Source organism: Triturus cristatus, chromosome 3_1, assembly GCF_964204655.1.
Source record: "Triturus cristatus chromosome 3_1, aTriCri1.1, whole genome shotgun sequence".
In the NCBI taxonomy this organism is placed as follows: domain Eukaryota; kingdom Metazoa; phylum Chordata; class Amphibia; order Caudata; family Salamandridae; genus Triturus; species Triturus cristatus.
In genome coordinates, this window is record NC_140583.1 from 919274979 (window position 1) to 920428411 (window position 1153433).

General features: G+C 45.6%; 3 protein-coding genes across 8 annotated transcripts in view; 1 reads left to right on the forward strand and 2 right to left on the reverse strand.

Annotated features, from left to right (window-relative positions):
- WDSUB1 (WD repeat, sterile alpha motif and U-box domain containing 1) overlaps nucleotides 1-45243 on the forward strand; it is a 445966-nt gene extending 400723 nt beyond the window's left edge. For both annotated transcript variants that reach the window (XM_085645497.1, XM_085645498.1), the window contains 2 exons: nucleotides 12900-13043; nucleotides 44190-45243. In XM_085645497.1, coding sequence (XP_085501623.1) covers nucleotides 12900-13043; nucleotides 44190-44341 — 296 coding nt within the window. In that variant the 3' untranslated portion in view covers nucleotides 44342-45243. The remainder of the gene's footprint in view (nucleotides 1-12899; nucleotides 13044-44189) is intronic.
- Nucleotides 45244-98928: 53685 nt separating this feature from the next.
- On the reverse strand, nucleotides 98929-839342 carry TANC1 (tetratricopeptide repeat, ankyrin repeat and coiled-coil containing 1). 5 transcript variants are annotated; one of them, XM_085645499.1, is made up of 28 exons: nucleotides 839192-839325; nucleotides 706341-706412; nucleotides 643576-643770; nucleotides 551442-551546; nucleotides 456736-456866; nucleotides 451953-452142; nucleotides 413556-413813; nucleotides 395404-395529; nucleotides 392518-392799; nucleotides 370233-370387; nucleotides 322715-322946; nucleotides 319937-320103; nucleotides 314826-315433; nucleotides 264213-264321; nucleotides 262841-262897; nucleotides 234569-234691; nucleotides 215059-215295; nucleotides 212340-212525; nucleotides 202993-203071; nucleotides 168578-168711; nucleotides 158852-158975; nucleotides 157740-157915; nucleotides 140516-140648; nucleotides 127494-127585; nucleotides 125238-125384; nucleotides 124750-124821; nucleotides 124333-124433; nucleotides 98929-102461 (listed from the first exon to the last, which is right to left on the reverse strand). In XM_085645499.1, the coding sequence occupies exons 2-28, from the start codon at nucleotides 706399-706401 to the stop codon at nucleotides 101012-101014; spliced, it is 5730 nt and encodes a 1909-aa protein (XP_085501625.1). In that variant the 5' UTR covers nucleotides 706402-706412; nucleotides 839192-839325; the 3' UTR covers nucleotides 98929-101011. The 5 variants fall into 5 exon arrangements, with proteins under 5 accessions (XP_085501625.1, XP_085501626.1, XP_085501628.1 ...); XM_085645500.1 differs by lacking the exon at nucleotides 262841-262897 and having other exon boundaries at nucleotides 839192-839342; XM_085645502.1 differs by lacking the exon at nucleotides 551442-551546.
- A 222197-nt stretch (nucleotides 839343-1061539) lies between these two features.
- DAPL1 (death associated protein like 1) lies at nucleotides 1061540-1088621 on the reverse strand. The gene is made up of 4 exons (XM_085645504.1): nucleotides 1088149-1088621; nucleotides 1075228-1075321; nucleotides 1062163-1062226; nucleotides 1061540-1061752 (listed from the first exon to the last, which is right to left on the reverse strand). Exons 1-4 carry the CDS (start codon nucleotides 1088204-1088206, stop codon nucleotides 1061633-1061635), a joined length of 336 nt encoding a protein of 111 aa, XP_085501630.1. The 5' UTR covers nucleotides 1088207-1088621; the 3' UTR covers nucleotides 1061540-1061632.
- Between the last annotated feature and the right edge of the window lie 64812 nt (nucleotides 1088622-1153433).

Here is a 1153433-nt window from a genome sequence, read left to right on the forward strand (position 1 = left end):
CCAACCTGACCGAAACCCAGGATAGAGTCTGAAAGATGGGAATCCGAGCCTGAATATCCCGGACCCGCTGCTCCGGAGGATAAGCCCGGAACTGCGCCGAGTCCAGAACCACCCCGATGAAAAGGAGCTTCTGGGAGGGACTCAGATGCGACTTCGGCACGTTGATGGAGAACCCCAGCAAATGCAGGAGGTCGGCCATAGTCTGGAGGTGGGAGACTGCTTGCTGGGGCGAGCCCGCCTTCAACAGCCAGTCGTCTAGATAGGGGAAGACTGGAACCCCTGATCTGTGCAGATGAGCTGCGACCACCGCCATCACTTTCGTGAACACCCGAGGGGCACTGGTGAGGCCGAAGGGGAGCACCGTGAACTGGAAATGCTCCTGACCCACCGTGAACGCAGGTGACGCCGGTGGGCCGGCAGGACGGGAATGTGAAAATAAGCGTCCTGCAAGTCCAACGCTACCATCCAGTCTCCTGGATCCAGGGCAGCCAGAACCTGAGCTAGGGTAAGCAGCTTGAACCTCTCCTTCCAGAGGAAGGCGTTGATGCTCCTGAGGTCCAAGATAGGGCGTAGGCCCCTTTTGCCCTTCTTGGGAACCAGAAAGTAGTGGGAATAGCAACCACGACCTACTTCTGGACCAGGAACGCGCTCGACGGCCCCCTTGGCCAAGAGGGCTGCAACTTCCTCCCGTAGAAGATTCAAGTGATCCCCCGACATGCGGTGGCATGGCTGGAGGTGTCGTCTCGGAGGGGAGGGAGTAGCCCCTTCGGACGATTTGCAGCACCCACCTGTCCGACGTGATGGAACGCCAGTGGAGCAGGTGATGGCGAACTCTGCCTCCCACTGGCATGGTATGGGCCTGAAAGCACGGACTAGGAGGGCTTTGAGGCGGATGCAGCCGGGGTGGATGTGGACTGACCGGCACGTTGACCCCCGGTACCGCCTCGGCGGAATCCACGTCCGCGACCGCGTGCAGGTTGGATCTGCGGCCGGTGGCTAGGCAGACGTGAGGGGGCGCCCCATCCTTGACCACGAAAGGGACGAAAGGTGGAAGTTTGCGGTCGCGGCCCCGAGAGGCCCAAGGTCTTGGCCGTAGCCCGGGAGTCCTTGAAGCGCACCAGCGCACTATCCGCCTTCTCGCCAAAAAGGCGAGTGCCATCAAAGGGCATATCCATGAGGGTGCTCTGGACATCCCCTGAGAAAGATGTGGACCGCAGCCAGGCGTGGCGGCGGAGCGCCACCGTGGTTGACATCGCCCTACTCAGCGAGTCCGTAGTGTTTAGTCCACATCGAAAAGCATGTCGTGCTGCATCCCGCCCGTCGGCAAGAGCCTGGGCGAGCCGCGTCTGGGCCTCCTCTGGACACTGGGGCAGCACGTCCTCCACCGTATCCCACAGAGAGTGGGAATAAAGGTCCAAGAGGCAAGCGATGTTCAATGACCGCAGTCCCAAACTACGGGAAGAGAACAGCTTCTTACCGAACTGTTCCAGCCTCTTGGATTCCCGATCCGGAGGAGCGGACGGGAAGGAGGATTGGGAAGTAGAGGCCTGGATAACCAGGCTCTCTGGCGTGGGTTGTTGGGAGAGAAAACTGGGGTCGCCCGGAGCAGGGCGGTGGCGCCGGGCCACGTTCCTATCCACAGGAGGTACTGTGGAGGGCTTGGACCAGGTGCCCTTCAGAACGTCCACTAATGCCTCATTGAACTGCAGCAGAGGCTCCGAGGGGCTTGCTGACGGTTGAAGCACTTCAGTGAGGAGGTTAGTCCTCACGGCCACAGCAGGCAGCTCCAGCCCAAGGGCTTCGGCCGCCTTGCGCAGCACCACTGAAAATGCAGCACGTTCCTCCGAAGCCACAGTCGGAGGAGAGATGAAACCAGTGTCCGAGGAGGTGTCCAGACCACTGGCATCCCCCAGCTCATCTGCCCAGTCCTGAGATAAGTTGGCCTGCATGGCCAGAGGGTCCTCAGACCCCTCCCAGTCGCCCCGTCATCCGATTCCTAATAAACAGTGTAAGACCTGGGGTCACCGGGCCCTTAGGGGGTAACGTGACTCGAGCGGGTGGGCACCCGAAGGCTTAAGTGTAAAGCGACCATACAACACACACATCCCCTGAAGCAGGAAACGCACACAATAATGGACACCACACAGTAGGTTCAATGAAAATCAGTCAGTTTATCTAAACACTTTAGATGCAAACGCAGTTCATCAGGCTGCAATGGGCATTACTTGAATATGTTAGAGTCAGACTCACCAGCATTTCATTAGGGTGCAATTGGCATTTACCTGAATACCTTCGCGTCCGATTCAAAAGCCATACATTATGGTTCACTTATTGATGCCTGAATACATTAGCGTCAGATTCAAAAGCCATAAGTTATGATTCAATGGGTAATACCTGAAGACATTAGCGTCAGATTCAAAAGCCATACATTATGGTTCACTTATTGATGCCTGAATACATTAGCGTCAGATTCAAAAGCACTTCGTCATGGGTCCCTTGGTAATACCTGGTGATCCTGGGGGAGCATTAAACACAGCGGTTAACCATAGCGCTGCGCACCTCCCACCAGTAACGCTTTGCAATCTGACCTGGGCACCTAGCTCTGCATCTAGCACTCGATCAGCTCTGCAAGGTAGGACTTGAGAATACAGCGCTACATGCGACAAACTCTTAGCGCTCCAGAACAAGACTTGAGAACATAGCTCTACATGGGACAAACTCTTAGCGCTTCAGAACAGGACTTGCCGCCACAGTACTTAAATGCAGGGTCCCCTTTCACGGGACGGGTGTCTTCCCAGGCGGTGAGGAGCGCTCTGCAGTCTACTTTAGGGTGAGGGGACGATCCCACGAAGGGAAGCCAGAGTCTTGGCGGGGCAACGAGAAGCGGTGCGGTGCCGCTCCTGAGTGTCAGGGGCGCACCGGGTCCTCCACGAGCCTCCCGGGGGAAGGGGTGAGTCCCAGGCCTCAGCAAGGCCACTCTACCACCCAAACCCGGGGGTTACACCTGTAGGGAAATGGACCACCTCAACAACTTGGGGTTTTCGCCTCTCATCTGCATGAGCCAGCGAAGGGGGCGGTGGTCGGTCTGAATTAGGAAGTGAGACCCAAAGAGGTAGGGCCTCAACTTCTTCAGAGCCCAGACCACCGAAAAGGCTTCTCGCTCGATGGTGCTCCATCGCTGTTCCCGAGGGAGGAGTCTTCTGGAGATGAAGGCCACAGGTTGATCTTGGCCCTCGGTGTTGAGTTGCGAGAGCACCGCACCTATGCCGTGCTCTGAGGCGTCCGTCTGTACAATGAATTCCTTACTGAAATCTGGAGTTGCGAGTACTGGAGCGGTACACATCGCATGTTTCAGCGTTTCAAATGCCTCCTGGCATGCAGCTGTCCATATGACCTTGCGAGGTTGCTTCTTAGATGTCAATTCTGTCAAGGGGGTTACGATGGTACCATATCCCTTGACCAACCGGCGGTAATACCCAGTGAGGCCGAGGAAAGCTCGGACCTCTGTTTGGGTCTTGGGGGGCTCCCAAGCCAAGATGGTCTCTATTTTGGCCTGGAGGGGTTTCACCTTACCTCCGCCCACCAGGTGTCCCAGGTACACGACAGATCCCTGTCCAATCTGGCACTTGCTGGCTTTAATGGTTAGGCCAGCACGTTGCAGCGCCTGCAATACCTCCTGGAGGTGCTGCAGATGGTCCTCCCAGGTGCTGCTGAAGACAGCTATGTCATCGAGGTAGGCCGCTGAGAAGGACTCCAGGCCAGATAGTACCTGATTCACTAACCGCTGGAATGTGGCCGGAGCATTCTTGAGCCCAAAGGGCATCACTCGGAACTGGAAGTGGCCCTCGGGGGTGGAAAACGCTGTCTTCACCCTTGCTCCATCGGCCATGGCAATTTGCCACTATCCGGATGTCAGATCAATGGTGCTGAGGTACCGGGCTGCTCCCAGCCGGTCCACCAGCTCGTCTGCTCGTGGGATGGGGTGAGCATCTGTCTTCGTGACAGAGTTCAACCCCTGGTAGTCCACACAGAACCGAAGTTCTGGTATGGTACCTGGTGGGGCCGCTTTCGGCACCAACACCACCGGACTAGCCCACGGGCTGCTGGAAGGTTCTATCACCCCCAGCTCCAGCATTTTCGCTACCTCACTCTGGATGCTGTCTTTCACTCGGTCAGAGAGCCGGTAAGACTTGTTCTTCACCGGTGGGCTGTCCCCTGTGTCCACATCATGGGTACACAGATGAGTGATTCCAGGCGTGAGGGAGAACAACAAGGCGTACTGTCCCAGGACATGGCGGCAGTCCCTCTGCTGCTCCGGGGTCAAGGATGGGGAAAGGACTACACCTTCCACTGAACCATCCTTCTCCTGGGCCGCTAGAAGGTCAGGAAGAGCTTCACTCTCTTCCTCTTCGCTCCCATCCGTCACCATAAGGAGAGCAAGCTCCGATCGTTCATGGTGCGGCTTCAGGTGGTTGACGTGGAGCACCCTGTGGGGCTGTCGGGGGGGGGGGGGGGGGGGGGGTCTTCAGATCAACAACGTATGTGGTCTGGCCTAGTCGCTCCACAATCTTGTACGGACCAGTCCACCGGTCCTGGAGGGCACTAAGCTCCCCAGGTTCCATGACCCACACCTTCTGTCCAACATCCAACTCTACCGTCCGAGCGTTGCGGTCATACCACTCCTTCATAACGGTCTGGCTAGCCTCTAGATTCTCTGAGGCCGCCTTCCACAGCTTGGCCATCTGGCTGCGGAACGCCAGCATGTAGCTGACAATGTCACGGGGAAGCTTCTGCGAAGTCTTCTCCCACCCCTCCTTCACTAAGCTGAGGGGCCTCCTAACGGGATGGCCATAGAGCAATTCAAACGGGCTGAACCCGACTTCCTTCTGCGGTACCTCCCAGTAGGAGAACAACAAGCAGGGGAGGAAGACGTCCCATTTACGCCTCAAGCCCTCTGGTAGGCTCCGGATCATTCCCTTCAAGGTTTTGTTGAAGCGCTCTACGAGCCCGTTAGTCTGGGGGTGGTAAGGAGTGGAGAACCGGTAGGTCACTCCACACTCCTTCCACATGGCCTGCATATAGGCCGACATAAAATTCGTGCCCCTGTCCGACACCACGACCTTGGGGAATCCCATTCGGGTAAAAATCCCCAACAGTGCCCGCGCCACCACCGGTGCAGTGATGGTCCTCAGAGGAATAGCCTCTGGGTACCGAGTGGCGTGGTCCACCAATACCAGAATGAACCGGTGTCCCGCAGAGGTCGTAGGGTCCAACGGCCCAACAATGTCTATTCCGACCCTCTCAAAAGGGGTACCGACCACCGGGAGCGGTTCCAAAGGAACCTTCAATTTAGTCCCAGTCTTGCCACTTGCCTGGCAAGACTTACAGGTCTTACAAAAGGTGTCTGAGGCAACTCTCATCCTGAGCCAATAAAAATGTGGGACCAACCGCGCAAAGGTTTTGTCCTGACCCAGATGTCCGGCTAAGGGTATCTCGTGCGCTAACTCCAGCAGGAAGGCCCGGTAGCATTGGGGGACCACTATGGCCCTCGAAGATCCATGCACCGGCACCTTAGGCTCACTGTACAGGAGGCCATCCTCCCAATACACATGATACCCGCCCGTCTCCTGACTGGCCACTTGGGCTACGGCCTGTCGCCGCATGCCTTCAAGCGTGGGGCACACCCTTTGTGCCTGACAAAATTCCTCCCGGGTAGGTCCTCCTTCCACATGCCAGTCAGCTAGGGTCGGCAAGTCCCCCACGGGAACGACATCCACCTCCGCGGACTCCGGGGGCACCTCTGCGGCCTCCCCATCCATCTCACGGGGCGTGTCCTCTACCACCTTCTCCTCTCCACACTTGGCGTTGGGTTGGGCCATGATTCCAGGCTCCAACCCGGGTTGAGTTCCATGCCGGGCAGCCATGGACCGCGTGACTACGCAAGTCCACCCTGGTAATCCCAGCATCTCGGTATGAGCTCGAAACTCGACATCTTTCCACTTGGTGTGCTCCAGGTCGTTCCCTAGCAAGCACCCCACAGGCAAGGCAGGGCTCACCGCAACTCTCAGTAGGCCTTTGACTCCTCCCCACTCAAATGGAACACGAGCCACTGGATAGTGACTCACACTGCCGTCAGCCAATACGGCCGGATGGAACTCCTCGGGGACTACTTGGTCTGGGGACAGCAGCCGCCTCACTACGGTGGTCATGCTGGCACCTGTGTCCCTCAGAGCCTCCACCTCCTCCCCGTTAACTCTCACCCTCTGCTGATATTTAGCAGTGTTCGGGGGCAGGGACACTACGGGGACCATCTCTCTATCCCCGAGTGAAACCAGGGTCAGGCCTGTCCACTCCCCTTCCCTATCTAAGGGCAGCTCCACCCCGAGCGCTACACTACTTACCCCGGGGCTCTTCCCGCCCGTTGGGGCTGGGGGTCTCTTGCGACACTTGGGATCTCCTTTGTAGTGTCCAATCTCCCCACATTCGTAGCACCTCACAATCCTTGGCTGCTGACACCTGTCAGGGTAAGTGGGCTTTGGGTGGGGCTCCTACTCCTTTCCCAAACTGCTTATTTTGGGTGCCTCTCGAGAACTCCACCTTTTTATCTCCCCCCTCTTTCCTCTGGGGGAAACCCTGTCCGCCTTTCGAGCCATCTCCCCCGGGGCCCTTGTGAGACACCCCGGTGCTCATCCAAATATCTGCCTCTTCCGCAAGCTCACGGGGATCCGTTAACTTGCGGTCCACCAGATGTTGGCGCAGCTCTGGAAAGCACTTATCCAAGAGGTGCTCCCTTAAAAAAAAGATTGTACAACCCTTGGTAGTCCTGCACCTCGCTGCCACGCACCCAACCATCTAGTGCCTTACGGGCATAGTCAAAAAAATCCACCCAATTCTGTGTGGACAGTTTATGGCTGCCACGGAACTTCTGCCTATACCTCTCGGGGTTGAGACCAAATTTCTTTAGTAAGGCCTCTTTCATGGGGGCATACCTGACCTGATCCGCCTTGGCTAAGTATAACAGGGTGTCCTTGACATTGGGAGGTATATAGCGGTACAGGCCACCTCCCCAGTTGCTCTCGGGTACCCCATGGGCTGTCAAGGCCACCTCGTATGCCTCCAACCACTTGGCAATATCATCCCCCACTGTGTAATTGGCAATGACTTCTTTGGGCAAATAAAATTGTGACTCTTGGGGATCTCTTGGTACGCTGCCACCATTGTCCTTATTGGACGCATTTAACTGGAGGGCGCGCAGCTCCAACTCCTTCAGCTGAAGCTCGTGCGCCAGCTTCTTTTCTTCCATTGCCCAGCTCTTGTTTTCTCTCTCTTGTTCCAATTTGGACAATTCCCTCTCTCTCTCTTGTTCCAACTTGGCCAGCTCCCACTTTAACTGCCTCTCCTCCCTCCTGTCCTCCTACTCCTCTGGAGACGCGCTCCTCCTAGACCCTGTCCTACTGCTGGCCCCAGAACGTCTCCCTGGGGGCACATTTTCAGACACATCTACATTTAGTATGTCTAGTACTTCCTGGGCGCTCTCCTCCTGAGATGCATCTGGCGCCTCCTGTCCCTCATTCTCTCTCCCCTCTGGGTGGGCCTCTACCCATGCCCTTAAGGCGGTACGGAGTTCCGGTCCTTTGGCCATCTGCACCCCAGGCACCCCCATCCCCTGCCCGAATTCTCTCAGCTGCCTTACAGTGTACCCCTCGGTCGGCTAACCGGAACTCCATCGTGACAGGTGGGGACCTAGATATCAAGGAAGAAAAATTCTAGGATACGGGTGACAGTTGCAAGCTAACCAGGATTTTACACCCTCCGTCCGGACAGTGGAATGCAATCAGTGCAGTAATAAACAGTTGCAAAGCTTCAATACAATAGGCGTCTAATTGTGGCGCCCTCCGCTTCACGGGAGGGTGCTGTATGGTCACAGGTCCTAATCCCACCGCTCGCCAACAATGTAAGACCTGGGGTCACCGGGCCCTAAGGGGGTAACGTGACTCGAGCGGGTTGGCACCCGAAGGCTTAAGTGTAAAGCGACCATATAACACACACATCCCCTGAAGCAGGAAACGCACACAATAATGGACACCACACAGTAGGTTAAATGAAAATCAGTCAGTTTATCTAACACTTTAGATGCAAACGCAGTTCATTAGGCTGCAATGGGCATTACTTGAATATATTAGAGTCAGACTCACCAGCATTTCATTAGGGTGCAATTGGCATTTACCTGAATACCTTAGCGTCAGATTCAAAAGCCATACGTTATGATTCAATGGGTAATACCTGAAGACATTAGCGTCCGATTCAAAAGCCATACATTATGGTTCACTTATTAATGCCTGAATACATTAGCGTCAGATTCAAAAGCACTTCGTCATGGGTCCCTTGGTAATACCTGGTGATTCTGGGGGAGCATTAAACACAGCGGTTAACCATAGCGCTGCGCACCTCCCACCACTAACGCTTTGCAATCTGACCTGGGCACCTAGCGCTGCATCTAGCACTCGATCAGCGCTGCAAGGTAGGACTTGAGAATAGAGCGCTACATGGGACAAACTCTTAGCGCTCCAGAACAAGACTTGAGAACATAGCGCTACATGGGACAAACTCTTAGCGCTTCAGAACAGGACTTGCCGCCACAGTACTTAAATGCAGGGTCCCCTTTCACGTGATGGGTGTCTTCCCAGGCGGTGAGGAGCGCTCGGCAGTCTACTTTAGGGTGAGGGGACGATCCCACGAAGGGAGGCCAGAGTCTTGGCGGGGCAACGGGAAGCGGTGCGGTGCCACTCCCGAGAGTCAGGGGGCGCACGGGTCCTCCACGAGCCTCCCGGGGGAAGGGGTGAGTCCCAGGCCTCAGCACGGCCACGCTACCACCCAACCCCGGGGGTTACCTTGATCTCGACGTCCTCGGCCTGCTCTCAACTCTCCTGGGCTTCCGGCCGCTTCAGGGGGCCCGCGCCCGCAGCCGCCAATGGCAGTGCGGCCTGCGGGGGTGCGGCGCTTCACTCGATCTCCTCAACGGCGGGGGCGGCGTCGCGCAGTCCGCCCCCGTCACGTGGGGGTGGAGCGCGGCTTCACGGCCTCCCCAGGCCTTGCACGATATCCTGCTCAGGCTGCGACGGCAGCGGTGGGGCCCCGGGCTTCTCCGCGTGCCCCGATTCGGTGGAGGCAGGCTTCTTGGCCCTGGGCCGCGGCGGTGAGTGCGCCTCCGGGCCCCGCGCCGGGGGGGGGGGGATACAAATTAAGGGGTGGACGATGGTGAGCTCATCAGTGGCTGGGCAAGATCAGTGGGCTAGTTGCAGGATCCCTCACTCACTTGAAAGGCAGCACCTAAGCCCTGTCACTTCCAGAGGCATAAGTCCCTGACTAGGCCCTACCGCCTAAAACTCCTGCGTGGGTCATCCAGGTCTGCTTTACCCCAACTGCCTACAAAATGTTCCCTCCCTCTGTTAAGTAGCCCTAGGTCAGGTGACCACTATCCAAGGCGGCAAAAGTAAAAACCCCACATCCCTTCTAGAAGGTTCCAGCACATTCCAGGAGCTTCCCCATTCTACCTATGGGACAAAAAAGGCGGGCTGGTGTCGCAACATTGTTGTGGAGTTCCAGCCAGCTCCTGGCAGCTAGGGTGCTACTAGAAAGACCACTCTGCAGTAGCAGGGGCCTGTGGCAGCCATCTTGGGAGAAGGGAGCACCGGCACCTTAACACTGATTGGCAATGAAAAGGCGCCCGGAGACCTAAGTCCAACATAAAAATGAGGGTGGAAAAAATGAGGCACGGTCAAAAATACAGGGGGAGACCACCCTAGGGCTGACAGGTCTAACAAAAAGGGGGAATAATCTTAGCCGGATGGTAGATGAAATTGTCATCCATCGGCGTCAGCTGCGACGCCAGATGGTGCCGCACTGGCGCCGGGCCCGGACCGGGGCTGAACCGGGGAACGGCGTTGTCCGGAGACGGCGCCGGGGGTGGAACCGGTGTCGGCGCCGGAGGAGGAGGCGTTGTGAGGTCGACCGGCACCGACTGAGACCCAGGCCTAGATCCCACGGGGATCTGCGGCGTCCGGACCGAAGTCGACGACGGTGCTGGGGCCGGAGCCGCCGGCTCGCTAGGTTGCCCAGTCGAGCCCGCGGGGCCCGAAGGCGCACCGGCAGGCATCGGCGGCAGGGCCAGGCCACTCATGGCCGAGAGGAAGGCACTGATCTCCGCCGGAGTCGCATCAGTCCCAGGGACCGGTGGGTATGGTGACGGACGCAGCTCCTGCGGCTCCGACGGAGCCGCTTGGGTGGTACCACCCGGATCCTCGACCGAGTCGCGCGACTGGCGAGGGGAGTCCGAAGAGCGATGTCGCCTCTTGGACTTCTTAGCATGCTTAGACTTACCCAAAGACTTCGACCCCGACGAGCGGTGGTGGTGGCTGCGGCTCCGCGACCGGTCCTTCAACCTCCTCCTGGACCGGGACCGTGAACGGCACGGAGCCGAGTGTCGGAGCTCGAGAAGCTTATGCGACCGCTCCCGCCTAGCCTTCGAGGTCAAGGCCTGGCAGTCGAGGCACGACTCCGCATCGTGGTCGGCCCCCAGGCAGTAAAGGCATCGGCGGTGGTGGTCCATCACCGACATCTGTCGATGACAGGAGTCACAGGCTTTAAACCCAGGCATCCTACCGGCACCAGTTCGTATCGAGTAGACAAAAGAGTCCAAAAAGTTTTAGTCAAAAAGTGACTAAAGGGGTAAGCTCTTCCCGGATCGGCGCTGTCTGGCGCGGAAACAAGAACTGACGTCAGCGCACGAGGGCGGCGTCTAAGTACTCCGACGTCATTGCGGCGCACGACGCCGAACGCAGAGCCGCAGACGACGCCTAGCGACGCGCAAGATGTATTGCTGACGAAAAATCTTTCCGGATCCATCCTGACGCCTGGGGATATTCTAAGGTGAGGAATCTAACAAACGTGTTTCTTTCAGATATACATCTTACAGCTTTATCTACATACCTTCAGAATAGAGAACAAACCTCTATATTCAGAATTCCTGTAAGTAAAGGTTTTTTACAGGGCCTTAAGTGTTATTCCACCTAGGGCTTCACCTACCCCAGTATGGAACCTTAATATTGTGCTAACAAGGTTAGTGGGTCTACCATTTGAACCACTGCACAAATGTCCTTTTCCAATTTTTTATCATGGAAACTTGCTTTTCTCATTTCAATCGTTTCACTCAGTGGAGTAGGAGAAATTCAAGCTCTAACTTTAGAGAAACCTTTTTTCCAAGTACATAAAGACAAAGTAGTTCTAAGCACTAATCCTAAATTTTTACTTTAGGTAGTATTACATTTTCACGAGTCAATCCATTGAATTGCCTGTACTTTTTCCTCAACCAGACTCAGTGGGAGAAAGAGATTTACACACATTAGATGTTAAAAGAGCACTAATGTACTATATTGAGAGAACACAATCATTTAGGAAAACTCAACAACTATTTGTGGTTTTCTCTAAAAGCAATTTCCAAATCGGGTATTGTACAATGGATAGTAAAATGTATCCTAACCTACTATGCTAAAGCCAAAAGCCCTCTTCCTGTCCCACCAAAAGCCAACTCTATACGTAAAAAGGGGCTTCTTTGGCATTTCTAGGGAATATTCCATTAGCTGACATATGTAAAGCAGCTACATGGACCACACCACATACATTTCCAAAACATTACTGTGTAGATGTTATGGCATGACTACAAGCCAATGTTGGTCAAGCAGTACTACGTACATTATTTAAAACAATACAAGAGGAACTGCTTTGTATTCTATGATAAGCATGTGTATCTACAGCCACACATGCCACCAAACGGTGAATGTTACTAATTCTGTAAGCATCTGTTTGTGGCATGTAGTGCTGTAGATTCTCATGGGCTCACCCTCCTCCTCAGTGACTTGTGTACATTATTTATCACATTATTACATGGTCATCTACGTGGGATACACTATCCTTTCACTCCATCCTCATCCACCACACGGAAAACAATCTAACAATGGATTCGATGACTATGCGCAGTGCAAGCAAGAGGAGGAGTCACTGTAACTTGTGACTGAAAAGACTTCTTAGAAGAAAAACAACTTGCACACTTCCCAGCCCAACACTAGATGGCGGACTTATGCTAAGTATGTGAATCTCAGCACTACCTGCCATAAACAGATGCTTACAGGGTAAGTAACCTTCACCTTTCTTTTGAGGACAGGATTTTATTTTATTTTGGCCGTTAGTTTATATCATGTAGTTAGCTAGTATGTACTGTTGTACACATTTGTGTTTTATTCTGTTTGTCAGCACCTGTCAGTTAGTTTGGTACCGGTATCTGTTGTTCCTTTTTAAAATAAAATACTGCTATCACAGTTCGTAATGTATCTGAGAAGAGTTGAATTTGCAATCTTTTTTGTTATAAAACGTGCTATTTTGATCAAAATTTACTAATCCTAATATTGCTTTATCCACTTGTAAAACGTATCCGGGCCTGTAATGAGTTTCAAAGTTGTCAGGGGTTTAAGCACTGATTTTATCCCGATGCTGAAAGAACAATGACATTAATAGTTAAAAATATTCAATCTAGTTGCCAGCTTAAGGTCTGTTGACTTCATATTCCGTGTTCATGTTGTAAGTTAAAGAAAGGGCAATGTGTTTCGTTCATGGGGCTTTGGTGGTGGGCCAGGGGTAACGAGTTTTCAGAGATATATGCAGAAGTCCTCTATTTGTTGATTTAACCAATCCTGGCAACCCAATTCTAGCATTTTTATTTCCATCGCAGAAAGAACACTCCTCTGTAAGCCAGACAACAGCTAAAAACGAGCACGCACATACAATAGAAGCATTATATCTACAACATTCCTTGCTAAAACACAACTCTTCAAATCTCCTTTCAGAGTCCCTGGGATTGCGCAGTAAAGTCTTGAGGGAAATTGAGAAACTCCGGGGTCTCAAGTTGCAGGCGGCTTCTGCGGCCATTCCAGATGAATTCCTGTGCCCAATCACGCGCGAGCTCATGAAAGATCCTGTCATGGCGTCAGGTACAGCTCATCTCTGCATTAATCTTCTATTTAGCAACGTAAATTCATATTTTCTGGTGTGAACATTGATGCTGGGAACCTCCCGTGGCTCCCTGCTGCGTCCAGCTGTTGCAGTCGCTGATTTGCCAGCGGGACCTCACTGTATGGGAAAACTCCAGGAGGCTGGCAGGGTTTGCAAGCGCGAGTGGGAGCTGAGGTTTGCAAGTTTTAGGCCGCTGCTGTAATTACACTGCAATTGTTAAGATTCAGGTCTTAAACATGTGTGTTTGCTATTGGATGACCTCTATTTTGCAAAATTAAACATTTTTTTAAAAAAAGAAAAAAATGTTTTAGGCTGCAGGAGGGAGAGTTACCAGGTAAGGTTACTTTACACAGCCTGGCCTTTGTTTGTATCTTACGACTGTTTAAAAAGTGGACCCAAACGGGCAGTTAGGCATGAACATGACAATAACTCAGTTTTATAGAATTGTAAACCGCATTACCTCAGTTATTAAGGCTGGGGTCCATGAGTCCAAACAGCACTTAAAGTCCTATCTCTGTGGAAGCAGGAGGTAGTGCAGGGATCCGAATCCAAATCTGGTGACGGGGAAGCGAAGGCCAGAAAACACGGGGAACACTAGTGTAATTCAGTGCTTCAGATACCGACCTACATGTTATGCCTCATTTCAAAGTTTAAAAAAATGGTATAGGGGTATTTACTGCAACAGGGAATACCTTATCTCGGGGTAATGGTGTTTGTCATGTTCCAAATACCCCGTGTCTCCATCCTGCCCACTTGTAATCAGGGATCTAGGTATCTGCTACCGTACTGTTTTATTTATGCTTGTCCAGGTATGATTGTACCTGGGTCCTTGTCACAGGGTGCAGCACTCCGAGTCGTAACGAGACAGATCAAACTTAAGTGTGTGCGTGGAACAAGTGCCTTTGAATAATGACGGGTAACCAAGGTGCAGGTTTATACAAATACCGTTTAAACTGAATGGGAAGAGAAAAGGACTGGCTTTTGGCTGTTTATACCCCAGTAATGAGTGGCCTGGTTTTTCACAATGCCGACACTAACTCCTGTTTGTGGAATGATTACATTTACAAGTAGTGAGAAGCTTATTTCATCTGGTAATTAGAGTATTCAATAAATTCCACCCCAGGGGATTTATTTCAGCAGGTGACATGTGCCGGAATTTACATGGAAAACCTAGACCTAGTAGGTAACGGGATGTACGGATTTTGGTGCAGTAACCACCAAAATGTGCATGTTATGCTGTCTGCACCTGGGAGTATGTAGGACACTGATTCACATGTAAGTCATATAACAAAAGAGGGGGAGTTCTCAGGGCTTAACAGGTCCAACGTACGTGCCCCAGAAAGTCTGTAACAAAGAAGGTACGTTGTTCCTAAACTGGGTCATAGAACAGAAGGGGAATAAAGTGCTATGTACAAGAGCCACTACGAATGCAGGTAATCCCGCTGATGTCATACTGCAGGAAAATTGTTTCTTTTGGAACTAGGGTCCTCACACACCCAGCCAGCAGGTGTCATGCTTCATCATTGGGCCTGCTCCTCGTCGGGTCGGCGCTGCAATACCCAACGGGCACCCAATGAGGGGCTCTTTGGCGGAGATCTTTTGTTCCATGCCGTATGGTGTCGTGGGGGTGAGGGACATATAGAGTGTAGATGTAATGTGCTAGTGAGTGCAGAGGTTAAAACAGGTCAGGAAGTCCAGTGCGAAACGCTTTTCCGTGTTGGGCTCCCTACCTGATTAAAAAATAGAGAGTATATGGCAGCTATATGACCATAGTGGATCAAAAATTGTTAGCGCCCTACTCTTGCTATCGAGGTCAACATGTTTCATGCCTAATTGTCAGGGGGATCAGTGGCAATTCTTCAGGACCATGGTGAAAACTATCTACACGCTGTGATAAGGTGGAAACACCTACCTATCACATGAAGAGACTGTGGGGAAACATTTACCCACAGGTATAGAGTACAATCTGGAAAGAGAAAAAAGACAATTTTATACTCAAACCCAAATGGGTTAGTACCGTATAAACATAATGGCAGTACACAGCTCTCTCAACACCATGAACTGTAAAACTATAACCCATAAAGTGCACGGTGTGCATAATAACATCATTCAACTGTAATAATGTCATCAACACAAAACTATAATAAGGGCTTAAGTGGAAAGGTTCAAATGAGCACATAGTCAATTATTATAAAAACGGGACTAACAGAAAAATACACAATGGCAAAGGGGAAGGCAAAAGGACTCACCAAGTCTTATAAAGGGTTATACCTCAGCAGTTGCCGGCTGATCGAGGACACACATGATGGAGTGTCCTAGAGAACAGAATAATGGCCGGAGCATCAGATAATTGAATGTATCAAAGGGAGACTACACCACCCTATTGCTCAGGACATACCAGTGGTAGGTAACAGGGAAGATAGTTGTCTAATCTGGCACTTATCCACACACGTAGAATTCAACGAGGAATGATTTAAATGAGCACAGAAACACTGGAAGACATGTCTCTCCCCCATGGATCTGCCAAGGAGAACCCAAAAATTAATGAGTGGACCTAGCGGCCGGGGGAGGAGCGTGTCCCCGTGTCCATAAACAGCTCAACATGTAGCTGACTCCGTGGGGTATAACGTGCCAATCAGTACTAGATCAACCATCTCGTAGCCCATCCTATTTCCTCCGGTGTCACTGACAGTACGGGTTAAAACCGCTCGTTCTTTTCTAAGCCTCACCTCGTTTGCAGTGGTTTCCGTACTGTGGACCTACCCTCACATCGCCGGAACCGGTCGGTGGTGTCCAACTACGTAGGGACGTATAAACTATCCCCCTATCACATGTAAGTCATCCATGGAGAACTGAGATACTGGATGGATGGATGGATGGACAGACAGATGGACAACGTGACTCACAATAATGAAGTTCTGGGAGTTTTTGGAGTGCCTTTGTGGGACATCCCCATGGCCAAATAAGCATGCTCTGGGGATGCGTCGCCTGCAGGTTTTATTTACCTTTCAGATTACATTTTAGTTCTTAGGGGTGAAATGATGGAAGAGTAAACGCTGTGCACCCAAATCAAGATGCATAGCTGGACTAAGGGTGGTCTTCACTTATGTAGTGGCAGGCACCAAAAAGCGACTAGCAGTGGCAGCATTGAGCAGTACCATAGATTTTCCATGATGGAAACACCCTCTGACCCTCGGAGCCAAAGCATTTCTGTTACAAGGTTAAGCGTTCTCACCAAGCAGAGTCTGAAAAGCATGGTTGATAGAACTCAAAGCACGGCTCAAGAAAAAACAGATGGATAACCTGACAGAATTGAGAGCAGATAACGCCAAGTAAATAGTGGACTTACAGACAGATATGCAGGGTAATTACACTAAGTAGAGATTCACAAACCAGATCTCTCATTGACAAATGTGAGGAGAAAATAGATATTTGTGTAAACAATCTGAAAGAAAATGCTTTCAATGTTTTAAAGTTTTGCTGTCAAAATAGGGAATGAGCCAGATTACCATATCAGAACTCAAGAGCTGACTTGGTGGGTGAACACATCATTGGGGACAATCATGGACCTCAAGATGTCCTTGCCAAATTGTCTTTCTACTGCCTCAGTGAACAGATCATGCAACAGGCTAAGTCCAGGTGCAATTTCAGGACCTGTCAGTGGTTTCCTTGCAGAAATGGGGAGAGTTTCATCCAAAGGCACAGGAGCTTAATAAGAGGTCCATTAGATATCAGTGGTTGTTCTCAGGAGCCATACATGGAAAGCTGACAGCCACTCTGGACAATGCCAATCCACTGCCAGGACTTGCTGATGTAGTTACCATTGGTGGAATGCAAGATCATAGAAAAGACACCTCCACCTGCTGTGGAGTGGAGGGAGGCACAAAGCCGATATGGCCACCAACAGATAGTTCAGTACAAAACAAAAAGAGGGGAGAACAAGAGGAGAAGTAGGAGGGTGCTGAACTAAATGGAGGACTGGTATTGTCTAATAAATATGAGGCTCATATTATGTCTTGGACATTCTTTTTTATTTTTAATTCTTTTTATTGAACAATCAAGGAAAAGGTCATTATATACAAGAGGTCATTACTAAAATCTATGTTACATTGTCGTCATCAGGCAGCAGTGTCATGCATTATAATAGTGTACAATACTAAGATGTTCACATTCTATTGATGTTATGTTAATAAGATTTGTAGAGCGCAACGGATACTCAAGGGTGTCCTGGTACTATGAATTGCCTAGCCGTAAGAAGGAGGAAATCATTGGGTGAAGAGCCAAGTCTTCAAACCCTTCCTAAAAAAGAGAAGACTGGAGGCATTCCTCAAATAGAAAGGCAGTTCATTCCAGGCCAAGAATACACGTGCCGTAAAGCTCCTGCCACCGCAGCTGGCCTTTTTAACAAAGGGCGTCGGGACCTTTTTCGCTCCAGAGGACCGAAGGGTCCTACTGGGAACGTACCATCTGAGTTTGTCCTGCAGGTATTGTGGACCTATCCCATTGAGGGCCTTGAAGCCTGTACAAAGGGCCTTGAAGCATACCCTATGCTTCACAGGAAGCCAGTGTAACCTGGAAATCAGGACGTTAATGGTTCGTCAAGGGAGGGGACACATGGGGTCTCACACACATTTCCACGATACACATTCCATTTAGTCCAGAGCGCTATCCATTTTCGGGGACAGCCAAGGGATACATACACTTTTCTCCCGTGCCCTCTTGGGCATTTTATTACTCTGCTGAACTGCAAGCATTGTGTGATGGTTGAATGGTGTAGGGGAGTAGGTGCCCAGAGGGCTGTATTAACCATTAATCAAAATAAGCACGTGTTTGGGGACCACAGACATTTTCCATTGCCGGATTTACCATGGACCATATGGTGTAAAACTGCAAATGGTGCGGCTGAACCTATAAATAAAGTGTAAGTTTACAAAAATAAACATATGTTTTGTTTCATTTCAAAAAATACAATTTTATTTTACAGTTTATTATTGTTTATCTTTTGAATTAGATATACATGGGGCAACAACATCTTTTAAGTGCTTAGGGACTCTAAATGTCTTAATCTGTCTCTGGGTGCCCATGCGCATTGTCGGGGGTCACAGTCGACCTCGTGAATCCAAAGCCTTTCTTCAAAGAAAAACAACCTGCAAACATCAGCCCAACAATAGCAGGATAATGAAGAGCATGTGTATCTACAGTAACCTATGGTAAAACACGTTTCATAATGCATTTTAAAAATGTCTCACGACAGGACCAATACATTAAATACTTTAGATCCACAGGGAGTGCAGTTCCGAGGAGGTACTAAGATTATGCTTTTGAAGTTAATATTTTTTCCATTGCATAATTGTAAATCTCACAACAAGCTTTAGCTTAAACTTAATGTCCTACTTAATTTCCATCAACGCCCATTTGTTTTTGTAACATGTCCCATGCACACGCATATGAGTAGGAAAACAGTAGAACACAGTTGCTGTTGTTCACGAATGAAGACTATGTTCTTAATTTTGAAATGTTTTGCTTTAATGTTGTATTTTCAAACAGGCCAACCAACACGTGTTTCGTCAGTGGGTTATTAGACCCTAGACTTCTTCAGTGCTGGAAACAACATGGAGAATGGCTATTGTCATATATATGTTTATCTAACAAAGAATCTATTGAATGAAGCAACACACACCTCTATAAGTGGTTACAATACAAGGTGTGCTAGAGGTGTCATTGGCCATGGCGAAAAGCACCCAAAATCATTGTGAAATTTTATAAAAGAGTGTTAACAAAGAATTTCGAATTGTAAGATTCTCTGAACAGAGGGGGCCGAATGTGAGTTTTAAATACTACGGTGATCGTAACGTGAGGATGTCCTAGTGGTGCAAGTGAATAACGGAAAGCCTAGTGAATAATACATGATGTGTTATTCAACAGTGAATGTAGTTTGGATTCAAAATATTTTTTAAAGGTTCAAAGTGAAGCAAACTCGAATGCAGTGCACTTGTGCCCATGAATGACTCAAGCTTCATTGAGCATACGTGCAACATCCTACCTGTTGTAACACAAGTAGATCTTAGACCTAAGATAAATGAGAGGACAAACCATAGTCCAAAATAAGTAAACAACGAGTAAAGAATTGGAGATTTCCAGTCACAAGATCCAAATACAAGAGAGGTAATGCTATTCCAGCTCACCTTTGAACCAGTGATAATTCCAACCCTGTAGGACATAATAAATCTGTTGAGCCGGTAAGATGGTGATCCTTTATCACTCCTGTGCTGTTTGTCTGTGAAAGAACAGCTCATATCAATGATCCATGTTATGACATGTCCTGCACTAGTATTCAAAAAGAGGGGGGGAGGGGGGCACACTGTCTATATCCCAAAATTCTAGGTAAGCTTATTACTGTTCTCAGTATTTAGACTAATCCTGCACTAGTTTTAGAGAGAAAACACAAAACACCGTCTATGTCTCAAAATGATCTAGGTAATATCATGTATACTCTCAAGACTGACAATATCCCTTCACTCGCAAGTATTTCCTTACTGCCGATCCAGAACATGTGGTTGATCTGAGCCAAAACACCGTAAAATCTGCGTTCGGCACCTCAATTGGATTTAGCCGAATTTCTGTCTAAACGGAAGCAAAGAGAAAAAGAAACCATGGCTTGTTATGCTAGCAAAGATACAACCATGTATACGGGGATGATCACTTCACCAACCTTACCGGCGGCGAGTACGCCAGACACTTCTCGTGCTCCCGGGATCCCGTTTCAACCGGATATGGGAGAAACGTGACCCGGAAGTGCTTTTATACTGACGCTGCGAGTGAAGACTAGACCGTGCACCTGTACTTGCCGTATAGAGTAACCCGATACATTGGGCGTGGAATTAAAACGTGATTGTTAATTCAGTGTGCTTGTGATCACGGCCTGGAAAATGGTGCCAAGTGTGTCCAAAGAATAGATGTGACGACAAAGGATTTAAAGTAGATATGGGAAAGGACGGTTTTGTGTATTTGTTACAATTAAAGATACAAGAGCCAACTCTTATAAAATTACCAAACATTCTAATACAATGCTTCAAAATTAAATCTGCCAAAATAATACAAACATTGGCATTCGTTATATTTGGAATATAGAGTAGTATGAATAAGATTATATGAGTGATGTGGGAGCATTTCTGCCTCAATGTATACTTATAATTACAAATAAAATACGGACAATTCAATGAATACGTATAATTGCAAATTAAATCTGCCAAAATAATACAAACATTGGCATGCGGTATATTGGGAACGTAGAGTAGTATGCATAAGATTATATGAGTAATGTGGGAGCATTTTTCGCGTCAATATGTACGTATAATTTCAAATAAAATATGGACACGTCAATAAATACGTATGATTACAAATACAATGCGGACACAAGCGAGTAAATGTAAGACACTACAAATTAGTGAAATGTAAGTAAAGCAAAAGTTGTAAAATGAATGAAACATGTTTGATTATTTTGTTGTAAGAATATTCGCAAGTTACATATTCAAATATCCTCAAGGGACGTGGATAATCAAAGGTAGCGCGCTAATGAAACACATTTTGTTAAGAAATCGACAGGACCAAAAAAAGGAAAACAGCATAACTTTAAAAGAGTGTGCTGCTGATCAACACGAAATAGTTGTTATATGTAAATGGGTGGCTGTACATACATCTTGTGTAATACTCTATAGAAGGGTTAGCTAATGGTTTAATGACATTTTGGAGAAAATGGACACATGGGATGGCACTCAAACGGTTTTTTAATTGCCCAGGAAATAATGCATCTCCAGATCACTGTTAAGACCAAGTTCAAATGTCTTAAAACGCATTATCCAAATTGCCTCGCAACGTCTGATTTTTAATTCCAGATTCCCACCTCTAGGGCTGGGCTCGGTCATGTCAATTCCATAGAATACAAACTGTTTGTGTGTACTTTGGTAAGGGCATTCCCACACATGTAATGCCATTGGGTATCTGGGGTACTGTTGTTTTACAGCCCGAGTGTGTTCTCTGATTCTTTCTTTCAGGGGCCTAATGGTGCTGCCCACGTATTTGCGTCCGCAAATACATTCCAGAACTTACACTACAAACTTTGTATTGCAGTTTGTTACATCTAATATCATATGTTTTGTTCGGACCAGAGAATTGTTTCATGTGGCTAGAAGCCCATCTGCAAACACCACATGAACCACATTTATGGAAGCCCAAGGTGCGTGGTGTTAGCCAAGTGCCAATGGCCTGGCATTTGGGATAGCTAGGACTGAGCCTGGTCCTAAGTGTTCTGCCCCTCCTGTATGTGATTTGTGGCTGTGTGTTAATATGCTTTGCTAAGGCGGTATCGCTTGTAAGTAGATTCCAATGTCTGTTGAGACTTCTGGCTAAAGTATTGCTATAGTCATTAAAGTCTGTGATCAGTCTCACCGTATTGGCGTGCTCTATGTTGGGCACCCTCTCGCGGAGAGTTTCCTCGCGCCGTGTATTTCTAATTCTCCTCTCTGCTTTGGCAAGGTTTGTGTGTACGTAACCTCTGTTTAAACCTAGATTTCATAGATGCCAGACACTTTTCAAATTCTATTTAGTTACTGCAGTTCCTCTTGGCTCTGGTGAATTCACCAAAGGGGATGGCACGAATCTGATGGGAGGGTTGGGCGCTGTTAGCATGCAGAATTGCATTGCAGGCGGTGTCTTTCCGAAAGAGACGTGTGTTTAAGGTTTTGCTGTCGATGTAAATTTCAATGTCTAAAAAGGTGATTCTGGACTCACTAAACTAGTGTGTAAATTTTATGTCTTAAGTGTTGGTGTTCAGATAAGTACAACATTGTTCCAGTTTCTCATGTGTGCCTGACCAAATAGAAGGCAGTCGACAATATAGCGACCCCAGAAGATGATTGAGTTGAATCGGCTGCCTTCAAGGCCCCAGATCCATTCCTCCTCCAAGTGTCCCACGAAAAGATTGGCAAAGCTGTGTGAAAATTTGGAACCCGTGGCGACACCCTTTTTTTGTCGATACCATTGCTTCTCACTCAAAAATACATTGTTCTCAAGAATCATAGTCATCATGGCCAGTAACATGTTAGTGTGCTGCCATTGTGTTGCCGATCTCCTGTGTAAAAGGTGCTGGACCGCCCTCAGACCCAAATCTGATTTTATGCTCATGTAGAGAGACACATCTAAAGTGACTAGAGTCATGCCTTGTTCCCATGTGAAGTCGGCCAGGATGCTAAGAATATGCTTCGTATCCCTGATATATGAAGGGAGATTCTGGACCAAAGGACCAAGAAAGAGATCAACATATTCAGCTAACCGTTCCGTTGGTCCCCCTATTCCAGAGACAATAGGTCTTCCTGGAGGGAAAGGCAAATCTTTATGTACTTTAGGTAACATGTAAAGACACGGATATTGAGGTCTAAACACTTTCATGTACATGTGTTCATCGTCACTGATGAAACCTGCAGTGTGCCACTCAGTCAGACTTTTGTTGATTTTGATTGTAAGTGGTCTTATGGGATTTGTTGTAAGACATTCATAGCAAGTCACATCACAAAGTTTTGTTTGGATCTCATGGTTGTAGTCCTTTCTGTCCATCACTACAATGTTGACTCCTTTGTCTGCCTCCCTGATGATTAAGTCTCTGTCGGTAGTCAGTGTCTTAAGGGCTATGTGTTCTCCTGGTAGGAGATTGTCAATGTGTCTCGTCCTTTTCTTAATCCTCTTTTCATTGAACCTGTCCAAGTCCTCCATGACTAGTCTGTGAAACATATCAATTGAATTGCCACCCGGTAGAGTGGGTGTCCTTTTTAATTTTGCTCTTAAACCACTATTTATACTGTAGTCGGTATCCACATTGAGTTCCTCCAAGAGTGTGGTCATGTGGTGTGTCTTCTGAGTCCGTCAGAGACGAGTGTGTGTGTGTGTCATGTACATCTTGAATTGTAAGAACATCCAAAAGCGAGCCAGTTGGAATGTTAATATTTCTTTTATTGGGTGCTGGATTAGAGTAAAAAAACTTCTTGAGCTTTACACTTCTCACAAACTTGAAAAGATACATTTTTGTATTTCATACATCACCCTTATCTTTTGGATTGAAACTCAAACCTTTTTCTAGAAGGGAGATCATATCATCACTCAGTATTTTGGAAGAGAGTTTAATGACCTCGACCCTTAGTCAACCTTGTTTATTTGTTCTTGTGGTCCCCAGATCTTAGTTTCTTTTTGTAATCTACATTTTCCTGATCTATTCCCTCTGCGGGTCTTGTGTCCTGGTTTGCCCTTCTGGGTTGATCCCTGTTGCCATTCCGAATTCTCTGGACCTCGCGAAAAAAAATGAAGAGTTTCCTTGTCTGTTAACAGAAGAGGTGCCTGCGTTGTCAGCCTCACTATCACTGGTGAGGGGAGCACTGAGCGCGATGGAGCTAGAGGATACTGGAATTACATCCTGCTTATTGGTCCTCTAATTTCTTTCTTGTCCTGTCTGAAACCACTGGTCATACTTTTTCGCAAAAGTAAAAATCCTGCCTTCTTTGTAATCATATTCGTCCCGTCTAAGTTTCCTGGCCTTCCTTTCTTTGATGTCGGTTTGGTGTTTAGCTAGAATTTCATTTAAAATAACATAATTTTTTTCTGTTCCATCTTTTAAGTCAAGATCTCTGATTTCTTTTTCTAATGTGGTGATCTCCACTTGTAATTTGGAGACCTTTCTTTCGGCATTTTCGATTAAAATACCCATCAATGCTTTGGAGTTATGAGTTACTGCGTCTTCCCATTGTTTGAGGAGGTCCTCCTCTAGATCATCGTAAGTGGAGAATATCTGTGATCTCAAGCCCCTGGGTACCCTATTCAAACGTAAATACTGTTTGTGTGGCCCCATCCCACCACTTAGAGTTTTCACTTTTCTTAAGTCTCTCAAGCTTCACAAATTTCTCCCTAAAACCTTCTCTACGCTAGGGGTTCTCACTTCCCACACTTTTGCTGATGGTGCTTCCCTTTGCTAGATTGTCAAAAAGCTCCTCGGCTATTCTATCTCTGTCCATGTTAGTGATGTGTCTCACATGGTAGCTGCCCAACCTGACTCAAATGAAAGCAGACACAAGAAGGGGTGGTGTTAATTCTCACAGGATCCCAGACGGCACTTACCAATAACGTGAAAGTGGTTACGTAAGACAAAATGTTGCTGCGGTGCCACAGGTGGGGGGGGGGGGGTGTCCCATGCACACGCATATGAGTAGGAAAACAGTAGAACACAATTGCTGTTGTTCACGAATGAAGACGATGTTCTTAATATTGAAATGTTTTGCTTTAATGTTAAATTTTCAAACAGGCCAGCCAACACGTGTTTCGTCAGTGGGTTGTTAGACCCTAGACTTCTTCAGGGCTGGAAACAACATGGAGAATGGCTATTGTCCTACATATGTTTATCTAACAAAGAAGTTAATGAAACAACACACACCGTTACAATACAAAGTGAGCTAGAGGTGTCATTGGCCATGAGCACCCAAAATCATTGTGAAATTTTATAAAGAGTTTTAACAAAGAATTTCTTTAGAGTTGTAAGATTCTCTGAACAGAGGGGACCGAATGTGAGTTTAAAATACTGCGGTGATCATAACGTTAGGATGTCCTAGTGGTGCAAGTGAATTACGGAAAGCCTAGTGAATAATACGTGATGTGTTATTCAACAGTGCCGGGTAGTGAGTGTAGTTTGGATTCGAAATATATATCTGATAGAGACATCTAGCCGCAGATTCCTTAACTTAGAATATCCGCTGGTGTCAGACTGGATCCGGAAAATTCTTTGCAGCAGTACCTCTGTGCGCCGGGGGACGGCGCCACACGACATCACCCTGACGTCGTCCACGTACGTGACGTCAGCGAGGTCATATAAGCCCCTCCCGGCACGCTGACGTCAGTTTCCTTCTTTTCCGCATGCAACGCTGATCCGGAGTAAGTGGTTCCTCTGGCCTGTTTTTAGGCCTCTTTTGACACTTTGCGATGCCTTCGGGCTTTAAAACCTGTACCGCCTGTTTGCAGCAAATGTCCGCGACAGACTCCCATCTTATCTGTATGTGGTGTTTGGGCGAACACCATGACTCAACAGATTGCGACGCCTGCCAACGCCTCAAGCTCAAGTCCCGGCGGGAGCGCCGGATGAAGCTCCTTTCGACTCAACTGTCCCGGTCGGAGTCGTCTCGTCATCCGGCCTCCTCGTCGCCGGCAGGCCCCTCTGATTTACAGTTGCGGCGTCACTCGCCCTCTGGGGCCCGGAGGCGTTGTTCACCCCTTCTGGGTAAGTCGCGGCGCATGTCGCCGAGTTCCACGACCTCACTTCCACCTGTTGGGGGCACTAGTTCCTGGAGCCCTCCGGACGTGTGCCCCCGGGAGTCGCCCATCCCCTATCCGGGGACGGGGGCGACTCGGACCCAAATGTAGGCCTATGCCGCGGCTCTGCAGACCTCCCTTGGGTCCGCTCCTGTCCCTGGGGCGTCCTCGGGGCCTCCGCTACTTGCAAGGTCCCCGACCGACTCGCCGGTGGGTTCGCCCCTGGCGCCAATTAAGCCCTTGCCCCCCCAGGGACGAAGGAGATATGGTGTCATCAGGGTGCGGCCCGGCTGGGTCCCCCTCTACGACCCATAGCACCCCTGCCGCGCCACATAGTCCCGTGGGGCTCCCTGTGGCGTTGCAGGTGGTTGCTGGTGCTCAAAGCCTTGCTTTGGGCACACCTCGGCCCTCCGGACCGGCGGTCTCCTGCCCGGAGCCGAGGTCGGCGCCGGAACGCTTGTGTCGTCCGGGTGCGGCCCGGCGGGTTCCCCTTCTACGACCCATAGCACCCCTGCCATGCCGCATAGTCCAGTGGGGCTCCCTGTGGCGTCACAGGTGGATGCTGGCGCTCAAAGCATTGCTTCGAGCACACCTCGGCTTTCTGGACAGGCAGCCGCCTGCCTGGAGCCGAGGTCAGAACCGTTCCGGCGCCGAAAACTCGCCTCCCTGGCTCCGATTCTGCTTCCTACTTCGGAGTCGGAGCCTGTTGTGGTTGTGGTTGAGGCTGAGTCGGTGCCGGTACGGCACCGGAGGCTTGCCACCCCGGCTCCGACGCCATCCCCTTCTTCGGAAGCGGGGCTTGTCGTGGTGGACGTGGAATCGACGCCGGATGGAGCAGACTCGTGCCGGATGGAGCCGAGTTTGCGTCAGAGGAGGCAGGGTCCGCTCCAACCGGAGTTATTTTGCCGCAGCCGTTGTAGACTCTTTTCCGTAAGCTTCTGGAGAGAGTTTAGCGTGACCTTCACATTCGACTACGCCGGATCTATCCTTGCCTGTTCCCCCCCCCTTAGAATTTGTGGACCCTGCAGTATCCCCTCCTTCTCAGGAGCCCCATCAGGACCCCCATTCGTCAATGGGACTTCCTTCCTTTGGGCATTGGTCATACCCTCGCCTACAGATGAGTTGCTGTCCCCTCCTCGGGGGCTACCAAGGCCGGTGTGGCGTTTCTTAGAGTAGTCTCCTTAGCCACTCGTGTTCTAAACATGCAGCCCCCTTTGGTCCCCTTGCCTGTGGACCCTCTGCTTGGTGTCCTTCACCAAGGGTCGGGGAATGTGGAGCTGCTTCTGTCCTTTGAAGCTTCTCTTTATGGCGCCCTTTTGGGCACCTGAGCTCGGCTGGCTTCTGGTGATCCGGTAGCTGGTTCTTTCTTGCACCGACCTGCTCCACATGATCCAGTTTGCTTATTTGTTCACCCAGACGTGCAGGGGTTCGTTTTGCAAACTGCCTTCCCTTCCTTGCCGCAGTTAATGCTTCCTCCCTCCAGGGAGTTCAGATGGCTTGAGTCGTGGGGACGTAACATTTTCGCCTCCCCTAGTGCTGCCCTTTGTTCACTAAATACAGTGTGTGTCTTGGCTCGGGCTACCTCTGCATTGTGGGACTCTGTAGAGTCTCTGTTTTTCAGACGCCTCTGAAGACGCTCGTGTTGACCTCCTTCATCTTCTTCGTGATGGCCGTGACCTTGCTGAATTCACGATCCGCTCGGCCTTGGATACTGCCGATTCCTTAGGCCGAAGTATGGCTGGTTTGGTTGCCTTGAGGTGCCGTGCTTGGTTGCGGGATAGCGTCTTCCCGGAGAATATCCGAAAGCGACTTGTTGATGTACCCTGGTAATAAGCCTACTGTGGCAGTGTTCCACTGGTTCTTGTGTCTGGCCTCTGAGTTTGGTTTGCCCTAAGAGGTGTTCCCCATTGTTGGGGTGTCCATACTCCAAGTGGGGTACTTGTATGCTTTTATATAGCTCTGCTTTATGTTATGTGGGCCTAGTGACCCTTTGAGCTCTATGCGTCCCCTGGTGCTCTTATCTTGCCGTTGTACGGTGTTCAATGTTGTGACTTGGCGCAATCTTCTATGCGTCATTCTCCTCCTTGGAAGATTTTCATGGTGTTTTTCACTCTTAGACTGCGGATACCGCCTGCCATTAATGCACTAGATGTGCTCCTATACCACCCATGTTGCATGGTCGTGGCTTGTTTATCCTTCTTTGATATATGTATATATATGTTACCATGGGTACTCTTCTTCCTACATCTCCATCTCTCTTCGCTGCTGCGAGGTCTGGTCCTATATCTCCATGGGTCAGGGAGCTTTTGTGAGCTATACTCGGGATTGCCCTTTGTCTACGCTGCAGGGTGTCTTTCAGAACACTTAGGTGCACTTCGTTGCTTTTCCTGCATCTTCAGCATAGGGTCCCTTTTGCGTCCCACTACCTGGGGTGGTTCCCCGGCTTTACACTGCTTCCTTCTTGGTGTGCAGATACTGAACGATCTCTCTCTTTCTGGACGAGGGTTAATTTTTACTCCCAGTCGGAGGATGTGGTCTACGAATCTGAGATTCTTTCCTACATTTATACGTCAATTGGTACTCTGGTGCCTTTGCTGCCACTTCCTTCAGATATGCCCCTTTCATTAGGCATCACCCTATACTATGTCGGCTGTGCCTGCGGAACAGCTCTTCTGCTGTCTGTCGTTCTAGGGTCTGCACAAAAAACTTACATGTAAGACGGAATTAGCAGTTTAAGTGCTGGAGTGTCCCTCTGGCCAGCGCTATGTGGGCAGCACTAGGTTCCAGGTCCACAAGAGGATACTCCAGCACATAAGAGCAATTAACAACGGTGACACGTCTTATCCTGCTGCCCGGCATTTTGACGAATTTCATGCCAAAATATCACAAGAGTTGAGATATTTTGTGGTGGATTCGATTCCCCCTCTGAGAAGAGGTGGAAACCGTGATGCATTGTTAAGGAAGCTGGAAACTAGATATATACTAGAATTGGACAGCAAAACACCTAACGGGGTTGAATTCTAGTGAGGATTTTTACACACATCTTTAATATTCTATTTTTATAATTGTCTACACTCGCTGCTGCCTCATCATATTTGTATTTTTAAACATTTTTTTATAGATATTTGCACATTGGTATCTTGGGGATTTAATGGTGACACTTTATATGCACTGACACTTTAACCTAAGACTTGGATTGTTTGGTTTAAAGCCCACTCGGGCTGAATTGCTTCCACTCTCACCGCTTGATAATAGCTGATAACCAAATGTGTTTTATGAAACCAGTTTAGAAAGGATAATGCTGCTATATTTATTAAAGGGGGAAAAAAAGTTTACATTGGTTTTACTTTTTAATATGCTTTTTGATATGCATTTTATACTTAACAGCATGGTATAATGTCCGGGTTGTAAATATTTTAAACTGGTAAATGAATTGGTTATTTTAGGTATGTTCCTTTTTAATAAGTATTTATTTACTTATTTGATTGGTGATTCTTAAGATTATTAATATCGTTATTTGCGTCATTTGCACATTTATAGCATGAATTTTTCAATGTGGTAACTAAAACTCGAGAGTGATGATTCACATTGTGCTTTCTTCCATGTCTATGATGTTGAACAGTCTTGTGATTTAGCACTGTCACTTTCAATTGCAGCGACCGTACTTTGAACATGTACTTTGTCATGTGATGAAGGCCACTGGAGGGCTGAAACACGTAATGGCTGCGATGCAGGGCTCAGAATAAAATATTAAAGCACCGAATCCTGGGTTCACATCGTCTTCCTGTTTATAAGAATTAAGAGGCGATTATCAAAACATATATATATATATATATATATCTGGTGCCTTTGCTGCCACTTCCTTCAGATGTGCCCCTTTCATTAGGTATCACCCTTTATTATGTCGGCTGTGCCTGTGGAACAGCTCTTCTGCTGTCATTCATTCTAGGGTCTGCACCCTACCACTGTATTTCGTGAGTTGGTTCTCACCTTAATCTTCATGCGGCCTGGTTGGCCAGTCCTATGCTCTTTTTTAGCTACGCCACCTTGTTGGCTCTGTGGCTGTCGGCTCTGTGCATGTTTCAGCGGTGGCCCACATCAGCGTGCTTCAGATTGTTCCTGCTCGCCCCTCCTTTGGTGCCTGGGTGTGCACTTGGCGTGTTTCTTGTTCCCGCCTGTCCTTCTAGGACATTTCTCAGTTTCTCCCTCTTGCCCTTCGGTTCCTGGCTGTAGCTTCGCTGGCCTTCCTTCCATGGGCTAGCCTGGTAGGCTCTGGTATGGTTGCATCGCTTCATGTTTTTCCCCAACCTTTAGTTGGTGTTCACATAGTGCGCCATTAAGCTGAGAGTGGACCTTTTTCTTCCTTCGTTCTGGACTCTCTCTCTCTTTGTTTGGAGCTGGTGCCGTTTCCACATCTCATACAGGTGTAGTGTAGCACCATTTTGGCATTTTTATTGGGACGCCTAGCCTCCCGTTAATTTTTGCTCTTCCAAGCTAATTGGGTTGCTGTCTGGTTGTTCTGCCACAGCCTTCCCCATTGTCTGTCACTCTGTTGCCGGCTCCGTGCTTGAGCACTTTCTGTTGTTCTGTCGCCGACCAACCACCCCCCCGGGGTATGGCTATGGTATCTATTCTAAGTTAAGGAATCTGTGGCTAGATGTCTCTATCAGATGTACCAGTTACTTACCTTCGATAACGATGTATCTGGTAGAGACGTTGTCTAGCTGCAGATTCCTTAACGCCCACCCATCCTGCCCACTCTGCGAGAACCTTGCCAGGAGGGCTTCTCCTATTGCCTACTTTCAGTTGCCATTGGTTTTTCTTTCAAGGGTGTTCACATAGTTGCGCCCCTTTCAGAATTACCTTATGCGGCTGACTCCCTCCAAGGGGCTTCTTCCTGTAGATAGTGACTTTTCATTCACTGTCATCAGGAGATTCTTCTTCTTCTTTCCCTGCTGTCTTCCCTCCCACCCGCCTTCTCCATTCACTAGAGGCTCTTGTCTCCTATATAGTCGTCTTCTTTGACAATTTCTTCAGCTCTGTTTCACACTTCTATTGTTGTAAGGGGAGATACCTTCTTTAAGTACATTGCTGTTCTTTCTGTGCTCTGTCCTTGTTGGACGGCACAGTTCTACATGGCAATAGCAGTCACAGTTCTACATGGTAATAGCACTCTATCTTTTTGTCTGTTGAGATATTCTTGCCTTGTTGCTCACACTTTGGGATGGGTCTACGCTTTGCTATGCATATATATATATATATATATATATATATATATATATATATATATATATATATATATATGTAAACAGTGTCTGATGCTGTCTTTTATGATGGTGTTTTGCACCATCCACCTTATTTATTTTGCGGATTTTTCATCCTTCGCACACTGTTCCCATTCTTTCACAGTTTTAGTTGGTGGCTCTGCGTTGTGCCGCGGAAAAGTTTCTCAGAAGAAAACTGAAATCAGAGCGCCGGGAGGGACTTATATGACCTCACTGACGTCATGTACATGGACATCAGGGCTTGGTCATGTGGCGCTGTCCCCCGGTGCGCAGAGGTGCTGCTGCAAAGAATTTTCCGTATCCAGTCTGACGCCTGGGGATATTCTAAGTTAAGGAATCTGTGGCTAGACAACGTCTCTACCAGATACATCGTTGCCGAAGGTAAGTAACTCATACTTTAAAGGTTCAAAGTGAAGCAAACTCAAATGCAGTGCACTGGTGCCCGTGAATAACGCAAGCTCCATTGCGCAAACGTGCAACAGCCTACCTGTGGTAACACAAGTAGATCTTAGACCTAAGGTAAATGAGAGGACAAACCATAGTCCAAAATAAGTAAACAACAAGTAAAGAATTGGAAATTTCCAGTCACAAGATCCAAATACAAAACAGGTAATGCTATTCCGGCTCACCTTTGAACCGGTGATAATTCCGACCCTGTAGATCATAATAAATCTGTTGAGCCAGTAAGATAGTGATCTTTTATCATTCCTGTGCTGTTTGTCTGTGAAAGAACAGCTCATATCAATGATCCATGTTATGACATGTCCTGCACTAGTATTCAAAAAGGGGGGGGGGGGGGGGGCACACTGTCTCTATCCCAAAATTCTAGGTAAGCTTATTACTGTTCTCAGTATTCAGACAAATCCTGCATTAGTTTTAGTGAGAAAACACAAAACACCGTCTGTCTCAAAATTATCTAGGTAATATCATGTATACTCTCAAGACTTACAATATCCCCTTGCTTGCAAGTATTTCCTTACCTCAGATCCAGAATATGTGGTTGATCTGAGCCAAAACACCGTAAAAGCTGATTCGTCACCTCAATTGGATTTGATCCGAATAAATGAATGCGGCAAATTAAGCCGAACTTCTGTCTAAACGCCAGCAAAGAGAAAAGGAAACCCAAGTTGTTGGAGGTTCCTGAGACCATGGCTTGTTACGCTAGCAAAGATACAACCATGTATACGGGGATGATCCCTTCTCCAACCTTACCTGTTGCGAGTACGCCAGACACTCTTCGTGTTCCCGGGATCCCATTTCAACCGGATACGGAAGAAACATGGCCCGGAAGTGATTTTATACTGATGCTGCGAGTGAAGACTAGACCGTGCACCTGTACTTGCGGTATAGAGTAACACAATACATTGGGCGTGGAATTTAAACGTGATTGTTAATTCAGTGTGCTTGTAATCATGGCCTGTAAAATGGTGCCAAGTGTGTCCAAAGAAAGCACAAGTTACTTACCTTCGGTAACGATATATCTGTAAGAAACATTAGTAGAGATAGATTCTTTACCTTAGAATTACCCCCAGGCGTCAGACTGGATACGGAAAGTTTTCATCAGCAGTACCCCTGCGCGCCAGTAGGTGTCGTCGTGTGGCTCCGCGTGCGTCGGGATGACATCGCTGGAGCTACTTAGACGCGCCCACATGCGCTGATGTCAGTTCTGTGCACGACTTTCCGTGCCAGGAATGCAGAGCCATGTAAGAAACTGACCACTGGTGCCATGAAACTAGGGCCCTGAAAGGGATGACCTTAACCCTAGAAATCAATTCGCAGAACGGGGAGGATGGGTGGGGCGGTAAGGAATCTATCACTACTAATGTTTCTTACAGATATATCGTTACCGAAGGTAAGTAACTTGTGCATCTGAAAGAAACACGTAGTGATAGATTCCTTACCTTAGAATAGATACCCCAGCAATACCAACCCTGGTGGTGGGTCTGCGAACCAAGATCTCACCAGAAAGTCCTGGAGAACAGAACGGCCAAAGAAGCTGTCTCTCCGGACTTGGATGTCCAGGCAGTAATGCTTGGTAAACGTGTGCAGCGAGGCCCACGACGCTGCCTGACCGATGTCATGCAAGGGAACTCCCCGTCCCAAAGCAGTAGTGGATGCTGTCGCCCTGGTAGAATGGGCGCGCAGCCCCACCGGAGGCTCCTTTTTAGCCAAAGAAGAACAAGCCTTTATGCACAGAACGACCCACCGAGAGATGGTCCGCTTGTGCACGGCCTGACCTTGCTTGGCGCCCACTTAGCCAACAAAGAGCTGGTCATCCACCCTGAACTGTTGTGTGCAGTAAAGGTAGAATGAGAGCGCACGTTTTGGGTCCAGACGGCGGAGCCTCTCTTCCTCTTTAGAGGGATGCGGAGGCGGAAAGAAGGTTGGCAAAGTAATGGCCTCCCCGATATGAAAGGCAGTGACAAACCTTCGGCAGAAAAGATGGAGGAGTTCTTAGAACCACTTTGTCCGGATGGACAGAGAGAAAAGGAGGTTTAGACAAAAGAGCCTAGAGATCACTCACTCTTCTGGCAGAGGTGATGGCCACCAGGAAAGCTGTCTTTGAAGTGAGAAGACGAAGAGGACAGTTGTGAAGCGGCTCAAAGGGAGTACACATCAGATATGTTGGAACCAGATTCAAGTCTCACTGGGGCATTATGAACGGAACAGGAGGGAAAAGATGAGTAATGCCTTTCAAGAATCTATGTACAACCGGGGACTTGAAAATGGAAGGTTGATCTGGAAGCCGTAAAAAGGCTGAAATGGCCGAAAGATAGCCCTTGATAGTGCCCAGAGCAGAGCCCTGCTGTGCCAAAGAAAGGAGGAAAATAGAAGGACCTCTGAAAGAAGAGCAGAAAGGGAATGCACAGCCTTTGCTGTGCACCATGCCACAAACTTATTCCACCTGCAGGCGTATACCGTCTTAGTGGAGGGACGCCTGGCTGCCAAGATTACATCACAAACTTCAGGAGGCAGGTCAAAAGACGTCAACTGCCGCCGCTTAATCTCCACGCAAGGAGGTGGAGGCTGGACAGGTTCGGGTGGAGGACAGTCCCCTGGTGCTGCGGCAGAAGATCCTCCCGAAGAGGCAGTCGGATCGGGGGATCGATAGCCATGCGGAGTAGCTCGGATACCATACTCTTCGAGCCCAGTCCGGAGCCACAAGAATGACTTGGGCCCGGTCGCGCTTGATCTTCTTCAGCACTCTGGGTAGAAGTGGTATAGGCGGAAAGGCGCATAGTAGACCGCAACTCTACTCGCGACGAAAAGCGTCGCCTAGCGAGTGCCACCTTGGAAATTCCAACGCGTAGAACAGATGACATTGCGCGTTTTCTTCGGTGGCGAATAGATCTAACCAAGGCTATCCCTACTGCTGAAAGAGACCTTGTGCCACGTCCGAGTTCAGACGCCATTCGTGATCCATCATGCACCGGCGGCTGAGTTTGTCCGCCCTGGCGTTCAGAGCACCTGCCAGGTGTTGAACCACCAGGGAAACACCCTGGTGTTCCAGCTATGTCCAGAGGCGCAGAGCCTCCTGACATAGGGTCCACGATCCCACCCGCCCTGTTTGTTGCAGTAGCACATGGTGGTGGTGTGGTGAACACCTGCACTACTCTCCCCTTGACAGAAGGAAGGAATGCCTTCAGTGCAAGTCGGATCAGCCAGAGCTTCAGAAGGTTGATCTGGAGCCAGGACTGTGCCGGAGACCAGAGTCCTCTGATCTCCGCCTCTCCCAGGTGGCCGCTCATCCCAGAAGGGACGTGTCCGTCACAACTGTGTGTTCTGGTTGGGGAAGGGAGAGGGATCTGCCATTGACCCAACCGCGATTCGTGAGCCACCACTGCAATTGCCGTGCAGTGCCCTCCGAGATCTGGACGTGATGGGACAGGTTGCCCTGATGATGTGCCCACTGGAACTTCAGGTCCCACTGCAGAGCCCGCATATGCCATCTGGCATGATCCACTAATCGGATGCAGGAGGCCATCAGGCCCAGTAGCCGGAGGGTCATCCTGACCGAAACCCGGGACAAAGGCTGAAAGATCGGAATCATAGCCTGAATATCCCGGACTCACTGCTCGGGAGGATAAACCTGAAACAGCGCCAAGATCCAGAACCGCTAAGATGAAGAGGAGCTTCTGAGAGGGAATCTGGTGCGACTTCTGCATGTTGATGGAGAACCCCAGCAAATGCAGGAGGTCGGCCGTAGTCTGGAGGTGGGAAACGACTGCCTGGGGCGAGCCTGCTTTCAACAACCAGTCGTCGAGGTAAGGGAAGACTGACACCCCTGACCTGCGCAGATGAGCTGCGACTATCGTCATCACTTTTGTGAACACCCGAGGGGCGCTGGTAAGGCCAAGGAGGAGCACGGTGAACTGAAAGTGCTTGTCGCCTACCGTGAACCGCAGGTAACGCCGGTGGGCCAGCAGGACAGGGATAGGAAAGTAAGCGTCCTGTAAGTCCAACGCTACCATCAAGTCTTGCGGGTTTAGGTCAGACAAGACCTGAGCAAGTGTGAGCATCTTGAACCTCATTCCGGAGGAAGCAATTGACATTCCGAAGGTCTAAGATAGGATGCAGGCCCTTGTCCTTCTTTGGGACCAGAAGGTAGTGAGAATAACAACCACGACCTACTTCTGGCATCGGAAGGCGCTCGATGGCCTCCTTGGCCAAGAGGGCCGTAACTTCCCGTTGAAGAAGCGCAAGATGGTCCCCGGACATGCAGTGGTACTGAGGTGGCATGGCTGGAGGGGGAGTCTCGAAGGGGAGGAAATAGCCCCTTCGGACAATTTGCAGCACCCACTTGTCCGATGTAATGTTGCGCCAGTGGGGGAGATGATAGCGAATTCTGCCGCCCACTGGCATTTGATGGGCCTGAAAAGTTGGACTAAGAAGACTTTGCAGTGGATGCTGCGGGGGTGGAGGTGGACTGACCCGCCCGCTGGCCCCCAGAACCGGCTCGACGGTTCCCACATCCGCGGCCACGCTGAGGATGTTGCTGCGCAGGCCTGTGGCTCTGGAATTAACGTGTTGTGGCACCCCTTTTGTGGCTATGAAAGGAGCAAAAAGCGGAAGGCAGAGGAGTGGCCGACTGGTCCAAGGACTTGGCCGTAGCCCGTGAGTCCTTAAAACGCTGCAACGCACTATCCGCCTTATTGGCAAAAAGGCAACTGCCATCAAAGGGCATGTCCATCAAGGTGTTCTGGACATCCCCTGAGAAGCCTCTACCCAGTCCGGGTCATAATCACACTGTTGTGTGAGAGGGTCCTCAGACCCCTCCCAGTCCTCCCCTTCCTCCGAAGTCTGTGGAACAGGCTGAAAATAAGGAGGACGGATATAGGGAGAAAAGGCCCCCATCGGCATCTGAATCAGCATCGAGCGACGCCGATCCAGCACCATATCCGGTTCAGGGCTGAAACTGGGGACGACATCGTCCCAAGGAGCGGTCGGAGTTGGTGCCGGTGTGGTCGACGTCAGTGGAGGTGTTATAAGGTCAACCAGCGTCGACCGGGGTCCGATCCCGGGAGGTCCTTTGGGGCTGGAGCTGCCGGCGCTGCCGGCGATGGAAGGACAGGACCTCTAGTCGGACCTGTAGGCGCACCGGTGGGGCCAGACAGCCCAAAGTGTCGGGCCATGGCAGCAAGAACCTCTTGCACCGGAGCAGGCGTCGCCGACGGACCCGGAAAGGGTGGGTAGGCCGGCGGCGACGTCGCAGGCTCCGCCAGAGCCGCGGGGGTGGCGCCACCCGCACCCTCAGCTGCGTCGCACGACGGGCGAGGGGGAGTCGAGGAGCGACGACGCTTCTTCGACTTCTTTTTGAAATGCTTCGACTTAACTGACTCAGAGTGCGAAGACTTGGATCCAGAGGAGGACCAGGAGCTTGAGCGGCGCGGAGCTGACTGCTGGACTTCCAGCAACTTTCGGGACCGCTCCCGCAAAGTTTTCGGCGCCATGGCCCGGCAGTTGGGGCACGACTTGGAGTCGTGGTTGCGCCCCATGCAGTTGAGACACACGCGGTGTGGGTCCGTCAATGACATCATGCGGTGACAGTCCCCACAGTTCTTAAAGCCGGGCATCCATGCGACACCAGGAGTTGATCCACTCGAAGAAATTGAGACAAAAGGCCTCGAAATAACTCAATCAAAAAGTGACTGGGGGTACTTGCTCTTCCCAGATCTGCACTTGCTGGCGTGGAAAAAGTAAGAACTGACATCAGCGCACGTGGGCACGTTTAGGTAGCTCCGGCGACGTCATCCTGGCGCCAATGACGCACGCGGAGCTGCATGACAACGCCTACCGACGCGCAGGGGTACTGCTGACGAAAACTTTCCCTATTCAGTCTGACGCTTGGGGGTAATTCTAAGGTAAGGAATCTATCACTACAGGTTTCTTTCAGATAGATGTAACGACAACGGATTGAAAGTAGATATGGGAAAGGACGGTGTTGTGTATATATTACAATTAAAGATTGTCAACTCTTATAAAATTACCAAACATTCCAATACAATGCTTCAAAATTAAATCTGCCGAAATAATACAAACATTGACGTTCGAAATATTAGGAACATAGAGTAGTATAAATAAGATTATATGTGTGATGTGGGAGCATTTCTGCGTCAATGTATACGTAGAATTACAAATAAAATACGTACACGTCCATGCTCCGAAGAGGTTGCCACTGGCTGAAGCACTTCTGTCAGGAGGTTAGTCCTGATGGCCACCGTAGGGAGTGCGAGGTGGAGGGTATAATTACAAATTAAATCTGCCAAAATAATACAAACCTTGGCATTCAGTATATTGGGAACATAGAGTAGTATGAATAAGATTATACGAGTGATGTGGGAGCATTTTTTGCGTTAAGGTGCGACTGATCACAGACTTCAATGACTATAGAAATACTTTGACTTTATATTGTAGGGGGTGTACTCCTAAGATATATCTATTTATACCTTGTTTCAAATATAAATATATATAAATTAGTATTTCTTTGAGTGACTATACAAAACTATAGTAGTTTACTCTTCATTTCTTATTGTTCTGCTTTTGTTATATTTGAATTGAGATCGCGTTGCGGGTCACTATCCATTATGGCGCCAACGGATAGATTCTTGAGTCATGAATGATCAGCACAAGTCCGTCTTTGTTAGGTTAAAATCGCGAGACTTGGGTGTGAATAGCTACGAGCATTGCAGAAGTTGAACTTGGAATCACACCATCACGTTTTCAGGAACGGGATATTACCGGCAGCGACCTTTCAAGTTTGTTAAAGGAGATGAGTTTTCATCATGCAGTTAAATAGTACTAGAGGGGTAATCGAATCAGCTATTTTCTTCTTTGTGTAGATACACGCTACAGTGGGTGCTTATGAGGTAAGACCTGTGATCTGCACATGATCGGGTAGATTGTCCATATGAATATATGGTAGATTTTCTCGTCTTATTTTGGTGGTTTGCATTTCAGATTCCTATTACGAAAAGTCATTGAGAGGTAAGAGCTTGATACATAAGCGTGTTTTAAAACAGTAGTAGCTTGAGAATCTATGACTAAGGACAGTTTGGTGATTTCTATATTGGTAGTGACATATGGTTTTCTCAGTTCATTTTATTAGGAATGCTGTTCTATGCAATTTCACATCACTACATTGGGAGACATAACTTAACACTAATCGCATTTACATAAACACAATGAAACACCAACACGTAGATTTAACATATTAAAGTCATTAATAATGTGATTGTCGAGCCATCACGTGGACAGACATTGAAAGTAAATTATTTTATGTTTTCATTTTAGAATTTCCCCTGAGGAAGGAACTGTTTAAGTTCCGAAATGCATTGGGCATGAGCATTCATCAGTGTATGTTTATGTATATGTATATGTATCGTTGAATCTCAAGCACATGAGAAAAATGTATACCGAAAAGACTATGTTTAAATAATGTCATGCATAAAAGTACCGTATTTTCTGGAGAATAAGACGACTGGGCATATAAGACGACCCCCTACTTTTCCTGTTAAAATATAGGGTTTGGGCTATACTCGCCGTATGAGACTACCCCTCTTCCAACGCACACCAAAAAAAAATTAAAAAACATCAGATTTGATTTTAATATGGTCATTTTAATTCAAATGCTCATGACATGCAGGTACTTAGTAGGAAAACTGGCACTTATAAACATAAGGCTGTTTGTCATCAAACATGTAAACATAAAACAGTGCAAGTGGATTAAACTTTTCCTAATTCACTCTAAAGCTGAAAGGAAGGATAAGACAAACACATGGGAGCTGCCATGCTGTTTGTTTTCTAAGCTGTCAACCAAACTGGAACTGATGATGATAGGAGGAAGATAACAAACAATAGAGAGAGAGCAAGTGCCGGGCAAGTCCCTGGCGAGTCAGCAACGCCCATCATAACTCCAAGCTATTTTTACAGGATTTGCTGGCGTGACAGTTTCCCTTTAAAAGCCTTCAAAATCCTCCTGTTCGTCATCTGATATCATAAGAACATCAATGACATCTTGTGGTACATTTGTAAGGCAGTCATCGTATGGATCTAATTCCGTATCAAATGGTGCGGTCTCAGCTTCGGCTTCCTCTTCATCTTGCCACAAGTAGTCGTCCTCCATACCATCTAATGAATTTGATATGCCACACTTCTTGAAAGACTTGATTACTGTTTCTGCATCAATATCATTCCAGGCTTTTATGACAAACTTACACAAAACATCCAACTGTGGAGCACGCATGTTTCCACCTTTTGTGAATGACTTTTCGCCGCTAACCATCCACTCATTCCACTGTTCTCGAATGCGATCTTTAAATGGCTTGTTTAGGCACACATCCAGTGGCTGTACCAACAATGTCAATCCTGCAGGAATAACTGCCGCATCTGTGTTTATTCTTGCCAGCCTTTGCTTGGTGCTGGGTGTTAAATGAGCCCTGAACATATCCCACACCAGTAGACTACGTTTTTGAATAAGTCCACCTAGTCGCCTGCTCCATACATTATCAAGCCATAGCTTTACCCCTTCTTCATCCATCCAGCCTTTTTCATTCACATGTACAAAACAACCAACAGGAAACTTGAGTTTCGGCATTGTTTTTCTTTTTAAAATAATCATTGGTCTCAGTTTGGCGCCATCAGCTGTGCATGCTAGTACCACTGTAAAACTGGACTTGTCATGTCCTGTTGTTTTAATTAAAATTGTTTTTTCACCTTTTGGATGGACAGTTTTATTTCCAACCATATCAAAATTCATTGGAGTTTCATCAATATTTCCGATGCTACTTAACGCATAGCCATGCTTATTGCGCTGTTTTATTACGTATCGATGGAAACTATTTACTTTGCCATCAAGATCTGCAGGTAATTTTTGTGCAATTTTCGTCTTTTGCCTCAGTACCAGGTCATGCCTTTCCAAGAATCTAGTACACCAGGATATAGTGGCCTTAAATCTGTTGCTGTGATCTGGGTTAGATTTGGCCCACTGAAGTGCAAACAAACGTATTTTATTTCGTGTTACTACATAACCGCTTTGGCGATGCTCATTCACCATGTCTGCTACATGTTTTTCGAGTTCTGGCCAATGTGGGGTGCCTCTTCTTAATGCACACTTACCCCTTGGCATACTCTTTAATGCTTTTTTATTTGCTTTCCAGTCCCGAACCATCTTTTCTGTTACTCCATATTGTCTTGCAGCAGCACAGTTATTATGTTCCATGGCAAAGTTTACAACTTTAAGTTTGAAAATGGCTTCATATTTCTTTCTTCTTGCTGGTGGAGCCATGATGGGGTCTTGACTGTTAGCCATTTGTATACTGTACTGGTGCTGTACTGTATTCATCACCACATGTATCTGCTCACCAGATAGACTGCCTTCCCTCAGAATCGCCAATCCCAGTATACAACAACCAGCCAATCACGGCAAGCGATGTACGGTATTTCCTGTGCACACTGTATACAAAGTCTGCTTGGATTGGGTGGGTCAGCTCTCTCTCTTTCCCTGCCTGCCCAGCCCTCCCTGTCTCCAAGACGATTTAAGCGGTAGTACGCAATGTGAGTACGCATGAGAGCAGGGAGAGGGGGCGGCTGGCCGGGAAGCAGCACACGGTGGCTCAGCTAGAGGGCGCCTGTCCCTGAGGTTTCATCACGCCGTATACCAGCTTATAAGATGACCCCCGGCGTATAAGACGACCCCCGACTTTTAAGAAGATTTTCATAGGTTAAAAAGTCGTCTTACACGCCAGAACATACGGCAAATGCATTTTTGAGTTGATATTGAATTGTAAACTGTAAATAAATCAAAAATTTGGGAAGTGTATGTTTACATAGTGGTGTTTTAACACCCGGTGAATAGTGCGCAGCAAATACAGGTTTCAGTACTTGTTATTAACTTGTTATAGAAATACTTTAGGCACAAGTCTCAACAGACATTGGAATCTTCTTACAAGCGTTACCTCCTTAGCAAAGCATATTAACACACAGCCACAAATCGCATACAGGAGGGGCAGAACACTTAGGACCAGGCTCAGTTCTAGCTATCCCAAATCCCAGCCCATTGGTACTTGGCTAACACCACGCACCTTGGGCTTCCATAAATGTGGTTCATGTGGTGTTTGCAGATAGGCTTCTAGCCACAAGAAACAATTCTTTGGTCCGAACAGAACATATGATATTAGATGTAACATAAACTGCAATACAAAGTTTGTAGTGTACGTTCTGGAATGTATTTGCAGACGCAAATACGTGGGCAGCACCATTAAGCCCCTGAAGTAAAGAATCGGAGAACACACTCAGACTGTGAAACAACAGGACCCCAGATACCCAATGGCATTACATGTGTGTGAATGCCCTTACCAAAGTACACATAAACAGTTTGTATTCCATGGAATTGACATGTCCGAGCCCAGCCCTAGAGGTGGTAATCTGGAATTAAGACTCAGAAGTTGCGAGGCAATTTGGATAATGCGTCTTAAGACATTTGAACTAGGTCTTAACAGTGATTGGGAAATGCATGATTTCCTGGGCAATTAAAAAACCGTTTGAGTGTCATCCCATGTGTCCATTAACTCCAAAATGCCATGAAACCATTAGCTAACCCTTCTATAGAGTATTACACAAGATGTATGTACAACCCCCATTTACATATAACACGTAACAACTATTCTGTGTTGATCAGCAGCACCCTCTTTTAACCCCTTCCCCGCTCATGACGGAGCCGCTCCGTCATGAGCCACGGTTGCCGTGTGCTCATGACGGAATGGTTCCGTCATGTCACGGCCGTTGGCGGCCGCTCCGCCTACGCGGCGCTGTTTCCCCGCCTGTGCGGGGGGACAACGCAAATGGGCGGAGTCATGACGGAACCGTTCCGTCAAGAGCACAGCGCCACCGCGCTGCCCCCCCCGCACCCCCCCGCGCCGCGGCGGAATTCCCGCCGCGGCGAAAGGGTTAAAGTTATGCTGTTGTTTTCCTTTTTTTGTCCTGTTGATTTCTTAACAAAATGTGTTTAATTAGCGCACTACCTTAGATTATCCATGTCCCTTGAGGATATTTGACTATGTAACTTGCGAATATTTTTACAACAGAATCATCAAACATGTTTCATCCATTTTACACCTTTTGCTTTAATTACATTTCACTAATTTGTAATGTCTTACATTTACTCGCTTGTGTCCGCATTGTATTTGTAATCATACGTATTTATTGACGTGTCCATATTTAACAATCATGTTTAAATTCCACGCCCAATATATCTGGTTACTCTATACCACAAGTATAGGTAAACGGTCTAGTCTTCACTCGCAGCGTCATTTTAAAGCACTTCCGGGTCACGTTTCTCCCGTATCTGGTTGAATCGGGATCCTGGGAACACGAGGAGTGTCTGGCGTACTCGCAGCAGGTAAGGTTGGAGAAGGGATCATCCCCGTATACATGGTTGTATCTTTGCTAGCGTAACAAGCCATGGTCTCAGGAACCTCAAACAACTTGGGTTTCCTTTTCTCTTTGCTGCCGTTCACACAGAAATTCGGCTTAATTTGCCTAATTCATTTATTCGGATCAAATCCAATTGAGGTGCCGTACATGGCTTTTACTGTGTTTTAGCTCAGATCAACCACATATTTTGGATCTGAGGTAAGGAAATACTTGCGAGCGAGGGGATATTGTCAGTCTTGAGAGTATACATGATATTACCTAGATAATTTTGAGACATAGACGGTGTTTTGTGTTTTCTCTCTAAAACTAGTGCAGGATTTGTCTGAATACTGAGAACAGTAATAAGCTTACCTAGAATTTTGGGATATAGACAGTGTTGTCCCTCTCCCTTTTTGAATACTAGTGCAGGACATGTCATAACATGGATCATTGATATGAGCTGTTCTTTCACAGACAAACAGCACAGGAGTGATAAAAGATCACCATTTTACTGGCTCAACAGATTTATTATGACCTACCGGTTCGGAATTATCACCGGTTCAAAGGTGAGCCGGAATAGCATTACTTGTCTTGTATTTGGATCTTGTGACTGGAAATCTCCAAATCTTTACTCGTTGTTTACTTATTTTGGACTATGGTTTGTCCTCTCATTTATCTTAGGTCTAAGATCTACTTGTGTTACAACAGGTAGGCTGTTGCCCATTTGTTTTGAAGGGAGTGCTAAGCCCAGAATTTACCAAGGCTTTGCTTGCAACACCCTGGCAGTCTAGAAATCCATAGCAAACACAAGGAAATGATGGACAGAGCGTTGAAACTTTTCAGACACTCAAGCCCAGTCACAGATCTGGGTTGAATCCCTCATCGTTCTTTAGCTCACTTCGCCGCCCTAGCTAGCCTGGCTGATGAGGGGGTTTTACCAGGATGCTTGTTTCCGGTCCAGGGAAGACATGGCTTGGCAGTTCGGGCTGGATTGTTCCCATGAGGCACAGGGTCAAGACTGATTTGCATATAGCTGGGTCTGAACTGGGGTGGCGAAGTGAGCTAAAGAACGATGATGGATTCAACCCAGATCTGTGACTGGGGTTGAGTGTCTGAAAAGCTTCAGTGCTTCGTCCATCATCTCCTTGTGTTTGCTTTAATCTAGAAATCCATCCCTAATCTATGTTTATTGCCGGGTAATTGCAAGAGTTATCTTTTAAGGATTAGTACAATAGAACATTCTTCCCTTCACATAACATTTTGTTACCAAATTCTTTTCGTTTTCGACCTCTCTCAATCTGGATTATGAGACATCTGTAGCAGCATCAAAATGCAAATATTGAGGGACAAAATATTTACTCTTGTTTCGAGCTTTTTCTAATTTAAATGAGTGGATAAATGATTATTTAAAGTTGTTTTTTATAGCAAATTATTTTTAAAGCTGATGCAGTTAATTAGATTGCCAGTGCTTGTGTAGTTCTGCTTATTGACATTAAACTCATGTAATACCTGTCCAGATGACAAGGCGCTATTTAAAAAATTCAAATAAATATAAATCACCATTAATCATGTTTTTATTTCATCTAGATGGCTATTCCTACGAAAGACAGGCAATAGAAAGCTGGATTAGTACGAAGAAACGTTCCAGTCCCATGACGAATCTTCCACTACAATCGCTTGTTCTTACCCCAAATAGAACACTGAAAATGGCTTTGAATCGCTGGTCAGAAGCTAAATGAACTTTTGAGAACTTAAACTTAAGAACTGTAGAAATTAATTAATATTGACGAAATGTTCAGATAGTTCAATTTTAAAATGTTGCTCCAAAAATCTACAAACGTATATTGTCTGAAAAGTAATATATTTTTAAAGACTAATTTATTATATTAAACTGACAGAAAATGTTGAAGTCGGCTTAATTAGATATGCTGGCAGTTGGATGAATGATCGGTGTGCGAACAATGTGCAGCTTATAACTACGAGCAGCAGCAGAAAGGATCTAGTAAAAGCCTGCATGAGTCTTTTCAGGGGAAGGCAGGGGTCTGAAATGACAGAGCAGACTTGCCTAGTTTAATTAATGTTATTGGTCTAGATGATGTGAAACGTTTCTGTTGTAGCATGATTGAGATGCTGTCTGAAAGCTTTCCTGTACAGATATTGAATCTTTCATTAGCTAGCAATAAGGTTCTTGCTTAAATATTGTTACAAAAATCAACAGTTCGACAAGAGGGTTTTTTAATGACTTCAATTAAAGACAGTTTTGTAAATTGCCAGATGTAGACTACACCACATTTGGAGCTTGTTGTGTTAAACTACGTTACAGCACAACTGTGGCAGCGCCATTTTGGCCTCACTGATTTTTTTCTTCCTTGGGTGTGAAAGAAATTCCTGGCTTCACCTGGGAATAAATGTTATAGGCGTCTCTTCATATACGGCTATTCATGCGCATATCTGGCTTGGAAGATGAATTTTGTGATAGGCTCTCTGGAGTCGTAGTTCCTCCTTCAATGGTTAGTTTTTCTTACATTGCACTGCCGTGACTGAATGGTGAAATGCTCCCCTTTAATTAAAGCGTGACATGCAATTATGTACATTCATGAATTAAAATGGATAATAAAAATGCTTATGTTTTATGTACAAATTTCGAATGAGTGGTAATTTCATTCATCTGAGAACTTCACTTAATTTGTTATGACCTAGAGACAGCTTTAAGTATCCTGCAAGCCTCATGTAAGCAAATGCATTTGTAAATATCTAGCGCGTTCTCTCTCTCTCTCTCTCTCTCGCTCTTTAGTTAGTGACCAGGAGGTCCACGGGTCGCGTGTGCAGTGAGGAAATTTACACGCGGGCGCCCATAGGTTTTCAATGGGTGCGTAATTGTTCAAAAGTTACTGCTAGAAGGGTCTTCTGGTTGGACTACGAATTCAAGACTTCAAACCTAGACATTAGAGATGTTACTCTACACTTGTGCACCAGAGTGCCAGCTTTACCTCACCCACAGGAAGCGGGTGCATAGGGCTCGAAGTGCGTCGGGTTTCGTCTATCTGTTCAATGGAGCCTGACGACAAAGATGCTGCAGGCGGTCGGTCCAGAAGAGATGCGGTGGATCCAAGGATGGATCGGAAGTGTAGAAGACCTGTAAGCAGAGGGGACAGTGTTCACAGTCACTAGCCAGTGACCGGCGTGGCACCAGGTAGGTACCAGGCGATGTCGCGTGCAAACAGGTGAAGAGAGGTAGCTTGTCTCGGCAGCCACGTGGTCCCTGAAGGTCGACGACGTCCAGGAGTTGGTTCACGAGCTGTCCCACGCAGGCTCTCGGTGTCGGCGACTCAGAAGAAGCAAACAAGCCTTGGCAAAGGCAGGAGTCGCAGGAAGTGAAGAAAGCTGTTAGCTCTGACCAGCAAGGTCAGAGGGGCTGCTCCTTTGGAGGGCAGCAGGGGCCAGTCTGGAGAAACCAGACCAGCGTCGTAGTTTTTCAAGATGGTCGCCAAGATGGCCACTAGTCAACGGACCAGTAACCGGTTAGGCGCGTCGAGTCGCAAAGTGCAGAGGGGCCCCACGCAGATCGTGGAGATGCTGGAGGGCTCACCTTTTATGCAGATGCTGCTCGGATGTTGGGCTTCTCAGGACCCAAAGCACAACTCGGAGGGAGCCTCTGTTGTCGCGCTTTCAGCGAGTCGAGTGTCTTCCAAGGTGGCTGGCTCCACGGGTCTCGGTGCCTCCACGGGTTCCTTCTTTTCAGGGACTGTGGATCGGGCGGTGAGAGGTCTGGAGGTCCAGTCCTTGTCGGTCTCTGGACTCGGGCTCCGGCGGGAGGCGGCGGCAAAGCAGACGTCGATTCGCTGGATGGTGCTTGCGTTAGCAAGATGGTCACTCCCTGACCATAGGGGAGATTTCCTTCAGTCTTCTGTGCAGCAGAACGTCGAAGTTCCCGTCTTCTTCTTAGTTACAAGTTGATTCCAGGATGTCTAAAGTCTTTGGACACAGCTCCTACCTTTAAGCGGATTCTAGGGGCCGGACTACCTGCTAGGTCCCTCCCTAAGGGTGGGACCAGGAAGGGGGGTGGTTACACCCCCAATCCTTTGTCCAGCTCGCCCCAGGTCTGGGGCTGGTGTGCCCCAGGACCGGATTGAACTGGCATATGCACCGAGGCTCCTTGTGAGCCTCAGGCATGTCTGTTTCCTTTCAAGCCCTACCTGACCAATACACAAAATCCTGTCTGGGGTGGTGCTCGCACCTCCCCTGGCAGGAAACCCTTTGTCCACGTCTCCCAAGCTGGAAGGACTCCCAGCAGCAGGAGGGCAGACTTGTGTCTGTGGTGGCAGCGTCCATTTTGTGGATCTGAGACTATGTCTGATTTTACCCGGGTTTCAGGTTCTGTACATGTCGTGTCCCTCTAGGAGGGTGGAATGCTAACCCCGTCGCCAGAATTGGCGAGGGGTTAGTATTCCAATTCGTATGACACCTTACTCGACATGTTTTGATAAAGCCAAACCAAAGATAGCATTTAACCGCGAGGTTCATAATGCACTTAAGAGTATATGGTATGGCGATATCTGGAAACGGTAGAAGGAAGTTGTTCCGACTACTACCGACAGGCTCAGCTCATGCCAGAGCACCATCTCACATAAAACCAAGCACTCTGCCTTCAGGATTGTTAAGGCCTGCCATAGGAGTGACTTATAGGTTAACATGTGTCCCTTTTAAGGTTAGGTATAGGCATACTACACCTAAGTAAGAGGTGGATACACCAACTTACCCTAGCTGAGTGATCAGCCAGTTGTGTCAAATTGCTAGGCCCGGCCAGGGGTGGCACAATACATGCTTCAGCCCCTGGTAGGCCTCAGATACACCCATGCCCTGGGTACCTAGGGTACACTAGTACAGGGGCTCACAGGGTGATCCAGTTCCAATGGGTCATGTACCTAATGTGCATAGTGTCAATTTAGCAGAGAGAACAGCAGGCTGGGGGTCTGATTAGCAGGCCCACAGCCTCAATACGTCGAAAACCAGTGAAGCAAAAAGCAAAAATTTGTGGTGACCATAGGATAGCAGACCCTACTCTCCTACAGAGGGTACACAAGGGGGTAGAACAAATTAGCTCCAACGCGCGCTTTATATTGAGCCAATAATTGTGTCCTCATGTAATGCAACTGGTGCTATGTAAATCGCCCTGATACCCGATTCGGGTCAAGTTCGTGCTATATAAAACTCTTAAAAAATTTTAAAAAAAGGACAACGTGGTGCATCAAGGGAGGGGGTACAGTTTATAGTTTCTTTTTATTAATTCCTACAGCTGGAAATGAAATGTCAACATTGAGAATGTGGGGGCTGGGGTTACAACTATGTAAAACACTGTTAACGTTCTATGCCGATTGTTCCTATAGAGAACAATGTCATTGATGTGCTATAACTGTTTACAGGAAACGTTGTCATGCAAATGCCAATAAAAATATTTCACAAAAGAAGAAAAAAATGAGGCTTGTTAGCCCCTCCTTGTTACTGCCCTGTCGTCATTTGTTACCTCCCATGAGGACTTGAACTTTTACTTGTGGCAGTCTCCTTCATAAGTCGGTAAGCACTATTTTTTTTATTTGCAGCGTGGTCCGCTTTCACTTTAGTGGCCGTGCTTGTTTATTTAATTAATTTGCCGTGCGGGCCAAAAGGGAGCCTGTCTACTCACTAATCAAACAAGCATTTGCAATGCAATAGGTCTTGCATTTACGCAAGTTTCAGCTATTGACATTGCAAATAACAATGCCTTTTATTTTTGTTTTCGTTTTTAAAACATAAATAAAAGGCATTCTCATTTAAAATGCTATTAGCTTAAACTTGCGTAAATGCGAGACCTATTGCATTGCAAATGCTTGTGTTTTTTAAGCAGCACGGCCGCCCCCTAACACGGGCGCCTGCTATCAATCACTTTAACCAGCATTATCTTGTGTCACCACCACCAGTACCATCGCCACTGATAGAGCGCGGGTTACCAGCTCGGGTTACACACACACATACCTAATACTCACGTGGGCCCAAAACATTCACACAGATGAGCTAGCGAACCCCGCTGATATCAATTTTGAGTTTACCTGTATTTTGATTTTCACCTTTACCAATGTTTTACTAATTTGATCACCTTAGTAATTCCTTTACTCAATGAATCAGGTTGCTGAGATAGTTCAAGGTAGAAAATGACATTTAACTTGAAGTAACCACGAACTCAAAAGGTTTAAAATCTTTATCTAAATCAATAATTTTGTGAGTCAGAATCAATTACAGTGTAAACACATTCTTCCAAGAGGCAAATTTACAGTCTAATATAGCAAAGTCATAATATTGATCAATGAAAACGGTACCTGTAAAGAGGAAAAAGAGAGAGCAGGTACAATGACAGTTTTCGCAGAATTATATTTACCTAAGGTGATAGATGAAGTACCGCCTTAGTGTATAATTCCAAAGGTCTGGGGTTTTACACCGGATGCATGTGCCTTAAAGACCATCACTTCTAACCTTTTACATATTTTGTAGCTTTATTTTTATAACCGTTTTCATTGATCATTATTATGACTTTGCTATATTTGACTTTAAATTTGCCTCTTGTAAGAATGTGTTTAAACTGTAATTGATTCTGACTCACAAAATTATTGATTTAGATAAAGATTTTAAAAGTTTTGAGTTTGTGGTTACTTTGAAGATAGACCAGATAGAATCTGCCAGGACAGGATGCAGACAGAGGATTGGGCAGATTCGGATCTGGGAAGTTGACCTCTCCTAAGTGCAACGCCAGCATCACACCCCTCTCTGATACTACCCTCCTCGGGTGTCCCTCTTCCGAAATCCCCTTCTAGATGATTAGATTAGCGATCAGTATCTAATTTTCTTGAGCAGAGTTTCTGGCAGCAGCAGGGTCTGAGACAACGTCTCGGACAGAATCTGTAGCAGCATACGCGTTGGGTCGGAGACGAGTCGGAATGACGGATCTGACAAGTCTGACAAAGTCTCTAGCTAACTTAGCTCAATTATACTATTCTGTATTCGTGTACCACCCCCAAAAGTTTCAATATTTGTGTTTCCCCTATTCTGATTGGTCAGGGCGAGGAGGCAAGTTCATCACACCATATTAAAAGTAATATTTTCTCTTTGGACTATTGTTCTATGTTTCCTCCCCTTAATTTACTTCCCCATAGCTTTACTCCCACCCGCATTTCACATTATGATCAATACAAGTTATACATGTTATTCAAAATTGTTGCTTTCGTCCGGTTCACAAGTTTATTTTCCCAGGCGTCTTCGCCCAATGTGGCCTTGGCTTTGATTCAAGTATGTCATCATAATTTCTGGCAAGTTTCTATGCGCATGCGCGTGGATCAGGTGGGGTAGGGATTTCAGTCACCCTCCGAGGCCCAAGTGTGAACCAATAATAAAGTTAGAAAAGGACACGTTAGAATGTGACAATAAATAATTTCACTGTATACCACTTATCTCTACTCTATCCCCATTTACTTATTTAATCTTTTCGCATTAGTGCTTAGTAGAAGTTATAGGTTTAGTTTATGCAATAGCATATGCATTACCATGTGAGTTTCAAGCGGCCATTTTTAAAGCTATTGCGCAGCTGCAAAGTTTTCCCACCAAGCGAAAGAAGACGTCATACTACGTACCGGATGCAGTAGACGCATGCGCAGAGACTTTCCCGCGTTTTTGGCGGCCATTTTTACACTCTCGGGTTACTTGTTAGTAGTACACATAGGCAAGCGTCCCCTAGATACAGTATGTTTGTATGTAATGCAATATTTAGTATTACAAGATATGTTGGTTACGTGGTTACATGTAATTTGAGAGGATTGCATACGAACAAGTTTCTAGAATACAAAACCTTGCTCCATCACCACCACCAGTATCACCGCCAGTATCACATATGTAACTCTCACTTCACATCTGTGTAATTTACAACACTTACACATCTTCTTCACTGGACTATTTATCACTACTTTGAAGACGTCGCAGGCCGGTCTCTTCCTCTGATATTTACAATCTAACAAGCGGTCGAGAAGGCCCTTAATTGCAATGAAATAGGTCTCGCATTTGCGAGAGTTTAAGCTATTAGTATTGTCAATGACAATGCCTTTTATTTCTGCTTTAAAACCCAAAATGTAAATAAAAGGCATTGTCATTTACAATGGCAATAGCTAAGACTCGTGTGAATGCGAGACCTATTACATTGCAAATGCTTGTCTCCATGTGGTTCGGAGCTATCCAGTTACTCAAACCTACTGGCAGAGTAGGGTCAAGGGTTTTGGGATGGCGGTTGACCTTTGTGGGTGTCCTGGGAATTATTGAAGAACTTGAGGGTTTATTTGGGCGAGATTCCTAGGGGAAAAATACCAAAGCACATATTTATCAATATTTCACGCAATGGTACAAGCCACCTTGCTGCACTGCGTGAAACGGAGAGATCAGGAATGCGGCTCATTTAACATTATACGGCACATTACTACTGTCTGCCTGCGCTGGCACACAAACTGCTGCCTAGCGCCAGCGCAGACACCCTTGCACCATGGTGCATGGGGTCCTTCGTGGATTGTTTTTATGCAGGAAGGGACACTTTCCTGCACAAAAACCAATCCTCAGAGCCATTTTCCTTTTTCTACATGTGCTGGCAATGCAGCACGATTAAAAAGAGGAAACAATGAGGAGAAAAAGATATTGCTCCTTGTTGCACCTGTGGTGGGGAGGTATACAATGCTAATGCATTCCCTGGTCTACCAGTGTTGGTAAATCTGGGAATGTGTCAGGATGCATAGGTGGATGTGTGGGAACACCCAAGAGCCACCCATGGCACAACTCCCTGCTGCAGAGTAACGCATGCAAAAATAACCATTGATGGACAGAATGCAGAACAATGTCATACATTCACCCCAGTACAGAGATCTGGGCCTAAATCCATCGTTTTTTTGCTCACCATGCCATTCCAGTTTGAACCCAGCCATATGCAAATCAGTCTTGACCCTGTGCCCTATGGGAACAGTCCAGCCCGAACTGCTAGGCCATGTCCTCCCTGGACTGGAAACAAGCATCCTAGTGCCGGTTTCGGGGTTTCACCCCTCTTCAGCCAGGATAGCTTGATTCCAGTGGCATGGAGAGCACGGGACTCACGTCTGAGCATACCCGTCCCACTCGGGGTGACAAATGCAAAAAGAACCATTGATGGACAGAATGCAGAACAATGTCATACATTCACCCCAGTACAGAGATCTGGGCCTAAATCCATCGTTTTTTTGCTCACCATGCCATTCCACGCTTTTCGCCCTAAGTGGGATGGGTATTCCCAGACGTGGGACCCGTGCTCACTACGCCACTGGAGTCAAGCTATCCTGGCTGATGACGGCTGATAGCCAGAAACCGGTCCTAGGATGCTTGATTCCGGTCCAGGGAAGACATGGCTTGGCAGTTCGGGCTGGACTGTTCCCATGAGGCACAGGGTCAAGACTGATTTGCATATGGCCATGTCTGAACTGGGGTGGCGTAGTGGGCAAAAGAACGATGGATTTAACCCAGATCTCTTGACTGGGGGAGAATGTATGCATTGTCAGCATTCCGTCCATCATTTGTTTGTTGTAACGCTTTTCGCCCTAAGTGGGATGGGTATTCCCAGACGTGGGACCCGTGCTCACTACGCCACTGGAGTCAAGCTATCCTGGCTGATGACGGCTGATAGCCAGAAACCGGTCCTAGGATGCTTGATTCCGGTCCAGGGAAGACATGGCTTGGCAGTTCGGGCTGGACTGTTCCCATGAGGCACAGGGTCAAGACTGATTTGCATATGGCCATGTCTGAACTGGGGTGGCGTAGTGGGCAAAAGAACGATGGATTTAACCCAGATCTCTTGACTGGGGGAGAATGTCTGCATTGTCAGCATTCCGTCAATCATTTGTTTGTTGTAACGCAGAGTAACGCATGGCAGCGATTTGAGCTGCTTTGCGTTACTCTATATTTATCAAGCCATGCAGGGCCACGCTAGGTGTGCATTGTCCAGGCTTGTAGGTTGGTAAAGCATTCATTGGCTTTGAACCTGGAGTTCTGGAAGCTTTGGCATTTGTTTTAACTGATCCGAGAATTAAGATTTTTTTCAGAAGTTTTTATTGGAATAGTCAAAACAGTTCCATGAGCACAGAACTCTGGCTAAAAAGACATTAGAAGAGTATTGCATTTTCACTCCCTTTATCATTTTGAGCTCACTCCGCATTAAAACTTGTGACAAATAAGTACGTATTATGGCTTTGCCCTGCCCCGCTCAAAGTGGGGTGTATGGTAAGAGAGATCAAAATACAGATATCTGCATCATAAGCAACATCGTCGCAAAATAGCCTTTTCGTCTAACTTTTCCGCTCCATATCCTATGAACGGAGAAGGAAAATCGAACACTTAAATCGCAGCCTAAACGAAGAAAATAGAACATTGTCACAAGAATAGAGCCGCTTCTACTCAATCTCCTTTCTACTCACTCAGCTTAACACTTCAGGAAGCTGGGGGCCGCCTCAGGTTGAACACAGCTGCAAGCACTCCCTCTCATACTACACCCTACATATCTGATAGAGACTACTAGCCGCAGATTCTTTCACGTAGATGGAACAGTGTGCGAATGCCTTCGGGCTTTAAAACTTGCACGTTTTGTGGGCGTCTTATGTCGGCGACGGACCCTCACCTCATTTGTATGTGGTGTTTGGGGGAGGATCACGGCACCACAGATTGTGCGGTGTGCCAGAAGTTGAAGCCGAAGTCGCGGCGGGAACGCCGAATGAAACTTCTCTCGGCGCGTCTCTCCAGGTCAACGTCCTCCCCTCGGTCTGCTTCGGCGGATGGCTCCAGGTCTGGCCGTGGTCGTCGTCCTCGCCCTTCTCCGATGTCACATGAGCATCGCTCCCCGGTGGGTAAGTGTCGCAGTTTGTCCCCGAGGGCTGGGTTCCAGCCTACCGGGGGCATGGACTCTCCACGGATGATGCGGCCCCGCGTCTCGTCCTATCCACCGTTTCCCGGTGTTGGGGCGTCGAGAGTCCAAATGGAGACATACGCGGCGGCTTTGCAGGCTTCGCTGGCGTCTCCTCCTTCCCCTCCTGGGGCGTCGGTGGATCCCTCGCCCTGCGCAGGGCCCTCCGCGGCGCTGCCGGTGGCTCTGGCCCCGGCTGGTTCGGATCCATTCTTGGAGGATGTGGTGCTGTTGGGGTGAGGCTCCTCTGGGGCACCTCCTTCAGGTCACTGTGTGTCTGCCTCGCTGCAAACTCCCGCGGGGGTCCATGGGGTGTCGCGGGAGGTCGCCGGGGCTCGGGTCGCATCCCTGAGCCGCTCTTGGTCCCTTGGCAGGGTGGTCCTGTCTAAGGCTGAGGTGTCACCGCTACGGCACCGGCAGCAGCTGGACCGTGCGGAGCCACAGGGGTCGGTGGACCCTCCTCGTCCCGCTCTGGGTCGAGGCTGAGGGTGGACCCCTCGTCCCTCTCCAGCCCTTCTCGTACCTCTCCACAGGCGGCTGCCTCGTTGGAGGGCGAGTCAGAGGTTGTATCGTCCGTGGCGCCGCCACAGGGGTTGCCGGGCAATCTTCGCCTCCTTCTGGTCCGCAGCTTCGTGCCACTCCCCAGGCCCGTCCCATTCCCCCACGCCGGTGGTTGCCTTGGCGGGGGTCGGGCCGGCGTAATCCCGGAGCCGCTCCGGGGCCAGTGCGGCTCCAGCTCTACTCCGGTCTCCGGTGCGGGGTGACTTGGCGGTCCCTTTTCCGGTGGCGCCGGTGTCCTGCCTCAAGCAGCTGATTCTACGGCTCCGCGCAGGGGTCGTACCGCGGATTCGTCTTCGGACGCTCCTCCTTCTCCGGAGGCAGGCTGTATATTGGTGTCGTCCTCCCCAGAGACTGGTCGCTGAGTGGTGTCCTTTTCACCAGCATCGAAGGGCAGCTCCCCGCCCTTCCTGAGGCAGAGGTGTTCGTCGGAAGAGCGGCAGGTCCCTCATTCTTCGGCTCCTTCAGACTTCCAGGTCTGGCCCTTGCCCGCCTCGCTTGGCCTCGGGGACGGCCGCCTTAGTTTGCAGCCGTCACCCACGGAGGAGCTGCTTTCTCCACCGCGGGCCCTATGGATGCAGGTGCAGCCTTCGCTCACGCGGTGTCTATGGCTGTGGGCATCCTACGCATGGGTGACCCGGTGGCTAACTTTCCGGCGGACCATCTATTGGAGGTCCTCCACCAGGGCTCTGGTGGGAGGGAAATCTTGCTTCCCTTTGAGGGTTCGCTCCTTTCTGCCTTGATGGGGGCTTGGAGGCGTCCTACCTCAGGGGACCCGTTGCCTCCGCATCTTCTGCACCGGCACCTTCTGGCGCCGCGTGACCCGGCGTGTCTTTCCCTTCACCCTTCAGCCACCAGCCCCCTTTTGCGGACTGCTTTTCCCTCCCTGCCGCCCCTGTTGACTCCGCCGTCCCGAGAGGCCCGCTGACTGGACTCTTGGGGACGCAACATTTTCGCCTCGACTCGTGCTGCCCTGCGGGCCTTTAACACCTTATGTGTGCTGGCTAGGGTCTCCTCCTGTTTGTGGGACGCGGCTGAGTCTCTGGGATCTGCAGCGTCCCAGGAGTCTGCTCAGGTGGATTTGCGGCATCATGCATTGGATGGCTGGGAGCTTGCGGCGTTTATTCTCCGCTCCGGTCGTCTCAGAGGCGCCGGACCATGGCTTCCTCAGTCGCTCTCCGTCGCCATGCTTGGCTTCGGGACGGCGTCTTCCCCGAAAATATTTGGGAGCGGCTCATTGATCTCCCATTTGATGGCAGCCTGTTGTTCCATGCCCCGGCTAACTCCGCCATCCAGAGGCTCTTGGCAGGGCTCCGTCCTTCTCTGCCTTGTCCTCCTCCTCCTCCTCCTCAGTGACTTCTGAGTTGGGTTGCTTCTGGGCCTTCTTAGGCCGGCTGTTCTGGTTGTGGAGTGTGTTTTCTGGCCGTTTACGTCCTTCCTTAGGACTTTGGCATTGTTGGCTGCTGGACGGCCCTTGTGTTGATTGTGTGTGAATTCTGCAGGAGTTGTTGCGCAGACTTGGCCCTGAGATTGGGCCTTCTGCTTTGCTTGGGCTGCTTGTCAAGCCTGCAGAGGGGGTGTTTTTCCCCGTGGTTCTTTTGTTTATTCCTCTGCTGCGTAAGTTCTTCCAAAGAGGGTTCCCATATCTTGGGACTTAACGTACCCTATGTGGGGTAGTGGGAGCTGTCCTATGGCTTGCGCTCTGCTAGAGGGTTCTGGTCGCCTTCGGGTACCTGTTCTCCATGGTGTTTAAGTAGGTTGCTTTTGCTTCCTGAGGTCGTGTGGGTAGCCACTCGTAGTGGTGGCCCGGGCCTCTCCTCCTCTCCCTGCTCCTGTTCTGAGGTCTGGGATGTTCCTGTGTTCTCCCTTTCCAGGAGTCGCCTACTCGGCCTTCCTGGGGCCTCGGGCTGTTCTTCTTGCTTCTGGCTTTGACTGCCGGCATTATTGTGGCTGCCAGGCTGCTCTCCATCTGGGGTGGGCTCGCCTTCTTCTCCCTAGTTTCCTTGGGCCCTCTAGGCTTCTTCTTCTTCCGTTTTCCTGTCTTGACATTCGGCAGAAGCTATGTTGCCTTGTGGGAGTGCTTCGGCCTCTCAGTCCTTGGTTCCTCTGCTGTAAGTGTACGAGCTTCTTCAGCCTTCCTTCCCTCCTACATCCCCTTGGGGTCGGTGGGGTTCTGCTTGTGGGGTTCCCTTGGCCTGGCAGGGGCGAGGTTCTACCTGGTCCACAGATTGGTCCCCTGTGGGGCCCTCTGTTCTGCATTGGCTGGTGGGGTCCTTTCGCAGACCCTCCTTCCCGGGGTTTTTTTGCTGGGGTATCTATTCCACATGAAGGAATCTGCGGCTAGTAGTCTCTATCAGATGTACGAGTTACTTACCTTCGGTAACAATGTATCTGGTAGAGACGATTCTAGCCGCAGATGCCTTCATGGCCCGCCCTTCCTCCCCTATTCTGCAAGGACCCTTGGGTTGGTCTTCGGTACTCGCCTCCCGGTGGGGGGGCTGTGTCTCCTGTGAGTGCCTTCCTTGTTCTTGACGGGTGACTCCATCTGGGGGCGGTTCATTCCTCCTTTGGTTCTTTGGAGGATGGGGTTCCGGTGCTCCGGTGCCCTGCTGCTCTGGCTACTCCAGATTTGAGGGGGATTACTTCCTATCCCTGTCCTCCCTCCCTTCCATTGCTATCCTCTGACTAAGGGTCATCTGGCCAGGTCTTGCCCTTGTCCCTTGTGGGTCGTTGCCCTCTAGGTTGGGGTGGCTTAGAAGTTTGTTGTTCCTGTCTGTCCTAGGACTGGTCCCATTCCCTGCTCAGGATTGCGGGTGGGGGTGGGTGTGGGGGTGGGGGGCTTTACTAAGGTGCCATGCGTTTCTGCATGTTCTTTGCCTCCGGGGCACAGGGATGGGAGGCTGTCTATGTGCTGGCGGGGTGACTGCGCACGTTTCTGCTTTTTCTTCTTTCCCTGCCCTTGGGTTCTGCGGTGTTGGCACTACTTTGGTGGTGTTGTTAGTCACCGTTTCTTTCCAATTTTTCTGCTCTTCGCACACTGTTCCCATGCCGCCACAGTTTTTTACCTGGTGGTTCCGCGTTGTGGTGCGGAAAAGTTCTCCGAAGAAAACTGATGTGGGCGCGCCAGGGCAGGTCTTGTGTGACCTCGCTGACGTCACTTACGCGGACGACACCTGGGAGGAGTCGCGTGATGTCGCCCCACCCCAGGCGCGCAGGGATGCTGTGGCAAAAAAAGTTTCCGGATCCAGTCTCACGCCTGGGGATAATTCTACGTGAAGGAATCTGCGGCTAGCATCGTCTCTACCAGATACATCGTTACCGAAGGTAGTAACTCGTACTTCAGAGGTACATGTATGGTGATTTCCAAAGTTTGCTTATCTCTCTTTTTGAATACTTGTAACTCAAGCCTTCTCTGTGCAGTTCATTAGCTGACCTCTGGAAAGGCATGTGCATTCTATATTTGTCGTAACATTTTTACTGAGATTTTCCAAAAGGGTTAAAACCCCTGGCAACAGAAATAAGTTATCTAAAAACATATTGGTGGGGAACTGTGAGAAGTTGGCCTGGTATATGCTGTTCACTGGTTAAAGTGACCACCTTGTACCATGCCAAGCAACCCTTATGGTGTGGTTGTAAGTCAACCTTTTCGGACTAGCTGCCCTAGTGGTAGCGTAGGCTAAGCAGTCTTTGAGGCTAAACTCGTTAAAGCGTGTTAAGCAAGCTGTTTTACCATATGTAACCCCCCTTTATACCAATGAAAGGACACCACACAGATATATATTCAAAATATATATGTATTTATTACTCAAAGTATCCCCTAGACTCTTTATGAGCACAGGAGCACAAATCGTTAAACAAGACAATGTTATAATATACAGAAGTTGCACTTTATATGGATGGGCCCTGGTGGCCACTCAAACCATATACTAAAATAGTGGTATAAGTACCACGAACAGGAAAGGGAAAAGGCCTAGGGCCTCTAGAATCGCTGGGCCTACAAGGAGCTAACTTCAGTTAGTGACCAGGAGGTCCACGGGTCGCGTGTGCAGTGAGGAAAGATACACGCGTGCTCCCATAGGTTTTCAATAGGTGCGTAAAAGTTCAAAAGTTACTGCTAGAAGGGTCTTCTGGATGGACTACGAATTTAAGATTCAAAACACAGACACTAGAGATGTTTCTCTACACTTGGGCACCGGAGTGCCAGCTTTACCTCACCCACAGGAAGCGGGTGCATAGGTCTCGAAGTGCGTCGGGTTTCTTCTATCGATTCAATGGAGCCTGATGACAAAGATGCTGCAGGCGGTCGGTCCAGAAGAGATGCGGTGGATCCAAGAGTGGATCGGAGTTGTAGAAGACCTGAAAGCAGAGGGGACAGTGTTCACAGTCACTAGCCAGTGACCGGCGTGGCACCAGGTAGGTACCAGGCGATGTCGGGTGCAAACAGGTGATGAGGTGTAGCTTGTCTTCGCAGCCACGTGGTCCCTGAAGGTCGACGACGTCCAGGAGTCGGTTCACGAGCTGTCCCACGCAGGCTCTCGCTGTCGGCGGTGTCGGCGACTCGAAAGAGGCAAACAACCCTTGGCAAAGGCAGGAGTCGTGGAAAGAGAGGAAAGCTGATTGTTCTGACCAGCAAGGTCAGAGGGGCTGCTCCTTTGGAGAGCAGCTGGGGCCAGTCTGGAGCAACCAGACCAGCGTCGTAGATTTCAAATTAGGTCGCCAAAATGGCCACTAGCCAACGGGCCAGGGACCGGGCAGGCGCGTCGAGATGCAAAGTGCAGAGGCGCTTGCAGCTTGTCGTCGGTCTTCCAAGATGGCTGGCTCCACGTGTCTCGGTGCCTCCACGGGTTCCTTCTTTTCAGGGACTGTGGATCGGGCGGTGAGAGGTCTGGAGGTCCAGTCCTTGTCGGTCTCTGGGCTCGGGCTCCGGTGGGAGGCGGCGGCAAAGCAGACGTCGAATAGCTGGTTGGTGCTTGCGTTAGCAAGATGGTCACTCCCTGACCATAGGGGAGATTTCCTTCTGTCCTCTGTGCAGCAGAGCGTCGAAGTTCCCGTCTTCTTCTTGTGGTTAAGTTGATTCCAGGATGTCTGAAGTCTTAGGACACAGCTCCCACCTTTAAGCGGATTCTAGGGGCCGGACTACCTGCTAGGTCCCTCCCTAAGGGTGGGACCAGGGAGGGGGGTGGTTACACCCCCAATCCTTTGTCCAGCTCGCCCCAGGTCCGGGGCTGGTGTGCCCCAGGACCGGTTTGAACTGGCATATGCACCGAGGCTCCTTGTGAGCCTCAGGCATGTCTGATTCCTTTCAAGCCCTACCTGACCAATACACAAAATCCTGTCTGGGGTGGTGCTCGCACCTCCCCTGGCAGGAAACCCTTTGTCCACGTCTCCCAAGCTGGAAGGACTCCCAGCAGCAGGAGGGCAGACTTGTGTCTGTGGTGGCAGCATCCATTTTGTGGAGCTGAGGCTATGTCTGATTTTACCCGGGTTTCAGGTACTGTACATGTCGTGTCCTTCTAGAAGGGTGGAATGCTAACCCCGTCGCCAGAATTGACGAGGGGTTAGTATTCCAATTCGTATGACACCTTACTCGACATGTTTTGATAAAGCCAAACCAAAGATAGCATTTAACCGCGAGGTTCATAATGCACTTAAGAGTATATGGTATGGCGATATCTGGAAACGGTAGAAGGAAGTTGTTCCGACCACTGCAGACAGGCTCAGCTCATGCCAGAGCACCATCTCACATGGAACCAAGCACTCTGCCTTCAGGATTGTCAAGGCCTGCCATAGGAGTGACTTATAGGTTACCAGGTGTCCCATTTAAGGTTAGGTATAGGTATACTACACCTAAGTAAGAGGTGGTTACACCAACTTACCCCAGCTGAGTGATCAGCCAGTTGTGTCAAATTTGTTAGGCCAAGCCTGGGGTGGCATAATACATGCTTCAGCCCCTGGCAGGCCTTAGATACACCAATGCCCTGGGTACCTAGTGTACACTGGTACAGGGGCTCACAGGGTGAGCCAATTCCAATTGGTTATGCACCTAGGGTGCATAGTGTCAATTTAGTTAGAGAGAACAGCAGGCTGGGGGTCTGATTAGCAGGCCCACAGCCTCAATACGTCAAAAACCAGCGAAGCAAAAAGCAAAAATTTGGGGTGACCATAGGATAGCAGACCCTACTCTCCTACAGGAACAAAAAGATACAAAGGAAGGGTGGATAAAGGAAAAGGTGAATAAGTGTTCTCTGAACAATCAACTTGTGACATGTCAAACAACCAAACAATAGACTTTTAGGAATTAAGCTATACTCTGCAAATCATCATACAACATGGGAATTATAGAGAGAAAAAGCAAGAGATAAACACAGAAGAAAGACAAGTCAAGGTGATTCGAATTAGATATAGTTTCAGTTCAATTAACACTGAAATGTTCTGCTCATTCGAATTCTTGGACACCCTTGTAGTACTTATCCGGAGGTGAGCTCCACCCTAGGCGGACTGACTGAGAGACAGCCTCCTTTGGAACAATAAGTCTTGAAATTTCTAACAATGTGTGAAAAGCTGGAGCCAGGATTCTCCTTATTGATAGAAGATGCCTTGCACCCCCTGTAGGAAGCTGGCTCTCTATATAGCGCACCAAAATGAGGTACACTGTGTAGAGAGTCCAGGCAAACACCAGAGGCACTAATGACATCCCAAATGCTCTCTTTTGTGGTAGTGTGGGTGAGCAGTTAGGCATATCAGAGGGGAGTGCTAAGCATTTATTACACACACACACACACACACACACACACACATACAAAGGCAGTAAATGAGACAAACACACAAAGAAAGACAACACCAATCTACAAAAACAAGCATTTGCAATGCAATAGGTCTCGCATTTATAAGAGTTTGAGCTATTGGCATTGTAAAATTACAATGCCTTATTTATGTTTTGGTTTTAAAACAAATAAAAGGCATTGTCATTTACAATGTCAGTAGCATAAACTCGCATAAAAGCAGTGTGCGGCGTGCAGCAGTGTGCGGCGTGCAGCAGTGTCGTGCAGCATGCAGTATTGAGTAACGCAGCAGTGTGCGGCATGCAGCAGTGTGTGGCATGCAGCAGTGTGTGGCATGCAGCGGCATGCAGCAGTGTACGGCATGCAGCAGTGTGTGGCGCGCAGCGGTGTGTGGTGTGCAGCGGCTTGTGGCGTGCGGCGGCGAGTGGCGTGCAGCGGCGTGCAGCAGTGTGCGGCGTGAAGCAGTGTGTGGCGTGCAGCAGTGTGAGGCGTGCAGCAGTGTGAGGCGTGCAGCAGTGTTTTGTGTAGCAGTGTGAGGCGTGCAGCAGTGAGTAATGCAGCAGTGTGCAGCAGTGTGGCGTGCAGTAGTGTTTCGTGTAGCAGTGTGAGGCATGCAGCAGTGTGCGGCGTGCAGCAGTGTGCGGTGTGCAGCAGTGTCGTGCAGCATGCAGCAGTGAGTAACGCAGCAGTGTGCAGCAGTGTGCGGCGTGCAGCAGTGTGCGGCGTGCAGCAGTGTGCGGCGTGCAGCAGTGTGCGGCGTGCAGCAGTGTGCGGCGTGCAGCAGTGTGGCGTGCAGCAGTGTCATGCAGCAGTGAGTAATGCAGCAGTGAGTAATGCAGCAGTGTGTGGCGTGCAGCAGTGTTTCGTGTAGCAATGTGCGGCGTGCAGCAGTGTGTGGCGTGCAGCAGTGTGTGCATACAGCAGTGTGTGCATACAGCAGTGTGTGGCGTGCAGCGGCGTGTGGCGTGCAGCGGAGAGTGGCGTGCAGCGGCGTGCAGCAGTGTGCGGCGTGCAGCAGTGTGCGGCATGCAGCAGTGCCGTGCGGCGTGCAGCAGTGTTGTGCGGCGTGCAGCAGTGAGGCGTGCAGCAGTGTGAGGCGTGCAGCAGTGTGAGGCGTGCAGCAGTGAGTAATGCAGCAGTGTGCAGCAGTGTAGCAGTGTGCAGCAGTGTCAGGCATGCCGTAGTGTGTAATGCAGCAGTGTGCGGCATGCAGCAGTGTGCGGCATGCAGCAGTGTGCGGCATGCAGCAGTGTCGTGCAGCATGCAGCAGTGAGTAACGCAGCAGTGTGCAGCAGTGTGTGGCGTGCAGCAGTGTGGCGTGCAGCGGCATGCAGCAGTGTACGGCATGCAGCAGCCTGTAGCAGTGTGTGGCGTGCAGCAGTGTTTCGTGTAGCAGTGTGCAGCGTGCAGCAGTGTGCTGTGTGCAGCAGTGTGCGGTGTGTAGCAGTGTGCGGCGTGCAGCAGTGTGTGGCGTGCAGCAGTGTGTGGCGTGCAGCAGTGTGTGGCGTGCGGTGTGCAGCAGTGTGTGGCGTGCAGCAGTGTGGCGTGCAGCAGTGTGTAAAGCAGCAGTGTGCGGCGTGCAGCAGTGTGCGGCGTGCAGCAGTGTGCGGTGTGCAGCAGTGTGCAGCATGCAGCAGTGTGTAGCGTGCAGCAGTGTCATGCAGCAGTGAGTAATGCAGCAGTGTGCAGCAGCGTGCGGTGTGCAGCAGTGTGTGCCATGCAGCAGTGTTTCGTGCAGCAGTGTGAGGCGTGCAGCAGTGTGAGGCGTGCAGCAGTGTGAGGCGTGCAGCAGTGTGTGGCGTGCAGCGGCGTGCAGCAGTGTGCGGCGTGCAGCAGTGAGTAATGCAGCAGTGTGCAGCAGCTTGCAGCAGTGTGTGCCATGCAGCAGTGTGTGGCGTGCAGCAGTGTTTCGTGTAGCAGTGTGCGGCATGCAGCAGTGTGCGGCGTGCAGCAGTGTGGCATGCAGCGGCATGCAGCAGTGTGAGGCGTGCAGCCGTGTGAGGCATGCAGCCGTGTGAGGCATGCAGCCGTGTGAGGCGTGCAGCCGTGTGAGGCGTGCAGCCGTGTGAGGCGTGCAGCCGTGTGAGGCGTGCAGCCGTGTGAGGCGTGCAGCCGTGTGTAGTGCAGCAGTGTGTAGTGCAGCAGTGTGTAATGTAGCAGTGTGCGGCATGCAGCAGTGTGCGGCGTGCAGCAGTGTGAGGCGTGCAGCAGTGTGTAGTGCAGCAGTGTGTAGTGCAGCAGTGTGTAATGTAGCAGTGTGCGGCATGCAGCAGTGTGAGGCGTGCAGCAGTGTGAGGCGTGCAGCAGTGTGCGGCGTGCAGCAGTGTGCGGCGTGCAGCAGTGTGCGGCATGCAGCAGTGTCGTGCAGCATGCAGCAGTGAGTAATGCAGCAGTGTGCAGCAGTGTGTGGCATGCAGCAGTGTGTGGTGTGCAGCAGTGTGAGGCGTGCAGCAGTGTGTGGTGTGCAGCAGTGTGCAGCAGTGTGCGGCGTGCAGCAATGTGCGGCGTGCAGCAGTGTGCAGCAGTGTGCGGCGTGCAGCAGTGTGCGGCGTGCAGCAGTGTGCGGCGTGCAGCAGTGTGCAGCAGTGTGCGGCGTGCAGCAGTGTGCAGCAGTGTGCGGCGTGCAGCAGTGTGCAGCAGTGTGCGGCGTGCAGCAGTGTACAGCAGTGTGCGGCGTGCAGCAGTGTGCGGCGTGCAGCAGTGTGAGGCGTGCAGCACTGCGGCGTGCAGCAGTGTGCTGCGTGCAGCAGTGTGTAATGCAGCAGTGTGTGGCGTGCAGCAGTGTGCAGCAGTGTGCGGCGTGCAGCAATGTGCGACGTGCAGCAGTGTGCGGCGTGCAGCAGTGTGAGGCCTGCAGCAGTGTGAGGCGTGCAGCAGTGTGAGGCGTGCAGCAGTGTGAGGCGTGCAGCAGTGTGCGGCGTGCAGCAGTGTACGGCGTGCAGCAGTGTGCGGCGTGCAGCAGTGTGCGGCGTGCAGCAGTGTGCGGCGTGCAGCAGTGTGTGGCGTGCAGCAGTGTTTCGTGTAGCAGTGTGCGGCGTGCAGCAGTGTGTAATGCAGCAGTGTGTGGGGTGTAGCAGTGTGCGGCGTGCAGCAGTGTGCGACGTGCAGCAGTGTGCGGCGTGCAGCAGTGTGTGGCGTGCAGCAGTGTTTCGTGTAGCAGTGTGCGGCGTGCAGCAGTGTGCGGCGTGCAGCAGTGTGCAGCGTGCGGCATGCAGCAGTGTGGCGTGCAGCAGTGTCATGCAGCAGTGAGTAATGCAGCAGTGAGTAATGCAGCAGTGTGTGGCGTGCAGCAGTGTTTCGTGTAGCAGTGTGTGGCATGCAGCAGTGTGTGGCGTGCAGCGGCATGTGGCGTGCAGCGGCGTGCAGCAGTGTGTGGTGTGCAGCAGTGTGGCATGCAGCAGTGTGCGGCGTGCAGCAGTGCCGTGCAGCGTGCAGCAGTGTCGTGCGGCATGCAGCAGTGTGAGGCATGCAGCAGTGTGAGGCATGCAGCAGTGTGAGGCATGCAGCAGTGTGGCGTGCAGCAGTGTGCGGCGTGCAGCAGTGTGCGGCGTGCAGCAGTGTGAGGCGTGCAGCACTGCAGCAGTGTGCTGCGTGCAGCAGTGCCGTGCAGCGTGCAGCAGTGAGTAATGCAGCAGTGTGCAGCAGTGTGCAGCAGTGTGTGGCGTGCAGCAGTGTGCGGCATGCAGCAGTGTTGTGCAGCATGCAGCAGTGAGTAACTGTTGGAAAGGCGTTCGCCGGAAGGGGGTTCGATACACGTCTTGCCCACCCCTTTGACCCACCTCTCCCAAGTAAGCCGAACCAGGCGCGCACACCCTGAACTGCACTGTGAACAGAGGGACACCACACGTATTCTTTGTAGGACGATAAGTTCTTTTATCGATGATTTCAAGGGATCTTTATGACCCAAAAGGCGAATAGTACAGCAGTGGCACAACGTACCACAAGTCAGTCGTGGGGAATGGGGGTAGCGGGACAGTCTTTCAAGATAGTGTCTCTGCGAAATACCCTGCGGAAGCTCACAATCCTCGAGCCGGAGGGTGTCGTGTCTCTGGGCGATCTCTTCCCGAGTCGTCCTCAAGGGGAGCGCCGCGAGTCTCTCAGCAGGCACAGGTGGTCGGAGTTCAGGAGCCGCGATTCCGTCAGCAGGGCTCAGATGGTTTAATAGCTGGGGGCCACGAGTCACTCAGCAGGCCTAGGTGGTTCAGTGTTCGGGAGCCGCGACCTCGTCCGCCGGGCTCAGATGGTTCAATAGCAAGAGGCCGCGAGTCACTCAGCAGGCCCAGGTGACTTCAGCGTTCAGGAGCCGCGACAACGTCAGCAGGCTCAGATGGTTCCAGGTCTTCTCTGTCCTTGTTTCTCCGGCACCCCTTGTTATACTCCGCTGGTTCTTTGAAGTCCGGAGTAGTCGCAGAGGGGGGACTGGGGTGACGGAGGGGGTTCGGCGAGATTTCCTGCCGCTCACTTCTTTGGTCTTTTCAGGTGGGTCTGGGAGGGACCCCAGACGCTCGGTAGGGGAGGCGCCTGCTCCCCAGGGGCCTGGTGGCCGATTGAGTCCTCCCGGGGAAGGCGACCCGAGGTGTGACTGGGCTGGCGCCTCTGGGTCTGTGTTGAGGGCTCCCGCTTCCTTGGTTGGACATGCGTGGTAGGGTGGTGAGTTGGTCAGGCCTCTGGCCGGCCCGCGGATCGGGGGTGGCTGGGGCGGCCGGAGTCAGGGATTGTTAGACGGACCGGGAGGGTCGGCCGAGGACAAGGGGAGAGCCGTCTCCAGCGATCGTACAGATGAGTAACTTCCCCCCCACAGATACACACCACACAAGGATAGGATTTAACGTTCTTTATAGGCGATTTCTCGAGGTACGATGAAATGGTACAAGGAGGTCTGGACTCAGGGGTCCCCTCGATTCTAGTCTCTTGGTTTGGGAAAAGGGGGTAGCGGGACAGTCTGATTACCAATCTGGTAGCTGAGATGGTATGGTGGGTAGCTCACAATCCTCGAGCTCGGTGTTCTAGCTTGGACGGGCCGCGGCAGCGCCAGCAGGTCCCGGTGAAGGTGGTCGTTACACGGTCCGCGGCAGCAGGTCCCGATGAAGGTGGTCGTTACACGGTCCGCGGCAGCGCCAGCAGGTCCCGATGAAGGTGGTCGTTACAACGGTCCGCGGCAGCGCCAGCAGGTCCCGACGAGGATGGATGATGCAGAAGGCCGCGGCAGCGCCAGCAGGCAGGACGATAATTCACAAGGCAGGGCTACGACAGCGCCAGTAGTCCGTCAAGGCTGAGTTCTTCTCGGTGTCTCTCGACTCCAGGATACAACTGCCTTCCTGCTCTGGAGCTGCCCTAGTTATAGGTCTGGCGCCCTTTGATGTCCGGACCCTCGCACTTGGAGGTCGGGGGTTGCGGGATGAGGGAGTCCAGACACCCAGCAGGGGGTGGAGCCAGCGCCTGGGGGAGCTGGAGGGCGATCGGCACCTGGCGGGGGAGAGCCATCGACACTTCTTTCTCCCATTGACCTGCCAAGTGGTCCGTTCACCTCCTGGGTGGATTGTGGTGCCGGGATGTCGGGGCCGGGCCAGGCCCAGGGTTAGGGTCGAGCTGAGGCCACGCGGCCTCGTGGCGCAGTGTCCAAGATGGCGGCTGATCCGGCCGGGGGAGCCGGTAGTGGTTCGGCCCCATGATACATTGATGTCTGGGGGCAGGAGTTCCGTTGGGAGACGGGGTGCGGGTTGCCCTTGTGGGTAACACCTGGGAGTCCGGGGCTTGGGCCTTGTCATGCGGGGAGGGAGCAAGCCCTTCATGTGGCCTGTCCAACAGGGATGTCGTGTCTTGAGGGTGGTTGCAGGTTGGCTGGATGATGGAGAGGGCCACGCCGTGAGGCCGGTCTCACAGTAACGCAGCAGTGTGTGGTGTGCAGCAGTGTTTCGTGTAGCAGTGTGCAGCAGTGTGCTGCGTGCAGCAGTGTGTGGCGTGCAGCAGTGTGTGGCGTGCAGCAGTGTGTGGCGTGCAGCGTGCAGCAGTGTGTGGCGTGCAGCAGTGTGGCGTGCAGCAGTGTGTGGCATGCAGCAGTGTGGCATGCAGCAGTGTGCGGCGTGCAGCAGTGTGTAATGCAGCAGTGTGCGGCGTGCAGCAGTGTGTAATGCAGCAGTGTGCGGCGTGCAGCAGTGTGCGGTGTGCAGCAGTGTGCGGCATGCAGCAGTGTGTGGCGTGCAGCAGTGTGCAGCAGTGTGCGGCGTGCAGCAGTGTGTGCCATGCAGCAGTGTTTCGTGCAGCAGTGTGTGCCATGCAGCAGTGTTTCGTGCAGCAGTGTGCGGCGTGCAGCAGTGTCGTGCAGCATGCAGCAGTGAGTAATGCAGCAGTGTGCGGCGTGCAGCAGTGTCGTGCAGCATGCAGCAGTGAGTAATGCAGCAGTGTGCAGCAGTGTGTGCCATGCAGCAGTGTGGCGTGCAGCAGTGTTTTGTGTAGCATTGTGCGGCGTGCAGCAGTGTGCGGCGTGCAGCAGTGTGGCGTGTGGCATGCAGCGGCATGCAGCAGTGTGAGGCGTGCAGCCGTGTGAGGCGTGCAGCCGTGTGAGGCGTGCAGCCGTGTGAGGCGTGCAGCCGTGTGAGGCATGCAGCAGTGTGAGGCGTGCAGCAGTGTGAGGCGTGCAGCAGTGTGAGGCGTGCAGCAGTGTGAGGCGTGCAGCAGTGTGGAATGCAGCAGTGTGCGGCGTGCAGCAGTGTGAGGCGTGCAGCAGTGTGAGGCGTGCAGCAGTGTTTCGTGTAGCAGTGTGAGGCATGCAGCCCTGTGTGGCGTGCAGCGGCGTGCAGCAGTGTGTGGCGTGCAGCAGTGTGTGGCGTGCAGCAGTGTGTGCCGTGCAGCAGTGTTTCGTGCAGCAGTGTGCGGCGTGCAGCAGTGTGTGGTGTGCAGCAGTGTGTGGTGTGCAGCAGTGTGAGGCGTGCAGCAGTGTGAGGCGTGCAGCAGTGTGAGGCGTGCAGCAGTGCGAGGCATGCAGCACTGTGTGGCGTGCAGCGGCGTGCAGCAGTGTGTTGCGTGCAGCAGTGTGTGGCGTGCAGCAGTGTGCGGCGTGCAGCAGTGTGCGGCGTGCAGCAGTGTGCGGCGTGCAGCAGTGTGCCGCGTGCAGCAGTGTGCCGCGTGCAGCAGTGTGCCGCGTGCAGCAGTGTGCAGGAATGCAGCAGTGTGCGGCGTGCAGCAGTGTGTGCCGTGCAGCAGTGTATCGTGCAGCAGTGTATCGTGCAGCAGTGTATCGTGCAGCAGTGTGCGGCGTGCAGCAGTGTGTGGCGTGCAGCAGTGTGCCGCGTGCAGCGGCGTGCAGCAGTGTGTGGTGTGCAGCAGTGTGTGGTGTGCAGCAGTGTGTGGTGTGCAGCAGTGTTTCGTGTAGCAGTGTGAGGCATGCAGCAGTGTGAGGCGTGCAGCAGTGTGAGGCGTGCAGCAGTGTGAGGCGTGCAGCAGTGTGAGGCGTGCAGCAGTGTGTAATGCAGCAGTGTGTAATGCAGCAGTGTGTAATGCAGCAGTGTGTAATGCAGCAGTGTGCAGGAGTGCAGCAGTGTGCGGCATGCAGCAGTGTGCGGCATGCAGCAGTGTGAGGCATGCAGCACTGTGGCGTGCAGCGGCGTGCAGCAGTGTGCGGCGTGCAGCAGTGTGCGGCGTGCAGCAGTGTGTGCCGTGCAGCAGTGTTTCGTGCAGCAGTGTGCGGCGTGCAGCAGTGTTTCGTGTAGCAGTGTTGCGTGCAGCAGTGTGTAATGCAGCAGTGTGTAATGCAGCAGTGTGTAATGCAGCAGTGTGCGGCGTGCAGCAGTGTGAGGCATGCAGCACTGCGGCGTGCAGCAGTGTGCTGCGTGCAGCAGTGTCGTGCAGCAGTGAGTAATGCAGCAGTGTGCAGCAGTGTGCGGCGTGCAGCAATGTGTGGCGTGCAGCAGTGTGTGGCGTGCAGCAGTGTGAGGCATGCAGCAGTGTGAGGCGTGCAGCAGTGTGTGGCGTGCAGCAGTGTGAGGCATGCAGCAGTGTGAGGCGTGCAGCAGTGTGAGGCGTGCAGCAGTGTGTGGCGTGCAGCAGTGTGTGGCGTGCAGCAGTGTGTGGCGTGCAGCAGTGTGTGGTGTGCAGCAGTGTGTAATGCAGCAGTGTGTAATGCAGCAGTGTGCGGCGTGCAGCAGTGGGGCGTGCAGCAGTGTGAGGCATGCAGCACTGCGGCGTGCTGCAGTGTGCTGCGTGCATCAGTGCCGTGCAGCGTGCAGCAGTGTCGTGCAGCCATGTGAGGCGTGCAGCAGTGTGAGGCGTGCAGCAGTGTGAGGCGTGCAGCAGTGTGCGGCATGCAGCAGTGTGCGGCGTGCAGCAGTGTGCGGCGTGCAGCAGTGTGTGGCGTGCAGCAGTGTGTGGCGTGCAGCAGTGTGCGGCGTGCAGCAGTGTGCGGCGTGCGGCATGCAGCAGTGTGGCGGCAGCAGTGTGTGGCATGTAGCAGTGTTTCGTGCAGCAGTGTGTGGCGTGCAGCGGCGTGCAGCGGTGTGTGGCATGCAGCAGTGTGTGGCGTGCAGCAGTGTGTGGCGTGCAGCAGTGTGCGCAGCAGTGTGTGCCGTGCGGTAGTGTGCGGCATGCGGCAGTGTGCGGCGTGCGGCAGTGTGCGGCGTGCAGCAGTGTGCGGCGTGCAGCAGTGTGTGGCGTGCAGCAGTGTGTGGCGTGGTTTGTAAACAACAAGAAAAGCGGACATCAACGGAAGGGTGGGAGGGAACGAGCATATGGGGTGTGAGTTATAACGAAAGTTCTGGCAAAAGCAGTCTGCTGCTTTCAAGTCTGATGCCAGATGCCAGCTTCGCGCTTGAATGCCTCACATGCACTGGCCATAAACCGCATTCCTAAGTGCCCCTTACTAAATATTTCTGAATGCTTGAGGAGGCGGCGCACGCGCAGGAAGTAGCTGGTGACAAATGGAATGCACGTGGTTGTGCGCGTAACCGCCACCCGATCCGCCTGGGAAGCCTTTGGGAGCATTTTCGGAAGCCCCTACATAAGTCTCACTGGGCGATCGCTTACGCGATAGCCAGGCGAGACCTAATAACACGTTTTGATTTTTTATGAGTTTAGATACCAAGATCATCGGAATTGGGTAAGTATTCTTAAAGATATGAATTTCTGCAGTTTTCAAAAATGGACACAGTACAATTTCTGGATTGGTAATGTTATCGTATGGAGGAAAACATGTAGAGGAAACATGTATTGCATTCGGGCACTTATGGGACTGTTCTTAAGGACTGAAGGTAAGTATGGGGGCAAGGTCCAAGGCCACACCAACAGGTCACCTTGGGAGACTCTAGGGCGTCCGGGTGAAAAGGTGTGTCATGGCGTTGAGTGTCTTATTCACTTCAATGGGGTCAGAAAGAAGCTGCAAGCTGGGACTGGGGGACTGTTAGACGGACCGGGAGGGTCGGCCGAGGACAAGGGGAGAGGTCTCCGGGGAGAGCCGTCTCCAGCGATCGTACAGACGAGTAACTTCCCCCCCACAGATGTACACCACACAAGGATAAGGTTTTAACGTTCTTTATAAGCGATCTCTTAGGTACGATAGAATGGTACAAGGAGGTCTGGACTCAGGGGTCCCCTCGATTCTAGTCTCTTGGTTGGGAAAGGGGGTAGCGGGACTGTTGGAAAGGTGTTCGCCGGAAGGGGGTTCGATACACGTCCTGCCCACCCCTCTGACCCACCTCTCCCAAATAAGCCGAACCAGGCGCGCACACCCTGAACTGCACTGTGAACAGAGGGACACCACACGTATTCTTTGTAGGACGATAAGTTCTTTTATCGATGATTTCAAAGGATCTTTATGACCCAAAAGGCGAATAGTACAGCAGTGGCACAACGTACCACAAGTCAGTCGTGGGGAATGGGGGTAGCGGGACAGTCTTTCAAGATAGTGTCTCTGCGAAATACCCTGCGGAAGCTCACAATCCTCGAGCCGGAGGGTGTCGTGTCTCTGGGCGATCTCTTCCCGAGTCGTCCTCAAGGGGAGCGCCGCGAGTCTCTCAGCAGGCACAGGTGGTCGGAGTTCAGGAGTCGCGATTCCGTCAGCAGGGCTCAGATGGTTCAATAGCTGGGGGCCGCGAGTCACTCAGCAGGCCTAGGTGGTTCAGTGGTCGGGAGCCGCGACCTAGTCCGCAGGGCTCAGATGGTTCAATAGCAAGAGGCCGCGAGTCACTCAGCAGGCCCAGGTGACTTCAGCGTTCAGGAGCCGCGACAGCGTCTGCAGGCTCAGATGGTTCCAGGTCTTCTCTGTCCTTGTTTCTCCGGCACCCCTTGTTATACTCCGCTGGTTCTTTGAAGTCCGGAGGGCTCGCAGAGGGGGGACTGGGGTGACGGAGGGGGTTCGGCGGGATTTCCTGCCGCTCACTTCTTTGGTCTTTTCAGGTGGGCCTGGGAGGGACCCCAGACGCTCGGTAGGGGAGGCGCCTGCTCCCCAGGGGCCTGGTGGCCGATTGAGTCCTCCCGGGGAAGGCGACCCGAGGTGTGACTGGGCTGGCGCCTCTGGGTCTGTGTTGAGGCTCCCGCTTCCTTGGTGGGACATGCGTGGTAGGGTGGTGAGTTGGTCAGGCCTCTGGCTGGCCCGCGGATCGGGGGTGGCTGGGGCGGCCGGAGTCGGGGATGTCGTGTCTTGAGGGTGGTTGCAGGTTGGCTGGATGATGGAGAGGGCCACGCCGTGAGGCCGGTCTCACAGGGACAGTCTGGTTACCAATCTGGTAGATGCGATGATATGATGGATAGCTCACAATCCTCGAGCTCGGTGTTCTAGCGGGACGGGCCGCGGCAGCGCCAGCAGGTCCCGGTGAAGGTGGTCGTTACACGGTCCGCGGCAGCGCCAGCAGGTCCCGACGAAGGTGGTAGTTACAACGGTCCGCGGCAGCGCCAGCAGGTCCCAACGAAGGTGGTAGTTACAACGGTCCGCGGCAGCGCCAGCAGGTCCCGACGAGGATGGAGGATGCAGAAGGCCGCGGCAGCGCCAGCAGGCAGGATGATAGTTCACAAAGCAGGGCTACGGCAGCGCCGGTAGTCCGTCAAGGATGAGTTCTTCTCGGTGTCTCTCGACTCCAGGATACAACTGCCTTCCTGCTCTGGAGCTGCCCTAGTTATAGGTCTGGCGCCCTTTGATGTCCGGACCCTCGCACTTGGAGGTCGGGAGGTCCGGGATGAGGGAGTCCAGACACCCAGCAGGGGGGTGGAGCCAGCGCCCGGGGGAGCTGGGGGGCGATCGGCACCTGGCGGGGGAGAGCCATCGACACTTCTTTCTCCCATCGACCTGCCAAGTGGTCCGTTCACCTCCTGGGTGGATGGTGGTGCCGTGATGTCGGGGCCTGGCCAGGCCCAGGGTTAGGGTCGAGCTGAGGCCACGCGGCCTCGTGGTGCAGTGTCCAAGATGGCGGCCGGGCCGGGCGAGGGAGCCGGTAGTGGTTCGGCCCCATGATACAGAGATGTCCGGGGGCAGGAGTCCCGTCTGGAGACGGGGTGCGGGTTGTTTCTGTGGGTAACACCTGGAGGGCTGGGGCTCGGGCCCTGTCATGCGGGGAGGGAGCAAGCCCTTCATGTGGCCTGTCCAACAGGGACCATTCGGGGGAACCCATGAGGGAGCTCCACCCTTTAGATCCTTTATCATGCAAGAACACCTTTGGTTCACTTCTCCTTGGACTATGGGGCGCAGGAGAGGTGGTGTCTTTTGACATCGGATTCCGGTGCAGGAGTCTCTTGCGGGTGGAGAGGGCCTGTAGATACAGGCTGCAACTGGGAGTCCAGTCTGGGCAAACCCAAGTATGGGCTTAGCTCTTGTGAGTTTGGGGACCCTGTTGGCACCGTCACCTCCCTTGCACTTGGGCTCTGGAGTGTGGGTTCATAGGTGCTTTGAGGTGTCGGGTAGCGGCAGTCACAGACTCATGTCTTGGTCTTTGTTTGGCAGAAGAGGGGCAAACATGACAGCTGGGCCACTCACATAGTGGGTCTCACTGTCCCTGAAGTACCTCAACGTGCAGGTTGGTCTTTCTCAGTGTTGGAGTCTGGACCGAACACAACAAGCCATGCCTGCTGCAAGGGATACAGTACCCCGGGTCTTTGTCCTGTGCGGCTCTGGTTCATCCTAGTGTGCTGTCACTTGGTGGGAGGACAGATCTGACCTTCAGAAGCACAGGATCCTCTTCCTGGCAAGCTGCTGATTCGGGCTGGCCAGGAGCAACAACTCAGTGGATCACACCATGCGTCTTTGGTGCCTTCGGCTGCAGGGGAGTAGCTCCTTTATCCCAAGAAAGTTTCTTCAGGCACTTGGTGAAGCACTGGCAGCCATCTGGGTTTCTTGGAGACTGCAGTGGCAGGACAAGTCTGCTTCTTCTACAATCGTTGGGGGCAGCAGTCAGGCTGGCAGGGTTCGCGCCAAGTCAGACATTGTTCCTTGGTTCTCATGGCAGGACTCTTCTTCGTCCACTGCTTCTTTTGATCCATCAAAATCTGAAGATCTGGTATCAGGGAGTCCCCTAAATACTCAATTTAGGGGTGTTAAGGGAAGTGAGGGGCAGTAGCCAATGGGCTACTTACACCTGGGCTCACTACACTTTCTACATGACCACTTCCTTTGGGGAGTGGGCATCCCCCGTCCCGGAATTCCTAATTCCAATCACACACAATATGGTGGAATTTTTAAAGTTGTGTTCATGTCCAGCTGGTCATCCTAGAGGTGTGTCCAGCCTGGCAGTGTAACACCCTGCATGCATAACTAATTTCCCTGCCTGTTCAGGTGCCAAAGGGCTCTGGACAAAGTGGGGTGGCATCCTCTCCAGTGAGGGAAGCCAGATTTGCATACCAAGGGTGGTGGGCTCTTTGACGCTCCCCTGCCTTGGAATGCTAATCTGCAGGTCATCCTGTGGGAGGAGGTGTAAAGCTCCTCTGCCATGGTGGGGTTGGGGGGGGGGGGGGGGAGAGGTGTCAGATGCTGGTCTCTAGTGGCAGGCTGGCGAAAAAGTCACTCAGCATGCCATCTGGTTGAGTTTTCAGGGGGTACTTCAAAGGTGCCCTCTTGGTGCATGGATTAATAAATCCATCAATGTGGGTTTATTAATATGAGGTGTTTGATGCCAAACATCATATGTTTCACTGAAGCCATTATGTAGTGGGTGAACTCTTTTTTACCAGTGCCCAGTACATACATTAAGATGGCTCCCCTGCTCACTTGCAATATCTAGTATTAGAACTAGACATCACAGAGGCATATCTGTTCATGCAGACATGTCATTACATCAAATATAATGCACCCTGCCTTAGGGCTCAAAGGCCTGCTGTAGGGGTGACTTGCATATATTGGATGTAGTGATTTTGACATGACACACACAAGTGCGTCATGTCATTTTTTCAATCCTGGTTTGCACAATGTTACGGAGCCTGCAAAGGCAGTCTGTGTGAAATCTGTATAAGGGTACCTTAGAGTGGCCTCAGATATGCTGCTTCCCTTAGGGACCCTCTTTAGATGCCCTACCCCTAGGTATCTGGAGTACCATCTACTAGGGACTTGCTGGGGGGCCAAAGTCCTTTGCTAATTGTAGCACAATTAGACAACACCCTGGTTTAGGGAAGGTACACTGGCACTGAGGTCAGTGGCCATATGGGAGAGGTGGAGATCAGAGGTCTCTGACAGAAGCTTGACTCCAAATCAATTTGTTAGTGTTGAAGGCCTTCCTACCCACCTGCTGAGAAAATCTGCTGCTGGTGCTCACGGACACCACTGCCAATTTGGTGGACCCACTTGTCTGAAGTGATGGCTTGCCACCCCTCGAAGAAATGCCGACCCCAACAGGGTGGCTGTGTGTCCCGGAGGCCACACTAAAGAGGGTTTGGGACTTTGGCAGCTGGATGGTTTGGGGACTGAACTGCCTGTTGTCCCTAATGCCCTGGCAGTTGTCTTTGTAAGCCACAGTAACCATTTACGAGAGGGGGACCCCGAATGCATAATGGAGAACCGGTTTATGCGGGGTAAGAGACAATCAACTAAGAAAGAAAATCAAAACCGGTTCAAGGAATATCTATTTGGGCCTAGGGAGTAATAGGTCACTATTATAAAGCAAAACGGAACTGGAAAAAGGTTAACAGAAAATCATCAAACACTCACTCAATATGTAGAAATATATAGATATATATGCATCTTTTTTTATTTGTTTTTTTATTATTTTTAATTCAGTGATTCATTTTAGTAATTCATTTTCATTGATACAAAAAACATTCTTAGTCTAATAAATACATATCTGACAATAAAACATACATATGGAAGACATCAAAATATGTATAATCATAAAAAACAAAGTTCAAGGCCCCGTAAACAAACACTCAGATTCATACATCTACTCATTCAATCTAAATCACATTCATCAATACACATCACAAAATAAACTAAATTATCCTTGGGTATATAGGTGGATGTGATCGTTGGTATATCTTCCAACGAAAGCCAGATGGTACTTAAAGAGGAAGAAGGTCGCCAAATCAAGCGCCAACGCGCGTTTCGGTATCCGACTTCTGACGACGTCTTGAGTTTAGGTGCGATTTATTGGCACCCACGTTTTATCAAGGACTTTTGTGCCCAGTTTGTTCTTGCCCCTCATTATCCTTGGTCCACGCCCGGATGAAGATGGGATCCCCCAGTGGGTCCTATACCGAAAAGCGCGTTGGCGCTTGATTTGGCGACCTTCTTCCTCTTTAAGTACCATCTGGCTTTCGTTGGAAGATATACCAACGATCACATCCACCTATATACCCAAGGATAATTTAGTTTATTTTGTGATGTGTATTGATGAATGTGATTTAGATTGAATATGAGTAGATGTATGAATCTGAGTGTTTGTTTACGGGGCCTTGAACTTTGTTTTTTATGATTATACATATTTTGATGTCTTCCATATGTATGTTTTATTGTCAGATATGTATTTATTAGACTAAGAATGTTTTTTGTATCAATGAAAATGAATTACTAAAATGAATCACTGAATTAAAAATAATAAAAAAACAAAATAAAAAAGATGCATATATATCTATATATTTCTACATCTTGAGTGGGTGTTTGATCTAGGCCCAAATAGATATTCCTTGAACCGGTTTTGATTTTCTTTCTTAGTTGTTTGTAAGCCACAGCCTCGGCCACAAAAGTGTTGGAAGTCCTGTTGGTCTGGTGGCAGGGTGTGACGTTGGCAGTATTGGAAACCCCATCCGGAGTCTCAAAGGGGGTGAAACTGTTGATGGAACTGCCTGAAGAGGGCAGCCAGGCCCAAGTAATGTGTTGTAACGGTTTCCCTTAAAATGTTCCAGGGCAGAGTTTGCATTCTTGTTAAAAAAGCGCAAGTCAGCAAATGGCATGACCATTAGGGATGCCTGGACATACACGGAGAAGCCTATAGACCTCATCCAGGCATGTGCTAAAGCACCCTATCCCTGACAATCGCTCTACCCGTGCAGTTGGTTTTCTCAAAGTCAGAACGGATCACATATTTTGCTGAATCGGAACCATCCTGGAAAGCTTGGGTCAGGAATGCCCGGAGGTTGTCTCTAACTGCTGGTAAAACATGGACCAACTTGTCCCACCAGACATGAGAGCAGCAGCCTAGAAGACAGCTAGCGTTTACAGCCCCAGAGCAAGGCTCATGGATGAGAAGATGTGCCTGCCAAAGGTCTCTATAACTTTAGACTCACGATTAGGTGGGGGAAGGTATTAGGATTTACCTTACTGGTGGACGCCTGCACTATCAAGCTGTCTGGTGTAGGGTGTTGCATAAGGAAGTCAGGGTCGTCTGGTCGACCTCGCCAAATGACCTGCCTGTTGAGTGATAGTCCTGAACTTAGTTTAGCCTAAGTGGGTATCTGTGAGGGCTTCGCTAAAGGACAATAGAGGTTCTGTAGGTGCTTGACCAGGCTGGCTCTGAAAGAACATTAGTCTTCACCTCCACAGTAGGTAGTTAGAGGTCCAGTACTTCTACCACCCTCTGCATGATGAGCACAAAAGATGCGCTTTCTTCAGTGGCAGGGCAGGGCGGAAAAACAAGGCCAGTAGCTGTAGTTCCTCATACCAATTGGTCTCATACCGGGGGACAAATTCATCACCTTCATTGAAATTGTTTTCGTCCAAATCAGTGCTGTAAAGTTTGTTTACAGTCTGAGCTCTAATGTGTGGTAAATGGCAAGTTATCCTAATGTGAAGGGTTGCTAACTGGCTGCACCCCGGTGAGATCAGGGTGCAAACCTCGGTTGAGATGTGGGTGGATGCTGCCTGGACTGGGCGAGCACAGTGTGTTGCGAATCCTCCTCCGGCATCGATGTGAATGAAACTGGCGTAAGGTGGACACAGAGCCTAAGTGGGCACAGAAACAGCTGCTGTACCTGAACTGGGCTTGAGGGGCACGTATGGTGCCAAGGGTGGCTTCACTAGTGGAAGTTTGATTGAAGGTCCCTGTGGATCCTTGGGGCCTGAGGGCACGCCACAGGGAATCGGTCAAGTGCAGAAAATACGCAGCATGGCCTATCTACAGGCCTTTACTTGATGCATTGTTGTTTACAGTCCCAGAAATTCGGGGTGCATCGGTAGCAGACTTGACATTGCCACCAATGGAGACAGGCAGCGAGATCAGGTGACATGTTGACAACCTTATGCCCTCTGCAAGAAGCGGCTGATCCCTTCAAAAAGCTCTTATGCTTCGTCTCGGACTTACCCTAAGACTTCAACCGTGAAAAGGATCTGCCAACAACAACTTTGGGAGCAGGAACTTCCTTTCGACCTGGATTAATTAAGGCATGGAGTCTTCCGATGTTTGGTGATGCAAAATTTAGCTATGGGGTACTATATGGCCATCAGAATCATCAGGGCGCAGTCGTCGCAGGGCCTGCAATCATGTTCTGGCCAGAAGCATACCATGTGTGGGTCTGTCCAAGATATCTTTTTACGACAATCCGTGCATGGTTTTAACCCTGTTATCTTCAGAGGTGATATTTTGAGATTGTGTTAAGTCACCAAATATAATCTGGCTCTCTATTTAGGGGCCCAACATTAAGAACGTATTACTTTTGACATTTGGCAGTCTTCCTTGCTGTTATATTTCAGGCAAAAGCTGAAGCCTTAACCTTTTGGTCGGGCAGATTTTAAGAAATCACCTAATGGTGGTGGGTGCTTTATGAACGTTGTCAATAAGCCAATGTTGTATATATGCAGAACATCAACTCTGTCTGTACAAGTACCCATGAATGTCATCATTACACCGCTGTAATTCCCAGCTCGCCTACTCGTGTTAGTTTTCATGGATGCACACTTTGCACCTGAAACCAGCGTACATTTGCATAACTTCTCATAGCATCTTCTGTCTGGGAAACAGCCTTTACCACAAAGCATTTTCTACGCGTTACGTTTACAACGGTATACTTACCTCGTAAACGTCTTCAAAACGCATATTGCTTCAACGATGTCTTTACCACGCAAGCAACGTCATCACGGAACAACGTCTTCCTCATCCGAAAAAAAACCTCAGTCCTTCTTTAGTGTCGGCGAAGACCTAAGAAAAAGGAAAAAATAAAGAAGAGAGGGAGATTTGGGGGGGGTCTCCCCCCCAAAAAAAGAAAAAGCGGGGTAAAGGAAAAATCGAGGTAAAGGCAATGCAAAGAAAAAACATTCCGTTGTAACGCATGCGTGGTAAAGGCATGCGTTGCAACGGAATGCGTAGTAACAACATATATTCCTTCTGTCTATCCCTGCACGCTGGGTCACTATTTACATCGACTGAGTATGGTGCTTAGTCCAGCAGTGGCATGTTAGATGAGCGACTCAGGCTATAAATCCTGCATCATATGAATATGTAGGTCCCTCTTCCATTTCATTGTTGTGCATCTATGAACCGGTCACATGTATTTCTCATTACAGGTGATCTGTTTGTGTTTAACATCGCACCGCCTGTACCAGCACTTCTGAGTGCAAAATTCCTAATATTCTCTCTGGAAATGAAATGCTATTATGTCCAAGTGGTGTAATGCCTTCTGGTGACAGGGGCCCTTCAGCTGTTTTCGCAAGTGCTATCAACTATCATTTCTAAAAAGGTTACTGCGAAGTCAAAGGCAAAAAGGGCATTGTAAAGTACTCACCAAGGGGATATGCCGAGGTTAAATCAGGAAAGCAGCTGTACTGGGAAATGATTTACATTTAACTACATAAAAAAGGCAAGCAATTTACCTGTAAAATAGTTTGGAAGTTTTTATCTATTATATAATCCCGTTATTCATATTTCCAACATCTATCGGGTAGTTCGCTGCAGCCACTGGATGGCGAAATATGCAGAGTATACAATTGCAAAAATACATATAAGGAAAATGCTACTTACCAGTATGCATCTGTTCCTGGCATGTAGAGCTGCAGATCCACACACTATGCATAGATCGCCATCTGGTGTTGAGCCCGGATGTTTGCACTTGTTTTTGTCCTGGAAAAGTCTTTGGAAGTCACAAGATAGGTGACTCCTCCTTTGGATGATAGTGCGCATGGGCATCGGCTCCATCTTTAGATTGTTTTTCGCCAGCAGGGAAATTATGGAGTTTTGTGAGAAACAGATAAGATGCCCATGTTTGCTGTACCAAATAAGATGAAACTGGAACAGATAAAGGTAGCCGGGGAGGTGGGTGGGCGTGTGTGGATCTGCAGCTCTACATGCCAAGAACAGATGCATACTGGTAAGTAGCATTTTCCTTTCGAGGCATATGAGCTGCAGATCTCAAACTATGCATAGATTGTATAGCAGTTCCCCTCCTTAGCGGCGACCACCAGTATCTGTTGCAGTAGGTTGAAATAATATTTTGAGTACAGCCTGGCCCACACTAGCTTGCTGTTTTGTTTGCACATCTACACAATTTGCACATCTACACAATAGTGCTTTGTGAATGTGTGCGGTGTAGACCATGTAGCTGCTTTGCAGATGTCATGTAAGGGAATGTTCCCTAAAAATGCCATTGAAGGGGAACTGATAATGTTTGTTTTGCTTTGTGATAGCAAATCTGTATGCATTTGACAATCCACCTTGCTATCCCAGATTTTGAGATGGGGTTGCCTTTATGTGGTGGTGAGAAGGACACGAAAAGTTGTTTTGTCTTGCGAAAAGGTTTTGTTCTCTCAATGTAATAAAGCAGTGCTCTTTTGACATCTAGAGTGTGAAGAGCTCTTTCTGCGACTGTGGTTGCGAGAAGAACACTGGCAACTCTACAGACGGATTGAGGTGGAATGGAGAAATAACCTTAGGGAGGAATTTAGGATTAGTTCGGAGAACAACCTTATTATGATGTATTTGTAACAAAGGTTCCTGAATGGTTAGTGCTTGGAGCTCACTAACTCTTCTAAGAGAACTGATGGCTACTAAAACAAGCATTTACAATGCAATAGGTCTCGCATTTACGCAAGTTTGAGCTATTGGCATTGTAAATGACAATACGTTTTATTTATGCTTAAAAAACAAAAACATAAATAAAAGGCATTGTCATTTACAGTGCAGATAGCTCAAACTCGCTTAAATGGGAGACTTATTGCATTGCAAATGCTTGTTCCTCTTACTTGTAGGAGATTTTAATATTCACCGCTGTCAGCACGGGTGCGTTGCAGAGCAGAGTTTAGATGGGAATTAGTCAAATAACAAGCGTTATGAACATTCTAAACAGGGGCACTCCTGGAAGAGATTATGGCTCATAATAATTTGTTTTGTATCGACCAGATCGAGGGAGAGATCATGTCCCTTCGTTCTCTAGTCGGGGATTTCCCGCCTCTATAGATTTTATAATGGCATCAGCCCTCTATCATCACGTTCGAGGGTGGAGTGGAATAATTTCAGTGATCACAATCTGATTTTTTTTTAGAACTAATATGGGGCTTGGAAATAAATAAAACTCAGGAAGTAAGTCCCTCAAAACTGGAAATTCTCCCCAGGGAAAAAGAAAGAAAACTAAAATAGGATAGGGTGATCGCGGACACCTTTTTGAACAAGTAATGGTGGGAAAACAGCAGCAAGGGGTGCTGTAATTTCGCACTCGGTATGTTATTCCCCATTGTGAGCCAAAAACCGCTATCAGCACAGAAGTCACAGGTGATACACGCTGTAACTAATTCCAGGAGAGGTTGGCCTCACCCCCCCACCATAACAGTGAAAGTCATAATTAGGCCCCTATTTTTCTATATCTGTGCGCACACTAGCACTCACCCCATGATATGCACATACTAACACCCATCTGAACACATCAGAGACACCCGCCACCCCGTCTGTGCAGCAGCAAACAGCGAAACACCCACAACGACAATAATAATGTTCTATAATAATGCCGGACCATTTATCCTCCAAATCATGTATCTTGTCTCAATTAATCTAATTTTGGTAAAGTGTCCTGACATCACCCCGAGCTCTGTATGAATGAACTGGAATAGAAAATAAAGGAAAGCAAGCTTTGCGAAACAAGCCATGAATGCATACACAATAACTTTGGATCCGGCCACATAGCTCAGCGAGTTAAACACTCGCCAACGAATACAAATGTATTTTCTATTAAGTTCTGGTTTTTTCTGCGTGGGAAAATTGAACAAACATTAAATTGCATAAAAAATAACACCTGTTATTTACAGCGTTTAGAAATGCGGAAGTGCGGTTTGAAGTGCTACCTAAAGACAAGTTATCTTTACTATAGGTCTTATCTAGATGTCCAGCAGTTATTGCCTATTCTGCATCCGTGTAATGCTAACATGAGAATGTTGGAAGGGTGTTCTCCGGGGGGCTTCGGAGTACGTTCCTGACCACCCTTTGACCCACCTCTCCCAGAGTTAGGCCGAGCAATGGCGGGGAGGCCCTTCCTGGAAGGGTCTCGTTCCTAGGATCATACACGCTGCGCTTACACAGAAGGACACCACACCGTAGTTCTTAGTAAGACAGTATACTTTATCGACAGTTTCAGGGGGGATCTTTATGATCCGAGATGCAGCTGTTGAGTCAATGCCACAAGCGGCGGCGGTTTCGTGATGAGGGTATTAGGGTAGCAGGACAGTCTTTTAGATCAGTGTCTCTGCGGAGTATCCTTCGCACAGCTCTCAATCCTCGAGCCGGGGATTTGGGTTCACTCGGCAATCTCTGCCGATTCTCCTGGAGGGGGGGGGGGTGCCGCGAGTCTCTCAGCAGGCACAGGTGGTTTCAGATTCTCGGGAGCCGCGACAGCGTCAGCAGGGCTCAGATGGTTTCAGAGTTCGGGGAGCCGCGACAGCGTCAGCAGGGCTCAGATGGTTTCAGAGTCAGGTAGCGTCCTCGGGTTTCAGAGATCAGTCGAGCTGCGACCAGGTCAGCAGGGCTCTCGTAGGTCCAGGTCTTCTCTGCCTCCTGTCCCTTCAGCACCCCTTGTTATACTCCCCCTCCTCTTTGAAGTCCGGAGTCCTCGCAGAGAGGGGTCTGGTGCCTGGGGGCGGTGTGTCGGGATTTTCTGCCGCTCGGCCCCTTGATCTGTTCAGGTTGGTCTGGGAGGGACTCCAGACGCCCAGCATGCGAGGCGCCCGCTCACCGGGGGCCTGGTGGCCGATCGAAACCCTCCTTGGGGAGGAGATCAGAGGTGTGACCGGGACGGCGTCTCCTGGTCTGGCTTGGGGGTTTCCCTCTCCCTCGGCCGGGCATACGTGGTAGTGTCTTGGGTGTTGCTGGGGCCCCGGCCGGCCATCGGGTTTGTTGGGCCATGGTGGCCAGAAGTCTGTGATACCGGGGATCAGGTGGGGTGGCAGGGTTGCTTACTGGTCGGGAGGGTCTACGCCAGAAGGCCGGTCTCACAGAGAACTTTTCTGTAAATGCTTGTATCAGCTCCGATCCCTCCTAAGAGAGGCAACGCTTCAATTTGCATCTATAAACAAACCCTTGGTTCCTGGCAGCGAACTGGTGGCTGCCAATGGCTTCCACGCCACAATTCCCTCCGGTCCACGGTGTATTTTGTTAACGAGAGAGAGCTCTGCTAATTACCATTAGCTGTAACAACTCTAGCTAAAGGAAGGAGGTGGGGTGCAGAAGCTTAAAACATTGGTTCTCTTAAAGAGATGTACTTGAAACGCGGTCTGGTGGCTCAGTGGGTTAATGCATCCTCTCCAGGGACCCGTGTGGGCCTCACAGTCACAGGTTAAAATCTCGGACAAAGCCACTAACCCTTTCATCCTTCCTAGGGTGATAAAACGAGCACCACCGAGTTGCGTAAAAAGAGTATTTTACTTACAGGACAAGGTAAGGCATAATCCAACGGAGGAGCCCTCTGGTGGAATGCACCCCGCCATGCCCTCTCCTCCTCCTCTGTTGGAGACAGGCGCCCGGAGGAGAATCTGCTCAGAGCGTACCCTGGCTCAAAGCACTGTCACCATGTTGTGGTAATAGCTCGTGCTAAATGAACATGGGAAATAAAACCCGAGCCCTTAACTGGGGCCGTAAACGGAGCTCCCAAGCCAGTGCCCCAAGAGCCACCTGGTAAGTGGAGTCTCTACAGCCCTCTTTATGGGGCGTGTTCATCATTAAAAGAGCGTCCCCTGTGCGAACAGAGCCGAGCTGGCTAATGGCAAAGGCAGAGTGTCTCACAAGCTCAGTAGTCCGTAAAAGTACGTAAATAGCCCCCACACAAAAACAAGATGGAATCTGCACAAGCTCAGTAGTTACAGCAAAATAATATGCGTACGTATTGGCACAACATGACTACGGCACAAGCTCATTAGTCTTTAAAAATGCGCAGGTGAAACAAATACAACTAGCACACCTCGTGACCAGAGAGAAGTGTGACTTACGTCCGAGCACACGAGGCTCTTAACGTAAACAAGGGCAGTGCCAGGGTCATACATACACCCGGGTGGCAATACTGCTCGCAGTAAGAATCGGACAAGGAAGTGGCCCCAGGATGTAATGCCCTTTGTAGCGCAAGCACAACGCATGGCATCATCAGCATGCGACGTGGTCAATCTGGCGCTGTTCAACTTTTTACCATTTGCACAATGCAGCGCTGCTGATTTTCACACTACATGAATGTTAGTAAATCTGTGCCTCAGTGTGGCGGGTCATTTAAATACATAAATGAGAGTATTATATGAAGTATATAGATATGCTTTATTAATTTCTTTATCCGTATAGCGTTCCATGCAGCTAATAAACAACTTCAGTATTATCTACTATTGATTTGACTGTAAAGTAATTGTTTATAGTAAAAACGCAACATGAGCACATTTACTATATCGCGATTTAACAACTATATTAATCGGTGTTAATCTTAAGGGTGGCACTTTAATCCATTCATGACCTAGTCCCGGTGCTGGGAACATTCCTTTAGCTCTGGTGACCGCCTGCTCAGTATACTGAAGCAGTGCAATGCCTCTGCCGGTACGGCAGACAGTGCTGACTTGGCGGTCGCTTTCATCTGCTTTTTCTTGAATAAAGTCTTTCCAGACAGTGTCACACGCAGATATCGGCAGTTCCCGGTTAAAAGAGAAGCAATCAGCCTTCCCATGCCACTGAATTCGGCCAACTCTATCGAACTGTGCAGCCGTATAATTCCGGTGACGATGTCTCATGCGCTGAGAAATAAGCACTGTGTGTTGGGAAATCTTTTGCTGGCGTATGTAAGAGATTGGCTGTGCACTGCCTGAAAGTAAAACATCCTAACCAAGAGCGCTCCCTTTCCTGAGACTGCACTCGCCAGGCAGCGGGACTAATAGTGTATTTTGAAGATGAGCCGGCTGTCCATTACCACCTGTCTTGGGACATACTGCTTCCGCCGGGACAGGCCGCCCTCCGCGCGGGAGCCCACCTCCCAGTGGTGCTGGGAACGGGTTCAACAAGAGAGAAACAGATATTGGGTAAAACGTGGCAGGGAGAGACAGAAATGGAAAGAGAGAGGGGAATACCAACAAAGGGAAGAAAGTGACAGTCAGTAAAGTGAAACAAGCAGGAAGTGGGATAAGGGAGGGGGGTAGGGCACATCGCGCCCACTAAGGCGGAGAGAGGCAGGCAGGCTGGCAAATGGTGTGCACTTTCGCGGCCACTTTGATGTTCTCAGTGGCCGCGCGGCTCACTGAGAACATCAAAGCGGCCGCGAAAGTGATCACGCAGGCTGCCAAATGGTGTGCGCGCCCGGCGCACAGCGCACTGTAGCTGGAGGCCTGAAAAGCTACTAGTTTGCACTTCCAAAACCCTACTTACTAAAACTCTCGCCAGAGCAGCGCTAAAGCGCTGGCTCAGACGAGACCTAAAAAGCAACCTTCCATGTTAAAAACTGTAGCTCACATTTATGTAGAGGTTCAAAGGGAGGACCCATTAGTCTTGTGAGAACTGTGTTTAAATTCCACACAGGTGAGGGTAGTACTCTGGGAGGAATTATTCTTTTGAGGTCTTCCATAAATGCTTTGATGGCAGGTACTCTGAAAAGCGATGAGTGTTGCCTATTTTGTTAATAGGTCACTATGGCAGCGAGGTGCAACCTAATAGATGTATATTCTAAGTTACACCTTTGGAGATGTAGTAGGTAACCTATGATGTGTTGGATAGACACATCTAGGGGATTGATGGTGGTGTTATGACAATATATAACAAATCTTTTCCACTTGGCTGCATAGCAGGCTCTAGTGGTGGGACGTCTAGCCTCTTTAATAACGTTCATACAGTCAGGGGGAAGGTTAAGGTAACCGAATTCTAAGACCTCAGGAGCCAGAGGGGTCCGGGTGTCTGATCTCTCCACGGTTCTGGGTCAAGAGGTGTGGGGAAGAGGTGCAGTTTTTGGTGCGGAACTACAGAGACTTCCAGTAATGTGGTGTACCACGGTTGTCTGGCCCAAGTTGGAGCAACTAGAATGAGAGTCAGTGAGTGTTGCTGTAGCTTTCGCACCACCAGTGGAATGAGTGGGAGAGGCGGAAAAGCGTACGCAAATCTGTCTGACCAATTCATCCATATTGCATTGCCTTTGGACAATGTGTGTGGAAATCTGGCGGCGAAGCTTGGGCATTTGGCGTTTTCGTGTGTGACGAAGAGGTCTATGTGTGGTTGGCCCCACATTTGAAAAAATGGTTGAAGAACTTGTGGATGAAGTTCCCACTCGTGAATCTGTTGCGTTTGACGGCTTAACAGATCGGCTCTGTTGTTTTGGACTCCTGGGACATGTTAGGCTAGGAAAAAAATGTTCTGCGGTATAGCCCATCTCCAAATGCTTTGTGCTAGTTGAGAGAGCTGTAGAGAATGTGTCCCACCTTGTTTCGGTATGTAGTACATGGCTGTCATGTTGTCCGTGCGGACTAGGACAGCCTTGCCTGATATTTGCTTCTGGAATGCCTTTAGGGCTAGGAATATGGCTAGTAACTCCAGGTGGTTGATGTGGAGTAATTTCTGTTGAGGAGTCCACCTGCCCTGTATGGTGTGATGTAAAAGATGAGCTACCCAGCCGCAGAGCGATGCGTCTGCTGTCAGGACGATCTGTGGAACTGGCTCTAGGAACGGTTGCCCTTTGGAAAGGTTTTTGGTGTTCCACCACTGCAGAGAGCGATGAGTGCGACCGTCTACCAACACCAGATCTGTTAACTGACCTTGAGCCTGGCTCCATTGGCGTGCTAGGCACTCTTGGAGAGGACGCATCTGGAGTCTTGCGTGAGGCACTATGAATATGCAAGAGGCCATCATCCCTATGAGTTGCATGAACACTCGAGCTGGAAGAGAGTGTTGAGGGTGAAATCTGGTTATGAGGGTTAGCATGCTTGCTATCCTGGCTGGACTGAGATAAGCGAGTACTTTTGAGGTGTCTATTGTGGCACCTAGGTAGTGTTGTATATGGGACGGTTGTAGATGAGACTTTGCGGGGTTTACTGTAAACCCCAAGTCGTGGAGCAGTTGAGTGTGGTGTACACACTGATTGTATGAGCTGGCTTTTATGAGCCAGTCGTCCAAATATGGGAAGACGTGAATGTGTTGTCTTCTTAGATGAGCTACCACTACCGCCAGGCACTTGGTGAATACCCAGGGTGCTGTGGTGACTCCGAAATGGAGTACTTTGAATTGGTAGTGTTGACCGTCCACTACGAACCAGAGATATTTCCTGTGAGATGTGTGAATGGGAATATGGAAGTAGGCGTCCTTGAGATCTAGAGTGGCAAGGAAAGTCGCCTTGTGAAAGATGAGGAAGGACCTGCTGAAGTGTGACCATGTGAAAATGGTCTAAGTGTATGTAGAGGTTTAGGGATCTGAGGTCGAGAATAGGTCTGAGAGCCGTCCTTTTTTGGTATGAGAAAATACAGAGTAAACTCCTGTGTTTTGTTGGTGCAGGGGAACTGGTTCTATTGCACTCTTTTGTAGGAGGGAGATAACTTCCTGCTTGAGCAGTGATAAATGTTCCAACAACATTGGGCGCTGTTTGGGTGGTATGTTTGGGGGGGGGGGGGGTAGAGGTGAGTTCTAGACAGTAACCTGATTGAACGATTTGTCTTACCAACCTGTCTGTGGTGATGTTGCTCCAAACAGACAGGAACTGTTGTAATCTTCCCCCGACTGGAGTGGAATGGGCCGGGGGAACGGTGGGAAGTCATTGGGTAGGGGTGGAGGCAGGGCAGGTGTTGTTGGTGTTGCCTCTACCTTTGTTATTGTTGCCTCTAGCCTCCTCTCTAGTAACCTCTGGTGAATGTAGACTGGGTGGGAGTCTTATAAGAGGTGGATGGGTTGTCAGAGGAGTAGCCTCTGGAGGTGCCCTTATAAGAGGAACGACAAAAGGAACGTCTGCGAGTTTGCGATTGCAAGCCTCCCATTGAATTAGCTGTATCTGTGACCTTCATCTTTTCAAGGGATGAATCTGCTTTAGGGCCAAATAGGTGTTCCTGATCGAATGGTTGGTTTAAGATGGAACTTTGTACTTCAGGTTTAAAACCTGAAATGCATAGCCAGGCATGTCTACGCAGGAGAACACTTGTGTTGACAGCTCTGGAGGCGGTATCTGCCACGTCCAGTGCACAACAAATGGGAGTTGTTGGTTATGAGTTTCCCCTCCTGTATAAGGTGATTGGCCTTGTCCTTATATTTGTCTGGGAGGTGTTGCAATAGGGTTTCGAGCTGGTCCTAATGTGCCCTATCGTACCTGGCTAACAGTGCTTGAGTGTTGACGATACGCCATATGTTAGCTGCCTGTGATGCGGTTCTTTTGCCACAGGCGTCCAAGAGTTTGGACTCTTTATCGGGGGTGGAGCTTCCCCTGATGTCTGAGAGTTGGCCCTCTTTCTACCATTGGAGACTACAAGGGAGTCTAGTGGTACGAGGCCCTCAATGTAAGCTGGGTCTACTGGGGTGGCCTTGTACTTTTTCACGAGCCTGGGGTTAATAACCCTGGCCCTAACAGGATCTCTAAATACCTCAGGTGCATGCTTGGTGACTCCTTTAAGCATGGGCAGAATAGTGGTGGACCTTTGTGGGTTATCAAAGGTGTCCATAAGGAAATAGTCTTCCACAGGGTCAGTATGCAAGTCCATCCCGTGGTATTGGGTAGCTCTGTGGAGGAGCTGATGAACACCCATTGTGTCCTCCGGAGGTGAAGGCCTAGAGGGGTAGATGTCATCCTGTGGAACATTAGGGACTTCTGGCGTACTGTAATCTTCCCAGGGGTCAGGAGAATAAGGTGGACCCCCTAGTGGCTCATCATCCGCACCCCCTCCTGTGTCATCAGAGGTGTAATCATCATCCATTGGTGGAGGAGATGGTGTAGGAGAATGGTGTGGTGGGGGAGGAGGTGGAGAAGGGACCCTGAGGGAAGATGTGGCAATGTCCCTTTTTTTTGGTGGTGGAGCCGGTACGGGCGTATCCAATGGTCTCTTCTTTGTACTCAAAGTCAGCTGACCAGTTTTAGGGTCTTTTAGAAGAGTTTTCTGTTTAGGGTTTGGTCTAAATAGCTCTTCTGATAAAGGGTGGTCTTTCAGCATCGACCGTTTCGGTTCGGCAGACTTGTGCGGCACCCACTCTGGAACGGTTTTGTGCTCCTTTGGCTTGGAACTGTGATGTTTTACAGTCTCTGTGGGCGCTTGTGGAACCAGGTGTTTTTTCGGTTCTGAGGCTTTTTTCAGTTCCGAAGGGTGAGAATCCGAAGCTTTAGCAATCGGCTTTTTGCTCGGATCTAAGAGTTTTTGGGACGGTGCCTGTAGATTTTGTTGGCGAGTGCTTGGATGTGGAGGCAGCGATCGGCACGGAGGAGGAGGGCGGTTTCTTTTTCGGTGCCGATGACCGCTGCGTACTGATGGCAGACTGACTCGAGCCCGAGTCGCATGAAGGTTTAGTAGGCTTCTTTGCCGGGCCCGAGGGTGGGGCATGGGAAGCAGTCTCTCGGTGTGCACCTGGGCCCGAAGGTGAAGGTGTGACCGAAGCCTTTTTCGATGGTGTAGGTAGGGGGTCGGAGTTGACGTCTTTACTTGCGACCCGCTGCCCAGGAGTGATGTCCTCGAGGTCGGAGGCGCTGACAGGGCCTTCTTTGATCCGCTCCTGTTCTGGTACATCGACGCCCTCCTAGAAGATGTCATCAGGAATGGGTGCTGACGAGCGAGCCATTGTTCTCCTGGTTCAACTATCTCTAATGGTCTTCTTGGAGCCGAAAGAGGCACAAGCCGCACAGTCTCTGGCCTCGTGCTCCGGTGACAGGCAGAGGTTGCACACCTCATGCAGATCAGTGTGGGGAAATTTCGACCCACATTGAGGACATTTCTTGAATGGCGTCCTTTCCATGAGCCAGATACCAAGGCCCAAGTAGGCCCGAAGGCCTTTGTCGACGACCGGAACCAAGGACTTCGATGTTGAAGAGATGCGCGACGACTAGGGATCGCGATCAAAAACAATACCGGAGAAGGGAGAAGGATTGCGTTTCGAGAGTGGAATCGGTGACGGTTCCAAACTGGAGCGCGAGAAACACATCCGAGCCCGATGGCGGAAAAAAACAATCTGAAGATGGAGCCGATGCCCATGCGCACTATCATCCAAAGGAGGAGTCACCTATCTCGTGACTTCCAAAGACTTTTCCAGGACAAAAACAAGTGCAAACATCCGGGCCCAACTCCAGATGGTGATCTATACATAGTGTGTGATCTGCAGCTCATATGCCTCGAACCAATAGTTTTGCAGCTTGTATCTATTATAGATGCACACACTGTCTCTATCGCACCATTTACTGGTTCGGCTCAACCACTAGATCTTGGAAATAAAGATAGCGTATTTTTCCTGTTATAGAACCAGTTTATTGACATTTGTATATACAGAACAAAATCAAATAATGGTACTACTTATACCAAACCAGCATGTATGGCATGCCATTGGTCTAAAGAAGGACAGCTTCTAATAGCAGTCAGTGGCGTTTGAAAAGGACTAGAGGAAGCCCAATGTGGCTAAACTTTTCCCAGCTGAGCACACCACGGTAATTCATCCAGGCTCCACACCTTTCCAACCATTCCAAGGGCATCCCCAGCCCTCATATTAGGATCCTGAGGGTTGTACATTCATGCAGAGTCCCTTTTTATTTGAGGATGCTTGCTGTATCCACCAGCCTCCAGTTCTGACCATTGGCTCGCTCCAGAAGTCACCTCAAAATAAGAAACACCTGTTCATATCTATTTACACCTAGGTTTTCTGGTATGTTCAGGAAGAGTCATCCATGAGATAAGGTAAATCCGTTGATCCAGCATTTCCGAGAAGATGTTGCCCACTACCTCTCAGTACACCTGGACAACTCTACAGGTCCATATTGTAGGGAAGAGGTTCCCTTCATTACATAAGCATCATAGATATATGGTCAGAACCACATATACCTTGTGCCATAACCAGATCTTAGTACAGTATATGCCTTGTAAGTAGATTATTGTTTAAGCCTGCTCCCTGGTGGCAATCTCTCTCAGGGTCGTAATGGCTACTAGCCCCCCATCCTCGACCAGCAGCCACACACTGACCTGAGTACAGGACATATGTCCAATGCACAGAGGACCAACGTCATAAAAAGCCTAGAGAACATTTTATCGGGCAATCTTCCTGTGGGGAGTGTGGCTTCTAAGGGATTGAAGTCAAGTCTGTCCTGGTGGCAATGTATGGATAAACTGCAATGTACAAAAGATACTGAGTATGACGACTCCCATACGTCCCTTGTAATTCGCCAAATAACTTCATGCAGTTCTGGGGGATTGTTTCTCCCAGGTAAGACATCCCTAGGGCAGGGGGTTGGTGCTTTGAATGGATAAAGTTTTTTTTTTAAGCTTCTTTTTTTCTCCAGGGTCACTTTACTCTTACTGGCCATCATGGCTGGCAACGATGGCAAGAAGTGTTCATGAGTTGGGGTTGGATTATAGTCAATTTTAAGTGACTGTTTTATTGATGGAAGTGACATATTGGTATATGCTATGTGATACAATAAAGATATTTAAACCTAACAGATCTCTTACATCAGAAGGGAAATATCACCAAGTATTGCAGTGAAGATGGATGGGAAGGTCCTCTTATATTGTAAACAATACCATTAGGAGGGCTTGACTTAAGAAAACATCATCACTGCATGTTGATACAACACTGCCTGATGGCGACTAACAAGCAAACACCAGTCACAAAGGGTTAAAGGTATCCAATGTAATACAATCACATTAGACAATAAGCATTTGCAATGAAATAGGTCTCGCAATAGTGAAAGTTTGAGCTATTGGCGTTGCTAATAATAATGCAACGCCAATAGCTCAAACTTTCAGTAATTCGAGAACTATTGCATTACAAATCAACCGCGGCACTCGTGCTTTAGCTTCAAACATCTGAAGCTAAAGCGCAGGTGCTGCGATTGCTTCAAAAGTAAAGAAATAGAAAAAACATAGCTTTTTTCTATTTCTTCAATTTTGAAGCAATCGCGGCACCTGTGCTTTAGCTTAAAATGTTTAAAACTAAAGTGCGGGTGCTGCCATATTAACAAAAGTAAATAAACAGGAAATAAATTTGGCCCCACAAATTACAAAAGAATGGCACGGCCGTCATTATGTTAGGTGAGGTGTGCTGTGCTGGGTACATTTAAAAAAAAAATATATATATATAGGGCGTGGCCAGGCAAAATGGCCGGGTGGACGTGATTCACCTCGGCTCCGGTGCCTAAGAATTGTTTGTAGTGCTTAAACGGAGCGTTATCGTCTCCAAACCGGAGCGAAGTTCGAGGGGAATCATGCGGTAAAAGAGGTACGGGTTGGAGAGGGTGAGCGGTGCCAGAATTGAGGCATCCGCTGAACTCGGAGTGCAAGTAGCGGAGCTGCACGACCTACAAAATGGCGGCGGTGCCTGGGACGCCCGATGGTGTTTGCCGCGGCAGCCGCAGTTTCCCCCCACCTGTGATGCGGACCGAGAGTAGCAGAGGTGAGCAGCGGGGACAAATTGAGGATTCCGGGAGAGCAAGAGGCGGATTGACTGCGCTGCTGTATGTGCCCGCCTGAAGCCTCGTGTCCGCTGCCAGCAGGACTTCACAGATTGCCAGTGCAAGCAGCCAACTTTCACTGAAGAGGTCAGCCTTGGAAGCAAAACACTTCTAAATGAAGTGTAGGGGCCTGGGGGGCTGAGACGTGCAGCGGGGGGCCAGACAAGAAGTGCCTGATCTCAACATGGCACCCAGGCAAGACATGCCTGACCTCAACATGGCGCCCGCCGCTTAGAAGAGAAGCAACATGCAGGAGTGTAGCTAATTGCCCCACTGGAGATCTGCCTGTAAGAGTGCCCAATGATGCTGGATAACGGAGAGCGGGAGCCTTGATGTCTTAACCCCCAACAGAAAGGAGTGGTGCTCGCTGTTGTTATCGCAAGTACTGACCCTAGGCTTTAGCACTGGGGAGGGGCACAAACATAACTCCTTTGAGGGGGAAAGAGCACCCCCCAGGAATTGTTAGAGCGACATGCAGGAGGGAACGGCGCTTGAGAGGTGACACGAATAAGGGGTGAAGGCTCCTCCATCAGCGGAGGGAAGAAGTGAAGGGGCTGCATTTATGCCACCGCAAAAAGGCCCTGCTAAGGTTTCCAGCTATTTCACTATCTTAGAAAAGTAGTAGTCGCAGGACCGGGCTGACGATGCCGCGGCCATGGCTCTCACCAAAGAGGATCTAATTGCTTCCCTCAGGGACTTCAAGGCTGAGGTCGGCGCAGAGATTAAAGTGGATATCAAATCTTCCATCGATCAACTGAAAGCTGATCTCGGAACATCTGGCAACGCTCCAACAGGACCTGGACTCTGTAGACACACTAGTGCTGGACGTGGAGGCACAAGCTCAAGAACTAGATAAAAGAATGTCTGTCTCCCATGATAGAATGCAGGAGCTTCACACCTAGTTACAGTCAGCGCTGCTAAAGACCGAGGATCTCGAAAACAGAGCAGGAAGAGATAACATCAGGATTAAGGAGCGGGAGGAGGGGGCAGAGGGATTAGACCTGGAGGCATTTATTGAGGCTCTCGTCGCAGAAATTCTGGGGGCGAACCTGATGAAGTTAAAGATCGAGCGGGCGCATAGAGTGGGGCCCAAGCCCAGTGGAGATCAACGTTGCCTGCGCAACGTTCTGGTGAAGCTTCACTCCTTTAAAGTGAAGGAGGCCATCCTGTAGGCCGCCAGGAAAAAGGACAAGATTTCATTCCAGGGCTTTCGCTGTTCCCTCTATCAGGATCTGGCGCCCTCGACAATTCTTCAGCGGCAGCATTTCGACCACGAAACTAAGAGCGGACTAAATTAAATTCAGATGGACTTACCCTTTTGGCTTGGCCTTCGAATTAACCAATAAAATGAAGCATGTCACAGAGCTAGAGGATGGTCTGAGGCTCGTGGGGCTCCCTCTGGGGCCAGAAGACCACACAAGAGGCCCTTCCAGTGGGAAAGAGAGCAACAAGTCTTCGCAGTGGAACGTGAGTTTGAAGGGTCATCAATTCAAGAACTAGAATTATCCAATTTGGAACTCCTGGTGGGGAGGAACTGATGAGGGGAGCCCGGCATGGTTTACAAGCTCTACAGAACGGAGTCCTCACCCAGAGGGCAATGAGAAGTCAGGTATCGCTTTTGATGCTTCTACAAGCACCTATACTCGAACTCTGCAGCTCTGCAAGATGTTTTGGCCATCGATAATTGTTTTTGAGAAACAGCCAGGGCTCCATACCTGGGCCGGACGCCCTATATCACGAACCCTATCTTCCAAGACTTTATGGCCAAGGGAGCACGAGCTGTCCGGCGCAGGTTTTGGGTATTTAGGTATGTTAACTGTTATGGGGGGGAAGGGTATTATGGAGGGCGACATATGGTTTCTTAGGGTCATTGGACATGCATCATCATTGGCTTAAAAAGCGTTTTCAAAAGCTGAAGAAGCTAGGTTTATTCCCTTAGTAGTAAAATATGGAGGGATGGTGATTTTGTGGCTTCAGGTCCAGCCTGTGCGGGTGGGGGTCAAATTGGGACTATGCAGATTGCAATAGCTTCCTTGAACGTAAAGGGCTTAAATTCACCCCTCAAATGCCAAATCGTTTGGAAATATCTCTTGGATCATCCCTTTGAGGTGGTGGCCCTACAGGAAACACACCGAGAGCAGGAGGAGGAGATAAGGTTGCGCCACAAAAGTTATGTTTTTTACAGATCCTCAACGACTACGAAACACGGGGGTAACTTTACTTTTTCACTACTTTTCCACATTTCAACCAGAAGCCATAAAGTCAGACAAGGAAGGGAGGATTTTCATGGTGAAGGGTTTTTTGAGGGGGAATGCCGTGCACGTTTATATGGGCATACACACCTAATACAGGTCAGCAGGCGTTCTTGTCTTCCCTGCACAATATGTTGAGTGTGCTTGTTGAGGGTCCGACAATATTGATGGGGAACTTCAAACTCACGTGGCATGCAGATATGGATAGCACTCATCCACAAAGAGTGCACACAGGCAGTTTCCCCAAATCTGTTAAACACTCCATACATGCTATGGGTTTATTAGATGTATGGCGGGAAGTACACCCTGAGACCAAAGATTACTCGTTTTTCCTCTCACGTTCATCAAACATATTTGAAATTGGATTATATATTTATAAGTCAGGGGATATTGGAGTCCCTCCAGGATGCAAAAATCCTGTGATCTCTATGTCTGATCACAGCATAGTTGTGATTAGTTTAAATTGGGATAAGGGCGCTTCCAAGATGTTAAGATGGTACTTTTCAGTCTCCCTGACGAGCGACAAACTAATGGAGAATGAACTGCAAGGGGCTATTGCGGAATTATTTCGTATAAACCAACCACAGGATATTTCTCCCCTGAATAACTGGGACACGTTCAAAGCGGTCATAAGGGGGGAATGTATGGAACTTAACTCCGCTCTAAACAAACAGAGAGCTAAGGAGAGGGAAGCTCTGGAGGCGGAACTGGAGGCTGCTGAGAAGGAACACAAACAGAACCCTTCTCGTCCGTTGCAACGCATACTGAGTGCCTTTAGGGGGAAGGTAAAAGCAAAATTGCCCCTCATACAGGCCCATAGCACTCCTGAATCTGGATGCCAAAATATACTCTCCGATTTTGGCGGCGAGGCTAGAGGACCTGTTATCAAGCGTAATACACCCTGACCAATCCAGCTTCATGAACGGCAGACAGACTCGCAGCACATCCATAGGACCCTGCATTTGATCGAGAAAGCATCCAAATTTAAGATCCCAGTGGTTGTGGTGAGTCTGGATGCTGAGAAGGCATTTGACAGGGTGGATTTGGCCTTTCTGACGCTAGACACCGACAGAGAAATTCGTACAGAGGGTGGGCTCAATGAGGGGAGTGACTTCCTTTCTCTACAATCTTCTTCTCACTACCACACATGCACCGAGACCCCGATACATGCAGACATGGGACCAGTGAGCAGAGAGAGAGATCTCAGATCTCAGAAGCAGAGTGGAAGCAACTGTGGAGGAACCTGGCCAAAGATAACCATTCATTAGATCTGAGGGAAGCACACTACAAGATTCTCTTTGATTGGTACCTATATCTGACCAAACTCAAAAAGATCTTTCCAGAGACATCAGACTTGCGCTGGAGAGGATGCGGTCTCTTAGGGGATTTCTGTCATATTTGGTGGGATTGCCCTACGATACGTCTCTTTTGGGAGGAAATCCTATCACATATGAAGGATATGCTGGGATACCCTACTCCAACAACCATGGAAGGTGCCTTGCTGGTCTTGAGAGGGCCAGAGCTAGAGCACCAAACCAAAGTTGATAGAGCCATTATGGGAGCTTGCTCGGGAGCAGCCAAGATAGCAATTGCAGCGGGCTGGGAAAAATAAGCAGCACCTGCACCCTCGCAGTGGCATTCTTGACTCTGGAAAATTCTGACCATGGAAAGGATGGCGGATATCTTTAGGGATGAATATAAAAACTTCAAATACAAATGGGGCTCGCTTGTCACCTATCTGACAAAAGGCCTCCCCTTGGCGGTCTGCCCACCTTCACTACGTGATATGCACCTGTTTCCGTTTTAGTTGAGAGACGTGGGAACACACGGCTGGACCAGCAAATCACTGGTAAAAAACAGAACGATGATGGACACATATATTGGACCTAGAGACCAATAATCGCAAGTTCTACTATTCGTCCTCTAGTTGTTCTTTCATATGGGGGAGGGTGGGGACATAATGTTTTGGGACTGTTTGATAAATTTATCTTGTAGAACAGGATGAGCGGGCATATATAGAAGGAGTTGGGCTGATCCCCTTATTGCTAGAAACTGTATCTTCGTTAGATAGTCATCTAAGCAGGGGATTTGGTGCTCTTTTCTTGTCAATGTGAAATGCAGTCATAATGTATGCTTAATAAAAATAATTTTTATAAAAAAAAAAATATATATAAACATTGCGGGAAAGCATGTCCTGCCTGCAACAGCATGCAGGAGAAAGCCATGTAAGCAAATAGTGCTCAGAGGCTGTAATTAAAACGTACTGAGTAACAACACATGTACCATGGGGTGTCCTTAAAAGGCAGTACTAAGGAGGGACTACTAAGCCTACTGACCAATGAAAAGCCACCATTTACAAAGGACAGTGACAGGAGCCAGTTAAAAAAAAAAAATGGGTGTAAAGTGGGCGAAGCTTCATGCCCTTACCCTGAATACAGCGATACCAAAGGGGATGATGGACAGAGCGTTTGAGCAAATCAAACACTCACCCCCAGTCAACTGATCTGAGTTTAATCCATCATCATTCTTTAGCTCACTCCACCACCCCAGTTCAGACATGGCCATATGCAAATCAGTCTGACCCTGTGCCTCATAGGGACAGTCCAGCCCGAACTGCCAAGCCATGTCTTTCCTGGACCGGAAACAAGCATCCTGGGACCGGTTTTGGGTTCGTAACCCTCATCAGCCAGGCTATCTTGAATCCAGTGGAAAAGTGAGAAAGGGACCCACATCTGGGCATACCCTGCCAACTTAGGGCGAACAAAGCGATACCAAAGGGGATGATGGACGGAGTGTTTGAGCAAATCACTCACCCCCAGTCAACAGACTGATTTGCATATGGCCATGTCTGAACTGGGGTGGTGGAGTGAGCTAAAGAATGATGATGGATTAAACCCAGATCAGTTGACTGGGGGGGTAGTGTTTGATTTGATTCTGCGGGAATCTTATCAGCCAAAGCCTATTTTGTCCCAGTGCTAGAGGTGTCCTCTGAAGCTTCTCAATGCATGTTGATGCTGTTGAATCGTCAATGTTGCATTTGTCTGGGGCTTATTAGTAGGATCTGGGTCTTGGAGCAGTTTTGCTTTGAGCTACTTCCATTGCCCTTGTCCTGGGGACTCTAAGCCTTTGGAGGCATGCGTGAACACATGATGCTTGCTGCCGAATTTAAGCCACATTCAGGTGCAGGATTAAAATGAAAGGCCACAGCTTCTGAGCAGCTTCATGAGAGGTACACATTAATGTTAAAATGTAATTGGTGCGGGTTCTCAAAGAAAGGGGTCCGGTTTATACCTCGGTTAAGCTGCTCAGTATGGAACAAGAATAGTCAAGTGCAGGAACTGAAGCTTTGAAATTGTGATGTAATTTGATGAGCAGGATGTTTTTGGTGAAACTGCCAAAGACAGGAAAAGGTGGAGTTCGATGAGCATAGTTAATTAGGTCCCAGGAAAAGAACCTGTAAAGAGTAAAGTCCCTGACAGTCTCAAAGTGTTTCATATCTAGAACAGAATCCTAATTGATCCAGATCTAGCATGAGGTGAGATTCTAGGAAGTGTTTAGGCTGAGATACTGAATACTTCCCCCCCCCCCCGCGGTCTTGAAAAAAAGACAGCAGTTCCCAGGCAGATTTGGACAATAGTAGCCCGCTTGTCACCAACGGAGCTGTTCACTGTGTAGCTAGATACACACAATTGCTTTGATCAGGAGGGAAGAAATCGCCAATTCGGAGTCAATAGAGGTGGAGTACCTACAGGTGGGATTTAGATTGGTGGGGGGAGAGGGATGAAGCTGAAAATGGTCAAAGGAGAGGTAACTGCAGGATGGATTGCGTCTGGTTGTGTGCGGACATGAATAAAAGAAAGGAGGGTGAAGGAGACGAAAGGTGGTGGTTGCCTACCTGGTTGTGAAATATTTTGCATTCCCTGGACAGTTTTTATGAGGATGTTTTGGAGGTTCCAAAATAGCTCTTGGAATGGGGGGGGGGGAGGGGGGAAGGGGGGCAGGGAGGGGGGGGGGTTGATGCAGTGTGGTCCTAGGAAGTTTCTGATGGTTTCGGTTAGCTTGGAGGGTGCACGTTTTTGGATTCCTGGATTTTAACTGCCAAGAGGACATATTTGGCTCATGAGGACTTTGCATAATTAGCTTGTTGGAGTCGTTCTGTGAAGAATTGTTGCAATGCGAAGTCTAGTCTATGAAATAGTTGCTATTTATAAGTACCTGTATTTCAAGTTTATCGTTAATTGCTTGTTAATTAACAGAGACTCCACTTGCTTCAACACAAACAATCAAAATCTGGAATGAGCCATTTACAAAAAAAACTATATTAATAATTTTTATTCCATATGGAAACGTACAGTAGCTGTGCAAAAACAACAAACCTACACAACAGAAAAGAATGACAACACATGACGATTAAAAGGTAAGAAAATGTAAACAATAAATAAGTGACAGAAATTGTAAGCACTTTCAGTATAGAATAGTGAAACTGTATAATGTCATTTTTACAATATACACACGTACAAATAAAAGCTTGTTAAATAAATGACCGAAAAAAGATTGCAGTCTGTATAAACATTCCTCGATTACAGGGAATTTAGTTACACCTCTCCACTTTGAAATATGTTTTTTCAATAGAAACACTTTGATTCCTTGTTCTCTCGAATACATACCGTCTATCAATTTAATGAAACACATACACTTATTGCCTTCAAACAAAACACTAACTCCTAAAACCAACAAACTATTTTATTCCTGAACCTTACCCTCTCAAACATCCTATAAATCTCTCTGATCTTAGATACCACCTTAATGGTGTCTATATAAAGTGCAGTTACGGTTATAACTGTTACCATGCCATATTATTCAGTGCAATAACCTGTCTGGACAATGTCTACAAACACATGCAAATATATGGCTGCCATTTAATATATTTTCTTTTTTAAACAGTTATTATGAAAAAATAATGTTTTATTTACATGTCATAACATATGTAGGCTAGTTTGTAATTGCATAAACATCTGTCAGATTATAAATGTACAATGCATGAACTTTTATGTTCAAATTGCAAAAAATATGAAAAGTACAACATGTTCATCACAAGAAATCCATGCATACAGCGTATGCTTATCATAGAGGCATCTTAAATCTGTGGAATAATCTTTTACCCTAACAATTTTTTTAATGTTCCCTGCAATACTAGACAATTGTATTACATGTCACTCTTTAGTTTATCATACAAACGATTCCACCAGCCTAAATTCCTAATATCGATCACGTAAATAACATAGCTATCAGGACCACACTTAATTAAAGTTGTAGGTCAAACAACGTGACAAAATATATTGGTCTGCTTCTATGGCATGTTTTCTAGAAGTACAATTTTGTGCGGAAAATGTGGATTTTGCAAGCTGCGCAGAACGGCTTATCAGTGAATTTGAGGTGTCGTTACTTACTAATGGTCTCGGATTCCAATAATGTTTTGGAGAGCCTTAACATTTAAGGCGACTGATTAAACGATAAATAAATGAAATTTAATGCTTGTTTAACTTAAAGCGAAAATCACAGTAAAAGCTAGAACATTTTCAAACAGCTGGCATTGGTTTTATCATTAGTTACAGGATTTTGAAAAGGGAATACCACTAAACCGTCTGTCCCTATTAAAATAAATTATTGGTTATAACCTGTCCCTTCAAAGTTTTTTTTTATCCCTTCAGATGTATTACTCATGTAAAGTCCTTAGCACTACACTCAGTTAATCATGTAGTATTTCATATAATGTTGCCATTTTATTCTAAAGTGGTAGAATCCTATATTTCTATTTATACTGGCCAAAAATATATAATATACTTTGAATATAAGGTAACGATGACGTGTTTCAGCGACTTACGAAGCACCATTCGAAAAGGTTCCAGACTGAACAGTTTTGCGTATGGCTGTGTAATAGTCTGCCTAGGAGAACTACATTATCTGATAAGAATGCTTGTTAAGGGCCTCTCTCTACTTACGAACACGGCATGGAACATACTTATCTTCAATAGCAAATAGTTTGCACCACCCATCAAATTTCCTGCCCAGGTCAGTCTCCTCGGCCCCTTGAAGTGTGCCCAGTCTGGAAAGTGTAAAACAAAGGTAAGCTTAGCAAACCTGCTGAACATGAATAAAAGTGGTTGAGGCATCTTTCTTAATTTCTGATCCGTGGCACTTAGTGCGTGAAGACCAGAAATGCCTGAGAAAGACCCTGCTTCAACTGCCCCAAAAAACATGTGGCTGACGAGCAACACCTGCTGCTTAAAGCAATAGCACGCTAATAGCCCCATCATTACAGCTTATTGACGAACAAAGGTCCTCACAACATTGGTAAGGTTTTAGCTACAAAACTTGTTAGTGTTCAAAAATATTGGTTCAAACATTGGACTCTACAAAGGACCGCTTTGGTTTTGCAGAAAGAACATTAGTTAACTTTCTCTCTTTCCCATTGTGAGAAGGTGATAATTTTGAGATCCCCTCTTGATATGAATGTGAAATGGCCTTGTTTCTGGGTTCGTTAACAATGGTGGGGTGTAGGCACTTGGTCTCATCAACATCTTTTGAAAGCATGCCGTGGTGAGTACTTGCGCCAGGGGCTAAGGGTAAAGTTTTCATTTGATTGCTGTATCCGACTGGTTGTCTGGTTGAAAACTGATCACAGCTCGTGGATAACAGACATCCTGTAGCTGAACTGTTGGTAAGTAGCCCATCTGTTGCTAGATTATGCCAGCTGCGATTTTGCTGGATGTACTGCTGTATGGACCTGGCAGTTTTATCTGTGATGCCCATAAAAGGAGTTGGCCGTGGTTTGTGTTCTGCTGTAGCACTCAATGTCTGACCAGCTTTGCTCTCCTTGCTTCGTACGTCTGGTCCTTTCATACCATCATAAAAGCTGCTGCTTGAAGCTAAATTATGCGAAGAGGTGGATATATTTATGCTGCAAACTGGAGAAATTGAAGAGGTTGTGTTGACCAATGATGCATAGGGCTTTATTTCGCTGCAATTTATCTGGATTTCTTGAGCTGTCGATAAATCCATTGCTGGAGCAGAATGGATTGTCACCCTCTCTGCTGCTGAATTTGAGAAAGAACTGGACGAATGATACAAAGATGCACTTTCGGCTGCTTGTAAATATACAGACTGAGCTGATGGCAACCTTTCGCTTGACACAGCTTTATGAGTTCCAATTGAAACACTGCCATAGGAGAAAGCATGCACTGAATCTAAAGGTTGCATTTTACTGCAGGCCACATTTGCAGAATGTCTATCTGGTACAGGACTGGAGGGCGGATGCTCTGACAAAGTTTGCGCCTTCCCACTGAATGAGTTACTGGCAGTTCTATTGGCAGACTGTAGAGCGCTCATGTGCTGGTTCGTTTTAACAATTTGTGCCTGCTTTGGAGGTTGCATAACCAGCCCCTGCTGAGCCACTGCCTCTCTCATGTGCATATTGTTACCAGGGCTATCTTGAGGTGACACTGGCCTAGCCTTTGGTTGATCGCAATCATGCGACCAGTTGTGCGTCAGCACTGAGGGCTGGAAATGCTGCTGTATTAGTCCTTGCTGGAATGGTTCATCGTATTGTACTGGGTCCTCCTCTTTGATTTCTTCAAGACTAAGTGGACTGCTCAATCCTTGGCTCAGAGTCTCCTCGTCGTGATCAATGTCACTGTTCGGGGTAGCTTGCTGTGGCTGCTGCTTTTGTTGTGTTTTCTGCATCTGCTTACACTCATCTTCTACTCTGGTGTGAAGCCTCTTTATTTCATGGTTATTGGGACACAGCTTTACGGCCTCACGTAGATCAGCAAGGGCTGCAGAAAACTGTCTGCAAAGATAAGGTTGTGGATGTTAAACAAAGAGAATCAAAAAACATACATACATTAGAACATCAGTTAATTACATTTTTGAGAAAAGGTGAAGCTCTCAATGAAGAGTAAATTGAATTAAGAAACATACGGCCTGATTTAGAGTTTGGCAGATAGGTGTGTACTCCATGAGGTTGACTGAGTACTTTTCAAAGTACTCCTTCAAATTGACTAAGTCCCCATCTGCCAAATTCTGAGATGTCCGTCGGCCCAGCGGACATCTTTGACATTGGCAGAAACTGCAGTCACAGCGGTTCCTGTCAATGCATTGTAAGTTTATTGGATGGCTTTGTCAACATGACTGAGCCACATGGCAAACTTACAATTTTTTTTTTATTTTCCTAAACAAAAAACAAAGTTTTACCTGGTGGTGATGGGCAGTGAAAACTGACCTTGTGTTTGCCCACTCTAAATCAGGAGGGTGTACACATGGCCAACCCTCAGACGGCACTTACTCTGTTGGGTCATTGGAGGCTGATGTTGCATTGGAGACAAAGTAATCGCCACTGTCGGCATAATTAATGTTTGCCTGTCTCGGCGGAGAAGGTACTACGTCACTGTTGCAATGGAGTACCCTCTCTGCCAAACTCCTTAGTATTCAAAATCAGAGAAGAGTATGGTCCATTCACTCAGTACATAATCCTTTATGCATGGGACTATAGACTTTACAAGAGTTCCTGCTTTATACATCCTCTCTCAGTAATATTGCTCCCCTAAAAGTGTACCAGACCTTTTTTTTGAGATACACTGTTTTCCCCTCCACCACTTGTGATGGCCGGCTGGTCCGGAATGGAAAATATCACTCTGTAAGCATCTGTGTTTGTAGCGTGTAGTGCTGTGAAGTCAGATGCTTTTTTCGTCTGCTTTTTTACTTTATTGTCTCGTCGGTTGGTTTCTTGGTTGGCTGGTCCAATTATGCTCGGGGGTGACTTTAACTCAGTGACAGACGTTGCCCTGGATAGATCTTATCCCCCGCTCCTGACAGCGCCATCTGTAGGGATAGCTAGGGACCGAGGGACATGGCAAGCTTGCTGGGGGTTGGTGGACACATGGAGGGAGCATCACCCAGGCGAGAGTGACTATTCCTTTTTCTCCCCGCTTCATGAGTTGCATGTTCGGATAGATGCGATGCTGTGCTCCCCTGACTTACATGTGGTGGTTCAACATAGTGAATACTTGACCAGAACGATATCAGATCATAACCTGCTGTTACTGAGATTATGTTGGGTCCAACAGCGTTCAGCGATTCCGACGTGGCGCCTGAACCCAGAGTTGCTGGAGGATCCGGTCTTTCAAGGGGCGATTGGGGAAGGGGTGGCTCAGTACTTCCGAGAGAACGCTGGTTCCGCTTCCTCACTGGCTGTAGAATGGGACGCGTTTAAAGTGGTAGTGAGGGGGCTATGTATAGCTCAAAAGATAGGGGTCCGGAAAGTTCTTCTTCAGGATATAGAGACTGCGGATCAACGCCTACGTGAATTGGAGCGGGCTCGCCCGGAACACCCAGAGGGCCAGTGAGAGGTGCTGGATGCCCGGGAGGCAGTGGCGGTGGGGGTTGAGAGGTTAAGGTGTTATGATTATAAGAAGCATTTGGTGCGCACCCACGCAGAGCGTGACAAATCTGGTACGTTATTGGCCTGGCTTGCAAACCCCTTGCGTCAGGCGATAGACGATCCACCCGAGGGGGTGTGCTACACCCAACAGGGCATTAATCGCCTTTTTGCCGGATACTATGAGGACCTGTACTCCAGTAGAGTGGATTTAGACGAGGGCCGCTTGGGGGAATTCTTAGCTGGGGGGGGGGGGGATCTGCCGACCCTAGACAGAGTGGAAGCAGATGTGTTGGGACATGAGATCACGCTGGGGGAGGTACGGGGCGCCATCAAACACATAGCGCGGCGGGAGACGCCGGGGTGGATGATTTACCGATCGAGTTCTATGCGTCTTATGTCGAGATGTTGGCCCCTTGGTTGGTGACTCTTTACAATGAGGCATGGAAGCTGGGCCGGCTCCCTGCCACGAAGCGTGAGGCGCTCATAATCCAGTTATTGAAGCCTGGGAAGGCCCCCTCTGATGTAGCTGCGTATCGACCATTGTCTATGCTTACCACCGATTATAAGATATTGAGCCAAATTTTGGCCTCTCGTCTTTTGCCGTTTATGACCCGAATTTATCCCCAAGCGGACCACGGCGGGTAATGTTCGCCAGCTGATACGTGTATTGGAGGCCGATACGTATGCATCATGCGACGCTGCCATATTTTCGGTTGATATAGAAAAGGCCTTTGATAGCCTGGAGTGGCCTTATCTCTTCCAGTTTCTGCGGGCTTTTGGGTTGGGGGAACGGTTTGTGGCTTGGACGGCGTTGTTGTATAAGGATACTACGGCCAGAACTAAATCAGGGGGTATAATATCATCTCCCTGTGCGGTGGGTAGGGGGACGCGACAGGGGTGTCCTTTATCCCCGCTATTGTTTGCGTTGGCCATAGAACCGCTGGCGGCTCAGGCCCGAACGGGGAGTTGGTTTAGGGGACTTCAGGTGCATGGCGAAACCCATTTTATAGCTCTGTACGCGGATGATCTCCTCCTGTTCTTAGCTGATACTAAGGGGGAGTTGAAGGGAGCCAAGCGCCTGCTTCACTGTATGGAAGCGTTGGCGGGACTGAAAGAGAATTGGTCAAAATCAGGGCTTTTCCCCACTTCCAAGATGGCTGAGGGGCCTCGCAGTGCGGAGGGGGTACAGTGGGACTACATCTGCATGCCTTATCTGGGGACGCGAATCTACCACGACCAAAAAGATTTGGTAGAAGGGAACATCGGCAGGGCGATACGGGGTCTCCAGGGCAGTATGGATTTTTGGAAGACGTTGCCGTTGTCCTTGATGGGGAGAGTGGCGCTCCTCAAGATGGTGGCACTCCCCCGATTGCTATATTATTTCCGGACGCTTCCGGTGTGGATCCCTGCGGCGACATTTAAGAGACTCCAGCAGTTGATAACGGGGTTCCTGTGGCTTGCTGGTAGGCGTAGGGTAGCCTTACCCACGTTGATGAGACCACGGAGGAGGGGGGGTTAGCAGTCCCGGACTTGGAGACCTACTATTTAGCCGCTCAGTTACAGTGGTTGACCCAGGCGGTGGCTAGGGAGTTTCGGGGGGTAGGGGAAAATCCGGGGGGGCAGATTTCAGGATGCCTGCTGTCCGGGATTGTCCTGCAACAACCGATGCGCCTCGGGGGTCTCTCTAGTGAGGTGCGGACCTTCAGGTTATGTTGGAATAGGAGTCACCAGAGGGCGCGGATCACGCGTCCGTCTGCGCCGGAGATCCCATTGTTGATGTGTCAGCAGTTGCCCCATGGGGGTAACTGGTCGGCACTGGTGCGGTAGAACGATTCTGGACTGACGACTGTGGGGGATCTATATAAAGACAATGCACTGTTGCCCTACGAGACACTCCGCGACCGGTTCGATCTCCCTCGCGGGGATTACCTACTGCACGCGACACTGGTGTCGGCTATTCAGCGACAGTGGAGGGGAGGGTTGTCTGAGCCTGGAACATCCATGGCCTGCCAATACGTGGTACTAGAGGCTGGCGCCATCAAAGCGGTCACGTGTTTCTACCAACGGATGACCTGTGAAAGGTTGGTCCCCCTCGTTCGGTTGAAGCAGCAATGGGAGGAGGATATTGAGGGCGAAATACCTGATAAAATATGGGCTGAGTTGTTGGGGAGGCCCTGGAAATGTTCTAGAAACGTCCGATTCCAGCAGATCCAACTTTTCATATTGCACAGGGCTTACCTTAAACCTGTTAAAATCCAACAGTATTTTCACACGCTTACGGCGAGTTGTCCTAGGTGTCATGCAGAGGGGGGCGACTTTCGCCATATGCTGTGGAGTTGCCCACGGATAGGGGGCTATTGGCAGGAAATTTGGTCCTTACTGTGTGAAGTCACGGACAGGGAGATTGAATTTGGTATTGCTCCTTGCTTGTTGCACTGGTTTCCCCACACCTCGAAGACTAAAATAACTAGTAAATTTATAGATTTGGGGTTGGTACTGGCCAAGCGGGAGATTACAATTAATTGGAAGGCACAGCGAGGGCCGCGATTGCAGAAATGGAGGGCGGAATTCATCCGGTGGGCGGAATGTGAAACGGCTCTTAGGCTACAGGCGGCTACTCGCGCTCATAGCGATAAGACGATGGACGCGGCCCGGGCCTGGAGAGCTTTAGCAGACCTTCTGAAACCCATGGAGTCTGATAGTGAGGTAGGATCGGAGAGTAGTGACCAGCAAAACATACCCTCCTCTGGGCCTGGTTAGAATGATTCTGGGAGAATGGATGGTTGTTCTAGTCAGCTTGTTAGTAGTCCTGAACTGGGAAAGTTTGAAGTGCACCTTACAATTGTAAAAGATGCTAGTATGAGCAAAACCGAAGACCTTATGCTGTATCCGCTCAACTAGTCATGCCAGGGGAGTTGTGGGAAGGGGAAGTAAGAGGGAGGGGGAGGAGTTAACATGGGGTAGGTTTTAGGATTCTATGTACTTTTCTCTTCTTGAGGTATGGAACTTCCGAGTGGACTCACTGTTATTAGCGCTGTTACGTTGCATCTTGCAATGAAAAGAAGATGGTACAGTTAGTGGGCGGTATGTTGCAGGATGTTATAATGTGTAAGGACAACATTGACTGTAAACCATGGATCACGAACAGACTTGAGTGTACAAGGAGTATTGTATATTAGGGTACTGATATGTGAGCGGAAGCTCCTGACTGAAGTAGTCCGGAAGTATTGTACAAGGTTAATCAATAAACATATTTAAAAAAATAAATAAATAAATAACTGGCTGTATATTTTCTTTTTTACAATGTCTGAAGGCAGGACTGGAAAACTGGTGATCAACACTGAACTTTTAAATGTCAACCCCAAATCTCGGTCCACAAACTACTTTCTTTGGAATAGACTTGATACAGGATTTCGCTTATCTTCCTCTGCAGTCTAGCAACGTTCCAGAGAACCATTCCCTTCCCATACGTCACAATCTTGGAAGTGAGCACTTCAATGAAGGTCTTGGGAATGGCTGAATCATACACTCAGTTGGTACCATACCCAAATAATGTATAAGAGCCCTACAGAAATGGATCTAAAGTCAATGGTTAAAGAACAGTGGCAACAAAATTTCCCAAAAGTCAGCAGTGGTGGAGCACAAAAGCCTTAGGAAAGGAATACACTTTTTTAAATAAACCAAATATTTTTATTTGATAGGAAACATCATTAAAAAAAGAAATAGATAGTGCAATCAAAGTGTAAACTCACCCAATTACTCATAAAAAATATCAGTGCACATTAGCCAGAGACATGATTTCCGCCAGATAATACAATTTTTATGGTGACAGCAACTAGCTTTATAAACGGACTTCCCTGTTTTTGCTTTTATTCCTTGCTTTCCAGCATTCGACCTCAGTGGGTGGTCCTGAGAACTTCAAAATGGCCAATGTCCCTCTTGGCAATCATGATCGAAGTGCGTTCTCCTCTGCAGCCTCGTACTTCATCCAGAATGCCTACTAAGGCAATCTGCGGAGAAATGTCTAAGGCCATATCCATAAACCTGCAGAGAGTGGTAATTATTTTTGACCAGTACTGTGCTATGATGTGGCAGTTCCAGGCCACACAAAAGAAACTGCTTTCAGTAGTGTTGCCATGGAAGCACAGCAAGGGGATCCTGCTAGCCATCTAGAGCTTGCTGTGGGTAAAATAAGCAGTGAGAAAGTAATTCAACTGTATTAAATGCAGTGCACAGTGGGTCCAAGATGATTTTAGCATCTAATAGGCCATATTTGGGGGGGGGGGTCAACCGGGAAGCTTTGGTGCTAGGACAATGTATGTCGGAGTTGTAGGTATGTGTAAAATTGAGTTCTGTGCAGGTTGTATTCTTCTTGGATGGTCTGGAATGCTTTCATGTGTGTTTACCCTGCAAGAGTATCCCCACACATTAATCCTAGAAAGTTCTCACTTCCAGTCATGGAGATTTCTGAGCGAAATGCGGGATTGTTGTGGACCCCATATATCAAGTCATTCAGTACCAGGGTGTATAAGGCCCAGTAATAACCCATAGGCCTGACATGGCCATATCCCCATCATAAGCAGATTGAGTGCATTTATTGAATGCGATATTCGTGGCTGTTTCGCCCATATATATCAATTCTCCCTGTTTCTCAGATCAGCGAACCAGGTGTGGGGGATCACCGGGGGACATTTTGCAATATGTATAGGAATTCTGGTAATACCAACATTTTAAAGTACTGTATTGAGCAGTAGGCTGGTCCATTTACATTTGCATTTTCGGGTACGTAGTGTGGATAGTTTTAGGCTCCATATGAGCCCTCGCTCCCATGCTATGTGTATGCCAAGGTGTTGACAACTTAGTTTGCTAATAGAACGGCAGAACTACCAATCAATTGCCTCCATGCCGCCCCTACCTGGGACAAGAAGTGACTTTGACCAGTTGACTTGCAGGCCAAAAGCCTCATTGTACAACTCCAATATGTTAGAGAGTCGGGCTCCTGTGTCCTTTGGACGGCCAACAAATAGGTGCATATCACCTTCACAGAGTGCGATGCGATCCTTTAGCCCACCCCCCCCCCCCCCATCTAAAACCCAACATCAGAATGTCCCATATGATCCATGTCACCATGGGCTCCAGCCCAAAAGCAAAGAGGAGCAGAGAAAAGGGGCAGCCCCCGCCCGGTCCCACATCAAATCGGAAAAGGGATTGATCAGGTGGCATTCACTTTTACTTGTGCTTGAGGTTGGGCATATAGCACCTTGATAAACGATAGGAACCGGGGTCCGAACCCCATACTTGTCAGTACTCTAAAGAGGAAGAAACAATCAAGAGAATCAAATTCTTTCTCAAATCTGTGAGCATAAGAGCGTCGTTATCCCAGAGAATGCGAGCCCATGCTAGGGAAACATGGACCTTGCAGATACAGTGCTACGTATACTATACTGGAGAGTGAAGCCACACTTATCTGGGTGAACCAGGGAGGTAATTGCACGTTGCAATCGTGCAGCAAGGATTTTGGCGTAGACCTTGATCTCCATGTTAATAAGGCAGCTTGGATGGGCACCGCTCCGATAGCCATCCCAGTTTATGAATGACTACTATTATTGACAGGTCAACTTCTAGTGAGAACTGTCCTATTTCCAAGGCCTCCTGATATGGGTGTAGTAGGTGGGGAGAGAGGCGCGACTTAAATTTCCTGTAGTATTTAGGTGGAAACCTGTCGGGTCTGAACATTTTGGCTGCACATCGCTGATCACCTCCTCCATCTCATCCACCTTGATAGGTTGTTCAAACTCATATCTATCCAGTTTGGTCCGGGACGCCAAAGGAAGGTCATCCACCAGAGGGTGGATCATTCACTTTCAGAGTGCTCCGGCTGTGCATAAAACATTTGACAGTGCAGGGCGAAGGCAATGTCTACTGCTGCGTGAACCGCTTTTCCCTGAGGCCGCTATATACGGGGAATCACCATGAAGACAACGTCACTGGTTGCCAGCCACTAGAGCAACTTCCTGGCCTTATCTCTTATTACGTACACCTGCCTGTTTGAAGCTACCCACCATTGTCTAGCTTCGTTCAAGTAATACTGATGCGGTCACCGAGCCCAGAACATCTGCAGATTATGGCCACAGTGTCCAGGAACAGTTGTAGTATGACTGCTTCTACCCAGTTGTCAGTTTAGGTTTATGATTACTGCTATCATCCTTGTGCAAACCAGCCTGGTTGCTCTACATTCTTGTAGCCTGCCTCGACACGCCTCAGTCCGAGCAAGGCAATACATGTCTTGCAGTCTTGAAAGAATGGTCCAGGTTGAGGGAAAGTGGTAGAGGCCCAGAGGAGACCACTGTTCACCCCCACTAGGATATGGCATCGGGGGGGAGAGGGGGGGGGGGGGGAGACCCCACCAGCTCCAGGCAACTTGCAGAAGGGTCAATGGTGGGCCTCACGTCACGCCACCTGCATTTCCCCACCTGGCCATGGCCACAAATTAGGGTGCTGGGCAACAGAGGTCTGCTAATGAAGCCAGGGCCCTCTATCCTGTCCGACATCAAATCCCAAGCAGGCAGCGCGATGGGCGAATCAAGACCACCTCTCTGCCAGGGCCTCGGTCTGCTGCAGCCCATAGGGGCATGGAGCCACCCCGCTTCTTACTCTTGGAGGCTTCCTACAATGCTAGCAAGGATCCAACCTGCTCCTCGTTTCTGCAGTGGGTCGGTGTCTCTTGCTGGTCACTCTTTCACCATCTGCTGTTCTAGGTGGGGTGTTTTTGGGTAAAGAATCAAATTTTGTCCACGGGCCTCAGGCCAAGGATACAGAGGGAGGATATTCATCCACTCCCGGGTCCAATCACCATCGCCCACAGCGAGTCTTGGAGCTAGCCGGCCATCAGGGCACAGGCCAGCAGCTCCACAAGGCCTCCATTGCTAGGTCGCAGGCTGCAGGGCTCGGTAGGTGGGCGATAGTTCAGTGTGTTTTCCCTCAGATATTCACTCCTGATGTCAGCACCTTTCCTGATCAGAGGAGAGGTCACACCGTGGGGGACCAGCAACTGGATTATGCCAGATTGTTATAGGAGTCAGATAGAGAGCTCTATAAACTGCCATCTTGGTCTTCTAAGCCACACTCCCATAAATGCTCTTTTTTAGCCCCCCATTACAATGACCACAACAGTAGATGCCTCCTTCATAGGATGAGGAGCTCACGCTCACAGGAAAGATACACCACTAGACTTTAACCTATACATTAATGTATTCGCGCTTAAGATGGAAGATTTAGTATTCACCAGCGTTTAATTGTTCCTAAACAACAAGGTAGTGATGATTCATATGGACAACACAATGACAATGCATTACATACTAAAACAAAAGATGACTAAATCGCTTCAGCTTAGATAGACAATACAAGACATTTAGCACTAGGCACTTCCCTAATTACACAGATTGTCAGGGAACTAAGGAAGAAATATGTTACTTTGTAAGTATTTGTTCACAGCTTGTAGTGCTGTACATTCATATATTCTGCATAATCCTGCTATCTAGTGTTGGGCTAAGATTTTGGTGGCTGTTTTTACTCGAAGAAGTCTCTTCGAGTCACAATGTATTCTGTGACTCCTCCATTAATAGGGAAGGTGCATGCGCAGTGACTCCAGTGTTGGAGTGTTTCCTGCACAGAGAGTGACTATAGGTATGGAGTGGTTAGTAGTGAGAATATGGTGACCATACAAGTAGTGTGCTAAGTAATGTTACAGAGATGTGCAAACACCACAATGACTCTTGGGAGGAAGGTAGGCGCACCGTGAATCTACAGCACTACAAGCTAAGTTTTTCATTGTTAATGGTTAACGGAAATTGCAGGACAAGACCGGACACTCGTAAACTGGGCCCCTGATCGTCAGGGCACCCACATCCCACCAGGGCTCAGTACCCTTTATTACATTTACATTTACTCCAGCAAATGAGAGCGACAAAGGGTAATGGAACGTCCTCAGTATACCACAAAATACCCCTGGACTGACTCACACAGGGTAATTTGTGCCATGCCAAAGATCAAAAGGAAAACCAGTTTGCCTTCTGTTTGGCCTTTTGCTATAAAAAGTCCCTTTGGCAGGGTAAAGATTGATACCTGCCAGGCATCATAGGGCAGTGCCAATCCACAGATGCCACACCCAACATCTTTGGTGAGACTGACCCCCTCGATGCAGAGGAAGAGGCACAAGAAGATGTCGAATCCCAAGGCCTGCCTGTACAAGAGGCAAGCCCAAAGGTAACCCAATCCGACGACTCCAACCCAGAAGTACTTGAGCAGGAGGATGTTCCCTCTACGTCTACCGCCATACTTCAAATCAAATCAACACCAAGGGTCATGAGTATGGTTGCACTTCGACACCATAAGCCTCACAATCAGCCACACACTGAGGTGGAGCACTGCCCTCCTGGGGCTGGTCATCCAGCCCATCACATAAAACGGTGCGGCCTTCAGGGCCTCTCGAGCCTTTGTACTCCAGCCAGCACTGAGGCATGGTATCGGACCTGAAGCGGGATTCGACCAAAGGCCTCGATACCCATCAGCCACCTGGCACCAATAAGCCAAAGCAATCATCAAAGCCGAAAGACTGGTCAGTCTAGGCACCCCATTCGGACCACAAAAAGATATTGGCCTTGAAACCGAGCCAGAAGACACCATAGGCACCAATAACATCATCGGCCCAAGACTGTCTGCTACCGCTTGCTCCAATGATGCTCAAAAATCAATCTTCGAGAGACTGCAGGAGGAAATTGATGAAAGCTAGTGGCAAATTTTCATTCATCCACACACAGGAAAAATTTCCTCCAACAAGCTCCCGTGATACTGGAATGCTGCTACTTAAAATTATCAGAGAAATGCCTGGATGTCTTTAATGGAGCTAGATTTCCTGCATCGAGTTAATGTATTATAGAAAAGCGTAAGAGGTTTGTCACATGAAGTATCCAACAACATTGTTAATGTATACAAACTAACATATTTTGGGAACACTGCAATACCTACTAGATTTCATAGACATGGGTTCAGTCTACACATTAGTAATAGAACCTTTAGTGACTTAAGTGAGATACTGGATATATTTTGTTAGTTATGTCACAAATCATTATGGCCTTCCATGGAGGCTCTAGTAAATCTGATCCCTACTGGAGAATATTGCACCTGAAAATGGTCTGACCAGATGAATATCATCACATTCTAAGCCCACATGAAAACAAGGCGTTAAAGAACTGAAGAATGGCTAGTAACTTAAATGTAACTATTAGACTACAGCACTTGTGTCACCACCACGGTGACAGGGCGAAAACATGATTCTAGGTCTGTTGCTGCAGCTTAGACAAGCGGCTTTAAGCCTGCCAGCCTGGCATGGCAAAATAAACGCTCTTTCTAGATCAAAACCTTCCTGTTTAATTTAAGAGAGCCACCCCTACAAAGGGACTTTCTTGCCTATCTGCAGTAGATGTTGCCAGAGACATCAAGCTGCCTCCCTCCTAGGAAGCGTGAAGTACACCCAGAAATAGGGTACAAAGAGAATTGCTAAAAGGGGGAGGTGTGATCTCCTTTAGCAGGATGACTACCGGACTTTGGCCACAGATGGCCCAGCTTCAATAAAGCTACAGTGTCAGTGAATCCTCACAGGAAAGAAGGCTTGCACCATCTTGATTTTGGGTAGAGAGGGGTATCCTGGAATTATTTGGTGGCCAAACCTTAGGAAGTGATGTAAAGCAGGCAGTGTTGCCTCGTTGGATCTATTGCCCCATTGACTAGTGAGTCCTGCCCTCCCACAAATGAGAAGAGGGTGTGAAAGTGGCAAACCAAACCCACAGTCCTCAGATCACTACTGGATTGGAAGCAAACAAAAGAATGACTGCCCTGCTGCTTCCTGGACCCAGGATAGAGACTCTGTACCAAAGACTAGACTGCACCTGCTGCACCCAAGGAACCCATAAAGAGGATTGTGCCTGCTGTATTTACTCATGGAAAGGAGCTCTACTTGTTCCAGGACAGAAGAAGTGACTACCAAGATTAGGTGGCTAGCCTCCTGTCAAGCTTCAGGGCAACCAAAAGCTAAATACACCTGCACCAGTCAAAACCCAGCTGCCAGCAACTCCTGCCTGCCGCTGGACGATAAAGTGTCTGCTGGGCAACCGAGTCTTAACCTTCCCGAGATGTCCCCAAGCCTGTGGAACTCATAGCAAAAAGTCAAAGTGGGTCTGGTCCCCCAAGGAAAAGGATTTGCTTAACTGTAAGCAACTGTTGAACCTGTTGTAGCCGGGGAACAGTTGATCTGTAGCAACTGGGCCTGCACGCACTCCCCAGCCAGCTGCAATGTGGACATCGGGTCCTAAGGACAGGGATGGTCCCTGAGGTTTGTGGACCCCAGGGTGGCTCCAGGAAAACTCAATGCATCTCTTCAGCATCCTTCCTACCCAGCATCAGGACCACTTCTTGGCTGGATCATGTTAAAGGAGTAAAGTACATTGAGGACCCTAACTACAACAGGTAAACTATCCCCCTGGACCTGAGTAGCCCTTGTGACTACCTCCAGCATATTGTAGCTAGTCCAAGAGGAGTCTAACAGGCTTTTGAGCTCAATGGCTACCAACTGCTTGCAATGATTTATTGCATCTGAAAGATTAAAGTTAAAGTATTTTACTTACCATTTCTCAGGTTTCCCCTCAATAGATATTTGTTTTTTCAGTGTCTATTTAAATCTACAAATAAACTCTAGTTTTATAAATTGGTGTTAGTTTACTCTGCACTTGTTCCTTTGATTAAGCCCGACTGCTCCATGCCACAGCTACCCAGGGCTGAGCTAAGGGTTCTCTTAAAGAAACCTAACTGGGCCAGATAATGTTTGTGTCTTTACTACATTGTGAAACCTCACAACCACACAACATAATAATCCACTTTTCTACAAGTTTGTTTTGAATACTCAGCCCAAACACAAGCCAAAGGCTGTTTTCTTCTTTCATGTTAATCATACTACTGACCTATGAACATTTCTTCCAAACTATCCTTCTAAAGGATATTTCTTCCAACAGATTCCTCATCTTAAACATTTCTTACGTAACACAGAGACTAGCATCAGACCACATTCAGAAGGATCCAAAGATTTCCCTAAGTGTTCTCAATTAGATTTACACCCATATTTCTTTTTCGGAAAACACATTTTATTTGTCTAGATTCACATATATTGCAGGGCTCTGTACTCCAGAGACATCTGCACACATCAAACATACATTGATAATGACTTAGACGTTTGCAGGTATTAGCGAACCACATTATAATCCTCTCTCTGCCCCCCCCCCCCCCCCCCAATTGCGCTGATGCCACATAAACCTGTCCATCACATAACATCACAACCGGGGAACCTGGTCCCTCCGGACCGTCCCACCCCTGCCTCCACTGTCCAATATTAGTCCGGCAAGCGTGCCTCTACTTCTTGCTGCGGGTCCAATAATAGACCCCGGTAGTCTGCCCACCGCTTCCATATCTTAAAGTGTTTGCGCGGACACCCCCTGGCGAGGAAAACGGGTTGTTCCCCATACAAAAATCTAGCCCATTTTTCCATGCAGCTGCCGATGGGGCCCTGGATGCCTTCCAGGCCCTGGCAATATCCCTTTTTGCTAATGTGAGGCCCAGTTGTAAGAGGTGGCAGTTATAAATATTGCCCCCCACTCCCTCCATAACATGTAGCAGGGCCAATTGCGGCGTGCGGGGGAGCTCCCATCCTAATACCTCAGAGAGGCAGGAGTATACCCCTCTCGAAAAGTTATTTAATGATAGGCAGCTCCAGACAGTGTGTATAAGTGTACCGTCCTCCCGTTGACAACGAAGGCACTCGGGAGAGGCGATCATTCCCGCCTTCCACAGACGCACTCTGGTGAAATACACCCTGTGTAAGTACTTGAACTGCACTAGCCGTAGGCGCATTGGCATCACTGCTTCCTGCGGGGCTGCTAGGGCCTCAGCCCAGTCTTCCTCCTCCAATGCACCCACATCTTCCTCCCAAGCACTTCTAAGCCTCCGTAGGTCGGGGGAGCAGTGAATCACCAACGTCCGATATATTCGGGAGAGCTTGCGATCCGGAAGGTCCCCCATGAAGACCTTCGCCTCCATGGGACTGGGAGTCGGGTAGGGACTCCAGGCCTTCCAAGCTAAGGGATAGGGCGTGCCTAAATTGTAGGTAGCGGTAAAACTGGGAGAGCGGCATCGCATACTCCTCCTGTAGTTCCTGGAAGGATTTAAGTGTCAAGTCTCACATAACATCCCCCGGAACTGAGATGCCTATTGTGTCCCATCCATGGAAACCCTGCAGTGCTGCCAGTTGAGGTAAACACCCGTTGTCCCAAAGGGGGTCTCACGGGTCAAAGTGTTCCACCACCCCATCCGGCGCAGAGCCTGTCTCCAGATCAAAAACACCACCCGCATGACTGATGGCAGCGACCTCCGGAGCTGTGCCGAGTATAGTATCGTATGTAAGGATTGGCGTCCCATAAGCTGCCGCTCTAACGCATATGCCAGGTCTCCCCTGTCGCCATACCACCACTCATTGAGGAGTAGTAAGTGTGAAGCTTGATAGTCCGAGAGAACATCTGAGGACGCGAGACCCCCACAGTAGGTAGACTGGAAACATGTGCGCAAGGCCACCCTCACCTTTCTCCCTTCCCACAGAAATTGACCCAGCACTGCATTCACTTGCTTAAACCATCGGGGTGGGATCTGGTATGGATGGTTCTGCAATTGGTAAAGGAGTCGGGGGGGGGGGGGGCACCATCTTAAAAATCGCCGACCTGCCATATAGGGACAGGGGCATACGGGACCATACCTCGAGATCTTCCCGGGTACGTACGTTCCCACACCGAGGGCCAGGTTGCGCTCCCATGACACTGCCGGCGCGTCGGACAGAAAGACACCCAGATATTTCAACCCCCCCATCGCCAGTTGAACCGAAGTTGCCCATGCTCCCACTTTCATTTGACCCCCCCCCCCCCCCCCCAAGGCCCATTACGTGGGTTCATATATAATCCAGAGGTTTCCCCAAAGATCTGTAGGATACGATTCAGCCGCGGCCCCGTCTTGTCTACATCCGTGAGAAAGAAAAGGACGTCGTCCGCGTATAGTGCCATTCTTCTGATAGGCCCGGCGCCCACTCAAATCCCCGAATCTGAGCATCAATGTGAACCCAGGCCGCCAGCGGCTGCATAGTGAGTGCAAATAGATACGGGGAAAGGGGGCAGCCCTGTCATGTTCCCCACTGAATAGAAAAGGGCCTGGAGAGCGCCCCCTCCACCCGCACAGACGCTGTCAGGTCTGTGTATAGCAGCATTAGGTAGGAGAGAAATCTCGGGCCGAGGTTGAGTCTCCGCAGCGAAGAGGTATGCCCAGCTCAGGGAATCAAACGCAGTGTCCATGTCGGCCAACAAGAGCTCCACCGGTTCCCCCAACTGCCCGCTGGCCGCCACATGTGCGCGCCTGATATTATGCCGGGTCGCCTTTTGGGGCATGAACTGAGCCTGGTCAGGGTGCACCGGTGTGGAAATGTCTGGTAGAAGCCGGTTAGCCAACGCCTTGGCCAAGACCTTCGCCTCCACGTTCAGGAGGGAGATGGGACGGTACAACGCGTGCTGCTCCGGAGGCCTACCAGGTTTGAGGAACACCACCACCTCCGCGTGCCACGCTCCCGCGCCTCCTCCACCACCGGTCTAAAGTGCGGGGCCAGCTGTATAAAATATTTTTTAAAGAACTCACTGGGGAATCCATTCGGTCCTGGAGCCTTCCCGGGATTTAGTTCCCCCAGTGCAATGCCCAGCTCCTCATCCGTCAGCGGTCGATCTAGTCGGTCCCGCACCTCATCTGAAACGGTCCTAGGCGGTAAGTCATCTATGAATTTAGCTATGACGGCAGCTGTGAGGCAGTCTTTAGGTGCATAGAGGTCCTCATAGTATTTGGCAAAGCTCTCTGCGATAGCTGAGGGCTCGATGAGCGGTGCCCCGGCCGGGCCCACGACTCTCGGTAGGGCCTGGAAATGAAAAGCACCCTGGCATAGTCGATGTAACATCTTGCTGGATTTGTCTCCCCTTTGATACACCCTGCTACGTGTCACCAGCCAAGCTTGGCGGGCTTCGTCCTTTAGCAGGGCTGCATAATGTTGCTGTGCTAAAAGTAATTGTCGCCTGACTAGGCCACCCTCCGCTTCCCGGCTCCTACGTTCCAGCGCCTCCACTTCTGCCTCTACACGCAACAGTTCCTTCTTGCGCTCCCTACGCGCCGCGCCACACCAGGAAATATCCACCCCTCTCAGCGTGGGTTTTAGTGCCTCCCACAGTACCGCGGCAGAGGAAACAGACCCCACATTAACTGTCAGATAGTGATCAAGAGCATCGGTCAGATGTTCCCTGTAGTCCTCTTTCTGCAAATGCCATACCGACATGCGCCATCAAAGCGGTTGCTGCCCACGACCTATCTGAAGCGTAAGGGCCACCGGGGAATGATCTGACAAGCCCTTGGGCAGAATATCAGCCAACGCCACCCTGTGCACCATCACCCTGGGGACGAAGAGGTAGTCGAGTCTCGAGAATGAATCATGTATTGTGGACAGGTAGGTGTATTCTCGACAGGGTCCGTGTATGTACCTCCAGCAATCTACCCAGTCAAGTCCCGTCACTAGGGAGTGTAATTTCATGGGAGGACCATTCTCTACTACGCCCCCACTCCTCCACCTATCCCGCCCCCGTTCCATGACGTCATTCCAGTCCCCTCCCACAACTGAGAGCGTCTCTGGCATGTCCGCCCAGATATTCATAAGCCGCTCCACTAAATTCAATTGCAATAGCAGGGGAGCATAGATGCTGCCCAATGTCAGAGTGTCATCCCCAACTTTGCCCGAATAAAAATGTATCGCCCCTGTGTGTCTGACCAGTGTTTCTCATGTGTATAGGGGACTCTGCGGTGAATCAATATCGCCACTCCCCGCGAACCCCTCATGAAGCCAGAGTGAAAAATGTGTTGGAACCCGTATCTCTGCAGACATAGGGCCTTAGTGCCCATTAAGTGTGTTTCCTGTAGCAGGAGCACATCAGGCCCGCCCGCTTGGCTTGTTGAAGTATGGCCCCACGTTTGATCTTTACCAAAGCCCCACAGACGTTCCAGCTAACAATGCGCAGGGTACCAGGGGTCACCCGCATCCTGCCCGATGTATCTGACATCCTGATAAGCATTTATTACCTTGACGGGTATGGGAGCTCCTCGGTATGTGTGCTAACCTGTGAGAACCCAGTGTGGACGCGCAATCTAGTAACAAAAACAACCCCTCTTCCCGTAACAGCCCCCCAACTCCATACCTCAAGAACGCTGAAGTATCTGTCGCGGCCGGATAGGAACCGAGTCCCCAACCGGGGGACAGGAACCGTACTGCCCAATGGATCCCCAACTTACAACCCCATGCCCCGCGGGCAATTCCCCCGCCAGCTGCGGCTTGGCAGAGATACCAGCCCAAATCCAAGCCTATACGGCAATTTGCCCACTGTCCGAGAGCCCACTGCCCCAAACAGACCCAAGGATCAGTCCTTAGAAGCCTGTCTTTCCGAGGCGGCCCCCCCTTTCTCCCGAGCGAGGGCAATACTGGATTGGGAATGACGCCTGGACCTCGATCTCCTGCTTCCCCTCTGCTGGCCCCGGGGTCCCCTCCGGGCCACCTCGCTTGATGGCAAATCCGATTCCCTACCATGTGGCATATGGACACGCACCCGCACCGTCTCGTCTGTCCATTTGAAAACTTCCTCCGGTGTATGAAAGAAGTGTGTGCGGGAACAGTACACCACTCTCTGGCGGGCAGGAAATAACAGGGCATACTGGAGCTTGAGGTGCCGGAGGCAAGCCTTCGCTGCAAGAAACGATTGTCGCTGCTGCTGCACCAGTCGTGTGTAATCTGGGAATATAAGGATGCGTGCATTGTTATTAATAAGGAGTTCCTTGGCCTCGGGCCTGCTTCAAAATATTGTCACGGTCCATTAGTTTAGAAGTTTCGCTATGATTGGTCGTGGGCGAGCCCCTTGCGGGGGCTTCTGCATAAGTGCCTGTGTGCCTGTTCCACCACAAAGCAGCGGGAGAGTACATCCGGGGGGAGCCAGCCCTCCAGCCACTGTGTCAAGAAACTATCCACGTTGTCCCCCTCGCAGCCCTCCGGGAATCCAACAAAGCAGAGGTTGTTGCGCCGGGCACACCCTTCGGCATCCTGCACTCGCCTTGCCAGTCCCTTCTGGATTGTTTCCATGGCAGCAACCTTCTTCTTCAGGGCAGTGACATCATCTTCGACTCCGGAGATGCGGGTTTCGGTCTCCGCAATGCGCGCTACTGCATTACGTAGATCTTGTCGCAGTAGCATGAAATCCGAGCCGACTGCACCAATTTTGGCGTCAAGCATATCCCTGGACTGGGTAATAGCCGCCAGGAGTGTTGCATTATCTGGTGCCAGCCCCTGCTGTCCCGATGTCCCAGCCGCCGCTCCCACACCAGTGAATTTGTCTATTGGGCCCTGCTTGGTCTGGCCCCCACCGCCCTTATCTCGCGTCATGTGTACCAACAGGGCTCTCCACACAGGCACCCAAGAGCGTCAGGCACGAAGCACACCAGCGGGCAAGTGCGGTCTGAGTTCGCCGCCACGCGACTCACCCCAGGAAGGTCTCCCGCTCACCCCCTGCGGCCCGACACGACCGCCGAGTCCCCAACCAGTAACAGCCCCTACCGAGTGGAAAACTGGGGGGGCGGGTGAAGCGGGGGGCAGCACGCGGAGAGTAGTCAGTCATCCCCACACCTGCATGTGCACCGGCCCCACGTCCACTCCAGGAACCAGCAACTTCTCTGGCGCCACTCGGAGTATCACTCGTGTCTGGGACCAGCTGGCTCACCCCTAACGCCTCAGCTGCGACCCAAGATGGCGGTCCACGTTCCCAGCAGTGATCAAATCCAGCAGCAGCCCGCCGGCCAAAGCCTCACCTGGGGGCCAGCGCCGGGGCCGAGCCTAGTCCTTGGACAGGCCTCAGGCACCACTCCGTCCCTTTCAACAAACTCCAAGGGCTTTATTCTTTATCCAAGCGGGCCCTCCGTTGCTCCTCCACTGCGGGGCGCTGCCTCCCCCCCCCCCCCCCCCCCCGCGGCCCGACACAGCCGCCGAGTATCGCCACCTGAATATTATGCCGGAGTTTGAATGGTATGGGGGAGCAGCAGTCACAACAGGCCCCACTATTGTCAGCGTGCGGGTCCCGGGCGCTGCACTCGTCCCCTCTCACCCTCAGAGGTCCACGCGGCCGCCCCCGGGCTGCACAATATGGCCGCCGGCTCACCACCGCAGTTACTGCCGTAATTCCCTACCTCCGTGGCCCGATCTGGCCACCGACGCTCGCAGCCGCCCTCCTCAGCATACTGATCTCTCGGCCTCCTCTCTTGGGCTCCGTCTCGCCCGGCAGTCGCGGGGCTTGTTGATGGACTCGCGAACCGCCCGCTAGCCGCTCCGTTCGGGCCGCACCTCCGCCCAGTCCAGCCAGGAGACTCCCCGGCTTTCTGCAAGACGCCTCCCTTGCAGGCTGCGGCCGCCCTCGGCGATCGTATCCTCGCCACTGCGCCTTCCACCACGTCAGAACTCGCCCGGGGGGATGTCCCAGCTCTCCAGTGGCTTTCAGGCCACGTTAACACCGACACAAAGTCGGATAGGCAGTATCAGTGTGCAGGATGATGCGGGGCTGGATGGAGCGCGATAAACACACGACCGCCATCTTCGCTGGCCAAGCCACGCCCCCCATTTACACCCATATTTTGATGGATTTTTTTCCTTGGAACAATATCGCCAAGATATACAGGGTAGAATCTAACTAACTGAAAGTAAAAGTCACGTCTGTGATAGATTCATATCACTTATGTGTGGTGCCTGAAGCTGAAGTAAGTCACCAAGGCCGTTGGGTGTCTGTGTAAACAAAGGATTTCAGATACAGAGAGGCAAGGAATACTGGCCCTGCATCATCACGTGACAGAGTATGTTGCAGGTGTCGCCAGATCCGCTGACCTGAAGTGATGCCCAGTCCACGGGAACGAAGAGAGCTCTCCACACTCCCCAAAGACAGACCCCCTGATATGGAAAAGAGATTCTCTCAAACAGGAAGGCTAGCCCAAGGAGATGCGGGGAATTATATCCAACCCAGATAGCCTCTTCTGAATCCCCAAAAGGTTCAAGGAAAGCGAATTCAAAATGAGTGTCCTAGGAGAGAAAACAAAAAATGCCCCAAATGAAATTCTATCCCCTTATGTAAATCTCAAAAGCTTCGTAAGGATATTATGCCTGTCCCGCAGAGATAGTCGTTCCACTTACCAGCCAGATTTGATAAGGAACGTATGAACTTTGTGAGTGATTCGAAGAGCTAGGTAAATCAGGCACATCAGTTGTTTCCTTCACAGTCCGCAGAAGATCCGAAGAAGAAGAGGCAGACAAATCCAAAAAGGTTTGCTTTCAATGTCCAAACATGTTTAAAGTCTGACTTTACAAATTCGTAGGCCTCTTAAGAGCATTCACAGTCTATTACTGAGAACATATGGAGATTTCCAAACATAGGGACTTTGGCACAAAATAAAAAAGCTGGAGTATGGTTTAATTTCCCAAAAGGCCTTTTATTTCAGGGGCGTTTTATTCAGCCCAATGTTGCCACTTGATATTGGAGCCAGGAATGTTCATGAATTGGCGCTTAAGCCAAAAAGTAATCAGAGAGGTGCGACTTTAATAAACATGGTCGCGCATTAGATATATACGCGACAGCGGTTGCAGCGAGAAAAAGGACACAGCCGCGAATTACCTTCAAACGCGGCCGCGGAGTCACACACTGCTCAAATAAAATAAAAAAGATGCTGCTCATTAAATGCCTTTAGCGCTACTGTGCAATAACAGGCAAACGCTCCATCCACAAAAAGAATCAGGGAGCAGTAGCTTGCAGCTGGCAAAAGAAAAGGAACAAAAAGGATTGGCAGCCCAAAAGAAATAGGATTTAATACCTCCACAGAAAAACAGGTTTCAGCCACAGCAAGGATGATCTCCACGAAGGAATAGGAAGTGGGCGTGGTCTCAAGGGTGAAGTTTCCGGAAGCCAAGCACTGGGTCCATCTGCTGGCCTGCATTTATACCCTTAAGGGAGCGTGTATAAATTCCTGTCCTTCTTCAGTCCCTTAAGGGAGCGTGTATAAATTCCTGTCCTCCTTCAGCATGGCAAGGGAATCTCGCAAAACCTGACTGGGAGGTGCTGATACTAGACTTACAAACTTATAAAGAAGAGCTGAAAAGTTAAGCTTACGTGCAAACGTACACTTACCTCAGCCTCTGGGTACCTTACATGGTGCAACCCCCACCTCCCTCTCTCCACGCCCCCTCTCCTCCCCTCCCTCCCTCCTATTCTGCTCTCCCTCATCTCTCTCTTTCAAGCACCCAACTCACTCCAGTACACATATCTCTGTCAATATGGTTTGTTGATCGGTTAATGGTATTATGGAGATGTATGCCGCTACGATAAAAAGTGAAATGGTCCAGTCAGGAGTAGAAGGGAAACACTCCTAACACTCAGAGTACTTAATGCTGTGAAGATGCCACTGCATGACCTATTGTTGTTTACTGTTTCACTGTTAGTCAAAAGAAGGACCAATAACTCATGTCTACAATATTGTCTCAAAACACTGGCAGAAGTCAGCGGATGTGAAAACAAATAATGTAAATGTTTCATTAATCCTGATGAGATCTTCATGTACAAGTGATATTGATAAAACTCAATAAAACGGGTTACAAAAAAGTTGAATGCCTGTGCCTCACCATTTTACTTGCTACAAATAACGATTCACCTTTCTAGCCAACAGTGTTTAGCTGTATGCTTGACTTACTCACTGGGCTCATCAAATCGGAAGCCCCCCAGCATCCTTCTGCTTCTATGCATTCACCCTCCTAGCCTGCCAAAACTATGGAATGGCTTCCCAAGACCTATGAGCATCAGCATTGCTATGTCATTTATAAAAGCCTTGCCCCACCGCATTGCTGACCTGCAGTCAACCATCTGCCAGCACTGAGACCAGGCCACATCACAAAACACAGAGATGCAGCTATGTGTTCATACTTGCTACCGACCAACCTATTTACTGCTGCTAGTCATTACAAAATATTATAAAGTTAGCTCTGAAAAAACAGAAAACTGTACAATACGTAAAACACCAATGATACAAGTTAAAATACCTGCTGCTTCTCTTGGCTCTTGCTCTGGCATAATATGCTTCATAGGAATTAGATTTGAGTTCAAGTGCTTTGGAAGCAAATTCCTCTGCCATGCCGAAATCCTAATTCACAAAAAAATGGAATTAAAAAAGAGTTACTGGTTATGAAGTCATTTTACAAAATATCAGCTGGACAGGTCTGTTGCAATTTTTGACAACCCACTCCTCATTCAATGTATAAGGCCGGGATTCCAGGATGACACCATTGTTACATTAAACACTTAGGAGAAGGATTTTTAGCCTTGAAATTTAATTACAAAACCAGGGATGCAAGAAAAGGCAGTCAGCCAAAAGGTTTCCAGTTGAACAGTGATGTTAGTAAATTAAAACAATAAGTGGGACACCACAGGTCTTTGTGTGGGAAACTAAGATCCCATACCTGGACCTGTACCGCACAATGAGACACAGTTGAACAATCTTGTTCATGCACCACATCCAGGACAGACGACTCCTGCAAAAAATATCAATATCACAGGGTGCACACCTAGAGGCGCCACATCATTTAAAAAACAAATAAAATTCATTCTGTGTATGCAGTAAAGCACTAAAAATGAGGATCCCTTTCATTAACAAGATACATGCTGAAGATATCGCTACACTTTTCAGTGCACTAAATATAATGCTGAACATTCATTTAATATATATGCTCACATGTGACAATATATGTAACAGCACAGGCAAAATATTTTTTGAAAAATAGAATACATGTAATAAAAGAAAGCCATGAGTAAAACCTTAATTCCCTTAGGCATACATACACTCTGAAACTGTTCATAATAAACAAAATAACAGGTACAAAAACCAGAGGGTGCATGACTTTCTTTTGTACCTTAACACATGGTCAAATAATTTAATCCGTAAACTCACGTTTGTTTTTCTGCGACATCGTGACAGGTTCAAATACAGAGAAACTCGCAATTCATTGAAGGCATGGATTTCTTCTCCAAATCCTTCTCGTGGAAATTTCCTAAGGGCATATTGGTATCTTTGAGCTGCTTCTTTCATCTTCCCTTTCTAGGTGTAGGTTAAGAAAGGAGCATTTAGAAAAGGTTAACCCGTTAGAGGATTTTAGGTGTGTTTGGATGCAATTATTAATTGGCACGCACATTCTTTACAAAAAAAATCTTATTCACATTCTATCAGTATGAGAACTGGATACAACTTTTTATTTGACACAATAGGAAGTGAAGGAGATATATTTGGCCTCCATATAATTTTTTCGATAAATCAACTGACAGCGGTAAAAAGAAAACACGGTGAATGATGAAGTCAGATATAACAGGTCAGAAATATAACAGTATTTTAAAACCTACAAATATCGTCGCCAGAGCATGTGTACATGCACTCAATCAATACTGATAAATCGCCAGCCAGCACATTTAAAAATGTAATTACGTATTTACCAAACTTGTCATATAATTCTACTTGATTTTTACCTATAAAAAGACCTACTCCTCAGCAGGGGAATGTATGTTATCATGCAGTCTTTTCCCCCGCAGGGAATCACAACGCGGTCGTTACAACGACCGCATTGTGATTCCGCATACCATTACTCCGTAAGTCGGAACAACGACTTGCGGAGGGGGGGGCGCTGGATGATGGAATAGTATAATTTGCTATTCCAACTTCAGTCTGTGCGGACAATAGGGAAGATGTTGGATTTTGAATCCAAGATACACCCTTTTGTAAGAGAAAGCATTTTGAGACCCTTTAGCTTGTGTTAACCTATTCACATTTAATGATGTTATTTGTGTTTCCCCTATAAGTATATTATTTGTAGATTGCCAAGTGAAATGTGATTCCTTCCAGCCCCAGCCACGCAGAGGAGAGATTATAGGATCTTTGTAACCATCGGTCTATGTCTTATATTAGTGCAGTCCATTCACAATCTCCTTTAAAATTCACATTCAGCTCTGTGAAACAGATTTTAATATGTCTACTTCCAGTCTCCATGCTTGTCTTCTATCGAGGCCCACTCCACACCAAAACATTTTTGCCTGTTTTCAGTTTCATTTGCCTTTCCCATGAATGGTTCACCTCTTCGAAATCTGTGCACTTCTGTTGGTAAGATTGTTCAGTGTGGAGGCCCGTATTATTTTGAAAACTCAGGGTTGTTCTCCTCTGGATTGTAGTCATTTCCAGAGGTTTCTCGTGAGGCTTTTGAAGTGGTTTGTCCTTCAAAACATTCCTAAGCTTTAGAGATTTGAAGAGGTTCTAGTCTTTTAGTCCTTTTTCAGTGTATGCTTTTTTCACCGTTTTAATAGTTGAAATAACAATAAAACATTGTGATCCATCAGTTTTTAAGGGGGGTTTCATTATTTAATTTATTTTTATAGTTAAAGTTTCAACATCGGATAAGTCCACAAGAAAATAATAAGTGATTAAACTAGGTAGGTAATGTTATGTATCCCTACGGCTTGAGCACACATCTGGTGCCCTACCTCTCTTTGTGCCGGTGCACTACCCCAATTTGTGCCGGTGCCCACCCTCACTGGGGCCTCCTGGAACAGGCTGGGATCTTGCCCCAAACACACAAAATAAATTCTTCTTTACAAGGCAAGAACTAACTCACTAAGTTACTGTGTTAGCCTTTTAGGTATGCAGACTGCATCCGTGTGTAGGGTTCCTGGGTTCACTCCATTCTCACTCCCAAAGACCACACTAGGGGAGTCCCATTAACTATGCACCACTTTGCAGGCTGTTTTGTTAATGCACTTCCCAAAAGCCTCGTTGCCCATGATCCTGCAGCGCACTGGCAAAAGGTATTTCTTCAATTGCAGGAGCTATACACACTGAAAATGAGAAAACACACTCTTCCTTTAACGCACTTGCAAAATATGTGGCCACGCAATGGGTAGTACAGCCAGGACTGGGCCTCCATGTGTACAAACCTTTTGTTTTGTATAGGTAAAAGGGGTATTTTGCAGAGAGCTAAATGATGTGAACTGACTGGAAGTACTGTACATGATATCTGTTTGTTTTTCCCTTACTGTGCACATTCATAATTTAATCAAACACAGCTCCCATGGGGAATTTAAACCAAGTCCAGCTTCATCGAACCTTAAAATAGAAGAGCAAAGTCTGTGAGCTAAAACTGACAACATATTTATGAAATATACCTACTTTGTACAAAATATTCCCTTCTTCCATCAGCTTCTGCAGAAGAATGATCAATATATCTGGTTTAGATGTTGCCATGGCCCATGCGGCGTTTCCTGTAAAGTAACAAGCACAGTTATACTTCTGTTAACAAACCACAACATACTACAAACATTAAACTGCTGCTCACATTTGGGATCAAAGAAAAACAACTTCACAACAAGGGCAGAAAGTGCTAGAGTGCATGGGCACTCCTAATGCACCCCTGAGCATACGTCATAGCACCAATATCCCATCACGCCACTTCTAGAAAAGCAAATACCACAAAAACAGCCAGGGTCTGAGGCGCATAGGCATCAGCAGATAGGTGTTTATTTTGAAGGAAATTAAGAGATGCTGAATTAGCACTACAACAAGTCTTTCTCCCTTATATGGCTTTTGTTGATGCTTAACTTGTTTCTATCTAGCTTGCATAACAATTCTAGGAGTTAGTAATTCTGGAACTCTCGAGGAAGATGCTTATAAAGATGCAGCGCTCAAATACTTTTTAAGGATTAAAATCCCATGCAGTTCTCTCTCAGCAAAAAATGTAGTCCTCAAGCAGCAAAACTGCAAAAACAGTGCTTGAGCAGTGAAACTGAGGGCAGTGCCCAGGCAGTAAAATCAGTACTATTTCTTAAGCTGGAAAACTGCCATAAGCTCTAAAGCTATAAACCGCTAACAGTTGCTAATAAACCTTTCACACATTCAACAAAAAAGTGTGACGTTTCTAATTAAAATAATACTGTTTACCTCATGAGTTTTATTTGGAATGAGGAAAGACTACAGAAAAGTATTCCACTGTTATGTTGTCTTTTATAAGAAGGAGTACATTTAGCATTTAAGCATGAGGGAATTAATTTGTATTAATTGTGCACTTCTCATCTAATATTTGGGAGGGACAACTTCCTCTCCCCTTACAGTACACATGTCAGCACATGCAAAACTGTACTGACTTCTGGTGGCTGAAAGAATGAAGATAAAACTCTTCTGCACTGTCTTCAGTGCATGGAAGGAACACAGCCCACAATATTTTCAGTTGCAATCCCTGATCTGCACTGTAGTAGTAGTAGTAGTAGTAATAACTTTATTCGATTGTAATCTTTACAATCATAAAAGCACAATTAATAAACATACATTCAATAAACAAATTTCATAAACAATTTAAAAACAAGCTATCCAGTTCATTTGTGAGACAGGCAGATTATGTAAACATTATAAACAAGAGAACAGGCAGGATAAACAAGTTAAGAATATAAATAATTATACAAAGTTAAAAAGATTAAAAAGTACAACAATAATAGCAGCATAGTTATCCCTCCATACTTTTCCTGAAGATGATAGCTAATTTCAAGAAACTGCATACATATAGAGTGCAGTCACAATTCAGGAGTTGAAGGAAATAAAGTGCTGGTTTAATCTGTGTGAATTTTAGTTTTTTTAAGCAAGGCTTTAAATATAGCCTCCGAGGTACTGAGTAATAAGGACAAATGAATAAAAAGTGCGCCAAATCTTGCGGAGACTTTCCGTCGCAGCCGCAAGCAGGCAACACTTGACCTCGATGGGCCCCTCTTGGTACCGCCAGTAAGAGGTGAAACAGGTCAAAACGGAACCTTGTCAACAGGAAACGATCGTAGCCAGACATTGGCCATGATAAATACGGTTCCATTTGTAGACATGTTTTAAGTAGGACGTGTTTCCTGACACTGTCTTTCAAAAGCTCAACCTCCTCCCGAGCAAGGTACCTAGTTGCCATAAATGTTTTTTTCACATATGTAACATCTGCTTTAGTTATAGTAATTGGAATTGAGAACAGGTCCGGCCGTCCCAATTCGGTGAGGCAGTCTTTTATGTACTTCAGCCACGGGATCTGCACTGATATTTAACCAGAGATTCAGTAGTGGAAGGAAAATGTTACTTACCTTGTAAGCATCTGTTCGAGGCATGTATTGCTGTAGATTCACATGCTGGGCATTCTTCCACCTTCTAGTGTTCGGCTCGGACGTGTACAACTTGTTTTTCTTCTAATGTAATCTTTTAGAGTAATGGGAACTAGCGACTCCATCTATTAGTGGTATTGCGCATGCATGGGCATCGGCTCCACTGTTAGATTGTTTTTTCCCCACACGTAGGGTAAGATTAGGAATGGAGCACAGAGAATTCAAAGAAAACATGACCATTCAAAGCAGAAAAATAAAGGTAACTAAAGAAAGAAAAATGCCTGCTACAACCTCAGGCGACGGGGGAGGAGGGTTGCATATGAATCTATAGGACCACATACCGATGCTTACAATGTAAGTAACATTTTCAGTTAGTGCCATATGTAGCTGTACATACAGATGCTGCACACAGACTTCAAAGGAGTCCACCCGAAAGGGGTGGCTTAGCCTGAGTACGCTGTAGAAGATTGATGTGTGTAGGAATGCCTGGCCAACTCTAGCCTGCTGTCTGGCCAGGATGTCCACACAGTAGTGTTTGGTAAACGTATGAGGGGTAGACCAAGTAGCTGCTTTACAGATGTCAAGTAATAAGGAAGAGCTTTGTTCTGTCAATATGTACATTCAAGCTCTCTCTCAAGAGTGTGCAAAGTGCATTCTGCTACCGTTTGTGGGTATCAAAAGAAAATGGGCAGCTAAATTGTTTGGTTAAGGTCAAAACTGGAGACCACCTTAGCCATGAATTTTGGATTGGTTCTGAGAACCACTCTATCATTATGTACTTGAGTAAAGGTCTCTTCTAAGGCAAGAGCTTGTATTTCACTGACTCTTCTGAGAGGTAATGGTTATAAGGAAAGCCATCTCCTGTATGGGAATTGATGAGGACAAGAGTGAAGTGGTTCAAAAAGGTGACCCATCAGTCTAGTGAGGACAATGTTTAGGTTCCGGACAGGAGCAGGGGGCATCCGTGGTAGTGTAATCCTTTTGAAGCCTTCCATGAAAGCTTTATAGACTGGAATTCTGAATAGTGAAATATGTTGCCTATTCTGCAAATAGGCAGCTACGGCAGCCATATTTAAATGAATAGATGTAGATACAAGTCCTGACTTCTGCAGGTGAAGGGGGCAACATATAATGTGTTGCACAGACGCTGTGAGGGAATGGTTGTCTTTAGGAATACAATATTACACAAAATGTTTTAGTTTGGCAGCGTAACATGCCCTGGTAGTAGGCAGTTGTGCCTCTTTAAGAATAGACATAACTTCTTCTAGTAGTTTATGGTAACCAAATTCTAAGATCTCAGGAGCCATATTGCAAGGTTGAGCTGCTGGGGGTTGGGTTATCCGATAGTGCTGTGGTTTTGAGGAGCGGATTCAGCCTGTTGAGGAGCTTCTTGTGTGGAATTAGAGATAGTTCTTGAAGTGTGGAATACTATGGATGGAGTGCCAAGGTTGGTGCTACCAAAATGAGCGTGAGGGATAACTATCTCAGCCTCCTTACCACAAATGGTAGGAGTGGGAGAGGCGAAAAAGCGTAAGCAAATATCCTGGAACAACTCATCCATAGCGCATTGCCCAGAGACTGTGGGTCTGGTAGACTGGCGGCGAAGATTGGGCATTTTGCATTTTCGGTGGTAGCAAACAGATATGTTTGTGGGAACCCCCAACGGTGAAAGCACATGTGTAGGATTGGAGGTGGAGTTCCCACTCGTAGACTTGCCGATGTGTCCTGCTGAGCAGGTAAGCTAGATCGTTGTCAACTCTGGGAATGTACTGAATAAGTAGATGGACTTTGTAATGAATTGCCCACTTTCATATACATTGGGCTACACTGGACAACTGCGATGAATGTGTGCCCCCTTGCTTAAAACATGGCAGTCGTGTTGTCTGTGCGTATCAGGGCTCTCTTGTTCTGAATGAGAGGGTGGAAAGCCCGGAGTGAGCTGGATGGCTGGCAGCTCCAGGTCATTCATGTGAAGAGTTTGCTGGACTGGGTCCACTAACACTGAACAGTGAGATGACTGAGATGTCCTCCCCAACCTGTAAGCGATGCATCTGTGGTGAGGGTCTTTAGTGGAACTGGGTCCAGGAAGGGCAGCCCCTGCAACGGGTTGTTTGTATTCCATCACTGCAGAGAGCGATGTGAGTGGCCCCACACCAACACAAGGTCCTCTAGGTGACCCTCAGCTTGAGACCACTGTGCAGCTAGGCACTCTTGTAAAGTGCGCATGTGTAGCTTGGCATGATAGACTATAGCTATTCAAGATTCCATCATGCCTAGTAGATGCATGACATTTCTGTTACCTGCCGATCTGGCTGAAAAAGAGGCACCATGTCTTGGAAGGCTTGTACTCTAGCAGGGGTAAGCTTTTCCCATGCAGGCATCTAAGATGTCCCCAAGGAAGAGCTGTATCTGAAGGGGTGCAACTCAGACTGTACAAGGTGTGAATTGTGGTGTGGATGTCGGCTAGACAGAGATGTTGTGTGGTGCTCTTGAGAAGCCAGTTATCTAAGTAAGGTAATGCATGGATACCGCTCCTCCTGAGATGAGTAGTCACCACAGCCAGACATATGGAGAAGACTCTTGGTGCAGTGGGAACCCCAATAGATAGCACTTTGAATTGATAATGTTGTCCACTTACACAAACCTGAAATATCTGTGATACACAGGGTGGATGGGTATGTATAAGTAAGTGTCCTTCAAATCCAGGGCAGTCACGAAGTAACCTTTCTGCAAGAGTGGTATGAAGGCTTGTAGAGTCACCATCTGGAAATGCTCTGAGAGAAAGTTTTTGTTGAGAAGCCTGAGATTGGGGATGGGCCTGAGGGAAACTTCTTTCTTTTGGTTGATACATCCTTTCCACGTGTTGATGCGCAACATGTTCTATGGCCCCATTTGTCCAGGAGGGCCTGTGCCTCCTTGTGAAGGACGCGCAGATGTTCTTCTGAGAATCTGTGTTTGCAAGGGGGATGGGGGATGTTTAGTAGTGTCTCTATCAGTTCCAGACAATACCCCCCATATGAGGTCTAGAACCCAATGGTCTGGGGTTATTTCTGACCAATGAGGCAGAAATCTTTGCTATCTTCCCTTGACAGGTGTTTTGTGATCGAGGGGAAGCCGAAGGGCAACACTGTTTTGAGGGGTAGTTCCTTTTGGGGCTACACGCTCATCTCCAACCCCTGGCATTGCAAAGGTCCGGAAGCAGAACCCTGCCCAGTTGCTGCAACAGCAATTCTCTTGGAGGGGCAACCTGATCAGAGGAAAGATGCTCAAGCCTAGGTATTCTGTATACGATGGTCTTCATGCCCAACTCGGGCCATGAGGATGACTTGGGCACGGTAGGTGCTGATCTTTTTGAAAATGCAGGGTAGGAGTGGTATCGGGTATACAGGAGTTTCGAATTCCACTCAAGACTAAAAGCATCTCAGGGCGAAAGATGCCTTGGACACTTCAACACGCCTAAGTGTAGACATTGTACGTTCTCAGTGGTGGTGAACAGCTCGAGCCACGGTGCTCCCCATTCGCAGAAAAGACCGCGTCCCTACTCCGCTGTAACTGCCATTCATGGTCTACTAGGCACCAACGGATGATCTCATCCGCCTTGGCATTCAATCATCCTACCAAGTGGTTCACCACCAGGAAACTTCATTGGTGGTCCAGTCATGTCCAGAGGCGCATGGCTTCCTGGCATAGGGTCCGTTCCCCCTCCCGACCCTGCATATTGCAGTACCACATGGCGGTAGTGTTGTCTGTGAGCACCCGCACCAGTCTCCATGGCTGAGCGAGGGAGAGGTCTCTACTGCTGACCCAATTGCGGTGTAGCAACCACCACTGCAGATCTTTTGCAGTTTCCTCCAAAAACTTATTGTGTTCAGAGAGCCCACAGACTTCAAATCTCACTGCAGGGCCCACATATGCCACCTGGCATGCTCGACCACCAGGGTGCAGGAGGCCATCAGTCCCAGCAGCCTCAGAGTCAACCTGAAAGCCAGGACTTAGGCCGAAAGATCAAGATCATAGCCTGAATATCCAAGACTCTCTTTCCAGGGAGAATGTCACAAAACGGAACTGTGTCCAGAATGGCTGCAATGAAGGGGAGCCTCTGAGGAGTCAGATGTGATTTCAGAATGTTGATAGTGAACACCAAAGATGACAGGAGTCTGGAGGTGATGGACGACTGCCTGGGATGAGCCAACCTTTAACACCCAGCTGTCGAGGTAGGAGAAGATTCAAAGCCTTGACCTCCGAAGCTGTTCTGTCACCACTTCGTGAACACCTGAGGGGCACTGGTGAGACTAAAGGGGTGCACAATAAACTAAAAATACTTCTATCCCACCACCAACCGCATATAGCACTGATGGGCATGCAGGATGGGTCCAATGCCACCATCCAGTCTCCAGGGTCGAGCACATACATGACCTGGGCTAGAGTAAGCATTTAGAATCTCATTTCAGAGCAAGACATTGTGAGGACACAGGTCTAAAATAGGATGAAGATATCTGTTCTTTTTGGGCACCAGAAAGTAACGGGAATTACAAGCATGTCCTACTTCTTGCACGGGCACCCTTTTGATAAAGCCTTTGGCCAAAAGACCTAACACTTCCTGACACAAAATAGAGAGATGGTCCTCTGTCATTCTTTGCAGTGGGGACGGTGGAATGTGTGGCAGTGAGCGAATGAAAGGTAGGCCATATCCCAGTTGAACAATTTGCAGTATACAACTGTCTGATGTTATGGCATGCCAACCTGGCAACAACCGATGGATCTTGCTTCCCACCGGGTGGCTGTGCTCCACTAATGGCAGGCTAAAGGGTCGTGACAGGTAGGGTAGAAGATTGGGCAGCCCGCTCACCATAGTCGCAGGGGCGGTGGCCACCATGGCTTCAATCACGAAACTGCTGGCAGCCTTGTGGAGGTTGAATTGGATGGCTGTATTGGGGTACCTCTGCCAAAGCCGCAAAAGAATCGGTAGGGATGATATGGCTTGCTAGGAGCACAGATACATTTACGTTTGTCTCCACCCATTTTGATTCCACCTCAGGGGAGTAGTTGGGAATGTGTTGGTGTTTGTTTTGCTAGCAGATGACTGCACCACCAAGCTTTCAGAGGATGGGTGCTGCAATAAAAATGTCAGGTTACCTGGGCAGCACGGTTGCACCCTGCAATCTGGTGGCTGACCACAGGGCCAGCGCAAAGTTTGTTCCATGTCCCCAACAAAGTATCCGTAAGGGCCTTGTTAAAAGGTAAAAGGGGCTTTGTAGTTTTTTGCCCTGGCTGAAGGACCTCAGTAAGAACATTGGTCTTGACCTCCAAGGCAGAGAACTGGAGAGCTACCTAGCTCTTCGAATGACCAATGGAGTTGCTCAACCCCCCAACCCACCTCCAAGCACCTTGAGACCCTCATGGGTGAGTAGTGCGCTTTAAAACCCCTGATTGAGAGAAAGGACTTTGGCCGTCCTATGCATCACCATGGCATAAGAAGCACTCTCCTCAGTGGCAGGACTGGGGCGACAGGAGCCCTGACTTAGGGGAAGCATCAAGACCACTACCCTTCTGCAGGCCATCATACCAATTCTCCTCATGATATAGTTGGCCAGTCTCCTCATCCGCATCAACCATCCGAATCCGTGCTGAACAGGGAATGCAGGGTGTGCGTTTGTCTCTGTGGAGGCATATCAAGAGGAGGAAGGGTGGACACAAGAGTAGCCAGAATGGCCTTAGTCAAGGTTGGACCAGCGCCTACTCGGTGACACAGAGAACAACTGGAGCCTCATCTTTGTCCGCCAATGGAATCAGCATCAGTAGGGATGTACTGGTATCAACCGGGGACCAAGCACACGGAGGTGTGTCGGGATTTGAGCTGGATGTGGCCCCGTAGTGGGCTCCGTGGGTGCGGCCGTCAACGAAGGCAAACCTTCTGGCAGTAACCCATGGGGCCCGCAGATGTGCTAGAGGTATTCAGCAAGGATCCAAAGAGTCGAAACATGGCTTTAAGAAACCCTTCGAAGTATTTACTAGTGTCAGTCAGCCCCAAAAACTCAGGTTGTGCCGGAATACGTTGTGGGATTGGCATCCAAGTCGAATGACTCTAGGAGTGAGATTGTGACGTATGGCGCCGTCCTCGCGTCTTCTCAGGGAGTGTGACTGACATGAAAGGATCCATCACTGCTTAGATTTCTTGTGCTTTTTCTTTAACCTACCCAAGGACTTTGACCAAGAAGAACACTGACCTCCGTAACAACTCCTACGACTTTTGGATCTCGAACAGGCCTGAGACCGCACGTTCAACTTGGACTGGTTTCGTTGCAGTCTTCCACTGCTTGGGGATGTAAAGTTTCACCTCCCTGTCTTTTATGGCCTTCAGGTTCAACATGCAGCCACTGAAGGCCTTTGAGTCGTGGCCCGACCCCAGACACCACAGGCAAATCTGATGAGGATCTGTCACAGACAATTGCTGGTGACAGTCCTTACAGGGCTTAAAACTTGACATTTTCAGAGGTGGCATTTCTCTTGCACACTAAAAAATAACTTTGGATTGAGGTAAGTTCTAAAAGAGACGAAGAACAGCTCTGGACCCATGCCTGGTGGTGCCGAAAGAAAAGAACTGACAGCGCGCGGAAGTTGCGCTTTTATAAGCGCCACATCTAGTTTCCGGAACGGCGTCATTGCGGTGCTGCACGGCACCACTTACCACCACACAGTGGTACTGCTGAAAAGTTCCCAGATACAGTCTGACGCCTGAAGAATATTTAAAAGGTGACAAATCTGCGGCTCTAAGGCTCTATCAGACTCCAGTGTAACAGACTCAGCCGATCATGGTCATATTTTCTCAAGCTGAATAAAGTCCTGGTTTCATATTCTGTATGAGTTGTAAGCACTGAATACATTTCTGGTGTAAGCTCAAATAGACTACATTACGTAGTGTATGTGTGCATTTGCGGCTTAGACTGTATGTGAGAATGTAAGAAACAGGAAAATGGGAAACGTAAGTCCCTACTCACGGTAACAAGTCTTCCTATCTGCCCCAATGCTTTAATTCAAAGCAGGCTCAGAGTCTACGACCCCCAAGTTCCTAACAACTGACACAGGTTCGGGGGCTTCATGAAACGCCTGATGACAAGGCTTTCCAAAGGAGCATTACCAATAATTCATGACAAGTGAATCTTCCCTTAACCCTCTGTACACATCACTAGTTTAAATTCCACCCAATATCAGAGCTGATCTTCCCACCTCACAGCCTGAACTTCCACAAATTCAGACCCCGTATCATCTAGAAAGTGGACTGGTTATCCTAAAGACCTGCCACATGCACTTTCATTAGCACTATGAAGAAGCAATCCATTGCTTACAAAACAATTCAATAATTTCTAACAATGGCTTCAATAAACATCTTTGTGCACTTACATTTGTTTTTTTTAGCTGACAAGAGAATGTGTCTCCTTAACCACAGTCACTAGGTAACTGAACCAATAACCAAAGGCCTGTTTGAACAGATAGGTATCAGAGAGTTTCATAAAAAGAAAGTGGCTTAGTGCGGATTCCATGAATGGGCTGAGAGGTCAAGTGATTTGGGCTCTGTACACCTAGGATCCTGCCATGTGTTTTTGCTACTCGACAGGCAGGTGGAGAATAGCCAGGGTGTTGCACGAACAAAGATCACTGGGTGAGCCATACTGTAATGGGTATCCTCTGAAGGCATCTTCAACACTTGTTTCAAATACCCTAGTGCAGGCTTCAATTGACTTTTGAATTTTATTCTATACTCCGGGAGCAGTCAAGGGGAGTCCTCTCAAGATAGTTTTCAGCGCTTTTGCTTTTTCATGTTAAGGTAAAATCTAGCTCTGGGTGATAGCGGACCCTGGGTCCATCCAGGGCCTGATGTCATGCTTTTACTGCGCCCTCAACAAGGATTGCATTACCATGTGTAGGAGGTGCGGGATTGGTGGGAGGAAGCGTTGCCGAGAACGCTTTCGGAGGGCGTCTGGAAGAGAGCTTTTGCCCAGGTGAAAGAGGTGGCAGGTAATGCAAGATTTAAACTCGTGCAATTTTAGTACTTGCATCCGGCCTACTTGACCCTGCTGCGTTTGCACAGGATCAATCGGAGCGCTCGGACGAGTGCCCGAGATGTGGGTACGCCCCGGCGTCCTTCCTTCACATGACCTGGGACTGTACCACGTTACGGGAGTATTGGGAGGACGTTTTGAGGATACTGCATGAGGTCACACAAATTTCAGTGGAGAGTTCTGTGGAGCCCTATAACCCGATCTGACTATCCTCCTTTTCTCTCGCTCTGTTGTGTTACAATGGGATGCTTGGGAGAGTCTTGTGTTTTGCTTTTTAAATTCCGCTTCAACTGCTGCTGTTGTGCATCTTTTCTTTTCATGTATATTTTGATGTTTATTACAGTTCGTTATATCACTATTTGCAGTATTGTCCTTGACTTTTTTTCTTTATCTTTGACCTTTCTGCTATTATAGCTGCTAAGATGCTGGTCCTGGTTTGGCCCTGCTAGGCTACATGGCGACCTTTATTGTCTTTGAATGCCTTCTTTTTGGGAATATCTGCTAATAAAAACAAAACAAACAAAAAAAAGGAGGTGCAGCTAACACTTCAAAGGAATGAGGCGGATCTATCCTTAGAGCCAAGACAAGAACATGGAATGATAACTGTGCATTTTCAATACATTGGACAAACCCGATAGGGTTACAACACACGTTTCAGTGAATTTTGTTAATGTTTATAGGCCCCTGGACAGAGATATTTACAAAGGACAATGAATGGGTTGCCAACTAAAAAGCAGATTTCAATACAAAGAACTTTAGAAACAGTTTTTGCAAAGGTAGTTCAAGAAATGACCCTTTTTGACTAGTCTCCAAAAATTATTTCTATGAAATCACGAGATCATGAAATGTGTAATTCCATCTTCAGAAAGATACGTTTTGCATTCATCTCATTAGGACATTGTAACATATGCTTTTTCTGAAGGCGCAGATGTTATGGTCTGTGAATATTGAGCTTACTGGGCTAACACACCTGATTTCAGAATGTGTGACTGCCAAGTCTCAGGTTTTATTCCTAAAGTATCTTCCATTCCTCTTAAGATTGAATGAGTGTCAGCTGGCAAGATTACTATCTATTAATTACCCTGTGCTATTCTAAATCAAAATAAAATAGTTATTGTTTGCACTCCACTAAAAAGGTACAATCTAGCTTTTACATTTTGGCCTCAGCGGAGCCTGTCTATATTTGAGGAGTAAAATCTATAATATGGTGACCAGCTATCTGTTAAACACATTATTGATTTTATTATTCTCTTGCACTGCTCTATTAAATCATTTATACAAGGTGTACTTGACCAGAGTAAATGTTTGTCTAGAAAAAATCCAATCATTTTTCTTGTGATCATGTACCAGCATCCAGTATCAGTAGAATGTTGAATATAAGGCAAACTAGACAGCCAAAAATGAATGGGTTTACAAACGGTAAGTACAAAGAATTATGTTAATAAGAGTAAACTTATTTAAACCCAGTACCTGATCGATCATAACCGGAGGTTCTGAAGCCTCAAGTAAGCAATTCCATAAGTAAGACAAAATAAAGAAAAATCACATTTCGAAAGATAAATTAGGAGTTAACTGTATTAAGAAGGACACGCCAGTAAAAAAAAATTCTTAACCTGTTATGCGTGCTTATAGAACAGATTTTAGTCTACTAGATCAGAGGATCCAGCCCACCTTTCCCATTGTGAACTACAGTAGGTTCTCATTTGATTTTTACTTAGGAATTCTATAAATACAAGTGTAGAGAGTTTTGCATTTGGTTTCGAACAAGAGACCTGGAGACTAGCTGCAAGCAAAGACAAATCTTGGGCATATTTGCTAGAATGAGAAACATTTGGACTACAAACTTTATCCAACATTATATCAAAGCTCCGAAGATAAAGTTATATTCAGGTATATTTGTTAGTTGCTATTTCAATGCGATTTGGATGAACTAAAACAAATAGTGTGTGTTGCTGCTAACATATGGTTTGAGAGAATACCATTTTGAAGAATGCTTTCCAGTAAAATCCCATTGTGATGAATGATTGATATTTTGGGAAAAAGGTTCTTTAAACAAAAAAATAAGAAATTATGAAATTCTATCATTCGCTGAGGCCCAAACAAAACGAAATATAAAAAAAGACACTTGAAAACTTCCGGGAATTCTCAAAATAAAGAGAATAGGAAGTAAAAGAAGTTTAAAAAAGAAACAAAACAAGACTAAAGGAAATGGGGACATACATTTTATAAAAGATAAAAAATTGCAAATGTCTGTTTTTCATTAAAAACTCCTCTGCAGACAGACATCACATAGTAGGTTTAAGGGAGTGGACTGTTGCAAACGGACCGAATTGTCGCAAAATATAAAATCAGTAGGGTGAACACATATTGCCATGCAGCTTGATGTGTCATGGGGTGCAAGGGTGCGAAAATGGTGGAGAGAAAGTAAGATCAAGAAAAGGGCAATGGTATACCTACATTTTAAGATAATTGCCAGCCACTTTCAAGCAGGAGGATTAAAATCAATTGGAAAATTTCCCTCACACAACACATACTTAGAAGAGACAGTCATTTTGGAGCATATCACTGAACAGCAATTCACCTTAAAAAAATGCACATTAAGGTAGTCTTTGATTCCAAGACAAATGTCATTAAGTTGTACTTTCATCACCTAACTTGCCCAGTAATCAGAATGGTCCAAACTATTATTTTGGAAAATGCGGTGCATACTTGTCAGGAGGCCAAAGTTAGAAATATCTGCATTTGACACAAATATGTTTTACCACAATTCATGCTGATCAGCATGAACTCCCCCCAAAAATCTCTGACTTTTGAGAACATTTATAAAGATGTGTCCAGTCAATTATCGTACATTGTCTAAATAGCGAAACAGTGCAAATGAAACGCTATTTTAGAGAAAGCCAATTTCCAGAACCCTCAAAGACCCAGATGGACAAATATTGCAAAGACTGCAGCACCATTTAGCTCCGATAGACATTCAAAATAGAGGATTTGCTTTTTACTGTACCCAATTTGGCTCCTTTTTTAAGAAGTGTGACAACCACTGATGTATTTCGACATCCAATTGCTCTATCCAAAGGGCGCATCCCACTGAAGTCAACATGCTCTATCATCGCACCCTGCCCCACCAAGTACTGCACCTAGAAATGCAAACAGAACATAATGAAAATCATCATTTACACTACATAGGTTTGTCCTAGGTAAATACAGCACTTACAATAATTCTACATCTGTAAATTGACTTTTTTTTGTACCAGATTAACATTCTTTTCAGTGGGGGATGGCTGTAGATAGGGATGTCACCTGGTGTATTTTTTACCGGCATGACCAATAGTTTAATGTCCGGCGAGTCCAAAAATTTGGAAAATCACCTAAAGACCATATTTTTTCTCTTCTCAGTACACATGCTTAAAACGACAAATGTAAAAAGAAAACACTTTGAATATGCCCTAGTTTCCTCTTCTCAGTACATACTTCAAACAGCAAACATAAGAAAGCACTTTCAATTTCCTCAAGCTAACTTAATGATCTATGATTGAGAATTAAAGTAAACAAAGACAACAAAGTCATGTTAAAAATTAATAAAGACTATTTTATATAAAGTTCTATTTTAGTATGTTTGGACCTTTACATAATCTTAAAACATGAACAAATGGCCAGTATTTTTCTTTGGGAAATGTGGCAACCCTAGTTGTAGAGCGCATGTATTGTATAGCTGGCCCTTTTAGGTTAAAATTCTGCTAGTAAATATTACATGCAGTGGCGGAATCACAAAGATTTACTCTTACTATTACAAACATTGTCGTCTTGTCAGCTTTCATACTCAGCAGAATGCAATTTGCAACAATCACAATACACAGAGTTGTGCAATGGCCATTTTCACATACAAATTGGATTCTTTGTGTAGTCCTTGTGTAATCTGTGTGCTTTAGTGTAACAGCACTCTGGGTTAATCCGAACTGGTGCTTTACCCATCCCAGAAGCATGCCATTCACCCACTAGTAACTTTATTCTAGCACTCTGAAAGAAACAATGTGTATGAAATCCACTTGCAATGTTAATGATAGACAGAGCAACCTGTGGATAAAGACAACATTTAGAGGACTGTGACTGGATGTGTATTTGCAGGTTTTCACTTGACCTATATGATCAACCGAAAACGGTCTGCAAATCGCAGAAATATATAAGAACACTATCTACTCCACTGTCTCTTTATAAGTACCACAAAGTACTATCCTAATTATGTGTGTTTCACACAAACAATGTGCTCATCAATTAGTAGAATACAAAATATGTAAGAGTCAGTAATGTTCAAATTACATTTTAGATAATGTATTGAATGCAGTGGTGGAACGGCCCGCCACAAAGCCAAGTTTAAAAATTTTCTTCAAACAGAGATGTACACTTTGTTTCTCGTGTTTTACATTTTGCCTTCAAGCATAAAGCTTACAGATGCATAGCTTTTCAGTCTGTCAAGTTCACTAAGTGACAACGTAAATAGTGGCAATGTAATGATGGCTGAATTCAGACTGTGCGTTCTTTGGTAACCTTGATTTAGCGTGAATTGGTGGAGGAATGTGTGAGAATTGGCTTAGGGAGTACTAAAAGCCTAGTGAGTGTCAAGCAATCTATGGTGATCTGCTGTCCAGGTAAATACTTACACTTTAGTTGAGGACAGGGATTTCTCTAGTCAACACTTGCAATGTCATTCGCCCTAATTAAAATCGCACATGTGAAATGCTTGACAAATCTATCCTAGAACTGAAAATGAGAGTGCAGAAAATAGAGGGTTGACTTAACCCTGCAGACTACTGCACTCAATCAGCAGAGGTTAAGTGTACTATAGCAATAGTCAGGCCTGATCCAACAGTACCAGGACCTGGAAGGCAGCACTGAAAGAAATGAGAATGTTTTGAGGCTCATGTACTGGGATCCTCTCGCAGCAATGTAAAGGTAATTGTCACCCTTGAAGCTTTGAAGACGGAAAAGCTTGTTGGGCGACCAGTGAATGGAGGCTTGGAGGCAGAATCTAGAGTCAGTGGGAGAGGAGTCCTGTTGAAAGTTGGGTTGAGGATAATTTAGAACTAGTTTGGACTGATTGATTTTCTTGGACACCTCTCGTTGAATTTGAGTAGTGATTTCTGAAACTCTGTTCAGTTAAAAAAGAAGCAGGGGCTTAATCAAGGATGTTTGTGGGAATGTAGGTCATTAGAACAAGTGGCTTAATTTCGATTTGTTAAGTATAATTGTGGTCTGGACATTGCCTCGAAAGAGTAAGGTAGTGTATAAAACCTGTTGACTGGCTCTCAGGTAACTAGGAGATTTTGTGAACAAACTTTATATGTTGGCAGATAAAACAGCCATAATTCCTTCATTTACATGAAGTATGACCACTTTTGAATAGGAGTATAGAGTGGGATGCCCTGACAAGTATTACAAAAGGAAGGATATAACTAGGCAAATTGTTGGCCTAGATTTTGGAGAAAGAGTTAGCCCTTACTAATATTACTGCTGTAAAAGATGCCATGGGGAACACCCACTACACACAAGAAGGAATAAATAGAGCTTTTCACACATATTATAAGCAGGTATGCGCAAATCCAACGGTGTCACTGAGAATGGGGATACTTGATCCTCACTGTACAAAGATTGTGAAGGCTTGTTCAGCATTCCGTCCATCATTTGTTCATTTTGATAAAATATTTATTGCCAAAGGTCCCCGATATCTTTTCTACTTAGTGAAACCCTACCAAACCTGTGGAAGACTCAGGGGCAAGGGTGCAGCGTTGGCGATGGTTCCCGTCACAAAAATATCTCGTTTGGGCTGTTGCTCCTTCGGCTTCCAGCCTCAAAGCTGTAGAATATCCTGTCCCTTCACTTGAGACAAGAAACCCTAGAAACAACTTTCAGGAAGAATCTTAAAACCTGGTTGTTTAGGTTGACCTAATTCCGGCATTGTTTGAGTGTGCTTCTAGCCTTTTCTTTCTCCTGGCTCAGTTTATTCCTCTCTTTTTCTGCAGTGTTCTTTTCCCGATCTTTGCTGAGGGTTGTGTAGGGCAGTCCTAGCACAGGGACGCTCAGTTTGGAGTAACCATTGCGCTTTAAAGATTTATAACATAGTGCAACATGTTTTCATCTTGCGCCAAGGGGAAGCAAACACAAAGTCTGCCCCCAGTCGGTGGTCGCACTGATGAGGGCAGGGAAACTAATTGCTCCGGCCAGAGGGAGCAGTATTAGCAGCTGCTCCCTTCAGGCGGGAGCAATGCTGCCTCCCGATGCATGCGGGGAGCCAGCTGGGACCTTGGGGGCCGCCGATGATATTGTGGTGGGTACCCTGGGTGGGCACCAAACTTTGACAGTGCGGAACTCGGGGATGGGGTCCCTGTGACTGGAAAAGACCTGGGGGCCATGTGGCGCCCCCTCCACATTTTTAATCATTTTAGCCCCAGGTGTGGGGTTCCCGGGGCCTTTAGAGGCTAGGGGAGAGGGGGGAGGTCAGAGGTCCACCTTCCCATTTTGAAATATACCTAAAAGGAAAAGGGCCCTGGATCCCCAGGGCCTAACAAGACTTGAGGAGAGGGCCACGCGGCCTCCCTCCCATTAATTTTTTTTAAAAAGGCCCTTGGCGATATGATCCCGAGAGCCTAACACGGCTTGGGAAGGGGACCACACTGCCCCCTCCCCTTTATTTTAATTAGTGGCCCTGGAGGATGGGGTGTTCATGGCCGAACAAGGCACGGGAGGGGGGTGGGGGGCTTGAGGCCCCTTTCATTATAAAAAAAGGCCCTGGGAATGTGGGCACCAGGGTCTAACAAGGCTCAGGGAGGTGGGCCACGTGGCCCTCCTCCCCTTTAATAAAAAAAAAAAAGAAATGTCCCTGGTGGATGGAGTCCCCAGGACCTAATAAGGCTCGGGGAGAGTGGCCCCTTGAACCCTCTCCCATTTGATAAAAAGATCTGTTTTTGTTTTTAAAAAAACTAAAACGTTTGAAATTCAGTGAAAAAAACAAAGGTTAAATTAAAGTTATAGTTAGGTGAATATTTCAGTGACAACATTAATGTTTTGAACAAAAATAGACATAGAAATTCATAGTTCTAGTTAGCATAGCTAACTATAACTTGCGCCCCTTATGACCTCACATATTACATCACTCATGATACGCTCTTTGACATCATTTATAACATTACTCATTATTTTTTTAACACATACTTTTATTGATTTTTGACATAAAAATAGTTGAAACATCTTACATCAGTAATCATTCCGTGATGTGGATTTTTGATTTATGTTACATGTATGGTCAATTCTACAGTTTAAAAACCTTAGCGTGTGACACATTTGGATACAGCAATTCTTGTTGATGAAAGATACTTAGAATTAGTCCCATATAGTTGAAAAAATATTCTCGAGAAATCGGTACATCATCACTTTAATTTATAACATTACTCATGACATTTCAAATTACATCATTGATGATATCACTCATGACAACACTGATCCTCCAAGCTTCTTGCGTACACATTGCTCTATAAATGGGTATAGATTAGAGTTATGTAAGTAAGTGTAAAATAGCTCATCATTACGGCCCCACTCCCCTAATATGCAGATTTCGGCAACAGCGGTGGGCTCCCTGGGGCCTTTATTGGCTCGGGGAGGTGGGCCACGCAGTCCCCTCCACTTTAATACGGGTCTGGGAGAGGGCTCCCTTAATAAATGTGGCCCGGAGGCCATTTCATTTTTCGCTCCTTCTGATCCTGCAGGAGTCCCGCTGGATTGCGGACATTTTTGCCAGTTTTGTTTGTTTTTGGCCCCAGTGGTACCCCTACCTTGCCATCTTATATTACTTTACATTTTTTACTCCAGGACAGGGGAGTAAGTCCCAGAGTCTTGTAAGGCCTGCCAGCAACATTTTTCTGATGTTGCCTGCAGCCAATCAGAGCCATCGCTCCCGCTGGAGTGAGATGGCGCCAGGGAAATAAAGCTCGCTGTGCCAATCAGAACGCTCTATTTTTAAATTCGCGCTGCCACAAGTCTCTCGAGCCTCTTGCGGACCCAACCGTCCAGATGTACGAGTTACTTACCTTGGGTAACGATGTATCTGGTAGAGACGATTCTAGCCGCAGATTCCTTCACGTAGAATTATCCCCAGGCGCGAGACTGGATCCGGGAAAACTTTTTGCCCAGCATCCCAGCGCACCTACATCAGTTTTCTTCGGAGAACCTTTCCGCGCCACATTGCGGAGTCAGCAGACAAAACTGTGAGAGTATAGGAACAGTGTGCGAAAGAGCAGCAAAAGAGAATGGTGAGGAACACCACCATAAAGAGCAGCACCCGGTACTACAGTACCCAAAGGCAGGGAAAGAATAAAGAACAGTGCAGCAACCCTCCCAGTACAGAGACAACTTCCCACCTCCCCTGAGACAAGGGACATATGTAAAAATGTCACGACAACATGCAACAGGACACAAACCCCAACCAAAGACAAGGAAGGGGAACCAGTCAGGGACACACAGGGAACGACAAAACTCCAAGACATCCCCATCACAGAGTGTGACAACCCTCATCAGGAACAAGGGCAGAGGCACAGCCAGAAGACCCCAACCTCAAGGGTCGCAAAGAGCCAGAAGTATTAACAACCCGATCCTCCCATGTGGCAACGGTGAGGAAAGGGTGAACAGGTGAACAGCCCGACAGAAAGAGGGAAAGAATGTACTCATAGAAGACACGGCCACCCACAGGGAAGCGAGTGCAAAAGACCAAAACACAAGCACTCGCAAAACGGGGAGGAAGGGCGGGCCGTGAAGGAATCTGCGGCTAGAATCGTCTCTACCAGATACATCGTTACCGAAGGTAAGTAACTCGTACATCTGATAGAGACTACTAGCCGCAGATTCCTTCACGTAGAATAGATACCCTAGCCATACCCAAGGGGAAGGAGGGTCTGCGAGAGGACCTCACCCACCGGGGCAGGACAGAGGACCGCCCGGGGGCCGAGTCCAAACAGGTCTAGGAGCCCCGCCCCCCAGGAAGGGGAAACAAAGCGAAGAAGATAGCCAGTCCCCACTCAGTAGAGAAAACAAGGCCAGACGCAAAGAGACCAAACACCCCACGCCCACGTGAAGCAACATAACCTCCTCCCAAGGCCAAGGAGCACCGAAGGAGAAGAGCAACCCAGAGACTCCAAGGAGAAGAGGAAGAGCAGAGGCAATCCCAGACAGGATGGCGCCGAAGGAAAAGAGCAGCCTAGAGACTCCAAGGAGAAGAGGCAGAGCAAAGGCAATCCCAGACAGGATGGCGCCGAAAAGGAGAACTCAAGGTCACCCAGGAAGAATCGTCCAACACCCCGCAGGGGCAAACTGCGCCCGCAAGAGGGTCCAGAAGTCAGGGACCATCCCCCCACCGGGAGAAGAGGTAAAGCCGAGTGCAAGGCCCACTGGAAGCAGCAGAGAAGGCAGGATGACAGCCCCACTAAAGCCCCAAAAAGGCACAACAGTGCAGAAAGAACAAGAGGGCGGCACTGGCAAGCTCCGCCAGACGCCAGGGACACCACAGAACGAACACTCAAAGCAAAAAGGCGAAGAAGAAGGTTGCATTCGCAACATACCATAACACCACGAAGAGCAGAAGCCTGCAGACGACCACGACTCCCCAGCACATACCAGGGCTATTTAACAGCCAACCCTGCCCCACATGAGGCATGTCAGATCCCAAGACATGGGAGCCTCTTAGGAAGAAACTTCCGCAGCAGAGGACAACAAAAAAGACCTGCGGCAAAACACCCCGCAGGAAGCGTATCAAGCACCCTGAGGGGAAAGCAGAAGGCCCAATCTCAGGCCCAGCATGGTGTGAAAAACCCAAAGGAAAAACACACAATCAAAAAGGGCTGGCCTGCAACCAACAGAACCACAACCTCAGCCAGACAACCGGGGCGACCCGCCCCAACGGAAGAACAGCTCCAAGAACCAGAGCAACACGAAGGTCACTGAGGAGGAGAAGAAAGAGAGGGAGGAGGAGGAGGACGAAGCCCCCCCAAGAACCTCTGGATGGCTGAATCCACAGGGGCATGGAACAAAAGAGCACCATCGAAGAGAAGGTCCACCAGCCGTTCACGAACATTCTCCGGGAACACACTGTCCCGAAGCCAGGCATGGCGACGAAGGGCAACCGAAGAAGGCATGGCACGACCCAACACCTCCGAGATGTCCAGAGTGGAGCGAAGGATAAACGCCGCCAGCTCCCGACCATCCAAGAAGTGATGTCTCAAATCCACACAAGCACCCTCCTGAGAAGCGACAGACATAAGAGACTCCGCCGAGTCCCATAAGCAAGAAGTGGCCCTAGCCAAAACACACAGTGTGTTAAGGGCCCGCAGAGCCGCACTGGTTGAGGCAAACATATTGCGCCCTCAAGAGTCCAGGAAGCGGGAGACAACAGCAGAGGCAAAGCAGGAAAGGCAGACTGTAAAAGGGGGGCTCTGGTCGAAGGGTGAAGAGAAAGGCACACCGTATTACGGGGTGCCGGATGGTGGCCGTGCAGAAGGTGCTGGGGCACCGGGTCCCCCGTGGCGGGACGGCCCCAAGTGAGAAGTGAACCCTCGAAGGGAAGCAACAGTTCCCTACCACTGGAGCACTGATGGAGAACCTCCAGAAGATGATTTGCAGGAAAAAGGGTATCTGGATCACCCATGCGCAAAATTCCCACAGCTGTGGAAACAGCGCGGGCGAAAGCCGCACCCGCCTCCGTAGGGCCCCGCGGAGGGGAAAGCAGCTCCTCGTTAGGTGACGGCTGCAAGCTAAGGCGGCCATTCCCCAAGCCAACCGGAGGAAGGAATGGCCAAGGCCGAAAGGAAGGAAGAGGGACCGAAGAGTGGGGGACTTGTGGCTACTCCGGCAAAGACCGCGGTCATAGAGACGGCGAGGAGCCGCCTTTAGACGACGTCGGGGTTGGGGGGGGGGGGAAAGCTACGACACGGCGGCCCGTTTCCGGTGAGGATGACACCAGCCACCCCAAACCTCTGGGGAAGAGGAGGCGTCCGAAGACGAGTCAATGACCCGACGTAGGCCCGGCGCCGAACAGTCCGCAACCTGAGGCAGGACACCGTCGCCAACCGGTGCCGGAGGAGACGCCGAGGAGACTTCCGACACAGCCCACGGCGCAGGAGACCGGAGCCGGGGCTGCGAAGGGACGGTGCCGAAACGGCGCCGACCGGACCTCCGACGAAGCAGCCGCCTGTGCAGAGGGACGAGAAGGGCCCGGGGAGGGACGAGGAGACCCCCGCCAGCGCGACTCATGACAGGGCGAGATGGGCGGTCCGCCGACCCCTGTGGCGCCACCAGGGCCAGTAGTTGCCGGGGTCGTAGCAGCATCACCTCTGCCTCGGACAAGGCCACCGCCTGTTCCGAGGACCGAAAGGGGCTCGGGGGTGTGACCCGAGCCCCGGCGACCTCCCATGACACCACAGGGACTCCCGCGGGAGTTTGCGGCGAAGCATGGTCCGAAGGAGGGACCCCCAAAGGGCCGCACCCCAACAGCACCACATCCTCCGAGCCTGGATCCGAACCAGTCGGCGCCGGTGACTCCGTGGAGGGCCCCGCACACTGTAAGGGATACGCAGATGTCCCAGGAGGGGAAAGAGGAGGAGGAGAAGCCAGCGAGGCCTGCAAAGCCACCGCATATGTCTCCATCTGGGCTCTGGTCGTCCCCACGCCAGGAAACAGCGGATAAGGGCACGACACGCGGGGCCGCACCACCCGCGGAGTGCCCACGCCCCTAGAGGCCAGAACACGACCCTCGGGGACAAACTGCGACACTTACCAAGAGGTGAGTGACGTACTTGCGACCTGAGAGAAGATCGAAGCCGGCGAGGGAAGCCGTGGGTCCGAGAACCCTCCTCAGGGGCCGGCAGAGACGACGCCACCGACCTGAACACCCGAGCCGACAGAAGTTTCATCCGGCGCTCACGCCGGGACTTCGGCTTCATCTGCTGGCACGCCTCACAATCAGTGGAGTCGTGGTGCTCCCCTAAACAACACATACAGAGGGGGTGAGGATCCGTCGCCGACATGAGGCGGCCACACGACGAACAAGTTTTAAAGCCCAAAGGCTTTCGCACAATGTTCCCACACACGAAGCAATAGCAGAGCGAAAAAGCCTAAACAGACCCAGAGCACAAGCCGGATCCGCGTTGCACGCGGAAAAAGAAAAAACTGACATAGGCGCGCCGGGGGGAGACTTATGTGACCTCGGTGATGTGACGTGCGCGGACGACGTCTGGGCAGAGCCGCGTGATGCCGTCCCCCCGGCGCACAGGGATGCCTGGCAAAAAGTTTTCCGGATCCAGTCTCACGCCTGGGGATAATTCTACGTGAAGAAATCTGCGGCTAGTAGTCTCTTTCAGATATACAATTATTTTTTAACCTAGTTTCTCAAAAACTACTGAACGGATTTACACCAAATCACAAAAAGCACAATCAGAGGACCAAGATCTAGCTTCCTGCCAAATTTGGTGTAATTCCGTTAGCGGTTTTTGCAGTAGCTTGTCTTAAAGAAGCCTATGGAAAATGCATAGAGATTTTGCATTTTGGGACTTTTTTATTAAACCCCCCGCTTGACGGATCATCACGACACTTTCCATGCACAAACTAGCACAACTTTTTTGGAAAGTTTCATGGAGATTCGTCAAACGGTGCTAAAGTTATTAGCAACACATTAAAAGCTTTTCCAACAGAACAGCCAGTGGAATAAATATATATCAGTGTGACCACCTGCTGATCTGGGAGGATTCATTTTGCGATTGGTACTAATTAGAAGCGGGTATTGGTATCATTACCTTACTTCTTATGGTATGTGTTATAAAATAGAAATGTTTTATTATAAAGAAAAAAAAAAGTAGGTTGAATAGGAGTACATTCTTAGAGATACTTTTATATGTTTTGGAATGTAAAGCACAACTTCGCCCACGTGGTGTTATATAAAGGTCATACCTTCTTAATGTAGGTGAGATTTTTACATGTATCTTGGATTAAAGGATTTACTCATCAGCCCAAATCACACAGAGAACAAAGGCAGATGGGAGAGGGAGGAATTCAATCAATTACCCATGTAAGCCAGGCTATTTTCGTAAGGACATTTTCAGTCCTGAAGACAATAGTTAATGGCAACCTTGTCAAACACTACAAGCACATACTGCATTCGGCAAAATGAAAAACACCCAGTTTGGAAAGGAAAGAACATATCCTTTTGGTTTTAGTTTTGGCTATGCTTGCCTGAGATGGATGAATTTCAAAAGTGCAGAGGAGAAGGGTCAGGCATACTACATTTTCTTTAACATTACTATGCTCATCAGCACCTGATTAATCCTCAAGAGGGGTCCTTGGGTGCTCCTTCTTTTCTAGTTCTACTGCCGTCTCATTTCCCTTAATCAACAAAGCAGTGTCAGCAGTTGGGAAAAGGTATGGTCAGGCTAACACAAATGACCAGTGCTTAAAAAAAGTCTCCTCCCACTTGGTTGACCCAAAATCTTACTTTTGCTGTATAAAAGGACTATGAGGACGAAGAAATCATAGTGAATCTCACACACATCCCTGGCCCTTCCCCATTTACCTCTTCATATCTACTTCTCAGCTGTAGCAACAACAAAAATGCATGTTATAATTGTCAAAATCTATGTTAATTTTATTTTAACAACTACATCAGATTTTAATGAAGCAGGATATTAGTATTTTCCTTCACATTAGACAACAATTAAAAGTAATTGCAAACTTTATCAGGATTTTCTGCCCCACTTAGACTGTGCCTTGTCAAAAGATATGCTATGTAATAAGAGCTTCCAAAGGAGAAATTTCCTTTAGCCAGAAAAAAGCACTGTTGTACTGATATTTTCTGAAGAGAGGATGCTTAAAGTACTAGACCTGAAAATTGGTGTAATTCCCCTTTAGTTAATCTACCAGATTTAATGTCAAACTGTACAGGTTGTCGACCCAGACCATAGGACGGCCATTTGCCGTGGCCTAGCATCAGGCCAAGTCTTCACATCTTAAAGTTGGGTATCCTGTACAGTCAAATGATGCCAAAATATCCACATGTACCAAGAAAATAAAAAGAAGGAAATAAACAAGTGTTGGCACTGTTGGAAAAAAAGACTGCAACAGAGGTCTGTGGGAATTAAGGAACTGAGTAGTATGGCAGAACACCAGTGAGCAACAGTGTCATCTGGTGGTTCAGAGTCACTGCCAGCTGTGGTCTTCACTCCGCAATTGTGAGGAGCACACAACACAGGACAGAAGACACAGGGTTTTTTTTGTATAAGGGCCATCCTATACATCCCCTCCTACACTACCATCAGTTGAGCCCTTGGGGATCATCCAAAGTTGAGGAAAGGCAAGACAGTCTAAGAATCGCTTTCAAATTGTCAATGGCTAGCATAGATTTGGAGTATGCTGGCATCTTGATTATCCTTGTATATGATGCACTAGGCAACCTTAGGGAAAACATCCATGTCAGTAATGTCTGGCAAGTCACAGACGTGTGGTGGGTGTGTTATTTGTGATCACTGTCAAGATCAGTGTCCTTAAACCTAGAGCTACTTTTGACTGAGAAACTTGCTATTTGCTAGAATAAAAACAGAAGAGCATATACATCATAGCTGATACTGTGCCAGTAATTCATTACACGTAAATGCTTGCATAAGCTTAATTTCAATTATAGCTAATGTACCGTTGCATACCATTATTAATGGGGCCAAGCAATTTCACTATTGAGAGATGGGTTTAGGTCACGTTCTATCTTGGACTATGCCTTCCTGAACACCAACGTTGTTATTTTAAATACGGTTTGAAGCATGTGCACATTGACAAATCACTACTGTGAGATGAAGGTTTATTTAAGAAGTGTGTACATCCAGGGAATAGTTTCTAAATAGAGATATGCACTGTTTAGGCACATTTGCTCACTGCATCTTGTCATAAATGAGTAACAAACTAATTAGCAGTCGTTTTACCAAAATCACATTTTCCACTAACTAGTCTGCTGTTCTCCGACTCTGCTAACTAAATGATGGGCATATTATCTTTGCTCCACAAATTAGACCATTTCGATCAACAAACATTTTAAAAATTGCCACATGCCTTATATTTGCATATGTTCAATAATCTACACAGACTTATACTTCATCTCACATCACTTGCAAGAATTGTTCACTCATCACTTTAACAAAAACAAAACCAATTGTGAATTAAGATGTGTTTTGCTTTTTTAAAGCAAAGGCACAAACCAACATGAAAGGTGTTGAACGTAGGCACAGAATACCACATGTGTTGAGCTACTCGCTAAAGTGGGAGAGCATGTGGAGGGGAGGGGGAGGGGGAGAGGGGGAGGAGGGGGAGAGGGGAGAGGGGGAGAGAGAGAGAGAGAGAGAGAGAGAGAGAGAGAGAGAGAGAGAGAGAGAGAGAGAGAGAGAGAGAGAGAGAGAGAGAGAGAGAGAGAGAGAGAGAGAGAGAGAGAGAGAGAGAGAGAGAGAGGAGAGAGAGAGAGAGAGAGAGAGAGAGAGAGAGAGAGAGAGAGAGAGAGAGAGAGAGAGAGAGAGAGAGAGAGAGAGAGAGAGAGAGAGAGAGAGAGAGGAGAGAGAGAGAACGAACAAGTGTGTGAGTTTGTATGAGTCAGTTAAAGTGTGAAGTGAGTAAAAGGAGACCTGTGCACCAGCTCTAGCATTCAACATATGTACAGCTGCAGAACAACGTTTTCCAGCTTAAAGAGCGAGGAGAAAAATTTGTCTTTTCACTGAGGAAAAATGCTGCCAGCTCTGGTCGAATCTCAATTTTTTTTTTTTTATAGGGGTTTGCCCTGATTACCATTGTAACTCAAACTGCTAGCCACTGACTTAAAGAAAGAGGAAACCAGATCTTATGTTTACAGCCTCCAAGACTACTTAGGCACAGTAAGAACTCTTTACTGCTCTGTTTTCCAGAGAAACTCCAAATCTATATTTTAAAGTTTGATCCAAAGGCTATCCAATTATGCGCTTGGTAATAGCTACTTTAGTAGTAAAGTAGTCTTAGATTTGCCCATTATGCATCCTGCATAACAGTCTTAGGGAGATACATCTGCAAGGGGCATCTACAGTGCCATTATTCACCTGCATGATACCCAACTAGGCCTAAATGACTGGCAGGGTGCGGACAATTGGGGAGAAAGATCGTCGAATGAAAGAGTAGCTGATGAACCTATTAATTCATTACACTGTAGACGTCTGAGTGGCCTTAAATTTTGTAGGTTTGCCTGTCAAATAAATTAATCTAAACATTCAATGTATAGTGTCAGGAAAAGCGGTTCAAGGTGAAGTAAGGCTGTGCTATCTTAGAGTTTCTGGAGTATTGGGGTTTCCTTTCAAAAGTTCTTCTCTTAATGCTAAAACTATCTCCTGATTAAAGCCTATATTCTAAGAAAATCTTCCAAAGAAGGCACAATCTGCCTATTTGCCTACATACATTTTATATTCTATTATAGGCATCCTTATCTATACCTTCTCAAGGGCATAAATGAAGCCTCGAACACTAGTGGGCTTGTGAATATTTACACTCTTTCCTGAATTTAGCAGGCTCACATGAATAATGGTGCATACACAATCAAAAACAGAACGGTTCTTGGAATTGCACTTTGTCAGATAAGCTGCTAGAGACGAGAAGTCATAGCTCTCTGTTAACTGCTTCTTGTGTCTGAAAGCTGTTGGTGCTATATGCAGGAGAAACACTTCAGGTACTACATTTCAGTGACGTTTTGGAAAAAACATAACCTTTTGTCATTTATCAATTTTCTGAACATCACATAATAAAATCTTCAATGAGTATCAGTACAGTTACCATCTTATGGAGAAAAAAATACACCAAGTTCATGAATTTTGATTGTGAAAATGGTACACACGATTCAATAGAAATGTAATTTTTTTCAGCTCCTGTTAACATTTGGCAAATAATAAGTTAAAGCAAACTTTCATTAGGCCAAGGCTTGAAGATGAAGTTGGTGGCAAGAAGGATACTCATGGTCATTTTGAGCTCTCTTAGCTAATTAAAACATTGGGTTTTTACGGAACACAAGACGCATTTTTGATACACTTACTGCTTGAGCAAACAAATGATGGACGGAATGCTAACAATGCAAACATTCTCCCCCAGTCAAAAGATCTGGGTTAAATCCATTGTTCTTTTGCCCGCTACGCCACCCCAGTTTGGTCCCAGCCATATGCAAATCAGTCTTGACCCTGTGCCCCATGGGAACAATCCAGCCCGAACTGCTAGGCCAGGTCCTCCCTGGACCGGAAACAAGCATCCTAGGACCGATTTCAGGGTATGTCACTCTTCTTCAGCCAGGCTTTGCTGTAACACTTACTGCTTGAAACATCCTCTGAAAGGTCTCAGCTGTCTCATCTCAGTAGGCAAGTTGTGTTCAGCTGCCTGAATAACCCCTTCCAGTGGTAAGCTAAACCACTACACCATAATACACTGCATTGCCTTTCGTTGCTAGTAAAGGATATCCCATGGTTCTTAGTTCGAATTACCAAATTTTTCTGTTCCTTCTACAAGATCTTTTTCGCTTTTGAATCACTATATCCCTCGCTTCCATCAATAACCTAATTAGACCGCACTGCACCTATTTTCAGGCGAAAGGACCTGCTATTCAATTTCACCTGGCAACACAACCGGGAATAGCACTGGTTTGGTAGGCTGTTTTACTCAATACAACTTGTCTTAAAATGCTATGAGCTTATAAGAAAGTTGGGCATTGGCATGCCGCTGGTACCTGCTTGTGATTTATCACAAATGTGGCTACACTTAGTATCGGTAACCTACGTTTTATATACATACCAAATAGACATACGGACAACAAGTTACTGCATATTTGGGCATATTTGCCCCAAAGCTGTGTCCACTCAAGTGTAAGTGTTAAAAGCTGTTCCCACTAAAACTGTGCTGAAACAAAACTAGGTCTGTGACCAACAGGGGTGCTCTACTTTCTCCAGTGCAGTTCAGTTTAGAAAAATGGTTAAAGCTTTATTTCTATGTCATACTTTGCTTCCTCCCATTGCAATTTATACCTGCCTCTTGTACCAAGGCGAGAAAGATTGAGCAGTGAAATTTACAAGGCATCAAAACCTTACTTGGAGTTAATCAACAAGAATTGGCCAAAATAAACAGGAGTGATGACACTTGCTGCCTGCCTTTTGGATTTTTCAATGCTTGTTTTGACACTATTTTTCCAAAACTTTATTGCTGGGAAACTGCTCGACACGCCTCAAGTTAAAAAGAAAACCAGCTCAACACAAAATATATTTTTTAGGCCTCGAAAAGCACACATTGCAAAGGTAGTCTCTGGCACTGGAGGGAACTACTTTGTAAGTGGATGTGTTAAATGTAAAAGGGCAGAATGCAGTCATTCACAGTAGTACAGTTAGCCAATGGCTAAAGTGGACTGACCTACTGTCCCATGATGTATGCTGTGGTGGGAGGAGGAAAAGGTGAATGGCAATAACAGACCGATGGATGAGGATGGCGGGCTGAAAGCCCCCATGTGGAAGTACATGAATATATATAATTTTAGTAAAATCAAAAGGTCTTGGCTAATGCCAGACCTACAAATAGGAAGAACATTTGTAAGACAACACAGAGTAACCGGTGGAAGCAATAAATACGTCAGGTGAGGCAGCCAGGCATTGTAAGTCATGAATTAGATCATGGTCTCTTGGATAGTGGTCACAACCTCTTTGGAAAAGGAAGCTTCTTTCTCATAAACGTTGTTCCCATCCTCAGGCTCTTTCTCACAATCAGAACGCTTCGTCTAGCTGTTTCGAAAGAAACTCGGACTCTAGACAGAGAAAAAAAATGGCCCGGTGAAGATGCTGCCTTAAAGAGCTCTAGGAGTTGCTAATGGAAAGGCTCTTCCGATGTCACATCTGGTGCTGGAGTATTAAGTCTTGTGGTCAGTGCCTATACTGCCTCAGTAAAGTCAGTTGTGGTGGAACCAAAGAGCTCAATGGCCAACAGCTGTCAGAGGAGCCGGCTGTATCAATATTAATAGAAGGGTCTGACATGGATGGGTTGATGTGAGAGAACAAAAAATCAATGTCCTCTGGAAGAGGCTCCAATGCAGTTGGCCAATTAGTAAAAACATACCTTCCAGACAGACAAATCAATAAGCTGCTCAGCCCATGAATGGTTAACTAAATCACTAGATCTATTCTGGATGACAATCAATGTTTCTATGAGGAGCATAACAACCAGGTTCTTTCTAGCCTTCATGATTTTCCAGCCTGACCGAATACATGTGGTGGACATCTTTTAAGGACAACTGGAAAAAAAAGCCAAAGATGCTATAATATTAAATAAAGGAGTAACTGTGGTACAGAAAAAAGGATCAGAATCAATTGGAGATGGAATGAGTAATGTCAATGGCACTGCTAGCTATATCGTTCGCTCTCTCCTGATGTCCTCTGAAAATGAGTGAGATTTTCCAAGTACTAACACGGCTTCTGTATATGTGTACACTATTGAAAAAGCAGCCAATGAAAGAAGAAACCATTTTAAAACAGACTGTATTTTAAAAAACATTCTAAGGCACATATCGCTCCACTTTAGACTTTGGGTATACTGCTGCACATTCCAGAAAGCCTGAACAGAGTCCCATAGCATCACTGTGGCTTACACCAACAGGGTACGCAAGCCATTCTGACATCCTCTTAGACTTCTAAATATTCTTCATTTAGTGATGTTCATGAGCCTCAAATCTTTATGTAGCAAAACAGCCACAGGGCACAAAGACCGATGTTGGTAAAGTAGCCTTCAAGGAGATCTTAAGAGAAGAACATTCATAGAAACTGTTAGTAAACGGAAGTGAGCTAAGAACCAAATTTGGTAGCCCACTTAACTTGTTTCACTTTCAGCTGGTGGTCTTCAAACTTCGAGATTACAGAGGGAGTAACAGAATACTTCTACAAAATAGACATTTGACCCAAAAAGGAGGTTAACATTCTGTACATAAATGGGAACATCTGGTGGGCAACAAAGAGGTAGACCAGTTGGCTATGTGTCGGCCTCTGAAATCCTTTCAAGCTAGAACGAGAGAGTACTAATTTAAATGGGCACCACGTGCTGTTTGCAACACAAATCATAGCAAGTAGTGGTAGTATTATGTACTGCACTTTGTAAGCATGCTAAACTCAGCAATAAGAAATGTTACTTACAATATCTGCATCCCCAAAGAAAGCAGCCAAATCCAACGGTGTTCTTCCATTCTTATCTGTCTGATCTATTTCAGCACCTTTTTCAACCAAACATTGAACCACATCCTTATGACCCTTTAAGCAGGCCCAACTTAATGGTGTTAATCCCTCTTTATCCACTGAAGAAACGTCTGCACCTTCAGAAGGATCACATGAATGAATATCAGTACCAATGCATAAAGAAAAATAATAAGATGTTTAGCAGCTTCTACAAAAGAGAACTGGGGCATGTGGTTCACTCAAATTAAAAGGTATTAAGAACAAAAGGACTCCTACCTGAAATTCCCCCTCCCACCCTCCACCAGAAAACCAAAATCTAGTCCCTCTTGAATCAGGATTGCAGTACTCAGAAAGGAAGCAATTCATCTGGCATGATCTAAAGAATTTAGAGCTAAATTTTGAGGATGTAATGTATCACATAGGAAGAAGGTGAAGGGAAGTGATACGATAGGACACATGATCCTTCTTCCTGACACCCCAAACCAAATGGAGACAGCTTGAGTTGTATTGTCTAAAGGTTAAATTTTGGACTTTATACTATTGTGACCATTTCCCACTTCACACTCCTGAAATTCAGCAAACTACGTAGTTGTATCTTTCATGTAATTTCACTCCCAGTGCTACTCATTTCATGTATAACTTGCACTGTCACTACTTTTCTTGCCAACATTAACACCAGTCGAGACTCAATGGAGGTCGCCTTTGATTAATATTATGCTTAAGTTACATAATAGTGGCCATTAAAATAAAGCAGCATTTTTCAAAATGATCATACTCCCTGGATTTCTGTCCACTCTTGTCTATGGTCAACATTCATACAAATATAACATTAGAAGGTGGTGTACTGAGGGCATTACAAGTATCATTTATGGAAAAGAAGGTGTAAATAAAGTAGGTTTCTGTCATTAAGACTCTACAAATTGTACATCAACATTTTTATATATAAATATAGAAAACTTTAACAGAGTAACTTTAGCGACCATATTTATGTTTATCTCCCTTCACAGCAAGTAAATGAAAACAAATGCAAAAGTTATTTTTTACTGCAGTGCCTCTAAACTGCAGTTTCTTACCCTGTGAAAGCAAGAATTCCACAGTTGTAAAATGTCCTTCACAAGATGCCACCATAAGCGGAGTCCTTCCCAACTTGTCACTTGTGTTCACGTCACAACCATGTTCTAAAAGAAGTCTTGAAATCTGAAAAGATTTTTTAAAATCTTTTTTTCATCAATTTTATTAAAATCATATAGTCAATAAAACTTCCTAAAATATTAACCTCTAAAATCCAATTCACAACTCACTTTATTTTAAAACATAGTTGCACAATGTATTGCCTCAATACTGTATTAAAATATATATATATATATATATATATTTATCTCCTCCGCGCTTGGGTGGCTGCCGCCGCTTCTCCTTATCAGAGGGTGCGACGTCGAACGCGGACTACCCTAGCAAAGTCCGCTTAAAATTTACAAAAGCCTTGAAAAACCACGGATGACGACGTTGTGTGCTGGCTAAATTTCATGTATTTTATTTATTGTTACAAAATAATTCAAACATTTAAAATGGTTGAATTATTTTGTAACAATTGTTGGTGATCAAGCCTGCAGGTCAGGCGAAACGCGTTCAACCGGCTTTTATATATATATATAGAGAGAGAGAGAGAGAGAGAGAGAGAGAGAGAGCTACTGTACTAATAAATGCACATTCACACAATTATTTCTACAGTGCAAAGGTAAAAAGTTAGTTTATAACCAACGGAGGGTAAAAGTGGCATGGGAAAAATACACAAACCATATATACATATGTGCACAGTATAATACGCTATTTATTACGATTGTTGGTACAATGAACACCTTTTCTGATATATTAGAAGTAAGGAATCATCATTAAATGCTCATGTTAAATCATTGCCTCTTAGTGAATAAGGGCTTAGAACGAATGTTCAAAACATAAACCTCTCCTAACTTAGTAGCCCTGGAAAAAGCTTATGAGACAAACAAATCCATCTCTTTTTCTGTGTAGTACAAAATATAGTACAAAATATATCCCCACACAGTTATATTAAGAGTTGCTCAAATTGGTGGAGCGTTTTGGACACTGCAAATTAAGATACCTAAATTAGCCTCAATTTAAAATCCTACCTTAGAATTGGACCTGTAAAGACTACAGACTAGCCATAGGCTTCTGCCAATTTAGTAGCCTTTGTAAAAGCTAATTTGACAAAAATATCCAACTCTTTCACTGTATGATACAAAATATCTACCTGAAAGTTATTGCATGAGTTGGAGGAAATGGAAGGAAACTTCTGAAAACTGCACTTTATTTAAAGAGCCTCTATTTAGAAATTAATTTAAGAACTGGACTTGTAAAGGCTACATGGTAACACTACCAGTTTGACATTCTAATATGCATACAAAAGAAAATGTATTTGATGTATAGGTATATTGAAATGTATGGAGAACAAAAACCTTATTATATGTGACATTTCAATACGTAACACGCATTAGAACATTGGAATGTCGAGCACTCCACTGGCAATAATGGAGTGCTCTGGGCTTCTAATGGCCGGTAGAAGCCTAGAGCATCAACATTCCAATGTTTGTTCACAGCAACAGCTGTGAATGAAGGCCTCACGGAGCCCGAGGGGATTTCAACCCTCTTAGGATCCGTAAGGCCTTTGGTTTACAAAATAGAACATTCTGCCCTCTAGGGGCGGAATGTTCTAATAGCCTTAGAGCTCTCTGTAGCGTCTGGGCCTTTAACGATGGAGCTGGCCGTTTAATGGCCGTTAAAGCCCGCTGCAGCAGACTCTAAGGCTATATTCCAACATTGGAATGTTAAGCACTCAACTGAAGACAATGGAGTAGCTACGGGCTTCTAATGGCTGATAAAAGCCTGGATTTCCAACATTCCAATTTTGTCTTTCACAGCAACAGCTGGGAAGACAGGCCTCACGGAGCTAATTGGCAGTGTAGGCCACTACAGCAGCTATATTACAACTTTGGAATATTGAGAGCTTCTAATGGCTGGTATACGTCTTTGGCTCCAACATTCCAATGTGTGTCTTTATGTTTCTCCCTTCTTAATTTAGAACATTCTACCCTCAATGGGTGGAAAGTTTTAATAGCCTTATAGCCCTTCTCCCTCATTATATGCCTTCGCATGCGGCTCAGGCCTATAACTGTTTCAGGGCCTTTAACAACTCCAGCAGCAGGTTAGAAGTCTATAATGTGGGACACTTTTAGTGGCATGTTATCCCAAGTAGAATAAAGCAGATATGTCCATATAATATAATACATTTTGAAAGAAGTACATGCCAACCTGCACTGTATGACTTGGAGAAACTGTACACACCAAACATGAATACTCAACACAAACTTTTAAATAAAATAAAGCCAGACCCATCGCATTATTTCTCTCAGAGCTTCTCAGCACTGGCTGCCTTTCGTGTAATTTGTATCGTACCAATCAGGGGTCCTTATGTTGACACCGACATGCTTTTAGTTTAGTATTCATGCCAAGCTTAATAGTCCCTGAGCACTATTTATGGCTGAGGAAACAGTTTACATTGTACATTTGTATCAGGTGTAAGATAAAATCAAATATAAATACTGGCAACAAAGGAAGCATGAAAATTTCATGTTTTGACAGTAGAAGCGTTTGGAGATGTATTCATCAGTGGGGGGAAAACTTTGCTTTTCTCATGAACGTTTCAAATCAGATAGAATGCAGCCTTCTGGAAACAAGCATTTGTGTGAGATCTTGTCTTAGTTAAACTGCTGTCCTGTATGCCTTTAACTCCTTCATTACCTTACCCAATCACAATCCTTTAAGAACTGGAGGCAGGGTCAGCTGAGATGAGCAACAGGAAGCGCTGCCATATGAAGGTAGAGAGAGAGCCTCAGCTGCAGTGTAAGGTGATGTTCAGTTGTCACGCTGTGAAGTCAAATACTTCACCAATCACCTAAGCCCCAGTATGGCTGACCCTGCTACCAGTGGAGCAATTAGGGTAGAGTGACTAGAATTTAACAACGAAAAACGAGGATGGGGACAGACATAGAAATAGGGCTAAATGTCCTATTAGGTCCTAACAGTATTGGCTGTTATTGATACTGCAATGTTTTTCCCATTGGCTGGTAGTTCCAGTCCTTATGGGATGTGTCGTTTTCTGAATCTTGACTGAATCTTGACTGCTGTTGTTTAAAACAAAGCAAGATCAAAGAAGCATAATACTCGCCTCCGTGTATTTAATAAAATTAAGACTTCCCTTCATAATTCACAAAAATAATCTTAAAGGCCCAATCTGTGTACCATTTTAGCTGAGAACGTGTCAACACCATTGTTTATTGTCTATTAAGTGATGTTTTAAATCGTCAATGACTATTGATATCATTGTTGTTCTTTCTGTATCATAATGACGTTTTCGTTATGTGTGTGTGTCTCGGAGCAGAGATCAAGAGAGACGTTAGATATTCACAAATGTGGACTCCGCTAGGAACGTCTGTAGGGTGCTTACTGACTAACACTGGATGACAGTAAGTGTGCAGAAATTCAGATATTCTGGCGATATCCCTAAAGATAATAGGAGTTTTAGTCTACATAGGGACGGGACTGAATGTATAACAGTGAAAGTGGAGTGGGGTATATTTTTTCATAGTGCTGCTATCTTTTGTGTTTACATTCTGTCCCTCTGTTGTCTCTCTTCCCCCTTTATGGTCCACTATGGGAGAAGGAGGGAGGAAACAAAGAAGAGAATCTGCTTTTTGTTAGTCCAAATTTGATCCCATACCCAAATCACAACTGTGACTCCTATTGGAGGAGACATTCATTGTTGCTACAGGAAATATTCTAGTCAATGGATACAAACGTTCACTCCGCTCTATGTTCAGAGTATGGCACTGCCTTATCCCCTCATCTTTATAATGTGTACCTTCAAACCACTTGCTGATCTTACCCTCTCCCATGACATCTGTTTCAATATGTAGGCTGTCAACATGCAATCAATCATCTGCCTGATGGACAAATAGTTGCCTACCATATTAGTTAAGGAAGATGCTGGTCTCCTCTGGGAGTGAATGGCTAGAAAATGGCTTAAACTCACTGTTGACAAAAAGGAGGTGATGGAGATGTATGACAGCTTTGATCTTTGAATGGAAGACATTTCGTCTGAAGCTATGGGAGATCTACCTACAGTCCGTAATTTAGTTGTCAGATTTGGAATCAGGATTCCTCGGATTCCTCAAGTATCAGTAACAGTTCCTTTATGTGCTTTTCATTTGAGAAAACTGAGAAATATTACACCTTTTTTGTCTTCCATCTGAAGGAAAACGATTATCAGTAACTGCTATAGTAGATCTCATGGAAACTATGCTAATGCCATGTACCTTGGCCTTCCTCACCATTTGCTTAAATGTGTCCATTTGTTTCAAAACCAGAAAACTAGACTGATCATTGGAGCTGATCGGTTTTTCCATGCAGGTCCTTTCTGGCAGTACTTCCATAGCTGCCTGTCAAGGAACACATCAAATTTGACGAATTGTCTACTTAATCTAGTAATCTACGAGCACACTCCCTCTTTTATAAGGAGTCCAATTATAATCTACACTCATGAATCATTCCTTTCTACTAATCTTCTACCTATTCCTAAATTCATATCCATTCTAGGAGGTCGTAGTTTTTCTATTTTAAAGCCATGTCTTGCAACTTAGGCCATTCCTTCATAGAGTTCCTTTTTGGAAAAGAAATTAAAACCTAGCTAGTTACACAATAATTCCAGATGAATCAGGCATGCGCTTCTCACCCTTCACCAAAATACGTTTCATGCTAGTGTGCTCAGCTAAATACCAATTAATATAACAACATAAAATAACCTCAAATGAGAATGGTTTCTGTAAGGAAACACCTCTTTTTATGTGGTCACCCGCAAGGTTTTTGACTGATGCTGCTGGTTTTTCGACTCGGACAGTGCACCGAGGCCTATTAACCAGACCTCAGTGCCAGTGCCCTGAACCTAAAGTGTATTTCCAATTGGTTGTACCCAATTGGAAATGGCTAATTACCTAAAAGTCCTTAGTATATGGTACCCAGGTACCCACGGTATGTAAGTTAGAGGGGTACCCCAGGGATTGCACCAATGGTTGACCCATCCTGGAGCCCCCCCCAAAAGTAAAACATGTCCCCCTGTTTGCCATTGCAGACTGGTGAAGCAGTTGTGCACTGGTAGCCCAACTTTGGCACTGAAAGCTATGGCAAAGCCACCACTTCCCGTGCACATCAGTGTAAGTCACCCCACTGGGAGGCCTACTGAGTCCAAAGCAACATATGACACCTGCAGGACATGTAGTTTACCTATTCTGGCAGTGAAAATGCAAAACTGGCATTTTTACGGTGGAAAGCCTTAGTTACCCAATTGGCGAGAGCAGGATTAAACGCTGGCCCCTCTCATCCGTACTAACTCCTGAACGGTGAGACCAAAGTGTGCAGCTCATGGTATCAATCAGTTGGTTACATTAAGCCCAACTTGAAACTCAAGCCAAAGTTAATGTAACTTGTTGCAGATGGCAGCTTTTATAAAGCTGTCACTTTGTTGCCTTTAAATCTCCTGTGCCTTCCAGTGCACACATGCAGCCTGCTCCACAAAACAGCTTTCTGCTCTCCTGGGGAGATATGCCAACGACTCTGACAAGAGAACAATAGTGGGGTTGCAGGCAGGGAAGTGTTACCTCTCTCCTGCAGGAAGCAACCAAGTTGTTAACTCCAAAAGGCAGGATTCAAAGTGGAAGCTGCCTTTGAAGGGCAAATGTGTAACACTAGGGTGGAGGGCTGCCCCATTGTTTAGGGAAACAGGCTGGCACGGGAAGCAGAACGTGAAAACCAGTTGCCAAACCAGTGATCCCAGGGGCGTGTAGCCCTGAGAAAGCCACAACTCAGGTCTGGGCTACTCAGGTCCACACAAGGAGAGGCATCTTGAGAGTGGGCAGAATGGTGCATCCAGGTATAGCCAGATGCCACAAGCCACAGGAAGTGGTCACCAGGTGGTAGGGAACCTGGTAGTCTATTGGCTACCAACAGCATTTGGCCCTGGGGGCATATTACAAGTATAAAGAGGGCACCACAACCACACACCTCAACTGATCTGGAAGGAGGACTGCCCTGCTACATCGAGGGACCAGCAAAGAGAGGCTACACCATCTAGGACTGCATCTGCGGCACCTGTTGGCTAATGAACAGAGGGACGGTGTCTGCCGTGTCCTGCTCAAGGAGAAGCCATATCTAGAGCCCAGCAAAGCCAAGAGATTCCAAGGGCTAGCCTCCTGTTTGCAGCATAGGGACACAACAACTAGAGATGCCTGCTTTGGCAAGCTGGTAGCCCAAAGTCTTTGAGCTGCTACCACCCTCACCGTGCAGCACCAAGGACCAAGATCCGATGTACAGATTTGCACCAGAGTTCACTGAGCCCAGGAATGTTCTCGGGGAGCTGCTGGGATCCTCAGAGGACAAGCTATTGACCCAGGAAGGATTGGCCACTGATCGCGACTGGTAATCCAGTGGTGACTGGACTTCAGCCAGATCAGAGAAGGCTCTTGGGACATCGATCCTGAAACCAGGACCCCCTCTTCAACTCAGATCGAAGAGTGCCTGCAGGAAGACCCCCTTCAACCGTTTAGCATCCACAGCATCCTTGAGCATCCTTCATCCCTTGCATCATTACCATTGGTCCTCTGATGGACCTTTCTATCTGACTAAGAGGTGATGGGAGTTAACATTTACATCAATTAAAGTCAATTAACAGTGCAACCCATTTGGCTACGCAATGAGGGCCAGGAATCAGTAGCTAGGGTTAAGAAGGTTTATTACAAATTTAAAATCAAGGTAAGATACGTGACTCTTACCACCATGCTATAAGGATACACAATAACAAAAGGCAGGCCCAACCTACAGAAGAAATCGAGGTGGACCAATATTAGGCAAATCGGTCACAGCAATACAAAAATCAGTAAGAGTATCTGATGCACAGAGAAGTGTCTCAGGTTTGGTTGTCTATACAGGGATAAATCTAAATCACCCAACGTAAAGTCCCAGCTAAAGGGATGGTTCTAATTTCTAAAAGATCTAAAACATCTGGAATCTCCATAAAGGAAATTAGAACTAGGCAAGGAAAAATGAAGTAAGTAGGAAAGTGTCAGCATTTCAGAAGCTCGGTCAATAGTCTTCTTGGGCCAGATAAGTAAGAGTTAGCCTAAGCCACACTCAAAGAATTAAGAAGGCATAGAGGTCTAAACCTCCAGAAACAAACGTTCTAAGCATTCAGGGGAAAAAGCTCTGAAGGGATCTGGTAAGCATCTGTTCTCTAATGGTGTGAACACTACATTATAACACACAAGAGTCATCTTGGACAACACCCTTTTGTACACAGCGTCAAAGGTCTATTATCTTTCTACACTTCTCACGTTCTAGACAGCAGCAATTTCCAAATATCACACATCGAACATGGGAATGACATTGTCTTCTCATGCACAAGCCAGGTTGACACATTGCTGAATAGGCCTTTCAGTTAACGCTCTGGCTCCCCATGTTAATTAGTCAAGGTCTTGTTCCCAGGCTCTTTCTCTAGCACTAGTACAGTAATGTATCTACTCTTTAACTAACAATGCGTGTAAATACCTGCAAGAAATGCCCTGTTAGCAGAAAATGCATACCAGCATTTATGCAGCATGAAGAGTTTTAGGCCTAAATGATCAACTTAAAGGTTAGCAAAAGTGCACATTTAATATGAGCGTGCACATTTAGACACCAACAAATATGAATGATCAGTACATTATGTTCACATTACATAAATCACATAGTAAATCCTTTGATTAATCATGTCTAAGAACTACATTTGAATCCGACATATGAAACATTAATGCACACATTAAATAAACTTTGTCATTTCTAGTGTAATCACATTATACATATACAAGGATAGTTCTTATCCAGTTATCTGAACAGGAAATGTTATTTAATGTATTAAGGCACACATCATAAAAGTCGTATTTCATATTTATAGTGAGTAAATTTCTACTAAGTATGGATGGTTGATTAATAAAGGCATTTGTTATGTATAAGACAACTGATAGCAAGTGTCACACTGGGAGGAGCGGAAGATGCCATGAAGCACAACCGTGGGAAAAGCTGTCTGGGCCACAAGATTCTGTTCAGAGTAACAACTCAAGGACATAGCCATGTATGAATCATTGTAAAGAAGTGTGACACTTGGGAGTTTACCTGCTCCCAGAGTTTGGTGACGACCGATCGGTTTGCGGGAGTCACAATGAAGAGAAATGTTGCAACTAGAGTTTTGTTGAATTAGAATAGCATGTGTTCCTTTGACTAGAGAAAGGAGATCTTGGAGATGCTTGCTCACTTCCAACTGAGAAGACCCTGCTAGCCACTGCTAATCTCCACTGCCTGAGTGCTAAGGCGTCAAGCCTATGCATTCGTATTCTCTCATCAGAATCCTTCATTTTGGTTTTCTGGAGCTGAGACCTTACCTATATTGCTCAACATAAATGCCATTCTTGCCCAAACCTTTAGTTTAGATTAGGGATTTTTCCTATATGGAACACATTTGCTGCATATTCTGCATTCTATCTGTAATTCTTACCAATGTGCTAATTTACCTCATTTTGAAACGTTGAGTTTTAGATTATTTGAATCTGTAATGATGATGACTAAAATGGGAATGCTTCGTAAATTATTGATTTGGTTTGAACTCATTTGTTAATAAATCCCTTTTAAATTCACTTCAAATTTCCGTGAAGTCCCAATTAGTCACTGTTTATGAAAAGTGATGTAGATCAAGGCTCCTCATCCACTCTCCTTGGTCCATACGACCAACGGCGGGGGTTGTTTGAGGATTATACCCGAAATTTGAGATACAAAAATCCCTGCTCAAGCAGCCTAATCTCCAGTCTCTTGGGAGTTAATCTGTCACTGCAGAAGATCTCAAAGACAACATATAGTTTCTCGTCATTAAGAGAATTTAGAATATAACTGGTTTGAGATCCCCATTCGCTCTCTCACAATACTTCTATTGTGTCTATTATGTTTACAATACAAAATTAAATATTGTAATATTTAATCAATTGGCTAATCTGGTAATGTTTAATCACTTATGTAAAATGGTGAGGGACGAAGTCTATCCACCCTTTTGTCTGGGTGTCTCTGGGTTCAAAAGAGAACAATCTGCTCATCCCTGTGATTCCTATTACGATACAATGAATTACAACCATAAACATTAACTCAGTCCATTTAGAATCACCTTTCATAGGACATTCTCCACTAAGCCAGGCTGGCAACTGTTTGTGTGACTCTCCTGGAGGCATTAAAGCTCAAATCCCTGGCTGGTGGGAAGTGAGCTCACTTCAGTCCTGGTGAATTAAGAACCTCTAGCAGGAATGGTGGATGAGAGGTATTCTTTTCACACCAAATCAAAAGAATATTTTAAATCTGAGCACAAAGACTGACCCATGAACATCAGAAATTTCCCAAAATCATGGCAGAAGTAGCTATCCTGCACACAAGTGCAGGAACAGAAATGCATGATATCACTGAAGGGCCAATATCCGTAAATTATTACTATAGTGGTGTCATGACTGCCAGATGAGAAACAGTAGCCGTTGCATCTCAGTTCTAGAAGGTGTAAACATTTCAACTATTATCTTTTAAGAGTGAAGAAACAGTTAATCACAAGGACAATATGGGACATGCTGCTTCTTTTCATACTGATCTATACTTTCTCATCTTTTCATTACCTGCCAGTGTCCCTGTCTCACTGCACAGAAAAGTGGAGTAATTCCTCGTTTATTTGTTCGTGACACAACAGCTCCATGTTCAAGAAGTAACTCGCACACTTCCAGCTTGCCTCTTCCAGCTGAAGCGGTAAGAGCTAAAGCAAACCAAAGATGGAACATCTTAATTTTCTGACAAAATATTAACATGTGATTAGGCAACAAATTATTCTCTTCATAGCATCATAGCAAAATGTCAAGTTATATAAACAAGCAGATTTATTTATTTACATTGGGTTTTATATAGAGCAGACGAGGCTCCAAGGGGTGTCATCGCTGACCAAGGTAACAAAAAACACAGGACAACAGAGAATAAAAGGTATTATATACAAAGGAGGATCACTGGAAAGACATTCAAAGAATAAGGCTATCTACAGTGACATATATAAATAGTAGAGAGTATAATTCAACCATAGGGCCTTGAATGCACGAGAGCAGGTGGGGTAAAGAGTGAAGAGAGGACGAACGGGGAGGCACAGATTATATTCACTGAGGCAGATTCATTAACAGAAGGGTGAAAGCATTGAGACCAGTAACAATCCCGTCTGTAGTAGTAAAATTTCTATATGAGGGGGAGGGAAAGTCACACACATCTGTGGAACGATGAGTAACTGGCTGCAGTGAGAAGCTATCGGGCCTTCTTGGAGGAATTGTTCAAAAGTAGATTTTTAATGTCTGCCCTAGAGACCTCAAGAGAGGGTGTTGTTCAGATGCATGGGGTAATGGAATTCCACAGCCTGGGTAAACATCCTGAGAAGGATTGTTTGAAAGTTATTTTTCTCTGGCAGAAGGGGAGTTCTAGTAATAGGGTATAAGTACTGATAAGCAGTGGCTGGCCTTTAGAGCTGACCAGTGTCTCAGAGAGATAGCTCTGTAACTTCATGTGCAGGGCTTTGTGGATAATATCTCCCAGTTTCAGACAATTTCTTGCATCGACAAGGAGCCAATAGAGAGATCCAAGATTGGCGTAATGTGATCATACTTCCTTGAGCCCAATAGTAATCTTGGTGCAGAGTGGAGAGCTGCTTTCAAAGACTCCAGGACAAGTTTGGAGACCCTCGTTAGTAGGGCATTCCCATAGCCAAGTTTTGAGAGAACCAATGATTGAACTAAGTGTGAAATCTTCAGGAGGGAGTAGATGTTTCACTCTTAAGTACTTCATTTCAGGTTGCGCACCTTAAGCTAGATAATGTATGTGGGCTTGAAGGTTCAGGTTCTTGTAAAATCAGATGCCCAGTGATCTATTGGTGTACTAGCAACTGGTGATGTTGGTGGATTTTACCCATGATTCACTAGGCGTAGGACTGTTGGGGGTGGGACGAGATTAGTAAGAATTCAGTCTTCAGGGTGTTCAGCTTAAGGTGGTGATGAGACATCTAGGATTGGATATGTTTTACAGTCCGAGTGAGGGATTAAAAGCGTCACCAGCGTAGTGATATGTGAAGCTGGAGCAGGGAAGAATACTTTTACAACATGCATAGCAGACATATCTCCATTCTATCCTGTGAACAGAGGGGTCAAATCAATGCAAAGGAAATATATACATTTCTCTTTGTCAAATTGGCATTACCAATTTCTGACAGTAAAACATCAAGAACATATCTATGTTCGATTAGATCTGGTTGGATTTTGAAAACGATTTCTACCCCCATTTACCACAAGATGTCTACACATGCTGCACATTAATATAAGCCAACGATTTAATATTCCTAATAGTTCTGGGTACATTATTTGCTTGTAAAGTAATTTAGAGGAAGGCAGAAAAGGGACCACTGCTAAAACGTTGCCTATGTCCCATTGCTCTACCCAAGTCTACCATGGAATTCTCAGACAAAATCTACAAAATGTTTTACAGGCATCCGGAGAACACGCCCTGAGCATTGGTGACTTTAGTTATGTTAGTTCTGAAAAAAGATCCCCATTTTTCTGCCTCTGGAAAAATCTTTAATGGCAGATTGAAAGGTCTATCATGCCCTCAAAGTAGACTTCCTGTCACTGACTTTTGGTCCTCCAAATCAGCTCCTGCCAAGAAGGTGTGAGTGACATGGGGACATTTTTGCCCCATGACATTCCCGCTTCCAAGGCTGACAATCGGGCGCAGACTTCTTTATACTGGTGGCCGCTATAATGCTATGGTGGTCATGCATCTACATTCACAGCCCTATGGCGGCTGGCCTGACAAACTTAAAATGAGGCTCTAAAGTTCCACACTGCGACAGAGTTTTCCTGCCCTGTTTTAAATTAAAACCCTAATTTTGTTCTACAGCGTGTTTCTCAAGCTTTCACCAAAACTGTGAGAACAATTGCAAGATGGACAAACAAAGTACTCAAAAATTATCTAAAGCTGTTTACAAACACAGCTGGAAGTTGGTCAAGACCGACCGAGTCTTTTGCTTTCCCGGGTTTGTAAATTATAAATTAAACTGGGTACTAGTAACACCTAAAAGTTATTTAAATGTACATTTGAAGAAGCAGAACCAAAAAAAAAAAAATCACGCTGGGGATGCATTTGTTAAGTCAATTAAAAATACCCATCTATCTTTTATTGCTATTCTTCTCATTGCACAGGAACTTTGGATCGGTCTAGTACATCGCTGGCATTTTAAGCAAATACAGTTCCCGTAACAACATACAAAAGTAAAATATTCTCTTGCACATGCTCACAAGACCCTTTTTGACATCACATTGCTCTTTGACGGTCAAAAATATTTTTGTTTTGTGAGTATTAGGGCTTTAAAAATGTGAGTTACTATAGAATAAAGATGGCTCACATTATGCAATTATGAAAGATTTAGATAGACAAAGCTCCAAATAAACTACTTGTAGAAAGTTCTCAAAGTAGATTGTTGGAAGGGGAATAGAAACCTTATATGAAAATGAGCTGAAAAACGTTCACTTTCTTGCATGCATGATGTTAGTACCTGGATGAAAAATACTTATCTCAAGTAAAACGCTGCAAAAATGGAGATCGTTCTCTTTGGCAATCATACCACTATTTGGTCTAACTCTTGGTGGCCAACAGAGTTTGGCACCTTATAAACTCCTATCAAATTAGCCAGAAACCTGGGAGTAGTTTCTGACGATCTGATAACAATTGGGAACAAAGTGAGACAAGTCACTGCGTCTTGTTTTAAGATTCTTAGAATCTTCATGGAAATTTTCTCTTCCATTCATCTAGCCTCGAGAAAAATCGTTGTCTTGGCCTTATACTGCTCCCAATTTGACTATTGTAATGGTCTTTATTTGGGAAATAACCAGCTATCCCTAAAGAGATTAGAGATAGTACAGAACGCAGAAACACGCTACCTAATAAACATACCTTAAACATACTTTTTTTCCCCACACTATTATTACTCGCCTTCAATTTGAGATTTTTTTCCCGCGACTCATCTTGGATACTGAAATCCATGTATATCCTTCATAGATTCAACAACAATGCCGCTATTACATTTGTTAAGTCTGCGCAGTGCCAGATTCTAACAACAAGATCACAAGAAAGGGATCAAAACAAACTGCTAAACCTCATTAACATAATACTGTACTGCGGGTAAATCGGAGATACCATAATCTCATTACTAATATTCAAATTTAATGTGACCCTCAGAAATTACAAGATTTCAATGTTCAATACTAAAAATATTAAAACTGGCTTTAAGCAATATTTTTAAGAAGTATATATAAAAAAGAAAAATGTGGATAGTGTCTCTCTTTGCAACAATGCAAATGCGTTGAGACTCAAAGCAGAGAGGGATTACTGCCCACGTTTCTTAGGCAAGGAACTTTTAGGCAATGTGCGGCTGTTAAATCGTAAAATTTATGCATTAACTCTGTGGTACAAGGATTGTAAATACATCCCATCTTTCATGAAAGGAACACCCAGAGGTGACTCACAAAAGAGTCCTTTTCAATAGCAGAAAATGGCTAATGCAATAGGGATTCATCTGGACTCCCCTCAGATTTCTTATTGTCAAGGGTTTTGAATGAGTCTTTTTACCCTATACGCCACAGTGATGGACAAGTGTAACATGTTAGAAACAGGCATGACTCTCACCAGTGTAATACTCAGTCTGGGCTAGCTGAATCTGGTACTCATATACACTTCATTTTTTCCCAGATCCGACAAACCAGCATTTCCTAACAGATCTGACTTGCCATTTCAAATGGAGAGAAGTAACTTGCATTTCAGCCCATTATATTGATGGGCAGGGCAGCACCACCTCTACATTTGGAAAGAAAATTTAGAAGAACACAGAGGTCCATCCAACAGAATTTGCTTTTGTTATTGATGGAAACACTTCTGCTTCTGGCACATTTCCAAGTTTGTTCACTTCCTACTTTGGAAGACCTAGCATTGACTACTTTCAAAATATGTTAAACTCAGGTTTACAATGCAACTCAACTGAAATCTATAGCGCTTTTACAGTGCCCCCATTTCATGCACCGCTTAAGTGAAAACATAATACTGATCAAACATCAATGTTAAGGTTCTTTTGTTAAGCACATTTTCATTGCACTGCTAGAACCAAAGCTGGCAAACTGTAACTAAATGAGGGAAGAATGACTGTGGTGGCAACATCATGAAACATACAAAAGATGACGGGAGGCTGCTTGTAGTAAGTTTAACCACTGGCAATTGCTCGGGTCAGCACTCCAACCCATTGTTTTATCGCTCACCATGCCACCTCAGTTTGGACCCAGCCATATGCTAATCAGTCTTGACCCTGTGATGCATGGGAACATTCCTGCCGGAACTCCCATGCCAGTCTCCCAAAACTGGAAAACAAGCAACCCAGGACTGGTTTCCCCCTAGTTATGGGCTTATCATCCGGGTACAGCTTGGTTCCAGTGACACGGTGAGCATGGGAAACACGTTTGGGCATGCCCATGCCACTTAGGGAGGTACATGAAACACACACAAAAGTGATGGGAGGCTGCTTGCAATGTCTAACCACTGGCAATCGTTTGGGGTAGCACTCCAACCCATCCTTATTTTGCTCACCATGCCACCTTAGTTAGGACCCAGCCATATGCAAATCAGTCTTGACCCTGTTTCTTATAAGTACAGTCAGCCCGAACTGCCAAGCCAGGTCCTCCCTGAACACAAGAACCCAGGACCGGTTTCGCCATTGTTATGGGCTCAGCAGCCAGGTACAGCTTGGTTCCAGTGACACAGTGAGCATGGGAACCGCGTTTGGGCATACCCCTATCACTAAGGGCAGTACATGAAACACACAAAAGGTGATGGGAGGCTGCTTGCAATAAGTCTAACCACTGGCAGTCGCTCGGAGTAGCACGCTAACCCATCGTTATTTTGCTCACCATGCCACCTCAGTTTGGATACAACGTGGTCAATATTTGTTTTGTGAATAGAGTGAAAGTAGGTTGTGAGCGCAACTAAGAGAAAGTGAGTTCACTGGCATGGCTGCTGGCACTGAGAAGGGTTTGTCTCCTGAATGTGTTTACTAAATAACAGGAACGTGCAGAAGAAAGAGATTTGAAGATCTGAGAGAGAAAGAAAGTATGCTACTAAAATTAGGGGCCCGGAAAACAAGGAACTGCATGTAAATTGCCTTGTGAACAATTTTCAAGGGCTTGTATACTTTATTTTCTTGTGCAGCGGTAACCAGCGGAGTTGTCCTAATGTGGGAGCAATGTGGAACCTTTTTTCTGGCATATTACCAATTGGATCAGATGTAAACGTTCTATGATAGAAGTCGATTCTGCTAAGCAAAATAACATGTAGGGTCTAATTTAGGAAAAATGTGGATAGCCCAACAGCTGTTCCCCATTTATGTAGGGCTTTGAATCAAGGCTATTTTCAGCTCAGAAGCCACATTTGTTTCAGGCTATAGAACATATATGATGGAAGTGACTTCAATTGAAAACATCAAAGTTACTCGCGCTCAGCCGAACTTTCCATCAGCAATTATGCTTAGCCTTAACTTAATATGAATACAATATCATTTGTACAGGATAAAACGTAAAGATTAATTTGGAACCTTGGTTAATAAATATGTATGCAAACAAAACAGAATTTAAAGTTTACAGACTAGAGCTTATATGCATACCTAATTCTTGATAATCAAACACTGGAATATATACAATTTATAAACTGCTTTTTAAGATACCATCCACATCAAAGGGACTTGCCAGGTAATAAACAAAATTAAAGGCAACAGTTTTGGAGAGGGGTGTGATTGTAATACATCATCAGTCAAAATGTTTCTTTTCAACATTTATACAGCAGAGCATACCGACTAGACCTCAAGGTGCAGGGTTACATTCAGCCTGAATTGTCACTACACGAAAAACTGATTACTAATGCCATGACCATAAAAGATTTTGTCACGAACCCCAGATCACAAACAAAGGTAACTCCTGCAGGGTTGTAATTCTTAGAGACTCGTTTGCCGGTCCCAAAGAAAATAGACTGAGATACTATTGTTGTACCTCTGACGTAGCCTAAACATCATAATTATCAGAATTACGTAATTTATCCAAATTATGAACATATTTTATCAGTATCACATCATCCAAATCAAACGACTTAAGAATCCACTGTATTACATGCAGTAAGTGCGACCAGTGGTATAAGTTTACTGCCTTCTGAAGTGAAAGAGAGAAACTGCTGGAAATTATTAATCCAACTAGGCATGAAATGAGTGTGGTCCAACTTTTAATATTTTTCTTGGCTCCTGCAAATCCTTTCAGTGTTTTCTGAACAATTCAAATAAGAAATGTTTAAGTATATCTCGCAGTTTGTGTTCAAACAGAAATCTGAATGACACAGCTAGATTGCCTCCCAGACACAGTTCATGAACCATCACTTCTTTTTGTGAACCTTGAAGTGGAAAAGTGGGACAATGACCTATCCCACTGCCCATATCCCCTGCCGTCTTCCCAGCCAGGGCACCTTCTGGAGAAGCTCTTTGTGTGGGTGCTTGAAACCTGGAGCAGTTGACTGCTGCCACCGCTCTCTCTGCCATTTGAAATTCTCCTGGATAAGACCTATAAGATAAGATAGGGGAGAGGATGTGGCCTAACGGCTAGTGCGGTCAAACTCAAATATGGGGAACCGGGTTCGAGTCTCTGCAATGACGCCCAACATCCTGTGATTCTGGGCAAAACACTTAATCTCCCCGTACCCAACAAAATGAATGTGTCCATCTGTAACGCAACTGGAGCTTATGTAAACCGCTCTGATACCTTCGGGTCAAGTTTGCGCTATATAAAAATCCCCCCCCCACCCAAAAAGACCTAGAGTTCAGGACTCTACCATTCTGATAGGGGGACTGGAAAACTCACAATCTGATCGAGAGCTCCCCCTAACAACATCAAGAGGTTGAGATAGGTGTCAGCTGCCTATAGTCTCTGCCAACTCCAACAGATGGACGGGGTGGAGATAGTCAGGAAATGGCTCAATAGGCAGGGAGCCGAACATTACCTCAGGGGCTTGTCCTCCAGCACAGTGGGAAAAAACACATATCACTGGATGGCATACCCTCTCTTGCTGGTAGAAAACACGCTCCCCAGAGAACCCACCATAAGTACTTTCACAAAAGCTTCTAAAGATTCCCACTTTCCTCATATGCAGCCTTGTCTCTATAAGATCTTAGGTGAGACACAAGAAACTTGTACCTCTCAGAATCTGGCAGCACTATTCAATATTAATAAAATCGTTTTTGCTAGAAGTTCTTGCTGCCTTTGATGAGGTAAGCCATAACAAATTTTGCTTCAAACAGATAAGCCCAAGACCATAAACTGGTCTGTAAAGGAAGCTTAAACTGTGCGACAAAGGCAATTGTAGAATTTGCGTCAGTAGATGCCACAGGCAAAGTTTGGGATGAAAGTTTATGGAGTGGATTTTCACAATGTAACATATGGGTGGCATCATTTGGCAAATACTACATAAAAGAATAAAACGTAATCCAGCCCGACAAAGCATGTTAAGTGTTACTATATAATGTTGCTGGAGGCCTTGCCCCAAAAATATTTTCTGAAGAACCTGAAGGTGTATTTGAATTAAATCTGAGAAGCTAGATGAGCCTTTCCTGATGCCATACTACGTGAAACCCAAAACAAAATGGTTACTTACCTCCAGGAGTAGTTTAGCAGTTTGAAACATTTTCTGGAGTCACATGCTGTGCATTATTCTGCCATCTAATGGTTGGGTCTGAAATTTTCTTCTGTTTTTTTTCCTTTGGCAAGGGGAAATGGTTACGTACCTCCAGGAGTAGTTTTGCAGTTTGAAACATTTTCTGGATTCACATGCTGTGCATTATTCTGCCATCTAATGGTTGGGCCTGAAATGTTCTTCTGTTTTTTTTTCCTTTGGTAAGTGGAAATGGTTACTTATCTCCAAGAGTAGTTTTGCAGTTTGAAACATTTTCTGGATTCACATGCTGTGCATTATTCTACCATCTAATGGCTGGGTCTGAAATTTTCTTCTGTTTTTTTTTCCCTTTAGTAAGTGGAAATGGTTACTTACCTCCAGGAGTAGTTTTGCAGTTTGAAACATTTTCTGGATTCACATGCTGCGCATTATTCTGCCATCTAGTGGTTGGGTCTGGAATTTTCTTCTGTTTTTTTTCCCTTTGGTACGGGTATCGTCGATCATCATTTAGTGTCACGTTTACGACTATCCTGCAGATTGTGTTCGAACAAAACTTCGCATGTCACAGCTAGATGTTCCTTCAGATGCTATTTAGCAGTTCAAGAACCATCACTTCTCTCTGGAACATCGAAATGGTAAAGTAGGATAATTTTCTTCCATTCCTTTAATTTAGAATGAAGGTGAAAATAAATTTGACTAAAGAATTGGGCAATTCGACCTGCAAGCCATGAAAAAAACTGCCGCGGAGTGAGCAGAAATGAAACTCCTAGGTCAGACTAGGCATGAAGAGGAAGGAGTAAGTCAACTTGCAACAGCCAACTGCACCTGAATCCCAAGAAGAGTTACAGGAAGTCTTCTACGAGGATGAAGAGGTCTATGAGCAGGGACTTTTCCAGGATATCAAGAGTACTAAAGGAGATTGGCAGGATCTCAACACTAATTCCACAGGGTAGAGTGTTGACTCCTACGTTTAAAGGCCTTCATTGCCCCCCGTACACCCCGATGACATCACAATATAGACCGCTATGGTAAAGAGCTGCAGACAAATATGAGGTGCAACTAGATGAGGAACAGTCACAGGCATGCTTTCTCCTCAAAACACATCATTGGTCATCACAAAAGAAGAATTCATACCTTCCAGTGCTCTCAAGTACTTTAGATCAGGGTAGGGAGGCTTTAAGCGAACCAGCCTCTTGTAAGGCAGTGACTCCAAGGGTGGAGAAACAATGCAGACATTTATTTTAAAAAATCCCTTATACATAAAGGGCAATGCTGTGGTGGATTCAATCATCGTGGTCACTGCAAGGAAAAGAGGAAATTCCCCAATGGCTATGGGCTCACTACACCAGATGGGAAAGTAAAAGAGTAGAGAAGGTGGGACCTAAGGTAGAAAGAGCACCTGCCGCCACATAAAGAACAACCAACTCCAATGTACTCCTCCTTAGATATGGGGAACAATAGAGGGAGGAAATTAAGGAGTTGAGGCAACACCTCCCAGAGGAGTAAGGAAAAAAAAAGATGGCAAAATCTATCATCCAAAAAGCAAGACTATCTCCAATACCGCCTTAAGTCAGCCCTGGACAGCAAGCAGGCAACTTTGCACAGGCACTACCCTTAGGAGAAATGCGTGGCTACGAGTCTCTGTGTTTAAACATGAGATGCAGTAGACCGGCATTAACTACTCCATCACAGGAGAACTTCTGTTTGGCACTGCAGTGGATGACACCTTTTAAACAAACATTGGCATAGCCAATAGGTCTCGCTTTTGGGACCTTAGAAGTATTTAGTTATGCAGCACAATATCCTTGGTGCAACAACTGTTGCATGGCAAAACACTTATAAGGTCCCAAAGGCGAGACCTATTGGCTATGCCAATGCTTGTTGACTTGGGGTATGACTAGGGCATCTGCGTGTCCTGAACAGTCTCAAGGAAACTAAAAGGTCAAAAAAGTTTTTTCCAGAGAGGATTTCCAATAAGAGTCCTCCTAGGAGGGGACAAGATGTATGCCAGCAAGCATGAGTCTAGTTGGCAAGCAAGAGCTCCAATGTTTATTAATCATAGGCTGTTCAAGGGAGCTACAAGCATGTATAAGAGTACTAACTCAATAGGCAGAACCTAAAGGACGAGGGGGGGGGAAACCATATCAGGGCCCATAATTAGCGGTACTGAAGTCTGTTGAAGTCTAAGGAAACGGGGGAACAAAGGGTGTGCTGACGACAAAGAATGCCCATACTTACGAAAAAGAGGACAGAGAACTGTCTGTGTGTATTCTGGGCCGTGCGTCTACATACGAGGTAAATACAGTATAATATCACTCAAATCACAGGCATCTAGTGTCTTGGTCAAACCAACCACTTGTATAGAGTTCTAAAAAGAAAAAGAGAGAAGTAAGAAAAATAACAAACCCGGAAGTATGGGGAAATATACATATATATATATATAAACGTGTATAGGAGAAAAACGGGGAAAGGGTGCCTCACTACACTTACCCAGAATGGCGTCCGCTGTACGTATCGTCACGTTGATCGCAACCCGTCCCCTGGCTAAGAGGTGAAAAATGACTAGGGTCAGAGGTTTATATACGAAAGTGTGAGATCTGTGCAGGCGGGAAAGCCATTCAACCACCTGCACATGAATCTCAGCTGAAAGGCTAAGCCGTAAGGAACAGAGTCTAGCTATCGCCGCCATGTTGGATTCCCAAAGCTACGCAGCGTGTCACAGTAGACGGGGCCGTATAAGCTGTCTGAAATGCATAAAGGGATATAACGCAAAGCCCACTTAAAAGAGTACAAAGAGCAGATGAAAAAATGAGAAAAATATATATAATGCGATATGTGAAAATAAAGTCTCCAATAAAGAACTAATATAAAAAACTACTGTTTTGTCATGAGTGCTGCCCATAAACCCTAGGGCAAGAAGACTGAACAGCTAACGATAACAAGCATTGGCCGCGCGGCAGTAAAAGTAACGCCGCGTGGCCGTAAAAGCGAAAGTCATCGCGATCACTCTGAAAGCGATCGCGATGACGCGCTAAAGCACGCTAGGGATGCGCGCGCAGCAGCGGGGGGAGGGGCGGAGATGGTGCTGAAGGCTGGCGCAAGAAAGGCAGATGGCTGGTCGAGAAGAGAGGGGGGAATGCGGGGAGCAGCTGTGCGCGTGCACGCCATCATGCACTCAAGCTTGTAGCCAGCTCAAAAATGTGGGTAGCACTTTCAAAACCCACCTACTAAATGTCTTGCCAGACCAGCGCATGCGCTGGGTCAGGCGAGACCTAAAAAAGGAAAAAGAAAATGACACAGCAAAAACAATGGGAGTCCCGTAGTTATGCGGCCACATGAGAAGTAGAACTGTTCAAAAGAGGAGACCATAAGGAAGAAGAGGTTTTGAAAGCAGTACTCCTCAAAGATCGTTCTCTGCACAGACAGGGGCACAGCAGATAACTCCATAGTGGCAATACCCCTCAACACCACATCAGCCCTTTTGAGGCAGAGCCAGGGGAATGGGACAACACATAAGAGGGGCAACCTCGCCGAGCAATTGAGTCCGGGGTAGGAGATCTCCCACCACATAATGCCAATGTGGGCAGAATAGAATGGTTCCTTCAACAATGGAGGTCAATCACCTCAGAAAGATAGATACTAAACATCTTCCCACGTGGCTACTATATCAAAGAAAGGCCACCAAACGTGAGGCCAAAAAAGAGATTTCATACCAAGCAAGAGCAAAATCAATTGCAACAGGAAGCAGAAGAGCTCCTACTAAAACAAGAAATGGAGAAGATACCAAGGACAAAGACCAACCAAGGTATATAGTCGGTATATTTCCTGGTACCAAAACCGGACCAAACACTAAGCTCCATTCCAGACCTCGGGTTGTTTAGCAAACTCATTAAGACCCAGAAGTTCAAGACAATGACACTACAGAAGGTCATTCTGCAGTTGTGGAATGAAGACTGTATGGCGACCATAGAGCTCATGGATGCCTTGGTTTACATGCCAATGAACTGCAGCACAAGATATTCCTCAGGTTGGTCAAAAAACAGATACATAAGCAGTTCAAGATACTTCCCTCTGGGATACAGTCAGCACTCAGAGTGTTTACAAAATGCCTGACTGATGTGGTGGCATACTTGAGAAGGCAGGGAATACATGTATACCCATATCTGGACGACTGACTGGTAAAGGCAAACTCATTCAAAAAATGTCAAAGGAACGTTAAAATAGTCATGTAGACCCTACACAGATTGGGTTTTTTGCTGTACCTAGGGAAATACTCTCCAACAGGAGAAAGAAAAGACATTTCTAGGAGCACGACTACATTCCAGAGATGTGAAAGCATTTCCCGAAACCAATAAATTCCCGGCATATTCAGATCAAACTCACCTTTACCACAAGAGGAAACGCTCGGAGAGTGAGGGTAGTTGGGAAACTCTTGGACATGAAGGCCTTTTACAATCTGCTAATTTTGCATGCCGGACTCCATAGGAGACCAAACCAAGAGGGAGGATCTAGTTGTTGTTTCACAGAAGGTGCAGATGGAAATAGCATAGTGGAAGTTGGGCAATAAAACAGTGGGCAGGCCACTCCCAACTCACTCTTTGGCCATCACTACAGATGCATCCCACACAATGTGGGAAGCACACGAGGAACCTGAACATCAGATGCATATGGATTTCAAAGGAAGCAGTACAGCACATATATGTGTTGGAACTGAAGACATTTTTACTGGCACTAAGGGCCTTTTAAGCACATGTAAATGGGAACACAATACAAATCCAGACGGACAACACAACCAAGGTGTTTTACCTCAACACACTAGAAGGAATAGGTCATATGTACTGTCCAGGTTAGCCCATAACATTTGGAGGGACATAACTCTAATTGTGATACACCTGCCAGGTATATGAAACATTGAGGCATACAGACTAAGCAGACAAGCAACCGTCTTACACAAATGAGAAATAAAACAAGAAATGTTGGAAGAAGTTTTATAAAAAAATGGGGCATAACAGAATTAACTAGTTTGATTTCCCAAAAATTCAAAATGCCCAAACTTAGTATCCCCAGGTACCCATACTACCTGTCCCAGGGGAAGGCCCTATTGATATACTGGTCAAGGAAATTTGGATATGCCTTTGCCCCAATTCCACTGATGCCACAAATCTGAAAAAGCAAACCAGACCAGCTTCATTTACAACAGCAGGCAGGTGTTCACCAGTGACCAAGTGGACCATTTCATGTTGGATAGTACAAACAATTCAGACATGCTAAACTAAAGTAGTCGCACAGCTAAAAGAGAAACCTACAGTCCACTGCACAAGAACAAAAAGGGGAACGCTCAACATTTTCAGCAAGAGTTTCCATCAACAACATATGTATGAAAGCCACCTAGACATCCATACAAACCTTCACTAAATACTCTTGTGGTGACATTCAACTCAACAGAGAAGCAAAGGTGGGACAGAAAGTGTTAAACCACCTATTTACTAGCAGAAAATCATTTTAACCCAGCGTCCATAGAAGAAGGGATAGAGCTACAAAATCGATGTACAGCATGTAAATCCAGAAAAGATAAATACTGCAAAACGAAATGGTTGATTACCAGTAGGAACTGTTTTTCTGCTTAGAGAATTTTCTGGATTCATATGCGACCTTCTCACCGCTCCAGAAATGAGGTGCTTTATACATGAAGCATGGTGCAGGGGTCATCTCTTCATACAACTTTCAAAAGCCCAAAAGGTCAAAGACAAAATTGGAATAATCAATCTGAAGACGGAGACCACACACAAGGGGCTTCTGGAGAATATGTCTGACATCACAAAGGGACCGGCATGGCACTAGATGGTGGTTGATGGTGCCCACTGAGAGAAAAAAAGAAGAAATTTCCACATCCAGTCAGTGAATGGTGGAATAATGCAAAGCAAGTGAATCCAGAAAAGATTTGCCTGTGAGTTCTTATTGCGTTTGCTTTAGCTCTGCAAGTATTCTGCTTCATTATTCTAGGAACTGCACAGCACACATTGCTTTTATCAGCCACTTCTAACCTCAGCAACCTGTATTTTGTGTTGTCATCTTGCGTGCATGTGTGATGTTCCGTTGCATAGCACAGACCGAGAATAGGATCATAGACCTACCTTTGGGATTTTGTCTTTTTACATATTCACACAAAAGACAACTATCTATGCCTGATAAATCCCCCGATAGCACATCTTTTCGAAAAAGCTTTTGTTGTGCACCACAGCGGTTAATCCTTGCCCAATAAACCTATTGCTAACATTGTTAGTATTTAATCTGCTGAGAATTACATGATTTACTTTCAGCAGAACCGCTATACTCTGAGATTTGTAACAATGTTCATTTGGAAAGCACTTGAAAGTATATTAAAATTGACCCTGCGATGCTGAAAAAAGAGTTGCCTACGCCAGTAGTCGGATCAGGATTCAGTACGTTTTACTCTGAGTAGTGGGTGCCTGAAACTGCAAGGGTTATTCCTTCAGCAACTTGGTAAAGTGTGTTCTAAAACTTTGCAGTCTCTGTGAAATACATCCAAGTTTGCAAACGTGAGCGTTTGATGTACGTAGGTAATAGTTTGCGATTACCAAATAGTGAATCTTTGCGATTCGCTATTTGGTACCCGCAAACACCCTTGTACAAATGTGTGTATTAAACATTTTGCTATTCCCGCTGGGTCGAAAAAAGACCAACCTCAAATATTATAGAGGTAGGTCTCTGTTTGCGACCCACTGGGAATCGCAAAAATCACATGGATGGTGGCCTGCAGGGCTCAGCAGACCACCACATCTGTGATTGCTTATCAATAAAGCTATTTTTTTATGCATCCTGTTTTCCTTAAAGGAAAACAGGATGTGTTTCAAAAACAAAAATGAAAGGTTTTGTTTTAATTTTTGAACCGTGGGACCACGGCCTGCTCTCAAAAACTATTTATACAAATATTCACAAAGGGGAAGGGGTCCCTTCCCATTTGCGAATGACTTACCATCAACTTGAAGTTAGTGGTAAATTGCGACTGTTTTGCAACTGCATTTCGGTCTCAAAACATTCATGCATGCCAGGCAGATTTATTATTAGGAAGGGATGCCCTAAACACGCCCCTTCCTAATACCGAATCAAAAACCCAAATTGTGATTCGGTAACAGGTTACCGAATTGTAATTGGGCCTTTGTACATTTAAAAAGGCTTTTTTATATTTGCAAACATCCCGATTCTGCGACTCATTCCATTTCTGAACGTAAAAAAGCTTTGAACATCTGGCCCTTTGTCTTTAAAAATACCAGCTGCGGTCCGTGCAGCTAACAGTGGTGAGGCGGTGGTGCCGAGTAAGGGGGGATTTCAAAGGACGATGCGGAGAGAAAATTAAATAAATAATACATTTTCCCTCAGCATCGTCCCTCGAAATCCCCCCAACCCGGCCCCACCGCTGTTATCTGTAGAGACCGTGGCTGAAAAATACAGGAAAAAACTTCAGCTGAAAGTAGTCCTGTAGGAGAAAAACTCAATAAAATATCCCACATTTAGTGAATGCAATCTGATGTCAAAAACCTTTTCTTGCAAAAACATACTTTTATGTGGACAATTTCTCATTGGGTCAATGTTTGGTGATGCTGGAATATTTGGCAAATGCGGCTAAAAGTGATAAGTTTACCAGCTTCAAATAACTTCAAGACCAAAGTTTGAAACGCCACATAACCCTACTCATGTGCCTCAAAGTGCTTGCCCTTATTTTCTGTGGATAACATTTGCATGCCGGGTTAGCATGTTAGCCTGGTAAACTATTATACTAAAACCTTGTGCAGAAAAAGGACCAGAGCTATCTCTCTGGAGGTATTCAGCTCTCCTCACTAAGTGAAGCTACAAAACTGCTAGGACACAAACCAAGTGTATTACAGTTCTGAGTTTTGCCGCCCAGCGATAAAGGAGATGAAGTGGGTGCACACCATATATGTGTAAAACGTAGCTCACCATGAATGGTTTCTCAACCCATTCACTTCAATCTGCATGCAACAGGAGACCAATGTCCTGGCACAAATCCACAATAAAACAACTGAATTACTGAGCATAATAACCTACAGCGTTGTTCAGCAAAAAGATGCAAAGTTCAGCGAGAGCTCTGTATTATTCAAGTACATTTTGTAGAGGCAAAACTTTGTAAATTTATTATAGCAAATCTTCCAGCAATTTTTTGACATGTTATTAATTAAATTCAATCCCTTGAGTAAAAGACTGTCTTATTGGAAAATTTAACGCAAGTACTCCATGCTTAAGGCAACTGTTTAGCATTATTCATTTCTTTGAAATTATGCCAAAGTGTCAAATTTTTCAGCTACTTCCTTCAGGGCACATAACTTAAAATTGCAGAACTCTGTACTTAGCTAAAAACAATAGCAGCAGATGTACAAGTCAGGAAAGAGAGGTAACCAGTCAGATTATTTAAGGGAACAGGCAAGAGTTCTTCTGTGTACACAAACTACAGTTAATCCCTATATAATTAATTCTGAAGGAAATCACATTCTTGACAAAAAGACTGATTCTTCTTTGAATGTGCACAGACTGGCACAGATAATTCAGCGGACTGGATCATCAGTGTGGCCTTTGCCTGACACCTGGCACTAGTACTCCCCTGTCAAAATCTCACTATTTTGGATTGCGCACACATGCCGAAAATCAAGGAGTTACTGCTTTACTAAAAAACAAGCATTTGTAAAGCCAATTGGTTTCACCTACGAGAGTTATTGGCATTGCCAATGTCTTTTATCCATGCTATACGGCAGCGTGGAGTGGCATGGCGTAGAGTAGACTGGAGCGGCGTATGTTGGCCTAGAGCAGAGTGAAATGGCGAGAGTGGACTGGTGTACAGTGCAGTGGATTGGCACAGACTAGAGTGTAGCGGGGTAGACTAGAGTGGCATGGCATGAGTGGTGTAGAGTGGCGCAGAGTAGCGTGATGCAGAGTAGCGTGACGCAGGGCAGCGTGACGCAGGGCAGAGTGGCATTCAGTGGTTGAGTGGAGTGGCATAGACTGGAGTGGCGTAGAGTAGAATAGAGTGGACTGCCGTAGAGTGCAGTGGCACAGAGTGCAGTGGTGCAGAATAGAGTGTTGTGGTGTAGAGTACAGTGTAGTAGCTTAGAGTGGTGCAGAGTAGAGTTGCACAGAGTGCAGTGGAGTAGAGTGGTGTGCAGTGCAGTAGCGTAAGGTACAGTGATGCAGTGTAGAGTGGTACACTGTAGTGGCGGTGAAGAGTGGTGTAAAGTAGTGCAGAGTGCAGCAGTGTAGAGTGGTGCATAGAAGAGCAGATTGGCGTGGAGTGCAGTAGCGTAGAGCGGTGCAGAGTTGTTTACAGTGCAGTAGTGTCGAGTCCAGTGGTGCAGAGTAGGTCTAAGGAAATAGTGCCAATATCGGCAACTGTTGTCACATAACACATAGTAAGTACATAAATAAACCACACGACACTTTTTGTAAGTGGAGAAATATTGCTTCAGGTTTATTAGCATAACCAATATGCAAACATGGTGGGTTATCTTACGGGCGATCCAATCCCAGGGCAGGCCAACCCCTAGCAGCCTGCCCGTCTGATAAGCCTAAATTACACCATGGCAGTCGCCGAATGGTGCATACCAAACCTTGGGAGGGGCCACCCCTCCCATCCGTGGACCACCAGTCCACATGCTTACTCACGCCCCCCCCCCAAAAGAGATGGGCGGAGCGTATGCTGGCAGCCCCCGGTTGCTCAGACCCACAACCGCCCGTAGGACTAAACGGGGCGCCGTAGTTCTTCCAGGGGACACTCTAGACATCCCTGGGTATCCTGGCTTAGCACCACGCTGTGCTGCTGCATGAAGTACCCCTTGGTATCTGCAGACTCTGGATCGCCCTGTAACTCCTCCTGCAACACAAAATAACATGTTAGAGAGCCTAACCCCCTTCCTTGTACCTCCGTCTGCTGGGTAAGCGGAGGGGCGGGCAAGGCGCGACGAGAGGGACAAGAGGGCGAGGAAGGGGCGGGCACAGCCTAAATACCCTTGCCCCCTCCCCCCCCGCCGGAAGTGACCATTCGCCGGACGTCTTCCCTGGCTGGGCCCAGGGACTAGACCGGCTGCCCCCAGTGCCTTCATGCGGCACTAAGGCGGCCGCCCTGATAGGGGGGCTGCTGCGCAACCCCCCGGGGCAGCCTTGCATAGTGCCAATATCGGCAACTGTTGTCACATAACACATAGTAAATACATAAATAAACCACACAACACTTTTTGTAAGTGGAGAAATATTGCTGCAGGTTTATTAGCATAACCAATATGCAAACATGGTGGGTTATCTTACGGGCGATCCGATCCCAGGGCAGGCCAACCCCTAGCAGCCTGCCCGTCTGATAAGCCTAAATTACACCATGGCAGTCGCCGAATGGTGCATACCAAACCTTGGGAGGGGCCACCCCTCCCATCCGTGGACCACCAGTCCACATGCTTACTCACGCCCCCCCCCCCCCCAAAAGAGGTGGGCGGAGCGTATGCTGGCAGCCCCCGGTTGCTCAGACCCACAACCGCCCGTAGGACTAAACGGGGCGCCGTAGTTCTTCCAGGGGACACTCTAGACATCCCTGGGTATCCTGGCTTAGCACCACGCTGTACTGCTGCATGAAGTACCCCTTGGTATCTGCAGACTCTGGATCGCCCTGTAACTCCTCCACAGCCTTGGGAGTGGCCACCGTCACTACCAGGGTCCCCCACCAAGGTAGCCTTATTTCCTTACAACCTGCTGCAGCCAAAGCTTCCCCTCGGTCCAGAGGAAAGGATCCATGCCTAAACTAGAGAGGTGCACCCCATCTCCCTCCAAACACCCTGTGGACTCGGTGTGTATAAGACCATGCCTGATGAAGCCAGAAACCACTTATTGCCGGGCTTCTCCCAGGTCCAGCCAAAACAAGTCTTAACCAATACCGGACCAGAGGCCATCATGCCCCATCAGGACAGGTGCCCCCATCCATTCTAAACTCCCCATGGATTTATGACTGAATTAACCTGCCTAAAAATAGGCGACGGTCCAATGATACATTTGCCTGGCTGAAGAGCAAGACCTATTCCAAGCCACTCCTGCCAGGAAGTGCCCATGCGAGTGTAGTTAAGAGTTGACAAGTCCGCTCTACCTCCTCTTACCTCAGATAGCTGAATCTAGCACTAGTCGGAGTATAACCATCACCTTCCGACAGTCACCACCCTAAGTGAAGCCTTGCCCTCCCAAACTTCTGCTAGCATACCAGGGAGCAGACAGGACAGCGTGACCCAGGGGGGAACCAGAGCGTAAATACCTCTCTCTGTTGAATACTGGGAATGCCAGTAGTTCTCCTGCTACTTAGTAGCCCAAAATGTTTCCCAGGAGTTTCCCCCAATCATATGGACCAACGCCCTTGTTGGGAAGGCCACTTCCACAAACTGCATAGCTGCCAGCCAGTGCTGGAGGGCGGAAGAAGTTGCCCTTTACCGTTACTCCCATCAATGGTACCTGTTTCGTCTAACTCAAGGACGGTCTCCTAAGTGGGCTTACCAGGCTCCGCCCTTGAACCAGAGGTCAGACCCAAGCCCCTCTAAGTTCTGCTGCTTCACCTGCCCGTTAACACGAATAACTGGAGCAACTGAACCACTTATCGCCGTGCTACCTGTCCTTTAGAACAGGTGCGCGGGCACCTGTCCAAGCATCCAAACGCAACCAGAAAGTCGGACCGTACCCAGAACGGTAACCCCCAACTAGCCTCGAAGCGAAACAGACCATACTACTGCCTCAACAAGGTATGTCCTGTGCCTATCCCGTGTCTGGCTGTAAGGGTTAGACATTGCCAGTCCCAGTCCCGGGTGAAAAATAGGAGCTATACAGCTGCAAGTACTAAAGATGGAACACGTGGCCTGATGAAGCAGACTAATTCCCTTGCTACTGTTGTGCACAAACCCACAACCATTGGCTCTCCATGGTACAATACCTTTATGCTAATCATGGTTTCCTAGGAGGATGTTGAAAAGTCTATGTTCAAGAAGTCTAACCGAGTCCTGAACAGTAACTCCCAACTGGCCCTGAACCGAGACAAACCATGCCAAGGCACATAGGAGATTTTAATAACTAATAGCAGGTCCAACAACGTAAACAGGCATCCTAAGCTTACAATAGGAGTGTTGGAGTAAGGGTATCCAGTGAGAATAAAGACGACCCTCCCATCTGACCAACCGAGGTGGGAACCACTCCTGTTCATTCCAGTACATATGGTCCCTGTTGACCTGTCACTGCCTGATGTACGTGACCTAGTTACATGGTCACTTTGCATGGCGGCATGCCATTGAGACAAGCATCCATTCCCCGATAAGTACCACTACCTGCCTACGCTACAATCTTGCCTGGCAATCCTCCATGCCCAGATATACCATGCGATGATTGCTCTACTCCGTCACTTGACCCGACCATACTTCGAAGTGTAATGCAGGACATGTGTCCTAGAGTACCTATTGTTAGGGTGCAAATATCCGTACCACAAATACCTGGTGTGTTCAATACTAATAACAGTACTAACCTCAATCATCGTCTTAAAAACCGCGTGTGACAAAGCGGGCGATTAAAGGCAGGCTAACCCCAGTGTGACACAGAAAGACCCACCACGCGGCTGTGCTCCAAAAAACCACCATCCCGCATATCACAGACCCGATGGAAAGACAACAAGAGCCTAACGCTCTACACCCGCGGATAACCCAGGAAACCCAATAAGACTTGCATAAATAACAACGGACATCCTTTCGGCGTCTGAAGGCCTAGCCCTTTCAGAAGTGACCTGGGGACCCAGGGCCAGGCACAGTGCAGGCCTCAGCACCTGTGGTGTGTGTGTGTGTGAGATCGAGGGCCACTTCAGTGTGAGCCAGGCCCCGCGATGCATACTGTCTTCAGGGCTAAGCACCAGCATTGCATTCTGAATGTTCCTGACGCAGCCAAGAAACATGCGCAAAACTACAGCAACTGGCACCCTGCCATAAAAGTATCCATTCTGCCTTCATGAACGCAAAAATTTGCTCTTGTGGCGATCCATATTAGTGTTCCCTCCAAACCAGCCGACCTAACCAGGCATTGGCAGCCCAGTCCCGGGCGAACCTAGCAGCTGTACAGTTTCTGTTGCTGTAGACCGTACCTGTAGCTTGATGAACCGAATGCAATTCCCTTGCTCCTGTTGAGCACGGAACCCACAACAATTTCTCACCATGGTTCAATACCTTCACGCTGCTCATCATTTCCTAGCAGAATGTTGACAAATCTATGTTCTGCAATGGCACTACTTCGCAGCCTGCACCATTCTGCCAGTGCCGAGAAGACCTTTGTCCTGCTGCCCGGCATAAGCAATCTTGCCCTGTTCTAGAAGAGCCTGCTTCAGCCCTAGAGCAAACAATTCACCAGTAACCCCAAACTCACTCCACCTCGGCGTACTCTTTGCTTCGCCTAGGTGCTGGATGCAAAGTGACACCTCCCCCTGCTCCCGACCATAGTGGTGAAGTGTCCCAGGAGTGCTTGGCTAATATAAAAGACCTCAACAGAACCGAGGGAGCCCTGCACCGCTACAAGTGTTATCCAGAGTAAAACTGGACTGCAGGGCTACCCAGCATGCTCCGGCACTGGCTATAGCATACAGACCGGCCACCAACACACCGCGCATTTAATAGGTGTTCCAAGTCCTACGGCCTGATTTGCCAATGAAGCAAAGCATTGCAACCAAGCCCCCAAAACCAGGCCCATTCCCCCGCTGCGGCAAGAAATACTATCAATCAACCTCCCATCTCTCATCATCCGTACTGGCTAGACTATGCCTCATTGGTGCATAGGATAATGAGACATCATTGTGGCTAACAGGCATATCCTCTTGAAAATTCCCTCCGTTCAGGCATGGTAAGGCCGGGTCACCAACACTACTAGCCAAACTAACTAAAGTTTTACACTCCTAGGCCCTTTCAGTGCGAATGTTATTGAATCAGAAGGCACAAGGGATACCTACGGGCCCGAGCCCATCCCGATGAAGGGTGTGCATTACCAACCGTGAGAGCCGTAGTCATTACTGGTGACCCCAGGCAAAGTCAGACAGCACATTGCTTCCCCAGGTCTATTTACAACATTTGCTGAGTTACCAATTACGTTAAGGACATCTGCAATGCATAACCACCAGAATACGGTGTTGGGCCGGTGGCGATGAACGACGTACACAAAAGGCTGGTAAAGCAGTGGACACTGAGAGATGTAGCACTTGGCCACCAAGAACTCACACAATAGGTCAACCTGCCTGGCCCACCGCGGGCAATAACCGGGAAATCACACCTCCTTCCTGGACAAGGGACCTTGACGGACCCAACCAAAATGGGCCCCTCACCCTATGCCATTAACCGACTCGGGCCCACGAGGTAATCTACAGTGGCGGAGGACACCTACCCCTGATGGATGCTGTATACACATTGCCCCTTCAGGACATGCCTCCAAGGTGGCCGACTCACCACGTGCACTCCGAAAGTTTTCAGCCCGGTAGAGCTCAAGCAATGTCACCCAATCTCTAAGACAAGCAACAATGCCATGACATGTCAATGCATGGGAGGAAGGCAAAGCAGCCACCGCTAAACCAAACCGCCACAAGGGACATATGACCTGGCTATGAATGCACAGCACATGTGGTAAAAACAAGTTTTAAAGGCATATTATTGTCCATTCACCAGGCGCTTGGCGCGATACAATTCACAGTAACCTCGCTGTCCCCAACGCAGACGGCGGCGAGGGGCTCGGACGACCGGCAGGCGCGACGAGAGGGACAAGAGGGCGAGGAAGGGGCGGGCACAGCCTAAATACCCTTGCCCCCTCCCCCCCCGCCGGAAGTGACCATTCGCCGGACGTCTTCCCTGGCTGGGCCCAGGGACTAGACCGGCTGCCCCCAGTGCCTTCATGCGGCATTAAGGCGGCCGCCCGGATAGGGGGGCTGCTGCGCAACCCCCCCCCGGGGCAGCCTTGCAGGAGTTTGCGGTTAAATCTCTCTTCCAGAACCTATCTTTGAATCAAGATCCACCGTTTTGCGCAGTGTTAATCGGACTGAAACTCGAGCTTCAAAAAATCGCTTCCGGCAACAGCTGTTTGGGCAGGTTTTTGCCGCCGCCGATCCGGACGTCGCACCCTATATTCGAGCATACCATATTCGGAAACTGGCAGAGCTGGGGGATAGCCCGCAATGTGCTTGAACAAACAATACCAGGTCGGAGCTATGCACCAGGGATTCCGGTAACTCTGTACGACCCTGGGGCTCGGATCCGACGCTGATGAGCTCTGTGAAAACTAAGCGCAGTGGGGGCTTCTAAAACAAGAAAAACTTTTAAGTATCACCTTCATCAAACAACTGGTCGTGCACAAAACTATAAATAAAACACACACAAGCCAGAAAACATGCGGCTAGGCTCTAATTCGTCGTGCTAGTTTCACTCCCAAAACATCGTTTTAAAAAATACATATATGTTAAAAAAGGAAAAGGTTCGGTTGCACAGCTATAATGTTCTTCGAATCTAGGGTCATGGGGGAATTCAATTAATATTGTCTCACGCCAGTTAAAGGCATTTGTCAGCTGCTGTGAGGTTTCTCCGAAAATCAGAAACGCACAGATCGTTCGCATGCTCAGCATATCTGTTAAACCTTGACGGTGGAATGCTATCTCGCAAAGGTCGCCATTCATCAGACAGGCAAGCCTTGTTTTTCATGCCCGTGTTCTAATTTTTACTTGAATGAATTTACAGAGGCGACGCGACGCGACAGGAAAAATGTGCTGGTGCCAAATTGCGTTCTTAAACTTGCCAGATTATTAATAACAGCCCTGGCCATTGTTAGTCACTGTTTGTCGGCATACTGAATACAGAAATGTCTGCCCAGGCACATCCTTTGAGTTGCTCTATTTAACTCGTTTCGCCGTACAAGTGATGTGCGCATGCGCTAACTGAAATCACTGCACGGGGAATGCGTGACCTGATTTTCTCACCATTTTAAACCGAGAAATAAATACCCGCGAGGCATCTGTGTACGAAAGTAGATCAGATTGCAGCATGAACGGCCATATTTTTAGAGTTACACGCTTGAAAACTGTAATCTACTCCAAAAACAAAAAAAACGTTCCAACTGTGCTTCTAAACTTCATCCCAAACAGCAGGTCCACGTCTCACTTCCAGTCATCCATTTTACTACCTCTTTCCCAGGAAGTATTAGCTTCTTAAGCTTTGCATTCGACATGTTTGATAACTGACAATAAGAACATGCATTTCTCGTCCATGGCAACTTCAGTCCCAAAGCCAATTAACATATTTCAATTCCTGCTAAAATCTGATCCTTTAATTATCCTGCCCCACAACACATCTGTGATCGCTGCCAGTCACACAAAATAATGGCTTCTACATTTATTTGTATGTACAAAAGTATAAATTGCAGTACAGGACCCGAAAAAGTGGCTAGAAAATCCAATTTCAGACTCATTGAGCTCTAAATTTTACACAAGGGATACACTACCAAAGATCAAGACGTCACTCGATGGGACTGGTCGAAAATGCATACAGTCTGCAAAGGGGGGGAGGGCCCAAGCCTCCAGACTCGGCGACAGGGCCCAAGCCTCCAGACAATCTCAGAATGTCTCGTGATACGCTCATTTTGGATGACGGTCCTTACAAATCTACCTATTGTAATAGGCATTCAGACGCCAATGGCACCAAATATAGCTCTACTAGGAATAAAAGGTTGGGCTACACCTACCGAAATAAAACAAGATCTTTCAGGCTTTGGGTTAAATAGTGGCCCATGATTCCGGAAATAATAATACACAAGACGTGAATACTTGAAGGAGGCCCATGGATTGGTGTATGGTCATGTAACAATGCAAGTACAAGAGTTTGGGATGCTCAAAAAGTGGAAAAAGTATGTGACCCATGGAGAGAACCCTGAATGCACCATGGAAATGGAATGTTCTTATGCTGATAATGGAGGACTGGCCAGTTGGTGTGGACTTCCGTGAGGAAGAGTTCAATGGAAGACAGCGTGCAGTTTTCACTCAACATCGTGTGAGACCCTGTAATGTCACTGGGGAGCTAAGCAGTGATTTTCACTCTTCTACTCTGCAATCACAAATGTCTGATCACTTGTTTTGCTCTAAAGTTAAAAACAGGAGCAAACTGCATGAGCTAATTCACTGCATGGATACCTACAAAAAGGAAGACAGCATTTGGGAAAAAGGAAACCCTCTGGCATTCTTGGGAGATTGAGGATCCTTTCAAATCTACATTATCCTTTTGGACAACTTCATTCACAATTGGTGTGTCTGACAGTTTGAGGCGGAAGAGAGGAAATCGGCATAACACACCATACCTAAAGCTTTAAGAACCTAGAATCAGATGTTCATGAGCAGAGAGGAAGCACACATGCAGGTGGACTTGCTGAGCTCAAGGCCTATCCATGCAGGAGGTAATGGCCGATACAAGAAACAAGTAACACAATTCAGATCAGTTCAAGTGATTAAAAATGTAATGTTCAGACAAAGTAGTTAAAAAACTATATTGCATTAACAAAAAAACACTGTGATCAAAAATAGGCTATAATACTATGAAAAGCAGAAGATTGGGTGCACAGTTCAAAATGGCCCAGACTAAAAGGAAATTGTAATCATCCCCAAACTCTATTGTTACACAAAAATGTTAAATAAAATGTGCAAGCATTAACGGATATATGTAGATGTACTAATCTGTGTCGGGGGTAAACGCTCGTTATGTCATGGCTAGTATGTAGGGGAAATAATGACAGATGCACAAAGCTGCCTGTGGTGTAGGATGGAGGAAAGTTCTTGCAAGCAGGAGACTTGCAAGTGGAATCTAACCAAGTATTGACATCGCTGGGAGCCAGGACGTGTGGGGGGACGGGGGTTCGGTACGAGTGTGTGTCATGGTTATTGTCAATCAATGTTTGAAGCTGAAACGTATGTTCTGAGTGGGAACATGTGTAAATGAGAGCCAACGCATAACACAAGGCCTTGATTTGTTATGGCGAGGACTCTCAGGTTGTTCTTTTGTGGGCGCAGTAAATTCTTGGAGGGATTGATTCTTCGGGGGATGATCCACAAAGACCCAACTTCCTCAGATTCCATGATGCTATCTTGGAGAGTAAAAGCCTTTCTTGTTAAAGCTTAGTTTGTATGGAGGCAACGCCACCAATTACATTTTCTTGAATTAACATCTGGCTCTCAAAAGACATTAGGACATACACATCCCCAGCATACACAACAATAAGGCCTAGTGGACCTAGAGCCAACAACCGTCGGTCCCAAGAGCCCTTCTTAGCTTGTGGAGATGCTAAGCACAGGGCTTTAAACTTCTTTAAAACAAAAAATAAAAGGTCTTCCAGTGATGACTGAAGTATGCCTCTCTACTAGGCTACTTATATTACACACATTCCCTCTCACGTCAAAGCGCTGTTGAGGCAACAGAAAATGTCCACCAATAAAAATTATGTATCAGGCAAGGTTAAGGATTTTTGAAGGAAGATAAAAATGGTCTCTCCATTCAGCTGCTTAGGTAGAGAGATCCATAGTTTAGAGACATGAGCCTCAAGAAGGCCTCACTTGTCATCTCAGTACAATTTAGACACTGAAAAAAGCTTTGAATGTTGAGACCAAAGGTTTACCACATTTGATAGTAAACATAATTTGATCACCACTTGTATTGTCAGTACAGAGATTTCCCAAGACTTAACAAGCAAGGCTGGTCAAAATATTCCCGTTAATCATCTCAGCAGAAAAGCCCATCTTGTCCTGGACATTCCCTAAGCCCTTACAAGGACGTCTGGTAACAGAGTCAGAGCAACACAGGAGTATTCTAAAGTTGTGTGAGGCCCAAAACGTGTACAATTATGGGCATGATAAGGAGGTTGATTGCTATAAGCTGCTAAGTGCCTTGGCCAGGCTTCACAATGTTCATCTTTCACTTTCAGTGCACACATTTTTAGGTCGTATCTACCAGACAGCACAAGTTGTCTGGTTACAAAAGACCTATTGTGTGTTTACCACGAACTTACAGGGGCTTACCACTAGCTGGCTTTATGGTCAGTCTGATTTGCTTGCTTTGCATTCTGTGGCTTGCCTGTCCCAGCTTGGCTATCTTGTGTTCATCTGGACCACAGCCTCTTTACAATTTCTCTGATTGGATGTCCTCCATCTTTCCATTGCTCACTTATGAGAAACTACTTTTTTCTTTCTGCTTAAGCTCTCTATGAGAAAGCATGTGTTTTCCAGCTCTATCCTTCCCTCGCCAAATAGCTGACCACAATTTCAGTGTTCCAAGCTCTCACTCGTGCTTTTACCCATACTCCTGTGATGCTTTTCCCCTTGATCGCCCACTCTCCAATGCTTCCCTCACCTGCTCCTCCATTGCCGCAAACCTGAGGAATGAGTTCATTGGGATCTAATCTCTTTGAAAAATAAAAGTTCATAAAAAGATTTTATAAAGCACCAGGCAGAAGTCATACCCTAGGACAGTAACCAAGAACGAATAACCCAGCGCTTCAGTTGCAGAAGGTGCCACACCATTCTTACAGAGCAGGAGACAGCGCTGAAGCCATTGGAGGTATAGGTTACTGCTGTTGTTTCTGTCACCATCTACAGCGCCCCCAGGTAATTAACGCAGGCACGAGGGAGGAAAGAGAGAGAGAGTGGGGGCGGGGGAGAGAGAGAGGGAAGAGAGATGAGAGAGAGGGAAGGGAGCAGGGCTGCTTTCGGTTCCCAGCTCAGCCCTGGCAGGAGAACGCGTTACAAATATAAGCCTCTTGTTATGCATTCCAAATTGTGTAACCCTACCCCACGTCAGCTTCTGACGGCCACATAAAATGATGGCATCTAGAGTTGCTAGTGGAGGGCTCTGCATTCCACCCCCACCTCTCACCCTGGCATTTAAAGTGTGTTACCACAGACATTTTTTGTGAAAGATTACGCACTAGGGTTTGCATTTCCATCCCATCTGGAAACCTTAAGTTTCGTGTCTTAATTATATCCCGGAAAAAGTCAGACATTCCAGCATTTATTCTCATATTAAGCTTTTTTTTACTGGTTAACAGCAACAAAAGCAAGAAAACTGCCGGATAAATGATCCTAATTGTTACTTTGTGTCCCACATCTCCAAGCTTTACGAAATTGTTGGAACAGGAACTCTGGACTGAAATACGAGCCTCGCTATATTTCGCACTGAAATACGTTGAAGTATATTTGTTTCTTCAAATCAAGAAAAAAGGAATGTCATACTGACTCGTTGGAGGGATTTTTTTATCCTGGTGTCTACAGTCTTTCAAGTCCTGGCCTCCTGTATTGTAGGTCTCCTTTACTAGACGTCGCATGCGCTCTCTGTTGCAAGACGTACTGTTGCTTACAGTGGGCTACGAGTCCATTAATTACTTACAGGGCCGGACTGGGAACCAAAACCGGCCCTGGCAAAGTGCTCGGCCTGCCCCCCGGGGCTTGGGGGGGTGCCACCGAGCTCTTTGCCAGGGCCGGTTTTCGGCCTTTTTTGTTACAGGGCCGATTTTGCAGCTATGCTGCAAAAACGGCCCTGCAACAAAAACAGCAGGGGCCCAAAACAGGCCCCCACCCGTGCGCCGCACCGGGGAATTGCCCGGTGCCCGCTACGGCCAGTCCGGCCCTGATTACTTACCACTGATTGTCTGCATTGTCACACTTATCTGCATGATTCTTACTCGTTAGCTTGTGTGGGCTTTCCTTCCTCTTCTTGCCTTTGTGCCTCCCTTGAAGCACGAGTGCATAACCTTCATTTTTAGGGCACTACTTTTTAGGGCTCGCGCAGCGAGAGCCCTTTTGTGTGGGGTTCGAAAACGGTGCCTGGAATCGCACACGCTCGTGCGTGTGCTTTTCCTTTTGGCTTCCGTGATTGGCCTTTGCGTGCGTGTGTTTCTGAAAAATAGCACGCAATAGGCCAAAGGCGGGCGCATTGCTCTGCCCATGGCCTATTGGTGTCTGATACGCGCACCAAAGGCCATGTGGTTTCAATTATCGTGCCCAGACACGGGCGCGATAATTGAAACCACATGTTTGCTGTGGCGCGCGCGCACACCACTCGCGGACTTTTTTTTTTTACAATAGCGATCGCGAAATCGATTGCTTTCAGTGCCGCTTGTTTTGAATGGGTGTAGAAGTGGGTAAACGGCGTTCTTTAGGTGTTTTAAGTTATCATTGCCTGTGCAGGGTTTTCCAAATGTAATTACGGTTAGCCGGCCTTTCCCTTTCAGTTCAAACATGAACCTTGGTCTCTGGTCCCTTTTGCACCGAAGTTCTTAATCTGCCTCAGAATATCGAATCTGTCATTTTTACCCAGCAACGCTCGGGCAGATTTTACCAGCAGCAGGCACTTGAGGAAACACGCATCTTTGCTATTTTTCTTATGGTATAATGATAGAAATATGATCACTGTCCCATTAAGGCGTAGGGATAGGTTATCGTTGGATGGCCTTTGTGTGCATGTGCTGATGTGGGTGCAGGCAGCCAGACAGGCTGCGTGTTCAGAGACATACGGGAAGCGGCCGTCAATCGATACGAGTGGTGTGAAGTGAATTAATGTGAGACAGGCTGTCTGTCTAATGACGTCTAAAGCATAAGTTTAGTATAATTTCCATTATGTCAAAATATTGTTTTTGTTTTAAAAGTATTTGTTTCTGTATGGGCGTTATAAAATCTTGAATATTGTCATATTACGCTTGTTTACTATGCCTAGCGGCTACTGGTTACAGACGTGACCTTTGGCCATGCTGTAAACATTCTCCCCATGCCTGGAATTCTCTTAGCATGGCCTTTGGCTATGCCTGTCATGCAAAGGTTATAGGGTGTGCCCATTCATTATCTTCTTCTTGCATTCTTCTACCATCAGTAAGGAGGCAGGTTGGCATCTTCTTCATCGGCATGAGCCCTGCGCTGTCCATCACACCGGGATCGTAGTTTGATTGAAATGGAGCAAAGGCTGCTTCTCTAGAGTAAGTTCATGATTTGCTTCAGTCTACAACTGACTGACACTAAGTGATGTGCGTAGAATTTGCCCATTTTCAGATTTTGTAGATTTGTATTTGAAGGGGAAACTAATTGGAATGTACCAGCATGCACATTACCGCTGCACTCGATAAATGGAAATGTATGCAGAGGACTTGCTACTTGTTTCCTTTAGAGGCAGCTTTATGTTTTGCTGTTGATTTAGTAAGTCAAGAAGAATAAAGTAACGGGTCACCATGGAATAATTTACATATCTATAGCAACAGTGAAATTCACCACATTTAGAATTAATTATTGTTATTTTCGTCCACAAAGCCTAGGAAAATTAAGCCATTTCGTGGTCTCCATTTTGGCTGCCTGTATCGTTGCACCCAGTGCTTCAGTATTTCAGATTGTGTGTCAATTGACTATTAAAAGCACAGAATCAAGGGTCCAAGGCATTAGGTGTGAGCTGTACTTGTACACAGCATCTTTTGCTAAAGGAACCCCGTTAGACCAGTTTCAGAACTGGCTTTTCTGGTGAAAGCAGTTTACAAAGTCACCTTCTAACAGTTCAATGGTGCTTTATGTAAACGGGGATTAGTAGACAGAGAAAATCTTGTTGAACACTCAGACGGCCTTGGGGAAGCGCTGATTGATGGGTGTGCACCAGGGCAGGTGGACTTACCATCGCCTACCTATTTGGTTACCATGATGACAAGTCAGTGTTAACATTTCAGGCTGGGGGAGGAGGCGATAGAATCATAAAAATGTCACCAGACCTGCTGGTCTATTGACTTGAATAATCTACTCAATCTAAAAGTATTGCCCCTGACCCATAAACTGGTCTCAAAGTGTGTGATCCTAGGCAATTATTTTATTTCAACAAGCCTCCATTTTCTTTCTTATGACATACGGGAGCACCTTCAAATATGTGAGTTCAGCATATCTGCAGTACAAAAGACTATTTTGTTTGATTTAATAAACTAAGCTTTTGCTCCATGTATACAAATCTATCTCGCATATATGCTACACATAAACCTTGACTTGCGTCTTAGTTTTCTAACAGCATTATCATCAGGGTGGGGCCAGTAATGTTTCTTAGTTCATGTGTCATGTGGTGGCGCACTGCCATTTACAGATAGTATATTTTCCATTAAAATGGTCAAATAATTGACCGCCGACATGTACTTTTACTGATAAAACTGTATAGCATACACCAATACTGTTTGGAAATTGAGTTTCAGCTAATATTTATTATTTGCACATTATTTTGATCCTATTAAAATCTTTGTTTCCATCACACGTCTGAATCCCCAAAAAATATGCATCTGCTGATGTATTTCGAAATATTTGTAGTGTTACTTTACAATATATTTAAATGTTGTGGGTTTATAAAAAAAAGCCATCCTACAGTTCCGAAAGCAAAGTAAACACCAATCTACAGGATAAAATGAGCAGCAATTTGTAATAAGACATAAATTGACATTTAACTTCTCTCTTTGAATTCACAGCAAATATGAAAAGATAAAAACAAAATATAAATGTATCTTTATTGCTTATCCACTCTCTTGAGCTCTCTTGCCAGAAGGGGCCAGTAGGCCCGAAAAATATATCACAATTATAAAATCGGTTTGTCATAGTGAGTGGGCAGTAGATTTTTCGAGGCCTACATTTCCCTGAGCTTGATTTGGAAACAAAGCATTTTCTCCCCTCTTTCACATTCCACTCCTAATATATATCCAGTAAACAGATAACATAATAACAAGCACTGGCAAAGCCAATAGGTCTCGCCTTTGGGACCGTATAAGTGTTTAACCATGCAACAGTTGATGTTGTTGCACCAAAGATATTGTGCTGCATAACTAAAAACGTATAAGTTCCCAAAAGCGAGACCTATTGGCTATGCCAATGCTCTCTGCCCCCCCACCCCACGCACTTCTTTATTTATTTTTAACTTTACTAAGCGTGGCGCCGTCTTCACGGACACCGTGCTATGCAATGCAATAGGTGTTGCTTTTGGTATTGTAAATAACAATGCCTTTTACTTTTTTTAAAGACATTGCCATTTACAATGTCTATAGCTCAAAATAATGTCATTGCGAGACCTATTGCATTGCAAATGCTTGTTTCTTTCTCTTTAAGCACTTCATAAGAGTGCATGTGTTTTCCACATGTCTCCCTATTGTGTTTCTGTTACCCCATCCACGCTCAGTGTTGTGGCCTCTCTCTTACCCTTGTGCTTCTCCCCTAACCGCTCCCGTTGTCCTCTCGTCAGTTTACTTTTTATTTCCTTTCCTTGTTACTTTGCTTCCCTCCCTGCTGCTTACACCTACACATCGGGCCCCTTCCATGTTGCTTCCCACATGCCCATCCTCTGTCATTCGGCTCCCCTCCTGCATGCTGCTGTCTCTCACCTGCGTTTCTGTTTACGCTTGATTCCCTGGGGATATCTGGATCGGCTTCATTGGGGAATAAATGACCTGCACACATTTTGGATCAACTTCACCGGGTAACAAATACTGCAGCTACACTCCCACATTCACAACCTGGGGTGTCACATTGGAGGTCAGGCCATCAGCTTTCTTTTACTGTATTGCACAACGCGGCCACCCCTGACAGTCTATATCTGCTGTGCTCCTGCCCTGCAAGGAATGCCTCAGAGTGAGTGTCGCAGAGGAGCAAAGGGATCTCTTCTATCCGCGCCACAAGTTTCAGATTTCACTTCAAAGGCTCTACATTTTTACAATTTGTAGTTCTCGCCTATGATTTAGGTCTCAGCTATCTATAGGCAAAAGCATATTGTGGACCACAGTGCTATAAGTAGGGTGAAAAAGGTCGGTTCGGAGGGAGGTGTGTGTGGAGGTCTTTCTGTAACAGGTGTGGCATAATTAAGGACCTGGCTTAAAACATGTGCACTACAACCTTGTACTTGGCACACAATGCTGCCTGACCAGGATTTAAGTCCTCTTTGGGAATTTTCTGCTATTGCAACTAGACATATCACACAACAAACATATGCATAATCATGCCAAAGCTATTGGCTTTGCGAGCAAGGCCGGACTGGGAACCAAAACCGGCCCTGACAAAGTGCTTGGCCAGCCACCCGGGGGGCTTGGGGTTCGGCCAAGCTGTTTGCCAGGGCCGGTTTCGGACGATTTTGTTAGAGGGGCCGATATTGCAGCTATGCTGCAAAAACGGCCCTGTAACAAACCCCCCCCCCTCCCAGGGGCCCAAACTTGGCCCCCAAACTGGTGACCCACCGGGGAAACGACCGGTACCCAGTCCGGCCGTGTTTTTGCGAGTGCTTGTTAGCAGTATGATATAAATGAGTAACAATGATTTTCTTGTAAATAGTAAGAACTGGTAATTACAAATGGTACTTATGTGACCATCGCCATGTGTGCACTGGAGAGCAGTCAAGGATTAGAATGGCATGTAATCTGAGCACTGGTATAGCGCACTGACTCACACTGCCTTCACCCTCAGAGTTCTCAATCGTGCCCCATTATGAACAACTGCCCACAACCAGAAATCACCCGGACACCTAAATGTGACTCAGCTCACATGTACCGTACAAGCATCGGGAAACCCAATAGTTCTGCCGTTCTGAACGGAGACATCTTGGTTTTTCCAATACTTAGCAAAGGTACTTTCAATTACAAAGCAAAATTGTACAAAAGCAAAGAGTTTACAAATGTTAACAAATTCACTGTCTTTACTTCCGTAATATATTTTATGTATATACAGTAACACTGCTAAAACCATTGTCAAAGCCAAAAGGTCCCAAAGGCAAGAGCTATTGGCTTTGCCAATGCTTGTGTTCCAGTGTTCTGATTTTATTACAACACATTTTCATTTTTTGACAGGTTTGTACTAATGTCATTCGAGTGAGTGGCAAGTTATGCCGCATGAAAACCTAATAAGGGCAGTTGCCAAAAAAAGAAGACGGTCCCACGTTCACTGAATGGTCTACACTTATGCTGAAACATAGCTCCATTTTTAGCTGACTAACTTTTTTCATGTTCACATACAAATTTGGGAAGCTAGACAAAGAAATGAAATGCTCAAGTCCTGGCAATCCACACGATCGACAAATTACTATTCGTGAAACTAAGTTTTAGATACTGGTAATATTTTGTAATACAGTTGTGAAATAGCCAAAGAGCACACTAAAGTTGCTACATATAAAAAGCAAATTATTTTAAATTATTTCCACACCTGTTTCTCCCCACAAGGTATCGGCACCATTAATGTCCACTGCATGTTCTGTTTCCAAGCTCAGTAGCATACGAACAACCTGTTAAAATGCAAAAAATAACTTATTATACCTTACGATGTAAAATACAGTAAGATATTTCTTTGATATGACTGAGTGCAGTAACTGATCTATAAATAAATAAAAAAACATTTTCAATTTAAGATGTGCTAAACATAACGGGAAAGGCAATCACGGGTAAATACATAGGCACAAATGTCAGGCTAGAAGTTTGGGTTACCTTACATGCATCACTAAATACATACAAATAAATAAGTAAATAAAAAATAGAAATGTAAATACAGTTAGCAATTGTGGGCAGAGCATGGCTTCAGCTAACAACAGCTTCAACATCGCCACTTCAAATGAATAAGTGACTGTAACATTAACCATCGTACTGACGTACGTGCATGGTGTCAGCAGCTCATAATGTTACCGTGGTCGGTTCCTAAACTCATTGGATTAATACACAATGGCGAATGAGACACAGGCCCAGGGGGTCCATCCTAACAACACTGTAGGTAGGTATTTATTCACAAATCTACATACTGTCTGTTACAGTGGCAATTTCCAAAGACGAAGATGTTCTGAAAAATATAATTAATGGTGAATTCCAAACTTCTTTGGTGGTCACAGACTAAAAACAGGTATCGCTGTTAGAAGAATACACACATATTTGCAAAATAAAACTTTGTTAAATGTTATGTTTTTGGTTGTTGTTTGTGGCATTTTCAGGCTTTGTAATAGCTATTGGGCAGTGTTGTGATTAGATCAAGTGATGTAAGAGTAACAGAAACCGGAGACACTCTTAAAATGTCCCCATTATTCACACACTATACATTTCTTAACCGTGCATGTATACTGAAGATGTGGAAATAAGAGACAATCGGTAGACTTGCACCCACATATAAGAACCTAAAAGACAACCAAATTCTACGCCACCACTCATCCCCCTCCCTGTCGTCTCTATTTAACTGTGCATCCACACAGTAGTGTGTGATGAATTCCTGAGATTACCAAGTAGCTCTAGCACAAAGTCTGCTAGTGAAACACTGCTTGAAAAGCTAATGAGGGACCCTTATTTCTAACAGAGGGTGCATCTGGCTTTCTTAAAAACATTTTCCCTGCTAAAATGAAGGCCAGCTGAGTTGTTCCCACAATCCATCTAGCTGGCAAAAGTTGCATTTTTGATAACTTTGACCAATGACTTGGGTGGAAAGCGGAAGAGAATGTTAGGACTGCTTAATTAAACCTGTCTCGTCTTTGGTATACTCGATGGGTCTTATGACATGTAGCATACGTCAAACCCTTTTTTACACATAAGGTTTGATCTTTGAAAACACCTGCAGTTGAACAGGGTGGCTGATATGAAAACTCAAGATAACCTTTAGGATAAATTTAGGATTTGTAAAAACGACAGCTTTATCAGAAGGATTCTGCAAGCATGGCTATTGTTCCATAAATGTTTGTGGCTCACTTAATCTCGTTAATGACGTGAGTGCTACGACGAAGACTGTTTTACTTGTAAGGTGATTTAAAACTGCCTTATGTGGAGACTCGAAGATTGTTAACGAGTCTGTCAAGAACCATTTTTACATTTTAGGATGGGTGGGGTCTGCCTTGGTAGACACAGAGTCTTTACCCTTCACAATCTTTTTTTTTTTTATAGAGGATATGATGAATCAACTTTTCTTGAATGCTAAAAGAGCTTCCTAATGCACATAAGGAGACGGATGTCCAATATACCATCAAACAAGTGCAACAGGAATTCCACAATATTCTCTAGTAGATTGTAGGTTGCTGATAGCTACCCCCAAAAAATTGCCTAGCACCATATCAAGAAAGATATGTTTCCAGCTAGTTTCCTAAACAAGATCTTGTAGTAGATTTATGGGCCTCCCGTAAAACCTACATACAACATAGTGATAGGTAAAGGTTACCGAACTCTAGAACTCAAAAAACACAATATGGCACACACCTAATATCATGAGCTAACTTTTAGAGAGGAAAATACATATATTGCTTCTCTTGCAAGTTCAGGAAGAAGACTGCAGTTGTATTGTCGATGAACACTTGCACTACTAAACTCAAAATTAGTGTTTTAAAAGCTATCTCTGCCAAATCAATGGTCTTTAATCCTAACACACTGGTCTGTTGCACGGCCTCCTTATTGTTCCGTTGACCCATGACCAGAAGGACACTTGTGTGCCCCACACCATGTGTAAGATGAATGTGATGTAACTGATACAGTGGAGGTTGGCTTTGTGAATGCTTGCCCTTTGTTGAATTTTATGGGTTCAAACACAATGCGAGTCGCAATAACTAGGTTCTGAATACTCAATGTTGTTTTTTTCCATTGACTGTGCAGCCATTCCTGAATTGGCTTCATGGAGACAGGAACATTTAACCAGATGAATGCAAGATGACAGCATACTCAGCAGCCTCGTACCTGTCCTCATTGTTCAAGACAGAGATGCCTCATAACCAAACATGTCTCTGGAACGCCAGTACGCCCTGAGGTGTTAGTGTTGCAAAAGCGGTCTATAAGTCTGTCTGCATCTTAGAAAGTCCTAATCTGGGATGTAAATGGTGATGATTTTTTTATGTACATGGACTCACTTCTTTTTTGGTTTAGTCCACAGACCAAGTATCCTTTAATGGAAGGCTTTATAGTAATGAACCATGTCCGATTAGTAATGAACCATGTCGGAATAGGCTAAACCTCCTTGCGAGTCCTTCTTACCTTCTCTCCAGCCTGCAAAACTTGAATTCATATTAAGTTGCACTTAGATTCACATGACGGAGGCTTTATTAGTTGACATATTCTATGTGACATACCAAACCCAATGTCTAGTACCATTAGCATGGTGCAAAAAGTGGCCTGGACGCAGATAACAAAATGCCAATGGTAACACTTTGCAATTTCTTTGGAATCCGTATGATAGTCCGCTTTTCTAAAATGTCAGTACTAGTTAGGGTAGCCTGTCATAATCCAATGCCACATAATAGAACATCTGATTACCCTTTGCTCCATGCTGTTCCAAATACTGCAAAGAGGGGGGAAAACCAGAGACTGATTATCGCAAACTGAGGACCCCCAATTGTGAGTATATCACATAATAGTTGGTAATACCAGCTCTAAGCTGCCCTGCAGCGGCTGTCTTAATTCTGTGTAGCAAAGGATATTTTAGTATTTAGCACCACGGAAAAAGGGGAGCCTTTTTTCTTTAGTTCTTCCAAATTTGTTAAATAAACCCACAGAGTGTCCACCTTACCAGTGGAAACACTTGCAGCAATAACGTAAGAAAGTATCTAACTGAATATGGATCAAGCGGATGCTTTAGCCGGATGTTTTCACAAACACTGTTGTTTTGATTATATGTTATGCCTTTTTGGATTTGTGTTAAGACCCAAATTGGCAGTCAAAGCCAGTAGGTACAGTACCAGCTGGTGTAGTTCACATAATACTGGATGTATGGTATTCTGCATGCATCTGGTGCATTGCCTCTTTTTACCCAGCATTGGAGGTAATCAGCATCTCCATGAAATACCTCTGTGTAAGTCCAAGTTTTTGAGCTGAAAGAATCATGCGGACAGCCAAACTGATGCAGGAAACTGCCTTTTGCTCTTCTTTCTCGTAAGGTGGCTGGTGGCAAGCATTTCTAAGGGATTGTCTCTGACAAGTGGAGTAACTCTGAATTAGATTTGCCTCACCAAATTTGCAGCCACCATTATCAACCTGCACTTGCACTCCAGCGGTCTCTGAATAGGCCATTTCTTGCTTCAGGGCGATCAGCATGAACAGAAAGAGGAATTGTCATTCTCATTTCACAGATGTGTCCTCTGGTGATACTAGTTTCAGAAACCTGACGACAAAGGCACATCATCTGCTTCATACTAGAGAAAACAAATTGCTCCTACTTTACACAGACTGCCCACTACCATTTGGTACAGTTCTCACCAACGCACCTTGAACACAGACCTGCTGAACTCATGTGCCTGTCACTCTTTATGGGTAGCAGGTGACTTCGTATAAAGATGAGGTCTAGTTTGGGATCCCAAGGCCAGATATCTGCCACCACACTCAACAGGTAAAGAAAGTGGGTGCAGCCATGTTTCAGTATGTAGAACATGGCTGTGAAGTCCTTCATCATAATTAGCACTGCCTTTGCTGTGGCTTGAGCCTAGAACACTTGCAGGACATACTTGACAACATTAAGTTAATATGAAGCTTTTGGATGCACACCCCAACCTTCAAGGGAGGTGTCTGAGAAAGATGTGACATCTGAAGGTGTAGGTAAGAAAGGCCGGTCAGCTGAAATATCCTGATGATGGCTCTACCAGCCAAGGGTTGCCATCAATATCGCCTTAATGTAGTACAGATGAGAAGGCAAACTGTTGGAAATGAGGAGCGAAAATATTTGCAAGTGTCTAATCCTGCCTACTGATCCACGAAAAGAGACTGGCACCTTATCGACAGGGCTGCCATAGAATTAGCAGTATGAGCCTTAAAGGACTGGGATCCTTGTACACCTTTTTTTGCCAGTGTTTTGCTACCAATCCCACTGTTTCCTGTCATTTCTGTTGAATAGCACTATAGAACTGGCTACCATTATGGTGAGAGATGCTGAACCTGAAATTCTTCTGCCCATACCCTCCATTTCCTACAATCTTTCTCTGGGTAAGCCAACAGGACTGAGACAGGGTCCAAAGAACATCACTGCAGTCTTCAAGAAGTCAGGTCTAGAGATGGCCCTCAGGTCCGCTCCGGGAAAACCTGATGCCCAATAAATATCTCGTCTCGATGCCATTCTCAATACAGCAGCTGGATTTTTTAAAAGGCCTTCCCTTTCTTTCACAGTGGCACACCAGAGGCATAGCCATCAATGTCCTCACAGGCCTCTGTTACAGTAAAAAGGGAAGTCCAGATCCTAGGCCTCTGACCGCACAGTGAGGGCAGTACCTTGTAGGAGCTTGTGCCTTTGGCTGGCAATGACCTCTGCAATAAAATGGTTGTGGTGCCCTTGAGAGGGAGATTTTAGTCTTATGGTTCAGGATTCACTCGCAGTGGTAGGTTCTCTTAGAGGGCTTCTTCATCCACATATATATCACATAGTGTGGCATGGTATTCTTTTTCCCTTTGTACTCTCAGAAGGGGTTGTCCGGACGCCAAAACATTGACATCTATTGATGGTTATATTTGTTCCACTATGAACGTCTGAGTGCTAGGAGACCTCTTCTTGTGTTCTTTCAAGGTTTGTATCAGCATGCCAATATATTTTTCTGACCTTGTTGGGTCCTCTTGGAAGCCTGAGTTCCCTTACTGTCACTGAGCCTCTCTCTTGAGAGACATCTCGTTCCTTCTGTTTGCCTGATTCTTTTGTATCTAGACACAGATTTAGTGTCCTTTTCTTCTGTTTGCTAAACTCATCTTTCCTCTCCATTTGGCACTATTCCGAGCTTACCGCAAGTTTGTCAGCTGTGAGACTGCTGTGATGTCTGCTGCAGGAAACGCACCTCTTATTCAGGGACTGTCATCGCCTTAGGTCACGAAAATTCCCAACCCAATTTTTTTCCTCAGGTCCAACTAAATCAGCCGGGGTGGCTATCTTGGTGGCTCAGCAGTTTAAAGTGGAGGTCTTACATAAGGAGGCTGAAATAAGGGGTAGATTATTGACTTATAGATTCGCATTAGGTAACTTAACATTCACCGTTGGCTCCCTATACGCCCCGAATGATGGCCAAGAACAATTCTTGCACTCCGCCCTCACTGAAGCAACAGCCACGACAGATCGCAACATCCTCCTGGGGGGAGACTTGAACCTAGTTCTTTATAACACTATGGACAGATCTTATCAACGCACAAATAAAACAGGCGCACTCTCCGCAGAGGGACTGGCCCGTCTGCACAACCTGGGTCTAAGACTTGTGGCTTAGCTTTCAACCCCATAGCCGAGAATACTCTTATTACTCCAGCGCACATAAAACATACGCTAGGCTAGACTACCTCTTGGCACCCACACCTGTATATGCGCTAACGACAGAGGTCGAAATAGGAGTAGCCTCCCTCTCAGACCACGCACCAGTAATAGTCACTCTCACCCTCCCACCCATACAACAGCCCTTCAGGTTATGGCGTCTCAGGGACACTCTACTGCACCGCGAGGAAGTGGTTAAATGTATACAGCGCTCCATCACCGACTATCTCTCCCACAATGCTAACACTGACACCACTCTTGCAACACAGTGGGCAGCACTAAAAGTGGTCATCTGGGGGGAGTTGATAGCCATTTCAGCAGCAGAAAATGTAGAGCGCAGGCGCAACTGGGAAGAACTCACCCAACAAACTAAAGAGCTGGAATAGATGCACCAAAGGACGGGAGCCCCTCGGGTGTGGCGTCAACTAAAAGCAGTGCGCCAACCACTCGCGGCGCTTGACCAGTATAGGGCAGAATTTGCGGCATTGAGACTGCATCATGCCTACTATACAGGGGGAGATAGATGCGAGCGCCTCCTCGCCCACAAACTATGCGAGACCAGACAGAAACAAGGGGTCCAGGTAATTCGCCAAGGGGGTGGTAGTCGTGTCTCGGAGGATGGGGACATCGCCGAGACGTTTTGCGATTTATATGCCAGCCTCTACGCCAGTTCCCCTCTAGAGAGCTCTGATGGGGCAGTCTTTCTTGACTCCGTCGCCTTGCCAGCTCTGACTAAAGCTCAGGCCGACTATCTCGACAGACATTCAAATAGATGAGGTCATTGCCGCCATCGCGCGCCTCAAACTTGCAAAAGCTCCCGGGCCGGATGGCTTCTCGGCTGTTTTTTTTTACAAGACTTTCTGTGCCCTGATTGCCCCTCTCCTTACTCAGCTTTTTAACTCCTTCGCTGACCCCGGAGCGATCCCAGGAGACCTCCTAGAGGCCTCCATAGTGGTGATCCCCAAACCAGGAAAAGATAAGACCACGTGCGGAGCGTATCGTCCCATCTCCCTTCTTAATATAGATCTTAAATTGTATACGGGGATCCTAGCTGCCCGCCTTGCACCTCATATGCCTGGTCTTATTGATCCGGACCAAGCAGGCTTCATCCCCGAGCGCCAAACCTCTGATAACACGAAACGTGCCCTACACCTCATCGAGAAAGCCACGCGAACACAGGGAGAATATATGATGCTCGCTATCGACGCCGAAAAGGCTTTCGATAGAGTCCACTGTCCCTATTTAGAGCAGGTTCTGGAGCGAGTTGGGATAGGGGAGAAATTTCGCACATACATCTTGAACTGTTATAAGTTTCCGACAGCTACAGTTCGTGTGAACGGACATACGTCCTCCCGATTCCCCATTGAGAGAGGTGCAAGACAGGAGTGCCCGCTGACGCCCCTTCTTTTTGCATTCTATACGGAGCCTCTGGCCCAGAGGATACGGCATAACCCAGCTATCACAGGGATTACATTTGGCGGCTATACTCATACGATCAGTCTCTATGCCGATGACGTTTTGATATCATTATCCAACCCTAGCCGCGCGCTGCCAGCGTGCCTAGCGAACCTAGAAATCTTTGCACGGGTTGCAGGGTTTAAGGTGAACATGGATAAGTCGTTAGCCCTGGATCTCTCCCTGACACGCTCCACCCGTGAATATCTTCAGGGCCTTCATCCCATCCAATGGGCGACGGATACGATCCCATATCTGGGGATTCAATTGGCTTCCTCTCTCCCGCACATCGTTGCCACCAACTACGCACACCTGCGACAGAAGATTCGCAGAGAACTTGGTCAGTGGAAACATTATCCTCTCTCGTGGCTAGAAATTAAATCCTTGGCCTGTCAATCCATAGGGATAATTCCACATCTATAAAAACATCAACTTGTAAATTAATACTTACTTGCAAATCTATTTTGGCTACCAAATGACAGCTACGCATTATCAGAAACATCTCTTAAGAGCACCAGCTGGCACCTGTCAATGAACAGGAGACATGTAGACTGAGCGATCAGATTGTGCACCAATACCCATGTAATTTGCTGATGCTGCATGTAGGATTACCATCTAATATTGCTTGCCGAACTTCTATAAATGTGCAAACTAAATGCATATTATGCAATCATCCAATGTCAGGCTGTTGCAGGATTCAACTGCACTGCATAGCCTGCCTTGAATTCTGAAAGATGTGTATTCCATCTGTAAAGTGCTTCCTCAAATGTGACTGCTCAACTAGACAACCAGAGGAGAAGATGATTTGACACCTCAGTTTGTCCTTCTCGTTATCATGCTCCTTGAGTTCCTTTCAAGTTAGTGGGGTAAATTCAGACTAAGGCTTGTTTGCACTGTTTGTGTGTTATAATTGGATCTTACTTTACTGTTGCAGTTTCTTTATCGAGCCATACCTCGGCAGCACACGTAGAGGACAGTCTCAAGCAAGGAGTTCTGTGCACTCCAACAATTATCACCACAGTCTAGGATTGTCCAAGAGAAGTAAACATATGATGGCTTCAATAAGCAGCTCCACTGGTTCTCTTAGAATTTTCAATAAAACCCGGATGTGGACATTAATGCACCATGAGCTATATTCAATGATTTTTTTGTTATTGCATTCGGCACAACCTTTTCAAGGCATGCTATGAAAACACAAACATGCTGGATGGTACATTAGGTAATGGGGGAACATAATTTATGAATTTTAGCCACATGGCTTGAGATCCAACTCAGAGAAATGGTTGCTGATTTTAGACTGGAAGGGATGTCACTAAACAGGTGTTCCTCTGCTTTAATTTCTTCATTAAAGGGTAGATCATAGAGGACAAGTGTCTAAGCTTACCTTGCTTTCTCTAACAGACCAATAATTTACTTTTTGTTGCCAAACTTAGCTTATGGACAACATAATTTTTACACTACTTTACCTTAAAATGTAACAAGAGTCAATGGGCCCGTTTATAGCACTGTCTATAATGTAGGTGCTTCGTTTACCATAATCATGAGAAACTAGCACTCCCAAGGCGTTATTGGAACATTCAAAGTATCTTAGTAATTGCTATTTTCATGCTGCAATTAATAAGCAAAAGTCCTACTACATGCATCTAAAAGAGCAAAGTTTAAAAACTTAACTAAGTAAAATATCCGTTTAAAGAAAAAATACTTCTGCAAAATGCTCAGAATGCACAAATAGCTGATAGAAAACACAGTAGAAAGAATTACCCACATCTTGAAAAGCTATTTGGTGTAGTTTTGGTGCAACAATTGAGGACATTTCTTCATGGAGTCTTATACATGAAACAGAAATGTTTAAAGCATTCATAGATTTATTAACTTACCTGACTATGCCCCATGCTGGCAGCTGCAGTCAAGGCTTGCTGGAGAGCATAGCTTTTCCTAATGGAATTTTGCTGGCGGCAAGGCACAGGCCATTCGTTGATGAGGAAATACTCAAGGATGGAACAATGTCCTTTTAAAGCACAATGGACCAAAGCACACTGTCCTTTCTTGTCCAAATGATCAACCTGCACCACAAAAAGTTTCATTTAGATTCTTGTTGATTAAATTATTTTGTATTATCCCAGAAACCAAATTTTTTTATTATGCAACAAGTTTCGCCATAATATCAATAGCTTGAGCCCATTCCCCTATTTTAATGTGCTTACAGCCTGTATCACAATTATGTATTAAAGATACATATTTGTTTTTACATTTTCAAAATAAAAAAAATTACATCATTTATTTCATTTATTGCAAAGTATAGCCTTCAGAACAATAGATTATGTATTTTACCCGGGCAATTTTGACTTCTATTTTCCACTGATGATGACCAAATTTAAAATTGGTGGAACTCCACATTTCAAATTGCTTATCTGTAGCCGATCAATCACAACAAGACAACCAAATTCCTTATCAACAGCATACCCTTCCATAGCTCTTTGTTGATAGTCTAGATACACAAGATTTTCTGACTTCTCGTTAATTAAGATAACGCATTTGGGGACATTGCACTGCAGGGCAACCTCAGAGACAAATTTGACTCACCACCCGCAACTCTCTACCATTACCTCCAGCAGTAGTTGCCCTTGATTACAGAAGCAGCCAGGACTCAACAGGAGAATGGCAGAGCTGTGGCAGATTTCAGTATAGCATTGCATGTTCCCTTGGGAGTGTGTACAGAAGGGTCTTGCCGGTTCCTAAGCATACTGGTAACCCCAAGGATTACTCACCATGAGCAAGCATGCGTCTACTGACAAAAGGGGAATCCTGCTGATTCCCTTTCCAACACAAGGATCAAATGCCATACAAAAAGGAAATCCTCTTTTGTACTGTACACCTGGGCATTACCATGGTTATCGGACCAGTCTTCCTCTCACTGGGACTCAGGGAACCACAGTATTCCTTGGGCATCGGGAGAGGAAAATGGGGGCTACCACCTGTTCTGAGCTGAAACCTCGACACACCACCACCCTCCTGCTTTCCCCAGGCCAGGTTAAAAAAAGGCATCACTTGCTGTAACTTGATCCGGGCATGGCAGGAATTTGGCGGGCAGCTGAAGGGGTAACCACAAAATAGTTGGTGCTGTCCTCAATTTTTTCACTGCCTTTTAACTGGTGGCCAGGCTGAAAATGACTGTACAATGGCAGAGTGAATCATTCGCTGCTGCCTAACTCCACCAAGCTTTAAATCAAACCTTGATAAGCCTAATTAAAGCCACAATTTATTAGCAACAATAATTCACTGAAAACACCTGCAGCATTTACCCTTGCCACTCGGGTACTGACAGTGAAGGCGTGCTTAGCCACAAGTCTGCAACCAAGGGGTTCAGTGATATAATATTCCAAATTTCCTGTTGTCAATATTCAGGACTGCCTTGCAAAGTACACACTTGCAGTCTGTCTAGGTGATCCTTTTTGCATCTGAAATTTCATTTCCACAGGGGTAACCTGATAGTTTGAGCACAGATCTCCCATTTTCAATCACTATTGCCACCTTGTGTGCTCTTTTAAACATACCTGGAAAAACACTTTCATGGGACAGTCAGCCAGCATTTACAAATTCTTCAATGGCATTCAGTAACTCATATAAAAAAGGGGGAGGTAAGGAAATGGAAAACACTCAAACATATCTATGTAACTTAGATCCATGAAGAAAATGAAAAAACATTTGGATCCAGTATATCTAAGCCATGAACTACTTAGAATTCATGTGTTCTCGCTGTAAATCAATACTTGGAGATGGAATCATTTTACGAAGAACATAATTACATTTTCAATATAAGGAACAGATAGTTGAAATATTTCAATGCTATGTCAAGCAACCAAACAACAGCAAATTAGTTTTTATAAAAGTAACACCTAGGTTAATAAATGGTATTTTAATAATGCCCGTATCTGACCCAATGTCCTGCCTTTTTTCCTCTCTATTTAACTACATATAAAAAATATTCTTCGTTATAATGAATGTTATACAAGGCATTCATCCTAAGTCAATATTAGCAAAATAATTCTTACAATATCCTGTTGTTCCATATCTACACATCTTTTAAACAAAAAGGATCCGTTTTATGTTTTTTCCTCCTCATTTCAGTAATTAACAAGCACAAATGTTATTAATAAACGTAATTTATTTTGCATGGTATTTTCAACCCAACATGAAATAACTGACATAGCGATATAGGTCAGAGGAATATTAGAAAAGCATCTTACTTCCAGTGATATGTGTACATTATTTCCTCAATATTTAAACTGCAAGTATAAATCTCATTATCATCATGTGCAACGGGCTAAACTCGCCCTACACGCAGGCGAGGAAGGCAGAATCCTGCTCCACCAACTTCCAGTAAAACAATAATCTACAAGTAACATGCTTTAAAGTATTTTCTTGAGGAGGTTTTTCAGGTCGCCATCTTTAAAGGGGTTGGAAGTACCATAATATAAGCAGTCAAGACTTTGATGAGCACGAGAAGCGAGGAAGGGAGTTGGGCATTGGGGTAAGAAAGGAAAAGGGTCACATAAGAGTGTACAGTAGTGGAATCACAGGTTTGCCTTCACTTACTCTTGCGCCCTTCTTGCACAGCAGGGATACAATGTCGAAGTGCCCAGCTGCAGCAGCGAAGCACAGCGGTGTCATACCATTTTCAGATGCACCCTCCAAGGACGCTCCGAATTCCAGCAAAAGGTTGACAACTTCTTCATGACCAAGGTGAGACTGAACGCACTGTATTGGAGCATTATTTAATACTTCAGTCCTGTAATTCACGTTTGCTCCTCCTAAGATTAGAAGGCGGCTCACCTGCAAACAGAAATTTAAAGTGAGACAGTATTCCAAACCTGGTGCTCTGCATTTTGTAGCCCTTTTGATTAGCATGTCAGGGACAACCCAAATTCCTGAGTGAGACTGTGATAGTGTCATATTTAAAATGACTAATAATTCAATTTACTGTTCTCTTCTTAGTCCTCAGGCCTAAACGTGAAGTTTATATTAGTAACCATTTTACATACAGAACAAGGCATATCTACTGGTGCTTAAAGGCATGCTGCACATAACATTTGACTCTTTATTCTATATCTGCACTTTTATTGCATCTCCTAGTGATTTTGTGATGCTCTTCCTAGAGCTGTGAAGGACTGCATGGCTGCTTCAAAATCATGCCTTTAAGAATCTTGCCATATTAGTGGTTTACTTTCCTTCACTACTGTCTCTTTTCTGGCATCTCTTTTTGTACCAACTGCTTTTAGAACATTTCATGCGATCACACCTCCTAGATATTCTGTAGCTTGTGCTCCTAGAGCTTCTCTTATTAAGTCCGAGGAGCTTCTGTTCTACTAATCAGGTACTTTCACATACAGGCGGTTGCAAGGCAAGCTCCCACTACCTTAGAGTGTAGAAAACAAAAAACAGGCAGCATGGGGGAAATGCAGATTGTTGCATACATATGGGCTACATCAAGATGTGGGAGCATGCATAACTTCAACATATATTTTTTCAGATTTTTTTTTTCTCAAGTAATTTTTATTGAAATTTTAAGAATCTGAACAAAAGTACAAATAATATTAAAAAATCTACATAGGAATAAAGAAGGTTTCATTAATCAGACATGCTTATGAGGGAGAGATGCAGAAAGTAAAGTGGAAGGCAATTGTGATTTGGTGTACATACAAAATGCAGTGATAAGGGAAATACGACATAACATTGTAGCATGCATTAAATCATACACTTATTACGAAAGCATGGACTATGGATACACTTTATTGCAATATTTTAAGGCAGGTATAATATAAACAACATATGTCGTCTAGTGTCACATATTAAGACACTAACCTGGTGGGTATATCTGGTAAGGAGTATGTAGCATGTCGAGCTAAATATAAACCACAAATGGTGCAACAAAAAGGAAGAGGAGGAGAAGGTGAACATATATATTTGAGTTAAGGGAGAAATTGGTCAGCATTAGTTAAGTAGTCTGAGCTTGACATGACCTGGTGAAACCGTACAGATATGTTCCAAGGTGGACTTTTTATCTCGTAACTGTTGCTATATCCAAAGAATACTAGTGTTGGTATCAAATATTTTCAGGGTGGTTCGTAGTTAACCGCCAAATTTGTGCCCTTTTTTCCCAAGATCATGGGGATTCAAAAGGTACCCATGCTTTGTGGATTCCCCTGGAGGGAACCCAGAAATTAGCCAAAATACAGCTAAATTATTTTTTGGGGGGAAAAAAATGGGAAAAAGGGCTCCAAATGAAAGCGTCTGTTTTTTCCCCTGCAAACGATCAAAAAAGGGGTTGTGGTGCTGAAATCACCATCTTCCCAGGTTTCAGGGACAAGCAGAGTTTTGTAAGAAAACCAAAATTTGTTACACAGTTTTAGCATTTTTTTGGGACATAGCCTATTTTTGCTATTTTTTGTGCTTTCAACCTCCTTCCAGTTAATGGTAGAAATGGGTATGAAAGCAATAATAGCTCCTGGAGAGCTATACATTTAAAAAAAGTAGACAAAATACTGAATTCAGCAAGTTGTCATTTGTGTAGATCCTTCAAGGTTTCTTCATAGAAACTAACAATTAATATAGGAAAAATGGAAAATTAGTTGGAAAAAACAGCCATTTGTGTCAACGTTTTCACCTGTAACTTGTTCTAATTATGACAGCTGTATGAAAGCAATATACTGTTACATTTGCTGGACCTTACTGGTTGTGGGTATATATAGGACTTGTAGGTTCACCAAGAACCCGACGAACCCAGAGCCAATAACCGAGCAGCGTCTTGCAATGGTTTTTTATTATTTACCGGGTATTCAGCAATTATTTTGGGAATATGTATACATGGAAAAATTGGTATGAAAGACACCTATGTATTTCTAAAATGGGAACAAAATATAGAGTTTAGAAACAGTAGATATTTCCACATTTCCGAAATCGGGAGTACCCATACTAGCATGAGAATGATAGGTCATTTTTCAAAATGACTTCTTTTTACGCAATGTCTTTCATTTGAAAGGCAGAAATGCATCCAAAGTCAATAGGTAATAACAGTTGCTCTACAATTCTGAGTTCCCCTAAGTCTCCCGATAAAAATGGTACCTCACTTGTGTGGGTAGGCTAGTGCCCGCGACAGGAAATGGCCCAAAACGCAACGTGGACACACCACATTTTCACAGTGAAAAATGAACCTTCTTTTGCAAAGTGCCTAGTTGTAGTTTTTGAACCCTAGCTCTGCCGGCACCTAGGGAAACCTAGCAAACATATACATTTTTTAAAACTAGACACCCAGGGGAATCTAGCATGGGGTTACTTGACTGGCTCTCACGAGGTTCTGTTACCCTGAATCCCTTGCAAACCTAACAAGCATTTGCAATACAATAGGTCTCGCATTATTAAAGTTTGAGCTATTGGTGTTGCATTATTTAGCAATGCCAATAGCTCAAACTTTAATAATGCGAGACCTATTACATTGCAAATGCTTGTTTAAAAATCATCTCATTATCCATCCCCCCTACCCGCCCTCCCATTACCCACCCACACCCGCTTGCCAAAGCCAAGAACTTGGCCATAGGAGAGACCTATTGGGTTTGCCAACGATTGTTAAAGTTAGTCACTGCACAAATCTTTAAAACGTGCTAGGTGAAATTTTATTGCAAACAGCTTTGTATGTATTTTCATCACAATTTACAGCTGTTTTTCCAACATTTCTTTGCATTAATGTTTCAGGTGAGAAAACGGATGACGTTGGTTATGTAATAAAAAGCATTGTCTCAACATGGATATTTAATGCAGAGTAGTAAGGCAGCCAATCACGGGGAGTCAAAGATTTTGAACTCATTCTGCCAAGCGTCACGCTGCCGAGACATAAAAAGTGTCAAGTGACAAGGAACCAAACCCTAATACTGGACGTATTGGTAATCCTCAGATTGTACTGTCTCAGGACAGAGTAAGCATCAAAGTGTAACGTATTCTACCTTGCAAACATCACTTGGGAGCTTAGTGAGTTCATGCACTTACTGCAGAGCTCTATGGCAACTTCCAGGTTTTGGACAAGTCCTAGCAGACCTGACACAATCTTAAACCAAGCGAGGTTATTAACGCAAGGATCAGGCACTAGAAGTTGTATCTAATGTTTGTAAAGCGCCTAGGTGCCGTTTACGGGAGCACGGTGCGATACCTCATTATTATTACCACTCGGGCAGTAGTCTAAAATAAAATGATGTCCGCTCCCCCGCGCAGAACGTTGTGAGGTGCCCCTGAGACACCCGTGTCTCAGTGGTGCTCATAGTCTTCAGGCTGAATAGCTGAAGCCCTCGCTGTAGGGGGCCTGTGTTACCTCCTACATTCAGGTTTGGCGTCCTCATGCCATTGAAGGCAGAAGAAGCATCCGTGTTTCCGTGCCTCCACGGACTGCTTTCTGTGGATTGTCGCGCACGAGCATCGAGCGCTGCCGACGGAGGAGATATATTGATATTGATCCGCATTGATTTTATGTTCGATGGGATTTGGCCAATTAGCGCTTGTTTCTAATTCTCGAAGATCAGGTAAATGGAAATGCTGCAGCGGCGCTAAATCTTTACAGAGGATAACAAGCCCAGCGGAGCGTGGCGCGCGCACTTGGCGCGGGAGCGGACCCTTTGAAGTATGACGGATTGCATGGCGGCACGATGCACGTGATTGTGCGCGTGCTCGCCATGCAATCCACTTTTGGGAGCACTTTGAAATGCCCCTTTACTAGAGTCTCGCATAGCGATTGCGTAAACGCAATAGCTAGGCGAGACCTAAAATGGTTGTAAAAAAAAAAAACACATTTTCCTCACATTTCTGTGGTGGAAAGTTCTGGAATCTGCGTGGATCCACAAAATTCCACCCAACCCGCGTTCCCCAAAGTCTTCTGAGAAAAATGGTACCTCACTTGTGTGGGTAGGCCTAGTGCCTGCGACAGGAAACAGCCCAAAACGCAAGGAGGACACATCACATTTTCAGAGTGAAAAATTACCCTTTTTTTGCAAAGTGCCTAGCTGTAGTTTTTTAACCCTAGCTCTGCCGTCACCTAAGGAAACCTAGCAAACCTATACATTTCTGAAAACTAGACACCCAGGGGATGCTAGGGAGGTATGGCTTGCGTGGATCCCCCAACGTTTTCTTAACCAGAATCCCTGCAAACCTCAAATTTAGCTGAAAGTTGTTGTGGCATCACCGGGCTGGCACAAATTTCCTACCACCCAGCGTCCCCCTGGTCTCCCGATAAAAATGGTGCTTCACTCTTGTGGGAGGCCCAAGTATCCGTGACAGGCAAGGGCCCAAAACGTATTGAGGCAACATCAAAATTGCCCATCACAAAACATCCTGGTTTTGCAAAGGGGGTCACCTGGGTTTTTGGCCCCGTGCTCGGTGGCCAGCTAGGGAAACCTACCAGACCCACACATTTCTGAAAACTAGACACCCTGGGGTGGGGGGGCAGATCAGGGGCTACTGCCCCCATCTGCCTCCTGGGGGGGCAGAAAGGCTGTGGCATCTTTTTTGGGGGGCTGGGGGCATTGGCATGCCCATTCTGGGCAACCCCCACCCCGAACTTTGGAGGAAAAAGAATCCCTGGTGGCTAGTGGGCTTTCTATCCCAGATAAGGGGCTATTGCCCCATCTGCCTACCGGGGGAGGGGGGGCAGAAAGACTATCATTTTTGTGGGGGTGGGGACCTTGACATGCCCATTCTGGGCAACCCCCACTACTACCTATATAAAATAAAAACTACATGGTGCTTAGTGGGCTTTCTGCCCCCCTGGGGGCAGATCAGGGGCTATTGCCTCCATCTTCCTCCTGGAGGGGTAGCAAGGCCTTAGTTTTCTTTGGGGGAGGGGGGTGGGTGGCATTTGCATGCCCATTCTGGGCAGTCTCCACCCCGGGCCTATAAAAAAAGAATCCCTGGTGCCTATAAAAAAATAATCCCTGGTGTCTAGGGTGCTTTCTGCAGAAAGACTGGAATTGTGTGGGGGGGGGAGGGGTGGGGGCATTGGCATGCCCATCTTTGGCAGCCCCAACACCTAAATTATTCACAACAACAACAAAAAACTGACGTCTAGTGGGGGGGCAGATTGGGGGCTTGGGCGTGCCCATAATGGGCAGGCCCCACCCCTGATTTACATAAAAAATAAATCTCTGGTTTCTAGTGGGCTTTCTGCACCCCACCCCGGGGGGGGGGGGGGGCACATTGGCAGAAAGACTGGAATTTTGTGGGGGAGGGGTGGGGGCATTGGCCCCACCCCTAATTATAATTTTGAAAAACATCTCTGGTATCTGGTGGCCTTTCTGCCCCTCCGGGGGGGGGGTGGGGGGGGGGGGCAGGAAGACTAAATATGCCCAATACAACTTTGGGGGGAGGGTGGAGCAAAGGTCCTTGCTCAAGGGGGCCGCTCCACCCTCCCTGGTGTCTAGTGGTGGATCCCTGCTTGGGGATCGCCCACCTGGGGCGATCCCCAGGCAGGGATCCACTGGGGAGGGGTACCATTGGAAAGGGGGGAATCTCCCTTTCCAATGATACCTCTCCCGTCTTTCTACGTGCTCAGGGGGCTGAGATAGCCCCTGGGCTCGTAGAAAGTGAAACTGAAATGAGCCTCTTGGCTCATTTCTGTTTCATTTTCATTGCAATGACGTCAGCGCGACATGCGCGCGATCGGCATTGCAATGAAAATGTAAATTGGCCTCGGGAGGTTGGGGAAGCTCTTCCCCAACTTCCCGAGGCCAATAAAAAAAAAGGGGGAATCCCTCTGCTGTCTGCAGCAGAGGGATTTAGTGCCCCTGTTCTCATGACAGAATGGTTCCATCATGAGCACAGGAGCACCGATGCTCATGACGGAACCATTCCATCATGAGCATCGAAGGGGTTAAAGGACGAGGCATCAAGTGAGCTCAACATTTTCCTAAGTGGCGGTCGCCATGGTGTTAGTAGTAGGGAGATATTATCAGAGCCTCTAAGAAAGGAGAGCCATTCTTGCCGCATCTTGAAGGAGACTGCTTTGGAGTTTCTCCAGTTATTATGAATTAGTTTACATGCAAGTATAAGCATCAAGTCTAAAAGAAGGCGGTCATTTTCTTTTTGTAATTGAGGGTCTAGAAAGACCAAGAGGATATAGGAGAATTTTCTGGCGGGCTCAATGTTAAAAGTGCTTTTTATACAGCTAAATATTTTGTCCTGGTAATTTTGTATAATGGGGCAATGGGATAGCATATGGGCTAAATCCCCTTCATATAGATTGCAAATCGATTTTTTGGGGATTTTTCAAGTCCTCTTCTAACAGAGTACAACTGGTTATTCTGGAGAGTGAAGGAGAGGCTAAACATTTTCTATCTCTGAAGAATTCACAATTGAAAAATCTATGAGCGCCACAGGTAACTATAGCTAGGGGATTCATTGAGTTTGAGAAACAGTTGTTTTCAATTCATACTTTAGCAGGTGTTTTAAAATGTTCTTGGAAAAAAAAAAATGGAAGAATAACACCCAAGAGCACGTGCTTCAAATGATCAGCTAAGGAGCAACGGAAATCTAAAAATGTATTAAATTAACCTCCAACTTAAAATGCTAAGTACCATTTGCACGCCTCAATCTCATTATGACGGCGTTGATGGTGCTCCGTGCCATGTCCAAGAGATGCCAAAATGCAGGAAAATATTTTTCTTTTTCAACACTTATTACCTTTTCAAATATAATTAATGTTCTTATCGTTCTTCAGTTGCTAAAATGTGCACAAATGTGAGTGAGTTATCATACCACGTTTGCATGCATATTTAAGGTGGTTTTTTAAACGTACATTGTTTAAGGCATCATATATTAAAAGGATTTAAGTACACCAATCTCCTGCTTCACTGGGGAGGTGGAAGTGTCAAATGTGAATCTAGCAGAGCTTCCAACCCCACAGATAGTGTTACAGGTAAATTACTAGTTTCTTCTGAGCATAAATATACTCTAGATTCACATCCTCTGCATGGATTATGCTACGGTCTTACCCCCAAGGAGAACTGTTTGAAGTCAGAGGTGTGACAACCACATATTTTAAATCAGAAAGACTAACTTGTGCCTCTCTTTGAGACTGGATACCTCTTTAGTAAATGTGTGCACTGATGTTGCTCCTTCACAAATAACATTAATGGAGACATTGGCAAAATATGCTAATAGGTCACGATATTTCCTGGCAGAATGCACCTTTGGCTTTATTTCTAGGTTCTACCAGTTTAAGAGTAGCATTCCTGTGTTCTTTGTACAATGCATTTTATTATGCTTCCCTTTGAAACAACAGTTCCTCTGACATACGGTGCATGAGAACTATTGTTTTCTATTACTGTCTTTGTACTATACGTAATAGAGGATCACACTTCTCACATCTTAAGTATGCATTGTTTGATTCACATGGCAATTCGATATGATCATATGAATATAATTTGAATTTATCCTCATAAATACTTTATTCTTATGATTTTGAAAGTGATGTTCTTGAGCGGTTAACGCTTGATTACCACTATCTCTGGGCAGTGAAGTAGTCACATTTAAAACATTTGAAGTCAAATATTTCAAGTTGCTTTATGCATTGGTTCAAAAGGAAAGCTCATTAGACTTCTGCAGAATGTCTACATTCCAAGTTGATGCAGGCACCTTGTTAGACCTGGCATTTCTTGGCGTGGTTACCCCAGACTTATTGCCTCTACCTCCTCTATTTTTGATGATGTGATGGATTTCGTTTTGCTGGCTTAGATGCTTTGGGCACTTTGCCACTGCTGACCAGTGTCAAAGTGCAAGTGCTCCCTGTATAAAGTGTTATGGCAATTGGTTGTCCATAATTGGTATGTTTGCCTTACTAGTAAAGTCCCTAGTAAAGTGCATTATGTGTGACAGGGCTGGTAATGCAAATGCTACTAGTGGGACTGCAGCACTAATTGTGCCACCCACACAAGTAGCGCAAAGAAAAGATCTCAGGCCTGCCACTGCAGTGCCTGTGTGCAGTTTGTTAACTGCCTTGTTGTCCTGGCAAGTGCACCCACTTGCCAGGCCTTACCTTCCCTTTTTAAGCACATCAAACACCCCTATAGTAGGCACAAGGTACCCCCCTGGGCAGGGTGCAGTGTATGTGAAAGGTAGGCCATGTACTGAGGTGTGTACCATGTCCTGACGGTGAAATACTGCCAAATTTGTTTTTCACTGTTGCAAGGCCATCTTGCCCATAGGACAGAATGGGGAATGCTGTGTCCCGTGTTTCCAGCATATCTTCCCATAGGCATACGATGGAGGGATGGAGTTTAGTGTGCCTGACCTCAGAATCTAATAACACATCTTTTTGTGAAGATGGTTTTTGAATTATGTGTTTAGAAACCACGCTTTTAGAAGTGGCTGCTTTCTTGTCTTAAACCATCCTGTGTTCCTCTGCCTGGTTGTGTATTGCCTGTCTGGGTTTGGATGTGACAGGGTCTGAAAAGTGTCCTGACCCCAGGGAGGTGAGACAGCAACAGGCGGGCCTGCGTTTGATGTGGGGGAAGGAGTGGCCCACTGGCTGTGAAGAGGGCTGTGTTGCTACCCCCAGAGAATGGCTCCACCTCCTGCTGAGCACCTGGGCCCCAGACCCTGACTATCAATGGAAGAGGGTGTGCACTGGCAGGAAGACACCCAGTTCTGGTTTGGACCGGGGTCAGAGCCCCCTGAACACAAAGACTTCAAAGGCATTTAGGGGCATAAATAACAACCGTGTGGTGTCCATTTGTGGTAGACTAGATGCAAGGGTCCCTATTTGGGTCCCTATTTGGACTAAGGTACCTACCTCAGCCAACTAGAGACCCCCAGTTTTAACACACCTTATGTGGGGTATACATTCTGCTCCATCAAGTAATCTTTTAAAAACTGGCATTGAAAATGCCCATGCAGCTCTTGTATGTAGTGAAAGAGCTGGTGAATGCCACACACAGCATAGTTTATTATCTAAGAAATGAACAAGTTTCTTATCCTTGGGAACCCACTTGCATGTCAATACTCTATTTGACTGCAGATTCCTCACCTTAGCATATCCCCCATGTGACTAGATTTGATAAAAAGTTCATAGCAGTAGTAACATATGCTGCTAGGAAGCATTACTCTGTGCTCCTGCTCTTGCTGTATTTTCTTTCTACAAATCTCCCAGAACTGATCCCTGCCTCTTTGTTCCAAACTCTAGACAATCTCTTATCGGATCTGATCTGGGGGCAGGGCCGTAGAAGGGTGGGACTGGTCAAGCTGCAGCTGGGGACGGACAGAGGGGGCACGGGGGCAACGGACTTTCGCACATATTGCGTTGCAGTGTCTTTCGTACTGGCTGGTGGGGCGTAACCTGAATTGGGATATACAACACAATCCCTGGCTTGAGGTGCTCTCCATGCCCTCAGGGCAGGATTCCGCTTGCAACCCGCCTACTGCTTAGAATGGCTCTCGCGTACTGGAGAAGAGCACTGCAATATACTAGCCAGCGGCTCCCATACGCTCCTAACACCCGCTGCTTGTGATCCCCCCAGGCCTACCGGGTTGGTCACTAGGCGGAGCATACATAACTGGACAAGCGAGGGTGTCTGCACAGCTTGGGAGCTATTTGCAGAGGGTGAGTTGATGGACCTCGAAAACTTTGCCTAGGAGCAGGTATTCCTGTGACCCCTTTTTATTCTACATGCAGCTATTGTCAAATATGTGAAGAAGCACTGGTTGCCGGAAGGCGAAGAGCCTCTGACTCACGAGCTGGTTCATGCGGTGCACCTGATGGGTGACAGTCGCCACCTGATGCACGCATGCAGCGACCCCCCTCATGACACTGAGAGAAAAGTGGGCTAGAGATTTGGGCAAGGACCTATCAGGCAAGGAATGGATCTCTCTCCTGGAACACCCTAAGAGGGTGTCCCGTAATGCTAAATTTAAGTTTATACAGTACGTGATTCTCTACAGGGCCTACCTTACTCCGCATCATTTAAACCGCATGTATCCAAAGGCACAGGAGCCCTGCCCAAAATGCCACGCAGAGGACACTGACCTACTACACATGACGTGGACGTGCCTGCGTCTGGCTATCTTTTGGGCCAAGGTCGCACATATATTAGGAATCGTGACAGGGATCTCTAGCTGGGACACAGCAGAATGGTGCATACTAGGGCTGCGTCAACGCTCAAAGACACAAAAACTACAGCTCAGGTTAGCAGACCCAGCCTTAATTATTGTAAAGCGTTCCATTACTATGAGGTGGAAATCGGCCTTGCCCCCAACAGTACATAACTGGCATGAAGAGGTGATTAGGTGGGCAAGAGCAGAGAGTGCAGTTATCCACAGGGAGGAATACAGGGGGCTGTGGAACACGCTGATCTCCATGGAATGGGACCTGATGTTGGAAACTCTTAAAACCACCAACCCCTCAATACTATAACACACACTAGGGCGCAAGCCCAACCTCAGCTTGCAGCTGTGGATAGCGCCCCAGATCCCTCTGGGCGCACGGGTCGCCGGAGGGAATCGCACGCATTCCAGGTGACTTAGCAGGTAGATACCATACAGTTAGAGCTGCGTTCTGGGCCCGTATGGGCCTATCTTGGGTTGAGCCAGAAGGGTGTGGCGGGAGGGTGTGTTGGGGTGTTTAATGCTCTCACTGTGTTTGTTGGATATCTGCCTGCAATAGATACATGGTACTGAGTTCGGACTAGAATATCAAGATATCATATTAGCTTCCAGCTCCTATCCGGTTTGTAACCTGTGTGCATGGACATGCTTAAGTTACTCTGCTCATCGCAGCGTTAATTGTGTACCTTTTGTATCAAGAATTGTTTGAGGCATTACGCATTGAGAAAATCAATAAAGTATGTTTAAAAAAAAAAAGAAGGAAGCATCACGCTGCTCGATGCTGGCTCCATACTGCCCCGGCAGTGACAAAGCAGAGCCGCATATAAGAGACACCCCTGTGCGTTCATGTCAGTTTCTAATATTTACCCTTTACGCGCCCTCAGATGGAGAGCGTGAACAATTGTTGGTAACAGTGTGTTGAGTACCAACTTAGGATCTTTTCAGATGTTAAAGAGGCCACTCCAAAGAATGGGGAGGTGGAAGGGCAGAGGAATCTGCATTTAGATAGAGAATCCACCAGAAAGAGTTTTACTGAAGGTAAGCAACTTGTTCTTCTGATGGATAATACTAACTTCAGATTCCTCACCTTAAAATAAATATCAAAGCAAGATGGAGGATCTGTGGAGTGGGATTAGACCCAAAAGTCCTGCATGACCGAGCGGGACAAGTGACCTTCATACCGGAGTGGACTATGGAGACAGTAGTGCTTCATGAACGTATACACCGATGCCCACGTGTTAGCCTGAAAAATGGCAAGGATAGGCACCCTGCATGCCAACGCAGTGGTAGCAGCATTATCCCTGGTGGAATGGGTTTTAGAGCCTTTGGGAGGCAGTTTCTTTGCCAGTGTTCCGCAGATCTTAATGCAGAGGGCTATCTACCTTGACAAGGCATCGCCTTCCCTTCCTCCACTTCAGAGCACCCGACAAAAAGCTAATTGTTCACTCGGTAGTCCCTGGTACGATGAATGTAAAAGCTTGAAGCCCTCTTGCATTCCAACCATGGGAGCTTCTCCTCCTCTTCTTAATATTTCTGGGAAAAATGTGGTGCAGGGCGCTTGCACTCAAAGTTCCAGAAGTTCTCTCATGTGGCAAGTAGTCCTGGCCCCTTGATATACATCTGTAAAAAAATTGCTGTCCACAGATTTTCATTTTAGGTTTGTGTTTTTGACACAGAGAAGTAATTTAGCTTGGGTAAACATTGCTAAACCGGGCCGAATTTTTCTGGACGACATTTCGGACGACATTTTTAAAAATGGAGGATGTGTTGCAGTGATGATGTAATATTTCAGGAACTATGAGAATAGAATTACAAAATCTGAGGACTCGTTCAACAAAGAAAAACGTGCCATATGCCAAGCTAATATGAAAGAAAAGCTAACATCAACTGCAGCAGGACAGAAGAGTTCAACATGCAGCAGAAATAACTCAAGACAAAGTTCACAAAAGATGGAAACTGATGGGTAAAGGGGATCAAATATTTTATCATTGTAACAAGTGCTACAAATCGCATCCAGTGGAAAAAAGCCTGGAAAACATTTGTCAAAAACAGCAGAAACCAGTGAATCACAACAAGATTCCGAGTCTTCTGAGAAAGCGACAACCAAACCCAATGCCCATCCATTTAGAAGATTGATGGCTACCCCTTGTCCACCTCCAACTGATCAGAAAGCAGAGGATTTTCAATGTGTTATCTGTGGTTTATTAAGAACAAGGGGCAAAGGGATTGACGAGAGAACAAAGTACAGAGTATGTGAGTCTCAAAGGGCAAACATGTTTTTATCTGTAGCTAGTTTCTTCCAAGATGAAGTTTTCAGCCAAGTAGCTGATCTAAACAGCGAGGGGAATGTATTTGCAGCGGATTTGTATGCCCATCCGAACTGCATGCATACATTAGAAAATATGCATGTAAAATGAGCTCCCAGCAGCAACGTAACGGCCTGCCCGTCAGTTAAGATGGCACTCTTCGAAAAAGCGAATGAGGTTTTAAAGCCAATCTTGAGTGCTGGCTACGGGTTCACAGTGAGATCAGAGAAATAATAGTCAACGCTGATAAAACTGTATTGAGCCATAATAACGAAAGTAAGATTTTTCTGGTGAGAATGTACAATGATAGAACTCGTTTTTGTCATATTAACAAAGAATGAGCCACTTATGGTGATCTCAGCTGATTTGACTCCTGAAGTTGTTACTGCCAAAATAAGATCACAGGATGCAGTAAAATCAGCAGCAATCATTTTAAGAAACATCCCGAAAGATTTAGATTTTGGAGTTAATGACAAATTTTGTGATGCCCAAAGCTCTGCAAATCATGGGAGTCAACAAGAATGTCTGATGTGGTCTTAACATTTTTTATATCACTGTTTAATATCAGCAAAGCAAAACTGTTGCAAACAAAAGTTCCTGAGTTCAGAACAGAAGCTGACAACATTGATGATGGCTTTGAAGATATAAGCTAAGAAGTGGAAGGCAATCCCATGAATCGACAGGCTTAGTCTGTGCAAATGTACTGTCTTTTCCAGATCATGTTTTATGAATTACATCACCGCAAAAAGAAAACTCAGCTACACATGATGACTGTCCATGCAGTCTATGACAAGTGCAAAAGTAGAGAGCTTATCACTTAAATGAATCGGACTGGTGTATCTACAAGTTATAATGACATTTGAGAGAGGTGTGGCAGCAGCACCCAGAGTGGCTGATTCCGGAGAGCCGGGCTCTCGGTTCGATCCCTTGCAACGGCAGCAGCTAAGCTCAGCATCATGTGACTCCGGGCAATAGCTCACCTAATCTCCCTGAGAACCCCCAGCACCTTGAAACCCATAAGGGATGATATGCTTTACAAATAGGAATTATTATTAGGATATAGTACGGAGCAGGAACTTGTTAGCAGCTCATCCTGTAAAATCTTGTAAATCGGACTGCACACCACTTCCAAGTCACTTTACCAGGAAATGATTTACAATTGCTGCTCTTGATAATTTTGATTTTGAAGACATCTCTTCTTTGTCTGGAAAATTCAGAACACATGATACTGCCATGGTGCTTTTTCAAGACTGTACCAAAGAAATAGCTGAGGACATGGAACTTCTTCTACCTGATGCTGCGGTCTGCAAAGCTGATCTAACCGAATTTATCATATCGCTTACTCAGTGAGGACTGAAGGATGAAGAAAAGCCGGTTCCTCTGTGGGCAGGAATTCTTGCTCTGATCTCCCAGAATACCATCCCACTGAAGAAGGTTGGATTTTTACCAGTAATACAATTGTCCAGTCACAAACTATGCAACAGTATACACTTTAAAACATTTCCAAAATGAGCGTGCTCAACTTGAAGACCAGCCTATCCTGCCAATTTTCTGCGATGAAGGTGTGTTCTGTATTTTAGCTGACATTTTTATGAGCAATCCAGTAGAATTGATGATCTTTATCCAATGATCGGCATTTGCCACATGACAAAAGCTGCGTTGCGGTGTGCAGGAGGTTCTCTCAGTGGATGTGGCATAGACGATGCACTTATTGAGGCTGAAAACTTTGGAAGCAAAACTGTCCAGTCAGTATTGAGCGAAATTCATTTTGTTAGTTTGTTACAAAGTATGCTCATCGAATCTGAAGCTATAGAAACATTGCATTGGAATGCTTTCTGGAACAAGAATGACAAATTAGGTTTTGCGTATCTTACTTCAAAAGTGAACAAGGTACAGGATGCACGTCATTCAAAAGACATAATGCAAAGCCAGGCAATGTTCAATACACTCACTTCAAAATCAGAAAACCAAGTTCGTAGAGTTTGACAAAGAATGTAAAGAAAAAATCTGAACTTTGCAAGAACTGGGGAAATGTTTTACACATGATCGCTCTGGTGAAAAACTTGGCACATGCTGATCGGGAAGGTGATTGGGAGCTGCACATGAAGGCTGTGGAGTCACCGAGGACTGTGTTTCATGAAATGGATTGCATAAACTACCTGAGCTATGTTTCCTAGTATTTGGAAAGAGTTTAGAAGCTAGAGATGGAAAAACCAACCCTCTACAGAAAATTCATCCAAAGACATTTTGTGGTGAAAGACAGAGAGGGAAGGTTCAATGCTGTATCGCCAGATACTAAACTGGAACAGACTATCCAGAGATCACAGAAAAGCTCCAAGGGAATTGTTGGTTGGACACGTAAAAGTGAATATGTTGCTCAATGGCAGCTAGTTTACCATGAAGTCCTTTCTATTTGCAATGTTTTCAGTGAGATGACAAATTCAAAATTAATGAACCATTGTGAAAATGTTCCTCACCATGAACATGTGGAAAAGAGAGGGGAACGTTTTAATAAACATGTTGACAGCCTTCTTCATTTCATGCAGCAGCAATGATACCCCTTTGAAATGACTGAGCCTGAGTGACTGCACAAATGTATGGCCAAACAATATGTGGATGACAATATAAAGACAAGTCAACTAGATGTCCTGGAATATGGATCGAAACTGAAGCAGGAGAGATTTGTATTGAAAGAGAAAAAGCTGTTTGACATAATCACTAAAGCTAAACTTCCATGTTTTAATTGCCTTAGTAAGAGTTTCAACCAACCAGCCACTGCAACACAGGCTACAAAAAAAAAACATTCGCAAGCACATAGAGAGATGGATGTAGCAAAAGAATTGGGTGAATTTAGCAAGGACATTCTGTTGTTGATCTTCTTCCAACAAACGCATTATTTGAAGGAGATGCTACAACCAAACCAGTGAAGCACAAACTTGCACAAGAGATCAAAAAAAACTTTCACATGAAGAATTTCAATTAAAAAAGGTGTCCGCAATAAAAACTGCTGTGGATGTGGACTATATGTCACCATTACAAATGGTCAAGATTTCATCCATGGAAAACCTCATAGGTCGTACAAATTGTTGTACACATCTGCCATACCATGTACCGTCAAAGCCAAAGATACCCCAAGATCTTCTGGGGCCACTGGCAAGACCTCACTGGCCATATCCCATAAGGCACGTGTGTAGCAACCCAGCAAACAAACTGTATTTATCTACCAGAGTGCTAGACTGGCAGAAGAAAGCATGCGCCTGCCAAAACCACTTGGATTCAATATCCAGAGGAGAGGTTTGGAATTAGTTTGGATTCACTTTATTAGTTGAAGCCTGCACAATAGGACTCTCTGGGGTGGGGTGCAAGGTGAGAAAATCCTGGGTCACCAAGCACTGATCTATGATGTCTAGCCACCTGTTTATTCATAGTCATCAAAGTATCTGCGAGGTCATAATTTAAAAGGAAGTAAGGGCTTAGAGAACATTTGGTTTGGTCTTGTTGAACAGCAGCTTATATTCTAGTGCCTCAGGTTCCATCTGTAACACCACTGCAAATGAGGCATTCTCTTCCACTGGTGACCCAAGAGGCGAGTCAGACTTGGTCCACGGAGAGGTATCAAGCCCACTGTCATTCTGTAAATCAATGTGTAAGGCATCATCAGTATAATGAGGGAGGCAAGCCATCACTATCACCATCATCAAAAACAGCCTGGGGTGTCTCCTGCACTGGCACAGGATCACATCTAGAACTAAAAAAAAAACAGTGACGCTGCTGGTAGTGGTGACGTGGCAGAGAAACTGGGTTAGTGAGACTCATTACAACCTGTTGCTCTTTGTGATTTCATTGCCCAACATTGGTTGGGCTCCTGGCGAAGTTGGTTCACGATCCGATACTTGCATCAGATCATCCTCCGGCACCAGTGGCACCTTTACCAGTGTCAGGGTGACAGGAACCAGTATGTGTTTCAATTCTTTATTGAATTTTTCTCATTACAGTAACAAGAGTGGCACAATAAAGATACACAATACAATCCCCATAAAAGCAGGCAATGAGTAAAGGATAAAACAACCAAAAAGAAAAAAAGTAAATATGAAGAGCAGTGTGGATCTTGGGGCTGGAGTACAAGTTTCTATCAGCATCAGCAAAGCCTGATAACATGTCTCATGGGGACAGATGTTCTCGAGGAGTGACCTGCAGGCAGTAACCAGACTAGAGGACCCTGCAGTTTTATAGGCCCGAAAGAGTGCCGAAGGGAATCGGCAGCGCACTGAACATTTGCAACACAGACTCTTTGAAGGCCTCAATCTCCTAGAAGAGAGAATGGCGCATGAAACTCAGGGCTTGTTAGGACCAGTTGAGGAATCACTTATGTGGTTGGAGATCTTGAATTGAGACTATCATTGTGATGCCCTCACTCAGTCTCTTTAGTGTCAGAGTGACAGGATGGGGTCCTGCTTTGTTTTCATTTGGACTTGGGACTTCGACTTACCAAAGGACTTTGAGCACCAAGTTGAGCTGTCATGGGAGAAGTCTCGTGTCCAGGACCGACTCCGGGGCCATGACTTGGATCGTGAACAGGATTTATGTAAAGGTTACGACTACTTGTTTCCAGGGACGTACAATTTAACCTCCCATTCTTGGATCGCCTTTGGGTGATTGAAGATGAATTTGTGACACAACTTAAGAGTCATCTCATGATCCAAGACTACAAAGACACCTGCTTCCTGCACTCATGGCACAGCTTGAAACTGGTTGTTTTCGGTGGTGACATTGTTCCCTAGTACACTGTGGGATTATTTATAAGTCGTTGGAAAACTAACAGAAACAGGAGTGAGGCTCCGGATCAACGATGGAAGGAGCATAAAGAAAGGTACTGAGGTCAGCATGCAGGGGTGGTACTTATATGCAGCTCCACTCTGTCACTTTCAGGGTGGTATGAGGCCAGCGTGGAGCCACACACACCATGCAGGAGCACTGCGATCCATCAGACGAATTCAATATTTAATTTGATGTATCTGAAAATATTGCCTTGCCATCACCTAACAAAATTTGTCTATTTGCTATATAACTCGTTGCTGGCCTTCTGGCTTTTTGAATGGCGTCCATACATCTTTGAGGTAAGTTACTGTGTTGAAACTCTTCAATCTTCAGATGTCTTGCTGCCAGGTTTAAACGCTTGGGTCAAGAGTAATCGATACATTTTACAACTCCCATTGTTAGCAGCTGCTGAAATACAGGCCACAGTGCCCTCTCTTTTTTGGTACATGGTCATAAGGTGTGAGTAACATGACTGAAGGGACCAAAGTTGTGTTATGAATATTTATGTAATCTGTGAAACCGTGCACTAGTTGATAAGAGTTTTGAGTGATACAGGATAAAAAGAATAAGTATATATCCCTTACCAATTCAATGACATGCATCCACATGATACTATTCATGTTGGAATCTCAAGGTAAAGCTTTATCATATCCCACTGTTGCTATGATTCAAATACATCTATGCTTGGTGGGCTCCATGTTATAAAAATGTGTGACAACATTAAGATCCAATTCCCATTAATGTGAAATGCCAGTTAGTGCTTAACGTCTCAGCCTGCCACCATTTGGTTTGCCTTGTGGGAAAATGCCACTAGTAAAATGGGTTGTTGAAATGACCAGCACCAAATGCCCTGTAAGAACACTGAAAGCATATAGAACTTTGGTCTTCTCTCCTTGTTTATGTAAAACATTGTGTTGTTGTCTGTATGGATCTGCACTACCTCACATTGTATTTTAACACTATAATATGGATATGCTTGATAACTTTGTTGAATGACCACTGACCTACCACCAAACCCTGTGTGTGAGGCACTTGTTTCAATAGTTACTGGAGGAACTGGTTGTTTTTCTTTTTTGCTATGCTGTTGTCTATTCACCGTTTTAGCTATTCTTCTACTTTGCCTATGGCAACCTCTAGGCCCTCCCAGTTTCCAGTGTTTGAGACTTTTGGTTTGCCAACCATTCCGTCAGAGATTTGTTCTCTTGTTTGTGATATTGCCCTTTTAGGAGAAGATGAGAGCAAAGGCACATGGAGGATTTATTGTGTAAACAGTCAAATGTAGGCCAGGTAGGTAGAAGACATTCTTTACTCTGCAAAGGCTTCTAGAAAATTAGCTTTACGGTGATCGCTCAAGTGCAAGGTCGAACGTAAAAATAGATCATCGGATAAAAGGTTGATGGCTCTCCAAGAGAAAACTACAAACCTGGTGGTATTCTCTTTCCAGAGCAGACAATTCTCAAAATAATAACCTATTTGATGTCTTGTTGAAACGCATTGAGCTCAGTTAATCTCCCACAGTTAGGGCACAAGATACCTCTTACCTGAGCTTCATCTCAAACCGACATATATATTTGTCAAAAGAGCAGACCCCTAATATTCACCTGGTTGCTTAACAGAGTCATTCTTTACAATAACCTTCATATGACTATGTTTGGATCTTTGAGTTTAGGGAATTTGAGGCTCTTTAAAAATAGTAACTGATAAAACTAAAGATATATTGACCGTCATACTGTTTATCTCATCTGGAGTGAAAAGATAACTATTTCTCACGGAATTGATAAATAACTAAATGAAAAGAACATATACTAACATCTTTAAACAAGCAAAAATCAGCATTTGTCACATTTTACCTTCACATTAGGAGTATAAAGGTTACGAAGAGAGGCTAAAGCAGCAGACAAGCCATCTGTACTGTATCCAATCCACAGAGCCTGAAGGACGCTGGAAGGCAGTCCACTTTTTTTGCTAAAACCCTTGGAGAAAAAGGACCGGGTAGATGTAGTAAATATGCAGATTCACAATTCTTTCGTGAGATTTAAAATTTTAAATATTGCTAACTGGTTATTTTACACAAAACAAACTTGCCAATAGGTTGTTCCATGTGCCATTTCTACTGATGACAAAAAAAGGCTCATAACAATCATATCACACACAGCATTTAAGATGAAAACCTCATTTACTGTGAATATTTTATGTAAAATGACACACTGGTACAACTATTCCATTGAGACTGTACTCACTCAATATTGTTTACTTTCATAATATTACATTTGGGTGCTCTTCAAAACCTACCATAATAATCTGTCAAAAGCTTTTTCTTTGGTCTCAAACATGACAACACCTATATTTTAAACAAAAGGAGTCATTGCTCAGCAAATGCAAACCTGAAAAACCTGTGAAATTTGACAGGTATGGTATGCATCGCACACCATAACTGATGCCGCCCGCCATGTTTTGCACTTAGCAGACAGCATTTTGTTCTGTGGCATTGCCAAAGCAGTGTATTGAGCATGGCTGGCGGGGCGAGTTACGTTGTGGGTTGCATACTCTAACTGGAGAATTTCAGAGGCTTTCTGGACTTGCATTCACTGAAAAATAACGAACCTTTAACCATGATTTTTCAGGGAATTTCTATGGTTTTGTTGTTTGTGATGCATTTAATTGATAATTCGTAGTAGAGCAAAGAGTTGCAGCAATGTGTGTTTTTATTTTTTCTTCTGCAATTGAGAACAGGAAACAAGAGATGTAAAGAAAGGGGAGAAGAGACAACAATGTTAAAGGTATTAGGGATAAAAAATAAAATGGCAATGCAGAGCAGAAAATAGTAACGGCGAGGAGGCTGTTGAGAAAGAGGTCAATAACAGAATGACATTGGTAGAACAGGTCAAAAAGGCAGATGAGACAGGTAATAAGAGGAGAAACAAAGGGCACGATCTGCAAAAGCAAAATAACGAATCAAGAAGGGTGATCTCATGCAGGTTAAGCATGAAAAGATGAGATGCTACATGGTAAAGGGAGCAAAAGAAGTCTCTGCCATAATAGAAAATAGGATAGTAATCCAATCTATAGTTTAAGCAATTATTTATTTTGTTTTGTTTTATTTATGATTTTGGCAATCACAAAAAAAAAAAAAAAATGCAATGCTTAACAATGATTAAAAGCAAGGTAAAACAACAATAATTCATGGCATCGATACTGGGGCTTGCTCCCCTCTGCTTCAAAAGGAAAAGTGACCACAATTACAATATTACACTAACATCATTAGTAAAATCAGCATTGTAGAGCATAGCCATTCAGTCCCAATCCTCTATTTGGTTTCAGCACCAATCAAGCCATGCATGTGGTATCTACGGACCCAGGAGCATCATGATGCAACAGCCAGTCAAGCAATAGAGTCATGAGGACCAGCAGCAGCCTCATCCCCACCTCGTGAAAGAAGATACCCCCGCATGGGGCCCCAAATATCTCTAGGCTGTGAGGCCTTCGGCAACGTTTCGGCATAGATCACCATTTGCTCCTGACAGTACAACATGTCCGCCAGCCAATTCTTAAATTTTGGGGCGCGGCCCCTTCCCCATCTACAAGCTACCCTTCGTTTAGCCAGCAGCAAGGAGAGAGCGAGAAATTTACGATACGCCACTGGCATCCGGGTGACGTACCCCAAAAGAGCTATTAGCGGGTCCCTCTCCAATGCACCTCCCACCATCTGCTCGAGGGTGTCGAAAACCTGCCCCCAATACTCCCCCACCACAGGGCATTCCCACGCCAGGTGCAGGAAACCCGCGCCAGGCCTCCTGCATCCCTCACATCTGTCATTATCCGACAGTGTAAAACTGTATTTTTTGCCAGGTGTATAGTACAACCGCTATACAAATTTGTAATGTAGCATCCATAACCGAAAACTAGCAGAAATTCGACCCGTTTGGGTACAGCAATACCGCCATTGCTCCTCTTTTATATCTCTTTGCAAATCCACCCCCCAGTGCACGATCCAGCAGTGCCTATATGGCATGCACGTATGCTCCGGTACAGTCCCGATACCAGATGTTTTCCATCCTTGGTCCCCAACAATTGCTGTAAGGGGAGAAGAGGCGGCGGCTCCCTAGGGAACTCCGGAAGCACCGCCCTCATCCCTTGTCTCAGCCTCACGTACAGAAACACCTCTAACGGTGTGGGCTGCCGTCCCTGAAAAAAGTGCTCCATTGTACGGAATTGCCCTTCATGAAAAAGATCTCCCCAGGTACTAACATTAATACGTTTACAAAGGTTGAGGAAGCCAGTCTCCTGGAACAGACTAATACTAGGATGGTAAGTCAGCGGGAGCAGGGGAGAATACAAGAAGGGCAGCCCAGCAAGCTTCACTATACGACGCTACGCCTCCACCGTGCCAGTGACCGTAGTAGGGGGGTCTGACCGGGCACGCGGTGGACCAAAGATCATGCCATTCAGCGGTATAGGGTCCGCAAGCCAATCCTACACCGCCACCTGTGGCATGTATCTGGGAGGATGAATCCAATAATATACGTAGTGCGCCTGGGCACTCAAAAAATACGCCTCAAAATCCGGGACATCAAATCCCCCCTGGTCATAGGGCTTCGTAAGCGTCGACCAGCCAAGCCGCGACTGCTTGCCACCCCAAAATAATCGTATCAATTCCGTACATAAGGTTGCAAAAAAATAGGCCCCTGGGTGGTAGGGTATATTTAGAAACAGATAAAGAAATTGCGGTAAAATAATCATTTTTATGAGGGATGCCCTTCCCGCAAGCGAGAGAGGCAAAGAAATCCAGCAGGTAACATTGTTGGACAGTCGTGTAATGGCCGTACCATAGTTAAGCCGTATCGCGTCCTCCTTATCTCTGGCCACCTGTATGCCTAAATACCGAACATCCGTGTCACACCACTCCAAGGGAAAGTCTAGCAGAAACCGCGATACTGCCGGTGTGAGGGGAAAGACCTGGGATTTGCCCCAGTTGATCGTGATGCCGGAAAGCCCACCGAAGAAAATAAACCCCCGCAATAAGGGGTTCATGTTCTGCTGAGGGTCCTTAACGTATAGTGTGACATCGTCCGCGTATAAGGAAATTAGGAGCGGGCGCAAACAACAGCGAAAGGCCTTGTCGTAATGCAATTGGCGAAGCCGGGAGGCCAGGGGCTCTATCGCAATGGCGAATAAGAGGGGGGATAAGGGGCAACCCTGCCGAGTACCTCTAGAGATGTTGAACGACCGAGAAGAGTGACCATTTATCAATATCTGGACCGTGGGCTGGCAATACAAGAGCTGGACCCAGGATAGGAAAGGGGGCGGAAAACCCATGCGCTGCAGCACCCCGAACAGATAGTCCCACTCCACAGAATCGAATGCTTTGGTGGCATCGAGGAACACTGCAGCAAGCGGGAAGTCAGGTGCCACCGTTTGAATGAGCGAGAAAAGCGTGCACAAGTTATGAGTTGTTGCTCTACCCGGCACAAAGCCCGACTGATCCGGGCGAATGAGCTTGCCCAGGAGGAGCGTCAAACGATTGGCCAATACTTTAGCCAGGATCTTAGTGTCGCAGTTCATCAAGGAAAGCGGCCGATAAGAGTCACACGATCTAGGGGATTTACCCGGCTTCAACAAAGATGTGACTAATGCTTCCCGCATTGAAGGCAGAAGAATCCCAACCTCAAGGGACTCCTCGTAGACCTCACGGAGCACAGGAGCCATGATATCAATATATTGTTTGTAAAATTCTGCAGGCAACCCATCCTATCCCGGCGCCTTCCCATTTTTCAGCTGCATAATTGCCTCCCAGATTTCATCCAGCTCGAAAGACCCCCACTGCGTATCGCCTAGCCAGCCTAACACCACGTCCCCCAAGTAACCATCCAATTCCATCTGACCGTGCCGTTGTGACGTGTAAAGCCGCTTATAATGGTCAGTAAACGTTTTGAGTATGCGCAAGGAGTCCCGATGCCGCTCCCCATCCTGCCCCTCTATCTCGAATACATGCGTCGTGAATCGGGGACTCCTAGTTACCTCTGCCAACACTTTGCCCAGCCGCTCCCCCTCACCGTATCTCCTTGCCACCCAATGCTTCCCCCAGAAGCGAACCTCCCTTGTGGCAGTTTCCGTATACTCTGATAACTTGTCCCTAAAAGTTTGTTGCACCTGTCCCATGCGCCTCTCCAACGCCTGCATCTCTTGCTCCAAGCGCCCCAGCGTCCTTTGTAAGTCTCGGAGCACCCCAAAACTCTTGGAGATACAGTACCCCCGTATGGTCACTTTGCACGCCTCCCAGATGACCTCAACACTGTCAACCGACCCCTTATTTCTAGCAATTTTTTTTTTTATTTCATCCCCCAACTCAGCTTGAAATACAGCATCCAACAACACTGCGGGCTGCATCCGCCAGCGCGGCCGCGGTTTATCATAGCCCGGTGGGGTGAGGGACACCAGCACGGGACAATGATCTGAATATGTCCTAGCTAAATGTGTAACCTTACAAAGGGATGAACAGAGCCCCCTCGAGATCAAACAATAATCCAATCGCGTCCATGTGCCAGAGTAGGATGTAAAATGCGTCCCTTCTTTCACCCCCGGGTGTGTATGTCGCCAACTGTCAACTAAGCCCCCTCCTCCAGTATCCCCCGCAGCAACCCCTGTGCGTGAGTGTAATGATGTGCAGCCACATTGGACCTATCCACAGCCGGAGCAAAGGCCACGTTGAAGTCCCCCCCCAGATCACATGCGTGGAGCCAATGGTCAAAATCTTTCCCCATACAGTAGTGAAAAACTCCGGCGAGTCCACATTAGGCCCGTAACAATTTGTGATAGTAATCAAATCCCTCCCTATTCGCCCCCATATAATAACATAACGCCCTTGCGTATCCTCAATGGCTCCCACCAGCTCAAAGGGGGTCTGTTTTTTAACCAATATGGCAGTACCTCTAGCATACGAGGAATAAGAGGAGAAGAATCTACGACTCGCCCATTTACCAGTCAATGCCACCGCAGCCCCCGGTCTAAGATGAGTCTCCTGCAGCAAGGCAATCTGTGTCTGTTGTCGATCAAGATACGCCAAAATGCTCCTGCACTTCCGCGGATCCCCCAACCCCCGGACACTCCAAGACAAAATTCTCAAAACAGATTTAGCAGCTGGTACCATCACTCCTACTCAGCCATATACAACAAACGCAATACACCTCTCCAATGCGCCGAATCCATCCACATAATAAGGTCAATACCCCTATGAGCGCCCCACATACCATACATGCCATGACAACTATACCCCCAACTTCTCCCCCCTCCCACTGGAACATCCCAATCATGCCAGTAATCCACAGCCCCCCCCCCCCCTCTAGGTCCCTAAAACACATGTTCAGGTAACAACAACTCTGCCCCCGTCCAGAGCAAAGTAGCAAAAAATACAAACACACCAGAACAACATTATGGGGTACACCCTTGTGAGGGAACTTCTGCTAGGTGGCCCACGTGTACCTCACGCCCATCCCGAGACCTCGCATCCAGTAGCGAGACCCGGAAGGGTTGCAAGGGCGTTCAGCTGCTACTGCAAATGTCAGATTCCAATCTTTAGTCATTCCACGCCCCCAAACGCTCAAATATCTAGCTATCCACTTATCCCAATCATAGGCTGCAGTTCAGGTACATGACAGGGAGAAAGTCACACTGGCCGCAGTAGGCTGTACACCAACTGCTAACCTCCTACCACAACTCCAATCACTCCACATCCGAGGTGGTTGCTGACGATGATCCTCCTTTTACAGGTGACTTCTTCTTCCGTTTCCCGAGGTGCTTTAAAAAATCCTCCGCCTGTTGAGGCTTGGTGCAGAATGTTTGTGTCCCCTGATACGTGATGCGCAGACGAACAGGATACAGTAATGCATAGTCGATTTGCGCCTGTCGCAGTTTCTGTTTAACAGCGGTGAACTTGCAATGCTCTTCCTGAACCTGCGCAGTGAAATCCGGAAACATCGTGAAGGACACTCCATTGTAATGCAGCTCCTTTTTTTCCCGGGCAACCCGCAGTGCCACATCCCTATCCCTGTAATTCAATAGGCGTGCAATAATGGGCCGAGGGGTGCCACCAGGAGGCGGCCGCGGCCCGAGCGAGCGATGAGCCCTTTCCACAATAAAGTGGGGCGACAACAAGTCCGGACCTACTACTGCCACCAACAGTTTCTCAACGTATTCCTCAAGCCTGCCGGTCTGGGTACTCTCTGGTATACCTAAGACGCGAATATTATTCCTCCGACTGCACGCCTCTAAGTCCTCGTTCTTAGTCGCAATTATTTTCAGGAGCTTGTCTAACTGCGCCGTCGTACCCTGCATCTGAGTAGTGGCGTCTTCAACTCCTGAGATTCTGTGCTCTGCCTCCGTTATGTGCGTTTCATGACTTTCCAATTTGCGCGCTATGGTGTCAATTCGCGACGTTAATGCGTCCATGGTTGCAAAACCCTGCCGCACCTCAGAGAGGACCGATGCCACTGCAACCCCAGTAGTGTCCTGTGACCCCATCGGCGGTACATCCAATTCAGCCGCAGCTTCCACCTGCTGCTGCCGCACGTGCTTTTTGCCTTCAAAAGATAACTTCGGTTGGCGCGTATCTCCCTTCCCCATTGCAGTGCTGGCGCCCACCGCTGTAGGGGTAAAGCGGTCCGGCGCAAGACACAGAAGTCACAGGTGCCAGTAGTGTGCACTCCTACCGGCAACCAAGGAGTAGAGAGACCCGTTAGCCCCCAGTGTTAACGTAGGGCACTTTGTGCTGCTGCACAGCGGACACCTCTTGGAAGCAATCAATCAGAAAAGTCTCAGGCGAGAACAACGGCAAATTAAGCTGCTACTGTCCCAATAGGTATGCAATATTCCAAACAGAGCGCAATGAACATCCTGCCATGGCCAGCAGGGCACTCCAGTCGATGTTCCCCCACACTCAGTGGCTTCCAGGCTGCCCCAGCAATGTAACGAGTCACACTCTGCTCTTGCCCTTAAATCACCACCTGCAGGCTCCCGCCGCTGCCCAGGGCAATTTCTGCACAGTGGCGCCCAACACTGAAGCCTCCCCCACTGGGGCAGTCCCCCGACGAGTTCTCCTCCACTTACCGGCAGTCAGGGCGCTGCTTTCGTCTCCGTGAGGGCCTCAAGAGCTCCGGGCGGCAGCACTCCCTTCATGTACCGCCCGCCTGCTGTCCGCTCACTGCTCCGCCGATCTACAGCCTCACGTCGCTGCCATTGAGGGGCAAATAGGCAACAGGGCCCCGCTTTCACCACCACCGCGCACTAGGGGCCCACCTGCCTCGTGGGCGCCCCGGTAGTCGCTCCGGACGGTCAGTGCGTCGCTCAACCGCCAGGCACCTCAAAGCAGCATAAGTCCAAACAGGACGGTCGTCCAGCTGCCCGCTGCAATCGGACCCCAGGAGCCCAGAAGGGAAGAACTATTGTCTGCCAGGAACCAGGATAAATAAAGGATTTTTTGCGCTGAACCGTGGGAGCCTCACTCAGTTACGGCCATTCCGCTAGCGCGCCACCTAGCGCCCCCCATCTATAGTTTAAGCAATTTAACCTGGAAATACAAACCCAATTTTGGAAGCATTGCACTGGTCAGGCTGAATAGGATGCAAGCTCTACCTACCACAGTGCCATAGTTATTAAAATAAAATGAACTTATTTTAGGGCTGCTAAGAAAGAAAGCATTAAGTTGGATCCATATATCTTGTCAGCGAAGCAAAGTCATACTTTTCTGATTTTGCTACTTGCCCCTTAACATCGTCTATCAATTTCACATGAAAGGATTCGTTATGAAGTACTAACATTTCTAACAGAACAAGCTAGGTACTTTTCAACTATACATGTGTGTTCTTTAGGTAAAGCCTACGAGACAGCACAACTGTGTGGTAGTAAAAAACTTATAGTGGTATTACCAAAGGCATGAAGGAGTTTGGAGCTCGCCCATTGGTTGGCTTTACCGTCACTCCTATTGCGTCTTATTCAAATCCCAGCTTGTAATTTATTTCTTTGTCCCTCCCATGGACCTAGCTTCTTTATAATCTCTATTGATTGGCTGGCTTCTAAACTCCGACAATTGCTTTTTAAGCACTACTATCCAACAGAGTACATGTTCCAGCTCTCTCACTCATGTATTTCTCTCCCCCAGCACTCCGTTTTGCTCTCCATCATCCGTGTGCTTATCCCAGCCTTTTCACGGTTGTGCCTGCTCATGTCTCCTCGTTGCTTTCGCACCCATGTGCTTATCCCCCACCCACTCCACGTTGTTGTCTCACCGATTGCTTCTCCTCCCCACTGCCGTTCTCTATGTTGATTCCATCCCCCTCTGTTGCCTGCTGCTTCCCTCCACTCGTGCCCTCGGTGTTGCTCCTCCTTACCCGCGCCCTCCATGTTCCTTTTATCACTTTAAAAAAATGCTTTCATGCATTTTTTTATTTTCCGATCTAACAAGGGTGCCTCATTTCTAGGCACACTCTTGCATGATGCGCACACCTGCAAAATGACCTGTACCCTATAGTAGCATTTCTTCCTTATTTAGCCATGCTTCACAGCATCAGGATGCTGGACCGCATGGCTAAAAACTATTGAAAAAGCCAATAGGTATTAAAGGAGAGACTTATTAGCTTTGCCAGTGCTTGTTTTGACAGCTGCCACACACCTTCTGATGCCAAGCAGATCTGTCAAACAACCTCTGATGCCAAGCAGTAGACTCAAAAAAATATTTCTAGTGGAGGGCAGAAGATGGTCCATAATTCTGCATACTGACACTTGTGTCATTGAGTATAATTAACACTGTGGCCCTGATTCAAAGGTAACATACACTTTTGAGTAAGTTTACTATGTTTTAGTATTCCCAAACTGCGCTTTTGTAGTAACTAACACATGTTTATTAAGTCCAGCACTACATATGGTCAACCACTGGTACTGTAACACACTCCAGTAGAAAATAATGGAGGCAGGGACTTACTACAAAAGTGCAGTTTGTGAATATGGAAAAATACTAAACTTACTCAAAAGTGTAAATTACAGCAAAAGTGCAGTTTGTGAATAGTACCTTGTAGTAATTTTTGTAGCACTACAAAATCAGGCCCTGGGTGCGTACACTGCCCTCACGGGTCTTGAAAATATACCACAGAAGGATAAAATAACTCTCCACATATAATCCAAAAGGTGAGGAGTGTGGGTGTGTGTCAATCTGCAAGATGATATATGCATTTACAAGAAATAGTGCAACTATTGTAATCCTTTTCTCGCTTCCTTCAAATCTTTGACATATAACCGTTGCACTATAACCTTTGATGGTCACACTCGAAAACAGACATGTCTGCTCTCCTGAAAGATCGTGCAAGACCAAGCATTAACATTTAGCGTATGCCTAATCAGTCTAGGCAATAAGCTGACAATGGTATGAAAAGAACTACACTACATATTTCTTGACCCACACTACCCAAAACATAAGGACATCAGTCAGGACACCACTGGTGGAATTAATATTAAAGATTTCAGACAGCTGCTAACTGGCTATTTTGTAACACAATTATAAGAACAATTGTCAAATGAAACAAAAACAACCTCTTCCTGTTTGAGTGTCCCACCTGACTTCCATTCTAATGTCTTCTTTTGAGGCTAAGCGTCCATCTGTGTTGAAAGCAATGCCAGAAATGGTGAGGCGAAAGATAAAGCGCTTGCAAGTGAAAGGCCCGACTGATCTGAAATTCTACGCCCACATTAAGTAAAAAGGAAGCTTTAGAATGACCAGCAACCATTCTCTATTTCCATTTGAAAACTGTGTAAGGCGAGTCTGCTGGATAATGACTGGAGCTCGCAGATCTGTGAGCTGAGCTAATAGCCACTAAGAAGCCATTAACCTTGATAACTTTATATGACAGGAACTGATTGTTTGAAAACCCATTCCCATCAGGAAAGATAAAACCAGATTGATTTTTTAATGGAACTGGACAAAAGAAGGACAAGAAAACATTGTTCAGTTTTCATAACTGCCTGAACAGTCATAGCAAATGAAAATAAGCACCGGCAAACCCAACAGGTCTTGCCCTGGCAAATGCGCATTTCTTTAAATATAATGTTGTTTTTCCTTAAGCACATTCAAGAGAAATTAAAAGTTAACAAACTAGCAAACAAAACAGAAATGAAAGGAGGGAGCCTGATGAGGTGCACTAGTTTTTGTGCTTATGTGATAAAGTGACATGTCATTCACAGTGTAAGACAACAGATGGCGGAAGTGGGCTGATCCATTGCCCCAGTCTATATGCAATAGTGGGAGGAAGCACAACTTGAATGAGAGTTGAAGTTATCAATGGATGAAGATGGCTGACCCAAAGCTCTATGGATGTATATTTATATGCATTTGTATTTATGAATTGTCTGACAGACGAAGCAGCTAAATAGCTAATGCGGTCTCAAGACCAGACCTAAAAAGCAACTAGTTGCCAGGTACAACGTTTATCACTATCAACTAGTAAATAAACCATCAATTTGTGGCCATCTATATGGGAAAACCAATTAATTCCCCTAAATGTTCTTCAATGATGGCATTTTGTATCCAAGTGCTGGTAGTTTGTGTTCTGCAATATTATTTTCAACAAATGATTAACTGGTTAGTCATGCGCTGTAGCCTTTGGCTCCGTTAATTACGCCCTTGCTTAGCCAAGAGTAATACAAAATAAAATACAATGCACTATTTACAGAAGGGAAGCAATATTGTTTTATAGTCAGCCTCGCTAGTGGAACAATGTGGCAGGTTTTCATCTCTTTGGCGTTTTTTTTTGTGTATACGAGTACAGGTTCATACTGTCAGGACAGTTGTACAGAAATGTGCATCAGCAGGACCGTTTCATTTAGGGTATGATGTACATACAGGCAGTTTCCACATATTTCTTCAATCAGGATGTTAGAGGCCTCAGCACGAAGGACTGAGTGCAAAGTCACAAGGGAAGTGATCTTTGAGTTGCTAGGATCCTGAGCCAGGATGTTCCTGGTGCCTTAACTGAACCTTTAAGTCAAAATGTTTGCCAACTAGAACTGCAGCAATAATTCTACTGCCAGGATGACCAGGGTTGTGGCTGAGATTAAATGTTTCCACCTGGCATGAGCTAGTTACATGGCCCAGGATGAGTTCTGCACCGCTGTACAGTGCAGTGAATCAAGGACAGCCATCTCGCTTCATGTTGTTGGGGCACAATCTTTCCAGTCCAGGGACTTCCTTTTACACATGCCAATAGCGGATGTAGAGTGCGTTACAAAGAAGAAGGCAGACATACAATATTCATTACAAGACACAATGTGATAGGATGAACATGTAATAATCCACAGGCAGACAATATCATATCTGGGTTAACAGTGAGGACCTCATCACACAAACTAACTGAAGCGTAGAGAGTGATACAAATTAATGCTAATAAGTGAGTTTGTAAATCTCGTTTTTTTCCACAGTGCTTTGGCACCACTGGGAGCCAGTTCAGGGATCTCAGAACTGAAGAGATGAGATTCCTCTTTTCTGTGTTAGGAGTAAGTCAGTCTAGTGCATTTGTGATAGCTTTTAGGGCTGGAAGCCTTAAATTGAGGGTGTCTGTGAGCAGAGCATTTCTGTAGTAAAGCCTGGAAGGACCAAACGACTTTAGTGTGGTCTCAAAACCTTTTGCTGGGACAAGGATTTTAATTGGCACAAAGTGCATAGTTACCATTGTGCATTTTTCTCTTTAGCCATGGATGTCAATCAGAGGTTGACAGAGATGAAAAAAAGCACAATACTGAGTTGTACTGCGTAAGCTCACAGGCTAACGTTAGCAAATATACTCTAAAAACTACAACGCCCAGATGCCTTAGCGTATCCAATGAAAGTCCAGGACTGGAAACATGGAGTTCCAATAACATGGAGGGAGGAGTTAACACCAAGCATGGAGTCATAAAAGCGAAGTCACTGACAATTTGACTGCATGGTGAGGATGGCTGGGCCCTCAGGCAGTGCAGCAGGGGAAAGCGGAGACTGGCGGTCCGGCCTGGTTTGCTCGCGACACTTACTCTCTGACAGCGAGCCCAGTTAAGTCCGTACACTGGTCTGAGTGCACCGCGGTCCAGAACTCAGTGACTCCACTCATGGCTGCACCAGACCACCGTTCTCTCACAGCGGCCTGACAGGTGAGGTCCGCTGCAAATCTTAGTCGGAATGCGCCGGCTGACGGGCGGCGCTGCACAGTGTGAGGTAAGATGTAGCTCAGGGCTCCCGGCTGTGCAAGCTGCAAATGTGGCCCCGCCCGTGCTCTAGTCAGGCTGTGTTGATTGGGCAAAGTAAACCCTGGCTGAGCCTCAGTTTCAATGTGACGAGGTGAGCTCAGTAACTTTGCCACTCCGCGCGATGTCGGAAACAATGTAGCCAGCCTAGACAGAGAAAGCTGTCTAGCCAGCCTCCAAGCCTGGCCCAGCAATGTGCACTGCCTGTAATACCAAACTGTCAAAGGTACTTAAGCGGCGCTTGGGCTGCTTGAAAGCGGAGGAGGCGCTCTAATGCCTGACAATGAATTTCAGTACGGTGATGCGTTCCAACACCTGAAGTGTGGTACTTTTCAGAGCTGTAGGTCCAACGTTTTGATTCCTGCCTGTCATTTTGCAATGCAACATTTATAGTGATAGGTCACATTGTTAAATATCCATTTGAAAAGGGTTGCAAAACAATGTATTTAATATTAATTAGATAGATCGCTATTTGCAGCCCCCTGAGATTGGGTACAATTTAAGAATGGAATTAGAAGCAAACATGATGGCTGCAATTTTTTTAAGCTTCCTATTTCTCTAAAAGGGATATGTTCTGCTTTAAAAAAATTCTAGTTTGGGAAAATACTCAGGGGAAGCATGTATTCATCCCCTGGCCCTTTGCCTTCTCTTCTAGCGTCCACATAACACAATACCCTTGTAACAGCTTACCCTTCACAAGTCAAATACGATCCCAACTCAAGTGTCAGCATTTCATCAATGGTTTACAACCCGCAACTATGATCACAAACTACTGATGTAGGTTATTGTGAACTGTATTTAGGAGACAATGCCCCTTTCATGCTGCCACCCAACTGCCGCTCGGAATGAGACACAGAACAGCTTATGATTTTGCAACAGCAAAAGGAATATATACTTCGGGCTCCTTGTCCTTTATTGCCCTGAAATAGTTCTGGTTACATCATAAACATTAAGGCCATAGGCAGAGAGGTTAGTTAATGTTACCAGAACTCCCAAGATGAGAATATACAATCTTAATACAACTGTACCCCCTTTAGGTATGTAGCATGTTAAATATATATTTTTGGAGTAGTTAGCCTTAAAGGGTATTTTTAGGTCTGGTGTTAGCCAAGATCTTTTGATTTTTCCCAAAATTTAAGTATAATATACTTGAAGGGGCTTTCAGCCAACTTTCTTCATCCATTGGTCTGTTGGTGTGTCATTGACATATTGCGTCGGCCACTGGATAACTGTGACTGCATTTTGCTCTTTGACAAGCAGCACATGCGCACAAAAGCTAGTTCCCTCTGTGACAATATTTTTTTTATTACTTATATGTTATGGGTACAGGCCACTTTCCATCTATCAATCAAAGATTTGTACAGCGCGACAAATCTCCCTCTTGAGGTTCTCAAGCTGTTGGAGTTGCTGCTTCTATCGTGGTGATCTATCACTCAGACAGCCAGGTCTTAAGGCCTTTCTTGAATTGCTGGAGCGATGGGGCGGTCCAAGGTTGTTCCAAGTGTTGGCTGCCAGGTGTGAGAAGGAGCATCCTCCGCTGTTGCTTCGGCAGAATGGTGGGGTGGGGGGGTGTCTCCGTGAGGAAGGAGGCGGATCATAGGTGTCTGGTTGATTTGTGGAAGTTCAAACGTTTGTTAATGTAGGCTTCTCCTTCATTGAGAAGAGCTTTGTATGCATGGGTCAACATCTTGAACTGGCATCTCTTCTGGATCAGGAGTCAGTGTACTTTCCTGAGGTGCAGGTGATGTGGGTATGTCTAGGGAGGTTGAGGATGAGACTGGCCACTGAGTTTTGTATTATCTGTAGTCTCTTTAGGATTTGTGCGGTGATTCCTACGTACAGTGTGTTCCCATAGTCCAGCCTGCTGGTGACGAGGGCCTGCTTGACGGTCCTTCTGGTGTTAACTGGGAGCCACCTGAAGATCTTGTGGAGCGTGCGTAGGGTTTCGAAGAAGGCAGATGAGATTGCATTTACCTCTTTCTTCATAGGAAGCTTGCTGTCCAAAATGATGCATAGGTTGCGGGCATGGTCGGTTGGGCGGGGTATGGGTATGGGGCGAGTTCAACAGGTAACCAAGCGTCGTTCCATGCAGAGGTGTTGTTCCAAAAGATGAGGACTTCCGTCTTGTCCGTGTTGGGCTTGAGAAAATTGTCCTTCGTCCTGTTGGGAGACTTTCAACATACATCTGTGGAAATTAGTTCTGATGGTGGTGGAGGTGTCTGACAGCGAAATGATAAGCTGGGTGTCGTTGGCGTAGGAGATGATGTTGAGTACGTGAGATCTTGCAGTGCTGGCCGGGGGTCATGTATAGGTGGAAGAGGGTGGGGCTGAGGGACGATCCTTGGGGGACACTGCACATCTTCTTGGGTTCCGAGGTGAACAGTGGGAGACTGATTCTCTGGGTTCTTACGGTGAGGTATGAGGAGATACATTTGAGGGAGTCTCCCTTGATTCCGATGTGCTGGAGTCTTCTGATCAGTATGTAATGAGAGACAGTGTTGAAGGCAGCTGACGGGTCCAGGAAGATGAAGGCTGCCACGGTTCATGAGAGTCCTGATGTCATTGATGGCTGCGACCAGGGCGGATCGTGATCCAGGAGGTTGTTGCATTCGAGGTGTTCGGTGAGTTGCCTGTTGATTGCCTTCTTGAAAACCTTCGCTGGGAAGGGGAGCAGGGAGATGGGACAATAACTCATTGGTTCTGCTGGGTTGGTGGATGGTTTCTTCAGGAGGGGGCCTCACTTCAGCGTGCTTCCAGTCCTCAGGAAAGGAGGCCGAGGTGATGGAGGCGTTTAGGACTTTCCTGAGGCTGTCACCAATCGTCTTTCTCCTGAGGATGAAGATGTGGTGGGGACAGGGGTGCGTGGGTGCACCTGTGAGAGGGCCCCAGTGGGTGATCAGGAGTTCAGGGTTTGTGTTCGTGGGTGTGAGCAGGCTGATGCTGTCTGTGGCAGTGATTTGGGGTTTGAAGTTTTCGTAGATGGCAGAGACCTTGATGTGAGAGAAGTCCGCCAATTCTTGGGAAGGGTGATGCTGTTCTCGTGGCTGCGGGGTTGGAGGACTCCTTTACAATGGTGAAGAGCTTCTTGCTACGGTTAGAGCTGGGTTCTATCTGGTCTGTTAGGGCGCTCTTCTTTGTTTCTTTCAGGCGGCGGTGATAGTGGTTGAGTGCTGTCTTGAAGGTGGAGTGGTCTCTTGTGTCTTTGATTGAGCGCCACTTCGTCTCTAGTTTCCAACAGTTGTGTTTGGAGGGTTTCAACTCCACAGTAACCCAGCTGGCTCTTCTGGCCGGTTCTATGGATCTGACTGGCTTATTGGGACAATTGTGTTGGTGCATTTAGTGATCCACTGGGAGACGTTCCTTTCAGCCTGTTCTGGGTTGGATGTTATGTCTGGGAGGTGAGAGTTGAGATTCTTGTTCCATTGATCTTCTGATATCTTTTTCAGTTTCTGAGCGTGGAGCAAATTGCCAGTGTTGGTAGGTCCTCAAATGGTGACGTGGACACTGTTATGATCGGTCCAAGTGAGATGGGAGCATGGTTGTACTTGACTCTGTTGCTGGACGTGAAAATGGGGTCAAGTGTCTGCCCTGCAATGTGGGTGGGGCGTTGAGAAGTTGCTTGAGGCCGATGTTGCTCATGCTTTCCAGGAGGTCGGTTGTGTTAGTGTCACTGGGGTCGTCAAGATGGAAGTTAAGATCTCCTAAGATGTACTGCTCGGAGTCGATGGCAATCGGGGTGATGAGGTCAGGTATGGCGTTGCAGAAGCTTGGGCTTGGTCCTAGTGGTCTGTAGGCGAGAGTACCTCTGATGGTGCTTTTTCCATCTGTGTGGAATTGAAAGTGTATATTTTCCATTATCGGAGTTGATTCGTCTGAGGAGGTCATGCAGTGGACGGTGTCCTTGTAGATGATGGCAGTTTCTCCGTGTTTGTTGGTTCATTCCCGATGTTTTATCTTGTAGCCTTTGTGGGTTCCAAAGAGATGTCTGGCCCAAAGGCGGGCTTCAGCAAGTTCTCTGTGAGGAAGATGACATCCAGAGTGAGGGATGAGACTGTGTCCCAGACTTCTGTGGCATGTCTGCAGAGCCATCATGTGTTGAGTAGGATGCACTGTAGTTCTACTGTGGCGGTCTCAGCCAGCGAGGTGGATGCGGTCATGTTTGCGGTGTCTCCGGCCTTGTTGGTTGCTCTGGTATTGCAGGACAAAAGGCAGTGTCAACAGGTGAAATATCCTACCGTTGATCGTGGAGATGCGATTCAGCAGTTGTTGCGTCGTCTGTGGTCTAGTGCTCGGAACTCTGAGGTGGAATATCTGTGAGTGGCAGGAGGGCCAGGGTTCCTGGCAATGGGCGCAGACAGGCGCAGATGGGCTTGGCTCTGGATTGGTTTTGGTGCGCCTGCTGCGTAGACACACCATGACCTCCACTAAGTAGGTCTTGGGTGGTGGGTTGGTCTCCGGGAATGGGAAAACAAATTCAGAAGGGAACGAGTGGGCAGCGAGGGGAGCAAAAAACTGAAATTCCAAGGGGCAAACAGTCCCAAAACTAACAAAATGAGGCAGCAATCACTGGCAGCAGAGGAGTGGACACAACGACCTGCTCCCATTCCATGATCTATCAGTTCCCGTCTTCCTGTCAATGTTGTTGTAAAATCCTTTTGGACTTAAGATCCCTTTTTCGTTTTGTTGCGTGTTCTTCTTCCTATTAAAAATGGAGATTGCTGTCTAGTATTTTCACAGTGTAAGGTATTTCCTCTCCATGATGAGAAGGTGTCATTGTTGATAAGGCTAAGCTAACATGTCTCTTCTGTATGTCCAGCTGCGGCGCTGCGGCACTCCTCCACAAGGTGTTCAGACTCTTGACTGACCTGTGTACCCTAGCTCCTCTCGTATATTTTCCCTTGGAGCTGGGATTACTGCTATGCTGTTTGCGACCTGGGAGGGTACCGCGCTTTATGTTGCTCCAGTCTACTATATTTTGTAGGGAAGGGTTTTCTTTTTTTCTTTCACAGTCCGACTTCTGTATCTGGTGGGTTGATTTTATATTGATGTATCAATGTACAGCTTGGTCACTGATGTTATCTCATCGCTTTTCTCATTGGGCATGTGCCTTCTATTTGCTTGGCCTCTTTTTTTCTTGTCGCTTTGTTTTCAATAAACAGACGTTACATAAAAAATCCTTTTGGAGAGTCCTTTGTTTGCTGTCTGACTGCTGGAATTTCACAGCTTAACAGATTTCGTCCATCTGAAACTGTTCTATATTAAGTTATCGAAGACAACAATATCATACATGTGAATCGATAAGCGAAAAAGTTTTCACAACATGTTTATTCACCAATGGTTCTTTAATAAACTTTGCTCAGGAAGAAAAACCAGCCTTCATGATGTTTAATTTTCTTTATTACCTCCATTCTTTCTTTTTTCCCCTATGCCTTTGATTCTTTCCTTCTCTCTTGCTTTGTTTCATTCGTTCTTTCCTTCTTTCTTTCATATACTTTATTATTTCTTCTTCCCTTTGTTCTTGCTTTCCTTTTTTGTTACATTCATTCTTTCCTGATTTCTTGTTTTCCTTTAATTCCTTCTTTTTTCTTTCATGCCTTCTTTGCTGATTTGCTTTTTTCTTGTGTTTCTTCCTTCTTGCTTTCTTTTTTCTTTCATTCCTTTTTTCTGTCTTTCTTGGCTTTTTTTCTTCTTCTTAATGTAATTCCTTCTTTTTTGCATTCATTCCTTCTTTCATCCCTTTCTTCTTGCTTCTCTTTCTTTCCTTTGTATTTGTCTTCCTTTGCCTCTCCCTCAGTCTTCCTTTTCCTCTGTTTGTCTTCCTACACTTTTCTTTTTTTGCCTTCCTTCTTTCTTTCTTTCCCTTCTTGCGTTTTCTTTCCTTCCTTTTTTCTTTAGTTATTTCTTGCCTTCCTTCTTTTTTTGCCTTCTTTGTCTATATTAGCCAAGACCGTTTAATAAAATTATGTGTATGACATAGCTACTCAGAAGTGCTTATAACCACACTTCATCCATTTGCCTGTGGTTGTGTCATTCACATTTTTCCCCAACCCACTCAAGCATGCAACAGGGGGCAATGCATCACTCCACTTCAGTTGGCTTCACTATGAGTCACGGCATGCCTCCCTTTCACAAGGAGCACATTCACACAAAAAGTAGCTCCCTTCAGTTAAGGTATGTATGGTAACGTGTGCTTTTTGAGACTCAAAAACATTTTTCCCTTTAATCAACGTTTCTGTTTTTTTTTTTTGACTGACAAACTCCTGGCAGCTTCCCAAACAAAGTTTTGCAAAAGCCATGACACACCAAACAAGAATTGCCGAAAGGCTGGCAGGTGACACCATCCCTAATGGCTTTGCAAATGTTTGTTTCAAATAGGGACATGTCCACTGACAACTGAAAGTGAAAAACTAGAGTTTACTGTACTGATTTGAGGTCTTTAGACACCAAAAGGTTTGTTGTGTTTATTTGCTGGTGCCCTGTGAAATATGGGTTTTAATGCCACTCCACTTTGTGCAAAGCGAAAGCTTGCCTATATTTTTTCATGAACAAATGAGCAATTATTTTTATGGTTCTTAATGTATTAAAATGTAGGAAGTTTTCTCTGTACATATATATGGAGTAGTTTCTTTTCTGTAACTCCAGTTCTGTAGTAGGGGTATCTCTGTGATAGTCATAATCTAGTGAATAGTCCCGCCCATGTGCGGGGACCCCGGAGCAATAAAAAAAATAAATCTCTTAAGGTGTCAAAACATGCAGACCTGCATCCACCTTTAAGAGATAATTTAATCTAAAGACAGATAATGCAGCCTATACCCACAGGCTACACTGTCCAGCACTTCAACTAGAATTCCACCAACATCCACAAACAGCACTGCCTGTCCAGCTTTTCTCCACAAGGTAAAAACACCCTGCCTCTCCCAGCAAAAGCCTCTGGAATGATAGAGAGGAAGCAATGGACAGACAAGCCCCATAGGCTGCCATTATGTGGCTCAGAACAGGATACTGTGCCTTTAAGAAAACTTTCCAGAACTTTCCCAGTATCCCAGAATGCACAGCAGGTCCCTTTTACTTTCAGTTCTTTTTGAAGGCGTAGCACGCCATACCTGTAGCATTCCTTACATGAATATTCATCTCTCCACCGGGGAGGAGGGCGGGCGCTTATGACTATCACAGACATACCCCTACTACAGAACTGGAGTTACAGAAAATAAACTACTCCTTCTGTAGTAGGGGATCTCTGTGTATAGTCATAATCTAGTGAATAGAATGGCAAGCCCATCCCCACATAACAACGGCGGTGGAGAACACACAAGACAAAACCACTACTGTGCGAACAAATTTCGCAGCGAAGCCTGCCCAACCTGAGCATCTGCCCTGGCATCTGTGTCCAGACAGTAATGCGCAGCAAAGGTATGGACCGACTTCCAAGTGGCCGCCTTGCAGATTTCCGCAATCGGAACATTACGCAGCAAAGCCGTCGTGGCAGCTTTGCCCCTGGTGGAATGAGCCTTAGGTTTACCCCCTAAGGTCTTATTAGCCTTTTGATAACACAATTGTATGCAGGACACAATCCACCTAGAAATGTGAATGTGAATGTGAATGTGAATGGGCTTTTGTAGAGCGCGCTTACACTCCAAGGAGCATCTTGGCGCTAGACTTCATGACTGCTTAGAGGTCGCGAGACCGGTCCTGACTGATCCATAATTCACAAACAATTGGTCTGACCTACGAATATCCTTGGTCTTATCCAGATAAAATTTCAACACCCTCCGAACATCCAGGGAATAGAGAGACCTTTCCGCTGGCGAAGAGGGATTCTGAAAGTACGTAGGCAAAGTTATGGTCTGGTTGACAAGAAAATCAGAGATAACCTTAGGAAGAAATTTAGGGTGAGTACGCATCACAACCTTAGCAGCATGAAATACAGTATAAGGTTCTTGACAACATAATGCCTGAAGTTCACTCACCCTGCGGGCTGATGTAATGGCCACTAGAAACGCCGCCTTCCAGGATAGGTGCTGCAATGAAGCCTTGTGAATGGGTTCAAAAGGCTCCTTCATCAGTCTGGACAGCACCACATTCAAGTCCCAGGAAGGGGAGGGAAGTCTGACAGGAGGAAACACTTTCTTCAAGCCTTCGAAAAAATCCTTGACCACAGGGATCTGAAAGAAGGAAGTCTGTGAAGGGCATTTCCTGTAAGCAGTCAAAGCAGCCAGATGAACCTTAATGGAATGGAAATTAAGGCCAGACTGCGCCAAATGTAAAAGATATGGAAGAACGACATCTTCCTTACATGTCGTAGGATCAAAATTCTTGGACTTACACCAGATACAGAACCTCTTCCACTTATAGGCATAGGACGTCCTATTGGAAGGCCGTTTAGACTCCTTCAGTATGTCCATACAATCTTCTGGTAGATTCAGATGGCCATATTGCACTATTTCAGGAGCCATGCCGCCAAACTCAAAGACGAGAGGTTGGGGTGCACCATCCGCCCCCCGAACTTCGTGAGAAGGTCCGGCCTGCACGGCAACCGTATGTGAGGAAGGAGAGACCGGTGAAGTAGGTCCGTGAACGACCACTGTCTGGGCCATTCCGGGGCGATCAGGATCATCCGCGCCCTGGACTGGGACAGCTTGATGAGCACTGCCGGAATCAGGGGAATGGGTGGAAAAGCGTACAGAAAGCTGTTCGACCAATCGATCCATAACGCATTCCCCAGCGTCCCCCGCTGGTAGTACCTGGATGCGAAGTCTCGGCATTTGCTGTTTTCGGCAGTGGCGAACAGATCTACGCCCGGAGTCCCCCACCTTGCGAAGACTTCTCCTAGTACTTCGTCGTTTATGACCCATTCGTGGTTTTCCTGAATCAGCCTGCTCAGTGCGTCCGCCTGAGCATTCTGTACCCCTGGCAGATGCGTGGCTGTAATCGTCAGTCCTCGGGCCAGAAGCCAGTGCCAGATCGCCTGCGCCTCCTGCGACAGAGTGCGCGATCTCGACCCCCCCTGCTTGTTGAGGTAATACATAGTGGTTGTATTGTCCGTCTGTATCAGCAGTGAGATGGTCTGGAAGGACGGAAGGAAGGCCTTCAGCGCCAGGAAGACAGCTCTTTATTTCCAGGAAATTGATGTGGTACGTCGATTCCAACGGGGACCACTCTCCCTGAATCTGCAATTCCCCGGAATGCGCTCCCCAGCCTTGGAGGGACGCATGCGTCACGACACTGTACGTGGGAATGTCCTTGTGGAAGGGAACCCCCCCTGAGGAGGTTCTCCGCCGAGCACCACCACTTCAGAGACTGAAGAGCATGTAGAGACAGCCGTATCTTGTCGTCCCAAGAACCAGTCCTCTGATCCCACTGATCCTCCAAGCACTCCTGCAGTGGTGTCATGTGCAGCCATGCGTGAGGCGTGAGGAAGATACATGAGGCCATCGATCCCAGCAGTGAAGACACCTTCCTCACGGTCGTCGATGGCGCAATCCTGAGTTCCTGGGCCTTCCGAAGGAGTGATAATCGTTTCTCCTCCGGAGACACGCTTGCTGACCGCGTATCGATGGAGGCTCCCAGGTACTGAATGCACTGGACCGGAGTCGGAACCGATTTGGACATGTTGACGTGTAACCCCAATTTGCGCAAAAGAACGCACGTCCACCGGAAGTGTTCTTCTGCTTCCGAGAAGGATGAGGCCTTGATCAGCCAATCGTCCAGGTACGGGTAGACAAACACCTTGTTCTTCCGCAGGTGTGCCGCCACCACCGCCATGCACTTCGAGAAGGTCCTGGGCGCGGACTTCAGCCCGAACGGCAGTACTGTGTATTGATAGTGATTGGCGCCGACTTGGAACCGCAGGAACTTCCTGTGCTTCCGAGCAATGGGCACATGGAAGTACGCATCCTGGAGATCTATGGCACAGAGCCAGTCTCCCCGTTGCAGCTGAGGGTAAATCTGATGCAACAATAGCATGCAAAACTTCTCTCTGCGAATCCATTTGTTTGCCTGTCGCAAATCCAGAATGAGCCTGAACTCGTACTTGTCCTTCTTGCGAACGAGGAAGAACCGAGAGTACAGACCTCTTCCCCTTTGAGACAGAGGTACCTCTTCTACCGCCTGTTTTCTCAACAAGATGTCTGCCTCCGCCTGGAGCTCTCGCAGCTGAAATTGAGAGCTTACCGGCGGAATCGCTGGAGGCGGGCTGATAAACCGAAGACTGTATCCATTGCAAACAATATTCAGCACCCACTTGTCCTGAGTAATTTTTCTCCACTCTGCCGGAAAAAATTGAATGCTTCCCCCCACTGGAGTGGGTAACGGTTGAGGGGGAAGTAGTCGCTCAGGGCCGAGCCCCGGCCGGGCCCTTGGTAGTGGTAGTAGCCTGCTGGCCCCCTCTACCCCTCTGGCGTTTCTGGAAGGGCTTCCGGAACTGCTGCTGTTGGTGCTGCTGCTGTCCCGAACCCTGCCCACGCTCTCTGCCCGTAGACCCGAACCGCCTCTGGAACGGGCGCTTCTTCTTCTCGGCCTTCTCCAACACGACAGCCGTCAGGGTCTCCGCCTCCGCCTTCATGCGGGCCATCTCATCATCCGCATGTTTTCCAAACAGGGTTTCCCCCGAGAAGGGCAGATTGGCTACTCTGTGTTGAGCCTCTGGCTTGAGCGACGTCAGGCGCAGCCAAGAGTGACACCTTTGATGGACACCACGACAGTAGGAGAGCGCCGCCAACAAGGAGACATCCGCTGCCGCACTGATGACCTGGTTCGAAACCAGCATGCCCTCTCGCACCGTTTCCAGGAAGTCCTCCTTCCTGTCCCGGGGCAGCAGGTCCGCATACTGTTGGAGGGACTCCCACAGGGCCCGGTCGTAACGTCCCAACAGCGCCCCCGCACTTGCCGCCTTCATGGTGGTAGACATGGTCCCACACACCTTCCTGCCCGCCGAGTCCAGCCAGCGGCTTTCCTTGTCTGGCGGGACCGTCGATGAAGGTGCAGTCGCATGCTGCTTCCTCGCTGCCGTCACGATGACAAAGTCCGGCTTCGGGTCCATCCGTAAAAAAGCAGGGTCCGAGTCCGGGGCCCGATACTTTTTCATGAGCCGCGAGGGAGCGGATTTCGTCACCGCGGGGGTGAGGAACAACTCCAACGCGGGTTCCACCAGTCCCGGCACTAGAGGTAGCAGGGGGCGAGAAAGGTGTCTTTTGTGTAGAGTCTCGAATATCACGGACGTCGTGGGTGTCGGTACCGTCACCGTGATGCCCAACTTGGCTGCCCCCCTCAGCAGCACCTCCAGGAAGGAGTCAGATCATCCACCGGAGACACCCTAGTCCCCGGTGAGTCCGACAGCGTCGGTGAGAAATCCCTGGCTGAGGACCTTGTGCGCGACCTGGACCTGTGCCTCCTATGGCGTCGTCCCGATGTCGACGACGACGACCGTCCACGACTCCGCGACCTTCTCCTCCTGAAGGAGCGGGAGCGCGACCTCCTCGGCTTTGGCCTGTCCGCCGGTCTAGCCGGTCCCGGCGACCGTGGGTGTTACGGCTTCGGCGTCCCCTGCTGTGGAGTCGGATACCTGGGCAGGGAGACCGACCGTGGCGGAACCGCAGGCGGCCCCAACGGCGTGCGAGGTGGTCTAGGCGGCGGTGGGGGCGGTGACACCGGCGGCAGTGGTGGAGGCGGTGGTGGTGTTGGCGGTGGCGGTGGTGATGGAGGAGGAGGAGTCGGTGGCGAGGCGGTGGTGGCAGAGGTGGAGGAGGCGGAGGTGTATACACCACGGAGTACACCGATCCCGGCGACTCCGTTCCTCTCTTACTCCTGGCGTCAGGGCTCCCCCTGCGCCGTCTCGACGTCGACCTCCTCGACGTCTACCTCCTCGACGTCGACCTCCTCGACGGCAAACTCCTCGACGGCAAACTCCTCGACGGCAAACTCCTCCGTGACGTCTTCCTTCGTGACGTCGATGACGTCGACGGCGACCGCCGCCTCGACGCCGGGTGCCGGCTGGCTCGCGACGTCGAGGAGCCCCTCGACGGCGACCTTCTTCTCTTCGCCGATGGCGATCGGCGACCTCCCCTCGACGGCGAGCGCCGACGCCGGGTCCGATCCGGACGCCGATGGCTTGATGGCGACGTCGACGGCGTCGTGGCAGACGATGGCGATGTCGTCGACGGCGGTCTGTTCAGCTCCTTCGATGTCGATCGTCGACGCCGCTTCCCCACAGAGCCCTGGGGAGATGGCGAACAGACTGTAGTCATCCCCCTCGACGCCGCCGTCGACGGGGAGTGGGGACGCTTGCTGGTCTTCCCGCCCCTGGGGAGCCCCCCAGAGGCCTCAGCATGGGCAGAATCTGCCCCTCCAGACCCACCTCGTGCCTTCAGTCTTCTGTCCTCCAGTACCTGGAGCCTGATTTTCATCCTCTCTCTCAGGGTCCTGGCTGAAAATGAGCAGCAAATCTCGCACTCCTCTGGCACGTGGGACTGGGGAAGGCAGACAATGCACACCCTGTGTGGGTCTGACTTAGCCTTTTTCCTTTCACAATCAGGACACTTGTCAAACAAGCCAGGCATGCTGACAACACCAGAAGGAAAGGACTTTACTAACTACTATTACTTGAAAAGTAACCAATAAACCCTTGAAAAGGGAGAGCTCAATGCTCCAGGGTCCTGCTAGCAGGAGCCGGAAAAAAGAACTGAAAGTAAAAGGGACCTGCTGTGCATTCTGGGATACTGGGAAAGTTCTGGAAAGTTTTCTTAAAGGCACAGTATCCTGTTCTGAGCCACATAATGACAGCCTATGGGGCTTGTCTGTCCATTCCTTCCTCTCTATCATTCCAGAGGCTTTTGCTGGGAGAGGCAGGGTGTTTTTTCCCTTGTGGAGAAAAGCTGGACAGGCAGTGCTGTTTGTGGATGTTGGTGGAATTCTAGTTGAAGTACTGGACAGTGTAGCCTGTGGGTATAGGCTGCATTATCTGTCTTTGGATTAAATTCTCTCTTAAAGGTGGATGCAGGTCTGCATGTTTTGACACCTTAAGAGATTATTTTTTTTATTGCTCTGGGGTCCCCGCACATGGGCGGGACTATTCACTAGATTATGACTATACACAGAGATCCCCTACTACAGAAGTGTGTTTTTTATTAATCAAACTTCAGTGGTTTGGAAACCCACATTTCATTGAGAAATTAAATATGGAAAATATTAAATGATTCCTTGCGAAATATGGATTTCACCATCAAAATTACAGAGCTGTGTCATTATTGAGGCTACTAGGATTAAGCGTCATGAAGGACCAAATTATGTAGCATGATTATCAAGAATTATGAAATGCAAATTATGCGCTGGTGGAATTATCATCATCCATTGAGTAAAAAACGATTTGGGGTAAAATCTGCTAATTGTGTGGCAACACAGAAAGGCATTCATCCAATGGGCTTCAACATTCTTTTATCAACAATTTAAGCATGAAATGTAAAAAAACATAACATTCTAGTTTGTGCCCATTGTTAGCTAAACTTTGAAATAAACAGCTATTTCTCGTTAACTGCCCCACAATAATCTATAAAAAATATTTTAAAACAGATAATGGGTGACATGTAATATGGTCCTATATTGCCATCTCATGCTTCTGGTGATATTTACCACTCCGCATTCAGCTCTTGGTTCAGGATGTCATCAGAACACTTGAGAGCAATACAGGGACATATTACAAAATTACAAGCTGTGTATAATCCTTCTCTAATTTTTTAAGCATGTAAAACAGATTAGATTGTATTTACTCGTGAACAAATCTCTGCTTCCTTTCTCAGGATTACATCTTTCTTTGCTGTGTGTATATTATTAAGTACTTTTATGGGTTCTGCATTTATATTAGTAATGCATGCTGTGCTTTCTTGATCATATACTTATTGGGCGTGATCGTCTGTTGATAGAACATGCATTCCTATTATTTTTCTAGTATTTTCCATCAAAGGTGATCTTTAATGGTTTTGTTGAAATTCACCTGTATTGAGTTCTATGCTCTTTGTTCCCCGGTCTATTTACAACATGTGAACGCTTCTCTTCTTGCAATGATACTCAAAAGGTCGAACAAGGTCAAACACAGTGAAGGAAACTATGCTTCTGAACCATGTGCCTCCCTTCAGCATCTTAACTGCTGATAGAACAGTGTGACAACATTTTGACTGCCCTGTGGTTTAAAAGATGGTAGGATTAGTCATTGGGAATCGAAGTAGATTTTGTACTAAGAGTAATTTTACATGAGCATTTCTAACTCGTCTAAAGATTCCAACAAATAGAAAGATTACAGGTGCTACTGTGAACATGGATCAACAAATGCACTTGAAGCATGGTCTTTCAAACGAGTGCGCTGGTCTTGAAACAAGTGCCCACTGTGTTGGGACTGCAGAAGGTGTGTGTAGGTAACCTATATGGTGGTCATACAGATGAGACTAACTGGTATATTTCTTGGGAAAGTGAATAGAACATTTATTGAGTTAACATATATGGCTATCAGAAGAGGTCGCTCTGATGACCTACTGGAATACCATCCTGAATTCCAGGACTCTATGCAGAGGGAAGCCTAGATGCATCGAAGTCTGCCTGCCAAGGGAATTATTCCTACAGATTTTTTTTATTCATTTATAGAGTTTTATATAGCGCGAACATGACCCATGGGTATCAGAGAGCTTTACAGTTACATGAGGTAAATCGTTTAGAATACAACGGGTATAGCAAAGGTAATATACATATGGTTCTGGTACGTGCCTTTCGTATTAGTTTCAACAGTAAGAAGATTAGGATCGGTTTGGTGTACAAAAGGTATAACAGTAGTATTATACATATGATTCCGATGTGTACCTTTCGTATCTTTTACATCAATATTACAAATAAGATCCATTCATTGTAGTAATGTACAGTCTAAGGTGGCTTCGCAGCTAACTGGTGAGTTTATCCTTACATTCATTATTGACCTGTTGAGGTAAACACCTACATCAGATCTAGTTGGCACCACTCTTTGGGTTGTTTTGGTGTCTTTATGATCTTTCTTGTGCACGGTGCATCCATATCTGACAGGACTATGCAGCATCTGGCAATTAACCACGATGCAGATGATGATCAATCATTGTTTAGGGTAGGAACTTGCTCATTAGGAAGGTCTTTGCTTCCCTCTTCAAGGTTGACGTGTTTGGAATTTTTCTAATGTTTGGAAGGAGTGAATTCCAGATTCTGGGGCCGCTCCGGAGAATGCTCTGTCATACGTTTTCTTCTTCTGAAAGATGAGGTTTCAGCAACAGGTCTCTGGCATTCCGGGATGGCCTGCTTCCACTGGATAGCTCAATTTTCTGGGATAAGTACATTGGCGTTTTGTAGTGGAGCGCTTTGTGGGTAATACATGCCAGTTTAAGTAGAATTCGGGCGTCATATGGTAGCCAGCCTTCAGGTGTGGGGAAATATGGTCATATTTTCTTGAACCTGTAATGAGTCTTGCGACCGCATTGAGACAGGCTTTTAGTGGTGCTGTGGAGATTTTAGGTAGACCTGTTAATGTTGTACACCCATATTCAATCCTTGATATGACTAAGGACTGAACTGCCAATTTGAGGTCCGACGTAGTAATGAGTGGTTTCATTTTTCTAAGATAGTTCAGATAACAAAGAGCATAGCCAAACTGCTGATGTCATTTAGTCAATTTAAATAAACTTCTTGAGATCTTATAATTACAATGTGATTAAGCCAGCCTTCAACATGAACCCTGAGTAGAAAGTTGGAAGTCACCTATCTGGTGGATAAGAGAATCTTTGTATATTTTATGGTTGAAAAAAGCAGCTTGTTCGGTTCTTATGAAATGCACCATATGGCTATATCGACTGTAGCTCACTCACTTTTGACACTGAGATATTTCTGCGTGCCTTCATCACAGCCAAATCTACACCCTTCACCTATGACGACAAGATAAAAGAAATTATACCATGGTCAGGAAGGAGAGACATTAATCCTTCTCTTCTGTGTTGTATGATAAAAACAAAACGGATTTATTGGCCACTGTAACTTGATGCAGCGCTTAGTAGCTGCCTACACATCTTGTTAGTTGTCAACTTGTAGGTTTGTTTGGTTGAATGCTTGAGTCTCAGCGGCCAAGTTAAGAGTATACTTTGGGAGGAAAGAAAGGTAATCTGTTCCTCCCAAGGCAGGGCCGAGATTCTCACCCTGAGGTATACTGAAACCTGTGTCAGGCAATATCAGGACTATCTCACAAGGGATGCTGGACTTGGACTTGGACATGACATTAAGAATGACTAGAAGCAAGAATGAGTGGAGTAGGAAACACAAAGGAATCTTGACAATCTATTCAGAGGAACTAAATCAACAAAGTTAATGCATGTCTGGCAGAAATAGCATACTTGCACCATTTAAAGGAGGACAACTTCCTTTAGTCCCTTCTCAAGATCATAAAATAGAAATCATTCAACGGGGATGTAGACCTGCCCAGAAAAAAGCTGCTATTTTGCATGTTGGTACTGATTCTGGCAAAAAAAGGCATTGCACTGGGCTGGGGGTCTTCTGCATTACCCACGAGAGACCAATGGATTGATGGAATGGATGTCTGTATGAGGGTGCAGAAGGTTGACGATGAAGCTACGGGGAGTCCGCGTAAGGTTGATCGGGTCTGGGGCACGTGGAGAATTTATCATGGCCTTACAGTGACCACACCGCAGGGCTCCAGTCAGGGGGATCCAACGGGGACGTTCTAATCAAGACTAAGTGGTTCTCCCCCCCCCAGGTTGACTGGAATACTGTGCGGAGGGTGGCCTTTGCTCTAGTTGCGTCAGGTGGGGGAGGCCCATCCCGTCTTGTTTGGGCTTGTTGAGAAGTTCAGAGGGGCTGGGGCTGGCTCCCTGGGCCTCTTACCCTACTGTTATTCTTGTGTTCTATGGTATCCTGTCATGACTACACGCATTCTGTTTATGACTCACACTATTTGTTCTATATCTGAAAATGGTAATAAAAATATATTCATTGAAAAAAAAAAATAGAAAGCATTAATAATTCTCTCTCTAATTTTCATGCTAAAATATAAGCAGTACAACCACTTTATAAACAGAATCTTTTGTATCTCACTTGCGGCTCTCCTCTGCAACTTCAGACATTTCTGGTCATTAATAACTTGCACAGACAACTAAAGCATTTTAGCTAGTCCATTACATGCCAATTGTAAAACCGTATAGTTACACAGCGGTTCGAATATTGCAGTACCTTGAATATATGTGCTTTAAGAATATGATGACCCAGCTCCATGGTTTGTTGGCGATTCAGCTTTCCTTCTTGCCGAGAAAACATGAATGCAAGCAGCGCATGCCCACTCCTAGACAAAAGAAGAAAAAAAAAACAGTATTGTGGTTTTATTCTGATTATGAAAACATAAGGTTGCTTTAATTAAATGCATGTATTCAATAGTTAGTAATACCAGTACAATTTCTGTCCTACACACCATTGAAGAAATTACAAATTAAATTTTAATCTCATCTACAGTATAAATCAATTATTAATAAAGGGCAAATTAATACACAATTTAAATGCATAATCAATTTGTAGGGTAGGTCATTCTCACTTTTACTTGTCCACTTTACAAGCCAATACTGCAAAAAGTATTCCAATGCCACCGAAACGCACAGTAAAAAGACAAACCCACTACCGGGCATGGACTGCCTCAAGCTCAGGACAATGTGCAAGAAGCAATGTATTGAAGTGCCACTGAGACTTCAATAAGTAGAACCACGACTGCTTAGTAGGGTTTGAACCACAAAATATTTACAAACTTTACCTTAATATAAAAGTGTGTATTGGCATTGGTATATATATATATATATATATATATATATATATATATATATATATATATATATATATATATATATATATATATATATATATATATATATATATATATATATATTCACTGAAAAACACATCTTCTCACACCCTAATATAACCTTTGATACACCGACTCAAAATTTCAGACGGCCATTCTCAAAACCATAGATACTCCAATACCAATAACTACATACACACTCATTGACTCTTAGGTCTACACACACATCCACTCACTCACCTGTAGAGTCACTCATACTTAGTCACTCGGTACAGGACTATCATATGCATTTATACACCAATATAGACACTCAGACACCTCCAATCATCCATAGACATACTCACACACCTAGTCAATCAAGCAAATAATTAATCACACTCCAATTTACTCACCTATACAGTTATACACACACAAGTTCACGTACTCATACAAATACTACCACATTCTTACGCCCTTATACAATTACTGATACAAGCACACACTCATCCATACAGCCACTCTCACAATCACACTCTCACATAACACACATATACCCTGCCTTTCACATATGTAGTTACTCACGCATGTACCACTGAGATAGACATTCAATCACTAACACACCCATCACAGATGCACTCTTAAAACCATGCACCCATAGAATCACCCACTCACACATCTATGCACAGTTACACACACCCTACCCACACAAACACTCAGGCACCCATACAGATACTCAGACAACCAATCAATAACCCATATAGACACTCATATAGCTATTCACAAAACCATGCAGCCACTTATGCACCAACAGACAGACAGATACAGACATTCACACAGTTTAGTCACTAGTCTGCAGTAAGATACATGTAATGACTCACTTGTAGAGTCAGTCACACACCCAGAAAATCATCCATTTACACACTTATACACCCACTCATTCTTCCATAGGTCTTTCCCTATATATATTAAACATATTAAAACTCTACAGAAACACACTCATTGGATGACGTCATCAGTGATGTCATTTCAGATGTCATCAGTGATGTCACTGACCATGTCATGAGTGATGTAATATGTGACGTCATCAGCAGTACATTGCGGGGGCGCGCAAGTTATAGTTAGCTGAACTAACTATAACGGGGGAATTTCTAGGGTTTTGTATGAGGGAAATGTCCAGCTAACTATAACACCCCTGAAACCTATGGTTTTTTCAGTGAATTTCTAAGGTTTTTTTAAATGCCAATTCCTAACTATAACGTGCATAAAACTTATGGTTTTTTTCTGTGAATTTCAAAGGTTTTTTAAATGCTAATTCCTATCTATAATTTATCTCTAAAGCTATGATGTTTAATGATTTTCATTGAATTTCTAAATTTTTCAATTTCAGTGTGTCAATTCCTTTAATTATGTTTTTGAAAAATACTTTTTCACCTTTTTTTAAACTTATTTTTTCAATTCTTTTAAAAATTAAAAAACTTGTTTTTATTGGGTTTTTAAAAAAAAGTGTTAATGTTTTAAAATATAGTTTTATATTTTTTTAAATATTTTTTAAACTATATTTTCAAAAGTTTATTTTTGATTTTTTTTCTTTCCATTTTTTTGGGATCCGCGCACCCAACGCGCTAGGAACCGCGCACCCTGCACGCATTTCGCCGTTTAAAAAAACAAACAAAAAGGGGCCCCAAAGGGATCCTTCTTTGACTCCCTAAGCAACACTAGAGGGTCAGAGTATTTCTACCCTGCCCCCTTTATATGTTTTAAACACTTATTCCCCTTACTTCTTCTGCCTTGCTTCTACCGAGGCGCAAAATGGCTGCCAACAGTTCCTGGTTTCGAATGTAGGCATACACTTGACAGCCAATTAGCATTCAGCGCGTGATCGGGAGGGTGCGCGCTCGGTTCGGGGAGGGTGCGCTTAGGGTGCGCGGATCATCCGAGGCCATAGATATAGCTATTTTTTTTACTCTAATTTTCTCAGGAACTACTGAACGGATTTACACCATTTATGCAAAAGGCACGAGTCTGAACTGAGGACTACCTCTTTGCCAAATTTGGTGTAATTCCGTTCAGCAGTTCGGGCTGTAGCTGCGTCAACAGGTCCTATGAGCAGACCGGAGCTGGCCAAAAGTTTGGAAAATTTCACGAAGATTCGTCAACCGGCGCCAGACTTATTGGGAATAGAATGTTGCGGATTTCCTATGGAAAATAGGTCCTAACTATAACTACCTAATAATAGGTAAATATATATATATATATATATATATATATATATATATATATATAAATATATATAAAACAAGCTGGGGAGTAAATTATCGATGAGGAATGGAGATACCTAAAGATTTGCAGATTAAGCTTATATTTACTTTTTTCCAAAACACATTAACCATTTGAGGCTCTATGAGATTAAGTGATTTGCTCAAAATCACACCAATTCTGGTAAAGTGTCAAAGCTGGGATCAGAAGCTGGGCTCCAGTTTGCAAGCATGACTGTTTAGCCACTAAATCATATCTCCTCAAGTACATTACCATCCATTTTTCACCCTCTTCTGCTGTGCCATCTATTATTATGGATTCGACTCAAACACATTTAACAATGTCACCCAACAATCTCACATACATTGGACGATAGTTGCTCCGGCAATAACAGCATCAATATTAATCACTATGTCAATTTACCAATGCCTTCACTGGCAGATCATGAATCAGGCATGATACAGACATCAAAGGACTTCTACAAATTTGCTCAACAGATTATTTAGCTAGCTTTGTCCTCTAATTGTGATCCAATAAAAAAAAAAATTGAGGATGGTTGGAATTAGAAACAAAGGGATAACTATTCATCCTCTATTTTGACTGTGGCTTTTACTGAAGAGGGAAAGCTGAACTTTGTCCTCAACTGGGTAAAGCAATAGAGGCATCTTCGGCTGGATAGAGCATATGCACAAACATATTTGGATTTGTAAGGCATGTGGAAGAAAACTGCTATATTTGGCAATAACTGGAGGCGTGGCTAGCGAGCCAAACATGGTGGACACGTGACTGCTTCGCTCCGCTTTGGCCCACACAATTATCCTGTGCAATCGGCTCATCGTGGGCCCATCCGACCCCAGAACTGAACTGCCCTGCCTTGCATTGTGCTGTCCCAGACTATGCAGCTCTCTTATCTGGAGATGGATTGGAGGCGGCACAAGAGGGACTCAGTGCGCCAAGGTCACTGGGCCCACGCCGCTGCTGGGGGGAGAGGCACTGCTGACCGCTGGATCAGGGCACAGTCGGCGCTCTGCAGCAGCTGAATGCGGTAACACTTGGCAGTTGCCTGGAAGGCTTTTAGAACACTGGCAAAACTCATCCCCCCTTCAGGGGCCAGAGGCGCTTGCCTGCTCCTGGTTCAGCAGCAGCACTCCAGCCCGACTTGGAAGTGGCATAGCCGACCCTGGCAGCGGAGGGGGAGATCACCATGTACCTGTTGCAGGACCTTAAGCGGTAAGTGCTATGTCTCTGCGGGGGCCGGCCCCCTTTCGACTCCTTACGACCCCTTGGAGGGAATGGGGGTTGTGAGCGCACACTCTCACACCTGGTACATTCATAGCAGCTATACAGCTGGCGGCTGTGACTTCCCTTGACCTGCAGGGCGGGACTAACAGCACGTCCACAACTCTTCATCCACATGGGCCTAGTTTGTGGGATCCCCTCTGCCTCAAGCAACTGCCACAGCTTCTCCTCAGGACCTCTGTGACCTATGCCCTGCGATCGCCTCTGGGCCCAGTCAGACTTTTATGCCCCATTACTCCTGTAGACTGTGTCAGCGAGAAAATATATCTGAAGGCCTAGCGGACTGGCCAGGGAAGCGAGGCTAGGCCCGGAAGGGAAAGCCCTGGCCGCCCACTGAATCCAAGAACCGTGGTGAGCTCATTCCTGTGTGTTGTGCCTGATATCAGTAGAACCTGTCATGCAATCACTGCTCACCTTTTTCAGTGACTGAGTTGACTGTATTGTCTGCAAGGGGGTAAAACCTGTTGCACCTGAGGGCCAACTGTGCACATTCACGGACTATACACAGATAGGCGAATAGCGGGCACTATGCCGCTCCTTTGATTTTGATCTTGTACTGCTGTACTGGAGCCGCCCACTTGGATAATGACTCTAGACTTGATAAGGTCCACTCCTCTACGGTGCATCATGGCATAGGTACGGAGAAGATTCAGTGGGTCCCCCTCCAGGCAGGGAACCTAGACAGGGCACCTGCTGGGTCCCGGGGTGGCCCTGATGACCTTTCTGATCAAATGGAATCAACCCTACTCCTGTGTTGAGGGAGTGTTGGGGCCATCACCATCGGTGCAACTCACATGGTACAGAGCCGCAAGGTCGGTAGTTGCTCCCTGGGAGCCTTCCTGCGGCGCCAGATGTGCTCTGAGCCCTCGGTCCCTTGCACCTAATGGCAGAACCCTCACCTGAGGTCATCATGGATAAGGATAAATCCTCCTGAGCACTCCCCCAAACACCATATGCAGTATGCTACGCTGCACCAACCCACACTAAGGATAACAAGACAGTCAGGCGTAACAGGGGACCCTTTGGGGGGAGGGCTCGAAGTATCCCAGGCAGAACTCCTGGCTACCATACAAGGCTTTTGCTCTGCCTTAGAACACCAAATAGAGACTGTTTCAATAGATGTTAATTTATTATGAGCAGATCTCCGGAAAGTGTATGATAAAGTCACAAATGCAGAATCCAACATTGCGTCCTACAGGGGTGGAGGCATCCATAAAGCGCCTAATGGACACAATGACAACTACAGAGGTGGAGCTGAGCAGGAGGGCAGATGATGCAGAAGCCTGCTTACGCCGCGGTAATACCCTGAGAGGTCAGAGGGCTCCTTCACAGAATGATTCTTAAAAGATTGGGTCCAGTCTGTTCTGAGGGCGCAGGGCCTCTCTGACCTGTTTGTAACTGAAAGAGCACATAGTGCCTTGGCACCTCCGCTGAGCCCTAGGCGCCCCTCCCCACACCCCCACCAGTTCCATCATTGCTAAAATTCTTAATTATCGGGACCGTGCCTGCATACTGTGAGCAGCACGTGAAGAAAAGGCTACATGTTTTGAAAACAGTAAAATGGCTATCTTTTCGGATTACACGAAGCAGGTCCAGGACCAACGTAAATCCTTCACAGCCATTAAACAGAAACTACGTGCAGTGGACATACGATATATATGTTACTGTACCCAGCAAAGTTGAAAGTCCTCTTCAACGACAAAGCACACTTCTTTGACAGACCGGAAGAGGTATGGGAGAGGCTAGAGCTTAGAGATGAACCAGCTGTCTCTCGCTCCACGGGAAGCCAACGCCAGACCTGGGGAAAACGACCTGATGGGTATTTCACCAGCCCGCTCTGGGACCAGCAATCCAAACTTGTCTCCCTTGGGCTTCAGCAGGGTGCAAACTGAAGGGGATGGTGCTATGCACAAGCCACAGCAGCGTCACCGAAAGGGGTGGACGGCTCTGCCACACAGATTTCTGCGGAGGGTGAAGGCTCTGGGTCCCGAGCACCACATGATATATGATCCCGGACACAATAGTCAACATGGGGGCAGTGGGGAGGCATGAGGGGCATCGTAAATGCATTATTCATTGGTAGAACTTGGCTATGTCTTAAAAGAGGGATGCTTGAGAAAAGGGGAATGGTTCAGTAACATTAAGATATGACCGATTGAAACTGTGCGTGCAGTAAGGGAGGGCAGAAAAGGATAGAATTTTCACAACTGTAAGTCTGCTGGGATGTAGAGTGATGGTGGTGCGATCTGACTCATGATGGGGAAGTTCTCTTACACATTAACCGAGAGGTTCCTTACTTTAATTCATGTACGGGGATGATTGCACACACGCCTGGCTGGCAGAGCGACTGTCTGTTCACATACGTTAGTAGGTCCCGGTTGGACCAACTGGAGAGTTGAACTTGTCCTGGCACATTCGTGGTTGGACATCAATAGTTGCATGTTTAAACTTTGTTTGCCTATGGTGGGTGGGGAGAGAGGGTCTGCCCGGGGCACATTGATTTGGGTGGCACCCAGGGTCAAATTTTTCCTCACTTACATGGAAGCTTATGTGAGTGGCAGGTTTGTGTTCTTGCAGGCAGGGGCGACTCCTCTGCTAAGGCTGAGGTGTGTCGCCCCACTGCTAGCAGAGCAGAATAAAAATAAAAATAAAATGATGATAACCTCATTATTATAATTTTTTTTTAACTAAGGGGCTGGGTTAGGGTGGAGCGGGGCTGGGGTCACAGAGGGAGGAGTGCGCATGTCTGCTTGGCTGGCTGTCTCGGGCCTGCCAAACAGTCATTCACACTTTGCATCGTCCCCACCAGGCTGTAATGCACAGTCTGGTGAGAAACATGCACAGGTTCCCTGTCCCCATCTGAGTGCCGAACCGCGGCGCTCTGATCAATCACAACGCTGCATAGCAGAGTTGTGATTGGCTATGGGGAGTCACTCACATCGCTGCATTTCAAGCAGAATTGGGCGGTTATCCTTGGAATGGGCGATCATGGAGGCTGGCGACTGTCATTCTGGAACACCCGGAGGGGTGCGAGGTTCTGGAACGGACAGTGTAGTTAGACACAAACAGATGCACCACCGCCCGCAGGCTTTTAGCCTGGATATTATGTAGTGAATAAGCTTCCCCCCACCATCACTCGTGACTGGCTAGCTTAATTACTCCAGTGGGTGCTACGGTCACGTTTATGCCCGGTATAGCACAAACGCTCCAACGACAATTGAAAAGAGTTTACGCAAGGGACCTGGGTATTGATGCACAATTGATTTGTTCTCTTCCTGGCCATGGCGGAGCTTCCCAGTCTAGATCCCAGATTGTGGAGGCTCTGGATGCTCATCTGAGGTTGGATGAACCTAAGGCAGGGTTGCCCATTCTTACCACTCCTGTTTGCGCTCGCCACATAGCCATTAGCAATTTAGATGCATCGGGAAGTATAGGAGTGGGGCAATTCGTTCAGACGACGTCTGCCTAGTGATTTCCCTATATTCAGGCAACGCTTTGTTCTATTTGTTTTCCATCCACATAGCTGTACCAGCGATGCTACAGTCGGAAGAGTTCGGGTATATATCCGGACTACAGCCTAAATGCAGCAAATCCTTGAAGCTCCCCCTTCTCCCCTTGGCCGGGACCCCACTTGAGCGCTTGTCAGATATGCGATTGCATTTGGAGACGACCCAGTTTGGCTTTCTGGGGATTAAAGTGGCCCACACCCGGAAACCACAGCTCCACTTCCACGTGGAGAAGGTGGTTGAGGTATTGAAATCCTCGGTCCGATTTTGGAACACGTTACCTCTTTCATGGGCAGTTTTGCCTTAGACAAAATGGTCCTCCTCCCCTGATGTCTGTACGTGTTGCAGAACTCCTTGACCCTTATCCCAGCCAAGGTATTTCTGTAGTTGGACTCCATTCTTACATCCCTCCTGTGGGCGGGTCTGCGCAGCAGAGTTGCTATGTCGATACTGATGAGACAATATGAGGAGGGAGAGTTGGAAGTCCCCCGGCTTGATTTATACTATTTTGCTGCCCAATTACAATATGGACCCAAAACCGGTCCGAGGATGCTTGTTTCCGGTCCAGGGAAGACATGGCTTGGCAGTTCGGGCTGGACTGTTCCCATGAGGCACAGGGTCAGACTGATTTTCATATGGACATGTCTGAACTGGGGTGGCGGAGTGAGCTAAAGAATGACGATGGATTAAACCCAGATCAGTTGACTTGGGGTGAGTGCTTGCAATGTTCAACACTCCGTCCATCATCTTCTTTGGTTTTGCTTTGTTCGCCCTAAGTTGGTAGGGTATGCCTGACGTGGGTCCCTTGTTCACTTTGCCACTGGATTCAAGATAGCCTGGCTGATTAAGGTTAATGACCCGAAACCGGTCCCAGGATGATTGTTTCCGGTCCAGGGAAGACATGGCATGGCAGTTCGGGCTGGACTGTTCCCATGAGGCACAGAGTCACACTGATTTGCATATGGCCATGTCTGAACTGGGGTGGCGGAGTGAGTTAAAGAATGATGATGGATTAAACCCAGATCAGTTGACTGGGGGTGAGTTCTTGCAATGTTCAACACTCCGTCCATCATCCCCTTTGGTTTTGCTCAATTACAATATGAGGCGCGGTGGTTGGACCAGGCTAACAACTGAGAATTGCGTTTACTGGCTGGTAAGGTGGATGTAGACCGATTGCCCAAACTCCTCATAGAGGGTGCAGGACTACATTTGGAAGTCCCACAAATAGTCAGGCACATGGTGATAGTATGCATAGGTTAGTTCAGATGGTACAGAAATGAGCTTCGTTTTATCGGGAACTCCTGCTCTGGATACTAAAACCAGTCCGATACATGGCAGACAATATGTCATTTCAAACGTGGCGTGACAGTGGGTGTGAACCCCTCGGGGAACTATACCCTGGCGAGATCTTCCTCACGTTTGGGGAGGCTCAACTCGTCTTTTCTCTTGACCCCGGTCATTTTATTTATCATGCAGGTCTGGCAGAAATAGCCAAGGAAACATGGCCAACCTACCCATCTGCTCCTACACACACACTATAGATCCTCCTGATGTGGTGTGGGCTGCAGTCACGGATGGACATGGACACTCCCCTTACTGAGGGGGACTGGTTGTGAGTCAATGACGCCACTCATACGGTCTCTTGTAATGCTCGTTTTAAGCTGGTGCATTTTAATTTTCTAAATAGGACTTATCTTACTCCCATACGCCTGCGCCGCATATCTGCATGCATCCAGGTGCTTGCCCTAATGCGGACACAATGAGGCTGACTTTAAGCACCTAGCCTGAGACAATGTAGGGAGGTACAGGGTTACTGCACCCGGGTAATAGCAGAGATTCAGAGGACTGTCCGTATATCTTCTGCACACATACCAAAGTGCTGCCTCCTGGGTAATGTAAAACACCCAGGGGGCAGGAAGAAGGTGTATAGATTTCTGCATTTGGCACCAGTCGTGGTCTGGCGTCATGTAGCTATAACCTGGATGGGACAGTGAGCACTTGACTTTACTCTCTGGAGTAACAAAGTGTTAAAATGGTCCGTAGCAGAGAAATCTCCCATGAGGCTTGCCAGACGCGATGACTAAGTAATAGAAGATCTTGCTGTTTGGAAAAAACTTGTGCGATGTGTTCCTAGATCCAGAGGCGACCATGACTTCTTCTAATGGTGAGGATACCGAAAATGGGGAAACCGATGGGGAGGAAACAGTCGGGTTGGTGTCCCATAATCAAGGTATCCTGGACAAGCCATTAATATATTTTGAAATCATTGTTAAAAGTGACCCTAACAACCTGTGGCCTATTGGCATTGTTATTCTGCATCAAAGAGTAGAAGGGGAGAGGATGAAAAATAAAGGGGAACGAACACGGGATAAGAGCAGTGAAAGAAACAGTGCAGAGCAAAACCAGGAGTAAGACTAAGACAACCTAAAAAAAACACATACTCTTACAAAATGCTGCAAGTAAAAAGAAAATATAGGCTGAGACAGAGAGCACATACTTCAAAAATAAAAAGGAAACATGCTCCAGGGAAACAGAATGGGTAAAACCCTTCGATACATCTGGACCCAAATCCCCTGTATGTAAACAAAATGTCTCACAAGCAAGAGTGCCTGCGCTGTCTTAAGCAAGACCTAAGAAAGCACACAAATACTGAAAGGCCATGTAAACTGAAGATGCAGTGCTGCACAAAAAACCTTGCAACATAAAAGTAAAGCACTAAAATAACACAGGATCTTAAACATATTTTTATGTCACTTGATTGGGTTCACTTGTTCCTAACTACTTATTGAAAGAAGAGCTCACATTTTAAAGAAAGGCAGGAGAAGCCTACACTAATGTGCAATTGAATAAACTTCGGGGACATGCAAATTGCTTCTGGCAAGAGAATTCCACAGAAAGGGGTGGCAATTGAAAATGCCACGTATATGCCAAACATTAAAAGAATCACGGCACATAGTACAGATTCTTTAGTTTTTCTCAAAATGGCGGTTTGAGAGAAATTGTGTATTTATTTGAAGCGTTCCTCTAAACAATCCCATCAACATTTCAAAGTAACCACTAAATAAAAAAATATTTTAATAATGCGCTCAATTTGATTCTATCTGCGCTTCACTAAAAGTTGAATATATTTGTGGTGGGTTGTAAAACCAGCTGCTTGTTTAACTAAACAGTTTCTTCTTGCTTGTAACCTATTTGTGCACTATGCATGCTTTTTAGGTCGAGCCTGGTCAGCGAATTAGCTACTCTGCGAGGCATGCGGTATTCAGGTAGGGACTTGAAGCTCTACCCAATCTCCATATTTTTCATTGGCTTGTGTCATTGTCCACAGTAAACTGTGGCTGTTCATTTGTCAATAGTCTTAGTAGTCTCTCTTTAGTACCGCCTTACCTCATTTTGTAACCTCCCAAGGCAGCAACCCCTGTTACGTGTGTTGTTACTCAGTAGGATTTAATTACAGCCTCCGAGCACTATTTTCTCAAATAGCTTTGTCCTGCCTGCTGTTGCAGACAGGACACGCTCTCTCCTAACGCTTTTTCAAAACATTTATTGCACGAACGCATTTGCAATGTAATAGGTCTCGCATTTGCCAGAGTTTACGCCACTGGAATTGTAAATGACAATGCATTATTTATCTCCTTTAAAAACAACACATAAATAAAAGGCATTCTAATTTACAATGCCAATAGCTCAAACTCTCGTAAATGCGAGACCTATTGCATTGCAAATGCTTGTTAAGCTATGGGCATTAAGGTTACTGTATACGTCAATAGCTATTAAAAAATAGTTAGACTATTTTTCTAGCTGGTTCCAATCCTGAGATGCAGTATTAGTATTTTAACTTGTACTCTGGGTTTCTGCATAGGACATCTAGACGTGTCACACTGAAAATAGTTATTATGGCATCTGTAATCTTCTGTGTGTCCCACTTTTAAATACCATGCACTCTACCTTGTGGGTTGGTAGACTTACTAAGAGGTGACTCACTTTAAAAGGGAGATTTTTAGCCAGTTAAATTGGTTATTTTAACAAGTCATACTGCAGATTTGCTACAATGGTAGAACTGAAGTCATGCTTTGCTTGTCACACTAGTGGATGGCAAAATAAGTGCTGGAGTCCACAGGCAGTAATTAACTTCCAGGCCCTGTGTGCACTTTTTACACCATATACTAGGGGCTTATGTGGAAGTTAAATATACCAATTAGGAACAGGTCAATTCAAACATGTTGAAGCACAGGCACCCTACTACTGGTTAGCAGGGGTAAAGGAGACAAAGCTCTAAAGTCAGCAAACAAAAATAGGATCCAGCAAAGGAGAAAAAGGTGAACATGCAGAAAAGGCGGAGTTCCTATAATTTCCATACAGGGGGTGCTCTGCCTTAAAGCTTACATGGCATTAAGTAATATTGCAAAAAAGGAGCATGTGATTACTCAAGCAGCACTCTATATACTTAAATATACATAGTTCTTTTTGGGGTGATAATTCTTTATACCTATTGCTCTCCTTTAGCAGTGTCCTATGTCGTTTACAGCCTAAGGGAGCGAAGTCCTGTCATTTAGAAAGGGTTCCCAAATATGAAGAAAGGTGTCAGCCTTATCTTGTACTCTATGTATAAGTCTATGTATAAGTCATTCGCATGAGGCCATTTTGTACATAACAGCTAAGCCACCTATCATGTGTCGGTTTTTGAGGTGCTCTCCAATGGTACGGGACACAGATCTTTGCCACACTAAAGCATGTAGTCACGAGACGACACATATGATTCATCAGGGTCAGGAAGTCAGTCGTGTCATAGAGGAGGACCAGTGGTCCAGTTAGGGTAATGGGGGTCTGCAGAGCGTCTCTCACAGTGAGGTCTGAATGAAGGCCCAATATGCAACAAATTCTGGGCACTGGTAGAGTTTATGAGGTATATTGCAATGATTGTGAGGGCACCTCCAACAGATCTTGTGAAGCAGCAGTCCTGCTTGTTTTAGTTTTTGGGGGAACAAATACTAATCTTGAAACATTTTGAAGAGTGTGGACTTCATCCTAGATTCCCGAATGCTTTCTGTCTAAGTTTTCAGTTATTTCAGACCAGTCCTCCTCAAAGTAAGAGAGGCGGGGAGTGAAGGTGCAGTACCAGGAGGTTAAAAAATCATAAATCTACCCCTTTAACCTGTCTCCATAGGATTAGATATTTTAAGATTAGGGATTCCTCGATTGCCCATGGTGACAGGCCAAGGCAAAGAGCCCCTCATAGGGAGCCCGTCAGGCATTGCAGTGCCGACTTGACGAGGAGCAAGCCCTATGATGAAGCATGATACCCAGGTGCCTGGGTGTGGGAGGGCCCCAATTCCAAAAGGAGGAATCCCCCTTCCTCCCGCTATTAAGTGAGGACATTCCACCACTTAGCTGACCTTACTCCCCTTGCCCAGTTAGGAACTGCATACCTTTAGTGTTTGACAGGCCAAGGCAGCCAGATAAGTAATGTTTCAGTCTCAATATTAATGCAGCTGGGCAGGCGGAATTCAGTCCAATAGGATTTCAAAGGGTTTGGGCTGGTAGTTGAGCAGGAGGTGGTTGGTGGTGAGAATGCCAGCCTCTTTCCAGAGTCCAGGAAATGGGCTGTTTGCCGAACACAGATGCTGGCATTGCACCAGAAAGGTGCCCATTTTTACATCCGCATATCACTTTTAAGAAGTTTGTGTGTGTGGCTCCATGTGTTGAGCATGGCCTGGTTGATGGAGTTGGCGGTGCTCTGTGTTGGGGGGCTGGGAATATACAGTATCTGGAGACCGGGGCTGGAGTCCACAGCTTGGCGCTCTATTTGGACCCAGAGAGAGACTTCTGCCTTAGTCAGCAATAGGTTTACTAGTTGGGATAGGTGGAAAGCGGTGTAATAGTGCTCCACACTCGGTAGGCTTGGTCTATCACATCGCCAATGGGTAATTAGTTTTGAAATTTCCAGCATTGGTCTCATGTTCCCCCATATGACTGATTTGATGCCTTTGTCAATTTCTCACAGTATGGATGCCTGGATTACTAATGGTAACACACCCAGGAATGTATGCGAAGCGTGGAACTATAACCATGTTAACTGCCTGCACTATCCCTAAGAGGGACAGGTTAAGTTGTGTCCATTTCACATGGTCCCATTGAGATGAGGCTAAGAGCGGATCTAATTTTCTGTTATCATCCTCTCCAGCCCTCGATTAATGCACAACCCTCGATATTTAAAGCAACTCGCTTTCCATTGAAAAATGTAGGAAGCTATAGCCGCTTTCGTGGTAGTCCGGGAGAGTGGTAGGGCCTCCCTCTTATCTCAGTTGATCCAATAGCCCGCAAACTTCAAGAAGTCTGAAATAGTAGACATGAGGACTGGTAGAGATGTAGGAAGGCCTGCAAGGGTGAGTAATATGTCATCAACATAAAGAAGGAGATTTTGAGGCACCCCTCTGAGTAGGGACACCTACAATGCAAGGGTTCTGCCGGATGGCAACTGCTAAGGCCTCTAAGGCGAGTAGGAATAGTAGTGAAAGACAGGAGAGCCTTGGCAGGTCCCTCTCTTGATTTCAAAGAAGTCCAAAAGGAAGCTTCCAAAGATGACCTGTGCTGTGGGTGCCTCGTACAGCTACTGGACCTTAGAAAAAGTCCAACTGACCCCTGTTGCACCCGAATGCCAATATTTCTTTTAGTATAAGTTCCATGGAGTGTTTGGGGGGAGAGCAAGGTGCTCCCTTAAGACTACTTTAAGCCCCCATTACCTCTGTAAATAACAGTTGATGGGTAGCCTTACGACTAGCCATAGTCATTGGTCCGCACTGCAGAAGTGTCACTGGTCCTGGCGATAGTCGTGCCGAAGCACTAGTAGATGAGGAAAGCCGAAGCGTCATTCCAAAAGCATGGGCCAAGTCTGGGAGGGTACAGGGGGAAGGGCGGGGAGGCCAAGGTGGAAGAAGCAGCAAGGACCTGTGGGGTTGTCGCTGTAGACAGAGTTTCAACTAGGAGAGACCTGGGGTGGTCAGCACAGCACTGAGGCAGCAGGCTGGTCGGTGGCCGGTAGGAAGCAAAAATGCACAGGCAGCAGAGCACACTCAAGCGGCCTGCTGTGATTGGCTGTGCGAGGCTCAGTAGAGCGTGTTGCTTATCAGGCTCTCAGGGCAAGCGCCGCCCACAGTGCTGTGTCCCAAGATGTGCTCCCCGCTGGCGGTAGCCCCTGGCATTGGTGTTGGGGCATGCGGGAAAACATGGTCCGGCAGTCAAAAGCCCTTGTGGGTCGGAGGAGCTTGACACAGTGGCAGTCTTGTCAATCAGCAGCCAGATTCCGTCCTCTAAACACTTAGGTTTGTGCCAAGGGCCAGGAAAATTGTCAGCCTTCCATATAAAGCTTTAAGAAACAATTGAGGTAAGTACAGCGGCAACTGAGGAGCCTTGTTCACATCCTACAAATAGGAGTACCCAACACCTGAAGAACTAACATGTCATATTCCAAACAAACAGGAGTATTTGGAGGCGGAATCTTGAAATTTCACATTCCCTTTTGTATATGATAACCTAAAGGGTGCTCCCCTAAAGGGGTCTCTTTAATATGCTCATTCTTAGAGGAAATGACCATGCTCCAAGTATTTACTACCGCCTATGCATTTGTTATGTAGGCAGAAATTTAAGCCTATGTACTACCTATTCCAAAGTTGCACCAACATGCCATTCCAGACACATGCTAGACTAGGCAGCCCAGGCGGAACAACCTTTGAAGATAGGTGTTCAAGTAAGAGGCTACCACATCTAATACACTAAAAACCCACTTTCATCAGGGGCTTCTGTTAAAGACCACCACACTTCAAGTGAAATCATTTCATGGCGTTGGCTTCTGACAGAAGCTTGGATTTTAACTGGGCTAGATGCCCATCCCAATGGAGATTTTCTTTAAAATGTAACCACAAATATTTATAAGTGCTCCCTTGCTCCAAGGCAGTGTTTTGAACATATCACTTTGGTTTTTTGGGAGTTTTAGAAAAAAATCAGTCTTCGTTTCTTCAATATTTAATAAAAGGCAATTTTCATCCAAGGCAAACCTACAGGAGTGTCTCGTCAATCAAGACCCTGCTATCTCGTCCTCTTGTCTGCAAGAATAAAGTTTTCCAGGTCCTGCCAGTTAGCCAGCGTACCCTTGCTTCCTGAATCTTTGCAAATAAAGGAACCTGCTGGTTGAGTGGCCCCTGCCCTAATTGGTCTGGACAAAACCTCTTAGCAGATAGACACCTATGAGTTTTAAAAGGCTACCAATGTGCCCATTTCTTTCACAAAGAAATTGCTGAATTGTAGGCTCAACTAGACCAACTTTTGAGGAAGTCAAAATCCAAAAAGTAAGGTTCACTCTGCTCCAAATGCCTCTATGTGGAGCATAGATGTGGTGCAGTTTATGCTGTTCGGAAGGTCATTTTAATGTGCTTCAATGGGAGAGAGAGGAATGAAAAATAGGCTAGTTCACTTCCCCTTGGACTATGTAGTGATCAAGAAGAGCTAGCTATTACCTAGAAACTCGAGGTGTGTGTGTGTGTCCTCGCTTCTGACACACACACCTCGAGTTTCTAAGTACGGCAGGTAATTTTGCCATCTAGGTCATGCTGCCCCATATCTTGGTCCAGTGATTCACACGAGAGTCGAGTCTCTTTCAACATCTACAAGTTAGGGGCCAGGCCACTACAGCAGACACCTCTAGAACTTCCCTCAGTGACTTTTCAAATTCATTTTTGGGCTCAGTAGCATTTGTATTGGATATACTCTGCATGCCAATGGAATGTAACCCAGAGCAAGGAGCAAAGGTGCTGCCAGTGGCTCAAAGGAATGTAGTACCTCCTTAATTCTCATCATTGGGGATCTCCAATGCAATTGAATTAGCTATTGTGCTAAATTTGGGAAACAACTACCCAAAAAGGATTAGTGGTGAATTAGTAAAGGGAAATATGAATTAGTTTGTGCGGTGGACATGTGAGTCTTGATGGAGCAGGTAAAACAAAACTTTGTATACCTTCTCTATTTTGCATGAAAATACTAATGACGTAATCAATTTACATATTAAACTATATTAACGGTGTGCCGTGGTATACTAATCAATAAAGTGCATCCTGATAAACATGAATTACACGCGAGACTAAATGCTATTTGCATGGCAGAATAACTTTAATAACTAACTGTGGTACGCATATTAACAATAGAAGGTGTGGTGATAGAATTTGCATGATTTATGTTGCTTATGTGACATTTTGCGTTCCTGCTGGGACCGAATGGTGAGTATTTTTGCTTTAAATGTTGTTATAAGCTAGGAAAATACTAATATATAATGAAATTAGTGTGGGTTTAAACATTAGAATCTTCAATTCCGTATATTAATTATGTTTTATGTTTGTTTTGCTTAAGTTGGCATTCGGGCCTACCAGGCCATGTTATTCAAAATGGAGCTCGGAAGTGGCCACTGTCCTGTGAGCGCGATGTCTACTGCGCAGACTCGGATGGCTCCGAAGATCTCCAGGCATCCTCAATTTCAGAGCACAGTGTTCCTTGTCAAGGATAGGAACGTGGAGGACTGCCAGATTTCAGTCAGTATGACTGACTCGCAAAAACAATAGCCACCTATAACAGAAGGTCGTATTTTCGATACATCGGATCCTTTCACATGAGAACTGCATGACCTAAGGGAATGATATAGCACATTTTGTGAGAACCCAGGACCACGAGACAATATTGTAACTTCAGAGGGTCAACCAATCAAAACGTCCCCAATCCAGTAAATGTAACATGTTCTCCAGAATTTGTTATAAAAGTATAGTAAAATAAAGAGGGGGTACGTGTGTTCCGGTGTGTGTTCCAATGTGCGCGTTCCGGAGGGGTGTCCCGAATTTGCGTGATCGACTTGCTTGCACGATTGTTTGGTCCTTTGGACATCTTTGGGACTGTGCCGTGCTGAGCAAAGGAACTTTTCGGACTTTTTTTAATCTTGGCCTGCATTTGATTGGGACGATTTATCAAAAGAGATTTGAACTATGCAGAGCTAAGAGAATTAGAGAAAAGACCCCCGATAGCAAGAATAGGTAAATATAAATGATATGCAAAATTATGTTGATTAATTAAATTGGAACTTTGTTGACCGAAATGCTAAATTATGCAACTAAAAGCAATTAATTAGATAAACTAAACATTAACAGAGAATGAGTTTGTGGTTCTTTAAATAGGGTATTAAATAAGGATTTCGAAGCTTTAATGTGTTTTAGCTGGTTCTAAATCACCATCAACCAGTCCAACTAATTGGTTTATCGACCAAGTGGTGGAGTGCCTTGATGTTAAAGCTAGGATTCTACAGATGCAGATGTACATAATGTCTTTAATTTAAATATTTTTCCTATAGGTAATAAGGTACCACCCACATGTCCAGCGGGATCACTTTCATCCTCCTGTGTCCAGATTTGGAGTGAGACGTATGAATGTTGGTGTTATGGGCCCCACCAATGAATGAGTGTATGAATGAATAAGTTTGGTGACGGGTCTGTGACGCAGGGAGGATCTGTAAAAATGTCGCCCCTTTCCGCTGAAGCAGTTTTTCTGGTAGCAGATTGATGGTTTTATTGCATTGTGATTATTGGTTGATGAATGATTGATTTATTATTGATTTATGTACTAACCTTCGATGTTGAGGCGTGTCGCGTTTTACGTTGTTTTTGAAGACTTCTGGGATGTAGGAAGTTGGATGCCCTGTAGGTACCCGGGGAAAACGTGTGGCAAGTGAAGTCGCACAGTGTATTGTCTTGTTGCCCTGTAGGTACACGGTGAAAACGTGTGACGATTGGAATCGCACAACGCATTGTCTGGGTTTGAATTGGTATGTTATCGGTAGGGATTTTCTGTATCAATAGGGAAGGCCACCTGTGAAATTTCGGTCTTAAGAACAGGAGTCAATTGTGAGCTCTGATTACGCTAATCACTGGAAGGGTAATGGGTGTCCCCTAAGCTTGTAAGAAGGGTAAAGTAGAGGGAAGTGCCACTTTATCAACGAAACTGAAAAATTCTGTGGAAGGGCAGAGGTAAGCGCTGCTCTCTAGAAATACAGAATTCTTGTGCGAATGGACTCCATTTTCCGTATGAATGTGCGTAAGTGAAATAGCACTCGGTTTTATCGTGAAACTCTGGCCTTAATTCTCAGGAGCAGTGTAGTCTCCATATGTGTTTTATCTCCAGAGAAACGGTTAGCCATTGCTTGTTAGAAGGGTAAGGTAGAGGGAAGTGCTATTATATTGACAAATGGAATAATTCTGAGGTAAGTGCTGTTCTCGAGAAATACGGAATTAATCTGTAAAAGGTCAAAACTATTCCTTTGGTTTAGCGAAGCGCACAATGGTGGTGTGTTTATGTCGTTACTAACAGAGATTTGAATGAAAAAGTACGTAGAGAAAGTTTGCCGATAAAAATTGTAAAGGAGGGATCAGCAGGAGTAGCGAGAAAAGCTGACGTCAGAAAGATCGCGCTGGGATTGGCCAGCCATTAAGAGACGTAAACACTCCGAATTGGTGCGTTAGTGTACGCCGCGCTAGGAGTGGAGAAGAACCAGAGTGACGTAGACGCTCCGGATTGGTGCGTTAGTGTAAGTCGCGCTACGATTGGATAAGATCATAGAATAGTCATAGAGGAAATCTAGCGATACAGAATAAGGAAAATTATGTATTACGATCCACCAGAGAAAGAGAAAAAGTCATGGTTTGGAAAAATTAAGAATTTATTTAAAAGGGATAAGCCAATTGTGACTAGGGAAGGACAGATACTTCCCCCACCAAAATCGCCCGCATCCTTTATGGTGGCGAAATATGGGTACCATACATGTATTTGGTTAGATAATTGGGCAAAGTATACCAAAGAAGATGGGAGAATTAGCATTCCCAGAAAATGGCTCCTTTAGTTTAGCGGTATTAAGGAATTTAAGAGAAAGGATGATGAGACTAGAACCGAGACCCAGACCTGCTCAGTTTGAAGCATTAACAGAATGAGGAGATGGCGAAGTGCAAATATGGCTGATGGGATGTTCCCTATGAGAAATGCTGAAGAGACTAGTAGTAGAAAATGTACAGAGAAGAGAAACAATACAGGGTCAGAATGCTACAAGTATGGTATGAATGAGTCAGAGGATGATGTGCTCGAGGACATGTTTTATAAAAATCCTCCCCCGTACCAACCAAATTCTACTTTGCTGACACCAAGTGCGCCATAAAAAGAAGCACCACGAAATAAGACATATGAGCCAACTCCACCTGATTTTAGGGAAAAACAATCCATTTAGGGAATTCGAAAATACACAGCCCGTTAGGATAGTAAATACAAATTCAGCTGAATTGGCTAGAACTACCTTGGAATTAACTGAAAAGATTAGGGAATTAACGAAAAATATGGAAGCTGTAACAGTTCCTGTAACGATAGGACCAGTGATGCCGGTCTTTGATAAACAAAACGATAGTGAGCATTGTTTAACGATTCCTTACAATAGTAATAAACAAACTGAGACAAGAAAAATAGATTCAGAAGTCAATCCATGGGGAAAATTAGTAGGAACTTCTGGGTTAAGCACTCCTAAAAATGTAACAGTAAATCAAAGTCTAGCCAGCAAAACATTGATGACAACAGAATCCGCACCTGAATCCCCAGAAAGAAGTATAGAGCGGGTAGGGAATGAAACAATCCCTGTAGGTCCCACTTCTGATGATATAAGCGACTGGTTAAGGAGTTTACAGCGGAAAGATGCAGAACCGCGACCTTTAGATGTGCCAAAATTAAAAATAACTTTGGAAGAATTGATAGTAGGGACTATTCCAACAGAAAAGTTAAAAGCATATCAGGATGAAGAGCTAATGTTTTTATGTAAAAGTATAACCTGGAGAGCGAGAAGTTTGCATGAGAAGTTGGAGGAAGTGCGAGTGAAATGGGTATTGATTTTGAGGAAATAAAATCGTTACAGAAACCATATAGAGTAGATTTGTTTGAAAAGGATATTGAAAATCTGAAGACAGCAGGAAGGTTGACTGAAATCAAAGAGCTGATTGTTTTACTAAGAAAATGGGGCGATGTGGATAAATGGAAGAGCAGATGGTTTCGGAAACGAGACGATGCAACAGATAAGAGTTTCTCAGCTTTCCCAGTAAGAGAAAAAGAGACCATGGTAACTGAGTGTCCCATGAGGGAGATTCCAGGAGGGGGTTATGTGCATGTTCCTTGGACTAGACAGGACATTCTATCATTTACCAAAGATTTCCCCAGACTTCGCGAGAAGCCGGTGGAGTGGTACCGGCAGGTAGAAAGGTTTGTCAAGTTATCAAAAGTACTATGGATAGATTTGAATGGTCTGTTCGATATAATTGTGCCAGCAGATCTATGGACAGAATGTAAAATTACAATAGGTTGGCCCACTCAAGAATACCCTAGGGACCCTAAAACAGGTGCTCATGATCCAGAAGTAATGAGAAAATATGAACAGGTAGTTACTTTCTTGAAAAATAAAGTATCTCCAAAAGAAACTGATTGGGTAAAAATTGATAGACCTCACCAAGAAGTAAAAGAATCTGTACATGCTTATTATGAGAGACTGTTGTTGGCGTTTAAACAATACAGTGTTGATGAAAATCTGAGTGAGAAAGATTTAAGTCATTTTGTATATCGATTTGTGTATGGGTTGAGACCTGAGGAAGGCGAAATGATAAAACAGCATACTGTAGATTGGCAAAATAAAAAGATTGATGAAGTATTGAGACATGCAAAATATTTTAGTGATGAGATTGAAGCCAAGCAACGTAAACTAAAAGAAAAGGCCATGTGGGCTCTGGTTAAGGTAGCGGAAAGACAGGAAGCCCAACTAATTGAACAAGCAAATGGCATGGGTCAAGTGGGACAAAAACCTAATATTGGAAAAGGAAAAGGACAGATTAGTATAGATGAAGCGAAAAAGAAATGGCCATGTCATAATTGCGGAAAGGTAGGGCATTGGAAATCCGTGTGTAAATTGCCCCCAAGTGCTAATGGCGATAATGCATTATTAAATCCACAGGTGCAGAGTGAGGTGAGTTGTCAACCCCCGCGACAGCAGCAGGTTGTTGCCCAACAGTGTAAGGTGCCAAATCCACCTTTTTCACAGAACGTAAACCCTCAGAGATACAGTAATGAGACAGGATTCTACACCGAAGAACAGGTAACTAAGCTGCCGCGCGCTAGTGCTGTTTCGCAGTATTGGCTGCAACGCGATGAGGGTGAGTTAGAAGAGAGTTATTGACGGTGCCGAGGAGAGGAAGAAGAGTGCGTACTTGGCGCAACTCTGGAAGTAGACCAGACAGGCCCTTTGTGGACGGAAAGATAAATGATGAAAACATTACTTTCCTAGTAGACACTGCTGCTACTCGTTCAACTGTTAGATTAGCTGACGTTAAAAATCTTCCTCTTTCGGATGAGACAATCCAAGTAGCTGGAGTTTCAAATAGACAGATAAAAACGTATCTTACTGAACCAGTTAAAGTTAAGATAGGAAAATTTTCCGACATGCATCGTTTTGTCGTATGTAACACTAGCCCTGTGAATTTGTTAGGGAGGGATTTGTTGTGTAAGAGGAATTGCACGATCTTCTGTACCCCTGATGGCATAGCTTTTGAGACTCCTGATGAGGATGTATTATACAAAATGACTATGGCTAATAGGGAACCTGAGGTTACTGAGGCATTTGCTGTATTTGACCGTGAGGAATTACCTCAAGAACTGTAGAAAACGGTGAGACCTGAAGTATGGGATTTCACGGGAGAAGACATGGGACTAATGAGAAACGTCGATCCCGTAAAAAATACTGTAAAAGAAGGAATAAGTTACCCAAATATTCCCCAGTACAAATTGACCTCCGAAATAATTGCAGGAGTAACCCCTATAATAGACAGAATGATTGAACAAGGTATTTTGAGAGAAATTATGAATAGTCCATGCAATTCACCGATTATGGGTCTGAAAAAGCCTAACGGAACTGTCAGGATAGTACAAGACCTGAGAAAGGTGAATAAAATGTTTGTATCTTGTTGTCCCATTGTACCAAACCCTTCTGTGATCCTATACCAAATTCCTCATGATGCGGAATGGTACACAGTCATTGATCTATGTCATGCTTTCTTTTCCATCCCATTGCACCCTGACAGCCAACAGATTTTTGTGTTCCGGTTTGGTGAACGTACTTTGGCATGGTGCCGAATCCCACAGGGTATACAGAAAGTCCATTGATATTCAATCAGATTTTGAAGAAGTCCCTAGAAGATTTAAAAATGCCTGAAAGTTCAGTACTAGTCCAATATATCGATGACCTATTGGTGGCATCGAAAACACGAGAAGCCTGTGTAGTAGATACGGTTGCGTTACTGAATCATTTGGCGGATGGAGGACTTAAGGTATCCCCATCAAAATTACAATTCTGTCAAAAAGAAGTACAAGTATTTAGGCCATAAAATTGAAAAAGGGCTGAGAAAGGTGACTGCAGATAAGATCAAGATAATCAAAGGAATGAGAGCACCAATGACTCAAAGAGAAGTAAGAATGTTTCTTGGAATGGTTGGATATTGCCAGCAGTGGATTAGTAACTTCTCACTGATTGCAAGACCTCTGGTACGCTTGACAAAGAGTGATGTGGAAGACCCCATTTAATTGAATAAAGAGGAGTTGAAGGCTTTTAAACAATAAAGAGACAGTTTGTGTGAAGCCCCAGCTCTCGGAATGCCGGACTATGAAAAGGAGTTTGAGCTCTATTGCAGCGAGAGGAATGGGTGTGCACTTTCTGTACTGGTACAGAAACATGTAAAATTGAGGCGACCAATTGCATATTTTTCGGCTGTTCTGGATCCTGTAGCTGTGGCATTGCCTGGTTGTTTGAAAGCTGTAGCGGCTACCTGTAAGAGCTTGGAACAAAGTGAAGGAATTGTGATGGGATATCCTGTGAGAGTGTTTGTGCCTCATGATGTGGCGATCCTTCTAACTAGGAGTCGCACCCAGTTTATGACACATAGTCGTTTAAGTATGAGAAGGTCATTTTAGGTGCAACAAATGTGAGCCTTGTGAAGTGTCTCAATGTGAACCCATCAACGTTGTTATCTTATGCTGAGAATGTGGAAGTCAGGGATGACGTGGATCATGATTGTCTGGAAGTGCTTGACTTTTGTACTAAGCCACGCCCTCACATAAAAGATGTGCCTCTGAAAGAAAGTGACTATGTGATATTTGTGGATGGGTCATGTTTGAGAACAGACGAAGGGATTTTGAGTGCAGCGTACGCCGTGTGTACTGTAGCAGCTGTACTGGAAGCGTCTTGCCTGAAAGGAGTGAGATCAGGTTGCTGAACTATTTGCATTAACAAGAGCATGCAGTTGGGAAAGAATCTGATAGTCACTGTGATTACCGATAGTCAGTATGGCTTTGGTGTGGTGCATGACTTTGGGCAGATTTGCTCCCAAAGAGGGTTTTTGAAATTGAAATGAAATTAAATTTATAAAGTGCAGCATATACCCGAAGGCGTCTTGGCGCTTTTGACATCGAGTGGAACTCCTATAAGGAATGCTGAAGTGGTTGGAAAATTGCTTGAGGCGATACAGCTGCCTAAGCAATTGGCAGTGGTAAAATGTGCTGCTCATTCGAAAACCGTTGACTATGTGTCAGCTGGGAACGAGTTTGCAAATGATATGGCACAATATTGTGCACGCAAACAGAATTCGGTTAATCGAGGCAGGTAAAAAGAGATGAATTCATGTCTCTTACTTTTTACTAACACTGTGAATACGTGGAAGGAGGTGAGGCAGTTACAAGAAGAGGCAGGAGATGAGGAAAGGAAACAGTGGATAAAATCAGGATGCGCACCCCGAGAGACAAATCACGTTTGGGTTGATCGGGATGGAAGACCAGTCATGCCTGATAGCATGGTCTGTACCATGGCACGTATGTATCATGGACAAGCACATGTAGGAAGGGATGCTATGATTAGGCTCTTCAAACAGACATGGTATAATGCCAAGTTTAGACTTGTAGCTGAGAGCCTGTGTCAGAGATGCCTTATATGCCAGCAATACAATCCTAGAAGAAAAACAGTGGTGAGCCTAGGAACGATAGGACGAGAAGGAGGGCCTTTCACCAGAATGCAGATTGACTTCATTAAAATGCTCCCCTGCAATAGGCTGAGGTATGTTCTATAAGTAGTTTGCTTATTTTCACGTTGGGTGGAAGCGTACCCGACTAGAAGGAGCGATGGAATTACTGTAGCAAAACTCCTATTGAGAGAATTCATTCCCAGATTTGGTTTTGGTTTTTGGTTTTCCACTCACGATCGAATCAGATAGAGGAAAGCATTTTCATAATGAAATCATGAAACTGATTTGTGAAGCATTGAATGTACAGCAAAAACTGCATTGTGCTTATCGTCGAGAGGCTTCTGGAGTGGTAGAACAAGTGAATGGCACCATTAAAAATAGATTGGGAAAAATGTGTTTGGCCACAGGTTTGAAATGGCCTGATGTCTTGCCTCTAGTGTTCATGACTATTAGATCTATCCCTGATAGGAATACTGGATTGAGTCCCCACGAAATTGTAATGGGGAGGGCAATGAGACATGTTTTCATTCCGGTCAACAAACTACTGCCTATATCTGATGACTTGGTGTTGGATTATTGCAAGGGGTTGGCTGATTCCATTCATTCTGTGTTTCATCAGGTTGGAACGGATGCAACCACTCTTGAAAAGAAGCCAGCTCATGATTTAAGTCCATGAGACTGGGTAAGAGTTAAAGTGCATAGAAGAAGAAATTGTCTGGTCCCACGGTGGGGAAAACCACACCAAGTAATCTTGACCATGACGACAGCTGTGAAATGTGCCAGAGTGAAAAATTGGATTCATGCGAGTCATACCTTGCGAATCCCTAGTCCAGTAAATAACCCTGAAGAGGAATACTTGGAAGAATCTGATACCAGTTCTGAGTTGGATTCAGAAGAAGCACGAACAAGATCAACTCCTGGAAGGGGAGAGTTGGAATCAAGTCCAGCTATAGCACCAGAGATTTTGTCCTTAAGGAGGTTGGAGATTTCTGACACAAACTCAGAATCAGATACTGAACAAGTGCAAGTACATGAAAAGGTAAAAGATAACAGTGAGGAAACTGTCAAGGAAATTCTCGATTAAGAAGCTCCATTTGTAAAAACGAGAGAAATTCCACCTGAGGTCACAGAAGTAGAAGGTGAGGTAATAGATACAGAGAGTAAGGGTAAGATTGTTGCGGAAGACCTCGAGGAGGTGTAGGGAAACCACACATCCAGGTAGAAGAAGGGACAGATAGTCAGCAGGAAGATTGCGTGGAAGAAACACGAGGAGGGACAAAATTAGATAGAGAAAAGGAAGTGGTGGAAAGAAAATCTACCGAAGGTAAGAGCCAAGGTGGAACTGAATCTGAGGACAGTGAAGAGGAAGAACAAGAAGGACGGGTCTTGAGGAAAAGAGCATGGAGAACTGAAAGAAATTAAAAGGGAAGTAAGCTGAAAAGGCCAGCGAAGGAGGAAATTTGGCCAAACAAGGTAAAAAGATTAAGATATCGATTGACACGAGTAAAGTCTTCTAGAGCAGAACAAGTGAATGAGGTGTCTAGCCAAGAAAAATCAAAGGACATTGATCGGACACCCTTGGAAAAGGGAACACGGACAAAGAAACCCAACCAGAAGTATAAGTCACCAGAATGGACATACGTGGCACTTCCTGAAGTACAAGAGGAAGCAGACAGCCAAGGGAGCCTAGGTGTGACTATACCAGAAGTGGTTGAGGAAGACGAAGATTCAGAAATCCTGCAAGTTATCTTGTCCGACATTGGGGAAGAGATGAATGTTCAGGATATTCTGAACCAAGATTGTGAAGACAAAGTGAAAGTTTATCAAATGCCAGACTGAAGTGGCAAAAGGTTAAGGAGACACAAAATTACTGACTAAGACATATACCCGAAAGGCACCAAGTAGGCGCTTAGAGCCTTGGGTTTAGACAAAACTAGTTGTGAGGGGACGAGGCTAAGTCAAAAGACACTGATCATTTCCGAAATGGCAAACACAGAAGGTAGAAAATCTACATGTGCGTTCCTTCGAAGATGGTGCAAGGTGTGTTGTTGCTGTACAGGATTACTAATGCTTCTGTGGAGTGTATTAGCTTTAATAGTTTCATTTAAAGTAACGTTCGAAACGATAGAAGGTCATAGTTAGAATAAGACTAATATAGAAAAGATCCATAATATTCATTCAACTAGAGTAATAGATAGCACTAATTTACATAAGGATAGGTCCATAACTGATTTTTCTAACAACGTTTTCTCAAAGTTATTATATGAATACGTAAAAACTATGGATGTGAGAGATTGTTACGTCCGCATGCAGTTACCTGCATCAGTGTCTGAAGGCGTTACGTACCACCACCTTCCCGTGACATATGGAATAACTTGTAGTGTATTAGCAAGTTTGTTTTATAAAACAGGGAAACTAGAATATTATTTTTCTAATGTGGATAACATTTTTTCACAAGTACCCGTAGTTCCTGAATTGAATAAGGTAAAACCTGGTAAAGTTTAAGGTGAATTTTTCTTAGAAACTAGAGAATTAACTTTAGAAGCAGTATTTAAAAATAATCTCACTTGAAGTCTGAAGAGGGAGGAAAATACTTTTCTAGATATGGTAGAAGAAAGGAGAATTAAGATGCAAAGGAAGATACCTGAGGGAAAGGGAGAAAAGACGGTCTGGGACATTAAAAGAGAAAAACATTTGAAAGGAGAAACCAGTCCGGCTATGGCTTTAGATTGGCCTCAGAGAGGGAAATTGTGTATTAGAAGAAATGAAAGAGTATATGATAACCATTTTATAGGTGCGAGTGAATGTCATGATACGTATAGGATCATGGGGGGATGGGGATTCAAAGGAGGAAATGATCCGTTATTCCCTGTTTTATATTTTATCTATGGGAACAAAGCTTATTATCGATTACCGGACTATTGGTATGGCACATGTTACCTAGGCCTGATCTTCCCAAAGATATTTCATGTGGGAAGGGGAAAAGATGGTGCAAATGAGATTGTTAGACAACTAACACGTAGGAGGGAAAGTTGGTCAAAAATTATAGGGGATATTTTTGGAGCACTGATACCAGCCGTTGGAATATCTCTGAATGCACACAAAATTAGTAAATTGTCTACAGTAGTGGATCGCTTATCGACAAGCACTGCTGGAGGGCTTTTATTAGTAAATACAGAAATGGTTGCCATGCGAGCCATGGTGATGCAAAATCGACTTGCCCTTGATATTATGTTGGCAAAAGAGGGAGGAGTCTGTGGAATGCTGAAAGTGCAACACTGTTGTACTTGTATTCCTGACGAGAGTCATGATTTAAAGAAATATATTCTAAATATTACGGACTTGCATGAGGAGATTGTTCCATTGGAGGTTGAAAGTGTATTGTAGAAAATTGGGAAAGGATTTCCTACTATTAAAAACTTTTTAATAAAACTAGGTAGTTCATTTATTGGTAAGATTCTAATTCCAGTAACCTGTGTGATATTATTAGTATTAATTCTGAGATTAGGAAGTTTATTTATAAAAAGAAGAAAAGTACAAAACAAAATAAAAAGAAGTTGCTAAGAAAAGAGAGAAACAAAGAAAGGAAAGAGAAATGGGAGACATAGAACTAGAAGAATGGAAAGAGAATATGTTTAAGAAAACAAGAGAGGAGGAGACAGGGGAAACGCTGATGTGACATAACAAGACTTAAGAGAACTGAATTCATTTCCAAAGTTTTTATCAAAATTTAAGGGAATTTGTGGTGATATAAAAAAAAAAAAAAATCACCAAAGGGGGGATAGATGGAGCAGGTAAAACAAAATTTTGTATACCTTCTCTATTTTGCATGAAAATACTAATGACGTAATCAATTTACATATTAACCTATATTAACTCTGTGCCATGGTATTCTAATCAATAAAGTGCATCTTGATAAACATGAATTACACGCGGGACTAACTGCTATTTGCATGGCAGAATAACTTTAATAACTAACTGTGGTACGCATATTAAGAATAGAAGGTGTGGTGATAGAATTTGCATGATTTATGTTGCTTATGTGACATTTTGCGTTCCTGCTGGGACCGAATGGTGAGTATTATTGCTTTAAATGTCGCTTTAAGCTACGAAAATACTAATATATAATGGGAATAGTGTGGGTTTAAACATTAGACTCTTCAATTCCGTATATTAATTATGTTTGTTTGTTTTGCTTAAGTTGGCATTCGGGCCTACCAGGCCATGTTATTCAAAATGGAGTCCGGAAGTGGCCACTGTCCTGTGAGTGCGATGTCTACGGCTCCGAAGATCTCCAGGCATCCTCAATTTCAGAGCACAGTGTTCCTTGTTAAGGATAGGAACGTGGAGGACTGCCAGATTTCAGTCAGTATGACTGACTCGCAAAAACAATAGCCACCTATAACTGAAGGTCGTATTTTCGATACATCGGATCCTTTCACATGAGAACTGCATGACCTAAGGGAATTATATGGCCCATTTTGTGAGAACCCAGGACCACGAGACAATATTGTAACTTCAGAGGGTCAACCAATCAAAACGTCCCCAATCCAGTAAATGTTACATGTTCCCCAGAATTTGTTATAAAAGGATAGTAGAATAGAGAGAGGTGGTACGTGTGTTCCGGTTGTTGTTCCGGTGTGTGTTCCAACATGCGCCTTCCGGAGGGGTGTCCCGAATTTGCGTGATCGACTTGCTTGCACGATTGCTTGGTCCTTTAGACATCTTTGGGACTGTGCCGTGCTGAGCAAAGGAACTTTTCGGACTTTTTTTAATCTTGGCCTGCATTTGATTGGGATGATTTATCAAAAGAGATTTGAACTATGCAGAGCTAAGAGAATTAGAGAAAAGACCCCCGATAGCAAGAATAGGTAAATATAATTGATATGCAAAATTGTGTTGATTAATTAAATTGGAACTTTGTTGACCGAAATGCTAAATTATGCAACTAAAAGCAATTAATTAGATAAACTAAACATTGATTAACAGAGAATGAGTTTGTGGTTCTTTAAATAGGGTATTAAATAAGGATTTCAAAGCTTTAATGTGTTTTAGCTGGTTCTAAATCACCATCAACCAGTCCAACTAATTGGTTCATCGACCAAGTGGTGGAGTGCCTGGATGTTACAGCTAGGATTCTACAGATGCAGATGTACATAATGTCTTTAATGTAAATATTTTTCCTATAGGTAATAAGGTACATCCCCACATGTCCAGCGGGATCACTTTCTTCCTCCTGTGTCCAGATTCGGAGTGAGACGTATGAATGTTGGTGTTATGGGCCCCACCAATGAATGAGTGTATGAATGAATAAGTTTGGTGACGGGTCTGTGACGCAGGGAGGATCTGTAAAAATGTCGTCCCTTTAAGCTGGAGCAGTCTGTTATTTGGATTGAAAAGGATAATAGAAGGATAGAAGAAGGAAGGGCATAGAATGTGTTTATTTGGAGATCATAGTAGTAGAAGGAAGTCTGGGAAGGGTAAAGAAGAGATGGAGGGGGAAGGAGGCTCGAGAAGTGGATTAGAGAAATAAATAAGGTCTTGGATGAGTGATGAGAGAGAGAAAGTTTATGTGACAGGCTACATTGAGGTATTAAATTCCAACAGATATCACCAATCCAAAATTGGGACTAATTTAAGAAGGAGAGCTTAGAAGATATTTCTTAAACACCCCATATGATTACAAAAAAGCGGTCTTTATTTCTGGGTAGTACTACATTTAATGAAAAGGCAGACAAACAGTAGCAGATCTGGAAAGGTTTTTAATACCATTAGCCAGCTCCAACCACAAGTGATAGAAACAGCTTGAACTGGTATGCCAAGCAAAAGCTTTGAGTGTGTGCTTAAAACATTGAGAGCAGACCGTGAGTGTATATTTTCCAGATGCCTTTTTTTGTTGTTCTGGAAATAAATGTCTTGATTGACCATCAACGGTCAGGTTGGAGAGGGGAGAATTATCACAAGCAGATTTTCGTCTCTTCTAGCTATGATTTTAGGCATATATTGTCCCGTTTTTCCACATCTGTACCTTGAATACAGCTCTAGCGGCCGGAGCATCACTATTCTCAAGGCATGTTAGGAGCCTACCATCAAAGCCCCCCTAAATTCTTGAGCATGTTTGAACAGCTTATGAAAAAATTGCACCATCCTAGATGACAATATGGTCAGCTTCTGCATGGCAATATGCAAACAGAGAGGTCTAGTGACAATGGGGATATATATTATAACTTTACAAAATACCATCATAGCAGGAGATCAAAGTTCAACCTGTGAAAATGATAGTGTTGAAAAAATAACAATTGCACTTTAAAGCTGTAATGCGCACAAAATATTAAATACAATCATAGCTCACACTCGCGTACCTACATTTAGTGTAGCAGATGAAGGATGATGTTAGGCAGCAGAAGAAACGTGCACAAAAAGCGATCAGAAAGAGATGATCTGCTCAATTAGATTGAGAATATTTCTGATGCAAAGTTTGCTGACCAGCAATATCCACCTCTTTTTGACTGACTGCACAAGCATGAATATGCTACTTACCAGTATGCATCTGTTCTTGGCATGTAGGGCTGCTGACATTCATATCTGTGCATAGATCGCCGCCTAGTGTTGGGTCCGGATGTTTGCACGTTGTTGTCCTGGAAGAGTCTTCGAGGTATCCTGGGATAGGTGACTCCTCCCCTGGACTACAGTGCGCATGGGCATCCTCTCCATCCTCAGATTGTTTTTCGCCATTGTGGCAGTGATGGAGTAGATACAGAAAAGTGATGACCATGCTTACAGTAATTCTGAGAGCTGCAGCTGCTACAGGCGCCGGGGAGGAGGGAGGGTGATATGAATGTCAGCAGCCCTACATGCCAAGAACAGATGCATACTGGTAAGTAGCATATTCAGTTCGAGGAATGTGGGCTGCTGAATTCATATCTGTGCATAGAATGTATAGCAGTGCCCTCTATTAGCGGCGGCTACCAGTGCCAGCTGCAGCGGTCTGAAAAAGGGTTTTGAGAACAGCCTGTCCTACAGCTGCCTGCTGTTTTGATTGCACATCTACACAATAGTGTTTGGTAAATGTGTGTGTGGTGGACCAGGTGGCTGCTCTACATATATCATGCAGGGGAATATTTCCTAGAAAAGCCATGGAGGCCCCTAACTTACGTGTTGAGTGGGCTCGTGGGGGAATAGTTAATGTGCGTTTTGCCTTTTGATAACAAATTTGAATACACTTAACTATCCATCTGGCTATCCCTGCTTTGGAGATGGCGTTACCCTTGTGGTGTGGGGCAAAGGCAACGAACAGTTGTTTTGTCTTCCTAAAGGGTTTAGTCCTGTCGATGTAGTACATGAGGGCCCTCCTTACGTCTAGTGTATGGAGTGCTCGTTCCGCGACAGTTTGTGGGTTTTGGAAGAAAACGGGCAGTTCAATAGTTTGATTCATGTGGAACTGCGAGATTACCTTGGGCATGAATTTGGGGTTGGTACGTAGTACGACCCTGTTGGCGTGAACCTGTATAAATGGCTCTTGAACTGTTAGTGCCTGGAGTTCGCTAACCCTTCTTAAAGAAGTGATTGCTACCAGGAAAGCTACTTTCCAGGTGAGGAATTGAATCTCGCATGAGTGTAGAGGTTCAAAGGGTGGACCCATCAGGCGTGTGAGGACCAGGTTGAGGTTCCACATTGGAGCCGGTGGGTGGCTTGGTGGAATGACTCGTTTGAGTCCTTCCAAGAATGCTTTGATGGCAGGCACTCTGAATAGTGAGAGGTGCTGCCTGGTTTGCAGATAGGCTGATATTGCGGTCAAATGGACACGTATAGAGGTGTACGCCAGATTGCATCGGTATAGGTGTAAGAGGTAACAAATGATGTTTTGGATGGATGCGTCCAGCGGGTTAATGTCATTATTACTGCAATAAATGACGAACCTTTTCCATTTGGCTGCATAGCAAGCTCTTGTAGTGGGTCTCCTGGCCTCCTTGATGATGTCCATACAGTCAGGTGGCAGGTTGAGGTAGCCAAACTCTAGGACTTCAGGAGCCAGATTGCCAGGTTCAGCTGTTGCGGATCTGGGTGCTGAATTTCTCCATGGTTCTGCGTCAAATGCGCGGGTTTGATCCGCAGCCTTTGATGCGGCACCACGGAAAGTTCGAGGAAGGTGGTGTACCATGGCTGGCGTGCCCACGTAGGAGCAACTAGGACGAGTGTCAGGGAGTGTTGTCTGAGTTTGCGAGCCACCAGCGGTATCAACGGCGCTGGGGGAAAAGCGTACGCAAATCTGCCGGACCAGTTCATCCATATCGCATTGCCCTGCGACTGCGGATGTGGGAACCTGGCGGCAAAGCTTTGGCATTTTGCGTTTTCGCTTGTGGCGAAGAGGTCTATCTCTGGATGACCCCACTGCTGGAAGTACGGTTGGAGTACTGATGGGTGTAACTCCCACTCGTGCATCTGGTGGCTGTGTCTGCTGAGCAGATCCGCCATCTGGTTGTCCTTGCCCGGGAGGTGCTCTGCCATGAGGAACATGTTCCTCTGAATGGCCCACTTCCACATGCTCTGAGCCAGATGAGACAACTGTGGAGAGTGTGTTCCTCCCTGCTTCTGTATGTAGTACATGGCAGTCATGTTGTCCGTCCGGATCAACACGACTTTGTTGCACAGATGTACTTTGAATGCCTTCATGGCCAGGAAGATTGCCATCAGTTCCAGAAGGTTGATGTGCATCTTCTTCTGTTGTGTCGTCCATAGTCCCTGCACTGTGTAGTGGAGTACATGAGCTCCCCATCCCTGGAGAGACGCGTCCGCTGTCAGTACTATTTGTGGAACAGGCTCTTGGAACGGTCGGCCCTTGCAAAGGTTTTGAGGATTCCACCAATGCAGAGAGTTGTACGCCCGACCGCTCACCAACACTAGGTCTTTCAACTGTCCTTGAGCCTGATTCCACTGACGTGCTAAGCACTCCTGAAGCGGGCGCATATGTAATCTCGCGTGTGGGACTATGAAAATACAGGAGGCCATCATGCCTATCAACTGCATGAACACTCGTGCTGGAAGTGAGTGTTGGGGTTTGAACCTGGAGATCAGCATTTGCATGCTGTTGATCCTCACTAAATTTGGCTGAGCTGTGGCCGCCAGAGTGTCTATAGTCGCACCTAGGTACTGTTGTACGTGTGCGGGCTGGAGATGGGATTTTGGGTAATTTAGTGAGAACCCCAGACTGTGAAGGAGGTGAATGGTGCGGGACATTTGGCTGGCACATTGCTGGGCTGACTTCGCTTGAACGAGCCAGTCGTCCAGGTAAGGGTAGACGTGTATGTGCTGCCTCCGTAGATGTGCCGCTACAGTAGCTAGGCACTTTGTAAACACCCTTGGTGCCGTTGTCACGCCGAAGGGAAGGACTCTGAATTGGTAGTGCTGTCCTTGAACAGTGAACCGGAGGTATTTTTTGTGTGATGGGTGAATGGGTATGTGGAAATACGCATCCTTGAGGTCCAGTGTGGCTAGAAAGTCTCCCTGCTTGAGCAGCGGGAGGACTTGCTGGAGAGTGAGCATGTGAAAATGCTCGGAAAGAATGTATCTGTTTAGGGGTCTCAGGTCTAATATAGGTCTGAGTGACCCGTCCTTCTTCGGTATTAAAAAGTACAGGGAGTACACCCCTGTACCTTGCTCGTGGACGGGTACGACCTCTATTGCGCCTTTTAGAAGCATGCTTTACACCTCCTGCTGTAAGAGCGTTAAGTGCTCTGAGGACATAGGACGGTTTCTTGGAGGAATTGTGGGTGGAGTGGAGGTTAGCTCTAGACAGTAACCGTATTTGACAATATCTTTGACCCACCTGTCCGTGGTGATGGAGTTCCACGTGGGCAGGAACCTTTGTAGCCTTCCTCCGACAGGTGTTATGTGGTCGGGAGGAAGGGAGAGGGCGTCACTGCTTGTTCTTGGGGGAGGACCTGGTGTTGCCGTAGCCGCGTCCTCTTCCCTTTGTACTGGAGCCACGATATCCACCCCGGGTGTTTTTATCGTAGGTGGTTTGTGTATTGCCCTTGTTGTATGTCTGCTGTGACCCCTGTCCTCTACCTGCTCCTCTATTTCCGGGGCGACGAAAGGAGCTGCTCCGAAAGGACTGAGTCTGGAGAGCCCCCATGGACTTTGCGGTGTACGTGTCCTTTTTTATTTTCTCAAGGGTGGTGTCAACCTCCGGTCCGAATAAATAGTCGGGGTTGACAGGCTGGTTGAGTATATTATTTTGCACCTCCGGTTTGAATCCGGAGATTCGCAACCAGGCATGTCGTCGCAGCATGACGCTTGTGTTAATGGCCCTGGCAGCCGTGTCTGCGGCATCTAGTGCACACTTGATGGAAGCATTTGTGAGTAGCTGTCCCTCTCTGATAAGAATTTCTGCACCTTCTTTGTACTGGTCAGGGAGATGTTGGAGTAGTTGTTCCAATGTGTCATAGTGCGCTCTATCGTAGCGAGCGAGGAGCGCTTGAGTGTTGGCTATGCGCCATATGTTGGCAGCCTGGGCGGCAACTCGCTTGCCGGAGGTCTCTAGCACCTTGGACTCTTTGTCCGGGGGAGGAGCGTCACCTGTCGTCTGCGAGTGTGCCCTCTTGCGAGCATTCGCTACGACAATGGAGTCTAGTGGTAATTGGCCTCTGATGTAAGTAGGGTCCCCAGGCGCCGATCTGTATTTCTTATCGATCCTGGGGTTTATTACTCGTGCCCTGGTGGGTTCTTTGAAGATGTCCTTGGCTGGTTTGAGGACCCCTTTCAACATGGGCAGAGTTTTTACATGTCTTTCTGAGGATGCGAAGGTGTCCATAAGAAAGTCGTCCTCGATGGTGTCAGAGTGAAGCTGCACTCCATGATTATTTGCGGCACGTTCGATAAGAGCGTTGAATGCTGCAGTGTCCTCTGTGGGAGATGTTTTCGCCCCATAGAGTTGTGGGTCCTGTGCATCTAGAGGTGCACCTGGATCTACAGGGTCGCCCCAAGTTTGATCAGGGTCCTGTTGGTAATCAGGGTCTATGTCTCTGTGGTAGGGGACTTGGTCATCCATGTAGTCCTCCAACACATCCGTGTCGGAGTGTGTGGGAGAGAATGATTGTGGATCCTGGTAGGGCGAGTGGTAAGATTCGCTTAGGAGAGGTTCTGAGTCCACAGGCAGCTTCCTTTTTAGTGGGATCCGGAAAGGGTCCAAAGGTGGCTCCGAAGTTATCCTCCGTTCGTGGATAACCATCCTGCCGGTGTTGGCGTCGATGACATGTGACGGAGACGCCTCAGCAGGTGTAGTTGTGGAGTGGGTGACCCGTGTCCTGAGTTGGAATATTTTTGGGATCGTGGACGGAGGCAGGCCAAAAGTAATGTTGGCTGGCGCCGAAGAGGCTGCTGGAGCTTTTATTGGGCTGGAGCCCGACGTGTCCTGGAGGACCGGTTTAGTTTTGCTGCTTTGTGCTGCACCAGGTAGCACTTGGAGCGCCTTTGAGGCTTTCGCGCCGACCAGGTCTGTAGAGGCGGTCGTCGACTTTTTCGGCGCCGGCGGGTCATCGAGTCGAGGGGCGGGAATGGCCGTCGACGTCTTCGATGCATGAGGCTTCGGTGTTGCCGTGGAAGCGATGTGAGACGCAGCCGGCAGTGTGACCTTTGGTGTCGGAGTCGATGGCGTCGACGCCGGGAACCGATTAGGTTTGTTGGCACCGAAGGCCTTTTTCCGTATGCCGACTCCGACGTCGGCCGCTTCAAGTTCGGCACCGAAGTCTGGCTTGGTGCGCTCGGTGCCGACGCGCTTCGCTGGCGTCGAAGGTGTGGAAGGCCTCGATCTGACCAGCGCCACTTTTGGTTTCGATTGAACCAGTGCAGCTTTCGGTTTCGGTTTGGAAGAAGGGAAACCAGCCGGTTTAGGTAATAATGTCTGCCGCTGAACGTCCGAGGGCGGGGCCGAAGAACTGCGGGATAGGTCTCGGGTAAGGCCCGAAGGCGATCCCTCGACCGGAGCCATAGACTGTGGCACTGGGCTCTCTTCAGTCTGAACGGGTAGGCCTTGCTCGTCATTGGAGCTACTCTCTTCGGCCCCTAAGGCCTCATCGTAGTCTCCTACCTCGGTGTCGTCTTCATCTCTGCGAAAGAGTGATTCGTCGACGTCGTTCGATCCGGAGTCATGTTCGGAAACGGGACTGGAGGGTAGGATCTCCAATTCTTCGACATCTTCGGTCTCGGCGTTGAAGATGTCTGCCGGGGCCGGTGCCGCGTGCTGCGCTTCGAGTCTTGCCGCTCGTCGATTACGTAGAGTCTTCTTGGAACGGAACCGGGCACAGGCCATGCATGTCGATTCGTCGTGATCCGGCGAAAGGCATTTGTTGCACACCGGATGGACGTCGATGTGGGGATATTTCGCATTGCATACCGGACATCTCTTGAACGGTGTCCTCGATTCCATCGCCGATGTCGTCGATGGGCAGGTAAGAAGCGAAAAGTCGGTGCTGAAAGTTGTTAAACTAACAAAAGAGTATCGAAACCGATCGAGAAAACAGTACCGACGCGAACTAAAGGCCTTTTGGCCTCGATAAAGTTTTTCCTAACTTGAGCTAAGATAGCACATCCGAACCCAATGGCGGAAAAAAACAATCTGAGGATGGAGAGGATGCCCATGCGCACTGTAGTCCAGGGGAGGAGTCACCTATCCCAGGATACCTCGAAGACTCTTCCAGGACAACAACGTGCAAACATCCGGACCCAACACTAGGCGGCGATCTATGCACAGATATGAATTCAGCAGCCCACATGCCTCGAACTGTGTCAGTACCATAGTTAACAACAGAAAACATATGATACACTCCTTTCCACTATGTTCATGTAAAGCATCAAATTTACCGTTAGGTTATGTAGGAATGATCACGTAAACTATTTCCAGAAGCCATGCTTGGTGTTACTGCTGGTAACCAGGTATCGAGGTAATAGGTCCTGCGTATTAATGGGGTATAAGCGTTCTGCAGGAGGTAATTTAGACCTGGCTGGCCGTACAGCCTACCTCATTCAGGATTTGTGTTGCGTTATTTGCTCTTAGCGGATCTGGAGCCTCCTCCAACCCTGATAGACCTTTACCTCTGGATTCATTCTGATCCTTCTTGTGCAGCCACACTTTCAGGTGACTGTGACAGTGAAAGAATCTAGGGCACCATATGAGGCCTCCTGGTTTTCAGTAGGAACTTGGGAATTTGCTTTAAGGACTAGAATCCAGTCGCACCATTAAACCAAAAGGTATCAAGAGGGCTAAGGTGACGATTCAAGTAATCCTGGAATCAGGGACATCAGCCTCATCCAAAGGATGTTTGATAAAGAAGACAACCCCTTGTGCCCCTCTCATGCTGGAAGAGTCAAGGAATGGTACAGAGCTTATCGGGAAGATGGACGCTCACCAAACTTGCAGACCTAGGATGCGTCATGCAGGCCCTCAGTTGTATTATAAAGCAGAATGTTGCAAGAATATCACCTTATTGGGGGCACACCTGGCAGATTTCAATAACTCCCAAAGACAGATACTGCTTTTGTGGAGACTCAACAGACATAGGTAAATCCCACGGCATTCTCTGGATTGTTCGCACAAGAATGAATGGGTGCTTAGAATCCAAGAGAATTGCAGAAAAACTCTTACAGGGTAAAGGGGGCCCACCCAGAATCCCCAAAATCAGGACACACACAAACTTTGCTTTTTATTATAATAAGTGTTTGTTCTATGTTAATATCATGCAAATGATTTAATTACGAAATACCATAATTATAACGAATATCTCCACACTAACAAATATTATTTTAGTGAATAAGTCATTAACCGCATTGTTCTTTACATGCCCCTAGCTAGTCAAAACTCCCTATCAGCCTGGCAGTATCATTTTATTATCATTATTCAGTTTGCTGCTGAATCTTCATACCACCAGCAGGCCAGAGGGTCCCTAGATAAGTCTCCCGACAGACAACATGCACCCTGCCAACCAGTTTCTCTCCCCCACATCCCTAACCTGGGATTGAAGAGATAGGAGCTTAGTCACTGGGAACCTCGTGTTTGAAGAATCTAGCTGAGAACAAGCATTTGGGAAGCGTGGAGGCATTGGTTCTTGTACTTTCTGTACCTCTTAGCATGGAAATGGAAGACTGTTACAAGGTCGTTCAGCAAAGAAGGTTTTCCCTCATAGCCGCAACAGCCTCGACTATGGATGTCTAGTTAAACACAGCTTCTGGAACATTCTTCTTTAAGTGGGAAACCTATCTCAAATGCAGGGAGAGTTTGGTTGTTTTCAAGTGAGAAATTTGGTTCACCTCCAAATCAGTGGCGTAACGAAGATTGAAGGCCCCCCCCTGCAAAGTAAGAGGAGAGCTCAGGCCAGGAGGATACTGTGCTCAGCCCCCCTCCTCCCCCCGCACCGAGGGGATTGCGGGGGGGGGGGGGTTTATTAAGCCACTGCTCCAAACAAGCTTTTGTGCACTTCGAAGAACATATTTTCTGCATAGTTTAGGTTGCATACACAGAGCCCATTCAGGTTTTCAAAAAGTAAGGTCTGACCCATCCTTAGTAAGGAATAAAAATGCGCATCCTTGTTTATGCAGGACATAGCCCCTACTGAAGCCTTCCTGTGATAGCCTTAGCATAAATAAAGACTTCGCAGCAGAGACATATCCAGACAGCCGAGCCTCCCCCAAGCGATGGAGGCATTTTGACTGATTGGTTTCGACGATGCTTTTAGTTTTAAAAGCATTTACCTCATAAAATACTGCAGAAACACAGTTGAATTAACTTGGATCATAAATCTTGGGAGAGAAGCCTCCGACATTACGCAGTAAAGAGCATATTTTGGTTAGGGGTTAGTACATACCGAGCCAACATCCGCAGAAGGAACAAGAAACCGCAAACTTATTTACTGGCGCAAAACTGAGTACGAGCCAACAACAAGCAAAAAAACCCACAAATGTACGTTTCATCCGTCTTTCTAGTTCTTTTCTTGTCATTGGGTATGACAAGCCTCTTTAGAGGCACCTTATGTTCTTGATTAATTAACACAAAAAACGTATTTTAAAATAATGGATTTGTTGCCTTTACTCACGAGTACAAAATAAAGGCACCGACCCGTATCCGACATTTTATGTTTCCATTTTTCCTTAAATAAGGTCACTACAATTACGTGATGCTGTAGCTGCCGTGTTTTCTGTGTCTATTTGCATTGGAACACTTGCCACACAACCCACCCCACCATCTTGCAGGTTTTAACAAAATAATTTCTAGTTCAAACGATCAAGCGCTTTTTTTCATTACACATGTAAAAACAACAAGCATTGGCATAGCCAATAGGTCTCGCCTTTGGGGGCCTTATACGTGTTTAGAGAGCTATTGGCTTTGTTAACGTTTTTAATATATCTTGCAGAGCATTGTTAATGTTGTGCAGCATGTTTAAAACTTATAAGTTATAATTAAAAAAGTGTTATAACCATTTGTCACTTTATATATAACTTAGAAAATATATACAACTGAAGTATGCTAAAAAAAAAACAGAATTAACACCAACAATGTGTTCTAGTTTTGTTGTTTATGCAAGGAAGGGGGGCAGTGGAGGGAGGGGGGAGTGGAGGTGTAGGAAGTGAGGAGTGGAGGTTCAGGCAGGGAGGGGATGGGAGGTGCGGAAGTGCAGGAAGGGAGGGGATGGGGGAGTGGAGGTGGAGGGAGGGTGTGAGTGAGGGAGGTGGAGGGAGTAAGGGGGGAGTGAGGGAGGTGGAGGGAGTAAGGGGGGAGTGAAGGTGGGAGAGTGGAGTTGGAGGTAGAGGGAGGAGGGAGTGGAGGAGGGAGTGGAGGTGGGAGTGGAGTTGAATAAGGGCACGAATGACAAGCTAGTGTGATATGGCCTGGGCAGAAGTGATAAACTTTAGGGTAGGTTTGCTTGCCGGGTACACCAATAAGGAGCAGTATTGCTGAACTTTAGTGAAAGTGGACGTGCCCCGGACTGGAGTAAGGGCCCTGTACTGGAGTAAGGGCAGAATTGACGAGCTGCTTTAGTGGGGGTGGGTGTGCCCTGAGCAGAATTGACGACCTTTAGTGGGGCTGGGATGTCCAGGGTTGGAAAAAAGGATGTTGCAGGGCAGAATTGAGGAGCTTTGTGGGAGGTGGGCGTGTCCAGGACTGGAGTAAGAGGATGCAGCAGGGACACTCGTGGGGCGCTGTAAGAGATGTGCGTTAAGGGACGGGTTGGGAGGGTTGATTCGTTTGAAGCCCAGCCGCCTATGGCTTTTGGGGCAGGAATGGGGGTGCTGCAGGCCCATCTTTATTAAAAGAAAGATGTCCGGATGCTGAGACAATATTTTAGAGATTAGACAGACGGAAACTCGATAAAACCGGGTTGAAATCGTACAGCAAAATAGCTATGCAATACTGAACTAAAAAGAAAGGCAAAGTGTCGTGTCAATAGCACCCTCAAGTGGCAAGAAGAAAAAAGGCAAAATGGAAACGTCTACAATTTTCCTGCTACTATACCCATTCCGAAGATGTAAAAAGAAAGTGTCAGTCATAATAACAATGATAAAGCTCATGGTCATCATTGTACTGCAACGTTTTAGAACACCCTCCAACATTTGCTATACCATAAAGTAGTTATCATTTGAGCTAATTAATGAATAATGTATTAACACAAGTTCATTGCAGCAGGAGCTGCAAAGACATGCTGCAATAAAACGGACTCGTGAAATCTGAGGAAATGTGACATCTGAATCGCATTGCAACAGGAGCTGCAAAGACTTGCTGTGATAAAACGGACTTGTGAAATGTGAGGAAACGTGACATCTGAAGCACGGAGATGAGACGAGACGAGACGATGGTCCCAGCCAAGAGGGGGGGGCCATGCCAGCAGCAGGGTGACTCTGACGTGCGTGGAAATGTGAAGCAATGTGACATGTGAAGCGCGGAGATGAGATGAGACGATGGTCCAAACCAGGAGGGAGGGGGGGGGGGGGGGGGGGGGCATGCCAGCAGCAGGGTGACTCTGACGTGCGTGGAAATGTGAAGCAATGTGACATGTGAAGCGCGGAGATGAGATGAGACGATGGTGCCAGCCAGGAGGGGGTGCTGCCATGCCAGCAGCAGGGTGACGCTGACGAGCGCGTGCACATCTTCTGTCCGTTCGTACGCGTGCACATCTAGCTGCGGAATCCGAATTGATTCCAAAAGGCCCTCGCAAAGCGAGGGCGGCGCATGCGCGCTGCTAACGCCAGGCGAGACCTAAAAAAGGAGCAAGACACTTTGCAAAAGTGAACTTGTCACGTTTCAGCAGTTTTTTACTGCATTTAAACACCAAGATCCCAATGAAGAACATCTAATATAAGAGGAAAATAGCAAGTCCGATATATATTACACATCAGATGCTGCCATTTCCCACAGACTTTACAAACGTCAAGAGATTTTGGCAAATAGCTGGAAGAAACAGTATTTCCTCTGTTCACTACAATATGTCTCTCACAGTATGATAAGACAGAGGTGTCCACAGTTCTCAGGAGGATATCATATACTGCAAAACATTTGCCTGACAGAACATCCATGTAAAAAAATATCAAGGCCCAAAATGTCAATAAGGTTGTGCTCAACGTGGCTGTGCTCAAAATAAAAAAATAAAAATCATATTTTCTAATTAATAAAAATGTCTCCCAAGTACTGCATGATCCCCAAACCCTTTTGTACGAGGCAAACAAAGTACAATGAAACGTAATTACAAGACCATTTTGGTACCAGCATGCAACAGTCATACCTTCATTTCAGGCTTATGACCAAGAGGAACCGAATACATAAGGTTGAAGGCCATGGATGGGCTGGACCCCTTGCTTGTTGCACCACGAACAGAACTCACCCGAAGAACGAGTAAAATGACAAGAACATCAAAAGAATAAGTTACTTACCTTTTGTGATGCTCTTTATGGCGGATATTTTGTCTAACTGCAGATGCCTCACCTTTAGAATATTCCCAAAGCAACAGACTAGCTCTGGAAGTTTTCATGACACTGCTCCTGCATACAGCTAGGTGGCATAAAATGTTTGCGCACTGACCTCGTTCTACCTAGGAAATGATAGAGCAGTGCGGCATATAGGTGCCATTCCTGTGCAGAGACCTCAGTTTCTTGATTGACTCTCACGTGCTGTTGGATGTGGAGAACAAAACAACTGGAGATATCTGCGTGCAGATCTCTAATTTGGGATCTTTTTAGATGATAAAAAAGGGCCACCCCACAAAACAAGGAAGTGGAAGGGTAGTGAGGAATCTGTGGTTAGATACGAGTATGCCCCTGAAAGAGCAAGTTAACTAACTTGTTCTTCTGATGGACACTTCTAAATGCAAATTCCTGAACTTTAGAAGAGATACCAAAGCAGTACGTCCCAAGGTGGAGGACTGTGACCAAAATATCCAGCAGACCGAATGGAAGAAATGCCCTTCCAATCAGACCTGGCGGTCAAGGCATTAATGCTTCTTAAACATGTGCACTGTTTCTGCACTACCTTAACTTTCTTTACCCCAGAGAAACCCAAACAAAGCTGATTGTCTTTGGTGCAACTGATATAAAATCTCATGGCTATTTTGGGGTCCACTCAATAGAGTCTCTCCTCCGTCTTTCGAGGGGCAAGGGGGGGCGAAGAAAGCTGGAGGGTGATGGACTACCCAACATAAAAAAGCATCACAACTTCAGAGTAAAAAACTGCACCAGTTTGCAAGAGGGAAAAAGTGCTGTAGGGTGGCTGCACCAAGAGAGAATGGAGTTCACTCATGCAACAAGCTGAAGAGATCACAATGAGGAAGGTGATTTTGAGAGTCCGAACATATGAGCAGCTGTGCACTGGCACCAAGGGGATACACATAAGGAAAGTCAGGAGTAAATTTAAATCCAACTGTAGTGTGACAAACAGCTTAGGAGCGAAAATATGTGTCAAACGTTTAATAAATTGCATCACTACAGGTGATTTAAATAAGGTCAGAAGGCCAAAAGGGCAGACATGTAACCTTTAATAGTGTCTACTGCAAGACCTTGCTGGGTCAAAGATAAAACAAACAACAAAACATCTGGAAGTTTTGCTTCTAGGGAGTCTGTGTTGCAGACTCCACACCAGTCCACAAATTTGACCAGCGCTCTGCATAAACAGATTTTGCATAGACGCTTGGCTGCAAGGAAGACATCCACAACCTCAGGAGGTCAGTTAACTGACGCTGCTGAATATCCAGGCATGGAGTTGTAGAGTGCGTAAGTTCATGTGCAAAACCCTCTCCTGCTGCTGTGACAAAAGATCCTCCCAAAGCGATAGCTTGATCGGAGGACAGATGCTCATGTACAGAAGTTCAGAGTACCACTCTCCCTTTGCCCACATTGGAGCAACTAGGATAACTTGGGGTCGGTCATTACTGATTTTCTTCAGAACTTGGGGAAGGAGAACCAGTTGAGGAAAGACGTACAGGAGTCCCGTGCTCCACTTCAGTTTGAATGCATCTCCTAGAGACAGTGTTCTTGGGATTTTCAATGGAGAAAAGTTTTGAAACTGCGCATTCTTAAAGGTGGCAAAACATCCAGGAAAGGGCCCGCCCAACTGTCAGAAGATGTTCTGTGCTACCACAGGATGCAACCATCATTCATGACTCGCCAGGCACTGCTGGCTGGGATTGTCCGTTCTGGTTTTTAAAGATCCCCCTAGGTGGTTCACCATTATGGCGATGCAATGATGTGCCATTCAATTCCAGAGGCGTACCATCCAAGGACCACTCTACGACATTCTTCTTGCATTACCACATGGCAGTTGTGTTGTCCGTGAGAACCTGCACGACCTTCCTTTTGTGTACGGGATGAAGGCCTTTAAAGACAGGCAGATGGTCCACAGCTCCAACAGATTTATGTGGAACCGGGTTTCCACTGGAGACCAGAGTCGTCTGTTCTCCACCTGACCTCCCCCAGCTCAGCAGGGATGTAGCCATCACCACTGTCAGCTGTGGGTGGGGAAGGTAGAGGGGCGTACTTCTGGTCAGGTTGCAGTCTAGCAGTCACCACAGTAGATCTTGTGCAGTTTTCTCTGACACCTGCATGAATTTCAAGAGGTTTCCTTGGTGCTCGGCCCACTGAGACTTCAGATAACACTGCTGAACCTACATATGCCACCTACTTCTGAGACCAGCACCCTCCTGATGGTCCCTTTAGCCAGTAGAGCCTGCACCTCTTGCAATAAGATAGATAGTTTCTCCTATGAATGGCGCTCTGATTAAGGAGGAAACTGAGGTGAGTCAGAAAGGAATTAAAGGGCATAGCACAGCTGGATGATCTAGAGGACCCATCTGTCGAATACGATGACATGCCACCGTAGAAGAAAATGCCTGATCCTGCCTCCCACAAGGTGGCTATGCACCGCCAAGGGCAAACTAAAGTGGCTTGGAGGGTGATGCCACAGGGACTGAGTGAAACAGTGTGTCTTGTGCTCTGCACGGTCTTCTTGATCCAAGCCCCCAGCCACGAAAGGACTGGGGTGACTGCTGCAGTGGTGGCGGGGCCTTGCGATACATATACACCAGCCCTCTGGAGTAGCCTCGAAAGGGATGAAACTGCTGAGGAAACGGTTGTGCTCTTCTTTCTTCAAAACATGCAAGGGCAGAATAAGCCTTTTTGCCAAAGAAGTGGGACCCATCAAAAGGCATAGCCATTAGTGAACTCTACACATCCCCAGAAAAGCCATTGCATCGCATCCATAGGTGGTGGCAGAGCACCAAACCAGTGTCTACCGCACGCCCCAAGCAGTCATTAATATCTAGGCCAGCCCTGATGACATATTTTACTGCATTATGACCATTAACTCACATTTGGCCTTTATCAGTTGGATGCAGCGATGCATTGCACAACAGTGGTGACTCTGCACTGAATGTACGTGTGCCTGGGAAGCGTACAGTACAGGGATAGGGCAGACAATAGCAAAACTTAGCCCAAGTACCCATAAGGATGTCAGTCAGGACTTCATTAAGCGGAAGAGGGGCTCAGATGAAGCTGGCCCAAACTGCAAAACCTCAGGACATTTGTCTTGACTTCTACTGAAGGCAGGTGTAGGTCCAGGCCATCAGCTGCACATCTTATCACAGTGGCAAATTATCTGGGGTATAAGGGGCAATTCCAACCCTGTGTCAGGGGAGGTTTCCAGCCCACTGGCCTTCTATAAGTCCATGTACATATCATTATCACCAAGTGTGGGGGTTAACCATCCTCATCGTCCCTGTAAGGTTGATCAGAATCTGAGCCAAAAAGGAGATGAAAATTTTAATGCAGGCCTCATGGAAGAGGAAGTGTTTCATCTGAATCAGAGTGTGCCGGACCGGGTGTGCTGGAGGAGAGTTGAGGTGAAAGCTCGGTCGGGGTTGAAGCAGATTCAGCTCGAGGTCAGACAACAGAGTTGGCAGAGGCTTGACCTCTGGCGCTGGTGACATCAGGACTGTTATCAGTGAAGGGACCAATGCAAAACATCCAACGGGAATGGAAGACGGCACCAGTCAGTGGGGAACTGGAGGTGGGATCTGGGGGCACAGACGGTGCAGATGACCGATCCACTTGCAGTAACCTGACTGAAGCCCCCTGTGAATTCCTGTGCCAAAAATATGTAGCATAGCCTTCCTAAAGGCCTTGATCTGCTGTACCATTTCTATGGCCCAGAAAATATGGATCGTAACTGGACCAATTGCGACATCTGCTCCGCGACTGGGAGTAAGATTGATTGGCATTCTGAATGCAATTTTGACAGATTCCAGATTTCTCTTTCGACAAAGAGTGGCAAGATGGAGTTGAGTCCTGCTTCAACTTCTTAGATTTGGAGTTCGACTTAACAAGTTATTTCGACTGCAAAGAGGACCTGTTGCTGGAGCGCACTTGAGAGCAGTAAAAAGTCTGCACCTTCGACTTGGAAAGTGAGTATGACTTATGTGAGGTCCCTGGTCGCCATAGGGAGCATGAGGGTACATTTTTCACATGACTTGGAGTCATTACCAGAGGCCAAACACCACAGGCACAACTCATTTTTTGTTGAAATCTGTTTTTATTGTTTTAAAGAAAACAAAAACATTCTTTGGCATGTGACACAATAGGTAAGCAGAGAGTTGATAACATAGGCAAGGGAGCACCCCGCAACAGAACCCACAACCACTGCGCCAGGACTTGCAATCAGTCTTGCGTGCGAGCACTGCCCTCAGCGGAGCCAACCACAGTCTCTTTGACAGTCTCGTATTGGTCTCAACAGGAGTAACAGTATTAACCGTGCCTCAACTGGGTTCCGTGACTATGCGTGGGCGCTACCCGCCTCATTCAGATAGTGAAGAACAGGCAAAATACCCGCCAGGCCCAAAGATTATACAGAACAAAACCTTAACAGTGGCAGCATAAACTGTACAGACAGGCCCAATACCCTCCCGGTTGTCGTCTAGTCCCCCCGCCCCTCCACACCCCCCACCACAGGCACAACTCATGAGGGTACATCACTGACATATGTTCCCGACTGTCAAGGCATGCTTGTTGTCTTCTTTGGGGACATTGTTTTCTTGCACACCAGAAAAGATATTAGAAAGAATTTGTCTACCGACAAAAAGGGAGCAGAGCTCCAGATCTGCTTTCGAAGGAGCAGAAAGAAAAGAACTGACATCTGCACACAGAGGTGGCACCTATATGTTGCTCTGCTTCATTATTTCCGACGTGGAACGAGCTCAAGCAAACCTGCACGACAACACCTAATGGCACACAGGAGCACTGCTGTAAAAATGTCCGGATCCATTCTAGTGCCTGGGGAATATTCTAAAGGTGAGGAATCTGCAGCTTGAATTAGTCACTAAAAACAAGGCCTCCTCTCACAAGTGGTTCTTGAATCGTTACCATTTAACCCACAAAATATGAGGTAGCCACCATCAAACATAATAACCTCAAGATTTTGTTGCGCTATGTTTTTATTCTACATTAGATGTGTTTTTCTATAGGAAACCCACACACCACTGTCTTTTTCACAACACTTGCTGAGTTTGTTTGAAATATGGTTCAGATGTAGATGGAGGCCAACACTCTAAAGGGAAAGGGCTTTTAAAGAGGTGTCTTAAGGGCTTTCCGCAATATACAGTGAGTTTATATTACAGTGCTGTGCTTGACTGAGCTTCTCACTTGTGATTCTCTTGCATTTTATACTTTGCCAATGTTTTTGTTGCAGAGGTCCAATATGTAAGTTTTCTGTAAATGACCACTGGGATCTGGAGGGCAAATATCTTGAAATCCATCTTTACTTACATACTAATTATGTCAAAAAAAGAGCTTTGTTTTTAGGTGGAGTGCATTCCCAGTGACAGGCTGCAGTCCACAATCAACAAACTATCAGCGCCCACTAAGATTCCATCTGACAAGGTCTCAATGCGTAGGCATCCACTTTAAAAATAAGTACTCCCTTTGTTCCGTAATGTATTACAACATAAAATTATAAAAACTGACTCCTCCTCTTCATCCACAGAATCTCAACCCCTTTGCCACTACCCTCTAAGACGCCCATCAGCAAGCTGCTCAGCTTCCTTGACCCAATGATGCATTTCCAAGATTAAAGGAAGGTTGCTGTTGTGCCTGCAACCACAAGTATCAAAGGTAAAATACTACCATTGTGTGAACATTTTAATTCGCTCTAAATGTTTTATTTATAGTTTAGATTCCACGTTTCAAACACAGCTCTCTTATCAGCAGAGGAGTAGCCTTCAAATTACTGTACTGTTGATAGCAGCATTGTAAAACTGACTTGCTTGGTAATGAGGAACTCAAACAGAAAAAATCAATTAGGCAGTCAATGAATTATGTGTGCGCTGCATATGTAGACAAATCCTTACACATGCTTTATCCTCATTAGAGCTCACCAGTGGAGTACAGCTTTAGTTAAATATTGTTAAAAGGGAAAACAAACTGTTCTAAAGCTATGAGCAGGGCCACTGGAATTATATGCCAAATTATGGTGCAGGGTTCAGTAAATTATGCAGTAAAAAAGGAAAATTATGTGGCATAATGTAGCACAATTTATAATAGTATTACTTCATTATTTTGTAATTTATACACTTGTTAGCACTGTCTGGGCATTGGTTGCACCTCATTAGTACCAGTTTAACACCAAATATAGCAATAAGCAGCAGAAAAGTGACCAGTCAGCCTTTGCTTCATTCTGAGTAACCTTTGAACTGTTTGACCTAGAAACAAACTTTTTTTTAGTTAAAATCTGCAGATTATGCAGCAGATGACGAATTATGCGGCAAATGCAACAAATCTATAAATATGTGAAAAATGCTGCGGCTGCACAATCGTATTTTTTCAGTGGCCCTGGCTATGAGTGATATGTTATGTTGACAACAAAACTTGTTTCCAGTTTGAAACGAGACAAGATAAATCAAGTAGAGCAACCATAGATCCTACACAACAATGCATGGACACATCATCCAGCATTACACATTTCCGGTCCAGGGAAGGCATGGCTTGGCAGTTCGGGCTGGACTGTTCCCATGAGGCACAGGGTCATACTGATTTGCATATGGCCATGTCTGAACTGGGGTGGCAGAGTGGGCTAAAGAACGGTGATGGATCAAACCCAGATCTGTTGACTGGGTGTGAGTGTTTGATTGGTTCTGATGCTCCGTCCATCAACACCCCCTTTTGTACCGTACTAGAAAGACAGCTTATAAATAAGCAGAAAGAGGAACTGTAGCGGGGCTCTGACTTTAGGTGGAAGATATTCCAAGTGAAACTCATCCATCCACTACAAACACTACATTGCTCACAGAAATGGCTGTGTTCTACGCAAGGGTTGTCAGCACTGGATTAATGAAATACATCCAACATTAGTTTTTCACTAACTCTGTGCTAGATCATGAAATATTGTTCTTAGTGCCTTTCCTCGGACCTAATCATATCACTCCTCTAACCAACTCATCTTGAGTTCTGATGTTTCCTCAGTTTTCCCACCCTTTAGCCAGGGTTATCCTTACCCACCTCCATGCCTGACCAACTCTTTTCCTAAGGCCACAAATTCATACCGAATTCTCTCATTCCTTGTGGACAGGGCTAATATTATCAGCAAAATGTTTCATCGGTCTTCCTCTCATTCCTGGAAGCGGCAATTCTGAAAACAGTTTCCTCAACTTTCAATGTCAACAATTCTAAACCCCTCAGAGACTAAGTAAGCTTCCAAAACACTTTTCAATCAAAGTGTGTGTCTATCATATCTCCCCCTACTGCATTTCAAAACCACAACATTTAATCTCCATCACAGAGGTTCAAGACCACCACCATTTACAGAGAATTCCCGGAAGTTTTGGTGGTGAAGAAACTCAAATTCAAGGGGTTCCCTATGAGTAATTTTAACATTTGTAAGTGAAGAAGCAATCGGTTCTAGCAGAACCTTAAGACTAAAGCAGACAACCCATTGCCAACCTGCTACATCCTCATGTTAACAATTTTTACAAGCGCAAACCAGCTGGCAAAAACCACACCTATGCAACTACCCTGCCCCCCTCCCCCAAGAAGCCGAACTGTGGTTAAAGTCACCCTAGACCACATTCTTATACATCGCTAATAAAAACATTTTCTTTTTCTATGTTACAAATAACTATGATGGAGATGACAACTATGACGAGATGATTCCGAAACCTTATTTCTCACTGACATGCACAAGCAGGAACAATCATACAAAAGGAACAGAAACTTATCTTTGTGCAAAAATGTAGAAAAAATAAAAGTTACCACTAGCCCTCCAGCTGTAGAAAAATGATTAGCAAAATGTTGTTTGCCAACAATCAAACTTAATAAAAGGATAACCTACCTTGGGTCACACAAGAAGTCTGTATTCTCACCATCTGCTCTCCAAACAAGCCATTCTCTAAAGGATGGGTGGCAGAACATTCGCGTCTTGTCTCTCCTTCTGATCAAGAAACAGGAAAGCACCTCCATCCGCTGCTGAAAGTCCCTCCACTCATGCTCTCCCTTGACATACCCAGCATTAATTGCTTGAAATATCTGCTCATCAGTCATTGGATGAAGTGATGCTAAAGCCAAATTCAAAATTGGAAGAGCTCTCTCAAAAGCAGAGTTTGTCATAAACTTCATGTTGCATTGAAGCAAGTAGAGTTCAGACAAAGACACAGGGACAACTTTGTAACTTGCACTTTTTATAACCAAATGTCCCTTTTCAAAAAGATCCAAAGTTAATTTGAGGTACAGGTAGGATCCTTGGCTTTTCATGACCAGATGATCACTCACTTTTCCAACAATAGCAGCATCTGCTTTCCCATTTAAAGAAATATTATTCATGATATCTTCACTGTTGATTGTTCGGTACTGTATATAGGCGTTTAGGTCGGTGTAAATGTTTTGGTTTTCAGGAAATTCATCCAAGGATATCTTGAAAAAGGGCAGTGAGCTTGATATTTCCTGGGATTTAAGGGACAAGAAAGTCACTTGTAGGCATTTTATTGACTGATAATCCAGTTTTTCACCATCAGTGTTTGCAAGACAATGATAAAATCAAGCTCAGCGTATACACAGAGAAAGCATACAGTACAACGTATTCAGATAATTTGTGTCACTTTTCATTAAACATCCAGGTGTCAGCCTGGCACCACGGAAGTGTGTGTGAGCTTTTGAAGCTCAACTCCCCATGTGAAAATTCTCAATGAATTCTGATTTTAAACAGAAATTAGAGCAGGCATGAATTCAGAGCCAGGAACCTCACCTGGTATTAGATCCAGCAAAAAATAACGAGTAGGGCATGGGAAAATAAAAATATGCACACTGAAAAGGGGCCCCTCGTAAATGAGACGGCATATGGTAGTGATGAAGGAAGAGGGATTGTTCATCCCTAAAACAATAGCGGCAAGCACACCAGAGAAATCAAATAAACACCGAACGTGGCCTATGTAAGCGGGTGAGGGGTGATCGGGTGGCAGCAAAGGGTCAATGGTTTGGTGGCACTATAATGCAGCCGCTTCTGTGCGGATTGCAGCTTCATATATGTGAGGTTTTGTTTCCAGTTGGTTGTTGAAGTGACCAGATATTGAAAAGGGGCAATGATGCATGTTGTAGGGCAGATACTGCATGCTGGAGAGACTCGTTGGAACGGCGCTGCTGCAGTAAAAAAGTGATTGCCTGATCCAATCTGGAAAAGCAAAGAGGTAGGAAACACAGTGGTTGTGCTGGCCATGTGAGGTCCCCGGATAAAGGAAAAAGTCTGAGAAGAGTCAAGTGAAATAATGGATGCCCTCTGGGCTAAGAAATGACATTTATTCAGGAGTGGCAGAGAAAAAAATAAAAAGAAAGATTGTGCCAGAAATTTCTGACCCCATCAGCCGGTTGCAGGTCAAGTTAACGAAGAAACTGAGAAAAAGAAACTGACTACATTAGGGCTCCCTTGACAAGTGAGGATGAGACCACACCCCAGAGAGAATGCACATGGCACTTCCTTCCACACTGGAGTCATAGTTAAGGTCAGTAGTGGACCTACATTATTTACCTTGACCCTAAGCTAATAAAGACCGAAAACGACAGAGGGAATCATACCACTACTTCCAATGTAGCATCAACTGTGCGAAAAAGTGGGTGGGAATGGGACTCAAAATATGGCAACCTCTATAACCCCTGAGCTTCAGAGAGGAACTAGAAAGCCCACTCCTAAAGCAACACTTCATCCATATTTAACCCGCTGGATATTGGACTGAGGATAGATACCTCGAAGCCTCTTCTTCTGGTTATGGCCCTTTACTCCTCCAATATCCCCACCTTGGCATTCCTCTCCTTGCTCCTTGTATAGTGCTCTATAACTAGGCACTACGTGTATACATTTGGCAAAAGGAAAATGTATTGTAATCACCCCAGTGGACAAAAAATCAATATACACAGTTAAACAGCATAAAAGAGTGTTATTGTGGGAGGAAAACAGTAAAAGCCATTTCACTGGGACACAAGAAAATGCTAAGTTTTCTTCATCAGAGACTGGGATCTTTTCAGAAACAAGTATCTGTGAATCTGTATTCTTTTCCAATAAAGCTCTGTTCTCTTCTCGAATCATAAGGGAGATTTGCTAAAAATATATAACTTTTAAACTACACCTAAGTGGTGCAGAAACAACATTAACAATTTTCAGGGATAGACAAAACTTTGCACAAATGTGTGCAAAATACAAATTACCTCCTCCGTGAAAGTAGATTAGGCACCAAAAAGATTTAGGAGACATAGTGGCTCTGGAGGAAAGGTAACTATGAAAATCTTCTGAAAGTCCCTTTCTCTTTCTTTAAGACGTGAAAAGGACTTCCCGAGAAGATTTAAAAACCTGTACGTTCCTTCAGACAGTTCAATGTCAGGACACCCTAAGCGACTTTGAAGAAGTGACACAATGCTCCACCAATCTGCCTATTCGTTTGGACCCTATGCCGTCCATCCTCCCCCGATTAGTGTTTTGAAATTACTTTAAAGTGATAGTAACTACAACACAAAAAAGTAAAGATGTAAATAAAAGTAGGAGTCTCTGCCCTTCCCTCCTGCCAGACACAGTGGATTTCCCGAGCAGTCCTTTTCTCTAGAGGAACACCTTCTGCACACAGAGTACAAAAGCCTGTATGACCAGTAACCTGTACGTAGTTATGTATTCTGTTCACTTGCTTTTCTAAACATTTGGAAAAATGAAAAGGAAAATATATCATGAGTGGATCAATATAGAGAGCAAAGCGTAAACGGTGGACGAATAGTCCTGCACCTCACATACGTTTCCCAAATGTGAATTTCCTGTGCACTGAAACCCTGGCACCAGCCGTTACGTGATGCCTCTGTGTTACAGATCATGAAAGATGCAGCTGCAAGTGGGTGAGCGCCAGGCAAAGAAGTCCAAGATACTCTAGTATTTCGAAAAGTCTTTATTTTCAATTAATACATTCCAAGTGTTAATGACACATCCGAGCAACCGTCCGAGTCGACTCTTGGACGGACTTGCTATTCAGATCTCCGTTGTCGGGCACTACCATGCCCTGGGAATTCCCATGTGTTTCCCAGCTTATTATACTGGAGCACTTACGCTGGACCACATTGATTTGTCTTTACTGAACTGTTGCTCGGTTTGACTTGAGCCCTGAAGAAGTTCTTGGTGAGAGAACGAAACGCGTTGGCTGAGCTTAATGTGTCATTAATACTTGGAATATATTAATTGAAAATAAAGACTTTTCAAAATACAAGAGTATCTTGGACTTCTTTGCCTCGTGCACACCCACTTGCAGCTGTGAGTGGATCAATTATGTTATTAAAAATAGAGCTTAGCTCAAAGTTATTTTTAATACAGCTCGACCAAACCAGAATTAGCTTGTGAGCAATGTCCATGGCATAAACATTAAAAATGCACATGTAGCTCATATGGTTGTCAAAGAAATGAGGTGCTACTTTGCCCTAACTGTAGAAGCATGGAGGCACGCCAGTAACCTAGTAACACCCTCAATTCTAAAGAGTAAACAATATTTTAAAAGACAGGAGACCTCATAAGGGACAACTGCCTGCCATAGGACTGAATATCTTAAGATCTATTTAGGTAAAATTTCAGGCAACGACCAACATTCGGAGTGTAAAGAGTCCTCTCTCAACTAAAAGATGATATAGAGAAAAGGAAGTCAGTGGAGTCTCTAGGTTTAAATGGAATGTAAATCTGTGCAAACAGAATTGAAAACACACCTAAAACGGAATCTATCATCATCTGATGGATTTTGGAACAGAAATCTGAATCGAGCTGTAAGTTTGAACTCGAGTAAGTGAAACTCTTAAAGGTTTTCACATTTATGGTCAACATACGACGAAGATCCTTCAGTCCTTACACAATCAAAACAAAAATATGCCAGGATTTATTTTGCATACACTTACAAAATACTCCTTACCATTACATCCTTTTTCTTTTCAATGGCAGCCAACAAAACTAAATAGGTGTATAGAACTGCCAATCCTGAAACACCTATTGCGCTTTTATTCCTTACTTCTCTGTATCTGTTATGATTTCTTAAGGTGTCCAGTAATCATTTATGGGTTTTATACAAATATGACTGCACATTCTCCCTCTTTATACAAATACTACTACACTCTGGTTTTTCTATACAAATACTACTGCACTTTCTCCCTCTTTCTTCCATTCCAAAGCATCAGGATGCTTGTGGGATTGATTGCTCTATTCATGCAATAACAATTTTACAGGTTATTATGGCTTTGTTCCCACCCACAAATATTCTTGCTTCTTTCTATCATCAGTATGGCTTAGTACAGCATGGAAGCACTGATTATGGATGACTGTTCTCAGATGCAGAAAATCCTCTCAGTGGCACAAACTTGTCACCTATTCTTTCGTCTGACCACTGGTAACTTGGTAAAAACAATGTAAGACTAGTTTTCATTTGAAACCTAGAGTTTATTATTTCTTCCGGATAACTTTCCCTTCATACTTCTTATCCTCTCTTTCCAGTTGCAGAAAGCATTTAAATGCCTTAATTTATTTAGTTCCGACAATGTTCTCATTCCTTTCTGGACAAAGATAATTTCCATCTAGGACGTCCAGGCTGTGTTAACCAGTAACAAAAAAGGTGAGCACAACTCATGCATGATAAGGCTGGGGGAAGAAAGGGTATACAAACAAATTATTAATCTCAAAAACAAAAAATGTTCAACATTGGCTACCATGCACTGTCCCTAGCTGCTGCAAGTAGCAAAAAACATTTTGTACTCAGTTTTTCTCCTGTTCACTTTGTGCTGTCACAATGCATGTGAATAATCCAGTGTGTACTCAAAGAACATTTAATTTCATTATCACAATATCACTGTATTTGCAATGTTGCAAATCTCTTTAAGAGCTTTACTGTATGTAGTATACTGTTGGCGAAAAACACATGCTTGAATTAAAAGAAAACTGCCACTAACCTGAAAATTAGCACGCACAGTAACAATCATTTTCAGCCACGGAGGAAATTTTGAAATAATTTTGGTGATAAAAGAAAAAACTGTATCACCATAATCTGGTTTGTGGAATTCTGCTTCATTTAAACCATCTACCAGAATGATATATTCTTCATCTGGAATTTTATGTTCTAAATGGAAAAGAGGCAGATTATAAGAGCATTTTCAACATACTTCGCCAACTGCTAAGTTAGTGTATTTATTAAAAGGAAAATAAACTCATGTAAATCAACAATATTTTTGTAAGAACAATTTAAGGGCTAAGAAATTCAAAGCAGAAACGGACTGTACTTGCAATGACTGACTGAAAAAGCAATCTACTGGGTTTACAAATCCAGTTTCAATTGTATTGTTTTAAAACAAATAGAGGATTCGGCCAAGTGTTTTGGAAGTGTTTAACTTCTTGATTTTTGATGAATACATTTGCATATCATGGTGCTTAATAAATCCAAGAGTATATTTATCGAATACCACGGGTTACAAGGTTCAGAGCGACACAATGGCTCTCCTGAGTCAAAATACAAGAAATAGTACAGAGTTTTTACCCCATATATTGAATCTCACTTTATCACATACCCCAAAAACGCTACTTGTATTTGTTCCACTCTTGAATACTGCAAAATTATACTTACTCTCCAGTTTACATGCTATTCTATACTCAATCGGATTGGACGTAAGCTAACAAAATGTTGCTAAATTCTACCATACTGTCAGTTCTAAACAAATTAGCTTGTCATTTATTTCTGCATAAAAAGTCAAAGCAGCAAGTGACATAAAATGTAATGCTGCTCATATGTCTAATATCTTTTTAAACTTGAATCTAAATCTGTAAATCCTATTTGCAATTAAACAACAAAGGTATCCTGTTCACCAAACGTGTAAGTAACACTCTAAGTACAAAGCTAAAACCTTAGACTGGAGTGAGGTGGCAAATCTATTCAACATTCAAAGTGACATTGGCGTGTACAAAATCCATGTTTGTCCCACTCTGAGCTTTTAGTGGCAAAACTAATGGCTTCATCTGGAGCTCGACAACAACGTATCACACTTCGCTGGCCCCTCACCAGCTTCAGCCTTGGACTTTGCACCACTGTCAAGATTTTGACTTCTATTTCAGACTAAGTCACTCAGTAAAAACTTTGATGGGGATAAGCCACTTGCTTAGTCCAACCAGCTCTCGATTGTGAGAGGACTGAAATCATGCCTAGGACTGAAATAATACATAGGTTTCGGTCAACTGCAAAGCGTAACTTCTGATTGCTGCTTTACTTTTCTGTTAGTGCTTTTTGCCTTAAGACTTTGAAAATGTTTATCTCCGGTTCCTCTAATGTGATTTTCATGATCTTGGTGTCTTTTTACTCAATAATTATTTCTCTCCTGCTCTAAATTGTTTCAGGATTTCTGACTTTTACAACTGTTGCTGCTACTTGAACTAACATGCATTTCCCTAGGGAACTGCCTGCTGCTTGTGCCACAGCTCTAAGGCTTTGTCAAAACCTAACCAGAGTGAATTTATTACGCTGGCAGGGGTACACCGTGCCAAATGTATAAACTCATGCCTCACAACTCTGATTTATCCTTCATTATCAGGTAAAGGACATCAGTTTGCAGCTCTCGCTACTGTGGAGAATGGTTCCACAACTCTGAACTGACCACAGGGTGAAGCTGATGAGAGCTCTTAAAGAAACTCCCTGACAGATTTCAAACGCTTCCAAACCAATTGGACAGAATGCGTCTGAAACTCACCAGCAGGACCAACCGTGAAAGCACGCCACTCTCCCAGAAAACGCAGATAATAAAAGGATTTCTAAAAATAGGTTACCACAAATCAATTCATTTCTCATGCTTCTTTCCTCCTCCTCCTGCAGACTTTAGAGTGATTTCCCTGATCATTTTAATACAATTTTTGATGCAGACCATGGACCATTTTAGCAGTCTTTGTGTAGGTATTTTCTAATGTCGTCTTATACGTCCCAATCTATGTTCTCCAGAACTGCATGCATTCCTCTTGTTCATCTGCCAATAATGAATAGCATATAGCTAAAATATTCTCTTTTTCTGATAGTTAAACTCTCCCTTTGAACGCAAACACTCGTATGATTCATCTCACTTCCTTGTTAAAATATACATATCACATACAGATGTATATGGAGATATATATCTTATACAAGCAAGATTAGCTTCCTCTCGACACACAGTTTGTTAGCCATCTATGTATAATTAATTCCGCATTATCTAGTGAAAAAGATTGCCTATGAAAATATTTCTATATGCCTAGTGTTTATCAACTTGCATGGAAAGTTCTTGACTTTCAACAATACACAGTTCCAAGCAATTGCTGAACAAACTTATCAAAAGCAATTATGTTATGAAGAGGACATTTAATGTCCATCCATTCATTACCCAAGTTATTTGTGGTTTTCCAGGTTTCATTGCCCTCCTACACATACTCAGAAATAGTCCAAGTTTAGTTAATGGAATACAGGGGAAAAGGAAAACACTACTGGTAAAGGCTAGAGTTAGATAAGAAAGACAAATATCTATTTAAATGTCTTTTTTGCACAGCCTCATAGAATTTGGTGACCCAACAGACAGTGAAAATAAAAAAAATAAAACCTTCCTCCTCTTTTACACTCACCCCTTCTGAGTCAATTGTGATCCACAAGTATCGTATATTGAAATAAAGACAAAAGAGGGGTTTAGACCTAGGCTTAATGCAGGTCAGATAGTCTTTTTGCATACCTTGTCGCAAGTTCACCAATGGTTCCAATATCCCTCTTCTGAAAGCCGCCACAGGATCCTGGACACATGACCTGAGGCTAAGCATGCTCTGCACATGAGTTTCCTTTATTAAAAGATCCCTATAAGCTGTTAAATGATGAGACCGGCAAAGTAAGGCAGCGATACTGTGCACAAACTCTGGCACAAGACATGTGTATGTGTTGTCAGCTTGGCAGTAGTGGTAGGCAACAACCTAAAAAAAAGAAAAAACAATTTATTACTTCAATATGAAGCCTTACTTTACCAAACTGGAACATATAAGTATTTTCTGTAAATATTTAACAGACGAGCGAATGCTGGGGTATGTAAAATTGTGCTCTAGTCCTTAGTTAGTGCCAGCAATAGATTCCAGATACCTACACAGGCAAGATGCTCATGTGTGAATTTTAGAGACTTTATTGTCCCTAGTGCATTCTTTTAATATGGGATTCCAACCTCTGTGCTTAACACTACTGAAAAGTTTAAATACAAATATGACACATAGTATTCAGAATGTAGCTGATAAATGGGAACTCAAATCTAGAGTACATGTAATAGACTGTATACACATTAAGTGCACAGAGCTAAACATTTCCAATGTTATGTATCATAGGCTACAATATATAAAGATACTGTGTTACGACCAAAACAAATAGAGCTCATTTCGGGTAGAGGATTTTCAGATCCATTTTACTAACTTCTCAAGTACTGTAAAAAGGTATTCTCAAACTTTATTAAGCATACGGTGAAAGTACAACATAGGCAGCAGGAGAGCTAGATACTCACACAAGGAACGCGTACAGAGCAATAGAAGACACACACCTGGGTACACACACACACAAACTAAAGTGAGCAGTTGCTACAGCTCATACTGCTTGTAGTGTGTGACTCCTGGCAACATGGTTGAAGGGTTGATTTGAGCAAGAGAGCAGAGAAGTCATAGGTTAACACAGTCAACGAGTCACACGGAGTCACAAAGGGCACACAGCGCAAGAGATTATAATGAGCAAGAAAACGCAGCGAGCACGGGTGAGGATCGTAGAAAGTACAGGTTGGGAGCAAGAAACTGAGAATACACAGGGGCATGGAAATGCAAGGGGTTGAAATGGCAAAGACAATCAGGGTCTGGGAGACTGAGAGGTGAATGGGTGGTATACAGATATAGGCCAGGGAGACACAGGGGATGGGGAAACAGAAATGGAGGCACAGAATGGGCAGAAGCAGGGAAGAACACAAAGAGCAGAGAGTATAGCGGAAAACATGAGCTGGGCAAGTTTGGGTGCTCAAGAGGGGGAACACAATCACGGAGAAGAGCAGACACTGGGGTTTCCGAGGTGCAGGGAGGTTCAGGGGGCAAAGAGAGTATGAAAGGCATAGGAGAAACACTCTTTATTGCGCTGTTAGCACATTATTCAGAAAGTGCCCTACATGTACCTGATGCAGTTGAGATGATTAGAAATTCTATCACACATTATAATTTGATGGTATGGTAATCAGTGGGATAACCCACCTGCAACAGAATGCAGTAAGTAATGTACAAGTCATCGATTCAAAATCCCTATTCAAAATGCATATAAGCTGAGTCAGGATTTTTTTTATCCTTCGGAGGCCGATAAAACATGGACCACTGAGTTAAGGACAGTAACCCCAGTCATTCACAACACCACATAACTGCAAGATTTTCTTAGTAGTTGGTGTTAACACTGTTCTTGTCCATTTAATTCTGAGTCACGTGTGGTTTCACCTGCCACAACCTACTAATATTTTTGTTTTAAAGTTTAAGTGAAAAGTCAAATGCCAACCATTAAATTCAGGATCCTCCTCACTACTACTTAAACCTCTGCTGAACGCTAGTTATTAGGGGCATAAGGCTACGGAACCTTACAAAATATCAGTATTACATCTAAAGACAGGCAGGTGTAATTTGTGATTCACATGCTACCAGGTTGGGGAAGACGCTACACTGTAAATTCACATTAAAAAAAGAAGTAATGGTTGAGATGTTCTTTAAATCCAATCAAACTCATCTTCCAGACGCGCATCAAATTAAATTACGATAGAGGGTATTTTTGAGACAGACCAACGACCCAAGTCTTAACTGAATTGTTTGAAGGCAAAGTTGTGTTTGGAAAACACACCGGTTTTGGGACAAAAGTTGTCTCCTAGAGGCCGATTTAGACATCATATAAAATAGAGCATAATCCTTTGTCTCACTTAACCAAAATGTTAAGATCCAAGACAAATTAAGTACTTTGTCTTCCTATGCCTCAGATACCCAAGCTACAAAAACTTTAAAACTTAAAATAGGAAGGCTCCAGTACAGTTATATTCTTCAAATTGAAAGATTTATTAAGTAATGTTGGTACCCTTTGATAAGTGTTGTGTACACACTCCTGCTCCATTGTGACCACTACAAAATGGTAACCATGACACAATGTCATCAGAACATGCATGCACTTAAGTAAATTCACTGGCTTCCACTTATTGAACAATACATTTTTACAAGGTGCTTCTTGGTCACTCACCCAACATCCTTGCCAAATTATTTGGCCCACACCTATTAATCAGATGTATAAGGTCTGGTAATTTGAATCTACTAACTACTCTACTGACATGATGCAAGACATTTGGGAGTTGATTCTTCCGTATACTGGGCTCTTCTGTGTACAAGTATCATTCAAAGTAACCTAGATTGGAAAATTACTACCTTAAATATAGGATATACTTAAAGACCCACCTCTTCACCAGTGAGCGTGGTTAGTACAGTCATTTAAAAAAAGGTATGAACTTTCGTTTCAGTCACATGCCGAAAACTGGTTTCAGCATGTCTATAGAGCTTACAGGATTCTTTCTTTGAGGCTTTGTCACCATTGGGGATCACCAGCAGGCTCCCTTCTCTGGATGATGGACACTAGGTTCTGCCTATGTAATACACAGAAAATAACTATTTCTCTTACCTAAGTATCTTCATCTGAAAGCACTCGGTGTCCACTATAGGGTATAATGTAGCGTTTTTCAAAAACAAAATAAAATAAATGGTGCTACAGTATCAATTTACATAAATTCAGTTTTCTGTTGTTGTTATATTGTGTACTACCATTATCACGCCATTCTGGCATTTGCTAGTTTAAACAATAATGATATCAAGGGGACAACAGCATGTTCTGTGCCACATATACACAAACACAACTATTTTAATATTTACAGCACTCTTTACATTGACATGCACAGCATTAGGACTCACAGTAGGCAAAACTATATGTGCAGTCTTTGATTCTCAGTCTGAGCGAGGAGAGATACTGACCCTTGTGAGATGCAAAATAACAAACTCATGGCGGCTTTCTGGCACAAACCCATACTCCCTTTGATGCCATGGCTGTTATGTATGTGCTGCAAACAAGAAGGAGGGACTAAGGGCTTTTATGAGGTCCAGCATATATGCCTAAACATGATCAAACCCAAAACGGGTATGCAGTCCCTGACAGTGGAAAATGGGAGTGAAATCCCAGTAAGACAATAGGTTGTCCTCTACGAAGGGAGGGAAAGGGGGATCCCTTCTTTGGGAATTAGGGCCCTCCCACACCCAGCTAGCTAGGTGTTATGCTTCATCATTGGGCATGCTCCTCGTCAAGCCGGCGCTGTAATACCTGACGGGCACCCTATGAGGGGCTCTTTGGCGGAGATCTTATATTCCTTGCCGTTTGGTGCTGAGGGTTTGAGGGGCCTAAAATTGTAGATGCCGAGGGTGTGAGGGCCCTAATTCCCAAAGGAGGGATCTCCCCTTCCCTCCCTTCATAGAGGACAACCTATTTTCTTACTGGGATTTCACTCCCATTTTCCACTGTCAGGAACTACATATACCCGTTTTTGTTTTTATCATGTTGGGTATGTGCGCCACATGCTGCAAAGATCACTCAGCATGCTTGATTCTCAGTGACGTTGACAAAAAAAAACTGGGACAACTTTTATATTTCAAGCTAAAAGCTCACTTCTTCTGGACCAGCCACACTCCCTAAGAAAGAGATTATTCAATTTTAGCCCATGGTGAAGGCTGTAGAGTGTATAGTGTGCTGACTAATACCTGCCAATAACCGACCTACAGCAAGGCATAAGCCAGGAGGCTCCATGCTTTGATATTCTCAGACCAATGACTGATGAGCAGCTACACTGCTGATGGTGCCATAGCAAAACCATGCCTCAGAGTGCAAGGATTGGCGACTGAGACAGATGTCCCACAATACTTTGCTTGATGGCAGCAACACTACTGTTTGCTCCCTAGGTCTTTCTCTTTCGGGCAGCTGCAACAACTATTCAACCCTTCCACAACGTTTGGGGCCTTGACTTAGGAGGACTATATTAGTATGACAGTTTTAACTACTGCTGTCCTGAATGTGAGTCAATACATTCCGCCTGTTCCAAGATGGAGAAGAAACAATTTGCATACATAAAACCAGTAAGCCCTTTTACAGCCAATGATCGCTTCATAGCCCATGCACAGCATGAGAGTACTCCTTTTGCAAGGCAAGGATATGTGATGCATCCAACAACATTCTGCCCTACAGCCCATTTAATGTAATACCACTGCCATAGCTGGGTTTGATGAAACACATTACCCACTCTGAAGAAAATGTGAGTATTAAAACCCAAAGCCTCTACTACAATGTCACTTCAAGGAAGTCACACAATGTCAGCTCTAATTGGAAAGGTATATAGAGAAACATGGGTCTATGTTTTGGTGTTAATGGGTCCTTGGTACATGATTAAAGGTGTAAGAGAAACTAAAACGGTAGGACTACTGATCAAGGAACAGTGGAAGTGGCGGTCATCAGAGGCCTTAAGAGGGACTAAGCTGAGGCTTTCAAGAGCAGCACATATCTTGGGTGTCAAACCTGGCAAGGAGGACAAACAGATAAAAAGGGATTGATTGGCTTTTTGTGTTCAAATTCACAATACCTTCATGAGTTCACAATTGAGTCAATAAGAAGGTCGATATGCAGAGAATAATGTACATAAATCAATACCATGAATAAAGATCACAGTAACTACTGCCATCAAATATTCAGTAGCTTCATATTCCATGCCTAAGTGCTTCCTACTGATAAAAACGCATTGGTATTGATTAAAATCATCACACAGATGTAAAGAATGAATCATATAAAATGCAATGTGATTTTCATGTACATTACAAAGAATGTAAACCATACTGCACTGCATCAAATACTAAATACATTCACCGGTTATGAAACATTTTGAAATGCAGAATCATTCATAGCACTAGCTCAAGACTGCTCTAAGATAGAGAATAAATAACATACAAGGAAAGAAAATCGACCATAATACTGAAATTTAGAACCATCCAATCAGATTAAGGTTCATCCCAGAATGGATTGTTTTTTTCGGAGATGTCACATGACCTGGCAAAGCGAGAAGGTACATTTATGTAACTCAAACTGTTGTTGTCTAGGCCGTTCTCTGCATTCAAAAACATAAATAAAAGCAGGATCCATATTTACAGATTTAGCCTTTTTGTTGGCGAAAAGAAAGATCGTTGCGTCTTGGAAGCTGCTTGAATTACCCCCATACACGTCAGTAGCAACAAGCAGTGATCAAATGGGCTCAATGCGAGGACATGGTTCTCCACAGAGAAGAAACAAGCATTGGCAACGCTATTGGCTATACCAATATGTTTTAGCAATTTTGTACATTATTGTGGCTGCTGTTCAATATGGCTAAAAGTTAGTGGCACAGAGTAGAACTGAGTGGAGTGGAGGGAAGTGGAGTAATGGGAGTGGCTTAGAGTGTTGAGGAGGGAGTAGAGCGTCGTACAGTCCAAGGACAGAGAGTGGAGTTGAGTGGTGTAGTGTTGTGGAATTGAGTTTAATGGAGGAGAGTGTCTTAGAGTGGAGTATCACAGTGACATTTGACAGAGTGAATGGCGTGGCCTAGAGTGAAGTTGCATAAAGTACAGTGGTGCAGAGTAGATTGGTATAGAGTGAAGTTGCGTAGAGTGCTTTTGTTTTGACTAAAGGGGGAAGAGTGCAGTGGTGTAGAGTGCAGTGGCATAGAGTAGAGTGCCGCGGAGTGCAGTGGTGTAGAGGAGATTGTTTCAGAGTAGGGTAAAGTGCCGTAGAGTGGAGTGAGTGGTTCAGGGTAAAGTGCAGAGGTGTAAAGTAGAGTGGTGTAGAGTGCAATGGTGTGGAGAGTAGTGGTTGAGAATAGATTAATGTGTTGTATAGTGAATTGGTGTAGAGTGCAGCAGAGTTGAGTGGTACAGAGTAGAGTGGCGCAGGGTAGACTGGCGCAGAGTAGAGTGGTTCGAAGTACAGTGGTGCAGTTTAGTGATGACTGCAAAGTGTGATGGTGCAGAGTAGAGTGCAAAGGCGTAGAGTGCAATGGTGCAGAGTAGAGTTTTGTTAAATGAAGTGGCAAAGAGTATAATGGCGCAGAGAAGAACAGAGTGCAGTGGCTTACAGCGCAATGTTGTAGGGTGGCGTAGAGTGCAGTGGCGCAGAGTAGAGTGGCATTAAGTTTAGTGGTGAGAGTACAGTCTTCCAGAGTAGAGTGGTGCAGAGTAGAGCGTGCAGAGTAGAGTGGTGCAGAGTATAGTGGTGCACAATAGAACAGAGTGGCGTAGTGTGCAGTGGAGGAGAGGAGAGTGTTGCAGAGTAGAGTATATTGGCATAGAGTGCAGTGGTGCAGAGTAACTGGCGTAGAGTGCAGTGGTTTTGAGTAAAGTGGTGTTGAGTGCATTGGCTTGGAGTGTAGTGGTTTAAAGTAGAATGGCGTAGAGTAGTGCAGAGTCGAGTGGCGCAGCATTGAGTGCAGGGCGTGCAGTAGAGTGGCAAAGAGTGCCGTGGCATAAAGTACATTGTTTCAGAGTAGACTGAAGTAGCATGGAGTGGTACAGGGTGAGTGCAGTGGCATAGAGTAGTGGTGTACAGTGCAGTGGCAGAGTAGAGTGGTGCAGAGTGCAGTGGTGTAGAGTGGAGGGGTACAGACTGGTGTAAAGTGCAGTGACAGTAGACTTTCAGTGTACAGTGAAGTGGCATAGAGGTGAGTGGTGCAGTGGCGTAGACTGCATTTGCGTACAGTGCAGAGGCATAGAATGCAGTGTTACAGAGTAGAGTGGTTTAGACTGGAATGGTGTAGCTTGCAGAGGTGAAAAATGCAGTGGTGCATAGTAGAGTAGAGTGCACTGGCAGAGTAGAGTGGCGCAGATTAAAGAGGTGTAGAGTGACGTGGAGTAGAGCGCAGGGTCAGAGTGCAGTGGTGCACAGTAGATTAGAGGGGTGTAGAGTGTAGTAGTGTAGAGTGCATTGGTGTAAAGTGCACTGTCATAGCAGAGAGTGGCACAGATTAGAGTGGTAGAAAGTGCAGTGTTGCAGAGTAGAGTGTAGGAGTGCAGTAGTGCAGAGTAAAGTGACTCAGAGTGAATTGGTGTACAGAAACGTGCAACAGAGTAGAGTGTGGTTTTTGAAGAACCAACTCAAAAACCACGTGCAGCGAAAGTCTTAGTTAAGACTGCCTACTATGAACAGGCACAGCAAAAGCAGGTACGCAAGCTTTCTTCAAATTAGGAACCCTTGATTTTTAATTGGGAGGTGAAACTGTATCTTAGTTTTATAGAAAATACTCAATACAGATTTAAATTGACAAGGATACGCTTGTGTACAGTACACTTCTTAGTGGCATTTCCAGCCCGAAGTGTGTGGCAGAATAACCTTCCAAATGCCCGTGTAATGGTACCTCGAGTCAAAACACTTTGCACTTTCTACATGACTGTGTTCTTTATAAATCTGTGAGAAAAATGTTTTTAGTCCCTGTTTGGTGCTCTTGCTCTTTTAACTCATATCTTGATGGCTATAGATTTTTAACTAACTTGGAAACCCCAGAGTTTTGCCTAGCTGCTATAAATTTTACTAGAGAAGCACTTTACTTTAGGAAGCGATATGGCCAATAGTTCTTTTAGTGACGCTTTTAAGTGTGTCCCCAGTTACTGTATGATGTCAGCCGATGTTGCTGTCATTGACCCACTGAATGTTTTTTAATGATATCTGTATTATTACTGTATTCTTTTATGGTTATTTTTATTGCTATCTGTATTATTATTGTATTCTTTTATGGCTGTTCAAGCCGAAAAAAGATTTATTGAATGAATGAATGAGTAAAGTGGTGTAGAGTGCAGTGGTGTACAGTGCAGCAGCGTAGAATAGAGTTAAGTTTCGCTGGGTAGCCTGCAATCACGTAGAGTGGAGTGGCGCAGTGGCATGGAGTAGATTTTTTCAGAGTAGACTACAGTGGCATAGAGTTAAGCGATACAGAGTAGACTGGCAAGAGTTTAGTGGCGAACAGTGCATCTTCAATTGAAATGACCATTACATTTGCGCAGATGTACAGTTTTACTGATAAAAGTACACAGCGCTAGAACGATAACGTGTGGAAATGGCTTCAACTAGTGTACTGTTTTGATCGTATTAAAATTTTTGTTGCCACTAAACTATTACCAAAAATGTGCCTTATTTGTGCTTTTCTAATTCTGAAATCTCTGCAGTTCATTTACGGACATTTAAATTCTGTTGTGTGCGAGAAGCACAAGTTACTATTTGTGTAACGATATATCTGTAAGGGACAATAGTTAGTGATAGATACCTTACCTTAGAATATCCCCAGGCGTCAGACTGGATTCGGAAAGTTTTCATCAGCAGTACCCCTGCGCGTCGGTAGGCATCGTCGTACGGCTCTGAGTTTGTCGCTGGTGTCGTAGTCGTCGAGATGACATCGTTCGAGCTACTTAGACGCGCCCATGCGCGCTGACATCAGCTCTGTACACGACTTTCCACGCCAGGAACGCAGAGCCATGCAAGACGACTGGTGCATTGAAACTAGGGCCCTGAAATCAGTTCGCAGAACGGGGAGGATGGGTGTGGCGGTAAGGAATCCATCACTAACTAATGTCTCTAACAGATATATCGTTATACAAGTAGTAACTTGTGCATCTGAAAGAGACATGCTAGTGATAGATTCACACCAGAAAGTCACGGAGAACAGAACGGCCAAAAAAGCTGTCTCTCCGGACTTGACGGTCAAGGCAATAATGCTTAGTAAAAGTGTGCAGTGAGGCCCACATAGCTGTCTGACAGATGTCTTGCAGAGGGACACTACGTCCCAATGCAGTTGCAGCTGCTGTCGCCCTAGTAGCATGGCGGCGCAACCCCACCGGGGGTTCCTTTTTAGCCAGCGAATAACAGGCTTTGATACACAAGACGACCCAGTGGGAGATAGTCCTCTTGTGTACAGCCCGGCCTTTCTTGGCGCCTACGTAGCCAACAAAGAGTTGGTCACCCACCCGGAACTGTTGTGTGCGATTCAAATAAAATGAAAGCGCACGTTTTGGGTCCAGACGGTGGAGCCTCTCTTCCTCTCTGGAAGGGTGCGGAGGCGGAAAGAAAGTGGGCAAGGTGATAGTTTGCCCAATGTGGAAGGCAGTGACAACGTTTGCCAAGAAGGAAGGACGAGTGCGAAGCACAACCTTGTCCGGATGAACCAACAGAAAAGGAGGCTTACAGGAAAGAGCCTGGAGCTCACTCACGCGGCTAGCGGAGGTGATGACAACCATGAAAGTAGTCTTCAAAGTTAATAAACGAAGAGGACAGTTGTGAAGCGGCTCAAAAGGAGCGCACATCAGAAAAGTAAGAACCAGATTTAAGACCCACTGTGGCATCACAAACGGAATAGGAGGGAATAGGCGAGTAATGACTGAGAAATTTATTAACAACAGGGGACTTGAAAAGAGAGGGCTGATCAGGAAGCCTGAGAAAAGCTGAAATTGCAGAAAGGTAGCCCTTAATAGTGCCCAGAGCAGAGCCCTGTTAGGCCAGAGAAAGAAGGAGGAAAAGGACCTCTAAAAGAGGGACAGAAAGGGGATCCACAGCCTTTGCTGTGCACCATGCCACAAATTTATTCCACCTGCAGGCGTATACTGATTTAGTGGAGGGACGCCTGGCTGCCAGAATGACATCACAGACTTTAGGAGGCAAGTCAAACGGAATCAACTGTCGCTGCTCAATCTTCACGCAGGTTCGGGTGGAGGACCGTCCCCTGTTGCTGCGACAGAAGATCCTTCCGAAGAGGCAGTCGGATCGGGGAATCCATGCTCATACTGAGTAGCTCGGGATACCAAACTCTTCGAGCCCAGTCCGGTGCCACAAGAATGACTTGGGCCCGGTCGCGCCTGATCTTCTTCAGCACTCTGGGTAGAAGTGGCAAAGGCGGAAAGGCGTACAATAGACCGCAGCTCCACTTGTGACGCAAAGGGTCGCCGAGCGAGTGCCGCCTTGGAAACTCCAATGCGCAGTGATGTGAAGTGATGACATAGCGCGTTCTCTTCGGTGGCGAATAGATCTAACCAAGGCTCTCCCCACAGTTGAGAGAGACCTTGCGCCACCTCCGAGTGAAGACGCCATTCGTGATCCATCAGGCACTGGCGGCTGAGTTCGTCCACCCTGGTGTTCAAAGAACCTGCCAGGTGTTGAACTGTCAAGGAAATGCTTTGACGTTCCAGCCATGTCCAGAGGCGCAGAGCCTCCTGACATAGGGTCCACGACCCCACCCCGCCTTGTTTGTTGCAATACCACATGGCGGTGGTGTTGTCTGTTAACACCTGCACCACCCTGCCCTTGACGGAGGGAAGGAATGCCTTCAGTGCAAGAGGGATCGCCCGAAGCTCCAGAAGGCTTATATGGAGCCGGGACTCCGCCGGAGAGCAGAAGCCTCTGATAGCCACCCCATCCGAGGAGGGACGCATCCGTCACCACTGTGTGCTCCGGCTGGGGAAGGGAGAAGCATCTGCCGCTGACCCAATGCTGATTCGTGAGCCACCACTGCAATTGTTGTGCAGTGCCCTCCGAGATCTGGACGTAGTCAGACAGGTTCCCCTGATGCTGCGCCCACTGGAACTTCAGGTCCCACTGCAGAACCCGCATATGCCATCTGGCATGGTTGGTTAGCAGGATGCAGGAGGCTATGAGGACCAGCAGCCTCAAGGTCGTCCTGAGCAAAACCCAGGACAAGGGCTGAAAGATCAGAATCATAGCCCGAATGTCCCAGACTCGCTGTTCAAGAGGATAAACCCGAAACTACGCCGTGTCCAGAACCGCTCCGATGAAGAGGAGCTTCTGAGCGGGAATCAGGTGCGACTTCGGCACGTTGATGGAGAACCCCAGCAAATGCAGAAGGTCGGCCGTAGTCTGGAGGTGGGCGAGGACTGTTTGGGGTGAGCCCGCCTTCAACAACTAGTCGTCGAGATAGGGGGAAGACTGGAACCCCTAATCAGCGCAGATCAGCTGTGACCACCGCCATCACTTTGGTGAACACCCGAGGGGCGCTGGTAAGGCCAAAGGGGAGCACGGTGAACTGAAAATGCTCCTGCCCTACTGTGAATCGCAGGTAACGCCGGTGGGCTGGCAGGGCGGGGATATGAGAATATGCGTCCTACAGGTCCAACGCTACTGTGAGAAGTTGGCCTGATGTATGATGTCACTAGTTCTAGTGTACACCTTATATCAGTCCAAATACCCTTATGGTGATTGGTTGTAAAGTCAACCTTATAGACCAGCTATCCTAGTGGTAGCATGGACAAGAGCAGTCTTAGGCTAAACTCTGAATGGCATGTGAAGCCAGCTGTGATACCATATATAATCCCTTGAATACCAAATGAAAGGACACCACAACAGATATATATATATATAAAATAAAGTGTATTTATTCTAGACAAACCCTCAGCACTCTTTATGAGATTAGAGGCAAGTACAACACAGTCTTATTTAAGCATACATTAAGTCACACAGGTAAGTAATACAGTTAGGCCCTAGGGGCCACGCAAACCATATACTAAGTAAGTGGTATAAGGACCACTGTCACGGAAATAGGATAGGCCTAGGCCTAGGGAATCGCTGGGGCTACACTATACTACCAAAGGTTAGGAAGTGGGAGGCCCACGGGATTCAGGTGCAGAGTGGAAACACTCACGCGTAATGCGTATAATCGATAGAAATAGTACAGTTTTGAATTAAATAGATTTAGGAAACTTCCGGAGTAGCTAGGAAGTCGAGACTGGAAAACTAGACACTAGGATAGTCACTACCCTGATGAGCACCGGAGTACCCAAGTTACCTAGCCCACAGGCTGCGGGTGCATAGGGGTGAAGTTGCGTCGGGTTTCGTCGTCGACTCCTATGGATGCCTGAAGAAAGATGCTGACAGGCAGTCAGTGAAGAGTGTCCGGTGGATCCCAAGGCTGGGATCAGGAAGAAAGGATACCTGCAAGCAGAGGGGACAGAGTCAAGGTCACTAGCCAGTGACCACGTGGAACCAGGAAGGAACCAGGCGATGTCGTGAAGATTGCAGGTGAAGGTGAAGCTTGTCGCTGCAGCCACGAGGACCAGGGAACGTCGAGGACGACCAGGACCAGGAGGCGAGCTGTCCCACGAAGGCTCTTGCTGTCGGCGGCGTCGAAGTTGGACTAGGACTCACCAAGCCATGGCAAGCGGAACCCACGAAGAACGGAGGACTTGCTTCTGGTGCCAGTCTGGAGGAGCCAAACCAGCGCTGAAGATTTCAGGGTGCGTCGTCTCAAAGGCCACTAGCCAGCGGGCAAGCAACCGGACAGACGCGGCAAGCAGGAAAGTGCAGAAGGGCCCCACGCAGGACTCGTGGAGTGTGGGGGGCTGATCTTCGGTGCAGATGGTGCTTGGGGTTGGGGCTTCTCAATCCCCGGTGCACAACTTCAAGGGTGCCTCAGAAGCTGCGCTTGAAGATACTAGCCACTTTTCCCCAGGTAGCCGGTCCCACGTCTCTCGTCGCCTCCACGGATCTCAGCACGGCTGTGGATCAGGGTCGGAGAAGTCTGGAAGTCAAGGCTCTGGTCGGGCTCTGCAGTCGGTCCCTCGTAGAACTGGAGCAAAGCAAAGGGTAGTCTCTTGATGGTGCCTGTTTGCACAGGGTAGCCACTCCTTGGCCACAAGGGAGATTCTTCAGTCTTCTTCTTTCGTCGAATGTCGAAGGTCCAGAGTTTCTGTTCAAGTTGCAGGTTCAGGATAATCTAAAGTCTTAAGGCCCAACTCCCACTCTTATACTAATCTGGGGGGCTGGGATACCTGCTAGGTCACGCCTTATGGGTGGGACCTGGGAGGGGGGTGGTTACACCCCCTTCCCTTTGTCCAGTTTCGCGCCAGGACTGGGGCTGGAGTGCCCCAGCACCGGTTTGAACTGGACTATGCACGGGACACCTTGTGTGCCCCAGGCATGTCTCATTCTATTCATCCCTCCCTGCCCCAATACACTAAGGCCTGTCTGGGGTGGTGCTAGCACCTCCCAAGGCAGGAAACCTATTGTCCAAGCCTCCCTTGCCGGGATCACTCCCAGCAGCAGGAGGTCAGACTCGTGTCTGTGGCAGCAGCATCCATTTTGTGATGCTGGGGTTCTGGTTAACTTTAACCGGGTAAGTAGGTTACAACATGTCTTCTCCCTCTAGAAGGGAGGGATAATATCCTCATCCCCAGAAATGGGATGGGGGTATTATTCTAAAGTGTTAGACACCTTACACGACATGTTTTGATAAAGCCAAACCATAGTTACCATAACCGTTTAAGATTATAAGGCACTTTAAGAGTATATGGTAGGCTATATCATAGAACAGCTATAAGGACATGGTTCCGAAAGCTGCAGACAGGCTCAGCTCATGCTAGAGCACCATCTCACATGTTACCAAGCACTCTGCCTCCAGGATTGTTAAGGCCTGCCATAGGAGTGACTGATAGGTACACATGTGTCTATATATAAGGTAGGTATAGGAATACTACACCTAAGCAAGGGGTGATTACACGACCTTGCCCCAGCTGAGTGATCAGCCAGTTTTGTCATAATAGAAGGCCAGGCCAGGGGTGGCATAATACATGCTGCAGCCCCTGGTAGGCCTAGGGTACACCTATGCCCTGGGTACCTAAGGTACACTGTACAGGGGCCAATAAGGTGATCCTATCCAATTGGGTTATGCACCTAAAGTACATAGTATTAATTTAGAGAGAGAACAGCAGGGCTGTGGGTCTGATTAGCAGGCCCACAGCCACATCTAAGTCGAAAACCAGTAAAGCAAAAGCAAAAAGTGGGGGTGAACATAGAAAGCAGACCCTACTCTCCTACAGCTACCATCCAGTCTTGCGGGTCGAGAGCAGACAAGACCTGAGCAAGTGTGAGCATCTTGAACTTCTCCTTCCAGAGGAACAGATTGACGTTCTGAAGGTCTAAGATGGGACGCAGGCCCTTTTCCTTATTTGGAACCAAGTAGTAGTGGGAGTAACAACCACGACCTACTTCTGGCATCGGAAAGCGATCAAAGGCCCCCTTGGCCAAGAGAGCCGTAACTTCCTGCTGGAGAAGTGCCAAGTGATCCCCCGACATGCGGTGATACTGAGGTGGCATGGCTGGGGGGGTTGTCTCGAAGGGGAGGGAGTAACCCCTTCGGACAATTTGCAGAACCCACCTGTCCAATGTGATGGTGCGCCAGGGGTGGAGGTGATGGCGAATCCTGCCACCCACTGGCGTCTGGTGGGCCTGAAACACCGGACTAGGAAGGTCTGGAGGCAGCAGCGGGGAGGGGGAGGGGGGGACTGACCTGCACGCCAGCCCCGTGACCCGCCTCTGCGGGTCCCACATCTGCGGCTGCGCTGAGACTGTGGCTCTGAAACGAACGTGCTTGGGTGCCCCTTCCTTGACCACGAAAGGAGCGAAAAGTAGAAGCGGAAGGAGTGTGTGTGGCTGAAAGGCCTAAAGACTTGGCTGTAGCCCGCAAATCCTTAAAACGCTCCAACGCGCAATCCGCCTTATCGCCAAACAGGCGAGTGCCATCAAAGGGCATGTCCAGCAATGTGTTCTGGACTTCCCCAGAAAAGCCAGTCGTTCTCAGCCAGGCGTGGCGGCGTAGCGCCACTGTTGTGGAAATCACCATGCCCAGCGAGTCAAGACCACAACGGATCGTGAACTTGGCTGCATCTCTTCCCTCAGCAATAGCTTGGGAGAGTACTGTCTGATCCTCCACCTGACACTGAGGTAGCACTTGCGCAACTGTATCCCACACAGAATGGGAATAACGGCCCAAGAGACATGCGGTGTTCACAGACCGCAGTCCTGAACTGGTGGAAGAAAAAATCCTTCCTGCTCCAGTTTCTTGGATTCCCTGTCCGGTGGTGCGGAAGGGAACCCGCTCGGGGACGCAGAGGCCTGGACAACCAAGCTCTCAGGGGTAGGGTGTTGGGAGAGGAAAACGGGGTCGCCCGGGCGATGGCGTCGGGCCATGTTCTTATCCACAGGAGCCCCTGTGTTGGGCCTGGACCAGGTGCCCAAAAGAACATCCAAGAGTGCATAATTAAAGGGCAGCAGTGGCTCCGTAGAAGACAACGCCGGCCGAAGCACCTCTGTCAGGAGGTTAGTCCTGACGGCCACGGTAGGAAGCTCGAGGTGGAGAGCCTCGGCCACCCTATGCAACACCATAGAGTAGGAACCACCCTCCTCTGTAGCCACGGTAGAAGGAGACAGTGAGCCAGGTTCAAGAGTATAATCCTGGTCACCTAAATTCCCCAGATGTATGTATGTATATGTATGTAAAAGCGCAACAAACACCTCACGGGTACCCTGGCGCTGCATTACGTAATTAGAGAATACTCAGAGGGCAAAATCAATTTCTAGGAAACAACCATGTCTTAATCTTTTTCCTAAACTGCAACAGGGAATTACATTGTCTAATACCGAGTGGCAATTCATTCCACAGCCTTGAGCAGCAATGCTGAAGGCTCGTCCATCCAGTCTGACCCTGTTGAACCTAGAACTTTCGCCAGACAGGCCGAAGAAGAACGGAGATGCCGGGTAGGAGTGTACCAGAGTAATTTCTCTTGCAATGGCTTTGGACCAAAACCATGCAAGGCCTTAAACATTATACACAAGGACTTAAACTGTACTCTTTGCAACACTGGAAGCCAGTGTAGCTCGGCCAAACATTTTGAGGCAGAAAAGTCTTGAGGTTTAGCCAGAGCTAATCTTGCTGCCATATTTTGAACACGTTGCAAACGCTGGATCAGATATTTAGGAGAATCCAGCAGCAGAGCATTACAATAGTCAAGGCGACTTAAAATAGCGCCCTTCACTACTAATGCTCTGGCAGAGGCAGGCAGCAGTGGGAGGATCTTTCTCAAGGCTCTAATAAGACCAAAACAGCACCCTGCCATTTTGTTCACCTGTGCCTCCACGGACAAATTGGCACCAAACAGAAATCCCAGATTGCGGACAGTTTTGGCTGGAACCAAAGGGGAAGAAGTTCCTAATGGCCAGAAATTATGAGGGAGCGGTAAAGGAACCTTCCCTACTGCGCAGTGCAGGATTTCGGTTTTCTCAGAATTGAATTGTAGAATTGAATTGTAGAAAATTCAGCCGTAGCCAATGCGAAGTATCACGCATACAGGCATGAAAATCCTTCAACGCTGAAGGTTGGGTGCCATCCAAGGATAGAATAAGGAGTGTCATCAACATAATTTATCAGCTTCACTTTGTGAGCCTGAATTATATCGATCAAAGGACTAATACAGATGTTAAACATAATTGGGCTGATGGCAGACCCTTGGGGAACACCATGGCCGATAATAATAAAAAAAGATTGAAACGGCGGAAGGGCAACTGCCTGACGCCTACCAGAGAGAGAGAGAGAGAGAGAGAGAGAGAGAGAGAGAGAGAGAGAGAGATAAGAGCAGAACCAGCCCAAAGCAGTACCTACCACTCCAACCTCCTCAAGGCGGGTCAGCAAAATACTATGGTTGACCGTGTCGAAAGCGGCAGACAAGTCGAGCAATATTAATATTGCCGACTGTCCCTTGTCTGCCAACAAGCAAAGATCGTCCATAGTAGATTCTGTACCGTGTTCTGGACGGAAACTAAATTGAACGTCCGCTAACTTGTTACTTTCTAAGAACACAGACAGGGATCTGCTTTCCCAGCGTTCAACGATCTTCACAGGGTAAGGTAGGAGGGAGATTGGTCGATCCTCATCCCAGTCTGGGTCTAACTCGCATTGTGCTGCAAGAGGGTCCTTAGACCCCTCCCAGTCCTCCCCGTCCTCCACAGCCTGAAGAACAGGTGGAACATAAGGAGGTGGGTGAAAAAAGGGAAAGAAATGCCCAAACGGCGTCGGAATCGGCGTCGGTCGACACCCTTCCGGCACAGTCTCCACATCGGGGAGGAGGCCAGGGATGGCATCGGCCGGCGCCGGTGGCGGCGCCGTCGATGCCATCGATGTCGGTGGAGGTCGTACTGGGCCAACGGACATGGACGGGGATCCATGCGTGGATCCATGGGGGTCTCTCGGCGTCGAGACCCAAGTCGTCGACGACGTCAGACTGGAGCCGGCGACGTCGCCGAACGAGGACCCCCAGTTGGGCCCGCGGGGCCCTAAGGCGCACTGGCAGGGCCAGACGGTTTGAAAACACTTGCCATGGCTGACAGGATCTCCTGCAGCTGGGCCAGAGTCGCCGATGGACTCGGAAAGGGCGGGTAGGCCATCGGCAACTGCGGAGGTTCCACCAGAGCCGCAGGGGCGGCGCTACCTGCACCCTCAGCCGTGTCACCGACCGGCTTGAGGAAGGCGATGGCGCTTCTTCGACTTCTTGCGCTTCGCATTACCTGACTCCGAGTGCGAAGACTTCGAATGGTGGTGATGGCTCCACGGCCGGTCCCTCGACCTCCCACAGGACCGGGAATGGCGCGGAGCAGACTCCCGGGCCTCTAGCCAATTTCGGGACCGCTCCCTAAAAGTTTTCGGAGCCACGGCCCGGCAGTGGGAGCACGACTTGTTGTCGTGGTCGCGCCCTAGGCAGTAGAGACACTCACGGTGCGGATCCGTCACCGACATCATGCGGGGATAGGCCGAGCAAGACTTGAAACCGGGCATCCCTATGCACCTGGAGTGTAAGTATTCAAAAATAGAGACAAAATTCCAAAAAAACTCAGTCAAACAAGCATTTGCAATGCAATAGGTCTCGCATTTGCGAGAGTTTGAGCTGTTGGCATTGTAAATGACAATGCCTTTTATTTACGTGTTGGTTTTTAAAACATAAATAAAAGGCATTGCCATTTACAATGCCAATAGCTTAAACTCTCGCAAAAGCGAGACCTATTGCATTGCAAATGCTTGTTTTGGTAGTGTTTGTTTTAATGATGTGTTACTCAACAAGCCAGCCAAACGTACACTATCAAAACAAGACAGGGCACATATCAGATTGGCCGATAGTTTGAAGGTGTAAGAGGTCCAGTGAAACCTTCTTCAGAATTCATCTGTTTTCCCCTCCTCCCCGATGCCCCCTATCCCCCACCCCTCGGAACACAGACTTTTTACCTTTCTTTTGACTGGCCGGCTTTAAACCTTTCCACTGTTCCCATTCAGGAAACTACATTTTTCAATCCAATCCATGAAGTACTTGTTTTTTTTAGCCTGTTCCCTCCTGTGCTGCTTTCCCCATCCCTCACTTGCTTTATTATTATTTTTTAGGCATCCCCTTGCCCAGCTTTAAGCACCTTTGTTCAGCAATTGGCTATATTCTCTGTGGCATCCATCCGCTATTTCACAAAGAGCAGATTTAAAGGAAGTGACGGAGCTGTTAAGAGGATAGCGAAGAAGATAAGCTGAAAAGAAGAGGCAGGTAATAAGGGAGAAACAAGCATTTGCAATACAACAGGTCTTGCATTTACGAGAGTTTGAGCTATTGACATTGCAAATGGCAATGCCTTTTATTCTTGTTTTTGTTTTTAAAACATAAAAAAAGGCATTGTCATTTGCAATGTCAATAGCTCAAACTCGCATAAATGCGAGACCTATTGCATTGCAAATGCTAACGGCTGTCCTGCAGTTCCCCCAGGGCACAAGCAGGCATCCACTTCTGTCAGGACAGCTGATCGCAGCAAAAAGACAGAAGTGGATGCCTGCTTGTGCCCCGGGGGGACTGGCATTAAAAAAAAATTTTTTTTTTAAAACACGCGAAGCGACATTTTGTTGCTATGGCAACAAAATGGCGTGGGACTGTCCACAGTCCCACGGACACGCGCATGCTGTTTGCAATGGACAAATGGCGAGAGCAGCCATCTTTGTCCATTGCAGACGCGTGCATGAGAGACCCTCGCAGAATTGATTCCAAAAGGTGCTCTCCTGGCTAGAGCAACGCATGCGCTGCTTTCGCCAGGCGAGACCAGTAGGAGAGTAGGGTCTGCTTTCTATGTTCACCCCCACTTTTTGCTTTTGCTTCACGGGTTTTCAACTTAGATGTGGCTGTGGGCCTGCTAATCAGACCCACAGCCCAGCTGTTCTCTCTCTAAATTCATACTATGTGCTTTAGGTACATAACCCAATTGGTAAGGATCACCTTCTAGGGCCCTGTACAGTGTACCTTAGGTACCCAGGGCATAGGTGTACCCTAGGCCTACCAGGGGCTGCAGCATGTATTATGCCACCCCTGGCTGGCCTTCCATTATGACACAACTGGCTGATCACTCAGCTGGGGCAAGGTTGTGTAATCACCCCTTGCTTAGGTGTAGTATTCCTATACCTACCTTATATATAGACACATGGGTAACCTATCAGTCACTCCTATGGCAGGCCTTAACAATCCTGAAGGCAGAGTGCTTGGTAACATGTGAGATGGTGCTCTAGCATGAGCTGAGCCTGTCTGCAGCTTTCGGAACCATGTCCTTATAGCTGTTCTATGATATCGCCTACCATATACTCTTAAAGTGCCTTATAATCCTCGCGGTTATGGTAACTATGGTTTGGCTTTATCAAAACATGTCGTGTAAGGTGTCTAACACTTTGGAATACTACCACCACACCATTTCTGGCGGTGAGGATAGTATTCCTCCCTTCTAGAGGGAGAAGACATGTTGAAGACCTACTACCCGGTTAAAGTTAACCAGAGCCCCAGCATCACAAAATGGATGCTGCTGCCACAGACACAAGTCTGACCTCCTGCTGCTGGGAGTCCTTCCAGCGAGGGAGGCTTGGACAATAGGTTTCCTGCCTTGGGAGGTGCTAGCACCACCCTAGACAGGCCTTAGTGTATTGGGGCAGGGAGGGATTAATGAAACGAGTCACTGCCTTGGGCACACAAGGTGTCCCATGCATAGTCCAGTTCAAACCGGTGCTGGGGCACTCCAGCCCCAGTCCTGGCGCGAAACTGGACAAAGGGAAGGGGGTGTAACCACCCCCCTCCCTGGTCCCACACATAGGAGGGACCTAGCAGGTAACCCAGCCCCCCCAGATTAGTATAAGAGTGGGAGCTGAGTCCCTAGGACTTTGGATTATCCTGATAACTGAAACTTGAACAGTAACTCTGGACCTTCGACATTCGACTACGGAAGAAGACTGAAGAATCTCCCTTGTGGCCAAGGAGTGGCCACCCTGTGCAAACAGGCACCATTAAGCGACCTGCCGTTGCTTTGCTCAAAGTTTTACGAGGAACCGACTGCAGAGCCCGACCAGCGCCTTGACTTCCAGACTTCTCCGACCCTGATCCACATCAAAGCTGAGATCCGTGGAGGTGACGAGAGACGTGGGACCGGCTACCTGGGAAAATTGGCTACTTGCTTCCAGCACAGCTTCTGAGGCATCCTCGAAGTTGTGCTCTGGGGATTGAGAAGCCCCAACCCCGAGCACCACCTGCACCGAAGATCAGCCCTCCACACTCCACGAGTTCTGCGTGGGGCCCTTCTGCATTTTCCTGCTCGACGCGTCTGTCCGGTTGCTTGCCCGTTGGCTAGTGACCTCTGCGACGACGAACCTTTGACTTTCCACCGCTGGTTTGGCTCCTCCAGACTGGCCCTTGCTTCCCTGTGAACGAGAAGCACCTCAGGCCTTCCTGGTCTGCAACAGAGGGAATCCTTCATTCTGCGTGGGTTGCGCTTGCCAAGGCTTGTTGTGTCCCAACTCGACATCGACGCCGCCGACAGCAAGAGCCCTTGTGGGACAGCTCGCCTCCTGGTTCTGGTCATCCTCGACGCCTCATGGTACCCGTGGCTGCTGCGACAAGCTTCACCTCTTCACCTGCATCTTCACGACATCGCCTGGTTCCTTCCCGGCTCCTGGCTGGTGACCTAGACTCTGTCCCCTCTGCTTGCAGGTATCCTCCTTCTTGATTCCATCCTTGGAATCCACCGGACACTCTTCACTGACTGCCTGTCAGCATCTTTTCTTCAGGCATCCATAGGAGTCGACGTCGAAACCCGACGCAAGTTCACACCTATGCACCCGCAGCCCGTGGGCTAGGTAACTCGAGTACTCCGGTGCTCACAAGGGTATTGACTATCCTAGTGTCTAGTTTCCAAGTCTCTAACTCCTAGTTCCTTCCGAAGTGTCCTAAAACTCTTAATTTCTAAACATTACTATTTCTATCGACTTTAACGCATTACACGTGAGTGTTTCCACTCTGCACCTGAATCCCGTGGGCCTCCCACTGCCTAGCAACTGATAGGATAGTGTAGCCCCAACGATTCCCTAGGCCTAGGCCTAACCTGTGTTCGTGACAGTGGTTCTTATACCACTTACTTAGTATATGGTTTGCGTGGCCCCTAGGGCCTAACTGTATTACTTACCTGTGTGACTTATGTATGCTTAAATAAGATTGTGTTGTACTTACCTCGAATCTCATAAAGAGTGCTGAGGGTATTTTGACAAGAATAAATACATTCTATTTTTATAATATATCTGTTGTGGTGTCCTTTCATTTGGTATTCAAGGGGTTGCAAATGGTATAACAGCTGGCTTCACATGCCATACATAGTTTAGCCTAAGATTGCTCTTGTCAATGCTACCACTAGGATAGCTGGTCTATAAGGTTGACTTTACAACCAATCACCATAAGGGTTGTTTGGACTGATACAAGGTGTACACTAGAACTAGTGACATCATATATCAGGCCAACTTCTCACAAGACCTAAAAACCCTTGTGTAAAATTCACGCATTATAAAAGCAGTGAAATTATTCTGGCAGTTTCTGCTTTGCATTTGCTCGGCCATGCACCCTTGTCTCCTACAACATGGTCAGCTGATTCTTTTCAATAAGTACCTGGGTGAAGGTTTAAGGCTTCCTGAAATTTAGAAAACCGTTTCTAGGTTATACCTGGAAACGGCCACAGTTACAGCTTTACAGGAATGCTCCTGAAAAAAGGTCAGAAAATTCATTTTCCACCTACAAAAATCCCCCTTTTGTTTAGTGTCTCTGACACCATTTATCTCTCTCTCTCTCTCCAAGACTCTGCGCTTACAAGTGGCAACAAGCATTTGTAATGCAATAGGTCTCGCATTAGGAAAGTTTGAGCTTTTTGTATTGTGTAAATTGACTAATTTTTCATTTATGTGTTGGTATTGAAAATATTGAAATTACTAGCTTTCTCATGTACAATGTCAATAATTTTAACTGTTGCAAATGTGACACCTATAGCATTTGTAATGCAATATGTGTTGTATTTACGTGACTTAGATGTATTGATATTACAAATAACAATGGCTTTTAATTTTTGCAAATAATTAATACTTAAATAAAAGTTAATGTAAATTATAATGGCAATCGTTTAAACTTTTGTTAATACCTCTTGTGAAGATTAGGTTTAGTGTATTTAAGTGCGCCTAAAATCCAAGAACAGAAGTTAAATATTATTTTTTTGTGCCATTTGTAATAAAGCCTAAATATTGAGAGAACATATTGGAGCCAGTTGTTGTTGAATGGTTGTACAGATTGATACTGTGGTGGCGGTGAGTGATGTTGTGGTGGTGGTGTCGAGTGATGCTGTGGCGTTAATTGATGCTGTGGTAGTGCATAGTGATGTAGTGGTGCCCTTGAGTGATGCTGTGGTGGTGCTAAGTGATGCTGTGGTGATGCGATAGATAGATAGAGTGCAATAGTACGATAGATAGATAAGATAGATAGATAAGATAGATAGATAAGATAGATAAGATAGATAGATAGATAGATAGATAGATAGATAGATAGATAGATAGATAGATAGATAGATAGATAGATAGATAGATAGATAGATAGATAGATAGATAGATAGATAGATAGATAGATATATAGATTGAGTGTAGTGTAATTATGTGGTGTGTAATTATGTGGCGCTGAGTGGTATTTGAAGTGTATGTGGCATTGAGCGCTGTGTAATTATGTGGTGTGTAACTATGTGGCACTGATTGGTTTTTGGAGTGTCTGTTGTATTGAGTGCATTGTAGTTATGTGACATGTAATTATGTGGCTCTGAGTGGCATTCGGAGTGTATGTTGCCTTGCCTTGTATTTCTATGGTTCCTTAAACCCTTAGAGGCAATTCTTCTATTTTAACTAAAAGGATGGTAGTTAAATGGTGTTTACGGCAGGATGGTCGTTAAATGGTGGCTACGGAGAAGCTGTGTGCTGAAAGGCAAAGAGAACACGGGCATGAAAGTGAAAGCGAGGATGAAAATGGAATGAGTGTGGCAGGATGGTCATTAAATGGTGGCTATGGAGAAGCTGTGTGCTGAAAGGCAAAGAGAACACGGGCATGAAAGTGAAAGCGAGGATGAAAATGGAATGAGTGTGGCAAGATGTTAGTTAAATGGTGGTTACGGGGAAGCTGAGTGCTGAAAGGCAAAGAGAACACGGGCCAAAGCTGGAAGAAAACACGAGATACGAGAGGCATGTGTGTGTGGCAAACACTGGTGGGGCTCAGAGCATTCTGTTGCTGGCTTGAAACCTGTGGTGTGAGCAGTGGGGCTGTGTGTGTGACGTGCCTAAAGTTGCAAGAAAACATATGGTTATTTAAATCCTTAGACGCAGAATAAATGGAGCTAATGTCAGGATGTTAGTTAAATGGTGGTTACGGGGAAGCGGAGTGCTGAAAGGCAAAGAGAACACGTGCCAAAGCTGGAAGAAAACACGAGATGCGAGAGGCATGTGTGTGTGGCAAACACTGGTGGGGCTCAGAGCATTCTGAAGCTGCCTTGATGCCTGTGTGTGTGAGCAGTGGGGCTGTGTGTGTGAAGTGCCTAAAGTTGCAAGAAAACATATGGTTATTTAAATCCTTAGACGCAGAATTAATGGAGCTAATGTTATCAACCTTAGAAGGATGAAAAGGGAATGAGCGCGGCATATGTTAACTTTGTAAGCGCAGAAAGCATGGAGGACAAACTTATGATTTTGGTTGTTTGAGACTCAGATCTTGGCAAAGCTGCAAGAAAACACGGAGGGGCGAGGGCAGGCTGTGTGCTGAAAGGCAAAGAGAACACTGGCATGAAAGTGAAATCTATGGATGGCAATGCGTCCGTGAGACTAGCCCTGTGGTGGGGGAGGGACAGTTGTGAGAGGCGCCATGAGGAAACAATCTCTCGGCATGGTGGGGTGGGGGCGGGGGAACGCATTCCAGGCGGGGGAGCGGACCCTTTGAAGTATGATGCCGAGGCTGTGGCTACACGTGCACGCGCCAGTGGGCTGAAGCACTACCCCAAACGGATTGCATGGCGGCACGATGCACGTGATTGTGCGCATGCTCGTCATGCAATCCACTTTTGGGAGCACTTTGAAATGCCCCTCTTACAAGAGTCTCGCATAGCGATTGCGTAAACGCAATAGCTAGGCGAGACCTAAAAATCATGCAAGGGCTGCTGTTAAAATTTTTTATTATACATTGACATATAGTTGACTTGGATGGCAGAGTGAGAACATGACATACATCCGGCCCTCCTGGCCGGAGCTGGACAGCCCTCTTCTGGAGGGCAGTCTTGTGCATACCATTTGTCCCTAGGTGATTGGTTATGCAGGCTGTCACATGGGCTGAGTGAAAACAGATGCGCTTGTCACAAAGGGCGGCATCACAAAACTGCAAGGGCGTCAACAAAAGTGACAGCCAGCAAACCAAAAGCACGGAAAAAACATTAATCACGACCTAAGCCAATTGCAAACGGTCGAGACACAGGGGCGTGGATTAAAGCTTCCCTTCTTACAGTGTTTACTATAGCCCTCGCAGGGCGAGGAGCACATGTGCGCTCTGACGCCAGGCGAGGCCTAAAAAGAGGGGTGCGCAGATGCGGCAGAAATAAGAGGAAACGAGACGAGGGTAGACTCTGAGAAGAGAGGGGCTGGGAAGAGGGGGTGGGAGACCGGCAGATGAGAAGCAAAGAGATAAGGGAGGGAGAGAGTGAGGTACAGAGGAGGGAGGGATACGGCGGGAGACATCTTTTAAGAAACAGAGAGAGGGTGATGGAGGGAAAAGGACATGGAGAGGGGAGACAGACAAGGACTGACGAGAGGAGACAGTGAGACAGGAGCAAGGAAGGAAGAGTCAGGAAGAAAAAAGTGAGAGAGATAAAAGGGAATAACCTGAAACACACACAATGAAAAGAAAAGACTGTCCGGGAGGAGAGACGGCTGCATTGGTGGCAACTTTGTGGGTGTTGGTTATTCCGAAGAGCCGGATATCAGTGCACAATTTTTTCAGATTCTGCAATCGTAAGGTGCCTCGATGCGAGCGATGCCACCCACCAGGAGTCTGTATCTACCACTCACTCCCTGCACAGAAGAGCCTACATCCGTCGCAGCTGTCTTAGTGAACTATTTTTATCTGACTACCAACCTGAATGACTTCCGTCCAAATCCCTGGCATCTTAACGGAAGTTGTCCCAGACGCCATAATAATTGTGCCTGTCTGGATCATAGTATCTAGATGGCGAGCCCGGCGTCACTCTTGCCTGGGTTACCATGGCGAGTGATTTATTGATATGAATCAAGACTGAATAGATCAAAGGCAGCCGGATGACAGGCGATCTATCACGCATCAAATCATAGTTGCAATTAAGTGGGAAGCTGTTTTTTCGGTGGGTGAGTCTGAGAGAAGGAAAATGAACTTTTACACAGCGCTTCTCTGCAACAGAAGCTGCCACACTGCCAGTGTCAAAAAAAATAAAATAACATCCAGTTGGCTTCAAAGCAAACTCCTGACACGGTTAACAGTTTCGGGCGCGCATCCCAGTGCCACAAAGCTTTCAGAAGTTTAAAACACACCTTCCCTTCTACCAGCGCCAGCTCACTTTTCACCCATGTGATGTTATTGTATTGTTAAATCTAACACTGACGGGCCGACAGCGCCGCTTGAAATACAGCAAGCTTTTATATTTCCTTCCTGTTGTCGTCAGTATCCAAGGGCCAATTAAAAAGTCCCCAGTCACTTAGCGAAACACCCCGAAATAAAAAAAAAATTAAAAACACACGCATATGTACATTTTTTGAACGCCACTGTCAGGAATATAAAGCATCACGTCAAGGTAACCTGTTAAGTTAAAAGGGTAAAATGTCAAGTTATAGGACGGGAAAGATCGCTTAGGCGCAAATGTGGCGCCCCCAAAAAGGAAGACACGCTGCGTGTTTTAAATTGAGCAGGTCATTATTAGCGTCAAGGAATGGTTTTTAAAACGTTTGGCTGCGGGGGGAATGCATAAGGCACAAAATGATGGACTCGCAGGGGGAGGAGGCGGGGGACTGGCAGGGGTGGGTAGCAGGGCAGAGGTGTGTATCAGCTAGGTTCTGCCTAGCTATTACTGTGTGGTGCATTTCTGCTGTGTTTCCTGGCTTACTTTTTTCCGCAGCTTGTTAATTCGGACACTAGTGTGTAGAGAGAATAGCGAGCCCGGGGAGAGGGGGGGAAGTGACGGCAGTTGTCATTAATGTTCACGTTTAATTTCCCCAGTTTCACACACTTGGGGACGGCTGTAAAACCAAGCCTTTTGGGAATTTCATGCTGAGCTGACAATTACACAACCAGCTACGGATACACAAGAGGGGAGACATGAAGCGAAACGCTTTCCCACATCACCAGGAATGACACTTGCTGTTTAGGGAAGTGAGGGTGGGAGACAGGGGCGCATAATCAAAACAGAAAGGGAACTGGCTGGCGCCCCTCCCCTTGTCACCACCACGACTCTCCATGGCCACCACTTAAAATGTAGCACCCAGCTGCCGAGGCCTCATCAGTGTACATCAGGGCGCTGTCAATACCCCACTGTCTGCCATTTCCCTTAGCACGTGCGGCGACGCTGCTTCTGAAAGGCGATCATTGCCCAGTTGGTGTGTGAGTGTGGGGGGGGGGTATTGACATACATTACTGCAGCGTGCTGCCTGCCCAGGAGTCCTCTGATATGGATCTAAGTGGGATTTGCATGAATAACTTGCCAAGGTCCCTTCTCGATTGAGAAACACACAGCTTCCCAAAAGCAGCAGCATGTTTATTTTTGCATCGCGCTTTAAAGTGAAAGCGCGATGCAAAAATTAAGACGACACACAGGGTCTGCTGGGATCCCCCTGTCCTCCCCGTGACCCACTGCGCCTCTGAGCTCCGTGTCTGCTTCACAGCTGTCGTGAAGACTTTTCTTATCTGCTTGTTAAATAAACAAGCAGATAAGAAAAGTCTTCACGACAGTCGTGAATCAGGCGATCCCGTCCATATGGGCCGGACCAAAAAGCCAAAGGGAGGCAACAAAAACCCATCCTTTCCAATGGGAAGCCAGCGTTTACCATAAACGCTGACGCTACCCAATGGAAATGAGGGGCAGAGCTTCGAGTCCCCCTCTGATATCTGCTTATCCACAATAGATCTCGCAGAGCGAGGAGCGCATGCGCACTCCCAACGCCCAGGCGAGACCTAAAAATGACCGGGGGTACCGCTGTCTCCGGATCTGTGCTTGCTGGCCCGGAAAAAGAAAGAACTGACGTCAGCGTGAGCGCGTCTAAGTAGCTTCAACGACGACATCTCGGCGACTACGACGCCAACGACGTATGCAGAGACGCACAACGACGTCTACCGACGAACACGGGTACTGCTGACGAAAACTTTCGGGATCCAGTCTGACGCCTGGGGATATTCTAAGGCAAGGAATCTATCACTAACGTGTCTCTTTCAGATAAAACAAGCACTGACAATGGGTCTTGCCTATGCAACAGCTATTGGCTTTGCAAATATCTGTTAGCCATGTTGTACACCAGCGTGGCTGCTGTTCAGCTTGGCTAAAAGTTTGGGTGGTAAAGGAGACTGGAGTGTTGTAAAGTGGAGTAGAGCGGAGTGTTATGTACTGGCATAGAGAGTTATGGAGTGGTTTACATTGGCATAAAGTAGAGTTGAGCGAAGTGGAGTGGCTGAGTGACGTGGAGGGAGTAGTGTGTTGTAGACTGGAAAGGTGAAGAGTGGAGTAGAGTTGAGCGGAGTAGAGTGAAGTAGCATAGTGTCTCGCAGAGTGGTGTAGAGCAAAATGGAGTGGCATATAGGGTGTTGCCTTAAGTGGAGTAGAGTGTTGTAGAGTTCCTAAAGCAGAGTGGAGTGCCATAGAGTGGAGTGGAGTGGAATAGCATATAGTGGAGTAGAGTGTTGTAGAGTCGAGTGGCGTGGAGTGGAGAGTCGAAGTGGCGTAGAGTGGAGCAGTAGTCTAGTGTGTCGCAGAATAGAGTGGAGTAAAGTGACATGGAGTGGTGTAAAGGGAGTTATATGGACAGAGTGGAGTAGTGTCAGAGTGGTGTAGGGTCAGAGTTGAGTAGAGTGTTGTGTAGTAGAGTGTCAGCGTGGAGTGGAGCAGAGTGTGAGAGTGAAGTAAAGTTCAATGGAGAAGAGCATCACAGAGTGGAGTATTGGTGAGTATAGTATCAAGATAGTGTCTCGCAGAATGGACTAGAGTGAAGTGGCATAAAGTATAGTAGTGCTGACTAGACTGGCATAGAGTGCATTGGTTTTGAGTAAAGTGGCGTACAGTCCACTGGAGTAGAGTGCAGTGACGCAGAGTAAAGTGGTGCAGAATAGATTGCATTGGTGTAGAGTGCAATGGTGTAGAGTGGAGTAGAGTGGCTTAGAGTGGATTGTTACAGAGTAAAGTGGAGTGGTGCAGGATAGAATGGAGTGGTGCAGGGTAGAGTGCAGAGATGTAGAGTCAAATGGTGTAGAGTGCAGTGGCATAGTGCAGAGATGTAGAGTCAAATGGTGTAGAGTGCAGTGGCATAGAGTAGAGTGATGTAGAGTGCAGTGGTGAAGAATAGATTAGAGTAGAGTGATGCAGAGTAGAGTGGCATTGAATGTAGTGGGGTAGAGTGCATTAACCGTGTTCATAGCTGAATGTCGTAGAGTGCAGTGTCGTACTGTTCAGTGGCATAGAATGCAGTCTTGCAGAGCAATGTTGTAGAGTGCAGTGGTGCAGAAAGCTTTGGCATAGAGTGGTACAGAGTACAGCGTGCAGTGGAGAAGAGTAAAGTGGTGCATAGTAGAGTAGTATAGAGTCCACAGTCGTAGAGTAGTACACAGTAGACAAGAGCAGCGTAGAGTATAGTGGTGTAGAGTGCAGTAAAGTGGTGTAGAATAGAGTTCAGTGGCAGAGAGTCGTGTGCTTCCGAATGTTTGGTGGCATAGAGCTCATTAGTGTAGAGTGCAGCGGAGTAGAGTGGTGCAGAGCAGAGTATATTGGCATACAGTGTAGTGGTGCAGAGTAGATTGGTGTACAGTGCAGCGGCTCAGAGTGCAGCAGAATAGAGGTCAGTGGGGAGGCGCAGGGTAGATTGCAGAGGCACAGAGGGGAGTGCTGTATAGAGGAATGGTGCAGAGTGGAATAGAGTGGCGTATAGTAGATTGTTTAAGAGCAGATTGGAGTGGTGCAGGGTATAGTGCAGTGACGCAGTGTGGCGTGGTCGAGTGTGGCGTAGCAATGGGTGGAATGCATTCCCAGGGAAGCTTTCCTAATGTCCCTAAGATGTCTTTAGCAAACCAGACAGTTGCTCTGTCTGGTAAGATTCGACCTAAAAATGGGCCTGCATAGGCAGCCTATTGTAGAGCTATGACTCAATCCTCTGTCAAGGAAACGTGAAATAACGACAAACCATACTGAAAATATATTGGCACCAGATATGGTATGAAATAAAACTGGTGAATAAAACCTGTGACGCAGACTAATATATAAAGTGATGGTGTTGCAGCAGATTGCCCTGCATATAGGTTGTATGCAGTCTGAATACTTATCTTCGCAAATTACATGAGAGGTCCCCCAAGCACCACCTACTATACCAATCTAGCATTAAATTACTGAATATTTGCCAATGGGGCAAAGCTATCCAAACATGAATGTGAAGGCTAACGACCCTCAAAACTTTAATGAGTTCATATGTTTAAGAATGTTAGCTTTACATGAAAGACTAAATGCCCGGCCTGCTTTTGCCTCTTACTCCATAAATGCTGCCAAAGTATATAGTGACAGTGTTCCAGAATCCACTCAATGCTGGCAATGTAGGATGTGCGCTTTTGATGCATAATAAAATGAATAGTTTTTCCCAAAAAAAGTTCAGCCCAAAATTTTGGGGAAAAGTTATACATATACACTGACCATATGAACAGTTAGAGCCAGATCGAGACAAAAAGTTACAGACTCGGTCCCTCGTTTAGAGTTTCTGAAGTGGAAAAACTTGTATTAAAATTGGAGTAAAAGCATCCCCATGCATTCAGCACTTTCTTCTTTATTTAGAGAAAAGTGGTATTACTGCATCAGGAAATGCGGCAACACCAATTCACAACCTGAAAATGCAAGACAGTAAGCACTACTAAAAATCTGTAATAAAAGTGTAGAATAACATGTTATTCCCATTTAAAACCTAAATTTGCTGTAGTGCCACGATTACCGGTCGTGGTAACGCAAGTACTGGAAGCACGGTATTACAGTCAAGGCTTCTCAGTCTCTAGCTCAGGGCCTCTGAAGCAAAGATACATTCCGGAAGAAATTCAGAACAGCTGAATTCACTACATCAGATCAAGGGTGCTACTAACGATGAGAAGGGAGAAACAAGTGATATGTTAAATAATATGAACTCAGGAAGATTTGACCTTGTGCCAAGGTGATGTTGCAGATGTTATCTGTATTTACTGACAACTGTGTTGTTGTTTCTCCCTGTAATTAAGAGCAATAAAAAAATTAATAAAAAATAAATCTCAGGTAGCCCGATACATGACATATCTTCGAATGCTACTGTGTACAGTGTATCATTGCTGTACCAGTCAAAGTGGTTTCTAAATATGGCGTCCATTTTGGAACATGGAAAGAATAATTAACTACAGAAAAACTTGTTTCAAAAGAACGACCTGATTTGGAGAATTGTTGGGCATGCAGTCATAACATTATAAATATGAACATATTTACAATTGGCAAACAATAGGCAAGCTATCCTAAGATGCCCAACAAGGAATATAACAGGGTAAATCTTACTTATCCTAGTGTTTGTTGTTTGATGAGGAGGCGGTGGGGACCGAAACCTTTACCTGCTTTGGTAAACAGACTTTGCATGTAACAAAATACCTCTCTATAGGGCAGGCTTTACCATTGAGCAATAATCCACCCTCAGAGGCCTGCTGGTTTTAGCATATGCTTCTCACAAAAAAGAAGTCAGGCCTATCTCATTACTTGACTCGATTAACAGGTCATACCTATGCCATCTGGCATCACCGAATTGTCACCATAACCAACTCGGGTCTACTTTATTGAGCTTAAACCAGCCATCAGGGTGTAAAGTGCAATACAAACACTGTTTTTCAGCGGAAACATCAACTTCTGGTAATCAAGTATAAGGGGAGCAAAGGATGCTTAGTAATGCTATTAAAACTCTTGTCCATAAGTTAAGGCGACAGCAGTAATGTCAAGCAAACAGCTCACTGAGTTAAGTGTTTACTGCTATGAGCCTTAACATCAAAGTCAATGGGTTGCTTTCGGCAGGAGCGACTCGGCCTTTCATCCCTGCAGGGCTGAAAAATTGAGTGGCACTAAATTGATTAATAGGAACTCCTGAAACTGAAAACACTACAATGTGGCAAATATGTGATAAGAAGTGATACGTAATATATATGAATATTAACACAGGAACAAAATTCTATAGCGCACAGTAACTACAAAAATAACTGATTGTTGCAAAACACGTGCCCAAGCGGTGAACAGACCAGCTCATCTCTCTGGCACAACTCAGCTGCTTTTAAGCAGCCTGACTGTTACCACGTAGCTAAAAGTACTTCAAATAGACACATAATTAGTGCACACTAATACTTCTTCGACAGACAGGATTTAAGGACACAGGAGCACATGAGTTATCACAACTGAAAAACAAATGAAAACGCAGTTCAAAAACTGAAGAGTCTACACTTTCCTGCACAAGAATATGACTGATGTCAAGTTAATTAAACCTCATAAATAGTTATGCCCAGAAGTGCGCAAGTCTTTGCAGGATATGCAAAAACTACTTTTTGCAAAAGTTTCACATAGCATTTGACAGGGGCTACAAGACATGGCGGCACACATTTAAACAGGCAATGGCAAAGCCAACAGCTCCGGCCTTGGCAAATATCTAGTATTTTTCTCTAACCTATTTACTTTTCAAACATATGCAATATTTGAAAGATGGCAAAAGAATAAAAAATACAGGAGTGCCCAGCAGCCCACACTCACTGGTCTTGTCACCGATATACACTCCTTTTCTGGCAGCTGTGCACATGTGATCGAGCAAAATGTTACTACTCACAGTGCAAAACAGTCAATGGATGAAGTGGGATGACTCATTGACACATGCTGTTGCAGGAGGAAACAAAATGTACATGGCACTTGAACAGACCAATGGGGGTGTGTGCGGTGTGTGTGTGTGTGTGTGCGTGCTGTTGTGTGTGTGTTAGTGTTATAGTTAGGCTCAGATTAACTCTCGTACAAAACAAGTGAAATTCATCAGTTATAGTTGCCTAAGCTAACAATAACTTGATCACCACAATGCACTGCTTATGAGCTCACATATAAAATCACTCATGAGATGGTCAGTGACTTCACTGATGACATCACTGATGACATCATCCACAATACCACTGACACACCCCATATAACCTCTCAAACACCCACTTACTCATCCACAGAGCCACTCTCACACCCACTCATTCACCAAATAAACAAGACTGTATGCCACTTTACTGTAGACTGCATCACTTTCCAATACTGTACAATGCCCTACTACACTCTACTGTACAACACAGTACTCCAATTGTTGACACTTTACTCAACTGTATGCTATGCCACTCCACTACACTCCACACCACTATAGTCTATGACACGCCCATCCACTCCACTCTATGACACATTACTCCACTCTACTCTACACTACCCCACTCCAGTGTATTCCACTATACTCCACTCTATTTCACTTTATCCCACTTTAGACCACTGTACTATACTTGGCTCTACGCCGATCCACTCTTCGACACTCTACTCCAATATATGCAAATCCACTCTACAACACTGTACTACACTTTATGCCACTCTACTCCACTCTATGCCCATCCATTCTAAGTCACTGTACTACATTGTATGACACTTGACGACACACCACTCAACTTTTCTCTACAATACACCACTCCACTATATAACACAGCACTCTACTCTACGACAGTCTCCTCCACTATACTCTATGACACTCCACTCTACTTCACTGTAATCTACTCCACTCTATGACAGTCTAAGACACCCTACTCTATTGTTCCACATGCCATTCTACTGTACAACTCGCAACTACAGTCTACAATACTTGACTTCACTATATGAGACACCTGGCCGCTGCACTAAACACTTTACTACACTGTATGATACGCTACTACACACTAGTCTACTCCATTCTACAATACTCCAGTTTGTGGTAAAAGAGTTTACAACACTCTCCTCAACTGTACTGTACGACAATCCACATAACTCTCCACTGTCTACTCTATGATTTGAAACACATTTTTTATTAAATATTTTATTGCCACAGACAACCTCCAGTGCGTTCTACCCAACGAGCGATCACTCGACAAACATGCCATTGAAATTTGGGACACCATCTTATCCCTCACCCCAGACGTCAACTTCCTCACAAAGACCTGGCTGTACCCTGCCTCTGCACCAGACATCACCATTGCCACCCCCAAAGGCTACAAGACAACGCTCCAGGACCGAACCAACAAACCCAGAGGTGGAATTGCCATCATCTACAAGGATCCCACCATCTGCTGCAGGACATCCCGTGACAAACCGACCCCGATAATGGAACACCTCAACTTCCAACTCCACACAGATAGAAATAAGCACCATAAGAGGCACTCTCACCTACAGACGCCCTAGACCACGACCCAGCTTCTGCAACGTCATCCTGGACCTCCTTGCCCCGATCGCCATCGACTCCAAGCACTACATCTTCCTAGGGGACCTCAACTTCCACCTCAATGATCTAAGCGGCCCCGACACGACTGACCTAGAAAGCATGTATAACATCGGCCTAAAGCAACTTGTCACCGACCCTACCCACATCGCAGGATACAAGCTCAACCCCATCTTCAACTCCAGCAACAGAATCAAGTACAACCACACAGCACAGCTCACCTGGACCAACCACTACAGCAATCATTTCACCATTTCAAGACCCACGCACTCTGGCATCCTGCTCCCCAGCTCCTCAAGCAGAAACTGGAAAAAGGTTTCAGAAGACCAGTAGAACAACGCTCTCTGCTCCCACCTCCCAGACCCAACATCCGTCCCTGAACAAGCAGGAAAAAACTTCTCTCAGTGGATCCCAGAATGTGCTGACAATCACTTTCGCCAAGACAGCTAATCCCAAAGGACAAACCAAAAGAGCCAGTTGGTTCACCGAGGAACTGAAATCCACCAAATGAAACTGCCGGCAAATAGAAAGGAAGTGCTCCATCAGCAAAAAGACAGAAGACTGCACCGCCTTCAAGACAGCACTCAACCTGTGCTACCTCCTCTTGAAAGAAACTAAGAAGAATGCCCTAGCAGACCACATTGAAGCCAGCGCAAACCACAGCACGGAACTCGTTGCCATCGATAATGAATTCTCCAATCCCACGGTCATCCACATTACTCCCTACCAGGAACTGTGCGACACCCTCGCAGACTTCTTCCACTTCAAGATCTCTACAGCTATAAAAACTTTGAACCCCAACCCCCCTCTGCCAACAGTATCAACCAGCTCACACCCTCGTACACAAACACCGAAGACATACTCACCCACTGGGGCCTCCTCACCACGCAAGACACCATCTCCATCATAAACTCTATGCACTCAGGAGCACCTATGGACCCCTGCCCCCACCAAGTTTCCAACCTTTCGAGTAAGATAATCTGCGACGAGCTCAGGAAAATCCTAAACACTTCAATCACACAGTAAAGTATAATGGATTCATACTCCACTGCATGCTGCGTCACTCCACTCTCCTCTACAATACTTCACTCTAAGACTAGACTCTACGTCACTCTCCTTCACAGTACTGTACGCAACTCCACTATACGACACTCAAATCAATGACATTCCACACTGCGATTTGAAACACATTGTTATTAAAAAATAAAAACCATTAATATACAATGGAAAAACACAAAGCTTAAGGATAATTTATAGTTAGATATACCTAATGTATTCTTTCTATACAAACCCACTTTTAAATACACAAACATAAAAAATTGTAAAGTTATAATTATAAATTCAATGTATAATTTACACATCACCGAAGATAGTTTTGTCACCTTATTTGCCACACTACATTAACTATTGACTCATGCCTTTTGCCATGTACTGTTTATACCCTTGCATACTACATCATTTATAGCATGTGAAATCATAGCATTCATAACAACACTTATAACTTCTCAAATGACATTATTTGTCACAACACAGTGCATGGTAGAGTGGCGAGTTATAGTTTGTGTTGCCTGGTTAATGAGCTGACAAGAGTATGTAACAAGGTCTGCTACTACTAATAAAAATTTTACGGTGGTGGATAAATTGTAAATTAATGTTCTAACTATAACTTTAGAAGTTTCTAAGTTTGTGTAATTTAAAATTGGTTTGTATATGGAAAATAAAATTTCCAAACTATAACTAAGCTTTAACAGCCTTTGTTTTTTTCTGTGGAGATATATAAATATATATATCAAAACCAGAGCATTTCTTTCAAGAAACAAATTAGGGAACACAGTGGGTCTACAGAATTTCATCTACTTTCTACAGCATGACGCGTTTCGGCTGGTGTGCCTTCCTCAAATGAAAATGACCCTGGAGCTCACATGGGGACTCTTATACATGCTGCCTCGCTCTTATTGGAGGGAACCGTGTTGTCAGTATGGAACAACTACATGTCCCTGCATTCCCCTTTTCCAATATAAAATGTTACCCTGTAAGCATCTGATCGTGGCATGTAGTGCTGTAGCTTCACATGTTGTGCATTGTATTGCCATCTATTTTTGGGCTTGGACGTGTGCAACTTGTTTTTGTTCAAAGAAGTATTTTCGAGTCATGAGGTGTGGTGACTCCACTGTTTGTAGGCAATGCGCATGGGCATCGGATACATAGTCAGTCTACTTTTCCCGCCCAGAGGGCGAAGATGTAGATGCAACGAAGAAATATAGAACCATGTGAAGTAAACAATTAAGATGAGAGTATCTGAAACTTACCCCAGGCGGCTGGGGAAGTGTGTGGGCGCATGTGAATCTACAGCACGACATGCCACAAACAGATGCTTAAAAGCTCATTAACACTTTCTGTACGTGGCATGTGTAGCTGTACATACACTTGCTGTGCATAGACTGTAAAGCAGTTCTCTCAGAAAGTGGTGGCTTATCCCGAGTATGTTGCAGAACATTAAAACAGTGTGCCTTGGACAGCCTGGCCAACTCTAGCTTGTTGTCTAGCCAGGACATCAACACATGTTTAGTAAAAGTGTGAGGAGTGGATGAAATAGCTGCTTTACAGATATATGATAGTGGTATATTCCCAAAGAAAGTCAGAGAAGCCTCTTTCCTACAAGTGGAATGGGGTCTGGTAGCGACAGGTAGGGACCTTTTAGCTTTAGCATAGCAAGTTTGAATACACTAGACAAGTCAACGAGCAACCCCTGCTTGCCTTTAATTAGGCTTGAAGTAGGACATGATGAGTTATTGTGCCTTACAAAAAGGTTTTGTTCTATCCGTATAATACATTAGCACCCTTTTCACATCCAGGGTATGCAAGGTGCATTCTGCTACAGACTCTGGATGAGGAAAGAAAACTGACAACTCAATCGTTTGATTGAGATTAAAACTGGAAACCACTTTGGAGAGAAATTTGGAGTTGGTTCTGAGGACCACCTTATCTGGATGAACTTGGAAGAAAGACTCATCTAACCTGAGACGTGCACTGCACTGACTCGCCTAAGGGAAGTGATAGCTACAAGGAAGGCTACCTTCCATGAAAGAAACTGAAGTGGGCAAGCATAAAGGGGCTTGAAAGGAAGGACCATGAGCCTAGTTAGGACGATATTGAGATTCCACACTGGAGAGGAAGTGTCTGGGGCTGGATAACCTGCTTCAGTCCTTCCATGAAGGCTTTAAAGACTGGCAGTTTAAATAGCGAAGTGTGCTGCCTATTCTGTAGGTAAGCAGCCACAGCAGCCAAATATAACCAAATGAAGGTGTAAGCGAGGCTTGACTGTTTGAGATGAAGGACATAATAGACAATGTCTTGTACTGATGGTGTGAGAGGACTGATATGTTTTGGAAGGCAATAGTGCACAAAACGCTTCCCTTTGGTTGCGGAGCAAGCACTGGTAGTAAGCCTACGCGCTTTGCGAAGAATTGACATACATACATCTGATAAATTGAGATAACCAAACTCTAAGACCTCAGAAGCCTGACCGCAAGATTGAGTACCAAGGCTGTTGCGTCCGGGTTGGAGCTACTAGGATGAGGGTTAGGTATGCCTGCCTCAGTCTGCATACTTTGGATGGTAGGAGTGGGAGAGGTAGAAAAGCGTTTTCATTTTCTGTGGTGGCAAGTTGGTCTATATGAAGAAGCCCCCACCGCCGGAAATAACTGAGTAGAGTCTAGGGGTGGAGTTCCCACTTGGGGCCTTGTTGATGCATCCCGCTGAGCAGGTCGGCCAAGTCATTGTCCAGACGCGGAATGTACTGTGTGACCATCTGCACCATGTGATGTATCACCTACCTTCAGATGCTCTGGACTAGAACAGACAGCTGGGGCAAGTGCGAGATACCTTACTTTTGCAGGTAAAACATGGCTGTGGTGTTGTCCGTGCAAACTAAGATAACCTTGCTGTGAATAAGTGGAAGGAATGCTCGAAGAGCAAACTAAGGAGACAGCACTTCCAAATGGTTGATGTGGAGGCCCTGCTGTGTGGGTGTCCACAAGCCCAGGTGTCTGTTGTTGCAGATGTGCTGCCCATCCGGTGAGCGAGGCGTAGGAAGTTTTAGCGGTGACAACTGTCTTGGCTGCGCCGTGGTACTAGGGCGGCGAAAGAAGTCGCAAGCAGTAGGAGTCTGTATGGCACTCGTGGTCTTAGCTCTATCAGTGTCCTCCTTGACCTTTCAAAGCATCTTACCGACCTGAGGGCTGAGAAGATGCTTGCCATTGAAAGAGATGATAGAGTTGGTACACCGAATATGATGCATTGAACTTTTCTGATGTTGATGAATGTGTTGTACATTTATATAATGCTTGCAGTCAAGACCTCATTCCACAGATTCAAAACTTTTATGCACAGAAGTTGAAGAACTCTCCTAGGTTCTCTGAAAAATGACTGTGTATTCTTTTGGCTTGCTGTAATTCTATGTAATCAGTGCTAAGCACGAGAATGTCATTGCCTCGCAATTTAATGTCTAGATACTTGTTGTGTAAAGTCAATAAAAACATATGGAAAAAAAAAAAGAGGTTTGCCATTGAAGCGCACATTACGAAGGCGTTGCTGTGTCTCTCGTTTAAAACCAGAGACATGTAGCCGATCATGGCAGCAGAGAAGGAGACTAGAATTAATACTGCGAGCAACTGTGTCCGCAGCATCCAGAGTGCACCGGATGTTGATATTGGAGATAATCTATCCCTCCGTTACCAACTCATGCCGCTGCATGTGGTTTTGCTCTGGGAGATGTTGGATAAAATCCTTTATCTGGTTCCGGTAGGCGTGATCATAACAGGAGAGTAAGACCACGGAGTTGGTGATGCGCCACTGTGTGGCAGATTGTGCTGCAACACAGTTGCCAGCAGCCTTTGTCTTCTCTCCCAGTCTGGACGGGGAGCATCGCCTGTGCCCTGAGAATTCGCTATCTTGGCCGTAAGGACCACCAGAGAATCAGAGGGTTACCGCCCTTTGATGTAGGAGGGGTCTGATGGAGAAGCCTTAAACTTTTGTCAACTTGGCGCGTGATGACTCTGGCTTCCACAGGCTCTTTGAAGATGTCCCTAGCAGGTTTGAGCATGACCTTCAACATGGGCAAATACTGCAGGGACTTCCGTGTGGAGGAGAGGGTTTCCAGCAGGAAATCATGTTCCTCAGGCTGAACATACAGCTTAACCTTAAGGAAAGCAGCCACCCTGTGTAAAACCTTCTACTAGGAGGTGGTATTGTCAGGGGGAGAGGGTTTGCGGGCTAGAAATCTGGGTTGGTGTCTGCTGATAGTTGTCCCAAGGCTCAGGAGCCATTGGGTCATAAGAGGGAATCATAGAGAGACCATGCACTGTCCCCATCCCCTTAATATGGATATCCCGGTGTTGAATGTGGGTGAGGGTCCCCAGACAGCAAGGGGGAAGTAGGAATAGGAGGGGATGGAGAAGGTGGAGGATGAGGTGGTGGAGGAGGAGGAGAAGGCCTGGGAGGGCTAGGCAGCAGTGGAGAAGTGCCTCTGTCCTGGCGCCAAGACTTTTTGGGTGTTAGCTCCAACAGAGGGCTGAGATGCTTCTCGATTGTCAGTCTCTTCTTGTGGGGATCCTTGGGTGGCAGACCAGGCTTAGCCAGGATCCTGCCATGCTCGGTTGGATGTGGCTTCTCTACTGGCCAGCAACTTGATGTTCCTGGAGCCTCTTCAGGATGTACTGTGGTCCTCAGCAATGGGCATAGGGCCGCAGGGGGCTCTTCGGCTTTGACGTCAGACTCGGAGACTACCTCTACGACGAGAATGCCTCTTCTATTTTGGGGTCTGGCGTGGCCAGCTGCTGCATAGCTTCCTCCTCGCCTTCGCTGAAGAAGTTCGGAGTGTCCTCCTCTCTAATAAGATGCACCATTGAAGCCGAGAATGTGATGCTTACTACGGTTTTGAAGGGTCTTCTTGTTACGGAAAGCAAGACACACCGCACAGGATTCCTCTCGGTGGTCGGGGACAAGAACATGTTACAAACTTCATGCAAGGGGTTCTTGGGATACTTAGCGTGGCAAGATGGGCAGAATCAAAAAGGAATAATTTCTATCACATGGACATTCTCGACTTTCGAAGAGGATGGGAGTCGAAGGAGCAGAGCCCTGCTGCTGAGAATTTGTTGACCATGATAAAATGGCTCCAAAGTAACACCGGCCGGTAGACCGACAAACAGTGGGATTGTTTGGGTAGACAAGGGATGGTGCTGAAGGCCTGACAAGAACACCAAGTTGTTGGACCGGAGCTTTCGTATACACGTCTGAACCAGACGCCAGAGTAAAACAACCAGACTAAGGAGCCAATGCTCTATCGCATACAATAGGTGGCTCGAAAAGACTTCTTTGAACAAAAACAAGTTGCACATGTCCGAGCCCAACACTAGATGGCAGGAGTATGCACAGCATGCATATCTACAGCTATACATGCCACAAGCATTTTACACACACACACACACACACATAGTATATATTACACACACACACACATATATATTTGTACACACACACACACACACACACACACAAACACACACACACACACACACATAGCAGATGAGTCCTCACTGTGCACTCCTCTTGAAAATAAAGGTTGTTAGAGTGAGTTTGCAGCTCAATGATGGTTGTGCTACAGGCACTTTGGTGCTGTTGGTGTATGAAATAAAAAAAACACTTGTAAAGCGATCATCTACCCAAAGGCATCACAGCGTTAAGCCAACTAATCCCAAGAAAGCCAGGAAAAAAGGAGTCACTGTTTTTCAGCAGAAAAACACACAACCTCTGGAAAACAACATGCTATCCGAAATGCAGAATGGAGGGCATTTCTCAGTTCCTCTTAATAACATGGCTGATTTTCGTTGTGGGGTTCAAAGTGATTTTCCAGACAACCAAGTCTGAGTTCTTTATGTTGCCACTTGGATCACACAAGGGAGAACTCCAGGTTAGTGATTGCTACCGATCTATAGATTTTTGTGTATGGTAGCTCACAACAGTTTTAAAAGAACCCTCACTCACCAACCTAGTTGGTGACATGCTTCATCATTGGGTTCCCACCGGAGAGACCGAATGTCTCCCCGGTGTGCTGCGACGCCTGAAGTACAGCGGAGCTGGTTTTTTGTGTTTGAATGCAGTGCAATCTGTGATAGTGTTGGTTAAAAAATGTCACAGTTTGAACCAATAAGCAAATTTAATAGTGGTAAACTGGACACAGTTAAAAACAATGTGGTGGACGTGAGAACTCTGGTGATAATTGGGCCAGCTACGTCCTAAATACAGTGCAAAGTGATCAAAGTGGTCGACATGTTTCTGCTTCTGGCGTTATTACATGAAGCATTCTTCAGGACCTAGTGGAAGACCACCACGGCGGTATACGCTCGCTAAGGCGTACCCTAACCTGTGGGGTCTAGAACTGCTAAAACCTTACGGTCAAAATAAAGTAACCCTTCAGGATTTCTGAGAGCTTTAGTTCTGTTGGAGCAAGAGGAAAAGTAAAACAGAAAAAAAAAACAGTGATTCACAAAATACATATATATTCACAGAGAACAGGCTTAGGATAATCAAACAAATTTGTGAGTGGGTTTCATGCTCACACAGGGTGAAATTTCCATACTATCAGAACCTTCGGGAGTCCACACTCGTATCAACCCGTGTCGGTAAAAGAAATATCCTGTGGTGCTCATTAGCGCTAAAACAAATAGTGCCGGAGAATGCTACACCCTGGTAGGTGATAACTACGGCAAAGATGCCTGAACAATTTGCCATCAAACTCTTAGTCACACTCTAAACAAGGAGTGATGAAAGTAAAATAAATAACTTACATGGTAAAGGTAAAGATACGAAATTCAGCATAGCAGAACCTTTACTTACTACGCCAAAGTCACCAGCCCTCAGGAAACCTACTCGGCCCTCCTACGGACTCGGATGTTAACGTCCGGACCGGGAGTGGTGTAGAAATAGGATGCGCTTTCCGATTGAGAAGCGTAACGTCATCACGCATATCACATGATACGGTGAATGCGGAAGGAGATGACTAGACTGCTGAATTTCATTCCTATCAGTGGACTAAATAGTGACTGACACGGCTTCCGGGGAAGCCGCCATGCACCAAGAGGTTTATCCAAGTGTGACCTGGTCGGCAAAGTACTACTCGATTACCGATGTTGAATCAATTCAAAAGGTTGGGGAAATAAAAGAAGTCTGGCATAGATTGCAGCGAGACATAATGGTGATTATGCATTATCAAAACAGTTCGTCGTAGACTGTGCCACCCTGGCCCTCGAAAAAAAAATTTTCGAATACAAAGGGACCCTCTTTCTCCAATCCACCGGTACTTCAATGGGGAGTACCTTTGCTCCCAGCGTGGCAGGCCTTTACGTTCACGATTTCGAACGGAAGTACATTCTGACCACCAACAACCCTTTCTCGTCCTATATATCTTTTTGGAAAAGATATATAGACGATATCCTGGTGATTTGGAAAGGACCAGTGATCCAACTTGTGAAGTTTTTCGAATGGATTAATACTTGTGATCCAAGTCTCAAATTTACCAACACGTATGATCAGAACGAAATAATATTTCTTGATCTGATCATTACCAAATGGGAAGGCAAGTTACTAACTAAGACCTACTATAAACCGACCTCGAAGAATAACCTCTTAGCCTTCTCTAGCTTCCATCCACGACCCCTGAGAGAAAACCTCCCATTTGGTCAATTTTTTTTTTTTTGGGTCAGACGCAACTGCAGCCGCATGGAAGACTATCGCATTCAATCCAATAATCTATCCACAAAATTGAAAAGAAGGGGTTATCCAGATAAAATTCTAAATCGCAGCTATAAGAGGGCTAAAAATCAACACAGACAAGTCCTACTGGAGGATTCAGTGAAATCAGTGGAGGAAATCCCTTTGACATGTGTGACGACTTACAGCACGGCCTCTAATGCTGTGACTAAATCTATTCGTAAACATTGGGGTATCCTTGTAAGCAACAACTTAAAATGGGAGAAACCTCTTTTTTCTTTCAAAAAGGCTAGAAGCATCAAAGATGCCCTTGTGCACACGAGACCACGAGCAGCACCACCTGACAATATTCCCTCTGTATTACAATCCTGGGGGCTCCCCAAAGTGACAGGTCATTTCCCATGTGGGCAGTGCAGTGTGTGTCACCTCACGAAAGCCAGCAAGACTTTGAATCTCGAACAAAACAAAGTGTGGAGTCAACGTGCACACACGAACTGTAACTCATCCAACGTTATCTATCTATTGACATGCTCGTGTGGGATCAGATACGTTGGTATGACCACACGCAAAATCAAACAGCGTATTGTTGAGCACAGAAGTACCATCCGCTGTGGGAAAAGTATCACAAAAATGACAGAACATTATGTACACCTTAAACACACCCCGATGACTTGACCTGGACTATAATTGAACAAATTAGACCAGGGAATAGGGCAACCAACGTCCTGATCGAAAAAGAACAACGTTGGATCTATCGCCTGTCAAGTCACACTACGGGTTTTAACGATAATATCCCTTGGGGCTCAGTGTTAAAACGTTAAAACATTAAAACATTATCATCATCATGTGTACTCTAGTTTTTCAGTCATTTTGTTAAATGCCATTTACTATTCAAGACATCACCATGATGTGTTATAAAAATGAGCATGTTGCAGATGTTAACCTTCCCAGCTCTTTAACTTTAGTAATGGGTTCACTTCTCAGTGTTCCATCCCAAACCCAGTATGAAGCAGCATTTATCATCAAAACAATCTCGCCTCCTGTGCATCCAGTTTTATGCCTGTTGCTCACAACTATTCTGGAGAAATGTGCATAATCACCATTATGTCTAGCTGCAATCTATGCCAGACTTCTTTTATTTTCCCAACCTTTTGAATTGATTGAACATCGGTAATCGAGTAGTACTTTACCGACCAGGTCACACTTGGTTAAACCTCTTGGTGCATGGCGGCTTCCCCGGAAGCCGTGTCAGTCACTATTTAGTCCACTGATAGGAATGAAATTCAGCAGTCTAGTCATCTCCTTCCGCATTCACCGTATCACGTGATATGCGTGATGACGTTACGCTTCTCAATCGGAAAGCGCATCCTATTTCTACACCACTCCCGGTCCAGACGTTAACATCCGAGTCCGTAGGAGGGCCGAGTAGGTTTCCTGAGAGCTGGTGACTTTGGCGTAGTAAATAAAGGTTCTGCTCTGCTGAATTTCGTATCTTTACCATGTAAGTTATTTATTTTACTTTCATCACTCCTTGTTTAGAGTGTGACTATAGGTCCCGCCTCCCAACCGGACTCATGTAGTGAAGTTGATTTGAACATCACGTAAGCACCGTTTACGGATTTCTTGGTGTTCACCAACCAGTGTGATAAATCCTCGCATCTCCATTTTTAAAGCCAAGCGTTTTTCTGCCTCCCATAGTCAGCCAGATTGTAGTGCTGACTAAGAGTTTGATGGCAAATTGTTCAGGCATCTTTGCCGTAGTTATCACCTACCAAGGTGTAGCATTCTCCGGCACCATTTGTTTTAGCGCTAATGAGCACCACAGGATATTTCCTTTACCGACACGGGTTGATACGAGTGTGGACTCCCGAAGGTTCTGATAGTATGGAAATTTCACCCTGTGTGAGCATGAAACCCACTCACAAATTTGTTTGATTATCCTAAGCCTGTTCTCTGTGAATATATATGTATTTTGTGAATCACTGTTTTTTTTTTCTGTTTTACTTTTCCTCTTGCTCCAACAGAACTAAAGCTCTCAGAAATCCTGAAGGGTTACTTTATTTTGACCGTAAGTTTTTAGCGGTTCTAGACCCCACAGGTTAGGGTACGCCTTAGCGAGCGTATACCGCCGTGGTGGTCTTCCACTAGGTCCTGAAGAATGCTTCATGTAATAACGCCAGAAGCAGAAACATGTCGACCACTTTGATCACTTTGCACTGTATTTAGGACGTAGCTGGCCCAATTATCACCAGAGTTCTCACGTCCACCACATTGTTTTTAACTGTGTCCAGTTTACCACTATTAAAATTGCTTATTGGTTCAAACTGTGACATTTTTTAACCAACACTATCACAGATTGCACTGCATTCAAACACAAAAAACCAGCTCCGCTGTACTTCAGGCGTCGCAGCACACCGGGGAGACATTCGGTCTCTCCGGTGGGAACCCAATGATGAAGCATGTCACCAACTAGGTTGGTGAGTGAGGGTTCTTTTAAAACATAGTGTTTCACCTTTCTAATTTCCTCCAGCACTTGTTCATACTTGATGGACACACTCTTCCATTGTTTATCTATACCAGCCCTGGGGGACTAAGAGTGGCTCCAAAAAATTCCCTCTCTCTCTTGTTGTTAATTTATATTTTATAGCTCACAACAGTTGCCATTACACGCTAATCCCATTAATCAGCTGTGCAAGGGGAAAGGATTAACTATCCTCACTTTCTCCACTCTTCTCTTACTGTAAATTAATATAAAAAATGAAATTACCTGGTGTTCAACCAGTCTACTTCACCCCTTTTGATAACACACAACCAATTATTTTTTTTAAAGTTACATCCTTCCACCCTACACCAACTCACAACCACAGGGTTGTGTCCTTGAAAGCAGGTGCTGGCAACAGCTCTGTCGGACCGCTGTAAGAAAGGAGAAAAAATCCCAGGTTTGCTGCAGGTCTGCACGAACCCAAGGCAGACACGAAAGATCGTGGTTGGTGATGCTGGAGTGTCACCTGCATGCCCCCGCCTCCTCCGAGTTTGCAGAGACCTGAGAAAGGCAGGGGAAGGCAGAGAAGTCGACAGTCCATTAAGCATTATTGCATCTACTTTATGTGCTGGAGAACTGGTGGAGGTGACGGATCAGTGCCAGTCTTTACAGCATTTCCTTCAAATCTCTGGAGACATGTGTGAGAAGTGAATAACCAGATTGTGAATCCAATTTTTACACTAATGGCTTCTAAAGGAAATCATAAACACCATAATTACAATTGTGTACAAAGGACACTGACACAATAAATGTATACTTTAAATCGGACGATTACAGCTTACACTTGGTAGGTGTCTGAAGCACTGCGTGATCTACGATCATAGTCACAGATGTTATTCAAATTCAGATAGAGCAAATGCAACTAAATGTAAATTTACGTTTCCAAGACAAAATAAAAAGAAGTGACTGATCTCTAAAATGAGTGACTTTTTTTTATATCAATCAATTTTTTTATGTTATTTCGGAAAGATTTGTTGCCAGGTTGGGGGTTTCTGTGTGATACAGGATAGACACGATTCAAGGGTAGCAAACCCCCCCCTCGCTGTAAATTTGACCTGAAGGGATGATGAAGCACTGATATGTTGTCTTTACCAGGTCATACAAGAAGTTTGGCTCTCCTACATATCGCCATTCAGTCAAAAGTGAAACAGTTAAGTAACAGCAGAAATAGTACTAAGGCATAAATATAGGAGAAGGTGAGGTACTCTGAATAAGGACTGAAAACTAGAAGATAGAGAGTTTTGTTTCATTAACTTCCATGAAATTCAAGCAACTTTCTGGGTAAATTCTGCGTTTTGTTCTCTCTGTAGGAAGCACTTTCTGGTAACTTAAACCCTCTAACCAGTTAAAAATCAATAGTCTTGAGTTTCTAAAGGCCTCCATTTTAGCGCTCCCCATTGCTGATTATAGTCACAACCATTCTTCGCTGTCTAGGATCTGAAGACCATATATACTGACCAACATGCAGTCTTGTTATGCTTGCTTTAAACATATTGGGAGAATCTTCTTAGATACTCCTTCCCAGAATGAAGAACAGCCTGAATAAGACCACAATGTAGATTAACAAACACATTTGTTCAAAGGGGTGGTGGACTTTAGGTGGTTAGGTATGTAGCCAGATATATTAATCTGCAAAAGGGGTAAGGAAGGCTAGTCAGATTTGTAAAATTAATCTTCACCCAACCTTTGAGGAAGGTAGTAGATACCAATGAAATGTCAGGATCCTGTTTTAACGTTTTTGTATGTTATGGCAATAAAAATATTCTGCATTGATGACAATACATGTTAATTGAGATTAACTTTAACTGTTTTATGAAATGTTTGATAGAATATGCATTATTTTATTTTGTTAACATACCAATACTGGCCTTATGAATGATAAAAGCGAGAAAGGGCAAACTATCATACCTTAGAAGCAAGTTGTTTTACTGAGTCATCATCCATTTGTGTTGGCTGGTCGGGAGCGTGCGGACAGCTAACACTCTTTAAAGTACTGCTGCTCTTCATGGATGAATTTGGTGGTGAGAACTGAGAGAGTGGAATGTCATTAGGTTGGTCACTTCCTGTAAAAATAGGTACAGAAACTGGTTTCAAAACGGAAATGCAATTTCAAATAGTACTTGTATTCTGCTTTTGGAAAATGCCATTGGTTGGCTTTCTCCACAAATTGTCATCAGCATAGTATATCTTCTTTCACAGACCACTGAGAAAAAGCAATATGTGGAGTAAATATACTACGAAGTAAATGAGCTTAAAACATTAGTACCTTGCAGTTCCTTCCCTTATATGGTATTTTCTCTACCTGAATAAAAGTCTAAGTAGTATCAAAATCTTCTCGAGAGCTATAAAAACACAGAAGCAACACAAAATATTCACACACATAAATAAGAACATTCAATTGTATGCACAGTTTATTTCTGAGCCTTAGGCTTCAGGTGACTCTAAAATGTTGCATAAAAATTAACTGAGCCTTCTTCACAACTTAGATATGCTAACATGTGCATGATCTAATTCACAATGGTCATATACTTGCGCACATCTGAAGTTAGCAACATGTTGGTGCTCTAGTGTGACAAAAGGTGATGCTATGATTTTGCAGTGGGCATGGGAAAAACGTCCATTATTCATAAAAGGGTTGCTCTCCAAGCATGTTCTCACCTTTGCGGGTGGAGTGTGGGACAGTAAATATAATTTTTCCAGCCTGTCATCAGGATGATTCATGAGTAGGTTGTCGTCGGCACCTACAGACTGATGCACAGGTCCTCCTTGTAGTTTCGCCAGTAACAGTACTTCAATTTAGAACTGAGCTTTGTCAGCTCAGGCATTACATAGGGGGTACACACTGAATGTAGGGTATTTGACTGCAGATGGGAGCACTGGTGAATGAGGGTGGGCTGAGTGCAGACTAAATTGACGGTGGTGGACGGACAGGGAGACACTTGTTCTCATTTTCAGGTTTGGTTGAATAGTTCTACGTGCTCTAGGCTTGCAAGACAATTTGAGCTTTTGTGACACGGTATGGCAGCCAAGAGAACGATTGGGTAATTAGGGGACAGTTGTTTCATTGTGCAGAGCTTGCTTCTAAAAACGCAACTTTTTTTCATTGCCTTTGCTGAGATAATATGGCTTTTATTTTACATTTTCACAGTCAATGCGTTCTTCTGGGGAATGTGAACTAATTTAAAATCCCCGGCTGGTAGTCCTTCTAAGAAGGCATGATTCTGAAAGCAATATGGTATCTTAGAAACCCGCTTTTTTCTTTACCCTTTAACGTTAGAACGTGCATCTGTCCATGATTCATCTTTTCCTGACTTACTAATAAAACAGATTTCTTGCCAATTGTCTCAAGCTGGCCAAATTCTTTTCCACTTCTTGCGCTCTGCTTCATAATTATTTTAGAACATTATATTTCGGTTTTCTTCAAAAATATTCTTTGCCTATTAACTCTCAAGCTTCCACTGCAGTTCCACATAAATTGTCTCTTTGAAAGGGTAAAAGAAGACAAGGAAAATAATGTGAAACCAAGTTAAGACCTTTCCTTCAAGACATACTTCCAAAAGTTAAAATGACATTTTAGGTGGACTTAATGACATACCGAGCAATATTTAAAAGAAAACACCACAGGCTTAAGGGTTCAACCCGAAAACAGATTGACAATAGTTTTGTTTTTTGCGAGTGCGTCCTCTCGGTGGAGGTCTATGCACTTAGCGATGCTCAGGACATTGTCAGATATAGAGAATCACTATAGCTTGATGGGAACCATGTAGGAATGTTCTACAAGTGATAAAGAAAATACTCCCCTAGCTAAAACAGAAGCATCAGCTACAGAGGTGCATCCACAAGTTGGCATGCATTATAAGTGCAGCCAATGTGGCACAGCCATGGCAGGTTTACCAGAATCAAAGGTAACCAAATTTTGGCGGCTCTTTATCCTGCCTTAATGATGAAGGTAAATAGGGGAACTAAATGATTTAACAATGATAAATATGCATATTTTTGAGACACTCTGCTATTCCGCACCAACATATGTTGAACACGGTGTGAGACTATGGGACTGATTTGGGGTTTGGCGGGTGGGATACTCCGTCACAAAGGTGATGAATGTCCTGTCTGTTATGTTACAAGTTCATTATATTCTATGGTGCTTGTAATACGGTGGACAGAATAGCCGTCACATTTGGGATTGAGCATCCCTTCTGCCAAATTCTAAATCAGGCCCTATGCTTCTTTTATGAACCAATTGTTAAATGATCAACATGGATCATCATTTTGATGTAAAATGATCCTCATCAGAACATTCAGAAAATGAGAGCTAATCAAATTTAGCTCACATTAAGAGGCACATCATTCTATCTGAAAAGCGGTTTTACTCAGCCGTCCCCAAACCTAGGGCAATAAACTGTTGCAAGCCTAAAGCCTTGAGGCATGGCTCAATTGCAAAGAGTGCATTCCTTCTTTGAAGGCAGAGGCAACAGCACCGTAAATGCACAGTTTGTCAGGACTTTGGCTATCAATTTCTTTAAAACGGGCAGAAATAGCTAATAGCTTAAGGGACGCGCTTAAGCTAACGAAGGTATTGAATCTGAATTTGCACAGAACGGAGCGCCTGGTGAAGGGCTCCCTGTTTTCTCTTTCTGCTGCTCTGTTTTTAATTCGAAAACTGTATTCACTTTACATTACTCTGCACTTTTAATGAGCGCCTGGTAAAGGGCTCGGATGTTTTAAAGTAGTTCCTTTGCTATTTGCACATTTGGGTTTACCCACGACTGATCCAATCACTTACCCGGTATTCTCCCCGGTCCAGCACGGATGGTTCCGATTGTCTGGAGGGAGATGCACAAAACCGGAAGTGAATTGCTATCGCTTCCCCTCGATCTCCTCGGAGGGTTAGCGCTCTAGCATTTCACCCTAAATAAACTCATGCCCAGTCAGACGCGCAGCGGACGTGCTTAACCTCTTCGCTGCGGCGCAAATTCCGCCGCAGCGTGCTGAACATTCCAATCGCGGGCGTGGTCATGACGGCTCCTGGCCGTCGTGCGCACACGCCCACCGTGACCCATGACGGCCGGGAGCCGTCATGAGCATGGAGGAGGTTAAGCTAACAAAGGTATTGAATCTGAACTTGCACAGACCGGAGCGCCTGTTGAAGGGCTCCCTGTTTTCCCTTTCTGCTGCTCTGTTTTTAATTCAATAACTGTATTCACTTTTGTAGGACCGGGGGTCACCAGGCCCTAAGGGGGTAGCGTGACTCGAGCAGGTAGGCATCCAAGGGCTTACGTGTAAAGTGACCATACAGCACACACATCCACTGAGACAGGAAACGCACGCAATAATTGACACCACACCAGAAGGTTGGATAAAACCAATCAGTTTTATCTAGATCAACATCAGGATCAAAAGCATTAACACATCAAAACCTGGCATGGAATCAACGCGCAGCACATAGCAAATCCATAGCGCTTCAAATATGGCAGTTTAACATAGCGCTGCACATCGCAATTCGATAGCGCGTTTAAACATGGCATTTAACATAGCGCTGCACAAAGCAATTCAATAGCGCGTTAAAACATGGCATTTAACATAGCGCTGCACATAGTAATTCAATAGCGCTTCAAATGGAGCATTTTAACATAGCGCTGCACATAGCAATTCAATAGCGCTTCAAATGGAGCATTTTAACATAGCGCTGCACATAGCAATTCACTAGCGCTTTAAAAACATGGCACTTAACAGAGTAATGGCGCTTCCAAACTGGGCATTTCGGTAGAGCATTAGCCACTGCCTTCCCTAAAGCGTTACACATGGCAATAATTCCCCAGCGCTAAATATGGCATGGAACCCAAGCGCTACACATCTAATGGATCAAAGCGCTCTATCGGCCTTTGTCGTCACCAGGTCCTGGGAGTCTCTGTCCTGGGACTCTGGAGTACCCCAGCAACAATGTCTCCTGGGGCTGGTTAGTCCTAGACGCTACAGCGTCGAGGGAGTCCCTCTCTGGGACTCTCAGATCCAAAATTAGGTGGCCCACCAAGCTCTGGCCAGTTGGGGGTCCCCTCCCGGGACCCGAGGCTGAAAGAAAAATGCCCCACGTTGCAGCGACCCGCAAATGCGGCGTCGCAGTGTAGCCCCCGGGGCACGGTCTGCGGTGGAGCCCTCACTCCGGGGGTGGGGGGCTTCCAAACAATTATGCTGGCTCGTTGCAGCTGCCCGCTGTCAAGTGGGGCAGCTGGGAAACGCCCAAGCCGTTCCGGACACTCCCGGGGTCTCTGGGGAGGGCCTGACGGGGCGGGCACCGACACTGTGCCCCGCTACCCCCCCTCCTTCTCCAACAGTCCCCCACTCACCAGGGATCTCGCGGCTGTCCTCCGCCTCTTCTGTCTTCACCCGGGCCCCCTCCTGGGACCCGGGACTTCAAGGCAGTCTCCGCGGGGCTGCTGACGTCTTTGGTGGCGGCTTCTCCGTCCTCCACCCGGGCCCCCACCACAGAGCGAAGTCTCCGTCGACGTTGGCCAGCGCGGGGTAGGCTTCCGCCTGGCTACTCGTCCTTCACCAGGCAGCACTCGGGGCTCTCCTCTTCTCACGGGGAGCCCCCACCTTCCCCTGGGCAATGCACCAGCGCGGGGTAGGCTCCCGCCTGGCTTTTTCTTCCCGGTCGGGGACAGTAGGTCCCGCCCCCAGTGAGGCTTTGGTTTCTGGGTTGCCGCAGGCAGCGCGGTGGCCCGCTCCTCGTCCGCACCCTGGGCGGTGATTCCGGCAGCGACAAAGTGCGGGGTAGGCACCCGCTCTGGGCATAAGAACCGCGGGGTAGGCTCCCGCCGGATTCAAATGGCCAAAAGGGCGGCAATACCTGGAGTGGGCTCCCGCATAGTTAGATGAGTATGCAGAGCGCCGCCATTACGCGGGGTGGGCTCCTGCGGCGCTTACACATAACCAATTCTTCCGGGCCACACAGCGCCCCTGGGCCATGGAGTATAGCGCTTCCTCGGCGCTAGGCAGTCCCACCCGCTTTAGGGCCAAAAGGCAGTGCTCCTCTTCTCCTGGGCAATCAGCAGACACCGCCGCCCTCACCAGGAGCGAAGTGGCAGGTAGCTGGAATTACAGCCCTCCCCAGTCGAGCACAGTCCATTCGAAATGTAGCGCTCACTGGATATAGCGCTCTCCTTCCACAGGCAGCTTGTAAATAGCGCTCTCTCTCCGCAGGGACTGCAGTTCGGGTTCCACGAGGCGCTTGCTGGTTCCTGCGCCCTTGGTTGAGGGTTTCTTAAGGGGGGGAATTGAGTTGGTGGCTGAAGGCGGACTAATTAGTCTCAGCAGGTCGTCCCTGGGTTCTCCTCCCGCCGGGCCAGATCAGTGGGTTAGTTCAGGATCCCTCACTCACTTAAAAGGCAGCGCCTAAGCCCTGTCACTTCCAGCGGCATAGGTCCCTGACTAAACCCTACCGCCTAAAACTCCTGCGTAGGTTTCTCCAGGTCTGCTTTTCCCCACCTATAGCTTTCCCTCGCCCTGTGGACAATAGAGGGGGGTAGGTAGGCTCAGGGCCCAGCACACAGGCCCATGTGGCGGTAACCCCTGGCAGCAGGTCCCCTCTCTCTCAGGTCCAGCCTCTAACTGAGCACATGGCAGCCCAGCTCCGCCCTTTATACGCCCCTCACCACACCTCCCAGACAGTGCCAGAAGCTTCTAGAAGCGTCTGGGGAAACTGGTTCTAACTGGCCTAGGGGAAGGGGTAGAGCACCATGGGTGCCAGGCTTCCCTCCAAAAGCTGGGGTTGCTGGGAAATAACCACTAGACTGTTAACCCAGCTCAGTCAAACGGTGCAACCACACAGCTATGGCATTCATTTTAAGTTACATGTTTAAAATGGGGAAACTCAGTCTGCGTACATCTTTGAACAGTATTCAATATTTGGATTCACATAACATGCGATTTCCGACAAAAGCGAAAAATTTCAGGGAAAAAGGGCCAAGTCCAACACAACCCCCTTCCAGCCAAAAGCCAGGGTAGACCGATCAATGCCTTGATGGGCTTCCCTGCTTGGGGCGAGAAAAGGTGGACGCAGGCCCGCAACTGCAGGAGCACCCGCAGGTTCTCCTCCACTCTGGAACCCGATGGTTCCCTCTTTCAAACCTTCCTCCACCGACTAAGCCACCACCCGGGGGTTCCGTAGCTGGTTGTAGCCAGGACTGGCCCCTGGGCCATCCAGATGTATCTGGCCCTTGCGGTCTCACAGAGTGGGGGGCAGTAACCCCAGGCCCGTAGTACCCGTTGACCACTCTCCTCCTCCTCCTTGCAGTTCCAAACTGCCACTGGTCCTCCCACTTGGGGTCCGCACCCTCAGGCTGACCAGCCATCAGGGGCGAGGCTCTCCTCCCCCTACCTCTCCTTCTGGGGTTCCTCACCCTACTCCCATGCGAGGCACCCTCAGACCACCACTCTCTCCCCAGTCCAGGGCATTTACCCTGCAACTGGTTCCCCAACCTAGGGTCTAAACCCTTCGGTTGCACCGGTGACAGGGGCGAGTCCTCCCTCCCCCTGCACCCCCTCCCAGAGTTCCGCACCCTCCCAACGGGAGAAGTACCCCTGGAAGACACTTCTGGGGGGACACTGCTAACAGATGCCCCACCCGCCAGGTCAGGCAGTACCCATCCCTGGCCTCCCAACCCAGGATCTAAGCCCTGTGGCTGAGCCGGTGCCCGAGGTGAGACCTTCCTCCCTCTGCACCCCCTTCCAGAGTTCCGCACCCTCCCACCTGGAGAAGTACCCCTGGAAGTCAATTCTGAGGGGACACTGCTAACAGATGTCCCACCCGCCAGGTCAGGCAGTACCCATCCCTGGCCTCCCACCCAGGATCTAAACCCTGTGACTGGGCCAACCCCAGAACCTCAGGAGCTCTGATTACAGACGCCCCTGGTTCTCCTGACACTAAGGGCTCCCCTTCACTGGGCGGCACATCAGGACAGCCTAGGCTCCCAACCTGGGGCTCCCTTATGGAACTCTCCAGGCCCTGAGACTGCGGTTGGGACACCTCGGGACACCTCCCCGTCTCACTCCTTCCTGTAGATAGGTCGTGAGGCTCTACAACCCTCTCACTTCCCTGGGACCTAGCTGGGCTATTCGCCACCTCTCCCACCTCGCTGGGTTAGAAGATCCCTGCACCACCCCCTTCAGGGTCACTCCCCAATGCCTCCTCATACACCCTGGCACTCACCCAGAGGTCCACCTCCCGTGCAAGCTCCCTGGGGTCGGAGAACCCGCACTAACAGGTGGTGACGCAACCTTGGGAAACAATTCCTGAGCATGTGCTCCTTGATGACTACCTTATGAAAAGAAACAATGGCTCACGTGGATTAATAGGCAATAATGTAATATACTTCAAAAATTAACAGTCAAAAAAGAGGGTTAAACATGACGGCAGAAAGAAAAGTTGACCCAACACATTGGAATTTTGGTAGAAAACATTTTTTGTATTTATAGTGAAAGAGTTTGTTTGAAAGTTAAGAACAATCTCACGTACATAGTTGAAACAAATGACAATCTTAATACATAATTATCAAGGGTGTCCCAATGAAACCAGTGATTTAAACAAAACAAGTGACAAATAGTGCAACATAAAGAGGTTTCAATTGATCATTACAAAGGCGATCATACAAAGATGAAAAAAATAGTTATCAATACTTCATTATTGTAAGTGTCAGAGAATGATTCGCCTGTCTCGTCTACGGCGTTTCGACCCTGTCTGAAATAAAGGGTCTCTTCAGGACAGTTTTTTGTGAAGGGACACCTAAAAATTAAATGAAAATACTGTCAGGGTAAATTGCTCTCTTTTCTATAAAAAAGATATTAGAGCAATATTGTTTGAACTATCTACCTGATCTGCAAGCCTATTGGTTAACGTGAATGTTTCTAGTGTCACCGTGCTCAACGTGAATAAAATAACTCACAGGGCGCCCGGCCGGGTGCTACAAACATGAAGGTTAGAAAGTTGTTAATACTACGAATGGGATCTGCGAATACACACCCTAGCCCATATGCACATGTTGCGCTTACCCCTATAGGAGACAACTCACGAAGAGGCTGATATTTAATCGTTTTGCAGTGCTTATGCAGTAATAAAGAAATCTCAGCGCAGAAATCAATTAATTTGCGGGAAGATGGAGGAAGCCGGAATAGCAGACTGCATGATAGCTGTCGTTTGCTTCGAAGTTTTCAATAAACTGTATCAAAATTAAAGGAGAACGAAGGGTCTCAAGAAAGGGTTTCCAAAATATACTTTGAAAGCACTTATTAGTGATATCAGAAAGCGTCCATACCTCGAGAATTTCACCGCAAAACGCTTCAGCAGGAGAACGGCGTTCAATCTGCCTGGTACGATTAATGCGGTTGGTGGAGAAGGAACTGTCTTTAAAGGTGATTGGGCGTGGGGCAGCGAATCGAAATGATGCATCTACGATGCGGAAACGGAACGGTGTATAACGTGTTGCTAAGCAACTAGAATACCTCATTCGAATGCAAGCACGAAGGGTTTGATATTGTCAATAAAGTTTAAAAATTACAATAGCTACTCAGCTTGGGCTACGGGGACACTTTATAAATCTTAAAGGACCGAATAAGCACATAGTCAATTTTGACATCGATTATGGAAAAAGAGCAACGACGCATGCCCCGACCAACAGTTAAAAGCGGTCCACAAAGGGTGCATCAATAATGTACTATACACGGAGATTCTTGTCATTAACCTTTTATCCAAGTAACAGCATGATGCCACCAGAAATATTAACCTTCGAGAAGGTAATCCTAACAGGGATAGATAATTTAAAAGAGAGGAGGCAGTTTATCCCATATAACATTAGCCTGGATGAACGTAAAGCTTTGTTGTCACTTAAAAGTGACAACTCAATCGTATTGAAACCCGCAGACAAAGGGGGCGGGATTGTTGTTCAGGACAGAGAAGACTACGACACTGAAATTAGGAAGCAAATAGGTGAAGAAAAACATTGCAAGAAACTTGTGAGTAACCCACTGCTTGAAATCAAAGAAGAGGTATTAAGAGTAACAAGAGAGGGCCTAGAAGAAGGCTATCTAAATAAAAAAGAATTCCAATATCTTAATACTAACTGTCCCAGAACTCCTGTTCTGTACACTCTCCCTAAAATACACAAAACCGCCACGAATCCCCCAGGCCGTCCTATATTGTCTGGATGTGGTTCAATTCTTGAACCTATTGGCCAATATATAGATTTTTTTTATTAAAGATTACGTCCCTCTACAAGAAACCTACGTTAGAGATTCTATGCATATGATCAATCTCTTAGAGGATAGACCATACGACATCACAGTGAACAGGTTAGCCACTTTGGATATCACCTCATTGTATACGAATATACCTCAACAAGAGTGTATACAAGTTATCCAGGACCTATTAGAGACGAGACCGAAACCTAATCAAGTCCCTACCCCCTTTATCATTTCACTCTTACGGATTGCATTCACACACAACGTTTTGCGGTGAAATTCTTGAGGTATGGACGCTTTCTGATATCACTAATAAGTGCTTTCAACGTATATTTTGGAAACCCTTTCTTGAGACCCTTCGTTCTCCTTTAATTTTGATACAGTTTATTGAAAACTTCGAAGCAAACGACAGCTATCATGCAGTCTGCTATTCCGGCTTCCTCCATCTTCCCGCAAATTAATTGATTTCTGCGCTGAGATTTCTTTATTACTGCATAAGCACTGCAAAACGATTAAATATCAGCCTCTTCGTGAGTTGTCTCCTATAGGGGTAAGTGCAACATGTGCATATGGGCTAGGGTGTGTATTCGCAGATCCCATTCGTAGTATTAACAACTTTCTAACCTTCATGTTTGTAGCACCCGGCCGGGCGCCCTGTGAGTTATTTTATTCACGTTGAGCACGGTGACACTAGAAACATTCACGTTAACCAATAGGCTTGCAGACCAGGTAGATAGTTCAAACAATATTGCTCTAATATCTTTTTTATATAAAAGAGAGCAATTTACCCTGACAGTTCTTTCATTTAATTTTTAGGTGTCCCTTCACAAAAACTGTCCTGAAGAGACCCTTTATTTCATACAGGGTCGAAACGCCGTAGACGAGACAGGCGAATCATTCTCTGACACTTACAATAATGAAGTGTTGATAACTATTTTTTTCATCTTTGTATGATCGCCTTTGTAATGATCAATTGAAACCTCTTTATGTTGCACTATTTGTCACTTGTTTTGTTTAAATCACTGGATTCATTGGGACACCCTTGATAATTATGTATTAAGATTGTCATTTGTTTCAACTATGTACGTGAGATTGTTCTTAACTTTCAAACAAACTCTTTCACTATAAATACAAAAAATGTTTTCTACCAAAATTCCAATGTGTTGGGTCAACTTTTCTTTCTGCCGTCATGTTTAACCCTCTTTTTTGACTGTTAATTTTTGAAGTATATTACATTATTGCCTATTAATCCACGTGAGCCATTGTTTCTTTTCATAAACTATTACCCAGGCTCTATGTGAGTAGGGTTCCCTTGTCTCTTGGTTAAAATAACCTTGATGACTACCTGGCACAGCCCTTCCCAATCATTCACTGCACTCCTCACCACCCAATCCTCCAATGCAGTCCAACATACCTCTGCAAACTCCCCCCAGGACTGGTGGGACAGTTTTCCCCTGCCCCTGAACTCTAACCTGTCCCCCTCCTTCTGGGACCTAGGCACCATCTCCTGGGCTCGGGGAGTGGGACACCCTACATTGGATCCACTCTCGCTGCCACCACTGGATCCCACCCTTACTGGTGAATCCAGACCACAGAAACCACTCTCAGGGGACAACCTACCCTCCCGAGCTAGTCTCTCCCTGGCAAAGGCCCTCTCTGCCTCCGCCATCCTTTCCTGCGCTAGGACCTTCTCAGTCTCTAGCCTCCTCTCCTCCACACTCAGCCGCGCTAGCTCCACTCTGAGCCTTTCCAGCGCCAGCTGATGCTCCCTTTCTTCCCTCCTATCTACCCACTCTTCTGGGGACAGGGAAAGGAACGGGGCAGTGCCCCCGGGACTGGACCCAGCGCGGGACTCCCTAACTCTGGTGTCCTCACTCGCTACTGGCGTCACCCCCCGATCATCTTCTTCCTCCTCGTCAGTGTCACCACCCTCCTGGGTTATGGACTGGGCACCCTCACTCTCGGAGTCCTCCCCTCTCTGGAGGTCCTCCTCCTGGTCTCCACTAAATCCACCCTTTAAATATGCGGAAGGGTAATCTGACAGGTCCCCACCGATCTCTAAGGGTTCCCCCCTCTTGAGGGCCTCATAGAGAAATAGCTTCCGGCGTGTGTTGCCTACTGGGGGTATCCCTCTCTCCCTGCAGATATACATCACTTCCGCTCCGTGTACTCCATAAGGAAAACCTCCTCGTAGGTCAACCCCATCTTGGCAAGGTACACCCAGGATACACCACCCCCAGTGCAACTGGGGAACACAATTTAAACCACACTTCCAGGAGGAAATCACAATTACAATAGGCGTCCAATTGCGGCGCCCACCGTCTCACTGGAGGGTGCTGTATAGTCACAGGTCCTTATCCCATCGCTGGCCAACAATGTAGGACCGGGGGTCACCAGGCCCTAAGGGGGTAGTGTGACTCGAGCAGGTAGGCATCCAAGGGCTTACGTGTAAAGTGACCATACAGCACACACATCCACTGAGACAGGAAACGCACGCAATAATTGACACCACACCAGTAGGTTGGATAAAGCCAATCAGTTTTATCTAGATCAACATCAGGATCAAAAGCATTAACACATCAAAACCTGGCATGGAATCAACGCGCAGCACATAGCGAATCCATAGCGCTTCCAATATGGCAGTTTAACATAGCGCTGCACATAGCAATTCGATAGCGCGTTTAAACATGACATTTAACATAGCGCTGCACAAAGCAATTTAATAGCGCGTTAAAACATGGCATTTAACATAGCGCTGCACATAGCAATTCAATAGCGCTTCAAATGGAGCATTTTAACATAGCGCTGCACATAGCAATTCAATAGCGCTTCAAATGGAGCATTTTAACATAGCGCTGCACATAGCAATTCACTAGCGCTTTAAAAACATGGCACTTAGAGTAATGGCGCTTCCAAACTGGGCATTTCGGTAGAGCATTAGCCATTGCCTTCCCTAAAGCGTTACACATGGCAATAATTCCCCAGCGCTAAATATGGCATGGAACCCAAGCGCTACACATCTAATGGATCAAAGCGCTCTATCTGCCTTTGTCGTCACCAGGTCCTGGGAGTCTCTGTCCTGGGACTCTGGAGTACCCCAGCAACAATGTCTCCTGGGGCTGGTTAGTCCTAGACGCTACAGCGTCGAGGGAGTCCCTCTCTGGGACTCTCAGATCCAAAATTAGGTGGCCCACCAAGCTCTGGCCAGTTGGGGGTCCCCTCCCGGGACCCGAGGCTGAAAGAAAAATGCCTCACGTTGCAGCGACCCGCAACTGCGGCGTCGCTGTGTAGCCACCGGGGCCCGGTCTGCGGTGGAGCCCTCACTCGGGGGGGGGGGGGGGCTTCCAAACAATTATGCTGGCTCGTTGCAGCTGCCTGCTGTCAAGTGGGGCAGCTGGGAAACACCCAAGCCGTTCCGGACACTCCTGGGGTCGCTGGGGAGGGCCTGACGGGGCGGGCACCGACACTGTGCCCCGCTACCCCCCCTCCTTCTCCAACAGTCCCCCACTCACCGGGGATCTCGCGGGTGTCCTCCGCCTCTTGTGGCTTCACCCGGGCCCCCTCCTGGGAGCCAGGACTTCGAGGCAGTCCGCGGGGCTACAGACGTCTTTGGTGGCGGCTTCGCCGTCCTCCACCCGGGTCCCCACCACGGAGCGAAGTCTCCGTAGACGTTGGCCAGCGCGGGGTAGGCTCCCGCCTGGCTCCTCGTCCTTCACCCGGCAGCCCTCGGGGCTCTCCTCTTCTCACAGGGAGCCCCCACCTTCCCCTGGGCAATGCGCCAGCGCGGGGTAGGCTCCCGCCTGGCTTCTTCTTCCCGGTCGGGGACGATAGGTCCCGCCCCCAGTGAGGCTTGGGTTTCCAGGTCGTCGCAGGCAGCGCGGCGGCCCGCTCCTCGTCCGCACCCTGGGCGGCGGCGGTGATTCCGGAGGCGACAAGGTGCGGGATAGGCACCCGCTCTGGGCATAAGAACCGCGGGGTAGGCTCCCGCCGGATTCAAACGGCCAAAAGGGCGGCAATACCCGGGGTGGGCTCCCGCATAGTTAAATGAGTATGCAGAGCGCCGCCATTACGCGGGGTGGGCTCCCGCGGCGCTTACACATAACCAATTCTTCCGGGCCAGACAGCGCCCCTGGGCCATGGAGTATAGCGCTTCCTCGGAGCTAGGCAGTCCCACCCGCTTTAGGGCCAAAAGGCAGTGCTCCTCTTCTCCTGGGCAATCAGCAGACAGCGCCGCCCTCACCAGGAGCGAAGTGGCAGGTAGCTGGGATTACAGCCCTCCCCAGTCAAGCACAGTCCATTAGAAATGTAGCGCTCACCGGATATAGCGCTCTCCTTCCACAGGCAGCTTGTAAATAGCGCTCTCTCTCTCCGAAGGGACTGCAGTCCGGGTCCCACGAGGCGCTTGCTGGTTCCTGCGCCCTTGGTTGAGGGTTTCTTAAGGGGGGGAATTGAGTTGGTGGCTGAAGGCGGACTAATTAGTCTCTGCAGGTCGACCCTGGGTTCTCCTCCAGCCGGGCCAGTTCAGTGGGTTAGTTCAGGATCCCTCACTCACTTAAAAGGCAGCGCCTAAGCCCTGTCACTTCCAGCGGCATAGGTCCCTGACTAAACCCTACCGCCTAAAACTCCTGCGTAGGTTTCTCCAGGTCTGCTTTGCCCCAACTATAGCTTTCCCTCACCCTGTGGACAGTAGAGGGGGGTAGGTAGGCTCAGGGCCCAGCACACAGGCCCATGTGGCAGGTCCCCTCTCTTTCAGGTCCACCCTCTGACTGAGCACATGGCAGCCCAGCTCCGCCCTTTATACGCCCCTCACCCCACCTTCCAGACAGTGCCAGCAGCTTCTAGAATCGTCTGGGGAAACTGGTTCTAACTGGCCTAGGGGGAGGGGTAGAGCACCCTGGGTGCCAGGCTTCCCTCCAAAAGCTGGGGTTGCTGGGAAATAACCACTAGACTGTTAACCCAGCTCAGTCAAACGGCGCAACCACACAGCTATGGCATCCATCTTATGTTACATGTTTAAAATGGGGAAACTCAGTCTGCGTACATCTTTGAACAGTATTCAATATTTGCATTCACATAACATGCGATTTCCCACATAAGCGAAAAATTTCAGGGAAAAAGGGCCAAGTCCAACAACTTTACATTACTCTGCACTTTTAATGAGCGCCTGGTAAAGGGTTTGGATGTTTTAAAGTATTTCCTTTGCTATTTGCACATTTGGGTTTACCCACGACTGATCCAATCACTTACCCGGTATTCTCCCCAGTCCAGCACGGATGGTTCCGATTGTCTGGAGGGAGATGCCCAAAACCGGAAGTGAATTGCGATCGCTTCCCCTCGATCTCCTCGGAGGGTTAGCGCTCTAGCATTTCACCCTACATAAACTCATGCCTAGTCAGACGCGCAGCGGACGCACTTAAGCTAACGAAGGCACGCCAAAGACAAACCCGTCTGCGCCCGTCCGCGCCAGGACGACACCAGGAGCAGGAACCTCTGCCGATCCTGCCCACCCGCGCCCAAACAAATGAGGGGTTCTTTCACTTACACCAACAAAGAACTACGTTTGATCAGAAACTGCCATATCAACAGAGAGATGCCCACTAATATATGCCCCATCTCTAAGGAAGTGATGGGTCCATTCTCCTGCAGGAAATGCACTTCCCAAACTGCCCCAACCCCCCCCCCCCCCGAAGAGCTAACACGAAACCTAATCAACATCCAGACGCTGCTTCTTACCACACATTAACCGGCATGGACAGGAATTGCTTCCTGGGCAATGTAAGATCCCTCCCTAAACATGCGGCCAATATATGGGACCTGCTGTCCTCTAACAGTCCCGAGATTGGTTTCTTAACAGAGACGTGGACTAAACCCCACTCCAATCCAGACATAGCAGTCGCCCTCCCTGAGGACTATCATATATTGAAATTAGATAGACCTCACAGGATGGGGGAGGAATAGCTATAATCTATATAATCTCTACTACTATTTCCATATTAGATCAAATAAGTAACAATCAGTTAGAGGTAATGATCTTCAATATGAAGATAAACCATAACACCCACTGGAAAGGAGCCTTAGTATATCCACCACCTGGACCACTAACCAATACCACCACACAGCTCATTGAACTTATATCCCCACACATAATTTCCTCTAGAAACTTTCTTCTCCTCGGAGACTTCAATGTGCATAGTTAAGTCACAGGCAACGCAGAAGCCGCATCACTTTTGTCTGAACTGGCAGCACTCAACCTGACAGTAATAAATAAAGACCCGACCCACCAGGTAGGGCACACATTAGACATCATCTTAACCAACTCACCCGATTTATCCTACATAGCTTCTACCCCCCTGAGATGGTCCGACCACTTCTTGGTCGAATTTAGAATCAACGACCACAATACTCTCCCGGCTCCCAAATGCTACCCCAATAAAATCTACAGAAAATGGAACCGGATCACTCCCACTCTCTTTGAAGGTGCCTTCAGCCCACCTCATCACGCAGAAGCAGACAAAGTTGAGAAACGTCTAGCCACCTTTAACGCTAATCTGCTAGCCACTTTAGATAGCTTAGCACCCATGAAACAATGTCGCCCCTTCAGCAAACAATATCAGGCCCCATGGTACTCGAGTCCCCTACGACTAGAAAAACGTTCCTGCAGAAGACTGGAACACCTCTGGCGCCACTCCCAACAACCCTCAGATAGAGCTAAATACAAAGTAGCTTTGAATCACTACCACCGCAATCTAAAAAACGCGAGGAAATCCCATATTGCAGTCTCCCTCGAACAAGCTGGGAACTCTCAAAAGTGCCTCTATCGGATCCTAAAAACCTTCACCAACCCCCTGGCCTGTGAAACGGCACCTGTGCCATCCCAAACACTACGCGATAATATCGCCAACCATCTCACACAGAAAATAGATCTAATCTATAACAAAATCACGGCAACCACCAATCCCCAAACAAATCCAGGAATCAAACCCCCATACATCCCACCTACCACTGACTTTTTAGATAACTTCCCTCCTCTGACCATAGAAAACACTGAAGCTCTTCTAAACAGCTTTAAATCTGGGTCCCCACTTGACCTAATGCCGGCCAAACTTTCCGCCATCCTGTCCAAACAACTTGCTGCCCCCATCTGCAATATTCTTAATAGCTCACTGAAGGAAGGAGCTCTCCCGCCCGAATGGACAACTGCACAAATTCTCCCGATAAAAAAAAATCTCAGAATCTCACCAGAAGACGTCACTAATTACCGTCCCATCTCGCTTCTCCCCCTTCACACTAAAATCTTAGAAAAACACATTAACACTCACATATCCAAATACATTGAATCCACCAATAGCTTGGATCCCTCACAATCTGGATTCCGCCCCAGATATAGTACTGAGTCCACTTTAGTAATAGTGACTGACAACATCAGGATGCTGCTGGATAAGGGTCAGGCGGTGTTTCTTGTACTGCTTGACCTTTCCGCAGCATTCAACACCATATCCTTCAGATCCTTATCAGAAGACTAGGCGAGATAGGCATTACAGGGAATGCACTAAAATGGCTAACCAACTTCCTATCAGATAGAACCCAGACCGTCAATCTAGGCCCCTACCACTCCAGTACCACCAAAGTCACCAAAGGAGTGCCCCAGGGATCCTGTCTAAGCCCCACCCTGTTTAATGTTTACGTGGCTCCCCTGGCGAGACTAATGAGAAATCTGGGCTTCACCCCCATATCATACGCCGATGACACTCAGTTACTCCTTCCACTCGACAAATCTGACTTTAAAACACATGAACTCTTCTGCGACTGAATGAAATCCATAGCGGAATGGATGAAAACCAACTTTCTTCAATTGAATGCCACAAAGTCCGAGATAATGCTATTTGGGGACGCCAACATCAGGTGGTCACCTAGATGGTGGCCAGAGGAACACGGCCCCTCCTCTTGCCCCAAATCTGTGGTGAAAAACTTGGGGGTCCGACTGGACCAAAAACACACCCTGAAAGATCACGTCTCGACCACCATAGGAGCCTGCTTTCACACCCTTATGAAATGAAATGAAATGAAAAAAATATTTAATAAAGCGCACTGCGGCCAAGCGGCTTCCTGGCGCTGAGGACCTGATCAGAGCTCACAGAGAACACCCCGGGAGACTAGGAAGGGAATGCCTGAGAGAAAAGAAAGGTTTTGAGGGCCTTACGGAAGTGAGTGTAAATGGGAATAGAGCGAATGGAAAGTGGAAGACTGTTCCAGAGCTGAGGGGCCAGGACTGAAAACCGGGTACCCCCCGTTCTGGATTTACGGAAGCGGGGGATGTGCAAAAGAGACAGGGAAGAAGAGCGAAGAGTGCGGCTGGGGGCGTGAGAAGAGATAAGAGAAGAGATGAAAAGGGGAGCAGAGCGGGAATGAGCCCGAAAGGCTAAACAAGACAGTTTAAAAAAAGATCTAAAACGAACAGGAAGCCAGTGAAGGGACTTGAGTGCAGGTGTGATGTGAGAGGATTTAGGGAGGGAGAGGATGAGGCGGGCCGCTTGGTTTTGAATGGCCTGAAGTCGGCGGGATTCGAAGGCGGGTATGCCCACATACAGGCCATTCCCATAGTCGAGGCAAGAGGTGACAAGGGCCAGGACTATGGTTTTAAGTGCGTCGGTGGAAAAAAAACGCGAAATCTTCCGGATAAGACAGAGGGACAAGAAGCAGGAAGACACAACGGAACTAATCTGACTGTGCATAGATAAGTCATGGCTGACTTTGATGCCAAGGGTGCGTACAGAGGGTACGGGCAAAGGGGGGGGGGGGACCAAAAGAAAGGGGCCAATGTGCAGGAGACCAAGGGTTGGAAGGGCCACCAGTGAGGACAAGTTCCGTCTTGTCCGGGTTGAGCTTCAAGTGGTTGGCACTCATCCACTCAGAAATAAAAACTAAAGTGGAACAAAACTTAGGGAGAGAATCAGGGGAAGAAGACAAGTCAAAGACGAGCTGAAGGTCATCTGCGTAGTTGTACACAGAGACCCCCAGCTCAAGAAGGGAAGTGATAAGGGGATGGATATAAAGATTGAAAAGAAGGGGGGAAAGGGAAGAACCTTGGGGGACACCACAAGTGACCGGGCGGGAAGGGGCAGAAAAGCCAGAAAGATGAACCGCCTGGGACCTCTCCCGAAGAAAGGACGCGAGCCAGGAAAAGGCCGCGCCCCGAATGCCAGCTGAGCTGACACGGTCGAGAAGGATGGAGTGGTCGACCGTGTCAAACGCAGCGGACAAATCGAGAAGGACCAGGGCTTGGGGGAGGTTAGAGTCGGCTTTCCCCTTGAGTTCATCCAAGACCGCAAGGACCACCGCCTCCGTGGAGTGGCCCGGGCGGAAGCCCGCCTGATGGGATGCTAAAAGGCCATTCTCCTCGACATAAGTGGAGAGGCAGGAGGTGACATGGGCTTCGAGGATCTTGCCAAGATAGAGAAGAAGAGAAATGGGTCGAAAGTTAGAAAGGAGAGAGGGATCCAGACCGGTTTTTTTTAAGATAGGAAGGACTATAGCAGATTTAAAAGAGGAGGGGACAGAACCAAGAGCCAGAGAGGAATTGAGAAGGGCAAGAGGAGGGGCAGGACAGTTGGTGAAAAGAGTTTTAAGAATACGAGCCGGCACACAGTCCGCGGGAGAGCCAGACTTGACTTTGACCAGGAGTTTAAAAAATAATTCAAGGGAAATGGGAGGGAAAAGGGCGAACGAAGGAAGGGGAGGAGGAAGGAAGCAAGTGGAACTAGGTTGAAGCACAATAGGGATATTGGCTTTAATCTTCAAAATCTTGTCCATAAAGAAATCATCAAGTGAGGAACAGAGGGACTGTGAAGGGACAAGACTGGGGGTAGAGCGATCAGAGATGGCAAGATTGTGAACCAAGGAAAAAATTTCACAAGATTTATTAGCGGCGAGAGCCACTCTCTCGGTTAAATAAGAGGTTTTAGCCACTAGGATCGCTTTTTTTATTCGGTGAGGAGTAGTTTGTATTTGACGCGCAAGGAGGAACAGTAGTTCCGTCTCCAGTGGCGTTCCGACCGCCTAAGATCGAGTTTAAGCGCTTTTAGCTCTGGAGAGAACCATTTGTGCGCGTCGTAGGGGCGAACCGCTTTGATCTTTCTTAGCGGGGCAACTAAGTCACATGAGGAAGAAAGCCAAGTACTGACGGCGTCGGCCTGGGATTCGAGAGGAAGATCATTAAGGTCCGGGGCAGAGGAGGCCAAGGTGAGCGAGAGGGAATCGAGGTCGGTCTGATTCCAATTACGGGCTAGAAGATTTTTCGGAAGGGGGGGCTTGTCGACCACGCCCAAATAAATAGAAAAAGAAATAATAAAGTGATCCGACCAGACACAAGGGGATATAGAAGGAGGTGAGATGACAGGACGTGTAGACCAGATTTGGTCCAGGATGTGACCCTGTTCGTGGGTAGGGACTGTAACATGAGATGTAAGGTTCAAGCACTGAAGGGTGGCAGAAAAGTCTTTAGAGGGAAAATCTTCCCTAGGATCGCCCGGCCAAAAGTTAAAGTCGCCGAGCAAAAGGACGGAAGAGTTATTAACCACCTAAGTGGCCAAAAGGTCCTGGAGGGAAGCTACAAAAGAAGGCATAGATTGAGGGGGACGGTACACAAGGACAACAGTGAGGGGGGCAGAAAGATTAAGTGAGCGGGCCACCAAGTAGTCCACGTTAGGTATGGGGGGGTGAGTAAGAAGTTGGAATTTGAGAGTCGACCGGATGATCATCGCCACACCACCCCCAGCCTTGCCGACTGGACGGTCAGCTCGGAGGGCATAGTAGGTATCGGGGAGAATGGCCAGAAGATCAGGAAGGGAATCGGTGGAAAACCAGGTTTCAGTCAAGAACAGAAAGTCAGGAGAGTCCGTGGTCAAAAGATTGAAGAGTGCCGTCTGGTGTTTGACTGCAGAACGGGTGTTAAGTAAGTGAGCAGAGGCTAGAGTAGGAACAGGAGAGGGACGGGGAACAGGAGGGAGATCAGAAGAAAAGGGAATGGGGCAGTGAGTGACAGGTACCGGGTAAGAAGATGGAGAGGCAAGAATGCCGAATGAATCAAGGTGATGCAATAGAGAGAGAGGAGGAAGGAAAGTAGCAGAAAGGGCAGTGAGTTGGGCTGACGTGTAAACCAAAAAAGGAGCAGGGTGTGTGGCCCCTGGTCCCGGCTCGTCGCGGACGAGCGCAGACTGGCTTAACTTAGGCGCAACTTCGGCACGCCTTCGTCGCGCCCGCTGAGCTCGTCCGCTGCGCTGCCGGGAATGAGTAACCATGATGTAGGGACACATGGGGGAGGAGGATCAGTGCGGCGTGGCAGGGGGTGGAGGAGCCAAAGAACTGCAGCGCGGCGCCCAGACCCGCCCAAGATGGTGGACCTGCCCGTCCCACTCCGAGAGCCAGGCGAGGAGGGGGCGGTCAGCGGAGGCGGTCTGGGTCGCGTGCAGGCGAGGGGGCAGCCAGGGAGGATCCTAGAGCGCTATGTCCAGAGCGCTGAAAGTGCAATGCAGGTATGGCAATTTTAAAAGTCATCGAGCAAAGAAAGTCTCTAAAATGAACGTTGCTCCCGGAGACGCCTCGGGAGATCTGAAGGTGGATACAGCATGCTCAGAAGAGTTTTCCCTTTTCTTCCACTATCTACGAGGAAACCCCCTCATCCAGGCTTTGATCTTAAGCCGACTAGATTACTGTAACGCGCTTTTGATCTCAGCCAATGAGAAAGACATCAACAGATTACAGGTCATCCAAAACACCGCCGCCCGCTTGGTAACCAATGCCCCCCCAGGACAGCCTCCCTCCCTTTGTTGAAGGAGTGCATTGGCTTCCCATATGTAAAAGAATTAATTTTAAAGTATGCTGTATGGCATACAAAGCAGTATACAGATTGGGTCCCAGTTACCTTAATAACAAATTTGTTAACTATGTGCCCCCTAGACCCCTCAGATCAGGCGAGAAAGCCCTATTATCAGTTCCATGCTTTAAAAAGTCTCGCCAAGGTGGCAAAGCTTTCTTTCACCTCGGCCCACGCCTCTGGAACGATCTCCCCATACGTCTGCGTCAATGCACAGACTACCTTACCTTCAGAAAACTGCTGAAGAATTCACTCTTCTAATTCAATCTCCCACTTTCGCTTATGTAGTCACAGCGCTGACATACCCTTATGGGGTGATTCGTGCGCATTACAAGTGAAATAAATAAATAGCTTTGCTATGTTCAATTCATGTGCTCATGATAGGATATAAAAGGCTGCTCAAAAAAGATACACTCAAATGTCTTTTCTGATATACATCTTGTAACTACTCACTCCATCGATTTTGGGAAAAGTTCAGTAGCGATGAAACCAAGTGAGAGACATTGCTTTTGAGAAGAAAATCATAGATCATTTTTCAGAATATATACTCCTTCATCCTTGGACCTTGTTTCCTAAGCACTTCATTGGGAAGACTAATATATGAAGAGTTAGGAAATTCTGATTCAGCGAAGTAGGGGAGACTGATGGTGACAGGAAAATACACAGCATAAACCGTGCCTTTTTCTAACCTAAAAATATATGTCAGCAGGGCAGATGTGGTTACAGAGAAATTCTTTGAAGAAGGCCCTCTCACAATCACTAGTGTTACTTTGCATAGCAACTTCATTATCTTAAAGATATTTCCACAATTTGTCCAGTTCACTGTTTCGGGGTTGTATCTCTGGAACACGCATAGAAGGACATGACTGGTCAAGTAAGAATGAGAAGTTGCTGCCTATGCCATAAAGCTGATCATATCTATTTCAAGTCAAAGAAACCTGGGCCGTAGAGGCAGGCATTCACCCTAATTAAATGCACGCAATTCAATTGGCAGCAGGTAAAAAATAAAACGGGCTTTTGAAAAAAGTACTACATACACGGAGAAGTACAAGCCATATCGTATTTTGAGTAACAAAACCTTCTACCAACCTCTCGGGGATGAGCCTGGGCTGTTAGATGCAATCTGTCTCATGCGACTCCCATGGCAGCTAAGGGCTACCAGCTTTGAAATGATAGCAGTCTTTCCGTAGCCCACACTGCCGATGATCACTGCTCCCTTGTTTTCAGCCAGGTCTGTACTTTTTAGACATTTTTCTATCTTTTCAAACAGCCAGGTCCTTCCAATGAATACAGAGTCTGTTGTGATGCTCGGAACTTCAAACAACAGTGGCTTTAGCATAATGTCTTGAGGCTTGTAGGGAACAAAACGTGCTGAGAGATGGGAGAGTAAAGTTACAGTTAATACAAGTAAATGTTCAAAGCAGCACATTTAAAAGAACAGGTCATTTGCATTTTCAATCAAGTAAATAATGGTTTAATTTTTCCACTCAAAAGCACAAACCCACTTTTTTTGACTCCATCTAGACAGTTTTTAAATTTCCAACAAATGCCTGTAATTGGCATTTTAGTACAGTTTCTAAGTGTTTCTATACAAGCCAAATAGCTATTTAAAAGAAAGAATTTATAGCAGCTAAGAAAAAAAAAAGTATTACTACTTAATTTTCTCTGCATACCACAAGCAGAAAGATAATTTCAGTTCAAAGAGAACGGTCACCCTTGAATGTTGTCGAAATTATATTAATCCCATTCTTGGGTCCTGCAAATATTTTTTCCCTGTTAAACAAAAGATCTAGGCATCTGTTCCTTAATTTATTCACCAGGTTATCTTCATCTGAGCAAGAGGTTACAATTGTGACTCCAATCTTGAGTTCCTTCCAGTGGCACAACTGAGAGAGAATGTGCCTGCAAATCACAAACGTGGAATCTGTGTCACCCGAAGTCCCTTCTTCTACTAAAGTATTCTAATGCCTCCAACCGTTATCCTGGTCAGTGGTCTAACAGTATACTCAATTTCGATTGGTTTAAAACTGGATATTGTATCTCTGCTTGAAAAAGATATACCAGTTTTTTTAGCAGCCTCCAAATGAAGGCCAATTATACTTTTAGCAGCAGCGAAAATGAGCAGAATAGTTAGGTGACTATATTGTGAGATCTGTTTGTCTAATGATCTCCAGGTGCCTTTCAACAGAATGGATCAGCATTGCCACTACTCAGATACTACCTGATTTGCCAGAGACATTTGATACAGTTTACCTCAATCTAATAGGTCGTCTGCAGATGAATCATAAATTCCTTAAGGGCACTGTCCTTGTTTTCTCCCAGCTAGTAGGTCTCCACCTGTTTCCTTGACCCTTTTCTATGCTGATCTTATACATATCTAGTGCAGCACCAGAGGATTCTTCTCTATTTACCATCATATGTAATGTTTATGTTAAGCCTCTTTCAAAGCTCATCAGATCTCGTGGGCTCCCTATTCTCATGTACAACGACATGCCTTGAGAAAGAGTTTGGTATTTAAAGTGAATGTAAATCTTCTTGTATCTTCCTCTCATACCAAGATTATGTTGGACTCAACTACCTATTGTTATCAAATTGCAAGTTTCAAAACTTTTCCCTTTAGTGATCACAAAGATCTAGTTGCTTTTATTCTGGTTGTAGTTATCACTGGCCTCTGCATGGGCAATTTAATCAGTGTATTTGCCCGTTAAGGTGGTTTCTGACAAGGACCTCAAAACTCCAGCCTAAAGTAACTATGTAAAAATTGTAAAATTGTAAATTGATACTTGTATAGCGCACTACTCACCCGCAAGGGTCTCAAGGCGCTTGTACGAATACCGCTGTGGAACCCATCCTGGCTTTCCCTGTGAGGCGTCCACTCCTGGGCACCCCCAAGCTGGAGGCCAGGCATCCTTAGCGTTGTGGGGGCCGTTGTGGAGATTAAGCAAGCTATTGCCCAGAGTTGCAGAGTGGGACTCCATGATTGGAATAGGCACCGAGGCGAGAATTATCATGTCCGTGGAATTTTTGAGCCCAAGACCCGCCGAGGCGGGGAATTGAACCCTGGTCCCGGGCTAGACCTCTGCATCAGGGTCTGCCGCTCCAATCATTGAGCCACACTTCTCCAACTGATGATCGCTGTCGTTTGAGTGTTCCACATATCAGTCACTAGGGTAAAAGGGTCAAAAAACATTTTTGGTCACCTACACTCAAGTCTTGGAACTCCCTGGGCTCTTCTATTCATTGAAAACTGTTTTATTCTCAATGTAATCTGAAGACGAAAGCTGGCTTGTTTCTTCCAATAGTCTATTTTCTTTCTCTCTCCCTGAGTGGCCTAATCAGAAAGCCAAGACATCTGCAGGCATTCAAGCACTGTTCAAAACTCAAAATGCAGTTGTATATAAACAAGGCATACAAAATCTGAAATAAGCAATACGAAGATTCCAAGATGGAAATTACATAAGGTGTTCTATAATAAACGTAATTAACATTTTTACAGGAGTTACAAATCCATGAACACAATGAATGTATTCAGAGCTATTTATAGAATCCCAATGCAGACATGTCATGCTGGATCTGACCTACTTCCAAAGAGTTAATTTATGCGCAGTTAAACTTCAGGGTGCATGTAATAAAATGCATGCTATCCGGTTTGTTAATAGTTTCAATATGTCAGATTTTCCCAGCTTAATTGTATAATCAAGAAGCCAACATTCATTAGACAAGATTTATATAAACACATTTTGAAAGAGGTTCTACATGAGAACAATAAGAATAGTTGAAGCCATAAGACAACAGGAATTGTCTGCAAATGGAAACAAGTTGATGCATTCAAATATCTCTTACAACCATTGCTACTGTGTGAGCACTAAAGTTTATATTCCACCAGTCTCAGTAGTACCCTTTTGTTTGAATTGGAGCTCATTTAAATTAAATGAGTCAATAAAATGTGAAAACCTTATTTTTTTAATAGTTTACCTTTAATTTCTTGCTGCACTCTTCCACCAGCTGTGTTATGCCATGGTAACCGAATTGATGTACGAAGTGGAGCATTTCTCTGACCATCCAAATAACTCAAGTCTTCCAGTTTAGTTGAACTTGTGGCTGTAAAAAAAAAAAGTCTTCTGTTAGTCAGTCTCCAAAAAACACGTAACACACAGTAAGAAAATTTATTTATGTGAACCATTTACAAACCTCAGATGTGCATAATATTGTTACATTTGAATACTCAAAATAATATGTTAAAATAGAACATGCGGGGAAAAGAAATCTAAAGGCGTACAATAGCCACAAATGAAGTAGGAACAAAGATCCTAAGTAGAAACGTCTGGGGGTAAGAATGGGTTATTGGTAATCTGCTGTAAATATTGGCTATTATAACAGCTCTGAGGGAAGAGCAGTTACGTTTGTCTTTTTTAGGTGATCTAGTTTGATAAAAAGAGGGAAAGTAATTACTCTACATAATATGTTTGGGGAGGTAAGTGAATAGCGAAAAAATAATGTCTGTCCATACGGGAGCTTTGTATGATTTGTCTGGAGGCTGAATTCAGCTCCATGAGGGTTTGTGGTAAAGGAATAGGGTGGGAAATATCATAAGGCGAGTTCTATCAAAAATTTGAGCTCAGACACAGAAAAGAGAGTGAGCAAGGCAGGCTCACTCCATACACCAACACATCCCATTCACGAGTCTTATAGTTTCATTATGTTTCTTCGAGTACAAAGTGCAGAGAAAGAGGGGTTTTAATTCAATCCAGCCACATCATGCAACTCTGAGTGTCATAGGAGTTAGGATGAACCTTTCAGATGAAGGAGGAAGTGAATTTGAGGTCCATGTTATTCAACAGTGATTAACGGAACTGAAGTCAGTTTTATTAGAAATATTGTCCGATCTTAAAATGGTTTATCAGTGCCAATTAGACATTAGGCTTGCAGCCTGATCAAAATGCTTTAGAAAACAGAAACACATATTAAACTGTGAAACCCTCAGGCTTTTAGCACACAGATCATCCCTCTTAGTGGGAATATTCAGGAGAAATAAGTGGAAACCCTCAGAGATAACTGCACGAATACTGGAAGTAACTGACCCTCTGATATTTAAGACAGACGCAGAAGTCAAGTAAGCTGCAGTTATATTATCCAAATACGGTAAACAGAAACCCTCACACTAGCATAAGGAGGTAGGATCATCAGAATTTAGGCTTGCCTATTTGCGTTTTATGTAAACATCTTTTTAATTTCTGATAATGTCTTGTCTTGTATGTCTAAGGGTCATACTGGTCCTAGATAAATATTAAGGAGATCTGAGGGTAAAATTAGCTTTTCACAAATATCACCAATCAATAACTGAAGACTGGCAGCTCTTATGAAGGTCTTGGGTAAGACGGACAGTATTCATGGATATCTGAGGCTTCCAAGAAGTTTCAGATCCTACTTTTGAGTGTAAGTCAATCGATGGCCACTCAATCAATCAATCAGGTGTTTGTTAAGCGTGACTACTCACCCGTGGGAGGGTCGCAGGTTCCAGTCCATCAAGGAGGGGGTCTGTCGAAGAGCCAAGTTTTGAGATTTCTTGCGAGATGGGGAGCGATAATGTCTGTCTGAGGTGGAGCGGCCTCTCGATCTGGTCTTTCTGGTGAGGGGGATCACGGTGTAGGAGAGCTAGGCTGATCGTAGGGTCCATTGGGAGTCCGGTGTCATGGAGGGCCTTGTGAGCGTGGTTTAGCATCTTGAAGGGGACTCTAGCTTCGATGGGGAGCCAGTGGAGTGTGAGCAGGTGCTGGGAGATGTGACAGTGTCTTGGCAGGTTGAGGACCAGTCTTGCGTCGGCGTTTTGGATGTTCTGTAGCTTGCGGGTGAGGTTTTTGTTTATTCCGGCATATAGTGCATTGCCGTACTTGAGCCTGCTGGTGACCAGGGCATGAGTGACAGTCTTTCTGTGTTCCAGGGGGATCCATTTGAAGGTCTTACGTAGGAGGCAGAGGGTGTGGAAGCAGGAGGACGAGACAGAGTTGATCTGGCGGTCCATTTTGAGCTCCGAGTCCAGAATGATTCCCAGGTTGCGTGCGTGGTCCGTGGGGGTGGGCGGGCTTCCGAGGGCTGGGGGCCACCAGGTGTTGTTCCAGGCGTCGGGGTTCGGGTCCATGATGAGCACTTCCATTTTGTTGGTGTTTAGTTGTAGACAGCCGTTTTTCATCCATTTGGCGACGGCTTCCATGCCTTCTCGAAAATTGGCAGTGTTGGGTCACTTGGATAGAGGGAGGATGAGTTGGGTGTCGTCTGCGTATGACACAATGTTGAGTTCGTAGGTTCTGACAATGGGGGCGAGCGGAGCCATGTAGACGTTGAAGAGCGTAGGGCTGAAGGAGGACCCCTGGGGGACTCTGCAGGTGGTAAGTGTAGCGTCCGACAGGAAAGGGGAGAGTCTGACCCGCTGCGTTCTGCCGGAGAGGAAGGAGCGGATCCAGTCGAGGGCCTTGTCTTGGATCCCTGCGTCGTGGAGTCTGCGTATTAGGGTGCGGTGAGAGACTGTGTCGAACGCCGCTGAGAGGTCGAGGAGGATGAGGGCTGCTGTTTCTCCTTTGTCCAGTAAGGTGCGGATGTCGTCTGTTGGGGCGAGGAGGGCGGTTTCCGTACAGTATTTTTTTCTGAAGCCGGATTGGGAGGAGTCGAGCATGTTGTGCTCTTCGATGAATGTGGCTAGATGGCTGTTGATGGCTTTCTCGATGACTTTAGCTGGGAACGGGAGCAGGGAGATGGGTCTGTAGTTTTTGAGGTCGGTGGGGTCCGCCGAGGGTTTCTTCAGGAGGGGGTTGATCTCAGCGTGTTTCCAGTCGGGGAGCGAGGCAGTTGCCAGGGAGCAGTTGAAGGTGTGGCAGAGCATGGGTGCTATGGTTTCGGCGGCTCTGTTAAAAATGTGGTGGGGACAGGGGTCCGTGGGGGCCAATGAAACGTTACTAATAACCAAAATACCAAAGATAAGGATATCCCACATAAATATGAAGCAGAGCTGATAAAACGGGATTGCTGAATTAAAAGGATAATAGTAACTGCATTACTGTTTGTAGAGTACCGTACTGAAAAGCAAGCGTGACCAGCCCTGTGTTACAATGCCAAACTGTTCTTCCCCTCACCCCAATAATCTCTCAACAGAGTCAATACCTTATTTTGGATCCCAGTCGTGTTTCCACCTACATGAAATAGCATGCTAGGGCTCACTTTGAATTTCCGTACAAATATTTTCACCTTCGTTTGAGGCAGGAAATATTATAACAGGGAAAGAAAGCAAGTATTTAAATAGGGCAGAGCAATATGGTGACTAACTTAACATACTCCACTGTATAGGTGAACAACAGCATGGTATGAATTTAGCAAAAGTCGATGTTCATTTTTTTCAATACTAGCCCAGTTTTGCTTTAAAAAAACAGATATGGAGGTGTGAGCATTTTCCCAAGAACCAGATGGTTACCTGAAACAGTTTGCAAGGCACTATGTCTTTGATTACAATGTCACACAAGCTTCGTAAGGGATAGGAGAAACATTTTTTATGCAAAATTAAAATTATTTAAATATAGCTCTGCTGTATAGTCACACTCTCTCACTTTCTCGCTTAGGACTGAAGTGTGGAGCTCGACACGAGTGAATGCATGGCCTCTGGACAAGTAAGCAGTAAACCAGTCGCAGTGCTGTAGGTGCACAAGGCTATGTCGATATGGACTTGAAGAGAAAGTTGCAAAGTTTGGGGGGCGGAGCTAGCCCAGCCTGCAAGATGGCCGCTATGTAGGCGAGCCGAACAATCCTTCATTTATCCTCCACTTCCAGCCTGACCCATGTGCTAGAAACCACAGCACTATGCCGCGGAGCATGGTGGTGTACAGAGGCACTCACTTCCGCGACTGAAATCGCCCTAGAAAGCACCAAACACCGCGAGGAAACTGTCGATGGTGCGGGGCCCATAACGCACGCATGCGCGGCCTCGGAGCGGTGTTGCCGGAGAAGCTGTAGAGCGGAGACTGTGCGATCCCTCCCCTGCTCAGAGGACGCTGCTGCTGGGCCCGCGGGACCATTTGCTGTGACACTGAGTGGGGTCGGAGAGCGTGGAGACGGAGCGGTGAGGACCACGGGGCTTCGATCGCGCTGGGGTGCAAAGGAGGGGGCTGCCTGGCGCCGAGAACCACGATCCCGAGCAGAGCAAAGCTGTGGTGAGAGTGCGGCTGGCCGATGCAATTTTGGGCGACGCTGTGGACCCTCCCCGGATTCCCCCCCCACCCCGGATGCGTGGACTGCTCTACACGGTGCCTGAGGACTGGCCCCGTGCTGCCTCTCCTTGATACCTGCTAAGAGGTGTGTGCCTCGCGTGGGCGTAGTGCTCTGAGACGCGCATACAAGTGGCTCCACATTTTAGGGGCAGTTGCCACGGGGGCCCTAACGCTACCAAGAGTACCGCCCAGAACTGTCCTAGGGGTTTATGCCACAACCTGATCAGCAAAGGCCCTGAGGTCGGCAGGTGTGGAGGAGGGGCCGCGAGGCGGCACAGTGTCGGCACACCGCGCTCGTGGGGCCTGGTCCAGGGGCCTATACGACGATTGGACCCAAATGCGCTGATCGTACTATCAAGCATATCCTGAAGCGCACCATTGCCCACCGGACTACACCGCTACAATAAGACCTACCGTCAGCGGTGACGCGTGCACTGTGGGGGTCACTCATTTCACCCCAGGCTCTTGACCTGCCTATCTGTACGCTGCCCAGCACTGTGTTGGCCATTCGTAGCACCCCAGCTTCTTGTCCTGTGTGCAGCCCAACACCGCCTGATACCGGAACAGCGCTTCACTGGTTACAGGACTGCGAAAATGGGTAAGCAGACCTGACTCAGTCCAAGCTGACCTTTAAGACGGCGGACAATACTGGGGCAGAACAATCCTTTGACGCCTGCGGCGGACATGCACTCTGCCTCTGCTGTGGACTTTCAGTCTATGTTTACGACGATTCAAGCAACTTTAACTAACATAGATGGGAAAATTGATACTTTGACCTATAGAGTCGACCGAATGTCCGAACGACTGGATCGGCACACAGAGTGGATCGATATGGCAGAGAGACGGATCTCTGACGCCGAGGGGACAACGCCGAAAAGAAACAAAACAGGAGAGGACTGACAAAGTGCTTGCGGCTCTCATGGCCAAATCAGATGACTTGGAAGCGAGATCCCGCCGCAACAATCTGCGCTTAATGGGCATAGCGGAATCGACAAACACGGGCAATATGGAAAGGTACATTGAGAATCTGCTGGTAACACTGCTGGGTAAAGACATATTCTCAACAGTTTTCATTGTAGGAAGAGCGCACAGATCGTTGGCGCCGCTGCCTCCACCTGGAGCGTGGCCGCGTCCCGTCATCGCAAAACTTCTAAACTACAGAGATCGAGACGCAGCACTCCGAAAAGCTAGAGAACTGGGCACCCTGTCACATGAGGGTATGTCTATCTCCATCTACCCAGATTTCACACAACAGGTCCAGGAGGCGCAGAAAATGTTTGTGGATGTCAAGAAAACGCTGCGTGATCAAAACATCCCGTACGCAATGATCTACCCCGCCCGTCTTCGAGTCTCAGAGGGGGGGAAAGCAAAATCTACAATTACCCTAAAGAGGTGCCTAAATTCCTGAGACAGAGAGGCACGCCAGCACCGCGAAGACGATTGCCCAGAGGTGAACAAGGGACTCTGGAGCACGCATCGGACGTGGAATGAAGATGGTTTCTTACTTACTGTTATTTGCATTTGCTCTTTGACTCGATAGCTATGGTGGTGCCACATATGGACACAGATAAGTGCTCACCACGAACTCATGTTATGATTATTCATGTTTGTTTAGGCTGGGTGGGTGAAGGATATTGGTGAATGGTGCAGTATTATATTCGGAATTGTTATCTGTGATGGTTCCTGGCTGACATGGGGGGGGGGGGGGGGGCGGGGGAGGTTGGTGGCATTATGCATCTAAGGTGACCCCCATGTGACGATTGTCGCTGGGATGCACGGCTGGCTGCTCCTGCCCCTGTGTGTGCATCACACCACATGTTTGCTTTTCTTTGGGATTGTTGGGGGGGGGGGGGGCGATGGTTTGGGTTCTATTGAGGGATGGCTTTGGCGAATTGGGTCTGCTGAAGTGGAGGGGAGGAGGGTGTTGCTTGAAGTTACGTTTATTTGCTTTGATCGCACTGACTGCACAGACAAGACTACTGTTAATTGCCTCTTTTGAAATCACCAACGCGCCAACGACCTTGACAGACATGTTGCACCTGCATGATCATGGGTGAGAAGTACAACTGTATAACATGGAATGTCCATGGAATTAACACACCCAAAAACATTAGACAGGTTCTGGATCGCCATGAGGTTCAAATTGCTCTCCTACAGGAGACGCATCTAACCGTGACCTCCGAGGCTAAAATTGTGCTTAGGTGGGCGGGATATAAGTTGGCCTTATCGTACTCCTCGTATGCTAGAGGGGTGCTCATTCTAGTAAAGTGCGGCATCCAATTTACACCCATTAGAACACACACAGACATGGAAGGACGCTGCTCCATGGTACACGGTAAGCTATCCTCATTGCTGATCACCCTTATCAATGTTTATGGCCCCATTGCGAACGAGCCAGACACCTTCACACGCCTGTACAGCCCTATGCGCGAGTGGCCTGAGGAGCCACAATGTGGGGAGTAGACCTTAATACATACTTAGACCCTCAGCTGGATAAATCGCGACTGCAAGGCCTGCGCACACCTAAAATTGCACGACGCATTAACGATGCTATGTTTGAATTTCGTCTTATAGATGTGTGGAGGCTGCGAAATGGCACGGTCAAGGAGGGTACGCATGCCACACCCACACACAATAGCTGGTCTCGTCTTGATTACTGGCTCCTTAACGGGGAGGCGAACAACTGGGTTAACGATGTGACGATACTCCCGCTTATGCTGTCGGATCATAACCCAGTGCTGCTCACATTTAGCATCGAGACTAACAAGCACCGACCCTTCACATGGCATTTTCACGCGCAGAAACTCTTAGACCCCATCTGCAATGACGCGATACGAACAGCCATAGAACAGTATTTTGCACACAATGCAGGTACGGTGGAGAGCGCGGCCACGCTGTGGGAGGCATTTAAGGTAACCATCAGAGGGGTTTGCATTGGCACCACGGCTGGGATTTTAAAAGACATCTGCGGACAGCTCGATCAGGTTGAACGAAAACTGGCGGAGTCCGAACGCCAATACACACTCACACCTTGTCCTGAAATTTTGGCTCGCACTCACGAATTACTACAAGACTACAATTCCCTGGCGGAAACTGAGATTCGGTATATAGCGCGTCGACAGGTGGCACAAGCTTACGGGGAGGGGGGACGCCCAGGCCGCAATCTGGCCACAAAAATCAAAGTCCGGGAGGACTATCACCACATCACTAAAATTACAGATCAATATGGGGTGGCCCATCATACCCCTGAGGCGATAGTTGAACAGTTCCGCGGCTTTTAGTCTGATCTCTACAAGTCACAGGGAGGTGTGGCGGAGCCAGAGCTGGATGCCTACTTGACAGATATTGCCCGTGTGTGGTTAGCAGACCATCACCGTAAATATTTAGATCAACCGATAGACGAGGCAGATATCAAAGCGGCCATATGTTCGCTGCCCAACCAGAAAGCACGGTGCCGGATGGGCTCACGGCTGAATTTTACAAAGCTTACATAGAATTGGTTACCCCCGACATGCTTGAAATGTATGCGGAGGCGCATGAATCTGGTCTACTGCCACAGACTTTTCGTCAAGCCTTGATCATTACACTGCTGAAAAAGGACAAGGCCCCTGATGTCTGCGAATCTTACCGGCCGCTGTCGTTGATAAATCTCAATGCCAAAATTCTGGCAAAGATATTGGCCACTAGGCTACAAACCCTAATGCCAACCATGGTCCTCCGAGACCAATCCGGCTTTATCCCCGAAAGATCGACATCGAATAAATTACGAACGATCTTTGCCATGTTTCATATCTTAGATCCTGATTTATCCGCCGCCGCGGTCCTGCTGGATGCGGCAAAGGCGTTCGATTCCATTGAATGGGATTATATGTTCCACACACTGAGGAGAATGGGATTTCCACCACTATTTCTTGGTTGGGTGCAACTTCTATATGCTGATCCCTCAGCGCTAGTACGAGTTGGGGGAATGACGTCACAACCGTTTAGAATTTACAGAGGCACTCGCCAGCGATGCCCTGTATCTCCGTTGTTATTTGCGCTGGCTCTCGAGCCGTTAGCGTGCATTATTCGTCAGCGCCACAGAGAATCAGCACTGAATTCTTTACATCTACGCCGATGACATAGTATTGTTTTTAAGAGAACCAAGTCGATATTTGGCTTGAGTGCTGCGGGAATACATATGTTTTGGACTTTATTCAGGTCTACAAATCAATCATTATACCACTTATGACCAAAACAGTATCTCCGAGCATGAACTACCTGTTGGTGTGGACCACGGACCCGGTGAAGTACTTGGGAATCTGGGTACACCGCGACCCCAAACTAGTGATTAGAGAACATTATGGCAGGGCATGCACAAAATTGGAACAGCAGGTGGAAGGATGGAACAAACTACCACTCTCCCTAGCCTATCGCGTGGCGATCGTCAAAATGGTTATACTTTCGCGCTTCCTTTATTTATTTACTGACATTCTGATTAAGCTGACGCGCCAATTCTTCAAAGACGTGCAATCCGCGCTTCTACGCTTGATATGGGGTGGCAAACAGGCTTGAGTGGGCTGGGCCACAATAACGCTCGATTATGCTAAAGGCGGATTTAATGCACCAGACAAATATTTATATTATCTGTGTGCGCAAGCGCAATATGCCTATCATTGGTTCAGACCGCATGCGTATACTCCGCATGTTGCGGTGGAGGACGGGGATGCCCACCCGGTCCCGCTAGCTGGGGTTCTTACACACACTCATAGAGGAACACCTCGAACAGAAATTAACACGGTAGACATGACTATAGGAGCGTGGCAAGCAATAGGCAAAATTACTAACAAACTTCCTATTTATGCACGAGCACTTCCCCTAGCACATCACGCCGCCCTATCTGTAACACGAGAAGAGGGCCCCATCAAGGCCCTGCAGGAAGTGGGTCTCGTGTCCATGAGTGACGTATATCCAGATGGACACTTTCTTACGGAGGAACATCTATCTTACATAACGAGACCCCCGCTACTGTTCCCCTTTACCATTTACAGATTGCGGCGCGCAATCAGGGCTCACTACCGCACATATCCAGATGAACCACCAACACTGCGTGCTCTGCAAATGCTGCTAGTAACGCCGTCTCGACGTAAGCTGGTCACCAAATTATATAAGGAGGTAAGGGGAGAGAGGGTTCTAGCGCCGGACAGAAGCCTAGTTCGGTGGAATCGAAGGTTAACTCCTCCACCGCTAGACAAAGATTGGGAGCATATTTGCAGCCTGACTGGTTCCCTCACACCCAACGGCAATCTGCGAATTATACATTTTAAATACATTCATCAGATTTACTACACGCCTGCCAGCCTGCATAGATATGGCCTTAGAGACACAAGTAACTGTAAACGCTGTGGCCACCCCGGCGCTGACTTTCTGCACCTTGCATGGGAATGTAGACGAGTAATGTTGTTCTGGGAGGGTGTACTGCAGCATATAAAAGAAATGACGGGGGGTTATATTACAATGTACGCCTACAATTTGTTTGCTATGTTTTGTGCCACAGCTGTAGGGGGAGACGGGCTGGTTTATGCGCATTGCACTTTTGTTAGCCAAGCGACGTGTGGCATTGCATTGGGAAAGTGTTATAGCCCCAACTACAAAAATTTGGGTCAAGGACATTGTGTATTGTAATGAGAACCTAGCGTTGTATGCAGAGGAACTGCCCACAACATCTCGACCAGGAGACATATGGGAACCGCTCAGACAATATCTGCATCATCAATCTGTCAATACCTCACAGACTGTCTTGTGGACTTTGTTGTAATAGTCACCTCATCGAATTGTTAAGGTGTATTACGTTGGTGACTTGCTAACTATCACTATTGTACCAATTCATGTTTGATTGATCACAGCATGAATGTAAGTTCTGTAACTGTTATATTGCTCTTTGAAGCAAGGTCTCAACATCTCGTTTGGAAATACCAATAAACAGATTTAACAACAAAAAAAAGTTGCAAAGTTTGCCGTTCCTGGTCTCTGTGGATCCAGAAACAATAGCACAAATCATAAGGATGGAAAAAGACAATGAAGCCCAAAAGTGTTCAGTACCTGTCACATGATGAAAGAAAAGGTTCACAGTGAAGTATATGAATCCTCTGTGTAAAGTGTACCCAAGAGAGGTTCTGGCTATTCCAAATTGTGTACAATGTGTATCTTGGTTTTTAAACATAACATTTAAAACTCCAATGAACTTTGTTACCCATAGGCCTAACGTCATCCTTTATTTCTATACTAGGGTCCACTGCCTTTCCTCAGTAGCCCTTCATGTACCTAAAACCAAACAAGAAACTAAACAGTGTCTTAACAGTTTTCACTTTTAAGCCTCTTTAAGGATTCTGTCTTTCAAACAGTAACATGAAAGTTGTTCTTGTGTTTCAAGTTCAAATGGAAAGGGTCAGAATACACATTCTGAACCTCCGAACTAAGATCCATTGCAGTGGTTTTTAATAAACTGCTCTTCCATAAATTCAAAATAACAGATTTCATAACATGACCACGCTGGAAAGGTTCAAGAATATTTAAAAAAACCTTCAAATATTCATGTCGGACCTGTTTTTCAAGATCCACTCTGTCTGAAATCATCATATGGAACTCATACACTTTCAAGACATTTAACCAATAGTCCCTAAAATCGAGACAATGATGTTTGGTCTTCAATATTGATCCATAGTGAAGATCTTTCGCACATATCCCTGGCAACCAACCAGGGATATAAAACAATTTTAAAAAGCTGTGATAATTAGGGCATTAACAAGCACAACATCAATGGGGGAGGCTTTTTAGTGAGACACTCATGGTCTATGTCGGTAACAAAAAAATAATTAAGTTATAGATGCGATTTTCATACCAACCAAAAAATGGCAAGTGTGTGCAAATCAAGTGAACCTACAACAATTCATGCAGCAAAAGTGACATATTACAGCTTTTTTCCATTACTGTTTGCCAAAATCATTGACCTACTAACGTGAAGACGGGGGGTTATGTTTAAAACATTATTCTCCGCAAATATGCTTTATGCACTTACTTTCTAATGAAGCCAATTAGCATATATTTGAAAGATGCTGCAATGGAAGTGTGCATTAGCATCCTTCGACATTTGTTACTTTAATCTACAACACCACTTACACTCTTGGCACGACTAAGTAGTTTTGAAATTTAAAAACAAAATCAATGGCCAATGCTATTTGCTTCAGCTTGAGTACAACAGGGATTACTGCCAAATCACGTGCACAGTGTTAGCTCTGTGGTTAAGATATATGTAGACTACGCGCACAAAAACAAAAGTTTAGTTTGCAGGACATGTAGCTGAATCCAGAAACCTGTGGTTTGGTTGCATGACGTTAATTAGTGGTTTTCCCTAAACACTGGCAAAAAAAACACGTTCATGAAAAAGAGAAAACTGCACAACTTAGCAGCACTCAAAATAAGTAAGCATTACCTGAAATACTGCAAATGGTCATTATCATCCTGAACAGAATTTAATTAAATTGAAAACATGCTCGTTTTACTAAACATAGAGTTTTCAATGAGGCTGGTATAGGTAGTACTTGACGTAATATTTTTTAAAGTTGGCAAATCTATAAGTCACCTGCCAAAAAGATAACATTTAAAAATATGTGACTAAAAAAAAACCACACATTTTATCAACATTGATAATTAACATCGAAGACTTGTCTCAGTGAATGTATGTTGTTTAGTAGAAATATGCCTATTCTGTAGGCTACACAATAGAGCCCTAAATGATGGCCACTTGCTAGGGTGCGTCAGAAGCTCAATGAAACTCTTTCTAAACCTACATTTTACTTAGAAGCCTTAGGACATTGCTAATGAGGCTGCAGTAAAGAAAGGGCCTCCTCAGTTATGGGTGGGGTCTTACTTTTAGGCATAATAAAATGAGGCAATATATCTGCTAATCACCTGTGTGGCAAGAACTGGACAAATGTTTTTATCGCCTTCTGGCGACAACAGGTGCTCTGCTGAGCTAAAATGTTGTGCAACTTCTGTTAAAATCTATGCACACTGCTGGCATGGGTCAGAGTTGGGTTTGCACTGTAATACGGATGGACACACTCAGACTAGAGTGGTTTGGGAGTATGGTTATAAACCATCGAGTCTCTTTGGCTCCTTCTTGATAGCCAGGTAGGGATGAGCTTATCTGTCGCAAAAGTGTCCTGGAGAAGCTGCAGATGTTTACTGTCCACCTGCAATTACCCATTCGAATGCAGCTCTCAGCTTACTTTGCTGCACAATGGATCCTGAGGGACGATGTTGGACAGTCCTCTACTTCGGAAACAGACCTCTGCTAATTCAGCTCTCTGCCTTGACAAAGCTGTTGGAAATCCAGAACTTCAACACAGCACAAGAGAAAACCCAGAACTGCAGGGATGAGTACAATCTGTATCAAAAGGAGACCAAGATTATTCTGGTGAAGTTTTGCTGAGCTTTGCTCCACTCTGATACAATTCTGGATAGCCCAGACTCAGCCTACTCACTGTGGCTTCCGGGGCAAGCATCCTGAAAATTGAGATCACTTCTGTAGCAAAGGCACTCAAGAGTGCTCACCGTGTCACAAGTCCAAAACACTACCTCCTACCATCCCTTGGAAAATGTTTTTTTCCCCCCAAGTCATGCTTATTTTGGCAGCAATCATGAGATGGGTGGAGACAAAAGTCATTGCCCAGAGAGGTCCATGCACATACGGAAGAATAGTTACTGGTGATGACAGTGTAGGCTGGTGGCTCCACAAGAGTCCAACCTCCCTCCCCACCTGTCCATGTCTGGAGATTTTGATAACACATTCCCTCTAAACTAAAGAAATGTGTCTGCTTGTTCAGTCATCTCCTGCCTCCAATCAGCCAGAATTACAAGTGCTGCAGCCTGCATTTGGTTTATTTTCTCTAAGAGGCATGTTTTGATTATCCACAGTATTTGAAGAAGACTGGCTGCTACTTAACTTGCCAATATCAACATTTGAGGGAAAGTAGCATAATTTGCAGAGAAGTTGAGTTGTATGTAAAAATAGAAAGGCAAGCATATTATATTTTAGAACAAAAGTGAAAAACGTTAGACCGAACTGTTTGACTGCCACAATGCTATTGTGTAAATATCTGCTCAAACGTCTGGAAAAAAAGACTGGGTATTCATATCAATAGTCAAAAACAGTTAAAACTTTTATGGAAAACAAAACGCCCAAACCCACACTGAAGTCTACAGGCTACTAAGGACCTATTGCTTGAAGAAAGCTCAGCTTGCTACAAAAGCACAAAATACCATGTTTATCATATATAAGGCTTCTTACTGCAGTTTTGCCACAGTAAAAATGGATGCAATCTACCTAAATTAATGGTACACAATTTACCAACCTCAGGGGGATAGAGGTCCCAGTTGAAAACGCCAGGATTACAACTTACGAACTACATATCACAGCAGATGTCAGGGGCAAATACAGAACCGATGGAGCAATCCTGACAGCTATGGCTACAAATGCTAGCCATTTGCAGCAACTGAGTGTCAGGTCCAGACACCCAGCATTTAAATCAAGTGAAAACTGTTTGCACAGCTCCACTGCCATGGAACATCACTGCTGTCACCATTTTTACTACCACAGAGACATAATGCAATTTTCAATATTTACAGTAAATTCTAAATTTCAGGTGATGGTCAATTCATTGTGCAGTATCCAGCAAAGCATTTTAACAAAACTAACTGTAGACAAACATGGTGTACACTCTCAGGTTAGCTGGATAGATATAAGGGACTACTCTCTGTGGGATTTGCCTTCCAGGTTCACTCAATCTGGTAATTGTATGTACATCTGCTACAAACCGCTTTTTCACCCCCCTGCATGATTATAAATCATTATTTGTTTTTCTACTTTCCTTCAAGGAAGAATTTGTCTAGCATGCACGCAGGTATATTCACTCCCTGTGGTGGGGTTCTGAGGGTCATGTGTATGTGATTTCTCTACAGGTCCTCTGTCCATGCTCAGTTTATCATGTCATTACTTTAGGTCCGAAGAGCTCTCCATCAGTACCGGTGAGGCACATTAAACAACTATGTTGACCAATGGAATCAGGATCCCTTGCAACAACACAACCAATCTCATGGAGGCAGAAACATTACTTTACTGTTCACTGACACAGGTTTCTCATTTCTCCTCCAAAAAGACTGATACACCAACATGTCTTCCCTGAGTCCTGAAGCTTTTTAAAATCACTATTATCTCCCTTTTGAGAATTCCTATTTTGATGTTAAGCCAGGCACTGTTATGGACAGTTTCTAGTTTTGTATATTACCCACACCTCATGCCCTCTTCAGGCTCTAAATTAAGGAATTCGGAATTTTGGGCATCTCATAAATCTGATGTGTTTTATAGCGATTAGCCTCCAAGACTCTAATCTTCTTGTCTGGTGGTGCTGAGGGTAAGGATGCAAGTCCTTTTCTTCTACCCAAGGCAGCAGTAACAGTGACCAACAAACTGTGGGAAAACAGGAATACATTATGTTGGTAGCAGATATATACTAAGTGTCTCTATATGTTCTGGGAGAACAAAGAGGGAATCAGCTAGTCATCAAAACAGAACGGAAAAAGTTAGCAAAAGGCACCATGCATCAAATCAATGAATACTGCACCCCCACTCATATCTTCCAGAAGAACAGTCCTTCTAACCTTATGAACAACAGGTACTCCCACTATATCTTTATGTTTACTTTCCCTTGGAAAAAGCACAAGGTGGACATGACTAAATAGAAGAGAGCCAGCAATAGAGGATCTTTGGGGGGGTTGATAGTATCTTAGGAGCTACAAGAGACTGGCTAAGCATCTAACTCAGTTCAACCAGAATATGCAAACCCTAGAGGGCCCATATTTCAGACATACTCTCACAAACATTGGCAAAGCTTGCACTGTGTGAAGTTTTCTGTGGAGTTGCCTAAAGTTGTCGTCTACGGGAAGGAGTTAAACGAGTGCAGCCTGCGGGCTATTAACCTATGGTGTGAAGCCCCTACCATAACTGGAGAAGCTGCTTCTGCCACTGACAAATCTACACTGGCTGTAAGTGCAGTGAGTGATTGTCACATCATCAAAGCCATAATGAGTCAATGGCACAGTGTAACCATCTGTGAAATGCTGAGGCCACGTCTTGTTCACTTGAGATCTTGTAACAGACAAGACGCTAAGAGAGCCTCACATGCACAAGGCATGAAACTACTTGAGGAATGCCCCCTGATGCAGCAGTGTTGGAAATGGAGACCTGTAGCATCAGGGAATATGGCCATGGGCAACAGGATGCACTCCAAGCACTGTCGCTATCTAGCATCAGATAACGCCTGACTACCAACATGGTAGAGACCCAGGGATTTCTGCACAATAGCCTCAGGACATCAACATCCAGATAAAACAGGCTGTGCCAATGTATGTCTTCGAATGCCCCCAGCCTTTGGCTGAATGTTCCAAGATCTGAGAATGTGTTAATCGGACCCAGAGGAAATGAGAAATCAATAGGTCTGCTGCACTCATCAGAAAAGTCAAATACAGAAATTCTGAATTAGGGTCCTTGGCATACATTGTCTACTGCAATACAACATTCTGCAAACACCAACTTGAGAACGACAGCTGTCAAATAGTTTCTGTAGCAGTGCTGCAGACAGTTGGTTGCGGTGATTATAAACTTCGGAATTTGCTAATTCAACCCAAACAAGTTTGGGAACTAACACGAAGATTCTTCATATGAGGTAAATCTGGCAAGGACCACTAGTACTGCAATGGGCTTTTTCTCTGCTTTTTGGGGGAATATTAAAGAAAGATAACAACCGAACCTAAAAAGTGAATTTGAAAGCAGGAAGAAAAAAGACCTTGCAGTAAAAGAGAACTCAACAAAATGCTAGTTTGCACAAAAAAGGAGAGTTATGCTGCTTTTGTGTAATAGAATGCATAGGTGCATTCTGCTAGAAAGTTTCACAGACTTCCCAGAAAAATAGCACGATTGTTATGCTCTTCATTTGGCTTCAAATGTGACTGATACACCTGGTGTGGAGGACCTTATTTGAAAAGAGAAAGCAATAAATAGGTCAAAACAAGGAGTTTCTACAACCTCATTGTCCTGTAAATAATAAGAGTTCCTATCCTCTAACTAAATGGCACTCAGCTTATATAGCCTGGAATGATAAAAAGCTAAGTCTCTCCTGCTAGGATTCAAAGTAGTGACCACAGATTGCCTAAAGATCTCAGCAGTATTTGCTCAGATCTCTAAACTATCTTTCTGAATTGTATTAGCAAATCTAACAGAATTAGTATTAGGAGCAGTATATAAACTACTACTATTACTAGAAGAAGCCACGCGTAGCAGTAGAAGCAGCACCAGAGATGTATGTAGTAATTAGCAATAGCAATCCTAGGAGCAGAACTAGAAATTTCACCAATATCACTTTTCCAAATGTAGAACTAACACTTGTATCAATGCTGGAACAATACTGCCTTAGTAGTGTTCCCTACGTAGTAATGCTAGCAGTAATGGAGATAGGGTGGGCAGGGTGATCAGGTGTATCTGTCTATAATGCTGGAAGCAGGACTGACAAGTATTGGTCTATGGGGACACAAGGGGGTCAGAAGTGTTTAGTACATAAATAAGCCAGTACAAACATGGGGGTCAGCACTGACAGCAATAGCAGTCTATGAGGTGGTGGCAATATTTCCCAGATAAATGTTCTGGTGGAAAATTAAACACAATGTTATCTTTGTTTGGAACTTTTGCGATTGTAACAGTGCATCGGACTACATTTCACCCATTCTTCTGATGTGCCAGAAGAATTAAAGACAGTATACAAAACTGAAAACATCCTAATGCAAAATGATTACAAAAAAGTAAAAACAAAACAGAAGGAAATAGTTTTAGAGAGGAAATCTGTAAGCCAAAACAATAACAAGCAGCAATGTTATTTTTAAAAGTGTGCACAACATTCAACAAAGCTTTGAGGGTTATGTTTTGAAACACTAAACGTTCTACTGTTCAGAAACTGTGTGTGACGTTACTCTGTTAGCATTGGATCTACATCTTGACTAAAATGTGATTTTCAATCAGAAATAGTAAATGTTTTGGAATTTGACACACTTTTGAATATTGTACTGTAAACATAGGCTGATGTTTCTTTCAGGTTTGGGTTCCAGTTGTAGAATTATATACTATTGATATTTTAAAATATGTGTTTTACTCATTTTATGAAAATAATTGGTGAATGTTTGCAATATTGGCAGCCTTGACGAAGTCCTTATGTGGATGAAACATGTCAGATGTGGATGTTCAAATTTTCATAAATTAATAAGCAAAATAAAGTTTTGGAATCAAAAACACTTAACGACCCGGGGAATTTCTCATCTTTGTGGACAGCTTTTAGACCAAACTGATTATAGTGGTTACAATACTACTGTGTGCACACTAACTTGTGGAAAATTGTATATATTCTGTCATATAGATGGGACTGGGTCCTGTGGTGGCTTGATCCATAGAGTTTGTACCAGTCTAATACATTGGAGTATGGATATTTTGAGCCAGATCATATGGGGCCCTAGTTACCACTATAAATCATTTGGTGCTGGATGTACACGGGTGATAAGAACTTAATATGAAATGAGTTTTCCACAATGAAATTATACTGTTTTGAAATACCTTTTGTATAATATTAAAGAAACAATTTAATGTAGCTTGAAAAACGTGCACATATCGAGGATAAAGACCACAAGTAGTACATAACATGAGCCAAGTGTTGGCATTATTGTTTTCACCTTTATAAAGGACATTTTGACATGCAAGACAAGCATTCCAATAATCAAACATATCCCTTTTACCTGCAACTGAGTTAGGCCTCTGCATGGCCAGGGAGCTGCTGCTCGGTGTATAAGGAACAGGCCCATCTCTAACAGGAGCTTCTGGTTTGGACAGACTCTCCAAGGACCCAGGCGACTCTTCCTCGACAGGCGAGCAGTTGTCCGTCCTCCGATCTGCAACGGTTCCATGATGGCCGCCTGCTCTTAAACTTCCATCCTTGCTCCATTCTAGGCTGGAACCACTTCTGTCATCATTCTCCGATGAACTTGTGATGGTTGCTGTGGCAGAGAAAATATATCACTGAAACCATTGAAAGAGTAATCGGTTTAATTTTGAAGTATTCAGAGCTCCTGCTATTAAAAAAAAAAGTCTTACTATTTCAACATTTATCATCAAGAATTCACATCACACCTTTCAGGACAATTAAAAAAACAGTGTGTAAATGGAGAACAAAACTGCTCACAGCTGCAAGAATGGAGCATGACAACCACATAAAGAGAAAAATAAACATTTGGTAGAGCTCACGTAGGTGTTAATTTTCAACAGAGCTAGGCAAAATTAAAAGGAATATGTATCCAATCCGACTTCACATAATCAGGTAAATTGCATCACACCGGATGGCATGACCACTTGCACCTAGGACAGAAGTAAAACCTTTAACAACAATCCGCGGAAGATGTTATGTGAAACTATATGCCAAACATCAATAACTTACCATGCTTTCTTGTAAGCTCAGCCCGATGCGACATTATTGAGGGGGTCATGCCTTTCAAACTCATGTTTGTTTTAATGCTCTGATGACTTTTTACTCTTGAACCATTGCTATTGGTCGGATGCATAAACCTGTGAAGGCTTTGTTGCTCATTTGTCTGTTTGTTCTCAAAATGTCAATAAACAGATTTAAAAAAAAAAACGGTGAAATATTTACAAAACCTGCATACTCATTAAAAAATAGCCTATTAGTTGAACAAGGTGATAAATTAACCTACCCATAAAATATCATGTTGCATAACAAACATCAGTTTGAGAGTTTAATGAAAATGTTAAGGTAACTAATATTTTATTTGTTATTGCAGACAACAGTTTTTTAAACAAGTAGGCAAAAATGGTTGTTTATAATCAGAATCTTGAATTTTCTAACCTGCATAACTAGAAAAGCATAAGAAAAGAACTCAAAAATCGAATGTACTTTGCATGCGCACATCTGTGTATTGAGCCCAGATGCAATTTTAAATAACTCTGTGAAATCCAGCATTTTTTTTGTCTTTTCGCTATCAAGCTATTTCAAATAGTTTTCACTTGCAGGACACATGACACATAAAATCTCTCAAAGGAAATGCAAGAGACAGAGTGACATTTTTTTGTTTGAAGTTTATAGTACCTGGCTTGTGTTTGTGGGAGCAAGGTATGCCCTAGTGTTCATTTTCATGCATGATCCTGTCCAAATATATTTCAAATAATTTGCGCATTTTTCATGATAATTCGGCTTATTTGAAAAAATTTATTTTGTTTTAACCATTTTTTTTTTTAGCATTATCATTATTTCATTAAGTACAAAAACTGTTTAACAAGTCCATGATTGAAAGAGTGTAACAGTCAACACAAAACCATACGATAATAAGCATACCACAAATGTCTCACCATCCCTTCCCTCCCTTAGTTCCACGCATTCTCCTCTGGAGAGTATATTGTTAAACGTTCTAATAAGGTCACATATTGTCCAGGTCCACCAGACAACCTTCTAAGAGGGGTAGTAAGATTCCAAGGAGTTGTATTTAGCTTAGGATCTCCACCTTACACCGTTTCCACCTCTGTGCAGATGGGTCTTCACTAACAGTTATTGTACATGGATTGCTGCTGCTATTGCTTATACGTTTTTCATTTTAGGCAGTAGTGTTGTCGTTAGTTTGATCTGTCCCCATGAGGTGTTCTATCAATGCCTCAGGGTGGCATGTTGTCGTTGTTCCTTCCATCATCAAACCTAAGTTAGTTCATTTCACTGTCCTGCAATCAGCTTCTTACAGAGACTCCTTCATTCTTCACTACAAAGCACAATGCTTTCTAGGTCTGCCTAGTGTACTAGCTCCTTCCTCCAACTATCTAATGCGGGAGGTGTTGTTACCTTCCACTTCATCGTAACTGCACGTTTGGCCAGCAACAACACTAAGCCCATAGATTAAGTTGTTACGTTCTTTCTTTTGGGTCATTTTTGTATGCCAAGCAGGCTAGTCTCAATGGTCCCTATGTCTTGCCTCCCTACCGTGAACTCGAGTGTCTATGACAGCCCATTAGTAATCCTTCAATACTGGGCACTGAAAAAATAATTCACAATTTAGCATGTGTGCAATTTCTCTCATGCAGTTTCTTTTCACAACTACTCTCTCATAAAGATCTTTTTAGATTAACAACCCTCATTTACACTTTTAATAATTTATTTATTTAAGGTTGAGCATAGTGTTAAGCAGGCTCAGACAGCCACGAACAGGGGGAAAATCAGAGCACAAAAATAGGCAGGCTAAAGATGACAGTGTCTCTGCTCAAGGTCTAAAGAAAAATGCAAGTGACATCAAGACTGCAATGACCGGGGGGAGGAGCCAAGATGGCGACCGGGACGGCAGCGTAGGCTCCCGGCTCCGTGAACCTCCGCATCCCGCACAGATATCCTGCATGAGATCCTTAGCCTGCGCTATATGCCCGTGTTGGTGAATGAGAGCGGCAACCGATCGTGTGACTCCGAAGTTTCTGGCGGCAGTATCGCCGGAGAAATGTCCATTTAAAGTTTGCGGCCTGTGCAACCCTGGAACCGGGACCTCGAGTGGATAACATGGCCGGGCGGCAGTTCAACAACAGCGGCCTTTGGTGACTGGGTGGAGTCGGACCAACCGGAGCGGTGAGAATATCGGCCTACATTTCGCCGTGGTCGTTCCTACCACTAAGCGTAGCGGAACGAGTGCATGCCCGAGGTGGCTAATCCAAGATTCCCCGGTGATTGCCTCAGCCTTCGCCGGTGAGCTGCCCGGCCGCCGCCCGCAACTCGCCCTGATTCTGGCGGACTGCTCCCGGATTTTCGCGGGGGCAGATCCGTGGTGGGGATGATTGCTGCCCGTGACCACACACCGGGTATATTTTTTGCCTGCCCCCGAAACCCTGACTCCAGTGACATGGAACCTGAGGCGCTTGTCCCTGAGTCCTGGTCCCAATCTGGGTTGGACCTACCCAGCGGCCATCTTGACAGGACGAAGTCTACCATCCTGTACACTGGGTCGCAGCACGATTGGAAGTGTGCGACTATGAGGAGCGTAGCGGAGCGAGCGCCGAGAGCTGTGCTGGGGTATGGTGATCTTCTCGAGGCTCTCGGTGCCCTTCATTCCACCTTGGTTCACGGCGCCTGGGTATTGGGGAGTAAGCTCGATGGGGTGGCATCAGCGTCGGAACAGTTGATGCCTGCCTGTCCCCAGGTACACGGGGACTTCCTACACCGCACACAGGAGGACAGTGTCGTGGCCGGCCCTGTGGATAGTGACCAGCTGGAAACTCCGGACAGTATCTCAACGTGTGATCGGCTGGCTGTCGGTCTGGTCTGTCCCGGAGGTCTTGGACCTGAGTGGGGGGGGGTGGCCTTGTCCCGTGCGCGGCCTCCGGCAACCCAGGCAACATTCCAGCAACGGTCGCCTGCTCTGGCTGATTTCGCCTTCTTGGACCTTGTGTGCAGTGCAGATCCTGGGGCAGCACTGGGAAAGACGACTCTCCATACTGCTGACTGTGTTGGTGATCAGAGACTTCCACCCTACCTGTGTGTGTCGCTTCCTGTTCTTTTTTGGACGCTCCTCTTCTTTGTAGCATTGGACATGGCACTGGGTCGATGGGTATGCATGGGTAGATTCGCAAAGAGTGGCCAAGGATAAGGCTGATCCTTCAGAGGTGGTCATCTAATAGGCGGGCGGGCTCAGGGGTTGCGTGCTCTCACGGCATAACTGTTAGTGTAATAGGCGCATAATGCTCCCCATTCTTCTTTGATTTGGTCGATTCTGTGTTGCTTATTGTTTGCTTTGGGGGGAAACAAATTGTGCGGGAGGGAGAAGCCGGGGGCATGTTTTGAAGGCCCTCCTCCAGTTTATTAATATTCTCTCTACCCCCCCGTCTGGTGGGGTTCTTTTCTTACTCCTCTTTCTCTGTTTCTTCTATATTTCGGGTCTGGTTCCGGGGCGACAGGCACGCTGCTGGGGGGGGGGGGGGGCCGTACTCATCTGCAGAGGTGCAGGGTGGGGGGTTGGGGGAGGGGATCCTTTAGTCTTTAACCCCTTTTTTTCCATGGCCTCCTTTTTCTTCTCTTATACTTCTTTGTCTTTCTTTTCTGGGATCAGCATGGTAGAACTCCTTCGTCGTTAATCGCTGCGTTTTCATGTGTGCCACAATTCCCGTGGTGTTTTCTGGGTTTTAGGGCAGGGGACTGCAGGCGCAAATGGCCGTGATATTCCTCCACATCCTGAACTTTTAGTTTCAGCGCCATTGACTAGATAAATTGCTGTTTATTGTTGACGTTTATTATTCTACCTGCCATTTCTTGCTGCCGGGAAACTGTTTGGCACCTGATCCTTCCATCCTCCCTTATTATAAAATGAAAACCTTTTGTATCCTGGTCTCCTACTTGGGCTGTTCAGTGGCCGAGAGTATACCAGCATGGAGATTCTGCTCCCCGAGGTGCTGCCTGTGATAAATATTGATTTCTGTTACTTAGCGGCCGGCCCCGGGGGTTGTAGGCCCATACTTGTTATTGGTTGAAATGTCAATAAAGGTTTTTCAAAAAAAAAAAAAAGACTGCAATGACCATCGAACCAGAAACAGATATAAAATCCAAAAACAATATACAATAAAAAAAGGACTGCTATTAGCAAAATGTTAGAAAATTATCCTGTTTCTAAAACACATATTCTTGTTTTTCAGCAAACTCATCAAGGACTCAACACCAAAAAGGATTTTTGATAACATTAACTGAGAAAAAAGAAAATATCCCACCAGTTTAACAAAGAATGGATGTCATCATAAAAACAAGCAGATAATGGTGTTGCAGTGGTTGCTATTAAAGTAAGTGATTACACTAAAGAGTGAGACAATTAATAGACACCACTACTAACAAACCTGTATAAATAGATTTCACAGAAGGCTTGAACAAGAAAATGATATATGTGGTTGTAAAACAGGAGCCAAATCTCACTGATGAAACAGCAGTTGATGTACTTGTTCATCCAAGACCTATACCCAAGAGTCATTGTTCCCGAAATACACAAAAGGAACAACCCTGGCCGTCCCATCGTCCCTGGTAATCAGCCACTGACAGAATATATTTATTATGTTAAACTGAACTCCACCTCGTTTTCTTCCATGAACTTCCATCATTTGTTAAGGATTTCAGTCACATGTCTTAGATAATTGAACATTTAAACCAGACCTTCACATCTGATGATGACACTCTCCTAGGGACATATCTTTCATATTACTTCACTGTAAATCAATATAGCACACGAGGATGGTCTTATGGCACTATGTGAAGCTCTTAACAAAAGAACCATTTAAAAGCCAATAACTAAAGCCTTTACCAACATAGCCAGACATTTTTAAATTAAAAATTGTTACTTGCAATAGTAAAAACTATTACTTGCAATAGTAAAAACTGTCACTGCAGATACAAGGCACTTCTATGGCTACCCAGATGGCTGAATCCTTTGTGAACATCTTCATGGGCAAACTAAAACACCTTATAATGTGTCCTTCCATCATCAAACCACTGGTGTTAGGCTACACACTGATGATATACTTTATAGTATAGAAGGCTGAAAGTAGACAATTAGACAAATTCAGATCTTATATAAACACTGTCCATCCTACTACCATATTTAACAGTAGCAAAGCTAAACACAAAAACGTATTGTGAGAGATCCCCGGACATTGCAAGGCCGACGCCCCTTCCCCGCTCCTACCTGTGGACTCAGCCTGGGGAAGCAGTCCTCGAGAACTCCCACGATCGGCCATTCCCATTCCGGAGGCGGACTCCGCCCCGTGACCCTCAGAGGCGAGCAGGTCCTGGCTCCGACAGGAGTGACCCGGAAGGGGGAGGGATTAAACCCGGATGTCCTTCTTTACTGCAGGTGAAAAGGAGGACCGAGAGAGGAGTCGGGCGCACTTGTGCCGGAGAGAGACGGGAGACGGAGGAAGCAGCGAAGGCGGAACGAGAACGAGAAGAGGACCGAAGCGAAACAGAGAGCGGGGAAGAGCAGACCGAGGAGCCGGAGGACCGAGGAGTAAGCGCGAGGTTGCAGAGGACCGAAGAGGAGGAAACCGCAGAGGGTCCGGACGAGGCGTGGTGCGAGGACTGGTGGACCCCACAGGAGGAGGCTGGAGAGCGGCCGCAACCAGGAAGTGTTGCGGCGGGGCCGGTGAGTGGCTAAACGGCGGGGACACGGGACGGGGAAGAGGGTGGTAGACGGGCAGGCGTAACTGGGAGGTGGGTGGTGATAGGACCACAGGGTGTAGTGTGTTGTAGCGGTGGTGGTGCAGTGCTGCAGTATCGAAACGTCTCTCAATCTTTCCTCCCTCATTGATTGTTCAAAGCTGCAAACTCCTTTCCCCCCCCCTGGGTGGTGACAATAGATGGTGATCGGGTCTTTCCTTTCCTCATTCCTCAAAGCCCCCTTTTGGTCCCTGGGTGGAGCGCCCTTCACTGGTCAAACCCCACAACCCCCACACGGGTGCGGTGTCGGATCTATCTCTCTTGGAAGAGTTCAAAGAGAACAAAAGCCCTGACGGCCTTCCGCTTTTCTTTATCCCTCTCATGAGCCTCCCTGGGGAATCCATCCCGACCAGACTGGAGCAAGCCACCGGGGGAGAAGACCGCAGAGAAGAAGACGAAGCAGAAGAGATCCGAAGACCACATCAAGAGTCCCTGATATCTGAACCACCGGCCATATCACCTGATGTCAAAATAAAAACCTATCCACTGGCTCACTATATTCAGCCTCCGCGTCTGTTTATCCGGCCCGCCCTCCCACAAGTGGTGTCAGAAGTGGGATCCACCGGAGACATGGAGGCTGTAATCGCCCGAATGGCGGATAACCAAGAAAGCCTGGGGAAGGCCATGGAGAAATTTCTCACCATCGTAGAAGAAGACCGGGGAAAGCTGCAACAGGCCCTTACCAATCAGGGACAGACGCATGACACGGCTATGGGGAAGATTGCCGACGTGTTGGGACAGCAAAGAGGTCCGAGTACCCTCCCGTCGGTGATACTGCAAAAGTACGTAGCCGGGGAGGATCCTGAATATTTCTTTAACAATTTTGAACGGATGGCTCTGGCCGCCGCCTGGCCAGCAGATAAATGGGGACAATACCTGGGACCTCTCCTGTCTGGAGAATTACAAGCATCCTACCAAGCCGCTAACATCCTGGGTACAACCCCATATGCAGATATCAAACAATGCATCATGGAACGGTTAGGAGTGGACGACGAGTGTTATAGGATGAAGCTACGCCAGATAAAGGAAGGACCCCAAGAAACCCCTAGGGCCCTATATTTCCGGGTGAGAGACATGGCGGATCGGTGGTTAAAGCCCACTACCGCCACGAAAGAAGAGATAATGGCCAAGGTCTACTTAGAACAATACCTGACCTCACTCCATCCCCCAATACAAAGATGGGTAAGGCAACATGCACACCTTACGTTGGAAATTGCTGTGGACATTGCCAGTGCCTACAACAGAGCACAGGAAGTGCAAAAAGGACGGGAAGAGACAAACTGGAAACCTGGCTCAAGCGGGGCCCATCGACCTCCCAGACCTCTACTCAACAGAAAACCAGACCCCGTCACCATCATCCCCGGACCCCCTATCTTCAGACCTCCTGGACTCCCGGTGGTGCGAGCCTCAGCCCCTGGACCTCAGTGTTACGGATGTGGAGGACTGGGTCACATAGCTCGGTTTTGCCCACAAAAAGAGGAGCCAATGGAAATTGGCATGACCAGGAACTTCTATTGCCTTCTCCCGAAGAATGCTAACCCTCCTTATCGCTGTGAAGTGGCTGTCAACGGACAACGAATGACGGCCCTTGCGGATACAGGATGTCGACAGAGTGTGATACGCCCCCAGGATTTGGGAACCCGAATCGGACCGGTGGAAGGAACTGTGAACATCCAATGTGTCCATGGAGACACTAAGACGTATCCCACAACCCATGTCCAGGTTCAAACTTCCACGGATCCGGGGTCAGCGTTAAAAGTGGGCCTCATTCAGCGCCTCCCAGAACAGGTCATCCTAGGCAATGACTATCCCCATTTGCCCGCTTTACTCCAGGAAGCCCCGCCTTCGGACAAAGACTGGTTGAACACTGCCCCTTTCTCCCAAGAAGAAAATCCCGAGTGGCCCCCTTCCAAAACCCGGAGATCCCGAAACCAAAAAAGAAAGGAAAAAGGGAAACTCCTATGCGCCCTTCCAGCTCTTCCAATTGAAAATCCGTGGGAGCACAATCGTCAATTCCTTACGGCCCAACAGGAAGACCCGGTCCTACAGGAAGCCTGGAGTAAAGCCCTGGCGCAGGAAGATCCATTGCACGTATGTCCTTATTTCTTTGTCAGAAATGGGCTTCTGTATCGGAAGGCAGATCCCCACAGCAACCCTCAGTTACTGATCCCTTCCCCGTTCCAAGAAAAGGTCCTCTATTTGGCACATAGTCATCTCTTAGGGGGGCATTTCGGGGAGGAGAAAACGGAACAGTTAATCACCCGACAGTTCTACTGGCCAGGTATTTACAAGAAAGTAAAGATGTACTGTCGGGAGTGCCCGGTATGCCAACTAAATAGCCGATACCGCCCACCCCGAGCTCCCTTGCATCCCCTACCCATTCTCGACGAACCATTTCGTCGAGTGGGTATGGACGTCATTGGTCCCCTCTTACCTTCCCGAAGCGGATGTCGGTACGTGCTGGTCCTCGTCGATTACGCGACGCGGTTCCCTGAGGCCATAGCTCTACGACACCCAAACGCTACGGCCATAGCCAAGGCCATGATTACAGTGTTCTCTCGGGTAGGTTTCCCAAAAGAGGTCCTTACGGACCAAGGAACCCCGTTTATGTCAAAGGTCATGAAGCAAGTATGTACTCAGTTGGGAGTCAAGCAAATAAGAACAGCGGCATACCATCCCCAAACGGATGGATTGGTGGAGCGGTATAATGCCACTCTGAAAACTACCCTCAAAAAACTCCTCGACCTTGAAACCAAACGGTGGGAGGATCTGTTACCCCTAGCCTTGTATGCCATCCGCTGCCAAACCCAGAAAAGCACGGGGTTCTCCCCCTTTGAGTTATTATATGGACACCAACCCCGATCCCTGTTAGACATGGCCCGGGAGGCCTGGGAAACCGAACCTAACAGTAGTACACCCCTGATTGATTATGCCTCAAACCTGAAAACCCATCTGGGACAGATCCGCACTATCGTGCGAAACAATATGGAAAAAGCACAAGAGGCCCAAAGATCCCAATATAATAAAAGAACAAAGGATAGGTCCTTCAATGTAGGGGATGCTGTACTCCTGCTGATGTCGTCTTCTGACCATAAGCTGTTGGGTCAGTGGCAGGGACCCTACTTGATTCTAGAAAAAGTGACCCCCGTTACCTATAAAATCGAGTTGGATAAACAGAGAGGCACATCCCAAGTGTATCATGTAAATCTCTTAAAGAAATGGGAGGGACCCCTTCCTATATTAACCTCCCTGAACGTACCCCAAACCCCTTTATACTGCCAGTGTATAGATAAGGAGGTGCCGGGCGACAAAGCCGCTATGCTGATAAACTCCCTACTCCCGTTACAAGATGTATTTTCCAACACTCCGGGAAAGACCTCTGTGGTAGAACACGCCCTCAAAACCGTCCCCGGGAAGGTGGTACGCCTAAGACCTTATCGTGTCCCTGAGGCCCGCCGACAGGTCATACGCAGTGAAGTCCACCAAATGTTGCAAATGGGGGTCATAGAACCCTCGGTGAGCGAGTGGAACTCACCTATTGTGCTCGTACCGAAGCCTGATGGTTCGGTGCGTTTCTGCATTGATTTTAGGGAAGTCAATAAGGTGTCCGAGTTCGATACCTATCCCTTACCTCGTGTGGATGAAATGGTGGAGAGGATAGGAAGAGCTAAGTACGTCAGCACCCTTGATTTGTGCAAAGGGTACTGGCAAATCCCTCTGCGCAAACAAGACCGAGAAAAAACAGCGTTTTCCACCCCTGATGGCCTATATCAATTTGTCATGTTACCTTTTGGTTTACACGGGGCTCCCGCCACATTTCAGCGGGCTATGAATCTCATCCTGCGACCCCACGAACGGTATGCTGGGGCATATATTGATGACATCATAGTCTACAGCGAAACCTGGGAGCAGCATCTGTCCCATCTATATAGAGTGGTCCAAACCTTGGGGAAATATGGGTTTAAAATAAACCCGGCGAAGAGTCACTTAGCTGCCCAAACGGTACACTATCTTGGCTATTTACTTGGGGAAGGTATGATTAGGCCTCAAGATAAAAAACTGGCAGCCATATCCCAGATACCCTTCCCACGTTCCGCAAAAGCACTGAGAGCATTTCTGGGTTTACTAGGGTACTATAGGAGGTTTATACCTCGCTTCTCCCACCTAGCCGCTCCTCTCACCGACCTACTACGAAAGTCCGTGAAAACCGAAGCCAGACTGAGGGATCCCAGCCCCGAGGTAGTACAGTCCTTTCTCGCTTTGAAATCCACCCTAACAGCAGACACGGTATTAGCCAGTCCTGACTTTTCCTTGCCCTTTATACTCCAAACCGATGCATCGGACCAGGGTCTGGGGGCCGTGTTATCCCAGAAGAACGACCAGGGGGAAGAAAAACCCATCTTGTACCTTAGCCGGAAACTGTACCCCCGGGAACGGAACTATGCCGTCATAGAAAAAGAAGCCCTAGCCATCAAATGGGCTATTGACTCTTTGAAATATTACCTCGAGGGACGAGAGTTCACCCTTTTTACTGACCATGCCCCCTTGGAATGGCTCGCCCGCAACAAAGGAAACAATGAAAGAATACTGAGGTGGTTTTTGTCTTTACAACCCTATAGATTCCACACCCTGCATAGGAAAGGTGCAGACCAAACCAACGTGGACTTCCTTTCCCGCTATCCCTGTGACACCCCCAGTAGAAAGACAGCAAGGGAAAAGGGATGTGAGAGATCCCCGGACATTGCAAGGCCGACGCCCCTTCCCCGCTCCTACCTGTGGACTCAGCCTGGGGAAGCAGTCCTCGAGAACTCCCACGATCGGCCATTCCCATTCCGGAGGCGGACTCCGCCCCGTGACCCTCAGAGGCGAGCAGGTCCTGGCTCCGACAGGAGTGACCCGGAAGGGGGAGGGATTAAACCCGGATGTCCTTCTTTACTGCAGGTGAAAAGGAGGACCGAGAGAGGAGTCGGGCGCACTTGTGCCGGAGAGAGACGGGAGACGGAGGAAGCAGCGAAGGCGGAACGAGAACGAGAAGAGGACCGAAGCGAAACAGAGAGCGGGGAAGAGCAGACCGAGGAGCCGGAGGACCGAGGAGTAAGCGCGAGGTTGCAGAGGACCGAAGAGGAGGAAACCGCAGAGGGTCCGGACGAGGCGTGGTGCGAGGACTGGTGGACCCCACAGGAGGAGGCTGGAGAGCGGCCGCAACCAGGAAGTGTTGCGGCGGGGCCGGTGAGTGGCTAAACGGCGGGGACACGGGACGGGGAAGAGGGTGGTAGACGGGCAGGCGTAACTGGGAGGTGGGTGGTGATAGGACCACAGGGTGTAGTGTGTTGTAGCGGTGGTGGTGCAGTGCTGCAGTATCGAAACGTCTCTCAATCTTTCCTCCCTCATTGATTGTTCAAAGCTGCAAACTCCTTTCCCCCCCCCTGGGTGGTGACAATAGATGGTGATCGGGTCTTTCCTTTCCTCATTCCTCAAAGCCCCCTTTTGGTCCCTGGGTGGAGCGCCCTTCACTGGTCAAACCCCACAACCCCCACACGGGTGCGGTGTCGGATCTATCTCTCTTGGAAGAGTTCAAAGAGAACAAAAGCCCTGACGGCCTTCCGCTTTTCTTTATCCCTCTCATGAGCCTCCCTGGGGAATCCATCCCGACCAGACTGGAGCAAGCCACCGGGGGAGAAGACCGCAGAGAAGAAGACGAAGCAGAAGAGATCCGAAGACCACATCAAGAGTCCCTGATATCTGAACCACCGGCCATATCACCTGATGTCAAAATAAAAACCTATCCACTGGCTCACTATATTCAGCCTCCGCGTCTGTTTATCCGGCCCGCCCTCCCACAAGTATTTCCCTTTTCTGAATGTGCTACTCACCCACCAACACTTTGCCATCTTGAAATGGTACAACAGTAATACACTAAGCTAACTACCATTGTTAAAGGCAAACATACAGAAAAAAACAAAAGAAATGAAAAGAAGCAATATTTGGCCTACCTTCCACGGACCTGAATTGGACTATTTTTCGGTGGATGTGCATGGATGAGCACAAGTAATCAGGACAATGCCTTTAATCAAAGTGCGACCAAAGGAAATGATGGACGGAGTGTTGAACATTGCAAGCACTCACCCCCAGTCAACTGATCTGGGTTTAATCCACCACCGTTCTTTAGCCCACTCTGCCACCCCAGTTCAGACATGGCCATATGCAAATCAGTCTGACCCTGTGCCTCATGGGAACAGTCCAGCCCGAACTGCCAAGCCATGTCTTCCCTGGACCGGAAACAATCTTCCTAGGACCAGTTTCTGGCATTTCAGCCAGGCTTGCTTGAATCCAGTGGCAAAGTGAGCAAGGGACTCACGTCTGAGCATACCCTGCTAACTTATGGCGAACAAAGCAAAACCAAAGGAAATGATGGACTGAGTGTTGAACATTGCAAGCACTCACCCCCAGTCAACTGATCTGGGTTTAATCCACCACCGTTCTTTAGCCCACTCTGCCACCCCAGTTCAGACATGGCCATACACAAATCAGTCTGACCCTGTGCCTCATGGGAACAGTCCAGCCCGAACTGCCAAGCCATGTCTTCCCTGGACCGGAAACAAGCTTCCTAGGACCGGTTTCTGGCATTTCAGCCGTCTTCAGCCAGGCTTGCTTGAATCCAGTGGCAAAGTGAGCAAGGGACTCACGTCTGAGCATACCCTGCCAACTTATGGCGAACAAAGCAAAAGCAAAGGAAATGATGGACGGAGTGTTGAACATTGCAAGCACTCACCCCCAGTCAACTGATCTGGGTTTAATCCACCACCGTTCTTTAGCCCACTCTGCCAATGCCAGAAACCGGTCCTAGGAAGCTTGTTTCTGGTCCAGGGAAGACATGGCTTGGCAGTTCGGGCTGGACTGTTCCCATGAGGCACAGGGTCAGACTGATTTGTATATGGTTATGTCTGAACTGGGGTGGCAGAGTGGGCTAAAGAACGGTGGTGGATTAAACCCAGATCAGTTGACTGGGGGTGAGTGCTTGCAATGTTCAACACTCCGTCCATCATTTCCTTTGGTTTTTGCTTTGTTTGCCATAAGTCGGCAGGGTATGCTCAGACGTGAGTCCCTTGCTCACTTTGCCACTGGATTCAAGAAAGCCTGGCTGAAGACGGCTGAAATGCCAGAAACTGGTCCTAGGAAGCTTGTTTTCGGTCCAGGGAAGACATGGCTTGGCAGTTCGGGATGGACTGTTCCCATGAGGCACAGGGTCAGACTGATTTGCATATGGCTATGTCTGAACTGGGGTGGCAGAGTGGGCTAAAGAACGGTGATGGATTAAACCCAGATCAGTTGACTGGGGGTGAGTGCTTGCAATGTTCAACACTCCGTCCATCATTTCCTTTGGTTTTTGCTTTAATCAAAGTGCAACAGAGCTAATAGCTGAGGTGTGTTGCCTAGTTGGCCCTTGCTGTAAACTGTAAGTAGAATCTAAATATAAATGCCAAATGAACATGCCAATGGATGAAGGGGGTGGTACAAATCACCCCTATGTATATACAAGTATATTTCTTGAAAACAGCAAAACAGTCCTGGGCCAGAACTAAATTTAGGTTTGCTGCAAAGGTTAAAGCTGCAGAGAGGTTTGGGCAATGCTGCAAAGAGGGTTGTGCGCAACCACACAGAGAAAAACTGAACAGAGATTCTACAAAATAAATAGCAGAAAATAGTTTATTGAGTAGATTAGTACCAAGAGCGGAATCAGTATGTTTAGTAAGTGCAGAATTATGCATTGGTTCTCTGTGACTTTAAAATTAAAGTAAACCCAATAATATTTCAAATGATTTTACATCATAAAGAACCGCCACATTGTTTACGAGTAAACTTTTTCATTGTAATCAGCTATGTTCCACACTATGTAGTTTAGACTTCACGGGAAACCAAACCACCCTGAACTATTTAGGGTCTCTATATCACCACTGATTTATGTGCAACATGGAGTTTAATTTAGTGATGTATGAGAACTGGTTTCACCTCTTCCATTTAAGCAACTTTTAAGAGAAATGTTACTCTTGTACAGGCATACTGCATTAATACCTCTCATGTTTCACTCTGCAGCCCGTTTCGTAAGTCAATTATATGACCACAAACATGTAAGTAACTTGACTCCTAAAGCTTACCCATAACCTATACTTTGGGTGACTAGCTAAAAAGGACACAGAAATAAACTCCAGTAATGAGCACAAGTCCATGATTAAACTATATTCTTTCAGCTCTCCTTCCGGTTTCTAACATCTTCAGAAGGCACATCACCAAAATATATTCTGCCAAGTCACTTGCAATATCTGTTTTTATGAAACATTCTAAGCTGCTCTTAGGCAGCCACTACATTAACCACAAGTGTCAGCCAATTATACACAGTCAGAATGGCAAAACCTGTGTCACATGCATGTCTCCCACATTATGCTTATATAACATGCAAAGTCAACATAATTGTATGTGGCATACACTGGCTTCAACACTAACATATGTGCATGCAAAGAATGTAATTGCAATCATATTTCCATACCTGGTAGTGCCAATTTCTTAAAAGCAACAACTGTACCATGTCAACCCTTCTAAATCATCACTGGTGCTAGTGAAGAGTGCCAAACAAAACCATACTATGAGTGGTTCATCACGCCACAACCCACACTCACAGACAAAACACAGAACATCTAACCAATCTGTCTGGCAGCATACTAGTATGAGGCAAGGTCCTTAGATCCATCCTGACTACAGACTCTATTGTAGAGATACCTTTATCAACTGAGCAGCAGAGCATAAGACCCACTACCCACACCAAATCGGTTTAACAGTTCCAATACCTCTACTAAGCTACCACCACTATATAGTTGTTTTATACTACACATGTGCTCTACTGTAGAACAAACAAACCCTCCAGAGCACGACACACCATCTATACAACAAAGCTTATCACAAACACGCATACCTACTGTCTCTACCACAAGGATACTCCAGTTCAAAGCCCTTTGGCTAAGCACGCTTTGGTGGTGGTAAGGATATATGAACCAACAGCCTCCCACCCCTTTGAAGAGCTACTACTAAAGAGTATCTATGCCAACTGAGCATGTGACATTCTGTCTATCTATTATGTCCACAATACTATGAGATTTCTTCAGAGAAAATCCTGCAAGTACAAACTATATGAACCAATGTATACACATATACAAACACACAGTGTTGCAGAAGGTTGCAAGACCAATCATCGACTGTAAAAAGCTATTGCCAGTAGACACTTCCTTGCTAACGTTGAAATCCATATGAACCAAGATGCCAGGTAAATGGCAGACACAGGGCCTCAGTGGAGAATGACACAATATACTGTTTTAACCCCTATTTTCTACTTCAAACTCTATTAATTCACTAGACAGTAGAACTGGAATCAAACGTGGGAGCTTGGTTTCTGCAGAAGTACGTTAGCAACGTTTTACAATTCTACCATCAAGAATCGATATACTCAGAAAGGTAATTGGTATGTAGACATCCTTCACAGCACAATTATGCTACAAACAAGAGCACTTGCATTTTAGCTTTTTGAATTATTAACATTTACATTCCTGCATCAGACGTGGACTGTATTGATTGCACCCATTAGTGTACACTCTCCATCCATTAATGTTGATGCTTTTTTACATGATACAATAAAATCAGTAATTCAGTATATGCATGGTAAAGATCTAAGCAGAGAATGTTACATTCATAACCTCATTAATCCGCTTTCTGGAAAGAATATATCCAAAGTAAGTCAAAATTTCAAAAAACCAAAACGGTTCTATCTGCCTCAGCTTTACTTTCAAATAGGCTCGGCCCTCAACTGTCAAGGCCTGGCCCAAAAGTAAAAATAACTACTGGCCCTACTAAGCAAATATTTCATTCAATGTTTAGTCTCAAGTCCGAAACCTGAGCAAGAGCACTAGGAGGGGTTGTAATTCTCCTTACAGACTGTGTCTAAATCTGAGAAATCCTTTAGAATTGCTGCGCTGCTTGATCTGTGAAGAGAATCATGACCTACTTGCTTGTGCAAGGGCCTTCACTGTGCCCGCTGAAACAAAGTGACCTAATCCATAGGAGCAGAGCCATGAGCCAGCTGACAGGAAGGACCTGTGTGGGAGGGCAACTTGATGGACAAAGGGCACCCAGCTGCTTCGAGTTTGCTCCAGTGCAGCTGCCCATGACATGTTAGAATCACACAACGGGTGAGGAGTCACTTAGTCAAAAAAAGTGAACATGCTTTATCCAAGATCTTCCCTGTGACCCTAGTGTGCCGGTACCCACCTTCTTTGTGGAGGCTGTTTTGGGAGTTCAAGGCTGCAGGTTTTTTATCCCATGTCAACAGAGAGCGGGGTCCCCATTAATTCAAAACCATCTTCGTTGTTCCTACATTTCCAGAAATATTGCCAGTTATGTTCACAGTCAACCTTATCTCAACTCTGACCAGGGATAGGGCTAATGGTCATTCCAAGTTGGTAACCCTAGTAGGTGTTTGGGTAGCCCATTTTACGGGTTTATCTTTTTATTCAGAACATCCTTGGGTACTAAATGCATTTACTTAAAAATAAAGACAGCACTCCAGCCAGTACCACATCACTCAAACCTCTAGTTTTCAAAGGATACATGTCAGATCCTGTTCAGAGCGCGAGAGGCTAGAAAGGCTCTCACTTGAGTGTGGGTGGTGAAAATCTCCCACTCTAACACAGGCTGTATCTTGGCATCCAACTAGTGGACATTTTCTTTGCCCTTTTGATGCTCAAGGTAGACTACAAGGGACTGCCCACCATGGCTTTCATTTGATTGCCTTTCTTGTAAGTTTCACTCCATATACCCTGACAAATACCTGTTTTAGATGCCTCGGGTAGTCCTCCCATTAATTGCTAAAGGTGGAAATGTCATCCAGGTAGGTTGCACAGAATTCTTTCATCACTGAGAGAAAAAAGTTCACTAGATGTTCAAAAGTGTATAGAGTATTCTTAAGCCCAAAAGGCATGACTCTTAACTGGTAAAATTCCAGAATGTGCTCTTTCCTTCTGTACTAGCTGCGAATGCGATCTGCCAACTGCCACTGGTCAAATCAAAGGTACTCAATCAGCCCATTAGCTGATCAGCTCTGGCAATCAGGAGTGCATCAGTCTTAGTCACCTCATTGAGGGACAAGTCATTCACACAAAAATGCGCATTAGTGGATCCTTACCTGGGAACAAATACAAGTGGACTGGCTTAAAGACAACAGGAAACTCAATTACTCCGAAGTCCCATATCTTAGCAACCTTTTCTTTGGTATGCTCCTGGACTCGGTTTGACATTGTGCAAACCTTGAACTTCACTGCCACGATACCCCGGAATGTAAGTGATCCATACATATAGGTGTCAACATTAAAGTTAGGGCATCCAGAAAGGAAAACCATAACAGCTTCTCCATGCACACTCGTTGCTACTCAGGAATAAGCTGTACCACTTCCAAATAACCACCCTTTTCATCACTGTGCAATAGCTCAGACAGTACCTCTCCATTTTCCTCAACCTTCTCTGTCATTGCCAAGATGTTCACTAAAATATCCCACCAGCGTTACAGCTTATATATTTTTGTCTCCTGTGTGGTACGTGTCCACTAAGTAGTTCACTTCACATATTTTTGAAACTACGTTGCTTTGCCCACACCACTTATCCCCCAAAGCTCTCGGATGAATGGGCTTCAGCACCAAAAACTTCTGACCCTCCTGGTGTCCAGTTAGCGTTGCATTCTCGTCTATCACTTCATCAGCTCTTGGTTTGCCTGAAGGTTTTTCTTAGTCTGATCCATGCACTGAACGATCAATTTGCTGAGGCAAATCACATACCCCCACATCATCCTGGGGGTGAATCACAAGTTCTTTCCCAATATTCTGCGTCTAAGTTGAGTGGGTCCCACAGAGGGTGCCTAAACAGAAGTTTGAAGAAACTAAACTAAATTTCTTTCTGTAAAATCTCTCAATAATCGAATAAGGGATATGACAGAAGATCCCACTTCCCCTTGAGATTCTCTAACAGAAATCCCATCAGGTTCTAAAGGGTCTTGTTAAACTTGAACACTAACCCGTTGATCTGCTGGCAGTATGCCATGGAGAACTAGTAGGCTACACCAGCCTGCTCCCACATCTCTCTCATAAAAAGAGATCAAGCTTATATCCCGGTTGATAATCATTGTCTTGGGAAATTGAACACTAGAAAAAAAAACCCTAAGTGTGACCTACTTACTACTATAGAAGTTATGCTCTTCAGAGGTAGCACCTCTGAATATAAACTACAAACAACAAGTACCTGTTTCTTGATGCTGAAAGGTGGGGCAATCAAATGGAGCAATACCCCTCCTTGTGACACGTATAACAAGTAATTGCTTTGGGCTTCGAAGAACCTTCCTGTTCTGCCTCATACTTGTGTTCCTGACATGGAACCAAATTCCTCTTTTCCTATGTCCTCCTTCGAACCCTTGGGAATTGTCCTGCCCCTATCCTCCAGATTTGAACCAGTCATTTGAGAGCCGCTCTCTCCTTTTGGCTTACAACCATGCTCCTCCAAGTTTGTTTACCCTGTTCACCAACCATTTGTCAGCCAACACGAAGGGTCTCTGGATCCTTTTCATCAGCCAGATATTGCTTAAGAAGGATCCAGCACTCCTCAGGTCACTCTGTGGAGACCATTAGCTGATTAGGGGCATGAAAATCTTGAATCCACTCACTCGATTTCTTTGAATCTCTGACGGCACTGAGCTGGCCTCAGCCCAAAAGGTCACACCAGAGCTTCCTTTGTTCACTCATAGTTTACCTGTTCAGCTACAGGCATTCTCCACATGACTGCCATAAATTATATTAACAAGCAAGTTATTAAAGTGACGGGCTGCTGACACACCATTCAAAGCCTGTGCCCTACAAGCAATCTCAATGCTCACAAAACATTAAAAAAAAAAAACCTTAGGCGTTGCATAAACACGTGTACGAGCTCTACTGGAATCTTGGCAGATACCTCTCTAGAGCTGGAGGTAGAATCACCCTTCCCAAATGTAGCTGTGTCTGCTGCCATCCAGAGCTTCTTTTTCTCCAAGGCTATCATCTCTCACTCCAATTATCACATTTTTAATTTTCCTGCCTTGCTATTTCATTTTCTTGTCTTTCTTTTCCCTTTACATCTTCCTCCGTGTACTTCATCTCAGGCTCATTCATTTCGTTTCTCTCACTTTCGGGTGTGTCTGGGAAAAATGTGCTAAGGGACTTGAAAACCAGACACCACAGGACTCCTTCCCCATCATGGTCCCCCTACTCAGAGTCCATCACAGTTTTGTACCCACTGCCCACTTTCTCTAACTGGTCCTTAACAAAAACTATAAGGATCTCCCAATGCTCGTTTCTGGGAGCCTCCTACTCTCACGTTAAACCTTCATCTGAAATAAGGACAGGGTGTCAAGGTCTACTCCCACCAACTTTGTATCGGCCATCGTATACAGGTAAAACTGGTTTTAAGCTAAAAATATTGTTCTGGTCAAGACGACTGGAACTTGACGATCCTACACCACTTGATGACAACCCTTCGGGAGTCCACAAGGTAGATAGGGGCTACTGGGTCCCAAATTGAGTTGGTTGAGGTAATTCGCCACTTATGTTTCATACCTCAATGTTACCTGCATTTTTGGCCATGCAGATCAGATAGTACGAGATGGATGTGAACAGCAGTCCTGCTCTTGAACTGGAGGAGCGAAAGCTGGGGCCTTTCTCAGCACTTGATGGCTGGAAGATGTCAGCACAGTAGCTAACAAGGTAGCACTCGCCGTCAGCAGTAGCGGCCTCCTTAGGCCAGGTGCAGATGAGTAGCTGGCATGGCAGGTGCCACCTCTAGGCTGACAGTGATCATGAGGGTGTCTTCTGCCGTTCAAGACCTCCAGAGAAATCAGGACTCCTACCCTAGGGGTGATGAATTATTCAGAATTAAATGTCGGGAGTACCAGTCTTTCAGTCACGCGCATGGTGCCCATCACAGACAATACTTGCCACTTTTAGAAGTCTTGGTGCAATTCTTGGCAAGAACCGCTCAGGGAGACCTGGGACCCATCCAAACCTGGGCAGCTTTTAGTTTGCTCTTCAACAGTAGCTTGCTTTTTCTGGTCGTTTGCCACACTGGAAATTCGCCGGGCTTCCTGGACAGACTCACTGGAACAAAACTGGGTGGTTTGGATCCACTTTTATACACATTTTCCACACATGTGATTTGTATCCTCAGCCTAAGGTTTCAGAACTAGTATGGGTTGGTTGTCTTTCAAATGTCATTATCTGGCTGCTCCATAGACACAGCCTTTGTGCAAGCTGATGGTTATCACAACAGGTAGCAATGATGTTGCTCTAAGCAGGAGTATCCAAAACAACAGCACCAGCCTCCCTGAAGCAGTAATTAGGGACAGGCCAAAGAACACACCCTATCTAAAAACATACTCGCCTTCAACAAAAGAAACTGCAGTCGTCCCAACCCTCTCCACTATCATCTTGCAAATGGCAGTGCACAGGAAGCACTAATGAACAGCCCTTTGCTAACAAGGTCCGAAGAACAAATGACTTACCTTTGGTAACTCCTTACCTGGATGAGATTCTATCTAGCCACAGATACCTTACCTTATCCTCAGGCATCAGACTGGATCTGGAAATGTTTTCTAGCCAGTGGCGCGAAGCCACAAAGAACACTGATCACTGGTCTGTAAAACTAGGGGCCCAAACGGGGAAAGCCCTGTCCCTAGAAATCCATTCGTAGAGAGGGGAGGATGGGAGAGTCGGTAAGGAATCTACCAGAGAAGGTATTTCCGAAAGTAAGTAACTTGTTCATCTGATAGAGACCTATAGATCCAGATTCCTTATCTTAGAATAGATACCCAAGCAATACCTCCCCAGAGGTGAGTCTACGAAACAATTTCATACTAAAAAGTCCTGCAGACCAAACGGGCAAAGTGCCCTTCCCGACAGACCTTATTGTCCAGGCAGTAGTGCTTGGTGAACGTATGCAGCGAGGCCCACACTGCTGCCTGGCTACAGGGCCAGAACTCTGTGCGCTGATGCAGTGTTTGCAGCCTTTGCTCTGGTGGAATAGGCACACAAACCTTCTGGGGGTTGCTTATCAGCCAGTGCGGAGCAAATTTTAATGCAGAGCATGATTCTTCAGAAGCTGGTCCATTCCTGCACAGCCTTCCCATTCTTGGCCCAACATACCCCACGAATAGTTGATCGTCCACCCGGAATAGTTTTGTGCGGTCAAGGTAGAATGACAACGCTCTTTTTGGGTCAAGCCGGTGGAGTCTTTCCTCTTCCTTGGCAGGCAGGGGCAGAGCTAACAGGTAGGCTAAGTGATGGAGTGGCCTACATGGAATGGGGTGACTACCTTTGGTAAGAAGGATGTTCGAATCCACAGTACCAGTTTGTCAGGGAAAAAAGACATGTAGGGAGGCTGAGAGGATAGTGCCTTTAATGCACTGACACTTCAGGCAGATGTAATTGCTACCAGAAAGGACATCTTGATGGTGAGGGGTCAAAGAGGACAAGAAAGAAGCGACTCAAAGGGAGTACTCACCAAGCAAGTAGGAACCAGAGACCCTGCACCACCTCCGGTTGGAGACGCCACTGGTGATCCGCTAGGCATCTTCAGCTGAGTTTGTCCACCCTGGCATTCAGAGAACCCACCAGGTTTTCAACCACCAGGGAAATGCCCTGACATTCCAGTAATGTCCATAGATGCTTGTACTCTTGACAGAGGGTTCACGACCCCACCCTGTTTGTTGCAGCACCACATGGTGGTGGTGTTGTTCATGAACACCTGTACTAGCCTTCCCGTGATGGCGGGTGGAAAGGTTTTCAATGCCAGTCTGATTGCCTGGAGCTTCAGCAAGTTGCCGTGGAGTTCAGATTCCGCCAGAGACCAGAGTCCTCTGATCTCCATGTCTCCCAGATGGCCGCCCCATCCCAGGAGTGACACATCTGTCCCTACTGTCAGATCTTGTTGGGGAAGGGGGAGGGTCTGCTGCTGACCTAATTGCAGTTTGTTAACCACCACTTCAGTCTTTTGCAATGCCCTTCAAGATCTGAACCTGATACTGCGCCCACTAGAACTCCTGGTCCCACTGCAGTGTACGCATATGCCAGCGGGCAAATGTCATAAGCCGGATGCATGACACCAAGAGACCCAGCAGCCTCAGAGTCAGTCTCACCGAAACCCAAAATAGAGGCTGAAACATCAGTACCATAGCCTGAATATCCCGGACTAGCCATTCGGGAGGATAAGCCTGAAATTGGATTGTGTCCAGAACAGCTCAGATGAAAGGGAGCATCTGAGAAGGGGTCAGGTGTGACCTCAGCACATTTATGGTGAAACCCAGTGAGTTCAGGAGGTCCACCGTTGTCTGGAGGTGGGAGATGACTGACCGGGGTGAACCGTCTTCAACAGCCAGTCATCAAGGTAAGAGAAGACTGGCACTCCTGAGCTCCGCAGATGAGCTGCAAAATCTACCAACACCCTGATAAACACCCGAGGGGTGCAGGGGGCACAGTGAACTGAAAATGCTCCTGACTTACTGTAAACCGCAGCCAACGCCTGTGAGCAGGCAAAATGTGGAAATACGCATCCAGCAAGTTCAACACTACCATCCAGTCTCCCAGGTCAAGGGCAGACAGGACTTGAGCGAGTGTGAGCATTTTGAATTTCTCCTTTTTCAGGAAGAAATTGAGGGCGCAGGTCTAGGATAGGACGAAGTCCTCCATCCCGTTTGGGCACCAGGAAGTAGCAGGAATAGCAACCACGACCTACTTCTGCTGCGGGCACCCTATCTATGGCTCCCTTGGTCAAGAGAGCCGCCACTTCCCGGTGGAGTAAAGAAAGATGGTCTTCCATCAGCCTGTCTCAAGTGGGTGGCATGGGAGGAGGGATGGCCACGAAGGGAATAGCCTCTCCGGACAATCTGGTGAAACCAGCGGTCGGATGTAATCAACCTCCAATGGTGCAGGTGATGGCATATCCTGCCCCCCACTGGTTGCCCATGATGATCGGAGGGCAGACTAAAGAGGTTTGGAGGCTGCAAATGCTGAGGGAGTGGTGGACTGGTCTGACTTCTTGCTGTCTGACCTACGTGGGTCTGTGGGTACCGCATGCAGGGTCTGGGAAGCTTGTGTGGCATGGTGGCTGGGTGGGTAGAGACGCGGTGGAAACTCCTTCCGTGGTCACCAAAGGAGAGAAAGGTGGACTATGGATGGTAAGGGGCCATGGAAAGGCCCGAAGACCTGGCTCTAGCTCTGCTATCCTTTAAGCACCCCAGCACTGTGTCCACCTTTTCTACAAAGAGACGGGAGTCATCAAAGGACTTGTCCATAAGCAAAGCCTGGATATCCACTGAAAAGTCATGAGTCCTTAGCCAGGCGTGGTGCCGTAAGGCCACCGATTAAGCAACCGCTCTGCCTAGTGAGTCGGTCGTGTACTCCACATCGGAATGTGAACTTAGCTGTGTCTCTCCCATCAGCCATAGCTTGGGAGATTATGGCTCATGCCTCCTCTGGGACCATAGGCCGCACATGTGCAACCGAATCCCAGAGTGAATGGGAGTAACGGCTCAAAAGGCACATGGTGTTCACAGACCGTAGTGCCAGGCCGGTGGGAAAAAATGTCTTGCCCAAGGTGTCCAGCCTTTGGGATTCCCTATCCGGTGGGGTGGTAGGGAATGTGAGGAGGTGGAGGCCTGGACCACCAAGCTCTAACCCGTGTAGGGTTTTGGGTGAAGAGACCGGGGTCCCCTGGGAAGAGACGATGGCGGCGGGCAAATGTCCTATTCACAGGAGCCCCTGTGTAGGGCTCAGACCAGGCCCAGCAGGACGTCGGTGTGCGCCAACTGTCCTATTCACAGGAGCCCTTGTGTGGGGCTCAGACCAGGCCCCAACAGGACGTCGGTGAGGGCTTCATTAAATGGGAGAAGTAGTTCTCAGAGGGTGACTCCCGGCTGAAGCACCTTCGCAAGACATTAGTCTTGACTGCCACCGAGGGTTTGTTAAGGTCCAGGACCTCAGCCACCCTTCTCACCACCATAGCAAATGAGGCTCCCTCCTCTGTAGCCAAGCCAGTATCTAGGGAGGTTTAGAGTCCACTGGCTTCCCCCAGTTCCTCACAGGACCTGGCATTCATAAGGGTCCAGTGGCCCGTCCCAATTTTCCCCAAGTCTCATCCCATAAGAATAGGCTCCAGTTGGCAGCGGAAAAAGTCAAGTATTTAAAAGACTGGCCTCCCGCTCTTCTGGTCCTTGGAAGAATCACCAGATTAGAGCTGGTCGGGCTAACTGCTCTATCAGAAACATGAGACTGGCTCTTGTGTTTAAGAAATACAGGTTTGGCGTCCGAAAAGTCCCTCAATGCAATGCATTAGGCCTTGAATTTAATTTGCTCCTCCACAGGAAGCCATTGAAGTATGAGGCAGCTGAAAGGACACAGATTGGTACATGGGTGAATGCAATAGCAAGCGTGCTGGGGTGTTTTGGGTTGTCTGTAGTAGTTAGATAGAGGACTGAGTGGCCCCCACATAAATAGTGCATAGAGGAGAAGATGTCAAGAGGATTCAGGAGATGCATCTTCCTGTCAAGACCAGGATTGCAAAGGAGGACCCCGAGGGGGAGCAGGGCTCGACTTCCTGGTGCAAGGCCCCAGAGTACTGGAGCGAACTTAAGATTGCATGTACTGACCCATGCTCAGGGAGGTAGATTTGTTACATTTCTCAGTGTAATGGACCTGAAGCTGTGCGCCAAGTCAGAGACATGCTCAATGTGGCAGTGCTGTTTAGGCTCAAAAATTGCTACATAGTTGTTCATGAGAGCTGAGCCCAGATGAGAAGTTGCTGGTAAATCAACAAGACAATGGAGTGAAGAACACTCCAGGGCGGTGTGTTAGTGTTTTATGGGCATTCAGGTAACATGTGCCACTCTCTAATACTTCCATACGAACTCAGTCTCAGATTTAAATTACAAATATATGTGCTACAGCATGAAAAAGCTTAATATGAAATATGTTTATAAATATGTATTATGTAATGCTACCCCGCTGTCTGTATAGCACACTTGTGACATTGTTCTGGTGTGACCCAATCATCAGGAATTACTACAATATTGTGCTAGCAAAAGCTTGGCACTTCTCTTATGGGTGCTGTGACACAAATCTCACCCAGGGCAGATGGTTTCACTGTTTGCACTAACAGGGTTCTTTTCAGACAATGCTAGGCTCATTTATTATGCCACTATTTCTCATATCTTTAATTTTATTTCGGAAGCTAGACTCTTATTTCCAGCACCTGGAGCCAATTTTATTATCCAACTTGATGCTGACATTTCCTGCTAGCCCCGTGGCGGAATGGTGGGACAATGGCGGGGTAGACAGGCTGGTCTGCAGGTTGTATCTTGGGGATTTAGGGTCAGATGTCCGAAGCATGTTTACAGCAGAAAACGCTCCGATCTGAAGTTCACAATCAGAAAAATGCTTTTTTAAATGCACAACTCCAGTTTTAGGATGGCTTCCGACCCCTTACAGGTACCTGGAAGCGGTGTGTTGTGTGCATCTCATCCATATACTGATTTGTTATACAAAGTATCAATATTCTGCAACTGTAATCCAGCTGCAAAACATTGAAAAGTTACTAACTCACACATTGGAGCAGTAAACAATTAGCAAATAATTTTTATAAAGTTTATTGGGGTGCAGTGGTTCAGGCGACAACTGCCAACTCTCAAACAAACTATTACTAAAAACATTTTTTTTCAAAAGGCAGCAGGTTTTTTTTTAAAGCTTATTGAAAAACAGACAAGATGGCCTGCTGACATAGGTGAAATAAAAACACCAAACCCTGCTTATTTGTCCAAAAGAAGGGTCTTTCAAATGAAATCTAGTTAATTATACGTCCAATCACTCTTTCTTGTTTGGATACTTTATTGGTGGCCTAGCTTGGACGTTAATATAGGCCCAACCCCCCTTGTTTAAAAAAAGACATAGCAGCTCGGCATCCCTGTGATAGCTACCAATTGGAGTAAATCACAATTTGTGGCCTACTTCAAGAATATTCACAAGGTAAGTCACATTACAATGCACTCTGATTCGGAATTTTACAAATGACCAATTAGTAGGTAGGTCGGCTCATAAAGTTCTTTAATGGTCGCAAAAAATACTGACTGCAAATTGCAACCAGCTTTTCGTACATCTGGCACCTAGTCCCGTTTGCTCTGAAGATGTAAAGTTTTGCGATGTTTCTTTTATGTTAGAGGCACCACAGTATTGAATTCGACATCTGCACCTCTGGATTAAGTGCCTAGGGTGAACTCAATCAACTTCAAATTTATACTTAAATGCACCGCAAAACTAAACCAGGGAAACAAACTTTTCGGCCTGTAGGAGAGTAGGATCTGCTTCTTACAGTTACCCCGACTTTTTGCTGATGTTTCACTGTTTTCGACTTAGTCTGACTGGGATCCTGCTAATCAGGACCCCAGTCTATCTGCTTTCTCTCTAAATTGACTTGCATGTAATTTAGGTACACTCCAGATTGGATACTGGGGTACCCTTATCAGTCCCTAGTGTATGGTATATTATGTACTCAGGGCATAGGTAGATAGATAGATAGATAATGACTTTATTTCGGATATTTTTCAATCCATAAAAGTACACATCAATAAACAGTTCATATATTAAAAAACATCACAATAATGACAAAATCGATCACACAGACATACAATACATAAATTCCATAAAAGAGTGCAAAGGCAAAACAGTACAGGAAAAAAAGTGCATAAGTGCAATGGGCGACTAATAGTTCAGAGGAAGTTACATTTACTCATCTAAACATTTTCTAAATCTTAGTGTCAATTTTAAAAATTCTAACACCTGGAGGACACTATCCGGGTGCAGCAGCTGTAAGTACATAAAGGCAGGTCTAATTTGTTTAAAATTTAATTTCTTTAAAAGGGTAACAAGGTATCTCCTACGGGGATATTCATAAAATGTACATAAAAACATAAAATGTAGCATATCCTGTGGAGACTTCCCGTCGCAGCCACAGGGAGCTACAGGTTTCTTAAAAATATCTGCCGTGGGTCTAAATAAGAGAAGATGGAAAATGTTAAACCTGAATCGGGTCAGCAAAAAATTCTCATGTGAGGTGAAGGGGCATGTTAGATACTTTTCCATAGAATTGCAAGTACTCAGCATAATATACTTTCTAACATTAGGTTTTAAGAGCTCAACTTCATCTCTTAGGGCAATACATTTCATAGAGAAAACTTTTTTAATTGCTGCTACATCACCCTTGACTATATCCCTCGGTTTATCAAACAAGTTCAGGCAACCAAGTTTCAAAAATTGGGACTTCAGGTATTTAAGCCAAGGTACACACATGGCATGATCAAGTGATATAAGGTCTTCCACTATCAAATGTGTTAAAGGGATTTCATCACTTAACCATAGTTTTACCCAGCATAACAGAGGTTTTAAACTGACAATGTCGGATAAATACTGGCAGCCAAGTTCTTCATGTGCAATTAAGTTCGAGGTACTACATGGGACACAACAGGCGTTTTAGAAATTTATTTTCAACTATTTGTAATTGTTCGCCATTTATGTAGCCCCATATCTCACTACCGTATACAGCAGTGGCTATGGATTTAGAGTTGTATAATTTCATCATAGCCACATTTGGTTTATTCCCCAGTTTAGACGCAGTATTGAAGATGGAGGCATTGACTCTAGTCATTTCCCCCTTTTTCTTGGCCAAGTGAGGAGCCCAATTAAGTTTGGTATCAAATAAGATACCTAAATAGGTGAATGTTTGAGTGGTAGGGATCGAGACATCATTCAATTTAAAATTGAACTTCTTCTTCGGTTGTCGGCCAACATGCATAATATAGGATTTTGAGTTGTTGACCTTAAGGTCCCTATCACACATGAAATTATTAAAAACATTCAATAGTGCCTGGAGACCAACTTCTGTTCTGGAAATTAAGACCGCATCGTCAGCATATAAAAGTAGAGGGATACCCCTCAGACCAACTCTAGGGCAGTCTGATTTTACCTCTTGTAAGACAGCCTCAAGGTCATTTATATAAAAGTTAAAAAGAAAAGGGGCCAAAATACACCCCTGACGTACTCCTTTATTGATACTAAAACTTCCTGTAGTTTCCCCGGTCGATGAAAACCTCACGTTAGCTCTTGTGTCGTTGTGCAGGTCCGCAAGGAACTCCACAATCCCCTTATCAATACCCTTATCCTTCATGGTCTGCCACAGCCTCCCCCTGTTGACACAGTCGAAGGCAGAGGACAGATCCATGAAGGCAAGGTGAATTGTTCCTTTATACACAACAGTATATTTATTCAATATAAGAAACAAATTAAGACATTGAGTTATAGTTGAACGCCCTTCACAAAAACCATATTGAGAGGTCGACAAAATATTGTTTTCGTTCGTCCAGCTTGTTAGGCGTTGGAGTATAACTCTCCCCATTATCTTCACCATTGAATCAATTAACGAGATTGGGCGATAACACAAAGCACTACCCCTGTCTCCTTTCTTAAAGACCGGAACTATTGTTGAGAGACCCCAAGTCTCCGGGCAACCCAATGTGGCTGCTGCATTAAAAACAGCAGTCAGAATGGGAGCCCAAAAGTCCGGATCAGATTTATAAAGATCAGGTGGTATTCCATCAGGGCCAGGGGCTTTGTTAGCAGTAAGACCCTTTATAGCAACCAGAACCTCATTTATATCAAAAATGATGGCAGTACTTTCCCTATCAGAGGGGACAGCAACCATAGTTGCATCTGCCTCTGAATAATATAAACTTTTAAAATGACTCTCCCATTCCTCCTTTGTTATACAGCAAACCAGTCCATCTTCCGAGTCCCCAGTCAAAAAAGGTTTCTTTACCAGACCCCAAAATTTAGTGCTGTTATTCAAAGTAGCGGGATCAAGCAATTCCTCCCAGGCCTCTTTCCTCAAAAACTCTTTACGGGCAGCAATAGTAGCCTTATATTCCTTTCTACAGAGTTTTACGGCCTCCCTGTTCCTCGGGGTTGCTGCCAAGGCTACCCTCAAATTACGGGCAGCTAGAGTACAGTCATGACTGAACCATCTCGGGCCTAAGTTAAGTCGGGGTTTATATGGGACCGATAGAAATGCTGATACCCTTTCCGTAATGTTTTGGTACGCTTCTAGAACCAGCTTGGGTTCACCTCCCCCATTCATACAAACTTTGATGTCCTCGGCACAACCTGCAGTGATATTCTTATAGAGGACATCCTCAGAGACCATAGACCATTTTAAGCGCCTCTTACCATCAGTTGTAACCAAACTACCTTGCCTGATACTCGTAATACCTTTTTTGAACCATGGGCAGTTTAGACCGATTATAAGAGGATTAGGGTCACTGAATTCACTAAAGTCGATGGTAAAAGAATCCACAAAAGTTTGCATCGTCTGAGAGACCAATATATGGTCTATAAAGGTACCCCTTCCATGCCCTTTAAAAGTAGGGGTATCAAAGCGAAATAGCGGGTCTTTTAAAGACATGGCCAAACAGAGGTCATGGTCATTCAGAAAGTCATTACACAGTTCACCCTCCTTTGTGTGCTCCATGTGGAGACAGTCTGCCCGATCACATACCATTTCTGGTAAACATTTGTGCAATGGGTCTATACAAGGATGCAAATTAAAATCCCCCATAATCAGGAGGTTATGGCCCACATTTTCCATAAAATTTGAAACAAAGGAATTTAAAAAATAAATATGATTCCTGCCACCACTATCATGAACAGCATTTTAAAAGTTCACCAGCCCGACACGGACATTACCTCCACTTAAGGTTACACCCATTACACCTGTATGCTGTGCAACAATTCTTTGTACTTCACAGGGAATTAATATAGATACAAAAATTACAAGGCCCCCCTTGGGCCTACCCCGCACAGATGGCAAGGCTGGCACGAAGAAGGCCCTATACCCTTCCAAAAAGAGTTCACATCCCAATTCCCAGGTTTCTTGTAAACAAATAATCGATAATTGTTTGATATAGATCACCCAGTTTACATCGGACATTTTGGCAGCAAGACCCGCAATGTTCCAAGAGACAGCAAGACATCCTGACAATTTACCTACCAAATTATCTGGATTAGTAGGTTCACCTGAAGCCAGGATGTCCTGAGCTGCAGGTGCCCTCCGTCAATCGCACAGTTCAAGACCAGATAATACTTCGAACCTATTCTGTGTGTGAAGATTCGGCCCATATTGATAGTGTCCAGCACTAACACTCCTATTAGACACGCCAATCGGTCCACCTACACCACAGGAATTAGTAATATTATGCAGAAGATGGGTCTCTTGCACGGGAGTAAAAGGTTCACGTCCCCGCCTGGTTAAATTCTGTTGCAGTCGTGGTTTGCACAAATGTGCATAAAAATAACCCAAGGAGCGTACACAGATACTATTTGTGTTATAAACCAGTGCAGCAGCTCTCAAAAGTACGGTTGCTACATGCTGGGGGTGTTTAAAATTTACGACTATACAGTCCCCTGAACCAGACTTTTTGGACGGCCCTACCCAATTTACACGCCTTACTGTTAATATTTCGTCAAAATAGGAAATCGGAAATCCACAATTTTTGTTGAGCCAGGACACGGTCTTATTTTTCAGAGAGATAAAGGATTCATCATGGGGAGATGCAGGGTGGGTGCCACAAGAGGGCACATTGGTCAGTACTACCACAAAAGGAGCACAGTCTGGTGGTAGATTAAGATGACCATTGTGTCTCGCCACACTAGAGGCTCTAATGCTGTGGGGAGTTATGGATAATTGTTGCTGCAAAACAGTTTCCACAGGAATATCCGGCTGGGTAAAAGTTACGGGTCCTGGGATAACTGTATCAGCAGATTCTCCCCTCCCCTTATTCTGTATATCATTAGGAACAGCAGTATCTCTCCTTTTCCCCCCAGAGTAATCAATTCCACTAGGCTGAACTATCTCCCGAGACAATAACAGGTCACCCAGCCTTATCACTTCCTTAGCTAAATCATCAATCTTAGTGGTTAATGGTTTAATAAGCTCCTCCATTTTGACAGTAAAAGAAGCTTCTAATTTTTTTAAGAGTGAGGCAATCATATCCGAGTTTAGATTAGCTCCATTACCAGCACCATTAGTGGCCGCGAATACAAAAGGGTTTGGTATAACAGTACCAGTATTTGGCTTGCCGACCTTCTTTTTTGGTTTACAATTATTATGTTTCCCGTTCTCCCTTTGAGACCGTGTTCTACATGATCTCGTATGCCTAGTCTCAGGTTGGGTCTCATTTAGTACATCAGCATCAGAACTTGACGACACCCGAGAAGCAGAATGGACCTCCACCTCTACAGGAATGAAAACTGGGAGGGCCGTAGAGATAACACCACTCGGGTTGATCTCAAGGTCTTGGGGCTGGCTTAGAGAATCATTTTCTAATAATGTATCTTCAATCACGATGCCTTTCCCCAAGGATACACGTCTATCATTATTAATCTGTGTTACTTTCCTGACCAGGAAATTATCTAGGGTAGCTGGAGCCGCCATCGCTTTATCAGTTTTTGATTTAACCATTCCGTTCGCTTATAGGTTAAGCTTCTGCCCAGAAACCCTAGTGTCTGCCTACGCACTCACAAACAGGACAATCAGATTAAAAAACAAATGGATATATCAAATGGCAACAATAGTCAATGCGAGGTCACCACCATTCGACAAGATGCACAGAAACCTGGCCCAGTCCAGTCTCTTCTGGCCTCTGAGGGCCACAGAGGGCCCGCCCTTTGCCCGGGCTTAGCCCGGCGCCGCCCGCGCGCGGTCCCGCGATGCGGTGTCAGTGTCCGTTTTTAAAGCGCCTCCAGGCGCGAAACGGCGGTCGGCGGCTTCCGGGTCCGCCGCTAGGGCTGCTGGGTAATGTAGTACGGCTCCGCGCTGGGCTCCACACAGGCCAGGACGGCAACAGCAGGGCAGGGAGCACCACGCACCAGCACACCCCGGGGACTTCAGCTAAGATGAAGGCCGCCTTCTCTCACCGCGATCCGCGCAGGGATCTGGCGCTCCCCGGACACCGACGGGCTCGGCCTGCTGTGGGGGGAGGGGGGACAAGGAATTCCGCCCCGTTTTTGCATTTAATGCGCCCCCAGGGGCTGCAGCATGTATTATGCCACCCCGGGAGACCATTCAAAATAACAAAACAGGTCTGCTACAGCAGCCTGTGTATGGTGGTGCATGCACCCCTTACTTAGATATAGGTTCACTATATCTATCCTTATCACTGCACATATAAACCTATCAGTCTTCCCTATAGCAGCCCTTATCAATCCTGATGGCAGGGTGCTGGGTTTTATGTGAGAGGGTGCCCATGCATGAGCAGAGCCCCTCTGCAGCCTTTGGAACCTCTATTCCGGGGTTGTGATGCAGCCAAACAATATATACTTAAGTGCATTATAACCTTGCGGTAAATGCTAACTGTAAAACGGCTGCATGGAAACATGTCGTGTTTGGTGTCAAACACCTTGGAATCATACCTCCACACCAGTAACTTGTGTGGGGGTATGATTCCACCCTAATAAAGGGAGAAATATGACAACACAGGTAGACCCGGTACCAGCTTCACAGAACCCTGGCATCACAAAATGGATGCTGCCAGCCACAGGCACGAGTCTGCCCTCCTGCTGCTGGACGAAACTCCGGCAGGGGAGGCTGCACAATAGGTTTCCTGTCACAGGGAGGTGTGACCACCTCCCAGACAGGCTTCAGTGTATTGGGGCTGGGTGGGTGCACTCAGAGTGCTTTGATGTCTGCACTGGGGGCACATTTGGTGTCCCTGTGCATAGTCCAGCTCAACCCGGTTGCAGGGGCTTCCAGCCCCTGCTCTGGCGCTAATCTGGACAAAGGACATGGCTGTAGCCACCCCTCTGTCCTGACCCTCCCATAGGTGGGTCCCCAGAGTCTGTTCCACCCCTTCCTTGGATATAAAGTAGGAACCCCTGGCTACAGGACTTTAGATTTACCTGGACGAAACTCTGTTACAGAAACCAAGTACTTTGACTATCTACACTACGCTGGATGACTGAAGAATCTCCCTTGGAGTAAAGGAGTTACTCCCGTGCAAGGCAGGCACCTGAAACGCATCTGACCGGTTTGCATCTACGCAGCTCCTGAAGGACTCCGAAGATTTTTACAACACAGGATGTGGGTTACTGTGGTCTCTGAGGTTGATCCGTGCTCTCAGCAATTCAGAGATCCGCATCCCTCGTGGGGACCGAGCAACCCGAACCCCTGGGCACCGTGTACATTTGCAGCAGCATATGCTTTTTAGCGACCCAAGGCTGTGCTTTGGGCTACTTGTAGTCCAGACCCCGAGCAGTATTTCCACTGAAGATTTCCGGCCTACACTCCACGAGTGTTCCGTGGGCTGCTATTTTGTGATTCAGCTCGAGGTCCCTTCGTGATCCCTTCTCAGGGACCCACAGGTCGACGGAATAGGGAACTTTGACTTTAAGTGGGCTTTCTTTGTTGCTCCAGACGTGCCCTGACTCTCCATCGCTTGGGGAGTCCCCAGGACCTTGCTGGTCCCCACCGAAGCATCTTTTCTCTGACCGCGTGGGTTGCAGTTGCCAAGGCTTGTTGACCTCCAATCCGGACACTGACCCCCCCCCACAAGCACTCGACATCCTTAGTGGGACAGCTCGCCTGTGGACTTTGGCCGCCGTCGTCTCCTGGTCCCTGTGGCTGCAGAGTCAAGCTTCACTTCATCTCACCTGAAACACCTGACATTGGTGGGCATTCGTCTATCGTGCCCCTGGTCACTGTGTAGTGACCCAGACTCTGTCCCCTCTGCCCTCAGGTTGTTCTCACCTCCGATCCAGGCTTGGATGACACCGGACACTTCTCATCTTCCCGGCAGTAGCACTTCTTCGCATCACGCCACTGAAATCAACCAGCGTTTCCGACACCACTTGACCTCTATGCACCCGGCTCTCCTGGGATAGTTAACACGGGTACCTCGGTACTCTCAAGGGTGCTGGCCTTAGAACCTTCTATGTTCCAAAGGGTTTGCTTGAAGTCCTCTCCTAAGTGTCCTTAATCTTTAAAATTCCAACCGCGACTTTCCCATAGGATTGTACAGAGCTCACGCCTGTGTTCTCACACTGCACGCATCCCCCGTGGGTCCCCTGTGTCACTACCTTGGGTGGTTCCTTGGGGTCCCAGCGATTCTACATGCTCTAGGCACTGTGTCTAGTCAAGTTGTGGCAGTTATACCACTTTCTTAGTATTTGGTTTGGTCTCCCCCTGGAGCCCACTGTGTATTGTGCTATTTACTGTCGTTCTAGTGCTTTAATATTCTGTGCCTTGATCTCTAATCTCATAAAGAGGTTAGTAGAGAGTGTTTAGTAATAAATACATATATTTCATATATACCTTGTGTGATTCTCCTTTCATTTGGTCATTCAGGAGGTTATAATCTGGTAAACCAAGCTGCTTAACATTCCTTCGAGACTTAGCCTGAAGGCTGCTCTCCATAGCTACCTCTAGGATAGCTTTCAATAAAGGTTGTCTTTAACCTAATCATCAATAAGGGTTGTTTGGACTGGTGCAAGGTGCCCACTATAACTAGTGGACAGCATATACCAGGCCAACTTCTCACACGGCCCATCTGCCTCACTGCAATATATATGACTCGAGAATGCATAAGATAAATGTCCCAGGTTTGCTCTCGGTACATATATTCTGTGGACTGTTCTGATTCACGAAGTCTAACGTTTTCTAGGTTCCCCCAATAGTCATGAGATACTGACGACCTTACCGCAACCGTAATACATGACAAATATTTGCTTATCATAGCCGTTGACGTTACAATTACTTCACTATGATGTTGTTCTTTTGACTTCAGCACTTTTTGATGTACTCTGAATTCTTCTGTGAATTGTATGTTTTACTTGTGAGAAATTATCTCAAATTAATTGATTCCTGTCCTCGGGACTCCGAGGCACGTCTGAATAAAAACAACGCAATAGCAAAGTCTGAAAAACATTTGGTGAATAAGCATCCTGACAATTAACAGATTAAACTAATAATTAGTAAGTTCTGCAAATATATTTAATATGTCTATATACTTACATTCCATCACTCCATAAGGCAACGTAATTAAACACGTCCTGTCAAAGCCTATATGTATGGTTTTGGCTGCTAACCTTTTGGTTTTGCCAATGCTTCTTTTTTAATGAAGGGTCACACTGTATGAAAACTAGCACTTTCTTAAAGCAAAAATGTATATAAGTTTTCAATGTAAAAACGCACATTGCACCATTCGTCCTTGGCACTGAAGGAGCTACTTCCGGTGTGGATGTGCATGTTGTACAAGAGCGGAATGCTGTCACTCACAATCAGAAACAATGAATGAAGTTGGATTCCCCCCCCCTCCCACCAGTACCCTATGTGAAGCACAATGTGAATGAATCTGCAGTGGACCAATGGATAAAGAGGGCTGACTGAAGGCCCCTGTAAATAAATATATATATATATATATTCACTTAAAAAACCACAGGTTTCACACAAGTTATAGTTAGCTGTACATTTCACTCGTAAAAAACCTATGAAATTCCACGTTATAGTTAGATCAGGTAACTATAACTCGCGCACCCGCAATCCACTGCTGATGACGTCACATATAACATCACTCATGACATGGTCACTGACATCACTCATGACATCACTGATGACATCTCAAATGACACATTGTGCATTGCGGTCGCGCAAGTTATAGTTACCTGATCTAACTATAACGTGGAATTTCATTGGTTTTTTACGAGTGAAATGTACAGCTAACTATAACTTGTGTGAAACCTATGGTTTTTTAAGTGAATTTGCAAGGTTTTTTAAATGCTAATTCCTAACTATAACGTGTGTGAAACCTATGGTTTTTTCAGTGAATTTGTACGGTTTTTTAAATGCTAAGTTATGTATTTATTTTTAATTTTTGCGCGCACGGTGCGCTTCGCGCACCGTGCGCGCGCTGTGGGCACTCGGTGCGCTTAGCGCACCGAGCACCCACGTTGCGCATTTCGTACCGTGCACGCCTCGACATTTTTTACAAAATATCAATTGTTTTTTTCTCCCTTGGGGGTCCTTTGATTTCTATATTAAATGTGATTGTTAATTCTTTTCTTTTTTTTTTACCGTACGCGTACGGTAAGCTTACCGTACGCGTACTTCGCGATTTTTTTTTTTAATTATTAAATTTATTTTTCATACTTTTTGGTCCTTCGTGAACCCCCTGACGAACGCTAGGGGGTCTGCAACTCTCTTCGTTGCCCCCTTTTCATGTTATCAACCTTTGTTTTTCAGTGCGAGAGACAGAAAATGGCGGCCGATACTTTCTGATTTCGACCGATTCGAATGTTTACAGTCATGTAACCACCAATCAGAATTGAGCTCGCGCACGGCACCGTACGCGAACGGTAAGCTTACCGTAAGCGCACGGAGCGCGCTTACAGATATATATATTGATTTAAATGCTATTTTCTCAGGACCTACTGAACAGATTTACACCAGACCTGCAAAAGGCACATCCCTGACCTGAGGACTACCTCTCTGCCCAATTTCAAGTAATTCTGTTCAGCCGTTCGGGCTGTAGCTCGGACTAAAGGTCCTATGGGAAAATGCATGGGGAAAACGCGTTTTGGGACCCCCCTTTTTTCTCAGCCCCCGCTTGACGAATCCCCCCCCGAGACTTTCAGGGTAGGAGCAGAGCGTAGCGCCCCATTAGTTTTGAAAAATTCGCGAGGATTCGTGAACCGGCGCCAAAGTTATTCCAAATAGAATGTTGCGGATTTCCTATGGAAACACGGTCCTAACTATAACTATCTACTGGCGACCGCCAGTAGATATTATATATATATATATATATATATATATATATATATATATATATATATATCCGTCGTTCCTGGCTTGACTCGCACAAACGGAAACGGACCCTTGTATTGTGCTGAAATTAAGTGTTTATTGCTGCTTCGGCCTATATATATATATATATATATTTTATGAAAAACAAAAGGGCTTGGCTAACACCAGCCCTAAAAAACCCCAGACACTCAGTCTAACTGCGAGAAGTAGAGTAATAATGAGAATCAAGCCAGGATCTGAGGGAAAGGAAAGTTGGTACTCACGATAATGCGGTTAAACAGTATGGACAACTGACGTCACATGCAAGGTGCAAGCATTTGAAAAAATAAGGTGTCAGTAAGATTGGCCAATGACTGGGACCGCAGAATAGCACACTGACCCCGCTCTGTGCACTGCCGGTTTACAGGGGGGTAACCCACGCTACAGTATCACCTGCACTCATCTCCCCAACTTCATCCCTCAGTTATGGTTACCATCCCACTGCACTGTTACGTCTGCAGTGAAATATTCATGAGCAGCCTACTGCTGCACTAACAGCTGCTCGGAAAGCCTACCTGTGTGAAAAGATTAGCATAAAAAACACCTGCAAACACAAAAGCCATCCTGCATCTCTGGCTGCTGCTCCGGGGTCCTCGGGGAGTTGAAACGCATTCTATTTATACAGCATGCCCTCAGCTCAGAGGCAAAACAGCGCCTTAATGAATTCACGGCCTAATCAACTTGACAAAGACCTACTTGCAAATTGTTAAACCGCACCCATTGTCCGCGTTAGCTTGACGTGACACGTCTGTGTGCACGAAAAAAACTTCCCAATGAATTCAAAGGGTGTGAAAAAATATGCATTTACCACGTAAAGGTGTTGAGGCGTTCAGTCTTTACAGGGCAGTGGCGCGTGTTCCGTGCTTACCTATGATCCCGCTGTCCTTGCTCTCCAGCGTGGAGCTGGGGCTGCTCAGGGTCCCGCAGGGGCTGCTCCTGCCCGTCGCCGTCTTGCTGACGCAGCTGTTCAGGGTGGAGCAGGGGCTGTCTGTGCTCGGCGACGCCGTGCTGCTCGTGAGCGTGGAGCACGGGCTTATACCGTGGCCGGCTGCTGTGCACTGCGGAGAGCATCGAAAACAGAGACGGCCATTACACAGAGGCCTACTGCTAACAACAACAGCGCCACCTGCAATGAAGGAAAAAGCACTGGCAAAGGCAACGCGTCGGCCGCTGTGCATTGCAAAGAGCATGGAAAACAGAGACAGCCATTACACAGATGCCTACTGCTAACAACAACCGCGCAGCGCAACCTGCAATGAAGGAAAAAGCACTGGCAAAGGCAACGCGTCGGCCGCTGTGCACTGCAAAGAGCATGGAAAACAGAGACAGCCATTACACAGAGGCCTACGGCTAACAAACAACAGCGCCACCTGCAATGAAGGAAAAAGCACTGGCAAAGGCAACGCGTCGGCCGCTGTGCATTGCAAAGAGCATGGAAAACAGAGACAGCCATTACACAGATGCCTACTGCTAACAACAACCGCGCAGCGCAACCTGCAATGAAGGAAAAAGCACTGGCAAAGGCAACGCGTCGGCCGCTGTGCACTGCAAAGAGCATGGAAAACAGAGACAGCCATTACACAGAGGACTACAGCTAACAACAACCGCGCAGCGCAACCTGCAATGAATGAAAAAGCACTGGCAAAGGCAACGCGTCGGCCGCTGTGCACTGCGAAGAGCATGGAAAACATAAACAGCCATTACACAGAGGCCTAAGGCTAACAAACAACAGCGCAACATGTAATGAATGAAAAAGCACTGGCAAAGGCAACGCGTCGGCCGCTGTGCACTGCGAAGAGCATGGAAAACAGAAACAGTCATACATAGAGGCCTAAGGCTAACAAACAACTGCGCAACCTGCAATGAAGGAAAAAGCACTGGCAAAGGCAACGCGTCGGCCGCTGTGCACTGCGAAGAGCATGGAAAACAGAGACAGCCATTACACAGAGGACTACAGCTAACAACAACCGCGCAGCGCAACCTGCAATGAATGAAAAAGGCAACGCGTCGGCCGCTGTGCACTGCGAAGAGCATGGAAAACAGAAACAGCCATTACACAGAGGCCTAAGGCTAACAAACAACAGCGCAACCTGCAATGAAGGAAAAGCATTGGCAAAGCCCACACGTCGGCTGCTGTGCACTGCGAAGGACATCGAAAACCGAGACAGCCATTACACAGTGGCTTAAGGCTAACAAACAACAGCGCAGCACAACCTGCAATGAAGGAAAAAGCACTGGCAAAGGCAACGCGTCGGCCGCTGTGCACTGCAAAGAGCATGGAAAACAGAGACAGCCATTACACAGAGGCCTAAGGCTAACAAACAACAGCGCAGCGCAACCTGCAATGAAGGAAAAAGCACTGGCAAAGGCAACGCGTCGGCCGCTGTGCACTGCAAAGAGCATGGAAAAGAGAGACAGCCATTACACAGAGGCCTAAGGCTAACAAACAACAGCGCTACCTGTACTGGATGGAAAAGCACTGGGAAAGGGAACAAGTCTTGCTTAGGCTGCCCGCCTTTTGGTTTGGTCACTGCTTGTTTTGTCATGGATTTTGTAAAACGTTATTGCTCGGGGACCTGCTGGGCCCCCACCAATATAACAGAAAACATTTGCTAAAAGCAAACATATATTTAGTCTCAAAAAGCACATGCTTTCAATAGTAATCACTGCAGGGAACTACTTTGTGTTGAATGTGCTCCTATTGAAATAGCAGAATGTTGTTACTCACAGGGGCAAGTTAGCCAATGGCTGAAGAAGGCTGGCCCTCTACCCCATGCTGTAGTGAGACACAAAAAAAGAACAGCGGACGAAGAGAGCTGACCTGCAAGCGCGCGCAAACACCGACACAATTTTAGTATTCTTAAAAGGGCTTGACAAACGTCAGACGTAAAATTCGGCCTTGCTATATGGAGGGGTGGGGGCACACGGCTTGTAAGATGCAGGGGGATACTTTTGGAGAGCACTCTGAATTTAGCTCTAAGAGGGATACGTCCCTTCTTTCCATCAGATCTGCTCTGAAATCCTGCACAACACAGACCGCCTTTATCAGCTCTGAGAGCACCGACTTGTTCTTACATGCATGCGAGTGTAAAGGAAATAACATTTCGCCAAAAACAATGAAATGTTCCATCTGATAAGACGTCCACACTCCCATTTAAATTCCGTTTGTTAAAGCAAGAAACTCGCATGATTGGAACATGTGGTTCTGCTATCAGCGTTAGGAAGCTTTTTCTGCCAAGAAACCATAAACGTGAATCTTGTTAATATAAGACTAATTCTTCTAAAGAGGAGCTTTTTTTTTCACATAAAAACCTGCTTTTACTGATCCTCACTTTCTGGAAAAATGCACTCTGTGTGCATTTAGTAAGCTGCAGTCATTATATCAGAATTCAGGGCAAAACACGCACGATACAGAAACACATTGTTCAGCGAGATAATCATCTATTGCCCTGAAATTTTGAGGAGTGACCTGGTAGCACAAAATAATGGCTATTTTATTGCAACTCCAGTCTTAAACCTTTTTTGGGGGGACATCAGATCAGTTTCCTGTGAATGAGCAAAACAAGTGGAGATGCTTCCTCTCACAGACCAGACGAGTACATTTTGATGTGGGATAAGATAGGAAGCAGGGGGAATCACAGGTATTTGTGCCATTTGTGGACAGGAAGGTTGGAATTAGTTCAAAGAGCTGGGCCTGTGTATGTGTTTTCAGGGGGTAACCTGTAAACATCAGTCTTAAACCTAAAAGATTCACTGTTGCGGAGGCCGCATGACGATCAGTAGGGGAAATGCGCACGCAGAAACATTCCCGTGTTAGGACTGATGTTTGGGTTCCACTATGACTTACATAATATGTCACAGAGGAAACACAACATTTAGCAACACTTGAGTCTTGGATTTCATATCTGATAGTGTTTTCATATAGGAAATTACTTAACATCTTGTATAAAAAAAGAGAAAAAAAAAGTGGTGTACCATATTCATCCTCGTAAATATCCTCTCCACTTTAGAAAGGTTTTAAATTTCTATTTTTTTCTATTTGTTTATTTATTTCCCTTAGGTTTTACTAAATGGAAGTAATTTTCTCCCTGTGAGTTTCCTACCTCCTAGTCTTGCTACCACCATAAAGCCTTCTTGGTAAAACTACACTCCACAAATAAACAAACATGTCTGACATGATGGGAGGGAGGAAAGGTCTCCGCAACAAATGTCATGGGCCAATGGAGATGCACCCGCTCCCCTACCTCAATGCATCCCAGCTGGGGGCAGAGATAGTCAAGTCTGACTACGCTCTGCTACCACCTCAACGAACACTCACAGACTCTCTCACCCCCTGACTAAAAACCAATTCCTGGTATTGGCGGGTTTTAGCTACTGGATGCATCTCCCCGACACCTCCGTAGCCTTCTAATTCAATTAATTCTGTACAATTTCTACCTACTTATTTCTAGCCCTCCCACAGCAAATGGAAGTCCCTGGATTTCATCCTCTTCAGAGACATGTGAACCATAGTGTAGGGCTTCAACCCTTAATATTCAGTTCTCTATCCAGGAACCTGCCTATATGGAGCCAAAATCAATTTCGGAACCAACGTCAGACTGTTCCCAGAATACTGCCTTTTTACAACACACATTGTCTCTGTTGGACTGGTTAGGTCCGATGCAAACAGCAACCAACCCCAATCAACAAAATGCTTGTACCAGCTACCACAGTAAATCTACTGGTTTCACTCCCCCCTAATCAGTTACTGCTTTGTAAGCACAAATCCAAAACAAACCTCGACTATCTGATACCAAATAAACATGGAATTTCAACTAGAGATTCTATTTTTGGTAAAAATGACTTCTTTGCTACCAAGATAAAGCTGTGAAAAATCCCTGTAAGCACTGAAATGCTTGCCACACATGCCTAGGATCTCTGCTCTAAACAAAATTAATGTTTTCTGAAACAAAGCCCAAACAAGCAAACACACCAACATCACTCTGCTAGCCTGCCCCCCTCTCCAGTTCCCATACGTCAACCTAAAACTCTCACCATCTGTGGACTGTGGAATACGTTGCCCTACTGTTTTAACCTCCATTTTTCCATTGCTCCTTCTGAAAGACCCTCAAAACCTTTGTGTTCACCGACCAAGCACCCATTGATAGTCCTCAAGAAAGAAGACAGTAGTTGGGCAGAGACACATGGGGACAAGCAGACTTGAATTTCCAAAAGCAACATCATCAACAACCACGTCTACCACAATTCAGTTCTAGATAGAGCAACAGGATGCTGAATATGTGGGTCATTTAAATGCATCTTGAGTATCAATTTCAAAGTGTGCACGTCTGAGCATCTTTAATAATATATTTTTAAACTCCTGCCCTACATAGTTCACTGAGAATTCAGGAAGAAGGGTTTATTTTAAAGTAGACTGCAGTTTCAATAAGTGAAATTAATGTTTATTTTGCACCGCTCTCTCCTAATGAAATATTTAGATTTCATCATTTTTGAAAACTAATGATTAGCCACAGGTGTGGCTTTTGAATCTGAATGCAAGCATAAACTATATTGTGATAAATAATGAATGTCGAGATTGGTAGTTCTGGGAAAATGCCCAAGAGATGCATTAGAAACCGTACAACCTTTCTTATAGCAAACATACATCATACCATGGTTTCATTTTTGACATCCATAGACATGTGTGCAGAGCTTGAAATCCCTTCACCAAGGAGAAACCCCAGTCGCGTCATCAATTCTTGAGCTGCAGGCGAACAGCTTGATTCTTTACTGCCCTTTGTTTCTGTAAAACACAAATAAAATTGAAATATTATAACCTTCAAACATTGCAAAGTAACATGTTAACCATCTTAAGTAGCCATCAGAAAATACTGTGGACAAAGAATTGTCAGTAGTCTCTCAGTTCAGTTCAATTAACTTTATTCGATTCAAAAGAATCATAAAAGTTTACAAGAAATTCATACGTTCATTTTAAAATACTAAATGTTTTAAAATACAGAAGGTTTTAGCAGACCATACACAAAAGTTAGCACCAAGATAGATAAAAAACAATAAAACTATTCATAATTCAAATCGTTTCCTAATTAAAAGAGAAATTCTAATAAAACTGAGGACAGAGCTACAAATAGTGGTAGTTGATAATGACCTCAAATGTTCGAAACCTTCTTTGTAAGTACAGGGACGAATATCCTGTAAAATTGGTTTAATGAAATGGGCTCTTGGGTCTTTATAAAGTGAACAAAAAAGCATAAAATGCATTGTGCTCTGTTGGGCTGCGTTATTACATGGGCAGGTAGGAAGTCTCTCACACCACCCCCCCTGTTTCGGAAAAGCCACAAGAAAGTGCAGTACATTTAAACGAAATCTCGTCATTAAAAAACGCCAATGAACCCGAGTGGTAAAAGACAAGTAGAATTGTTGTTGTTTCAAAGCTACATATTCCACTGTATTACTATCCTGTCTAGACAAACTTAAAACAGTATGATATGCATTTTTTTTTTTTTTTTTTTGAAAACCTTTATTCGTGCATATTAAAAGAACAAATACGGGCCTACAACCTTCAGGCCGGCCACGATACGGTTAAGCACTGATACAAACATTACGGCCCCTGTGCTTCAACGGCCAAGATTAGCAACGATTTATGAATTATACACTGGAGAGATCCTTGACACCAGGGGGAGGAGAAGTGAAGGTTAATTTTAAAGTGTTTCAAAATAATTTTATCAGGAAAAAAGTCAGTGAAGAGTAAGAACCAAGGAGATTCGAGTCCGCACGATATCTTCACCACACGGGAGAGCAGCAGCATCATTAAAACAGCAATGGAAGTAAAATCTCAGGCAGTGGGGCAATGCAGTTATATAACAGGATAGTCACATGAGCAATTACGCACCCCTCCAGTGCCGCCCCCACTCAGTCAACCCCACACCCGGACCCAGAATCGAAACAAGTATAGCGCAGAAACATAAAAAGAAAAAAAGGCCCATAGAACTAATTAGAAACAGTAAATTACCCCCCCACCCTACACCAATGCGGAGGCTACGGCCTGCCCCCCCCCCAGCATAGTGCCTGTCGCCCAATAAACCCGAAATATAGACGAGAAAGAGAGTAAGAATAGAGTAAAGAAAGATAAGAAAAACATTACACCTATGATAAAGGGGGTAAGAAAAGAAGAGGACTATTCTAATCTAAACTCCCAAAAAGAAGAAAGTGGGGAGGAGCCTACGTATCATCAGAGCGCCCTAAACCATCGGCCATCTATGGCCTCCACACACTGAGAACCCACTACACCAAAAGCGGTCGTGTGAAAATGAATTGTCACAACAATTTAAATGAAGGAAGACAGATCGCGACGAGTGCGCACAACATATACATACAGTTCCAGTCCCAGTCCAGCCCATCCGTGAAACCATGGCGATATAAATCAGTCTAGCCCTGGCCCGATCGCGGGCTTGAGATTAAGCCAGCCCCTACATGAAGGCCCCGCATCCCGTGCAGACAAAGACAATATGGCCGCTTGGGAGAAGATGGTGAAGTAGAATCACAAAATGGCCGCCGACCATCTGTAGAGGTCCCTTTGTGCACCACATAAAGTCCAGACATGGCATGTAAAGTACAGGAGTTCCACAGAAAAGAAGCAGTAGGCCACCGTGAACAATTCCTCGAGGATGTTGGGTGTTGCTCAGCTGGATACTCTTGCAGACGCGGTGAGGCAGGCAACAATGAAGCAGGCAGCAATGAACGGGGAAACAAAGTATCCGCTGTTGAGCTGGAGAGCAATTGATCCTGGGTGCCGGGAAAGCCAGTTGCAGGCACCAGTGTAGCACGATCACACACAGCCGTTGCGTCCCCGCAAGAGGACAAAAGCACTGGCAGACCCACGCCGTGTTGATGACAAACGGAGCGCTCACGACCCGCAGCCGACAGCATGGAGTCAAACTGCTCACTCAGCGCCTGCAAGCCAGCACACATTTGTAGACGAAAGTCCCGCAGGACAGCCAGAACGGAGCCGCATGTCAGCGGAAGCTGCACCCCCACATCGGCAGCAATCCGGGACGGCACTGTGGAGCTGGTGTCTGGTGGAGGGAGGGCGAAGCGGGCAGCGGGCAAGACCGGAGTATCACCCCCCAGCCGCGAGCAGGCAAACAACGCCATGTTTTACCGCCGGACGGTACAATGGCCAGGGGGTGGGGGGTCGTAGCAAGGAGTCAGTTCCCCTCAGGTCTGCGCCGCAACAGGGAAAGCCAACAGTCGCCTCTCTTCCCTCGGGTTCTCTTTGCAGCCGACTAGGCAATGGAAGAAGGGGGTCGGCAGCCTCCCACAGCGCGGTCCACAGATCGGGGCAGGAGACCCGCGGCACCGGGGCTTACCTTACGGCCCCAGCCCTTCGGGCGCAGGGTGCAGGAGGTGTCTGGCCGTCCCTCCCCAGGCTCAGCTGGCGACAGTCCGTGGTGTGAGGTGAGGTCGGGACCGCGCGGCTCGGGTTTGCGCTAGCGGGTCCGGTGACTGCGGAGCCTCCAGGGGGCCGGCAAAGGCAACAATGGAGCAGGGGTCCAGGGCGGAAAACAAAAGCACCAAGAACTCCGGCATCCGGGCGGGCTGAGACTTCGGGGAAGCGGCGGCGTGGACAGCGCGTCGTCGCACACGTTTCACCTCGAAAATCGGCGAGGATAGGAATCAGGATGATAGTCCGAGGCCAAGGGCCGACGGAGCCGGGCGCTCAAGCGTCTGCTCCGGTCGCCATCTTGGCTCCTCCCCCATGATATGCATTCTTAATGACCATCTTCATATTAGGTTGGATAGACTCCGGGTTTTCATAAAAATTATCAAGGCCTATCTTATGAAAAGTTTGGTTGACATAGCGTAACCATGGAACTGGCATTGATTGCATTGTCAAGGTTCATGCAGTCTCTTAAAATGCCTCTTGAAAATAACAGATCTTCTGAGGTCCAAATTTTCCCCCATAAAAGCAATGGTGAAATATGGATTCTGTCACTCACATATTTTAAACCCACCTCAGAATGGCAGAATAATGTTTGAGAATTGCTGGGGATAGATAGGAGGCGTTTTATAAATTTATTCTCCAATATTTGAATCTGGGCACTTTTATGGTATCCCCATACCCCTGCCCCATAGGTGGCTACTGACAGGCATTTGGATTTGTACAGTGTTATCATTTCAACTATCGGCTTATGGCCAAGTTTACTGGCAAATCGAAAAAGCCCCTCTATGGTTCTACTAGTTTGTTGCAATCTAGATGTAATCAAGTGATCCAGCTCAACTTTTTATTAAAAAGATTCCCCAAATAAGTGAAATTTGATACTTTGTCAATGGCTGTGTCGTGGACCATATAATTACGCGTTTTAGTTCTATTTGGGCCACACACCATGATAAAAGATTTACTAAAGTTGACCTTAAGATCCAATCCTGACATGAACTCATTAAAAGCATTCAAACATTTTTGTAAGCTGTTTGCTGTTAAAGTCATCAGCACTGTGTCGTCCGCATAGGACAATAAGGGTACCTGTTTGCCATCTATTCTTGGAAAGTCCAATCTTTGTTGTAATAAAAAATGTTCCAGACCCTTTGTATATATTAAGAATAGGAATGGAGCCAATATACAGCCCTGGCGTACGCCTTCAGTTGAGGCAACTGGCTTGGTCTTTTCGCCAACTGGGCCATACCGGATTGCTACAGAGGTAGCTGCATGCAATCTACGCAGCAGGGTGACAAGCGGTTCCTCAAATCCCATAGTGTCCATTAATGCCCACAGCTTTGATCGACACACTGTGTCGAAGGCACAAGACAAGTCCATGAAGGCCAGATGGATCGAAACACCCCTGGCCTTCATGTACTTGACCATAATCATAAACAGGTTGAGGTACTGCTCAATTGTTCCCTTTCCCTTCCTGAAGCCATATTGGGTGTTCACAATAATATCCAAAGTTTTGGCCCATGACTCCAAACGTGCAAGGATTACCCTCCCCAGCAGCTTACAAGACGCATCTATTAGGGAAATCGGCCTATAGCATTTAGGGTCATTTCTGTTTCTCTTTTTAAAAATTTGCGCCACCACTGCCTCTTTCCATGTAGATGTAATGCGACCCACAATTACAGCTTTAAAAATGTTAAGTAACAGAGGTGCCCAAATTTGTGTGTTGTTTTTAAATAAATCCAGGGGCACACCATCTGGCCCTGGTGCTTTTAGGGGAATGCCTTTTCTCAATGCCTCCTCTACTTCACTCATGGAAAGTGATGAACTAAGCTGTTACGCAGTCTGCATGTTAAAAGTTATGTCATCCTCGCACTCACTTAATAAGACACCCTTTGGGTTGAATATTTTGGAAAAATGGGCCTCCCAGTCGACCCCCATTATGTTGGTATCCAAGATCCTAGCATCATCACTAAAAAGCGGGCGATTTAACACCTCCCAGAAACTCCTAGAATCCTTCAGAGCGCTTGCTCTTTCGAGGTCATCCCAAGCCTGCTTTCTCAATTCGTCCTTTCTCTGTTCAATAACCTTTTTATAAGTTTGCCTGGCTGTTTTTATGGTGTCCCTATCATGAGGAACTGTGTGTAGCGCCTTCTTAAGTCTAGTTTGAGCTGCAGAACACTCAGTGTTAAACCACCTTATTTGTGGGTGACTGCCTTTTTTTCCTGGTTTAAACATATTCTTGGCCACACCCTCACAAATGGTTTCAAAACTCTGTATTATTGCATATGGCTGTGATGTTTCATTTAAACATGTCATCACTTGCGTTAAATTAGTTTTGTTAATAGACTCCTCAAAGACCTTAGGATTATTCTTTTCCCATTTTAGCCTTATCCCCTGGTTATGGTTGTATTTCAGTAGACAATCAAAATTCTTGCCCTTTCGCACCACAGTGTGTAAGGATACAGTAAGAGGGTTATGGTCACTGGCTGGGTTTGGTTCAACCACAAAATCATCAACGAGGTGTGTATATCTACTAGAGATCAACATAAAATCGATTGTACTTCCACGCCCCCCCCCCCCCCTGAAATGTTGGATATTGCACAATTGATGTACTAGCCAGGGTATCAATAATACGTAGGTCATTAACCACAATAATAGACTTTAACGCTTCACCCTGTGTAGTGTGTTAAAGTGTGTCAAGGGTTGATTATTGGTATCAACTAGCCCACAAGCCTTACTCCCACTATACTGACATAAGGTGCAGTTAAAATCTCCTACCCACATAACACACAAAGGGGAGACCTTCCCTGCCACCCTAACAATCTCCATATCAAGGGAATCAATAACATCGGAATTCTTTGTATCAAAGATATTATAGTACCAGTTGACTAATAATAAAGGTACACTGATCAAATTAAAACACAAGGTCAGCTGGTACCATGGAGAGTCAATTACTTTTACTGTTCTTAATGACTCGTATTGTACCGAAATTAGAGTGGCTAGTCCTCCCTTTGCCCTCCCTGCTAATGATGGTTCAGCCTGAACATTTAGTGAGTTATATCCATCCAGAAAAAAGTCATTCCTACTCCACGTTTCTTGAACACCAATGATATCAAAGGTTTTAATATACTGAACCCATGCCTCATCCGATAACCTTCATAAAATACCTGCCACATTCCAGGAGATTAAACAGAAGCTGCGCCTATCGGGTTGGCAATTTTGCGTGTATATGAGGTTGCCATCCCCACTAGTTTGTTCAGCTTGCATGGTCAGATCTAACCCAGTAGCTTCTATTGTTCCCAAATCTTTGTTATGGGGCTGCTGTGGAAGGCTATAATTACATATAGTGTCCACAGAGGGTGTATGCACTTTAGCACTACTACTTAGATTGGGAATGATCTCTAATACATTAGCGTTATTCTTTGACACACTTATCTTTGACTTTAGTCAGTCTATTTCCGCCAGGCCACTTAATGGCTCGAAACGGTTATTGTGATACCATGGTGGAAACTGTGGTTGCTGTTTTATACTTAATTGACTCTCTTCTCCCACTAAGTGCGGGGGCAGTCTGGATGGTCGATAGAAAAAACCCAAGGGTAGTATAGAAATCCTTAAATCATCTATAGGTTGATCAGCCATCCTATCTAGTATAGATCTTACCAGGCCTGGAGGCCGAAGGTCAGTACAATGCATTCCCCTGCCAGTGTCTTGTTAGTTAGCCCTACCCACCTGACCCTACATGCCATCTTGAGTTCAGAGAACAGAACTTTGTTATTTATACCGGTCTTTATATTAACAAGATGCAGGGATTTATTCCTCAAAGATGGCCAGTCTTCCCTATCACCAGGCGACAGTGGAGGAACATTAGCTAGAACAACGATATAGGGTGGTGTTTGTGGAGGTAAGTCGAAGTGTGAATTTAAACCACTATTGTGTGAATTTAAACCACTATTGTGTGGATAGCGTGGATGGCGATCTACAGGGAGGTCTAGGCTTTGGGACCTTACTTCAGTGTTATTGCGCACCCTAGTCACCTGCTTAGTATTTAAGGAGTTTGTAGGCTGGCAGACGCCTTGGAAAAGACCTCCTGTCTATGATGGCGGATCAATAGTTTGTAAGCAGTTATTTTCAGCATTCCCCTGATGAGACCCCTCTCGCGTTATATTTTTACTAGAAGATTCCCGACTATGAGCGCCCCTACTAATTATCCCTCCCGCGTTCTTAGTTGGCCTAGTTCGGTGCTCTAAAGGCAATGAGAAAATGCTGGGTGATTGGTTCTCTAAACATGATAGCCTGCTCTCAATAGCAGTCAATTTTTGAAGGATAGGATTTAGGTGAGCATTGATTACAGGTTCCATTTTATCCCAAAAACCCTCCCCAAGGTTATAACTCGGACTCAGCGTAGGGACCATCTCTGCCAGGGCTGTATCTTGGTTTACACAAATAAAATTGAAATATTATAACCTTCAAACATTGCAAAGTAACATGTCAACCATCTTAAGTAGCCATCAGAAAAGACTGTGGGCAAATAATTGTCAGTAGTCTCTCATTTAGTAGTAAAGTGTTTTTTTCTGAATATGATTTGGCCTGTACATATAGAAACACAAGTCATAAGCACCCAAATATGTTAGTGGGAGTCATTCTTAATGAAAACCGCTGAAAATTTTATTTTTTTGAGCCCACTTAAGCCATTGGCCTTCCTGTATTTTTCCTAGTTTTCCACTGCTTGGACAGGTCAACCCCAAGTAATTTCTCAGATCTTTACAGAGTCGCACAAGTTCAGGTTAAGGGTATGGTGATAGGACAAAGTAGTTCTTGCAGCGGTTACTAGACTTGATAAAACAGTGCTCTCTCCATTTCTTCATGCTACTTCATTACCGCTATCCTGTTTGACCCCCTAATAAGCAGCTGTGGAAGGGTGAGCTACAAGTGAATTCCTCACAACTCCTCATAAGTTTCCATATAGTTTTATTGAGAACTTAAGCAATACAACAAGGAGCCCGTCAATCAGCTTTCAACACTTTCCCGGTCCACAGCATGGTAAATAACTGCCAGCATCCGAACCTTACAAACATTCATTCTTCCCTTCTCTCTCCTGACACGCTCGTGCCACTCTAACGTCAAGGACAAACATAATGTGAAATTAATGAATACAATTAGAAATGATTGACAATACAAATACAATTACAAACAGATACCACCCATATAACATCTCCTCGTTATAAAACATTAACAAAAAATTATATAATTACTGTACATCTATATCAAATGTGAAAATCCTGTAAATAACCAGGTTTCCTAGAAATTCTTTTCACCCTGGTTGTAACCTCCTCCACAGCTCTTGCAACCCCACCATATTCCTATTTACCACAGGATTCACATGACTCAACATCTTTTGCCATTGACAAAACATCACAATCATTATCAGAAAGATCACAACTACAGGTTTCTGAGTCCTTTTGTTCACCATCAACCAATCTGCCTGACAATGCTGAATACATTTGTATGTCGTCAGAACTTTCCAATTTTTTTGTAGAATGTGTGTTTGGAAATTTTTCAATGAAACCATATTCTTAATGGACCACCATCTCCCATCAGCAAGCTGTACAGAGCATTTTTTTACTTGAATGACTTTGTGGTCCACAAAAATGAAATTTACTCTTCCTGCCTTTTGCACTCATGTTCTTAAACATAAGCCACGTACCACCACCCAAACTGTTATTAATCAATCTTCTATTATCATCATGACAAGCGTTCATCCTCTGAGGAGACTTCTACCCTAGATTTCACAACATCATAATCCACATAATCCTCTGGTAACACACTGGTTTTGCTTTTCAACCATTCAGGAATACGTTTGGAATGAGGACATCTTCTTCTTGAAAAGAGAAACTCCCATAATAGAATGTGCCGTGTTGTGATATTCCCACGTTATCCCCGACAAATTCTACAACATCCATACCACAAGTTGAAGCAATTTGTACTCCCTCCATCAACAAACTTTTTGCTCTTTCAACAGCTCCATTGGATTGGAGAGTATATAATGACACAGTGTAATGTTTAACATAATTCTTCTTCAGAAATAGCTCAATTTTTTCCAGACATTAACTGTACCCCATTATCTGTAAACAATTCCATTGGTGCACCTTCCACCGCTAACATATTAGCCAAAGAAATGTATTGCCACTTGACAAGAAACACCTATCACACCTGTCAACACATTTCTCCACACAGGTATCCATCCCTGGCCACCAGAATGTGCATCTCAAAATCTTCTAGGCTGAAGTAGAACCCAAATGACCTGAGTGAGCCAAAGATGCAATAGTATTGTGTAAATTAGGTCCCTCCTACGTAAAATATTGTTTTCAACTGTTAATTTATGAGCAATTTTGAAAAAGCTTTTCAATTCACCTTGCACATTTTTAATACTAGTCCAACTGTTCTCCACAAACTTGCACACCCTTTTCAACAACAGATCCTCTTCACACGCCTTTTACCTTTCTGTTTCATCTATTCTGCCTGATGTTTCAAAATATCTACACCTGCTACAATACATTCCTTATTGAACATATCCAACTCATCAGTATCCACTTCAACAGGCAGGTGTGACATACAATCAACTCGACAATTAGCAGATCCAGCAATATACCATACATCAACATTTTATTTATGCAACTTCGATAAAATCCTAACGAGTCTAGAAGATGCTCCAGACATACCTTTATCACCTAATAAGAAATGTTTGTGAAATGCTAATGAGAAAGGCTTGTGATCCGTACTCAAAATGACATGTGTTCCCCAAACATATGTCTTTAATTTTGCAATGCCCCATGCACATGCCAAGGCCTCCCTCTCTATAGTGCTATATTTCCTCTCAACATCCTTGAGCACTCTTTATGCGAACGCAACAGTACACTCCCTTCCATTTACATTCTGACATAGCACAACCCCAATGACAATCACACTTGCATCAATTGTTAAAGTACATTCCACACCTGATACATATGTTTTCAAGCCAGATACATTCATCAATACTTTTTTAGGTCTTGTCTAAGCTGCACTTGTGTTGTATCTTTGACACATGCTGTATTCAGGTATGGACTTTAAGCCCCGCTTATTTTTCCGCCCATCTTTTCAATTGGAACCTATTACTATCCTTTGTAAATGGTGGCTTTTGATTAGTTAATGATCTTAGTAGTCCCTCCTTAGTACCACCTTTTCTCCTGTTGTAACCTCCCAGGAGTTATATTAACAGTTTCTGATCACTATTTTATTAATTACTTTCTCCTAGCTGCTGTTGCAAGCAGGACGCGCTCTCCCCAGCTTCCACTAGCCGCCCTGTGGTTTAACTGGACGGTGACGCTGTACACGACCAATCATATTTAACAATGGCGACTGCGCCTGTCTTTTCTTCTGAATGGCTCGCCAAACTATTGTTTTTAATATTCTATTTTTTTTAATGAGCGCAGCACGCCCCCTTAATCTTCAACAATGGCATGTGTGTGGCGTGCCCAACTTTATTTTTTCATCATTCTACGTTTTTGTTTAGCAGCGCGGAACACCGCTCCTAATCAGCAACAATGGCGGTGCGCCTTTCTTTACTTCTGAGCGGCTGACCAAATTCCTACGCTCCCTTTTTCAAACCGGGCACGAGGGTACATTGACAGATTAAAATACCATGTCGTGAGAAGGACATCTAGCGCTTCTTCAGCGGCTATGGCAGGCTCCTGGAGGTACACATGCACAATGGGTACGTTAATGGTAATGAAAGCAAGCACATTTATGCATTTCTTTGGGGACTCTGTGGTTGAAAAATAAAGTGTACATTTATGCATTTCTTTGGGCACGCACGCTGTGGCTGAAAAGGAATATGCTACTTACCAGTATGCATCTGTTCTTGGCATGTAGAGCTGCAGAGTTGTACACTTAGCATAGATCGCCATCTGGTGTTGGGCCCGGATGTTTGCAGTTTGTTTTTCTTCTTGGACAGTCTTTGGAAGTCACGAGTTTGGTGACTCCTCCTTCGGTCCGTACTGCGCATGGGCTTCGGCTCCATCCTCAGATTGTTTTTCGCCAACAGGGAAATGATGGAGCGTAGTAATAACAGTGAGAAACCCATGTGTTGTATCTAAATAAGATGTACTGGAACGGATACAGGTAGCCGGGGAGGCGGGTGGGCGTGTACAACTCTGCAGCTCTACATGCCAAGAACAGATGCATACTGGTAAGTAGCATATTCCGTTCGAGGCATATGAGCTGCAGATTGTACACTTAGCATAGATTATATAGCAGTACCCAACCCTAGCGGCGACCACCGGTATCCGTTGCAGCTGTTTGAAAAAGTGTCTTTAGTACAGCCTGGCCCACCCTAGCTTGCTGCTTGGAATGCACATCTACACAGTAGTGTTTTGTGAAGGTGTGCGGTGTAGACCATGTGGCTGCCTTGCAGATGTCATCTAAGGGTATATTCCCTAGAAAAGCCATAGAAGCCCCTAACTTTCTTGTAGAGTGGGCTTTAGGGGGAACAGATAATGTTCTCTTTGCCTTTTGATAGCAAATTTGTATGCATTTTACAATCCACCTAGCTATCCCTGATTTTGAAATGGGGTTGCCTTTATGTGGTGGAGAGAAGGAAACGAACAATTGTTTAGTCTTCCTGAAGGGTTGCGTTCTTTGTATGTAGTATAGTAACGCCCTTTTTACATCAAGCGTGTGTAAGGCCCTTTCTGCAACAGATTGGGGTTGCGAAAAGAAGACAGGTAATTCCACTGATTGATTGAGGTGGAAGGGGGAAATGACTTTGGGCAGAAACTTCGGATTTGTGCGAAGTATGACCTTGCTGTGATGCATTTGTATGTAGGGTTCCTGTATGGTGAACGCCTGTATTTCACCAACCCTTCTAAGGGAAGTGATAGCTACAAGGAAAGCTGTTTTCCAGGTGAGAAACTGTAGCTCACATTTGTGCATTGGTTCGAAGGGCGGACCCATTAGACGTGTAAGAACCAAATTTAGATTCCATACAGGGGAAGGTGGTGCCCTGGGAGGAATTACTCGTTTAAGGCCTTCCATGAAGGCTTTAATAGCGGGCACTCTGAAGAGTGATAAATGCTGCCTGTTTTGTAGATAGGCAGCGATCGCTGCTAGGTGTAGGCGTATGGATGAATATGCCAGGTTACACCTGTGAAGATGGAGCAGATAGCATATTATGTGCTGTATGGATGCATCTAGAGGGTTGATTGTATTGTTACGGCAGTAAATTACGAATCTTTTCCACTTTGCGGCATAGCATGCTCTAGTGGTAGGACGTCTGGCTTCCATGATGATGTTCATGCAATCAGGGGGAAGGTTAAGGTATCCGAATTCTAGGATTTCAGGAGCCAGATCGCCAGGTTGAGCTGAGCTGGGTCCGGGTGCCTGATTTCTCCATGGTTCTGGGTTAGGAGGCATGGGGATAGATGCAATTTTTGATGTGGTACCACTGACAGTTGTAGTAGCGTGGTGTACCACGGCTGCCTGGCCCACGTCGGAGCTACCAGAATGAGTGTGAGGGAGTGCTGTTGTAGCTTCCTGACCACTAATGGAATTAGTGGGAGAGGTGGAAAGGCGTATGCAAATCTGCCTGACCAGTTCATCCATATCGCATTGCCCTTGGACAATGGGTGTGGGTATCTGGCGGCGAAGCTTGGGCATTTTTTGTGTTCGTGGGTGGCGAAGAGGTCTATCTGAGGATGCCCCCACTGTTGGAAGAATGGGTGAAGAACTTGTGGATGCAGTTCCCATTCGTGTAGTTGTTGTGTTTGTCTGCTGAGCAGATCTGCCATGGTGTTTTGTACGCCTGGAACGTGCTGTGCCAGGAGAAAGATGTTTTGGGGAATTGCCCATCTCCATATGCTCTGGGCTAAGCGGGAGAGCTGGGGAGAGTGTGTCCCCCCCTGTTTTTGTATATAATACATCGCAGTCATATTGTCTGTGCGAATGAGGACTGCTTTGCCCGAAATCTGTTTTTGGAAAGATTTTAGGGCTAGAAAGATCGCCAAGAGCTCCAGGTGGTTGATGTGGAGCGATTTTTGCTGTGGCGTCCATAGACCTTGCATGGTGAGGTGTAGGAGGTGCGCTCCCCAGCCGGAGAGCGATGCGTCCGCTGTTAGAATCACCTGAGGAACCGGGTCCAGGAACGGCCGCCCTTTGGAAAGGTTTGTGGTGTTCCACCACTGCAGAGAGTGATGTGTGCGGCCGTCCACCAACACCAGATCCGTCAGCTGACCCTGGGCCTGGTTCCACTGTTGTGCTAGGCACTCTTGAAGTGGACGCATGTGGAGTCTTGCATGGGGCACTATGAAGATGCAAGACGCCATCATTCCTATGAGCTTCATAAACACTCTTGCTGGAAGAGAGTGTTGAGGAAGGAATGTTTTGCATAAGGCTTGAATGCTTGTGATTCTGGCTGAGTTTGGATAGGCAATACCCTTGGAGGTGTCTATAGTGGCCCCGAGATATTGCTTTGTGTGAGATGGTATGAGGTGGGACTTTTGGTAGTTCACCGTGAAGCCTAGCTGGTGGAGCAGTTGGATGGTGCTGTTTGTATGCTGCACACATTGGTCGTAGGACGCGGCTTTTATCAGCCAGTCGTCCAGGTAAGGGAAGACGTGAATGTGTTGACGTCTGAGGTGTGCTGCTACTACTGCTAGGCATTTGGTAAACACCCGCGGTGCGGTGGTGACCCCGAAGGGGAGAACCGTGAATTGGTAATGTTGTCCGTCCACCACGAACCTGAGGTATTTCCTGTGAGAGGGGTGTATTGGAATGTGAAAGTATGCGTCTTTCAGATCCAAGGTTGTGAGAAAGTCTCCCTGGCAGAGGAGTGGGAGGACTTGCTGTAGGGTGACCATGTGAAAATGGTCTGAGTGTATGTAGGCATTTAGAGGCCGGAGGTCGAGAATGAGTCTGAGGGTCCCGTCTTTCTTTGGTATTAAGAAATATAGGGAGTAGACCCCTAGATTTTGTTGATTGACGGGGACCTGCTCTATAGCGTGTTTTTGGAGGAGTGAGAGTACCTCTTGTTTGAGCAGTGTGGAATGTTCTTGAGACATTGGACGGTGCTTTGGTGGGATATTGGGTGGGGTAGATGTTAGTTCGAGACAGTACCCTGATCGAATGATTTGGGTTACCCATTTGTCCGATGTTATGGACTCCCATACGTGGATAAAGTTTTGTAGTCTGCCCCCGACCGGAGTGGAATGGTCTGGGGGGAGCGGAGGGGAGTCATTGTGCGGGGGGGGTGGCAGAACGGGTGTTGTTGGTTTTGCCCCTGCCCTTATTGTTGTTACCCCTGTAACCACCTCTCTGATTGCCCTTTGAAAAGGTATTTTGAGGAGGGGACTTGTAGGAGGTAGAGGCGTTATCGGTGGAGGAGCCTCTGCCTGTGCCACGAAAGGACGAGCGTCGAAAGGAACGTTTGGAGGCTTGTGTTTGGAGTGCCCCCATAGACTTTGCTGTGTCTGTGTCTTTCTTCATCTTTTCGAGCGCTTCGTCTACCTTTGGCCCAAAGAGTGTTTCCTGGTCAAAGGGGTGATTGAGTATGGATGCCTGGACTTCAGGCTTGAAACCTGAGATCCTGAGCCAGGCGTGGCGACGAAGCAGGACACTGGTATTTATGGGCCTAGAAGCAGTGTCGGCTGCATCGAGGGCACACTTAATGGAGGTGTTTGTAATTAGTTTACCCTCCTGTATCAGGTCATGAGCCTTGTGCTTGTATTTTTCTGGAAGGTGCTGCATAAGAGCCTCTAGTTCGTCATAGTGTGCTCTATCATATCGCGCAAGCAGTGCTTGTGTGTTTGCAATGCGCCACATGTTTGCAGCTTGGGAGGCGGTGCGTTTACCAGACGCGTCCAGAAGTTTAGATTCTTTGTCTGGCGGTGGGGCATCTCCTGAGGATTGGGAGTTAGCCCGCTTTCTAGCTGTGGAGACAACTAGGGAATCTAGGGGAGCAGGGCCCTTGATGTAAGCAGGGTCTGTGGGTGCCGCCTTATACTTCTTCTCTATTCTAGGGTTCAGTACTCTGGCTCTGACAGGGTCTTTGAACACCTCTGTAGCGTGCTTGGTGACACCCTTAAGCATGGGTAAAATGGAAGTGGATTTGTCTTGTATATCAAATGTATCCAGTAGGAAGTCTTCTTCTACTGGTTCACTGTGCATGTCCACCCCATGGTAGTGTGCTGCTCTCTGCACTAAATGGTGAAACCCTAAGGAGTCCTCTGGAGGAGACGGTCTTGATGGGTATAAGTCGTCCTGAGGTACATTGGGTATATCAGGGTTATTGTAATCCTCCCATGGATCTGGGGTCCCTGGTGGAGTGGGATCCATTGGGGCGTCCGCCGGGTAATTGTCCGGATCCCCATCATCCGGATCTGGGGATGGGGTCGGATCGTAGTGAGGTACAGGTGGCGGAGACCTGTGAGGTGGAGGTGGTGGAGGAGGTGGAGGGGGTAGGGGAGGCGGTAGTGGGGAGGGCACTCTGAGGGGAGAAGTAGCAGAGTCCTTCCTTTTGGGTGGAGGAGGAGGAGCCGGAGCATCAAGGCGTCTTTTCTTGGTAGTTAAAGTCAAAAGCCCAGTCTTAGGATCTTTGGACAAAGTCTTTTGTAAAGGGTCTGGTGTAAACAGAGCCAATGGTGTCGAGTCGTCTGTCGGCACCGGTGATTTCGGAACCGGGGGTTTCGATGGTCTGTGTGCGCCATGCTTTTTTGAGGTCTCCGGGTGTTTCGGCGTCGAATGATGTTTCGGCGCCGGAGCATCGGTGCCGACAGATTTGTGTTTGTGTTTGGTCGGCACCGAGTGTCCAGGCTTCGGCACCGGTGGTTTCGGAGTCGAGCTGGATTTTGCAGTCTTCGGTGCCGGATGCTGTTTTTCGGCACCGGGTGTCGGCTGGCTCGATCCCGAGCTGCCATGAGACTTTGGGAGCTTCGACACCGGGCCCGAAGGTGGGGTGATCGAAGTTTTGGTTTTGGTTTTGCCCAGGCCGGCAGGCGAGGGAGTAACCTGAGTCTCTTTGGTTTTCGGCGTGGGGGTAGGAGGGGGCATATTACTCACGGCCCGCTGCGCTGGTGTAATGTCCTCCACGTCGGAGTCGTCGGCCTCGGAAGCGCTGACGACGTCTTCCTCCTGTTCGGTGTGTGTTTGTCCCGAAGCTTCGGCGTCGTCTCCGAAGATGTCCGGTGGAGCTGCGGAGGATGAGTGCGCCATGGTGCGTCGAGCTCTTCGATCTCGGATGGTCTTCTTCGATCGAAAAGACTTGCAGGCGGGGCAGTCTCTAGCCTCGTGTTCCGGAGAGAGGCAAACGTTACACACCTGATGGAGGTCGGTGTGGGGAAATTTAGACCCACATTTTGGGCACTTTTTGAACGGAGTCCTTTCCATCGGCCGGGACCGGAGTCGCGGAGGGCCCGAAGGCCGGTGTCGATGAACGGGATGGAGAAAGTGCCGCTTCGAGAGATGAAGATGATGAAGGAACTCGAAGAATCGAGGATTTTCCGTCGAGGCTGGAACCGTAGAAGTTCGAAGCCGGAGCACGAAGTATCACATCCGAGCCCGATGGCGGAAAAAAACAATCTGAGGATGGAGCCGAAGCCCATGCGCAGTACGGACCGAAGGAGGAGTCACCAAACTCGTGACTTCCAAAGACTGTCCAAGAAGAAAAACAAACTGCAAACATCCGGGCCCAACACCAGATGGCGATCTATGCTAAGTGTACAATCTGCAGCTCATATGCCTCGAACATAAAGTTTTTTCGAGAACTTGTAAGTAATATACATTACACATGCATGCCTTGAGCTATGCCTGTTAACTTTTAAAGTGCAGGTAACTGTCGGAAAAGATTTTTGTTCTCATCGTTCGCTGGTTTTATTATTGTATAAATGTGCGTGTGGTGCCTTAATCAGTGTGTGCCGATTGAAGAAAGTGGCTTATTTTACCAGGCTTACCACGTTTTATCATTAACAATGGCGGCCGCACCTTTCTTTACTTCTGCGCGGCTCAAACAACTTTAGTTTTTCATTATTCACTTTTTCTTTTAAGTAGCGCGGCATGCCACACTTAATCTTCAACAATGGTGGTTGTGTGGCTCACCCAACTCTATTTCCTCATCTTTTTATGCTTTTTTATGCACCGTGGCATGCCGCTCTTAATCAAAAACAATGGTGGCCGCAACTTTCTTTTTTTCTGTTCGATTAGCCCAACTTCTTTCATTCTCTCCACCCCCACAAACAAAAAAACCTAAGTAAATACCATTATCATTTAAACGCCAATATGTCTAACTCTGAGAAATGCAAGACCTATTGCATTGCAAATGCTTGTTTATATCCTAAAAACACGTTGTCTTACAGTTTACGCCACACATATATGTCTCTTTTTCGTAACATCCTCTTCCATGATTACCGCATACCCCTCCACAAGCCTGGAATAATAGTCTGACAAACCAACAAAAGATTTCCGCTCATCTTTGTCTTTTGGAGTAGGTACACCCTTTAAAGCTCTCAACAGATCCATTTTGGCCATAATGTCCTCCAAAGTGATCATGTGACCAAGGTAACCAACAGAATTAGTGGGATATTTACAAATGTCTTTAGCCACTGTAAAACTCCTTTCCTTCAAAGTCAGTCAAAGAAATGTTTATTCCTTCAAGATGCTTAAAAGTTTGTCAACAATAACATTATGTTACTCGGGTGTTTTGGCATAAATCAAGATGTCGTCCTGGAATCCCTGCACTCCAATTACCTTTAAACTCAATGGGGTAACCTAGTAATGCACAGAACCTGGAGATGAATACGGTATAGGAACAATGGTTCTGCTACCTGATAAACTATTTATTTTAAAAAGGTCCCCTTTGAGGTGGAACCCACACTTAATGTTAGAATGTCACACCATTGAAACAAGAAGACAAATGTTTTGCAAATAATAATCTCTTAATATATTGAAAAAATCAAATGTTTGAACACTCTGTTACATAAAACATGAAACCAAAAAAACGACATACACAACTAATATAAGTGATACTCTACATAAATAACATACAAAGGTGATAGATTGTGATCGTCCACATCAATACACTCAACGCAAATACATAGACAATATAAAATCAGCATTTCTTTCAAAAATTAATTCGGATCCTAGCTCCATGAATAACCCTAGCAGAACCTCCTTTACTTTAATGGGTCTTGCTGGGAAGAGTTGCTAGACCATTAACGTTGACGTTTCAACCCCTATTAAATGTGTGCATATCAATGACATCACTATGGGGTCTTCTTCAGGACAAGAAACAGTTGCGTATGCCCGGTTTCTTCCTAAGATAGGATACAGAAACCCAACTTTGTTTGTCTGGAAATGAACTTGCTGTAGATCTCTTCCTCCTTAAAAACACTGTAGCGCAAGTTCGACAAGAATTCACAGTCCCAGACTATCTGATTGAGGAGTCACAAGGTCACTGGGGCACCTGCTCCCAGCATGACTCCTGTATAACCGGCTCAATTCCTTAAAAATATGAGTCTTTTAACAATTTGTCATGTCGTGACCTGAAATTATCCAGTGTCATTCAAACCCCAATCATCTTCGGGGTATTATCTCCAGCACCCACTCGGAGTTCAAACCAGTTACATACTTAAATAGGCTAAACAGGAGTTTTCGGAAAACGCTGGCCGCTGAGGTCAGTTCAAAAGGCAGCCTCAAAAACGTATACACACCAAACGGCGTAATAAAAGTGGTCAACATTTGTGAATTTATTTTCAATGTGATCTGGTGGTATGCTGCTTCCAAGTCTATATTACTAAAATACTTACTCCCTCCTATGATAGTCAATAATTCCTGAATATAATTGCACAACAATGTTCTTATTTAAAGAACATTGGTTAGCACACATTCTAATTTGTCTGTCTTTTTTTGGCTAAAACAATTGCACTCACCCATTCTGCCACATTGACTAGCTCAATAATTTTGCTCTCGCACAAGTCATCCAAATGTTTCCTTAAATCATCTCTATCATACAATGGTACATTACGTGCTTTATGAGCAATGTGAACAGCATTCTCTTTCCAAAGGATTTAATGTTCAAACCCTTTCACTTCCTCGATTCTATCACTAAATACTTCAGGATATTTCACTAGAATATTTGCAGTATCATCAGGCTTGTTTTTAATTAGCTTTACTGGGGTATCAATGCCCCGTCTTAAAACAATTCCTAACCTTCCCTGATCTACCCACCCCATAATATATTTTCCTATTACAGCTACATAAATCTTCGTACATACTTATCTTCCAGCAAAATTAAGTTTATCTTCAAGGAAACTCAATGTTTTTATTTCAGAATCACCATAAGCTACTATGTTACACCAATACATTTTAAATGTTCTTTCTGATAACCTCATAACTGGGGATAACAAATAAGCAATTATTTAGATTTGTTAGCCCCCAATCATGAACAAACAAAAGAGACCTTTCTTACTAGCAATATTCCCTTTGTATGTTTCTGTATAATTTTCTTTAAAGTCTTCCACCCCCACAGTCAAAACAACCTTAGTGAATTCCTGAGTCACCTCCTGGACATCGGAATGATGTACACAATGTATTTTCACAGGGTTCCCATCTTTGCAAAGTTGCATAAAATGCCCAATTTTCTTGCATTGATTGCACCTCTTGCCTAGCGCTGGACAATACGGACTATTTCCTATATGCGCACTAGACCCACACCTATAGTAAATACTTTTAGATGTTTTGCTAAATTTACTCCTTACCTCCTGTTCATTCACAACATTCACACTTGTGCTCTCGTTGTTTTCTACCGATCTCTCAATTCCCTTGGCTAACTTAATAGTTTTCTCTAATGAGGGATTGGTACAACAAAGCAGATGTTCTTACACTTTATTTAATGTACTATTAACACAACTTGATCTCTTATCTACGGCTCTACAAAAATCCTAAAATTGCATGTGCTCGCTAAAATGCTAAATGCTGCCACATATTGATCCACAGTTTCCCAAGCACTCTGCTTCCTGGAATAAAAATTAAACCTTTCTAGCACGTTACTGGGTCCCTCCGCAAAGTGCTTCTCTAGATGTTTAACAGCTTCAATATAAACATTCCAGTTTCGTGTATCTCCAGACTACGCTGCAGGTCTCAATTCCAGTAAATTGTCAAATATTTTCTGTGCTTCAGTTCCAAGACAATTAACTAAAAGTGCAAGTTTCCTGGCTGAAGTAAAACAAACTCCATCAATAGCCACTAAGTAGTTCTGGAAATTTCATACCTGTATTTCCATTTTTGAACAGGCTTCCCTGGATTTTGTAAAAAGGAGACCAGTTGCTTTATACTACTGTTAGTAACCATGTCAGTAAGTGCGACCAGTGAATACAATTTGTATGATGATCACAGCTTCACATAAATAGTACAAAGCAGAGGAAAAATATTAGCCAGGTAGGATAAAACAAGATTACCACCAATCCCCAATTCAGCGCATGCTTTAGGTCTACACATATAAGGATTCCAAAGAAATACTAAGGAGTCGGATGGCAGACAAAAGTAACTCCTACCAACAGTTAAAAACGCAATACTGCTGATGCAGTTACCAAAGATGTCAGCGATATGTGCTGCGCGTTATGTATGCTGCTAAGGTAATGCTGTACGGCCAATGCAGTAAACATAATGGAAACCTTATATTGTACACGTACTTGCTTTGCGCTGATAACTCTGATGTCCACTCGAACAAATACCACCTATATAACAAGGTGCTCTTTTTAATGCAGAACACCCATGAACAGAGACACAATGTGACTCCAAGGGACGTCAAAATACTATGCCTTTGATGGTAACATTTAGTTTCCATTAGCAGATCAACCATTTGCCGTACTTGGCAGCAACAATCTACACTCCCAGCAACGTTGACACCCCAGCAGCCAGGCTCCTGATGGCAACTCCCTGCTCCTAAGACCTGAAATATACATTTAGCAGGTCTGGCTTATAACTGAAAGTGTATGTTAGCTCTAATGGCTTTGCCAAGCTTGGTAAACATTTTACATAACTTGTGCAGCATATACTTGACACATGTTAACAAGAAAGAGACCCAAGTGTGGTTGTGCTCCTAATAGTGTAAGATGGCATTTCACGATTTAGCTTTCAGTATTCAGTCTAGTGCCTTCATGCCATGGCATGGGTCACGCTACACAGTACTATCTGAAGACAAACTCACCTCTGTGTTTGTGGACCCTTCCCGCTTCAGGAACTCATCTCCCAATACCACACTATTAGTGATCTCGTTTCTACAAATGTGTCTGTTTAAGGTGCGTGTGGCTTCATGTGTCTCCTAGAAAGACAAACCTCTTTCAAAGATGGACCCCACTTTCTCTAACCTAGAGCTGAAATATGTCACAAAGGTCTTCATACATCATTGTATGACGTTTCTCCATCCATTCTGTTCCATTTTCTTGACAGCTGTATCCTAAGAATAGCTGCAGTGCGCCTACAGACAATTTAGTGCTGTAACGTATGGATAAAAAAAACAGCAGCGGCAAAGCCACTAGGTCCCACGTTGACTGCAAGCCTTTTAGGTACTGCAGAGTTTGCTTTGTTTTATCATCTGACTGGCAAAACTTTATTGTTGGGGAAGCTGCTGGGCCCTCAGTAACTTAAAATAAAAACACTAGCTAAAAGCAACAATTTATTTTGGTCTCAAGAGACACCCGTTTGCATAGCAGTCCCTGGCACTGAAGAGAACTACTATGAGTGTGGATGTGCTCTTTTTGAAAGGGCAGAATGCTGTCACTCACAGTGAAGTTAGCCAATGGCTGAAGAGAGCTGACCCACTGCCCCATGCTGTAGTAGTCAGAAGAAAAATGTGAATGACACAATAAGAGACTAATAAATGAAGAGGAGTGGCCGAAAGCCCCTAGAAGTATACTATAATTGTTAGTAAAATCAAATGGTTTTGGCGTAACACCAGAAATAAAAAACGACATGTCCTCATACACAAACCCGCTGTTAAACACAAAACCCCTATTCTGCTTTCCACGTGGAGGAAGATGAGATTTGAGACTATGCCATTGAGCGATGTTGATGGCTAAGTTTGCTCTTGTTTAGATTTCAACGTGTACGTATGCGGTGCTCAACAAATAGATCGTTTTCATCTCTATTGTTGTTGGCACTATACATCCTTATCTCATGCCGAGAATGCTTGTGTGCAGTAAAACAATACATCACGCTGCTTACAGGAAGTAAACGCATTCTTGAACCGAAGCCATGCTCAAAGGCCTGGGCCCTGCACATTACTGCTATCAGCAAGCACAGTAAGAATGTATTAGGAATAGGGACATCGGGGAGTGGGCCTGTCTAGACAGAAATGCTCGAGGTTCCATCTGATATGAATCCTCTCATGAACTCTAACGAAATTGTCATTTGTCCACTTAAATGAAGTTAAACCTTTATCCTATATTAGTTATAAAGGCAAAGTTAGTGGTTAACCTAGTGGTTATTGATTATTGTTTTACGTTTGCAGATTATCGGGATAGTGCTGTACTCTGAGGAAACAAGCACTTCCTCCAGTTTCTAGTGGTGATTACGTTAATAGGAGTTAGGTGTAATTATTAGAGAGAGTTCATACAAGTGTAAAAAATATAAAACTATATGAAAACCATTTGGCTCAATGAGGCACGGGATAGAGTGTGATGTGCAGAGAGCCGAAGGGTCAGGTGAACCAAAACAATATAATTCATAGTATGCAGACACTAAGAAAAAACACAGTAAATAAAAAATAAATGTAAGTGCCAGCTCCAGTGCTCTTTATAGATTGTGGAAACACAAGGTGATTGCACACCCAATAGGATGTAAGAACCAGGAAGTCCTATCTTCATACTAGCACGTGTCAGACCATAATTTAAAGATGCGAACTGAGAGTCCTTTCCTCGCATCCCTGATCAAGATTCAAAGAGAGCGGAGCACAAGACTTCCATCATCCCGTGCTCCTCATATTTGGTATACAAAGGAAGAGCCAGACACCGCCATAATAAGGTCAGGCAAGTGACTGCCAGAAAGGCGCTAACTAGCCGGAAGTCCTGCCTCCATCCTAGAGGCTCGAGCTGTGGAAGAACACACAGTATGTCGCCTCTAGTCTACTTGGCAGGACCAAACCAGGTCCATCCACTCTCGTCAATTTGCCATGCAACCTCATACATCATAACTATAGAGATTGTAAGTGATTCAAAAACAGCTCCTCCAGCAAACTGCTTGTTTAACTTCTGACTCTCTTTCCTTAACCAGTGTTCTACTCTTCTGGACTAAACTTAAAGTATTAATATACCCCTTTCACTAAGGTATCATCCAATAATACAAGGTGACTAGGCCCAGGTGAAATTACCATTATGCCGACATAAACTCTCTAATTTGGCATTACGTTTGTTCATGAAATTCATGAAACTATGCCTTTACGCCATGTGGCGGTAATATGCCACGTTTGCGGCAACATTTTAGTGCAGGAGAACTAAGAAATGATTAGAAAGCAAGCTGCTGTTGTTCGCACCACTTGTGATTTTTAGCATATTTAACACAAAATGTGTCCTTTTCATCTAAACTGGACACGAGAATGCATTTTGGCCTAAATTATCACACTAAATGCAAGTTTACAGTTTCATGTTATTTTTGCGGAATTTGATTAAGTACTCAAAAGTAAATTATGTGAAGTTAAACCCTGCCCAAAAGGTGACCCATTATACCTTTTATAAAGTATACTTGTAGGATAAGCAATGTGGATGTTTGAGACCACTAACTGCCTAATCGGCAAAGTCATAGAAGTTGATCTCCTAAACATACAAAATTGTGATCATTAATGTCGATATACAAAAGCGTGGTAGTCGAACTCCAATAACCACTTAAGCCGCAATAATTGATAACCCCAAAAATGTTGCCAAAATAATTTGGCTCCCGTTGATCTAGCGGTTAGATACTACGCTCATCAGGAAATCACAATTTAACAGAGTTAATTGAGATAAAATATTAGACACAAAGAATGGAGTTCCAGATCAAAAATGGAGCAAATGTGTTTTTATGAAAGAATAATACAAAGAAAGAAATTAATGAAATCGCCATGTAGGCCCAAATTACGGAAGTACAGAAAAGTACAAAATCACAAAACGATATAATCCCTAATTAGGCATAGTCTAAGCAAAAGAACATTTCAAATGTAGAATCATAAAGAGCACCGACAGAATGAAAAGTCGTCTACAAAAAAAAATAGCACAAGACTCCCGCAAAATTCCCACACAAATAAATCTTACAAAAACCCCATGAAAAACAGAATCCCATAGGTTTTATAGAGAAGTCACACAAGCTATTCTGCAAATTCAACATAGTATGATCACGGTTAGGGTTGCAGTTGGCAAATCAGAAACAACAACATAATAATGCAAACTAGGCAATTATTTAGCACTAACCCATCTCATCTGAAGTGGATAAAGCCACGTCCTGAAGGAAGACCTGCTGTTACCACAGAGGGTGTTTGCGCTTTACGAGGAACAGTCTTCACGCCTCCGCTGATAAAGACAGTCTTTGCTGTCAAAAAGGTATGCAGTGCGTCTTTTTCCCTAAGAAACTCTAGACTGCAAGTTGCTCTGACTTTCATGCTCACATAGTATAGCATATACAAGAAGGCATTATGGTGTTAGGTTCTAGATAACATTTTAAATGACATTTTAACCATGCTGGAAATGATCATTTTGTTCTCGTTATTTATAATGTGTCTAGATGCTGGTTTTATAATGTTCTGTGTGACTGTTTTAGATGTACTAAGAAACAGATTGTAGCTTTATTAATAGATACTTGAACGTAAACGTGTTTATTCTCCTCAGTACAGTGTGCTTGATACTGTGAATAACGAAATAAGGGTTGTTGCTGTTTTCATGGCACCCCTGATTCCTTTATAGGATTGGTAGTACACCAAAAGCAATACCTTTATTTTTTTTTAATTTTTTTATTTTATTTTGACCTTTTAAGACAAAGTAAACATACAGCTGTGTTACAAGGAGCGCCATTGCGCACACAGATCAATATGGGCGATACATAGAAGGCCGGAAGGATGTAGCGATAACACATTCCATGCAGGGGTGGCGTGGACAGCAATACAAACCCAGCGTAAAACATTATCTATAATACGGAATCCAAGAGGCCACTGCAAGGGGAATCGACCCTTTGGGGGGTGGGGGGGGGGGGAGCTCCCACACCACACCTCTCACATCAACACACCCTCCCGCCAGCCAGAAAGGAGACCCACACCTTAAGCGCAAACAGTACCAGCACACCCCAGAAGCATCCTCGGGCAGCTACCCTCAGGCGTCACAATTCCCAGTACGAGCTCACTCAGCATCCTGACTGCCATCCGGGGCCGTCGTCCCAGCAAGGAGATAACACTGTAGTGGGGCCCATATATCAGCGGGCCGCGACGTGGGCGGCATGAGCTCAGAGTACGTTCGGATCTGATCTTGACAGTAAACAAGATCTCGCATCCAGTCCTTGAATTTTGGGGCCCTGCCCCTGCCCCAGCGACACGCCACTCTCCTTTTCGCAAGCAGAAAGGCAAGCGCGATGAATTTGCGGTGCGCCGCCTGTATAGGCTCTACATAACCCAACAGGGCCAGGAGAGGGGAGGGCAACAATACTGTATTGATCATCTTTGAGAGCGCCTCAAACACCTGGCACCAATAGCGGTGAACTGCATCACACATCCACGCCAGGTGAAGGAAGTCCGCACCTGGAGCACGGCATCTGTCGCAACTATCATCGTCACGAAGCAGATATCTGTGAAGTCTGGCGGGCGTGTAGTAGAGCCTATGAAGGTATTTGTAATGGATAATCCTGAGGCGGCTACTGGAGGAGACGCGGTCCATCTGCATCAGGCAGAATTGCCACTGTTTATCCGTCAACGGGGCATGTAACTCTCGGTCCCACCTCTCCCTGGCTGCCAACTGTGGCGCCTGTGTGGAGGAGTGGACCGATCGGTATATTTTGGAGACAAGCTTACCTGGAGTGTCATCGCTCAGTATACGATGCAGCGGAGCCAAATGCGGGGGCTCCTGGGGGAAGCAGGGCATAAGGGCTCTCAGCCCCTGCCGGAGGCGGAGGTATAGGAAAACATCGAGGGGAGTAGGCTGGATGGTGGCATACATGTGCTCCATGGACCGGAACGTGCCGTTGTGGTACAGGTCGCCCCATGTCTTCACGTGAATAGCATGAAGCAATTTTCGGAAACCCGCCTCCTGCAGCAGGGGCATGCTTGGGTGGTAAACAAGAGGCAGGAGTGGAGCGTACACCATATCCAGCTCTAGAGTGGCGTCCACGCAGTCACCGTACTGATCAGTGTCGTGGGCGTCTTATCTCTGCCTGTCACCGGTATGTACAGCGCGCCTTCTATGGGAATGGGGTGTGCCAACCAATGTTCAGCCGCTAGTTGGGGCATATATCGAGGCTGCCGCATCCAATAGTAAGCATAGTGCGCCTGGGCTGCCTGATAGTAGAGCTCAAAGTTGGGAATGCCAAAACCACCCTGTTCAAAGGGCCTGATCAGGATTTCCCACTGGAGCCGGGGTGACTTACCGCCCCAGACTAATCTAATAAGTTCCGAGCGGAGTTGTGGAAAAAAAAAGGCACCAGGATAAAAGGGAATATTCAAAAAGAGGTACAGCAGCTGCGGCAAGATCACCATCTTAATCAGTGAGGACCTGCCAGCCATTGAAAGGGGTAAGGTGATCCATCGAGTGATGGAATCCGTAATGCGGGACAGTGCCGTCCCATAGTTAGCCCTCATGAGTTCATCTCTGTTTTTTTCAATGCGGATGCCCAGGTATTTAAAGTCCCCTTCACACCAGGCAAGGGGGAAGTCAGGCACAAATCTTCCAGTGGAGGCTGTCAGGGGAAACAGACAAGACTTGCTCCAGTTGATCTGGATACCGGAAATCATGCCAAAGCGAATGAATTCACGGAGGATCGGGTTAAGATTTTCCTTCGGCTCCCGCACATAGAGGGTGATATCGTCGGCATACATGGATATGAGTATCTGCCTCTGGAAGCACCGCAATGCTTTGTCACGATGGTGTTGCCGCAGTTTGGCCGCCAGAGGCTCCATGGCCAGAGCAAATAATAGGGGCGAAAGGGGGCAGCCCTGCCTGGTGCCCCTGGTAATAGGGAAGGCAGAGGACAACATCCCATTCACTAATACTTTGGCCATAGGGGCAGTATATAATAACTTAATCCACGAGATGAATACAGCCGGGAATCCCATGCGCCCCAAAACTTGGAACAGATAGTCCCATTCAAGGGAGTCGAAGGCTTTCGTGGCATCCAGGAACACGGCGGCCATGGGTAGATCTTCATGCACAGAATTAAGGATCGAGAAGAAAGTGCGCAGGTTATGAGTCGTGGCCCTACCTGGCACAAAACCGGCCTGGTCGGGCAGTATCAGGTTGGGGAGTAACAGATTGATGCGATTGGCGATGAGCTTGGATAAAATTTTCACATCACAATTGAGGAGGGAGAGAGGTCTGTAGGAGTCGCAGTCACTGGCCTCCTTCCCCGGTTTAAGGAGCGACGTGATGAGGGCCATGCGCATCGATGGGGGGAGATGACCCACCTCCAATGCATCCTCGTAGACTTCTCTCAACACTGGGGCCATAAAGTCAATATAAGTTTTGTAAAATTCAATGGGTATCCCGTCGAGTCCGGCGGTTTTGCCCGACCTCATCTGCATAATGGCCTCCCTCACCTCGTCTAGCTCAAAAGGGGAGCTCAGAAACTCCCGTTGCGCATCACTAAGCCACCCCAGGGACACATTGTCAAGGTAATCATGTAGTTGGAGCTCCCCAACCCTAGTGGACGCATACAGCACACTATAGTGGGCTACAAATGCGTTGAGGATATGTGCGGTCTCACTGTACCGTGTGCCATCCACCCCGACAATCTCCATGATCGTATTAGGCGGTCGTGCTAGCCTCATCGTTGCAGCCAGGGCTTTCCCCGGCCTCTCACCCTCACCGTAACTCCGGGCAACCCAGTACTTGCCTCTAAAGTTTGCCTCCCGGGCGGCCTCCGCAGTATACTCAGAAATTTTGTCCCGAATACTCGCCAGCTTGGCATCATCAGGGCTGGCCGCCAGCGACGTCTCCAGCGTCCGAAGGTCAGCCTCCAAGGTGCGCAGGCGCGCCATAATGCTCTTCAGGACACCGGACCCCTTGGCAATGCACATACCCCGCAGGGTCACTTTGAAAGCATCCCAGATAGTCTCAACGTCCTGCACAGAGTCTTTGTTGCACTCAAAGAAAGCCAAGCATTCCTCCCGCAGCTCCTCTTGAAAAAGGGGATCGAGAAGCATCATGGGCTGCAGACGCCAGGCCGCCAGAGGGGGGCCTAGTTCCGCCGCCCTCAGTGTGACTCGCACCGGCGCGTGGTCCGAGAATGTACGCGGAAGGTGTCGCGCTCCAACCAGGGCCACATGAAATTGTGGGGTCAGGAGGACGTAATCGAGCCGGGCCCAGGAGCGCGCCTGCGCCGTGAAGTGAGTACCCTCGTGGCCCTCCGCATGGAGGTGTCTCCATGCGTCAATCAGCCTGTGCTCCGCAATGATGTCCAGAAGTACCTCCCGGGATCGCGTATAATGATGCGGGCCCGGGTGGGACCTGTCAAGCGCCGGGGCAAGTGTGACGTTGAAATCTCCCCCCCATATGAGGTGCTGCGTACCCACACCTATTATATCCGCACCGAGGTCAACGAAGGAGGCAGGGTCATCCACGTTGGGACCATAGCAGCAGGCCAGAGTAACTATTCTATGTCCCAGTCTCCCCCACATCAGGCAGTATCGGCCCTGGGCATCGCTTTTCGTACCCACCAGCACGAAGGGGGTGTTCCGTTTAACTAATATAGCAACACCTCGAGAGTATGAGGAGTAAGAAGAAAAGGTAGAGTACTTCGCCCATCTATTAGCAAAGGTAGGGGCAGCCTGCGCCCGGAAGTGGGTCTCCTGAAGAAACGCAATGTGTATGGCGTGACGATCTAAGTAGGAGAGGATGTGTCTCCGCTTTCTAGGGTCCCCCAGGCCTCTGACATTCCACGTGAGTATGTTCAAATCAGTGTCCCCCATAGCCAGGTCGACCCAAAACAGGCAGGAAGTGCAGCGGCAAAGGGGCCTCTCTCAGTCATCCCCCATCTGTCGCGCGCGCAATTTGCTCTACACACCCTGCTCCAAACCACCAGCGCTCCACAGTCTACAACACCGGCCAAGCAAAGGCAGAATCCACCCTCACCAAATGTGTACCCTCCACACCTCTTCAGGGGCCCATGCCGCAGACAAACATCAAAAGCGTGAGATAATTCCATGGACGGCAGCGTCCTGAACACAGCTGTATCAAACATAGCAAAAATATTAAGAAACATCCCCGGTCTCCCAACCAACCCGGCTGCCTGCCCCAGCAGGTACCCAGCACCAGGCTCAAATGCAGAGCAACGGGGAGAAGCGAGACACTCAGTCCCCCAGAACCTTGACCTCGGATCCCACCCTACTGCCCCGAAAGCAGACCCACAACGCCACAGAGCTAAGGAGTTCCACAAAGCCCCGAGTCCCACCACCCTACCCCACACCCACTGAAGCAACCCCAACTCGCCAGAAATGTCTACCCACCCCCCACCCGTCAGAACCATCAGAAAGCTCAACAGGAGCAACCCAGTCAATAGAGTCAATGGGGTACACCCTACGGGGGTCATCCAGAGGGCACACAGATCCACCCATGCCTGCCCGTAGCCCACCATAGTCATAGAGGGAGGGAGAAGGGTGGTGCCTGGCATACATTACCGATCCCTGTCCAGCACGCGACCAGGCCAAGCTCACTCAGTCAGTACGCAGCCCATCAAGAGGCCCGCAGGGGCGGGCAATCAGGAGAAGCACAGAGAAGCCGTACAGTAATGTAGGGGAGTGATCCCGGTAACCCACAGGCTAGCAGTCAATGTTCGTTCTCTGGGGCCGCATCCTCCTCATCAGGCCGGTCACGACGCGTTTTCCGCAGGGATTTCAAAAAGTCCTCCACCTGCTGCGGGTTCGTGAAGAAATGTTGCTTCGCTTGATGGGTGACACGCAGCTTCGCCGGATAAACCAACGCATAGTCGACTTGGAGAGCTCGCAGCTTTTTCTTAACATCAACGAATTTACGACGCTGTTCCTGCACAACAGGCGTGAAGTCTGGGAAGACGGTGAAGCTGACACCTTAGCATGACAGATTCTGGTTCATACGCGCAGCCCGCAGCGCAGCATCTCGGTTGCGGTAGTTTAGAAGCCGCGCGATGATGGGCCGGGGTGGGGCGCCGGGACGCGGTCGCGGGCCAAGTGACCGGTGCGCCCTCTCCACGATGAACTGTTTAGAGAAGGCGTCCGCGCCAATAGAGGCAATGAGAATCCTCTCCACATAATCCTCCATGCGCCCTGTATTGGTGGACTCTGGCACACCCACCACGCGAATATTATTACGGCGGCTGCGGGCTTCTAACTCCTCATTCTTAGCTGCTATAATGCGCAGGACATTATCCATTTTTGTGAGCTGTGTAGAGTGGGAAGCAGTCGTATCTTCGTTCTCCGAGATCCGCCGTTCGGCCTCATTAAGGCGCTCCTCATGGGCATCGATTTTCTGTGCGTACGCATCCATACGGGAAGTAAGACGGTCCACCTTATCCACCACGGTGGCAAAGCCCTGCCTCATCTCCTGCATCATCTGTTGCAGATCCAGTGGCGGCGGGGCCGCGTCCACGTCCAGCACCGGGGGGGCCCGCGTGCCCCCATCATCCGGCGCACTCCGCAGCCCGGTTTTCGCAGCTGGGGCAGCAAACGACAGCTTCGCCTGTTTAGCGTCATGCTTGCCCATCTTGGGCACTTGGTAGGGGGCCGCCACACACCCCAGAGTAGCCAAGGTCGCCCCCGTCGCCGGCAGGTCAGAAACAGGGGCTTGCAAAGGGCAGTTCAGCCCCGGTCGGCGCCGGTGCAGACGACGGACCCACCCGGCAACGCAGGAGCAGCCCAGGAAGGGAGCCTCACGACAGCCCGCACCGTCCCAAGGGCGGAATCAGTCAGCGCTCCGCTGCGGGCCCCGGCCGCCCGTGCACAGGAAGGAGGCAAGCCCACGAAGAGTAGCCCCCACGTCAGGGACACCAGCAGAGCACCAGCAGGGGGGCCTCCAGGCCACAGCGAGGGGAGGCGAGGGGAGTCGTTCAGGAGGAAGCACCAGGGGTCTCCAGCAGCACTGTAGGCTCGGTCCGTGCAGCACTAGGCCATCGCGGCGTATCCCTCTTCCGCCATCAGCCCCGCCGAAGTCGCGGCTCAGCGCCACCTCCGTCAGGCCTCAGAGTCCCGTCGCAGCGAGTTCAGCAGGAGGGATGCGGGTAGTCCGGAGCACCCTCGGCGGCGAGTCAACAGGGCCCAGGTAAAGCACGGGGGGGAGGGGGCATCCATCCGCCACAGCCCCAAACAGCGCAGTCCGTCCAGTCCAGGATGGGGGGGGCCGGTTCACCTCTGGCGCCACGCAGAGAGACCCCTCCGGCCACCAGCACCGCTCGTCCCCCAAAGCGCAGGATCACTTCACTCCGCCGCCGGGCACAGGCAAGTCACACGGCAGCGGGGGGGGGGGGGGTGGGGGGGGGACAAGCCAAGTACAAGAAGAGCCCGGAGCCCCTCCGCTCTTCGCCGCCTCTGTCCCCCGTGCAGCCTCCTCGATCCCCCCCGCAACGGTCGCCGCAACAGCAAGGGGCAGGCCGGGGCCTACCTGCCTCGTGGACAGCACCGGGAGCGCGTAGCTCCAGATCCCGGCCGCCGCCACCAACACGCCTCAGCCACTGGTCCGGCGGAACTTGCAGCGCCTCGCACTCAGTCCTCGAGGGTCTCTCGGCTCCCAAACTACCGTCGGGGCCGCCGGGGACCAGCAGCCACAGGTACACCCGGTCGCGGTCCGGCAGGCGATCAGTTAAGTAGGATAATTGTAGGATAGTGTGTCCAGGCAGCAGGAGCCTCACCGAAGTGCGGCCATACTGCGTGCGCGCCCTCTAGCGCCCCCCTCAAAAGCAATACCTTTATATCAATTACACATTGAGCAGTGTTTGCAGGGCTACAATAATTTGTCTTTCACATTTATTATGGTGTATTGAACCAAGTTCACCCTTGTCACCCATGGTTGAGAAAGCACTCCTTGTAGAGTTACACCAAAGTCGTAACCTACGTACCAATGTGGCAAACTATTCATAGCATTATTAAAGCTTCTAAATGACCTAGATAACTTGTTTCAGTTGCAATCTCATCGGTTTATCCGTTATGACTCCATGCATCATTAAAACTCTAATAATGACAAAATAATTGCCACACAATATTTGCACATTGTGCATATTTCGAAAAACGTTTTAACAGTAGCAAATAATGGTATAGGCAAGTAAACGAGATTAACACTAATGTACCCACTTGGGCAATATCCCGATAAATATGAGGTGAGACAATAGCATTGAGACATACAATGGAAAATATGCTTATTGGAGATTAACCTTCATACACCCACTTGGGTAATGCAAGAATAAACGCAAGCAAGATAAAAAAATATAGCCACATTTCAGATTAGGGCCACCCACTGTGATTATCAAATCTCATTAATATTTACTAAGAAATAGGACCAGACTTCCCAGTTCGCTTCGGAAGTGCAGTTGCCCTTCTGTATTAGTAACACATAATTTCATGACAGATGATAGCATTTGAGTTAAAAAAAAAAAATATATATATATATATAGATATATATATATATATACATACACATATTGATCTATAAATGTTATGAATTTCACTGTTAGTGAGAGATTAACAAGTACATAAAATAGTGAACGTGAGGATGATAGACTGAGGGTGTGGCGTATAGTGCTTATAAAAAACAAATCATGGTTAAAATAAATAGGGAATAACGGATTGATTTTCCAGCATAAGCAGGGTATATTGGTTACACATAAAATGATTTATTGTACATGTATGAAATACACAGATTAATTGTTAAACTAGTATGAATTTTTTTTCTATGTTGATAGCATTGTGGGTGTTTGTTTCATGGGAGATAGGGCACAATTACTGGAGAAATGTTCTATGAGAACCAAAACGCATTAGAACTCTGCTCAATAAACACTGAGTGAGCACCCGCCCCTGGGAGTGCCGAGCATTATATATGTTGTCGATGGTCGTGTAATATAGTGCAAAATTTCCATCGATGTTTCTGGCACGGTCATAAATCACGAGGCCGAAGGTCGAGCGGTTCTAAATGTTTCCAGAACCCGGAGATCTTTTATATCTAACCCGTTAAGTATTTTTTATACTACACGTTTAAGAATGTAGAATTTTAGGGGGAAAAGTATCCTTTACGTTGTTAAAAAGCACAATCTGTAGAAGAGAGATTCGTTTTTCTTCAAGGCGCAGTTAGCAATGGGCACTGACTGGAATTTGACTGTTTATGGTTTGTTTACCTTTTGTGAATACATTTTTGATAAAACTATCTGTGGTGCTTTATGAATTTTACCATAGTTGCTGCATTATTTGCTGCATAGCCTGTAGGTTTGAGCAAAAAAAGTGGTTTGTTACCCAAATGGATTAAAATAATACTGGCAGAGAATGTGCAGCATAATGCCGCATAATTTCTTGCTGCATAATTTAGATAACCCTGCTGCATAGTTTGGTCCAAAACTGACACACAATCCTACTAGGTGACAACGACAAAGCTCTGGAAAATAGTTTGACCGTTTTCATTATAATGAAACCCATATTACATAGGGATATATAGGTTAGAGCCCGCTCTTCTATCATGCAATCCCCAAAACCTTTTATAGCAATGGACATTCCGTTTATCCACTACAATAAATAGCCACACGCTCTCAATTTACCTTCACTTAAAATTATGTCAACTCGCTTACCATCACCGCTCCTACAAATTAACCAACAACCACCTCCTCTACTCTCCTAGACTGAATGCAAAACAATCTCTGGAATACTGTGCCCATCACATATGTGATTACCCTAGGTTTCTTTGCCTGTAAATGATCACTCGGTCTGCAACAAAACATCACAGATCATTTTGAGTTTACCAACCCTTCAGTATATCTGACATTACTCGCATGGCCAGACCTGTCAAGACTCTGTTTCAGCGGTTGCCTTGAACACTGACCAAGCCAAAATCTCCCACAAGAAACAACTGCAAATGTGAGGCAGTAGGCATTATGATCAATAGATCTCTTGTCCAATCTCCAAAACTTGTATCTCCACTACCCTTCTTTGAGTAGCCTACTATTTCAACAACTATCCATTCCAAAACCAATATTGTTACTCTCTAGCAAACCCTGGTGCCATTGATTCGGTTGTCAAATTTTTTAGGGGTGTGTGTGTGGGGGGGAGGGGTGGGATGGGATGGTAATGACCCAAGGTGCACCAACTTTCCTTTCCTTTTGGGACAAATCCAAACCGTAGCCTCCACTGTAACAAATCTGGATTTCACATTGATAGTAGGCTCTTTGTCAAAATCCAGACTGGAATTGTAGCGTGTACTGGTACTAAACTGCCTAAAACCTATTATTTGTTTCTTGTTGAAGAAGAATAAGGTCTTGGTGGTTGGTGCGACAGTTCACTTTAGATTGGTGCGTTGAAACAGCCTGGACGGGTCTCCCTGCAGCAGCTACAATTTTCTGAATTTGGCTGTTCAGGCAGTTGCTGGGCTTTAAAAAAGAGAGGCTCCTAGTGTCCAAATCACATTATTACACTAAGTGTATAAAAGCTACTATCAATTAGGACTTGAGTCTTTAAACCGGCTAGTATCGCTTTATTCTTCTAGCCATACCGAAGTAGCTAGGACTAAGCCCTTTAAACCATTACTAAGTTCAAACTGATAATCAGGGGAACAGCCTTCTTGGTGCCAGCCCTGTTTTATCAAACCGACGGCTTGCACATCTTAGAATATTATCCTGCTACACCAGCTTCAAGTGATCCTAAAATCCCCAAGTTAGTCTGGTGTCACAAGTCTTTATTCAAGGTAGTGTTCACTAAATAAATGATATAATTAATTCCTTCATTCTACAAAGAATTATATCACTTAATTGCACCAGTCCTACCATCGTCTTAGGAGACTTTAATGTAGACCTCAGCAACAACTCACAGAAGACACTGAACAACCAGCTCCTCCCTCTGATCGATCTTTCATTAACACACATTCCACACCGAAAATTGATCAAAGGAAACCATTTGATCCAATACTTATTTCTAACACACTAACTCATTCCTCTCACACAAATGACCACTCTCCCGCTGACCTTGCCATCTTACATACTCAGTTCACAATCTCTATTACCCTCCACACCATGGTTATGGCTCCTGTTTCTAAACCAAAGTACTTCACAGACACGCTCCTGGATTTGCTTAAATCAAATCCACAATAGTCTTACATCTCTATAACAAACTACATAATTTGACCACTGAATGTCCACTTCAATGTCCTGAAGCAATCCTCTGACCCACACTATCATGTATGCAATTTCTCTTCCAGCATTTCATGCTCCTAACCGGGGATCTCACCTGCAATGTGATCTGTGAAAACCAAGTTGCAAGCACTCCTTCGTAAATATCAGTAAACAAGACCACTGAAAAACTTCAAGAAAACAAAGTATCTCTCCTGAGCTATCATTGAATCTAGACCATGCCAAACCATCATACTTTCAAAATCGTATGTCCTTTTGTCCCCACCCACAAAGACTAGCATACTCTATTAACAGCCCAATGTTTCCAACATGCCCTGATATTACACATCCCTTCCCATGAGCCAATATTTGTCCTTCCTACTTCTCTTCCAAAGCCACTACTACTGCAGCAACCCTGGCTACTCTACTTATTGAGTCTCTTAACCTCATCTTACACTTCACCACCTTCTCAGCTACAACTGGCTCCGTTCTCGCACTTGAAATCCACATCTCCTGTAGAGCTAATCCCAAAAATAAAATAAGCAAACCCCTAGTGTGTTCCATGAGTTCCTTTCAGCTTTCAGACAATAAAACTTCTCTTTCTCTCTTCTAAGACTCTTCTATGCTTAACTTCTCAACTCAACCACTCCCTACATCTAGCTGATATCCCTCTTAAGTTAAAGCAGCTTTAGTCCTCCCTTGAATTAAAAACAAAAAAAACTAATGACTACCCTTCTCTGCCTTACAACCTATACCCAGTATTACAACTTCCCATCTCTTCCAAAATTATAGAACAGCTTTTTTCAATCACCTTCCCAATACCTTACATTTAACAACATTTTTAAACCCTTTCGCTCTGGAGTCTGTGTTACACTCAAAAGGCACTTCTCCTAAACACGTCACAAACTTCATAACATCAGTTTACCGTAATATTCTCTCCTCTATCCTTATATTTCTGGCACTTTCTGTCGTATTTGATAGTGCTGATCATCTCACCTTGATATTGACCATCCCGTCTTCCTTGCCTTAGGTATCTCCAACCCAGGGCTCAACTGCTTTTCTTTCCATCTCTCGCACTAGTCCTACTCAGTAGCATGAGTACAGACTCTCTCATGGATCAGTCTTAGGTCTTCTTCTCTTTTCTTGCTATATTACTCCCTTGGTGACATCTCCCCTTTTGGCTTCGCTTACCACCTGTTCACCATAGACAATCAAATCCTATTCTTATTTCCTATGATGTCTCTCCACCTCCAGGATCACATATTCAACTTTCTCACTGTTGTTTTAAATTTGATTGCTTTAAAGTCTCTTATGTTGAGGAAGATTTCTGACGACATATAATCTTCAGTCGCTCTGGCGGCTGCTGAACATCTTTTAAAATAGCCTGCCCCTGTGAAGCCATTCTTGGTCCAAACATGGCTTGTGTCTCCGAAAAGTTGCACGCAGTTTATCTGGTGACTGGTCTCTCCGAGGACTGTCTCAGAATGCCAGTCCACCTGTGCGGCTGTGGGAGGAGGTGCCCACACGACATGCTATACAACAGCTGAGGAACAAGGAAGTCACCCAAAATAATATGGAATTCCTCATTGGGACCTGCAGGTGTGAAAGTCGTCCCCGGGTAGATGTGCATACTGTCTTTTGGGAAGTAGATCCAGTGATGTTAGACTATGGTTCAGGAAGTGACTCAGGCTACCAAATGGAGACACATTAGGTCATAGCCTATTGAAGCAGCTCAAGCATGAGATGCAATTGGCTAAGACAGGGCAAAGTGGCAAGACTGAAGGATGGCAAATAACAGGGCTGGCACTAGAGGCAGGAAGTACTGTAGAATGGAGACGGAAGATAGGAAGGAGCAGGCACCATATCTTTAATTCATGGACTGGCTTGTTTACTAAGAAGTAGGATTTGTAGATGAAGGGGTCTTAACACACGCATTCTTTGGTGATTGTGCCTGAATCATACTGCATTGACAATGCCCTTAGAGACCTGGGGCCAAAATAAAGGATGCCTGGCCCTTTTCTCCGCATTCTGTCAGCTGATATGAGAGCCAGCTTGATTCTGACTTCCATGCTAACAGTAAGTGCGACTGGTGCGTCCATGTGAGCTCAGCCGGATCAAGGTGAAGGTAGTCCAGCAGGGCCTGCAGGTCGTTACCGCCCCTCCAGCACCAGACATGGCATCCCAGAGACTAAGGGCCAGATCTATCAAACATTTTTGCATTTCGAAATGGCCTCATTAATAGAATCAGGCCGTTTGCAACTGCAAAAAATCATTTAGGTATGTACAAACAAATTGCAATTTATTAAAAGGTAACCAAATCACAATTTAGGTTTGCGACTAAATAAAAATTCAATAATTGGAAGGGGCATGCTTACGGAATGGTGCATTCACTCCAAGGAAGATCATGGCGCTGGCAAACGTGACTGAAGGGACGGACAACCAAAGCCTAAAAGTCCTAAAGAATACAATTTAAGAGCTTCACAAAACAAGCATTTGCAATGCAATAGGTCTCGCATTTACGCAAGTTTAAACTATTAGCATTGTACATGACAATGCCTTTTATTTATGTTTTGGTTTGTACAACATAAATTAAAGGCATTGTCATTTACAATACCATTTACAATACCAATAGCTCCAAAACTCGCAGTTGCGAGACCTATTGCATTGCAAATGCTTGTTTACTCCACTCTGGATTTCCAGGGAACAGACTGTGTTTCTATTCCGACGTCCCCTTGTTTCCCCTGGAGTTTCACACAGAGATTTGGGCTCCCAATACCCGGGCCCATTGGATTTTACTGGCCACTTGTAACAAGGCATCAGTCTGTTGCTCTAAATTCAACGATGGTGAACTTGAAGCTTGTTAGCTCACTCCACCACCCCAGTTCAGACATGGCCATATGCAAATCAGTCTGACCCTGTGCCTCATGGGAACAGTCCAGCCCGAACTGCCAAGCCATGTCTTCCCTGGACCGGAAACAAGCATCCTGGGACCGGTTTCGGGTTCATAACCCTCATCATACAGGCTATCTTGAATCCAGTGGCAAAGTGAGCAAGGGACCCACTTCTGGGCATACCCTGCCACATAGGGCGAACAAAGTGATACCAAAGGGGATGATGGATGGAGCGTTTGAGCAAATCAAACACTCACCCCCAGTCAACTGATCTGGGCTTAATCCATCATCATTCTTTAGCTCACTCCACCACCCCAGTTCAGACATGGCCATATGCAAATCAGTCTGACCCTGTGCCTCATGGGAACAGTCCAGCCCGAACTGCCAAGCCATGTCTTCCCTGGACCGGAAACAAGCATCCTGGGACCGGTTTCGGGTTCATAACCCTCATCATCCAGGCTATCTTGAATCCAGTGGCAAAGTGAGCAAGGGACCCACGTCTGGGTATACCCTGCCACATAGGGCGAACAAAGTTATACCAATGGGTATGATGGATGGAGCGTTTGAGCAAATCAAACACTCACCCCAAGTCAACTGATCTGGGCTTAATCCATCATCATTCTTTTGCTCACTCCACCACCCCAGTTCAGACATGGCCATATGCAAATCAGTCTGACCGTGTGCCTCATGGGAACAGTCCAGCCCGAACTGCCAAGCCATGTCTTTCCTAGACCGGAAACAAGCATCCTGGGACCGGTTTTGGGTTCATAACCCTCATCAGCCAGGCTATCTTGAATCCAGTGGCAAAGTGAGCAAGGGACCCACGTCTGGGCATACCCTGCCAACATAGGGCGAACAAAGCGATACCAAAGGGGTTGATGGACAGAGCGTTTGAGCAAATCGAACACTCACCCCCCAGTCAACTGATCTGGGCTTAATCCATCATCATTCTTTAGCTCACTCCACCACCCTAGTTCAGACATGGCCATATGCAATCAGTCTGACCGTATGCCTCACGGGAACAGTCCAGCCCAAACTGCCAAGCCATGTCTTCCCTAGACCGGAAACAAGCATCCTGGGACCGGTTTCGGGTTTATAACCCTCATCAGCCAGGCTATCTTGAATCCAGTGGCAAAGTGAGCAAGGGACCCACGTCTGGGTATACCCTGCCACATAGGGCGAACAAAGTTATACCAAAGGGGATGATGGATGGAGCGTTTGAGCAAATCAAACACTCACCCCCAGTCAACTGATCTGGGCTTAATCCATCATCATTCTTTTGCTCACTCCACCACCCCAGTTCAGACATGGCCATGTGCAAATCAGTCTGACCGTGTGCCTCATGTGAACAGTCCAGCCCGAACTGCCAAGCCATGTCTTCCCTAGACCGGAAACAAGCATCCTGGGACCGGTTTTGGGTTCATAACCCTCATCAGCCAGGCTATCTTGAATCCAGTGGCAAAGTGAGCAAGGGACCCACGTCTGGGCATACCCTGCCAACATAGGGCGAACAAAGCGATACCAAAGGGGATGATGGACGGAGCGTTTGAGCAAATCGAACACTCACCCCCCCAGTCAACTGATCTGGGTTTAATCCATCATCATTCTTTAGCTCACTCCACCACCCCAGTTCAGACATGGCCATATGCAAATCAGTCTGACCCTGTGCCTCATGGAAACAGTCCAGCCCGAACTGCCAAGCCATGTCTTCCCTGGACCAGAAACAAGCATCCTGGGACCGGTTTCGGGTTCATAACCCTCATCAGCCAAGCTATCTTGAATCCAGTGGCAAAGTGAGCAAGGGACCCACGTCTGGGCATACCCTGCCAACATGGATTTAGGCCCAGATCTCTGTACTGGGGTGAATGTATGACATTGTTCTGCATTCTGTCCATTAATAGTTCTTTTTGCATTTGTCACCCCGAGTGGGACGGGTATGCTCAGACGTGAGTCCCGTGCTCTCCATGCCACTGGAATCAAGCTATTCTGGGTGAAACCCCGAAACCGGTCCTAGGATGCTTGTTTTCCAGTCCAGGGAGGACCTGGCTTGGCATTTCGGGTTGGATTGTTCCCATTGGGCACAGGGTCAAGACTGATTTGCATATGGCTGGGTCCAAATTGGAATGGCATGGTGAGCAAAAAAACGATGGATTTAGGCCCAGATCTCTGTACTGGGGTGAATGTATGACATTGTTCTGCATTCTGTGCATCAATAGTTCTTTTTGCAGTAAGCAGCCTTCCCAACATATGCAGGGCCAAGTATTCCTGGGATGCAAGCCACAAAACTGGCTCTCATAGTTCTGTATTCAAGCCCTGGAAGCCGAGGTTCTGTCCAGGGGTGGCACCAACTCCGAGTTCCCATGTCAAATGTTAGAAGAACTCTTTGCAACTGATAGGTGTATCAAGCAAATGTTTTTAAAAAGGAAACTGGTATACATTGGTAGGTGATCCAAAATTAGTCCCATACATCTCATTGCAACGTAAACTTTCTGCCTACTGACAAATCTCCCATAGTCCCTTAAGTGGACTAACATCCAAGATGGCTAGGGACATCTTTGTACATGGGAACGCCTAACTTTCCGTCTCACTGCACTCAAACTAGTTCAGCCTAGTCCCCTTTAGAGTGTTTCAAGCCCATGTTCATGGCACTACTTCTAGTAGACGGTATATGAGATACCTTCTACCGAAAGGAACAGGTCTAGCCAGTCACAATTGGAAAGGGCTATCGGCTCTGGTCTCCAGCCTCCTTCCTTTTTGTGGCATGTTGTATGTGTCTTTTTGAAGCTTAAGCCACTAATGGCCATTCACAGAGGTTGTAACATAATATAAATACTCTGATGGCAATTTTGTTACAAAGATGAATGTCATTTACCCACTAAAGCTGGATCAAGTAACTAGAAGACAATAACGGGTAATGCAGATCATGCTTCAGATTTATTACATAGAGGAATTTGTATGACCAAAGGGAGATGGTAAATGGTATATAGTGCAGTAATAAAGGTCAAAAGGGCATTCATTACTGCATTTTATTTTCTATTACCCAGCTGAAAACTTTGAATTATGTCACAGAACCGACCCAATATTGTACAGAAACAGCATTTAATTTCCCTATATGTAGTTGTGCACACAATTGACAACTGGAAGACCACCATACTGTGTTACCTTCTTTTAAATATTGCTTTCTTGTACACATTTTGCAAAACGTCAGTTTATCATACATGCAGAATAATGAATATGCTACTTACCAGTATGCATCTGTTCTTGGCATGTAGGGCTGCTGACATTCATATCTGTGCATAGATCGCCGCCTAGTGTTGGGTCCGGATGTTTGCACGTGGTTGTCCTGGAAGAGTCTTCGAGGTATCCTAGGATAGGTGACTCCTCCCCTGGACTACAGTGCGCATGGGCATCCTCTCCATCCTCAGATTGTTTTTCGCCATTGTGGCAGTGATGGAGTAGATACAGAAAGTGATGACCATGCTTACAGTAATTCTGAGAGCTGCAGCTGCTACAGGCGCCGGGGAGGAGGGAGGGCGATATGAATGTCAGCAGCCCTACATGCCAAGAACAGATGCATACTGGTAAGTAGCATATTCAGTTCGAGGCATGTGGGCTGCTGAATTCATATCTGTGCATAGAATGTATAGCAGTGCCCTCTATTAGCGGCGGCTACCAGTGCCAGCTGCAGCGGTCTGAAAAAGGGTTTTGAGAACAGCCTGTCCTACAGCTGCCTGCTGTTTTGATTGCACATCTACACAATAGTGTTTGGTAAATGTGTGTGTGGTGGACCAGGTGGCTGCTCTACATATATCATGCAGGGGAATATTGCCTAGAAAAGCCATGGAGGCCCCTAACTTACGTGTTGAGTGGGCTCGTGGGGGAATAGTTAATGTGCGTTTTGCCTTTTGATAACAAATTTGAATACACTTAACTATCCATCTGGCTATCCCTGCTTTGGAGATGGCGTTACCCTTGTGGTGTGGGGCAAAGGCAACGAACAGTTGTTTTGTCTTCCTAAAGGGTTTAGTCCTGTCGATGTAGTACATGAGGGCCCTCCTTACGTCTAGTGTATGGAGTGCTCTTTCCGCGACAGTTTGTGGGTTTTGGAAGAAAACGGGCAGTTCAATGGTTTGATTAATGTGGAACTGCGAGATTACCTTGGGCATGAATTTGGGGTTGGTACGTAGTACGACCCTGTTGGCGTGAACCTGTATAAATGGCTCTTGAACTGTTAGTGCCTGGAGTTCACTAACTCTTCTTAAAGAAGTGATTGCTACCAGGAAAGCTACTTTCCAGGTGAGGAATTGAATCTCGCATGAGTGGAGAGGTTCAAAGGGTGGACCCATCAGGCGTGTGAGGACCAGGTTGAGGTTCCACATTGGAGCCGGTGGGTGGCTTGGTGGAATGACTCGTTTGAGTCCTTCCAAGAATGCTTTGATGGCAGGCACTCTGAATAGTGAGAGGTGCTGCCTGGTTTGCAGATAGGCTGATATTGCGGTCAAATGGACACGTATAGAGGTGTACGCCAGATTGCATCGGTATAGGTGTAAGAGGTAACAAATGATGTTTTGGATGGATGCGTCCAGCGGGTTAATGTCATTATTACTGCAATAAATGACGAACCTTTTCCATTTGGCTGCATAGCAAGCTCTTGTAGTGGGTCTCCTGGCCTCCTTGATGATGTCCATACAGTCAGGTGGCAGGTTGAGGTAGCCAAACTCTAGGACTTCAGGAGCCAGATCGCCAGGTTCAGCTGTTGCGGATCTGGGTGCTGAATCTCTCCATGGTTCTGCGTCAAATGCGCGGGTTTGATCCGCAGCCTTTGATGCGGCACCACGGAAAGTTCGAGGAAGGTGGTGTACCATGGCTGGCGTGCCCACGTAGGAGCAACTAGGACGAGTGTCAGGGAGTGTTGTCTGAGTTTGCGAGCCACCAGCGGTATCAACGGCGCTGGGGGAAAAGCGTACGCAAATCTGCCGGACCAGTTCATCCATATCGCATTGCCCTGCGACTGCGGATGTGGGAACCTGGCGGCAAAGCTTTGGCATTTTGCGTTTTCGCTTGTGGCGAAGAGGTCTATCTCTGGATGACCCCACTGCTGGAAGTACGGTTGGAGTACTGAAGGGTGTAGCTCCCACTCGTGCATCTGGTGGCTGTGTCTGCTGAGCAGATCCGCCATCTGGTTGTCCTTGCCCGGGAGGTGCTCTGCCATGAGGAACATGTTCCTCTGAATGGCCCACTTCCACATGCTCTGAGCCAGATGAGAACTGTGGAGAGTGTGTTCCTCCCTGCTTCTGTATGTAGTACATGGCAGTCATGTTGTCCGTCCGGATCAACACGACTTTGTTGCACAGATGTACTTTGAATGCCTTCATGGCCAGGAAGATTGCCATCAGTTCCAGAAGGTTGATGTGCATCTTCTTCTGTTGTGTCGTCCATAGTCCCTGCACTGTGTAGTGGAGTACATGAGCTCCCCATCCCTGGAGAGACGCGTCCGCTGTCAGTACTATTTGTGGAACAGGCTCTTGGAACGGTCGGCCCTTGCAAAGGTTCTGAGGATTCCACCAATGCAGAGAGTTGTATGCTCGACCGCTCACCAACACTAGGTCTTTCAACTGTCCTTGAGCATGATTCCACTGACGTGCTAAGCACTCCTGAAGCGGGCGCATATGTAATCTCGCGTGTGGGACTATGAAAATGCAGGAGGCCATCATGCCTATCAACTGCATGAACACTCGTGCTGGAAGTGAGTGTTGGGGTTTGAACCTGGAGATCAGCGTTTGCATGCTGTTGATCCTCACTAAATTTGGCTGAGCTGTGGCCGCCAGAGTGTCTATAGTCGCACCTAGGTACTGTTGTACGTGTGCGGGCTGGAGATGGGATTTCGGGTAATTTAGTGAGAATCCCAGACTGTGAAGGAGGTGAATGGTGCGGGACATGTGGTTGGCACATTGCTGGGCTGATTGTGCTTGGACGAGCCAGTCGTCCAGGTAGGGGTAGACGTGTACGTGCTGCCGCCGTAGATGTGCCGCCACAGTAGCTAGGCACTTCGTGAAAACCCTGGGTGCTGTTGTCACGCCGAAGGGAAGGACTTTGAATTGGTAGTGCTGCCCCTGAACAGTGAACCTGAGGTATTTTTTGTGTGAGGGGTGAATGGGTATGTGGAAATACGCATCCTTGAGGTCCAGCGTGGCTAGTAAGTCTCCCTGCTTGAGAAACGGGAGGACTTGCTGGAGAGTGAGCATGTGAAAGTGCTCGGAAAGAATGTACCGGTTCAGGGGTCTTAGGTCTAGTATAGGTCTGAGTGACCCGTCCTTTTTCGTTATTAAAAAGTAGAGGGAGTACACTCCCGTACCCTGCTCGTGGACGGGTACGACCTCTATAGCGCCTTTTAGAAGCATACTTTGCACCTCCTGCTGTAAGAGCGTTAAGTGCTCTGAGGACATAGGACGGTTTCTTGGAGGAATTGTGGGTGGAGTGGAGGTTAGCTCTAGACAGTAACCGTATTTGACAATATCTTTGACCCACCGGTCCGTGGTGATGGAGTTCCACGTGGACAGGAACCTTTGTAGCCTTCCCCCGACAGGTGTTATGTGGTCGGGAGGAAGGGAGAGGGCGTCACTGCTTGTTCTTGGGGGAGGACCTGGTGTTGCCGTAGCCGCGTCCTCTTCCCTTCGTACAGGAGCCACGATATCCACCCCGGGTGTTTTTATCGTAGGTGGTTTGTGTATTGCCCTTGTTGTATGTCTGCTGTGACCCCTGTCTTCTACCTGCTCCTCTATTTCCGGGGCGACGAAAGGAGCTGCTCCGAAAGGACTGAGTCTGGAGAGCCCCCATGGACTTTGCGGTGTCCGTGTCCTTTTTTATTTTCTCAAGGGTGGTGTCAACCTCCGGTCCGAATAAATAGTCGGGGTTGACAGGCTGGTTGAGTATATTATTTTGCACCTCGGGTTTGAATCCGGAGATTCGTAACCAGGCATGTCGTCGCAGCATGACGCTTGTGTTTATGGCCCTGGCAGCTGTGTCTGCGGCATCTAGTGCACACTTGATGGAAGCATTTGTGAGTAGCTGTCCCTCTCTGATAAGAATTTCTGCACCTTCTTTGTACTGGTCAGGGAGATGTTGGAGTAGTTGCTCCAATGTGTCATAGTGCGCTCTATCGTAGCGAGCGAGGAGCGCTTGAGTGTTGGCTATGCGCCATATGTTGGCAGCCTGGGCGGCAACTCGCTTGCCAGAGGTCTCTAACACCTTGGACTCTTTGTCCGGGGGAGGAGCGTCACCTGTCGTCTGCGAGTGTGCCCTCTTGCGAGCATTCGCCACGACAATGGAGTCTAGTGGTAATTGGCCTCTGATGTAAGTAGGGTCCCCAGGCGCCGATCTGTATTTCTTATCGATCCTGGGGTTTATCACTCGTGCCCTGGTGGGTTCTTTGAAGATGTCCTTGGCTGGTTTGAGGACCCCTTTTAACATGGGCAGAGTTTTTACATGTCTTTCTGAGGATGCGAAGGTGTCCATAAGAAAGTCGTCCTCGATGGTGTCAGAGTGAAGCTGCACTCCATGATTATTTGCGGCACGTTCAATAAGAGCGTTGAGCGCTGCAGTGTCCTCTGTGGGAGATGTTTTCGCCCCATAGAGTTGTGGGTCCTGTGCATCTAGAGGTGCACCTGGATCTGCAGGGTCGCCCCAAGTTTGATCAGGGTCCTGTTGGTCATCAGGGTCTATGTCTCCGTGGTAGGGGACTTGGTCACCCATGTAGTCCTCCAACACATCCGTGTCGGAGTGTGTGGGAGAGAATGATTGTGGATCCTGGTAGGGCGAGTGGAAAGATTCGCTTAGGACAGGTTCTGAGTCCACAGGCAGCTTCCTTTTTAGTGGGATCCGGAAAGGGTCCAAAGGTGGCTCCAAAGTTATCCTCCGTTCGTGGATAACCATCCTGCCGGTGTTGGCGTCGATGACATGTGACGGAGACGTCTCAGCAGGTGTAGTTGTGGTGTGGGTGACCCGTGTCCTGAGTTGGAATATTTTTGGGATCGTGGACGGAGGCAGGCCAAAAGTAATGTTGGCTGGCGCCGAAGAGGCTGCTGGAGCTTTTATTGGACCGGAGCCCGACGTGTCCTGGAGGACCGATTTGGTTTTGCTGCTTTGTGCCGCAACAGGTCGCACTTGGAGCGCCTTCGAGGCTTTCGCGCCGACCAGGTCCGTAGAGGCGGTCGTGGACTTTTTCGGCGCCGGTGGGTCATCGAGTCGAGGGGCGGGAATGGCCGTCGACGTCTTCGATGCATGAGGCTTTGGTGTTGCCGTGGAAGCGATGTGAGACGCAGCCGGCAGTGTGACCTTTGGTGTTGGAGTCGATGGCGTCGACGCCGGGAGCCGATCAGGTTTGTTGGCACCGAAGGCCTTTTTCCGTATGCCGACTCCGACGTCGGACGCTTCAAGTTCGGCACCGAAGTCTCGCTTGGTGCGCTCGGTGCCGACGCGTTTCGCTGGCGTCGAAGGTGTGGAAGGCCTCGATCCGACCAGCGCCACTTTTGGTTTCGGTTTCAATTGAAACAGTGCAGCTTTCGGTTTCGGTTTGGAAGAAGGGAAACCAGCCGGTTTAGGTAATAATGGCTGCCGCTGAATGTCCGAGGCCGGGCCTGAGGGCGGGGCCGAAGAACTGCGGGATAGGTCTCGGGTAAGGCCCGAAGGCGATCCCTCGACCGGAGCCATAGACTGTGGCACTGGGCTCTCTTCAGTCTGAACGGGTAGGCCTTGCTCGTCATTGGAGCTACTCTCTTCGGCCCCTAAGGCCTCATCGTAGTCTCCTACCTCGGTGTCGTCTTCATCTCTGCGAAAGAGTGATTCGTCGACGTCGCCCGATCCGGAGTCATGTTCGGAAACGGGACTGGAGGGTAGGATCTCCAATTCTTCGACATCTTCGGTCTCGGCGTTGAAGATGTCTGCCGGGGCCGGTGCCGCGTGCTGCGCTTCGAGTCTTGCCGCTCGTCGATTCCGTAGAGTCTTCTTGGAACGGAACCGGGCACAGGCCATGCATGTAGATTCGTCGTGATCCGGCGAAAGGCATTTGTTGCACACCGGATGGACGTCGATGTGGGGATATTTCGTATTGCATACCGGACATCTCTTGAATGGTGTCCTTGATTCCATCGTCGATGGGCAGGTAAGATGCGAAAAGTCGGTTCTGAAAGTTAGTAAACTAACAAAGGAGTATCGAAACCGATCGAGAAAACAGTACCGACGCGAACTAAAGGCCTTTTGGCCTCGATAAAGTTTTTCCTAACTTGAGTTAAGATAGCACATCCGAACCCAATGGCGGAAAAAAACAATCTGAGGATGGAGAGGATGCCCATGCGCACTGTAGTCCAGGGGAGGAGTCACCTATCCTAGGATACCTCGAAGACTCTTCCAGGACAACAACGTGCAAACATCCGGACCCAACACTAGGCGGCGATCTATGCACAGATATGAATTCAGCAGCCCACATGCCTCGAACTATGGTTTATCCGCCTAAACCTTCACATTTGACCTAAGTTTATGCAAAGTGTATTTAGATTAAATAACAATTTGAAGCTTCATGTCATAACTCTGAGGAGTCTAATTAAAAGATTGCTGATGTTGCCTTTCTGCATTTCCTCTGCTTCTGGGGCTTGTGTGAATTGATCTGACCTCGGGTTTGTAGAATCCTGCAGGGTTGTCTGAAATCTCAGAGTGTACGAAAACTCAAAGGAGGGACAACTGAACGGAAGCAATTGCATTTTTGCTGACAATTTTTTTTTTAATTTGTTCAAAAGCATTAATAGAAACAAGAAACCTGCGTGAAAAGAGCACAGCAGGAATAGCAAGGTCTTACTTTAAAAAAATGCAGTGTGACGTTTTAGTGAAGATTTTTGGAACTCGCGCGAAACACGTATCATATTCTTTCAACGCATGTAGCGGTCGCGTGTACAGTGGCCTGCTTGATACAAAAAGAGTTCATCAGCGCACTGACATCCTTAATGTGTCGCCCGGTGACCCTACTGAGGGTAGAAAGGGAGGATATGATTCAAGGGACGCGGTATCACCTCAAACAAGTCAACAATGTAAAGACACGTCCCCAATGCAGGGAACAATTAGGAGCTGGCACCAGCTCAGAATCGATTCTGGAAGGTCACTGCCGGGCAGCTGAAAAATAATATCCTTAAAATCAGCTCCAGGAAGCCGAGCAGCAAGGGAACATATCAAACTCCTGTCAAGGAACACAAGCGAAAGCTAAAGGCAGAACCGAAACAAGGACATGAAACCGGAGAAAGGACTAACAAGCTGACGCCGGGAGAGTGAAAGCGTTCTGCTCAGACGCAGCGAGTGTGGGAGATGCCATGCATGTACTTATCGCCTGTCCGGGCACGCACATGTCAAGCTTGCGGTGGGAGCGTGTGAGCCAGAGAGGAGACGCCATGCGTGCGCACATCGCCTGTCCGTGCGCGCACATGGTTTGTCTCCCTTCGCTCACCAAAGCCACAACTATAGTCTCGCCAAGCGAAGCAGTGCATGCGCTGCGTTCGCTAGGCGAGACCTAAAAACGAACAAAATTCTGATTCCAACATGGGAAATTAAATGTATTTTGCAGTTTGGGACCCATATGTCTTGGTGCCCTTCCAATTGCAACAGTGATCTTGAAGTGAGGATCATGCAAATGCCAATAGTAGTACAAACACAGGGATCTGCCAGATGTATGTTTAGAGAATCTTTCAGTTTGGTAAGATCTGTCAGCTGCATAAAAGACATCAGGCAGGCAACCGTTAGTGAGATGGCAGCCATTATAAGGCAAATCAAGCGTAAATCACATTTTAAAAAAAAGATTCTGTCCTCTAGCATAATCATGCCCTCTTGATTTTACGTTTGTGGTATTGGTGCCCAAGTTAAGTTTAAACACCCCAGCCTTACAGTATTTTAATAGGCCTTTCCTAGTGACACATCTGTATTAAATTAGTCTTTGGTAGGGACTGGCCATTGGGGTGGGGGCTCCGCCTGAGCAGGCAGCAATATAGCTATGATGCAGAGATCACACATTGGAAGCCCTGTTTTTCCTTGTACCTGTGTATTGACAATGCTCCACGGTGGAGCAATGACCATGAAGAAGCATGCCGCATCACAGAGGTGGGGGTTTTATGTCTTAACTTAAAATTACCACAGCTCTACACCCTCAGTTCCATACAGGGCCGTAGAGGGCATTGGGCACGTTTCCCGAAGGGCGCCGGTTTTACAGCTGTGGGGGGCATTTTTGTTACTGAAGGCCAGTTTTGCTTCACACTTGCAACTCCCCCCTGCATCCTCTGCACGAGGGATGGGGGGCTAGGGGAGAGAGGGGGTGCTGGTCCATCAAAATTGCCAGGGCTGCTTTGGGTTCCCAGTCTGGCCCTGGTTCAATAGCTCCAGAATAAGGCACTGATAGGCCTTCAGCTTTAATAGAAGAAGAGGCCCCAACATTCATTTGGTATGTCTAATATATGTGTAGGAATAATATGTTGCAGCCTTTTGAAAAACAAACATTTTTACTCTCAGTACACCTTCAAATAAGTGAAGTCTGCATATTCAGTGCCGCCACCAATACTTAAAGTAATGTGAAAACTGCACCACTGCCAATGTGCATACATTCAGCAGTATGTATCAGATGGATAGTAGAATGTAGAGTATTGCAAAGTAGATATGTAATCGTCCCTCTGTATTGATAGGTGTAGCATTTATCTTCTGGTGTTCTCTTCTCATTGGTACAAGTAATCCCGACCATCTAAAACTTCTTTAGAGATTGAGACTTCTACACAGGGACACTGGAATTGTGTGATGCGACTGTCATTCTGTTTTGCACATAATTATAGATTTTTCATGCTTGCTACATAATCCATGTATTTCTCCTTTGAAGAATTGCTGTGGCTTCCTAGTGAGACATTTGCTTAAAACATAAGTAGTGTACAATATTGTTCTACGGGGATTGTTCAGTAACGTAAATGAGTGCTTTCTGACGTTCATAAAGTAGATCAAAATGATAGCAAAACTAAATACCAGTTTTAAAATGTATATTTCTGATTATCGGAATAAAAAGTGTGTGCACGTCGTCTTGTTGAGTGCAAAATTGTTTGTTTTACACAAATGGTTTAGCCCAGGGAGTTAGAAGCATCATTTGAATAAAATGATACCCCACTGCTTTCCTGCAAGGCAACAGTATTATTGGTTGGTGAATAACATTTCAATAACAGCTACTAAAGGTGTAAAGATTTCTTTGTTAACAAAACTTTTTATGTTGTGTAACAGTGATATCCCTGAAGTATCAGCTTGTTAAAACATCAAAGTAGTGAGATAATACCGCAGAATCTGGCACACAATAAGATCACAACCTCACTTCCTTCCTCTGAAAGTCCTACCCCTGCAACCCAAGTCGTCCAAATCTTCTCTTGCTCATCTATTAACCCCACCAACCATGTGCATGAGCTCACATACCCACACTCCCTCCCCCCGCCCCAAAGGTAACTCCTATTAATTTAATCTATGACAAAGAAACTCGAGTTAATGGAAGGAATGGTTTGCTTCCGCAGAAAAGATTAATCCCAGTAGCCGACAACAACCATTGACTAACCACTAACTTTGGGCCCTGAACAGCATGCGGCTTGGTGTGAATCGCTTCAATGAGTCATTAGGGGTAGTAAGCCATATATAAATGCAATTATAATTACAATAAGAGAAGGATGGCCATGGGCCCAAAATGCTAGAACACTAACCTGCTGCTTTGAGCAACACTGTCCTCCTACTGGACAAACCTGGTAGGTGCTACCCTCTCCCCTGCAACTGCTTTTTCTTAAGCTCAATGGACCTGGCGGTGCATGAGTCTGGGAAGGGCCCATCTGGAAACTGAGACCATTGCTTGCTTGTGCCAGCTTATGAGAGGACAGCATGGAGCAGGGATCCTGAGGAGCAGAGGTCTACTATGCTGACGGTACGGCTGGTGATGTTGCTGCTTCAGAGGTAGAGTATTTGAAACTCTGTGGTCTCTGTTGACCGGAGACATCATTATGCCAAGCGGAGCACAACACAGATACAACATGGAGAGGGACAGGCTGGGTTGACCTACACAGGTCAACAAAATTGTGCAGTACACAACCACCACAGGGAACACAGCCTCTGAGGCAGCTGGACCTATGATGGGGAGATGTACAGACACAGATATGCCCTCATCAATGAACATCATAAGAACAAACAGTGCTATCCGAACATTACTTGAACACAAAATTGGCTCAATGACCGTGGAGACTTGATAGCGCAGACCTTTAAAAAACAAGGTAGCAGAAAAATAAAGGCATGAGAGATGGCAGTAGAGGCTATCACAAATACTATGTATGGCCATACCAATAATCAAACATTCACAGACTATCAGATAGCATGGAAGACACGGAGGCAGATCGAGGTGCTATAATCTCCGCTCTCCAGCATTCCCAGAGCAAGTGGTTTCAGGAAAAGTAGATTTGCGACACCCTAGAACGAGGAGCTTTTCTAAGTTGTTCTCAAATGAGGAGGCATATATGGCGTTGGTGCCGCAGCTTACACCTGTTGCGCCGCCACAACCCATCATAGCCATGTAGCAGGGAACGCATAGGAAGGATTGTGCGCACTTTAAAGAGACAATGAGCAAACCTTCCCTGACTACACTCATGAGGTCCAGCGACAGTCATTTGAGTCAGTTAAGTGATCATGGATGCTCATTTGAGACAGTTAAGATATTAGGGGTATGTTCTTCTTCCCTCTTAAACTTATAGTGCTCAAAGATGACAGCGGACACTTCTTCACATTCCCTCAGACAGCGTAGGACTGAATTGACGAGTGAAAGAGACACCAGTGCCCCCACAGGGGCACTTCAAGCTCGGAGACACAACATTTTGGAGAGTTGGCTCCAGCTGCTCAATCAGAGAAAAGGGCAGCTGGCATTGGGAAACAAGCATTTGCAATGCAATAGGGTCTCGCATTTGCGAGAGTTTAAGCTATTGGCATTGTAAATGAAAATACGTTTTATTTATCTGTTTTGATAATTAACACAAATAGAAGGCAATGCCATTTACAATGCCAATAGCTCAAACTCTTCTAAATGAGAGACCTACTCAAAGAAGCAGCCACCATTGTCCCGGGCTGCTTAGAAAGTAAAAGTGTGCATGGTCCGCTGAATGTTGAAGGAAAGCATGTCGTGCCTGCAGTAGGAGAAACTATTTAAAGACAATAGTGCTTACAGGCTAAAGAAGGCATACCGTGTAACAACCAAAGTAAAAGGGTCAGTTCTCAGGGGAGGTTACAAATGAAGACAAGGTGGTACTAAGAAGAGACTAACAAGCCTATTTACGAATCAGAAGCAAGCATTAACGAAAGACAATGACACTAGCCAATGACAACTATGGGCGGAGAGTGGGCGGGGCTTCTATTCCATACTCCAATACAGCACATACGCTGCTCAGGCTCGACCTAAAAAGGAGATGGCTCTGGAAGAGTGGTGGTTGCTGATTACGGAACCCTATACTCTGAACAAGCCACTTCAAGCACTGAAGAGACAGAGACTCCATCAGGAGAAGGCCAAAGGAGCAGTGAGTATATACTGCTCACCCCCTTCATGGTCCTAATGTGAGCAGCTGGACGCAATGCTGGTGCATCATTGCATATAGTGACAAGTCAGTATCCTCCATATCAATCGAGTTTTTGTTATGTGTTTTTTTTTTTATGTTTAATTGTTTGAAGTTAGTGATCGATAAGTCAGATGGGGGTTTGAATGAGGCATGGACTGGGAGGAAATGGTTAATACTGAGGTATCGTATGGACTGGATTGCATTAAAAAAATAACATCTCAGCACAAACTGCTGTTTTGAAGGTGGCGTGGAGATAGATAGAATGTTTTATTAACAGCCACAGATCACATGGTACAGCAACGGTGCATGGATTTGCACACTGCTGGGATTTGGTGTAATCCCGGGAACCCCATCAATGGATGAGGACAGACATGTTTACTCAGACTTTTCAGACGGCTGGGAAAATAAGAGTAATGACATGCAACATGCAGGTGGCAAATATTTATAGGAAATGTCAGAACTTTGGATCCACAAAAAACAAAATATGGAGGTTGCCTTCTTGCAGCAGACCTTCTATTCCTCTTAGTCGAGGTGGGTCGGTGGGTGGTTATGGAAGGGATTCGCTTTAAAACAACACAGACACTTCAGAACTCAGAGGGCTGCAATATATGAACGTGGGGAACATTAGATGATACTGTTTGGACACATATCTTGGTAGACCGCTATCAGACCATGCGCTCCACTGCCTTTTCTTTACATAGCAACTTGTTAGGCCTGTTGTACCCACCGGAAGCCAGAGGGTAGAATCCTTGAGCGACACAATCTTCCCTGAAGACACACACCAGGTTCTTATTGATTATTATTGGGATATGGCCCCTGATAGAGTGGTGGATTGGGATGCAATGATGGTAGTAGTGAGAGCGGTGAAGCTGGGAAACATTTAGGGAGTGAGTAAGCTCAGAACGGATACCAACAAAGTATAGGCGGAGGTGGCAGCCCTGCAGCATGGTGTGAAAGCCGGAAGTCAGAACTTACTAGGAAATAAGCATAACTGTAACAAACTACAGGAAAAGCTTGACAGGTTCTCATATAATTTGTGTTTTCAAAAACTGTGTTGGAAAGGTGGCAGGCCGAAAAGACGTTTCCTGAAAGACAAACTGTCCTGAGTATATTGGACAGCAATCACCAATTACACTTTTTTTTTTCACTGAACAGATTTACAACAAACCAACAGAAATACAGCTCCTGAGTAAAGTTTTAATTCCATGCCACGTCTGGTACAAATCTGTTCAGCAGTTTTAGCCGGCACTGTGAGCAAAATTTAGTATGGGAGACATAATAGGGAAAACACATTTTCTGGACCCCTGCCACGCTTTAACATTTTCTCCCTGCCACGCATCTGCACGAAATGTGCTAGCCCGAAAATTAGCTGATGAGGCTAAAAGCCAATTTTGGGTCAGACCAGTCCACATGAGACAAAATTACATATGCAAATCAAAAAAATGCCTTCTCAGTGTAAAGACTGGTTGCACTATAAGTACAGAGTGACAGGAGACACTGTTTAATATGCATGGGCATCCTCATCCTTATTAATACCTTAGCAGCCAAAACCAGCCACTCCTTTGAATCAGGATTTTTCCCAAATGATTCAACACCTCTTATATTAAACCTATTTGATAAAAAAACAATAGTCATGGACGCAATCGATCTGTCTACGGACCTATTTGCAATGGTCTGTTATTCAGCCAACTCACTGAAAGAGCTACCTTCAGTCACAAATCTTACTTCACATAAGGGAACAACGTTCTTTCATATTGCCTTGGTTGCGGCATGGAAAACACTTTCTGCTCCATGGGACGACATCAAGACTATCGTCAATTAAAATGGTTCGCAATGCTTCTCTTTCTAGACCTTTCCTCTGCTTTTGATACTGCTCATCTCTCAGACTAGGAAAATAGAGTAGAGGGCACCATTTTACAGTGGCTTGCCTCCTTTTCCTCCAACAGATGCATCATTATTTTCATTCAACAGTGGGAATCCCTCGAGGGGGTGTGACTTGTAGCCGAGCGCGATGGCCGCAACCTAGCAGAGCTCCGACTAGCGTGAAGAAATCCCCACAATATCCGTACACTGATCCGTACTGAACCCGACCCCAAAGACGCTCATTTAGCATCGCAAAGCCAGAGGCACCTCACGATTGAAAATAGAGCACAGGCGGCAAAGTACCAGCACTCTACGGAGGGGTGACGCGGAGCGGCCTGTAGCCGCACTTGAAACAGCGGCCTTGCGTACCTCAATTGCCATACCGCCAGCAGCGAGACGAGGTGAGCAGCGCTGGGCGGCTCTACTGATAGTACCCCGACGCATCGCTACTCACGCCAGCTTCCCATCGGGGCCGTCCCCTCAAGCCTCGATTTCGTTTACGGGGCTCCAGACAAGGGTGGAGAGGCCCGTCCAATACCCGGAGAACATCACCCTGCGGGCCCCAGACCCCGCCTACACGACAGCACCGGAGGCGCCTACGAGGGTGCATCGATCACACCCCGCGAACCGACCGGGGCTTACGACCCTGCCCCCACAGACACCGGAGTTTTGGCGAGCGGTGCGCCAGGCAAGAACTGCAGAGCGATCTCATTCCATGAGTCTCCATCTCAAGGGCTAAGTACCCCTCGGAGATAGAGGGACCAAGACCCGGCACTTCGACCATACCGGCCCCCTCCAAGCCTCTACATTACCGTGAGTCACTGTCTACAACTGCTACCTTGAACGAAGGGGCCGCCCTGCCATTGCAATCAGGACAAAAGCGATCATCGACACTGGACATAGCGGTCCCACGAGGGACGGCATTGTCCCGCCCCATAGGCCCCTGAACTCCACCGATAACTGGCACCATTACACCAGGATCCCCACGCAAGGGCCTGCCACACAAGTGGACACACCGGGGCGCTCCACGCGCCTTTCTATCACAAGCCCTACCCAGTCTACATCGATGGTGCGAGTGGCTGGAGCTACTCCCAGACGGGCCACCCTCCAACGGACCCACTCGGGGCCCCAGGCAAACCGTCTCTAGTTGAGGGCCCGACATCATATTACTGTCGCTGGGCCAGATTTGGGGATAGTGGCCGCCGTACTTTTCACTTCCACGCAGCAGGAAACCCGACAGGCCGCCAGGGACACCCAGTCACGGGGCAGGCGGCGGTGAGTACTGCCTACAACTTGGTCAGTCGGCAGAGTAAGCCTGAAGACCGGGAACAATGGGGGGCGGGCCAACGCACGACCCAGCAAATCAAGTTGGATAAATACGCATATTCTAAGGACTCCACAGATGCTGCTGTTCCACAGACCCCCAAGGTATCTAATTCAACACCAGAGGGCCGGCAAGAGGTCACTCTACTCGACATAATGGCTGCTCTCACAAACGTACAAACAACGGTGGGGTCTATCTCCGCAGACGTGTCGTTCCTCCGCGCAGACTTTCAGAAAATGGCTTTGAGAGTGACCAAAGTCGAAAACACTACGGCATCCCTCACAAAAGACACTGCCGCCCTACAACGAAAGCTCCAGCAACTGGAAGCTCAAACCAGACAGATGACATCAAAACTGGACGACCAAGAAGGCAGATCCAGATGCAACAATGTGCGTATTACAGAAGGGCCGGAATCCGAAGGGGGGCCTGCTATGGACTTATATGTAGAGGAGCTCATCAAGACACAGCTTCAACCAAGGGGGCTATCCAGTTTCTTCTCGGTAGAAAGGGCCCATAGAGTGCCGGGTGGTAAACCCAATTCAGGAGCTCCCCCCGACCGATCCTGGCTCGGATCTTTAATTTCAGGGATCGAGATGCCATCCTCCAGACAGCAAGGGTGGCTCCACCATTGCGCATTGACAAGTCCACGATCGCATTCTTCCCGGACTACACTGCTGCAGTCACCAAACAGAAGAAGCTTTCTCGACGTCAAGAAAGAACTTAGGCGCAGAGAAGTTGCCTATTCAATGCTGTTTCCAGCGAGGCTCAGAGTGGTGGCGGACGGGAAAACCTGTTTTTTTGACACACCTGAAGATGCCCATGACTGGCTGGAGGGTTGGCGCCAAGAAAATGGGACTAGAATAGACGGTGGACAACAGCGGTGTCGCCCACCAGATGCGACTACACACGGCCAGAGACAAACAGGAGATGAAGAGGACCTGCCGCCTGCGGACACAGGGAAATGATAAATCAAGGGTTACAGACACCTACTTCACAACGACATTACTGAGATAGCCACGAGAACCCACCTCTGCGAAGCACAACTACAGCGCTACCCCCCCCCGAGGGGGCTTGGCGTCGACCCGTTGGGGGTCACACCTACCAAACTTTTTACCTCCTTTCTGATGCCATGTGTTCAATACCGAAGTCTTTGAATGATGGGGATGTTCGACGTGCTCCGGACGTTCTCTCCCCCCGCACGCAAGTACTCTTTCAGGGACTAAAGCACTCTGCAATGTTGGGGTGGCGGGTAGTTGGAAATCAGTCTAGCAGGGAGGCAGGGAGGGGGTGGAGGGAGGGGTTATGTTTTTGTTTAAGTTGTTGTTTACGTTTTCAATTATTATCACACTTATGCTCTGCAACCACAAACCAAAGACATGCATTTCAAGGTTCACACGCAGGGAACTCAACGACCCGCACACACAGCTCCAATGTCCCACGATCAATCTAATATTCCAGGGGACATAATCCCTGACCCCGCATACTCACGACTGGGAGATACTCACAAGCCTTGTCCCCTCTTACCATTATATCCTGGAATGTGAATGGCCTTTGTGACAAAATAAAGAGAGGGCTAATATTCCAACATCTCAAGAGACATACACCCTCAGTGGACTTCTTACAGGAAACGCACCTGGTGGGAACGGCCACCCAGGCTCTAGATAGATGGGGCTTCAAGATGATAGCGTACTCAGAATTTACATCAGGCTCCAGAGGTGTGGGAGTACTGGTAAGGAAAAGCTGCCCACTAGTGATACGAAGTACCCAGACAGATGACCAAGGACGTTTTGCAGCACTCTCGTGTCAATGGAAAGGGAGAGCTTACAACCTGGTCTCCGTATATATTCCCCCTGCACTGCACTTCACAATCTCGCCTTCCCAGCCCTGGGCACCTTTCTGCTTTCATTGCCCTCAGGGGAACTGATTATGGGGGGGTACTTCAACGCCGTACTTGACCCTGCCCGAGACAGACTCCCACCAAGAGACCAAGGGGCTCCCCATACACACTTACGAGTTTTCTCAGAAGGAATGGGGCTCGTGGACGTTTGGCGCTCGCATCATCCCACGGAACACCAGTACATGTACCACTCAGGAGCACACAACAGTATGTCCAGGATTGACTACATCTTCACCTCCCCCGCAAACCTAGAGAACGTCCTGGAGATCACACACCTCCCTAGAGGAATATCTGATCACTCTCCGCTATCAGTACAATACACTTCACATCACACTGGGCGGAGGCGTATATACCCCATATACCCAGGATACCTGAACGCCCCTACAATAAAAAAAATATTTACACAAAGCCACGAAGCACTATTTCCAAGATAACATACACTCTGTGACCTCCCCCTCAATTCTCTGGAAAGCATACAAGACGGTCTTACGCGGACAGGCCATTTCCCTAATCACTGCGCACAAACGGGACAAGGCCCTGCAGGTGCAGGAGCTCGAGAGAGGGGTGAATCTGACGGAAGAGGGACACGTACGCGACCCAACCGACGACACAGCCCATAAACTAGCCCTAGCCAGACAAACCCTTAGAGATCACTTGTGGGAAGATGGTAAGACCAGAGATGAGCAAACACAGCACACTATCTACGAAGTGGGGGACAAAGCCAGCAAACTCCTTGCCTGGCTCGATAAAACAGAGCAGGCCAGTCGCTGGGTGGCACGGCTCCCCTTGGCTTCTGGGGCGGACGTAACAGATCCACAAGACATAGTTGCTGCCTTTGCACAACATTACGAGACAGTTTACACACCTACCACAGACGCTAGTGAGGAAGAGTGCCAGGCCTTCCTTAATGACATACGCTTACCAACGTTGGCGGCTCTAGAGGTGCGCACACTGGAAGCACCGCTTACGGAGGACGAAATTACGGCAGCACTTAGAGGGCTCCAACCGAGAAAGAGACTAGGCCCGAACGTTATTCCTGTGGGGCTCTACAAAAAGGAAGCTGATACGCTGGGGCCCCACCTATTGAAGATGTACGAGGACAGTCTAGAAAAAGGAATACTCCCGAGGGACCAGAGAACAGCGACTTTAGTGGCAATCCCGAAACCGGATAAGCCCACGGAAGAGTGCATCTCCTACCGTCCAATTTCGCTCCTTAATGCAAAAGCGAAAATACTAGCAAAAGCGTTGGCAACCAGGCTCCAGCCACATCTAACGTCCTTCATCCAGCCCGACCAATCCGGTTTTATGCCGGGCCGCAACACGGCAATGAACCTGAGACAGCTTCATGGTGTAATAGCCTGCATGTCGACTATTCAAGAAGAGGCGGTTATCCTATCAATTGACGCCAGTATGGCCTTTGATCGAGTGGAATGGCCCTTTCTGTTCGCGGCAATTCATAAATTTGGCTTTGGCCCCAGGTTTCTTGCCTGGGTCCGGCTCCTATTTACGCAACCTATGGCCCACGTGGTGGTTAATGGACAAGTATCTGACGACTTCCCTCTGGGGCCCAGGACCAGACAGGCGTGTCAATTGTCCCCACTTTTATTCGCTTTGGTGCTGGAGCCGCTTGCGGCACGGATCAGAGGGGATCCAGTGATACGGGGACTGCAGTGGACGGAGGGGTGGGAGGACCGCATCTCCCTCTACGCGGACGACATTTTATTGTACATGTCCTCCCCTAGCCGATCAATCAATTGCTTGCTAGACATCTGTGCATCTTACGGTAGATTCTCAGGGTATATGATCAATTGAGCGAAATCTGTTTTGTTCATTCTTCACGGTCCTCCTCCACGCTTGCCAAGAGGCGTGACGATACAACTTGGGAGGGATGGGTTCAAATACCTGGGCATCCACATTACACCCGACCACAACCAATTCTATGAGCGTAACCTCCTGCCCCCTCTCCGGAGACTCAAGAACGATGTGAAACATTGGCATTTCCTGCCCCTGACCCTTCTGGGCCGAGCAGCCCTTCAAAATGAGGGCCCTTCCCAGGTTTTTGTACACCCTGCAAAATACACCAACTCCTTTCCCACACACCTATTTTAAATCCATCGAAGCGGAGGTGGGTCTCCTCCTTTGGGACAGCAAACCCCCCCCCCCCCGCATAGCAATGTCCAAACTCACCAGAAGCTGGTATGATGGCGGAATTGCCCTGCCCAATGTACGATTATACTACTGGGCCTCCCAGCTTATAGTAGTAAATCAGTGGCTGCACGCCCCGCAGGAGGAACCAGCCCTATGACTGGACAGACACGCTCTTGGCACAGACGGTCTCTTGAGCTCCCTTTATAACAAGGCCAGGCACCACACACTGATCGGCCCCACCGCGCACACAGTACTCACTTGGTTCATGGCGCAACGAGCGCTAGGCTGGGAGGGAGTCCTCACCCAACACACACCACTCTGGGACACTCCGAAACTGGGCACGCTTCGCAATAGTAAAGGTTCAATTAATGGGACGTAATTGGAATTTCTAGGGTAGGGGACCTATGGAAGAGGGGAGAGATGGTGACATTCGCCCAGCTGCGCACGACCTACCAGTCCTGATATTTGCAAATCAAACACGCACTTTCCACAGCCATACCCCTAGGTACCGATCTCCCCGAGACTAAGACCGCCTCCTGACTGACTGCCTTACAAAAAAAGCGATCTCTCTTACGTACCGCAAGCTGCTATACAACCAGAAGGATCCCACATGCTCCCTGCGAGAGAAATGGCGGATGGAGCTGGGAGACATGGACGATCAAGACTGGCAGGAGGCCTTAGCATCCACGCGGGAAGTGGCAATCCCGTCCAGATTGCAACTTGTGCAATTGAAAATATTGCACAGGACTTATTACACTAGGACGATGCTCCACAAGATAGGACGGACGGAAAAACCCTTGTGCTTACGGGGGTGTGGGATGCTGGGCACCTTTTTCCACACGCTATGGGATTGTTCCACCATAGCACGCTACTGGGAAACAGTCATGGCTACGATCACCCAGGTCTGCGGTTTTGAGGTCCCCCCGGAACCTCGGAGGTGCCTTCTTAATATTTGGGAACCAACCGACCTCAATCACGCAACACAGGCTTGGGCGACCCTGGGGATCACATTGGCTCAGCGAAATATCGCACAAAACTGGGGGGGCGCTCCCTGTCCCTCTACATCAACACTGGTGTCCTGAATAGTGGCAGAGAGGGTGGTATTTATTCACAGGGGCTGCCCCTGGAAATGGGCACGGGTATAGGGCAGGTGGAACGCTTTAAGAGGCAATGTTTGCACCCCCCCACCTGAGGAGTCAGACTCCGACCTCAGTGACTAATTCACACAGCATAACACAGAGCCTCGTGGGCAGCCTGGGATCAGAAAAGGGGAAATTGATGTTTGATGCGTTGAGGACTGAGCGATACCTGTACCTTATAACACCTTGCGGGCTACCTTCTAAGATGTATGTTACAAGATTTACCAATATGCAATGTAATCAGCAATGTTGTAAGCATAATTTATTAAAAATGTATTTTTTTTTTTTTTTAAACAGTGGGAATCTCTCAAGGTTCCACCATCCTCCTCTCGTCTTTTAGGTGTATCTAAGCTCTAAGGAAACCAAATGAAAGCTTGAAAATCTATTAGATCTTTGATTTCTGAGCCATAGGCAATGCCTCCAAGTGATTAAAATCTTGGATGTTAACTAAATAGTTCAAGCACAACATGTCAAAACCGGAGATGCTAGCTTTCAGAAATTGGGTTTCATATGTAGTCTGTTCTGCAACATTACAGTCGGAAGTATACCACACACCCTTTGAGATCATAACCTGTTACAAGTGGGCTTAAGGTGGGGCTGGATTCCCACTCTCATCTCGACATGGAGGCTCTAACTGATTTTGTTGGAGGGTGCAGATAAGGACACACTCCTTTAAGCAATTGTGTATGTTTGTGTATTGTACTTTTATGATTTTAAATTTATCGAATAAAGTGATTTGACTGACTGACACACTCCTTTAAGCAATCAGTAATTATGTCAGAAAATAAGGGTTCAGCTTCCTTGCCATTAACAGATGGGAAGCATTTAAGGTGATCGTTAGAGGTATGCTGGTTCACACAGTAATTTGGGCCTGTGGGGCCCTTGAATGAGAACTAAAGAGAAGACTCGCTGAAATGCCTAGAGTAGTCGGCCATAGCTGACTTATCTACAGTCGGCCAGGGATGAGCATGCTGAACTTCTAGAATGGTTCTGGTGCGATGACCAGACAGCATACACTGAAAATATCTACTCAGTACGCAACAATGCTGGTAGGATACTATCCTGGTTAATTAAACACCAACCTTTACAGACTCAAATACTGACTATCACCATTCCTGCTGGCGCGACCGTCCTTGCCAACTCAACATTAACCATACTTTTAAAGACTATTACACCAGATTGCATTCCAATACAGATGCCCAGGGCCCCGAGGGGATGAAGACATTCCTGCTGGGATCAACCTGCCTCTGATGCTGCCGGAGGAGAATGAGTTGTTAGGAGCTCCACCCTCTGAATGCAAGATTCGTCAGGCTTTACATACATTAGCAAGGAGCAAAAGGCCGGGCTCAGATGGGCTACCAGTCAAGTTCTATGCTACATTTGAATAACAGTTGGCACCACAATTACTGACTTTACATGAGACAGCCTGGGAGCACGGTCATCTTCCTGCTTCCACCAATAAGGCTATAGTCGCCTCAATACTGAAGCCTGGCTGGTACCCACCTCTCCTATCTTCCCCTCTGAAACCCCAAAACGGAATACAAAATTCTGAGTAAACTCATGGCTTAGCGACTCCTTCTGCATTAGCAAGGAGCCGGGCCCAGATAAGCTACCTGTCAAGTTGTTTGTATGGAATCAGCCTCACGACAGTGGACAAATTAGGTGTGCATGGCCATTGATTTGGTAGAAGCCTTTGACATAGTAAGCTTAGATGACAAAAGTCAGAGCATGCTTTGGTATAAATCAACAGCTAATAAAATGGGTCAGACTTTTATATACAGCATGGACAGCCAGAGCTCGGACAGAAAGCTATATCTCGGGAGCCGATCCAGTTGTTAGAGGCACAAGGCAAGGTTGTGTCGTCTTTCCTGTTGTTCACGTTGTTCATGGTACCTGTTGCATCTAGGATGCAGGCCCTGACCCCGGTACGGGGCATCCCTCTGGCTGGATAATCACATCCTATTTCACTTTATGCCTACGACATGTTGCTTTATGTCCATGGTATCGAATCTGACCTTACATCTAGCACAACATTCCTTAAGGATTTGGGGAGGCATCAGGACAGAGTCAATTATGCTAAATCAATTATATCTCCTCTACCACGCTCTCAACTGCAGCATACAGTATCACCAGGTAATCATGAGTTACAATGGGCTACCCACAATATTTCGCTACTTGGGAATTCAAGTCTATTAGGAAAACGGCTGATTTATTAGAGGGCAATCTGAGTAAAGCATCACCTCATTGAAATCACATTGCAATCTTGGATAACGCTCCTGCTGTCAGAAACTAGCTGTACTGTGACAGCAAAAATGGTCATGGACCCCTGACTTCTCTATTTCTTTATGACCCTCCTGATGGTTGTCCCAACCTCAAAGTTCAAACAACTAGATACACTTCTCATAGTTCTAATATGGGGCAGGTGTCGCTACAGGGTGGGATTAACAGAGATGGAACTGTCATGCGATAGAGGGTGTACGGAGGTTCAGACTTTAGAGCTTACTGCATGGCAGCTCAGCCACAATGGGATGCATATTGGCTTGCGGCCATCACCTTAGAGAGGTAGGCCTTACTATACAACAGTTTCAGGGAGGGGGCTGAACAGATTGTTTTTTCCATGCTCTAGAATGCTGAGGAGTGCATCACTACTGCTTCGTACCGTTTTCGAATAGTGGCGGCACACTCAGGCCTATACTCATTCGGCACTGCCTTGTGTATCAGTGAATCCATTACATTATCTACCCACTGTGACAGGTCCCTTCACAACATGACACCTGTCACTGTGGGAGGAAGCCGGCATGTCCCTTGTAGTTGATTTTTCTGAGTAGTGGCCTTTTCTAGACATTCCACCGATAGTAGACTCACACTGTATACAGGGGTGCTAATTTAATTTTGGATGTATGCTAAAATAACCCAAGCTTTTTGAAAGCACTGTGCCATTGATTCCGGACTCGGTGGAGAGGGTAGGTCTGAATACGGTACTCGAGGAGAAGACGTTCCTATCAATTTGGGGAAGTCATACTCGTGTACAGCCCACCGAGCACTGTTGATACCAGGATAGTGACTGATTAGGGTAGCTCCTGACACCAACAGGTATTGAGTCTGGACGTAATACGTAGATTGACAAATAACCTTAACCTAAATTGACTGCTGAATGTAGATAGTTTTTTCCTTATAGGTCCTGAAGAATCGCGAGTATAACCACTCTAAGCGAGAAACATGTTGACCAACTATTGCAAATTACATGCCACTTCAATAGGAGACATTACACTCATATAAGTGCCATGTATACACATTTTTTAAATTAAGGTAGGAGGCCATCAGAATAAAACTTACTTTCACCAGGCACTCCTCACCTTGTTTTAATCTCACCACTTTATATCCACATTAATTAGGCCCCACACCTGCACTTCATCTATACGGCAGTCGGATTGAAGATCTCCGCTAAAGTGCCCCTTTTTAGGGAGCCCGTCGGGCATTGCACCGCCGGCCCGACGAGGAGCAGCCCAAATGATGAAGCATGACACCTGCAAGGGTGTGTGAGGACATTTAAATCCGACATATGGATTTTCCATAAGGTCTATACGGTGCATTTTATTCACCTCAGCCTTCGCGTTGATATCACTCTTTTTTTGAGGAACTATAGGAACATCCTTTGTCATTATTGTACTAGGGGCCCCTGTTCCTACTGGACCTCCCATTCCTCTGTGAGTGGAAAACGGCCTCCTCAGTCCCTCTTTTTGTTCTCTATTGATATAGTCGAACCAGACTCATTCATTAGTGCAGGACTTCCACGCTATTGGCCACAGTCGCAGGCTAGTTACTACGCTGTATGTGGCAATTTGAGACCATGCCAAAATTTGACTCAACCAGCTTCATCTCAAGTGGGAAGCAGACAGTTCTAGGGCTGAATGATAAAGAATGGTAGAAATTTACCGGAATGCTTAGTAGAAACATATTCAATTTTCTATACTTCATCTGGGATGTTTAACCAACCACAAAATTAGACTGATCTAGCCAACTGCAGTTATTCACTGCCAGACTTGTTACACATGTTGTGCGCTTGCCCCCACGCTGTCAGCCTACTGCACCACAATACAACACACGCTCTCACAAAGCACTGGGAAAGCAAACTGGGGGAACAAAGCTGTTTTTAAGTCTTGCCTACGGAGTGCGCATGCGCTGCATAGGAGGACCTTTAGCCGTCGTTCTGCTCTTTTTCGAAGCACATACTCGTGCTTGTGGCGGCATACACCTTGCGGGAGCGCGCACGGGCGCGCCACAAGCATGAGTATGTGCTTCGAAAAAGAGCAGAATGCTCTTCCCAGCGAGCGCTCGCGGGCTCACCTCCTGCTCCCCCTCTCTCACAATTAACTTTCGCGGCCGCTCTCCTCGGCCCAGTCCCTCCTGCCTCTACTCAATTGCTGCTAGTCATGTGCCAACGCGAGTATAAACAGTCACTTTAAACACATGCTGGACAGGCCTGTTCGGCTGTAGCTGCTGCCCCTATACCTAAATTACATGTCGAAAATGCAAAATGATGCCGTTATTTTTTTTCCCATCACTCACAGAATTCCTGTGTCTTGCATAGTGATCGGAGGATCTTAAAAATAGGTTTTAAATGATTTTACGCGTTCATGTTTCTTGCCTGCTTTTTCCTCTCTAGAACATTTAGAACGTGACACGTAAGCCTTGTTTCGGGTCTGTCTGCTGTGTACCGCTTTCTGCTGGACTTGGCATAGCCAATAGGTCTCGTCTTTGGGACCTTATAAGTATTTAGTTATGCAGCACAATATCCTTACTGCAACAACATTAACTGTTGCATGGCTAAACACTTATAAGGTTCCAAAGGTGAGACCTATTGGCTATGCCAATGCTTGTTAAGGTTGTATCCCAGACCTAAGAAATCTAAAGTAATGACCCATTGTACGGATCTAGCATTGTTCCTTGCTAAAAGGATGCTCACCATGAGGTGGAAATCCACTGCACCCCCAATTGTGACAATGTGGAACAAAGAATTGGTACAATGGGCTGAGGCTGAGAGCAAGTTACTGCGCAGAGAGGAGAATCGTGGCCTACGAAAATGGCCGATCTTGAAGCAGTGGGCCAATCGGATAGAATCTTTTTAGGATGCTGGGGAAGACAGTGCCAGATCTCCCTAAAACAGTCTGATACACATATCAGATTGGAGCTGAATGCTTTGATATACTCAGTTGGAATTGATAGTTACTTTTTTGTACTTGAACTTTCTCAGAGTTATCAGGTTATGCACCATAGCTTTCATACCAGCTTAGACTAGGCCCAAAGGCTATACAGTTAGCACACACCCTATACACTAAATAAATGATCCAGACTCCAATATTAATGGTACTATCATTTTAGGTCGAAAATGTGCAGATTCTTATTAGGTGGCAGAGAGTGGGTGGGATTTGGTTATAGTTATCTCATTGTTTAATATAATTGCTGCTTTTTCTCAACTCTTGCTAAGGACATAACCAGATCATTTAGTGATGTATTAAACAATTCGGTATGTTGCACGACCAACATTCTGGCAATTGTATGGACATGAGAATCTGTCCATGAAAGTATTGATTTTTAGATTTTGGTCTCCAAAAATGTAGTCTCTTGAGTGAAGGCGTACACATTGAAACTGAAATCACCACTAGTAATCTTTCAACTATCTTATTATGCTGTTTTTTTTACTTGCAGGAACTGAACCGTCTGCAACCCATCCACCATCTGGTCAACAGATGTTTGTCCACTTCCAAACTGACCAAGCAGAGTATGGAATATGTTGGTGATTATGGATTCTAATTTGCTCCTCATTGCACAAGTTAATAAAGTTCCAAAAGGATGTTTTTACATGATGTAATGCCTACATCAAGTTTTCCAATCCCCAAGTTCCAAATGAATGGTACAAGTCACAATTGATCTCCCCTCTACTCTAAGTCAACTGTATATAGGTTGGACCCCTTCTCCACCTGATTGGCAAACTAAAGAGAATTCAGAATGTTGCTATAAGGCAACTCCTTAATCTACATATCTGAACTCACACTGCACAAGCCGTTCAATTATTATACGGACTGCTTACGGCTAGAAGCATTACTTTTATTTATTTATTTATGATGCATATGGTGACTATTTAAAAAAATGTATTAATAGACAAAAGTTGTGGCCAAACATAAGCTTAAATGAATGTGGATATCAACCCAGCCATGGCAATGGATGTGTTTTTCTTCAGTATGAACTATATACATGCTGCAAAACTAGGTTCCTACACTCTATGCTGGTCCACCCATGAACATTCCTTTCCTCAAATAGCATTGCACTGGAAAAAGTTCCTCATAAAAAAACACTCAGATAAGGAACTAGATTCCAGTTAAGTTAAGAATTTACAAACATCTCAAATTCCAAAGAGTGGTAAAAACCTTGCTCTTGCCAAGCACCCCACTAGTATAAAACAAAGCACTCATTTAAAAAAGGGGTGTGTGGGTATTTGCATATACAACTGCACATTTTTTTCAACTCATGGTTATGCGCAGTTTCCCGATCTTCACACAGCATATTTGCAAACTTGCCACAGCCTTGACATCTCCAATACACGCCTAACTACAATCAACACCCTTTCAACTCAACCATGCACTGAGAAAAAGCCCCTGAGAAATCCAGAGTAAATCAGAGTGCCCCACAGCCTTATCAGGAGTATGAACAACCGCAGGTGTTACCGCAGCTGAGGAACCACAGGTGGTTGTCAGTGGATGTTAGAAGCATAATAAAGGTCCCCAGGGTCACACATGGCCTTTTGAATCCTAGACTATTTATTCTTGAACTCAATAAATTGTGAAACCAATGGTGCCAGGAAAAAAAACTATTTCCATATCAACATCTTGCATCCAGGCCCAGTCCTTTCCTACTGAAGTCAAAAAGCTGCTCTCTCTATAGAAGGATGCCCTTTTCGAGGAGGGACCTGAGATTGAGGGGAAAGTTTCACCAACAAGTCATGATCCCAATCTTCCTCTGCCCAACAAACCCTAAAGGCCTCACTATTTTGCTGTATACAACAAAAGCAGCACATCAGCCTATTTCCTCTGTATTGGTCAACCAGAGTCCAGGGCCTGTGGGCAGAGTAGGTGTTTGATAATGAACCTTAAGATTGGTACTTTTTCATATTCTAGTAGCAGCCTCGAAAACCACTAATTCTTCTAAGCCCAGTCCCAAGGTGTCTGTAGAAACAGTATGCTCTTCTTGAAGAGTTGACTCAACACTATAAACAAGCATTTGCAATGCAATAGGTCTCGCATTTATACGAGTTTGAGCTATTGGCATTGTAAATGACAATGCTTTTTAGTTAAGTTTGGTTTTTTAAAACAGAAATAAAAGGCACTGTCATTTACAATGCTAATAGCTCAAACTCTCGCAAATGCGAGACCTATTGCATTGCAAATGCTTGTTTCCGTAGGCATGTGGGTTGCAGCTGGTGCTATTTCTTTGCAAACATAATAGTCTGCTTCTGTAATGTATTTTTCTCTTTTCAGAAATGTGATTTCCTTCTTGTTTAAAGGATAAGATTTCATTGCACCTAAAGGATGGAGACATGCATTTAGGTGTTATGGGCCAGTTTTGTAGATAACTTGTTTCTAATTGTACATATTTGCTGGCTAAGGGGCGTAGGCATGGGTGATATGGTGATGTGCAAAGGATCACACACTTTTCAAAAATTGGAAGCTGTAGGTAAAATGCGGATATTCGGATTCTTCAGATAATTAATTACACAATAACCACTTTTTTAAAGTTGACCATAAGCCATAGCATTGTACTACATTGCTAGCAAACTGCATTACATCACATAAATGCCATCAACATATCTATCATGAAAAGGAGACGGTTAGAATACATACTGGTAAGACAGCTCAGTGGAATGTGCACCCGCCACATAGGTTTTTGTTCATCTCCAGCTTTAAACGAAACCCCGCATGGAAGACTTGGCCTTTCACTTTGGGGAAACGGCTTTCATTGGTAAAAAGCGACACGAGGTAGCTCAGAGTGTGGTGCGGCACTATATAAATTCTCATGGCTGTTGGAAATATAAAAGACAGCCGCGGTGTGGCCAAACATAAACACCCTCAGCCGCCTCCCCCAGCAGGAAACTGCTGTGGCCCCCGACCCTCTGGGCTACAGCTAGACCACCGTCGCGGGCACCGACAAAGTTGGCGCATTCCCTCGAGCGGCGTCCCCCCTCCCGGGAGGTTGCGACCCGCGCGCACAGAGGAGCCTCAGCTCTGGCGGCGAAAAGGCGCGAAGCGAGCGAGAAAAGCCGCTGCTCTTGCCGCTCGTGCCAACCACGCGCCCCGCATGCGTGCACTTAATTAACACCGACAAACGGAAAAAGCACGCACCAACACAATAACAAACAGAAGCCTCCGACTGAGAGGGGCCAAACTTCGGAGGACCGCATTTTACACCTCCCCCGTCGCGTTGTCCACGCTCCGAGGTGCCGTCTCACAACCTCGTGTGACAAGACCTCACATGTCTGACGAGATTGTCATGTACCGAGCAAGTGCAGTTTCTGCCGCGCTGCTAATCTAATGCAGTTGTGTATGTGTGTAAGGGAGGTGAGTGTCTTTAAACGGAATAAAGAGATAGGGAGAACTGTATTTGTGTTTAAGAGCGGTGTATACCTAAGGGATGTGCAAATGTAAGGGAAATGTTTGCTTTTTGAAGCAATGTGTGCTTGTGAGTGAGATGTGCGTGCATGTGTGTGTTTGTGTGTGTCTGTTGTGTAAGGATGTTATGTGGTAAGGAGATGCCTGTTTACTAGCGGTCTGAGTGCAACGGGGTCTGTGCAAGTGAGATATTTATGTGTTTAAGAGTAATGTGAGCCACTAAGCGCTACACGTCTAAATGGAGACTATGTAAGAGAGCGTTGTGTCGGAAATAGATATATGTGTGTATGTTGTGTGGATATACAATGCGTGGTAGAAAATGTGTAAAGAAGATATGTGGCCGGATAAGCTGTTTGTAAATGAAGTGTGCGAGTGAGGTAGAGGTGCCTACGGCGGAGTGACCCATAAGTGCATTTTAGGGGTTGTGTTTCTTAGGGCAAGACTTGACATGCACTTGTAAGAGAGATCTGTACGTGTGGTTCTGTAAGTGTGTTTCAAGAGAGAGAGTGAGTGCGGTGTAGGGGGCGTGTTGGTGTAGCTGTGATAGGTGGGTGTTTAAAGAGATGTACGAACGTTAAAGAATGACGTAAGATAGAAGTTAAGAGGGGCGCCAGAGGGGAGGGGTGTGTTTGTGAGATAGAAAGAGAAAAGTGGCCTGGAGAGGGAGTTGTGAAGAATAAGAAAAGTGAAGCACGTGAGTTAAAACGGAAAGTAACAGAAATAGAGAGACGATAGAGTAAAGGGTAAAGGGTAAATGTGGGGAAAAGGTCACCAAAAGGAGAACAAGACACAAAGAAAACAAGAGTGTAAATCAAGAGTGTGTGTGTTTGCAAGTGGACGGGAGATAAAGGGATGGGGCGGATAGATGGATTGGGACACAGAACGCGGGAATGAGTTTAGACAATGATATGGAGAAAGAGAGGAAGAAAGAGTAGCGGAAGACGACGGAGGAGAATAGTGGGCAAGAGAAGGCACGGAAGAAAGAGTGAACGGAAATGAAAGGAGGGGGAGGTGTGAAATCAGGAAAGCGAAAGAGGCTCGAGAGGGATAATGTAAGGACGAACGAGAAGGATGGATACGCAAATAAAGAAAAAGTGAAAGCAAATTTGTGACGCGGCGGAGCGTGGCGCGCGCGCTTGGCGGGGGCAGGGGAGCGCATTCCAGGCGGGGGAGCGGACCCTTTGAAGTTTGATGCCGAGGGCGCCAGTGGGCTGAAGCGCTTCCCCAAACGGATTGCATGGCGGCACGATGCACGTGATTGTGCGAATGCTCGCCATGCAATCCACTTTTGGGAGCACTTTGAAATGCCCCTTTACTAGAGTCTCGCATAGCGATTGCGTAAACGCAATAGCTAGGCGAGACCTAAAAACTGCTTTTCTTTCGGTTTACGAGCCCTTGATTTGACGGCACTCTAAAAAGAGAAAGTGAAATGAGTGGACAAGATTTTCCACCTCTTTACATTTTTGTCGGCCAAAAGGTGGCACATCTCGTGACTGATTAAGAACTAAGGGCCAGAAGTACTAAGATTTCATTCGCAAAAGCGATTGCAAATTACATATCAAATTTTGTAAATTAAATCAGATTTCGCAAACCAATTTATGGACTCATAGGTAATTTTGCAAAATCACCATTAGGAGTGGGTCGCAATTCAATCTACCTCAACAATATTCATAGCCTAAATAGCAAGTTGCACATCACACAAGGATAATTGCTAATAGAAATTTAGACGGGACGCCCTAAACACACCCCTCCCATTACTGTTTGTAATGCATTTCTAAACCCATTTTGCAATTCGGTCACCAGTGACTGAATCGCAAAATGGATTTACAATATTAATAAAAGTCATTTAGTGGCTGCTAACCCTGTGATTTAGCGAATTAGCAGGCTTTGCAAAAGCTAAATTTCTTTGTACACCTGGGGCCCTATTACAGATAGGGTGCACTTCTTTTGCTTGCGCCACGGCGCACCTTTAAGCAGGAGCTCTGGGTGCAAACAGGAAAACTGTCCCCTGTCATGTAGAATGCGCTGCCCTCATGGCAGCAGCGAACTCACGCCGCCCTGGGGGCGGAGCACTCAGGTGAAATACAGAGTAGATGTTCAAATCTGCTCAGTGTTTCACTGCACACGCGGCAACCTGCCAGCACTTTAAAGAGGGATTTGAGATCCTCTTTCAGGCAGGTGCAGTGAGTGACTGCACCCACCTGCAAGTGCAGGTAAGAGTGGTGGAGCCGAGTTTGGGGAGAAAAATATGCGACAGACACCCACGAGGTTAATTTTCCCTTGTTGTTGTCTTTCTAAATAACCGCCCCCCTTCAACCCGGCCTCACCGCCCCACCACTTTTACCTGCACGGGCCGCGGCTGCTTTAAGGGGATGTCTGGGGGAGTGTGGGGGGTCCACGGGACCCTCTTTCATCCATCCAGAGGGCTGCCTTCAGGAGGCATATTGAAAGTGCACAATGTTTTTGTGGCACACTTTCAGTGCGCCTCCTAAAGGCATGTTTACCGCTGCTCCTGCGTCCATTATTCGGCACCGGCGCAGAGGCAAAGAGATTCCCTCATTTGCACTGGGTCGCGCCCCCATTCAAATAGGGGACATCCTCTTGAGATAGCGCTAGTACTGCATGTGCGCCAGCATTAGCTGCATTACAGATGTGGCCGCACAAGCGTTTGTGATCCCTTCTGCAATACCAAAGTGCCCAGAAGGTGCACAAAGCAAGCGCAAATGGCCGTTGCACCCCCGCTGCACTTTCGCAATATGGCTCCTGGCCTTAATTATCATAAGGCATCATTTATGAACAAACCCTGGACTTTTAGGTCTTCAAGGTGGCAGTGTCTGTAATTGTATGTGGTTAAAACCATTACAAATCTACTTCAATTAAAGACTTGCTCACAAGATTGATGGGTGTCTAAGACACTGAGAACAAATTAGAGACACCGTTTTCAAAACCTAATCTGCTCCAACTGCAAGGTCAAACCTAATTCCTAACCAATCTACTCGTGAATTTTGTTTCTGGCTCAGTCATTACTATTCCAGGCTTTAAATATTCGTTACATGATACACTTCTGTCTCCTAAATGCTGTTTTCCCTACAGAGGGCATTCTCTCGATATTCGCTATTCCAGTCCCAGTCCTAGGCACTATGGACACCGATAGTGGGTCGATTTAACGACTGGGCATTTTGTTTCTCTACTGCATTGCCATTAGACCAGTATTAAAATCCCTATTTAGGTGGGAGGCAGGATCCCCACTTGCAGTAGTCTTGAGATACTGGCATGCTGCTTGTGATCTTGACCATTACACTGCGAGTCCTGCTTTATTTTAACGTGGGTCTTCCAGCTGGGGGGCCCATATTAAATCCCACTTCAGGTAGAGTCTTCTGCGTTTTAACTTTGGTGGCACTACAGAAGTTCACCATCCTCTAACTGTGCATCAGGGGTTTGTCTAGTCAGAACGGAAGAGCTGGGCCTTCGGCTGCATCTGATCAGTGTCTCAGTTAAACGACCCCCTGTAACTGAAGCCTCTATGGGTGGTCACACATGCTTAAACATGGTGTGTAGACCAAAAGGTTTTACCTAGAGGACCCTACATCACATGTGATGGTCTCCCACAGGTAACGATTCAAAAGCAACGAAGAGGTAAGGGCTTTGGCTACACCTTTAATGTGCATTTTGTCATAAGACAATACTACCTATGACAGCCAATATAGTCTGTGCAGAACATTAACAGTAACAGGTGGTAACCAACAACACAGGATAAAACCCCAACAACCTGGGAGGTTGTGAAGCTGAGCAGATAGGAGGGCACACATGGTGACACCACTCAAGTGAGGTCAATGAAATATGAAATGCAAAACCATCAGCTCCAAAAACCAAGGCATGGCCCTTCAACATTTCTCCTGTGAATCTCAACAGGCTGTCAGTACACTACAGTTTTTGAACAACACAAGTCACAGCCCCTGCACCACAGTCGGTGCAACATTTTAACCGAAGTGCTGGGCTGTGGTGATGACAACATCTGTATTTCGGCAGCAAGACTGCGAGAACGGAGCTGGGACCACACAATAAAGTGGAGTGTAAGCCATAGCTGGAAGGAAAAGAGAGCTCCACACAGCAGCATCTTTCTTATATGATAGTAATAATGCAGCTCGAGAAGCCCTGGAGGTTTAATAACATTCCTAAGAGCAGGCTAGTAGAATCCTTATTTCGGACAATTGACGTTCTATAAATAAATGCAATGTGAAGATGAACATCTCTTCGGCAAGAAATGTCGAGCTTTGATAAATATTTATTTTAAAGTATCGACTGCCATTTGCCTAGCTTAAGAACTCAATTAGCAGGCACCCTTTCTCTTATAGGAAAGTTATTTAAAGATTGAGATAGCGGTCAGGTGTTAACTCTCCTTACTTACATCAGGAAATCTTGCCTGGGGAAATTTGTTGCCATCAAAGATAAATACAAAACTAAAGGTATTCTCAAGTGATTTTACTATTACCTACAAATAGAAGAAGTGCCATGTTATCTACTAAGCAGGCAAAGGAAAGGTAAGGCTACGAAGGGACGGAAATGTAGGCAGAATGTGCGCTAGCACTTCCACCAGGAGCACCTTTAAGTAAAATGCTTTCGCCTACCCCTATCCACCCACTGGCCGCAGATTCCGTTGGCTAAATGACAGAACCAAACAACACTTCACCAGGCAGCACTCCCCAGTGGTTTGTACTTTCTAACTCAATCCTTAGCTTTGTTCTGTCTCAAATCAAGGCAGGAACATTTAGGTTGAACATTCCTTGCATATGGGCCATAAAACTAGCCTTTTTCTGCATTCCAACACTTAGATCAGGATAAATTAGGATGTGTTTCTGGACAAATTAAACATTTTCTCTGACTAGATCTACCAACTCTCACTTGGGTCTATCACAATCACATTCAATCGTCTGGCTTATCAGAGAATTGTGGGTGTCTTAAGAGGAGTTCCTATGCCTTCTTGATTTCAACTGGTTCAGGTTTTTTTGGGAGAAAGCTCAGTTGCTTGTCAAACAAGCATTGGCAAAGCCAGTAGGTCTCACATTTGGCATCTGTTGGTTTATCAGGTGCTCTTTGCAGTGCTGAACAATGTTGTGACACTGTGCAGCACGTAAAAACTGGCAGTTGCATCATCCCACTGACGCATGCCAGAGGCATTATGCAGGCGCCATTTGCTTGAATTTTTTATTTACCAATAAAAGCACTCACGGGAATTCGGAAGTGAAATAATTTTCAATGTGTGAAACCTCCCCCGCACCAACAGACGCGTTTTGGCGTTGCCACCTTCCTCGAAAAGTAGTACATAGAGAGTGGGTAGGGATGGGTTAAGCACAAGAGGGAGAGATCACCACAGAAGTACACAGGTGAGAGAGAGCAACACGGAGCCTGTGGTGGATGGGAGAGAAGCACACAGATGAGACAGAGCAGCACGGGGTGGGAGAGAGAAGTACACTGATCAGATATAGCAACAAAGAGTGGGGACCGGGGAGTGAAGCACCTGAGGGAGACAGATGGAAAATACATGGACTCATGGAGTGCTTAAGCAAAAAGAATGAAAGTAGGTCCCAAAAAGTGAGCAGTGGAAGGATACAAATAGAGACTATGCCCCACGGGGGGCACAAACACAAGATGGTCATGGTAAGGCATCAAAAAAGAAGCCAACACATGAGTGACAATAAAGGCAACCAATGAGCCGGATTTACGCCCGTGGTAAGTTATTGGCAAACTGACAAACCGTCTCTTGCACCAAATAGCTTGCGCTGTCTAGTTGGCTTGAACTAAAAAGTGTTCGTTTTCTAAATCTAACTTATGGTAAATGCGTTCTGACAAAGAAATGGCAGTTTTCTTTTAGCTGGTATCAGCATTCCGAATATGCTGTACAAACTCCAAAACAAATGCCTAGATTCTGGTGCAGCAAAAACTGAATTTGACTGCTTAGCAAAGCCGGAAATCCCGACAGTAGTTCCACTGCAGCATTTACTGTTCTCAACATTGAATCACGCCAGTCAGGAAGCCAGTAAAATGCTTGCAGAGTGCAGTTACATGAGAAAGTCATTTCTGTCGGAGGATCTACTGCCATTTGTAAGCATAGTGTCCAACATGGCTGGTGGGTCCTTTTTATTAAACTAACGCCACATGTTTTAATGCCAAATATTGCAAACGGTGATACCACAGGTTTTAATGGACTCTAATGTGCACAGTCAGAGGTGGATAATAGCACCACTACAGCCGCCCCTCATCCATTGCTGAGGGGGTATCTTAAAACCTATTCCGAACTGTCTGCAATAATGTCGAGTGGTGACAGGAACCGCAACTTGATCTTCTCTCGATCACATCCCCATAACGAAGCCACGTTATAGGAAGAAAAAAAACGTAGGCAGCACAAAAACTGAACAAAGAGGTTCTGTACCAGCCTGGCCAAGCTGGGCATCTGGCCGGGGATTGGTGTCAAGAGAGAAATATTATCAGAGAGTGGAGGCCAGGGCCATTGCGTGACGGATCCTACTGACAGAGGCTCGGAGACATTCCACCCGTCCTAGCCTGGCCCACGCGGATTGAACCCACATACCCAAGTGGAGAGGGGTTCTGCCACCTGGCTCGACAACCCCGGCTACCAGCCAACCGGCTAGGACTGCAATGAAGCTCCAGCATTAGCACTGTGCTTACACACGACAAACAACTGACAAGAGCGAGAAGCAGCATTTATAAAGTGCACCGCCTGCTGCACTAAAACAGGAGATGTCGCAGCGGCGGCTGCTCTGCTATGGCGGCAGATCGTCGTCTCCCTCCCCCCCCCCACCCCCCCCCCCCAAATGGCAGAAAAATAAAAATAAAACACTTTGTTTTTATTTTACTGCCGAGTCTTGGGGGCGGTGCCTGGTTGTGACAGGCACTTAGGAGAGTGGTAATGCACTCCCATCACTGCGCATGTTGGTTTGGCCGGCAGTTTTAGGCCGGTCAAACCACCGTGCACAATGGGAGCTCCCTCCAGCGCAGCTGGGGTGGACAGAGCAGGCACGGCTCAAGTCTGTCCTGAAGCGCAAATGGAGAGAGCTCAGGCCAATCCTGAAGCTGCTCTCCTGCACGAGAGCAGTTTCAGGATTGGCTGCAGGGCATTCTGGGAGTCTGTGCCTTCCTGAAGAGGTGAAGAGGAGCAAAGAGCGCGACAGGGACGGCTGCAGGTACGTTGATTTATTTATTTTTTATACCCCCCGAGTGCACCTCTCCCGCCAGCTCCCCCAGTATACCGGCCGCTCTTGCAGATGTAAGCTGCTGTCTAAAGACTGGAAGGGAAGGGCTACAATGGATACCAAGAAGCAGGGTTCCAGGACTGGACTGCTTGAAAGGCAAAGAGTTGCCCACTTTTAGAGTTGATCTGGAAGGCGAGCACTTAAGAAGGTGACCTCTCTTCAAATGATGCCACCTTGGACACCAGCTATGCAAGGGGTGAGGTGTGAAAGCATTTAAATTCCGCACAGGCCAAGTGAAAACAGATCCAGCCTGATAGAGGGAGCCAATGAAGTGCTTTGTTGCCTCCTGAGATAAGATCACATTTTTCCAGGCTGCATGCAAATCTGGGACCACTGACACCTACAATTAGGGCGGGGTAGGCCTGTATATAGCTCACATACATATTTGATGCATGAGTTAATGCACACATAAATGACTCTAAGGCACGTGCTACATGAAGGGCATAAAGAGGCCTGATACGTTTAAATATAAGTATTGATACCAACAGTTCGCACACTGGCATTAAAGGCATAGCTGCACCCGTCACAGAGCCAATATTAATTCCCGTGCAAGACTTGAGAACGGACTGAACCAAAGAGGGAGAAGCCCTAACAAGGGTGCACTGCAAGGCACCCATTAGTTATGCATTACAGCCTCCGCAGCCATATAGGATGATGCTAGCTGGGAGTATTTGGAAAAACTAAGACACAGCATAAGAATCAATGGAGAAAAATAAATCACACTAGACAGTGGGATTAAAATCGATATAGTTGCTGGGCTAGTCAGACATGGAATAAATCAGCTGGTAAACTAGCAGGCATTAGGTGCATGGCTGCATTCAGACTGGAGTGGTCTCCCCTTGCGCTGTTCACTAAAGAAGGGCCCTCTTCTTCTCCCCAAAACTGTTTGAAAATAAGCTCTCTGAAATGACAAGTAACTATGTCTCCACAACTAAGAAAGTAGAGTTCAGTGCACTTTGTGCTCAACACTTCCTTTCAGACGGGGTAAAACAAAATCAGGCCCAAAAACGTAGAAATAACCTGCATGCAGAGCAGTTTGTTTAGGCCGTGATCCGTGGCACCTCCGAAGTACGAGAAACAGTTGTAAAACAATAGGAAAAAACTCATTTGAACGATCTAAAAAAAAAACTCATTAAGAATGATAAACCATTACTACCCATACATCACCTTCCTTGTTACACAGAGTAAGGTAAGTCATTAAAAAAACGTAAGCAGGGTTCCACACACATTTCTTCTAGTGAGCGGATGCCTTCACAGAAATCAGAAAAAAGTAGTCATGGCCTATTCTGATAGCATGAGATCTGTGGCGAGATCCTAGGGGGGGGGGGGAATTTTACGGAATAAAGCCGTACCTGTGCTCAAGACCTCTAGCCTAAGAACTTCCTTCAACAACAAAAACATAATACCAGATCCAGCACGTGCAAGCTCTCCTCCCTAACAAAGTTCCAAGTGGCCCATCTATTTCAAATGCAATGCCCGCGTTAATTATCTGCCCCTATGTCTTTTAAACCTGCTTTCCTTTTCAGCTTGTGGTTTTAAAAACCTATTTTGCAGAAGGTGTCGTGCCCTCCCCTATCTGCTCTCACAATCCTGCTGGCCCATTAGTGTCATGGCTTTAGGTTTTGTGTGCAGGGTGCCGACAGAATTTCTTCCTCTTTCATGCCTAATTCCAAACTCAAGAGTTATTCCACTCTCCCCCAGGAGCAATCACACCCCTCCTTACTCCTGCCTTCCCTCAGTATACTGCTCCATTTTTCCAAAATACGACTAACTGGGCACCATGAGGATTTCTCGAGAGGCTTAAAAGCCCCCTCCTTGTCTTTGTGTTCTCCTAGTTCCACTGTGACAGACCCCACAGCAGAGCAGGGTCCACACCTTCCTTCACGTTACCCCAATCTCCACCTTTCAACCAAACTCTGACACCTTCCAGGATCAAATCAATGTGTAAAGTTCCCAGAGTGGCCAAAACTGGGTATCCTATCAAAGAGCAAAAGCAGATCACGGTAACCAATGGTGTCCTCCGATATTGTTCATGTTGGGCTCAGAAGGACTGAGGGCAATGGTCTCTCGATAGCTATCCTCTTCCCATTCTTTCAGGCAATCTTGCACAGAAGATAGAACAGCTTCCCAACAACACAAATGTCACACTCCTCTCGCTACACATTTTCTCTTCAGTGTCGGGCACGACAGGTGATATCTTGCTACAGATGATGCAAACTGGCCCAGTTACATTAATGATCCAGCCATATCCAGTGAGTCATCGTCTGACTCTCAGGGGCCATCACTTTCAAGATATATTATTTATAGGAATTTAGGAAACGCATTTGTGTCTGAGGATTCTGCAGACAAGCTGTTTTTCACCTTTTTAAGTCAGGGTTGTAAACCAGCCATTGATTATACATTTTTGTTATGGGTTTGGCCAATTATCTTCTGTTTGAGGAGGTATTTGAAAAAGGTAATGGTCATCATAATGCTTTGTTTTTTTTATTGGCATTGCCTTTATATTTAGTCACAAGTGTTCTCCACTGACAATCCAGGCCTCTCGGTTAAAAACTCTTGCCTAAGACTGGTGTGCAGATCTGCCCTAAGCAGCACATTCATGGTTAACTTGGTAAAAAGCATCTTCCTCCATTTTGAAACTGTCCTTCTCTTGAGTTACTCAAGTAGCGGTTATTAATTCTTTTGTCGGGTTAAGCAACAATCAAGGATGTATTTTTAAACCTGTAGTACGTTATGATACCAGGAAATCTAGGTGGTTAACAAAGCATGTTCTGCAGCTAACAGACATCCTCGCGGCGCGTTGTCTAAGATGCCTGGGTGTAAGGAGGAGGTTGCTTCTCTCAGATCCCATTATAAAAGGAGCGCTAAAAAGGATAAAGATTGAACTGAAAAGGAATAAACGGGAGTCTTTAATAAGGACATGTAAGTTTAGAAACTCAAAAAAGAATGTTTGCACTCGTCAATACCATTAAAAAGAATAGCGGTTAGATGGCTAGTATGGATTACTGCAGATCAGTGGGTGAACCACTTCTCTGATACTTATTGTCTTGATCTGAATTCTAATCAGATTGTCGATTCACCTCAATGGTGCTTCCTCAAGCGCTGATCCCATTGTGTTTCACCTCCATGAAGTAGCGATGGTCATTTCCCATATCTCTTCTGGTAAGGCATCTGGCCCAGACGGTGTACCAGCCGACCTTTTTAAATCCAATGAGCTATGGGCACTGCTCCTTACTAATGTGCTATGCCATGCCACAAGGGCCAAAATGCCCAACTATTGACCTGTGTCAATTATAGAGCCTATTTTTAACAAGTATTGGCAAAGCCAATGGGTATTGCCTTTAGGAACTATTGGATTTGCTAATGGTTTTTAATGATGTTGTGCAGAGTGACTAAAGAGCAAACAAAACAAGCATTTACAATGCAATAGGTCTCGCATTTACGCGAGTTTAAGCTATTGGCATTGAAAATGACAATGCTTTTTATTTATGTTTTAACAACCAAAACATAAAAGGCACTGTATTTTACAATGCCAATAGCTCAAACTCGCGTAAATGCGAGATCAATTGCAATGCAAATGGTAGGCATCACGGACAACGGGAGGGAGGGCGTGCGTGGGGTGGGGAGGGTGGAAGAAGGCACATACAACGGGAGGGAGGGCATGGGGATTAAAGAAGGCACAGACAACGGGAGGGAGTGGGGTAAAGAAGGCACGGAGGGGGATAAAGAAGGCACTGACAACGGGAGAGAGGGCAGGGTTGTAAAGAAAGCCCCAAAGCACATCGTGCCTGCAGTAAGAGAAACTCAATAAAGAAATGAGTGCTTAAAGACTAAATAACAGGTACCATGTAACAACCGAAGAAAAAGGGCCAGTTGCCATGTGAGGATTAACAATAAATGTGGATAAAACAAAATATCTAGTCCTAAATCCTCCTAAGAAACTGGGCCGCCCACCGACACTTAACTCGATCCCCCTAGAGAAAGTAGCCGAATTCGATTACCTCGGTATTCGGATTACGGATAGGATGTCTTGGGCTAGTCATATTGATAAAATGGTCCTCAGCCACAGGAGAGTGGGAGGTGCTCTAATGAGGGAGTTCAGGGCCTCTCCAAGGAGATCACTCACCCCAGTAGTTGATATCTACAAGGCTAAAGTAGTGTCATCAGCCTTGTATGGGGCAGAATTGTGGGGCCACTGTTGCTTGAACGCCCTAGAGTCAGCGGAGAGCAAGCTATTGAAATCCCTTATCTCCGTGCCCCTGAGCACTCCATCCGTACCTGTTCGGCTGGACATGGGCTGCAAAAATATTAAAGACCAGGCCCAGCTTCGCCCCCTTTTGTTATGGACACAAATCTGGAGGGGTGAAGAACTAAAATCTTATGCTGATGCCCTGAGGGAAATAATGAGCTTGGGGGGTTGGGCTAAGATAAAGTGGCTAAGAGATACTAAAAAGCTTTTGGAGAATATCGGTCTAGGAAGCTGTTGGTCATCACGTTCAGCCCCTCCAAAAGAAGTTGTCAAGGCGCTTTATTGGAACTGGTGTGCGGAGTGTTTAATTACTAACTCTAATCACTGCAAGTCGACTGTCGCCTTTTTGCAAATTAAAGACACTGTGGCTTTTGAACCCTACCTGGACTTGATAACTCTCCCTTTTGATCGAGCCCTTTACTTCAAATTTAGAGTTGGATGCCTCCCCCTAGGTGCACTGGTATCAAGTTGGTCACCTGTGGCCCGTATTTCTCCCAACTGTGCGTGTTGCCGAAGTAAGGCCGAGACCATTGTACATGTCTTGTTTGTTTGCCCTGATTATGCAAGACCTAGGAGTGTCTGGTTGAAACCCCTTTGTCGCAATATGGGCACACGCAGCTACCTTGAAGCCCTACGTATCCTAACTACGGACACTTCCCCCCCCTTAGTGTGTGGAATTGCAAAATTTTTAAAGTGGTCTTGGCTTATTCGTTGTAAGAGATTGTCAGTAGCTGTTTAATTCTTTTTTTAGTTAATTTATTAACGGGCAATTTATGTCCTTTTATCTTTTTATGAATTTTCTACTGGCTTCTTGTAGTTTGTGTTTTTATGTGCTTATTGTTATAATTGTATTTCTTATGTGCTTACAAGATATCTTGCATATCGAATAAAAGCTTATGACTGACCAATGAGCTCTGGGCACTGCTCCTTACTAATGTGCTATGCCATGCCACAAGGGCCAAAATGCCCAACTATTGACCTGTGTCAATTATAGAGCCTATTTTTAACAAGTATTGGCAAAGCCAATGGGTATTGCCTTTAGGAACTATTGGATTTGCTAATGGTTTTTAATGATGTTGTGCAGAGTGACTAAAGAGCAAACAAAACAAGCATTTACAATGCAATAGGTCTCGCATTTACGCGAGTTTAAGCTATTGGCATTGAAAATGACAATGCTTTTTATTTATGTTTTAACAACCAAAACATAAAAGGCACTGTATTTTACAATGCCAATAGCTCAAACTCGCGTAAATGCGAGATCAATTGCATTGCAAATGGTAGGCATCACGGACAACGGGAGGGAGGGCGTGCGTGGGGTGGGGAGGGAGGAAGAAGGCACATACAACGGGAGGGAGGGCATGGGGATTAAAGAAGGCACAGACAACGGGAGGGAGTGGGGTAAAGAAGGCACGGAGGGGGATAAAGAAGGCACTGACAACGGGAGAGAGGGCAGGGTTGTAAAGAAAGCCCCAAAGCACATCGTGCCTGCAGTAAGAGAAACTCAATAAAGAAATGAGTGCTTAAAGACTAAATAACAGGTACCGTGTAACAACCGAAGAAAAAGGGCCAGTTGCCATGTGAGGTGACAAATGAAGACGAGGGGGTACTATGGAAGGACTAACAAGCCTATTGACGAATCAGAAGCCAGCATTTAGGAAGGACAATGACACAAGCCAATGGCAAATATACATGGAGAGTGGGCGGGGCTTCTATTCCCTTCAACAAGTCTTGCAGAGCAGCACATGCGCACTGACTCTAGGCTCCACCTAAAAAGCATTATGAAGCGGCCATGAAATGTGGACAGTTGCTATGAAGACTCTGTAGAAATAGCAGCACACAAATACTCATTACCAACGTAACTACATCAGGGACCCGGCTATTGTCAAAGACAGAACTAGTGATGCCCCGTGGATCTTGTAAACTATGCAGCCATTTGGAATGAGAAATGTTTCATTGGTAAAAATGCTAAATGTCTTCCAGCAGCAATAATTTCTATACAAACTCAAATAAATGTACAATTTAGTAAAAATATTTTTTTCGGCCATAAAATATTATTTACACCGAGAGGGTTCTTGTTAGTTGATTAATCTGATACTTTATTGTGTGCTTTCACCCCCAGCATGAAGTGCAACAACATTTTTCACTTGTTCCGGCATTTCTTTGTTTTTGCATGTGCTAAGTGGCAACTCTTTATTTTTAATGATTCCCACCTTCCTTGGATCACCTTCATCGCAGGCAGCCTATGTGGCATGACCCCCAACAGAACCTCAGAAACATGATGAAGGGAGCGACACAGACCACTCCGCCACTGTGCAGATTAACTCAGAACCAGTACTTCAAGTGATATTTGACACTCAGAAATCCTTGGAAGCATATAGAGGGGGAGAAAGTGTGACGAGGGGTCTGCTGTATCAAGATGTGTAAAAAATAGCAGAACGTGTTACCGAAGCGAAGTCTAGGATTTAAGCCACTGAAGAATTCGTTCACACACTGACAGCAGTTGTCACCCAGCTTAGAAAGGTGTGGGCCGCTTGGAGATGCAGAAAGGAGGTGCCCCCTCAGATCAGTACCCTGCTGGAGAGTTCCTGACTGACTCCGCAGGGGGGCCCCTCCATGTACTCTGCAGGGGTGGGGGCCTCAACTTTCGTTACACCACTGGAGGTTAGAGAGTATTTTTGTAACATGCCGATGAATACCAGGCTCCGTGTGTGGTGTAAACATTTTACATGTACCCGGGCTGGGGAGGAAGCAACAAATACTACATGGCTTGAGGTATATTGTTTCATGCCACTTCTGACATTCCTGTGTTGTAATTAACAGGCGTTAATATTACCCAAATGTATAGTTTTTAGTTCTCCCACCTTAAAGCATGAAGCATGAGTTTGTCTTGCTGGAATATGAACTTGTGACCTGCAGATCGCAGCAAATACTCGCTGCAGTGATCCACGACTGCGGTGGACTTTGTGAGATTCTCATAATTCTTAGCAACTGAAAACTTCCGCCCTTGACGGTAAACTAAGTCACTTATCCTTTTTGTGAACTATATATGCACAACTGTTAAACTTTCAACAGTCAGTTAGGTGCTGGAATTACCTTTTGCCTCATTCCAAATGACAACTTGCGGTGATCTTTGAGAATCTCACCAAGTCTGGTTTCCAGTACACCAATGAATATGCAAATAAAGCAAATGCTGATACACGCATGTAAATTGATCTCATGAATATTTACTAGTATGTTGATTCGGCCCGCAAGGACCATGAGGGAGTGCCAATGTTGCTGCATCGGAAGGTAGGAAGGTGCGCTCGATAATGAGGGATGCTCAGGCCCAAATAGATTACTTTTCCTCTGGGAATCATTTCTTGAGTATTTCCTACCAATATGGTCTCTTGGGTCAAGTGAAAATATAGAAAAATTATTAAAGGTGTCTCATTTGCTTCCAAATTCTCTTTACTTTGTGTTATTATCGTATAATGTCAGACTCGCACGGGATATGATTGTACGATAATTAATAGTGTGCTATGTATTATCAATGTTTTACTCGGTTTCTGCTTTCTTTTACAAAATTAATCATTTTTCTGTCATGTATTTACTTCAAACATTCGACAGTTACATCAAAACAAAAAATGGATCCAAAAATGAACAATCCCGCGAGTGGTGCGCATGCACCACAGCGAGACGTGCTTTTAATTATCGCGCCCATGTCTGGGCACGATAATTGAAACCACATGGCCTATTGGTGTCTATTACGTGCACCAAGCGCGTAATAGACACCAATAGGCCGTGGGCGGAGCAACGCGCCCGCCTTTGGCCAATTGCGTGCAGTCTTTTATAAAAAGACGGACGCAAAGGCCAATGGGGTAGCACAAAAGGAATCGCACACGCATGAGCGTGTGCGATTCCAGGGTCCATTTCTGAACCCCGGACAAAAGGACTCGCCTGCACGAGCACTGCTGCGCGGTGCAACGCAGGTCGCAAGACCTAAAAAGGGGCTATGGAGCAGCCGCCATGTCATTTTTAAATGCGTACACTATGCATGCATGCACCCACAAAATGCGTGGTAGCTTTTTTTGTTTTTATTTACTGATCCAAGTTGGATTACTAAATAATAAAAACATTGGTGCCAAAGCTTTTTTCTTTTTAAACTTGGGGTGGGAAAGCAACAAGAAGGGCGAAGATTATGGTGGGCAGGGTCAGAAGGAACAAGGAGGGTGGCAGGAGGGCACAACACAGGCGAGAGAGAGCAACGTGGAGTGAGGGAACAGAGCAAATGGACGAGAGACAGCGCAACATGGAATGGGGAGAAGCACATGGGCTAGAAGGTAATGCTGGGGAGAAGGGCACATGGGCAAGCACAACATAGAGGGGCATGGGGAGAGATGCACATAGCAACATTGTTGGCGGTGGAGGGGTAAAAAAAGTACAGAAGTGAGACAGCTGGAAAACACATGCACGCTCTTGGAGTGCTTAACCAAAGAGTAGAGTGTCTGAAATTTAACCAGTGGAAGGACACAAATAATGAGGCAAGCTCCAGGGAAGGGACAAACACAAGAGGAAGGAAAGACCATGCAACCAGTCTTCGAAGCAGGGCTGACTGTATTTATAGGTTGCTTTATTAAAAGCATAACTCCTTATACGATGAATACTATGCTTTCTTATTCTAACTGCACAGCAATTAAAATGTACAAGGCAATCAAATATGAAGTTCATGCAAATGTAAATCCGCCCACGGAGCACTCCACAAAGGGTTCACAGCAACAGTTCCTTCTCAACGTTCACATATTGCTCCCACAGATAAGGCAGACATGCCGATAGATAGCTATTGATGATGTGTAAATGTTTCTTAATCATTGGTACAACTTAGATTTGCTGGATACGTAGATGCATAGTCTCAGGCAAGAAAAAGTGGCTACAGTAAACAAACGGAAACAAATATCAAGGAATGAGTTCAAAATGGTTGGTAAAAAAAAAAAAACTTATGAGCTACAACAGAACATTAAAAACCATGTTTAATGAAAGGGAAGTGATGGTTAGGGTAGGGAGGTTAGGGTGGTGCTGGTAAGGTAGAGGTATGGCAGGTGAGTGTGGTGGTGTTGGTGAGGTCGTGGTATGGCTGGAGAAGGTGGTGGTGATGAGGATGGTTGTAGAATGGTGGTGGTGAGGGTAGTAGTGGTGTGGGCGATGGTGAGGGCAAGAGTGGTGGTGGTGAGGGTGGAAGTAAGGTGGTGGTGGTCAGGTGTGGGTGGTGTTTAGGGTAGTGGTGGTGAGGGTTGTGATGGTGGGGAGGATGGTAGTAGTTAGGGTGGTGGTGCTTCTGCCATTGTGGCTAGGGAGGTGGTGGTTAAGGTAAGGTGTTGGCTGAGGTAGGGTGGTGTTGGCTGCGGTAGGGTGGTGGTGGTTGAGGTAGGGTGGTGGTGGTTGAGGTAGGGTGGTGGTGGTTGAGGTAGGGTGGTTGTGGTTGGGGTAGGGTGGTGGGGATGGTGGTGGTTGAAATTAGAGTGGTGATGATTAGAGTCGTGGTTATGGCTGGATGGTGGTTAGGGTAGGATGGTGATGCTGGTTATGATAGGGTTGTGGCAAAAGGGGGTTGGGGGTGGTTAAGGTGGTCTGGTGGGGCGTGGTGGCAGTCATGGTGGTGGTGATATGGGATGGTATGGTGTTGGTAGTAGGGTGGTTGTACACATACTAATGCAGGAAAGGGTGCGGGGGAACAACCAACTACAAGGGCGATAGGGAATAACGAAGAAAAAACAAAGTACCTCAATCTCAGCACGAACATTGGAAGAACACTAATCAAAAAGAAGCAATCAGAACGTCACCCATGCTCCATGGAAGGGAAAAACAAACGAAAGTGGCACACACTGACCAATCAGGAGCCAGAAAATAAGAGGGACAATGAAATCAACAAATGGTATGCAATGGGTGGGCTCCCAGTCCTTATCAATACACAAAATGTCTTGCAAACAACAGTGCATGCATTGTCTCAGACAAGACCTGAAAAGAGCAATAGGTAGGACCCATGCTATTATAGGCCCATATATTGTGTTAGACTCTATGGTTAAGATTGTAGGCAGGGCTTTATACAAGAGGAGTGGTGATTGGGCCACAGATAATAACATATTTTGTGAAGCACAGTATGTATCCCGTGAGTATCTAGGTACACTGGAGCAATGACTCAATTGACATATAATTACCAGTAAGTATACCATTGCTAAGACCTGCCCATTGTACCCGACCTTCATGGATATATTCAGTGCCTTTGATCTTGTCAATAGATGTAATCTGTGGTATCACCTATGGAAAATTGGCCTGTAGCAGGCATTAGTTTGTTTTTAATCTACTCTTTATTCTGATCTTACAGACAAGGTCGGATTGCTGAGCAATGAAGAATCTTCTGAATCTTTAAAGACAGAACGGAAGTAAGGCAGGGATGCTTTTTGACCCAAATTGTGTTAATTGTATACATTAATAACGTGATTTTTTTTTTTTTTAACAAGTCAGGGCAGGAAGTTCTGGCAATGGGTTCTAGGTTAATTCCAGTTTTGATATACACGGATGATGCGGTCTAGTTGGCCCGAATGCTCAATGGGTTGAAAGTACTGATGAACGCATTTGAGAGTTTTATGGCCAATCTTCAGACAAACTTCTCTAAATCACAAGTAACGTCTTGCAACCCAAATAGCACGAGACCACGTACAATACTTGTTAAAGGTAAGGTACTGAAGAAAGTGTATCAGTTCCCCTCGCCACCGTTCCACGCACCCACCGAATGACCACCGGCGGCAGATCTTTCTCCCACCTTGCCGCCAAGATATGCAACACCCTCCCCATCCACCTGCGACAGACCCCAGGACCTGCTGACCTTCAGAAGACTTCTCAAGACCTGGCTGTTCGAGCAGTAGCAGCACCTTCCCCCCCCCACCCCCATCCCCTTAGCGCCATGAGACCCTCGCGGGTGAGTAGTGCGCTCTACAAATGCCTGATTGATTGATTTAGGGGTCTCATTTGATAGTGCTAACTCCTATGCATGGCAGTTAGATACCTTAAATTATTAGTCCGTAATTGCTTTGTTTAATGTTTCTTGCGAGGCTGGCAGTCAATCATGTCCCCATTACTAGGACTTTAGAACATGCAGTGTATTCCAATACAAATGGTGCAGGGATTTTAGGTACTCCCATATCAAGTGTCGCAGACTGAGGAGACTGGCTTGAAAATACCTTGGTTAAAACTGCACTGATTGATGCGGACAGCCCCAGTTATTTCTAACCCCCTTTCCCGTAAGAAAAGGTGCATAAACCTTAGATCAAAACATTTTCCATGGAGAAAAGACGTGTTTTGCATGAGGAAACAGAACTTTAAAAATCCTCAATTATGACCTATGTTCCGATCGAGACTTCTATGTTTATTTAACCTTTTGTTCTCATGTACTTTGGTGTTTGAGCAAGGTCTTGTGATACTATTTATGCTTGGAACTATAACTCGTCTACTCTTCTTCCCACTGGGCCAATTTAGCACTGACTAGGTCTGTTCTTGCCCATTTGATGACTTTTCTGATCAGACTCTAGCTCATTTTTTCCTCTCAATTTTATCAGCATTTCACCCAAAAATGTTTAGCTTCAGTATTGAAAAGAAATAATTTCAGGTGGTGTGGAATTGCACTGCATTTCCTTCAACTGTTGATCGATCATGGAGACTGTCTTGCTGTTTTGGCCTTTTTTTAAATCTGCTTTGCGACAACATATTATCGTTATGTTTTATTATTTATGTATGTGTTTGATGGTTTGTAGCTTTTATGATCGTATATTTATAACCGAACAAGTATTTTTGACTGACTGACTTGAATGATGTAGGTAGGGACTGACTTCTGGACTCACCCTGGACACCTCTTAATCTCAGACATATCGACTCCCGGTCCAATTCGAAGACCGACTCCTGGTCCTCCTCTTTCGCTTCCCCTAGTTCCCTGCCCTCTGTACACGAGCACCACAAGGGCACCCCTGAATCTGCCACTCTAGCATTCTCCCTATAAGCTCTTTACTCAAGACCTAGATGAGCTTTTATGAGCAACCACACCAAATGGACAGAATATCTTAAGGAAAGGGCGCTTAGGCTTTTCAGTACCTAAGGTAGGTTGCCAGGTGCACCTTCTACAGCGCCTACCATGCTGGGTACCACACTGAGTGAGTATTGTGAATGGTTCTAAGTGATAACTTCTGTGTTGCTCTCTAATACTCAACAGGGAATAATAGCCTAAGGCTCAACAGAGGGGAGATTGCTAACACGGCCAAAACTATTTCCAGCCTGCACTTACACCCATACCTGCAATCAAAAGCACTGCATCTGGGGCACATATATTCCACATCTAACCATGAACACATGCACTTGATGACACTGGAAGACATGGATATGGTGAATATAACAGTCTAACATGGGGAGACGCATTGGAATAACTTCAATATCGTTGAAAAGGCAGCATATATATACCCAGATAAAAATGACCCCAAAACCTTCATCGAGGAAAAGCTAAGCGGGAAAAACTGCATATGTAACCTAATTTTATGTAGAACAATGCCAACACATTAGGTATATACATTTTTGCAAAATCTGGATTAAACTGCTTAAAACATGTATTTTATGAATCAATCAATCAAGCAGCATTTGTAAAGCGCAACACTGTCACCCCCCCCCCTCCCTAGGGGTATCTGGGAGCTGTGTTTCCATCGAGGAGCCAGGTCTCGAGTCTCTTTCTAAAGTCTGCCAGCGAGGAGGCTGTAAGGAGCTCGAGTGGAAGGTCGTTCGAGGTCTTGGCAGCAATGCAGGAGAAGGAGCAGCCGCCGCCGAAACGGATGAGGGGGTGTATGTGTGTGAGGGCAAGTGAAGAGGAGTGCAGATGTCTACCACATTGGTGGAAGTTCAGTCAATGGTTGGCAGGTCCTAGGTCGTGGAGGGCTTTGTAGGTGTGCATGAGGATCTTGAACTGGCATCTCTTCTGGATGGGGAGCCAGTGGAGGTCTCTCTGGTGGGGGGCGATGTGGGTTCTTTTGGGGAGGTCCAGGATGAGTCTGGCTGCAGAGTTCTGTAAGGGCTGTAGTCTTTTGAGGAGCTGGGTGGAGACGCTGGCATAGAGGACATTGCCGTACTCGATGCGGCAGGTGACGAGGGCCTGAGTGACGGGTCTTCCTGGTGTTGGTTGGGAACCATCTGAAAATTCTGCAATGAGAAGTGCGCGGAAGTAGGAGGAGACGATTGCGTTGACTAGTCGTTTCATGGTCATTTGGCTGTCGAGGATGATTCTGAGGTTGTGTGCATGGTCGGTCGGTGTGGGTGTCGGTCCGAGTTCTGCAAGCCACCAGCGGTGGTCCCATGTGGAGGTGTTCTTCCCGAAGATCAGTATTTCAGTTTTGATAGAGTTGAGTTGGAGTCAGTTGTCTCTCATCCATTTGGTATTGTTGGTCCAGTGGCGTAACAAAACTTGAGCCCCCCCCCCCCTGCAAGGTACATGGAGGACCCCACCTCCGGATTCAATCAAGAACTCGCAGGTCCGAGTACTGTGCTGAGGGGGCCTCCCTGCTGCTCCGACCCCCCCGCACAACGGGGGCTGTGGGGGCCTATGTTATGCCACTGCGTTGGTCACAGCGTTGCAGAAGTTGGTTTGGCATTGGAGGGGTCCTCAGTGAGCGAGAGGATCAGTTGGGTTTCGTCTGGGTAGGAGATTATGTTGACTCAGTGGGATATGACGACATCTGCGAGGGTGGTCATGTAGATTTTGAACAAGGTCGGGCGGAGGGATGATCCTTGTGGTATGCCGCATATGATGTCTTTAGGTGCAGAGGTGAAGGGAGGCAGTCAGATGCTCTGTGTGCGACCTGCAAGGAAGGAGGTGATCCTCTTGAGGGCGTCCTGCCGTATGCCTATGTTGTAGAGTATGTTGATGAGGGTGCTACGGAAGACTGTGTCAAATGCTGCAGAGACACACAGTAGGATCAACGCCACCATTTCTCCCTGGTCGAGGAGTGTTCTGATGTTGCATGTGGCGGCAATCAGTGTGGTCTCAGTTCTGTGGTTGGCACGGAATCCTGATTATGAGGTGTCTAGTAGATAGTTTTGTTCCAGGAATTCGGTGAGCTGCTGGTGGATGGCTTTCTCGGGTACTTTGGCTGGGTAGTAGAACAGGGAGATCGGACGATAATTTTCGAGATCGCTGGGGTCAGCTGAAGCTTTATTTAGGAGGGGTCTGACGTCTGTGTATTTCCATCTGTGCGAGAAGGTTGCCGTGGAGAACGATTTATTGCGGATGCTGGTGAGTTGCATGCTGACTGGGTTTGTTGCGAGTTTGTAGAGGTCGTGGGGTTAGGGGTCGGTGCACGCCCCGGAGTGGATGGAAGACATGATAGCTGAGGTGGTCAGGGCGGCGAGCGGAGACCAGGTGGTAATGGTTTGGGTGATGTTCGCTGGTTGGTTGATGTCATTGGTGTCGAGGGTGGTGGGCTGAAGGCTGAAATTGTTGTAGATGTTGGTGATCTTGCTGTAGAAGTAGTCAGAGGGTGTCAGAGAGTTCTTGAAAGGGGTGGATGGTGTTCTCTATGGGTATCAGGTTGGAGAATTCTTTGAATATTTTGAAGAGTTCCTTTGTATGGTTGGCCGCGGTGTCGATGCAGGTGGTTATAGCTGCTGTCTTAGCTTCCTTGATGTGTTGGTTGTAGTTGCTGAGGGCTGTTTTGTGAACTGCTCTGTCTGTGGGATTCTTAGTGGTGCACCATCATTTCTCTAGTTGGTGGCAGTTCCACTTGCTGGTCCTGAGTTCTGGGGTGTACCAGCTGCCATGTTTGGAGGTCTTGTTAGATTTTGTAGGTTTCAGTGTGGCGATGCGGTCAGTGCTGTCGATGATCTAGGCGGCAAAGTTCTGGACGGCCTGGTCGAGGTCTGTTGAGGCCTCGGGTTGGAAAGTGGTAAGAGCCTGTGACCACTGAGTTTCAGTGACCTTGTTCCAGCAGAAGTGGGAGGAGATCCGACGCCTGGTCATGTCATGCTGGGCGTGGGTGATGGTAAAGTGTACGATGGTGTGGTCAGTACTGGTGATGTCTGTGATGTGGCTGAATTGAATTCTGTCACTGGAGGTGAAAATGGGGTTGAATGTGCATCCAGCTTTGTGCATGGGTTCGGTGACCAGTTGGGTGAGGCAGATGTTGTTCAGGTTCTCCAGGAGGGCGATGGAGTTGGCGTCGTTGGGGTTGTCAAAGTGGAAGTTTAGGTCACCAAGTAGGACGTAGTGGTGAGAGTCAATTGCTAGGGGGGGTGATGAGGTTGGGGAGGACATTACAGAATGTTGCTCAGGGCCCCAGGGGTCTGTAGGCGAGGGTGCCTCTTATTGTGGTTTCATGTCCGTTTGAAGTAGGAGGTTGAGGTGTTTCATGAGAGGCGATGAGGTCGTCATTGGTGATGGTGCATCTGATGGTTTCCTTGGAGATGATGGCAATGCCTCTGTCTTGTTTGTTGGCAGGGCTTGGGGTATCATCTTTTAGCCTTCGGGAGTCATGATGGTGATGTCGAGGTTGGAAGCGGGGTGAGCCACGGTCAGTGATGAAGGCAACGTCCGTGCAGAGGGTGGTGAGGGTGTCCCAGATTTCCGTGGCATGTTTGCAAAGGGAGCAGGCGCTGAGCAGGATACAATGGAGCGGTTGTGGGGTGATGTTGGTCTTGTGAGTAGGAGTGGTGTAAGCTCTTTCGTAGGTTGTGTTGCAGGAGAAGAGGCAGCACCAGCAGGTGAAGGGTCCTATGGTGGATTGTGGGGAGGAGGAGACACAGCTGTTGTTCCAGCTCCAGGGTCCAAGTGCAGGAGCTCTTTGGCAGTGGACCATCAGGTTGCAAGAGGGCCAGGGGTCCCTCCACTGGGTGTTGTGCATGGCCGTGCAGCAGCCTCCATTAGTGGTTGTGATGGATGGTCCTAGTAGTCCTGGGTGCCGGGCAAGGACCTGGAATGGGCAGCATGGGAACAGGGCAGCAGGCAGCGTGGGAGTAGGGGGGGCAGCAGCACAGAGACCAGGACTGCAGGCAGCGCAGGGGCAGGAGGAGCGGCGGAACAGGGGGAGCAGCAGCGTGGGGACAGCAGGCAGGGCAAGGGGGTGGTAGCATAGGGGCAGGGGTGAGAGCGCTGGGGCAGGGGGAGCAGCAGCGCAGGGACAGAGTGGCGGCGCAGGGGGACAGCAGCGCAGGGGGAAAGGCGGGGCAGGGGGTGGGGGCACAGTACCTTAATCATACCAGATAATCCATTTACATTAAGGTAGGAAACTGTTCATAAAAGAACAACTTACGTTGCGTTTTACATCTCAAGACCAGTGGTTAAAGCCACAGACTGGGCATCCTTACAGAGCAGTAAGTATCTCAGCACATGCAAACATGCCACTTGAAACGACACTGTGAACTGGCACACGCCGGCTCCAAGTGTGTTGACAGTACACTGCGTGCCCTAAGGCGCGGTTATGGGTAGATTAGCGTCCTCGTACAGTCTGCTTTTGCTTTCTACTCGACTGACGCTCAATGTATATTTAACAATCTACATGCCTGGTGACGATTCCAAATCGGCTAGTTGCATATGGTTCCGACTGGCACAGTTATTAGAAACAGACAAGGGACTGTCATGGGGAAAATTGCTATTTATATTATGGGAGCTGCTAATGGTTTCTTATAATCGGCAGACGTGCCTGTTTTTTTTCTGTATGACATATATTTCACTGTCGCAGACCTCACACGTCACGATTGTGTCCAGTGCAACCCCGGTCAACTGGAATTCCCAGCAGCAGCACTTAACATTTCCAACACCGCAACCCTGCTCGTGTGTTTAAAGTGTATTCTATCTACTGAGCCTGTCGCTCAAGCAAGTGCTTCGGTGTGTGGTGCTTTCTCGAGAGCCGACAGGAATATAAATGAAACCCCTGGCGCTGCCCCCGTTCGCCAACACAAAGAACTACTTTCTCGGCGTATTAACCTTTTATAGACTGCCAGGGATATTTGTTAAAAAAATGTATGCAAGGCGCATTTCAAACAGGAAGGCTGTACCCGGCCCACATAAATCTGCGAATGAAAAACAATTACCCGGCTCACATAAATCTGCGAATGAAAAACAATTACATATAAACACAGCAAACATTGAGACAACCTTCAGAACCACTTCCATCGAATTCAGAGTAACCGACTTAATAAATATGAAAAACAAGCCGAGATTCAATCTGACACCACAAATATCATACTTCAATTTGCCCCACAGCCCTCATTTTAAAGCGGTCTCTCTGAAGATTAAACGTAAAACGATGTAAACAGGCAGAACAGAGGGCGCTTACCATTCTGAGTCGCGTCGGCCAGCTCTGACACTTTTCTCAATGGCATGGCGACCGCGTCCCCCGGCACTCTGGGGCTCTCCACATACTTCGCCCTCCGGATTGGCCCTGCAGCGGAAACAATTTCAGCATGTCTTTAATTCTCCGCAGGCGAGGAGCGGGTGTGCAGTGCGTAACGCGCCTAACCAGCAGCAGTCCAAGGGAGGCGCTACAACACACAAGCCGGCCCTGCGCTGTCCACGGAGATGGACCCCCCTCAGACTCATGCCCGGAATGCAAACACCGTCGGAAAGCGAAAGCTCCCAGCTCGCCCTGACGCCGGGGTGCGCAATAAAAGGGCTGCTTGGCGGGTCAAAGTCCGGGCGTCGTGACTCCAAGGGCTCAATGCGTTGCGGGAAAATGAAACGATTGTTGCCACAGTCCCACCCAGACGGAACCTAAAAATACCCTGCACACGGCATACTGTAAATAGTTCAGGGCAGCCGTCCTCCATCGCCGGGCATTCTGTGCAACCAATTATAAACCGCCTGATTATAAAAGGGCGTGGGAAATTTCCTTGGAAAACAGTGTGCCCTGAAAGCCACGAGCACTGTTTTCACAACGCGGCAAATGGTCTAATTACAGGAGGATTTGTATCCCGTATGTCAATGCTTGAGAGATTGAATGATTCTGAAAAAGAACTTGTATGTAAATCACATACCAGAATTTAAAGAGCAGTGAAATCAAACTGGCAACAAATCACCACACTGAGAAGCAGCTGAGCGATTACCCTCTGAAATCAAACACGAGCAATGCTGCCACCTAGCGGTGTATATAAATAAGGCTGGCGAGCCTTTACTGTGTATTAGGTGCAGTAGTATTCGAGAGTCTGTAGTATGTGTTTGAGGAATGGCAGAGTAACACGAAACCAGGCAAAACAGCAGCATAATAATCAAAATGGTCACATGCCACACTCTCATTCTGCAATCACTACGATGAAATGCTTCAATCTGAGGTTTGCTAAGGTCACTTCATCAAAGTATGTTAGGAAGAGCTTATGTGTTACCCTAGTGTCCCCATAATAAGTTGACTGTATACAACTATGGAAATGGGAAAAATCTACAGAAAACCATAAATTGGGGGTCAAGGTGTGGAGGCAGAGAGGCTGTTGAGTCCCAGGGTCAAGAAAAGAAGAGTGTCAATGCATTGTGTTTTTTAAAACTCTACCACAAAATAATTGGCAGCAAGGAAAAATGTGACTAAATCTGTTCTAGCATACTTAATTGCTTCATTGGTTACAACGAGGCTGCATTTTAAAACATCTTACAGCGTACAACACAAGCACCCGCTGCAGAGATCTTTGTGTGCCCGGCAATTTTCAGGGAATGATAAAAACAGTAAGAAAACTCTGGTGGTTAAAGCACTTCCTGGAGAGATGCGAGCGTGCTTTGTACAGTTTGACTTAATGATTCACAGAGGGTTCATGTGCCTGTTGCAAAGCACATCATGTAACATGCAGATCACACATTTGTAATATATGCAGATTGCAATTGGGTATTGACACATATCTTTTTGTTACTTCTAGTTCTTAAATTGCAAGCCTTCTAATACAGCATAGTGACCACTGAACTAAGATCAAGCACCTGCGTGCAAACTGCACAACACAGTTTCAGAACCGAATTGTTTTTGTTTTTTTCCCCCCCTCTATCTGTTGCTTTTTCCTCAACCAGTCGCTGCTAAAAAAAAAAAATCGTTCCCTTGGTTGGCAATAAAGTCTTTTTAGTACCGACAAACCCTAAGTGGTGCGGTACATTTCAAATCCTGACTTTGTATTTCTCCTGACCATGCACTGTTAACATACAACACCTATCAGAATTGACAATATGTGACTTTTACACCTTGTAATACTCATTGTCTTTTGTAACAATTCATGTATGTCGATTCACACACTTGTATGATTTATTGCATGTGTGTGAGATGTAAGGCCGCCTGGCCCCCTCCATTGGGATGAGTAGCGCTATAAAAAGATTAAATAAAACAAAAAATGAATGCTACTTAAATCGCTACTTGTGTAATTACTCAGAAAGATAAATTGGTCCTTATTACAGTGCACGTATACTTGCATACAGGTGTTGAACAAAGTAAAAAAAACTGCCTCCACATCATTATTTCTCTTAAGTACTCGAGAAGTGATAAACTGTGTGTGCCTTTGTTTCCCTCCATTACATAGGCATCTAGGAGTTAGGTTCCAGATAGCACTCAGGCAGGATGATACTCGAACACAACTAGGGTTATGGCCATTTAAATCAGGTCTTTGTTTTGGGACCTAGTGGCTGTGAATATAAGAAAGTATCCTCACTGTCACACAAAGACAATGTGCGGGCTCTGCTGAATGTGTCCCAGTGTCGGCAAATTGCTTTTGGACAAATTCAGCATTTTCTGTGTGCAGCCCAGATCCAACTCAATTATAGCAGTTGGATCCCCATTTCCTGCACTAACTATATACCCCTGCCGTTTGGTGCCCAATGCGGGGGTCTGGATTGTGGTAAACTTTAAGATAAATAGCTCATATCCTAGTTCGCTTGAACATCATGTACTTGGAAGACTGTGCCTTAATACTGATTGTGCGTACAGGAAATCCTCCATTTGTATCTTCTCCAGTAAGATTCCCAAGTTCAAACAGAGATAGCTGGTGTGCCATACTCCTTGAAGTTTATTTGGAAACCCCCGTTATAGCTGGGCGAATAAAAGCACAACCGCTCTCTAAAAAAGTCAAATATACACAAATGTTAACCCAGGGGGCCCAAATACTGATAGTGTACCCCACTCTCCAGCCTTTGGTGTTCTACACTCATATGAGTTAGGTAAGGATCGTTATCACAGCAACCACAGGCAGGGTAACCTCTTCTCCCCCCTGGCAGCAATCTTCGAAAGTGTCAAAGACCTAGCCTGAGGGGAGAGGGGCATGCAGGGCCTTAAAACAATAAGCAGTGATGTGGCAACTAAGTAACTATGTCATATAAGCGTCTGCAAGGTCAAACACTCAGTATGTTCTTTTTGGGTTCACTTGAAATATTGTGCTAAGGCTGAAACACCTGTCATATAAATGTCCGGTTGTGTGGCAATGTATGAGGACCAAACTCCACAGGAAGGTCCTACTTCCAATAGCAGTGAATACAAATCACAAACAGTGCCCTCCATCTTGCCCCAAGGACAGCGCATCACCTACTTTTTCATCTTATGAAACTTGTCGTTCTAGCAATATCTCTGCACCATCAGTAACTCAATCCGCCTCGTCAGGACAGACTTCTGACTTGGAGGCCCTTGGGAAATGTGGCTGCACTTGGCCCGTCATGGCAAAGAAAATGGCCTGCCAGAGTCACTCAGAGGGATGATGTCTAATCTCTGCCACCTGTGCAAGACCCAGAAGGACTTTGGGCCCACATGATCAATGTATGATTAATTTCTTATGTTAGGTTTCAATTATTTGTAGTTTTAAACTCCCCAATGCATCACGGGATCACGAGCACTCTTCTTCGTGGGTAATCAACTAAATACAAAATCTATGGAGCAAACAAAGAGGACATGAGATGTTTACCGTGTGGTGTAGATTAAAATGCATTAATTTAATAAATCATACTGTTCTAAATTCATCTCTATCTCACCATTTACAATTTATTGAGTCTGAAACTCACTACATAACATACATCGGAAATGCTAATCATGTTCCTTTAAACTTTCAAATGTCCTTTTAATATACTAACGATTCCACAAAATGGTTTGTCGCCTTTGTACTATAGAATTTGGATAGAACGGATTATTCCCTGAAGGAGAGTTCTCATGAACTTGTGATGTGCTGGGGTTGTAAAACTATGAAATATTAAAACCACACATTAGAAATGAATTGAAATTGATCATGGAATTTGAATAAAGAACCACCTGAATTTCAAAAGAGAGTTAATTTACTTATGGATAATCAGTGGTGGCAGTCAGCAATACCGAAGTCTGGGCTGCATATGAGGGCAAGGTCCTCTCTGCAGATGATCCAGTTCTCCAACTGGCAACAGAACACTGACTGCAATAGAACGTTAAAGTGCAACATTATTTCCAGGTGCAGATGCAAATGCACAAAAATATTTGTTGGTAAATTTCCTTCTGGACATCAGTTGCCTTCTCAAGAATCTGGAAAGAGAGATCGATTAAAAATACATTAAGTAGTAAAAAGGAGCGAACGCCATGCCCCTTCTTGAGAGTCGCAGAGTCTGGGAGCTCTATATAATTTCGAAATCTATCTACTGCTTGGTTGTTTCAGACTCAGTGAAGATATGGGAAGCCCTTATTATATTAGGTTAACACCTAAATCTCAGAGAACATTCCACAACAGGCACCAGTGTACAGGGCCGGATTGGTAAAGCGGGCAATGCCCGAGGGGCCGGTATCCGAGTTCCAGCTATGGGCTGCTTTTTTTGGGCGGCCTGAAGGGGTCGATTTGGGCGGTGTCTGTGTTCGGATGCTGCCAGCAGCCCAGTGGGTGCCTGAGGGGCATTTATGGCAGCAGATGGGTGTCCATTACCTCCCTTTTAACAAAGGGGCAGAGGTGTCACTCCCTTTCTCTCGCTCGGCCGGCCCATTAATGTGTGCATATTGAGGGTGGGGGGCGCAGGGGGCCTGAGCAGATGTGATCTCACTTGTTTTTAGGTGTGTGTGAACGAACCTGTGCATTTTATTTTTATCTAAACAAAGTTAAGAAAACATGCAGGGGCAGATTTACAAGCCCCTTGCGCCACTTTTGCGTCACTTTTTCCATGTTAAAAGTGATGCAAAAGTGGCGCAAGGGGATTGTAAATCTGCCCCACCGTGTTTGCGGAAAGGTAGTATACAAATGTGGGCCACTTTTTTTTTTAGTATGCCCGGGCCGATTTTTAATCCCAATCCAACCCTGCCAGTGTATAGTGTTAATTCTCCTTTTTAGGTAGAAGCCTACCAGACAGCGCAACTGTCTGGTTTGTGAAGACATCTTGGGGACATTCTGAAGTTTCCCTCAGAATGCATTCCGTTGAATGCTTACCATTGGCTTTGTGGTTTGTAACTCACATTTTCTTGCTTTCTATTAGCTGGCTTTATTTGTTTTAGGCTGTGAGTTAGTTCCTCCTGTGGACAATAGTCTGTTCACCATCACCTCTTGTATTCTTCTGTAAACAGGCCTAAAATTATTTTTTTATCTTGTCATAGTTGCTGAGCATTTATAGATGGAGGTCAAATGTCAGACTCTTCCCGTAAGCTTGGTGTTTACTTTTCTTTTTCTGACTTCATAGTGAGAGGATTTATGTGACAATCCTGCCGGCTACAAATGTGAGAGGAAAGGCTATAGGATGTTATTTTGTATTAGAACACAACAAAATGTAAATGTGTGCAAATGAACTGTGCAAATATTTCAGACAATATATGAATTAAAAAAGCACAAATGAAGAACATTTATTCTAATTCTGAAGTGTGGAGAAAACAAATATTTGAACACTATCAAAACAAATCAATACAATTGGTGATGACATTTCCATTTGTGTACTGTATAGTTTTATAAGTATAATTGTGTGTGCAAATGTAATGGTAATTTCAATTGAAAATGTGGTGCCTGTAATAGCAGTGTGCTACCACACCATGCATACTCTAATCTACACAATTCCACTTTACGACACTCTATGCTAGTCTATTCTACAACAATCTACTATGACACTGTACTTCCCTTTAACTCCACTCTATGCCACTCTACACCACTCTGATCCACTCTATTCCACTCCACGTCACCCTACTTCACTCTACACCACTCCTATCTACACCTCTCATGACACTATGACACTTTACCTTATGCCAACTTATGACACTCTATGCCACTTGCATCTAGGCCACTGTACTCCACTCTACGCAACTCCACTCTATGACATTCCATCCTATGACAATCTATGCCACTCTACTCTACTTCATGCAACACCACTCCACTCTATGACTCTTTAATCCATTAATCTCTACGCCACTCCACTCCACTCCACTTCACTCTAGGACACTCTGATTTACGCTCCTCCACTCCATGCTAAGACTCCCTCTACTCCACAACACTCCCCTCTATGCCACTCTATGACAATCTGTTCTAGGATACTCTAGTCCATTCCACTCTACTCCCTTCTATGACACTCTACTCCACTTCATACTAGGCCACTCTACTACAAACTATGCCACTCTCCTCCGAGACCCTTCATGACACTATACTTCCCGCTAAGACCATCTACTCTGACACTCCACGACCCTCTACGCCACTTTACTCCAAACTTCGCCTCTCCAATCTATTCCACTCCACTCCACTCCACTCCACTCCATGCTATGGTACTCTAAGCCACTCCACGCTACTCTACGCCACTCCACTCCACTCTATGCCGCTCCACAAAACTCTTAAGACCTTCCCCTCTGCAACCCCCCACACCATTTTACTGGACTCCACTGTACAACACTTTACTCCACTTGACGACACTTCACTCACTACTATGCCACTCTGCCCTCCTCGACTTTACAATACTGTACTCCAGTCTACACCCCTCCATTCTACACCCCTCCACTCTACAACCCTCTATGCCACTCCACTCTACGCCTCTCCACTGTACGATACTCCGCTCCATGCCTTTCTAAGTCACTCACTCTCCCCTACACCACAAACCTTTAGCCATGCTGAACAGCAGCCATCTGGTGTGCAACATGGCTAAAACACATTGGCAAAGCAAACAGCTCTTGCATGGCAAGACCTATTGGGTTTGCAACATGCTTGTTAAAGCCTTGCCACTCCACAGAAGAACTCAGCAAGCTATTAGTGGCCACTACTCAGCATTTTCAATCTGTTGGGAGTTTCAAAGAGTACTTCAAGAGCTCAACTGCTGTTACTCACATGCACAACCTTATCTTCTCACCTAAAATACACCGTAGTTCATTTTTCAAATGTGGTCGGCTACGTTAATCTTAATCGCCCACGTTTCGGTTTCCAACATAACCAGAAATTATGGGGTGATGCTCCCCGTGAACGCCCTCGACCAGTTGTCGTAGAATACATCTCATCAAAAAAAGACATTTGGGGGGCAAGAGGGACAAAAACATGACTGGTCTTTCATGTGTGGATGTGACTCCTCCATGTATGCATGCCGATTCTGCTGATTTTTTTTAACATAATTAAGGATTCGCCACAAAATCTATTATCTATCGCATAATCTGCAGATTTTCACCAAAAAGTTGTTTCCAACTCAAACTGATCAAAAGTTAATAAAAACGTTGCAACATGTGTTTGCGCGCAGTGGAAGAACCTTTGAAAAGGTCAACTGGTCATCTTTCAGTTGCTGATTTCTGCATTTGGTTGTTAAACAAGTACTTACGACGTGCAATCTTTGCCCAGGCAGTATTACCATGTGTAAAAAGTATAAGAAAATGAATTAATACTAACAAAAATTGTGCCGCATTATGCAGCATAATTTGCCTTTCCTTGCCGCATAATTTAGTCAAACCTGCCATATAATTTGGTGGTCCCCTGCCTTATAATTCTAGTGTTCATGGAGCCCTGAGACGGTCTTTCCTTTGAACTTCCCCTCCCTCTAGCTACATGGTGTGTACTCCCCCGGAGGTTACCCCTCCCCTCCTCCTCAGAAAGCAAGAAGCACGAGGAAAGGAGTGCGGTGCACCTGTGCACACATTCCATAATGGCAGCTGCAGCCCAAGATGGCGGAATTCGGCAAGTCTCTTCTGCCCTAACCACAGATCTGCCTGGAACCGTTTCAACGGCTTCAGGAGCGCGGGGGTTGGATTCCACCCACCTGGTGATGCAGGTGAAGCTTAAATACAAAAAAGTGCCCTTTTATTTTGTTCATAGCGCTTCCTGCCATAGAATGTTTCGCATTCATTATTTGCGCTGCAAGGAACGTTATTATTGTAAACCAGTGATGTTCGTGTTATCAACCGATGGCGTCCTATGGGTTTTGCACAGAGCTTAACCTATGACCTGCATTTTAAAAGGATAGCTCTGCAGTGGATGCTGAGGGCGCTGTCCTCTTTGGCGCGGGGTCACGGTTCATTTGCATATAGTAGGTCTCTGCGTCGAGCCTAGAGGGACATGGAGTGGAATACGGCCTAAAGTATCACAGGTTGCGGAGAGTGATGCAAGACAGCGTCCTTTTTTGGTCTTTTCAGTGACTACATCATCCGCACGCTGACTCAAAACACCCCCAAAACACAATAACATGAATATACTGGGACAAAGGTGAGTACAACTCGCTAATCCGGACCAACAAAGCAAGTCCTCGGTCCTAGGAGGTCATGAAAATCCAATAAAAACTACATGCATGCAATGTTTATCATTAAATAAACTGGACAGTTTCAGCCGCGGCCGTTTCCGGTAACCCCGGTGCTATAAAACGTGTAAATCAGCTTACAGCATGCAAGTGTCTGCTGAATAACGCACAGTCTCGCGGATACCGTGACATTCACCAAAAGCGGCATTATCTTGTCCGAATCCTGTCTAACACACTCTGAAAGAAAAACAAACAATATATCCGATCTCCCTTCTCTTTACATTGTTAACATGCCTCAGCAAATTGCCAACGTAACCCCCTGACATTCCTATATTGTTATTGCTGTAGCCAAGATTAAGAGCAGAAGAGCAGCCGTGGGCCATAAAGTTCAATGAGTAACCCTTCAAACTTGAAAAGAATATAGGAAAAAAAGCCTGGTGTCAGCTGAGCAAATGGAGAACAAAGCAAACGCCACAGTTCAGAGACAAATTATAAAAGGCCACACGAATCCGTCACGCACTCAGAGATTTCTATAAGATAACACATTAAAGTTTCCGTTGAATAAGAAAAACAGATTTGACCCTGCTTGCTTAACGCCGTGTGCTTATCTCCGTTTCAGTTTTTTTTTTTTTTAAATCTCTACCGCTAGTGAACCATTCACTCTACCCCACCCTCCCCTCCCTCACAGAAACACACAAGCTACGAGGAGGCAGAGCGCGGGCTATAGGCAAAAGGCAGAGCCTGATCAAATGTATGAAACGGGACCACCTTCCGCCAAGAAGCTTCGACCTCGAAGAAAGGCAGGGACGCTAAACATCCTGTGATTCTGGGCAAACGTAAATCATTGAATCTCCCCGTGCCCAACAAAATGATGAAGGTGCCCGCCTGTAACGCAACTGGTGCTCATTTAAAGCGCTGCGATACATTTGGGTCGAGTTCACGCTATATTATATAACCCCCCTTCCTCCCCAAAAGACTGACAAAATGGGCGGAAATGGAGGGCGTGGTTGCAGGAAAGACTGAAGAGGGTACGAAGGGAAGGTAACAGAGGGCAAGGAAGAGATAAGGCGAGGGTCAAGGGTAAAGAAGGACAGGAGAAGATGGAGAGAGGGAGGCAGAGAAAGATGGAGGGAGAGGGAACGAGGAAGTGGGATGAGAGTGAGGGACAAGAAAAAAAGTAAAGAATGGAGGGGGGTTGAAAATAAAGGAGATACGGTGAAGAGACAGGCAAAATGATTGGGGACGGGGGGTGGTGAGAGCGTGTTTGTGTGAGCACACTGGGGAAGTGATTGAACAGCTATTGGTGTATTTACTTAACAGTCCTATATAGCGGCTCAGCACCAACAGTTGCTAGGATGCTTTACAAATAACTCTGGAGTTACATACAATTACATAAGACATGCCTGGAAACAGACTGAACTCTAGGAAACTGCAAAGGAATAGCAAGTTGGTAGGTGGAACACAGACCAGGGCGTGGCTTCTGGGTAGGGAATCAAATTTGTTTAATAGGGGAAGAGTGGTGCTTAATTTGTAAACAAAAGTACGTGCCATGGCTCATAGTCAGGAGGCCTCTGCAGGTGCACCATCCTTTGCCACTGCCGTCGTTGCCAATGGCAGTACTACTGCTAATGAGCACACTGGAAGTGCAACAATTCAGCCTATTCCAGGCCCCCAAAGCTATAAAAATAGCTTGGGCAGCAGGTATTTGTTGTTTTTAAAGCGCACTGAATTAATAAATAATTGCTGTTTGCTCATCCCTAATTTATACAAACAGCGCCAAAATGTGGTGGCTGTCAAAAGTGCCAGTGTCGACAATTAAATGTCTGTGCCAACGATTAAATGCCAGTGTCGACAATTAAGTGCCATTGCCAAGCACCAGAAACCGCCGGCTCACATTACACACTGGGGAAGAGACGCACTTCTAGGTGCTTGCTGGAAACGGAGAAGCTGGGCTCAGTTCTGGAGCAGACAGGTGAAGACTTCCAAGCAACAGTAGTGGCGCACAGAAGGGTTGTCTCTAGGTGAGCGACATTCCAAATCTATGGTGCTCAGCATTCTGAGGCCTCCAGGTCCGCCAGAGATGGGTAACAGCTCAGATTAATATGGATGATTTGGGTGAATAGGAACACTGTATGCGAATCAGCCTGGTTTGAATCCCATGGTCTTTATATCAATCAATCATTTATAAAGCATGGCAAATCACCCGTGGGGGTCTCCAGGCGCTGGAGTTGCTCACTGCTGTGTGTTGATCTGTTCATTTGAACAGCCAGGCCTAGAGTCCTTTCCTGAATTCCCCGAGCAATGAGGCGGTCCTGATGGAAAGGGAAGGTCGTTCCAAGCTTTGGCCGCCAGATGAGGCGGTGCTGAGGGGAAGGTCATTCCAAGCTTTGGCCGCCAGATGAGGCGGTGCTGAGGTGCAGGGGAAGGTCGTTCCAAGCTTTGGCCGTCAGATGAGGCGGTCCTGAGGTGCAGGGGAAGGTCGTTCAAAGCTTTAGCCGTCAGATGAGGCGGTCCATAGATGCAGGGGAAGGTCGTTCAAAGCTTTGGCCGTCAGATGAGGCGGTCCTGAGGTGCAGGGGTGGTCGTTCCAAGCTTTTGCTGTCAGGGATGAGAAGGAACATCCTTCGCTGTTGCCTCAGCAGAACCGGGAGGGTTGTCTATGAGGAGGAAGAGGGAGGGAGGACGTAGGCATCTGGTCGGTTGGAGGAAGGCCAGCTGCAGAGCTCTCTAAATGCCTACATAAGTTCACGGACCCACTTCACTTTTTAATATCATCGTACCAGTAACATTTAGGTGCCATAACAAACACTATACACTTATTTCGAATAAAGTTGTATGTTATATAATTCAGTTAAATAAGAACTGACGTTTATGCTGATACATACTTGGATGGAGATGAGTTATGTAGAAGCTCCTTTGAATGACCAGCACTTGCTTAACTGGAGAAAGGCGTGATTCACTGCACAGCTCTAGAAACACGTCCATTCTCAGGGATGTAAACCTGGATTGTGAACAAGTGCAGTGAAATGGCCCTACACAAGCAGGCATCCAGCTCTGAAACCACCCGTTGAGCATTAGCCAAGTCTTGTCAGACAGGAGTTAACGTAAAGTTGAGCGCCAGAACTTAACAGTGTAGGGACCAAACGTGTCAGATAGGGTCAGCTATGGTGCTAGGTTTTTGGCCCCATATGCACAATGACGGTTTGCTGTTTGGTGCTCCCATTCCCCTACAAGCAAGGCCCTTTTTGAGGTAATTATTGCAAATTGGCGTCCTTTTGTGGCCATTTCTGATTGGATGCACCAGCCGTGGATGGGCTGATGTAAGGAATAAAATTAGCCATGAGGGAGAGCAGGTTAAATAAAGAGTGAGTAGAGAAACAAAAAGCGATGCAAGGATAGATGGAGCACAGGGAGATGCATGCCTACGGTGGCTTTGATGAGAGATTCAATGGAGAAACTAGTAGGCAGAGTCTGGAGCGGGTGACGGCTGGGCAGGGATGGAAGAGCAGTTGATTTTCAGAGCGTGCTAGCAGTTGGGGCTGAGTTTTAAGGGAGGAGTGTTCATCCCGGAGGAGGATTTAGCAACCCCAACAGCTCACCTGAGGGCTGTGAAGGCCTAATAATAGTGCTTCAAGAACCATGGGATCCAAGACGTACGCACTAGCCTGTTCATGAGACGGTAACGGTGAGCGCAGGCTACAGGTAGGATGTACGGGAGGCAAAGGCAAGGATAGAGTAGTGAGAGCGCAACACCGACTGCCTGCTGTAGTTAATTGGGTCAAGATAGGTGAAGACCAGGGTTGGAGCCACATCGTTGTGAATGTGCTCAATGAGAGCTGGGGCTGCAGTCCAGGGCATACTTCATCCAGTCGTCTGGGCCTTGGAGGCGGAAACAGAGTGGAGGAGTAAGTATAGGTTCACATGATTACAGCCGAGATGTAGGGGATGGCGATGTGAGGGTAAGGGGGGTTCTATGTGCATGTGTGAGGGCAGAGAAGTCGTTTGTGAAAAAGTCACCTGAAAGCTAAGCAGAGAGCATGCTCTGTTGGTGGGAGTCCCAGCTGAGTTCAAGAGGTCATTTATTATGTGGTGGAGACCTCGATAGTCAGCATGGGACAGCGTGCAATTCTGCAAGCCGCCACCAATGGCTCCAGAAGTGTGGCACTACAATGCAACGTTTAAATGGTTCAATTGTGGTCATGATACACCCATGGCCAGGAGGTCAGGCAAGGGATCTAATGTGGGGGTTACACTTCGAAGGGGTGTCAATGTGAAGAGGACCAGGATTTGCAACACTACGACAAGCCCCATGCAGCTGAATGGCCCAACTATGACACACTAAATACAAACCAGCTGAAGCTATGGTCTGCTGTGGAGCACTAAAGGACCTCAAACCTGTCTGTACATGGCTGCCTGGCTGTAATACAGAGTAGGGCGATGACAAGCCTTAAAGGAGGGGTGCGCTTCAGGACACCCGTGGAAGCCTTAGCGTGTCTGCTCATTGTATACAGAGGCTACATGTGTGATGTAGCGGTGAGCTAGGTGACGAGGGTGCTGACTGGTCCCCACGTACATATTCAACATTTCAAAGCACTTTTCTACATGTAATTGGATCCCCTGGAAACCTTCTTGCCTGGAACATCGTACTGTTAGTATACCACAAGAAGCGGGGTGACTGTACGGCGTCACTATTCTGTTCCAGTGCACATTCTGAGCCTTTCTTGTTTCCAAGCTGGCTAGTGCTTTCTACATTCCAATGGCCTGGAGTTCAGAGCAAAAAGCCATGCGATGGATATCTTAGCTGATTTATAACTCGCAGAGTGCACTGGGAATTTTAGAGCGATTACTATTAATAGTATTGCCATCCCATCACAAACCGGAAACACTTCTGTTAGACATAATGTTGTGTTAACTACATTCTTGTGGCGATCCAATGATCGGTTGTTTATGTTTTTGAGCAACGGTTGCTTGTGAGTGGTTCGTAGAGGGCTGTTAAGTGTCACATTCCCCTGTACTTACACCCTTACCTCTCCTGTCTCATCATGCTAGTCTACAATGAGAAAGCAGGGGACTTCACCTAGCAACACACCAAGGATTCAGTTGTCTCTTGTACCTTTTTTCCCCTTGATCCAATAAAACATGAGAGACAATTCAATTTGCAAAAGTGAGATTATCCTGTGTTCCATGTAAGACACCCCCCCCCCCCTCACCCAAGTATTTATGCCAAGGTCTGAGGTTTGGGAGGCTTAATGTTAAGATTGTTTGATTCCTTATGTCCGACCTAAAAATTATTTATCTGCTTGGGCGTTGCTGTTGGGATGTCACAGAAACCAGCAATTAACTTCCGAGGATGTCCATGAATGGCTCTGGTAGGGTCATTTCTATCATTCAATTATGCCATAGATGTGCTAAAAAAGAATATATATGTAAAAATTGAGAATTCTGTGACTCCGTGTAGTTCTCGAGTTTAGGTGGAAAGCATCTCCAATATAGATCACTCTCAACACCAATGACACACTAGTTCTGCTCACCTCAAATGTCTGCTTTTCTATCAAAGACTTTAAGCATGGTATTAGCACAGTGCCATCCACACCGAGATAGAAAGGGACAAAGTCTTTTACCATTTCTAAAGCAAAGTCTTTAAGCACAGGACAAGCACACTGCTGTCCCTGCCGAGCTGCAAAATGACAAAAGCCATTTACCACTCCAGACCCAGTATTACAGCTTCGAATTGACAAAACATCTACCAAGCCAACCTGAAATGAGCAAAAGCAACCCCTGACACAGTGTTTCGCTCTAACTAGAGCTCTTCAGAGAGGTATAGCTTTGTCCAGACACAAGGGAGCACCCAGTAGAAGTCAAAACCTCCTTTCAGACATAGAGTGACTCATAAATTATGCAAAAAAGGAGAGAACTCTGGGTAGTTCCCAAGTTTAGGTGGAAAGCAGCTCCTGTATAGAGCGCTCTCAACACCAGCGACACTCTAGTTCTGCTCCCCTTAAATGTCTGCTTTTCTATCAAAGTCTTTAAGCGTAGGATTAGCACAGTGCCATCCATGCCGAGATAGAACGGGACAAAGTCTTTTGCCATTTCTACAGCAAAGTCTTTAAGCATAGGACAAGCACACTGCTGTCCCTGCCGAGCTGCAAATGACAAATACCATTTACCACTCCAGGCACAGTATTATAGCATCTGAACTGAATTTCAGCTAAAAACACCTTTTTACCTACGGACAAAGATGATGCTAGTAGGCGACCTGCCCAACGCTTGACAAAAAGACTAGACGAAGAGACGAACCACACCATATTTTGTAAGGTTTCAGCCTACAATCGCTAACCTGGAAGGACAATTGACTCAGGCAGCTCTTACTGGAAATGCTGGTCTAAGCAAAGTCAACATTTTGACTTCATGATTAGGTTTGGGGCATGAACTAGCAGCAAACACCCAAGCGGCCCGGGAAAAGGAAGTATGATAATATCCCGAACCAAGTAGCAAAGAACAAAGACTTCTGGAGTTTAAGGTTAACCTAAAACAGGGGAACGAGCACAACTAATTGTGGGGCTTCATGGAAAATAATGGGAAAGCCCTTCATCCGAGTCTAGTGCTTTTATGGGCCAGCAACCTATGGCAACAGGATAGCTTAAGAATTGAAGCTTGTGTGAATCGTAAAAACCTGTACGGAAAAGCTACTCAATGACATTATTATATTTGCTCTTGCTACACCTCTGAATGTAGCAGTGTCTCTCGAATGTACAGAAAGCAAAAAATAAACATGCCTGGTACAGAACTCGCACTTGGTGAGCGCTAGGCGCATGTGCATTACCATTAGGGTTATCTAAACCTCTTTCTGCAAAGTGTATTCAGGTTGCACTGCAGAGATCGATAGAGGAAGCATCATGGAAAAATATGTTTCCATTTGTTTTTATTTCTTACCTCCGACTTTACCCATCATTTTGCTGCAATTGCAAGATGTATCTCAGAGGGAAAAAATAAATAACAGGTGTTTTTTTCTGAGGGCAAAGCTAAGTTCAAGTAAGTGATAGAACACTGGAGCTGCCAAGTACTTGTTATCTGAGCACTAGAATATGCTTTGCAGTAATTAATTCATATTCTTAAAGAACATATTTTAATTTAATTATAAAAAAAAAAGTACAGTATTTCATCATTTTCGAAATGGGAAACATTGTAGAAGTTGGGATGAATATCAATGGATTCGTATTTGATAGCCTGGTTAAATATGCAAACCTTATGCTAAAGCTTGCTCTTTGATTATGGTATATTTTGTATATGGTTTATGCTTTCATAAATTCTGAGTCGAGTTACTTCCAGTAAGGCATCAGGTAGTCAGAGTATCTATCTGATTTACTCTCCTAAACAGGGCCAATGCTGGCTCCTCATGAAACAAAGCAAGTAGCGGCTGATGTGCAGTGCTCCGGCCCGTCCTGTCGCTCACGCTGTTCCATTGACCACCCCACAACAAGGGGCCGCTCTGCTGCACCCCGTTTTAAGGGGCCATTTAAATTCAAATGGAATACTTTATTGTCTTGGCTAACTATTACCTTCATAAACATTAACACACAAAACCTCAATGGAGTTCACAGATGGCTAAATGGTCAAAAAAGTATCTTAGTTTAGTCACTGTGAGACCATGTCAGTGCTTGTACATAAGTCAAGTCATTGTGAGGCTTTGTCTGCACTTGATTACAAAATAAAGTTTTAAAGTTCAAATGCCATTTAGTTAATTGGAAACCACAGGTAGACAGACGCTCAATAAATAACAAGAACTGGCAAAGCCAAAAGGTCTCACCTATGCGAGATCTATTGGCCTTGTCAGTCTTCTTTTACCATATTGTTCAGCGGCACTAGTTTCAGTGCAACATGGCTAAACGTGTTTTTTAGAAGCACTATGACGCGGTCAAGGCTGACTGTGTCAGAGCTTTTTTTCTTAACTTTCAGCCATGTGGCTACATGGTTAAGAAACATTGCTAAAGCCAATAGAGCTCACATAGGTGAGCTATATTGGTTTTGCCACTGCTTCTTCAAGTAACTGGCTTATGTATAAATTCTTACAAACTGGGACATGGTAGTGACATAGAGGTGAAGTGGAGAAGTTTAAATTCCTGTAGTTAGTCTTAGTCGGTCAACTAAGGTGCCCAAAAGTCAGGTGTGACACCTTTCACCAGTCCCAGAATGCTAATAGCCAGTAATTGTGGATGGTGTCACATGGGACTGTTAAGTTGTTTTTACAAATGTGATTAAAAACAACACCCATATGTGGTAAGATACTGGGAGCCCCATGTCCCGCCCTCGTTCTTCAAAACATTTTGAGGGTCCAAAACAAACCCCGTCAAAGAACATGGCAGACTTACTGCAGCCTGGTGTGGAGGTCACGGGGGCTGATCTTTCACTTGCTGGGATCAACTGGATGTTAATGTCCAGCTCCAGCCTTTTCCACATTGTGAGAACAATCTGATAACATGAAATTATTCTGGTGAGATGGTCAGTTGCTATTAATATCTTTTATTTTATAGATCAACTTCAGGTATTTTGGGGTAACATCAACACACGCATTTCACCTTTTAAGGCAATAATAAGCCTGGGCAGGGCGACCAGATGATCCCAGCGAGACACGCCTTTTCCAGTTTCTCGTTTATATTTAACATATCAGTGCATTCTGGGAGTTGTAGTCTTGGTTCATTTTAATTAAGATAACTGGAACAACACACCTCATAATGACATGTAAAAACATAGTAGCCGAATGAAAAAATTGAGCCATCTGGTCGCTCCAAGCATGGGATTTTTTAGGCTTCCTTATGGTAGGTATCTGGTTGGTCCTGAGAGGTCGGGGCAGGAAGTCGTCCCTTTGGTAAGGTGGAGAACCTATCCAACCAGGCTGGTTCATTAGTTCTTGATCTGCTGAATGCCTCGCCTGGTTTTAAGCGTGGCTGATGGTCGCACACGGCTTTCCCCTGCTGGAACTTCCTCCCACTGAGCTATCTTTCTAGTTTGTGAGTATTTGCATTTTTACTGTATTACAAAGCTTTGCATGCTTCTTCCCTTACGAGGTTTGAACAGTCCAGGTCTTCTGCTTTGCAAATACGTAGAAGGAATTCACGTCTATAGGAAAATACGGTGTTTATTTTCCAAATGTAACACCTATTCAAGGGGTAGTAAACGTTATATAAGAACAAATAAAAAGAAGAAAAGAAAGACTCCGGAAAGAAACCAGCTGACCCTTTATACTTAGTGAAAAGTTAATGTTTACTCTAGCCATCCAGTCATAAAAACCAGACCTTCAGGGGAAGGGAATTAAGGGAAGCTATTTAGACCATTCCAATGTTGCTATTATCAAAATCTACCAAAATTACAATAAGGGACCTCCGATGAAAGAGTGGTATTCCTGAAGATGTGTCTAGAATTAAAGGAGTGCGCTCTTTAGTTTAGGAACGAGTTTGGCCCACTGAGTAGCGAAACCCTGTGCATGGCTCCTTCAGTCAGACCTTTAATATTTTAACGAACGGCATATGGTCAAAGCAAAACTACAAATTACAGAACAGAACTTGCTGCTGGCTATAAAGCGAGGGCGGGTGAAGGTTTCACCCATTACTAGTCTGCTATATAGTCAGAATTATCCAACTGTCTCCAATGTAGATGTGAGGTATATAATATAGCGCCAACTTGGAGCACTTTACGAGAGAACCTCACTAGGTTTACACATTCTCAGAGAGGTTATGTTTACGCAACACAAGCAGGTGTGAATGTAAAAAATGAAAGGTTGAATGTCATCAAACCACAGCAGCTGGTGCAGTTTTCAGGTAGACAGTCTGTACAATGCCACAGTCCCCCTTATGTGTTCAGGCGGGATGGTTGGGGCACAGGGTAGTTTAAAAGCGGATGCACCCTGGCACAGCAGTCCAGAAGGTCTTGCTCATGCAGTGTACGTGACACCCCAACTCCATGGGGAGAGAAATAAACATTACACTTTACTGTAAACGCTCTCTTTTTGCAGTCAGCCGAAAGCAAAATACACACCAGGCTCTCTCAAAGACACAGCCGGAAATTTGACCTCGGTCTCTGAATTCAAATGCGGAGAGATAACAACGAGATTTACAGACCTATGCACAGACAGGGAGCTCTCTGAAGTATACTGATAAATAAAGTTTTGGCATGGGAGGGATGAAGTGAACCTGGAGAGCCTAAGCCAGCAAAGGAAGAACAAGAAAACATGAGGTACAAACCGCAAAGCCAATGGTAAGCAATGGGCAGAATGCATTTCTAGATCAACTTTCTAAACCTCCACAAGATGTCTTTCACATAACATAACAGACAGCTGTGCTGTCTAGTAGGCTGCGACATAAAAAAAAAAGGGTTAAGCACCTCAGAACTACCATACATTAGTACAAAAAGGCTTCTCCAACGAGTAACTCATGAGCTACTGGTAGCTCTACAGCTACTTGCAAGTGGCTTTCCTGTGTGCAGCCCAGCCTACTAAATTAGAAGCATTTGCTTGGTTGAAATAATATATGTATACCTAAATTGAAAAGCATGTATTTGAGACAAAAATGTGTGTGTTTTCAGAACTCGCAAGCTGATTTTGGAGAGAAATGGTTAAATTGTAATTGTATTTTGTGTTGAATTGCCAATTCAACCATTAAGTTGGGTAACAATAAACGTAGGTTTTTAAAGCGACAATAAACCTTCCAAGATGAACGCGCATTATACAAATACATCTTTCGTTATTTTTTTATATAATATTAAAAGTGAATATTTCAGTGATAAATCTTGTGGCCTTCTGCCTTGTTACCGGGGGCAGTGCAGCTATGGCGGTTATGCATTACCCATGCAGAGGCATTCCAAATTGATAAAGCCGTTTTCATGTCACTGCTGGCAATCCTGCTTGATGGACTAAGGTGGTCACTGCTGATAATCTTGCCATGGGTTGCCTCCAATGTGATCTTTTTGGTGAGGTCACAATTGCAACACTAAAAATATTAGTACCTTGAGGTTATTTTCATTTTACATGGGTAGCCCTGTTACAGAAAAGGTTGGCGACCCCCTGGTTTAATAAATACAGAAATATATTCAGAGAGCCTTCCACTAAAACATATCACTTCAAACAACTATTTTTATGCCAATACTTTCATCAAGCTATTTGGCTAGGACCAAAATTCAATTAACAGCTCTTTCATAGTTTTAAGATGTCAGTTTAACAAAATCAGTTTACCTGAGGTACTTCTGTTTCATTCATTCTTCTCGCATGAACCTCTTTCAAGAGGATAACTCGTTTATGGACACATTCCAGAGCTCCAGCTCAAATATCATCCTTGCAGCACAAGCCAATGTTGTTACACTAGGCCATCAAACCCTTTGTATGAAAACCTCATCCTCTGCTCAAGAATATCTCAAATATCTAATGATTCAAGATTCTACTGCATATTCTTTCCAAAGGATCCACCCCCAGGCAGGCACCTCTCTTTGGTAAGCTGTATGCACAGGTCAGAGTAGGTGGGATCTATTCGAAAGGACGCCCCAAGCTTCTTTTTTTTCTAATTTTACAAAAATAATACCCATTCTGGCTGAAAGAAAAGGGTCTTCGAATACTAGGAGGCGAGAGGAGGGACAAATAGAAAGAAGAAGCGAGTCATCTCACCTTGGTGTCTTCCACAGAGAAAGAAATTGAACTGTCAACATATTGTATTGTATTGTAATTGCATTTATATAGCGCTTACTACTCCTGACGAGGCATCAACGTGTTTTTTCGGAGAGTAGCATGCTACTCCGGAACCCGTAAAGGATTATTAATGGTTAATCAGAAAATCTACAAATTGCTTGGGTAGTGTAGGCTTTATGGGATAGAATCATTCAAAGCTTTATGACGACAACGGGATATTCATTTTGAGAGAGAGTGTAAGGGTGTTACCAGTTCTGGAATTCGCCGTTTCACTGGAAACCTATAACAAGGGTTGCATTCGTACAGGCTGATTACGTATTTCTAAAATTATAACTTTTGTAAGCACTTAAACACAACGTGTTTTGCCCATTTTGCAGCTGGCTGTCTTATACTGTGTGTTATACAATTTATTAAGTCACGAGGTTCATATTCACAGTGCTTTCTATCACAGGCTGCGGCCTCATGGCACTACAAATATATGTGCCAGTTTTCCCCAGTGCACCAACTAGGAATCAAATCAGTGACCTGTTTACACCCAGACATCTGAATTGATCGTGTTACTCAACTGAGCTTTTCCACCAGATTAATGCATTTCCCTCAGCTTGCATTAATTTTTCATTTAAGGTGCGTTTAGGGCCAACGAAATAGTTACAGAATATTGTTGTCCTTTCTAGCTACGCCCCCACACTCACCAACTCTCCCCCAACCGACCCCCACCCCCACTGCGCCCAGGATCACAGCTGCGACACTTCTGCGTTCATGGCTGCATGGTATCTTCAGTCTAAGTGAAGTCAGTTCAGACTGCAGTACGGATCCTTAACTCAAACCTTGTACTCATTTATTTTAATTATATATATTTACTTAGAGCACGTAAGGTAAACAAATATGCCTGGGCGTCAGGAGCTGCGAAAACAGCAAACTGAAATCTAATGTAACTAAAAGCTCCATTTCGCGCTCTATTCTGACTTTTACGAGCAAAATGTTTCCACTTCAACACTTTATCTAGAGTCCTGGTCATCAGATACATTGTCCGCTCCATCACTCGATATTTTAAGCCGTCTGGCTCTATGCCAGACCAATTGTTAGCAAAGTTTTAACACACGCGTTTTTCTACAACGACCATGCTTGTAAACCTTCCGAGCAAACGGGCACCACGCGAGTTTGCACACATAATGCCACTCCTAAAAACAAAAGTAAGCGGGGAGGCTGAGAAGCCGGATGCCACTCCACTCCAACGCCAAGGCACGCAAAGACAGACAAAATAAGTGTCCAATTAACCACTACCAATCTGTTGCACTTCCGCATACGAAAGTAGTAAAATGTTCCGGTTCCTTAAATTTCTACTTCACTCCTCCGGCGACCCAAAATCTTTGTCTTTATGCGGTTCAAAAATACAAACCATATAAGCAAATACACAATAAAAAAACAATAGATCATTGAGAAAAGCATGATAAAAATAATCAATATAAAACTTATGTCAGACACAGAAAAGGTACACAATTCAGGCAAACACAAAGCAGCCCAAAATCTGTTTAGTTCACAGTGATAATCGCAACAGCCACAACGATAATTTTTGCCTTCGTGGAAAGGCATGTTCAACAAAGGTGACCACATGTTCAACAAAGGTGACCACACCTACCCCTACCTATGGAGTGGGGAGCTCGGCAGAAATAGAATTGCTGGGGTGTGTCTTAAAAAACAGAGGCGCCTTTAAGGAGCGGAATTAAAAACCTTCTAGTACAACTGCGATAAAACCTACAAATACAAACTGCGCCAGAGTCTGCGCAAGGAATGCTCGTCGCAGGGCCGGACCAGGATGAATTTGGGCTCATACTGGCCCAATGGGAACGAAAGCTGGTTCCTAATCTGGCCTAGCCTTAGTAATAAGACCCTGTCCCGGGTTTTGGTCACCATCTCCAGAAGATTCCAAACGTAGAGCGGTTCGAACCAGCAGGAACGCCCCGTTTGCAGGTTTCTTCAACTCGAGCAGTTCGCTTTCCCCCTTCTAAACTTCCTGAAACTGGCTTTGATCCCGCTTTTGTCCCTCGTGGTAATGTTGGGTGGTAAGGAAAAGATATCAGGGCTGCCCAACTTATTACAGGTATCCTTAATGTACACCAACCCCGGAATATGGAGACCCTTGTCGCAGGAAAGGCATTCCCGAATAATCTCATTCAGAGGCTTCAGGATTACGCCAAATTGAGCACCACAACATCGGCAAGGCCAAATCCATGTCAGTCAGTCGCAAACTCTTTATTCGGATTTGCATGAATCCATAAAAGCATCAGATTTAAGAGCACTACATCGCAAAATCACATTTTATTTAAAACATCGCTGCATAAACGCTATGATTCGATGAAAGGTGCATACATACACCAGTGATATCATCATTTAAGATCTTGAATATTTTAGTCTACAGTTTCTACATTTCATTTTTTAGACTGTAACTTAAATAACAAGGCGATATTTAAAGCTCCGAGTTCACTTCCACTCAGATCTCTCGCTCAAATTGAGTTAGGCTCACCTGGTGTATCAGCCCAAGGAGATCTGTTCATATTTCTTTCTAAGTGTCAAACTTTTACCGAAATTATTTTGTGACTAGCCAACAAACCTCTTCATCTTCCAGGTGCTGTAAATAGCATAGGTTGTCCAGATGAGATCTAAAATTCAGTTTCCATAACATAGGTAATACAAACTCTTGTCTTGGGGCCTCGTATAAAGAGCAAAACAGGGACTAATGGTACGTATTTTTTGCAGATAGTTGGTCTCACCTACACAACGGTAAATCGCAGGACCAACAGTTTTGGATGGGGAAGGCTACTACAAGGTGGATCGTGCAAAATCTACAAAGGTAAAGGTACCGCCTTTAGAGAGGGTTTGTAACCCAGGTCAAATATGGTTCTATACTGTCTGTTGTAACCAGTGGGATGTATCTTACCAGTGCTGACATGCTTTGTGCTTTCATGAGCCTTATATTAGAGAAGTGATTTAGAAATGTGCGTTTTATTATATCTTTTGTATTTGCAGTAATAGTGGACGGATTTTCAAACATTTTTTTCATGCCTAATGATTCAAGACTTTTTTAGGTACAGAGGCCAGAGAATCGCAACGGGTTTTGTTAAGCCTAGACAATCAGATTTGCATGTGCGCACCAAAGAGCCCTCAGGATTAGACCATACCTTAACACATAAAAATAAAGGAGAGAGCCTTAGAGAATCTGTCAAATAAGGAAGGCCAAGCTCTTCATGGCATAATATGTTTGCCGTACCTTGGGAAACCTGTAATAATCTCCTGAAAAAAGAGATTTCTTTGGGGTAAAAGTTCTGCATTTGAATGCCCCCATAGGCCGGCGCTGTATGATCCTGCTGAAACCCATTTCGTTTTATAAAGATGGATTATCTCTTTAACAGGTTTTTGTCCTAATTTCTGGGTGAATCTAAAAATTGCTTAAATGTTACTTTTAAAAGAATTTGCTTTGACAGTTAAAGATATTTCCAAGCCAAGGAAGAGCTGAATAAAATTCCTAAATAATTAAAATGTTGTAGTTTTTCCGGTACCGCGCTCCCCATCATACAAGTTTTAATTTATCGTATTTTGTGGCCCACATGTCATAACAAAAGATTTACCATAGTTCATTTTATGATCTAATGTAGACATATAGCTTAAAGAAAAATCCAATAATATTTGAAAACCTTTTGTCATGCGTGCAATTAGCATGGCATTGTCTGCATACGATAAAATAGGGATTTGGTGCCCTCCCCCCATATTAGGAATGTCTTTCTAGTATCACCAGATGTTCAGCAATGCCGTTTATATAAAGCAGGAATAAGATGGGGGCAAGACGCTTCCCTGCCTAACTCCTCGCACAGATTTTATCGGAGCGGGGTCAATTTGCCCAGGGCTCCACAGCGCACTTTAACAGTCAAGTCCTGATGTAAACACTTAAGTAACACTAGATCAGTCTCCAACCCCATCTCCTCTATCGAAGTCAAGAGTTTGGCATGGTTTACTAGATCGAAAGCAGTAGATAAATCGAAAAAGGTCATATGGAGCGATCCTTTTTTGGCTGAGACATATTTGGTTGCTATTAAATACAAGTTTAGGCATTGGCCAATAGTGCTTACCCCTGACCTCAAACTAAATTGCAAGTTTGACAGTATTTTTTTTTTATCCATTGCCCAATTTTCCAGGCACTCTATTAATGTCATCTATATCATACGGTAATCCCAAATTCTCATGAACAGCGTACGTTGGCAACCTTGGAGAAATGCCAAGGATATGTCTAAAAACCCTATTCTCCTCGTCCTGCAGATGTTTAGCTGCCTTATGTCCCCACAGACCAGATCCATATGTTAAAACAGGTAGGCACTTGGGGGCATATGTATCAACATCTCCATTTGCGATTCTCAAATAGCGATTTTTTGAGAATCGCTATTTGAGAATTGCAAAACGGGATGTATTTAAAAAATTGCAAAACATTTGCGATTTCTTAAAATTCCTTAATTGCGATTAGCAAATTGCGAAATCGCAATTAAGGAATACCTTCCCATTCATTCCTATGGGCCAAGAGGCCCATAGCAATGAATGGGAAGTCCTTCTCAATTTGCAATTCGCTATTTGCTAATCGCAAATTGAGAATAATTTCAAAAGGTGCAAGGGTGTCATGATGACACCCTGATGCACCCCTGAAATCAGCATCTGTGCACATATAGCGCACATACATGCCCTAAGGGCATGTATGTGCACCACATGGCACTTTGAAATATGCAAAAAAGTGCATATTTCAAAGAAATCGCAATTTACCACCAACTTGAAGTTGGTGGTAATTTGCGATTTCTTAAGGAGAAATCGCACAACTTGGGTGCGTGTTACATTGCATTTAAGAAATCGCAATTTGCGATTTCTTAAATGCTTACGCAAACTTAAGAAATCGCAAATTTAGCGATTCCTTAAGATTGCGAGGCTGAAATGCCTCATACATCTCCTTTTGCGATTTTGTATTCGCAAACGCTGTTTTTTTGCGATTCGCAGCGTTTGCGAATAAAAAAATCGGTTGATACATATGCCCCTTACTTTTATAAACCTCCATGATTGGAGCAATAGGCTTATTGCCAATTTTGGAGGCCAGCCTAAATACATAGCCAATCGAATTGCAGATCTTCAGTATCCTCTGTTTCAATCAAGGGTCCAAGGTCCCTTGGGAGTCAAAAGTGACCCAGAAATACGAAAATGCATGTATTCTAGCAATGGAAGTTCCCCAAAGTGCGAGACTTTGCAACTTCAAATTGATGGGGCCACAGGCCTTAAAGATTTTTGCTGAATTTGTGACCAAGCCTAGGCCATTGATTAAACTCACAAAAGTGTCTAAGAGTAGCTGGAGATCATTGGGTGTTCTAGACAATAAAACTGCATCATCTGCATACAGAAGGACTGGAACATTCCGCCCACTTACAATTGGCATGTCTTTCCCCTTGCCAGTCAAAATAAAATCCAAGCCATTATTATGCAAAAGTAACAAAATTGGCACCAAACACATCCCTGCCGAACGCCTCGGGCAAGGTCAAAGGTCTTGGTTCACCATTTGGCCCGAATCTAATAGAAGCATTAAGATCAGAGTGAAGGGCACGTAAAAAACAACATCAGGCCACAGTCCAACCCTTTAATCCTAGTACTTCCCAAAGCTTTGACCTAACCAGGCTATCAAAAGCGCCTGCCAGATCTATAAAGGATAAATAGACAAGACGCTTTTAGCAAGGGTATATTTGTCAATTAACAAATATAAATGGAGGCACTGCTCTAGAGTGCCCAAGCCTGATCTAAAGCCGTATTGGGCGTCAGAGATGATCCGATTTTCAGTGGACCATGAAATGATTCTAGGATGACTCTGCCAATGACCTTCCCCGTAAATTCCAATAGGGAAATGGGTCTATAACAGCTTGAGGGTGCCCAGTTTTCTTTTTTTTTTTAAGAAATGGGCACGATGATGGTCACGACTCAGGGATGCCGCTCTTGCACACAGCATTGGCATAATTTGTGACAAAGGGGGCCCATAGGTCGGCCTCCAGCTTATATAAAAACATGGCAACCTTGTCAAGGCCCAGGGCTTTGCACATAGGGCTTGCACAAATTGCCTCGGTTACGTCTTTCACAGTGGATTCAACAACCAGTGGAAAAGTAGGCAAATCATTACCAGATACCCAGCTAGCTATATCAGAAGAATGGTACACTTGTCTAAAGAGTTCATCCCAAGTCTGCACTGATATTGCCACAAAACAAATTAGAGTCAGCTTGAAAAATGTTGTTATTGTTAACGGTGTGCCAGACAGACTGGTGTCTCTGGCTCTACGAGAAATGACTAGGGTGGACCAAGCCTCCTCCCTTAGTTCGGCCTTCCTCCTGCGGATGGCTGATTTATATAACCTTCTACTGACGGCAACAGCCACGGAGTCCCTGGTGGTCACCCTTAAGGTGCTGTACAAGCACTTCTGGGCCTCTCCACAGATTTTATGAAACCAGGAGTCCTTCCTCCTGGGCTAACAATTGTTTCTAGGGACGGGCACAGCATAGGGAAACGAGGTGGGCTCCTGCGCCTTCTGTAGCTGTGCTTACCTAAAAGCGCTCCAGGCAGTTCAAGCTCCTCCTTCCTTTGCTAACAATGATTTCGGGGGGTTGTGGGCCCCCGCAGAATAGCACAGCACAGGAAAACAAAAGTGTCCTCAAGTTCATGGTTTCACACAGAGCATCCTCTCTCCGGCTAAGCACAAGGTTGTGCTTTAATAATTTTAGTGACCGACCCAAAATCAAAGTAGGGCTTCATCCATGAATAGAACGTGGGGTTACACTGTACTCACAAGACATACTCATGAAGTACAGCTACCTAGTACCCGGGCCTTGGAGTAAGAAGATTTCTATGAAGACCCTTGTTGAGAAGTAAACATTTTTCATCAATCCATTTCAATCGGTTTGATTCCTTCCAATTCATGAAAGGTTAGGGCTATTTGTGCTAATGAGTATCAAAATGTCGAGTGAGGCTGTCGCAAAAGAAAACATAAGGCAATGGCTGGATCTCTACGTAGAAAGCTCGAGGCCGAACAAGTATGAGATATAAACCATAGTCATCCTAGATTACTCACACACAGTAAGTTTATGGGGATTCATTTGATCTTGAATTTGCGGTCAGGGTCAGAAATGCACTTACGGCACTCAGAAAGTATTGTATCTTGTGTTTGTCAATTGGCCACTTCCAAGTCCTGATGACTTGTCATGGTTGGTTTCATGTTTGATGTCACATGGTCCTCAGGATTCTGTGTCTGTCAATTGGAATCAAGAGAAGCTACCCAGGAACTGAGCGGACAACATCAAGCTATTGGTGGGGCACCTACTCATATCTCGTTACCGAACATGAAATATTTATTACAATGTAGAAGAGTATTGGCATTGTATTGTATTGGAGCATTTCTATGGTATTTACTACCCCTATGTGGGCGATGTCCACATACCTATCTGGAAAGCACACTTGCCGTGTAGGGTGTGGGGTTGGAAGGATGTTATCTTTGTTTCGATTCTATGTGGGAAGTGTTTCCATGTTGTGTGTGATGACTACCATGGTGCGGTTATCGTATTATGGGATGCAGCGTGTAACAGTATTATGATGAAGTTTGAGAGACAGACACACAGTTTTATGGTTTCAGTATACTGGTAGCTTTGAACAGCTCTGCAGGTTGCGTTATGGTATTTCCTATGATATAGTTTGCTTAGCTGGTTACTGCCCTCGTTTGTCCAATCTGAGATTTTGTGTATTGTTGTGGTCGTGAGCGGGCATAGTTGGAGGGAGAGAGAAGTGAAGACATCTGAAAGGATGAGTATTTTTGTTATCATCCTATATTGAAGTGTCTTTGTGAGATGTAAAGGAGCAGTTAAATTGTATAGATATTTGGGACCTGCAGTGGTGGACTAAATTAAATTCATTCAAATTGTCCAGAAATGTGCGACTGATCTCAGTTACAACAATATTTACTTTCCTGCCTTCAGAGATTTTTACCTGCACCCACTTCCCATTGTATTTTAACAACTGGAAGCTTACTCTATGCTGGCCTATTGAGTATTAGACACTCAGCGATATATGTAATTTTGAACAGCAAGAAAAACTTTTTTTAAACAAAAAAAACACCCATACCAGTCATACTGTGTATGAGGTAATAAGGTCAAGTCGCAATCCAGTCAGCCTTCTTCTGCACATAGACTTGTTCATCCTCTGACCTTCATTTTTTAGGTCTCGCCTAGCGCTGCAGCGCGCATGCGCTGCTCGCTCGGCGAGACATATTGTTAATGAGGAGATTTCAGAAGGGGGCTTGAAGCCCAGCCCCTCTTTTTCATTGGCTGGCGTCACAGTTTATGGTTTTTTTGGTCGCCGTCATTTCCCCTTTTCGTCCGGCCCATCCGAACAGGAACATCTCCCTTTCGGGTGTTGCAAAGCACTTTCTTATCTTCAGGAGGCGTGTAATGTCAGATCATGTTGCTAAGTTAGGCACGCACAATGCTCATGGCGCGCTTTCAATTTCCTAGCAAGCTGTCACTGTAAAAAAAAATTAGAGCGCGGTCCGCTTCCACTTTAGGGACCGCGTTGATTTAATTGTTTTACTGTAGTATGGGCTGCTTTCAAAATTTGTATTTTTTTAATTATTTAAATATTTTGGCGCGCGTAGCTCACAGCGCAGCTTCCGGTTGACTCTTGGAACCGTGATTCCTCCGATGAAGCGCCAAGCGCAGTGTCTATTTATTCACTGGTTAGGCGCTGAAATGACGAGCTTAGGGCCTTTCACAAGGCAGCGAGCACCCAGAATACTTTCAGCGCCTCTGGAGGCCTCACTGTGTGGTTTGTTTTAGAATTTTTTCGTTTACACGCATTTTGTGGTTGATGTTGTTATTTTCTGATGTTTCTCTTGAGTTCTCGCATCTAGAAACCGTTTTCATTACATTGTTTGTCCACGATAAGCATCAAACCAAGCAATATTCACAATAGTCATAATTCCCGTTAATAACAATTCATTCACTAACTGGGCGATAGGAGCGGTCTGGAATGCACCAGTAAGTTTTCTCAGATTATCTATTTTTAATTCTTTCCTCCCGCCCTCACTGTGCAGCTCTTCGCTCTCACCCTTGTATTTGCCGTTCCCTCCACTCTCTCCCTCACTTCTCTCTTCCTCATTCTTTTCCAAGCTGTTTCTCCTCAGATGCTTCGTGTCCCCCTTTCCTTCTCTCCCGCCGTCATCACCGTGCTCTTTCTACCAGCTCTCCCTCCCAAACCTCTCTGATTTCATTCATTCTCAGCTTCTCTCCCTTCAGCTGCTTCCCCCCCTTCCCTTTCTCTGCCCCTTACTCTCTTGACCCCCCACTCTCCCTCCTTTCCATTCTTCGTTCCTTTCTATCCCTCCCTCTTCTCTCGTGGCCTGTTCCATTTCTTTAGTCTCTTTCTGACTCTCCCGTGTCTCTCCGCACTCTGTTTCATTTGCTTCCCTATGCCCTCCCCGTTCGTTTCTTTGTGACTCATTCTCTTATATTTGTCGTCCCGCCTCTCCTATTCCTTCCTCTTTTTATCACCTTTCTTCCGTGGCTGCCCGTTTCCCCATTCGTTTATCTCAATCAATGGCTTTCCTCTTTCTCTCCCTCCCTTCAATGTCCTCCCACTCTCTCGCCTCCCTCTCTCGTCCGATCTCGGACGCTGGCTTTACTCCCCTCTCCCTCCCTAACAGTCTCTCCATCCTTTTATATTTATCCCCCTACTCGCTTGTTCTCGCCATCTGCCTTCTCTTTCTGTCACTCTCTCTCATTCCTTTGCTTCTCCCTCCCTCCCCCCAACTCATCTTCTGCCCTCTTCTTCCCCATCACACTTTCCTGGTTCTTTCTTTTTCATAACCAGTCTCGTTCCATCTCGCCCTCTTTCCATCTCGCCCTCTTTCCATCTCGCCCTCTTTCTCTTCCCATCTCTCAATTTCCATGTCTCTCTCGTACCTTTTCCCATTCTATTTTTATGTCCCTGTTTCTTTTTCCTTTCCCTTCCTATCACCCCTTCTCTTGTATACTCTAATAACTCGTTCCAATCTTCCCCCACCCTCCATGATAGAAGGGATGGTAGGCAGCTGCCCCCTACTAGCACCACTCCGCCACCCTCGGAACCTTTCTCTCCATCTCCCTCTCTTCATTATCACTTCCTCTTCTTCTCTTTCTCCTCGCCTTTGTCTCAGTCTCTCTCCTCCACTTCCCGGCAGAAGGGTCAGGCACCTGCCTCCTTCCTGTCACCACCCTCTCCACCACAAAATTCAGCAGTGATTTCTAATTAAGATAGCGCTGTTTGCTCGTTCAGCGCTGCCCGCTGATGCCATCTTTGGCGCTTAAAGGCGCTTCACCAGCAGGTGCCTCGGAGCTGTGCATCATCTCTGGGAGGTGCAGGGTGTAGCAGGGGCCACGAGAGCCAGCAAATGTGCTTGTGACAAACAAGTCAGGCTTCAACCTGCCGTTGCGGAACCAGCCCGAATCCTGACCTGGGGTTCTGGGACGACACCCCCACACCCCGGTAAGATACCTCGGGGGTGCCCATCCTCGTGGAGTTTGGCTGTACTCCGTGAGCACCCGTCCACTTCAGCCCATGAGACGCCAAGAACACCCCACCCCTCCTTTAGAGGCTCTCTATGCCCCCTTCTTCATCCCATTAATCACCCGCCCGGAAAACACATTCCTTGGTAGCCCATAGCCCCAGCTTTGTTTTCATGTATCGGGCTTCTCTATCCAACCTTCCTTTCATTTTTAATGATTTTTTTAAAAATTGTCGGCTTGAGCACACAAGACCTTTGCTTTTCCGTTGGTCTTTCTCTGCCCCCCACACGTGCCCGGTCTCTCTCTCATCTCTCCGTTCCATCGCACTCTTTACCTTTCTGTCTTTCTGCCCCGTCCCTCTCTTTCATTTCTGTTCTCCTTCATCTCTAGCTCTTTTCATGTGGTTCTCTTATGTCACACTCTTTCTCGCTTTTCTTTTTCATTCTTTCTTCTCTCCCATCTCCCGCACTTATCTCTCGCAAGTTCGCTGTCTCCCGCTGTTTCCCACCGATTCGTTAGGTAGTTTCCCTCTCCTTTCTCGTTCATTCTCTCCCTCCAGCTAACCTGCTATTGATTTTCTCCTCCACTCTAACTTCTTCTATTTATTTTTCTCTTCTCTTTCATTCTCTCTCACTCTTCCCTACTTAGTAAGTGTTATATAGATGCAAATACTTACCTCTTTGCCCTTTCCCTGGCTTTCCTCGCCCTTGTTTCGTCTTCCATTCTACCATTTGCCGGCACTCTACCGACCCCTAGAGCTCTTGCAGACTTTCGCCCTTTCCTTCTCACCACCCCTCTACCATCTCTTTTTTAGGTCTCGCCTGATCCAGCGCTTGCGCTGATCTGGCCGAGACATTTTGTATACAGGCTTTTCAAAGTGCTGCCGTGGCCTAAAGCTTCAGTGCACGTCAACGTGCACGCGCGCAGCGCCATGTGTCTTTCCTCCGTATCACTTTCACTTTCGCGGCCACGGCCGCCTTGCCAAAGCTTGTTTAGTCTGCCTCTGGTTGTACACAGAATGCATTAAATATAGATGGTGAACATTTTGTTTCTATATGGGTCACTGAAATGATATTGCTGCCAGCCGCATTTCCTAATTAATTTGGCAAATGGTAGAAAGTGAAAAAGACGCCATTTTAATTATAATAAAATTGCCCTTATAGCAAGATCAGATTTCAAAATGTACGCTTGTCACGTTGACGTTTTTTTGAAAAACGACGCGGCGCAGATATTCAATTTACACCAGTTCAATGGTTAATTCACATTAAAGTGAAAACCTCCAAATTTGCAGGGCCTTTCACTCCCGCATCTCCGAAGATACAGAAAAGGAATTTCGCAAATTAGCATATTGTCCGTTCGTTAAAAATGGGAACAGTTGGTGAGGGTGGTGGAGTGGGAAGACACATTGATGCTTGCAAATCATGGCTGCAGTGGTGACGTTACATGTCTTTTTGAATAAATCATAGTATAACATTAGTATAACAGCTAAGTAAGGCCATTATCCCTGTCTCATAATTAAAAAACATCAGGTATAAAGGCGTGCTGCTATTAGCAGACCATCCACCTGTGTTTGATGACGTCACTTGTCAATCAGTGCTCATAGCATGTTAAATACTCACAAGTATTAGTTGCAATCAATGCAAACCACCTTTCAAGTTGTAGTGCATGCATTCCAAAAGTATAGAATGTCTCCTTGCATTAATGATGGGTCAGATTGACCCGAATGCGGACTGCACGCGCAGCTCAACGCAACAATAGGCTCGGGTTGCAGGCAAGCATTGTTTGGTGACGTGACATGTCTTACCTTTCTGCTCTGTGGCATAAACACGTGATAACATAACATAGTATAACATGACATGGTATAACATAACAAAAGATAGTATAACATAACAAAACATACCAAACCATAACTTAACAAAACAACACAACACAACATAGGAAAACACAACACAACCTAGCCTAACACAACATAACACAGCCTAGCCTAACACAACATAATACAGCCTAACCTAACACAACATAGCCTAGCCTAGCCTAACACAACATAACAGAGCCTAGCCTAACACAACATAACATAAATTATAGCATAGCATCACAAAACAAAACCTAGCATAGCATAACAAAACATAGCATAACACAACAAAACAAAACATAGCATAGCATAGCAAAGCACAATAAAACATAGCATAGCATAACAAAACACGACAAAACATAGCATAACAAAAAACAACAAAACATAGCATAACAAAGCATAGCATAGCATAGCATAGCATAACAAAACATACCATAGCATGATAAAACACAACTTTCAAGTTGTAGCGCGTGCATTCCAAAAGTATGGAATGTCTCCTTGCATTAATTATGGCTTAGATTGACCCGAATGCGGACTGCACGTGCAGCTCAATGCGACAATAGGCTTGGGTTGCAGGCAAGCATTGTGTGGTGATGTGACATGTCTTACCATTCTGCTCTGTGGCATAAACACTTGATAACAAAATATAGTATAACATAACAAAACATAACAAACCATAACCAAACAAAACAAAACAAAAACATAATAAAACAAAACACAGCACAACACAGCACAGCACAGCACAACACAACAAAACCTAGCCCAACACAACATAACACAGCCTAGCCTAACACAACATAACACAGCCTAGCATAACCTAATACAACATAACGTAGCCTAGCCTAACACAACATAACATAGCCTAGCCTAACACAACATAACAAAACAAAACATAGCGTAGCATAACAAAACACAGCATAACACATCAAAACAAAACCTAGCATAGCATAGCAAAGCACAACAAAGCATACCATAGCTTAACAAAACACAACAAAATATAGCATAGCAAAACAAAGCATAGCATAACACAGCAGAACAAAACATAGCATAGAGTAACAAAACACAACAAAGCATAGCATAGCATAACAAAATATAGCATAGCATAACAAAACAAAGCATAACATAACAAAGCATAGCATAGCAAAACATACCATAGCATAACCAAATAAAGCATAGCATAACAAAAAATAACAAAACATAGCATAGCAAAACAAAACATAGCATGGCATAACAAAACAAAGCATAGCATAGCATACCATAATACAACACAGCATCACAAAACATAGCATAGCATAACAAAACAAAGATTAGCATAACAAAACACAACAAAGCATAGCATAGCATAGCAAAACATAGCATAGCATAACAAAACATAACAGAACATTGCATAGCATAGCATAACAAAACAAAACATAGCATAGCAAAACACAACAAAACATAGCATAACAGCATAGCATAGCATAGCATAGCATAGCAAAACAAAACATAGCATAGCATAACAAAACATATCATAGCATAACAAAACACGAACAAAACAGCATAGCATAACAAAACACAGCAAACCATAGCAAAGCATAACAAAACAAAGCATAGCATAGCATAACAACACAACAAAACATAGCATAGCATAACAAAATATAGCATAGCATAACACAAAGCATAGCATAGCAAAACACAACAAAACATAGTTTAGCATAACAAAACATAGCGTAACACAGCATAACATAACAAAACACAAAAAACATAGCATAACAAAACAAAACATAGCATAGCAAAAGACAACAAAACATAGCATAGCATAAAAAAGCATAGCATAGCAAAACAAAACATAGCATAGCATAACAAAACATATCATAGCATAACCAAACACGAACAAAACAGTATAGCATAACAAAACATAGCGTAGCATAACAAAACACAACAAAACATAGTATAACAAAACATAGCATAGCAAAAAAACATAGCATAGTATAGCATAACAAAACAAAACATAGCACAGCATAACAAAACATAGCATAGCATAACAAAACACAACAAAACATAGCATAGCATAGCATAACAAAACATATCATAGCATAACAAAACAAAGCATAGCATCACAAAGCATAGCATAACAAAACAAAACATAGCATAACTAAACATAGCATATCATAGCATAGCAAAACAAAACATAGCTTAGCATAACAAAACATAGCATAGCATAACAAAACACAACAAAAAATAGCATAGCGTAACAAAACATAGCATAGCATAACAAAACATGACAAAACATAGCATAGCATCACAAAACATAGCATAGTATAACAAAACAAAGCATAGCATAGCAAAACACACCAAAACATAGCATAGCATAACAAAACCAAACATAGCATAGCAAAACACACCAAAACATAGCATAGCATAACAAAACCAAACATAGCATAGCAAAACATAGCATAGCATAAGAAAACATAGCGTAACACAGCATAACATAACAAAACTCAACAAAACATAGCATAGCATAACAAAACATAGCATAGGAAAACACAACAAAACATGGCATAGCATAACAAAACACAACAAAACAAAACAGAGTATAGCATAGCATAACAAAACACAACAAAACATAGCATAGTATAACAAAACAAAACAAAATATAGCATAGCATAACAAAACACAACAAAACATAGCATAGCAGAACAAAGCATAGCATAGCAAAACAAAACATAGCAAAGCATAACAAATCATAGCATAGCATAACAAAACACAAAAAACATAGCATAACAAAACAAAACATAGCATAGCAAAACACAACAAAACATAGCATAGCATAACAAAGCATAGCATAGCATAGCAAAACAAAACATGGCATAGTATAACATAACATATCATAGCATAACAAAACACGAACAAAACAGCATAGCATAACAAAACACAGCAAAACATAGCAAAGCATAACAAAACAAAGCATAGCATAACACAACACAACAAAACATAGCATAGCATCACAAAACATAGCATAGCATAACAAAACAAAGATTAGCATAACAAAACACAACAAAGCATAGCATAGCATAGCAAAACATAGCATAGCATAACAAAACATAACAGAACATTGCATAGCATAGCATAACAAAACATAGCATAGCATGACAAAACATAGCGTAACACAGCATAACATAACAAAACACAAAAAACATAGCATAGCATAACAAAACAAAACATAGCATAGCAAAACACAACAAAACATAGCATAGCATAACAGCATAGCATAGCATAACAAAACATAGCATAGCATAACAAAACATATCATAGCATAACAAAACATGAACAAAACAGCATAGCATAACAAAACACAGCAAAACATAGCAAAGCATAACAAAACAAAGCATAGCATAACACAACACAACAAAACATAGCATAGCATAACAAAATATAGCATAGCATAACACAAAGCATAGCATAGCAAAACACAACAAAACATAGTTTAGCATAACAAAACATAGCGTAACACAGCATAACATAACAAAACACAAAAAACATAGCATAGCATAACAAAACAAAACATAGCATAGCAAAAGACAACAAAACATAGCACAGCATAACAAAGCATAGCATAGCAAAACAAAACATGGCATAGCATAACAAAACATATCATAGCATAACCAAACACGAACAAAACAGTATAGCATAACAAAACATAGCGTAGCATAACAAAACACAACAAAACATAGTATAACAAAACATAGCATAGCAAAAAAAACATAGCATAGCACAACAAAACATAGCACAGCATAACAAAACATAGCATAGCATAACAAAACACGACAAAATATAGCATAGCATAGCATAGCATAACAAAACTTATCATAGCATAACAAAACAAAGCATAGCATAACAAAACAAAACATAGCATAGCATAACTAAACATAGCATATCATAGCATAGCATAGCAAAACAAAACATAGCTTAGCATAACAAAACATAGCATAGCATAACAAAACACAACAAAAAATAGCATAGCGTAACAAAACATAGCATAGCATAACAAAACATGACAAAACATAGCATAGCATCACAAAACATAGCATAGTATAACAAAACAAAGCATAGCATAGCAAAACACACCAAAACATAGCATAGCATAACAAAACCAAACATAGCATAGCAAAACATAGCATAGCATAAGAAAACATAGCATAGGAAAACACAACAAAACATGGCATAGCATAACAAAACACAACAAAACAGAGTATAGCATAGCATAACAAAACACAACAAAACATAGCATAGTATAACAAAACAAAACAAAACATAGCATAACAAAACACAACAAAACATAGCATAGCAGAACAAAGCATAGCATAGCAAAACAAAACATAGCAAAGCATAACAAATCATAGCATAGCATAACAAAACACAAAAAACATAGCATAACAAAACAAAACATAGCATAGCAAAACACAACAAAACATAGCATAGCATAACAAAGCATAGCATAGCATAGCAAAACAAAACATGGTATAGCATAACAAAACATATCATAGCATAACAAAACACGAACAAAACAGCATAGCATAACAAAACACAGCAAAGCATAACAAAACAAAGCATAGCATAACACAACACAACAAAACATAGCATAGCATAACAAAATATAGTATAGCATAACACAAAGCATAGCATAGCAAAACACAGCAAAACATAGTATAGCATAACAAAACATAGCGTAGCATAACAAAACACAACAAAACATAGTATAACAAAACATAGCATAGCAAAAAAAACATAGCAAAGCATAGCATAACAAAGCATAGCATAACAAAACATAGCATAGCATAACAAAACACGACAAAACATAGCATAGCATAACAAAACATATAGCATAACAAAACAAAGCATAGCATCACATAGCATAACAAAACATAGCATAGCATAACTAAACATAGCATATCATAGCATAACAAAGCATAGCATAGCAAAACAAAACATAGCTTAGCATAACAAAACATAGCATAGCATAACAAAACACAACAAAAAATAGCATAGCATAACAAAACAAAACATAGCATAGCATAACAAAACAAAGCATAGCATAACAAAACATAGCATAGCATCACAAAACATAGCATAGTATAACAAAACAAAGCATAGCATAGCAAAACACACCAAAACATAGCATAGCATAACAAAACCAAACATAGCATAGCAAAACATAGCATAGCATAGCAAAACATAGCATAGCATAAGAAAACATAGCGTAACACAGCATAACATAACAAAACACAACAAAACATAGCATAGCATAACAAAACATAGCCTAGCAAAACACAACAAAACATGGCATAACAAAACAGAGTATAGCATAGCATAACAAAACACAACAAAACATAGCATAGTATAACAAAACAAAACAAAACATAGCATAACAAAACATAGCATAGCAGAACAAAGCATAGCATAGCAAAACAAAACATAGCAAAGCATAACAAAACATAGCATAGCATAACAAAACACAAACAGAACATAGCAGAACAACACACAGCAAAACATAGCAAAGCATAACGAAACAAAGCATAGCATAACATAACAAAACACAACACAACAAAACATAGCATAGCATAACAAAACATAGCATAGCATAACAAAACACAACAAAACATAGCATAACAAAACATAGCATAGCAAAAAATAACATAGCAAAGCATAGCATAACAAAGCATAGCATAGCATAACAAAACAAAACATAGCACAGCATAACAAAACATAGCATAGCATAGCAAAACATGACAAAACGTAGGCCTGAGACATGTTTTAAATGGCTACTTTAATTGGTGGCACAATGAGTGCAGCGGGCCCACTAGTAGCATTTAATTTACAGACCCTGTGCTCAGATACTACCATGTACTAGGTACTTACAAGTAAATTAAATGCACCAATCAGGTGTAGGACACTTTTGGCATTCTTTATTCAGTGAACACAAACAGTTTTGTACTGGTTAGCAGTGGTAACGTGCACAAAGTATTAATTCCAACAAAAACTAATTGACAGAACAGGAGGGGTGAAGGCAAAAAGGTTGGATAAGACCACGCCATGGATGTCTGCTAATAACATAATATTACAATCACCTGTCCAAATTAAAAAGAATAATATGCTAGCTAATCTCGCTTGCAGGTCTGAAGTTAGGGAAGCAAATAAGCATTTTTACGTCACTCCACTTTGGAAAAATGCTAGAAATATCCACTACTGTTTTTTACAAAGTTTAGTGCACATAAATATTTAAAAGTTGACAATGTATTTCTAACAGCAATACTCTGTTCTATAGTACTATTATTTCGCCACCATTTTCTCTTTGAATTCCTACATCACTTTATAGATGGTTCCTGCTGCTAAACTTGTTTTCATATCCCCAGGGCCGGACTGGCCGTAGCGGGCACCCAGGAATCCCCTGGGGCAGGGGCCGGGCCGTTTTTAGGTCTCGCCTGAGCCAGCGCTTTAGCGCTGCTCTTGCGAGAGCTTTTGTAAAAGGGGGATCTGGAAGTGCAAACTAGTGCTTTTCAGGCCTCCAAATACAGTGCATGTGCGCCGGGCGCGAGCAGCATTTGGCAGCCTGAAAAGCACTGCCTGAATACTTTCGCGGCTGATTTGATGTCCTCAGTGAGCCGCGCGGCCAATGAGGACATCAAAGCGGCCGCAAAAGTGCACACCATTTGGCACCCCCTTCCTGCTTGTTTACTTTTGCCACCATTTATCGCAACACAGGTGAGGAAAAAAGCATTTTCATTTGACTTTCGACGTCCCTCGTCAGTGCTTGTTTTAATTTGCTTTCACTACGTTCTTTAACTTTATTCTGCCACACTTGCACCTTTCTGTTGTGCACTCGGCACCCAAACATTGTTTTTTTATTTAAATTAACAACCCAGCACGCTATTTAAATTAATAACACCGGGCACTCGACAATGGCGCCTGGCCCTGCAGCTCCTCCCACCCCCGGGTGCCACGCTTTACAAGTACAATTAAACATTTTAGTATTTTGCTTTGACACCTAAAAGTAGTCTTTTTATTTATTTAAATTAACACGGCGCATGCTCAACAATGGTGCCTGCCGCCCGCAGACTGCCTCCGCCCCCTCTCGTCCCCTCTCGCCCCCAGGCACCAAACTTTAGGTTACATATTCAGTATTAAAAAAAACTCTGCTCCCGAAGAGTTTGAGATCAAGGAGAAAGCCAATAGTAAAGGTGTGTTGGTTTTCTTTGTAATCGTTCCAAACCAGACGAGATCTCTATTTAATGGTAGTTCAGCTGGGCTTACGTAGCAGCCTGCAAAGTCTGCTTGTATCCTGCTAATATCATGTTATAATATTGTGAAAATAGCTTAACTGGTTAAATACTTGCTACGGATGGCTGTGGTTAAACTCTGCTCACAGGTCAAAATAATAATGACCCAGAACGTTTAAGTGTTTTCTGCAGAGCATCACTTGTTGTATAGCGCGAACTTTACCCTAAGGTGTCAGAGCGCTTCACAACAGGAACAGCAGTGTTACATGAAGAGAAAATTACAAGTGGGCATGTTACAAAAGTGTTGATCGTTAAAACAGCCTGTTTAGAATATAAAGTTAAATAGTAGATTAGTTCATGCTCCTGGGGCGAATTGTTTTTTTGTGCATTGATCTTTTTGCAGACTCCGCTTTGTTTTTACATCCAGGACTACCAGTACGCGAATTCTTTTTTAAAATAAACTGGTTAGAATTAGCTAGTTGCGCTTGGAATAGCGAAGGGTGAACGATATATTACTAGATAATCTGCTCACTGATGTCGCATTCATTGGCAATACCATGTTATCCTTTGATTAGTATTGGACTGGCGTTTTGGTCAAACGTGTACTGCAGGTTGAAAGGGTGGTATAGGCGGGGCCGGGTCACAGCGCAGCGCGCGCGGTTGTAGTCAAACCAGAATTTGATTTGCAACTGCCTACCTCCTCCCACCATCGGGCTCCTTTTAATCATATGGCCAAGCCAACACAGAGAACCATCAGTTCTCCCCGCGCTGTGGTGCACTGCACCGCCGCTAAATCTCCCATTATTACATTGATCCTTAACTACCGTCAACTTGAAACTTATTCACAATACAACTCAGAGCATACTATATCGTCTTCCAATCCCCGGAGCATGCAGGTGAAGTACACTATTCAGGAGCTGTAGTCAGAGCTTTAAGTGGGATGAAAAAACTGGGGGGGCGGTTCTCAAAGGGGCGTGGCTCAGAAACACCTACGCCCAAAAATCTGTGCTTGGCATAGTGTGCCGCCCGACCTGTATTTTGCTGTTTCTGTCATTGCATTCAGATATATGACACAAGTAACATCAAACCTACAAAAAGTCACGACTATTGACTTGGTTGTTGCATAAGAAAAATTAAGCTGCAAGTATGGCTGGTACATAATATAGAACAAGCATTTGCAATGCAATAGGTCTCGCATTTATACGAGTTTGAGCTATTGGCATTGTAAATGACAATGCCTTTTATCTAAGTTTTTTTTTTAAAAAACATAAATAAAAGGCACTGTCATTTACAATGCTAATAGCTCAAACTCACGCAAATGCGAGACCTATTGCATTGCAAATGCTTGTTTATCTTTCAGTTCCTCGTACCCTTTTCGCTTTCATTTATGTTTTTAACTATTTCTCCCAACACCTTTCTCCTTCACTTTTTTCATCCAGTCACCCTTTTCGGGCGCTGCGGCACTGCGGCCTTCAGGAGCCTTCCATGGCGGCGCCAAAGCCTGGCATCCTGGGGCCCCCGGCGCAGCACCCGGCCGTGAGCAGTATGCAGGGTAAGGCCGGTCAGTGAGCTTTATTCCTTTCTATGTCTGTGAACGTGCGGCGGCACAGATCATCTCCATGTTTGTATATAGACATGGCTGGGGTTATTCCTACATAGTATAAACTAACCTCTGTGTATGCCGATCTGTGGCACTCTTTTTAGGTCTTCTTCTCTCCCTGCCGCCCCCCACACACACATTCTTTTTTTTAAACTTTAATAAGCGTGCCGCCGTCTTCACGGACACCGCGCTATGCAACGCAATAGGTGTTGCCTTTGGTATTGTAAATAACAATGCCTTTTAATTTTTTTTAATGGCATTGCCATTTACAATGTCAATAGCCCAAAATAATGTCATTTCGAGACCTATTGCATTGTAAATGCTTGTCATTCCATCCGACGTAGTAATGCTCATTCACAGAAGGCTGCTAAAACTCCCGCCCCATTAATATGATTGAGGCAGGAGCTCTTTTGCGGCCCCTTGCGAATGTGTGCAAATGCAGGAATGGAGGCCTGTGAGGAACAGTAGCCCTCCATCTTCGCTTTTACATTCCCTGAATGAGATGTTTCTTTAAAACAAGAGCTACAACTATCCCCAAAATAACAGGCCCTGCTTTCTAAAAGCAGGCATTTAGGCAATAGCACTGTAGGCCTCACATGTCCTCCCCCCAATAAGAGACAGCACCATTCACAAGGTGAAATCTGTCGCTAAGGATAGCTTCCACATTGCCGATATGTTACCACACCCTTTCGGGTTTATCACCGCTGCTGGCGTTGCAAACCACTGATACAGTGCATAACGACTTGCAACGGAGAGAGGGATGCCAATTACATGCCCAGTTTCCTTGGCGAGTCGGTACTGAACGCAAAAGGCAATTTGCATGTCAGAAATACTTTTCCAACGTTTAATGTTATGTGCTGTTAATACATTGTGAGAAGCTGTTTTGCGGGTGCACATCTTATGATTTTGAAACTCACAGGCTTTGCAACCGCAAAACAGTTTCATACATTATGGCTTAATTTCCCAAACAAATCCCTCCCGAGCATATATTTCTTTACAGGAGTTTCAGGTTTAATAGCAGAAAGATATGGTAGCTGACTGAGTCCAACCTTATTATTATATCACATACATGTCAACTAAAGTTAATCTCTTTTTTAGTCGAGGGCCACAATTGACAAGAGAGGAATGCAGTACCAGGTCGGCCCCATCTCCCAGGTTCAGATAATAGAGGGCGTTATAACAGCAAGCAGTCTCCTCTTTAATGCTATAGTTTTATAGGACGCCAATTAGTCAACTCGCCTTGTGCAAACAAGTCCTTGTAACAAGGCCCTGCATCCATGGGGCATTCCCAGTATTGAAAGTGAGCTCTTGTAATTCAATGTCCACCCAGATGCACTTGAACTGCTGCATACCTGCCTGCACTGTCAATAGTAAAATGGAGGAGGTCCCACCAACCTAGGGGCCAGCCTAATACAACCTAGCGGATAGAGCTCTGTGCTTGGGTAGACTGCTACAGAAGACTAGGAGGGCTACTGGCATGCACGAGTCTGTGAAATGTGACGTCAACTCCTCTGCAGCCCTAAAGACCCCCTCAGAAGTATCTATGGGTCCACTCCGAAAACTCAGTGCAACTCGCGTGGGCGACGGGAGGGCAGGCGACAAGACCCCTCCGCGCGGCGGAAGATGGAAATCGTGGGTTGACAGGGACAAAGAATCGCTTGTCCTGCTGATGCTCTGGATCAGACATCAGATTTTGTGACATGAGTCACTGGAGTGGTTATAAAAGCGGACGTTCCCATGACCAATCTCGAAAAGTGCACTGGAAGGTCTAACAAAGAGGAAGCTTAGTGGATCCTACAAGCCGGGAACACACAGGCAGATGAATGGTTTGTTTATATTCGAGACACTGAAAAATGCATGAGCGTGGCCACACTTGTTATTTTTTTTAACAAATGATTTGTATGGGAAAGCCATTTTCAGAAAGCACTCTACAAAATGAATTCGAACATCAAAGAAAAAGAAGCATGTCCGCGGGATTACAAGGCTCAGATGCACTAAACGTGAAAAGTATTGCATCCCATGAATGTTTTCTGGATAGAACATACGGTAAGGTTGCACTTTCTTATCAACACTTTTAGCTGGGTTGTCGGGTCTTTTGAAAACCTGTGTGTGTTCAAGTTGGCATACACATTAACAATTGCCAAATTCATCTCTCCCCTTGCCTCCTTCCCACGAGTTTAAAGTTGTATAAGCAGACCCTAAAAAAAGAACCTTTGTGCAAATGGTTGCAGCATCCCTTTTTTGTCACGTGCTATCTGCTGCCTTTACGTTGCTCCTGACAGAGTGAGTCTCAGGATATACCAGAGCCTCTCAAAGTTACACACCAGACATGAGAAACCTCAACCGCTACAAAATATATATTCATCTTTAGCTTTTACTTTAGTTCCATAACAAATAGATTGAATTTGAAAAATCGGTTCAATTTTAATTAGGCACTCATTCATTTAAGTGACCAGCACTTGCAATAATAATGTATGCATCTAAAAGCTGCAAGCTAGTAGGAAGTATCCAGGCTCTGATCAACACATGCATTGAATAGTTAAGTGACAGCAACTCACTTGTTACAGTAACTAATGTACCATTATCTCTAAACCACGTCAAACCCAATTACCAGTTGATAGTATTAGTGATGGCAAAGACACAGGTAACGTGCTTCCATAAGCTTCTGTTAATGCCCCCTGGATTTTTAAAAATATTATTTGCAAAGTACAACGTTTGCAGGAGTATCTTGGCGCCATCGAGCAACATAACTTGAGACAAGACAGGTAAGTGAGCCAAAAACAACGACAGCAGAAAGAAGTCAGGCAAAAGACAGGAAAAGAATAGCGAGGACCGAGAATTTACTGGTTGAAAAAGCGTCTTAAGGAGTTTAGGGCTTATTCAGAGGGGGGGTTCCGGTTGAAGGGTAATGATGGTCAAGGATGGTCAAGGATTGCGATCTCCTCTTGTTCGGTCTCGAGGGCTTCTGCCACAGAGACGCATTACTCTTATTAACCCCAACATCCTGATGGGATAACAGACAGAGGTTGTATCTATGTTTATTAGGAAAGGATTTAGGAAAGCCACGGATTCTGGGTAAATCAAGGTCGTCTGGTGTCAGAAAGCATAAACTCTGGCCCCACCTGGAGCACACACACCTCGGCCGGCATACCAGTGAACCTCGACACTATAAAATACCACACTGCATTTGGATTTCCGATTGAATAGCACTGAGAATCTACAGTAGGACCCTACTGTCTCTACTTGTGGATCTGCCTTCGCTTGCTCGCCGCTGCTGAAAATCATGCTAATATTGGTGTCTGCGAGGGCATGAAACCACAGTTGTTGTGCATTAGCTTTTCCGATGGCAGAAGTGGCTTTTCTTCAACACACTATCAGATATAGCGTGAACAAGTCCTTTCCTGTCAACTGGTAGGTCAACTAACACTTTTTCGGAGTAACTATCAATAGCTCAGTATCCCTCGCTGAGATTTTCATTTCTTCTCTTCTTGCCTTCCAAAGTGTAGCGGCATTGACACAGTGTCGGTGCCCTGTCTTAATTAATGAGCACTAAGACGAACATTCAATGATTAGAGTATGAGAGACAACAGTGATATTGAATTAAAAATGCAAAAATGTACCCTAGTAGGTAATTAGTCCAGTAGCCAGTAGTGTAGATTATAAAGCTCGCGGATAAGGCTTCAGATGGGGTGAAAACTCTGGCTATCCTACAACCACCGGCAACTAACAACCAGGCGGTGATCCAAGATCTGCAAGAACGTGTTTACCCCCTTGAGGATAGGGCAGAAGATGCAGAGGGCTGCTCACGGAGGAGTAATGTGCGCATCTTAGGGCTGCTGGACGGTGCTGAAGGTCAAGACCCCCTTTCCTATCTGCATACTTGGTTCAAGTCCTTTAGCTTGCCAGCGGATCTCCCTCCCTTCTTTTCCTTGGAGAGAGCTCATTGCGTGTCTGCTCCCAAACCTGAGCAACTCGCCATGCCACATGCTGGCTAAGCTCCTACATTTTCAGGACCGTGACACGATCCTGCGCACAGGCAGGCTGGCCCACTCAGGTAGAGGAAAAACATGTCATGTACCCGGACTACACCCGTGTTGTTCACTGCCAGCGTTCTTCCCTTGGGAGGTCAAGAGATGGCTCTGCTAGTTGGGGGCCCTGTATTCATTGCTGTTCCCAGCCTGCCTTAAAGTCATGACAGATGAGACCACCACATCCTTCACAGACCCTAAAGACACCTGGGACTTGGTGGATAAATATGATGGGGAATCATTTTTGGAAAGGACGCGACCCGTCCTGGGCTCACCCAAGCCACGTCAACAGTCAAAGGGCAGGTCATGCACAGAGGCCGCACCCCGCACCTATTCACCAAAGTTTCCTGATCTTGAGCAGATCATTGAAGCTTGTAGGTGAGCCTTCCAGGCTGCAGCTACAATGGGCACCAATGTAGGCACCATGGACGATGAGAAGGGCCCACACATATTTATGTCTGAGGATGACACCCTCCTTTCTGATGACTCTTGCCAGGACTCCGAGACTACCCCTACTGGTGACTCCACAAAGAGCAGACAAACTCATTTGACTGCCTCCACCCTTCCTTCTTGGACATTGGGCGCACCTGTTGCTTGTTGTACATCTTTAGATTGTTGTTTTCTTTATTGTACAGTTGCATGTTTAAATTTGTTGATGCAGCACATCATCTCACATGCACCCATTATTGATTGTAACGTTGCCCTCTCTCTTGCACAGCCAGGTTCACTGGAGTTCATTGCCCGCTGCTTTTTACTCTTTTACATTCCTCTCAAGGAAGGTTTTGGGGTCCCCGGCGCTCCTTGCTGGATCCGATATGACTCAGACCTATTTGCACAGGGCGAACTGGACACCGTGCTCTACTCATGAGTAAGGATGGACGACAATTTCCGTTCCGCTCGCGGAAATTGCGAAAATTCTACACTTTCACGTTCCGCGCGGAACGCGAAAATGTCAAAACATCCGCGATCCGCGAGGGAAAGGAAATTGTCGCCTAGGCAGGTGTGCTGCTGTCTCCCCATATCTACCGTCAACAATTTGCGGTCATCCTTGGTGGAGCTCTGTGCATCCATGAGTTTCTCGAGCGCAATCCCCGTGTAGTTGCTGACACCAGGAGGTTCTGTCTCCTCATCTGCTGCTCTGATCCTTCTCTGGCCCTTTATAAACAAGAGGCATGTGAACTGCATGGAAGCCCTGCCCGTTTGGCCCCCGCCCCACACACCAGTGGTGTGCAACGTCTTCCCGCCCTTTCCCCCACTATGATGGACAGCTCACTCGAGGGACCCCGGCGCCCGTTGGCGCAGTGGCAACGTTACAGACACACATGGTCGCTGTAGACAACTCTTCTGGCCCTTTACGCAGCTGTAGTGTAGGAAAAGCACATACATTTACCCAACGAGGTAGCACTTACTGATTAGCCAGTAGAAAGTACTTCAGTTGAGTAGAGGTATTGCACAAAACGGTGGCATCTTCTTGGGCGCCCGTTGGCGCGGTGGCAACGTTACAGACACACATGGTCACTGTAGCCAACTCTTCTGGCCCTTTACACAGCTGTAGTGTAGGAAAAGCACATACATTTACCCAACGAGGTAGCATTTACTAATTAGCCAGTAGAAAGTACTCCAGTTGAGTAGAGGTATTGCACAAAACGGTGGCATCTTCTTGGGTAAATATGCAGGGCAGGATTCATTCTGGCACGATGCTCCTGTCACAAAAATTAAACCCCAACAGGAAGCACTTTTATTTGACCTTCAACTCGGGCACCTGCTTTATTTATATCTGTAAGTCTTACAGATATAATTATAAATAAAGCAGGTGCCCGAGTTGAAGGTCAAATTCAGTAACGCATTAATCAGCACACCAAAATCTCCGCGTTCACGCGAAATTTCAAGTGATCGCGGGGATTTTTTGCCGTTTCGCGATATTTTGCGAAAGGTACTTTCGCTAATTCCGCCCACCCTTACTCATGAGTCAGGCCACACCCCCGCGATACTTTACAGATTTTCTTCAACTATGCACAGTTTTGATGTACTGCAAGTTGTGGTAGGCTCCATTAGTTGTTCTCCCCATTATATGTCACGTTTATTCTCTCCCTTTCACCCATCATTCACGGCTGGCTAGCGCAGGCAGGCCTTGCATTCTTTGTGGGGCTCGGACTGGGTGGTCCGGGAGGTGGGTTCCACCCTGAGTGGTTCCGACCCCAAGCGTGCAGCACATGCCCCCCCTTAATTAATTATGGCTCCCACATCTGACATTCGCTTCCTAACCCTCAATGTGCGTAGAATGCACATGTCTAGGAAGAGGTATGCAATTTATTTTTATGCTAAACGCCAACAGGCTCACAAAGTCCTCTTACAAGAACCCCACACAGTGAAAGAGGAACTAGCGCAACTGTGTAAGCATTGGAGAGGCACTGTAAATGTAAATTCTATGTTAGCATATGCGGCAGCCATTTTGACTGTCGCGTCCATTTCATTTCTGTCGCATTCATTTTACTCTCTGATGTTCGACTTTTCACCCAGCCTTTGTCCTTCACTTTAGCTGACCTCTCTGACATGGTCAATCTGATGTACGTGCTGGGGGGGGGGGGGGGGGGGAGGGGGGGGCTGGTCTTAGATGTTATCAAATGATTGCTTATTGCCGCCATAAACATTCCTTACTCCCCCTCCTCATCTCCTGACCACCTAGTCTCACATACGCTCTTGTTTGCCTATAGCTCTTTCCGTGCTTAAACCCGTTCCCTCCAGTTTTCCTTCCCATGCGATTACACTGCAACCAACAGTATATAAAGGTGATGGTTTTTGCATTCAATGTACTTCCTCCCACAACACTTGAGGGTGTTGTTCGGACGCGGTCCCGCTCATGAGTATTTAATAAACTTAGTTTGTTTTACTTCACTCCAGTGCCGATCTCTCTTTTGTTAGTCTATGGACCTGTGGACGAGAGGGTGACCCTGCACCAGTGTGCACTCACGGGGGTACATTTCCACAATACATTCCACTACTTACTCTGCGTATGCATGTGGGGCAATGATTTGGATCCGGCCAGGTGTCCCCTTTCAAGTGACTGGCACAATCATAGATGCAGATGGCAGGTATGTGCTCCTCGAAGGCCAACAAGATGGCAGGCCCTTGCACTTAGGGAGTATTTATGCCCCCAGCGTTGACCATGGAACCTTTTGGGTCACCTTCTCTGCCAAACTTTCGCAGAAGACGCTGATGCCCTGGATTTTAGGGGGTGATTACAACTGTGTTCTGGATGTGGACATGGACAGGTCCCACCCTCCTTTATCATGCTCCTCCCTTATGCCCAGGCTGATCGTCTTTGGAGTTGGGCACATCACTGGTCCCTCTCAAATGCTTGGTCGGCTCTTCATCCTATGGCCAAAGTCTACTCCTTTTATTATGTCCCCTACAACCTCTGTGTGTGCCAGGACCGCTTCCTTTGCTCTACCTCCTTGATACCTCCACTTCAGGCTACTTAGGGTCTTAGATCACAATCCCCACATAATAGACCTGAGATGGCTGCCCCCGCGCCCTTCAACCCCGACATGGTGGTTTCGCAAGACTCAAGTAAATCAAAAGGGAGTGGATCACTAGTCCCAGAGAACCAGGGTGTGCAAGGACAGTAAAGGTACTGTTTTAAAAACCCTCAATCACGTTATAAACGTTTCGGATGTTAGCGGTATATTTTCGTTCTCCGCTTCGTTCTTAGTAACGTGACAGCATCATCATTGGGTTTGTTGTTATGCTTTCTCCACCTGGAGATCGTACCACTGGTTGTTTTGGTAGTGATCGTAAATAAAAAATGAGAGTGAATTTGGTGAAGTGTTCAGTGGTGAAAAAAAGATAATTAAAAACCAACAGAGCTAGTAAAAAATCTTTAATTGTACTAGATGTTAGTGAGTTTAGTCAGTGTGCACTCAGGGTGAGTTAAGACCCTGTGCATTCTAAGGTGCCATTAAAAAGGTCGACATGTTTTAGCCCTTGTTGTGCCCCGAAGGGTCACGTGGGCTTTCTTCAGGACCTAGGAGGTGAATCAAAGACCTGAATATTCACAGGATCTTTAGGGTGAATTGATTAATGGGTTTAGTTATTCCCAAAGGTAACTATGCAACTTGAGCCTGTAAAAGTAGTTTCAAAGAGTAAGGTGGGGAAGGAAAGAAAAACAGACCTAGTTAAAATAATTAGTTGTGAAGATAAAAACAGATTGTCATGACACATACGTCAGAAACAGACAGCCAACTGTACACAGATTGTTCCTTTACATCTATCAGGTTGTCTGCAGCAACTGGAAAATGGCAATTTTTAGATTCAAGACACTAAGTGTGTCCCATATTTTGTATGGCAAAATTCGTCCCTCCTTCAGTAACTCGTAAGAGATTTACACATTCCATCTTGTCATATAAGGTGTTGAGAGCGTTCATATGTGATTATATCAAATATACAACTGAATGTGTGAGAAGACTCATGATTAGATCAGGGTGACAGTGCTGACAGCCTTTGTTGTCCTAAACTCGCAAGCGCGTGTTTAAAAAAAGGGGGAGTCTACTTGAGAAAGTGCAGAGGCGCGTAATCATGGCAGTAGTTCTGTATTCATTAAAAATTCACAGATGTCTTAGTAGCGCTCATATTATAATTAGCTCAGAAACGGTTAGTTTATATGGGAAATAGGAGGAGCGGTATAGAGTTTGCATACTCATGGCAGCTTTTATATCTTAACACAGAGTAGTTGAAGCTTACGTATGAAACTTACAGCAGCTGGTAAAATAGATTGAGCAGTAGTGCTGCCTGATGTTACATAGTGCGAGTAAATATAAATCTGACAGGGATATATAGGCGAAAAAATATTAATAGCTGGTGCTCAAAACGGAGGCGGCGCGTGTGATTTGAAAGGGCTTCCGTACCTGTTTCCCGTTACTGTGGGTAACAGCGGGTGTGGAGTAGGGCGGTCGCTCGCGCTCTACAAAAATAATAAAGAAGAAACACAGGATTTGAACATTCACACTTGGACCAAGAAATACATTACGGTTCTGTTGTGAAGTTGGGTCCACCATCTCGCTAACCTCTTCGGCGCTGGACGCGGCTTTTGTGCTGGCTCTGCCCTAGTCGACCCGGTACTGCCGGTAGGACCTCAGAGCTCGCGTTATATCTGATATGAACCGAGTAGAGATAGTCGAAAGACTACTAAGAGATGGGCCACATAGAATTTAGAAAACTGAGCGGCAAGACGTGGTAATTACCGATTCAGTGTAGATAAAATAGCGGAATTGATGACATTGATGCAAATTATTCAGAAATGTATATAAGATAGTTAAACAAGGGAAAGGGGGGTCTTTATGGAGAAAGCGCTATGAACACGCCTTTAAGTCATTGTCAGCAGCGTGTGTCTTCATACGGGACTACGTATGCTCGATCAAGTACATCAACCCTTAGGCTTTTAAGAGGTTGATATATATTTGGCCAGATTCTCAAATATTGGCAATGAAGTCTTGGAAGACAGGGGGTTAGAACATCATTTTCTCAATACACTCAACCATGGTATATTGTCATTCAAACCGTGGGTATTCGTTGAAAGTCGATGGACCCATCTTTGTTCCTTTTCGAACAAAACTTTCTCTGCTTGGTTGTTCTTGTTAGCAAGGGTTTCTAGGATTACCCAACGTAGGTCGTTGACAGTATGTCCTTGTTCCAGGAAGTGATTACTCATCTTCGTAGTGCTTCTCTTGCACTTGACGTTGCTGCGATGTTCGCAGAGTCGTTGTTTTACCTTCCTGCAGGTCATTCCAATGTAGCGCAAGCCGCATGGGCACGTGATCATGTAGATAGCGTGGGTGGTATTGCAGTTAGTGTGCGCTCTTATGGTCCAGTTTAGGTTGGGTGATAGCTGTAAATGTTTGGTTGCTGTTGTTAGGTGGCAAACTGAGCATGACCCGCACGGAAAGTGTCCTGTAACCGGTGTATTATGCCAGAGGCCTTGTTGTATCAGCGTGGCTGGTTTTTCCAAAGGTCTTGTGTGTACGAGTATGTCTTTAAGGTTCCTCGTTCTTTTATTTGAGAATCTGGGTTTTGGCCATTTCAAGTTTCCCGAGGTCAGAGTTCGCCAGTTCTTGTTGACGATTTTCTTGATCTCGTTTGACACAGTACTGTAAGTGCTAACACATGTCAGTTGATCCAAGGTGGGTTCCTTTACTGTGGTGTCTAGGAGGATCTCTCTTGGCTGGTTCCTTGCCCTTTTCTGGCATTTATTAATAATGTGTATTGGGTAGTCTCTGGTTTGCAGTTTTTCACTTAGTTCCATCGCCTGGTTTTTGTAGTCTCTGATGTTGCTGCAGTTTCTTCTGAGTCGTAGGAACTGTCCATACGGGAGGTTTTCCCTCAATGGACGTGGGTGAAAGCTGTTATATGATAACAGGCTGTTTTTAGCTGTGGGTTTGAAATAGGTCTTAGTTTTTAGATTTTCCCCTTCGTTGAAGATAGTGACATCTAGGAAGTCAAGTTTGCTGGGATCCGCTGTGTATGTAAATTTCAAGCAGTCATCCCTGGTTTTGAGCCATTGGTGGAATTCGCTCAGATCTTCATTATTTCCTTCCCATATCAGAAGCACGTCATCTATATATCGCTTCCAGAACACGATTTGGCTCAGGAAGGGATTGGAGGGGTCATGGATGTATGTAGTTTCAAAGTTGCTGACATAGAGCCCCGCTACACTCGGCGCAAAGGTACTGCCCATTGAAGTACCGTGGCGCTGTTTATACATGATTTTGTTGTATTCAAAATGGTTTTCTGTAAGTGCTAACCTACAGCACTCAAGTACGAAATGTCTCGGTGTCTTGTGTTCCCATTGTTGGCTGAAGAGAAGGGTCTCTAAGGTCTCCAGGGTTTTCTGTTGCGGGAGGCTCGTGTACAAACTTTCGATGTCAAGTCCCACTAGTAACATTCTGTTCTGTGAGTATTGTAGGTTCTGTAAGTGGTTGAGTAGATCTTTTGTGTCTTTCAAATAGGTGGGAGTTTTTTGTACTAATGGTCGTAAGTAGTAGTCAGCAAATTGTGACAACGGTTCTAGAATAGAACCGATTCCAGAGACAATAGGACGTCCGGGTGGCGGGCGTCGTTCTTTGTGGATTTTAGGTAAAGAATAAAAGTAGGGCATTCTAGGTGTCTTGGTTATCAGAAAATCTGCTTCAGTCTTGGAGACCCAGTTGTTAGTTTCTGCTTCATCGACCATGATGGCAATGATGTTCTGTAAGCGTTGGGTCGGGTCTGTCCTGATGAATTCGTAGAATTTTTTGTCAGAGAGTAATTCAATGCACTGTTGATGATAGCCTTCTTTACTGAGAAGCACAATGCCACCTCCCTTGTCCGCTTGTTTGATTACTAGCTCTTGGTCATGTCGTAATGTATCTAGTGCTCTTTGTTCAGCACTAGATATGTTCATGAAGGGTCTTCTGGTTTGGTCTTTCAGATCACCCACTTCTTTCATTATGGCCTGTTCGAAGGCTAGTACTTCTACTGGAACTTGGTGGTTAAGTGGGCAGAAGTTGGATTTGCGGCGGAGTGTCGTATCGCCGTCCTTCGTTATTTCTTCTTTTCCATTGAAGAAGGCTTTCAGCTTAATCTTTCTGCAGAATTCAGCCATTTCACACTGGAGTCTAAAGATGTCTACAGGTGGTGTGGGTACGTAACTAAGACCTTTGTTAAGAACATCCTCTTGTTCTTTGGTAAGTTTTACGTTGGTGAGTTTGAAAATCAGGTTGTTGTGCTTGTTCCCGCTTTTGCGCCTGTCATGCTCCTCGTGTGGACTTGATGTTGCTGGTCTGACCAGGTGACCCCTTTGCGTCTTGTCCTGTAGGTTGTCTGGCCTCTCCCTAAAAAAGGCGGTCTGTGCGTGTAGTTGGATCCCATGTCAGGCATTACTGGAGGGCCCATAGGTGGAGGACCTGGATAGAAAGGGTTTGCCCATGCTGGAAGGTTGGGGTTGAAAGGAGTAAAGGGCATTTGAGGTGTCTGTGTGCCAAAGTAGGGATTGAACCAGGTGTTTGGTCTTCTTCTGTTTTGGCGTCTGTATTGACCTCTGTTCCTCCTCGGTGTGTAGGATTCTTCTCCACTCCAGTCAGAGCCATTATTCGTTGAACCTGTGCTTGAAATACTTGAGTTGTCAAAGGTGTCATCCGGGATCTTATAATCATCTGCACTGTAAGGGTGCATCTTTTCCATAGAGAATTTTTTCAGATCCTTCCCTAATTTTTGGATCTTGTTCTGTGTGATGTAGTCCTTTGTTTCGTTCATTTCTTTATTGATTTCTTCTAACCTTTTTTTATATACCGTTAGCTGTACCGTGCTCTTGATTTTCGTTTCTAGTATTTGTATTTTGATCGTCAGTTCTTCTGTGAGGCGTGTGGCGGTTTTTATTATGAGAACTAGGTAATCTCGGGTGCACTTCCAAGAGATGGAAGACCAATCTTTGCGAAAGACTAGGTCTTGAAGGAAGATGCGTGGGGCATTGTTTACCCAAAGTCCTCTTGGTGCTGCGTTGGCGCGTAGGTACTCTGTCATAATTACGCCATGGATGGCTGTGCGCACTTGTTCTTTCTTTGTTTCTGATAGCTCATCCCAGTCTGTAGTCTGGGCTAGGGTCTGTGTGATATCTCTGTCATGTAGTAGCGAAGGAAGGGACAGAATCGCATTAATTTCTTCCGTGGAGTAGCTCAAGCCCAGATTCTCGGACATGGTGGCTTACCACAGGCAGTGTCTTGGGTGAAGGACGGAAAAAAAGGGAGGGGGAGGGGGAACTCCCACAGCTGCACGCTGCTAAATATTATAGTAATCAAACTGGAGGGAGAAGGAAGATCTGCTGATCCACTCAGCTTCCTTGTCATAAGTATCAAGTAAATCAAAAGGGAGTGGATCACTAGTCCCAGAGAACCAGGGTGTGCAAGGACAGTAAAGGTACTGTTTTAAAAACCCTCAATCACGTTATAAACGTTTCGGATGTTAGCGGTATATTTTCGTTCTCCGCTTCGTTCTTAGTAACGTGACAGCATCATCATTGGGTTTGTTGTTATGCTTTCTCCACCTGGAGATCGTACCACTGGTTGTTTTGGTAGTGATCGTAAATAAAAAATGAGAGTGAATTTGGTGAAGTGTTCAGTGGTGAAAAAAAGATAATTAAAAACCAACAGAGCTAGTAAAAAATCTTTAATTGTACTAGATGTTAGTGAGTTTAGTCAGTGTGCACTCAGGGTGAGTTAAGACCCTGTGCATTCTAAGGTGCCATTAAAAAGGTCGACATGTTTCAGCCCTTGTTGTGCCCCGAAGGGTCACGTGGGCTTTCTTCAGGACCTAGGAGGTGAATCAAAGACCTGAATATTCACAGGATCTTTAGGGTGAATTGATTAATGGGTTTAGTTATTCCCAAAGGTAACTATGCAACTTGAGCCTGTAAAAGTAGTTTCAAAGAGTAAGGTGGGGAAGGAAAGAAAAACAGACCTAGTTAAAATAATTAGTTGTGAAGATAAAAACAGATTGTCATGACACATACGTCAGAAACAGACAGCCAACTGTACACAGATTGTTCCTTTACATCTATCAGGTTGTCTGCAGCAACTGGAAAATGGCAATTTTTAGATTCAAGACACTAAGTGTGTCCCATATTTTGTATGGCAAAATTCGTCCCTCCTTCAGTAACTCGTAAGAGATTTACACATTCCATCTTGTCATATAAGGTGTTGAGAGCGTTCATATGTGATTATATCAAATATACAACTGAATGTGTGAGAAGACTCATGATTAGATCAGGGTGACAGTGCTGACAGCCTTTGTTGTCCTAAACTCGCAAGCGCGTGTTTAAAAAAAGGGGGAGTCTACTTGAGAAAGTGCAGAGGCGCGTAATCATGGCAGTAGTTCTGTATTCATTAAAAATTCACAGATGTCTTAGTAGCGCTCATATTATAATTAGCTCAGAAACGGTTAGTTTATATGGGAAATAGGAGGAGCGGTATAGAGTTTGCATACTCATGGCAGCTTTTATATTTTAACACAGAGTAGTTGAAGCTTACGTATGAAACTTACAGCAGCTGGTAAAATAGATTGAGCAGTAGTGCTGCCTGATGTTACATAGTGCGAGTAAATATAAATCTGACAGGGATATATAGGCGAAAATATATTAATAGCTGGTGCTCAAAACGGAGGCGGCGCGTGTGATTTGAAAGGGCTTCCGTACCTGTTTCCCGTTACTGTGGGTAACAGCGGGTGTGGAGTAGGGCGGTCGCTCGCGCTCTACAAAAATAATAAAGAAGAAACACAGGATTTGAACATTCACACTTGGACCAAGAAATACATTACGGTTCTGTTGTGAAGTTGGGTCCACCATCTCGCTAACCTCTTCGGCGCTGGACGCGGCTTTTGTGCTGGCTCTGCCCTAGTCGACCCGGTACTGCCGGTAGGACCTCAGAGCTCGCGTTATATCTGATATGAACCGAGTAGAGATAGTCGAAAGACTACTAAGAGATGGGCCACAAGACTGCCTCGAGGACCTAGTCTTTCATGATGCATATGGAACACATATCTAGAGCCACTTTGTCGAAAATCACAATGCTGCCTCCACTAGGACCCTTGAATTGGAGGCCTTCGAGGTCGTAATAAAGGGTGCCTGTGTGCAGTAAATAGTGGGCATCCACAGGACACTAGACAAAGAAATAATGGCAGCCAAGCGACGTCTGCCGAAATCGGGAAAGCAGGGCATCATGACCCCACGTCTATTCCTACTTTTGGTACAGCAAAAGTCGACTACACAACACTCCTAGAAAGTTTGAGGCACTTTAACTTCATGGCCCATGAAGCCAAGGTCCATAAGTAAGGGGATAAATCGGCAGTCTCCTAGCCTGGCTAATTAAACAGGAGAACTCTGTCAGCCCAATCATGGAAATAGTCACTTGCTTGGGAGCCATGGTATGCACACAGAGTGAGATCCTACAAGCGTTTCATACCCACTAATCTACTATTTACCAAGCTCCACAAATGCTTCGGTAGATGCATTAGGTTCATTTTTGTTAAATATCCTCCTTCTGTGCATTGATGACCCCACCAGACTTTCCTTGTACGCTAAAATCACGACGCCCGAGGTTGTGCAGGTCATTAGGGAGCTAGCCCATAATAAAACCCCAGGCCTTAATGGGTTAGCCCTTGAACTTTATGCTACCTTCTCCTCGACTCTAGCCCCCCCACCATACAGAGATGTTTGAGGCAGCCCTCCAACTAGGTGAACTCCCGCAATCACTTTGGGAGTCCCTCTGTTATCTATTCCAAATCCCGTTGGGGACTCCCTCACATCTACGGTCCTATCGACCTATTGCCATCCTTGGTGCAGATTATAAAACTTTGGGAAAGATTCTCACCACTAGGTACGCCCAGATCCTCCCAGAACTTATACACGGATAAGAACGGGTTTGTCCCAGGTCCAAGCACTTCCCAAAACATAAGGCGTCTTTTCATATACAAGGCAGAGTTCAGGGTCGATTCCTGCATGCTGCCTGTTTCATATTAGACCTCGAGTAGGCGCTTGACGTGTTAACAGGAGAAAATATGTTCTTAATATTGATCTGTATGGGTGTTGGGTATTTTAACCCGTATGGATGTCAGGCAGTGCCTGCTTGCCTATACCAGACTACTCTAATCCAACCCATTCTCTCAGATTAGTCTAGGTCGTCTTGCCTCCGCCCCTTTTCCGATGGGTTGCGGTACTAGACGGGGTGCCTGGTCTACCCACTGCTCTTTGCGATGGGGCACCTTGCAATTCGACTAAGCAGGGAGGTCCAGGAATGGGGTACACCCCTTGAGGACAAAATAGATGCTGGATCTTTAAATGCGTGCGACCTACTCTTGTACCTCCGGGATTTGACATATGAGCTCTCCCAACTTCCCAACTCCCTAACTGCATTTGCTGGAGCCGCAGGACTTCGGGTTAATTGGACAAAATAGGCAGTCTACCCTCTTTGTCCCGGCCTGTAGCCGTAACTCATACACCTTGGCAAGGCACAGCTTTGCTGGTGTGATGGGGCGATCAGCTACCTAGGGGTTCGTCTTTATCATTCCCCCACTTGATCTCTACGAGGGGAATCTCTGCAGGACCCTAGCTGGCATCAGATCACTAGACCATTTTTGGCAGCCCTTGCCTCTGGCCCCCGATTACCAAAATTGCATTGGTTAAAATTGTAATTTTGCCCCAATCTCACTGAAATCATTCTTCAACCAATGGGATTCCCTTTTGTGTACATTCATTTTGGGAAACGGGCGTCGTCGAGTTGCCCTTAAAAAGCTACAGCTCCCATTGGGCCGAGGAGGACTGAGAGCCCCGTCATTTGAAGCATACTTTATGGCAGTGCAGCTGCAATGGTTGTCATGCTGGAATATGGTGCACTACATGGGAGAATCAAGTGATGAGCGAGGAACCATAACAATAGCCACTCTCCTGGGCTTTCTCCTTCCAAAGGTTTGAACTTCGTCCCCCTAGCCACTGCAAGTGGCGGAGGCTCGCACCTATATGATCGGCCTTCCCCGCTTCCCGGGTTGCTGTTCACCTAAGGACATGAGACTCTGGACGAACCAGTCCCTGATCACGGTGGGAGACCAATTCTCTGATGGCCAATCTCTCCCCTTCAACCAACTGACTGCAGAACATGACCTCCCACCAGGATTGTTTCTTACCCACCGACAACTCCATATCACATTACAAACCCTCTGGGGCACGTCAGAAACGGAGACCACCATACATCCGGAACTACATGCCTTAGTCACTATGGGCGAGGGTCATCACCTAATCACATGGTTGTATAAGGCTGTTTGCAAGCTTAAGGATTTTACACTTACTGAACTACAGCATAAATAGGAAGATAATTTTGGGAGAGTACTCCACAAAAAGGAATGGGTGCAAGCATTAGAATCCCCCCAGTGTTTGCCAGAACTCCCGATTAAAAAATATCCTGTTTTTTTTTATCTTACACAGAGCGTACAGCTCTCCTGCCCAATTGAACCGCTATTTCCCTAATGCACAGACCAGTTGTCTCCTTTGTCAAACTCATGACTCAGACCTCACACATATGCTCTGGTCCTACCAGGCACTCCAGAGTGATTGCCAATCAGTACATGCCATCCTTCCGGAGGTCACAGAGCTGCCTGATCTCCACACGTGGGAGGCAAGTGCCTAAGGCCTTTTTAGGCACATGAAACAACGTAAAGTTTGTACACAGTTGGCGGCATTAACCATCCTCCATGCCAACCGTGCGCTTCCACTCCAGTGGAAAACACCAACAGCCCCACCGATAGTGGCCTGGCACGGGGCGGTGCGCAAGTGGGGATGGGGGAGGCCCTCTGCTTTGAGGGGTTCCGGCATCTCCATAAACGACCTATCTCCCCTCAGTGGGCTTCCCTTCTCACGCAATTCCTACAGAGAGTGGGCAATGATAAGATCCCTCCCTGAGGTACACAGATTAACCTAGTGATCATCGCCTCACATACATGCGGCTAGGGGGTCTTTAGAGGATTGGACTGACGCACTGTTTTACGCCCTCCCTCAACTGTACGACAGGGAGAATCCTCTGAGGGTCCTCTTTTGTCCATCCCCTTCCCTTCTACCAGGAGAACAACACTTCCTGCGGACCCTACCCGGCCACGCCTAACACAGATATTCCAATAAGCATATCATATTCTTTTCCAAAGAGTGAGGGCCTGCTGCTGCTTTCTCCCTTATTTGCCCTCTACCTCCCCCAGTTTTTTTTATCTAGCCCCCCTCCGTTAACGACATTGCAACAGGATACAAGTGGTACTCACCGATTTACATCGCCACATCCTGTATGGTTTTCCTTTATGTTGAACTCTGTGTAATATGTGCATACAATTCCATGATTTCATTGCATTAATGTATGATTACATGGTAAGTTTGTTCAACACTAACAACAGAAGGTCTACCTTGTCGTGCTTGTTATATACAATATAAAAACTCTTAAAAATATTGAAAAGATAATAAATTAAGTCATAATAACAATATCATCTAAACAGTAATTTTTTGGTAACAATCTGTAATCTTTAGAATGTATGCAAACAGAGTACAATATGGCTCAGTTTTCTTAAATTTTATATTATACATTTTTTTAATATTTGTTTGCAAAATTTAAGTTATGCTACCACACATTTTATCTATTCAAACTAGAACCTAATAGCCACATTTATTGAAAACTAAGTGCAGCATTTGTGATGCTCAAGTAATAGGGGAAAGGTTTGTACTCAACTACCAACACATGTTTTAAAAAGTCATAATAGCATTAGGTTAAGGAGAATTATGGCCGGTCACTTATTTTAGAAGGATATATAGCACTATTATCTTTACAAACACACTGGGTCACCAGAATATCTAATACCAAACAATGTTACTTGAGCAAAAATGTATGAGTGCGGCTTGCACCCGTCTATCAAGTTCTTTACAGAAGACCAATGGTGCTGATTTTTTCTATGCATATGTATTCTTCCAATATTTAATACTTTAACATCCTCCCAATACACTAATCTATACCGAAGAACTTTCACAATAATACACACATTACTTTTGGAATTAACAGTTCCAGCGGCAATACTATTTAAAGTACGTTGGCTATATAGTCAATTTTAGTGACGCAAATCACTGAAATCACGACCACAAGGTAGTTACAGTACCTGGGAAGGGCAGTAACTATGTCATGTGACTATTAACTTTTAGAAGTCAATGTTCAAAAGAAACTCCTAAAGTGTTTAGCTCTAGACAGCGGTCTCTGGTTGACAGTCTGATGTCCACCCCCAACTGCTTCTCACACAATTTGGACGTATGCAAATACTGGCCAAGCAATCATTTCGTTTGACAGCGCTCTGAGAAGATGTCATACTGAGCATTGTTAGAACGTTCCCGCTTTTATGTTTCAGTTCATTGCTCCCTTATCCCACCCCACCCTTGAATTTAATAATTCAGCGCGAGCCTTAACTACCATGACAGCCTCCAGCTCTCTCTGGAAATGGATGGAACCTACTTTTGTGAAGCTCACAGCACAGCCTCATTGTGTTCACTCAACTTTGCATCAATGTTTTAAACATTGTCCCGAATAGACTCCTGTGTGACAAAGACGCAGTCTGAAATACCGGTACAATAAGCCATGACCAGTCATTTCAAGCCGTGTTTTAGCTAAATTCTCAATGTGCATACCTTACGCTTTTACACTCATAACATCGGCTGCGAGGAGCAAGGCACTTATCCAGCAACATCTGATGTTCTCAAAAGTTGTCTAAATTAACTTTACCAGAGCTGTGCATCCAAAAAAGAAGAACATCTTGCATTTTCGTTCTTCTGCAAGTCACAATTTCGAATCCCGGCCAGACCACCAGAACATTATCATTCACAGTCGATACACTGAGTACCATCAAAATGTGTCACAGTGATGCCCATTACTTTGAGAAATTTGTAATGATAGAAAAGCAATATTAAGAGACGTATCCAATTTTTTTTTAACTGACTTAAGAAAATACCACAAATACTTATACCAAGTCGAGAACAACCTCCATACTCTACGTTTCCTTTACTCACCATGTTTAAGTGCCACACGTTTTTGTCCAGACGATTGGGCAATGCCATTATGGTACCAATGATGTTGCAGTGGCTCCGCTGAGTGAACTACTCCAAGGGAGAGCTAACACTAGTGGGTAATTTTATTGTACTTTTCTCACATGTTGGAATACGATACCAAACAACAGACCAGGTAAGGAATACTGGGTTGGTTGGTGATGTAAAATGTAATCCTACACCTTAGCACCACAGGGACGAATGAGGCTAATCCATGAATGTCAAGAAAAATGTTGAAAAACACCCCCCCCCCCCCCCTCAAAAAATACAAAATACCAATCTTTCTCACTTCCAGATCTTCATTTAAAGGCTATTTAGAGGAGGCACTAACCTCTAAAGCTGCTGCTGGATATGTCCTCTCTCTGTCCATATTTGCTGTCCATCCGGCCTGTGTCCATCCTTTCGGACATTAGGCTATTTGGAGGATTTGCTCGCTGATGACATCAATGGCTGGCTAGTGGGACGTTGCAGTGGACAGATCACCTCCACAAATCACATTCTTTGCTGCACAGCCCCTCACTGTTGGCCAGTGGTGTGCTCTTGTCTGTTTTCACCCCCACAGACCTCATTGTTTTTATGGAAATTGCGGTCTCTGCGAACCCAATGATGATCGCATATTCTGCACTGAGATCTGCACTCTCAGCATCAGCCAAAAAGGCCTCATTCATTTCTTTGGTGCTGTAGTAGGTTTCTGAGCTATATTGTTTACTCTACAATCATTGGGGAGCAGAAAGTGATCCCTCGCAGGAAGTGCTTGATTTGTGAAAGGGGTGCAGGTGGTGGGCACTAACACTCAATTTTGGGCAGTGGGACTTAATTTCCATCATTAGACTTTGACCCAGATCAAGAGTAGGAAAAGCAGAAAATGAAGAAAGAAGGAGGAAAAAAAGTAATAAATGGAGAAGGGTGGAATGAAAGACAGCTTGTCAGAATGATATAAAAGAGGATGTGATCTCTGAGGCATGCAGTCTGGCATAGGGGCCTTTTGCAACCAGTCAGTTGATTCCCCACCCTGCCCACTGCACATGCGGCCTCATTCCAGGATGCCTAGTAATTAGACGGGGACATACCAAAGCTGGAATCTCCCCCGTTACCAGGCATCACGAATTTTAGGGCCCAGGATGGGAAATAAACGGACTTGGAAATACCAGGTCCGTCAACAAATGTGGTTCTCAATTCTGAAGTATACAAAAAATGCGATGGATGAAATGCTTGCATTAATCTCAGCCACTGGTAATAACATGGGCTGCATATCCCTGTACATCCTTATTTTGCCCACCATGCCACCTCAGTTTGCACCTAGTCATATATGCAAACCGGTCTCAACCCTGCTCCAATGGGAACAGTCCAGCCCAAACTGTCAAAACTGATTTGCATATGTCAGGGTCCAAACTGAGGTGGCATGATGTACAGATAACAGATGGACTGAGGTGCGACCCGCGTAATTACCAGTGGCTGAGATGAATTCAAGCATTCATCACCTTTTTTGTAAACTTTTATTCTCAATTCGGGGGCACTTTTCACCGACATCTTACACCTGGCATCAGGGAAACATATTTTGGTTTTACAAAGCGCGGTCCAAAACGCGGTGTACCTTGGAATCGGCGTGTCTGTACTGTCACCCCCTGTGCACTACTGAACTCGACTCGCAACGAGGCCTATAGTGCCGCTAACCAGCATAACTGTCTTGTAGGGCGCTGGCACTGAAGACTATGAGCAGCACCAAGGACAACAGACTCAAGGGCACCCACACTAACTACTACACAGAGCACGATGCGAAACACAGCAAAACAAAGCAGAGGGTATACCCCATGCCTACGTGTTTTTTTTTTTTTAGCTGGTGTAAATGTTGAGTCGTTCTCCTTACAAGCCCACCGACCTCCGAGGACGAACAGAATGTGTAGTCTATTTTAGCCTAAGGCTCTTGAGATAAAGCACCCAGAGGCCCTGCCTCCGGGCTTCAGGGCTTGGAACGCGTCAGCTGACACCCCGGGCCCGCGAGAGCTCTGGTGATGTCACCGAGCGGGAATGAAACCAATGCACAGAATGCGGATCAGACGGAAGCCCTCGACGGCCCTGCACACCAGAAGCCTTGAATACACCGGCACTCGCCGCCATCGGTATTTTTAATGTGCTCCGGAACAAAATGAAAGAGTACCTTACATAATTAAAAAATGACACCCTGTGAAGCACTTGAACATTTTTTTATTAGCAGTAACAGAAGCTGGTTCAGTCAAAATTCTAAAGACAGGTGTGCATCTGAGCACCTCCGACCCGTGCTTTCCGTCGTGGGCGCGGTGGTGCGCCCATAACGCACAAAACGAACTCTCTGGACTGCTAGGCGTGAAACAAAAGTGCACTGTGAAAAGGGCATTATTCTGTATCTATGTTCTTTGTTAGAATGTAGATGATACGACACAGCTTAAAAATACAACTGTCAAACTTCCCTATTTTACTGTTGTGTTCCATTAAATGTTCTATAATTATAACCCAGTTCACTGGAATTATGCGGCCATGAAAGACCACTTTATGCATTAGGAATGAATCAATTTATAAGGCAAGTAATGGCATATTATGCGACAGATTCCTTAGCAGTATTAATACTATTTTGTCATTTTAATAGTTTATGGCGTACTCCGTCTTGTGGACACCTCTCCCTACCTGTGCCTTCTTGGACCTGAATCGCCATCGGGCAGCCTTCCTCGTTCCCCTGCCGCCGCCGCAGCCAGATCCCATAGCGACCGCAGTGTGCAGGCGGGACTACAGTCCCCAGGACTCCTCGCGGCGGAAGCCCGCCAACGTCACCGGCATTGCGCACAGAGGAGCATAAATTAACAGCTAGCCCCGGCAGAGCGGGCGTACTCCGTCTTGTGGACACCTCTCCCTACCTGTGCCTTCTTGGACCAAAATCGCCATCGGGCAGCCTTCCTCGTCCCCCTGCCGCCGCCGCAGCCAGATCCCATAGCGGCCGCAGTGTGCAGGCGGGACTACAGTCCCCAGGACTCCTCGCGGCGGAAGCCCGCCAACGTCACCGGCATTGCGCACAGAGGCGCATAAATTAACAGCTAGCCCCGGCAGAGCGGGCGTACTCCGTCTTGTGGACACCTCTCCCTACCTGTGCCTTCTTGGACCTGAATCGCCATCGGACAGCCTTCCTCGTCCCCCTGCCGCCGCCGCAGCCAGATCCCATAGCGGCCGCAGTGTGCAGGCGGGACTACAGTCCCCAGGACTCCACGCGGCGGAAGCCCGCCAACATCACCGGCATTGCGCACAGAGGCGCATAAATTAACAGCTAGCCCCCGCGACAAGCCCAGGCAAAGGGCGGGCCCTCTGTGGCCCTCAGGGGACAGAAGGTGACGGGACGGGCCACCCCCTTAACATCTCCACCATCCTGGGTAAACACACATATCAATAGTATCAGTGTCTCGGTTGGTTGTATTATTGCATGCGTGGTTGGTCATAGTTTCACATTGCAGTTATATAAATATTTAGTGTTATAGTTGTCTTTTCGGTCTCATTATATATGATGACTAAGGCAAGAAAGATCTCTGTCGCCACAAGATCGTCGACCAGAAACAAAACTGTTCCATCTACACCATTACCGTCACTGACAGCCATAGACCTGATGCTACAAAAGACCATAGGTGTAGTTGCAGATGCAATACAAAATACAGAGAGGCGTCTTTCACTGACCCCAAATATGTGTTTTCCCAATCTCTTAATGCACACCACTGCTAATAATAATACTGTGGAGTCCTCTATCAACATGGAGGAATCACTTTTGCTGCAATCCTTTTCAGGGTTACCTAGTGGCAAAAGCAGTGGGAAAAATGCATCACTAGGCTCACCCATTTTATTAAATAGTATAGAAAGAAGCCCTTTGTTTGTCTCTAATTCCGGGGAAAATTTGTGTCTGCTTCAACCAGGAACTATGTCATCACACTCCCCAGGGGAAGTATTTGCTGAAAGTTCACCTCTTGCAAATAAAATAGTAGCTGATAAACCGCTCTCCCCAAAAAAGATGAAACGGCGTTTCGGGAAAAAAACCAAATCTATTGTAAGGAAAACATACAGACCCCTGGGTAATCATAAGCCCTCAGCAAAGGATGTCTGGTTACATTTTAGACTGGCTAAACCACTCATCAGAACACCTAATATGATTACCACTTCTACAAATCAGGGCGCATCTTTGACCAAAGAAACACAGCCAGAGAACACCAAAACTTACATAGACCAGACATGTCAGACTGAAAGTGCAAGTACTTTAGATAAATTATACTTGACAGAAATGGCACAGTTAGTCAGATCACTTTTGCAGCCCATTAGTGAAAAAATAATTGGTTTAGAGCAAACTCTAGTGAAGTTTGAGAAGTCTCAAAAAAAGGATACTATGAGCATGTTAAAAATTCTCACTGCACCTACACAGAAGGACAGTTTTTTACTGGCTAATGGCAAACGAAATCAAATTAACACTAAAAAGACACGACCCAAGAATAATGCAGAAATTGATTGTTCTAATTTGGCATCTACTTCTCCCTTGGGCGTCACAGATCATAACGATCTAAACACGCCCATATGTGCAAATAATGAACCAATAGTAGTGTCGACCCTGCCCACTACCCCAGATAGTTCTACAACTGGTAGCGATGAGAGCGAATGGGCTGCGGAAGGTTTACTCCCTGCCTCACTTGATGACCAGGCTGAGCCTGAAAGGCCCATATTAACAGAAAATACAACCATTGCCACACGTTCAGTGCAAACACCTAAGTTGACACAATTCAAAAAACTCATTCACATTAATCTCCCTCCTGAATCCCACCTATACACCATAGTAATGATAGGTGTACCGCAATTAGAAGTGGGCAAGATAGAGAGTTATGGGGATCTGAAAAATAAAGTGAGCCATTGGTTAACTGCCCATAGACCGATCCCTTCCCACATTAGTGGTAAAATAACGAATGTCAGGAGGGTTGATTGGGTGGGTCATAGATTCAAATCCACCGAGGGTGATTGTATCGTTGTCAGCTTCAAGGATAATCGTGTAGCAAGCCACATAACTAGATGGAAGGATGGTCTGATAAATAGCTTGATCCGTACCATGGATCTAAGTTATTTCTATCCCTCAAGTGCTCACAGTTTAAACAAAGTGTATCTATATCCCACTTTAGAGCAGGAGAAAACTTATGATCATAATGGAGTAACATCAAGGAACTACGGTCATTATACTGTAGGAGACCAAAGACAGTATAGGAGAGATACATCCTGGGAGGCTAGACAGGTCAACCACCCAGTAACCTACCATGATAGATGGGAGGCCCCACATGGGTTGTATCATCATCGTGATTACCCCCAACTAAAATACCCTAACACCCACTACAATGTACCTACTTCAAATAGGTTTGATGTTTTTCATGAGCAGGTTGGTTTGGAGGGGGTTGACTGACTACATGCTGCTCCAGCCCTACCAACATATACTGGTTACATACAAAATAACTTTGGGCATGGGGAAATTAGGTCTACACAAGGAGCAATTGTTTCCCTTTCAACTGAAGAATTAGTTACTAACAACCAGATAGAACCAGATGCAGACTCTCTAACGGATAGTTCCTTATCACACAAGCACATTAGTATATTGCATGATTTCCACCAGTCCATATAGAACCAAGTTCCTCTACAAGAGTAAACATGGGAGACACACACGTAGAACAAATTTGGCTTCCAAAACCTATAACCATAGAAGCCGCCACTGGAACAGACCACGGTGATGTTTGTAATGCGAGTTTAGTGTCCTGGAATGTAGCAGGTTTGGTTGATAAAATATGTGATTCTGCCTGGTTGGCATTTGTCAAGAAATATGTAGTTATATGCCTCCAAGAGACATGGATGGAAGATAATAATGTTTTCATTGAGGGCTACCAAAGCTTTCTTAGTCCAGCAGCCCCCTCAACTAGTGGAAGAGCTAAGGGGGGCCTGGCTATTTTTATTAACCTGGCACTTTCCTGCCAAATAAGTAACCGGCATCATGTAAACCGGAATATCCAAGTGCTCGAATTGAAGAGAGGGAAACATGCCCTGACACTAATTAATTTCTATAATGCTATAAACAGTCAAGGGGAATGTAATATACTGTCTCTGAAAGAGATGTTGAGAGAAGGAACAGGTACTCTGTCACGTAACTTATTGATTGCAGGTGATTTTAATGTACACCCATGTGGTAATCCACGAGTTACCTCTATGGGATCCCTGGGGTGTAATAGTATGAATGGTTTTCATTTTGACCACTCTAGGCGTGGACTTTGTCTTAACGATTTGCTGAATGAAAACAATTTATCTGTAGCCATGTCCATGGTGCCTGAGTCCAAGGTCTTTGATGTTCCAACATTTAAAGGATCAGGTCAGGGATCTTTTATAGATCATTTATTGTTATCTGCTGACCTTGCCAATCAGGCTTCTGGATTCACCATCCAAATGAATATCTACAGTGATCATAATCCCCTAACCATTAGATTGGGTGGAGGGGTTTTTGAACAGCGAACGAATTGTGAAGACCGAGGAATTTTAAAATGTATAAATGGCAAACGCCGATTGAAATGGCATTTGGGAAATCATGAAAATCTATACACTAAAATTAATAAGTCATGTGGTGAGGAACTTGCGGTTTGTGTGTTACCATTCGTCACCTGAGCAAATTTTAGCTATTTTTGAGGTTGTGGTGTCTACAGTAGGATCTATGCTACTAGTCCCAGTGAAGGGTCATGCTAGAAATAACCCTAAATGGTTTGACCATACATGTTCTAAAGCTAGCAGAGATCTGAAAAAGGCGTTAAAAATTAAACCTAGAGACCAAGGTCAAATTAAAAACCTGCGACTGATTTATAAGAAATCACTCGTTAAGAGGAAAAATGAAATTAAGGCTTGTACCTGGGAGTCTCTGCTTGACCCATCAGTCCTGGGCAATAGCAGTAAATTCTGGGAAATTGTTAATAAACCCCTGTTCGATATTCCCAGTGAAACTGCACTTGGTACAAACATCCCTGAGGAGGATTGGGTCACTCACTTCAGTGTAATTTTTAAAAGCAATGAACAACAGACAGAAAATGTTTTTTTAACTTCTAAGGAGAATTCTTTGTGTTTTTCAGTAAACGAAGTAGAAAAGGGCATTCAAGGGTTAACCGGAAATAAGGCCCCAGGTCCGGATGGCTTGCCCCCGGATCTTTTTAAATCTTGTACCTCATTATGGGCCCCTGTGCTTACGGCTGTAATAAATGCAGCTGTTGCACACGGATGTCCAAAGTCGTGGGGGCTCTCTACTATTGTGCCCGTGTTTAAAAAGGGCGATCGTAGCAGCCCGTTATGCTACAGGCCAATATCTTTAATTAACTCTGTAGCCAAAGTGGTCGGGGGCGTAATTCTGAACAGGTTAACAGTATGGGAAAACGAGAATAAAGTTATATCCCCAATACAATACGGCTTCAGACCTGGTCACTCGACAGTAACTCAATGTCTGAACTTGTATTTGATTATAGGTAAATACACCCTGGCCCGACAGGGAACCATCCACATGGCTTTTATGGACTTATCGTCCGCATTCGATTGTGTGGACAGAGGCAAACTATGGGACATTTTGTTAAAGATGGGCGTTGAGCAGAATTTAATTAATCTATTGGCTGACTTGCACTCCGACACAAGAGCAAATGTCCGATATACCCAAGACCTGAAAGTGACGGAGGATATCAGAATTAATCGGGGTGTTCGACAGGGGTGTATCCTGGCTCCTTTCCTCTTCAACCTGTATATTAACGAGTTGGAGGAATACTTGTTAAGAACTGGAGCGGATTACCCCTTTGTAGGCCGAAAAGGCATACCAGTTCTGCTATACGCGGACGATGCTGTCCTTATGTCAAGGACAGCAATCGGCCTTCAGACACTCTTAAAATCTTTATTTGATTTTATGGAGTCTCGAGGCCTAAGTATTAACAATTCTAAGTCCTATGCTATGAAGATAGGCCTAGGGTCGTGAAAACCTAACCTTTTTAACATAAATGGGGAAAAAATTCCTACCACCAAAACCTTCTCATACCTCGGGGTTCTTCTTGATCACCAACTATCTTGGGGCCCTGCTGTTCTCAAGAAGAAGGGCGAGGTAACCCGCGTTAATGCAGCTATACGTGGCTTCGCGAGAAAAATGGGCAATAGTCCGGTGACTGCCTTACTTAAACTATACCAAGCTAAAAGTGTTGCCGTTGCTTGCTATGGAAGCGAGCTCTGGGGCTACAGCCAGACGCGAGACCTGGAGTTTACAGAAAATAATTTTTTGAAGAAGATACTGAGGCTCCCAAGGGGAACCGGAAACTTCTCGGTACACGAGGAGTTAGGTGTGCCCCACCTTAGTGACAGAATAGCAGTAAACCCCCTATTATGCTGGTTGAACTGCTGGTTAAACAAGGATATACCTCTCACCCATGATATATTAAAAGAAGCTTTAACATGGGATGGTAGGCTCAAGGTTCCGTGGTTGAAGTACATTAAAGACTGTTTTACTGAAATAGGTCGGTTGGACCGGTTTCTAACCCCAAACTCTATTACTAAAATAGATGCCCTTTCTGTGAAAAATATATTTTTGATAACCAGGAATTTTGCCCGGGAAGAGGTTGAGTTCCAGAAAGACAGTGTTAGGAAACATGTTTTACTTAAAACCTGTCTACAAATGGAACCATATTTATCATGGCCTATGTCTAGCTACGAACGCTACCTATTAACAAGGTTCCGTTTTGACTTGTTTCATTACTTATTAGCGGTTCCGAGTGGGGCCCATCGAGGCAAAGTGTTGCCAGCTTGCGGCTGCGACGGGAAGTCTCCGCAAGATCTGGCACACTTTTTATTTATTTGTCCTTATTATATAGTACCTCGGAGGCTATTTTTAAAACCATGCCTGAAAGAACTGAAATTCACACAGATTAAACCAGCACTATATTACCTTCAACTCCTGATTTGTGACTGCACCTTATTTGTATGCAGCTTTTTGAAATTAGCAATTACCTTCAGGAAAAGCATGAAGGGTTGATTATGCTGTTATTGTTGTTATGTATTTTTAATCTTTTTAACCTTGGTACAACTATTTATATTCTTAAACATGCTTTGTTCTGCCTGTTACCTTTGTCTTATATTGATTATGTAAATTTCTGCTGTACAAATGAAATGGATGGTCTGATTTTAATTGTTTGTTTATGAATTGTGCTTTTATGATTGTAAGGTTTACAATCGAATAAAGTTATTTGAACTAGTTTATGGACAAAGTTTACCTCATTAATATATGTTTAACACTCAAATACAACAAACAGAACCTGAAAGCTGGCCAGCTTAACTGTAAAATGCCTGCCACAATGCAGCACAATGTGCAGTGCTTTTATTTGTAACTCTTAATCCGCGCTGGAAATAAAACATTTTTTGTTGAACTCTGCAAACTATGTAGCAGATGGTGGATTAGTGGCAAGTGTGTTAAAACATAATTACAGGGAAAACTGCGTCGCAGAACAGCATTAATTTCAGTGACCTTGATTGTAACACACATTCTAAATGGAAAGGAAAACAACTATGACTCTACCACCCACCTTGTTACCAAACGCTATATCGATATTTTACACGGATTACACCTTTCTTAGGTGACATGGTGCTGCTCACCAACCTTCAGTCTATTATTACACAATGTGTGGGTGAGCATTCAGAGGCGAGATGGAGGTAGAGACACCTTCTCCAGGTGACCTCTTCCACTGCCTCGCCCCCGCCATGTCAAACATAGACAAGGGTCTCCAGCTCCCTCGAGGCACATAAGGCAATACTTATGGCAGTAAGTGAAAAATTACAATTGGGAGAGATCAGAGGTGTGAACATACTTCAACCATGTGTGAAAGCCACAGTGTATGTCAAAGTGTTAACTCTATGTTGAATCTTTTTTTGGCTCCTCAAAAGAAAAGAAAAAAATAGATTAGTGCAAAATAACACATAAGCCTCCCCCAGCTGCAAATCATGTAATTGAAGAGGCGTTCTAAAATAAAGACAGCTTGAAATCATTCAGCAAATCCGCGGGTTTTACATTTCTAAACATATCAAATCTGAGAGATTACAGGGGAAGCACACGGATGACACACTTTAGAACTATAGGGCTAAATCCGCCTCGGAGGGAGGTTAATTTGAGATTTTAGAGGCTACCCTTCCTGAATCATGACGAGAAACTTATTAAAGACTGGTACTAAATTCTAGCAAAATAGCACGATGAAGCACTAGACTGCATGCACTGTGCCTAGATTCCACTACAGCGAATCAGTAAGATTGCACTAAAAGAACCGTTCATTCATAAAAGGACCACAACCGGCATAAAAACCTGCATTTTTATTTACGTTTTTTTATATAGTGCCACTGCACCCAAACTGCAGTAGATCGCTTTGCATAAAGTAACCGATAGTGTACATAGCAGTGATAGCACAGCAATTCTGTGAGAAAATTTCTTCGAAGAGGGAGGAAAAAATAAGGACCTGGACTAAGGAGGAAACCACAAGAAGATGGGGTTAGTAAGGTAATAGTGAGGATGAACCAATGGATTAGAAACATCTAGATACAACAGTGTATGTGGGAAACAAAATATACAATACAATGGCTGTCATGCTTACGAACAACCCAATCTCAGAAGTGAGAGTTTGCATCTTTCCCACGTTGCCACAGACGATCTTAACAAACATTGCCAAAGCCGGTGGCATTCACCTATGTTTTGTCAATGTTTTTTTTAGACATGTTGCACAGCAGCCCGGGCTGCTGTGCAACATGCTTAAAGTAAAGGGGGAAAAAACGACTATGAAGCGGCCAGCATTGACCGAGTCACAGCTTTTCTTTTTTCATTAAAACCATGTTGAACAGCAGCCGGCGCTGCTGTGCAACATGTCTAAAAAACACATTAAACAATGCCAAATAGCGATACTTTCAGGTGCCGGATGCGGCGTGCCCGAGATGCTTAGCGCTTGGGGCCGAGCTGGACCACCTACCGTGGGGGTGCCCGAAGCTGGGAACGTATTGGGCTGAGGTGGGAGAGCTTTTGAACACGGTCACGGATCGGGAGGTAGAATTCGACATAGCGGCATGTCTCCTGCTCTGGTTCCCTCGCACGGCAAAGACGAAGGTGACGAGCAAATTCATTGACCTAGGTCTCATGTTGGCCCAGAGAGAAATTACATGGCACTGGAAATCCCGGGAGGGCCCCTCAGTTAGGAGATGGACGGCTGAGCTGTTGAAATGGTCTGGATGTGAGAGTGTGCTCAGAAGGCGACAGGCTGTCAAGACAGGTAATGAAAAGGGTTTGGAGTGGGCGAGGGCTTGGGAGATGATAGTACAGGCTCTGCAAGACTACCTGCTGGAGGGCGCGGAGCACGAACATTCGGAAGGCGGGGTTCTCGGAGGCTTGAGAGATCACATGCAAAACCCGATAAATGGCACGCCATAGCGTCAGAACCCACAAGTATAACCCACAGCTGCAGCAGTTGGGGGGTGGGAGGGGTAGGGGGGAGTTCATGGGGTATAGTTGTAGGGATAATAAGAGCGCCGGCAGACCGGCTCTCTGACTAAGCACCAGAAGGGAGTGGGGTTCCAGAGCAGCTCTCCTTGGGTACCTCTAATGTGATTTTGGATAGGCTGTAGGCACTGCGCCTCCGGGAGGCAGCTACTGTGGACCGGTGCTGTGGATAAGGATTATCCTGGTGCAGCCAACTGAGTGGCTGACTATATTTGGCGGCGTTTGTGGGGAGGAAGTTTGATGGGTATAAAAGCAGATACTATATTACGCTGTTGACCTGCCCTCTCTGTGAGGTGATCGCCTTGACACTCTGAGTCACTGTGATGGTACGCCGCCCGGCCCCTGGGATGTGGGCTGAATGGCTGTGTGCATTGTTATAACGACAGATGAGCTTTGAGATGTCGTGCGTGTACAGGTTGACTTACTGGATGCCTTGTTTACAACTCTGCAATAAAAACATGTTTTAAAATAAATTAAACAATGCCAAATAGCACTCGCATACACAAGAGCTATTTGAATTTGATTATTGTTCTATGTAGCAGATGGAACGCGTTACTTACCTGTAACTGCGGTTATCCAGTATTGGTATCTTTCATAGATTCACATGCCTGAATCTATGAAACATACCCTAATACTGGATAAGGAAGGGTTGGAGGGGGCAGAGGGAATCATGGGACAGGGGGGAGAAGGCAACACAATGAACATAGCGAGAAGGGCAGTTGGGCAAGAAACACAATGGAGGTGAGGTGGAGGAGGGAGCAGCAACACAAGGGATGGCGGGGGGCAAGCAACACAAATGGAAGGTGCGGGGGGGGAGAATGGAGGGAGCAGCAACACAACGGGCAGTGGGAGGAGGGCAGGTGACAAGCAACACATGGGATTTGTGGGGGAGGGATGGAGCAGCAACACAACTTACAGGTGGAGGACAGGGTTTGGGGCAAGAGCAAAGGTGGTGAGAGCAGGGAAGGACTGAAAACACATGCACTCTTTTAGAGTGTATGCAAAAAACAGTACCTGTAGGAGCGCGTGGCCAGTGGAATGACACTGGATGCCGACAGGAAGCTGTGCTTTGCACAGGCTCCATGGATAGATCAAACACGAAACCCCAGGAGGAAGCCTGAGGCAAGCAGAAGGTGCAGACCAATAAGAAGAAAGAAAACGGGTGTGATGTTGAAGCCAACACATGGTAAATAAGAGCAAGTAATGGGCAGGTAAAAGATTTTGCCAACAGCACATGCACTGTCTCAGGCGAACTCCAAAACATAAGAGAGTCACCCTTCTATGAAAAAGGGAGAGGGTAATGTAAAACAAAAACAGAAAACGATTCCTTTTTTCTTCCTTATTGTAAATGTGTGTGTATACATGCTGTGTAACTAAGCGCAATAAAGCACCTTGAACTCAGCTTGAAGTGGTCCGTACCTGTTTTCCTTGGATTGAAGAGAGAGAGAGAGAGAGAGAGAGAGAGAGAGAGAGAGAGAGAGAGAGAGAGAGAGAGAGAGAGAGAGAGAGAGAGAGAGAGAGAGAGAGAGAGAGAAAGAGAGAGAAAGAGAGAGAGAATGAATATATAACTTTCAAATATTTTGGCACTCAAACTAAGGTCCTTTAAAAAAATAAAACCTTGGCAAAATCCAGTGAAAATATAAAAGTAAAGAAATCTTTACTCGACAATTCGAGGTTTAGAAAATTTCTTGCTCATATACCTGACTGTTTGTTAATTATTTATATTGAAGGACTTCAAAATAGTACCATTTGTTTACTAATATGTGCAGGATTATGTTTATTTGTTCTTCTCAAGCCACCATTTTTATCTAAGAATATTAGTTTGAGTGGCAGTTTTTCGAAAGATATAGATATTTATATATATATATATATACACACACACACATTTACAATGAGGAAGAAAAAGGGAATCATTTTCAGTTTTATTTTTTTGTTTCTGTCTCAGGCGAAACCTAAACCTGGAATGGAAGAAATTTTGGGTCTAATCTTAGATATGGGGTAGCAAGTTGCAGGAGGTGGTAGCAGAGCCACAAAAGTATTGCTTAACAGCTACAGAAGACTGACGTTTTGGAATTTTCAAAAGAGGTGAGTTCTTGCTCCTGGAAAATTCTTGTTCTTGCTTGGGCTGCCAGAAATGTTCAGCAGGTTTGCTAAATAGTGTGGTGTGCGAGTGTGGGGAGCTTTGTATATGAGACAGCAGATTTTAAACTTTATCTCAGCATCCAAGGGAGACAATGGTAAAACCTTTGGGACAGATGTAGTGTGATCATATTTGTTCGTTCCAGCAATTAAGTACACGGTGGAATGGAGAATAGATACCCTGTGAGTGTGTATGGGGGAGGGGGGGGTGGGGGGGGGGGGGAGTGTTAAGACTGTAGGCCAGCTAGAAAAGCATTTCTTGCAGCAATACTAGAACTGATTGGGGCATGTGCCGCCGACTTCAGGTGATAGTTGAACGGAAGGCATTTAATTTTCTTTATTTGGTAAAGATGATAATTCACAGTCTGAGTAAGTTTAACTTAAGGTAGCAAGGAAAGGGAGGTATCGATTAGGCCTGGGCAAAATTTAAATTATACTTGTGTGATTTGCATAATTATAAGAATTTCGTGTTACACCACACCCAAAATTACGCCATTGCACTGCTTGCATAATTCTGTACCGTTCACAGTAACATTCTACCATGAAGGAGCTGTTGTTTGGACTCCTTTTGTTTTCTGGCCAATGTTTTTTCAGTACAAAATGTTTTCTGGCATCAAACATTGACGCAAGGAAATATTTTGCTCTAAAATATAGTGCTAAATAATGGATTGACATTTTGCTTACTTATGCATAATTTTGCTGCAATTTCTGGTAATAATGCAAAAGCAAATTACGGAAATTTGCAAACCCCTATTGTTGATCCAAAACGCTAGCAGCTTGCCTGAACCTGAGGGAGATGGTACATAACAGAATTCAACAAGCTTTGCGAGCAGTCCGGGGTCTGGCATACTCTTGGACCTACTACAGATGAGTAAGAATCCGATCTTCTGCATATGACATTTCAGGCAACTGCCTGACATCCATTTGTGTAAATTCTTCAAACCCCTCTGTAGATAGAAGGTATCTTTATGTACAGTTCTGTGTCATCTGCGTACTGGTGGAAGTTTATGTCTGTGCTTTTGAGAAGCTGTATTAGTGGCCCAACATAAAGATTCAATAAAACTGGGGAAAGTATTGGACACGCTTACACCCGATCTGTTCAAAATTGTATGTACAGTAAGAGAAGGTGGTTTGATCAGAATGTATATTGCCTCCAGCACTTGGCACCTCAGGTCTGCATTAGGGGTGTTTGAATATGAAGTAATTTGCTAAAGCGTAATTAAGTGAAATTACAACACATTAAGCGTAACTATGCAAAATTCATCTCACACTCCAAAAAGTACCCACACGGTCCGATTAAGGCCCTGAAATTCCATATGGAAGAGAGAAATCCAGGGTTACAGGGCACAGTTGAAAAATGGCTCTTTATGGATCAGAGGGTCACAGAAGTAGAGGAAAGAGTAAACGATCTGCAAGATGCTAGTTCCAAAATTGATTCTCCACATGTGGAAATCATTAAAACGTAAGACATAGAGGAGGAGCCTAGCACGCATCCAAGATGGTCGCGTGAGCACAGGGCTCCCCGGACCCTCGCTGCTCCTCGGAATTTATCCTGACTTTATCCTGACTTGGTTGACGGATTCTGGAAGATGAACGTTGGCTGAACCCTAAACTCTTTTCAGAAACAAAATCGGACCTGGGAGACCTGATCTACGGTGGTTTGAACTTTTGAGGCCCAACTGATGGCTGTGCCCGGTGCGAAGGCGAACTGTGGAGCCGGGGCATAGTTGAACAACAACGACATTGGGGCTGTGCCAGCGGCCGTCCCATCACTTTCGGTTTCACTTTTGGATCTCTGAGTGGCTGGACTGTGGAGTTGCTTTGTGCGGCTGGGTTTTCACTCGGCCTTCGCTTGGTGCCTTTGCCTCCGCCTGATACCAGTGTGCCCATTGACTTTGATCCTCTCGCACCGCCACATTGCGGTCTCTGGTACGGCTCGTGTCTGCTTCGCCTGTGCCCCTTCGCCGCTTGCTCGGTGGTCCCCTTCGGCGAGCGTGGTTCAACATGGGTGGCAAGGGGGATCCCGAGAGGCGTAAGACCAAGACATCCCTACGTGGGGGACCGGTCCAGACTAACAACATGGACCACTACACTCAAGGTAAAGGGTCCCCTGGGACGGCCAGTGTTCTCCCGGATGACGCTGGTGGTGTTCCGTCCGTCCCTCCGGATTTGTCATTGCAGGACATCATGGGCGCCATTAATGGCATCAAGGAGACCATCGCTAAGCAGTACGAGGCCTTGGCCCGTAAAATCGACACGGTGGCCATTGATGTTACGCTAATTCGGGCGGATCTCTCTAAGACCAATGAGAGGGTTCAATCGCTGGATTTGCGGACGTCCACCCTTGGTACGGATGTGTCGGACCTGCAGACTGCTCTTGGCGACCTCAAGTCGGCCAACGACCTGATGGCCCGGCGGCTGGAGGACTTCGAGGGACGGGCTCGACGCAATAACATCCGCGTCATAGGTGTTCCAGAGACCTCCGACAATCGCCCGGTTGATCTTCTGGTTGAGGATCTCATCCTCAACCAGCTTTCCCCCACTGGCCTGAGTAAGTTCTTTGCCGTGGAGCGGGCCCATCGAGTCCCGGGCGGTCGGCCGCGACCGGGGGCTCCCCCGAGGCCTATTGTTGCAAAACTTTTTCACTACAGAGACCGAGATGCGATTCTGCAGGCCTCACGGGTACATGGCCCGGTCCGATATGAGAACTCATCCGTTAACTTTTTCCCGGACTTCACCCAACTTGTCCAGAAGCAGCGGATGGGCTTCCAGGGGGTGAAGCGCCGTCTCCGGGACCTGGGTCTTAAGTACTCTATGCTTTTTCCTGCTAGGCTCCGAGTGGAATACGAAGACCGGACTACCTTTTTTGACTGTCCTGCGACTGTGAGTGACTGGCTGGATTCTCTACCGGACCGGGGTGACCGGCCTGGGCCTTCTGGTGGTGCCGAGGGTGGCGGGCCTCTTTTGGAGTGACTTTTGGTCCTTGACTTTGACATTTTGTTTGGTTCGGCTGGGTTCTACTTCTTTTGTACATTTTGTTTCATTATGATCTGTGTTGGGGGCGGGCAGGGACGGGTCCCTTTCCCCCTCCGGGGTCTTTTCGTAGAATGGGGTTTGTAGGGCGACAGGCACACTGCAAGTTGGGGTGGTTTTTTGGACCGCAGGGGTGCAGGGTGGGGGGAGTTGAATTCAGGGGGGGGTTGGTGGGTGGGAGGGGTTGTTTGGATTTGTGTTTTTTGTTTTCAAGGCGAGGTATTGGCTCTGCTTCAGTCTCAGGTGTCGCGCTATTTGCTGGGGGACCCTTGATCTACTGGAGGGGATGGGGGGGGACGGGTTGAGATTGATGTCTTGGAACGTCAATGGATTGGGGGATCGTATCAAACGGGGTGTTGTGCTGCAATATTTGCGTCGTTTGACTCCTGATGTGGTATTCTTACAGGAGACGCATTTGGTTGGTAATGTTTGTCATGCCATGAACAGGGGGGGCTACCGACTCGTGGCCCATTCCGGTTTCACCACCGGCTCTAGAGGGGTGGGCATTCTCCTACGGTCTTCACTTCCGCTAGAGATCACCAGGGTTGTCCTAGACGATAGAGGGCGCTATGCGGCCCTGACTGGGAGGTGGGAGGGACAGTCCCTTTCCTTGGTTTCGGTTTATGTTCCCCCGGGCCTCCAGAACTCCACTTTCTCAGACTTGGGTCGTATGCTGCTTGAGCTTCCTGACAGTCTTTTGCTTTTGGGTGGGGATTTTAATTCGGTCGTTTCGGGAGATCTGGATCGCCACCCGCCCAGGGCCCTCCCTGCTGCCCAGGCGTGGCTCGGCGGGCTCTTGGATACCCTCGGTCTGGTGGATTGTTGGAGGTTAATGCATCCGACACAGTGTCAGTACACATTTCACTCTGGGGCCCATTGGGAGTCTCTCCAGATTGGATTATTTTCTTATGCCCGCGGCCCGGACTGCCCGGATTCGAGAGGTTAAGCACCTGGCCCGGGGTATCTCTGATCATTCCCCACTGTGGTTGCTTTTTGACACCGGTCCGCTGGGCGGATCGCCCCTATTAATCCTTGGTACTTGCGAGACCCCAAAATTCGTGATAGCCTTGTTAAGTCGATTGATCGGTATTTTCTCGAGAATGAGGGGTCGGTGTTGTCCTCAGTGTCACTGTGGGAAGCCTTCAAAGCAGTGCTCCGCGGGCATGCCCTATCCCAGATAGTGGAGGCTAAGAGGGTTAAGAATGAGGCGGTGGTGAAGCTGGAGACTGAAATATCGGGGCTGGAGGCAGCTTTGGAGACGGGTGTCACTCAGGACAGGCTTCACGCCCTCAGCTTGAAGCAGTTTGAATATAAGTCTCTTGTTACTTTTTTTTTTTTTTTTTTTTGAAAACCTTTATTGACAGTTCAATCAAGAACAAGTATGGGCCTACAACCCCCCGGGGCCGGCCGCTAAGCAGTCAGAGCAAAAACAGGCAAGTGTAAACACAGGCAGCACTTCGGGGAGCAGAATCGTAATGCTATACTGTAAACAGCGTAGGTAGGGCACCAGGAGAAAAAGGTTTTCATTTTATGATGAAACAAGGCAGAAGGATCAGGTGCCAGACAATTTCAAACAACAGGTACAGGTATGCAGGGTAATAAACGTAAGCGATTTATAGCAATCCATTAGGTCAATGGCGCAAGCACAAGTACATCAGGATGGGGAAGACTATCATAAGCAGTCGCGCCTGCAGTCCCACGCCAGAACTCCCGGAGAGCACCCCGGAAATTGTGGTACACATGGAGCAGCAACGAGTCATAGCAAAGGAGGCGTATCACACTGATCCCAGAAAAGAAAAACGAAAAGAATCAGAGAAGAAAAAGGAGGCCATGGAAAAGAGATAAAAGACTAAAGAACCCCCTCCCCCAACCCCCCACCCTGCACCTCTGCAGATGAGTACGGCCCCCCCCCCAGCAGTGTGCCTGTCGCCCTGGAACCAGACCCGAAATATAGGAGAATAGGGAAAAAGAAGTAGGAAAAGAACCCCACCAGACGGGGGGGGTAGAGAAAGTATTAATAAACTGGAGGAGGGCCTTCAAAACATACCCCCGGCTTCTCCCACCCGCACGGTAAGTTTCCCCCAAAGTGAGCAATACACGGCACAAAATCTGTCTTCTCGAAGAAAAATGGGGAGCATTACGCACCTATTATGCTGTTAGCTATGCCAGGAGAGCACGCAACCCCTGAGCCCGCCCGTCCACTAGATGACCACCCCTGAAGGATCAGCCTCATCCCTGACCACTCTTCGGGAGTCTGCCCATGCCTACCCCTCGACCCAGCACCATATCCGATGTTTCAAGGTAGAGGATTGTCCAAAAACGTCCGAGGAGCAACGCACACAGGTGGGGTGGAAGTCTCTGAGCATCAACACAGTCCGCAGCGTGGAGAAACCGGCTTCCCAGTGCTGCCCAAGGATATACACCGCACTCCAGGTCCAGGAAGGCAGAATCAGCCAAAGCAGACAATAGTTGCTGGAGTTGTCTCTGGGTCGCAGGAGGGCACGTACGGGACGAGGCTACCACATCCCACTCAGGTCTAATGCCTCCGGGGCAGATCAGGTCCTCCGCTGGACGAACACACTGTAGCATATCGGCCGGAGTGTCCAGCTGTGCACTAACCTCAGGGGTGGCCGCCAAAGTGTCCTCCTGTGCGCAGTGTGGGTAGTCCCTGTGTACGTGCGGACAGGCGGGCCGCCACTGCCCCAGCGCCGACGCCACCCCGTCGAGCTTACTCCCCAAGACCCCGACACCATGAATCAAGGAGGAATGGAGAGCACCAAGGGCCTCGAGGAGGTCGCCGTACCCCGGCACAGCTCTCTGCGATCGCGCCGCAACACTCCCGAAAGTTGCACTCTCACAATCCCGCTGCGACCCAGCGGACAGGATGGTAGGCTTCATCGCAACAAGATGGCCGCCAAGTATGCCCGACCCTCACCGGGGCCGGGACCCTGGGACAAGCGTCTCGATGTCCACGTCGCTGGTGACCGGGTTCCGGGGGCAGGCGAAAAGTTATCCGTTGCGTGGTCACGGGCAACAGTCGTCCCCACTACGGAACAGCTCCCGTAAAAATTCGGGGGCGGCCCACAATGATCAGGGCAGGCTACGGGCGGCGGCCGGGCAGCTCACCATCAAAGGCAGGGGCAGCCACCGGAGGGTCTGAGCATTGCACCCCCGGGCATGCACTCGGTCCGCCACGCTAGACAGTAGAGACGGTCACGACGAAATGTAGGCCGAGTTTGGCACCGCTCCGGTGGACCGACACCACCCAGCCACAACAGGCCGCTGTTGTTGAACTGCCACCCGGCCACGGCGTCCACCCGAGGTCCCGGCTCCAGGGCCGCACAGGCCGCAGAGTTCAAATGCCCATTTCTCCGGCGATACCGCAGCCAGAAACTTCGGAGTCACACAGTCGGGTGCCACTCTCCTTCAGAGACACGACCGCGTAGCACAGGTTAAGGATCTCGTGCAGGATATCCGTGCGGGATGCGGAGGTTCACGGAGCCGGGAGTCTACGCTGCCGTCCCGGTCGCCATCTTGGCTCCTCCCAAGTCTCTTGTTACTGACGCTGCCAAGACCATGTATAGGGAGCAGCAGGGTAGGTTGTATGATGCCGGGGACAAGGCGGGTAAACTGATTGCTTGGCTGGATAAGAAGGAGAGAGTGAATCGTGTAGTTCCGGAGCTTCGGGTTTCGGATGGAGTGTGTGTGACTGACCCTGGTGAGATTGTGGAGTGTTTTGCTGACCACCTCCGGGCGGTGTACTCCCCGGTGTCTGATAGAGATGAGGATGACTCTCGTCTCTTGCTGCGGGATATTGCCTTGCCCGGCTTATCCGTCGAGGATCGTGAGCAGATGGAGGCCTCCCTGTCTGTCGATGAGATCGCTACCGCGATTCGTTCCCTTCGCTCAGGCAAGGCTATGGGCCCCAACGGACTGCCGATTGAACTGTATAAACTACGCCCGGATAAAATCGCGCCCTTCCTCCGTCGTATGTTTCTGGAGTCGCTCGAGCGGGGTTCCCTTCCCGATGACCAGCGTCTGGCTACCATAGTTGTGATTCCCAAGGACGGTAAGCCACGAGACCGCTGTGCCTCATATAGGCCTATTTCCCTACTAAATGCCGAACCGAAAATCCTTGCCAAGGTCCTCGCTAATCGCTTGCTGAGAGTTATATGTGATTTGATACATCCGGATCAATGCGGCTTTATCCCGCATTGTAATACCGCTCTCAACTTGCGGCGTCTCCATGGCGTCCTCGCTAGGGCGGAGTCCTTCTCTGAACCGGCCATATTGGTTTCCTTAGACGCCACGATGGCCTTTGATACCATCGAGTGGCCATTCCTTTGGGCCGTCTTGGCGAAGTTTGGCTTTGGGGAGGGATTTATTAGTTGGGTTAAGCTCCTCTATGCTGGACCAATGGCTCAGGTTGTTGTCAATGGGCGGGTTTCTCGGCCCTTCGCTCTCGGGAGGGGTACTAGGCAGGGGTGCCCGTTGTCCTCTTTGCTCTCGCCTTGGAGCCGCTTGCTGCCTGGCTCCGCTGGGAGCCCTCGATCAGAGGGATCCGGTGGGCCCCGGGCTTCGAGGATCGGGTCTCGTTGTACGCGGATGACATTCTTTTGTACCTCACCTCGCCGCGGAAGTCGCTCAATGTGCTTTTTGATGTTCTTACTTCCTTCGGGAGAAATTCGGGTTTGATAATTAACTGGTCCAAATCTTGCGTGTATCCTATCTCCGGTGGCTTTCCTCTCTTACCGCCTCGGCTTCCGATCCAAACATCTCAATCCGGCTTTAAATACTTGGGGGTGTACGTTTCGTTGGATCCGGCGGCCCGCTACGAGCAGAATCTCCTGTCTCCCCTCCGGCGTTTGAGGGTGGATACGGCTCGGTGGTGTAAGTTGCCCTTGTCTCCACTTGGTCGTGCAGCACTGTTTAAAATGATGTCCCTTCCCAGATTTCTTTACGCACTCCAGAACTCCTTCGATATCATTCCGGCGGCCTACTTTAGGGAAGTGGAGAGTTTGCAGAGGAGACTGGTTTGGGACGGTCGTGCGCGCATCGCTTTGGCAAAGCTGACTCTTCCCTGGTATGACGGGGGCATCGCACTTCCTGACATTAGAAGGTACTATTGGGCCTCCCAGCTGGCTGCCATTAACCATGCTACGTACGCTCCTGGTTCGAACCCGGCATATGAGATGGATAAATTCCTGCTTCCCGGCGGTAACTATAACAGAGCGCTTTACTCTCGATCTGTCGGAAGGACCCTCACGGGCCCTACTAGGATTGCGGTACGTGTGTGGAAGGCGGCGAATGTAGCTGTGGGCTGGAGTGAGCGTTTAACGTGTGCTACTCCTTTATTCGCCTCAGAGCGCTTGGGAAGCCTCTGGACAACGAAAGGTTTTGAGCACTGGGATACGATCGGCATTAGCAGAGTGGGGGACCTATGGGTTAAATCCTTCGCGGCGCTTCAGAGCGAGTACGAGCTTAGTGAAAGGGAGTTCTTCCGCTATGCCCAGGTTCGGCACGCCCTACTCTCGGTCTTTGGGGAGGGGACCACGGTCCCTGTTTCTTCGCCTCTCGAGGACCGTATACTCGACGGACACGTCCCCGACAGTACTATCTCCCTGATTTATAAAAATTTTATAAATAATCGGGCTGATCTCTTGGTGCGACTTCGGGAGGCGTGGACGGGTGATGGGGTTGAGTTGGACGAGGACTGGCAGTCTGCGCTGTCATCCCCTAAGGAGGTTGCCATCCCAGCCCGTCTCCGTCTGGTCCAGCTTAAGATTCTCCATCGTGTCTATGTGACGGGTCCCCGTTTGGTCTCGATGGGGTTTTCTGACGACGGGCTCTGTAAGCGTGGCTGCGGGCTCAGTGCCACCTTTCTCCACATCCTCTGGGAGTGCCGCGAGGTGGCGGAATATTGGCGCCAGGTGCATGATGTTATGAAACGAGTCACTGGGGTCGCTCTGTTGCCGGAGGTGCGCCGATGTGTTCTGAATGTGTGGGAGCCCAATGACTATAAGGCGGCCCAGGCTCGGTGGGCGGCCCTTGGAAACATGATCGCAAAGAGAGATATTGCGCAGCTTTGGGGTTCCCAACGGCCTCCCACCGTGTCCGTATGGAAGGAGAACATGGACTGGTGCATGTTCAGGGAGAAGACGGTGTATGTGGCTCGTGGTAAACCGGGGGCGTGGGGTAGAATCTGGGGTCAGTGGAATGTGTATCGAGGGACTATCTGTTCTCCCCCCCTGGTGGATACGTCTGAGGTGGCCTTGTCCCCCTGATCCTTGAGGGTTCCTTGCTTAATTTGTTCATCTGTGTATAGATTTGGTTTTCCCGTGCCCCTCCCCCCCTCCCTCTCAGACCCCCCCCCTTTTTTATTGACCACTCTAGGGTGGTCGGGTGTGGAGTTCCTCTACTGTGGTTAGACGCCCTTTCAATGTTTCTCGCCTTGCTTTTTGTTTTTCTTTACTTTTGTTGATATTTATGTAAAACTGGTATATCCTGACGTCCCTTTTGTGCAGTCTGATCTTCTGTAATTTAGCGGAGCCCCTGTGGGCCAGTCATTGTTTTTTGACCTGCTCGATCATTTCTGAATACTAGCGGCCGGCCCAGGAGGTTGTAGGCCCGTGCTTGTACCCTTTTTCTCTGCACAATAAAAACTTTAAAAAAAAAACGTAAGACGTACAGAAGATTTGAAAAACAGGAACCATAGAAACAATCTCAGAATTTATGGCATCCCACAGAATGTGGAAGGGTCAGATCCGCTGGAGTTCTTCAAATCTTTAATTCCAAAAGTTTAGGATCTACCATCTTCAGTGCAATTAAATATTCAAAGAGCTCACAGATTAGGCCAAAGATCAAATTTGAAACCAATTAGAGTTCGAATTGTAGTCCTAGAATGTATAGATTACCTAAGGGTCCTCAAGGCAGCAAGATCCAATCACCAAACAACTTGGTCTGGTCAGAATCTCTTTTTTCTTTGAGGGTGCTGCAATAGCTACAGCAGACAGAAGAAAGCAATTCTTAAACGTAAGACCGGCATTGAGAAGTATTGGCATCAGATTTGATCTAGTTCACCCTATGCATATTAAGGTAACTTACAAAGACAAAGGGATTACTTACGAAGATCCATCTAATCTCAAAAAGTTTTTGGAAGACTGCAGAGAAAAAATGGAATTGTCAAAGACGTAATCATTTAGATTATTATTCAACTTTATCTGTTATATGTATTTATGTTTAACTGTTTTATTGTTGTGTGACTTCATTAGCACATTAGAGATATTTTCCTAATTATTCATTCTATTTTTCAACAGGTACTATATACAAATCACCTAGTTAGTTCCTGTTTCTATCCTATGTTTACCACATCCTCATTGTTCAGTACGAAGACTGTGAAGTCTTTACCTTTTGGCCTCTCAATGTCACCAACCTCCGACCCACTTGAATGTTTGCTTTCTTGGGTATATTTTGAAGCTGTCATTTTTATGACTAGTACTGCATCTTTTTGTTATCTATTTTTCTTTCCACCTTTCTTCTTACCTTACTTTCTGTGTCTGTTTTTCTTTCCCTGCCCCCTAGTTCTATTTACATTTCATTTTCTTTTTTGACTACCTACTGTTTTTATACTGGTTCTTTTTCTTATTGTCTGTGGGTATTTACACGTAAATATTTTTGTTATCACTCAGAGTAATTGCATAGAATGTTAAAAGTCCCAGAAACCCCATTAAAAGACAGAGTTCTTTCTCATTTAGCCAAACCTAACTCGGATAAAGTTTTACTCCAAGAGTGTCTCCTTCCAGAATCTGAAGCTTTGAAACTTAAGAGATGTTGGATGAGTTATGTTTTTCTCTCTCTTGATCTCCATAAGTAAAACTGTGTTATTATCTTGTCTAAGAAGAATCTTGGTGTTGTGCTTAAATCTCAAGAACACAAGGATGGTATGTGTATTGTTGTTGAGCTGAATGTTAACAAAATTCCAATTACAAATCTTAATGTTTCTGGTCCCACTTCAGTTGAGAATTGTTTTCAGAATAATATTGCAAAAATGTTGATGCTTTATAACACCGATCATTTTATACTGGGGCGGATTGTAACCAGCTATTTGATGTTATACTAATCAGGAATTCGAAAGTTTTCAATAAAATGCACTTTCCTTTCTGCAGTTTCCCAGAGATCTTCGAGTGATATATGGAGAATATTTAATCCTAATTTAAGTAAGTATGCTTTTTTTCTCCTGTTTACTAATCACAATCTCGTATTATTCTCATTAAAAAGTATGCCTTAGCGGTTATTGAATGGACAAATCAGTGCAATTATGTCTTCTAATCACACTCTTGTGATCACTGATTTCGAACTAATCCCTCCCAAATCTCATGCCAAGGGTTTAAAGTTTAATAATTCCTCATTAATTCACCCAGTTGTTGCCAAATTTTGCTCATTTGGGAGGGACTTTTTTCAATTTAGCAAACCCTGAGACTTCTCCATCTAACGTTTAAAGCAGCTGCACAAGGTTTTAATATTCATTTCACATCTACCAAAAATAAAAAAGAAGCTTCAATCAAAGTAACTTTTAGAAAACAATTGAAAACTTGAATATAATTATTATCATCCAAAATCTCCAGTGAAAGAATGCAATGATTAAAACTTGATAACATTATAATACAGTTCCTCGAGAGAATGCCTTCTCTCATCTATTAAAAGCTAGTGCCAGGTATTATGGCGGACACAATAAATTTGGTAAATTGCTGGTAACTACATAAAGATACAGAAAGATGAATCAAAATGAACTATTATAAACAAAAAAGGTTCTGTTCTTAGAAGGATAAAGATATCCCGGAAGAATTTGTCTCATGTAAAGATCATGGAGTCCTCCCCTACAGATATACAAATCGACACTTATTTAGACTCTAATAAATGCACTGAGAATGAGGCCATTGACTTGAACACTTTGAAGACATCTATTGTAGAGGAGATTAATAATGCAGTTAATTTACTTAAGAAAGGTATTGCCCCTGGCCCAGGTGAGTGTCTTGTAGAATTGTATTCCCATTTATTCTAAGATTTTATTACCCAAACTATGATCTGTCTTATTCCTAAAGATAATCATGATATAAAATATTGTAAAAATGACAGACCAATTTCCCTTCTAAATAAAGACTATAAAAGTTTAGCTAAAATTCTGACGTTATGAATTGACCCTATTCTACCACATCTCATTGGAATGGAACAGATTAGCTTTGTGAAAGGTCGGTCTTCCTTTGACAATACTAGAGTCTTCTTTGAGGTCCTTAGCAAATCATTAAACCGTTCCTATCCCTTAGCAAAATTACCTTAGATGCGGAGAAAGCTTTTGCTAGAACTGATTGACAATTTATTTTCGCAACACTGCAATTGTTTGGTTTTGGTCCCAAGATGCAAAATCTTATCGCCATTCTTTATTCCTCTCCTAAGGCAGCTATTTTTGCAAATGGAAATCTATCCAAGTACTTTTCTCGACAAAGAGGTATCAAACAGGGCTGCCCCATATTCCCTCTTCTTTCATTATTGCCCTTGAGCACTTTTTATCCAGAATCAGACAATATGATAACATTATTGGGTTCTTTTATGGAAAGAATCAGATGAAATGATCTGTCTATGTAGAGGACATTCTCTTTTTTTTTATATCTAATGCAAATATTTCAGTAACATCTTTTCTCTAGGAAGTACACAATTTTTCTGCTCTGAAGTTATAAACTTAATTATGATGATTCAGAGCCTTTACCTCTTAATCCATTTTGTAATAACCAACCTTTTAGCTCGTCGGGTTTTCCTTTGGGTTCCACTAAGATTTAATGGTTAGGACTTTGATTCACTAACTCGATTAGAGAGACAATAAATATAAATTTTGATGACATTTAAAAAAAAAACCTAGAGAACCTTATTTTTAAGTGGAATACTTTATTCCTATCCTGGTGTGGAAGGCTTAATTCCAATATAAAGATTGGGTCTCAAATTGCATTATATCGCGTCTCAATGATTCCTGATAATATACCAATAAACCTATGAGTTCTTAAACTTTCTTTGGAATAACAAAAAATCCAGATTAGCTATTTCACATCTCAGGATGACCAAATTGGAGGAGGGAGTTAATTTTCCTAATTTACCATACTGCTCTCTGCTTAGAGCAAGTAGCATATTGGTTTAAATTTGTCTCGCTTAACCAGAAAACTTTTTGTTTTGGAATGGAATGTTCTTTCATTTCCCCTAACTCTTTAATAGAACTTATATCTTTTCCAAAGAGAGCCCCCAGCCTATCTTTGACTGGCATAGTCTTCACCTGTAAACTTTTAAAACCCTTCTTATTTTCAGATAATTAAAATAAGTCAGATTTCATTTACTTCTCTATTTGGTGAAATAAAGACATTACTTTAAAAAACAGACCACTATTCTGAAAATGTTGAAGAGATGAAGAACTTATCTTGATACATCATTTAGTGGTAGACGAGAAACATCTGGATTTTAATAGTATGCAATTTACATATTGAGACAATCTCTAACTCTCTCAATGGTTTCTTCTGAAAACATTCACCATAATTCATCATTGTTTTAATTACTGACCTAAAAAATGAAGAAGTCCCTTAACTTATCTGATGGTATTAGATCCAAATCGAAAATTGAATTACATTAGGAAAAAGGTTTTAAGGTTTGTTGGTCTGTAGACTTCAGGAATAAAGTTTAGTTAACATTTTAAAATCATACAGTGCAGCTAATCCTACCTAAGCTTAGTATTTCATTTATAATTGTCTTTTGTTTACTCCTACATCCTTAACACAGTTCGCTGGTGGTGATTCTTTCGCTAAATATTGGTCTTATAATGAGACAAACAGCGATTTAAAGCACACATTATTTTCTTTTTATTACATATATGGGGATGTCTGGTCTCAAACAAAGAACATTTTTCACGTTCATATTTCATTTCACACTTTGAAGATTTTTATTAGGAAGCCTATCCTTTGACGGTGTCAGCCACTCTCAAGGCAGCAGACTAATTGATTTGTTGCTAGCAGTAGCATTTCAGCATATCTGTGAAAATTGGGAAATCAGCTTCTAATACGAACTTCAAATCTTGGTGAATTACTATTTGTTCTAATCACAGGATGGATAATGCTTATGTAAATCCTTTATCTGTTGCTTTTAAAAGACAATAACCGTGGCTTCTTAGTATGTTATTTATAATCAAGTCTAGCTTTTTAGCTAAAAATATTCCTGCTGAAGTTGATAACCCTCCCTGATCTGTTTTTTTATTTTTGTCTGTCATTTATACTAGATATTTAATAAAATATTGTCTACTCAATATCATGTTCAATGAATCCTTTGTCAAACGATATTTTTTACTAATGAGCATAGTGTTGTTTTCATTTCTTTCCCCTCTTTCTCTTGCCCTTTTTACTCATTACTTTCTTTAAATTATTTCCTTTCACTCAGTACAAACTTCTAAGTTCACCCTTTTATTCCCATTTTTGTGCTTTTTCATGACTAATGCTCATAGTTAATTTGTTTCGTAGTTTTGATCACATATTATATTTTCATTGAAAACTGATCTCTATTAACTGTGATTCATATTTATTGTTGTATATTGTTTTCAATAAACTTTTAATCTTAAAAAAGAAAATTCTCCCCGAAATTACACTATGTGGCATAATGGCATAATCTTGGTACTTAACGCACATATTTCGCTATGCAGTGTTACCACAATTAAGCCAGCATAATTGCAATTTTGCCCAGGCCTAGTCTGCAGGTGTTTGGATGGGTCGGGAGTGGTTAGATGGCAGTAAAGCACAATGATAATGACAAACATTTGAGTGGCTCTTCAGTATGTTATGCAACAGTATTGCCATTTGTAGTGCACAAACTGCAAGAGATAGTGTGCACTTTGGCCAAGAATGACTCACTAGTGTAAGTAACCTGCTGTGATCGACCTACTAAGACATTTGAAAAACCCCAAGACAAAACGGATCCAAAATCTCTTGAAACAAGCACTGCAAGAATAGAGAATTTTCGCTTTCCATGCAAGACCTCCAGGTAACCCACACTAAGCTTCAACTATAAGCTAAGTTGGGCCTCAGTCTCCCACAGTAAATTATCATAACTCTCATCGCAACCACCCCCCCCCCCCCCCATCCCGGAGAGCCAGTTGTGGGAAATGAGAAAAATAAAGTTTTATAGTTTTATTATCATTTTATTTTACCACTATCCCTCTAAAGCCAGTCCGATCTGGGCAGGGCTTTGCTGTTGTCACAGCCAGCAGGGGAGGGGTAGTGCACACTGTAAGTGGCCATGACTGTTTGACTGCCCGTCTTAAGCTGGCACAACTGTCATGCGCACTTAGTTTTCGCCAACCCAGCTGTGTTAAACAGCCAGGTTGGAGAAATAGGACAGGCTCCCAGGCACTGTTTGGTGCTGCTCTCATGCTATTGAGAGCAGCGCAGAGATTGTGTGGGGAGCCTCTGCTAGTTTCCCAGGGACTGCTGGGACATCATCAGGAGAGAAGAGGAGCACCGAGGCTGCTGACAGCATCGGAACAGGTACTATTTTTTTACTTATAATTATTTCCCTAATTCCCCATCCCATCCTCCCTCTCCCTCCCCCACTTGCAGCAGTCGCCACAGTCCTTTCATGGAAAACCTCCAGTTCCACTCTTTGCAGTGTGTGTGACTGCTCTCTCCAGCGACTTCTGCCTATGGGAATTCCTCTTTGCCTCTAGTCTACTCCTTTGGAACTTGCTAAGCCAATTCTGTCCCCTGGCTTGTCTCTGCCCCACGCCAAGCCATGTTCTCCCTCGTATTTCTTACCCTATCGCCTTTCTCCTCTTGAACAAACTTGAATGCTTACTTAGTGTGATAAGACCAGCTTTTCTCTCAAGTCTCTGAATTTGATCTCTGCCATCCTCATCTTCCTGACCCACCCTTCAAACTCAAAGGTGCTCTCTTCAACATCCATTCATTCATTTAATTTACATTCTCATTTCATTTGCACCCTCATTCTGGACCATGAACTGGGCTGCTTCTTCACTGTCAAAACTTGGCGTGTGCGGACTCCACCACTTTTCTTCCACATATTCTCCATATTACTATTCCATTGAATACTTAAATGACCACATTGGGGCTGGTAGCATCACTGTGCACTATTTCTCGGTCTCTGTGCAGCCTCTCCCTTTTCATATATGCACCTCTGCCTAGTTGCACAACGGACTACCAGAAACAGGAGTGAGGGCTTTTCTTTGCCGATCAACAGCCACCGTCCCCATACTCAACAGACTAAAATGAATGCAAGGTTAGTAGAGAAGTGTGGCTCAATGATTAGAGTGGCAGACCCTGATGCAGAGGTCTAGCCCGGGACCAGGGTTCAATTCCCCGCCTCGGCGGGTCTTGGGCTTAAAAATTCCACGTACCTGATAATTCTCGCCTAGGTGCCATTCCAATCATGGAGTCCCACTCTGCAACTCTGGGCAATAGCTTGCTTAATCTCCACAACGGCCCCCACAACGCTAAGGATGCCTGGCCTCCACCTTGGGGGTGCCCAGGAGTGGACGCCTCACAGGGAAAGCCAGGATGGGTTCCACAGCGGTATTCGTACAAGCGCCTTGAGACCCTTGCGGGTGAGTAGTGCGCTATACAAGTATCAATTTACATCCTCACACGAGATACTTGTGTAAGCTGGAGATACAAATAATGTGAGTGCCATTAAACTGGACACCATAACTGTTATTTAAAGTGCTTCAGAACAGTAAAACCTGCAGCCGCACATGCTATAAAAATACAATCTACAGCCACAAAAGATGTAAAATGGCACAAACTAAGAAAGGTGAAGTGCTCAGTGTTTATTTATTTTATTTATAAAGTTTTATATAGCGTGAACATGATCCCGAGGGATACCAGAGCGCTCAGTGTTCATATGGAGTGAGATGGGAGATTACCAGCATCTGTGAAAGAACGTTTGCAGAAGCAAGGAGTACCAGAAGAACGTAATACTATGAAGTCACTGTGCAAATCAATTAAAAAATGCTCATACATTCAACTGGTCGATACAAGAGTAAAAATAATTATATTTATTAAAACTGAGAGAGTAATCATTTTACCAAAAAGGCGTGCTTAGATTGGAGGCAAAAAATGTAGACAGACCCAAATAAAGAAGGAAAGGTTTCAGTAAATTTAATAAACAGTACAAGAATTTTAATTCAGTCAAACGAAAGATAAAAGCAGCAAAGTAGTAGGCAGAAAGATGATTTTTGAAGATGTAATTTACCAATCCTGTGTGCCTGAAATGTGATGTCAAGAGGGTACAGTCAAGAACATGAAAACAAGCATATGATCAAGTTACGTAGGCTTTCATGCGAAAGAATGAAACCAACTGCTCATCGTTTTAGAAAATGACCACATCGCTGACTACTCGGGCAATACAGACAGGGAAATTGAGCGAATAAATCTTACCTGGAGATTTTTTATTTGATCGCGGTGGCATGGAGTAGGGCTGGCGTGGCAACAGTGGCGATGAAGGCAATGACATTGAAACCCCTTTAGCTATACTCATTCTGAACAGGTCGTCTGGTGTAGAGGTTCTTCTGCCCACAGGGTAATCGGAGTTGTGACCAGGAACAGTAATAACTTGAGATGCATTTTCCTCACCTGTTGAAAATATAGCAAATATTTTAGAATATTAATCAAACACACACAAAAGCGACTGGAAATTTAGTAAAATCACTGGAATGTTTAAAGACCACATTTCAGAACTCGCAAATTACTCTAGGAGTCTATGACTATGTCTAGAGTAGATTTCCTACTTTTAAGGGATTCACAAAAAATTTCAGGACATTTATGAGACAGTCACAGATTTACAGAATTACTTTAATGCACAATATTTTAAGCTTTTGGAATGGCCACCAGCTAAAAAATACGTTCTGCGTGGCCCCAAATGTGTGTTTGCACACATCATTTTTTGTCTTTTTAAAGCGGGCTTATATTGTTCCCCGTGGACAAACCCCCACAGCCTTCCTCTTCTTCACTGTGCAAATGAGCTTACACCATCTTATTAGAGGAGAAACGTCGTGTGAGCTTCCAAGGTGAAAACTACATGCAACGAGTGACCATGAATGCTCCAAATTAGGATTGGTTAGTGTTGTAAGAGCATCACTCCCATCTGTAACCCCAAAATGGCCACAATCCCAATTTTAACGTGCAAACGAGGCACACTGGTACATTTTTCGCAATACCTATTCTGTGAATTAGGATGCCTAATTTACATTTGTAAAATGCTGTTTTACACACAACCGGGACACAGGTGCTCCAAAACCTCTGTGAATCAAAAAATGAAATGTATGTAAATGTAGACAGCCTAATCATTAATTATTAATGTATCTGTGTGATTCAAAGATACCGTATGAAACTTTAAACAAGCATTTGCAATGCAATAGGTCTCGCAATTGTGAGATTTTGAGCTATTGGCATTGCAAATGGCAATGCCATTTATTTATGTGTTTAAAAAAAACTGTAATAATATAAGGCATTATCATTTACAATACCAATTGGTTACGTTTGTAAAATTCGAAACCTATTGCATGGCACTGTAACCTAGCGGCATAAACAGCAAATTTCAGCAGAGCTAAATTATCACACATCACATACGCACATTAACAGCTGTACCATGTTTGTGTGCAACACACGCTTATAATAGCAGTGTACGAGGCTTAGTAAGGTAGTACAAAGCAAACTAAAAAAAACGCCTTTAATACTAGCACTCCAGGTGCTGTGACATGCACACATGAACAACTGTACAATGTTTGTATCCAACACGGGCGTACAATCGCAGCATACGAGCTTACTAAGGAGGTACAAAACAAAAAAAACAAGCTAGCACTCCGGGCGCTGCTAATGGCATTGTAGCCTAGCGGCATAAAAAACACATTTCAGCAGAGCTAAATTATCACACATCACATGCGCACATCAACAGCTGTACGATGTTTGTGTCCAACACACGCCTGCATTAGCAGCATACGAGGCTTACTAAAGAGGTACAAAGCAAACAAAAAAACGCCTTTAATATTAGCACTCCGGGCGCTCTCACGAATATCTTTGCCTCCGACATGGGCATACAATATCAGCGTACAAATTTTACTAAGAAAGTACAAAACCAAAAAACGCCTTTAATACTAGGACTCAGAGCGCGGCTAATGTCATTGTAGCCTAGCGGCATAAACAACAAATTTCAGCACAGCTAAAATATTATTTATCAAACGAGCACATGAACAGCTGTACAATGTTTTTGTCCAACATAGGCCTATAATGGCAGCATAATACACCTTTAAACTTATACCATCTTTGTATCCAACATGGGCATACAATAGCAGCGTACGAAGCTTACTAAGAAGGTACAAAACAAAAAAGCCTTAAATGCTAGCACTCCGGGCGCAGATAATGGCATTGTAGCCTAGCGGCATAAACAACAAATTATAGCACAGCTAAAATATTATATATCAAATGCGCACATAAACAGCTATATGATGTTTTTGTCCCACATAGGCCTATAATGGCAGCGTACTACACCTTCAAAGTCATACAAGGCTTACTAAAGAGGTACAAAGCAAACAAAACAAGCCTCGAAAGCAGCTGCCGACCTGCTGTGCGGAGAGTCAATTGAGAGCAAGCGGCACTGAAAGTGATCGCGTCACGATTGCTAGTGTCAACAACTAGTGGTGCGGCAGCCCATTCGCGTGCCTTTTTTTGGTAAAAAAAAAAAGCACGCAAAAGCCAATGCCTGACGTTTGAAAGCTGATCACACGCACAAGCGTGTGGTCAGCTTTCAAAAGCCTATACAAAAGGGCTCTCGCCTGCGCGAGCAGTGCTGCGCACTGCAACGCTAGGGCGTGAGCCCTAAAAAGGACTACTTCCAAAGGATGAAAGATTGGTACGGTTTACACTGCTGTTACCAATAAGCTGGTATTTATATTGGAAAACAAAATCAACCTAAACTGGTACTTATTTCTGCAGGAAGCAAAAGATAACAGACTAAGGAACCAATAATTTATTTACCACTATTATGTATCACACTTCTACCATAGTATTAGGGAGCTTTACATGAAACGTATTCAATTACATAAGAACAGACAGAATAACAATGAACACAAAAAGCTGCAGTTACAGCATAGGAACATGGCAGGAAGCCAGACACAGCAGCTGGATAAATATTTGGGCACAGGTTATGGAAGAGAGGAGAGGTGTGATTCGCCCAAGTCCAGGTGAAATAGGTGAGGCTTTAGCCATTTCATGAACCTGAGAAGGTTGGGCATAGTTCGAGTAGAAAGGGGCGGAGCGACCCAAGCATAGGTTGCAGCGCCAGAGAAGGAGGTTTCTATGCAAACGAGTTTCAAAGATTCATAGGCGTTGAGCTTCTGCATACTCTTGGGCAGTCTGACAAAGAGAGGAGCTCGACAAGGTACAGGTTTGTTGGAAAGCCAGGCAATGTTTTTACACAGGAATGTTCTGCAGGTATTTCCCTAAAAAACTTTACGAGCCACAGTGGCTAGTTTGTCCGTTTCTGTTGACCAAACAATGAATCAAGCTGCTCGGAGGTGAAAATTGGCAAATGGCAGAAGCTGTGAGCGTTCTGCTTAGAATCCGATGTGGCTATGTAATCTTTAGGCTTTTTAGCCACACAGAAATTTTCTATCCGGTCTATGGCAACGACAACTAGTGTCATACATAGGTGGAACCAATATGGAATATTGTGCAAAACTAGTGGTTTTGAGGTTTACCTAACTGTTACTCAGGACTCAGTCAAGTCCAAAATAATCAAGGACTTTCCTCATCATCCTTCCCAGTAAAAGTCAAGGTCACAACTAGCTAGAAGATCAGAAAAGAGATATTATAATTTAACTGCAGGGGATCAGATTTCCGTGAGGGCATTTTCAGGGTGGACCAGAGAGAAGGGAGAGTATGCATGGTTTGACCAACCTGGGGCATATATGAACCGCCAAGTAGGGCAGCATTTGAGATATCTGTCAGGCCTTGGGCCTACAGGAGATGTTGGGGGGTAAACCCACTGGCTTTTAGCCTGTGTGTGTATCATCTGCTTCATCAAAGGACCAGAGAAAACAAGATGTACCATTGTCCGAGAATCTCACTCTCTGCAAGTGTCTTCCAAGCTCCTTATCCATAATGGAGGCAGCAAGGAGTAGCAAGCTAGCCACAGGGGCCTACTCAAGGTTTCATGAGCCTTGATAACTTGATGACGAGAGTGAAGAAAAGTATGGAAACTGGTGTGGCATGGAAGGACAATGCCCTGGCTGTAACCTGAACTGCAACAATGCAATAATGAACCCCTTGGCAACCAATTGATTTTCATTTAGTACCTGTTCAGTTAACTTGAAATAATTAGCATTTGGTGTCCAACTGACAAGGAGCAATGTGGTCAACCTCCAAGAAGGGACCAGGATTTATGTATTACTGAATGTGCATGCTAATTCACAAAAGGGATTGGTTGCTTTTACATTGCTTTAGTAAACCCTGAATATTTGCACCTGGCATAAGTAGGTACTATGTGCCGTTTGCCATGGTCATTAATGGTTCAAAGTGATTAATGGCCATTCTCAGAAGGCCGAATCCACAAAATTGACGCAAACTGCTAGCTCACCTCCAAAGGCTTGGTAACATCTCGAAGAGGAAACTTTACACCTGCTCCCTTTAATGGACCTCTGCACCTGGGACAACCACTAGACTCAACGTAAACAGATAGATAGCTATGTGTGACATTTTCATCATTTCAGTGTAATTATGAGTGACATTTCAACCACTAGGAGTGGCACTTTCCCACAAGCAAACTCAAGCAATAAAGATGATGGAAACATATAAATATCAGAAATTACATTCATTTGAGCAACAATTAACTCTAAGAAGATCTTTAAACTGCTGGAAAGCACCAGAGATGGAAGGGCACTTCACTAACCTAGTGCCCTTGTAACATGATTGTACTGTTGAACCTTGTAAATAACAAGATGGTCTCCACAACTCAATGCTGGACTTCCCACAAACCTACAAAGAGCCTCCGTAGAGCCTCTGCCATCCTGTTTCCGCTGTCTTACCCCATATTTGGCACAGTCTCTTTCCTTCCACCATTCAAATGTCTCCCCTCCACCACGCCCCTTTCTTTACCATATGAGACTCCCCTTTCTTAAAATATTCGGTTGCCTTCCACCCCTAGGCAGTATTTTAACAAGAACTCATTGCTACAAACATTTTTGAACGGGCTCTCATAAACCAAGATCACAGCTGGACTGGGGCATAACAAAGTTCAGCTCCCAGAGAAAAATTATGCATGTGCCCTTAGGGTTCATATTTGAGTCTTTTGATGCGCACCAAAATCACAGTTTGCATTTTCCTTTCCTCTAACATTTCAGTTTCACATACTGAAACAAATACATCCATCCTGGCTGTTGACAGAGCACTGCCAGCGTCAGGGTGAAGGGAAGAGAAGCTCTGTCAGGATCTGGGGGCATTGAGGTTATGCCGGTATCGGAAGAGAAAAAAAAAAGGGGATGGGTGGAGAATGCTTGAATTAATCTCAACCACTGGAAAATTACTAGGGCTGTGTTCCAGTTCAACGTCGCTTGCCCACGCTTCAAAGAGACTCTACAGGTGGAAACACCTGGACGGGACATGGCCAGGAAGTGACAGGAACGGCTCTGCTAGGGTCTCTTGGAGAGAGAGATAAACTATTCTGTCAGGGTGTGAGCCACAGAGAAAGATGAGATGTGATGGATTCTGGGGCTCAGAGAAGCACTTCCAGAATGTGGGCGGTGAGAAGAATGCTCTGTCAGGCTCTGGGGTCTACAGAGGGAGATATTATGTCAGTACCACCGGACAGTAACAAAAATATTTTGGGTGAAATAACTGAAATAATCTCAACCACAGGTAAATTACTCAGGCCGCATTCTAATCCATCATTTTATGTCCACTGTACACAGGGTTCAGCCATGTGCTAGGATGTGAGGCCCCAACACCATGAACAGTTACACAGGGTCCGATCCACTTGTGTCATCTTAGTAGTGAATTAGAGTAACTAACATGACTGGCACTCATTGACTCTAGGCAGCTTCCTGATCGCACGCTGTTTAAAATGGAATTTGTGTTATTAACACACACTCATCTCGTATGGGTAGTGGTAACTTACTTCAACTTTGTTTGCAGGCAGCGACTCTGCAAGGCAGGCTCAGGCCACGACCCACAGTGGCAATTTGGGATTGCCGCCTCCCCCTCCTAGTCCTTAGTGAGTACTGGCCAGTGACAGACTGTCCTGACGGCTGCTGCAATGGTCACTGACTCCGCCTCCCTTGGCAATTTAGAATTTGCCACGGGCGGAGGGCATATTTCAATATAACAGCTAACAGCGGGTGTCGGCCGGTGCGAGCAGCAGACAGTGCTGCTAGCGCCATGACAGCTGCAAACCACTAGCCAGCTGTCCTCCCACAACAAACTCCGCTCTGGAAGCAGGAGGTGATGTCCCCACGCGGCGCTAGACATTTATTTCACAACTTGACTGGGCTATGTCTTGGTAGTAGCCATTGGGCACTATCTCGACGTGACGTCAGGCTGAGAGCTGAGCCACGGGAATCAATGAATCTTGAGATACATTGTAGCAGTGACCCTGCCACCAGCCTACTAGCTCAGCTGTGAGCCCCAAGCCTGCGGGAGCAGAACACCATAGGCGACTCACTGCTAGGTGCCACACTCCAATATAACAGTTTCAGGCAGCGCTTCATTGACAGCTGAGGCGCTATGCCTCATTATGCGTGACAATGCATTTAAGCGCGGACATGCGGAGCACCACACTGAATTGCGTTAGTCTAATGCCTGATGCGTGGTACTTGGCAGGGAATGCATGCACAGTCTTCATCACCCAACGGGGTGGATGAAGCTGAACATGCATTTAACAGCTCGCTTACATATCGCAAATACCAGCAAATGTATGTAAACCCACCCTTAGAATTTAAAAAACGGGTCGGGGAGGGGTTCGGTAGGTCTAACATAAATTATCGCCAGATTACAGAACCTAGGGCACAAACGAAGACAAATAAGTACGAAACACCATGTAAACCCATCAATTATTGTATAACTTTTTCTTTTAAAGCTACCACAAATCTTTCAACTGAAAGGCCTGGTTATCATTTCTAGTTAAACAGAGGGCATTGCAGTGAAGGTTGAGCGTTTGCCTGCCTTTCTGTAATGTTGCTGTTTTCAGTGAAGATGACTGCAAAGTAAACTTTTGTCTGAAAAGATGGAAAACCTCAAGCAGACAAAATCTACATTCTAAATTAATGCCAGAGCACACATTTACACCCACTTGCATTAGAAATCCAGCTGAAACGAGTCTGTTGCTTATTTGCACATATCTGGATTGCCCAGTCATGCCGCCTCCCTTGCTAAATCCGTCTCATTATCTTCTGGCATTTTATCTGCACCACTCCAGCCCATAGCGGGCATGATTGCTCTGCCCCACACTGCAGCCGCCTCAGTAGCGTGTCTGGCAAGTACAGCCGTGGCAACAGTGTCAATATTTTCTAAGTGTCTCGTATATATGCATACCGCTCCTGCTGGCTCTTTGGTTTTGTCAAAGAGGGGAAGTGGAATGTGTGAGATTTCTTCCAACAAACCGCCACTTACACCAGAAATCTGAAAGCAAACGTCTTTCTCACCAAAGTAAAACATTTCTCGAGAATGAGTCAATGGCCTACGGTCTGAAAGGCAGCCATCTTCCTTCCTCACCGAACTTCATTTTATTTTTCAAAATGGCTTCTACCGTGCAATACTTATTGTGAAGCCAACCTATGTCTGAATATTAGCATCTCTATCAGACACACAGTGACGCAATACTTATGGAACAACTGGTGTGCTCGATAATTATAAGCAGGCATGACAGCCGTTCTCCTAATTTAATATCCTCTTTCTCGTCTACATAGCACGTGGAAATATTTAATGTGCTGTGAAAAGCATCTAGTGTGCCATGAAGGCACATGCTCTACGCCGTTTTCTACCAAAAATACCAACCACCAGTCACAAGGACCATGGCGAGGTGTGAATGGTCAGCGTGTGTTGACCCTCAAAAACTACCCAACTATGCCTACAAGTAATTGGCCTACTCCTACATTCAGCCAACTACTTATTCCCACACGTCCAGATGTTAATCAAGCCATTGTCAACCAAATATATTCCTATGGTTTTTCTAACAAGCAGGACAATAGCTCTAGAACTGAAATCCTGGGAGCAGAGTTAGCAGAATAATTAAAATGGTGCCAAAGCGCAAATATTGCTACAAGACACGTGCTTTCCACATGCCACAGACTACGTTTTAACTTTGGCGCAGAGACCAGTATTTTTTTTTAAGGATTTTTTAAAATTCTTATTATGGTAAAGCAATAACAAATCTGCACATATCCAAGCGTTGAGCATAAGGTCCAATGCAGGATATAGGAAATGTCATCACGTGTTGCGGATACCCCTGTCCCTTCTCAACCCTCCCCCTCCATATCAGTTTTGTTCCAACAACCATATGTCCCATCTTCCATGAAATTTGAGAGGCAGCCCCTCGCCTTATACACTGTGCGCTCTGCTGCTGCACAAATGTCCGTCCCCTGTGCCCATTCATCGAGGCAAGGAGCAGTGGGTGCAATCCAGTGGCGGGCGATGTACCAGCTAGCGACTCATAACCCCACTGCAACCAGGCATGCCAGAGTTATCCCCATCTCACTCAATCGCCAAGAACACATGTGCAAGTCAGGTACCAACAGATATCAAAGTGCTCTACTCAGTCAGGAACATATCTCTAGCAAGTACCAATGTATGGGCATTTCAAAACCATATGAATGAGATCCGCTTGCTTCACCCAACATCATATGACCGACACTTGCGCCTACCCATGTGCCAAAGCCTAGTGGGATCATAATCGGTGCGGTGAAAGTATCTGAATTATATTACTATCAACTTGACTGATATAGCCAGAGATTGAACAGTCATTTCTGCCTCTACCCACTCATCATCCTCCAGCCGGCCTATGTCGGATTGCTGTCTGTCCCTCAGCAGTAAAAAGGGAACCAGAGAGAGTGTGACTAGGAATCTATAGATGAGCAAGATACCACTCTTAATAATTTGTTCCATGAAAATTTTAGGCTCTGGGGGTTAAATTACAGAGAGCTTGCATTAGGGGTCGGTAGGCATGAATGCCATACCTAAGCTGGTGATAGCGGAGGAATTGGGAAGGGTGAAGATCATCTTCTATAGTCAGTTGGCCGAATGTCTTAAGTTGTTCCCCCTCCCAATTAACCCCCACCCTGAATATACAAATAAGGTCCCACCAGCCAAATCCAGCAGGATTAAACACCTGTGGTAGCCAAGTACCCCGCCACAAGCAGGTTTCTCTTGTTATCTTCATAAAGTAGCCAATGTGTTTCAAGGCCTTCTGCCAACAGACTAGTGGTATCCTATTCAAAGCAGTGCGCCTCCTAGGGATCGAAGAGCAATATAATAGGATTGCGTCCAGCTCCCAGGCTTGCATGAGATCCCTCTCTAGTCTGTATGATGTGTCAGAAGTACTGTACCCTCAAAGATCCAGTCATTTATCACAGTCAATTGTGAATTCCAGTAATTGAAACATGGGTCTAGAACCCCCAGCTCCCCATCGCAAGGTGACTGGACATGAGAGGGAACAACCCTGCTTCGTGCCTCTTTCTACCGTAAACGAGTGGGAAAGCATACCACTGACACGCACCTGTGCCCATGAGGACATAGACAGTCAGGACACATTGTAAGAACTGGGGACCGAAATTCATACATTCCGGAATCTGGAACATAAAGGAGTGATGCATGGAATTAAAGGATTTTTTCAAAATATACAAGAACCACAGCAGCAGCCTGTCAGGTTGGCTGCCTCGGTCAGAACCATCTGCAAATCGACTTATACATTGTTGCGTTCCCCACTGTGGCATGAAGCGGTTCTGATCATAATGAATCAGAAAGCACAAAACCTGCGTCAGTCTTTTTGCCAGGATTCAAGCCAAAGGTTTGGCCTCAGAGTTTATAAGCGAGATGGGCCTATATGAGAAACAATCATCAAGGTCCTTTCTCTGCTTCAATATTGTAGAGATCATAGCACCAGTTGGCCCACCTCTGTAGCCTCTTTGTATATTAACAATAAAAGGGTGGCTAATATGGATATTTTTTAAAGAATACTGCAGGATACCCATTGGGGCCAGGAGCCTTACCACTATTCAGGCCCGTGATCGTTTCTTGTTTTTTTTTTCTATTGTCACCAAAACGTTGATAACCTTTCTTTTACCACCATCTAGTGCACGAACTACAAGTTTGCGTGCTATTGGGTTCCACTGCTCCCACAGTAGAGACCAGTTTGTCTGCAGAGATCAGGAGAATATGAATGCAGCAGTAACTAGCACTACTTAACTCATTCCTAATCCCATATTCAATGGGAAGAGGCCCTAAATGCAAAGGTGCCCAGAAAACACTCCTCAAAGGTGACATTACTTAAGACATTGATTTTATTGCTAGGGATCATCAAAAGAGATAGTAATATATTGCGCCATATCCGCAGCACACATTATAGTTTTGCTGCACAACTTGTGTGTTATCCATGCCTATCAAAAACATTGAAAAAAAGAATTCCCCGAATAATGTGAAAGCCAGGGATATTAAAAAGAAAAGGGGATGGGTTTTCATATAACTTGGCCTTAAAAATAACCATTAAGGTCCGCCACGAGGACTGTCATTATAACATTGCCCATGAGGCAATTTTTAAAGTGAGTTGTTTTATTCACAGAAAGATCTAGACTGGAAAGGAGTTGGAATCAATGGGCACCAGTTTCGATACTGCTGGAGAGATTTTGAAAATTGACCTATATAGCCTGATACTTAAAGGAGAGGTTTCCTAGAGAAGTAATTTCCTCTAATCAAGAATTTCAATGAAGTCATTTGACAGGAATTGTCATGAATACCCGTTTCCTCATAATGTGTGCAACCTTTCCAAACCGCAATAACAAAAAGTCATTACCTCTAGGCTCTAGCACCGGATACTGACATAGCCATTTCTTGATGCTTTAATTATACGATGACTGAATATTAGAAAACGAAAGCTTTAGTAAGAGCATGGGTAAAAAAAATCTTGCATTACTCGAGAAAGGTTCTATACCTTTGTCGATAACAGTGTCCTGGAGTAGGTTAAAGAGGTCAAGCATATGCCGGGGCATATCTCCGACCATTCAGCTATCACTATACTGGTGGAGTTTCCTGTCAAACCGGAAAATCTAAGCTGAACAGTAAATCGGACTCTTCTGTTAGATGTAGGAATCAGTCAGATTTTTGGCAAAGTGAGTCGTGCATTTCTTGCAGACAATATAGGGTCAGCCTCCTTAGCCACTGTTTGGGACACTTGTAAGGCTTTTATCTAAGGGGTCCTGCAAAATCAAGCATCATTTAAGAATAAGCAGGCCAGAGAAAAGCTTTGCTCCCGAGACCATTGATTACCCCTGAGTGAGTATTAATTTCTATTCTTAGTATCACAAGGGTGAACACTCCTTCGTCCCTTGCACGATTATCCCAGCTTACCATTTAGATACAGAATATGAGAATGTCAGATGTCCCTAAATTCATTAAGATCTGATGAGATCTTCGTATCTGGCTAAGACGTCAAAACTTCATCGACACTGATAAGTAACAATCAAACACTAGCACTTTTTTACTTTATATTTGTTGCAATTATCTTTGTTTCATTGTGGTTGTTTCACTGGGGACACTATACACTGTTTTGTAGACAAACCCCGTTTAATTTTACAAAATAGAAAAGAGTAACTCTTTTGTGTCATAAGAACAAGTGTGAATTTCATGAATGTTCAGAAATTATTGCATCGAGTGCATGAGTTTATTTTGCCTTTTAATGTCTTTAAACGATTTCGATGTGCACCATTGCTTTGTAATAATCATTATATACCCAGGTTTCCATGGGTTTAAGGGTAGCTCTTGAAGCATAAGAAGTTCTTTTTTTTCTCCATTTTTCTCTGGCAGCAGCACTGCTACGAGGAGGGCAGTCATGAGAAATGTATTGCAGTCCCAGCACCCTTACCTTCCGTCATTACTTTTAGGCTTCAGAGTGCAGTTTTGTGTTTGAGAAAAATATGGGATGACCAGGTCTACGTTCATCCATGGGGTTTAAGCCAGGGTTGACAGTCGGGACAAATGGTGGACTTTCACAGTCTGGGTTTATATGACTAATGCAGTTCTATATGTGTACTGGGGGTGGTCTGTGACAGCGTTGGTTTGACTGTACTGATATTCGTATTTTATTAACAAAAATTAAAAAAACTGCTTATGAAAAAAAATAATCTGAGTTGGCAGAACAACGGTCGTCCGACTTCATATGATCAACAAAAAAGTGCTTTCAGAGTACTACATAGAGAACACCCACATGTTGGCTCCCCAAGAACAGTATTTGTTTGGGCAGTATTTGTGTGCTTCCACTAAAAACACTGCTTGAATTGCACTTTTTTGTTTGTGACAAAGCCTATACTCTTCACAGCAGGACTTAGTTGGTTATGGTAGCAAGTCAATGAGAATGTCTTTAAGGCCTGATTTGTTTATTATGAAATGATAAAATAAATACACTAGACCTGACATTTATTGCGAAAAGCATACGTTGAAGTCAATAGGTATTTAAGTGTGGAGTTTTTACTCTATAATAAAGCCTACACACAGATGACTTAGTGGGCATTGGCTCTGGTGTTGGTTACCCCATTAGACAAACCATGGATATAGAAGGTTAACCTGTAAGAATCCTTATTAGGCATGCTTAAGAGCCATAGTATTTTGTTTAGCCAACTGTAATTGTGTATCTGAGGGTTGTCTTACGGAAAAGCTGACGCTCAAAACTGTAGGCCTGAATTGGTTATGGTTACAAGCTATAGGCCTAATTGGTGCACTGGCAAAATAAGGCTGATGCCATAGGTCTGGTCCACCTAAAATGAAACATCACGACAAAGGCAGTCCATCTTGCTTATTCATAGTGAAAAGCGCTTACTAGAGCGAGTAGGCTTTTAAAAGTTGGTTGTTATCACTCTATTAGAGGTTATAGACAGGTACTTTGTTACCTGTAATCTTACAGATTACCGTAGTAGGCAAGGGTCTTTGTGTTAGCCACACACTCTGACAAACCCTGGGGGTTTTCACTGTGATGATTCGTGCGGTCCTGTTGAGAGGGGTTGTATATTGTTTTGCAATCTCTATTTTTCTACATATTTGTAATTTTATAAATAACTGCACGGTGGCTCCCGATTTATGTGCACTTTGAATAGGCCTGTGTTCTGTAAGCTGTAAAGTCAATGTTAAAAAAAATAACGGCTTCACCCATTCATTGCGAAACGTCATGTCAGATTTCATAGGCTTGATCGGTTTATTATGAAACACTACAATAGAGCCAGTAGACATGATTAACTTGTCATGGAAAGCGTGTGTTAAAGGCAATATGTTTTTAAGAATGCATCATTATTACACTGCGCTAAGGTCTGAAGGAAGGCATTTTCTTACTTGGAATTTCATAGATTACCATAGGAGGCAAGGGTTTTGGTTTTGGGATCCACCCGAACAAACTGGGGGAGATAGAAGATATGCACTACAATAAACCTTGGTATGCTCTCTTAGGACAGGTAGCATTTTGTGCATTTGTACTTTTATGACTGTAAGCCGGACGGCTGTGTTATGGAAAGCTTACATTCCATACAGTAGGCTTGAGCTGGTTATTGTAACAAGCCAATAAGAAAGGCTATAGGCCTGATTGTTTATTATGGAAAGATATGATAAAGACATTAGTCCTGGTTTATTGATGGTGAAAAGCATGTGTTAAAGTCAATTGGCATTTACGGGTGGATTGTGATTTCTGTAAATTAAAGCCTATGTTTTTTTAGGTCAAAGCCTACCAGACAGCACAGCTGTCTGGTTTCTAAAGACTTCTTGTGGACATTCGGACAGCATCTCTGGAATAGCATTCCGCCCAATGCTTACCACTGGCTTGGAGTTTTGTTATTCACAGTTGCTTGCTTTCTATTTGCTGGTTGTATTTGTTTAAGGCTGTCCAATAGGTCTTTGTCCCTCCCGCGGAGCAGAACATGTCAATTGTATTTTTAAACGAGTGCTCGCTTTCTGTAAACAGGCCTTTACATTTTATTCTTATCTTGTCACATTTGCTGTGCATTCAAACACAGAGGTCAAATATCTGTCTTTAGATGGAGCTTGTTGTTTACTTATCTTTCTCAGACTTCAAAGTGAGACGATTTATATGACAAAGCTGGGTATTTGTAGTGCTCTGCAATGTTGTTGTTTTTTCCCCAGACAACACAATTTAAATGTCTGTAAATGACCTGTGCAAATATTTCACCATAGATCAAAATTTGAAAAGCACTGATAAACCACATTGTTGTTATTGCTAAAGTGTGGTGGAAACAAATATTTTAATACACTCAAAACAAATCAATACACTAGGTGATACCATTTCCACACATTATCGTTTATGTGCTGTATATTCAAATGTAATAATCATTTCAATTAAAAATGTATCGTCTGTAAAGGCAGTGCGCTACCACACCCTCCACTCCACTCTACGTCACTCCGCTCCACTCTACGCCACTCCATGACAATACACCCCTCTATGCCACTTCTACGCCACTACACTCTATTTCACGTATACTATATGACACCCTACTGCATTTCACTCCATCACTCTACACCATTTCACTCTAAGCCACTCTACTCCACTGTATTCTATGCCACTCCACGACACTCTACGCAACTACACTCTACAACACTCTATGCTACTCCATTGCATGCCACTTTACTTCACGCTACTCCACTCTAACACACTTTACTCCACACTACACTTCAATTCATTCTGCATTATGCCATTCTAAGCCCCTCCTTTCTAAAGCACTCTATCCACTCTACGGCACTCCATGACACTCTACTCTACTCCACTCCACTCTATGACACTCCACGCCCCACACTCTATGCCCAACTATGCCACTCCACTCTATTCTACAACACTACTCCACTCTACACCACTTCATTCTAGGCCACTCTACCTCACTACACTCAACGACACTCCATTTCACTCTATGACACTCTCCTCCATTCCACTCTCCTCCACACCACTCCACTCCGCACCACTCTACTCTGCTCCATCCTACAACATTCCATGACACATTATGCCATTCCATTCTACGACACTATGCCACTCCACTCTAAACTCCGCCACTCCATACCACTCTGCCGGTCTACGCCACTCTACTCCCCTCCACCGTACGCCCTTCTACGACACTCTAGTTCACTGTAGGACACTCCACTCCAAAACACCCTACTCTATGGCATTCCACGACACTCCACTTTAGGCCACTCTACTCTATGCCACTCCACAACACTCTACTCCACTCTATGCCACTCCACAACACTCTACTCCACTCTGTCCCCCCACTCTATGCTCCTCCACTCTACGACACTTTATGCCACTCTATGCTCCTCCACTCTACGACACTTTATGCCACTCTATACTCCTCCACTCTATGACACTCCACGACGCTCCACTCCACTCTGCTCCACTCCACTCTACTCTACTCTACGCCACTCTACTCTACGCCAGGCCACGCCACATCATTAACTTTTAGCCAAGCTGAACAACAGCCATGCTGGAGATTGCAGATCTCCCGAGGCTTCGCCGGGAGCAACGGTGTTTCTTTTATTTTTTTAACTGACCTGTGCGCCCAGCGCTCAGGAAACAGCGCCAGCAACTTCCTGCCTGCCCCTTCGCCTGCTTCCACGACAGCCAAACCGCCTCCGCTGATCGCCCCCCTCCTTGCCTCGCGTGGGGAGTGGGACGGCCGGCCAGTACACCTTGGGCGGGTCTGGGCTGGGCGTGCACTACTCTGGCTCCTCCACCCCCTGCCACGCCCCACTCAAAACTCCCCCCACATGTGTCCCTATATCATCACTTCCCCTCACCGACGGCGCAGCGGGCGGGCGCAGCGGGCGCGACGAAGGCGCGCCGAAGTTGCGCCTAAGTTAAGCCCGTCTGCGCCCGTCCGCGGCCGACCGGGGCTAGGGGCACAATACCCTGCCCAAATCATTTCTTACACTCCTTCCCAGCTTCACTGGCTACAGGGTCCATGGGTTCTATCTGCCTCCACACACTCACGGATATCCCAGCTAGATTTATCCCCTCCTTCTCACTGTTCCTGTTCATTCACTTCTCCTATCCCGGTCCCCCTTTCCACAGAAGCCGCCAATACTGCCCCAGTTAAGACCCTTAAGGCGTATTATTTGAATACCAGATCGGCGGTGGCTCATTCACACGAACTTTCAGTGTTGCTTGATCACCATGCACCAGATCTTCTCCTTTTAACCGAGACATGGTTCTGTGAGGACTCCCTACCCACCTTGCTAGCTACATTGCCCGCCCCCTACTATGCACTTCGTGCCGATCGTTCTTCCGGCAGAACGGGGGGTGGCGTTGCGGTCATTGCCCGCTCCGATCTTCCATTTCAACTACTTTCTCTCCCCGATATTGCCACCACAGAGTATCTCGCTATTCGAACCACGTCTACATCCCCCCCCCCTCACCTGTATTCTCATTTATCGTCCTCCCCAGTCGCCCCTACGATTTCTCTCGGATTTCCAGGAGGTGTTAGCCACCCTCTCTGTTAATAACTCTTCAGTGTTATTACTGGGTGATTTTAATTTTTGGCCCTCCGACCCAGCAGAGTGTTCTTCTTCTAGAGAGTTTTCAGACACACTGTCATCCCTTAATTTTGTTTCTCACGTATCTTCCCCAACTCACGTCAAGGGGCATATCTTGGACCAGATTTGGCCCTTGAACTGCCCTGTCGACTCCCTTCTTATTTCTCCTTGCACTTGGTCTGATCATCACCTGATTTCTTTTGTTCTTCCTATCAGTTCTCCAGTCAGGGCCCCCCTTCCTAATAATGTCTGGGTCCGCTCGTGGAGTAGAGTTGACCCGGCTAACTTATCAGCTCTTTTAAGTGCGTCCTATCCCGTCTTACACGGGCTTTCCACTTCGGCTCAGGTTAATAGCATTGAACAATGGCTTTCCTCAGCCAGCGAGTCCATTGCCCCCTTGAAACGTCTGACGTCCAAGCGAGAGAAAGATGCCAACCTATGGTTTACCGATGACTTGAAAACTATCAAGTTATCGGTACGCCGTGCTGAGAGGGCTTGGAGGAGAAACTATTGTCCCATCTTAAGAGCCGATTTTACCACCCTTTTAGCTCAATATAAGAATGCCATCTTGGCCGCTAAAACGGCCTATTTCTCCTCCAAGATCCTCACAGCCGAGAACCAATCTAGGGAAATTTTCTCGATTGTTCAGAACCTAGCCTTTTCAGATCGTACCACGCTTAAGCCCTCTCCTTCCCTTGCCCTCTGTCACTCTCTGAATAGCTTTTTCATTGACAAAATTGCTGCCATTAAAGCTAATATCCCTGCACCTTCCCCGTCTTTTGTTGATCCCCAGTGTCCTCCTTCCCAAGGACAACTAAACTCTCTCCCTCTTCTGACTAAGGAATCCTTCACATCCTTAATTCCCCTTGTAAAATCTGGCTCTCCCCTTGACACCTGTCCCGCTCATATACTACGTCACATTTACATCTCTTGCCCCGATCCTCCCCTTCACTTACTGAACAGTTCACTTTCTCAGGGGGTTGTTCCCAACCCCTTGAAATCGGCTATCATCTTACCCATCTTAAAAAAACCTGGCGCAGACCCCTCGATCCCAGCCAACTTTCGCCCCATTTCTCTCCTACCATTTTTGGCTAAGGTGCTCGAGCGCCATGTCACCAGGTCTCTGAGCACCTTTGTGGAAGAAAATGGGGTATTGGCTGCCCGCCAGGCTGGTTTTCGCCCCGCACACTCTACGGAGTCCGTAGTTCTGTCGGTCCTTGACAACCTCAGGGAGGGGAGGGACACCAATCAATTCCAGGCATTGGTCCTCCTCGATCTCTCTGCCGCCTTCGACACGGTGGACCATACCATCTTACTCTCCCGTGTCGCGGCGGCGGGGATCGGGGGTACGGCCCTGATTTGGTTGTCCTCCTTCCTGAGGGACCGCACCCAGGCAGTTCGCCTGGGTGACTTTACTGCGGACTCTCGGAAAGTTCTGTGCGGGGTCCCCCAAGGCTCCTCCCTTTCACCTCTTCTGTTTAATCTTTACATTTCTCCCCTCATTTTTTCTTTACAACAAATGGAGGTCTCCGCATATAATTATGCGGATGACCTCCAACTTGTTTTCAATCTGTCCTCTTCTTCTGATTCTATCTCTAATTTCCAGTCTACTATGATTTTCATCAGGGACTGGATGGATTTCAACCACCTGAAACTCAACCCTGATAAGACCGAGCTGGTGTTGACGGGTGGTTGTTCCAGTCCCTGGTCTTCACTTTTTTGGCCCCCTTCCCTTGGTCCCTCCCCGGTCCCCTCTACTTCGGTCAAAACCCTTGGTATTAAACTCAACTCTCACCTTACCCTTCACTCCCAGGTTAGTTCTGTGGTTTCTTCCTCTTTTCTGTCTCTTCGTACCATCCGCAGGGTCTCTCGATTTTTCACCTTTGAGGCCTTGAAGTTGATCGTCCTTGCGATGGTCATCTCCCGCCTGGATTATGGCAACGCCCTTTATGCAGGTATACCTGCATATAGTCTCAGGCGGTTGCAGATGATCCAAAACCAGGCGGCTCGGCTGGTCTTTAACCTTCCTAAATCCTCACATGTCACTCCCCTGCTGAAACTTTTACATTGGCTTCCAGTTCGGGAACGCATCCAATTCAAGCTTGCATCTATCACTTACCAGGCTCGATTGGGTACGGCCCCTGCATTCATTTCCTCGGAGATTATCCCCTACTTGCCAACTAGGGAGCTCCGATCTTCTTCCCAATCCCTCCTGACAGTTCCCCGGTTTCGCCGGAAAAAGTGGGGGGGCTCAAAATTTTCGACTCTTGCCCCAATCCTTTGGAACTCATTGCCCCTGGATCTCAGATCCCTAACCCTATACTCCCAGTTTCGAAAGAAACTTAAAGCCTACTTCTTTAGCAAAATCTTCATTTAATCCCTGTTACCCGACCTCCCTTCCTTGTCTAGAGGAGATCTGCCAGTTTACAGCGCCATGAAACCGCTGGTGTAAGAGCGCTATATAAGAATTTTTAAACTCAAACTCAAACTCAAACACATTGGCAAAGCCAAAAGCTGTTGCATAGACAAGACCCATTGGTTTGCCAATGCTTATTGTTACATGGAATCTCACAGATTACAATCACTCAGTAATATTGTAAAGCATGGCTACTCACCCGTGAGGGTCTCAAAGCACTGAGGGGGGTGGGGTGGTGGGTGGATCTGTGGGTCAGCCGAAGAGCCAGGTCTTGAGGTCCTTCCTGAATTGCAGCAGCGATGGGGATTGCCTGAGGTGCAGAGGCAGTGAGTTCCAGGTCTGTGCAGCAAGGTAGGAGAAGGATCTTCCTCCAGCTGTGGTCTTGCGGATCCGTGGGATGGTGGCCTGGGCCACTTGGGTGGAGTTGAAATGTCTGGTTTGACTGTAGAAGGAGAGGCGGTGTTTGAGGTATGCAGGTCCAGGCGTTGTGGAGGGCATTGTAGGTGTGCACGAGGAGTTTGAAGGTGATTCTTTTGTTGACACGTAGCCAGTGAAGGTCTCTCAGGTGGCTGGAGATCTGCATGTTAACATAATAGCCAAGGGTGCTGGTTACCCACTCGGAGGTCAAATCAAAATAATAGTTCTTGTGAGTTAGCCTCTCCCATGATTACTGCCATATCGCCACATCGTCGTCTACTTCAGAAGTAGGTGTCCGCGAGTTCAGGCGTAAGCTGTGCAATGTCTGCCTACTACAAACTGCTCATGTTTGAAGCACTGTTTACCGCTGCTGCTGTTCGCACCTTAATGGCCACTGTCGCAGTAGGCATCCGGTTACTTGAGGAGGTAATGCATGAGGGCTTCCCAGACTCTGGAAGTTTCACTGCTACATCAGTTACTTTTTAGAGTTCATGCCATCGCAAATGTAACTATACTTTGAAAGTGGCAATAGCAGTGTACCCTATGGAAGGCCTACCCGGGTGGCTTGATATGGTGTAATAGTCCACTGTGAACATGGCAGTAAGCAAGTAATGGATGGACACACGAAAATTAAATATTTGTCAACAGCACCGGAGTACTGACTTCTGCATTGATTCATGAGGCTTGAATCCCCTTGTTTTTAGAATTTGGGATCCCTTGACTTCGTCACTGACCCCCTTTACCGGAGAGCTGGGAAAGGGAGGGTTGCGGCAGGGTTTAGGAGAGTGGTTATCCCTATACTTCTTAGGGTGTTTTAGATTTCAAAACTACACCTTTACGCTCATAAATTTGCCAAGGAGCAACTACTAAGGTTGAACTACTGAACAGAGCATTCACTCCATTTACAGTGTCATAGACAACACTTTAGGCAACTCACTTGCGCCTCAAACTGAATTACTATGAGGTTCACTTAAAGGCATAGAACACGCGTTGTCGTAAAGCAAGAGATAGAGGAGGTATCTCACAGAATTGAAAAGCATGAGATTTACTGTGGTTGGATGCGGCGGTTGAGTCCATTATTTACTATTTGCGATAATTCGGTATGGGAGAGGTAAATGCAACCAGATTAATTTTAAGTCACAATTATGTTTTTTAAAATAATTTGTACGATTAATGTAGAGGACATTGTAAAGAGTAATAGCCTGACAAAAGTTAAAAACCAAGAAGGAGTATCCAACTCATAACCATGTACAACAATTTGCTGTCTTTAGGGTCGAGAAATCTAAGGGTTAGTCTAGCATCTTCAAGTTACAGTGTTCTCAAATAAATCTAAATTGCGGTAAGTAGTAACCCCAAAGCCGTGCAGAAGAGGAGGGCAGGGAGGAGGTCATTTACTGATGAAACCAGAGCCTCGAGAGCTTCAGTGCTAAAGGAAGACATTAGAAGGAAATGCTTCAACTTTAAAGGACATTACAACTGGAACAAAGTGACTGGCAGCGCAAAGCAGACTGTATCAAAGGTTTCAAACCCTTCATCTAGGGTAAAGTTAATTAAAGACTTTGTGGGAAAATATTTGAAAAATGAGCCTGATACAAAACAAAGTACCACCATTCAGAGAAAACAACATCAGGGTAGAGCTAGTGAAGAGTTATTCTTTATGAACACCAGGGCTGTGGCGACCGCCGGGAGGACAATCACACCGGTCCAAGGCCCCCAGCATGTGACAGCTGCCCTCACCAGAGATCCATCGCAGGCCTGGTGACGATGGGGCTCTCCTGGCGACAGAGCCATGTGGCCCAGGCACGAGGCCGCGGACAAGGTGACTACTGCCCCCTGCACGGCGTGACTGCTGTAGCTAACCTGGGGGGCTTGGGGAGGGGAGACCTATCCCCCTCTCCTGACAGTCGCACCATCGGAGCCCGCGACTCAGTTCCGTGACGCTGTGCCCCCGTGGAGCTTGGTGAAACCTCACAACTGCCCGGTGAGCTGCGGCAGCCTCAGAGGCTGTGTGCCCGATCTGCACCGGTACCCACCTGCGCACATTTTCCATGCCTGACCAGTCTTTGCGAGCCCCCACCCCTCATTGGCACTCAGACCAGGACTAGCTGGGGGCGGACCCTTCACCTCCTATGTGGTACAGAGGCACTGACCGCAGGGCCCACCTGCCACGATCAGCACAGCCTACCTACGGCCTGCTCGACTCTCCCCGGCCTCGCCCAGCTGCCTCCTCCCCTTCCTGGACTTTAGCTAACAAGACCTATAGTATTTTACTTTGCCAACTGTGATTTTGTATACTATGTAATTTTATGACTGTATGCTTGATGGTTGTCTTGTGGGAAGCTGAAGTTCAGTACAGGAGGCCTCAGTTGGTTAGCCAGACTACCCAACATTAACAGTTCCAGACCTAATTGGTTTACTAGGAAAAAATAGGTCTGGTCGGTCTATTCTGTTTCTTATGAAAAGTTATAAGTCATACGTTTATTATTTCAGCAATAATGCCATAACAATTAAAAACGTTCTCTTCTAAAATACATATTGTATTTAAACAACCTCTAATAACATATCAAACATTAGAACAACATATAATCAAATCAATTAACCCTCCTCTCTAAAAATCAACATTAAAACATCAAGCAATTTGGAGGAGTTATCTATAATCTGCTGACCGGCTACTTTATCATACTGTGCACCAAAATTAACATTTTAAGATGGGATCAGTAAAATACCATTGTGCAAAAACCCTTCTGCTATATCTCATCAGCTGCATGGTTACCTTTGAAGTAATAAAGTGCACGAGCAGTGTTGAAAAAAATCAACCGTAAAACATCTGGTGATATAAACACAAACTTCTGTCTAGATCATAAAGGCATTCAAGATCAACTTGACAAGTAACAAATTCTATACAGAATTCTGTCAGGATTGCAGTGAATCTAGGACTATAGATTAAGGGAATATACATCTGTGTAAGCCTCCTACACTTCTATGTACATATTTAGTGAATAAAGTGCATATGCAATTGAAGCTAACGACCAGTAAAACATCTGTGTAATACAAGCTCTGCTTACAATTTGATGATGGATAGTCATACAAGCTAAAAAAGTTAGAAAAGTTTTAATAAAAGCGGTAGGTCAGACCTACTGATAGTGAAAAGCAGAGTTTAAAGCCAACAGGCATTTAAGGGTGGATTATTATTTATTGTATTAGAGCTCGCAGATAGGTATTTTGTTACAAGACAACGAGGATGTTGGTGTTGGGTATCATCTCTGACAAACCCTACAGTGAGAAGATTTACACTTTAATAATTCTTGCTAGAATCTCTTCTTAGCCTTCTGCGAGGATCTTGTAAATAAAAAAAAATAATTCCATATTACATCCATCTCTCTCTGTGTATATATAGATATAAATCTATATATTAATATATAGATATATATCTATATATAACTATATATCGCTCAACACAGCAGCTTCCTTCCTCCAGTGACTACGGCGGCACAATCAGCGAAGTCGGACACCCGGTGCAAAAATAATGGGTTTATTAAATACCTTGAGCAAACACAAGCATACAAGGGTGCATAGGATAATAAATTACGCCCTATGTGTTTCAACAGAACGCCTGTGGATATCTATCTAGATACAGGGGGGGCTTTGGGTCAGCTCTGCTCTTGGTCTCTCAGAGAGCCATTTACAGTCTGCTTCCATCCATGACCATGTACTGCATGGGGTAATGGAGCAGGCTACATCAGTCAGCAGCACTCTCTCCCTGTTGATGATGGCATTTTCCCACTACGTGTGTGCATCCACCTGAGAATGAGTGTGCATCAGTGCCAGGACTGGTTGGCCAGTCCTTTAGTTTTCAATGTTCTCCTTTTGTAGTTTCTTTACTTCCCTTCTTTTTAGTTTAATATTTCTTAACAGGATATTCTCTCCTGGGAGTGCTAATGGGTCGCTTGCTCACTCATTTTAGCTGCAGGACACCACATCCCATGTGGCCATTTCCTCTAAACCAAGAAACCATAATGAAATGCTGTTCTCCATAGTGTATCACTGTTTTACCATTCCAAGATGGCCAACACGTTCGCTGTAAATGTGGTGCTTTTTTTACTTGTATTCTTTTAAATTATCTTGCCTATGTTGTTGATTTTTTGTGGTCGTGTAAGATTAAGAGAAAATGCCAGAATGAGTCAGTTGATTGAATGCAAAAATGATGGCTTGAGAGCCTAAACCCATCAATAACACAAAAGGCTCTTTCATACACAAGTCAAACCTATTGGCATTGCTTATGCTTGTTTCGCTTTTAGTGAAGACTTCCCACAAAACCTGATGTCCCCACTGCCTCCCTTGTACTCCTGGATCACCACAGAGGGTAATAATCTACTAAACTACAGTGACGCCATCCTACAGGTGATTCGGCATGACAGCCTTAAGAGGTTGAGAACGCAGTAATCCTCCTTTCTCTGGATTAAATTCAACACCTGCAATGCAAAGAGTAAGATAAGATGCGGTCAAGAAGAGACTTTGTTAAATGGGGTGAAGACTCCAAGACAAGAATTCTTTTTCTCACAAAGCCAAAGCAAATTCGTTAAGGGTGACTGTTCTTACTTTTTTCTTACATAGGAACAAGCATGTATCTTGGCAGTGAGCCATGATGCTGGGAACAGAGGGGGATGACCTTTTGACAGACAGTACCCACATGAAACAAAGTCTTTGGCAATCCTATCAAAGCATACTTGCAAGCCTCTAATTGTAAATCACCTGGCTGCGAGGATGCTCAGGAGCTAAGCAACACTGCTAATTCAACTAACAACACTGGCTGATTAGTGTGAAGAGTATTTTCTGAGAAAATGTTTACGATACAAGGGTCTGACGCCATTACGCTACATGATTTAAGCATATTAGGGGTGATATCGGTAGAGAACACTCGTTTCCTATGCAAGTGCTAGGCAGCCATATACCAATTGAGAGACTGGTAATCACCTACTAAGATGGCGGTACGCGCACGGGGGAGTTGGACCGGTGGAGGGCAATATATTGTTAAGTAATCTTCGAGAAGCCAAGACTCTAATTCTTACACAAAAGCTATTTCATCATCTCTTTAATGGGCTCTGCCATGTGTACCCCTCACACGCTCCTCTTACCCTCAGTTTAGCAAAACTGAAATGGATTTCAGTGGACTTCTGCCTCCTTTGTCTCTGCTCCGGGAGCATTCTCCTTCCTGGATCATGCTTACAAATAATCGTATAACTCTGTTATACTTCCCCCCCCACCGATCATCTGCATGGCGGAGGTGTTTTGCTATACATTCGTGGGCTCCAATGTTGTCATGCTACCCTCCTGTTGGAGATTTTGTCACCGATACACATTGGTTATTAGTAACCGTTGTCTATTTAGATTCACCTAGACCCTTTTCTAGAACGGTTATCCGAAATACTTGTATGCATAAACATCGATGTATATGTAATGAAAAATCTGCCTACACCTTCCTTAGAATGGTCATCTAATACATGTATGCTTGTAATTCAAGATATACAGAATGCATGTTACGCCAATCATGTATTAATGCTGTTGTGGGTGAAGGATAGCAACGCCGGTCTAGCTGTTTGAATTTTATGTCCTCAGCTTAGCCATTAGAAGCTCACTTTGATACGATCACTGACGGTGTGTAAATGCCCAATACAGAACACGTTAACATCGCCTAATTTAAATGTATAATCCAGGATTTGACGCATGTACCCAGTGAAGACGGCAACTTCAATCAGTTTATATATGCATTTATGTCTGCCTTCGCCTTTGTTAAATCGGCCATTCAACACTTCTATTGTATTGCATATAACATGCAAACTTGGATTTCTGCTCAAATATAATTACACACCCAATCTTCAAGAATGTTTACTCGATCATTGAGCGGTGCCAGGTTCAAGATAGTGCCTTTTTCAGAAAGACATAATATTTATAAGATGTTTGCTGTACACTGTTACAAATACACTAAAGGATCTCATTTCGCATTTACAATCTATACACCATAGCGCTGACAGTTCAGTCTGTCTTCATGCTTAGTCCGGCCACAGTAGCATGCATTTAGCTAATGCATGCTGCACGCTGCACAATGTCACGCGGCGGTCCACGTTTATACGCTTCTCGCATTACGTATCGGCCTTATAGGCAAGTTCGATGCAGGCCACCAGTTGATCTAGACTACCGGAGACCAAAGGAGGACATAGTGGTGAGTGTAGTTGCTTAATGAAGGAACCCCTAGCCCCTCCCTGACCGATAATCACAACGTTAGGCGTGGGCTCACAGTTTAACTGGCGCATGTGTTTCAACCGGTTTTAGACAAGTGATCTAAGCCTTTTTGCCAACAACCTCCAACTTCTCTAGACAAGCGCGTTTTTCTATGCCTAAATCTGTGTGTGTAATTAACAAACTGTTAAGCTTGCTCTCACTTTCACTCATGTTTTAATACCTAGTACAGCGGCCGGTCACTTGCACCACGCTGACGTTCACTCTGAGACAGCAGGTTGCACGATAGTAGGATTCACGACGTTTCCCCATGACCACTCGACCAGCAGAGCGCTTCTTCCACGCCGTTACCATTCACGTTGCACACACTGTGGCACCCGTTTTACAAAGAGCATGCTCACCTTTTTACCGAACTCCGGCTCTCCACTGGTTTGTTTCCAATAACAATTTTCTCAGTCACTTTTGTTTGCTGACATCACAGCTTTTTTGGCCCTTTTTAATTCTCAATCTTTACTCTCCATCTTGGACTACCGGGTCCTGACACAAGTTGTCTTTACCCTCTGCAGACTCCCATGATTCATTCGGGTTCTCGTATACTCCTAGGATTCAACCACATAGCCTTTGGATCCATGCACTGTCTGGACCAAACTTCCAAGAATTTTCAGAGTAAGTGATTTTAATTCAGAGGCAATTACTTCATTTTCCTTGTGTCACACCACCTAGAGCTTTCAGTTGGTTTACAGACGCCTTATTCTTACAGGTGTTGTCTCACTCCCTCCGCCATACCATTATGAGCCACGGAGCCCTTTCTCCCTCCACCATTGATATGTGAGAGAACCCCTCCTAACCACTCACGGTAATTATATCGACCAGTACCGGTCGTGTTACGGGATACATTTAAGCTGTCACTTGATTCATGGATCTGAAGCACCACCCATTTGTTCCTCTTAGGTGCCCCGTCCCCACGCACTCCCCTACGTTTGTCCGGAGGACGACCCCGTCAGTAAGGGCTGGAAGAACCTATACACACAGGGGTCGAAACGTCGACACTTCGCCAAAGCCAGTCTCTTCAACAGTACTTACTTTACTGTCGACTTGTGTGTTACATGGCTGAATATGTACAGATGTTATGTAATAGGACAAATATCTGATTGCTTTCCTGGCATATGAACAATTTATGCCTGAATGTTTGATTGTGATAATTTATCACCACCTATATTACCTACCTCACCATCTCACTTGAATCACTTGCCTTCCCCTTTCCACGTTTCCCTTCGGGCACTGCAATGATGATGTTTTACTTTAATGCTTGTTTTGACTATATGCTAACCAGTTTCAGTGTGATGAAATAACACTGTCACATAAATTTTTCCCCGCGTTTGACTCTGTAATTCGAATATTATTGTATATTTTTCCCTTTTCTGACACGATTCCGATGTTTTAAATACTGGGACCACCATAATATATACTCCTTTGTCTCTGCAGCATACACCATATGGGAGCTTTAAATGCAAGGAAGTTCATCATGGTTGTTGTATTATTGGTTATTGTTTTGTTTGAGAGTAAAAGGGCAGAAAATATCAACACTGTCTATAGGTTCAGGGAAAGGGTGGATCAGTTGCAGGCCAGATTTGTCTTGATGGACCTAGGTCTAGAAGATCATGAGTTGCACACTTCACTGCTTGTCATTTTTGAGGTTTAAATGGATTTAATTACCACTCAACAACATTTAATACAGTGTAGGGGGTTCAGCAAAGGGTGGCCTGAAGTGCCAGATCAGTAGATAGGATGAGACGTGTGGGTTATACCTTAAGCGAAACAGGGTATAATACAATATGTTCTAAGAGGGAAACTTGATCTAGGAGGAAAGCAAAAAGGCCCCAGATGGTGGAGGTGAGGGATTCTATCACTCATCCTACTCCAAATATGCTCGAGGGGTCAGCATATGTTTAGTGTCAGGTATGCCACAGCCAGCAAGACTTTCTATTCTAGCTACCAAGACAGACATGTATTATTGGCTGGCGTGGTGTAGGTATCTGTATTCCCAATGCACATACCCAATGAACAAACAATGACACCTTTTCACTTGACCTGAGGCCAATTACGTGGCCCATATGCTGGGGTACTTATGCTTTGTGTGATAGACTGCAATTGTGTGATAGACAACTGGATTGACAGGTGCTGCCAACATAAACACACAGGACGCAAAGAACTTAAACGCTCAAAAAGGGGATATTTGATTTAGACCTCAAGGATGTCTGTAAAGGGAACCATGAGTGGAGGGAGTAAAAATACAAGAGGATTGACTGCATGTTTGTATTGGGGAGAAGCTAGCAGGGGTTATCAATCCTATTATACTATGGTAGGGATCATTCTGACTCTGTTCTGCCCCACCATGCACCCAAGTGGCAAAGTACACACGGAGAAGACCCAGAGAAAAAAGTGCAGAAAGGGAGACTTCTATCACAAGTCCTGATGCATCCCACCTTTAGGAGAGACCTGGGGGAGAAGACTGCACATTACGTCCAACTCAATGAAGTTCGATCCTTGAAGGAGGATTGACTGGGATACCAAAAAGTGGATGTAAAGGAATTCACCCTGGGTAGGTTACAGGTTGGGCTGCAAAAAGAGTTCTGGAAAGGGATATTACCTGCAGTCAAATATTTATCGCACAGTTTGAAAAGGCTACACTGGCTTCATTCCTCACAAAAACCCAGCTCAAGTGGGGAAAAAGAAGGCTACTGTCGCTGACAGACTCCTGGAAAAGCTTCAGATAAGCACTTTCAAGAGACTCTATACGAGCCAGTGCTTGAAAAAGACCACTTGAAGTTTCACGAGCTAACGGTGTCAAGTCCAAGAACCCATTTACAATTTGTTATACCAACTGAATAAAAAACCTGTGCATGTCTGAAACAGACAAGACAGACCGCAGGGGTGAACTAAAGTAATCTCGTGAGGGTTATGTAACATTGCTGTCAATGAACCAGAGAAGAGAAAGGTGGTTCTATTTCTCCATCTCCCACGTTAGGAATATGGACAGTAAGCAATAGAAGGTTTTACAGAAGGCGATATTTGTGAATCTTCGGCCTAAGATATACATATATAAAAATAACCTACTGGCAGTGACCAATAGGCATTTATAGTTAGGACCAAGTTTCCATAGGAAGACTTTTTTTTGCTTTGGCAAGAACTTTGCCGCTACTTGATGAAACTTCACGAATTTTTCAAAATGGATACTCTAGTTAGTTCAGCTGCTGTGTTGAAAGTGTCGGGGTGATCCGCCAAGCAGGGGCCGTGAAAAATAAAAGGGGGGTACCTAAACACTTTTTCCCGATAGGAATTTTTAACACTACTACAGCCAGAACTGCAGAACGGAATGACACCAAATTTGGCAGAAAGGTAAATGTTGGTCCAGAAAGCTTGTTTTTTGTGATTTGCTATAAATCCGTTCAGTAGTTTTTGAGATATTAAGGGGCCAAAAAATATACATATCTAGGGATGAGGATCCAACAGGCTCCCTCCTGACATCTGATTGGCTTCCAACACTTCTACCAGGAAGTTTTGGCAGCCATCTTGGGAATCGGCTTGAAGCCCAAAAAAATAAAGAACGGTGGGCAGGGTAGGAGTACCCTGGCCACCTAGGAGTGGTGGGTGGGTTAAAAGAATTGTCACATGAGTGATGTAATATGTGAGGTCATAAGCAGTGCATTGTGGGGGGCGTAAGTCATAGTTAGCTCAGGTAACTAGAACTGCTGAATTTCTATGGATTTGTACCAGTGAAATCTGATTCCAACTATAACGTCCCTGTAACCTTTGGATAGATATATACACACACACACACACATATATATATATATATATATATATATATATATATATATATATATATTCACTGAAAAAACCATAGGTTTGACACATGTTATAGTTAGCGGAAATTTTACTGATAAAAAACCAATGAAATTCCCCCGTTATAGTTAGTGCAGGAAACTATAACTCACGCGACCGCAATCCTCTGCTGATGCTAATACTGTATTTAGACACTTATTTGCCCATGTCTTCTTCCATAAATTTTTAGCTATACATATATTACAAATATTTTTTTTTCATAAAGACACATATGTCATCAGCAGAAGATTGCGGTCGCGTGAGTTATAGTTTCCTGCACTAACTATAACGGGGGAATTTCATTGGTTTTTTATCAGTAAAATTTCCGCTAACTATAACGTGTGTGAAACCTATGGTTTTTTCAGTGAATTTGTACGGTTTTTTAAATGCTAAGTTACTTTACGCCATTCGTGGCGTGCGCGCCCACTTAACGCAGTTCGTTCCGTGCGCGCACGGTGCGCTTCGCGCACCGCGCGCCCACTTTACGCAGTTAGTGCCGTGCACGCACGGTGGGCACGCGGTGCGCTACGCGCACCGCGTGCCCACGTTACGCTAGATGGGCCATGTACGCACGATGCGCTTCGCGCACCGTGCGCACATGGAGGACATATTATGCGCTTCCTTGTGATAGGTAATCTGTTGAATTTTTTTTGGGAAATGCTGTGCTCTTATATGCCATGCACAAATGGTGGCCTTCGGCCACCATTTGCACACGGGGTGGAGAGAGTGGGGTTTTTTTTTTTTAATAATTATTTACCGTACGCGTACGGTAAGCGTAATCGGCGAAATTTTCGAAAAATTAAAAATTACCGTTTTTTGCCTTGGGGGATCTTTGAAGACTCAACTAACATGGTTATGTGCATGGGCACTGTCTAAACAGCCCCTTTATATGTTTTTGGCATTTGTTTATCAGCTCCCCCCTCAGAGTGCGAGAGAGAAAATGGCGGCCGCCGCTTCCTGGTTTCGACCGATTCGAATGTTTACTGAGATCTAAGGGCCAATCAGAATCGCGCTCGCGCACGCCACCGTACGCGTACGGTAAGCGCACCGTAAGCTGGCTCAGATATATATATTGATTTAAAGGCTATTTTCTCAGAATCTACTGAACAGATTTACACCAAACCTACAAAAGGCACTTCCTTGACCTGAGGACTACTTCTCTGCCAAATTTCAAGTAATTCTGTTCAGCCGTTCGGGCTGTAGCTGTGTCTAAAGGTCCTATGGAAAAATGCATGGGAAAAACGCGTTTTGGGACCCCCCTTTTATCTCAGCCCCCGCTTGACGAATCCCCCCGAGACTTTCAGGGTAGGAGCGGAGCGTAGCGCCCCACCTATTTTGAAAAATTCGCAAGGATTCGTCGACCGGCGCAAAAGTTATTCAAAATAGAATGTTGCGGATTTCCTATGGAAACGTGGTCCTAACTATAACTACCTACTGGCGACCGCCAGTAGGTAATATATATATACACACACACACATATATACACACACACACATATATACACACACACACATATATACACACACATATCTACTGGCGGTCGCCAGTAGATAGTTATAGTTAGGACCGTGTTTCCATGGGAAATCTGCAACATTCTATTTGGAATAACTTTGGCGCCGATCGACGAATCCTCGCGAAATTTTCAAAACTAATGGGGCGCTACGCTCCGCTCCTACCCTGAAAGTCTCGGGGGGATTCGTCAAGCGGGGGCTGAGAAAAAAGGGGGGTCCCAAAACGCGTTTTCCCCATGCATTTTTCCATAGGACTTTAGACACAGCTACAGCCCGAACGGCTGAACAGAATTACTTGAAATTTGGCAGAGAGGTAGTCCTCAGGTCAAGGAAGTGCCTTTTGTAGGTCTGGTGTAAATCTGTTCAGTAGGTCCTGAGAAAATAGCATTTAAATCAATATATATATCTGTAAGCGCGCTCCGTGCGCTTACCGTAAGCTTACCATACGCGTACGGTGCCGTGCGCGAGCTCAATTCTGATTGGTGGTTACATGACTGTAAACATTCGAATCGTTCGAAATCAGGAAGTGTCGGCCGCCATTTTCTGTCTCTCGCACTGAGAAACAAAGGTGGGGAACATGAAACGGGGGCAACGAAGAGAGTTGCAGACCCCCTAGTGTTTGTCAGGGGGTCCAAGAAGGACCCAAAAGTACGAAAAATACATTTAATAATTTTTTTTTAAAAATCGCGGGGTACGCGTACGGTAAGCTTACCGTACGCGCACGGCAAAAAAAAAATAAAGAAGTAACAATCACATTTATTAAATAAATTAAAGGACCCACAAGGGAGAAAAAAACAAATGTTACTGCGTAAAAAAAGGCGAGGCGCGCACGGCATGGACTGCGCAACGTGATCGCTCGGTGCGCGAAGCGCACCGAGCGCCCACAGCGCGCGCACGGTGCGCGAAGTGCACCGTGCGCGCAGGGTGTGCGCATAGTGAAAAACCAGAAAAAAAAATAAAAAATAAATACGTAACTTAGCATTTAAAAAAACGTACAAATTCACTGAAAAAACCATAGGTTTCACACACGTTATAGTTAGGAATTATCATTTACAAAACCTTGCAAATTCACTTAAAAAACCATAGGTTTCACACATGTTATAGTTAGCTGTACATTTCACTCGTAAAAAACCAATGAAATTCCACGTTATAGTTAGATCAGGTAACTATAACTTGCGCGACCGCAATCCACAATGTGTAATTTCAGATGTCATCATTGATGTCATGAGTGATGTCACTGACCATGTCATGAGTGATGTACTATGTGACGTCATCAGCAGTTTATTGTGGGCGCGCAAGTTATAGTTACCTGATCTAACTATAACGTGGAATTTCATTGTTTTTTTACGAGTGAAATGTACAGCTAACTATAACATGTGTGAAACCTATGGTTTTTTAAGTGAATATATATATATACACACACACACACATATATATATATATATTTAGAGAGAGAGAGCTATTGAAGAACTTGCATTTGCAGCAGCAGGACAAAATAACTTATTTGGCAGAGGGATAGCTAAAACAAGATATTTGGTTAGTTTACCAATTTGTTAGCTGTCTGTTTCCGCATCAGTGAGATCACCAAATCGCGTTTGGGTCTTGCTCAGCAAGTTATATTATTGAGTGTACCTTTCATACACGGATCATGTCCCTAGATTGAAGGAGTGCTGAATGCTCTGAATCCAAACAGATTGAATGTGATACTGAACGCCTACCACATGCAGTATATGTACAGTCTATGTATTTGAAATTCACGGTTTTGCTTCATGTCTTTAGAAACACAGGCAAGCACATATGTATATTTATTTACTAAATATGATACCCACATTCTTTCCAACTTTTGTCTGCGGTATAATACTGCCGGAATCTCTAGAACAAACTATTTAGGCAAAAAAAGGTTCACAGAGCAAAAAATGTGAGATCTAAATATATCTACTGGGAATCTGTCCGGATTTCTGCTTCTTCCCAGGGTCCTAGAAAGGGCAGGAATAGAGTGCACTGAACAGAACTCCTACACCAGGTTTATAGTTTAGAGCCCATAGATTGCCAGTAGTTCCCCTGTTGGCAAAGCACTTTGCAAAAGCTTCTAGCGTGGAGATGAGCTTGAGCATTCGCTCAAGAGGGTGGAGGATCAGAAAATAACGTTGCTTAATATTAAGTACATTAAAAATAAATGATGGAATGACCATAACAATAAATTAAGAAATGGCTAGAACAAATAATTTTAAAAAACAGAAGTGCCTCGCATAATAAAACAAACAGGATTTGCTCTGTATGCAATTTAAATATCCAGAAAACTGACAGTTATTGCCTGAAAACTTAGTGTCGGTATTCTTAAAATAATTCAAAATTCCACTTGTGTCATGAGTTTTGTGTAGCAATATTTGAAATGTCCGAAAATGGATATGAATGGCCAATAGCCAGGCTTACAAACTGAAAAGTGATGCTGCTCATCAGGAAAATGAGTAACATGCCTAAAGTCATCATAGTGACAACAGTGATAGGGGAATCAATAGTACACGTAAGTGGAGAGTCTCCAGGGAATTCTGCAGAAATAAAATGAGAAGAGCGATACGTGTCCGACCTTTGTAAAGTAGAATGCCACAAAATGGTACAGAAATACAATATCACATTTAAAAATGCATTTGCCGGGGCGTGGTCTGGCCACGCAGGAAGATGGCCGCCTGACAAGTGAGCTCCGTCGCGGGATGGACCCTTAACAGAAAAATTCCTACCTCACGTCTGCTTTGGAGTCCTCTTCTTGTGCCCTGCGACAGCCGGAGAGTGGTGGGCACGACTTGGGTGTGCTTCCGGCGATGTGATGGCGAAGTCTCCCCGGTGTTTGCTGCTCGGATGACGGAGTGGTGTGGAGCTGCGCGTCCGGCGGGGCTCGCCTGACGTATTTACACAGGCTGCTTCTCCTTCCTCCTTAAGCCGCGCCTATGCCACGAAGACAGCCTGCCCCCATGAGGCCGCGCCTTTGCTGCTACTGAAGAGCGCTCGTCTCCTCATGAGGCCGCGCCTTCGCTGCTGACGACGGGCGCCCGCCTCCTCATGAGGCCGCGCCTTCGTTGCTGACGACGGGCGCCCGCCTCCTCATGAGGCCGCGCCTTCGTTGCTCCTGACGACTGTTTGCCTCCTCATGAGGTCGCGCCTTTCTCAACCTGCCTGCAATACTTCTCTTCAGGAATGTCACCTGACAGGAGTTAGATTTTTTGGACGTGTCGTCGCTCAGCCACTGGTAGGATAACTTCCTTCTATACTCCTGTTGTGGCACACATGTCATTCGCCTCATTCAGCCAATGAGCATATTATCAGGCCAGCAAGCAATTTGCGCTTCATCACGCTAAAACTGTTCTTCAAAGCTGGGAAATTTTTTGCTGCAGTTACAGTTTCGCGCCTTTTTGACTTTTGGTTACAATTGACGCTTCATGGCCTCCTTTAGCGCAGTATATATGTCCTACACAAGAGAGTGCTTTCTTCTAACGCCATTATAGCGCTCATGTCAACTCCTTCAGTCAGGCTGTGCCTTTTCTGCTTTGACTATGATTACTTTGCATTCTACAGCCCTGTTCATATTGCTGTGCATGTAGCTGTGCTTATTGTTATTACCATAAACACGCGTATGATGTTTCATTTTATCTTACCTCTATTTACATACCTGTGAATATAGCGACAGTTGTTATCATATTTACAAGTGTAGGCAGTGGGGGTCATTAAGCAATGATACACTTTTACATTTTACTGTCTAGAAACGCGTTATAAGTTTCTTTTTGCTTATTAATGCTGTACATATACAGTTATCAGGTGTTTCTTTTGCATGTCTTGGTGTTGTTCTGCAACTACATATAAGCATTCCTTGGCAGCAAGACGGCTTTACGTTCTTTCAAAGTTTTTATTAAACATTCTCCTCAAATGCCTGCCTCTAAGCAAGAAAACAAGGTTTCTAAACCACTTCTTTTTGCAGAAGCTCTCAAGCAATCCACCAGTATGCCTACAAAAGGCAATGCCTCCTCTCCTTCCGTCTCACCTCAGGCGTCGACCTCTAATGGTGGGCAGGCGTCGGCGGCAGCTTTGCAACGTATCCTGCACGAAATATCCGAGGTCAGTCGTCGGTTAGATGACATGCACCTCACAATCACATCACTAGCTGAAGAGACTAAATCTATTAAGACAGAACTCACCACCTTTCATACGAAGTTTGAATCCCTTGATTCTAGGGTTTTGGCAGTGGAGAATCGATTGGAATCTCTTCCAAATCAAGACCGGGACCTTTTACTCTTCCATAGTAAACTCATTGACCTGGAAGACAGAAGTAGGAGGGACAACATTCGTTTTTTTGGCTTTCCAGAACGCATTGAAGGGCAGAATTCCAGTGTATTTCTGTGTCGTATACTCCCAAAGCTAACTGGTATTCCTTTCAATCCACCCCTGGAGATACAACGTGCTCATAGAATTGGTCCTCCACGTGATGATCCTGCCGCACGTCCACGACCGATTATTGCCTGTCTTCTTCGTCATGAACAAACAAGACAAATATTATCTGCGGCTCGGCTGCAAGGCTCCTTTTCCTTTGAAGGTCATCGCATTTTTATGGCAGCTGATTTCTCCAAGGAAACTAATGAGCGGCGGAAAGCCTTTCTCTCCATGCGACCTCAACTGCGTCAGCTAGGTATCAAATATGGCCTATTCGATCCAGCACGCTTTCGCGTTACCAAAGATGGAGTCTCTAAGGACTTTTTCGACCCCGACCATCTTCAACAGTTCCTGGACCGTCTTCATCCTCAAGAAATGGAGGTTCTTACTACACCCTCACAGCAAGCTCAGTTCCATTCACCTTCTAAGTCTTCCACTACATTGTCAGATCGCAACAGGCGCCCTCCTAGCAGCCCCCGACCAAGGGGAAGGGATTTTGAACGTCTTCATCGCTCACAAGAAGATAGGAAAGCTGCAATCCAATCGGTCTCGGTTGCTACGTTTTCACAAGATCTACAGAGAGACAAGTCACGGTCTCCTCTTAAAACTCCTTCGGATGCGGACTGAATAATCCTTTCACTTCTAGAAGTTGTTGTCCTTAATACTATTGGCAGTTAGTTGTAGATTCTCTTGTCTTGAGAGTCTTATTTTTTACTGTTAATTATTTACCACATTTTTCACATGTTTTGCTGTTCTTATAATATCTGCTTGTCCCTTTTTTACCTCTCTCTTTCTAGCTTTTCATCTTATTTTCTTTTCTCCTTCAGCCTGCTTACTGTTATTCCTCTGCCTAATAATAATTCCACTCTTTCTTCTTCTTACATTCATTGCTTTTCCTGTTACAATTTATTGCCTTAAATATTTCCCCAACAATTTTGTATCTACTGGGGCGTCTTGGCGTTTAATGGTTTAATTACAGTTTTATTATTCTACTTGCATGATTCCATGTTGGTTTATTTAAACACGCATTGTATGCCTTATGATATTAGGTTACTTTACATTTAATTATCACTGGATTCTCAACCTCTATTTTGCTCTACCTACCTTTTTATTACACCTAGGTTCTTTTCCACAATGTTATTCTGGGCTTCCCTTCTACATCATTATTACTCTCCTAATCTTTTCTCTTTTCTGTGGGGTCCTTTCCCGTGGCGGTGCTCTAGTGCGCCCAGGCCCGCGGGTAACAGTCTACGGTCTCGTGTTCTCTCTTTGCTTTTACTCAATATTTTCTAGTTCTCTTTAATATTATATCACCTCTCTAAATCTTATCTCCCTTTTTCTTCTTTTTTCATCATTCTTCTTATCGCTTTTTTCATGTATTCCATTTAAATCGTAGTTTCGTTTCTATTTATTTTATCCCTGTTTCCCTTTCTTTTTGTCATTTCTTTTCTTTTTCCTTTGTTTGGTTTAACACGTTGTTTTGTGCTTCATTCTACGGTTTCTGATATTTACGTTGTTCTAATATGGCAAAAACACACTCTCTTAATGCAATTACTTGGAATGTACATGGTCTCACCCATTACATAAAACGGAAAAAAGTTCTCTCCTACCTTCAGACTAAGCATGTAGATGTAGCCTTGCTTCAGGAGACCCATTTGGATGCTCTAGAATCAGACAAACTTTGTAGGGATTGGGTGGGTAAAGTTATACATAGCAGCATTCAACAAGATGAATCCACGGACACAGGCCCCCTCCGCAAATGTGGAGTTGCAATTCTTCTTCGCAAGTCCCTTCCGGTCACTGTTTCTAAAACATGGTCAGATGTAAATGGCCGCTATGTTTTTGCTAAACTTAAAATTGGTGATTCTCACGTTTGTGTAGGGTCTGTATATGCCCCTACAGGTACCAAGAAAACATTTTTTCTTCAACTATCCCGATTGTTGCTTGAAATTAATGCATCGCAATATTTGATTGGTGGTGACTGGAACGTGACGCAAGATTCTATTCTAGATAAAACTGGTCCATTAGATAGGGGTAATGCGTCAGATAGAGCTTTGCTAGGCGATATTGTGTCAGATATCGGGTTGGTTGACCATTGGCGTATCAGTCACCCAACGGATAAGGAATATACTTTCTTTTCGTCGACTCATGGTACGTTTTCTTGCCTTGACTACTTCCTTATCTCACAGAACGCAGTTAAGTTGGTCACAGATTCCTGCATCCTGGAAGCGGCATTGTCTGACCATTCTCCGGTTCTCCTTTCCCTAGACCTGGGACTTTCTAATCCTGGACGTAAGCCCTGGCGAATGAACATTCAGCGCCACAGAACTCCTGTTGGTAAATCCCAACTGCAGTCACACCTTCAAACTTATCTTTCTAATAATCAGGGATCCGTGACTTCCAGCAGGACTCTTTGGGCTGCTGCTAAGGCTACTTTAAGGGGTCAACTAATGCGCGATGCAGCACTCGCTAATAAGCAAAATGCGAGGAAGCAAGTGGAACTCGAACATGACATACAAACCTATTCTCGCCTATATATCACCTCTCCGTCCCTACAAAATCGGAAATTGCTTGAACAAGCCCGAATGGCCTTAAATAGTCTTTTTACATCTAAGGCAGAATACGCCTTACAGAAAATGAAAGGTCGACATTATGAGCAGGGAGAAAAGGCGGGAAGGTTATTAGCCGCACAGTTGCGTCAAAGGGAGGCATCTATGGCCATTCCGGCCATCAGATCTGCGCAAGGACACTTGTGCACAAAACCTCATGACATTGTCAATGAGTTCGCCTCCTTTTATGAATCCCTCTATACTTCTGATAATCGAATGGATTCGGATAAGATGACGGCATTCCTTGCGAAAGTGCATCTCCCTTCTCTTTCAGCGGATGGTAAGGCCATCCTTGAGGGTGAAATAACTAGGGATGAGGTTTCCAGTGCGATAGCTGCTCTGCCCTATCACAAGGCCCCAGGTGAGGATGGGTTTCCTCCTGAATTCTATCGTTGGGCGGGTCTCAATATTATTGACACTCTACATGCTGCATTCCAGGAGGCGGATGCTGCATCTTCACTGGGTTCCCTTTCTAACAAAGCTATCATTGTCGTGCTACCAAAGCCAGGCAAAGATCCCCAGCTTTGCAGTAGTTATCGTCCCATTTCTCTGTTGAACTCTGATATTAAAATTCTGGCCAGTATCCTTGCGTCTCGTTTGCGTAAAGTCTTACCTTCTTTGATACATCATTCCCAAGTAGGCTTTGTACCGGGACGCTCTTCCCGGAATCATCTGCGTTCCCTGTCCCATGCACTGTGGTCGGCTCAACATCTCACAGATGATGCGTTAGCCCTTTCACTTGACGCAGAGAAAGCGTTTGATCGCATCGAATGGAACTACCTTTTCACGGTCATGGAAAAATTTGGCTTAGGTACAAAATTTATTGATAAAGTGCGTTTACTTTACGATCATCCTTCTGCTCAAGTGAACTGTGGTGGATTTCTATCTGATACCTTTACAATCAAGAGAGGGACACGCCAAGGTTGCCCACTATCCCCCCTTCTGTTTCTTTTAGCTATGGAACCTCTAGCTGCAACCATCCGTCAATCTGATGAAGTTTCTGGTATTCCCCTCCCTATTGGACATTCTAAAATATACCTGTACGCTGATGATATTTTACTCACCCTTACTCGTCTTCCTCGGTCGATCCCCTCTCTTCTTCAAATTATTAATGATTTCTCTTCCTTTTCAGGTTATAAGATTAATTGGGACAAAAGTGAGGCTCTACCTATTTCTAATGGTACCACAAAAGCTGCCATCTTTGGTTTTCCTTTTCGTTGGCAGGCCTCACGCCTCAAATACTTGGGTGTCCTAGTTAATAAAGGGTTACAGGACATGGTTACAGATAATCTATCTCCTCTTATCTCCCAAATGCGTCGGGATTTTGATAAATGGAAGGCTCTGGGTCTTTCTCTCTGGGGTAGGGCTCAGGCTGTTAAAATGGTTACTCTTCCGAGATTTATTTACATTCTAGGCATGCTTCCCCTACAGATTCCCTTATCCTTACTCCGATCAGTAGATGCCCAGATTAAAACCTTCATTTGGGGTAATGCCAAGCCACGTCTTGCTATAACTAAGCTGAAGGCTCATCAGTTATCTGGTGGCATTGGTCTCCCATCCATTGAACACTACTCCTTGGCGTTACATATCTCCCAACTCTCATATTTTTTACCTGGTATTAAAGACTTGCCACAATGGGTCCAAATAGAACGACATCTTCTATCCTCAGAATCGAATCTTACTCCTTTGTATGGTAGTGGCACTAGCCGTCTTGACCCGAAAAATCCGATTTTATCTGCCATGCATAAATCCTGGCAGAGAAGTCATAGGCTGTTGGGTTCGAATCCAAGAATTCATATCAAAGCCCCCCTATGGAATAATTCGGGCATTCGTATCAATGGTCGTATGTTATCCTGGCCTGAATGGCGTGCTGCAGGTATCCTCTATCCGGATCAGCTTCTGCATGATGGGGATTTTAAGCCATTCTCTCAGCTAAGAGTAGAATTTGATCTTCCCCTCCACCATTCTTCTAAATACCTCCAGCTTCAGCAATGTCTGAAGATCCATATGGGGTCACCGCCATGGATATTACAAGATTCCCCTATTTTATCCTATTTGCACGTTTGGGGGAAATTTAAAGGTGTTACCTCCGGCATATATAAAATTTTATCGTCCCACCTCTTCTCTAAACCCCTTTCACATGATCTTCAGCGTAAATGGCAAGTTCGCCTCTCAATTTCCTTTTCTGACATTGAATGGGATCTGATCCTGGAGAATTTGAACAAGGGAGCCCGTGAATCAAGGCTTAAATTTTGTCTTTTTAAAATACTACACGATTGGCACTGGTCTCCAGTCAAATTGCACAAAGCTGGCCTTCTTTCCCATTCTAATTGCTGGAGATGCTCCAATTCAGGTTGCGATATTACTCATATCATTTGTGATTGCCCTAGTATCCGATCTTATTGGGCTTACATTGGTACTACTTTGAATTCCACTATGCCCCTAAAATTGCCACTTACACCAACTAATATCCTCCTGCATGATGTCCGCCACTCCCCAAAGCTCTCGAAGCCACAACTCCGTCTTTTTCATATCTCACTGGCTACTGCTAAAATATGTATCCTGCGTCATTGGAAATCATCTTTGCCTCCCTCTCAGGAAGATTGGTTGGTAGCGATGATACAGACTGCCTCACATGAACGCACAATCTATAACCTTCAGGATCAAGCTGACACCTTTCTCCGAATTTGGTCTCCATTTCTTAAATCAAATTCTGCTAACTCCCCTGCTTCTACTTCTATCCAAACACATTAATCTGCTTTTACCCTCTCTTGTCCTTTGTTTATTTCTTTTCTTTTTCTTGTCTTCTGTATTCTCTGTTTTATTCGCTACAGTGTTCATCTGTCTTTATCTAATCATTTTACCTTTGTTTTATCTATTTATTTATATTTCCTGCACTTCTATTGTCTAAGCTCCTTCCCTTTTTCCTCCCCTTATAGGTTATGTCTTTATAATATATCATTCTATGTCTTGACATAATTATTACTTCAATTAGTATTTATATATTTAAATGCATATTTATATCATATTTATCTAATATTTATTCATCAGTATCTTTTTGCATTATTTCTCTCAACATGGATCTATTTTCTCTTCATTTTCTGTTGTTTATGCTTTGATGTATTTGTTTTATAAAACTTTAATAAAAAATTTCAACACAAAAAAAAAAAATGCATTTGCCTTGCCCCTTGGTTTGTCACTGTTCTCCTGGTGCCCTTAAAAAAAACTCTTCTGCTAGTCGTGCACTTTAGAACAGCTCTTTCGGAAACACAAAACAGCTTAATAACGACGGTAAATCCAATGTAATACTCAATATAGATATATTGGGCAGAAAAAATAATAAATGCGCAGTGTATGTGTGTGAGTGCGTTAACATTGAAAACGTATGCTGCCTTTCTTGTCATCAGGCAACAATAAGAAAAGAACAAAGAGGCAATTCTTTACATATGCAGGCTTTGCTCGCCGGAAGAATTAATCTTGAGCTCACTTTTTTTTTCTTTTTACGGACTTTCATATAGCGCGAACTTGACCCGAAGGTATCGGGTATCAGAGCGCTTTACATAGTACCAGTTGTGTTACATGAGGACACATTCATTTTTTGTTAGGCACGTGGAGATTAAGTGATTTGCCCAGAATCACAGGATGTGAGTCGAACCCAGTTCCCCAGATTCGAGGTCGGCCGCCCTAGCTGGTTTGCCAATTCCTCTTCCCCTCGTTCTCACTTCTATAAAAGTTCTATTTGGCAACATAGCGTGTCATCACTTAGCATGGAGTCATTGTTTTAATTTCCGGCTCTTTGCTGATATAAACTGACGAAAATAAAACAAGCACTGGCAAAGGTAATAGGTGTCGCTTTTGCTATTGGCGTTGTAAATAGACAATGTATTTTACCCATGTGTTGAGGAGTGGATGTATGTGGTATGGACTGGAATTATGTGAGTTAGATTGGAATTGTTAGTTGTGGAATTGTGTGGCATGGAATTGTATGGTGTGGAGTGGATTTGTGCAGTGGAATTATGTGGATAGTAATTATGTGGTACTGAGTGTACTGGAATTATGTGGACTGGGATTGTGTGTCGTGGAGTGTAATTATGTGGAATGGTATTTTGTGTTGTGGAATGTAGTGGAGTCTAATTATGTGGTCTGCTGTTGAATATTGTGGTATGATGTGCAATTTTGTGGTGTGGATTGGATGTATGTGGTGTATTGTGTAATTGTGTTGTTGAGTTGAATGATGTGGTTTGGTGTCGAATTATGTGGTGTGGAATGGAAATGTGTGGAGTTTAATTGTGTGGCGTGAAACTGACATTGGGGGGGCGGGGAGATTGCAAAGTGGCCCTTATCAGTTTGGTGGGCGCAAAAAAGGGAGTGTTGTGTTCCCCTGTCGTTTTGGGCAGGGCAGGAACGTAGTCTGCATAGGGCGATATGATAAAGGACATGGGCGTGGATACATGGGAGTCACATGTGCTAAGCTGCCATGGGAGTGGGATGTATGACTAAAGTAGTCACCATTTTGAAAGGGTGCTTTATAAACACTGGCATCACAGTGGTATACCATCACAACTCTCAAGGTGGCGATGCTTTACGTGTTCTTCTTTGGACAGCCATGTCTCTGAAGCAGTGTGGGGTCATGATAAACAGAAGTCACCTAGAAGGACAGTGATTACTTTTCAAGAAAAAAATGATAAATAGCAGGTTTTCAATAAATCGATAAAAATAATTTTTAAGGCCCCTGATTTCCAAAAAGTGTGTACATTGTTCTAGTAAAAAGATACAAGGACATGGTAGTTAGTGGAATCGGCGAGGAAGCCCCCCTCCCCTTACCTTACCTTGCAGTGGGGTTCTCTGTTGGTTTTTTTTGTCATTCGGTGTAAGTGGTGAGATTTATTTATTTCTAAAGTGCTTGAGATTTGTCCCAAGGACCTCATACAAGCTGCAGCGGCCATGCCATGCACAAATTAAGAAAGGGCCGTGGACTCCCAAAGTTTGCTCAAAGCGGACGCACGGCATCGGTGATGTGGTGCCGTGCTAAAAAAGTGAAACAGGAAGCAGTTGCGCCATTCTGACAGCAGCAGAAAAACAAACCACTTAATTAAACTAAATAAATAAAATAAAGTGGGCAAGCAACGCAAAGGGTATGGCGGGGGAACAATGGCACGTGTAAGCGGGGACAGAGCTTTCTTTGATCAACAAGGCGTATGGGGGAGCGAGCGAACTTCTGTAAAAGATAAAGTTCGCCGTCCATGAACCGGGCACCACGCTGAGCCAGGAAAGTCCATGCAAAGAGTGCGCAAACACAAAGGGGAAAAACGGGTCTGCTGGCTCAGTGGATTAATGCATCCACGACAGGGGGCCTGTGTTCAACCTCATGGTCACAGATTCGAATCCCGGCAGGTCCACTCAGCTCTTCATCCATCTGAGGTCGATAAAATGAGTACCATTGAGTTGGGTAACAATAAACATCTGTTATTTAACGCCAAGATACCTACGGGTGAACGTGAGATTTACAAATACACATGTTATGTTTTATGTTAAAACTCTTGTGTGAGGATACCCTAATGAGCCAATACTCCAGGGGAGGAGCAAGACACAAGAAGTTGGGACATAGAAGGCAACTAAACCATAGAGAAGCAAGTTTTTGCGAGTGACGCTCTCCTTAACCAATCGGCAGCAAGAGGGAGGATGAAAGCCCACAAACTGAATACAGCATTTCTTCCAGACGGCGCATGCACTGTGTAGGCTCAACCAAAAAATATTGGCACAGCAAGGGGAGCATTGTGGAAAATAAAACTGCAAACCACCATGTAACATGCATGATGAGGTAAGAGAGCTCTGTAATAATGTTGGGGATTGTAATTAGACCTTAAATTATAAAACAATTAGAACAAATAAACTACTGTGGCATATCTTTCCAAAAATGCATCTACCACAAGGCGACACACAGAATCGAGGACAAGCTAAATGGGCAAAACATCATAACAGTGAAAACAGTGAGATACTATTTATGAGAAACAAAGCAACTTCTGTGTAGATATTTTTTTTTGGGTTGAAAAGAAAATTGCGCTGAGGCTTGAAAGGGTCGTACAGTCCAGATTCAACACTTAATCTGCTGGATCTGAACATCTGGTGACAGAACTTTTTCTACTTAAAACTGAAGCCAAAAAATTCAAGGGTTGTGGATAAAGTACCAGCTGCATCTATGCTCTCTTTTTGTCTCAATCAGAAGCTTTAATTTATTTTTTTAAATTATTCTAAATCTTCCAAAATGGCCCAAAAATGCAGCCTAAAACGTTAGTCATCACCAGGCACAATTAAAGTATAAAACGATCATGTAGTTTACACGGAATAGCACTTACACAATGTAAAGAAAAACACTCTAAATATTTTATTATTGTTAATCTTTACTTATAACTATTGCACAATATCGCTGAGAGAGGTAAGATGCGTTATTATTTACCAAATGCCCTTTCTTGGTTTGCACCGTGGCAGACACTCATTGTGTGGCCTCGCACGGACCAGGAACTCGCTTGCGCTGAGGACAGCAGCGACAGATTACTTGTAACTGAGAGTAATTCCAGCTTTTCGCCATCTATAAGTGCTTTTCTAAGTGAAGTGTCCGAGTTGCAACAGACATGCTCAGACCTTGGTCTCGAGCCCACTGTACCATCGGACACAAACTGCACCTCACTGATGAGGCCCAAATTAAGCTGAAACCGATGTGGGGTATCTTGTGTTTCTGTCTGGAGGGGACTGGGTCTGGCAGTTTAAGCCAGACTGTTTCTTAAAGGCACAGGGCAAAGCCCTAGCTATATATGATTGGTCGTTGTCTAAGGTGGCAAAAAAATGGAGTGCAATGTGGCCAGAAAAATTCATGCTGGCTGACATTGCAGCAGTTCACCCTTAACTTTATTGTACTCCCACATAACATCAGCAGTGAGTCTCATTACACTACGAAGTAAATCATCTACTTTACTTTTTTGAAACGATTAAGCAGGATGTGCTGAGGGTATATTGGGCATCCACAACAAGAAAAGTTGTACATTTTTAAGTCGCACACATCCATCTTCAATTTTCATTACGTTAGTACTTTTATGAAATTTATTAAAAATCCTTAGTGCACCAAAATGTATGTAAAAATTTGACTTGTGTGTATACCGAAACATAAAATTGTGAATATTCTACGGTTATTTTAATTTTTTTTATAGTTTTCACTACATGAAAAATATTTTAGCATGCAGTGAAATCTCTTCCCCATACCTCCTAAATATAAAATTGTAAAGGAATATTTCCATAACCAAACTGCACACTCTTATTAGGAATACTATAGGCATGCAATTAAGTATAGAAAAAACAGGGGGTGTTGGTAAATGCTCACAAAGTTACTTAAGACTTTGTTGGAATTCATCACACTTCCAATGGACACTCAGTGTCATTTTCCATGTTCCCACAGTTAAGCCAAACTTCAGACTGTGGATAAGTCGCTATACATATGGACAGCCCATGTTTGAAATCTTTATGCTTTAAGCTTCCGATTGGCCATTTCGGCTCACAAAATACACTGTTTGCACACCTAAGCGAATAAAGGTCTGCAGATTGTTTTATGAATTATGCCCCATGTTTTCATCTCCATACTGGGACTAAACGTTTAGTTTATATGCAGGGGCGGTGGGTGAGATTTTCAAGTGGTGGGGCGCAAACGAATTAGCATACAGCACCGTAGCGAGCGAGCAAGCCCGAACCCCCAAAGGGGGAATTTGGGGGGTTACCCCCCCCCCAAGAAAATTTTGGAAAAAAAGAAGAAAAATCGTGCATTTTCAAGCAAATTTGAGAAAGCAGGAAGGTTAATAAAGCAATTGTGAAAGTGCAGTTATTACAATAATAGATGGCATAACATAGGTAGCTGCTTATTCAGTATTACCACAGAGCTTCATACATTCTGTCCTATTATGCTCAGGTGCTGAATTCAGACTATAAGACTCATCGAAATCTCAGCTCTAAGAGTAGAAGAAGTTGCACAGCAGTGTAATGGTTGCCAGGCTCGTTCCGCAGGAGCGTCAGGAACTTGAAGAAAAGTCCACAGTCTTCCCCTACGGCCTTCCGACTCTATTAGACTCTAGAGTAACGAATGGCACGCAAGGGGAAAACAGGGAAACAAAACAAGGCACATTCTAATTCGCTCATAGAGGCTACCACCAAATGATCCCGAAAACCAGTCACAAACGAGCACAATTCAGGCCCCTAAGCTACACTTACAAGACACTACAAAACACTGTCCCAGCATACCTCAACAATTGAATCTGCTCTTACAAACCTTTCAGGCACCTCTGCTCGTCCAGACTCCTACTTGCACACAGCTTACCCATAGAGAAAATCAGATCTGGCAGTCAAGCCTTCTCCTACATCCCTCCTAAAGTATGGAACGACCCGTTGATACATGTTAGAGACTCCTCCTCACTTTTTGAATTTCGTAAGAAGCTAAAGACTCGGCTTTTCAAGTAGTCCTACTTCCTAGGTGTGGCTAGACATAACATGATAAGACCGGTTTAAAATACTGTTCGATATGATTCTAGTTTTCTCTTCTTTTCTTCAAATCAGGCAGCCATTATAGCCTACACAGTAGTTGTCTACAAATCATTAAGATCGCTGGTTTGATGTAGTTCCTATATATTTTAAATCATGCACTATAACAGTTTTACTTCATTGCAGTTTTTGGCCTTAGGTTTAGGAAATATTTATGTACATAGCCACTCAGACACCTTCAGCCAGTCTTAGCGTTTTGGGCAAAAGTGCGTACTTACAATTATAGAAAGCGGAACGTTAAGTCCCACAATGCAATTTGCTCTGCTAAAAGCCCCTGCTGGCTGAAGGTGTTTGTTGTACATGATGTAGCCATTTGCAGCTAATCAGTCTTTCTGCCACATTATGGCCTACTTCATGGTGGTGTTTTTGAAGGGATCAGATGCATAGGAAGTTACATTTCCTCTACCATCATGACATGAGACATAGCATCGCCCTTCTCTCACTTTGGAGTGACAGCACTCATCTCACACTCTAGAGTGTGTGAAGCAAATCCGTCTCTAGAAAGTGAAGTGAGTGAACAGGATTTTCTACTTTGTCCCCTTTCCGAGGACATACATCATCTGGGATGATTTTCATTCCTACTTTCAAATAATGTGAAACCATTTTCATCTACTTCTGCCACACTGAAATCTGAAAGTGGCGGTACTCAACTTAACAAAAACCATCCTTCAGTCCATGTTTATAAAATAACATAAATGCAATTAATGGGAGAGAGGGAGAGAGGGGTGTGTCTGTGTGTGTCTGACAAGTGACAGTATTTTATGTAGCTGGAGCACATTTTCGAGTTGGGGTGTGGACAGCAGGATAGATGGGCTGTGGACAGTGGGATTGATGAGCAGTGGACAGCAGGATAGATGAGGTGTGGGCAGTGGTCTATGTGCGCTTTGGGGCTGCAGAACAATGGGTCGTAGACAAAAGGATAAACAAAATTCAGCGCTGTAGGATTGTTGAGTTGGGGGACTGTAGAATGACGGAATGTAAATATTGGTGCACATGTGCTGTGGGCAATAGGATAGATGAATGATGGGACTGTAGGGTAGTAGTAGTATTATAAGTTTACTGCATTAATCAAAAGATTACAGTAAAAAGATATAAAACACCACGGTCAGTACAAGTATAGGGAATTCAGTAAAATAGATAATGATATTTTAAAATCAAGTCATAAAATACAGTTTACTAGCATCTGGACCCAGATGGATACAATTCAGAATAGAGGCATTATATCTATATCACAGAGTTAATGATGTGTACACCTTGTCAAAAAATTTCATTTTTGCACTATTGTCCTTGAGGCTATCGCGGTTTCTAGCGGTTTAAACAGTAAATCTCATGTTTTGCCCTATTGAAAATCCCTGGAAAAAGCCTTATCCTGAATACACCCTTCATGTCCAGCCAACCCTCACTGTGCATGGCCTCGAGTGTTAACCGCCGGGTCTGATCTCTGGCCAGGGGGCCTGTCCCCACCCTTCATTAAAAATATATATATATCTTTTATTAATTTTTTCAATACAATTAAACATACATTCCCATATGCATCATACATGTTAGAAGAAATGTTGTTATGGTCTTGTATACATAAAGTCGGGTATTACCATTATACAGTTGTAGCCATAGGTACAATCACAGCGTGTGTGTCTATATATTTGTGAAGAATATTATTTTCTCGTGTTTACCTTGTGCACGTGGCTACCTCTGCAGACAAACAGCGCTTGCATAACACGAGTGCACAGTTTCACCCGATAACGTACGGGTACATTTCACACATATAACACATATGGAAACTCTGCAAATAGTAACACATCAGCGATGTTCGTGAACATGTATGAATGTGACAGATATTATTATTTTCAATGGAAAAACCGAAACCAAAAGAAACAAGCTGCCGCGAAAGGGACCACGATCAAACATCAAAGCGGCCGCGAAAGTGAAAGTAATCGCGGTAAGCGCGGCGCGCGCGCCCGCGCACATGCACTGTAGCTCTAGGCTGGCCTGGTAGCACTTTTTGGAGCCCTCTCAATAAGTCTCGCCAGACCAGCGCATGCGCTGGGTCAGGCGAGACCTAAAAATAACAGAGATGAAACACGAGACCAGCAGTGAAGGCAGTGTGAAAGGGGCCGTCTAGAGTGTGCTGTGACAGGTCGCACTGTTTGTGGTGAGGCGGAGCTGCGTTTCATGTTTTGTGCATGACCGGAGGAGTGTCAAAGTTTACTTGTGCGGAACGTGTCTCATGCAAGTCCGGGCCATGTCACAACAGATGCTCCAGGTTTCATCAATGCGTTGGGTGTGGTGGAATCACTGAGTGCTGTTTCCATCATTATCTCCTGCCTGCTGCGCGGGAGGCGTGTGTACCGCAGCGTTAGGATGTGTGCTTTCAGGATGCCATGCCATCCCTGGACTGCGCTGTTAATGCCTTTAATGATACGGTGGGAGCGAGGGTAATCGTGAACCGCTGACTCCGGGGAGGGTGGGAGTGCTCCAGAGTTTGCACTTTGCGCCCCCTCTCCAGCCAGCACTACACCTGCAGGGACCATACAGGCTTGCTGATAATTAATTAATTTTCTAGAGGTCATCAGAAGACGCATCCTACCTGTGTGTCCCCCCAGGCGTGAAGAGATGGAGCAGCAGGCCCGATGCACACCGTCCACGAGTCACGACCACGAGGCTCAGGCGACGCGAGTCAGTGAAGTGAACCGTTACCGGATCCGAATCATCCGACGCACGCTTACCTTACGTCACGTGCTGCGCGGTGACCGGCCAATCCTGGCGCAGTGGCGCTGCATGCAGCGCCAGGATTGGCTTGGAGGGCACAGTGACTGCTCACCCTGTCGCCCTTTTGCTGCCAGCGCTGCCGCCAGCAGGTCCTGCACCCCCCCCCCCCCCCCCTACTAGCTAATGGGGCCGGCCTGGGTGCGCATGCTCGGGCAAGTTGCAGCCTGAAGCATACATGCGGGGGAAAAAAAACGTTTTTTTCAAAGACCTGTCAATCATCATTCAAATCAATAACCAGCCAGCCCGCCCCCCTCCCCCCTGCACACTCCCGATAAAGTCAGGTGCTGCCCGGCGCCGTCGGAATAATTTTGGTGCTGCGCTAAAGTAAATGGTAAAACATTTATTTTAATTATTTAACCGTAGGGCAGCCGCGGGTCCACGCAGCAGGGCTGGTGGGGCTACGCCCCTACGCCCCAATGGACGCACCGCGGCTGTTTATATGTTGTGATAAAACGTACGGACAGTACTGACTTGCATATAAATTCCTAGAGTTAAACTTCCTCTATCATTTCTTTTTGTAAATGTTTATCCCCCAAATACTACCCTGGATATTTCTGGCAGCCTATAAATAGTGCTAAGTAATTTAATATTGCAAAGTAATGAAGGAGATTTTAATCTTACTAGGAAATACCCTTAGCAAGGTCAAAAAAATAAGATAAGAAGGAAACAGCTACATCATTTGTTTCACAGGGAAGACACATGAACAGACAGATTTTATTGGACTCACCAGTTGCATTTAAATCAGGAAGACAGACACCTCTAAACAACTTGTACCACAGTCCTTGGTTGGAGTTAAATTCAGGAAGTTGGGGATCAACATTGTTGTCTCTCTGGACCCTTCTACAGCATGGGTTCTAAGTACACATTAGGTGCAGAGAACTACACCACAAGGTATTGTGCCACCAAGGAGTAGCCATGACCCTGTGGTAGACTACACCCTAACTGGTATAGTCCCTTAAATTGGGTTCCTCAGGATGGTGATCATTGACGGATAAAATGTCATGCCTTCCAAAATAAAGGCCAGTGGTGGAGGGGCATGGAGTAAATTATAATATCCCTATCTTATACTGTCACCCAGCAAAATGGATATTGGAGCACTTTAGACCAGGATGGGTGTTTTGGAAGATCCCCAGAGTAGAAAGTGAGACATCATCCTACCATGCTTTTTGGTTGTCTATTGTGAGGAACCACAAAGAGAAGAGAGGTTCAACCCATCAAGATTTGTTTTGGCAACCACATTCTGAGACACCATTGGTTTGGTGAAGGAGGTTTAAGAAGGGAAGTCAAGGTTGCACAGTAAGTAGTGACCGAGACTCAGTCCGAAATTAACCCTGCATATAAACCAGTGTAGTGTTCAGAGCTACCCACGACAGGTAACCTTGTGGTAAAGAAAGTAAGAGAATAGCTGTATACATGTTTGTACTGCCCCGGTATGGGTATAGGTGCAGTGCGTTTTTACTTGACATGTCCTGCTTGCTAGATGAGTTGTCAGTCATTACTCCAGTCAAGTGATGCTCATTTCCTCTGAGGTGACTAGGATAAACACTGATGTTTCTTGGAGCTTGCAATAACCTCCAGCAAGAAATGTATTGTTCTTACTATGGACCACACTACAAAGTACCCGAGATTCGGACATTTATAAAGACTGCCCTTGTGATCGTTATGTCCTTCAATTTTAATTTTTAACCTACATGAGTGGGAAGTAAATTACAATTTCTCATCATCGCATGTTTCTGTAAAATGGTTACAGGCAAAATGACAGCCTTTAGGACATTTTTATAGTACGTTTTGAAAGGGTGGGGGAGGACTACAGCCTTGATGTAAGCTGCAACTAAATGATCACAAAGCTCAAACAATCTGACCCCTAGGGTGGTTCTATGAGAAATCTCTTGCTCACCTTTGGAAGCTTAACTCACACAGCAACAGAAGGGCATTTGGTACATGCAATAACTCACCAAAACAACGATAAAGTGAAGAAAAAAAATAATTTATAAGATCCAGTTAAGTATAGAGTAAATATAAGTAAAATTTCACAAGAATACAGAAATGTGATGAAAAAGTCAAATGGGTTACAGCAAAAGCTATTAGTAAAGCTTATTGTTGAAAATCAGTTTCTGGCAGAAAGTAAATAGTAATTTTCTGAAACAGCCTCAGTTATTTAATTTTGGAAAATAGGTGAAAGTACTGCCTCCAGCAGCTTGGGTAGGTGAATATTTATTTTTTGGGGGGATTTTTTGGAGGGGGGGGGGCGGGGGACTTGCACTCAATTCTAGCAGGACTGAGTTTTGCATTGAACGTTATTTGAAACAAAAAAACGAACTTTGACTAAACATTTTTTTTTTTAAGTGTTCTAATCCTTAAGACTGGTTCTGCAGATATCATACACAGTTTCTTTTTTAATTTCAAAGTATATATATTTTTTTGTGTGCAAAACATTAGAATTTTTGTTGCAAGGTTAGCCAGTCACAGTTTATACAACTGTGTCCTGACATTATGACCCATTTGCTTAGCTAACCCCACATGACGTTATTTACTGAAAACGAGAGAAAGGGAGACAGAAAAAGGCAGGAAAGAAGAACAAGGAGACAGGCTTTGAGAGTTACATAACCTTTTAATCGCTTGTTAATCTGACATACGACTAGCATACTTGTGAAGAAATTGGAAAACATGTTGGCCCACATGCAGGCCCGTGGGGCCATAGTAGTTGCGCCCGTTTACAAACAGTTTCTAATTGCATTTTCCTCCCCACAGCCCCAGCTTTACAGCTACATATCCAGTTCTAACCGATCCTGTGGGTTTCACTTCAGCTGTAAGTGCATCTTTGTTCTCAGGTCCTTCAGTGCCCACGATACAGTACTAAGGGGCTCATTACAAAGGTGGGAGGACCGCCACCATCAGTGGTGGTACGCCCACTAATTCTGAGGGCCGATCAGACCGCCACATTCCGATAATAGTCGGATCAGTGGCGATCGGAACATCTGACCGCCACAGTTTCCGACAGTTGGATAGAGTCCAACTGCCAAACGGACCGCCTACATAAGCCAGAATGGTGGCGATGCCTGTTAGGCACCAACGGTCATATAATGATATCCATCCCCGCCAGCCTTTGCATGCCGGTTCAATCGCAATGAAAAGGCTGACGGGGATGTACATTGGAAGCCCGTAGTGGGCCACCCTTCCTGCATGGCCCATTCCTTTGGGTGTTACATATCCCTGCACCAAGTGACAGGCACTGTACAGTGCTTACCACGTAGTACTGGAATATGTAAAACATCCCTTTTTAACATTGCAACGGGAGCTGCATCCAGCAACACCAGCTGCAATGTTAAAGGTGGGTGATGTGACTGCCACGGTGGCGGTCGCATCCTAATTTCTATTGTGGGACTGGCGGCTTGTTGGCAGGCAGCCCAAATAGGAGACGATGGCGGACGAACTGAAGGGCGTGGCCATTGTAATCAGGCCCCAAGTTCCAGAGGATCAAGTTGGCTTCACTGGCAGAACTCTTCCATCAGCTCTCCCTGCAACCCATCTTTACCCTCACCCTGCCTATTTTATTCCAATCATGCACCCTATTTGCTCTATGCACCCTCCTGTGCATGCCCACAAATCTCTGTTCGCACATTGCCCATCAACTGATCAAAAAGAGTGCATCAAGAGCGTTTAAGCAGGGGAGACCTGAAAAAGCTGAGGGTGATTCTCCCATCCACATCCTGACCTTTGTAAAGGTTTAGTTTGTTTTGCCCGCTGTTGGCTCAGACTCTCAAGAGGTATGAAAGTTCATGCACTTCTAAAAGCACGGTACATTTTAAAGATGAAGTGGGAAATGCTTCTACATTTGCACATTCTACAGCTTCACAGAACCTCTGAACTCAGTTGATTTACAAGTGACACGTAATACAACTTTAGAAGAACAATACTTGATTCAAAAAGAGTCAAAGCAAAAAAGCAGGGGGGGTTGGGGAGGGGCGGCTAGAAGCCAATAGAGGTCCTGTACCTAGGCTCCGAGAACAATAATCAATCCAACAGGGAAGGTACTGTTTCGATCAGAAAAAAGAAGAAATAGAGATAAAACTGTGGACGAGACGTGGAGAGGGAATTATTTCCTTGTCCTCTCACGCATCCATGGGTAGGTCATGCTTCATCATTGGGCATTGCTCCGCGATGAACCGAAGTCTCTGGCAAGAGGCCCAAAATGGCTGCTAAGGATTCTAAAACTCAAGAATGAAGAACAGCAAGAGTGAAGCATGGTAAACATAAAAACGAAGGTAAGGGGTGCAGAAAAGGATCAGAATGCCTCTATCACTAGCCACTTGGGGGACTAACTACTAAATGATTTAGTGATGATCCTATTACTGGAGGGGAAAAGTCCAAAATATGCCAGTTCACTGTTCAAGGAGAGCATCACTTGTTTGAAAAACTATACTACGGAGATCAGTGTCAGAGTAGCTAGAGAGACAGCTTTTCCTGGTGCACCTTTCCACTTTTTGCTATTTCAAGTCTGCTGGACAGTGGTACTAAACAACGGCAGGTACCGGCTAAGCAGTACACAGGACCATATATTTGTCTGGAATTCTGACACACAGTCCGCCGTTGTTTCATGTATTTGGTTGTTATTACAGCTTCTGGAATAGTAGAACGTGGGTACATGCTACCGATAAAGCCTCTAAGAAGATCATCTAGTAGGCTCGTCTGAATTGTGCACTTAGTGGCCTACCAAAAGTCACTGATTCAGAAGGTGCAAGGGTCTACCAACAAACCCTCAATGGGAACAGGCCCAAAGTTATATAGTACCATTCGAGAAGACTTGTAGAGAACAGGTAACCCAACTGGTAGATCAGTAGGCGTTGAAGTACCACTAGGTAAGGTTCCAGAAGAGAATGCAATACCATTAAATAAGTACTTAGTGACAAAGTCCCTAATAGAACCAGAAAAGGTCCAACATGCTAGCAGAATCTGAAATGGCCCAACAAGCTAGCAGAACCCCCAAACCAGAAGAGGACCTGCACACTTGGAGGATAGACACATTAAAGATGGAGGCCAATTTAACCACAAGAATGAGGCAAGAAACAGTGTTACAGCAGGCCACTCGGGGTTAAGCATCAGAGAAGCTGGCTCTATGAGGGAAGCCAGAGGGTGGCACCAGATGAGGAATTGCAAACTGATGCGAGGGCTGATGACGTAGGAAGAAAACAGAACATTTGACAAGGGCCTCGGACATGGCAAAAGAACAGACATTGGATGTAAATTAGAAGAATTTAAAAGAACCTTTAACATCCTGCGGAAGGCTGAAAGACCCACTGGAGTGTCATAATTTCCTTGTAGATATTGCCAAGAATGGGCCAACACCATAATGGAGGCTACAAAAGGCTCACATGGTAAGTAAGAAACTCATAACTCTGACTGCTTTGCTTGGTGCTTTGCTTGATGTGCTCGCTAGGTGGTTGCTTCCCATCAGCTACATTTATCTGGGACCATCCTCCTCGGTTATTGAGATCACATGAGCTCATGTCATTACAACAAGAGCTCAAAACAAGACAGCCACAATCTTCTATAGCATTAACATAAAATTCCGAATTAAAAGCACATGGCAAAATCTGCTGGGCTTGTCAGAAGGTAGTCGCTTACTCCAGATTCTTATAGAAATAGTGAAACCGTTCGATATAAATGGCAACCTGTAACTGAGTGCCACGTGTTAGGTAAAAAATAAATGAAAGTGATTTCTTATACAAATATTAAATTAGTCTAAATCAACTCTTAACTCTACCTGATGCACTGTGAATACTTTCACCGACCATACTTTACTCAACAAAACAACTTTAATAAAACTCATTCTGCCGAGTTTCTGAGGTTCGAGCTTAGTCACACATTTAACATGGGCATGTCCAGACTTTGAACAAATACTGAAAAGCTGACTGCATACTTCACAGCCCTTCCTACTCTTATGTTCCTGATAATCCTGTTAACTTGCAGGCTCAGGACTGTTAAACACAAGCACACACAACGTTCAAACATGTATTCATGCAACTTTGATTTTAAGTATCAAAAGGTTAATAGCCCCGTTGAGTTGAGACAAGTACCAATGTTATGTACAGGCACTCCTATCCGGTTCAGTTATTGTGTACACGCTATGACTATGATGCATAAAAACCATCCACCAAAGGGGGATGGAGACAACCACAAGACTATGGCCCAATTTCTGGAAAAAGTTTAATGTTATGCTAGTCGAAAGAAAAGTTTACATGTACAATCATAAGCGAATTTAACACTTGACCACAATTAAAGTGAAAAAAAACTGCAAAACAATTCAGAGTAAATTAACCAAAATAACATATCTGTAATCTTACATTACACAATTAAAACTGCACATGCTGCCTAGAAACCGTAAACCCAACCTTCTTAGAAACAGTAGGTCAAAAAGCTTGGCTACATTCAAACGCTACCTGATTATCATGAAAATATTCCAATTTTAGGATGCAAGCATATTCACATCAAGGGAAGGCTACTGGATGCTATTCAAGATTGTAAATATTAACCAATATACAGGCGTTACTTGATTTCAAAATATTCATGTCTTTATGGGTTTTCAAAAGCATCTCATTCGGTATTTGATTTATAGGATGAGATTTATATACATCAGCCCCCACCTACGAGAACCTGTTAGTGGGGTAGTGGGAGAAGGAGGTGGAGGTGGCCTGGGCCAAAGAGAATGAAGAACATTTGAAAAATGCTGTGTTATGGGCAAGATTCATTGACTATCTGTTCATTCTCTGGGAAGGAGAAACATCACGATTGGAGAGAATCATTGCAAAGGTAAATTGCAACAAGTGTTATACCAACAAAAGACTGACTTAAGTAAGAAAGATAGAAGAGTGAAAAGACTCCTTCTGGAATTTGATCCTGCCCAATCCAATATTGAGAAAATCTTACAAAAAGGTGGCATATACTGGAAAAGGATAAACTCATCAAGAAGGTCATTGGGACAGGTTCTCATAAAATATCCAAAAAAACGAAATGTTTTGGGGACATCTTCACAAAAAGCTTCTTTGATCCTGGCAAAGAGAGGAATTAGTTGTCCAATAAGATGAATATTTTTTATAAGATGTAGTTCCTGCACAGCTCGTCAGTATGAACTGAACTAAAAAAACATACCAAACGTACAAGGGCCATACAGTCATCATTCAGGACCACATAACATGTGATACTGACCATGTTGTATATGGTTTGAAGTCTGACGGTCACATACTATAGATTGGCAGCACCATCAACAGATTGAGGATCAGGATACTGCAACACATGCGGGCCATAAGGAATGGAGAAAAGAGTTACCCGATGCCCTGCCACTTTGAAACATACCACAATCAATCACTGAAAGGCTTCAGATTTTATGGAATAAAACATGTAAGGATGAAAGCTCAAGGGGGTGACTGGGAGAAGGAACTAAGGGTAGAGTCCAGATTGATTGTGGCACGGAAACCTCCTGTGGCCATAACACTGACGCAGAGCTTCATGTGCACTTGTAATAAGGAAACAGACTTTACAACGAAGACTGAACCCTACATGCCTTTACCACACAGTCTTTACCATGCATAGGACACTAGCACGCAAGTCTTTACCACGCAGGATTTTACAACTAATATACCTTTACCACACATGCCTTGATGAAATGTAAAGGCATATTCAATGTTTAGGGTTTAGGATGGCTTTTGCGCAGTAGGACTTTTTAGGGTGAGTTTGGGGATTTAGATGGCAAGTTAATTTTTAGGGTCGGTATGGGTTTTTGAGGGGCAAGGGAAGTTTTAGTGAAGGGGTCAGGGTAGGAATACCCTGACCCCCTAGGCTTGGTAGTAGGGTCCCAAAAACTTTTTTGCTTCAATATTGCCCCAAAATCGCAGTGGATTAGCGAATTTGCAGTAAAATTGGGAAAGAAAAAAAAAAAACAAGTGCTCTTTCCCACGCTTGTTTAAACATCGGCCCTTGGGTGGGCCAGGTACCGGGGCAAAACTATTTATGTTGGGGAGGGGGTGCACGCGGCCCTGCTCCCAATGGCCGATCTTGGCCTCAGGGACTGCCTCCTCCCTGGGGCACCCAAAATAAAATTTGGGCCCCCCTCCCAAGACTATTCATGGCCCAGAAGACTGCCACCTCCCCAGAGCTTGGCCAATAAAGAAGAAGGGGGCTGCACAGACCCCCTACCTTGTGTCCATTAGGGCCCCGGGGATCACCATTTCTCTGGGGCCATATCAGTATTGAAAGGGAAGTGGGGGCCACGCGGCCCCCTCCTGTGCCGTTTTCAGACCCAGGGACCACCACCTCCCTGGGGCAGGCCCTAGAATAACAAAGGGAGGCCTGCGTGGCCCCCCTCCTGGAGCCATTAATGGCTCTCGGGACCACCATCTCCCAGGGCTGGCTCCCTATGTCCCGAGGTGCCTATCCTCAGGACATAGTTGTTTTATGTCGCTTGGTGGGAGCTTTGACAGCTACTGCCAAGCGAGAGCAAACAGTAAGCCCGCTCCGACCGAGCGGGAGCAGGAATACTGCTCCCGCCCTTGTGGAGTGAGTTTACATCTGTTTTCCTGTCCCCGGTCAAGCGGGCAGGTAAACCGATGAAAGAATTGTTTCCACACGCAGGTAGAATTTTTGTTGCTCCTTGAGTATGGGAACAATGACGGCTCCTGATGGAGGTGGGGAGCCGGCAGAGACCATGGGGGCATTGGGGCTCGCACCACGGTCCCAGAGAATGCACACTGCGTGCCTTGGGTGGGGCCCAGGCATCCAGCATCAAGTGGCTGAGCCCCAGGTGATGGGGTCCCAGAGTCCAAAATCAGCACTACGCGTGGGCCCCTTCCTTATGAATTCTTGGCCGGATTCTGGGGAAGGGGGTCCCCAGGGCCAAAATCGGCCCGGGGAGGAGGGTCAGATGGCCCCCTCTCACCTATCAATTTTTCGCAGGACCCCAGGGAGGGGGTTCCCTGGAGCGAAATCAGTATAGGGAGGGTGGCTGCAGAGCCTTCCTTCCCTTCTGTAAATGATCCTAACTGCTTGGGCTGTGCAAAGGCAACGCAAGTGTGTTTTCTCTGCAATCCCACATTGAAAAAAAGATCTGAAATCATTGCTGGAGGTGAATGCATCCTTGATTTATTGGAACGCCATCTGTAGTTACTGAGACAAGTAGGTTCTTTATTTTCCTCTCATGGCGAGTCCATGGTTCTCACATTAAATTACTACCAAATGTGCAAAATCCCTCTAAAGCCTCATCCATTTGGCCCAGCCCTATCCACCTTAGTAGTATGCAAAGGTCTTCCAGTCTTTTGCCAGGATGATGGACAGCTTACCAAAAGCCCCCCGTGTGTTTCCTGTCGATTTCGGTGATGCGTTCTTGATGCTGAAGAATATGAGGACATCTCCACCAAACAAAGAAGCACTTGCTTTATATAGTTAAGAGGAAGTACCCTTGTTTGGTGGAGATTTATCTCTTTGTAGTCTTGTCATCTTCTCTATAGGAGAATTCATGTTATCAGATATTTCTGAAAGACGACGCTTGAGGAACAATCACATTTTAAGTGCACAGAAGGTCACTGGAGGCACTTCTTCCTGGTCCATTACGCAGCTGCAGTGTAGAATATGCACTAGACATTTACCCAACGAGTTAGCACTTACTAATTAACCAGTAGAAAGTACTCCTGCTCGGTAGACATTTTGTGAAAAACTATGGACTAATGTAAGATAAAGGGGCAGGTAAGGTTCTGTTCTGGCCCAGTCACTCACACAGCTACTGACACACCCACACAGCAACTCACACACCCATACCATCACTCCCATACCCAGAGATCCATTTAGCCACTCACACACCCACTTCCAGACCCATACAGCCACTCCCACACCCACTCACAGACCCATACAGCCACTCCCACACCCACTCACAGACCCATACAGCCACTCCCACAGCCACTCCCACAGCCACTCACACAGCCACTCACTCACCCATACAGCCATTCACATACCTACTCACAGACACATAGAGCCACTCACACACCCACTCACAGACCTTTACAGTCACTCGCACACCTACTTTCAAAGGTCACAGTTGGGAAACAAAATTAAAAAAACCTTTGAAAATAACAAAAATAACAAAGGTTACAGGAATTTTATAGTTAGGAAATAACATTAAAAAATGTTAGAAATTCACAGAAAAAAAACAAAGGTTACAGGGACGTTATACTTCGGAAATAGAATTTTTTTAAATTTAGAAATTTACTGGGGAAAAAAAAACAGAGGTTAGAGGGACCTTATAGTTCGGCTCAGATTTCAAACGCACAAAACCATAGAAATTCAAAGCAGTTATAGTTACCTGCACTAACTATAACTCACGCACTCGCAATGCACTCCTTATGACCTCACATATTACATCACTCATGGCATGATCAGTGACATCACTGATTAAATAGCCCACTGGATAAAGACCAACTGTGTAAACCTGACCATTGATAATGAAATTGTGATCTTCTGTAAGATGGGACTCCACCTGGTGGTCAACATAGCTTTGACTGAGACCGACCCCACCACCCATGCCAAGAACCTCATGATCATCATCGACAGCAAACTCAACATGACTGCCAAAGTGAATGCTCTTACCACCTTGCTGCTTCCATACCCTGAAGATGTTGTGGAAGATTTCCAAATTGCTCCTAATCAGCACCCGGAGAACCAGGTATGCCTTGGTCACAAGCAAGCTGGGCTACGGGAACAAACTGCCTAGAAGGCTGCAGACCATTCAGAACTAGGCGGCCAGGATCACCCTCAACATCCCACTCCACACTCACATCACACATCACCTAACAGAGCTCCACTATCTCCCCATTCAGAAACTAGCACAATTTAAACTCCTTTTCCCACACTCTCAGTGCACTACATATCACTGGCCCAGCGTACCTCAACAATCACAACTACTTTCACAAACCTTCCAGACACCTCCGCTTGTCCAGACTCCTACTTGCACCAATCCCATGCAAACAGAAAACCAGATCTGGTGATCGAGTCTGCTCCTGTGTCGCTCCTAAAGTGTGGAAAAGCCTGCCCGCTACACATAAGAGCTTCCTCCTCACTTCTTGTATTCTGTAACAAGAAGAAATGGCTTTTCAAGTAGTCTCACAAGGCCTAAGTTTGGCTAGCACCAGGATAATCTCCCGGGTGATAGTGGGCTCTATAAATCTGCAACATATCATAACAGTATCATATAATCAGTTTGACTTTCCATATCATCCTATATCCCACCTATTTGAGTTGTCTTAAGGCACACCCAAGTACCACCATTCCTAACCCAACATGTCATATAATAACTGATCAGAATACACATCATATACTTTGACGTACACTGTGAAGTTGCTAACTAGTGAATCAAGTAATATTTTTTCAAATGGCAATCCCCATGGAAGGCCAATAATTATTGGGGCATTTCTACAACTACTATTTACAAAAAATGTCTGAAACCCAAGTGATACCACCAACTTTTAGCCTAAACCTCCTGTAAGATGCAATACAGTCTGATCTGGATACAGTCAGACCCCTTTTGGAGAGTGCGCTTTGGTTTCTAGGGACAAAGTAAAATCGATGGAGACGGAGCTATGGGAACTCACAAGTAGGGGATTCAGAATCATCTACACTTTACAAGGGAACTTTGTCCACAAAGGAACCGGGCAAAATGCAAGTAAGGTTCAGTGTTCTTCGAATAGGGTGCACACAAGAAGAAGTAAGGGGAAAATATGTCAATTATGTTGTAGCGCAGCAAAGTTCAGTTAACTGGTTACATTGAATGCTTTCCAATCAAGGAAATGGTGTAGATAATTGGTTATTTGTTAGTACTGTACAACGTATGATCACTCTTGAAGTCTTTACAGCTCAAGAAAAACTGAACAAAAACTTTACAAGAGCATTCAGGTTATGCAGAGTGAAGGCAATGATTTGGACAAAGTTTAATGACTGTCACCTTAATTTTAAATAGAAGCATAAATGTGCCCTCTTGGCTCAATGGTACCCTTCTACAAACAAGCAGAAAATATAAATTATCATCATCACCACTTTCTCACAAGGACACATCATAGAAAAAGATCAAGGTGGCCCTGGTGCTACCCTTTCGTACAGCCAAAACCTAGCTGGTTTAACATCACTTTCAAAGACATCACCGTGTCACTTGCATTTGTGAGAGCTTCAAAGTAGATTTCCCTTAAGTAATCACATTCCATAAATGCCTAATTTGCTTCTTAAGATACATTGTGTGTTCCAAACCATAACTTCAGTCTTATACTCATTTGTTTGCTACCCAGAAAGGCTACCACATTCTTGCTCATCTCACAGATGGAAGTATGAAATGTTACAGGCTGGATAAGCTTGTAAGAAGTCAGGTTTACCTTTTAAATTGCTGTGCACCAAAATACCTTAGGAACATCTACTTTAAAGTACTATTCTCATGAGTAAGACAATGGAATTAAATTCTGCGCAAGTTTAAACCCCTTCATTATTTTTAACTTAAGCCACTTTGGCATCCAATGAAACATATATAGGACAAAGCTTGTTAGATATCAGGGAACCTCTTTAAAACTTAATTGAGTTTTTTGACCAGGAACTATTCATTCAAGTTGAACTATCTACACATTGTGTCTAGGCACCTGGGAAGTGAGACTCATTGAAAATGTGAGACAATGAGGAGTGCAATAATGAATTACAGCTGTGTAGCTCATAATATCTAGCCAGTGTTTTATTAGGTTTTATATCTTCACCTCCTGAAGTCAATGTTTTTTAACAACACAAGTTATTTTGTGAGCCACGCACATGACCAGCAGACACTTAGCACAGTGAGTGGCCATCTACCAGTCTTCAGCCAAGCCCATAGCAGAAGGGTGTAATTGAAGGCAGGGAAGGGCAGACCTCTTCAGAGCTATTATTTTCCTCCTACACGGTAGGGCTGGAGCCTGATGGTATTATTTTTTGATTGTTTTGTCTTGGGAGATGGAAGGCTCTCGTAGAGCTTTTTTAATATTGCAACAGAGAGGGGAAACCGCCATATGTTTTGTGTTGTTGTTGTTTTATGGGCAATCCAACTTTCAGTGCCCCCACAATTTCTCACCCCTTGCTCTACCAGCACAAAGCTTTCCAGGATAAATCTTAGGTGGCTGGACAATTATTTGAAAAGTATCATTGAGATTCATCACAAACGTCCACATTGTTAAGAAATCAAACATTCTTTTTTTTTTTTTAGGAGCAAACTAATTTAAACAGAAATATTGAATTTCCATCTCTGACTCTTCAAACACATAAATATGCAAACACACATACGTGTAGGCACAGGCACAGAAAAACCATATCAAGTTTAAAACACACTGGCAAGTGACATAGTGGTATTGGGTGCATATCAATTTTCCAAGCTATGATCAACTGCGTGAGACAATGACTTAACCTCGATAAGAGTAATAAAATGCAAAAGTACAACTAAAACAGGAAAACAGGTAATACGTACTTTACTTTCAAAGCATGACTTTTAGCAGCAAAGAGGCACCTTAAAAATAAGTTAAAGACATTTATTACAAAACATACTTGAGTCTTTCTTGATTGACTTTCCACCTTCCCGGCTCTTCTTCAAAACCGCCTTTAACATTTTGCCCTTTCCTGGAGATAAACAAAGACTTTCAGTGAACCTTCTTTGTGAAATAGCTTTTTGAATATAAACATAAAATACGACTAAAAAACAGATAAAATTCTGCAGTGAGCTTGAGGGAGTTCCATAAACAGGTTGCAACCCATTAAACAATTGCTCTAACCCGATAGGTTACACATTTATGCATTTAAAAAGTAAATATATGGAATGTCGTAAGTAAAATTCCACCAGTTAATAATCAAATATGAGCTGCTGAATCAGGTGCAAGTTTAACATATTCAAATAAAAGCAAAGTAAGGCATCATGACATATTGTAGGCTAGTGTAATGAGTTGTGAGATACACCTAGTGCAGGTTAAGGACCACTCATTACTCCCAGCTATCACTTCATGTGACATCATGCATTCTGCCCTCCTCCCTGAAACCTAGAGACATTTATGGGATGTAGGCCATTAACAGTCTTTAAAAATCTAATCATTACAAGATAACAGCTATGGATTTCAGAACTCTTTGCAGCGGTGTGCACTCTGGAAGTGAGAAGAATAAGCTGGAAGCAATATGTGCCAGAGTAGATAAAGATATTCAAAAAGATCAATTGCACGCCCAATCATGAATAAACAAAGCCTGAACCATTGCTGTTGAAGGCAACCAAGCCTCTGGGCGGGCAATCTAGAAGAAGATAAGAAACGCTGTGCTGAAATGGAGGCGTGAAACGGGAACTTATGTTTCTATGGAACTACACCAGCGACCATTCAGGTCACATTCATGTGCGAGCAAACACCAAATGAAGAGTGTTAATGGGTGACCAGCTGCCCTTAACACATGTAGAAGGAGGGTGAACACGAGGCAAGGATTGGTGAGAAATGTACGTTCCTAGATTTGTGACATGTTTAGTGAGACCCAGCGTTTTCATTCACATAACTTGGCATTCTAAAACTAGTAGTCCTAAATGTATCCTGGGAAGTGAAAGTGCCAGCTAAAAAACAGGATGGCCTGCTAATTTACTATTGAGAAGGTAACCACATGACAACACTGTCTTCACTCTAACTAGGGTTAGCTCCAATCATGATTTCCCTTGCAGACTGATTTAGGTATGTGGCTTCGCTTAGGTATTTCTTGCAAGCAAATTCACCAAGCCAAGGCAGGTAATCGATAAGGAAACTAAATTACCCATAAGAAACTGAATTTCCACCTCATTAGACCCTAACATACTACAATTCTTCTTAGCGGATTGATTCCCAGTGAGTGCGCAGAATGTCTTCCGGTAAATCATCTCAACTGCATGCTTTAAAAACAGAGACAAAAATTCTGACACCAACTCCAGGCCAACTAACAATGCACACAAAAACATTTTCAGTAGGTAAGAGTAAGAAATTGGATTATTATTTGTGGTGGTTCGCTACCCAACTCCTTAAGAACAATCACAACCCTTGTCAGTTTCAACCCTCAAAGCCACTAAATTAACCTGAGATCAACCCCCTGATAGCAATGGCCTACAGCAGACAGGCTTAACTTAAGACATTGTGTAAAGTATTATGCAGTACCAAAACAGTAAAAGTCAAAATGCATAACAATAAACATCACAAATTATAATAATTGAGTAAACCTAAGGACACCAAAATGACAAAAAGCAGATAAGGGAAACAGAGATATGAATAAAAAAAATCAAGAAGTGGCATCAAAAGGCACAAAGCGCCAACGATAGTCACTAGTTGCAGTAGATCGGGACCAATGCACAAATTGAGGCTGGCCACGATGGAGAGCGGGTCGAAAACACCAATCAGGTTCGCCCTGATCAGGGACTTTACCTTCTGACACAGACCCGGATTTAAATCTTGGCGAATGGGTTACTCCGCCACAACAGTGACGGATATCCCGTCTGCCAAAATATATATCCCATTAAATCTTATGGGATTTATATTTTGTCAGACAGGATATCAGTAAACGTTGTGAAAGGAGTAACCCAAATGCGAAAAACTAAAACAGGCACTTAGTCCTTTAAGTCCCAATCCATCACAAGAGTACACTTCTAAAACTCACAAGACCTCAGGGGAGGCACTTGGAGACTCAAAAGGTGTCAGGGAAAAGACAACAGCAGGGTCTAGTCCAGGTCCAGTTGTCAGCTGGGCAGTTGCAGGAAAGGTCTCTTGTAGCTTGTTCTGTCCCTGTAGCTTGAAGAGGAGGTCAGCCGTAAGACCCTTGTAGTCCACTTATTTGTCCTGAGTACAAGAGAGAGCAGGTCCAGTCCTTCAGGGCTCCTCTCAGAGCTCAGTTAGTAGGTCCAGGCCTCATCTCTTCATCCCCAAATCCAGCAGTGTTCCAAAGTGGGAGCCTGAAGATGCCAACATTTTGCCTGGAACGAGCTAGTGGGTGGGAATGACTCCTGGGCACGCCCTAATCAATGAAGTAAAAGTTCCTGAGGCAAGCCCTACCCACGTTAGGCATTTTCTAGATGGCTTGAGTCTTTGGCCACATACACTTTGGGCTCTAATCCAAGTGTCCTTCCACATCTAACACAAATCTCCAGTTTGAAACAGCACTCTACCCCCAATACATCCAGAGACAGAAATCTGGAAGAACAAAATGAGGGGTTTCCAGCAACCATGCAGTGGATTCACAAGAACTGTCTTGGCATCTTGTTTTCTACCATCAAGTACACCCTTAGTGTTGTATGTAAACCCAGCAGACCAGTCAAGCAGAATTTGACACTACAGCAGAATTTGCCAATGTAAGTATCATAAAGGATGGACATAGCACTCACTCTTCTGCTGATCTCACAGGAGTCATCCCTGCCTATTCTGGTAGACCTGTCAATTACAGGGACCTATTGTGGAGCTCCTGGGAGGAATTGCACACCTCATTCACACAGTTTCAAATCCTAACTACTTGCTTGGAGTAGCTGGAGATTAGCCTCAGGACCTTGAGGTAGGGTAAAGGAACTTTCTAAAAGTTACTTTTCCTTAATATTTATTAAAAATCAAAATACACAAGTACAAAGTTATGGGGATTAAGCACTCTGCTCAGTTGGGGTGGTGGGTAGTTTGGAATCCGCCGGGCAGGGAAGCAGGGAGGAGGGTGGGGGGTAAGAGGTGTTCACAGGGGGTTTTGTTTCAAATGGTTCAACTGCATACCACAAGACGAGTTAACACCTACATTGAATCCGCTCACTACGTTCACTGTAAAGCACACATGCACGATAGTATGACAATTGGGGCCGAACATAGAACAGTTATTAATGAAGACGGACAACCCGCACATCACAGAACACACCAGTAATATCAAACACCTTGCGGTCCTGTCGTGGAATGTAAATGGGTTGGGGGACAAGATAAAGAGGGGGTTGGTATTGCAGTACATTAAAAGGAGAGGGCCAGCGGTGGCACTGCTACAAGAATCGCACCTGGTAGGTTCCGCGTGTAAAGCGTTAGACAGATGGGGATATAAAATGGGAGTACATTCGGATTTTACCTCCGGATCCAGGGGTGTGGGAATTTTGATCCACAAACGATGCCCACTGATAGTACAAAAGACCTGGACCGACAAACAGGGCAGATTTGCGGCAGTGGCAGGCCAGTGGGAAGGGAGACGATACAACTTCGTATCGGTAAATATCCCGCCTGCTTTGCATAGTTCCGCGCTCCCAGACCTAGGCGCATTCCTGCTTTCGCTCCCGCAAGGAGCATCGATTATAGGGGGAGATTTCAACGCAGTGATTGATGCGGCCATAGACAGGCGACCCCCTAGAGGATTCAGCAGCTCCAGTTCAAAGCTGAAAGATTTCATAGACACGATCGGCCTAACGGATATATGGAGAGCGAGATACCCACACGATAGGCAATATACCTTCCACTCAGGAGCACATAACAGTGAGTCGAGGATAGATCATATATTTACCCAGACGCTAGGGATGGAACAGATAACAGAAGTGACAATTGCCCAGGGCAATATCAGACCACTCCCCGATAAGGTTGACCTACACATCAGGCATCCCAGACAGGCGCAGGCTCTTCCCGATCTACCCATGTAATTTAACAATCAAGGAGATTAAGAAAACCCTAGTCACCACCACAAAACGATACTTTACAGAAAACGAACACACGGTGCAGTCACCAACGACACTATGGGAAGCCTATAAAACGGTCCTACGGGGCCAGGCAATATCATCAGTATCACACCACAAGAAACGCCAACGCCAACAACTCCATTCGCTAGAACAGAACTTGAAAAGGGCAGAGGCGGATTATGCCGCCGACATCACTGCAGCAACTACACACGGGCTCCAGCTGGCACAACAAGAGTACAAGACATTTGTATGGGAGGAGGCAAAATCTAGACTTCAGACTACAAAGCACACAGTATACGAACAGGGTGACAAGGCAGGTAAATTGCTGGCATGGTTAGACAAAAAGGACAAAGCAAACAGGTGGATAGCGAAACTAGACACACATAATGGCACCACAATCACAGATCCCCAAGCCATAGTAGAAGAGCTGGCGACTCACTATGAACGCATATATACACCGACAGCCGCGGCCACAATAGACTACAACAGAGCCTTTCTGAAAGACATGAAAATGCCAACGCTGACTCAAACGGCAGTGCACGCACTAGAAGCGGATATTACACAAGAGGAAACGACTCAGGCAATATTAGCACTCCACACAGGTAAAGCCCTGGGACCTAATGGAATCCCAGTGGAGCTCTTCAGGCACTTGACTGCTGTTCTGACACCCCACCTACTGAACATGTACAAAGATAGCTTAGAGAAGGGGGAACTTCCTAGGGACCAGCGCCTGGCAACGATAGTAGCAATACACAAGCCTGGCAAACCACCACACAGTTGCATATCGTACAGGCCCATATCCCTGATCAATGCAGAAGCTAAGATACTAGCCAAGCTGCTCGCAATGCGACTGCAGCCTTATTTGGGAGCGGTGATTCACCCAGATCAATCGGGGTTTATGCCACACCGGAACACGGCACAGAACTTGAGGCGAGTGCACAGTGTCATGGCACGCAAATCCCTAATCAAAGAGGAGGCTATATTTCTTTCATTAGACGCGCGAATGGCGTTCGACATGGTAGAATGGCCATTTTTGTTTGCGGTGCTTCACCATTTGGGATTTGGTCCCAAATTCATAAAATGGGTGGAACTACTCTACACATAACCGATGGCACAAGTGGTGGTCAATGGGAGAATCTCAGACACCTTTCCACTGGCAAAAGGGACACGGCAGGGATGCCCATTGTCACCGCTTCTATTCGCACTAGTGCTGGAACCCTTGGCAGCATGGATACGGCAATATCAAGTTATCCGTGGGCTCAAGTGGGCACTAGGGTGTGAGGACCGTGTATCACTTTAAGCTGACGACATACTGCTTTATCTGGTCTCGCCGACCCGCTCCCTAAATTGCCTTATGGATATCTGTGCGGCGTTCGGCCGTGTATCAGGATACACTATAAACTGGACGAAATCGCATATCTACATACTCTCTGGTGATCAGCCGCGACTCCCGCATAATTGTGCTGCTAAGATAGCGTCTGATGGGTTTAAATATTTGGGCATCTATATCACGTCTCAGGATGCACACTTCATAGCAGAAAATCTCAAGAAACCTCTGGAGCGGTTTCGCAAAGATGTGCAGTGCTGGCGTGCACTGCCGCTCACCTTACTAGGCAGGGTAGCCCTCTTTAAAATTATGGCGCTCCCCAGGTTTCTATACGCCCTACAAAATACACCATTTCCGATACACCCATCGTACTTCAGAGGAGTCAATAATGAAGTAAACAAGCTGCTGTGGGATGGTAGGGCGACACGTATAGCGATGCACAAACTGGTGAAGGGCTGGTATGATGGAGGAATAGCGCTCCCCAACATTAAGGTATACTACTGGGCCTCTCACCTGGCGGTAATCAATCAATGGCTTCACGCTGACCAGGAAGACCCGGCCTATCGCATGGATAGGCATCTCCTGGGAACAGATAATATCGTGGGAGTACTCTACAACAGGAATCAAAATAAAAATCTCACAGGCCCTACAGCACATACAATTAAGATCTGGCACGAAGTGCAGAGGGACATGGGATGGGAGGGAGTCTTAACACAGGCAACACCACTCTGAGACACAAAAAAACTAGGAAGACTAAAGAACACGAAAGGATTCAGACAATGGGTCCTGATGGGTATCTCGAAGGTGGGGGACCTGTGGAAAAAGCGGGAGACTGTCCCGTTCACACAACTGCAACAGAGCTATGGCTTGGCTGACACAGAGACGTTTAGATACTTACAAATAAGGCATGCACTAACAGCACTAATACCGCACGGCACGAAATTGCCAGAATCATCACCCCTCGAGGACAGACTACTTACTGACCATATGACAGGGAAAGCCATCTCACTAACATACAAAAAAATCATACATAACCAACCAGACCCGACACAAACCCTGAAAACTAGATGGGAAACTGACGTGGGCGAGCTAGATAAGACGGACTGGCAGGAAGCGATGGCGTCCCCAAGAGAAGTGGCGATTTCAGCTAGATTCAAATTAATACAACTGAAGGTACTGCATCGCACCTACTATACCAGGACACTCCTATATAAATTGCACAGAGCTGATACACCGCTCTGCATTAGACAGTGTGGGGAACCGGGCACTTTCTGGCACATATTATGGCAATGCATAGAAATTAATAACTATTGGAAAACAATAATGCGCACAATCTCGCAGGTCACTGATATGCAACACTTTGGTTCAGGAAGCATCGTTATATTAAACATCTGGGAGGCCACAGACCTCAATCAGGCAGCGCAAGCATGGGTAACACTAGGAACGGCTTTAGCAAAAAGGGATATCGCGCAGCTGTGGGGAGCCAGGCAAGTCCCGACACTACGAAAATGGTGTAATGGTATGGACGAATTAATGGTAACCGAAAAATCGGTATACATACACAGAAGATGCCCCAAAAAATGGACTAAGATATGGGGGAAATGGAACGAGTATCGGGGCAACATCTGTGATCCCCGCAGGAAGAATCCCTATCAGACAGCTCCGACTAGCAAAGGTGTATATAGAGGACACTGAGAAGAGGTGATGTGATGTGGGTAAAGAGACGGACGAAAAGGTAAAGGGAAATAATGCATGGGTCCTTAATGTATTACAAAGGCTGAAACGATGGAGATGTAATGTATGTAGTGAGGAACCATATGGTATTGCAGAAATGGTTGGAAATGAAAATGTTAATAAAAAGAGTTTTTATAAAAAAAAATCAAAATGCACAATTGAACTAGATTTTAATAACTGTTGCACTGGTTTCTAGCTAGTCAAATTTCAGAGATACAGTTTTAGGATTGTAGTTTATACTCCGGTTTTCTACTTGGGGCAGCTAGGCTTGCCACAGTGAAAAAATTACTTTTGGGTGCTATTCACTGTAAGGACAGACTAACATTACATCTCTACACATCCTAATTTTGAACACCAAGCACCCTACTTTATGAACTAGAAGACCTACATAGGGATGACAAATATTTAAAAGGAAGGTTTAGACCTGTCAAAAGGATTTTTATTGACGGGTCGTATTGCACTGTTTACACTGCTATAGTCAGGCTACACTGGTAGGCCTGAAGCCATGTTGGCACTGCCTCTGTAGTAGATGGCACAATAGATGCTGCAGGCCACTAATGGTATTTAAATACCAAGCACTAAGTACATCTTGTACTATATACTAGTGACTTATATGTAATTTAAATATACCACTTAAAACATGCTTAAAGTGGGAGCACAGGCACTGTACTACTAGTAAGCAAGGGTAAAGGGCGCAGAAAAGGCAGAATTCCTACACTGAGCACATACAGAAGTAAATGCAGTTATGATCAATGGGAATGTTTGTCAAAGAAATCTTGTAACAATGAATAAAGAGTAAAATGAATGGTGGCTGCGATTTGTGTGTAATAGCAGCTAACTTTATGAAACTGGATGGTGATAGCACTAACGCTTGCCTTGCCCACTCCAGCAATTTCCACAATCAACACGCTAACCTGGTCACAAAAGTATATTATGATCGGTTTCGTACCATTTTTAAAAACTGTAGTATAGAATGATAAATTAAAATGATCTTACAATATTATTTATAAATAAATTACTTGCTGTGGGTTTCAATACCAGAATATACGAATCCGACGGAAACTTTTAATAACAAAATAACAGACAGAAAAATATAAAGCTATATCATACAGAATATATGATTTGAGATTTTTTTTTTATAAATACAAAATAAAAAAACAGAAACTTTTTAAATGCCCTGACAATCATCTAGGGTAACTGTTCTAAACCTTCTGACTTTGGTGGACCCCAGTGAATCATTACTGGAAGTCTGGGACCACGGCGTAAGCAATTTCTGCAATTTGAACTTCAAAACAAATCACAAAAGTACGGATGCAAGTACACATCAAACAAATGCACAAATGATTAAATATTTTAATTAATTCACAAACAAATATAGAAAAACAGAAATGTAAATATTAATGGGAAGTTTGGAGATTCTCTACTTTTGTCTTTCTTAAATCAAAGTGATATGCTAATCTCTGGCATACCACTTCTCTTTTTGTTGCTCTTAGTGCACACTCTCTATGTCAGCTTTTCAATGGAGGCCATCCATCATGCATACTATATTATGTTTGCTGTACTTGCGTGCTCCAGCTTATCAGGCTGTTTCAGAGTTTGTTACTTTATTTAGGTACACTTTATTAATCTGCTACCAATATTTAATGTTCTATACAGTCATACATCATCCGATATTGCCCAATACTTTGAAATTTGCTGAACAGGGAAAATGGAACAGGCAACAGGTTTTAATTTCGACATTAAGATTACATTTAAGACATAAGATTATAACACGTCCTTAACAATCCATTTGGCAAACCGTGGGCATTTAATGAAATTCTTCAATGATAACACAGGGTGAAAACTAGCATACTTAAGGTGCATATATATTTATGGGATTTAGGCTGCATCATGTGACCGTGAGACAATGCATTTATTTGCAGAGTTTAACATAGCGCTTGCTAGACCCGGAGGTATCAGAGAGCTTTACATGAGGATTAGCGAGTTACAAAATTACGTCAGTTACAAAATTACATCAGTTACAGAAGCCTGGTATAACATAGGGGAAAAACAGTGTTACAGAGTAACGCGAGTTACTAGAGCATAGCTTAAACATATACACACATCCTATAGGGTATAGAAAGAAGAGGGGAAAAGTAAAATGGGGTTGGAATGAAGATCGGGTCAGGAAAGACCGGCAAGGGGGAAAGTAATTCAGGGGAACCAAAAAGACAAAGTGAAAGTCAAACAAGCCAGCTGATTCGTCAGAAGGCGGGGGAGGAAGGAGACACGGCGGAGAGACGAAGGAAAGTCTGCCCAATGTCCAGCTGGGTAGGTGACGGCCGAGGAGGCGATCCATAGCCAATCTCCTCTATAGCTACCTAGGTAACTCCACCGGGCATCGGCCATGTTACTAGCTCCCCCCGGTCGGTAGAATATTCACGGATTCCGTGGAAGTTGGTGAGGCTGGTTCCAAATCCAATCACGGGAATTGGAGAATTGAAGGGCCATAGTCCATAGAACCCCAGGTGTGTATAAAGGTTCAAGGAGGGAATAGATTCCAGGGGATTAGGGCCAAAAAAGCAATCCCTAGCCAGGGAGCTCCCGACCGGAGTACCTCACCTGACGGCCATCTTGCTGATTAGTTAGTATGGCAGCCGATTCACGAGCCCATGGATGCCCAAGGTTGGAGTGATCTTCTACAAAGAGGCCGCTATTATTGTTGCCTGGTCTCTTTGGTATTCGTTCAAGCACCACCTCTTGATCTCCTTCCTGTCCTGATGGGTGAGCTGGATGTGGGTGGGAGGTGGGGGATATGCACGAGGTTTGATCAGTGTCCACTCCAGGTGCTGTCGCACTAGTGACCTCTGCGCTGCGTCGGCATCGCCCACCGCTACTCAGCTCTCTTGCTAACCTTAAACTGGAGTCTCCCCCCTCGAGGTAGGGCCTCATCGCCCTGCTGGGCTTGATTAATTCTGCCTGGACACCATCTTAGGGTCAGGCAGGCCTGGGTGCTTCCTACAGCCTTTTCTACTGTGATAGCCGGCTTCCAAAGGGTTTCAACCACCCCCTGCCCCGCTGGTGCAACTCTCAGTGGGCCAGCCCATGGTGCCCAGTGTGGTTCGAGGGGCTTCTCTTCTTTCTGCAGTCCGGTGGAGTGAGAGGGGGTGGGGTGGGGGGGTGTCAGGATACTGCAGGGCTGGGAGGGTGAACGTCCTCCGCCAGACAGATTCCTTCACCCCCGCCCGCCCCCTGCAGCAGGTGCTCTCACCGGTGCAATCACTTATAGGATGTGCCCAGCTTCTCCGTGTGTCGACTGTCCGTTTCGCTGCGATCCGCGCTTCAACGGCATCTAGTCGCCATCTTGTGCCCGAGCCGGATGGGTTAACGAGCCCGTGTCCCCTCTCTGGGTCTACTGGCCTCACTTCGGGGCTCGCGGTGAAATGCCCCCGATTTTTCCTGCCTGGTGCAGTTTCTGTGGTGCGGCTAGTCTCCTGGGGACCGCTGTTCTCGTTTTGGCACGGCGGAGCTCCGTGGATCGGCTACCGCTCGGTCGCCATCTTGAAGGCTTGTAGACAATTACTGGAAAAAGTGTAAATCTTTGGAGTAATGTAGATTGCAAGGGATAGCGGGATGAATACGATGCAATCCAACCTTTATGTGTTCTCCATAATAGAGCTGTGTAAGACTAATTTAAGTAACTAATTTAATCGTTCAAATTGAATTCAATATGGAGTTTGATCATTACATCATAAATTCTGGTGGAAATCCTAAAGCAAATAAGCCAGCATAGTAAAACAATTAAATATGCTCTGTTTAATTTTAGAACTAACGGGAAAGAAACATTGAAGCTCCTGTATTATAAAATGTATACTATTAGCTTCTAGCAATAGTTTATATTTAGTTGTTAACTCTGGAGGAAACTGTATATATGAATACAACATGCTGCAGTAACTAAGCAGTCTTTAGAATATGTACTGTGGCTAGGCCTGTGCTTTATTTATTTTCAAGTGTATCTTAATGTATGAGTATTCTATGAATGCTCTGTTGTTTTATTACTGTTGCAAGAAAGAATTCAAACTTGAGCATATTCACAAGTTCAGGACATCACTTTGGCATTTCCTTAGCTAGTGTGCACAGGGCAGGGAACATATCCCTGACCTTTTGTTTATATGTTTCATCAACACATTTTTGATGGGTAAGTTAACTTCTTTCCACAAACAAATTTAAAAAAAGATTTCAGCAGCAAGTAAATCACCTTCAATTCAAATGCACTGTTGTAAACAGTTACCTACAACTACAGACTGTGACGCTTGGGTACAACCATGCCTGAGGATGTGGACATGATGTAAAACTCTGGTTCTTGGGGGAGGAAGTTGCTGTCTGATAGTGAGGTCTCTTTTGAGGATAACCGGTCCAGATCGGGAAGGCTATCCACAAAGAAACATTACATTGTGAGTGTCTTTCTGCTGGTTCTAAGATGTTTGTAATGTTTCACTACCTTCACACATATAGCCAAGAGTTCCAATGCTCGTGGAAATGCTCAAGCAGTGGAAAATAACCTGGTTGTAAATGGGGACATGTCCTGTAAAGACAAACCCCTCACATGGAAGGATGACAACTTTCTACAATACCTAGTTGAGTAGCACCCCATCAATTGGTGGCCATGGAGATGAATTATGAAAGGATTTTTATATGCCAGGATCAGAGTGAACAGCAGGCACCAGCTGTTTAAAATAGAGCTTTTTTAATTTCTTTATTCAGTTTTCCACAAACAGCAAAAGAAAAACACCACAGTATCATCTCAAAGCGGTTTTTGGCATGGTCTACAAATACATTCAGTACAAAGTGCGTGTGTTCATGACCTCCGATAGAAAATGGCATCATATACATATAGTTACATCGTGCTAAACGTAACCCGCTTTCCCCCTTCCACACACAACTCAGGCAGGGATGACCACTAGTCCACTGTACAGACCAAAATATAGAGAGGGGCCGGTATCTCATCCGTCCCGACTTCGAAATGTCCATACCCAATATGAATAAGACGCACATGTTACATTACAATCTGTTGTGTTGTCCTTTGGGGGGAGTCCCCGAGCGGCCAGTTGTGGAGCATTCTAGACATCTTCACTGTGCGTTTGGAGATAGCATATCAATGGCCCCCATATATCCTTGGGGCGGGTTGTGACCGGCAGCAGCTCTTCATAGGTGGTTAATTGGTCTTTGCGATAGATAAAGTCATTTAGCCAGTCTTTGAATTTGGGGGCTCTCTCTCTGCCCCATCTGCAAGCCAGATTCCGCCTGGCCAAAAGCAGGGCCAAGGCAGTGAACTTCCTAGACGCCCTAGGGATGTCTGCCATGTACCCCAATAGCACAAGTAGGGGGGATTGTGGCAAGGTCATGAGAATCATTTCCGCTAGCACATCCAACAGCTCCCACCAGTAAACCTGAACTTGGGTGCAGGACCACACCAGATGCAGAAAGTCGGCTCCCTCTTATGGCAGCGCATACATCGGTCATCTTCCTGGATTTTATATTTACGCAGCAGTGTGGGCGTGTAATAAATATTATGCAGAATTTTAAAATGTATTATTCGCAGTCGGCTGCTGGCTGCGATGTCTGCCGTCTGTGCGCAGCAGTAATTCCATTGCACATCTGTTAGGGGGGATTCCAGGTCACCATCCCATGCGCGCCTGGCATCAGATGGCACAGGTGGCCTTTCTATCAGGGCCACGCTATAGATGCGAGACATAGCGTGGGAGGGGCCAGCCATCTTTAATGTGGTGTGTAGGACCTCCAACTGGATGGGTTCCTGCGGGAAGCTTGGCGTGTTAGCTCTTAGTTCGTGTTTGAGCCTTATATAAAGGAACACTTCTAGGGGGGTAACTTTGTCCCCGGTCAACAGCTCCCTTTGATCTTTAAACTGGCCCTCATGAAACAGATCGCCCCACGTGTGCAGCCCCCTCCTTCGCAACATATCACGACATACTGCTTCCTAAGTGACTGGTGCGTATGGTAAGCATGGCAGCGGCACTAGAGGAGAATACGGCAGAGTTTTGTCCATTATCCTTGTCAAGCGACTCCACGCGTTATTGGTGCATGATACTGTGTGTTGCAACACCTTCTCGCCTGGGACTCTCGTCCCCAGCAGGGAAGCGAGGGGTGTTCCAGATAGAGCTTTGAACCATGAGGCAAAGGAGCATGGAAATCCAGATTTCAAGCTATAGGTAGATGTTTAGGTCTTGCTTCTTACATAATTTAACACAACTGCTGCCATGAACTTCATAAAGATACATGATACAAAGCACAGGCCAAGGGGATGCACCTTGTACAGTTATGAACCTCTTGCTTCAGCAAAGAAAGTACAGAAATGTGTTGTGGGCTCTCATATCTGTACATTAAAATAAGCATCCTGCAGATCTGTGGCATACAGCCTGCACAATACCTGCAGAGAGAAAATAATCTGTGCAAAGTAGTCTCTTCAAGTGTTCCATGGGTTTGAAGAAACTAAATAGGTTAAGGTCTATGGTGGAGTACAGAATTCTATGCGATTTTTGTGGGGGGGAAACAACTTGATTTATACTAATTGTGAGAAGCATATTTTCAAAGGTTCAGAGATGAATGGCATTTATCTTTTCTTTAAATAAACTGATGACAAAGTTTTGGGTTGTGTCACTTCTCAACAGTTGACAAGTGTCACCGTGACCTGCTTTTCTATTAAAATAGGAAGAGCATGTCACTTCAGAGACTCTCAGAAGGCTTGTGTGGGTCGAGTTTGAGCAACGATTTCCACCACTTGTAGGTCTTGGTCGCCTCAGATGAAGCACAAAGGAGGATTCCAGGGTCGCCCCGGCCATTTAACTTGCAATTGGTCATCACAATGATACATTGAAGGACGATACATCTATCGCCCACTGAAAATCAATACAGATGGCAGGGGTAACATGAATAAATAGTTAAGTATTCGACCAGCGGGCATTACAGACCTTGAGCACAAAATACAACAAAAACACAAGAGGCTATGCCACGTCCCCCCAAACTTGAAACTCATGGGTCCGCTGTTAATTTTCTTGACAACGGTGAGTAGAGGAAAACCTAAACCTTCAAAGTTAACGAGAAGGATTGAAATTATTTCCAAACGTAGTATCTAATAAAGGGTGAATGAACAGCGTGAATTGGCTCAAGGTGTGTTTTTCTGGGTGTCACCATCACCAGCGAACTTGAAGCACATTTAACCCTCTACCTCTCCACAACAGGTAGGCAATAAAAGCCCATGAGCACTAAATAATTATCCGTCAAAGAAAGTTTTACTACCGACCGCCCTCCAAAGTTACTTTTAAGTTCTCATGTGGAACAATAAAATCCACTGACTCACAACCAGCTCATACATATACAATTACATCATAATATTTTGAAATAATTAACATCCAAATTGGTTTGAAAAAAATATACCAAGAAAAAGATATTCCACGCTGCCAAACATTTGAAAAAGAAACTCTATATTATCGACACATGGCCGGGTGATTTGTGTAAACATTCTGCACTTAATCAAGACATTATAAATTAACAACAAATAAAAAAAGAACATAAACCTAAAATTTTTGAAAATGTGTAACAGGCATATGTGTACGGAAAATGAATAAATTAAATGTATTCATATCAGTAAAAACACCATAGGCAACACAATGTTACTAAGAATGGAAAAACAAGCCTCCAGATGCCCACTCTAATTGGGGGAGAGGGATGACAGCCCCTTTAGAAACCATATTATTTGTACACTAGTGGAGTGCTTGATGCTTCAAAAGGTTTTCGGTCCCAGTCATCAGCCAAGTTACAGAACTTGGGGTACTCTATAGGGTAGACACTTCCCAACCACTCCCTTTCCACTCCAGTGCACGCTGGTTAGGTTCACCCTCTTCCTAGACGTTGGGAAGCACCTGGAGCTCGCACACCACTTACAGAGGAGAGCGTTAACAAGAAGATGGAGCAGCAGATGTGACTTATTCAGGGTGGCTGATTGGATTTGGAGGAGAACAAATGCTCTGACTCCACAAACCCACCCTCTACTTCTCAAAAGATCCTAGACTAATAGGAAGAATAGAGAAGAGGACACCTAAGGAAATAGTAATGCTATGACGAAGCAAGAGGTCTGGACCTGAAAGGAGCACCAAGATTCCTAGTCTCAGTGGCTTCTCTAGCTGAGGTCCAAAGGGTTACATTTCCATTGCTCACTCTGTAACTAACATTTCCCTCTGCCAAAGCCAGAACTGGCATCACGCTGCCACAGCCTAGCCAGACGACAAGAGGCCCTTGAGGCAGAACAATAATGAAAATGGCTGCATATGCTTGCCCTAAGGAATACTTTTCTGATTGAAAAGAAAAGCAGAGGCAGTATGGCCTTCCTCAGAGAGAGCATACCATTCATACTGACTAAGTCCATAAGGGGCAAATGTTGCAAACTTTCCTTCATGCACGACTTAAAAGAAGGAAAACCACCATCCGGGGGTCAGGGTATTCAGAGTCAAACCATTACATAAAGTACAACTGAGAAGAGTACTTGAGGATTAGGTGCAATTCAGGATCTTTGGATTCCTGTAACATCCCTTTGTGTCTGGACTAATAGAGAGGGAGATCAGTAGGGGTGGACGCCTTCAAATATATCTTGCTGGCCCTGGTTATCAAGAGACATAGAGAAAGGACATCCTTCTGAAAAACCAGGAACTCAGCGTTAACTACGGAGAGATGTCCCTATCTACATTGATCTTGCTTTCCCTGAATGCACTTCTCTATACATCCTGCCTCAAATTCGTCCAAACAATCCACTACCTGAACCTCTGAGCCGAGTAAGAGGTCTACCTCAGCTTTAGGAAAATTTTAGTGCTGTGTATTGCTCTGACACAATACCCTTAACCACTAGTTTCGGCACCTCAGCTGGCACAGATGCGAAAGGCAAAGGAAATAAAATAAAAACTAAAATAAAGCAGAGGGGCTGCCATGCATAGGTGAGGAACAGCATCGGACTCTGTCTTGGTCAACACACAAACCCAGAGGATGCCATTGTCACATGCAAAGACAGGATGTTTGGGATGGAGATTTTTATGGCTGATGTAGAGAATTTGAACATACATCTGAGCCCACATAGGATGGTGACTGGTGCCTTGCAAAAACCTGGCAAAAAGAGTTGATTTTATAGTGGATGTTCCCATTTCATATTCTATGCACCTGGTCTACATCATTTATAAATACTTTTTGTTAAGACACGCTAATTTTCTTTTGAGAGAAATTAAGCCTTCCTTGTAGCTTTTCACATCCTCTTGATGTAATGACCGCTGTTATGTAAAACGTACAGAACTAATGGATGGTTAATATACATTGGTTATCAAATAATTTAGATTTTAAAATAGATGCTAGACATTGCACTTTTATGGTAATCTTTCTCAAACTTAGTGTTTTCAAAACCTCTCCTTCCTACAGTTTGCCTGGAAGGCATTTGGATTCCAGACTCTAGATATGCAAATGTTTCATGCGACTCTTAAAGTGCCCTCAAGCTCACATTCAACATATACATCCTATTCATGCAAATATTGTGCAAACACTGCTTTTAGCCAAATAGGGGAAAGGCAGCCTTGCTGATCCTGGAGTCAACCTAATACAACACAACACCAAAAAAAAAACAATTCAACTAACAAATAAAATCGTACTTCTGATATAAACGTGCTTAAAATGTTGGGGTTCCCTTGATCTTGCTGAGTGAGGCATTTTGATACTGCACGACATCTCATTATGCATAGTGGGATATGCTGCAGAATAGCAGGACTACATCTTGTATTTCGGAGATATGAAATACCCATCTGGGGGTTCCAACAAATGTAATGCAACCATAGGCTCATACAGAGCAAACCAGATATCTATATTAAATGGAGGTCATGTGCATTATATGCGCTTCATTACCACGCGGAGTTCCATAGGATTGTTCGTGTGTCTGATGCCTGGGTCTCAAGTCTGTGCGTGTCTGTGGGAAAACTATGTTCTTACAAACCCTTTCAGGGGTGCCACAATTAGTATGTTCAAAGGGCATCTCCTCATGTGCCAAGGAGGCTGTGCCCTCAGAGTGTCTGGGATGTGTTTGATGCGAGTGGAAGCAACTGCAGGGACTTAACTGGTCAAGCACCTGCAGCGGAGTGACATTGCATATATGATGTGCCAATGGTCTCGCAGGAGCTGGACAATCAGAGGTGCAGAGGAGCTACCAAGTTGGGAAGACATGTGACTTTGATTTTTGGACCACCCACCCTCTCTGGGGGAGTGGGAATGATTCACTCTGGCAATGCTTAATTTGTAAAACTGCAAGTGCCTGGGCCTGAGGTATTTCCCGAAACACCACTGTGGTTGGCGCTCCTCACTTTCCCTACCAGCTCCGTCAAATTCTACTCCAGGTCATCTACTATAAAAATATGCCCTGGATCACATATTTTATACGTTTTTTAAGTATATTGAATACGTTGTTAATGAGCTGAGCTCAAAAATATTCAGGCAGAGCCACATTCTGATAGACTGTCATAAACAAGTGATGGTATTTACAAATACGTGCTAGTCCTCAGCATCAGCAAACACCAGTACAAATTAAGCACTGCCTCCTGGAAGGCCCAGTACTGGAAAAGGTCTCTCAGCAAAAAAGGGACAATATCCTTGAGGATCTAAGAGCTGGACTGCCTACACGATGCTGGTTCTAGCCACTGGGGAGCTGAATCCCTGAGGTAATCTGGTCTGTGATAATCTCTGGAGCGCACAGTAAGATTGGAGTTTAAAAAAGAGTCATCTGGAGGTAGGATCCATCAGATTCTTGTCAAAAAATGGCACTGCGAGACAGGTCACCACTTTATTTGCAATCTGACCGAGAGGCTGCAAGTCTGTTAGACGCGGGCAGAACGAAGAGCCACGGAGCCGCGGGCAGGACAGCGAGGAGCCAGCAAGGGAGCCTTCAGGGAGCTGTGCGGAGGTGCACTAGAGCAAGCAGGGGGCATGGAGAACCATAACGGTCCGACAACAAGGTACAAGGCATAAAGGTACCAGGAGCACCGAGGGGCCCGGTAAGTGGAGTGTGGCGCACGGTGTGTGGCGTGTTTGGCTCACACTGTTGCGTGGGCGCTTTATTAGGAGCCTGCACAGGAGTGGAGGAGAGGCAAGGCATGGGAGCCGCTGATACCGAATAGTTTCTTACCTGTCGGTGTAGTTTTGCAGCTTGAAGATCTTTCTGGATTCACTATGCTGTGCATTATTCCGCGATCTTGTGGTTGGGTCCGGATTCGTAGTCTTTTCTTTGTTTTTTGGTTTTTTTTGTAGCCCAGGTGGGCGGCGACGACCCACCATTTGGTGCACCTCCCGTGACGTCGTCGTGCTTCCTGCGGAAGTCCCACCTTTGGGGCGCCATCTTCGGGTTCTTTTTTCCCTTTTTTTTTTTTTTTTTTTTTAACCCTAGGCGATTGATTAGTCCTTCAGTCCATTTTCTGTACGTTTTTATTCCTTCTGATGTTTTCCATTTCACCCCCTCTTCCTCCAGCCTCATCTTCCTGGCGGAGGTGGGTGGGTTCGCTAGTGAATCCAGAAAGATCTTCAAGCTGCAAAACTACACCGACAGGTAAGAAACTATTCGTTTTGCAGTGTGAATCTTTCTGGATTCACTATGCTGTGCATAGACTTTGTAGCGGTTTTCCTAATTTTGTGGCGGTTGGGTGGTAGATGAGCGTTGGTCGTTGAAAATGTGTTGAAGCACCTTCTGTCCAACCTGTGCTTCCTTGTTCATCTTAATGTCCACGCAGTAGTGTTTCGTGAACGTGTGCACAGATGCCCAAGTTGCCGCTAGACATATGTCCTGAATGGGCGTGTTCGCCAGGAAGGCAACGGTGGCCCCCTTCTTCCTTGTGGAGTGAGCCTGAGGCCCCTCTGCTAGCTCCTGTCCAGCCTGTTTGTGGCAGAATTGAATAGTGAGGGCAATCCATCTAGCGATGGTGCCCTTAGTCACTGGTCTACCCATGAAGCTAGTAGCAAAGGACACAAACAACTGCTTTGATTTCCTGAGTTCCTTGGTTCTCTCAATGTAGTGCATCACCGCTCTTCTAGCGTCGAGGGTGTGCAGAGCCCTTTCTGCGTTCAAAGTCGGGTTTTGGAAGAAACTCGGTATCTGAATACTCTGGTTCATGTGGAACGCCGACACCACCTTGGGCATGAAGTGTGGGTCTGTTCTCAGGACTACCCTGTCCTTGTGAATCTGAATGTAGGGTTCCTGTAGCATTAGTGCTTGAAGCTCGCTCACCCTGTGTAGTGAGGTTATGGCCACCAGAAAGGCCATTTTCATAGTCAACATTTGCAGTGAGGCCTTGTGAATGGGTTCAAACGGTGCCTTCATGAGCTCCGTCAGTACCACGTTGAGATTCCATGCTGGCGGCGGCAACCTTTTAGGAGGGGCAATTCTTTTGGCTCCTTCCATGAATCTCTTCACAACCTGCGAAGTGAAGAAACTTCCACCCTTCTCACCTCTGGTGTAGGCTACGATCGCCGCTAGGTGTACCCTTAGGGAGCTCGAGCAGAGGTTACTCTTTAGAAGGTGTGTGAGGTACCTCAGTACTGTTGAGCCTCTTGTCATTCTGTTTTGCAGGCCCTTCTTCCTGCACCACACAGTAAATCTCTGCCATTTGGCGCTGTAGCATTTGCGTGTAGTTGGTTTCCTTGCCTCCCGCAGCACCCGCATAGTGCTAGGAGGCAATTTAAGGTAAGCGAACTCTAGGTCTTCAGGAGCCATGCCGCCAGGTTGAGGCTCTCTGGCTCCGGATGCAGGACCTCTCCGTTTTGCATGGAGAGCAGGTCCCTTCTTCTCTCGAACCTGTGGGGATTGCCCTGTGCCACTTCTTGAATTTGTGAGAACCATGTCTGCCTTGCCCACTGCGGAGCCACTAGGATCAGAGTCATGTTGCTGGTTCTGCACTTGTCGAGCCCTCTGTGCAACAGGGGTATCGGTGGAAAGGCGTAGGCAAATGTCCTCGACCAGCTTATCCATAGGGCATTTCCTTGGGATTGCTGATCTGGTTGCCTGGACGCGAAGCTTTGGCATTTTGCATTTTGGCGTGTTGCAAACAGGTCTATTGTGGGAGTTCCCCATCTCTGGAAAAGCTTCTCCGTTTCCTGGCCATTGAGCTCCCACTCGTGTGATGCCGAGGTCTGCCTGCTTAGCCAGTTTGCCTCCACATTGTCCTTCCCTGGAAGGTGAATTGCCAGTAGATCTATCCTGAGAGGTAAGGCCCAACTCCAAATCTCCTGTGCCAGAGAGGAGAGAGGGAACGACTGTGTCCCCCCCTGCTTGTTGATATAGAACATTGCCGTGGTGTTGTCTGTTTGAACCAACACCCTCTGGTTGTACAGGTGCCTCTGGAATGCCTTCAGGGCTAGCAGGATGGTTTTCAATTCAAGGTAATTGATATGGCGTACCGCATCTGCTGGAGCCCACAGACCCCTCACTGTGAGGTTGTCCATGTGCGCTCCCCATCCCTTTTGCGATGCGTCCGTGGTAATGGTCATTGTTGGGTTTGGTGGTGTCAGGCTTCTCCCTGCTGTCATGTTGTCTCTGTTCCACCAAGTCATCTCCTCCTGCACTGCGTGCGTAACAACCACTAGATCTTCCCAACTGCCGCTTGCTTGTGACCATTGCTGTTGTAGCCATTCTTGGAATGGTCTCATGTGCAGGCGTACATTCGGCACCAGCTAGATACACGACGCCATCATCCCCATCATCTTGCTCACTGACCTCACTGTCAGAGCTCGCCCCTTCTGGTAGAGACGCGTCTCCTTCAGTAGGGCATCTGTTCTCCTGTCGCTGGGCACCACTGTGCTGTTCAGGGTGTTGATTTTTGCTCCCAGGAAAATCTTCACCTGCTCCGGTTCCAGCGATGACTTCCCTCAGTGTATCGAGAACCCCAGGTTCGTCAGAGTGTCTGTCACGCGTGTTGCGTGTCTCTCGCACTTCTCGCGTGTGTTTGCCTTGACCAGCCAGTCGTCTAGGTAGGGGTAGACATGGATCCCCTGCCTTCGTAGGTGGGCCGCGACCGCCGACAGGCATTTTGTAAAAACCCTTGGCGCCGATTTTAGCCCGAAGGCCAGGGTTGTGAACTGGTAGTGTTCCTGGTCGATGTTGAACCTTAGAAGGCCCTTGTGCCTTCTGTTTATTGGAATGTGCAGGTAGGCATCCTTGAGGTCCACGGTGACCATGAAGTCCCCGTCTCTTATTTGGGGGAGCACCTCCTGCAGCGAAGTCATTTTGAACTTCTGCATTCTGATGAACTTGTTTAGGTATCGCAGGTCCAGGATGGGTCTAAGGTTTCCGTCTACTTTCGGGACCACGAAGTAGTTCGAGTAGACCCCCTTGTTGCGTTCTCTGAACGGCACTGCCTCTATGGCTCTTTTTTCTAGTAGTTTCAGGGTTTCTTCTCTGAGTAGGGCCAGTTCTTGAGCCGATCTCTGCCTTCCCTTTGGTCTTCTGTTTGGAGGTCTTTTCTCCAAATCCACGCAGTATCCGTATTGCATGACGTTCAGTATCCACTTGTCTGTGGTTATACGCCGCCACTCCTGAAGGTAGAACCTCAGTCTTCCGCCTACTGGTGTTGGATGCTCGTAGGCTTTTGATTCTTCTCTCCCCCTTGATGTTACTGTATTGCGCCTCACCCTTGGGGGCATGTCGAGGGTAGACATCCTCCTGCGTGCTGAGTCACTTCGATGAGGGTTGGTCACCCCCTCTCCTCCTCTGGCCACGTCCGTTCCCTCTCCTGCGAAAGGACTGGCCCGAGGTTGGTACTGCCAGTTTTGCTTCTGTTGACCTTGTTGTCCGTGACTATCACCCTGCTGACCCTGCTGGAACGTCTGGTGCGACGCTCCCTGCTGGCTTCCTCCCCGACCGTAGGGTCTCCTAGAGGGATTGCCTCTCCTCATCCCCCTTCGCTGTAGGGCCCCCATGGACCTCGCCGTTTCGTTTTCTTTTTTCAGCTGGGTGAGTTTCTCGTCTACTGTTGCTCCGAACAGTGTCTCTCCGTTGAAGGGGGTGCTAAGGATGCTGTTCTGCACCTCCGGTATGAATCCCGAGATTCTTAGCCATGCATGTCTTCTCTCGGTGACCCCTATGGCCATTAGTCTTGCCGAAGTCTCTGCTCCGTCCAGCGCCGTCTTTATACAAGAGTTGGCGATGTTTTTACCTTCTTCCACCAGATGGGACGCTCTTTGGCGGTATTCTTCGGGGAGGTGTTTTCCTAGCTCCCCCATCTCGTCCCAGTGCTCGTACTGGTGCCTATTGAGAAGTGCATTGGAATTCGCCATGCGCCAGTGCATTGCGGCGTTCCTCTCGACCTTTCTTCCTGTGAGGTCTATCCTCCTGCTTTCTTTATCTGGTGGTGGCCCCGAAGTTGCTGGCAGGTTGGCCCTTCTCCTGGCCGTGGAAGCTATGATGGAGTCGGCCGTGATACTACCCTTGATGTAAGGGGGGGTCCAGAGAAGAGTGCTTATACTTCTTCTCCGTCCTGGGCGTGATCGAACGGCAAGTCGCTGGTTCCTTAAAGGCCTCTCTCCCCTGATTCATCACACTTTGTAGCATGGGAAGGAATTGGCTCCTCGTCTGGATGGGGAGCAGGGTCTCGAGGAGGAAATCGGCTTTCGGCCTCTCCTCGTCCAGTTTCACGCCGAAGGCTGTCGCTGCGCTCCTGACCACCATATTGTACACCCCGATGTCGTCGGGTGGAGAAGGCCTCGAAGGGTACGTGTCCACGGGCTCCTCGGGGTTTTCGGTGTCGAGATCCTGCCATTCGATGTCGTGGCTGGTTGATGGCGCCGAGCTGTAGAACGACTGCTGGTCTTCTTCCTCGGGTTCGCCTTCATAATAGGTCTCGTCTTCCTCTTCGAGATCTCTCGGCAGCCCCTCGGTGTCGAATTCGTCCTCGATTTCGACGACGTTCGTCAGTGGAGCCGTTGGAATTTTGAATTCCTTCATCTTGGCGTCGAACTCCTTCTTCCTCTGAAGGATGTTCTCCATTTCGGCCTCGAGCCGCCTCTTCTTTTTCTCCATCTCGGAGATGCTTTCGGCGTCGACCGCGGGCCTCTTCGACGGAACTTGCGTCGACGCCGACCTGTCCTTCTGCGTCGAGCGCCCCGTTTCATGGGTTGTCTTCGACGAACCTTGCCTTTCGGCGTCTTTCGGCACCAGGGAGTCCTTTTCGAAGGATCCGCTCGGCCTTTTGTCCATGGTTCCCCCCTTGGTCGAAGTTTTCGGCGCCGGGGCTCCCTTCGTGGACTTTGACTCAGATTTTCTCGAGTCACCCTCGGGTTTTCGAGGCATTTTCGGGTGTTTTGAGCTCGACGATTCTCTTACCTCGTCTTCATTTTTCTTGTCGGTCTCTACGACCGTGAAGTTTTCAGGTCCCTCGGCGACGTTGTCCTCATCGTCTGTGGAGAGGCCCAGATCGTAGAGCGACGGGGCCTTACCCTTGCCATCCATGCTGGCGTTGGCTCTTCTCTGACGTTCTCTCACCCGGAGCGTCTTCGGCGCGAAGGCTGAGCAGGCGTTGCAGTCCTTGCTTTGGTGGTCGACCGGTAGGCAGAGGTTGCAGACCGGATGCTGGTCCTTCTGCGCGAACTTGTGGTGGCAGTTAGGGCAGAACTTAAATGGCGTCTTGTCCATTGCGCTCAGGGCCTCTGAGTGCGCATTCTCCAAGGGCGTCGAAGAAAAAGGCGGAACACTTCCTTCTTCGCGCTCCTGATGCGATATATTCCTTTCCTGTGATATCTTCGTAGTTATTTATCGACGAAACTCGCTTTTCCTTCTTCTTCCTTCGATTGTAATTCTGGAGCTTCCCGATGACGATCCAGACCCAACGGCGGAAAAAAGAATCTGAAGATGGCGCCCCAAAGGTGGGACTTCCGCAGGAAGCACGACGACGTCACGGGAGGTGCACCAAATGGTGGGTCGTCGCCGCCCACCTGGGCTACAAAAAAAAAAAAAAAAAAAAAAACAAAGAAAAGACTACGAATCCGGACCCAACCACAAGATCGCGGAATAATGCACAGCATAGTGAATCCAGAAAGATTCACGCTGCAAAACAGCTTTTTCCACCGGCACCAGGCATTGTGAGGAGGAGGGGGCTCAGGGGACTGCTAGCCCAGCAGCCTCCAGGCCGACGTCACCTTCCAGCGCACGGAGGCGCTTAAAATCATCTTGCGGCTCCCGTAGCGCCCGTCCGTGGCTGGCCAAGGTTGGGCTGGGCCTCTCCCTTGGTTTTGCCCCATTTTACCCGGCATTATGAATGGACTGCTTTGTCGCAGCCGTACCTAATCAGATCAGAGCAGAGGCAAATTGAGGCCTGGACCTTAACAACAACGTTTAGGGCAATCGCAAGATAAACCGTAAGTGACTCAAGCCCCTTATTTTCCTTCAGCTGCATTTATTCTAATAGTTCTGTCTGACCTTCTTTCTGTCCCCACACGGCATACAACTGTGGAAGGGCACACCAGAGCCCAGTCTAGGTAAATTAAATTGCCTCTAGTATTGTACTCAGCTAACTTTGTCATCATGGGGAAACAAACTACGATCGCTTCATGTCATGCACCACCACGGCTTGTACCCCCCTCTCTACCGCAGACATCTATTGACCGGATGCTTCAAAGGGCAATTGGTGTTGTGGCAAATGAGATTAAACTCACTGAACGTAGACTATCACTAACTCCAGATCTCCCACAGATTAGTATTATCACAGATTCTTAAAATTCACAGCATGGAAATGACCAACCTCCTGAAGCAGCCAACCTGACCACGTCCCCAGGGCCTGACATTGGCTTGACCCCCAAAGTCGCTACTAGAAGGAGGGGAGCCACTAAGGGTCCAGCTAAACCCGCTTGCCCAAGATGCCATTCAAGTCAACAAGGGCTGGGGCCAAGCGTAAAAAGACCAATGATGGCTCGCCAGACCCAATTGTGTCGGAGGGGGGACTTTGGTCCACCGACTTGACACCACCAGCTTAGGTAGCTCCCATGTTAGAAGCAATACGTGGCCAAATTCGAGACATTATGACTGAGGAACTTGCCCACATATCCGCTCGCTTGGATTTACTTACTATTAAATGCTATTTGAATTTATATAGCACTTCTATATAAAGACCTGATCTTTTTAAGTACAGTAGACAGTTATAATTGAATTACAAAAAAAGAGAGATAAGCAAAGCATGGCCTCCATAAAAGGGCTATAAATCAGGGAATGCCCTGTTCAACAGATAATGCTGCAGGCCCTCAGAAAGGGTACAGTTTCACAGAAGCCAGCACTTTTCCAGAAATTTGGTCCTAAAGAGGTAAAAGACCAAAAACGTGGAGGAGAAAAAGAAGCACTTTATAACCATCACCCTTGGTGACTGAGACAAGACTCAATTGGGACGCCTCTATATCTCCAGGTATGGGCCCTGCCCAGACCTACCACACAGGTTAAAGACAAGCCACATTACACAGGCCAGGGATCCAAGACCTCCCCTACAGTTTAACAGACAGGGGCTCACAAGATGACGTCCTTGCTGGCAATTCTGCTGCCTTTACTCCTAAATTAGGGGAGAAGATCCCTTAGGATCTGATTGGAGAAGAAGCCCAGTCCAGAGCAAGGAGACCGACCATGAAGAGACTGTGGTACACATTTATAGAGCGTTTGGGACTACTGTGGCTAGGTGTAAATGTGACAGTGGGTGGTCCCCTGAATGACTGTGGCCATGGTGTTACTATTTAAAGATGTTTTAGGGATTGAGTTCCAGTGAGACTGTTGTGATGGAGCCTTGCTGTAGCAGCATCCCCTTAAATATGACGGTAGAGCAGAGGATGGCACTAAGACTAACACCGGAAAATCTTTATTCACTGATGGATTTAAAGTCCCTGCATCGAACGAGACATCTGGATTCACTGACATGTATTGTAATTCACTATAGATAGCTTGGGCTTCCTGCCTCTGTACCATTGCGCTCACACACACACAGAACATCACCACGGCTCTGGGTGTGAGACCACTCTTCCTCAGGCCACAGCCTCATTATGCACCGCACATGCAGAAGGATGCCAAAAGGGAGGTGCCAAGGGCTACACAGCTCAAATGTGATGTACTCTTGTCTTGTTGTGGATATTGGTACATTATTTCCCCCAAAATAAATCTTCCACAGCTCTACATCTCAGTGTACCCATTTTAACAAAACGAATTGACAGGCACATCGATGGCATGCTAGTGGATAATTATGAACAAGTCGAACGTAAGGCCGTGGGATTCAATGCCTGACGTGAAATAACATTTCACAAACATCTTCTGAAGCGCTCCAAATATGCTGTTTTTGCCCAAAATACACTTGGTTCCAATTTGAAAATTCAGATTAAGCATTCGGGTCTTACTGCCTTGTTTCTATACACCGCCTCTTTATTCAAAGCGAAAACTCGGCAAGAGCTAAAAAAAAAAAAAATTATGTCATTGTAACTTACCCTTTGCATAAAGTTCATTCATTTATGCACAAGCGCAACAAGGCAGCGTGACTCTACATTTGACTAATTATACGGTGAAAGATGCTGATAATGCACAATCACTGAATAGGTCAAGCATAAAAGTCCGGTTGTTAATAAATACTCACAGAAAGCAGAGTGAAAGCGTTTATTGGGGGACCTTCAAAAACTTTTACATCCATGTCAAGGAAGCTTTTAATTTTCAAAAAACGCTTGATGTCTTCAATTAAAATTGGATTTAGGAACATTTCAATAAATGCTTTGATCAGACTCTTTCAACTCGCTACTTTACCGCACAGCGACTGTGTGCAAAACTCGAAGCAAGCAAACAAAATCTCCATTGTGAGAAACACACAGCACATGGCACTGTTGCGATTCGCGAAAACAAAAAGTACAGTAAAGAGCTCCGCTTCGCAAAAAAACTGAATAACGAACCATTGACAGTCTCTTTTAGTTAAAGGTTATTAGCCCGGAATGAAGTCCCTGACCCTTCCCATAGACCCCTTCCCTTTGTGATACATTTTGGGCCAGGGAGGGACGTTAAAACGTGAAACGAGCAGGCTCGAAATTTGAAAGCTCTGACAGACTCATTCGATGCCTCAGAATAATGTCAACCAGCAATGTAGCATGGTACAAAATCTCTCTCTACTCACGTATTCGACGACTGTCAACGCGAGACAAGGGTTTCATTGCGTCACATCCCTCCTTCAGCTCGCGCTCTGAACCACTGAGCTCCAGCTGACAGCACCCGTATCCCCTCTGCTTTGGAAAAGCATAAACAGAAGGCTGAGCCATTGACGTCGCCATTACCCTCCTTGGCAACAACTGCCGGTTCAATGCTCGATGGGGGCATAAGCAGAAAGGAAACCATAGCGCTTCGTTTTCTTTTCTCACTCTTCGGTGCGAAGCTATTCAGACGCAATGTTTAACCAGTGAACTGAACAGAAGTGACCTAGAAGTCACAAAGCCGGCATTCCGCTAATCCCGGGGTCTTGTTGACATAGCGACATGGCGGCTAAAGCGAACATGGGAAAAAGAACACACATAAAATAAAGCAATTGGATTAGCTTGTATTGGCTCTACAGGAGAAAAAATCCTCTTTTAATCCATCTAGGATCCAAACGATCAAAGCTCTTCAATTGTGTTATTTTAGGGGATTTCTCTCAAATCGCGATTCAACCCCTTTGATGGCAACACTTACCGGGGATCAGAATGGAGGATTCCCAACCCACTTCTATGGGAAAGAAGTTTACTCAAAGTTTCATCCTAAATTACTCCATCTTGTAAGGGGTTTATTATTCATTTCCATCTTTGTCAGGGCTTTAAGTGGGCCGGGTCTCACGGGTGCTGAGCACCGGCAGTTTTGTAAAGGGGGCCTCGAAACGGGTCTCTATCGCGCTCTGTTTTGTGCCCTGGCCCAGACTGCAGTGACAGCAGGCTCATCGATGTGCGCTGCTAACACTGCTCATTTCTCACTTGGGGAGCAGGTATACAGCATGGTGGCGTCATGCCAGGTGAGTGTTGTAAGGGAAGGGAAATACTTTTAAAGTGAGTCATTTTCTCTCTGGATGTTCCTTCTCTTCTTGAAACTCAGGAGCGGCAACATTGTCGTGGTTTCACCAGGGCTTTAAGTGGAAGCTTTTTCAATATTATATACAACAAGCCACAGTTGCTGCTTATTTGTCGTACACAACGAACAACCACTGCCAGAGCAAATAGTCCTGCCTTTTTGTAGGTATGGTGTTACTTGCTGCATCATATATCTGAATGCAATGACAGAAACAGCAAAATACAAGTCGGGCGGCCCACTACGCTAAGCACAGATTTCTAGCTTACGTGTTTTTTAGCCACACCCCTAACTACATTGGTCACGCCCCTTTGAGAGATTTCCCCCTCCCCCAGTTTTTTCATCCCACTTATCTTTGTGTTTAGATTTTGTTCTGTGTACAACTGTCTGAGCTATATAGCCTAGTTTCCAATGACAGAAAAAACAGGTTAGTCAACTCGTTTTATCACTACGGTATGACTCTGAAGCGGAATTAACTGCATGGGAGACACTCGTGTCGTCTTGTTCACCGGCGTGTGTCTGATCCTCAAACAGAAGTGCACAGGGGCGTGAAGGTAATGATTGCATGCCTATTTAAGCTACACTGTAATCACGAGAAAATTAAGTTTACTACGTTGAACTTTGTTGTATAGCTCTAATTACACACCAGTACAAACTAAACGCTCATAAAATACATCACCGTCAGTTAATAACTCTGAATGTAGAACTTTTAACACCACAAAACAAAGAAAAGCACACATTTCAAAAGTTGTAAACTTACCGACAGCTGCCCATCTATAGCAGAAACTAACTGGTACAGAAGGAGAATACAGGACACAAATAAACGCAAAACACACAATGGGAAATGAACTGCACACCCCAGAATGCTTCTTTACATGAACGAATCAATCAGGCCACTACCCCTGGATGAGGAGCTCATGACACTAGAACAGAGAAAGGTAAGAAATAAATATAGTGGCTTCAAAACTCCACTTGTCAGTTACAGAGGAAATTTTAGTTGGCCATTTACAAATCCAGTTACAAATGGTTTCTACTACATCAAGCTCCAGGCATACAGTTGTTTTGGGCAACTAATGGCACACTACTGAGAAAATGATAGTTCCATATATTTGTTAGAGTGGCTTTTGATATCTAATGCTGTACACTGGTCTCACTTGGTATTTTAATTTAAACCACTACAGTTGTCCTAGTGTTTGAACTGTAAATGACCAGTATAAACTATGTCAAAAACCCATCTGCAGAGACTGGCTCTTGTAGGTACCATCTTTCAGCTGAAAATTCGGAAAAACGAGAAACTATTTAAACCTATCTAAAATCACATTCTTTTAATAAAACGGTAAAAAAATAAAAGAAGTAAATATACAGAACTAAACACTAATGACAAGACAGTAAAAGACAGTACTACAAAGCAACGGGGGAAAAGCTGAACTCAGTGGTTCCTCTCGAAGTGTATTTTCAACAGAATTTAAGTGGAAAAAAAGGGGGATCACAGCTAACTGGAAGCCATCATTTAGAAGCTAACCGTGAAAATGAACACGGTTCAGATGGAGAGCACAGGGAAGCCATGGACACAAGAAAGACCACCAAGAGAGGAAAATCAGAAACTCAACAAATATGCGGGAACAAGAGAATGCATACATGTAAAGATGATATTTTAAAAGTGAAACCATAAACGATAAGAAAGAGGGAGCCAATGGAAGTAGGCCAGGTAAAGAGCAACATAAGCTAAGCAACTAAGATCAAAAAGAATGCAAACAACCGAACAAAGAACAGGTAGGCACAGTAAAGGACTTTAATTTTCAAAGCTCTTTTTAAAATATTGGTGTGATTTACTCCTGGAAATTCAGGAGTAAGTGAAGCATTAATCATGCACAGTTACTGAAAAATCACTAAGAATCGGACTCAATGGGATCAGCAATAGTGTAGACGAGGTAGGATAAAATTATAAAGCTTAAAAGATTTAGAAAAAAAAGAAATGTCTCTTTTTTTTTAGATCATAAAGAAGAACCTGGCTAATTTGAGTCATTGTTGGAATCTGTTCCCGAAAAGATATACACATTCAAGGTGGAATTTAAATTATGTGCATTTACAATAGGAACAGATAAAATAAGGATTACACTGGAAGATGGCAGAGAAAACAAAGCTGCAGGAAAGAAAAGTAATCTCACCTTGCGGAGACTGCGATGCGGAAAGAGATCCAGAAAAATTGCAGACAGACAAGTGCATACAGAAACAGCATAAGCAGAAAATAATAGTATTAATACCTTTTTATAGAACACTTCATCCTGCACATCTGCCACTTATAAGCACTGTAAATAACCAGTGTTAATATGGACAAATTTAATGGTGCTTCATTTTCTAACTTCAAAAGGATGGAAAGCTGAGTTGACCTTCCCGGAAGTCATCCTTGCACCTTACAGATCACTAAGGGGGTAATTACGATGTTGGGCGGATCGCCACCGACAGGCTGTCGCTGGCGATCCGTCCAACATCGAACCAGCGTTCCGGCCTCGGCATTACGATGTGGTCGGTCAGACCACTGTATGCTAGGTGAAAGACAGACGCTTCCGCCAGGATCGGAGAACCCGTCGGGGATCGGTCGGATAGATGATCCCCAAATGGCGGCGGTGCCTGCTCAGGCACCACCGTCAGGATTATGATGCTAGTTTCTGGCATCCTTTCCATGTCGGCCTTTCTGACATGTAAAGGTTGTTGTAAAGTGACTTTGGGGGCCCCTAGCAGGGCCCCTGTTCCCACGCAGCCACCACTATGTGGCCTGGGGGTCACCTGTGCACCCCCCCAAACATGCATGGTGCCTGCCACACTGTGCATGGATGTTTTAAACAGTATTTTTTCAATTGAGGCTTGTGCTGCAGCCCACAGCACAAGCTGCAATAGAGAACACACACCTTCCAAACGCCGTGGAGGCGGTCGCATCATAATATGGAAAGCAGGACCGCTGACTCCTTGTTGGGCAGTCCCGTTTCCTCTACAATGTCGGTCGTTCATCCGATCAACATTGTAATCAGCCCCCAAGTATCAACTACGAGAGTCTAGCTCACTAAGCTATTTTGGCAGTTAAATGAAAAGCAGATTTGGGTACATTTTGCAAAAAATTGCATATGAAACCCCAAACAGCAAATAAGAGTAACTAACGACTGTGTGAAAGGTAATAAACAGTGTGCAATACAGACGAAGCCTGGCATACCCTAAAAGACAAGGAAGAGGAACAAAACGGACACCTTTTGGAAACAGAAAAGGTGTGAACAAAGAGGTAAGAAGGAACCAAAATAATAGCACAGACAGAGATTCTGGACGACAGGAGAGAAAGGTGATCGGCGGTGTCAAAAGTGACACAGATGCAACACTACCAAAATAAAATGCACATTTTGTTGTAAAATCAGTAAAGGAAATCCGAGGCACAGTGTGGTGCTGTTTTGGTGCAATTTCAAGAAAGAAATCCCCCTTATGCTGATCTTGGGGTACTATGAGAGAATTCTCTGCCACTACCAAGATTTAATCTTAAGATTGATAGGATTCTATGATAAATCAATGCCAGGGTAAGTAACCTGTATTGAGCACTTGCTAGGAATCCATTTTCCCTCTCATTTACTAAACCTAAGACCCATTCATTATCAGAAGCAAGAGCCAGCTTGAGCAACAAAGGGGTATTGTCCGCAGTTTGGCTTCATTATCTGCCTCTGGGTGCCAGGTGGGTGCACCGAGCCTGCATCTATGCCAGCTGGACCACTTGTGACGCTGAGAGGACTTTGTAAGTGGCAGAAACATGCGCACAGGAAATGCCTTTGTACTGAAAAAAAAATAAGGCTCTAGCGAGTCAATATACAGAGGCACAGATATTTTAATAAAAACAACCTCAACTAAAACTTAAGAAGGGGTATCGCTGCCAGACTGTGGTCTAAAAAACAGTTGCAATAAGCGCTCCCTGGAAGCAGTTCTGGTCTGTCTGTCAGGTTTGACTCTTGGCTTATTCTGTGTTCATCCCATGTAAACATGTACCGGGAAAGCACATACTTTAACGTGGCTATTTTCATTGATTTTGTTACTGAGCAGCTCCCTGGAGCAGTGGTCTTTGAATGTTTTTAAACCTGCGCCCTGCCTCATGTACTAATAATTCATTTAATTTCATTGGTCCCCCAGAACGACAAAAAAATTGTCAAAATCGTTTCAGAAAGCTGAAAGCCCTCAACATATTTAACCTATGAAATATTGCAGTTCTGTTTGGTTATCCCTTTAATAAATGCAATCAAATACATGATTGCTGACAGGTTATGGGCATCAGCCTGATTTCCCAAAACAGCAAAAGTATAAGGCATCCAGAGTTTGATTCTTTATCAGAAATTGGGGGGAGAGAGGGGAGGAGTTTGATAGTTATTTGGACCCCCGCCCCCTTCCCCATGCACCTATTCTGAGCTGGGATCTCAATGGCAAATTATGTTACAGATGGCCCTTTATAGAGTGGCTCTCCCCAGGCCTCACAGTTTGTAAACCTCTGCCCTAGAGAAAGAATGCACACAAGGGTCTATCCCTGACTGGCCTTAGACTTGAAAAATTAAAAATATTTGCTATGATCAGTTTGTATATTGCTTCAACCACTCATTTTATAGATTTATTTTTTTAAACACATTTCAAATTTCTGAACCACAAACACGTTAGGTCACAACTCTGACAAAAGAAAATACATGGTCTTCATCAAAACAGGATTCTCCTCCCTTCGGATTTTCCGTGTAGGTAGTAAATACTACTGACGACAGTGGCCACTACAAGTGTCACGTTCAGGCAAAAGATGCCTGCGTGGACCCATCGTTCATTAAAAAAATAATTTGACTTAAAAATATGATTTAAAAAAAAAAAAAAAAAAATCACACTTCCCAGTTCACTACAAAGGATACTAAATTGTATTTGCTCAGTTTATTACATTGTACTTTAAAATACAATGTATGTACACCTGTCGAGTGTTGTATCTCACATAGCCCAATAGTATCAAAAGTGGGCAATTCTAGGAAATACATCCCACTTCTGAATTATGGGTTTCAAACCAATGGAAAGCATAAAACACATTTTGCATCACTCAAGAGACGCATGCTCCCAAGGGATGAGTACAGTGGGCATTCTCAGCACAGGACCTGACTTATGTGAACGCATTTCATGACGTATATTAATCGCCTTTTAGGACAGAATTATCAATAAATATGGATGCTGTTTAAGGTCTAAGCCTGTAAATTCAGTGTACCTAGATTAGCCAGTCTGTACAAATTCAGATGTCGGATCTGAGGGATGGCTCTGTGTATGGCCTGAGATTGTAACATCGGTCTAATTTTGTAATTTCCCGCTCTCCAATTTCACAGTTGATTCTAAATCGTGTTAATCAGAACAGACGCATCACCCGGCTGTGCGCCGCATCCTCGATGCCCAAACATGCACCGCAAGCCCCCGTTGAAGGGATCCTTGACAACACACAGGACCTCACACTGCAGTTGCGCCGCATCTCACAACATATGCATCGATTTGACTGCGCGACCCTTCTTGCTTCGGATCCACGCAATGCTCCGCAACCAGGATTTAAGGTACCTTGTTCATCAGGCCTAACCTGGTCACTGTACCCAGCCCGCACTCCTTGGCAGTCGGCCTGAACTCATGACTTTGTCCCGTCTGATGCAATCGGATATCCCTTGTTGGAGCTTTGTGCTTTCTGCCTCTATTTTGACTTAAAGATTTTAAATTCAATATCTCCTGTTTCTCCGATTGGATTTTTGTTGTTTGGGTCTTGGTTTATATATTAAAATATACTTTATTTTCTCTAAACCGGTGTGGGATCTTCTTGTGTTGTGTTTTCACTGTTGTTACTGTTTGAAGTGTTGAACAAATACTTTACATATTGCCTTAAAGTTAAGCTTGACTGCTCTGTGCCAATCTACCATAGGGTGAGCAAAGGTAAATTTAGGGATTCCTGGTTCCTTACCCTGACTAGGATTGTTGTTACTGCTTGACCGGGGGCATACACCTCAATCAACCAGGAACCCAATTTCTAACAATATGCTTCTTATTTCTAAAACTCCAGCTGGTTTACAAGGTCTAGTGCAGGCTTCTTCAACCAGTAGCTTGTGAGTTACTCGTAGCTCTTCACCTGCACGTAAGAGGCTCTCCTGTGTGCAGCCCAGATTAATACATTAGAAGTGTTTGCTTGATTGAATTAATATATGTATACCAAAACTAGAAAGTGTATATTCAAGACAGAAATGTGTGCACTTACATAACGGGCTTATGGTTGAGGACATCTATTACTAATATTAACTTTGTGCCAGGGGCATTGCAGCAATGGATGTGATGTAATACCCTTGTAGAGGCATTCTTTATTGACCAAGCTTTTACATTACTGCTGGAAGCTGTGCCTGATGCATTGAAGTGACCATTGCTAGTAATTTTGCAAACTGTGACCAGTTACGCACTGTTGCCTAATGTAGTCGGTATTAACACTCCAAAAATATTATTAGCTCGGGGTGACTCGTTTAAAAAAATATATATGTTTAGAGTTTTATATAGCCCGGACTGGACCCAAAAGTATTGGAGAGCTTTACATGAGCACCAGTTATGTTACAGAGAGATACAATCATTTGTTTTTGGTAGGTCATTGAACATAATGGCTCTTACTACAGAAAAGGTTGGAGGCCCCTGGTCTACTGGATCATTTAACTTTTTGCACGGACAGGGAGCTAGAATTGAACATCCCAAAAATACAAAATGTAAGTTTTTTAATCCTTACAAATTTGTGAAGTGTGGTATAAGGGCACAGAATGAAATGATTTTACTTAGTCCAAGATTTTGACTATTTAGCAGTTAGACTAACTAAGTTGTCTTGGTCCATGCAAATTTAAAAGAGTGCACTTAAACTGCAGCAGGAATCTAGGGCCATTTTGCAGCTGGGAAAGAAGACTAAGACCTGGCCCCTCTCTCTAGAAATGGAAATATACACGGTTAAGGCCAAAGGGTCTGCTCTTCATGGCTCAGGGCTATGGGGTCATGCTAAGGTCAAGAGAATCAGAGTGGCAGAAAATAAATTTGTCAGGTCCCTATTAAAGCTTCCACAGAGCACCCCTTGTCTACTGCAGTTACTTGACGTGGGTGTATACTCGATTAGTAAGTACATTTAGACATCTATTCTATTGGCATAGACTGTGGTCCAGTGGTGAACTAGCTCAATACAGGCTCTTTCTTACAGACAATATGTGCTCAAAAGGTTCCCTGAAAATCCCCTAGTTAGTGTATGTTAAGAAATAATATATAGGCTTCATCTAGCTGTTCTTTGGAAATCCCCTGCTGATGCTGCTCTTATCTGTAGATCTGTGATAAAAGAAAGTCCAAAGGTTCTCTTATGGGATGAGGAACTACATAAATATAAGCCAGACAGCTTGATTGATGGATTCTTGGTATGTAAAGCAGTCCGGTCATTCAAACCATTCTTCGATAAGATCACATGTCCCCTAGCTAAACAACTGTATACTAGATGATATGGAATTTTTCCAATTAACAATTCTGCAATCGCTGGGGAGTGAAGTACAGTGGCAGTACTCAGTGTCCGTTGTGTAATCTGGAGACTGAAACCTTGCACTATTTCCTCTCTTTTTTTGCAATTCTTACACACTTCCCTGGAATAAGTGGATTACGCCGGTCTATATTCTCCTGGAATTAGATAGTATGATAATGCTCTGAGAATTCTAGGATGTGACACAAATGAATTTTTTTTTTATTAGTTCCGCTGAATCTTTACCTTCTGCGTGGATATGTAAGAATATTATAAAGTCCAAGGCTGATCATTCATATAATGTTATCACCATCTAGCTGCAGGTTTTAACTTTATTGTATAGGCTTGCATTTAAATGTTTACTCCTCTGCAGCACTACAACTATTCATGTGTAATATTACTGCTGCTTTTGTGATGTTTACATAAGGTTACCTTTCGTCTAATGTGAGATTTACATTGAGAGAGTTCCTTTATTAATAGCAATAGCACACAGTGTGATTCATGTCTTGGCAATTTTGCACAATACAGTGATAACCCCATGGGTTATCCTGTCGTGTTTAATGACATATAGTGCTACTCTATGGGCTACTATGCTGTGTTTATTATATTGTATTGTTGTGAGTTTGAGTCCCTCTTTTATCTTGGTACTGGAGTTTATTACAGCACTTGGTTCTGATGGTTTTATGCTGTTTTTAAGGATCTTTAAATCCGAAATAAACTATTTTGCTTGATTGGTACATACTTTCCGGGAAAAAAAATATACACAATTAAGAATTCCAAGATAATTTGAAATGAGATTCAGGGACAACTTACTAGGGTAACTGTGCTGGGATATTCACTGCTCAGCTTCATTAAATAACGTTTTTTTAGCAGGGGTATGACAGAACTTAAGAGGGGTGGGCGATCTCTGCATGCCAAGAGCAGTTTGGTATTTGGCTGCAAAACCCAGCAAATGCTGTAAAATGCAACATTCAGCCCCATGTTTTCAAAATGTTCTATGGGAGGAAACCCCCATGGGCCTAAGAGGGTGGTTGGTCTCGATCGGTTTACTTGCCAGTTCCTGCTATTTTGCCAGGATGTTTACACTCGATTGGTTGCAAAGTTCATAGTCACCCAACGTGAATCCCTTACTATTGCTAACTTCATCAGCAGCATGGCTCAGAATGTTCAACTCATGCACTATATGGCGTTTACGTACCTTACCTCCTCAACAGATTTGCAACATTTGTGATATGAACATGAAGGTGGGTTTTTACCAACCCGTGTCAAATCACAAACATTTATTTCCACGTCATTAGCTTTCTCACATCCCCCAAGCCATTCAGAGAATTTGTTTGAAACAGGCTTGGGCAGGTGAACGTATCAACCACCAGTGTAGCAACAGTGAACAAGCAGGTTAAACTGCAAAAGCAATAGACCATCAAGAACAGACATTCTCTGGAAAAGACAAATTCACTGACTAGAAACTCCCCAGTTCATCAATGGTTTGGAGACAGAGTACGGGGTTGGTGCCACTGAATAAAACATCAGACGTCTTAAAAAAAAAAAATGCGTGGGAAAATAAGTGGTACTCACGCACAATTATCCACACCAGGAGAAAAATAGCAGGTGCATATATTCCAGTTTGGTGGTTCTTGAAATGGGCGCTATTTTGAAGCGGGGGAATGCATTTAAGGCAATATTAATTTCAACACTAGTTTTGAACTCTTCTTGCACTTTAATCCACACCAGCTGGTGCAGCTAAGAACAGTGGTGTTGCTGCATCGTTATGATTGCTCCTCCCTCAGCAAACCCAAACAGCATGCAGCATTTTTGAAGGATGACTCACTCAATATTTGCTTAAGCTAGCAGTTCAGCACAACCAAAACAGTTCACGGCAACTGAAAAAAGCAAGAATGAAAACTGCGTACTGACCGAAAGAAATGCAATCTTCTACATGTATTTATTTCAACCGAATGCCGCAGAAGACCAACTATTTATAGCATCAGACCCTCACAGGAAGGTCTAAAAGCCGATTCTAGGGACGTTGTTCACAATTGGGATGCCTGTAAAATCCCCGTGCGGTTGCCTGGAAAAACAAAGATGTCTGGAGCTATTGTCATTATGTACTGTTTTTTAAGCTTGTGCCAAACTTCATATACAATAAAAAGTGTATATAAAAAAAAAAAGCCGATTCTAAGCAGGCATTTATAAATCGCTGGTTTAATCTATATCAACAGACATGCAATACAATGGTAGTCATGTCTAGATGTCACTCGCCCAATGAAACACTGTTGCAACTGTTCTCTATCCGTCCATTCTGCTCCATTCATCTGTTCCACCATTCTACTTTCTTTTGAAAACTGTGATTTTTTTTTTGGTAGCATCTAACTATTTGGCGTTTCTTCATTTTCACTGTAAGGAGTATTCTTGCTATCCAATATTCTTTTACTCCTAAAGACCATGGACATCCAATCTCGGTTGAGTAGCGCTTCAAAAAATGTGAAATACATATGTAACCGGAAACCCTCCTTCAACCACCTGCTGGGAATGAGTGGCTACAAAGAGACGTTTTTAAGTGAATACGAAGTTATATGGAATTGAATTAAGTGACAGAATTTCTGTAAGCTGACTGAGGCAGGTGTTCTGGGTGCACTTCTGTGAGCGAGCATGTTTACCTATCTTCCTCCCAGTTTGAGAAATAATGGGGTGACTAATGTTTGTACGCAAGAGAAAGCATCCTGGTGTCATTAGCCCAGTAGTAGTCTTCCCAGGCATGGTGATGGCCCTCCCTTGGATAATAAGCAATAACGTGGAGTGTTGTGAGCATCTCGGGTATCATGGTGGCCAGCTCTGGCATATCAGTTGCCAAACATGGCCTAATGTTGGTTATCCCTGGTGTAATGGAGGACTTTCTTGTGTTGATTGAGGCCATCCTAGGCATATTGAGGGATTGCTTTGCATTATGGCAGACATCCACTGAAAAATGCAAGTCAGCTAAGACATGCTTCCGATTACCCCTAGCATAATTACGGTAATGGGATAAAGTGACCACCCATTAAATAAAACGAGTAACAGGCATTATGGTAACCGACCTGGTCATAATGGTGATTTTGATATAAAGTGGTCTTTGTTGCCCCTTTGTGGGAACCCTTGGTGTTTTGGCAACCATTCAGGCTATAATGGTGGCCCTTGCTGGCATATTTTGATCTTTCTTAGCATAATGGTGACTACACCAGACTTAGTGATGATTATATCGGATATCGGTGGCCATACTTGGCATACTGTGGGCATTCTTCAGATAATAGTGATATTGGCATATAAAGACCATCACTGGCACATGAGGAGCATCTGTGGCTTTACAGGGCCGACCACAGCATAGTGGTGGCAATCACTGACATAACAGAGGCCCAGGACTGATAATAACGACCCCTGTTTGTGTTATGTTTCAGATGGGCATCCCTTATATAAGGTAGAACGCCTTGGCATATGAAAGGCCTCCCTAGAATATGAGGCACACTTTGTCATTCTTCATATAGTGATAGCTGATATTTAGGGACCTAATTTATGTATGTACTAAAAATGAAAATTGCATATTTAGATACCAACGAGTTATTTTAAAAAGGTATTTTAATACTTTATAGTTACTTGTGTTGTTTGAAGGCAGAGTCTGTCAGTCTGATGTAGACAACTGTCTGAACCTCTAAATGTAACTGAAGCAGTTGCTCTGTTGTCTGACCCAGATCTACCTAGAGGGGTAGCCCTGCTGACAATTGTCTGAGATTGTGAGGTGTCTAATGTTTCATTTTCCCGCCCTATCTCATCAAAATACATTTTCAGTAACAGTAGAGGTCTATGGATCGGTCAAGAAGGAATAGGGTCTGAAAATAAAAGGAAAGGAAAAGTGAAAGAAGGCACTATAAACACCTCGCAAAATACCAGGAGGTGTTGACAAATTGAACATACAGATTATTTTAACTGCCTGCAGAATCTATGATTTTCAGCTAATTTGTAGGTCAACTCTGCTGAAAAAATGCACGGATTTGTTCCAACATCCCAAGGGGAAAAAGGGGCTGTTTGATAGACCATGATAGTATTGGAATATTTCATGGTGCCTATGAAACCTATGACTTTTAGTCGCATTATAGCAAACCTAAGCTGTAAAATCCCATGTAGAAGTTGTGAAAATCAGAAGTTTGTTTATGCCTCACCACTTTTAAAGGACAGCAGCCGGCCTTGGTTGCTGGCGGAAGGCTGCCATCACATGGCTGGTGTTGGGGCCATGTTGAAGTGCCATCCTGCAGAAAAGACGACACAGATTCCATGTGTCTTTCCTGTCAGAGGGTGGGCATCTGGCATTACACTGGTCATCTACTGGAGGGAACAAATGGCCATCACACTTTTCCATATTGGGAAAGGGTAACTATTGCTAGAGTGAAGAGGGTAAGCATTTCTTCATAGAAAGGACGAAGACAAAGAGTTAGAATTCTGGACTAGAAAACCCTTTCCTTGGTGTAAAGAAGATACAAAGTTTGACAGTTCTTCAAAGTTTCAAGCAGATAATGAACTCTGTAAACAGTGGTCCTTTTTGAAGTAATTCATAAAGCCAATAATAATGATCGAACCGGTGTGGAGCGGGCGCACCACAGCTGCACTCAAGGCAAACTACTTACCCTACTACTTTTCTTCTCGTAAAAGAACAGCAAGCATGGACCCTACAAGTAAACTATTAATTTCAACTTTCACACTCCTGCAACACAAATCGCTTTACATTAAAGTCCCACAAAGAAGGGGACTGGTTTAACTTCGGCACACACAACATGCAGAGGGCGAAAGAGTGCTGTGTGGAATGCACACCAACATCATGCTTACAGCCAGCCATGGCGCACAGACAGACCCAGTTTTCCTCCCTTCACTCTTACAAGGAGCACATGTACTGCCACCCCTTGTAGGGCAGACAACCCTGATAAAAGGCCTTGCTCACACTTCTGTACATAAACCTGGGAGCCAGACTCCCAGATCTAGGCGTGACCTTTGGTACTGTGCGCACAGCCCATTACCATCACCTACTTCCCAATATGCTTTCTAAAGTTAACACAACCAAGCTGCACACAGGGCATACACCATATGGACGGTGGTTTATAAAGAGTACAGTGAGCAGAACCAGATTTGTACCTTCACTCACTCTTGTGCACTTTAAACCAGATCCCATTTCTTGTTAATCAGAAATGGCTGTACTTTTTTACAGGGGCATAGCTTGGTTAGTAAGATTGCAGGGTGTGAGCTTCAGATTTTCAGACCATCACCCTTGCATATCATCCTAATCATTATATGAGTAGCAATGCATGGGGGGGGGGCTTAAGGAACACTGGAAAGGGAAAGGAGTGCTGATGGCGAGGGGCACTTAAACCACAGTATTTGGAAAAATAACCATGTTTTAAGACCTTGCAAACAAACAAGAGTGTATATGTGTGTGTTTTTGTCGGAGTATTTAAAAATCCCAGGTGAAATCCAAAAGACACTTTATCATACCCAACTGAAAGCTCCTGTACCCAAATATCTAATAAATAATACATTTATTAGGGGGTTGTAACACCTCATACACCCCCTGAAGCTACCCCCCTGCCTTTTTATTCAATCTCTGGATCCTTTCTGCAAATCTTGAAGAATCTACACAGCTGCTTTTTACAAACCCCTGTCCATCATTTAAACCCACTTACTGCTGGTCCCAAAAACGCCCTTATACAGGAACTTCTTTTAATGTGTATTGTTTAAAATCCCACCAACCTCAACAAATCCAGGTAAACTATTATCTCATTATTCAAAGATATTATTTTCTTACCACCCAGTCCCAGACTCAAAGAGTGTTGTTAGGACCATACATCTCCCTCCTGCCTGGTTTAACAGTTGTACTACAGCAGTACTGCAGGGTCTTCTGTACTGGCTTGAATTTTATCAGAGGACTGGCCAAACATTTTTATACACTGTACAAATTCAAGTCCCCCTCCAAGTTCGCAAAAATATACTCGCGTTTAAATGCAACCACTAGAACCATGCTCCATCTATAGCAACATATACAGCACATGTGTTTGCCCAAATAGCTGTTCATTGTACGCCTATGAAACAGAAATGTGGCTTCCTGTGCGTTTGATCTTGTGTAGACGTGAAGATGCTTGTGATCCCATCCACAAGCTTCCTCGAAATGTGGGAGGCCATCCTGGAAAGCTGGAGCTGTCTTGTGTCATTGGGAACCTTTAACATGACTGTGCTTTGTTCCTGCTTGAACAGCTGCCCAGCAATACACATGCAAGCCAATGAAAATACAGGAAAGTTAAAAATACGCAGACATGATATAGAGCTTTTCACAATCTTACTTGTTAAAGCATATTTTTTGGTTTCATTATTTTCCTGCCATTGCTATAACATTAAATATATTCATATGTTAACACCTATCCTACCTTCATAACATTAGTTTAGTTAACAATTTATCCACTTATGAGGAAAGCTGAATACTTATAGAAAAACGTTTTTAACAGCCTATACAGAGTCAAAGTCTATGCTCAGCATGTATTCTATAGGCCGAAATTTAATTCTGTGGTCAGCCATGTGTTGGACCCGACATCCTTAAAGTGTTTTTTCACCAACTTTTTTGCATTCAATCCTTCTGTTTTTGCTATTTAGTTTCTGCTGGCCTTAGGACTCTGCACACTTTACTACTGTTAAAAAGTGTTAAAGTGCTCATGCTCTCTACCTAATGGTAACATTGACTTCCACCGAATGGACACATTTAATTTACTTTAAATCTCTAGTAGAGGTACTACCTGTACCCAGGGACTATAAATGATATGCTACTGTGACTGCAACACTCATTGTGCCACCCACTTAAGTAGACCTTTGAACAGGCCTCAGACCTGCCATTACAGCCTATGTGTGTAGTTTTAAACTGTCATTTCGACCTGACAAAATAAACCTTCTGTCGGGCCTAAACCTCTCTTTTTACACTGTGTTACCTCATTACATTTAATAAGTGTTAACATTTGTGGGAAGCAGGTAGGAGTATCATGTTTGGTATCTGAGGAATTGTAATTTAAAACACTCTGTAATGGTAAAGCAGGACATTGCAGGTACCTCTATAGGGGGAGAATTCCAGAAGCTTCTCCTACTTCAAAGTGGACTCCTGCTGAGAGTCCAGCCTACAAACTGGGGCTACCCCAGTACTTGACCCTTGGAAGTGGGCCCGAGTGTGCTCAGTCAGCCCAGCTGTTGTCTTAGTAGAACCACTACAGATTGACATATTGCAGCTCCCCATCAGGCCTACCGCTGCACGACACATCCAATGCAGGATCACGCAACTTCTTGGAACCACTGCTGTGCAAGTAATCCTCAACACAGGACCTTGCATTGCAGGCCAGCAGCTCCTTGGAACAACTGTTGCACTATGCAGGACCTCACACCCACCACTGTGCGACACATTCTCCAACCAGAATCTCGCAACGCTCCATAACCAGGAACTCAGATGCTTTGTTCTGCAGGCTTAATTTGGTCCCAGTACTCAGCCGATAATGCATCACGGTCGGCCTGAACTTGCGACTTTGTCCCGATCCAGCATGACCAGATAACCACAATTGGCACTTTGTGCTTTCAAGCACTATTTTTACCTAAACCTTTAACATTGCATATCTCCGGTTTTACTAATTGGACTTTTGTTGTTTTGGTGTCAAATAATTTATTACATTTTACTTTATTATTGTGTGTTGCATAAATACTTTACACATTGCTTTTGTGCCCAGCTACCAGAGGATTAAGCATAGGTTATTTGGAGTTTACTTGTGTTTCACTGTGACCAGAACTGTGGATGCTGCTTGAGTACGGTTTGGCCCCACTCAACCAGCTACCCAATTCCCTACAAAATGCCACTACCTTGCCAGCCCCAAGATTGCATTTAACAAATTTCTGCATTGTGGGAGTTGTAATCCGAATTGTTTAATTAAACCAAACTGAAAACTCACCTGAAATACCAATTTCTAAAAGGAAAGCAGGAGACTAGAAATGCTTTGTCCACTAGTTATAATTTCCCTTGACCAATTAAAAATGGTCCCTACTGGATCCAGGATTAACATACAGGTATTTGAACGCTGAACCTTAAATACCAAACAGGAAAAAGGAAAGAAACTCTGCTGATTGACCAAAAAGAAATAAAGCAAGCTAACCTAATCAGTCACCGACCACCACTTCCAAGGTGAAACGGTAATCAATGTGAATCTGCTACACCATGCAGCCCCTGGCCTATTCTACTGCATCCACTCTCTGGTGTAGTGGATTTTGGACATCAAATTACCTCATTTCATTTTACTTCCCTAGATGTCTCAAAAAACAAAAGGCCAGTAAAATCGGGTGAAGGAGAAACCATTTTAAATTGCAAGCCAACTCAAATTTCCACAAGGATCATACTAAATATTTGCAGTGAATGTTTTCAAGATTGTATGTGATCGTTTGAATGTACAAAAAAATAGGATGAAATTCAAGTTAGTAAACCCCATATTTCAAGGCTACTATGGATTTCACACATGTACTCCCTATGGCTGAACACAATCAGAATCAGTGCCTCTGGTAGTTTAATTCTTATGCCACAGACTTCAGAAATTAACAACTTGCTACCTTTTTCGAAATTCCTATAGGAAATGTATTAGCCACGCTGATCGCTCATAAGTAATCCTAGAACAGAGGGTTTAAGCTATCGTAGCCCACCTAATATCACTGATGGTCAATTCAGGGTAAAGGTAACTATCAAATTCTCTTATCTGCGATCAAACTTAATGTCGTCGGGCGGAGAAAAGTAGTGAGAGTAGGGGTGTAAACATTACACTGAGAAAACAACAGGAGAAAGGTAGATATATTAAGAACAAATGGATAATTTACAACCTATAAGCCTGTACACAGGAAGCTGCTCACATGTTCCTTAACTATTGTTTCCATGGAATAGCCCTGTGGTGCAGGAATCTTTAAATAAACCCAGGAAGGAAGAACAATGAGGAAAAATTGGATCAATGGCAGGAAGTCAGGAAGCGTGTCCGTGAACTCATATCAGTGAAAACGCGCTAGCATGCGACAACCATTGTGTACAATATTTGCTTATGAGAACAGAACAAAAGGATATGCCAAACAAGCATTGGAAATTAAAACGACTACTAACAGGTTATTTGCGAGAACATCCACAAATATGTAACTGAAATGGATGCATGAAAAATAATATGGGAGAGTCACCTTACTCTAAAATGCCAGCAGTGTTTCAATGCTTGACTGTGAGCTATGTGGATCGAGGAGAGTGATGTAATACATTTGCTTCAGAAATTCAACCCCAAAAAATATTATTCGAATTGTTCTGCCTGATCAAATTTATAAATATATCCAACTCCAAAAGCATCCAAAAGAATAGTCTCACAGGTCACAGTAAAAAAAACTCATGACAAACAGCATTAATTATAATTGAAATACACATTTCTTCCTATCAGTGTGAATGAAGGTTGTGTAGATTTAATGGTTTTGCAATGAAAAGCATCAGTAGGAGTTAATGTCTAAAGCAAACTCGTAACTTACCTGCCTACCAACCTACACACCCCCCCCCCCCAAATCACCCTGCAGATCCTGCCCTATCAATCTAATCTAATCAAGCCTGCGAAACCAAAACATTCTCCATTTATCTGCCCGCTTACCGCAATGGCAGTTAACTACTTAGTTTATTACAACGTTACATAAATCTAGGTGAATACTCAGTCCACCTATACACCATGTATGCTTGGAGGTCCAACTGATCTATCAATTACTCGGGAAGGCAGCAGGAAAGGAACACACTTCCACTGACCTTCTCTCTGGTAGCCATTTTGAATAGCTCAACAGTACAGGGTAAAACCTTGCCTACATTTCAACTTGAGCCAGCATTTTAAATATGTCAGCACCGAAGGGCAAGTGAGATGGAGGTGCTCGGTGTGCGAAGAGGCGGACTGAGGGCAAGCTTTGCTCTTTATATTCATTCGGAAATCACTTAATTTCATCACAATAAGAGGTACGTGCATACGATAACACACCATTGCTGGAAAAACTACCTATGGTTGGAAATATAAACATAATAGCCAAGAAGCTGAGCCAAGTGCCTCCTGCATCTACCTCTCTCATCATAGGAAGAGAGTGCATTTGTTAGATATAACTTTGAATTTGGGATGGCCTTCCATTTATGTCCTTCTCAGTATCTTGCCAATGAAAATTTGCAACACTGCCTGAGTAATATCCCACATCTCCAAGTTTCTAACTTTATAATTGTTGCTGCCTGAGCGCCCCAGAGCTAAAATATGCGTTAGTTTGACTGTGATTTGGTGACGGTGTGCATTTATGTTCGGCTAGTGAAGATTGACATATCCAACCTTTAACTCTAGATTCTTGCCTGACCGCCTCCAAGGCTGCAGTGCACACCAGTCAATACTGCCATTCCGGGGTTGTTCTACATTTCTTTGGCCCTATGCCATCAATACCTAATACTTCTATGAATCCATCCAGGGTGAATATTCATTCTCTGTACCAATCACAAACTCGGACACCCCCACCTCAAAACATTGGCCTTTAAGACCAAATCTCAAAACTAAAAAGATTAAACCCAAAGTCTGGCCCATTCCTCAGATACAGTTTTGTGCTGCCAGGTGACAGTGTAGGTACCCTGACCACCACAAATTAGCAACTAGCACCAAAGCAAGCATACCGTAACCAAAAATGCTGCTCACAAGTGAAGCAGTACTGCACTCCGTCAGCTGCTGTGGTATCATAATCCCTATTCAAAGAACACTCAACTGAGAGAGTAAGTCGAGCAATCAAACTTAGCACCAGGCCTGCTCCTCGACACCAAAATGAAATAATGTTGCTACTTGAGCTTGCAACCCACACGTGCTCCCTCTGCAAGCGCTTGTAAATATCAGTTGCCCCTGGCACACCAAGGAAATACTGAAGAGAAGCAGGCTGAACCTGCTTAAGACATTTCGGAAAGTGCTAATTAGTGAAGAGAGGATGTGTGTTAAGTACACCTCAGGCACACCTAAAATGATCCCAGTTACAACATACAGTACACTACAATCTCCATTGTTTTCAGTTACTACCACAGCAACAGGGGCCAACACACTTGTAAAGTGGTGCTGCTCAGCACTACACTGACTCTGCCCTGTCCGCTGCAGTCCTCTGCATGAACGTTTTGCTCAGACTTTGATGAATCATAAATCGCAATGCCGAGGGCGATCAGAGGCTGCACCAATATCAGAACTGCGCAGTACATACCAATCCAAGAAATCTTGCAGACTTTGTGGAGCCGCCACTGAGTCATAAATGCACATTGTCTGCACATGCCATAAGCTCCTGCAGCTTTGTAAATTTCGGCTCAGCCAATGTTCATCATATCTTTGAATATAGAAACCTGCAATTCTGGATGGAAACATGTTTAAACGGTGAACGGGGTCCATTAAAAGCATCGCTTTTCAAGTTCATGGAGCTTGCTGTCGAAGAGTTATGCAGCGCTGATGTTCAGTTAGAAGATCCAGCTCCAAGGACTGACTGGTCATACAAGACCAGGCTACAATTACTGGCCAAGAGACTACAATTACTGGCCAAGAGACTAAGTTAGAAGTGCCCTCATGAAGTGGCCATTGACACAATTAGGCTCATTTAGAAGTAAAAATGAGGCCAGAGTTACGAGTATGTTATAAAGACGAAACAGCTACATCTATTAGGCAATTTTACAGCTGTGGATCAATTGCTGCCATAATTAACACCACCAGGTGCAGGTTGTGCATTATGATGGACAAATGTAAATGTCTATTTTATAATTTGTGTTTTACCTTTTTATTATAATTTCTTTCATTTGTTTAGTGTTACAATGCACACTTTTTTTTATGGTGGAGCAGGTTGATTTGATCCTATGAATTTGGAACGATTTTAATTAATCATAAAATACATTTTTTACTTCTTACCAATCTACGAATATATAACCTGACAGAAACACAAATACTCATTTTTCAACTTTACATACTTTTTGTTCCAAACCCAATTCCTAAAGAGAAGATAATCAAGTACAAAATCCACTTAAACTACATAAAGTCTCTATCTGCAAAACACATTAAGACTTTTTCACCCGCTTCTCTGCAGATAGTAATCGTTAGGTAATAAAGCATGGCAATGACTGTGTTTGATTTAAATTTAATATTTGCATCGAAACACGACTACATATTGAAAATAAGCTATAAACCCTCCTCTTCTATGTAGACTAGTTTCAAGGGGCTAATAGCAACTTTGCCCATCTTTGGAAGACCCCCCATGGACAGGCACATTTTTTTTCCAGGTGTAGAGCTAGGCTTCGTGGCTTGTTCACCCAATATTATTCTTTAGTAAGTCTTTCTTTGTTAGGAGATCCTTTAGAGAAACTACCAAAATCATTCCTATCCGATTACTATATGGCGTTGCTTCATCCAATAACCATTACAGATGCCCTACAAGTCTTAGAAAATGATTGCTAATTAGAACACCTTCATTAACCTAGCTTTTCTCGTGAAGCAATGAGTTTTTTCTTCTTTATTGACACTCTTTCGCCTCCTGTTTTTAGTAGGTCTTTGCATCATAAAGTGAACGGATTTCTTTAAGGTTGTTGTACAGAGCAGTGCTATACAACAAGCCAAGTACAAATCAAAGAAATTGAGGGATCATAACAAGATTTTCCAGGCTGAAGGTCGTATGGACACTGTGTACACTTTGTAATGAGGCCTCCAGCGTGGTTATAGACTTAGATATGCATCTAAATGCAACCAGCAAGGCTAGCCTCAGTTCTACAGAGGGATAGTTAAGGTAATTTGCCCTACCAGAAGTTACAATTGTCACAAGTAGTGTTGTTTGGCTCTCAAAGAAAAAATTTACAGAGATCGGCCCCAGCTAAGGAGTGTGCTGCAGCTTCCAATTTTCGAGGGCACTAGATGGCCATCAGGGAAACAACTATTTTCATTGTCATTTATACAGAGCAGGGCCACCGGCGTGGCCTCGCCATGTCCAACGCATTCTTTAAAACACACACAAGGCGCAAGCCTCTCATAAAGGGAGCGTGGCGCCAAGCCCTCGCCGAGAGCCAGGCACATTACTGCAGGCTGCAGGAGCAGACAACAGTATTTTATGCCTCAGACCCTTGAATGCCGACAGGACTGTCTCGAATTCCAAGAAATACACGATGAAAGCGGAGATTCCCCAAATAGAAAAACTAGCTTTGGGCTTAAAGAGGTGCTGGGAATTTTCATTTGCAGCACAACATTTGCTCTTTAAATCCCTTCAGATTTTCGCCCTATTTCATGCACGTGAAGGTTACCGCTTTCATTTTTCAAGGGATTATGTACCCAACCAGTATGAATAAACTCATCGACGCTGTAGTGCGAAATACCGCTTGACTGATCGAATAAGCATACTGTAGCCAGAATCATATTTAATAATACACGCCGCGGAAGGGGGCTCAGAGTAAAAGTCAGGAGAAATGAAAAGGTAAAATGATATAACTTGGCATTTAACAATGGTTGGAGATGCATGACAGGAAAAAAAGTGAAGGCATCGCGGTCACTGATTTACTGTACACCTTGACAAATTATGTGCACATCTCTTAATTTCTTTTTTTTAAACAAAGAATTTGTGAAAATCTTTCATTGTGCCAGAGCACTAGAAGTTTTTTTTACATATCAGATTCTTATTGTTCTACCTCCAGTTTCACATTATTACTTTACTTAAGACGAGTGGTATGCACGAAGGAAAGGGTTGTAAATTCCAGTTCAGTCACTCCAGGAGTATATGGTTACCGAAGAAATACACTCTACATTTTCGCTGTCATGCAATAAGCGTATACAGAATCAAAAACAAATGTAGAAAAGAACAGTCAAGCAGGGACAGACCGCTATGACTGAGAAGGCGCACATGGAATATTAAATGGCAATGTCCAGTTTGCTCATGGGCTCTAATGTCAACACCAAATGAATCTTGAGTGAGTTTCACATAGACTACTGTGTCACGATAGCGACTATATTTTTACTCTCCTTGTTTTTTTTTGCTACATAAAAACAAACATTGTTCAAAAAAGTAGAATCGAAAATTGTATTACTATGCAAGTTTGCTCTAGATTTTATAATTTCTGATATACGCATAGGTATAGGGCCTGTGCTCCTTCAACAGGTGCTTTATGTAAGTTCTTCACCTACAGAGTTTCAATTCTGCTGGAGATGGGGTCTAACCCAAGTGTACTGCTTGTAACACTTGAGGACAGCCTTCTCCATGCTCAGGCCACGACTAACAGTTAATGGCAGCAGACCAATACTCGTGTGGCGCAGTTTTTTTTTTTTTTTAAACTGTTTCCCAAGGCAGAGATGCCGCTTACTGACCCTCTCCGGTAAATCTGTGCAGACTGTCATGAACTAAACACATCAGCTCTTCCCGGATGTGACATATGTGCACACAGGCGAGATAGGCTCTCTCAATTTATCTGCATTCAAGTGTTGCACATAAGTTACTGTGGGCTTAAGGGAAACAGTACTGTGATACTACTAAATCTTTAATTGTAAATAAAAGTATTATACTTTCACAAAAAGGTTAAAACATTGCAAGTATATTATATTTAGCGTGTGACATTCAAGTGTTAACTGCAGTAGAGCATTAAACCCCATGCCACCCTTCAAGCAGAAGCTTTGACTGCTCCCCTTCACTCCCCCGTGACAGTCAAATATGAAAAGGATGTTCTTGGATGCTCGTACTAGTATCTGGTTCCTGAGATTCCAAGGGCAACTGGCAATATATTTTACAAGGTTTGCCAAGTGCCTCTGGTGCTCCCTACAGCCAGAAGAAAAAGGCCGACCCAAGAATACATAAAACTATGCTAAAGATAAGGAAAAACAGCAACATTTGCTTGTAAACAGTTGCCTGCTGTGGTGCCAGGTACACTTACAAAGGGGGATTAAATGTGACAAGGAGGTAAAATACTCCGAACTCGAAGAAGGTGGACATTCACATACCTAAATAAGTTAGTGATTAAAGCAAGACATTGAAGAGGGTTGCGCACATTTAAAAGGATTAAACAGCATAAGGAGGCAAGAACTTTTTGGACAAGTTGAGGATTGATCTATTGATCTGGGTGTAATCATATAACACAGGAAGGGTCACCTGGACATTAGAAAATACACTTTTTCTGGACAAACGCAGAGGACCAACTTCAGTAATAAACCACGGGTCAAGCTGAAAAGCAGGCAGCACCTGCTCTTATGGAAATTCTTTTCATTTGCTATGTTTTTTACCAGAATTGTTCGGCAAGCAACTTTGTTTATTACTATTTGACTTTGGCTACTTCTAAGTACAGGTAATACATTATCCACATATTCCTACGAGTCAGACCAGTAAATTGCCTGAAAGAACATAATATGAAGCAAAACTAGAGTTAAACTCCACTTAGCTTTCATTATCGATTACGAGATGTAAGAACTAAAATAAAACAAGCATTGGCAAACAGATATGGCCTAGGCGCCAGTCTTTTAGCTTAGTCAATGATTACTTTCTTTTGTCATGATTTTTGGGTGGACTGCTGAGCCCTCGCTAATATAAAACAATAATGGCTAAAAGCAACTATACTTTTTGGTCTCAAAAAGCATACATTGCCACCCGTAGTTTCTTGCGCAGGTAGGAACTATTTTGTTTGTGGATATGCTTTTTGTAGAAGAGCAAAATGCAGTCACTCACCCTGAAGTTGGCCAATGGCTAAAGTGAGCCAACCGCTGCCCTATTACGTAGCAGTGATGTTAGAAACAACAAGAGGCTCTCATAAACCTCTCAAGGACCTGGGTATAATAGTAACAAAAAAACAACGTTCTAAAGGTATCCTTCAAAGGAGCAATGATAAACTTAGCACAGCATAGAATTATTCATATAATCATAAAGAAACCAAAAAGATGAGAGGTTAATGCAATATATTTAATATTTGTTGTGTTTATTTTTAGAAGCAGCAGCATTGAAAAATGTCCCAAGTGTAATGTGCAAAAATGTGCTCAGAAAAGTGCAGTGGAACAAAAACGTTTTCACAGAAAAAAGAGAAGGAACGGGGAAAAGAAATAAAAGTATAAACTATGTTCATAAAATACATCATAATTCATCAAGATTCCATTATTTTATATGCAATAATACAAGTCCATGTGACAAATGATAGAGCAGAGATTTCAAACAATTTTATAGATAAAAGAAATGAATATGACAATTTCATTGTAAACCACAGAAAATGCGTGCAAAGATCCACGTCTGAATATTGACAAACATATGAATTTTAGTTACTGCATCATAAAAGCATACAGAAGAAAATAGATGAGGCATTTTATTCATTTAATTAATATAGATGTGACTAATAATCGTGAAACACTATTTTCATTCATATGTGTTAGAATAATGTAGGAGAAAAATCTCAAGTTATGGATTCTATTGCTAATTGATTTGATTTTCATGTAATCAATATGAAATTAATAAGACCAAATGAAATTATTACAATTTAGTTTGGTCTCCATGTGAAAATTAACTATAATGTCATTTCACGTAATAACGTGTGCAGTGAAAATGACAAAAGAAAGTAGGTGCTACACAGCTATTTTTAAATGTGTTCTCATTAAACTTCTTTAGCATGTATTTCACATTCATTAGTCGGCTAACATAAACGGCAAAGATTTAGACACATTTTCTTATATGATTAATGTTGACACAACAAAAACTTTTATGGGTACATTAACTGACATGTATTAATTATGATCAACATGAAATGTTTCCTAAAGTATTTCTATCATATTTTGAATTCAAATGCTAGCCTCCAGTTACTGTATCATTCACAATTAACATGAACTTGTCGAATACTAGCCCACATTTAAAGAAGGCCTCAATCCCCTTTCCAGTGAAGTCATGGACTAAACATCTCCAAAGCTTATGAGAACTTTTTACGATATTGCAAGTTGTATTGAAATGATAACGGTTTCCTTTGACATCTCCCAGACTGAATAGTGCAATTGCAACAATTTTTGCTACACTCTCGAACAGCTGCTTGGGAAAGAGCCCTTTTTAAATGTATGTTCTGTTCTAATGCCCTATTGGATGTGTCTTATGCTTACATGACGTAAGGAACTGCGTAATCGATTTACCTAATTTTTACGGATTTGTGTCTTCTTTTTGCGACATCACCCTATTGCAGATTAACCAATGAACTGAATAGACTGACAATTTGAGGTGATGTCAAGGGGTGTCACCCCGGAAACTGCTGCAGTATAATTGGTCATTTTTGGAAGAACAAGAGCTTCTTTGGGCTATTGCGTTACTGGTTTCTGAGAATTTGGGAAGTTGGACTTGTCACTGCTGATGGTGTCCTAATTACAGATTGAAGCTTTTCGGGTGAAGGGTTGAGGTCACGTTGCTGTGACTCTTGCTGTTACAACCACAAACTGAGACAGATCACTGTCTTGAAAAACTGGACTAGCTACTTGGAACTTTGCTGAACTCTCCTGAGAGTCTTTACTCAGGCTCTCTCTGATTACCTATTACTATCGATACATACGCTGTATGTGATCAGAATCTGCTTCGGGTGAGGAAGATTTCCCCATCCACTCATCTTATTTTCCCTGAATCTCCGAGACGTGGTATATTTAATTAAATCCTTTACTAATTGATTATTTGAGCTGTATGCCATTTTATTGAATGCAAATGTTCTTTACCTTTTAGACTGAATAACTAAACTTCAACATCTAATCTGACTCTGCTGTTCTGTCATTCCTTGAGAGTGAATATTTAATTGGGTTGTCAATGTATTGGGAAAAACGAATCTATGAGATGTTAAATTGGGTTTATTAGTTTCAGTTATCCTATTCCTGGTCCTCACCGGGGAACTGTCCATCCCCCGAATATCCATACCTTTCCAGCACAGTGCAAGATCCATCGGAGGACTAACTAAATATATGAGTAGAGCAAGATGAAGTAAGGAAAAATTTCAGTAAGGACCCAGTAAACGCTACAGCACAAATCACTGAACAACTCCGACTTCCAGCAAGGGGAGTGGACTTACCAAAACATTTGACGTGGTGTGAGTGCCCGTTGACATCTAGATGTGATACTGTCAATATTAGTTTAAATTCCCTGGATGAATGGAATAACCTGATTTCTGTTTAATGTCAATCTATGATATATCATACTGTGTAATTAGCACATCGATTATAGACATGTATTTACATTTTCAATGTTTGTTGTGTATTTTAACTGTAGTCATTCTTACAGATTGTAAGCCTCATTAGTTATCAACATAAGATTCATTATGACTTGAAAAATGGTTGCTTTATTCCAGTTTTCTACGTGTTTTTGTACAATGGCCAACTTGATTGTAATGGTTTCTATTTTTGACATCAGGTGCCACCCGATTTATTGTAAATTTCCTCGTTTCAGTATTATATTAGCCTTGTTTTATTACATTGATAGAAGTCCTTTATTGCACTTTTTATGCCAATTGAGCGGTTGTTTTTTGTAGTACGTACATTTGGCAGTTGTTAGACTATGTAAGCGATCTAAATATGAATTTGACTCGCAACATGGAGTCCTTCATGCAACACCTGACGCGCACCAGTACTAATGCTTGATGTGTTATGCAGACATTAGCACGTCCTAACTTGCTTTTTGACTCTGCAAGATGGAGTCCTTCGTACTACAGCTGCCGCGATTTCGTTCAATTTAGTGCCCGACGTACATAGCGTGCCTCTGCATGCATGTTCCTGACATGCACGCTTCCTTTTAACCCAGAACGCAGGCTCCTTACCTGCTAAAACGAATGCTCGGGCTTCCATGTGCAGTGGCCCTTTTGAATTTGGATTCACTCAATACAGGTAATCCCTGCCCCTTTACCTCAACCACCAGGTATTGTTTCATTTTTTTATGGGCTAGTATGAAAGGAATATGCTACTTACCAGTATGCATCTGTTCTTGGCATGTAGAGCTGCAGAGCCACACACTAAGGATAAGATCGCCATCTGGTGTTGGGCTCGGATGATTGCAGGTTGTTGTTGTCTTCGGAAGAAGTCTTTGGTCACGAGATGGGTGACTCCTCCTCTGGACAACAGTGCGCATGGGCATCCACTCCATCCTCAGATTGTTTTTTTCCGCCATTGGGTTCGGATGAACTTTTTTCCGCCCCAGCAGAAAACTTCTAGCAATCACAACAACTCTCAAAAATGTATAACTCGACGTCGAAATCCCATCGGACCGGATCCGGACGGAGCTGATGGAAAGGACACCCTTTAAAAAATGCCCCCAATGTGGAGCAAAGTTCCCCCACAGTGATCACCACGAGGTCTGTAATTTGTGCCTCTCACCAGACCACAACGAATCCAGCTGTCCAGCCTGCGCCGCATTCCGTTCGAAGAAAACTATCCGGGACCGAAGAGCTCGACGCCATATCATGGCCTAACCGGTCCCGGAACCAGAAGACATCTTTGCACAGGATGTCCCTGACGACGATTCCGAAGACCTCCAGATCGTGTCCGAGGCCGACGATTCTGATCTGTACTAAGTAGATCATTGCTCCTTTGAATTATACCTTTAGAACATTGTTATGATGCAGTAGGCAGAGGAAAAATAATAAAATACCAATGAACAAAGAGTGCTGGATTAAAAACTCCAAAAAGTAAGTATTATATATTTGTAAAATCAAGAGGTATTGGCTGACGTCTGACATAAAAATATGATTTTGTTAACCACTTGCAAAAAAAACACTGGAAATCCAATGCATGCAAATCATACTTTATCAATTCGCAATACAGCCCATGTAAACCCAATTTGTATTTCAAATCATCATATATCTGCCAATTTCAGCTCCATGTGTAATATAGACTATACTGTGATTGCTTATGTGCCAGATATGTCAAAGTATGTTAATAGGAAAAGTTCACATTGTCCCAACCCGTTCAACATAAAACATAGGATTTCGTGGTTCAAGAATACCAAAAAAAAAAAGAGGAGCAGGGACATGCATGATCCGTCACAGAATGCTAGGCAGTGATTCTCCCACATAATACAGAAAACAGAAGTAAAACACGCAGAGGGTAATTCACCTATACCTCGTAAGGAGAAACTAAATGCTACTTCCAAAGTTTGTTCCTTGATCAGTACCAGAGTCCAGCTCTGCAGCACGTCACTGTTACCCCATAAGGATGACTTGAAAATAAATAGGAAGCCTCCCTATCCTGTACACAACAGGCAAAAAAATAAGCATTAGAAAAGCCAATATGTCTTCTCCTTTGGGACCTAATGACTCTGCCATTTGCTGCTAATGGTGCTGCATCCTATTGGGACGCTGTACAGCATAGTCCAAATGGACAATTTAGAACTTAAAAAAATGGTTTAATGGTGTTTGCATCATTCTACTGACAAACGTATCAGAATGCATGCAAGCATCAGTGAAATGACGCAAGTGCTATTTCCTTTAATTTTATATTCACCTATTCAAGATGGCAGGCACACTTGGATTGATAAATAAAAAAACTACGATTTTTCTGCACGAATGAGCCCAAAACAAATAATACAGCAGCTTCTGGGGAGGGTGTCGGGGTAAAGGAAGAGCAGGTGAGGGAAGTAACAGAAAGGAAGAAAACAGCAAGGGCTGAATAGCACACAGGCAAGAGAGCACCTTGCACCACGGGGGGGATGGGAGGGGGGGGGGGGGGACCACAAGAGAACAACATGGAGAATAAGGAGTGCAGAGCAGCACACAAGGGAGACATTAGAAGATCTATTAGGTGTATGGAAATATATTTTAAATATAGTTTTATTGGCATTTTATCAAAAGACATAGAAAAGCATACATATATTTATCATTACAGGATCTTTGGTTTAAAGCACATCCAAATCAAATTATGTAGTAGGACACAAAGTCCAGGGATGTTCGAAGTTCAAGCATGCATTGTGGTTATTACTTAAATGTATATATTTTTGGGGGGCGTTGCTTGAAGTGTCAAGATGGCGGTCACACTCTAAGAGTGCTCCGGACCCCTCCGTTATCCGCTTAACAATCCGCCATCCATCCCCCTAATTCAACATCATCACTTTGCCACAATCCATACAGCACACAGACGGCAAGAAACATCGCACCATCGGATGAAATTCCCGGCCCTGCACCCGGATCCCCGAGGCACGCAGATCCTAAGATGGCAGCGTCCGCCGGTTGGGCCTAGGGGCTGTAGCCTGTACCGGGCACCTTGGGGTCGGTGGCTGAGACGCCGTTGCTGAGGATTGGGGGTCCCCTGCGGGCAGCGGTTCCCTGCCCGGGTGCCGGGCGACCCACCTGGAAGAGGGGAAAGGCGGAGAGACTAGGTCCTGAGAAGACCATACTTCCAAGCAGCCCAGAGAGAGACGTCATGCCGTGCGGCCTGAGGTGAGCCCTCCCTTCTCCTGGCTGGGCTTCCGGGGCTGTGGCGGGGGCCTGCAGAGCAGGGACAACATCTGGCTGACGGGCGGGGCGAGGACTGGAGGATCTGCTGCTGCCTCTGGCAGCGAGAGGGACCCGTGGCCTTGGGCGTCTCGGACGCCGCAATCCACAGGCGAGGAGCGGCTCGGGCTCCGGCCTGGTCTGGGGGGCCTGGGCAGGGAGCTGCCTTCTGTGACTGCCTGAGGCCCAGTGAAGGTGCCCGTGTGGACCCCTAACACGCAGAGGACGCCCGCTGTTCATCCCGGCAAGGGGGAAGTGGTGCAGCTGGCCCCCATCTTCCCCCGCTTGATGTGGCTTTGGTCGAGGTTTCAAGGCTCCGCCTTGCGACAGGCTGGTGAGAGGGTGAATCGGCTGCTGATATTGCGCAGATGGGGCCTCAGGAGGTTCCCTTTCCCCTCCTCCTCCTTCAGCCACAGTTTGTCTTCACGCCCGGCCCCCAGGGCACACCCGAGTCGGTCAAGTCATGGTCCTGGGCCCCTGAGGCACTGACTGGGCCACACTTGGTGGACTTCCTCTCACGTTTTGCATGCGGCCTGGGCCCCAGACCACACCTTGAAGTGATCTCCTGAACTTCCCCCAGGGTGAACTGACTAACGCAGGAGGGGTAGCTGCGGGTCCCGGAGCCGACTGCGGGACCTGAATCACCCCCGTTGCCTGGCTAGGCCCTGCAGGTGCAGGATACACCTGGACCCCCCTGCATGCAGCGCAGGGGGACCGCGCTGAGCCCTGGGGGACCCTCCGAGACTGGACCTCCTGCTGTACCGATGGAGGTGCAGACGTGCTGTGCAGGGGGAGCCGCCAGGGCTGGAGTGGGCTTCGCCCAGCCGCCGCCGAGACCCTGGTAGGGGCACGACACCTGGAACTCCCTGGGTGGAAGGTTTGGCTGCGAGGTCGCGCAGCGGTGGCCTTTCTGGGGGTTCTCTGCTCCGCCTGGCTAGGCCCAGTGCCTCTGCGTTCCAACACACTGAACAGACGCAGCCCCCTTTCAGCACTTTTGATGGGGAGAGACCATGGCCCTAACTCATCCACGGCCCAAACTCAAACTAAAACAGACCAATACACTACAAGGGATCGGGGTCCAGAGGAAGCGGCACTTGGGGATTCCTCCCCACCCCCGGGAGCTGATCTAGCGACAATCCTGCAGGCCATTAGCCCCTCCCAGGCCACAGTGGAGGGCAAGATCGGCAAGGTCCAGGTGGATATGGCCCTCATTCGCCAGGACCAGCGCAACGCCACAGCCCGCATTTCAGAAGCAGAATCCCACATTTCCACAGTTGAGGATGAACTCAGTCGCTTAAAAGAACAAGTATCCCACCTACAGACACATACTAAAGAGCTGCATCGAAGGGCCGAAGACACCGAAAACCGGTTGCACCATAACAACCTCTGCCTGGTGGGGTTCCCGGAGGAAGGTCGAGCAGGGCCAAACAGCTGCCTTTGTGGAAACTTGGCTGAGCTCTTGGATGCCTAAATAAGAACTATCGACATGGTTCACCACTGAACGTGCCCATCGCTCTCTTGGCCCTAAACCGCCTCCCGGCACCCCGCATCATCCTATCATCGCCAGGATTTTGAACTTCAAAAACAGAGATGCCATCCTGAATGCAGCCCGGGCTCAGGGCACCTTGAAGTTCCAGAACCACACCGTAATGCTTTTCCAAGAATATACTAGGGAGGTTCAGACCAAACGGCGCTCATATACAGAGGTTAAGCAAAAACTCGTCTCCGGGTTGTTTTCCAGAACAAGACGCTCTTTTTCGAGTCCCCACAATGCGCATGGACCTTTCTGACTGAGGAGCGGTCCCTCCGAATCCGCTCTGCATCTGAGACCGGGACGTCCAGATCACAGAAGACTGGCCCACTCTCTCCTAAGCAGCGAAGGAGGAGCACGCAGTCTCGCAGGGGCCGAGGGTCGCATAGAGGGGCATCTGAGTCACCCGGCTCGGTTGCCCATGGATCCAAAACCATGGCAGGCCCTCTCGCCTCAAGGGATCAGAGTCGGGAGAGCTCTGTGGGTGAACTGCGTCTCGGCTCCGGCCCCTCCGGAGCCCCGGAGACTTCAGACTCCATCTTTCCAGAAGCCCTGCACTTTAGGGAATCGGCCAGAGGCACAGAAGCAAAGATCTAGGAGGTCCCGATTGGATAAGAAGGGGAGATATCTCCCACGGACATACAGAACGCAGAGGCATGCCTAGGAAACTAACATATCCGATAACGTAGAGGGGTCCACCAACACCACGCAGTTCCCAGCTAGGCGTTTTAGTTTAGCTTGTTGTTGTTAATTTCTCTCTCTTTTTCAGGGCGACAGATGCTTCAGTTCCGGAAGTATAGGGAAGGGATGGTGGGGAGGGCTGGGACCGTTGTCCTCTATGTAGGATTAGGTCTGAATTTGCCATGGTTTCCTTTCTCTATTGTTTACAGCACCTTGACATTTGGTTACCGAGCCGACACCGAAATAACACACAGCACTAGGCGTGAATTGGATAAGAAGGGGAGATATCTCCCACAGACATACAGAACGCAGAGGCAAGCCAAGGACACTAACATATCCGATAACGTGGAGGGGTCCACCAACACCACGCAGTTCCCAGCTAGGGGTTTTAGTTTAGCTTGTTGTTGTTGTTATTTTATCTCTCTTTTTCAGGGCGACAGATGCTTCAGTTCTGGAAGTATAGGGTGGGGGGTGGTGGGGAGGGCTGGGACTGTTGTCCTCAATTTAGGTTTAGGTCTGAATTTGCCATGGTTTCCTTTCTCTATTGTTTACAGCACCTTGACATTTGGGGTTACTGAGCCGACACTGTAATAACGCACATCACTAGGCATGAACCGTGATCGCGTGTTTGCACTGAAGTGCACCAGCTCCTCCGGGGTCTAGCGCCCTTTAACCCATTCGCTCTGCACACCAGCCATGACACAGACGATCGCCATGGGTAAGTCCCTCCACGTTCTATCCTGGAATGTGAACGGACTGCTAGACCGCATCAAGCGAGCGGCGGCCCTAAAACACACCCAGCGCCACGCACCGGATATACTCCTGCTCCAGGAAACCCATCTCCTGGGGACCCAGTGCCCCTTGCTCGCACGATACAGGTTTGACAATGTGTGGCATTCTGGTTTCAAGCGAGGCTTGTGGGGAGGTTGCAATCCTGCTACGGCAAGGTCTTCCTTTCACCCCCAGTCACATCCGCGATGGACCCCCAAGGCCGCTTTGTGACCGTGTCCGGGAAGCTAGAAGGAACCACCCTCAACTTGGCATCCATATATGTCCCGCCCACTATGCTCACCTCTTCCCAGTGGCACCTCGCCAATATAATCTCCTCCCTACCCCTAGGGCAGGCGGTAATAGAGGGCGACTTTAATGCTGCTATGCAACCGATGCGTGACGCGACTGGCATACCCTCACCCAACGAGGTTAGCCCATGCAAAGAAATTGGCCGACTGGGCGGCTGCCCTCAGTCTGTGCGACGTCTGGAATCCCAGAGGCTCCCAGTTCACCCACACCTCAGCAGCCCACCACACGCACTCCTGCATTTACCTGGTCCTCCTGCCTGACCCCGACTGTCACAGAGTATCGACCATTGCCATCCTCCCCTGGGGTACCTCGGACCACACAGTCATATCTCTCTACCTGGGTGGAACCTCTGACAGGTCCCGGACGGACAAAGGTCAAGAAGGCGATAGGGAAGGAATCGCGCCAAGAATACCTTACTAATCAGGTATCAGTCTCCTCCCCGAGCACCCTCTGGGAGGCAAGTAAAGCCACTATCCATGGAGTAGCCAGGGGACAGGTACATGCGAAGAGATTGAGGCAAAATGGCCGCTTGACCCTTCTTGAGGCGCAAGCCACACGGTTGGAAACAGCCCTAGCTGAGACCTCAGATGTTCACCAAGACAGACAGCTCACGGCCATTCGCGAGGAGATCAGGCAAATCTCCCTTGACTCTGCCTAGATGCTGTGGCGTTCCTCCGTGGTCCGATTATACGGATGGGATGATAAGAATGGGAGGCTGCTGCACAGTTTAGTCTCCTACCCCCAGCCAACAGAGTAATCCCCGAAGTCCAAGATGCCTCAGGAAACAACCAGCACACATAACCCGCAACCGCACAGGCGTTTGCAGACTACTACGCCCAGCTATATTCCGCCCGTGAGCCGGAGGCTACCCTCCTGGACATGCTGAGCCAGGCGCAGAGCCAACTCCCCCACCTCACGGACAACGAGGCGGCTGACTTGGATCTCTCCTTTACCCCAGAGGAGGTACACGGCGCAATCTCCCTCCTGACAGCCGGGACATCGCCGGGGCCTAACGGTTTCCCGCAAGAATATTACGCGGCCTACCGAGACCTACTGGTTCCCCACCTCATCGAACTCTACCAGCATGTCGCTGAGGTTGGCTCCCTCCCCCCCACTCTCCCCCCCCCCAGAGACTGATGTGGAGACTATTGTAGTAATTCCCAAGACCCAGCCACCCTCTCCAACTTGCGCGGACTACCGCCCAATCTCCTGAATTAATACGGAGATAAAGATATACGCCACGATCCTAGCCCAGCGGCTCCGCCCCCGTCTGCACAAGTTGGTTCACCTGGACCAGTGCAGCATTATGCCAGCACGTAGCACCAGACACTGCCTAAGGTGCCTCCATCTTGCCCTTGCTCATCGCCAGCTTCTTACACCCTACCTAGCACTCCTTGTCGATTTCGATTCCAACGCCTGGTCCAAGTCCTATATTCTAACCCTAGAGCCAGAGTACTTACCAATGGAGCCCTTTCAGAGGCGTTCCCGATTCAGAGAGGCACAAGGCAGGGGTGTCCTCTCTTGCCCCTTCTATTTGCGTTGGCAATGGAGCCCTTGGCCTGTCGGATTCGGTCTGATCACCTGATCCAGGGCTGGGCTTGGGGGAAGTCACCACACCCATAAATCGCCCTATACGCAGATGACGTCCTGCTCTTCCTAGCAGACCCCGCCAACTCTGGCCCTAGATGCCTCGAGGCACTCCAGGTCTCGGGCCTCCGCCTCAACCCGGCGAAATCAACCCTGGTGCCGCTCCATCTCTCCAGGGAATGTTTTGACTGGCAAACAACCATCCCCATCAGGCAACAGTAATTCAAATACTTAGGGATATGGGTCACTCTGCTCCCAGCGATAGAATAGGCATTAAACATTACCCCATTGGTCCAAAAATCCAAGGATGATCTCAAGCGCTGGCAATCCCTACCACTCAACCCCCTTGGGAGAGTGGTGATGTTCAAAATGATGATCCCCACGCTTCTTATACATCATTCAGAAGCTCACTTTCCACTTCCCACACAGCTGGTTTAGGCAGATGGACAGTCTGATCTCGAGGTTTCTATGGAGAGGGGCGAGATGAGTATCGCCCTCGCCCGTTGCAGGATCCCACCCTTTGATGGAGGCATGGGTATGACCGATCTCCACCTATACTACCTACCCACCTGGCTCCTTGTAATACACGATTGGTTAAATGGGGGCTGGTCTGACCCAGCCTACAAAACAGAGCTCAAGGACATGGAGTTCCCCCAAATACAGGTGATGAAGCAAGGACTCGTAGAAAAGAGACTTGCTCGGAAGGAATCGTCTTATTTAATTTCTAACCTTATATTAACTATGTATTGTGTAAACTAATATGCACCACATTTGACATAAAAGACAGAGCAGCTTGCCTACGTGTCTTACTAATAAGTAACTCGAGCGAAATTCTAAAATGACTGCTAGCGGGAAATCTTTATTGAGCATGCGTCAAATGCATCTACGCAGTATGACGAGCTGTCGCTTGGAGGTAATTTCTTGCGCTTGTGCAGATGCTATTAAAATGGCTGCTTTCAAACTCACATGTTTGGCATCTGCTCTGCTGAAACTAAACTAAACTGTTTTACTAATGCTAATGCGGGGAAAGCATTAATAAGTAAATGGAATTAGAGTAGAGATAAGTGGTATATAGGGAAACCATTTTATTTAGAAATTAATATTTGTCTTTGATTTCCTATTAGTATGCATTTGGGCCTTTCGTACGAATCCAGAGTCTGTAACCCACCTGACCTCCGCACATGCGTGGTGTGATTGAGCCGGAAGTAGTGATGTGACTCTTGAACACAGTCCAAGGACGCAAAAGATACATACCCTCGGAACCAGCACCGAAGTTCTCTGAATGAATGGGAATACATGAAAATTATACTTTTGTATCTAATAAGATGTGAATACAGGTGGGAATAAAGATTTGTGAATAAAAATTAAGGGGTGGGATCTTTGAACAATGGACTGAAAGACTAAATTGGAAAATACGTTTTGTGTGATGATCTTCCAATCCTGTCCAATCAGAGTTAGTATTTTTACGATATTGAAACATTAATGGGTGGTACATGAATATTGTAGGGTATAATTGAGGTAGTCTTAGTTAGTTAGTCAGTCAGACGGAGATTTGCTGTATGCTGCAGAGCTCAGGATGCTGTCGGAGATGCTGATGAAGAATCGAATGCAGAACCATTTACATTAACTAATTAATTTAGAAGAAGATCGCGGAAGAATCTTGAGGAGGAAGAGAGTGTGAGAGAGTGGTGCTACGCAAGTGTCGGTGTTAGACAGGTCATCTATTCTGTCCTGATTCCTGTCCTGAAGCCTTTGTCGCCTGATCTTTCCCGGGGGCCCCTTCCCAGCTCCTTGGCCAGGGGGTTGGTTTTCACACCATTCTAGGTAAATATACTGTCATGAAGGTGCAAATTTACTTTTCTCTCCATCCTCTCCTTTCTAAGAAAAGTAATTGCAGAGTATGATATATTTGTTTGATTGATTGATTAATTGAATCTTTCTTCCTATGAGTGACGGAGGCTGTACTGTACTTTGAAAGTGGTTCACATGAAATTAATTCAGATAAAGACTTAAAATTATCCTGAGTCTGTGTTCATTTCATTGCAAAGAGAAATAATTTGTGTCATTTCACCATCAACTAGTTCAACTAATAGTCCATTGACCAGAGTAAAGAACTTTTTGATCAGTGAAAAGATTAGTTGAGAACAAGCGGTAACTAATCTTGAAATGATAAGAATCATATAAAACTTTGACTCCAGCGATTAGTACCAGGCTGTGTGTTTTGGTGTGTTTATGGGCCTAGGAGAGTATATGGTACTGGAGTATCTGTTGCTGGATCACAGGCATACCTATACGGGAGCCCAATACCTAAAGCGATACCGCCGATAACCAGAGCAGTCCTGGTAGCATGGCGCACGGCCCTGAGGCACACACGCTGGGACAAACAACTAAGCCAACACACACCTCTCTGGCAGGGTATGTGGTTAAGAGAAGTGGCGGAACTCACGGGGTTCAGACAATGGGACCACATAGATATATCACTGCTGGGCGACGTTTGGGTGGGCGACCACATTAGGGCATTCCAAGACCTACAGGAGCACTACACCCTCCACAGCTCCCAATTTTACAAATATCTGCAGCTCTGTTATGCCCTAAACACACACATCTCAACAGGCACGTCGCTCCCTGAATTCAGCCCATTAGAAGCTCAGGTCATGATGGGGAACCTGGGGAGGGGTCCTGAATATATCGCACACTTGACCCGCTCTGGACCCGCTGGAGGAGGAGGACTGGTGAGACGCCCTTATGGCACCCAAGACCATCACGACCTCAGCCAGGCTTCGCCTGATTCAATTATACTATTTGCATGCTGCCTACCTCACCCCAGAATGCCTACATAAGGCGGGGCGCGACCCTCTCCAAACTGCACGTGATGCGGCCAAGACACGGCAGACTTCTACCACATGATTTGGACATGCCCTAATCTTGCCTCGTATCGGTCAACTATAGAGACTGAACTCACAGAGGTCCTGGGCAGGCAGGTTCCCCATGACCCCATACGTCTCATCCTGGGGGTAATGGATGGCCTGCACGGTTCTCGATCAGACAAGCTCTTCCTTGGGACAGCAGTTGCGGGGGCCAAAAGTGATATTGCAGCTACCTGGGCGCAAGCTAAACCCCCCAGCATAGCCAGATGGAGCCGGGGAGTGGACTGGTGTGCCGCACAGGAAACACCCTTATTCGAGGCCCGGGGCTGTTCATCCAAATACAACAAGGTCTGGGGCAAATGGTTAAATCAGCTGGTCTAATTGAACCAAATTTCCCTTCTGTACACAAATGTAGTGTTTGTGCGTCATGGATGTACTCTCAACCAGTTAGTTGCATACAGTCACAGCTATCACCAGTAGTGGTGCTTTGTAACATTGTCCAAATGTCTTGTGCTGTTAATTTTTGCTTTGTTTGAGCTTAAAATCAATAAAGTTGATTGTCAATTTTTTTTATATATCGCTGTACAATATTATAAATGTGCATGTTCAAAATTCACAGACGATTCATTAAATCAGCCAATTGTTCTGAGAGAATGCCATTTTAAAATAACATAACTTACATATTTGAAAAAGACATTTTAGTAACGAAAACTGAACAGTAGCATATCCCTGATGTCTTAAACTAGGGGAGACCTGTATCTAAGCAGACATTCAATCTTTACCATAAGTCTTGAGAGGAAAAAGGAGGCATTCAAGAGTGCTATACATGTAGGGGGGTTGTATTACTTCTTTAGAGACTAGGGACATGCAAAGACACTATCCATGAAATCTGGGATTTAGCATCAGTGGAAGTAGTAGTTTGGGGATGAACTCCAGTGGCCTATAGCAGGGGATTCAACCCAATATTTAGGAAAGCCTTCTAGCATCTTTTCTGACCTGTAAGAGTATGGATATATGCACATTGGCATTCTGGGGAATACTTATGTTTCTCCATGGTTAGGAGCCATTAGAATGTGTGTGAAAGCATAGAAAGAGTGGCTGGGCAGCACTACACTGCCCCCCTCCCACTGGTGAAGTCTGTTCCTGAACCGGCAAAGAAGGTGTCACAAAGTAGGTCGCCCGGGTGCAGAAAGGTAAGCACTGGAGGACTCAATTAGCACCAAAGGAATCCCATTTTTTTGGTTTGTCCTGCTCAACAGCCTAAGCTAGAGAAATGTTTTTTTCCCCCAAAGTCAGAGCAGCTGCTGAAAAGGAGAGAAGCCCAAAATTTGGGAGCTAGCAGAAGTGCTGGGTGCTACTTTACAAAGCATGAAGACTGGAGATGAACAAACGATCCTGACCAAGTGGATTAAATCTCAGCTAAGAATCTGGATTTTTTTTTTGCCCTGTCAGTCAGCCCTTGTTGAGTTACAAAGGTATTAGTCTCAATGAAGGTCAATGCATAAATTAGCCATAGTAAGAGCCTTCTCGTTGACGCATGCAGTAGTGGACTTGTAATACAGCTCCTGTAAAATCCTGCCTATGGCCAATCAGGTGTTGGATGCATTCTAGTGTCTGCCGTACCAAACGCTTTTGAATGTAACCGGTAAATCGGACAACAGTTGCAAACAGTTGCATGCATTTTGGCACAATCACTGGATAGGTGAGAGTGGGGGGGAAGGGCTTACCTAGTACTTCCTTTCTCTAATTTCATTATGTATTCCAAATCCACTGATATGGTTCAAGAGTACAAAACGCTTGCCGTCATCAGAAGCCGATAGACTCAAAATCTGTGGCCACTTCCTAAGAACTCAAATAACAGCAGCTGAAGAACTATCAGCAGTGCTAGCCCAGTGTGTATGTTGCCTGAGAAAAGAGGAAACATGGGGTGGAGTCAGTGTTGACATTGCAGGCAGAGAGATAGGACAGTGAAGGCTCTCACTCATTTCACTCTTTAAAATGGGATGGTCCAGGTTTCCTAGTCGGATGAGAATCCTCGTGCACTACTGCATGGGACAGCTTAGCTGCAAGCATGTTTTGGGGAAGGAAACCAGATAAAATGTTGCTGCTTTCGGCTATTCTTACCTCAGAGAGCAAGGGATAGTCTAGTACAATCTGAAGGTCGGGATCTTTGAAATAATAAAATAAATGTTTTCTAGTATCAATAATTCTGATATCGCAAAGTCATGTACAGAAACAAACTGTGGAAAGAATTAACATTAGGAGGTGATGGCAGTCCTAGAGTGCTATGGACTACGACACCTTTTCTTGTATACAGTCACTTTTAACAAGCCTAAGCTGATATAGGTTCATTTAAAATGAACAAGTGTAACCTCTGTTATACAGGTTCATTGGGAATTAGCAAGTGTACATTTTGGTACAGGTTAATTTAGAATTAAACAATCGTAAACTCCGTGATACAGCTCATTTAGAATGGGAGAAGACGCATTAAGGCACAAGTAACACTACTGAGGCAAGGTTTCAGACGAAGGGAGGCCATTTCGGAAGTGCCTTCCCACCTTAGTACCGCCAGCAGTTACGTTTCAATCCAAAGTGGGCTTAGTGCTTTCTTAGAGATGGGTTAGATACTGAAAGCTCGAGCCTGAAGCCTAGCTCAGCACAAAGTCCTGTTGGAAAATTGAACCTGTAACGATCCAAGCTTGCATGTGGTTTCTGCCCACCTCCCTGTTCCCTCTTCCCAGGATGAGGCTTTATCGCCAGAGCTGCCGATTTTGGAACCGAGGAACCAGGTTCGAGTCAGGGTGTCAACTCAACATCCTGTGAACCTGGGCAAATCACTTAATCTCCCTATGGGATTAACAATGAGTGTGACCTTGTGTAATAAAAATAGTGCTCATGTGAAGAGCTCCAGTAACTTTGGGTCGCGTTTGTTCTATATAAAAACTGAAGAACGGAAGAGGTAAAAACAAAGCCTTAACATAAGAAAAGACATACCCGTTTACTGGCTGATGTGTACAAAGTGAAACCAGAAAACCTTGCTAAATCGCGGTTTAGCACTGTGTGATCTTAGGCAAATATTTTATTTCGCTAAACCTATTTTAGCTTCATTATCTTGTATTACAGCACGTTCAAGTATATGAGTTCAGAATACCAGTTGCACAAAAAGTTATTATGTTTAATGTATTGACTACGATGTTGCTCTATCGTAATCTGGGCTAGGTACATGGTTTACATGACAATTGTCTTGCCTCTTAGTACACTAATGCTCTTGTTTAAAAACTATCACTGACATATTATTGTCAAAGCTTTCACATGTTAAGGAAATACTCTTTTTTGAAATATGAAGAGAATGGATCATATTTTACATCATGTTTGTTGTATGATTTACATAGCAAACTTTTTCAGGGCTACCCTCGAGCAAGGGCTCTAAGATCCATGCCAGACCCATGGCACAGCTCAGGCTCGGCTCGCCCTGTTAATTGTTGGCCCGCCCACCTCTACTTTCGTACTAATTTATTTAGCCTTTTGTAGAGGCCACAAGAAAAAACTTTTTAGAGTCCATTATTTTCTTTCTACTGTTAATGCCAGAGCAAGGAGATTCTGAGGTAGAATTGTTTAGAAGATTCGAGCAACAGTTTTTATTGCAAACCCCTTTTCCCAAGCTCTAGGTAGAGAGGTTTCCTGACTGGGTTGCTTTTCACATTGGACTAGGTTTAACTTCATACGGCTAACATCTTGTGCTCTCTTCCTAGTAAGCAACCGTTTCACCGAAGTACTTACATCAATCTCTAAGTCGGCAATCAATTAAGTTTTTCCAGGAAACCCAAAGAGTTGTGGAAACGCCATGGCGTTCTTTTTAGAAATGGGGGTCTCTAGTTGGCAATGGCTGGCCACTGTCCAAGTAGGGACCCTTCTTCCTAAGTCAGAGTAAGCAGCCTACACCCTTTGACAACCCCTGCTCAACCCTGTGGTAACGTAGCACGAGCAGCTAGGCTTATCTCAGAGGCAGTGTGTGAAGCATTTATGACCATACACAGTAATATAATGAGGAACACTACAAATGGACACCACTCAAGTAGTTATGAAAAATAGGTATTTTTATATAGACTTAATCACAAGACCAATAACAGTAAAAATCCACAATACTATAAAAATATAATTACTTTAGAAATGCTGCAAGGAAAAATAGTTCAGGATGCACAAAATGATGTTTAGTTCAAGGCAGTGGTCTCTGCGACCCTTTTACTCACAAAGTATCTGGTTCCTGGAGCAAAGCAACAAAAATGTCGCTAAGGAGTTGTTGCGATAGATTTCCTCACGCCAGCCAGCGATGCGTTGAATCCTTACCGCAAGGGAGGATGATGCGCTGGGTTGCGGGCAGGACAAAGCGACAAACTTCTTCACGCGGATCCGGTGATGCGATAAAATCCTTGCCGCAAAGGGAGGATGATGCACCGGGCCTGTTGCGTGTGCGATCTTGCTGCGTTGACAAAGATGGCGCTCCGCGAGGGAGCGACGATCCGGATTCGATGCGGGGAAAATAGCGAACGCTCTGCGTCCGCGCTGCGATGATCCTGTTGCGATGATTTCAGATAGCGGGCGTTTTCAGGCCCGCAGACAGGTGCTGCGACGATCTTCGGATAGCGGGCGTTTTCAGGCCCGCAGACAGGTGCTGCGACGATCTTCGGGGTTAGCGAGCGCTCGGCGACAGCGGAGCGGCGATTTTTCTCACGCTCACCAGCTGCAGCGTCTCGCTAACGGAGGTTAGCGACGATTTTTAGCGCTCTCTTCTCAACTGTAGAAATAGAGGTCCTGGAACACACAGGAGCCTCACCTGCAGATAGTAATCCTCGCTGGGAGGAAACAGGAGGCTGATGGTGGAGTCTGATGTGCCTGAGACTCCAGCAGGAGGCTAGCTCTCTCCTAGCCCTTGGGTAGTTGCTGTAGCAAAAGAAATAAAAGTCCAGTCAAAGTTCCTTTCCTCTTCTTGAAGTCCAGTAGTAACAGCTGCAGGCCAGTCCCAGAAACAGCACACAAGGCACAAGGACAGTCCTTCTCTTGCAGATTCCTGTAGCCACACGGACAGAGGTTCTTCTTGTTATCCAGGAGCAATACAAATTGTAGGGGTTTGTGCACAAATATTTATACCCCCAAAGTCTTTGTTCTTAGGGGTCCCAAGCCTCTGAACCCAGCCAGAACCAGTTTTGCCCAGCCCTGGAGCACTTTGTTGGTCAGGCTGCATCCTTCCTTTCAGAAAGAGGGGGTCTGCCTCAGACGCACAGTGGGAGGTGGAGCCAGCTTTCACCTTGCCAGGCACAGCCCTATTCAAGTGCAGAAGCTACCCCTCCCCTCACACCTAGGCAGGTCGCTCTATTCAACCCAGGTCTGACTCAGCCTGCCCTGTCCCTCCAAAACCAGACAGCCAATACACATAATAGCAGAGCAACTGGAAGGCTTAGGCAAGAAAGTACCTATACTCTAAAAGTGGTAGTTTCAAACACAGAATATAAAAATAACTTTCACTAAAAGATGTATTTTAATATTCTGAGCTCAGGCATACTAGATTCGTTTTTCTACCATGTTCTGTGGGTCAGTTAGGACTATAGGATGTAATAGCCCAGACCTCCCATTCTGGCCTATGGAGAACAGGTAGCCTTACAGTAGTGAAAAACGAAATTGGGTGTAATTCACTACTAGGACATGCTACATACAACAGGGCATGTCCTACCTTACACATACAATGCGCCCTATCATAAGGGGGGCTTACATGATGCCAAGGGAAGGTTTTAGGGGCTGGGAAGCGGGTGCACTTCACAGCCAAGATGGCAGTTCTGGACTGCACGCAGACACTGCAGTGGCAGGTCTGAGACACACTTTACAAGCTGCTTCTGTGGGTGGCACAAACCAGTGCTGCAGGCCCACCAGCAGCATTCGGTTTACCAGCCCTGGGCACACACCGGCCACGCTACTAGGGACTAACAGGTAAACTGAATAAGCCAATCATGGATGTACCAATTCATATGTCATCTTTACAAAGGGAGCATTTGCGCTGTGGCACTGAATGGCAGCGGCACAGCGCCCAGAGCATCTATAACCAGCAAAAACAGAGGAGACACAGCGAAAAAAGGAAGGGAGACTCACGCCAATGGTGCCAGATCTAACAGCGTCACGTTGTTATTGGCGCATTCTGCAACGCCAAAAGACAGGCACTCTCCAGGAATCCACAGTGACCTTCCAAGAACCACAATTTTCAAGGAGCTAAAAACGCTCAATTGAGCAAACTCTAACGCATTTTAATTTCATTTTCCGAACTTTTAGTGACTATAGTATGGCACCAGTACTTTAAACTACTCTACTGTGTTCTAATGAAACAGTTACAATCATATAACTCACCTCCCCCCAAATAACAGAGCAGTCATTTGTTAGAGGGTCCAACACAGTGAAAGAAGGGCGAGTTAAAAAAAAACAAAAGGTATCTATGTATTTGCATGAACTGATTCGAAATTTAAAAAAATATATATATATTATTTTGTAATGGTTTTAATTAACCGACACAAATAAATTGAATCTGAATTCAGTTGCATCTTATTAACCATTTCACTCTCCAACTTCCTTGACAACCAAAAAATGTACTGCAGATACAGAAATCATAAGACCTAAAAAAAAAAAAAAAGGTATATATATATATATAAAAAAAAACTGAATATTTAAAAAGACCACTGATCAGTTTAAAATGGCATGCTTCAAAAGCATTGATTTCGATGAGCAGAAATGTACACACAGTCGTCTAGCACCAATAGCATGGTGTACCAGAAGGTTACAGTGTACAAATCTTCAGACAGAAATGCTTGATTTCATAAATACGTTTTAGTCTGGTTCATTACACCTGTATGGTAATAGCAAGACAATGACAACGTCTGAGCTATTAACCGTGAATCCCATTGCAAAGTCCTTAGACCGGGCCATATAACCGCAGTAAAGCTGTTTTAATAGTAAAAACGAACACCTCTTCTACTAACATGATGAAAAGAAGTTAAAATAAAATGAATAACATATGCTTAAAAATCCACCGAATTAAAAAAAATGTATTCCTGAATCGCTAGTCGCTCTGAACGAGTTCGAGGCCCGCCCCGAAGCCCACGATGGCGCGTGGGCTACACAAACATCAAAGAACCGCAGTCTGTAGTAAAGTACTTGCACAGACATGCACATTCATTCATCTCGCGCACACGCAGTAATTTCGGAAACCAACAAAAATACACCTAAAGATGTCAATTACTACTTTCAGCGAGCCGACCATTGCTGCGTCATCGTTTTCCATTCAGATCAAACGTGAATTATTGCTCCGCGGCGGCCTAGAACAAATATACTTGAAAAAGCCTCCAGCTGCTTTTGTCATCGTTGTGTGGCTTCTGCGCTTTTGGAGTAAAAATCATAAGGAACAAACAGCGAGACTCCACCCACCGTGTGAGCTGGATACGGTTTGGTTGCACGCTATGACGTGGAGGTATGATCTACACACTCTCGCTGTTGAACACCGAAACCCACGAGTTTACCTGAAAAGGGGCATTTCCTCTTCCCTCGTTGAGTAACCCAGCATTATAACAGGGGCACACAACGTTGTATCAAGTGTTAAGAATTTGGGGTGACAGGGAGATGTTGCTGAATTCTTTCCACCAGGGGTCTGGACCCTGTGCAGCCTGTGTGAGGGCGTCAGTGGGCTGGATTAATTTTGACTCGACGTAGATGCGTGTGAAGAAAAGGCATTCAGTGAACCTGGAGGGGTTGTGACAGCTGCAGAATTGTGTCTGTTCCTCACGAATTTCGCCTCCCCGTTTATGGTGGCTGGTCGCAGACAGGAGCGTGCGATCTGTGACTTTCTTCTGGGGTGATCTGGGTATCTCGGGCTAATTAGAGGACCACCCAGAATTGCAGCAGGTGTGGCAGGTTTACCCACACACTGCATGGGCTGCGTGCATCTGGTGCCCAAGTGTTCTCAGGGCAGGACTTCAGCCACCTCGTTTTGGGCAACGTCAAAGAAGAGGAGGGCTGTGGCAGTTGCACACAGTGAGTCCAGGAAGCCTGGCTCAGCCAGCAGAAGTGTTGGGGTAGGGTGTTTTCATTTCTGTGGCTGACCCCAAGCTAAGGATTGTAGTTCACTGCAGACCTTTTTCGAAACGTCGGCCAAACAAGACTTCATTAGGAGCTTTCAGCATGATTTATCAGGCAGCCACAAGTGCCTGGGCCCTTTTCGGAGTTGACCGTCTTGGGGCGGAGCCATTTATTTTTCTTCAATACACAGAATGATGGTGGCTACGCCAAAGTCTTCGCACATCTTAAGCCGAACACACAAATTTTGGGAAGTCAAAATAAACAGCAAACACATTTTTGAATTGGTGCTATCCTGGTATATCCACCCTGCCACCTGGGGTGTGATAACCAAAACCAAGGAAGCCCTGGTTGGCATGCAAATACCAAAAGAAAATACCGGCACACACGGAAGTCCAAAAGCATGATATGCATTCAAATGAAAGAATCTTCTTTTTCAAAGTTGAGGTTGTATTGCATGTAATTTATTCTTTCCACGGTTATTCACATTCTTTGATCAAGACATAATATCCAATACAGGTCTTTATTTTGATCTTTTTTTTTCGTCAGCGGCTTACTTTTAAGTTTCTTCTATGGTTGGAGCTGTACTACTGTATCTGACAGCGAATATATTTTGGTCCAGGAGTCTCCAACAGGTTGAGCGCGAAATACCAGTAGCTCGCAGACTGTTGCGTTGTAGCTCCCCTGCCTGTCAGGCTAGTTTGAAATATGCAGCTGTGTTGCCTAGAAAGGTGACATGTGCATGCCTGCTGCTTGAGAATAAGCTTTAAATAAACAATATATTAATGTCTCACATCAGAGCACACTTATGGAAACCTTTACCACAAAAAAAAATCATATGCAATAGAAGTTTATTTCTTTAAAGTCAATGGCAGTAATATCTTTGCCGCATAAGCCGCATGGCAGCAAGGACGCGCCACTGGCGCGCCTAAGGCAAGCCCGTCTGCGCCCGTCCACGCCCGGCTGGGACCAGGGACCAGAACCCCTGCGCCCCTCCATTTATTGGTAGAACGTCCTACTCACGCCAGCAACTAATAAGGTTAAGGAAACCTAGTAATGATATTTGTCGCCATATGATGCCCCCACTTAGTGAGGATCCCTGGTGCACTCAGTGCACCTTCAGCTTTCGCCTTCCCTCTGAATGACCACCTGAGGTCCAGCACCCCCACACATCTAAAATGTTCCTCCTCAACTGTAGATCCCTACCAAAACACTATCTGGAGCTTAAGATGCTCCTGGAAGATGAGGATCCAGACGCACTATTTTTGACAGAAACTTGGCTACATAATGAGTCTGAACCAGACCTGGTACAAACTCTGCCCGCTGACTTCACTAGTCAGCGAAATGACCGCGATAAGAAGAAAGGCGGAGGCATCGCCATAATACATAAAAACTCTGTTAAATACAGGGTTGAACACTGCGGACTGCGAAAGTCTTTTCTTTAACATCTCACCATCCGCCACCCAGTCCTTCTCTGGAGCTCTCATCTACCGCAGCCCAGGTGGGTGCGGCCAATTTCTCAAATTCCTTCCTGAGGTGGCAGCCACTTTAGTGGGCTCGTCCCCTAATATCACCCTCCTGGGCGACCTTAACCTACATTTTGATGACCCCCAACAAGGCTGATGCATCGGAGCTCTCCCAGGACCTTCTAGCTATTTAAGTTCTCCAAAAAGTCACAGGCCCTACACATAAGAAAGGTCATACACCAGACCCAATCTTAAGTAAAAACACCGAACTGTCGGTAGGCGATCCCGCTCCCATACCCTGGTAGGATCATTTTCTGACCCCTTTCTGTATAAGCCCCTTATTGCGACCCCCAGGAACCAAAGTCATTAACAGGAAAGTACGCCCTTGGGCTAAACTTTCAGCAGACTCCTGGATTGTAGCTCATGGCAACCTCAAACCTAAAGCCAACCAAAATTTCACCGCAGTCTCGGAAAACTTCACTCGCTGGATTGAGGCATCACTTGACAAGGTTGCCCCCAGCTAAACTCAAGCCACAAAGCAAGAGAGAAAAGGACACCATGGTACTCCCCCAAGCTGCGAGCGCTTAAACAGACGTGCAAAAGACTGGAGAGAGATTGGAGGAAAGACTATCACGACTTGAGCAAAAAAAAATACAGAGAATCCATAAAATACTATCAAAGGGAAATAAAAGTAGCGCAGTCCACCTACTATGAAGGCATCATCACTGCCGCCACCAACACTCCCAGAGAAATCTTTCAGATTATTTTCTCTCCCTTGTCATTTGTTTCCATGTTTTCCTTCATTTTGTTTACCTTTCTTTCATTTCTTTATTCCTTTTGTCTTACCTTTCTAACTCTCTTCTTCTATCCTCGCCTTTTATCCTCTTAATTCTGGACTCCTTCACTTTCCATCTTTCAGTCATCTCTTTCAACCCTCTCCTTTCAGCTCCCCTCTGTTTCTTTCTTTTGCTCATGTTTCCCTTCAGTCTTTCCTTCTCTACTTGGTTCCTTTACTTTCTTTCTCATCTTCCTATATTCATCTTCTTTTTCTTCTTTCTCTTACTTTCCTCTTTTTCTTCCTTTTTTCTAAATTAAAATTTTCTTTCTTCCTCTTCTTTCTTTTGTTATCTAAAGCTACTTAATTTCCCAAAACAGTCTCTTCATTGATTACTTTGTGTGTCATCTTTGTCTGAGAGGCATACTTACCAGTATTGGAGTGGCTGCTGTGATATGTTTACTGGTAGAGCGCTATGAATTTTGCATATACCTACTGTTAATCTTCATCCTTAAAGTAGGGCCAGTTTTTAGACATCAGCCAATGGCTTTTAAGGTGCTTGGACAGATAATCAAAGTCTTTCAGGCTTAGCTCTCATGAGAGTAGTGTCATACGATGTATTTCTTATAGGGCAGTAGGTCAAGATGTTTTTCATAGATTGGAAGAAGCTCTTGCTACTTTAGCGTTTGGATACCCCGGTTTTGGTCGGTGTAACCCGTTGCAGTGGTTATAAAACTGCAGTTCAGGCTTGCATCTGTAGAAGGTGAATGCCTTGGAAATGTTCACATCTATTCCAATCGTTCAGATTTCAGGGCTGACCTATCTGTAATTACTGCATTTACATCATAAGTTAGCCCCCATCTGGCTACGGCTATCAAGGAACTGATGCCACCACCACCTCCCACCATGGCCTGTAAGTGTTGATGCAGGTCTACTTCAATGGATAACACCTTTAGCCTGGGCATGTCCCTTCTAACAGTTCCAACTCCGCATGTGTCTGGTAAAAGCCCCATATTTAAGGTTCTTACTTCTGTTTGGAGCTACTTCTCTATATATTTGTAACTTATGCCATACTGTGGGAAAATGTAAATAGGTAAGGCCTCAGAAAATCCCCAATAAGATCTTCCCTCTCCTCGGTCCAACTTAATCTGAAAGTTAGCTTAGGCCTTGAAGTTGTCTTTATTGGGAATCATCAGGCAATGGCGTCGGACAACTTCTGTCCAGTGGAAGTATTGATACCTGTTCAAGTATATAGAATCTTCTTTGCATGCTATGCCAGTATACCATAAGAGGTAGGGGCTATTGCTCATGCAGCAAAAAAAAGACGTGGGCTCTGTCACCACCGACTACAAGATTAAAGCGACTTAGGGAGCTTAAAGAAGTTCTAATCACGCTATTTTACAGAATCTCATAATTCCTAGGTGAACACGGAAAGGAGCAAACCACCAATCAGAGTTCACTGTAATTTAAGCATCCCAAAAGAATAATTAAGCAGTTTACTCGTCTCCAGAAACAGTTGAACAGTGACTGGCAACCCTCTCTTCCCTATAGGACAAAAAGCCTGACTTAAGGGAAAAAGCTGAAAAGAGAAAAGTATCAAAGGAAGTGGAAGGTATTGATGGATTGAAGGCACAGTGGCACACTTTAATCTTAAAGGGCCCGATTCCCATGCGGTTAGGAAAGCATTCCCACCTAGGGCCCGAGTACGATGCGGTTAGGAAGGCCTCCTACCGGCATTTGCTCTTTCCGAATTGGTTTGGGAACGTGTCTTCCCGACCGAGGGCCAGATTACGATGCGGTTAGGAACATAGGCTCCCATAGAAGTCAATGGGAGTCCAACTAAATCGTATCTGGAAGCATCCGGATGCATCATACTCAGTCGGCCGGACTCTCCCGATCCCAGTCGGTCAGAAACCATTTCCAAACCGAATCAATCGGGAAGATTTCCTAACCGCATCAGAATCGGGCCCATAGTGTTTGAACACTTTCCCATCACGCTTCCAAGCAGGGCCTGAAGGCAAGCCTCATTCCTGAAGGGCATACAATCTAAAGAGCACCCATCTGAAAACAAGGAGGGTGGAACACTATCACAAACCTTGCCTGTAAATTCACTGGGTGCTACTGAATATGCCTTTGGTTCCTTTATAGCTGGGGTTAGCTTGTTATATGTACTGTTCGTCGAGTACCATTACTATGCATCAATCCATAAAGCACATCAGTACACAGGATTTCTAGAAATATGTACATGATCTATAGTCACCCAAATAAATAGAAGTATAAATGCTTAATCACTTTAATATCTAGAATGGCATGTCATGAGTCGAAATAGAGCAATCAAACAAAGTAATTTAAATTTGACTATGCAAATGTAGCGGACTGAAACACAGAGACTATACTTCCTTTACTCCTGGAAGCAAGCAACTTGGGGAATAACATTAATTATTGAGGCAAGCAACTTTAATATTGGGCATGCTTCTTCAAGTGCACTCTTGCTTTGGTCCGAGAATACATAGATGAATGGCATCCCACACCACAGACTTCCCGGTGCGGTAGTGGTTCCTTTAAGAAGTCTGTGCTACCTCTGTTCACGTCTCCGTGACGACAAAAAGATGGAGTAAAAAGAAGCATTTGCCTCTTAAGCACCAGGTACCCCACCTAGGGAACTGGGCCATCCTTCTCACGTTGTAATATGGAAAAGAACACCAACCTATTTCCCATTATGCTGCGCCTCTTGCTGCTTCCTGTTTGAGAGGTAATCAAATTACGCACTATCAATGCAGATTTTTATGTGTTTTTTTACAGAGTTTACACATTTGAAAGCTACTCGCAGATTTAGAAAGTTTTGAAAATGATTCACGCATTTTCTAGGTCTCTACATTTCCAAGTGTAGGCAAAACGCGCACAAGTCAAATACAGGAAACGAAGACCAGGACATTGTGCATTAGAAGTACTGGTAACATCCACTGTGGTTAGGATTAATGTATTGCAATTTTGATCAGCTGAGCTGGTGGTTGTGTCCAGCGCAGTAGAGGCTTACAGTCAGACGTTGCTGGGAGGAAGTCACCGGTCCGATTCATTGTTCGCTGTCATTGAAGGCGAGCTCCAAGCCGCAGACATGCACAGAGAGAGACTGAAGCGAAGTGTACGAGGAGCAGAAAACAGGACCTCCTGACACAGACAGACTGAAGACAGATTTGTGCGATAGGGACACGCCGAGTTTAGGGTACATAAAGGGGGCCCGAGGAGATGTGTGAGGGGCGACAGAGGCTATGCAGATCCTATGAACTTGCTTTTCCCAACATTAATGAATGATCGAAACAAATAAATAAAGCGAGGGCTCTTTTATAGATGCGGTCTCAATGACTTCAGCAAAAGGAACAAACGATAGATGGAATGCTGAACAACCAAACATTCACCCCCAGTCACAAAGATCTGGGTTGAATCCATCGTTCTTTTGCTCACCGCGCCACCCCAGTTTGGACCCAGCCATATGCAAATCAGTCTTGACCCTGTTCCTCATGGGAACAGTCCAGCCCTAACTGCCAAGCCAGGTCCTCCCTGTTGTAGAGTGGAGTAGCGTAGACTGGAGTAGTGTGTCGTAGAGTAGCACAGAGTGGAGTTAAGTGCTGTAGAGTTGAGTGGTCTATAGCGGAGTGGAGAGGCGTGGAGTAGAGTGGCATAGAGTGTTGTAGGGTGAAGTAGTGTTGTAGAGTGGAGGGGCATAGGGTGCAGTAAATGTGAGTTACTAAACACAAAGCCAATGGTAAGCAATGGGCGGAATGCATGCTCAGGGAAGCTTCCAGCATGTCCCCAAGAAGTCTTTCACAACCAGGCAGCAGCTGTGCTGTCTGGTAGGCTTCGCCCTAAAAGGGAGTTAGAAAGCATGTCAAATTATCACAAATTCATCATATCCCTCGGAGACATTTTCTTTTGACCTTTTTATATGTCACTTATCAGCCAGGCCTGTTCCCCAGGTCTGCCATTTTGGGTGAAGTAATCTTTAATTCACTGGATGACTCCATTAATGCATGTGTGGTTTAGTTGGCAGCAGATAAAAACCATTAGCGGTTCCAGTGGTGGAAAGACGGGGCTATCCTACACAGGCTTAGATCAAACTGAAAACACTTCAAGCGCCAAATGAGTGCAGTAAAACAGCAGCTCAACCTAAAGTACAAACCTGCAGGTCCTCACATGCACAAAAACATAAGAAGTAAACCATTTTGTGCATGCTAAACGAGAAAGTGACCCTAGGCTTTGCCGGCAACACACATGTGGCGGTGCTTTCTGCTCTGAGGAGTGGCAAGGTTTAGAACACTCATTCATAGGGAGTGCTCCGGGCGCACAGTATAGATGTTGAGAGCATTTTGGTATTCCTAAAGCTCTGCTCTCATCCGAATGCTGGACATGGTTGCCCTGTATGGCTAGCAGACCTGCAACAGCAAGGATTTTGGAGAACACCCTAGGTACTTGTACGAGAGGTGCAGTCCGTAGACAACATGGGTGTATGAAGTTACATGGCCTGACTGACTCACTCCCACTTAATGGCTACCTCAGAGGGAGACACGTGCAGCTAAGTCTATTCAATACAACGCAAGGGGGAATAACGCCCATTGGCCGCAATAATTAATAATGCATGCTGCGTGTTTCCCGTTTATGCTAGGATTCTAGAGACGATAAATTCTGTAGCAGTCATGGGGCAAGCAACGGAGAGTGTAGGGGTGGGTGCAAGCAGCAAGCGACGAGAGCACGCAACAATGACGAGGAAGTGACGAAGAGGGGAACAAAAAGTACCTCAATGCGGTCCGAGCAGCAGGAGGACACCAATAAAAAAAAGTAAATCAGTACTTAGTCCATGCTCCATTGAAAGGATGACCACACACAAAGAGGAAGTGACGCCTGCATGTTATGACCAATGAGGAGCAAGGAACAGAGAGTAATGAAGAGGCAAACCAATTGTAAGTAATAGGCAGGTTTAAAGCCAGTTTTTAGAGTTTATTTCTTTTAAAGGAACAATACCTCATCGCCAAGCAATAGCTCATGCGCACTGCCTGCAGGTGAGTCCTAAAAACTCGAATATACATTTTTACTGTAATTTCTTGAGCTCGTTCAGTTTTTCACCAGCAGAATTAACTCAGACGATATTTCAATATTTCCAAAGATTACATATTTTTGGAAGATTTTCTTTTTCTATGAATCACTCACTAACATTAGGACAGTTCTCTCATTGAAAAGTGTTAGCTGAAATGCTCATTTTAGTTACACTGTCTATTTTGGGAAGGTGTAGATTATCAATGGCAAACAGAACTGCTGTTAAGTGTAACTAATTCAAAACTGGATTGGAACAGGCTGACAAAAATTTTAAACCAATTGAAATAAAAACACCAAAAGCTCATAGTGACTGGAATATCCAGTCACACACTATGAAGTGTAGCGTAGGCAGGACCCCTTTTTAATCGAAAAGTACGTACCTACATACTGCACATAACCAATGAACTAGTCGGCAGCAACACAACTTTGTACACAAGGATCATCTCACGCTGACTCTGCTTTCTCCTTCTATGTTACATCTCTTCCATCCCCCTAAAGGCCTTTGAAGTGCCCCAAAGGTGGCAAAAAGCACTATAAGAATTGTAAACATGACATACATGAAGAAATGTAGTTTACATAAATGCAGTGGCGAGCTTTTATTTCCTACAAAAGGTTTGACAGATTGACCACTAATCTTTGTCAAATACAAACCAAGACCAGCTCACCAAATATTGTATGCAGTATAAAGGAAGAGACCTGACAGTACTATTACAATCATCACATCACAAAACTTAAAATCAGGCTTTCAAATAAATGGGTGCTCTATTGATGGCAAGCAAATTAATAGACATGCAATCATCATCAGTAGATTAATATGTTTCATATTTATTTCTTACCTATACACAAGCCAAACTGTGGAACATGCATTTCGTCCCTTTGGAAAGGACTTGCTCAATCTGTATAATATACGAGATCCATATTTTGGAGCAAATGGATCAATAATAATCAGTGAAATGTAAAGAAAATAAATAAATATATATAGCCAGAATGGAATTTACTAGTGTAAGGCAGTAATCAAGGGGTGAAGTCGTTGTTAAGGTAAGGAACATCTAAGTTGCTTAGAATACCAGCCGGTAGCAAGGTAATATGAGAGTGAGGCCTGTCACACAGCCTATGTGATGTCAATGAGATTAGTATTAATGCAGTATGCAAACGGGTATCTCATTAGAACAAACATTTGGATAAATATGTGCACAAAGATAGTCGAGCAACAAAGCGTACCCTCAATGGAATTTTTGTTATTACTTCTTAAACAATTATATATAATTTAACAATGCACTTGAGAATTTTTCCCACTAACCAGTTTTTTTTCAAATTTTTCAATAATATTCCAGGAATTCCAGTGCGTATATGTATATATTTTAATAATGGTATTAGGAAGAAGAAGGGGAAAAAAAAAAAGGAGTACAAAAATATTGTAAACACTGAAATGTATCTCATGGTTTATAAGGTCCTTCAGTTCTTGTATTAGATATTCAAAAATCCATGCTCCTTACTTGAAGCAAATTTGTGTTGGGAAGTCAAGTCTCAATGAAAAGAACAGAATAGTTTGTCCAACATTTGGGTCCCATCGCAGTAGGAGTCCTAATTTTACAACAGGTAGTAGGAGAGCAGCTTCATTGTAATTGTTGACACAGCAGTCAATCCCAAACTATATAAAACAAAAATTCAACAACGAAACCTGCTTACTCTAGCGTGTCTGATCACTTTATGGAATCAAATGGAACTGACAATGAAGGTTTTAGTTTTAAATCTAAATTACATCAACTTGCATAAATATAAAAACTTTTTAAAAAGCAGTGTGCTTCGAACATTCTGGAATTGTGCTAAAGTAAACAAACTCCCTGCAGTGCACCTCCAGTCATAAACTGTCAAGCTTACATTTACACATAAGACAATACATCAAAGTAAGACTTTACCGGGCGTGTCCTCTAACTAGCAAGTCCTGGCGTCTCCCCCTTGCCATATGAAGTTAAAAAAAGAGGAAGAACCAGTACTTACAAAAACCTTTTACAAAAATCATACTTCCCCTCTTCATCCTAATCTTGCTTTTACAATGCAAATTATAGATTTTTCAAATGTACTTTTCTGAAAGATGTTTGAATAATAACAGGGAATACTATTTCAGACCCACTTTCACCTAAACCACAAACACTGTGCTTGCAGTTCCGACTCTGCAAGGCAAATCAGCAGGCAAGCAGACATTGAGTGTGCACTATGGAAAAGCAAACATAGTCGTTAGTAAGTAAAGACTGCCCAAGTGAAAGCTCTAAGGGTAATTTTAACAGTTAGTGCTCGGTTAGGCTTTTAAGAAGAGAATCTATACACTTGAAATAATAATTACAACAATATTTTGTTTTTAAATAGTGCTTCATTTCATGCCACACCTCTACCATTTCTAAGTGTTGTCAATAACAGATGTTCTCGATAAAGCAGGAAATCTAGTCAAAAGAATTCATATTTTTTGCAGCAGAAAAACACGTAGGAAAACGTGCCCTTATTAAAAGCTGCAGAAGCTTGGGTGCAGAGTTAAATACAGCTGGTTTAAAATTGACACGAAGAGGAAATGTGCAGAACGCACTAATCGCCCATATCTGTCGTATTTCCATGGCTAGGCCCAGATCAGGTTTTTCCTCTATCTTGCCAGATTTTTCTCTTTTATAAATAAAGTCTTTAAAGAAATGCTCTGCCCCTTGCCCCCTCCGTCACAGACACCAGAATGCTAATCACCCACCACCCTCGCCAGGAACACCGAGGCTTCACCCAGATGAGAAAGTTCCTGGGGATGCATATTCCCACCTTGAAAACCCCACCAACCTTCCAGAGGTCTCTCTTCTCCCTCCCACCATTGTCTCCCCAAAGGGGATCCCCCCCACCCCGGTAGGCAGCTGCACCACCTTATGTTCCCATTGGCCCAACTACTTCCCTACAGACGCAGATCTCATATTGTCACAGATGTTGATCCCCAAATCATCTTTGTTTGGGCCCCTCCAATCTGAACCTTCATGTTACCCCTTCAGTAGATATATCAGCATGCCAACACCCACTGGGGTATTTGTCAAACCGCATTTGGAGTGGTTTATAATTGTTTTTTGGGTTAATGATTGCCAGGTATTGCCCTTTTCCCCTCGTTTGTTTTTTTGGGAAAAGCACAAAAAATTGTTTTAAAAACAAAAAGGTGCTGTAACTGGTTGCAAGGAAGCACGTTTTGCATCTTACTCTGTAACACTGTTTTTCCCTATGTTATACTAGGCTTCTGTAACTGACGTAATTTTGTATTTCGCTAATCCTCATGTAAAGCGCTCTGATACCTCCGGGTCTAGCCAGCGCTATATAAAACTCTGCAAATAAATAAAAGAAGAGTTTTGGCGTAATTAATGAGGTGTAGTGAATTGCACTCTAAATGTCATTGCTGTTGTATACCTGTGCTTCTACGTGGAGTGAAATTAAGTGGTGTAAAAGGTAAATGCACGTGTGAACTTGTCTGCCATCCTAGGTGCTGGTTCTAGGCTGGGCTTGTGAAACGGAGGTGCAAACCACAACAGCCAGAGTCAAAGCTTTATTGAATCTACCCAGAACCAACATGAGACAACCTACAGAAATACACTGTTATACAAGGAGTCATGGTAAATGCTCTTAAGGTTTCACCAAGGAAAGGGACTGATAACCCTTTTGGCATGCGCTGGTATCTAGCAGCCATGATATAACTCCTCTATGAAGGAACAAACACCCTCAGACTGGTCATGGCAGCCACAGTAGCTGATCTGAAGAGTGCACTCCAAAGCCCAGAGAAGCAACCCACTGGCATACACAGGGCAAAGGCAATCATGGCAGAGTATCTACTTTACTAAGAAGCGAGATGTAAGCAACCAGACATGGCACAGGGCATGGCAAGTATGGGCCGTCCAGGAGACTGCAGAATTACCCAGAGCCACGCACTGTTAAAAGGCACCAATGGCAAAAACAACATGAAGAGGCCCCCTCAGTAGTGACAAAAGAGCAAATCAAGCATGTAATGGATACAGGCAGCTACGGAGCTTGAGCTAAAGAGTCCATCCAGGAGGGACCAAGGGGAAGAAACCCGCAGGCAGTGCCCAGAGGTTAGAACTGTGCATTAAACTAGACAACTTGCAAAGGAGAGGAGATAACAAATGTGGCACTTCTCAAATGAAGGAGGCTATGGCCTAGTACATAGCTCCTGTAGGTCACATTCAGACTCTTAGCATTGGCAAGTAAAAGCAGATTTCAGCATTTGCTTGCTGGGATAAGTGCTCCCTATAGAGCCATCCGGAAGCAACAGCCGCCTACACGCGTGCACTGGATATAGTCAGTCATGGTAATATGGTATGTAGTCTCTAGCGTGCACTAAGGAACGAAAGAGGAGCAACCCCACAGGCATGCACTGGATAAAGTCCGCCATGGAGGAGGGCTCTTTGGAGTGAATCAGTGTGTACCCTTGTGTTAACAACACAGTGGATAACGGGGCCTCCTGCCACCAATAGTGCAGGTAACGAGTAAAGCTGTGGGGTGAATTCCAGCCCCTTACAAGGAAGTCGCCTTTAACGTCTACGGCCTTTAGCTAGACCACTGCTAGATACCCTGGGTGGTTAGGTGGAGTAGGAAGGGAATGGCAGACAGACAGTAGTGGAAGACGGACTAACTGTTGTTCCGTGAGAGGGGAGATGAGGGAAAAGCAGGTCAGGGAAATTTCAGAGGTTGGAGGCCAGACAATGTTAGGGAGTCATCGGGGAGTCAACAGAAACTCAACCCTCCTGACGAAAAAACATTTTGACCACAGAAACTACAAGTATAAAACCTCCCAATGGAATATCCAGGAGCACGACGCTGCCAATTCTACGGTATTTCATCAGGCAATGTACGTTACAAACACAAACAGGATAAAGCACACTGTTTAAAATGCAATAAGGTTCAAACTGCGGCATTACCTGGGGTATATCCTCGCTCATAAACTCGTCAGATTTTGTGAATGGGCAATACTAGGTTGTGTACAAAGCCAGTCACAGCACGGTAATAACGAAAAAATGAAATGAAAAAATGGTTTTGTTTCCTAAATGGGAGCAAAGCTTTCAGAATACCAAAGTACTATGAGCGTTCCAAATAAGAATGGAGGTTAATTCTGAGGCCAGAGGCGATGACATGGTATGACAAGAATTAGGTCTACAGATACTGTATATACCTTTAGAAACAGAGGTGACAAAGTACTGACACCGGTCCTAACGTTTTGGAATGCTTCGTGAGTTTCTCTCCTAAGTGACTGGAAAATCCTATGTCTTTTAAACCAATATAGTTGAGAAACGTGTGAAGTAAAAGGATTTTCCCATGAAAAAAATATATACATATATTCTTGAGTTAAGAACCTTCAAAGATCTTTATGGGTAGGGTTAAAGTTTTCTGCTGAACTCACTAGTTTGGTGGTTTATGTGGTTGACTTAAAAACATTTTGCAGGGCTGCTTTTCGCTTTCTGTTCAGTTCTTACAACCTGTCCCACTTTCTCCACTCACCTTGACCAGTAAATCAAATTTAGAACAACTATTTGCACATTTTCACTACCATTCCAATAAGCATAAGTTTACAATTTAAGCACACAAACCTCTAAATACTCGAAAACAGACTACAGAAAAACTAAAGATTGATTGAGAAGTTTTATTAAGCGTGCTCTTACCCAGAAGAGTGTCCTGGCACTAAGAGAAAACAAAAATGGAAAAGAGAGAACAGAAATCATAGTCTGCTGCCCTACGGAAACAGATGGGCTTTTAGGTTGCATCAGAACACTGAGAAGCTACTTTCCTCGTGAAGAAAAGAAGGGAGTTCATTCCATAATTTGGGGGTCCAAGAAGAATAAGTCACGACCTCCTACTCTAGTACTGAGAATTTCAGGATTAGATGAAAATTATCAGTAGGTGAGTGTAATGAGCACACAGAAGAGTAGATCTGAAGTTTGTCTGGAATGTAATACGGTAAGCTCGATGAGAGAATCAGAGGCCTTTAAATACAAACAGCTGCTAAAGCCGAAGCCAATGTCAGCAAGAAAAATGTGCAGATGCTGGAGAAAAACAGGGAAGTTTAAAAAACAGATAGGCTGTTGTGCTCTGCGCAATTTGAAACTGCTTTACAACAAGGAAGAGCACCCCAAGTAAAGAGGTGCCATAGTCCAGGCCGCGTGATAAACTAAGTGCGTTGACCACTGTTTTCTGACAGTTGGGAGGAAGGAGATGAGAATAATCCTGAGAAAATGTTTACAATAAAAACTTAATGCAACTCTTTGAATTTGAAGAAAGTGAAGAGTCAAAAAAGGTACCCAGATTCTTGACAGTATCACAAAGAATAAGAGTGGGACCCACACTGGACGGCCCGCAGACGGAGGACCAATTAGGAGAAGGGGCAGCCACAATGAGTGCGTCATCGGAGTTAAGCTTCAGCCAGTTGGAGTTAAGCTTCAGCCAGTTGGAATTCATCTAACTAGCTACTTTCCACAGGCGAGTACGAAAGTTCAGTTGAGATCTGGATGTATCAACATCCCGACAAAGCACAAGCAGAGTGTCATCTGCATAGAAAATGAAGAATAGTCCATAGGAATGAATACATTGAAAAGAGGGGTGGAATAGATGTTGAAAAAGTAGGGCTCGTGGTTTGAAAAATGCCCAGTGATTCGCACCTACTGGGCTACCACTCTTGGTACCCTCTCTGAAGTGGTGAGGGCCCGATTGAATTAAATCTATGTATTACAATATTGGGAATTCTGGAAGATGTTGGGGGATGCAGGGGGGATAGATCTCTGGTTGGTCTTGGCACAATCATAGCAAAACGTGACATAGCTCACCACTGGACATCCTCCACAGGCCCCGATGTGGAAGCCTGGACGTGAGGGATGGACCTGTGTGGCACATTGGAGGAAGCAAAGAACGAGGGGAGAGGCTTCCCCCAGAAGTAGAATAAAATATGGATCAAATGGTGAGACTATCATGGACTGTTCTGTTAATATAATATTTGGGTGCCTCAATGTATATCTGGGGCTTTTGGGGTCAGATGGCAATGGGTAAATGATAATACGCTGGATCATTATGTATGCTGAGCAGTGTCATTATTAATGTTGACCTGATTTGTATAACAATAAAAAATGGATATCAATAAAAAAGAAGAAAAAGTAGGGCTCATAGAAGAACCCTGAGCAAGTGGGCGAAATTCATACCGAAAGGTAGGAATATATATGGCTTGACAGTGCAGCTGCAAGAAGAAACCCAAGACATTTGCCTGTACATCACAGGCAGCAAGACGAAAAAGTAAAATTGTATGGGATACCATATTGAATACTGTGGACATATCAAGCCGGACACGGCGGCACCCCCACCCTGATCAATAAACATTCTAAGCTCACGGGACACAGTAAATACACCTGGCAGTGCAGTATTCTCTTCCTGACTGCCACTATTAAACTGTTATCAGATGGCAGGAGGAGTTATACACAAATATTGGAGGTTGCTACCACCCAATGAATGCAGACATTTCATGCTTCGGAGATATATGCTCAGCCACTAAGGATGTGTTCCTTTAACTATCATATTCAGATATGTAGCTCCTCATCGACTTTTGTCATTTTAAAGTTTTTGCTACCATGCACCAGCTCACAGTCAACGAACAAAGCCAGCTAATCATATCCCTTGACCCAGTGAATGCTTAGACGTTGGATAATTGCTATGAAGAACTAAAGTACAACGAAAGCATGAATTCCTTCTGTGGTAAAGTTCTGTCTAAAAACTACAAATGGAACAAGCTAAAAAAAAAAAAAAAAAAAAAAAGCACGTTGCTGCCAACTCCCAAGTCTGTGACCATCCAGGAGACGCCAGTCTAGCCTAAAACGAATCTCATCATGGTCAGCCACGAGTTCACATGATGCAGAGATGCCCTGACTGAAAGACCAATTTTTGCTTTTTTTAATGTTTCAGCCCATGTTAGTGCACAAGCTGCTTCTGGAATTCAAAATGTCCAGGGATCAAACTCTGCAAGTGTTTTTAACAGTGTTTACACCGTACACAATTGGGTATGTAGAGGACAGGAATGGTTCAATTACTTATATTTATTACTTGTGTTCAGTGTTCCACACGAAACACCACCAGAGTGTCGCTTTCTGCATCTTATTAGCTCGCGCCGAAAGATCATTGAAAATACTTGCTCTGGATGGGACAGGTCCAAGGAAAATAATAAGAAGTGGGTGCGCTAATAATTAGCATATACAATGGACACTCAGATCAAAGAAAGTGATAACATGGGTATTTTTACAATGTATGACATGGTAATATTCTATGAATTCACTCAAGGAGCATTTTCTTAAATCACCTAGACAGAAATATTTATATGTTTCATATACTATGTTTTCCTTATCCCTCTTAAATATTACATTTAAGTACTGAAACCCCAAGCATGTCTTCAGGGGGTTAGGTACTCACCGCAGAGATTGGTGTGAGACCGGCTAGCCATAGATCTGTTAGAGATAAATGTTCTACAGAGAATAATCTATTATAATCGGAAAAAACTGCTATTCTCTTTGTAAAGTGTATGCCACTGGTTGTAGGATGAGGTTGAATATCACCCTGTATGGCCACTATGAAAGTGTGAGCATTGGTAAACAATAAGGTCAGGCTAACAGCAAAGGCGGTGGGGTACAATGTAACATTACTCCATATTGACTTTAAACAGACAACCGGGGCTTCCACCCTCTAATACAGGGCAGAGGGGGCAGCACCTCCTCTATAAAAACAGTGTAGGGGTGCTGTACACTGGTTCCCATCTTCCATTTGTGCCCTGACATTCTGCAACTGTCACGGAATAATAGTATGATCTACTAAAGTTAGGTGCTGTTTTGGCATGACTACCTTTTTTAGGTCTGTCTAGAAACAGCTGTATCTGTCTCACCGGCATAATCTTTTCCAAAACATCCCTAACAAAAAATAAATACATAAATACAAAGGGGCTTTGGGCCAGCCCTCTTCATCAATTAGTCTGTTCAAGCATAATTTCTTCTAATGGAGGCACATGCAGATATCTTTGGGGGGGGGGGGGGGGGGGGGGGGGGGGGGGAGGTTTGCAGGGATGTCGCAGCAGAAAATTTCAGACCAGACAGATGGAAGTGATCTTTACATCATGGAGAGGGGAATGACCAGACGGTTTATTAAATGAAGAAGGGACTAGTAGTTGTATGTCCACTCTGCTGAGTATCATCTCCTTTAGATTTGCAACTGAAACCACAATAAATCATTGGATCTCCAAATAATAAATTCGAATTTAAGATGGAAAAGCCCCATTTTCCCATCAATAATTGCCACACCCTTCGATCGTCCGGACCCGGAAGCAATCATTTGGAAACATCAGTTAAAATACCGGCGCATTGAAAGCGTACAAACACACTTAGTAATCAGCCACTTAGCTACATTGTAGCACGTGAAAGTTTCTTTTTTATTTTTTTATTTTTAAAGCCCTCTTTATGGAGGAAGCAATCGTCGGGCAACATCGGTTTAAAAAACGGCACCTAGAACGCATAAAAACACACTCAGCATTTGAGCGGAGGAGCACATCGGTCAGAAAATCGGCTTCTCGAACGGGAGTAGACTCATCCAGGATTTGATCAGAGTGGCTGCAAACGACGCATGCAGCTTTTGAAGGTATGAGAACTATGAAGTTGTTTCCTCTAGGAGGAGAAGCAGTGGCGTGGTTTTTAGGTCTTGCTTGAGCCAGCACGCATGCGCTGCTCTGCGAGGCATTTATTAAGGGCTTTTAACCCCTTCGCTGCTGCGGACATTCCGCTGCAGCGCTGGGGGGGGCAGGGGGGCAGCGGGGCAGCGCGGTGGGCCTGTGCTCATGACGGAGCCGCTCCGTCATGAGCCACAGTTGAGCTGTGCTCATGACGGAACGGTTCCGTCATGACTCCGCCCATTTGCGTTGTCCCCCCGCACAGGCGGGGAAACAGCGCCGCGTAGGCGGAGCGGCCGCCAACGGGCGTGTCATGACGGAACCGTTCCGTCATGAGCACACGGCAACCGTGGCTCATGACGGAACGGTTCCGTCATGAGCGGGGAAGGGGTTAAACTCCAAACACACGCTTGTGCGTGTGCTTTCTTTTTTTTTTCATCACTTGCAATTGGGCTTTGCATGCGTCTTTCTAAGGAAGACTGCACGCAAACGGCCCACGGCGGGTGCATGTCCCGCCTTCTGTCACCACTGGCCTAGGGTGCTCGGGAGCGAGCAGCAGCGCGGCCAGTGCCATGTGATTTTAATTAGCAGCGGCGCGCCGTTTGTTTCTCCAATTAGCTCTTTTTGTTCAAAGTTTTTAGTTTCACGGCCGCTCGCACAGGGGCCATCTGTTTTTCCTTCAGTGAAGAATTACAAACATCTCTCTCACGGAAGCACAAACACCCCATTTACAGAGGAACTACAGACATACCATCAGAGATATTACAGACATCCTAACAGAGGAACCACAGGCAAGTCCGATACGGAGGAAATATAGTCAAACGGCCCTTCATGAGGAATCGCAGATTTTCCGTCAGGCGGACTATAGACATCGCATCAAAGGAACCACGGACTCTTTCACCCCGAGGACATACAGACATCCCTGCATGAGGATTTGCAGGTTTCCCTGTAGAGGAACCACAGAACCCCCGGTTATAGAGGAAGTGCAAACATTCCTGCACGTGGAACTACGGACATCCCACCAGAGGAACCACTGACAACCCCGATACTGAGGAAATACCGTCAGGCATCTATCTATTCATGTGGACTCGGAGCCATCCCATCAGAGTAACCACAGACACCCCTGCTACAGACATCAATCAAGAAGAAAAACAGACATCACTGTATGAGGAACACACGCATCCCAACCCAAGGAACAGTAGAGACCCCGCGCCGAGGAAATCTAGGCATTTCTGCTTGAGAAATCAACAGACATCCTCCTACCTACCTTTTCGACCAGCAGAAAACAGACATCACTGCATAAGGAAACGACCTCTTCATGAGCACCTACGGGCATTCCACCCGAGTAACCACGGACACCTACACATAACAGACATCTACATCACCAGGAAATACAGACATCTCTGCATGAGGAACCTGAGGCATCCCTGTTACCATTACAGACCTCCTCATTCTGAGACAATACAGGCTTCCCAGCTGGAGGAACCAACCACTCCATCTAAAGCACTACAGACACCCCTTCATTAGCAGCAACAGGCATCCCACCCAAGGGACAGCAAACATACCAGTTGCAGACATCCCCATACGGAAAAAATGCAGGCACCCCAGTAGGGGTAACTACAGACACCCTGCCAGAGGAGCCAATCACCCCTATCAAATAAAAACAGAGACGCCCACCACAAGGAAACTACACGCATCCCTTTATGAGAAGCTACGGTAATCCCACCAGAGGAAATACAAACCACCCTACATGAGGTACCACAGATATCACAACCACAGAACCACAGACAATCCATCCAACGGAAGTAGACATAACTTCATAAGCCACTGCTGGCATTCCATCAGAGGAAATACAGACATCCCTCCGAGAGAAACCACAGATGTCCCCACTACAGACATGCGAATCACGAGAAAAAAATAACCCCTCTGCACGAGAAACTTTAATAAACGCCAGACCCTACACCCAATGAACCACAGATGCCTCCGTTACTGACTTCCCACCCAGAGGAATTAAAGACTTCTTTGCATGAGGAACACACAGACACCCCACCAAGGAGACAATCCCTCCATTCAAAGAAAGGAGGACGCTCCCGTCACAGTGAGATGCAGACACCCACCCATGAGAAGCTACAAGTATCACAACTGGGAAATACAGGCATCTCTGCACAAGGAACGACAGACTTCCCGTCGGGGGAACTAGATGCGCCACCGGTACAGACCTCCCCATTCTGAGGCAATAAAGGCTGCCCGGCACGAGGGACCTGGTGAGAACCCAATCATTCCATACAAAGAACTACAGACACCTAGCTTCAGGCATCCCACCCGAGGAACCACAGACATCCCCACTTACAGACAATAAAGGTTCCCCTACATGCGGATCCTGCTGAGGAACCAGCCACTCAAAAGAACGACAGACACCCCCGTCACAAGTAAACACAGGCATCCCTACTTGGGCAGCTACAGACATTCTACCATAGGAACCACAGACACAGACACCACAGACATCAGGCACACCCATTCCGAGGAAACGCCAGTCTCCCTGACGAGGAACCACAAGCACCACAATACAGACCTCCCCCAAGGAAATACAGACATTAAATGCTGCCCTGCAGGCAGATCCTGCCGAGGGACAAATCACTCTCACGAACTTCAGACACCCTTGCCACGAGGAAACACAGACCTTCCATCACGAGCAGCTGCAGGCATCGCACTAGAGGAAATACAGACACCAGATACAGACACTATCTTCCCGACGAAACGGAGAAGGCAAAGCATTCCTGGAAGAGGAACTACAGACACCCAGACTGAGGAACCAGCCACACCCCTGCTAAATATACATACAGACACACCCCGAATAAATGCAGGCGTCCTATAGGAGGAAAACACAGATGCCCCACCACCGTGAGGGAATAAACATGACAGTCAAACCCCAAGGAACAGAGACGCCCCTGCTACAGACGCTAACATCACGGGGAAGTTGAGGAGTCATCAACATTCTGCCCTGACTGCAGACACACAGACCACTATGGACCACAGACATCCCTGCCGGGAGACGACTAAAACCAGCTACCCCAGGGCTACCCTTTCCCACCACAGTTACGTCATCAAGGAGGTACCCTCAGGATTCGAAATGTGACACTAGACTTCTCCTGGAGTGTGACCGACCCGCCTAGGAACCCCCATACTCCGTGTTAGCAGACCCCACGGTAACCCACACTCCTCCCTGTAAAGCGCTCAGTTGCGGCCGAGGCACGGCATGCAGCTTTACAAATACCAGGTTAATACAGCGAACAAACGAACCCGTCCCCTCAATGAGAAGGATCCTCCTCAAAGAACCAAAGATCCCCCGAGTAAGGAACCACGGACATTTCTCCGGTGCAGGCCACAGTGCCACCGCCAGCATGATTTAGAGGTGGAAGCCAGTCTGTACTCAGACTTCATGATTAACAATATCAAAACCTGCAAAACGGGTCTCACTAATCACCTGATACCTGCACGCTGTGTCACTTCCCATCACCATTTCTGAACTCTCAGAGCAACAGAGGGCTTTGAGCAGTCACGGCTTAGGCTCCTAGAAGCCAATGTATTCTCGGGTCACATTAAAGCCCGCGGCCGCCATTGTGCCAAACATAATAAGACGTGTTTTTGGTGCACACGAAGCATCTGTGTTGGCACACATTCAAAATCGGTGGCTCATTTAAATGCTGTGTAGATTAGCTTTTCCGAACAGACTTGATAAAATATTAATAAGGATACGCGAGAGTACATGTAGTAATTTCCACCCGTTTAGTATTATCACTATACTAACAACGGCATGGCGTCTTCCTGCCACTTGTATGGTCTCTTATGGCTTTCAGAATCTACCCTGTTCTGGGTAGATTCTTATTAATCAGAGCTCTGGTGGTCAAGTTTTATTGTGTTTTGTCAGTGGATCGTGATGGTGTATACTATGTGCAAGGCAATGCAGGTGGGGGGAGTGTCGGGGGGCTCTAAAAGGTGTGTGGTCAATGTAATAAAGGGCGTGGCTCAAATACACCCAAGCTAAAAATCTGTGCTTAGCATAGTGTGCCACTCGTCTGCTATTATGCGGCTTCTATCGCTGCATCAAGAATGATACTACAAGTACTATTACATTTACAACAAGCCATGACTATTGGCTTTGCCAATGGTTGTTAGTAGCATCCTGGGTTCGGACCATGATGTCGACAAATGTAGATCCTGTCAGAAGATGCATCCCAAGGCACTTAAGGAAAGGAAGGATAAGATGTTAATGGCCAGGGCTCAAGGAGAAAGACAGGGTAGTTAGAAGTCACGCCCGACGTAAAAAAATCATCTCGGAGTAAACACAAGAAGAGAAGATATGGATCCCAGTAACTAACTTCAACAAGCATTTGCAATGCAATAGGTCTCGCAGTTACGAGATTTGGAGCTATAGGCATTGTAAATAACAATGCATTTTATTTATGTTTAAAAAACCTGCAATAATAAAAGGCATTGTCCTTTGCAATAGGTCAAAGTTTCTAAAATGCGAGATCTATTTCATTGCAAATGCTTGTTTACGCGAGTTGCTAGGACTAACATCAGGTCCCGTTTCTTGTTTCAGCCCATTTTGTTAGCGAAGTGATATACGCCGGGATACACAGGGAGCTTTGGCTGTTTTCCCTAGTGTTAACCAAATACTTACCAGAAGTAAGTGTCTGTTATAGTGTTGAAGTTCCTTTTTTCTACAAAAGTGAGGTAGTTGATTTTTTACTGAATGTTGATATTTCTCCTCCTTTGTTTCAGTATCGTAGTAAAGTAGAATGTAGGGGACCCTGGCATAACCTATGAGGATTTATAATTTTTTACTTTGAAGACGAGGTAAATATGAGGTGGATGGCACATATTGATGAATGGTGTGAGTCACTCAACTAATACATTGTTATTGTGTTGTTTTTTAGCTCATTTTTGTTCTGTGTCCTGAGGAGAACCCAAAATAAAAATATATGGGTTCGAAACGCGTCGACAGTTGAACTTCAAACAAGTGTTGAACTATAGATCTGTACAAAGGTGGCTCATTATGAAGAAATCAAGCAATACGAGTGTTATTATGTAATGAGCCGAATTTGAACACTGTTTGATTGTTGCTCATGCTTATTGAGTAGTCTAGCAGGGTAGTTTGTCAGTCTAAGTTAGTTTTTCCCTATTGTTTTTTTATTGTCTTGTAAATATTGCAGAACTAGAGCTATCCAAAAAAAGACCTTCTCTCCATCTAATTTTTTGTCATATATATATTGTCAATAACTTTAGATGTATTGAAGATTCGGAATACATTTTTTTTTAATTTGTTCACGTTTTTGTGTCTTTATGGTGTACAACATTGAAAACAAAAAGTGTGTCATAACTTTTTGAAAAGACAAAAATGTTTTGAAAATTCAATATCAAATGCTAAAGAACAAAAAATAAAAAAATTAAGTAATTTATTTGGGTCATATCAAGTGTGTGGTGTGATCAAGAAGGAAGAATGTTAAAGAGACATTAGTATTGGCATGTGCATTGTTCTTGGACACCCTTAAACAAGCCATGGTTCTATCCTACATCAGCAGGGTCAACACACTTCTCACTGGACTCCCCAACATGGCGCTCGTAGCTCAGGGTGGATGTGCACAGTTCAACAACTCCTGATATTGCATTATTAGGATACCAAACAACAAACTAGGAAAGAAGAGCACTCCGAGACCTCTGAAGGAATCTCAGCATTGCTAATATGTGATGCCAGTCAGAAATGAGATCAATTGTGGGACATCCGTTGATGCCAGAGTAATTGCTGACCCATGCATGAACCCGAGTACTTGGTGATCAGTTCATGAAATGCATCAGGAGAAAGGTGCATTGTGAGACTTCGTTTGATGTAGCAAAATAGTGATGCATTATGCAAGTTACAACTGATGTGCATTGCAAGACCTATGAAAATGGCTCAGTACTGGGATGCCTGCGAATCCTGAAAATCAGGACAAAAAGTATATTATTTGAGACCTTTTGTGAGGTTTTAGCACTAAAGAGTCCAATGCATAAAGCAGATCACTATAGAGGTGGACTGAGACAGCTCTGTGGATGTCTGCATAGTGGAATAGCAGTGGTAGGAGTATGTAATGATTAAAGGATATAAAAGCTTAAACAGCAGAAAGATAATCCTGTACGGTGTGTAAAAGACACAACGTGCATTGGAAAATTTAGTGTTCATGCTTTTAACATACACAGCTGGTAAATTTCTATGGCACAGAAGTATTACAAGAGATTATTTACAAACCTACATAATGTAAATCAGGCTTTTCCAAAGAGAAGCTAGTGAGCTACTGGTGGCACTGCTGCTATCTGTGAGCAGTTCTCCTGTGTGCAACCCAGCCTATTAAAATTAGAAGCTTTTGCTTGGCTGAACTAAGATATGTATACCAAAATTGAAAAGTGTTTACTCAAGATAAAAATGTGTATTTTCAGAACCCATAAGTTGCTAAATATATTTAAAGCTGAATTTGAATGACAGATCGTGCAGCATTGGAAGAACTATTACTAATAGTATAAACTTGCTATTATTACCCAGGTGCATTGCAGGTGTGGCAGTTATGTGTTGCTCTTGTAGAGGCATTCGGAGTGATAAAGCCTTTTTTACATTACTGCTGGCAATTCAGTCATTCAATCACAGCTGGTAAAGAGCAACTACTCACCCGCGAGGGTCTCAAGGCGCTGGCGTGTGTGTGGGGGTGGGGGGGGGTGGGGGGGGGGTGAGGGGGACTCTGTTGAGTGCTGGGGTCATCTGAAGAGCCAGGTCTTGAGGTCCTTCCTGAACCGTTGCAGTGTGGGGGCTTGCCGGTGGTTAAGGGGGAGAAGGATTTTCCTCCTGTTCTGGCCTTGTAGATGCGTGGGACAGTGGCCAGAGGGAGGTTAGCTGATTGGAGGTGTCTTTTGGGTGGTTGGAAGGAGAGGCGACTGTTCAGGTATGTTGGTCCGGTGTTGCGAGGGACTTGTATGCGTGGGTGAGGAGTTTGAGGGTTATTCTTCTTACGATTGCGAGCCAATGGAGATCACGGAGGTGTTGGGTGTTATGGCTGCATCGGGGGATGCAGAGAATCAGTCTGGCTGCGGTGTTCTGGACGGTCTGGAGTCTGAAAAGGAGTTACTTGCTGATTCCGGCAATTCTGCACAAAGCTGATCACAGCTGGTAATCTTGCCACTACATTAGTGGTCAATAATGCAATCTTGTTTGATATATTCAACACTAATAACGTTAGTAGCTCAGAATGATTCTGGTTGAACATAAGCAGCTCTTAATACAGAAAAGTTTAGAGACCCCTGGTGTAAATGATCATGGGCTTGTTTTGCAGTATACAAATTGGATACAGACCCATTCGCTTTATGGGTGCTAGGCAAAGAATGGTGTTTTGGAATCGCATACCCTTCCACCAGCACAATTACATACCACTGTACTCCACCACCTTAGCCTTGGACATCTGGTCCTATGTTTACGCTCTACATTATTTCACCAGTGCGCAGCCTTTTAGGTCAAAGCAGGTTCCCTTTTTTGTCTGCAAGTAGACCTTACTAGAGAAGATGTACACGCCCAATACCAAGCGCACAAACCCCCCTTCCAGCAGAAAACGTATTTACAGCACACGCACAACTCCCCAAGACAACAAGCTTCACCAACCGAGAAGAACGAATAATCACCTCTCCGAAGAAGAGATAAAGATTAATTCACTATCAAGACACACAGAAAATCTCCCCCGACACAACATCCAACATACCAATCTTCAAGATATCAAACTACAAAAACCAGAGAGACAACGCTCTACAAGGCAATCACAACAACCTGATCCAGATAGCAAAGAACATAATGTCTACCACAATAACCCACAAAACAAAACCTACAATGCATGCTGAATAATTGCAGATCAGCTGCGAAACACGCCACTGATCTAGAAGAGCCGATTTTAGCACTTAAGCTAGACATTCTCTTCGTAACGGAAACCTGGCTCAGCCCACGTCAACTCCAATAATGGACCTTCTCATTCCCCCGGATTTCACTATCTTACGCCTACACCACACATTGGAGATGGGGAAGGGCTCATTATAATATACAGAAACTCCCTACCCCTAAACTTACTCGCTAGAAGATACAGCATGGTTTGAAATCATGGGAGCTGAAATCAAGCTGGAAAAGAAACAGTTAGCGAAAACACTTCTTTTAAACCATCCACAAGGGTGAATACACAATCTTCCTGGAGCAACTTATGGAAACTATCACAATCAATGCCACTTCACTCTCTAATACAATATTATTAGAAGATTTCAACCTGATCTGGAACAATGTCAAAGACCCCACAGTTGCTACACTTGGTAACCTGCTCCAGCACCTCAACATGATTCAAGCATGTAATGGACCAACGCGCAACAAAGGTGACACACTTGACCTCATCATCATGAAAACAGGATAAGTAAATATGCTAGACGTCACCCCAACAGATTGGTCAGACCACCATCAAAATATTTTCCAAATATCCATACAAGAAACTAAAATCAAAAGGTCAAAACAAAAGGGAAGAAAACTTGGGTGAGGGATTTCAGCAGCATAAACAGGCCAGAACTGGCTGATCTGTGCCAAACCACCTTGACATCCTGAAATGACCAATTATTAGTTCATTAACTGACACATCTCTACAACAACAGTATGACTGACATAGTTCAGAAAGCTGCCCCATTAAGACTATAACGGCAAAAGGAAAAACCGTCAGTACCTTGGTTCAACCAAAACATAAACAAGGAAAGAAGACAACTAAGACAATTGGGACGACAATGGAGGAAGGACCCAAACACTACCCATCTCGAACAGTTGGGAAGGCACAGATCTCGTACAAAATGGCGATCCTGAAAGGCAAAACAACAGCGATCAGATCTCAACTAGACAGAATGAAAAAACAACCCAGAAAACTCTTTTTGACATAATAAAGCAACAACCAGGAAAACTTGCAGAACCCACAACTGCAAACATCTCGACGAATATCTGCAACACCTTCTCTACTTTCTTTAGAGATAAAATCGCAACCATAAGCAATTCTTTTCCTGCCAAGCGAGGGCCGAACCCAAGGATTCCACCATCCCAACCCCACCCCACCCCACCATCACAACACACAGCAAGAATACTGACCAACAGAGCCAAACTGTCTCAAGGAAAAACAGAGCCTTCTGGAACAGTTTCAAAACCCTGTCTGAGGGAAATCCAGACAACCATTCAGTCCATTAGACCTACCACACATTTTGACAATCCCATTCCCTCCCATCGACTGAAAGAGAGCCACATATCCGTTAATCCCTTAAGGACAAAAACTGTTAACAAATTTCTACAACAAGGATTCCTACCAGAATGCCTGAAGATGGGCAGGGTAGCCCTTCTACTAAAACAAAAAAAAAAGGGGGCACTGGTAGGAAAGATTTAGGGCCTGATTTAGAACTTGGCGGAGGGGTTACTCCGTCACAACGGTGCCGGATATACCGTCACTGTAATATAAATGCCATAGGATATAATAGGATTTAGTTTTCAGCGGACAGGACAGATGTCACCATTGTGACAGAGTAACCCTTCCGCCGAATTCCCCATCATGCCCTTAAACAACTTCTGACCACGATCAGCTATATGAACACATCAAGAATTTTTACCTATTAGACAAACACCAATCTGGTTTCAGGCCTGGACACAGTACTGAGGTTGCCAAGTTAAACATCCACGATAAAAACATCACTAGACCAAAACGAATTCTGTCCCCTAATGCTTTTGGATTTCTCAGCAGCGTTCAACATAGTCAGCCACAAACGCCTCAGAGAACTCTTGAAATCAGAATGGGCCTATCAGAAGCCGTCCTTAACGGGTTCACCTCCTTTATGCATAACAGAAAAAGAGTCAAAATCGGCAAAACCCCATTTGATGTAGCGGACATTGACAGGGGTGTTCCACAAGGATCTACAATTTCCCCAATGCTCTTCAATCCATACATGGAAACACCAACAGAAATCTTAAAACAATCAAACATCTCGTACCACATATATGCGGATGATACTCATCAAACTCTCCTCTCAAGAGGATAGCCGGAGACTCGATAAAAGCCTGAGGAAAACACAAAACTGGCTGGCACACAGCCACTTAAAATTAAACCCACAGAAGACCAAATTCATTCTTTTCTCTTCACCCCTCAGACCACGGCAACCTCAAATATGGCATCCAGAAGTGCCAACATACATCTGCACATTCTAAGAAAACTTAAACGCTTTATACCGCTAGGTGACCTCAAAACGGCGGTTCAATCGCTAGTGCTCCCAAGACTTGACTATGGGAATGCCAGCCTGATTGGTCTAGCGAAAGCAAGTAAAGGCCCAATGAAAGCGACAATAAATGCAGCCACAAGACTTTTAATAGGCATAGGTTATGATTGCATTTCCCCATCACTCAGAGTCCTCAACAGGATCCCGGTTAAAGCTAGGATTCAAATGAAGGTTGACCTACAGAATTCTGGACCAAAATAAATGACAAATAGGATCAAGCTATCAAGAGGTGGAAGGGACTCTAGAAGTGATAAATCCTTCATTCTAGAACAAGCTGCATTCAAAAAAAGAAAAAGCACACAGCCATACTTTTGCCAGATCTGCTCCAAAAATATGGAACTCCCTACACCACCCTCAACGAGAGCAACTACCTCATTCTGGCTTTTAAAAAAGGAAGTGAAAGCCTTAGTAGTAGAAAAACATGTGTCATAAGAGAAATCTTCTGAAACTGTCATTCACCCTATATTGTACACTATTGTTGTTAAGCCTTGCTCTTCCAACTCTATATACAAGAAACTTTTGAAACTGTCATGCGTCCTATTAGATATTGTATACAATTATTTTATACCTTGCTCTTCGAACTCTATGTACAAGCATATCTTAAGAGACAGATGTCTTTACTGTACTGCAACAATCATTTGCTCTCTTTGATACCGTGATGGTCATGTTCATGCTTTTGAAAGCACTATAAATAAATACCAGCCATTTCATAATCAGCTGCTTTAAAGCCAGAGAGACATGTATCAGTTTCGTGCCACACGCCATCTCTTTCTCATCAGGGCATTCTGATTTTGAACCAGAGAGAGTGGCTGTCGCCTACTATTCCTAGGCCAGAGTCCTCTTTACTGCACGCATTCCATTCCTGCACATCTGACATCCTTTCTTCCGATCCTCTCAGTCCGACTTTCCTCACAACTACCCACCCACTTCCGCCGATCAAATGTGGCTGTGTGTGTACTGAATGAAGTGCCCACAGCTACAACGTGGCATTAAACCATACAAGCCACAAGCACGGTCTTATTCTAAAACCTATGTGCACTTCAAAGGAACGACAGTTCAGCATATAGAAATCCGTATGAATCATGCTATCCGCCGAGCAGCAGTGAGAAGTTAGCTTCATTTTTTGTCTTTCTGCATTTCTTTCAACACTTCTAAAGCGGGGAGATGAGCTCACACACGAGCCGCAGGAAATAAAAGAAACTGCTGAGCGGCAGATTTAAAGAGCGGATGTTTTGTCAAACGTTTCTAGTGTAACACTCGGTTTTACAAAACTCAGGACCAGGTGTGAGGCATAACGCCGTGGCAGGATAGTTTGGAGTTTCAATATATGGCACATTAAGTTCAAATGAAGCGTGGTACAGAGATACCAGGTGACTGGGTCACCAAGCATTCAGCATTCCATTCATCACCAAGCACTCCAGCACTCATCCTGTCTGAGCAGTAGGGAAGATGTAGCTAAGGAAAAGGAATGGCAACAGTTAAGTCACAACACTGGGGCTATCCTGGTCTCTGAGCAAGTGTAGTAAATCACCACACTCAGCTGCACTTGAAGTGAAGTTATTGTAATATTACCCCAGCACGGTCAGGGGCTACATGCACAACATTGTACATCCATTGGCCGTCCCCCTACACCTGCCGTCTTCGTTCTATATTCCATCCTACATCCCCACATTCTAATCATTGCTTAGTACGGTGTTACCATTTGGACATGCCTATCAACTACACACATGAACTCACAACAACCTCCCCATATTAAATTAATTGATCAACAACACTATAACAAAAAAGATATATATATCACAACGGCAAGGTTTTCTTATCTATTGTGAGCGCACAATGCGCACCTTGAAATACTGTGTCGTGCAGGTCTTGTACTCTTCTACGCACAGGGGCCCTTTACGCCAACTGAGCATGTGAAATGTGTGACTGAATCACTGGAGTAAAGCTCACCGTAAGGAAAGTGAACCTGCTCTGTGTACATACTCCATTTAGTTCATATGTGGCAGTGATGCTAGGGCCTGAAGGTGCTAAGATAAAAAAAAAAGGTGCCCCCTAGCAACAGGAGAGTGGATAGATGAACCGTGTGGGCAGGTCCTCGATGCCAGTGTGTACAAAGCATGCAAGTAGAAGACTGAATGCTCTGGAAGTGTGAGCTGACTGTGCTGGAGAGCACGCAGAGGAGGAAGAGGCTTCATGGAAAGTTGCTACTCTGCACCACATCCACTTTCGGCCCTGGGCTGGCATCTATGGTTGCTAACTCTTTTCTAGGTCTCGCCTGACCCAGCGCATGCGCTGGTCTGGTGAGACTTATTGAGAGGGCTCCAAAAAGTGCTACCAGGCCAACCTAGAGCTACAGTACATGTGCGCGGGCACGCGCGCCGCTTTTACCGCAATTACTTTCACTTTCGCGGCCGCATGGATGCTTGATCGCGATCAGTTTCGCGGCCGCACGGCATAGCCAATAGGTCTCGCTTTTGAGACCTTATAAGTATTTAGTTATGCAACTGTTGCATGGCTAAACACTTATAAGGTCCCAAAGGCGAGACCTATTGGCTATGCCAATGCTTGTTGGTGGGGTAGTCTCTAGCTCAAAAAAGAGTTGTGACTCCTGCCCCTCCACCACAAGATACTGGGGATGCACCATGCCAGAAACACATCGGAATATCATTTAGGGAAAATTAGAAGAGTTGCTTAGTAGGAGCGGGAATACGGTTTTCACAATGACCAAAGATGAACAGACTGACCAGGCAGCAGATAAAAAAAAAACGAGAAGGAATGTGCGGACATCCCAGCCAGTTGCCAAAACACAAGAGTCTGAACAGAGCAGAAAGGAGGTCCACCAGAAAGTGAAGATGCTGTGGGATTCTGCTTAACTGAGACACTTGAGTAAGTATGTGAGAAGGTAGCACACTCCGAGCTTGCTTGGTGAAGGAACAAATCAAACATGTTCTGCTGGCATATGGCGATGGAGCTTTGTATGTGAATACCCACAAAGACCCCATTGGGAACTCCAAGCTGCTATAGCATCGTAACATCCAGGGTTTCTCCATCCTGGGAAACTATGCCATCAGGGTCACACATTAAGTTGGTATCCTCAGATTGATTCGTTGTTGCAGCGCAAGTGCATCAAACAGAATATAATAATGACAATAAGTGGCCTCAACTGAATTTAGAATCACTCCACTCTTCCGATTCAACTTAAAATGTTGCTTTTTTATATCTGTTACTTAAATAACATATTTCATCATTTGTTTAATTAATTGATGACCTAATGTGTCTGTATTTTTGAGTATTATTCTGTGGTTCAAATCATAATAATCAAAATTGTTCAGGCCGGGGTTTCCGGCTTCCAGTAATGAATCAGTGTGGGTGCCTGGATTCCAATAATGTTTTATGCGGGTCACCAGTTACCAGTAATGATTAAATGGGGGGTCCAAAGAAGTCATAAGGTTAAGAACCAATGATCTAGAAGATTTCCTTTGGATACATTTCCTGGGCTACATGTGTGTCTGGCTAAATTTCAATGTCTGCGTTTCTACCTTTTGACATCGGGCAGAGTAATATTTGGGGAAGCAATGGGTCTGGATTCTCTGTTGGAGAGGGCATCATTTCTTGAGGTTATCAAATGTCAGTTTGGTGACCATGGAAATGAGAATCTTGGCATATCAGTCATTGGTGTGAGATATGTTCTCTTTTCTAGTCAAATCATCTTCCGTGCTTTCTATGCAGTGTCGTTCTTTTGTGCTATATAACTGAGGTGGGTAGGCTTTATGTTGTTGGTGATGTGTACATAACAAGCATTCACAAAGCCAATGTGTCGCCCAAGAAAGGCGTTAGTTGACCTTTTCGCTTTGCAAATGCTTGTGATCCTGAACAGCAGCTACATATAGAAAGAAAAAAAAAGATACTACTGATGCTAAATAAGATTAACAAAAACATACAAAAAAAATCCATAATGGTCGGCTCAAGAGCGATGACTTGTTTGCATGTGTAACCCTGAATTGCATCACGACTGTGGGGGTCATTGTGTTTTCGTTTCATCTACAGCTTCAAGTTGACAGATGCCCATCTTGGAGTGGTAAATTAAGAAAGTATAAAAAAAGTCTATGAAAGCGCATTATTGAGAAAGAAATAGCCAGGTCACAAAATTTAGCTGTTGGGACTTCTGTAAAAAATATAAATTAAAAAGGGGCAGGGAGCAAAAGGGGAGTAGCCTTACCTAGTGGGATGAGAGGTGCGGCGGAAGCAACGGATGAGCTGGAGGGAGCAACTCAGAGAGCACTGGGGTAACTATGTGAGGCAGAAGCAGGCACTCCCATGGAGTGCTGAAAGAAAAAGTAAAAAGTAGTTCCCTGAATGCAAGTACACGCATAAGTGGCCATGTATGAATGGTTTTAAAGCCCATTTAAAGATGGACGCCACCTGTGTGTCCACACGGTATGCAGTGCACTTCAAGCAGCAGGAAGTGGCCCGAGCTAGTGTCTAAGGGAGCTGCGGGCCTTCACAAAATAAAAACCAAAAAAAAGGTAAAACAATCTATTTAAAAGAAGAAAAAAAAGACACATTCGCCCACTAGTCTTGGCATTGAACCGGCCTATTTGCTGTGTTAATGACGATACGGTGCTTGCCAAAATCCATTGCTCACACAAAAGGCAACAAATGACTAAAGTGGACTGTCCCACTACCCTGTACTGTATGGTTGGCGGAAGTAAAATGTACAAAAACTTGCATTAATGTACGTATATGTATATATTTTATATGGAAAAACCAAAAGGTTTTGGCCAACGTTAGACCTAAAAAATGTGAACAGTTTGTACATCATGTATCGGGTCATGTCTTAGCTTTGACTTCTTTTTCCCCACACAAAAAAGGCAAACCTCTAGAAGAGCGACAAATGTGTATATTATCTACAGCTAACATCCCTGTTAAATAAGTGCTTTTAAATTATTCTTGATCAAAGAAAAAGTTCTGTAGCAATAGTTACTACCAAAAACAACTTTTTAGAACCAATTGTCCTGTAAAATCAAATCGAGCCTAGTTTAGTTCGACGGTGCGGTTTGTTCTACAAACAAAAGGATTTTACTCCATCCAGAAGTCAAAATTCGTCAAGTATTTTTACATCAGGATATGACCAGAAGTGCATCGCCCACTCAACTATCTCGCTAAGGCAAATATAAAAAAGTACACGATCATCATTCCTTAGGATACTTAGTGAGCACAGATCACACTGTACCTGGCCAGATTCCATCGAAATTTACTTTACTAAATAGATTCAATGAATGGTTCAGTAGGAAAGCTAACCAGTAGCAATAAAGGCATGCCCTTTATGAAAGTGGAACTGTCTAGTAAAGATTCTGCACCACATCTTGTGACACACACCTGCGTGTAATGGATATAGCTCAATGCCCTTCCCATTAAACAAGGTGCTAGTTGTCAGGCAACAGTCCTTCCGGATCAGACACCTGCAAAAACAAATACACGCTAAATTTCTTTGAGTAAAATCACGCGACTGCAGTTCTACTCCTCGTAGTTGACAAATAATGAAACACTATTGGGATTCAGGCAATTTCACAAACACCACACTGCGTTCCTCTCTATTCGTTTGGAGTCTGTTTATTTAAAAATGGGCAGCATTTCTGGAAAAAAAAGCATATGCGTGCTCGTGCAGCGTCTATTCTGCAGAATATCTGTACAGTATGGGTTTCCAGTGTTATTAACACAGAAATAAACAAGCACTGGCAATAAATAGGTTTGTCTGTTGGTAAGGCTTGAAAAGGTTTTAAAATAAATACACAAGAATTCAATAGGAATATTTCAAAACGTTATCTTAAGAATACAAGGCCCTACTCTGAAAGATTATTTTTTATGACACACCTCAGCGGGCTCTGCTCTCCTTTTGTAAAAGTATTTGTCTAGTCGTGCTCACGGCGTCGATTCTCATGGTTTAAAACCCCTCAGCAAAGGAGGCTCTTAAATTACCAGACTGGGCAACACGCCAAGATTTGAACTAGCAAAGAAGCTTGGTTTAAGATTGGCACGTATCAGTTTCTGGCACCTGTGTGCACCTATTGTTTCTCTCAACTTATCTTACTCTGCAAGTATCAATAAAATGGTGAATGTTTTAAGACTAAATGTTGGATAACTGCTTTTGTTCAGCTAGCATTCGTGCTCCTTTTGACGTAAATGCCACAGCTCCTGGAGATAACACCATAGCTATATTTTACGTTCTTTAAAGAATGGAGTCTACATCCATCTACTCTCGGCCAACACTTCTGTTAGGCTATGTTATTACCAATTGTTTAGAGCATACTTTGTCACTGGGGTGGCCTCAAGACTCATCCATTTTGCAACAGCGACAAGACAGGGATACTGGTAATGGGGAACCAGGCTCATTTTCGACCAGAATCTCTATGGCCCCCATGCATGGGCAGGCCTCCTACCCCTAAAACCGAGATCAAAAGCCTCGGATTACGGCTGGACCAAAATCTCACCATGCAACTCAAGCCAGGAAAACTGCCGGGGTCTGCTATGGGCTTTTGCGATCTGCCCGAAATTTTTTGCCACTACTCCCTTTTCCATCAAGGAAAGTCCTGATCCAAGGCCTCATCCTGTCACGCTTGGATTATGGCAATGCTCTGTTTCTGGGTGCCCCGTGGAAAGTCACTACCAAATTGCAGGTGGTGCAGAACGCGGCCGCACGGATACTCACCAACACCAAGAGCCGGTGCTCGTCCAAGCCAGCTATTAAAGCACTTCACTGGCTACCCGTGGCAGAAAGAGTACAATTTAAGGCACTTTGTCTTACGCACAAAATCCTTAATGGCAAGGCCCCTCCCATCTTTAAAGACCTGGTGACTCCTTACACCACTTTTAGACCTCTCCGATCCTCTAATGCTCATTTAACTCTTCCACCCAAGATTAAGAGAGCACGATCAGGAGGTCGGCGCTTCTCCTATAATGCTTCCAAATTATGGAACTCCCTCCCTCTTGACATTAGTGCACAGCCCAATCTGTTGGCCTTCCGAAAATCTCTGAAAACCTGGCTGTTCCCGTGAAACCCCCCACGACTTCATCTGTACTCATTCAGCGCTGGGACGCTTACGGGCAGCCATGCGCTTTACAAATCCTGTAACATTAACATTAACATTAACTATTTCTGAGGTCACCATCATAGATCAGAGACTGATTATACTGTTGATATGTGCTATGGGTAATGTGTTCTGGTCCCATTCTCGGTTAGGTGTCTCCTTTGTAATCATGTATGATTGAGGTATTAGGACAAAAGGTCTTCGGTCTTTGCTTCTCTGTCCTCCAGGTAAGTAAACCAACCCATGCTCAGTACCACCCATGCCCAGTAGGAACATGGTTGTGTGTAGATTTTTGGTGGCGAGCGGTTTTGGTAACATGATTGAACATGATGTCCTATTTGTGTCCTGTGAAGTCTAATATGTTCTATTGGAGGTTAGTGAGCGGTGTATAACGATTGCCACTACAAGGGAGAGTTATGCAGTGTGTGAGGCGCTGTGTCCAATATTTTGTCTTGGAAGTTAGCCTGCGTCCTCTGTGATTAGTGAAATTGTAAGCCACAGGATGGTTAGCTATACAGCACACTCGGACTGCATCTAGTGGCTCAGTAGACTGATGAATACACTTCAGGAACCTGTGTTCGTTCTCATGGTACTAGGTTCAAATTGCAAGACGTCCTAAATGAAGGGAGAGCGTGCAAAAAAAAAAAAAATGGGAAGATATAGTTGCCTTCAAAGACAAATCTGGGTCTGTCCTGAACTCTATGGATGGATGGCTTCTCTGGGCTTAGGTTCGTCTGTTTGTTGTCAGAGGCATGATGTACTGAAAAAGCAATGGGTATGGTCAATGTATTTCCCGCAAAGTATTTGGAGTATGTACTGCAAGACTGTGATGGAGATTGTCACTTGTTGCAATGTTTCCATAAAAAGATATACATAAAAAGTAATCACAGCAAGCCCACTCAGCCTTTCAACCTTCTAGGACAATTAAAATGAGTAACTTTAATTGGGTAAGAATAAACATCTGCTAATCAGCAAAAATGCTTGATGGACTGAAGGTGAACATTACAAATTCACACATTGTGTTATGTGTTGGGCATATGGGAGGTGTTCTGTCGAATATGTTCTGTTGGAAGTTTGCGTGTAATGTTTCTTAGTGTTTAGTATTGTATTGAGCTATGTGATTACCAGGTATAGGACAATAACTAGGCTGTGCTGGTTGTATGAGGTGTTATGCTGGATATTACAGCATCTCATCGGAACAATGCAGACCATACAAAACATTATGTTGCTTATCCGAAGGTCATCATACATTTATGGGAATCCTTCAAAACCGTTACATGATACCAGCAATTCATAATGAAGAAGGGCACTATGTTGATGTAGCCTCAAAATGAGCAGCAGTGACAAGACATGCAACTCAGCACTCCCCTGATTAGTCTTAAGTATCAATTTGTCCACGGGTGCTCCTCCTTCCAGTTCTCATCTTCTACAGGGACCCCTGCAATCATGTGCAGAGAAAATTCAATTGAAAGAGAGCACACTCCAAAGTTTAATGAGGTAACAGAGAGGCAAGCATCCAGTTAAAAATCCTGCTTCGTTATTTTCAATATAAAAAAGACCCACAACAACAGCCAACATGTTTCGTTCCTTTGAATGCAATGGAACTTCATCAGAGCAAAAAACATGCAAATATCCTTCATACTAAAGTTCACCATCCCTCAAGTTGGAGCTTTTTCTGTCTAATTTTGGCTTTCACGCTTCATGTATATCTCTAAAGCAATTTCTTAGCTCAAGATTGCAGCCGGGAATCCCTCACTGAGTGCAGGACTGTTCAGCAAGAGAATAAAATCATCAGGTTAGTCTTTTCCAAAATTCCAGATTGGTTTCAGGCAGAGTATGGATTTTGGTTTCAGGAATCTCAGAGTCCTTATAATGTGACTGATCAGCAAAATTACAGTGACAAAAGAAATGCAGGAGGGATGGGTTACTCCATGGTCCATTCTTTATCTGGACGAGTCATGGTTTTCCTAAACAACGCTGGCCATTATGCTGTACTTCTACTGCCCTCTACAGTAAATAATGCACTAGCCAATTCCTAACTAAAGAACATTTTTTTCAAGGACAGGCTTTTGAAAAAACTGAAGTTTCATTGGTAAAAGTCTATAAAGCCCAATCAACTATGAAAAGAAGAAATTGGTGTAGCTTTACAGCTTTGCGGGTGTGCCACTGCCAGCCAACATAGTCTCCCAAAGGAGAAACCACTGTGCTTGAACCACAACATGACCTTTGCTGCAGTACAGTGCACTCCAGAATGAAACCAAAATGGTACGCTGTAGCCCATTCACACAGTCCCTGGGGGGACGTTTTGTCATCTGCATGCAGCAACAAAAGACCCCATCTCAAGGGAGAATATATGTAATCCAGAATCAAGTCATTCGGAAGCCGCTTCTATCACACTTAGGGTCTAGCATGTTGACTTTATTTTTCATAATCCTTAAAAATAAAATGGCATTTGTTTACTGAGCACTCTCCTCGCTTCTTGAAAGTAATGTTTGGCACTCGCTTACACTTAACAATTTAATGGTTTTACTCATTGGTCATGCTCAAGTCATTTTAAAAAGCTTTCCAAAAAGAGCCATGCTTTGGAAGCTCATCTGCAAACCTTATATTTAGAATGCTTTGGCCCGCACTCGTTCATTTTCCAAGATTCTAATCACACTATAAAAGATATCGCCAATTCATAAGGAATGCTTAATTTTTCAGTGAGGTAGCAAAAAGAGCTTAGTCTTGAAAATTATTCCAAGTACCTCTGATCATCACAATTCTTTCTACTACAGCTGCACTGCTTGTATGCTTAAGGAAGCCTGCCAGCAAATAGAACACTTGTGCCCAGCCCTCAAGTACGAGTAGTCCTCTACAAAGCTTTCTGATATTAGAACAATAAATCCAAAACATAAGTGCGACAAAACTAAACTTTGAATAAATTCCACATCTGTACAAGCCTAACTGGACCATTCTACATCTGGATTTCTTTAATGTAAAACCATCCGTGCCCATATGGTCCCAGCTACCACATGCAACAGATGGAAAGTATTTAGGTCTGGGGAAATGCCAACTGTATTTTTTAATGCCAAGGAAAACGTATCTCCAGATGTACTGCATTAAGAAAGGGATTAATAAGAAGGATAAGACTGAAAACAAACCGAACACGCACATAAGGCTAATTAGAAATGATCCCAATATATTCCAGGAAATATGTTGTTGATGATAGTTTGAGGACGTCTAAAAGAAATAACCTTTGAAATGGAAAAACGACCAACGTATTAAACCTATCAAATTCTCTCATGAAGGGGGACCGAAACTTAGATAAATATTCAAAAGGTGTTCCTTAAGTTAACTGGACATCAAGCCGAAAATTGATTTGACCAAGGAAATAAAATTGGCTGAAAACAGAAGTGGAATAAAAAAAGAAGGTGATTAAAATAAGTTGTTTCTATGCATGAAAAAAGAGATTCACCAATTGATGGTTTTACAAAGGTAGGATGAGCTTCCCAACAATCAGTGCTGTTAGGTGCTGGAACGAAGGAAGGGGGATGAAGAATGAAGTGGGTAAGAAGGAGCAGAGGAAGATTAGGCAGCAAAGAGAACATGCAGAACTGTTGGTGCGGTGATGGGTGTATTTCTGGGGGTGTGGTTGGCTAAATTCTTTGTCCATATCAAGGAGGAAATTGTGATGATTGATGCATGTAACAATTAAGGACATATGTCCATCATCAATGAAGCCTCTGAATTAATGCCACTTCCCCCTCCAGTGGTTCCTAATTGATACAAAGAAAAGAAACTCATATGAACTGCAATCCTGTAGTTAATGCCTTTCCAACAAGATTTAAAAGTCTTAATCACAAATCTAATTTTCTTGAAAAAAATGATTCCCAACAAAAACCTCATATGCTTGGTCAGTTAGGCACAAAATCAGAATGCGTTCTATTGTTTCTCGGTTACAATGCAGAGCCTATACTGCTGTTTATCAGGAAATGTATTATTCCAATAACATTTAAGGCATCAAACGGTTGCAACACAATTGTCAGGAATCTATCTGCATCTTACAGAAGGGAACACGTTTACTCAGTAGTGGAGAGCTACTTTCTTAGAAGTAAATTGAGTCACGACTACTCTGTGTATAGATACTAAAGTGCTAAAAAAGTGTGGCTCTTATGTGCCAGTAATTAATGTTCCCTGGTTAGCTAGTTTACCCAGAGATAGACTAATTCAAGTCCTAATATGACTTGCAGTTTAATAAAACTTAACCAAAACAAGAAGATGCTTATTGCAGTGGTAGTTAAATGCCACAAGAGAGTAAAACTCGCTTTGCGCTTTGACCTTTATAACTTTTTTGTTTACAAAAGGTATGGTGATGTAGCATACAGCACCACAGCAGCTGAGGCAAGCAGCAAGATGGTTAGATTGCCAGTTTCTCGCCTGCCAAGTGCCCCCAAGTTCCCCCGTCCAGCCGAACAACCAGAGACCAGGGACAGACAGACTAGAGGCTAGGAGTTTGGCACAGTCCTGCGAGGGCAGGGATCTACCTTCAGCACCAGTGTTTTTGTGGAGGGGCAGGAGAGCTCTTAAGCCTTTGCCCATTTCTGCTCACTGAGTAGGGAGGCACCCTACTGGGCGCTCAGTTGGGGAACAGGGTACTTCAGACTCTGTAAGCACACCAGTGCCTCAGTGCTGTGGACCAACCGCCAACTCAACAAGCAGGGAAGCCACAGAAGCAGACAGGTGTGCTCATGCCCCTGCATGAATGTCTTCTGCCACTCTCTAAAACTGACGCTTGTGCTCCTCCCCCTTCCTCCAGAGAGGAGGAAAGTTGGTTCTGGGAGCTCAGGGACTTGGAAGGAAGGGGTGAGGCAGAGGCACTAAGTGAAGGGGTGAGGGGGAGGCCACCAGTCGAGGCGTCTCATGTGCAGCTTGAAGACCTAGCCAGTCTGGTCCCAAACCTTGCTTAAAGCTGCTTGTCTCTGTACTACCGCATGTAGCAGAAGGTAATCGATCACACAAGTGGTCTTGACTGTGCCCAGAATGAAATTTTGGTTGGTAGCGGTACCCAGCTATTGATCGACCAAAGGGACAAGAAGCCATAAGAGAAAGAAAACAAGTAATGACAGCCTCAACTAGGCATAATCCAATTAACAGGTCCAAAGTTAGCAACTCAAGTGTAAAAGTCAGTGTTCTATACTACAAACAGCCACAACAAGGAAACCATCAGGAATAAACTGGAAAAAATATAACCAAAACAAGTAGTGCACTGGTCACAATTTGAAAATGAACTTTAGTATCTGCCCAAAGATACTCCCTCTCATCATCTATGAGGAGCTCCGCTCATTTTAGAGTAAATTGTGGTGAACCAAAGGCATAACTAAACTGATGAAATTGGTGATTGACCATCCCATTGATAAGATCACAGGAAGCAAAACGAGCAGAGTGAAACATAGAAGACGATGATGCAAAAACTCCATCCATAATCAACTGCATGCACCCAAGTTTTATAACCATTGCAACAAGCATTGGCATAGCCAATAGGTCTCGCCTTTGGGACCTTATAAGTGTTTAGTTATCCAACACAATATCCTTGGTGAAATAACATTAACTGTTGCATGGCTAAACACTTATAAGGTCCCAAAGGCTATGCCAATGCTTGTTTAACATTGCATTGGGAACCTGAAGAAAACAGTAGTCATTTCAAGATGGAATTTTCGAAGAACCAGAAGGAAACTGCGACCCTGAGGTTCCTTTCACCATCTGTAGTGATCAGTGCCGTTTTAACACATGGTCACGCTGGGAAGTTGCCCGGGGGCCCCACGATCATGTGGGCCCAATGCAGACCACAATTTAACACTAATTTTCCGTTAAACATATTTATTCCTGTGAGTGGCTGTGTATTGCCCGGGGCCTATAATGCTGTTAAGATGGCCCTGGTGGTGATCATCGTCTTCTTGAAGCTGCAATACATTATCATTAGAACATCTTGCAAAAATCCTCCTTCGATACCATAGAAGGCTGTGTCAGCTGCGTCACAGCACACTGAGCATCATGGGAAAGGAGTAGTTGCAGTACCTAAGCCTGCTTAGAGTCATGTAGAACAGCAGCGTAAACAGAAGCCATACATGCGGTGTCACAGCCTGAGGAGTGTTCTTGGAAAGAAGCAGTTTAGATAATCACTGGTGACATCTCTATATCACTGCTTTATTGTTATTCAGAGTAAGAAGAAGTTTGGTCAGCGTGCCACTGTGTCACAACTCACCTTTACACCTCGAGAAAAGGCAAGGCTGGAAGCGGCCTGCCTGGCACCCTGGGAGAGGCCGGGTTCACAGACCATCATGTCTGTTGTGACATCTTACTTTGTTCTTGTGTCCTGGAGTAAACTAGATGCAGACATTTAGGGAACAAAAGGTAAATTTACTAGACCTACGAGCCAGAAATGTGTGAACTGGAGACATGTAAAGTTGTGTAGCCTGGGGTTGTCTTTTGTCAAGTTGTGCTGCTAAGTGAGAAACGTCGGGATGCACACGGCCAGTCGAGCTGCCCAATAAAAAGCTGTTCTCCATGACACGAGGAGACCTTATTACTGAACCGCTAGAGCTTGTGTTGCGCCACATGCAAGCAAGCGGGCGCCTCGTGGCCTGGTGAGGACGCAATCATGCTTGTATTGGAATAATCGCGTGACCTGTACAGAAGGTCTGGTCTTCAAAATATGTGGACCAGACTCCAAATCGCAGTGCACTCTACATCTCATTGTTAAAAAAAACAGCATACAAGGAAAAGATCTAGAGCAAAGTGTGTTTACTGTTATGTTAATTCATGAGATTTGAACCTACATCACTCATAAATGTTGGTCTTGTGCATGCGCTGTGCTCTGAGGCCGACTGGCCAATAGGGAGAGTACCAGAAAGTATGTGCTTAGTCTGTGTGTGTATGCCTTGTTTCAAGTCGAGTAAAAAAGCGTCATTTTATATGCTAGAGTAAAAATCACATGTCTCATATTTCACTCAACCAGACCAGTATACTCAAAAACATGCCGGTCGTGGCTTTTGTTCACACTTTGAAATATTTTGCATCTCGTAAAAAATAGATATTTTAGAGGAAGAGAATGGGCCGAAAGCACAACAGCCAGTTTCTACAAAAAAGTCTGCAATCTCTCCTGACGTTTGCCATGCGTTTAGCTATCAAAACAGTGTGATGGTATGGTAGTGTCGGCCATTTCTGCAGGAAGCTGGGGAATCGGGGATTTGTGCCCAGACGAAAACTAAACTAAACTAAACCCCCACAGAAGTCAAGCAAAGCCCTATTCAATAAAAGCACCACTGGGAATTAAAGGCTTGCAAGAATCATCAAAGAACAAGGCCAAAAGACAGAAGTGCCCACTCAGATCAGAATCCAAGCTATGCCATAGAACGAAAGTGAACAAAGATGAACTTACTCCATCTGTCTCTAAGAAAATCCATAAAAGACTAAGGAAACCAAATAAAAATAAAAACAAGGGAGCAAGTTGTATTACTGATCAGTATGCAGTAAAAAACCAACCCCTAAACTCAAAATGATATCCTCTCAGGTGGACTGCTGGTCATTGAGGAGAAAAAACTCTTCACCAACAAATGTAACCAATGAAGATGAAACACTAGAAACCACTTCCAAATCCACTCCATTAATAAACTCAGCTAACATCACCCAAAACCGGATCAAGCCATTCAGTCCTGACCACTTCCCAATCATACTTCCGACATCTTCAACAGAGAAGAATGTGTCCCCAAGTACTGCAATTGCCAACACGAAAGACGAAAACCTCAAGAATAAACAAGCATTGGCATAGCCAATAGGTCTCGCCTTTGGGACCTTATAAGTGTTTAGCCATGCAACATTTGCATAACTAAACACTTATAAGGTCCCAAAAGCGAGACCTATTGGCTATGCCAAGCGGCCCTGCGGCCGCTAAAGTGAAAGTAATCGCGGTAAAAGTGACGCGCACGCCCGCGCACATGCACTGTAGCTCTAAGCTGGCCTGGTAGCACTTTTTGGAGCCCTCTCAATAAGTCTCGCCAGACCAGCGCATGCGCTGGGTCAGGCGAGACCTAAAAAGCAATAACCCTGCGCAAAAGACCCACAGCAACAGATTGCTCCCCATTGCATTACACAGGTAACTCTGCAGTCCATAATTTATCATCCTTAGGAAAATTCTACTGTTCACACTAACTACAGCTTCATTGACTCAACGAAGAAAAAAAAAGGTCACCCTGGATAAAAACTATAGAGAATCACCCTTCTAATCCCAGTCAAGGAATGGGGAGATGGCAGATCAAACAGTAAAATGCTAACTTAGGCTCAATCATCTCAAGCAAACTCAAGGCATACACTGGAAATCAATCCAAACAAATCAAACATTTTTGTCATATTTCTAAAATTCATTGTTGCCCTGCCAGCAAGGTGAACCGAATAAATTAAGAGTAACATTACCAACAAAAATGACCTTTTTAATTGAGAAATCCAAATTCCCCTTTCAGAAGCTAAACGTTGATCAGCAGTCTTCAAGACACCACTCAACAATATAATATTGCACTCAGGAACTAAAGAAAATCTAGCTAAGTCATCTTACCATTAAATAAAAAACAACATCTTATGGTTATCTACAAATAGCTCCTGAGGATACAATGCCCAACATAGCAGAAAATCCGCATTAACACTCCCAAAAAAAAATATGAGGACGATCAAGAGGCCAATGCAATCACGGTCAAAATGAGCACCCATCGGAACAGGATCTGTAGGCTAAACATTTATGAATAATCAGTAAAGGACTGGTGATAGCTACCAGCAACACTAGCTAAAAACAACCTGTCCCACACAAGTAATAGGTTCACAAACCAACATCCCTAACCACGGTGCAATAGAAAAGGGACATAATATTCCAACCACGAATTTAGTCACATCCAAATCTGTTCATGGAACAAATCGCAGTGGAATCAATTGAATAACTGAGAAGATGCAATCAAGTACTTGACCATGTTTGATACTGTGTGCCTTCAAGAAACATGGAAAATTAAAGCACCACTTCTTTTCAATTAGGAAGTTCACATCACTACTACTATAAAAGAATCAGAAAAGGGAAGGCCAGCAGGTGAAATGGAGACTTTAGTTAAAACAACCCGGAACATTCAAATAGAAATCTAAACACTAAAAACCCCTAGTTCCTAGTAGCTAAGCTGACCATTGACCATCCGAACGCCGAACAAATAAAATTAATAATATTGATTGGGGGGGGGGGGGAGCACTAGAGGGCATCTATCAAGATGGCTACTTGCTAACTTTGCTCCTGAGGCCTGAATATAAATCCTCAAAATGTTTCCTGAAAACAAAGCCATCCATCCGTAAACACAGCATGACTGGCCACAGCAACCTACCGTGAGCCAACCGAGTAGTCTAAACAGAGTGTAAATCCTAACAGCAGGCAGAGACTAAATACCCGTACCAGAGGAAAACCAGCAGCCACGGCTGTGGCAGTGGCATGTAGGTGCGGATCTCAGCATGGCCGAGGCCTCGGCTACCAGCGCAGCGAACCCTGGTGATGAGCTGTGAACGAGAGTGTGCTGCACTGCGCTGCTTAGGGCTGCAACTGCGATGGCTGGCTGGTGCTGTGATCCTTCCGCCCACCAAGAGGGAGTGTTGGCGAGACCAGCGGGCCTACATGCACGTCACAACAGTGATTCTGATAGGCCTTGGTCCTAGATCACTCAGCAGCAACGCTCTACATTCTATTAATGCAGGAGGTGGGCCAAGCTGTTCCTCCTTGCCTGAAAGACTGCCCTAGGTGGGGCAGCAGAGTGAATGCAGACCGAGACCTAGGTGCACTCCTCAAATTTACCTTGCTTGCAGTCCCAGTACTCAGCTTTTGCCAGGTCAGATAGTTGATTGTGTTGCTTATGGTGACTGGGGATGGCAGACCCTCGGGTCAGCCTCCTATAACCGGTGTTCTGTGTCTGCCTTAAGTCATAAAAGGTCCTATGACTGATGTGCAGTCAAAGTCCTCTGGCCCAAACCACCTGCCTGGTTTTATAAGTGGAAACTATCTGGCAACCAAACAATTAATATAGCTGCGCTGTACAAAAAGCAGTGGGCTGAGCAAATATACTTGCAACTGAATCACAACTGACACCGAAGCGACTTAACCACCTCATAAAATGCTGCGTGCCATATGAGTATTTCTAGAATTGAGTGCAATATAGAAACCTGATGGTAAACAGTCTAAACTTACATCAGATGGCATCAAGAAACCGCTCAGGTCACAGGACCGCTGGACTGATCATGAAAGCCCTGTGGAACCCGCCAGAATCAGTGACTTGGAAGATGCAGCAGACGTCCGCACAATTCTTCTGGAAATGAGAGGTAGTCTGGCACAAACGGATATCAAAATAGACTCCGTTACTAGGAGACTAGATGACATGAAGGACCGTCTTGATGAACAAACACAATAGTGTCAACTTAGCAGAACGTAGCATATCTGACATAGAGGATGAAGCTGCAACCCAGGCCAAATATTATAGTGAAATAAAGTCAAAATTAGAGAAAAAACAAGGACTAAAAATGAAGATCTCAATGTCTGTTCATTTTGCTGCAACCTACTTCTAATTGGCTGGCCGGAAATTACAAAAACTGGCCCCACAGAAAACTACACAGCAAACTATGTGGAGAAACTGCTGATTAACATTTTGGGGTGAAACAACCGGTCAGCGCTCTTTGTGGTGGAGCCTACACTCCGTTCACTGGAGGCCAAGCCACCACCGGGTTCTATACCTCCCTCAATTATCATTCAACTGTTAAATTACAGAGATCGCAATAGGATCTTACACAAGGCAAATAAAAGACAGAGCATCCAGCATGAAGGCAATTCTCTCGATCCCTTTTCCCGTATTTTACACAAAAGGTTCAAGATGCCATGTGGAAACTCAATCCTGTCAAAAGGAAACTGCGTGAAATAAACATTTAATACACCATGATTTACCCAGCCAGACTGATGTTTAACGGCAACCCCGTTTATTTTGCAACTCCAGGTCAGGTGCACACCTTCCTCAATATCCAGACTCACACTAGTAGGAGGGGTATACGACAATCTCACCTCCTAGTTAATATAGTGGTGTGGAATAAAAATGTGTCACTGAAGATCCTCACTAACAGCTCATCAAGCGCCTTCTCTGATGACATAACCAAGTTGGGGTTGCAACTGCACTGTCGTTCTGTAGTGATTTTCTGCATTGCATGATTTTAGGTTGGCCCAGAGATGACCCTTTACAACTGAGCAGCGGTCCGAGTGATAGGCGGTACTTGCCAAGTAATTGCTATGCCAATTTGCTCATGTACAGTAGTAAAAAAAAGTCAACTGTATTTTAAGCTTGTCCTAGAACTTAGCACTTCATAATGCTATTCTGGCCTTCCCATGAGGTGTATAGTTTAATTGGAATTACTGAAGTTGTGTTCTTTTATTCGCACTATGTCCATAGTGCATTGGAGTTATTACTGGGGCACCATCAAAATGTTTGGGCTCAATGTAAGTGGGGGTGGGGAGGAACAGGGTGTCAAGGCATCTTCTAAACAGGCAACAATTGTGCAATATTCATGCACACAGTGCATTACTAGAAAAGGGATGGATCGCAGAGGGCGGACAGCGAGTTAGGATCCCCCAATGCATAAGAATCAACTGACGTGTAATATACTATTGAGGGCATGTAATGTTGGGGGGGGTTAATGCTTTCCGCAAGGCCCAACAGCTGTTCTCATATCTCACGCAACATGTGGTGGACATAGCTCGGATTCACGAGACCCATTTGCCAAACTCCAGGTGAAGTAAATTTGCCAGCAACTGTTTCTCCTCATTAGCGACTATTGAAGAGGGGTGGCAATCTTGGTTAGATGCGGTACACCATTTAAGCCTTTGAATACCACCTTGGACGATCAGACTGATTTTACTCCGGGATATGACAGGGACTGAACACGTAGCATTCGTGAATGCATATGCCCCAAACTTTGATGACACCAAATTCTTCTCCGAGGTCAGGAAACCACTCACTGCTATGGACCCGCGCACTATTATGTGGGGAGATTTTAATATTGCACTCTGGACTTCACAAAAAAGTTCGAGGGCAGACAAAGAAGGGCACAATCATTACTGCTCAATATTCTGCATCACATTGCACTATTTGACATATAATGTACTGCTAATCAGTCCAACAGGCACTATTCATATTACTCTGCCGAGCATGGCACCCAATCCAGGATTGACTATTGGTTAACTACCAGAAATTTTATTGCCTGGGCTGAGCCTATCTCTGGCTTACCCAGAACCCTCTCAGATCACTCCCATGTGCTCCTATCACAAAAAGTTCTGAGGTTTGCCCAGACATACAGGCCATGGCAACTGCAGCCTTCTGCACTATTAGACATTGCTTTCAGAACAGAAATTTGCACTGTGATAAACCAATACTTTGATTTCAACTCGCTTGCCTCCTTCGCGATGCTGTGGGAGCCATTCAAGCTTGTAATTAGGGGGGGTGCATCTCTAAATGCTGTGATGTACTTAAGTATCTCTGTGGCCAGTTTCCGCAGACAGTAGTCCTGACCATCAACCGATACAATATACCATGGTGTCGTTCCTTAGTGGAAGGAACCGTGGCCCAGTAGGCTATGCGAGTCAAGTGATCATCAAAGGTCGAAGAACAACTTTTGGAATGGATGCACACGTTTCAAGGAGACTGCATTAATTTTATGAGCACCATCCCTCTAGACAACTCTCCATATAGTCATACTAAATGGGCTAAAGTCATGAGAGAACTAGGTATCCATCCAGCCATGGACAATCCTAAATATAATAGTAGTGAACCCAAAGTGCAACTTTCCTGGTTAACAGCCATCGTTCTCCATAAAGGGAAATGGAAACTGCGTAGCCTGGTCAGATTTGTGACCAAATAATGAGGTGGAACAAACAGAAAGGGAGATGATCAAGCAGCGAAACATTTACAAGAAACTTGTATAAGAGGCGAAAACAACCAAAAATTAAAGGCTCTGGGTCTTCTAACATTGAGCATGCGCTTCTGGCTGCCTTTTGGCGAAGGATTAACAAAATGTCTGCACCCACCAGTAAACCATCTTAATGCCTCAGTGTGGGAGGAATATGTACCCTCCCTGTATATTACAAACAATACCGCAAAGGGATCGCCATCACCGAATCGGATAGTAGTCTGGAATTCAAACAAGCACAACTCAGAACAAGCTTTCCAGCCAAGCGGGGAACATACTCTACAGATTAAGTGTGCAAGGAGACCATACAAGGGATAATCAGAAAGAGTTGGAATGATGGTGCATCTGCACCCAATGGGATCCCAGCAATCCTTTACAAAACCAATTATGCCTTCTGGTTAATTCACCAACTAAAGATTTTTTATACTGCTACCCTTCCTGTTCAATACCGCCTTCCTGGCAGGTCTGCTATATTTATTAAATTATAGGCTAATAGCACTCCTGGACGTTGAGGCCAATTACTTTGCATTTTAATTATTAAAGATGTGAAAGAATGGGCAGAAAAGTCTAACTTGATACCCTGGTTTCAAACAGGATTCAGGAAAAGCAGCAGATAGTTCAGAAATCGATATACAACAAAAGACTCCTTCAAGCATGCGTCTTCAATTTTATTCATATTCAATAGCATTGACAGGCACTGCTATGGTTAAAGCTGAACAAATTGGGATTTCGGAACAAAACTTTGAACGCAATAATAGCCGTTTCTTTTTTTTATTTCAAAGTATTTTATTAATTTTATAAGCAAAGACATAAGCAATTCTGTTACAAGGTTAGCCATACGTGGTTTGTAGAAACAGTGTTTACAGGCACTTTTGAAATATATGTTTTAGCTAACCCCATCTGACTTGACTTGCTGAAAATTAGGAAAAGGGTGATAGAAAGAAGCAGGAGAGAAAGGGGTGAAAGGAGGATACAAGAAAGGTTCTGTAGTAATGAGACTAAGACTTACAGCCGTGTGACACAGCCGCACAGCACTGGCTTGCTTGTGGCGCGCATGGTAGCCAGGTCCGCCCACCCATCGCCTGTGAAGGGCCGTGACGTTCGCCCTACCGCACATAGGGAGGAGGGGCGGGGGGGGGGGGGAGGAACAGGGGGTGTGTCGCCGGGAGGAAATGGTTTCATGGGGGTTCGTAAAAGTCTAGGTACGTGTTGAGTGACTTCAACATCCCTCTGGTTGCTGGCCTTCAAGGTGAGTTCTGTAGTGCAATGTTATCTGCACCTCTGAGGTGCATAATCCAGTTGAACCAGCCTTTGTATGAGGTCTTGCTTGTGTCTTTCCAATTGGCTAGGACCATTTTTACCGCCGCGGTCAGCAGCAGGTCTTTGTCGTGGTCTGATCTTAGTTCTGCGGTCATAAATGCGGTGGCGAGGGAGGAAAATTCAGTTGTTAGCGTGCAGCCCAGTGCTCTATTTATGAAACCAAAGATTTTCTCCCAGAATGTTTTGAGCGTTGGGCATTGGTAGATAAGATGTGCTAGGTCTCCCTTTTTCTTTGTTACAGTTGCTTATTCGTGCCTTCTTCCCTCACCATAGGAATTTAGTGATCAGGATGTCTACTTTCCAGTGGAAGTCATCTGGGAGTGGGAGCATGCTGATCAGGTAGTTAATCATTGGGGTGATCATCATTTTGATCGTTTCAATTCTGCCCCACCACGTTATGAATTTTGGGAACCAGGCCTCCAAGTGTTTCTTTATCTTTTCTAGCAATAGTTTCTCGTTGTGGCCTAGTGTGCTCATAAGATCGCTCCCAAAGTGTATACCTAGATATTTGATAAACCCTGTTTGCCAGGTTAGGCCTGATCCCCCTAGGATGTCCCTAGTGCAGTGGATGTTCAAAGGCTTGCATTCAGATTTATCCCTGTTGAGCTTGTATCCTGAGTGTCCGGAGTATTCCCCTATGGTGTCTATCAGGGCCTCAATTGTGGTCTTCGGTTGCTCCGCTACAATTAGAATGTCATCCGCGTATGCAGCAAGTTTTATTTCAACGCAATTAATATCGACCCCTTTTATTTTCATGTTTACCTTGATGTCACGAATCAGGGGTTCTAATGCCAGCAAAAATAGCGAGGGGGACAGTGGGCAGCCCTGTCTTGTGCCGCGTTGTAGCGTAAGTGGTTCAGAGAGTTACCCCTTAATGACAATACGGGCTTTTGGGTCCCCATACAGGGCCATCAACTTCCGTATGTATCGTTCTCCTAAATTGAAGGATTGCATGCATCGCTCTAGGAAGGTCCATGAGACTATCAAAGGCCTTCTCGGCACCAAGAGTAATAGCTACTGCTGGCTCTGCTTTTGTGGCCGTATGCCCCAGTATGTGGCAGATAAGTCTGGTGTTGTCGTTAGACATACGGGTAATTAGGAAACCCACCTGGGAGTTAATCATTAGGTTGGGTAGGACGGAATTTAGTCTGGCTGCTAAGATTTTTGCGTATATTTTGCAATCCACATTAATAAGGGATATGGGACTGTAGTTCTTGGGTGACAAAAGGTCCTTACCCTCTTTTGGGATGACTATTATGTTGGCTTCCGACATGGATTGTGAGACCATTCCTCTATCCGCACAGTGGTTATAGACCCTCTTCATTGTAGGTTTCAGCTGCTCTAGGAAGGTCTTGTAAACGGTGGCTGTGTACCCATCCGGCCCGGGGGCTTTGTTATCTTTCATTGATTTGACCGCCATTTCAATCTCAGCGGCGCTAATCTCTTGCACTAATCTCTGTGTGTCTATACTGGTTAGCTGTGGAAGACCGAGTCTGTTGAGGTATTTTGTGCATTCCTCTAGATCCATGGTCTGGTCCTTTTTGTAGAGTTCCTGATAGAACTCTTGAAAGGTCTTGAGGATGTCTTTGTGTGGGTTTTGTTGTACGAGTCTGTGATGGATGAGATGGTAAATTGGTTGCGTTTATGTTTCAGGTAGGAGGCTAGTAGTTTCCCCGGTTTATTTGCTTCGCAGAGGTTAAGGGCCTTGTATTTGTTAAACCACAGCCCTGCTCTCTTACTCAGGATTTTGTTGTTTTCATACTTTTTTTTTTTGTTAGGTCTGCTAGGAGTTTGGTATCGTGTGTGGACCTGGCATGGGCCATTTCAAAGCTTTTAATGTCCTGCTCGAGCTGAGTTAGCTGTAAGTTTGTGTTTTTGTTTATTTTGGATTTAATTTCAATTATTGTGCCTCTGACGTTCGCCTTCAGTGCGTTCCATAGGGTGGTAGTGCTAGTCCCCGGTGAGTTGTTGTGACTGAGGTAGACCTAATGGCCTCCTCGTTCTCGGGGACTGCTAGGACATCGCTGTTAAACCGCCACCTCCGGGGTATGGCTTCGTTATGGCAGCCGCTCAGCTTTAGGCATGAATGGTCTGAAACTAATCTAGGTGCTATGTCAGTGTTCTATTAGATGTGTGTGGGGCCCTGTGATTAGTATGTAGTCTATCCTGCTGTACGAATTGTGTGGGTTGGAGTAGAATGTAAAGTCCCTAGTATCTGGGTGCTGGCGTCGCCATGGGTCCTTAAGGTTGAATTTGGAGCAGATATTCTTTTGTGTGATGTGTGCGTTCGTGGGCTGGTATTGGCAGGATGACTGCCTATCTATTATATGATCCAGAGGAATATTAAAGTCCCCCGCCACCACCATAAGGTCGTTCTGTGGGAGGCTATCTAGCTTGTGTGACACCCCCTCCCAAAAGGTTGGGTCGTCTGCGTTTGGGCCGTATAGGTTAGCTACGTGGATAAGTTCCTCTCCCCTTCTCAGATGTGTGATCAAGAGTCTACCTTCTTCATCATGGTATTGCGATTCTAGAGTTAGATTGGATCTTTTAGATAGCAGTGTAATGACCCCTCGCTTCTTCCTTTCGGCAGGTGAGCAAGCCATCTGTGAGATCCAGTTATCTTTCACTAGCCTAGCATCCTCCAGGGATAGTTTGGTTTCTTGTAAAAGGATCACATTTCCTTTAGTTTTAGCAAGGTAATCCAAGATCTTTCTGTGTTTAATGGGGTGGTTGAGCTCTTTGACATTGAGGGATACTATATTTTGGTCAGAAGCCAAGTTGAGACTATTACTGAGGGCCATTATCTATGGTGAGGCATGTCAGGTAATCCCATTCTATGACCTCAACTTGCGCTTGTATTATCTCCAGGCCATGGTCTGGAGGGTGGTGCATTCCTCTCCCCCCTCTTCTCCCCCCGAGCGGCACGGCTACAGGTCTCTTGTGAACTGCTTGTGGACCGGGTGTCTTCTTTGTATTAGCAACTGTGTTAGGTCTCACTCTTATATAGGTTAACAGTACCTGGCTGGACCGTCTTGTCGAGAAAAAAAAAAGAGGTGAAAATGGAAAGGAAGATGGAGAAAAAAGAAAGCAAAGAGCTTAGCGACCCCCCCCTCTCCCTCCTCCCGTCCTCATAGAAACATCGTATGCTGGACGTGCGACGACAGGGTCGCCGTCCCGTCTCACGGGGAGTAGTTGGTTTGTAGTTCTGTATCTCTATGTTCCCAAGAGAGAGTACATAATCTATTTTTTTAGTTGTGCTATTTCTGAGTTAGTGGCCCCCCCAACCCTATCCCTTGCCCTTGTGTCTTTATAGGAAAAAAGGATATGGAGATTGTCCCGGCTTCTGTACGGGATACAGGATATGCCGATTGTCTCTTAGGTTGGGGGCCTCCATCAGATGTCGCTTGTTCAGGTCGAGGCGCCGCCAACGCCGACTGTTCTTGGTCTGAAGGTCCTTCGGCAAGACTACATGTGTGCCTTGAGGTACTTGAGGTGCATTGAGGTACTTTGAGGTAGTTAGTTAATGAGGTAGTTGCTGAGGTAGCTAAAGAGGTAGATGATGTTGTTGCGGTAGGTGTTGGTTGCGAGTCTCTTCTGTAGGCTTTGAGTAATTCGTTCCCCAGCTCAGGTGAGGCTCTCCTTTTGCTGGACCCGGCTTGAGAGGTCTCCATCACTTGGGCTGTCGGGCTGTCCAGGTTTTTGGCTAGTTCCTTAGGGTCGTCGAAAAGGTGGGAACGTCCTCTGTCACTTATCCTGAATTTGGTGGGGCCAATAAAAGATAATTGTATGTTTTTCTTCCTCATTTTATCTCGTAAGGTAAGGAACCCCTTTCTAGTGTCCACCGTGGGTTCAGAGTAGTCCTGCGTGAATATGATCTTCTGCCCATTCCATGTGATCTGGTGTTTTTTACGTGCAAAGTTGAAGATGGCTTCCGTGTGCTGTGACCTCAGAGGCTTGCAGATTATTGGTCGGGCCGCACTCCTTGTTGTGGATCTGAAGGTGGGGACTCTATATGCTCTATCAAGCTCAAACTGACGGTTGAATTTTAGGTTTGTACGTTTGGGGACCATATCTTCGAGGAAGGCCAGGCATGAGCCCGCTGCGTCTTCAGCCCCCTCCGGGACTCCTAGAGTTCGGATGTTCCCCAACCGGTTGCGGTCTTCCAGTTCCGCTGTTTGTTTCTGGAGTGTCGCTGTGATTTTTGTTAGAGACTTCAGCTCTTTGTTTACGTTTAGGTCTGCGTTTTCGATATCACTTATTCTTTTGTTCTGCTGCGGTTAGTCTGTTATTAACTGTATGCATGTCCGCCCTGACCACTGCTATCTCTAACTGTATCGCGTCTGTGGTTTGCTTTGTTGTCTTGGCCAGGTCATGGACATCCGCCAGCTTTTTTAGGATCATCTCTAGGGTGCCGTTGATGTCTGGTTTCTGTTTGAGTGGCGAGTCAGATATTGTGGGTTCACCTGTGTTCTTTTTAAGCTGCTGCTGGAGTCTTGCCTCACTCCCTGCCATGTTTGTGAGTCTCCGGTTTTCTTGTTTAGCCTAATTTGCCCAATTCTCCCTGTGCCTGGGCTCCTTGTGGTTTATGAGCTCCGGTGTACCTCTAAGCACCACTTCGCGCGGTCGTCTCACCCCAATGCGACTGCAGCAGATCGCCTTTTGTTCTCACTACAGCGTACATCTACGCTTGTGCTCTCGGTAATTGGCTGGACTGCGAGAGGGCCTACTAGTTTCTTCGCCTTCCTGATTTAAAATTAACCGGGTTCCACACACTTGGACCGTAAGCCTTCTCATTCCCTCCGATCTCTGCTCTCGGCTCCCTGGATAAGATGGCGGCGGTGTTTATTTCCTAGCTGATCTTCTGGAGCTCGGTTTCGGTTTCGCTGTGACCACCATTTCCCTAGGTCTTGTTGATCTCATGTCGGTACTTACCCTTATTTTCAATGGTGTCACTGCAGCATTGATAGCAGCCTCCTCAATCGTGTGCTGGTTCGGGATAGTGGCAGTTTCACCCTCCCAGGGGCTCCGCTTACCGTTCGCCCTCTGAGTCTTGGTGGCCTCGTCCTTGTGGACCTCGCGTAGACTTTTGTTCGGCCTCAGTAGTGCTTTGTTGTGGCCACTACTTCTCCACTTGCCGGTTGCACTCTCCCCCTGTATGCCCGAGTCACCTTTTTCTCTATCACTTTTATGCTCCTCACGCCGGTCCCACCGTCTAGCGTCTTCTTCTACCGCACCTCTCACACCCTCTCCATCTAGCTCAATGAAACCAGTCCCTGGCTTTCACGGCTTTCGCAGTGCAGGCAGCAAGCAGGCGGCAGCGGAGCTTACTAGGTTCCAGGTTTCGGTTTCGTTTTGGCCGCCATCTCCCCTTTCTCTGTGCTCGCTGTCCTGGACTCTTCACGACCTTTCCGTCCTTTTTCCGGGTGCAGGAGTCTCAGCGTCGGTGGCTGCAGCTAACATTCCGATGCACATATGTTTTTTTACAACGTATATGCTCGTTGTAACTCTTGGGATCAGAGATTGTCTCCCCGATCCGACAGAGAAGCAAACTCAGGCAAGCATCCTCCTTGCCGTCCAAGCCACGCCCCTAGCTCTCTCTTTCAACAAGTGAATTCAAGTTAAGTTAGGAGGCAATGGAACACGGTCTAGAAAGCTGTGCATTAACAAATGCTTAAAACAAGGATGCATGTTGCACCCCTTTTTAATCAATTTGTTTACCACAGACAGAGTCAACATAGAGACAACAATCGCAAGTCAAAAGACATGCCCACCAAAATTAAATGGTCCACCAATACGTGTCCTTCAATTTGTAGATTACACTGTTCTATTTGATCACACAACCATAGGTCTCCAACACTCATTAGATAATCTTGAAATTTATTGTAGGAACAATAGCCTGGAAAATAACGAAGAGAAAACAAAAGTCATCACCTTTACAAGGAACTGACACAACCAGACAAAGACAGGCAAACCATACCCAATGCAAGCTCTTACCCGGGGATGGAATTCCTAGCTTCATGCCATCACAAACAACATATGGAAATATTTATTACTAAGACAACAGGTATTACATTTGCACTAAAAATTTAAATAATCGTACAGGCCCCTCTTTAGCACCACTGCAAAGAGTCTTAAATGATAAATACCTTCTATTGTTAACTTACAGCCCTAAAGTTTTTCCTATCAAATTTAGTGCTTGGCTCAAACAGGTACAGTCTAAATTGTACAAATCCATTGTTAGGCTATCAAATTCAGAGAAGGAAGATCACCTCCTTCTTCAGTTTGGAATTTTAGAGCAATCATTGGCACAAAACACTACATTATTAAAACTGTGCTTTAAATTAAACAAAGCTGAAAATGGTACTTGTCTAGAAAAACAACGCCAGACCCCTGGTTCCGCAATTCAAGCTAGTTCCAGTATGTGATATTCCTGCGCAGCCAACCCCAGCGCCAGCCGTTGTTTCACGCCTCTGAGCTCCAGATCCAAAATTGTAGTTAATGAAATGGGGGTGCGGCAGGTCATGAAGTCCAGCAGTCAAATAGTAGTGTAAAGACAGTTCTTTATTTCAAATGCCTAAGCAAATCAGCAGTACGAAAAGCTCAGCCAACGCGTTTTATTCCCTCACGGGGAACTTCATTAGGGCAAGAAAATAAAAGATGGAGTATAATAGCTCAGATGGCCGATGCGTGGGTTCAGTTGCGGCATGTACTGTGAGAACTCCCCGATATGATTCCAGATTCTGAAAGGCAGTGTTCAGACACCTGTTATGTAAACAGTGACAGTGATCAAGTGTCCGGGTAGTCAAGTAGGTATTCTAGTCCAGTGTATTATACTGGAACAGACCGGAATGCTTACAGGTGTGATAAATCCTGCATGAAAAGACCATAGCAAAAGTTTGTCATTTTGGAAGCATGCTTGACTTTCTGAAGCAAGTTTTGGAGGAATCTCATGATCATGTGAAAAGTATTATAGAAACATTCATCGGCAAAGCCAATAGGTCTGGCCTTGGCTGCAACCTTTTGGATTCCTCGATGTTTGCTTTGTACTATATGTTGCAAAACTTGTGCAGTGTCTGGCCCTCACAAATATTTAAAAAATGGCTAACACCAACATTATTTTGGTCTAAAGAAGCACAAGTTGCCATACTAGTCCCTGGCACTGAAAGGAACTACTTGGCATGCGCATGTGCTTCTTGTGAAAGAGCAGAGTGCTATACACACAGTGAAGGAAACCACAATCTGAAGTGGGCTGACCCATGCAGTAGGGGGACGACGAAAATGTGCATGATACCAGAGACCAATGCATGAAGAGGGGTTGCTGAAAGTCGTTAGTATAGTATATACACGTACTTTTACTAAAACCAGAAGGTCTTAATTAAAGCTAGATGTAAGAAATTATACTGTTAGTGTCATTGCCACAACATATTAAGTTAACGTTTCTAGGACATGTCATTCTTGCTGATGCCATTTCAACAAGAATTCTTCAAAGCTAGAGCACAAACTGTGACTGGAAAATGATTTTCTCAACATCAGACCCCAAGTATAATTTTAGTGATGACCTTCTTCTCTCCAGCTACATGAGCAGATAACATAAAACACTCTTGAAACTCCCAAGAAAGTAAAATTGTGCATGTTTAACCACCACCATTCAACCAGAGCTTCTGCCACTCACCCAATTTCCCTGCAAGCGTCACAATAGTGCCTTTCCTCAATCCAATGCAAACCCTTCCCTTGACGTTGAATGTTCACTCTCCACCCCCACTTTACTTGAACAACTCACTGTAAAACTTATATTGTGTACACCAATCAATGTTATAACCTCTGGAGAAAGCCTTCATGTATCGGGAATTCTGAGGGGAAATAAAAGGTGTTCATCTTTATCCCGTTCAAATTTAAGCCCGATTGAACAGGTGCAAATTACTAACAAAATAAACAGAAGCAATCCATTTGCTACAAAGTTGTGAAATTGTATATTTGCTCTTTTGGGTGTATACCATGTTCGATACGTGCGTCCATGGCCACTCGTTGAACACTTATATTTTACAAAGGAGGTGGTTTTGCAGGTACAACTATTTCTTCACTCTTTTCACTGGTGGCTTGCAACTTTAACAAATGCAAGTTACATGCAAGTAGAGTAAATTACACACATAAAGAACACTCGCAGGGTTATTTAGGTCCTACCCATTTTAAATTTTTGGGTTTTGCAAATTGCGACCTTTGCTAATTTTTAGGTCTAGATTCTGACAGTATAGTCATATAGACCTCTTGCTAACCACCTAAGCGGAGTGGGCTTTTGATCTCCCCATTTAAACCATTTGCTTTCTTCGACCAGCTTCTTGCAATCATTGGCCTCAGACATTGTCAGTCATGTGTTGGACCAGCCCAGTGGAACATTCATGACTCACCTAATGGCATAGGCTGTTTGGATGTACCCTGCCTCCTCTTGAGTGCTTGAACTGACCTACGTGAGGGGCTATTATACAACTAGAGCCCTCTCTCCTCTTTGCTGGCTCCCTTTGTGTCTTGTTCTAATGTGCTAATGCTTTATGCATTAGCATATTAAACCCAGGCCTATTGACTTTACTAACGGTTGTTATTGGTGCACGCCAATTCAAGGACAATGAAAACCTTTGTGAATCTGCCTCATGGTTGCTACTAACAAATACCTTTTTTAACATTTCATATGATATGGCAGAAGCCCCACAGAACTAACTGGGGAAAAAAACTCAACTGTGGATTTTTGATCACAAAATTTCATTCTATAGTCTCTAGAAATCTCAATTTTTAAAATGTACATTTAAAGAGCTTTTTATTTAAATGATGCATCTTAACCCCAGAGAGTCCCAAAAAGTTCCCTACAAAATTAAGTCGGTGGTGTACACAAACTGAATAAGACTTACAGTGGCTACAAATCATGCATTGCACTGGTAAGCAGACATAAAATATTGTTATCACTGGCAGTGTACAACAAATGTCTACAACTGACACATTCCAAAGCATTAATGGACAACCATAGCGGCTAGTGAGTTGTGCTATTTTTGGTCACATAGTATGTGGGACCATTTGTGGATATGTCAAAAAAGTGACTGTAAAAACTTGAAATTGTGTCAGCAAGTAGACAGAAAATAACCTGAAAACTGTCAGGGCATGACACAATGTAAAGATGTCAACAATACGTGAGATGGTGCGTTTTTCTAGGTTTGAGGAACATTATACTCTCCGAATATGTGCCAATATTATAATTTTTAAAATGGACAAAGCTTCGAGCCACTTTTCATAGCGTAAAGCATGCCACTGCAAATGAGTGCCAGTACATAACCTGAAGAGTGCCAGGACACAATTGAGGAAGAGCTTGAACATACACCAAAGAGTGCATGGTATAGCCATAGGAGGTCCGGGGAATGCATCGAAGACCGTCAGGTCAGAAAAGCAGCATACAGCTCAAGTAGTACCTGGGCATACCCGGAACTGGTATGGTGACAAAACAGACAGTGCTTCAGTCACCAACTTCTGATGGCATTGGTGTCACCACTGCCTGCACAGACAGGATATGTACCCACCCACCAGTGCTACGCATGCCAAAACATGCCACTAAAATCGAGTATGACAACATTCGCAGACTCATGGCTGCACATTCCCAGAATACACCAAGAGTGCAAAAACAAACAGTAGAATGTCAGATCAGGAAGAGTCCCAGGGCACTTCAATGAAGAACGCCAGGACATATTTGGAAGAGTGGCCCTCGCAGCAGGGTTCCAGGACATACTCAGAGAGGGCCTGGACGCATTCAGCAGACTTGAACATGCGGTCTTCCATTTCAAGCTGTGTTCTAAAGCTTATCCGGCCCATCCAGATGTGAGCATGGAGCTGTCTGGCTAGGCTAATCTCCTCTGGAGATAAACAGGCCTGAAGGTACCTGGCAGTAACACGCGCAGCCCTGAACTGGATTAAAATAGCGATATCTATCCTCTTCCGCTGCCCTCTGGGGGGAAGACAACTTCAAAGAAACCTCAACTGAATAGCCATGGCTGGTTATGGGGGGGAACAGTTCGCTTGGATGGTTCCTTTTATCATGGGTGATAAATCTTCACTGCACTGGACAAGGTTATAAACGCGTTAGATTGTTTTCACTTTAGGTGTAACACAAACCCGACCATCCCATCAGCACAGGGTAATGATGGATACCGGAGGGCAGTTTAATGGAAAACAAACAGGGCTAGCTATATGACCAAAACGTTTTAATCAGAGAGTGGCCACTCCCTACCACATTTTCTCTAACTGCAGTTTTCCAGACCTGCCTCAACCAGAATTATCAACTCTTCGTCGAGTGGAGTAAGCGTGTCTGTGGCGAGGAAGGAAGCCCATCAGTGTTTTATATGTTTCCTTCATCGCATCGCTAAAGCCCAAATGAAAGGGTCAATTACGGGCTATTGAGAAAGAAGTAACAAACCATCCCCAAGTTTAGCTTCTAACACCATATAGAAGACCTTACAGGTAGTTACAAAGATGCGGTCACAGGTGAAAACGTAGAGGATTCTGGACCTCGGTGCCCCCTTCGTTCCACAAGCTACTCGTCACAACACTCAAGACTTGAGAAACTCAGGGGGCTCCCTCCTGTGCCACCATCGTAATGTTCAAACTAATCCACGCAGCACCCCAGGGCTGTCAAGGGCAACGGGTAGGCGACTGTCGATGCTGCTGCTGTGCCACGACAAGTCCCTGCAGATCCCTCGGGCTTCCCCTCCCCTCTCAAAGACGTTCGAACACTTCTCTCTGCAGCTCCTTCCTGAATCCAGGGCCGCACCAAGCCACACGCGGGGGAAGTGGTACATACGGGCGCGGTGGCAGCGCAAAGTTAATTGTGATATGTACCTGTGGCGCTCCGGGAACTTCCAAGATCCCCCGGTCCAATCGTATCCGGCTCACATTCCCATCACCAACGGCACCAAGGACTTCAGGACTCCGGCGCACTCTGTGAGCGGGCGGAGGAGGGTCCCCTGCAGGCCCCTCCCTGTCCAACGCCCCTAAAGATTATTCGGACCGCCCACACACTCTCCTTCGCTTTACTTTCCCTGCCCACCTCCCGTAGCTGTCCCTTTCCTTCCCATGCTCGTCCACGCCCAGGTGCCGCCTTCACACGCGAGTCCGCTCCCTGCATTTCAGCCCTTACCACTGGCCCTCCTTCCTGCTCCCACAGAGGCCCGAAGAAACAACGAGGAGCCGCATTGACGTGATGCCTCTGGGGCCCGGCCGCGTCAAGCTCCTCCCCGGCCCGCCATGCCTCAATCTCTGGAGCAAAGAAGTTGAGATAGTGGGCTGGGCCGTACTATCTCCTGGCCCTCTCTGCCAGTGCCCGCCCTGGCTCGGTGAAGGGAAGCGGCGTGTTTCCAGCAGATCACCATGTTACAGCAGCTGTGAAACAAACCGCGCTTGCAGGGAAACACCGACCTGCAAAAAGTAACACCCGCCCACGCCCCAGCTGAAGAGGTTGAGCCAATACCCTGGAAAACTTAAAAAAAACAGGCCATAAGAGGAGCCAAAACATATGGCAGCAATTAGCAGAGACTCAAGTTTGTGTGACGGCTTGGAGATTTATGGTGGCATGCATTGGACATACTTCTGTCCTGTAGCTGGTATGCCTATTGCGCAGATCGTGTTTCCGTTTTATACTTGTTAAAATTCATGAAATGTCACAAATCAAACTTACATTAAGGGAGTAATATCTCTTCTTCACAACCAGGAACAGCTATTGAAAAAAAATCCTGGCGTTCGCGCAAAATCGCATTTGTAATGGTTGAGAGAGAACTTTTAATTTGTAAATGTTAACATACAAAAAACACTGCCACTTCATCATTATTGCTACATACACGAGAACAAATATTTTAAAGGGTGCTCGATAACTTGTCACCGGCAGCCGGTAAAACGGCAGAAGAAAAGTTCTTTATCAGGATGCAAAAGAACACATTACACGTTATAATGATAACAGGACTACTATGACCCGTTCTCCTTAAGCTATCACACGAGTAGTGTTCCTCGTGGTGTTCCGCACCTACCTCTTAAAAGTATCTGATTGACTTAGGTAAAGCGTATTCAAGAAAATGCATTTAAAATTCTCGCATTTAGTTCTTACTGAACGTTATTCTGCTAAGACCCCCAACACACTTTTTTACCCTGATGCGTTTTATGGGAAAGTTCAACAGCATTTATGTAATAGGAGACTTATAGCACTACCAAGTTGAGAGTTGCGTTGCCTTTTGTAACATGCGGAACGGTTTCGAAAATCCGGACAGGTGGCAAGGCAGCATTCTTAGTCCATGCCACCAAGTAAGAAACCATGAATTTTATTGCACTCTAAGCAGGCTACAAATAGCATACATTCTTTGCTTTTTTTTCTTTTGCTCACTCGAAACCACCAGTTTCACCCAAGTTTAGATTTCAAAGTGATAATCTTGCTTTTCTCGTTTAGATTTCAAAGTGGTAATCTTGCTTTTCAAAGGTAAGAGACTATTTCACATTCTCCGTTTTTTTATCATGTATGATATAAAAAAACTCTCCTGCTGATTTGGTGCAGCAGGATTTGCAGTGTGCAAATCTTTAGTGCAAACTTAAGTAAAAGCTGCACTCGAGCGGATGGGCCTTTCGTTTTTGACTGAGGTGTGACTCAACCGATCAGAGTATGATGGAGAGTTCCACCCGGCCTCTACAATACAAAGTTCCCACGTTACACACCTAGGGGCCCTAGGGCAGGGGCGGCCTTAGGCATGTGCAAGATGTGCACTTGCACAGGGCCGCCAAACTCCAGGGGCCGCCACGAAGAATCGGATACAATCAGTGGGCGGGCATGGCGTGCCCCTACTTCTTTAATTCTATAGATTCCGTGCCCCTACTTTTTTATTTGGAACATGCGTCCCTGGACGTAAGAAATATCCAAGCACTGCAGAGAAGGCTGGCATTAGTGGGTGTTTGGGGACGGGCGGGGAGCAGAGAAGGAAAAGGTCTCCGTCTCTTGCTTCCTGCCCAGACAAGACAAGGAAGATGTCCGCTTCTGCTCTGCCGTTGGCAGCTGCCCCCCCCCTCTCTTTCGTACTCTTATTCCCTCTTTGTCTGTCTAAGTATGAACCACAAAGATACCGAATTGAAATGGACCATTTTGGAGAAGATATACACCCCCCCAGGAAGAAACCCCACCTCTATTAGGAAGAAAAGGGAAACCTTTTGGATTTTCTATCTTGACTCTGTCCAGCATGGCCTAAATGAAATTATCTCGTGGGAGAATGCCATCATATGATCTTCCCGTTCTGAGTATCTCGTCCCCATGACTTTATGAATGGCCCCACCCTCCTTCCTGGAGCATGATTTTGTTCATTTATTTGGATTATTTTATTTCCTTTCCCTTCCGCCCCCCTTTTTGTTTTCCTCCCAGGTCTGCTGATTAAGGACCCTGCTGTACTATTGCATCCCTGTGTGAGGGATTAATGACATACTTTATCGTTTTTGGTTATCGGCGCACTAGGATTTATATTCGCGTTTTTAACCCCACTAATGTTCTTCTTTGGCCTAGAATTGTGTTTTCGCTGCTTTGGCAGGACTTTGGACATCGCTTCTGTTTCTCAATTTCTATCTAGCATTGGGTCCTAATAGCCCGTTCTATATTAGTACTATTTCTGACTTACGTCTATTTGATTACACTTGCTTGCTAAGTATCAGTGGTTTCTTTACACTCTGATATCAGGAACCCTTTCTAAGATGGCGATGGTTTTGCCGATTTCTCTACTCGTTACATTGCGCCAGTCCCTTTTCTATGGTTAATCACTCTCCTTCCATCCAGTGCCTTATTGGTTGATGACCGATTGGCTACGTGTATTTAGAATGGCGGGACCTTTAGTTCCTTCAGCGAGGATGTCTCCTGACGCCCACTCTTTTCGTCCGTTTGAAACTGAGGGAACGCGGGATCTGAACCCTTGACCAGCAAGTAAGTATGCTGGGGTAGCGATTTGCTGCCTCATATGTCCCCCCCTGATCGCTAAACGCCGCTATGGGTATCTGCTCTTGGTTTGCCGTACATTCCCATTCTGGGCAGGAGCTTTTATTAAACCATTTACTCGCTTAACACCCCCATCTGATTATTTGATTCAGCATGTTGCCGCCGTACTTTAGGAGACTCACTGGTGTGGTTTTTTGGCTGCCATACGTTATCATTAGCGGGTGTTATATATACTATTATGTTTGTCTATTTTTCTCCATAGATTTTTGCTCATATATTCCAGTTACCGTTCCCATCCCGTAATTGGCTACTCATCCACGAGTGCATATCTTTGGACTTTAATGCCCTTGGGCTTGATGATACCCGCCGTATAGCATTGGCTGCTTGTTTCCACTCGCCGCTTTTACCGATTCAAGTATGTCTTTAATCTCGTCCTTATAGACTTTGTAAATACTAATGCAGTCAGACCTTTCCATGCTATTGTAAGGTTCTTTGTGTATCGCATAGATTTGAGTTATAAATTTAATTTTTTAAATAAAACTTTTTTCGTTTGAATAAGGCTGGATGCTTTCGTCTGACATCTGACGACGTTTTGAATATAGGTGTGGCTGATTGACGCCTACGGCTTATCAAGGATCCTCATTTTAGTATGTATTAGCAATGGATGACCTTTCCCCTTACTCACGGGCTTATTTTCCAGTCTTTACACCCGAGAATTCGGAAGTTTGGTGTCGGCGCTTTCCTGCTTAATCCCTTAAATTTTCATGTGATGTTTCCTTTATTCTTGAATCTTTCTCTGTCTTTACCTTGGTGCTGGGTTTCATTGCTTCTTCTCACTTGACTCTGATATTATTTTGGTGAATGTCTGTTTGAACTACCTCTGGACCCATTGGGCCTCATCAAATGATTTTGTGATTGATTTGTATTCGCTATTAAACTGGAACTGTTTTTGGACTGATGTACATTAATGTTCTTTCTGAAGAAAAATGTATTTGAATATAGCTAACTGCTGTTGGAATCTGATTTTCCCACATTTTGTGTTTATATTTGTTCATTTTATTAAACTTTTAGGTCTTGTTCTTGCCCCTTATTATCCTTGGTCCACGCCCTGATGAAGGTGGGGCCCCCCGGTGGGTCCTATACCGTTGGCGCTTGATTCGCTGACCTCCTTCCTCTTTGAGTACCATCTGGCTTCCGTTGGGAGATACACCAACTATTATACCTCTCTGAACACCTAAGGATAATCTGTTTCGTTTTGTGATGTGTGTTGTTGAATGCGATTCGGATTGAGTGAGTAGATGTATGAATCTGATTTTTTGTGTGGGGCATTGAACTCTGTTTTGATGAACAGACATATACATTGATGTGTCCTGATTGTATGTTTAATATTTATACATGTATCTATTAGATATACATTTTGTACAAATTGAAATGAATAATTGAACTAAAAAATAATAAAATAAATATAAAAGATATATATTTTTATATCTATATCCTTTGTTGGGTGTTTGATGTAACTTTATCTGTCCATTCCCTTCCAGTTTTGTTTTGTTTTTCAACAGGTATCTATTTATTAGGCCCTAACATATATCTTTTGAACCGGTCTTGGTTCTCTTTTTGAGTTTGTTGTCTAACTCCTCCTCACTTACCGAAAACCGTGACTCAAGAAATGGTTCTCACCCTCTCTTTCTTCCTGTCGTTCATTTGTTCCCCTGTGAAATGGATGCAAAAAAGTAAAACACTTTTGCTGGAAATGCCGTTTTGACATTTTTCTATTCCAAAGTGCAGCCACGGAAATAAAAGGTTCAAAATATGAAAAATCAATAAATAAAGCAAGACGGAATGTTCTTAAAGTGCCCAGATCGGTTTTATTCAAACCCCCAAAACATTAGCGTCACTTTACTCAGTTTGCCAGTGAAGTGCTGTTTTCCCCCGGTGGGGAAGTGCGCCAAACCTGGAGGTACCATGATACCTGGTTGATGGGTGGATTGGAAAACAAAATGTGTACGGCGGCTTTGTGTTCATGAATGTGGTCTTTTTAAACCATACTGCTTACGTTTTGTAAGCATATAAGCAGTGGACATTGAAATGGGTCCAAATTCTGGGCCCTGTAGTTTTCAGGCAGAAGCACTCACTGATTTCTGAATAGTGAGTGTAAAAGCGTTAAGTTCACCATGTTGTTCCTGCATACATTTCACAAGCTTTATTTAATCTTTCATTCCCAATGAGTGTTTGCTTTTTCCAGGATGTTGTTACTTTTTCCTTTAGGGAGCATATTGCTCTTGCCAGTGCTTAATTTGAATTGAGTCGCATCCAGTTGTTTATAGCAGGTCAAATTGGATTGTAGTTGAAGGCAATGTGAATTTCTCTCAGTGGGGCAGTATGGTGTTCAGTGAGGGAGCGGATGTAGCACTGGGGGCAGAGCTGCCGAATTTAGAACTGAGGAACCAGGTTCAGCCTTCATGAGCAGTCCCCCAGACCACTCTCCTGAGGGAGCACATTCCCACGCTAGACCTTAGAAGACCCTGCAAATCTGGAAAAGCCCTGGTGTCTTAACACCAGCAGGTGGACCCTAGCAGTGGCGTGTGGGTTCACCTTGAAGGCTTGCCCACCACAATCCATACTGAAGTTCACCTCCAATCTTGCTGGCAGGCCTAAGAAGTAGCAGACCCTAGAGCAACCGTGAGGTCACAGGACCCCTGAGAAGAGCTGGCACTAGGGTGATGCGACCGGTGTGACCCCAACGGGTGCTGACTTTGAGTGGGGGCATTGTATATTAAGGTTTTAAAAGCACTTACTGCCTCCTTCCTGGCCTACAGCAATTTTTGGCAATAATAAAAATGTCATGATAACTCCGGTGAATAAACGTCTTACTAGAGCGAGATCGGAGTTTTGTCTAGTGGAAGTTTTGACTCATGGAAAGATAGCGCAGAAGGTTAATGTGCCTGCTGCTAAGAACATGTACCATGCCCATCACAAAGTGCACATATTGTAAATAGGTTAGTGGGTTACTGCTTTTGACAGTAAGATCCTTTTGCTACTTGCAGTTTATAAGTTAAAATCCTAACAAAGAACAGTGAGCTATTAGCTTTCATCTTAGAGCTGCATACAAACTGCAAGGTATAAACTAGAGCTTTGTTTTTTTTCCCTAAGCCTTTGATTATCCTAATGTTGCAAAAAGTGTTCATTTGTATAGAAATCAATAATGATTATTAAAGGGAACCTCCAAACATGGTATTCAGTTTTAAATTCTGAGTTTGTGTTTCTCCAGCTCAATCACTATTAAACTATACTGCCTACTAATATGGTTGTCATGTGACTCCTACACCTTGTAGTCCTTTGTCTGATGTAACATTTCCCATACAGTGATTTACACACGTAAAATTGATTGTCTCTGTGTATATTGCTGACAACAGAAAATCCATGGCTCAGAAACAAATGGCTTGTTCTTCCACTTTTAAGCATATTTGAGACATTCTGTGATTAGAAACTTATCCCACTTTGTGAATTTATTTTAATGTCAATAACTCATATTAATCGTTAAATAATCATGTGTATCCATTGGTTGAATTACATAACATGATAAGCTGTAAATGGTCAGTGAAATGCCACACAAATACTAAAGATTGGGATGTTTTGCCAATCCTGGCCACACCTCTAACTCCGCCCACTTATCCAATCCTCAGGTTATTCCCGCCCTCTGATTCTCTGCCCACAGTTCCTCTACTTTTTTTTCCCCCACTTTGACCACTGGATACAATACATATTCGTGGCGGCCCCTGACAGGGATTTGGCGACCTCCGGCTTCCACTAACTTGCAAACACCCTGACTGTCCCACCCCCGCCCCTTCCCGCACCTGTGTTCCTCGTTCCTGATTCGCGCCTCCACCGCAACGGTCGCGCGGAGCGCTCGCCGCCATCTTGCTCTGTTTGTCTGGTTTTCTATTGACCGGCCGCGGCTCGGGACGAAGCCTTTTACTGCTGAGCTGGTGGCGTCCGCGAGATCTGAGAGCCTCCATGTCCGGCCGAGTCCTGTCACAAGCTCTTATCGGCCTGAGGGCCGCATACCGGACCACGTCCGTCTGTCTGTCCACTCGGGACAGCGGTGGCTGGATGCAGGTGAGACATCTGCCTTTCAGGCGGATGAAGCGGGCAACAGGCATGTGTGTCTCTGAATGCAGGGTTCCTTTACTCCCTGTATTTTTCTGGATGTGTTAGTGCTGTCTGTCATTTTGTCTTTCTTTTTGGGTCAGTAACGCTGCCTATTAGTGTTTCTGTCTCTGTGGGGATCGGAATGCTGGCTGTCATGGTGTTATTTCGTCTGTATTGATGCTACGTCCTCTTCCTGCGCCAGTTTCTGTTTTTCCTTGCATATCCCACCGAGTTTTCCGGTACCCAATCAGCAGAGACTGGTTCTTCTGACACCCCTCGCAGTGTTTGCCTCTGATCCTGATGAGGATAATGCAGTTTCTTCTGGTGTTTAGCTGGGGTGTCTAATACCGCCACAGGTGGTCCTCCGGGGAATCAGCTGCTGCATCTCCTGGCGTCTGCACCTCCGGTATCAGAAAGCCTAATCTACTGTCTAGCATCAGTAATGCTATGTTCTAGTGTCTGAAACCCTGTCGCCCCTTAGGGACCGTGTTATTGATTGCTTTTGGTGTGTCCCACTGCTTGTCTCTACAGTCTCTTAGTTGAACCTAGACACCAGTGTCTCGATTATTGCGGCACCAGAGTCAGTATACGCTGCCTCTGGCGCCCCTGCTTGGTTAGTTGTTTCTACGCTGCCTCTGGCACCCCTGCTTGGCTAGTTGTTTCTGAGATGATTTACATTAAAATCTCCCGCATCTCATGGCGTCCTCGGTACCTCCAAGTTGATCTTTTAAGTTTCAGTCACTTTCTCCCCAGTTGTCTTTGTTCGTTATCGGTAATGCTCTTCTTTTAATTATTGTTCATTTCCCAGTGTTTGTCTTCGGTTTTGACAGTGTCACTCCTGGTGTATGTCTCAGTGCCGCTGTCTCTTTCGTAGCAGCAATACTGTCACTTTAGTGTTTGTTTCTAAAGTCAGTGTGCCTTTATTTGTTTGGGTGCTTTGCTGCTGTTTCTCATTTTTACTCGGCTTTCCCTCGATGTCCCTCTCATTAGTATCAGTCTCCCACTTTCGCCTACGGTGTCCCTCTTTTAGTGTCTGTGTCTTGTGTCAGTGCTGAATCGCGACCACACCCCGCCCCCAACGATTTATTTTTATGCCAGCGATGTGGTCTCCTATAATGTATTTGGTATCAATGCCATTGGCTCTCTGGTGGTCTCCCTCTCGTGTCAGTAATGCTGTCACTTACGATGTTGCCGTATCTGTTCAGCTAAGTCTGTCTTTAACCATGGCAAACGTTTGTGCGCCACTGATTCTCTCTATTTCCATGCGTACAATTGCTGTTGTACCTGCCAAGTGGAAAGCACAGTGTGATGTGTGATGCCCTCAAGGGGGTTGTGAGTTTTTTTAAGCCAGTAGTACTTCGTGTTTTGGAAGTTGTAGTTTAATTATCACGATAAGTATGCGCTTAAAATTTCAGTATGTGGTGGGTCAGTGATGACTTACTCTGCATCGTGCTTATGTCTGTGGTCCAGTTATCAGACTGTTGGTGTGCCTGTCTCTCAAACTGATGTGACAGCGATGTTGTCTCTTCCTCTGTTTCTTTTTCTTCAGCTTGGTGTACCTCTATTCTCTGTTCGATGTTTGGGCTTGTGCATCAGTCATTGATGGTGTGTTTCTCAATGTGGTTGTTTGATGTAACTGACAGTTGGGCTCTCTTTGTGTGGTCTTTCATGGAATCTGCCTTTGGTGTTAGTAAATATCGTCTTTCAGTGTTTTTTATGTGTTATTTGTACAGCACAAATATAGCCGATCAGGAAGGTAGTGGAGCCCTATATAAGATCAAGGGGTAAATTTCAGTCGAAAAGTGATTGCAGGGGCACTTGTGTTCTGAGAGCAGAATTGGTCTTGTCAGCCTCGATGGTTACGGGTATGCTGTTTCAGATTCTTGCTGCATGGACAGAGCAGGCTTGTTGTCTTGGTTTTTCCATTTCTTAATTTCCCATCTGAATGTGTTCCTTCCGGTTGGTGGTTTGTAGAGAGTCAACAGACCTGGTGAGCTTGTCAGCCAGATAGGCAGGGATGGTGGTTGTATGGTGAATTTTAGGGTTCAAAATCTTCTCTCAAGGCCAGTGTGTCACTGATTTTGGTTTTTAATTTCTTGCACGGGTGAGAGAGGTGCCATTTCTTGTCTCATATGTCACTGAAACCACTATGTGAGTTAAGCTGCCCTTCCCTTTGGATGGGATCATTGTGTATTACATCATCAGTTTTTGCTATGGTCTCTTTGTTGTCAATAATGCTGTCTCCTGGTGTTTGCCCCAGAGTTCACTGATAGTATTTCTAACGGATGCTTCTTCTGCATGTTTCTTGTATATAGAAATAATCTCAGGTGTCAAATTGGATCAATGAACGTTAAAGCCCTGCTTTCCTGGGACCAGATTTGCTACTACTGATGCACCACATTAGCACTGCCCACAACTCTGATGACATTCCCTTTTTCATATCTGTCCCAGAAGCTCAGTGGTTAGGAAGTATAGTTGAATATACTGCCTTTTGTTACCCCCGCCCCCTCTGTACTTCTACAGTAGCAGCGCTAACATTTCTGTGGTCTGGGCTAAAACCACGTTTGATTTGCATGCAACAAATGGCAGTATCCGTCTTAGCTACAGCTGTGCAGTAATATTGCAGCTTCTGAAACCCTTTCCCGATGAAGTGTGCTTTCCTACTGTTGCTACACTGCTTCATCTGAAGTCCAGACTAATTCAAGCAATTGGCACTTGCGGGCTAGTTCTTATGCAGGTTATAGGTGTATGTACCGATGGTAAGCCAAAGGCCCTTCTTAAGGTGTGCCACTTTCAAAAAATATAGTTCCTGACACTCTAAAGCATATCAAGCATTCTTTGCAAGAACGGAGCTGGGCAGTATCAGATGTTCAAAGGGGTCACGGATTAGAGAGAGTCTGTGGAGTCTACCTGATTGGAGTATTGTTTCTTATAGCCGGCTCTTGTTCCAACACAAAAGGAAAGTTGCAGGTGGCTACAGGGCATGTGAATTTGAGGGTGTGCAGTGCAAGTAATTCCACTTAGGGCTAAGCCATCGGGGACAAATCTAGAAACAAAGATGTCCAGCCTGATTGTCATATAGGATCAGTTCTTTTTTTCTTGCAGAGGTTTGTCCTGGTAAGAAGTAAATATGGATCTCTCCAGCCCTATGTCAAAGACTGGACGCAGTGAATGTCTGTCCAGTTCCTCTCTTAATTTCTTGAGGATAAGGCGACTCCTCCCAGTATCCACAATATAGCTTTGCACAGTGTAACATGTAAAAGTAATCACATGCTCTCCTTAAGAGGGTCCCAGTTAAGATGAAAAAACACAAAGGTCAATAAAGTGGCAATTTGAGAATCCTTGAGTGAAGATGGAGATATTGTTGTAGTAGATAAGTTAGGAACCAAACTTTACGAAGCACATGGAACAGAGAAGAGCCAGACCAAAGAATCTAATGGAATTCAACTGCATGATGCAAAAATAAAGAAAACATTGTACAATGAACAGGACGAAAAATAGGGAAAAAATGTGTTTCAACTCATCTTTCTCTTGTAAATGCTTCACAGGAAAGATTTCTGCTTTATCTTGGAATAGGAACCTCTATTCGCGTTCTCAGGACAAACCACACCCTTGGAAAGGGTAGTTTATAAGCATGGCCTTGCCTCCTTCCTCAGAATTATGGCCTTGACTAAACACTCAAATAAGACCAAGTTAGAAATCCTTTGCCGGCTGCTCCACTGCCTCCTGCGCAGACTAAAGCTTTTACTTCCCACAGTACATACACCTTTCTGGCTGAACGAGATCACTGACCGTCAGTACAGCCCAGGCAGTGAAGATGCGCAGTTGCAGGCTGGGTGTAGCGTCCAGCAACACACCGTCCGACTTTGGCAGTAAGTGGCGCCGGGGTGTTTCAATCTCACCAAGGCGGGCGTTGCGGCTGGCAGACGTCAGAAGCTGAGGATAGAGTGATCTGCGCAGACTCAACCTCCTCAAACTGCTTCCCGCGTGCGGCGTGGCGTGTGTCATCAGTCTGCATTCTTTCTGGTGGTCGGACTCGGAACGTTACGACGCGTGCGGTGCCATCTAGCTGTCACACATTGCCAAACTGTGGTAGGAAGGTGTGTCTCAGTGAGTCTTACAATTTTTTAAATACAAAGGAAAAAAACATTTTAGGTGAAAAAGGGAAGAAAGTGAAGCATGATAGGTTTTTGGTAAACAGTAGGTAAACGTGAGTAGTGCGTCACGTGCTGAGGTTGCGGAAATTCGTTTTTTTGCAGTTTTCATGGTGTGCCTGGGTGAAAACGAACCGTTATTTCAGTGCATAATTTGTAAAACATTAAGTCCAGGTGCTCAAATGTTTTTAGGAGGCCACACCCACTTCCCCCAAATCCACCCACTTCCTCCATTGGCACCACCGACTTGCTCTATTGGCTCCACACCCATCCTCAACTGGCACTGCTAAAAGCCAGACGTAATATTACCGTACAAATAGGTGCATGTAGTGCTCTAATGCCAGTCAGTAAGTAAAACTTCACAATACATGAAACACACTTTTACCAAGTGGGACCGACCCTACAGCACAAGGGGGACCGTTTATCCATATGAAAAATTATCACATGGAAGGAACCATGCATCACACGAGACATTTTTAATACACGGTACTTGGCCTTTTAACACACAATTGTGACGCAGGATCATCTTAACTCAGTGACTTACTGTACCACACAGACATTTGCCACACGTCTGGCTCTTTACCACACGGATGGAACTTAATCCTTCCACTGGGAACTTTGCCACACTGGCATGTGTCAGCTTTTCACACACGTGTTTCTTAAACAAGACCTTTACTGGAGGGATTAATCACGTGCCCATTGGCCCTGCGGGACTTTGATCATACACACCATGTAGCATCTATAAGGTTTTTTTTTAGAGTGAAACAAGACCTCACATATTCAAAACAGGAAAGGGTCACCGAGATTATTAACAATAATATTAGTCAGCTTCTGTATTACAATATTGAAAACATACCTCAATATTAGATGAAAACACATTTAGAATTTGGAGGAGTGTGCTTGGGCCCCTGTCTGTAACTTGGCTGAGGAGGGCATGAAAGAGCTGAAACTGGATCATAAAATCCAATCCTGTTCTGAACAGGGTCCCACAAAATGAGTTTGGCCCAGGGACCGCAAAATCCTTATAATGTTCCTGATTTGTCCTTCCTAAAAACTCAAACCTTCTCCCGTCATTTGTGTAAGTATTAAGTGTGAGTGTCAAGTTGAATGCAGCTGGGAGGCTCGTTTTTTTGTCTGACACGTTCAACACTCCCTTTTGTCATTTAGGTAACCTGGACGTCATAAAACAGCAGCTCCTTGCAACCATGGACCTGTGCTAAAATACACGTCTGTTAAACTGATTAAATACACAGATAAAATGCTTAGGAATGTAACGTCACTAATGAAAACAGTTTCGACATTAAAATGCACAAGTCATTAAAAAGAAATATTTACTGCCTTTTACAAACCAGTGGTAGGTCGTGGCCACATACAGAATAAATACAAGAAAGAATTATGGCAATTGGAGCATTAAAGTATGTGAACGGTAAAAATGTTCACAATGGGTGTATGTTGGTGGAAGAAGTGACATTCTCGTTTTAGCTTAATTGGTGTGATAATATCTTCATTTTTAGGTACGCCTGGGTTGATAGCAATATCAACTGGGGAAAGGATGGGGCCTAACCGCCAGCGCTGCCGACCTTTGTGCTGGGGAACCAGGTGCGAGTCTTTGTGTCAGCTCAATATCCTGTGTTTCAGGGTAAATCACTTAATCTCCCCACGCCTACCAAATAATGAATGCGTCCTTATCTAAACTTAACTTTCGGGTCGAGTTTTCACTATATAAGCCTGCAAAACAAAAAAAAAACGATATTATTCTACCCTTTCAGCTGTACTGATGACAGCTGCAGCAGAACTTGAAAGGAAATTTTGATGAAACGCATGACCGTTTTTCGACAGATTGCAGCGTTGGTACAGAAGGACGCTCTGCTGCAAGACTTCAGAAAGCCCTGAACTCCAGGATTCACAGAGCGAAAGTGAAACTTGTCGGCATTCTGCGCAAACATCTTTCTATGGACAGAGAAGTCATCGAGTGATCCTCGCCCTGGCCGTTACAAAGCATAGTAACGCTGTGACCAAAAACAAACTCCGGCGGGGTGCCCGATCTCACCACGCGTGACAGTGATGGCAAATTGGTGGTATGCTACTGCACAACGCACATGCACATGTCACAATCTAGTCTCACACCCTAGATTGTGGCTGGACCTGGGTGGTACAATCTCTGGTCCTACCAGGCAGATATGCAATTGAACCAGGACAGGTAGGTACATTTATTTTTTAACAATTACTGGGCCCATCGTACAGGGGAGCAAAATTCAATAGCCTGTTAAATAAGTGCCGGTGCTAAGCACCGGCACAAATTAAGCACTGCCTTATTTACTACATCGCTGCCTGCGTATCCAGAGGACACAGGTCCTGTCATGGCCCTGCAGCCGTCTGTGCCAGTCCCTCACAATGCCCTCCTCCTCCTCCTCCTCCTAAATGTTATCGTTCTGAGACGAATTCGGAAGGGTAGGAGCAGCCGCAGGTACTGGTCATCTAATGCCTTTTCTGGACGTTTTATTAAAACACATTCCTGAGCTCCGCCCCACCCGGACCCCCTCTTCCGGGGCCCCCTACCTACGCTCTATGCACAGTGCCACCATGAGCCTAGAGCCGCCCCTGCCTAGGTCTAGGCTTGGTCAGAGGCGCAACTAGAGCCACATTTCTGAAAGAGCTACTAAAACCTGTGGGGGGTGGGGGGCTAATTCTTCCAGAAATAGAGTGGAGATGCAGGGGCTCTAAGAACGGGTGAAAAAACACCAAAGCCTCGTTAGCAAGTAAATGATCTTTTAAAGAACTGTGAAGTGACGGTGCGGGCTCGACTGGCCTAGTGTTCTGGTGGGCGGAGTCTGACCACGCTCTTTACAGGGAGATTCTCAGCGGCCTCCCTGCAGCAAACCTTGTATGCCCAGTGGGGAGTGCTGCCTGTGGCCTGGTTGGCCCCCTTGTTCTGCTCCTGTAGCGGCCCTGCTCTGTGTCTTCCTGGAGGGACTTGCTGGGGTGCTCTTTACATGTTCCACCTGTGCAGACATCCCCACACTTGGTGTGCTGTCCTTGTCAGGGTGTGCAGCCCTCGTCCATCTGGCCTACACGTTTCCTGCCACTTCAGTGGAGAGGACATCTTCTCTGGGGGGGATGAGAAATGGTGATCTTTAACTGTGAGTACTTACCTGCCTGGTATTCTTTCCGCTGGCCACCATCACAGCTGCACACTCCTCATCTGCCGCCGTCTGACTGCTGAATGTGCGAAACTCTTTGCCACCAGCTCCGCTTACACTGCAAGCCTCCCTCCTTGCACCTGAATCCCTGGCAACATGAGTGACCTTCAACTGAATGCGGCCCCAGCACGAACTGACCTGGCCCTATATGCTCACACATACGTGACACAATCACCCCCTTTTAGTGAACTGCCTGATCCTGCGACGGTGGTGCCAAGATGGCGTGCCTTGATTTCCTTCTAAGGGGCTTTCCTTCATACCCAATACCCATCATCAACAAATTTGAACTTATTCGGGACCTGCACTCCTCCTTTTTTTTTTTTTTTTTGTTGAAAGGTCAGACTTAGAAAATATTTGATGGAATCGCAGTCCCCTACTATCATCAATAGATCAAGCTTGAAAACCCAATCCACACTCATCCCAACGCTGTATGTGCTTGGTCCAAAGATCATAATTTTTTAAAAGGCTGTATACAACAAAATTCAAATGATGCTGAGGTATACACCAAAACATTCCTATAACCTTAATGCCCAGGAAAACAACGCTTTAAATAGTTTACGAAACAGTCGTGATGTTACAGTAAAACCATATGACAAGGGATGGGATATTGTCTTACTAGATACGGAGGAATATAATATCAAAATGTAATCTGTGTTGAACATACTTGATCATTACTGTAGAGTTAGAAGCAATCGTGTAAAAAGGATCAAAGCTCAAATTCTTAACATTACAGAGGATGCCATGAATAAAGGCATCATCTGCAAACAAGAGTTTGAATATCTCAATCCATCACAAACACGGACACCCTTGATGTATGAGGTCCCCAAAACCCATTACCACTCATTGGATTCCCTCTGTAGACCTATTGTATCTACTATTGGATCGGCAACAGAACCCGTATCCAAATATGTTGACTTGTTCCACAAACCTTTGGTATGCGCTCTTCCAGCATATGTTAAAAGATGCTGTCCAGATGATTGCAAAACTTGAAGGTATTCCTTTTGATCCGATGACTGAAAATATTAGTCACTATGGACATTGAAGCATTATATACTAATATACCGCAACAAAACGCCTTGGAAGCAGTGACAATTGCACTAGACAGAATAGGAGTTAATGATCACCATTATTTTATCCAAAAATGTCTAGCCATTGCACTCAAAGAAAATTTCTTTGAGTTCAATGATACCTGTTATCAATAGGTAAAAGGCGTGAGCATGGGGCAGTAAATGTAACCAACCTTTACATGGGGATTTTTGAAGAGAGATTAGTATATAATGAGATAGCCTCATTCTCGGAAAACGCACATCAGTGGGTAAGATATTGCAATGATATATTTTTTATATGGAAAGATGAGGAGGAACAACTACAAGAATTCCTTATGTGTATTAAGTTATGCGAACCCCCACTTGTAGTTCACCCCCAAAACCAGCAAAATGAAGGTAGAATTCTTAGACATCTGGATTCTACTTCACAATAATTCTATCCAGGTTTCCTTGTTCCCCAACCCAAGGCAATAATTGCTCTGTTTAATTTTGACAGTTATCATTCACAGTGTCTGAAACTGGCATTCCCTTCAGTCAGTTCCTGTGATTGCGCAGGAACTGTACAAACATATATGACTTTGATACCAATGCGGAGTTCCTCAAAGATAAGCTTCTGGCCAGAGGTTAAGCTAAGCAACTTAGATTCATTTAAGAGGGCAAAATACTATAACAGGGAGACTATGTTCCAAGATAAACCTAGGACTAGAGAAGAAAAATAGGTTTGTTTCACTCAACATTCGAATCTCAACAATAAAATCGGACAGATCATTGGATCTCAGTGGCACATTCTAAATACTGGAGGCCATACAACAAAACTTCCCAACATCTATATGCAATCTGAGGAATGCATTTGGCTAACCCGTCTCTGAGGAAGGAACAGACTTTATTAAAAAATCTGTTACGGGATCGAAATGTGGCGACTGCCATGCTTGTGCCAGTGCAGTCGTTACTGACACTCTGGGGAAAAAGGAAAATTGAACTCTCTGAAATGATAAAATGTCGAATGTCCAATGTTGTTTATTTGATCCAATGCCCTTGCTCCTTGGGATATATTGATGAAACTGGCCGAAAATTTAGGACATGCTTTAGTGAACATAAATCGTCCCTAAGAAATAACAGAATAACAGAATAGGAGCTCCTCTAGTTAAACATTAGTCTGACAAAAAATATATAGTTGGAGATCTAACCTGGATCATCCTGGAGAATGTATAATCAGAAGGGGGAGCTGAAGAGCTAATATTTAGAGAGGTCCTGTACCCGTGCTCCTCTATGTGTATATGCAATACAAGTAAAGGGTAATCAGTTCCTCTTATATAGCATATGTGGCAAGGGCAAGGACACTGTCACTGCGTGCCACGTGGTTCAAGTCGCTGGGGGATCTGAATTTCAGATCATGTTGCCCTCACACACCTTTTTAGGGGTGTCATGCTCTAAGTGTTTTTTTACATTACAAAACACATAGCACTGACTGCCCACATACATACCTCACATACGGCGTCTCTACAGATCAAAAGAACTCCGCCAAAGTTGCCACCAGGCCCGTCGGACATTGCAGCGCCGGTCCGACGAGGAGCACCCTGATGAAGCATGACACCCCCAAAAAGGTGTGTGAGGGCAACATGATCTGAAATTCAGATCCCCCAGCGACTTGAACCCCTTGGCACGCAGTGACAGTGTCCTTGCCCTTGCTACATATGCTATATAAGAGGAACTGATTAACCTTTACTTGTATTGCATATCATCCTGGAGAATGTCAAGAGCATTAGGGGTATAGCTATCGATGCGCAATGTAGAAAGAGGGAAGTGTACTGGAGTTTTACCCTGGGGACATTTGACCAGGGATTGAACAAAATGATACCATGGGAAAATGCTATTATCTGATTCCCCCTATGATGATAGTGGGATGGCTCTGAACACCCAGTACTTACGGCAATCAGTCCATCATATATATTCTCCTCTTTGAATTTGAAGAGTTTGGATGCTTTAGCCACCTCTGACTTAAGGGAAAATGTTTCATCCTCTTTATATATCTAACAAGGTCCCCCAGAACTTGGGACGAAAATAGTCTCCTTCATATCACATTTGAGGCTTCCTTGATATTCATGTTGAAGGATCTATGACATCTTTGAGACTCTGGGAATACAAATCCAACTGGATATACTTAACCTCATTAGCCCTCTATTTATTTCTATGACTATTTCTATTTCCCTCCTTGTATGTATGTAGAACCACAATATCTTTGCATCTTTTGGAATATAGACTTAGTAGGACCTTCTATCCTACATTCTTGGCACTCTGTCCGATTATCATAAAGATGTGGTCATGTATCTTTAAATTTAGATCGATTTTATGACTAATCGATATGTCTTTTCAAATCGATTTTATGACTAATCGATATGTCTTTTCAACATGGCGTGTTCCACGTTATGGAACTCTCTCAGCCTCCTAATATGACAGACTCGCTCTAAGACCTCTTTCTATTTCTTCTCTATTGAGGATCCGGACTGAGGCTATTCTTCCAATATGGTGGCCGCAGAAGTTTACAGGTTAGTTATCACTGTGTCCGTCTTTCCTTTTGACTCAGGTGAAGCTTATTTCAAACACAAGGTAGATATTTGGATGTATAGAGCCTCATAATGCGGTGCCCTTTTTCTCTGTTCATGAAATCGATGCAGGGCTTGTCGCTCGTCATATCAGGTAATTCAAATACCGGACAGGGAGTTTAGTACTTGGGTAGTTGGAGTGATTGCACTTGGAACTTACAAGATTCTATACACTGGACTGCGGCTTATCTAGTAGTAATGATATAATATCAATATATCTTTTGGGAAATACGGTTAAGATAATTTTATACCAGTGTGCTGTATCCCTTTCTTTTGCATTACGTTTAGTCCTTTACAACCGTTTGATTTGTTATGATTATCCGTGTCGGGGTGAAAGCAACACAAGAATGAAACATATTGATTTATATTGTGGACTTGAGTTGTCCACAATGCAGGAGCAAATTGGTTGCCCTATATGAGGTGTCCTGTATGCGCAATGCATTAGTTTAGCCACATGAAGTCTCCCCTTTCTCGGGTGTGGATCTTGATTCGATGCACTGTACATGCAGTAATGAGATCGGGATCATTTTTCTGGGAGAACCCCTGCATGAGCCCTTTTATATCGATGTCGCTCGTTTTGTCTACCTAGGTGGGGAATTTGTGTGTGTGTGTAAATATATATATATATATATATATACACAAGTCTGCCCTCCTGCTGCTGGCCAAAACTCCAGCAGGGGAGGCCTGGACAATAGGTTTCCTGTCAGACAGGCTTTAGTGTATTGGGGCTGGGCGGGTGCACTCCAAGAGTGCTTTGAAGTTAGCACTGGGGGCACATTTGGTGTCCCTGTGCATAGTCCAGCTCAAACCGGTTGCAGGGGCTACCAGCCACGAAACTGTACAAAGGAAATGGGTGTAGCCACCCCTCTTTCCTGACCCTCCCATAGGTGGGTCCCTAGAGTTTGTCCCACCCCTTCCTTGGGTATAAGATAGGAACCCCTGGCTACAGGACTTTAGATTACACCTGGACGAAATTCTGATACAGAATCCTGGAACTTCAACGATCTACATTAAACTAGCTGACTGAAGAATCTCCCTTGGAGTAAAGGAGTTATTCCCCTGCAAGACAGGCACCAAAGACGCATCTCTGAAGCGTCTGAGGACTCCGAAGAACTTTGCAACACAGGAGATGGGTTTCCGTGGTCTTAGAGGTCAATCAATGCCCACAGCAAGTCTGAAGCCCGTATCCCTCGTGGTGACCGTGCAACCTGAACCCCTAGACACCGCGTCACTTTGCAGAAGCATCAGCTTTCCAACGACTCCAGCAGCTGAGCTTTGGGTTACTTGTAGCCCTGACCCCGATCAGCAATTGCACAGAAGATTGCCCACCTACACTCCACAAGTGTTCTGTGAGCTGGCCCTTTGTTTTCTCTCGAGGTCCCTTCGCTATCCTTGGTCCGTCGACTGGTGGGTCCATGTGAAGGCAACTTTAACTTTAATTGGGCTTACCTGGTTGCTCCAGATGTGCCCTGACTCTCCATCACTTGGGGAGTTCTGAAGAACCGGGATTTAAACCCAGCGGCGCAGGGGACACGCCTGAAGTCTTCTGGTTCACCTGTCTTAGAGTACAGAGACACGGGGTTCTTCTGTTGACATCAAAGATCAATTTAATTAGCTGCAGCCAGTAACAGAGGTCCTAGAAGTACAACACGGTGTATGTTCTCAGGAGACTGCTCAACATAATAGAGCGGAGCATCGTCTTTTATGCCAAAAACCACATTCCTGGCTAACATCAATTACTCACAAACTTGACCAATCAGAGGACAATATTTACAGAGGCATCACATAATGACAAACCCACTTTTAGTTATCCAACCCACCGCCAATAACAAGGCATAAATCCAGCATTCTTGCTCAAACAGGCCGGACGGGCCCATCATAAAAGACCTCAACCCAAATCAATAATTAGGCCATAAGGCCATAAAAGTAAGGAGCAGAAACAGATGAGGAGAAAGATAGAGGGGTGTGCGTGTGCCATAGAATCAATAATGTCCTGCTCTTTGATCTCTATCTGACCAGCTGCTTAACAAGGTACTGGCTCAACAAGTTTAGCCTCGGGCAACAGGGTCAGTTGACTCAGGTCAAACAGAAGTCAACACGAATTCAAACTAAGGTGTATGCGTCCCTAGAGGCTCGCTTGGCCACAGTCATCCTGTAGTCATCAGCCTATGTGAGGGCAACCATAAAATGGCGGTTATGCACAAAATGGAACCCACGGGTGCAGACTAGATCGTTAAATACACAGTGAATCCATCGGTGTAGCATGACGAAAATGTTTACGCATACCGCACTTGTCAGTCGCGGTTCGCGGATACCAAAATCATTACGATACGACAACCTTCATTGAATGGGTTCAGAATTCACGGAACCACAGACCCTCCTTTTGCCCTTACATAGGCAATAACCTAAACTCACGTCAATCTGAGTCCAGGTCTATATTCATCAGATCATTGAGATGTTGCTGTAGCATCATTCTGGTACTTAGTAACTCTCTCTGGACAGGTCTCCTCGAACACGAGGTAGCAAAAAGGCCACAGATAGCAGGAGCACACTACATACAAAGACAGAACAGGAAAAGGATAGCTAATACCATCCCAATGACCATCAGAATCTTCCATCCCCAGGTGGATAACAATCCCCAGAACCATCCCATTAACGACCAATCTCCTTCGTCCACATGTACGGACTCGGAGAGCTTATGTAGCTTGGAGATGGCTTGGAAAACTGTCGGAGTGTTGTCTGGAATGAAAACACAACAGCTTGATTGGATCAATTTACAGACCCCTCCTCTATCTGCAAGTATGACATCTAACGCAACTCTGTTCTGAAGAGTCATAAGGCGATCCGACTGGAGCTCAGCAGTCAAGTTACTAAGGGCGCCGGCAGTCTCGACTATGGTGGACTCAACTACTCTCGTCAATTGCCGTATGTTCCTGCTGTTAACCATAGGTACCCAAAACGGCAGAAAACCCTTCAAGAAATCTCCCAATTCTTGTCCTGCGGTATCTTCCTTTCTGAAGACACCTCTAACGACTCTCATCTTGTGGTAATCTGCCGCAGCTGTAAATGTAGGAGGTAACAAGAACGAGACAAAACATGTGCCCGAGAAATCAGGGGGCAACCATGTATACGCTCTGTCATGGCAAATGAAGTAGGTACCCTTAGCTGCTAGAAACGGTGGGGAAGTCTGGGATGCAAAAACATATGTCTCAATGCAAACACTCTTCCCTAGCTGAGCTCTAGGATTCTTGCCATTACCTTGCAGACAGTAATGACCCTGATGGGGTACTATCCAAATCGGGGAGGATCTCTTCGCTCGCTGGTTCCCACTCAGACTAGCTCCATATCCAGTAACGTTCCATCCAATATACGCTAGCGTCTCATCTCTCGGGATAGTCTCATAAGAACCTATTCCTCTAATCATGTCGACTATTCCCTTGACCAGAGCACTATTCTTTGGATTATCCTTCACAGAACGTAGGGGGTTGACTTCACGGGCATAAATGAACATTGTTCTGTATGCCCACACAGAACCATTGTAGCTAAATGGCAGGACCAGGTAAGGAATACCTTTATCAGTAGTATGGGGCATGAGGCCACACACCCAACAATTAGTTGTGTTCACTACTAGCTGGTGTTGGTGCAGAAGCTGAACAAAGGAATTATTAGCGAATTCCATTCTCCTAATGTTCGGGCAGAGGGTGAAAAGAATGCGAAGAAACAGTAGGAGGAGGCATGGGTTGTGCAGTGGGCATGAATGTTACTTGAATAGAGAATGTCACATATCCAATTAAAAACATCATTAAACTAAACAGTATAAACAGACATAATATTAAAAAACGTTTTCTACTCATTATTATACACATTTCGTTCTTGAAGCTCCTTCTTCTAGTAGGTCTCTCCATCCCGAAAAACTCCATCCTCTAACCGTGCTGCTCGCGGCGGATGGGTGTTCCATGCTAAGGAATGCACCTGTTGGTCCAGGGAACGCCCTTAGACCAACCAGAACCGTCGACCTAACGTCTTCGGCTTGCACTCCAAGGACTTGGCACCGCGACCCTACAGCTGAACCCGGATGGTGGTTCGAAAAACAAAAATCAAAATAGTTTCTCGGAGGGGAGCTGACCTTAAAAAAAAAACAAAGAAGGAACTTAATTTGTTATCTGTCCCGTGACTCTTGGTCGCAAATTGTAACGCTCTTTGCCAGGCAATGTCTGTTCTTGGAAAAGTAGCTCAGGTTTAACAGTGTTCAAACGGTTCGATGGAGGCACAGCTTCTTGAAGAAGATTATCACTTTCTGGCTCAGCGTTTGTTCCATACGGGCATCGCTGAAAGGCAGAAAACGAGGCACGGTCTCGGTCTCAGTCTCAGAATCAGGAAGTCCTTTTTGGACCCACCGGTCGTACGGCAGAGGCAAAGGGGCCCTCTTACAATGTACGCCGTGAATCCAGTTCTTTTTACCGTGCACTCGAACCGCAGAACGGGTGGATAATAACACCAGATACGGTCCTGTCCAGCGGGGCTGCTCGTTTTTGGTTCGCTGAAAATTCTTCACGAGCACCCACGCGGCAGGTTTAATGGTGTGCCCTGGATATTCAGAAACCTGTGGCAAAGTATCATGAACCTGTTGATGCAGAACACGCAATTTAGCCGTCAATTCATACAGGTAGTCAAGCAATACAGGGTGTTCTATCTCACTAAATTTTGTCGGCCGCGGCACTCCCCAAATATTTGCCGGGCGACCAAACACAACCTCATAAGGGCTCAGACCCATTCGTGAATGCACAGTCATTCTTGTGGACAGAAGGGCTAACGGCAAAGCATCTTGCCATTGTGGACCAGAGCTCGCTTGAATTTTGGCCAATTTCAATTTTAACGTGCCATTGTAGCACTCAACTAGACCAGCTGACTGGGGATGATTTGCAGCGTGGAACTTCTGCCGGATTCCTAACCCATCACACACTCTCTTCATCACTTGACCCACAAATTCGCTCCCATTGTTACTCCAGACCATCCTCGGCAACCCATACCTAGGGAAAAATTCCTTAATAAGGGCCTTAGCTGTGGACAAGGCAGTATTGTCCTTCAAAGGGTAGGCTTCCACCCATCTAGAAAAAGAACAAACAACCACTAAGACATACTTCAGGTTGTTGCACCTCTCCATGTGGATGAAATCTAGCTGCAAAGCCTCAAACGGATACGTGGGAGGAGCAAAATGACCAGCTGGAGTTGGAGTTCCCTTACCAGGATTGTACATCAAATAGACCATACAGTTCTTAACCAAATTCTCTGCACACTTAGGAATTCCAGCATTTTGCCATACTGGGGCCAACAACTTACAAATTCCTTTCACGCTGATATGGGCCATTCCATGTGCCATCGTAACCACTGGAAGTAAATACGCGTCAGGCAACAACCATCGCTGATGCTCTGACAACTCAACCCAACAACCATTCGAGTCCAATTTACCCTTGCTTTCTCTCCATTCATTCAACTCTTTCTCTGTAGCTTCAGCTTGGATGGATTTCACACTCTCGATTGTATCTTCACACATACTTCTATCTGGAAACCATCTTGCCGGACCCGCAACGTACATTCGACTCATCACATCTCTCGCAGTCTCTTTCGCGACTTCATCTGCAAACGCATTACCACGACCAACATCATCCATGACTTTCTTATGCGCACTGCATTTCACGATCGCAACTTGCAACGGCAAAGTAAGAGATTCAAGAAGTTCATTCACCAATTGACCATGTTGGATCTTGGTCCCATGCGAAGTCAGAAACCCACGTTCTTTCCACAATCGTCCAAAGCTAAAAGCAACACCGAACGCATACTGGCTGTCAGTATACACAGTCACTCTTTTCCCTTTCGACAACACACACGCTCTTGTCAATGCAATCAACTCTGCTGCTTGGGTTGAATTATGTGGGATACGAGCAGCTTCAACAATCGTATGCAAAGTTGTAACCGCATATGCCGCAGTCGTATCACCATTCGGAAGCTTGAAACACGAACCATCAACCCATAAAGTACCATCACATTCCGCAAGAGGAGTGTCCCTAAGGTCTATCCTCCCTTTCGTTTCTTCCTCAGTCCTAAGAAAACAATCATGCTGTTCGGTATCATCTGTCTCAGTTGAGATCGGCAACAACGTGGCTAGATTCAACGTGTTGCATCTCTTTATGTGTACATGACTTGCTAACAAGGTCAATTCGTAACCTGACAACCGAGCACTAGTTAAGTGCTGTGTCTTGGTACGGTTCAGCAAGGTATCCACTGCATGTGGAACCATCACGATCAGTGTATTGTCCATCACCAAACCAGCAGACTGTCGAATTGAAACAGCCGCTGCCGCTGTAGCTCTCAAGCAACTCGGCAACGCTCTAGCTACCGGATCCAAAGTCGACGAAAAATAAGCACATGGACGTTGCTTATCACCAAACTGTTGAGTCAAAACTGACAATGCACATCCCTCTCTCTCGTGGACATACAATGTGAAGGGTTTACCGTAATCGGGAGTACCCAACACAGGAGCCGAACACAGCGCATCACGCAATTCTGAAAAACTCTTCTGACATTCGTCAGTCCAAGGAATAGGGTTCGGAGTATCCTTAACAGTAAGAGCTATCAAAGGTTTTGCAAGCAACGAAAAATTAGCAATCCACTGTCTACAGTACGATGTAATACCTAGAAACGCACGCACTTCTCTCTGTGTCGTAGGCACACTTATTTTCGCAATCGCTCGAATTCTTTCTGGGGTCAATCTTCTTCCCTCCTTCGATAAGAGGTGACCTAAGTAGGTAACTTCTTGTCAGCAATATTGCAACTTTGAAAGAGAAACCTTATGATGGAAATCAGACAAGTGACGTAACAACGACAGAGTAGCCTCTCTACAAGTCTCTTCATTGTCAGCAGCAACTAAAAGATCATCAACATACTGAATAAGGGCAGCACCATCAGGTAAAACCAACAAATCAAGTTGCGTCTTCAAAGCTTGACTATAGATCGATGGACTCTCACAATAGCCTTGAGGTGCGCGTTTAAACCGGAAACTTCGGCCTCCTAAAGAGAAGCCAAAAATATCTCTACTCTCCGCGGCAATCGGGATGCTGAAGAAAGCATTCTTCAAATCAATCACTGAAAACCACGTGGCTGTAGCCGGAATCAAAGTCAGTAGAGCAGTGATATCAGGCACAACAGGGAATTGTGGAACAACGATCTTATTCACCTCGCGAAGATCGATCACAAACCTATATACAGGAGGTTGTGAAGAATCGGTTCTTTTCAGAACAGGCAACACCGGACTATTGCACACATTACCTCACGTTTCCTCAATCACACCTTTCTCAATTAGATCAGAGATGATCGCCAAAAGTGCTCTTTCACCATCACTTGAGATACGATACTGTGGAATGCGTGGCAATCTAGCATTCGCCTTCAATGTCACAACATATGGCGGAATCTCCAAAAGACCCACATCATTAGGACCAGTAGCCCAAAGAGAATCGGGAAGAGAAGACAATTCAGCTGGAAGTTGGTCTTTAGCCAAATACATCGGAGAGATCACTCTCTTTCCCAATGTAAGCTGCACTCCTGAAGGAGAACAATAAAGTGTTGCATGCAATCTCTTCAACAAGTTCTCACCACAACCTGTCGTCAGGATGAGGGGTGCTTCGAATTCACAAGGTCCGACAGAAAGAGACAAAGGACTAGAAATCGGATTTTTAACCGGGGCGCCAGAAAAACCTACTGAAACATTCGTTGAGCCAGACAAAGGTGCGCTAGGGAGTTTAGAGTGCATGATAGAACTCTTCGCAGCACCAGTGTCCAACAGAAAAGGCTCTGACACACCTGATGCAATCACATCAACATAAGGTCCACTCTGATCTACTGGAACTGAAACAACTCCCTCTCTTTGTCTGTGGCTGTCCTAGCAATCGTTACCTTCCATATTCTCACCTTCAACGTAATAATCATCCGCATAGTATTGAGCCGTCCTACCAGACGCACCATTCTGTTGATCAAAACAATTCATCGAATTCTGCGGAGGCAAGGAACGCGAAATCTGAGACATACCACGTCCTCGACCTCGCGGAGCTTGTTGAACACCTCGACCTCTCATACCAGAAACACCATTCGTGCGCTGTAATAAAGTCGGGCAACTACTCTTGAAGTGACCCTCTTCTTTGCAATACGCACACTGATTAGGGCCGACAGAAAACCGCTGTTGAGAAGACTCGAACCTTTGCGAGTTTCTCTGATATTGTTGGGGTTGCTGATAATCACGCTGGGTGTTGCGAGGCGGGTATGCTTGCTGCAAAAGAACCTTAGTCTTCAGTTCCTTAGTCTTTTTATCCGCCTTCTCTATCTCATCCTTATTTCTATTCTCATAGTACTGGGCAGTAGCCAATATCTGTGCTGACGAAGAAACAGCCCAGGCACTTTCAGAATCCTTCAACCTATTACACAACTCGGGAAGCAAATTATGCACAAACTTGTCAACGAACAACCTTTGACCGCCTTCTGTACTCATGTCTTGACCACTGTGGTCTGCAAATGTCTCTTCAAATCGAGTGAAAAAGTCGGACACAGTCTCGTCTTTCTTCTGCTTGCATGCAGACAACTTGTCCCAATTGACACGCATAGCAGGCATCAAAGTCTTCATATAATCAATAATTCTACCGGGGAGATCAGCAATCACATTCTCGGGTTTAGCACCACCTATTTGTCTTTCATCCGCAGTTCTAAGGTTATTCCATGTATCACCTAATTCCTGCGCATGATCCGTATGACGAATCTAACTCCATATAGGCTGTGGAACAACATTCCCAAATAACATATCTATATCAGCCAGATTCATAATACATGAACCCGCAGTTTGAGATAGCTCCTTATAAAACCCCGCAGGATTTTTACATGGATCAGGCAGAGTCTGCTTTAGAGCTAGGACTTCGGCACGCTTCCATGGAACATGTACCCAAACGCGCTGGAAATGTGCCAGAACAGGTGGATTAGCATTCGCATCACCAGGTCTCCAAACGGGAGGAACCTCACGCATCGGGTATTGACGTGCCTTTCTCCTAACTGAAGAATCAGGCTCAAACAATGACCTAGAAGGAAACTCACTCCTAAACGAAAACAATGTCGCGACTGCTCTTTCAACATCAAGACCCACTATAGTTCCTTTCGCAAACTCGGACCGCACACGGGACAACTCATGCGGAGTCTGCCCTACCTCGCTATCTTCCCATTGTTCACGAAGAAAAGAACACATCATATCAAATACGTATCTCTGTTTCGGTGCGTCCCATTGATGGAAAACATCCATAACACCCTCAAGATCATAGTGCGAAGGAAAGGTGACCCATGTACGCGCCAAGTGATCTAACACCGTCCGTTCATCAGGACCAGGCAATTGACTACGCAATTGCTTACGCTCTACAACAGGAGACATACCCAATGAACCCATTAAAGGAGAAAAAAGACTAGCAACCGTATCAGTCATCCTTCGTCGAGCAGAAGGAGAAGGTGACAAAAGAACAGGAGACAAAGCAGAATGAGAAGGAACCGAAGTCGGAACAGTGACAGAGGGAACAGACAACACAGGTACAGGAGTAGCAGACGAAGGAGGTAGCAAAGAGGGCGGCCCTTGAGAAGGCTGCACCGAGGCAGTAGCAGCCAGTAGAGGGAGAGCTGGCTGTTGAGGAACCACTGCAGGTAAAACAACCGGGGGTTGCGCAACTACAAGTGGCGGAGGTGCGGTAGCACTCTGAGCATAAGGGGGTGGCGAACTTAATAGATGCGACATTAAAGGATCTTTCGCAAGATCTTTCTTTTCTTCTTGCTGTTGAGGCGGCAAAGCTGGGTAACATTTGTCTACCGCTAATTTACGTTGCCTAAACATCTGTTCGCCTTCTTGCTCTTCCTCATTATCCTTAAACTGTATAGCAGCCTGCATCATCGACATACCCCGTGCACGCTTATTTTGTTTCGCTAACTTAATTTCTTTTTGTTTGGCTTCCTTTCGCCAAAGGCGGAAAGAGTCAAACATTGCCGGCCGGGCTTTCTTTTTGAAGAGTCTGACTTCCAAATTATCTAAAATATCCGTGTCGTAACTACCATATTGGGGCCACTTTAGGACACTATCCTTCCTAGTATACCTAATCCATACTTCATTATACGTGATGGGGCCCACGCCGTGTTTTAAATAGAGCTCATAGGTCGGAGTTCCAATCGGAGGTACCGGCCACGAGTCCTCCAATCGGGAATCCTTATTACAACCATAACAAAATATCTTTCCAAGTCTGCTAAGACCAGGCATCTTAGCTCACTAGTCTAGCTTCAAACTTCAAGGGAATATCAAAACGATAGCCTCGTGAATACACGAGTCCCTCGTCTTTGGGGCCTGCAGGTACCAAATCAAAGCGATCCCGAAGGATACCAAATCAAAGCGATCCCGAAGGATACCAAAACAAACTAAGGACTGGGAGACGCTCCACTCATACTTAACTGAAATATCGATGACGTCGCCAGAAGACCCGTCTATCGTCTCGCTTTACAAGTCATCAAAGGGCTCCAAGACAGGGCGACAATCAGGGCAGCAGTCCTTCGTAGCCGTTGGAATGCGGGGAACTTCGCAGCAAAGACTTTCGGACCACAACGACATACAGGGGTCGATGAAGTGGTAGGCCTCCCTCCAGAATATTCACACAAAGCTCCTCACGATCTTCAGGCTTGGACCAGTACCGCTGAAGTCGCCCCGAGTTGGGCGCCAACTGAAGAACCGGGATTTAAACCCAGCGGCGCAGGGGACACGCCCGAAGTCTTCGGGTTCACCTGTCTTAGAGTACAGAGACACAGGGTTCTTCTGTTGACATCAAAGATCAATTTATTTAGCTGCAGCCAGTAACAGAGGTCCTAGAAGTACAACACGGTGTATGTTCTCAGGAGACTGCTCAACATAATAGAGCGGAGCATCGTCTTTTATGCCAAAAACCACATTCCTGGCTAACATCAATTACTCACAAACTTGACCAATCAGAGGACGATAGTTACAGAGGCATCACATAACGACAAACCCACTTTCAGTTATCCAACCCACCGCCAATGACAAGGCATAAATCCAGCATTTTTGCTCAAACAGGCCGGACGGGCCCATCATAAAATACCTCAACCCAAATCAATAATTAGGCCATAAGGCCATAAAAGTAAGGAGCAGAAACAGATGAGGAGAAAGATAGAGGGGTGTGTGCGTGTGCCATAGAATCAATAATGTCCTGCTCTTTGATCTCTATCTGACCAGCTGCTTAACAAGGTACTGGCTCAACAAGTTTAGCCTCGGGCAACAGGGTCAGTTGACTCAGGTCAAACAGAAGTCAACACGAATTCAAACTAAGGTGTATGCGTCCCTAGAGGCTCGCTTGGCCACAGTCATCCTGTAGTCATCAGCCTATGTGAGGGCAACCATAAAATGGCGGTTATGCACAAAATGGAACCCACGGGTGCAGACTAGATCGTTAAATACACAGTGAATCCATCGGTGTAGCATGACGAAAATGTTTACGCTTACCGCACTTGTCAGTCGCGGTTCGCGGATACCAAAATCATTACGATACGACAACCTTCATTGAATGGGTTCAGAATTCACGGAACCACAGTTCCCAGGACCTTGCTGGTCCGCACCGAAGCATCTTTTCTCTTCCTGCATGGGTTGCTGTTGCCAAGGCTTGTTGTGTTCAATCAGAGCACCGACACCACAGCACTCGACATCCTTCGTGGGACAGCTCTAATCCAGCTCCTGGTTGTCGTCGACGCCTCCTGGTCCTCGTGGCTGCAGAGTCAGCTTCACCTCTTCACACCGGAATCACCCAACATCGGTGGGCATTCGCTAATCATGCCCCTGGTCACTGGCAAGTGACCCAGACTCTGTCCCCTCTGCTTTCAGGTTCTTCTGATGTTCGATCCAGGCTTGGATCACACCGGCCACTTTTCTTCTTCCCGGAAGCAGCACTTTGCAGCAGATCGCCATTGAAATCAACAACGTTTCCCGACACCATTTGACACCTATGCACTCGGCTTCCCTGGGTGAGGTAACTCGAATACTCCGGTGCTCCCGTGGGTGATGGTCCTAGAACCCCCTAAGTCTACAGGGGTTTGCTCAAAGTCCTCTCCTAAGTGTCCTTAACTTCTAAAATTCCAACCGCGACTTTCCCATAGATTAGTACAGGGCTCGCGCCTGTGTTCTCACACTGCACGCGTCCCCCGTGGGTCTCCTGTGTCACTACCTTGGGTGGTTCCTTGGGGTCCCAGCTCTAGGCACTGTGTCTAGTCAAGTCGTGGTTCTTATACCATTTTCTTAATATATGGTTTGGTCCGCCCCTAGGGCCCATTGTATATTGTGCTATTTACTGTTGTTTTAGAACTGTATTATTGTGTATCTTGGACTCTAATCTCATAAAGAGATTAGTAGTAAGTGTTTAGAAATAAATACATATATTTTATATATACCTTGTGTGGTTCTCCTTTCATTTAGTAATTCAAGAGGTTATAATCTGGCAAACCAAGCTGCTTTACACTCCTTCAGGACTTAGCCTGAAGGCTGCTCTCCATAGCTACCACTAGGATAGCTTTCAATAAAGGTTGTCTTTAAACCTATCATCAATAAGGGTTGTTTGGACTGGTACAAGGTGACCACTATAACTAGTGGACAGCACATACCAGGCCAACTTCTCACACTTTATATAGCAAAGGAGAAAGTAATACCCATACCCTCCTCTGCGTTTGAGGATATAGATACCCTGATACACCTTAGCCTATTTGATCTTCCCTACTCATTCCCTTTATCTGGATTATTGTTAATGGTAAGTATTTAATATACAGAGAGAGCCCCCCTTTTTGTCATTATATACAAATGCTGACCTATATACATCTCTCAACAGCGGTTATGATTTTCTCTATCTTTATGTCATATTTAGAAAGTATTAACCTTGATTGGATATTTTGATTAAAACTCGTAATATACTCCAGCGGGAGTATATTGCTCTACCTGTTAGTGATATTTTCCTGAAGAAAGTCCAGCGGGATATCGCCATAGTAGGTGAGTGACAAGTATGGTTACCTGATGAGATCTTATCTTGGGATTTAAGTTATCAATAGAATGTACACATATTTGTCTGACACTACACGGGGTGGTCTATATAAGGTTGGATCTCTATTTCCTTATTTCTATTTTTGCACAAGAGCTTCTCCTTTTCCGTTTTCCTCACTGGGTATATATTGCACCTTTAAGCATTTTGTTTTTATCGTTGTCAGAATACACCATTATTACCCATTTATTGATAGTTTTTGGATATATTATTAGATGCTGTATTTTCATGTTTGCAGACATATTTCAATTGGAAACGGTTTTCCCTAACGTTCTGTTTCTCTTGCTTGGATGGCCCCTGCCACCACCCATATATTATGTTTAGCACCCTCATGAAGGTGACATGACAAATCCTGATTTTCTCTACACTGAAAGACGCGTTGTGGCAATTCCTTTGTGCATAGTTGTTAAAAACAAATTAATGATGTCAATGATTTATTTGGATAATATGTATTAATAGATACTAGTATAGGAATATATTTTGTACCCATTGTGTGGAATGTCAGTTGATATCTGGATCATATACAATTTGTCAGTGAATCAAAATGATGTCAATATGGGATTCTAAGCATTGTTTTTGGAGAATAGATTGGATGGTTGTCTCCTTGAATCGATGTGTTTGGAAGCTTTGATGTATGAGTATGGCTTTTTGATCTCCCTATACGATAGGGAGCCCATGACAAATATATTTATTTAAGTTGATGTATAATAGTAACAAAAAATATGTATCATGTAATAAAATATATTTCGAATAAGTCTGATTCATTGTTTTTTGTACTTTGATTGTTTGGTTCCTGGATTGGGCACCTGCAGCAGTACCTCCGTGCATTGTGGGAGACGGGGCCGTGAAACATTCCCTGCTCTTACACTTTCGGGGTGCGGAGCTATACGATCTCTTTTAGACATTGTCAAATACAGTGGTGGCTCCGATTTCGATGCAGCTTATCGGTCACTCAACCACCATTTTAACCCCCAAATAAACCCTGATTAGGAATGATTTAAACTGTGCCAGGCCCCTCAAGTGAGTACTGAGTCAGTAGATATGTTCTATGATCGGCTGAGGAAGCTCGCAAGTATCTGCACCAGCATAAACTAACATGAGGAAATCAGGGCACAAATCATACAGGGGTGTTGTACATCTGTCCTATGGCGTTTGGTACTTTGCCAGCCCGGAATCTTACTAGATGATATCTTTGTTCTGACCCATTCCCATTAAATGATGAATCGGATGGAGGCGGCTTTGGGTAAGGCGGTGTCCCCCTTTGTCCCTCAGAAGCCTCCAACCATCAAGATTGAGAAGGCTGCCGCCATACAACTCTTACAGCGAAAACTTCGGCGCTAGCTCCCCGAGAATACCCACCTTGACTTCACCTGTATATATTAACAGTCATTGTTTGGGTATCTCTACTATGTAAATTTCACTACCAATTGTCGTTTTTGATGCACCCCTTCGCGTCGCTGTACATACTGCCTCACGAGTCACTCCCGTTGTCACCATTTCACGAGCACTTATGCACAGTATCCCACAGGTTACATGCCATTTAATGTAACGCAGTCCTGTTAAAATATATGAAGTTATTTATAACAAATATATACGATTACCAAAATTAAATTTTATGCTGTCAAATTGCATTTTTGTCTCCCTGGTTTCCCCTTCTGCTTCCAGCAATTAATTGTACTGCTCTAAATTGACCACTAACTAATACCCTCAGAGACGTTGTGTGTTATAGACGTTCGCCCTGGTCTCTATAGGCTGTATGGGCTACCTCCTGTAGTCTGATATTGCCTGCCATACAACAGCAGCCGGGGACCACGCATCCAGGATCAACCGCAAAGTCCGGGAGCGGCTGCAGAAATTGCAGACCTAAACACAAAGTGGCTGCTGTGTGCCCGGTGAAAGGGAAGATGTGCTCAAAGTGTGGGAAAGTCAACCATTTTGCGAAAGTATGTCGAATAGGACAAACCTCGTTGCACCTGAGCAGTATAAAAGACCCTCAGCGGCCCTATGTCAACTCTCAGCAGATGATCCCACGGAGGCAAGAGAGCCTGGCAGACGTGGACTACGCACTCCCCTGGACAAAGACGAAGATGATGTATTTGTTGTATCATTTGCAGGACATTCAGGGCCCAAAAAGCGACCTCCTCCTATGTGCGTGGCCTATCGGTATATGCTCTCATCGACACTGGAGGATCAGTAATTCTGATGGACTCCAAACAGTATGAACTTGTCACCACACTCACCACTGACCCACAGTTGGGCGAAGATCGACACATATGGAGGAATGGAGCCCTTACTACTTGGGGAACATTTGACGTTAACATCACCAATGACAGGCGTTCAACAAAAGCAAAATTCCATGTCACTTGAGAAAGAAACACTGCTCAGATGACATAGAGATGATGACCTCAAGTTAGTGTTCTTTGTGAAGCGAGTGCACGAATCCCACGCCAATGCCCTCCTAGCTGAGTTTCCACAACTCTTTCACAGCCTGGGGAAGAAAAAAGGAAAGTCATTCAAGCTACACATTGATGAGTCAGTCAAGCTGACAGCCCTGAGACACCAGAGGGTTCCCTTCCATCCATGGCCACAGGTCTGACACTTCATATAACAAAATGTACTTCTATAAAACTCTGTGGATTTCTTTGGATACATTTTTTCTTTAGACAGGCTCCAGGTTGATCTTCGGAAAGCGAATGCGATCCGAGCAGCGACTGTGCCACAGAACCGAGGTACTGTGGAAGATTCATACTTAATCTTGCGACCATATCCGAGCAGTTATGGACCCTCACTCGAACCACCATTCCCTGGGACGGAGTACTGCAGCTGACAAGGCATTTCTATCTATCAAAGCAGCTCTTCTCAACAAGGTCACCATGGACTATTTCCACCCGGAGAAGAAAACAGAGCTGATAGCGGACGCAATCCTTATACAGGAAGGATCAGACCGAGCATGGGTCCTGTGGCATATGCCAGTCGAGCGATGTCTGAGACGGAAACCTGATACGCTCAAATGTGAAGCTTTGGCCATCAAGTGAGCGTGCCACCATTTTCATCAATACCTGTGTGGCCACAAATTCACCATGGCTACTGACCACAACCACTCCTTCCTCTGTTTGCCGGCACCAACCACCTAGCCCCTCTACGGAATGAAAAATAATCATCAATTTCGGGACAGTCCCAGACGGATGCCTTACTGTGGTAATGGTTGACTCGTATTGCAAGTTCCCGGTCATGGAGGTAGTGCAATCTACAGTGTTCACCCATGTCAAGCCCGTCCTGGAGAAGATATTTGCGATGATGAGGCTTCCTAATGAGGTGAAGTCAGACAATGAACCACCCTTCCAAGGATTAGAGTTCCAAGAATACCTGGAAGCCCTGGCCATTCATCATCAGAAGATCCCCTCCCAGTGGCCTCAAGCAAACGGGGAGGTGGAAAGGTTCATGAGAACACTCAACTGAGCCTTAAGGATTGGCGTGGACATCAGACAAGACACGAGTGCTGCATGCACAAGTTTCTCAGAGCCTACAGGCAAACCTCAAACAGCACAACTAATTGTGTTCCTGCTGACTTGCTGTTTCGGAGGCCAACGAGGGACAGCATCCTGGTCGACATGACCTGGCGCTCTGCTAACATATATGTAGAAGCCAGGCATTTGTGGGGAAGAACCATGAATGACAAAGCCAGCCAGCGGCGTCAAGCACAGAACCCAACACGGCACCATGGCGCTTCTGTCATCATGAAGGGCAGACATCCAGGATGGAAGTTTCAGACACCGTATGAAGCAGAAGTCTGGGAAGTGGTCAAGATTGAAGAGACCATGCTCATGGTGCAACAAGGAGAATTGCAGGTAACTAGAAACATATCCTGTTTCAAAGAGGTGGTGGCTGCAATGGGTCTCTCTGAGAGAACGGCCGAAGAGAATACTGGGGTTGCAGCAAATAATTTTGTGATGCCCCCTTCCTCACCAGAAGGCGCCACTCCCCCGCCATCTGAGAGGGCTCCTACCAGCAACACTCTGTGGTGTCCTCCAATGAACCATGGCAGACACGACAGGCCCCAACTGGGTAATCAAGCGACGACAGGTGTGAGAGGCAAGTAACTGGTACCATCTCACGGATCCAGAAGTATGGTTTTTGGCCAAACCCAACCTGCAGTCAAAGACTTATAGACTTTGTGTGTATGGCTCAAGCCGCCTGATTCTTGTTTGTTGAAAAGGCATTTAAAAATAAGGGAGAGATGTAGAGTGCCACCCGGCCTCCGCAATACAAAGCTTTGAACTGTTACATTCCGAGGGCCGGGTTTGGTCTGAGGTAATTAATAAAAGGGCACTTGGTCTCTCTAGCCTTTGCCAAGTCCTACATCAGTGTGCATGTGTGTCTGTTTTGGGCTCCGGGCAGTGAGGCCTAACTACGTGGCCTGTGAAAATCAGCCCGCTACATACATCAATGACAGTAAAGAACATTAGGCCCAACAATAATGACAGAATGGTAGATTTGAAAAACATAAATAGTTATTAGCAGATTGGCAAAGTTACACATTCAAATTACTTGTAAATCAATTTATGAATGAAATTGTCAGTATGATTCACATCAATTCAAAATAACAAAGACAGACTGTGCAAAGTTGCCATAAAGCAAAATAAAGTAGGCACAGGTTCCCATACGGAGAAATACCCTAATTTGCTAAGCTTGGAAGTCGGGTGAGCTAGGGAGAAGGCAAGCAGCAGTTGTCAGCAAGTAAAGTCTCTAATGGCGGAATCAAATGTATATTCAGTCAAGTAAGTGAGAATGGATTTGCCCAGGAGTATAACTCTTTCGGGCAGGAGCAAAAGAAGTATTTACTCTCAGGAAAGAGGGCAACAGATCTCCTCCAATTCGGTAAGGCATAATTAAATTGTCTTTTTACAGTGGAAAGCAGTTCCCTACCATTCCCAAGAAGAGAACTAATACAGATCAAGCACTTTTGATAATCCAATTTCATCCTTCTTTCCAGCCATTCCACAATGGAAGTCTCTGCTGCGTGGCCTTCAACAGATGTCTTCTGGTATATTGCTTCTTAATCTTTTGACTTCTGGGGACACCAACCTAATCCTTACTGGAACCCCCACTGAATCATTATTGGAATCCAGGGACCCTCCCTCGGAGTCATTACTGGAGGCCTAAGCATTGTTGATGATTTGAACGGCAAAGCATTACACCAAAAATACAGAAAAAGATATTCTTCAAACAAATACACAAATGATTACCCTTTTTATTTAATTCTCAAACATATAAATAAAACAAATTAATAAAAATTAAATTTTAATAGAAAGGTTGGAGCTTTTCTAAATTCAATTGAGGCCACTCATCGTCCATACTATATTCTGTTTGATGCACCTGTACTGCTCCCACGAATCGAGATGAGGATACTAATTACATTTTTAGCCTCCTATTTCAAATTCCTTCATGTTTACCATACGTTTTAAAATTTTCAATTGAACCATTAACCAATTTATTTATATGTTAATATTATTTAATTTTCTAAGTAGTGGTGAACCCCATGAGGAGGCTTTGGCGATTCTCTGTTCAAGTAGGATGATACAGTTCAGTTAGCATGTTCTTCTTGGCGGTACGGAGCTTCATTATTCAAGTCTCCAATGAACACATACAGATAAACATTCACATAGAAACAAAAAACATTATGATGCATCTTAATGTGTAGCATGTTTCTGTTTATTTGTGAAAGACATGTCATAGTAAACCTGGCAGTGAGGAGTATGTATCTATATGTCTTAAGCTACAGAATACATGTGAACCTTCTTACATATGTATGTATTTTTCTCTATGTTCTTTTAGGTTGGAATTTAAGATTTAGCTAGTGATTCAGCATACATGTAGGTATAGCAAATGTCAGCTTTCTCTTAGCATCAGTGTAACCCCAGTCAGGTGTCCCGCTTTGGTGCAGGGTAGAAATTATTTACATTCTGGTCCTGAAGAAACGCCACGGATCCCTTCTGGACCATACAGGCGAGAAACATGTTGACCTCAGTAAATACACTGTGAGGCTACTGACAGCACTCACATCTTTGATTTTAGCTCTTCCAAGAGGACCACTTCATAAAAACCAAACAGTACTCCTTAGGTAGTTTTAAGACACATTTCATTATACACACTACCCTACCATCACTTTCACTCACTCATCATACCAGTGAAAAGAAAAGATCTCCAATAAAGAAAAGTCCTCTCACAGGGCCTGTGGGGTATTACTGAGTCGGCCCCACAAGGAGCAAAACCCTACGATGAAGTATGACAACCATTTGGAAGTGTGAAAAGCTCTATCTTCTGAAAAAGATGTCCCTGACCACATAGTATTACAATCGCCCCTCTTTTACTCTTTTCCTTAGGAACAGCTAACTTCCTTTTGCATGTATACTTATTGATAGGTGCAACGGTGCTGGACTTTGAATGGCTCTTAGTCCCCACTTCTTTTGATTGATGGTCACTGTCTGAATCCATTTGTATTTCTTCCTGTATTATACTTTGCCTACATTATTTTTCAGTTGGGCATACATTTATGGTCCTGAAGAATGCCTAGAACCTTTTAGTAAGGTAATGAGTTCACTCTCCTCTGATTTTTTTAACCTATCCCTTCCCTTGGAGGCACCAGAATAAAGTTTTGATTGAGCCTACCAACAGTTAGTTTTAGCTAACTTTACACACACCTAGCACATTGCACTCCTCACCCACACCAACATTTTCATATGCCGCGTGTGCCTAGGTCGAAGTGCACAATCAACTTTTGCCATATGTGGAGTCAAAGCGAAGGCCCAGTCTGCGTAAAGCATTTGAAGATAAAGAAAGCTTCACTAAGACGTTTACACATTGTTGACCAAAAACCTGCTGGGAAGGCCACATAAAGAGGTACTGCAATACTACGCAACCTAAAGCCATACATCATGTGGAGTGTTAACGCTGTGAGCAGAAGTGCTGTGAGGCAGAGATCAACCAGGTATCAGACAGCACAAAGAGACGCCTAAAGGCAGAGTGATGCAAGAAATGGTCATCTGCTTACCAGTAATGAATAAAGAGAGTCATCATGCCACAGAGCTGGAGGGAGTGACCCCAGAGGAAGCACCTGGGCTTGTGCTTGCGCAGCTGTCCATACCCGAAGCAGCACCCCACCAAAGCTGCTTAGAACAACTCCAAAGGTCTCCTGAAAGCAAAGGGCTCCCATTGAGACAAAGAGGAAGGCCAATGTTCCTCGGACTGTCCAAGATGACACCTAGGCCAGCAAGGTACAAGGCCCTAGAGATGGTATGGATGAAGCAGGTCCTGGCGGACAGCGGACGGTGTCAAGGAGAACCCCACCCTCAGTGTCAGCCATATTTCATAAATGGTTACAATGCAGACTCCTTGAAACCCCCATCGCTATTTGATATCGCCATAAAGCTAAATATTGGTGGCCGATGGCCTGCCTGGATAGAGACATTTGATGATTTAATTGACGCACTATAAGAAGCAGATAAGAAGATTATCAAGTACCTTAAGAATCTTTCTGGTGAAGGCGTAAAAGAAGTCATAAAGAACATTCTGTGAGCTGGCAAAATTACATACAGTCAAATCAAAGCAGCCTTGAATCTCAAATTTAACCCAATGCCAAATGTAGATTACGAAAGGTACATTTTCAGTCAAGAATGACAGAAAGCATTGATGGATTAGTTAAGAGACTGGATAATCTCATCAAACACAATTAGTTAAATGGATTTAGTGATGAGGAAGCTATATGCCTCAGAGTGATTGACAGCTGCTTGTCAGATACGTTCAGACGACAAATGCTGAGAGAAACTCTTAGTCTGGAGTGAGTTCTCATGGCTGGCAGAGCTGAAGTGCATGCTAATCGACAAGCTACTGACATGGAGGCCGGAGGTACCCAGAGTGAGTCAGTCATGAATGTGGAAAGTTAGCCAAAGCACAAGGTCGTGGGATGCAGAGTGAATTCTCCACTGAAAATGAAGTTGTGCTTCATGGTTGGATTTTTGTTTCCACATGAAGGTAACTGTCCCGCCATTCGGCATAGCTGCAAAGGTTGTGGATAGGAGAACCATTTTGTAATGGTTTGCAAGGCATAGGAAAAAAGTAAGTGCATCACGGTGTGAAGACAAAATGGCCGCCCAAACGTTCTAGAAGCGATGTTCAATGCACACCCATAAGGCCAAGCAACTCCATCAGCTGAGGCTAATCAACACCAACCCAAGTCAATCAACATCGAAATATTTGTCAAACAGTTCTTCAGTATTGATGTCAAGTGAAAGTGAAGAAGATGGTTGTGCCATGTCGATGTTTACCTCACAGAAATGTGCACATGTTGGACTGGTCACATATGAGGAAAAACAGCGGTCAAAGAAAAGTCAACATGACAAAGCACCAAAGTCATTCAAACAGTCAACAGTTGCTCAACACCTTTCATTATTAATAGTGGTGCATCAAAAAATATTATGCCTGAGGATAAATATAATGAACTGTCTCCTGTGCCCCGACTTACACCATGAAAAACTAAAGTGTATACGCGGCTGCATCAACACCACTAAAACGTCAAGGTTCATTTTTAGCAATGATGAAACTTAAGAAAACAAAAGTGTAAGCACCCTTTCATGTACTTCAAGGGACAGTGTAAAGCGCCTGTTTACTCAGCTTCAGCACAGCTGCTGATATCTGTGATAACATGAATGCTCATCATAAAATAGTAAGTAAATTCCATTCATTGCTTCATGGGTTGGGAAAACTCAAGACTATGAAAGTCCAATTACACTTTAATGAGGACATCGGTCCTATTGCTCAAAAACACAGACAGATTGCCTTTCACTTACAGGAAGCTGTTGAAAAAGAACTAGAATCCTTACTCAAACACAATATCATTGAGCATTCCACTGGTCCAACTCCATGGATTTATCCCATAGTGGCAGTTCCCAAAAAGGACAATGAAGGAGCTGTATGCCTCTGTGGTGGATATGTATCAAGCGAACAAGGCAATTGAAAAAGAACGATATCCAGGTCCGCACAGTGATGATGACACAATTTAATAGTGTGAAGGTATTCTCTCCCTTGATCTGAATAAAAGATATCATCGGTTGAAACTCTAGGAGAATTGTGTGTACATTACAACCTTTTCTACACATGTTGGTCTGACTACATTTGGTGTGTCATCAGCTGCAGAGCTGTTTAAAGATGTTATTTGACGTATCATACAGCCTAACATGAATGCTTTGTTATAGTGATGGCATATTGTTTTTCGGAGCTACACAGAAGGAGCACAACAAAGCTCTCATGCACCTGTGTCATTTGCTCGGTGATGCCGGTTTAACTTTGAATGCAGAGAAATGTGAGTTCCAGAAGACAAATTTAAAATTCTTTGGCCATATCTGTTCTGATGGGGGCATAACACCCAATCCAGCTAAAGTGTAAGCGCTGTCCACTGCCAGTCTTCCACTAAATGTTTCCATGTTACGCTCATTCCTTGGTATGGCCAGCTATTGGTCTAGATACATATGAGACTTTGCCACTGACAGTGTGCCATTAGTAGACTTGACGAAAAATAATTTTCCTTTCTATGATCACATGAATGCGAGCAAAGCTGCCAGAAAATCAAACAAGCTATTAAGAACGCTACTGAAGGGAGGAGGAGCCTAGCGCGCACCCAAGATGGCCGCGTAGGTGCGAGGCTCCCGAGGACCTCCGCGACCTCCTGCATAAATCCTGACCGAATCCTGTCCTAGATGAGGGGACTGTGTTTGTGAACCAGAGTTGAGGTGACGCCTGTTTTCCGTTTTCAATTCGGACCTCGGACACCGGCGGGAGCACCGATTAAGGTTTGCGGCCTTCTCCACGCCGGCCCCCCGTACTGGAGTTGTGGGGCGATCCGGCGACAAAGTGAATAACAGCGGCGGGCAAGGCTGGGTGACTCGCGCGCCCCGCACTTTCACTTTCGCTTTTGCGCCCTCCTTGCTGCCAGGCGAGGTAGGGTCGCGCAGCGGTGTGCGGTGGTGTGGCCTCGTTGGGGTGCCCTGCCGGCCCGCCGGCTGCGGTCCGTCCTGCGGAGCGGTGGTCGCCCCCCCCCGGAGCCCTGGAACGGGATTGTCTACCCCCTTTTTGAGGAGATTGGCTCGATTTGGGACCGCGACCATGGCCACAAAACAAGATGGCGACCGGGCTAAGGTGAAGTCGACCCGTCGTGGCGCGGCCCATCAATCCAACAATATGGACCGCTACACCCTCCAGAAGGGATCTCCAGAGGCGCTACGTAGATCCCCTACGGGCCCGACTGACGCTCCTGCTCTGCCCACGGACCTGACCCTCCGAGACGTCATGGGCGCCATCGCCGAGATGAAGGCCTCGGTGGACCAGCGCTTTGACACTCTGGCGCAGAAGATCGACTCGGTCCTCGTGGACGTGGGCCTCGTGAGAGCCGATCTCTCAAAAACAAATGACCGGGTCGATTCTTTGGCCCACTCTACCTCGGGCCTCACGTCCGACGTGGCGGCCCTCCAACAGGAGGTGCGCAGGCTCGGCCAGGCGAGCGCCCTGATGCATCGTCGACTGGACGATTCCGAGGGTCGGGCCCGGAGGAATAATGTCCGCATCATTGGGGTGCCGGAGGGACGCGAGGCAGAGGCAGCGGATCTGTTTGTGGAGGACTTGGTCCTCACCCATCTCCAGCCTCGGGGGCTGAGTAAATTCTTTGCAGTGGAACGTGCCCACAGGGTCCCCGGGGGTAGGCCTACGACCGGAGCCCCTCCGAGGCCTCTCATTGCCCGGATTTTCAATTTTCGGGACAGGGACGCTATCCTGCAGACCTCCAGGCTACAAAGGCCGGTCAGACTTGACAATATGGATATTAATTTCTATCCTGACTTTACTCCGGCGGTCCAAAAGCAGCGACTGAGTTTTCTTGGTGTCAAACGTCGCCTACGGGACCTGAATCTCAAATATGCGATGCTTTTTCCGGCTAAGCTGAGGGTGGAGGTGGATGGCCGCACGCACTTTTTTGATCGTCCCGAGGCGGCCGGGGACTGGCTGGACACTCTGCCCGGAGATCGGGGCCGGGGGGGTGGGGGGGGAGCAGTTGGTGGGGAGGGCCCGCCGGATCAGGACTGAGGGACTAATGGTAGGCCTTGCTCTGGACTGTGTTATTGTCACCATTGACTGTTAGGGTAAGTTCCCCTCCTGCGGAGGTCGTGCGGGATCTCTTGGGGGATCTCCCTCCTCCTCTGGGGGACTAGTTAGTTTTCTTTCCATGGGGCGACAGGCACACTGCACTTTGGGGGGGCTGTTCGGGCTCATGCAGGGGTGCAGGGTGGGGGGAGTTCTGTTGGGATGGGTGGGTTGGGGTGGGGTGTGGTTCGTTTCTACCGCAAGGCAAACCCTTTATTGTATTGGTTTTTTTGAGATGCTCTCGGGGGGACAAATGATGGCTTCTGTATGTGATGGGGGGTAGGGACCTGACGTTGTTGTCCTGGAACGTTAACGGACTGGGTGATAGGATTAAGCGGGGTGTGGTCCTGCAATATCTGAAACGGATTTCGCCTGATGTGGTCTTTTTGCAGGAAACACACCTCATTGGTAACTCCTATTGTGCCATGAACCGACGTGGTTATCGTTTGGTGGCCCACTCGGGCTTCACATCAGGCTCACGAGGGGTGGGCATTATGGTCAAGACCTCGCTCCCGCTAGAAATAGATGAGGTGCGCCATGATGAGAGGGGACGCTACACTGTCTTGGTGGGGAGAATGGAGGGCAAGGTAGTCGTCTTTGTCTCAGTGTACGTCCCACCGGGGTTACAGTCCACCACCTTTGCGGACCTGGGATGCCTCCTGCTTGACCTTCCGGGGGGGCTTCTGGTGGTTGGGGGGGACTTCAATGCTGTGGCTTCTGGGACTCTGGATCGCTATCCCCCTAGGGACCTCCCCCGGGCACAAGCGTGGCTGTCTGGCCTTTTGGACACGCTGGGATTGGTGGACTGTTGGCGTCTGAAGCACCCCACTCAACTGCAGTACACCTTCCATTCGGGGGCCCATGGTAGCCTTTCGCGGCTTGATTATGTCCTTGTCCCTGCGGCCTATGCCGGGAGAGTGGGGGAGGTGCGCCATCTGGCGCGGGGTATCTCAGATCATTCCCCACTCCTGTTGCACTTTGATGTCTTCCCGAGGGGGGAGGGCAGGGTAGCTCCAATCAATGCCTGGTACCTGCGCGACCCCACTATTCGTGCTGACTTGATTAAATCCTTGCAACGGTATTTTGAGGAGAATGTGGGGTCTGTCCCGTCGGCCATTTCCCTGTGGGAGGCTTTCAAGACTGTGCTTAGAGGGGAGGCCCTCTCCTTTATTTCCCATGCCCGGAGGCGCGCACAGGAGGAGGTGACCCGGGTGGAGGCCGAAATCACCGAACTGGAGGGTGATCTGGGGAGTGGGGTGACTGACGCTGCGCTGCACGTTCTACACCTTAAGCAGGCGGCTTATAGGTCCCTCGTCACGGAGGCGGCCAGGGGCCTCAGCAGAGAGCAACAGGGGCGATTGTATGATGTGGGTGATAAGGCTGGTAAGTTGATTGCGTGGTTGGATAGGAAGGAGAGAGCTAATCGTGTGGTCCCGCTGATTGAAAGAATGGATGGTGTACGTGTCACTGAGCCGGAAGGCATTGTCTCTTGCTTCGCGGATTATTTCCGCGAGGTATATTCCCCGGTTTCTCCCTGCCCGGAGGAGGATTCCCATGCCCTGCTGCGTGACATCGCGCTGCCCTCCCTCTCAATGGAGGACAGGGAGTTGATGGATGCCGCCCCCACCTCGGACGAAATTGCCCTCGCCATCCGCTCGGTCGCTTCTGGCAAGGCCATGGGCCCGAACGGCATTCCTATCGAGTTGTATAAATTGCGACCGGACGTACTGGCACCCCACCTCCGTGCTATGTTCCTTGCGGCTCACTCGCGGGGCTCCCTCCCGCCGGACCAGCGTCTGGCTACCATCGTGGTTATCCACAAGGAGGGCAGACCGCGAGACCGGGTTACATCCTACCGGCCTATCTCGCTCTTGAACGCGGAGCCTAAAATCCTCGCCAAGGTGCTCGCTAACCGGCTGGTCGGCGTGGTGGGCGATTTGGTCCACCAAGACCAGTCCGGCTTCATTCCCCATCGCAATACGGCCCTTAATCTGCGGCGCTTGCACGGGGTGCTCGCGCGTGTTCCGTTCGTACGGGAGCCGGCCATTTTGGCGTCCCTGGACGCCACCATGGCGTTCGACACGCTCGAGTGGCCCTACATCTGGGCGATGTTGGCGAAATTTGGATTTGGCCCGGGATTCATCAGTTGGGTCAAATTGTTGTACTCGGACCCATTGGCACAGGTGGTGGTGAATGGTCGAGTCTCGGCCCCATTCGTGCTGGGACGGGGCACGCGACAGGGTTGTCCCCTGTCGCCGCTCCTTTTTGCATTGGCCCTGGAACCCCTGGCGGAGTGGCTGCGGTGGCACCCTTCCATCCGAGGTCTCCGTTGGACCCCCGAGTATGAGGCCCGCGTGTCCCTCTACGCTGACGATATCCTTTTGTACTTAGCCTCCCCGCGCAAATCACTGATTGCCCTGGTCGATGTTCTGCGCTCCTTTGGCCGTAATTCAGGTCTTGTCATTAACTGGGCTAAATCCTGTGTCTATGTGCTTTCCGGGGAGGCTCCTGTCCTCCCTCGGGGCTGTCCGATCCAGATTGCCTCGCAGGGATTTCGATACCTGGGGGTCTATATTACGCTGGACCCGGTGGCCCGCTACGAGCGAAACTTGCTTCCCCCCCTCCAGCGCTTGAAGGAGGACGTCGCGCGCTGGCGGCGCTTGCCACTTTCGCCGCTCGGCCGGGCGGCACTGTTCAAGATGATGTCATTGCCACGCTTTTTGTACGCTCTCCAGAACACTATGGACTTGGTCCCGGCGCGCTACTTCCGTGAGGTGGAAAGCTTACAGCGCCGTCTGTTTTGGGATGGGAGGCCGCGTATAGCCCTGGCAAAATTGACGCTCCCGTGGTACGACGGAGGGATTGCCCTCCCGGATATTAAGCGGTATTACTGGGCCTCCCAGTTAGCTGCAATTAATCACGGCTTCTATGGGCCCGCCCTAAACCCGGCATTTGAAATGGACAAAATGCTCCTACCCGGTGGCGACTACAACCGAGCGCTCTATACTAGCGTGCCCGATTCCCGCTTGACGGGACCCACGCGTGTCATGGTGCGAGTATGGCACGCGGCTAATGCAGCTATGGGATGGAAGGACCGTTTGACCCGGGCGTCACCGTTGTATGCGTCGGAGAGGCTTGGCTCTTTGTGGACCTCGAAGGGCTTCGAGAGGTGGGACATGATAGGCATCAGTACAGTGGGAGATCTCTGGACGAGGGGAGGATTCAAGACATTCGAGACGCTGCAGGCGGAGTTTCAGCTGCAGGGCAGTGAATACTTTCGCTACCTGCAGGTCCGTCACGCACTGGGTTCCGTCTTCCCAGACGTGGCCTCCATCCCGGAGTCCTCCCCCCTGGAGGATAGAGTGCTAGATGGCCACGTTCCGGACAGCACGATCTCCCTCATTTATAAGAAATTGATAAATGACCGCTCGGGCCTACTGACTGGCCTCCGCGAGGCTTGGGTCGCCGATGGGCTGGAGTTGGACGACGAGGACTGGATTTCCGCGGTGGCCTCTCCGAAGGAGGTGGCCATCCCGGCTCGCCTTCGCTTCGTCCAGCTTAAGATACTCCACCGGGTGTATATGACGGGGCCAAGGCTTCAGCGTATGGGCTATGCCGAGGATGGATTGTGTAAGCGTGGGTGTGGTGCCTTGGCGACTTTTTTACACATTCTGTGGGAATGTCCGAAGGTGGAGCGATTCTGGCGTGGTGTGCATGAGGTTCTGCGAGCGGTTACACATGTCGCGCTGTTGCCTGAAGCGAGGAGATGCCTGCTGAATGTGTGGGAACCGACTGATTACTCGGTTCCGCAGACGCGATGGGTGACTCTGGGATATATGATAGCTAAACGTGACATTGCTCAGCTGTGGGGATCTCAGAGACCCCCGGCGGTGTCGGCTTGGAAAGAACATATGGATTGGTGCATGTTCCGAGAAAAGGTGGTATATGTGGCGCGGGGTAAGCCTGGGGCATGGGTGAAGATATGGGGCCCCTGGAACGCTTACCGCGGGGGTATTTGCGAGCCGCCGTTGTTGCCTCCCGCTTCACCAGCTCCATCCCCATAGTTGACCCCCTCCCTCAGCCCTGGGCACATTGTTCTCCCAGTCCCGGATCAGTTTCCCTCCCCCTCTCTGGATTTCTTTGGATGGTTGGGGTTCCCCACTTGAGGAGCACGTGTTGTCATTTTCGATTGTGGGTTGCCTTGCGGGTGTGGTTTTATGTTGTTGTGTTGTATAAAACGAAACCGTATTGTGGGTTCAGAGTTATGGGGCCCGCGTTGTTGATACCTCCTGCTTTATCGTCTATGCAAAGCCAAGTGCCTTATTGTATGTAGGTCATTTGCTTTTGTCACTTTAGCGGCCGGCCGGAAGGTTGTAGGCCCATACTTGTATATATTTGAGATTGCAATAAACGGTTTCAAAAAAAAAAAAAAAGAAAAAAAAAAAAAAGAACGCTACTGAAATGGCGTATTTTGGTCCAAAGCTTCATACTTAGGTTGTTGATGCTAGCCCTGTCTGGTTAAGTGTCATCCTTGCACAGCACAGAGGACACCCAAATGCTCAAAGACGTATTGGTGCATATGCAAATCGAAGTTTGTCTCAAACTGAACGTGCTTATTCACAACCTGAGAATAAAAGCTTAGCAGTAGTGTGGGCTTGTAAACATTTCCATGTATTCTTGCATGGAAAGCTCTTTGCACTTATGACAGATTGTCAAGCATAATTGACTGTCTATGGCAATCCAAAGGAAAAAATGCTTCATCGCACTGAACACTGGGGTCTGACTTGCAAGAATATAACACCACCATTTTTCTTCACCCAAGGAAAGATCAGAACCCTGCCGACTACTTCTCACAAGTGCCTCTACGGTGCCCTGGCACCCATTCTAAGAAGGCTCAAGCATACATAAATATCATCGTGAAATCAAGCAATTGAAAGGGCAAGTAAAGATCCCTTGACTGATGCTGTTTCTACAACACCGACTCCGGTTATAGACACTTCTACTACTTGTCTCCAGTTTCCAAAGATACAGTCGGGACGTGTGATCAAAGCGCCACAAATTCTCATTGAAGAGCTATTATTTTGTATATATTTGTAAAAAAAATCCAAATTTTTTATATAACAGAGGGGGAGATCTAGTGTTGTGTGAGTTTGTAAGGACAGAACCCTTGTGGCTCCAGATGAACTCAGTAGAACTGTGATGTAAGCATTAGAGCGTAGTGAAGTGAATGCAGGTTTAAAATGTTGAGTCTGTGGTTATATGCAGAAAAATAAAGATGTGTTATACTAAGCTGCATGTGTGGCGTCGTCATAGGTGAGTACCTGGGTTGGGGAGGATGCTACAGAATTTACCTTCAATTGTTATCTGATGTTATAGAGCGTGATCTTGTTTCATACTTAGTCACCAGCTGTGACAGTATCAAAGTGTCAAGATCTGGAGCTTGGTATCGGGAGCATCTGGCATTAGTATTTTTGGGCTCAAACCAACTTATTAATAAATAACTTTAACATACATTGTCTCCGTGAGAATAAACTCACCATTGGTGACGAGTGAGGTTACTGTCCCCTATATGGAAAATTGATGCTGTTGAGGCTAACAGAACACATGGAAAAAACTTTCAGTAGTACAGGTAATGCGCAGTGACCTTGTGTTGGTATGGGACAGAGAATCAAGTAGCGGAAAAAGTAAATGATAAATCAAGGAAGCAGACCAGAAAGGTGTGCTGATAAACTTAGATTGGAGGTGAAGCAGAGCTTCTGGTCTATTATTGAAGTCCGTTGGGAGCACTGTGCACTGATACAAAGGTAAGGCATCTTGGGCAGCACCACCTATAGACCGAGCCACTGGAATTATAGGCAGGAGAGGGACAAATTATGTGGCAGGATTGAGAAAAGTATGCGTCAAGGAAGGGCAAATTATACAGCAGAATGCAGCACATTTTGTAATAGTATTACTTCATTATTTCACCATTTTTAAACTTGGTAACACTTTCTGGGCTTTGGTTGCACTTCTTTAGTACCAGTTTAAAAACCAAATATAGCAATGAACAACAGAACGATGACCAGTCCTTCCACTGCGCGGCAACACATGTCGCAAAATGTTATTAACTTTTGAACCATTTGAGCAAGAAATAAATTTTTTGTTACAATCGGCAGATTATGTGGCAGATAATGGATTATGTGGCAATTGCAGCAAAATGATAAATATGCGAAAATCGCCACAGTCGCACAATCACATAATTCTAGTGGCCCTGCCTATAGAGAACATTGACAAACGCATTAATCGTGTACTGATGTATGATCACGTGCACACGCTTAACATGCGACCATTTTGGAGTGTAAAACATTTGAACACAAGGTGTGTAGATAAAAACGTGTGATGCAATCACGCACATGCACGACTGGTGGTCATTTTGCATCTGGAAAATATTAAAACAAACTGCTCAAGCTTCGGAGCCGCTATGAGAAGTGGCTGCATGAAGTCAAATCAAAGGAATTTGGATTAAAAGAAAGCAAGATGAAATATTTTGAACATTAAACAACAATATATAAGGCAATGAAGCAGGAAAGGGGAATAAGTGAATTTATACACTTGTAAATACGGTTTGATATTAGACACTTACGTATTCAAATTACCAGCTAAGCCAATATTTGTTGTCAATTAGTAGCATACTAGTAAGCTGTAAACCTGAAAAGTGGCGGCTGGCGGGGCAGGGTCACGGGTTTTTAAAAAAAAATATAAAATAAAACTCACTTACCTTCTCCGCCGCCTCTCCTCCGCCTCCGCTTTGCTTTTCTTCCTGACTCCATTCCAGAAAAAGCTGCAGGAAGCATCATTGCACACAGGCTCCCCTGAACGAATCACAACCCTGCAATGCAGAGTTGTGATTGCTCTTAGCGCCGTGGATCGGTGCTCAGATGGGGACAGGGAACCTGTGCAAATTTCCCAACAGGCTGTGACAGCCTGATGGAGAATATGCAAAGTGCGCATGAATGTCTTGCAGGGCCAAGATGGCCAGGCAAGCAGTCATGCATACTTAAGTGTGCCTAAACCACTCGTCCTCCCCGAGTTACAAGCCCGCTCCGCTCTAACCCAGACCCACAGTAGCGAAAAATAAAATAATAATAACGTTATTATCATTTTATTGTTCCCTTTTATCACTCCTCTAAGAGCAGTGGGGCGACGCTCCTCCGCTGTAGCGGAGGAGCCTCCACTGCTGAACAATCTGTTTTCTTTTAATCATTAAGTCAACAACGCCAACTATAGAGTCCCCGGATTTCCTCCTTCATGCAGGGACGGCAGATAAGGATAGGGGTTACGGAACACATCATCTCCTTGTTTCTGGATGACGACCTGGTGTATTTAAGGCAGCCGGAACAGTCAGTGACAATAATGCTGTCTGCAATACAGAGATTTGGAGAAGGAATGGGACTCAAAGTGAATGTAGTAAAATCCCTAATGTTTCCCATAGCAAATTTAACCAGAAACCACAAGGATACTCTCTCCGACCTATGTCTGAGGTGGGAATTAGATAGGTTTCAATACCCAAGAATACAAGTGGCACACACAACCAAAAAGCAATACCAGTATAATATGGGCACATTGTTAGCTGGCCTACAGATGTCAGTTGCCTTCTGGAACAACCTACTGGTGTAGGTCATGAGTAGAATAGCGGTTGCGAAGATGCTGTCCCCGCCCAGATGCTTATACGTTCTTCAAAATATGCAATGCCCGACAGGACAGGTAAGGTATGGTAAGTTTATTATGCATAGTTAATTAAAACCAGCGCAAACATATTACAAAAATTTAAAATAGCATAAAAGTTTGTTCATTATAATCATCATTTTTAAAAGCGTACAGTAAAAGACCCAGAGTAATTGTCCAGCAGCATTTTTTCCCTGATGCAGGGCAGCATGTTCCTTAGTGTCCTAATGACCTCCTGCTTGTTATCTGTGTAGTTGTTCCCGGTTTTGGTGAGTTTAACAGTCTGTGCTCGGTCATCGCAAGGAACTTAACATATCTGCAGTTCAGTTTCGTATTTGCAGGGTTCATACAGGCAAGCACTGCTTGCCTTCTAGTGCTAGTCCCTAACTGCTTGAACTGATCCTTTAGGAGGTGTTGGCGGGCTAGCCAAAGCTCTTCACAGAGGCAAGTCAAGTGGAGAATATCGCCCTTTTCTTGGTTACAGAGCGGACAGGCTTCTTGGCCTTTGCTCCTGAGCCATGGTGGAAGATGCTCTCTACTCGGCAAGACCCCTAATCTGAGTTTCAAAAACCGCAGTTTTATGGCCTTAGGATAGCCCTGACTGAAGTATGATATGAGTTTAAGGTCATCCATGCATGGTTTCTTTTTGTGAATGCGGCCTTGTCCTCTAATAAGGAAAGAGATTTTACGTTTTTCCAGACCAGTTTTTTAAACGTATTATGCCCAAGTTGCATATCCCAAATCGCAAATTGGTTGGTGACCCCCAGGGCTGCCTTCAAATAAGATCTTGCTTGAGATTCGTCCCTGCTTTGGATGTCTTGCCATAGCAGCGAATTTAGGGTGTTAGCCGTGGCCGAGCGGAGTTTGTGGCAGCAGATGATGTAGGCTCCCTGTCTGGCAAGGTCTTGTTTTAGCAAACCAAACTCCAGCCTTATTTGGGCAGGCGAAGTGTAGTGCGGGAGCGAAAACATTATTCTGTAGGCTTTTGTTTGGGTTGTGTCCAGGTTCTTAGAGTCTCTTCCTCGTAGTGCCTCACTGCCATAGCAGATGGAAGGGAGTAGTTTAGCCTGAATAACCTTCAAGTAAGGAGTCAAAATTGGCCCCGTCAGGTGGTTGGCTACGTTTTTCAATGTGACAGCAATGCAAATCCCTCTCCTTTTTGTTTCTTGTTTATGCTGTGCAAATGTACCATCTCTGTCGAAGATGACTCCAAGGTATTTATACTCAGACGCCGGCTCTATTTTTTGACCACTTAGGGCCCATAACTTCTGATGTTTGTTCTTGGTGTTGATTGACATGGTTCGGGTCTTACTCAGGTTTATTTTTAGATTGTTCTCCGTTGCGTAGCTATGCATTTGTATCAGAAGCTGCTGGAGGCCGATGTAGGTGTGGCTGAGTAGTACGACGTCATCCGCGTACAGAAGATTACTCAGAGATTTTCCTCCCGGCCTCGGGGAATGGGAGTTGCATGTTTTGAGTAGACTTGGTAGGTCAGCCATGTACAGATTAAACAATATTGGGGAAAGCACACACCCTTGCTTGAGGACTTTGGTGGTACAAACCTTAGATGACAAGTGTGTGCCGCCTCCTAGCTTCACTTGCACCCAAGTGTCAGAGTGGAGAAGCTTCAGCATGTTGAGCGTCGGCTGTGGTATGCCCTATTGTGCCAATTTCCCCCAAAGTCTGCCTCTCTCGATGTTGTCAAATGCTGCACTGAAGTAGATGTAGCACAGGTGCAGCGGAAGTTTTTTAGTTTTTGCACCATCTATGATTAGGGAGATAGCCAGAATGTTGGTTGATGTTCCTGTGTTTTTCCGGAAACCGGTCTGGTTCAGTGGGATGATCTGGTTTGCTTCCGCCCATTGCACAATCTCTTCTAGGATAGTTCCCGCAAAGTATTTTGCCTCATTATCAAGGAGGGCTACTCGGCGATAGTTGTTGGGGTCCATTTTGTTGCCTTTTTTGTATATAGGGACGATCGTCGACCCTCTCCAAGATTCTGGGATTCTATTTAGGAGTCTGACTTCCGAGAATATTGGTTGCAGAATGGTTGCCCATTCTGTGTTTTTTTCCTTAAATAGGGCTGGCGGGATACCATTGGGTCCTGGCGCGCCTTCTTTCCTGCCCTTACAAATCTGCTATTTTATTACAGCTATTTGCTGGGCGGCTGATAGCTCCAAGTAGTTTTTAGTTTGACCTTGCTCTCTCTTGTTCAGAGATCCCGGCGTTGGCGTAGTGGAGTCTGCCTCTATGTTGTTACCTCTTTGTGCTCCTGTGTGTCCAAGATGGTCATTAAAGTGGCTGTAGAGGTAGTTGATCCATGACTCTTCCATGATGTGCGATCCTAGGTCTTTATGTTGTGGACGCAGGATCCTGTTCACTGATCGCCAGAAGCGGGCACTATTGCTGCTTTTAGTGTCATATAGTAATTTTGCCCATGCCTCATTTTCAGCATCTTTTTTTATGGACCATTTTATACAATTGAGCTCAGCCCTTTGTTTTCTCATCTCTGCTCGAAGATGTACATTGTTAGGGACTGATCTTAGCTTCCGTAAGGTCAAGTTGACTGTTCTTTTGTGTGACCTTACTTGAGCTCTCGGACCTTTTTTAAAGTTGCTTTTGCTATTTTCTGTATGGAGGTTGCTTTTTGGGGCGTTCTTAGTTGCCAGTTCTATTAGCAAAAATCCTGTGTATTGCTCCCAGTGGGAGATGTGCCCAGCTGCATCTGGTTTGTGTGTGTTATATATGAGAAGGGCAATTTCAGCCAAGGTGGTTGAGTTAGTTGGCGTGCATTTGATCCTTTTCAGGTTGATCGAATAGATCTCCCCTAGCATATTGTCTGGCTTAATTGCAGTATGCGTCTTAGATGTCAAATGGCATTCCTGGGGACGGTGGTCACTTTCACCCTTGTCCCCCATTCTGAACCCCCGGATATTTGGAAATTATGCTAGGCTGGCAAAAGTGTAGTCCAGAATAGAGCTGGCAGTTTGTGAGTAGAAGGTTTCTACTGGAGGAGAGTCAGTCGGAAATCTTCCATTTAAGGCCTGAAGATTTTGGTGTTCTAGGTCTTTAAGTAAGGCGTTATTTTGATATTTTCTCCTATGTAGCGGGGAGCTTTGTGGTGGTATGGTGTAGATTTTATTGAGGGCTAAAGCCTCTTCTTCTGCTGATGAACCAAGTAAGTTTTGGTTGAAGTCCCTTGTCAAGAGGAAGAGAGGCTTTTCCATCTGAGTGACATACTCCGTCAATTGGTTGCAGATTGTGTTAGAGTCTTTGGCTCTGTGTTTGGGGTGAACGTATGCGTTGACAAGGCAAATCTCTTCTTCTTTGTTGCCTAGCTGTATTTTTATCTTCACTGTTAACGTTGTGGATGTGGATGAGTCCATAAGGACTGCCGAAGGTATTGTTGTGGTGGATATGTATGTGGCCAGTCCTCCAGATTGATGCCCGAATCTGTTAGTTCTGACCGATGCTGTAGAATAGCAAGTGAAGCCCGTGATATGTTGTGTAGTTGTAAGCCAGGTTTCTTGCAGCATTATTATGTCGAATAAAGAGATGTATTTTTGAAAATCCGGGTCGTCCATTTTTGAGTTTAGGCCATTTATGTTCCTGGAACAAATGCCTATGGTTGGCAACCTTCCCTTTTTCTCATCACTGATTTGTTGGTAGCGTCAGGCCTCTTCAGGACATGTAAAGATCATGCGAGATAGTATTTCTCTTGTTAGTGCTCGATTTTGATGTGGTACTCCCCTTGCACAGGCTACTATACGTCCCCGGGGGCTGTGTGTGTGTTTATTTGGCGGACTTCCTCGCGGGGACTTAGTGACGGTGAGAGTCCGAGACTGATAGTCCTTTGATACTGTGCCCCGCCGGCACAGTATCAAAGTAGTTGTTCTTGGCGCCGCTTGGCTGTGTGAGCTGTTTGGTCATTACTGCCACATCTCTATGTGCATCTGTTTGTTCCGTTTGATCTCTTGCCGATGGACCTTGTGCATCTGTTTGTTCCGTTTGATCACTTGCCGTTGGACCTTGGGGCCTTTGCCCCTGTTGCTTAGGCCGGCTATCGTTTGCTTTTTTATGCTGTTGAGTAGAGTCAGTGGGCGCGTGGGCTACCCCTTCTGTGGTAAGGGCATCCAATGTGCTAGCCGAAGATTTTTTCTCTGTGGCAAAGAAGATGGGAAAATAGTTTGTTGTGGATAATTTGGGTGTTTGCTTACGCCCTTTTCTTTTTTGTTGCCGCCTTTGTTTTGCGTTAAATTTTGGGGGTTGGGCCGGTCCCCTCTGAGATGTCTCCTCGTTTGCGGGAGCGGGATGTTCAGTTGGCTCTGATCCGGATACTTTGCACCTGGAGACTCCCTCTTCAGATTTAGTTGGGCCCGTTTCCTGTGTTGCGTTCTCTCTGTGTAGATTCCTCAGATCTCCTATTAGATCGGTTAGCATTGAGGGTAGTGTAGCTAGTTTATCAACAGCTTGGCTGCAGTTGCAGCTCAGGTAGGTACTAGTTTGTGCTCTCCTGATCAGGTTGTTCAAATTGCCCAGCTTGTCCTCGATGCCGGCTGTAAAAACTGCCAGTGTATTGAGAACGGTGAGTTGTAGCTCCATTTTCTCTGATTGGTATTGCAGGGCATCTACAGCTAGCTGGATTGTATTTAACAATGAGCCCCAAGTTCCAATGTTCTGTTCTTTTACCCGCTCCATCTCCTTAGGGGTGTTACCGAGGTTATTGGTGTTTTTGACTGCCGGAGATGGATCGAGGGATTGGGGCTCTTTATGGTCTGGTGTGTAGGTTGCTAGTATCTCTTCCCATTCTTGTGTGTTATGATAAGGCCCTGTTGCCTTGCCTTCCGCATCCTGGCTAGAGTTATGGGAACTTGCTACCTCCCGCCAGAGGGGCTTGTTGCAAGACTGTAGATTTCCCGGTCTGTATGTGGAAGAGCACATCCGGGCCTTAGGTGCGACTTGATGGGTGTGCTTTGACTGTAGCTCATAGTTTGTCTTGCCTCGGGTGCAGCCGATGACGATGTCTGTGTGGCAGCTTCTGAATCCCTTACTAATGGGCACCTGTCTGAACCGTCAGCTGGTTTTAGTGCTGAAATGGGTTTCACATTGGCTTTGTGCTCATCTAGGGGGGGGTAGCGTGTCACCTCCCTGATTGCGTTTAACCTGGTCCTCTGGGTGAACGGGTGGGAGTTCCTGCTTAGAGATTGAGTCGTGTGACTTTCCTCTTGCGTTTGAGGTCTCCAGTGGAGTGCAGTGGTTCGTGTGCTTTGAGATACTGCACTGGTGAGGGTCTATCATTAAATTTCCTGGAAAGGAGAGGCTTGCCGCCTCAAGCTTTGGTGGTGACGAACGCGTTGGTTTTAGGACAGAGGGGAGCAGTGGGGTTTGCAAACCATGCAGGTGTCTGTTGCTGGAGAAGATGGCAGAGCCGGCGTCTTTTAGAAATTCCAACTTCGTGTATATTTTAGGTTGGTAAAGCTTTTTTGCAGTTTGTGGCTCATTTGTAAAGGCATCTGGGAGCAAGGTCATTGGTAATTCCTGCTCTGTTATAGTGTTGTTCCCCCCCGGTGTCTGCTCCGCCTGCTCTGTTAAAGAGAGATTCGACTCTGTGCAGGTGGATGAGTTTGGGCTTGTTTTCTTTCTATTGTATCCCTTCCCTTTCCTTGTCCGTGCCTTTGGTTTTACACTTGGCTTGGGCTTAGACTCAGGAGGCCCCCTGGCCTTCCCCGACCTCATAGTGCTGGTAAACGTAGAGCGTGGAGCTTTTTCTCCCCCCCGGGCTCTCCGACTATTTGGTTCACTGGTTCTCTGGCTGGTGTTGGAGGCCTGGGGCTGGCGTCGCCTTACTCCCTCGCTCCAAGGGGAGTAGGCTGATTCACAGGAGCTGGCAAGCTGCGTTGGTCTGGGCTAAGCTTGCAGGTCCGTGAGCAGATCCGTGAGCCCGATGCCAGAGAGGGTGAGGTGAGGTGAGGTAAGGTGAGGCATGCCAGAGGAGGTGAGGGTAATAGGAGCAGTTTTAGGGACCTGCCCCCCCCCCCCTGCTCCAGAGCCTCCGCAGCTGCTGCGGCTGTCGGTATCTTAAATGTCAGTGTGCGGGTGGTGGCTGAAGGTATTGTACACACGAGGAGCGTGCAGAGACTACTGCGAGCGGAGCACACGGCGGGGGCCGTTAGGTCAGTCGGACCTAGTCGGACTGCCTGTCAGACAACCCCCCGGGCTCTTACTTCGCGGCCGCCTCTATCGGCAGCCGCGCTCGCGTCTCCCGCGTCCTCCCCCAGCTTGTGCCTTACCGATAGCTGGGGGCCCGGGGCTACCAGGGTGCGTGATCTCACCTCCCTGTTGTTTGCACTGACGATGGTGGAGGACCGGGACCGGGATCACGGAGAGGGAGCTCAGGAGAACACCACCAGCAGAAAGCGGCAGTAAGCGGCACCTCCTCGCTCCTCTCGCTCCTCGCCGCTCGCCTGCTTGCTTTGCTTTGCTCCTCCTTCCTCAGTTGACCAGCTGACTGATTAGTAGGACAGGGAACATTTAAACTGTGGACAGCTTATTAATCACACACATATGGGCTGGTAAGTGCAGTAGTATGTGTAGTAGATTAGGGCTGAATGCATTAAAGGGTGATATGGAAGAGCTTGGCCTACCAAATATGAAACTGTATTATTTGGCGGCCCACCTACAGTATGCTACTAAGTGGTGCACTGACGGGCCTAATGGGGAGGAATGGTTATTGGTTGGAACCCAAGGCACAGAAATCTTTCTTTAAAAAAAAAAAGTATAACCCATTTGAATGGATTTTCAGTGTAAAGCATACATGAAGAAACAAACAGCCAAACATTCCACAAGACCTTTTCTCCCCCTCCTCCCACTTGCCATCATAATCAGTAGTATATTGGGAAGGACAAACCCTGGGATGTCTCCCGTGGCTAGCTGCTTCCCTCTGTTCCAGTTTCTGATCGGCTACAGCTACATGTATACATTTCTCTGTGAAGGCCCTGCTTCAGAGATCCAGCCGGATCTATTGTGATTCCGCGGTGGTCGTCCTACCCCTTCCATATCTTCACATATTTTTGAGGACACCCTCTTGCTTCATAAATTGGGGGTTCGAGGCCCATACACTGATCCATACCTCTGCTCCATTCTTCTAAGGTGGGTGGGTCTTTGTCTTACCAGTGATGGGCTATATCCCTTTTTACCACCACTAATCCCACCCATAGTAGGGCCAATTTATATCTGCTTGAATCACAGCTTTCTGCCACATGCAGTAGGACCAACTTACGGTCTGCTTTTAGTGACCATCCCAAAATCACCCTCAGGCAGGCTAGTACTGCATCACAGTATGGACGGAGCTGTGTACAGCTCCATACTTTATAAAACCAAATCCCCCCTCCATCAGTGAGCAGCAAAGCCAGGCCAGGGAGGGCACTGCCCCCATAATCCATCTCTGGTAAAATATGCGCTGTAAAAACATTGTCATTGGAAAAGGCACAGCTGGTCCGCATTGATGGCCTCCCTCAGCACTGCCCTAATGTCTCTCCAGCCTTCCTCATCCAGAAGGCCCAGGTCCCGCTCCCAAGCTGCCCAAATATGATCAAAAAAGTATCCATTATTTGCAATCAGTGTGCTGCATATTTGAGAGATCTTGCAGTCACCCAGCTCAATCCCCTAGGATTATACCCTCCAGCTGACTAAAGGCAGGTAGATCCTCTATCACATCTACATAAAGCATCAGGGCATGTCTCATTTGGAGAGGGAGGAGGAGTCCGTGACCGCAATGGCCGCTTGGAACTGAAGCTCCGTGAAGACTCGAGCACTGCAGCACAAAACGGCTATTTCATCAAAATAAACCCCATTTACAAATGCAAATTCTGTGACCGAAAGGCCAGCGGCTGCGATGGAGCCAAAAACCGCGGTGTAAATTGGACGATTAAACTTGATATCGGCCCCTTTTAACTCCGGGACCTGATGTGCAAAAAGGCGCCGGCAGATAATTAGCTCGATGCCAGCCAGGCTGAGAGCTAATACAGCTCGCTGTGTTTCTTTTCCCTCTCCTGCCTTCTCCCTCTGTGTCTCTTTGCCTGCCTCCCCTTTTTTAGCCCTTCGTGGACAGGGGCGGTGGGTGAGATTTTAAAGTGGTGGGGCGCAAACGATTTAGCATACAGCACCGTAGCGAGCGAGCGGAGCGAGCGAGCCCGAATCCCAAAAGGGTGGTTTGGGGGGTTTCCCACCCCCAAGAAAATTTTGAAAAAAAAGAAGAAAAATCGTGCATTTTCAAGCAAATTTGAGAAAGCAGGAAGGTTAATAAAGCAATTGTGAAAGTGCAGTTATTACATTAATAGATGGCATAACATAGGTAGCTGCTTATTCAGTATTACCACAGAGCTTCATACATTCTGTCCTATTATGCTCAGGTGCTGAATTCAGACTATAAGACTCATGGAAATCTCAGCTCTAAGAGTAAAATACGTTTGACAAAAGGCCGCCAAATCCCTTAAGATGTCCATGAACCAAGCAACCATTCCCATTGTAAACCGTTGCTTAAGAGCAGTGTGGGCAGTCCCTAGATAAGACACCCCAGGTACCTGAACATTTGAGATATGTTGAGTGACCGAGGTGGCCTCCACTGCTCTCGCTATCTCAGCGCATCACCTTTACACCCAAATGAGCCGTCTCTAACTACACGCACAGTAGATCACATGCACGCAAACTTTGAACTGTCATGGACAAGGGTATTTCTCAGCACTCAGTGCGTCCCAGGCACGGCTGCCCCACCACTCGGAGGCCCATCCAGGTCACTCGCTGCTCTCCATGAAAATGATGCTTGTAACCGCTGCTCTGCATCAGGGCTGCCCAACTTAACACGCATCTGCATACAACGAACCTCAGTGGACTTGATCAACATGTTCATGGGTTATTCTGAAAAATCACGCTGAAACGTCCCTCCTGAAACCACTTTGGACACCCTTGCCTAGAACTCTAATCTCATCCTACTACTCGGTAGCGGCTTCCTATAAAGAATGAATATAAAAAAATAAACAGTACACACCCGTAAGACTACACTCTCTCTCCTGGGCCCAAATGTACTTTTACAAAATATTATGTTTCTCTCACTTAGCACTCATACCAATCAGCAATCCTCTCCCTTTCCTCTGACCCATATCCCCATCTCATGCAGCCTGCTTGTCCTATAATGTATTTTAACATTATATGACAGCGTGATTGTCGGGAAATCTGAAGCTCCCCCCCTTCTTCCCTCCACACGCCCAAAACCCCCCATTTCTTACTGGCCAAGCTATGCCCTTGGTTGTGAGACATTGCTCAATCTATTATTTCGTATGTCAAGGCCTCATAGTGCATTATTTGAAACGTTAAACAATATACTTCCTGGTCTTTCTTGTCAAATTGATTTGGCAGGTATTTGGGGGACTTTCTCAAAAAGGCGCTGCTGCTAAATGGTCAGAAGCACAGTCAGCCACATGGTCAGTCCATGCTTCTAATAGGAGTGGGGGAGGGTTGACCTCATTATAAGGCTGCAACTGCAGGGGTGGTGAGTGGTGACTCTACCCCTGCCCTGCTGGCTTTACAGAGTTGTCATGTTATCTGATTTTACTTTAGGTCCTGCCAGAAACCACGTGTTATTTGGTCAGAAATACTATGACACTACAGGCGCGGCTTGAATGATAAAGGGGATTCTCGTCCATACACAATTACACGCTCAGCATCACATACTAATCACAGACCCTCTACTTCACCTGTATGTGGGGGGCGCTGACACCAATCAGTTACACACTTTCTCCTGTGTCACGCGTAGGATGTATGCCTGTTATTTTAAACTACGTGCATCCTTTCAATGTCGTCAAGGAAAATACGGTCATTCAGAAACACATGAGCGTGTAATGGAAATGTGTCCCAAATATGTGTATTTTCCGTAAACTTCATAAAGAGCGGCTCTGTGGCCCGGGAGCTCCCCGCATGCCCCACACTCTGACGGCAGGTTATAGTGCCGTCAGTGTATGGGCCGCCTCGCGCCAACGCTGCGGCCGCACCTGTAAAAACCATCGTGAAAGGCCTACACTGTTCCCGCGCGATTGACTCTCACACCTCCTGCCGCCATTTGGACAAGCCTCCCTTGGAAACTTTTAATTAAACAGTGTGTTAGTGACAGGCGGAGTGCAGTCGCTGGCAAATGGTGTGCAGTGGAAGGGTGAGTGGAAGGGGGGCTAAGAAAAACTGTGCTGGGGGAAAGGTTGCTTCAGTAACTTGTCCGTTGCCAAAACCATAGCCATATAAATATTGACAGCAGATCTTCAAGCGGTGGTGGATATACAACACTGTGCACTTTGGAATCAGACGTCGCAGTTGCGGCTCGTGGGGTGTCGCGGGGGGGTGTATCGGGGAGGTGGGGGGGAGGGAGTTTTGAAATAAAATTAAAAAATCCTACCTGAGCAGGTCGGTGCGCTGCCTCGGGTGACGGGTCCGTTGGCGCAATGGCGCCTACACTCGGGAACAGCCACGCACACATCACTGACTGCTTGCAAGTGGGCGTGCAAAACCCTCTCAGCCAATCCTGGCGCTGCTGGCAGTGCCAGGATTGGCTGGGGGCACGTTTTACACTCCGCCCGCCTGCCCATTAGGAGACCGAGGTTTGAGCCTTTGCTCAACCCTCGCTCTCCTAATGGGCATGCGCCAGAACTGCAAACACAAGTGCGCATGACTGGGCACGGTGCGAAAATTCGTCTTCCGTCCCCACTCATGCGCACTTGTGCATTGTGCTGCTCCATGCCCCTGGTGACGGTCTGACTGCATGTTAGTCAACATGACGCCGGACCGCCCACGGGTGGTCTGACGTCATGCTGACTGACATAATTGTCAGTTGTTCCCAGCCGCGGGTCCAAGCTCTTGCTGCGTATTCACGACGATTTTTCAGAGCTTCTCACACATTGTACTTATATCCACAAGCATGCGAGAGCCATGCTAACGTTATCACCGGGAACCCAAAGGACTTAAATGAGATGTATTGCACTAAATATGATTGAAAGTCTGCTGTTCTCAGCCGCGGGTCCAAGCAGGGCTGGCTGGTGGGGCTACGCCCCTACGCCCCAATGGACGCACCGCGGCTGTTCGTGGAACCGTGGAGGCAGCTACATTTATTGTTTTTTGTTTGATTTTTTATATCCCGCCATTCGGGGATAATGCTATTGGCTTCTGTAGGTGCACCCTCTTGGCGGTTTCAAACTATCCTCTTTTCCGCAGGACTGCTCCTTGTTTGCCTGATTGACCTTTTCTTCTAGTCTAACCCCCCCCCTCCCCCGTTGGTCTCCCACACCCCTCCCTTCTTATACTTTCACTGATACTCAGGTGGGTTTTGTCTGTCTCTCACTTTGACCACTTTGTTCCCCCTGAAGTACTTTTCCCCTTTACCGGTCTGCCTGACTCTATCTGTACTCCTTAACCCTGTTTACCATTCCCCCTCTACATTTCATTCCCCACAAGACGTATGTCTTGGCTATGCTACGCGCTAATAACTCATATTATTGTGTAATCTCATGTTTTTTTTCTCCTATGTCTATACCTGGCTCCTGTAATTGATATAATTAAGTAACCTGAAACTCGCTGATCCTCATGTAAAGCCCGCTGATACCTCTGGGTCTAACCAGCGCTATATAAAACTTTGCAAATAAATAAATTAAAGAGATAACGGAAGAACTGACTACGATGTAGATAACGTTTTACTTGGAGGTCTTGATATGCTTTCAATGTTGCACCACTCATCACATCACCTAGGGTCGAGATGCCAATAAGGTCCCATTTATGGAACCCCTTCCGTGCTGCTATTTGTCTCAACATCATCCCTTCCCAAAGAGATGTCTCTTTAGTTAAGCGTCCCTCCCATCCTAGCTTCTTTTTTGCAGGGCCTGGAAAACATACCCCAAGGCTTGATTGCCGGTACCTGTCAGGGTGAACGATCTCTATATATAGTGAGGCACATGGTGCAAGCATTTTAGGTAGGTGAGCAAGTCTGTCTTGCGTAGACCTCCATTGCCTAAGAACTTACAGGTATAGTGGTTACAATCTTTTATAAATATTGGGACAAATATGTTGGTTTCAGCTTAGAAAAATGGGAGATACGACACACTGGGTGACCTATACCATGGAGATAGTTGCATAACTTTTGAAAAGGCTCAAGAGAATTTCAAGGTGGGTCCAGGCCAGTTCCTGCAGTTCTCCAGGTTGACCAATACTGACAATATGGACAGGCTTTCTACACACCCCTGACCAATCACAGACATATGAGGTGTTGCTGGACATGGGGTCTCCCCGCAGGATGGTATCACGACTGTACAGGGCACTGAAACAAGACAGACCCACGGTACGATGCTACAAGATGAGGATGAGATGGAAACATCACAACCCCACTTGGAGACGGGGTGTGGTGTAGAGCCTGAGCACTGGTACAGACAGTCTTATGATTTTCTTCCACAGTTTGCGATAAAAGAACACGTAGCTACTCCCTTCTTGATTTTATATACAAATAACAGATCAGCATCCAATTAAACCCATAGGTTCTTGACTAACGTTCTAGGTGTATGGGTGGGGGCCAAAATCCTATAGCCGATGTAAGGAAACTGGGCTATTAGTTGTGCAGAATGTGAGGCCTGAGAAGTAATAGGTACCCAATGACCCCCTTACTGGGACACACACACCCTATTGCAACACTTGACTCTTTCAGGGTAGGGAAGCAGAGCAGCCCAAGGCTGTTTCAGGGGAGCTGGTGTGGGCTAGTAATCGCCATTCACTGACACACAATAACACTTTTTGTTTTATGATGATTTATTTTTTCATTAAGCGAATGTGTTTTCTAAAAGGGTATCCGGTTTTATGATTCTGCACGGGGTGAGAAGGGCAGGGTGCTTCAACTGAGTGCGCGGCAGTATCAGGGGAGCCCGAGAGAGTAGGGGGAGGAGAGCGAGCATGTGAACGATAAGGCGCTTGTTCAAATTTAAAAAACAGTGCTTGGACAGAAATCAAATAGAAAAAAAAACGGATGCCCACAAGTCTTGGGGCAATACTTCTAGGAGTGAACAACTTGGAAAAATGGAGGAGCAGGAATCCAAAGAAACGAATATGTTTTAAAACAAGATGTTTTACATACAACAGATCATCCTGCAGTGTAAATGCTGTAAACTCGACCTAAAAAGGGGTAACTGATGCACATGAGCCCAGTTTGGAACAGTGCCGAAGCGTGGGGAGTACTGCGTCGCCCCTCCTGACTCAGAGACACACACAATACAGGCACCTGGCCATAGATACGCTGCTTTATGGGCATCTGTATTTCTTCCAGTTGTTTGTGTCCGATAATAATCCGCTTCAATATATCCATCAGTCCCACGGACTCCAAGCTGGCCATTCACAGATGGAGAGAACCGAGCATAAGGTCTGTTGCGGTGCAGCATAGAGGCGTTCTTCAAACCCACGGCCACTGGCATTGCGAGGAAAATGGCAAAAACACAATCGACTTTTTATCATGCGCTGTGAGTTATTAGCTCTACCAACAACTTTAATTTGATTTTTAAAAGCAAAATGAAAATAGTGCTTTCAGTACTGTGCCAAGAGCATGGGAATATTAGCTGCGTTTAATAAGCAAAGCATGGAGGTGCTGCAGGAAATGAGAAGCACAAATGTGCTCTGTGAGGCACGCTGTTGAATAATTGAAGAAACAGCAGCTATCAGTCTGATCGAAATAGTTGAATAATTATAAACCGGTGGCTGTCAGTGTGTCAACACAATTGTTGTTCACATTATCAGTGGCCAGTCAAGACACACAAAAGGAAACCAGTGCACTCTGGGGAAAGAATACGGCCGAAAATATAGACAATCAAAGTGCTGCTAAATGTAAACGAGATTCCATCATATTTCAGCTCTGGGTGGACCAATGCAAAGCTATGATGGAAAGAAAAAAGGTGTGTAATGGAGGCTGGCCCCAGGCCATTTGGACACTGGATTCGAAATGCATGACTGCTAGGAAGGCGAATACAGCCATGCACTGGCTTTTGGGATGTATAGGAGGACCGGGGGCATATGTGTGACTGAAATGCCCTTTAAAGATCTTTTAATGGGAAATAGGTTCTTAGTTAAACACACAGTAGATTTTTAGGTGATGGCTCAGGGTTGCAACATCTGAATCTTCTTTACAAACAGGCCAATAGCCCACTTGTTGTTGTGGAAGTGTGCCCCTGCCCTTTAGGTACTCTACATATTCATTTATTATATTCATATTCATTCATTCATCTTTTTGAACCTCAGATCTTAAGTATAAATACAACATGGATCCGTTTGGATAGGTTCATACACATTTTGCTGGAGTTTAATATATTTGGTATGCAGTTACCACGGAGGAAAGAAAAAACACTTTAGCTAATCAAATACGCATGATGGCTTTACTTTCTTTGAATCCAGGTGGTTACTGATGGATTTCATAAATTATTCAAAAACTGTGTGCATATACAGCTTGAGTCCCTAATCGCTGCAGCTTTACTGTCTGAGGCAGTGGTTTCCAACCTTTTGACTCCTGAGGACCCCCATGGAGTCACTACAGGAAGGGGCCCCCAAGCAATTATATGATTTACATTTCAAACATTAAAACAGTAATTTGCCAAAAATACACAAACAAGGGCACACCAAACAAATACTCAAATTCGTAAAGATTTTATTATTTTATATTGAAAAAATGTGCAAAAATCGAAACATTTTAATGGGAAGGTTGGTACTGCATCTCGGTGACTAACTTTTCAATGTTTGGTTTTATTTTGTGGTTCGAGGCTCCTGCTCCTGCCACGGTCGGACTTAGAACCCAAAGCAGCCCTTGCAAATGTGGTCAGACCAGCCCCTGTACGGTGCATACCAAGCGCAGCGAGTGAGCCTGACCACTATAAAGTGGGCTTTGGTAAGCTCTCCTCCCAAGAAAATTTGGGAAAAAATTGTGAATTCTACAACACATTTGTCATTATATATTGAATTGTATTGTATTAGCTTTCAAAGCATAGTAAATGATTACCTTACTGTGCAGCAGGATACGATAATCTTTGTTTGGGCTCTTCAATGATTCCCTCACTAACACCCTCCAACAGTGCCTCTAATCTCTCCATAGGCCCCCTGTCACATGTATTGAATTTGTTTTATAGCAACTCTCGTACCAGTGTAGGGTGTCGGAGCATTTACATCACACACATGCAGAGACAATGAATCATCAGTGTATAGAAAATGTTACATAAGGCAAAGGGGACTACAAGGTGTAGGATTTGCATGCCATCCATACTGTAATCTATAGTATACTGGAATCAAAGCTGTCACTGGAGAAAACTCCCATCTCTCTCCAGCAGGTACACTAATCACTGGAGTTATCTTCACACCTTTATACCCAGAAAACTGCTTATTATACAAAGAACTTTGCAGTGCTTTTAAAACTGCTGCTTGCTGAACCACTGGGAATGTGTCATGGACCCCTGGGATTCCACGGACCACAGTTTGGGAACCACTGGTCTGAGGCATAGTTAATACATTTCATGCATATGTATCCTCATGAAATGGCGTTTTTCAATAAAGCCTTGATACTCACCAGTAGATGTGTAAAGATGGTTGGGAGCAGAGCAAAGTTGCTTGCAGCCATAGGTAGGACCAGAGGTGGCACATTATGTTCTGACAAACTAACCATAGGCTAGAAGATGCTCAATTTGGTTTTTGACCAGGTCATGGAACAGAGACCGCCTTATTGACAGTCATGGAGGAACTTAGAATGCGAGCAGACAGAGGACAATCAGTTATATTGATCCTATTGGATACGTCTGCTGCATTCGATACGGTCAACCACAGAACCCTTTTGAAAAGGCTTACGGCAATTGAGGTAAAGGGCATGGCAATGCAGTGGTTTCAGTCAGACTTGCCGGACAGACAACAGGCAGTGGCCTTACCCCCCATTCAATCTAAGTTTGGAAACATTCAGCATGGCGTACCCCAAGGATCAGCAATTAGCCCCATATTGTTCAACATCTATACGAGCCCAATGATTTCAATCATTAAATCATATAAAATCAATCTTGTGAACTATGGGGACGACACATAACTTATCCTGTCACTGGAGGGGAGTCAATCAATATCACTCGACAGTTTCCACGAGTGCATGCAAAAGACTGCAAGATAGTTTAAAGATAACTCCCTGCAGTTCAACGTCGATAAAACAGAGATTCTGTTCTGTTTGGCAAAGAAAGTTCCTCTCTCTCTCCCGACCAATATTTGGCCTATATGTACAGATAAGTCACTGCTACCCACTGAGGCAGTGCGCAATCTGGAGATAGTATTTGATAACAAACTGAGTCTAGAAACCCAAGTGAATAAAACGGTTGAGACATGTTATCAGAGCACTACGAAAGATACTTCCAATGCTACCTATTTCAGCCAGAGCACTAATAGTGAGAAGTGTCATCCTGAGTTGATTGGATTATTGTATGCTCTGCGACTAGGGGCCCCAAATCTTCTGATTAAGGGACTTCAGAGGATCCAGACAATAGCTGCAAAACTAGCCCTAAAGAGATCCCGTAGATCATCAGCTTCCTTGCCTCTAAAAGAGCTTCACTGGTTTCCAATGACACAGAGGAGACAGTTTAAATCACTCTGCATTGTATTTAGGGCACTGCATGGACTCAGACCCATACCACTGCAGAGCAAATTTAAATGGTATGCCCCGACCGGAAGCCTTTGTTCATCATCAGCCAACTTGATAGGCAAGCCCAGGTTTAGAACAAGAAGATTTGGAGGAAGAGCATTCACCTCTGCAGCAGCACGACTCTGGAATGAGCTCCTGTCTAATTTAAGACTGATAGAAGATCTTTTTCAGTTTAGGAAGATGCTTAAAACATGGCTTTTTCCAAAGGAGTAACTCCGATCACCTGATAATACCCAGCGACTGACATCTTTATAGAAACATGTGCTAACCACAGAACTAACGTAATTCAGCGCCAGAATACCCGTGGGCTGATAGTGCGCTTTATACGTTTGTATAACATAAGATAATATAACAAGCATGGCCCGCTGGTAGAATATAGGAACCTGCTGTGCAGAGAACAGATCCACAGTGGAAAGTACATGTCTCTTAAATGAAAGTTTGCCATGAATGACAATTAATAAAAAATAAACATATTTCATTTCAACACCAGAGGCAACCATTATGCATAGTATCTTTTAATGCCACTAGTGCAGCACCCTTAAAGACCATCCAAAAACAACAATCTAGAGTTAGAACACTGCAGTCCGTAAGTAATCCCATCTTAGAACACTCTTCCTCTTTTAAATTCTGCTCTCGGACAGATAAGTATCTTTAATGTTTATAGATATTTTGTGATGTTAATGGGGTATATCATGTTTTAATTAATGTACTATGTTCAGACAAATATTTTAGTTTGCATATTTTAAAAAGTTTCAGGACGCTTCTAATATGCAGAAGCTTATTCGTTTTATAAAGGGGTAAATTCATCTAGGTACAGCGGAAATGGTGCACAAGTGCAAACGAGTGACAGATGTAAGAAAAAAATAAGATTTTCTAAAAGCACAGCCGTCGGTGGCATGTGAGTAACAATTCTTTAAGGCATCAGGCTGGTATATAGTCGTCGGACCGGCATGTAGGCCCCATTTATTTTCAAAGAGGCAGGCTGATTCCCACTGACATAGGGGTACCCACACATCTCTTACGGGGACGCGACTGAAGCTTCCAGGCTTGCGTCGAGGCTCGAGCATCACGGGGTCACATGATGCCTTGAGATCTGTACGGGATGCACGAGAGGATCTCCCGAGAGTAGGGCACCATATTAAGTTGGACACAATGGCATCAAACAGATAGGAACTATGGTAGCACAGACAGCAGAATGTCAGCATTGTTTTGAATAAACGGGCTGAGGTGAGATTCCAAACGACTTTTCCCCAGAGAGTAGCAGTTTTTAATGAGAGATATGGATAGCTAGTGTATCTCATTAAGTTTAAGTAAAGTTCCTTATAGTATTTGGGAACGAGTATTGCATAAAGTTCATGATAGGCTTAGGAAAGTTTCATTATTCATAGAAAGGTTTTTGAGAAGAGAGGTTTGGTTTCTTGATTAGGGTTAGAGTTAAGGATTAATTCTTAATTAATATGGAGCCAGAGCAAGGAAGCAGTGTGTGAACAGTTGGTTCTTTGATAGATGAGGAGTTAATCCGGAAAATGATACAGCGGGAAATGAAGAACAAGGTCCAGGAATCTGTGGCAAATATACTGGGGAGTAAGAAAAGGAAAGATTGGGAGTCAGGGGAAAGATCTTTTTCCCTGTCTGAGGAGGATGAACATTAGGTAGGAATAGGAGGAAAGAGGTTAAAGAATACTAAGCATGTGGAAGACATTCGGTTGTCAAAGAGAGGGAAGGGTGGCCTGAATTTCATCAGGTAGAGAGGTGTCCTTTATGGCACGCAGAGATTGGGTGTCCAGAGTGGCACACAGAGAAAAGGTGTCCTTCGCAACACACAAGGTGATGGAAGCAACATAACTAGAGGGAGTCTAACACCTGAGAATGAAAAAGAGTGGGATGAACACATTTTAGACTTGCAAGATGAAGAATTTGGTAATGAATTTGAGAATCTAAAGAAGGATTAATTTGCGGAGGTGCTTAGGGACCCTTTAGGGGAGGAAATGTTTTCACCCTTAAATATAAGACACCAAAGAAGTGGTGACTGGTGGGCCATGGAGCATGTAGGTAGGTTTATTAAGGAGTGGATATGTAAGCCTTTGGACAAGGAGGTGAGATGGGTGTTGAGAGCAGAGTGCTCTAGGCCAGTCAGAAAAGAGAAGGTGTGCAGTACACCCAATTTAGATCCAAAATTAATAATTTTTTTATTCAGATTGGGCTGACATCCAAGAAAGGGACAGAAATAGCCATTAAAAATGTGTCAGGATAAGGTTTTAGATGTAATGGGCCCAGTAGCTAGGATTATGGATATGGTGGAAGAGACCCATGTGAATGATATTCTGGTTGATGTAGAGCTGCTCAGGGAATGGAGCCTGAGAGCACTGGTGCTGTTGGGTAATGCAAACGCAAAGTTTATCCGGAACTCAAGGTGAGTACGGTGATTAGTTTTGTTTTTTTCCCCACAAAAGAGTAGGGGGTCATTTGAGAGAGTTAATAAGAGAGTGGGAGAAGTTAACTCAGGACCCCTGGGTATTGGAGACAATACACGGTTATGGAATATAATTCATAAGTTTACCACTTGGTCAAAAAGAAGGACAAGGGATGGAGACCACTGATCAATCTCAGGGAGTTAAACAAATATTTGGTATACAGGCATTTCAAAATGGAGGGATTCCATTGTCTGAGAGATTTGTTGTTGGAAAACGACTGGTTGGTGAAATTGGATCTAAAGGATGTGTACTTGACGAGTCCCATAGGAATGGAGAGTCCGAAGTTTTTACAGTTTATTTGGAGGGGATGATTATACAAATTATAATGCCTCCGGTTTGGGCTTTCATAAGCACCATGGTGTTTTGCGAAAGTCATGAGTGTAGTTGGATACAGATCCAGAGGCGAGTGCAGTAGATGCATTTCAACAAGTTTGGAAAGGGGAGAGAGATTATGCTTTTCTTTCTTTCATGATGTTACAGAGAGTGTTGTTGAAATTGCGGGAGGAGAGATGTCAGATCGTTTTTGGTGGCACCTTTTTGGGTATCTCAGGTATGGCTTACAATTGTGATAGAATTGGCATGTGTAGTACCTTATTTGATTCCGGTAGGGGAAGGTCTTTTGAGGAATGGAGATGGACAGGAGCATCTGTTGGTTCAGGATTGAATGTTGAACCTTCTTGTTTGGAAGGTGTCAGGAGATCTGGTTGCTTGCAGGGACTTTCGAACAGAGCTGCAGAGCTATTGGGGGAATCTTGGGCTCCATGGACCAGAAGAAGGTATAAAGGGATTTTGATAGTATTGTATACAATTAATTCTCTAGTCCTCAGAATCCTCAATGCAACAGCATGTTGCAGAACTTCAAATGGATGGCATATTGGTACTATCCACTTCCTTTGTGGCAGCACATATGCCGGGCAGAAAAACAATATATATGCTACCATTTCATCTCTTGCATTACAATCTGTGCAGATAGTAGGTGTGAAATGAGTATTGCCGTTTGATACTAAAACTGTTTATAGGAAGAATATCATATTGAAACTTTATGAATCGCCTGGCCACCTTAAGCGTAATGGCATGAAAAGAAAAAATGCTCGCAAGAACAGATACATTTCAAGTTCAGGCAGGTTGACAAAAAAAGCCTTACAGTTAGTGGGAGTGTGCTAATTATGGGCTTATCAGTACAAGTGAGTTTGGTGCAGGGGAATCATTCATCCGCATCAGGGGCTTCTTCCTCTCTGTCCTCTTCTCCCATTGCTTCCGGGTTCTTTAACAAGTCCAGTAACGTTACCCATGCCCTCGCTTTCTCTTGTGCCTTTTCACTCCCCGTCCTTCTAGCTATTTGCAGTCTAACGGAACCTTCACATTCTGCCCATTTTGTAAAATTCTTTTTACACCTAAGTTTACTAGGTCTGTCTCTTGATTTCCAGTGACTGGTAAAATCTCTTTTAGCCAAGGGCAGGCCAATGTCCTGGAACCTACTCGTTACTTTGTTCTTAGCGGTGTGGGGGAACCAATGCAAAAGACAGTAATCAGGTGTATTTACTATCTCTTTATCATCTAAAAGCCCTGTTATGACAATGAGGGCGGCCAACGTAACCTGGGTCAACTTTGAAAAGGTAGATGAGATTGTACCTGCAGTACAGTTACCCAGTTATACCCACATTCCTAAGGGGAACACAAAAAATAATATATTAAGCAAGAAACATGAATTTAAATATAACATAAGTGCATACATTCACCGTTAAGCACAGCCATGTCATCCATAGTGGTGGACATGTTTTGGAATAAAAATCTTTTTTTGAATTTTATAATAAAGCGAAGACAATACAAAAAATAGCACCAAACTAGGTACACATAAAAGTATCTATAACACGAGTAATAATATAATAGCAGTACCTATAGAAAAACAATTATAATTGGGACTCCCAGTTTTATGGTATTTATTTGTTCCAGATTTATTTTGGGTTTTGTGGAAAAATTAAGCTGAAATTTGTCTATTTCCACCTTTATTTAACCAGTAACTATGCACTCATGCTTGAATGCCTACTAGCTTTCAAGCTGTACACACCCGCAGAAGATAAACCAATGCACTTATAAGAAAATATGCACATTTTAGTATTAACCTTGTACATATCTACTGCTGTTAAAGCCTCTTTGCTAAAATTCTGGCAGTCATGTCGGACGGTATTTAGAATTCCTCAAAAATAAACCCAATTTCCATTTTTATCTACATTTAAAAATAAATACAGCCAAGAAAAGAAATGTTTTCTGTCTGTATTTATCTGTGTAAATCAGTAAAAACGGAAAATAGGGAGCCTTAATTATAATATAATATGATGTATAAATGTTATTAAAAAGAGGAGGGAAAAATACATATTATAATCAATGTAAAAATCCATTACAGAGCTACTTCTCATAGCCATAAACAATTATAAATCTAGAAATAAATAACATGTTAGAAATGTGAAATAAGGATGATGAATCAGCGTCATAATATTGAAAGTTATTGATTTTGGCAAGACGTTCATCGAACACCTTCCCAAACTTGTACTTCCGTTTATTAGCCATCTCAGTAGAGGACAGAGAATAGATGTCCTTGGCGGATTTAACGTGATCTAAGGCAGACTGTTTATCAATACAGACAGGTTTGGCTAGACCAGGTTTAATGGTTAAGCCAAATTCAGTCTGATGAAGGGGGACATTAACCCCCCTTCTTGCCACGTACACTTTTCCCTTGATGACTTCCCCTAGAACACTGATGGTAGCCCAGAAATAGCCTAATAATTCAATTCTGCTACAGTCAAAGGCCACGGGGAGTACATCAGGTGGTAACAAGCTCTTCTTTGACCAGAATTTACGATATTTGTCTTGTGACACGATAGTAATACGTGCGTCCTGGTCTACAAGAAGTTGAATGCGAGAGGTTTCAATGGTGACATCAACCACAGGATCAGGAATGGGAGATGTGGTTTGTTTCTCGCTACAGTCTTTCACCACTACTACATATTCTTGGCTTGTGATGTCATCATCATCATGGCTATCAGGCTTATTCGGGACACACCTTATGTTTTTCCTTCTAGCCCACATACAAACTCTAGCAAAATGTCCTATTTTTCCACACTGTCCACACTGTTGGTTAACAGTTGGACAAATTTTAAAGGACGAAACATGTAAAGTCGAACCACACTTGTAACAATATATTTTCTGATTGAATGACCTATTCGGCACAAAATTCCTGCCGCCTCTGAATGCTTTCTGCCTCTTGGTATCATCACGCTTGACAACAGGCAGTTTGGAAGAAACAGCACCTAAAATTGTGGTATTGGACAAAGCAGTCTCTAATTGTTTAGCATCCTCCATAGAGCTCTCAATACGTTTGGCAATGTCTACTGCTTTGTCTAAGGAGGGATCTTTACATGTGAATAATCCTTCCTGAATTGTTTTACAGTAACATCTGGCTACAAGTTGGTCCCTAATGAGTTGCGAGGTAAAGTTCTCAAATTCGCACTTAGAGGCAAGAACTTTCAGTGCTGTGATGAAGCTGTCAATGTTCTCAGATGGTTTCTGCATTCTTGTAAAAAAATATTGTATCTGTGTACTACAATGTTTTTCGTTTTTGTAAAATATTTATCTAGTTGAGCTACAGCAATGTCAAATTCGTCTGGATCTTCACCTTCAGGTGGATCATATGGAGGTAAATGATCAAAGACGTTCTGTCCTTCAACACCCAGGTGATAATACTTAAGATTTTTCTTTCTTTCAGGTCTGAATCTTTGACCGTCAATAGCACCCAAATAAGCCTTAAAAGATCTAAACCACAGTTTCCATTCAAGTGGAGGTTCTCCCGGTTCTTGCAGAAATGGAGCCGGAGCTGTGACACTCTGCATAATAATGGATTACCTGTGAAGTAAAACTGTTAACAAGATCAGGAAACAAAAAGGAGGAAAAGATACGCAGAGAGAAAAAAGAGAAAAAAAACAAAAAACAAGAGGAAGTCCAGTAAGAGGAGAGAAAATAAGAGAAATAGAAAACAAGTAGAAAAGTAGAAGAAAGAAAAAGAAAATCCTTGTATTGTTCGTAATATATGGCTCAACAAATATTAAATATATGGCAGCCTCTTCGTTGAGTTGTGCCTTTGGCTGTGACCAGACGTGTGTGTGTGTATCACAGACGTGATACACAAAGAAATCCTGTTTGTTGAGTCACCAGACGTGTGTATGTGTATCATAGACGTGACACAAGTGAAGAAATAAAAGATCTTGTTGCCAGCGTTAGATCGATGTTATTTAATAAAGCTCTGTGTGCGTATCACAGAAGTGATGTGCCGAAATTTCCTGAGCGTGAGGGTTCCGATGTTGTTGCTATGCAACCACCACGCTGGCTGAATACAATGAAAATACACTCAAGAGGGCCGCCACAAGAGCGTGATGCGTAATGGCGTTGCGTAGAGAGTCAGCACTTCATCAGCATGAACGAAGCAGAATATTCCGTGTAGCGCGCAGCCGGCACAAGACATCCGATGAGGATTCTAGGGAACGTGCTGCAGCCACGAGACAATGCACGAGCCGTATTTCAAACCGGTAAGTAGCAGCAAAAGATATACGAAGTTTCTTTCTTTAAAAAAAAAAAGATATATATCAATGCCTGCTTCCAATGTGTCCTTAGCCTTGGTTTCCTACAGAAAAATACAACAAACACCAATTGCGAAGGAGTAATAAACGGCAGAGCAAGGCACCGTTTCAAGCAAGGCAGACAAAACAAAATTGGACGCTCTCTGTACCCCCCAGAAGATGCGCGTGGCCAAGCAATAAAAATAAATGATACTCATGGTTTGCCCTGAAAGTAGATATCAAGGGACACAAACCAGTATTTGGCGAGGTGTGTGCTCAGCAGTGGTCGAAGGGGGGGAAAAAAGTAGGGGAACTGTGGGTGGAGAATCAGAGGGAGGGAATAACCCAAGGATTGGATCAGTGGGCGGAGCCAGAGGTGTGGCCAGACTGCGCAAACATCCCGATATTTAGTATCTGTTTGGCATTTCACTGCCCAGTTTAATCAACCAATGTATACACATGATTATTTAAGGTTATAATGAGTTATTTCATTAAAATACATTCCCAAAGTGGGATATGCTTCTAATCACAGAATGTCCCAAATACGATAAAATGTGGTAGCACAAGCCATTTGTCTCCGAGCCATGGAGTTTCTGTCATCAGCACTTCTCCCTTTTTCCACAACAGTAGTTCAAACGTGAATGGCAAAAAATCCAAGTTTGCAAATGTTTTCTATATAATTATGGCTCTGCCATATTTGCCTCATAATGCAAGATCTGCTGCATGATCTGACCATTTAAACTAATAAATTGTTTGTAGCTCAAACGTATCAAAAGTTAATACAAAATGTGACTTGTATTGCTGCGGAGTGGATGGCCTATTGCAAAGGTTGACTGATCACCTTTCTCACTGCTGCATTTGTATGTTACACTGGTACTAATAAGGCAAAATCTTTCTGTTAGCATGTATACACATGTCAAATAATAAAATAACAGAAAATATCAGAAAATATACTGCATTACGCTGCAGCCTTTTTTTAATGCATAATTTAGTCAACACTGCTGCATAAGTTTGTCCTCCTTTGCTGCATAATTAATTCCAGTGGCCCCACAGCAGGCAGCACTTGTTGAAAGTGCTTGTGAATGAAGCAGAGGGACTGTGAAGTTTACGGCCTTAGCACTGGTGTTGCCCTGTGCATTAATGTTTGTTAGTGCCCCCCAATGACCACCTCTGCCATGGATTCCCTCACTATCATCCTTTAACAGTGCCCCTCAAGTCTCCATAGCCACACTCTCTCTCAGATGCATTGAGTTTGATTTACAGCGTCACTCATACCATTGTAGGGTGTCAGAGCACTTTACATCACACACATTACACAGAGACAATCAATATGTGTGTAAATCACTGTATAGAAAATGTTAAATGAGACTAAGGACTACAAGGTGTAGGAGTCACTAGACACCCATACTAGTAGGCCATATAGTTTAATTGTGATTGGTCTGCAGAAACACAAACTCAGAATTTAAAATGTAATACCATGGTTGGGGGTTCTCTTTAATAATCAGCTTTGATTTCTGTCCAAAAGAACACTTTTTGCAACATTAGGATAATCAAAGACTGGGGGAAAAACATAATGCTCTAATTTATACCTTGCAGTTTGCATGCAGCTCTTACATGACAGTCAATAGCTCGCTCTTCTAAGTTAGGATTTTAAATTATTAACTGCAAGTAACAATAGGGTCTCGCTGACAAAAGCAGTAACCCACTGACCTATTCATATTATGTGCACTTTGTGATCTGTATGGGACATGTTCTTAGCAGCATGGATATTAACTCTCTGAACTACCTTTCCATGAGTCAAAACTTCCACTAGTCAAAATTCCGATCTCTCTCTAGGAAGAACAGTAATCACCAGAGTCATCATGCCATTTTTATTGTTGCCGAAAATTGCTGGAGGCCAGGAAGGAGGTAGCAAGCGCTTTTAAAACCATAATATACTTGCAAACATAATGCCTCCACCCAAAGTCAGCACCCGGTGCGGTCACACCGGTTGCACCGCCTTAGAGCTGGCCCTTCTCAAAGTTTCTGTGACCTCAGTGACAGAGTCACTGTTGTTCAAGGGTGTGCTGCTTCATAGGCCTGCCCGCAAGACTGGAGGTGAACTTCAGTATGGATTGTGGTGGACAAGCCTTGAAGGTTAACCTACGCTTGTCATGCTAGGGTCCACCTGCTGGTGCTAAGACACCAGGGTCTCTAAGGTCAAGCATGGGATTGTGCTCTCTCAGGAGAGTGGTCTGGTGGACTGGTCATGAAGGCTGAACCTGGTTCCCCAGTTCCAAATTAAGCAGCTCTGGCCATAGTGCTACATCCTCTACCCCACTGAACACCATACTGCTCCACTGAGAAAAACTCACATTGCCTTCAACTACAACCCTATTGTTGCTGGCTATAAACACCTGGATGTGGCTCAATTTAAATTACGCACTAGACAAGAGCAATTTGCGGCCTACAAAAAAACAGTAACAACATCCTGGAGAAAGCAAACACTCATAGGGAATGCAAAATTTAGCAAACCATGTGAAATGTAAGCAAGAGCAACATGGTTAACTTAACGCTTTTACACTCACTTTTCAGAAATCAGTGAGAGCTTTTGCCTGAAAAGTTAAGGACAGGACTACAGAGCCCTTCAATGTCCATTGCTTATATCCTTACAAAACGTAAGCAGTATGGTAAAAAGACCACATCCCTGGACGCAGAGCCGCAGTACACATTTTGTTTTCCAATCCACACATTGCAGTACCTCCAGGATTGGTGCACTAGTTGCAAGCCCAGGGAAAACAAAGACAAGAAAACAAAAATAGCGCTTCACTGGCAAACTCTGTAAAAGTGGCACTAATGTGTTTGGGTGTGAATAAAATCAATCCGGCCAGTTTGCTACTGCTCTGTCTTACTTTATTTAGTTATTTTTCATATTTTCTATCTTTTATTACCGATGCTGCACTTTGTAATTAAAATGTCAGAAAAATACGACATTGCCTGCAAAAGAGTTTTTCTTTTTTGGATCCATTTCACAGGGTAGCAAATAAAAGAAAGGAGCAGAAAGAGAGTGAGAACTCCGTCTTGAAGTCACGTTTTTCAGTAAGAGAAGAACTGCTAGACAGAAAGAGAGGGAAGAAGGGAAGAGGGGAAGAAGGAAAGAGTGGGGGGCAGCTGAAACGGCAGAGCAGAAGTGGACACTGTCTTTGTCTTCTCTGGGCAAGAAGGAGAGTCCTGTTACTTCTCTGCCGCCAACCCCTCACGAACAACAGGAACGCCGAGCTTGATTTATAGGCGATGGCGATTTATTGCGTCCTGGGACGCATTTCCAAATTAAAAAGTAGGGGAACGGAATCCTTGGAACTAAAGAAGTAGGGACACGCCGTGCCTGCCGATCCCGCCCACTTCGACCACTGGTGCTCAGTCCAATTCCGTGGCATAGGTTGTTTGACAAAAGTGGCATCATATCCCGTCTTCTGTCGCCACTGAAATAAGGATGATGAATCAGCATAGTGAAGATGAGAGTATTTATTAGGGGTAGTACAGAGAGACGTCCCGCTGGCACAGCCAAGGCACACAAACAGTAACTGTCACTGAGGGAACACTCAGGACAGGACCATCGTCAGCACTCCAGATGACATCATCTAGTTATGCCAGCATAACATCACCACAAAATGTTCAATTAGAAATATGAATCTATATAATTATCAATCGGTTTCCAAAATGAATGTTAAGTAGAGTTGTTATGAATAGCATCATATAAAGGCTGATTAGCACCTCTTCTACTAAAAATTATCCATAACTACCATGTATGAAATGATAATAGTGAAGCCACCAAAGACTGACTGGAGCCAATGAGGAAGAATGCTGCCTGCGGCGCGGGAACTCAAAGGAAATCAGGTAAGTGGGGAATCGTGAAGACAAGCGCAAGCACGTCTCATTCTGCTTTCAAGCCTTTTATAGGCTTCAGGTGGGTGGGGTGGTTTAACAGAAATGCAAATTGCCAACTGTAAAGCGGGTGTGGCAGGCACATGTTAACTGTCATTAGTTGTGCTGAATCAAGTTGCTTTAAGCTAAATGGATTCAGATACCAAGAACTACTTAATGTTTATAACAGTATTACAGCATACCATACCTGTTTATACAAGAAAAATAAAAGCATGAAAGTTCACACTTGTGCAATTCCATAAAGCAAATAAAAATATAGCAAACCAGAAATAAAGACTGAACATGCTACATATATAGGGTCAATTCTAATACACAGTATAAGGATTAGTCATGTTTATGGCGCAAACCCTAACAGTTGCCCCTCTCAAAGGGCGCCCTACAGGGCGTGGTTTTTGTGGACATCGTAGACGGAACTGTTGAACCAATTTGGGGGCATGGACAAAGGAAGCTGGTTCCCATGAATTCTCTGCATCGGAATAACCTTTCCAGGCTATTAAATAATGAAGCCGACCTTGAATTCTTTTAACATCAAAAATACGCCTAACTTCATATTCTAGATGTCCGTCAATGGGAATGGGTGGAGGTGGGGGTTCTGTTCTAGTTTCAGGATTGTACATTTTCAACAGAGAGACATGAAAGGTGGGTGTACAGGGTATTCAGGGGTAAATCCAATTGAACTGTAACAGGGTTTATGAGTTTATTTATTGAAAATGGTCTAATATAGAATTCCTAGACGCGATCAGGCTTGAGGATGTGTGGCGTGCACGGTACCCAAATGAGCGCCAATACACCTATCACTCAGGGGCGTACAACAGCCTCTCGCGCATCGATTATATATTTACCTCCCCCACAAGTATGGGGGGAATATTAGAGATTAAGCACCTCCCTAGAGGCATTTCAGATCATGGCCCCATATTCCTGACATATGTATCGCACCGCATGGGGAGAAGACATACATACCCTCTACATCCTGGATACCTCAAAGAACCCAAAATCTGGTAGCGCCTCCACAAGACCTCTGAACATTAATTTCGAGAAAATACGCACTCCGTAGCCTCCCACGTCACCCTATGGGAGGCATATAAAACAGTCCTCCGCGGACAAGCTATCTCTTTAATTACTGCCCATAAATGAGATTTAACGCAACAGGTGGAGGAACTTCAACAGGCGGTTGGCCTGGCAGAAAGCGCAAATTCCGCTGATCCTACTGACCACATGACCCATTCCCTTAACCTGGCAAAACAAGCCTATAGGGTCTATGTATGGGAAGGTGCTAAGGGGAAAATCACAAAAACACAAGACACCATCTACGAAGTGGGGGACAAGGCGGGCACGCTTTTGGCCTGGTTGTATAAAAAAAAGCATGCCAATAGGTGGGTGGCTCAGATCCAGCTGCCCTCCGAGGAGACACTAACAGATCCAAACGACATAGTCACAGCATTTGCACACCATTACGAAACAGTTTATACCCCCGTAGCAACAACTACTGTAGAAGAAATTCTGGCCATTATCAAGGACATACGTCAACCTAAATTGAGATCACAAGACGTCCAGGCGTTGGAGGCTGACCTTATGGTGGACGAAATCACTGCGGCCATTAGAGGGCTTCAGTCAGGGAAGGCATTGGGTCCCAACGGCATTTATAAGAAGGAATCCGAGATGCTGGCGCCCCACCTGCTGAAGATGTATGAGGCCAGCCTAGAGATAGGAATACTCCCTAGAGATCAACGAGTAGCAACACTTATTACAAGCCCAAAACCAGGTAAGCCCCCGCAGGAATGTACTTCCTACCGCCCGATTTCGCTTCTTAATGCAGAGGCGAACATCCTTGCTAAAGTATTGGCTGCCAGGATACAGCCCCACCTCACAACCCTGATACACCCGATCAATCCGGCTTCATGCCGGGTAGAAACATGGCAATGACTCTCCGGAGACTCCATGGGGTGTTGGCCAGAATACTCACCATCCAGGAGGATGCGGTTCTTCTCTCTTTGGACGCTAGCATGGCCTTCGACCGAGTTGAATGGCCCTTCCTTTTCGCGGTGCTGCAGCACTTTGGTTTCGGGCCCAAGCTGTGGGCCTGGATTAAGTTGCTTTATACGCGACCCTTGGCGCAGGTAGTAGTCAATGGACGGCTTTCTGAGAAATTTACCCTGGGACGCGGCACCAGGCAGGGGTGACCCTTATCCCCGCTACTATTTGCTTTAGTGCTGGAGCCCTTGGCGGCGTGGATAAGATGGGATCCAGTAATACGTGGGCTGTGGTGGACAGAGGGTTGGGAAGATCGTATCTCCCTATATGCAGATGATATCCTGCTGTATATGGCAGACCCTCGAGGGTCCATCCTCAGCCTGCTTGACATCTGCGAGCCCTACGGCAGAGTCTCTGGGTACACTATTAACTGGGTAAAATCGGTGCTTTAGATACTCAGCGGTTCTCCCCCCGTTTGCCCCAAAGCGTGGAAATATCGCTAGCGGGGGATGAATTCAAGTATCTAGGCATATACATCACGCCCAACCCCGCACTCTTCTACGAGCACAATCTCCTACCCCCGCTGAAGAGACTCCATAGTGATGTGAAATGGTAGCACTCCTTGCCGCTGACACTACTAGGGAGAGCAGCAGCCCTGTTCAAGATGATGGCACTACCCAGGTTCTTATACGCACTACAAAACACCCCAGCTCCTGTCCCTAACTCCTACTTCAAGTCGATTGAGGCAGAGGTGGGGTACCTTCTCTGGGAGGGGAAGCCCCCACGAATAGCAATTCGTAAACTTGCACGGAGTTGGTATGGCGGGGGAATTGCCCTTCCCAACATCCAATTATATTATTGGGCCTCGCAACTTATTGTGAGCAATCAATGGCTCCACGCTCCACAAGAGGAACCAGCACTACGTATGGACAGGCACATTCTAGGCACAGATGGAATCCTGAGCGAGCTGTATGATAAAACTCGGAAACAAGCGCTGACTGGCCCCACGGCCCACACCGTGCGTATTTGGTTTGTAGCACAGCGAGCGCTTGGCTGGGAGGTGAAGATGACACAACAGAAGCCACTCTGGGACACGCCTAGGTTAGGTAAGCTGCGCACCAGCAAGGGTTTTGCCCGTTGGGATCAAATAGGCATCTCCACGGTGGGGGACCAGTGGAAAAAGGAGGGAGTAGTCACTTTTGCACAGCTGCAGGCAACATATCAGATGGTGGGGACGGAGTACTACAGATATATTCAGATACGACATGCGCTAACTAAGGCCCTACCCCCCAGGACTGATCTCCCTGAATCCTCGCCACTCGAGGATCGATTATTGACGGACCACCTCACTAAAAAGGCAATCTCTTTAACATATCGCAAATTGATCAACAACCAACCTGATCCCACTCACATTCTTAGAGAGAAATGGCAAGCTGAGGTAGGTAAGATGGATGAGCAAGACAGGCAGGAGGCATTGGCATCTCCACAGGAGGTGGCAATCCCATCTAGACTAAATCTGGTGCAACTCAAAATATTGCACAGAACGTACTACATCAGGACCATGCTTTACACAATAGGGAGGGCTGACTCACCGCTATGTCTCAGATGGTGCGGGGTGGCAGGCTCTTTTTATCATACACTGTGGGACTGTCCCCGCATTGCCTCATTCTGGATACGATCACTCGAGTGAGTGGTATTGAGGTCGACCTGGAACCGAGCAGATGTCTGCTCACTGTGTGGGAGCCAACTGACCGTAATCATGCGGAACAGGGCTGGGCGACCGTGGGTATTGCACTGGCAAAACGGAACATTGCTCAACACTGGGGGGCACAGACGGTTCCCTCCATCAACAGTGGTGTCGTGACCTAGACAGTGCAATGGTAGCGGAGAAAACGGTGTTCGTTCACAGAGGGTGTCCACGAAAATGGACGAGGGTATGGGGCAAATGGAACATGTATAGGGGGAACGTGTGCGCCCCTCCTCCTGAAGAATCAGACTTGGACCTGAGCGAATGACAACTGTAATGGAAGTACTACTGGGGTCGATTTTAAGAGCTTGGTTGTTCATGGGGCCTGGAATCGAGGAAGAACTAATTTGTATATATATAGGTTTCTGTGTGGCAGTGGTATGGCCAATGTCAGAGTTGATGAGACGCATGATACACTTGATTGTAACCGGATGTGATTTTCTGCAAATGTTAATAAAAAACATTGAAAAAAAAAGAGAAAACGGTCCAATATAACGTGGCTGTAATTTTCTTGGGCCTACAATATTAAGGTTCTTAGTGGATAACCAGACCTTATCTCCAATGTTGTAACATGAAGCGGAATTTTTGTGTTTATCTGCTTCTTTTTTCATTAAAGTCTGAGAGTTATTTAAATATGTTTTGGCTTTTTCTTGAATGTCCAGTAAATTTTGCAAACGATCAGTGACTGCAGGTATAAGGGAAGACTCTACAGAAATTGGCAAGGCCTTGGGATGATATCCATTTAAGAAGTAAAACGGGGTACAATGTGTTGCAGAATGAACACAATTGTTATAAATGAACTCCACTAATGGCAAGGTCTTATCCCATTCACTAGTAATGTCAGTCATTAGGCAACGTAAGGTCTGAAGTAGTGTCTGATTTGCCCTTTCCGTTTGCCCATCCGTATCTGGATGGAAGGCTGTAGATAGGGCTATTTCCATTTTTAGGTCTTTACAGAGTTCTTTCCAAAACCTAGACGTGAACTGACTGTCACGATTGGAAATTATCTTGGATGGCATGCCATGCAAACGGACAATATTAGTCATAAAAATGTTACTAAATTCTACTGCAGTTGGTATTTTATGCAATGTAACGAAATGTGCAATTTTTTACAGATAATCTACCACCACAAGGATGGTGGTGTACCCATTGGCTAATGGTAAATTAGTAATAAAATCTAAACTAATAGAATGCTACGGACTTGGGGGGAGTAGATAAAGGTTGTAATGACCCTGCTGGTGCTTTATGTAAAGATTTATTTCTGGCACAAATGGGACAAGATGCTACGTAGTTTTGAACATCTTTAGACAAGGAGGACCACCAAAATAGTTTTACAATTATCTAAGGTCTTTTGATATCCGGGATGACCTGCTAAGGCTGGATCATGATCCCATGTTAACACTTTATTTTGCAATTCGGTAGTGGATACGTATAAAAGACTATTATGGTAGAATAACCCATCCTGAATTGTGTTTTTGGGATTTGCTAAACATTCTTGTATATTTAATTTAATGTGTTCTTCTCGTATCAAAGTCATGAAACTTTGTTGTACAATCGGTGCTGCAATTTTGTGAGGAGGAATAATAGGAGAGCTTTCCATCTCTTTGCTTAAGTCAGCTGTATGCCCCTAACGTGACAGAATATCTGATTGGACTTGTTTTGAGCCTGGCATGTACGTAATGGCAAAGTCAAATGCGCTAAAGAAATGTAACCATCGCAATTAATCTGTAAAGACTAGTTTAATTGCTAGTAGCTCTCAGCCACCGTATAGTTCTGCTCAGCAGGAAGTAGTTTTTTGGAGTAAAACGCTCCAGGATGTAATTGCCCATCCTGTGAATTCCTCTGGGCGAGAACTCCTCCCACTGCAACCTGTGACGCATCCGCCTCCACAAAGGAGGGGAGCTCAGGATGCCTCAATAACGGTGCTGAAGTAAATCTTTCTTTCAATCTGGTGAAAGCTTGAGCTGCCTTGTCTGTCCAAGAAAAAGCCTGTCCTTTTTGCAACAGTTTAGTGATAGGCACAACAGTTTCTGCAAACTGAGGGATAAAACGCCTATAAAAGTTGACGAATTCCAACACTTTCGGTACTTCCTTAACGGGCTTCGGTTCTGGCCAATCCAATATGGCACTCACTTTCTTTGGATCCATCATTATGCCAGCTAGTGACAAACAATACCCTAAAAATTCTACAGTATCAGTATTAAATATGCACTTCTCCAATTTCACAAAGAGGTGGTTTTCTTGTAATTTATTCAACACCGCCTTTACGTGCTGCACGTTCTTCTTTATTTTTTTAATAAATGAGAATGTCATCTATGTACACTATTACACAGATGTCAAGAAACTCGCTCAGGACCTCATTAATAAAATATTGAAAGGCCGCAGGGGCATTACACAGACCAAAGGGCATGACAGTGTATTCGAATAAACCAAACTTGGTTCTAAATGCTGTTTTTCACTCATCATGTTCTTTGACCCGTATAAGATGATAAGCCCCTCGAAGGTCCAATTTAGTGTACACAGTGGAATGACGCAGCTGGTCAAGTAAGACTGGGATCGATGGTAACGGATACTTATTTTTAATCAAATACAGTTGGTCGCACTCTGCTCGTCACACCAGCAAGTTGCCCCAAGGAACTGTGGTCAAGGTAGTGGCGACGGCGAGTATGCCTATGCCACGGTGTGTATAGAAAAGTATGTGTCGCATTAGCCATCCCTGGACACGTGTTTCGAGGTAGTTGCCTCTCGTCAGCAGGGAGCAGCAGGTAAGTGTATAGGGGTGCCGCGTGGACTGCCAAAAAGTAATTAAAACAGGTAGAGTACCTCTCATGGCGCGCAGGTGCAGGTCCAAGGCTCGTCAGCCCGTTGGCTCAAGGGAGCCGTAAATAAATCAAATACAGTTGGTCGCACTCTGCTCGTCACACCAGCAAGTTGCCCCAAGGAACTGTGGTCAATGTAGTGGCGACGGCGAGTACGCCTATGCCACGGTGTGTATAGAAAAGTATGTGTCGCATTAGCCATCCCTGGACACGTGTTTCGAGGTAGTTGCCTCTCGTCAGCAGGGAGCAGGTAAGTGTATAGGGGTGCCGCGTGGACTGCCAAAAAGTAATTAAAACAGGTAGAGTACCTCTCATGGCGTGCAGGCTCGTCAGCCCGTTGGCTCAAGGGAGCCGTAAATAAATCAAATACAGTTGGTCGCACTCTGCATCTTCAGCACCCCCCAAAAAAAGTGTTGCTCCCTACTGAAGAAGGACAATTATCCTGAAACACGTGTCTAGAGATACACAGCACTGGCTGCACCAACAAGGGTGAAAAACTAAAGCCTGACACCGAACAAAGTGTTACCATGCACTGCATTTATCATGATGCATCGGGGCAAACTGAGTGCTGGAGTGTGAGGCAGTGTGCGCCCACCCCCCTCCTGTTTGAAAAGGCTCCCTTGAGCTGACGAGCTGACGAGCTCTGGTTGATGCACCTGCGCCCATGGAGTGGTACTGAGACCTGAGAAGACTTTGGGCAGCATCTTCAGCACCCCCCAAAAAAAGTGTTGCTCTCTACTGAAGAAGGACAATTATCCTGAAACACGTGTCTAGAGATACACAGCACTGGCTGCACCAACAAGGGTGAAAAACTAAAGCCTGACACCGAACAAAGTGTTACCATGCACTGCATTTATCATGATGCATCGGGGCAAACTGAGTGCTGGAGTGTGAGGCAGTGTGCGCCCACCCCCCTCCTGTTTGAAAAGGCTCCCTTGAGCTGACGAGCTGACGAGCTCTGGTTGATGCACCTGCGCCCATGGAGTGGTACTGAGACCTGAGAAGACTTTGGGCAGCATCTTCAGCACCCCCCAAAAAAAGTGTTGTTCTCTACTGAAGAAGGACAATTATCCTGAAACACGTGTCTAGAGATACACAGCACTGGCTGTACCAACAAGGGTGAAAAACTAAAGCCTGACACCGAACAAAGTGTTACCATGCACTGCATTTATCATGCTGCATCGGGGCAAACTGAGTGCTGGAGTGTGAGGCAGTGTGCGCCCACCCCCCTCCTGTTTGAAAAGGCTCCCTTGAGCTGACGAGCTCTGGTTGATGCACTTGCGCCCATGGAGTGGTACTGAGACCTGAGAAGACTTTGGGCAGCATCTTCAGCACCCCCCAAAAAAAGTGTTGCTCTCTACTGAAGAAGGACAATTATCCTGAAACACGTGTCTAGAGATACACAGCACTGGCTGCACCAACAAGGGTGAAAAACTAAAGCCTGACACCGAACAAAGTGTTACCATGCACTGCATTTATCATGATGCATCAGGGCAAACTGAGTGCTGGAGTGTGAGGCAGTGTGCGCCCACCCCCCTCCTGTTTGAAAAGGCTCCCTTGAGCTGACGAGCTGACGAGCTCTGGTTGATGCACCTGCGCCCATGGAGTGGTACTGAGACCTGAGAAGACTTTGGGCAGCATCTTCAGCACCCCCCAAAAAAAGTGTTGCTCTCTACTGATGAAGGACAATTATCCTGAAACACGTGTCTAGAGATACACAGCACTGGCTGCACCAAAAAGGGTGAAAAACTAAAGCCTGACACCGAACAAAGTGTTACCATGCACTGCATTTATCATGATGCATCAGGGCAAACTGAGTGCTGGAGTGTGAGGCAGTGTGCGCCCACCCCCCTCCTGTTTGAAAAGGCTCCCTTGAGCTGATGAGCTGACGAGCTCTGGTTGATGCACCTGCGCCCACCCCCCTCCTACTTATTTTTAATAGTGGCTTTATTCAACCCACGATAGTCAATGCACGTTCTTAAGCCACATCCCGTTTTGGGACGAAAAATAGTGGAGAAGAGACGGGGGACTTAGAATGTCGGATAAAGCCTAAGGCAAATAGATCGTCCAAATAACTTCGCAGGTATCGTGTTTCCTCTGAAACAGCGTACACTCTACTACTGGGAAGCGGAGCTCCTGGGATTAAATCTATACGACAATCGTATGATCTATGTGGGGGTAGAGTAGTAGCTTTTACTGGGTCAAAAACGTCTTTAAACTCCTGATATTCATTAGGTATAGTAGGAGAAGGTGTTGTGGTGGTGGCGCAATGTAACATCGTCATGGAGTCAATGTGTGCTTCCTGCTAACAATGTGACAGGCATTGTAAAGAGTCTAAAGTCACTGTTCTTAAATCCCAATTCATTTTTGGGTTGTGCACCATCAACCACGGTTCACCTAAAATAAGTCCAAAAGTGGGTGTGTCTATGAGGTCAAAGCTTATTATCTCTGTGTGACCATTCTGACAGACCATAGTGATGGGACAAGTCTGATTGGTTATTAATCCAGATGATAATCCAGAACCGTCAAACTGGTTCTGGTTGTGCCTCAGATACTGAGGGAATATGCAATTTTTGTGCTAATTGGATATCTAGAAAGTTTCCTGTCGCTCCAGAGTCTAAAAGAACTGAAACTGAATGTCTGATTTGTGTACTTAAAATCAATGTCACCTAAATGATGAAATGTCTGGGTATACAAGCTACTGTGTTGGGAGATCTGTGAAACTGTGTCTCTCGTCAAGGTGACCTCCGATCCTGATGAGCTCTTTAGTTTTTCCTGCTCTGTAATAATGGAAGCTGTGGCATTAATCTTTTTAAGTACTTTGGTTTTAAAAGAACAATCTCTGGCAAAATGTCCAGACCGACCACAATATAAGCATAGATTTAATTTACGTCTCCTATCCTTTTCTTCTGTAGATAATGGTCCCTTGATCCCTCTATCTGCATTGGTTCTGGTTCTGGTAATTTGCTTTCAACATCTTTCTTGTCATTTTTAACCACAATCAATCTAGTATCTATTCTAGATATTTCCCCTTTTCGTTCTCCAAGGCGATGATCTAGTTTTACTACTAAATCTATGAAGTCTGAGTAATCTTCTGGTAACTCAACAATATGTGCAAGAGCGTCTTTCAAGACATCCAGCAATCCCCTATAGAATAGGGAAGTGCGTTTTTCCTCTGGCCATTAATGGACAACCTATTAAAGGTGGTCAAATAACTTAACAGGTCCTTACTTCCTAGTTTTAAATTCAATAACTTGTTATTGCTAGCCTGAACATATGTTTGCTTAGCGAACAGTTTGGTCATGGTGGCTTTAAATAACTGCCAATTATACAAGATGGGGTCATTCCTATCTATGTATGGGATAGACCAATTAGCGGCTGTGCCTCCCAAATAGGACAGCGCATAGGCCACTCTGGATGCATTGGTAGGGAAAGTTTGTGGCTTACAAATAAAATGCAGTTGACACTGACTAATAAAGACATTAAACTTCACTATCACCAAAGAAACGTTTGGGTGCAGCCTAAGGTACTACAGTAGGAAGTGCTACTGTTACATGTACTGGCGATGATGCTGCATCAGATGCCATGAAAGTGTTCGAGGTTTTTGATCTAGCACCAGTTTCTGCGGGTGTCTTTAAGTATTTAGGAAAGGGACTGTCCCATAAAGACTCCCTAGGCTTGCATCGTATTAACTCATTACACAACTCTGTATTTTCTTCTTTTAATCTTTGCATTTCTAACTGCAGATTCTGTAGCATTTCTGCTACAGTTTGATCTTGATTAGTGTTCTCAATCAAAGCTTGGGCCATGGCTTGAGCATCAATGCGGTCGTTCTCTGGGTTCATATCTCTCAAAAAGAACTTGAGTTTGTGTGAAGGCATGCGCTTTTGTCAAGTCTCCACTCACCTGAAATCCAGGATGTTCGATTTGAGAGATGAGACGCTTGTTCTCTACGCCCACAAAAATCTACGCCTGTCAAACTGTGTGTATAACACAGCTTAACAAGAACAGATCTTCAGGGGAAGGGAAAAATGGGACAAAATAAAAAAAGAACAGAAAGAAAACACTCTGCTGGATTTGGATCTTGACACGACTGTGGCGCTGATTGCGATACCTTAACCACTCTGTAAACACAGCAATTCTTCTGGGAAAATATCTATGTACAAACGATAAAGATCAATAAACATTCATTAACCTACATAGTTGAATACATCCACTAGTATCCTGATTTACGTTGCACATAAAGATTATACCTTTCACTTTAATTTGCTGCTCAACATATAGCAGAGATAATGTTTCCCTTTTATCATCAGATGCATCACGTGCTGAAAGTGACTTTCTTAAACACGTGTATAATGCTGCTCTCTGTAGTGAAATAAAAGAACACCTTGTCACCTTTTTAGCATAGCACACCAATAACTGAAATTCAGGTGCTCCATGAAACACTTATTAACAAAAACACCTTTTTCTTGTCTTAAAGAATATCATAAAATAAAAGTAATACAACACAAAATAAGTTTCAGCAGAAAATGTCCACTTATTTCTGAGTAGGAAATGAGTCTGTCTCTATCTATAATTTGAAAAGTCTTATTTGTCTCACTCTTGATCTACCAAGTAACTATAATTTATTGAACCTTGGAGAATTTCCTCTGCAAGCGCAAAAGTCGTAAATTATCAGCCTTTGGAATAGAACAGAAAAGCACCTGTTTAATCTTTGACTCGCTTCCACTGCAAGCTTTGTTAATTAGAAATGCCTTACTTGACTGAGCGCTGCTTTTTCTTTCTTTTTTGCAGCCCGGAGTTATTTCCAAGATGGAACGAAGGAGGAAGTTGTGGAGTTGTCCTGGAAACTACCAAGGACTGACTGGAGCCGATGAGGAAGAATGCTAGCTGTGGCGCGGGAACTCGAAGGAAATCAGGTAAGTGGGGAATCATGAAGACACGCGCAAGCACGTCTCATTCTGATTTCAAGCCTTTTATAGGCTTCAGATGGGTGGGGTGGTTTAACAGAAATGCAAATTGCCAACTGCAAAGCGGGTGTGGCAGGCACATGTTAACAGTCATTAGTTCTGCTGAATCAAGTTGTTTCAAGCTAAATGGATTCAGATACCCAGAACTACTTAATGTTTATAACAGTATTATAACATACCATACCAGTTTATACAAGAAAAATAAAAGCATGAAAGTTCACACTTGTGCAATTCCATAAAGCAAACCAAAATATAGCAAACCAGAAATAAAGACTGAACCTGCTACATATATTGGGTCAATTCTAATACACCCTAACATAATATTAGGAAAAGAATCTAGGATAGTATTACATATAAGTTCCTATTTAGAAAAATCAAAAGGAGGTAAAGAAAATATTTGTTTCAAATCATCAAATGATAAAAAAGTTTGTTATTTTGATAAATATCTTTAAATTACTATATAACAGCTTTAATCCAAGATTGCCAACATTTTACTGTTCGAGACGTTTTAATGTGGATTATGCCATAACAATATATTTAAGGTATGTGAAATAGTGGATTGAAAAACAAATCCAAATCATGCAATTTAAACTTGTGGATTTCAAAATAATAATAGATTTAGTAAGTAACGTTGAAGCATTAGACATAGTTAATAAAGCAGGTACAGGAAATGGTGCTATCAATCCTTTTTCTATTAGAAGCCACGTAGGAGGATTATTAAGATGGGAATGATTAAACGAAAGAAAACTTTGCTTTAATATAAATGCTTTATGATAATTAAAAAGAATCTGGTAAACCAAAACCTCCACTGCATTTTGCAATTTTTCATTTGTTATACCTGATACGGGGAGTTTTATCGTTCCAGATAAATTTAGAAAAGTGTTTATCAACATCATAGGGAATTGAGTAAGAATCATAGCAAGAAAAATATATATTAGGAACAATTACCATTTTTATTGAATCTTTTTCCCCCACCATGAGAGATGTAAAGTGGACCATTTGCAAAATGTATCTTTAATATATTTTATAATAGTTTCACAATTTAAGGTGAATTATTTTTTTATGTTATGGGAAAATAATATACCAAGATAATTTAAGTTTTTCCTTTTGACAAATTATTTCTTTCATGGGTGACATATCAGGGGTACAATGAAGATTTAGAGGAAAAAAATGCTATTTTGTTAGTATTTAACGTATAACCTGTAATCTATGAGTATAAAGAAATTATATTAAAAAAAGGAGTAAGAGAAGATTCAGGATTACTTATGAACAAAAGTACATCATCTGCATGAGCTGTTTTTATAATAACATCATTAATATTAATACCATTATTCACTATTCAATTTCTAATAACAGTGAGTAAAGGTTCAATAACAAGAAGAAAAAGTAAAGGAAACAAGGGACAACCTTGTCTAGTACCCCTAAAAAGAAAAAAATATTAGAAATGTGACCATTAATGAAAAGTAAGGCAGAAGGGCCAGACTAAAAAGCTGATATCATGCAAACAAATGAATCACCAAACTTAAACACAAATAAGGTATGAAATAAACATTGCCAATTAACTTTGTCAAAAGCCTTCTCAGCATCTAATGCCAATACTCCAGAAGGTGAGGGTAAAGAAAACCCTTTCTCAACAGCATGTAAAAACACTCTAGTATTGTATATAGAGTATCTATGTTTCATAAAACCAGATTGGTCAGAATGTACAAGGGAATCCAGCACAGAGTTCAACCTGGTTGCAATAATTTTAGCGTAGAGCTTACAATCTTGATTTATTAAGGAAAAGGGGCGATAATTTGAAACAATAGTAGAATCTTTCTTGGGTTTTGAAAGAACTATAATTAATGCTTCAGTAAAAGATCCAGAAGTTGTTTCTGAGGAACTAAAATAGGTAAAAAGCTTAAACAAATGAGGTGCAAAGCAAATTATTTGTAAAATTCAGCTGGATTCCATCAGGTCCAGGAGATTTATGGAGTTTAAGGGATTAGATAGCCAGTTCAATCTCTTCCATAGTAATTGTTGAATCTAAGTCATCTTTGGCTAATTGTGATATTTTTGGCAAACCACATTTGTACAAAAAAGTATCAATCAGTGAAGGATCCCCAGAATGAGGTTTATTGTATAAGGTTCAATTATAATTTAAAAATGCATTAACTATATCCTTTTGGCAATTTTTCCATTGAAACCATGCATTACATTAATTTGAGTTCTATCTATAATATACAGAGAATTTGCTAAGAATCTGCCAGATCTATTAGCATTAAAAACTGAATTTGGCTTTCTTATCAGAAAGTTGTATACCAGCCATTCTACTTAATATTGAATTAAATTCATAACAAAGTTTTTGCAACTGTATTTTATATTTGAGATCGTTCAAATTCGTAAAGAGTCTCCCAAATTTTGCAATCTGTTTGTCCAAATTTTTAATTTTAGAGTTGAAAGATTTGTTTTCATGAGCCATAAGAGAAATGCTCACCCCAGCAATATATACCTTAAATGCATCCCATAGATGTGAGAAAGTGCCATCTTTCTTGCATGTTATACCCCCACTTTTTGCTGAATTGCTGATGTACTTTGACTAAGTGTGCCCTGGGCTCCTGCCAATCAGGTACCCAGGGCCTGTGTTCCTTCCCTAAAACTGTGTTGAAGCCTAAACCCAATTGGTATCTCTGGCCACATGTCAGCCCCTGGTAAATGGTACACTAGGTACCCAGGGCATTGTGACCAGACAAGCCCCTAAGGGCTCCAGCACTTATTGTGCCACCCTTAGAGGCCCTGTACCCTGACACACACACACTGCCCTTTCAGGCTGAGTGTCTGGGTGCAGAACAAAACAGAGAGTCGACATGGCACACATCCCTGTGTGCCATGCCCACAACACACACTGCCCTGGCATACATCAGCAACCCCTCTAGCTGGGTGCCCTATGCCATTGGTGTGGGTACAGGTGCATGAGCCCTGTGCCACTACAGTACCTAGGTCCATTCCTGGAACCTGTAAGTGCAGTGCTGCCATTTAAGAGTTTATGGTGCTGGGAGATCATCAACACGAATTCCACAGCACCATGATGGCTACACGGAAGACTGAGAAGTTTGATATCAAACTTCTCAGCACATTAAACCCGCAGTGACTCCAGTGTGGAATTTAATGTACAATGCATGACAGAGGGCATCTTAGAGATGCCCCCTGAACCTAACCTACAATCCACGTCTTGTCTGAGGGACTGCCTAGGCTGCCACCCAGCAGACATGTTGCTGGATCCCTGGGTAGAGAGCCATCCGCTTTCCTGGGCCTGCAACAATGCACATCCCGGGCGAGGTGCTAGGTCTCCTCCCCAGGATGGGCAGGGGAAGCTTCAAAGGCATGTCGCCTTTGTGAGCTTCTCCAGGCCACTTGCTGTATTCAGCAACTGGCCCTTTCCGGTTCTGACCCCCACTCTGGCGGGAAGACTGTCCGGAAACCCTAAGCCTCATGTGGGGGAGGCGAGGTGAAGCACATCTCTGGGCTCTCACCATCTTGAAGATGGGAAGCCCTGCCCAACCAGGGCTAGGCTACTGCCCCCCTCCCACAGGAGAGTGGTAGGATAGGGGGTGTACCCACCCCAGGGAAGGGACCCATTGGTCCCTTCCCTTTACCTACATGTAACACCCCTAAATTTAGTATTTAGGGGCACCCTGAACCTTCCTTCCTCAGATCCATATTCCGAAACAGCAAAGAAGATCATGAAATAAGAAGACCCGCCGTGCAGCTGCTAACAAGAGGAAGACACCAACTGCTTTGGCCCCAGCCCTACCGGCCTGTCGACCCTCGAACCAGCTCCTGCTATGCCCCGGCATCTCCAGTGGTCAGCAACCTCACAAACCCCAGAGGACCTGGCTACCTTGTGACTCTAGGACTCCCATGAGCAGTGGTACTGCTCAAAGCAAGTAACTGACCCATGGCATCAGCCAAGAACAGCAAACCCTGCACACTCTGCACCTGCCAAACTTGGCCTGTGCCGGAGTGGACAAAGACCACGAGGACGTCCCCCAGGCGACTGTGACCCCGAATCCAGCACCCAAGGACCCACCTCGGCGCTCCTGACGACGCCTGCAGCCTCAGAATCAGGGACCCCTCCAACCGCGACCAGCAGAGGGTAAGATTTCCCAACGCCAAAAGGCACCCCTGCACCCGGCGCCCTGCGGCCCCCTGTGCCCAACTCCTGGGTGCCTACCTATCCTCCAACTACCCAACTTACCTCTCATAGTGGTGGTTGCACCTGAAGAATCATCATCCCCGAGCTTGCAGCCATTGTTCGTTCTTGAGCTTCTCCATTGCAATCCATTGAGCGCCCGACGGCTCAAAAGCACCCTGCACCCAGCCGCCCGAGTGGCCCTGGTAGTGCAACTTCTACTCTAACCTACTTCCCCCTTTGCCCTGAGCAAGTGACCAGGAGCCCAGCTCCCACAGCCGCATGGCCTGCTAGCCAGCAGCCACCAACCAAAGGCCCCCTGCCTCCCATAGGATAACATTGGGCCTAACTCACTCTGCACCCGGCTGCCCCTGTGCCGCTGAGAGTGTAACAACTGTACTTACCTGACCCTGGGAGACCCCTGAGTCTATGCCCAGTACCTTAACTCTGCCAGTCGAATATTTACCCAAAAGCCGATAACACACGTTTCTTCCATAGGGTAACCTTGACTGGTTTCACTTGGAAATTCTTGTGTGTCGAGTTTTGAAACTTTAAAATATTCATCTAAAATCAGCTGAATTACGAAAACGAATTTACTGACCTGTTATCAGGAGAGATCCCAGTGCTGGATCTTGGTGCCCAGCACTGACCCTGAAAAGTAATTACAACCGTACTTACCTATAACTTGATTTTCCTTCCATAGGATAACATTGCCTGGTTTTCACCAGAAATTCTTCGAAGTGTCGATTTTGCAAACTTACAAATATTCATTAAAAATCGCCTGTATAACAAACACACATTCTTTCAACTGTTTACAGGAGATGTTCCAGTGCTGGATCCAGGATCCAACACTGAGTTAGAAAAAGTAACTAAAACCCCACTTACCTGCTAAGTGAATTTCCTCCCAGAGGATAACATTGGTGATTCTATGTGAAAAAGTTTCTAAGTGTTAACTTTTAAAATACAATAATATTCCTCACAAATCACTACTGTAACCAAAACGTTTTTACTCTAACTGTTTACAGGAGATGTCCCAGGACTGAATCTAGGATCCAGTCCTGTGGTAAGAAACGTAAACCAAAAAGTAATCAATTGCATTTAACTAGAAATTCCCATTGAGCTCAATGTATAATTGTGTAACTATTGCATTCCAAAGTCTATTGCCTATTGAAAAGTATTCTCTAAAGCATCTCACTCTGAGAAAGTATATTTTGATTCCTATTGTTGGTTCTAAAATAAAACAACTATATATTTTTATACAAAAACCATTGGCCTAGAGTTCAGTTCTTGAGTGTGTGAGACTATTTGCTGACTGAGTGTGTACAACAAATGCTTTGCACTGTCCTCTGATACTGCCTTACTGCTCGACCAAGCTACCACTTCAGAGAGTAAGGTTATATCTAACTTTAGCCTCTGCCAAACCTCTGGGGACTGTGGACTCTGTGCACACTGTGCCTATTTGGGAAAAGTATATACAGAGACACTTTCTTACAATAGAGTTACCATAGACGTAGTGCTTTCTGGATTAAAAGTAAAATAATCCTTAAGCGATGATAAAAGTTTTGGTTTATTATTCTCGTTAGGGACAATATGTGTATCCATACGCCATATGGATTGAGCATGTTGAGATGAGCTAACTTTTAAAACAACAGTGAATTTATTGCTGGGAAACTAATAAATAATCTAATCTTGAATAAGAGGATTTGAAAAAAAACTGTAAAACATTTCTCTGTTGGGTGAAAGACTTAAAGTGAAAGAAGCTCTATGTGGACGATATGTAGTTTATGATGATCTGTCTAATAAAGGATCACATATGAGGTTAAAGTCTCCGCCAATGATGTGTGGAACATTACCTAACTTGAGCACCTCAGAAGTAAAAAGAGACCAAACATATACATGAATTAAATAAATAACTTTGTTATAATTTTAATTTTCACAATAATATAACGACCTTCTGTATCTAAACATTCACTCAATATTTGAAAATATAATCTTTTTGCAAAAAGGATAGCCACACCATTTTTTATTAGTTGCAGGGGAAGAAATAACAGTACTAACTCACTTTTCCTGCATGAAAGCTAAAACTGTATCATCAATATGTGTCTCCTGTAGTAAACAAATACTGGCTTTATGACATGCTGAGTAATCTAAAATTATAATACGCTTAACAGGATGTCTTAAACCTTTAACATTCTAAGAAACAATTTTAATATTATTTATACTAGCCATATTTAAAGAGGAAAGTAAAGAGAAAGAAAAAGAATGAAGATAAAAGTGTAGAAAAATAAAAAAGTAGCTCTAGAAATAAATGACAGGAATAAAAGAAAGGACAAGGACAAACATAACTAGGACAACATAGAAACATAAATAATACTGCTAAATCACACGCATGCATAAGCAAGAATGACCTGCCCAAATAACGCCCTCAAGCTAATCTTAGAAGAAAAGCAAGATATAATAAAATATTATGGAAGAAGAATCAAGTATCAGTCACTTTCATTTCCATGGGCAATGGAGATTCTTGTTCTAATAAAGCTGGGCGTTGAAATGATTTAGAGAAATCATCTTTCCAGATTTGCATCGTAGTTGGGTGAAAGAGACCATATTTAACCCCTTTGCTGCTAGGCCTCACCCCCCTTTTTTAGAAACTTGGGGTCGTTCGCGCTAGGCCCCTGTAACTTTTTTACCACATAAGGTATCCACGCCAAATTTGCGTCCTTTTCTTCAAACAACATGGGGATTTTAAAGGTACCCAGGGTTTGTTGATTCCCATGGAGGAGACCCAGAAATTAGCCAAAATATAGCAAAAGTTTTATTTTTTTGAAAAATGGGAAAAAAGTGCTGCAGAAGAAAGTGTCTGTTTTATTCCCAGCAAATGGTATCAACAAAGGGTTTCTGGTGCTGAAATCACCATCTTCCCAGCTTTCAGGGACAGACAGACTTTTGTCAGAAAATCAAAATTGTGTACACGGTTTGGCATTTTATTGGGACATAGCCTATTTTTGCTATTTTTTGTGCTTTCAACCTCCTTCCAGTTAATGGTAGAAATGGGTATGAAAGCAATAATGGATCCTGGAAAGCTATACATTTCAGAAAAGTAGACAAAATACTAAATTCAGCAAGGGATCATTTGTGTAGATCCTTCAAGGTTTTTTTTATAGAAACTAACAGCTGAAAATAGGAAAAATTGAAAATGAGTTGTAAAAAACAGCCATTTGTGCCAACGTTTTCACCTGTAAATTCTTCCAAATATGACAAATATTTGAAAGCAATATATCATTACTTCCGCTGCACCCGTCTGGTTGTGAGGATATATAGGACTTGTAGGTTGACCAAGAACCAGAGGAACCCAGAGCCAATAACTGAGCAGTGTCTTCTAATGGTTTTTTATTGTGTACCGGGTATATAGCAATTCATTTGGGAAAATAAAAACAGTGAGAAATCAATATAAAAGACACCTATGTATTTCTGAAATGGGAACCAAATATATATTTTAGAAACAGTAGCTATTTGCACATCTCCGAAACTGTGGGTACCCATTCTAGTATGTGAATTAAAGGACATTTTTCAAAGTGACTCCTTTTTTACACATTGTCTTACATTTGGAAGGCAGAAATGCATCGAAAGTCAATAGGTAATAAAGTTGCTCTACAATTCTGTGTTCCCCTAAGTCTCCCAATAAAAATTGTACCTTTCTTGTGTGGGTAAGCCTAGTGCCTGCGACAGGAAACGGCCCAAAATACAACGTGGAAACTCCACATTTTTACAGTGAAAACAGACCCTTTTAGTGCCTAGCTGTGGATTTTCAGCCATAGCTCGGCCGACACCTAGGGAAACCTAGCAAACCTATTCATTTTTTAAAACTAGACACCCAGAGGTTTCTAGGATGGGGTGACTTGAGTGGCTCTCACCAGGTTATTACCTAGAATCCCTTGCAAACCTTAAACTTTGTAAAAAGAAAACACATTTTCCTCACATTTCTGTGATGGAAAGTTCTGGAATCTGTGTGGATCCACAAAATTCCACCCACCCCGCATTCCCCAAAGTCTTCTGAGAAAAATGGTACCTCACTTGTGTGGGTAGGGCCAGTACCCGCGACAGGAAACGGCCCAAAATGCAATGTGGACACACCACATTTTTACAGTGAAAAATAACCCCTTTTTTGCAAAGTGCCTAGCTGTAGATTTTGAACCCTAGCTCTGCCGGCACCTAGGGAAACCTAGCAAACCTATACATTTTTGATAACTAGACACCCAGTGAAATCCAGGATGGGGTGACTTGTCTGGCTCCCACCAGGTTCTGTTACCCAGAATCCCTTGCAAACCTCAAACTTTGTAAAATAACCCACATATTTTCCTCCCATTTCTGTGATGGAAAGTTCTGGAATCTGCATGGATCCACAAAATTCCACCCACCCCGCATTCCTAAACGTCTTCTGAGAAAAATGGAACCTCACTTGTGTGGGTAGGTCTAGTACCCTCGACAGGAAACGGCCCAAAATGCAATGTGGACACACCACATTTTTACAGTGAAAACTGATCCCTTTTTTGCAAAGTGCCTAGCTGTAGATTTTGAGCCCTAGCTCTGCCGGCACCTAGGGAAACCTAGCAAACCTATACAATTTTTAAAACTAGACACCCAGGGGAATCCAGGATGGGGTGACTTGTCTGACTCTCACCAGGTTCTGTTACCCAGAATCCCTTGCAAACCTCAAACTTTGTAAAATAAAACCATTCTCCTCACATTTCTGTGATGGAAAGTTGTGGAATCTGCGTGGGTCCACACAATTTTAACCACCCTGCATTTCCCAAAGTCTTCCTAGAAATATGGTACCTCACTTGTGTGGGTAGGCCTAGTGCCCGCGACAAGAAACAGTCCAAAACGCAACGTGGACACACCACATTTTTACAGTGAAAACTGGGCCTTTTTTTGCTAAGTGCCTAGCTGTAGATTTTGAACCCTAGCTCTGCCGGTACCTGGAGAAACCTAGCAAATCTATACATTTTCTAAATCTAGATACCCAGGGAAATCCAGGATGGGGTGACTTGTTTGTCTCCCACCAGGTTCTGTTACCCAGAATCCCTTGCAAACCTCAAACTTTGTAAAAAAAAAAAACATTTTACTCACATTTCTAAGATGGAAAGTTCTGGAATCTGCATGGATCCCAAAAATTGTACCCACCCTGCATTCCCTAAAGTCTTCCGAGAAAATGGTACATCACTTGTGTGGGTAGGTCTAGTACCCTTGACAGGAAACAACCCAAGATGCAATGTGGACACACCACATTTTTACAGTGAAAACTGACCCCATTTTTACAAAGTGCCTAGCTGTAGATTTTGAACCCTAGCTCTGCCGGCAACTAGGGAAACCAAGCAAACATATACTTTTTTTAAGACTAGACAACCAGGGGAATCCAGGATGGGGTGATTTGTCTGACTCTCATCAGGTTATGTTACCCAGAATCCCTTGCAAACCTCAAACTTTGTAAAAAAACACATTTCCTCACATTTCTGTGATGGAAAGTTGTGGAATCTGCGTGGGTTCACACAATTTTAACCACCCTGCATTCCTCAAAGTCTTCCGAGAAAAATGGTACCTCACTTGTGTGGGTAGGCGTAGTGCCTGCGACAGGAAACGGCCCAAAATGGAACGTGGACACACCACATTTTCACAGTGAAAACTGGGCCCTTATTTGCAAAGTACCTAGCTGTAGATTTTGAACCCTAGCTCTTCCGGCACCTGGAGAAACCTAGCAAACCTATACTTTTTTGAAAACTAGACACCCAGGGGACTCCAGGATGGGGTGACTTAACTGGCTCTCACCAGGTTCTGTTACCCAGAATCCCTTGCAAACCTCAAACATTGTTAAAAACAAACACATTTTCCTCACATTTCTGGGATGGAAAGTTCTGGAATCTGCGTGGATCCACAAAATTCCACCCACCCCACATTCCCCAAAGTCTTCCGAGAAAAATGGTACCTCACTTGTGTGGGTAGGCATAGTGCTCGCGACAGGAAACTGCCCAAAACGCAATGTATACACACTACATTTTTACAGTGAAAACTGACCCCTTTTTTGCAAAGTGCCTAGCAGTAGATTTTGAAACCTAGCTCTGCCAGCACCTAGGGAAACCTAGCAAACCTATACATTTTTTAAAGCTAGATACCCAGGGGAATCTAGGATGGGGTGATTTGTGTGGCTCTCACCAGGTTCTGTTACCCAGAATCCCTTGCAAACCTCAAAATTTGTCAAAGAAAACACATTTTACCCATATTTCTGTGATGGAAAGTTCTGGAATCTGCGTGGGTCCACAAACTTCCACCCACCCACATTCTCCAAAGTCTCCCGATAAAAATGGTACCTCACTTGTGTAGGTGGGTCAAGTACCCACGAGAGGCAAGGGCCCAAAACGTATTGTGGAGACATCAAAATTACCTATCATAAAACTACCTGGTTTTGCAGGGGGGCACCTGGTTTTTTGGTTGCTGGTTGGGGATCGCCCTCCTGAGATTCTCTCCTTTCCATTGATACCTCTACCATGTGTTTAGGTGCTCGGGGGGCTGAGATAGCCGAGACTGTGAAACTGAAACTAAGTTTCATTTTCATTGTAATGACCACAGCGCGCCATGCGCGCGATCTTCATTGCAAAGAAAACTAAAACTATGCTTTGGGAAGCTCTTCCCCACCTCCCAAGGCAAAACATAAATGGGAAATCCTTCTGCAGTTTACAGCAGAGGTTTGTTTGCAAGTGTGCTCATGATGGGATGGTTCCGTCATGAGCACACTTGCACTTGTGCTCAGGATGGAACCATTCCGTTATGAGCACAGAAGGGGTTAAAACCGGAACTTCATAGTCGTGGTCTCAGCTCAGCAAATTCTTTGCATATTTTAACAGTTTCCTTAGGAAAGTCTTGATGAATATAGATTTTATTACCATTAACCATTAAAGATGGGATTTCTCTGGCTGCCTTCCTGATCATCATTAATGGTTATGGTGCAAAACATTAAAAATCATTTGTCATGGCTTATCATGACGAGGGTTGCGGTGAGAAGGAATTTTATATGCCTGGCCAACTTCAAATTTTTCTGGGAACTTTAAATGTAGAAGACCAGTCAGTAACTTCTCTAAATACTGCCTGCAGCCATTTCCTTCTATGTTTTCTGGTAAATTAAAGATGTGTAAATTGTATTGACAATTACGATTTTCTGAATCCAACATGAACTTGCTCATAGGTAAAATGTTTGCTGTCATAGGTGTGAGGCTATCTATTTTGGATTTATTATCTTAAAATTTAATTGCGTTATCAGAAACTTTCATAGAAAGGCTAGCCATGTCTTTGCGGGTATTTTTATTTCTGATGCAATTCCTCCAACAATGTAGATAATGAAGGTTCATTAGAATCAACAATTTTAGACAATTTTAGAAGGAGAAGTAGTTTGTTTACGCTTATTATTTCCCATAAGAAAAGTTTTCCCTTCCATTTTGGCTTAATTAATTATGTTTAAATCAAGCCCAATTGGAATTTGAAATATATACGCAAAAATAACTGATGGGCACCACATAAGATGAATGTGTAGCAGCAACAACCAGCGGTAGGAGTTGTTTAGGCCTCAGCCATGCCCTTTCCTGAAGTAAACTCCGCCTTACTGACAGGAACAGCAGCAGAGCTGGAGCAGAGAAACTGGAGATGAGCACCAGAAGAGAAAATGGCTCAAAACTGCTTGTGAGAGGGATGGGCGGGAAAAGAATCGAGGAGGTCTTATGCGTGGATCTATGATGGCGTATTTATTAGAGATATAGGATGGAAAATAAATAAGTAAACACAGGTGGGCTTCGTGGTAGGTGGTTCGTGATTGATGCCGCAGTCTCGTCTGTCAATGGGGTCCTCTCCAGGTTATTGGTGTCGCTCCACGGGTACCATGGAAAGAGAAGAGACAGCAGGCGGTAAGTATGACTGTCGAGGGGGGGAGAATGATTACCACCACCAAGGGTAAAGTAAAAGGAAAAAGGGGTTGACACACCCAGTGCTCAGGCTCAGGATATGGTGAAATGCCCGTTTATTCAGTTTAGGCCGTAAGAGTAGGTATATGGAACAGAAAAGTATCAGAATCACACGCTCGCCCCTTGCTTCAGGTGGCGAGTGCTTTCTAGACTGCACCGTTTACTAAGCTATGTCCCCCGGTCCCAAGTGCTTTACAGAGTGAAGACAGGGAATTGCTCGTTGACGTGGTCTATTCGTGCCCCTCTCTATTCCCCCCCCTTCTTTTGGTATTGGTAGCGATTTACAAGGCACACAAGAAGGGCAGCAACTCCCTCTCCGCCCCTCCTATCCTCCCAGTCCCCTTACACGTACCGCTGAAGCCGTAACTCTCCAGAGTTACGGCGGCATGCAGGCGTCCTCCGGGGCGTCCACCAGTCCTCCGACCACTGCTCCGGTTCTGCTGCCGCTTCGTCTTCTCCCTCCAGGCTGGGGCCGACGCCGTCAAGGTCCTGAGATGCTCCTGTTCCCGATGTCCTCGTCTCCTGATTCTCCGGCGGGTCTCCGTTGGTCCATTGTTCGCCGTCTTCTTCTCCCTCGGTGTCTTCCGGAGACTCCCCCTTCGCTGCCGGGTCCGTCCTTCTAAGTCCCCAGGACTCTTCCCATTGGACCGCTTCCTTCAGTGGGCGTTCCTGCGGGGAAGACGAGTTCGGGTAAATTAACCCTTGCCTGACTGGCTCGTACCGCTCGATGGGCTCCTCCTCACATCCCCCTTCCCTAACTTTCTTGCCAGCAAGAAAAGGATCAAGTGGATATCGGGATAGATAATCAGCATTTGTTTGCTCTTTTCCTTTCCTGTGCTGGGTCAGAAAACGGTATGGTTGGAGTGCAAGGAACCATCTCAATGTTCTGTCATTATGTCCTTTGTTCCTGGACAACCATTCTAAGGGGGTGTGGTCTGTAAAAAGGGTAAATTCACGACCCTCCAAATAATACCTGAGGGAGTCCACAGCCCATTTAATGGCTAGGGCTTCCTTTTCGATAACAGCGTATCTTTTTTCTCGTGGAAACAGTTTTCTGCTTATATATAGGACAGGTCGTTCATGCCCCTGGGGGTCTACCTGGGATAACACAGCGCCTAATCCCGTATCCGAAGCGTCTGTCTGCAAAATAAAAGGCCGGGAATAGTCAGGGCTGAGTAGGACCGGCCGCGATGTAAGGGCGTCTTTTAACTGCCTGAAAGCCTTAGTAAGGGTAGGTGAGGGCTGTTTCAATTCTTGTTCGGTTTTTGTCTCCTTTCTTAGGAGATCGGTTAAGGGCGAGACCAGTTGTGAAAAGTTGGGTATGAACCGTCTGTAGTACCCTAGTACTCCAAGGAATGCTCTTAACTCTTTCTTTGTCCGGGGAAATGGAATTGATGTGATGGCGGCTATCTTTTCTTCCTGTGGTTTTATATACCCTTCCCCTAAGAGATACCCCAGATATTTCACCGAGCGGGCTGCTAATTTGCTTTTGGCTGGATTTAGGGTTAGACCACTGTTTCTCAAGGCTTGTATTACGATACTGAGGTGGGACAGATGTTCTTCCCAAGAGGAACTATGAATGACTATGTCATCGATGTAAGCTGCTGCAAAATCAGCATATGGTCTTAACACCTGATTCATTAATCTTTGAAAGGTGGCAGGGGCCCGTGTAACCCGAAAGGTAATACTGTGAATTGGTATAACCCACTAGGGGTGGAAAAAGCAGTTTTTTCCCGGTCCTGGGGTTTCAGGGGCACTTGCCAATACCCCTTACATAGATCCAGGGTGCTGATATAGCGTGCCGTACCCAGTCGTTCTACCATCTCACCGACTCTCGGGAGAGGGTAGGAGTCAAATTGGGAAATCTTGTTGACCTCCCAAAAGTCGATGCAGAACCTGATGGACCAATCCGGCTTGGGCACCAAGACTACTGGGGAGTTCCACTCGCTATTAGAGGGTTCAATGATACCCATCCGTAGCATGTTTTGGACTTCCTGTTCTATGGCCTGTCGTCGTGATTCAGGGAGGCGGTATGGTTTTAGTTTTACTTTCTTGTTAGAGGGGGTGGTAATGGCATGTTCGATTAAGGTGGTTTTCCCGGGCTCTAGGGAAAACACTTCATTTAAGGGTTTTAGGTGGGCCTCTAGGTCTTGTCTTTGGTTTTCTGGTAAGTCAGGGTCGATGCTTTGGTGAAATAAATAGGGAGGACTATTAGATGTCCCTATTAGAACAGGAAGGGCTCCTTTCCACTTTTTTAATAGGTTTATATGGTATATCTGAGTGTGCTCCTTTCTTTTGGGATCCAGTTCCAGTCGGTAGGTGACTGGAGTGACCTTTTCTATAACTCGATAGGGACCCTGCCATTGTCCTAACAATTTGTGGTCGGACGAAGGGATCATTAACAAAGCAAAATCGTTTACCTCCAAACTACGGTCCTTAGCTTTTTTATCGTATTGGGACGATTGTGCAGCTTGGGCTTGTTCCATATGGGCGGAAACAATACTACGGATTTGTCCCAAATGGGTTTTTAGATTGAGGACATATTCCGGTAGAGGCTTCACTCCCTCTGGCTCTTCTTCCCATTCTTCTTTTAGCATATCCAACAGGGTGCGAGGTTGGCGCCCATAAAATAATTCAAAAGGGGAGTAACCCATGCTTCTCTGGGGTTTACACCGAATAGGAAAGAGAGCCAGCGGAAGCATGTCCTCCCATCGTCGGGTCTCAAGTTCCAAGTGTTTTTTTAAGGTTGTTTTCAAGGTAGCATTATATCTTTCTACTAACCCATCCGTTTGGGGGTGATAGGCTGCTGTTCTTATTTGTTTAATGTTTAACAATAGACACACTTGTTTCATTAGACGCGATATGAAAGGAGTCCCTTGGTCAGTGATGATTTCTCTCGGGAATCCCACCCTGGAAAAGATGTTTTATCATTGCTTTGGCGATTTGGACTGCATTCGGTTGGCGTAGGGCCACGGCTTCGGGGAAGCGGGTGGCATAGTCCACCAATACCAACACGAATCTACAACCACTGCGGGATGGAAGTAAGGGACCTATAATATCCATCCCTACTCGTGAGAAAGGTTTCTTGGATTAGTGGCAAAGGATGTACAGGGACTTTTGTGGGCAGAGTCCTACTATTCTTTTGACATATGGGACATTCTTTACAATATCGACGTACTTCTTGATAAATACCTGGCCAGTAACATTTCCCTAAGATGGTTTTTTCTGTCTTTTCCTCTCCGAAATGTCCCCCCAAGAGATGGCTATGTGCCAGGAACAGCACCTTTTCTCTGTACTGGCGGGGAACCAACAGTTGATGGGGCATGTTTCTTCCCCCTACCCTATACAGTAATCCCTTCTGGACTATGAACTGGGGACCTACTTGGTTTGGGTCTTCTTCTTCCAGGGCTTTGTTCCAGGCCTCTCGTAGGGTGGGATCTTCTCTTTGGGCAGAAAAAACCCCCCAATCATATTCCCAAATCGGTGTTTCGGTCTTATGGGTTAGTGCTACTCTTGTCCAGTCCCTTTTTTCTTGCTTTTTCTGTTTTCGGCTTTTCTTTGGTTTGCCGGCAGGAAAACCCTGTTCTGGTACTCGTGCAAAGGGGGCTGTACTCCTCCACTCCTCCCCTTCTGTCCAGGTCTCTCTTACTAGTTTTGACATATGAGGGTAATCGTTTCCTAACACTAAGGTTTCAGGTAGTCTAGGCACCAAACCTACCCGTAGGGAGTGGGCCTCTATGGACGGCTCGTGTTGTATCCGCACTTCGGTGGCGGGATACTGTTGGGTGTCCCCGTGTACACATTGTATATTGACGTGGCCTGAGGTGTGGGTAACCCCTCCGGGTATGGCCTTGGGTCGTATGACACTTTGTAGGCATTCCGTATCAACCAAAGCCTGTCTCTTTTCACCATTAACTAGAACCTCTCTGTGATAGGGAGGGCGAGAGTCAGAAGGACTACAGTAGTAGTTACGTGTTAGGCCAACCTCCATGGGTTCCTCTTTCTGGGGGCATACACTAGCTATATGGCCGAAGGCCCCACAGTTATAACACTGGGGCCCCGATGGCGGAGTAGCCCTAACGGATACTGGGAGGGGGCTAGGCAAAAGGGTGACCGTTTCTGCTTTAGCAGTGGCCTGTCAGGACGGTCGGATAGGGTGAGGTCCTGTCCGTTTCCAATGGTGATCGTCTCGCACTTTCTGTAATTCTTGTGCCCTATTGAAGGCGCTAGCTATATCAATAGCCCTTTCCAGAGTCAATCCGGTATGCTGGCGTACCCATTTTTGTACATGGGGATACAAAGAAGCTAAATACTGCTCTAGATAGATTTTTTCCATAATCTCTTCTTTGGTTGCCGTCAGAGGTTTTAACCACCTATCTGTCATGTCCCTGACACGGTAGGCCAGAGCCCTGGGGGTTTCTTGTGGCCCCTCCTTGATCTGTCTTAATCTTAGCCGATAGGTGTCGTCATCTATCCCCAGTCTTTCCAGGATATTCCTCTTCACTTCATCATATGGGGTAAGTCCTTGAGGGTTAACGGCCTGATACGCCGCTTGTAATTCGCCTGAGAGGAGAGGACCCAGGTATTGTCCCCATTTCTCTAAGGACCATCCTGCCGCTCTGGCCATTCGCTCGAAATTGGAAAAGAAAAAATCGGGGTCCTCTCCCTCGACATATTTCTGCAGGACAACTGATGGAAGTCCGGTATGTCCTCGTGGTTGACTCAGAGTGTCTGCCAATTTTCCTACAACGCTTTCCTGGGCTTGGCTTTGTGTCGATAGTGTTTGATGCAGTTTTTCCCTATCCTCTTCTGCCACAGCCAGGAATTTCTCCATTATACGCCCTAGCTTCTCTTGTCCTTCCGCCATTTTCTGAAAGGCAGCCTCCATTTTCCCGGATCCCACTTCTGACACCAGATGTGAGAGGGATGGGCGGAAAAAGAATCGAGGAGGTCTTATGCGTGGATCTATGATGGCGTATTTATTAGAGATATAGGATGGAAAATAAATAAGTAAACACAGGTGGGCTTCGTGGTAGGTGGTTCGTGATTGATGCCGCAGTCTCGTCTGTCAATGGGGTCCTCTCCAGGTTATTGGTGTCGCTCCCCGGGTACCATGGAAAGAGAAGAGACAACAGGCGGTAAGTATGACTGTCGAGGGGGTGAGAATGATTACCACCACCAAGGGTAAAGTAAAAGGAAAAAGGGGTTGACACACCCAGTGCTCAGGCTCAGGATATGGTGAAATGCCCATTTATTCAGTTTAGGCCGTAAGAGTAGGTATATGGAACAGAAAAGTATCAGAATCACACGCTCGCCCCTTGCTTCAGGTGGCGAGTGCTTTCTAGACTGCACCGTTTACTAAGCTATGTCCCCCGGTCCCAAGTGCTTTACAGAGTGAAGACAGGGAATTGCTCGTTGACGTGGTCTATTCGTGCCCCTCTCTATTTCCCCCTCCTTCTTTTGGTATCGGTAGCGATTTACAAGGCACACAAGAAGGGCAGCAACTCCCTCCCCGCCCCTCCTATCCTCCCAGTCCCCTTACACGTACCGCTGAAGCCGTAACTCTCCAGAGTTACGGTGGCATGCAGGCGTCCTCCGGGGGCGTCCACCAGACCTCCGACCACTGCTCCGGTTCTGCTGCCGCTTCGTCTTCTCCCTCCAGGCTGGGGCCGACGCCGTCAAGGTCCTGAGATGCTCCTGTTCCCGATGTCCTCGTCTCCTGATTCTCCGGCGGGTCTCCGTTGGTCCGTTGTTCGCTGTCTTCTTCTCCCTCGGCGTCTTCCAGAGACTCCCCCTTCGCTGCCGGGTCCTTCCTTCTAAGTCCCCAGGACTCTTCCCATTGGACCGCTTCCTTCAGTGGGCGTTCCTGCGGGGAAGACGAGTTCGGGTAAATTAACCCTTGCCTGACTGGCGCGTACCGCTCGATGGGCTCCTCCTCACACTGCTCAGAATGCCTCTGATAGCATACAGAAATAAAGCGCTGAAATTGCAAAGCTATCTCAAGTAAATGACAAGCCCTAGTCGTAAACATAAACTGTCATCAAAACGGGCTATTACGAGTGTTCGCAGGAGGTGCCCATCTTGATTTGCACACTCACGCAACTCTCCTGGTTGGCATTTAAAAAAAGTTCTTGGTCCGGAGAAGCACAAACTCAGGACTTAAAACGTAACACAGTGGTTAGGGTTGGCTTTATTTATTTCTACCCAAGCAAACCCTTTATAGCAACAAAGAGATAATAAAAGAGTGGGAAAAACATAACTTTCTAACCTGTATCATGCAGTTTGCGTGCAACTCTTTGATGGCAGTTTATAGCTCACTGTGCTATATTATGACTGTAAATCATGAATTGCAAGGAACAAAAGGATCTCTATGACAAAGCAGTAACACACAAAGCTATCCACATAAAATACAGTTCTGTAACGTCCATGGTACATGCTCGTGGCAGAAAGCATGTTAACTTCTGTGCTACTTTAGATGAGTCAAAGCTGCCACTAGACAAAACTCCGATCCCTATCCAGTAGGAACATTAATCACCAGAGTTATATTCATATTTTATTGTCGCCTGAAAACTGCTGGATATAAAAGTAACTCTGCAGCCGGTGCTTTTAAACCTATAGCAATTTGCAAAACACAGTCCCCCCCCAGATTAGTGATAAACTGGCGCTCAGTAACAAAACTGGCCCCCAAGAACGAAACCGGCCCCTACCCTTCCAACCTCCCAGGGAAACGTCCGATGTACCCAGTACCGGCAGTCCAGCCCTGGAATCATGCATGGACTTTTTCTTCTAGAAATGTTCGAGTATATGCCAAATAAACAATCATTGTGCCAAATAACATTTTTAACAATTTTCAAACGTGTTAAACTGAAAAATCGTGGATGTCCAGTGTGTGTACAGTAAGTTTGTCATAGGTATTTGTAGAATCATTGTTATTGTGTATACAAGTCATCACAATACGTTACAATAATTTCTAAACGTTGCTCTTCTTTTACATTTGGCAGAAGAATAATCTATTGCATCTGTCTTTGGTGCTAGACCATGATGCTTAGCCTGCAATATACTGTTACCGAACCTGTTAAGGGGTGAAGCAACGGACCATACAGTTGATAAATTAATTTTGTCTATCAGCATATTCCGCCCATTTCTCACACTGTCTTCTTTATTGATCCATTGATATTCTTTCCTGCTAGAGGTCTCTCTATGTCGCCACCCCAGCACCAAACTTAATAACCTCAATTTCTTGCCAAACTATATAATCGGTTGCGTGCTTGGGTGCAAAAAATGTGTTCATGTCAGGCAGTTTGAGGGCTGGGAGAGATGGAGGATGGCACCTAATTCTACTTCCCTGTTGACAAATTAGTTGTTTCTTCATTTGTGCTATCTGGCCTACATAACTAGTCTACAGATATCACGATTTTTTTTTATAGAGTTACAGTTTGAATGTATATTTATATATGGACTGGCTTTTATGTGAAAAGTTATTTATGTTCTGTCTGAAGTTGCAGGCCACACAGTGTCCACACATAAAGTACCCTGGCACAGGAGGCAGTCCATAGATGGTTGTCAGTGAAGAGTTATTTTGTGACAATACACCCTTGCTAAATGATCCCTGTGTCTTTTCAAGGCGGAGAGTGAAAGGTTTGCATCTAGAAACAGTAAGTAATTTCCTTTTTTCATTAATTGCTATCTTGTGTACAGTTGGTTACACATATCGGCTTTTGATTCTTCCTGTCTTTCTCTTTGGGTTTGAGCAATTTTTCTTGGAGATACAACATGTGTTTCCTCCAGGCATGTTTCACCAGATATTTGGGATATCCTCTTCAGGTGACTATGGGGTCCATTATGATGTCGTGTGGATCGCCACCGCCCGGCCGGCGGTGGCGGGCGGTGGCGATCTGCATGACTTCACAGCACAATTTACCCCCTGCCATATTAATATGGCGGGGGTACCGCGACGGACGGAAAGTCTGTCCGCTGCTTTTCTGCCGGTCGGATTTCCGGCTGGGCGGAAAAGGCACACAATATGAAGGCGGTGCCTTGCAGGCACTGCCATCCATATTAGGATGCCTGCGGTGGGTATGCCTTTCCATAGCGGAGACTCTGCCATGGAAAGGCATGCGGTAAATGGCTTTGGGGGCCCGTTGCGGGCCCCCAGTGGTTTGAGGGGATGGGTGGCTGCACTTGGGGGGTACCTATGGTACCCCTCTTCATTGTCATGCACAAGGTGGCAGGCACCGTGCAGTGCCCATCACGTTGTGCATGTCAATGCACAACATGCAGATTTTACATTGCAGCGGGTGCTGCTTACAGCACCGCCCACCACAATGTAATAGATGCGGGATGCGACCGTTGGTGGCCGTCGCATCCTAATGGGCCTAGCGGAACCGCCGCACCTCTGGTGGTCGGTCCCGTTTACCGTTACGGTGGAGGGTGGACAAAGTCCGCCCACCATCGTAATGGGGCCCTTAGTACGTAGTCTAATTCCAAAACAAAATCATCATTGTTTCTAGAGTCCACCTGATTTGCAGAAATTGACTAATTAATAGATGACACCTCAGACTATGCACATTATGGCTTTTATACCGCACTAGGGAGTTTCTCTCTATTGGTTTCTCATGGAGCCTTGTATAAAGTTTATTGGCTTCTATTTTGATCAACAGGTCTAAATAGCAGATTTCAGTTTTGTTATGGTGACATATGAATTTTAGGTCTATACCGAGGGAGGTAAAAACATCATTATATTGATGAAAGGTTTTGATATGGTCTTTGTGTAGGTAGTGATTGCATTGATGATTTCTTTTTCCTAGTTGGCCACAATGAAATTTTGTACATCTGGGGCAAACGGGGCAATCTCTGTCCCTTTATTTTGTTTAAAGCATTGATTTCTGAAAATCAAATTGCATTGCTGAAAGGCTAATCTAGCACGTCCACAATACGGATATCTACTGGGGATTCTGTTGAGTTAAGGTATGACAACAATGGCTGTTTGTCATAGGATTGTTGGATTTAATATCAAATGTTAACAAAATGTGATATTCAGTATTTCAGGGCCGGCTTTAGCACTGTTGGCGTCCAGTGCGAAATAATTTTTGGCGCATCCACACCCCATGACCGCCTCCTCGGATTCTCTCACTATCACCGGGTGAAAGTGCCCCTATCTCTCCAATCATAAGTTATTGATAAACACAGCGACCCCTTCCTGAGGTCGGTGCCCCCTCCTAAGGTCAGCGCCCAGTGCGGCTGCGCCGGTCGCACTGCCCTAAAGCAGGCCATGAGTGTTATACTCAACATTTTCTATATTAATTATATTTTGTTATTCCTGACCCAGTGTTAGATAATATGATTTAAGGAAATGGTTAACATATTTATGTTGAGTCTCAAGTACCAATCTAGATCCAGACATAGTGGAATGTCCATACGATCGACCAATCTCTTTTGAATTTTTGGAAGAATATATTTAGTCAGGGTGCTGGGATGAGGTTTCTTAGGAACTCAGATTCATTGTTTCAATCTTAAGGGCTCGCTCTGTCAGAGTTAAAATCTGTACTCTCTATTGCCTTGAGTTTCCTGCAAAATCATTACATGTGCCTTACTCTCCTCGAGATATCTTAACACCATTTGCAGCCTCCGCCTTATCCTTAACCTATTTACATTCCACGTCAACACCCGGATTTCTTTAGTGGCGCACATATATTCTCTAGCTGACTCCTCTTCGACATCCCTGTGCGTTCGTTAGTACAATAACATGGTGAACATGAAAATGAGGACCTTTTTTTCCCTTTTTATCCCACAGCTCCTTACCCAGTGCCCTTACCCCTCTCCCACCCAAAGGAACCCTCCGTTACTAATAGGCATAGAAATGCCCTAGAGCCACCGTGTGGTGAGAGAGAGAGGAAAAAATAACTGCAATTGTACCCTACACCGGAATCATCACTTTAGGGGTTAGAGTCTGCTTTAATGGAGTCTATCAATGCGTCCACTTCCTCCGTTGATCTGTAATTATACATCTTATTCTTTCACATGATGCGGAGTATTGCCGGGGATTTTAGTTGCACCTTAGACCCCAATTTGTGGAGCTCGTCCATTCTCCTACCAAGCTCCCACTGCCTCGGTTCCGTTGCCTTGCACCCATTTGACCTTATGGAGAAGGTGAAATCTTTAACGGTGAGCAGGCTGCATTTTAAGGCCGCACCCAGGATGGCCTCCTTCACTGTATAAGACAAGAAATTTACCAGAATCTTCCTAGGTTTCTGTCATGATAAATTACTCCTAAATTGATCCCTGTGAACCCTCTGTATTTCTTCCTCCAAGTTGATATCAGGCCTATCCTTGAGGACTGTATCTTGGAGTAGTGCTGCCACAAAGGTCTGTAAATCTCCACCTTCTGCCACTTCCAGTACATTCAGTATCCTCAGACTGTTCCTTTATTTTGTCTGGTAAGCAACTCTAAGCCGGTAGCGTATTTCTGCATGTCCTTTTTAACCAGCACAACCTCATCTTCTAGTGCCTTCGTTCTTGCAGCCACCTCCTCCAGCTTCTGCGTTAGGGCTAGACAGGATTCCTGAATCATTCTTTAGCTCACTCCACCACCCCAGTTCAGACATGGCCATATGCAAATCAGTCTGACCCTGTGCCTCATGGGAACAGTCCAGCCCGAACTGCCAAGCCATGTGTTCCCTGGAGCGGGTCCTCCAACATCCAGGCTGCTCCAAATGCCCACCGACTCCACACATGGCAAGGTGGCGGAAAGGGCTCAATCGGCCCTTCCCTCATTACGGTGAGTTTCAACTCCTCCTCTCACCAGCGATGCGCTCGTGGCCGTTAGTGTGCGGCCGCCATGTTCCTTTCCCCATGCCTTGAAATCTGGGGCAAACGTGGAAAACTCTGTCCCTTTATTTTGTTTAAAGCATTGATTTCTGAAAATCAATTTGCACTGTGGAAAGGCTAATCTAGCACGTCCACAATACGGATATCTACAGTTGAGTTAAGGTATAGCAACAATGGCTGTTTGCTATAGGATAGTTGGATTTAATATCAAATGTTTACAAAATGTGATATTCAGTGTTATACTCAACATTTTCTATATTAATTACATTTTGTTATACCTGACTCATGGTGAGATATTATGATTTAAAGAAATGGTTAACATATTGATGTTGAGTCTCAAGTACCAATGTAGATCCAGACACAGCGGAATGTCCATGACAAGCGACCAATCTCTTTTGGACGAATACATTTAGTCAGGGTGCTGGGATGAGGTTTCTTAGGAACTCAGATTCAATGTTTCCATCTTAAGTGCTCACTCTGTCAGAGTGAAAATCTGTAATTGCAGAGAGACTTGTGATTCATTTTGCACTCGCACATAATGGTCTTAGTTTTCTGGGTGGAGACTTGATTGTGATGTATTTCTTTTTTTAAGACTCATTAATCTAATTATTTCCAATTCAGAATTTCTGTTCAAGATGTTTTCTTTCAATTTTATCAATTTCATTTAACACCATTGTTAGACCTGTCATCTTTAGTATGGTCTTCCCCCAAACATTTTGCGTGCTTACCTCCTCTTTTTGCTGTATCTTTTTGTTGGCCTTAGGACTCTGAGCACTTTACCACTGATGACCAGTGCTAAAATGCATGTGCTTCTCCCCTAAACATGGTGACAGTGATGTATACCTGAATGCCATATTTAGTTTATTTATAAGTCCCTTGTAAAGTGGTATACCATACACCTAGGGCTGGTAATCTAAATGCTATTAGAGGACCTTTAGCACTAGTTGTGCCACCCGCAGAAGTAGCCTTTCAAACTTGTCTCAGGCCTGCCATTGCAAGGCCTGTATGTGCAGTTTACTGCCACTTTAACTTGGCATTTAAAACCACTTGCCAAGCCTTAAACTCCCCTTTTATTATACAAAAGTCACCCCTAAGGCAGGCCCTAGGTAGTCATAAGGGCCGGTTGCTGTGTAACTTAAAGGGAGGACATGTACTTTTAAGTTTGACATATTATGTCAGTGACAAACAGCTACATTTGTTTTCCACTACTGTGAGGCCTACTCTTTTCATAGGCTAGTATTGGAAATTCCTTAAAACACTTTTAAGCTGTAATTCCTGATTAGAAAGGAGTAGCTGCAGCATGTTTCCTATCTTTAGAATGGTAATGATAAATCCTCATTTACTAGTGAAGTTACATTTAACATTACTATTTTAGAATTGCCACTTTTAGAAAATGCAAAACCAAAGGGGATGATGGACGGAGTGTTGAACATTGCCAGCACTCACCCCCAGTCAACTGATCTGGGTTTAATTCATCATCATTCTTTAGCTCACTCCGCCAACCCAGTTCAGACATGGCCATATGCAAATCTGTCTGACCCTGTTTCCAGTCCAGGGAGGACCTGACCTGGCAGTTCGGTCTGGACTGTTCCCATGGGGCACAGGGTCAGGACTGATTTGCATATGGCTGGGTCCAAACTGGGGTGGCGTAGTGGGCAAAAAACAATGGATTTAACCCAGATCTTTTGACTGGGAGAGAATGTTTGCATTGTCAGCATTCCGTCCATCATTTGTTTGCTGTAACACTTTTCGCCCTAAGTGGGATGGGTATGCCCAGACGTGGGTCCCTTGCTCACTGTGCCACTGGATTCAAGCTAGACTGGCTGAAGAAGGGTGACATACCCTGAAACTGGTCCCAGGATGCTTGTTTCCGGTCCAGGGCGGACCTGGCCTGGCAGTTCGGTCTGGACTGTTCCCATGGGACACGGGTCCAAACTGGGGTGGCGTAGTGGACAAAAGAACGATGGATTTAACCCAGATCTTTTGACTGGGGGAGAATGTTTGCATTGTCCGCATTCTGTCCATCATTTGTTTGCTGTAACACTTTTAGAAAGTGGACATTTCTCTGTTGTTACTGCTCTGTATGCCTTGCAGCTAGTCTCCAATACACATATGGGGTGGGTGACAGCTGCACTGTGTGCAATCCCTCTAGACAGGCACAAACACAGGAAGGGTGGGTGTGACAGAGAACTCATCTGAATTCATTGACATTCTGATAGTTCTTCCAGGGCAGAAAGAGGGAGAGGGAGCTCACACTTACATTTGAATAGACATGGCCTTGTGTCCACACAAAGGGCTGATTAGCCCCCACAGGTAGCCTGGCAGACAGGGCTGGGATGTAAGGGGGCCCATGCACTTCAAGGGTCTGCTTTGAAGTCACCCCCATTTCAAAGTGACATTTGGGTAGAAGTAGCTGGCCTCTGACCATACCGAGACAATACACTACTGGACCTGTGAAGAACTCTGCCAGGAGTAAGGATTGCTGTGCTACAAGGATTGCCATTCTGCTTGACTGACTGTTCTGAAGGAACTGCTTCTCTGCTATGCTGAGCTATCCTGCTGCCTGCTGATCTCCGCCCTGTTGAGGACAAGGACCCATCTCAATTGAGCTCAGAGTGACTCCAAGGGCTTGATGGTCTGTCCCCTGTTCTGAATTTTCTGTGCCATCAAAGACTTCCTGCAACCCTGTTGCTGCTGAAGTGCTCCCTTGCCTGAGATGCCAATCCAGTCCTGGGCCTCAGAAGTGGGTTCTGCAGCTGCTTTTGCTTCAAAATAGGCACAGGGACGACTTTGCACCAATCGGAACTGGCGCATTGCTCTTCGACGCCGATCAATGACATCGCCACGACAGCAGTGCGGCTTGACCCCGATGGACAGCGCAGCTCGACATCGATGCAGCACCTGCATCGTAAAGGGGTTTGACATCGAAACCTTCATCGACTACACGGATCAGCGCAGAAGCTTTACCTCCATCCACGGGATCGACGACGATGCAGCAACTTCTCGACTCCTAGTATCGAGTATTTGACATCGACACTTGCTCCATCCAAGGTACTTTGTCAGCAGGACCTGTCTGAGTCCTGTAGCTGGCCTCCCCTCTATCGCGGTTGGCCTGAACTTTGGATTCACCCCAGTCTAACACAACTTCAAGTAACCCCTTAGCACTATCGACTTCTAAGCATAATTTTTGGTTTATTCTTTAAAAATGAATAACTCCGGTTCTACTTATTAGATTTTTGTTGTTTTGGTATTGTTTCACTCAACATATTCTCTATTTTTCTAAACCTTTGTGTATTATGTTTGTAGTGTTTTCATTGTGTTACTGTGTGTGTTGCACAAATACTTTACACATTGCCTTTTATGATAAGCTTTACTGCTCTGCGCCAAGCTAACAGAGGGTAAGCATTGTTTATCTTTTAGTGTGTATCTAAGCTTACCCTGACAAGGATTGTGGTCCCTACAGGGTGCATACCCCTGCCAACTTGATAACCATTTTCTTAATACTAGCATTTCTATTAGTATGTCAGGCAAAAAAACATTCAATATAAAGCATGGGCATAAAGCTGTGACATTTATGATAGATGTGAAGGTATCTTTTGAAAATAAAATATAATGTTTCTAAAGAAGCAGAAAAATTCAAATATTAGTTGGTAGGAAGTTGTGCATTAAGTAGTAACATACCTTTATATCCTTCCTAGAAAAGGCGATTTCAGCTGCAATCTGGGAATATCAAGATAAATCAGATAAATAAAAGCCTATTGTACATCTCCTAAAAGGCTTTCTAATCCTATCCATTGTGTGTTTCATGGCATATTTGTGTGTTCTTGTGGTTGTCTGAGTAAGACATGAGAATAAGTTTAATCCTTACCTTCTTACCTTGACAGAGAATGATCTTTTGCTCAGCTCTTCCCCTAGTGGACTAAAATGGAGGAACAGTTTTGGATTAATCTTTGTAAAATTAGGAATTGTCCTACTAGATAGTGTGACAGTAAAATGTTTTATTAGTGAATAGTGTTTAATATAGGTTAGGTTTAGTTAGGATAAGTAGTGCTTGTCACATTGCAGAAAAGTGCTTGTTTGTTTGGCCTGCCTGAGCTGCCCTTGTTCATGCGTTTTATTTGTTTACAGAACAACATTGAAATTTAGCTGCACTGTATGGTCTATGTCCCTGTGTGCAAATGTAACTTATCTCTAACTTCCTGTGGAAGGTATGTACTTATGCGGCAGCATTACAAGGTTATGAGCTAAATATGAGTTTCCATGTCAATACTATAAATGTGCAGAAGCAGTTATTTGTTTTCTTGTGTTTTTGCATTAATAAAACATATGTTTTTTTTGTGCAACAAATCACACATTCGAAAGTGAATGAAAATAATGTGCAAGTATGTTTTGTTTTAAAATTAATAATGTGATTGGTGCTGTGCAAGTAACCTTTTTAATACTGACCATCTACATAAAATTATGCTATGAATTTGTGTGTTTTCTACGTCCAGAACATTATAAAAGCTGTGCTGTTTGGGGAAGAGCTCAAAATCTTCTTCTTAGGCTTTCATACTTTTCTGCTTATTGCTTAGGGAGGGCTAGATGCCCATAGTCCTTTCTGTTTTCAGACCTATTTACTACTAATTTGATTATTTACTAAATGTGCGGTGGCCACTTAATTTCTTAAATGCATGTGGCATTTTGCTTTATTATGATTTTGTTTTATGTTAATTCCCTTGACACTAATGACTTTTGCTTTCTGTACTGGTACTATTATTTGAATAAATCTACAATGCAGACAACTGGGAATCCTTGTTGTGCAGGTTTTCCTAATGATCTTGACTGTGCGTTATAGTGCACGATTCTCTGTTTCATGTCCATCAATCCTCCTTGATGAATTAAGGTTGAAGCATCGACAATAGTATGTATAAATAATCAAACTTTCAATCCGTTGTAACTTATAACCTTCAAACGGATTCCACACATAACAGTTCAGTAACACAGGATTCAAGTGATGCTAAGGATTTTACTATTCTAGCAAAAATGCTGCACTAAAAGGAGTTTAAATATGGAAAACTTATGGACCATATTGTCTATTGCGATTTTGTAATAACAACATTTAGATGCAGATGTGGTATGTATCCTATACATGATTTCCGTGGTATAATACTTCCTGTAGCTGCAACCTCCTTAAATTAGCCCATCTTGCTGAACTGTGCATCTTTCTAAGGAGTTGTGCATAATCCTCTAAAAAGATAACTATACCACACTAATTAAGACACGAGGTTCTTATCTTGAAATAATCCCTATCCCGACTAGTTATAGATGGCAACAGTATTTACAATGCGGTCTTTACCACACATGCCAAAACAATACAGGTATTACAATGCACACATCTTTACCACGTATGCCTTTACCACTCATATTTTTACCAAGACTATGCCTTTACAACACATGCCTCTACCATGAAAATGAAAGTATTTCTCAGGTAAGTGTATTACATATATAATTACACTATATTTAACAACCTTTTTGCATTTCTAAATTAATATAACAGGAAAGTTTGATAACATATTTTAAAATTATTTTTACTTAATTCTGTACATCACATCTGATAATTATTGCTGCATAATAAAAATATGTGAGAATGTATTTTTTATTTAAACTTCAGCAAATTGTTTTGATTTAATTTCATATATTTACATTAATTCAAAATGTAATTAAAGAATAATATGAGTAGCATTGTATTCTTTTGGTTGGTATATAAAATAAATATATAAAATTAATTGACATTAATATGTAACATAAAATTGTTTTACTAATTTCTTTCAGGTTAAATAAAATTAGTTACTTGCTCCATCTTCCAGTTCAGCTGTGATCCCTATTTTCCTTCCTACCCTTGTATGTTCTACTTCCAGTGGGGTGTCTGGTCCTGCTATGGCCAGGCATTTGACATACACTATGGAGTAGGACTTCAATGTTGTGGTAAAGGAAGAAAGCGAGGATGGCCAGGACCTTTCCACCTCCAGCCAGGGGACTTGGTCTACTGATTTTATATGAATTTGGGACAGTGAACTCTTGATTTAGGACTTTTTCTGGACTATGAACTTTTTATTTTACCCCTTTGTATATAGACTGGTTCTCTCAGTGTTTCACGTTGTGTTTTTTTATGTGCTCACCCCTCTAAGTTAACATTACCCCTCTGATCAAAGAATCCATTTTTGTTTATTTTGTCCCTTTTTCTTAATGACAAAATAGAAATATGTGATAAATGTCAAAGTTTTTGTGGTTATCTCCTACTACTCTGCCTACACAATGCTGGTGGTGAGTATGGTTTAGACTGTTCTTGTGTTGTTCATTGATGAGTTGTAGAGGTGAGTTGGTGGTGTGGGAGGTTGAGGTGGTGCAGATGGAAGTGATGCGGATGGAGGTGGTAGAGATGTGAAGTTGGCAGATGTTGTGCCCCTCAAATGTTGAGGTGCCTCTATAGAATCTCATCCATGCATTTGCCATGAAGATTGACAGTGACATCTTTGTATATTTCATGTATCATCTTCATGGCCAAGGTATGGTGCCTTGGAGTCTCTCTTCTAAAAGTCTGAAAGTATTCTTGGTGCATCTTTCCACGTCTTTGTGACATTTAGCAACATTATCGAAGGCACGGGTGTACCTTTCAATCATCCAAGATTCCAATAAGAAGGTCAGTGATTTCATGGAGAGTAGATCCCATAGCATCAATTTCTTGCTGTGATGCTCCCAGTGAGTGGCATTAGACTATGCGAACTCCCATGCATGTGTGGCAATTTGACACGGCTAACAGGTTGACCAGCATGAAGAGCAGGGGCACCTGGGAGGTTGTGAGGTAGACATTCATGAATATGGGATACCTGTTCCTCACCATGGGTGTGCTCTGCTTCTGAAGATTGAAAGTAGACTGGAGATGCACATTTATGGTTGGAGTATGTAGGCAATTGTACATAGGAACCTATGAGTGGAGTGGAGGGTAGCGTAGAGGTGACTGTTGTATAGGTGGAACTAGTATTCGTGGCTGCTTAGTAATGGCTTGGGACTTGCCATTCTCAGAAGGGAGGAAAGCTGCTGCCTGGCCATGAAGTGTCCTTTATGAAGACACTGTGTGAGGACAACAAAGTCCTTCACGCAGGTCCTCCCCTCCTCAACATTTGAATTACTCACAAGTGTTAGCTACCTTTGTGACTAGCTCTGTTTATGGCTTATGGTTCTTATGATGAATATCTCAACCAGACCATCAATGACTGAGGATTATTTGAGGTATTGGAATTGTAAACAATCTAAATTCTGTGCCCTATGGAGAATGCCATCTTCCATGCAACTTTAAATGACCTCACACTTCAAGCCTTGTCTGAAATAAAATCATTGGTACCTGTGATGGAGAGAACTTAAATGTGCTCACAAATGCCACAAGCACACTCAGCTACTGGACTTCAAGTCTTTTAGCAACTAAACAGGTACTCTGTCAAACGGTATGGGTCCCAGCACTTGATGCAGTGGTGGATGGAGGAAATCGACATATGGGAACTGTTTCTGTTGACTTTTTTGGCCAATTCACCACGGACCAGAATCTGTTAGTCGTCATGGGTGATTGTTCCAGAGGTGATGACTTTGCACGACAAAGCTACATAAGTGATTGTGCTAGTACTGAATAAAGTGTTCTCTACTATTGCCCTTTCCGCCACAGTCAAATTAGAGAAAGTCCTGCTTTTCAATTGCAGAGTTTTAAGGCTTTGCTCGTGTGAGGCATAAATGTCAGACGATAACGCCTCTTTGGCCATTGGATAGAGTTGTTGAGAGATTCATTGCAATTTTTTTTAAATTAAAGTTTTATTTATGCGCTTCAGTGAACAATAAAAGAATACAGAAAAAACATGGTGACTTAGCATTTTCCAAACTGGGGCTTGAATTGATGCGTATACTGATACCATAACATTTATTTTTATTATTTGGCAGCAACTTCCTCGTCACATCCTGCTCCTTCCAGTCCGTGCCCACCATCAAATACCTGAGTACTTCTGATCAGTATTCCAGATTATCATATAGTTTGTCATCAGTGCAGACAATTCTCATTCTAATTTCCTCAGCAATGGCCCACACCAGCGTTATCTTTGCCGAGCCATGTGACTTGAGTCACTATATCAGTAGCGGCTGCTACTGGACGGGGTTCTGGGGGGTAATTAAAAAACAAACACCTTAGAACGGCCGGCCGGCCGCCGCCTGCCCTGCGTCCTCTTACTTCTTCTTTTCTGCAATCTGGTCGGCAGCCGGAGGCACCTGGCACACAAGCTCTCCTGAACCAATCACAGCTTTGTGATCGGTCTGAACGCCGTGGGTCGGCGCTCAGACTCGAACAGGGAGCTTGAGCATGTTCCTCACCAGGCTGTAGAATGCAGCCTAGTAAGAACATGTAAAGTGTGCATTAACTGTTTGGCCGACCCTCAATGGCCGACCAAACAGTTCATGTGCAATTTGGGAGTGCAAACCACTCCTCCCCTGCTCTGGCCAGCCCCGCCCCACACTGCACACAGGCCACTGACTGCAGGCAATTGGAAAAATAAAATTACAACAATACGTTATTGTATTTCTATTTTTTCTTTTTGCGCAGTGGGGAAATGCTCCTCCATCTTAGTGGAGGAGCCGTCACTGCACTATATGGGTATCTGCCGTTTTGCTATGACCAGAGATTCATGGCTACATTAAAGGAGGTTCTACAAATTGCTAAACTTCCCAAATCCTCCATCTCTGAGGCACTTTTCCAAACACTACGCAATTGTTAAGATACGCCACGCAACACAACAAATGTGTTGCCAGTGGAAATGATGTTTGGCTAGCAAGATAACTCATTAGATAAGAGTCGGGTTCACAAGCGTCATGTGAGACTTGATCTCATAATGTCAAAATGAAAAACAAATTGAAACAATAGGCTGGTAATCATTAACATACCCTTCTATGACAGGGCGACAGAGTACTGATGCGAGACCAAAGCACTCACCAGAATGATTCTAACTACTGTCCTCAAAAATATCATCACTGACTTTAAAGAAACAATGGTCGCAGCCTGCAGAAAGGGCTGTGTTATCACAAGGAACGCTTAACACTTTCAAGTGTATAGGGGTCATTCCACTGAGCTGTCTTCATAGGCCGAGTCTATTGATTCTGGTGCATCAAAGGATCAGGAGCCCAAAAATGAAATGAAACACTGGTGCTGGGTTGATGGCAGCTTGAATGACTGATATGACAAGGCCATGCTCTGCCACACATCTCACCACCTCTTCTCTCCTTCTCACTTATCCCCATCTTACACAACTTTACCTTGTTTATGCCGGTCACTGAATTTATATGTCTTTGTAGACACATGAGGCTGCGTGAAAGACTCATTGCAACAATGGACTAACAAGGAAAGGTGTGGCGCAGCGGCCACAGCAGCTGACTCGGGAGCATGGGGCTCACAGTTCGGTCGCCAGCGGCAGCTCAGCTCAGCATCATGTGACTCTAGGTAATAGCTTACTTAATCTCTCTGATGGCCCCCCAGCGCCTGGATACCCTTAGGGGTGATAAGTTTGCACTTTACAAATGTGGAATTTAATTGCTAACTAGGTATTTGTTCATGGTGAGGGGAAATATAGTGTCCTGAGATCTGCGCTTGCTTGCCTGAGCACAGCCTGGTACTTCCCATGTGGTAAGAAAGGGACACGTGGGTGAAAGGATCTGTAGGTGTTGCAGAAGGCACACACTCAAACATGAAGTAGCAACACCAGTCAGGCTTTCTATGCTATCGCACGCCATCCTCGTCTGGACCTACATACATTAATGCGCATTCTATGATATTGTAATCAAGAATGTGAACCTGTCACTCCAAGAATAAAGCGGTAAACAGGTACGATGTCTAGAGGTGGGAGAGCCAATAAATTTACAGGGAGAGTCGAGCCAGAGCAGAGCCAAGGGTCTGGATTGGATCTTAGAGCCTACGCACATGCCAAGCTCTGGAAATGTTTGCTAGTGCTTTGAAAGTGCTTTCATAAGTGATAATGAAGCAAAAAGAGTTTTGGTGAAATAAAATATTTGCCTAAGATCACACAATTAAGCTGGGAAGCCGCAATTTATGCAAGTTTTCTGGTTTCACATTGTAGAAACCAGCCAGTCAATGGTTATCTATTTTTCTTTCCTTATGTTAAGGTTGTGTTGTTACCTCTTTGTGCATTTTCTGCAGTTTTTATATAGGCAAGTTGAGGTTTCTCAACGCTTCATCAATTGCAAGCGCGAGGTCGCCAATTGGATGAGATACAATAGCCTTAAGTTAAATTCTGACAAAACAACTCTTGATCTAACACAAGCATATCATCAAATAGAGCTGACGCAGAGCTCCCAGGACCTGAAGGCATTCATCACTCCCATGGGTGCTTTCAAGTATAAGAGAATGCTGTTTGGTCTAGTGTCTGCTGCGTCAGTTTTTCAGAGGGTAATGTCTTCTATTTTAAAAGGTGTGAAAGGGGTCAAGTGCTATCAAGATGACCTATTAATATTTGGTTTGACTCAACAGGAACATGATACCAGTGTGAGAGTAGTTTTGGAGAAGCTTGAAAAAGCTGGACTCACATTGAAATTTGAGAAATGTAAGTTTTCTGTGCAAGAAGTAAACTATTTGGGACATCGTATCACTGCCACAGGTATTGCTCCTAAGAAGGAATTAGTTTATATTATTCTTAAATTAGCATTTCCCAAAACCAAAGAGGAAGTTGTTTCGTTCTTAGGATGATTGAATATTATGGTAAATTTGTAAACAACTTAGCAAGCAAGTCCAGCAACATGAGACAGTTGCTTGGTAAGAACAAAGAGTTTATATTGTCAAATGAATGTCAAAATGAATTTATGGAGTTAAAAGAGAATTTGAAAAATGCCCCCAGATTACAAGCTTATATTCATGGAGAGGAAACTACTGTTGTGACTGGTGCAAGCTCTAAGGGTTTTGGGGCAATTTTAAAGCAAACTAGAGATGGTAAGGAACATCTTATTTCTTGCGCATGAAGAAGCTTATGTGGAGCAGAATTGAATTACTCAGTAATCGAAAAAGAGGCGTTGGCTATTTACTGGGTGCTAAATAAGTTTCGAAACTTTGTTTGGGGAACTTATTTTAAAGTGTGTTCAGATCACAAACCGTTAAAAGAAATCTTTTCAAAAAAGGGTTTAGATTTCATTTTCTCTCGGATAAGACGTTGGGTGATTGGTCTTCAGGATTTCAATTTCATGGTAGAACATCTTCCTGGTGTTGATAATGTAACTGCTGATCGTCTATCCCGTTTGGTATGTGATGTAGAAGAAGAACAGTTATTGGATGATGTTCTGGAAGAAGAAGTCAGTGTTTGGGAAATAACCTCAGGTGTTCTAAAAGAAGATGAGTGGAAAGAAGAAGTTCAACAAGATAGTGAACTTATGAAAGTTATGAACATGATACAATCGAAAGTTTTTTTTGACAATTCCTTGTCAAAAATTTGGCGAATGATTGCTGACGAATTGTCTGTTGATAAAGATATCCAATTGAGGGGTACTAAGTTTGTTCCTCCTTCCTCACTAAAGAAAAGATTAATGGAAGAGGCACATCAGGGCCACTTAGGTATAGTGAAAACTAAGGAAAGGTTGAGAGCTTTTTTCTGGTGGCCTGGAATGGATTTGGAAATTGAATGAGAAGTTAGAGAGTGCATGCAATGTAAGATCAGTGATAAAATTCTTCCTCCTCGGACCATGCCCGTGGTTTGTCGTAGACTACCTAATAGTCCATGGGAGGATATTGCCATTGATATTGTTGGCCCACTTAGCGGTGAGCATCGTACACCTTATTTAATAGTTTTGATTGCTCTTTACTCCAAATGGGTGGAGGTTTCATGTGTATCAGATGTGACATGTGCGTGTGTAATTTCCTTTCTACAAGATGTGTTTAAAAGAAAAGGATTTCCAAAAATTATTTTGTCTGATAATGGTCCCCAATTCTGTTATGGGAAAATGAATTTATCATCCCGAGATTAATGGAGCTGTTGAAAGATTCAACAGGGTGATGTACGGCCCACAAATCTCTCCATGGGATAGGCCCAGAGTTTCTGCAGAAGAGATTCATGTGGTACGTACAAAGGAGACCCCTGCACTACGCTACACCCAGAACACTGCTAGTTCCCATTTTCAGCAAAGTTTCATGAGGAGGGAGGAGCTTTGTTCATTCCACTTGTAAATTGTGGAATAAACTTCCTCTCAAACTTAAACTTCAGCAAAAAAAATTTGATTAAGAAGACAACTTAAAACTTGGCTTTTTTTTCAGCCTCTCTTTAAGGTCGGTCTTTGTTTGGTGATTTTACCTGTTCAGATGCCAGTGCCAAGACTCCTTTGGGCATCTAATAAATTGTATCAATAGCCCTGTCGACCCTGAGCACCAGTAACCTCACATTCATTGCTTATAAACACATGGAGATTAAGTGATTTGCCAAGAATCACAGGATGTTGAGCCTACACCGAGACTCGAACCTGGATCGCCAGTGCCAAAGTCAGCAGCTCTGGCCTTAAGGCACTTTCCATGCGATAGAGGAGGGGCGCATATGACAGTTCGCCCCGTTATGGGCTTGAGGTACCGACAGGACCTCGAGCTGAGCCAGAGCCAGCCAGGATTCAGGCTCGAGCATTGCTCGAGCTTTCAGAGGCTCGCGCACCTCGAAGATGTCTGCATTTCATCCATTCATGTTCACTAACTAGGTTGTCCCAGTGGCGTAGCTAGGGTGGGGCGGTGGGGGCGGTCCGCCCCAGGCGGCACTATTTTGGGGGAGGATAAAGACATTCAGATAAGGCTCGGCTTGCTTTCGTGGACGTTCGGGGACGGGCAGAGAAGGAATAGGACTCGGGCAATGTCCTCTTCTTTTTTGTGCTGGCAGCTGTCCCCCCCTCTCTTCCGATTATTCCCTCTCTTTCTGTCTTGCTTCTCACTTACTGAAAACCGTGACTTGAAGAAACGGTTCACAACCTCTCTTTCCTTCTTTCATTTAGTTGCTTTCCTGTGAAATGGAACCAAAAAAGAAAAACACTCTTGCGAGAAATGCCCTTTTTCTGACATTTTTCTATTCCAAAGTGCAGCGGGATGGAGAGAAATAGAAGGTTTTAAATATGAAAAATAAATACATAACTAAATAAAGCAAGACAGAGGGGTTGCAAAGTGGCCAGATTGGTTTTATTTACATCCAAATACATCAACATCACTTTCCAGAGTTTGCCAGTGAAGCGCTACTTTTTTTCTCGTTTTTCTTTGAACAGCATTGTTGTTCCCAGGTGGGAAAGTGTACCATTCCTGGAGGGACTGCAATACCTGGTTGATGGGTGGATTGGAAAACACAATGTGTACCATGGCTCTGTGTTTATGGATGTTGTCTTTTTAAACCATACTGCTTACGTTTTGTAAGGATATAAGCAATGGACATTGAAATGGTTCCCTTCAGGGCCCTCTAGTCATGTCCTGAACTTTTCAGGTAAAACCACTCTCTGATTTCTGAATAGTGAGTGAGAGATCGTTAAGGTAACCATGTTGTTTCTGCTTACATTTCACATGCTTTACTTAATCTTGCATTCCCTATGAGTGGTTGCTTTTACTTTTTTTTTGGGCAGCATATTCCTCTTATCAGGTGCATAATTTGAATTGAGCCACATCCAAGTGTTTATAGCGGGCACAATTAGGTTATAGCTGAAGGCAGTGCGAGTTTCTCTCAGTGGGGAAGTATGGTGTTCAGTGGGAGAGAGGATGTGGCACTATGGCCAGAGCTGTCGAATTTGGAACTGGGGAACTGGGTTCAACCTTCATGACCAGTCTACCAGACCACTCTACTGAGGGAGCACATTCCCATGCTAGACCTTAGAAGGCCCCGCTGGACCTTAGAAGGCTTGATGTCTTAGCACAAGCAGGTGTACCCTAGTGGTGTCAATTGTGGGTTAACCTTGAAGGCCTGTCCAGCACAATCCATACTGAAGTTCATCTCCAGTCTTGCGAACAGGCCTACGAAGCAGCACACCCTAGAGCAACAGTGATCTAGTTGCTGTGACTCTGTCACTGAGGTCACATGAACCTTGAGCAGGTTAGGGCGATGCGAACGGTGTGACCGCACTGGGTACCTATTTCAGGTAGGTTCGTAGTGTATGCAAGTATATTATGGTTTAAAAAAAACTTGCTGCCTCCTTCCTGGCCTCCAGCAATAAAAATGTCATGATAACTTTGGTGATTAATGTTCTTCCTAGAGAGAGATCGGAGTTTTGTCTAGTGGAAGGGTTGGCTCCTGGAAAGGTAGCACAGAGGGTTAATGTGCCTGCTGCAAAGAACATGTACCATGCAGATCACAAAGTGCACCGCTTTAATGGGGGGACCATGATGAATGATCATTTAATGTCAGCTGTAGATGATGGATCCCGGAACAGTGTCATGTATGTGCATGTTTGCATTGTGCTGAGGGGATTACCAGGTAATTATTCACGCAGCTCTCTGATGGATGTCACATGCGGTTTTCCTGAGTCCCCAGATAGATCATGCAGTCTGTGTGTTCTCTTTTGTACTGCCAGTCACCGGTGTATTCAACTGTGTAGCCTTGGACGTCATGTATGTGCATGTAACTTGCATGATCGAGGTAACTATTAGCGGCGATACTACGTGTCTCTCGGACCTCTTTCAAGTGCTCGCCGTCCTTTTCCCCCAGCAACCCCCCCTCCCCAGGGGCGGCAATCTGAGGGATAGCCCCGGGCGCCACAAGCTCTAGCTACGCTTCTGGGTTGTCCAAAACGTTATTTCTGAATCAAATAGATGGAGGGTGTAGAGTTTATCGAAGTTATAAACTGCATCACAAGCACGAGGTCTTCAGCTGATGAAAATGTAAGTATGGCTGACACGCTTGGTAAATAGCTTGTAACGATGGCCTTGGCACGTGTTGTAGTAACTGTAACGTTTTCTCTTTTCAATCAGAGGCGTCTATCTTTTTCTGGTACAACAAACCAGCTGGCGAAAATCTCTCAACATAATATCAAGGCGACGTATTTGTCATGATCTCTTTATATAATAGTTAGATCACCCTGCCCCACTTCTGAGAGGAGTGGTAAAGCTGTGTTTAGTTGATTTCTGAAAATACCAACAAGCTCGCCATCACTAACACGGACTACAGAAACATGATTAAGTTCATACTGCCCTCTTGTGGCGAAAAGCAGATTTTTAGTTTCTAACAAGTGTGATCAACGGAAATTCTGTGTATAAAAGGGAGCGTGTTTTACTAATGATAATTACCTAGAAAGAAGGTCAATAGGGTCCCATGCTAAGGCAATATTCAATAGAATACTAATAACCTCGCGGTTAATGGTAAAATGTTACCCTCGCTTTTGGCCTGCAATAGAGAGGGAGGTAGTAAGGTCAGGGAAGAGGAAGAGAAAGTCAGTGTAATAGGATGACAGGTAAGTAATATGGACCTTACTTCTTAATTTTTGTGTGCGCAGGAGGCACCCAGCAATTTTGACATTCCAAAATGTATCTCAACAGAACGCCTACAATTCGATGAATTAAAGATGGCGTCAACCCTCAGTTTCATGAGGCAATGTGGCCCTGAGGTAAGGAACCTCCCAGCACATCAAAATATCAGAGATAGCAGGCTAACTACGCCATACTGTTTGCCACAATCCACTGAGACCACAATCCGAGTAGACGTAGACCAATGGGCCAATGGCAACGCCTGTCTCTCTCGTGGCTGGACAGAATAGCCACGGTGAAAATGAACGTCTACCCTCGGGCCCTTTTAATTTTCTGACACTTCCCCTCTCTCCGCCACTTGGCATGATTTGCAACCTTCAAAGAGAAATCGACCACATTATTTGGGGGAAGACAAAGCCCAGATTTCAAAAACAGTTGCTATAACAAACTAAACAAGAGGAGGGTTAAGCCGTACCTAATGTCCTACGGTACTATCAAGCAGCGCAGCTGAGGTGTCTGGTGGCGTGGAATCGCCCAATGACGGAAAAGCACTGGGTCTTTATGGATCAAACAGTAGCGGGCACTCACATTTGGAGAGAAGTTTGGCTCCCCCGTGCTCACAGATCGTGGGGTCTCTACTCATGCCCAGTCACCAGTCCCACACTGAAAGTATGGGATAGGGTAGTAGAGACCGCCAGGCTTTCTTCCTTACCCTCCCCTATGACTCCTCTGTTCGCAAACCCAGAGTTTCCTCCTGGCTTGTCCCTGGGTATCGTTAAGTGCTGGGTGGTGGTAAGAGGATCGGCTGCCTCTTCGATCACAAGGGTCTTATCCCATTTGAACAACTTGCACTATTCCTTGCTAGAGCAGGACTAATTTACCCACACACAGCTGACTCAATGGTTGTTTAGCACTGAGATACGCCCTCAGGAAATGGCAATTCCTTAAAGAGGATGATAAGAAACTCAAATCTGAAAACTATTACCACTTGATGAAAACTCCCCACAACCACATGACCCCTGGGCAGACCCGATGGGAGGCGGAACTTGGATGAACCCGCATGGGCAAAGAATGGGGAAATATATTTTGAAGGTCACACCGCACGGCACAGAACACAGGGACACTGAAACAGCATACAAAATTATCTCATACTGGTACTATATCCCTGCACGCATTCAAAAAGGGAACCCACTGTGTGACGACCAGTGCTGGCGAGGCAGTGGCAACCCAGGGACACTGCAACACCTCTTGTGGAATTGCCCCCTGCTTACGAGATTCTGGGAAATGGTCCTGAATGACATTGATAGCGAATGTATTACTGAACTTCCTCAGTTTCCTGCAAACATCCTCCTGGGGCTCCCTAATGCACTCACATACCCACTCCGGTCCACAAGAGGCCGACAGATTGCTCAGGGCCTAAACGGGGCACATAGGCTACTCCTGGCCAACTGGTACTCAGACAAAATCCCAGATCATAGACAATGGCTTTATCAGCTTTGGTCCCTGCTGGACATGGAGAGGTTGTCGATGGCAACTAGTATCAATCCTAATTCTTACACGAAAATCTAGTCCGCATTCATGGCTGTCCTATTCAAAGAGTTCAGGGAATTGACCATCATATTTGCGTATTCTCAGACTTTTGCCCCGCGAGCAAGAGGAAAGAGGGGCTGTGTGAACTCACTCACTCTTAGCAAACGCAGGTCAAGTCAGACACTTTACAATCCTAGGCGGTCTGGTCAGAAGGGGAGAGGGTGGGGGGCGACTAGGGGTATCTGTTCAATTTTGGTTTGTTTTCTGTCCGTGTTTCCTTGTTATTTTTGGGCATCCAAAGCCCCCAGTCACATTCAGCGACACTACGCGGGGGCTGCAGTGAGACAACGCTGATCATGAAGAGCAGTACATATCACACATCTTAACGATCTTAGACTGGCCCTTATCCCATGGTCTCTAAACGAGGCTGGCCCCTACTGGGTAGTAGGCGACATGCTGTGTGTACCCAGGGTCACATTGCGACTGCACAATTTGTTGTGTTTGGCTCTATTCGCTTGTAAGAAGCTGGACCTCTCGGCCGCCCAAATTGGGTTGTGAGCTGCTTGCTGTGTATGTGATCTTTCTCAAGGTTTGCCAATAAAAAAAGATTTGATCCTAAAATATAAGAAATACAGGCAATTAAATAAAAAGACCCACTCAGTAATTGAGTTCTAGATCAGCAGAATAGTTTAAAGGATTTATTTAAAAAAAAAAAACATAGAAAATAGGTTCCAGAGTTAATGCTATGAAGGCTCTCAACAAATAGAGTTTTATTGAGAAGTGCAGAATTATAATTATTCCAAGTCCCAAATGGGTAGCAAAATCAGGAGAGAAAAGGAAAGAATCCCCAGTAGCATAGGAAAAGTCTCTGGCTTAGCCTCCATATTGACAGTTTTTGTACATAATGTTTTAATATGAAATAGAAAAATTAAGAATTACTGTGGTGTGATCATATACATCATTTCATAAGCATGAGCACCAGTCCCTATTATGAATTATTAGGGTACAGTAACCTAATGGAAGAACTTTGCAATATGGTTACAGGAAAGTTCATTGAAAACAACATGAACAATGACAATGGAAATAAACTGATATGGACTCTGCTCCAAGTGTGCTGCAGAAATAATAAACAGTAAGATGTGCAGTAGGGAGGAAAAGAGTGACAAAGGTGACATCCAATTTAAACAGTATGCTGCTAGACCCAAATTAAGGCCTAAGTAACAAAGGTCAGGAAAATGCACTTCTGCACAATATAGAAAAATCGTTTTAAAAGCTATATCAGTTTGTATATGTGTGATCGAGTGCGAAACTGCATTCTGCATGTTGTTGAGGATGCAAAACGTAAATGCACAAAAAATACTCCACATTTCTCATCCTCATTCCCGTTCATAAGTTAGAGAATGTACCCAAGATAATACACAGCTTTGGCAAGAATAGCACAGAGGTGAAACCAATAAGTAGTGGCATCAATATGGAATTCTAATAATGTCTCTGGAACACCTCAGACAGCTGGCAGAGTGCCAAAGGCTATAGGAGTTTGAAAATGAACATCAAACTGATGGGATGCCTTGTATTGAACAGGCTTGAGGACTGGGCCGGAGAGAGGATCATTCTGATACAATTTCAATAAGGCTTCCAAAAAGGCCAGGGGATCATAGACCAATGCTTCAATCTGAGTTTGACCATTGCCAAATATACAATAGTGAAGCCCGAGCAGATCTATATGGCCTTTATGTATATGTCAGCGGCTTTTGATTGCATTACCCACACTAAGCTATGGATTATTATGGAAGAGATGGGCATTGAGGCAGCTATAATCATTTTCATCTGTCAGATGTACGTCCAAGCTACTGCCTGTGTCTGTTAGGGTAGGGATGGGGAATGGGAAGTGCACAAGGCATCAGTTGATAAAACGGGGTGTAAGACAGGGCTGCGTTCTTGCCCCCTTTTTATTTTCAATCTCTACTATTGGCGTGCAGGCAGTCGTGACTGGATCTACAAACAATGTACCAGTTTTTATTTATTCATTTATTTCCTTTTTTTTTTATTTAAACGTTTTTTACTTGCATTTTCAAAAAGTATATAAATTACACGTATGGATGCAACAAGCGAAATAAAAAAACATTTGTCCCTCCTCCTCTCTTCCCCACCCCCACCCTCCCCGTTGGTCCAACATTTCATCAGTATTAAGTCCAATCTATTAATAAAACAAGAGAACAGTGCAGTAATAAACATATAGTCATATATCCATCCAATTAATAATTCATTGTATAGACTATTATCCATCGGAAGCAAATAAACACCCACAAAATACATATTAGGATTAATGCTAACCCGCCTGGATGTTCCATAAATTTAACCATTTATTCAAGATTCTCCCTCTTCCCCATGCCGAGACCAACTTATCAGGGGAGCACAAATTTCATACCCTCTTTTCTGCGCTCTGCGTCCCTTCCTGGCATAGACTGCAGTTTCTAGCCGATAGACCGCTAAGAATCTATTCAGACATTGTTGACTGGATGGCCGCACCTGATCTAGCCAGTGCGTGGCTTAACATAGCCTGAATACTGTCATAGCAATAAAGACGAATACTCGTATCTCTTCTGGAAGTGAGTTATCGCCCACCCCTAGCATAATATACTGTGTTGACATATTTATTTTACATCCAACTTGGGATTCTAAGTTAGCACCAACATTTCTTTTGATAGCATCCAAGCTAGGGCACGATGCGAACATATGCAAGCTATCGGCTGCAAAAAACCCGCAGCGGGGGCAGGATGTGCCAGCTGAACCGTCCCATTTAGCAATCTTGGCCGGCGTAATGTATAAATCAAACCAGGTTTTAAAACATTGGAGTTGTAGATTGGCCGCAATACAGGGTTTTCGGGCTAAATATAGTGAGTCATCAACTTCTCCAAGCCCAGTTTGTAGATGTTCCTGCCAATAATCATAATGCTTGGTTAGATCTTCCACCAATATTCCATTCAAAAGTTTATATATCCTGCCAAGTGTGACTGAACCTTTGGATAATACCTCCAGTAATGCTACTTTTCCAAAACCACAATGACCCTCAACCTTTTTTATCAAGAAATCCCTAATCTGGAGATATTTGAAGAATTGGTTATTCTCCAGTCCATGCTTATCCCTAATTTGATCAAATGATCTGAATCCAGTCTCGTCCCTCACATCCCCCACTGTCCTGATTCCCTTTTCCCACCATATTTTCATGTATCCATCACAAAAGATATTGGGAAGGGACTCATTTTTGTATAGCGGAGTATAGGCATGAACTAATCCCAAGTCAAATTTTTTGCAGACTGCCGCCCAGACCTTAAACGCGCATAAGAGGGTCTTGAATTTGACCCTTTTGTAATAATTAAATTTGGTGTGTTGCAGAAGACACCCATTGGGTTCTCTACCTAGTAGCAGCTCATATACTGAAATGAGAGTTGTGTCCTGCCTCTTAAGTAGATTCCCCATTTTGTATAATATTGAGGCCCAGTGGTACAGCTGAAAATTGGGAACCCCCTATCCTCCTCTTTCCCTTGGGAGCATCATGAATCTTAATGCCCTCTTAGGTCGACAGTTTGCCCATAAAAATCTCAATATCATCTGATTTAAGGTTTTAAACCAACAGCTACTTATAATTAGAGGAATGGTTCTGAAAAAATACAGGATTTTTGGCAGAAACAGCATCTTGATGACATTGCTTCATCCAACCAGTGTTAACTTAAGATTATTGAGTCGAGTAGATTCTATTCTAAGTTTTGGGAGAAGCGGGTCTATATTAGCTTGAACAATTTTTGTCAAGTCTGCCAGGAGCTCCACCCCTAAATATGTAGCCTGTTGCACTACCAGAGGGTCATTCAATTGAGTCCCTTTGCTAATCAAGATTTGAGTCTTGCTCTGGTTCAACCTATAGCCCGAAATCTGTCCAAAATCATTAGCCTCCTTTATGATTTTTTTCAATGTATTAGTTGGACTGGGGGGTGATAATTGCCAAGTCGTCAGCAAATGCGGGAATCTTAGTTTCCCCCCCCCACTACTGTGCACCGCCATGATCGCGCCATTGCCTTCAATCTTCCTAATTAGCGGATCGATGTATATTGCAAACAGTAGGGGGGAGCAGGGACAGCCCTAACGGGTCCTCCGACTAATCAGTACAGGGTCCAACACCTCTCCCATTATGGCAACTCTAGCTACTGGATTCTCATACATTGTTGCAATAGCCTTAAGAAAGCCCTTCCAGAATCCTACTTTCCCCATAGTTGCCCACAGGAACGGCCAGGAGACCCTATCAAATGCCTTCTCCGCATTCAGTAGTATTAGCTCCATAGGGTTTCCGGCAGTTCCTGCGGCGTCAAAGAGCGCAATTATCCGTTGGATATGGTCGATGGTGCTGCGGCCGGGAATAAAACCATGTTGTTCTGGAGAAGCCAATTTTTTTTATCACCCCAGCCATACGTTTAGCCAAACTTCCTGCATACGTTTGGACATCACTATTAATTAACGTAATGGGACGATAGGACCCCAGCTCCTTAGCCGATTTTCCTTTTTTGGGGAAAACCACTATATTAGCAGCCCTCCAGGACTCCGGCACCCCTTGACCTGATTGAGCCTTCAAGAAAACATCCTTCATTAATTCTTGTAAATAAGGAGCCATCTTTTTGTAAACTCTCCTGGGATAGAATCAGTGCCGACCACCTTCCCATTCGTAAGTGCCTGGATCGCCCTAGCTGTTTCTTCCACCGCAATAGGAGCCTCCAACATCTCCCTATCTCCTCCGGGAGCAACCCCCCAGGTAAATCGGCTAGATAGTTCTTAATTTCCATTTCCCCACATTCAATTTGCTCAGTATACAGATTCTGATAAAATCGTTGAAATGAGCTCCGGATGTCCGATGGCTCCGTAACTGAGCCAACCAGAGGATCTTCAATTTCTGTAATTGTCGCTTGCATCACCTCTTGTCCCAGAGGCGCCCAACTCTTTCACTGCATTTGTACATTCTAGTCCACCAAGCTATGTATTTGTCTGCTGTTTTTTTAGTCGAGATATCGAGTATTGCTGACTTCAATAACGCCACCTTGACCTGCTCTTGTCATATATCACCCCCTCTCTAATTTCCCCGACCAATTGAGTTTCTGCTTCCAGTAATTTTAAATATAATTCTTGCATATGTTACTTCTCTTTCTGCTGAGCTGTCCACCCAAATCTTATAGTTTCCCCTCTTTCTCCTGCTTTCAGAGCATCCCACACAACATCAAGCCTAGTACTCTCTCTATTTTCAGCTATAAAAATTGTACCAGTTTTTAATGCATCGCTCCTCCCTATACTGCTTTATGCAGATGATGCAGTGCTAATTGCAAGAATTGGGGTGGCGTTACAAAAACGTATACAGGCCTCCTTAAAGTTTATGACTAGTCTGGACCTTCGCGTTAATGAAGATAAATCCTTCATTTATTTTGTTCCAAATCTTTTTATTGGTTTTTCACATAAGAAAGCAAAGAAAACAAGCATTTGCAATGCAATAGGTCTCGCATTAACGTGAGTTTGAGCTATTGACATTGTAAATAACAATGCCTTTTATTTATGTTTTTAAAAAGAAAACAAAAATAAAAGCCATTGTTATTTGCAATGTCAATAGCTCAAACTCGCGTTAATGCGAGACCTATTGCATTGCAAATGCTTGTTCTCAAGCATGTTATTAGTTCTTAATAATTCCAGGTGGTATTACTTGCATTGTATGTATGCCATTGCCAGAAGAGGTAGAATGAATGCTTGAAGCAAAAAAGGTGGTATGTGGTTTACTACAGACGCATCTCCAATACAGCCCCTTAGCCCTCCATCCCTAAGACCTCCTCACTCACCTTCCTATCCCATCCCAGAGTAACCAAGGGCTTCCTGCACACAGCTTCATACCTGCGCGCGAGTGACAGGATGAAGCCTACGGGGAGGTTCATTTAACAGCATTGTACTGCACTCAGGTGAACTCCGATTAAGAAATCGTTGTAATGCTCAATTTCACGGAGATGTTCCTTCCTGCAATATCTATTTTAGTTTCTGCCATCTAAAATTGATTTCGCATTATTTATTTTCCCATGTTTAGTATACCCCAGCTATATTGTTTTTATTATATTGCATGGCAGTAATATCATATTTACTACATCTACTTCCACTATATTGTCACGATAAGTAGATGTGGAATAGGAATAGGAAATATATTGGTGTTATAGTGGTAGGCGATGTAGTGGATGCAATAAAACTGTAGGTCGATACTTTCGACCTCAATAACTGTTTAACAACCTCATGTTTTAATTCTTACTTTCTAAAAGATCGATGTCTGAGCTAATTACAAAATAGCATTAGTTTTAAAATATCTCATGAACATTTCTCATCGGCAAAGCAACTCCTGAAATCGCGAACTAAACCAAGAAAATAAAAATTATGATCATTAAAAAAAAAAAAAAGCAGTTTATTTTGTAAGTTACCACCAGGGATATGCAAAATGTAGATTTTCACTTGCAAAGGTTTGAAACGTTCTGTAATTTTGCACCGAATGCAGAGCTTAGAAACGTTTGTTAAACTTCACTCGCTGGTAACAATTCTAGCAAAAAAAAGTTGTGATAGAAACGTTTTCCTGCCAAAACTTTTGGTGCAAAAACTGTTTATAGTTTGAGCCTAAGCCATGGTAACCTGCAGTGACTCATTAGGCAGACTTTTAGTACAGCACGGTACTCTTAGGGCAGCCAAAAACTGTAAGGCTTGTGATGAACTGCTAGTGACGTCCTGCTGTGATTTAAATGTACCCCGGCACCTTGGTGACCCCAATACACCTTAGAATGATTCTTACTTGTATGGGTTCGAGGGCTGCAGGCTGACTGATTCCTCAGCCATCCCCTCGCCAATGGCATTTATTTACATCTGGGTTCAGCTGGCCACCTTCTGGACTCCCAGCTGAAACGCAGCTTAAGTTCCCAATGACTCAGACTTGCTGCTTTGAAGCGCTAAAAGGCGCCGGGGCAGCGTCGCCCAACCAGGCGCTCAGAAGAGCAGCGCGAAGCACTTTGTGCTCTCAGTTTAACTGCTTTTATCTCTTCCCGCAGCTGGGGCACGCATTACCAGCGTGGCAGAAGCGGGGAGGCTCGCATCTTCAGTGGGGACTAACAGCCCACCTGGGGACAGCTCCGGGGTCTTGTCACACTTTAACGTGCTCATAATCCGCTCAAAGGGGCGAGCTCGCGAGCAGCCTGAGAGGAGAGGGGGAGGAGGGACACTTAGGAGCATCCCGCGTGATCTGTGAAGCTCCCAGTCCTGACCCGTAAGTACGTCATCAGGGAGCTTTAAAGTTAGGAGCACGGGGCCTGCCTAAATGAATACAACTAAATAACCTGCTTTTATTAAAATTAGTAAAAAATAAATGCAACTTTGCTTCCATTGGTCTTCATGGGTGTAAAAGTGAATCTTGCTCCATATTATGTAAATGAGTCCATTGTGACAGCCTCTACGGAAGCACCTGTAAAGTGCATGCACCTTGCACAGTAGGGTGTAAATGTGCATCAATGTGTTGTCTAAGTGCACCCTGGTGACGTGTGCTTGTAGAGTAAGACCCTCTGCCTACGCTCACAAAGTGGTGGTGTTAATAGCTACCCATTCACAAGAGGCCGGTCACCCGGCGATGGGGGTCCCAGGTGCAAAAGAGCGCACAATGAACCCACCCGAGACTGAACGGGGGTCTCAGGGGCAGGAGACCATACACTGAATCTACCGAAGGCTGAACAGGGGTCCCAGGAGTAAGAGACCACACAGGGGTTGGAGAGAGGATAGAGAAAGCGAGACGGTGAAGGAGGAAGAAAAGTTAGGAGAGGCAGTGAGAAAGGGGAGATAAATAATAAGGAGCAGCGAGGTAGTGACTGTAAGGGGGAGGACAGCGCACAGAAAGTGAAGGATGAAGGCGCGGAGAGAAGAGATGGAAAGGAGCTAACTGTAAACTGAAACTAACAAAAGGAAGTCTCTGACTGGGTAAACAAGCACAAGCCCGGCGGCGGTAAAAGGCTTGAAAAGTTTGTAGCGGCGAAAGTGAAAGTAATCGAGCAGAGCATCAAAGGGCTGGGTGAGAAGGGAGGGGGGAATGCAAGGGTCAAAGCGGCTAAAGTTTTGAATAAAAAGTAGACTGGAAAAGGATAGCACAATAATATCAAGTATTCCATCTTATGTTAATGCTACAAAATACGATTACGCAATAAGCAAGTATTTATGACATAATTAAGAGCTGTAATGTATGAATGAGAACGCGTTTTAGCATCATTCCAAAACATACTACCGAAGGACGAGACCTAAAAAGCGCAAGAGGAGAGCAGGTCACATGACACGTGAGGGATGATGTTGATGATACACACGGTACCGGGTACACTCTTATATAATTGCATAATCTATTTCTTTTACGGTGTCTCGCAATTACACCATCGGAGCTAATTTAATAAAGAGACGTGGATGCTAGATCCAGCCCCCATTGTACTAGATGTTCGATGTGATAACACGATGTTATGTGACGTCTGGGGCGTGTTGTTTTCAGTAATCAGTACTTGAACCAGTCATTCTGTCTGGCAGTTTCTTACGAGGCCGGTATCCCGTACATCTCCAAGAAGAAGGTGAAAGGTTGGATAGCAGCACATTCCTTCCTATAAGATGTGGGGGTGGGGGGGGGGGGGAGGTTCCAGGCGCTTTCAACAGTGTAAGCGGTACTTTCTTCCGTAGGTGAAACCTTTAGAGTTGAATGCACAACATACAGTTACAGAAGTGTAACGGCGAATAACGGGGGGAATGACTTAGAGTCCCAAACACAAAATACCCTGGTCTCCTCCCCTTGCCAGTCACCCTCTGTGCCTTCCCCGCGCCCCACCTGAACCCGTGCTCTCTGTGCTGACGGGTTGTCAGAGAGAGAGAGCCCCGTCAGCGCTGCTCGGAATTCTTTCATGATATAGCGACAGTGGGAAACAACTCCGGTTTTCTACTTTGACTGCGTCACAGCAGTGAATGAATATCCAGGGTTAGCATCTGGTTATTCACGCTACAGTGAAGCCATACATCACAAAACCACCAAACCGCAGCACACAAAGTGGGGTGACAAACACCAGTGTCCGACGTGTGAATAGATATATGTTTGGTTAAAGCTGTTTTTAGCACAAGTAGAACGTGGCATAATCTTCTTATCGCACGGCCTCACCAGGTTTCTCGATAGGGCCTGAAGTGTGAGGTACATAAACCTGTCTTGTATTATTACGATGCACATGGGAAGGTTAGTCTGGTGTATAATATTACTCAAATATATTATGTAATCTTAGAGATAACAAGAAGTGCGCGGAGGTGTTGAATGAGTTCCTGGAAGCAGCAGGTGCTGTGCTCGTCTTGGAGTCGGAGGCGAGGCAGCCTGGGTGGAGGTGTCGAGCAGCTGAGAGGGCCGCGCGCCGGCCATGGCGCCGCTTCAAGGGAGATGGCCAATAGCTCTTATCTGGGAAAGTGAAAGTAATCGAGCAGAGCATCAAAGGGCTGGGTGAGAAGGGAGGGTGGAATGCAAGGGTCAAAGCGGCTAAAGTGAAAGAAAGCTATAGAGAAGGGAGGGGGGAGTGGGAGCAGCTGTGCACGTGCATGTGATCGTGCACTCAAGGTTTAGGCCAGCCAAAAGACTGTGGGTAGCACTTTGAAAATCCCACATACAAAATGTCTCTTCGAGCCTTTGGCTCACGAGACCTAAACAGTGACAGTAACACTCTGAATGGCCCCTGGAACGAGGGGCGATTCAAATCTGTAGGGTATTCCAATTCAAATACAATAAGTGAGAATAACAAACGTACATTAAAGTGAGTTGGGGACACCAACGCTAGTGTAAATACCTCTGTACATCATATGTGTACGCATGAGTGATATGCCACCGAGGCGCCCACCCGCCCACAACCGCCCCATGCGCACCGTTCATCTTAAGTGAGTAATTGCCACATGTGCAATCACTGACAGGTTGTGGGAGAAATCCTTAATGAAAGTTCACCCTTATTCTGTAGGGATGGATGAACGCCCCCGGTTTATGTCACCACAATGACTGGCTCCTCCTCAATGGGTGACTCTACTGGATCAATGGCATTGATCCTCTGCAGGTCCGTTAATATTGTTTCCCAACTGGCGGCTAGTGGGAGTTTGCAGAGGCCCAGCAAATCGTCTCTGTGCAGGGCAATGCTCTCCGCCCTAGCTCATGTCAGTAAAGAGCAACGCCACGCCATAGCATGAGGGGGCCCAGGAGATTTCCATCTCCTATTGATCAGATGCTTAGCAGTTGCCAAACCCAAATCCAGGAAGCAAGATGTAACCTTATATCTTTTACCTCTCCTAAAGAGATGCAAAACGTAGGTCTCCCAGTGAAAGGGAATATCACGCTCAGTGCAGCGAGCGAGGACGTTGGCTATTGTGCTCCAGTACTTGTCAAGACCAGGGCAGTGCCACAGCATGTGCAAGAGGTCTGCGTCAACCAGTTGGCACCTGAGACAGGCAGTGTCTGTGTGATGGAAATACTCATTAATTTTAGCTGGGGTAAGGTACGTTCTGCGTAGTATAAGAGATTGGATATGGCGGTGTGAGAAAGTGCCCTCTTTCTTGCATGGTATGCCCCCACTTTTTGCTGAATTCCTGATGTACTTTGACTGAGTGTGCCCTGGGCTCCTGCCAATATGGTACCCAGGACCTGTGTTCCATCCCTAAAACTGCATTGAAGCCTAAACCCAATTGGAATCTCTGGCCACATGTCACCCCTGGTAAATGGTACCATAGGTACCCAGGGCACTGTGACCAGAGAAGGCCCCTAAGGGCTGCAGCACTTATTGTGCCACCCTTAGAGGCCCTGTACCCTGACACACACACACTGCCTTTGCAGGCTGAGTGTCTGGGTGCAGAACAAAACAAAGAGACAACATGGCACACATCCCTGTGTGCCATGCCCACAAACCACTGCCCTGGCATACATCAGTCACCCCTGTAGCTGGGTGCCCTATGCCCGTTGTGTGGGTACAGGTGCATGAGCCCTGTACCCCTACAGTGCCCAGGTCCATTCCTGGGCCCTGTAAGTGCAGTTCTGCCATTAAGAGTATATGGTGCTGGGAGGTTGTCATTACAAACTCCACAGCACCATAATGGCTGCACTGAAGACTGGGAATTTTGGTATCAGCCCACACTGATGCCAGTGTGGGATTTAATGTAAAATGCACAACAGAGGGCATCTTAGAGATGCCCCCTGAAACTGGACCAACTCCCAGTGACCTGACTGAGTTGCTGCGCAGGCCGCCACCACCAGACATGTTTCTGGACCCCTGGGTCGAGAGCTTGCTGCTCTCAGGGGCTTGAAACAATGCACATCCTGGGACGAGGTGCCAAGCCCCCTCCCCCAGGATGGGCAGGGTTCACGAAGGAGAAGCTTCAAAGGCATGCCGCCTTTGTGAGCTTCTCCAGACCACTGGTCCCCACTGGTTCTACCCCCTACTTTGGTCGAGAGACCCGGCGGGAAAAACAAAGTGAGGAAGAGAGGTGTGCCCACCTCTGCCAACTCCACCCCTCAGGTGGGGGAGGCGAAGTGAAGCACAACCTTGAGTCTCTGCCATCTTGAGGATGGGGGGACCCAGCCAACAAGGGACAGGCTCCAGCCCCCCTCCCACTGGAGAGTGGCAGGATAGGGGGTGTACCCAGACCCAGGGAAGGGACCCATTGGTCCCTGCCCTTTACCTACCTGTAACGCCCCTAAATTTAGTATTTAGGGGGAACCTGTACCTTCCTTCCTCAGATCTTGATTCCGAAACTACAAGAAGAACAAGAAGAACGAAGACCAGCTGTGCAGCTGCTAACAAGAGGACGACAACAACTGACTTGGCCCCAGCCTTACCGGCCTGTTGACCCTCGAACCTGCTCCTGCTAAACCCCGGCCTCTTCAGTGGTCAGCAACCTCACAAACCCCGGAGGACCTGGCTGACTTGCTCAACTAAAGACTTGGACTCCTATGAGCAGTGGCTCTGCTCAAACATCTGCAACCCCAGGCCCCGGCCTGAGACCGTGGATCCTGCCCACTCTGCACCCACCGAGCCCGGCCCAAGCTAAAGTAGACAAAGACCACAAGGACATCCCCACGACAACTGTGACCCAGAATCCAGCACCCAAGTACTCACCTTGACGCTCCTGACGAAGCCTGCAGCCTCAACACCAGGGACCCCTCCAACCGCGACCAGCAGAGGGTAAGATTTCCCATGCCAAAAGACACCCCTGCACCAGGCGCTCCACGGCCCCCTGTGCCCAACTCCTGGGTGTCTACCCAACCTACAGCTTCCCAACTTACCTCTCGAAGTGGTGGTCGCAGCTGAAGAATCACCGTCCCAGAGTTTGCAGCCTTTGTTCATCTCGCAGCTTTCCCATTGAAATCCATTGGGCGCCCAACGGCCGAGAAGCCCACTGCACCCGGCTGCCCCAGTGCCGCTGAGGGTGCACCAACTACCCTGTTCGACTTGCCCTGAGTAAGTGACCAGGAGCTTTGCTCCCACAGCCGTGTGACCTGCCTGCTAGCAGCCACCAACCAAAGTCCCCCTGCCCGCCACAGGCTAACATTGGGCCTACTCTCTGAAACCGGCCGCCCCTGTGTCGCTGAGGGTGCAAGAACAGTACAAACCTGAACCTGGGAGACCCCTGAGTCTTGCCCCAGAACCTTAACTCTGCCAGCCGAGTACTTACCTGAAAAACGACAACTTACATTTTCTCCATCGGGTAACATTGACTGTTTTTCACTTGGAAATTCTTCTAAGTGTCGAGTTTTGAAACTTTGAAATATTCCCTAAAAATCGTCCGATTAACGAAAACGAAATTACTCACCTGTTCTCGGGAGAGATCCCAGCACTGGACTTAGGTGCCCAGCACTGACCAGAAAAAGTCATTACAACTTAGTGTCGATTTTTGCAACATACAAATATTCCTTATAAATCGCCTGTTTAACAAAAACTATTTCTGTCATCTTTTTATAAAAAACATTTGTATTAGCATTTATTAACTACACAATCCACAGTACAATAACAGTACACTATTGGCTCGTATTTCATTCATGCATTTTCAATATTCATGTCTTTTTTTTTTATTTAACATTTTTATTAGATTGAAAGCACAGAGCCGTTCTGCCAATATCAAGTTACATATCAAGCATGATAAACAACAATGCACTACATCAATAGGCACATAGTAATTAGTCCAAGTACATGGATGATTAGAGTTCAGTCCGATTGCGCATTGCCATGTCTTCCGTTGGTGACATACAGATCTCTCCCCTAAAGACATTCCATCCTCCACACTTCTTATCCCACTTCTTGGGGCAACCTCGTAGTTTGTAGACCTCCTTCTCTGCTATCATGCAGCGATCCATCTCCGCTACCCACACAATCGTGGACGGTCTTTTATCAGAACCCCAGAGCATAGCTATGGCCCTCTTCACCAATAAGTACCCCAATGCCACCCATTGTTGCTCAGTTTCTTTTAAATCCGTTGGGTCCCATATATTCAATATTCCTAACTTTGGCGACAACTGGATCTGTTTGCCTAAGGTGTCCTTCATTTTCCAGGTTGCATTTTCCCATATAGGGTGAACCTCAGGATCTGTCAACTGTTTTCAGGAAATGTCCCGGTGCTGAATCTAGGATCCAGCACGGAGTAAGAAAAAGTAACGATAACCTAACTTACCTGCTAAGTGAACTTCGTCCCACAGGATAACATTGGTGATTCTATGTGAAAAAGTTTTTAAGTGTCAACTTTTGAAATACAATAATATTCCTTAAAAATCATACCTTTAACCAAAACGCATTTACTCACCTGTTTTCAGGAAATGTCCCAGGGCTGAATCTAGGATCCAGTCCTGTGGTTAGAAAAGTAATTAACTGCATTTTACTTAAAAAGCCCATTCAATTGAATGTACTATACCTGCAATGTGTTGCAATCTGCTTCCTTAAATCTGTAATCAAAACAAGTACCAGTTATACTGCAAATCTGAACTGTGTTCAAACAAGACAATCATTACTGCAAAGTATTTATTTGCTTACCTGTACCAGGTTTGCTTGGTTCTAGAAATAAAACAACAGTATATGTTTTTATACAAAACAATTGGCCTAGAGTTCAGTTCTTGAGTGTGTGAGACCATTTGCTGACTGAGTGTGTACATCAAATGCTTTACACTGTCCTCTGATACTGCCTTACTGCTCGACCAAGCTACCACTTTAGAGAGTAAGGTTCTATCTAACTTTAACCTCTGCCAAACCTCTGGAGACTCTTGGACTCTATACACACTGTACCTCCCTTTGGTGCAGTATATATAAAGCCAGTTTCTTACAGGTGGAAGCGCTCATTGCGAGGTATTAGGGTGGGGCTCTCCAGGGCCGCCGCCCACTCAGTGTCTGTGAAAGGATATTCCCGTCCCAGTGAAGCTTCAAGGGGTAATTGCTGTGTGTTGCCTGAGGGAGGCGGCGAACCACTGTGTCAGGTGACCCCCGGTACCCATCATGTGTAAGTACTGAATCGTGAGATGTGTGGGAGGCACTATGGCCAAGTCAACCCAGTGAACCGTTAGGACTGCTACTATGGAACAGTGTAATAGAAAATGGCCCGGATGGTAAGGCAATCCTACCAGTAACAGATAGTGGAAGGGTACCCCAAAAGGAGAGCTGGGCACGAATAGCAGTCATTGCTCTGTCTATGTTGCCGTCGGAGAGGTCGGGGCCTCGCCGATAAATGCAAATGCCAAGATATCGGAAGGAGTCGGCACACCGCAGAGAGTGATGACAAGGGGATGGAGCGAACTCGAATCCCCAGACTGCGCCGGCAAAGAATCATCCTTGCTGTGTGACTTGGGTGGCAACGTTACTGATGTAGAGGCAGACTTCATGCCGTGAATCGTCGTAGCTTATTGGAGCACCGGATAGGATTGGTTAGGGTCTGCTCTGGGTCAGGAGCGTTGCTTGATGGGGTACGATGGCGCGGTTCACCCACTCTGCCCCTGTGACGACCACGTCTGACATGCAGGGGCACCGGGAGGGGTCATCAATAGATCTAGATAGAGTGGCCAAGCAGGTCTCCTCCAACCAGTCCTAAACGTCTGAGAGTAAATTGAAGGAGCGAGCACATCCATCCTTAACCACTCGCAAGCGTGCTAGAAATAGTAAGGAATAGAGCATGTTGAGGTCGCGGAGTTGGCGCTTCACAGCTCGGAAGGAGCAACAACATTTTTGCACTTGGGCAGTGTAGTCCAGAAAGAACATGACTGATGTATTCTGGATAGTGAGTCCCGGCATTTTTCTGACCTCTCTCAATATTGTGTCTCTATCCCTGAAGTTCAATAGCCGGAACAAAATGGACACGGGTTGGCTCCAGGAAGGGGCTTACGAGCAGGCACCCTGTGCGCACGTACCACCACAAATGTGGGAGACAGATCCCCCGATGGAAGCAGCTCCTTCAACCAGCGCTCGGTATAGTCAATCGGATCCAGGCCCTCCGAGCCCCTGGGTGGCTGACCACTCGCATATTATGGCAAGAGCGACCCTCAGCGTCGTCCAGCTTATCCTCAAAAGTGTGCACCCGGTCTAGTCGATCTTGCAGGGTGGCAGTGTGGCTGCGAGACTTGGGTTGCAAGTCAGTGAGCATAAGTTCAGTCCTGTGGACCCTATCAGCAAGTTTTTGGTGATCGGCTTTCAGGAGCGTAAAGTCTGATCCCACTTTATCTATTTTTGTCTTCAGCGAGGTGCGTGTCCGGTCCAAAGCTGTTCCAATTTTCTCCACCGCTGCAAGGACTGAGTCGAGTTTGGATGAGAGAGCGGAATGTTGAGGGTCCGGAGGCCCATCCAACGTTTCCATATAGAGTCACTCAGGCTTGCAGTGGTAGACACCTTTTCTTACCTGGGATCCTTAATACAGGCATCATACCAGGTAACTGGAAAGGAGCAATAATAAGACCAATCCATAAAAAAGGTGACTTAAAAGCCCCCACGAACTACAGATTAATAAACCTGCTTGATATAGGCAAAAAAATCTTCGCCAAATTAATTCTGGAAAGGCTTAAGGATTGGGTAGAAGCTAACCGGATTGTGCCCCCGGAACAGGGGGGGGTTTAAAGAGGGACACTCTACGATTGACCACTGTTTTGCGCTCTGGTCCATTGCGCGGAAGTCGATAGAGCAGAGGGGAGGGTTGTTTTGCTGCTTTGTGGACTTCCGCGCAGCATTCGATCTAGTGGACCGTGAGCTGCTGTGGGAGACATTGATTGGGTATAATATACCAAGGGATTTGCTAGGTCTAATCCAGGCACTTAATTCTGATAACTGGGCCCAGATAATTCTAGATGTAGAGGGGAGTCTATCTCAGAAAATACAGATTGGCAATGGGTTGAGGCAGGGGTGTTTAATTGCCCCCTTACTTTTCTCCTTATTTATTGCAGACTTGCCCCTAATTCTAGGTAATGAAAGTGGGGCAAGTCCGAAGTTAGATGGGAAACATTTCATGTCTATTATATGCGGACGATCTTTTTATAATTGATCAAAAAAAGATCGGCCTACAAAGAAAGCTAAATAGGTTTAATGAATATTGTGGTTAAAAAAAAATCATTGTCAATATGGACAAGACAAAGATTCTATGCTTTGGCCGGAGGAAAATAGGGTTTACATGGTTTCTAGGTGCTGAGAAGTTAGAAAAGGTAGCCGAATATAGGTACCTGGGGATGTGGTTCGATAAAAGTCTGCATTGGCACACCCACCTTGACGCTTTAAAGCTCAGGGCATCAGCATCGGTTAGTGGATTGAAAAAATTCAATGGTAATTATGGTGAAATGTCTGATAGGCTTGTCCTAAAAGCCTACGCAGCAATGGTACCACCACAATTGTTATATGGTGCTGAATTGTTATATTTGAGTGGCAAAAACGGATGGGACGTTGAGGAGGGGAAAAACCCAGAAAAACCTATTCTCATTACCTAAATCTTCAATGGTTCAGGCGGTGAGATTGGAATTGGGAATTACCTCATGGAGTATAACAGCTTGCATGGCCCTATTACGATTCTGGCAGCACCAGGGAACAGAAGAAGATTTTGAGATTACGCAATGGTGCAGAAACGAGATTTTAAAGAGTGAGCTAACAGGGCAAAAGGTATAAGAGCAAACATTAGTAAAGCGTGTTGTATCTTGAGGATTAAGCTGTGTCTCCAGACTCATCAAATTGAGGTAGATCAGAGAGAACTCAGCAGCAGAAAGGGAGGTGGTGCAATCACACGATCCATAGAATGGCCTTGCGTGGGTGAGTTGCTGCCACAGACGTCACCACCAGCAAGTGGTTATCTTGCAGAAAAAAAATGTAGAGTGTACCAACAGTATTTAGTGTCAAAATACAGTTAAAGAGAATAAGGTGTGCACATCACCGACATGCCAATGAAGAGAATGTTGCGACAATGCATGACACACTAACACGCCAGGTATGTGCGTCACATTTGTGATTAAATGTGTACACAAGAATGATAACAAAGGTGTGCGTGTCACCGTTGTGGATAAACACAGGTAACTGGTTGACACTGGTTTTGCTCTAATCTCTTTGTTCAACACAATCTGCATATGAGCTCAGTGCCAGAGGACTTCACAACTGTTGCAGCCTCGGATGAGATAAATGTGCCTTTTGAAAAAAACATTTTGAATTAGGCATAAAAGGTTCTTGATAACGATGTTAATACAACCTTGGTAGATAGCGTGATGCACGTTTGCTCGCGTGCTATCTGTCACAACGAAACAACGCTTCTGCTTAGAGAAAGTGACACGCGCCGATTGCCACAACAACGGGAGCTCTCCTTCGACAGTGTGACGCGGGTCGACACGCGTGCCGGTTGCCCCAACAACGGGAGCCCTCCGACAATGTGACGCGCGCTGACATGTGCGCCGGTTGTCACAACAACGGAAGCCCTCCTTCAAGTAGTGTGGTGCGTGCTGACACGCGCGCTGGTTGCCACTACACAGCTTCTACAGCTTTGGAAAAAAACTTAAAAAGAGGCAAAACCTCACCACAACCTTCGCCGGGAGTGCGATTTGCAGGGTGGAGGATAACCAACATCGGGGTCTTCACCTGGTATATCTCGGAGACGCTCAACTAGTTTTCTTCATCAGGTTCAGGAGACGTGGAATTAAGACGATTGGCAGAACAATCACAACGTACAGCAACAGACGGTGGGTAAGACTGGGGACCGGACAACTCGTCGCCACTGAAAAGAAGACAATCACCAGGTAAGTTTTCCAGTCTTCTTTATTGCATCCGATCACCCAGCTTCCCGGCAGCAACTGCCAGTGCCACCGTATTCCATGTTCCACGCAGGGAACACCAAGAAAGGAATGCAGATACAGGCGGAACGAGATCCCAACACAGTGCCTCTTTGGAAAATTGGCGATGAGAATGGGATGTTAATAAAGATCTAGCGTTTGGAGTCAAGTCTGGTGAGTACCCTTAAGTGTTGCCCTGTATGCCGGTAACGGGTCATGGAGTTTTCTGATGATGGGCCGTGGAACCTGTAATAGGTTAAAGCTATCAAGCTGCAGTTATGGTGGAAGGTTAGTAGTGAACTAGGAGGAAGGTTTGTGTTTTACAGCAGTGACACTCGTTTGTGCGCTACACCGCTTGTCCCCATATTTGGAGGAAAAAAAGTAATTTTGAGGCCGCACTGGAAATAAGCTGAGCATTTCTAAGCTCAGGCTGATACCTCATGTATCTTGGGAAAGGGATCATCTGGCTCGTGTCTGTGGTTGCATGGCAACTGCCGCGATAGAAAAGGGGGCCTTGAGCATTTTGCAAAGTGGCGCATTTTGAGCTTGCACTGATATGCTTGCCTCTAAAAAAAGATCTATGAGGCACAGTTGTGCTAGTTTGTCAATTACTGCAAGTACCCACATTTGGCCCTGGCCCTTTTTGCACGGTTATCCCCAAACCTTTTGCCTTCTGCCTCCTATCCTTTCTGACCTATTTGTGTTGGTTTTAAGACTCTGAAAACTTTACCACTACTGACCAGTGCTAAAGTGTAAGTGCTCCCCGTGAACATTGCATTGGTGATTGGTTTATCCATTATTGGCATATTTGATTTACTAGAATTTCCATGGTAAAGTGCACCAGGTGTGCCCAGGGCCTGTAAATCAAATGCTACTAGTGGGCTTGCAGCACTGATTGTGCCACCCACGAGTAACCTGTCTCAGACCTGCCATTGCAGTGTTTGTGTGTGCAGTTATGAACTGCCATTTCGACCTGGCAAGTGCACCCACTTGCCAGGCCCAAACCTTCCCTTTTACTACATGCAAGTCACCTCTAAGGTAGGCCCAAGGCAGCCCAATATGCACAGTGCAGTGTATTTAAAAGGTAGGACACAGTGTTGTTTTACATGTCCTAGTAGTGAAATACTGCTAATTTCGTTGTTCACGATTGGAAGGACTATTTCTCCCGTAGGGTAACATGGGGATTGCCTTGAAATATTTTATAAATGTAATTTCCCATTGGTAGCTGATGGAGATTTGGATTTGGGGGTCTTTGAACTCACAATTTACAAGTACATTTTTTGGTGGAGCTGGTTTTTAAATTGCATGTTTGAAAATGTCACTTTTAGAAAGTGGGCATCTTCTTGCTTAACCCTTTGGTGCCTCTGCCTGTCTGTAGAATCCACGTCTGGGTTAGGATGACAGTTGGGCTCTTGTGCATTTACTCTAGACAGTTGCATATGGTGATGGGCCATCACCAGGCTGATGGGCCTTCCTGAGCTAGAGTGGAAGGAGGAGTTGTCACTGACACCTGAATAGGGTGGTGCCTGTCCTCCCACAAAGATGTCACCACCCCCCTGTAGTGTGTCTGGAGCCATGTCAGTGAAAGGCAGGGTCTTGTGCACTACAAAGACTTTCCTTAGAAGCTTACCTACTTCAAAGGCAGAAAGAGGTATATGAATTTTACCTCTTACACTCTCAAATCAGAAAATGTCTGGACTGAGAACATTCTGCCAGGAAGAAGAGCTGGGTGCTGTAGGAGGGATTGACACTCTGCCTGTTGCTTTGTTGAGCTGGCCTGCTGCATGCTGCTTCTGTACTGGGAGTGAAAGGACTGGACTTTTTTCTTTCTGTATCCTGCTTCCCAGGTTCTCCAAGGGCTTGTGTGTGCTTCCCTCCTGTTAGGAAGTCTCAGGGCCATCAAATACTTCCCCTACCAGTGCCTGGCCTCTTCTGCTGAGAGTGCTGACTTGCCAAGTGGTGCCAAATCCAGTCCCTGATCCTTTGGAAGAAGAATCTGGTGAACTGAAGGAGAAAATCCATGCATGGAATCCCAGCATCTGTTTTTAGAGACGTATCACCGCTGCCAGCACCAGAGCATGGTTCCTGATCGGTGCATCAACCACGGCTTTCACTGAAGGCCTCATCTTTCCATTGCAGTGAGTCAGAAGAACCACTGCAGCGTAAATGTTGAGCATTGCATCACCGAAGTCCGTGGTGGACTGCTCCAACTCCAACACAGCGCCTGCTTCATCACTGTGGAATCGACTCAGCACATCTGGATTTTCTACGCATCGTCCCTCGGCTCCGATTTCTTCATTGAGATTGCCCAGCAGTAAGGAACCCCAGTTTGAAGTAGACAGGCTGGCACAGGAAGCAGAGAAGGGAACCAGTTGCTGAACCGGTTTCCCGAGGGGCGTGGAGCCTTGAGGTAGCCATACCCCAGGAGTGGGCTAGTAAGGTCTGTACACCAGGAGAGAAGTCTCACCACCTTGGGAGTGGGCAGAATGGGGCATGCTGGGATAGCCAGATGTCACACTCCACAGGAAGTGGTCACCAGGTGGGAGAGAACCTGGTAGCCCATTGGCTACCAACTGCATCCTGCCCAGAGGGCGCTTCCTGAGCATAAAGGGGGCACAAAGACCTCATATCTCGACCGACTCAGAAAAGGGCCTTCCGTGTCCTGCTCAAGGATAAGCAGTCTCCAGAGCCCAGTCTCATCAAGAGAACTCCAAGGGCCAGCTGACTGGCCTCCTGTTTGCAGCACAGGAATGCAAAAGCTGAAGCAGCCTGCTGGGGCAAGTTGGTAGTCCAAAGTCTTTAAGCCACTACCACCACTGCCATGCAGCACTGTGGACCAAGACCCGACGCTCAGAGTTTTGCACCCGAGATTGCTGAGCCCAGGAGCGCTGTCCGAGAATTGCTGGGACCTTCATAAGGCGACCCAGGCAGAATTGGTGCAACAACGTGTGACTGGTAGTCCATTGGCGAGTGGACTTCAGCAAGACAATAGAGGACGTTGTGGGACGTCAACCTTACAACCAGGACCCCCTCACCATCTTTGTGGACCCTGCAGGAAGACCCCCCGTCGACCGAGTTGCAACCACAGCATCCTCAGAGCATCCTTCATCCCTTGCATCAGGACCACTCCATAGGAATCCATTGCAATGCATATAAAGTGGCTGGAATGGTTGAATGACTGCTTTCCCAGTAAAGGGAACTGTTCTTGAGGACTTTGCTGGTCCCCCTGACTAGCTCCCTGCCGGAGTTGGCCACCCCCAGTACTTCTAACCGACCGCATTGAGACTTACCCAAGTTTTATTTGAAAAAGATTCAAAGTGTCCAATTCATTGACTTTACCAAGGCTTGCTTGTGGTTGAGTGAAATTGAACTGATTAATTATTGCTTGTAAAATCTATATCTCCAGTTGAATTTTTCATTCTAGTGTCTACATTTTTATAAAAATACAACCTACTTTTAGGTCACAGCTTACCATACAGCACAGCTGTATGGTTTGCTGTAGGCATCTTGGGGACCTAGGTATGTGAGCCCACAGCCCTACTTCATCTACAAGTCCCTGCTTTACCACCACTGAGGGGGCCCAGGCTCTATCCCTGGAAGGATCCTCTGTTGGCATGTCTCACCTGACCAGGTGTAGGCTTACAGGAGGCAGGGAGAGCACACAAAGCCAAGGCAGGTGGGGGTTTCCTCAAGCCAGTGGATAGAGCAATGGTTATTTGTATGCCAAATCTAAGGGCTTGGATTGTGATTTGAAATGGTATAACCTATTCTGTCCAAAATACTCAATAAGTGCAACTTAACTATTCTTTAATGGGGTAATGTCATTTATGAATATAGATTGTTTCAATACCCTGAATTGAGTCACCTAAGTAATAAGTAAGGGGAATATCCTATAATGGGTCCCTTTCTGTCTTTGGTAGTTATTCTATCACAATATAACACAGGAAAAAAGTTGTAATAATCAATATTTTATTAATCTCCACATAATCATCCTTTACAAAATGCAACAAATTGTCATACATATTGCACCTTACCCATATCTATTTGAAAAACAAACATTTACAATGCAATAGTCTCGGCATTGTTAAAGTTAGAGCTATTGGCATTGCTCATGACATTATTTTTGTTTATGTTTTTGTTTTTAAAACATTTAAAGAAACGGCATTGTTATTTACAATGCCAATAGCTTAATCACTCTCAAATGCGAGACCTTTTGCATTTGCAACCACACTCAGAGCCACACACACAAAGCCACCCACACACACAGAGCCACCCACACAGAGCCACCCACACACAAATAGAGCCACCCACAGAGCCACCTACACACACAGTTACCCACACACAGAGCCACCACGCATAGAGCCACCTACAAAAAAAGCCACACACACAGAGCCACACACACAGAGCCGCCCACACACACACACACACACACACACACACACACACACACAGAGCCTCCCACACACACAGAGCCTCCAACAAAATAAAAGAAGAAGTCCCTTCATAGTGCAAGGGGCGCTTTGTATAGAAATGCAGTATGCCCTTGTCACCAACACGTCCTGGGTGTTACAGACAGCCTTACAGCTCATATCACACGCCATATGGACCTACAGTGCAGGCGGACCGGGTCAATTGAAGCGAGGCTACAACTGCACCAAAACACGGGAGGGCATTGTGCTGGTGGGCTTTACATGGGGTCCGTGTCAAGGGCCGGGTTGTGCACATGTACAGAGGGAAAGCAGAGATGTGAATGATGTGCGCACTCTGGGGCCGTGCACAAAGGGCTGCTTATGCACAAGAGGAATGGGATTGAACGCACAAAGTCTTTAGGAAACAAAAGGCCTTGGTACACTTCAGGTAGCCGCTCTGGGTTCTAAGTTCTTATACTACTGTGTGCACGGAAGGACCGGGTGAGCGGGTATAAGTTAGCGCAAAGGGGTATTTTTTTGCACAAAAGCGATGTGCTTAAGGGGAGATTCTGTACGAGGGCTCTGTGCATAGATGGAGTGTACGACTGGCAGGAAGGTGTGCACAAACCAGTGCTTTGTGAACAACGTACCGTAGATGTGGGGCGCAGAAGTGATGTGTGCGCATGGACGATGTGTGTACAGGAGATATGTGTGCACAGGAATGTGTATGAAGAACAGAGATTGTGTGGGCATGAGGTGCATGGAGAGGGATGTACATGAGACTGCATGCACAGCGTGTGCAAAGAATTCAGTGAAAATGACCATCTCACACAGCGCACGGGATGTCTGCAGTGCTCTCCTACCTACGAGCTGGCTTCTGTCTCGGCGAGCGCTGCTTTTCATAGGCTCCGAGCCCCCGTGCATGCCTCAGCATCCTCCGGACCTAGGCAGCTGCGCGCGCTCACAGCGAACGGCTCTGGTTCACAGCGCGCAGCGCGCGAGAGCACACGTGCACTGCAACAGTATAATAGCTGTCACAATGGGCAAGAAGGACACGCGCCTGCAAGAATGCCCCTGTGCTACAGTACGGGCGCGTTGCGGCCTGCGTCTTCTATACGCACACCGGGAGTTGTAGTTTCATTATTCGTACCCGGAGTGATCTTTTAACGATTATCATCCCTCAAATAGCCAGTGCCGGTGACTCCGAGCCATTTGTCCACATCCTTGAAGGTTTTTGTTTGCCGGGCAGTAATATACATAACGTCCGATGAATACAGAGTCCTTGATAGGATCATACATCGAACACTACTATTCTGAACTGAACACGCCCCCACTACTCTATGCATAAACCTGCGCATGCGCATCTCCGTACAAATAGTTATTTTAGAGACAGCGCCAATGCAAGCACAATGGGGAATTAGCTCAGATTGCAGTTGAGGGGGTGGTGCCTCGGGACCTTTCTCCGGCATAATCAGATAAAAAGAGTCAAGTCCTGGGTTTCACTGAAAAAAACAGCTCACCTGATTTAAATCCTTGTCGTTCAGCAAATGAGACTCCCTGGGGTTAAAGCAATTCTGACACTTTCTTTTATTGAATATGTTGGCTTGAAATTTCCTGCAGGGGTCAGCCGATGGGGGGAAAATGCCTGCATCGCACCACGCGAGTCTACAGCGTGTCTTGCTCATGCTGCCTGCATGCGCCAGTAGGTTCTCTGATTAGTTGACAAGGTCCACCAATCACAGTGCTTATTTGGTAGTTGCCAACCAATCAGAGAGCCGACTGGCGCGTGTAGGCAGCGTGAGCAAGACATGCCGTAGACTCGCTGTCTTATGGGCGTGTTAAAAAAAGAGAAATAATCGCCCACGAATCCGAAAGAGACGGGGCTTGTTTGGAGAGACAAAGCTCTTCTCCAATGGCTGCCCAGCATTTAAGAGGATAGCCAATGGAGAAGAGAAGAGAAGAGGGGCGGGTTCAAGCCCCACTACTCCAAGTCATTAAATCTCGCGAGCGAGACTGCGCAAGCACAGCCTTCGCTAGCCGAGACCTAAAAAGCACAAAAAATGGACTTAACAGAGGACATACTTCTCCACCAGGGCCCAGGATACATGGCTTTGGATATACCAGAGTCTATGGCGGATGGCGTAAGGACTGCCGGATTACTCAAGGCTGCAGGAACAAACCCTCCCATGGGGAGTTGCCCAGAGAGTTGCCATGCTGTCCTGAAAAGATCCAGGATCGCTAGCTAGAAGGCCTTGACATGCACTGGGTCACCCAAAGGATTGGTATGTTAAACTCCAGTCTTGCCTTATTGGGCACCTGGGAAGAGGGGTCACTAGACTTCAAAGTGTCACGGAGAAAGTTGAAATCTCCACCCTATGGTGCTTTGTGAGTGAAGATCTCTTAAAAGAAAGCTTTCTTGAAGGTGACCTACCACTTGGGTTTCTGCTTGATGCAAGAGGGACTGGCGGCGGCATCATGTCCAGACCATAGACATCACAATTGTTGCGGGGTCCAAAAGACATTCTTGCTGCACCATTTGCAAGGCTTGACGGATGATTTCCTTTGAGGAGAAATGTGACCTACTCACATTCAAGTAAAATACGACTGTCGGTGCGACAAAAAGAATGAGCTGTGAAAAGCATCAGTGACGTACGAAACAGGAACTGATGCCAGCGCACCGGTTTGTTCCTAATATACTTTGGTGATATGTTTACAGGCAGAGTTGCAGCTTGAGTCACCTGGCTGCTCTAAAAGGATATTGCTGGGAAAAATCAAAGCAGAGTCAAAATTAATATCACATTACCTTCACACCAAAGCACTAACCCACTACATGAATAATTAATCCCTCCGCTAATATCTTCTGAAGATGTTCAAACAGAAAAATACACGTTATTTGACTGAATAGGTCTCAGTGAAGAAGCGCAAGCCATGTTGAAAGATGTATTGAAAGTTACATTCGAGCTGGAGAAAGTTCATTTTGAGCACAATAATAACAGCAGGAACATTCTAATATATCTCAGCTTGATTGTGTGCTGCAGAGCACGTGTGGAGAGGGTGGTTGTAGGGGAGGAAGCATTAAATGACATTACAGATGACCTCCATCGTGGTCAAGATGGCGATTCACACAAAAAAGTGGCCTATTTAATATACATTAGATAAACCTTTCTATACATCATAAAAAACGAATTTCAAAAGCAATCCGATTATTTAAATCTATACATATGAAATAGCGTGTGAATGCATACTACACATTGTTAATGACGCACAAAAATAGAAACTGATAAATCTCTGAAGCTGGCTGTTTTATTTTGCCATTGTTTGTGGCAAAAACCATTACAAAATTGCCGCCCCTGTGTGCACATGCACAACAGCTATATTAGAATGTTTTTTTCTTTTGCTTTGTGAAAAAAACAAATTCAAATGGCCACTGTGTGCTAACAAAAGGACAGCCATCTTGATAGTGTATTTTTTTAAGCCAAGGCAAAACATTTCATGGTGGCTGCTATACCACAGTGCAATGGTTTAAAAAGCAACCAAAGATTGCCAACTGCCACTGGATCGAGTGGGAGTGAAGGTAAGATAAGAAAGAAGACAGGGCAAACAAAAATAGGAAAGAAAGTGTAGGAAGCTGGGTTTCTGTTGCATTAACCCCCCACTCTTTGCAGAACTACTAATGCACTTTCACTTGATGTGTCTTGGGTCCCTGCCAATAAGGTTCCCAGGGCCTGTTTTCTTTCTCAAAAGTGTACCTTGTACCCCCAATTGGCACCCCTTTGGCCACTAGTCAGTCCCTTGTAAAAGGTATCATGGGTACCAAGGGCACTGTGGCCAGGGAAAGCCTCTAAGGGCTGCAGCACTTATTGTGCCACCCTTAGAGGCCCTGTACCTTTACACACACACACACACACACACTGCCATTGCAGGCTGCGTGTTTTGGTGCACAACAAAGTGAAGAGTCGACATGGCACACATCTGTGTCCCATGCCTACAACCTACTGCCCTGGCATAGGTCAGCCACCCCTCTAGCTGGGTGCACAATACCAGTTGTGAGGGTACAGGTGCATGAGCCCTGTACCCCTACAGTGTCTAAGCCAATTCTTAGACATTGTAAGTTCAGGAATACCGTTAAGAGTATATGGTGCTGGGAGTTAGTCACTACCAACTCCACAGCACCTTAATGTCTTTATTAAAAACTGGGAAGTTTGGGCTAACTTCTCACCACAATAAACCCACACTGATGCCAGAGTGGGAGCTAATGAAAAATGCACTAAGAGGACATCTTATAGATGCGCCCTGAAAAACGATAGCCTCTCGTGGGTTCCCTGACTGGTACACACCAGACATGTTTCTGGACCCCTGGGGTGGGAGCCTTCGCTTCCTGAACCCAGAAACAAAGCCTTTCCTGGGTGGAGGTGGTCACACCTCCCGCAGGCCAGGAAGAGCCATCTGTGGCAGAGGAGCTTCAAAGGCCTTGCCGCCTTTGTAATGCGACCCCCAGCCTCTCCTGCTATCAGGAGCAGGACCCCTTCCCGTCTCGCCTCATTTTCGGCAGGAAGACAGGCGGGACAAATTAGCACAGCCCAGAAGGTGTGCTCATCTTTGCCAACCCCACCCCTCAGGTGAGGGAGGCGAGGTGAAGCCCACTCTTCAGTGCCTGCCATGCAGGCACTCTCCAATCAGGATTAGGGATTCTGCCCACTCCCCCACGTGGGGTGAGCACACCAAGGGTGCAGTCACTCTAAGGCCAGTAGCCCATTGGATACTGACCTCAACACCCCTAAAACGCGCCCTAAATACAGTATTTAGGGGGCAACTCTGAACTAAGAAGAAAGATTCCATCAACCTACTAGGAAGAAGGATGAAAGAAGACGTCCAGCAGAGGTGACTACAGAGAATAACTGACTTGGCCCCAGCCCTACCGGCCCTTCAGCAGTTTCCAGAGATCCTGCGCCAAAAGTCGACTTGTCCTGCAGCCACTGACCTCCAGAACCCCTGGGAGGACTTACTGCCTTAAAAAAAGACCAGATCTCTTGTGAAAAGTAGCCCTGTTCAAAAGAAACTACCAAGACAGACTCTGAGCCTGCCGAGGACAAAGAAAACCGATGCCTGGAACCACCACTGCACCCGACGTCTACAGCCCGAATCCAGGTGGCCCACCGGTCCCAGCGAGGTCCCCCAGCGCTCCAGAGTCAGGGTTCACTATGGTTTGACCCCTCCAGGACTCTCAGACGTGGCCTGCAGCCTCTGCACGGAGACCCCTCCAACCGCGAGTGGCCGGGTAAGGTGCAATCCGACCTCAAAAGACACCCCTGCATCCAGCCACCCTGTGACCTGGATAAGAGAACCCGAGATGCACCTACGTCCCCGAGCCCTCCAACTTACCTGCCCAGGTTCCTCCCAGAAGTTTTCCTGGACCGAGCCTGCAGCCAAAATCCAAAACCGGCAAGTCCGATTAAAAACAGGGCACCCGATGCCAAAACAGCACCCTGCACCCAGCCGCCCCTGCGCCGCTGTGGGTGCACCTTGTGTGCTAACTCAGATGCTCTATTGCCCTGAGCCTAACTCCAGGAGCTTTGCTACCACAACCTTATGGCCTGCTCGTGAGGAGCCACCAGCCAGGGGCCCCCATCTGCCAGAGGATAACATTGGGTCTCAGCACTCTGCATCCGGCCGCCCTAGTGCCGTTGAGGGTGTTCTGAGAGTGCATCCTTGACCCTAGGGGACCCCTGGTTTTTACCCCAGAATACCAACCCCCACAAACTTGTACTTACCTGCAAACCGTTAACTTCATATCTCTCCATAGGAATACATTGACTGTTTGTCCTTAAAAATTGTTTTTAGTGCGGAGTTGGTTTGTATGAGAACTTGAAAAAACTGCAACTGTACAAAAACTGATTTACTTACCTTTTGTCTAGGAGATGTCTCAGTGTGATATCTAGGCATATGACACTGATTAGCAAAAGTAGTCTAAAAAGTAACGTACAATGTAATCTGAAAAGTAATTGACATATTGACTTACCTGTACTTCAATCAACTGCATTTGAACCTGCATTCAACTGTTAAACATTGCATAACATTTTGCAAAGCATTTATTTCACTTACCTGCACCAGGCTTGGCTTGGTTCTAGAAAAAAAAATAACTAAATGAGTTCAGTCTTGAAGTGTGTGACAAAATTTGCCGATTGAGTGTGTACACCAAATGCTTAACACTACCCTCTGATAAAACCTTACTGCTCGCCCACACTACCACAAATAGAGAGCAAGGTATTATCTACTTTTACCTCCACCTATCTTTGGCGATCCACTAGACTCTCAACACTATACCTTACTTTGGTATAGTATACACAGAGCCAGCTTCCTACATTGGTGGATCAGCGGTGGGATATACAACTTTGCATTTGTTGGACTGACTTAGGGCCCGATTCACAGAACTAACGTAAGACAAAATCTCAAACTTACTACCATTTTGGTATTCACAGAAGGCACTTACTCATTTTGGTATTCCCAGAAGGCACTTACTCATTGATGAGTAAGTGCACTTACTTGTTTTGGTATTCACAAAAGGCACTTACTCATCAATGAGTAAGTGCCTTCTGTGAATACCAAAATGAGTAAGTGCCCTCTGTGAATATCAAAATAAGTAAATGGTAGTAAGTTTAGGATTTTGTCTTAAGTTAGTTCTGTGAATCGGGCCCTTAGTCACCACCTGATCACACAACAGAACTCTTAAATTGTCTTTAGAATTTAGATTTTTGAATTGACAAATGTTACCAAATTACTAAAAGTCTTGTTAGGGCCTTGGTTAAGTACCTTTAGAATTTTAGAAAAATAAAAGTTCACTTTAGTTAGGGGTAAGAGGGGAAATCAGTTTTTGTTTTACAATGACTCTCGACAACAACCCAGTTGTTAGTGAAAATATAACTAATGACAGAGGATAGAGTTGATAAGCGCAACCTCACCCCTTATCTCAACTTAGAATTTAGGGATTTAAGGTCGCTTTGTAAACTAAAACATTGACATGGTGTCCCATCCCTCCAAACAAAAGCTCCAGGAGCTGTTGGCAGGGTATGCTAAGGACCATCCCTCTGAGAATGGTAAAGACCTATTAGAGGGGGATGAAGATGGAGGGGATGAGGATACCTTCCAACCACCCCACTGCCCCCCCACACTTCTTAGGGAGAAAAGGGCCCTAGTAGCCCAGACTCCAAGAATACACCTCTCGGCACCTAGAGCCCACACAGGTGGGTCAGGTGCTTCTGCGGATATTGAGGACAGCCTCAATGAAGAGACCAACCTTTTAGGAAGGTTGGCTAAAAGATTAGACCTAGAGACCAGACTCCTGGCTCTAGAAAAAGAAAGAGCAGAGATGGGCCTGGCACCCATCAATGGTGGCAGCAATCTAATAAATATGATCGGAGAGCAATCTTATGATCCCATAATCTGCAAAGGTATTGTCCCTAAATTTGAGGATGGTGATATCACTAAGTGGTTCACAACCTTTGAGAGGGCTTGCAAAGCCAGAAAAGTGAAGAAAACTCACTGGGGGGGGGGGGGGAAGGGGGGGCACTACTTTGGGAACTGTTCTCTGGTAAGTGCAGAGACAGACTGCTGACCCTTCGTGCGGCAGAATCAGAGTCCTATGAACTCATGACGGGCATCCTGATTGAGGGATTTGGACTCACTACTGAGGTGTATAGAATTAGATTCAGGGTGGCTCAGGAAAACCAGAGTCAGCCCTGGGTGGAATTTGTACACTACTCATGAAAACACTAGGTGGCTGGTTGACTGGAAGTAAAGTGCAAGGTTATGATGGTCTTTATAATCTGTTTATGAAAGAACGAAAGAAAACATACTAATTATTGCATTCATGAAAAGTTGCATCAGTATCTGGTATACCTAGGTCCAATTTCCCCCCAAGAATTGGGAAAGAAAGCGGACCACTGGGTCAAGACAAGGGTGACCAGGATGTCCACTGGGGGTGACCAGAAGAAAGGGGTTACAAAACCTCCCAGAAGAGACAGTAAGCATTCTAAAGATGAAAATAAGGAATCCCAGGTAGCCCCCCAAAAACCTGTCCAGGAGGGTGGGCCCAAAGACACCTCACAAACTAAAACTGGGTACCAAGGTAGGAGTTGGGATCCCAACAAGGTATGATGTCACAGCTGTCAAAAGACAGGACACCACACCAAGGGCCCTAGCTGTCCTACAAACCAAGCCCCTAGTGTAGCTCCAGGGGTTGCCAGTGTAGGCTGGTTCCTCAGATGCGAAAGTCCTCCTAGCTTTCAACTGGAAGATGAGCCCAAAAGGTGAGTTGGAGATTCCAGAGGGGAGTGGACACTTCCACCACCTACTGATCGTGAGTCCTTAGGGGCAGAAAGCCCTGAATCTTTGAATAAGCATGCACCTTCCAACACCTATGGTTGTTGCCCAGTCATGATTCCCAATTACACATGCCTGTTCACAACCTGTAAACAAACATCTGTATTATCCATTGTGCTGCATAACGCTGTTCCCAAAACCTTATATGCACTTGGAAATTGCATTTCAATAACCTACAAGAAAGCCCTAAAATGCACAAGGGATTCTGAAAAAGGGACACACATTTACAACACACAATTTGCAAATATCAAAAAAAGTTACTGAATATTTTACAGCAAACAGTAAAACAAATCCTAAAGAGATCATTAAATGTAAAGAGCTCTAGAAATGTGTGTATTATGGCAAGGAATTTTCAGTAATTTTTCTTCAGTCTGTATCGGTGAACAGCTCTTTTGCAATGCTTGAGTGCACCCACATTTTGTGTATTTTGTAAGATCTTGCCACCAAACTCTTTGCAGCCAGCAATCACCAAGTTTGGGGTAGACTGAAGCTGGTTCAAGTAAGCTAATTCAGAGATGGCTCTTAGATATCCCAAAATTCATGGTAAGTATTTCCTTTCCTAGAAAACCTGGAACGAACCAATGCTATTATCAACAGGCATATTTCCTTTTCTTTGCGAAGATGCTAAAGTTTGAGCTGTTGACTTATTGCGTCTGACTGGTAAGAGGAAGAAACATGCTATTGAAGGATGGCTTGATCAGGAATGTAAGCAGGCCCATGTAAACTATTAAAGGCAATCAAGGACAATTCTGTGATGGTGACACAAATGTTATGAGGTTAGGCCGAACAATCAATAGTTACGATATTCCATCTTAATATCTACTTCAGAATATTGTGGTGAAAATATCAAGGGAGAGAAAGAAAAAACTAGCATCAGATCATTAGCAAGGTTAGTATAAGTATAGGTTAACCTAAATACACACATATGCACCTTGACATATATTTTGAAGGTATGTAGAAATGGAGTAATAGTAAATCATATTAGAGACCGTGGCTTGGACAGCCAACTTGGCGGACGCTCTTTAACTGAGCTCCACATGGAGCCCCTTCTATCCGGAATTAATCCGCAAAGCCACTTGCCATCAAGACCACTCCCATCAACCCAGTGCCCCCTGTGGCAAGACGAAATTAAAGGAGCACCCCATAATGCTTCTACTGGGTGTCCTTGAGGGATCGGGAGGTACGAGGGCTGACCGCTCCTTTCTGAGGACAGCCTTTATGGTCACTAAACGAGATATCACTGCCTAATGAAAATCCCCTTCTGCTCCCACTCGTCCACAATGGCACAGAGGGGTGGATTGGTGTGCAATGCAGGAAAAGCAGGTGTATGAGGCCAGGTGCTGCACCCGTAAATACAGCAGATTACGGGGGATTGCCAGAGGGCAGAGATGTCGCTGTTGCCACTGTTTCATAATGCTTTATTATACCGACTGAATGCCAGTGCTTTGCAATTGCTCTATGTAACTGACGACCCAAATGTGTAATTTTGTTCACAGTTTCTTTATGAGAAAACCAATAGAATTTATTTTAAAAATAGTAAATCATTCACCCACACATATCTCCTTGATAGTAACAATATTTTGTGTATTGCGAGGTTTACGTGGTTGATATTTCAACATACAATGCTAGAAGAGAATAAGAAAGCTTGATGGTAAAATACAGGCTGACTTGCAGAACGCAAAGCCTGCACATAATTTTTGGCACTAGTGAGAAGAGGCCATAGGAGTCTTAATTTAACTCCTGAACGTCACCCAAGTGTAGGCCCAAGCGTGCTATTACTACTCCCGCCCAGTTGAGGGCTTCCAAATAATTACAGTGAAGGAATTAAAGGCTCGTAAACAAAATAACAGTGGTCCTAGACCTTCATTTATAAATCAACCAATGATTTTATGAGCTATTGGCTCATATGACTTAATACATTATTTACAACATAAAAGTGCAACAAACCATAATCTGGGTCACCATGCATTTTATTTTCATGTCAAATGGTGAAAGTCAGACAAGATTATATACGTTATCGATTTAGAAAAAAGGGTTGCTCCAGAGGGAACGTGCATCGGAATAAAGGTGCTCAAGTGTGAAGTGGTGAAGAAGAGGGTATTCAAAAAGATGGCATATAAGAGTTTAATATGTCAAAACAATTGGACTGGTTGTAAATCACCATCCTTAGGAAGCCTGGCCACAATTCAATCACAAATATGTTGCAATTTCAATTCGCATAGAATTCCATTCTAGGGCGGCACGTGGGGGGTAAGGTTCAGGATCCAGGCTTGGTTAAAGGGGCGTCGACGTTTCAACCCGTCTTATGGCCATGAGGGCGATTAGATCCTCTGCTTTGCGGATCTTCATCAGGACAGGATGGGGCAACCTAAGAAGGTATGGGGCCTAGTCACATACCGTTAACTGTGGTCTACTGATCAGTAGTAGGGGGCTAATGTCCGTAATTCATATGGTTGATGCGGCCAAAATCGCGGATGAAGAGTGCTTCCCAGTTGTAATTGGATTCTCCATTTATGCGGACCTAATTTAATATTATTGGAGTACACTGACTCATAGACTGACCGAACTATTGGATACAGAATCAATCTCCAGCCTTAAGTCTTCAAGTTACTGTTTTCAAGCACATCCACCAGAGATTTTGGCCGCATCAACCATATGAATTACGGACATTAGCCCCCTACTACGTTCCCTCTGGAGCAACCCTTTTTTCTAAATCGATAACGTATATAATATTGTCTGACTTTCACCATTTGACATGAAAATAATATGCATGGTGACCCAGATTATGGTTTATTGCACTTTTATGTTGTAAATAATGTATTAAGTCGTATGAGCCAATAGCTCTTAAAATCGACTCCTCGACATTTGTGCGTCGTACGGGAAGAGGTCCGGCTATGAGATCAATTGGGAGAAATCCATCCTGTATATGCTCCGGGGCTCCCCGCCTCGCCTTCCGAGGAGCTGTAATATTCGAGTGGCCAATGAAGGATTCAAATATCTCGGCATCTATGTAACTGCGGATCGCGACAAATTTATGGCTGAAAATCTAATGAAGCCCCTGCAAAGACTCCGCACTGACGTCAAGCACTGGCGCTCCTTGCCCCTGACATTGCTGGGAAGGGCTTCACTTTTCAAAATGCTGGCCCTCCCTAGATTCCTATACATGCTACAAAATACCCCTTTCCCGGTTGCACCCTCTTACTTCACGGCTATAAACGCAGAGGTCACCGGCCTCCTATGGGAGGACAAGGCGCCACGGATAGCTCTACACAAGCTCACCAGTGGCTGGTACGATGGCGGTATAGCCCTCCCAGATATCAAGACCTATTACTGGGCGTCGCAACTTATGATTATAAACCAATGGCTTCATGCGCCTGGTGATGACCCTGCTTACCGTATGGATAGGCAACTGCTAGGGGTAGAAGGGGTGGTAGGAGCCCTCTACAACCCCAAAAAAGGTCACGTTCCGGCGGGGCCCGCATCACACACCCTCCGGATATGGTTTGCGGCACAGCGAACAATGGGCTGGGCTGGAAGGATTACCCAGGCTACGCCTCTCTGGGACACGAAACAGCTTGGGGTACTACGCACCACCAAGGGATTCCACCAGTGGGATCTAATCTGTATCTCCAGGGTCGGAGACCTCTGGAAGCGGGGAGAGGTGATAACTTTTACCCAATTACAGGCAGACTACGACTTGGCAGATACCGAGCGTTTCCGACACTTACAAATCCACCACGCACTCCGGGCGGCGATTCCACCGGGGACACGGCTCCCGGAGTCGTCGCCCCTAGAGGACCGGCTCCTCACGGAACATCTTACTCAAAGAGCGACGTCCCTAACATACCGGAAAATAATAAATAATCGCCCTGATCCCTTCCTGACCCTTAAGAGTAAATGGGAGGCAGAACTCGGAGACTTAGATGAGACGGAATGGCAGTCCGCGCTGTCGTCCCCCAGAGAGGTGGGCATATCGTCCAAGTTAAGGCTGGTCCAACTTAAAATTTTGCACCGCACCTATTACACCCGTACACTCCTATTTAAATTGCAACGGGCGGAGTCCCCGCAATGTCTCAGGAACTGTGGCCACGAGGGATCTTTCTTTCACACCCTATGGGAATGCCCAGTCATAGCGCTCTATTGGAAGGGGGTGTTGCACACGCTCTCCCAGGTGACCAGAGTCCTGACGCCCCCGGAGACATCTGGGAACAAACGGACCATAAGAGAATGACGCAGCTCTGGGTGACGTTGGGGCTCATGCTGGCAAAACGCAATATAGCCCAGCGATGGGGTTCGGGGAAGGCACCTACCCTGGCGCAGTGGATACGTGACATGGACCACGTAATGGTGGTTGAAAAAACCGTATATATACATAGAGGGTGCCCCAAGAAATGGTCACAGGTGTGGGGTGGGTGGAATGTGTACAGAGGGAATATATGTGAGCCCCCGCCCGATACATCAGATTCTGAACTCAGTGACCAAGAGTAGTTCCCCTTTCGAGAACAGTGGTTGACAATGTATGATAAAAGAATTAAAAATGCAATAGGTCTTGCCTTTAAGTTAAAGCCATTTGCTTTGCTAATGGTATTGTATAGCAAAGCAAATGGCTTTAACTTAATGAAAGGCGAGACCTATTGCATTTTTTTTTTTTGAAATATTTTTATTAAAGTTGCAAACACAACAGAGAATAAACACCACTCATCGAGTTTCAGGCTTAGCAGGAAATTACTCCAAACGGAATTCCACAGTGCAGTACAGGTACAATTGAGACATAAAGACATTCCTAGCGGGTCACTCAGGGCTCAATCCACTACTACGGTTTTTCTTTCGGGCTGCACCCCGCAATGTCTACTCCGCTATGTCAGGGAGGCTGGGCGTCGCACACTGTGCCGTCTTCCAGGTGTGTTATCGCTGGTATTTATATTGCCACAAGCGCCTACGGTCCATGCACCGCATCAACAGTGTCCCGGTCACACACGCCGCGGTGGAAAGGGCGCACCGAGTACCGGGTGGAAGGCCTAGACCCAGAGCCCCCCCCACGCCCGATCCTGGCCCGCATTTTCAACTTTCGCAACCGAGATGCAATCCTCCAGGCGGCGCGTGGCTCCCCCCCACTGCGGGTGGACAACAGCACAGTCACCCTCTATCCGGACTACACTGCGACAGTGATGCGGCAACGGAGAGACTTCACGGCGGTCAAGGCGGAACTCCGCACTCGAGAACTTAAATATTCGATGTTATACCCAGCGAAGCGACCTCCAAGTTCTGAGGGGAGGTGGAATGGCTGCCCGGGGCATGCTCCGTTCGACCCTTCGTTCTCGCTGGACGCCACCCCTCTAGCCACTCCGAGACCTCCGCAGGCGATGTGAAGAACTGGGTATAACATCGAATATTTAAGTTCCCGAGAAAAATTTTGAGAGCCCACGAGGCTGCAGCTGTTCGGTGATTAGTTTTTCCACAAAGAGGTCCAATGCCGGGCCGCGTTCACTCTCCGGCACCCCAACGACCCGGACATTGTTTCTTCTGGACCTGCCTTCCTGGTCATCTAACTTGGCCAGCAGCTGTTTTTGCACCTGTTCAAGAGTTTGTATGCGTTTTTGATGGTCGGCCGTGTCGTGGGTGAGGGTTGCTGTGGTGGCCTCGACTTCCGTCAGTCTAGAGTTAATTTTTGCGACATCCGCCCTGAGAAGCGCAACCTCCGTGGAGATCGTGCCGATTGAGGCCTGCATCTGGGTCAGCGTGGCCATGACATCTGCCAGCGTAAACTCCGTAGTCTTGTCCGGGGGGGAGGGGGGGGGGGGACGCATTCCGATCCTTGAGGAATGCAAACTTTTCCAGCTTCGCCTGTGCTCCTCCGTGGTGGCCCTTCCCCCCCCCATGTTGTCCGGCCCCCGCTGTGCCCGCTCCCGGTCTGTCTAGGCCCCAGGGACCGTCCGACACGCGTGCGGGGTGGGACAGGAGATGTCGCCCCTTGCTCCTGAGGCACTGGTATGCCGTCTATATGTATCTCCCTGGGGTGTGAAAGCACCTACTCTGGAGTCTCCACAGCACTCGGGCCGTGCAGCAGCTCCCTAGCGGGTCACTCAGGGCTCAATCCACTACTACGGTTTTTCTTTCGGGCTGCACCCCGCAATGTCTACTCCGCTATGTCAGGGAGGCTGGGCGTCACACACTGTGCCGTCTTCCAGGTGTGTTATCGCTGGTATTTATATTGACACAAGCGCCTACGGTCCATGCACCGCATCAACAGTGTCCCGGTCACACACGCCGCGGCAGTCCCCGCGATGAAAGGCCAGCCACACCAGGGGGCCTAATTCCTAACGGGGCGCGCGACCAGCGATCACAGTCAGCGGTGGTCGCGTCACTCCCAGATGCCCACAGTGTCCGTCTCCTGCAGCAGCCCACGCGGTGGACAAAGCCGAGGTTGCCAGTGTCTGGATGCGGCAACGACCCCCACCGCGGGCGACGTTTTCCTCTCGTGGCGTCTGAAGGTCAGCTTCCCAAAGGGAGACACAGCCCCAGCCGGGGCTCGGGAGAGTTCCGCCGCTCCCACGCTCAATGCAGGAGTCAGGCTGTCACCAACACTACTTCCCCAGGGCACTGTCCATAGTTTCAGCGCTCCTTGCGCCAGTCTACTCTCGGTACACGAGCGCCATCGGGGGCCTTTTCCGAGTGCCCCCTCGCGGCATCAGGCGCTCACACTCTCTCAGGCCGAGCGCAAAATGGCCGCAACGCGCACCCTCCAGGTTGGACTGCGTAGTCTGGGTGGGAGTGCTCACTTTGCCTTCCACTAACCTCTCTGTCGATGGCACCTCAGCAACTCCTCTTCCCTGCTGCGGGCCGCCTCGTGGCACGGATCTCGGTCCGAGTCGCCGCAATCACGCCAGGGGGGGTGGGGGGATAGATAGGCTCCCCTCTGTGTTTGTAGTCCGGCGATACAGCACTCTCGTTCGTGCAGTGGGGGCCGGCCAGACCACTCCTAGGTCGGGCCGAAGCTTCGTCCACGCCCCGCAGGAACCCGCAGGGGGCCAAGCGGATCAGGTCTCCGCAGCGCCGGGGACCGGCTTGCCTCTAAGGCGCCCTCCTGCACGTAAGGCGACGCAGCTCCGCCTCACGTCCACTCCAGCTCGGGGAGCCGATGCCCAGCGCCTCGCCTGCACGTCCGCCCCGTAACTTCGGATAGGGGCGGTCTAGGGAGCCCTGAGTCTCAGTGCCGGGATGCGGAGGCTTTCCGACTCAAGAATATCGTTCCCAAAAGTCGTTTTTGGGTGAAGGGTGGTCGGCTATTTTCAGGATTAGTGGCCGGCGTGGAGGAGCTCGCGGCTCAAGCGGCCATGTTCATCTCGAGCCAAGCTCCGCCCCCCACCTATTGCATTTTTAATGCTTGTTAAAAGGTTTGGCCTATTTAATTAAGGGCATGTCTTACAATATATTCACTCAAATCCCGTGCCTTCCATAGGGTATCACCCAATTAGTATTTTGGTGCTTCTCCAAGAGATTTTTAGGTCAAGCCTGGGCAGTGCATGCACTGCTCTGCGAGGCAAGCTGTATTCAGGTATGGACTTGAAGCTACGCCCACATTTTTCATTGGCTTGTGTCACTGTCCACTGTAAACTATGGCTTTTCAATGGTCAATAGGCTTAGTAGTCCCTCCTTAGTACTGCCTTGTCTCCTTTTGAAACCTCCCATGAGGACACCCGCTGTTACGTGTGTTGTTACTTGGTAGGCTTTAATTACAGCCTTTAGGCACTATTTTCTCAAATAGCTTTGTCTTGCCTGCTGTTGCAGGCAGGACATGCTCTCTCCAAACACTTTTTTTGAAACCTTAATAGCATGGGCACCAAACGCATTTGCAATGCAATAGCTCTCGCATTCGCAAAAGTTTAAGCCATTGGCTTTGTAAATGACAATACCTTTTATTTATCTGTTTTAAAAACAACACATACATAAAAGACATGGTCATTTACAATGCCTATAGTACAAACTTTCATAAATGTGAGACCTATTGCATTGCAAATGCTTGTTATTATTCACGTCTGCAACAGTATGAGGGAGCAGGACAAGAGGGATTTAAGCAGTTTTTGTGGAGGGTAATGTGACAGTGGGAATAAAATACCCTCTGCTGTATGTTAAATGACTACAGCAAGTCATCCTCGAGTTCAGGACCTTATAAGAAATCTGTCTTCAGCCTCTTTCCTCTAAATAGCCACAGAACTACTCAGTGACTCGCTATGTATATCCTTCCAATGTACAGCAGGGACTACTTTATCTCATATCAGGTCACTACTGCAGTGTCTTGTTCCTCCTGCATTACTTAATGCCTTATTGTTGTTATATTCAAATAAAGCTTCAATAAGCTTGGTTAGTCGTGGAGAAACAACTGAATATTTACTTGGACACGGGGGGGGGGGAGGTGAGACAGGGGCGCTATAAGCACCCATGTGGTTTAATATTTTTGTAAATGATATGTATGAGATTTTAAGTGTGAGGTGAGTTCTATGAATAATGGAATGGCAGTTCCAAGCTCATTTTTAAGGGGACAGTACTCTTCCATAGCACCCATGAAAAATTCATTACACTGGCTGATTGCGGGACTGTCAAAGTAAATGATTTGCCGGGAAGCAATGGTGGTGGGGAACATCCTCAAACCAAAGAGACCATTTTGTTAGAGTAATGATATCCTCAACATAGTTAAGGACTTTGAATATTTGGAGCTGCGATTCTGTTCAAAGGGTGCTACTAGTCCCCAAATGAAAACGAATAGATAGATATATTAAGCACTAATGCAATCTAAAACCGTCCCTGAAAACTAGGTTGGGCTGTGGGACATCATCCCTGCTTGACAGGTTCAGACTTGGTTCATGAAGCTGGAACACTAAGGTGTTATTGTTGGTAAAGAATGACATTCTGCAGAAATTGTGTTGTCTGCCATAGTAAAATCTCATGAATGTGCTTCAGCTTGAGGCGGGTGTTAAGAATGAGGGTTTGAAGGCTGGTGTAAGACATGCAGTGACATGAGCTGTGCAGTGGGCCAATCAAAATGGTAAAGTATTTCATAACATGCTTCTTGATCTTATGAATGTGGATCAAGGCACTTACCTTGCGATGGTTTACAGGTTGAGTATATATAGAACGTTTTAATACCACCCTCTGACATTTAGTGCAAATCAATAAATACGGTTCAAGTGTATTTACTACATATTTTTTTTCCATACAATAGTATGCTTTTATTCTTAGTTGCATTACTTAGGTTGTACCTATCTGTATGAAGATCCTGCTTTCCTGTCAACCAGGTAACTTGTTTAGCGTATTGTCAGTTAGCATCTGGCCAGTTTTCTTTATTTTGATGGTGTCGTTAAGTCATAAATGTTTGTGCACATTTCTAGTAATAAACCATGTTTAACCATTGACAGCTATGTCAAAACATTCAACCACGGGTTTCTATTGACTATAGGGTTTTACTAGTTAATGGGCAAAAAGGACATTTGTATCTATAACTATGTGAGGGGTTATTGTGAATTGTCATGGGGGTAGGTTATCAAGGGTGATGCGATTGGGGACATTTTGCTTCTCATCTGTAGGGTTATTGAATGCCCTCTCCCTTTTTCTTTTGCTCCAGAATTGGAGGGCAGGTAGGAGTGTGGGGGGGTGGGGGGGGGGGGGGGGGGAGTGCATGTCAACATGGTTCTTGTTGTGGAGATCCTGGGTCCCGTTCTCTTAGGAAGGACATCAGTAATTCAACTGATGGGCCATGTTTTTTTCCCCTTGAGAGGTTCAGCTTCAGTCAGTTTTTGAACCCAATGTCTGGTTCAAACTGGAGTGGAGTGGTTTTCATGACTAGGTTAGTGATCTCTTTGCCACTATGAGTGTCATATCAATGAATCCAGTGCCCACCAACTTCATTTTGGGGTTTAGAAATTGACCTTGTATGAATCCCCCCCACCCCCGGTATATACAGGCAAATCCCTAGCAACAAAACTGGCCCCCCATCTTGCCAGCCCCCTGAAAAGCTCAGTGGCCACTCCAGCCTCGTTTACAACCCAAATATTCCTGTGGTGATCTTCAAACGTTCTGCAATTTCACCCCAGTATTTATTTATTTTTATATATGTTTATTGTGTTTTCCAAACAAAACATAGAACAAAGCATGAATACACAGTACACATTGCATAGCATTCCACAGTGGCCATGTAGGGTAGGCATATGACAAGAGACTATTTCGGAGGAGTCCAAACATATGTGGGAGCGGACCAAGCGCAAAGAGGTATCAAAGTCCACGATACAGGTCTCATGGTGCCACATACTTGGAACAAACATTACAGCGGTCAAGGCTCTACCCCGGGTCCTGCGGATGACAAAGTCCCTTCCCCTTCATCTCCCTCCACCTCCAGACCATAATACTTAATCCATGGGTCCATATTTTCCAGAACTTTTTAGGACAGCCCCGGGCCTTATATGTCACCTGCTCCTCAACCATGTACAAGTCAAGACTCGCCCTCCATTCATTAATGGTAGGTATTTGCGGTGCTCCCCAGTATCTAGCTATATCCCGTTTAGCTACTACCAACGCCAGATTAGCTAAAACAAGTTTGCGCCTTGGGACGTCTACCTCTGTCGAAATCCCCAAAAGGAGAAGCCGTGGCTCAAATTCTATTTGGACTTCAAGTATGCGATTGAGCTCCCCCACAATCGACCCCCAATAGGACTGTATCTCAGTGCACCCCAAAAGGGTATGTATAAACGTCCCAGGCTCAGTGTGACATCGAAGACACTCCAGGCTCTTGCAGTTTGGCTGTATCAAAATATGCGCAGTGTAGTATTTTGTACTGGATGAGCCGTAACTGTAATTTAATGGCCACTTCACATGGATGCAGGAGAGCGGCCTCCCAGTCTATATCTTCCAAAACACCGGTGACCTTTTCCCATTTGGCACGAAGAGAACCCAGGCTATCGGGCATGTTATTAAGCAAAGTTTTGTAGGTAAATTAAATAGCTTTAGCCGGGATTTCCTCCTGGAGAAGCAGACCTTCTAATGGGGCATATTCCGGCAGCGATGTCCCATCCAACCCCTCTGCCACCCAAGCATGCGGCAAACAAAGATACGCATATGTCTGAGTGTCATGTAGTTGATATCTAGCTTGGAGTGTGTGGAAAGAGGCCAACACCCCATGTTCCAGGACATCACCTATTTTAGAGATCCCTATTAATTCCCAGTGCCCAAAGCCACAGAGCTTTCCAATCTCCTTTAGCCTAGTCCCCTCCCACAGTGGGGTTTCCCTGGTACAATTTTGATCCCACATCATTTGTCGCTTTGCGCTCTTCTATGCCTCCATCATCCTCTGGGTCACCTGGAGCAGTTTACTACATCCCTTACCTCCATACAGATAGTGAAGATGGGTATGGTCCCTAAACTGCAGCCTTTCAAGTCTATATGTCGGATGATCCCCAAATGCATGGATCCATTAATTAATGGCAATAAGATATGCCGCTCCATAATATGACCTAATGTCTGGTAGAGCCAAACCCCCATTATATGGATTCCGCTGCAGGTTTGAAAGTGCAATACGTGGATGGGCCCCATCCCAGAGGAGCAAGTGGAGCTCACCATCAATGCCTCTAAAGCACAAGTTACTACTTGTGAAACGATATATCTGTAAGAAACATTAGTTAGTGATAGATTCCTTACCTTAGAATATCCCCAGGCGTCAGACTGAATCCGGAAAGTTTTGCTAGCAGTACCCCTGCGCATCAGTAGGTGGCATCATGCGGCTCCGCATCCGTCGCTGGCGTCGTAAGCGACGAGATGACCTCACAGTGACTACTTGGGCGCCACCCATGCGCACTGACGCCAGTTCTGTACATGACTTTCCGCGTCAGGAACGCAGAGTCATGCAAGAAACTGACCACTGGTGCCATGAAACTAGGACCCTTAAAGGGGGATGATCTTAACCCTAGAATCAGTTCGCAGAACAGGAAGGATGGGTGGGGCGGTAAGGAATCTATCACTAACTAATGTCTCTTACAGATATATCGATACACAAGTAGTAACTTGTACATCTGAAAGACGTTAGGGATAGATTCCTTACCTTAGAATAGATACCCCAGCAATACCAACCCCGGCGGAGGGTCTGCGAACAAGATTACACCAGAAAGTCACAGAGGACAGAACGGCCAAAGAAGCAGTCTCTCCGGACCGGACTGTCAAGGCAGTAATGCTTGGTAAACTTGGGCAACGAGGCCCACAAAACCACCTGACAAATGTCCTGAAAGGGAACACCACGTCCCAAGGAAGTAGTGGCTGCAGTTGCCCTGGTCGAATGGGCACGCAGCCCCACAGGAGGATCCTTCTTAGCCAAGGAGTAACATGCTTTGATACACAGAACAACCCAGGGTGAGATGGTCCGTTTGTGCACAGCCCGATCTTTTTTGGCGCCCACGTAGCAAACAAAGAGCAGGTCATCCGGCCCGATCTGCTGTGTATGCTTCAGATAGAACGCGAGAGCACGTTTTGGGTCCAGATAGTGGCGCCTATCTCCTCCTCCTTTGAAGGATGCAGAGGTGGAAAGAAGGTAGGCAAAGTAATGGTCTGCCCGATGTGGAAGGGCGTGACAACCTTTGGCAAAAAAGAAGGACAGGTCCTTAAAACCACCTTGTCCAGATGTACAGAAAGGAAAGGAGGTTTAGAAGAAAGAGCCTGGAGCTCACTCACTCTTCTGGCAGAGGTGATAGCTACCAGGAAAGCAGTCTTGAGAGTCAGAAGACGCAAAGGACAGGGAGAAGGGTCTCGAAGGGAGTGCACATCAGATATGTCAAGACAAGGCTCAAGTCCCATTGAGGCATTATGAACGGCACCGGAGGAAACTGGTGCGTAATGCCCTTTAGGAAACGGTTAACAACCGGGGACTTAAAAAGAGAAGGCTGATCTGGAAGCCGTAAAAAGGCGGAGATGGCCGAAAGATAACCTTTGATAGTGCCCAGAGCAGAGCCCTGCTGGGCCAAGGAAAGAAGGAACAGAAGGACTTCAGAATGAGGGGCAGAAAGGGGATCCACAGACTTAGCTGTGCACCATGCCACAAACTTGTTCCATCTGCAGGCGTATACCGTTTTAGTGGAGGGACGCCTGGCTGTCAGAATGATATCACAGACTTCGGGAGGAAGATCGAAAGCTGTCAACTGTTGCTTCTCAATCTCCACGCATGGAGGTGGAGACTGGACAGGTTCGGGTGGAGGACCGTACCCTGCTGGTGCAACAGAAGATCATCCCAAAGAGGCAGCCGGATCGGGGATCGATTGCCATGCTGAGTAGCTCGGGATACCAGTATCTTTGTGCCCAATCCGGAGCCACAAGGATGACTTGGGCCCGATCACGCCGAATCTTCTTCAGCTCTCCGGGCAGAAGTGGTATAGGCGGAAAGGCATACAAAAGACTGCAACTCCACTTGCGACGAAAAGCGTCGCCTAGCGAGTGCCGCCTTGGAAATTCCAACATGCAGAACTGATGACATTGCGTGTTCTCTTCGGTGGCGAATAGATCTAACCAAGGCTCTCCCCACTGCTGACAGGGACCTTGCACCACGTCCGAGTTAAGACGCCATTCGTGATTAATCAAGCACTGGCGGCTGAGTTCGTCCGTCCTGGTGTTCAGAGAACCTGCCAGGTGTTGAACAACCAAGGTAATGCCTTGATGTTCCAGCCATGTCCAGAGGCGCAGAGCCTCCTGACATAGGGTCCAGGACCCCACCCCGCCCTGTTTGTTGCAATACCACATGGTGGTGGTGTTGTCCGTGAACACCTGCACCACACTTCCCTGGACAGAGGGAAATAATGCCTTCAGTGCAAGACGGATCGACTTAAGCTCCAAAAGGTTGATGTGGAGCCAGGCCTCCGCTGGAGACCAGAGGCCTCTGATCTCCGCCTCTCCCAAGTGGCCTCCCCATCCCAGGAGGGACGCATCCATCACCACTGTGTGCTCCGGTTGGGGAAGGGAGAGGGATCTGCCATTGACCCAATCGCGATTCGTGAGCCACCATTTCAATTGTTGTGCAGTGCCCTCTGAGATCTGGACATGATTGGACAGGTTTCCCCGATGCTGCGCCCACTGGAACTTCAGGTCCCACTGCAGAGCCCGCATATGCCATCTGGCATGTTGAACTAGCAGCATGCTGGAGGCCATCAGGCCCAGGAGCCGGAGGGTCATCCTGACTGAAACCCAGGATAGAGGCTGAAAGATCGTAATCATTGCCTGAATATCCCGGACTCGCTGCTCGGGAGGATAAACCCGAAACTGCGTCGAATCCAGAACCACTCCGATGAAAGGGAGCTTCTGAGAGGGACTCAGCTGCGACTTCGGCACGTTGATGGAGAACCCCAGCAAATGCAGGAGGTCGGCCGTAGTCTGAAGGTGGGTGACGACTGTCTGGGGCGAGCCCGCCTTCAACAACCAGTCGTCGAGGTAGGGGAAGAATGACACCCGTGACCTGCGACCACCGCCATCACTTTTGTGAACACCCGGGGAGGGGGGGGGGCTCGCTGGTAAGGCTGAAGGGGAGCACAGCAAACAAAATGCTCGCAGCCTATGGTGAACCGCAGGTAACGCCGGTGGGCCGGCAGGACGGGGATGTGAAATTACACGTCCTGCAAGTCCAACGCTACCATCCAGTCTCCAGAGTCAACATCTTTAACTTCTCCTTCTGGAGGAAGCGATTGACGTTCCTGAGGTCCAAGATGGGGCGCAGGCCCATTTTGTCCTTCTTGGGGACCAGAAAGTAGTGGGAATAACAACCACGTCCTACTTCTGGCCCAGGAACGCGCTTGATGGCCCCCTTGGCCAAGAGGGCCGTAACTTCCTGCTGGAGAAGCAGCATGTAATCTCCCGACATGCGGTGACACCGAGGTGGCATGGCGGGAGGGGAGGACTGAAGGGGAAGAGAATAACCCCCGCGGATGATCTGCAACTCCCACTTGTCCAATGTGATATCGCGCCAGTGGTGGCAGATCCTGCCACCCACTGGTGTGGGGTGCTCCACAAAGCTCGGATTAGGAAGGTTTGGAGGTAGAAGCAGCGGGGGTGGAGGTGGACTGCCCCCCACGCTGATTCCCTGAGCCGCCCCTGTGGAAGCCGCGTCCACACTGAGGCTGGTTCTGCACAGGTTTGTTGAAGGAACGTGCCTGGGCGCCCCTGCCTTGGCCACGAACGGAACGAAACCCAGGAGTGGCTGGGCTCTTAGTGGACAGACCCAAGGACTTGGTCGTGGCCTGCGAGTCCTTAAAGCGCTCCAGCGCACTGTCAGCCTTATCGCCAAACAGTCGAGTGCCATCAAAGGGCATGTCCATGAGTGAGCTCTTGATGTCAGGGAAGAACCCAGTGGATCACAACCAGGCATGGCGATGCAGCGCCACAGTCGTAGAAATTGCCCTGCCCAACGAGTCAGCGGTGTCCAAACCACACCGAATGGCGAACTTAGCCGCATCCTTACCCTCAGCAACCGCCTGGGAAAGTACAGCATGGACCTCCTCAGGACACTGAGGTAACACCTGAGCGCCCGTGTCCCACACCGCGTGGAAATAGCGGCCCAACAAGCACTGACCGCAGCCCCAAGCTGGCTGACGAGAACAACCGCTTACCAAACTGCTCCAGCTTCTTAGAGTCTTTATCCGGTGGAGCCATGGGAAAGGCATTCTGCGACGTCGAGGCCTGGATGACCAGACTCTCAGGCGTGGGATGAGTGGTCAGAAACGCAGGGTCACCAGGTTCCGGGCGTTGACGCCTGGCGACATTCTTATCCACAGGGGCCCCTGTGGCCGGCCGCGACCAAGTGCCCAACAGGACGTCGGTGAGGGCGTCGTTGAAGGGAAGCAGTGGGTCCGACGAAGTCGACACTGTCTGGAGCACCTCAGTAAATGTCAGGACTACTGCAAGCAATGAGCAATTTCTTTGTTCTGTGGGAGCCAAGCAGCGTTTGGCAATTGGAAGAAACGGAAGAACTCTGACCTGGAGCGAGGCTTGGAGAACAAGGAACTCCAAGATGGCCGACGCTTCAGGCAAAGCAACGTTCTAGTCTTTGGGAAATCCGTCTCAGAATTCTATGTGAAGCACTCAACTTAGAATGTTGGCTCACTTCACCTGAATTCGGTAATGTTTTCAGAAGCTCCGAGTTAGTCAGGGTTATCCTTGTTTCTAGTTTTCCCCTTTAAAAGACTAGTGTCGAAACCTGAGCCCATACCAACGTTATTTAAAGGAATCCGGTGAGCTCACCAGACTTTCGCCTCCTTCTTCTCAGAGGGTAGCATTCAGCCGGGAATCATGAGCAGTATCGCTTTTCTGAGATGGAACTGTAGAAATAACGTGGCTTCGTAGGAGAGCACTGCCGTTACCCAAACAAGACGTGACAGTAGAAGGCTAACCCAAGGAAAGCCAAGAAGTTCAACCTCGAGGAGATTCCAGTCGTGTATTCAACCTCCACTACCAACTAAGCTAAGTTAAAAGATAATATTGTATAGCATAATCATTAATTCTTGTGTTGCGAGTCTAGCAGAGAACAGTTACTGAGTACTAACCAGAAAATGTCTTCACGTTCTCCAGCCTAAAATAGAAGGGAAAGAAATATTATAACTGCTAGTTGTATTGAGAAATAGAAAAAAACTAGACAGAGAAGAATTGTAATGAGAAAGACACAACTAGACAGAAGAAAAGAATTATAAAAGAAATACCAGCAGCAATTAGAAAGTCTCAACTAGGTACGTTATATTCTCTTAGACAAATACAGTAACAACCCCAAGTAGATAAGAACATTACGATAACAGTGGTTTAATTATTTTCAGACAGAGAAGAATAAGCTAAACACCAATTCACTGACTAGTAGAGAAGCAGAGAAACAGAAGAGAAGCAAAGGCTAAGGGTGATACTGGTATGTTAAATTAGTTAGTTGTCAGAACATAGAACTGAGTTAGAAGAGGTTGGTTATGATAAATGTTGTTAATATTTAGCCTCCAGATAGTTACAATAAGAAGCAACAGAAGCAGAAAGAAGATTGGAAAAGAAGGCAGAGAACCATTGGCAGTCTCTTCTCTCTTTTGTTATTTTATCCAATCCCCCTGCCCCCTCTGTGGAATACATTAGTGCAAATTATCTCAATGTTGCCTTGGTGTGAGAAAGTGCCCTATACCAGTGGTGTGGGCACAGAGGCAGGTGCCCTGTGCTCCTACAGTACCCAGGTCCATTCCTGGGCCCTGTAAGTGCAGTGCTGCCATTTAAGAGTACATGGTGCTGGGAGCTTGTCAAACACGAACTCCACAGCACCATAATGGCAGCACTGAAGACTGAGAAGTTTGGTATCAAACTGCTCAGCACATTAAATCCACACTGATGCCAGTGTGGGATTTAATGTACCAAGCACCACAGAGGGCATCGTAGAGAGGCCCCCTGAAACCTAATCTACAATCCACGTCTGTTCTGAGGCTGCCTAGGCTGCCACACAGCAGACATGTTGCTGGACCCCTGGGTAGGAGAGCCCCTGCTCTCCTGGGTCTGCAACAATGCACACCCTGGGCGAGGTGCTAAATATCCTCCCCCAGGATGGGCAGGGGGAAGCTTCAAAGGCATGCCGCCTCTGTGAGCTTCCCCAGGCCACTTGCAACCCCCACTCTGGCAGGAAGCTTGGCCGGAAACCCCAAATAAGGACAGGAGATGTGACAGCATGCCAACCCCACCCCTCAGGTGGGAGGCGAGGTGAAGCACATCCCTGGGCTCTCGCCATCTTGAAGATGGGGAGCCCTGCGCAATCAGGATTAGGCTACTGCCCCCCTCCCACAGGAGAGAGGCAGGATAGGGGGTGGTCCCTGCCCTTCACCTACCTGTAACGCCCCTAAATCTAGTATTTAGGGGCACCCTGAACCTTCCTTCCCCAGATTCCAAAATCCGAAGAAGAGCTAGAAGAAAGAAGACCTGCCCTGCAGCTGCTAAGAAGAGGAAGACACAAACTGCTTTGGCTCCAGCCCTACCGGCCTGTCGACCCTTGAACCTGCTCCAACCCGGCATCTTTTTTTTGTAACATATTTTTATTGACATTTTCAGATTTAATATACCGTACATCATTCACATCTTTCCAGCAATTATGGCATAAAGTACAGTATGCGGTATCACACACCATCTGTATATCCTGACGTAGATTCATCAGAAGAATTATCAGATCAAGTACGAGCCCGTGTGTGTATCCCAGGGATACGAATGAATAATATGTCACGTGAACAGGGGAGTAACACAGGTTGAAACTAGGGGAAGGGCATGGAAATTCACCTCCGGACCGCGTAACCAAGTGTACAAGCTGTCGTGTGGGTGTAACGTCTCGAAGAATCGCGCTTGGACCTCCTCTTAGGGTCGACTGGCAGCGGTAATAGTGTGCACTATCAGGCTATGTGTGACTGCTCTATCGGGGCTAATAGTGTGAATGTGTCATCTGTAGGGTCCTCGCCAGGGGTCCATTGCTTGAATCGGAATAGTAACATGGCCCATTCCATTCTCCAACCCGACATCTCTTGTGGCCAGCAACCTCACAAACCCCGGAGGACCTGGCTACCTTTTGACTCCAAGCCCCTGGGACTCCCATGAGTAGAGGCTCTACTCAAAATCTACTTCTAATCCCCGGCAGCAGCCCAGAACCGCGAACCCAGCACACTGCACCAGCCAAGCCTGGCCTGTGCCGGAGTGAACAAAGACCACGAGAACGACCCCACGGCGACTGTGACCCCGAGTCTGGCACCCAAGGACCTCCCACGACACTCCTAAAGAAGCCTGCAGCCTCAGAACAAGGTGCCCCCCCAACCGCGATCAACAGAGGGTAAGATTTCCCGACACCAAAAGGCACCCCTGCACCCCGCAGCCCCCTGTGCCCAATCCCGGGGTACCTACCTATCCTCCAACTACCCAACTTACCTCTCAAAGTGGTGGTGGCACCTGAAGAATCCTCATCCCCGAGCTTGCAGTCTTTTTCTAAACCGGAGATTTCCCATTGAAATCAATTGAGCGCCCGAAGGCTCAAAAGCACCCTGCACCCAGCCGCCCGAGTGGCCCTGGCAGTGCAACCTCTACACCTATCTACTTCCCCACTTGCCCTGAGTAAGTGACCAGGAGCCCAGCTCCCACAGCCGCGTGGCCTGCTATTCAGCAGCCACCAACCAAGGCCCCCCTATCCCTCATAGGATAACATTGGGCCTAACTCTCTCTGCACCCGGCCGTCCTAGTGCCGCTGAGGGTGAACCAACTGTACCTACCTGACCCTGGGAGACCCCTGAGTCTATGACCAGAACCTTAACTCTGTCAGTCGAGTACTTACCTTTAAACCAATAACTCAATTTTCTCCATAGGGTAACATTGACTGGCTTTTCCTGAAATTTCTTCTAAGTGTGGACTTTCAAAACTTAAAATAGTCACCAAAAATCAGCTGAATAACGAAAACGAAAATACTCACCTGCTCTTAGGTGAGCGCCCAGTGCTGGATCTTGGTGCCCAGCACTGACTCTGAAAAAATACTTACAACTGTACTTACCAGTAACCCAATTTTCCACCATAGGAAATCATTAACTGTTTTTCTGTGAAATTTCTTCTAAGTGTCAATTTCTGCAATCTTTAAATATTCTTAAAAAATCGTATAATATCTGAAAACGTAATTACTTACCTGTTTGGATAAAGGTCCCAGTACTGAGTCTAGGTACCCAGTACTGGATTACAAAAGTAACGAGAACATACTATACCTGCAACTTGAATTTTCTTCCATTGGGAATCATTGACTGTTTATGAAATATTTTCTAAATGTCAACTTTTAAAATAGCAAAATATTGTCTAAAAATCATCGCAGTAATTAAGTCGGCTTTTATCACTTGATTCTAAGTACTGACCCAGGACTGAATCTAGGATCCAGTCCTGGAATCCCAAAAGTAATCCTAAAAGTAATCTGTTGCAAATAACTTGAAACTTCCATTGAACTCAATGCAATATAGTGTTTAAAATTGTGTTGCCTATTGCAACCACTTGTAACTTTCTACAAAAGTCAATTGCATATTGCAAAAGTATTTATATAAAGCATCTCATTCTGAGAAAGTATATTTTAATACCTATGTTGGTTCTAAAATAAAACAAGCATATATTTTTTATATATAACCATTGGCCTAGAGTTCAGTTATTGAGTGTGTGAGACCATTTGCTGGCTGAGTGTGTGCAACAAATGCTTGACACTGTCCTCCGATACTGCCTTACTGCTCGACCAAGCTACCACTTCAGAGTGTAAGGTTATATCTAACTTTAGCCTCTGCCAAACCTCTGGGGACTGTGGACTCTGTACACCCTGTAACTATTTGGGAACAGTATATACAGAGCCACTTTCTCACATTGGTGGGATACAAACTTGCATTTGTTGGACTACTTGGTTACCATCTGATCACACGACAGAACTCTTAAAATTGCCTTTAGAATTCTGATTGGTCTTTTCCAAAAATACTAAAAATCTTGCTAGGGCCATTAGAATGTTATAAAAATAAAAGTCACTATAGTCAGGGTGGAGGATTAGAACTGTCAGGTTAGAATGACTCAAACAAACCCAGCTATTAGTGAAAATAATAACATGGACCTGGTGGAGGAGCTCGACCTCACTTGTACTTGTCTTTCAAGGAATTGAGGTCCCTATGCAAACTTAAAAATATACCAATGGGCCTGCATTCAACCAAACTAGGGCTCCAGGAGCTCTTGGCCGAGTATGCTAAGGACCACCCATCTGAACATGGTGATGGCTAGTCAGATGAGGAAGGGGAAGAAGAGGAGGTGGATAATAACCCCCCCCCCCCCATACTATCCCCTAGGGAGGAGAGGGCACCCATACCCTTAAACCAAGAATTATCATCTGGGGACCTAGAGATCACACAGGTGACTCTGGTACCAGAGAGATCACTGGGGGACCCACCAGTGAAGAGGACAGCTTTGTAAGGCTGGCCAAAAGTTTAGAGCTAGAGTCCAGGCTCCTGGCTCTAGAAAAAGAAAGGAGATAGATGGGTTTAGCACCCATCAATGGCAGCAATAATAAAAATAAGGATAGGGAGGAAACGTCTGACCTTAAAATCCCCAAAGGGATTGTCCCTAAATTTGAGGAAGGTGATGATATCACCAAATGGTTCACAGCCTTTGAGAGGGCTTGTGACATCAGAAAAGTAAAGAAACCTCTCTGAATACTGAAGTACTTATAAAGCGCTCGAATGCCGAGACGTCTTGGCGCTGTAGTGACAGGGAGAGCGGTGAAAGCAGATCTTAATATGAGGAGAAAAGCCAGGTTTTCAATGCCTTTCTAAAACATTGTTTGGATTTTTGTGAGCGCAGATCAGAGGGCAGAGAGTTCCATAGTCTGGAGGCTTGGTACGAGAAGGACCTGCCGCCCCATCGCATTCTTCTTATTCTTGGCTGATATATCAGATCATGATTGGTTGACCTTAACGTACGCGATGGCACATAACGAGGGAGAAGTTTGGACAAGTCGTCTGGTCCCGTGCCGTACAAGGATTTGTGGACCAGACAGAGGGCCTTAAACTGTATTCTGGCTCTAACTGGGAGCCAGTGAAGTTCCTTGATGGCTTTGGACGTTGGGTGACGATAGGGTAGATTTAACAGAACCCTGGCTGCGGCGTTTTGGATTGCCTGAAGTTTATTAAGTTGTTTTTCACCTGTGCCCAAGTAGAGTGAGTTACAATAGTCCACTCGGGACATTATCAGGGCACCCATTACAGTTTTTTTTAGCGTTGGAGGGATGTAGGGTAGATTTTTCCTAAGAACCTTAATGGTATAAAAGCAGGTGGAGGTGACATGGTTAATCTGTGCTTTACAGGAGAGATCTTTATCCACCAGGAAACCAAGATTTCTGACCTTGTCTACAGGACTAGGACAGGTGCCTGCCTCCGGAGGCCACCAAAGGTTGTTCCAGACAGACAAGTTCTGACCGAATTCGATTATCTCGGTTTTGCCCGTATTTAGTTTTAATATGTTACAGCTCATCCAGTTTTTTACATCAAGAAGGCAGTTTTTAAAACGCTCTGCCGTGGCTTCAATGGTCTGGGATACTGACACTATAATTTGAGTGTCATCGGCGTAAGACACTACTTGTAGGCCATGAGATTGAATTAAGGCAGCTAAGGGGGTAACATATAAGTTAAATAGGGTGGGCGAAAGCGCCGAGCCCTGAGGGACCCCGCCTGGGAGGGAGAATTCATCAGATTGAAAGCCTTCCCAGTGTACTTGTTGGATTCGAGAATCTCTAGGGGGGAGGGGGGCACTCCTGTGGGAACTGTTCTCTGGTAACTGCAGAGACAGGCTTCTGACCCTCTCTGGGCCAGAAGCAGGATCCTATGACCTCATGAAGAAAGCTCCGATTGAGGGATTTGGATTCACTACTGAGGAGTATAGAATTGACTTTGTAGACTTCTCAGTAAAGACACTGGATGGTTGGTTAGCTGGACATGGTGTGCAGGATTTTACTGGATTGTACAATTTATTCATGAAGGAACATATTAAGTAACTGCACAAATGAAAAGTTGCATCAGCATTTGGTAGACCTAGGTCTAATGTCTCCCCAAGAATTGGGGAAGAAGGCAGACCACTGGGTCAAGACTAGGGTGACAAGGACAACCACTGGGGGTGACCAAAAGAACGTGGTCACAAAGCCTCCCCAGGGGAAAGGTGGTGAGAATCCCCAAGATAATAAGTCTGAGTCTTCCAAAGGGCCCCAAAAACCTGTTCAGGTGGGTGGGACCCAAACTACTCCCTATGTGCCTCAATCCTATAGGGGGAAGAACTTTGCTCCCTTAAAGGCCTGGTGTAATAACTGTAAGAGGTCAGGACACCTAACTGTAGATAAATCTTGCCCCCACAACAAAGCCCCCAAAGCACCCAGTACAGCTACTCCTGGGGCAGCAAGTATACAAATGGGATCAGAGGTGTACCCTGAGCAAATCTGGGAACACACTGAAGCTAGTCTAGTCTCCCTGGGAGAAGTGGAGTTTGCCACTGTAGCTGTGTGGCCACCCAATTTAAAGAAAAACTTACAGTACCCCTGGGTGAATGGAACTAGGGTAGAAGCTCCGAGGGATACAGTGCCAGTGTCACCATGGTGAAAGACACACTGGTTTCTCCTGAGCAATATTTGATTGGGAAGTCTTACCCAGTCACCAACGCTGACAGTGTCACCACTAGTCATCCCATGGCCATGGTGACATTAGGCTGGGGGGAGGGGGGGGGTGGTTACTGGCCTGAAACAGGTAGTGGTCTCTCCAAAGTTGCCAGCTGCATGTCTGCTTGGAAATTATCTGGAAACCTCAGCCTGGGCTGAGGTTGAGCTAAAGGCCCATGCAGCCATGCTGGGCATCCCTGAATTGGTGTGTGCGCAAACCAGAGCACAGAGCAAGAGGAAGGATGAAAAAGTAGGTCTGGAGCCTGAAATAATGGCCCAACCAACCAAGAGAAAAGGTAAGAAGACTGGGGAACCAGCTTCTGTACAGCAAAACATTCAGGACCCCTCTACACAGGGAGAGGATTTGGATACCCCTGAGGGAACTGAGTCCATGGAGCTTGACCCTTACCAGGTTGAACTCTTGGGCCCAGGGGGACCCTCTAGGGAAGAGCTGTGCCAGGGTCAGCGAGACTGTCCCACTCTTGAAAGCCTGAGGCAGCAAGCTGTTTCAGAAGCAAAGGGAGATGTCAGTGGTACCCACAGAGCTTATTGGGAAGAGGGTTTACTGTATGCTGAGGCAAGAAACCCCACCCCTGGAGCCACCAGGAGGGTGGTAGTGCCACAGTAGTACAGGGAGTTCCTCCTAACTTTGTCTCATGACATCCCGCTAGCTGGACATCTGGGGCAATCCAAAACTTGGGAAAGGCTAGTGAGTCACTTTTACTGGCCCCAGATGCACCAAAAGGTGAAAGAGTTTGTCAGCTCCTGTGTTTCCTGTCAAGCCAGTGGCAAGACAGGTGGCCACCCAAAGGCCCCCCTCATCCCACTACCAGTGGTGGGGGTACCCTTTGAAAGGGTAGGAGTGGACATTGTGGGTCCACTTGAACCTCCCACAGCCTCAGGGAACAAATGTATTCTAGTAGTAGTGGATCGTGCTACTAGGTACCCTGAGCAATTCCACTTAGGACTACTACAGCTCCTGCAGTAGCCAAGGCCCTCCTGGGTGTCTTCACCAGGGTAGGGTTTCCTAAGGAGGTGGTTTCAGACAGAGGTTCCGACTTCATGTCTGCTTACCTAACACACATGTGGAAGGAGTGTAGAGTGCAGTACACGTTTACTACACCCTACCACCCACAAACCAATGGCCTTGTTGAGAGGTTCAACAAGACATTGAAAGGTATGATCATGGGTCTCCCTGAAAAACTCAAAAGGAGATGGGATGTCCTGTTACCATGCCTGCTTTTCGCTTACAGGGAAGTACCACAGAAGGGAGTAGGTTTCTCACCCTTTGAACTTCTGTTTGGTCATCCTGTAAGGGGACCACTTTGCCTTGTAAAAGAGGGCTGGGAGAGGCCTCTTCAAGAGCCCAAACAAGACATAGTGGTCTATGTGCTTGGCCTAAGGTCCAGAATGGATGAGTACATGGAAAAAGCATCCAAGAACCTTGAGGCCAGCCAGGAGCTCCAGAAGCACTGGTATGACCAAAAAGCTGCACTGGTTGAATTTCAACCTGGGCTACAGGTGTGGGTTTCGGAGCCAGTGGCACCAAGGGCTCTCCAAGATAAATGGAGTGGCCCTTACCCTATCCTAGAAAGAAAGAGTGAGGTCACCGATTTAGTTGACCTGGAGACTAGAAGGACACCCAAAAGGGTCATCCATGTGAACCGCCTTAAGCTCTACAATGACAGGGCTGACATCACCATGCTGATGGTGACTGATGAGGAAGCAGAGAGTGAACTTCTCCCTGACCTCCTCTCCTACAGCCCACAAGATGGGTCAGTAGATGGTGTGATCTTCTCAGACACCCTCTCTGCCCAACAGCAGACTGACTGCAAGCAAGTCTTGCAACAGTATGCTAGCCTCTTTTTCCTGACCCCTGGTCTGACAAACTGGTGTACCCATGATGTGGACACTGGTGACAGTGCAGCTGTCAAGAACAAAATCTATCGACAGTCAGACCAAGTTAAGGAACGCATCAAAGCTGAGGTCAGTAAGATGCTGGAGTTAGGGATCATTGAAACCTCTGAGAGCCCCTGGGCTAGCCCAGTGATTCTGGTCCCCAAACCTCATCAACAAGGTGAAAAAAGAGAGATGAGGTTCTGTGTGGACTACAGAGGGCTCAACTCTGTCACCAAGACAGATGCTCACCCTATTCCAAGAGCAGATGAGCTGATAGATAAATTAGGCGCTGCCCAATTCCTCAGTACCTTTGACTTAACTGCAGGGTACTGGCAGATTGGCATGGCCCCAGGAGCAAAAGAAAAGACAGCATTTTCCACCCCTGATGGGCATTATCAGTTTACTGTAATGCCCTTTGGGTTAAAGAATGCCCCTGCCACTTTCCAGAGGTTGGTGAACCATGTCCTGGCTGGAGTCCTTTAGTGCAGCTTATCTTGATGATATTGCTGTCTTTAGCTCCACCTGGCAGGATCACCTGAACCACCTTGGGAAAGTTTTAGAGGCTCTGCAAAATGCAGGTCTCACTATCAAGGCATCCAAATGCCAGATAGGGCAGGGCACTGTGGTGTACTTGGGCCACCTTGTAGGTGGAGGCCAGGTACCACCCAAGATCCAGGCCATCATGGACTGGATAGCTCCAACAACCCAGACCCAAGTCCGGGCATTCCTTGGCTTGACTGGGTACTACAGGAGGTTTGTGAAGGGATATGGGTCCATTGTGACCCCCCTCACAGAACTCACCTCCAAGAAGATGCCCAAGAAGGTTAACTGGACAGTTAGTTGCCAAAAGGCATTTGACACCCTAAAAGAAGCTATGTGCTCAGCACCAATTCTAAAAGCTCCAGATTATGCCAAGCAGTTCATAGTGCAGACTGATGCCTCTGAGCTAGGGATAGGAGCGGTCCTATCCCAGACCAATGATGAAGGCCAAGACCAACCTGTTTTTATAAGCAGGAGGCTACTCCCCAGAGAGCAGCATTGGAGTGCCATTGAGAGGGAGGCCTTTGCTGTGGTTTGGTCCCTGAAGAAGTTGAGACCATACTTGTTTGGTACTCACTTCCTGGTTCAAACTGACCACAGACCTCTTAGATGGCTAATGCAGATGAAAGGGGAAAATCCAAAACTACTAAAGGTGGTCCATCTCCCTACAGGGACTGGACTTTGAAGTGGAACACAGACCAGGGACTACCCATGCCAATGCAGATGGACTTTCCAGGTTCTTCCACTGAGACAATGAAGACTCCATAGGGCAAGGTTAGTCTCATCACCTTTCGTTTGGGGGGAGGTGGGGGGGGGGGGGTTGTGTGAGAAAGTGCCATCTTTCTTGCATGGTATGCCCCCACTTGTTGCTGAATGTACTTTGACTGAGTGTGCCCTGGACTCCTGCCAATCAGGTGCCCAGGGCCTATGTTCCTTCCCTAAACAAAAAACTCAAAACCAAATTGGCAAACCCTGGCCACATGCCAGCCCCTGGTAAGTGGTACCCTAGGTACCCAGGGCCTTGTGACCAGGGAAGGCCTCTAAGGGCTGCAGCACTCATTGTGCCACCCTTAGAGGCCCTGTACCCTAACACACACACACTGCCCTGGCAGGCTGAGTGTCTGGGTACAAGACAAAACAGAGAGACGACATGGCACACATCCCTGTGTGCCATGCCCACAACCTACACTGCCCTGGCATACATCAGCCACCCCTCTAGCTGGGTGCCCTATGCCAGTGGTGTGGGCACAGAGGCAGGAGCCCTGTGCCCCTACAGTACCCAGGTCCATTCCTGGGCCCTGTAAGTGCAGTGCTGCCATTTAAGAGTACATGGTGCTGGGAGCTTGTCAAACACGAACTCCACAGCACCATAATGGCAGCACTGAAGACTGAGAAGTTTGGTATCAAACTGCTCAGCACATTAAATCCACACTGATGCCAATGTGGGATTTAATGTACCAAGCACCACAGAGGGCATCGTAGAGAGCCCCCCCCCCTGAAACCTAACCTACAATCCACGTCTGTTCTGAGGCTGCCTAGGCTGCCACACAGCAGACATGTTGCTGGATCCCTGGGTAGGAAAGCCCCTGCTCTCCTGGGCCTGCAACAATGCACACCCTGGGCGAGGTGCTAAATCTCCTCCCCCAGGATGGGCAGGGGGAAGCTTCAAAGGCATGCAGCCTCTGTGAGCTTCCCCAAGCCACTGGCAACCCCCACTCTGGCGGGAAGCTTGGCCGGAAACCCCAAATAAGGACAGGGGATGTGCCAGCCTGCCAACTCCAACCCTCAGGTGGGGGAGGCGAGGTGAAGCACATCCCTGGGCTCTCGCCATCTTGAAGATGGGGAGCCCTGCCCAATCAGGATTAGGCTACTGCCCCCCTCCCACAGGAGAGAGGCAGTGTGAGAAGTTGGCCTGATATATGATGTCACTAATTCTAGTGTACACCCTGAATCAGTCCAAACAACCCTTTTGGTGATTGGTTGTAAAGTCAACCTTATAGACCGGCTATCCTAGTGGTAGCATGGACAAGAGCAGTATTAGGCTAAACTCTGAATGGCATGTGAAGCCAGCTGTGATACCATATATAATCCCTTGAATACCAAATGAAAGGACACCACAACAGATATATATATATAAAATAAAGTGTATTTATTCTAGTCATACCCTCAGCACTCTTTATGAGATTCGAGGTAAGTACAACACAGTCTTATTCAAGCATACATTAAGTCACACAGGTAAGTAATACAGTTAGGCCCTAGGGGCCACGCAAACCATATACTAAAGAAGTGGTATAAGGACAACTGTCACGGAAATAGAATAGGCCTAGGGAATCGCTGGGACTACACTACACTACCAACAGTTAGGAAGTGGGAGGCCCAAGGGATTCAGGTGCAGAGTGGAAACACTCACGCGTAAAAGTCAATGGAATCACTAGCAGTTAGAAATAAGCAGTTTTAGGACACTTCTGGTATAGCTAGAAAGTCGAGACTCGGAAACTAGACCCTAGGATAGTCCATACCCTTGTGAGCACCGAAGTACCCAAGTTACCTGGCCCACGGGCTGCGGGTGCATAGGTGTGAACTTGCGTCGGGTTTCGTCGTGGACTTCTATGGACGCCTGAAGGAAAGTTGCTGACAGGCAGTCAGTGAAGAGTGTCCGGTGGATCCCAAGGCTGGGATCAAGAAGAGAGGATACCTGCAAGCAGAAGGGACAGAGTCTGGGTCACTAGCCAGGGACCACGTGGAACCAGGAAGGAACCAGGCGATGTCGTGAAGATTGCAGGTGAAGAGGTGAAGCTTGTCGCAGCAGCCACGGGTACCAGGAGACGTAGAGGATGACCAGGAGGCGAGCTGTCCCACGAAGGCTCTTGCTGTCGGCGGCGGCGAAGTCGAACTAGGACTCACCAAACCTTGGCAAGCGGAACCCACGAAGAATGGAGGACTTGCTTCTGGTGCAGACCAGGAAGGGCTGGGGTGCTTCTCTTTTGCAGAGGAGCGGGAGCCAGTCTGGAGGAGCCAAACCAGCAGTGAAGATTCAAAAGTGTGTCGTCGCAAAGGCCGCTAGCCAACGGGCAAGCAACCGGACAGACACGGCAAACAAGAAAATGCAGAAGGGCCCCATGCAGGACTCGTGGAGTGTGGGGGGCTGATCTTCGGTGCAGATGGTGCTTGGGGTTGGGGCTTCTCAATCCCCGGTGCACAACTTCGAGGGTACCTCAGAAGCTGCGCTGGAAGATACTCGCCACTTTTCCCAGGTAGCCCGTCCCACTTCTCTCTGAGAAGTCTGGGAGTCAAGGCTCCGGTCGGGCTCTGCAGTCGGTCCCTCGTAGAACTTCAGCAAAGCAAAGGGTAAGTCTCTTGATGGTGCCTGTTTGCACAGGGTAGCCACTCCTTGGCCACAAGGGAGATTCTTCAGTCTTCTTCTTTCGTCGAATGTCGAAGGTCCAGAGTTTCTGTTCAAGTTGCAGGTTCAGGATAATCTAATTTAGCAGGGCCCAACTAGCTACTAATATACTGGGCTAGTGGGCTGGGCTACCTGCAAGGTCCCTCCTATGGGTGGGACCAGGAAGGGGAGTGGCTACACCCCCTTTCCTTTGTCCAGTTTCGCGCCAGAGCTGGGGTGCCCCAGCACCGGTTTGAACTGGACTATGCATGGAGCACCTTGAGTGCCCCAGGCATGTCTCATTCCTTTCAGCCCTCCCTGCCCCAATACACTAAAGTCTGTCTGGGGAGGTGCTAGCACCTCCCCAAGCAGGAAACCTATTGTCCAGGCCTCCCTGGCTGGGAGGGCTCCCAGCAGCAGGAGGTCAGACTCGTGTCTGTGGCAGCAGCATCCATTTTGTGATGCTGAGGCTTTGGTGAGAGTTAAACAGCAAAGTAGGATTTTAACATGTCTCTCCCTCTAGAAGGGAGGAATAATATCCTCATTACCAGAAATGGTATGGGGGTATTATTCCAAAGTGTTAGACACCTTACACGACATGTTTTGATAAAGCCAAACCATAGTTACCATAACCGTTTAAGATTATAAGGTACTTTAAGAGTATATGGTAGGCTATATCATAGAACAGCTATAAGGACATGGTTCCAAAAGCTGCAGACAGGCTCAGCTCATGCTAGAGCACCATCTCACATGTTACCAAGCACTCTGCCTCCAGGATTGTTAAGGCCTGCCATAGGAGTGGCTGATAGGTACACATGTGTCTATATACAAGGGTAGATTATAGGTATACTAAATCTAAGCAAGGGGTGATTACACGACCTTGCCCCAGCTGAGTGATCAGCCAGTTGTGTCTGATTGGAAGGCCAGACCAGGGGTGGCATAATACATGCTGCAGCCCCTGGGAGGACTAGGGTACACCTATGCCCTGGGTTCCTAGGGAACACTGTACAGGGTCCAATAAGGTGATCCTTACCAATTGGGTATGTACCTAGGGTACATGGAGTCCATTTTAAAGAGAGCAGACAGCCTGAGACCCTGAATGGCAGGATCTCAGGCCAACTAAGTCACAAAACCAGCTAGACACTAGGCAAAAAGTTAGATATCCACCTTCCTACAGGCAGGATAGGGGGTGTACCCACCCCAGGACAGGGACCCATTGGTCCCTGCCCTTCACCTACCTGTAACGCCCCTAAATCTAGTATTTAGGGGCACCCTGAACCTTCCTTCCCCAGATTCCAAAATCCGAAGAAGAGCTAGAAGAAAGAAGACCTGCCCTGCATCTGCTAAGAAGAGGAAGACACAAACTGCTTTGGCCCCAGCCCTACCGGCCTGTCGACCCTCGAACCTGCTCCTGCTCCAACCCGGCATCTCTTGTGGCCAGCAACCTCATAAACCCCGGAGGACCTGGCTACCTTTTGACTCTAAGCCCCTGGGACTCCCACGATTAGAGGCTCTACTCAAAATCTACTTCTAATCCCCGGCAGCAGCCCGGAACGGCGAACCCAGCACACTCTGCACTAGCCAAGCCTGGCCTGTGCCAGAGAGAACAAAGACCACAAGGACGACCCCACGGCGACTGTGATCCCGAGTCCGGAACCCAAGGACCTCCCTCGACACTCCTGAAGAAGCCTGCAGCCTCAGAACAAGGTGGCCCCCAACCGCGATCAACAGAGGGTAAGATTTCCCGACACCAAAAGGCACCCCGCGGCCCCCTGTGCCCAATCCCGGGGTACCTACCGATCCTTCAACTACCCAACTTACCTCTCGAAGTGGTGGTGGCACCTGAAGAATCCTCGTCCCCGAGCTTGCAGTCTTTTTCTAAACAGGAGATTTCTAATTGAAATCAATTGAGCGCCCGAAGGCTCAAAAGCACCCTGCACCCAGCCGCCCGAGTGGCCCTGGCAGTGCAACCTCTACACCTATCTACTTCCCCACTTGCCCTGAGTAAGTGACCGAAGCCCAGCTCCCACAGCCGCATGGCCTGCTAGTCAGCAGCCACCAACCAAGGCCCCCCCTATCTCTCATAGGATAACATTGGGCCTAACTCTCTGCACCCAGCCGTCCTAGTGCCGCTGAGGGTGAACCAACTGTACCTACCTGACCCTGGGAGACCCCCGAGTCTATACCCAGAACCTTAACTCTGTCAGTCGAGTACTTACCTTTAAAGTAATAACTCAATTTTCTCCATAGGGTAACATTGACTGGCTTTTCCTGAAATTTCTTCTTAGTGTGGACTTTTCAAAACTTAAAACATTCACCAAAAATCAGCCGAATAACGAAAACGAAAATACTCACCTGCTCTTAGGTGAGCTCCCAGTGCTGGATCTTGGTGCCCAGCACTGACTGAAAAATACTTACAACTGTACTTACCAGTAACCCAATTTTCCACCATAGGAAATCATTGACTGTTTTTCTGTGAAATTTCTTCTGTCAATTTCTGCAATCTTTAAATATTCTTTACAAATCGTATAATATCTGAAAACGTAATTACTTACCTGTTTTGGATAAAGGTCCCAGTACTGAGTCTAGGTACCCAGTACTGGATTACAAAAGTAACGAGAACATACTATACCTGCAACTTGAATTTTCTTCCATAGGGAATCATTGACTGTTTTCTATGAAATATTTTCTAAGTGTCAACTTTTAAAATAGCAAAATATTGTCTAAACATCATCGCAGTAATTAAGTCGACTTTTATCACTTGATTCAAAGTACTGACCCAGGACTGAATCTAGGATCCAGTCCTGGAATTCCAAAAGTAATCCTAAAAGTAATCTGTTGCAAATAACTTGAAATTTCCATTGAACTCAATGCATTATTGTGTTTAAAATTGTGTTGCCTATTGCAACCACTTGTAACTTTCTACAAAAGTCAATTGCATATTGCAAAAGTATTTTTATAAAGCACCTCATTCTGAGAAAGTACATTTTAATACCTATTGTTTTTTTTTTTTTTTTTTTTTTGAAAAAGTTTTTATTGAGCAATAATTCGGTTACAAGTACGGGCCTACAACCACCCGGGCCGGCCGCTAGGTACAGAAGGAAATCTACACATATCAAGGCTACAATCAGTTCCCAGGGCACTGCCCCGCAGTGGCTCCAGATAGTTCTCGAGGAACAGGAAGCGTAAGTCCAACAATCACAAAAACAAAAAGACAAACAATAAAAACAAAAGGCGAGTTATGAGGGAAACCAGTGCGGGTCAGGCTCCCCCCGGGAAACTCCAGTCAGGACAATTGAGCAAACCGCTATAGAGAGGAGTACCGGGAGGCCGGGGACGGAGGGGGGGGGGGGGGGGGGAGGGGGTCAAGGGAGATGAACGTCCATATGTAGTTGTTCCAAAAGGCGCCAGGAGCCATCAAGGGTCAGGGGGACATGGCGATATCAGTGTCTACCAGGGGGGGCGTACAGATGCCTCCGCGATACGCGTTCCATTGCCCCCAAATTCTACCCCATGCCCCCGGCTTGCCACGGGCCACATACACAGTCTTTTCCCTAAACATACACCAGTCCATATTCTCCTTCCATACTGACACGGTGGGCGGCCGTTGAGCGCCCCAAAGTTGCGCTATGTCCCTCTTGGCAATCATGTTCCCTAGGGCCGCCCACCGAGTCTGAGCCGCGCTGTAGTCATTGGGCTCCCACACATTCAGGACACAGCGACGCACCTCCGGCAGCAGCACAACCCCAGTGACCTGTCCCATAACCGTGTGGACCCGGCGCCAGTAGTCCGCCACCTCGCGGCACTCCCAAAGGATATGAAGAAAAGTGGCGCTGAGCCCACACCCTCGCTTACAGAGCCCGTCGCCGGAAAATCCCATCGAGACCAAGCGCGGACCCGTCACATACACCCGGTGGAGAATCTTGAGCTGTACCAACCGGAGACGAGCCGGAATGGCAACCTCCTTGGGGGACGACAGTGCAGACTGCCAATCTTCGTCGTCCAATTCCACCCCATCCCCAGTCCAAGCCTCCCGAAGGCGCACAAAAAGGTCCGCCCGGTGATTAATTAATTTTTTATAAATTAAAGAAATAGTACTATCAGGGACATGTCCGTCAAGTATGCGGTCCTCGAGTGGCGAGGAAACAGGGATCTTGGTCCCCTCCCCGAAGACCGAGAGCAGGGCATGTCGAACCTGGGCGTAGCGGAAGAACTCCCTGTCGGTCAGCTCGTATTCGGCCTGGAGCACCGCGAAAGTCTTTACCGCGCCCTTGTGCCACAGGTCTCCCACTTTGCTGATACCAATCGTGTCCCACTGGTCAAACCCCTTCGTGGTCCACAAGCTGCCCAGGCGGTCGGAGGCAAACAAGGGAGTAGCACATGTTAACCGCTCACTCCAGCCCATGGCCGCAGTGGCAGCCCTCCAGGTCCGCACCGCAATCTTAGTAGGACCCGTAAGGGTCCGGCCAGCCAGGCGGGAATAAAGTGCCCTGTTGTAGTTCCCGCCAGGAAGCAGGAACTTGTCCATCTCATACGCCGGATTCAAGCCGGGCGCATACGTGGCGTGGTTAATGGCAGATAGCTGCGAGGCCCAATAGTACCTGCGAATGTCAGGAAGCGCGATGCCCCCGTCATACCAGGGGAGAGTGAGCTTGGCAAGAGCAATACGCGCCCGCCCGTCCCACACCAGTCTCCTCTGCAGGCTCTCCACCTCCCGAAAGTAGGCCACTGGGATAACGTCAAAGGAGTTCTGGAGTGCATAGAGGAACCTGGGAAGGGACATCATTTTAAACAGCGCGGCCCGACCCAGCGGGGACAGGGGGAGCCTGCACCACCGGGCCGTGTCCTCCCGCAGTCGCCGAAGTGGACGCAGGAGATTCTGCTCATAGCGAGCCACCGGGTCCAGCGAAACGTATATCCCCAGGTACTTAAAGCCGCTCGGAGATATTTGAATCGGGAGCCGAGGAGGCAGGAGAGGAGGACCACCAGAGATGGGATACACGCAGGATTTAGACCAATTGATCGTGAGACCCGAATTGTTCCCAAAGGAGGTCAGAACGTCAAAGAGGACGTTGAGTGACTGCCGCGGTGAGGTGAGATACAGGAGAATGTCGTCCGCATACAGCGAGACCCGATCTTCGAAGCCCGGGCCCCACCGGATCCCTCTAAGCGAGGGCTCCCAACGGAGCCAGGCAGCGAGCGGCTCCAGGGCGAGAGCAAAAAGCAACGGGGACAACGGGCACCCCTGCCTCGTGCCCCTGCCGAGGGCAAAGGGCCGAGAGACCCGCCCATTCACCACCACTTGAGCCATGGGTCCCGTGTAAAGGAGCCTCACCCAGCCAATAAATCCCTCTCCAAAGCCGAATTTGTCCAAGACGGCCCAGAGGAATGGCCACTCAATAGTGTCAAAGGCCATCGTGGCATCCAAAGAAACCAGCACGGCCGGTTCGGAGAGGAACTCCGCCCTGGCAAGGGCACCGTGAAGACGCCGCAAGTTAAGAGCGGTGTTGCGGTGCGGGATAAAGCCGCATTGGTCCGGATGAATAAGGTCGCACACAACACTCAACAATCGATTGGCCAGGACTTTCGCCAGGATTTTAGGCTCCGCATTGAGCAGTGAAATAGGCCGGTAAGAAGTACAGCGGTCTCGCGGCTTGCCCTCCTTGGGGATAACGACTATAGTGGCCAAGCGCTGGTCGGCCGGAAGGGAACCCGCCGCAAGAGAGTCGCGGAACATGCGGCTGAGGAAGGGCGCAAGCTTATCAGGACGCAATTTGTATAGTTCAATGGGCAGACCGTTAGGACCCATAGCCTTGCCCGAGCGAAGGGAACGGATCGCGGTCGCTATTTCATCCGACGACAAGGGGGCGTCCAGCCGTTCCCGGTCCTCAACGGACAGGCCGGGCAGAGCAATATCTCTCAGTAGGAGGCGAGAGTCATCCTCATCCCTGTCAGTCACCGGGGAGTACACCGCCCGGAGGTGGTCAGCGAAACATTCCACAATCTCATCCGGCTCAGTCACACACACACCATCCGCAGCACGCAACTCGGGGACCACACGATTCACTCTCTCCTTTTTGTCCAGCCACGCTATCAACTTTCCCGCCTTGTCCCCCGCGTCATACAATCGGCCCTGCTGCTCCCTATACATAGTTTTGGCCGCGTCAGTGACCAGGGACCTATATTCGAACTGTTTCAGGCTAAGGGCGTGTAGCCCGTCCGGAGTAACATTCGCCTCCAAGGCCGACTCCAACCCCGAGATGTCAGTCTCCAGCTTCACCACCGCCTCGCTCCTAACCTTCTTGGCCACCACTATCTGGGCGAGGGCGTGTCCGCGTATCACAGTTTTAAAGGCTTCCCAAAGGGACAACGCAGACGACACCGACCCCTCGTTTTCACTGAAGTATTGGTCCATGGCCTTAACCAGGCTGTCACGAGTCGCAGGGTCCCGCAGGTACCAGGGGTTAATAGGAGCTATCCGCCCTGCGGACCGCGACCCGGTGTCAAAGAGAAGCCACAGCGGAGAATGGTCGGAGATACCACGCGCCAGGTGTCTGACCTCTCGAATCCGACCAGTCTGCGCCGCGGGCATAAGGAAGTAGTCTAACCTGGAGAGACTCCCATGCGCCCCCGAATGAAAGGTGAACTGACACTGGGTCGGATGCATTAGTCTCCAACTATCCACCAAACCGAAGGTCTCCAACATCCCACCCAGCCATGACTGGGCAGCGGGGAGGGTCCTTGGTGGGTGACGATCCAGTTCACCCGAAACCACAGAATTAAAGTCCCCGCCCATGAGCAGAAGGCCGTCCGGAAGGTCAAGCAGCATTCGACCCAAGTCAGTAAAGGTGGAGTTCTGGAGGCCCGGGGGGACGTAGACTGAAACCAGGGTAAGGGGCTGCCCCTCCCACCTCCCAATCAAACACACATAGCGCCCTCTGTCATCCGAGACTATCCTCGTGATCTCCACCGGAAGGGAGGTTCGCAGGAGAATGCCCACCCCCCTGGAGCCAGTTGTGAAACCAGAATGGGCTACGAGGCGGTATCCCCCCCTGTTCATAGCATGGCAGACATTGCCGACCAAGTGCGTCTCCTGGAGAAACACCACATCAGGAGTCACACGACGCAAATATTGCAGTACAACACCCCGCTTAATACGGTCCCCCAACCCATTGACGTTCCATGACATAAGCCTCAACCCGTCTCCCCCCATCCCCTCCAATAGATCAAGAGGCCCCCAGCCCGCAGCACGGTTCCCAAATATGGACAAAAATCAATACCTCGCCCTGTAAACAAAAAACACACAACAAAACAACCCCTCTTCCCCCCCAACCCCACCCAAAGTCCAACTCCCCCCACCCTGCACCCCTGCGGGCCAATGACCCCCCCCAACTTGCAGTGTGCCTGTCGCCCCCCTAACCCCATTCTACAAAAAGACCCCGGAGGAGGAAAGGGACCCGAACCCGCCCGCACCCCTCACGGGTCCTGGTAAGACACAGTATGCAAAAGAAGTAAGACCCAACTGTACAGTGCAAAACCGCAAAAGCAAGGACCAAATGTCAGTCTAAGGGGACCCGTCACCTGCGGTGCCCCCAGAGGGCCCGGGCCGGCCATCCCCGTCCGGCAGCGAGTCCAGCCAGTCACTTGCGGCCACAGGAGAGTCAAAAAAGGCTGTCCGCTCTCCATGCTCCACTCGGAGTTTCGCCGGGTAGATCATCGAATACTTCAGGCCTAGCTCGCGGAGACGGCGCTTCACCCCTTGGAATCCCATCCGCTGTTTCTGGACCAGTTGCGTGAAGTCCGGATAAAAATTGATGGTCGAGTTCTCGTAGCGGACCGGGCCACGGGTCCGTGAAGCCTGCAGAATAGCGTCGCGGTCCCTGTAGTGGAACAGTTTAGCCACGATAGGCCTCGGGGGGGCCCCCGGCCGCGGCCGGCCGCCCGGAACTCGATGGGCCCGCTCCACGGCGAAGAACTTGCTTAGGCCAACCGGGGACAGCTGTTGCAGGATAAGTTCCTCGACCACAAGGTCCGCCGGGCGGCCGTCGGAGGACTCCGGTACACCAATGATGCGGATGTTGTTGCGTCGGGCCCGTCCCTCGAAGTCCTCAAGCCGCCGGGCCATCTGGTCGTTGACCACTCTAATGTCCCCAAGCGCGGCCCGCAGATCCGACACCTCCGCACCCAGGGTGGAGGTCCGTGTATCAAGGGCCTGGACCTTCTCGTTGGTTTTGGAGAGGTCGGCCCGAATCAGGGTGACATCGATCGCGACAGTGTCGATCTTACGGGCCAGGGCCTCATATTGCGTTGCGATGGTTTCCCTGATGCCCTCGATGGCGCCCATAATGTCCTGCAGGGAAAGTTAGGCAGAGACGGTCGTGCCTCCCCCTGCAGCGTCCGGGGAGAGGCCAGCAGCGCCAGGGGACCCCCTGCCCTGGGTGTAGCGGTCCATGTTGTTGCTCTGGACCGCTCCCCCGCGCAGAGAAGCCTTGGTCTTGCGCCCCTCCGGACCCCCTTTGCCCGCCATGCTAGCGCAGTCTCTCAGTGGGACCTCCGATCAAGAGGTGTGCGGGCGCCAGCTGTCGATGTAGGGGTCGGAGGCGTTAGGCCCACCAGTAGCAGATGAAAGCAAGCCTCGGGCAGAGGCCCAAGAGGCACCTCGCCACCTTGAGCACGCACGCCAGCCGATCTCCTGAAGGCCAAAACCGAAACCGAAAGTGCTGAATCGGCAACTGGCACCGCGCTGAGGCCGCTGTTGTTCAATTGCAGCCCGGCCCCACGGGTCACCTTCACCCCGGCCACCTCCGTCGGGTGGGTCCCAAAAGTTCCAACGACGACAACTCAGGATTCCCAGGTCCGATTAGAATTTTAAAAAGAGATATATGATCAGCTGGTCTTCATCTCCCAGATTCCATAAACCAAATCAGGATAGTCTCAGGATATATTCCGAGGAGCAGAAAGGGTCCGGGGAGCCCTGTGCTCACGCGACCATCTTGGATGCGCGCTAGGCTCCTCCTCCCTTAATACCTATTGTTGGTTCTAAAATAAAACAAGCATATATTTTTTATAGATAAAACATTGGCCTAGAGTTCAGTTATTGAGTGTGTGAGACCATTTGCTGGCTGAGTGTGTGCAACAAATGCTTTACACTGTCCTCTGATACTGCCTTACTGCTCGACCAAGCTACCACTTCAGAGAGTAAGGTTATATCTAACTTTAGCCTCTTCCAAACCTCTGGGGACTCTGTACACCCTGTACCTATTTGGGAACAGTATATACAGAGCCACTTTCTCACACTTGGTGGTTCCCGGAGTTAGCATAGGGAAAAGGCATCTGTTCCTGCGCAAGAATATTGAAGTGGCTCTGACAGTGAGGAGGTTAGTTTTGAGGGCTACCGTAGGAAGATCAGGGTTGAGGACCTCAGCAGCCCGACAGAGCACCATCGTGTAGGAAGCGCCCTCCTCCATCGTAGGTGGGGGAGAGTTAAACCCTGGGTCAGAAGAGACATGGAGGTCGCCGGCGTCCTGCAGACAGTCCACACAGTCCTGCTCGGAGTCACATTGACGGGCAAGAGGGTCCTCAGACCCCTCCCAGTCATCCACCTCCGCTGCAGGAGGAACCGGTCGCGGCGGCAGAGCCGGAGCGGGAACAAACTGTCGGAACTGCGCCGTGAACGGCGCTGGCCGTGCCAGCGCAGTCTCACAATGCGGATCCCAGGCAGGAACGAAATGGTCCTGAAACCGGGACAAGGGTGGAATGAACGGCACCCACTGCGGCGCCGAGGCGAGGGCGGCGCTGGGGCCGGAGCCAGCAGCGCCAGACCTCATGGCGCCGAGGCCAGCGCCAACGGCGTAGGATCCTGTGGCGCCGAAGCTGGATCCGCCGGCGGTGCCAACAGGCTCTGGACGCGGGACAGCGGGCCCGAAGTCGGGACAGCGGGAGCCTGAGGCCTAAAAAGGCAGTCCATGGTGGCAAGAAACTCTTGCACCTATTCGGGAGCCGCCAACGTACCCGGGTAAGGCGGGTAGGCTGCGGGACTCCCAGGCTCCAAAGGAGCTGCAGGGGCAGAACCCCTGTCCCCCTCAACCGCATCCGAGGACCAACGGGGGGGGGGGGGGGGGGACGTTGGAGAGCGAACATGCTTCTTCGACTTTATGTTGTCGCTTACCGGAATCCGAGTGCGAAGACTTGGAGCCCGAGGAGCGACGACTGCGGCCCCGCAAGCGGTCCCTGGAGCGGCATTGGGACGAGTGCCGGACCTCCAGCAGATTTCCCTTACCTCACACAAGGCATGTATGTAACATTGATTATTAGGCATTTGTGCCATAAGCGCACTGGTGGTTGGATTTCTTCTTGTGCAGCCTATCTTTGCACGTGTGACGTATTAGATATTGCTCACCAGGCATGAGTGCCTTTAACGCACTGGTGAATGGATGACCCTTTGGGCAGGCACCTTCCCCCACCACCTTATCCTTGCGCTATGGAGGGTTGAAGTAATACCACCATTATTTTATCATCCTTTTTTTTAGTATGTGTGCAGTAATGTGTTAACCCTGTCCTGAGGAGGCCAAAGGAGGAGTAAGGCCGAAACGCGGTCGCGTAGACACTTCAAAAGGAGGAGTCGTGTACACAGAATAATGTTTTGATTTTGTTTGATGGTACACTAGGATGGCCTATATTAATTAAGAGACCTTAAGTGTATTATCTAGACTACCTCCTAGTGGTCCTTCCAGGATTGTAAGGAGGACACTAGTACAAATCAATTTGTTTTAGGGTTAGTGTTGATGTCCTATTGTATGTTTTGATTTATGTCAAGTTACCATGTATGTACATTTTCTTTGTGTATACATGTATTTCGTCATGAGCAGATGCTATTTTCTATGTAGTATGTAAAAAATATTTTGAGAGAATCCTTTTAGAGTAATAATCAAAGAGGGAGTAATTAAACGTGCTCTACTCAAAAATTTATTCTGTGTATTATTCCCTTTATACCATTTTTTTTTGTATATTACGTCCCTTACCCAGGTTTATAAAGGGTTAATTGGGTATACCCCTGTTTGTATATTGAGGCCAGAGCCAACGGCGTAGGATCCTGTGGCGCCGAAGCTGGGTCCGTCGGGGGTGCCAAACAGGGATCTGGATGCCAGACAGCGGGGCCCGAAGTCGCGCCAGCGGGAGCCCGAGGCCTAAAAAGGCAGTCTATGGTGGCAAGAAACTCTTGCACCTATTCAGGAGCCGCCAACGGACCCGGGTAAGGCGGGTAGGCTGCGGGACTCCCAGGCTCCAAAGGAGCTGCAGGGGCAGAACCCCTGTCCCCATCAACCGCATCCGAGGACCAACGGGGGGGACGGGGGGGGGACGTCGGAGAGCGAACATGCTTCTTCGACTTCTTTTTATGTTGTCGCTTACCGGAATCAGAGTGCGAAGACTTGGAGCCCGAGGAGCGACGACTGCAGCCCCACAAGCGGTCCCTGGACCTGGAGCGGCATTGGGACGAGTGCCGGACCTCCAGCAGCTTCCGGCGCCGCACCCTCAAGGCCTTCGGGGCCACGGCTCGACAGTCCCGGGAGTCATGTTCGGTCTCCAGGTAGTAAAGGCAAACATCATGGGGGTCTGCCACAGACATGTTGCGACGGCAGGCCCCACAAGACTTAAAGCCAGGCATCCCTACGTGCACCAGGAGAAAAGGGGAGACAAAAAAAAGTCTCAAAAGAGTAGTCAAAAAGGGACTAAGGTACAAGCTCTATCCGGATCTGCGCTTGCTGGCGCGGAAAAAGAAAGAACTGACGTCAGCACGCATGGGTGGCGCCTAAGTACTCTCCATGACAATCTCGGCGCTTACGATGCCAGCGACGGACGCGGAGCCGCATGACGCCACCTACTGAGACGCAGGGGTACTGCTAGAAAAACTTTCCGGATCCACTCCGACGCCTGGGGATATTCTATGGTAAGGAATCTATCACTAACGTGTCTTTCAGATTATCAGATCCGTAATCTTAATGTAGGTATTTTGCAATACGTAGAGCAACTGTGGGAGCGTTACCATTTTAAACAAGGCAACCCTTCCCATAATGGTTAGGGGAAGCTTCCGCCACCCTTTAGCATCTTCTTGAAAGTTTGAGAAGACCCACTGAACGTTGCGGACCAGGCTGATGTTCACGTCCACAGTAAGGTAAAGACCAAGGTAGGTAAAGCCTTCAATGGACCAATGGAAGCAGCTAGGGAAGGTCAGAGTTTCTACCATCCCCCCACTGGGTATAGAGTAGACTTGGTCCAGTTAATCCTATATCCCGCATGGCAGCCATATTCTTCAACTATGCGCAGGATTTGAGGGAGTGTGTCGGATTAGTCACGTAGAGCAAAATATCGTCCGCATACAACGATATGCGTTCCTCCGCTATCTGTCGGGAATCATCCACAAAGCCATTCAGCCCCGGTGAGGCCCCTACGACAAGCCAGGGGTTCCAAAGTGCAAACTGTAGGGGGGAAAAAGCAGGCAACTCTGCCTAGTCCCCCGCCAAATCGGCCAGGTTTTGGAAAGAGCCCCATTGACCCTAACCCTGGCCTCTGGTGCATTATATAACAAGGCCACCCATTCCCGGAATCCTGGGCCAAAGCCAAATTTCTCTAAAGTGTTTCATAAAAGGCCAATGGATGGTGTTGAACGCTTTTTAGGCGCCCAGGGAGAGTAGCAGTTGAGCCTCCTCTCGGTCTCTGACCTCATCCATCCAATTGTCTACTCGTCGTAGGTTGTAAAGTTTGGCACGTTTCAGCATAAAGCCCGTCTGGTCCCCATGTATCAAGGAAGCGATAACAGATATAAGGCGTGTCGCCAGAACAGTGGCTAGGATCTTAGTTTCTATATTTAAAAGCGAGATGGGTCGATATGACCCACACTCATCTGGGGGTTTCCCTTCCTTAGGAATCACCACCAGCGTCGCTACTCTAAGATCTGCCGGGAGTACCCCTTCCTCTTTAGAGGCCAGAAACATCTTAAGTAAACGCGGAGCCAGCAGAGAACTTTACGCCTTAAAAAAAATCCCCTGGAAGGCCATTAGGACACGGGGTTTTTCCCGCTTTCAGCCGACCAATGGCCTCCGTAACCTCTGCCAGAGTGACGTCCTCATCAAGCCGGTCCCTCACATCAGGGGGCAGACAGGGGAGTTTAACCTTCTCCAGGTATTGAGCCATTTGTATCACAGTGGCTTGCGTCTGGGTTGCATAAAGCTTTGAGTAGTATCGAGCAAACACCTCCACAATGTCTTGAGGCGCAGTATAAATACCACCCTGTTCTTTGATAGACGAAACCCACCTCGACTCTTGCTCCTTCCTGCCCAACCACCCTAACAATTTACCTGCTCGGTCCCCAGTCTCATACAGTCTATGCTGGACTGCGAGTTGGTGCGCCAGAGTCTCATTAGTAAAGAGTGCTTGGTATTACCGTTTAGTAATGTCTATTTGACGGAGGATATGTTCAGTTATGGGAGGGGCATTCTCCTTTACAAGTTCTATCAGCCTGCTTTCAAGCACCAGTGTCTCCTGAAGCTCACGTCTTTTTGTGGGCTATAATATTTTGGGCTCTATCACGTATCAGTCTTAAAAGCCTCCCAGAGAGTGACCGCTGATTGCACGGAGCCCTCATTTTCTTTAAAGTAGATGTCAATGTCCACCCCAATTTCCTTAGCAACCGTTTCGTCCCTCAATGCCCAAGCGTTCAGCCTCCATGTTGTGCCCAAACTTCTCCGTCCTCCCCCCCCAACCGCAGGTACAGCGGTGAATGATCTGATTACCCTGGCTAAGTAGTTAGTCTCCTCAACCTGGTCAATCTCACCCGCTGGGGCAGAAAGATAATCCAACCTAGAAAACACCCTGTCGGCCCCGAAAAAGTAAGAGCAAGCCCATGTGGATGGATGGTGGCACCTCCAAAGGTCAGTGAGCCCAAGGTCCGCCTGGAACCTAGCCAATGCAGGAGGCCTCTTGTTGACCCGTTCGGGTCAGTGTACGATCCAGGGCGGGGTCGCTCACATCATTGAAGTCGCCTTCTATGAGATGTGTGGCGGGGCCAGACTAACAGGAGGTCAGACAGTTTATTCAGCGTACATCGCTGGAGACGTGGGGGCGCATAGACACTGGCAATTAGCCAACATTCGTGATTCCAAGTGCCCTGGACCGCTACGTATGTACCCTCTGGGTCCTCCCGTCGAGTAAACCGGAAGGGGGGGGGGGGGGGGGTGACCTTTTGACAAGAATCACCACTCCCCTTGACCCTCTGGTAAATCCTGCATGTGCCAAAGTAACGTATTGCCCCCTACCCAGGAAAGAGCAGTGTGGCCCCATAAGATGAGTTTCCTGCAATAATATGATGTCTGTTTAAACCTTTTAAGATATCTCAAAACCAAACCACTTTTAATCTTATTGCCTAGTCCATGGACGTTCCACGTCAGCACCGAGTACCCGTTGATAGCCATTGTGTAAGATAAGCTAGAGCTTCCCGCTCCCATCTAGACTCCCACCCTCAACACCGCCCGTGCAATGCCAGTATACATGCAAAATTAAAAAAAAAACCTTACCTTCCACCCCGAACACGAAGTCCAGAACAATTGACAGTGTCCAACGTGTCCCCCTCCCCCTACACTGCAGGCTCCCCTAAATCTCATCAACATGACAATACTGGTGCAGGTGAACCACCAGAGGTCTGTAACCCTCTTCCCCTCCCCCACTTACTCAACTATAGAACACTACAAAAATAACACTCCACTGTATACTTCCCTCTCACAGCAAAGGTAAGCTCAATACAGTAACTACAACCCACTGTATCCTTTACTTTATTGTGGCCAAAGTCCCAAAAGTTTGCCAAGCCTCAGGAGTCTTACAACGTCTTTAGGTGGGCGTCTGCCCCATATTGTCATTCCTCTTCGCCCTTACTCTGCGGTTGCAGTGACCGGGAGTCTAGCCCCAAGAGGTCCGAACCAGATGCCTCCAGCCATTTAATATGTTCCAAAAGAGGGTGTTCGCTATCAACGTCCATGGAGTCCTGTCGCTCCGACTGGTCAGAATCTCCAATTTCCATCGATTTCTGAGACGTACGAGAGACACAATCAAGAGCCATATCACCGTCCGTGTCTGACAGTGACTTTTCGCTCCCTCAACCTCAGGGACCTCGCCGGCGTAGCCCCAACAAGGATCCAGCGTTTTAGCACTCTTCGACGCCGCCTCCTCTCCTTAGGGCGTTCCCAACTAGAGCTCGGTCGCTTGTCCACTGGTAGGGTTGCCGCAGCCAGCGACCCACGCTGAGGTTGCTCATCAACCCAGGACCATGCATCCGTCTGGAAGAACTGCGTAGTCCCTTGAAAGATTACTTTAGTTTGGCTGGGAACAACAGCATGTATTGGATGCCAAGGGGGCTAAGTTTCACTTTTATTAGATAGAAGGTGCATCGCAGTTTCTGAACATCGCGTAAGTAGTCCAGGAACACCATCACTCTAGTGTTTTCATATTTAATCTCACCCTTCTTCCGTAGCTCCCGGAGTACAACATCTGTCTTGAAAATTCAGTGGCTATCAGTGGTCTGGGAGGAGCCCCGGATGTCAGTAGGAAGTGGCCGAGATCAGAGCATTCCACATTTTCTAGAAAACCTATAAAGCGCAGGTTGTTTCTTCGGGCCCTATTTTCGGCATCATCCACTCGCCATGCCACCTCCTTTACAGTTGCCATAAGTCCCGCTACATCCCTACTTGTGGTTTACGAGGTGTCCTCCAGCTCAGATACACACTGTTCCATCTTGGTGACCAGTTCGGAAACCTTTCGCAGGTCTTGGCGCAGAAAGGAAACCTCTGTCTGAACCTCCACAATCTTACCTTACTAACTTTCACAGGACGCATGGATCACCTGTAGTATCACGTCGGTGTCTGGGCGGGGGGCCAAGCAACCCTCCGCCCCAGCAGGGGTAGTCCGCACCTTTGCGAATCGGTCCAGCTTTCCTTGCTTGGAGGCCTTGGGGGTCTTTATCTTTCGCCATCTTAATACCATATTCGGCAAGGCACTCCACTGCCACCGGGCCCCAGACCACGCTGACTCACCCTACGGCCAAGCCACCAAGAATCTCGATAGGGTACCCTTATCGTTCGAGCCCCGCTAGCCGGCAAACAGTGCGCATAGCATCCCTCCAAGGGCAACTCCCCTATTATGTCGGCCAGCTAGCGTGTAGGTACCCCACGAGTCTGGACAGAGGATTCTTGCACACACTCCGGCCACTCCAACTCCTCACAGGGTCAGTCTTGGGTCACTGCCCCGCCACCATTTTGTTTCTAGAGGGGTCTGGTAGGCCTCAGTCACTGCTCCTGCCGGGCCCTCAAGCCTCCCTCTATACAGCCACCTCCCTCGCAGTGCAGGGGACTGTTATATGCACCAACCAGGTGTGTAGTTACCTCCAATACTATGTTGGCAGACACCTCATGTCCAAAGAGCGTACCACACCAGCCCTCACATGTCTCCACAGTAAAGGTAGTCCGTTAGGTATTAGTGGAGGAACAGGAGCCGGAGCACCACACCCTACAGCACTGTGGCGGAGAATAAAGAGGGGGGGGGGGGGAGCGGGCAGAGTATACCACCAGAGCACACCTCCAGCCCAGCCACGCAGTGCAGGCTCCGTTGTCTATCCGCCAGAGGGGAGTCCAAATGCCCAGGACCTCAACCGCGTCGCACCGTCTATTCCAGTCTTCATAGACCAAACTCCGGCATGGGAGAGGGCACCAGTCACTCCTCTGCTGAGGTCACCCACTGCACTGCAACCCGCAGGCTTCGCTGAGAATTGCTCTCACCGCATGAGTCGCTTCTCCGCCAGCCGTAGAGGATCGCCCAGCACTCTCCGCCTCCCTGCTGGCAGGGTCTGTTCCACCTCCGCAGTACAGGAGCTCCCCGGGCCCCCACAGGTCACGGAGCTCTGATCTTGCGGCGGATCAGGGCAAGTCTCTGCTCTGATCCGCGGCACCTCGGTATTCGCCCTTTTTGGTGCACGTCAGGCCCCTCGAGGAGAGCAGTCACTGGCGATCCACTTCAGTCCCGGACACCATTTTTGATAGACTGTACGCCAAGCCGCGCGCCGACAAAGTCTTGATTACCAGCCTCAGTCAGATGCCCACTTAACACCAGGCACTCCAGCGCACACGCCTTCTGTTCCCCAATGGTGCGTCGTAGGTGCTCTCCATGCCACTGGAATCCAGCTATCCTAGATGGAGAGGGGTGATACCCCGAAACCGGTCCTAGGATGCGTGTTTCCAGTCTAGGGAGGACCTGGCTTGGCAGTTCGGACTGGACTGTTCCCATGAGGAACAGGGTCAAGACTGATTTGCATATGGCGGGGTTCAAACTGGAATGGCGAGCAAAAAACGATGGATTTAGGCCCAGATCTCTGTACTGGGGTGAATTTATGACATTGTTCTGCATTCTGTCCATCAACTGTTTTTGCAGGAACATGATAAGTGCAGAATCTTGTCTGGGGCCAGCGGAGCTCGCATTAAATGCAGCTACCCGGCCATGTTGTTGGCCACGTCCCCATTTCACCCCAGTTTTGACCTATTGCTTGGCAGCTCTACATCATGTAGAAAAGAAGAAAAAAAAAAAAAACCTGCATCGGGATGCCTTATCTGGAGTAAGTAAATGGTATCACATTTAAAAACGTATGGAATTTTCTAGGAATAAGATGCTTGAAAAATAATGAAACTAAAGTGGGTGTTTCTGGACACCCTGAGGGGGAAAACTCCAAATGCACCCCATCCTCCCTGATCCAATTCCATCTCCAGGTCCGTCTCCGATTTCACTTATTAAATTCAAGTTAGATTTAGTCAGATTACTGAAACCTTGTTACGAGTCTTCACCTGCAACTCATTGCATATAAAAATTATAATACTTAATGAATTTGTGGCCTGGTCTCTTTTCCCCCATCGCTTCCAGAAAGTGTGGTTTCAATAAGTCTCAAGAAACGGACCAGCCAAGAGACCATTATTGTCAAGATGATCTTGTAAGATTTCTCAGTCATAGCAGCTTCCTACCATTTGTCCAGGACCACATTGTGCCAGAGAGAGAAATAGTGCAAACATTGAAAACCAACTTGTCCACTTTGTTAGAATGCACTTAAGAATGTGTTAAATGCTGCAGAAACGTTTATACTAGTAAATAACTCACCGGCAAAATGTAAATGCATAACGTGTGAAACCTTAAGTAAACAAAATATTTATATATTATATAGCATTAGTAATCATATGTAAAATTAAGGCTCACAAGAAATTACTAAAATGTTTTCACCAAACAACCATTCCTTAATGTGTATACTAAGGCCTCCAGCCTCACTCGACTCTTGCTCACAGCTTCATAATAAACGTTTTTGCGCAACTGCTTAGAATTAGTGATATGTTTAGAAATGTGCTGACTAACCTCATGTTCTTTCAGCTCCACACCCCCATGTGGGATCATTCCCAAGATTACAATGAGCTTTTTAAAACAATATATGATAAATTGAGATTTAGATGGTGCTCTCGAATAACATGGATAGTTGCCTATGTTTTACAGACTAGCTTGGTCTACACATCGAGCTCATAATGAATCCAATTAGCTTAGTTAAGAGGGTTCTCATGAGAACTTCCCCTCCGGTAACAAATGCCACAGGAAGACTGTATCCAATGTGATGCTGAGTGCAGACTGTGGGAATCGAAAGATGGAGCATCATACGACCGACGACACCACCACCAAATGGACGATTCTTATTGGACATTATGTGAAGACGCCTTCAAAATTGTTACAATAGTATGAATCTATAAAGTGTTCCTAGCTAGTTATTAGGCAATCCCCATGTCATTCCCTTTCCATCCTAAGCCTTATTCTGGCAGTCCCGCTGCTGGATGGTTTACTGATCTGAAACTCATCTTTATGGAGGGTTGCTGACATATGGTATTGCAGCTGTAGGGAAATTGGCTCAGTTTCCATAACTACTCTGAGCAGTTAATCTCTTTTCCAAATAACTCTTTATGGGTTCTATTTAGATTAGGTAGTTAGTTTATTGGTTTCTTTATGGGACACGTTTTCAAATGCAGATTATCAAAATATTTTTATATTTCTGTAAATTTACTAACTGAATAAAGATAGGAGATGCGAACCTTTTAAATGAAATAAGGTTTTTGAAACTCAACCTCTTATCATAGGCTATCCACCTAAAAATTCTTGATGTGGAGCGTAAGGTACCATCACTTCCATCAGTAACTATAGGAACAAGCGTTGGTGATTTATTAACTTTGCTAATGCTGGTGGAACCTTTGAGAACTAGGGTAAGATGCATTAATTGGTGTGGATTTGATGGTAGAGAAGTCACTTGAGATGGTGGAATTTGAGTGATTGCAGAATCAAAAGTGTTTGCGCTGGGATTGGTTGGTGTGTTTCACGCAGGCATTGGTTGGTTGGTGTTCTGTGCCACACTGCTTATTGGATTTTGTCGATTTGAGCGCTGATTTCATAAGGGGGGGTTGCTGAAACTTTTAAGCGGTTATCGGATTGGCAATTAAAAATCTGAGAAGTACACAACAAAATCAAATTTGGTTTCGCAAACCGATTCAATAAATTGGGTTGTTAAAATGAAGTGTTAAAAAATTCAAGAAATTAGTGAGGGTAGATGTTACTATTCCTGTTCGGAAAGGTGAGGAATTGCCTCCTGAGGGTACTCCTGCTTACATCAGGACTACAAGCATGGATAAAATTCAGGTTTATGGCTAAAACAATGGTGGAGACTCAGAGGCCGAGGGTGCATTATGTTTCCCTAGATATGGAACTTTTAAACACCAGGATTCTAGATCATATAAGGGGAAATTGTATGAGATGATGCCACCACCTTGACTCATGCAATATGAAGCTTTAGAGATCTGGGAAAAGGTTGCACGAATAGGAAAGGGAGAAAAATCGGGAAGAGCAGGATGAGCAATGAAAATTGTGCAAATGCTAAATGGGACTAAGAACAGCGGAGGAAAGAAATTGAGGGAACCAACTTGTACCCAATTCTTACTTCAGGAATTAAGAAAAAGAACGATGTGGTGGAGCATGAAGGAAAGGATTCAGACACGGATTCAGGAGATGAATTAGAAGAGATGGTCCTCCCGACCACCTCCCGTAACATACTGATCAAAGAGAGATAAGAGTTAGTCAGACTGGCTACCGCTCCAGTACTTCCAGACCCACACTAGTGAACAACCTACACAGGTTTTATAAATTGCTCCACCTTTACCAAGGCAACTATAACTGTGGTCCCAATTAACACTGATCTGGTTATGCCGCGACTGGTACCTACTGCACCACCCCAAACTGAGAAACGTTCAGAGGTCAAGACAACTTCAGCTGTTGAGATGCAGACAGCACAGTATACACAGTTAGTACTGTGGAGATCACAACAAAATGTACAACCCTTGTTAGATGGAGGCGAAACCTTGGTCTTTACGCCTCTTCTAGGTTCTAGTGTGAATCCTAAAAATGGAGGACTACCAGCTTGGATAGAGGAATTGACGAAGAGCAGTGGTTACGGAACCTCCCAAAAAAATGCAGGAATCAAAAAGGTAAACCTCTAGACATTTCTAAGTTAAAAATTGATCTAGTGGAATTGAGTAGAGGATGCTTAGACTTTAATCATTTGGATTGATATGAGCGACCTGAACTTATTTACCTGTGTAAGGAAATTACTCTAAGAGCAGCCATCGCGCACAATCATTTGACTAAAGGAGTAACAAAGATACGATGCAGATCTTACCAACAATGTGAACGTACATCGAAATTACAAGGTTGAGTAAGAGAACCAGACAAAATTCTGAGAGTCGCTGGAATGAGAGTACACATTATGGAACTGGTTAAGTGCATTCACAGATGGAAAGATGTGGAAAAGCTAGAACTCAGATGGGCCCAGTTATATGAAAAGGAAAAAGGAGGAAGCACAGGGGCAATAAAATGTGTGTGAAGTGACAGAATCTACATTGAGAGAAGTAGTTGGAGGTGCCTATGTACATGTTTCATGGAATAGAGGTAATTTGCTGCATTTACAAACCATTTTCTGAAGTTGAGACAAGCCAGTGCAGTGACCAGGTGGAAATGTCATTTTAAGACGGTGTTGTGGAAAGACCTAGAAACATTCATTGGCATGGTGGTTCCAGCAGATTTGTGGTCAGAATTCAAAATATTCGTACAGCGGGTGAAGGCTGAATATCAAAGACAAAAGGGAATGGATGCTCAGTCACCACTAGTGATGGAAAAATATGAAGTAATACATTTTCTGAAGGGAAAATGTTCCCTAAAGACATTGATTGGCTGAAAATTAAAAGCACAACTCAGGAACCAAAGGAAATGGTTCATGAGTATTCCGGATATTGCAGGTTTTGAACCAGCACAGTGGAAGGGAGTATCCGATAAAGAAGGACATGGGAATTTGTGTCACAATTCATTTTGGGATTGAAGCCAGAGATTAGCTCGCATATTACGCAGTCTTATCTGCTAGCAGACAAAATCACTTGATAAAATGTTGCGTTATGCGAAGTATTGTAGCGATGAACTGGACATGAAACAGGAAAATAAAGAAAAGTTTGTTGGTCAGAAAGGGTTTCAAAATCAGTCGTTGGTTGGAGATCAGGGCACGATGCATGGAGTAGTTGCTCCCCAAGTTGTGTTTTCAAGAAGTTAGAATGGAATATGCATGCCCCACGGAAGATGTAGGCTGTTCCCTCAGGTATGGGATCGGGGACAGATGTTCCTGACATGAAAGTTACTGCCTGTCACATCTGTAATAGGACAGGGCATTGGAAACTAGAAAGTCGATTTAATCCAGAAAATATTGCAGGGAATGACAGGTCAGAGAATGGACATACGACAAATGCAACATCAAAATTAATGGATACCCATTGTTATCGCGTCACGTGGGGAACCCCAGAATGAACATCAATCAATTGCCAAAATTAAATCTAAATCAAAGTCAAAATGCAATCTACACAATTTCAAAATTCAAATCAAGATGTTTTAGGACAGTTTTCTAAGAGGAGGAGGAAAATTCAGATAATTCGCAATGACTGTGCCGGAGCGAGTAGGAGGATTATGTGGCACAGTCCTAGCGGTAGACCAAAGTGGCTCATATGTAGATGCCAACGTCTATGGTCACGATAGACTCTTGATTGACACTGGGGCTACCCGCTCCACAGTTAGAACTGTGGAAGTGCCAGACTTGCCTCCCCGGGGAAAACAATCCAAGTAGTTGGGGTTACAAATAGACCAATGTCAAATCCCATTTCAGAAGATCCAGTAAAAATAGGGACATTTGAGGAAAAACAATTAGTAGTTTGAGATTCAAGTCCATTAAACTAGTTAGGAAGAGCTTTGTATGCAAATTAAATTGCACAGTTTGCTGTACACCAGATGGTGTTGCATTTCAGACACATGATGATGTCAATTTTAAATTAAGGAAAAAGCAGAGACAGGAATGTTCAACTTAACGACGGTTGCTGAATTGCCAGAAGATCAGAGCTACTGTAATTACTGAAGTTTGGGATTTCACAGCAAAGGTATCAGACGCATGAAGGGTGTAGAACCAGTCAGACTCCAGATAAAGCCAAATGCAATTTTTCCAACATCACCTTACCCATTGTCTGCTGAGACAACTGCTGGGATACAACCTGTAATTTAAAACCTGCTCCAATAAGTCATACGGAGAATGAATTGGCAGTTCATGTAATTCAGCTATAATGGGTATCCAAAAGCCAAATGGAAAATATAGGCTAGTGCAGGATTAGAGACTAAACAATGGTGCCCAGTTGTCCCATAGTGCCCAATCCTGCTACTGTTTTTACGAAAATTCCTGTACTGCAGAATGGTTTACGGTCATCGATTTATGTCAGGCGTTCTTCTCAGTACTCCAGAGTGAATATCGCCAGTGTTGGTTTTCATTTGTGTTCCAACAGGGGACAATCATGTGGTGTTGTGTTCCTCAAGGGTATAAAGAGTCCTATTTTCAAATCGATCCTAAAGAAAAACCTAGTCTCTGCATATGCCATGACTGTTTTAATACAGTATACGGATGATTTGCGGACATCTTCAGACACACGAGAAGCTTGTAAAAATGAGGCCATTGCATTACTGAATCATCTGGCAGAGAATAGACACAAAGTGTCTCCAGGTAAACTTCAGTATTGTAAAAAAGAAGTTAATTATCTGGGACATATTATGAAAGGAGTCTGGAAGGTGTCACCAGAAATAGTGGAAGCCATTTTCCAAATGAATCAACCACGAACACTAAAGGTCCGATTCACAGAACAAACTTAAGACAAAATCCTAAACTTACTACTATTTACTCATTTTGGTATTCACAGAGGGCACTTACTCAATGAGTAAGTGCCTTCTGTGAATACCAAAATGGTAGTAAGTTTAGGATTTTGTCTCAAGTTAGTTCTGTGAATTGGGCCCTAAGAGCTCAGGATGTTTTTGGAAATGGTTGGTTACTGTAGACAGTGGATACCAAGTTTTTCCTTGACTGCACAGCTCCTACTAAGGTCGACACCGAGATGTGCCGGATGCGATTCCTTGGAACAATGAATGCACCAAGGCCTTCCTAGAGCTGAAAGATAAATTGTCGCACCCAAACTCTAGGAATGCCAGGTTATACCAAATGTACTTTATTTTGCAGTGAAAGATGGGTGCGCACGCTCCGTGTTAACACAAATGTATGGAGGAGCGCGAAGACCTGTGGCATATTTCTCTACCACCTTAGACCCTGTAGCGTCCGGACTCACCGGCTGCTTGAAGGCAGTGGCCACGTTGAGTGATTCTGGAAGAGCAAAAACAGTGATAGGACTACTGATTCTCATGGAACCTCATTTGGTAAAACTGTTGCTTACCAGATTGAAAACACGGTATCTGACACACAGTAGACTCCTCAAATATGAACAGAGTCTGCTTGCGCCAGATAATGTTACAATCATGCGTTGTAATGTATTGAATGTCTCTAACCTATTGCCTATAACTGAACCAGAAGACAGAAATGATGATTTCGATCTTGATTGCCAAAGTGCCATTAAACTAAGGCCTGATATCAAGGCTGAATATTTAACTGAGCCAGACTATGTCCTGTTGGTTAATGCTTGCGAAGTATTAAAGGCACACTAAGCAGCATATGCCGTGTGCACCATAAAAGTGAACGAAGCCGCTTGGCTCCAATCTGTTATTCCTGCCCAGGTTGCAGAGTTAATCGCTCTTACTAGAGCTTGCCGTTTAACTGCTCAATTGAGAGTCCCCGTTTTTACAAACGGTCAATATGGTATCGGTGTAGTGCACGATTTCTGGAAATATGGATGCAGAGGGTTTTGGACTTCCACAGGATCACCGATCAGAAACGGTCAGCATGTGGTTTGCTCAGTGCGTTGCAGCTGCCCAAAGAAATTTGTGGTAAAATGCCCAGGGTATCAAACAGGCAGAAGATGCGTTGCCAAAGGCAATAGATACGCTGACTCTGTAGCTAGATACTGTGCTTTGTTAGCATGTACAATTATTGGAGGATTCATGGTAAATGATAATTTCACATGCACATCTGAGGAAGAGAATGCTTTCCTAGTGATGATGGAAATAACGGATAACTGCAAAGAATCAAAGAGTACAGGAGATGGGGACAGAGGCTGAACGGAGTGGGTGGATCAGAGTACGTTGTACAAAAAATGCAAATGACATTTGGATGTCAGAAGAGGGGAGACCAGTGTTAGGCAGCTTGTTTCCAATGGCTAGGCACTACCACGGGTACACACATTTAGAGAGATGTGAGGAGGCTTTTCAGACAAATTTGGCTTAGTCCTAGATTTCGAATGATTGCTGATGAAAATTGCAGGAGATGAATCACAACAACTAAATGTAGGGAAAAAGACCAGTTCGAAGCACACACCTAGGAAGATCGTGAGGCCTTAACAGACTAAAGATGGATTTTATCATAACGGGCTGGGCTATATCCTTGTGATTATCTGTGTATTCTCTAGATGGGAATCTATTCGGAGGAAAGGGATATATTTTGCTGCCCAAAAGCCTCCTCCAACAACATGCTCATGACAATGCCGTTTCTTTAAATGTTTTAAAAACATAAACAAAAATAATGTCATGAGCAATGCCAATAGCTCTAACTTTACCAATGCAGAGGCCATTGCATTGTAAATGCTTGTTCAGAATATTTCGACTGATAGGAGTGAAATGGTGTAAGGTTGATGATACACAAGTGTCTGGGGTTCGGGCGAAATACGTCAAGCGCTTATAAATGTCCAAATGTGTCTTTTACGTGATGGACAACGTAGGGGGGCCCTGCCGCCCATCTCTTTCCTGAACAGAAACAAATGTTAGGGGCCATAATCCCAGCCCGTAGCGCGTGGGCACTCCATGGCGCGCGGCCAAGCCTCTCTGACCTGACCTTAGGGTTAAGGGAGACTTGTGGCGTCACATCCCGTGGAATGGTGGCTGTGCAAGCCCTGCTCCGAGTCACATATTAGACAGCCTAAGAGAGGGGAAAGGACCGGGACAGCCAGTGACCCCTGAAGGCAGATTAACCTCCAGTAGACCCTCATTAGAAGGCACTTGCTTGGATGCGGTCAGACGTCAGGTGTGACCCTCGGCTCACAAAATCTCTTTAAAGACGCATGAAGCACGCTCCCCTCCACCCGAGGCTTTGAAGTCAGATCAGTGCCCGAGTAAGAGGGATTTGAGGGGACAATGGGCAGTCCTTCCCACCCCCCACCTCTTACTCTGGGGCTGTAAGCCCCTCCCGCGCCCACTGCCACCTCATTAATTAAGATTTACACATGAAAGTTACAGAACACTGACATTTTCACCAGCCGGGACAGGGATTAAAAACGCGTGAATCTCACCCTTTTGGGAGCTGCCAATATTTTATAATGTCACTCAAATAAGAAAATGATCATTAAATCCGGATTTTAGCGGCCAAACAAACGCCAAAGGGCTGACAAGTAATCACGAGCGTTTTTTATATCCCATATACACGAGCAGAGCCTTTAATGTAACCCTGATATTAAAAGTTCTGATTAGTGTAGTGGGTGCTAGCGACCCCCATCACCCTCCACACACACACACCCTCATTTCCCCCGCCCTAAATACAAAAGTCAAACAATTAATAACTGGTTCATTCAATGCGCTTTGAGCTGAAGCGCTTCTCCCTAGCGCCTGGTTCATTCAATGCGCTTTGTGCTGAAGCGCTTCTCCCTAGCGCCTGGTTCATTCAATGCGCTTTGTGCTGAAGCGCTTCTCCCTAGCGCCTGGTTCATTCAATACGCTTTGAGCTGAAGCGCTTCTCCCTAGCGCCTGGTTCATTCAGAGGTGGCGTCGGTGAGTGATGCTCGTTTTAGATTAAACATTGGGGAGGGGTTCCTCAGCGGCCGCCACGACAGGGAACGCTCAAAGTGAGGTATGCATATAGGGTTTATGGGGATGTATATAGGGTTAATCTAGATGCAAGGCAGGGTCGTATAGAGTCCGGGAGCTGCTGGTACCCAGGGGCTGGAGGCAGAGAGTGCGTGATAAAGGGGCAGAGGCTGGAAACAGGGCAATGGGTACATGTTCTGTGAAAGGCAAAAGGGATGGGGCAGAGTCAGTCGAAGACCAGGCTTCCACTGACATGGTGCTTAGGGTTCACATAACCGCAATGACGTTTTAACCTTCACAAAAAGCCAATAAAAAATTCAAACTTTAGGAAGGTGGTGAAGTTTAACGCCTGCCCCGCCCACAAGAATGTAACCCCCGGTTTCTTATCCAACTCTACCAGCCTGGGTCTCAGCACGAGCCATACCGCACAGACAACAGTTGTTGCTTTTGTAATGTAAAAGGCATTTCTTAAAGCGCTCTGTTACTCCAAGGAGCGTCCAGGCGCTCTGCGCCTCCAATGGGATGTAGCTGAGAAGTAACATCACTCTTGCTTAAAACCCCATGTTTTCAGTTTCCTCGGGATCTAAGGGGAGGGGGAGGTAGACGAAATGTACCTTCACTCCAAAGGGAGTTTGTTCCAGAGTGAAGGTCCCACACATGAAAGACACCACCGCCTTTCTCCGAGGCAGAGCAGAAATGCCTCGGAGAAACGCAGCGTCCTTTTCGGATTCAGGGGCGTGTTTTGCTGTTGTCTCCTCCATGAGACTTCTTGCAAAAAACACGCCCCCCGATCCGAAAAGGACAGGGCCTAATCTGAATGACTGACCTCTTCTCCAATGGCTGGCCAGCATTCAAGAGGCCAGCCAATGGAGAACAGGGGAGAAGAGGGGCTGGTTCAAGCCCCTCTTCTCCAACTTCCGGTTCTGCCTTTCGGCAGACCGGACGTCCTCGACCTAAAAAACGATCTGTACAATAAAAGCCCAAGACTGGAGGATTTCCTCCCTGATTACCTGTGGGCAGGGCCACTGGAATTATATGGTTCTGCAGCATTTTCCGAATAATTATGGATTTGCCACATTATTCTTTATCTGCTGCATAATCTTCAGTTTAACTTTATTTATAGTTCAAGCGGATCAATATTTACTAAAACTAAAATCTGATTTATCTAAAATGGGATTTATCTCCACTAACTGTTTTTGCTGTCAGCAAATTTTTAGCTGCAATGTGGAGCATCAGAAGAAGATCTTTGGTATAATGAGTTTATTTCCGCTGTATATGATCTGCTTAATGTCAGATGATTCTTCTAGAGGACATCTTTTCAGGCAATACTGACAATTTTTAATTTCATGGTTAATATTGCATCGATGACGTATTGTTTCTGTATATTGGAAATTGTCAATGTTTTATTTTCATATGTCTGTCTTTTGTGACTCTTTGAAGTCGAAATAAAGAAAGAAAACTATGGCAACACTTGCTCTTGCGCAGTAGAAAGCCCATCGCAAAAATTGAATGGCCATCTTTCGCTTGCTTATTACTGTATTTGGGTGTTACATTGGTGCTATTCTGGTGAAACCTTTTACGAATCTTACCATGTATAAACATTAAAAAATAATGAAGTGATACCATCACAAACATGTGCTGCATTATTTGCCCTTTCTTGACGCCTAATTTAGTCAATCCTGCCACATAATTTGATCTCCTCCCATGCCGCATAATTCTAGTGGCCCTAACTGCGGGTCATTTTATAACTGCATATGGAATCAAATTCCAGTAACATACCCCAAGGTAGGCTGCACCTCACTCACCTCTTATAACTCTGGTTCGCCATTGAATCAGCCAGTAAACCAGTTGTTATAAGATAGAACAGCCAACAAAGTAAGGGCATGCATTCCTGTCAAGTGTCCCTCATTTTTATAAGTAAGTTTACAAAAACACTTTCCTGGTGTTAATTTCTAGAGTATATATATATATATATATATATATTTAAATCAGGTTCCAAGATGGAAAATTGAGGTTTAACATTTTCATACAAAGATGCTTCTTGTTACAAATGTGACAGGTGGGGAGTACAAACATAAGACACAACATACATTAGAACAAGCATTGGCATAGCCAATAGGTCTCGCCTTTGGGACTTTAAGTGTTTAGTTATCCAGCACAATATCCTTGGTGCAACAACATCAAGTGTTGCATGGCTAAACACTTACAAGGTCCCAAAGGCGAGTAAGCTATTTTGCTTCTAATAAGACATTGCTAGGATGACCTGCTGCTTGCGCCAGGAATCGAACCGTGTGCCTTGTGCTACAGAGTTCGCTGCTGTGGCTGCAGTGCTATACTGTGGCTGCAGTGCTATACTTTATGTAAATAATAGCGAGTGAGAAAATAGTAGTATAAATAAGGCGGGTGAGAATGAGCCCAAAGTGATTGAAACCGTGTAAATGAGGCGGAGTTGATGGGTGTGTCTGTTTGTGTGTGTCTGTGTGTGCATGGCTTTGTGTGTGCTTATGTATATTAATGCATGGGTGTGTGTAACTGTCATTGTGTTCATGTACATGTAGCATGTCAGTGTCTTCAACCCTTTGCAGAGCTACATGTCGAGGCCTTGCACCTGCTCTCAACAAGCACCAGGTAAACAGCCTGCCTCCCACTTGGTCTGCGGTCCAAGGGAGTGTCAGGCCCGCATGAAGCGCTTTAACATCTGCAGTCTGTGCCGTGGTTTCAGAGGCGCAGGCACCAAATCCCGGCCAAAACTCGTGGAATTTAAGGAGGAAATGAAATTAGTAGCAATAGTCTTACCACAGGCAGAGTCAAGAGGAAGCAGGCACTGCCAGACTCCCAGGAGGGGTGAAAACCTGAGTGTACAAATTCATCTGGCCCACCATCCGGTGTCCCCCAACAACAGTCAGGTTCCACGTCCACAGAGGCGGAAACGCAGTCATTGGATTCTGCGTGAGGAAGCGCAGGCTTCTAAAGTAATCAAGTGTTACAAAGCACTGAACTGAAACCCATTACACTTGGTTCAGGCTTCTCTGAAATGGCAGCGAGCGCTGCTGCAAGCCTGCGCTGTTAGACCACAAATCTCGGCTCTACAAAGTGGCGAATTGTGGCAATATAGATGTCTCATTCTTCCTCATGCCATCACACTTCTAGGTGCAGTGACCTAAGACGAGATAATAGCATTGAGGGTGTGAGAAATTTGCGTAATTACCTTTTGAATGATTGAGACAGGTCTGTAAAATTACTTGAGATGCAAATCTGGTATTTTTACTCCAGTCTTGGGATATAATTCCTGGTACACTTCCTTTCACCATATTATGCAGTCCCTGGTTAAATATTACAATTTCCGCACACTGAGCAAAATCTCATCAGTTTCTCCACTCAGACTTCCAATATTGTTGTGAAAATGTGATATGGGTGGCCAAATGTTGACTTCACTTGTGTTAGGGGAAAATGCTTTGTGCCGAATTAGAATGTGCCCTGGTGTAGCGCCTGCTAAGCAGTCCTACGGTTTTGTAGCGCTGCAAATAACTAGTGTGAAAATAGCTCATATCGGAGCAGAACTGTGCGAGAGCCTCTGACAGTGCTGCGGTATGGGCAGCTTGCTCGTTACCAAAACAGAAAAAAATATGCTTATGCTGAGAGAAGGACTTTGTTTCATAAATAAATGACATGGGTATCACGTCATAAATATACACATACACTACCAACTGTATGTACAACAGCGAAATCTCCATTAACAAATGTTGATAACATTGAGCACACATAGTGCCTTTTATTTACATTGTCCAATCAGACAAATATATATGTACGTACATCATAGACTAACGAACTCTATATAATATCCTTAATTTTACCCATTTCAGATGGATAAGAGAGTCAGTGCAGCTTGAAATGAAACCTATCACAGGGTTTGCCAGATAATTAAAGATATGTATAAGAGCAAAGCAAAGGCCGAAATGCGGCCTACGAGTAATAATAAAATATATCTTTCTGTTAAAGAACAAACACGTCACATGCTGGAAACAATAACATATGCAGTACGCAAGTGTACTTACTTGATGGGTTGTGGCCTTCCTGGCCGCCCCCATACCAGTCCGGGTTGGTCACTGCAGCCCTCAAGTTGTCCTGGTAAGATGGCAGCTCGCAGTGGTTGCTGGAGTATGTTATGTGGTGGTGCAGTAGCCCCTCATAGTGCCCTGGGGCAGGCAGTGGGCCACAGAGAAGCTGGTGGCTCCTAGAGGGGGCTGGAAGCACTGTTGGTGGTGGGAGACCTGCATCATTGGCCCAAAGTCTTCCAGGCAGGGGGTCTCCATGGCCCGAGGCGTGTCCCAGCTTCAGGGGCCTGCGGTCCGGCGTCTGAGCTTCAAGCCAGGCCGAGGTGGGGATTGTCTGTAAGAGGTGTCCCAGACTTGCGCAGGGGCTCCAATGGACGGGAGCTCCTCAGCTTTCATTCTTTACACACTCTTATCAGGGGATTAGGGCCAGCAGACACCAGGAGTAAGGGGGAGGAGGAGCCTAAGTGCCCGTCTCCCAATACAATGGAGTGTAAATACACTGACCTCATCAATGACTCGGGCCCTCTTCGATGGGCGGCACAGAGGAGACAGAAAGATGTAGGCAGAACAGAGGCATGACAGAAAATACACCGAGTGTTACACAATCTGAGGAAAGCAGAGAGAAAGACAGACAACCGAAAAATAGAGGGGGGGGGGGGGGGGGGGGTGGAGAGAGACAAGCGAGATACAGCAAACACATGTGAAAGACTGTAGGGATCGCGTTCGGGAGATGCAAGCAGAGCATCAAAGGGCTGGGTGAGAAGGGAGGGGGGAATGCAATGAGCAGAGGAGCAGTTGTGCACGTGCACGCCATCGTGCACTCAAGCTCTAGGCCAGCAAAACCATGTGGGTAGCACTTTTGAAAACCCACTTACAAAATGTCTGAGAGCTTTCGCTGTCTCAGCGAGACCTAAAAAGTCAATTTAAGGAGTTGTCCTCTGCCAGTAAGGATTAGGAATACTAGTCCACAGCATAAAAGGACAAACTATCCTGTATTTAAGGCACCCTGATTGTTTTCCAGCAGAATTCTGCTCCGCTCTGCATTACTTCAGAGCAGCGGCGGCCGGCATGCGCGAGAGAGGGGGGGCGGGGGGGAAATAAACTAACAATTGAAATCAAACATTAATCATTAAACCTATTCATGAACAAGTGTGGAGGCTAGGGCGCAGAGGGATCAAGAAGTCTATTAAATGGGCCAGCTAGTCGAGAGGAGGGGGTGGGGGAGTTCTGTACACCCAGTCCCGCATTGCTAAAAATCACTAAGCAATTCCATTATGTTACTTTGTTTGATGACGTATGCTTGGGATTTGACACCTATTGTTACATCATTACTAGATGGCCCCATATGGTTGCTTTCTGGTTCGACCTGTGGTATACCAATTCCCACCAGCTGGGAGGGACAGCAGGATGACAAAGCACAGACACTGCCAACATGCCAATTAGCTATGTTGCCGTAAGCCTTCTCCAAGCACTGTTCCGTAAAGCCACCCCCTAATTACACCATTAGCCTAATAACATACCACTGAAGCAGTGTACGTCATAGGGCATAACAGATCTAAAGCAGTAACAAAGTAAAAATCAAGCCAACTGCATTAACATGTAATTGCATCTGCCTTGTACATCAGAATTCCCAATGCAAGTCTTAAACATTTTGGGGGATATATTATATACACATATACATACCCACACATATTTGGTGTCTAAACTTAAAAGTTGCCTCAATCACACAATATTTGGACAGGTTAACTGACTAGGTGCATGTGTGGAAAAAAATGTGACATAAGCTGTACTGGCTTCTTGCTCAAACAAAATATTTTCTCCACTCCCATTCATTAAATCTGCATTTTGATCCACACACCATATGTCTACAAATCCGTGATAATGGATCTCGCCCCAAATCCCTAAATAGGATTGTCTCAGTTAACAAGCTATTCTGGTCGAGGGTGATTTTCAGTTGCCCTGTACAATTATGGAAATTCCTTAATTCATTAAGACTCTGTTTTAGCAAACATGTAACGTTTACAGGAAAAAGTATGTACATGGATACCACAGTATGAAAAAAAATAAGGATAACCAGTATTTATTGGTCTGACTGGATCAGCAAGCCACATGTTTAATACACAGTGGCTAGTTTTACATATCGGTATTGGTAGAAAAAGAAAACAGCCACAACAGTGCTGGAAAATATTTATTGGATGAAACAAGTACAAAACTATGTTACAGGTTTGGTCATTTACAACACCCAGCAGTGCATTTGCTTTACAATTCAACATTTACGAGGCTGTTGGAGAAAGTAAATCCTTTTCGGCAGTATATTCCTGTCCAACGCAGGACGTGGCTTCTGATCAGCCATTTGTGCAGGTGCCAATGGAAAATCTCGGCTGAGCTGCAAGATTAATACATCTGTAAATGCCCTATTATCACAGGTTCACTATCACACCAGTTTCAAAGCAATATAAAACTTTTTTTATTTTTTATTTAAACGCAAACACAACAAATCTGTGCTATTAGAAAAAAGGCTTTAATTAAGAGCATTGAGCACACAGTACCTCGGAACATAACATGCATATAGCAAGGCGACATGCTCAAATTAAGGTATCTGAACAAATAAAGACCTCTTGTATCTGGGCACTTCTGTAGGGTCTTTCTTCTGGATGAAAACTCGATAAACACTCCGTTTAATACAGGTCTTCAATGCTGCCAGAAACAGGTTCATGTGCAATTCCACTCTACACACTAGACCATTCTCATGAAAGAAAGGCAATTTAAGATAATCTATAAGACACTAATACTTACTTTTTCCAGTTCTCCAGCAAAAAGGATATTCATGGCTTGCATTCTGCCAATATGTGTTACAGGACTGCAAAACAAACAACAAACAAGCATTTACAATGCAATGGTCTCGGCAATATTATAGGTAGAGCTATTGGTATTGCTCATTTTTTTTATCATTATTGTATCCCTAAATAAATGGCATTGTCATTTCTATTGGCATTAGCTTTTTTTTTTGCATATGTGATACCTATTGCATTAGCAGAGAGAGAGTGAGGTATTGAAATAGAGAGTGAGGTAGTGAGAGAGTGAGTTAGATAGAGAGTGAGGTAGTGAGATAGAGAGTGAGGTAGATAGAGAGTCGAAAAAGAAACAGCATAGTTGGGAGTTCTCTTTAATAATACGAATTGATTTCTAGCCAAATTAACCCTTTTTGCAACATTTATCAATTTTCTAATAAGGTTTACTTTGCAGTGTGTATGCAGTTCTGGGATGAAAGTTAATAGCTCACCATTCTATATTGGGACTTTAAGTTATAAATGGTAAGTAACAGAAGGATGTCTCTTTTGAAAGCAGTAATCTGTTTACATCATATGCACCCTGTAATCTACTTAGTACACGTTCTATTAACCCTCTGCACTAACTTCATATGAGTCAAAACCTCAACTATACAAAATGCTACTCGCTCTCGGAAGATAATTAATCACACGAGTTCCTAAGGAATCTAGCTGACCACACTGTATCCTAGTGCCTCTAATGCACCACACTGCACCGCACCCTGGAGGCACTTGCCTACCACGTCGCACTCCCTTCATGGGACATGAACTCTTTACAAAACTTTGTGGCCCAGGGGCGGTTATGCACCACACTGCACTGCATTATCATAGCCCTGATCCACATTACACTGCATGATCCTGCACTAGACATTGAAGAGACTAACTCACAAAACTGCAGAGTCTGACTCACTAAATCATACGAAAGTATGACAGCATCACAGCCATCCTGAGGGGACAGCATCACAGCCATCCTGAGGGGCCCGCACCAGCCATCCCTCCAGGCCTGCGGTCTACCACCAACTGTGAGTCACCGAGAAAGCAGCAAAAACAAGCACGAGCGCACAACAAAGAAATGCCCTCACCTCGGCGGAGGAGGCCAGGCATCGATCGCTGCACAGGACACTGCTTCCTCTCATATTTTGAAGGACATGTCAGCGAATGGATTGGTTAACCTTGGATTTTTTTTTTTATCTAGAAAACCCATTAGCAGTAGAAGTAGCAATTATTTTATTAGGTAATCATGTCATTGCTGAGGATTTTGGAGCAAACAACCGGTGGCAGTCGTATTACAGCGATGCATCGGTGATAATACAAATATGAAAAGAAGCAGGGCGTGAGGGACTGTGAATAGTATGTTTTGTCATGAAAATAGCTACAGGGAGACGTGATTGGAGAACCCACTGACAGAGATGCACCCGCAGTTCATATAAAAAAAAAAAAAAAAACCAACAAAAACAAGAGTGATAATATCGACATGATGAAAATAAACCGAGCGTGGGGCATTGCTATAGTAGTATTGGCAGTAAATAACGCACCTACCGTTAACATGAAGCGCAGAGAATAAGCACCACTTTGAGGAGGCCCCGGGCATGCAGTGCAGACCACAATGACTGCACAGTGCTTAAAATACTATTCTAATATTGATCAGAAGCCGGGAAAAAGAATAGATCCCGGATCGGCATATACACTAAAATAGTTGACGTGGGCCAATTGCGTTCTTGGTTGAAAGAAGCCAGATTCTCTTGCTGAGACAACAGAAAGCTCTTCCAAACAGAGCTTTGTAAACAAGTCAGAGCAACACGCATCGCGCAAAAGTGAAACCGCAATGCAAAAGTAAACAGACGGCTGACTTTGCTAAAGCCGAATGGAAAGAGAAAAGCAAAACGATCGGTGGCAGACGAGACAAACAAGGAAAATACCTTACAAATAACGCACAACAGCAAAAAAAGATCCTCACAGCCAGAGAACAATCGTCACAGCTAGAGAACAGCAAAACAATGGCGGCTGGAAGAATCGTAACTTTTTCGGATTCGGGGGAGTGTTCCTGCTGTTCTAAAAGGGCGTGGCTAAAAAGTGGAAAGAACAGCAAGGAACACGCCCCCGAATCTGAAAAAGACGGAGCCTATTTGGAGGGACGGCTCTCTCCTCCAATGGCGGGCCTCCGTTTAGGAAGCCAGCCAATGGAGAAGCAAAAAGAGAGGCGGGCTAAATAGCCACTCTAGGAAACATTAAATCTTCCGACTTCCGGTTCTGCCTTCGGCAGACCGGTAGTCCTCGACCTAAAAAGCGTAGGGGACAGTTATTGGGGGGGGGGGGGGGGGGGGTGGGGGGGGGGGGGGTTTGATTCGGTTATCCAAAACCTGCAGTCCTCAGCTGGTTGTCTAGGAAAGCAAAATCAAATTCTCAGTTTGTGTACCTCTACTAAAAGGAATGCTGAGCAGCTACCATGAAGCTGTTCGCTAATGAACAATGTAGAAACATGTGGAGTGTAATTAACTAGAAGGCATTTCCTGAATCACAAAACTGCTACACTGTAGGCATACTGGATGTTGTGAACCTCAAACACAATCGCATTGATTATTTGAAACATTACCCTTTATACGTGCATAGAAAACTAGGCCAATGATTTTGGAGTGCTACAAGGATTACAGTAATCCACAAAAGACCCGTCTCAGAAAACAAGGACTGGTAAAGACAACAGTTCTGGCTTGCATTTGGAGTCAAGACTAGAAATTGTTAAAAAAAAGCAGTCTGTGTTTAAAAAACAGACTAGATTGCTGAACACAATGCACCCAAGCAAAATCATTTTATGCGTTAGTATAATCCTCTGTACCTTTGAGATCTAGTAGTCTTTCATGCACTAGATGGAAAGTACTCCATGGGAGGTGGAATGATACTATCATAACAAAGTGAAAGAAATCTCCTTTGGACAGAGCTAAAGTCCACTTCATGCATAGTACATCTGTAAGGGACCTATTGTTACTTTTTCTATAAACGGACAAGCCAGACCGGACACGTTGTAGAACAAAACTATTAAGGGGCAGCACAAAGAACTCCTGTATATTTACTCTTAATAGATCAAATTATCTTATTTTGCATTTATTTCATGTAACTGCATTTAGAAATAAGCAACAGTCAGCTGTTTTGTCACCAAATGGCTTCCCAAAGGAGGATCACTGACTGATTGTTGCATAATTGGTAAGGATCCCATCAAGTACTACACTTTAGGTAGGGTGCGGGCATTCACCAATTAAAACTACTGATTAAGTCATAAATAAACATTAAATTCCATTCTATACCTTTAAATGGACAAAATCAAAAAAGGTATTTTTCTCAAATTACCCTGGTGCTACCACATTACCAAGTGTTCCCAGTGGATTGATACATTTTGGGAAATTCTTCTGAAGTGTAAACATTTAAACTACTGCATACTTAAGTGTTTGTTCTTCAGTTGGAAATTTATAAAAACATGACTGTTACGCAGTCATAAATGTGATTTAGTTATCGAAAATAAGGATATGCAGGATCCAAAACAAACTTCTACCTACCCAGATGAGAACTGCATTGCGACCTAGCTATAAAATGTTCATGCTGCATATGGTAAAGACTTCTGACAGAGATCATTTCTGTCGAGGAAAACCAATTTTGAGGAAACCCAAGCAAGGTCACTCAACGTTTAACAAGGCCCAACTAACCTTTTATTTGGGACTAAGGCCACTGAAAAGACTTGCAAAAGCATTTGTTACAAGGATTAAAAACCGCACCATCCACACCCACCTGCCAAATTTGAATTAGGGTGACATGTCGTTTACCTGATCTAACTGGAAATAGTTATGTCAGTGATTTGCATGCCAAAGTTAGAGCAGCCTAAACTAGTACATATTTAGGTAGAATTGTATCACGTTTTGTATGCAGCTGTATAACTGAACTGTATAGCGGGACTGGCAGAAATTCACATCCCGTCAGCAGTAGACCAGGCAACTTTGTGTCATTAGCTCTGACTGGATAACTTCGATGAACCATCTACCATTAAAACTAGGGATTTGTCTTGCATTATGACAATGTGGACAGTTGCCTGAAGTTAAGATTTTCCTGCAAAATCAATTATGTAGTAACAACGAGCAGTTAAATTTTCAAGGTCTGCAAATTCTAGAAGTAGGATTTCAACCAGTTTAAACTGAACATACAGCTTGGTGTCCAATTTCCTCTAGACCCTTCCTTCACTGATGGGTCTCAATACAGTCCCCATGAATAGTGGCAACCTATAAACTGTCTGTCCTGATGGCCTTTCAGATTCTTGGCTTGGAATTGAAACATTTGACAGAGCCTTAACCTGAGACTGTCTAAATTAAATCTTCCTTCTGTGAAATACAGACGGTTTATTACAAACGTGTTTACAATACTTGGACAAGGACACTGCACAGCTTGCATTTATGAGTTTTTCCCCACTACATTTTCTTCTACTCAAACATATTTGATGCAACAGTATCATGTAAGTATTTCCATTAAATAAGCTCACTTTGATTAGGAGTCCTCCAATAACAAGAAGAGTCATTTGCAAACTTTAACGATTTCTTATGATGGGCAGGCACAACAGTTTCCATTACAATTATCTGCACATTTGGTGCTGAATATTGCTGCTTTTCAAGGTCATATGCGTATGTGGGCTTGCATCTCTAGCTTAAAGCAATATTTTTTAAATGCTGGTTGGTGGGTGGAGTCTAACTATTCAAATCCTTGGCCAAATGGCAACGCAACCTCCAAGACCAACCAGGATTTCCTCTTCATATCAGCATCAAACTTTTCTATCAATGTGATGGCATTGGTTGTGCAAAGTACAGCAACAATGCAGACTTCCATGCCACAGGTAATTAGAGTTCAGGGAGCAGGAAGACAAAGATCAAGGACATGTTCATCAGGTAAGTACCAATGATGACAATAAAATGGCACTAGAACCTTTTTAGAATGCTCACCAGAAATGCGATATGTTGTACATATATGACGTATGGTGAAAAAACTGATTACATTAGTGCAAACCATGAGCTGCAGTACTTTGATAGAAATTTAGGGTTAGAGCAGTGTTGCAGCTCAAGTCAGTTTTGGTCTCATTTAACCAGAAATATATTCTGGCATAGAATTGATCAATAAGACAAAACATGTGGGCACTCGATAATTAATTAAGATTTATTTAATATGTACATTACCCATGTACTGTTACAATGATACTGTGGTCTATCCTTACTCTACAGCTGTGCAATCTTTATACACTTCAGGTATCCTTTTGTGGTTTACCCCGGAGTGTGCTGTATGGTTGTATTTAATTTATCAGACTTCGATTAATGATCTAGGTCTACTGGAAGTAAAAGAAAAAACGGAACACTGGGCTATTTTCTTCCAAAGTAAAGCTGCAACTTTGAATGGTCTCAGACAGGATTATCAGTATCACTACTTTTTTTTAGCCTTATTGGGACATGGGCTGAAAAACTTTCCTCCAAAGAAAAAACACATCCGGGCCAGGTTTTGAAAGACAAAATGTGAATGGCTTTCCCTCTTCCTGGTTAAAATCCTAGGAAAGCCAATGATGTCAAGTTTGATGAGAGCAGAAACATGATGACCACCTCTTAAGCGGACTCTGCTGAACAATCCATTCAGCATTTTTGTCCCACACTTAGTTTACTGTGTCCGATTGGCTTCTAATAAAATAGTTTTTTTGACAATCGTGATACTTTTAACATACACTACTTCACTATGCACCACACACGAACAACCAGCTCCGCAGTAATTCTGGCGTTGTAGCACACCAGGGTGGCACTCTGCCTCTCCTGGTGGGGCCCAATGATGAAGCATGTCACCAACCAGGTTAGTGAGTGAAGGCTTTATAAAGAACCTAGTTGGTGTCTGTCGTGCTCTACATTCATTGTTTGCAAGGCACACTTATGATTAAATCTATCTAGGGGGGGGGGGGGGGGGGACTGAGAGTGTTCCTGATTTTTTCCCTCCCTCTTGTTTTCAACATAAAAGTAGTTCAGCTCATGATGGTAGCTGCTGTTAAGGACATTCCAGATGCAATGTGACATTAATTCTATACATTAATGGGACCCATTATAACATTTGGATCGTCATGGAAGCACAATGTTCACTCTACACTGACTTCCTGAACAACACTTTGCTTTGGCAGTTCTCCACGCTTTAGACTTCACAGTGCTCTGAAATCACTTTAAAGAGGTATGGTGGCACTACATAAACACCTCGAAAGCACAAGCAAAGAAACTGCCAGTTTTCAAAGGAGTCCAGATGCAGATTGATAGGTGGTATTCATTTTTTGGTGCAAACAAATTTCCCATATAGTTTAAGGCAGAATACAATACTTGGGATGAAGCTAGATCACTTGGCTGGAAGGAGGGAGCAGATTTCATACATGACCAGTCTGTTCTCAAATCTTCATGCACCCAGTAATATGTGGACACGAACATTAGTAAGCTGGGGAGAGGAGTGGCAGTGAGGGGCATCAGGGATGTCATGTTACTGTGCACTTTTTAATGTGTTAACCTAAAAGTGGCCAACTGGCACGAAGCCACCTGTAAACAAGGCATAATTTGCTGTTCATTACAGTATGCAGCCACCTGCACCGTATACACAGCTTGTTTGACCACAGACTGACTGGAACTCACAGAACCCTATTTAATCTCATCCATGCAGAGAACTGTATAAAGTAACATCACTTATATGCATTAAAAGCAACCCCGAGGGCCTGTTGACAAGTGCACCACGGTGAAAGGAAAAGGGCTTCCTTACGTTAAAACCTATAAAAGCACAACTTCAGCCAAAGACTAGCTCTACCCCACAGGTGGGAATCACACCTCAGAGGCTAATCAAATAGCACTTCTAAAGATCTATAATGTTCAGTTGATTTATATTAATACTTCGGTATGCTTACAGTGGTATTGAACACGCCGGAGAAGCCAATGCAGCATGTTAAACACACCCTTTCAGTTCATAGACATCTTGTGCCAACATCTGGGCACATTTGAATTATATGGTTTCACTCTACGGAGCACTTAAAGTATTCTTTTACGTGCTCACTTGCAACAAGTGACAGATCAGATAAAGCACTTTTAAGTTTTGAGAAATTACTGAATGGACCATTTTTTCCCCCAACCAAATAATGAAGGTTACAAAAAGCCAAATCAGAACCCAGTGTGTCACAAGGACATCTTGAAGCAAAAGGACACCAGGAGTCACACTAGCTGAGTGGAGAAGTGTGGCTCAATGATTAGAGCGGCAGACCCTGATGCAGAGGTCTAGCCCGGGACCAGGGTTCAATTCCCCGCCTCGGTGGGTCTTGGGCTCAAAAATTCCACGGACCTGATCATTCTTGCCTCGGTGCCTATTCCAATCATGGGAGTCCCACTCTGCAACTCTGGGCAATAGCTTGCTTAATCTCCACAAAGGCCCCCACAACGCCAAGGATGCCTGGCCTCCACCTTGGGGGTGCCCAGGAGTGGACGCCTCACAGGGAAAGCCAGGATGGGTTCCACTGCGGTATTCGTACAAGCGCCTTGAGACCCTTCCGGGTGAGTAGGGCGCTATACAAGTATCAAATTTAACTTCGAATGATGCATTCAAGGACTTGCACCAGTGCACAAATCCTCCTCACTTACCCAACACAAGAGTGGTGCAGGATCCCTAGCTCAATCATTTGCTGCTCTGCTGCTTATGTAACCTTACTGGACAACTTAATGTATTTTCCAAAGCAGGACTCGATCAAAGTGTCTCCTGACATGTACTCCCCTGCAATATGGGTCCCCAGACCAGGCCATGACTTGCCTAGCAATCTTTGGCAGCTGATCTACAGTGGAGTTCATTTTCTACGATTACCACAAAGCGGGTGGGGTCAGACTTTCCCCCCACTTACTGGAGCGGAACAATGTTGAGAATGCTACTTGTGTAGACAGGAAACACACAATAGACTATTTAGAAGAAAAAACATATATCCAGTTTTGCTGCTTAATGCGCTCCCCAATCTCCGAGGTACAAAAGCAGGCACGGACCACGATTCTGTGCAGATTAATTTATTTTTTGCTAGTCTGAGATATATGTATGATCAAGGCCTCTGGTAGGCCGAAACGAGTCATGGCGGTGGTGCAGTTTTGGACTGAATAAAGAAAACCAGCACTTCCTATTGGGTCAGTGTTCGTCTCTTGTACGTCTATGGTGTGCAAATTGTGAGGCGATTCCTTGTGGCATATATATATATATATATATATATATATATATATATATACACACACACACACACACGAAGTATTCATCAGTTTCTCCATAAACAAGAATACACGAACTCCTCTTCGTCGGTGAACACTCTTTATTTAAAAAAGTATAAGAGTCTCCCTTCTGTCATGACGCGTTTCGCCACCGGAGTGGCTTGATCACACATATATATATATATATATATATATATATATACACATACATATACATACATACACACACACACACACACACGTTTAATATTGCAGTTTTTTTTTTTTAAAATACAAAACCCAAGTACCACACATTTCTTTAAAAATGTCAGTCACTTCTAAAATAAATCTTCCCCTTTAAATTTGGAAAACATACAGGCCATTTAATTTTAAGAAAAAAAAATAAAAAGTTAATTTTGCTTTTCTATGGATATTTGTAGTTCTTGTAAAGTGCTCAACTCAGATAAACATTACAGTATCAAACCTGGTAGAACAATGTAATTTAATTGTGCAAAACATTGCCTTTAACCTCAAGTCATTACCCACCTCAGTTTGAAAAGTTAAAAATAGGAGTTAAGTCTTCATTACAATTTATATTTCATGGCAGATGTGAACCTTTGTTCAAATATCTTACGATAAATATCTGCTTTACTCTAAATGTAGCTTCAATTCCCCCACCCAGCAAAAAAACACATCTTTGCATTTGCAAACACACAACTGAAAAAGTGTTTGATATAAGAATTAGTTACTTGAATATTTATTAGTTTTTTAAAGACTACTATTGTTGGGAAGCCAGGTGACATTAGCTAAGGTAGAAAATAATATTAGATAATTCCTTTCTAGCTATATTTTAGTAAAGAACTGACTTATTTCTGTACATGTTCCCCATATCAGAGTTTAAAATTCAAGAGTGAACCTTGAATGATCAAGGCTTTTCTTCTATGAAAAAAAAAAAAAGCAAACCTCTGGAAATCCAGCGACTCTGCATTAGAGCCAGATTCTTGTGGTTGCTGGTTGCATTGACTGCCAAGGAGCCACAGAGTGCCATAAACCTATGAGAACCGATACGACCAGCAGAACTAAATGTTGGTTACGCTTGCCCTCTCTGGCACCAGTGGTAAGGGTTTGTTTATTTAGGAACCTGACAAACATTAAAACACCAAGCTTTAAAAGTATCCTCCATCAATCCAATCAAATCCTAGAATTGCTGGCCAACTTCAATCATTGTTGAAATAGAAAGATAATGCTATTGATGCACATTGAGAAACAGTAGCATAAGCATGTGGTGCACATTTCTAGAACCAGTCACCTCCACTAGCATGTTAATAGGAAACATGTCCACACAACATGCTTCCTCATTTCAATGAGGCCCACATCCCCAGACATCCAAGAAAAATAGCAAGAATTCCATCGTTCACCAAGCAACCAGATAAACCAAAAATCATGATAGACCACTGCAGAAAAGATGGAAGGATCCATCCAAAAGAAAATATCCAGTTAAGATTAACGAAATCACACACAAGTAACGGATTTGACATTGAAGCCCACTCTAAATTAAAATGGGTTAACCTGTACTTGAGTTATCAATTCTTATACCCAATTAAGCAGTGTAACCCACAGAAAAGAATTCTGCAGAATTTGGCAACAGTTTAAAGAAACTCAGTCACGCTTAAACCCAAACTGTTTCCATAGTCACCTGCCAGTGACTACAGATATTTTTGGTGAAGATGGTTATGAATTTATTTTCGAAGGGCACTACAATGTCAGTTAGCCACTGAAGAACACTGGTGTCTTTTCTGATCAACAGGCCCCATTCACCTAACATCTTACCAGGATTCGTTGTTTTCATAGCCCTAGAATTGTCCAACCGAAAAAGGGTCACTTTCCAACAGTCAAAAGAAATTCCTTAAGATGCAGGACTTCAGTAAGTTAAACCTCTGTTGTATTAATATTTCGTAAGCGCACAGTTTCCAAAGGGTGCTGTGACCCAGAGACAGCCTTCAGAAACAGAAGACTGACATTAAGCAGAGGGAAACAACCAAATCTTGAGTGCTACATTGACCTGGAAGCGATCTATTGCTTATATAGGAAGGAGAGTTCCAATGTTTGGTAACCAGGAAACAAAGTTGACAGGTAGTGGGTAATTATCAAGTGAAGAAACTTCTGTAAGAAGCCTTCCTCTGAAATACCAAGTCAAATTTCTTTAAAGTATTTCTGTAGCATGAACCTAGCCACCGGGCAACAGACCTTTACAGGCAAGTACCACCTTTACAATGAACAGCAAACATTCAATGAAGAGTTCAGTGGAGGAGAAAAGTGAAGCAAAGAGTTTTAAAGTTTTTCCCGGACTCTGGAATTACGCGATTTCTGCCTCTGGTTTTTCTTTGTCCGCCCAAGAGTTTGAGTTGGTCATATACTAGGGTACAGTGGTATTATTAGCTTTATGCGTAATGTGTGCCATTTTAAAGTAACCAAATACAAACTTAAGAAGGGAAAATACTTCATAAAATGATTAGTCCACCAAGCAGTTCCTGCACAAGCTGAGCCTCGAGCTTTTAGTCCGCTCAAATGCCAGTGCCATCACTAAAGTAATAAGATGGGCTTATAACCTTATACATTCAGAACAAGGTACCCTAAGATTTTTTATTAAAAATGGAGACTTCTGAAATTCATCGAAGTATACTTTGTCAAAATTTAATTACAGCTTTTAAATTATCGAACTGTACAACCACACTACTGAAATCTTGGACTCCTGCACACTTGAGGCTCTTCTTAAAACATCCAACGCCGAGGAGAAGTTACGATCTTGACATTAAACATGGTTCAAAATTGCATCATTATGAACTTTATGCAGTATCAACAGAATATAAACATTTGCAACAGTACATTCATTTTACCTTAAGGCATGGAGTTCGGCAATGCATTATTTTATTACGGTTTGGGATCATCACCTTAAAATCACTTACTTCTAGATGGAACCACAACGAAAATTCCACTAGTATTGGTGTTATCTGCAATGGAGGAGTGCAAGATTTGCAGCATTTTCTGTTTGTATGCCCTAATTAGACATTGGTTGAGGTCAGAAATCAGTACTTAAAATTCATTCAAACTAGATGCAATAGTACTTCTGCACAGGGCTTGATTACGATTCTTAAATCACCACCTGATGAATTTGTGTGTTATAGTTTGTCCAAATTTTTTAAAACTTTTTTTAAAATGTATTGAAATGATTAGCGTTTAATAACAAATGTATTTTTCAGCAGAGAACTAAACCAAATAAGCTTGACTTGAAAGTAAACTCTTGATATGATTGGTAACCAGTGCAGATACTGTAGGATGGGGGGGTAATAGGATCAGATTTCTTTATTCCAGTGCAGATACTGTAGGATGGGGTAATAGGATCCGATTTCTTTATTCCTGCATTTAGTAGAGCACCTACGTCTAGCATACCTTAAAGATATGCAGTTAGAGAGTATAGAAGTCCAACTACAATGGAATTTTCCCCCTCTATCTAGATGACAGAGTATAAGTGGCTGTACTGTGCTTCTGACTTTTGTAAGAGTGAGATGGTGGGTTTTGGTTTGAGCAATTAGAGTTGTACAATTTAGTCAACCTGGCCATACGGTCATTATGGGTAAGGTTTTGGTCCAAAATGAAGCTGAGTAACTATTTATACATCCTTATATTGTATACTCAATTTCAAAATATTAACACGCTACACATAGAAGAAAAGACATGCTTCAAATTTCATGGAACTGGATGGTAGAAAAAACAATTTAATAAGTGCAAACATAACAGAGTTAGGTTGGGTCCAAACTGTACATAGTACAAGGTATGGACAAATGCCTCCCGGATGCAGAACTGCTATTTTTGGACAGGGAGCTGTTGTAAGTAAACAGGAGAACGAATTCCAGCTTCAGCTGGCTCAGTTTCATGAAAAGGGATGCCATTCAGCTTGCTAGATTATCGAGGAAAGCCTTGTAATGGACAAATAAGAGGCAAAAATCAGGTTTACAAATCAACACTCAAGTTACATAACTTGAACGCAAGAGTTGGGATCAACTATGGTCTGCAAACCAGCAGATGGCTGGCTGCCTGTGGATCTAATGATGAAATGACAATGGGGCATGTATTAGTTTATGAAGTCTAAAAATGCACTGTTGAAGAAACTAAGCAGGAGACCTAGGGGAGCATTTCATAAAAATCTGTTTTTGCAATCAGTTCATTCAGTTGTATTTAGGAGGAGAGGGTCGATTGTTGCGGCACTGGCATCGCCAGTATTTGACCATAAGCATGCAAACAACATCTTGGACTTTGAAAATGTTTGAGTCGTCAACAGATTCCAAACTATAGACTTACTAATCCCCTCACTGTTGGAGACATTGAAACCAATGGTGACCACCCAATTTGCGCTGCCTAAAGCAACATAGCGTGATTCTAATGTTTCGATTGTATCAAAGTGATAACGCAAAGCAATTATCTTTAGCCTGGAAAGCCATCTTCCGCCAGCAGTTCTGCTGTATCAGATTTGGGAAGTGGCCCAAAACCATTTCTCAGTGATGAGAAAATCTCCAGTATTCCAAGCCAACAAACATATGCTTACAACTAAGTGATTAGACTGTCCCACTGCTGATAAGGAGCGCAGATCAGGTGCTTTGAAGATCTGTTAACTAAAAACAAGTAAACTTCACTTTTCCTGTTATTGGATAAGCCACCAATTTGGGAAGCTTGGAGGGAAAGCAAAAAGGCATAAGGTGCCGACAGAAAAGTGGTAGCTGCATATTTCATACCTTTTTTCCGGTGTGATTTTCTTGACATTTTTCTCGATGTGTCCACTTTCTTCGTTTGCTTGTTTTTTGGAAACCCTCATCCTCCCAGCTTTAACTAGTGCGAAACAAAAAAAAACATTCAGACTGCACTTTACAAAAGTGATGCAACTAGAAACAGCTATACTTCGAACTGCTGTGTTTGAAGGGTTAGGTTAGTGAATACACACTGATAAACACATTAAATCGAAGACTTTAGTACTATTTAAGTACGCAATTAGCATGCATACTGTTACTATCATTTTAAAGTAATTGTTACTCCAAGGCTAAGCAGGAGATTAGCCAAACCAGACTTGAAACAAAACTGCCATCTTCATAAACTAGTTTAAGGAAACAAAGCTTCTGTCAAATTCCAGCAGAATTGCGGAGAATACCAGCTATCAGCTAATGAGAGCCTCCCTTCATACCCCGTATGGCTTTAGAGGCTGGTTCCATGACATCACCACTTTGCCCAACACAAGTTCAGTTGGCCACTTGGATGGGGAATTATGGCAAGGAACAGTGAGAGACATACCAGAAGAGGCGATCAACCCCTTATAAGGGCAGAAGTCAGTGGTCAAGAAGAAACCCCCTCCCACCTAAAAAAGGGATGAGAAAAATCATAGAATTTGCTACAGACAAGTGTAGTTTAATGCGAATCTACTACAAATTCAATCATACGCAACCTTGATCATAAATTCTGGACCCTTTTAATTATATATTCAAGTCCACCTTTCTACTACATAAAGCTCAATACACTAGTACACTGTAAAGGGCTGCATTGAGAATTCTCCATCTACTCCTTATATTACTTTTGCCTCCATTAACTTGTTTCTGCTTAATATGTTTGGGATCATTCTCAGTCTGCATGAATAATAAGCAGAATTTAAGTCCAGAGGGAGCATTCAGAGTTATTACAATTTAATAAAATATTTGTATGTTTTACTTCTCCATAATGGTTGGCATTTTACGTTACACTGAAAATATGGATAGCACTTAACATATTTATAAAAAATTCCCCAATGTCACTGATTGGACTACAAGAGAAGGAAAAGAGGAATGAAGCGAGGAAACGAGATGGGGGGGGAAAGGAGTAAGGAACCTTGTGGAAGGTGTGTTCTTCCCCAAAATGCTAGTATTTCACCGAGGAGAGAGACCCTGCATTGCAGGGAAACTGGCCATGGGCATCAGTCTAGCAGATGGAGGGGGGGGGGGGGAAGAGTCACTGGCATAGACTGACGATTTAAGACTACAAAAAGTACATTTGCACCCATTTACCACTCACTTCGTGATAGATGCAGATAGACCAAAAAGGCACTAAAGCAAGTACTGCCACCCTTTACAGAAATGGAGTACACTCACTTTAGTTTCAAAAAGGCATGACTTCGGCTCCAATATAGTGCACCAGGATGAGAAGAAAGTCAGTGTTTCCCTTCATTAAATCATCCATCCATTTTGGCTGGTTAGGACTTCTGGTGGTCATCGTTACTGATTTGTTTGATAAAAAAAAAAAAAGAAATATGCAGGAGGTGGTGCTTCTTCAGTTTAGGCCAGAGAATGAGTATTGATTCTGAAATCTTGCTCAACCAAGTGCACAACTCATCTGGGTGAGATGGAATTTCATGTGTAGGTGTCTTTCCTCCACACCACTTCTCACCTGAAGGTTAGTGTGGTAAGGAAGAGAGTGACTACCAAGACCATTTTGTACTGTAGCAGCAATGCTGTTTGGGGATGAAGGCAACTACTTGATGTGCTAGTTCAGGTTATGGAGTTAGTTTGTTGCTGTCTGTATAGGTTCACGACTATATAATATACATGTGTCAATTGAGTGGTTAGCAGACGACAAAGCAGGTATATTTCTCTGCTTGTAGAAAGCAAGTCACACAGGACACTGTTCTAAAGTGGTTTGAAAATGTACTCCAAGAAGGTGACATCTACATTTTCAAGTATTTTGGAACTAAAAGAATTCCAAGAGTTCTCATGGAAATCTGTCACAATTAAGTATTTACGCACGCTTAAATGTAACAGATGCACTGTTACACTTGGCTACATCCTTAGCAAAAATTAATCTGCATTTCGAAACTTCTCACTTCCTCTTCCAGGCGAAGGGAACCCCCTCGACCCACAAAAACCACACAGAACCTCCTCCTCCGCTCGTTCTCGGGGTTGTAGTCCTCACATTTCTAGCCTGGATACAGATTTACTCCTTCCCGTGATAGGAGAAAATAAGACTGCATCCATGGTGGAGGAAATGTGCCTCAAGATAACTTTCTGAATCTACACATGGCAAGATTGTCTGCGGTCTAGTTTATAAGTCAACAGCCACTCTGGCAGCCCTGCTCCCCACCCAGTCAGCAGATTCCAACATAAAAACTACAACACACTGGTGCAATTGTACATGGCAGTAAATCCATTTGAGAGTGTACATTTATGTTTTTTTTCCCCAACCACTCCTGAACCTACACTTGTAAGTCAGGCCAGCAACACTCTAGTTCAAATTGCACTTGCATGCACTATAAAGCTCACAACCCACATTTGCTCCTTCATAAGGCTCAGTGCTGTGATATTTACCCCCACTCCAAGATATTCATGCATCCACCATGGCTAACATGGATGTAGGTCAAACACGCATTGGTAAATGAATTAGGTTTCGCCTATGAATTTAATAATAAGTTAAGAGGTGTGGGAGGAGTACATGAGTGCAGGGAGAATGGTGTGAGTGCTCTGTGCAGGACGAGTGGTGCATGAATTAAGGTTGATAAGTGTGAGTGCAGGCTGAAAGTGCCTCAATGCATGGTGTGTGTTCAGTGCAGAATGAGAATTGTGTGAGTGTACAGGGGGAGAGAGAGGTTACCCTGTACAAGGTAAGAGGTGCGAGTATAGGGTGAGCGGTATGGCAATAGTGTATGTGCAGGATAAGTTGTTTGAGTTCAGGGAGAGAGGTGTGGGTGGAGGGTGACAGGAATGAGAGTGCTGGGTGAAAGGTATGTCAATGGTGTGTGAGTGCAGTCAGCACTGAGTGGTGGGTGAGCAGTATCTGACTGCCAACGCAATGTCAGGGTGACTGTGCAGAGTAAATGGTGGGAGAGTGTGCACAAGGCCGGTCTGGGAACTTACAACAGCCCTGGCAAAAAATTATAAATTCAGCCCCCATCTGCACCTAGTGAGTGACCCAGACGCACTACTCAGTAGGATTTTCCCTAGGATAATTTCAGAAAAATAAAACCTAACTGTGCATTTTAACTGCTCGTTTTTTCAATTATATGTGCTAGTTTTACTGGTTGATCTAAAATGGAATTAAATATTCCAGTACGTAAGAGTTTAGCACAGTACCTCGTAACGATATTTCGACACAGTTTCTAACCATGCATGCACCTGTGCAAAAACAGTGTGCCTGACGAGAGAAAGAACATGTTGGTACCGTTACAAAAGGCTTTCTTCTCTCATCTATTCATTAGTATTTTACACGGGCCTAAAAAGGTTATTCAGGCTGCAAGGATCAGTTAACATGCACCACAACTCCTGGAGGCGAAAACAGCCTTGAAGTGTCAAACCCAGCCTCCTGGGGCTGCAGCCTCCCGGGAGTTTGCCCGCCTGGCCACGAGTTTGCAGGGTGAGTAGTGTTTGAGAGAAAATGAAAGGTATTCAAGTGTTGTAAAGACAAGTCCGCTGCACAACCAAAAGTTACAGTATTTAATCTGTGTGATTAATAATAAGCTGTTTTGTTTTAAGTTGTCACACGTGCAAATGACATATCTGATGGCCAGAATGCTGGACAATGCAAACATTCACCCCCAGTCACAAGGATCTGGGTTAAATCCATCATTCTTTTGATCACCACACCACCCCAGTTTGGACCCAGCCATATGCAAATCAGTCTTGACCCGGTTCCTTGTGGGAACAGCCCAGCCCAAACTGCCAAGCCAGGTCCTCCCTGGACAGGAAACAAGCATCCCGGGACCGGTTTCAGGGCATCACCCAGGTTAGCTTGAATCCAGTGGTGTGGTGAGCACAGGACACATCTGGGTATACCCTTCCCACTTAGGGAGACAAACAATACAAAAGAAATAGTTGGACGGAATGCTGGACAATGCAAACATTCACCCACAGTCACATGGCTCTGGGTTAAATCAATCATTTTTTTGCTCACCACACCACCCCAGTTTGGACCCAGCCATATGCATATCAGTCTTGACCCTGTTTCTTGTGGGAACAGTCCAGCCCGAACTGCCAGGCCAGGTCCTCCCTGGACCGGAAACAAGCATGGGCGCAGGGTCAAGACTGATTTGCATATGGCTGGGTCCAAACTGGAATGGCACGGTGAGCAAAAAAAACTATGGATTTAGGCCCAGATCTCTGTACTGGGGTGAATGTATGACAGTCTTCATTCTGTCCACCAACTGTTCTTTTTGTAAGTGGTCACACTGCACAAAGATATAAGTTACGTCATCACTGACTGACATTGAGGCCTAAAGTCATCACTGACTGACATTGAGGCCTAAATCAAAGGCCCATCGTCCTCTTAGTTCGGTGAAAAGGTCAAAGAAAAACTGTATACACTTGTGCTTTGCTGTAATTACTCATTTCATTGGGTCCATAAAGCATTATTCTACTTTGTTACACAGAACAAAGGAAGTTACAATGGGGCCAGCCTCCTATTTGACAGCACTAGCAGAGCGTGCCAAGTTCAAAAACGATCCACGTGCCAAGTTCGAAAATTAGCGCGATGAAGTAACAGCTACTTGGGCAAGGCCAGGACAAGTCACAAAGTCTGACCAATGGGGCAGAGGGAAGCAAGAGCGCGCCAGTGCCGCATCCAAAACACGTAAATGAGCTAATTTGGGGAACACATGCCTATTACTACGAATAAAATGCACTTTCGTGTTCCAGCATTTAAGTATTGGTCCTCTTTCAGGTTCTCCATGTCTCAACAGAAAATAGAATACTGCAGAAACGTCAAATATTGCGGCACCGTAGGCTTTGGACGAGTATAACCTGTGCATCAAGACCCTGCTGCCAGATGTGCCCGTGCTGGCCTACATCTCGTTCAGCCTGTATGCCTTTAAAATGAGATACCTTAAACAGCACGAGCAGCATATGCTTCACGAGGAGGACTGCGCGGCCAAAGAGCTTCTTACTCAGGGAAACAAACCAGCGGGCATGGGTAGCACAGCTGCAGGTCGAGCTATTTTTAGCATTGACTCGACCTTGCTGGTGAGTTAATTTAAACTGGAAGGAACAGGTGTTCTGTTCATTCAGAAAGTGAATGAGAAATAAAGGCCATTAAATCTTGTTTTTGTCTTTACATATTTGCTGTCTGTTTAAGGACAGAGGTCAAATATCAGTTTGTCTTTACTAATTGTTACTCATCTGTTCCTGGAAAATGTTTATTTCTTTCTCTTATTATAGTTGGTGCTTTTTGTCAATGAATTATCCTGACAATTGTCAAAAAGGCTGTAAAATGTCAGGTTTTTTTCATACACAATATTTAAACAGCTTGAAAATGATTAGTACAGTTATTTCAAAATACATTAAGAATTATGAAAGAACTTTAATTCAGAAGCGTGATGCAAACAAAGATTTACATTGGCGCAAAATAAATTGCAATACTTGGTGATGTGCAAGTGACCAATATTTGCAGAAACTCTATTTCCAGACTTTGACACCATATAGTTTTAAAACCACGTCCGTGGGAAATTCTTTGGGCATTTCAATGTAAAATCTGCTGATTGCAATGGACATCGTGCTTCTACTTTGTGCTTTAGTTATGCATTTATTATAAGTGACAGTTTTTAAACACAAGTTCAGAAACATTCCTTCTGAACAGATGACAATGCGGTTAATGAACCGAGGCAAGTCAGCGGTCATGTGTATGCTATATGTGGCTAGATTTGCATTACATATGGAGCAAAAGTTTCGTTTACTAACCAAACAAGAGTTTTCTGTACAGCCGACATGCTGAACTCTCATATCTGAAGGTGCTCTCATATGTGATGAAGAAAATAGCATCTCAGTGAATTAAATTACTTGAATCCCATTATGGGTCAAATTAGGTCAAGTATATTATTTAAGTCACTAGACTTGCAGGTCTGTTAACATTTTTAGGATTGAGGCCTGCAGACAAAAGGGAGGCGGGGTTGGGGAAAAACAAACAGTGCACGAGGAGGGTGGGGTTGAGGAACTGCAGACAAGCACAACAAGCATTTGCAATGCAATAGGTCTCGCATTAGTAAAAGTTGAGTTTTTGGCGTAGCAAATAATGCAACACTAATAGCTCGAATTTTTAGTAATGGAGACCTATAGAGTAGTGTATGATGTATTATGAAAATAAAAGCTGATGTGTGAATATGGGCCAAATGAGAATGGTAAACAGAAAAAAAAAGAAAAAAAAAAAGAATGAATAAAAATATGAAAAAAGGATCTTAAAGTGCAAGATGGAATGTATAGAGGGTGACCCCCACCTCCAGCGCCTTGTGGGCCAGCGTAGGCGCAGCACCTCCAGCGCCTTGGGGGCCAGGGTAGGCGCAGCACCCCCACTTGCAGCACCTTGGGTGCCACGGTAGGTGCAGGACCCCCTCCTCCTGCGCCTTGGGTGCCAGGGTAGGCGCTGCAGAGCAGTGCTGGACGGATTGGGGCGTGCTGGGGGGTGGCCCTGGGCAGGGAGAGACTGGGGTGGGGAGCAGTGATGGGGGGAGGCTGGGTGAGGATGTGGGGCAGGCTGGGGATGGTCCAGGGGAGGGCGAGGCTGTGGTGGGGAGCAGTGACGGGGGAGGCTGGTTGAGGATGTGGGCCGACTGGGGATGTTTAGGAGAAGGCCGCTGTCCCTGGGGAGGAAGAGGCTGCAGGAGGAGGGAGTGGGAGGGAGTGCTGGAGGAGGCTGGCTGAGGATGTGGGAGGAGAGCGCATTCCTCGCCTAGATCGGAGAAGAGACTGGGTACTGCCGAGGCAGACAGACTCAACGCAGCAGGCTGGAACACACACACACACACAATACCTTGCACTCACAATGACTCGTGCTTACACAAACTGACACTCACACACAAGTTGCACACACACTTACACTCTCCCACACACAACATGCTGACACGTGCTGACACCCGCACACCATAACTTGCGCACACATTCATACTTCCACACACACACAACTTGCACACAAGCTGACACACACACACACACCATAACTTGTGCACACACTGACTCGTGCTTACACGCACGCTGGCACACAACTTACGGACACCCATCCAAATTGCACACAGGCGACACTCACACCCACCACTTAATCACACGCTGATACACTCACGGACACACCCATACTTACACAAGCTAACTTATGCTCGCACATACACACACCGACGCGTTCATGCATGCACCCACAACTTCACACACAAGACTCATGCTTTGGGCACCCATTGCATGCAGAGAACTGGTTTACAATTACATAAGCCCCGCTTACGTATGACTAAGGACAGGAAAAAACACAGCCTGCCCATGGCACGAGACAGACAAGAAGGCATGTGCAAAAAGCATGACCTCAATAGGGAGTGAAAGGGGGAGGGAGGAAACGTGCGGGAGGAAAAGTGTAGGCGGAAACTGAGGAGGGAGTGAAAGCAGAAGGGTGGTGAAGACGGTGGGAGAAGGAAAGTGAAAATGTTAAAAGTGAATGGAAGTAGGGTAGATGAAAAGGTGAGTAAAGATAGAGGAAATGCGGTGTGGTGTGAACTTACTTGAGTTCCAGTGGTGGCTGGTGACATATGAAAGTGGTGAGGCGTGACATTATTGTTGTTGTAAGTCGAAAGTGAAAGTTTGAACTGCATTGGTTGTCGCGTTTTTTCCCCCCCCTCGAGAAAGCTTAGTAAAGTCAATCATGGCAGTGAAGGGACCAGTGGAGGTTATGGCCGGCACCGTTAATAAGCAGACAGCACCCGCAGCGACAACTGTCCTACCCCGAGCTGTAAACAGGAACTATTACCGAATTTACTGTATTTCTTTACGGACCTTGGGGTGGTTTGAGGCGGGACTCGAACTCGTAACCCGCGAGGCAGCAGTGGTTTTAATCACCAACGGTTTGAAGAAACTACTTGCACTGTATCTTGTCCACATTACATTTCAGGGTTCGTGTCCATGAAACATTTCCTTCCATAGTATGAGTCTTCAGTATTAACAATGCTGAGAAGTACTAAGGAGGACGTTCGTAAAATGTTTGTGCTTATTGTATTTTACCAGATGAATTTGATGCACCCAAGGAACTGCTGGCCGATTAAAAAACACAACAACCAAAACAAGATTTATGAGCCCATGTGCCGGGATCTGACTGGGGCCGTTAAGCCCTGGAGAAAAACAAGCCCGGCGGAGCGTGGCGCGCGTGCGCTTGGGGGCGGGGGAGCGGACCCTTTGAAGTGCTCCCAAAAGGCGGATTGCATGGCGGCACGATGTGCGTGATTGTGCGCGTGCTAGCCATGCAATCCGCTTTTTGGGAGCACTTTTCAAACCCCCTTACAATAGTCTCGCTTTGCGATCGCTTACATGATAGCAAGGTCGAGACCTAAAAAGTGAAACCACCAGAGAGAAATCCAAACAAGATAATGACCTGATTTTCAGCCGTTAGGAAAAAGAAGTTCTGCAGATGAAAACAGTACTTGGTCCTGGGGGCACTGATGAGAGCAAATAAACGAGGAAGAACTGGAAATAGCACGCTACAGCCAATAGAAACGGATGATAGTGGCAAGCTCAGGAACCAATGAAAAAACATGGGAGCGGGATGTAAGCCCCTTTTAAAATATATATATATTAACGATATATTTCACAAGCACAGTTAAAGTACTGTGCAGGCACAACCTAAAAAGGACACCGTTTTAGACCTATTAAACACAAAACTACATCATAGCATTTGTTAAGGAGGGTACACTATCGCTATAGTGCTCCTGCGTCATGTTACATTCTTTCCCATTTTCAACGAAAGTGGACTCTCAGGCAGGACACGTACTTCCAGTATAGTCGTTGGAATAGAAAGCAGTGAATGATCAAGGCCACTTTCCCTCAGAATTTGCTCGTAGAAAACGGATTAATAGCAAGTCTTCAATCTGCACACAATGTTTCTCTTCCTTGATTTGAACCTCTCACCCCAGAGGTAACCGCGTTTAGAGTAATTAGTAAGAAATCGGTTCCAAAGAGAACGCCTGATTTAAAAAAAAAAAAAAACATTTACACGGGAAAAATATTTTTGGAGTTGTAAATGCACCCAGTGATCATTTAGGAGTGCATAAATGCAAACCTGCAGGATAATTGGAATTTCGACTTTATAGCTTGTTTTCTTCAGGATGAGTACAGTTTTTAAACCCTTAGAGTCACAAAACGTACTACTCGTCAGTTCTGGAAATAGCCCCTTTCCACTACATACAGTGATTTGCTAAAATAAGACCATGGAAACATTAGTGAGAGACCACAAACCTATTTGAAATTAATCCTCATATTAGGACCTATATCAACACAGACTGAAGCCTGACAACTAACTAATGAATGCACCGTGCTATGTACCCGAAATACTAATCTCCAGAGTATGAAACATACTTGGGTCGCAGGCCATTACTTACTGCAAACGACCACCTGATTAAATACTGAACTACTATAAACCAAGTTATAGAACATTGAGACTCAAAAGTACAGTGCGGGGGCAGCTTGCGGCCCTCTTGACCTTTACATGCAGCCCCCCTGATGACCAGCAGCACGAGCTGCTGAACGCTAATATTCAGAAAAATGTTCAACAAACGAGCAAGCATTTAATAACCTGCAAATAAATGCTTGACCGTTTATTAAACTTTTTTTAGACCTCCTTACACAATCCCGGACTCACCCAGACCCCCTACCACCAATATGTTGGCATCAGTGCGGTCCTTGGTAACACCACAGACCGTACTTTGTGGCCCCTGAGCACCTGTTTGCTATCACCCATGTTCTAGAAACTGTAAAAGCCTGCTGTGCTAACCTCGCCAATAAACTCCAGGGCTTTTGGTAGCAACTCGAACACCAAGAGACTATATAATATGTAGGTCAAGCTACATAAATGATTACATTATTATTAGAAATGTGCATGACGAAAATATGTTCTCCAGCCAAAAACAACAACTTTAAACGTGCCCTAACGCAACAGAGCTGGCCATTTGACACGGAGCCACTTTAGGGCTGGCACCCTATGTCTGTCCCTTAATGAATTGTATCCCTAAAAATGTGACTTCTCCAGTCTGGTCCTAGTTCGGATCATCATATCACCGTATTCCTCGCATTGGGGAAAATGTATTAGACCGAGTGAGCACATTTGAATACCTTGGTGTCACACTCAACGAGGAATTGGGGTGGGGTCAACACCAGGAGAAAACAAGGCTGAAGCTGGCGCAACATATTGGTGGAATACTAGCAATGGTGGGGAAGAATAGGTCAACCCTTAAACCCATAGGCCCTCCTCTTCATATTTATAGAGTCCAAGCAAGAGGAGCAGTTACCTATGGGAGTGAATTATGGGGTCATAAAATCCTGGACAGCCTGACAAAGGAGGAGAACAGATTCCTTAGGTGTCTAGCAGCTCTTCCTCCGAGCACACCGCTAGTGCCTCTACGACTTGACCTAGGCATTAGACCACTGGAGGAAGAGTTGGCACTTCGTCCTGTGATCTACTGGCGCAGATTATGGACAGTGCCTGAATTGATTCACTACAGACAGGGTCTCCAGGAAGTTCTCAGCTTCCCAAATTCGGGGAACATTCCTTGGCTTAAATTCATAAGGAATAGTTTGATGAGCCTAGGACTAGATGCACTATGGAATGATCCTGGTAATGTTTGTCCCAAACTTTCTAAAAAGGCTCTAACCAAGGTGTATCATGATTCTAAGGCTCCTTCACTCCGACCCTCCAAATCCCTAGGGTCCCTAACAAACCAATTCCTTCTTATGAAGAGTACATACATCTTCGAATCGGCCTTGGATAATGTTTACCCCGTAATAATTAGGAAGCTCTACCTGCAATGGAGGCACGGGTCCTTGCCAATTCGTGCTTTCACTAGCTCCTGGTCCCAGTCGACACCCAGTATTTGCCCGGCATGCAGCGCAAGTGAGGAAACTGAGCTGCATTTTATATTTTTTTGCACAGGCTATACTGAGTTCCGAAGAAAGTGGATCATTCCCATCTGTAGGAACCTGGGCTTCGTAAGGTGCCATCAAGCCTTTAGAATTCTTAAGAGCGAAACGGCCACGCACATTGTCTTCGCAGTGGCAAAATTCTTGGGGGCTTTCTGGCACAAACGGAAAAAATACCTAAAAATGTCGATCTGATTTATGCATGTAATTAGTAGGTATTAGCTGTCTGGATGCATCATTTTTAAAGATTTTATTTATTGTTGCCAAATGTTTTATACTGATTTTATGTGCTTTTATGGATTTATTCCGAAATAAAGTTTTCTTGAATTGAACTGATCATCATAAACCCCGGGAACTCCAGTTCGGTTCTCTGATAAATTACGAAGGGGCAGATTTATGAGCCCCTTGCGCCACTTTTGCGTCACTTTTAACATGGGAAAAGTGACGCAAAAGTGGCGCAAGGGGCTCATAAATATGCCCCAAGTGTTTTACTAGACTGGGGTGTCAAGTTTTATCTCCGGGTCACCCATACGTGCGTGAGCGAAAAAAGTATCTAAATACATTGCCGCATGGGTATAGAAGACCGCGGCAAAGAAAAGATGCTCAAAATTACCTGGGTCAAGCACCATTTTAAACATATGGAGATCTGCTACAGGTCACGGAGGCGAACCCCACCACGCAAAGCAAACTTACACCCTTCAGGTGTAGGTAGATTGGCGGTCAGTGGAGACACTGGTCATTTACAGTACTTAGACGCAAGAAAGTGAGATAAGAACCAATTATTTAATCTTGGGCGGGGTTCTCACCTGCTTTTTAGTGAGCTAGGCTGGGCTCCCTGTAGACTGCACCAAGTCAAACTCGACCGGCCATATAATCCGTCCTTTCCAATTCTTCGCCAATCGCCAGCCCCTTCCCAATAAGCCCATTACTTTGCAACCTAGTTTCCTACTATGCTACCCCACGACCCTGTACACCTGGACAGAGGCGCAACTAGAGCCAAATTTCGGGGGGGGGGCTAAGAAAAAATTTCGGGGGGGCTGAATCTTAAGCCATAGGCAGAGTGGAGCTGCAGGGGCTCTTAGAAGGGGTGAAACAACAGCGAGGCCTCATTAACATGCAAATGGTCTTTTAAAGACCTGTGAAGTGCTCGGGTGCGGCTGTGTTCGCACCGCGAAGGTGTCTCATCCCGGGCTGCCACACGCGACGGGGGGGGGGGGGGCTGAAGCCCCGTGAGTCCAATGGGTGTTGCGCGCCTGCACCTGGACCTTACAGTCCTGGCTTTATAATGTGCTAAAAAGGACTGACTACAAGTGCCAGAATGCAGAGAATTAAATAAAAAAAAAACAAAAAAAAAAAATAAAAAAAAAAAAAAAAAAAACTACGACACACACACACACTATCTGAAGCAGCGAGCCATACAGGCCCGAGAAGCTTGGCAGAGCCGCTATAACAGACCCAATGCGCAGTATCACGACCCATGAAGGGTACCACCGTTGGAAAAATATAAATGCAGGACAAATGAGGTTTATTCAGTTAGACCAAGTACTGAACCACCAACCTTACAGAAGGCGACTGCACAGTACTATTTTTTAACTCATTCAGAATCAACCTCCAGCCCCCTACTAAGTGGCATCTCTCAAGTGCCACACTTCTGCGACGTACAGCAGTTACACATGGACCACAACTAGAACAACGCTCCCAACCCATTCCACCCCCAGTGTGGAATCCTCCCCCCGCACTTTAAATCATCACGCAGAAGCTCGCGCGTCCGTTGCAGCCTACCTGCCGGCGGGTGTCCGCCCTTAAGCGCGCACAATTTGCTCCCAGTCTGTCGGTTCATGGCTGACAACAATTCGGATTTCTATCGGCCTCACGTCAGCTCTTCTTTCTCTTCGACGAGTCTTGTTTACAGTCTGAGTGCCGAGCTCCGCGCTCACTTTTCATAGGCTCCGACGTGGGCGGTACCACCGCGTCACAGGGGCGTGCTGAATCGGCGAGAGAGCAGTTAACACTTAGGTTTAATGTTCACGAATTCAAATGCTCTTTGGGTACCATAGGGGCGCTTCGCTCCACCCACGCACGGGCTTAATTTTCAAGAACAGCAAACATCTTCAGTACGAGCTCCCAACAGGCGATAGCTTAGTCCGGGCTGCTCTGCCGAAGTGGTCATTCTGTCATTTCCTGGTTAATTGCAGACCAGGCGGCTGCTGTCTGATTCCGAAGCGTATGGGCTGCAATAGTTCAACCATAACATGACAGCTTTCACATTTCCAATTCTAGTGGCTATCTCCCGCAGTGGGGGATGTTTTGAACATTTTGGTCAGGACCTATTTACGTTTTCTGCAAATGGAGAATCCAGGTGTAATTTACTAATTACAGCCCTCATACCCCAAAATAAACATACGTACTAGTGGTGAGCAACCCCCCCCCCTCCCCCGCCCCCCACAACATCCATTTTATGCACTGCCTTTCAGTAAAAAGGTTAACAAGGTCCCCGGTTTTCATGTCAGAGAATTCACGACTGTCTCTTGCCACATTGTCGTCAAGCTGCATCCAGTGAATGGCCATTTGTTACTGTGGTAGGCAGGTCAGGGCTTGTAGTTCACTTGTTTTGAATTAGAAGTAGAACATTTAGATTTTTTTAATGGGTGCTCAAGTTACATAACCGGTTATGAACTTGTACTATATTTGTCAGCGCTAAGCTCAAATCTATTGCGACAGAGCTGCTGGCGAGAGGTTTGGCACTGAAATAGTAGTGACCATTTCTGATAATTGTCAGAGAAGCAATACTATATAATATTAAAGGCTTTGGTGCTCTCATGAATATGCATGGGAGAAGTAGGAAAAAATCAACAAAGGTTTACCAAATATAGGAAAGAGGAGCATTGCTTTGCCCAATATATAAAACATCCTCCTGCACAGACCCATCAAACAACAGACTAATGGCACTACTTGATGTTGGAGTTGTTACCAGAACTACAAACCTGGGTTGCACAGCAAAATCTTTTGCCATTCTTTAAACAGGCTTTTTTTTTTTTTTTTTTTTTTTTAAAAACCTTTATTCGTGCATCTTTACAGAACAAATACGGGCCTACAACCGTCAGGCCGGCCACGTTACAGTGAAGCACTAATACCCACATTACAGCCCCCGTGCGTCAACGGTCAGGATTAACAGCGAGTTAGGAGTCACATACTGGAAATAGCTTTGACACCCGGGGAAGGAGCGGTGAAGGTTAATTTTAAGTTTTTAAGATAATTTTATCAAAGAAAAAAAAAAAAGGGCAGTGAAGGATAAGAACAAAGGAGATTCGAGTCCGCAAAATAGCTTCACCACACGGGAGAGCAGCAACATCAGTAAAAACATCAATGGAAGTAAAATCTCAAGCAGTGAGGCGGTGCAGAGATATAACAGGATAGTCACATGAGCAAGTACGCACCCCTCCAAGGTCGCCCCCACTCGATCCACCCCACACCCGGACCCCGAATCGGAGAAAGTAGAGCGCAGAGACATAGAAGAAGAAAGGCCCATAGAACTAATTAAGAACAGAGAGTATTACCCCCCCACCCTACACCAATGCGGAGGCTACGGCCTACCCCCCCCCCCAGCATAGTGCCTGTCGCCCAAGGAACCCGAAATATAGAGAAGAGAGAAAGTAGGAATAGAGTAAAGAAATGAAGAAAACAGAAAAGAAGGCGGGGAGGAGCCCACGGGACACCAGAGCGCCCCAAACCATCAGCCAGTTATGGCCTCCACACACTGAGAGCCCACTACGCCAAAAAACGGCATGCGAAGATACCATGGCACCACTGTTTAAGCAAAGGGACACAAGTCGCGACGAGCGCGCACAAAACATACATACAGTTCCAGTCCCAGGCCAGCCCGTCCATGAACCATGGCGATAGAAGTCAGTCTAGCCCTGGCCCGATCGCGGGCTTGGGATTAAACCAGCCCCTACATGAAGGCCCCGCGTCCCGAGCAGACAAAGACAAGATGGCCGCCTGTGAGAGGATGGTGAAGTAGGGTCACGAAATGGCCGCCGACCACCGATTGAGGTCCCTCTTTGCACCACATAACATCCAAACCTGGCAAGTGAAGTACAGGAGATCCACAACAAGGAAGCAGTAGGCCACCGCGGACGGTTCCTCGAAGCCGTTAGGTATCGCTCAGCAGGATATTCTTGCGGATGCGGTGAGGCAGGCAACAATGAAGCAGGCAGCCATGACCAGGGGGACAAAGTATCCGCAGTTGAGGTGGAGAGCGGTAGACCCCGGGTGCCGGGAACGCCAGATGAAGGCACCAGTGTAGCACAATCATACACCGCCGTTGCGTCCCCGCAAGAGGACAAAAGCACCGGGAGACCCACGCCCTGTGAATGACAAACAGAGCGCTCACGACCCGCCGCCGACAGTATGGGGTCAAACCGCTCACTCAGCGCCTGCAGGCCAGCGCACATCTGTAGTTGAAAGTCCCGCAGGACAGCCAGAACGGAGCCGCATGTCAGCGGAAGCTGGGCCCCCACATCGGCAGCGATCCGGGACGGCACTGCGGAGCTGGTGTCCGGGAGAGGGAGGGCGAAGTGGGCGGCGGGCGAGACCGGAGTATCACCCCCCAGCCGCGAGCAGGCACTCAACACCATGTTTCGCCGCTGTACGTTGCAATGGCCCGGGGGGGGGGGGTCGCGGCAAGGAGTAAATTCCCCTCAGGTCTACGCCACAACAGGAAAGGCCGACAGTCGCTTCTCTTCCCGCAGGTTACCCTTCGCCGCCGGCTAGGCAATAGGTGAAGAGGGCAGCAGCCTCTCACAGCGCGGCCCTCAGAGCGGGGCAGGAGACCCGCCGCACCGGGGCCCACCCCACGGCTCCAGCCCCTCAGGCACAGGGTGCAGAAGGTGTCCAGCCGGCCCTCCCCGGGCTCATCCGGCAACGATCTGTGGTGCGGGGTGAGATCGGGACCGCGGGGCCCCGGTTAGCGCTAGCTGGTTCGGTGACTGCGGAGCCTCCAGGGGGCCGGCAAAGGCCAGAATGGCGCCGGGTTTCAGTGCAGAGGACAAAAGCACCCAGAACTCGGGCATCCGGGCGGGCTGAGACTCCGGGAAAGCGACAGCGCGGTCAGCGCGTCTTCGCACACGTCGCGCCTCGAGAATCGGCGAGGATGGGCATCAGGATAGCAGTCCGAGGCCACGGGCCGACGGAGCCGGGCGCTCAAGCGTCTGCTCCGGTCGCCATCTTGGCTCCTCCCCTTTAAACAGGCTTTCTTGATGGTATATCAGACAAAATGTCAAATAGCATTGTCTATGGTTGAAATCTCTCAGACATTTCCACAAATTATGTTACCTTAAACTTACTTGGAGAACCTGGAAGCTCCGCGACTTTCTCAGCCAATGGATCTTTGCTACCATTTTCAAATTTGAGGAGGGGATGTGGTCTCACGGTTAGACTGCCGACCTTGGAGCTGGGAAACCAAGGTTCGAGCCTCGGGGTCGACTCCACATCCTGTGATTCTTGGCAAAACACTTAATCTCTCTGTGCCTACCCAAAAAAATGAATGTGTCCTTGTGTAACGTAATTGGTGCTCATGTAAACCGCTCCAATATCTTCGGGTCAAGTTCACACTATATAAATCTGCAAAAAAATGGAGCATAAGACATCAATAATCAAATTTGATGTTCAGTCAAGGAAGAGAGTGTTGGTCATTTAGTTGATTACTTTATTCAAATTAGTTGCAAATCAATTACAGAAATAATAAGAAATAGGTTGGTTAGAACAAGCATAGAAAATAAAATAACGTGTTCCATGCAGAGTATTGGCCATATTCTAAACTAAAGTACCAATTCTACCTTAGCAAGAGCCCATGAAGAATTCTTTCTGGAAAAGAACATGTAGATTTCAAAGCAGATTCAAATAGCTAAATGGAAGGATGACTTGCCATAGAGGGTTGTTCTGGAGACTTAGTCGAGCAGTAGCAATCGTCTAAAAGAGAGAGAGAAGGAAAGAATCACAGCAGTAATTATGATCCACAATAACAGGAAAATACTCCTCACAAAGCAAACAAAAAGTAAAAATGAACTACCGTACGCAGTAACTTATGGCAAGTCGGGCCAAGGGGCATGGCAGGGTAGGGATGCATGGGAAGAATCTCATGCTCTCTACCTAGGAGCACATACTATATAGAAAGCAGCTAAACATGTTGCAAAAAAAAGGTGTATTTCATCATTATCGTCCGATGGTAAGAAGTCTTCTGTTGGTCCATTCTCTTCGCCTTCGTTTCCCACAGTAAACGTTCACGCCAGCATGAAGTCAGTTAGAAATGGTTACAAACTATTACAAGAAGCTACATCTACGAAGGTTCTCATGAGAACCTTTTGTAAGCCTACTCTATTAGCTGTCTGGTTTCTCATCATATGAAAATGAGCTGGTCTATGAAATGAAACATTCAAATTCTGGTATGTCCTGATTTAATCACAAATGTAAGCTGCAGCAAGCATTTTCCTTTATTTAATACTTGTTCATTATGCATATGTGGCAAAGAAAACAATATAAGTACAGTGAAGTCATATGGTGTGAGGAAAGAAAGAATAATTTTTTTCTGGACACAGCACATTTCACAAAAAGTCAAGCCCTAGAGTTCTATTGCATTCTCTAAAACATCAATCTTTCTGTCAGCATGGGTAATATTCATGTATCTTTCTTTTAAAGCCATTATGTAAATCTTTTCTATGGGTCGCATTAAACAGGTTAGAATGTGTTTGTAAGCCTGTACACTATCTCTGGGTCTATGGGGAAAGAAATAATACCAGGCTGTGACCATTTCTTTTGCTTGTGAATATGTCAGAAAACATCCTTTATGTAGCTAAAATCATTAATCACCACATCTATCTGTAACAAAGGGAGGACAAGCACGTTTATTGTATTTGTACAAAATGAAACAGCTGGGAGAAAGACAGTACCATAAGAGAAGCACAAGTCAGTCTCAAATTACACATGCTCCGAGTCCATTCTTATAATACTATTTTTGGCCAACAGCCATAACTCCAATACATTATTAACAATAGAAAAAGCTTTGTGCTTTTCCGTTCTTTCCCACCCAGTCTGCTTACTTCATAATCACACATTTCCTCAGAGCGCAGTTTTCCAGTTTTTGTGACTCTAGCAGTCATGCTACCTATACAAATCTAAGTATGGAGCATCCACTACTGCTCTAACTTTCCTGCAATATATCCAAGTCGCGAAGGTTCCTGGAAACACACAATATAAGGAGGAAAAAACACTTAAAAGTTAGACCGCATTCAGACCTTTTCAAAACAAGCTGTAGATTATTTACCAGATAAATGTGCAACTTATACATGCACTTTAACCACACCTTTAAAAAGCCTCCTACAAAATGTCCTTCTTTACACAATAATAATGCTTCAGAGTTTCTAGGTGAGGGACAGGTAAAACAGAATAATGAACAGAATGATTAGGGCCTAAAGCTAAATTAGGGTTTGGATTCCTTTATATTTCCCTCTTCAGTCGATTCTTCGAAAAATTCTTCACTACCCCTATACATTTCTCCCACTTCTGTATATTGCATCTCTTTATTTCTTGTTATAGGAAACATACCTCCCATCTTAGCTGTAACCCTCTTGCAACATGATAAGATAATCTGAAATACTAGGCACATCAATAGCAATAGAACTATTATAGGCAACAAGGCCTTAGACAATCCGACATCCAGGACGGCACCCAGTCGAACCAGGCAGTGAACCACTCATCTGGAGCACCCCCCTCTTTCTTCATTTATGTATGCAAGTTATGCAAAGTCAATGTGGTCTGAGTCAGGTTTCCTTCATTTTCATCATTTGCTGGTATATAAGAGCAGCAAACGGAACCAATCTTCTTGCACACCCCTCATTCAATCGCTGTCATCAAGTCCAATATATATCGATGCTCAATTACCATAAGTCTGATTGAACGCAGGTCCTCTTTAATGGCATTAAAGCTATTTTCAGTCGCATTTATAGTCTTCATCAACTCCCACCAGGTTATTTGCACCCAGCGAGCAGTTGCGTTTGCTTGAAACATGGGTACCAGACTCCCAAAAAATGTTTGGGCATTGTTAAACAACCTATACTCTTTGGGAACATCCTGCCACACTGAAGTTCCAAAGTACTGAGCCATTCTTTTTCTTCTGTGATGATGCAGCAAAGTTGATGCTTTACTCATAGAATGCAAATGCAAATCTTGTATTCCTTTTACTGGTCTTACCATAGATGGAGTGTGCAGAGTGACCAGGAAGCAGAGTCCACTCTAGTCGGGGGGTAGTTGAGTGTATATTCGAGTGCCACACTCCTAGAATAAATCCTTAAGCCTGAAGGTACCGCTCTGCACATTGGCATCGTATTTCGTTGAGCCACAATTGACATTCCGCCCCACTTTAACAATCCCATTTCCCTGAAAGCGAAGAGAAATTCTCATTAGTTTCACATCTAGTTTTGGATGGCGTTTAGTTCCAGTCCATGTATATCTCTGTATGTTCTCATCCCATACTTGCTGATATGATCCTTTTACATCTTCAAATCTCAAATGACTATCTGTTTCTGTGCAATTCCATAAAGATATGGCCCTGCATGTTAACCTAGATCCAGTAAACCATTTATTATTGGCAAATTCTGATGCTTCAGTACTTAATACTGGCCTGGCTGCACAATCTGGGGAAAGTGGTTTGGCAGAATAATTACTACAGGTGGATGACGGATTAGGTCTCCCTAGAATACCTTGTTCCAATACTGCATCCTCCCAATTTACATAACTATATTTCTGCCCTGCTCCCTTCATTCTGTATATCTCTTTCATTATCTCTGTTTTATCTGTCAGAATTTGTAAAACGTCAGGGGTGTATCAAATCTAGTTGTACTAACTCGGGCAGTCACAGGACTAACATGAGTTGGCTGTAACTGTGATTTTATCCTGCACAAGAAAAGATGCAATAAACAGTTTGTTATATTAACAGGCACTTCTTTAGGATACACTAAAGGTGGCATTTCTATGGCATGGGGAATAAGAGAACATACATAACAACTATCATTTTGTGTATTGGTACCTATATTATGCATATATTTATACCACATATTATCAAGTAAAGAGTCATGCAAAGAATGTATATCTGTATCATTAAAAACAGCTCTGCAAAAGCGTAATATTTCTTCCCTATGCGTGGGGTCTTTTAAATCTACATAACACATAATACAGTAGCAAATTATCAGAGTAATAATCATAACCATTGAACTCATTATTATAATCCGAAAAATAAATATCATTTAAATGTCTCTTTATTGTGTCATTTACTCTTGAACCATTGCCTCCTCCCCCCTCTGTGGGAGTGCGGCCAAAAATAGAATAAGGTTCGTTACGTGCAGCCAGTTCCGCATCCCCTCCACTTTTACTGCTGTTGGTGTGCTCTGTGCTACTTGGAAGGGGCCTAGAAACTTGTGGTCCATCCATGTCCTCAGAAGATTTTGCACGAAGACCCTGGAACCGATGCTTATTAATGAAGACAAAGGCAGGGATTGTGCAGTACTGTTGGCCTGTTGCAGCTGAACCTGTTTAGAATAAACCTGTACAGCATTTGTTAAGGCAGACATGTATGCATTCATTTCTTGACATACACTTTCTGATGCAGACTTAGTATCAGAATAAATAATTTGTTATTGTTTAAAAAAATAAATAGAATGCTTGCCTGTTATGACTTGGTGAGGGGGTCAAATGATGATCCTTTGAAGGGGCATTTCTCAATCCATACAGAGCGTGGGGAAGGTAGTAAACCCACTTCGTTTTCAATGTCTCACACCTTTTTGACACTTTACTGTTTAATAAGCCTTTCATCCTCTCTACAATTCCGTTACTCTCTGGGTGGAAAACTGAGGTAACTGGTGTTCCATTCCTAGTAGTTTAGTAATTTGCTGAAATTCAGTTTTAGCAAAATGTTTGCCATTATCGATGCGTATTGCTGCTGGAACCCCCCGCCTCGGTGTGACCTCTCTCACCAGGAATTTGGCTGCCTGGTCAGCATCACACCTGGAGCAGGGTCCTGCTTCAATCCATCGTGAAAATGGACACCACTACTAACAAGCACCTATATCCATTACATTTTTGTATCATAGCTTCAAAGTCTATGTGTAACTCTATGAAGGGACCTATTGGTCTTGGAACGGAGGATGAAGGCATATATGGTGATCTCTTATTAGAGTACTGATAACACACATGACATGCAGCTATGAATACATCAACTGATGGTCCTAGATTAGGAATAAACCAGCCTTTGTTTAATTCATCCACCATTGGTCTTTTAGAAGTGTGTTTTGGTAAATTAAGTTGTCGAAGGGCTGCTATAAGTAGAGACTGGGGAATTATAACTTTATGTGAAGTTGCTGATCTATAAAGGAGATCTGGAAATCCAGTCACCCCCCCCTTGATTTCCAGAGATCTTTCTCATGTTGTGGTGCTGCATTTTTAATGTCTAATAATGCCTCTGTAAAAATATTCTCATAGTGTTTTATTTCCATGACATCACCTGCATCTAAAGTGTGCATACTGAATGTTTTCATTGCATATAAACTAGCTTCCTTCGCTCCTGTATCAGCAGCTTCATTTCCCTTAGACACCAAATCTGTTCCTTTTGTATGTCCCTGGCACTTAACCACTGCTGCTTATCATGATGTTTGCAATGCAGCAATAAGGTCAGCTAAAATATGTTGGTGCAAGAAATCCTTCTCATTACCATCTCTTCAGCCCTGAGTGAACTGTGGAGGCTACATATGCTGAATCCGTGTATATCATTAATGGCTGACCCTGACAAGCCTGTTGGACCGTTATCAATGCATTTAACTCAGTCACTTGGGTTGAGTCTGGGGATGGCAAGGATAAGAGGTGCAATGTGTGTAAGGTATAATAAGTAGATGTACCAATAGCCTCAACAACAGCTCCAACTGTATGCCTTTTGCCTGTCTCCTGGTCTATCCATGAGGAACCATTAATGAACAATTGTTGGCCATCAGACAAGGGGTCCTCATGGGCCAGGTGATCGTCTTCCTCCAATGTTACACTACAGTCATGATCAGTGGGCTCTAGTGGGTGTACTAAAAAAGTTGCAGGATTAACTGAGTGTACTCGCTCAATGCAGATAGAAGGGTTTACCAGGATAACTTCATAACCTGTTGCTCTTTGGGTGGTGTTAGAAGGTGGTTCTGACACTATGGGCCGCCCAGATTTTTCGCTTTTTGAGCACCCAATTGTTGAGCATTTACTGTGGGGGAGCCTCATAAATTGGGACTCACCCACAGAGGATGTAACAGACTGCATGGGGATTGTACTGTGTCCCCCTGGCTTGACCAGGCCACTGCGCAGCAGCTGGAGTAAGGGACACCGGGCTGGTTACATGAAGACACATGTGTACATGCGTGTGCACATGTGTATGGGCTGCGCGGGGGAGATTCCTAGCGTGCGCAGTCCAGGAGCAGCTACAAAGTGAGTGGTGTGGCAGGACTTATGCAGTATTGGGTGGTGACATGGAATAGGTTTATACACTGGAAAGAAACATGCCAGGGAAAGTCAGTGTGTCTTACTGTGTATTTACTTCATTATTCCCCTATGGGAATGTGGAGCCCATGGGCTAGATTAACTTCCATTAGGCCTACAGATTCCAGACACGCACTTAAGTCCACTGTAGTGGATGTGAAAAGAAGTATTCTGCAGAGTCCAAAGTCATATTTGTACTGCTTTTGGGTCATCGAGAAATGGCATACTTCTCTGAGTCCCTGACTGGGGTCTGGCCCTGGCAGGTTAGATTAATGACCTTTGTCCCAGAGCGAAGATCTTCCCTCCAAGGGGAAGGAGATAGGTGGAGCTACAGGCCAATCCATCAACCGCTGTCGCTGGGTGCCAGGCACCAAGCTGAACCAAGGTGAAGGCAGCACTGGGGGAAGGGGAGCATATGGCCAGAGACCCTCGACGGTGCCATTTTGAACAAACCCAGAGGCTGGACAAGAAGGAGGGAGCAGGGAAGTGATGTGTCGCTGTTTGATAGGCCAAACAGAGACTTCCTGCCAGCCCCCTACTCAACTTTTAAAAAGTTCTTGCACAGGAAGAGAAGCTCTCTCTGGGGAGTGGTCTGCTGAAGCAGAAGGTGCTGGAGCTTGGCGCAATGGGCAGTTGGAAGGAAGAACCCCCTGACTGCCCCCAGGGTCCTGAAAAGCACCAGAAGAAGAGTCCAGGACCAGTGCGCAGAAGCAGAGGCCTCTGCGCAGGGAGAAGAGAGGCCCAGGAGAAGAGCAGGCGAAAGGCTGGCGCAGGGAGCCAGTGAGGACAGTTCCCTGCTGAACCCACCCTCTTGGAGACCCGGAGGGTGAAAGAGAGTGCTCCCAGTGGCTGGGGGACGCCACCAGGAGCACGAAGAAGTGAAAATGGGGCAGATCGGACCCCCAGGGGCTGAGATATGGCCCCCGGAAGGTAGGCGACCTTTGACCCCTAAGAAGACCAACGACGAAGCGCGTGGGGCTCCGCTGCCAGTCTCAGAGATGCCCCCGGGGTGGGTCAGGTCCCGGGGGCTGCCCCCAAGGAGAAGTAAAGACGGGGCGTGCCGTTGCGCTCCCCGTGAAGGTGCCCTGTAGGGGGGCCAGGAGCGCACCTTGGCCCCCACCGAAGACGGAGGCGGGGGAGCGCCATTGTGCCCCCTGCGAGGAGAGAAACTGGGGAGCGCTGTCACGCTCCCCGTGAAAATGCCCCCACGGAGTTCCAGGAGCCCACCCTGGCCCCCGCCGAAAATGATGATGGGGGTGCGCCATTGCGCAACCCCGGCAAGAGAAGGAGGGTCCCGGGACCACATTCCCGGGCCCCGAGTGTGGAGGAGGTGGGGGGAGTGCCGTCACACTCACCTGAAGACCCGCGTAAGTGGGGAGAGCAGAAGACTGCTGCCGGCTCAAGCGGCAGCACAAGAGGGTGCTGGCCGGGTGGGGAGCCGGTGGGGGCAGCCAGGGGTGGGCTTCCTGGGCTGCCCTCCACCAAGAACAAGGTGGGACCGGGACCCCCAGAACAAAGTATTCGGCGCTTGTGGCCCGGGTGGGACCAGCCCCCCAACCAGCGGCAGGAGCGGTCGGGGGTGGGCTCCCCGGGCCGCATAACCCTCACCTGGGGGTCCGGGTGGGACCGGGCCCCTACCGAAGAGCGGAGGCGATGCAAAGTGCCATAAAGTTTATCGCGGCTCTCCCCGGCACAGCGAGAGAGCCGCTGCACTAATATTCAGGAAAAGGAGCCTGAAGCTCCCCATAATGCCTTGCAAGGCATGGGGAAATACAGCGTTTTTTGTGCCTGGTGGCCCCCAGAGGAGGGGGGTCACCCTCAATGGTGGAAAGGTGCTGGGGGCGCTGCTGGAAAAGCGCAGTCTCCCCTCCCAGCATGAAGAGACAAATCACCCTAGGTGTCTTGGGGATTCGAAAGGAATAACCCCTCCAGGACTCAGCCAGCCTTTAATACCTTCTGGGCTGGGACTATTTGTTCTTCAGCTGAGGGTGTTTTGATAATTGCATCAAGGAGTGAAGGGCTGAGGTGCGGATGTCTGGAAAAGGGCATCCCCTAGAGGTGTAATTGCGCTAAAATGCATTTACTAATGGATATTTCTTTTAGCGGGACTGAAGTTCACCTGTTCAATGTGAAGTACTGGTGTAAGGTGATGTTATAAGCAAAGTGGGGTTATGTGGCCAGACTTTCCTGTTAGGGTGTCTGGCTGTACATGTAATCCTGTGATTTAATCTGTGATGCCTTTAGGGCTGTAATTGCAATACATTCTAATGATCCACAAATGTGCTGAGTACTGTCATTCTAAAGTGTGCTTAAACATGTATTCTTGCTGCTGCACTTAGGGAAAGACCCCAGACTGCTAGCCCTTAAGATATAGAGGTTCATACTTTATGGTCTGTAGGATATGCTCAGTCAGGGTCCTGTGTCACCAAGGCAGGTGTACCCATTTTTAATGCTTGTTAAGGTAATGGGGTGGGTCGCCACTGGGATGGTGCCAGTGCGCAGGGCCCACGCCCCAGGTTATGTTCAACTAATTGCATTGGGAGCAAGATGATGTGCATATATGGGAGTGGTAGTACTAGACCCCACCCCCCACGGGAGGGGTGGAGACGTTATGCAATGTCACAAAGTAATTCCAACAGCTTATGTATATTTGTAAATTGGTGCATAGTATTGATTAGTGTGTGTGTTTAATAAATGTACTCTTACTTTTATAAAGCAAAGTACAGACTGGACAATCAATTATTGAGTGTTATTTTTGCGCACCTGCAAATGGCAATCACTAGCCCACACCACCTCCCTTGAGTAAGCCTCAGACTGCTCTGCCACGCTACCCTCTGAGAGTCAGGCGCTACAATTGGGTGTTTGGTTCCCAGTGAAGGACAAATGTAGTCATGTTATTTGTGCAGGCCTCACAGATGCTGCCTCGTTGTCCAACATTGGTGTCTAGCGGCGGGAAACATAGTATCCCATTCTGGTGCGCATTTATAGCATTTGATAAGTCCAGTTTTGCCCCATATTACCTATGCAGCAATGAGCAAATGGAAGAGCGCAAGGCTCTGAGAAGGGTTCAAAGTTTTGGTTATGTGAACTAAAGGTATGGGAAAGGAAAGCCCCGCGCCCATATGTGTCATGTGAAGTTATTATGGTTTAAATGTAAACTGGATTAATAAGACCGCGATATGTTGATTATCATGTGCTAGCGGGATGGTGCTTTCCAGGAAAAGATTGCATACCAATGTTCTAAGCCATATTGTACACCTTTGAACCCTAACACTACATACACTACACCTGCATGAGGAGGGTGTCTCCTCAAGAGATAGGGACAGCAACTGATACCTACATCACGGTGGGAAGAGGGTGTGGTAGAGTTGGGTGTCCGGCAGGTCCCCCAGGTTAACTGGTGGGGAGGTGAGCAACCCAGGGGTGGCTCCTGGTAGTGGGTGGCCCCCAAGGAGGGTAGTTCTTGAGTGATGGTGTGTAGTGGAAGCCCCTAGGTACCCTAGGTGGGCTAGGTAACTGACCCAGTGGAGATCTGAGTGGGGGCGATGTGCTCCCTAGTTCCAGGTGAAGGGTTAGTGGTGGACCCTGAGATGCCAGGGTCGGGTGGCTGGTGACCAGTCAGGTAGGCCCTGTGGGACTTGAACCCCAGGAGCATGGGGGTGATTCCCTAGCTCGAGGCACTAGGTGGACGTCTGCCAGGTAGTACCACCCTGAACACAGGTGGGGCCTATCTTAAGTGAAGGGACCCTGTGTTTCGCGAAGGGGTGGTGCAGGCCTAGCCAGAATCTTTAGGGTCCCGGACTGAGAGCGGTAGTACTACCCTGAAGGCAGGTGGGGCCTATCTTAAGTGAAGGGACCCTGCTCTTCAGAAGGGGTGGTGCAGGCCATCCTGGGACCATGTAGGTCCCTGGGCGGACTCCCAAGGCGCTGCAGGGAGACCGGGGAGAGCCAAGAGAGGTGGGCCTGGGTCTAGCTAACTTGGGGCCCACAGGCTCTCTAAGGGTACTCCGGGAGGAGAGCGTGCCTCTCGGAGGGAAGGGTGCATAGGCCCTGTTCTCGCAGTGGAGAACAAGGAAAGGGTCTAGGTTCCTGGGGTAGTTTCCGTATGGAGCTACTGATGGGGGGAATGAGCTGTAGGATGTCTGATGAGGCACCCTCAGTGTTCCTTCCTGGCACTGCCAGTGTGGTGGTGAGGCCGGTCTGAGGTCCTATCAGGGAGCCAGGCCATGGGCCAAAGGGTGCTTTTCTGTGTGGGGAAGCACAAGTGGCTGTGCTTTCTTTAGGGAAGCCAGTCATCCCGAAAGGGTGGTGGCAGCAGAATGACCTCAGCGGTAGGCTGAGGGTGAGGGTCCAGAGAGATTGCATCTTTGGGGTGCAAGAACCAAACGGAGAGAGGGTACTGGTTGGAACAAACTCTGGAAGGGAGACCAGCTAGTGACCCAAGGGGTGGGATGTAGACCTATCCCAGAAGACCGCATCGGTGCTGAGGCACTGTACCCTTGTCCAGAGAAGTGGTAGGCATAGTGTTGCATGCCCAAGGGCAAAGGTGGGCCTAGTTAGGCTGAGTCCATGTAGACCATGACTGACCTAGAGGTATCTAACATAGAGCCCGGAGGGTTCTTAGGGTAGTCTGGGATCCCTGTCATGGGTGGAGATTTCATGGATGGGAGGAGTAGGTGGTCTGAGCGGATAACTGGTCAGTAAGGGGGGTCTGGTCAGAACCCCCTATAACTAGTTATCGCTGACTACGGGAAGTGTACCCATGTAGAGTGGCTACATCTTCCCTGTAGGAATCAGCTGGGTGCGGCATGTGTTAGAAGGTGGTTCTTACACTATGGGCCGCCCGGATTTTTCGCTTTTTGAGCACCTAATTGTTGAGCTTCCAGGCTATGTTCAACTAATTGCATTGGGAGCAAGATGATGTGCATACATGGGAGTGGTGGTACTAGACCCCACCCCCCCACGGGAGGGGTGGAGATGTTATGCAATGTCACAAAGTAATTCCAACAGCTTATGTATATTTGTAAATTGGCACATAGTATTGAGTAGTGTGTGTGTTTAATAAATGTACTCTTACTTTTATAAAGCAAAGTAGGGCTGGACAATCAATTATTGAGTGTTATTTTTGTGCACCTGCAAATGGCGATTACTAGCCCACACCACCTCCCTTGAGTAAGCCTCAGACTGCTCTGCAACGCTACCCTCTGAGAGTCAGGCGCTACAATTGGGTGTTTGGTTCCCAGTGAAGGACAAATGTAGTCATGGTATTTGTGCAGGCCTCACAGATGGTGCCTCGTTGTCCAACAGGTGGTCAGTGTACTTTTAATTTTCGCCAGCACAGCAAACAGAGTGCTCCACATACAGGGTTACTGGGCATCCTGCTGTAATAGTACTACTCTTTTCTACAGCAAAATCTGCTGCCACAAGTGCTCGCTCACAAGGAAAGTGACCTTTCATTATTGGATCTAATAGTCCACTAAAATAGGTGACGGGTTTGTGACCCATCAGGTATTTTTGAGTAAGGACTGATATAGAATCCTTGTGGCAGCGAAAACAGAAAAATCTCTACGTATAGTCTGGATTTGCTAGCACTGGGGCTGAAGCAATTGCTTCTTTCAATGTCTGAAAAGCACTTACACTGTCATCAGTCCACTGTAAGTCTGTGTTGTCAGTTTTGGCTTGCTTCATTTCATGTAATAGTGGTTGTATGATGGTAGCATAATCAAATACCCACTGACAAACAAAATTACAAAGACAGAAACTTTTGCATGTCTTTTACTGCCTTGGGCTGAGGTTGATCACATATAGTTTGTATTATAGAGCCTGCTATCTTTTTCCTTCTGTAGACAACACTTGCCCCAAATACAGCACTTCCTGTTGCAGAAACTGTAATATTTTCCGGGCCACTTTGTATTCCTTTGTAGCAAGTAGAATTAAAAGATTGACAGAGTCCAAAACACATTCAGATTCTGTCTTACTACATATTAGTAGATCATCTACATATTGCAAGACTGCGCTGTCTGACTGGAAATTTAACAAATCGTCTCTCAACACTCTATTGAACACAGATGGAGATTCACAATAGCCTTGCGAAAGTCTAGAGAACACCGTTTGTTCACCATCAAAACTGAAGGCAGTCAAATAATCACTGTCAGGATGTAAAGGTATGCTAAAAGAAGCATTCTTTAGATCCACCCTAGTAAAACCATTTGCTGTCATTTGGTAAATTAGTCAATATTACAGATGGGTCTAGCACTGTGGGGTACTCTCCTAATACTATGGCATTAAGGGGGCGAAAATCCTGCACCATCCTCCAAGTATTACCTGTAGCTTTTTCCACAGGATAAATTGCGGTGTTACATAGTGATGGACAGGAATACAGGACTCCCTGATCCTTCAGTCTTTGTATTGCCCCTCTAATACCTTATTTTGCTTCTTTGGACAGTGGATACTGTTTTACATGGGACAATTGTGCACCTGGCTTCAGCTTTATCTTAAATAGTTCTGCAGATAGTATCAATCCTATCTCATCTGGAGCTGATATCCAGAGACAAGGCAGGACCGCTGAAAGCGCATCAATGGGAGTGGGGTGGCTCAACTGGTAACGTGGTCTGTGCACAGTTAACATTCACTTTCAAAGGTGCGATGTGTGTGTGTGAACTATCTCAGTCCTGGTGGGATTGTCTGAAAAGAGTTGAGTCAGAAATATCGTGTGGTCTCAGACCAGTCATAAGAAAAATCAGGACCTTCCACATTCTCTGATGCCACCAGTGTGCCCCACCTACTGGTTATTTCCATGCACTCAAGGTAAAGGGTATTCACCTGTCCCAGATCATCACCACTTACTTGCCTCCAGAAAATTAGTCTAGGTGGCAATTGCATCTATCTCCCTAAAAGTATATCCCCAGTCTTCAGAACCTTAAGTACTGCATCTGCTAGCAATTTTTAATGCACTGGCTCTGCCCTTCCAACCACATTTTTCTCTGGTATTCTCAGCAGATGTATCCCACATATCGCTTGACCTGGTATTTCACTTGCCATGGACTCATCAGAGGAAAACCTTATAGTCATGTTTAATTTAGATAAATTATCCCTTCCTGATAAATTTGCTGGTGAGTTTGGAGACTAAAGGAGATGCTCCTTCGTATGCACTCCTGCCGCCTCTAGGGGCTCTATGGTCGTGTTTGGAATGAACTGTACTTCACCAGAGAAGCCCTGTGTATCCATGGCAGCAGAGGACAATGGAACATTTCCTTCTGAGAGGCAAGGTTTTGTTTGTCCCTGTATCAACCAAGAAAGCATATCTCCTTCCCATTATAATAATTTCTACCACTGGTTCTTCCTCTTGGTCAAGAGTCCTAGCTATCACAGACCAATTGGAATTCCCGGGTGTGTCCGCCCACTCCCCGCCCATCTTTTCAATTGGCTCCTGTTGCTGTCTTTTCTAAATGGGTGCTTCTTATTCATTAATAGGCTTGTTAGTCCCTCCTTAGTAACGCCTTTTCTGCATTTGTAACCTCCCATGAGGACTGGACTTTTTACTTGTATGGTTATACGGTATGTTTATTCAGTCTGTGAGCACTATTTTCTTTAATTATTTTGTTCTACTGCAGACACAACATGCTTTCCTGCAATGTTTTTATTTATTTAACCAGCACGGCACATACCAGGCAGCACGAAATTCTTTTCTGCTGACTGCTGCTGCAAGTATCCGCTGTTGCATGCAGGAATTGCTTTTTTAACATTGTTTAATCAGCACTGCACATGCTGCTGCAGACAGGAAAGGCTTAAAAAAAATTTGTATATCCAGCTCGGCACATACAGCGTGGATAAGTTGGATAAGTCAGCCGCAGCACCAACAAGCCTTGGCAGCAGCAACAGATGTGGTAAATAATAAAGGTGCATCGTTGGTACCAGCAAGGTCCAAGGGACTCACCAATTGCAGGAGAGTCAGAGCAGGCCCCAGGCAAGCAAGGAAGCCCACCGAAGCCAAAGAAGACCCTCAAGAGTACCCACAGGCCAAAGGCACAGGAGTCGCAAGAGGACCTCGAGCAGCTCTCCAAACATGCAGAGCCACGGTGCAGAGGATGCAGTGAGGACAAAGATCTTGGCAGGAAGAGATCCTGGAGGCTGGAGTTTCTTGTAGTCTGTAGAGCTCTAGAGTACGGAGCCAACAAGACTTAGAATGGCAAGTCGACGTGGTGCACAGGGTTCTGTACCAGTGGTTCTAACGAGGGATACTGGCCTCAAACTTGCTGAGAGGACAGGTCAGGCCTTGAGGGATTTGCAGAACAACCACCTGTGTTGCTGAGCCTTTCGGAGTCCATGGGACATCAGGAGATGCAGACAGCTTAGCTTCATTGTGGTGCCTGCAGATGCAGGGGAGTGACTCCTTCACTCCAAGGGACATTACTTTGGGTGTCCTTGATTCCCACAGGCCTGGAAAGGAACATGGATGAATCACAGGCACAGCTGATGAAGAAGACTGGCAGAACAGCGAGACCAGAAGCAGCAGTTGTCTATCCTTGGTGCAGTGTCGGTTCCAGGCGAAGTCCAGCGAAGTCCAAGGTGCCCAGATGGTCGAAGTTGAAGTGGTTTCAGGTTTGAATCTTGTCCCATGACGAATCTGAAGAGCCACCCACAGGTAAGCCCTTATGTACCCTAGTTTCACACCAGATCGGTAGCCAAGGGCTCTCTGAATTGGCTCAGAATGGACTATGCAAGGAGGGCACCAAATGTGCCCTTTAAAGCAGTCTGGTGGCGCTGGCAAGCGCCCCCACCCCAGCCCAATACACTAAGTCCTGCCTGAGAGATGGTTACACTTCCCTGTGACAGGAAACCTATTGTTCTACCTTCCCCTGTTCGAGCTCAGCTCATCACGGTGTTGGGGTATGATTCCAACATGTTTGATTACAAACATGCGCAGGTTTGGCACAGCCACTATGTAGGTAGCCATTGCGTAGTGACGCATGGCCACTATATGTATCAAATTGGCTGAATGAACTTACAAAGCCTGGAAAATCAACTTGGGGTTTGTAGGGGGTGTTCTGCTCATGCAGGGCACCTTCACACTTTTAACCTAGCACCCTGACTTCAGGATTGAGAGGCCTGCCTCAGGGGTGACTTATAGGTTTTAAGTGCAGTGACCTCAGATATAAGGAAACTTATATCTGTCGTAAGTGGTGTTAGCACCATCTTACACAGGCTGCAATGGCAGGCCTGTAGTCACAGTTTGAGTGGTCTCTCCTGGGTAGCATAATACATGCTGCAGCCCATGGGAGACCCCTGGTGTACCTGGGCCCGGGGTACCTTAGTCCCATATACTAGGGACTTACATGATTACACCAGTAGCCAACTGGGAAGGTACCAAAGTACTTTCCACTGTCAAATTTAGGGAGGAATCACAGTGACTGGGGTTCTGTTTATCAGGATCCCAGTTAGACTAGTCATTAAACAGAACAACACCAACAAAAAGAAGGGGGTAACCATGAGAGCAGATCCTACTTTCCTACATATTGAATCAGAGTATATCTATGTGACATTACCAGGATCTCTAGATTCCTTTTTAAAATCTGATTAAAGATGGATCGACTTTCTATATACCCTTGTGGGAAACAACACCATGTTAATGTTCTCTGCTGGAACACAGACGAAAATAAAAATTGGCTCTCATTGTGCAATGGTACAGAGAAGAAAGCCTGACACAGATCAATCAGGGTAAATCATTCTGCAGTACATGGGATTTGAAACTATATGTTGGCTGGATTCGGTACCACAGGACAACAGAGCACTACAATTTTGTTTATTTTGCATACATCCTGAACTATTCTGTGCTTTCCATTGGGTTTCTGTTCAAACATAATTGGAGCTTTACATGGACATCCAATCAGTTGTCTCAGGATTCCTTTTTGTAACGTGTCAATTATCACTGGCTGTATACCTGCAATAGTTTCTGGTGTCAAATGGTACGTTGGTGTTCTAGGGTAGACAGCATTTTGTTTCGCTGTAATTCAGACTGGTTCTACACCTATAATTAGTCCAACGTCTTTCCCTGTAAAATCCCAAACTTTGGGATTCACTGTTTCTCTTAGATCTTCAGGTAATTTGTCAACCGTTAATAAAGGAAATAACCATGTCTCAGCTTGTTGTCTAATACATTTGAAATCCATATCCTCATCATGTGTCTGAAATGCTACATCATCGGGTGTACAGTAAATTATGCAATTTAACTTGCACAATAAATCTCTTCCCAACAGATTTACAGGGCTGGAATCGCAGACAACACATTTTTGCTTTTCTTCAAAGGATCCTATTTTTACTTGTACCCTTTAGGAAACTGAATTTTGAATTTGTTTATGTGTTACTCCTGTCTCAAATATTGGGAATTGTTGCTGGATGTTCTAGCTTTGGTTCTGGATTTGTAGCATGGTATTTTGAAATGGATTTGTATACATTTTGGCATCTGGTTCAAATTGAATTTAGGATTCCCCATCTTTGAGACTTGTCCCTGTGCTGGCATTGCATTCCCTGACCGGACACATTTTGTTTTTGCTTACCTTGGGGCATTTGACTATTTCTTTTAGAACTATCAAGATTTTATTGACATTCCCTCTTCCAATTCCCGATTATATGACAAATGTGGCGAGCGGTAATCTTTTTCATAGTGGCAATGTTTGATCCAGGTCTGTTACTACAAGAACACCTCTTCCCTGTGATGGGCATTCCTCCTTGACTTCCCTGAAAACCCGTTTGTGGCATCACAACACCCTGCATTCCTTGATTCCCCGCAAAGGAAGTATTCTGAAAACCCTTTTGAGACGGTTTTGTCTGAGCCCACATGAACCTTTCTTTTATCTTTTTCTGTTTCATGTCCGATTCATCACTACAATATTTAGCATATCTCAGGATACGCTTTGGGTTATGTGCAAACTGGTTTCTGGCTTCAGCTGCAGTACAAACTGGGACGCAAAAATCCCCATATCCTTTTCCTCAGGATATTCACGTCCACTATGCTGCTGAAACAGCTGCAACAATCTTTCATAATATTCATGTACAGCCTCTTTTGGCTTTTGGGTAGTTCTTTTAATTTTGAGCCAATCCAGATCTTTGGGAGGCTCTCTACTTGTCAAAAAGTTAATAACAGCTTCATACTTTTCCATCATTATAGGAGACGGCTCATTTGCCCATGTCACTCCCGCTGGTTTTCCTCTAGGCTACTGCACTGCAGTTTTACATTCTGCCCATAAATCAGCAGGCACCACAATGTCAAAGAATGTATTCAAACCCGTCCACAGTATCTTTGAAAATGTTATAAACCTTTCCATTTGTGCATACCTCTGCACTGGCTTGTCTCTCAATTTTGGAAAATTCTTTGTGAATGCAGACAAATCACCACGACTCCAAGAAACATGGACATATGTACCTCCTACTATTTCTCTATGTGGATAAGCTGCGGCTTCCCCTTCACTCTCATCTTGCTTTTCTGCAATAGCTGATTCCCTCTTTTTCTTTTCATGTTTATTGTCCCATTTAACTTCCAGTTTTTCAAACTCACCCCATCTGCAAATGCAGTTAACCAATTCTACAATGTGTAACTGCAGTCCTGTAATCCTCATATTCTCAAATGCCGGGTCATCTAATTGAACCCTATAGCTTCTGTGTTGCTACATATTTGTTATAAGGTCTTTCTCATATTTCCAAGCAAGTTCAGTCAATTTGTCATGAGTGAAAGCAGCTCTCCTTGTAACCTCTTTGCACAGGTAAACTAATTATTTCCTTTGATACTGTTCTAATTGTTCGAACTCTAGTTTTCCCCTTATGATTTCCCCCTATTCAATTTTCAGCGGTGTGATAGTTATAGGCTTTTCTTTGTCAGTTTCTGATTTCCCAGGTGTTCCCACAACCTCTACCATATTGGATCTTGCGGTTTCCTCAAACCAAGCTGGTATATAACCTTCCTCAGTCGTAACTATTTAGTCCAATGATATTGAAGTTGTAAGTATTATCCTTCCCCCTTCTAGTAGGGCTTGCACCGTTAGTGGTGGATTCCATGCAACTATCTGTGAGTTCTGGGAAGTCAGGACAAATCCTGAAGTGGGTACTCCTCCAGTAATCATTTGAGTCTCTAGTCTAGTTTCTACAAGTGGTGGGGCACTGGCTTTTACCCGAGCTACAGATGGACTACTAATAACTGATACCAGGGCTACATTAGGTACCATAGCTGTAGACGTCACCGCTGGAACTGCGACTTGTGGTCGAGCTACTTCTGGTGAGGCAATTTGCAATATCTGCAAGGGTCATTCAATTTGGGATACAGGCGGAGGTGCTGGAGCGGTTAGCACAATAGAACTAGTACTCACACCCAAATCCCCTCGACTCTGCTACGGTCATGTGTGGTGGCAGTCTCGAACTTAACATCTGTTCCGGCATTTTGTCCCCTGAATCTGTATCTGATTCACCTTTTTCCTTCGTTCTGGAATCTTTGTCCTGTCCTCTCTTAGCAGTCTCTGAAGTAAGGACTGGATATAATCTAGTACCTTCTATGATAGCTTGCCTCCACCTACCCTGTTCTTCTTCCTATTGGGCATTTGCGTAATTCCTTGCTGCCCTACTAGTCCTCCTCTGGTATTTTTCCTTCTCCTATTTCCTGGCCACTCTCTCACATGCATTAAATGCTTCATACTGAAGAGGGCTAGGTGGTGGCTTTATTTTGTGCAATTTCCCTTCAAAGGATCAAGAATTCTGGTGTTAAATGCCCCATACCTAGAAAAATGCAAAGCAACCTTATTCTTAGTAAACCTGCTCCATTGGTGAAGCCAAGTACATGTATTGAACCCATGTTCGTTAGTCATAATGTATGCAGGCATACCCTCAGGAGGTACCTCTTCGCCCATGTGTACTAGAATAGTTACATCCCCTCTCACCAAACTTTTAAGCTCTTTAAAACATTTCAGGATGACAATTTAAATCTGAAACAGCACAATTGATCGAATGTTATGATTTTGTTTACATATACGTCAAGTTTCTGCTAACCCCACTAAATTCCGGCTATTATTTCCACAGTCTTTTGGTAACAAATCCAAATCCACAATTTACTTTTAATGCTCCAATCCCAGCGTGACACTGCTACGTCACCAACCAACCCCAACGGGAGAATACACCAACCAACCAATCTCAGTGCGAAACACTATGATGCACAATTTTACAACTTGTTGTGCTCACTCTCCCTCACACTTTTTCTCAGTACCTACACAAGTCATTTTCTCAACACTTCAAACTTTGTTTGCTCTTACTAAAGAAATAAAGTTTTGCATACACAGAAGAATCTCTTCAGCATTTGTTAGTGAGTTCTCGACCAGTGTGAAATCACTCAGAATAATGCAGCTTCCCTGTTTGTGCAATATGGTTAAACTCACACTAATCAATATTAATCTATCACAACAATGTAATGACCCTATGTTATGCGATGGTACTTCACACACCACACCTCAAATCCCTGCAAACAAATTTTCAATTATTATTTATCCCAGGATCTTTTGACTACAATGAGTTTGGAATCTTCAAACACCTTTTTTATTCACTTGCCAACTATTTTATCTCACCCACTCATTCAAATCAACATTCATCCGAACCAGAGAAAATACACAATTACAGCCACCACACATTTACCCTATTAGTACTCACACCTCCAAATTGCAACCGCCTTCAAGTACCACTTTGCCGTATCTTCAAGTTCGGGACATTGGAGTCATGAGTCTAGAATTTTCTAACTATCACATGGGTACTATTTTAGCTCCATTCACGGAGTAAAACCCATCCTCTGCTACCAGATTTGCCAGCGTTAAAATCTCTCATAAATGTCCACAAATTATGTTACCTTAAACTTACTTAGAGAACTTGGAAGTTCTGCGCTTTTCTCAGCCAATGGATCGTTGCCGCCATTTTCAAATGGAGCATTACACATCAAAAGACATCAATAATTACATTTGATGTTCAGTCAATGAAAAGAGTGCTGGTGAAGTTTTTAAAGGTTATTCTCTCATTAGGAAATTAGTTAATATTTTTGCTCTTTTATTAAAATTAGTGGCAAATTAATTTCAGAAATAATAAGAAATAAGTTGGTTAGAGCAAGCATAGAAAATAAAACAGTGTGTTCCATTCAGAGTATTGTCCATATTCTGAGCTAAAGGACCTATTCTACCCTAACAGGAACCCATGTAGAGTTCTTCCTGGAAAAGGGCAAGTAGATTTCGGAGCAGATACAAATAGCTAAATGAAAGGACAAACTCCCCAAAGTGGGTTGTTCTGGAGACTCAGCCAAGTTCTCCGGACAACTGCACCAGCAATCGTCTAAAAGAGAGAGAAGTAAGAATCACAGCAGTAACTATGATCTGCATGAACAGGAAAATTCTCCTCACAAAGGGTAAGGAAAGCAAAAATATTCACTGTATGCATTAGCTTATGGCAAGTTGGGCTTAGCACAACAAAGTGCAATGGGGCATAGCAGGGTAGGGATGAATGGGCAGAGTCTCATGCTCTCTACCTAGGAACACATACTCTATAGGAAGCAGCTAAACATGTTGCAAAAATAGATGTATTTCATCATCATCACCCAATGGTAAGAAGTCTCCTGATGGGCCGTCGTCTTCGCCTTTGTTTCCCACAGTAAACGTTCACGCCAGCATGAAGTCAGTTAGAAATGGCTACAACCTATTACAAGAAGCTACATCTGTGAAGGTTCTCATAAGAACCTTTGCAAGCCTACTCTGTTAGCTGTCTGGTTTCTCGTCATATGACAATGAGCTGTGGAAGCATTCAAATTCAAGTATGTCCTGATTTGATCACAAATGTAAGCTGCAGCAAGCATTTTCATTTAATTTAATACTTGTTCATTATGTTATGTTATTATGTTATTATGTTATTAAAATGTCTAAGGTGTCCTGGCCCTGAGCACTGCCTAATTGGTTCCCGTAGAGTGAGGCTGTTATAATGTGAATAAGTAGGTTCTCAGCCCTCGCCTGAAGGAGAGAAGCTCGGTTGAATTTTCTAAGGTGAAATGGAAGACTGTTCCAAGCCTTGGCGGTGGAGGTAGTAAAGCTCCTGCCACCCCAGAGAGCTTTTTAAGCTGAAGGAACAATCACTTGTTTTGCCGCCAAAGTACAGTGAAGTCATATGGTGTGAGGAAATAAAGAATAATTTTTTTCTGGACACAGCACATTTCACAAAAAGTCTTACAAGTATTACAAGAAGGTATATCTACAAATGTTCTCATGAGAACCTTTAGCAAACCTAGGGCCAGATGTACGACGCTTGCATTTTACGACTCGCAGATTGGGTCGCTTTGCGACTCACAATTGGCGACTCACAAAATGCAATGTACAACAATGTCTAAGACACTGTTTGCGATTCCCAATGGGGTCGCAAATTGCATGCCTCATCAATATTCATGAGGGAAGCGCAATTTGCGACCCCATTGGGAATGGCTAGCACTCACAGGGATGGTGGCCTGCTGGGGTCAGCAGACCACCAAGTCTGTGACTGCTTTTTCAATAAGAAAAACTACAATGGTTCTGACGGGAAAGAACAATTGCTTCACAAATAACAGCTTGGTCATGAAGTATCCAATAACTTTTGGACAACACTGTATAGTTAATTCAGTTGAAACACAAAAACAAAGGCAAATATGGGTTTGCGAACAGGGAATCTACTTTTTGTTCAATAAAGCAATGTTAATATGCATTTTGTTATGAGGCTGTCAAACTTCAACGCAAGAATGTGGTGACATACAATATAGTGAAATAAGTGCTCAGTGACAATGGTGCAGTGAGTGTCATATATGCATAGGTGAAATAAACTTAAGTACAAGTATTTCAAGAGAGAATAGGCTAAAAATGCTCAGAATAGCGGAGAAACCAATGTCTCTGGGAGATTGCACAATTGCTTGTTAATTTAGAACCAGAAGACTTGATGAGGCTAAACCATATACTATTGTTGACGTTTCGACCCTGACAAAAGAATTAATTAACAAGTGTCATGGTGGGTCTTCTTCAGGACAAGGAGGAGAAGGGATGACAGCCCATCATAGTGGAAAATTCTCTTGAGACTGCCTTACAGATTAAAAAGGCTGGCAGATATCTTGAAGCTTTAGGAAGATCCATAATTGTAACAAATCAATGCAGTACCGAATGTCTTTCCAATCTAGGCCTGTTGTTGATTTAGATGCGGACTGCTGTGGTACAATCAGCCATTGGACGGAACAAACAGAATTAAGTCCCCCAACAAAGGTCCATGTTACCAGTACCAAATCCTGGCAATGGATGTGTGCAGTCTTTTTCAATAAAGCTGATTTTTTTTAAATGCAGCCGGATTTCCTTAAAGGAAAACGGGCTGCATTTAAAAAAGAAAAATTAAACTTTTCTGTTTCCTTTTTTAAGGGCCCACTGCCTGCTCTTAAAAAACATTTTCGCACCCGTTCACAAAGGGGAATGGGTTCCCGGGGTACCCCTTCCTCTTTGTGAATGCTTTACAACCTACTTGAAATAGGTGGTAAACTGCGAGTATTTTGCGACCACAAAAGTGGTCGCAAAACATTGGTACATACCATTTGGACTCACTATTAGGAAGGGACGCCCTTGGCATGCCCCTTCCTAATAGCGAGTCGCAAACGCTATTTTGCGAGTCTGTGACTCACAAAATAGCATTGGTGCATACCACCCCCATTTTTTGCGGTCGCAAAAGGGTTGAATACGCTTTTGCGACCTCAGAAAACTGTCGACCATCAGGCCCCTACTCTGTTAGCTGTCTAGTTTCTCACTATATAACAATACGCAGTTTTATGAAATGAAACATTCAAATTCTGGTATGTCCTGGTTAGATCACAAATGTTAGCTGCAGCAACCATTTTCCTTTCATTTAATTCTTGTTCATCATGCATATTCGGCAAATAAAACAATCCGAGTACAGTGAAGTCAAATGGTGTGACGAAAGAACGAATATATTTTCTCGGCGCACAGCACATTTCACAAAATGTCAAGCCCTAAAGTTTGATTTTAGCGTTAAATCACTATTTTATTAAAACTCATTATTTTTCTTACAGGGACAGAGCAGCCTAGCACGTGAAGACCGAAAATATTGAAAGCTCTCTGCAGAAAATACATGTTTCACGTGTCCATGTGAAATAGAGGCATATTTTGTTTAATATCTGTTTATTGAATACCAACAAGAAAAAAGAAAAGTTTCACTTGTTGCAGAAAATTGAAGGGCCAAGGTGGGAGAGCAACAAAGAGTGGGTAACAGAAGAAGCAAACAGATCCGGACCCCCACGAGGCATATTTTTTAACGTTGAACTCATTATGCCTTTTCAGATTTAATATTTAGTGTGTTTCTATATTTTTGTGTTGTAGAATTTGCATGAAAGTTTTCAGTTTTATCAATCGCCAATATTCGAATGCTGCTGAACTACTATATGCTTGCTTCATGGAGTTTGAAACAACATAGTTGATGTTGAACTTCTTGTTAATACATTGGCAATTCCATACTGTTTCAAGCTATACAGTAGAACCTCAGTTCAAAGAAAGCTTGGCAGCACCTCTGCTTTATCCTCTAAGGTCTTTATTAAGAGGGGTTTCAAAGAAGAGCATGTGCTCACATTTCTCTTGTTCAGCCTCTATGTAGCAAATTTAGGGGCTGCTTTGGCGAATCATAGATCTTAATTCCCACAGTAGAAGTAGAACTTGATATCAGTACGCAGCTGACACTATCGTTTTGAACAGAACTAGTATCAGCCTGAAGCGTCAATTAAGTGACAACAAGCAAAAACAACAAGACAGAAGAAATAATATACACAAATGTTTTACTATTTGGCAAAAAGTTCAAGAAACCAGGGTGGTTGAGTATGAATAGTCAAACATTTGCCAAATTACCAGCCTACAGATACCTTGGTCTAGTTCCATGAAAAGGGAAGTCATCGTGATCATCGAGCATCGCTAAACCTGAAAGCTGCTTAAATATGTGTTGCACACATTATTTACTGACCTTGCAGGCACAACAGCAAAGCCAATCCTAAATGCAGCAATGGCCATATTTCTACGCACTTGTGCTGCAGAGGCATATCCAGAGAAACTCACAAAGAGGTGTGGCTCTGAATATTCTGAATACCAAACTCCACCTCATAGGAGCAAACTAGACTGGAGTGAAGTATAACCAAGACAACTCTAGGAACATGATAAGAATAACTATGCATTTGTTTATCAATAGCCACTGGTCACATTTATGATTGTAGTTTTCGTTTTTCAACCTCTCCTTTCTTGGGTTACTCTCATGGCTCGGGTCTTCTGTGTTCTTTCTGTACTCTGCGTGGTCCTTTGGTCTTGTTGAGTTATATGCTCCGGAAGCCTCCCAGGTTAATTCTAATATGTCTCCAACTTTTCCCTTTTTGCAGACTGTGTAACTACCTGATAGACCACAGCAGGTTGAGTGACACCTCCTTTGGTCTCCAACAGCCCCCCTCCATATCCCCCCCCCTCCCCCCCCCACACACAATTTGCGGTCCTGGTTCACTTTCCTCCAGTGTATCATCTGGAAACTTGCTGGGCTCCGGGGGAAACCGGAATGGCCCCTGGCGAGTTATGAACCCTGCTGCTTCCAGGGTGGACTGGAGGAGGGAAAGCATTAGAGTTGTAATACAGCAATGTATGGGGTGGGCCCAAGGGCCAGTTTAGGAAGCAATCTCCCCCCTTTAAAGGTTATTTGATGGATGCTTGCATTGGCAGCGCTGGCATGCTGCCCAGCTCACTCTCTGAGAGGGACTAGTCTACAGCTCCTGTGTCTGACATTTTCGGCAGGGGGGTGCTTCGAGGTACAATCATGGTTGGCGCTTTCTGAAGGTGCTTTGAGGTACAATCATGGCTGTAATAGGAACATAGCAAGTCCAGTGGGAGCGCCAATGGCCATGGGGATCCTTCGGGAAACAGTAATCAGAAAGTCACAGGGAACACACAAGGAAGTGGCAGGGACCGTAAGGAAACAATCTCTTCAAGTGGGAGTGAGCATCACCGCAGACCTCAGGGGCCGTCCCCGGAGTCATGCCACATGGAGTTCACAGGTTATTGGGGGCAGAGGGATCTCAGGGGACCATGCGGGTCACCCACGCTTAGGGATGCCCTGGGGAAAGCAACAGGTGTTAGGAGGGTGACACAATAGTTCCAGGGTACCCTGGTGGTCCGGGGGAGCTTTGTTGGTCATGAGAGCAGCTTAAGACGGTGCCATGGTCATGGAGGGTCCAGAGGGCTCTGGGAAAGCACTGAGCAACTGCGATCTGCTCGTGGGTCGTAGGGGCACCATGAGTTATGGAGCTCCCAGAGTTATGGTGATTGTGGGAGAGCAGTGAGTCAGGGGAGCTCCTGGAGGTCCCTGTCGCGGTAGTGCCTTGAATTTATGAGGGTCTCGCAAGTTCATGGGAGCGCCCCCAGTTAGAGGAGGGCCATTGAAGCCGGGGTTTGGGTGGCGAGAGTGCTCTATACAAGGTGTGTTCCCTATGGCTGGTGGCAGAGTAGTGGGGGACATTGAGGGTGATGGTCTAGCACCGAACTAGAGGGTCTCCGGGGCCTGGTTTCGGGGCGAGCCTGCAGGTAAGTTATTGGGGTTCCTTGGCACTGAGTGAGCAGCTCAGACTCTAATGGGAGAGCACTGTTTGGGGTGTTTCCCATAGTGGGAAAGAGCGCCGTGCTATTGGGAGGGGCAGAGTTAGGGGACTCCATGAACCATGGGAGAACATTGAATTACAGGAACTGTGGAAGTCCAGAGTTAGGCGGATACGCGGTGGGGGCATCCTCATGGGAGAGTTCAGGGTGGCATTGAGGGTCTGGGAGGGGGGGGCGCTGAGTGCAGGGGTTCGGAGTGTAGTGGAGGTGCATGCAGTCGGTGGTGGGGGCTGAGGGGGGGATCCTGTGAAAGCTCGTTTTAGAGGGGTGCATTGAGGGAGAAGGGAAAGCACTGAAGGAGACTCGCAGGGGTGTGCGATCGCACCCGATTATTTGGGTTCCCCTGGGTCATGTGCGGTACGTGGCTTGAGAAAGCAACAGAGCCCCAGCCCTATACACCTCTTTCAGTTGCGATGTGGCCTGCCGCCTGCTTGTCTGAGGCTCCTGTTCCACGTGGAGAGAAATATACAGCTCAGTCCTCCCCCCCCCCCCCCCCACCCAAAAAGCAAACCCGTCTGTTACTTGCTCCATGATTTCCAACCCAAAGGACAAAAATACTGCCTTGAAGGGATGAAAAGTGCAGACAGCCTATGATTCTATTGAAGCATCACTTAACACGAGACAGGCAGCCCTCAACTTCCCTCCCCCCGCCCCTCCAACACGTGTAAACTCGGAAACCAGGCCCACGAGAGAAACGTTGTGTCTCGTGTACATTTTTTCGGCTCCTAGAAGTTCCTTTGCCTTCTTGGGTCCCGGCCAAGATTGGGGAATCCTTCTGAGCGGCACTTATCCACACCCGCCCTTTTATGTCCACTTCGCACTACACAAGTTTGTTTTCGTCTTGCTTTTGATGTTAAAATTGCCTTTTTCTAAATGAAAACTCTTGTTTATTAAAAAACAAAACTGCTTTGAATACCAAACTCCACCTCATAGGAGCAAACTAGACTGGAGTGAAGTATAACCAAGACAACTCTAGGAACAAAACTGGCTTTGTACTGATTTGACACTAAAGCAGTAATTCAGTGAGATCCACTTTAAAATTGCAGATTTAGATGGAGTTGCTTGGTTTGAGGGTTTTCCCCATATTCTCATGGTTTACATTCATACTTACATACTAACATCATTAGGTATGCAGGAAGTGGCAACTTGGATTGGCACACATGGTATATTTAAAGGAATACTGCCAAAACATCTAAATGACAAATCATACTGAGTAGAACTAACTAGTTTGCTTAAAGAAAACCTACTGAGCTAAGGCTAACCACCTACTCCTGCAATAAGCTGGAGAGGTATCTGTTAGACCTGCATTCCATCCTAGATTTTGTTTTTAGGATTGAGGTTTAGGTTTTTTCCATTGAAGGAATAAGGCCAAGTGTGTATAAACCATATTCTTACAGGTTAATATAGATTCTACAATAACATTAAAGCGTTTCCTGTGCATGTAATTTATTGTTTCCCCATGCTGCAAAACAATGAATGAAGAAGCTATCTAAAATCTCCCTTCAAAACACTGGGCATGCAGAACTGGTTTTGTAGTAATGCCTTGATTAGGTGGGCAAGACCCTCAAATAACAAGTGGTTTTGTGCTTTACACAGATGCCATATTGAAATCCAGAATGGGAAATGAAAGCCCATTGAGTTGTAGAATATTGATTTTCAATATGTCTAACGATTCATTTTAGCTTCTTTTGTGAGGCCAGACATAGCCAAACCTTTGAATTCTAAGCGTAAATATTTATTGCTTATAACTTATATATTTTTTGCCCACAGTCATATATGTTTAATTCAATGAGTTTGAACCATTCAATCTTCCTGTTTACCTTTCCTGTATTTCTCATTGGGCAAAACAGCGCTGCCTTCATGCCCAGTTGAGTTAATTTCTTCCTCTCAGACTTGTAGGTCCTGCCTTTTCTGCTTCTGTTTCTCTGCTGAAACCAGTAAAGACAGGTTTCTGATGGTTGCATAACAACACTGAAACAAATCTGGTGAACAATGTCGTTCAGCAGGTGCAGGGTGCACAGTCTAGTGGGGCCTGTCGGCTCATATGACTCTACTGTTAAGTTTAAACCAAGTCATCATTATTTTTAATCAATCATGTCAGTTTTTTGTTCAATTTAAACAAGTTGAGAGATGAATATTCAAATCTTCCATATTTTATTGGCGTTGGGATGGGACGGGGTACTCCTTCACAACGATGACGGATATCCTGTACGCCAAAATCTAAATCCCATTATATCCTATGGGATTTATATTTCGGCGGAAGGGATATCCATAACCATTGTGACGGAGTAACCCAGCCGCCAAGATCTAAATCAGGCCCTAAGTCCCAAGGTAAAACTTCTGACCAAGTTGGTTGGTGTATCCGACCCACACTTCATCGCTGTCAGTCTGAAATCCCACCAAGGTGCCGGTCTACCGTGACCATTGACTATCAATGGTACCATGCACTGTTTGGAGTTATTTTGTCCTAAATCTTTAAAAATTAATATCTCCTTTTCCCTTAGTTGATTTTCGCTGTTTTTATGTAATTTTATTTATTATAATTTTCTCTATTTTCCATATTCGGTTTGGGATTTTTATTGCTTACTGTTTTGACTTTATTAATGTTTTGGTACTGAGTAAATACTTTGCACCTTGTCCTAAGTTAAGCCTGCCTGCTCTGAGACATACTTACAGAGGTATCAGGCTCAGGTTTGTTTAGTGACTTTGAAGAGTCACTCTGATGAGTGTTATGATTATTACACGAAGTGGGCAGTTGCCCACCCCAAATAAAATATTCCAATTTCTGACGATGATGTACATCAAGTGTGGATTATACAAATACACTTTATACACACTTAGGCACAGGGAGATTAAGTGAATTGCCAAGAATCACACGTTGAGTCTAGCGCCGAAGCTGAGATTTGAAATGTGAGGAGACACAACAGTTTTCACCAGTTTTCATAGGAATTGGGTCTTCACTTGTCACGTCAAACTGATCAGTTTCTCACCATTTGTGGTATCAGGGAAGCCCAACAATTGAGCATTTTAAAATAATATGAGCAAGTAACATTAATAAGAACATGACATGATTTATAGTTAGGAGGGAGATAGGTTCTCCTTAAGAAATTTGGGGGGAAACCAGTGAATGGTGCATTGTAATGCATACTGGGCCAGCAAAACAGCTTAAAACAATAATCAAATACCATTTTACAAGAGACTTGTAGTTTCTCTCAAAGAATTACTTACAAAAAGGCATGTGCATTTAAAGCACATGAGGCAATAGCAGTGATCAGAAAATAGTAGGGGCTAAGAAAAAGATACATAAGAGAATGATCTGAAAATGCACTGAGAAATAGGAAGGTTTTATAACAGTTTGCTGCCTTTGTAAGGGGGCAAAGTCTGGGACAGACTAAGGGCTTGATTTAGATCTTGGTGGACGGGTTACTCCATCACAAAGGTGATGGATAACCCGTCTGTCGAAATATAAATTCCATGGAATATAATGAGATTTATATTTCAGGCCCTAAGTCACATGCCAGGCATCAATATGACTGAGTATTCCCGGACATGTGGTTGACTCAGCCCCAACAATCTTCCAGAGACACTGTTTCATCATTACCCATCAATTGGTAGGTTGCCACCTTGCCAGTATTTCAGCGGCCTAGCATGCATTTCCATGTCTATTCTGGGAAAGCAAATGGGAAAATGAAAGTAGTCTGTATTTGTTTCTGTTTTATGGCAAAGTTAAAACGTTACACACATGAACAAATCACTTCAAATGTAATTTACAGCTCTCAATATTATTCCTGAGCATTCTTTAAACCAAACAGAGGAGAATTGCCTGATTGAATAATAACTCAGAGAATTTTACAATTTATATGCAAGCACCAGCTTAGAGTCCTTGCAGAATCTCCTTAAGGAAATCATTTGACGTCATTTCCCCCAGAAAATAGAGGCAACCCTTTCAATTGATAGATTGAAGTTTTGACAGGAAAAATTTGCCCCACACTGACTTTGAGAGTGCCCCAACCTGGTGAGCAACGCAAGACGGCATTGAATTTGTTGCAGCAAAAAAAGTGCTTTCCCCTCAGCTCTCATGCGATTGAGACTAGGCATAGAGGACACTCTGCAGGCACACACCAATCATTAAATAAAAAAGAAACATGAATGGGCACTCTTCGGCTTCAGTATGGGCCTTGGGTGGGCCAGTAGGCTCCCTGGGGAGGGCCAGTGTATTCCCATAGGTGGGCCTGTCTTACCCTGTAGAACTGGGCCTGATTAGAATCTTTTAAGGTAAAATGCGTTCTGAAATTGTAATAGTAAGACCTTTACTGTGTGGGGAGGGGGGACAACTTTCCATTATCATTTCACAGGTCACTTTGTGTGTGTGTGGACATTTTGCATCAACAGAAGCTCACTATGCGCTGTCACTTTGCATGTGCGGAGACACTGCGTGTACGGACACATCACAAGACATTTGTTGGGGAGCAGTAGACAGGCACCGCTTTCACACCTCATATGGTGATGATATAATAAGGTGTGGACACCCTGCCTGGCTTGAAGTGTCCTGTCAAGCAGCTAGTTGTGAGCAGCAAAAAGGAGGACGTTTGGTGTCCTGCACCAGCTGAGTGCGGGCAAGGGGAACAGACCAGCCAAATGTGCGACACACCTAAAAAACAGCATGGCTGGCCACCCTACTTCTGTCTTGCAACTCCTACACATTTAGCGTGTAAACAAATGCTTGCCCCTTATAGGCACCTCTGCACAACTCAATTTCAGAGTGTGCATGGCTGCTTGAGGGACCCCTACCTGGGTTGCTTGAGGCTGGTCAGTCTGCCCAGGTTACAGGGTAGCTGAACCATACACGACAAGATCCGGGAACAAGGAAGAGGGCGATTTAGAAAAAAATGAGGGGAAACTAATTTCTCCATTTACTTGCAATGATGTGGTGGATTTTCTAAACAAGAAAGTTCAAATGAATCAATTTTTGGCTTACAAAATGAGGGTCTCCTGACTAAACTAACCATTGAAGAGCAAGATGAGGGACAGGACTGCTGATCAGGATTGTGGTGCATTGGAATAGTGCTCTGGAATAGCTACCACTTTGAATTCAGGTAGGAACGTTCCCATTTCTTATCACAAAACATTTGTTATGCAAGATGTTGTATCATTTGTGTAGCATTTTCCAACCTTTTTTCCAAGGCTCCAAAGTGCTTTTCAACTGAATGAGTAAATAGTTAGTACTTCAGTGGTGAACGGGTAGCAGAAGGTTAAAGCGTCATCTATTTAATGTTGTGTTCTGGAGTTGTGCACAAGGCCCACAAATTGGGCTCCAGACTTGATGCGGCGGCTTCTAAAAGCTACCTAGGATTGTGTGTGAGGGTCTTTTGGCTCCTGATTTTGAGAAAAGCCAGGTCTTTATAGCCTTTTTGAATTATGAATGCTTTAGATGAGCTTTAATCTCTTTTGGGGTATACTCCACACACAGCTCACACGTCTGGGATGAGATGTAGTTTCAGCTAATGTAATGTTTTTGAAAAGGGAAAATGATCAGGAATGGCTTTCTATAGCTGGGGGTGGCGGGGGGAGCGACTGGGACAAATAATCATTGGCTGTTCTGAGATGAGGGTCTTTAATTGATTTTAAAAAAACGTAATTTGTTTGGTTTCTGTTTCACTTGACTTGGAACAGCTGTTTTCAACAAACAGATAAAATTATAAAATAGAAGAAATGTCTGAGAATTGTTTGTAATAGCAAATGAAGCTAATGTTAGCACAAACTTTCTTTGTAGTTGGTAAAGTTATTTTCTCAAGGGTCTCCGCCTTCCTTGTCTGGAGTCTAATACGTCCATGTTTAAAGTGTACGCCTGATATTGGACTTGTTTCGCAGGTAGAGTGCACTTCTTTGGATTCACTGTAAGACCACTTAATTGGAGAGTGCTGAGGACATTTGTAAGGTGTTGCTGATATGTTTTACAACCTGTTGTGTACCTATGCTGATTAAATTATGCTGATTAGGTTTCCTGGTCTTTTCTTGAGAGAGTGTCCATCAAAATCAGCCAGTGATCCAAACAGCTGAAACAGATGGGCGTGGAAGTGGTACAAAAGTAGTTTTGCATTGTCCTCTGGCCTTAAAGAAATCTTCCAGCACCATTTAGTTAGATTTAAGGTATATATGAATTTGTTTTTTCCTAACAGGTAAATCATTCCATTTACTTTCAGCATTGAGGACAAATCAAGCGTGGACACTTAATTTTGTTTTAAAAAATCAATGCAAAATCTGATTGAGCCACCTGTTTTTTGGTGCAATCAAAATAGAGAAGCACCACTTATTTTTAGATGGTTTGGTTATGCCCATAATCATAATATATGGTACTTCTCATTATACAGTAGCTTTTCTAACTTCTGGAATCCTTTAAAGTATTTGATAAACTGTTTCATGTTTTTTCGTCTGAATATCATGTTTAACTATGGTAGTGAAGCTACGATGAAGGAGAAGATAGAACCCATTGTTTTAATAAGTTGTTCAAATCCTATTTCTGTTCTTCATGCAAGGATGAATTGTCAATCAGTGTTAAAACCTCATCCTGATCATGTGGAGGAAATGAGTGATCAGTACCGATTGATTGTGTGGGAATAAGATAATTTACCTTTTTTGGTTCTAGATCAACCCATTTGTACAGTTGCTTAACACAGTGAATTGGATTCATAGTTTCAATCTGGGTATTCTACTTTAGAGGAAATCTGTCCAGTAGGCTTAGCCACTTCATAAGGTCCTTTTCATTGTGATAAGAGTTTGTGTTTTGATGTTAGTGGTCATACTAATACCCTGTCTCACTTTTTAAACTCTCTTTCCCTGTACCTTGACTAAAGTACATTTCTTTTTGTTTTTGAGCTATTTGCAGACTTTCAAAAGTGATTTCTCTGAATGCTTTTTAGGTGGGTATAAGTTTAGTTCATAATGATTTAAGGTACCTAACTCTGCTTCTTCCATTGTTCATGAAGCAAATCTAATAAGGTATGAGTAGATCTCGTAATGACTGAGCCCCTCAAGATGATTGGTGTGTTTCATAGTATAATCAGGACAAATGGGAATGCGCATACCTAATCTATTCCTTGGGGTTACACAGTTTTTTTGGTTTCAATATTCAACCAGGCCACATATTTATGAATGATGCACAGATGTTTTAAGATGTTTGACTTTAACAACAGAAAATAATTGATACATTACATGAGAGTTGAAATTAAATCCTTGGTCCCTCAAAAGTTCCTTTGGGATACCAATTCTGAACATTTACAGAATGGCTAGATAACACATATTTTTACTGGTGATTTGTTGAAGTGTGTTGGAGTGGAAAAGCCTCAGTTTAGAATGTAATTGGACTCATACCTGCTGATATGCTGTAACAGGTCTTGAACCAGTGCCACTATGGTCATGAAGCCTTAGAAACCTAGTCTAAGTTGAGTTGAAAGGTGGATCATTGTTTGCAGACTGCAGCTGTTTAAGCATATCTCCTAGGACATTTTAGGACATTTTGGTACACTTTCTTGGCCTCTTGATGCCTGCCACCTACATGACTGTGCGCCAGTTGTAAGATAGTTGAAAATGGCGTGGAACTGATAGTTGAACCTATGGTGTTATATCAGTCTGAGTGTTACTGCAGTAGAGTAAACCTCTTTCTGTTAAAAAAATGATGTACTAGACCAAGTACCTTACATTGTTCTGAGAGAGATGAAGGAGGAATACATATGCTGCCCTTGACCCCAAATGTAATCCTTGTCTGACTTTGTGTGCCAATTTATTTAGGGCTAACCTGGGATTAAGACCACCCTCCTCTTCTGCCTTCCTCATTGACATTGGTACCTTGACATGGCCCTGTCACTTATGTTGACTTACTGTCCATGATATGTCTGTACATTAGAAATGGGAATACTTGGAAGCCAAATATTGTATTAAAATGATCCCCCCATCCTGTGGGTTTTTCACAAACACCCAGGAGAGCAGTTCCTGCTGCTATGCAACTACTGAAGCCCAGCTTTGTTGGCTGGTAAGTGTTCTGTAGGTACCCACTATGGGCTGACTCCTTAATTCACCCTGTTGCGTCACCACCCATGCTGTGACAGTCGGCAAGTATGGAATAAGGTCACTATACATATAGGGAAATTTCCACCCCATTTCTTCTACGGTGGTAGTAGCGAATTGGCCTTCTTTGTCTCTTCAAATGAGCTGAAGATGGGCTCCATTTGACATATGATCCCCCTCTCATGTCCTGATAAGTGTGCAGGGCATCAGCTGGCAAATGAGAGAGGAAATTAACGTTGTCTAAAGCGGTTACTGACTTACTGAAAAAAAGGGCTGTAAGTTAAAGAACCACCTGCAAACCCGTATATTGGAATCTTTATGTGAGGTTAGTCAAAGTAACAGAGCACAGATCATATCAACTGTAAAATGCCATAATTTCTCTTTTATTGGTAGGAGGGAAAATAGCTTTCAGGGCTTCAGTCTTGGGGAGCTGGGTCCAAATTGTACAATTCCATAACATGTAACCCAAATACTTTACGTGGTTGGTGGCTAGAATGTACTTGGCAAAGTTGATGGAGACATTAGGACTGTTTCCAGGAGTTATAAATGAAAAGACTATGTGGGACTGATGATGATAGTGTTATCTAGATAGGCAGATAAAAATGCCTCATAGGGTCTTAAGATATTTTTGAAATGTACTGCCAAAATCCAAAGAGGGGGCGTGGCCAAGATGGTGGACAACTAAGACGCTTCTTATCATAACTCCATCCCCGTTACTGCTACAGCTTCGACTAGCACCCTACCTGCCGAACACATCAACACCCCGGAGGCATTTTTGGTCAGCAGAGGCGGTCTGACATCCCAAGCCATGTTGCTGGTGTCCCTCACAGCACTGAAACTGCCTGCTTTTCACTGACCCACTGGTGGCCGTGCTGCATGAGAAGATGCAAGATAGCAGACGGCGCCAGCAATTGAAGATCGGCAAGACACGATTGAGTGGACTGATGTCCTAGCTAGGAGGGTGGAACCACAAGTCTTGCAAGCACCCACAGGATTCCTTCTGACAGGCCTCGAGGATGGCCTCTGGGTCAGCACAGTAGGTGCGGCTTAGCGGAACTCTCACCCCCTGTTAGACCTGGCACCTTGGCGTGGGTCTCCCTTCCATTTTATTGCTGTTGCCTCATTTGTTTTTGCTGGTTATAGATGCTTTGGGCACTGTGCCACTGCTGTCCAGTGCCACAGTGCAAGTACTCCCTATGGTAAATTGATGTATGGATTAGTGATTCCAAGATTGGCTGGTTTGGTTTACTTGTCAGACCCTAGTACAGTGCACTGAGTGTGCCCAGGGCTTGTAAACCAAATGCTGCTGGTGGGCTTGCAGCACTGGTTGTGCCACCCACAGGAGCAGCCTGTAAAAGTGTGTCTCAGGTCTGCCATTGCAGAGCCTGTGTGCAGTCTGGTACTGCCATGTTGACTGGGCAAGTGCACCCACTTGCTAGTCCCTAAACCTTCCCTCTTTTGCATATAAGTCACCCCTATGGTAGGCCCAAGGGCAGGGTGCATTGTAGGTAAAAGGTAGGACCAGCCCTGATTTGTGTGGCATGTCCGAATAGTGAATTACAGACATTTTCTTTTTTCACTATTGCAAGGCTACCTGTTCGCCATAGGCCAGAATGGGCAGTTTGATTATTACATTTTATAATCCTAACTGCCTCAGGGAACTAGGTGGAAATTCGAGTTTAGTATGCCTGAACTCAGAATGATAAAATGCATCTTTTAGTGAAGTTGGTTTTAACATTCTGTGTTTGAAAATACCACTTTTAGAAAGTAGGTATTTTCTTGTCTAACCATCCAAGCCTGCCTCTGCTACGTTGTGTATTCCTTGTCTGGAGCTTGAGGGACAGGGGCTGGGGGATTCCAGGAGACAGGGTGAGTCAGCACAGGGGTGAATAGAGAGATCTGCATGCAGATGGGAGGGAGGAGTTGCCCCTGGGACCTGACTAGGGCTGTGCCTTCCCTCCACAATGCTGGCTCCACCTCCTGTGGTGCGTCTGATGGCCTGCACTGTGAAAGGAAAGAAGGAGTCTTGTCAACAAAGTGCTCCAGGACTGACCAGAACTGGTTTGGACTAGGAAAAGGCCTCTCTGCCTTCAGAGAACAAAGAGAAACTGTGTATAAAAAGGGGGACCCAGACCCCAGAACTTTAGATCACTTTTGGGAAACAAGAAGAAACCTTTGCTGAGGAGAGGAACCGGAGAGACTGAGGAGAGACTATCCCTAAGCTGAGTGCTGTTTGGGGGATTGGCCTGCAGTGGTTGCCTGACTGCCAAAGAAAGGAGAGAGGAACTTTGTGTGTACTTTCATCAACTTGTGAAGGATCTCCAAGGGCTTGAGATAGAGCTTGCCTCCTGCTGAAGTGTCAGGGACAACAGACTTCACCAACCAGCTCCCCAAGAGTCTTTTGGAAGTGCCTGCTACTGTGCTGGGCTTTCTGAGGGACTGCGTATCGCAAGGAGCTGGAAGCGCAACGCGTGAAGAAGAAGCGTGCCGCCGAACTGACGCTGTCGCTTCACAATGCGAAAGCGCCTTGTATCGCCGGAGAAGAGGATCGACGTCGCACCAGACGCCGCCGCATCATCAGAGAAGCGTGTCGCAGCCGCAGCTACTTTCATCGCATCGATGGGAAAGCGTGTCGCCGCTGCAGTTGTCGCATTGTTGCCGAAGCGCCTCACATCGCCGGAGATGAGGATCGACGTCGCATCAGACGCCTCCGCATCACTGGGAAGCGTGTCGCAGGGCCTGTCACGGCTCAGAAGAATCGTTGAGTCGCCGCACGGCCGTCGGGTGTGCACGCATCATGTCACATCAAGAAGAAGACGCCATCTGTTTCATCGCACCGAATCTTCATCGCATCATGGCATTGCGGGTCGCATCACCACGAAAGTGCAGTAAGAAACCGACGCATCTCCTCCCCTCGCAGAGAAGAACCGACGCATCCCCTATGCATCAGTAGGGACCCGACGCATCACCGGCCCTATTTGGTCAAAGATACCTACCTCTGCCAACCAGAGACCCCCCCAGTTCTAACACCCCCCTTGGATCATTCCCGGTTGCCTGCCTGCTCCCGTCCCCTGGCCTCAGGGCATTGGAGCTTCGTGGCCGGTCTGCCTAGGGAGCGTGATACTGGCGATTTGGCACATACCCCGCATACTGCTTTTGGGGCCCAACGCTGCGGTCGTCAGATTTGTGTGCTGCCTCCAGCCCTGGGGTCATTGGCGGGCGTTGGGAGCCGCTTTACCTGAGAACTGTGGATTGATCACTGGGCCTCGCCTAATCGTACAAATGCTACAGCAAGAGTATTCCACTGGACTCTTCACCTGTCTTGCTGCTTGCATGGCCTTGGAACCCGGTCCTTGCAGTAGTGATACCAAGAGGTGGATGGCCTCTGAGCAACCCTGGGCTCCTGAAGAAAAGCAGATTTGACTTTTGTGAGGCACAGCGCTAGCCCAGGAGACTCCAGACCCCACAAAGCACGAATGTTCAATCTCACCAGGAGGCAGACCAGCGACACCTGACAGCCCCTCTGACCAGCATAAGCGACTCCATTCTCCCCTAGCACGGGATGCAGCAATAGCTGGGAGGACTCTATATCCCACAAAACATCACTGTTCTATCCCGCCAGGAGGCGAAACCAGCAGTACCAGGCCCTTCCCATCAGCCTGCCCCACTTGACTGCGTACATTCCTTTGGCTGAGAGGACAGTGAGTAACTCAACTCCACCTGTTCTTGAAACTGCTCTACTTTGACCCCTCAGGGTGAAGCCTTCCAGTATACACCTACACTGCACACTGTGGTGGCTCTTTTGATGTCTACTGTGCACCGAGATAGGAGCTTCTCTCTCACCTCTTGAAATACACATGCCCTGGGCCGGACGTTTTTACAACCGGTTGCGCATTGAGACCTGAGCAGTTCACCCTCACTTCGGCACCACCAGTGGATCAGGGAGGTGCCAGAGTGGGGACCAGTACCTAGTACTCCATGTCTGCTCTGAGAATATCTAGATATGGAGTATAGACCCCTGCACCACTATTCCTGTGGCTTGCCTAACTCACCTGCCCCCAAAACCTGATGGTGCCTCCCAGCTATTGCACGCCTGCAGTAAACATCCTGGCACCTTGGCCTGGCAACTGCCTCCACTGCACATCACACAGCCACAGGTCTCTCCCCTCTCTCATCACCGGAACCCATTGGTGAGAGACTCACCAATACTTTGGACAGTCACGCCTTCTTTCAGTCCCCTGCTCTGCCTAGGCCTTGCTGAAAGGACTATTGTCTGTCTCTCAACTCCCTGCCTGCTGTGCTTATACTGGTGATCATTAGCGATCAACTGGGTCCGGTGAGACTATCTTGGCCTTCTATTTCTGGAGAGCCACTTCTTGAACCCCTGGCCCCTCAGGGAACATCTGTGGCACGTCAGACCCTGCTCTTCCGACACGTAGGCCTGGGACCATCACCAGGACCTACTAGAGCCTGAGGCTGTTGCCCCTCCCTGTTGATAATACTTGCCCTCCCTCCTTGTTACGCGGAACCTGCATTCACACAAGGCACTACCCTGAGCAGGGTTACAGGAATGTTCTATTGAACTAGCCTCCCGATGTGTCTGGGAACTCTGCACACATCTGGTTGGGTTTGGTTATCCCCTACAAGATGTTAGCTGCATTTTTTAACCAAAGTCTCACCATGTCTTCGTCTCAAGCAAAGAAGGATTGGTCCCTCCGAGATATGCTGATGAAACCCACCAGGGGACCCTCGAGCGACTTCACATCTGCGGTGACTGTGGAGCACCTCCCCCTATTCTGAAGACGTGGACAGTCCGGTGACCTGGTCCTTTCTGGAGGCCTTATTCACTTCATTATGAGAGGACCTACAGGCGGTTAAGAAAGACCTCTCCTCCGATCTACGTGTGGTGCGCCATGATCTGGATGAAGTAGGAGAGCGGGTCACGTCGCTCAAGGGTAAGGAGACTGAACTCGAGGAAGAGATCGAATGACTACAGCAGGAGGTACTCTTCCTCCATGAACAACAAATTGATCTACTGACACATACCGAAGACCTAGAAAATCGCTCCAGACGAAATAATATTCGTATCTGGGTAGGTCCCTACGGCTGCCGAGGGAGCTGACTTGGGAGAGTATATTGTTGCTCTCTTTTGCCATATCCTGGGCTTTTTCTACAGAGGTCGAAATGAAGCTGGACTTACACTATCGGGTTGGACCACATAGCTCAACAAAAGGCCCTCTTGCCTATTGTTCCTGTGTCCATGATTTTCAGTTGAAAGAATCCAATCTTCGCAAGGCTCGGGATACACATCTGCTCCAGTTTCCGGAGCACACTCCTCTGTTGTTCCAAGACCTGGCAGCCATCACCCTCTAGAAGCAGCATGACTTCCGTCCAATATCTACCCACTTGCAAATGCTAGCTTCCCTTAATCTTGGAGCCATCCTTATTGAATTATCTTTAAACTCGAAGGCAATCTCCATCAGCTACTATCCCTCATGGAAGCCTGCAGAGTGTTGGGCATCCAAGTCCCTTCTCCAGAGAGAAACTGACTTGCCCATGGTCTCAGAAGTCACAACAAAGCCCACTCTGGGCAAGATTCACTCATCTCTCTGATAGTCTTCGTCTTGACCCAGAGGCTATCTCAGAGGAAAGGAAATCTGTACTAAAGATGCTCTCCAGTGACACTGGCAAAGTTGTTGCACATTGATGGCAGGATGTCTCCTGTTATGTTCTTTGATCCGGCGGGTGGGACTGATGGCTGTGGGGATGGGAAGTGGGAGCCATGTTGTACTGTTATGGCCTAGTGATTTCTATTCGGATGGGCTGTCTTTCCTGGCCGGAGCTTCCCTCTGAAGAAGACTATGCCTACCTGGACCTCACCTTATTTGCCCTTTCTACGAAGATAGGACTGACACAAATACTTGTTATTTGCCTTTTTCTTTTGTTTCAGGAGGGAATTTTAGGGCTGTTTCTACTCCTTCCTTTAACATGGTTAATTCTTGCTTATTCCATCAATCTTGTGTTGGAACAATGGAGAAGCAATGTATTAATGCTATATGGCCTCCTGGACCTCTGCGGGTGTCTTCTCAGCATCCTTTCCGCTCACTTACTTCTTATGGAACTTAAGGTCATTAGCTTCAATGTATGAGGCCCTAATATTCCCACTACAAGATCAGCCATCCTACCCCTACTTGAGCACTCTGGCAGCAATATCTGTTTCTTACAGGAGACTTACCTAATCCCTCAGATGTCCATAGAATGCAGTCGCAATAGTTCTCACACCAACATTGGTCTTCTTGTCCCACAAAGAATGGCGGGGTGGCTATTCTCTTCTCCCCAGGCTTTAAGGGAACAATCCTTTCTGCTGTAGCAGAGGTTAAGGGGCGCCTCTTTGCACTCCGTCTTAGAATAGGCACATTTCACTTTCCTCTAGAGAATGTCTATGACCCTGATGAGAGACAGGAATGCTTCCTTACAAGCTCTTTGTCCTCTGTGCTCCAGACCCCTGATGCAGCTGTAGAGATCAGTGGGGACATGAATTTAGTCATGGACACGGACCTGGACTGCTCTGGTCAACGCTCTGCTCAGACAGGGGTTTTCTCTGCAGTTGGTCTCAGCTGGCTCGCGGACTGTGGACTACAGGACGTGTGGCGCCAACTGCACCCAACTACTAGGGACTACACATATTACTCGGCTGCACATAAGATGTACGCACACATTGATCACTGTCTGGCAACCCCAACCCTACTGGCTTACGTGAACGAGGGGGCAGGGTTTTAGACGTATCTTGTTAGGAATTGGCGCCTGCAACGAGTGTGTCTGTTCTTTAGCTGTAGTGTACGTGAGACTGTGCCAACAGGAGGAGGTTGACCCTGAACCCCCTAAATCATAGACCAGAGGTCACACAAAATTGCTGCAAGCCTGTGCACACGTCAATATCAATTGCAGAGTAAGTACTCTGTGTCATAAATTCTCTCAAATGTAACATTCAATTGTACAGAAATGTAATAAAAATGACGAAGAACAATCAGGAGTGTTGTGTTCTTCTTTTAATCCTGAACGGTTGCCCAGCCAAAACGTGTTTCGTCTGGGGAAGTACCCCAAGACTTCTTCAGGGCTTAAGGCAATGAAAAGAAACCTTGTATCTCTCTGCCGGTTGTTAATGAGAGTGAGTATTTGTCCAGACAGATGAGGGGTCCGAAATAAAGACCATAAGGTGGAGCCAAAATAAGGGCTTCACTCTTCACCGGTTGTACTTCCGTCCCGGTTACAAAGGGGAGGTGGGTGATTCTAGGGCACGAGCGGTCCAAAGTAGGGACCATGGGGAGGAGCCCACACCATATTAGGTCTTCCAAATCCCCTGACTTACCCTTGGCACTTCAATAGGGGGAGGCAAATGGCTCCATAGGGATCCTCACTCTGTCATAGACAGCTACGAGGACATCTGCAATATGACTGGCTGCAAATGTTTGTCTGGGAAAGTGGCGGGGAATCTGGTTCGTCAGCACCCAGTCCACAGGTCTGCTGCAGTATTCACCAGGGCCTTCCACGTATTGTACCATTCACAGGCACACATACACCCAGTGCATGTATATAGCATACACACACTGCACAGTACTGTATCCTCCATGTACTGTACCATTCAGAGGTACACATACATAAAGTAGTTGCATTTAACACGCACACACTGCCCAGCACTGTATCCTTTATGTATTGTACCAGATATAGGCACACATACATCCACCATGTGCAGTTATCTTCCACACACTATACCCTTCATGTATTGTACCACTCACAGGCACACATGCACACATCCTATGCATTTATCCTGCACGCACTGCACAGTCCAGCACATCATCCTTCAGGCACTGTACCCGTCACAGGATAATGCAGAACCAGCACATGTGTACACCATGCATGCACTGCTCAGTACTGCACTATACCTGTATTGCGCCTTTCCCAGGCACACATACACCCAGCAGAGATGTACCACTTTTGCGCTGTGCAGCACTTTACACCAATCTGATATAAGCCAAGGGGGATTTAAGCACACAGCAACAGAACTTTAAAAGTGTGTGAGCCTTTGGGCCTCACTTCATTGACACAGGGTAAAAGGGACCTGTTCACTCCTACTGATCACTACACGAAAGGCTGCCACCACCGTGTTCTTGCTGCTTAACTCCTGGAGAAAGCAGTAGCCTTTCCCACTAGGAGGGTAGAGCTTTGGGCTCCCCTCCCGGTCCAACAAGACCACAATCTGTTATGGGACACACGCATGATCCGTGTTTGCCTATGACAACAAAAATCAGCATCAGTAATCCACTCAAGTGCTTTCTGTTGGAAAGGCAAGATGGAGATGGGCATCTGACCCTCTCTTCAATGCATCATATATTCAAAATTGTGTTCAGAAAATTGTCCCATAATGCTTTTCTCACACTTACTCTACAATAGGCTCAGCCACAAAACTTTCCCTGACGTTGATTCCTTTCACAGCCTTCCAATGTACGCCCCTCTGCATCAGGTCGTCCTTGGTCTCTTTTCCTTCTCCCGTGTGAATGCACCTCTTTCCACCTTATCTCCGCCTATACGAGCTGACTGTAACTCCTTCATTCCTCAACTATCTACTGAATCAATACCCCTACTCTTCACTAACAGGGCGTTTGTCCACTTGCAATGCAAAATGTGAAACAAATGACATTCTACAAACTTGCATTGCAATCTAAGCATTAGTTTCAGAAACAAGAACATAAAAAAATGCTGTGTATTCAGGCCTACGACTCAGGCTAAAATAATAAATGAAACATGTTATTGGCATTTAGTATTTCCATAAAGGTATTAGCATTTTCAATAGAGACATTCGCTAAACTATATTAATACGTCTATTTCCACTACATCACAGGTCTATTAACATTCAAAATACATTTAATGGGCTGATGTTTCACATCAATAATGAGCCCCATATGAGTGTGTTACATCGTTTACACGTATTCAGTACAATTCTATAAATCACTGTTAAACTTCACATCGTATTGTGCTAATTCCACTAGAACATGTTAATTGATTCACATATACTCTAACATCTAGTTTCCCCAATAACATTGAAAATAATATGTGAGTGCATAATACAAGTGGTTATATTGCACTCCTAACAGGCACCCCATGTAGGGCACACATTTCCACTCTATCACCATCATGCACTAGATTGTGATTTTGAGAATTCTCCTGTTTTGATTGTAGTTCGCTCTGTGCATGTATACAACTGGAATGCCCTCTGGTTGGAATGTGTCAATAAAAATGGTTTATACAAAAAAACAAAACTCAAAGCCACCTATTAAGGTGGGTGAGTGTATGGTCTTATGCATTGTTTCATCTATACAGGTAGAGTACCCACATATTGTCCCACAAGATGTTTTTCTACTATGGGCCTAATCACAAGTGGGTCCTTAATTTCAGACCCCTGCATAAACCCTGTTTGTGCAGGGGGTGGGAATTTTCTGTGGATTTTAAATTCACAGACCAGAGTTGTAACCAATATATTTATTAATCATATGTCAATTGTTTTAACACCAGCATTTCAATACTTCATAGCTGATTGTTCCATCATTAGTGGTTGTTTCGTATACTTCTTGCCTATCCCCCATGAACAAATAGGCCACATAATGACTACATTGGTCTGGGGCACAGGTGGGATTACGAGTGGCTCTCTCAAAAACTATGAAGAAGCATTCAGGACTGTTGCCGGGAGTGACCTTTTGGAGTACAGTAGATGGCTGCGATCAAGCCTCTTGTGTGTATTAGAATACACCCAACAGGCGGGATCATATCGGTCAGTTGGACTAATGCCTATTGTTGCTTCTCATGGACTAAGATCATCAGCTTCTTGTATCTGCATCACTTCTTAGAGAACATGACCGTCATCTTCTGCCTTTTGCTGTTGTAACTGGACAGCTTGATTTAATTGATCTAATTGTTGTTGCCCGTCTACTAATTTCTGGAACTGTGCCTTCATGGGTATGATCTGGTCCCCTGATTCCACTGCTGACACTAGTTCATGCAGTGAAATTACTCACTGCAAGCCAGGGTGGAAAGTTGTCAATGATTTATTATGTTGTAGTTGGACAAGCATCTTTATTTTTTGATGGATTTTTCTTTGTGAAGTCTATGTGTTGAGATGAAATAGTCTCTGTCTTTTTCTTCCTTAGAACAGCATGTGTTACTTCTTGTTTAATGATGGCTCACCTAGAATATAAAGTCTATCCTTTTGCCCACCAATATCTTTGATCAGATGAGGGTTACTCCTTTTCAGGTCCAAGGGAATGGCTCAAGTTCCTGAGAGAGATGATGAAAGTATTAGTACTCTGTCTTTTACCCTATATACAGCTCCTCTAACTTCAGTGCACTCTAGCCAATCCATCACACCCAGTGTGTGCCTCCTTACTTAGCAGGAGAGAGAGAGATGAAGGAGATATTGGTGCACTGTACGGGACCAGAAATGCAACTCTTGGCCTGACTGTGTGTGCTTGACCTGAGGGTAAGACCTCCTCCTCTTCTGCCTCCCTCCTCCACATCGGTCTGTTGATGTTGCCCTGCCCGTTTTTTTTGACTTGCTGCCTATAATATGTCTGTACATTGGGAATAGTATGGTATGATACTCACAAAGGAGCCTCTGCCTTACTGGTCAATTGCAAACACCTTGGAAAGCAGTTATAACATGGTGAGGGGCTGATGTGTTGGTGTTCCTGGTCCGAGGCCCTTGCTGCTTTGCAACTGCTGAAGCTTACCTTTCTGGTCCAGTAAGCTTTCTTTACAGTCTTGTCTGTGGGCTGACTCCCTTCTGTCCCCCACCCTTCTTCACCACTGTCTTTGCTGTGGGAGCTGAAGAATATTGAAGTAATATCAGTGCTCCTGTAAGGTAACATCTGCTCCTATCATTCATTGATGGTGGTGAGTGAGACATCTTTGTCTCTCCAAACAAGCAGACCATGAGCTCTTTGTGACAGTCAGCTCACTGTGGTTTCATGCTAACGTCTATCCACTAGACACTTGTGTCCTTATCATCCTCCAGGGCGTTTCTCAAGAAGGATCTTTGTCCATTCTAACAAGGAGGATTATATCTGTTACATATCTTTGGTACTTAGTTCGCCATCTCTGAAAACACTTGGTTTGTACATCCAAATCCCTTTATCCTTGACCATGTGTCACTTGTAGCTTTGGAGAAAAGATTTGTTCACAATTTGATTGTCAAGCTCGGCTGTCTTTCTTGAACTGAAATGTCTTATTCCCATATCCATTTCCCCATACCCATCCACCGATGCTCCCTCTGAGGTCCTTGTAAACCATATCAGCATCAATGTCTCTGACATGGTTTCCCATTGACCCTGGTCACAATTTAGCAGTTATTTCCTGTTGGAAGGGCAACCTATATACCAGGTTTTATGAGTATAGTCTCCTTTTTACGGATAACATAACACTGTCATACATGAAATATAGGCACTGTCCATGTGTCATGAACCCACAGGTGTTCTCAGGAACCCCAATGCTTTAAAGTCTGTGCTGCTCTCAAGTCAACTGATTATTCCCAGGATCCCTGAGCTCCAGAGGTTTTGCTGCCTCTTGGCCTTGATTGCCACTGCATACCCCAAAGGTTTTCCCCAGGACATAGGTGCATGGCAGACATCCTCAGTGACTCCCTTGCATGTTCAGTAATGCTCACACTAACCCTTGAGAATCATCTCTCGCTTGAGTATCACGAGTCTTGTGACGTAGCTGTTTTCACAGGAGCAGAAGCCAGGAGACCACATAACATGTCATCCTGGTATTGTTCTCTATAACACTTCATGGGCAATGATGCTTGCCTTCATCTCCAGCTGCGTAATTCTGTGGTTGAATACATTCACTGACTAGGCCACTGTGGAATCTAGCTTTCACCTTCGCGTCTGCAGCTTCTGGCCTAAAAACCAGGATGGAGGATTAAAAAAACAAATTCACATAGTTATTATGCTAACCAATTAAAATGATTAATATTTAAAATAAAGCAACATTACCACCTAAAACCTAAACCAAGTGTAACAAAATAATATATTAGACTAGCGCATAATGTATAAGCCTCCAAAAGACTAACCCTGAAAAGACACCCAACACGGACATGAATGAATAGTCTATTTACAATTCATTGGTATTGTTATAGTCATAGTGGTCCAACACCGGACAATATACAGATTGAATGACTGTAGAGAGGGGTTACAGTTGCTTTACTTAGTTGAAAACCACCTTAGACAATGCTACAAAGCAGCTCATGATACAAGCCACTGACAGTCTGACACGCCCTCAACTCGACAACAAAACTCCGGTCTTCCTCTCTTGCTCTTTCTCTCTTGCTGTCATCCCTGCTTTTGATTGTTAGGCCTCTATGACCCACGTCTGTTCTTTCAGCATTGTATAGTGGGTCAGATATAGCATGAATGGTCCATGTCACTCCTGCAAGCCTGATTTAGAAGGCTAATGTCTGAGTTTGACAACCGGTCCAGTCCCACAGCCATTGGCTAACTCTCCATGTATGATGGAATAGATGTCTTTGTGATGCAACATCTTATAGGGAAGTTGGTACATTTTTATGTTGTTGCTATTTTGTGGCCATAGCCTTCTTGTCAGCTTCCAATACATGGTTCATTTGCAATTTTAGTTCTGACACCATTTGTCGGTGTCCATGCATCTCAAAGTCCAGGGTCAGTAGCTTTCTTCCTATTTACTTTTTTTTTTTAATTTTTTTTTTTTAAATATTTTATTTTGAAATTTTAAGACAAAAAAGAGAAAAACATACAGCTGCAGTTCAAGGAGCGACATTTCGTATACTTAGCAACATGGGCGATACATAGTAGGCTAGACAAAGGCATATATATCACAGTCCTTGCAGGGGTGACCTGGACAGCAACACAGACCCAGTGTAAAGCAGTATCTATAAATCGGAACCAAGGAGGCTTTTGCAGGGGGTAGCGACCCTTGGGGGGGGGGGGGGGATAGGACCTCCCACTCCATTCTCCTCACATCAACACACTCCCATGCCAGGACGAATGGAGACCCACAACCGAAGCGCAAACAGTGCCAGCCCACCCCGGAAACATCCTCGGGCAGCCACCTTCCAGGCGACACAGTTCCCCAGCACGAGCTCACTCAGCAGCCTGACAGTCATCCGGGGCCGTCGACCCATCAAGGAGGTAACATTGCAGTGGGGCCCATATATCAGCGGGCCGTGACGTGGGCGGCATAAGCTCAGAGTACGTACGGATCTGATCTTGACAATAAACAAGATCTCGCAACCAGTCCTTGAATTTTGGGGCCCTGCCCCTGCCCCTGCCCCAGCGACACGCCACTCTCCTTTTCGCAAGCAGAAAGGCAAGTGCGATGAATTTGCGGTGCGCCGCCTGTATGGGTTCTACATAGCCCAACAGGGCCAGGAGAGGGGAGGGCAACAATACTGTGTTGATCATCTTTGATAGCGCCTCAAACACCTGGCACCAATAGCGGTGAACTGCATCACACGCCCACGCCAGATGAAGGAAGTCCGCACCTGGAGCCCGGCATCTGTCGCATCTATCATCCTTACGAAGCTGGTACCTGTGAAGCCTGGCCGGCGTGTAATAGAGCCTATGAAGGTATTTGTAATGTATAATCCTGAGGCGGCTACTGGAGGAGACGCGGCCAGTCTGCATCAGGCAGAATTGCCACTGTTTATCCGTCAACGGGGCCTGCAGCTCGCGGTCCCATTTCTCCCTGGACGCCAACTGCGGCGCCTGTGTGGAGGAGTGGACAAAACTATATATTTTGGAGACGAGCTTAGCTGGAGAGTCATCACTCAGTATACGATGCAGCGGAGCCAGATGCGGGGGTTCCCGGGGGAAGCAGGGCATGAGGGCTCTCAGCCCCTGCCGAAGGCGGAGTTATAGAAAAACATCGAGGGGAGTAGGCTGGATGCTGGCATACATGTGCTCCATGGACCGGAATGTGCCATTGTGGTACAGGTCACCCCATGACTTCACGTGTATAGCGTGAAGTAATTTCTGGAAGCCCGTCTCCTGCAGCAGGGGCATGCTTGGGTGGTAAACCAGAGGCAGGTGCGGTGCGTACACCATGTCCAGCCCTAGGGTGGCAGCCAATCTAGTCCATGCAGTTACAGTACTGATCAATGTTGTGGGCGTCCTATCTCTGCCCGTCACTGGGATGTACAACGCACCTTCTATGGGAATGGGGTGCGCCAGCCAGTGTTCAGCTGCTAGCTGCGGCATATATCGAGGCTGCCGCATCCAAAAGTAGGCATAATGCGCCTGGGCTGCCTGATAATAGAGCTCAAAGTTGGGGATGCCGAAACCTCCCTGATCAAAGGGCTTGATCAGGATTTCCCACTGGAGCCGAGGTGCCTTGCCGCCCCAGACTAATCTGATAAGTTCCGAGCGGAGTTGTCGAAAGAAGAAGGCACCGGGATAAAAGGGAATATTCAAAAAAAGGTACAGCAGCTGTGGCAAGATTACCATCTTAATCAATGAGGACCTGCCAGCCATTGAGAGAGGTAAAGTGATCCATCGAGTGATGGAATCCGTAATACGGGACAGTGCCGTCCCATAGTTGGCCCGCATGAGTTCATCTCTTTTCCACACGGATGCCCAGATATTTAAAGTCCCCCTCACACCAGGCAAGGGGGAAATCAGGCATAAAGCGCCCAGTGGAGGCCGTCAGGGGAAACAGACAAGACTTGCTCCAGTTGATCTGGATACCGGAAATCATGCCAAACCGAATGAATTCCGGGAGGATCGGGTTAAGATTTTCCTTCGGGTCCCGCACGTAGAGGGTGATATCGTCGGCATACATGGAGATTAGTATCTGCCTCTGGAAGCACCTTAACGCTTTGTCCCGATGGTGTTGCCGAAGTTTGGCCGCCAGAGGCTCCATGGCCAGAGCAAATAATAGTGGCGAAAGGGGGCAACCCTGTCTGGTGCCCCTGGTGATAGGGAAGGCAGGAGACACCCGACCATTCACTAACACTCTGGCCATAGGGGCGGTGTATAATAACTTAATCCACGAGATAAATACGGTCGGGAATCCCATGCGCCCCAAAACTTGGAACAGATAATCCCATTCAAGGGAGTCAAAGGCTTTCGTGGCGTCTAGGAACACGGCATCCATGGGCAGATCTTCATGTACCGAGTTAAGGATTGAAAAGAAAGTGCGCAGATTATGGGATGTAGCCCTACCCGGCACAAAGCCGGCCTGATCAGGCAGTATCAGGTTGGGGAGCAACAGCTTGATGCGATTGGCGATGAGCTTAGCTAAAATTTTCACATCACAATTAAGGAGGGAGAGAGGTCGGTAAGAGTCGCAGTCACCGGCCTCCTTCCCCGGTTTGAGGAGCGATGTGATGAGGGCCATGCGCATCGATGGGGGAAGATGACCCACCTCCAACGCATCCTCGTAGACTTCTCTCAACACCGGGGCCATAAAGTCAATATAAGTTTTGTAAAATTCAATGGGTATCCCGTCTATTCCGGCGGTCTTGCCCGACCGCATCTGCATAATGGCCTCCCTCACTTCGTCTAGCTCAAAGGGGGAGCTCAGAAACTCCCTTTGCGTGTCTCTAAGAAGCCATCCCAGGGACACATCCTCGAGGTAGTCATGTAGCTGGAGCTTTCCAACCCTAGTTGACGCATACAGCGCACTATAGTGGGCCACAAACGCATTGAGGATATGCGCTGTATCACCGTAACGTGTGCCGTCCGCCCCGACAATCTCCATGATCGTAGTAGGCGGTCGTGCGAGCCTCATCGTCGCAGCCAGGGCTTTCCCCGGCCTCTCGCCCTCACCGTAACTCCGGGCAACCCAGTACTTGCCTCGAAAGTTTGCCTCCCGGACGGCCTCCGCAGTATATTCCGAGATTTTTTCCCGAATACTCGCCAACGTGGCATCATCAGGGCCGGCCGCCAGAGACGTCTCCAGCGTCTTGAGATCAGCTTCCAAGGTGTGCAGACGTGCCATAATACTCTTCAGGACCCCTGACCCCTTGGCAATGCACAGACCACGCAGGGTCACTTTGAAAGCGTCCCAAATGGTCTCAACGTCCCGCACGGAGTCCTTGTTACGTTTAAAGAAAGCCAAGCATTCCTCCCGGAGCTCCTCTTGAAAAAGGGTATCAAGGAGCATCATGGGCTGCAGCCGCCAGGCCGCCAGAGGAGGGCCGAGCTCCGCCGCCCGCAATGTGACCCGCACTGGCGCGTGGTCCGAGAAAGTTCTCGGAAGGTGTCTCGCTCCAACCAGTGCAACATGAAAGTGTGGGGTCAGGAGGACATAGTCGAGCCTGGCCCAGGAGCGCGCCTGCGCCGTGAAGTGAGTACCCTCACGGCCGTCCACGTGGAGGTGCCTCCATGCGTCAATCAGCCTGTGCTCCGCTATGAGCTCCAGAAGTGTCTCCCGGGACCGCGTGTAATGATGCGAGGCCGGGTGGGACCTGTCCAACGTCGGGGCCAGCGTGACATTGAAATCTCCCCCCCATATGAGGTGCTGCGTTTTCTAGGGTCCCCCAGTCCTCTGACATTCCACGTGAGTACGTTCAGATCAGCGTCCCCCATAATCAGGTCAACACTAAACAGGCAGGAAGTGCAACGGCAAAGGGGCCTCTCTCAGTCATCCCACATCCGCCGCACACATCATCCACTCTACAGACCCTGCGACAAACCACCCCCGTTCCACAGTCTACTACATCGGCCAGGCCTAGGCACCATCCACCTCCTACAAGTGCGCACACTCCGCGTCCCACCGGGGGACCTATACGCAACCGCACAGCAAGAGCTTGAGACATTTTCTTGAACGACAACATCTTGAACACAGCTGCAGCAAACAGAACAGCAACATTAAGAAACATCCCCGGACTCCCACCCACCCAGGCTGTCTGCACCAGCACAAACCCCGCACCAAGCTCAGTTACTGAGCCAATGGGAGGAGCGAAGCCTGTAACCCTACAGAGCTTTGAACTGGGACCCCCCCCTATCGCCCCGAAACCAGCCCTACAACGCCCCAGAGCTACGGAATTTTATTTATTTATTTTTATTTATTTTATAACACTTGTAAGGCGCACAGCTACCCACAAAGGGTTTCCCGGCGCCGGATCAGCGTCACGTACAAACGTCCACTGGACAAGGAGCAAACTTGAAACACATTATTTATCGAACAACCAGGTCTTTATACTTTTTCTAAAGCTCATGAGATTTTCCTCCTTACGTATATGGATGGGTAAGGTGTTCCACAGAACTGGGCCCAAATAGGAAAACGATCTTCCGCCTATTCTGGCCCGCTTGAACCTAGGTACCACAAAATTCGCAGCAGTGCCTGAACGGAGGCTGCGATTGGGAAAATAGAGTTTAGCAAGGTCCTGTAAATATTTAGGGGCGATACCGGCTTTGATTTTAAATAAATAAATCAGGGTTTTGAACCGAATCCGGTTTTCGACCCTGAGCCAGTGCAGGTCCTTAAGATATTTGGTGATCCCAGCGGATCTGGGGATTCTGCAAAGCAGTCTGGCAGCGGCGTTTTGCACCAGTTGCAGCCGTCTTATTGCCACTTTATTTGAACCCAGGTACAAGATGTTTCCGTAGTCAAGCCGAGATGTCACTAAAGCATTGACTACGGTCTTCTGGGTGGAAGGGGGTAGCATCCAGGCAATTTTACGAAGCCATTTAAGAATGGCAAAACATGTGCCAGCCACTTTGCTAGCTTGCTGTGTCATAGATAAATTATCATCTATGATGACTCCGAGGTTTCTGACCTGAGAGGCAGGAGGAGGAAGTTTGCCAAACGATAATGGCCAGTGGAGATCGCTCCACAGCTCTTTGCTATTTCCCAGGAGGAGGACCTCCGTTTTTTCCCCGTTTAGTTTGAGTTGGTTAACTGACATCCAATTAAATATTTCCTGGAGGCCTATTTTCAGTGCAGATGGAGCAGATGAATCGGATTTTGAGAGAGAGAACAAAATTTGAGAGTCATCTGCATAAGTCATTAAGACAAGGCCAAATTTTTCAACTAGACCTGCCAATGGACGAAGGTACAAATTAAAAAGCAGCGGGCTCAGTATCGATCCCTGTGGCACGCCGTGAGGAGAGTGGAATATCTCAGAGCATGCCTCCGAGGAAGAGATCTGAAAGGTGCGGAGGGATAAGTATGATCTTATCCATTCAAGTGCCTTGCCCTCGACACCATTCTCCCCCAGCCTGTCAAGCAGTATGGAGTGAGAAATGGTGTCGAAGGCCGCACTTAAATCCAACAGGACCAGTGCTACCGTTTGGCCATCGTCCATGAGCTCCCTAATTTTTTCTGTGACCCCAAGTAGGGCCGTCTCAGTGGAGAAACCACTCCTAAAGCCAGATTGGGACGAGTGAAGAAGCTCGTTTTTTTCCACATAGGATGAGAGTGCTTTGTGGATGTGCCTCTCAAGGATTTTTGAGAAGGCAGGCAGCAATGAAATTGGGCGGTAGTTGGCCAGTATCAAAGGGTCTGCGCCCGGCTTTTTAAGTAGAGGAGTGACCATTGCATGTTTCCATAGTGCAGGGACTGAAGCCTGCTCAATGGAGGCGTTCAGTAATTCCGCTATGGGGACCAAAGTCGAGTCCTCTAATTTACTTAAAATACTTATAGGAATAATGTCACGTGGGGAGCCTGATTTAATCGATTTTAGGAGTTCCTTCAGTGTATTCAGATTAATGGGAGGCCAGGCCCCGAGATGACAAATTCCTCTGAAAACTTGAGGGATGTTAAAGTGTTTATGCGTGGTTATACTGTCCCTATTGATGTTGGAGACAATGTTATCAATTTTGTCAGTAAAAAATGAAGCCAAGTCTTGACATTGCTGGGTGTTAAGGGGGGTAGGTTCCGCTCTTGAATTTTCACCAGCCAGCTCCCTTACGATATTAAAGAGAGTCTGAGATTTATTTACGGCCATATTAATGCTGGTGGTCACATAGCATGCTTTAGCTTTCATGCATGCTGAATGATAGCTGTTTCTGGCTTTACGGTAGACTTCTTTTTGATGGAGTTCATAGTTTTTTCGCCACTGCCTCTCAAGATTCTTACATATGGATTTTTCTTTCTTGAGAGCTTCAGTATACCAGGGGGCAGGAGGGCGATGTATTTTCCCTTTACAGCGGGATAAGGGTACACAGGAATCCGCTGCATCATTTAGCCATCTTTGTGTGGCTTCTGCTATGCTATCCATGTCTCCATCTAGGCATGGATGATCTTTCCTCAGCGCATTATTAAGATCCTCCAAATTTAAGGATTTCCAATTTCTCCTACGGGATTCTAGCTCGGTCGTAACTGGGCGATGTATAGGTTTAAGTGAGATGGCAAAACGTAAAAGAAAATGATCAGACCAGAGAACGGGCGTAGTGTCAAGCCAAGAGAGTTCCTTCATGTTTGTTATGATAGGGTCTAACAAATGTCCAGCTCTATGTGTAGGACCCTTGTTGCGTACCGTCATATCTAAAACCATGAAGTTATCTATAAAGTTCTTACAGGTCTTATCATTACCGTCTTCAAGGTGAAGATTTAAATCTCCAAGGACCGTGTAATTTTGAGCATTCAGATATTCGGGTAGGATAGAATTTACCAAAGAGTCTGACCAGGCAAGATTTTTTACTGGCGGTCGATAGACCAGTACGCCGGAGAAGGTGAAATTGGGACTAAGAATAATTTTAAATAATGCCGCTTCGCAGTTGGGAATATCTACAGGTTCGAAGTTACATACAAAATCTCTACTGTAAATAATAGCAATGCCCCCTCCTATTTGTCCTACCCGATCCCTCCTTACAATAGCATAATTCGGGGGGAGGGCCATGGCAACGTCCGGACCTGATCCTTCATGAAGCCAGGTCTCGGTTAAAAATAAAGCGGAATCCCGCTGAGCCCTGAGTCCCGTCACACCGCCCCCCACCCACTGAAGCAACCCCAACTCGCCAGAAATGTCTCCCCACCCCCCACCCATCAGTGCCATCAGAAAGCTCAACAGGAGCAACTCAGTCATTGAAGTCAATGGGGTACACCCTACAGGGGTCATCCAGAGGGCACACAGATCCACCCCTCACTGCCCATATCCCACCATAGTCACAGAGGGAAGGGAGAAGGGTGGTGCCTGGCATACATTACCGATCCCCGACCGGCACACGACCAGCACAGCTCGATCATTCTTGACGCCGCCCATCAAGAGGGCCCGCAGTGGCGGGCAATCAGGGAAATACAGAGAAGCAGCACATTGTTGTAAGGGAATGATCCCGGTTACCCACAGGCTAGCAGTCAATGTCCGTTCTCTTGGGCCGCGTCCTCCTCATCAGGTCGTTCGTTCTGCATCCTCCGCAGAGATTTCAGAAAGTCCTCCACCTGCTGCGGGTTCATGAAGAAATGTTGCTTCGCTTGATGGGTGACCCGCAGCTTCGCCGGATAAAGCAACGCATAGTCGATTTGGAGAGCTCGCAGCTTTTTATTAACATCCACGAATTTACGACGTTGTTCCTGAACAACAGGCGTGAAGTCTGGGAAGACGGTGAAGCTGACACCGTCGCATGACAGGTTCTGGTTCATACGTGCAGCCCGCAACGCAGCATCTCGGTCACGGTAGTTTAGGAGCCGCGCGATGATGGGCCTAGGTGGGGCACCTGGACGTGGTCGCGGTCCAAGTGAACGGTGCGCCCTCTCCACGATGAACTGTTTAGAGAAGGCGTCCGAGCCAATGGAGGCAATGAGAATCTTTTCCACGTATTCCTCCATGCGCCCTGTATTGGTGGACTCTGGCACACCCACCACGCAAATATTATTACGCCGACTGCGAGCCTCCAACTCCTCATTCTTAGCAGCAATAATCCGCAGGACATTGTCCATTTTTGTTAACTGCGTGGAGTGGGAAGCAGTCGTATCCTCGTTCTCCGAGATCCGCCGCTCGGCCTCAGTGAGGCGCTCTTCATGGGCATCGACTTTCTGTGCGAATGCATCCATACGTGAAGAAAGACGGTCCACCTTATCCACAACGGTGGCAAATCCCTGCCTCATCTCCCAGAGCATCTGTTGCATATCCATTGGCGGCGAGGCCGCGTCCGCGCCGGGCTCCGGGGGGGCCCGTGCGTCTCCAGCGTCCTGCGCACTCCGCAGCCCGGCTTTTGCAGCCGGGGCAGCAAAGGACAGCTTCGACTGTTTATTATCCTGCTTGCCCATCGCGGGCTCGTTGTAGGGGGCTGCCCCACCCCCCAGAGGAGCCAAGGTCGCCCCCGCCTCAGGCAAGACAGGAACAGGGGCTCAGAGCGGGCAGTTCAGCCCCCGTCGGTACCAGAGTCGACGACGGGCCACACGGCAGCGCAGGAGCAGTCCAGGAAGGGAGCTTCTTGCCAGTCCACACCCTCACAAGGGCAGATCCGGTCAACGCTTCGTTGCGGACCTCGGCCGCCAACTCGCAAGAAGGAGGCAATCCCACGACGATTCACCCCCCCGCCAGGAATCCCAGCAGGCGAACAGCAGAGGGCCCTCAGGCAAAAGGAAGGAACTGCGTGGGGGGGTGGTAGGAGCAATCCCCAGGGGGGCCTCAGCAGCAGTGGAGTCCCGGTCAATGCAGCACCGGAGCGCCGCTACGCATCTCGCCGCAGACACCAGTCCAGCCGAAATCGCTGCCCAGCGCCCCCCAAGCCAAGTCTCATGGCCCCGCCGCAGCCCATTCAGCAGTATGGCTACCCATCCGCCAGGGGGGCACAGATCCACGGGCAGCGAGGGGTCCGAAGCACCTCCGGTGGCGAATCGGCCAGGGCACAGGGGGGGGGCAGCTCACCCTCCACGCCACGCAGAGAGACTTCTCCGGCCACCAGCACAGTCCATCCACAGGGCACAGTTCCCAAGTCACGTCAGGAGCGCTTCCGCCCCCGTGCCGCCTCCTGCACACAGGCCGCCTCCTCGCTCCCCGCTCCGGCGATCTCCGCGACGGCAAGGGACAGGCCGGGGCCTACCCGCCTCGTGGTCAGCACCGGGATCGCGTAGTTCTAGCACCCGGCCTCCGCCACCACCACGCAGCAGCCGTTGTCCCGGCGTAACTTGCGGCGCCTCTCGCTCCGTTCCCGAGCGTCTCTCGGCTCCCAAACTCCTGTCGGAGTTGCAGGGGAACAGCAGCTACCTGAACATCTGGTCACGGTCCGGCAGGCGATCAGATAAGGAAGATAATTGCAGGATATTTAGGCCAGGCAGCAGGAGCCTCACTCGAGAGCGGCCATACTGCGTGCGCGCCCTCTAGCGCCCCCTTTCTTCCTATTTACTTTATTAAATCAGACATAACACTGGTGTCAGAGCTAAGTTACCATCATATGTTGCTGCAGGAGCGATGTGCAATCCATTAGTCTCATTCCTCGTCAATTGTGCAGAACATGTCCAATATTCAGCTCCATACTGAAGGCGACGAGGGGGAAAGGTGCATAGGCATATGAGAGAATACACACAATAGCTGCCATCAGGTTGTAGTCATACAGCTCGTCTGGTCAAATGAAAGCTCTCTTGTGTGGTCCTGTTCTGATGTCATACACACAGTTGTTAAAGCTTCACAATTTGGGGAACAGGACAGAAACAAAAGTTAGCTCTGGATTTGTAAGTATCTCTGCAAAGGCCCGAGAGACCGCTGATTCAACACAACTCAGAAGGGAAGGCAGAGTGCGATTGCATAGATGTAGCGGGTAGTTCAAGAATCCCACAGTAGCTTTAAAATCCACAGAAATAAAGGTAACTCTCAGTAGCTAATCAATAACCTGATACCTCTGAAGGCTGCTCTAGAAGAGGTCAAAGAGTTCCAAAAATATAGAGAAATTCTTTGAAGTGACAGTGCGGAAAAAGTTCCAAGATGCGCCACAAGCAGAAAGCCTCTGAGAAGATGTACTCAACATCCGACTTGAACACTGTCTCTGCTGGAGAGCTAGGAACACTGGTGAAGAGCTGAGCTCAAGCAGAAGCGTCCTCTCATCAAGAGGGAAAGCAAAGCACCTGGCCACGCCTTGGGAGTGGCTTTTAAGGTCTGCTGGATCCTCAAAGCCTGCAGTAGAAACCTCAAATCCCAGTGCCTTGAATCCAGCATGGACATGCCCAGCTGACTACCATGGCCTATCTTCAGAGCTGTATCCTTTCCAGTCTAGTAGTTAAAACCATTGTTCTCCGATGAGCCTGGAGTCCAAAATGGCTTTAACCTCATAATCCACATGACCATCCACATTTACTGGAGGAGGAAGTGAATCAGGTGTACTGTGTTTATTATAGTGCAGGAGCAACAAAACATGAAAAACTGGAAGTTCTAGGAGATCATCAGGCAGAACTAACTTAGCTGCCACAGGATTAATCTTAGTTCTTTGCGTAAGGGATGTAAAAAGTGAAGAGTACAGCTATGCACGGTGTAGAACTGTGGGGACATGTCAGAACTGATGACCTCAGAAAAATCAAAAATAGGTTTGTGAGGAGCATTCTTAATCTCCCGCAGAGTGCCCCCAAATCCTCCAACATTTAAACGTGGGTATTCTTTTGATTAACCAACATACTATGTCCTGTCCCATCATGTATTGGCATGGAATCTGCTCAACAGACGAGTTGGAATCCTACAGATTCTCAATTAAATTACTCTTAAAAACTCCAGACTGTGTGAAGGTTGCCTAGTTTGCCTGTATAAACCTATGTTGTATGATACCCTGGTTATTGCAAAGCGAGTCCCTCGCTCCTTGATTTGAGATCGTCTAAAGGAGCATTTGTGGTTTAGGGAACTGAAACATGTCAAAGCAGGGAGCCTTACTGACCTCTTTCTAGATATTAATCTTACCCCTGTTCATGAATTATTTTTTGATATTCTCCCAGGACTTACCTACCCCATTGCAACTCTTTCTAAAATGGAGGTATGGGGTCCTGCCAGTGAACAGTTTCTGCATGGGATGGGGCGTGAAGTACTGTGGCTCCAGCATGTGCACCTTTGCAATTTGGCAAAGGAAAGTCTTCATCATTTTGCCTTTTTCTGTCCCTCATACGTTAGGCAATGTAAACAATGGCTAAAGTCTTGTGTAAACCTCTGAGGTTTTGTCATTATATCCCTGCACTTCATACTTTACGCTCAGACACTAGAGTGGTGATTGTTGTTGGAATGACAACATTTTTGCATGCTACTTGGTTCATCCGTACCCGTAATATCAAAGCAACAAATCAGTGGTGCCTTCATGTCATTCTTTCTCTCACTTTACCTGTAATCATCCAGAATGATGTTTTATATCTTATCAGGGGTTCTTCTTCTGTTACCTCTCACATGATTGTATGACTGTGGGACTGTCACGTAGTATGTGATTGATGGTATTTGTTGTTTTAAACTAGATTGATTGTTTTATATCTTTTTGATCTTGCTGTGTTATGTATTATTGATTATTGTTTCCGAAATAAACATTTTTGATGATGATGATGATGAAAAAAAGTGTGGAATCTAATTTTCTTGGTCCTTTTAACTGTAGGTGCTTGGTGGCAAACCAAACAATATCTCCAGCCTGGTATTGAGGTACTGCATATCAGACGTTATTTGGCTGCTTCTAGTAAGCAATTTTGGCTTCTTGAAGATTTTTTTAGCTTGCTCCAAAATGTACTAGAGATGCTTATGGTATGTTTTCAGTGAGGGCACCTGGTTCTTCACTTGCACTTGCAATGGAATGGATTTCGGATGGCACCCAAAAAGGCAAGAGAAGGGTGAAACCCCTGGAGTGGGCTGTCAATGTAAGCAAACTCAGCAAGACTAAGATCTTCTACATAGTCAATGTTACAGGTTGTCAGCAAGCATCATAGGAACTGTTCCTTCCCTTAGTTTTTTACATGCTTTGTTTGCCCATCGCTCCCCAGATGGTTGGTCAAGGATAAACAGACATCAGTCTCTAAAGATGTACATGAAGCACATCAGTGCTTTGCCGTGTACAGAGGTTCACATTTGGAGATACTAGCAGCAGGAACCCCTGATGAAGTTGCTCAATGAGGCCGATTACGATGTCGTGCAGAAACGTTCTGCCTGACACCGACTCGGAATCGGGACTGCCAATGACGAAGCGACTGAACGCTGTTCGGTTGGAGTCCCATTGTTCCCTATGGGAGCCCGTGTTTTGCCCGACAACTGTCCGTAACACAGGCTCCTATGTGGAAATTGGGGGGGTAGCGGAAAACCCTACACCGTGTCGCAGGCATCCCAATGTGCCAGCAACACAGTACAGGGTTTTACAGGAGGGTCCCTTAGGTACCCCCTCAGCCCCCAACTGGAGACCTCAGGATGAAGAGGGCCATGCTAGGAGCTCCCAAAGTCACTTTCCGACAGCCTTTTTGTGTCAGACAGGCTAACTTGGAAAGGCTGTTGGAAATCAACATCGTAATCACGAGTTCTGAAACGATGTCCATAACGGTGTACGATGCGGTTCCGACCGAAACAAATTCTCCGAGAGCCAGTCGGAACCGATTCGGAATGACCACGCAGTTTACCTTCCGACAGCGAACATTGTAATTGGTCGGGCGGATTGTAAACCACTGAGTTGGTTGGAAGGTTTCCGACACGATCAAGGAGAATCCCACTGTCGGTCAGAGCCTTTCCACCCAACATTGTAATCGGCCCCAATGTGTTGAATAAAAATACCTGCCGAAGCATCCGCTTTGGTGTTTTTTGTTTCTGGTCAATATGTTCTGGTAAGGTCAAACTCACAGATAATAACGTGCAGCACAATTGTCTGGAGGCAGTGCCTGTACTAGAAATGCTGGGTTTTGTGGTCTGAATAAATGGATAGGTGATGGCAAGCCCCTTGGACATAATATCTTAATGTTGGAAGGCTGATTTAATGGCTCATAGCATCTTCTCCACAGTGCCGTAAATTGTGTTTGGTGGGCAGCAGCTTCCTGGAAAAAGATGCTGCAGCATGAAGCTGTCCGGTCTAAGGGTGTGATAGGGAAAATTCTCCAGCAATTGCAAATTGAGATGCATCAGTCTTCAGCAAGTATGGAACTGTAGGTGTTGGATGTCTGAGGACAGTTGCTGAAGTTTATGGAACAAAAAACACAATTTTCGGCCCAGTCGACTACCAGAGTTCTGCTGAAACTGAAAAAAAGTCAGTATTTATACACTTCTTCACAGTTAGAGTTAAATTGGTTGTCAGTAAGTTGAGGCCTATACAAACATAAGACCTGGTTTAGAGTTGGCAGACAGGGTACTCCATTGAAATCCCAATAAAGTGCCCTGTCCATTAAACACTTAGTCCACAAGTCCAATTTTGAGTTGGGTGGACCGCCAGGTTTACTCCATCTGCCAAAACTTTCCCTTGACAGCTTGGGGAGTAATGGCTGTCAGGAGGTAAGCCGAATTTAGAGTAGGAGGTTGGGTGGCTTTTTTTTTACTCTCTGTCACTTAGAGGAACATCCTGGCTGTGAGGAATAGTAAAAGTAAAAAAACAACCCCACACCGTGGGAGAAAACTCCCTCGGTGTTGGGGCCATTAGTTTTTACTTTTCCCCCAAAAACTTCCTAGGAGATTGTTTTGTAAAAATAAAACTTTTTAAAAGTTTGGTGTAAGTGTCTGTTACCAATGATGATCACACCAATCTGTTAAATTTCTTTTTATGAACTGCAGTGAACACGCTTCATACAAAAACATACCATTTACAGCAGGTTCGGTGGTTAGCTCTAAATTTGTTGGGCAGTGTAAAGGCAGGATGACAGACATAAAGTCCTGCGCCATCCTGACTACCTTTACTCCTTTCCAAAGATGATGTGTTATGGGAGCAACATTACTGGAGAAGTTAGACTGTAAAGATTTGCTAATCCTAGGAATCTTTGAACTTCCTTGAGGCAAGATGATGAATGCCAGTTCAAAAGAGAATCAACCGTTCTTTGGCCCATTTGTATCCCTGTGGGGTTGTTAGAGAATCATAGAAAATTCAACACTCGTATTGTAGAAATGGTGTTTACATAGACGTTATATAGATGCCCACACATATACCCAGAAAGTACTGAACGCTCTAATTTAAAGGAAAAAACTGGAATGCTGCTGCAGCATTGCAAAACCCAAAAGGCATAAAAGCGTAAATATAGAGACCATATTTTGTACAAAATGCAATCTTCCTCTTGTCTTTCGCGCAAACTCTGACAAGTTGGTACACCCCAGGAAGGTCTTGTTTTCTATAAATGGCTGCCTATTGCACTTGGTCCAAGATCCCTGGAATAAAGGGTAATGGGTACCTGTTATTTAAGGGTGAATTTAGTTTGCACTTGCCAGAGGGATCTAACTTACTGTCGGACATTGCTGTTTTTCCTGAACCTACAGGTTTGTATCTAGTGTTATTACCACTGGTCTGATTGATTTAGACTTTGCTGGACAGTTCTGAATGAAGTATCCTGCTTTGCTGCAATATAAGCACAAATTCTGCTTCCAACGCCTCTCTTTCTCTTTGGTCAGTAGAACACACACCCCTACAATCTGCAGGAGGTGCAGTTCATTCTACTTTTCTTCCTGACAAATGACAGCCAGTCACGGCCGGCATGGCTCGCGGGTGGCGGGGCAGGCGGGTCGCGCAGGGGGAGGTGTAATGGTTGCGCATATTTGTTTAAAAAAAATAAATAATTAACTTACCGTTGCTCCGGGTCCCGCGTCTTCAGTCCTGCTCTTCTCTGGAAAGAAGCACAGCCAGGCCCTACTAACCAATCACAACGCTG

Coding starts and splice junctions, on each gene's coding strand:
- DAPL1 (XM_085645504.1), bottom strand. CDS start 1,088,206: ATGAACCGACAGACTGGGAGCAAATTGTGCGCGCTTAAGGGCGGACAC. Junction 1,075,322..1,088,148: donor GGGCGGACACCCGCCGGCAG/GTAGGCTGCAAC, acceptor GTTTCGCACTAG/TTAAAGCTGGGAGGATGAGG. Junction 1,061,753..1,062,162: donor TTGCTGGAGAACTGGAAAAA/GTAAGTATTAGT, acceptor TTAATCTTGCAG/CTCAGCCGAGATTTTCCATT.
- TANC1 (XM_085645499.1), bottom strand. CDS start 706,401: ATGTTAAAGGCGGTTTTGAAGAAGAGCCGGGAAGGTGGAAAGTCAATC. Junction 264,322..314,825: donor GACTTCTTGTGTGACCCAAG/GTAGGTTATCCT, acceptor TCTTTTGTCTAG/GAGTGGGCATGCGCTGCTTG. Junction 125,385..127,493: donor AAGGGAATATTTTGTACAAA/GTAGGTATATTT, acceptor ACCTACACCTAG/AAAGGGAAGATGAAAGAAGC.